Consider the following 1,153,433-nt stretch of genomic DNA (forward strand, 5'->3'; position numbering starts at 1 on the left):
CACACAAGTGGCCTCCACTTTGGCACATCCAGATTTTCCCAGCTGTGAGGAAAGGGATGATGTGCATTTGAGCTGTTGTTTTGCCTCCATGAAGTGTGGCTGTACTCTCCGGACTGAACTCCCCAACTGTAAGATACAGATAATGGCACTTCCCTGCCTACATGGATTATGTGCATTCCTCAGGCTTTCTAGGGATAAAAGCCAGAAAGTAATGTAACAGGTGATGTCTTCCTGCATATTTTATCTACTGGCACAGAACCATTACTCCATTATTCAAAAACATGGAGATAGAGACAAGAAAAACAAATTAAAAGCAAAGAAAAAAGTGCTATTAATAATAATGAAGAAAAATGAAATGGCATGTGGCCTGATTTCTAAAAAAAGATATTCCTTTACAGATACACAAAGCACTACATTAAATATGATTCTCCATATGATTACACAAGCTTCTCTCAACTCGCCTACCTTTCTGCTTCCTTAAAGCCACCGACATTTCTTCTGGCAGCATATACTTACCCAGAATATGAGAAGACACTGTTGAGAGTGTGTATTCCAGTAGTTCCTAGACAATCAAGCAAACTTCTAGAGCATTAAACTATCTGAATATGAGAAAAACACACAGCTGGAAATCAATAGGTGACACACAAGGGGAGCCACATGGGCAAATACATAAAACACATACACAAATAAACACAATAGGAACCAGTAGACAAACAGGTTTGAAAAAAAGGGAAAGGTGTTTTTCTAAACTTGCTAATTAGAGATAGAAATATTTGGTTTAAATCTGTAAATAAATTAGATAAAATCTAAAGTAGTATTTTTGTCTCTTGTTGAATCACTGTTAATGCTGTGCTGTCAGATACATCTAAGTGAAGCTATTGCAAAACCATCAGGAACCACTGGACAAGGGGTTTCCTTCTGCTGGAAACTTTCATCCGGTGTTGGCTTCTTCAGGCTTTTCTGTAGCTTAAGGAGGAACTGAAGAATGAGAATTTTGCAGCCTGGAAACAAAACCTAGCTGTTAAAAGCTACTGCAGTTCTCTATCTCTGTGTAGGGTTTCTCTCTATCAGCCATCACCATCTGTCCTCTTTTCAGCCAGGATAATGGGTACAGTGCTTGTGTTTGGATGTAGCATGAGAATTATGTTGACAACATACTGATGTTTCAGTTGTTGCTAAATAACGCTTAAGTCAAGGGCTTTTCGGTCTTCCATGCTCTGCTAGTGAGGAGGGGCACAAGAAGCTGGGAGGGAGCATGGCCAGGACAGCTGACCTGGTCTGGCTAAAGGGATATCCCATGCCACAGAAGGACATGCTCAGTGTATAAACCAGGGGAGTCAGCTGAGAGGGGCTAATCCCTACCGAGGACAGGGCTGGGCATCAGTCAGTGGGTAGTGACCAATTATGTTGTGCAAAACTCATTCCTCTTGTGTTTCATTCCTTTTTCTCTTTTGGTTATCTCCATTTTCCTTTCTATGATTCCATGATGATAATGATAAGGAGATAACGATATTTTTCTTTATTTCAATTATTAAACTGTTCTTATCTCAACCCACAGGTTTTACCTCTTTCAGGTTCTCCTCCCCATCCCAGAGCGGGGCTGGGGAGGCACAGTGCACTGCATGGCACTCCGTTTGCTGACTGGTTAAAGCATGACAACATACTCATCAAACACTGTTATCAGACAAATCAGGTCAGCATGGGGCTAACCAATCTTCAGAGTTGATTTTGTGTTTTATCTTCCAATCTTGCTGCAAGTGTTGCTTACTGAGCTTCCTGCACACGACGATTTACTTGTGTAATGGTTTGAGCAGCACAGCCAACATGAGGAACGTAACAGTTTTTGTTACTCAAAGTGTGAGAAAGTTTGGCACAAAAGGCTGAATCTTCCCAGTCTTCCAGGCCAGCAGAATCTCTTGGAATCTGGCCTTTCACCTCCAAGTACCTCATGTTTCCCTCCACAAATACCAATTTCACTCCAGCTTACAGGATCTACAACATCTGCAGGCAAAAACTACCACACTGGTTTGCAATAGGGATGGTACCTTACTCTTCAGGTGCAAATAGCAGCGCTGCTTGCTGTTCTTTCAGAGCTTGATTGCTATTTCCCATCAGTTAATAATAACTACATAATAATAACTACATAAACTACATAAATACATAAATATTATTATTACATAATAATAACTACATAATGTACATAACATTATGTACAAACAGTACCATTTGCTGTTTTTTTTCTTTAAAGTGTACCTTTTAAAATTAAATAATTTGACTTGTGTTTTGTGATGAGATAAGACAGACATATAAATGATATTTTAGTCAAAGTCACAGCTCCCAAAGTATTATTTACTTTAAACTTTGAGATATGCTTTTTCCTGAGGAACCCAAACTATTACATATTTTCTTCTTAATGTACTTGGTATTTGGGTTTCATTTCCAGCTGGAATGAAGTATTAGAGATTTTCATTGTAGTTCTAGAGCTGAATTATTATAATGATAATTATTATTGAATATTTAAACATACATCCTGTACTTAATTCATTTAACATGCACTAAAGGATCCCAGATTGCAGTACCAAGAACAAATCTGTAATTGTTTTAATCTGAAAGATGAAGAAGGTTCAAGGTAAAGAGAATTCAATTAACAAAGCTAAATCTTAATATGAAAAGGTACAGACTTCTTTTTTTTGCTTTATAGCTCCACAATAAATCATCTTCTTAGAACATACAGTTAAATTCCATTGTTTCTAGAGTGTATTGCTATGAGAGAACATAAACCCATAAGCTCTTGAAAATTTTTTATCTGCTTAAGCCTTCAGGTTTGTTACCTACTTTTATCCCTGAGGCCTGTCTCTCTTCATTAACATGGTTGCCCAGGACCACTTCCAGAGATGTGCATGCCAACCCTGAGGAAGTGCTTGCTGAGGCTGGCTTCATGAATGCCAGCAAGCAATGCCAGTGTTCAAAGTTTAAAAAAAAAGAAGATTCCCCTCCTCATGCAGCAACCAAGCCTAGAGTGTGCAGGAGCACAAAGAACAGATCCTGTGCATTCTGTCAGGAGCTGTGCCTAGTCTCAACAGGGATGTTGCCATCACACCCTAGCCAAGAGCAATTGTACTAAAAACTCAGCAGGCTCCACCATGTATGTGCACAACAAACTTCAGAAGCTACTGAACCAACCAGAGGGCTAAAGTTGAGTGAGGTGATTTTCACTCTGATATTTCAGAGCTGAAATAAGAGGAGCAGTCTGAATAGACACTGAAAACTTGGATTGTTCTGTTTTGCTTCAAAATTCAAAATAAATTGGATTTTTTCAAGACATTTTAGATATATTTTTTTTAAATGGCACTTTCCATGCAAAAAAAAAGTTACCACTGTAGGACATTTTGGATTCAATTCACACATCTCTATAGGAATTCCAGCATTCTTATAGTGTCAGCAGAGCATTAATCCATAATTTCCATGCCCTTTAAATTGTGGGAAGAATCTTAAAGAGAAATTGGATTAATAGCCTGTACCATCTCAAAGTTTGTGCATGTATTCACGGAGACATATAGTATGAACAGAGAAGATCAGGACATGTTCTGTTAAATTCCTCAGGATACACGTTTGTTTTTGGCAGAGTGCGAAATCTGGACTGTGTGATACAACCTTGAGTCAATGCTGGAACTCCTTTCTTTATTCTCCTTTCCTGCCCTTGCTTACATCTCAGGCAGATGCTTGTAATCCTGTTCTCTGACAAGCTCTTCCAAGAAAGAGGTGTTTCTATTCTAGCCTTATGACTCATGCTGGCATGTCCTTCCCAGGCCAGAAAGAAATACAGAGCTGGTCTGTAGTGCATTGACTTCAATGGACCCTGATGTAGGGGCATAAATCACATGTTTCTACGTAACAATTAAAACATTAATGTGTTAGGTCAGGCTCTAACTCAGTGAAACTGCCTTAAAGTGAATAACTCCTTCCTATATGAAGAAGACAAAAAAAAAGGGGGGGGGGGAGATTCAGACATCTTTAATTAGCTATGTTTTTGAATATGAAATATAGTGATGAACTCCCATGTAACACATGATCAAAGTAAAATTAAGCATTATTACTTTTCCCTTAGCATGTTGGAAACTAGCCATATAAATTATAAAATAGATCCAGATATAGGAAATCAAATAATGAGATAATCAGAGCTACAGTAAAATATCCCTGTTAAGACAAAATACTTACATGAGCTACATTGCAGCATTCAATTGCACTCCTACACTTCATTGTAGCTACTTCTGCATAAATTTTAGCTCAGCAGTGCCAAACAGGAAAATTACCTTTAGGAAATGTCCATTGTCTTTTCATTGCCACTTCTTTTCTTTCTCATTTTCTTAATTCTAGCAATTCACTCTCTCATTTTTTATACCTCATGCCTTCATTCTTTTGTTTCCTCACACTTTTAATGTCACTTCCAGTTTAGACAGATGAATATTCCACTGCTTTTGGACATTTTTTCTAGTGAGCCTGGGATTTTTTTTATGCCTCAAGATTCATGGTTTGCACTGATACGAGGCACACCCATATTTTCAGGACTCTACAGTCATGCCATACAAAATATTAGTTCAAACTTGATAAAAAAAAGTTATTTTGTGCTAACATTATGTCATGATCAAAGGGCTAGCCTCTCAGCTGGGAGTCTGAAACAGTCAAGGCAATGCATGACCCACCCAATATTTTTGTACTCACTCAAATGAAAAAAATTAAAATGAAAAAAAGGGAATGAAGTTTAAAATTTTGACCACTTTATTTATTGTGCGGTTTATTTTTCCAGACCTAAATTGTGCAAATCCTTACATGGTGTGTTGGATGTGGACATTACTCATTTCATTTCAGAGTAAAACATCAATGTAAAGATCACAAACAACAAAATTGTTCAGACTTGGAAATGCTATTAACTTTACTTACTGTGCTAACATTGTAAAATGAAGCTGTCCCTCTTCCCCACACCATAAGAGCAATGAATATATTTTCATAATCATACCCATATTCTAATTCAATTTAGAAGAATCATAATAGAGAAAAGCCCTGAGAAGTCTCCTGCCTTGCTTTTCTGCGTCCAAAGCATTCCATAAGTACAAGAAAAATGAAGCCCTGTGAGTGTGGCTTGCACAACACTTAATTGGATCCAGTCAGCGCTGCACCAACAGCCGCAGATAGGGCTGAAACTGCATCCTTAGCTAATCTTCCATGGTAACAAAGGCTATAATGAGTAGGTAGGCTGCCTTTGTGTTGTACATCACAAAAAGCTGGGTGTTTCCATGAGGATTTCGTTTGAAAGCAAAACCGCTACAGAAAACCTGTTAGAAAGAAACCCAGAGAAAACACTTAAGAGCCACAGCCTTCCCTCTGCCAAAAATGCTGTTAAGAAATACTGCCTTGAAATCAAAAATTGTGCTGAATGAGCGAAGAAGCAGCCAAAGAAAAACAGGAAATGATGCAGGAAACACCCCGCCTTGATGCTTGCACACTCAGACACAAGCATGTATGCAGGCTGCTCCCTCTTGCAAGAGTTATGTATTCCTGACTATAAATGTCAGGTCAGGTTCCTCATGGTAACCCTGCCAGCTCTCCATGTTGACAGACTGCCCCAGTTCAAAAAGTTGTATTTTACCCCTCTTTGTACCACAATGAGCAAGTCTGTCCATTAAAACAATTATTCTTTTCACTTAGTGGATTTAAAAGCCTTGGCATAACTTCACTGTGATTTTGGTATGATTGCATATGCAATAAAGCAAAAAACCAACAAACTAGGTCAGCTTCTGAACTCTGTGTCCCTAAAACCACTGGGATTTTTGTTCAAGCAAGTGGTTCAGAATTTGGCTCTGATAAAAACAAGCTTTAGCAGCAACACGGACTGGCCTCAGCACTGCTAGTCAAACCAGTGATCTCCCATGCAGGTTCTGTTCCACTCCAGGCCACAGTTCCAGCACCACTCAAATCTGCACTGAGGGCGAGGGCATTTCATGTGCATACAGCCACCTGCAAAATAGCAACAGAATGGCTTTGGTACTTGGAAAACACTTAGAGATGTTAGTCAACAGTAAAGAGCATTAAAATCAGCTTTCTTAGACCTTAATTTACCAACTAAGTAAATTATTTAATAAAAGTACAAAACCAAAGAATATTTCCCTGGGCTTTCTAAAACTCGCTGCTCCTCTGTTATTGGGCTTTAATGTGCTTTTCTCACTTGAGGGACTGCAGGGGTAGGAGGAAATTAAAAAAGACTATGCTAGGGATAAGGAAAAAAGATGTTAGTCTGTGGCCTCTCAAAGCAGTCCTTTGAGGAGGTACCTCCTCAAGGTTACTCCATGCAAGTCCAGCTGTGAGCCAGAAGATAAACAAAATTAAATTATTTTTTGAATTTGGATTGAAAGATTTGCAAGATGTGAAAATTTGGTAAATGAGGAGATACAGACTTTGGTGGCTGACTGCTGATGATACAAAAATTACATTTGTAAGTTAAGTTCATTTGACCTTTTTAGTATCTGAAACAGCCTTTTGATCATATCAATGTTTTTTGCATGTTGGGTTCCTTACTTCTCCATACTATGAGAGAAGTTTTAATTTCTATGCTCACCACCTTGATCAAAAGTTTATTTTGTAATTTATAAAACATTAACATTGTCAAAGGTCATTACAGAAATACACTTCAAATTGAAACTATGTTGCTTACCACACAAAGAGATCTGTTGTATAATTCAAACTGAGAGAAAAGCATGCACTATGAAGAAATGCTGAAATGTCATCTTGGTTTGACTCCAAATGGTGATGGGAGGCACAGGGAGTGTGTGTTCCCTACTGTACGAGCTGCTACCCTTACACCATGTTTTTAAAAATGCCACTCCAGAATGTTTCTCCGAAGGCAAAAACAAACAAGAATTCGTTTGTTAAAACAGGCCTGTCTGCTTCACCTGACAGAGAGAGAAAACCACTTGCGATAGCAAGGTCTATTCATCAGTTTATATCTTTGTATAAGAAGTGCAATGTGGCAGAAAGATTTTTATCTTATTTAAATGTAAACATACAATTGGTCAGCCTCCATGTTATGGTTTTTATAAAGTTTAGATCCAGTCCTCTCTTACAGTTTGTATTAAGCTGTCACTGGGTAAAACTCATCTCAGTCCTGGCGCAGGACCCAAACCCAGTAGGTGCTTTCTGTCAAACATGTGCCCTCCCTGCTAAGCTACAAAAATCACATTATTCTCTGCTATAGCACAGCTGAGATCAACAGTCAAGAGTGGAGAGTGCCTCAAGTAACGGGACCTACAGCTCTGTGAGTACAGGAGCCCTCTGAGAGGCAATGGAGGTGTGTTTAAACTCACTCGGCCTGGGGACTTAGCTGTGGGAAAGTGTTCCTCTCTTTCACTTCAGCTATTACAGGACAGTACTGGCATCCAGAAATATTCTACAATGCCTGTCATTTATATGGGCTATTACAGAGAAGTTACTGGCATTGTCACTGTCCCTGGTAAAATACGTTGTCCACAGAATATCTGGGGAAGGAAAGCAGAATTCTCCTGTGTGGAGTTAGTGTACTTCTCCCAAATGAGGACTACTGGCAGACCTTAGGATACAGCTGTCAGTCTCTTGACAGCAGCTGTATTTTGGCAGCTCTGAAGTGCTTCTTTAAGTTTACAAATAGAAGCTGGCATGTGCAGTACCCATGACTAAAGAAGAAGGCAAACACTGCACTTTTTAAGTTTCTTCCTTTTATTTGCAAAATGACAGAATCACTGAGGTGGGAAGGTCCCTTAAGGGATCATCCAATTCAAAACTGAAGTAGGGTGCTCAGAGTCTAAGAGAAAGTAAAGGTCTTACCACTCCTTCAAGCCTAACCAGAAGGGGTTTTTAGTATGGCTGTGCACAAACTCTTGAATACAAATAGTCACCATTATCATTTGTCTATTTCTAATCAGATTAAAACTTCTGGTTTTCAGTCTGTTCTACAAATCTGTAAATATTTTTTTTTACCTAGACCTCTTTTATCTCTCTTATGCTGCCCGCCTTGCTCTCTACGCTATGCCAAATCTTGTCTCACCTTCCCACTCTTCAATTCAATCTTTCTTTCCTTCTGCTTATTATGCTTGAAGGTGTCTCCCACTTTCCATCTGTCAACTGCCTTATTTTTTTTCATCAAACCCCAGATTTTAGGTTTTTGTCCTATTTCTTCCCCAGTAATATTTCTGTAGTGCTGCTGCTCAAAGTTCTCCCCTTGCAGTTCATAGAGCCTTATTTGGCGTTTTCAGTGTCTTATGTGAATGCCACAAAACTGGGAAGCATCCTCTAAATATTTGTATAATATTTAGGCAGTCATGTTAATATATTTTTATTAATTAGCATAAATACAATTAAGTCTTGGAACAGTATTAACCTATAAAGTACAGCCTATTTACCATTCCTGTTCTTCATTTTAAACACCCCAGTGCCAGCAGATTACTTTTCTTCCTGCATGGTAAGCACTGATTAATGCAGACTTTGTCAGGACTCGTGTTGCTTCCTCTAACTTGCTCTTCTGCCATGGTTGTGTGGCTGGGTTGGGATTAATCTCACTGAAATTCAGCCATACACTGTGTAGACATCTACAGCAGGACTAACTCTTCACACCCCACTTTTAGGTGTGATTTTCTGGCCTACATTTGACATACATTCTGCTGCATTGTGAGATGAGTTTTACCCTACAAATGTCTACTTTTCCCAGTGGCAACAGAAATTGTAGATAACTCACTGGACATCCAGTCATATGAATGCTACATCCAGTGCCCCATTTCCCCTATCTAAAAAATAGCTGGACATTTTGTGAGGCTTAATTAGTGGTTTTAGAACTAAGTGATTTAGGGTTAGTGTTTTCAAGCTAATTTAGTTAAGGTGACACAGGGAATTATTCAAGCTTTTTGTGCTCTCCCCTCTTGGAATAATATTATGCCTAGGTACGCCTGCACGTTCATATGTTTATACTGTAAAGTGAATTTTAAGAGACAGGTAAGTACAAGATGTCTAATAAACTTACCATTTTTTTCTACTGGAATATTGCAGTTGGGGCATGGCTTGGTTGTCTTCTTGATTGTTTCTCTAGAGGCTTCTTCCCATCGAGCTTGCATGGCTGCGTGCTCATCAACCACATACCGCTGCAAAGAGAGAGAAAGAGCACTCATGGGGGCACCGAGCCCCGCTGCAAATGCACGAAGACAGGTAAAGCAAAAGGGAAGGCAAAGGAGGAGTCAGGTGAATCTGGCTGACAACATCACATGTTAGACACCACAGGTTTGATTCTGCTTCAGGGATTAGAGCCCTGCTTGCAAGAGCAGCAAAAACACTTAAAAAAAAGTGCAACATTTGGTAATGCTGCTGCTAGGATGCTGCACAAAGGATGGTGGGGTGCCTGGAAGGAAGCTGTTTTTCATAATAAAGTGTACTCTGTTGTATTGGAGATCTGAGTTTCATTCCAGTGTAACTCTACACGAATATAACAGGCACAAAGAATAAACATAAAGATTTTGGAAAAAAGGTAAAACCCACTCATGAGCAACGAAAGCTCCCCAGGTAGAATGACACAGAAGGAAAAAGTCATCATGAAGAATCTAAAAGGGACTCCTGTGTTTGTCCTATTTATGACTGGGACAAAATTACATAATCTACACAAATGGCCTATTTGGCTGTTTCCTACCTAAAATGATAGTACAAGGACAGAAGAGATGGCAGTGCCCTGGGTCATTTCCATCACACAAGGCTGGCAACCATGTGAATAGTACCTATAATAAAAAATGCATGAAGGTTCCAACCTTGAAGCTCTGCTCTCTCCATTCATAATATGGTTTTATTCAAGCATGTGGGAAAATGAACTTAAATAAAAATATTTAATTTATAACAATTCCTGTAACTTCTTAGTGTATACCTTCTAAATAGGATTTTATGTGGATAGACTTTTATATTTATTTTTATGGATAATTTTTCAATATATTTATTTCTAGTAAGACAGGAAAAGGAAATTGGCCCAGCTTTAAACAATGCAACAAAGCCATAACTCCACTTGAATTCTGGTCATCTAGTATTGATAAAACATATAAGTTGTGTCAGTGAGTAGTGCCTAGATTTTAGTTCTTGGCTGAAATGACCTGAATTAAAATGGAATAACAAAGGCCAACATCTGCAAAAATTTATTTCCAGCTCATGTAGTGGCCATTGCAATATGCATTTAAGGAAAACTAAACCAAAACATCAAAAAAAACCCCAAACCTCACTGTCTTCTTTTAATCAGGAAACATCAATAACATGTTTGCCATTATTTATTTTACAACCTACATCAGTCTTCTCAGCCTGTGAATGTCTTTTGTTGCTCCCCACTTAATATTCTCCCATTTGCTTATCTTTTTGACGTAGAGGTGACAAAAGTGAATAAGGTCTTCTTATCTGTATCCTAGAAATGACTTTTACTTTTGTCTCTCTGCTTGTGGAGAGGGAACTCAGCCCTGCACCCTGCTGGATTATTCAGCAATTCGGCAGGAAGATGACCTCTATACAACAGCACATTAGTAAGTCCTGGGAAACAGAAAAAGCTGCTCAGGCTAATAAGAAAGAACATAATCTAGTATTGATTTCTCAACACCTACATCCTTAAGGAAGGATGACTTTTGCAAGCACTCTGAGCTAGCTCAGAGGGGCAGAGTGGGAGAGTGGGGAACACTTGACCTGGGCCTCAGTTTTCCCTGTGACAGAAATAATTATTTTTTTAATGGGAACTCATTGCTTAACATGCATACAGATGAAAATCACTACAGCAGTGACAAAACATTGCTATTCTTTTCAGAAGCACTAAATGAGAAGACCAGATGTATTTAAAATTTTTGTAATCAATCCAGAAGAGCTTCACAGTGTCTCTGTTTTTTCTCCATCTTCATGTCTCTGTTGTGATCTAATAGCAAAGGACACTGAAGCAAAATTTCACATACCAAGTTTCTAACCTTATTTTTATAAACAATTTTGATCTTAGTTCTGAAAACAAAATTGGGAGACCTTAGGAATAACTAAAAGAAAACTTCTAGCCATACACATGCAATTTACCAAGAACAAATTGCTGAAAAAAATGGTGAATTATTATTCTAGTATTTTCCATTGCAAAAATTCTAGCATGAACTAGATGCAGCAGCATATTTCAGCCTATTAGAGTTGAAACATCCCTTCTATTCCCAGTCTTGCTGATTGCTGAGTTAAAAACTTCCTGCTGCATGAACCAAATATAAAGAAATGGTACAGTGATGGAGTCCCTCTGATTCAGGGAAGAAATCATACCATCCAGATATATCAGCCTTCAGTGTTCGTTCAGTGCTCCACACCCAGTGATGGTAAGCACACATATATTTATCTGCATTTTTTCTTCAATAAAGAAAAGGTGTATGGCAATTCTTCATTACCAGTGCCTACTTGAATCATGTTCTTACATCCTAAACTAGCAAACCTAATCTCCTTGACAGTGGCCTGGGTTTGTCAAGCAGGGGGGTCTCTAACTTTGCCTGTTCTGCCTGGTCTTGGACAGGAAATTCAGAGATGCTCCAGGTGTGCGTCACACATCAGTTTGCTGAGGACAGGAGACTTTGATCACTTCTGATGCTCACTCAACACAATATGCTCTAGTTCCCCAGTTAGTATGGAACATTTGTCCCAGCACTATGGAAAAGCTACTAGATTTCATCTATGCCACTTTATGAATAAATTTTTTGATTGTCAACTCTGCTGCATATTATGACCAGGAATGAATACCCATAAATTACAGCAAGCTACAGAAAGAACTGTTGTAAGCACTATTCAATATCCCCCCTGCAGTATTCCCTCAGGGAGACAGGAAGAAAATTTTGTCTTATTATCTCTGGGTCACAGTGAAGGACGTAGATTTACTTCTAATTCTATGCTGAGCCTTTTGGAAAAACTAACAGGGATAAAGAGACCACAGAGTCTGCTGAAGACCATACAACAATACAAAAACATGTACAAGGAATGCTTTCTTTGCAGTTAATCGATATCTTACAGTACTGGAAAGAGATCTACAGGGATAGAAAACATCTTGAAATAAAGTGTCCTTCTTAGAGCAGCGTCTCATTCAGGTAAAAGAGTACACATCAACCCTCCAGTAGAGCTACATTGAAGCAAATGAAGAATGTGTTCACAAACAGCAGCTAAGAAGTACCATCCAGATTAAAAACATTAATGGCAAAGCTTCTTGTTCAAAATACTGGAAGCTGTAGATATATAATGATAAATTTTGACATCCACCGAATTCTACACCGCCTTATGTTAGCATGCTTCTTTTATGATCATGCTTATTTTGCCTGGTATAGACAACATCTGAAAACTGAAGACCCTTAATTCAGAGTACAATATGCAACTGTTAACCTTCTTTGTGCTTTGCTTTAAGATGTAATTTCTGCATTCCTGCTTGTTTACCCTTGGTGCATCATCTCTCCCTGATAAGCAAAAAAGCTGGTGATGCATAATTAAAAAACATGTATCCTAGTGAAGCTTTCTTTAAGTCCGAAATACATTTGCTTTTGATCAGAGATGCTTGGTTTTAAGAGAATTTTACTTGCAAAAATAAGCTTTTTATTTAGGGTAATAGAAATATGTAAAGTTATTTCACTTTATGTGAAATACAGAATTTTTAAAAGGTTTCGATGTCTCAAAACAGGAAGTATTACTTATTTTCTAACAAGAATGTGAGAAAAGCTATGTATATTTGAAAGGAAGACAAAGAATAATTCATTGTGCACAAGCAATGTTCAGCCCACCATAATATTTAGGTTAACACAGCCCACTAGAGCTACAGCTAGAGTTCTAAGCAAAAACAGCCTCAGCTGTTGAAGCCTGATCTACAATGGATGGTGACAGTCCAACAAATTAATTTTGTCTTCTTGGCTTCAACAGGGCTGTTTTATGAACGTGATCACATGAATTAACATACTGTCATGTTTATTGGTGCTTTTACTGCAGGGGGTAAAAATAGCTGATGTCTAGGGCACTGGATAGACCAGAGGATTTTGGGAGAAAATGGATTATTTGAACCATTCAGGAGTCAAAATCTCACAAAGAGAGAAGTACATAGCCACGTGACTATTGCTCTAGTTCAGAGACAGATTTAGGCTAATCAAAATGCTAAAGTGTGGCTATAGATAAGGAACAGAAAAGATATAAATTCAATGAGAATATGTTTCACACACAGGAAAAATAGAGGTGCCAGTACTACAATGATCCAGTTAAATCCACATGAAGCAGCTTTGTGTGAGCCAATTTGTCTACTGTGCCTAGGGAATTCTGACATAAAATGAAAGAACTGCTTTGTGATGACAGCAACTAGTTAAAATCAAATTGATATACACAGGGTATTATATTGGATACAAGATGAAAGAGTGCCTTGGTTTGGTGAGACTGCACATCAAGGTTCTCACTCTGAGGGTTGCAGCTATTCATATAATGAATTAAATTCAGGTAGATGGTGAATATTGAATTTGCACTGCTCTAAAGCAGAAAATCTAATCTAATACAGGTCATTCTTATATAACTGTTTTCCATGAGTAGAATAAAGAACGTGCCTTCTCTCGTAAGTGGCAACACAGCTGAAAACGACTGTCAGCTTAACCTCATAAACAAAAACACTCTGTCACATCTTTTCTACTTTATTGTTGCCCAAAATAGGAAAGCTAAAGTTCTCTCTATATAGTTCTCGTCTATTTCTCATTAGACAGGAAGTTAAGACCTATTCTCAGATTTCCTCTGGTGCATCTTTATTTATAACACAGAGACTAATTTTACAGGACATTTCCCGGTTATAGTTATTTTTCTTGCTCCTTTAATTAGGCACCTGTGAGTTGAAACGTCCTGAGCTTGACATTGTGAGTATCCAAATACTAAAACCCTGACCTCAGTTTCTTTTTCAGTTGTTTAAGATATTTTAGAAATCAAGCTAGGTGTGCTGTTTCTTGTATAGCCATGTTTTATTTAACTTTTAAAATTTACCTGATGGGGGAAAAAAAAAACCAGAAATCAATGGCCTAATAATAGATGTTCCACATTTCATACTGTGACTCAGGACTCACTGAAAGATGCTGTGTATGAACAACCTTTTCAGAAGCTTTTCCTTTCACTAAAATGCAGGGAAATAATTAATGGTTTTTGTGGTTAGCATTTACTATTTATCATTTAGATTATAATTAGCTGCTTAGAGACCAGGCTTCACAACCCTACATGCTTGCTGGAAATCCACGGCATGGGAGGTTAGCAGCTGTCTGTCCACGATGGAAAAGGAAGCCCGGCAGGCGATGCCTGTACATTTCATACCCCCTACTGTCAACTCCGAGACCTGCACACAGGAGGCAGTGGGAGGAAAAGATGGGCTGGAGGCTCACCTGTGGCCCAAGCGGGCTGTGAGCTTTTCCAGGAGCTACATTCCAAGAGCCTTCAGCAGGATGCCAGGTGCTGTGCCAGGCTTTCCTGGGTGTGTGTGTGCACGGATGTGCCTCTATGTTGCACCTGTGCAGCAAAAAACACGTCTGGGAAGTGATCTGATGGGTCTGCTTGAGCCAGTTGTTTGCCTGAGACATCATGCCTGAGTCAGGTTTGAGCCCAGAAACCCTGGTTAGAGTGCAGCCAGGGCTCTGGAAGTGTGTGCTGATGGACAGGGTCAGGTTTGCCCTGACTCAGCTGAGGCACTGACTGCTCTGCTTTTGGTTAGGTCCGATGGGTTCCTGGACTGACAGGGTTGCTGGATAAATTTTATACTGCCAGTTGCAGAACAGCAAAGCTATTACCTGGATCCTACATTAGCTACCTGAGGACTGTGAGGGCCGAGTTCCAAACAAGGAAAAGCTTTGATCAAACAGGTTTGATTTGAAAGTTGTGGGTCTGGGAAGGGCTTTGGGATTTGGATGACAAAGGCCTCCAGCTTATGGCTACAGCCAGGACAGGTAGTGCCCCAAAGGTTAAGAGAGGAATTGAAGTCAAGTTTTACAGCACTAGCTATAAATTTACACTGGAAGAGACTTTAGATGAAGGTTTAGAACATGTACCTTTATGCCTCAGTAAAAATGGTGTTGCTGTTTCTTGTAAGAGACCTTTGTGCCAAGCCAGCACCCTGAGTCTCAGGACCCATCAGATTTTATCTGAACTTGTGTTGACATGCCTAAAGATTTGTTTTAGTCTGTGACAGCAATTATTTAATGACCTGATGACTATTCCCCTGTTCTGCTTTCCCACAATTTTTGTATTATTGGATGGTTTAAGAGTTCCATGTATTTTTGTAACAGGAAGGTGGGAATGACCACTATAGGTACTATTGGTCAGAACAAACTGTCTCTGACCCTACAGTAAAATGCTATGCAGAGGAGTAATGGCATGGGATGATAGAAGAGGCCTTGAAAGCAGAGACACAGGATGATATGGGAGGCCCCAGCATTATAAACCAGACTCAAGGGGACAGTTACCCGAATACAGCCTTGAAGGATGGGTAAAAACAGTCTCGAGGACAGCAAAGAGAACAAAGGCATAACTGACTTGGGTAAAGCACATCAACATTGGCTTGTGTGTCAGAGGAGTCTGTTAACAAATACGTAAGACTGACTCCAGGCAGATTATACAGTAAGAAGAAAAAAAAATATCAATATCATGCTCCTTCTGATAAAGGATTCACTATACCAGCCCATTCCAGACTGCAGCTATTGAGCCTAGAACCCAGAGGAGCAGTGGAATGTTAAAAATAACACCAGGAAAACGGGTGTTACCAGAAAGTTTGCATATCCTTTATTTTAACTATAATTTGAACTGTAAGTCCTAGTGTTATTGTAAATGGGCTTAAAAATACTTCATTGATTAGCTAAGACTTCGATAAAACTAGCAATACACTTTTTACTTTGCATATACAGTGAACAGAGTCTGAAATTAACACCTTTAGCAGATTTTAAATGTAAAAATCTCTTTAGAGATTTTAAATGTAACAAAATGGTAGAAATTTACACCACCTAGTCTGTAACCTAGCAAGAAATGGGTAAGAACTTCTAGCTGCATCAGCAGCTAAAGATGAATATTTAAAGAAGGATTTTACTGGATTGCATGGCCAGATTTGCTAGAACAGACTCATGACTAGCTGGAATTAAAGCTTGGGCTAAGACTACATATGTTCTGACAGGATTTTTAAGTTTGGTAGGACAAGATAATCAGCAGCTTCTTGGAGAAAATTTGTTCACAGAACCAAATTTAAAACACTTTTTTAATAACACATTTCATCCAGGTTGTGTTACATTTTTCCCCCCCAAACACTTATGACTCTGTAACCCATATTCTACTCGTGTATTTACATAGGCACCACTTTTGCATCGGTGTCATTGCTATTACAGTTTACCTTGCTGGTGTCTCGTCAACGTGTCCAGCACCAAAACCACCCTGGAAGCTACTCTGAAAAAGTTCAAATCTAATATGTGGCCACATTTTATTGAGCAGTTGCTAGTGGGCAAGCGTGTGCATTGCTTATCCTTGTAAAAGAAAAACCATCTAGAAAGGTTTTGTGCTAAGAAAGATAAGCTAATTTTAAGGTAGGGAATTACAGAGGAAGCTGGTTTATGGCTACATTCCCCACCAGCACAGACGTGTGAGGTTAAAAGAGGCCAGGAAGCTTGGTTTTGTGGTGTAAATAGCAGGGACTATGCGGTTTTCTAAACCTACATCTGGCTGGAGTCAACTTTACCGTGTCATTGATTCCATCATTCACACTGTGCCTTTTAATTAATCAAATATTATTTTGTCTGTCATCCCAAAGTTCAAACAGCTCCAGGAGTCTGCAATGGTTTTAAAACAAAGCTTCTTAACTGATATTGCCACAGATAAATTTTATTTTCCCTGAAATAATGTAATTTACACTCTAAGATGGGAAAAATATCAGTCCTGCACTAGTAAGTAAATGTTTAAGATAAGCTTCCAATGACCTATCTAGACTAAAAGTACACATTACAGCAGAAAGAGAACATTTTATCCTTCCCAATGGGCCATGCAATATCTGTGCACAGATCTGAAGGGTCAGGATACACCAGTAGTTAAAGCTGGGCTGCTCTCTGCATGCTTGCTGCCGAGTTTGCCTTTTCTACCCCAAGCAGCAAGTAATGCCATTTAGCTTCCCTAAAGCTTCCAACTCCTTCATTTGGAATAGACTTTCAAGACCACATGTGGCACCTGCTTCATCCCTCCTATGTCCTACAGTTGTGCTTGCCCTCTTCCTCCCTCCTGCCAACTTACCCTATTCCCCCTTCCATCCTTCCCTACCCTCCTTCACAGTCCCACCAGCTACACTCCCCTCAGGCTTCCTCCTCCCTCCTTTTGACATCTGCCCAAGCACAAGGCCCATTTCACCACCACTGTTTATGTTTCCTGGACCCTCATAGCTGTGCCATGTCATTTCACATCTCTCTTTCCTTTCCTCCATCTGGAGCTTCCACTCCATCTGACAGGTTACAGCCCCTCCAGTCAGCTCTTGGCTTTCACTAACACTCAAATTCCTCTATAGCAGGCTCTATTTCTCCTTCTCTTTCTCCAAGTCTTCCCAAATTGGTGCCAGGCTCTGAGGGTACCATCAGACCTTGCTCTCCCAGTTCCCTGCTAATCCCCACATGCTGGTCATGGCTCAGGAACCCATGTCACTGCCTAGTGACACTGCAGCTGCCTCCAGCTCCCCACATCCCTGCCCAGCCCAGTCACAGGCCACCTCTGGACCCACCTTCCACCATTTGGGCTCATCCCTGTCCTCAGGCCCTGTCCTGACACACAGAAAGTCCCCAAGAAATAGACGGCCCTTGCAGAGCCTTGACACACTTTAGGAGATCTGCACGGAGTGTCACCACAGCTCTTCCTGCTCTCTACGCTGCCATCAACTCCTGGTCACCCAATTCCCCTACAACAACTCTCCTTTCTGGTTTTTCTTTCACCTCTTTCACACTCCTCATGCTGCACCATGTTCACCTCTGTCATGCTGACTTAGGCCTCAACATGTCCACAGTGTTTCATCTTGTTGAACATCATAGACCTGCAGGCATTTGCAGAGATGTGACGGCAAGAGGTCCTTTCACTGGCCACAGCCACTACAGGCTAAAGCAAACCCTGCATTTTTCTTATTGGAAGTATTTCCCTGAAACTGATTGTGTATCCGGCGCCTGTTCTGGAGAGGAACAGTTTAGCGGCAGTGTCTGACCCTTAAATTCAACTGGCACGAGCTGTGACAATAAGATGCCTTGATAAAAGAAATGATATGGAAGGGATCCAGACAGGAGTCAAATTGGAGACAACCCTGGCATTATTCCTGCCTTGAAAGAGGCCCCGGTCAAAGATAAAACAAACCTTCTCACTGCCTCACCAAGCACTACAGTCACAGCCAGTTAGGTCTGACACACAGACCGATGCACCTGGCAGGTGATGCCAAGTGGAACAGACAGCCTGAAAGCACAGGTGGGTAAATGTTTACACTAATTTCAGGGATAGAGATGGAAAGTGTCCCACAGGCCCTGTTCTCCAGGCATGCCCCCGAATGGTTTGTGTGCCCGGTGCCCGTGTGCAGGGCGGCTCTGCAGGGATGCTGGGCGGCTGAAAGCAGCATCTCACCAGCACCGGCACTCGCCCTCTGCCTGCTGCCACTCGGTTTGCTCGCCCGGCTGAGGAAAATGAGGGAAAACATTCCTTCAGGGGCATAGCACCGCCTCGTGGAGACGTTTAATTAGTACAGCTCTCAGTTTCTTAGGGGAGGCGAAGGCAGACCTAAGTCAATGAACTTCAGCTTAGACTGGAGTCTCAATGAATCCTGCACAGTCTGTGGTCCTGTCTGTGCGGGGGACTTGATTTGTAAAGGTGCAAGAGTTATTCTGATACTATCATTTATCTGTTTTGGAACAGTTCCTTGAGAGTACAGGAATTTTTTCAGGAACAGCAAGAACATTCACATGACATTAGAACTGCAACAGTAATCAACATTGCTAAGTTAACTAAGGTTTGCTAAGGTTTAATTGGGTGCAATTCATGTGCTGTGAGATTGAATCAGATGGGTGAAGTGCTCCCATTGTTATAAGAAAAAGCTAAGGCAAAAATCAAATATTTAAAATAAATGAAGTCTTCCTATGGTATTGTGATTGGCATATCTTTATCTCTGCATTACAAGGTAAAAATTACAAGAACTCTACCTTTCACAGAGCCAATATTGTTGAACTAACTTTTAATGTGCCGTGACAACTTTCAGTACTCTAGGCAAAACTCTAAGCATAATTAACTTAATGAATATAGAGCTCTCTGTTCATGTTGAGATGTATTCAGGTTCTAGCTCAGTTTAATTCAGGTAAGACCTTGAACCCTGGTCTCCTGCTTTACGGGGTGCTTTAAGCATCTCTCAATGTCTCTGTTGAAGCTGCTTTGCGTTTCATAGAAATGTGGATAGGAACTGGGAGACTGCTCTAAGGCTATCACAAATAAAATTAAACTGTTCATCACAGAGGGCAGCTAAGCTGAAAATCTCCTTATTATATATACATATGGCTTCAAAAATGGGTTGCACAAATTCATGGAAAAAAAAATGCCAATAGCTACTAGACATAAAATACCACATGTGCATCACAAATCACTAGAGGCTGGGAAATTAGATGGATTTTGTGTCTGATACAATACACATGTTCCAGGTCAACAGAGGTAAACACCCTGACTGACTACAAAGATACTGGCCATTTCATTCTGTCTCAACTAGTGCTAATTATTTTTATAAATTAGAAGAGGTTCACTAAGAAAGATTAAAGGGAAGAATCTCTACACAGGTCATGACCTAGTGCAAGGTCTGCAAAGTATGGCATATGAACCATCTTCAGGTAGCACACGGCAAAGATTCCCAGTAGAATTTCTCTTCTCTGCCAGTGTCTGTGTTCAGTGAGTCCCCAAAAGCCAGCCTCAGACAGAGCCTGCCTGCAGGCCCTTACAGCAGCTTAGCACACCTCCTTGTGAGCTGGCTGGATGCAAACCCTCATCAGCACCTGCCCATAAACCTTTATCTGCCACACTGGACTCTGTGGAGGCTCAAGGTTTGAGTTTCCTCTTAGCATTAGACTGGACAGATATCTGAATACCAGTTTTTTGCTACCTAGGAGTGCAGCCTGGGCATCAGGCTGTGAGATATTTAGGGGATATGTTTCCTATTCTTTCTCTCCCTTTTTTTTTTTTTTTAATTTTTTTTAAATTTTTTTTTTTTTAAGTTGGAAAGACTATGGTTTACATGATTTATTTATTTCAAGGAAAACTTGAATCTCAAACAAAGAGAAATACCAGGAGAGAAAAACGATTTCCTGTGTAGGTCTATAGCTACAATAGCTACAAAATGATAGAGCAGCCTAGAATAATTATCATCTAACACCTTGCAGCCTAGACAATATATTTTTTATTTCTGTAAGTTGAACATAAATTACCAATAGTATTTTCTGCATAGGCTGTGTAAAAGCCCTGTTATTCGGCCCAAACCCGCATGATTTCCTGACTGGTGCACTGAAAATAAGCGGAAAGGCAGCAAGACTATACAAAGCCTTTCAAAAGTGCTCACACTGAATAGAGACAACCCTAGAAGCCCACTGGGAAGGCCTTTTCTTTATCAGCTGATGGCAGAGGCCTGTGTGTTCCTGACAGAACTCAGCTACTCTATCATTCCAAGAGAGTGAAATCCACCGCAAAGCCAGTTTGGCAACTCCGACGTCTGGAGTAATTCAACATGAATGCAATTGCTTTTACTTAGGATTATAATTAGGACCCATTTGACAAATTTCACTCTGGCTGGGCCAAGGATAATGATCAGGAATTGTGAGATCCATACCTTCTGGGCCATGGCTCCCTGTGGGCTGAGGAGAGAGTTGCATTCCCCTTCATGGAATTCTTCTTTACATTCACGGCAGAACACGAACTGGAAAACAAACAAAAGCATGCCAGTCTTAAAAACACATTAGGGACATAGCAGGTTACAAGCATGAAGAGTCATACAACAGATGATCCCTTGCCCTTCTGTTCCCATTAAATTCCCATAATCCTCCTAATTGTGCATCTTATTATACACTCTGATCATTAACACGACAATTTTGCTGTTATTATTTTACATTTCACCAGTAAAGCAACATAAATGCCATTATTAAAAATGAGATTTTGCAATGTGGTTCATTTAGGGACGTAAAGTCATACTAGATAGTTCTGGGTGTGCTTTTCCTGCTGTGAAATCTATTTAAAGAAGAAGGGTGACAGCTGAAAAAGGCTGTTCTGCTGTACAGTGTTTGCTAGTGGAAATAGTCTATTCATAGTTCTGAATCAAATGCCTTCTCTGTAGAAAATGGTTGATGACTTTGCTAGGGGATGACCACTTTATAAAAGGCCATATGAAATACCATTTTCTAGGTAATTATATCCTTGCTATAGACCTTTATAGGATGGTTAAAAAAATCCATAGAAAGAGCACAATGATAGGATACTTAACACAAGGATCTACCTCTAGACCTTTATTACATTTTTAGCAGTTGTTCTGGTTTTATCCTCCTTAAATAAGATTGTCTTTACATAAGGCTTCATTGAAAAGTAATGTTTTTTGCAGATAAGTGAAACAATTGTCCCTAGCTCAGACTGCCTGCCTCTGCCACCTAAAGTGGTTCATATGTATCAGGTTTGATGCCTTTTTTTAAGCTCTAAAATGAAGATATCTGACTTGACATGTGTCAAAATCTTTGACCCATCAATGCTGCGTTACATTCTGTGTCCTTGCAGGTAAGGGGAAAAGTCAATAATGTAGAATGGGTCTCTCTTATGCTGTTTTAAAGCTATGCTGTCTTGATGCAACTCCAGACTCTGAAAGATCTCTCAGCAGTAAGCCATTCTGACTGGAATTATAAGCAAGACTGATAAAACAGCCTTGATTTTTAGATACAGAGGTACATTCACATGTAATGAATAAAGGATATCAGGAGGACATGACACTAGAACGTTTGTCTGCCAGTAATTCCAGCTTTTGTATTTTCATTTTGAACTCTTTCAAGCTGTATTTTCACTTTTCTAAGGAGCACTGAAAATCATATTTTATTGTCATGCTAAAGAAAGTGCCCTTTATGAAAAGAAGCATTGTGCAAGTCAAAAAGGATTGATCCTGTTATTCAGAAAGTCAGGGAAATTTGGAGCAGTGGAGTGGAGTGAGTACTCTAACTTCCAGAGATATCAAAACCTATTCACTTATTTGCTTTTGTGTCACTTCTCCCTCTATTTTGTCATTGATCTAAAATGTTTTGTTTTACTTCAACCAACACTGATTTGTTAATTCACTCGTGGTTGTTAGCAAACAGCTTCACAATGGAGGCACTTTTTTTGCAGGGTATGTTGTATAGGAGGCTGCATTGTTGTAACAGAGCATCATTTAAATACAACAGTGATTTGCAGTGCATTAGTGGTCAAAAGTTTTGGGTGTGTTAAGCTCTGCTCAAACGCATAGAGAGAGGTACTTACACTTTCCATCTGGTCTTTCCTAAATCACCATTTCCTAAGGTCTTAAAGACTTGTTATCCTTTAACATTTAAGGTTATGACCAGGGTTTAATTGAATTTCCCTCCGTGTATCCTACTCTCTTTTTCCTTTGTGATTTTATTTCCTTATGAGCACATCTGACTGACAACATTTGTCTGATAGTGTTTTGTATACGCTTTATCACTGCCTTAGCACACAATGCCTCAGCTTGCTTTCCTTACTCCAATCTCTCTTTTCCCATGCAAGCACAATTTTAAACCTTTCATAAACATTGTAAAGGGAGAAATTATGAAGAAATAGAAGAAAAACAACCAGGGCATATATTTTGCAGAGACATTCTGGCTGGCTAGTTTATGTGGCATTGGTGTTTATTACAATAATAAAATTCATAAGCTCCTTCAGTACTATTTAAGACATGAAATGCATTTTCTCATTATAGAGGCCATAATTCATACTTGCCTTTGAATGAAATGATCTATCTTTGGTACCAATGTTACCAATGTTTTCCCCACAGGCCTATTGGAAACATTCATGAGTGTATAACGGGGCCTTTCACTAACAATTGTATATCCTACAAGCAAGTCTGTGAGTGGGCCTGCCACATCCTCATAAGGAAACAAAGCCTGATTTTTTTGTGAGACAGGATACTCTTTTCACATCTTATTAGATAATGGATGAGATGTAGAATCAGTTCTGTGGCAAAGAAACACCCTGGAGGCTGATCGGTTTGTCAGAATAATAGGCATCTCCCAACAGAAATGCATTAAGCACTCCCTTTTTATGGCAAGGCATGCATCATAAGGAAAAGGCATGTCACTTACAACAAAGAGCAGTTTGTGATAGTTCTATTCATTTTTTACTTTCAGACATGAAAAATATGATAAATTTTCAGTAACAAAATGCAGTTGCAGTAAGCAACTGCAAAAATGCTGTCAGTTAACTTGTATTTTATGGCTTCATTAATATTAATACAGTTACTTTGCCCTTGGAAAGGAAAGGATTTGATGTTCAGTCAGGATTTAATACTTTTGCATAAATTTAATGTTAGTAAGTGTTTAAAATTACTATAAGTAGTGTAATTACTAATAATAGTCACACCTTCTTTTCCTTCTTGTGCCAAAAAAAGACTGGCAGATTGCTGTGATAATATAAACAGCAGATAAACTTTCTATGTCTTTACGCATTTAACACTTACTGTTGTTACCCTTGAAAGATTCTTTGGTTGGAAAACAACCAACACAAAGAATAAATCCCAAAGGTTCAAACCTAACCCTGCATTAAAAAGAGGATTAGCAGGGAAATCCCCAAAGCACTTAAGGGATTTAGGCACTGGAAATTAATATAACCTGTGTGTGGGCTATTAGAGGCTTTTGAATATCTGTAAAAATGTATGAGATAGGCCCAAGCAGAAATCCTAAATCCAGTGACCTCAGAATAGGGGGTATTAAAAACCTCAACAGGGATTCAGATCCTGTTTTTAAAATCCTCCTATTATGATTATTCAAACAAAAGGTAAAATCAGACCAAACTCCAGTCACTTCTATGGAATTTAAACACCACAGATGATGTCTGCAGTGATGCTGAATAAAAACTAGAGTGGTAAAATGAAGCTTCAGTCTCAATTTTTCCTGACTGGTCAATTTATAGTATTTTTAGTTTGGAAGTGGGAGCAGAATGTAGCTCTTTTTTTCTTAAATGAAAGAAAAATTATTTTGTAATTTGCATGCTATGCTGCTTGGTTTTTTAGAAGTAAGATTTTACCATTTCCTTTTCCACAACATTTCAAAGATTGCTCTCCCTTGGATTAAGCACCACAGCTCTCATTCTCTCCCTTGCCTACTGCAAATGCCTTTTCTTTGGTCTCTGATAATATCTCCTTTATATACAGTGCTTAAACATTACTGTTAAAATTATCTTTCTTCCAGCTTCAGTAAAATACCCCTATTCCCTGCACAAAGCTTCGAGTTTGAGCTCCCTTCTTTTATTTTGAAGTTACTCCCCAACTCCTTTTCTTTTTCACCCTTACCTCCTTCCACGTGTCTACACAGCAGAATGCAGGGAAGTTTGCAGTGAGGCAGTCATAGACAAGGTTTAATCTGCAGCACTGTAGGTGCACTGCTAGGGACTTCTGTGCAGGTAAAAACTCAAGCACATACCCAGATTTCTTACCAGCCTTCTGCAATCCATGTTGAAATTGGAACTACCATTTCTTCCCTCCTATTGTTACCACTATTGGCTTTGTACTGAAGACAGACCATGTTCTGGCCAAGGTGTGTCTTCCAAAGCAAACTTTCACATCCATATTAAAGACATCAGGTGAGGAAAGATGCACTTATACTTCCAGTACAGTGTTTCATTGGGTCTTCAAAATCACTTTTAAAATTCGTATCTAATGTCTACTTTGACTCTTCCTAATTTCAGCTTCCAGCCACTGCTTGCTGGTTTGCATTTCTCTGCTAAAATAAAGAGTCTTTCAGTATCCCATACTTTGTTCCTGTGAAGGTGCTTAGGTACTGTAATTAAGATACCTCTGAAGCTTGTTTAACCTAAACAGAGAAACTCCTAAGCTTCTCACTGGTTAAACCATTCATCAAATCCCTCTCTCCTCCAGCACCAAATGATATTCATTGCACTTTTCTGAGGATTGTCTTGTTTTTGTCATATTATAGTTATCTTTGACTAATCTCTATCATTGCTGTGCTGCATCAGCAAAGTTTTTTTATGTACTTCTGAATCACTGTTGTGTATTGAATCATGACAGGTTTGCTGACAGGCCCTGTCAAATGCAGCTACCAACACCCTACTTTGCATAGATTCTTCACATAAAACACTGCTTTTCTGTGATCTGGCAGTTTTTAAACCCTCATGACCAAAGCATGACGACATGACCCTCATGACCTGACAGTGATGAGACTGCTGCTGCTCAGACCACAACCACATCATTTGGAACTCAGCCCACTAAAACCTTTTATTGATATAATATGGTGATGAATTCCTTATCAGAATATTCTCTAGTTTGAAGTCTTACAATAAGACTTGAAGAAATTGATTTTGTGCAATTACTTTTTCTTCTCAAACCTGTAATTTCACCATAGAATGAAATCAGTTTCTTTTGCTATGGCTTGTTGTCACTGAGAATATATTGACTTGTAAAATCTTATAAAAATCACTTCTTCTACCTTTTCTCTTTTCATCATCCCTCATTCAGTGTTGGCTGTCTGGACCCCCCACTACTGATGAGAACTGCGAAAATTAAAAGCTAATGAATGCAGGATCAACATCTTCATCAGTACTAAAGCAAAACTAGCATGCAAGCAATGCAAAGTTTCTTAAAAACCAAAACTATATGAGCAAAGAAAACCAACACAGACCTCCTCACCTTTCATTTAAAATGCAGTGCTTACAACTTTTACCTTCTCTCTCAGGACAACAATTCAAGAAATTAACCTTCAAGGCATCTATTCACTCTTTCTTTTAAAATCAAGCTCAAAACCAAACCAAACGAGTGCTACATTATAATTCATGCTAAGGCTGAAATAAACCACAGCTGACAAGTGTTAATTCTATTATTTATTGAGCTGCCAGAAAATGTACTTTAAGCGCTCCTGTAATGTGGGAAGGCTATAGTATAGTCTAGAGAGAATCCCAGAGGAGCCATGTATAATCTAAGACACATATGGAACTAAATAGACATTTTTAGGTCTTCAAAACCATTTTGATTATATATTGCACATCAAAGCAAAATAAGCATTCTAAGATACTTGCACAGCTTTCATCACCATAGCATCAGAACATCTTGGAGCTGTAAGAAAACCTCTTTCATTGCATGCCAGTGAAGCAACAGAGGACTGCTCTTTCTTTCAGTGACTGAAGCCTAATTTGTAGAAAACCTGGGCCACAGATCTGTAAAATTTGAGGATCTTAATTCAGTTGATATGCTTACCTAAATGCCACTGAGAATCCAGACTAACGGTACTTGTCCAAGATCACATAGCAGCACATAAAGGAGATTTCCAGGTTTTAGACATTGGACTCCCCCAATAGCCATCTCAGACCATTCTTCTAAAGTACCGCATTCTGGTTTCATAAGGTCAAAACTTTACATAATAGAGGCAATCAGTGAAGTATTTCCATGCTATCTCCCCCTCTCTTTTGTAAATGAAAATATAGTGGAGGAGTGTAACTAAGTAGTCACCAATCACACAGAGTTCCAACCATCAAATAATTATATGGTATAGAGAAAATGTATAGAGAGTGTTTTATTAAGTGGTAGTAGAAATAAAACACTGGGTAGGTAAAAAATTAATTATCTTCACCGGACAACATCAACATCTGGTCAAAAAAACTTCCTTGAAAATGTAAAATATTATAAGGCACCAAGTTTCAATCCTAAATGAGCTTTTGTAGCCAAACCATAGGCTGCTGATTGGAGCAAACATTTATATTAAAAATATGAACATGCCTTAAGAGAAATCAAAGCAATCAGTAAGTGACAAATAGAGTGACACGAGTAGTTTCTCTCTATAGTGTTTCTGTTTAGAAAAACATGGTTTCCAAATGCACTTTCCAAAGTACAAGTTACTTTATAGTGACTGAGAAGTACATACAGATTTATTTTTTTTCTTCTAGAAAAGCCCCCAAAGCCCAGATTTCACAGAAAAAGATTTTACCATGCTGCATGTCTTTTGAGTAAGACAGGACTTGGATCTCGGTGAGAATTCAGACCTCCATAAACACAGAGTATTTTTTACTCTGAAACTATTTATTTCTACCCAAAGTCAGTTAAAACAACCCCTCACCTTCTGCAAAGGTCACAGTTCTTGTCTTGCTGCTGCTGTGAACCAGACATCTCAGGTGTTGGATTGACTTTGCCTCTGGCACTTTATTATATCCAGAACCAAGTGTGAGACCATCATCCACACACCCTGTCTTTTGGTATTTCTTGTCCTCACAACAGGAGACTTTTAAAGCAGAATATTTACCATCTGGAGTAGCTATGTTTACTCAGAATTTGTGGCTTTGCCAATTGGCAGTTACAGAAAAACCTGCAAATACTACAATGAAGATAAATGCCCCAGTAGAAAAAGCATTCATTTCTAATGACACCAGTTTTATCAGATATAAGGCAATTGCACAGCATAGTAGTACTTGTAGAGCAATTTTGGGCTTTTTCCTTATAATAAAGTACACACATTTACTATGCATGTTTCAGCTAAAATCAAACTTTTGTGAGAAGCATGACAATCTGTCAAAACATGGTTTCAAAAATACAGCTGCATTCTCTGTGCAGCTTTTGCAATCTAAGGGCAATTTGCCATCAATACTATAAGAGGCAATTTTCTATAAACATAAAAAGCTTTAAGCATAGGACTACATTAAGTTTTCAATGTTTTCCTTTTGAATCTGAAAGTAAATGTCTCCTTCCTGACTTCTGCAAAACAACCCATGGGCTCATTTCCTAAGATCTAGACGATGGCATTTACGTCTGAAGCCTCTTCAGTGACTGCTGGCGAGTTTGTGCCCACAGCTGTCCTGGAGCTCGCCTTACATCAGGCAGCATTAACCTAAAAGGTGGGCTGGTTAAACTGACAGCGTAAGCTCAAAAAACCTGTTCCAGGCCTCCCCAACCCTAATTTGCTGATTTATGTGGATTGGAAATCTTATTTCTGCTTCCCAGCCCCCTTCTTCGTCAATTTGTATTCTAACCACTGCAAGAAATGGAAGAGAAGAAAAAAGCAGGGTCACACCCAGATACTTCTTTTAGAAGTGACTTTAGGCCTCTGTGGGAGAATCTTTCCAGATTCCTCTACCTATACTACATACAAGGGTATTACACAATCTTGTTCTTAGCATGTTGGCGAGGATGTGAGACTTATTAGCCCATCCCAGAAAATAAGAAGGAAAAGGCTATAAAGCAGAGTTACTATCAGGATTATGTGGCATTCTGAAAGTGTGACAAATTGTTGTTGGCTGTGCTTTTATGTGCACATAAGAGAGTCATGTCTTTTCATCACTGAACGATCTACTTGATAGCTGACTACCCAAGCAAACATGAGTTCAAACACTGCACAATTTTCAAAGCAGACCGTGGCTTTGGTTGTCAAAACAGGCATAGGTGGCCCTGGCAGAGTTGCACAGCTCTAACTGGAAGCAGAACAATATTGTGCCCTGAAGCACCAGGAAGGGATGCCCAGTTAGATGCCAACCAAACTACTGCTGGAAAAGAAGCCAAACAAGCTTAAACGAAGTAAGCAGCTGCCTACAGCAGCAGGCTGCTAAACCCGGCAAGGCATTAATGTCCCTGTTACTTACCTGTGCCAGAGCTGCGGACAGCAAGCAGAGAGAGCAAGGCTTCTAGATTTTCATGCTACAGGGACTCTGACAAGGCCTTAGATGTTAAACGTTACTACTTTGAGGAGCTCTTCCTAGCCCCAGAAAAAGCTGCTGCCACCGGGTCTGACCCCTCCTTCAGGACCAGCTGTCACAGCAACTCATCCTCCTCTGCTCTTAATTCCTTTGTACCCGCTTCTCCTCTCTGCCTTCCCATTTATGTGCAGCAGTAGCCTAGACTCTTTCCTTCTTCGAGTGGAAAAACTGAGTTTTATTTGTAGGTTACCCTGCTGAGCAGCTTTGGGGTAGAGCCCTCCTGGAAGTCTTACGGCCATACCAATAATCTGTAGCTGATGCAGCTGTGGTTTATTTGGGACCTGGACTACGCTCTCTACATGCTGCTGTCTTAAGCTGGGTAGAGGCTTCAGCACTGCTTGGGAATGCAGAACTGCAGAGATCTCTTACTTCCCTCTGCAGTACAGACATGACAAAGGAATTTAATTAAGTATTAGGTTCTTGCTGGCCCCAATGGAAAGAAAAAACAATTGTGTATTGACTTAAATCTGTTCCCATTTAAGTAACTTTAGTACGTAGTACAGACACCTAATCACATCTATCTAGTGTATAATGTTTAGCAATTTCATGCCTGGATGACTAATAAAATGCAAAGTGGATGCAGGTTAATGTAAGATTCCTACAAATGATTTCCATAATAAATTACAAAGTATTTATATGAGGAAATATTGAAAAAATCCCAATATCATCACCACCTTATAATTTAAGAGAATGTCTTAGAAACTAGATGCAAGGGATAAGGAGATTAGTAGTTTATGAATAAGAGGAACAATTTTAAAGCAATTGGAGATGTAAAATGTATTAAACGGGGATCTCTAAAAGACTTTTTGTAATCTAGTGGCTATAATTGCCTGTGTTATATCATAAAAGAATGCAGCATTACACTTAAAACTGATAAAAAGGACAAAAAAAAAAAGTAAAATAGGAACAAAACTCTAACTATATATATATATATATAGGCACATATTAAAACAGAAACTATGTGTCTCTCCTAGTTATGGAGGTAGAAATCCTCTGTCACTCAGTGGAACAATTTAGTATTTACTCCAGATAAACTCAGAGCATGAGTCACATTGTAAAGAAAATAAAGATAGAGTGTATGTTGTCATCACTCAAATGGATATAAAGAAGTAGTGAAATTTTACATGGAAGAAAGCATTAATTTTAGGAACTAGGATGGAAAGAGGGAAACATGATAGTTTTCTTGATATGCCTTTAGAAAGGGTGAGACTGCATTTTATAACAAGTATAACCAAGTGGCTATTTTTTTTCTGCAGAACATGCAACACTACAACTGTGATGTAAAAACTTGATTTTTTTTTCCCAACAAAGTGTTTGAAAGCTGCATTAAGCTATCACTTCTCCCAGGTTTGAAAAAGATGTTATGTTGCTGAATGCATATATCAATTCATAAGGAATGTCATGAGGAATGAATTTTACTGCCTGTGGCTTTAGCTCCTGCTTTAGCAGCTTTAGAGTTCTATTAATATACCCTTAAAAAGTACAACAAACCTATTTCCATATGATAATATTGCTGCTCTGCATGCATGCCCTGGGCATTTGAGCATCTAGCTGCACATTTATATGTGCAAACAGACCTAGAAATCTGACGGGTTCATTAATGTGGTTCTTGAAATGAACTACTGAACATGCAGGCTGGGAAGCTGATGAGAACTCAGCAATTACTCAGTGCTTAATTCACACAGAATTGCAATATAAATCAGGACACTCCCTTCCTTGAATGCTTTTTTAAAATATCCCTAACAAAATGAAGGCATCCCACGTACAAACTTTTATTCTGTGCAATTTGAACTGTGTTCTTGTAACGATGTGCAAGATGTACATATTTTGTTCATCTCCCAGTTGCTGGAATTCATCTACGTAAAAAAAAAGCCCACCCAGCAATATTGAAAACTTCCCGAAGATGGCAGCAGTGACACAGGAATCGACACAAGCTGGCTTGGCTAAGCTTTTGCAGTTGAAAAAGATTCTTAAAAAATCATAGTCAACAGCTATGATCCAGTCCGGGGTTACTAACAGTTGATACACGCAAAACCAGTTCTGACAAGACAGTCTCATAAAGAAGAAATGGTATTCAGATGCACTGAAACACATAAAAAGGAGCAAAGGGTGCTCCTTGTTTCAAGGGCATTGCATCGTCTCTTGAATCTGGTAACAGCTGAAGCCCTGTAAAAAGAACACCCCTCTGAATATGACCATCAAGCAAATAAAAGAGCATAAATAATGTGTCTGGGATAACTGTGGTGCTGCTTTAAGTGTTTTATTGGGTTTGTGCTATCTCCTATTTGTAGCACTTGCGTTTTAAAACTGTAAACACACATCATTTATGTACTAGGGAGAGCATAAAATAAAGAACAGATTTGTGTGTGTCTCTGTGTTCTCACAAAAAGCCTAGGTTCTGCACAAGGATCCAGCGAACGTGCCTTCCCTCTTAGTGACCAGATTAAGGGCATTAGGATCTCTCTGAGAGAAATTTTGTTTGTTTCTTTGGGTTTTTTTTTTGAGGGGGAGGGGAAAGACTGAGCCCAAGTTTTTATTCTACTTCTAATTTATCTTTGTCTTATGAAGAAGTGAATCGTTTAAAATTAGGACATGATCTACAATTATCAAATCCAATCCATGTACTCTCCAAAGACCAGTGCCACTCAGTCCAAAAGCTGCTTCTTCCAAATCCTGAGTTTGAATAGTACTTTACTGGAAATACTAAAAAAACCCACAAATCCAAACCAACCAACCAAAAACAACAACCAAAAAACCAAACAAAAAAACCCTCAACAAACCACGCACACACACACACACACACACACACACACAAAAAAAAAAAACCCCAAAAAACAAATTAAACCCCCCCTCCAAAAAAACCCCAACAAAATACCCTCCAAAAAAACAAAAAACCAACCAACTAACAAAAAAAAAAGTCCCCTGCATGAGAAAATTCTAATTGGAGATGTCTCTAAGTATGAATATTGACACTGAAAAACACTGAGAAACTTTGGACAAATTTCAAAGACAGATGAAGACTTGGTGTTAAGCCTCAGTCAAAAATTAGATGTAGACAGACCTTGGAACTCCACCAACTCCAAGCTCTGAAGGATGGATTTAGAACAAGGATCTACAATTCCAATTAATCTGAAAGGGGAATAAACTAAAAAAAATATTGTTTAGAAATGAGAAAGAAATTGAAAGAATTTTTAAAAACCATCATTTTTGGTTCTTCTGAATGGAAGATCATCTTTGCAGAATGTTCTATAAACACTGCTGGAGAAAGCAATGGAATAATGATGAAAATACCATACTTCATCTTTCAAAGAACAAAAGCAGATGCTTCCTGAAAAAAAAAAAGCCTAATCAAAAACCAATGATAGCTGGACTGGTTTATTCCAGGAATACCCAATGAAGTCACAATGCAGAGCTCCCATTAAGGATTCCTCAATTTCTGTACCTTCTTTTTGGCGTAAAGCCTCACTGTGTGGTTTCAAGTACTTTTCTTTTGAAACAGGAATGTTTTTTCAAACTTACAGAATCTGTGCTAATTGTATTCACAGTGTATATAGCAAGTCAATAATGTGACTTCTTGTCTGACCTTTCAAACTAATCCTTTTCTGGTTTGTTGATCCTGGACATTACTGTAAAGTAATTATACAAACTACCAAAAAATGATCCCTGGAATGTGAGCTCAGAACATTGCCTGGTTTACAGGAAATACACTTTGGCACTCGTCTCAGCACCATCATGAAGAACCACACAATAAACATTTTATTTGAAACTCCATTCCGATTCTGAATACATATACATGTGTATAAAACCCACAAACATTGTCCTGCATCAGCATATACTGACAGGTAGCAAGATCCCTGTCTACAAAAAATATGCTCTGTAAATATTTCATGTTTATCCATTTAATTTTACCACTCAGCAATTTTCTTGCTTTTCTTCAGATTCTTGACATCTACAAATCACCCAAGAAGCACTGCACTTCTCCAGTTGCCTGGGAGGCAACACAGCAAGGCACAAGCAATCTAGGTTTCTGGAGTGTGTTGATAACAATTCCTTGACACAAAGGATGGAGGAGCCAACAACGCACACGTTCTGCTGCACCTCCATCAAGGAAGAACTAGGTGCATGTGTGAAGATGGAAGGCAGCCTAGGCTGCGGCTGCCCGGAATTGACGGAGTTCGGAACCTTGAGAGGAGGAGACAAAGCAAAAAGCAGGACTATAAATCCGGACTTCAGGAGAACCTACTTTGGCCTATTTAGGGCCAAGGAGTGCCATGGTAGACAGCCCTGGAGAAAACAAGGGTTGTAGACAGTGGCTGATGTTCAAAGATCACCTCCTCCAGCTTAACAGTGGTCCATCCTGACCATCAGGAAGTCAACTAAAAATAGCAGGAGACCTCCCTGAAGAATAAGAAGCACCTGACAAAATTCAGACATAAAAATGAAGCATGCTAAAGGCTGGAGCAAGGGTCCATAAGGACTATAAAGACACTATTCAAATGTGGGCTTAGGAAAGCCAAAACCCACCTGGACTTGAATCTGGTAAGGGACACAAAAGGCATCAATGATTTCTGCAAGTACATCAGCAATAAAAGGAAGACCAAGGAAAATGCAGGCCTGCTGATGAATTTGGCACAGAATTTGGTGAGATGGTACATGGAAAAAGCCAGTGCAGTCCTAGGACCCACAAGTAACATAATGCCACTACTACTAAATGTTTGCTATGCAATTATGCTCTGAATGGCACAACAAATAATAGTAAACCAAAGTGCAGGTGTTCACCCTTTCCTCAGCACAGTCAGAAAAGCAGATGCAATCCTTAAATCCTAAGGAAATGTGTATCTGCACATGCATGAATACAGAAGGATGACACCAACCTGGAATTCCTGAATTACGTGGGAGTACACCAGACCTCTGTATAAAAACAGTTTATGATCGGCTAAAAAAATATGCATGAAACAGTCTTGATTCAAAAGATCCACTTCAAGAAGACCAATTTGACATAATGCATACAGTGCTGGCTGAAACAGTTTGCCTGAAATACAGGAAAGCATGAACCAGGCACTCCAAGTACCTCTAGGACATCCCTGCGCCTACCAACAGGTCCTGTTATCAGAACTCTGAACTGGTACTTGTTTTAGTTTCTGGAATTAATGACTACAATGCAAATTATCTAGATCTTTAGAATAAGCATGCATGGCTGAAGAATTCCTCATTCATGTACTGCTTCTAAAAAAACAGTGTGATAGGGCTTAGTGTTTGTTTTTAATAAGAAAGGGAGTTCAAGAATTCATCTTATGTGATAATTAGATTGTGGTCTGATGATCTGATTTTATGTGAAGTTCTTGCTATCATGGCCAGTTCTTGGGCTTATGCAAATGAACATGACTCCATTTTCTCCAGTTGAGCTACATTAATTTACAGCTGCTGAGGATCAGAGCCAGCCTGTCTGTTTCTGATACCTAGGATATGAATTCATATGGCTGTATGGCATCAAGATTCACTAGTCAAACACAGCACATAGCTAAATATTTCTCATTTGAGATATTCTGCTGCAGTAATGCACCTCCTCCTGGGCTCTCCCCTCTCACTACTCTTCCTATTCATTCCATCTAAATTCACTTTTTCCTTCCATTTCTCTAGCTACATTTACATCTTGACTCTCTTGATTGCATTCCTGAAACAAAATTCAAGCTATTCACTACCTTTATTTCTTTCTTTATTTCTTATTTTTTTCCTCATGCCTTTAAAACCCTTTGTCTTAAAGCTATTGAAATTGCTCAATTGCTCTTTTTTTTTTTTTTTTTCTTTCTCCCTCTTTCCCAGTACATTCATTTTCCTTTTGTTAATACCTGGAAGCACATACTCTTCCCACATTGCTCCTGAAGACAGAAAGAACCTCATAATTGCTGTTAGAACTTCATATAAGCAATAGTATATAACAATACCACTATACCACCAACAAAGAACAATCCTACTGTCAAACACAAGGTACATCATCCCATCCTCTCATCTCCTTCCCTGCTCTCAAAAGGCTCGGAAGTAGCCACACCTGGAAGCCTTCCAGCCACAAAGACATGTAACTTTGGTGGATTCATGTGATAGGAACAAAAAGGTATGTGTTTGGAGACACTCACCCTTTCTACCTCCCGAGGTACATCCTTCAGGCATTTTATGCAAATGAGCCAATGGTAATTAGGGTAGCATGAGCCAAATTCTGTATTCAGGACCCGCATAGAAAGCAGATAATTAATCAAGGGGGAAAAAAAGGAAGAAAGTTTGCTTTTTTTAAATATATTATTCAGATATAACTGATCCTGAGGAAATTATTAATGTGTGTCTAATCCCCGCTACTTAAGAATACACGTGTCTCTATTCTGCTGCTAATCATGGTATTTTGGTTTTTTGGAGGGGGGTGTTTTTGCACAAATCAAAGAAAAAAGTAACATACCCGTGGGTCACTCATAATAGAAATGTATTGTTATCCTTGAAATAATTATAATCTGGAGGGAAAATGCTGTATTTTTTAATATTTTCCCCTCAAAATTCAAATTCTGTTGCTATTGGGAGTTTAATGCAAAGACAAGAGAAAATAGCCACAATTAGCGTCTGACTTGACTGTATTTCTATTCTTTGGCTTCAAAGATAACCTACCAGCTCACACAGAAAACACAAAAGGTTACTTTTGCAAACTGTCTTAAAAGCACTCAACAATAATGACCCTAAACCACTACATCTCTCATTCATCTTACTGTTGTATTTGGGGGCTATTACTATAGCTTGTTGATAAATAAGGATCATTAAGAAAATCTTGTTTGGAGTCTTCTCATATCTTACCTTTGTGTAGTATGTTTGCTTCAACTGTGTGCACAATCTCTTTTTGATTTCGATCTCATTTTTGGATACATAGGAGGTTGGAATTTTTCTACAAGCAGCAAAAAAAAGGAGGCAAAACATGCCTGCTTGTACTGAAGTGGCAAAATCATGTTTGTCAAATAGAGATGGACTTTAATTTGCTCCTGTTGAGTTGTGATATCTGTTATTTTCCTGCTGGAGAATCAAGTGTGCATCGTTTTTCTCAGCTGCTTTATGAGAAAATTGTAGTTCATGAAAACCTGGGAGGTATTAACAGGAAAAGGATGCAATTTGACTTACAGTTCAAGTTATCTCTATTTTCCATTAATAGAGAGTGCTATGCTTTAAAATTAAAAATGGTCCAAAGCTACAAAATTCAATGTTTGTAACCACATTTTGTTCAGTCTCATGTTCAAGGAACAAGTTGGAAATTAATCCCACACTTAGGTTCAGCTCATTTTATACAGCCTCTGCTTGTGGACTCTAGCTCTTGAGGAGCCAGTGTCCAGGAGTTTCTTAAATGCTCATCACTTGTTAAGATAAGATTCAAAAGTCAGAATTAACAACTACTTGCTCTAGCTTGTCCACCACCCAGGATGTTTGAACTCTCTACCTGTCTGCTCTGTACACACATACACACCCATCCCCCCAGCAGAATTACTTGACAGCACCTGTTCTTCACGAGACACATACAAGTTTCCAAGGGGAAACAACTTTACAAGATGCAAACCCATGATTTTCTGTATTTATAGTATATATACGCCATCAAAACTATTCATACAACAATAGATTAAAAAAAAGGGAATTTGAAGTCAAGGAATAATGCACATATTTGGTATTTTTTGAAAAGCCTTCCTCTAAAGAAAAAGTATTTCTCTGATTTTTGACAGATGCCACTGCTGCTGTGGGATCCAATTCGATGTTTTGTCTTGCATAATGAGTGCTTAAGGTATATACACATAGCATTACATAAAGGATTAAGATGTATAATTGCATAATGGCTGCTAGGGATGCATACACATGGCATTACACAAGGAATTAAGATGTATAATTCTTAATGACAGCGATGTCTAATGCCTGAGAGTAGCAGGCTAGACATTAGGTCTCCATTAAGAATAGGCTTAATTTAACGCATTTGAATAGTCTCACTCAAATCGATCTCAAGTATAAGCAGATGTTTAAGCAAATTTTTTCATTAGGACTTTCCTCCTAATGCACACACATTTATTTCATTCCGATTTTCTAAGATCCTGTACTAGAAACATACAAAACCAAGCAACTAAAATACATGATTACCTATATGAAGCCTTCCCAAGACACCATTTTTTTACAACAGACAATTGATGAGTCAAACTACAGCAAGTCATTGTAAATCTTGTTTTATTCATGCCTTCTCTACTGAATTTCTTTCTTAAACGAGAAAATCATTCAACATAATGGCAGTGTTCTTGGTCTTCCTGTTGTGCCATCTCAGCCCACTAGCAGCTGAAAATGTGCACACACTCGTACGGGTTTTCAAAGGAAACAGATGCTGCTGTCCCTTTCTTGACTTTGGTGCCTTCCCATTACGCATCTGACGTACGATGGATGCGCACCTCAGCACTGAACTGTAGACAATGGGAGAGCTACAAACGTACAGAAGCAGCACTTCTGTTAAGACCCTGACAGTATCCTTGTCCATCAGCCACACGAGCTGTAAGGCTTAAAGGGATGTGTGCTGCTCTGAGATAACACATGCCTTGTGGGTGCTGAGGAGTGAGAGGCAGAGGCAAATGCTTTTAGTGACCTGCCAGTGTTATCGTGCAGCAACATACACACCTTAGGATATCCTATGAAATTATAAAATAGCTCCAAACTCACAGAAAATTATTATTTTTTTTTATTTAACTGCAAAACGAAACAAACGAGATGCATAAGAATTAAATGGCCAGTAAAGAGCAAATAGCTCATGAAATATTTAATTTCTGGACTGCTGAGGAGAACAACAGACAGGGACACAGGTGAATGAAATAAAATGTCACGTACATTCTACATGCTATTCAAGCATAGCAATTTCCCCAAAAGGTCCTTCATTAAAACAAGAATGAAATAATGTAAGTGATAGTTTGGAAAGAATTATTTTTTCTTTTTTTCATGCACCTTAATATTTTTCAAGACACACTTCTATTTATAATTCTGATCAGCATTTGAAATGCCAGTAGTTACTCTACTGGATCATACCACAGTCCCATATGGACACAAATTTTGCAGCCTGCAATTTAATTAATATATCTATACTTATATCTATCTCTATATCGTTCTATCTATCTATCTATCTATCTATCTATCTATCTATCTATCTGTAACTAGAGTAATTCAGTGTTTCCAATTAAACAAAATTTAGTGGGTTTAAGTTTTCTAGAAAATATGGAATCTTTTTTTAAAGGATTCTTAGAAACCAATAATCATCACCATTTATCAAACAACAGCAAGTAATGTATTAATTTGCTTGGAAATCTTGCAACCCTACATGATGTTTTAGCAAGAATCAGGGTCTATTCTGGATTTACAGTGTTTTGTCTTTTGCATTTAAGGAAAAAAAAAATAAGAATCCAGTTCAGCTACATGGGATTAAATACTGAGATACTAAACCAGCAAATTCCAGTTGCCTTTTGCAGAAACCTTTCAATAATGCCATTAACAAAGTCTCTGAATTTTACTCTTTGAAAATGCTTTCTAATTTTGTTGGACAATCAATTACAGAAAAGATAGATGGGAAACTTGTCCAGATCATTGCAAAGAACAACCAGTCCAACAACTGGTCCTCTTTGTCCTGTGCATACATATTGGTTTTGTCTGGAGTAACAGTCAAAATACTGATTGCAAATCACCTTTTAAAAATATCTCAGCAGAAGACTTGTCTTAGCATCCTCTTAAAGCAGTGGGTTCCACACTAGTGAAGTGCTTCATATTCAAGAGTGAGTTTCTCTTGTGGTTTTTTTTTTTTGTTTGTTTTTTTCCTGTGAGTAATGGTCATATAAAACCCATATGCAGGACTAAATACAGCTTTGATACAAAAGCAGGTGAATGAACGAATACCTCAAAATTCAAGCAGCATAACACCAAGACTGTACATTGTAAGAATTTCTTAAGATGTTACTTTAGCTGTAAAGTTATATTATAAATCCACACCTGATATTTCTACAGTTATTTCACATGCTATTACTTATCTGATAAATATGACATAAATAAATATGACATATGCTGAGATGTAGTATCCCGTTCAATGGCAAGATCTTTGGAGACAGTTAATATCGTTTGCTGGACCAGTTTGGTACAGGTAGAAAATTGAGCAGGGCTGTTGGATATATACTGGCTTATTCAGTTTGATCCAAACCCAAAAACTTCTCAATTTTAAGAGTTCCCTGGAATAAAAGAAATGAAGGAAGCTTTTCTATGAGCATTAGCAATCAAGGAGAAAGTTTTGCAGTCATTTGTATAATGAGTTTGAGAGAGGATATGGATTTTCTGATGTTTAATCAGACTTGAGGTTATAATGCAGCACAGGACACTTGAAAATTCTCTTTTTCTCTTCTATCCCACTACCTATTAATGAAATTTGTGGAAATGTATCTGATAACATACAGTTAAAATTGGCCCCATAGGTTACCGAGTTCCTAAGGGGGTGTGAAAGATCAGCAAAGACACAGAAACAGTGCTGTTCCATGAGACTAATTTCCATACAAAAACAAGATAAAAAAAGTGAGCTCATCTCACACTGACAGGCAAAGTCTGCTGATAAAGAGGGAACGGGAACATGGAACATGTACACAGTGATGAAAACAGGGTAAGCTCTCACGGAGTAGAGAACAGAGTGACATGTCCCATTGTTAAATCTGCTCCTCTTTGTGCTCTACATATCATTTTCTTTCGTGCTCCTGTAAGTCTCTATTCCTTTTTCTGCTGTGTATTCTGAAAGGAAGAGAGATATCTTTTAAAGGCCCTCAATAGGTTTTTGGTAACCTATTTTATGTGATCATTAGCCTTCATTATGTTTCCATCATCTGATTTTCACATTACTGAGCTTCATTTTTTGCTCTCTCTGACTGTGAAAAAAGAAATGCAGGTTAACTTTTTGTATGCTAAACCTAAACACTTTCAATAGATTACTCAAGGTGTTCTTCTCTCTTTTCTTTCCTATTGAAAGAAAACTTCATATTTTCCAACATTTCAGTGCTTATCTGTTTGAAACTTGTCATCATTTTGGTTGTTCTGTTTTGTTCCTTTGTTTCAAGAGCAATTACACCCGGAGGAGCAGGACACAATAGGAGTTACAGCATTTTTGATGCAATGTAAGTGGTGTCTTATGTAACAAGACCATCCCCTCCTAGGCTTTGCTTCACTTTGTTTACCCCAGTAATACAATCCAGCATCTGATTTGCTTTCAGCACTGCAGCTGTGTTTTAGTCCAAAGGCTTTAGGGACTTTTCTATAAACAACTCCCAAATCTCTCTCATATCAAATAATCCCCATTCTGTTCTGGGAAGGATTTTTTTTCTGTGAGTGCTGATTAACAAGGTAGCCGAGTAGAAGTTATTTCCTTTCAACCATCCTGCCAACTCATTCATGATAAGACCCCAACACATTGCTTGCAACACTACCACTATTTCCAAGAGAGAGAATTTTGATGTCAAAAGAAAACGTGAGCTCATGGGCAAATCTTACAAAGAAAAAGCCAGAAAAAAGCTAAATATAGGCTCATTCTCATGTCATTATCAGCTAGTGGTCATTCATGAATCATATATGTCTATTTAATATTATGAGAGCTTATAACTTACCTTGATCCTCCCCCAGAGATGACAAAACAATAAAATTTTAAAGGTATTTTTTTAATGGTTTCTTGATTAATGAGGCTTTGAGCTGATTCACTGCTACACTCACTGCAGCAGAGGGTATTGGCAAGTATACATGATGCAAGGACAAACAGATTGACACATCAAACATAACCCATTTACCACACACATAAAATGCACAGTAAATAAATGTCTTAGGACAGAGCTGTAGAACGATTTCCATGTTATGTGCACAACAGAGGGTACAAACATGTACATTATTTGTAGCTGGCTCTGCAGTCACAGCAATGTCATGCTGTCATTAAGAAAGTTCAGAATGGAGAAGAGCAAAGCTACATTTTGCCTTGTCCTGGGTGCTGCCCTCTGGGTCCTGTGCTGCACTCCCAGGGGAGCAGGAACTTGCTTGCTCCCCTAGTGCACATGGATGTGGGGCAAGCTCTGGGAGTACTGAGTGAAGCAGGGAGTGAGACCTGGCAGCTAGGACATGAATATAGGGTGGGAATCTCCCAGGAGGCACTGGGGACTTATCTGAAGAAGGGAGCAAATTCACAGCTAAGTCCTCACAGATAGCTGATGAGTTCCTAAAGATCTGGAGGGGTCTCTCTGCAAGGTTGTTGCAGCCTAAAAAGGCACAAACACTTAATGGGCTGGAAAGCAAAATGGAAGTAATGGCACACTTGGAATGACATGCTGAAAGATTTATCTTATCCCAGATATATTTGTTTAGTGTCTTGGCCACTGACTTTTGTATGTTTAAAATTATTGCAACATTCTAGTTCAGTATATGAGATATTAATATGCATATATCGTTCTGAGTGTATGTGTGTGTATACACAAATACAAAAAGAGCATATGTAGTATTTGGTTTGGTATGTTTTTAATAAGATCTCTCCAAAAGTGGAAAATTCTTTTTTTGTGTGTATTTTTTTTTTTGGTTGATTTTTTTTTTTTGGAAGGTTTTCCTTTTTAAGAAAAAGTGGGCCAGTTCAGCGTTACTGCTTCTGGATAGTTGGAGGTGCTGTTGTAATATACAGTAAGAATTCATTACTGTCCAGTTAGGGTAAACACCTGTGGGGTACAAAAGATAAGTCAATTAGGACTCTTTCTGCAATTACTATTTTATAATGATTAATCTCCTCTGTGTTTGTCTTTCAGTCTCTTTATGTGAATCATCTTTAGGTAAATAAATTAATTATATTGAAATGGAGTCTAAGCACGGGAGAGAGGTTTTCATATCTTCTGAACAACATGAAGCCATTTATTAAAACTGACTCAACCTCTAGGATGCAATCCCTTTCGATGTGTATTTGGAAAGGGATTTGTGAAGGGAATCCTGTGGCTTAAAGTACAGCAGACACAGCTGAGATCTGCCTGCAAAAAACTGAGAGTGAGATGCCCTGCAGCAGGTCTCACCCAGGGTCCAAAGCATGTTTAGTTCTGTCTCCCACATAAGCTTCCCCATGTCAGTGATACGTGTCTTCACAGATTCAAAGACTTACTGATGAGAGAGAAGTATGAGAGGAAGTCCAGGAAAAAGAAAGGCTTCAGCCTCCTGACTGTGCAGACATCCTCAGCCCAACATTTATCAGTCTTTCAGAAGTGTAGCTGGGTTCCCAGTAAAGGGACTGTAAAAAGATAGTATCTTCAAATGCTTTTCTAGTCAGCCTTTTCTATACAAAGGAAAAATGTTGGTGTGTACTTCAAGCTAGGTGCAATAAAAGATGTGGGGGCACAGAAGTTAAATACTGCAGTACCTAATGTCCTAGAATGAAATACAGACACTTGCACAGGTACAGCAATCTGATTTAGGTGTTTAAGAGCAGTAGAGAGAGGCCTACACAGAAACAAATAGGTGGTATTTTGCAGGCAGACACAACTCAGAGAAAAAAAAACAATAACAGCCAGTCTTTGCAGTTCAAGTGTGGTGTGAGTGGAGCTCCCTGGCGATGCTTGCCAGGAGCTGCTGTTTGTTACAGCCTGCCAGGAGTCTGCAGCAAGGTGAAAAAGTTTGCAAATGATGGTACATAGTTTAGAGGCAGAGATGAAAGCTGATTGTAAAGATTGTAGAAGGACCTTATAAGATTGGATGATAAAGCAGTGAGTCAAATTCATTGTATGTTTTTTGTGGCTATGTACTCTGTTTCAGTACCAGATTTAGGAGGTATCAAACAAAAATAGCAGGAGTGAAATTCCAAGCAGCTGCCTGGAAGGAAGCAGTTCCTCATGCCTTGCACAATGTTTGTGGACCTTTGTGCCAAAGGATGTTTCACAAGCTGAAAATCTACACCTTTCCAAGAGAACCTGGTCAAGTGCACAGCAGACAGCTCCAAAGGAAGTAATTACAGGCACATCCATCTCTGGAAGTATCCGTAGTTAAAGGGAGTCTGAGAAATGTAGAAGTGCCACGCTTCTTCTTATCCTACTCTGCCCTAGGTCCCGGTGACACCAGAGCTGGAACAGCATGGCCATTCTCCCTCTGCCCAGGTGCAGAGTCCAGGTGCCAGTGCCAGTGCCTGCCTGGGACAGGGCTGCTGCAGGGCCAGGTGGGACTCAGTGAGGCTGGATGAACTGCCCAGGGTGGCACAGATGGGAGCACAGTAATGCTGGCTGCAATTCACTGCCACACAGATTTAGAACTGGGCATTTCTGTGGTACTGGTTCCAGGGCAGTGGTGCTGGCACTGGCATCACCCGCCACTGCTGCCAACAAGCTCTGGCAGTAGGAACTTATTGGGCAGTAGAGCCAAAAAGGAGCTCCTTTGACGGCTATACCAGGTGAATACAGGAGCTACAGTGCAGCAAGGCTCCACCCCGCAGCTCATTGTTGAGGGTCAGGTGAATGCCAGAAGTAACTCAAAATGGAAAGCATGCCTCACTCCTTTTACAACTTAATTTGCACTGAACTGCATTTTCTGTGATGCCCCTTCTGTGAGTTTTCAGAAACTCATTCCTTGTATGAGACGTGAGACTACATAGAAATAGATCTGGCACTACATTAAGCAATGAAAAACTATATATGGAATGAGAATTTAAAATCAAATTTAAAATGCAAGGCTTCAAACCCAATTCTTCTCTCCAGTCTGTTATAATTTATACAGCCTTCAGTATAAGCTTAAAGAAACAGCAGTTCTTGACAGCATTTAACCACTTTTTCATTATTGGGACTCTTCCAGTTCCTTCAGATCAATAACATTCCTATGTAACTTTATAAATTTGAGTAGCAGAAGTTGACCCCATCTTGCTTTTCTGCTGAAAAGTAGAAGCAAAAAGTATTTTAATGGATATTTGAAACAAGGAGATTAAATTCTTTCTTAGTTATACCATGAACAAAAGGCAAGAGACAATGCTATATAACTTGGGACATTTTTACCCTTGAATTTCTTCAGATCAGTTATTTTTGTAATTTCTTTTTACATTGTTTTTTTGCAGTCCTGAGAGACTTTTAATGCGAACTGACTAGGTTAAAAGGTGCCTATATTTCATAAACTATTAAAAAATATCCTTCTTTACTTTATAAAACTGACATTGCTTTTACATTTTGCTGTTTACTTTTAGAAACAGCTGGGGTAATTGAATGAGGAATCCACATGTACTCTCCTATCCAGTAAGTTTCTAATTCAAGATCTTTTATACCAACACTGAACTTTCCTTCAGTGCTGAAGGCCTAATGTGGAAGTTAAAGCAAACAGATTGTTCACTTATCAATGGATATTTTAAAAGAAAAAAGCACAAGGGAAAATGTATATTGATTTTAAGATACTTCACAGATTGATTTTACATTTATAATCTGAGCAAATTTAATCTGATAATTTTCTTTTAAAATTAAGTTATACTTTATGTTAGTATTTTCTATGCAGATAATTCTCCGATGGAGCAAACCAGGCTAGTTATGTATGTATTCCCTCATCTTTTTAAGGGTTTTGTAGAAACTTTGTCACAGTGGATAGAATTATAAAAAGCCTATTTCCCAAGCTAGCTAACACTTGTATATATCATTAACTATAAATATAGGTAAAGGTACTCCAGCTGAATTTTTTTCAGTAAAATGCAAGTAAATGCAAATTCAGTAAAAATGCAAGTTGCTAATGAATAATTTACAACTTGATTACGTTTTAGATGATGACAAGAAAACAAATGCAATGCTCTGGTCTCCTTTTACTAGGAACACCAGAAAAATCCAGCATATCTTTCCAAAGACAATAGAGGAATTTTTGACAAGATGCTGAAACAGTCAGACAGCATACACAGATTTGCAACTAAATTTGGTTTACTAGCAGGGATTCTTTTATATGTGGAAGCCATTCTGACTTCTATTTTTGGAACTCTGTTTCCTTCTGCAAGTAATGTATCCATGGAATTGTTATTGCTTATTATTATTATTACTATTATTAATTCTGTTGAAATAATAGTGCTCTAACATCAGTCGTTGAACTAGTATTTTCATAATAATCTCCAGGGTAGCTAACAGTAACCTGAAACACTCATATCATTGCTATCTGAAACTGAAGGAACCCTGACTTCTGATACTGGTTCTGCTTTTAGCTGCTGTCTCTGGGAAGTCACAACTCCTGAATCTTATCCCTTGCTCTTTTGAATGACCTTGGGAAGTACTTCAGAACCTTCTGAAATGTGCAAACTGAAATCCCTCATGTGGTGAGTCAGAGGATAGATCCCTTTAATTTCTACCCATGGCACTGTCTCTCAGTCTCCCTTTTCCAGGAACTCCTACCACTCTGCCTATAAGAACTGGAAAATTCCAGTGAAGGACCCATGTATTGAAGCACTTCCTAATGCTTGAGAGATGGAGTTGAGCACTGCAGGTTTTGGGAAGCCCATGTGAGCATCTGCACTCTGCTGAGAGCGGAGGGCAGAGCCTCCCTCTGCTTGGCACAGCTCTGTCACACTGGGGCTGCCTGAGGCACCTCCTGCTTGAGGTGACACGGAGGGGGCGAGCACTTTCCAGCTTTTATAAGGAATCTGTCACTGGGAACAAAATGGAGCCAAGTGTAACCTAGGAAACTGCTGGGAAATAACCACAGGGCAACTGAACACAACTGCTGCACATCAGCACATACATTAGCATCTGGAAATTGCCCTTTAAGCTACCAAAAAAAACAGGGTTTCTCATTCATGAGCTTGAAAAGGGGCTACCTAAAAGCTAGGAGCTGGCCCATGATTTTTCAGCGAGAGCAGGGGGTGCTCTCTGCATAGCAGAAATCACTGGCTTTGCTGTCTTCCAAAAGTGGGGCTCCAGTGCAAACGTGACAGCAGCCCTAATTCAGGGCCTTGGATGTATTTTCATCTTACCTGTGAGGTTTACAAGCAGTTTTTTCAAAATTTATATTACAAGGTATGCATTCCATAAAACCTTAGAAAAAGCCCTTGACCCAGAAAGAATATGTCAAATAAAAGAGCTGTAAGAGAAAGAATGGGATATGCAGTCTGCATGCACAGGAAATGTCTCTCATACAGTTTTTACACCTTTAAGCAAATTTCCTCCTGTTAAGACAGCTGGAGTGTGGTGATTTTTGTTGTTGTGCTGTTTTGTTTGGGTCTTTGTGTTTTTTTGTTTTTGTTTTTGTTTGTTTGTTTTGTTTTGCAAAATGCAATTAGTTCTGAATTTCAAAGCTCTAGGCTGTTCTCTAGGGGCACACCACCTACGCCCCACAATTTCAGACTTCCCCACCTGCTACATATCTCAGTAGTCCTGTTAAACTTAACAGAAGCTTAACAGAAGCACTTTCCAGCACTGAGAATGACTCAGTCCCTTTGGGATAGAAATATCCCAATGCACAAGATCAGAAAACCTGTAAATTCTTCAATGTCATCAAGTAATTCTGAACCTATATACCTTTGCCACGTGCAACCTCCATTCCACAGTTAATCCTAATTTGACTTCTGTTTCGTAACCAGCAAAAGCCTTTTGTAAGCACACAAAGTTCTGGCAACTTTACTCATGAATGTTATTATTTCTTCTATTCAGTCATCAGGAGCATATCCAATGATTGCCTATCACACAGTGATAGAGCAGAAAACCAGAATCTGTATTTTCCTTTAATTTCATTTGAAAGGCCACTCCTTTCACATTTTCCTCGCTCTCTTTCCCTTTCTTCCCAAAGCGCAAAATACCAGTGTCCTAACTGTGTAAATATTTATTTGAAATATATAAAACACAGAATTTTTGAGTTACAATGACTGCAACTAGAAAATCAGACACTGAAGATTTCTTACAACCCCATGAAGCATAGGTTTCATGAAACACAAGACTCTCAGTAAAACCAAGAGAAACTGAGTAAAGTTTGGATCTGGTTTTAAACTTCTGCCAACTAATTTTAATACTTAGTAATACAATAAACTGTGGAATTTCACTTCAAAGACCCATCTCTATGCTGAATATTGTTAGGAACACAAAGCACATATGAACATGGCACATTAACATTGTCAGGACTACATGGCTCTGGGACACATAGTGCATTATTTACTGTACTTGCTGAACTTTTTGAACTGTGGTAGGAAAACAGATCAAACAACAGGCAAAAGGAGTTAGGTTTTTAAGACTATTTTCTTAAATTACTTTTATACTGTAATACAAGAGAACAGGGAATTGTTTGAATAAAGATTTTATACACATATATAGCATCCTGGGATTTATTATGTTTTTTTTTTTCAGATGAAGCTTAGGGCTGATTATATATGAAAGGCAAATTATTCTCTCAACCAACAGAGGATGGTCTCTGTAGATCAGAATATCAACAGAGAACTGTGGTAAAATTCTTCAGTTGTCAAAGACTACATTATACATGGGCTGTAAATTAATGGATTTCAGTTCTAAATTCAGATACTCTTTCCATTCACAGGAAATTAAACTTATTCTAAAAAGAAGAAATATCGAGTATTCACTCTCTTTCTAAAATTATCTGACAGCTTCACTGGTTAATGACATACAGCCTGTCATTCCTCCAAAAACCTGTGAAAACCACAGGTACTGTGTTATTAATGCACTGTTCTCATAATTAATAAAACCATAGGGATGGACCAGGCTTCATGAGAAACAATATCAACATACTTAAGGCCTTGTATCCTGCTCACTTATACATTGCCAGTGACCATGACTAAGAAGGTAAGTGCACATATTAATGATGCCTGTGCAGCTGAGTCACAGTATTAGCTGTATATGCTAATATGACATTTTCTTAACTTTTGACTTCCAAGCTCTTCATCAACAACATTTTTGTTACAGATTTTGAAAAGGAACTTATTTATCTTTGGAAAAGCTAATGTCTTTTCCAGGTCTTGGTTATGATTACTTACTCTTCTGAGGCTATACAGTGTCAAGAGAGCTTAGCTGTAAGTGTTGAGGACCACAGATAAAATAATATGTAGAAATAGTCTCTAAAATGAATTTTTCTTCTGTGTACAAAGAAAGTGGTTGTCTTACTTAGTTTATCCAGCTGTATTTGTGATTAGAAGTACCTCATGGATTCAACACACGCCTCCATTCAGTGCACTATATTTGACATGAGTGTGTTTCAACCATAGTTTGACCAAAGGCTTTAAAGAAATTCAGTACAAATGTGGTTCCTCTCAAAATGCTCATGTCTTTCTACTGTTATGGCCAGATACAAAACAAAATGCTGTCTATTAGTTCAAATGAAGCAAAGAAGAATGTACACAGAAACTTCCTGCTTTGCGTTGCAAAATTCATACATGTTTTACAATGGATACTTCAGACTGCTCACAAGTCAGATGCCAGCCACAAGCCATGCAGGGAACATCCTCATCTTCCAGTGCTTGAAATGTGGGTCAGCTTTCATAGAAAAATTCTATTCTGAATGTCAGATTATGCAAAATGCAGGTTGAATAATAAATAATGGCAGCTTATCTGAATGAAAAGGATGAGATTCTCCTTCATGACACTCATTTCTGTTTCTGCTTATCAGTTTATGTCTCTGTTCTGAGCAGTGCATTTGCCCACATGCTGGACTGATTCTGAAGCGCTTCCTAAGCCAGTCCTGCCTGGCAGGGACATACCAAGGTGACCCTGTCTAGACAGGGGTGTCGGGCAGCAAGGAGCTGCTGTCTTCCCACAAGATTTGGTCAAACTGCCTTACAAGACATTTAATAAGGGTGAAAGCAGATGACAAGAGCTTTTCCTTTAGCCTCTGGCTTTTCTTGGCCTAGGGCAGCCCTTGAATTTACAAGGGCACCAGCTGCTAGAAAGGCTTAAAGAGAGGCAGAGCTGAATAAAGAATCTCCCCAGAAGGTGAATGCAGCCCTGGGCACCCTGGGGAAGAGACATGTTGCTGAGCATATGTCTAGGTCACAAACTGAAATACCAGGATTTCAGTTTCCCTTGGGGAATCTCTAGACCCAGAGGGAAAATCTCCAACCGAACTACCAGGCCCTTCTCACCCCCTTCCACCCCAAAAATAAATAAAACAATGCTTCGTCTGCCAAGGGCAAGAGGAAAAAAAAGAAAAATCAAGGGGATGAGGTTTGTCCCTTGCCACTTAAGAGAGACAGTGTAGTCCTGCCTCCACACCCAACTAAAGACAAAGTCCAGGTATCTTTGAATGGCAAAACTTATTTTAAGAATGGCCAAATTCAATGGCCTTACTTTTGTGGCACATTTATACCTACACACAGAAGAAAATCCAACTCCAAGTGTGACTAAAATAAAGAATTTAGTTCTGAAAAGGTTGTGTTGGCTCACAGGATGTCTGCTGACTGAGCATGTAATCTGTGTGTCGCTTTTGACACCAGAGGAGAATGGAATGAGGGAAATTATGTCTGAAATAGCAAATGTAGGGGTTTTGAGTCACCACCCAGAAGCGTCTTTTTATAGATGAAAACTGCAATCGTTTTGACAAGCAAAGTGTAGTTGGGTGTTCTTTGTATAATTTGACTTATCTGGGTTTTCTTTTTATAAATCCCTTTCCTGCCCACAATGGCAGTTTCCTGTTTACTGCCAAGTACCACCTTCATTTGTTTTTCATTTGTAATTAAGACATTAAAAATTACAGCAGTGTTCAGTCATAAAAGCTGAACACTGTTACACGCTTTGCTCGTAGAATTGTCTTGTTCTTACAGACAATGGAGGAGAAGAGACAGAGAGAAAGTAAATATATTTATTTGTTGCATCAGAGCAAGTATGTTCTCCAGAATGAAAATAACCATGAATTTTCCAATTTTGACTTTTCTGTTAGAGGTCAATTCTATTTACAAGGGAATGGGAATTGCTGTCTGTGTCTCTTTATTGCTAATGAGTTTAATGTGTTCTGCAAATGTTTCTGTGAAATATGACATGCAATTTATTTTTGTGAACATTGCCACAAATAAAACTTGATGGAATGATATGTTTGCAATGGGAAGTGAGCAAGCCCAACCACACATAAGATTAAACCATATTAGTTTTTAAATTGAGTTACTATTTTGGAGAAAACACATTGTATAACATTACAGTTCCAAGAAGAAAGATCACCACTACAAAGAAAAAAACAAACAAAAACCCAACAGAAAAAAAGTCTTCCAAATTCAGCAATAATTAACTAACTCAAATGTGGGATATTTTTAATGCTCTTATATAACTCATCATTCATTCAGAGAAAATAAGATAGAAGAGAAAGCAACTGTACCTGCACTGCTTTGCTAAGCTCAGTATATTGTGTCTAATACTACTGGTTATGTAAATCCAATATTTGTATCATCGTTTGTGAAAACATTTGATTCATTAATTGTGCAAACTTAGTAACTGTTTTTGAAAAGCTATAGAGTGCACAAGGTCTTCCAGTCTTAGTACAAGTCAGTTTTGTTTGGCTTCAGTTTTCATACACTGGTTCTTGTTAAACTCTTGCATTATTAGTTTTAAAATCCTCTGATGGATTAGACAATCCATTATTACTGTCCCCAGGAAGAGGATCAGTCATCCCTTAGTATCTTCTGCTTACTTAAATGAATTGAACAGTCTCAACTTCAAAGGCATTTTTCCCAGTTCTAAAATAAATTCTATCAGATCCTCCTCAAATTTTCAGCTGTTCCAAATAAACTGTTCCCTTAGGTATTCTCACATCCAAGATTCGCCTGTTTCTGTTGCATCATTCTGGGAGTCCATGGGTGCTTGGATGTCTCGTACAACCCAGAGATCCATGTCAAGGTCACCCCTTTCTTAAATGCAATATATTTGGGAGGTAACTGTACAGCTGTGCAGGTATATTAAAGTACATTTGGTTTGTGATCACAGTGGCTGAGAATGAGTGCATCTTTGTCTACAGTTCCTATCAGTCTTTGTGCCATCCACCAGTTCCCTGATGGGTCATTTCCACTTATCTCCAGATCACTGATTAAAATGTGGCTTTTTACCAGTGTCTATGAAAGTCCAATGAAATCACTCCCATGCAGGATAATTTCTCATTGGCAACAGATTTTTGACATCTGTTCAGTACATTAGAATGTCATAAGTCACAAAGTCAGACCCCTTGCAATAAATCATAATGTAGTGCTTCTATCCAATTACATTCATCAGCCAAATCTGCCATGACGTCGGAGATTTAAATCAAGATTGTTGACAAGAGTTTCTCTTTAGAAAGTCATGCTGTCTGAAATTGATTACTTTCTTGTCCTTTGAGTCTTTATTAATTTAATTTCATTGGCACTTTCTTGTTTTTGTCAGGAATAGGTGTCAGCCTAACCAGCACTTGGGACATCCTTCTTGACATTTTTAATAGGGAGATGACACTATATACTGAAACAACAGCTGGCACTTCATCACGGTTGTTATTTCATTTTACCAGTCCAAGTTTAACTAGAAAGAGCACCAACAGACTTTAGATCACCTTATCTAGGACTTCTGACCATGTATTATAGAAACTGCCTATTTAGAAATATTAATGCCAAGCACAAATTTATGCAGTCCTTCCAAGTTAGTAAAATACTGGAAAGTCTGTGTATGTAATAAAATGCCTTATGATATTTTCGTCCAGATACAGAGCTAAAATATTTATGGTGGACTATTGATAATTTTGCTGACTAAATCTAAAGATGAGACTACCAAACTGAGGTTTATTTAACGTTGGATGTACTCATCTTGGTTATTCTTATCTTTTAAATATTTCATATCTCTAGAAACCATGTCCATTGTTTAGCTCAATCTCTAATTTCTTTTATTGATTTTCTATGCTTGACAAATTCTAATTGATATTAACAATAAGACATTTTTTCTTCATCCTATTTGTCATATACTGCTCTCTAGTTCTGCTTAATGTCTGCTTTAGATAAACTGTAAGCCAAAGCTGCTTTACCCTACCATGGTCAATAAAGAATTATGTTTCTTGGACAATGGCTCATTACGATCTATTAATCATTTTTTAAGAGTTCATTCTTCATCTCAAGAACAGTTTATGTAATATTTATATTTATATTTGAAAACATGTAACACCTGTACTTCAAATTTAGCAATCATATTTTGTGAAAATATTCCTTCTTCATTGTGCTCCAGTGAACATGATACATTTTCTACCATTTAATATTTATGTAACCAGTCATGCTTGCCAAACCTACAGAATAAAGTGCTTTAGAAGGCAGAAACAAGCCTGATGGGTTTGGCCTGTGCATTTCAATATTATGATCACTTTATGCCTGCCTGCTGACATTTTGAAAATATTCAAAAACTGGTTTCCATACTAAATTCTCTAACAATTCAATAAAATGGTTTTCTTTTATATCTTCCTAATTCAGACTTTTTGTAACTTCCATGAAGAATTTAAGCTCTATACTAGTTATTGTCGGGACAACAGGCTGAGAAATCTAGTTAATAGTTTATTCACATTTAATGAAAATACATGGAATTAATTAAGAATGCTGAGAAGTTAAAGTTGCTTATTATAGCTGCTGAGATACAGTTTAATCTAGATCTCTATACATAAAATAATTTTTCAAGGAATTTATCTGTATCTTCACTGGAGATGGTCAGGGTTTGAGATAGACCTGGTTCTGGATTGTGAACTGAGAATACTGCAACACTGAGTTTGGGCTTCCTGAGATTAGACAGAGCACACACATAAATTGGTACCTTCAGAACTGAGTTTAAAGCTAATGCTTAGCATAGGGAAATGTGGCTGCCATTACTCCTCTGTCCTAAACCCCATCTTCTGGTGAAGAGGAAAAGTGCAGCTGAAGATTTCCTGCTCCATACAGTATTTCTTACATGGCTAGCAAGTAGGAATTCTAGTAAAAGGCTTCTATTAATTCTATGGATGACAATAGGGCTGGATATCGAAGCATTTTCCTGTTTCTGCAGATGGCTGATGGTATTCAGGAGAAGTTTTTCCTCATTGATCATCTTTCCAGCTGTCCACACAGATATCAATGAGACAGGATTGCAACTCCTCACCAAATCCTTGTAGGTCCGTGGTGACTAACTAAGTGCCATTTTTCAAAACTCTCCTTGAACAGACTACAAAGAACTACACAAATATGTAACCGTAGCTTCTGGAGCTTTTTGAACTCAGTCTGGATGAAGTACAGAGTGCAGGAAGGAGCAGTCTGCACTGGCAGAAGGGTAAACTGGATGGCATTTCCCAGCTCTGCCATTTCAGAGCCTCAGAAACTTATAAAAACAATCTTAACAAAACTTAAAAAGTGCTTAAAAAAAAAATCAGTCATTGAGTGTTAGATCTCATGAGTCCTTATGCATACTTAACAGGACTCATCTACCAAGAGATGAAAAACTTTTTTTTGATTTTATAAGGCATTTTGATGTGCAGGGTTTATAATCATGCTCATCCATGACCAAACACCATCTATCTCAGAATCAATGCAGCTTCAGAACAATTTTGCTTACATTTTGCTGCTCAAGGTATCATGTTCAGTGAGAGGCAGTTCATGACAGCATATTTCAATTAAGTGTCAAAACTGCTGGTCTGCAATGGGACATCACACTATGAAATTAACAATTATTAAAAGAAAAAACGCTTGCCATGATTCTACCACAGTCCCATGCATGAGGGAAAGTACCAAGAATGGCACTGCGCTGCTGAACCTATCCCACTTCTTAATCCAGACTGAAGCAAGCACAGTGGCTATTGCTTTCTACAAACTAGGCTAATTTGTACAGAGAGCAACTTTTGCAGCTCTCCAGCGCTGCTGCTTTAGAGATAGAATGTGACCCAGCAACTCACATTTCCTACTCCCATTGTTATGCAAGGCCCACACAGCAAGCACAGAGAATCATGCAGGGCAGGCAGGTTATTTCTCTTTTAATCAATTAGAATGGCACACAGGACAGACAATAATCTTCCTGCATGTTGTGTTTAAAGGAAATTAAAGCTTTCTGAAGGATGAAAAACATATACACTTACCACCTGAATTTCTATTATTACAATTATCCACAGTTATATGCAAGTGAGATAAAAAAAAAAAAAAGGAATCTTCCTTTAGTTTTAACAAGATCTAAAGTTGAAAACAAACTGATCTGATTGGAACTGTAAAATAAGTCTGAGATCAATGACAATTTGACTGGTAGCAAAAACATTAAGCAGGTGAAAACAAAACAAGAAACATCAAAAGAAGATTTTTCTTGTGGTTTCAGTTTTGAACCAATTCAAACTACATGGAATGTCCCCCCAAATAAGTTTCACTACTTTCACATATGAAATCTGAGTTTCAAAATTCTCAATTTTGAGCTCTGTTTGGATGAGATCATATCTCAAATTAAACACTTTTGTTGATTTTTGAGAGAAAACAACAAAAGCCCTTGAAGGTTCTGACTGTGCACCTTGGAAATAAACAATCTTACACAGTCACTGTCCCCATACTAATGCAACTAGGCTTTAGTGAACCATCCATTGGTTCTCTAGGAAGAAAACAAAATTTTGAGAGTGTAATTATTATGACAGATTAATGCTTGAACTTCCAGGTACTTGAACTACTGGATTTTGCCTATGACACTATTTAAATTTAGCACCTTATTCAGTCTGAGAGATTAAGTGACAACTAGAAAGTCTGTGATGCATCAGAAGTAGTGGCATACCATGAAAAGAGTTGACAGCACTGATGTCCTTGACAGTAGGAGAATCCTTAATCTACAGACACCTTTCAAAGTTTGGTTCAGTTTGATGCCCTCAGTTAAGAAAAGATGACCCCAAAATGGAAATATCATTTTATTAAATTCACAGTTTTCAGAGTTCACTGCCATGCTAGAATTTTCCTCAAGGCATCTGAGGACTTGTCAGATATATTATCTTAGCCTTGTTGTACTGTCCGATATACCAAGATGACCATCCTAAAGCTGATACTATAAGAAAGCTTCTGCTTACATATGTAATAATAAAGAATGTGCAAATTTCTACTTCAAAATGTCCCTTAAAGTTGAGCAGTATTGCTGAAGTGATGTAAGGTATTGGAAACAGCTTTGGGAGGAGATATTATACTACATGGGAGTATAATAAAAATATTTAATAAATTATATTAAAATTATAATAATAAAAATAATATAATAAATAATAAATATAATAAAAATTGCATCTATTTTTAGGTATCACTAAAGTAATCAAAATGCCCTAAACATGAATTGAAGCCAAGGATGTCTTTCAATTATTCTCAAAACTTCTCTTCAGTCTCATTTTTTTTCCTAATGAAAGATGCAGATATGTTGGTCTTGCAGTTCTCTCAGTTTCCAGAGCCTCTAAAGTATAATTTTTTTTGCAAAGTAACAGAGCACTAGTTTGGCATTCATCCCTCTATTTTGGCCTTAATTAGTTCCAAGGTAAAGTTATCCTTTTCCTCTTGGCCTATTCCAGAATTGCATGTGAGTAGGTAAGAATGAATTAAACATTGGTTTCATATTGTTAATCTTAGCTGTAACAGGGTTTAATAAAAGATCTCTTTGTGGTTTAAAGTGATTTATTTGTATGCCTTACAGAGAGGACCTTTCTTTGAGAGCTGCTCCTACTGAGAACAAAGAGAAAGAGAAAAAGTTGAAATGGGAACAGTGAAGCTGCTTAAAATTATAGGAATTAGAAGTCATCCAACATTCATAAGAACAGTCTTATCCATTCAAATGTTTTTTCATTTTGAGCTCTATTATGTACACGGTCCTACATGGTCAAGCTATTTGATCATTGTTTCTTAATTATAGTAAAAATGGGATGAACACTGAAGAATTCTAGCATAAGCATTAACCTGAGCTATTTATTTAGTTTTTCTAGCAAAATGAATCCACATCTGCAAGCTGTTTGTTTTTTTTTTCTAGCAAAATGGATCCACATCTGCCACATCTTCCACAGGAATGTCAATTTGCAGGCTGACAGATTTGCTGATGACGCCATTCTGCTATACAGGAAAAGATAACAAAAGATGTGTGAAAGGTTATCACCACTATGTGTCATTTTGCAGGTTTGTATAAATTGGACTTCAGTGATTTTCATTTGGCAGACATACCGTAAACTTTGAATTTTATAAGGCTGCAAAAATAGCTGCAGTATTTATATAAAATTTACCTACCTAAACTATTGATTAACTAAAGTCTCAAGTGTTCTTGAAGAATTTTTTGAGATTTTTTCTCTGTACAACATTTCTAAGTGAAGGTGACAAAAAAATTAACACTCAGTTGAGTTTGGGATTTTTGGTAGTAGATTTCCAGTATCATAGAGGCTTTACAGCTCCCAACAAGTAGCAAAACCCATCCATCATTCTAAAGCGTCTCTGCTGGAAGATCCCAATTCCTCCTTTTCAAATTCAATATCTTGACATGGGCTAAAACCGTGAGTAATGCTTTGCAATCATTGCAGTCTTGCATGCTTGAATCAGGCAGCACTTCCTAAGTGTCCTGAACTTTGGTCCCGGCACGATAGAGAATGGACTTCTTCCCCTTTTAAATCAAATATATTGTAACTTTCTCAAAGCAATCTATTGTTTTCTTCCCAAATAGTGCACTAAGTTTTTAGCATCTGACAAGTCCAGAATGTGAAACACATAAAAGCCTGACACTTTTCCCAGCATATCTAAGAAAAGCAGACAGAAAATATAGCTGGAGGGTTTGGGCGGAGCAGACATACCCTGTGTGACTCTGTCTGACTTTAATATCAAACAGATGTGGCCTCTATGTCATTAGATGTTTCTATTGTTCAGCACTGATTCTGAAAGTATATGCTTCTTACTGTAGGCTTGAAGGTTTAATTTGCTGTAGTTTTTTAAGTGTGTTGAACTACAACTCCATTAGATTGTTTACAGGTAGTTCACCATAGGTCTGAAGGGCTGAATTAATTTCCAAGTTATTTTTCTAGCCACAAGCTCAACAGGCAGTATAATAAATAGTATTATTATTAGTAATAATAATAATAATAATAATAATAATAATAATAAATCTCTGAAGATGCACCGGAACACTCATCCCCGTTTCTAAGACTAAAATCCACCATAAAATTACTGCTCCTGCTATATTCAGTCATCAAAGCCTCCTACCACAAACAGAGTCCTTAAAAGGTAAAAAAACAGAAAAGGAACCATTCTGTGGGTCTGGCATTTTTCCCTACATAATTTAAAGAGATCTCTTCCAGAATTTAAGGCTTTTGCTTCCTCAAAACTTGGTTTAAGACACCAGTCTTGCAGAGATAAAGGAGACGTCAGGTTTTCCATGTTCCCAAAGATTAGTGATGGAGTAGCGCTCCTCATGCCTGACACTGCATATTATAACGTGAAAGACTATTCCTGCTAATATTGGTCTGTAATCTGATAATGAACATGTAGAAAGTGATTTAGCTCTGATCCACATGGTCACATATCTGTGTATGCCTGGATTCACAGATCACATTGAAAAATGTCAGAATATTTCCATTCAGAAATATTTGTTGTATCTGCATAGATCTAATTATTGCATCCTGGGAATATAAAAAGAATGTTTCACCCCAAACTGCGTGAAAGCAAAAATAAGGTTGGACTATACAACAAAGTTTTAAAAAAATATTTTTTTTATACCATGATTCTTCCAAGGCACGATGTTGAAAAAATATACTCCTTCATCTTAGTCATATTGCTCTAGACATTCTTTTAAACATACAGATCTCTTTGTAATGTTGAATACCTTGTCCCAGAGATAACTATTTAGCTATTCAGATTGGTTCTCTAATGGACTTAAATAAAGGAACACCCTACTATAAGAAAAATGAATACAAGAGTAATTTTTCTTTGGGTGGTTTATCAGGCTCTTTTTCATGCTAGTGAGACCCTTAAAAAATCCCAGACTAGTCCATTAGTGCTAACATTATTTTCTTCCTTGATCTTCACCAATTGTATGCAGAACAATTTAGAAGTCATTGTTAAGTACCTAGCTGGGTAATGAACTGAGCTCTTCATTTCTTCCTACCAGAATCAACCTTCCCAACTCTACTCTTTTTCTGAGGCACAGTGGGTGACAAAAGGATGTTAGCATTCCCATAGTCTTCTTTCTCAAAGGAATAATATGTGTTTTCATCCACCAAAGAACCTTTTCTCCTAATAGGCTGATGGAAACGGTTTCAGTAGAACTCTTGTATATTAAAAGACCAACTCATCAAGTCACTCTCTGTGTTTTCTTACTAAAAATTGAATAGGTATGTGAACACTGCAAGTGCTACTGGCAAGAGTTGCAGCTTACCCTAAAGATACCACCTTGTTAATTTAAAAACTGTGTGCCTTATATCATAAGGTGCTCAAAAAGGCATTTGAAGCTTAAATTGACCCAATTAAGTGGACTGACTTATTATGTGTATATCTATCTATCTATCTATCTATCTATCTATCCATATATATAGATATGTACATACATAGAGCTATTTTATATAAATATATACATATTCTGCCATATAACTTATTTTAAAGCATTATATTTGAGTAACATAGCTATTTAATTTAGATTATGTTTTTTAATCCAACTTCTTTGGGGCACTGCAAGATCAAATTAAAACACCCTGAGTCTTTTCTGAGTTGTTTAAACACCTAAGTAGAATACTGTTTTTTCGTTGTCTCTTTGTCTCTTTATCACAATAACATCTTAAAATAATTATGACATCTCTATATATCTTAGCAAAAGAAGTACTTGGCAGGGGTAGCAGGGACTCAATTGTTATTTCCAGCTAATGCTTCCTCCTGACACAATTCCACCATTTCGATAGGAACAATATTATTCTATCTAGAATAACCTATTTTGTCCATTCCATTACAGCCAAGAAATTAAACTTTTTCTACTGCTGGAATCTAAACAGATGTGATATGGCTTGTCTAGGTATTACACACAGAAATAAAACACTTAGTATTGTACAACAGCCTATTACAGAGATAAAATGGTGCAATCCTGATAAAGATATAGAAAAGGAAAAAGAAACATTATTTCATTGTGAGAGTGTTTTGCGGATAACAAGCAAGAAAGCAAGATTTATTTTATGTGCTATAATTACAGGACAGTGCAGACTGCAGTTTTATATTTTTTTTGTCTGTGTCATCTCTAACTGTCCTTTGTGGGATTGTTGTTCTTGTTTTTGTTTTTTTTTTTCTCTGCAAGCTCCTTTCTTGAGATTCTCTTTTATAACTAAGTTTGATTTCTGCTGTTTGGCCTCTCCTTTTCTTTGGAAACTTTGACTGTGATCAGCGCAAATAGCATTTTTACAAAGGTAACTCTAAAAGTGGTTACACTGTGCAATCAAACATCAGCCACACTTCAAACTATCCATACTTATTGAAAAATACTGACTTGGAAAAGCACCCCTTGAGAAGCTGTAAAAAATGAGGAGCAAAGAGGGCTGCGTAGAGGAACAAAGTTCTGGGAGATCAGTAAATGTGAAGACATGGAAAAAGACAGAGCTCAAGGCTAACCTTCCACTGTATGAATGGCATTGATTACGAATGACAGGGGTTTCTTTTTTTTCATTGCTTGTTTTTAGAGGACAACACAGGGGGAATGTCTGGTAAAATATAATGCTTGATGGATTTTTGATAACTGCAATGCTTTAGACTCATTTAAGGATACAATTTAAAAATGCCTTTAAAAATTTGTAATTTTGAAGTATTATTTCAAAGATTCAGTAAACAGGTGGGAATATGTACACTTCCCTCTTTCATTTCTGTTGACCAGTTTGTGAGACAGATTGAACGAGACAAATTTATACATTCTGGTCTGAAAATAAATTCACTACTGCTGGAAAAAACCCCAAATGTCTGGGATACCTTAGGAGTTTAGGCTCCAGTTGAACACAAACTAGACAATCAGATGAAAATAAATCACATTCCTAGAGCTATGAATATTTAATCTGGGCAGAATGTGCCCCGGGACTGGAAGAAAATATTTGAGAGTGTGGGGTTCAAATAGGAAACGTGCTCCATTTCATACTGTGCCAACACTGGCCACTGCTGAGGATCTGCATAACCCTGAGCTCTCTGCTGAAGACTCCACAATCGTGGTCAGTGATGACAACCTCTGGCATTCTTATATGAATTAATAACAGCAGCAACAGCTTTTTTTACCTAGATTGCTCATCTAACAGAAGAAAGTGGAGATGACAGCTTAGGTACAAAACCTGTTAAACTCACTGTATTGGACACATAACAAAAAAAATGCTGATACTTCAATATTTTCATCAGAATACCCTGTTAATATGGCACAGCATTAAAACACACATATCTTTCCTAACATAAATCACTGTCTACTTCTTATTCCTTATTCTTATTCCTACTTGCTACTCATTTCAAACATGTGGTGCTAGTTGATTGGAATATGTGTGGCATTGCAATCTGAATGTCATCACACCACATTTCTTCACTCTTAGTCATCCTGCATGTAATCCACTCAGCCAGCTTTCTCTACTCATACCACAACTGCAATTTTAAACCCCATTTTGTACCTATTAATACAACCAGATGTGTTGTTAATAAACCTTTGTCATATATTACAAGCAATAAGAAGACTGCTGATAGGAAGACTGAAATTGTTTTCTTTCCAGAACTATGCTCTAATCTCATCTTACTGATACTTAACCTGGGCAGCACAGTTTATAACCAGACTATACTTTTTGTACTAATGACTCAGCACAGCAATGAATGCTCTCTAAAGAAGCATCATCAGAAGTTATCTAAGATTTATGGTATTAATTCCTTGATATCTCCTCTTCACAGATCCAGAGCTGCTTTCCAGAAAGATTTTAATATGAGATAGTCCTTTCATAATTCATGGCATAAATAGGTAACACTTAAAATAGGTAAGATTAAGGTATTTGAAAATAATTTTGCTGATACCTCATACATGTTTTTAAAGAATGTAATGTATAAGGATAATAAGAAAAAACCCTCTTAACAAACTTCATGGCCCTTACAAGCATTTTAAGCTCTGATTTGACAGATACAATGAGGTATAGGTTACCTAAGGCTAAACATTTCAACATAGGCTCCTGACACTGAACACCTGTTTCCACATTTAAAATTCAGGGCTATGTGAATTAATATTTCCCAAAAGAAGATACTTTTGCAATTAAATAACTCTTGAGGATACTAAATGTCTTATTTTTGTTTCCATATCTCTTGGAGAATTTTTTTTGCTATTCCACAGTTCCCAGAGGTACTGTTTTACCACACAGGTCAGGGAGAAGCCATCTAATACAAAAAATGCATCTATAAGCCAAAGTGACAAATACCACCAAGAAGATATTGAAAAATACCTACTTACTACAATAGTGGATAATTCTCTATCATTTTATTGTGCCATCATTCGGTTTTGGTGACTATTTTAGACAGTCAAGTGTCCCTTAGCTACTTGTCAGTTTTATATGTTAGCTGTTGTTGTAGCAGAAGCCATAAACTCTACATCAGGGCATTTGTCTTGAATAGTAAACCCTATTTACTCTTAACAATTTTCCTCTTGTGGTGAAAAAATTCAATATTTAAATGGATTAAAGAAGAAAAGAACTAATATGAGCCCTTGATTCTAAACTAATTAATGATTCAGTTAACTACAGTTCTAATCTGAATGGTATTCATGCATTCCAAAGGAATACAAAGGGTATGCAATTTTCTTCTTTTGTGGTGCCACTATCAAAATGGACAAAAAATGTATAGCTATATTCATTCTACCCCCAGGCAGCTCTGTGGTATGAAAAAGGAATCATGTATGGTAATAAGTATCAAACAAATGGTACCATAAAAGTCTATCCATTTATATTAAAATCCTTTCTGTGATCTGAAAGAAAGTAATGAAAATCCCAGCAAATACAGTTTACAAGCCTACATGAGGCTTGAGACCATTTGTCACATAAGCTCAGACTCATCTATCATTAGAGGTCAGCAGTGAAGAAGAAAACAGATTCCCAGAAGCCCCAAAGAAAAATGTTCTTGAAACAGCAAGGTCATGCAGTAGTGTGCACTCGAGAAACACTAAGGTCTGTCACATCAAACAATGGCAATGTGTGTGTGCCATTGCAGCCTGAAAGATGGTGGTGGTCAGTCTCTGCCTAGATACGTTCTTGACAGCATTTTCCTTTGGTCACTCATGCTAAGGCCAAATCTAACTCCTTTCCTAGCTCGGCTGGTTCAGTTTTATCCTCAAAGGAGGCTGCATAATTCCAGTGGCAAAACAATTTCCTCAGCAACACAAAAAAACCATGTATTATAAACCACACCACCCCCCCCAACCAAAAAAAATATAAATAAATTACAACTTCTGCTAATTATGGAGAGTCCAGCAAAAGGTTTTTGTACCACTTAAATACTCCTTAAATCTTCATGATTGACCTCCCAGTCAGAAGTGAGCTACATGGAACGTTTTAGCAAAAGCAACAGTGTAATCCACAGAAATTCTGAAATATATCTCTTTACTATTAGCAATAGTTCAGCATGACTAAGGTTAATGGTGAGTTTATCTTTGTGTATTAATCAAAGGCCTGATTCAGGTTCCTTCACTGGGACCTGCTGAGCTGCTGTACAGGCACGGCCATGGCCTTGCTTGCTGCCATACTCAGGTTAGGGCTCCTTTGTTTAGGCCTACATGTTCGCCTCTACAATGTGAAATCACTTCACTGAAGGACTGAGGCTCCTGCTTTACTGTTCAGCTCTGTAGAAATGAGCAGAGACTTTATGGAAAGTACTAACTTAGTTACTTTTTATTAAATATGTGACATGCAAAAAAGCCTACAGATATTTAAAAAGAATAAATTCTTGCAGCAATGGTATTTGCTCTTGCATCCCCTTCCTTCAAAGCTAAAGTGAATGATTCACCTGTGATGAAATTGCAAGGACTTCCTCTGCCTCAATAGGGTCCTAAACACATCATCTCTCTTTCCACTGAGGAAAATGGTCGGAGGCATAGAACTGTCTGTGCTTTTATAACCTTTCACTTTTCTGTGGCATAGACTCCTGATCCACTTTGACAGGTTAATACACATCACTTATAGGCAATGTCACCCCTGCTAAGCTAACTGTCTTGCACAGAAGCCAACCTATTGCCCTGAATCAATTCTTTCCAGGGACAGAAGACTTGAAATTGAAGACTCATTCTTGTCACTTCTGTGCCCAAGCTTCCTGAGGATCTTATCCCACACAATTAAAACAGGGAAAAAAAAACCCTAAGAAAGTAAAAATGCTCTCAGATTCACATGAAAGAAAGAAGGTTCACATAATCCTCAGCATCATTCAGAACTCAGAAACTGGTTGCAAAGAGATTATCCAAGTCATCACCCTTGCTATGAACCATGAATTTCTTTTGAGTTTTCTGTTCTTCCTTTCTGGATGTGTAAATTCCAAAATAAAGGTCTGCTAAACTTTTTTTTATTTTTCAGATTTCAGCCATGATCAGCCTCTTAATGATAATTTGCTATTCCATATTGCAATCAAATATTCCTTTTCACTTTTATTCTGTGTCACATATTTCTACTGGTACTTGATTTACAGCTACTTATTGCTATCACTTTTCTGTGTCAACCTGCCTTATTTTGGTGATTCCTAACTAAGCGGGGTCAGGTGGTTTGAGTCTCTCAGATAACCATCAATAACAGAAAATAAAGTACGTGATTGACATAAGTGAAACTAGATCTAAATATATTGACATATGCATTAAGTGCTTGGCATCAGTATTAGCGTGGCAGTACACAAAGCATGACACAGTTATATTACCATAAGTAGCAAAGAAGATTAATGTGTTTTATCTCTTTATGTCATCATGCAGAAAATCATATCTTAATCCTGCTTTCTACGTGGGGCAAGAATATACTGTCAATTACTAGTGCTTCTATTCTATTTCTTGCACATTTGCTGGATTGCTATCAGTAGTAATACTGCAATGCTTATTTAAGATTTTCTCCCACAGAAAAGCTGTTCATTCAACCTTCACTCATTATAATAAATGCACTGTGCTTTCCCCTCACTTTCACCATCATACAACTCCATTCTCTTCTCCTCTTAAACCTAGGCATTTCTCAGATATTGTCCTCTTCCAAGCCTTCATTAAATCTTTACCCTAGTTTTCTTCCTGACTGCTACCATACTCATTCTCCTCCCTCTTTCCATTTTCATTTCCTTTGGTGTGTTTGGGCTTTAGATTTTGCTCACTCTTCTCTAATCGCTGTCATTTCTTTGTTTTCATAACATTGTCCTCTCCATGCACTCTAGAAAACTGTAAGTTACTCCTTCAGTTCAAGTGACTTCTTGACTCTTTTTTTCCTGTTTTTGGGTATAACAGTTCTAAGGATTCTGCTCTTTATTTCCTTCTCTTTGTATAATATTATTTGGGGTGATTCAATCTGTAGATGTATATTTAACTTGACAATAGGCCTCCTTCTCTACTACATACTTCCCTTTTATATTGACAAAATTAAATTTTTCATGTATCTCAAGTCTTCTCATAGATTCATAGCCATGCTATAAATATATTAAATTGAAACTCTTTATTTTTCTCCCTACTGTATCTTTTGACTTCCACGGGAAAGAGAACTATATTTACATGTGTAACTTGGTACTCACTGTTCATTTTTACCTCTTTCACTTTTTTGTGATGCTTTGAAGTGTTTTTCCTATTCATACATGCATCTGGAAACATTTGATGAGAGCTGTGCTGGCTTGTGTTCTGTTTAATACTATATCCCTTTTTCTTGCTTGCATTCTGATTGCTATTGCAAAGATCAACTACCTAAACAGTAACTTTAGTTATGTCCCTCTCTCTCTGCATCCTCCTTCATCTTTTTTTCTTTACATATTTAATCAAAAGCTATCTGTCATCTTTGAAAGACTTTTCACAGACTATTGTTTCTTTACATACCATCTGTCGTTCACCAACACAAAATATTGATTCCTATCCTTATCAGTCCACTGTGATAATGTCAGCCTCAAAGATCTAACTGTATTATTGCTTTCTACCTCAGTGCACTTCCAGCTCAGAAAATCTCCCTATAAATAGCTGCATAGAATTTCTTCCTCCAGTTCCACATCCTCCACAGTGAAGCATCTGCTTGCTTTAATGTCTACCTACAAAAATACTTGAGAACAATTAGGACACTTGTCTGCTGAGATTCCTATTTGGAATCCTGTCATAATTTCCCAAAGACCTTCACTTCTCTGTCTCTATCTGTTGTCTTATGTCTGTCTTTTTATTGTTGTTATCAATTTTTTTTTTTACTATGTTTCAAAATGGGATTTGTTCCTTGGCTATTCCAAATAAATTGGACAGCATTAAAAACCACTGCATGTCTGAATACAGGTATGAGTTGGTAGCAACACCATATGCAAGATCAGAGGGAGAACAGAATTAGATTAATGAAGTTAAGAGTTTCAAACTCAGTATTACACTTATGTTTTTCTTAATTCTACTTAATGTTTACAGCTCCCTTCAAAACAGTTTAAAACTACAACCACTACAAAAAGATGGATTTATTATAAAATGCACAGAAATAAAATTTTAAATTAAGATATAGACTACATTCAACAAATTCAGTTTTAAGAGAGACATACTTAGGTTATGGGGTAAAAAAACAACCAAAAAATTCTCTGTTCCTTTTCACATCCATTCTTGCAAAATTCTACTAAAGATACAAAGTAGTTATCAGCAATTTCTAAAAAAAAACAACTATTCCAATTCTAGTGCTATGGCAATTGCCTATCACTATCCTTAGTAAGCCTATAGGAGGCACTGTTTAAAATCTATAGCTGTATTCTTAGAAAAATCAAAAACTTTCAAAACCATCTTGACACACACTGGTTCTTTGCCCTGAATGGCCAGACCGGGGTGCCCAAGATATTTTCCAACCAGACAACAGAACAAAAAGCACAGAGATCTATAATGAGGTATAAATCCTTCGGCTGAATGAAAGGCAGTTATTGAGCCTGAAAACGGAGTTTGGAAATCCAGAGTGCTGTATGTGCAATGCGACACATTATAACCAAGAACATTAGGGAGTCTATTATACAGAGGCAACCACACACCCACACAATAAAAGCAGTGTGCTTGTGTTGTCTTCCCTTTGTAAGGCTTTTTGGAAAAAATGATAATAATAAAAAAATATAAAGCAATTTTGAGTCAGGAATTCAAAGGCTGAAAAATCATTATGTGACACAGGGAGAACTATCATATGGAAAATTACTACCTTTAGTATTACCTTGAATGCTTGAAATGCTTTATAGAAAAATGAGAAACATTTTTTTCTTATTACTAAGCTTTCAAAAAAAATTTTGTACGTGCAGTGCCATCCTACTGGAAAAAGGTGCACTTAGCTCTTCAGTGCACCAAGCACTCAGATGCTCGGATGACAAACAGTATTAGCCATTCACAAAAGTCCTGGGAAACTTCTGATGTAGTCTTCAGAATTTAGAAATGGCCTTTCATTTTTATCATCTTTGTGAAAAAGGAAGACTGAAATTTTAATTAGTAGAGTAAAAGGAAATGTAAAACAACCTTTCCACACTAATCCACCAGTCAGCAAGACATTACCTAGCTGTGCTTCCTACGGTCTTTGTGATCCTGTCATGTTACCAGGGTGATATAATTTAAGTACCACAAAACAGCAGCCTGCCTATTCACACCCGCAGCATCTCCTTAAACACGTCAGTTGCCCTAGCACTTCACAAAGTCTAAATCAGAAGAAAATATTTATTTTATTCTCTCTATCTGACTTAAATCACACTGATTTAGTGACAGGATACACAAGGAACAGGACTGCCATGGCCCCACAGTGTAACTGGGGACTTCACCCCTTTTAAATTTAAGTCACAGTTTTTCAGTAGCAACAAAAATGTCTCTACAGAACATTGTGACAAGGCCCCACTCTCACTTCAGTAGTGGGCCACATGTTTTGAAGTTTTTTGAGGTACTTCCTACAAGTCACTTTTGAGCCATGAAGATCGAAAAAGCATCAGGAAAGGAATGGGGGAAAAAACCAGACCTGTCTTAGTTCAAAAATTTGTTTTAGTGGCAGAGAAAGGTCTATATGAGTTTTTACTTTCTTTGTTTCTGGCCCATAACCTTTAGAAAATTATTTCAAGTTCAGCTTTCCCTTTTAGTTCTAAGGCAGCAACTACAGGACAGGTAGAATAAGACTGTCTCCATTAAGAGGTCCAGATTACACTTTAACTGACAATTCACAGATGAAATTATGAAATGAGGATCTTAGACTAGTTGCTTAAGTATTATCTTTCAGCTATGATAACAGGTTAACACCAACAAAAAAAAGCATAAAAGAGTAAGAGATCAATATCCATACTGGAGCTGGATATTTGGATTCACAGACTATTACTGGCTTTAAGTTAATCAAATTCATGCATCAAGTTTTTATGTAGTGGTGTGCCACTTCTGAGTGAGTGAAAGGAAGCTGGTAGGAGCAAAGGAGTGTTTGGGACACTGCAGCAGGAGAAACCATCTTTACTATAACACACATCCATCTCCTTGTGATACCTTGAGGGTTCAGCCTTTTCAGCCTTCAATTGGTACTGAGTTCTTAGAGGCACAAGGCTCTGAGGTTTTACTGCAGAAGCCAAGGCCCTTTCTGTGTTGTTTTTGTTTGTTTGTTCTGTTTGTGCTTTTATTCATTTTTGTTTATTTGTTTGCTTGTTTTTTGTTTTAAATAATAAATACTAGAACACTTTAATACGGGAAGCAGCATGTTGCTCAGCAGGTCTGAAATCTCAATTCTGTCCTGCATTTCTGGGGCCAGATCTTCAGCTGTTATAAACTGATATAGATGTTCTGTTTTCAGTGAAGCAAAGCCAATTTACATCAACTGGGAATTGAAACTACAAACTACATTGAAATTACATCTGGTAAAGCATTCTTGAATCTTGGATACATAATAAAAATTAATGTTCATTCAACAAATAGTTACTATAGATAATTAATAACTGAAACACTTACTAAATTTTCATCTGTCAAGTGGAGAAGAATCTATTTCAGTTCTATAACAAATAAGCAACCAGTTTCAAACAAAAAGTATTTCTTCTTGAATAAATTCTTCATTTATTTTTGCTAAGACTCTTCAAAAAATGTTTGAAAACGCTCTACTAAACAAGATCTGGAAGGGTAAATTAAAGTACTAAGTAGTGGATAATTTTTAATATGGTTTTCCTTCTTTTTGCCCATGTGTATTCCTCTGTGATTATACGGTTGACATTTTTCATGAAACATGCTGAGGCCAGAGTGAGTGCAGCTTTATGAAATTAAATAGAAAGACTGTGTGCTATCACTTTCTCATTCAGTCCACAGAAAACCCCAAGTTGCATAGGAGGCAATGGTAAAAGTCAGCACTAAATCTGATCAGGTTCACAGGCACATTCAGAATGGACAGACTGGTTTGAACTCATGAACAAGATGCAAATATATACATTTTTTAATTCACAGAAAAGTAAAATGAAGGACAATCTCTGAGACTTGGCAATGTGTAAAGTACTGTGAAAAGTGCATTCTTGCTGAATGGATCAAATCATCAGCAAGACTGAACATCTCCCACAGTGAATTATATATATGAACCAAACGGAGAAATACACAGTTTTGCCTTACGGATGCTGCAGCTTCACATTCACAGGGTGCAGTGTTCTTTTAGGACTAGGAGATTATTTATTTCTTTTGCATTTCCAATGGTAGAGTAGAATTTCTTACCTGATTTTGCATACTCTGCATGGATAGTGTGCATATGCTTTCCTATTAGGGAATGGTTAATGGCTTTCTGATTTAGTCTGATGGCCTAAGGCAAGGAGTGGATGGGTAGCACATTTGACCAGTCATTAAAGCATCTTCTTCTGCAAAGAAAACCCTCTAAGACAAAATGTTTCCTGGGTTTCACATTAGCAGGCTATGTGACCCCTATACCAAAGTTTTTATGCAATAATTAGCCTTTGAATAGTTCTGTTAAAATCGAAGAAGGAGGTTGGAAATCTCTTTTCACCTTGTTACAAGCAGATGGCATATCCTAAAATCCAAACTGTATTCTAAGGACTGCTGCAAGGATGTTTCCAGTAAAAAAAAAAGGGGATAGCTGTATTTTCTGTAGATAGAAACAAACTTTATTAAAATATATATTTTAAATGACCATTTAATTCAACAGGGTAAGCTCAAAATCGTATCACTTCTTACTTTTTTTTATGTTCATTCAGAGCAGACTTCTTCAGTGGTGCAATCTAACAGATTTGAAAAATTCAGCAGTTGGTATGGGAGACACAATTTCCACACTATTAATGTTTCAGGAGCTTTATTTCAGACCAGCTTTAGTCTGTCTTGTGGACTGAGAGCTCATTAGCAGCACGAATGCATGATATAAGCTCCTGGACCTCATCCTTCAGTATAATTTCCTCAGGACAAAAGGCCAGTTGATGTGCCCTGAGACCATATGATGATGTGAATCAAAGTGCAGTGAGTGGGAAAAGAAATTTGCTTAAAATTGACTCTTCTGAGATGAGAATGCTAAGGCCAACACACATTATGATATTCTGAGATATAATTACTATTAAACAATATTATTTCTGCTCTGAAGTTTTTAACTTGTTAAAACAAGAATGTTCCCCCTGCTGCTCTTTTCCACCACTATTCACCCTGACACTTCGTGCAGAGTTTTAAACAGATGAAATATTTAACTAAATGAAAGAAATAAAGAAAATATATTTTTGTATTAGCATGATAGTCTAAACAGTACCTTTTAAAAACTTTCTGATTTGAAAAAATTAGATAAGAACACAGAAAATTATGAAAATTGTTTGCTTGAAGCACCCCAAAATCTGCAAGGAAAACAGTCTACTTCTTATCTTTTGATTATGGATTAAATCTGTTTGTTCAAATAGTTTGTCATCTACATGAGCCAGGGGACCTACATTATGGTGGTATGGTTCAACCTGGCTTTGAGCCACTAAGTGCTCCCCAGAACACCAAAGAGCTGTGAAGGATTAGCTAGAATTACATAAAACACCTGCAATTTAAAATCTGAACACCATAATCAATGATAAACCAGGAAATGTCGCATATATTCTAATGAGATCAAACTTCATTTAGTGTCATAACTCAGCTGCCTAACTTCAGTGTTCAGAGCTTCCACTTAGCTAGTTCCAGGTCCATAGATTTCGGCTGGATTTAGATAGAGGTCCCAGTAGATTTAGTTAATGATTAATCTCCACTTAATCCTTATCAGTTATGTTTGAGTTATTGTCTGCTTTGTTTCAGAGTTACATGAGGCAATATTATGTCTACTGTTCTACCAAAATGGGAAAACTGCAAAAAAACATACTGTTGTGCAGGTATTTTCTGATATTGGCTCACCTGGAAACTGTGCAAGGGGATGTCCAGTTATGGCCAATATCAGTTGCTTCATAAGACAGAAGAGACTTCCCATAATACATTTTCCCTTGGCTCTGACTTATCCTGGCAATTTCTCTTTTGGCTTCTGATCCCATCTTTTAATCTCAGAATTTTTTTCAAAGCAATCACAGATCAAACTTCCCTGATGCTAGCACTCTTCTTCAAAGAAAAAGTGAAATCTTTCTGGCAGACACAGTTCTATCTTCTTGTATATCTGTGTATCTGTTCACCACTCATGTTTTTCACAGCTAGTTCAATTTTTGTTTCTCACCCACCGCTTGTTAAAGCATCAGGGTGCTGCCTGGTCTCTGCTGACAGTTTCATTGAAATCCATGCAGCTCTGCTAACTTTCACCTTCTCAGAATCAGGCTCACAATAAGTCCTTGAACTCAGGACAAAGGGCTGGAGCTCTGGGTTGCACGGCAAAGGCAACTAACCCGTGTGTGTTACAAGCTTTTTCTCAAGGATGTGTGAATGTCATGAACATGAATTTTACTACTGAAATGTTGGTCTTGACTGTATACCAGAGATGCCTAAAACAGCTTTCGACTTTGCTCTGCTATTCAAACCCCTAAAATGACCTCACATATTTCATATTCTTACTAATTGCTTTGACAGATAACAATGGGGATGTTTTCAGCAGAATTACTCCGTCACTTGTTCTAGAACAGAAGGACTGAGATGATTTTGCTTCCTCAGCTATCTGAAAATGAAAAGGTGTCAGAAACTGATTCTTTCTCTTGATTCACCACAGCACCAGGTCTGCACTGCAGGGTCAAGGTATCTACATCTACAGAGAGCCTATACTTTGAAAAGTAATTTAAGCAAAAAATCGATTATCAATCACATAGCATTTTAGCTCTCAGTGTATGATACAGGAACAGACAGCTGTTCGGAAATTCCTTTTTGGCTTGAAACCCTATTATCTACAGAACCACTTGATTCTCCTAGATGGATGATCTCTTGGCTGACTCTGACTCTGGGTGGAGCTGTGCCATCTGAACACATGTGCCATCTAAATTACTTGGACAATATCACTAGAGGTTCAGTGCCAAGTGACTGTAGGTTTAGACAGGCAGCATACCTAATATTGGAAGTGCTGGCTCCTTCATAAAAAATCCCATTCTCTCTGACAATGCTGAAAAATTGGCTTTACTTTCCATCCAATATGTGATTGCACCAGTTGGTGCTTACAGAGATCCTTCTCCTCCAGCCAAATCCTTGTAACAATAAATGACCAAATGGTTTTAAGCAAGGAGGTTCCTAATCAACCTAGGAAGTTAAAATTCTCTTTATTTAGAAACTTACTTACTTAGAAAACTAAGTAGGTGTGTTCAAAACTAAAAGGTCTCTAGGGACTCCTCAATAAAATCACAAACTCTCTTTTGGTATGCCTGGCCTCACTGTGGCAAGTCCAATTAAATTAAACATTTTTTTAAAAAAATACTGTGGAGTATGGTATCAGAATGCCATTTAAGGAGCCACACCTGACATGCTGCCTACCTGTGTTTGTATCCATACTTACCCATAAAATATAGACAGCTACCCAAATTATGTTTCATTAGATAAGCTGCCCAGAAGAGATGAAAAATTGCCAACAATTCAGAAAATGTTTGACTGCACAGAGTGCTGATGGGAAGAAATACTGGCCAAATTGCTTATGCAGGCACAGTTCTGGGAATTTTCTGCTCTACAAAATAATTAGCTTATTAAATCACTTACTGGAAGGCAATCAAATACCAAACCCTAGCTTCCAGTGAAGACACAACAAAGCTAACTAGAGTGGTTACTATCACTTTGTTACCAAGGTTGGATATGTTGTGGCTGTTATTAAGGTGCAGATTTCCAGGAAGAAAATCTTACAATATAAAAAAGAACTGCACTGCTAGGAAATCTTTCCCTTTACCTCTCCATCAAAGTTACAGATGTATCCAGCCTTGGATGATTTAGAAATTCAGGCAACTAATGGAGTCTTTGAGTAGTTCTGCTTGGATGTGGAATAAAAGTCCCTAACTAATGATAAATCAGATGACTATATGAGGGACTTATTCAGGAAGAGAATAATCCCGTATTGATGAATATGGTACAAACCCAACCTCTTCAGACAACAGATTTTTTCTTTTTCCTAGGAAAGTTGCTGAAGAATAAGAGAACAGGAAGATCTATGATTTTAAATCCCTGTGAGTATTAGTAGACGTGAAACTGCTAAAGACAAATCCCTTCTACTTTTCACTAGTGAAGGATGTGTTTAAAACAAGTGCAAAAAGAGACAAAATGATTCCTGTGTATGGAGGTGCTTGTACCTTTTGGTATGCCCTTGTAGGACTCGTTGAAGGCCGCCACTGCCATCGCACAGGCATCAGTTGTGAGACGAGAGTGCCAGGGATGAACCACAACCACTTGGTCCTGACTCCCGGCGGGACACGCCACCACGACAGAGGAATGAGCTCCTGTCGCACTATATTGGGAACGGCCAGAAGCACGACACTGACTCTCTCAGCTGCATTACCCAAGAGAGCAAAGTTTATTATCTTTGATTTTCATTTATAGACAGTTTTGAGAAGGTCTGAGAGGTAAAACTCTCATTGGTCATTAAAGCAACACATCACCAGCATTGGTTAAGTGTAACACCACCCCCTGACTGTTTCTTGCAAGTAAACAACAAGGATCCTAAACAACACCTGCAGAGATTGTTGTCCTTTACCAAGGACTGTTTGGATTTTTCCTTATGCTTTCTCAGGCCAGAGTGAGAAGCCTGTGAGACTTAGTTTCACCCAGGCTCTGTGCTCCTGCTCGCTTTTTGCATTTAGCATCCACAAACTCCTACTTCATGGTTGTGTTTCAGCACCTGGCACACGCAGGAGAGACAAGGAGACAAAAAACAGATGCCAGCTTACAAGTTACTAACTGAAAAACTATTGGATGAGCTGAGGTGAACTTCAATTCAATACAAACTGACATACATTAGCCTAATTAAACAGTAGGACTCGCAAGGAAGAAGGAGGTTTTTTTAATTAACTTAGATGATGCTTTTCCTGAGGAAAAGCCAGAAGCACTTAATATTCCAACGTAGTTAATTTTCAGAAAGATGTATTCTTTCTGTTTTCAAAAATATCAAGTATGATTTTTAAACGAGTACAGAAAAATAGCAGTTCTGTTTTTGTTTGGGAGGATTTTAAGTCACACTTGTTGATTTAAACAAGATTGTTTATATCCAAACACTCAAAGGCAGTTAAAGGACTGATCATCAGCTATCTCATTATCCACTAAAAATTCACTAGAAGTTTATTTTCTGCCTGTTGGAATTTAAAAACTACAATTAAATACAATTTTTTTCAGTGCATAACAATACGATTTTGAGCAATTTTGTTCCACTTTGCTATGTTTTTATTCACTGCTCAACAACACTGCCTTTTGTACTTTTCAGGAATTCAAGGCACAATGCAGCTAATGTTCTGTACCTATTTGTTTTCCCAGGGTATCCCCAGGCAATGGGGTACATGGTATCGTTCCAGTAGGAATTTTTGTTTTCCTGTTAGATTAACAGAAATTTATATATGTGCCAGGAGAAACAAGGTCAGAAAGCTGTTCCTCTGGAGGAATGGTAAGCAGTATGGGAACTGCTTATTCCTTCTAAAATGAGCATCAGCAAAGGAAAATTTTTGGAAGTGATGAATAGAAAATATCTTAATCTGTTTACACACACAAACAGACATCTGGACTCACATTTTATGTATGAAAAATTTCCATCTTTGAAACAGCCACAGTAGAATAATTTCCCAAGAAGAGGATAGTTCAAACATCTTCAGCTTATCGCCTAAATACTGTAAATTTCTATTATGTTCTACAGAAAGGAACCTTGATAGGCAAGTAAATAATCTACTTTGCTTCTTCCTTAACTCTCTGTGTTTTGCTCATGATCAAACAATAATCCACAGAAAGACAAACTGACCACATAGAAAGAGACAATGTGTTATGGGATGGCAACTTCTGTAGCACCAAAATAATTTAGGAACACAAGACACATTCAGGTTCAGAAGGATACCTGTTTCTAAATCTCTTTGAGGCTTTTAAAAGTCCCCTGCTGTTTTGATTTTATTGTCTCAGAGTTACCCAGGCAATTCCACTCACTGCAATGGAATTATTTGTGATTCACAGTGGAGTACATAAGAGGAATATGATACCCTTCATCTCTGCATGACAAAAGAACTTCCTCTTTTTCCAAGGGAGAGCTTTTAATTTAAATGGTAGACTCGGAAACGGGAGTATGGAGCCCCTGAGGCTTTGAACAAGTTCCTTAATCTTGCAATTCCAGGCCTTCCATCTATAAAAACTGGAGTAATGCTTTCCCTCACAGTAAAAAATAGCCATTAATGAGAGTGCCTGCTGCCTCCTGCCATGGGACAGGTGTCTTACTGACAAGGGCCAAGAAAAGAAAAGGGATTTCTTACCAAAGCATTTGCTCATAATGCCTACAACAAATGCTGTGATTTAAATATGTAATGTATTCAAAATGTGGGCTGAATAGAAATACTGTTTTGGGGTGTAAAACCACCGCATTACCTGTCATTCTATTTTAATACAATTTTCCAGTTCTTAATGTTTTAGGGCATGTGCACCCTTTCATATTTTTCCATTAAGTGTTATGTTCGTTCTAAAACATTCCTGGCCTGCACCAGTGGGAAATGTATTTAGTAGCTCCTAACCCAAAACAGATTCTTGAGTTACTTCAAGTTTGAGATGCTGAAGTAATGTGATACACATTCACATTCACACACTCACAGTTCATCTCCTACACCATGTTCAGCAAAAACTACCTTGGCACTATGCTCCAGTGGGCACACTGGGTTGGCTTTTGAGCTGCTGGCATTGCAGCTTGTATCCCTCCCTAGCATTGTCTCATTGAGGCATCCCTGAGAGGGATTTCTACTTAAGACATCATAAAAAATGTATAACCTAGAGATGCAAGGCATCACCTACGTGAGAAGAACCCCGTTAGCTCCGTAGTTACTGTCAAGCAGCTGGTGTTTGGATCAGCTCTCTTTACAGTCCTCTCTTTCTTCCAGAGTGCTGTGGTAAACACAGCTCATCGCCTCTGACATGGAAGATACTTTCCTGTGTGTCTAGCAACACCACAGGAGCAGAAGCTTTAAGTAGACTCTGCTGTCTCTCCCTCCCAGAGCCAGAAGAAACTATAGGGTAAATACAGCAGCCTCCTAGCATAAAAGGAGTACAGCACTGTACTACAATATTGAGTTAAATTCCTTAGCAAAACAAAGTGATAACCTTTGAAACTTTGTATCTTGACTATTCAAAAACTCTTTTCAGACTTCCTATCAAGACTCAAGATGACAGAATGGAAGGTATTTTGAAACACAGATGTTTAAAAAAATCTCATACCCCTGAATTCAAAATTTTTAAACCAGGGAAAAAAAGATTCATGTTTGGGTGCAGATGAAGCCATGAAGTAGGAGCAGAAATAACAGCAGGAAATCAGTCTACCAGCAGAAGCTGGATCCTTTCTTTGGGAACCCTTCTAGTTAATTTTACAATTCAATAATTTTCACCTACATCAGTGATTCGTCATTCTGCTATTTATTAAATTCTTCTGTAGTCACAAAATCCTATCAAGCTTCTCCTTTCATTTTAAATCTGTCAGGCTTCATTCCTAGTCCCCACAGACCATTTTTATGATGATAATGCTGAGAAGTCTACATTAAGTGAGATAGAAAGAAAATGGAGAAATCCTTGAAATCAAGCAGAGTTCCTCTTTCTTAAACTACTGCAATAACCTACTGTACACTTCAGCTGAATATTGTTTGTAATATCTTCCCTTGAGTACTGCAGTAGTGTTGGAAACTAGTACTTTAGCAAATTGAGCAGAAAATGTAGTATTTCTTTTGGCTCTATCTTCTACTGATATAATACAGTCTTGTTTGTCTTTTTAATTTAGCTTTTTAAAAAGAAAGACCACACAAGGAATATTTGCTACATCACCAGATCCAGTATATAGCTACAGACTGTGGCACAGAAATTGCACCTAGGTGCTCTGGAACTATCTTGAAAAAACAGCTCCTCCTCTCCTAGAATATAATGATTCTATATAATATAATTCTATATAATATAATGAGTAGTGGTGGTCTCTCCCAGAGATCTAGGGCAAGGAACAAGAACTCTTACAAAAATTTTTTCGTTGGAGGGATGAAGACATGTCAAAACACACTTTATGCCCTGTTAAGAAAAAAATATTTTGCAGTCTCATTAGATAATGGTGTGGAACAGCTGTTAAAAAGTACCCTCCTACTGTCCAACCTAGGTCCTCAAAATTCCTAAGCATTGCATCTTCTTTCTTGACTTTTCTCTTAATTTCCAATGATCCAACCCCAGGGCCAGCACTGTGCTCTGCTGTTCATGGGAAATGGGAGTCCGGCCACTGTCATATTTGTCACCACTTTCCCAGCTGATCTTGCTACCTCTAGCAGGTCTTTCATGTCTAGCCTTGTGCATGTTCCTATGATTAACAATAATCTGAAAATAAAGGCAATATTGACAAAAAAGATGAAAAATAAATATGTACAGGGACAGTGTTTTTTTTGCTTCCTCAGCAATATGGCTTTCAATACTTTTTTGAAAGCAAAATTTCAAACTATACCTTGCTTAACAAAGAAACTATAAAATTAAACTGAACTGACTCTTGACCAAACTAAATCTTCCAGGAAAATATGAAGAAATCCCTGAATGAACTCTTTATGGTTCAACTAAGAAAACTAGATTTTTCCAAGGGTTTTTGTGTACTTCCAGGAGACTGTAGAAGAGACTAATGCCTGTTGTCATCCTTGCACCACAATGTGGTAAATTATGGTCAAAACCATTTTTTCTATAGGCTGAGGTAAAGGCAAGGGAGAAAACGTCATACTTCATTAATTCTCTGAGGAGCTGCAGTAGGTTCTTATGGGAATTTAAATACAAAGAGATGAGCCTTGAAAAAATATGCATGACTGTTAAATAATGTAAACAAAATAGGATGTCTTGAATGCATAATGCTGAAAGAAGTGTGTTTACTTGATAGAGCCAAGAAATTTTTCAAGATAATTTCATCCTTGTGTAATTCTTCACTGCCTATGACTGCTAAAAATTACTGCTTTGACTAGAACAGACAACTTTTCAGGGAGAAAGCTAAATACTATGCATTCCTGGATTGGAAGCTTTCACTCTTTCAAGCTGTCCCATCATTGTAATCACCTGTTATATGGTGTGCAAATTACCAGGCTTGATGAATCCTTGTTGGATGCCCTTCACATATGACAATTTGGTGCAAATATTTCAAATAAGTTATATAAAAAACACTAAGTAATTCAAAATCATTGCCCTATATGTCTGCACTATATTTATAGATCAGTGACTCCATGAGCAAGTGTTTGCACAGAAGAAAGCTCAGCTTTAGTATGTGTTACATTTTGACAATGAATAAACAGACATGCAAATGAATTCCTGACACTGAAGTCTTGAAGCTTTTGTACAAACGAATCCACAGACAAAGCTGAATCTACAAAAGAATATAAACACATCAAATAGAGGAAAAAGAAATTAAAGATCCATCAACATGAGCACTGTAATTTGGAGCGAAAATGCACTTTCAAAGTGTAAACCCTAGCCACCTTCACCTACCACACACTGGTTCATTTATTTTGATTTTCTTACTACACTGAACAGAAAGATGTACTCCAAGAGGTCACTTAATGCCACGTGCTGCTTGTGGACAATTTGTCTATAGGATGGATTAGAACTAACCTGAGGCAGAACTCCTACAATGTTAGTAGTATGGTATTTCATTTTGCAGATCCATTCTTGCAATTCTGTTTGCTAACACAGACAAAGCCTATGCTGTCAGGACTGTGAACTATAGAATACTCAAGTAGGAAATGATCCTCTGCAGGTTTTGAGGAAATTCAGACCTCAGATTGATATGTGTTGCAGTCCACAGATTAAACTTCAATTTTGTGTACATACAACTGCAAATGCAAGTTACTTCAGGTTAAGAGTCATAATGCTGCCACCTGAAGAGCTTTAGGTGTCAGCTGGAAGTCTGGATTCACATTTTTGTCTTGGAGCCTCATCTGTTCTTTCACTTTCCTGTCCTGCATGAAAATAATAGATAAAATCTTGACCCCACTCAACCCAATGACAATTTTGCCACTGACATCGGCAGAACAGGTGTGTCATTACTAAAATGAATTTCAATGCAATCCCTATAGACCATTTTACAAAGCTCCTACTAAACTGGAGTTGAACTAAGTGGAAACACAACACAATCATCTAAGAACACACCAAACAGCATTTTTAGGACATCCTCCCTTAAGACTTTTAAGGTTTAAGTCTCCTCTGCTCCATGAACATCTGAATGCCCAATACACCGAAACATCTAGACACCTCCCCTTACAGACCTCAAATAAGGATATCACATATATTAAAATAGGAATATCAGGCACAGTCATATTAGTTCCAAAAAGGAAAACTTGCTAACTTCTCATCAGCTACTGATGGCAAAATACATTCAGAGTTCATGCTTTCTCCCACCAAAATACAAAGCTCCGAAAGAATTTCTTAGGCTGCAAACTGTCTTTACTTGCATTAATACACATTACTATTTTCACAAGCAACAAAGTTGAAATAATGTTTTAGAAGAACCTTCTCTTATGCACTGAGATAACATGGTATAATACATAATGCCAGGCTGCTAAATCCAATATCATTGATGGATTAACCACCAAACATTAATAACTATAAGTAAAAATGGAATACGAAAACCACTTTCATTTTTAGAAGGGGCTATTAATAATCCAGCAAACAAGCAATGATATTTGCTATATGCTGCATAAATATGGAGAAATGACACCTTACAGGCTGCAAACATAAATTTATAGGAAAAACAAACCCAAACCCACTTCTTTTGTCCTATATTTTGTCATAAAACATATTTTGAATTACAGAATTCTGTGGCCTATAGATGCTGGATCTAGATGGTTCAAGGAACCATCCTATCATCATTAGAACATTAATGCAGCTCTAGCCAAAATCCTAAAATCTGATTTTTGATCAGTAGGTTGCATGGAATGAACTGCTACCCTGATTTAGTTTCCAGAGGACAAGGGTTCATGTTATGAGTACTGAACACACAGCAGAGACACCAAGAAAAAAGAAAAGAGATTTCTGACTCAGCTAATTTTGCTCGTTCTAGAGACAGTCTTTGGGTTGAAGCACTAACATGCTGACATGGGATAGCCTTCTATTTTGTGCATGACTCTTGCTTTCCAGAGCCCTCCACTGACAGTGATTACAATGGCTGCAACTAGCTTATCAGGGAGAAACAAATTTAAAGAGACAATAATTCACTACCTTTAAACCAGGTATTTAGAGAGGGACTGGGATTCACTTGTAATTTATATTGAAAGGAATACAAGTTCCAGTGATGTGACAGCATTTCTCTAATACAAAAAAAAATTAAAAAACCTACTACTAAATAATTTTCATTTGATTGAAATTCTGCTCCTTACTGACCATTATTTATAACAAGATTGCTTCAAGATGAGCACAAAATTGACCAGCTGGCATCAAAGATGCTAGTATCCACTTTTGTTCATCAACAACATCAATATCTAAACCATCATGAAAAGCAAAGCATACCCTTTGCTAATTAAAACTTTGCCACTATTCAATATATCATGATTTGTTAGAAAACATTTATTCAGTTTACTTCATGACTTGTATTCTTCCCTTCTTTTTTTCCTTTCCCTGAAAGCAGAGAATCCATGAAAAAATCACTGTCAGCAGATAATTTCATAATACAGAAGTCTGGATTTTTCTTTCTAGTATGTAGAAGACGAATATAAATACCATACATGTACAACAAAAATTATTTATATTAGGGTCAAAGGACAGTTTCTTTAAAGAAAATTTTATTTCAAATTTATTACAAATGAAAACTTTATTTCAGATAGGTAAGCCCTGAATTTGTCTCTATAACATTTAATTTAGTATTTAACTTTAGCGACAAGGTCATGAAAAATATTAAGTATTCTTCTCTACTTCCACTATTTCTCCCAATGAGAAAACTGCCTTATAAAAAGAGTACTCATTTCACAACTTAACTAGCTTTCTTCTTTATGATAATTACAATTAAGTTTTAGATGTCCTTCCCTTCCCTTCCCTTCCCTTCCCTTCCCTTCCCTTCCCTTCCCTTCCCTTCCCTTCCCTTCCCTTCCCTTCCCTTCCCTTCCCTTCCCTTCCCTTCCCTTCCCTTCCCTTCCCTTCCCTTCCCTTCCCTTCCCTTCCCTTCCCTTCCCTTCCCTTCCCGCACCTTCCCTTCCCTTCCCTTCCCTTCCCTTCCCTTCCCTTCCCTTCCCTTCCCGCACCTTCCCGCACCTTCCCGCACCTTCCCGCACCTTCCCGCACCTTCCCTTCCCGCACCTTCCCTTCCTGCACCTTCCCGCACCTTCCCGCACCTTCCCTCCATTTGTATACAGTTTACTATCTCTCAGTATATTTAGAAGCCAGTTAAAAACCATTCTTATTGCTCTAACATGACTTTTTTGTCTTCAATCCACTATTATCCATAAGAATCACATATTTATTTTTAACTTGAGTTTAACAGAAGAGCAGCTTGATTTCTTATTCTTTAGCAACTAAAAGAAGCAGCCTTTCTTTTAAGGAATCAAAGACCAAAGATCAGATTCTATGTTTTTGAATAAAAAGGTGCATTTGATGACATTCCATTTTCTACTGTTCACCTTACTATCCTTCCATACGCTCCCAGTGATAGCAGCATTAATCTTCACATAAGATTGAAATTCTGCCTAAGCACATCTGAATAATAATTTTCTACAGCATTTCTGGGAAGCAAAGTTTTCCTCAAATTAATATATATATATGCATGCTCCTTCATGTCTTTGTCCCTAGCTGGTTGGGGGTTGACAGAACTTATTTTTAGCCTGTTCTTCTGCTTATCCCACATCTCTGTCCATTTTCTTGGGAAAAAAGTATGGATAAGTATACCTTCACCCACAGACAGACATGAGCTGTAAGCAACTCACAGAATTACAGTAATTATGCTACCAAATAGAGATTCATTTTCTGGGCTACAAATATGTCAGAGAAACTTAGATGTAAAAGAGAAGAAAGTGGTTTGACAAAGCCTATTTTTTTTTTTTTTTTTTTAAGTGGAAGTGCCAGTAAATCAACATTCACTTAACACAGAGGTACTTTTAATGCAACTCTTTATACTAATAGTAGAAACATATAAATAATCATTACTTTTTAAAAATGTGGGATATGGAAGTCCATTAATAGTACATTAAAATGTGAGGAGTATCAAAAAGATGTCTAGTTAAGGCTCCAAAATATAAGTCAAGTTTGGATGCTAATATATGTGAGAACAAGCTCCCTTTTATTCTTTGTTAAGATTTAAGATAACTGACTGAAAGTTTTAATATTTTAGTTCATTCTAAAACATCCAAAATAATTTTTCTCCTGTGAGTTTATTGATGTATCTCCACGGCATTCCATGCTAGTTTTTAGCAGTGTTTTTCATATAAACTTCCTTTATTTTTTTAATATTTTGTCTTGTACTCTGTTTCATGCTTGTATATTGGATGAGTAAATACTTTAATTTTTTGCCTGAGAACAGAACCACTCTCTGAGGATGCTCAGTCATATCAACTGCCTTCAGTGGAAAAAGTAACAACTGTTGCTTCCTGTTGTCAGAGTTTCAGGGGACAACATAGCTACTGGTTGTTATAATGTTATAATATTATATTTTATATATATAATTATCTATTTAATGTTATAATCTTGTTACAACATTATAGATAATTTTATATAATGTTATAATAATACATATATACTAGATAATAGCTGTGGTGATCCTGGTTCTAATTCTCCTGGCGCATAAATGAAATTGATCAGTTGCTTCCTACCGACCTCATAAATAAATGACATTTTAGGGAAAGGTTTGCATGATGGGGCTGCCTTGTCTTTCTAAGAGAAACTTCATCATGAGGAATGCCCTGATAGCATGATGAGGATAGCACATTCATGATGCTATTCTGAGTCCAGGCTGAGCTAGCAACATTCACAGACTGTTCAGTTCAGGATGTTTGCCTCATGGATGAGAATCAGTTGTAGATTCATCAGTGGATGAACAGTAACTCTGAGAGGTCAGGGCTGCATTCTAAGAGGCTCCTTACAGACAGGAAATATAAAGGCAGCTCCTTTCTTCAGTAAGCTTAATGCAGCACCAAGTATGGACTCACACAGTGCCATTTTTGCAAACTGTTTGGAGTTTATCTGTAGTGTAAGGAGCTTTATTGTTAATTCACCTTTTAGAAGTGATGGACATTAGGCACAGTTTTTACATACAGGCCTGAATATTGGTGCAGACAAAAAAAGCAGATAATTCAAATTAATTAAATTTCAGTGCCTAAAGTGACTACAGGACAGGCCAACAGGCTTAAATAAAGCTGATTGCCGAAGAGTTTAGGCTACTTTGCTAATGCAGTTCTTTAATAGATAGCAAAATAAGTAGAATAAGTACTAATGTAAGTGTAACAAGCAGAAAGTGTTCTACCTGGGTATTACTTTTAAATTATCAAAGGGTTTTGAATAATTTCTGTGATTTTATTCAGGGCTGCTAAATGTGTTACTAACTTGGAATCTAATAATAGTAAAATTTACGTAGATGTTTCAGCAGCAGGAGCCACTTGTTTAGTTTTGAGTTAAAACAAATATGTCTTTGAAAAGCTTGGGAACATGATTTACCTGTAGTCTAATGATTCAAAACTCATCTTGTCAATAGAAGTACCTGATCACTCATTACCAAAATACCATCATCAAAGCAGAAAATATTCTTTTAAGCTATTCAGCAGCATAATGGTAGCTTCCTAATTAAAAGTAAATTAACTGCTGAAGACTGTACTAAGTCATATCCAGAATAACAAACCTTTTTTTTAAACAGGAAAGATTTTTTTTTTAATTATCTTCAGAAGCTCCTTAAAGAATTTGTGCATGATGAGTAGACAATTATCACTAAATCTTGAGAAACATACTTGCATAATTTCTCTTGGACTCCTGACACTTCTTGTTGATTGAAGTTAATTGCTTGTGTGACCTCCTGCAACCCAAAAACCACTTTTACTTTTATAAAGGGCACGCTTTATAAACCTGCTCTTTTCCTGACCACATAAAATGGGAATCTGTTTAAGTTCATAAAGCATAAAAAACAAATCCCAGAAAGATTTATAAAAGAGTTTCTCACATATAAATAATTAAAGTCCAAGTTGTCATCACTGAAATTTCTTTTCATTAAGTCTTTTAGAAGCAGAGAATATTTCCACTACAGAAAGTAGAACTGGGTTGTGAAAACTTTCTAAAGCACAGAATGTAAGCCTGTTTATCCCCCTCTGCTCTATAGGAGCTGCACTACTGTGTGCCAGTGCTGACAACTGGAGTGTTTTCCCCCATCTCATAGAGGGTGACAATTGAAAAAAACAAACATTCAGAGAAATCCAAGCAAGTTTACAGTGACTTAGTAATATAATTAACTTGATTTTGCAATTACTCTGTCATGATGCAGTGTGAACCAGGTGAAGGAGAGATGCAGTTCTAAAAGATGAAGTAAAAATTAGTTCAGTGGGTGTCTAACATGGAAATATGTGACTCTCCAAATTATAAGGGGCTGTGTAAATTTTTCCATGACCTGTAATACTGTCCAGAATATCAGTGGCACTGCAGGTGGTGACTGTCTGTTTAACAAGCCCCTGCTTTCTTGTTATGAGACTTACAAAGGGCTTCTTTAAGATGGCCTTACAGACATTCTCTGTATACCTGTACCAGGCTGCCAGCCTGAAAGAGGAATGCTTTATTAGTACACAGAGACAGGACATCTAACAATAGAAAAATAGCCTAAGGATATTCTGCAAGATTCTGATTGACTCAGATTGCACTGAGGCCGAATACCTACTCTTAGCCATTAGCAGCTGGAATTTCATTAATCTTCTTACCTTAGAAACCACAGGCGACTCGACTCCCCTGGAATACAGTAGTATTAGCAATTTACTATTCTTTTATCATGATTTAAAGTATTCTGACTTTGACAGCTATTCCTGTGGCTGACTTTTTCAGAATGATGCTACATTAAAGGCTAAAATTTATTTCTCCTCATTTTTGCCTCTCCAGAGGACTGAACCAGTATAGAGCATTTCTTTTTTTCCCTGGTCCTTGATTATTACATAATTTCTGTATATTCTTTTATATTCAGAGACTCTTGTTATTCTGTAAAATTTAATTTATTTATCCGATAAACTAATAGCTGTGACTTTCCTACTTGCAAAGTTCTATACACAGCATTTCTGCAGCATGTGTGAATAAGCAGCAGAAAATGCAGTAAAGTAATCAAAATAGGAAAATCTCTAAAATTCCAAGGGTCCAAGTGCATTGTTAGCTCAGCCAACTTGTCAAGTCTGTACATTTTACAATGTATACTGCAGATTCAATTATGATCTTTAAATTAAATGTTGAAATAAAGACAGTTATAGATAATACTTTCTATAGATAGCATCAGTTATTATCTTGGGAATGGATAGAATCTATCTTTATGGATAGATAAATTCATCTACTTTCTTCCTCTTGAGTTCTTCCCTGCAACTCCCCTTCAACTATTCATTATGCAGCTTTTGTGAATCATTTATTGGTCTTTGAATCTAATTTCTTATGTTGGAATGAAGAAAACATTTGCAAACCACTCTCCGATTTTCTTAGTATCTTCAGGAGCTGCAGCGTTGTCCTGCCTCAAAATGAACCATAATAATCTACCAGGGACGATTATATAAGCAAGAATCAGCCAAAATGCAAAAGCATGTCAAAGGTCTTCCTCACGGCATTTACCAGTTGTTTTACATTGCCCAAATACTGCAAAAAGCAGTAAAAAGTTGAAGATCTGGTTCGCAACTATTGAAAACCTGGTATCCTAAAATATTTCTGTATCTGGTATGATAGTTAAAACATTTACCAGAGTAAATGCCCTAGGAAACATGTCCTGCACACTGTAAGTCTTGAAAGAAAATAAAAGGAAATAATTAAGCAGAAAGCAAATAAACCTAGATAATTGGAATAACATGTTACTGTAACCCTCTTGCTTTCTTCCCCTTTCTGCTCCTCTTCTGGTCAATACTTCCTTTTTTCATGCCACTTTCAAAGTTTTAGCTCTGAGGCAGGGATTCTAACTTTTCCATGGTGTTAGTGGTGGAGACAGCCTGTAAAATGGACACAATTCCAATGCAAGAAGTATAGAGTTGCACAATGGAATTATGACGATGCTACTCGAACACCTGCACAGTGACAGAGGCTCAGGGATGATCAGTCATCTCCTAGACCACTCTGTCTTAACTCTGTTCAGATCCAATTGTGCAATGAACCTGAAGCTCCACCAATGAGACATGTAATTGTACCTATGTAAATGCTGGCCAGATTAGATAATGAACTATCTAACAAGAAAAAATATCACTCTATCCTTTGCACTTTTTATCTGACTGGTTTAGGGGTTTTTTGACAGATAAGTGCTTTATAACCCTTTTTTTAATGAAAGCAGCCAGTCTGATCCTACTTGTGATAGGAGATCTCTATTTAGATTATGTTCATTCATTGAACAACAAATTAGGCCCATAGATACTAAAGTTTTCTTTATCATACTGTTTTATTTGAATTAGGAAGAGAATTACCACCCTACCATGTGAAAGAGCATGTGTTCAGCTTCTTCTGGCAAGCAAGGCTGAGTAGAAGCTGCTGTGAACAAAAGCAAACCAACTTAAAATATGAGACCCAGCTGCAATGTAACCTTGGGAAAAGTTGATGCAGGTACTATATAATTTAGGGACTATATAATTCTGGTAGCTGTGCTCCCAGCTCATTTCTGTTCCTGGTTTCGATGTAGTTATTGTTTTAAAATGTGACCGGGGTAAGCAGAAAATTGGAGGATGAAGAACATGAACAGTTAGCACTCTATGGCACAAACTGTGCCAATCAGGCAGCACTCTCCAAAGAACAAGTAAAAATTACCAGGTACATTAGACAGACACTACTCAGCAATTTAGAAGACTTAACAATTTTTAGTATTAAAACTTTTCCCCTTGTGGTGTAAGACAGACTTCAGAAAAAAAAAAAAATAAAAACCAAACTATTTAGCTTTCACAATAGGTTTTACTCCCTTGACTGCTAGATTTAGAGTAATATTCTGATATATTAACTCAGGAACAGATTGAGAGATCTTTATTTCAACACTATTAGCACCTCAGGATATTACGAAATGTATTCTCTAATAACAGTGATTCTTGTTCAAATGCACAGGGTTCAATTTGTTGCCCCGCATGAGATTTAGAAAAGAGCAACCTAATGACTTTGTTTCTGTTTCTGTCTCTAGATTGCTGAACAGTGATTATGCAGAGCAGTCACATTAATTGTCACTGCTCATGAAACAGAAGACACGGCAATATTCAATTATGTTCACCATTTGGAAGTATCAATGAAGAAAAATATACAAAAACTTTCAAGTATGCATCCATTTTATAACAAAAATAAATTCCTAACGAAATAAATACTGGAATGAATAATGGAATAACTACTGATTAAAAACTGAGCAGTGATTTTTTTGTTTTATCTTTGAAGAGCTGACATTTTTCAGGTGAGGAAGGTTTCTAATCTTGGTCAGATATGTCAGTACAACAGTATCAAAGATACTTTAAAATTAGAAAAATCTTAGCAATTCTAGTGAAAAGAGAGTTTTTACCACCTTCACCTACTAAATCACATTCTGTAGCAGGTCTGCAAGAGTCAATACAGTTCATGATGTTGTATGTTACTGATAATATAAAATAATTTATGCTATCAAGTCAAGGAACCCCATTCATGAGCACGTTCATGATGCCACTGAACAAACACAAAACTTGCCACACATTTGACACTCCTAAGTAAAAGAATGACTCAAGGTATCATCACTGTAAGTAATGCCACCATAGCCTAACTCTTGAGCATATAATTACCCCCTTGAAAACACCCAGCCCAACCTGTTTATGTACTTTAATCCCATATAAACTCTGAAAACATTAGAAGCAAAAGCATCTGAAAAACATAAGGGTTTCAATCCTTTGAGGTCAGACCGCCAGCAGCCCCCAGAGTATCCTAGGTATCCCCATTTTCCAGGAGTGAGCACTAGAATGGTGCTCCTTGTCAGTCTGCAGAGCAGTGACAGTAACCGGCCACCCTGTGCGGCTGAGTCCCCTCGCTGGCCGCGAGTGAGCCGCTCTGTCCCAGCTGCTCAGCAACACACACCGCTCACGGCTCGAGCTCTGCTCTTCCTCACTGAATCACAGCAGCTTCAAACAGTTCCTGCTCAGTAAAGGAGTGATATGGAAGCCTGCTGCATGACTTTTTGGGATCCTGGAAACAAAATCATTGTCTTCATAAGGCTTCCTCCACAGTCCTCAAGATACATTGAAAAATTGCTATATTTCTTCATTCTTAATGTGCAAGTGACAGTTCGTCTTTCCCAAGGGTGTGTGATTTTAACTGGTCTTTTACTCTATTAATGTCCCCATAATATTATTTGTTTAATTTTTGATAGCTTTTAGTGAATTCAGAAGAAAAAAAAGGCTGATGCTATTATTTCTTTGACCCAACAAACTTAAAAATCTGTTAGACAAACCCATTATACCGTACCATATGCTCCTCAAAAGTGGGTGTTTAACACTGGTGCCAAAGTTCTCCAAAAATATTTAGAATAATCCCCAGTCAGTTGAGTAACATGAACGAAACAGGTTTTATTTCCTGATAGATTTTATCCCACCCTGTGATGGATATCTTTTCCAAATAAAAGGCAGAGGCTGCAGCTCCTGGAATATGGTGGTCCTACAAATAAAACCAAGATAATTCTTGTTTATAACTCTGTGCCAGACTGTCTTTGTTGATATGCTGCTAGTTATCTCAAGATCCTATTATCTCTTCTCATGCTTATCCTTTCAACAGAGACACTTGCTGAGAACATTATAGTTGAGGGAGAGAATATGCTATCTTTTTGTTCAAGCCATCTGTCTGTTTTAACAAATTTAGCATGGCCTCTTTCATTTACTCCTCTTTTAAGTTTCTTAGACACCCTTGGGATATTTATTGGATAGACAGAACTGCCTGAAAGGCTTTTTGTTTGTCTGCTTTTTGATTTTCGTTTGGGTTTTTCATTGGAGGGGTGGGGATGGAACCTTCTGAAACTACAGAATAAATAGTTTTGCCACTATCATCAGTTTCCTGATGATATCAGAGAAGGCAAAATCCTTTTCCACATGCTCAATAAGGAAAGCAAATTCACCAGGTGTGTTATATTCACTTATAGTTGTTCCAATCCCACCAACCTTATTTGTGAATTTGGCATGGACTAGGCAGATAGGTTGCATGAATTCTCCTTTTCTGGCTATATTCACAAAAATCAAACAAGCATGGGAGTAGATGACAAAGAGACAGTGGTTTTCTTTTATGTCCAAGCAGCCTTGAACCCTTATCTCTCAGAGTAAATTCCCGAACACCACCCTATTTTAGGATAACTTGGATGTACTTCAAAGATCATCAGATGAACAGTGTTGGAAAAGTGTTTCCTACCTCCTAGAGAGGGGGGCAGCTGTAGTTCCTTTTCCTCCTTGGTTGATTGGACTTAAATCTAGCCCAGAATTTCTGTTGCTTTATTTTTAACAGAAATACTCTACAGAAGTGAAACAGACTAGTTTGGGACAAATCCCCCTGTTTTTATATGATATGAATGTTTTACTTTGGTGAATTGAAGTCCTTTTTATTAGATGTCTGAACCAAAAGATCAGTTATTGATGTGTTTCCTTTACTGATCAAAGGATGGGAGTAAGAAATTCAGACTCAGAACACATTTTAAAAAGATTATCCATCCCTGTCCTCTGTGATTCTCTCCTGCAAACTGAGCACCTTGACTGAAAGGAGAAAGCAAGGAAGCAAAGACCTACAAAGGATAGAGTTGAGTCTATTGTTTTTTAAATTCAGTAATATTTACACTAAAGCTGTCAATTTGTTCTTTTGTTCTTTATGCAAGCAGAACTACATTTACCAGCGAGGACTGAGAGACTGAAAACAATCCATTGCTTTATACGTCATGCTAAGAAATATTATCATAAAAAAAGAACATCATCTACCTCAAATAGAAAATAATCTCAATAAAATCAAAAGCAATATCAATAACCTCAATCTTTTTAGTTTCAGTGCTTTATCTCTAATGGTAAAATAATGAACATTTTGGGTAACTATTCCTTTAAAGCTGTCACAGAACTGCTGTGAGAATTGCTTTCAGAGAGAACAAAGAATCAGTTGTGTCAACAGGGAACAGTTTTGGGGGGAACACTAATTTCTAGGAGACTCTGAAACCTTTGATGTCTACAAAGATCATCAGTTTCCATATACCATGCTCTGAAAATAAATATATGCAATTATTTTCTGGATTGTGTTTCCTTAAAAACCTCTGACTTCATTCCTTAGTTGCAATATCACTGAAGCACAAATACCTTTGCTCGCAGGTCAAGATGAGAAACAACAGTGCAAGCAGTGAGTTGTAAAGTTACTGTGGTTCAAGGAGCAGATGGCTTGCTTTCTGAAAAAAAATCTGCCAAAAAAAGTCTCCCATTTCTGTAGGAGAAATGTTAGACTGAGGAAACAGTATCTCAGTTTTGTGGAGACAGCTTCGATAGTGGCATTTGTTTTTACCAGGAGATGGACTTTGTCTCACTGTGAGCTTTCAGCTACAGGACAGGCAAAAATTTTTAAAATTCACTCTCTTTTCCACACACATCATGAATGACACTGTAAAAATTCTATAATATTACATCTTCTACTAATATGAGTTTGTTTACAGTCTCTAAATTTAATAAAACTGTACCAAAGCTTTAAGGTACAGGTTCTCAAATAAGTTTTAACAAAGAGGTGCACGTTAGTGTCTGGACACATGCAGTGTCCTCAGTGTGGCCAGTGATGAGATTCACTGTTCAAAAGTCAACACTACTGGGACAGCATTCTGCTGTCATTTAAAAAAGAAAAAAGAAAAAGGAAAAAAGAGAAAATGTACATGCATTATTATATTTTTTGTGGGAAATTTTATTTGCTTTCAATGATAAAGACTTACATAAGGAAATGTCACATCTTAGACACTGAAATATCTTGTTCTGCTCATCTGCTTATCTCTGGTCTGGTTTAAACATAGCCCATACTCCTTATTGCTATAAAGGAGACTGGAAATAAAAGAACAATAAGAAAGGTGTAGGAAAGCTTGAAGATTCATCTGAGAATACTGAGAATATTACTGATACCATACAATATGTTCATAATGAGCCCATTGAAAAAGAGCAGCATTTAAACTCTGAAAAACCAAATAGATAAATTTAAACACCTTAACAAATTAAAAAAAAAATCTGTCACTTTTATAATATGTGTGAATCAGCAGAAATATCACTGTCAGTAGGTCTACTGAAAATGAGATTTCCATAAAAATGGGAATTCTGTCAAAGGGTACACCTTTTGTGTACAAGGTAAGCAAGAGGATTTTTCAAAAACCTGAAAAAATCCAAAATTGTTTAAGTTTGGGTTTTTTTTTTCCCATTCACTTTAGTTTGGAAACTCAGTTGTCGTCAGATAAACTTAGATCTCCTACTTTCATTATTCTCCATTTCAACCCTTCAAAAGCAAAATGTCTTAAAAAAATTGACTTAAAGTTTTTCTGTGTATAATGAATAACAACACTATGATCAGCTCTATGCTGCCTTCACCTTAAGCATTTCCAAAGACAAGAGCAAGAAGCTCTACTGGAGACACAATTTAGCACAGAACTTTGTTAACTCTTACCCAGCTTCTGAGCAGGGTTGATATAGCTGAGGACAAGGAGAAAAGGTGATTTCATGTTCTACCAAATCATGACCCAGTCACTTCTGGGCCAATCTCAGACACACTAAACTTTCAGTGAGGCTATTTTATCTTAAATTGACTTTCCCTAGTGCTAATCTGATTAATCCAGTTTTACTGCTGTGAATGGATGGATTAGTATAAAGAGATCAGCAGGGGAGTTAAGAAGATATCCTGGACTATTTCAGATTCTCTTCTATTCCATTAATTTGTAAATGCAAACATAAAACGCAGTCAGGAGTAATTTTCATCAAAGGCTACGGAGCACTCAAAGTAATCATATGCAGTTTCCGAGTTCTTTGTACTGTGATAAACTTTTAGGTATATGTGGTATGTAAAGTTTGATCTAAAAACAACAGCAAGTAAATAAGAGCATGCATATTGGAAATACATAGACTTAGCCATCTGCTATCTATCTATCTATCTATCTATCTATCTATCTATCTATCTATCTATCTATCTATCTATCTATCTATCTATCCATCTATCTATCTATCCCACCCACTCAAGTTGTTATCTCCAAGGACTTCTCTTCTAGGTTACCGTTGCCTTGACACCTTTAAATAAATCTTGTTGTGTTCCTCCTTAACAGAGTTTCAATGCCAATCCATTAATGAAAAATGCATGAAACAATGTAACTAGCACAGGAGAGAAGCCATAGAAAGTGTATTTCAAATAATGGTACGCATTTTTCATGTTCATATGGATCCAGTGCATTTCCAATATGGAATCGTTTGTCATATATTCCAATCAGATGTAAGATAAAAATAATGGTCTGGATGGTATAAAGTCTGCCGTATCTAGAACTTGAATAATATTTATAAAAAAATACAAAAATGATGAAAAATGTGCAAAATTCAAAGTGGAACTATAAACTGGAAACCTGCTGGAAACAATAGAGTTGTTGTTTTTATTCCTTAACCTGTGACTAAAATATGCACATATGTCTGAAATTCAATATTCACCTCAGTTCATGGAAAAAAAAATAAATCCCTCCTAATATTTACATTAAAATATTTCTGGTGTGTTTTATTTTTCTTATTGGCTTATGAGTAAAATCATCTGTGTACTAGGAGGTAAAGGCCCAAAACTCCCAGGTATTTTTATAACATTTTCTGTTATGTTAAATGTTTTGTTTCTTCACTTTCTGTAAAGTTTGCAGTTTTATTACTGCATCTACTGGAAAATCTTACATGTAGGAGTGAAATATATACTTACATATATTTAGTTACATATTCACATATGCCTATAATTCTTAATTCATTAAGCACAACTCTTTGGTTTAGGAGCCATAGTGTTCTAAGCATAATACAAATTAATGACACAAAGAAGACGCCTAGCCAAAGAACACAGATGAAAATTGGAAATGGTAGGATAAATTATTTAGTCAACAGTACTACATCACAGCATCTATAGGCAGAAAGAAGAAAGAAACCCCATCTGTCAGTATTTGGAAAACAACTCCAAAAGGATACCTGTAAACAATAATTTTGAGATAGCAGTGAGTCAGCTAAATCTGAAATCAAGCTCTGTCAAGATCCAGACCATGGAGATGACAGGATTCCCTCAAGGGACAGCAGGTAAGTGCTGGCAAAACCTCAGTCTTATAATGTCCATATCCAAAATAACGTGCTTAAAAATATAGAAACATATAGATTAAATTATATATTAGGTAATGTTTGGCTTCTTCAATTTTTATAATGACTCTACTATGGAAAATACAGGGCCAATGAAAAAAAAAATACACTGCTGTGGAAAAAATGCCAGTTAAAAGGAAGCAAAAAAATCTTAAAATTATCTGACAAAAAATTTCAAACAAAACCAAAAAAACCACATTAAAATCCATTTTTCTTTTCTTTAAAAATTAACCATCACAGACTTTCATATACAAAAATTGCTTTTTATGGATTAAATCATGATGACTTAGTGCTAGGGGAATTTAGGGAGCTTACATGATGCTTTTTAAAGAGTTTCTCAGCCTGATTAGAATAAATTGCAAAATTAACTTTTCATTCTTCCTTGACAAAATAAAGGTTCTTCCTATCTTGCACCACATTATCCATTTTGCTAAGCTACAGGCTGAGGTCTATTATAGTTTCATATGATGATATCAGCCATTGTCTAAGTAAAATCAAGCAAACCTTTCTCACTGATACCAGGAAAAAGGGTGGCCAGATCAATATGAGCATTTACATTTTCAATGAGCATGCCAACTCTGAAAGTTAAAATGTAATTATTTTTTGAAATTCCAATTTCAAAACTTTCAGAAATATGTTGAGAATAAAAACAGGTATCAGGGAAGTATTTAGAACCCTCACTGGTGTATTTCATAATACATACATTGTAAGTGGCTGTTTTAAGTAAAACAAACAAACAAAAAAAAATAGTTGACGTATCCTGGGCATAACCTAGTGAGTTTAATTCAGACTAAAACCTGACAACCCATTTAATGTTTATAAACTATTTCTCAGCAGCTACCTTATGAAAAATGATGCAGTCCTAAGAGATATCTGGAACCACTGAGGCACAATAAAGTAAGCTAAGGTTAAGACTGTTTTCTTTACTGAATCTCATTGCATTGAGAGTTCAAACTACTTTGTTGCATCTTAGAAAGAAAATGATTTTAGCTCTCACTGAACATTTACATGCTCCTTATTACAAAATTTGTTGACAGAAACTCTGATTTATTCTATGACATAACGATAATGGTTTCTAAGGGAGGTTTGCTACAATTATGTGTAGCCCTTAAGAACTTTTAAAGCAGACCTAATTAATAAGTATGCTTCAACATAGATGCCCCTTATATATCAGCAAATTGTATCATACAGTTCATGTTGTACTTTCCAATATCTTGATGCAACTACAGACAGAAAGATATAGGCTGACACACCCTATTAGTACTCTGCTTCCACTTAAGAGCCCCAGAAAATTATTTCTGCCATAACCATAGTCTAGCACCACAAATGTAGTCACTACCATAATAATTCTCTCAAAAAAAGCTAACATTCATTAACATTAATAAGCCACTGAATGAGACTCCAGAAAACTCACATTTCTCTTTCATTAGTTGACTTAAAATCTAATTTAGAATATAAATGGAAAAAAAAGGCAAAATGATGAAAGTTATTCAAGGGGTTAAAGGTCTTTTATGGTATGTGTGCAAAAAGAGAAGAGGGACAAAAACCCCCTCAGTTTGTGAGAGTCTCTCTCCAAGTGGAGGTTTAAAAACTGGTATTTAGCAAGAATATTCTGAAATTGTGTCTCTGTAGGGCATTAAAAAAAAAAATCCATTAATAACATGTCTTCTGTTGTTGAAATGTCTATTATGAGTCTCAGGCTGTGTGAAAACCTGTCTCTCCACAAGAGAGTTATGACAGGCTTGTGGGGAGGGAAAGGAGATGGCTGAAGATGGATATGTGCTGCCCTGTTGACAAGTGGTGGGGACAGGCAAGGAGATGGATCAGTAAAAAATTTCCATTAAATCGAGAAAAACACAACTTGCCCCTAAGATCACCTCTGATAGTTTCTTAGACCAGCTGCTTTCCTGACACCCTACTGAGGAACAAATTGCTTTCCTAGCAGGACATTTGGACACTCCTGCATTAATAGATATGGATCCCAGCATGCCAAGCCAAGCAAGAAGGCAATTTAATATGAGCAACACTGTCATCTCAATTTAGGACAACAGTTAGGATGCCCTACAGGGCATTGCAACAGCTTCTAGAAGTACACAGTGTAAGACATTCTTTCTGTCTTAAGGCTATAGAAAGCTGGTATTTCTAGTAAATAGCCAAGCCAAGGAGAATGGAAAATGTAAATGCATAGATGACAACAGCATTGTACTGTCTATGAGCATCAGTTTCAACTCAAAGGCCTTTCATTTCTCTAGAGAACTACAGCAAAATTTGCAGGGAAAGAAGAGAGAGAATACATTGAGGAGACAGGAATAACAATAGGCAGGCATTTCATTTTCAGGTGGAGGCAAATTTCAGAACAAAAATTTAGCCAGTTCAGACAGCTGCCTAGCATAACAGGGTAACAGCGTTAATAAACAGGGAGAGCATAGATATTTTTAGTATGCACTTTCTAATAGTGAATACTTTTAAAATCTGTAAATCATGCTTTTATTTGTGCAGAATCCAGTCTTCATTGGAATGTGTAGCAAATTCTTAGGAGGGAATAATGTGAACTTGCCATACTTTGAAAAGAGTGTATGCAAGGTCTCCACAACTATCTGGAAACAAGGCTTGGAAATTCCCTGGGTTAACAGTACCTGCAGGAAGCTGTTTCTGGTCTGCCATGTGTCACGTGTAAATGGCTCTATAACTTAAAATTGATATTGGATAGAATGAGAATACAGGTTTGAGGAAGCAGTGGCTGTTTGGAAGAAACCCCTCCTTCTCCAAGCCCTAGAGCATTATGAAGAATATGAGAGCAATAATAATTAAAAAAAACCCCATCCAAATATTAGAAGCTACACAGTTAACCACCTGTGAAATTATGCCATAAAATCTAACAACTTCCTTCTTGGTAGGGAAACGTCTAGACATTTGCTTTATATTCTCTGAGCTCTGCTCAGTTCTTCTTCAAATTGTCTTTTTGTGTAACAAAACCAATCAGTTGCTTGTTAAAACATTCTGGGATAAGCAGCAACTACCATTTTCCTGAATCTTGACTAATCTTCACATTCAAAATGACACTATATATGACAGACAGCAACACAGAGCTGATACTGCCAAGTTTTTTTCCTCATTGCTTAAAAGCACATGGAATGAAACAGCTCTCTGAGTAAACAAATCAAAGTGGTACTCACTTACTCAAAATATGTGGTGGAGCAAGTCATGACATCAGAAAAAAATCTGCCACTTTCCTTTGCTGACAGGCCCACACTGGAAAATTAAATACTTCAGAAAAATTTAACAAACATTTACACAATATTTCTAATAACATGAATCGGGAATTTTAAATTTAATGAACAGTATTTTAGTGCAATGATCTTGTGCCTTTCTTATCTCTGTAGCTGCTTACAGAGCTCGCTTGTAAGTAAAACCAGAATGTAAACTGAAGTTTATTCCAGTCCTGTCCTTTAATCTTATTGACTGCACACTTAGCTGGTCACTAATTTCAGTTCCTTGATCCACAATCAAATGCTAAGCAATTCAGTACAAGTTCTAAAGACACGACAGCTGCAGTTAAGCTGTGCTGCATGGTGGTGTAACTCAAGTAGATAACCTGCTTGCTTCATCTGACTCTGCCTATCATGGTCAGAAAGGGGAGGATTTGCTACTTTGAAAAAAATTATTAGCTTTAAATCAAAATGCAAGCTAGAAAGCTGAATCCCTGGCTTTTCAATGTCTATTTTCACTTTTCTTTACCATATGATATTCTCGGGTTTAAAAGCGTACAAAAGGAATAAAGATTTCCAAAATTATCTGAGCTATCAGATCTAAAAAAGGCCATATATGAACAGTTAATCATTTCCAACAAGAGATGCTGCTCAGCTGAATGAAAAACTACATGCCAGGAGGTGCTGTCATTATTAAGAGATTGGAACTACCACGAACTGTTTAGAATATCAAACAAAGCAGACGGCCAGAAGAATGAAAGTAGCCAGTGCTAAAAGCGATGTTAGGGGAAAAGATAACTCCCAGCTAAGATTCCCATTAGCTTTTGCCATCTGCCTGATGATTCAAGTTTAAAATACCAATCACAACTACTTAATCAGAAATAATTATAATGTGACATATAAATTCAAGTAATTAAATATTAAAAACATTTATTTTCAGAAGCTTTTATATTACAGGCATATTGCTTGTAAACCACACAACCATCCTTTCAAAGCCAAATGAAAATATTTCCAGATTTTTGGGAAAAATACATGCTTTAATATGCTTTTCTAGGCATACTCAAATGCATGAGTCAATATAAAACCTGAGAATTTTACTCAATTCCTAAATAGACTTCTAGCTCATAATGAGATTAGTTGTTCTGGTATCAGTAAGATAAAGGGGGTTTCCTGCTCTTATTATTTCTGTGCAATTTCTATCAACTGTTTACAGGTCTCATATATTTCACATATGCATATGTGAAAAAACACCTTAAATTATTGAAGAAACTTGAAAAAATTACATTTTCTATTCTGACTGCTGTTACTCAAATATTTCTTCAGCTTCCATTTATGATAACTTCTCTTTGGCTATGGCATGAACTCCTATACTTTTAATAAAAAAAACCCATTAAATAAAGGGTGTGACTGAACTTAATTGTCAAATTTGTTTTATCTGGTTTAAGATACTATCTTGAACAAGCCTCACATGACAAGGAAACTCAGATATGAACACTATTCCACTCCTGAAAAAAAAAAAAAGGCCTAATACTTTTCCTCGTGCATCTTCTCCACAGATTCAAATAGAAAAAAAGGAAAAGGATTATGCAATTCACAAAATAAAAATATCACTGGTAAAATGCCATGGAGAACACACTTATACTACAGGAGTTTCTTTAAATGAATAAGACTTCTCTGGTGCTTGCAAATATTAAAGAACACAACTTTTGCTGAACTGTGTGTACCTAGGTATTGTTCTCTGTGTAAATTCACAGGAAATCTTAACAAAGAAATACAATGGGGAAACTGTGAAAAAAATCTTCTAGAAATTAGTGTAGCAGGAACAGAGTTATTTAAAACAATAATAAGACTTGAGGTGAGTGCTGCATTTGAAAGGATTGTACAAGGTGAGAAAATAAACCATACACAAAGAAAGATGAAAGAACACATACACACAAGAAATAGAAATGCTACATGAATTGCTAAGTGCTGAAGAACCATTATACTACAAATGAAATATGGAGGGAGTTAAGTGACTCTAACTGTACACAAAAGATTTAACATAAATATGAAATTTTTCCCCAAACATTGCGAGTGTCTTTCTGTTTTAAAACAGAATTAGCTGAAAATACCTGTAAAAGACAAACTGAAATACTCCTTTGCTTGCTTGATGACAGCTCTGGAGGCTTCACCTCAAACGTGTTTTTTATAGAATTTGGTAAAGAAGGGGGGAAGGGTGAAACCACAAGACAAATGATAGAATTCAAGGTGTGGAAAACCCACATGCACCTACACACACACCAGAGCACAGCTATGCATCTTTAAATCTGAGAGAGACACCTACAAGTTACAAGTTGGTCCAAAGGACAGAGGAGAAAATAGCACTGAAGAACTGTCATGCATTCAAAAGGTTTCTGGAGCTCAGTGATGATGACTTGCTTCCATACTTTAATATGCAGTCAAGGGGAAATACAATAAAATAATTGCAAGATTTATGTGGCACAAAACTTGAATGACCTTTGCTATGAGAAAAAAGGCAGACGGACAATTTCCTACCTTTCACATGATGCTATGTCTCAAATTCCACAATTTCCATGGACATTTCCAACCAAATCAGTTACTGAATGGGACCAGTTACAATGTGGACTTTGCTGTGTCATTTCCAGACTGTCCAAAGAAATGGGAGATGGATCAAACATTTCAGAGCTCTGTAATTGTGTATGAGCTAGATAGATTTCTTTTTTAAAGGTTAAGTTCAATGTTTCTTTCCTCATAAAATGTCCACAGTGGTTTTATACACGGTGGCTAGTTTATTCTGTGTTATCATGAAGCATCAGCGGTGCCATTTCATAAGCACCCGGCTGTTTGAAGGAAAAAAAAAGATTATCTAATCAACTCCTGGCAGTGGGAACTCACAAGAGAGGTGAAAGAACAAATGTGACTCTGAGCTAGGACTGGCTTTCTATAAAGCACTATTTAGAAAGACTCCATGGGTATGAACTCTCCTTAGGTTTATGTATGTTAGTAGCTGACAGCATATAGGCATTCTGCAATATTCCACTTATTAGATTTTATCTGTTTCAGCTGGCTTTTATTTAGGACACAGTATTTCTAGAGCAAAGCCTGCTACAGATTGGAAGGAGCAGAGAGTCGGGCAGCTATGGAGAAGTTGTTGATGGCATATCTCAGCAATTTATCTTTCAAACCAGGTGGAATGGGAAGAGGCCAGAAAAAAAGGGCACTTTTCTTGGCTAAGAAACATGTTAAAATAGACATCTTCCTTCTTCAACTGAACAATAACAACAGAAAAGAAAACAGGGCTGTTGTTCCCTTGCTGTATTATTTTGGGTTAGGGAAAATAATTACTATGATTTATATATGTCAGTCTAGTATTTTTCTTTTCTACACTACCACACTACTGACTCAAGATCAGGTTGTGCTCCCAGATCATATTTTGCCCTGTTGCTGTCTCTCTATGCATTTTTTTTCTCTTAACATACAGTTGTTTGTACCTGTCTACATAAGAAACTCTACATTTATTCTTACTGAATTGCTATTGACTTCTAAACTGTTTTCTGTCCCCCTGCTACATATCCTATACAAATTTAATAACCTTACTCTATAATCACTCTTCAAGGCATCAGAGAAGATATTAAAATCTATCAACCTCAGGACAGATTTGAAGCAACTCTCTGCTTTAATTGTGAAATGCTGATAAATAGTCTATACACAGCTTTCCAAGTAATTGTACATCTAATGAAATTATCATCTGGTCTTGTATTCCGAGTTCACCTTTGTGAATTTTATACGAAACAATGTGAGAGGCTTCAATGAATTCAATATAGAAAACATCATCTACTTCTCTCCTTCCCACAAATCCTGTTACTCTTGCAAAGTAAGTTAGATTGATGTGATAAACTCTTGCTAAGCCCACACTTCCTGAGACTTTATCTTCTTGTCCTCTTTCTTATTACTAGTAGTTTAATTATTTGCTACATTTTGTCCTCAGGTATTCAAGGTAAAACCACTTGTCTGTAAATCTCAGATTATTTTTTTTTTCTCTTCTCAGACATAGATTTCATGCTTTTGCCTTTTGCAAGATCTTTCCTGCCCTATTCTTAGAGGTCATGATTAATATTCTGTATTTTCTTCAGCCATTCCTACAAGAAAAGAAATCATCAAGTGAAGTGGATTTGAAAATGTGTCTTTATGCTGTTCTTCCTCTACTATAGTGGGTATTTTTAACTCTGCTTCACTGGTCTTAGCTCTGCTAACCATCTAAGCAGGTTTGACCTTTTAAATTTAGATTTAAACATGAAAATAAACACTTTTGCCTTCTTGAAGAATTTTAATGATACAGATTCCTCTCAGTGAGAAGCCAACTAAAAGCTTCCTTATCTTTCATGTTACTGTTTCTCTTACTTCTTTATGGAAAGCCTTCTGAATACTATTTGGTAGACTTTCTATTAAAAATATTTTATTTCATACCTTGGACTTTCTGACTGCCCCTGTGTTTCTTTTGTTTTTCTAGCTGTTCAAAATGATACAACCTGCTTACATTTTGCATTCATTTCTTTCTTACTTCTGAGATCATAAAAAGGTTCATTGTTCAAACAAGTTGGTCTCTGGACCAGAGATCCTCCTTTACATTGAGATAATTTACCATTGTGACTTTATGACTTTGTCACTGACTTTTCAGCTCCCTTTTTTTAGTTTAGAACTGATTTCTTATTGATTAGACATGAATGTTTATTCCTACTTTTCAGAAGGAACTGTTTTCCTCTTGCCTTTCATGCAGAAGTTTTATTTGATTGATATTTTTGGTTTGCTTTTGTCTAGGGGACTTATTCTAAAAAAAGTCTATCTCTAAACCATTAAAACTTTTTTTTGTTTCAAGAGTTGACCACTGGTCATTCATATGAAAGAATTTAAATATATTTTTTTTTCTGAAGTATAATGAAGGTGAACATGTTTGAATTGCACTGATAACATTTCTGCAATCACAAAATTCTTGCAAATGTTATTAGGGCAATTTATTTCTGCCATGTGTCGCCTCTTCAGCAGGAATACTCTGCATGGGTTAAATGTTTTCTAATGCAGTTTTGCATAGTTATATGTCACACTCTGAAAATAAAAACTGAACTGTTCATTCTGTGTGGACTGAAATCATGCAAGAGATCTTTTGCTAATAATTAGTGTCACACCCCACTGGGACAAACACTATTTGCATGGCTTATAATAAAAACTATTCAAAACCACTAATGTGTTTCCCTGAACACTGAAAGCTTGTGATGCATTTTATGAAAACACCACTGGTGAGAACCACAGCAGCATATAAAAGCTATTATTGCATTGTACATTTATTGTACATTTTATTTCCTCTTTGATTTATTTAACTCACCAATTACCAGTTGTTGTCACTCCTCTCATAGTAGGATATGGTGGTTTTCTAGCTCAGAGCAATGCACTGTTTGGCAGCCATATTTTTTTCCATCTTCAAATCCAAAACATTTTCCCAAATTACTTTAGTAGTTTAGGTTGCTACTTCAGGCCCAGAAAAAGATTCTTGTCAGTGTAAAAGGATTTTAAAATATGATACCTGTAGATACTTGCAAACACAAAGTTTGGTATCCAATCAATATACATTCACAAAAAAATTCTGCAATGACCATAAACTCATGTAAAATATCATGGTCATGTGGCTAGGTCATTCTTTATACAGTTGATGCTTATATATCTTTGTAAAGCTTTCACCTACTTAACAGACCACTCTGTACACACCTGCATTTCCCCCCCTGCTCCCTTCACACCAGCACACTGCAACTTCCACACACAGCTCATGATATCATAGACTGGGGAGGGTTGGGAGGGATATTAAAGATCACCTAGCTGCAATCCCCCTGCCATGGGCAGGGATGCCACTCAGTAGTTCAGGTTACTGTAACCATCTCAGTTCCATGTTCACTTACACAAAGCTGTGACAGGTAGTTTCCCATAATTCTGAATACATGCAGCCAAGGCACACATACTCTCATCTATACTTTTACTGATTTATACCTGAGACACCTATCAGAGGATGTAATAAATCCTCGGTTTTCCTTGTAGAATATGCATTTTCAGACTCTGCTTCGGATCTCTGGAGAACTCTTCCCCCTTACTATCTGGTATTCTCCATCTCAACCTGCTTACTAGTGATCAACCAACCAACCAACCAACCAGAGGTGTGGCACCACCTCACATAAAGTCACAGCTCTCAGCAGAGGAGACAAGTGAATGTTCCTACTGTCTCCTTCCTGGCTGTTCCCACAAAATGGAGGAGCAACTTCTCACTCTTGGAGTCAAGTAAAAGGAGCAAATATATTGGTGCATCGGTGAGAGTTTTGAATAATCTGTAAGTTCTCACCACGCCTTCTCAGACCTCATCTTAAGGCTGCCCTCACTTTCCTATTTACTCCTCCTCCATCTCCAGTAAGAACTTGTGGATTTCAGTTTTGATCTCCCAGTGGTTTTTAAGTTTCCACCTTTCTGCTTTAGGTCAAATGTCACTGAAAGTCTATGCCAACAAAAGGTATATCCAACTATTCAACTATTTTGTTTTTTCAGAATGATGTCACTCAATTCAATTTTAAGGTAAATATCCTTAACATAAAAACTAAGGAATTTCAAAAAGCTTGTTTAAGAGACCTACAAGAAGTTCCCTAAATAAAACAAAGGAATAAAATTTACATTAACTGTAATTTGAAGAGCAAAGTAAGTAGAAAACAAAGCTTTCTGTATATATGAAAGCTTTGTATATGTATAGAACATGCCTCATACCTATTTTTTGTTTGCAGACTATATTGACTACATTTAGCAACAAACACTGGCTTTAGACTGGTGGTCTGAAATTCAATATTTTTTAATATAACTGTTTCAGGTGTGCATAAGAGACTTATCAACGTCATTATTTGATTCTACATATGTGAGCATTTTTACTGGCATAAAAATGATAGAGGTACATACAAAACTTATTACTGCTATTTGATATTTCTTAAGGGAAACAAGGCCCAGTTTTGCCAGCCTGTTTACTTCTCATTTACCTTAGCCTCAACAAGTCTGCCACTAATATGTTCAAGCCTTTCTTGTTATCTCTTTACTTATTCCTTGTAAGTGTCAGTGGAATAGATTTGCTATCATGGTAGTGATTGTCAGCCAACATAATGTCAGATTTTTTGGAAAAAAAAAAAGCGTGGCATGAATTATTTAATTTTTGTGAAATATAAGGATAAAATGTAGTTAACTGAGTCTTGATTATCCACCCATGATTTTCTGCCCTTAGTCAAGGCCTCCATTCAAAGACATATTTTATTATCCTTATCAGAATTTTTACTTCTCTATCTCATGAGGATTTTATGGGCACACACTACATTCTGGTTTTCTATTATTTCCCACTGAATTACAGTTGGTCACTGTACTCCAAATCTGTGTCCTTGCTTTTCATTCAGAATGTTATTACTGTGTAAGGGATTTCTTTAATTTCATCATTATATTTTCATTTTCTTTTATTTTCATAGTTTGCCCTTGACTTTGCAACATTTTCTTTAGTCCCAATTTTATAGCTTAGTGACCTTAATATAGTTGTTAAAGTTGAGATGCAACTTCTATTCTAAACTCATTTTTAGAAGCTTATAACTTTACCCAGATATTCTCTTTCAGGCTGAGTGGTTTTTATGCTTTATTAGAATAAAATTTTTGTTTGAAACTTCATAAGCGTTATCTATTTGTTTTGAGTTATGCAACTTAAAAGACAGCAGTTTTGCAGCAATCAAGATAGTTTTCAGATGCTTTTTTTTGACTCTGATAATTGAAAATCAGCTTTGTTTCAGCACTTCAAAATGAGCTTTGATTGTGGAATGGTGCCTTTGCTATCTCTTTGAAGTGGTTTTGAAATAATAAAGTTTTGCATGTGACATCATTATTAAATACCTTACTGAAATGCTAGTGGTGAGGGAATTGATCTTAGAGTAAGTCTATTGGACCTGATTTTATTTTAAAAAGCTATTAATTTTTGTATGAGAACTACATTTAGCTATACTTTCAATATTTTTAAAGCCAATTTCACCCTACTCTTCGTGGAGCATTACCCAAAGGGATGCATTACGGTGTCCAGTCAATCTGGATTCTATACAGTACATACAAGTAATGCAACATGTGCAATGAAAAATAAACATTTCTCTTGTACTGGTGAAATGACAAGGAGTGGCTTTGCTTCATTCCACCAACATTCTATTATAACTGAAATGTGTTTGAAAAAGCTTTTCCTTAAAGGTCCAGTGAGAAACCCTGTGAGTAAACCCTGTGTAAACCCACACGGAGCACTGGGAAGCATTACACAGCGTCTTGTTTGTCATCACAAAAGAAATATTCTTCAGGAAAATGCCAGTGCACAATATCCTCCCTATGGTGTGCTTGTACTCTGCATTTTCTGCCATTCCTTTTTTTATCACAAAATCTTTCGTAGTCTTGATCAGTTACCATTTTATGCCCTCTACGTGAAAAATGGTGTCTTGCAAAAATGAACCAAGAGAGTGGCTGACCAACAGAGATTTTTTTGTATTTGCAGAGTCAAAATAAAGTTGAGAAAGACACTTTTTGGACATTTATTTGATCAGCTAATAAAGAAATACAAAAACTTGTAAACATTTTTAATTGGGGGTACTCCTTTTAGTAAAAAAATGTCTCATTATTTGTAAGTTCCAAACTGACACAAATTACAGTTTTTCATGTTTGTACTTACACTGAATAGACTTAAACATCAAATCTCTATTGCATTTTTTTACTCTGACATCCAACAATATGAAGACTACAAGTGCCACAAAGGTAGCAGAAAGACATGTTTTTTTGTCATCTATGTGAGCTCCTCACTTTATTAATCTTGTGATTTACCTCTGGGTTGGGCTACAGGCTAGAATTATACCAGCCACATAATGAGGACAATTCTTTAGCATTCAAAACTTTGAATTTTTATCCTGGCTAAGCTAAAAAATGCCCATCAATAGATTCATTTTAATCTAAAGTCTTATTGTTCTGGTCCTAGCTCTTTACTCCATAATTTCTCATTGATTAAGCACCTCCTGATTTTTTACAATGATGTAATAATACAATCCAAAGTGCCTCAGGAGGCCTTCATATGAACCCTCATATGAAAGGCAATAAATAGGCTTATTTGATTCCTATTTATTTTCCTTTTCATTTATAAGTGATTTCCTGCATTCAGCCCATGTTTCTCTTTCCTGTTCAAATACAGAAATTTTTTAGAAGATTGCTCAAATAAGCCTCTTGAACAATTAGAATCCTCCCCTTGGCAGCTGCCATTCTCAAGCAGCACATCCTGTCCTGATTGCATTATTGTTCCCTCTCCAGTGATTCAGTGATAGATCTGTTTATTCATACCAAATCTTCCACTAACACCTAGTTCTGATAATTTACAAATTCATTTGTATTTGTCTTACTGATTATGAAACTGCAGCCAGTATATAAGCTATATAAGCAAGAAATCTCAGGCATCTCTCGTGGTCTGGGACAGGCTGCTATAACCAGGACTTTTTATCCTATTAGCAGAAGGTTGATTTAAAATGGCTACACTGTTCCATCATGTGTGAAGTGGTTCTTTCTCTCAAATAAGGGAGAATAATCTTATCCTGCGTGTCAGTGAAATATGAAGACAGAATACAGAGCTCTGTTTTTCATACATGCAGAATTAACTGACAAATCCCATGAACAGTTTATTTTTCCCTCTTTCTGATTTTTGCACTCCATGTCTTTTCTGATGGGTCACATGATAATATGTCGTCCCCTGACTGTCACACATATTTCTAGGCACTTCGCTGAAGAGGAGTAGTAAGGAAAAAGTAGTTGCAAGTTCTGTCCAGTCATAAACTTCCATTATACTTGAGACTAGATAAAATTATGAGTTCATCTAATATAATCTCCTGAGCATCACAAGCCATTAAACATCACCCAGATACTGCTACATGGAGCCCAATTACTTTAATTAGACAAGAGCACTTCAGTTGTCAAGAGACTAAACTGTGCTGTGCCACAGGCATAGTCCGAAATAGACAAAGATGTCATCAAAGCCTGTGGCTCTTCAAGTAACAAGGAATTTCTAGGTGAGAAATGCCCCCTACATTCCTGAAGATGGTATTTATCTTGTCCAAAAACTCTGGCACGGAATATCAAGTCTCTGACAATAGGCCCTGAGAGAAATTTTTTGACCTTCCTTCAAATTCAGTGATCAATTTATCCTGACCTGAGCATGAAAGCATGATACATTCAATGGGTAACTAAACCCAGGAATCTCTCCAGAGGAGGTACTTTTTTTGGAAGTCTTTTTCCACATCTATGTGCTAAAATCAATTCAGAGTAAGCTGTGAATTTTAAATTATGCACATTTTTGCACTGCATCTACCGTAAAATGCTGTTCTCTTTCCACAGGTGAAGAAAAATGAAGCCCAGGTATCTTGGGCTCTGGAATCTAAATCCTGAACAAGTGAAAAAGTCAAGTGTTTTCTATTTCTAATATGAAAATCCCTAGCATCCTTCCAGGGGAATGTTTGATTTAACAGTTTACAAGGACTAAAAGTTAGCTAATAAATCCTAAAATCAACTACTGATGTGATTTTAAACCCAACTGCTATTTTATCTCAGCCCTCAATTTAAAATGGTTCTGAAATGCTTGCAACTTTAGCTCATTCCTATTTCAGACAAATTGGTTAAATTGGGAGCATTTATCTTCTGCAAAACAATTGTTACAAATCCCAGTCTGAGCTGGTTTACATTCACAGACATCAATTTTATCCTCTCTAGTTCCTAGGTCTGTGCGTCCAGTTTTGACCTTTAAAAGCAAGAACTTGATTTTATCCTAGTTTTCTCTAATACAATTTCCCAGACTCAAATACAGTGTTATTCTCTTATCTGTGATATCTCTAGATTACAGAGAACATCATCTTCCATCCTCTTTTGTGCAACTACCTCTTTTCTCTGCTTCCTTGATCCAGTCTTAGAACACATATGACAGATTTAAAATGGTTTTAAATTTTACCGGTAGGCCACAGAATAATAAGTCAAGCAAAAACAGCTGAAGACACCGCACTTTCAATTTGCAATGTGTAAGTACAAAGCCATTTTCCAGATGTCTGCATGATGCAGAAGTCAGGTAAAAGCTATACCCTACGTAAATCAAGGGATACAGAATTGTATCACATGATATGTGATAAAATATATCATTAAAATATATGTCACATATATGATATCCCATAATATTCTGGACATCTAGCAGACAAAAGTAATGAAATTTCAGTTTTAGCTCACATAGAATGGAAGAGACTTGCATATATTCTAACCGTATTTTTCTAGCTAGTATTTCATGATTTGGGATGCAAAGGAAAAAGCAGTTATTCTACTTTTAAACCAAGTGTAAGTACTTGATTTGTTTTCTGTATAAAAGTATTTGTTTTTCTTTTTCTAGTCCTGTGAACTAATGTGATCCATACTGTTAAAAATGGAAACATTCTCCAGATTTCTTTATCCAGTCACTGCTAACAGCTGAGTTTCCCATCAGTCACCAGATCAATGAACTGCCCTGCGCTGCAAGACATGGGCAATGGAAATAATGCACCTTGGCAGCAATACATAGCTGATTAATTTCACAGTGCAGTTCTGGGGTAAACTCTTTATTAGAACATTTACATTCTACTACATCTCAGAAAGCCCCATGCTTTTACAGTTAATTTTAACCTATGTAGAACAGTAACAAAGAAAGATCACAAAAATCTCAAAAGAATTCTGGCCAGCCTGTCATATTTTAGCAATTGAACAACTTGCTCAGCTACTGAAGCATAATGTGTCAACAAGATGGAATTCCACTTTCTAAAGGCTGGAGTGCCCACTCAATAGAGGAAAGCAATACATGATTACTGCTTAGAGCTTGTGGCGCAGTGCTAGCAGCTCAACATTTAGCAATAATAGAAAATGTCTGTCTCATTTTCATTCGCCTTGAAAACACACCCTCTACAATATTATAAAACACTCCTGCTGTGAGTTGGTTTCTTAATCGCAGCAATATCTTCAGCTATTACCTTTTCCATGGTCACACCTTTCCGGTGAATTCTCCTAAAAACAAAAATTTAATGACACACGGAACAAGGACAGATACCTGAAATGTAATAACAAGGAATAACCCTTCAATTTTGCGATGGCTACTAGATAGCAGCAATCTCCTATTTCCATTTTAGTGTTTTGCAAACGACATAAAGGTCTCAAGGTCTTTTGTTTTTTGAATTATTCCTCTGTTTTTCAAAACCTTGGACCCTCTATTTCCTGCTTCTGCTTCAACTTCCATTCCCATCTCAAAACTAAGGGAATAATTCAGATAATTTTACACACAGCCCTTCTTCACCCATGACCTTTTATTCACCTGATTATAAAATTGAAAAGATTCTTTTCAGTGCAAGTATTCAAAGGTTGTCTTGAATTACTACTACTCATCTTGACTATCTTTATATGTCAAATTATTTCAAAAGTTGCCTGTTTTTTCTTTATGTACATTGAACATTCTCTTGGTACTACTAACAAAGAAACAAAGTACATGTCCTGAACCACACATTTATACCTACATCTTTGTTTGAAAATAAAGTCTTTGAGGTTAGTCAGACTTTCAAAAATTTTGATCAGATACTATATATGGAATAACATGATAATACCAGACTCGAGAGGGGGAGGAATTAGAGAAAGTCCATGTAGATCATAACAATGCATTGCATTAAAGCTGAACTTCACAATAAAATACTTATAACTTCCAGATTTGGAAACTGCTTTTTACTTCTGAAACTCTTGTGCACTTTCACATGTATGAAACAGTATTTGCAAGCTGTTTTGAATTCCAGAGGAAGTATGGGTACATCCACACAGCACTTCAACTGACATATAAAAGCCTAAATTAAACAACCCTGCCCCAGAAGCTTAGAAGAACATACACACCTAACAGAATCATCATTTGAATTATCATAATTAAGTGGATAAAAACTCATTGCTTGGAATTTTTATAATTCAGATTTGTCTCCTCAAAACAAAGGATTTTCCCCAATTGTTTGGGGTTTGCCTACATCCTTATCACCGGGTTTAACAAAGACATTACTGAGGATGAAATGCGTCTGCTAGGACATGCATGAACACATGAAGATGAATCACAAAAAACCCCAGCTTTGCAAACAACAGGAATATATATTGCACTTCTCATGTAACTGTTTAAGTGTCTTATATTCTGTTAAGCTTAGTGAAAAGGCAGACAATTATTAATCCTACAAATATGGTGCAATTGCTTTTGACATATGCTTCCTTAGCCATGGAAGAAGAACGCAAGGAGAAATCAATGGGAAAAAATTGCTGGGTAGAGTGAAATTGCCTTAGGGATTTTGTTTTATGTAATACAACAGCCTAGGAATTCTATTTATAAGGAGGACACGGTATTTATATACATTGATTTTTTCAGGGACCTCTTGTAATCTGCAGCCATAAAATTTCACCTGTGATGATGATGAGAACGCATCTCTTGATGTTCTTCAATGCACTATGTTTATGGAACAGTAAATATGGTATAAAAGAGATGAAATAACCCCAAATTTTGTGCTCCTTTTGAAAAACTATGAAATTTACTTTATCACTGCACATTTAATACACTACATTTGAGTACCCACTTGCAGACTGGATTTTCACATTAGGGGATCTCAAAGAAGAACAATAAAATCATCAATTAGGACAGCTAATTCCTAAGATCTTTCAAATTGTACCCCAAACCTTAGTATAGTTTAGAGTGGTCTCAGGACATCAATGGACCTTCAAGAGTCAGGTCTCTTAGTCAGGGATTATCAAACAACAGCCAATCTGTGGAAATATATTATTTTTCATGCTTATATATGCTATGCTAGGAATGAACAAACTCAAGGGGAAAAGACCAGCAGAGGCTCTGTCTCCATTATCCTGTATCTCCCTTCTCACCCAATTTCAAGGGATAGGTCAACTGATATTGAATGCTGCAAAGCATTTACTCTTGTTGATGCACAACATACCATTGTGGAGCAAAATCTGGGATGCAGCTCCACATCAGTCAGTCAGTTATCATCCCACTGAAAGATACTGACAAGGAACGTTTTGCAAGGCAACTGAGCTGTATGTGTAGAAACCAAGGCACATTTCTTAACAAACAAGTTGCATACTCCCTTTTGAAGAGCCATTCTAACCTGTTTTTAACTCCAAGCTTCTTTAATGTGTAGTAAATAATATGCCAGTATAATATAAAACAAGACAAAAATGTTTTATTCATAAAGCTTTTGTATGCCTTGTTTACCACAGCTTTTCCTGTACCTAGGCCAGCTGGTACAATATGTACTATCTACAATGTTTTGTTGCTGTTTTCTAGTATTAAACATGTCAAGATTTTATAGCTGAGCAATAGAAGTTAGTAACATAAGTCTGATGCATAGTAATGAAGGTAGAATAGTGTATAATGGTAATATCTTAGTAAATCAATTAATAAGTTTATGGCTAATAATAAAAAATAAGAAATATTAGACATCAGTAGAGTCAGTCAGTGGTAACACAACCTGGCTTTAGGTAAGGGCTATCCATAATCATTAAAAGGATATCTGCATGCTCCTATTCAGTCAAAATAAGCCTTTTGTCTTGTATTTTTTTTTTTTTTCCCCTGAAAGCCTGAATAGATAGCAGTGCCTGACTGCAGAGGGTACATATGGAGATGCTTACATTTAAAACTCTTTCCTCATCTTTTTGCTACAGTTCTGTATAGGCATTTACCAGACTGTTTCTAGGCCCTGCATGTTGCTGTCTCCAAATTTCCCGAGGCAAAGCAAAATACATCTTTTAATTTTACCAAAGTCCTTTTTAGCAAATTATAAACACTCTCCTGGAGATTCACATTTACCTGTGATATCAATGGCAGCTCCTCTGCAAAAAGAGATTCTTGTTCAAAAGAGTTTCTCATTCCACATAATAGAGTAAGAAACTGAGGAATCCAAAATGTCTGCATCCTAACCTGGCTCTGTCACCTGTTCATTTTTCAGTGTTCCTTCAGTTTTGGTCATAGTCATGTTTGGGACTGCCTCCCACAGTTAGCTCTCTGAATATTGGAATATTTATTTTGCTTCATTCCCTGGTGGCTAGTTTATTCTCTTTTGTGTTCCTTTACTTTTCTAAAATGGCTGCTGAACCCCTTTCTCTCTTGCTGCCTTGACTTTCTCTTGACCGCTTGTCCTTCCTCTGTCCCCTGAGTCATCTCATCAGCAAACCAACATCCTCAGCTACTTGACAGCTGTTAGCTACCCTAACATGCCAATTCAGACCGGAACAGTCAACTTGTTCTGTTCAATAGGCAACTATTTCTCTGCAAGGACTTCTGTGTGAATAACAGACCTCTGATGTTGGACATAACTTCTGCTGTTATCAATATGAACTTTAACCAAAGACAAAGGTTCAAATACTCAAAAAAAAGACTACATAACTTGAAGTACAGCTGAAAGAATGATGCAGGTATTCATAAAGAATCTCTAGATTCACTTTACTTTCCTAATTTCTTTGCCTACCAGCGTCAGCAAGGAATTTGTTTCTAATCTAAGATGTATGGGCTAAATATTGCAAGACACTTTTTGCAGTCTTTTTTTTTAACTGATAATAGAGAATTTCTTTATCTTGGGCCTTTCTCTGAGCTTGTAAATCACGCATACACTCATGAGGGAATGCTGAGCTCTGAAATGGATCTTCCTGGATTCCATAAAAATTTGTGGAAGGCCTTCAAACTGGAAAAGGTCAGGTTGTGACTGGGAAAAACCACATCATAGTTTAAGAATAGAAAACACTGAAAATGGCCTCATAAAAATAGAGTAAAAATAAATAGCTTTTATAACTGTCTAGGTGTCCTTGCAGGTGGATCTTTACCTTCAGACAGCTTTATCACTGGCATCTGACTTCAGTGCTAGGACCCTCACCACAGGAAGTCTCTGGCAAATCCTCCTTGAGATTACAATTTTTTAAGATGCAAAGAAAGATTAAAAGCCATATATTTTCACTCTGTTCCTGTATGGATTCTGAGGAAAGACCTTAATGTTACCAAAATTTGGCTTCCAGACCAGCCTCCTGCTTCTCATTTCAGCCTCAGTGAATTGTACCCTGTAATGTTCAAGACGTCACATAATTCAAAACAAAGGGTGAGCTTACACTCAAGGCTGCAGATCTGATCACTACTGAGCACAGCACGGAGTCCTTAGAAGGAAACAGAGCAGTTTGCTAAGCCAGGCAATATATCAATCCTTTAGGCTACGTGCACTTTATTTACAGGGCATTTGCAGATTCAGAGTGATGATGAATGAAGCTGCAAAATACACTACAATTTTCACCACTTCCAGGCAGAGACCTAAATAAAAACTATAAAGTGATTTTATCTTTTTTAACCAATCCCTAATAGTTAATCCAGAGGCACTCCCTTTTGTTTATGCAGTTGTGTTTCTTATTATTTTCCCAGATTCTGCTTTATTTTATAGCTCCATGTCTGCCCAATGAATTTGGGCAGTACTCTGTTTTACATGCACCACTGCATGGACAGATAGGAAGTCTTACCAAGGTCGACAGATGCTAACCTACTCAAAGAAGACAAGTTACTGCGACTTCTTAGTTCAGCAAACTATTATTCTTCCATGGTATCAGTTTGGGCAGCATCAAAACTGCAATAAAAAGTGCATTTTCCACAAGAAAGAGAGCAGAAAGAGCTTCCTAGTATTTTACAAATATAGATATTTTATCTTCTCTCATCGTGTCCATGGAATTCTGCCATAATGCCAACTGTGGAAAGAGTCACATAGTGCAAACACCTGTTAGTCACTTTGACTGAACCTTTAATAGGTTCTTTTATGTATAGATTTATCTCTATGTACATCTGTTTCCCCCAAAGCTTGACTCTTGTAAAGTACTTGCTTTTTCTACTGCCAAAAATGTCAATGGTCCATATGATGTGATCTCTCAGCAAAAGTATTTTCAAGTTTCATCTGATTTTGATTTCCATAAATCCACCATTAATTGTTCATTCCCCTTGCTTAAAAGGGGATTTATGATTTTTATGAGTAAACAAAAATATTTTTATATTTCTTTTCATCATGTATTTTAACGTGCACAAGCAATGTCACTACAGTGTCACAAACAGGCTGTTCTACCTCTCCGTCTTCTGTAAAAAAAAAATAATTATATGATAATAAATGGTTTGCTCAAGATCCTGTTCATTTTTGGTGAGTTCTAGGAGAAAAAAGTCAGAGTGCATTTGGATTTTCATTTGCACAGTTCAATTTCTTACTGTAACTACTCAGCAACTTCTTAAACCAAATAAAGCAAAGAATTACGGAGTGGACACATGCTACATGATGAAGTCATCATTCCTAAGCCATTGTGCTATATTTAAATTGTTTATTGAGCTGTGTTATCCCACTCTGGTTTGAAGGGCAATTCAGAGTCACTGACGGAAAAGGTGAAAAAGCCAACCACATTTCCCCCCCTTTGCCTTAGAGTTCGTTGTAGAATATCAATTATTTCCCACACCACTAGGAGGAAGATGTAGGTTCTTACCCCACAGCCTATTCCGTTGCCTGGTTGACACACGATTCTCCTCAGCCCTGGCTCAGGAAGCAGGCCTGCCCCACAGCCAGGGGTGGGACACAGCACTCCTCCCATCTGCAGCACACATTCCTCGGCCCCATAGCGCTGGTAGCGGTTGTACTACAACACAACAGAACACACTGGTGTTAAACTCCGAGGAGCACCAAAAGAAAAGCCCCAAATATCTGAGTTTGACTCTATCCCGCATAATCCAGACAACTGCCCTCATGCCCCACATGCTAAATTCAGGTTATTTGTCAGAAGTCTAAAACTTTGCAGTATTATTAAATGGGGTGTCACTCTGCCCCAAGTCACATCACGAGCATCGTTTTCTGCCTCACAGCCATTTTCATCACCAGAAGACTGTGTGGGATATTAAAATCAAGAAAACAGCAGACTGTTTCTGTAAGTAACATCAAGTACATTTATATTACTATAAGAAATTATTGTAAACATCATAAAAATAGTCCAACAGGGAAATGATAAATGTTGTGTACAGATCAAAGAGAACACAAAAACCCCCCTTCAGGGATCTATAGCTACAAGTAGTGTAATGTTTTAGACCTCAAGGGCTGTAAAAAATTGCCCAGGCAACTCTATTTTAAAAGCAAACTTATCATTAAACTGATCAGCAGAATAGGTCTCTTATATGGATTAATTTCAATGCTAGGTGTAGTTTTTTCCTGTGGCTCTCAGGAAATTTTCTTAAGTTTTTTTCACTTTTCATCTAATTCCATCCTGATAGCCTAAAAGGTCATGGAAACACCTTAATTTTAATGATGGAGACACTGACACACAGAGATATTAAGTAACATGCTCAGTGTATGCTCGCTGAAAAAAATGTCTACTCTAAAATGACTGATGTCACTGCAATAACTTTCCCATGTCTAATTTACCCTGCTTTCAGCCAAAGACAAGCTGAGCTAGTACAAATCTTGCTGTGTACGTGTAAATCACACCCACTCTAGGGTTCTGTGTTGGTGCAGTTCCACACCAGTGGCTGTATAACCACTGTAAACCAGGCTTCAGATTCACCTATAAATCTGATCTATTGTGGAGGGAAATAAATGAAAGCATTTGGTCTAACAGCCCCAAAGAAAACAGGCAAATCCAAAAGGCCAAAGAGGAAGGGAGTAGATATGAATTTTCTTTGTGAGCAGACTTTATGGTGTGCTAAAGAAACAAAACAGAGCTTTATGTTACAGCACTCACAACAGTATTTAGTGCTTCATAAGATTTTATCCCATAATGGCTCATGAAAATCCTGTTCCCTTTTTTGGGAGAATAACAAACAAAAAATTCTTTTTCCAACCCAAGCCCCTGTCTAAAGAAATCTTTCAAGGAAAATGTAATCTTTAGGACAACACTCCATACCATCAGCAAACACACAAATAAATAAACAAACAAATAAATAAATAAATAAAATTACAAAGAAGGTTCTACTACATGTCTTCAGTGTACATTTCAGAAGATTTTTCTGCAAATGCTGTCACATGTCTTGTTAAACTAGCTTCTTAAAATACTATAACATATAGACAAAAAAGTTAGCATTACAGAAAAAAAATCTACCGAACTTAAAGTATCCAACTTTATTAATTAATGAAAAATCCAAAAATCCTCTGAAAAGATAAGCAAAATCTAAAAGGAGAAAAATACTTCAAAATATCTTTCAGTGTATGAATGACAGCCAGAAATTCTGACTTAAGAATCTTGTATTTAGAAATTAATAGTGTTTTGAGAAATGTGCAAGACATGTCTGCAAAGTCTCCTTGAATGCAGTGCCTCAGGAAGTCAACTGGTGTTTTCCTGTGTTTTTATGCTTGAACCCAGAATAATGACATAAATATTTAATGTTGGACACTCCTAATTTTCAGCAAAGTTTGTGATCCTTCCACTAAATACGTGTTGAATACTCTGAATCGTTTGGCTGACCTTTATAGAAATATAGCTAACCATAGCTTCAAAACTCTCCAGTAGCCTTAATTTTTCTTCAGGGCACAGACTGCACCTGAAGGTGAGGATGGTGATTGTCTTACGCTGCTAAGAGGGAACTTTGTGCTGCATGTGGGATTGTTAACAGCTTCTCATTATGAAGGCAAACACCAGTGACATTGTAGCTGAGATTCTGTCAGCATTTACACAAAAAATTCTTAGCCGGAAAAAAAGAATATACTTTCCAGCCATTAACTTAGCCTAAAAGGGCATGAAGAGATTCCTCTGATTTAATATTTTTCTTTTTTCTTTTATTTTTTTCTTTTTTTTAAATTTATCTTGTTAGGGAAAGATATAGAATGTAAATGTCCAGTTTACCTACTGGCAAGGTAGACAGGAACATAATTTTCTGTCCAACAAATTTGACAATTTATACTGGCTCTGCACAGGACTCATGCCAAGTCAGTATGGCACCCTCACCAGTGATTTTCACAGTGTAACAGCCAAAAAAATGATCCAGGAAAGATCCTGTTAAATTCATTTGCATATCTTTATATCTTGTTACCAGCCTGTTTTCTACCTTCAAAGTCCAGACACATTTATGCCATTTTCCGATTTCTTTTTCCTTGTGTCCTGCTCAGTTAAAACCCAGCAACCAACTGAAACACAAAAGTAGCAGAAGATATGCATGTTTGCTGCCATAACACAATCTACAAAACATATGTGGACTTACGCTCTTTATTCAGTGGCCTGAAACAAAATGACTCACTTTATATTAAGGTAGCATTTATAAAATCTTAAAGGACCAAAACACTTATCGTGAATTATTAATTAGCCATTTGCATCCAGTGACAGACCATATCTATTTGAGACATTTTTTTCCTATACACCACAGCTATACATATCATAGTGGACTCATGTAACCAACATGCACTAAGCAAGCAAATTTTCAAGAGCACTTAAATGTCTTTGGAGCCCATGATGTGCTTTTGATCACATGTCTGGATGAGATATTTAAGGATATTACAGCACACAACACCCACCGGTTTTCTTCGCCTCTTAACTGGAGACCTAACAGAGAATTCATTTAATTTAGTTTGAATTTTCACAGTGATGATGCCTATAGCTGCACGGGTTGTGTAGACTTCTTTTATAATTAACAGGAGAGATGGGATGCAATCCATCTTTACTCCTTACATTTGTACATCTGAGTAAGAACTGAGCCCTCAAGTGCCCTGTTTATTTAAAAATAATGAGAGATTAGACAACTCACTAGATAATGGTATCTGAAATTAGGTGACTCTTACAATAGCTGCTTTAGTTCAAATAATTCTGATCCTAACTCACCTGTTCTAAGCTGTTTTTAAAACCAAGGTTTAGGTATCTAAATAGCTTAGATTGTGAAGCACTCCCAGAATTTTAGCTCATCTAAAATTAAACAGCTAGCCTAAACAAGGCCCCAAGTGAATGAGAAGAATCCCAACGAGGGCATTTAGCCTGAGTTAGATATGATGTCTAAGATAGGTAAGATCAGTTGTCCTATGGAAGTGCTATGGTTGAAGCTGAGAAAACTAACGCTACATATCTAACACATAAGGACCTGTCATTCAAAGATGTATCTAGCTCTTCTGTCCATTCAAAGTATTTCACAGTATAGATTACTCAATTTTTATCAGTGTGCCTCCTATTTAGAGATGCACTCATCATGTGTAAAACTGTTCTGCATGCTACAAGGAGGAAAGTAACTCCAATTATTTTTAGGAAAAGCCTCTCACAAAGTATAATGTATGGGAAACTTGATGGAACTGGCATTCATGGCACCTGATTTCATTCCTGGCAGCAGCACAGCCTTCCTGTGGTTTTCATGTAAGTCATTTAATCTATGCTTCTCATCAGTTCCCCGTTTGTAAAGAGGAAGAATGATACTTGCTGATTTCAATGTAATGTTAAGAGGAAAAATCCATTAATAGTCATGAGGACGTCAAATACTATGGTAATGAGTGGCACAAAATTACACAGAAATCACCAGCCATCTACTGCTGCTAGAAAGCAGCTTCCAGGCAAAGCAAGTCAGGCATCTGTGTGCTTCTGTAATAAGGTCCTCAGAAATACAGGTTGGTAAATAGTTGCTGGATTCCCACAGAACTATATATTTCAATGCCTATTTGGGAAAAAAACCCCCAAAGATTCATAAATACAATTTGCTTTAAAACATTGGTGCTAAGATAGCTAAAGGTATATGAACAAGGTAGCTGTAAAGCATTCTGTTTGTTCTCTGAAAACTTCATCCCTTTATGAACCTTCCCCTCAAATTGTGAATTGTCCCAGTCAACCCAAATCTATACTTTTCAGGGAATACAATTTGGAGTAGAAAAAGCTGTACTTATAATACTTATTATGGTATTTCAACCACAGAATGAAGTTCTTTTGTGTAACCTTTGTTTAAAGACTTGTCAGGGCCTTTAGATTATAAATTACAGTATGACATAGATACGGAGGCTGGATAATTGTAACCATTTATTCCTTGCTCTCTGCTATCCAGGTTGGGATGATTTCCTTTGACTCTTAGAATGATATTGGGTTTTCAAGCAGTGGAAATTCAATCATTTGATGCTGTAAATCAAGGGTAATATAAATGAAATCTCTGGGCTGACACAGGAATAACACGTTGACTCCAGACTGCAGTCATTTCAGTTACATTGAGATTCAGATACCAAAACAAAACTGAAATGCTCCTGGATGCACAAAACTCCTGCACAACACACTTCATAAACACAGTGATTCCTGGCCATGTCAATTAATTTACAAATTATGATTTAATATCGTAGACTTATAGAATGGTTTGGGTTGGAAGGAGTCTTAAAGGTCATTTATTCCAATCCCCCTGCCACAGCACATATACCTTGAGCCATTTTAATTTTGCTTTTGCACTTTGAGTGTTGTTTTCTTTATTTTCCTTTTTTTTCCTCCCCCACATCTAAAAGCATCTGCTCAGTAGCAGCCTTGCAGACAACTTTGGACAAAAGTATAACAGTAGATGTAAAGCCCAAATCTCTGAAACATAATTAAATTACTTGTTTCTTTAACTGCATGTAAGAGTCTCAGAGGAAAGCAAATCTACTTTCTGGAGTCAGATTGTTTTTACTGCTCCTATAAATCAAATAACCATCTGTGTGTTTCAAAATTAGATTGTGGAGGCTATTGGTCCATAATGTAGACTAAGCACTTTATTTATATATATTATGCACATACAAAAACTCAAGAATCAGTTCCATAATGTAATTAGGCAACTTACAGTATGAAACCAGTACTCCTTGGACTAGTAAAAATACTTAAAAATGTGTCATCTAAAATACAGGTTAAAAAGTGATGGACTGACATGGCTCTCCATGGAGCAGCCCTAATTTATTTTTCTTGAGTTTTTGGGTTTCTCTGCCCCTGGTCAGATTGGAAGAGCAAGTTCAGAGCATCAGTTCCTTGTTACCACAGGAACACCCAAGGAGACAAGAAAGACAACCACCTATAGAGGGCTGGAATTTGCCTGACTGGAGAGTTATGGAAATTGGGTAAGGCATTTTTGAAGAAAATATTTAGGTAAGAAACCTCTAACTGGACCAGTGCACCACAATTCAGACAAAATTAAAGTGGAGTAGAAACAGGGAGAAAAAAGAAAGATTGCAGTTAGCAGAATGATATGAAATCAAGCACAAGGTGATGAATATGTAAATGGAAAACACAGAACCAAGGATACTGGAGCAGGTTGTATTGGAAGTCAAACCGAATATACCGAATATATGAGGGGCAATATGATACGAAGAAAAAAAGGAGACTGAGCACTGTACACTTACAGGTTAGCACTGTATTTACAAACTACTGGAAGTCTGTGATCTTCCAGCAGGTATTTGGGGGATCAGTCTGAATAGACTGAATGCTAGAGATAAATATTCAGTTTCTTCTGACCCTTGTGAAGCTCAAATGCACATTCCTCTTCCCGCTACAAGTAACATCCATCAAGGCTGTAATTGATGCAAAGAAGTCTGTTCAGCTGATGCTGTTGCAAACTGTGGAACTGAGTTTTGGTGCAGCAGATAATGGCTCCCAGTTCTCAGGTCATAAGAGTGAACGCATGTCTATTCCCTGAAAGATCAAAGATATCCAAAGGATGGAAGAAATCCTAACTTCCACGTGCACCTGAGATCCTGAACACTGGGGTTCAAACCTTCCCTCTGAATTAAATAAAAGCTGGGTGGAAGAGAAATTTGAATTCTATATAAAATGACACTTTTTTTTTGGTTTTGACAGAAAAAAAAAATCCTTTAAATTAGTTTTGACTAAGCACCTTCTACTTTCTTTCCGTTCATTCTTTATTTCAGCTGTTGAACCAAAAATAAATGACTTTTACTTGCCTACTCTACAATAAGTTCAAGAAGTGTAAGAATGTAGAGATATCCTGCTTATGACAAGAACATAAAAGGCTAATGTTATGATAATCCAGAAGCGACAAAACTGAGGAATTCATATGAATCCAAATTACCTCTGAGTGAGGGCAGAAGGTGGTTAGGAGACATTCCAGGCAGGTATAGCACAGAGAAAGAGAAAGAGGTATAGCATAGGAAAAGGTATAGCATAGGAAAGAGAGGCATGCCACTAGTCATATGAAGTTGTAAGACTATAAAGTTTGTTTTGAAGTTGCAGCTATTAAAAAAGGTGGTGTAAAGAGGATCAAGAGTTAAATGCAGTAGGTCAGTCTTAGAGGGCAAGTGATGGGACTGTGGTGACAAAGCCAAATGAGGTGGAGAGAAAAGAGCTATTATGGAAAAATGAGACATGTCTGTAGGTATCACAGTGGATAGCAGCTGAAGCCAGGGGACTGGGTGGGAAGCAGCAGAGGTGTAAGTAACTACACTTGTAACGATAAAGGTTTTGGAATAATAACAAAATAGCTTTAGCTTAGTAATTATGAACTGGAGAAATCATCCAATGAAAATTTATTTTGTTCTTTAACTGATTGGAATTACTGAGATATAGCTTATATTTTTTCCAAGCGTAGTTATCAAAGAATCTTAACCCAGAAATACTTCAGAAGCACTTTGTTGATCATATTTGACAGTTTCCTGTACTAAATTCAGCTGATTAATTAGAATTGTCATATGACATTACTTTTGCCTGAATGGGTAAATATGTATCATTTACTGTAAGACTGACTTTACATGAATACTCAGTAGCATGCATTTGAAAAAAAAATTCCTCTAGCAAGTATTGCAATAAAAAAAAAAAACAACCTTGTCACACCCACACACTGTATACAAAATCCTTCCAAACCTCAACTAATGTTAAATGTTGTCTAACCACGATGTGTTCATTTCATACTTGATTTCTGTATCTCCTAAAGTTACAGCTCACTGTGAAAACTAGCACAAGCCCACACCCCCTTTGAAGATCATGGGGATGTGCATCTGCAGATTTTCAAAATATGGTATTCTAGGGTATTCCTTGGCATAGGTTTTCCTTAATTGACAAGGAAATGTCGGAAAAATACCCCAAGCCCCCAAAAAACATACCAAAATTCCACAAACACTCCACCCCCCGCCAAAACAAAACTGTCCCCACTCAGGCTTGTTCAGATTCCAGGGATATAAACGCTCACAACAGCTCTAAAAAAAAGTGAGCAATGATATGAATTTCAGTAGCAGCTGATGGGAGAGATCTGTTAAAATTGATCGTTCCCCTGTCAAAATATCAAGGAACTGGCCAATACATTCTGCAAAGTTGGCAGAGCAGATGATGTAACAGGGAAGCACAGCTATACATTACTTCACAGCTTCCTTTGCTGCCACCAGCAAGTCATCTGCTTCATCTGTGCTGTGACCTGTTGGGGGCACTCAGGTATAGCAGCAGATTGCTTGCTCTCATGTTAGTTGTTTCCCCTTCCAGCCTTCAGATGTAGCAGCTATTTTATTCATGAATCACAATATTCCATTTAAACAATTAAACAAGATTTTTTTATCACTTTGGGGACAAGAGGGAAGTTTCTCACAGAGTCATTAGGGAGACTCCATAACAGTTCACTGCGAGTCATCTTGCTCTGCTGGTATATTGTGGTATTTATGCTTGGCATGTTTTCTCTGCTGTCTCTGGCATTGGCTTGTAGAATTACCTGCCTGCCACTGGATTTGAACACAGCCCATATTTGGTGCATTTTTAGCATATATTTGTAAGCAGCTTGCACTATCACCACTTGTAGAAACACCCAGCCTGACAGGGCATATGGCTACTGCAGGAGACTTTCTTACATTGGGCTATTTTTCAATAGTTCCCCATTTAATAAATCTTTCAATCCAATCTTGACTGTAGCTCAGATACTTAAGAAATGGAGGACCTAGCCAGCAGATTGGGCTGTGCCCATTAAGCTAGGGGAAATGGGTTAAGAAAAGTGAGAGCAAATTGCAAGAGAAAGCTCAGCAGAGCTCTGGGCCATTTAAAAGCTTCAGGCTTTATACTTCCTAGGTGGGACTCCATGTGCAGAACACTCTCTTTGTCTTGTAAAGACCTTTGTGGACTGGGAGAGTCTGTGACAAGGGGGTCCAAAAGAAACCAAAAAAAGCTGCTTCTGGAGACTCTTCCTGGGTCAGACTCTCTGACAGCATCTCAAAGAGTATCATGTAGGGCAGCAATCTGCTGCTGAGTGTACTTTTGTTGCATTTTCAGCCAATTGCCCTGGAAGCTGGTTTTATGTGGTAAGTTAGGTATCCACAATGCATATCATGGATCAGGGAAGCTTGTTCTCTTCTATTTCACCATGCAGACTATGACTGTGCCTTTCCATAAAGTCCAAAACTGATACCCTCTTTAAAAACTATCTTATTGGCAGTGGCTAAACCTTAAAAGATAGACTTTCCAGCTAGAATAAATTTCCCATAATGTATGTTCCCAACAGAATAGAAGAGATGGAAACTTTACATGTCCAGAAGACTACTAAGGAGTTTGATTATTTAAGCAAGAGTCTTATTATTATACCGCCCCTTCAAGAAAATATTAATCATCAAGTCTTCAAACTTCTATTTCTCAGCATTAGGTTTTCATTACTGCTTATATTTATATAAAGATATTTCAGACAGACAGGCAGACATGTGTTTTCAAGAGGTTTGATCCTGAAAGCCACTCAAAACCTTTCTTTCCTAACAACATCAACAAATGTTATTTTATGTTATGTACTTACATATGGTAAGTATTTACATTTATATGACCATTTATATGATCAGTTTATTTGTATTTTTATTTATAGAGTACAAATGCTCAGTGAACAAAAGTGGGACACCAGGGTTTTTTTGCTTGAACTCTGAGGAATGGGAGATAGCCAACACAGGAAACATGATGGTGCAGGTGGAGTGGCGGAAAGGAAAGAGACTAGAAATACTTTGTCTTTCACTATTGAGAGGTATAATAGGATCTAAAGTCTGCAAGTGATTTGTAAACAAAGAATAGACGCTTTTCTGGGCAATATACTGCAGTTTAAACAAGAATTAATCCAAAAAAGTCATGTAATGTGTATTCTAAAGTAGATCAGAACAGATTATCACAATAGTCCATTCTGCTTTTATAATCTGGCCTTAAATACATAAGCACTTTAAAAATAAATCAAGATTGGATATGAAGCAGGAACATGTCCCTATTTTTCTTTGGCTATTGCTTGGACTGGAAGAAAATATATGATGGTTTATAATACTGAAATTGTAAAGAGTCTGAATAAAACAGTGTTATAATTAATTATGAATTTTTTCTATCTAGTAGGCATCATAACAGAAAAAGAAACATTTTAGATATTTTTAGAAAGCAAATATCTAACTCAATAAATGTATGAACTAAATAGATAGTCCCATGAATAAGGATTTTGTCTAACTTTCTTCATTCAGAGGTATTTAATTTTTTTTTTGTCTTGATTTTGCACCAATATATTTCCTGAATACCAAAGTGTGAGCTAACTTCAAACAAAAGCTACTGTGGTCCTCAGTAGACTTATGACAACAATGCTTTTGTAGGGACAGAATATATTTGCAACAATTCTTATACTTGTATGGGCTAATGGAATAACTCAAGCCTCATGACAATGTTCACTATTTGATTAAAGTCCATCAGTTAAATACTGCTCTGTCTGTGATCATTAGTCAGGCTGAGGTCCACAGCTCCATTCTAGGGCTTTTCCAGGGGAGCTGTGAAGTCTGTCTCATTCAGTCCTCTCTCTCATACTTGCAGCCTTTTGGTTTAGCTATTCCTTTTCCTTCAAATTTCTCCTTTTGTCCCACTCTTCCTAGACTGATTAGTTTCACCTCTTTACGCAGCTTAAGTGCAGATTTTCCTTTATTTACCAGTCTCTTCAGCAAGCTTCTGTGTTTGGTCATTCCCTTCCAGCCCTAGGCCCATGCTCCTTGTCAGACCCTTATCATTCTGGTTTCTACTCCCAACCCCTCCCATGAATCAACCCCATCTCACCATTCTAGCCAAGCTTCATCTCACTCTGCCCTCCATTTGTCAGGTAGCTCTAATCAGTCTCTTGACCCCATCAGTCCTGGTCATAACTTCTTCCATTTCCTCTTCTAAATCCTCAGTCTCACCAGATTCCTGCTTCCAGTATCTCTTGCTAAGGAAAAGCTGAGTCCCTCAGAAACATGACTTGTGACTCTCTATAATAACTGAAGTGGGGGGCTGGTGGAGAAAAATTAGAAGTCTAGAAATTGTAACAGCAGCCATAATTGTAATAAAAAAAAGGAGAGTGACAGGGAAAGGAGAAGCAACAGGGTGTTCTTAACGATACAATCTGATCTAAAATGATGAAACGAGACTTTGAATTAAAATCTCAGGATTTGCTCCTACCTCTCTCACAGCCCTCATGCAACCTTGTGCAAGTCCCTTGGTGCCAGATTCATTAAAAGATGTGGATATTGTCATGTACAAGACACTAATGCTGGGCTTTCAGCCCCTTGGTCCCTAGCACCTGCAGCTCTGTGTCGTGCAGGCAGGCTTTGTAACCACTACCTTAGGAGGAATACTTCAGAGAAAAAGACAGCTTGAATTCCAGAAACACTGAGGGTTTGAAAATTCAACTTGTCTCTCAAAATTTAAGGCCATTTCTCAGTACCTCTGCATGTTAATTTCATTATTGACAAAATAATAACTGGTCTTCTTGTGGGTGTTGTAAAGCATACTTCATTTATGCTTTCCTAAGTAAGGTCCTTCTGCAGAAATAGTATTCGGAGTGCAAAGCACAGCTATAATTATGAGAAATGCTCTTTTAAAAGAGAAAAAAGGACACACAAAGGGATGGATAATATCATGAGCAGATGTAAGTACCAATCCCGTAGTCAGAATGTTTGTCTGTCTGCTGCTTTAGGGAGTCTGTTTACTGCTGTAGTCAAAAGCCTAAAAACTGTGGCAGGTAGCAGATGTACCAATTAATAACCTGTCAAGGCTGACGGATAGAATGAAAAAACCCCAGCTCTCACATATAACTCCTGCATGGTTTTTTTCTCACATTTCAGGTCTTTGGGGGTCATGAGATACACTCTGTTTCCCTGGAGAGAGATGAAACTGTCTCATTAGCGTCTATCTTTCATGACATTAAGACGCTGCCTTTGGGATGCTAACTCACCTGTTCTTCTCCCAGAATCCTGAAGTGATGAAGTTCTTTAATCAAGGAATCTGGACAGCCAGCTGTTGGAAAGAAACAAAAATAAGTGTTTTAGAGCTTCCCATCAGTGCAGTTTCAGCATAAGACACATAGATGCAGAGATGATAGAATATACAGATTACCTTAGATAAAGAAGATTAGAAAGATTAGCCAAGGCTCTGCAGGCACCAGAATGCTGAAAACCATCTATCTATAATCCTTCCACATTTCTGAGCATGCTACCAAGAACACTTAGAAAGGTTATATTCCGAATATTTTAGCCCTTTCCCCAAAGGACTACAAACAAAAGCAAGATGAAAAGGGCAGTATTGTCTGCCAGATACTGCCAACCCTTAGTATAAGCCAAAAAGCCTGTTAAAAGAGGATCTCACATCAAAACGTTGGAGCTGCCCAAAGCTGAATCCTGGTTCATACAACAGGTTTGGACTCATTTCTAAGAATAATACATGCTTTTCCTGATTCCCTGAAGGATTTAATAGGCCCCACAGATCGCTTTAATTTTGGCTGTTACAAATATAACCCATTTCACATATATACGGCTGTTACCCACTGGTGGTAACTCACAAACCAAGAATACAGGCAGAGGAGTGATTTACCAGAATTTTGTAATGAGATTAATTTTCAGTCACTACAAACTTTCACATCTGTACCAGCCAGTAAGAAAGAATATGTCTTGCTAGCTGCCGTGCACTTTAGTGACCTATTCAAACTGTGGATACCCTCCTGGTGATGAAATCCAAGACTGCTGTACACTACTTTTGTGAATGACTTCTGTACACTACTTGACTAATTCCTGACAAGGGATGAAAGTGCAGACTGTGAAAGCTATCTGGGCTTTACTCTTTTTACCATAAATTGAAGCATCTCTTTGTGAACAGAGAAAATTTCTTAAAATTAATTAAGAGCAGCAGTTCCTCTCAGAAAATGGGAGGAACCATGGTCTTTCCAACCTGGTTTTCTGTTGATGCTACTACAAATAGTTACCTTTTATTCTTAATGACTGCCATTAAAAGAATACAAATGAATTTGGACATAACTATCAGAAAGTCTCCGCCAGCACCATGGCTTTACTCAAGGCCAATGAGACATGGCCTACACTCACACTTTCTATTGGTGTAGCTGTCTTAGGGATGCAGAAGGAAAAGACTACACTTGAAAGCAACATAACTAAAAAGGCACAAAATAGACACAATTACATTAGTACAAGTCTTGTATTCACAAAATTTTTTCCTCTTAGGGAGCTGATTTAAATTTTACTCAAGTCAGCCTTCTTACTGGTAAATGTTTTATTTTCATTCCGAGGGGGAGTAGGTGAAGAATGCACCATCTACCTAACTTCATCAGCAAACACTTACAAAAGTAAGACAAGGTTTGAAGTTGGCCCAGGTTTAAGCATATAGTAGGAATTGCCTACTAATGAATTGTCTCTTACTAGATTTTAGTATTTCTTCTCATTTAATGAAACCTATGATATTCTTAGAGGCTTCTTTTCACCCACCTCTTCCTCATGCACAAGGGTAAACATACATGCACACGTATTTGAATGTGTGTTTTAGCGCTAAGTGATTATTTCTTAATCAGATTTTATTCTCCTCAACTTCTAGAACCACAACCTGTGTATCACTTTTAATTTTTTCTCATTTCCTCTGCGCTGTTTATTCTTTCTCAATGCACTTAATTGTCCTCATTACTCCTACCCCAGAATCATTGCTACACAGCACTTTCTCGTAGTCTCACTGGGATTTACATCTCCATCCAACTATGTGTCACTAGCCGCTTTGACCTGAGCCCTGAGTTGTAGTCCAGAACTGTTATCTGCTGTGTTTCAAATCAAAACTTATTGTATAAAACATGGTTCCTCTCTCTTAGCCTCAAGTTTTTACATAATTAGCAATATATTTTCCTGCACATGATTTTCCCTGAAAATATCTGCATTGATTGCATAGTGCCATAGGAATTTCTAAGTGTAGAGGATAATTATGATTTCATGTAATGCTGCCTGTTAATCTTTGACAGATGTTAGCTTTAGAACACCAGCTAAACTGCATTCTGCTTTTTGGAGTCCTTACAGCTTCTACTTCAATCAAGTATTTCTTTCTTCCTTCTTATCCTTTCCAATTTATTATTCACTAAACTCCTTAGAATTGGAAGGTTTCCTTTTTCTTCCCTAGAAAGAACTTTTTCTCTCCATCCTCCTTGAAATCATTCACTTCATACACTTCCTGAGTACCATTTTTTCCCCAGAAATCCATCCTATTCTGCCCTCACACAAAAATGACATAATCTCCTCTTTAAGAACTCCTTACATGCATACTCTTTCTTCCATACAAGCTGGGGATGAATGGATTAAGAGCAGGCCTGACAACTTGGGTGCGCTGGGGTTAAGAGGCTGGACGTGAGCTGGCAAGGAGCACTTCCAGCCCAGAAACCAAACGTGTCCTGGGCTGCATCCAGAGCAGTGTGGGCAGCAGGGAGAGGGAGGGGATCCTGACCCTCTGCCCTGCTCTGGTGAGACCCCACCTGCAGTGCTGTATCCAGCTCTGTGGTCCCCAGAACATCAGAAGGATGTGGATCTGTTGGAGTGGGTTCAGAGCAAGGTCAAGATCAGAGGGCTGGAGCACCTGCCCTATTAGGAGAGGTGAGAGAATTGGGATTGTTCAGCCTGGAAAACAGAAGGCTCGGGGGAGACATTCTTGCAGCCTTCCAGAACTCGGTGGGGGCTTATAAGAAAGATGAGGACAAACAAATTAGAAGGACCTATGGGGAAAGGACAAGGGGTAATGGTTTTAAACTGCAGGAGGGTTGATTTAGATTAGATATAAAGAAAGAAATGTTCTTATGGTGAGGGTGGTGAAACACTGGAATGAGTTGCCCCATTCAAGGTCAGGTTGGCCAGGGCTCTGAGAAATTTGACCTAGTTGAAGGTGTTGCTGCTTATTGCATGAAGGCTGGACAAGATGACCTATAAATGTCCCTTCCAACTCAAACTGTTCTATGATTCTATGAAAAACACGCATGTTTAAGTGTTACTAGTCAGCCACTGCTGCATCCCCTTCCAAATGCAATATTTTGTACAGTCTGTTTTTCAGAGATCTGCCCAACCTAGTTTTCAATCTTTTCATAGTTCAGATCTTTTGGATCTTGCTTAGCTGATTATACAACAGATCCTGATGTTACTAGCAAAGAGCGAGAGCTTAAAAACTATGTCACTGTTGGCATGATTCTTTTCAGCAATGAGTTCAGAAATGGCAAATGCATACAATATTGAATTATACTGACACATCTTAACGTTCTGCTGTCTGTAAGTCATCTCAGATTGTCACATTTGAGAAGCAATAATTTCAGGGAAAAAAGAAATCTTCCTTTTCTTTTCTTTTCTTCTTCTTTTTTTTTTTTTTTTTAATATTCTGGATATATTTCAGATGTTTCTTATTTCTACTTTTAATTTTTTTTTTCTGTAAGTCAACCTTTGTAAAACATGCCCTCACACTGTAATTTATTTTTTCAAATACCTGTGAGTTTTGAAAAAGTCTTAAATTATGTTGAACTCCTCCACTGTGACTAGAGACAAAGGGTTTAACAAATAACCATTCCATAAATAAAACATAAAGAGACTTAAAAAAAACAAACCTTCTGCTCAAAACCATTAAGAACTATTTGTTATCTCACCCACAAACTCCTCCATATATCCACCAACATATTAACGTATATGAAAGCACACATGGAAACTTGAAAATTATTAGTAGTTAAGCACAGCACCTGATGGGTTCACTGGCAAACTGTACACACCAAACATTTATAGAAAATTGTATTTTCTAAGTCTCTGACGTGAAACTAGCACATAATAATGACATAAATAAACTGCACTTTACAGATTTCTTCTATTTTATATAGAATAGTTTGAGGATTAATTTTTATGCCCTCTGTCCTATAGAACCCCTTATAATGAATGGCCCCTTATAATGAATTGCCAAAACTTTTCACTTCCTTGCTCCCAATTATTACTTGAAAAGTACAAGCCTTCATGAAATTTCCACAGACATAAACCAAACCACAGGAATATTAAAAAAAAAAATCAATAATAATTACACATAAGACTGTTAAAAAGAAACAATGCAAAAGCATGGACAATTGGCTTTAATCAGAAGCCAAAACTCAGGATTGAGGACACCTGCAGACAGATAAAATGACAGCTAAATTGCTTATTTGTTGCCTCTTTCAGCACATATTCAAATGTATGTGTTTAGTATGTTCTCAGCTACAGTGACTATTACAGGTTCTTCCTAACCATGAAGAAAACCACCAAGACACAAGAAATATAAAACTGATGCAAATACCACTTTTAACTCTGTCATAGTTCCATTAACCTTAGAGCAATCAGATACATAAAACTAATTCGAGGTTTTAGGAATGAGCCTAAGTCTACGACATAAAATAATGAAGGGATGATGCTCAGCTCAAAGGGCCAGAAGCTTTATAAAGCCACAAGAAATAATTGCTTTGCCTCTATTTAAAGTTTTATTACTAAAATTAAATTTAAGCATTTTATATTTGCTTCAACACATTTCATCATACACCAGTTTACTTGTTTGAATAATTTTGTTATTACTTAATATTGCTTTATAATTTAACTCCAAATGCTGCACTTATGAATGAAAGGTCCATTTAAAATTACAGAAATCTGTAACTGTAAACTTGCAATTTAAATTGTGGTATTATCTTCACAAACATATTTTTTAACTTTTCATATATGTACATGTATTTCCAATAGAAGAATAAAGAAGCAAGATTTAGGAAGGATGGTTTGATGTCTCCTAACATCATAAATACCCTGATCTGAATTGGTCTGAACACACATTTTCAACTACACCTGTAATTAAACTATGATTCTAACTACTACAAATTTAATTACCCAAATCTTCATATAGTTTTTCTCAGACAAAATTAGCTTCTGTTTTTTTGGCTTTTTTTTCTTAAAATTATCCCTCTGTATGACTTATGTTCTTCAGAGAGAAAGCAAAGGAAAAATTAAACCAAGCCTTTAATGTTGCATAAAATGGCAAAATGGAAGCAAAATATGCCAGCTGCTACAAATAGAGCCAACTGAGGGGTAACACGAGTATCAGTGCCCTTACAGTGTCCCAGCCAGGACCCCATGCCAGCCCTGCCTCACCCACCTGCACCCAAGTTGATGTCCAGCTCCCCAGAGCCCTGCCCTCCCCAAACCATGGAGGTGCGCAATGCCCGGAGCGGGGCTGTCCCTGTGATCCTGTCTACCAGCACCTGGATGGAGGTGCCCTGGCTCAGTCACTCAGAGAATCAAAGAAAATCCCAAAATGTTTTCCCTGACCACAGTTACAAGCGTACGTATCTCCACTGCAGGGCTGTGTGCTACAGCTTCTACCATATGTTTGCAGCATTATTTCATGCTTTGCATTTTAAATTTCATCTTTCCCCAAATGGTATCGTTGTGTGAGATTCATTTCAATGCATTTAAGCATCAAAATGTTGGCTATATGAGTCTAATATATTCCTTGCATGCTTCCTTTATAGTTGATAGAAGGAATACATGCTTTCACAGCATAATTCCCACCATCCAGGACAGGCACAAAAAAAATATCCCCTTATTTCCATTAAGTGAGGAGTTTAAGGTGACTTGGCAAGATTTACACAAGTACCTTTTAGACTTTTAAAGTTAGAATATTTGAATTTCACTCAACAGCTGCAATTCCAATCATTTCTACACATGCTTAACATTGGAGCATGTAAATTTCCCCTTCACATTTAGCTCCATACAAGCAAAGCATTTACATTATGAGCACAGTGCAACTTCCATTTCTCTCTTAGAATTTATGTCTGCATCAACACTTGTTAATTCTGAAAAGTACATCCCTTTTGTGGGCTCTGAACATAACCATGCACGAATATCTATCAGTGTCCTTCAAAGGATATCTTTTCACAGTGCTAATTGCTAAACCAAGCTTTCCATTGGAAAATGTTTTAAGTACTTGAGAATAACCACTTCATGCTTAGAAAATTAATGGATATGTTGTCTTCTTTTTTTCCTGACTTAGGGAACCCTGCAGCTCAGAGGTGCTTGTTATAGCAGGTGTGCATCCAGAGCACAGCCAACCTCAGCTACAGTGGGATGGAGATTGGGACTCCTGGTGTGAGTACAAGTTACTCAGCACAGCACAGACATCCCTGTTGAGTGAGCAGCAGTGGCAGGAGGAGCACAGCCCTGCACTGAGTATAACAACAATGGGAGTGGAAACAGGGCAGTAAGACAGCTGGAGTCAGACTAGGCTTCCACACAAAACTTAGTGCGTTTAAAGTCCCATAAGTAGCGCACGTTAATTTGTTACTTTCTGAGTCTCCTCAAAATTGTCCAACTAACTGGAATATTGTTGTAAGCTCCCCCACATTTCTGCTGTCTGCATCTCTCCCAGTGAAAAGCAATCCTGTGCTGGTGACGGTGCGGCCATTCTTATGGGAAGTGACAGTGATTTCAAAGTACAAAGTGACTTCACTGTGCTTGTGTTAATTAAATGTTTAGATGTTACAGGTGAACTTCTCTCATTTTCGATGTTATGTGAATGCGAGCAAAGACAAAACTAAGGAGAGTGTCTGGAATGCATAAATATTTTACTGAAAAGCAAAGAAGATATTACGAAGAATATCAAATAGGTAGTTTATAGAATTCAACCATATAAGGCTATATTTGGAATACAGCTTGTGCATTGTGAAAAGATGTTGAAGTATTTTCTCACAGATCCTACAGAGGGTGTTACTATAGCCATTTTCACTATTTTTTTTTACAACACTCATGAGCAATAGTTTGGTAAATAGTAAATTTTTGAGATTTTTTTTTCTAGCTGCCCGCATAATTTCCTAATTTGACAACTTTAGAACTTCATCAATTTGTACACGTACACTTATATTTACATACCTCTTCCTTTGTATAAAAGGATTTATTTTTTTAAAAAAAACAAAGGTCATAAAACAGTCCTGTGAATAACTTGTCATCTGAAGTCCCATGCTTTACATCTGCAAGTCTGAAAATGCAGAGGATTCACAGGGGCAGACAGCTTCATCTGGAACATCAATTATAACTAACCACCATTAATCATAAAATCACATGTCAGACTCGAAACCTTCTCACGAAATCAGTCAGCCGTATGTTTGAAAACTGGGGACAACCCTTTAGTACCCAAATTTCTTGTATTGGCCACCTTACAATTGGTGTAAAAAACTACCTATCCAGCAAAACCAAATAAACTAAACTAAAAAATTACCCATGATTCTTTACTTGCACTCATGCCACATTAATAATCACAAATTTGCAGATGATTTTTTTCTGTACAATAATCTAGATGAGTAGATATACAAATATATTCCCAAAACAAGACACATTAGAGTGCTTCAATATTATAGATTGGTGTGGGGAAAAAAAAAATTAAAAAGCTTATTTCAAAAGCAAGAAGTATTGAATTCTGTCCTCTCAAAGTCAGCAGGCATGTATTTAGACTGCAAATCTCGGCTCTGCCCTTGGGCAGTGCTGAACCAGAGAAGGTGACGAGCAAAGCTTGCATGTGGTTTCTGTACCCAGAGGTCAACATGGTGAAGATCTTTCCTCCAAGTCTTTATAAATCTCTCTAAAACTACAAATGGTTGAGCGGCCCCTCAGCTCAAGCAAACTATCACAGCAACAATTAAGCCAATGGTGCTTACAGGTATCTGTACCAACAAACAAATTGAATATGTACAGAAAATGTAATATTTTGTTAAGAAGACTGTGTGCCAGTAAAGGACATATTTAATTCCTACTTTTTCAAAGGTCAATCCGCAACTAGAAACCTATTTTCTTAAAAGAAATCAGAATTGATATACCATTTTCTCTTCATTCATGATCTCATCAAACAGTATCATGTTAATTTGCTTTTTTTTCCTTTATTGACTTCTGACAGCTGAAGTCAGTAAAAAGGCCTATACATTATTTTGCTATCAAAAAGGTTGCTGAAGCTATTGGTCAATAAAGTTTCATGAAAACTTGATTGTCAGGACACAATACTTGTCCTGTTCTAACCAGTCACTAGAGATGTTAGATGTTAGATGCCCAGCTGAATAGGTTACATCTTTGTCTGCTCTTAAATTCAAAACCCTCCAGAGACACAGAGCACATTTTTTTTTAATCCCATGAAGTGAAAGAATTCTGCAAACAGACTGCATCAGAGCTAGGAAAGGATCACATAAAGTGATTGTAGCAAATTCTGCTGGTCTGGCTTTCTCATGTCGCACACAACTCTGGCTTTCACTATGTGTTACTCACTGCTTTTTTAATGATGCTTTAAAGCCAAATGACTAGAAGTAATGAACCACATTAGCCATTTTCTGATCTTTCTTTTAATCTTTGCCACAAAAAATATCAGCAGGAATATTGACCTGCCATTTCAGTTTAGAACCTACTTCCTTGGTTCCTTTTTGCACATTTAAAACAACACTTAAACCACACTCGAACAAGTAATGTTTAGTCGCATCAGCATTCAAACCCTGAATTGCATTGAGTTCTGCAATGCCAGCAAGCCACTGCTTGTTATTTTTGGCAGTTTTTTGTATATTCTGCACTGCTATGTGACAAACTGTTGAAAGAGTCTTTCAGAGGGGGGAAATTTTCTAAGAAATATTATTCAGTATTGCCCAAGAGACTAAGACTTCAGGGCAACCACACAATAGTGCAAACATATTTGATGAATAGTCTGTACCATCTGCTTGCTCAATATTCCAATTTAAATTATAGGTGTAAATTCACCCACACAATTCTCAGTAAAGTCAGTGAATACAAAAATCATGCAACACAACGAATTCCATGCTGTCTATCTGTAATGAGAAATCGAGCTATGACCTGTACTGCTCACACAGAGAAGCTCCAAAAGCAAACATAAAAAGGAGACTCCCTTCTTCCCATGCAGGTGGGAAGATTTGATCATTGCCAAATTAAATTTCACAGAAAAAACATTTTTTAAAATGCTTCTTAATTAATTGAAGTAATTTCTATAGTTTCTTTACATCAAAGAGGACAAGTCAAGGGTGCCTACCATAACCAGGTGATTTTTTTTTTTTTTTTTGGTTATGATATAAGAGTGCTATTTCAAACTTCTTTTGGAAGACTCACACCTTCTACCATATAAACCGTGGAAGTGAAAATCTCATTGCAGGGATCTGGCCTGAAAGGAGCTCTTCACTCTCAGTTTGCTAGGTTTTTAGTTCTATCAGCTCAATTCATGAAAGGTTTTCTCATCTTTTATTCAAAAAGTAGTTGAAATCTCTAAAGAAAACTCTGTTCTCTCAAATTCCCACCTTCATGCTGGCATTGGCCTTTGATGATGATCAGTGCCTTTGAGAAGGGAAGTGAGAGGTCAGGAGCTTTCAGCATGTGGTGGAGACTTTATGAGAAAGGAGATTGTCTTCTCAGGGAAAATCCAACTACTCCTGAATAAAAGTCAACACAAGGCAAAAGTAACTACAGAAGAATTTAATTGGCTAGTTGCTGAAGGAAAAATCCTTAAAAGATGCCAATTTCTGAATACAGAACTAAGCAAGTATAAGATAGAAATACTAAAATATTTCTAAGCTGAAGTTAAACTAAAGTTCACACAGATGTTTTACAGGTTCAATAACAGAAATATATTTGTCATGGTAAACAATACCATAAATCCCAAATGCTGAGAATGACATTTGGAAAGTAAATATTTATCCTTTTTCATTTTAAAGGTTGAATTAAGGACAATGTTCTCCTATAATTTTGGAAGTTATAGACAAAACACCTGCTTCATATTGAAATAAATTTCCATCTCATTTGTATTTACCAAGTGAGTTTATTACACTGACTACATAATATAGAATAAGCCACTGCTCCATCAAGAAAAATGTGGCCAGGTGCCAGAGAACAAGCACAGCTTTCCACCTTTTTAATTCCAAAACCAGTGTTTAAGGATATTAAAACACAAGTTTTAAAGGTTATTTTCTGTTCACAGTACAGAGAAAATCAATAAGTCAACCTAAAAAAAAATCTGCAGAAAAACCAAGATGCACACACGCAGGTCTTACTCTCTTACTCACACATGCATAAGCATGCACAAAATTACTATTGGAGAAAGGACAATGGCAAACAATATCCAGTGACCCAGAAACAGCAATGCTTTTCTTTCAAATTTTGCATTTCTTTTTTTTTTCCCCGGGATATGACATCATTCTGTATAAACAGCATATAAAAAACGCTATTCCTTTAATCTATGAAGCATTTGTAAAAGTTCAACGTGAGCTTTTCACTGAGAGCTTAGACAAATATTTAAATTGCTACATAAATGACTCAGACTACAAGGCAAGCCCAGGCTACTCTAAAAATAAATGTTCATGGACAATAAGCCCATCCAACCAAAAGAGAATTTTAAAAAGCCGCAGAATATATAATGTCTCTCAGAATAGTACAGACATATCTGTATGAATGGCTATGATTTTCTCTTTTCCTGGAGATCTTAAGACAGAAAATAATTTTCAGAACTCTAAAGAGTGAAACAATTGTCTAAAAGTGACCTGCACTCTGGTGAAGGAGTTCAAATCTTAATTTATGTCTAATTGTAATATTTTTCTTTCTCCTTTGCAGCAGCAATACATGTGTGCATATCTTGCTGTCCACTGTGTGGGAATGTGAAAAAGTTCCATTTATGAAATGAGGACAGTTTTGCATTTCACCATAATCAGATCAAATTAGGGCAGGTGGCAACTCCGCAGGCAACATAATTATGAAAAATGCCCGTGTTCAATACAAACTGTCCTTCCAGTCTTGAGGTCTAACAGGACATCATAGTGCAATCTTTTCACATTTTACTGGCAGCTCAGAATACAGAAGTCCACTGAGGGGGGCCTACATACTGCTCTCATTTTTTGTCTGTGCAGATCTAGTCAGATGATACATATGTTCTTCAACATTTGCTCTAACATAAGAAGCAGAGTGTTCCTGGGAGTGCAAAAGCTGGTGTGGGATGAAAACCAAAGTTAAATACAGAAGAAAAAGTAATTAAGTCACTATGCAGGTCTAATTCTAATAACATTGTGTGAGGCAGGCTAATCCTGCATTACAAACAGGATTGATTGATTAGTGTTTCTACTGTAAAGAACCTGACAGGCAGACATAAATACAAGAGATCATACTGTCTGTTCATCTAACGGAAACGAATTGAAACGACCTGAGAGATTCCCCAAAGAGAAAGTGTTAAGGATTTTTCTGACTTTATATTGATATAGTGGCCCTATACTTGAACAGATCACTCATGATGAATAGCTGGCAAAACACATTTGAAATAAGCTGAAAATTTAATGCAAAATTCTACTCCACATTAAAGGGATGATACAGCCAGGTTCATTTAGAATATTACTCCTCTGAAGACACCCCAAGCACTACAATAACAAATGTTATATCAAAGAGGCACTCGGCAACAAATGCAATATGAGTCTCTGTGAGGCGATTTTTCAGTATGTCAGAATTATAATATCACTCCAAGGAAACAAATTAAGCAGCACAAACTTGGCTGTTGGGATCACTTTATTAGCAATACAGTGTTTTCTCGTAAAGAATGCTTTTCTTTGAATCTGTCAATGAGATGGTCTATCCGTTTTATTGGTGCATAACTTCATATTTGCCTATGAAATAAATGAAACACTCTTTCTTTCACATTTAAAAAAAATATTGAGAAAAACAACAACAAAAAAATTCCTGATGCTTTTTACTCTACATCTGAAGTCCAGCCTAGTGTGGGTTTTCTTAATCAGCAGGGATAAACACTTCAATCACAAGGGATAAAACTAGTACACTATTACAAGTAAAGAAATACCGAATGATTTCTACCTGTTGGAGGAATATCTATTTTTAAAAACCCATAGGTTTCAGAAAAATATTGAAAAAAAATCTGCTCTGGTTAGTCATCATGCTGATAGAAGAACTGATTAAACATTTTCCCTCGTGCATAAAAGAAAAAACAGCCTTTGCCAGGTGGACAGGCCACAAGCACTTTCATTGAGTCAGAGGAGGCTGTGCTTGCATTGTAGTGATAAAATTCCAAGGCAGTCACGATTTACCTAAAGCTCAGTGTCTGCAGAGGACCAGGAACACAGTGGGAAATGGATATGCTGTACTATGTGCAGGGCAGGAGAGAGCCCCACAGCTCAGCATTATGCCATCAGACTCATCGCTACGCTGAAGTGAATTAGTGAAAGCAATTTCATGAGATTACGCCAGCAATTTGGTACAGAACAGCTGCCACACCACGCTACAGAATTCTCCCCCAGTTTTTATTTACATGACCACGAATAACTTGTGAGTTAATCCAGAGCAACAGAATCTATCCTTGATCTTTACCACCTTACACAGAGATATGCTATGCCTTATTATTATTTGGTCTTTAAACTTTTAAATTGAAAATACTTCTGTTATCACAAGTCCAATATATCTTCATTAAATCAGACACTCTATACAATGCTATTTTTTCTGTTATTTGAATTACTTTCCCAATATAGACCATGCATATTATTTTTCTCATCCCACAGGTACACAGTCCAGCTGCAGAGGGTTGCAGAGGTGTGCATGTGTTTGTTTCCCCCTCCCTTTGCTAACAGGTATTTCTGCATCAATCATTTCCAATTGCCAAAACAAATATAATTTTTAAAAAATTTATACTAGTGGGATTCTAAACTGACAGAGTTTGTCACTATGAATGCTGATGCAGACACTAGAATTTGAGACTGCAATGTATCTGAACTTGATACTAACATTTTATCAGGTTGATAAACCAAGTAAGAACTGGTGTCCCCTAAGGAACCCCTTCTGCCTACTGCATGTACAGCTCCTCTTTGCCCAGCAACAGAGAAAGAGAGCTCAGACATGAGTGTCCTCTATTTCTTCTTTTCTTTTACAAAATGGAAAGTAAAATTATTTAAACTAATGATAAGGTTCAGCTTTTTTTTTTTTTTCCTCATGCCATTAAAATGCTCACTTGACTTTGCTTCATTTCAGATCACTGAGCTGCAGTTGTGAAAAATAACAACACTAGGTCTCATCACTTGTACATTTACCTTTTGACACCACATTAACTATTTTTTTCTGTAAAGTACTTCTAAGCAGTCATTTATATGTTAAGTACTGAACTCTATATCCCTTCTGCCTTTCAATGTTACACCGCTTGCTATGTATTTTCCACTCGTGTCTGTTATGTCATGGATCAGAAATTCATTCCTTGTACTTCTGTCTTGCTCCAGAATACCATCATGCATGACATTTCAGAGACACTTTTTCCCTGACTGAGAATTATTGGCTATACAGCTATAAAAGCATACATAAAAGCTAAAAGCCCTTAGAAATACTTGGAGGGGAAACAAAACATCCCTTAAGCATCAAATTGGTTGGAAATTCTTCACACTGCTCTTCTATACCAATTCCTGCAGGATTTGCTTTCTGTTATAGCTTAGCTCCTGTCTGCTTCAGGAAAAAGATTGTCTATTACGATAAATGATTCTGTATGGCAGGATTTAGACTCACACTACAGAAAACTATATCTAATGAGATTATCTGATTCTTTCTTAAGGATCAATAATTTATTTATAGGTAGGGGCCTCAAAGGTTAATTTTTAGTGCTTTACTCACCAAGCTATCCAGCACTCAAATGACTTGTAAGAGACATACAATCAGAACTGGCTAATCCACATCAGCTTGTTTAAAAAAATTGTCAGATTAACAAATCAATGATACTTACACACTACAAAATCGGTTTTCACTTAAAAGCTGGCTGGATTTACACAGTTTACATGCAGCACAGATCCTGATTTCATGCAATTTAGCAAGGATTCCAGGCAAAGTGATTCTCCCCTCTTGTCAATTTCCAAGACACAAACTGGCCAGTAGAAATCCTATTGCAGTTTGACAGATGTCTATTGAGGGAAACGGGAGAGGGGAAAAACGAGAAACGTAGGATTTTTGATGTTTGGCTATAGGTTGCTGTCACTGATAATTTTCCTATCTCTGCTTCCACAGATACCTGTGACTTTCCTTTTAGAGTGTTTTCCATACCAAGAAGTATGCCATGCCTAACTTGTGACACATTGATGCTACACATTCATTCAACAGCCCATTGTGGGGGTTGCACGAATGTTATAGCGATGAGTGCTACATTCATGGTTTTTTTCACCCATTTTGACATTTTAATTTTGCTCACACCTCTTGCAGTCATTATAAGAGAGTCAAACACATGGCTGCCATCAAGCAGTCTCTGGCCTTGAATGCAAAGTAAACTTCGCTGCAACAAATTCTTTGCACATGTTGTTTCTCTCTCTTTTTCCCTTTCTAGCTATGTATTTCCTTTCTAGCTAAGTTCTCCTTTGAAGGTTGTGGAGCATTATCTAGTTTTATTTTTATTTTTTGTTACTTTTGGATTTTGATGGAAAGTAGGTTTTGAGAGCACAACACACTTCAGATCATTAGTTCTATATTCACCTTCACTGGTGTCTTAGTTTAGGGTAAATTAGGAAGGAAAACTCTAAATGGGGATTTCTCCAGGGAAATGCCCCTCCCTACTAACTGGTCCGGGAAAAGAAAAAATTCCTTAGAGAGAAGTGGAAAAAGCTGTTTATTTAACAGAAATTGAGTAATATTAAATAATAAAACCTCTTGCTGTTCGATGAGATGGTAAATCTAGGAGGGAAAAAAAAAAAAGTCCTTTTCATGTGGTGTAGCTCGGTTCGCTCAGTTCCTTATCAGTCCCTCCGGCGCTGGAAAGTGCCGAGGCCCAGGCCCCGGTGGGCCACAGGCGTGAGCTCCCGGGGTTTGGCTGGGTGTTCAGTCCAGAGCAGGCTTGCACAGATCCAAGAAAATTGGGAAAAAAACAAACAAAGGTCCAGGGAACTCCTCTGCCTCAGCTAGCTAAAACTAACTAAAAGCCAGAGAGAAGCTCTGTCCCGCTGTCTGTCCGTGCTGCAGACACCACAGTCCAGGAGCGGGATGTGTGGGAGTGATGTTTTTCCTTAACACAAACTGCGCACTTCTTCTTCCCCCTCTCTTGCTCTCAAAGCCAGGCTTAAAGGTGAAGAACTTAATATATAACATAAACCAGACGATTGGGGATACCAGTATCATAAAGTCACCCCAGGACAACTGGGACTGTAACAAATCAAGGTGGCAAACATCTCAAAGCTACAATGATATTTTCTGTGCAATGGTCACTGAATTAAGGCAGTTGTGATATAAAACTGATTCAGATGACAGCTGCTCAAGCAACTGAAACTCCAGCAACTCTAGTAATAGTTTCCTAATTTATTTCTATACCGGGAAAATATCATCAGAAGACAAATGTAAATATTTGCAATGAAAAAATATACCACAGTGTCAGTCTGCATTTTTTTCAGTCTTGTGTCTACAGATACTCCTGAACTGAAGGTTAATGCTAACATTCAAAGACAGACTGTGTATAATCTAAGAGGACATACGACATTTTTATGTTTCAGGCTAATGCTTTGTGTCTTTGTTCTTCAGGACAGTCTCATGTAGGAAAGTAAGCTAATGTCATTGACTATCTCAGTGTTAAATAAATAAATAAATAGAGACAAAGGAAAACACAATGGAAGTGGCTGAAATAAGTGGCATGTACACAGTATAGTAAGCAATTCTGCTGACCAGCCTACTAATTTGTCCCAATCTACCACAACCAATTACTCCTGCCTCAGAGACTCCTAATCTAAGATTTTCCAAACCAGCTACCCACTATTTCTTGATAAAAGACATAGCAGTATTTCAGAAAATTGCAGATTAGATAAAGAAGAAACCCAGTGTTAGAAATAATTGCCTGCATTTTTTCCCTCAGCTATCCAATCCTCCATCCAAACAGTTGAAAAGCTACCTTCCAAGTTAGGTCTTGGTAATCCATCTGTATTGGCTACAAAATAATAGGCTTGACAACATTGTAGAACCATTCTTAGCATTACTGTCTGCTAGAAAAAGATGGGAAAATAATCTTTGAAAGGTCAGAAAGAGCAAAAAAGGACTGTGCTGAATTGGACCCCCACAATACTGGCTGGACATAGCACACACAGTCATGACAGGGTTGCAACACTAAGCTCCACAATGCACAAAACGCAGAAATCATTCAACCCTGCTTCTTCCTCCTTCCTCTTCCTTCTCATCCTTCTTCTGGGAAAGAAAAAGTACCTTTTTTGGAAGAAGCTGGAGCAGGCTGTAAGTACTACAGATAAACAAATGTACTGAACGTAACACAAAATCCATCTCTCAGAACTCTGGCACAAGTCAGTAATAGATGCCATGAGAAAAGCATAACAAGAAAAGGTTGAATACGTCTGTATTTCATCCCTATCTGCACACTGCCATTTAGGGACATTCTGTGATAGAGGGTGCAATCAGATCCCCTTCCTCCCTCTTGGGAATTCTCCATTAATGTGTGTAGTCACTTTGAGAACCCTAAATAGTTTTGGTCTCTACAATATCCTTAAGCATTGAGTTACATAACTTTAATTTGCAGCATGTGAGCTTCCTTGTTTTGCTTTATATGTGCTACCTTATAGTATGGCTATCTCCAGTTCTCACATAATAAAAATGAGTAAATTCCTACTACTTTTTTTTCATTCCCCTTATGGTTTTAGAAAACTTCATCACATCTTTATCCAGACAACTCTCATCAGAACAGAAAAATAAGCATTTCACCACATACAAGCTATTCCTTACCTCCAGCCATCCTTGCTGCTTTATGTTTAAATGATAGTTAGCACTTTCTTTTTCTTTGACAATAACCAGAACTGCTCTTGGAATGTGCAGAGCAGGCTACACTCTTGATTTTCCATGGAGGAATAACATTTTGTCATTCCTAATGTTCCTAAGATCTGAATTGCCCTTTTGATTTTCACTTAGTGCTCAGATTATATTTTCAGTGAATCACCTAAACAAGAGGCCAAACAAATGAGGCAGCAGATGAGAGACCAGTGCTACTCTGTCTGCTTTTGCCCTTGGACACTCCAAATGATGCCACCTCTGCTTCCTAAGATAGCTTCCCTGCTGCCCCAGAATTGCTGTGCTGCAACATGTCCTGCCAACAAGTGGTCTCTAGGCAAGACTGCTGAATATCTTACCTAGTCTCTAAGGAGTTAAGAATGTGGGAGCTAAGCTGTGGTGTGAGGTATGAGGGTAGGAAACAAAATGGACATAAGTCTGATAATACAAAACTAACATATGAAAATGAACAATTAATGTTTTTATCTGAAAGTTGAAACCAAGGGACAAAAGAGCAGGATATCAAACAGAAAAAACAAAGAAAATTACCATCAGCTTCCTTCTTTTCATCTTTTAAAGGACAAAGATTTCTCTAAGAGCACTATATTTACCCTGTATTAAGTAACCTTGTAATTTTTCTTATAAAGATCAGGCAATAACTAGAAAATTACAAGGTTCATTTAATTTTCTGACAGATGAAACAGCACAGGATTGGAAATTCAACACTAGACATTAGCTGATGCTCACTGGAATTTCCTCACTGTACCCAAAACATGTTATTAAGCTATGTAAGAAAAGAGTAGGGTAAGTAACCCTTAACTCTACAACGTTTGCAAAGGCGCTGTATTCAGTATAGGATATGTCAGCTTCTTGTCTTTCCATCAACACAAAGAGATATGGAGACAGAAAGCACTTTTGCATATGTGCCTTATAGATCTGAATTTCAAAACTATGAAGAATGATCTCTCTATATCCCAGATGTGAAACCCTGGAGCTTCGTAGAGACACAAAGTTCCTTGCAAGCCAACCTGTGCATACACCATGCTGAAGCACTTGTTCTTTAGCACAGCCTGTATTGAACTCATACAAAAAAAATCCTGAGGGTGAGACAAAAAAATTCTGTGGTGCCCTCAGTGCTCTTCTCTGTGCTAGGAGAAACAAGGACGTCAAACCTAGACAGCACTTAACCCATAATAATTGGAAAATGAAATCTCCATTTCTAGCTTAGTCTTTCATCTGTGGATCTCTCTGCAGGTTTGGTTTGTGGGTTTTTTTTCATCTGTTGTCTTCTGAGGACAAGCTCTTTTTCGATTACAAATCCTAATTATGCAAAGTATGCTGCATCTAGCTGTGCAAAGGTGATACATTAATTTTTATTTATGTTACAGCTGATCTGAAAGCCTTCCTTCTGTTAATAACCCCACTGTGCTAAATAGTGGGTGAACATGTCACATTAAACAGATGATACAGTCATTTGTGCATCTACAAGAGGATGCCATGTGCGACAGAATGTGTGATACAGAATGCATGGCAGATTCCCAAAGGGAGGCACCCAAAGCAGAACAAGAAAGCTTCCCATTGTTTTGTGCTGTGGATATAATGACCAATGCAAAACTGGGATTTTAACTTTGTCTCTCAGCATCATAAGCTGTGAGTTTGGCCTCACTTGATGATCTTGCATAAAAAAAATATTATCCTACCAAAGATAATTCTCTAACTACTCTTGACAAACAGAAAACCATAAATCCCATGTCTTGAGCTTATGGACTATATATACCAACAATCTTTAGCTGACTCAAAGCTATTGTCAAACTCAAAGTTTGACAGTAAGTCAGTGCTGCCATGTGATTTCCTCGGGAACCTCAATTGAAGGCAATGACAATTGAAAGTTAAAACATCTGGCTCTGAATCCTCACTTTATGACTGTGCAGAAAGAACAGACACAGCTGCATGACAAAATATCAGTTCCATATTTTATGACTTTTCTCTTGAAGTCTTTGCAGTATTTAAATATGGCTCACTCTACATTAATGTATGTATTATATAAGATTAAAAACTACAAGATCTACCTCCCACAAAGTCTTTTATGGAATATATTAATGTACATGTTACTCAAGAGACTGAAGTCTTATCCTCAGGACAAGTGCCTATAAGAACAAAACAGTTTAAATTAGCAATTTCTGTGCACTATGTACAGCATATTTCCTTTTCCTTTTCTTTAATTAACCTGGCTTATTTACTTGGCTTGCTGGAAAAGGAGTTATTAGAGTCCACCCATTACTGCCCTGAAGGTTACACAGAGAGCCAGAGGATGCCATTTAAGTACCAGCTTTCACATAATTATTCTGCTTTAGCAATACAACTACTTTTAAAGCGAACTTTAGGACCTGGAGCTCTATTTTAGACATAATTTTGTTAATAAATTGTTTCATTGTTGGCATGCAATCTGCAGTTTATTTGGTCTGGAATGTTCTCCTGTGATCATTATGATGAATCTGAGTTCAGTGCTCAGAAATAAACTCAATTTTGAAGAAAGTAGGGCTTTGCTGGACAGGAGGGTAGATCATAACAGCAGCCAAAATAATAATTTGCAGCCAGTGAACAGAGAAGACCAAATGGGGATAGTTTCAGTAGGAAATTTGATGGTAGTTGCACAGGATGAAGAGACGGGGAGAAAAAATAGAGAACACAGAAGACACGCACTAGCAGCAGAGCTATTTTTCATGTCAGGTTTTCTTTAACCTGTGAACTCTCAGAGCCAGACCTATTAGCACACTGATTGTGATGCCTTGACCCAGGCACTGGACTATATTTGTGGGACTGTGGCCTATTTTTTCCTGAGAAACAAGGGCAGAAAGTGGATGGGTTGCACTGAGGCAGCTGCAGTTACCAGCATCCCACTGACACAAGGAATGATGCAGAACAAGGGGGCTGTGCTGAGACACAGATGTAATCAGAGACACCTCACTGAAAGTATTCAGTATGTGGGAAGGCATCCAAAGACAAAAGAGATGAGTGCACATCTCCCAGGCCTAAGTGGCCCTTCTGCAGGGAAAAAACACGGTGACTTTGTTGGTAGAGCGTTATACTCCCTAGCAGGAACAGATAAGTGGAAAGAATTAGTAAAAGACAAAAATTTAACCAATTGGTGACAAGCATGAAAGTGACAAAAGCAGCCTCTTGCCACATATGCTAGACACACAGTTTGTGCGTTGCTTCTCAGAAGCACGAGACCACTGAAAAATTGTGAGAGCACATACAAATGAGCTCTGTCCTTGCCCACGTTGGCCTGCAAAGACATGAGCTGTCCAATATGTATAATGATCTTGGGAATATCAAAAGGGTTGGAGGGTCTGTAAGCACACATGAAGAGATGGCGGTTCTGGGGCTATTCCCATTAATCCTTTTGGAGAAGGTGTCAAAGATCAGATAAAGATAGCTATTATCCAGACATAAGTATAGGTGGTTTTGACAGGAACAGTAGTTCTCTCAACCATGGAGTGGTGTTCCATGAACATGGCTTCCCAAACATCATCTCAGGATAGTTAAAGAAGTGGATGAAGCAAACTCACAACTTGCTGCAGTGTCCTTTGAGAGCTCAGGGAGAGAAGGTTTGCCTAAATGAAACTAGATAAAAAAATCTTCAAGTCCTTTGTTGTGAGGTGCCTCAGGGAGGAAAAGATTTAGTTTCAGGTAAGCATTGTTAAAGTGAGAGGCATGGCTGTAAGCCAAGCTAGTGAATTTTGACCTCCTGCTCTGGGTGTTAGGCTGTGTGAGCCCTGGATGAAGTTACCCCACCCCAGACCCTTGTGAAGGGCAGCCCAGGTGTTCTGATTGGGTTTGAGCCCCTGGGGTTTCTCCCTTGCTCTGTTCCTAGTGGTCCCTGACCCTGAACTCCACCCTGGTTCTCTCCCTCAAAACCCATCACCCTGCCTCTGTTCGGGGCTCTCTGTCTGTGAATGAATTGATTCCCATGCTGAATAAATGATTTCATGAACAGAGGCCCATCTCTTTCCTGTCCCATCCTGGTTCTCAGTAACTGTAGCTTCCCTGGACATGATCCTGCAGTGGCTGACTACAGCAGTTCTTGACTTATGAGAAATAATAACAAACTTAAGTAGCTGGACTGACAGTACACTCGATGTTGACAAGATCTTTGCCCCTAAGAAGAATTTTGGCTGACCTATCACTCAAGATCCTCTGTGAAATCCAACTGACGGTGATAGCTGCAGGGTGTGCGTTCAGTGTTTCTCATTTTTCCATATTTCACATGCAATTTTTCTAACAGTGGCATATATTAACATTTGTGCATCACACAATGAACAATTCCACTCAGGAGGACTGGGAATGAAGAGAGATATTAAGAGGTACAGTCCTCGCCCCTTCCACCCCTAACCTCTACAGCCATATTGAGGCTAATTTATCTTATGGCATTATTCAGAGCAGCCTATGGAGTATTTTCATTTTTGCCAAGTGCAGTGTTTTAAATATGTTTGGGCATTAATAGACTTCTCAGTGTGCCTTAATCAGACACCCCTTTTCTATTCGTCACTCTCTAGAGTCTCTGATGGCAGCTCCACAACTCTGTGCCATCAGCCAAGAAGGGAAATCTTAGCTGACTACATGATGTCACCTCAATTTCTCACTTTGATGAGGGCCTGGATGTGCTACATGACAGCATGTCAACACGTAAAAAGATAAAAACACTGCCGTTGTAGAAAAAGGTAAATGGAGACCACCAAACAAATGTGAGCCGCATAGTATTTCTGAGTCTCTTATCTATACAAAACATACAGATTTACCTATCACTGAGGAAACCACTTCTTCAGCCTCTGCAGAAAACGATGTGCAAACATTTCTTTGTATGTCTAAATTCCCTTTCATATGTATCATATATGACTTTTTAATGAAATCACATTTGTATCACCATAGGGTAACACACTACTAAATATTTAAAAGGAAACATGTTTGGAAGGACATATCACTGACCTAAAGTCAATCAGTAATGACGAACTTATAATGGATTTAAAATAAACATGTGGAATAAAAACACAGCAAAAAGAAAATTGAATATCTGTCCCCCAATGAAGAAATAAAAAAAGCCCATATCAATATACAGCAAAGTGAGTATCCCAAGACTTCAACTAAGTAAATCCTAGCCCTTACATCCAGAAGTCTGATTCCAATCAATAATCCACAGCATTTATGTGTAAAGAAGTCCAGGGGGCTGCGGTTGCCTCACAAGAGCTCTGGACAGAAATAAATCAAGGCTTTGCCTTATGTGAACTGGGATTTGATGTGACCTTCATGCTGCAGACCTGTCAAGCTGTAGCAATGATGAATGCAATCAGACAGCTATTAGACACTGTTCTAATTTAGACATAGCAAAACCTATTGAGTAATGTCAAATGAAACAAAAAGCAAGACTGGAGTGTGAAAGGGCTTTAGTTCCCTTTAGGTAAAATTCAAAGGACTTTGTAACATCAAGGCCTTGCTGAGCTGGGCATGAAGGCCTTGGAAGTGATGAGGCAAACTATTGACTGAATATGGCATAATCCTGCCACAATCCTCAGAGGAAGCTTGAAATTTCTACAGGGATGCTGTGTTTTTGCAAAGTTTTGAGCTAGATGGTTAAAATAATTTTGAAAGTTTGCCTTTCTTTTGTTCCCTCATCAACAATACCTAAAAGATTACTTCTTAAGCAAGCAACATGTGAAGCAAAGCAGAATTTATTTCAATAGTGTTTAATCATCTCAGTCAAGGCCATTCCTGTGAAGAATACTGGAATAATTTTATAAGCATCAATATCTACATAAGCAAAAAGACATGGCACTGAAACCTCCCTGAACCTAAACTAGTTTCAATATTTTAACACATGCCTGAATATGGTTCCCTAGCCCCTTCAAACCCATATGTGGAAAAGTTCAGGATATAGTCAAGTGTGAAAGATCTGAAAGCTTTTAAGAGACTACAAAGATGTTCCTAGAATTGTCTTTTCAGCTACACACTGGCTCAGTGATATTCAGTTTCACCTCTTCAGAATTTTTAAGAAAACAGAGAATGTTTTAAACAAATTTCTGCTGATCAGATGTGATCAGTTTTTCAGCTTGTGCCAGACTGGAGAAAGTTTATAGAGTAGGCCAGGTCTAATGGAGGGATTAAATGGAGGATGGAAATAATTTTAAGGACAAATTCTGGCTGGGACTTAGGAGTGACTTTATGGTTTTAAAAGCAAACGCCTTCTGGACTCATCACAAAACTTAAATTGTCCTTGTGCTAAGTCAGAATGGCACAGCTATTAAAATGGAATAAATTACATGACGCCAAATGCACAAAATAAGATCCAACAAATGATGAGATCCCAAAAGATCAGAAAAGGAGGAATCCTATGAAGATTACCTCCTGCTGGTTATGACAATTCATTGGAGTGCAGAGAGCACAGTGCTGATCCAGTTGGAAGGTGCACACCTGAAATGCAGTAGGACTCATTCAGCCCTTCAAAGATGTCAGATAATCTAGACTAGATGAATCAGTCTCAGTAGAAAAGAGACAGCATTGTGAGCAATTTGGGATTGAAATTGCCAGAATGGTCGTTGCCATGCTTGCTAAACACTGTAGAAATAGTCAGAACCTCAGCTTTACTAAAGGAAAATGCAAACCTGGACACAAACATTTCCTTGCTTTTGTCAGAAATTATGCCTCAGCAAAGAACTAATCTGCCTTAGGACAAGTCTACCCAAGGGAACTTCAGCAGGTCTAACAATCAGTTGATGCAATATTATCAGGACTACTAATACAGACAATTTTGCTGGGCCACCAAAAGTCAGACAAAACCCCTGGAGATTTAGGACAAATTATAGGAGATCAAGAAATAGAAACTGCTTTCAGTCTGTGAAACAGGTTCAAGTTCTCCTATAGAAAGATAAGGTGGCACACTGGATACTTTTCTACCCTTAAAAAAATATGCTGGTTATTTATATAAATTATCAAAATAAGTCCTGGTGTACTTCTGACCCTAGGACTGTACTAAAATAGTGTCTGAGAATAGTTTCAGAACAATAACATGTCAGGAACTGTTTCCCAAAGGCTTTCTGTGTGCAGATGCCCTGGGCTGGAGGTTTGAAGAGCTTCCCAGCATAGTCATGGGCAGCCTTCATGTGCCTGGCTCCCTGCCTTTTCACTTTTAATTCACTGCTTTAGATACCAAGGCCAGATCCGTGGAAAAAACTTCCTACCTCTGCCCAACACCACACATGAAAAGGTCCTGAATGTTCCCTTATTGATCTCTAGCGTTATAACACAAGAACAGACCTGGACTAGAAGATGATCAATTACTCCCTCATTTAGTATTAAGTCCCTATTTAACTCAGTGAAAGCAGAGTTAAAGCTCTCATTGTCCTGAAACAGGAGCGGAATTAGGTCTTTTGAAAAGAAAATACAGATATGGTGCTTATGGCAAAAGGTAAATTCTCTTCAAAGAAAATTTCAGTCCAAGCAAAGAGTGGAAATATAATTTGCTATCTACAAGTCTTATTAGTGAAATTCTGTACAACCTTACTTTCTGGGGTGAAAATTTCTGAAATCTAGGTTTTGATTTATGTTATGTCCTGAGGATTAAAACACTGAAGATTTACAATAATTGTGAGAGCCGGAGGAAAGAGAAGTAAAATAATTAGATACGCTAAAACTTCTTGTGTATGAACTGCTGCATTAGCTTACCATTCAATTGTTTTAATGACTAAACTCAAAGGCTTCTATCAAAGAAATTAACACTCTTATTAACGGTATGAATTACTGGCAGTTTGTGGATTACTCATTTCAGTGGCCCTAAGTTCCCTCTCCTTTGAGACCTTATGAACTTCAGCTGCAGTAGATTTATGGTTCTACTCTGGAAATCATTACTTAAATTTAGTTAGGACTTATTATCTTTCCTTACAAATTTTTAATATTAAGTTTCCTGTAGTGAAAAGTTTTTATTGTAGAGAAAAAGTTTGTAAGTTTAGATTTAATATGGGCTTCATTTCCACTGGACAGCAGATATCAAGTCTCAGAAGCAGTTTAAATGACTGCTAATTTCCTAAAAGAAACAAAAGTTAAACTTGCATTTTTTATTCTTGAGCTTTCTATTTTGTCCCAGAACGTTTAAATGTATAAACCATACATAATTACCAGTATAAAAGCAGGGCAAATTTGTATACTTCACTGGGTATTTCAGTACTTGTGCAGTGGAGGGCTGTGGCAGCTCCAACACAGAGCTCCTTAACTCTGCCCTGAGGGCACAGAAGATCATCATTAGACACTCTCAAGGGGTTCAGCTCTCATTCCCTTTCTAAAAAGAAGAAAATATTCAAAAAGGGTAAATGATAACACAAGGAGTTACAGTGAAGGAAATGCACACGGCACACATATCTGGAAAGCAGTGAGGTACTGATAGCCAAGGGTACTGCAGAAATGTTTAATGTTCAGTAATCATGTGGATGCTTGCGTTGATGTATTTGTAAGCAAAGCAGCAGATCTGGCCACTTTCCAAACAGAATAGGCAACATCGTATTAGAAATACTCATTTTCCCAGCAGGTAAACTCATATACCTTTTCTGAAAAGCAGGAAGTCAAAGGGCAGCACATGAACCTGTTTAAAATTTTGTATTTTAAAAATAATATTAGCTTCTGTTCTACATGCATGCTTTCACAATGACACAACCTTTACATGACCTATACTGCCTATAAAAACTTGCTCTCTTCCTCAAGCCTGTTGCTTTGTTTTTGGATTTTTTTTTTTTTTGTCAGGGGGAGGGGAATTGGGCAATGGAATTTGCTGTGTAAGTATTTATGACACCATCAGAGCTGTATATTTTCAAGGGTTATTTGAAAATTTTAAATGGAATGGCTATTGCACTATGAAACCAAGTTACTGCATAAAGGCTGCTTCTAGATGCCTTAGCTGTGTTCCTCATGCTTTGGTTTAAACATAAAATTACTGCTGAATTTTTCTAATTTGCAATGCTGGATTTTGGACTTTACTTAGTAGTAAAGGACCTAGAAAAAACAGTCCTTTTAAAATAAATATTTTAGATATACAATTAAAAAAATTAAATTGTTAACATAAGCAATTGCATTCAAAGTTCCATTGTAAAATTATTGGCATGCAATTGGATAAAATATGTATCATGTAAACCACCAACTCTCCAAAACTGAAATAAAAAATACTTCCATAATACTGTATAAGCCATACAAAGAATCAAGTTGGTAAAAGCAGTTGTCCAAAAATTCAAAAAACAAAGTGTCTTAGTAGTTTTCAGAAAATTCACAAACATGGAAAGGGAAAATTTAAAAAAATTAAATAAAATTATATTTATCTTCAAAGATTGAGCTTAGCCTGCAGCAGAAAAGCAACAGATTTGACTCTGCCCGAGAAGCAAGTTTCCTAAATTCATACCTTATCTGGTTCTATTATAACTATAGTGTCATGATATCTTAGAATTGTCATTGGATGCACAACTGTGTAATTAGCATTGAAAGTTAAATAAATTACCATTATTATAACATTAAAATTATAAAAATCTGAAAACTGATTATATTCAATATAGAAATATTATCCTTAGAATCTCAGAGAAAGCTTTTCTTACCAATTAGCAAAGAAATCTGCATTACCTTATTTTTTTATTTCAAGTATTAATCAAAATGCCCACGTGCAGAAAACACCTTCTCTTTAGTAAAACCATCCACATATTCAGCTGATGTTTTTATAGAACATTCATTTGTCATTCCAAAGCTCCCTAATCAAATATTGGAATGCTACCAAAATAGTTCCAAATGTCAGTGTATTTTCCAAATTTTGATGATTACTTCAAAATGGTACTTGACTGATTTTTAAGCTATTTTTAGAGGGAAAGTTCTCATGATGTATCGTGACCTTGAATTCTCTTTCAGCTACCCATAGAAAAACAGTAATTCTCTGCTTTAACCCCCACAGGTTAGACCATGAGGTTAAAACCCAGAAATGAGTTCTTGAAGATGTTGCCTCTTTCCCCAGTAGTTCCTCTCCCTTTTCCCCTACTCCAACCTGTAGATAGGTTATGAAGTCATGGTATTACATACATCAAATTTCCTTTTTGTACAATACTGGATAATACTGTAATCTAGCACAGAAAATTCAGAAGGACCTCAGACTGGAAAATTAAAGCGGTTTAGCTAATATTTCCCAAACACAATCATCTGTTCTGAAAGTGAATACAATGTACAGCTGGAGACAGCTTGCTTGCCACAGCACATTACACCTGCATTGTTTTCACTCCCAATGATGCTATCAACACAAAATGTTAAGTATTCTAATGGCTATTTCAAATAATCTATGTTTTCTTTTATCATTTTAAGTGTTAATAGCACTTCAAAACCTGTATTCCTCAAATTGGTCACTGGAAAATTTCAGTTTAATGGAGATAATAATTAATAATGAATTTATAATGCAATTAGGGTTTGGAGGACCTAATTAAAATTGGGTGCCATTAAGTTCATCATTATCTTGTCAAAATATACAATAAAATGAAATTAAATTCCCTTCCTTCTGGCCATTTTTCTAAAAGACAGGTTTTTAAAGATCATCCAAAATTTGAAGGACAATTGAGTTTCATCATATCCTTAATGGTCTAAAAAGATCTGAGAAAAAATTTCCCTCCCTTTTCTCCCCTTTAAGTTATCCTCACTATAAAGTTAATAGATTGTAGAAATATTCACTTTTTTAGGGATGTGCAAGAAAAAAATTGTTCATTTCTGAGCTACTGCCACAGTACTGGTCTCCCACCCAAACAAAGCACAGAGGACTGTGCAAATCAAAGGCAACTACAGCAGCAGGTGTCAGTAGAGGAGCTTTCCTGTTTACTGCTCTGTGAAGGGCTGGGTGTGGAACAGACATCTGGGAAAAGTGAGGAACGCCATCCCACACAACATCCTTTCCATGCTGTGAGCAGACATTATGAATTACATAAGACAACTGTCTGTATTATAAAGAACATTGCAAATCTGTCATCATGACCCTGTTGGAATCAACCCAGCTAATTCCTCTGGTTTACATCTCAATGCAGCCCCAAAAACGCTGCCTTGCTCCACTTCTGCAGATGGCTAGGAGTTGGGATCCAGAGGCAAATACTTCAGGCATGTATTCACCTGAAACTGGTTCTGCTGTCAAAAAATGGTGCATATAAGTGCAATGAGAGAGAGGGGAAGCAAGGTAAGTGTACAGAATACAGCTTTGAGAAGAGGGAAATTCCTAGAATTACAACCTTCAGTAAAGTAATATTCTTAGAAAGGAATATTCTGGGATGAATGCTCCCTAAAAGGCACTGGGCACCATGAAAACAAAACAAGCCAAAACACATCTTCTTCTTTGTCTGAATAATCAGGGCTTTTTTCACAAATTGATGAGCTCTCCCAAGACAGCACCTCAAGCTTTAAGCATTCTTCTACCCAGAAAACTCACAGGAACTGGAGTGCAGGGCAAGTGCTCTCCAACTGGATTTTCAGTGAAGTGCTATCAAATATTTCCAATGATAAAGCTGATTAAATCTCCTTGTACAAATGTATCCCAGAAGAGAAATCCATTAAATATTGGTCCCTATGGGGAACAATACAATTGGTGTGTACGATGTAGTCTAGACTTGTCTAAGGACTGACTGCATAAAGCAGTGGCAGTAGCAAGGCTAAAGGAATGGGCTTCTCCAGCCATGGAGATGGTTATCCCCTCAGCCATGCCAATCCAGCCACTTCTCAACCTGGTTATGGAAACATCCAGATCACATATGCTTTCTTAAGTAAATAGTAAAAAGTAAAACAGTGATTTGCTTTACTTCCTGTACTCAGAAAGAACTCTACCAACACAACTGAAGAGGTAATGAAAAAAAGGTGCAAGGGCAAGAGGGACTGATGTGAAGGGAGAGGGTGCATATGAATGACTTGAGATGTTTTTACCACTGAACACATCACTCCATCTAAGGAAAAGTAAAATTAAGCACTTAGGTGAAGAGTTGCTGTAAGTGATCATGGATAAAGGAAGGCAGCAGGAAAGTAACAGAGGTCATATTTAATTTAAGCAATGCAATAAACCAAATCTAGAATGAAATGCTGACTCTCCCAAGCTGGGAGAATCAACTTCTCATCCCAAACCCATTTCTTCCAATCCTGCATTTCAAAAGGAATTTTCATGTGCATTTAAATTCTAATCTCAGAGTATTCTTCACTCCAGATTTAGTGTATTTGAAAATAATAATAAAAAAATCAAACAAACAAACAAAAAAAAACACCAGTGAAAGAATGTTTGAGGAAAGTGTGATAAGCAAGAATCAGTGAAATACTGTCTCAATAAGGGGAATCAGAGGTAGAGATGTGCAGTATGAAGACCATAAGACCGGAAAAATAACACTAATTTCAATGGCAGTATTTAAAAAGCATAAAAGGTGCAAGATTAGGAATGTTCAGGCAACACTTGTCTGCATGTAGCTTTTTGGCTCATGATTAGAAACCTCCAGTGATGTGGTAGGTCATGTCAGGAAGGCAGCTGGCATAGAGAAGGCTCATTGAAGTTGTGAGGATGACTTTAAAAACTTGAATCATGAGCCTTAAGAGATACATTAGCATTCTGACTCTGCCCCACTCCAGCACAGAATGAAAGATTTATTTGAGAGATTGTGTTATAAATTCTTTGGCTGCTGTAAGGATATCTACCTTCTTAGAAGGTATTTGTTTTACTTAAAACTCCTTAGAATGAAGAAAGAAACTGACTATTTGCCCTTAAATCTGAATAGGGTGTAAAATATTATGTCACACTTGATTGAGTCATTTTATTGTCGTGTCAGTTTGTGAAGGAATATTTCAAAATATTCTGAGACATCACTGCAGCAAAGAGAGCCTTCCATTTTATACACTCAACTCATAAATACCTCAGCTTCATCTCTTTTCTCAAATATTGTAGTGTGTAAAGGCAAATGGTAGGGGAGAAACTCAAATTTAAGAGGTGTCACTAAAGCAGTTACATGATTTGTCAATACTTATGTTAAGCTTCTTGAGCATGAAATACTGTACTGGGGAGGCACTGCAGAAGATTGGAAATTCAGGCTACCAGACAGAAAACAGCAGAATTGTATTAATGCTGTTGGACTCCTAGAAATTTCACTCCTTCCACCAGCTTGTCTTTTTTTTTATGCTTCCTTCCCTTCCACCAAAGGAGAAGCTGCATTAGAGGTTTACACTCAGTTTTTTTTTACTTAACCCAACCTACAAACTATACATCAATACAGAACTAATTGTGCATAAAATTTAAATTCTATTGCACTGCTACATAAAAATACAAAATGCTCCAGTGGTATAATGGCTGGTGCTGAGCTCAATCCAATAAGGGTTGCCCAAGGCAAGTCATACAATGCAATTACCTCTCACATACTCAGACTACTTTCTTTCACAACATTACTTTTATTATGCAAATGTATAAATCTAATTTTAATCTGTAAGACCATCTAGAATATTAAAGCAGCACTCATGTCTTACCTTCATACTAAGTGTAATTAAAGATATTTAAAAAATTAGTTTGGAGAAATGATTCTAGTGCAAGAAAGAGCTAGATATCGCCCTCAACCTAGATTATAAAAGAGATATTAGAGGAAAGGGAGAAAAAAGGCTTTGATTCAATAGGCTCACTTATTCTCTTTTTTTCTTCCCCTTTCCTCCTGGGAGCAAGAGGTGTTTATTTTCCAGATGAAGGTAATGTGGAAATGGGACTATGGACAAGGAGATGTCTGTGTTTCAATACGGGAGGCAGAAGTGCTGAATATTCATTGCTCTGCAACCTGCGCCTTCATTTGGATGGCTGTAGTGTTGCATTCTGCCTAGCAGCATTTATACTCACCCTGCACAGCTGTGACTGATGATGGAAAGTGCTGAAACAATGAGTGAGCCAGACTGGCTGTGTCAGCAAGAAACCAGAGCCGAGTAAAAATCTCTGCAGGAAAGTGCTGGGATAAAAGGACAAAAAGGAAAGTGCCACTCACAATCAAGTGGGATGTGGAACTGAAGAGACGTCTGCTTTGATCTGGCACCCCTCTGTATGATCCCATGATTTTTTATGACCTGCCTGGGGAGAGGGTTTATTCCAGTGCCAAATGGACCTGCTCCTTCAGCAGTAACAAGGGATTTTAGAGCCTCCTCTATCAAGCCTAGACTCTTGACTGGTGAAAAGACATCGTGGATAAGAACTGCTATCCTAATAATCCCTACTGAATATTAACAGTTTTTAATGAACCCATAGAAAATGCACTCTGATCTTCTGGCTGTTATTTTGGGTTCTCTGGTGCGTAACTGTTATATATGTGCAAGGAAATAACTGGTAAAAATCAAGTTACAGGAACAGAGTAAAATGAAATGGCAGAAATTTCATTCTTGCTGTTTGAGCTGAAATACTGAGGAATCAATTTTTCAATAATAAATAAAAAAAAAATCTTTGGGAAAGGCTGTGATAATTCCAGGAAGAACCCAAAATACAAAGTAGTGTGGCCCTCATCCAAGAAATCATCTGGTTTTTTTTCCTGCATAGAATTTTTTCTGAGTATTTTCTGAATTTTAAAGAGGTGTCCAAATGCTTCTGAATTGACATAGCTAGATTTTGTCTCGATTAGGTTGGCAGATTTATAGTCTTCTCCCAATTTTATTTTCTTACCTTGTTTATTAAACTAATGCTAATAGCTGAAATTTTCACTTTGTTAAGCTACCAAGTCATAACTTGATACAAGTAAACAGGGCTCTCCTCTCAAATCTCAGTACATGTAAAAGATAGTTTAAAGTTTAAAAACTTAAACATAAATAGTTACACAAAGTATACAGTGATTTACTAGTTCAGATGTGGATATATTTCAGATTAAATGGTTCTTGAACAAAAAAAACTACACAAAGACCAAATAATGAAATACATAGCTAGCTAATAGATCTTTATGTTTTGTGACAATTTTTCTATTACCATTGTGAAAATAAGGATTACACAGAATTTTTAATTTTCATATTGTTCCTATAGTTTCTACAAAAAATTAATAAAACTTTAATGTATTTTCTGGTCTCTAATATTCTTTTTCTGCTTCCAGGAAATATACCTCTTTAGCCTTGTATCTTTCTACATTACTTCACAGGAAATGTAATAAATTGTCATAAAATATCAGTCAAATTATATTGGCAAGCAGAAAGGTAATAAACCATTCCGCAATATATCCTGTATAACATACGTCTCTTGATCCCTGACTCTAGAGGAAGAGCTAGCAAATGAAAGCTGGTACTACATTCCATTGCTATGCTTTAGATAGTTAAGTTCCTTACTCCTTCTTGTCCCAAACCTCACAACCTCATGCAGGAAAGAATCTTTCCCAACATGCTCACAAAGCATGTAATTCATTAGAACTAGGATTTTTATCCTTTTGTCTACTTCCCTGTAAACTTCTGGTGTCATCTCGCTCCCTTCTTCTTCATATGGTTTGGAAAATCTTCCCCCCAGCAAGGACTGCTGTGCTTTTTAACTTCCCCACCATTTTTTGATGTCACTTTATATCATCTTTATTATTTTATTGTTTTTTGTTGTTAAATTTCCTCAGTCAAAGAGGGACTAGGGTAACTGCAAAATATAGAAAACTCATAAAGTACTGTAAATCCCTGTAAACTGAGACAATGTAATTTACCTTGTGCTCTGTTATGGCATATCTGATCTCTGGCCTAATCCTATAAACATTTAATCGGGTCAACTCTAGATACATCATCCCAGTGGCTTAACTTTAAGATTTCTGTTAAAGAAATGACACTTCTAAGCAGCATTTTATGGAAATACATCTTAGATACAGCTTTAGACATGAAAAGATACCATGAAGTGAAAAAACCAAAGACTTAGGAATTTTAAGGTCTCCTTGAAGCATTAGGGGCAGTATACTTGCTGAAATAACTAGAGTAAGAAAAGGTGATAATTTGTTTCTCTTGCCATTCAATAGAAAAAAATTACGTTTTGAGAAGATGGTCTCAGTGGTTCCTAAATATTAATAGTGACCTGATACTGGTGGGTTTACTGGTCAATACAACACGGAGCGTGATGGCTGGCTTGGATCTAGAACTATAAGTATCCCTTCTTTTCCAATAAAAAATTAAGTAGATCCACCCTGACATTCTCTTGGCACCATCATTAAATCCCTAAAGATCCTTTCCTTTCTAGGGAAGACTTTATCATTATGTTAAGCTGCTGGTCTGAATATGGGTAGGAAAAAAACAGATAATAAAAACTACCGCTGTATGGGTCCTCCATGAGGTGCTTGTTTCAGTGAGGGTCCTTAGTGAATCATAATAAACTGTGTGGGTCACCTAATAAGAAAGATGTCAGAAGGTTGTTGGGTTTTTTTAAGCAATGAAAGAGCATCTGGGTCCAAACCCATGTGTTACAGAACAGGTAAACATGAGCTCTTAGCTGCAAAAAATGCACTATTATGGGTATTTAAATTTGCAGAAATGAACGTAGTGATCCTGGTAAAATGCAGCTATTTCAGCTTTGTATACAACAGCTCCAAAACTAACACTGAAAATCCACATCTGTTTAGTGTCCCTAGTCTTAAAGGCATGCTAAGAAACTGAATAGGGGGGAAGAAAAGATCTACAAGAGAGATTGAGGCCTGAAGAAAGTCTTACAGTGATGAACTGAAGAACTTAATCTGTTACTCTTATTGGAAAAGAAGATTGGGAACTGACTTGATTTCAAAGGATAAGTATTGTCATCAGAAAAAACCCAAACAAACCAAGATAAAAAAACCCTGGATAGTACATGATACTATAATCTAGTGGAGAAACACTTAATGAGAACTGTTGCTGGAAACTGAGGCCAGTGAAATCCAAATAAGGATGAAGCTACGAAGCACCATTTCTTTTGCAAGAAGATGGCTGATTAACCTCCTAGAAGTAACTAGAAAGAAAACTGGCAGTTCCTGTGTGACTTTCCAATACAAATCCAGTGTCTTTCTGAACGTTTTGATTTTTGCCAAATAGTTATGCTTTGCCAGATTCCTCAGTATTCCTGAGCAATACACATGTAAATGTGCAAAATACAATGGTGCATGATACATAGGATATCAGACTAAATTACTTAATTATGCATCCTAAACTTAAAATCTACAACTCTGTTAAATGAGAATACTGATTTGTGTGGCTACAATCAAAACAATGTGATTCAAAAGCTGATGGGCAGATTCAGTGGCAGTGAAACTATTGTGACCCAGCTATACAAAAGGGCTAAAAGATACCAGAAGTCCATGAAAGATGGCTCTGAGGACCATTCACCTGGCATTGACAAAAGTACTGTATGACCTATCATTACAGGGGTAATACTAATTGCTTAAAGGTCCTTTAAGCAAACTGTTTGTTAACTTAGCAAATTTGAGTTGCTAAGTTAACAAACAGTGAACACTTCCCTCTGTCCAGTTTCTCTTCCTAAAATTTAGTTTGCTATTCATATTTTAAACAACTTGAACAGACATTGAACAGACCATAGAAGCAGATGGGGAGCCTAAATAAGAATTATGTTTATAATCTGATGGACTTCTGAAATCAAAACAAAGCAAATAAAATGTAAAATCATTTGTTGAAAGAGTTAACTAGAGAAATAAGTTTATCAGGATAAACCTGACAGTCTATCATTGTTCCTAGAGATGAAAACATACTTCATCACATGGAAGAACATAGTGCTATGAAATTAATATAAAATGTAACATAAATATTCAATCTCCACCTTGTATGTTTCAATGACTTAAAAATCAGTCCTTTCCAAACTTCCTGGATCATAATCTGATCTCTCTTTCAAATTAAAACTCTAACATTAAAGTGTTAGTTGCAAGTAGGTAGTAAAGGTTTTGTGGACCACCTGAGGGCTGGGTCACTGCTTGCCTGTTTACAGAATAAGGAACACCATCTGAGAACAAAGTTACCTCAAGACTTACAGCCTCAGAAAGGCAGACATTTCATAAGCTAAAAACTGGGGTGTTTGAAACTATTGGTGCAATGAAGTAGTTTTCACTTTTCATGACACTGAGGAAAAAATTAGAACAATTAGACATCCTTCTCATTATCAATATTTTAGCTTTCAGATTGGATTTTACACACAGATTTCTCTGATAAAATTATGCAGTTGAATATATTGTTTTTGTATTACAGTAGTATGAGACAAACAGGACTTGCCATACACTGCTGATTGGAAATCTAGTTGGTTGGTATGACAGAAATATGCATGGTTTGTGCTTTGAACAATAGAAATAATTTTTTAGTTGGCTAAAAGATAAAGCATACTGCTTTGTTATGTGCTAATTTGTTAGACTGAAACATCTTAAAACTGCTGTGAAATTGCAGTGATGATATTCTAACAAGACATTTGTAAGCTAGGATGTTGTTACACCAAAGATTTTGATAAGATATAAGTAGAATCAATGCATCCACAGAGGTTTTCAATAGAATATTGAATTAAGTAGGTCACTGTGTACTAAATGAAGCTAAACATGCAGAAGGAAAGACTATGTAAACATGTTCTTTTTAACTGATGAAATAAAGCACACAATGTATTTTGAAACATCTCTCATTTAGACACTACTGTATGTGAAAGGACATGTTTAAAAAATAACACTTAAAAAAAATTTGTAATTTTAACAGTTATTGGTCACCTTTTTGTGCCAGGTCAAGGAAACTGCATGAAAGGGCTAAAAAATTTGTAGCAAGATCTGACTTTCTGGAAATGCTTCTTTGGATTTTAAAATAGAGAAAGTTAACTCCTCATTTCCCCTTGAGTTTGACGGTGGCTCTCTGCATTAATTTTAGCATGCCTAACATGACCTGAATCTCACAAAATGAGAAAGTCTGAACTACATTTCACCAATTTCAGGACAATCTGATGGTAAGCAGTTTATTTTACTAACATCCAAACTGGACAAAAATCATCTTTATGCCAGTGATGGTCCTGACCTCTGACTGCCAGACAATCTGACAATCTATGTGGGATAATTTGCCATTACTGCTAATAGATCAGCTGTAAAATATGACATACAAATAAAATACATGAACATACTCAAGCATCTCTGAAGACTTGCTTACAGAACAAATAATTGAAAAATAATGATATTTTGCATAAATTCAAAATTAGAGTTCAAGTAACAAAATATGGTGCAAAACTATTTACATAAATTATTCCAAAAACCACAGTGCAAAGGCACAGCTTTAGACTATTATGATGTTATTTTCTTTCCTTTAATTAATTCAAGTCAAATTTTAAACTATACTTTTTTCCTCTTTCCTGTTTTCATTTAAGTTTAGGATTTGCTGTCTTTAATATGTTTTCATAAAGAAAGTGAGCCCCGTAAGGAGCCACTTCCTCCAAACTTGCCATGCTTTGGAAGGCCTGAAAGTAGATGAAAGGTAAAGGAAGACAAAATGCAAGAAAGATAAAATACCAAAAAATTGTTTCTATACATAAGTAGTTGGACAAGTTTGCTTGAAATATTCACAGCAGCCTTCATGCATAAGAAATATTATCCTTCACTATTCATGGACTGTGTCTACTTTTTACCATCCTCAAATCTGCAGCAATTTCTGCCCTGTTTTCATGTTATAGAAACCTTCTGGCTTCTCCTGTGCTGCAGTTTATATAGCAGTGATATATAAGAATACATTTCTGAAAGCATTTCTTAAAAATTAATGGGAAGCAATGTTATATACTATAGAGTCTAAACCAATATAACCTCTTTCAGGGATTTAGATTATAAGCTCATTGTAGATGACTTTGAGTTAATTCTTCTCAGTGCTATTGCCCAGGACAATCAGAGCTAGAGAAATACACTCCCTGAGAAAAAAAAAAAAAAATTGGCATGGAACATATTGATTTTGTTGATTTTGTTGGAGAAAATAGAATCTTAATCGAACATTTGTTGTGTTTACTCTAATTTCTGCAATGCTCTTTTGTACATTTTTTTCACTGCTGCATGGGCTGGAAAGCCATTTTCTTTCTTCATCAATTACTGTAACACCTGCATATTCACTCAAAGCTGATGGAACAACCATTCATTATTTCCCTAATACCTCAGGAAGTCTATTTATGTGGAAAGCCAAAGAGCTTCATGAATGAAAATACACGAGACAGCTTGTTAAACATGATGGAATTGCATAATTTCCATAACCACACAGACAGTGCTAAAGTTTTCTGGGCACGAGCTAGACTATTTTAAAAACCTGCTACTAAACCTCTTGACTTGCTGGACAGTAACATATGCTCCAAATGGGGCTCTTTCTTGTTGTGCTGTATCCCAGTTCTGCTGCTTATTATGGGTATTATGACAGTAAGACAATTTCCACAGAGGGAAATTGTGTCAAATCTCTATCTGCTACAGTACATTAAATTTCATAGGTTTAATGCTGAGTCCTGTAGACACCAGCACAATTTTCTTTGGGTTGTTATTTAATAGGACATAAAAGTGTTAATATTTTGACTTGATGAACTTGCTTTTTCCTTTCAGGAACAGACAGTTATGAAAAGTTACAGTGGTACATTAGTTACAGTAATTTGGTTTTGGGACACAAGCAGAAATAAAATCCATTAACAGAGGCAATAGCTATAGCCAAAGCTAATAAAAGGGCTAAAGGCAATTTATAAAAAGCAGTCTTAAATGACTACAAAACAAAGAAAATTTAAAGTGATCTTAGGAGTAACTGAAACAATATTGTTTTTCCAATACTTTGGCTAATGCTTTTAATTTAAAAATACTTAGCAATATATATAAGTAGGGTAATGCAGAAATTCCATTTGTTGTCATTGGTTCCACACATCTATTTACTTAAAACGTTCATAAGACATTTGTTAACAGGCATTGAAACATGACAAATAAACCAGTCTGGAAAAATTGATACTCCCACTATAATTCTGAGTCTATATTCAGTTCTGAATTCTCTTTTCTTGTAGAAAAGAAATGGTAGGATAACCAGTGATGCATTATTTTAAAAAAAACAATTCTATGTTGCTATGCATGATTTTCTGTACCATTTTTTTTTTTTTTTTAATCATCTCCAGACAGAGCTGAACCACGAATCTGGCCTCAATAACATATTTAAATTTTTCTGAAATTAGGTACTTTGAGTGACACTGCTAGCTAACAGATCCCAAGGAACAATGCTGAGGACATCACAGTGAAAAAGAAAAAGAAGGATTCCAGAAGAGGCAGAGACAACTAATAATAATAAATATAACAATAATAATAGCAGTAATCAGTAGCACATTAAAGAAGAATGAGATAACCTCATTTATAAATCAATATGCTACATGCCAGATTTTCTTGAATCAGAAAAGCAAAATACTATACAGTTTTCACTAGACCTCATGCAAAAATAGCATGACAGGTGACCTGGAAATGGACTCAGGCACATCATTGGGTACATATCACCAGTGATAAGACATACAGCTTTGTGTTCCTTGCATTATCTGGAAATGATTCAACACACTATGGGTTACTGAAAGCACTCTAATGACATGATGCGTGTAGTCAGCGGAACCAAGCCCATTAGGAAAACCAGCACCAAACACAAATTTATGTGCCACTTATGTTACTGCTTCTTGGCTGTGGGTGGGATACTTTATTTCCTAAGGGAAATAAAAAGTAACATTTTATTGCTCTAGGGACTGAGACCTGCAGCATAAAAATCAAAAATAGTTATAACTAGAAGGAGGCTCTAGCACAGGGACTCTTCATTAAACAAGAGATAAATTTAGTTCTCTCCTCTTAATTGTCAGAATGTTAAAAAATGTCTGTGCAGGCTTATCTAGACAAAGAGGATAAATCCCAGTGAGCCACAGCATGAAGGTGCAGATCTATAAACACTCTTATTTCATTTTGGCCACTGAGGATGTACTCCTTTTGTAAACTGCAGCAATGTTCTTCATGCAGATGTAATTTTAGGGTACGGGACAACAAGTTTCAACAGGAAAAGCTGACAAGGAAAGTATAGATTGGTAGGTGTCAGGCAGGTAATTGCCTACTCCCTCTGCTCTTACATTAGGGTAAAGGTAGCTTAACCATGCAACCATATTCCATGAATATTCATAACATTTCATCATTACAAGCCCAGAATGTTTCCCCATGCCATTCAGTAAAAGAAGCAGATTTCATAATCTCCAAGAGGGTTCAGGAAACTGACAGCCCGTCACCCATCTAGTGAGCGGGTTACTGAAAGCACACTTGAGGAGGACTCCAGTAACAAGCTTTTCAACTTTTAATGACCCAAGAAAAAAGCTGGAAACACAGAATGTCACCATTCATACCCATTTTCACAGTACAAAACAGACTCTTTGAGTCAGCGTGTTGCTCTGAAAGGAACAGAAATTTCTCTGAGAGCAGGAACTGAACATGACAGCAGCACTTAAGACAATAACAGTATTCCTTTACACATATTTCAATGAGTGAAGGCTGTCATCTTCAGACACTATCTTATCATTTACAACTCTGCCCTTTATCAAGAGATATTTGTCCTTTACCATAGCAAGATGCAGGCAAAAAGCAAGGGGGAAACCACTAACTTTTAAAATAACGTATTTAAATTTGACACTGCACTAAAAAAAATCCTCAGTTCGATGACCCAAGCAACAGTCTCAGAAAAATCTGCCATGGGAAGTATCAAAATGTATACAATTTTCATCTATTACTACACGATGATACCCTATTTTTGATTCAGAGATCTGACACTTAAAGAAGATCCCTATATCTATGCTCACACTCATATTTTCAATTATTAGCTTCTAGACCAGCTAACATTTCTAGAGTTACTTTCTTTAGAAAAGGCCAGAAGGTTACAAAAATACAACTAAAGCAAAGCACAAAACCCCAGCTTCCATACTCAGTGCGATTCTAATTTCTTTTTGCTAGACATAACAATGGCAGAGGGAAAGTGAAGTGAAAGTGGGTTTCCTAGTCAAGATGCAGATGGCTGGAGAACCATCTTCCAGCCACAGATGCAAAGCTGTAGAGGAGGAGGAGGCGCTGCTATAATCTTGCTCTTACATCCTGATATGATTTTGTCATAGTCTTTCTCTGACTGTTCCTTGCAGGAAAAATGTGCCCCGCTGCATAGGAGAACATCATCAGAGACATGAACTTTGGTTTGAGTCGGTATGTCAAAAAAAAAGAATAAAAAAGGAAAATAAAAAGAAAAGAGAGAGAGAAAGACACCAGCAACTCGATAGCTTCCACTGTACCATTTGTGAGAACACAGAAAATTTCCCTTGCGCTTTCTGTCACTAGAAAAAGAGTTATATGAAGTGAACTTGGAAACCATGCCATAGTTTAGGAGATGTGAACCTGAAAGGTACTGCAAAGAATTAGTGACTCTTCTCCAGATAAAGAGATTTGCTAATTGTATGAAAGATGCTCTTCATGTTGTAATTACCCTGAAAATCTTAACTCATACCATAGGCAGACATTTTCTGCCTCTCAGGGTGCAAACGGTCAAGTTTGCTTTAAGATCTGGCTTGTTTGAGTAGAGAGATCTTCAGCTCAAGGATAACACAGATTTTGCTTTGGTACTATTCAGGAGAATAGCAATAAATAGATTGAGGTAAGGTAGAAGATTTCACACTAAATAATAGACATACTTGGCAGCACTCTAGGGTCAAAAGAACTCAAAGAGAAGAGAGCACTGAGATGAATTGAGCAATTCACAGCTGCTGGAATCTTGTTTCAAACCATATTTATCCCCACTAGGAGTTTTCAGCTAGAAACATCAAGGTATGATTAAGAGACCACTTCATGTCTTCTGGCACCTTCTATGCTGCAGATACCAGGTCTAATTTTGAGTCAGAACAGTAGATATCTAATGTTCTAATCCTTGTCCACAGCTGATGCATGCACTTACCACCATTCTGCATGCTTTGTACATTTACTACAGGTGTGGGATAGCAAGAAGCTGGCTGGTCATTTTCTGTCTTAAAACAGCTTGCAAACCCAGAGAGAAGAGGTGTGGAGTGGAGTCCTTCTCTGAGTTCCTGCCAGCATACAGCTGGTACAACCATCCTCCCCTTTACTTCATTAAACTCTATTCTGTTTGAAGATACTCAGAGAGAGGGGCTTTGCCTTACAATTGCCCCTTTAGCACGGAAAAGGTTTTTTGCAAGTAATAATGAATTAACCTATATACCTCCTCTGTGGTTCAATTGAAAAGAACTCCTGAAGGAAATGAGGAAAAACTGGGCTCTGTAAAGGTGAAAAAGCCAGATAATTTAAAATTTGAATGTGAATGTCAGAGGGAAGTGCACCTGGTAAAATCTCCAGCCTTTTATAAGGAAATTAGTCCATGAATCCAGATGTGAAGAGTAATAGATAAATATCTGCCATATATCCTTTCAGATCTGTTTGTTCAGAGCAATGACAAAGGAAAATATTCATTTAGAAGAAATCAAATTCTTGATATGACAGTCAGCAGACTGTCATGAAAACAGAGAGAAAGGATCCCATCCCAATATTATTCCACTGGTATTAAAAAACCCAGAAATACCTGGTCTCACTAGTCTTCCATAAGACCCAAATAGATCTTAGATAATCTTAGATAATCTTAGGAAATCAGACAAATGGTTAACAAATTTGGAAGCAGGCAGTGTCATAAGGGCAGAAGTAAAAGCAAATAGCAGAGCTAAAAATCAAGAAAAAAATTAGAGAAAAGCACAAAGGCTGTTTCTGTTTATCTGTCTCTCTTTTACCACTCCAGGGTTAAAAAAAACCCTTAATTTTTGTCTTCCCATGTATCTTGTACCTCTGTTGCTGTGAAATTGCACTGCTTACTCATATATTATTGAAACTGTTGTGTTGCTACACAAAAGGTGAAGTTAAATTCATTCGTTTATATATTTTTACTGAGAAGTAATTTACAAAACAGCAACAAGCCTAAGGAAAGAACATGATTTACATATAATATTTGATGCAAATTACAGGTAATTTGGACTTCATATCTTTGATTTTTTGTCTTAATCATATTAATACAATATTATTTAATATATTAGGTAGTTTTATATGTTTTACGTACAATTATGTATTGTATATGACATTATCTATCATTACGTCATTCTGCTGAACCTATTATGAGAGCAAAAGCTCATTGTTGCTTAAATGGACTGAATTTCTTGAAAAGGAAGAGAATTGCTGAGTAAACAGGCTGCAATATTCTAATATAAATAGGTGATAAGGGAGCACCTGCAAGAAATCAAAGCAGCAACCTGACATTCTTTTGCTAAACAAGATATTAGTACTAGAAAAAAAAGAAGAACCAAGGAACTCCTGGGATCTACAGAAGCATTTGGGTTATTGCAAATGAAAAAATTATCTACACATTTTTCCATTTGCAATTTAATGTCTTTCCCCCATTGGAAAGGGTTATCATTATTTTCAATAAATAAGTGTTTCAATATGTGGTGAACATTTCCTTTCCCTATGTGGTAGGAAAGAAAATGGGTCTCCTAACAAGGGGAAAGGAGAAAGTAATTTTAACAACTATCACTTGACTTTGCCCTTAGAATTAATTTGGCCACATAATCTTCACTCACCCTCACAAGGGCCCATAAAACGATAGTCATGTTGCCATCAGACTGTTGATAAATCCCATCTGTGCACCAGCCCTGAAACATTATCTAGAATTCAGGACTGAAATTAGATATATTTTGTCCTTCAAGAGGAACACACACTGTTTATTGTATCAGAACAAAAACTTTACAGCAGTCTGCTGCAGCTAAATCTCCTTCCATCACTGAGAAACAAGGAGATACAGAGACAGAACTAGGATGACACAGTGAAGAAGGCACACACCATGTTTCCTGACTTTTCAGTGTAAGTTTGCATCACATAACTCTATTTTTTTTTTTTTGTTTTTTCTCTGTGTGCTATAAGCTCTTCATTTCTGCTCTACAGTGCTTTGAGTACAGATCCCACTTTTGGCAGAACTCAAGCCTGCAATGGTGACCTCAACTTTGAGCAGCTTATCTCCACAAAACCCAGACCTACTCTCAGGTGAGATTCTGGAAATTGTAAGCAACAGCTAATCTGGTAACTAACATATTTTCCTTCAGAAACAGAGAATGTTCTCATCAGGCTGTTGGCATGGACCTTTGATTACTATTAAAAGAAAGCAGTCTGTGTGTACATGGAAGCATGGGAGCTGAATTACCAATTCAGAGTAATACATGCATCTTCACAATACCATAACTTTCAAGCTGACAGTGAGAAGACCATTTAAAAAAAAAAAACAACAAACCACAAACCCCACAGATTCAGTTTAACAATGCATCTCTATCTTTACACAACATTGTCATTAATATAGATGAGTCCTAAAGTCATAAAAGCAGAGGAAGAAGTAAAACGATTTTGCCTGGGCAATATGAGTTGGAAAACACAATACAAAAAGAAATACAACCAGCTCATTAACTTTCAGATGCACACTATGTGGCCAGACAAACTCTGTAAGGTTTTGTCATGTAGAATCTTTATGCTTCTAACTATTGTATCAGTTTGTTAGCTGGTTACTTCAAAAGCTATTCTGGACTTCAGTTTTTTCTGGGGGCCACAGAAGTATATCTGACAAAGGAAAGCCCTCCACAGTTTTCTCCAAGGACATCCTGATTTTCTTCCTCAATCTCTTCTGTAGCCAAATTCTAGAACTTAACCTGGCCAAACAGATTATTATTGTAAAGGAGTAAGGCGATCCTCTTGCATAAGGCTAAAGGCAACAGTTTTAAAGTTAGAGGCCTTTAGACCAGCAACATTATCCATTAACAGACCTGAGATTTTAATCCTTTCTGAAGGGGTCTAATGGCTTGAAAAAGTAGTGAAAATAAAATATTTTAAATGAATTTCATTTTACAAACAAGTATTTTGATGCAAGATAGAATGTATATTTTTTTCTTTTATTAACTGTAATAGCTTTGTGAACAGTCACACAAAAACAGGATATGCTTTTAAAGGGTTCATCTGCTCCTATTATTAAATATTAAATATTTGGAATCACAACAATGTTCTTATGGTGTAAGTCTTGCCACAGCAACCAGTTATTTGTATCAATTGCATTTAGTGAAATAATAAGATGAACACTTAAAATTCAAACTCATAAGTAACATTATAAAAAACAGGAGATAGAAAACTACAGAAAGATTTGTTTGTACAGTCAGAAGACAAACAGACTGTTTTCCTGTGTTGTCATGAAATGACACTACGTTAAGAAGTGAATTGACTTTCCTTATTATAAATGACTACATAGACTTGGAGGAAAACTCCTTCGATTTCAACTCCACTCTTCACTATTCAATTGCTGCACTGTATTTTTTCAGCTTAATGGGAACAAAAACTTAAAACTATGCACTATTTTAATGTTTCTAACAGAAAAGTGAAGGAGGATTAAAAGACTAGAAAATAACTAGACAATGTTCCTTTCACTCTATTAACTCCTTGCACCATAAAAAATAGCTTGTGCACATGCATTTTACCAAAATGTTAGCTAGTTGTTCCTAGTAGGTCTGTATTTGATCACCCTAAGCAGTGTGGTGTAAATTACTTTCTCTTTGATTACCTTTACTATCTTCCAACTCTCTCAAATCCATATCTCTCTTTTAAGGAACAATAATCTAATCCTGTATGGATACAAAGTCTGGGTGGATTTAAATCCTACATCGCAATCAGAAAGAATTGTGATGCTACTGAACATGAAGTGCTGCTGAATTAATCTGCTGGTTTTGATCCCATTCCCACATTTTCCCTCCAGGAGGTATCAACAATTATCCATGGCAGCCCTTGAAATGTTTTCACTTGGAGCATTTTAAAGAGAGGTCCTTAGCTATTATCTGAGTGACATTTGCAGCAAGTGATCTAGGTGTATCACACTTTCCTTTGAAAAGTGCTGAGAGACTTAAATAGCTCACACTACAAAACAAATGAGACCCTCTAGACATTACTTAAAAACAAACTATTATCATTTTAGCTAAATCCACAGTTCGTAGCTCTTTATTAGAGTACCTATAGAATGAAGCTTTAAAATCGTTTAGCCTATTGTAACTAAAATTCAGCTTCCTAAAGACTATTGTAATTCTTTCACTATTCCCCTTACTAGCATTTTCTATTTTAAACATCTGTTAAAAATCAGTAGCATTAGCTTAATGGGATAATCTGGCTGGGCTCTTTCAAAATTAATCAAACAAATTAGCATTATGGACTTTTAACAGAGACTGAAAAGAGCTGATTAGAATGCCACACATTAAAGTAACAAGCACATCTGTACTGGGGCAAAGAATTCTCAGCAAAGAGGTTTCCAAAGCGCATTTAGGAACTTATAGTTGCTGTGTGTTCATGAAGTGATAAAGGAAGGTCCTATGACATCAACTGATATATACTTCAAATAAATAACTGGGAAAATAAAAGTATTTCTGTCCTTCCTGCACCTTCCCCTGTCAATGAGGAAGTCAAATAATTGCATAATGATAAATGACTGAGACACACTGTTCCCAGACATTCATAATGGCTCATATAATACTAAGATGTGCTGCTATAAGATTCACCCAGTGGAAAAAAACAGCAGGGCAATCTTAGTTCAAACCAGCTGTAGAGAATATCTATCTTACCCATTCATCCTTGATTTAAAATAAAACAATATATATTGCAGTTATACTCAAAGACTGCTTAGTTATGCAAATTCTCAAACCACAAAGCTTCAGATGTGGTCTGTAATATTGATAAGACAAACGGCGACAAGAAATTTTAAAATGTCATCAGACTTAATATGCATCAGCAATCAAAATTCCAGTCTGCCTGTAAATATCTCCCAAACGTGAAATGCAGAAGTAAAAGTCTTCTGAAATTTCCAGTTCTTCCAGGTTGGTAATATGTGGAGTTACTGTGAGTAAAGGGCTCTTTCTACATCACATGTGAAATTCCCTTAATTCTTGGACCTTCTTGTAAAGAGAAAAAATAAAGGAAAATAAAGATAAAAACTAGAAGGGAGTAAGAGTTAATTTATTTTAAAATTGTTTTTGATGTAAGTAAAATAAAAATTTAAATATAAGAGCAAAAAATAAAAGCAAAAGAAAAAGAAAATTTATGTATTCACTCTCTCCCCTAGTTTTTGTTTCTATTTGCATTGCTATTTCTCTTCCTCTTTTCAGGATGGCATTACAGAAGGAGATCCAATATGGCTTGTGTTATGTAGGAGATGAGCTGCTTATAATGGTATATTTCTGCTCCTAAAGCCTATTCCCCTATCAGAATACAAAGGTTCGCATTATTTCCCATGTACTGGCAGGTATATGCTACTTCATTCCTCATCCCCTCAAATGCTTTTGTAACTGTTGGTCTTACAGTGTTAGAGTACTCTTTTGCCATCATCCCCTTTTCTTTCAGACTTCTCTTGCTTCTCCCTTGGCTTTGGCTTTCCCTTTTAATCCATCTGGATTCGAGACCATTCTTCCATCCACTGTCTGTGCTGCTTATGTGTATTCTGACTTCCTTTCTTGCCTCAGTTTGGATCTGTTCAGGTCAGGATGTGGAGGCCCTGTTTTCTACTCTCCTCTGCAGGGGCCAGCATGGATTCCAGTTTTCAGTGGCTATTGCACAAGACAGAAAAAAACATGGCTAATGACAATATTGGAACAAAGTGGAGTTTTCTTTGCATTAAAAAATGTTAGAGGCCACAATGTACCATACAACTGAATGCTAATCCCTTCACTGAGTGCACAGGAAAGCCGTGGCTAAGCACTGTATGAGCAGTTGAGCCCAGATAAAGAAGTTGAAAAAGGGAAGAAATTACTTTACTGAAGGACTGTTAAAGGAATTTCATAAAAGTTAGAGCCATGACTGCTTTTGGCAGGTGTTTTATGAACCTCCAGGTTTTGTCCGAATTGTCCCTAGCTACCTAACAAGAACGAATATAAAGCAGAAGAGCTGAAGATATCAGGTCAGAAGGACAAAGTTCAAAACAGAGCAGAACTATGTAACTGTGCAAGTATTTATGCATTTGAATATCAGAAACCAGTCCTGATGCTAGCCTGTCAGGCTGTTAATAGTAGTGCTACAACTCACAGTGGTACCTGACAGCTGGAGCAAATTCTGAAAACATGGGATGCACCTCAGTATTTTTGACTGTGCAGATATGTGTCAGAAAAGTTCCAGTAATGTTCAGTGTTTCAGCAGAACTCTTGTTAGGGGTAGAAATGAGCCAAGACACATTTAACAACGTGAAAAGGGTCCCAGTTTATTATTCTTTACAGCTGAGCCACCCTGACTCTGACTACAGCAAGCTCCTACTGTAGGGTCACCTGCAGCCTCTGACTGCTGGTTATTTCCTGCTGGCCTGTGACTGCAAGTATTGGTTTGCAGGCTCTGACCACAGGCTTTTACCTGGCTTGACCATGACTGCAGGCTCCAACAGCAGGCTCCAATTCCATCAGACCCAGACTGACCCCACAGCAGATCTTTTATAGCAGCAACTCTCTTCCTTGTTTTGTTCTTCTTAGCGTCTCTCTGGATCATTCCTTCTTCCTCAGGGCTCCTCTACTTCCCCAAGGTTCTCTTTCTCCAGCTCCCCTTCCTCAAGATTCCTTTCCTCCAGGTTTTTCCTGAGCAGCCAACCCGCCCCTTCTATCACACTTATCTTTATTAGTCATAGCTGCGACCCATTAAGGGCAAGGCTGTTGCTCTTCTTTGGTAATTAGTACAACTGTGATTTATCAGAGGCCAGGTGGTTGGTAATCCCTTCTTCTGCACCTACAGTTCAACATGCACAAGTAAAATTAAAGAAACAAACAAACAAACTGTAAATATGTTTTAAAAAAATCTGATTTAATCAGATCACTGAACTCTTTAAACATTAGTGTTTTATGATCTTTCTCCATGATTTTAAATTAGATTGAATTCAGAATTAACAGCCTTTACTGAATATGCTGTGCCATCTCACACAAGCATCATATCTGAAAGAAATAGCAACTGGCAGAGTATAAGACCTCTCATAAGAGTTAATAGAGCATAACCAAGAACAGGATTTGAAATAAGATTCTAGAATAAATGAGACTTATTGAATAATAGTATGAATGAGTTTTACAAACTTGCAACTTTGTGGCATGGTTTGCTGCTTGATCATTTCTATTTTGTAGCTATACTTCTGCAAGCTAGATCCATGACATTCTTTTTATATTGCTAATATTACTTCCCCCAGCTGTCCACTTAAATTTACTACATATAAAAGCCAAAAGCACATTACCTCCAAGAGCTTTGGGAAGTTACATAATCTGAATCAATTTAATTACCATAAATAAATGTCAAATGGCTGAAATACATTTTCTCTGATTAAACTGTCAAGGGCAAGAACATGCAGGAAGACTGTGTCGTTGTTTTAGTCCTCTTAATGGTAAAAAAGGAAAAAAAAATGTGAAGAAAAGAAGTAGTACCTTATGAGTGATCTTTGCATAACAAAAAAGTGAGGCAACACCTTCCAAAGACAAAGAAATGACCTAGTGATCCACTTCATTAGTAACTAATGAATTCTGATCATGGAAAAAGAAATCTGAATGCTTGAACCATATTGCTCTACCTTCAAACCTTGTTTTAAGTTTTTCTACCCACAGTTTATGAAGAAAACACACAGAGGTTTCCATTTTCTACTCATTTAAAATAAAACATATAGAAGTCCAACATGCTTGCTCAAATAATTCACTCTCTGAAAGTGTATAAAATATTTTTGAGAACTGTTTCCTAATGCTTTATACCTTGAAGACCTTTAGAAACACCTATTTTTCACCTTTGAGGGTAAGGGAGTTTGAAATGACAGTCTCAGTTGTCAATGACTGCTTTTCTTGACTGAGGCCTCAGCTGAAAGACAATCCTTCCTCTGGCAGCAGATGTACAGATTCAAAGGTTTAGTACAAAACAGCACCTTTTTAAAAAAAAATTGTATTTCAAAACAGTCAGTTTTAAGGTGCTAGCCTTTACATGTAGTAAATAAATAAAGAATTGTAGAATAGTATGATTAAGTTGTAATGTTGATTTTGAAATTTGTTATAGAAATTCAAAACATGATTTCTAGTAGCAATAGAGCACTTGGGACTCAGAAATTTATATCCTGTACATGTACCTCTTCCCAAAACTGTTATTCCTTCCTGGGGCTTTAGCTCCTACAAAATACATATACTATTGAGCACTGTTCATTAGTGTCAAAACACAAGTATACTTTAAATATTCTTCTCATGCATTATGTATGGGAAAGGGAAGACTGAAAGAATGTCAAAAGTAAATTGATTGAAACTAACAGTTTAGTGTTACCTTAAGGAGAAGCAGTTCCTCAAACTGGAAGTATCACTAATTTATATGTTCTCTTAATCAAAACTGCCTGAGGAAAAGTACAGTTACATTAGCCAACAAAGTAGTTAATTTGGGTTATTTCAAATTTACCATCTCGGAGCTAAACCTTAACTAATTTGGTTTGAAAAACCTTTTTGGAACAAACTTAACCTCATTTGTTATGGAGTTAAAATCAGGAAAAATTTGAAAATGTGCATTTTGGAAGACCAGTGATCAGAAATTGACTACTGCCCCATTGTATTACACCTCATTAACAAGGAGACAAACAGAAACCAGTTCTCAGAAGAGGCAGCACAGGATGGTGTAATGCACCACTAGGGCTGTAAGATGTGGATTTTGAATAGCTGGAGTAGCAGCTCTCACTTGTGATCTTGACCCCAAGGCAGCCCTCTAAAGACCCAGAGGGAATTATCAATGAAGAGTACTCCCAAAACCAGCTTCCAGTGTTGTGCTGTGACCAGGCATCTTTTCTGTTCCAGCTACACAAATCCCTGATTTGTCTAACTTTGAAGAGGGTAGAGATAGCTGTGCACCATTCTTGCATAAACTCTGCTTTGGGATCAGTTTAAATAATGTTCAATGTAAATGAACGTGGATTTTGTTAGACTACTTTTGAGCTAGTGTCAATTGATATAGCTGTATTGATTTTACAGATTTGTCTTCTAGGTAATTTCCTTTGGGTTTGCAATCTTTACTTTGCTTCCTGTTTTGTTATTCATTTTGTGTTGGGTCCCTGCTGTTCACTTGTTTTTCTGTTAACAATTGTGTATAATGTAAGGCACAATCAGTTTTCAACTGCAGCATGAAAAACTGACCCCATGGAAACTGAGGAATTACCACACCTACACTACCTGCACTACCTGCCTCCAGCAGTGCTCCATATAGAACACAGCAAACAATACTGAAGAGTAAACTAAAATCCTCTCTGCATTATGCCTGTCCTATGACACTGCATGGGAGAAGCAAAAGAAAGCTTCCCTTTCTACTTAAGATTGCTGCAATCTCTATCATCAATACAAAACACTTGCCACACTTATTAAAGAAAAAAAAGGTAGTAGAAAAAATAGAAAAAGTTGTCCTTGAACTGATAGAGGCATTTGAAAAGGAGTATATGTGAATAGGAAAATAAAAACAAACAAACAAAAAAAACCAACAACAACAACAACAAAACAATTATAAGGGAGAAAGTGTCTCCACTCGGAGAGAACTTCAGCTTGTTCATTTGCTCAGCATCTCTTAGCTGACCTCACTGGGTGAGAATTTGTCTGTTAGTCAAAGATAACTCACCAGAACAACTCACAGCCTGGTCAGGTGTGGCATCAAAGCTGAACTTGTAAGTGCTACTGGATGTTCAGTGAGTCAGGGAAGAGAAATGCAAATACCTCCACTGCAGTCTGCAGCTTATCCTGCCATACATCCAGTGCTTGAACACAGATTGTCTAGTGCCTCAGTCACCAGGAGGCCAACTGTGCAATGAAGGTAAAAAAGCCCCAAATCCCAGAAATCTACATGGAATCCCACAAGCCTATTTTTTACTGTCCTAGTAGCACATCCTGAAAAGAAAATAGTTTCTGAATTTTTACACATTTTGATTCATGTTTTCAAAATTACTACGGAATGAAATGTATTATTATAAAGACTGTTGTGCTCATTTTACAAATGTGAAACAAAGCATTGAATTTTCTATAGCTCTAAGGAATTTAATGAAGAAATAACTAGAAACTAAGCCTTTTCCAAAATCCTGATCAGAGAAATAAAAAAGTGAGCTATCCTTCCCCTCAAGTAACCAACTAGTATTGTAGTTGCTATTGCCATTGGCCATTGCTGACACCATATTTTGCTAAAAAGCTTCCATAAAGGCAAAATTCAGCATAATCCTGGCATAAAAAGAAGAATTGTATCAGTGTTTAAAACTTAAAGTGCATTAGAAAATTGAGTTGAAATATTTAAGACAGAAAAAAAATATAGCACAAATATGTGCTAACTCCAAGGGCTGAGATGAACTTGACATGTCACCAGTAAGTGCTGAGAACACATTTGTCTCACAAAGGTTAGTATAAGTATCCTCAGGGCAAGTTATTACATTCTGTATAGGTGGAATTTATGACAAGTAAAAAATAAGTGGCAAGAATAGATGCTGTATACATCAGACTGCATCACTTCTTTGTTATTGTGAAGAAATGATCATAGAAATTTGCTAATACAACTGAAAATGGTGCAACCTATTTAGTTTCTGAAAGCTAATTTCATACTGCCATAGATATCTGAATAAGCCATACATCAGAGAATGCAGAGAAGAAATAAAAGTAGGCTAAAATACCACAACTGATTACAAAATGCAACATATTCTGAAAACATTGATTAGAAAAATGAAATAAAGCTCTAGAAAATATGACTCTAAGATAGTTCTTTAGGCAAGTTTTCTGTTTACAAAATCAGTGCACTACTAATTCAGCTTCTTAAGTTTTTGGCAATGGAAGGTTAACAAAGAAAGTAAGATAAATCACTGTACTTGGAACAACTCAGATTGTTGTTCAAAAGGGGCAGCATTAGCCCCTTTTCTGCTTCTCAAAAACATTCAACAAAAAACAATTCACAAAATTTGATATAAAAGTCTGAAAGCCTTTATAGGACCTTCTAATTGCTTATGATTATGAACGAATATATTAGAATGGCCATAGAGACATATGCAGAAGATGCAGAAAGTCATTTTATACTCAGCAATGCTGAAAAACCAGATGTGATTATTAGTGCCAGTTTGACAATATCAGTTCAAAAGGAGACAGCAAGTGTTGGCCTGTTTAATGATATCACTTTTTAGTTGTTGAACAAAAAATACAGATTCCAACATCTACATGAATTAATATTGAATGTGCGCCACACTTTTAAGGATATTCATATTAAATCTTTTAATACTCCCTGAGCTTTTAGCAATAGAGCAGCTTTCTTGTGATTAAACAACTGTCACAATTATCCAGATTTCTCATCCCTGAGTTCAAAAGGAGGAGACAAATGTTCAGTATTAGGTGACAATTGTAGTTAATGATTAATAATTCATGTTTTAGTAAAGGCACTCCTATTGGAATATGATATTTGTGTGTGTGGCAAAGTAAGATTGCACAAGAGCTGTTATCTGTGTCTAAGGCAATAATTTCATGTTTAAGTACATAGCTGTATGTCAATGTTTATTTGTATTTTTATGCAGAGAATAATATACCCTCTTATGCAAAATTATTATATTCTATTTAAATATCAAGAATACTTTAGGAGATCAAGGAAAGTTTATTTTAGTAGAACACATCTATAAAAAAAAATTCAGCTACTACGAGAGGCATATAGCCATGAAGTTACATAAACTACACCAGACTCTGTTTTTGACAAAACTCCTCCAACTATGAAGAACTGACACTCAGTTTAGTGTGAAATTTAGGCTAAAACATCTGAATACTGAGCAACTTTCTATGTAGCTCAGGCACAGCATATAGAAGTTGAATACCTGGTACTATTTCATGGAGGATCTTTCTATCTGGAGACATTCCTGTGATGCTGTCGCCCAGTGCAAAAATGCTATGCTCTCATGCAGAACCTGGGAATTAAGCCCAATTAGGATGCAATGCCAGATGACAAAAACCATAGTCCATGTCCAGTGCAATGTGGCACTTACATCATTGCTACTGTAAGAGTTTTTTAATTGTGTGGCAAAACTCAGACTTAGCAGTGTTTTTATACTAATTGAGATGGGAATGGCATGGTTCAGTCCAGCAGCAGAGAGAAAGAGAAAGAAGCTGTGGACAGTCTATGAATGTAAACACAATTATTGGACTTGAGGGAAAAGCCTGTATGCTGAATAGTTACTACAATTAGACAAACCATATGTCTGCAAGAGATCTCACTGCTCACCCAACACTCTGAAAGGGCTCCCCTGACAACGCTCCTTGTTAGTACTCTGGGATACAGATAGACATGAGGAGAGGGATTATGGAAACATGTACTGTGTCAGACCAGAAGTTGAAGAGAAAGACAGAACCTCAGAGATTTTAAGGAAGTCTTCATCTCTATGGATAAAAGGAAGAAATTAATAGCAATTTCTGAAGATAATTTTATCAGACTTCAAGCTGCATTTTGTGTTACCTCTGTAGACAAACATTTATCTGCAAGTCTCTGTGACGAAATAGGTAAGCCAATTGACATGAGAAAATTGACAATCACAATCAATAATATTTGACCACAGATACCTTTGTCAAAAATACTTACATAGAAGATGAGGAACCTTCTAGCAGATAGAAAAAGATAAGACATGTCTAACAACCACAGCAAACAATACTGTCTCAGCAGACATATGGGGGATATATTTGCACTCTTAGGGAGATTTTTCTGGCAATCAGTGTAATTGTGAAATAAGACTTCCACCCTAAAAGGAACATGCCGTTATTAGATTAACTGGATCTTTAATGATAGAAAAAAGTACAAGATCAGGACCTCATTGAATAACACAACTCCTGACAGGTAAAGTAAGTCTATTGAAATACCTCAAAAACTACCAGTAGAAAAATTAATAAAATGGGTAAAAGATTGATTTCAGGATGCAGAAGACAAACAGTACCTCAATGAAACTTGAGGAAAACAGTAAAACATAAAAAGTTCTTTAGCTACAGTGAACAATCAAGAAATTTTAGAAAATAATTTCTAGGGATTTTGTCAATGGAACAAGGGCCACAAATTATCTTGACAATGTTGCTTCATTTGCTTGCAGTTGGGGCCATCTCTAGTTTGGCTATTCAGTTCTGTATTGCCATATGCATTAATTCAGGAAGGAAGGGAAGTAAAGGAAACTTGTACATCATCTCTTCCAACAACAAAATCAAGAATTCATCCTGGACACCCAAAAGGAAGTTTAATTTTGGAACAGGATCTTGTGTCTTTAATGATTCTTGAATCAAAAAGAGAGTAGTTTCATAGTAGACTCATATTGAAAAGCTACTTGTTAAAATTATTTAACCCATCTTTTTGACATTTTACTCATGATCTAGCATCACCAAATAACTGAAATTCACCTTTTCAATTTTCATCCTTGAGTGGTGATGGACAAAGAGTTGAATCTCATGGCCTGTACACCATCAGAGTCCAGGGACAAAATGCATAACAAAAGTATAGGTAAAAGTATCTAACAGTGCCATTATTTGAGGCAGGAGAATGGTAGTAATATTGCCTATCGCCTTACAGATTTTCTGTTCTGAGAAATGTAGTAGAAAGTCTTGACTAGAATATGTTCTGGCACACTGAGCTTGCTCACAGCATATAATCTTTGAGCTCTTGGTCCAGTCAAATGAGTTAGGTATCAAATAAAATCTTTATCATCCTACAGAGAGTAAGAAAGAAAAAATTACATTTTTCTGCAGATGTGATTTAGTATCTTTGAGTAGCATGTGGAACTGTGAATATTAATTACAATAATTACTGTGGTTTGTATCAAGGAAGTTATGGACCACTGGATCCAGCATTTTTCATTAAGAGATGCCTGATGAAAAGATACTGTGCTTTCAAGAACCGTATTCAAAGTCTGGTATACATGAGCTAAAGTTGTACAATCATATGGGCCATCCAAGTAAGGCAAGACTTTAATGCTAGCTAGAGTAAAAAGGTTCAAAAGAGATTAAAAACACAGGAAAAAAAGCTCCTTCTACTGATGAGCTACTAAAGAGAGGCTACAATCAAGTCCAGTTTTGCTACTGTAAACGTCAAGCAGTGACAGTGAACCAACTGGTAGTTCACACTTCAGCTCGACAAACCTGAGACATTTAAAACGAGCTTGGCAGATTTCATCATTTAATGAAACAAACTATTCTGCATCAGTCAGATATGACAATCACAGCTTTCTTTGAACAGTCAAAACCAAAGTCTTTGTGAAGATACTGGTTGCTAAAACTAATTTTTTAACAATCCTATTCTCTTTTCAATGTTAGATATAATCCAATGTAACAACTCAATAGCATCTTGCTGGTAAAAAGGTGCAATCCCACCCCCCTTCTGGAGCAACAGAATAACTCACTGAGGTCATCTTTGGCATGCTAATTTTCTAATAAAATCAGTTAAATTTTCAGTACTTAGGGATGTTCTCCAACCTCTGCTCTTTTCTGCAAATGGAAATATTTGCTGTGGGGCCCTTTCCCCTGAGAAATGAACTCTCACCAATTTTTTTATTTTGGAGATGCCGGCAGGACTGACACTTCTCAGAGTGTCCACTGGAGAAGGGAAGAAGGTTCAGACAGTGGCAGTGCCAAAAAATCACAGAACTTTTCATCTCCTTCATATGATATATAACCTAATTTGGTTAAAAAAATATGTCAGTCTGCTCACCAGAGGTTACTAGCTTGAGATACACAAGGGTTTTATAAAAACAGGGAACAATACTCTGTGCCACTCTGATGTGACTTCAGGTGCGTCTCATTAAGGCCTGCATTACTCCCGAATCCATTCCTAGTGAGCAGCAACAATTGAAGCATTTTGTGAATTTTTGCAGACTGTTAGTGTGTCAATTGCAAGAAAAATGATACACCAGAATATTGGCATCTGACACAAATAGAATATTTTTAGTTAAATCTCCTCTTTCTGTGTGGTTTTAAATAGCTAAGGTCCCTGGTCTTTGCTCTCCTACTAAAAACTGGGATCAAAGATCATACCTTCTGGAATCCCTTGCATTTATTACTAGAAATGTCTTCTAAGAACGACTGCTATTTAAGGCTTTTGGAAAACAGCTGCAATTACAACTGTTACATATTAAAAAAAAGAAAAAAAAAAATCAATCAGAGTACTTTTCTAAATTTCTGCAGTGGAAACCCTTCGAAAGACAGTAAAGGTAAGGACTTTATGGAATGACAGTCAGCTAACAATATTCAGCTCAAAATTGCAGCACAGCCATAGAAGACTGTCCTATGTCCCCCAACCCCCAAGGAACAAATATGTGAAGTCTTAGTTTCCTTGTTCTTCTCAGTGGATGCAGCAGCTGCCAGAGAGGAAGGGTTACAAAAAATTTAGTATCTTATGTTGGAATGCAGGACCCTCCGCCCTCTCACCTAGACATTTTTCTCCTGCCCATCTTTCCCTAAGACAGTATTGTGTTAAATCCCACATGCTGGAACTCAAGTCCTGCAGTAAGAGCTGAGAAAAAAATCAGAAACAGAATAATGGTGGAGGTTCAAGACCATGTGTTATGCAGAGGCTTATTCAAGGGGAGTAGTCAAAGAGGAAGCTAATCTATTTAAAAGCTACAGGAATGACTAATAGTATCATATGCCACTATATGAAAAACTGCAGCTCCTACTGGTAATTAAAGTGGGCTTTCCCGGAAAAAAAGAATCTGAGGGCTTTGAGGCTAGTGACCAGATAGTCGAGAAGTCCCTTTGTAGTGTTGCTCCTCTGAGAGGAAGTGCAATGGAGCACAGGAGCATAGTGTGACAGAAAAGGACTTTTCATCAAGATAAAAACTCAGAGGACAATCTGAATAAAATGGGGTCATAATACTCAGTAAAGAGGCAGAATTAGAACTTCATCTGTAGTACTGCCAAAGATAGAGCATTTCAATGGTTCTACTGGCCTGTGAGGAACAAAAATACACCCTCAAGGAAGCAATAAGCAACAACAATGAAATGCTGAGGGCACTCAGCTTTAGGTAAGCACAGAAGGATTATTTCCACTCAGCAGAACATTGGAAGAAAGAGAGAGGAAACAGTATTCCTCACTCCTTTAAAAACTACAGAGGGACACACAAAGACAAGAGGCTTAGCAGTGTGGGTGCACACAGATAAACACAGAGAAACTCTGTTATATTTTCTTTCTCTGCCTTAAAGAAACTTTGCTTGCTGTGTGTTCACTCTTATGAGTGAACTTAGATATGTCTGAGCAGCTTGCTTAGATGCCTCATATGAAAAGCACAGCATTTATTGATATTTTCCTTACGGTACACAAGTAACGTGCCCCTGCCCCTGCCACACACACACACACACACACACACAAAAAAAAGTAAAAAGAGGTGATGGGTAAATTATAAGAACTGTTAAATTTAGCACCCAAGTCCCAGAATTTTACTGACTTTTGGCAGACAGACCACAAAGCATAGCATAAAAAATCATGAGATATGCAGAACAAAGGCAGAACATCATAGTATTCCTGGTGCAAAAGAAAAATGCTGATTAAAAAAACCCAACCAAAAACCAACAAAACCAAACAAGCATCCCTGTATATTCTGGATGAAATATTCAAATTAAAAACATTTAATAATTTTAAAAATAGTTTAATCGTAAGCTAACTAATTGTGCACTCCTTTCAGATACGATGTAGAATATATAAATTCCTACAAAAGCTGCAACATGATTCAGACTTCATCTTAGGAAGTCGTTCACACCTTTGAAACTAAAAGTTACTCATACATTTCAAAGTGAATTGGAAAGGTCATGCTTAGTAATTATTTTGTTACTTTGTTGGAGTGTTTTTATTAAAAAAAGGAATTTACAGTGGTTTAATACTTTTAACTGGTGCTTGGCCAGTCTACTTGTTAAAACTTGAAAATCTTGTATAAGCATTAAGGCAAAGAAATTAAAGTTTTTTCTGTTTATTTGTGGTTTTGTGGGTTTTTTTTCTGGGTTTTTTTTTTTTTTATATTAGTGTAAATATTGCAGGGTATGTAAGGTGAGGTAACTAATAGCTGCTGCTGTTTTCTATTTGTTATTGCAAGCACTATTTTATGAATTAGTTTTGAACAGTTACACCCATCATCTGTTAGCAGTGAACAAAAATCAATGAACATTTGGAAACAAAGAATGTGGATACAGATGACAATGAGAGCCAAAAAGACAATCTAGGAAATTAAATCTACCCATCCCTTGAGAATTAATCACTTCAGTTTATAATACTGAATATGGGTGTGGGAGTAGTAGGGAGTAGGATGAAAAAATAAGTGCCAGCAGTGAATAGATTTTTCCTTAAATTAGTATAAATATGAAGGTTTTAAAATGTTTGAAATGCTGATGCAGGCATCTCTTATATCATTTCCAGGAATAAATATTAACCTCCTAGATGAGGGACCTACCTGCTTGATGCTTTTTATGTCTCAACCACAGCAAACAAACTGGTTTTGTTTACTTACTTCAGTATTAAGCATATTTTAAAGTAAAAGCATATCTTGCATATTTTGTGTATTTTGAGCCTTTTTTCAGTCTTGTGCTTTTAGCCTTCTGGTACCCTTTCTTTTTAAAGCAGAGTTACCATAAAAAAAGCACAATTCAACTGAGCAATAAAGATCCTAATGTTTTCATGCACCTAAGAAATTTAATATTCTCTGCAGTTCACTGAAATAAAGTAAATTCAATAAGGTTTTGCTATTCCCCAATCCTTGTTTAGTTATGCTTTTATTACCAGTGTGGTTCTCATGATGGGTGAAGAAATGACAGCACAAAAGTCTGAGTCCTCTGCATATGTAGCAGCCAGGAATAGTTCAAGTGGAAGTAACGCAAAGTTATTCCACCAGTGCCGATCCACTTCACATCTGAGTTGAAGTGCCATCACTTCTAGAGCAAAATAACCAGTCAATGGCCACCGAAATGTTCACACAAATTTTACTCTCATGTGAACTTCCGACTGTGCCAAACTGTGTGTGATGGTTCAATAACGTATATTCCAATGTACCAATAACCAAACACATCAGAAGGATTTGAATAAGAGCTTCCAAACATGCCTTTCAGGTACTCTTCTCAGGGAAAACAGTAGAGATGAAGAGATAATAGAGGCCTACACAAATAAACAAACACTAGTCTGATATTTAAATGTCTATCTGGAAATGTGTAATTTAAATTTCAAACTTTGATTCAGATGTCTACATTAGTTACAAGGCATAGTCCTTTATATTTAATTTCAAATCCCTGCAATGGACTCTTTCAGCATAGTTTCTAGTGCAACATGTCTTGAAGCAAAAATCAAAAGCTACCATGCAATATATGGTGCAAATTATCCATGATATTATCATATGATATACATATATCCATGATATCCAAGATATCCAATATCTTGCACAAATTATCCATGACCACCGCTAACAATTATTTATGGTATTATTGCTATTGATATTATTACTACTATATTATTACTACTATATTTTACTACTATATTATAATTATATTATTACTACTACCATCAGCATAACGTCTAGATCAAGTGATTCATGCTGGAAAAACACTGAATAAAAATATAGTCTATGTATTATAGGTCTTGCAATCTAATTCACAGAAGAAAACCCAACCAAACAGATGCCAAAACACAATGAAAGAGCAACAACATGGGAATAAACAGTGTCAGAAAGACAAATTGACTAGCATGATAGCCACTAATATTGCAGAGGAGTTGTATAAACTAGGTAAAGAGTGCTACAAGCTGTATTCACTTCAAGGACCTGTGCCAATGCCATCTTCAATGCCATTTCTTTTGGCATTGAAGCTACAGCTGCTTCCTCCTCCTTTACATTTCTGACTGCTCAGAAAATTAGATTACCCACTTGCCATAACCTATTTCAACTTGTTAAGGATTCACCATGTCTAAAACTATTGAAATGAAAGCAAGAATAATGTAAATCACATTGAATTTTTTTTCCTGCATGTAAAAAGGAATATATATTAATGAGACATTCTCAGCCGTATTGAGAAATCCGATACATTTATTGTTACAGATGAAAGTTCATAAAGGAACTGCACTAGGACTAATTACCACAAAGAGCTGAGCTCCAAAACCTCCAAACCCAGCTCAGTGAAGAACTCTGACCAGAAGCTCTGGCTCTTACTAACAAGGAAATCAGCCCAGGGGCAAAAATTAAGTGACCACACAAAGAAAAAAACTTAAGAGTTCCATAAGGATATAAACATCAACAAGAATAACTCACTCCCCATTCCAAGTCCCCCAAGTGAATTCCCTTCTACTGAGATTTTTCTGGGTCTTGCCTTTCAACTGAGTTTCTGAGGCACGAGACTTTTGCTGGATGTGAGTCAAATGAAAATGGGAGTCTAATTCTGTCTGAAGTCCTCTGCAGGTGTCTGTGGCATAACTCAACAATGAAATGTAAAGGAAATCCATCAAAAAACTGTCATCTATGATGAGCTCCTCCCATGCCAAAAATAGTGTTTTCATTGCACTCTGATTGTTGACTCCTCTTCAGAAACCACTTGTAACTTCTGCGTAGTCACCAATGCATGACATTGGAATTCTGACATTTAGGTGCACAGAAGATGATGCTTGCCATGTAACACAAGTGAACCTATTACCCTACATGATCTTCTCCCATGTCATATTTTGATTTATCCGGTTACAACAAAACCAGAAGGCATTATTTAGATAAACTTTTCATTTTTTACATATTTTCAGGCTCTTTGTTTCTGCACAATTGATTTACAAATATAGTGGGCAATATTTAGACTACCAAAAGAAGAAAATGGCACTGAAGAAAAAAAAAAAAGAATGGGGGAAAAAAGAGGAGAAAGTATTAGAAGAGAAAAAAACCATAATCCTGCTTTCCTAAAATATGCTTAGGAAGAAAACTCTCACAACTCAGAACCAGAGAAATAACCAGTTAAAAATAGATTCTATCTGCTGGCATCCATCATCCTTTCCCCTGTTTGTCAAGACTCTATGGCCTTGAGCTCTGCTTTAATTCATAATGGAAAATTAAGTTCATCCTGATTTAATCTCAATTTAATAAATTACTGCTAAACAGTCCTTCTGGTAATTTATTAACATAAAATAATGGCTTTACAGGAGGTCACTCAAAGCCATTCTGAGCTGGAGAAGAGCTAGTCCACACCATTATAAGGTTTTCAATCAGTTAATGTGTATCTACCTCTCCATGAATTTTGGGTGTTTGGTTAACTTTTCTATAAGATTATATTTTTCTAGGAATACAGTTTCTGATGGTTTCATGAGAAAATTAAAATTCAGTACTAGATATTTAGTTTGGTCTCTTGGTGTCCTTATAATGGTCTAAATAAAAGCAGAATTAAACAGGCCTGTTAAAGAATTCTAGACCTAACTAAAGTACCAACCTGTAGCATAATATAAATAAGTCTCAAAAGGCAGGTTGGAAAACTGTATTTTAATGCTCTGAGAAAAGGCTTTTTGTTAGTCCATTCAGCTGGTGTGACATCAGAGCTATTCAGGTTAATTATGTGCAATACTACCTAAAAATTCTTCTGGTTTAGACTTTGATTTGGATGCAGTTGTGGAATATTTGGAGCAAGCAAGAGTCAAACTGTCTTGATGTGCCTATGCTTCCTCAAAGTCATGGCAAATGAAAAATTAATAATGCTGATGAATAAAAGCCTCTATAGAGATACCAGAGATAGAGTCAAAATGTACATTTTTTCAAGAGCATTTGATTTTTTTAAAATAATCTTAGTTCCCAACACCAGTACATTGGTAATAGCAATGTGTCTAACCATGAAGAAGTAACTCCCCTGTCTCTAATGACATTAGGTGAGCCTACACTAAATTCACTTACAGAAAGTTTAATAAGATGCAAACTAAGAGTTAAATGTAAAGATAGCTGTAATGTCCCAGATTTCAGCTAACCATATTAGATTTTTTTTTGCTTCATCTTGAATGTCTTATTAAAGATAAAAAGTCTTAGCAGCTATTGTAACAAAAGAGTTTAAAGAGCTATACCCTCCAGCATCCTGAGATGAGAAGTTTAAACCATGAGAAATACCTTACAAGTGAAAGATGTCTCAAAATTCCTCCTGCCCAAACATGAAGTTCTGTTTGGTCAACTCTCCAATTTGAAACATTAGGATGAAGAAAAAGTATTTTCTCCTCCCATCACCTTGATTCAGTTGGGCCACCACAAAAGCAATGTATGCAAAAGCTTAGACATATCAGACGGTAAGAATCACCATAAAAATCTTAAAAAATCCTTAAAAATCCACCTTAAAAATCTTCCTCCCTGATTTGATTGGAAATGAAAAAAAGAAACAGACATCAGAATGAATGATAGGCATTAACTGGAAATTAGGCCAGTTACGGCATATTATACCTTCACATCTCAATAAAAAGTACACCATGTGTTTTCTGGTTTTGTTTTTTTAAATTTTTGCTTCAGCTACAACTTTTATTAACCCCAACTATTTGACTTATAGTGGTATAAAAAAATTAGTCCTTCAAAACATTTGAAAAGGCAATTGGGGGACATATCCTTAATAACAATAACAAATCAAAATTTGCTCTTTAGAGGAAATTCTAGGTGTGCAGGCATTAGACTTTAGATAAAGGTCAGATTTTAAATTATAACAGTTATGCATTTTTAAAATCATAGATTCTCTTTGTTGTTAGAATTAACACAGAGAATGAACTAAGGCAGGAGGTTTTGTGTTGTTCTGGACCTCTAACATTATTAAATTTATGAAATTTATTAGTAGAGTAAATTTGGATTGACTGATCTTGTCAGTGATAAATGTATAGCAATGATCACTTCTGAGGCTAATAGTTCTGCCAGATTGGACAAATCTGAGAATGAAACTTGAAGCTTTAACATCTTCTGTCATATGGTCAGAACTGAGAAAGAAGCAGCTTGTGGGCAGTCTGTGCCTTATAGCCCTTTACCTGACAGTCAATGTTACAACATACACCAGACAGACTGCACTGTGGTGATAATAAAAAGATTAAGTAGCTAAAAGGCAGACAGCAGCCAAAAAAAATTAAAAATGAGAGAATGTTATGCTTTTTCAAGTGGGAAAGGAAACAAAATTCTGTGACAATGAACAAACAAAAAACATCAGAGAGGTTTCTTCTAAGTTCTATGAAATGGCATCCTAGCACCTATGAATCAGCTTTTCTGATAGAAGTATTTGACCTGGATATTCACAAAGTTAAATTTCCTTTTTAGGTGTCCTATAATTATGCACCTCTAACTGCCTTAGTTTACATAGGAGAAATACTTTTCTCCTGTAAACGTCTTCTCTGATCTCTATCACCCCACCCTCCTCAACACAACAAAAAATTTGCAATGGAGTAAACTGAAAAGTGGTGGCATGTGGTACTTTCCTCTCAATATAAAGGAAGTTTGTTGTGTTTGAACCACAACAAGCCATGAACCAAAGCAGAGGGTAGCATCCAAGAGAGAACTGCTTTCCATGGCTACCTCTCCTTGAATACATCACAGCAGGACCATTACAACTTCTAACATTTAAAAATATGTCTGAAAAGCATACCCAATAACTACAAGGATATTTATTATTGCTTAAGTTCAGTGAGCTTTCTTCCAGTTCCAGTTCACTCAGCTTCCTTTCAATACCAGCTCACTTCAGGTCATTCATGTAGTACATGTGCTTCCAAGAGCAATCCACTACACAGATACAAAAAACCCTTCTACTTTACATTAAATATTATCAGATTCTTCCTGATATGCACATAAGGTTTTTCAGTTGCAGGTATACACTAAATATAGGAAAACATTATTAAAATACTCTATAAATGTCTGTTATACTTTAACAATGAAAATTTACTTGCAAGTTTTCCTGAAGACAGTTAAGTTCAAATCAATATCCTTGAATGACTTTTATTAACTGGGATAGTCCCTGTATCCACTTCATTCAATAAAATCTATTTACATTGAAAGGAAAAGAATAGTATAGAATTGTGCTTGTGCTTCTGTTTTGGTAGGTATCATATTCTGGTGCAAGGTATTTTCTCTTCTAGTGAAGCCACGGTCTAATGTTCATCCTGTCTGACTTAGATATGAAGACCAGCAACGTCAACAACTGTCTTTGCATGTTGCACAACCACTTTTTGAATGCAAAGAAGTGGTTACTACAGCTGATGGCAGCTGTGTTCTCACAGTACTGTGCATTTGTAGATCACATAACCACATTGTGAATTACTAAAATAACCTATTCTGTAAGGAACATTGACAATCAGAGATCACACCCTTGCAACACTGAAATGTGCATTTTCAGCCCAGCCATTTGCTGAAGGAAAAGAAAGAAAAATCAAGTTACTGGATGAAGGTAAATAATAAAATAGCTTAGTGTTGTGGGTGTGGTGAGAAAATTTCCAGCCAAACCTTGTATACCTGGTAAGTACTGAATAAATAAATTAAAGAAATTTTCTATATAGTTGAAGGAATTCCACTGAAACTGCTTCTGTTACAGCAACAGCATGGGAAAAAAGCCTACTCAGAAGCAGAGGAGAGGTATTATGTTCCATGTGTTTAAATGAATGAGACCTGAACAAAAAAATTCCAGGAAATAGCAGCAGAACAAAAGAGCGTATTTAGCAGAATGGGCAACAAAGCTCACAAAAACTTCTGGGTTCTAGTTGCAGCTGTAAGAAAACCTTCAACAGCCCAAGGCCAGGTCATCAGTGCTCTTCAAGCCACGAAAGCAGATAAGGACTAACAAGCAAGCTCTCTCTTTGCATTATGGCTCTTATTGCTGCTGCTGACCCTGGTCATGGACAAATTTCTTGATTCCTCTTCACATCACAGATAAAATGTGAAGAAAAGCACTAGTTTTCTTTGTCATAACTTTTTTGATTCACAAAGAACTCTACAATAATGCGAAATACCACACAGTTCACTTTCAGTGACTTCAAAGACTGAACTGATCTTCGTGAGAGAAAATAACATCCTTAACATATCTTGTTCCAAAAGCTTCTTTGTCATACACTGAGATAACAAATTAGGTTTCAATTGCCAGACTTCCAAAATGTATAATTTTGTCAAAAGTAACAAGAATGAAATGATGAATGAAAGTATCAAATATTTCAACTGAGGATAATCAGGACACATCATGGATGAAACTGAAGCTGAGATTTTTGTAACTGTGTTTGTTGTCATTCTCAGGATGTCTTATATTAATATGGATCTATCTGGTAAGCAAACCAGTCAAATAAAATTTTTCAGTCATTGATTCTCTTCTAGTTTAGAAAATCAGGTATATTGAATACATTCATCCATACAGAACAAGCAGGATGTCTTAGCATGAGAAAATCTATGCTGTTAGCTATTATAGTTGGCAGGCAGGCAGTTTTTACAACTTAGCTTGCACATACATTGTAGCTGACATCAGCACAATATAGAAGGGATTTTCTATTACCACTCACAATCATTTATATAGATCACTGCACTAGGATTAGTCCTTAGTTTGATTTTTCAGGTTCAAATCCTTTTCTAAATCTTGTTGTTTCTGTAAGATAACATTTGTCTCTCAACTATCTTACTTACACATGTTAAATTGGTAGAATAAAGTAATGAGAATATTTTCAAGAAACATTTTAAAAACTTGCTCTAACCCTCATAGTTACATCTCAATTATTGTTCATCTTCTTGAGATAACACCCTGTAATAAATATGCTAACATTTCTCTGAGGCAAAAAAAAGGGATGGATGTGTAAATTTCCAGGATGAAATTTACAGCAGGGCTAGAGTACATCCTTGGCCAGAGGAAGGAAAGGACACAAAACTGAGCTGCTTCAACAGTTGATACTGTGACATTGCCCAGTTCATACTCACAAGAGCTAAACTTCTTTTTTAACTGAGTAGGTCTGGAATTGAAGGAATTCCACTGAAATTGCATTCTTATATGGGAATAAACAGGGTAGAGAGTCATTGATGTCTAAGCAGAAGTATCACATAGATCAGTGCAGCCTTAAGATGCCTGCCTCTTTTTTAGGCTCTTAAATAACCATTGACTTCAACACACTAGTAGGATCCCCAGTACTTATTTGACTCATGTCCAAGAACTGCAAAATGCTGGCCAAAATTCCAGTCAATGACAACACACCTCTCTTATTCTGAGTCAGCAAACAAATGTGAGAAAGCTGTAATTAGATCTGATTTTTAACTTAAAAAGTTCTTAAAAAGAAATTTACTGCATAAAAACACAGTGAACTTAACTGTATTATGCACAAGCACATTAAAATAGTTCTTAAATCGCTTCAGTATCAAGGCTGTTAATGCTGTGGCTATTGGTGCAATGAAGATGTTGTGATCCAAAAACAAACTGTATATATGCACCACTATTCCAGTATAAAAACTGCCAGACATTTTTGTTCCAGGAGCCTTAAATTATGCATAGAAAAATGAGATTTTTTTTTTTGTGTAACATTTGACATGGGTTTACTTTGCTGTCATAGCTGTCAATTTATAAAATGTTGCTGTCTCTGTTGCTTACATAACATCCCATGTGGTAAAATGGAACCTAGGCCATTTTGTGGAGGGCAGAGAAAGAGAAATGGAAAGGATAATTCCTAGGCACAGTGTCAAGCCTATACACTGACAAAAAAAATGCAGGAGTTTTCAAGGAAAGGAGAGATGACACCAGTTTAAAGTGATTATATTCTCTCTGCTCTCCACCTTCTTCCTTCATGGTCCAGCCTTTAGTTGGAAAAGAATTTCTTGCTATTTTTAACTCTTTAGTCTCACAAAGTACAGTTCATAGTGCTTGTCTCTTTGTTCATAGTTCTGACTGTCCTCATGGCAGGCAACACAGGCTGTTTATATGAAGTTATTCAAATTGAAACTCTCAGGTATTAATTTTTGAACCAGTCTCTTTCTGTCTCTTGATTCAGTTGATATATAAAAATTCCCCAAATGTATTTCTCTTGGACTGATATATTTCTTCAATGCTATTCTTTAAACTTAGGTCATTTGTATTAGCCTGAAATACATTTTAGGGAAAAGAATTCTTTGAATTTAATTCGATTTCTCCTCTTATTAGGGCCAAGTAAAATGTTGATGCTTACTGCTTGCAATCACTGGTTTATCACCATGAGTATAGCAATAATAAACAAATAACAAACAAAAAATACAAACTTACCTCCATATACATATTTAAACATACAAAAATAAAATAGAATAACAGGACCTGCATGCTAATATGATATCTTTGACAACGATTTGTTGGCTGAAGGGGTAAATAATGAGACAAAGTCATCTTTACCTCCACAGAGACTGTCTAAATGCACTCTTTGCTGGGAACAAACCAATCTCATTAAAAGCCATAAGACATGAACCAAGTCTCAGACCATATACAATGAGACCCTACCCAGTCAAACTGCTACCCACAAAGTGCTCCATGCTTCACCCCTCTCTGTCACTGTTGGGGAAGGCCAAGGATTACAAGATTGTGGGACACAGCCAGACCCTTTTTTCAGATCAGAACAGAGGTGTCCTGGACGACATGGAAAATGTTACAATTTGTAACATTTACCCAATCAGTGTGCATAAAATCATCAGCAGAGAACTCCAGCTTGCAGTATTTTCAATGTGTCACATAGGACACAGTCTAAGAGACAAAGCAAAACTGTGGATTTTAATGCCAACATTACTTGATTTCTTCTACTGGAAATTTTGATAGTCTGTATATCTGTTTTTGACAGTCTGATATCTATTGCTTTTGGTCTCATAAAAAGTGAAACTAGCTATTATGGTCTCTACAATAACATGCAGCAAACAGACTACATAAATAATTCTGACTAATTTTACAGAAAAAATACTTTGTTACATTTACATAAGAAAGCAACTGACATATGAGTGTAACATAAATCTGCTGAGACTATACGCCCAACTTTGACAGAACTCACTGAGCCCCATCAGCCCCAAAGCCAGCACTATGGAGTTCCAATGACATTTTCTGCTACAAACAGCAACACTGAGGCATGCTGGTAAACAGCACATTTCATTTTAGCACTGAAAACCTAACTATGTCTGTACAGAGAGGTCCTGGAACAGAACCTTCCTTGTGGGTGGATTAGAGGATATTATTGCCCCTCAGACAGAAATTGCCTCCCAGACAGATATATCTTGTTAAGAATAATATTAGTTTTTATTTCAAATAATTACATAAATATAATTTGGTACATTATCTTAGTTTACCAGTTTGGAAATTACTTCTATTTTCCGAATATGATGAATTCTCCCTCTCTTGGTTAGTTTACACACACATCCTACACTTCTTGTTTTCTGCCTTTTCCCCTCTGACACACAGAATACGTAAAATCTGTATATTTTTCCACTACTAAAAATCTATTGCCTTCTGCTGTAAGAATCACAGAGAATTAAAACCAGTGGAGGTCTTTTGCAAGTAATACATATTTTTTTCTAGTTTCAGTGTAGCTAACTTATCCAGACAACATATTCACTCATCTGTCTGCTGTAAAATTTGTTCTTTCAGTTGAGAATAATACTTAAGTACAGTAACCTGGCATTTTTTAATATCTCTATATTATTGTGAAGGAAAGGTGTTAAATTATGTTCCTGTCTGTGATTTCTAAAAGACTGCTGAGAATATTTCTAAATTTAAAACTGGAGTTAAAAAACCCACATGCATTTGATGATTTAAAAGAATAAAAGAGGAAGAATCTAATCAAGCTAGAAGAACAACTAAATAGCAAGCAGATTTATCTACATTTTTTTCCCTAACACAGCTATATCTACATTTAAAATGCCTATATTTGTTGCCCATTAAGAGTAACATTAAACATAAACACACTGTTCAGCGCTCTAATGCTTGTCAAACTTCTGCCCACAAAGTTCTTCATATTTCACCCCTCTCTGTCAGTGTTGGGGAAGGCCAAGGATTACAAGATAGTGGGAGACAGCCAGACCATTTTTTTCAGATCTGAATAAAAGTGTTCTGGCCAACATGGAAAATTTTACAATCTTCAGCCTACTTCCAGTATGTACAACCTCACATTTGGCATGTTGAATTTCATTTGCTTTCATGCTGCCTAATCCTCTATCTGCACTAGAAGTCTGCAGAATTACTTGAGATTTTCTCTGGCCTGAATTTTTTAACTTCATTTGGAAATTTAAATAACCAATATTCAGAGTATTTGAATATCCACAGTGCCTCATAATTTTAGTCATGGAGTAGATGCTCTGTATTTGTGAAGACCAATTCTACAATATCTGATATCATGCTGTAGCCAGAAAAAAATATTATGGAATAAGTTAGTGCAAAGAGAAATGTCATGCACAGAGAATGCAAAGTAATTCTTCCAGTCTACTTAGCCAGAATAAGATTGACTCAGATGGACTGCATATTATGTTTTGCATAATGCAGTCCAGGACAGCTGACTGGGAAAGCAACAAATGTGTGTTTGTTCATCAGTTTTTTTATTTGTTTTTATTTTAGTCTAAAAAAACAATATTTAAGAAAAGGAAGATAAGAGCTTGCAAATATGGCTAAAGGAACTGCAGGGCGGTGAGAAATTGTGTTCTCCATGAGCACAGCCAGTAGAGGACAATGCAAATGAATCATAGCTGAAGAGATTCAGTTCATCTGGTCCAGGAAGCCTGTAAAAGACAGGCGAACTCTGGAGAAAAGGTGAAGCTTGTGTTGCTTGAATTTTTTTGAGAACAAACCTTTGAGGCGTGGCATAGCATGACTGACTTGCCTTTGGGAAGGTGGGTGGACAGAGACCTCTAGAAGTTCTTCTGGACTATAGTTTCCAACACTGCATGTAAGGCTGTGAATTCTTTAGAGTTTTCATCCTCATCATCTTTTCACAGTTTTACCCCTCAGACGCCTGACAAGGCATGCCAGTCTGTTAGAGGTGCATCAACAGTGCAGCTGCAACAATTGACAAACTGTTAATTCTCTGAGAGAGAAAGAAGGCAGCCAACAGACATGGATGGGTTGCTGCTATTAAAATTCTATTAGAAAGGCAATGCTAACAGACATGAATGGGTTGCTGTTATTAAATTCCCTTAGAAATGCAATGCTAAAAGAGGATTACCAAAATGGAAACACACAAGGGCATGTTTGAACAGTCACTAGGAGGCATTAGGTTCTCACAAACCCCCATATGGGGAGAAAACTCTGCTGTTGTACCAAATTTTTATTCTCACAGTACCAATGTTTATTTTAAGAGGGAATAGGAAGATATGTTCATTACTACAAACATTAATATTCCTATTTATTTATGTATTTAAGAGATAACAGGTATCAATTTAGCTGGGCAGACACGAGACACACCTTCCTATATATTCCTAGTTCCTAGCTGAAGACATACTTCAGCTGTATATCTTGTTAATAATTATATTAGTTTTTGTTTCAAATAAATACATAAATATAATTTGGTACATCATCTTAGTTTACCAGTTTGGAATGTTCAATAGTAGCAATATATATGCTATATAGTAGCTATATATTTCCAACAAAAAATCAGGCTGCACAAAAGGATATCCGAAATCCAGTGCCTAAGAGATAGTCTTCTCCTACCCATGGCCCTACTGGGTATATAGACTCTTAATGAACAGAAGATTTTGTTCCTAACATTTGCATAATTCAGTTTTATCCACCCAACATAAACATTACCATTTGACACAAATGGTAGAGACGCAAATACTGTGGAAAATCTGTACCCCAATTAACAAGATGTCAGCCAGGACATGGCAGTTGCTTCTTTTCAATCATTAAATACTTCACCAAGAAATACTACAGATTAAAAATACATTCAGATATATCATTATTCTTCTTAGCCCAGAAGCATTTGCACTAAAATAAAAGAAATCACTATAAATGTTGTGAAACATCAACTTTGAATACGTTGCAAATAGTAAGTGTCATTACGGGGCAATGAACTGGTAGAAAAGACCATCTGATATGGCTGGAAGTCCCTTTAACTCTTCTACTTTCCCTCATCTCTTACACTTCCCATGCCTCCTTACTTTTCCCACCTGTCTTGACCTATCTTAAGAAAGAATGTGGAAGTAAAATCCAAGTCTGGGATAGCAAGTGGGAAGCCAATTAATATCTTCCTTGCTCGCTACAATGGCAATTGACTTTGCAAATTTCTACAAGTTTAGGAAGTAGTTGTGAATTACTAAACACACTTGGCAGAGTTTAACTCTGTATCCTGATGTTTCCATTGCAGCTCAGGCCCACACAGAGACATTAGTGAGTCATACAATTCACACTTACAAAGAAACTAGAAGAAAAAAAAGAGTAGTGTAGGTGGGTTTTAAAAACTACTAGCTAGTTTTCAAATAAGAAAATGGTTTCGTTCTTTCTGCTAAGAAAAGAACAAAGGAATTAGAATTTTAAATTTAATTCTTAAATAAAGACTTTCTACCCCTTATTTCCCCTGCCAACACTTTGGAAAATAATATCTGCATTGAAAAAGCTAATAGTGACAGGTTTTGGACAAATTTTTCTCTTCCCCTGGAACACCAGTTTTTCCTAAAGTTACTATGCCAAATTACCAGATCAGACATTTTGACTGCTTTTCATTTCTATAATGATGATCATATCTCTGTGTTCATTACATTATGCAAAGCATTATAAATGAGAGACAGCACATTTCTGCTTTTGTCCTGTCCCTTTGTTCTTACAATCAGTCTCTCTTTGATTATAAATGAAGTTACAGTTTGAACTTGTATGAGACCTCAGTTTCAATAAACTTATAAATACATATATTTCTAGCTCTACATGCAGAACACTATTAAAAAAGCCTTTATACTAAATTTTAAAAGTCTGTCAGAATGACAGTAGGCAATGGTTGCACCATTTTCCATTTTCATTATAATTACTATCACAGATAGAGATTCAGCCCACTGCATTATTCTCTTTTGTTGCAACCCATGGCACAAGAGCAAGCTATCAGAATTTTAATGCTTCATATATTCTATAAGTTAAGTACAGTCCTGTATGGCTTTGACCTTTTCAATATTCCATAATTTGACTGACTGGCTACTCTAATTTTTCCCCTGTTTACAGTCTCAGAAACCTGTGGGGAAGAAGCAAAATGTCCAGCCAATCAAAATAGTGAACACTGAAAAGATCAAAGTAGTAAAACATACTACAGTCTCTCACAGAATATATTAGACATTAAAATTTTCATATCACACTATAAAAAGATAACATTTTCCCCTGAAACTCTAGATACTATTAAAGTGGATCACTAGTGCAGTAAAGGTGGTATCACTAAACCAAATAACACAATTTATACTACTCATACCATCTTGGTTTAGGTTGTTACACATTTCCTTAAATAATGAGCTCTTTCCTAGCATTGAATTTAAATCACATTTAGCTGTGATCACATTTATCACATTTAAATGTTGTTTCATAATCTTAATACAAACTCATGACTTAACAGAATGTTTTCCAGTTTTGGAAACTGCAGGGTTAGATTCTGCTTCTAAACATCAATATTTCTGACCTAGCATTACATGGAAGTTTTTTCATTTTCTTTGTGACACTGGGTAGGTCTAGTAACATAAAAGTAATTTTATATTATTTTTGTTTACATGACTCATTTGCACTCCTCCAGTAGTGAGCAAATAGCAGTAGGAGCAGGTGACATTAAAAAAATCCATTGCTTTGCCAATACAACTAGAAACAAACTAGAACAAGGCATCTTACTATGTCAAGGATGTTAATGGCATACAATGAACACAAGAGATTAAAAATCAAATGTAAACAACATTGAGATGATGTAATCTGAATCCTTTATGGATTCATTTCCATGTAATCATTGCAGCTTAATTGAGTTATGGAACAATAATGTATTACCCTGTTATCACAATGCCTATTACTTTATGTAGTGGCTAATAAAACAGATGCAAACAAGATGAAGAGCACTAATAAGATTTGATTTGTAATTCTTTCCTTGAAAACACCCAAAGAACAGACACTCTCATTATTGATATTCTTATCAAACAGGTTGTCCTATTTGATACCTTTTGAATGCAAATTGCTAATGTGTGTCCTTAACAAGTTTCCAAACCAACTCACAGTTAATTAAAAAAGTTTGTCCCTATAATCCAGATTTACCAGAATCTTGGCCTCCTCTTTAGCAGCAGGCCACTGTTGTTAACAATGAAGTTCAAATATTACACGTAAGTTGCTCATCCTGCTTGCAAGTCTGCATTTGGTGGTCAGACAGCAGCTGCAGTCACCAAGGAAACAGAAAAGTTATTTCAACATCAACCTTCACACTGGAACAACAAATATGCCATAAAAGACAAGAAGAAGAATTTATAATATTTGCAAGTAGGATAATATTTAGTGTTATAAAATTTATAATTGAATAATTCTAGTTGGCATAAAACCAGAAAAGGGTGTCATCTAATTTACTGTGCTGTGCTGGTGAGTGACATTTACAGGCAATGGTGCAGAGCAGCAAGCATGAATCTTCCTCACCTTCTCATCACTTGGTTATATGATCTCATGCTGTGTGCTCTGCTCTTCTTTCTCCCTTCCTATTGCATTAAAGTTATCATGTATCCCATTCTGTTATTTTTTTGTATCTCTCATGACTGCTCCTTTCACCGTCTCACTAAAATGGTTTAACAGAACTGCAAGTCTTACATTCCTAAGGAAAACACTATCCTGAAAATTGTCCTGTGAACTGGAAAGGAATATCTATAACAAGATGTACACCAGGACTCCACCAAGTAAGACGGGTAATTTGAGTGGGCTCAAGGAGAAATGACCCAAGTGCTTCTATATCATTCTTTGCAATGATCTGAAAGGAGTTTGTTGTGAGGTGGGGGTTGGCATCTTCTGCCAGGAAACAAGCAATGACAAGAGGAAATGACCTCATGTTGTGCCAGTGGATGTCTAGATTGGATATTAGAAAAAATTTCTTCACCAAAACTGTTGTCAGGCATTGGAACAGGCTGCCCAGGTTAGTGGTTAAGTCACCATGCCTGGAGGTACTTAAAAGTAGTGTAGATGTGGCATTTAGGGACATGGTTTAGTGGTGGCCTTGGCAATGTTGGGTTAACAGCTGGACTCAGTGATCTCAGATATATTTTCCAGCCTAAAATATTCTGTGATTCTGTGATTATCAACACAGAGTCCAGGCAAATAGATAGAAAGTTTGGCAATTTGTGCAGGACGTGATAAGACATGATAGAGGTAAATGCCTGGCAGGAAAAAAAATTAAATCAACAAATATTTTACAAGCTGGCTATGAATAAACTTAGATTGGAAATTGAATTATATTTTTTGACAATCAGAGGAATATGTTCCTGCAGAAAGAGCCAAAAAGTAGCAAATGAAGAAAAATATCTCTAACTTGAAAAACAAAGGGAAAGTAGAATGTCAAGCGTTTTTATTGCAAATAATTTTTCTGCATCACTTTTTACAGCTTTAGTGAATAGAAGGATTACTTTTACTCCTGACATTACAAAAGAAGGATAATTACTCTTATTTTCTAGGTATATTTGGTAAAATTAAAAAAGGTATAGATACAGAGAGATTTCTCACTGAATTACACAATGTAGAATTAAGTTTGTGATATTGCGTGAGACAATCCTTTCCAAAGCAATTGCAGTTGTTAAGAGAAATATAAACTGGAAAAGAGACGAATTCCCGTTTGAAAGCATCTGTAATTGCTCAACAGACGATAGAGAACACATAATTTCTTCTGTCTCAAAGGCTGATCAGAAGAAAGTCTACACTGACCACTGACAGTTCTCTTGGCAACATATGTCTAAAAACCCTGGGAACATCCTCCAAAATACCACCAGAACATTTATGCTACCATTTATAAAAATGTTAACAGGAAATTTAGGGTTACTAAATTATAAGCACTGTACTTTATGGAACAGCTGAAGAATGAAGATGCCAAATCTCAAGCATTACTATCTGGCAGGTAGCCGAACAGAAATCAATCCAGTTCTAAAGGAAAATCTTCTCTACACTAAGTGGAGATATAAAGAGGGATGACAAGTAGAAATGGAGTTCAGTTCCAAGTCGAGTTGTTACTGCAATCAAAAAAATATCTATTTGTCACTATGCCATAAAATTAGTTGCTTGCTGACTTGTTGGTAATGTACAAGACTCTGGTAAGAGGGACCCTTTAATCACTTCTGTAACTGAAAGTGTCCCTTGCAGCTGGGTGGATGGAAACATGGTGAGTTCTCCAGCTGTGTCTATCATCCAATACCCTGAGCTGTCCTCACTATCACAAGCTTCCAATTTACTCATCTCACTTATTTAATTGAATGTGAAGGAGGGTATCATCAAACATGCTTTGGTTTAATATGTCAATAACTTTACATATGGAAGATGAGTCTTTTGAGTTTTTCTCTGTGGTTGATAGTGAAAGATTCATTTCTCAAGAGTCCAGTTCAAAGCACAGGGCTAATTTTGGTGCTCAGGGTCACTCGCTGGAGAACTTGCTGTCCTTAGTTATATTGGAGAATAAAGGCATATGGTTCTAAAGCCAGGACTATCCTTTGTAGGTATCCACTATATTGCTGGGGAAGAATATTTTCACAAATGAAGACTATGAAAAAAAAAAAAAAAAGCCTAAGATGGAGGAAGGAAATTACTTTTAAAAATTATTATTAAATTTTTATTTTCTTTTTATTTATATTTTTAATTATTACATAATGCACTGAAAAACACACGTAGTAATTTCACAAAATAGTCTGTTTTATGAGTTTTGTGTTTTACATGTAAAAAATCTCAAAAAAAACCACCCAAAACATACACCTTTTGCCCTGAATTACTCTTAGGTTTTATAAATGTCAGGTCACTAAGAAAAAAAAATTGATGTAGAAAAACCTGTAACAGGAAGATAGGTGGGGCAGGTGGAACTTATAAGAGCCTTCTCTTGTATCATCTCCTTTTACAAAAGGCTTTTAGTAAATGTTATGATCCCTTTCCATTTTGGAACTGAAGCCTTAGTGAGATCTGAAAATATTCTGAAACGTTTTTCTTGTGAGAAGGGCTATTTTCATGATGCTTTGCTCCTACAAGCTGGAGAATTGATGGCTTTCTCTCCAAAGCCTCTTGTGGAGAGATTTCCAATGTCATTTAGTAAACTCAAGAGGTCTGATTAAACACCTAGATCTTTGTTTCCAAACTAGCTAAGCAGCTTTTAAAGTTTACTGAATTGATGCCACAGGGACCAGATAGAATTAAATAACTTTAGTGGATTAGCTGACCTGGGACTTACTGTGAAATATGAGTAAGAAAAATGTTCACAAGGAAAAGTTTAGGCAAGGGCAGTTTTCTGGTGCTCCTTGTCCAGTCAGTGAATGCAGGCACAGGGTCCTTCTAATCAGGAGCCCTGTTACACAATTCCACATCTCCCTGAATGTTCATGATAAAAAGTGCTCTGGTGTTGGTTGTCTCCTCTGTTCCTGGCATCCCTTCAGCAATATGTAGGTGGAAGACAAATACAAGGCAAGAGGTAAGAAATAAAATAGCTTGTTTCAGAGTACAATTATCAGAATGAGTGATACGTGTATCACTAATAATAAATTCCAAACATTTACCTACAGTGTTATTTTTCCACATTATTCCGGTGAGGGTTCAACGATATCTATGAGCTTTTCAGATGGTTCATGAGATGGCATATCAAAATGAAGCTGTATTTGAAAACAAGACCAAAACTGAGCACAAACGAGAGAATTCAAGGACAGAACGAGTGGGTGGATACACGCAAAGGAATAGCATATGTCAGCACTACCAATTAACAAGTATCAAGTGTGTAGCTGGCAGTTTAATTACTTGCTGAAATAACTCTATTTTTGTTCTTCTTTTTGCCTGATTTCCGTGAATATTTTCTTTTCTATGACACACTAATATTTCTCTCAAAACCTTTCCTCTTACCACCCATACCTTGGGATGATGAGTTGTCCTATTTAAGGGGAAGAGGAAGAGATGAAAAAGTGGAACTTGAAAAAAATCCTGGAAATATACATTTTTAATATCATAATAGCATGAGGGGTATTTCAAATTCTGATATATTGAGACGTTCACTGGTTCTGACACAGATTTGGCATAGATGTCTTTGTATGACAGAAGCCCATTACAGAGACATCTCAGAGCTAAATTGCTTCACTGGCTTCTACATTCTGCCTCTCCAGATTTTGTTTGCCATTTCTAGTGAATTCCCATATATTTCCTGTTCTATTTGCTTCTTAAAAGTCGTGTTTTAAACATGCTTAATTTGTCTCCTGATAATGAGCATACAGTCATATGATACCAAGCTGTTCAAAATCTCTCTGTAGGAAGTAAGCACACAGCATGAATTTGATCTCAGACCTCCTCTACTCTTTCCCTTTTGTCTCATGTAGCAGATGCATAAAAAGAACATAGGTTCAAGAAAACAAATTAAATTTCAACTGCTGGGCATTATCTTTGACAACATTACTCATCAGAACCCTGGAATATAATAAAATAATACATGCTTTTCTTGATAATGATGGTATTGCTAGTTGCTGAAAGAGACCACAGAAGACATTCTTATACATGAGGGAGTGACTGTAGTGAAATCAGCAGAAACAGGGATAACAAAAGCATTATACAACTATTCCTGAAAAGCTATACAGACCAAATATTTTTATTAATTAATTCATCATTATTCAAAAAATATGTTGAGTATTCTATGAGTAAGTTTTAGTATTATTATAGGGATTTACTTATACCTCAATATAACAATCATTATGTTCTCAAATTAAATCTGCATATACTCAATATACTCAATTCCATTTTTAACTGTTACTCTAAAACAAACAGACAAAGAAAAGTCTAGCTGATTTAATATATGATGAATGCAAATTGAAAGGTTTATGTAGTAGCTTTGGTTTGATTTTTATGCTGTTAAAGACAGACTTAAATTGAGACTGGATGCAGAACAAAATTTTATGTAGGTGGGCCTATGCAAGGAAATGTCATAGTCACATTAACTGCATCACCAAGGAATAGTTATAGGCATAAGTAGGATGACATTACTGAATTTAATGGTAAAACATTTGGTAACTTGCAATAGGAACAGAATTAAGCATAGGATGAATTATTTAAATTGGTTTTACGCTTTTCACCCAAGCTGTCTATACTTGTAGGTATCACATTCCTTCCTAAATTTCTTCTCCCACATTTTGTGTCCTTTTCATTCTCTTCCCTTTTGTCTTTTAACACACCAGCTTTGGGGCCTTAAAGATGAAGCAATGAGATCACAGGGGCATACAAATAATCCCATGTTGATGTGCTAGGTACATAATGCAAATCATTTTGCATCTGTTGAGTCCATCTTCCAAGGAAATAACAGCACTGCTGTCCAAGGGAAGTAGAACACAGTCCTCTATTTTCTGTTTAATTCTAATTACTAAAACTTGTGATATCTTAGAGAAGGCCAGGAAACAAGAGAAACAGCAGATTTGTTGTTTCCATTTTCAAGTTACAGAAAATGCCAATTGTGTTACAACAGGGATAGATCTCTATGAACTGACCATGAAACTCAAAGTGCTGGATAAATTGCATGGCTGTAGCACTTAGTCAATAACTAGCTGTTCCAATACCTGCCAAAGAAAGAGATGCCCCTCTCTGATCAAAGATAAGGTAATTATCTGTGATTAAAACTGTGACCATGCTTGAGAATGCACCCATGTTACAAAGGCAAACACAATTTCAAAATCTTGGATGTCATCGGACTTGGTTGCAAAGGAGGGGGTTTTTGTCCCTTTGAGTTAACCGCATCTTGGAGAAACAAAAAGACATCATAGCCTAATAAACATGTTTAGGTTTACAATAAATTGAAATACTGTGACTTGCAGAACTAGAAGGGACAAGTATTATAGGCATATTTAAAAGAAAATACTTTCCTACTGGAAAAAAAACAAAAACAAAATTGAATTTATTTTTAATCACCATATGGTATCCATAGATGGGAAATCTTAGCAGCTTTGGAAAACAAAGAAATATCAAAAGCAGTAGGGGAAAAATCTTGATGCTCTTAGAAACTCAAAAATAAAACTGGAAATAAATAAAGAAGATTTAATAGCAAAAATGTAATATTTGACTTATTAAGTGCTTTTTTTTCCCCCTTTTTCTTTTCCCTTATAAAGTGCAATGAATATTACGATTAATCTTCTATACTCCATGGAAGTTAGTCAGAATATTTCAACTGATTTAAGTGAGAGTTCGGAGCAGTTAAATTCCAGTGCCATGCAGGTTTATGTGCACGGAGTCAGGGTAAATGTACTGCAAAATCACTGCACAATTTACACAAGTAAAAAGACGATGGAAAAAGCGATGACCTCACTGCTGAGAAGACAGTAGGAGTAAAGAGCCGTATCTGACTTGTTATTTGCTGCAAAGACAAAAGGATTGGTACACATACTGTGGTGCTATGCTGTAAACACTAACTGTACGTACAACACATACGAAAAGCTGTGCACCAAACCTGCAGAACAATTTCTTTTTCCTCTATTGATTAGTAAATTGTATATTTATCCATATGTACTACTACTCTCTTTGAGGAAATGATCAAAACCAAAATTAATTTGTGCTTGCTTATTTATCAAAGAATTCCATAAATAGTAACGAAATGTAGGACTACAGAAAATAATGGAAAGCCGTTAGAGAGAAGGAGCTGACTACAGGTCAGTAAGAGATTTCTGGTATTCAGAACAAAAATCTCATTCACTAGGAGTTCAGAGAAACCTCTGTTACAGCTATAACTCATGCTGAATTAAGATGCAGGGGAGGAAAAATGGACCAAAAAACCAAGAGCCCTTAAACAACTCATAGTTCACAGTAATGTAATGAAAATCAATTCAGAATTCAGAAATTAGCATATGGAAATCAATTTAAAAATGAATATTCACTAATTTAGATATTGAAGCAGAGAAACATTTGAGTTCTTTGCCGTGATTTATTAGATGCCTTTGGCTTCCTCAACTACAAATTTAATCAATGCATAATCTGAAAACATAAAAAACTAAAACTAACTTAAATATCTGATTCTTAATACTTAGGCTTTGCAATTTGTCAGACAGACAGTAAATTTTCAGCTGGCTTAAATGTTAGGAATGTTAGGCTCCAAATACAAACAACACTCAGACCTTAGCAATTCACAATTAATGCTTTTCTTTGTAATTCAGATCACTAAACACAGGCAACTTATTTTTGAAATTTGTTGTATTTTCTTGTTGAAAAATACCCCACTTGCTGAATGTTCTAAATAGGCATATCACCATTTTTAACAGTATCTCAACCTACTGTCACCACATGCAGATGCAAGCATTATGCCACATTCTGACCATGTACATTACAAAATTTATATTCCTACTCTGTCACGTAGCACTTTCTGAAAACATCGTAACACTCTGTTAATGATTTAACAAGTAAAATGACAAATATTGGTTCTGAATATGAGCAGCTTGAGTCTTCCCCCACAGACATGGCTTTGTATGTCACACATTTTTTTACTCACCTATGATTCCTCCTCTTTTTCATCCAAAGATTTGGAATATATTTGCATTCTTTTTCTTATTCCTTTGTGTGCTACTAAAAAAAAATTGTATACCTTGTTTTATTAATTTTTATCAGTTGTCTATCATGCATACATATTTGGGTGCTGGCTAACAATGAAACAAAATCAAGATAATACCTATAGACTCAATGGCACAGCTTATAGGTGGAAAAATCGGATGGAAATTTACATTGCAGTAGCGGATGACATCACCTGTAGACATTCTTTCTAGTGGTTTTACTATTTGAAGCTTTTGACTGTTTAATTTAAGGCTTTGCAGGCTGCTTGGATGAACCTTAACATTCCAGCAATACACTGCAAACAGGATCAAGCCCAAAGCTGAAAGACCTGCAGCTCATTTTCAAGAATCAACTCTGCAAAGATATCCTTAGGATCAGTATTAGAAGACAACCACAGGTCAACCAGGTATTAGAAATTCACCTACAGGAAAATGGAAGACAAATCTCAGTTATTCAGCAAATTTCCTATTCTGAAAACACAACAAATATGTTTTATGCTGCTTAAGCCTGCATTGGAAAATAGTTCCTTCTGCTTATAGAAAGTATTTTTTTCATTAATTTTTCTCCAACTCCATTCCCACATAACTTAATGGTAAAGCTCCTACTCACCGTTGTAGAATGTTCAAAAATTTGATACATGAAACTTTGACGTTATTTGTGGAAAATTACATTACTAAATAAATTCCACACAAAAGCTGCTAGAAAAACAGTGAGTTTATGAACCAGTTTCATAAATGTGCAAAACTTAATGCAATACACTCAAGCCAATGTGTGATTGTGCAGAGAAAGAAATAGCTGACCAAGCTGACTTCCAAGTTCCAATGACCCAGGAAGTAGAAAAACAGCAAAAAGAAAGCAGAGAACAACCAACTGTCTCTGTATATACAACAGATTTGGAAGACTACTATAGTATGAATCCAAAGCTACTACTTGTTGCATGCAAATAATTTGATTTAATTTCCTTGCAATGTCTTATTTTAGGGTTTCCCTTTAATATTTTGCAGTATAGCAATAATATTTCATAGTTTCAAATAATTCACAGCCACATTGTTCCAGAAACCACTATCACTGCAAACCTACAAGAAGACCAGATATTAAAATTTTACTATTTTGTTTTCCCCCTCAGCATTTAATTTCTCTAAGCTACTGACTGAATTAAATGAAAGCTTGAAAAACATTACGTAAAGCTGTTTTCTTTTTTGTCACATAACCATTTTTCTTAGCAATCTAAACTGCAGCTGTAGAGAAATAGACTTCAAAGCCCCCCAAAACACCAGTCTTTTACAACTAATAGTGAAAAACATATCCTTTTCCTGAGCAGGTGGTAATACCTGGCATATATAGAATCTTCATTCAGATGGTTCACAAGTGAGTTAGAAGCAAACACAGAACTTGAAGATCTTCACTAGATATCAGACTGCTCTGAAAATGAAAATCATTTACTGTTCCCTAAACTTACAGTAACACAGCCTCTGAGACAACTGACTGGCTTGGTTGTTCTGTCTTCAAAACCACTCATCAAGGTAAACTTTTGTGCAAAGGCAATTTTAAACTTTTTATCTTGCATTTGTTGCCCTTCATTTGAAGGCTGAATTTTCTTAGAATTGCTCCAGATGCAGTACCTAATAAATATTCCTATTTTTGTCATAAAGGGACTCCAAAGCCCCAAAATTCAGAGAAAAATTGCCTTTATACTGCAGGGGAAGGAAAACCTACTACTTTCCAAGTGTAGGCAGAACTAGATTAACTGGAAGAGACTCAATGAAATAAGAATACTTAAGTGGGAATGCATGAAAGGATCTTTATATCTTCAAGTACTGTCCATATTAGATGTCTCAAAAGGGTTACAGGATTTGTAAGAGAAAAAAAAATGGAATTAAGGTGTTTCCACTGCCAATAGTAATGAGGAAACAAAAGCCTAGGCCTCACTGCCAGAAACATAGTTTTAAAGGCATCCCATTATGAATTGCTCTTTCCTCTATAAAGTATTTTTAGCTTTGGAACTGTAGCTTACAATGCTTCTGATGCCTACTTTTCAAGAACAGTGGTTGTCTTCTCTGCTTGTGCCTCAAAAGGGAAGGGGAGAGAGCACATCTGGGGACCTGGGATGGGAAGAAAGACTGTATTTTCACAAAAATTGTGATGGATACAGAAACAGCCTCTCAAAAAGCAGGGCATTTTCTTTTCTTATTCCATTTGCTGCAGCTGTAGAGTAATTTCAGATTATAATCAAGACAGAATGCAATGTAAAGAGTTCATAGAAGACACTACAGCTTCAGTTCAGACTGAGAGAAAAACCAAAATAGTGTAAGTGGCTGTGTATTTTCATACAGAGCAGTGGTCTTAGCTCCCTGTTTAGTTTTCACTAAATCATTGTCTGTAGAGTTATGACTAATGAATCCATAATACTGCAGAGGGGTGATTAAACTTCAGCATGACAAATGTCTATGTGTTTCTGTATGTTCTATAACATCTGCAAGTATTGGCTTCACTCATTAGAAGAAAAACAGACCCTAATTTCTAGAAAATGAAAGTTGCAAAATCAAAATCATCACTCATAGCATGAATAAATTGAGAAAGGTATTTCAAAATAAAAGTAATTATTGCAGGGATTTCTGAGTAACCCTCTGATGGCATTCATCTACCTGAAAAGTAATATAATTTGTGGCACCAGCTCCACAATTGCAAGAGATAAGCTACTTTAAGAAGTGTCTATCCTGATTTAATAGTGGTTGATGAATCCCAGAAAAATAAAACATTCTACTCTTTAAATATTTATCATATAGTTTAAATATTAAATTTTCGTCTTGACTGCCAAATCAGTATTACACAGGTTGGAAATCTGTTTACAGTCTCTTACAGTAGGAGCACTACGTGTCAGTGTCAGATGAGAGTGTTTTCAAGCCTCTTGCTGGTGACAGCTTTCTTGCAGTAACATGACAAGTGTAATTAAAACTGTTTTCAGATACATTTGCATGTTTTTCCTGCTGAAAAGTGTTTTACATATCTTCAGGCTGACCAGCAAAACCACTGACTTTTCCTATAGCTTTGGCTTAGGATTTGCAGACTGAAGTGAACAGTAAGTGTTGTTCAGAATAATAAGGTTACTATTTTTTCAAAGACCAAAACAGAAAAAGCAATGAACTTATGCCAGAGTAAAATAAAGACAAAAAGAACTTCTTTTCCTCTGACTGTGGTCAGTACTTTTCACAATACTGGGAAACTCTGAAGAAATACCTCAAAATAACATTTGTTAAATAATGGTAAACATGAAGATGTGGGGGGGAAAAAAGGTAAAATCAAGTAATTAAGCGTGACTATTAGTCAAGGTAATGAAAAAAGCAAACTCCATCTTACCAGCAGATTGAAATAAATTGCATGCTTCTGAAGGTACCAGAATTAACCTGAACCACACCTCTAGTGCTAAATAAGCCAATTATTGTGAAATTTCATATCTGCATCAAAGCTGTACTGACAAAAGCCAGATCCACACATTTGTAAAAGATCCATACATTTGTAAAAGATGCAGATATTTTATTCTAAATCAGAAATATGCAGCTCAGCTTACTATAATGCATGATGATTTAGGAAATTTGATACTACAGAGTCACTATTAACAGGCAAGTAAGGCAGAAGTTATGCTGCTGAGGAATGGTGATACATAAGCTATCACCTGGAAAAGGTACATTTGAAGCTGTTATGACTACAGGTAGAAAAAGGAAGATATTTTCAGTTGATAGTTCAGTGGAATTACCATGTGAAAGAGCTGAAGTGGACTTCTATCTAAACTTCCCAAGTAATTCTAATCAAAACCTTTCACAGAGCTTTTCATTAGCAAATTACTTCAGCCAAACACAAAACCACAGATTATATTTCTAGAGAAAAATGACAGATCCTCCACTCTTCTCTCAAACACAAATTTGCAGGAACATATTTCCAGTATTTCTTCTGCAACTGTTCAGTCAACATAAATGCTTGGTTATACTTTCATATCTAGCAATGCATTACATTCTTGTGCTCAGGAGTTTTCTGTGTTATAAGATTTTATATGATATTTATAATTTAAACACTGACCAGTTTTGATTCTAAATAGGCATATATATCGTAAACATATAAATCATCCTCTGAAAAAAACATTCTTTTCTACATAAAATTGTTCATTTAATGATTCTACTCACAGATTTTTAATTATTAATTTTATTAATTTCTATTTTATTGAGTTATAAATGTTGTTTAGTCAGTTTTGATTTTAGGACATTGGTTTCCTTGTTTTGTAAATCCTTAATCTACCTGTAATTAAGACAGCCCATAGGTGGAAGTCATTAACTGTAGATGAATCTCTGAGAATCAGGACAACCTGTACCCCTTCTTCTTACAATACATGGAGCTTGGGACTTATTAGAGGAAAATAGGGACAAAGTGGACCATGCCAGGTTAGGAAACTTGTACAAAGGAGTTTGGAGTTAATGAAGGCTTTATCTGTTTTTTATGAAATGCAAATAGCTATATATTTCTTGATCTTTTCCTGATGGTGACTCTTGGAGAGCCTGGCATTCAGGGCAGGCCGACTTTATGTCCACACCACTCTAATGGCCCTGTGTTCTGTGATGTAGGCACGGAGTTTTCAGGCTTTATAGATTATTTCTAAACCTAACAATTACTTCAAGGCAAATAATAAAGTATACTGCAAGTGTATCACAGGATATGATTCCAGATTCACTTATATTCAGTCAGCATCTTCTGTTGCATTTTTAATTTTTAATCCAAGAGATAAAACAGATATCTGCTCATTCATTTCCCTTGTCTTCACAAACTTTATTAGTAAATCAAGAAGAAGCAACAGGTGAGAAGTATCACATGCTGAGCAAGGTTATTTTGCATCCTCCTTATCCAAGGAGATGTAGTTCTTGTTATATTCCATGTTTTACAACAGGGAAATGAGAATGTGAAGGTATTCAAGACAGAAGGTCAGACAAAACTGAGGGAAAGTTTGATAAAATATTTGATAAAATACCTGGAAGGAACAGCTGAATTATTTTAGACAATAATTTGTAGCAATAATGAAAAGTACCGAGGTTAATGTATGTAAATAATCAATTTAGATTTACATTTTAAATTATGGTGTGCTATAAATTACAGAACTTTCCAGACTTCCCGCGGTATTTGCTTCTCATGTGAGCTGCACCAGTGACAGCAAATCACACCTCACACTCTGGGCTTAGCATCCCTGCCCCTAAGACAGTGATGGTGGCACAAGTCAGTGGCACATGCTTTATCAATTTTAGGAGAGGCACAGGTGTAAGACAGCTGACAACAACTCATTTTTCAGCACAAAAGACTCAGTAAAAAAGTAAAAAAAGCCTGATAACATCGAGACCCAAATTTTATACGCATACACTGTATTTTACAGTTACAGGCACGGAATTATAACAGAATTTTCATAATAATTTTGAAAAGATGACCTGCGCTTTAAACAATAACATGAAGAGTGTCTAGTCTCTAAAAAGTCTTAAAATCAATTGTGGGATCACTCTATCATACACTATCCAAAGATGGTAATTGCAAGTTATTGTTCCATCTGCATCTAAGGCTAACAAGATAAAATTGCAAAAAAATTAAGTTATTGTCTGACATCACTGCACATAACAAATTATGTATGTCCTCCATTTCTTAGGGAATTAAAAGGGCACACTTATTGTACATGTACCAAGCTCTGATGCAACTCTATGGAATTAGACAAGGAGTCACCTGGCCAAGTAGTTCATGCAAAGAAAATAGATCAGACTTTAAGGCTAGTGTGTAAGCAGATTCAAAAGTCAATGCGATTAGTCTATGCCTTCATTTTCTGAATAGCATTTATAGTCTTTATATAGAGGTGCCAGTGAAGTCACACTAACTCCATGCTACTGCAAAAACTTAACAATATTTCAGAAAAAAAAAATACTGTATGTTTTTGTTATGTTCATTCATAAAATAATGTTATGGCAGTAGCTAAAGCTAATTTGAAAATTAAAAAGGTCCTTTTAATACTTGACACCAAACTTGAAGGCACTGTCTGCCATCCATGATTAAAGCAAACTCATAAATCCCAAATTTTCATTCCACAGAGAACATCAGAATTTGACCCTCTGTTTTTAAAAAAAATAGAACAAGAACAAATATAGAATGTATCATATATGGATGCCCATTTGAGAAAACTGCTCATCTAAATAAATGCCCATCAGAAAAAAACCTGCTCCCAAAGATCCCAGAGAAGTCTGCATTTCTCCTTTCTTTAGTGGGTTTTTTTTGTTTGTTTGTTCTTTTTTGTTTGTTTGTTCTTTTTTGTTTGTTTGGTATGTTTGATGTTTTTGTTGCTGTTGTTGTTGGTTTTTTGGGGTTTTTTTTTTGTGAGATGAAATTGGACTGGTACAGTTCTCCAACTAGTCCTGTACTAGGTTCTTGGCTTGAAAAGCAAGAGAAAACAATGTGAAGCAACAATGAAGACAAAAGGTAGTGGTGATTGTTTAGAAGGAAGAGGTTAAGGGAATGTACATTAAGAACAGGTCTCGAGAACGCAGAGATCCCTGTGGCTGAAGAACTCCTTCAAGAACAAATAAAAGGGATAAACATTATTGCTAAGAACAGATTCCATACTGATACAGTTTTGAAACAATGTGAAGTTTGCACAGAGAGAAGCCTCTGAGACAAACAAATGCACACAGCTGCAGCAAGAAACTTGAAGGCCACATTCCTGAGGTTCAAAAATGCCATTAAATCCATAAATGTTAGGGCTATTTATTATGTAATGCTCAGAGAGCCATGCACCTTCTGAAATTAATAAGCAGTGTTTCAAACTACTCCAGCTTCCCCAGATTTAATCACCATTAAACTATCTGTGATGGTTCCTCCACAAGGGACTTAATATTCCTTGATATTCTTATGTATAATTACTTCTTATAATCAGTGCATAGCTATTAAGTGATGTACTGCTAAACCTCCAGGTTTCAAATGGATAAATATTAGCCTAATGTGCTCAATCAATGCATAGAAATAACTTTAAGCACTTTTCCTGCAAGAGAAAATATTTACCATATATCATAGTTAGATTAGCTTGAGGCACTAAGTAGCTGATAGAGGAGGATTGAAAGCCTGGAAATCACTTTAAAAGTCCTTGCATTTCTGTGAAGGACATCTTCAACAGAGAGGGAGAAAAGAAACAGCGAGATCCGTTACCTTGAGCTTCCTATCAAACAGAACACTTACGATCAGAACCATGTCAGAATATTTGCTTCATGAGACACAAAATGATCCTTTCCATAGAAAAAAAAAAATCACTAGAGGATACAAAGGGCTTCTCATCTTATCACTTTACTGAATTTTTCAATCTCAATGATTCCAGCAGCTCTGGAGTAAGAGTTTACGCTGCAGCTGAGGTCATGCCTAGCAAGATTCACAATTAACATGTTAGAGTTTATTGTACAATTCTTAAACAATATTATTATTATTAATTCTAATACCACTACTACTAATAATAATTGAAAGAGAACCTTTTGTATTTCTCAGTTGGAAAATGAGGGGCAGTTGGAATAATTTCTATATAACTTAGAGAAACTGCAATACTGTATTCAAACGGTGATGTTAATTTTTTTTCTTTATCACCATGTAATAAAATAAAAAAGGAAAGGCAAATAGTGTTTTTCAGGTTCTTTCTAGCCCAAGAAAAATTCAAGGGTAGTGTCATAATCCAAGTAACTCTAACTTTTGCTAAAGCTGTAGGTACATTAGGATACAAAGCTGGGAAACTGAACACTTCCTTTTCCACTGCATAAATGTGAAGTTTCCTTTGTCAAATACACTATATGTAAATAATAGTCTTAACATTTTTTGTTGCTTTTTTGTTTAATTAACAAATTAAATCTTATTTCCTCAAAGGTACAAAAAGTGAGATGATAGGTAATTTGATATGTGAAGTAGACTAAAGATACAATTTTCCAAATTACAGGTTGTTCACTATCTCATTACTGTTCTTCCTTTTGTCATTTCTTATCAAAGTTGAAGATTTTTCTTGTATATGGGAACAAAATTAATGGAAATCACAAATCTTATCTAAATACTCAGGAGTTCTGTTACAATTTTTTTGCCATTGATGTTCTTACTCCAACACTCCAAGCTGCTTCTGCCACATATGATTTAGCATTCTGAACCCTGCTCATTTTGCTCCTCTGTTTGATTTTTACCTCATGATATAGCACACAAGTGACCATGTACAAGTAAAACACTAAAATATGAACTAATTTAAAATAAAATACCCATTGTTTGCCTTCCTTTTATACTAGTTCATGGCTAAGTTGTGAGCAACTATACTTTACAAATTACCCATATTTCAGATTCTTGAAAAGAATTTACATTTTTGAAAGGAGTATATTGTCCGTTCATGAAAGGAGTATCCTTCATGAAGGAAAAGGAAGCTCCCAAGCTTTCTTGGGAGCTTGATTTAACTCAAATTCAACACTAATCTTCTAAAAAAAATAGTTGGTAGTGAATAAACATTAATAAAACTGAGCAATTAGTTAAAAGCAGAGTGTAAGAGGGTTCAACAGAAAATCCCAACAATGGTTTTGAGAAGAAAGTTTTCTCAACCTTTGAAATGAAGCTACATGATGGGAGGACAGAATTATGTTTCTTTTGCCCCAGACTCTTGCTTCATACATTATTTCTTATTTCACATACAGTGGAACTGTTGTCACCTCTAGTAAATCAGGGTATTTATTCCTTTTCTTTAGCTCTTTTTCAGTGCTTTCTTAATGAATTTGATGAAAAGCTAAAATCAGCAAGCACAGAAATTACATGTTCCTGTCATCTTAGCAAAGATACAGGAAAAAAAAGCTGCAAGAAAGTCTCCTCACATTACTATGGATCAGTTTCAGAAATCAATGGAAGGAGCAGGATAAAATCAGAGTTTTGGTGCCTTAGTTGAAAACGAGATCAACAAATGCCAATCCTGCACAGTTTCTGCCAAATTTGAATGTGACTGAGTATTCTATTCATTTTTCAGAATAAAACAGAAGGGTCATTTTAAGCCAGGGTTTCAAATACAGATAACAAAATTTCACATCACTGGATCATGAAAGCTGGAATCACTATTTCCTGAAGGCATTCTTCATCTTTCATTAGCCAAGAAAATTTTTCCAATCCTGATATCTGCCAGCTCACTGAAGAAACCAGCCAGTGACTGTAAACAGACTAATTTCTTTTATTGCAGAAGACAGTTCTTATTCAGAGCTGAAACACATTAGCTCACTAATGTAGGAAATTACTGGGATTCACGGTCATTACTTTTCTTTTCTGTTAATGGATACAAATCTTTATCCTCCAGGTTTTCTGATGCAAGATTTTTATGATAAATATCTAATTTCACCAACCAGCAGAATTGTTGCAAGGTTTTGAAAAGTATATGTACATGCACTGAACTAAATTATGTACATCTGTGAAAAAACAAATAAAAATTACTGTAGAACTTGTTCAATTAAAACTTCATTTAAGAGCAGATCCAGCATACATATGCAAAAGCAGAACAGGACAGGAAATATCTGTGAACATCTTCTGGTGAAACAATCAGTTTTCTTCCATTTTCTGTGCTAGGTATATGACAGTTCTGTCACCTCCTCCTGCCCCATCTGTTACACTAGTTAGTTACTTCTTCAAATAGAAAAGAATCAGGATCACAGCTGTAACACTTGGAATAATGGATCTCTTGAAAGAAGTGGTTTTGGACAGAAGACAACATAGATTTTTTTTTGGCAAATATAGCTTAAATTCAATTGATATGAACAAGAGGATAGAGTGTCAAAAATGCTTACTACTCATCAGCTCTCACCGTTCTCAGTGGGAACTGCTGGGTGCTGAGTGCTTTTGAAAATTATTTTCTCTGTACTAGATGCCTGACTTGGAGCTGCAGCATTATGGAGTAATTTTTACAGCCTGACCCAATGTTATTTACTGTTCCATTATAAGGCACAATACAAAGGATAAGATCCTTTGTTTAGGACTATGTACTCTACACTTCTACAGTACTATAAAGAATTAGAGGAACAAGTTGCAAAGATAAAATGTGCGTTCATGAATGTGGTTAACATAACCAATTAACATTATGCAAGTAAATGAGCTATTTGTTATTGCATTTCAAAAGAAATAATATTTGCATGCTCAATTTACCACATACAAAGGGATCTAATCTGCTGATTCTCAAATACATTGTGAAAAGAAATGTGCATGTGAAATCAGTGGCTAATTGCACACGTAAACCCTATACCGGCTTAATTGTAATAGTTCCTTCTTCCCATAAAAGTGCACAAATTGAGTTTATGCATTCAAATAATCTAATTTTGCCAGGTGTCTATTAAAATGAATTTGCCATTGCAAGATGCAGTTAAGGACATAAAAAAAAAAATTGTGAAGTGCAACTCTCTAGTACAAAAGTACTCCATATGAATTTTATATTGTTCCACAACCAATTTATTCAGATTTTACTATCTTTATTAGATTTTAGTTCTTCACTCATTATTAAAGCACAGTTCAAGCATGAATGAAATACCTTATGTTCATTATTTGTACTCAGAATCATTTAATAAAACCTTGCTACAGGTCTACTGTAGTGTTAGTCACTGATAAAACAAAGGGTTTTGCAGAGAGCGTCATCACTCAATAGTAAGATTATTTACCTAGAAATAAAATCTTTCCAAGTTCAGACTAATGTACTGGGGAAGTGGGGAATACCATTGAATATAAACATCTCTTTCACAGTCTCGTTATTTCAACAGTGCTGCTGAGGATATTTCCTGATAATTCTTCAAATAACACAGAATAAAAAATAATTCTGCAAGACTATGAATTTAATTTTTCTTGCAATAAGTTCTATAACTCTCACGACTCTGAATCTTTTTAGGAAAAAACATAAGGATCAGAAATGTCTATTAGAAGTATTTCATTGAAGGGGCAAGAAGAAAATGGTTGGATGAAGTTTGTAACAGCAGCAATAATAACAAAAAAGGCATCCAACCAACATTTATTTTCATATTGTGGGCTAACTACGGAATTTTTAGCATTGCTAAAGAAAAGGTTTGGTTTAATTGCAGACACAGTATATTTAGTAGTACTCAAAACCACAATAAAGACTGCAGAGCAGTGCCATTGTTTCTTTCATTATTCAGAGCGCAAATAAAACATATAGGGTGCTACCCAAACTCCACATTTGTGGTAGCTGTTCCAGGATCACAAACTGCTTAGTGACTCCATGTGAATGAATCATACAGCAGCCTTTGGAATGAGGCAACTATCAGTAATTCTGCACCTGGCATGACACACGACCTGTGTATCAAGGGAACTGGCAGCTTCGTGATTTGCAAGCATGACCTCATTATGCAGTGATGAGCTAATAATGGTGTTAGCTGCCACTGCCTTGGTCTGATGAAGAGCCATCAGTATCATAGAATACACACATTAAAATCCTTGTTCCTGCTGAATGCAGAAGTGTAAACTGAAATTTGTTTTTCTGAGGCCTATGTCAAGGATGGAGCACATGAAAAATCCTTTGCAATACCCCATTACATCTCATTCTGCTAAGAACCCAAAAACCTAAGAAATACTAGCCTTGTTTTAGACCTTTCTCCAACATCCCTGAAATCAATGTTCCTCTTTATCACTTGACCAAAATAAAAATGATTCTAAGCCCATTCAGATCGTCACAAACACCTTTCTCATTTTCACTAGCGCTCTGGGTAACAATGAACCTCCAGGATTCAAAAATAATCTTCTTTCTAACCTGCCTAATCAGGACTAAGATTCTTCTCTTCTTCTAGTCTACTCAAGCAAATTTACTTCTGCAATGAAAACCTGAGATTCTAGAGGAAAACTCAGAAATCCTTAATTCTCTGTAAACACAGGAGAATTTATGGTACTGAAGTACTGAGGAAATGTTTCTAAGGAAAACTAAATGGAAAGAGAGCTTCATGTGATTTACTTTTTTATGTTGGATATCGATTAAAATGAGTGGTGTCCTGAGGCTTGCAAACCTTTTCTACTGAACTTTGGCCAATTCATGACCTAAAGGAAACTGCAGGTACAACTGGAAACTAAGTGTCAGACTCTTGTTTGACTGAATGCATGTACATTCTACAATTTCTAGGGCACAAGTAAACCTAACAACCGTACTTGGGAGTTAGGTAATTCTGAATGCATGTAAATTAATATTAAAGTTAAGCCTGGACCTACCCTTTTGTGTGCATGTATTTGAACACATTGTTTAGTGATGCTGCTTTCAGTGGAGCCGAGTTACTTTTGGGAGGATCCAACTTCAAATGAATTGCTAAGTAACAGCCCTGCAAAGGCTTATTACAGGGGTTTTGTAATACATCATATATAACTTTATTAACTGAATTCTTTAATGCTCCCTCTTCCCTGGCCTGGAGCCTTGATGAGCAATAGCATCTGGGAAACCAGCCACTGAGTTTTTACTTGCTCTGATGATTTTAAGCAGCTAGCTACAAGATTCATTTTAATTTTGTTCCCATATCTATCTTCCTTCATTACCAGCTAGATATTTCAAAATTAAATATGCACTGGAATAAGGTCTAGAATTTCTAAGTCCACCCTCCTGGTCAGACTTAAATAGCTTTTCTAGAAAGCACAGCTTTCATCTTCTCAGGAGAAAGGTGCAAGTCCCATCTGAATGAGTTTATGAGCTGTCCTAATGTGCCAGATAACACAATTCCGACAGTAAGGTATGGTGTCCACACAAATTGCACACATAGATAGCTTTGAAAATCCCATCATGACAAGGAAAGAAGAAAGTAAACCAGGATCTCCCAGAAACTAGAGAATTCTTAATAGACTACAGCATTTCATAATTAGTAGCAATTCCATTGATAATGTTTCACATGATACTTAGCCTATTAAAGCATGATCTGGGTTTCCTGTGAGGAACGGAAAAGATTAAGAACTAATAAGAGTGGGGAGGGAGCGCTGTTCTACTCTGTACAAAACTCTATCCATAGAGACCAGGTCTGGTTTCTTTGATAAAGACTAACTTGAGTAGGATTTCTGGTTTCAGTAAAAGAATTGCTTTTGTGAAAAGCAAGCCATAGAGATACTAAGGACTTTATAGGAGGCTATAAGTAACACTGGAAAGCAGGGACTTTATGCTGGAAACCCTAAAGACATTTAACTTGCTTTAATAGTTCACTTGGCATTCACATGGAAGCTGTAGACAGGAAGATGCCTACGTACCAAGGACTTCTGTAACAAAAAATGACCTTTTATGATAAGGGGCACTATTTGGTCTATATTTTTTGGTACACTTACACCTCTCTGAAACTAAGAGAGTCCAAACATTAATATGTATACACACACATACACACACACGCATATATATATATAATATATATATATATATATATTATATATAATATATATATATATATGAATGAATGATTCAGTATGCACCATTCTTTTCTTCTCTAATCATTCACACCAGCAACAATCACTTTAAAACACATTTCAGTAGTCCATTATCTACCAAAAACCTCAGTTTGATGTGACCTTCAAATTGACTAGGCATTTAATTGAAATTGCATATATGCTTTAATTAAATATCAGCTAGGGACAGCGATTAAGGGAATGTCTGTCATTTTCAAATTGAAATACAGTTTTTCACTCTAGGGTCTACGTGCTTGTAAACTTTGCTCTATCACCCTCTTTTTTTACCGTTCAGACAATATCGTTATGGACAATAACAGTAACTACATAAACTGCAACAAAATCCTCTAAAACAGTTAGATTACAAACATGGTTCCATATTTAGCATCATGATTACTATCCCTTGTCTGAAATAGGCATCTAAGCACCTAAATGTCTCAGAACCTGGCCAAAAGGAATGCATAGGTGGCTTCTTTGAGGCTGACAGAGATTAATAGAGGAAAATAAGAAGCATATTTAAAAATATATAATGAAATAATGTTCTGTAAAGTGTAACTATATACAGGCTGGAAAAAGCCTTGTCAGCAATCCATCATATACATATTTTTGTCTCCTTTAGCAGCTAAGTATCTCTCCAACAATTCTTGGGTGGAAAGCAGAACAGTATGCCTTTTCCAACATTCCTCACAAAAAAAAAGGGAGAAATTAGGAGACTGGCTCAGAAGGAAAAAAACCAAACCCACAGGCCTTATTTGAAAGATATCTAGTTGAGAAGAAATACTGTTGTGTGCCAATAATAATTATGAACAAGAGAAATGGTGAGGAAAACCACAAGCAAACAGGAAAACAGGAACTCCTGTGACAACACAAGCATGGCCCAAGCTTTGAGAAGATAGCACAGTTTACTTTGGGAAATTTCTAAGCATCTTCTAAAACATTATTAATCAGAGTTGGGCACAACTAAAGCCCACTTTAAAATAAGTAACAGAGAATTTAGAAATTAATCTCTGGATAGACTAAATTTCTATTTATTTGAAACCAAAAGTGTTCAGAAAAAAACTGATAAACTTGTGCCTGTCAGGTGAGAAATATAAAGCACAAAATGATTAACAGGCAGTGGTTTTGCCTTTGTGCAAGTAGTACTTTGGGGGTCATAAAGACCGAGGAGCTGCTTGAGGAGTGCTGATTTAGTGTGTCTGATTACCACTAGTGCCAAAGGTAGCAAGCACTGAGTGGGATCAATAAAGAGTCCTTGGCAGGTAAATACTGTTTCCGCAAATTGTGCGGTTTACTTTGTGAAAGGATAAAAGCACAGTTAAAGATTGCCAGAGTCTTCTAGCAGAATTCCATGGGATTCCAGGGGATTATGTGAGCAGTACTACATAAAGTCAACTTTTTGGCAATGACATGAAGAAATTAAAAAGGCTAGTAAAGGACAATCAAATGAGAAATAAGTGTGACTATGTCTAACAGTGTTGCTAAAATGAAATAGAATGATCATGCAATTTTCCTTCTACACAGAAGATTTACTCCTGTGAGCTAAATTACTACACCATTCAATAGTATGCAAGGATAAATGCTTGACTAATTTAGAAAGACACCAATTACACCGAATTCTTGAAATGGTCCGTGTGTTTTACCTCTTTATGTTTTTTGTTTGGTTTTTTTTTATTTCAATGGTGAACTAAAGGAAAGGAGAACTAGAGTTTCACTTGTTAATCTTTTCTGTGATTTTCTGCCACTCAATGAATAAAATAGCATGTCTTTATTCAATTTACATCTCAAATAATATTCAATGTCCATACAAATAATTCCTCTTCAATCAAAGGTGTTGGCAAAAAACCATAAATGCCTGATTCCTCTGAGGAATATGACTTCCTATAGAAATAATATGCCTTGTGATACTTTGGAAACAGGGTGCTGTGGGAAACTGCCCTGGGAATAAAGAGGGCTGTATTTTATCAGGCAAGTTATCTCACCTCTCCAAATGAGAGCAAGACTAGAAAACACTGTTTACTTCAAAAAGAGTAAAAAAGAAAAAGCATTTTAGAAAATTGTACACAAAGGTTTAAAATGGGGCTAAAAATATGGTTTTTGTAGAAAGCCCATGAAGTAATCATAAATTGTTATTTTTAACTGACTGACATACTTGAAAATAGAAAGAACCTCTATGTACATGTAGCTTGCCATACCTTCCAAAAAACTCTCCTCAGCTAACTCTGCTTCAAGTCAGACACAATTGTGTCCTCTAAGAAAACATTCAGCTTTTATTTTAAAGATGCTTGTGATGAAGAATCTATCACAAACCTGGATCATATGAAAGAATGCTTAACTTCTTTCACTGTTAAAAATGCTGTATTTTTTTGTCTTCAGTGCCACTGCCTGATACAGCAAAAACCCACTACTATCAAAATTCTGTCTCCCAGGCATGTAGCTATACTCATTAAATCATGCATTGAAATTTTCACAATTAAACTAAAGAAGACTTGGCCACTTCTTTGTACTCCATGAAACTATTTTCCTTTATATCTTGACATCCATTATCCCTTCTGATGAGATTTATGGGACTCTTTACGGAACCCTCCACAGTATTCAATTTCTTGAAGCACTGAATTCAGAACTCCAGAAACTCTGCAGAACTACTGAAACTCTTAGCATACTGCCAAAAATGGGAGTAAAGGTCCTTTTATTCTTTATGTGCTATCCACCTGATTATATAGGATCACTTTAGCTCTGCGTACCATAGAATTGCACCAAGATCAGCGTCAGAATGATCTCTGAATAATCAGACTGATTATTCAATATGAACCACTGAATCTTTTCCAGACTAAGAACTTTTGAGGAATGGATTCCTTGTTTTTAGAAATATAATTAATGTTCCTTTTCCAGATGTATTTCCCTAATGAAATGCCTACTTTTTTTCTTTATTTGTCAGCTTAGCAAGGCTGTTCTGCATCACTAATATTTTCAGTCTTTATTTACAATTAATCTACAATTTTTCTGTAATTGCTTGTTTCACAAAGTTTAAATACAACCAAGAATATTTTCTCTTAAACATAATTTTTCTGTTATAATCTAGCAGTTTAATTCCTCAATTGAACTTTGAGACCTTTCACATAACCAAAAAGCTATGCCATGTACTTTGTGCTCTTCTAGTACATTAAGACCTGTTGTCTTACTAAACTATGCCAAAAGGCTTTTCTTTTTTTCAAAATTATTAATTTTCTAATGAAATATTTAATGCCATGAAAATGATAAATACCATACTTAAAATAGATTTTCCACAAATAATTTTCAGTTGTTTGTAACATTATCCTTCTCTAGGTCTTCATTACTTGACAAAGCAAAATGACAGACCTTCAGTTACCTGAGTTTTCTGGTTTCTCCTTTCTGAAACATTAATTAGCTTTCTTCTCCCTTTAAATTTGTTCCCCAAACTTTCTTTCATATGAACATTAAGAGTCTGCAAAGCTTCTGAGCTAGGTCTTTTTAGTAAGGCTGTGAAATGTGGGGTTAAACCTGTACCACCTGACACCATTCCAAAAGAAATATATCAAAAACCAATAAAAATGCTTAATTTAGCATTTGCAAGTGGAAGATGTTAGAAGACTTGAAAACAAACTTTACATTAAAAAATGAACCAGAACAAGAGCAGAAATGTGTTTTAACACTTGTCTAGCAGAATCTGGTTCATCTTATTGGGAAACTCCAGAAAACCAGATTCAAAATGTTTGTACAGGGAGTCTTGACAAAAGACCTGAATGTGCCAGGAAGCCTGTTTATTTCCATCCTTGTCACACCACTTCTGCCAGGCGTGTCAGCCTGTGGTATGGAGAAACACTACCTCCTTCCCCAGAGTCTGCTTGAGTGTGGAAGTTGTAGTGGTTTAAGGAAAGGAAAGCCTATTTTTGAAGCCAGTAGCCATCCCCTCAAAACGTGCTTCCTGCTCAAAATGGATCTCTCCCCCAGAGCAGGAGGTCCTCAGGGAAGTGCTGCGGCAGCAAAAGCAGCAGGGAGATTTTGGGGGCCACGCTAGCGCAGGCCAGGGGCGGCCGCTCTTCCCAGGCGCTGCTCCTGTGGGACCGCCTGCCCGCTCTGGGGTGTGTGGCAGCAGAAAAACTCTGATACACAGCCCCACAGATTTGAGAAACCACTGTTAAACCATTTCATACCACTGCAGGTACACTGCTGGATGTTATGTGTGATCAAACAGCCTTCGTGCAATTTTTAGAACAGCATATTGTAGGGCTGAATCAGATTTAGCGTGGATAAAGCTCATTTGGGATAAACCATAACACTACATTCACCCTTTCCAAACAAAACTTACAGATCTGGCCCTCTTTTAAAGACCTATCTGTCTACATTTTCTAAGCTTCAATGCAATTACACTCCTTGACCTAGGCCTCACTTTTTGTTTTAATTATCTTTACTTGAGGTTTCCTGCGTAGAAATTACCTCTATGAATCAGTAGCATCTGCTTTTTTTTTTTTTTTTTCAGCAAATATATTATGATTGTGGTAGTTAATAGGTTTCCTTCCCTAAGCTTTGAGATCTCTTACAGGTACATATCTGTTTTGTTGACGTGTTCTGAAGTGCAAGTATTAATTACACCTTAATAAAGATTGCAAACAAAGAACATATTTTGGCACACTGTCCATTTCTTAAAAGTGTGTTTAACTTGGAAACAAAAAAGAAATACTTCTTATTAGATTAACAATCATGGATGTATTATTAATATAGCTTAAGATGGCTAAACAGCTTACAAACAACATTTTTTGGTTCATTTTTCTCTACATATTCAAAAGTACTTAAGTAAAAAAAAAAGTTCTCAGATGAGAATGACAGATAAGTTAAATCAACAGAAAACATAAGCTTAGGTAATAAAAGACTAACAATCCCTTGAAATAACAGATAGAGAAGATTCCTAGATCAATGCAAGATATACTGGCAACAATTATTTTCTAGATGAAAAGCCTGAGACTAATTTCTTAAAGAATTAATATTTAATAACTTTGCATTTGCACTGAGTTAGACTCCTACTTCCAAATGAAATTGGCTTATAAGTTTTTATAAGAATGGCTGGTCTGACAGACACTTAAAGGTACATTTTCAGCACAGTGCCTAGGAATTAACATTAATGGGATTTATGCAACGAAGTCCTTCAGCAACACTTTAAATATTAATCTGCTGAGTTACTCATTCAGTGTGGTTGCATAAGTGTAAATGGAAGGAGAATTTTGATCTAAGAGTTCTATACCATGAGCTGAATGTGTGTAACAGTTTGATTCTCCCCACTATAAAACAACATAGCTGCATTAAAGAAGTGATTTGAAAAAATTCAAGTACCATCTGAAGATTTATGTTGGAAAAGAAAAATTCTTTGTATAGCAAATTAAAATGGTCAAACTCACCAAAACAATATACCTACCAGTGGAAAAAGAGCACAGTAGTTCTTAAGGGTTGCTATGTAAAAATTAACTGGACACACAAATTTCAGGTCTTGGACACATTTTTTCCTGTCTTTTGAGCACCTTGGATATTTTTTATTTTCCCATCTCACTGGCATTTTATTGTTAACTTCATGAAATGCAGGATATAAAAGTGCATGAATATTGCATTCATTTGGTACCAACCTATTCATAATTTAATTACGTATTATATTTTTTTTACTTTTATTTTATACAGTATTGATATCTTGGTTTATTTAAAGGTGGAACCTTATTTATCAACAGAGGAAAAAGTTTTTAAAAAATAACCTCCAGTAACATACAGGAAAACATGCAGGAAAATCTACTGCTGTGCCTCTTCTAAAACAGAATTTGTAAATCTAAGGATTGCTTTCCATAAGTTTTTATGTCTTTACCATATTTGCTTTGACTTCTGAGAAAAAAACTCAGAAACTAGAGAAAAATAAATAATCTAAATAAATAAATAAAAAAACTAAAGTTAAACCACATTACATAAATGTACTTCCTAAGTCACAAAGTATGGATATTTACATCTACAGGCAGCTACTTCTTAAAAATCCTTATCTGAAATTTATCATGCTCTATCATAAAAGTGTTTAGGCTGTTAACACCCACAAAACTTGCTCTAGAAAAGCACTTTGCAGTGGTTAGAAGAGTTATATTTTGAGTCGTAAACTGATCTTTGGACACTTTATACCCATTTGGTTCTATGTCAAACATAGTTCTTTAGCTCTTCTCATGCTCTAGTATTTATCATATCTGCCACATTTGTAGGCAGGAATTACATTCCCTCTCAGATCTTAATTTTTCTAGGTTAAAGGAACCAAATTCTTTTGGCTTCACTCCCACTCTCCTTTCAACCTCACAATATGTTGATTACATCAGATTTCCTGAGCCAGCAATCACAACATGTGGTACGATGTGAGCACCTACAGAGACTATCATGAAATAAAAGTTCGCCCACAAATTTAGACAACCTCTTGGATTTTCTTTTAATTGCCTTAGCATTTGACACTGTAATTGTCTGTTACTGTACAAGGCTTCATTTACATCACAAAGTTAGTATATGTAGGTGTGATACCATCAGCTGATACTCAGCTGATCAGTGAGAGCAGCACTGTGGTAACTGGTGGCCCAGCCAGTCTTTGCAAAACGGTACTGCACACACTTGGAAAGGTTAAGCAAAGTGTCTTCACTGCTCTGGGCTAAGAGCACATACAGGGCACTGATCATAGCTCAGGTGATGCACTGCAATTCACTGAACAAAAAGCAAACCTGAAATTCTTCAATGTTTACCATGTTTTATCCCTTACTGTTAACTTCCACTGAATTATTAAGCCAGACAGTAAAAAAGTCTGATGAAATGGCCAGCCACCAGCAGCAGCTTTATTGCCAACTGCTCAGCCAAAGGCACTAAGAGTTCAGTAAGTCAGCAGAGTCATCACGCACACAGTGACTGGTTTTGAATAGTTTGCTGCTATTACAGTTTCTGGTAGGTAATAGCAGACTGAGACAAAGCCAGCACCTCTAGTCCTGTTTTAAAGGGGCAAATGAGAGTAAGCATTCCCCTAGAAGTTAATGAAATTCTTTTTTCTGCAGTTTGGAACACAGGTGTACACTTACCTAAATTTGTAATTTCACTCAGGCATAGGAACACACAGGTAGCTAACCAGTGCTCTACAGAAGAACTGAGATTTTCAAATATTGCTTGTAGCAAATACATCAAAATGATGTTTCTGAATTTCATGATTTGACCAATAATAATTCCACTGACATAACAAATTCACTGCTCAAAACAATGTTCCTGAAACCTTACTATTAAAGGCAAGAAAGGCCTCTGACACACCTTGGATATTCCTTCCTGAAAGAGTTTTTTATCCTCTTGAAAGTATCCTTTGAGTTTTATATATGCAAGCCCATGGCTTTTCTCCTAACCACTCTTAGCTATGGCATTAATTTGCAATTATGAAATTTTTATATTTGCATTGTAGAGTCATGAATTCACTCTCTTTTTATTCTTACCATGCTCTGAATTGTGCTGATGCGCAAGACCTCACAGAGGTTCTTTACATCACACCACATTCACATAAATAATTATCCATATAGCAGTTTCTCACTTGTACTTGGTTTAGGAGACTGAGAAATAGAGGACAATGAATGTGGTGTTACACATACTAAATAATTTTTCTATCCCTTAAACATTTCCTAAAATCAAATCTAATGAACTGTAAATTAGAAAATGAAGAATGATTAATTGTATCATTTAACTTGAATTTCTGTAAGGAAAAAAATTAACAGATAAAAACCCCTTGGACATATATATTTTTTCATGTTCCTTGTTACTTGACATATCAGAGAAACATTTACTAGTAACTTGAGTAGTAAAATCATTATTTATTCAATATGAGAATTACATTATATGTATTGCTACCAACACACAGCAAAGATTTTCAACTTTAATGTAAGAGATGAAGAACTAATTTCCCTTGGAAAGTTCTTGTTTGGGCTGCTGCTGTTGAAATACAGTAATTTCCCATTCAAGATATCTTTTAATAAGTTTGGTTACGCTTTATCTCTTTTGATGTGATATATGTATCCATTATTTCTTTTCTGTGTATCTACTTCATATGCAATTCAAGGAAAAAATGAAGGGCAATTCATAATACATACATAAATGCAACACATGAGATAGGTTTTAAAGAAAGTCTTACACAGGTCTTACAGAAACTGTAGTATGATATGCTTGTGCTCTACCTGGTAGCAGCCTTGGAAATACATAAGTTCTCTGTGGTAATTATTTCCAATAGGAAATTAATAATTCAGGAGCCATAAAATGGTGATTCCAGAGCTGGAAATTACAAAAATAGTCCTCAGGAGATCTATTCAGCTGTTAGCTTCCTATGTGACTTTGGGCTAGACCAAGACTTGATGCTTCAATTTCCCATCAGTAAAGTAGGAATATTGATATTGCTCTTTTTATATGAGTGCAATTTAAGAGCAGTAATGGAAGCTGTACAAGAACATGAAATAGTAAATACATCTGGAAAAATATACTATTTCCTATTATCAATTAATAGGTAGAAGCAATGTTAAACCTGTGGCTTACTTATCTCTCTCAGTTGGGTCATGTCTACTAAGAAAGAATTTAGAGCTTCCTTGTACTTTCTGTTCAAGTATTTGGCTAAGATAAAGGAACACAGATCTCTATTTCTGTAAAGTTTGAAGTAAAAAACTAGGTATTCCTCCTTCTACAACTTCAAATGTATGAAATATGGCTGTGAAAGAAATCAGCAATTTGTGATCAGCCACAAAGCAGATATGAAATGCATGAAACCCAACATTTTTGGCAGAACTCTTTCTAATGGTTATGAGGAGAGAGACAGAATTAGGAAATAAATTTAAAATTACGTTCTGTAAAATAATTACGGCAATGTAACTGGAGTCTAGTTTTTTACTTTGCTTACCTGCACTACTGAGCTTTTGCAGCATATTAAAATAATAACTATACCATACATGATGTAGCCTAGATATTGACACCCTCCTGAGCATATAAATGAAGAAGTTAAGAAGGACATTGTGCTTCCATCTACTTTTTCAACATGTTCTTGTTTACTAACAGAGAGTGATATGAGGATCAAACAAATAAAAAAGATAGAATTGCTGTACTGGTCTATCTAACCCTTCCATTTTGAAATGACAGATATTTTTATCCTTATTCCTCTTTAGCAAACAGTATCCACTGATTGATTTCAGATAAAGCTATATCAAGATGTAGTATATTTGTACTTCTGTCATATCCTATAGATGGGACTGCTTTCATAAAAACTAATGAATGCACGAGGAATCACTTGAATTTTTCTCCACATAAATAATCTTTCAAAATGTTTTAAAAAATGTTTAAAAAAAAAATTATTTTATATTTTTTCCCCTTTTTTGCCCTTCTCCAACAAATGGAATCACAGGAAACATGTTAAAAAATTCAGTTCTGCATACATTATTGTAGAGAGATAACAGAATATACTAAGAATCCCTGGAGGAAAATTACAAGGATCCAAACTTAATGTGACAAAAAAGAAACCTGGTATCCTTAGAGCAGGCATGGGTCTACCTCATGTCTGATGTGTCTGAATTTCTACAGATGACTGTGAAGTACATGGAAATGCTCACATTTCTTGCAGTGAATCCCTGTCCTACTCACCCTGTCCCAAGAATAATGACTAGATGCCAACATGTGTAAGGACTGACAGCACAGTAGAGTCATACTGCTGCCAAGTCTCTCCTGATGATGTGAGGAATACAAATACAGAAGTACATAGAATATACAAGCATAACATATACACAACCTGCAATAATACCTCATAAAGTGAAGCAGAACTACTACAAGCATGAAAGAATAGGGAAGAGAACCATGGAATCAATAGCTGATGGAAACAACATTGTAGCCAAGTGAGTAATAATGGAGAGCTACAGAAGATCTCAATGCGTAGCATCTCCTCCTGTTCAAGAACTGGGCAGTTTCCACTTTCGTCTAAAAATGATTATTTTAATCATCCAAGCATTTCTTACTGAAACTAAGTAGCATTGACTAGATGGTGCCATAGAAACCCCCTTCAAACACACCTTACAACAGCACAAATTCATCAATTAACACTTTAACTATTTATTCCAGAATACCTTGAACAGAGCAATAATAGATGCAAAACCAGAATGACAGCTGTGTAGTGCTGGCTGAGAATTTTAGCAAGAATGTAAGTATTGTTTCAACTGTGAGCTGGTTTTGGCTGGGATAGAGCTAATTTTCTTCACACTCTAAGCTGGTGAGAGGCTGTGGTTTGGATTTTGTTGGAATCAGTGCTGATAACACAGGGATGTTTTTGTTTTTGTTGAGCAATGCTTACACAGCATTAAGGGCCTTTTCTGCTTGCCACCCCACCAGTGAGTGGGCTGGGGGTGCACAAATACATGTGAGGGGACATGGCCAGGATGGCTGATCCCCACTGATCAAAGGGATACGCCAGACTATGTGGGGTCATGCTCAGCAGATGCAGCTGGGGGAAGCTTGGTGGAGGAAGCTGCTTCTTGGGGGCTGCCTGGGCATCGGTCATTTGGTGGAGACCAATAATTTTCCTTTGCATCACTTGTCTTTCTTGGGTTTTATTTCTCTCTCTTTGTTATTTGCCTTTCATTAAAATTTATTATTATCATTACTATTGTATTTTATTTAAATTGTGAAACTGTTCTTATCTGAACCCATGAGTTCACTCACTTTTACCCTGCTAATTCTCTTCCCAATCCCCCTGCCAGGAGACAGTGAATTAGCAGCTGTGTGGTACTTATTTGCCTTCTGGGGTTAAACCACGACAAATAGCTTTTAATTTCTGGATACAATACAATAGAACGTGTGCTCGTATGATATCAATCTCACCCAAGGACTTCAGAGACATGCCAGCTGAATGCACCTGGCAGCACTCCTTGAGCTTTTCTGTTATTCCAGATATTAAATTTACAGGATTTGGCTTCCCACAGAGCTGAGTCTCTTAATGCCAAGACTGAAGCATTTACTTCTTAAAAATAGCAACCTCTGTCTCCCAGAGCAATTTCTGCTTTTTCATGAAGCCACCTAATAACTGAGTCTAGGCAGAAACTAGTATTGCTCCCATAAGCAGTTCTACATCTGCTCACTTTAATGTTAAAGTGTATCAATCACAAACACAAAGAAAATTTAGACAATTTATGGGCTTTAATTTAAGCTTACATGATTTCTGATGAATGATGTCGGGCTTTGTGCTATATCTAGATTCTATACCTGATCTCAACAGCAGGAACCACAACTGTTTTAGCAATATTTTTAATTAGTTGATTTAATGAAATACTACTCTTCCTTTTCTCAAAATAACAGCCACAAAGCAACAGTCATGTTGTTTTTATTCTGCCGGTCCAGATATTTGATAGATAGCAGAAGTGCAGCCAAGGTATCAAGTACTTAGCAGTACAGAAATCAGGTGCCAGGACATCAGGGGCCAAAGATACTGGCAAGCTCAGTTTTGAAATACTGGCGCGATCTGGGGAAAGTGAAAGCAGAAAGCCAAAAATGCATTGGTAATACATTCTTTCGAACAAATACTTCATCCAATACTGAAATTGCAAGCATTAAGCATCAAGAATTAGTCTGTTCTGCAAATGAGAGAACACTGTTAATTTTGTGAACTTTCTGAAAAATAACTAGAATGTCCTGGACACAGCAAGCAAACCACCAAGAAAGAAAGTGCTCAACAGCAGGGTCAGCTGAACTCAGAGCCACATATGATGGGATCTTGATACGCTCAGCAATAAGTGGAGCCTTTGTTCCATCAAACAAACAAATATAAAAATTACTGAAAGGCATTTGAAAATATGCTACAATTAGACAAAATTAAACCCTGTATCAATGACTGAAATGACAGATACACCCAAAGATAGAATGTTGAAGATGTCCTTAAAAAAAATTCAGAAGTGAATGGTGATTAGCTCTCAAGGTAAGCTGGCTTCTTTTCTCCTGAATTTAAAGCTTCGAGATCCACTCTTGAAGTGAATATATGGTGTATTCTCCTTGAGCATTATCTTTCTTGGTCCCTGATGAAGGTGACAACATGTGTGCCAAATAAGATGCTCAATTAAAAATCAACAGCATTCTTCAGATTATTTTTATCAGAGAACTATGGAAAAATAAATGAGTACCAAGTACAAATTTGTGACATTCATGCTAGCATGCAATTTCATGCTAGTGACATGGTATTTATTACACTGTGGAGAACTTCTGCAACAAGTCTGGACTGCAAAACCCACCACAACCAAGAGGACAGTAAATGTGCTGTGTTCCCTGACAGACTCTAGCACACCCAATTACTAAAAAGTATTTCTCAGCTTTTGAAAAGGCTTCTTGTCCCAAAGGGCTTAAATTTTTGTCCTGGTTTTGGAATGGTATTCCCCAATTTAATACTCCCACTAAAAAGTCCATGAGCCACTCCCCTCCCCCGAACAATAGGAGGCAAAAAAGGCAGATCACGGGCTGAGGTAAGAACAAATTACTGGAAACAGCAATGAAAGAAAGAAATGGACAGTAAAAGCAACAATATTAATAACAAAAGTATCCAAGGGAGACAGCGATCCACATACAAAAATGTCAACATGGACCCTGAGATAACGAACAATGTCTGAAAATGCTCCATGTTTATAGGACCAGAAGCCACACCCTTCTCAGAAGCCAGAGTCCCTTTTTCCTCACCCCGGGCAATGATGTGAGGTGGTAGAGAGTAACCTCTGGGTCCTGGCCAAAACCAGGAAACATTCCCACTGTAATATGTCAACATGGAAATGAAGGTAAAGCTGTAAACATTTACAGTAAAGATATAAATGTTAATAAGACATCAGATTTAGTGTGGAAACATAAAAAGACAGTGTATATACAGGGACAAGAGAGGAGGTAAGAATATACAGGAAGATCTGCTTGGGAGGATGCAGAAGTTCACGTGAAGTAGAGTTCAACAGTGCAGATGTAGGAGGCTGGGACTCGTCAAGTCTGATAGCAAGATCTGATGTCTCAGAACAACAGGATGCTGACACCAGACTGATACTGCTTGACTGCACCTGTACACATGTGGTAAAGTCTAAATGCCTTTTGTGCTTGGCCTTGTGCTACATGATTAAAAAAATATCTATGACACTGCCAGGAAGCACATCTCAGCCATATTCTAATGTACTGGCTGATTCAAATATCCTGCCCTGCAGCGTCACAAACATTGTATGCTGTTAAGAGTTGTCAACAGGTTTGGTTTTACATAAGACAAGAAAATACTTTTACTTTGTTTAAGGAATTTGCTGCTACATTTTTCATTATTACATGGCATCTAGGACAGGCATACTCCTGAGTATAAATAAATCAGTGAGTAAATACACTGTGCCACAGCTGCAAGTTTTGTCCCTACACCTCAGCCCAGTGAAGTCACAGAACAGAGCCTGCTCATGACAGTCATTTCAGACTTCATGGCTGCAAATGCAGGGCACTGTGGTCAGGATTCTTCCATGACCCAGTTTCTTTCAGAAAAAAACTGACAATTTCCACTTGGGTGCACAGAAGGTAGGATTCACAAAAATGCCAGTAATTCACAGAAATGCCTTCAGAAGAGAATGCAGATGTTGTTCAGATTAACAGGCTGATACAGAAAAGTCTGATGATATAAATAGGGTCTTCATGAGGAGATAACTTTCAGAACTCTGATACATGCTAAAAGATGAGAGGTGGTCTTTCACTCACTCTTTGAGAGGATTGGTTTTTATTACAACTTCTCTGATAAGGTGAACTCCCTACCTTTAAGAAAATTGGGATCTGGAAAGACGGTATTCAGGTCAAGATGCACCATGTTTGGTGTACTTTCCTTAATACATTTAAAATTATGTCTTTATTTTCAGGAGAACATAAATTTTCTCTAAATCAAATTAATTATAAATTTCTCCTCCTTTCCATAATTTTGGAAATAGTTGTTCCTTCCCTTTCAAAAGTAAATACATATTTCTTTTCAGGCTTCTCACTCAAACTAGAAAGTCCAAATTTTTGCAATATCTCCCTCACAATGTTTATGGATCCCAAACTCTTCCACAGGTGTTGAAAAGGCACAGGAAAAAGCTTGTGTTCCTTCCTTAGATAAGCATGTGCTCTCTGGCAGTTGAGAAAAATAACCTAATCTTTTGTCATCAGAGAATCTTTCAGAAAAGATTAATGTTGCAATAGCTGGACATTTTCTCTTCTGTTGTTTTGGCTGATACTAAATTTGCAGCAAGAGGAAGGAGCTGTAGGCACATAAGGACATGTGGACAGGGAGAAATGTCCATCTGCTATTGACATAGCCAATTAACAAGCTGAACACACTGAGAACCTTTGTTTATTTATCCTTGATATACTTGTGTTCCTACCATAAATTCATCAGAACATTCAAAAAATAATTTTAATGAAGACAGTAACAATTTTATCTGAAATAGAAAAATATCAAAAACTCAGAAAGCATTTCCCTTAAGGAAAGCAAAAAAATTCTTAACATAGCTACAAGAAATGATCATATTAGCTCTCTACAAAGTTCTAATTCTGGATCCATATACCACCTGTGCAATTTCTCTTTGATATCTCAGAAACAATTATACTACTAAAAATTGCTGTTGTGGTTCCAGTTTAAACCCATTCCAATCCAAAAGGGTTGGAACGGATACCAAATTTAGTAGACTATGTTTTATGCACAGCAAACACAAAAATAGTGTTACTTAATCTGTAGCTGATGCTTGAGGGTCTCTGGAGCCCATTCCTAGTGCCTTGTGTACCTGGGAGATTGCCTTCGTGCATGTGCCAGAGCTGGTGTTTATGATGGTGCTTCAAGTCAGTAGAGATTAATGACATCAAAATTTTGGCAGAAAACAGAAATTAAATTCTGTTCCAAATCAATTTACAGCAGCATTAAAAGTCATTTCAAACCTGATTCAAGAAGGGCTGGCAATGTCTATTCCAAAGAGGTTCATTTTGTTTTGCAGCAAAAATAAACAAAATGCTATAGGAGCTTGTGGAGGCTCTACACCAAACCGGCTGGCAACAACTATTACAGGATCAACAGAATTTTTCTCTATCTAAAGATAAGATGCTCATAGAAATATTTGAATCACCTGCAAAACAAAGACACACCTTACTGTACAAGGGAAAATCAGACTGGACATGCAGCTAAAGCAGATTAATACTTCATTGTTCAGTGAAGCCCACTTTAAGCTTTCATTTCATTTTAAAGCTATATTCATTCAATTCCCTAAGGCACACATTTTGAAGACAACTAAAATCTCTTGTGATAGTTCTCAGAGAAATTTAGGAACTACTTGAGTAAGCAGTGACCATGACAGTAACAATCACAGTCTGTGACACTGTCCATAGCCTGGTTACCTTACATCTGGGGACATGGTTTAGGTACCCCCAGTGACAGCAGTGTGCATCAACTATAAGCAAAAAAAAAAAAAAGTGAGAAGAACACTCAGACCAAAAAGCATGAAAACCTGGAACATATATTTAAAAAATATATTTTCAGTGCAGGTTTGGGATGCATACATGCTGATCACTGGTTTGTACTCTGGATTCAATCTGTGATGGACAGAACTTAGTGCTCCAAGTCAGCGAAGGATGCTCAGCATCAGAGCACTTCATGAAAGGACAGGTCCCTATATATATATGAGTTTCCAAATTTTGCTGTAAAACCAAGAGGGTTACCCCTTGTTCTCCAGGGAAAGGCCTGCCAAACGGAGATGGAGTGGGAGATTAAATGTGTTGGCTTTCACCATAAATATGTCAGAGTTTTAATAACTGAAGATCATATGGCATCATCCACCACAAAGCTAGGGAAAGGCCTGAGTTTGATCCTAAGAATTTGTTCAAATCTCAATTAGAGGGTAGGGTCACTGGCTTTATAATAAGACATCCAAAATCTCCAGGTTCCTCCTCTCTTTCCCCTTTAGCCTTGAACAGACACATAGATGCACATACACTTCCTTGAACAGGTTTATTCCAAGAATTATTAATTATACAGGAGCACTGATATAGTGTAGTATATCTGAACAAAGATAAATACACTACAGACCAAGAAAAGCCCATGTTTTGATGTTCAGTTCACTGAGGTCTATATCAATGTGTTAGTAACACTATATTATAAAAATACAGAGTGAGGGACCACAAAAGCGGAATACTGCATTTGTGTAATTGTCTGTAACATTTAATGCACAATTTTCAATATTCTTATACTTAATATTAACCCATATTTAGTAGCAATAAAGAAAGAGAATAAAGGAGAGCACACTAGCACATGTACTTATAATAGAGGCGCTGAAGCAAACAGTGGAGACCAAACCTGGAGAGAAATAATCACATATATACCATACTATAATGTTACTAAATGGGACTCTCAAACACAGTCATAGATAAACCACATTTCTTTTCAGTTTGAAAAAAATAGACTGGTATTCTTTTCTAAATGGAGCATTTCAATGCCTGTTCTTTGTTCAGCCCTTCATGGAACAGTGTGGTGTGTAAAATCTGTCTTAGAATGCAGTCCCTCTCTCTCTTTTTGTCTTTCTGCTGCCATGGATATGACATCATTTTTGCCAACCGTTGCTAAGTCATGAACAGAAGGAGCATTTCCTTTTCTCACACAGAGGGCAGGGTATGAGCCAGAGCTTCCAAGAGACACAATGTTCTCTTTATGCAGCCAGGGAAAACAGTATGAGAGGGCTGCTGATGGTCTGGGAAATGGCGGGCAGCCATCGAGCACACAAAGCTCACAGCACTGCCTGGCCAGACTCAGTTCCCACTAAATTGGTGGCCTATTTTCACATTTCAAAGAAGCAAAAGGGAGGGAGAGAGGGGAGCAAAGAAAAAAGCCCTATATCTTTGCCACTCAACCCTTGCTGAGGCAACCACTGGTCCATTGCCCTTCCCAATGAGGGCTGCATCCACTGCTGGAGAACAGGAGAGGGAGCGCATATGGTGGATCCAGGAGCTGCTTCTCCTAACCCTGCTCCTAACATGCTGCACCTGTTAAGTGCTTGTGTTATGGCCAGGGGAAAACAGAAGTTTCCAAAATGAAAATATATTTGATCCAAAAAGGATCCAGAACTCAATTATGGTCAAATTAAGAATTGCTTTGACACACATATTTTCTGTATGCTTGCAGACTTAAATATAGGTTCTGAAGTCCTATGTTGTTTTTTTCCTAGCAGGTAAAACTACTGTTATGATCAATGCAAATATCATACAGAAAAGGATTTTCAGAATATGAGCTCTGATTATTTCACACATTTGCACAGTGATTGTGACGTAGATTATAGTGCTACAGTTCAAAAAGTTCAACACATTAAGCATTTTGGTAATTGAAAAAAAGTTCTACATATTTACTTTTCAGAAAATCAATCAATGAAGCCTATTTTCTTCAAGATTTAGGAAAATCTTACAACTGAAAGCATAGTTATCTTTCTTCCAGGTCTGAAAATTTTCATAGGTCACACTGTGTGACTTAGAGTGAGGAAAAGCAAATGTTCACTTTCTCTTTAATAGAAGAGATGATTTTTTTTTTCTTATTGAAGCTATTCATCACTTACTAATTTAACTTACAAAAGACAGACTACAGTTACTTTTGCTTAGCTCTGTCCTAGACAAAAAATAGAATTCCCCACATCTCAGATAATGGCAACAGCCAAGGAAATCAATTTTTACTTTTTGAATTAGCTGAGTGCATAGGAAAAGGGATGACATTTCTGAAAGAAAGTAGGGAAGATGGGGGAGAAGAAGAAAAAAGATGCTGCTTCCATAAGACAGAGGATGTATTTAGGTTCAGTCTAAAGTATTATTTTTCTAGTCCCTTCTATCTAAGGTTTCCATAGGTTGCCATCTTCCCTTGAGATAAAAAAAATTTCCTTGAGCTAATTTACCTCAGAAATAGGTAAAGATTTTAAATACATGTTCCCATTTTCTCATAATTCCTAATCTGTGCAAGAAAACACAAATACACATTGATTCAAACCCTGCTTCCAACTGGATCTTCCTGTAAAGAAACACCAGAAGAGGACACTAAATGGAAGATTTTTATACTTACAGACATGTAAGTTTGCTCTTAACATGGTTAATGGTAGCAAGCTCATACATTAAGAAGCAAAGCCTCTCCTTTGTGAAACTGCCCTCCAATGCTTCCAATATCTTTGGCCTTCCTACAGAAATGATTTAAAATAAATTAATTTCATCAACACTGGCAGCTATGTGACACAGGAACGTTTTGCTGACACATGAAAGTTGATATGTGGTGCCATACTGTGTAAGTTAGAAGACACTCAGTGTGTGTTTGCATTTCTGAACAGAGATGCATGTGTATGTTCTGAGAAGTTTTAAGTGTGAACTTTTCGAAAGACCTGTCAACAATTCATTAAAAATTGAGTCAAATAATTCGACAGTATGGAATTAGCATATAGGACACAGCCTGTGGCATAAGAGACTAAACTTCTAGCTCCTGTTCACACTTAGATACAGCACCATGAAAAAGCAGTCAGCTTCTGTCCTCAGTCATCAAGGCAGGGCTTGATCCTGCCCTCAAATATTAAGGCAGGTGTCTTGTAAAATCAGCTACTCTACTAGGACTGCATCTGATATTACAAGACACTGAGTGATGTGTGCTGGCTTTCAGAGTGCATAAAATAACCCTTCTCCAATAATCCTTTCTGCAAAAACAACAAAAAAAAAAGAGATGAGAGCTGAATAAAGGCATATGGAAAACGACCCTCTGCCCCCATCTTCAGTGAAAGGAGGAGAAAAAATGGCAGCAGAATATACATATAAATTCCCAGAGTTCAACTGAATCACAGCATCAGAAGCAAGGAATTTATATTAAGCCTTTTAGAACACTTTGGAGTCGACTGATGGCATTTGTTTTGAGTTCACTTGCGCCTGAATGCCCAGGAAGGAAGTGAAGTGAATGTGCAATGTTGAGCTTGCAGGATATGTTGCTTGATAGGGTGCTGGCATCAGCAGGGTTCATTTTCTTCTCAGACCCCAGAGCTGCACAAGTGTATAATTGTGTGCTTTTGTGTAACACCAGGGAAGCTGGAACAATTCCACAAACTATATGGATGAAAAGATGGAATGCATCATCCCACAAAAATGCACTCTTTTTTCCTCCTCCCGTCCCAAGAGATTGCTTAAAAAGGGGAAAATGTGATCTCCTTTGTAAATCTTTCACAGTCCTTTATTTTGTGTTTTCACTGAGTTTCCTTTAAGCAAACATAAAGTTGGAACTCAAATATTACAGTAATGTAAGGAAACTGTTCTTGCTGTGAGAATTCCCAGCACTGCAGATTCATGTTCTATTACACATGCGAACTCAATGCCTTAGAGATTTGCAGAAGAGTTTTAACTCTAGCTAGCTTTCTGCTGTACTTTGTTGGCATTCATTTGTTAAAAAACTTAAATTTTGTGCTCCCCTCCTCCTCAAGAGAGTAAGACAAAATCAGATTTACATGAATCAACACAAAAACCTGTGGATTAGCAGGGAAAATAGCTAAACCAAATAATTCATCTTTGAGAGTAACTTCTCATCAAAATTCACAACCCTGGAAGTCTATTTGCATTAATTATTTAGGACAGTTTACTAAGGAGAATATTAATAACGTGTCTGCTTCTTTTTTTACCAGATGAACAACTTTTTGTTAATTAGATACAGAATAACTAGCATCATCAAGACAGAAACATGCCACCAGGGGAAAGAATGCTACTAATGTAATGAAACATTAAAAGAGATAATGAACCTAGTCAATAAATAATCATGGGGGTTTTTGTCAACTAAAAGTATGATTTTTGATATTTGATGAGGCTGAAGCTTATGGACTCTTAGAGAAATTTCCATAAACCATTAAACAAAAGTTCCATAATGGACATAGACCAAACTAGTTTATAAATGGATTTAAAAAAATGCAAACAGGAATTGGGATGCTTCCTCTATGTTTTAACTGACATATAAGGTGGCAGTGTAAAAAATGAACAGAAAGGGTTTGATGTATTTGCAGCGTGATTATATCGTATCCATGGAATAGAAAAAGTTAAAGCTAATGAATCTTTTCAAGTGAATTAAATGGGCTCTATTAAATACTCAATCATTTTCTAGAATCAGTACATTGCAATATCTGGAACACCTCAAAAGTGTGAGCAACTTTAAAAAGTAAAGGGGAAAAACTGAATATCTCTGTGCAGAAAAAGTCTATACTCCCTGCAAGAACTCATAACTTTACTAGCTCTATCAACAAGCAAAAAAAAATATTAATAATTTTATAATACATGTAGAAAATTTGACCTTTAGACTCTTCAGTGTGGCAAAAATGTGTCCTTATATCCATGTTAGAAACTTCCAGTCTGTCATTTTAAAGAACCATTAAACCCTACTGTTAGGTGGTGGATAATTCAAAGATGAAAAATCATAAAACATAAATTGATCTTGAAGGATTGTTTGAGGCTGTACCTTTTAAATACAGCAGTAATTTCAAGAATACGAGAAGCTTTGTATGTAGAAAGTGTTTCAGTATTCATCTAGACATTTAAAAAGCAATTTGAATATGAAAGCAGTGAATTCTAGCTGCCTTACCAGACCTTTCTGGGACAGTAACCAATCTCCCCAAATAAACAAGATGCAACAAGATTTGTTATATATATGGCCTAGAAGATAATTTTATTTTTCACACAGGTTTACTTCTATTTTATTAAGCCATGTCAAAGTTGCTTTGACTGGCTCAATTTCTTATGCCAAATAAACTAAGTTTCAGACATCCATTCATGTTCCTTCCAAACAGCAGGGGCTGCTGTGTAGTCAGCTACTTCGCCTAAAGGGTAAATAAAAGGAAATGGAAATCACCTACACAATAAATAAATTAAATCTTGTAGTATGGTCCATGTATTAGAAAGGGCTGAGCATAATGAGACATCTCATCAGTGTAAGAGTAAAAGGAAAAGTCCTATTAATCTCAAATTCTCTTGGAAATGATCCATTATTGATAGCCTGCTGCAGAATTTTGAGAAGAAGCTCCTCCACTATTACTTCTTGGACATTTTTCATTACTGCCAGGAATACCTGAATGATAGAATTTATGAGTTATGATGGCACAGATTGAGAACTGGGGATGATACCACAGATCTCCATCTCACCCCCTAGTAAAGTCAGACCTATCACAAGATGACAAAACCCCACTGGTCTGTATTTTCTGAACCTAAAACTGCATTTCCATTCAGAAAGCAAAGTTTTGCTCTCAAAGAAACCCTCAAGCATACATAAATAGGAAGGAATTCACCCCATGAAGCAATCAGAATTTTAGGTTTAGAGAATAAAGGCTATTTTCCAGGGAAAAAAAATTGTGCAGCAAGCAAAAAATTATTTAGCTTCTCACTAACCACACTGAACACTGAACCACAAATGTCCATTACTTACTCATTTTTCCATTCAAACATCTTTCTATTTCCTTGGCCTTAAACAGAAGTGGAGAAGTGTTCATTAAGTAAATATGACCATACTTCAACTGAGAGAAAAAATAAAGTTTTGAAATCAAATTTCCAAAATAATCCAGTTTATTTACATATTTTTCCTGAACAGCTCTCCCAACTGAGTGTTCAATTTTCCAAATATTGCTGCTTTTGTTTGCAAAAATGGTTAATGATGATGAACTTTTTCATTTTCTTTCCTCCTTATTCACAGTTCTACTGGACTGCTTATCCTTAGTCTAAACGTTTACATCCATATAAAACCCAACACTCATTCTATTTGATTATGAGCACAAAACCAGTTATCTTAAACTCAGCTAAATAATGAAATACTTATACCTCAGATGTTGGATATCTGCTGCTGGTGATGCTAAGAAGTCATGTGGTACCTTGGCTATCATTAATATAAGAAGGACTGGATTGGATTCCAAAAAACTAGACATTCACAATACTTTTAAGCCACAAATTTCTGATAGAAATATTTGGTGTTAGTTTCCCTTTACAAAATCTCTGTTGACAAGTCTGTGTAATGTGACGTGGAAAATAAAATGCAGCTCCAGGTTACAACCTGGAGCAAAAATTCCATCTGAGAAGAAATATTATTTCTGGTAGAGAATTATTATTATTTGGTTTAACTTAAGGATCAAGTCAATAGATTCTCTCTCTCTACTGTTAAAAGACCATGTCACAAAAGTAATGCAAACTGGATCATGTAAACAAATCAACCTTATTTCCCTGGCTTATACTGGCATGATAAACTGTTGATAAACATGTGATTAAATTATTATTAACCTTTTGAAATGGAAGAAGATACAGTAGCCAATTCATTGTTGATGAAAAAAAGAAATATCACTGGAACTAATTTGGTCTAACTAAAGATAACTTGCACTTGGTTCCTTCAAGTTACAGTAGCAGTAACTTCGCAGAAACTTAATCACCATAAAACTAAATTAAGTGCTTTCATGCCTGAACCATGAGTTAAATTTCTGTAGAATAATTGATTGGATCAAACAACTATTGTACAAACAAGACCAAGTTGCTGCTTGAAATCCATGGATGGTGCAGAGCTTTATTTTGCACAGAAATGAAAGGAAAGCTTTTCTGTAACTTATGGGCCCAGACATACAGGTGAGGGATGTAAAGTCAAAAGGGTGACCTCAATAGAGTGCAACAGTATCAAGAGCTCATCTGGAGAACTCTGCTTATCAGTGAACACATGCCCTATGTAGTGGTGTCCAAAATGGCAGAAAGCAGCACTATTTGTAATTTATTCATATTAACTTCATTCAAATTCATACAGACACAACCTACATGGTAGGAAAAAAGTACGAAAATGTGTGTGCCTATAAATGAGTACAGATACCTGTTTGTATCCTTGAAGGTGCAGTCCTAGAAAAAGAAAGCATAAACATTTTCTGGTGTGCTCGTACTGGCCACCTCTGGATGGCCTCTGGCTTATTTAGAGATTATGTTTGTACAAAACTGGAAATTTCCATCCATTTTTCTCTAAGTTATATATCCACCACTCACCTATAAGCTGACCCCTGGTCACAGCTGAGACCTCCAGGCTGTGAGGAGATACTTTATCTTTAAGGAGTAACCTTAGTCCTCTGACTGCAGTGAACCCAGTGGGTGACCTAAATAGCTGCAACAGATTCTAGTGCTCAAGTGGAAAATTCTGTATAGCAGTGAAAAAAAACCCTGAACCAAAACAAAAAGAACAAAACTCTACACATCAACAAAACCCACTGAAATCCACTAAAAAAATGCTATTTGTAGCTACATTAGAAAAGCAGTTTATTCAATATATCTCATTTTCCTTTGGGATCTCACATCACTGTTTTATGCACTAATTTTACTGAAAACATGGTCTGGTTTGTTTTCATAGATAAGGGACAGATTTATAGCAAGTAAGTGGTGTTTTTAGCTTACTGCAGCGCACATGCTTCAATATCTAAACATGACACAGAGTTTAAAATGAAGTTCCATGCCTTGCTTCACAAAGGTTGTGCTCAATCTTTACTGTAACCTGAATCCTCTTCTTGATTTAATATTTGGTATAACATATGGACCCACGGGCACAATACTTTGCCCTTGTGCCCTGAGAATTGTGAGTCTCAGAAAGCAGGAGGACTCTTATCAGAAGACCTAATAGGGAGTCTAATCCTGCAGATAATAATAATGCGGAGTGGGGATATGGAGAAGGGAAGAGGTGATGCTGAATCATTTTAATCTCTTGAATGATGCTGTAAGCTCTTCAATTTATTAAATTTATCTACTTTCCACATCCGGTTTACATGACTGGATAAACATCTTGTTTTGGCATTTTGATGGAATCATACAAAGGGAGGAACTTTTAAAAAAATAGAAATCCTAAAGACCTCCATAGCATTGCACTGAGATTTCCAATGTCTTTTCCCTTTTAATTAAAACCCATAAATAAAGAACTATAGTGTGGCATGGATTTATATGCAGCACTCCCAATTGATTTCACTGGAGTTTGCTTCAAAAAATCAATGGTGTGACACACCACAAAGATAGAGATAATTTTTTTTCTACTTTAAAAAATCAAAATACATAAATTATGACAAATTGCAAATTGGTTTTTAACATTCACTTTCTTGGATTATGGCATGTACTACTTAGAAGTCAAACAAAAATATGCCCTGAGAAACAGGATTCTATTTCTTCACAAAAGCAAAATGGTATGTAAAAGACAAGTAGTAGAAGAACAAGATAAAAACAAAGGTAGTGAAGGCATCAAAACATTAAGTAGATAAAAGCATCACTAATGCATTAAGCAAGTAAAATAGGAGTTTATCTAGAAGATCATATATATCAAAGAAAAATATTAAAAAAAATATAAACCCAAAACCAGAGTGAACTTTGCAAAGTTAATTCATTTATTGTTAGCTATGACAAAAACTCAAGTAATATATTCATGACAACAAACTGCCAAACTTTCCACTTAGAAAGTTATCAGAAGTTCAAAGATAAACCTATGGTACATTTTCTGCTATAGCACAGGGACACAGTTATTATGAACTTGAATCATGAATTATGAAACAAATCCTGTACCCCAACACAGAAACTATGACAATTGAATTAATCTGTCGGAAACTGAGATAGTATACCAGAACACTTAGCCACAAAAAACAAGAGCAACAACAACAAAAATATAAAACAAAACATAAAAAAAAATAATGATACAAAACTACAACAGCTACTTCACCCTTTCCTTTTTTTGGTCTCTTTTTAAGCACATAAGGAAATGCTAAATTATCCTAGGATGTACAAAAAGAGGATATGCAGCAGATAGTCTTCCTAAATGCACTTAATTTTAATTTTTTTTTCAAATCTAAACCAAAATCATTGCACCAAATTCAGCTACAACCCATATTTCAATGTTTTAAAGCCTGAACTCCTTGAATACTTTAAGGGGTTCTCAAAACCTGTTTCACTTAGAGACTTTCTGCTGAGCCACACAGAATGGTGGCTCATTAGAGCTAGGTGGGTATGTTTGGTGATAATCTAACCTAATCATTTGGCAGTAATAGAGAGGAACAACCTAACTTCTTTATTCACTATTTCTGATCCAACAAACCAATGTTCAGACTTTTCAAAGGCTATGAAGATGATTTTTTTTTTTTTATTCTGGAAAATATGATTGCTTACTTCAATTATGATTTGGGGAATAATTCTTTGGTTTTTTTTTAAACACTTTCATTTCTTCAGCTTATTGAAGGAAACAAAATGCAGGAATCTCTTATCAAGAAAAGAGATTAAGACAAGAGTGTTATCTATATAAAAATATTTTTTTCAGTTTAAAGGAACCAAAATTCTAAATACTTCTAAAAATAGTGTTCTATGTAAGTCACATGAAATTTGCATGAAGTTTTTATGGCAACTCTATTTTTTAACAAAAGAAAATAACAGAAGCATGTGCTTAGAGAGAACTGATGGAACACCATGCTGTTGAGTATCTTAATAAAATATAGAGCCTTTATGCAAAATTTTCTTGTAGTTATTATATGTTAGTGTTACCAGCATACTCTTTTGTGAAAAAATACAATGTCCCCAAAAAAGTACATATTTAGAATCACCATTTAACATGATCCATCTTATTTTTCCAGTTTTTATTAGCCACAAATTGAACCTAACAAAAGCATTGCATGTGGTCACATTATCACACAGTTATCACATTTCAATTTCACAATATCAGGAGCAAAAATGGATCAACTCAACTTATTTCTCATGGTCAGTGCTTCACTGAGGTAAGGATCATGGGTGTAGATTATAATGGTGCCTTGGAAATACCTCCTTAATAGCATCAAATTGGTTTTAAAATGACAGATTTCATTCCAATACCAATGGTACAATACAAACGACAGCATTACAAATTTGGTATTTCTATACAAAAAGATTTCCATAACTTTCATGAAGATCACAGTCACCAGACACCCATGTTCCTTATTCATTCTAGCCAAGATAATGCATACATTCATATGTCAGAGACTGAGGTGGGGGGAATGGTAAATAGAAAGGAAAGACCGTGTTGCATATGGCTAAAGATCTCCATTTTAGCACACATACAAAACCAGCAAAACCCTACCTACATTTTTTCCTTTCCTTTGTTCTCTTACATCCTCATCATGGTTTTCACAGTCCACTTAATCTTCAGAACAAATGTCACCTGTGAGTCACTTTGCTTCACTTCATTAATTATGCTTTGTATATCTTTTTGCATAATACAGCCAAGACGCAGGTTTTTGCTGGTAGCCACATAAAATTGTGATAGAAATGGTATGTTACAAGCAGCGCTAACATATAGCAAGAACAGAATTTAAAAAGTAACAAACAAGCAGGGGGAAAAAAAAAAAGGCAAATGTGGCATTTTCCTCATGAAGTTTAAATGAATAAGATCCGAAGAGAAGTAATGATGGAGCAAAGAAATACTGTGAGCCAACTCTGTTTTAATGTAGACAAAGAAAAAGGAGGAAGAATAAATCAGTCAGAGCCTGCATTCCATTGATATTTCTAAGCTCTACTGAGGACCACTTTGCCCAAGATTGTGCCCAGCAGACAAAGACCCAAGTTAAGGGCACAGCAAAGACAAACTGGCCAAAGGGAAATCCAGGAGGTACTGTGCCTCACTGCTTCTGTTTTACAGACTCAGGGGCAATTCTTTATTCAAGCTATTCAAAAAGCATTAACTCAGAGTCTCACCACTTCGTTTGAAAACTGTGACATCTTCTTAGAAGTGCAAATTCACAAAAAAAATCTTCCTTTTGGTGTAAGCTGAACAGTGATTTCATTGAGTAACTGCCAATTTTTCTACTACACATTGTTAAAAGTAACAAAGAAGTATGAGGAGGAAAGGAGAAAAGAAAAGAGTTCATTGAGCTCAGCAAATTGTACAAAGCTGGGTCTAGAGAGTAGTTCATTTAGCCCTTGCAAAAACATTGGATTGTCTCCAAATTGGAGACTCCACAGACTTTCTTCATAGCAGAGTGTCAATACATCCAGGGAGGTTTGCCTTCCCTGGGAAGAAATGGGCATTTGTCTACCCATTTTGTAGTCCTATGAGGACTACTGTTCAGGCTTGTGACTGAGCTGGCACAGGTTATATGCATGGGCTGCCCAGGACCACCATAACTGGAATGGATTCATGAAAGGGATCAACAGTGTGTGTCTATTCCCCAGCACCCCCCCACCCCACCCCCGGCTTTAAGAAATGGCAGGTACATGGTCACTGTTTGCTGTAAAACAGAACTATGAGAAAATGAGGAAATTTCAAAGTTTGGTCCCAAACAAATAAGAATTCACATGGAAGACAATTCTTTTCTGTGTGCAATAAGCATACACTCTTGCTATGGCAAGAAACACTGCTTTGTTATTTGTTGTGGAAATTTTAATTCTATGTCATAGGAGAACAAGCTGTACACATTTTTAAAAAAAGCATGTATCTTCAGCTAAGATAACTTGGAGGGTCAGAGACTATCTATAAACTTTGCACACCTAGAATCAGATTTATCTTCCAGAACTGTTAGGAGAAAAACAAAGTACTTAGCACTTAATGGGAATCTTAATATCTCCAAAGGCTACAAATTAAAAAATTAAAAATTAACAAAGAAGCAAAGGGAAAAAAATATCCGATCCAGAAAAACTTATTCAGCAATATGGTAACAGTGACTGTGTCCTTGCTTTAGGATGTACAAATACACAAAAGCTTGTCAAAATCGTGTCCTGTAGAAAGATGCAAACTCTGCTGCCTTTGCTGCTGGCATCACTAAATCTGAGTTTTACCCACACTGTGCAGCAGCCAGTAAATTTTCTTTTGTTCAGTAAGAAACAGAATCCAAAGCCCATTCACTAAGAATAACGATTTGTATGAACATTATTCAAACATTCGGCACCATAGAGGGATTCTTTTGGTGATATATTTTCTGTCTGAGAGCATTTTGTACTACCTCGCTGAGAATGTACTGAGAATTTTTACATGGTGATTGTCAATTTTCACGGCAAAACTACATGTGGTTCTCCATGTGCACACACCTACTCACTCATGTACTTGCTTTTACCCTCTTAGACATACCAATGGGAAAATACAGTCCCTTCTCAAAGCTGTACAAACAAGGAGAAATCACATAAATCTATTATTTTTATAGTTTTAAGATTGCTATAATGCATTCTATCTGGAAACTTTGCAACATAAATTAAACTAAATTCATAAAGTGGTAATAGGTAGAAGGCCATTAAGGAAGGACTGTATTGACTAGGGTTCATGGGACACATTCTAAGGAACAGCTCGTTTTATTTTAATCAAGTCTGACTTACAATCTTGGCTGCAAAAAACCAGAATTAACCAGCAGAATAGGGACAATTTATGATATTTTAGGAAAGCATCATGCCCTGATTTGAAAATGCACTGAGGTTCAGTGGACTCAATTTTACATTTAATTAAGGTGACTTCTAGATTGGACTTTTTAATTTAATAATCTTCCAAACAAATGATTTTTTATTTTGTGCTAAAGTTCTTAATTTCAGTAATCTACTCTGAAGCCTAAAGCCACTCACACTGATATAGGAAAAAATTGTTTAATCAAAGGTTACATATGATGATAAATTGGACTGGCATTTGTTCTTCTGCCCTTTTAATGCAAGAAAAATAAGTGACCTTCTAATCAACCTGTCCAATGACTTCTTCCAGACCTCTCCTTATTTTACAGAATATTACAGTTAAACAAAAATTACAATTACACAGAAAGCAAAAACAGCCATGGAAAAAACCCTGAGATTTTAAGACTAAAAGGGTATGGCAAACAACCATAAAATGTAGTCATTATCTTACTGACAGTAAAGTAATAAATTGTAGTCATTACCCTACTGGGAGCTAACTAATGAATCAGGTTGGTACCTATGATGAGACACACAGATTTGGAGAGCATTAGGTCTTTCTGTCCAACACAGAGATATATTTAACAATGTGGAAAGGGCAGCATGGAAAGGAAACCAGTTCTGGGCACAGTGGCAAGAAATTCACCTACCCTCACCATGACCCTCACATGCCCTCTCTCTCATTGGTCTTTCTTGGGTGGCTGCTTTTATCCTGGTGTCAGAATAACACCTGGTGTCTGTGTTTGAGGTCACTCCAAAGGGGTGGAGAATCCCCTAGGAAGCATCAAAGTGAGGGTGCAGAAGGGCTGCCCAGAGTCTGGGAGGAACAGGAAGCAGGGAGAAGTGACATGTACCTTTGGGATCAAAGCTGTTTTCTATGTCCCTTTGTACTTCATGAATGATGAAGTAATTTTCTTGCACAGATGACACTGCCATAAATCTATAGAAATACCACTGGTCTGACACTGACTGAAAAGGAGTGAAGAATCAGAATAATTAGTAAAGACAGTAAATAGTATTTAGAGTCAAGGCTGGAAGCACACAATGCCAGTGTGAGCAGCGTGTGCAGTGCACAAGAGGCCTTCATAGCTGCATATGTGGTATCTTTAACTGAAAGAAAAAACAAAGGGAAGGTGAGACTGTAGTGAAATAAAGACATCCAGAATCAAGGAAACATCTCAGTAGCTTCTCTACTATTCTCTGTCATCAAAGTCATGTCTGTAGAACAGTATCAAAGTGTACTCACAATGCTTTTTAACTCACACAGTATTTTTCATCTACGACGACTTGGTAGAAATTCCAAGGAAAGGAAAGAGAATTTACCCAAACACTGCTGTCTTAAAGGAATGAAGCAAGTTAAGGCATCTCTCCTAGTAGTAACATGAAAATCTGCTGTTGCAATACTTTGATGCACTAGGAATTTATTTTTTTTTCTAAAGCACCTTACATCTTTAAGTGACCACAACTACAACTCATTTGCCTTCAAAGTTTCCTGAGAACTGTCTCACTTTATGAACCTCTATGAATTTCTTCATTGCTGCCAAATATTAATTGAAACAATTAACTGTGAAAAACGTGTGGGTGCAAAAATATTAGTACCACATAATTCTTTTTACTTAAGAGGTCCTTACTGGATTATTGCAGAAATGCTCTGGAGTTCTAATTACCTATGGAAGTCCCACAAGGTTACTGCAGAACATGGTAATTAGACAGTTGTAATATAAGGTGTTAGCGGGGCATTGAGGATTTGTGCTAAGAAGCATGGTGTTTTCATGGCTATTTACTTTGCAGAGTACCAGAATTTAATGGAATTTGGTGGAAATCTCCAATGAAAAATGTATTTAAAAGATAGGAGAAATATCTTAATAGGGATTCAGCAGCTGGTGAGGGAAGACTAGTTCTACACCATGATCTTTATATGAATAAAAATTACTCAAGTGTTAAGATTTTTATAGAATTTCTAAAATTCCTGATCAAGTATTAAATGCAAAATACTTTCAGTTTTGTACACAAAAATGCTTCATACAAACAAGATGCCATTTGACCATGTCTCTATCATTGGTAAAAAAAAAAATAAAAAAATTAGGCCACTTTATAGCACACAATAAAGTGATGTGTCTGATGATGTGTGTAGAAGCCTTTGATTTCCTAGCTCAAAGGACAAGGTCCCCAGTAAGAGTGTAGTCTTAAAACAAAAGCTCAGGACAAGGTTCAAGCTTGGCACCGCAGCAAGACACTTGAACTATTCTGCTGTGACATCCCATTCAGTAAAAGCAATTTAGTACTACTAGCTCTTAACTACATCTGAGTGTATGGATAAAACAGAGGTAGAAGGCTATTCAAAAAAATACAGAGGAGAATGTGATTTTATTATATTAAGATAAAGGGTAAATTTTGAATACATGAAATTGAATTAAGTAGCAGTACTGCAAATTGAGACTGATAAGCAGGAGAGAAAAATGTTTTCCCAAGTGTTTCTGTTATATTGGGCTCAGGCACTGTAAACATGACTTTGCAGGTCTGCAGCCATTCACATACCCAGCTACTGAGGGAGAAGGGGAGTGAGAAAACTTGACAGAAAGCTTCAGCCTTTTTCCATCTTTACAGCTCTGTGATGTGGATATACAACTATGCAGATGGAAATTACTGGGTAAAGTGGGAGGTAGTGGAGAATCCATCTCTAAATATCTTCTTAACATTTTACCTGACAGTTTTAATAACTCATTTTCTCATGATGACCAACATTCAATCAAAAAACCCAGTCTTCACAATGCTATAGGAACAGTCTTCCACTGTCTGTATAACGGTGAAATTCGCCTTTCTTAGCTAAGCATACACCAAGGTTAGATCACCTTCATTATAAGAATGATAATATTGCCATTTAATCTTCTTTATCCTCTCCTGTCAGTAAAATACATCTCTCAGCTTTGTCAGGCTGAATAGTAGAAAGTTAAGATAATTCTGAAGAACATCTAATACTTAATTTTTTAATTTGAACCCTCCCACATTCCTCTACTATCTTAGTACTAGTATTTAAAAAACATATATTCTATAGCTATTATTTCACTTAAGCATATAACCACAGAGATGCACAAAAATCATAAGCTTCTTCTATCACACATACAAATTCACATAAAGGCAAAAACATAAAAGAAAACTCTAAATAAAATTTTCCCTAATATTTTTCTGCTGCTTTTTTTAATCACAGTGATATTTTTTGTTACTGCGATTCTAAGTACATGACCTTTTAACATATCATTTTACCTGCCTCTGTACATCTTTCTATTTGTGACAACAAACTAAAAATTGCTACTTGCATTTGTTCATGATGGTGACTCATATCTGTGTAAGTTAAATCCTGACTTCTATGATCCTGGCCCAATGAAAGCAAGTTTATTCTGCCATTTTTAGGTCAACGTTGATTAAGAGCTTGTTACCTTATGCAGGTTTTTCTAATGGGATTGCTGTGGAAGTGCCAAATACGAAATATTTGCTAGATATGAAAATACATGTATGTTGATTTTTTCATGGCTTGGAAAGAGATTATTCTCCCAGACAGAATTGAAAGGGGAAAAAAAAAAGAGTTTCCTTTCAGAAATAGCAAAGGTCTTTCCAAACATTAAAGTTAGGAGTTAAAAGCAAAGACAGAAGGTTGCTGGGTTGACATTTCTTACCAAAGGACTTACCCTGAAAAGCTGATCTCTTTTCATTTGATATAAAAGAATGGGCATAGGATCAAAGGAAGAAGCCAGAAGGAATGATGAAATTGCAGAAAAGCAGGAGCCAGGCTGAAAGCATGTGTCTCCTCTAATACAACAGAAGGATGGGATGGTTAGAAGTTTAATGCTAACAACCAACCTTCCCTAGCCCAGTTAGCAATCTCAGTAAAGTAGTGTTTTTCTCCTCTCCAGGGACCAAATACCTCATTTTATGAAGGTTAGAAAATACTAATATATTCATTGAAAGTCACTCCTTTCGTCCACTCATTAAGTGCATGTAAAAGTTTCACAGTCCTTTATGGTATCCACCTCTTAATGGGAAAGACAGCACAGTGTACCTCACAGCTTTCCAATGGATGCTGGGAAGTTTTGTTTATTGACTTATTGCAGTATGTGAAGTGTAAACTGATTTTCTCATTATTTAGAAGTATCTATAGCTTTCACATCCTGGGTACTGACAAGATATAACTGGGTATCAGTCTTACTAAGTAACACATTTACACCTTGGGGAAATATCTTTTCATCATATATATTGGAAGCGCTAATTGACTTTTATTTCCTAATAACTGTTGAAACTAATAAGTTTGAAAAAGCTGGTGATTTCAAAGAACTGTAAATTAGACATTAAGACATCTTTCAGATTGTCAAGCCTATATGTGAAAATCTTAAAAAAGAAAATTTTAAGCTCTTGCTCTCTGAAATGAATTAATGAAGTCACCAATAAGTCAATTATAACTGTCCTAATGCAGGATGTGGAGAATCCAGTAACATCACAGGTGTAATTACTACTACTTTAAGTCATCAGGAGAGTAATGCAATTGCCTTTTCCTGCATCAACTGAATGGCAGTATGGAAAAAAATATGAGCAGCAGATAACATTTAGGATATTTGTCATGATGCCTCAGGAGCTGGACTTTTTAAAAATGATCACACAGTTTCTTCCCTCACCTTTCCATACCACACATTCACACAGTTTTTTAACACATTGACTGATTATGCACAGAAGTACAAATTAAAATCATCACAAGTTCTGAAAAAAATAAGCAGATGGACTGAAGAAAGGTATCTGGTAAGTATCAAGGGGAAGATGGATATAACAATTCATAATGTATTAGACAGCAGAGAATCCACCGAGATAATCCACCTTAAAATGATTATTTTTTTCAGTAAGTGCTTCTGTGTTTTCCAGATATCACAATCAAATGACCACAGAAATCCCTGGGAAACCACTCTATGGTTTCCAGCAACTGACAGAAATCACCGCAATGCCAAGCCTGCCTAATACAGAGTTAAAACAGATTCCTTCTTCAAAAGTTCACAGAATCACACAACATGCAGAGTTGGAAGGGACCCACAAGGGGTTATCAAGTCCAGCTCCTGGCCCTGCACAGTACCATCCCCAAGAGTCACACCCTGTGCCCAAGGATATTGTCCAAATACTTCTTGAACTCTGTCAGGCTGGTGCTGTGACCACTGCCCTGGAGAGCTGTTCCAGTGCCCAATCACCCTTTGGGTGAAGAACCTTTTTCTGATATCCAACCTAAACCTCCCCTGACACAACTTCAGGCCAATCTCTCAGTTCCTGTCACTGGGCACCAGAGAGAAGAGATCAATGCCTGCCCCTCCTCTTCCCCTCACAAGGAAGCTGTCACTGCAGTGAGATCTGTCCTCAGTCTCCTCCAGGCTGAACTGACCAAGTGACCGCAGACATTCCTCATATGGCTTCCCCTCAAAGCCCTCCACCATCCTTGTTGCTCTCCTTGAGACACTCTCTAACCACTTTATCTCTTTCTTATATTATGTCACCCAGAACTGTCCCCAGCACTGGAGCTGAGGCTGTCCCAGCTCAGAGCAGAGCAGGACAATCCCCTCCCTTGCCCAGCTGGCCATGCTGTGCCTGATGTCCCCCAGGACAGGGTTTTCCCTCCTGGCTGCCAGGGCACTGCTGGCTCAGGTTCAACTTGCCAGTGACCAGGACCCCCAGGTCCCTTTCTGTGACACTGCTCTCCAGCCTCCCATTCCCCAGCCTGTCCGTACATCCAGGGTTAGCTCTCCCAGGTGCAGAATCTGGTACCTTGTTCAATCTTGTTGAAATTCGTATGGTTGGTGATTGCCCACCCCTCTAATTTGTTGAGGTTTCTCTGCAAGTCCTCTCTGCCCTCAAGGGACTCAGCAGCTCCTCCCAGTTTTGCATCCTCTGTGAACTTGCCCTGTATCCCTTCCAGTCCTGTGTCCAAGTCATTTATGAAGATTTTGAAGAGCACAGGGCTGAGAATGGAGCCCTCTGGAACCCCCCTAGTGACAGGTCCCCAGTCTGATGTCACCTCATTCACTGTAACCCTTTGTGCCTGACCTGTGAGCCAGTTGCTCACCCATCCCATGATGTGTTCATCCAGCTGTGTGCTGGACATTTTGTCCAGAAGGATCCTGTGAGAGAGAGTATCAAAAGCTTTAGTGAGATAAAAAAGATTACAGTAACTGGCTTCCCTTGATCAGCTAGGTGGGATACCTTGTCAGAAAAGGAAATCAAGTTTGATAAGCAGGAGTTCCCTGTTCTTGCCTGAGAGGTGATAAAAGTGTTTTTAAAAAGGCATTAGAAAGACAATAATGAAATTTAGGAACGGGAATTAAAAGAATAGAGAGAAAACAAAGAGAAAATATGACTCCCTTGCTGTATCCTCCTTTTTCTCTTCCAAAGAAAACCCAGTCCAAACCTTGAAATGTACAGATGACAATATCTGTGCCAAGAAACAGTGTAGGGAACTTTACTATCCCACAAGACCACTTAAAATGGTGACATCAGGAAATATGATTGGGACCCATGCATTTACAGAAAGGGACAGCTTGACCTTATTAAACTTGGCTGCATTTCATCCACTCCATAGGTTCTGACTCACTCAAAAGACATTAGCACTGACAAAGCTGACTGCTGACTGTTTCTGTATTCAGAGTTTGTAATCAGAGTGGAGGTGGTAGATGATAAAAGCAGGGAAGAGGCATAACAAGACCAAAGAACAGAGTAAAAAGTAAAGCTGGCCAATGGAGTTAAAAAAAGGGATGGAAAGCAAATTAGACTCTACATGCTGCCAAAGCAATAAAACAGTGAGAGTCTGCAAAAGAAGAGAGAAAAGAAAATTGGTGAAGTTCATTCAGAAGTGGAAGGGAAATGACCCAGTAAGAACAAAATAAGGCACAGAGCACAGAGAAAGTGAGTTACATGGGAGGGAATTAAAGAGTGGAAAGCGTGTCCCTGCACTGAGGACATCAGGAGATCTCAGCTGACTAAAAGTGAACAGTAAAAACACAAAGGGGTGGGAAAGAGAAAATGAGGGGAGCAATTAGATGTTAACACTGAAGAATTAAAAGAACACCTGCCATTTAAATATTCCAGCAAACTTGAGAGGAAATACTGCAACCGAGCAAGCTGAATTGGCAAGATCTGAATGCGCACAGAAAGGATGCCAAGTAGTGAGTCCAAGGGACTCCAGGATATGCGTACAGCAGCACGATGGCATGACTTGGAAGATGATCTACTCAGTGCTAGATATACCAGCACATACTCTTTTGAGTTTTCCACTAAGTAACTAATTATAAAGTATATTTAAAAAGTCAAGTAAGGCACAATTTGTTTAAGTGCACCATAATCCTGTAGAGTGATCAGATGCAAGCAGTAAAGTAACAGAACTAAGTCCATTTTCAGTTTATGCTCTGAAGTTTATAGGTCTGATATCACATCTAATGTGTAAATGCAAGTTTTAAAGTCATTTCAGAAGAATCCTGAAGTACATTTGACTAATATTTCATCAATGGTCTATGCTGATGGCCTGAAATACAGAACCAAAATATGCCAGAATCACTTTTAACAGCATTTTTTGAAATCAGTATGTTTTTCCCAATGGACAACCTTTTCAGGACTACATATCCCATTGATGCTTCCACCTATCAGTAATGCTCTTTCTCCCAGCTAGACCCCCTATTTAGAGGTGTCCTATGTCACAACTAAGCCAGACATCCAAATTCTTAACAGATTTTTTTGCTAATGGAACTATGTTTTAGAGTCATAGCATGTTTTGTAAGCCTTAGTTCCTCTCTGGGCACTGTAGCACATACACAATACAATAGGATCTGTTACATATGTATGCTATTTTTCCCTAGAACTGACATCCAAGGTAAGGAAAGTCCCTTCCCAGCCACCAAGGATTTTACAAGCATTATCAGTAATGTAGTTGACTGCACTATTTGCAGAGAATATTCTCCCATTTACAGTGAAGAAATAGACAGATGCCATGCTGACTGCTTCAGAGAGCAGGAAAGGACAATTAGAAATGGGGGTTCTAATAGAGCTATCGTGTCCCATTTCACTTCTAATAACTGTGATGTCTTCGTGTGCTTCAGCAGTGTTTCCAAGATGCTAACCACTCAGAGCTTAATAGGCATATAGATTCTCACTAGCCAGTAAAATTAGATGACAGAATAATTTTCAGCCAACTTTTTCTTGTGCTTATATTTACCTCAATGTAATTCCCACAATATCTAGTGGTATTGCAGTTTTGCTTCTGTTTTTCACAGATGTTTAGTGACTCATCCAGTCATCTTAAAGTCTTGCAACCCTATGCATTGTTTGATTCATCTCCCTTTGCATATTTCAGTATTGTTCTCACTGAATCACTGTCTTTTAAAATGTTTTCTACATTCATGTCTTATAAATTGCTTCTTTTTTTCCCCCTCCCCTTAGGATTTCTTTTAACTGCCTTTTTAATTTCTTGTGGAGATTCAAGCTTTCAGTAGTAAGGATCAATAAACCTCCCCCTCAGCTAGACTGAAAAACAAATCCTTGCTTTATGTTAACTGCATAGCTTCTAAGTAAAGCAGACACACATGTGAAGAAGCTATGAGCACTAGTGTCAAATATAATTTATTCCTTAAATGTAGTTTTAGGGCATGGAAGAAGTGTCATTAAGAAGAGATAAGATAAAAAGGAGGAGAAAAAGTAAATGGCCAAGTAGTCCAGAAGGAAAGGTGAATTAATAGGGTGTACAAAAAAATTGGCAGCTATGGGGTAAAACTAAGGAGGTGGCTTGAGAATACAGCCAAAGGGAAGAGGAAATCACAGCAAAACAACAGCTGTCTGAAAGTCCCCTTCATTTTCTGAGAGAACACACATTGGCTTGAACATCTCTCTAGTCTTAACCCTGAAGACCAAAATATGGAGAGAAGCAAAGCATCAGCTACACTTCAACTCTCCCCAGACTGAGGTAATCACACGGTTGTGACCCTCTGAAGAGTATGGAAGGAGACATTTCCAATTCCATCCATTCTTCCTGAGCCAACAGGAAGATGTTCTGATGCTGCAGTTGTTCTTTTGGTCAGAGTCCACTTCCTTTATGTTTGCTTATTTATGTTATTTGCTTATTTATGTTATGTTATTTATGTTAATATTTATTCTCACCTTCATTCCTCTTCCCGTACCTCTGTGAGTTTTATATTACATTGCACCACAGTATGGTAAGAATTTTTGTTTGTTTATTTTGTTGGGGAGGGTTGGTTTTCTGGGGGAGGGTTTGTTTGTTTAGATTTTTTTTTTTTAAATATAATGTGCAATGAGCTAACAAAAAACCAAACAAGAAAAAAAGAAAAAGAAAAAAGAAAAAAGCAGAATATTCCACAGGAGGGGAAAGAATGTAAGAATAAGACATAAAAAAGTTCTGAAAAATAGAGGCAGAAACTCTTACCACAAATGACCACTTGCAAAGTATGCATGCTTAACATTATGATGTTAAATGTTTATAATTTCTTAATAGTGATTGGTTTGGCTCTTCTAACATAACATAAAGAATAATATCCAAATGACTTCACTGGAAGTTGTGAAGAAATACTTTAAAGGAAAATATTACTTCATCAAATGAAATAGGAAAAAAAATACAACGATTTCTGAGATTTTTTGACTGCTAACCCAAAAGCTATACTTTTCTATATGTAATTGTGTGCATGTGTATGTACACATATGCATCCTGTTTGAATATACATGCATACAAGACCCTCACATATACAAATATTTATGTTTATATAAAATGCATAACATGAGTTTGTAATGTATAAAATAAACAGTGGCAAAACCATGAGGGAGCTATGCAAGTCATCCTAACTGAGCAATATTAAGCCATAAAATGGCATAATTCATCCTGTATTCTATATATATTTTACAAATATATTCCTATAAAAATGTTAAAAAGAGTTTTACAAATTTTATTAGCATTATTTTTCACATCCATCTGCCTGTAGAAATAGGCTCCTTTAGTACTAAGATTCCAACTGTAGAGGGCCCTGAGGGAGAGGAATAGTACAATATTTTTTTAAAACCTCTCAAATTATGCAAAGTAGATTTCCAACATATAAGAAGTGTCATAAGACTAAAGTCTGCTGTGAGCTAAATGCATGTGCCAATGGAAATCAAGGATTCTTCCCTTAGAGCATAAAGTTTCCATTTTCATTCCTTAGATTTGCAAGATATCTCTAATCGGCACCAGCGCTGAACTGCGCCCAGACCTGCTCTTCAAGAAATCTAACTTTTAACACTGCTTAAGCACATTCTGAGAAGACAAAACCAGAAAAAGAAAATAAAAAAATTCCCTTGCAAGCTGTGTACTAAAAAGTGAGCAACTCGATATTCTTTAGAAGTCTGGGGTATAAATTCACTCCACTTCAGTCCCTTTGGGACAAGAGCAGGGGAGCTGATAAAAGTGGCTACACAACTTGCAAATGATCACATGAATACCTAATACCTTACACATGTGGCACACAAATACAATAAGTGACTTTTCCAGGAGCCAGACTGGCTGAGCAGGCACACAAGGGAGACTGCTCACAGTGGTATTTGGGAGCAGCCCCACAGGAAGCTTATTGCACAACCTGACTTAGATTTGACCTCCTACATATAGGCTATCAATACCTGTTATAAATAGCACAAACAAAAGCCAGAGTTTTATTTTATACATGTGGAAATGGAAACAAGTGTTTTGGCAAAAAGTTTTTCAACACTGGCTTCAAAAAAATGAGTTAAGACTGTTAAAGAAGGGCAGTTTCTGAGTGATGATTGTCTCAAAATGCCTGGAAAATCTCATTTCTCCATGGGCAAGGAAAAAGCCATTCTAAGGCTAATACACAAAGTTACTTTTCTCCAGCCACTTTGAAGAAATAGAGGACTTCTAAAATAAGGGGAAGGCACCATGTGACAGAATTTAAGAACATAGAACATGCACTTAAGAGAATTGTCGTTCAATAATAGTTGTTTAAACATGAATAACTTTGGAAATAATTCACCTTCAAAAGCAATCTGATTGTAATAATATTTTACTTTCAGCTTTGATAATTTTATTATTATATATAGATATTCAATATCTGTATGGTGACTAGATTTGGACTACCATGTAAAGCCATTCAGTAGCAGATTGAAAAATTCAGAAAAGTTCACTGATTTATATTGGAACAGAGGTCAAGGAAAGATTTAGTCAATATAGTCAAATTTACCTGATAAAGCTAAATAATATATGTTCTTTAATGAAAAAAAAAAAAAAAAGCAAAGTTAAATAGATATGTACTTGTGCATTTGAATTGCATTATCCTCCCAATATAAAATTTTTATTGCAATAAAGTTGACATAAAGTGAAAGCAAAATACAGATATCTGCACACATATCAAACTTGATAGACAAGGATCAGAAATGTATATCTAGAGTAATTTTAGTCACTTTTATAAGTAGTCAAAGTAAGTTAAGTAAGGACTACTCTTTGCAGGTACAAATCATTCCATTACATTTTGCTTAGATTTGCCCAAATTTCTGGGTGTAAGTCTATGTCTACATGCTGCCAGATCAGCAGTTTGTAAGTGGGAGGCTGAAACAAGCCAAGATTTCACTGTTATCTCTTCCAAATTTTTCTGGTGCATTAGCAACCAATTTTCTGGCTGCAAACAATACCATACTGTATGTGTCATGTTGTTAGTACTATGCCTTAATTTCAGATGGAAAACTGCCTCTCAAAATAGAGCAGAGAGTGAATTAAAAAAGAACGTCATCATACCAGAAATGTGAGAAACTAGAAAAGACAGAGGACCACATTTTCAGGTTCCTTGGATATATCACAACATATGGTCTAGAGAACATTTTATATTTAAAACCTCTCCAGAATACTGAATTGTCATTCATAAGAAGACTCTTCTGTGCTTTTGAATTCTGAGCACTAGAATTTAATCTCATTTTGTCTTTATTGTTGGCATAAATCCACATTTTCCAGTAGTATGTACTGGAAGAAATTTATCTAAGAAGTATCATTTGTTTTCTGGTCTCTATTGAAATGGCTATGAAGCTTTGTACATACAACCCCCAGTTTTTTGAATTTGGGAGAGTTGTGCTACTGGAAGGGATCGATTGTACAGAATTTCAATGTTTCAGTTAAAACCAAGCAGTTTTCCCCATCCCAGATACTTTTTGATTTCAAGATTCAAATGACTACCTTTTTACTCCTTGGGGAAGAAGGATTTAAAACTATGACTGTTTTAGTTTTTATTTTCAAATGCCAAAATCTACCCCAAACTCACATTAGTTTCACTAGGAGCCATACATCATAACCCTGCCATTTAAAAATATGTAACTCAGGTAATAGTAGGATAATGTTATACTTTAGGACACTGTTCTAAAAGGATTATACAGATTTCTAGTACAAGAAAGCTCTCTCAGTTACAACTTAATGTTGCTTTCAAATATTTAACCTATGAGATAATATGAATTACATGGTACTTTTAATTACCATGGTTAAAGCAGTAATCATTGAGAAAAACCTGGGTCACACACTAGTCCTGATTCCTGGAATACCAAAACTGTAATTATAAGCACCCTTATATTCCATGCAATATCACTTCAATTATCCTACTTTCCTCTCAGTCTGTACAAACTGATTATCAACTGCTTTTGGCTGCTTTGTGAGAGACACAGAAAGTGACCTTAACACACCCACAGCAGCCACATGAGGATCATACTGAAGTTAGGAAATCCTCCCAGTGCATCAAGAGCAGAGGCTATCCTGAATTTCATTGTCATTGTCTGTTGAATGACATCACTTGTACAACTCATATGGCATCTAGAAACACAGCATAGAGGTATCCTACTCTAAAGGAATACTTTTCGCTTACCAAATTTTAGTTAATGTCCAGGCTCCATGAAGGCTAAAAAAAGGCATGGGTTAAACCATTTTACATTTGCTCTAAGGTTGGACCTTGCTATCTGTACTAAATCCCAATGTTGCACTGCTTCAGGCTGTAATTAAAGAGTGACACATCAATCCACTGTGTTATATATTTTTTAGTTCTACAAATGCTGTCAACACCTACTATTTTGTATAAAAAATTAGAATAATACAATGAACTGAAGGTTGTTTTCTTGAAAGGTTTTTATATACCAAATCTATTACAGAGCGCTGCTTAACTGGGACTTAGTATAAAAGCAGTGTAACAAAAGAGGGAAAACAGTTTCATGAGCTTTAACCAGTACATAAAATTTACTATTATGCTTTCTGTGCATTTGGATAGTCATACAATGCATGAGGTGTTGAAATTACTTTTGAATACAATGTGCTTTGAAATAAAGTATTTTTCAGGTTAGGATGTATTTCCATATATGCTGCAAAAATACAAGGAAACTTGGTTTACTTAGAAATAATAAACCAGTTCACTGAATCAGTCCATCTTGATGACACTGATGCTATCTAGCAATGAGGTTGATGTATAAAAATTTCTTTAACCAGAAAAGTATTCAGGTCCATGCATAAACATAAGCATTTGAATACGAACCAACCAGGTTAAGCACGGGCTAATTATGCATGTTCCTGTGCAGAAGAGCAATATTCCCTTCATTGGTGAAGGACCTAATATAATCAGCAGAAACACCAGAATTTTCTGAAAGGAGGGAAACAAAGAAGTGAACTGCAGGTTATCTGCAATAAAATAAGTGTGAGTTTGAAGTTATCTTGGAATGAAGCACAGAAATGGGTCCAGAATGATGTTAAGAACTCTCTTTTAGAATTTCTTGCTCTTATTTATTGCAGAAGACATCAAACTCAGGAGAAGAGCTTTGGTTCTTTAGAGGAAGTTCTATTATAGGCATAATGTTACTGTTTTGCTCTGAGCTTTTGATGCTTCTGTGGTTGGAAAAGGGTTTCATGTAACATCCCCATAAATCCTGAAAAAGTCAGGAAAAGATACAGAGGCTATGACCAGTCTTCCATGTCAATACACTAAGGTTTTATTACTGAACAATATTTCACATTTGTTTTGATAACGAAAATAGTCTAAATGCTGATAGTATTTTGCATATTCATCAGGACACCATATTTATTTTGTAAGAAAATGCAATGTCAAAAAATTAATTCTTCAGCTAATTCTTCTTGACTTTATTTTTGACTATGAAAATTCTACTTATCATTAAATAGGGTAAATATATGATTTGTAAATACTTCTGTCTTGATGCATTTTCTGCCAAAAATTATTTCTAAAATTTTAGAAAAATAAAAAGTAATTTCTCAAGTGGACTTCCATATTACTTAAAAATGCACGGCAAATACAGAGTCACACCAAGCAAATTCAGGACAGAGTTAATGATAGTCCATGGAAACTAGTCTATAAATTCTTGATTAAGGAAAAAAAAAAAACAGAGTAAAAAGGCACAAATTGAGAGTGGGAAGAATGTATTCTAGTAGAATAATAACTCCCTGTGGACTGGCATGCACACTGAACAAAATTACTTATTTTAATTCTGACATATATTAGACATTCAGTTCTCTTGCTAGTAACTAGTTATGGCCAAAGTATGCAATTCATTATTCATACCATCATAAGAGAAAACCATCACGTCCACTGCAAAGATGCTATGGAGTTTCAGACCTGAAATGTGCTCTAGCTTTTAATAACTGCTGACTAGATTTAGCTTGATTCATTAGTGGCCTCAAAACTCCCTTTTCAGACAGTATGCCATATAGAAATATGGCTGTTTGCACTTTAGTGCTCATCTTTCTATTGAGAATACTAAGAAGATGGCTGTTTTAAAACAGAATAAAGTTTGAAGCCTTTGTAGAAATACTAGAGCACTGGATAGAAAAGTAAAAAAAAACCTGCTGCATTAATAAAATTTTTGCATTAATAAAATTTTTGCATTATCTTGGTTTGGTATTTTGAGATGGTGGGGTGTTGATTTTTTTAAAAATACATTCTCAAGCATATAAGATCTGCACAGAAAATCAAAAAATTCACACTCTATACCCCAGAGGTTAGAATTACTTCCTTCTCAAATAAATAATTAGGCAGATTTACAAAATGCACATTATTTTCCCAAGTGAATGGAACGGCTCCAAGCGATTAAATACATAATTAGGTTGTTTTTCTAAAATGCTTATTATTTACCTGAGAGTCTCATTGCAGACTCCTGGTAAATACTCTCTCCCTGCAGTTATTACCAAAAACGCCTCCGTAATTTCCAGCTCTCCTTCAGCAGTGATATCAACAGCGGATATTACTTGGGGCCATGAATCATGAAAAGCAAAATCTGGCTGTGCCAGGTAGCACATTTTACTGACAAGCTGAGCTTCCTTCATACCTGGCATTGCACACTTTCATTTTCCAAACACACCAGAAAACAAACAAAAGAACTTTTCAGAACTTCAGTTCATGTTTCAGTTGGCCAGAAATTCTGCTGAAAGCTCTGCCTGTGCATGTTTATGTGCATAAGCGTAAGCACATAAGAGAAGAAAAGAGAAAAAAAAGTTGTTCCTAGCTGTTTTCTACCTGGTAGGATAATGAAGGGAACATGGTTTTGATAATCAAGTCTTTGAGCCCTGCCAAAGACAGGGCTCTTTCCCAAGCAGCTGTCTTGGGTCAAGTCATCAGAGCATACCAGCCTTCACTTGTAACCACTCCCACTGCCTCTCCAGGGGACACACAGCCACAGTACCAGACATTCAACACGTGAATATTCCTGCTCACCAGGTGGGAACGAAAAAGGTCAGGCAGTAAGACCTAGTGGTTTTCCTATGCAGCCAAGGGACAATACCAAACACCCTTTTTCTAGTGATCACAGACAAAAAACTGACCCTCAGAAGCGACCCCTTTTCATTACTCCACCTACAGAGTCAGCTTTCCTTATGCTTTCATCTGCCCAGAGGCCTCACTGCTTTGTGGTCCTTACAGAAGAGATCAAGAGTGACTGGAATCTCAATCAGAATAAAGGAGGTCAGGAGATGGAAAGGCATGACAAGGTGAGGGAGAGAAGAGAAAGACCAAAGGAGAAATGAAGAGCAAGAGAAAAACGTGGAAAAGAATCAGAGGGTGTGCCAGGAATATTTAGGGATCCGCAAATAAGGTAAAAGAGATGGGCAGACAACAAAACGAACGGCTGTGAAGGACAGAATAGAAAATATATTTTATTTCTCAGAAACCAATAAATAAATAAGTCATGAAAAAAAAATAATATAGAATCAAGAGAGGCATATTCTTGGGGAAAAATAAAGAAAAGCAACAAATAGAGGAAGAAATCAGAACAACTAAGCAGGAGAATTTTAATGGGCACACCTTTGTCACTGTATTCCCAGCTGTGTCATTTTTAACACCTTCAGCTAAGCTAGTTATGTTTTACACATACATGTATGTTTTACATTTTTATGTTTTATACAGATATATATGAATTTACTGTCACATCCAAATATCTTTAATGGGGGTGAGAATTTCTTCAGATTTCCACTTGGTATTAATACAGTAAAACTCCGTCATGAATATTTTGGTTATTCTGTAAAAGCCTAACAGTACAAGCATTCTTGAAGCACTGGTATCTATCTCATGCAGTGTTAGCCACAAAGCTGAAGGTGGAGTAGCTGAGGTGTGCAGTAAGTGGCAAGAACTGCACACTTTGCCAGGTCATTGCTTTTATAGCAGCACCTCATTTTTTATGAGGTTTAAAAAGAGACATCTAGGGCAAAGGGGAACTGAGAAGAGAGGAAAACAGGTACTGACTGACAGGCAGATAGTGTGCTTGCAGTCATCCACTAGGATGCTGATAGAAGGTCTCAGTTTCAAATATGACTGTTTCCTAACATTCTGATCTCTGTTACAAATAAATAGATTATAGGATGCATCTTAGTGCTTCAGCCTGCTCAAGGCACTCAAAGCTTAACATTCCACACATTTATGTAATCTTATGAATGTTGTTTTATTACAACTTATTATTTACTATTGAAATTTATCCATGAGCATTTGCAGTGAGCAAGGTACTCAAAGGTATTAACAGGAAAGGTGTGAATATTCAAACTTAAACTTTTAGTGAAGAACATGACAAACAAGGGTCTCTCAAGTTTCACTTCCACAGGTGTTTTAGAAAGGGGAAAGTCTTGTAAGAACCTCATTCACCCTTATTTAAGCAATGTATAAGTAAAATATACATTTCACTGTCATTCTCAATTAACTGTATCTCATCTGCCTTTATTCCTACCTTTACTATGAATCAGACTGAATGGTGTACTAGGAAAGTCCTTTCTTAGAAGGTGTTCTTGATTCTGTCCAGCTGTGCTCGACATAATCACCATACTCTGCAAACTCCAAGGTTGGTTTCTTTACAGATATTTATGTGTTTATGTTAAAAAAAATGCAGTAAATATAAGGATATTAAATTGTTCTTCCAAATCTTACTGTCCTATTAGTTTCATTGAAATAATGAGGCTACATTGGTTTTAAAATGGGAAAATGAAACGTAAACATTTCTAACTAGCCAAATTTATCAGGCATCAAAGCAAAAAAGCTAACTGCAATCATCCTAATAACTCCTTTATAAGGGTATATTAAAACTCACTGTCTGATTAAGCACATATATTTTGTATCTTGAAGAATCTAGACTTATTTCCAAATAAGACTACTCTGTTATCATATAGTGGCGAATTTCTATAAGCAACATATCATTATAGTTAATAATTTCCATGTTTATAAGAAGGGAAGGAAACAAGGCTACCAAATGACACTAGGTGACATGATGGCTTTTTTAATGTGAAAAAGGATTCCTCATGGGCCAGAAGGAGAATATTGTTATTGCATACAGACATTTCATCCATCAACAGTTTCATTCACCATTATATTGGACTATATTTGACCCAGATACACAATCAAAATCCCTCTCCTAAATTACACCACCTTATATCCTTTCCCCCATTTATTTGTTGTCTTGAAAGACATTTCTGGGGAGATAGAAGTTATTGAGAAGCAGTTTGAACCATGTTACTTTTTATAACCCTCACTTGCACCTACATTGTGCAATCATTTGACATATCTGCTATACAAAGAACAAATCTGATTTAAGGGTTTTAATAAGACCTTGCATCAATAAATTATAACAGATTGGTGATTAGTAGTATTATTTATATGCAATATTTTTGTAGCCCTTATAACACTGATGTCTGCTTCACAGGGATTAATTATTTTCATAATTTTGTCTAAGTAGTAATATAGGAAACGTCAAAAAGAAAATTAGATTTTCATTTCCCAGACACAGAAATTTAATTAAAGCCAACTCCTTGTTGAAGGGGAATGTCCTTAGCTGGTTCTGTGATATGGCAGCAGCTCTACATGCTGCCATGTGGGAGACCAAGGCTTAGAAAGTGACTCAGGGAATATTAATCACTAGGCTTTGGAGACTAAACACATGCTGAATGTGCCACAGTTGGTCCCAGCAGGTTATTTATGGAGTATATAAGTTAGCAGACAGCAATGATTTCTTATAAAGGCTGCTGCTTGCACAGCCCACCTCAGGGATGGTGTTATGCTGAAAGAAACCCTCTGCTTGGATAAAAACTGATCCATTAGGAAATCTCTAATTATCCAAACATGAAAGGTCAGCTTCCCCTCATGCTATATGAGTGTAAAATAAAGACCTCAAACAAAATTCAGCTGTAAAAATCAACATCTTCAGTCTCTTGGACATTTTTAGGACAAACGTGTTTTCAGTCTGTGCAAGAACAGTCCACATATAAACTACTGAACTGCTCTCAAGGAAAGTTAAACTCCCAGCTTTATGAGAGAAACTAGAGGCATTATTTACTCATTTTACCTTCCCTCACTCTTTAGATCTTTCTTGTTTCATGCCTTGAATAGTCACCAACACTTCTCCTTAATTCCCAGCCTCTTTGGTCTCTCAGTTCCTTCCCTTCATGACTCTTCTTTGCACTGTTCCCTATAATATTATTCCTTTCCTTCGGTTCATCTCAATTGTTCCCATCTTTCACCCAGACTTCCTCATGAACATTAACTGCCGATGGACTAGAGTGGGAGCACCAAGCAAGGCCATTCAGGACTTGGAACACCATCCATGGACAACTCAGTGTAGTCCTGGTTTAAAATGCATCTGCAGCCATGAATGAACATAGAAGTTTCCTTTTCAGAAGTTGACCCTTCTTTCTTAAAAATATATATTTTTCTAGAGAAAGTAGGCATTAAGGAGATACAGTCAAAATCATTGTCCTTGCTATAACAGCACCTACATAAGATGAATTAGAAAATAGCTTGAATTAAAATCCCATCCAAGCAGTTCAGTGCAAAGTTGGTGACTAACAAAACCATATGACTGGATTTTAGTGTTCATGTATGTGATGATTTTTCTCAATCAGATAGAAACTTAAAAGTGACCTGTCAGCCAAATACCCACATCAACTTATCATTGTAAGGTAAACAAGTATGGTTGAAGTGCTTTCAGTCAGAACAAAAACCTTTCATTTCCAAAGACAAAGTCACAGCTTTCACTGACTCCAGCTGAGACAAAAACTCACCTCTGTTTCAGCCAGACACAGAAATTATAAAAGACAGAAAGACCCCTCTGCACACACTTCTGCCACTGCTGCAGTATGTTTGTTTTATGGTGACACAGGCCAGCTCATTTCATAGGAAAAGAAGTGTGCTTTGAAAGTTCATTTGTAGTTCCTTTTAAAGTCAATTAATTTCTATGCAAGATTTTTTCATTATCTTTTGTCCTTCATTATTGCTAACCAGATGAAGCCTGTGTGCACTGTCATTTCATATGCAATTTACAACTGAAATATATTGCAATAGAAGGACTAGTGAGAGATAAGGGAGAAAAACACCTATGGGTATGACATCTCATGCAGAATTTAATTATGGCCACTCAGATTTCTGCAAGTACCACATTGTAGGATTTCACTGTAGTTGTTCCCAGAGAAGAATCCAATGCCTGCTTCAAATATACCATGGGATAAAGCTCTGCTTGTTTTGTAGATTTGGAGGCTGTTTAGATAAGAAGTTGGCAATCTGTAGCCACAGAAACAGCACAAATACTTGAGGGAACAAACCTCAGATGTCACTGTTTGAACTTCAGTCAACACTGAAAATGGAAATGAAAGAGCTGTTGTGACTTCTAACTATGTCCTTTGAGCTAGTCTCATGAGCTTGTGCTAGTAAAGGAACACAAAAAAGCACTTGATACACTGTTAGTTCATGTTTATTTTATGACTACAGTGAGAGAAGAATGCAGAAGACCATAAAAAATTCTTCAGGAAACTACTTCAGGAAGCTTCTGCAAATACAACTAATCCTTGAGAGTAAAAATCTGGTTTATCTGTATGTTTTTGGCTCCCTTCTCTGTCAAAGTCTGCCTCTGTATGCCCAGATATTTCATAACAACAAGAAATTACAAAAAGTTTACTGCTGCCAAGAATTTAACAGCTCCTAAATATTAAACGTGAAGAGCATTTTGCACTAATTCCTAAATCCGCAAATGTGTGTGTTTCAATCCCTTTTATTTTATTCCTCTAATAATCACTCCCATTTCCCGAATTCAGTGATTTCCTAAGGTATCTCAAATGTGTTTAAGCAGGGTTGTTGGAGAACAAAGACTGTTGAAATATTGGGGCTTCACACCAAGAAACTCTTATTTCTTATACCGAATGGTTCCGTTTAGGCCCCACCAAACTATCCATGTTTCTACAATACACTCTTGAGAAGGTTCTGCTCCTAGAACAGTGACCTTCACTTTAAAGCCCCTTACAAACACACACCTCCTGAAATTTACTGGAGCTTTTGTCCATAACAGAAAAGATTCAAACACACTATTTGGTGTGCTCAAATCACAGTTTTCCTCCTCCCTTCTACTTGCAAACTTTGCTTAAGCTGCTCATTCTCCCCTTTTCTACAAGGGTACTAGGATTTTGAAAGATGATTCAGAGATTCATGACTGCATTGACATACCATCATTATACAAATAGCATGTAATGTGGATAAAAAATTTAATCTAACCCTAGGAGCTTTCCTTCAGTAAAATGTGGTTCTTGAGGCAATTTATTATACTTTAAAGCTTTAGTCCTTTTTATTAGTAGTCCCATACACAAATTGGGGTAATTCTCTTTATTTATTTATACATCTGCAGTAAAATCAGATTACTTGCAGATACAATAGTGTTTTACAGTCATCATGAGAACTGCATCTTTTATCTGGATGAGTTCTCGGAAGAAATAAAGTGATACAAAGATATTTTTGCAAAGTGCCTACAGCAGTGTAAAACCTTGCCTTTCCTTGGTATCACCAACTTTTCTACTAGCAAAGAACTGTGGAAGTCTATTCTACATTGGGGACCAAGATTCATAATGCTCTAATGCTATTTAAAAAGTGCAACTATGTTCATAGGAGCAGAATGTGTTTAAAAGGGGTAATACATTTCATACTTGTATACAATTCCTTCTTTGAGGCAATGCTATAACATTCTTTGCCTGGCACAGTAGCTAAATAACCATAAATGATCTTTCATGCATATGCAAATCCATCCCTCTAAGCACCTTATTAATTATTTCAAAGATACTTGGAGGTCACCACTCATGGAAATTTCTATGCATGAAGCCTCATTAATACAAGACACCACACAGAGAGATGGGATAGATTTTTGTTGCTATTTAACAAGGGCAGAGAGTATAATCTGTAACATTTACTTTTTTATTTTAATGACCAATGAAATTCGGCCAGCTCCTATCTGCAAGTGCTTCCCCTGTGCTGATGCAGTGGGTTTGAGTCGTGGGGCTGCTGCCACACTCCTGTGAACAGCTAATCCTATCAATGCACCAGTTACTGTGCTCAGAGCTCTGGTCCTCAACGCTGGCGATTCTCAGCTGGACTACTGCTGCCTGGCACTCGATTAGCAGCTGAACACTACGGAATTAATGTTGTTCTTCCAATAATCACAGCAATGACACATTTTGTTTTGGAACAAAGTGAAGCTATCGCACTATTGAGGTGATCTATCACAGCTCATCAGCTGAGATGATAGCTTTCTTTTGAACACTTCTTATCTCCTGCTTAATTAGGCCCCATAACAGAAATCAAAGCAAAGCAAGGATATAACCATACAAAATAACTAAATGCAATGAAAAAATGCATCCTCTGGCACATCTGTGCCAGGAAGCAAGAAATTAAACCTGCTTGAGAAGCCCTGTTTATCTGAAATCCCTAGACCCTTTCCAGCTCAAGTTATACACTTGCGATGATAACACTGATCTCGTCTGTCACAGTGACCCTTTGCTGTAGCAGCTGTTGTTTATTTTTATTCTGCTGTGTGTGGTGCTTTCACCTCTAGGTTGATCCAATAAAAGATATAAAAACTTGCTATGTTGGTACATTCCCTTGATAAAAATCGGGAACAGTGAGTCAAATGTTAATGGAAACTGCAGGCTATGTTCATTATGTTATCTCTATTTTTGAAAAACACTAGAATGAACAGAACTAATTGGAAGTGCCAACAATTTAAATATGCTTAATTACAAAATCAAACCCTCCTGTACAATTTGAGGGCAGTGTGTCCACGTATGCCTTGAAGGAATGTGCTAGTTTTTAAGTACATCTCTTCTTACATGAAAATGATCACTTAACTTTTAAAAAGTCCAAACCTCAAACTTCAAGACATCGCAAACACTATTTCAGGATTAGTCTGTGGTGTTTAAAAATACATGTATTAATGGACTCTTTTGAGCTACCTGTGCAACCTGGTCAGCTACCATAACAAATCTCATCAGAGTGAATGTGACTTTGTTTTGTATTCCTTTTTGAAGAAGGCTTAATAAAGCTCAGACCTAACATTTTTCTAATTTAGTTTTACTTACTTTCATTCTCTGTTAGATATAACATGTATTAAACCCACATTGCCAGAATAAGCAAGGTCTTGGCATGTCCCATGGTGTTCATTCCTGTCAAGGAGAATTCATTTGAGGCTTCATTGAAGTAATTAGAAAAGCTGTGTCAAATAATGCTTTATCATACCCACATTTAATACAAACTAAAAACTGCAGTTGCAAAATGAAGATTGTGAAATGTAGACTGTAAAAATGCCATCTTATGCTATTCTGTAGAAGTACCATGATAATTGGAAAAGATAGTCACGTGATGCTGTTGTGAAAGTTTCTTAACTGAATTCACTGATGATGAGAGCTGCTGCATCCATAGCCACCTATGAAGGAGGCTAAAACCCCTTAGATCTGAACAGCAGGAAGGGGTTGGCAACACAGGCATGTCTCCTTCTCACAGGGATGATGAAACTCAGTCTCATGACTTCGTCAAAGAACAAAAAATAATCATTAGTTCCTAACTCAAGTACAACTTAATATTAGAGATAGCCCAAAGACCTGTATATCAGAAAGTTAGGTTCAGATACCTGCAGAAATGAATCAGTGAAGTCACAACAGCCCTGCTTTTTCATTCTGCAAAGCACCTTGAAAGAGAATACTTCCAAGAGCATTTTTTTCTTTTTGGGCAAAACTGCTAACGTAACTGAGACAACTGGTGGAGGTAGCAATTAACAAGAGAGAGAAAAAGTATTGCAACTGTATTACTATTACTACTGCTATTAGAACTGCTTTACGGTAGAGCATTTTGAAACAACTTTCCAATTTGGAGAGTTCTGAAACTTTGAGATTAGCAATATTTTAGTGTTCCCATATTTAGCTAATTTAACACTCAGAGTGTAACACAGCTGAGCCTAGACTGGTATCAATAGCTTCTTTTCCATTTCCCTCAGCTGAACTCACTTGAACAGAAGTACACCCATCCTTCACGCATTCTCCACATCATCCCTTTCTTAAGCCAAACCCATGCTTTCCTCTCCACTCCAAGACTGAAATTGCAACACTAAGCATCCCAGCACCATCTTCTTGCTTATTCTTCTCATCCCATCCCTACTCTGCTTCCACTGTTCAATTCCCATAATGTTCAACTCCAGCAAATAAACAAGACTGGCTGGCAGCTGGTACTCAGGGGTAAAAACTTCTGAAAACTTTGTAGTCTCCTCTCTGAGAAAAAAGAGCTTCTGAAGTGAACAATTGGAGTTGAAGATATATGGAAAAATCCTAATACAAGTTTAGTGCAGCATGACTAGCAATGGGTTTACAGACAGAAGAGGCAGAAGGGTCATTAATTTGACATATCAACCCAAACTGGAGGAAGCTCTGTGACACCAGCCACAGCAGCAAGGAGGCCCACAAGCGAGGAGAAAGATGAGTTGCCTGTTGCACCACTGGCATAACTGATTAACCTAAGGAGCTAACAGAAGAAAACAGAAGAAAATCAATAAAAGAAGAGAAAAAAGGAAGGATTCTACTCAAGCAGCTTATTCATTTGTGTGGGAGCAGCAAATGGATTAACTTCTGGAGAAGCAAGGAAGGAGGCTGAGAATACAGACTGACCACACAGTACTATGCTAATGTAAAGGTCAAGGAAAGAACACTGGGTATTAAGTTCCTATTCAGTTTCTCATGACAAGTTTTCCTACACAACATTAGAAATTATTCTGTGTAGGATGACATCAGTGTGTAACTGTAGTAGCTGTTTGGGGGGAAGTAAAATAAGACCTGGCAATACAGCACAGAAACAGCAATTCTAGTGAAATGTGAAGAAACATTGCTTGTTTGAAGCAATTAAAAATAAATAATTTTAAATATTTCTTACTACTGTACTTTCAATATCCTCAAGGAATGTTTTCAGATTAAACAGATGACACTTTACTAGGAACTTCTGTCAATTTTTCTCCCATCTAATGGAATTTGAAAGTTATTTATCAGCCATTCAGGCATCCAGGCAAACCCATCTCCTACGCAGCTTCTAATATGCTTTAAAATTATTCTCATACCATGATACAGCACTTGAAAAAAACATATATGCTCCCATTCCAATTTAGCACCAAGAAAAAATAATGCTATGTATAGAATATACTTTTTCACAGCAAAATTTCGACAGTTTTGCAGTTCACAGGCCAATTAAATTGAATCAGTCCTCAGAACAAATCTATATTCCATATAAGTCATTGCTTAGTTAAGTCAAACTTTGTTTCCTACTCAGGTAAAACATTTCATTCAATGAGTTGATAATTAGTAATAACTTCACTAAAAGGAAGATTAAAATTCCTTTTCCTTTTTTATTACTACTTGAAGACAGACCAAGAAAGCTAATAATTTACTTAATTTGAAAGTGGAAATGTGGTCAAGGTGTTTTGGGGTTTTTTTTAGCCAGAGTGTAATGCTATCATCTGCTTGCACTTCATGATTATAAAATACTAATGTGAAGAAAGTAAACATTTGATCTTAAAATAAACGCCCTTTAAAATCCACTCGATTCTCCAGTTCACGTGCTTAGCAAAATCTACTTCAATATTCAAATATTTTCTCCAAGAAATTAAACAACTCCTATGAACGCAGCATAATTTCGCTGACATACACGAAACTAATAGGTGATAAAAAAAATCTTACCTTGAAATCAAAATCACATTAAAAAAAAAAAATATATATATTAAAAAAAAAATCACCTGAAACCTACCTACACAGGGGAGGGAATAGCCAAGCTCCGGGTCGTGGATGAACTGGCGGTCATTCAGCATGGTCACACAGTACAAATGGAAGCAGTCCAGGCAAATGACATGGCGATGTACACATTGAAACACAAGCACAGGACTCCTGTTAAGAACAAAATAGTAAAAGTGATGAACAAGGACTGGACTGACTGCACAAAAAGCTTAATTTCAAACTTCTAATTTAATAATAATTTTTAATTCATAATGCACAGGATTATTACATACTTAAAAAAAGAATTTATCCTGGCATACTGCAGCGCTTTTAAAAAGAGATGGTTTCCAACATGATTCAGGCATGAGGAAATGGAAGTAAAGCTTTTACTGAAAGTTGAAACTTTATTGAAAACTGAAACCTAAAGCAAGAAAAATCCTTTAGTAACAGATATTCTTTGTATGAGGTGAGGAAAGATCACATATGGCAAAACATCCAATAGCAATAGGTAAGATAAAATAGGAATGTGGCCATCTAGGAAAGCTAAAGATTTTGTGAAAACCTCCATGTGCCTTCAGCCTTTCAAGGCAGTCATTTTAACTCTGCAAAGAAGACATTCCCTTAGTAATAATGAGTAAAGTAATTCAGTTTCTGGTCAGAGGTGTGGGATTCAATTTGAGAGTGAGACACCTAAACTTATGTGTTGAGTAAGCGAGAAATTCCATATGGTAAGTGAGAAATTCCTGCTGTGGTCAATACACTTAGTGAAGGCTGGAGCTGACCAGCCTCCAGGGACCTGCAGCAGGGTGAGCTGAATCAATTTGGGTCCATTGCCTGTATGGGCTAAGCCTCCATGGAGCATTACAGGAATCCAGACACCCATCACACGTGCAGAGACTAAATATGGCTATGCCAAGCCTGACAGAATACTGCCTGTGGAGATGCAGGGAGGAAACACTTGGAATAAGTGAGCACAAACAGTTTTACTCCTGAGCTGGCCTGCACTCAGAGACTCTCCAGTGATGGTTACAGCAAGGAGAGCCAGAGAGACAGTGGTTTTCAAAAACCTGCCCAGGACCAGCACATTGAAGGTGAAAGAAAAATTGAGTAACAGATAAAATATTGCAATCATGTGAAATGTGCCTTCACTACAGGAACATGCCGATCAAACCTAATGGTTTTGCTTTAATATAGGTTAACTTCTGACAACTTCTGCTGGACATAACTCAATTGCCTATTCCAAAGTAAAGTGTACTTCTTATATTTCAGAGCTATTAACAACCTCAAGTGTCAAAAAGGCAAAAATAAAGGGAGATGTGTTAAGTCGAACACAGCAGTGAGACTCCCATTCAAATGCTGAAATACTTTACTGTAATTTCCTTGTGAGTGAACACAGGCAGAAATTTAACACAAACTTCATTTTTTTTTAGTAAACTATTTTAAAAAAAATAAAGCTATGAATTCTCACACATTTGTAGTACTTCTGGAGACAAGTATTGAAATACAAAATCAAATACAGCAAGACTTGTGATAAAATCATTAGAATTAGAAATACTGCTACATCTTCTCTAAAACCTGCTAGATGATGCTTTGAAAACCCCCTGAAAAAGTAAAAGACAGACTTCAATGTGGGAATACAGCTTCAAAATGTAATCAATAATTTTACATACTGTATACAAGCATTTAATCTTCCATGAAAATATGGTTTAATATTTTACATACTACAGAATTCATGGCAGTGTGTTAGTATCTCCAGAAATATAATCTCTGTGTTTTAAGGATTTTCTTGAATAAAGCAGCTTTAAACTGAATTAAATAAAACCTCCCCATTACTAATCCTTATTAGTTGCCCACTTGCTGCTCTGAATGTACCAAATAATAATTTTAAAAAGACAGCTGTAAGGCAAAATGAGAAGCTGATCTCTATGCGCTGAGCTCTGGATGGAGAAGTAGAGGAGCAGTTATCTCGTCCCTACAGTGCAGCAGTCCCTATGGTCACCTGTCAAATGTAACCATTAGAAAAACACCCCAATATTTCTTCTTAAAATGCAGATGTAATTGAATTTGCCTATGGTTTTAATGGGATTCTCCCTTTAAGTGTTAATTGCTCTTTTGTATTCAGTGTCTGAGTATCTTTTCTAGTTTCATGGGAAGCTCCCTGGTTCTAAATTCACGCCTCTCTGACCTTCACTTCAAAGACAAAATATATGTGTGTGGTGTGATGCATAAGAGAAAGCCATCAAAAGTGGAGTATCTTAAAAAAGCTAGGCTAAAAATGAAAATAGTTTTATCAAGATTTCCACCTAAACTCATACAAAATCAATACTAACAACATTTCATTATGCAAACGAACTACTATGATCAGTTTCTGCTCTAAATTATTTTGTGATAATTGATTTTGCTTCTTAATGTTTCACAACAATTTAAAATCAAAACTTTAGTGTCCAGAAGGGGCATAGTGTACATTCATGTACATATTTAAACTGCATCTTTATTAATCTGAAAAAAATGGTATCTTTTAACACCATCAGACTCCAAGCAATGTGTACAAGATAGAGATAAATCTGGGTTCTGACTGTGTCAGAAAAAAAAAAGCTTAGCTTTCACAGCTCTTACACTGCCCGCTAATTTTTCAGCCCAGGCTATCTGTGTCATAAGGCTTTGAGAAACTCAATCTGTATGCGAGGCAGATTTATCCAAATTCCTTTGGCATTGGAACAATTGCTGCAGTCCAACATATGCAGATTTTGAATCAAAAGAGTGCAATTCTAGTTAAAAAGGGGCATAAAAATCTTGTTCCTGAGATCAGTAAAGATGAAGATGTAGGGATTATATATTCACAATGCCCAGGTGAAGCTAGTGAATACTCATTTAGGATAACCCCAAGAGTTACTGATAGAAGCTTGCTTGTACCAAACACAATTTATTTTAGAAAGGAGTATTATGAAAGCAAAAAAAATTGCCACAGTGTAACAAAGTCCCTTCCTCTTACAACAGGCTAGTAATGTAAATCTGATATATATTTTAGAAAGTGTTTCATAGTTTCCATTTACAGAATGTGTTTGGCTGAATTAGAGGCTTCATGAGAATAATATATAAGAAAAATGTTTCTCACAGCAAGGGATAAATTGGTCTTTTTTGTTCACCAATTAGGAATGTAACCACTTTTAAAAGCTGAAAATCCAACATTACAATGCATCACTGGAAATTTCCATAAGTAACTCACTCCTGTGCTTGGATTCCTTTTCATTAGAATTTTATCTGTATGCACTGACTTAAATGAAAAAGAAAGGGGATCCTAAATGTTTCTGCTTCATGTTAGTACTGTGGGATAGCTGTGGCACAACAACAGCACCAGTGGAAATGCTTTCTGGTCCACAATCCCTTCCTCCTTCCCTCTAGAGCAGAAAGATGCAGATAATTCTTGGACTGACTACCACAGGATACTGGCTAAAGAAAGATACAAAGGCTTGATCTTGTTTAGCTAAGAATCATTCTGAGAAACTGGTTGTTCTAGTACACTCCAAAAATCTCATGATGGTTGTTTTGTTGTACTGAGATTGAGTCCAATGGCTACGGATGCGAGGGGCTACTTAGCATAAGGAATTATTTGTAGACATAGGAGCGGATCAGTTGATATATCTTGCAAAACCTACTGAAAAATATATGAGATAATTTCTCTCTTGCTTGGTCCTTACTCTTAATGTTTTGAAAAAAGCTAGACTGAATAAAGGTTAAACAGCACAGTACATATATGAGACCACTATTTTTTAGAAAATGTGAGTAGCCACAGTCTGAAGCACTTTGGGGCAAGGAATACATCTAAGTCTCTAGAAATATGTGAGAATCATGTTGGACAAATCTGTGAAACTGCCTTCAGGTCATTTCTAGGTGACAGTTGGATTTTTCTCACCTCAATCTCAAAATCTTAACCAAATAATAATAAAAAACCTTAGCAGATGTCTATAAGGCTGCCTTGATGGGATTACAGGCAGCAAAGCAAAAATAGCCATGTGGAGTTCATTTCTCTGCAGAAAGTATATATGAATGCACACAGCTATATCAGAGTCTTTAACCCCACCTATGAGTACTATATTTATCATGAAACACTTCTGTATTTCTAGCACATTTTTCCACTTTGGCAATTTTCCTGTACTTCAAAAAGCTTACTATATAAGCACTGTGAAATAATTTCATTTCTAAATGGATCTCCATGTCATTTCAAAGCAGATCTGTGTTAGGTTTCAGGTCAGCATCATTCAAGAAAAGGTGACTCACTGAAAAAAATGTGCAAGGGGGAAAAAAAAGGTAAAATAGAAACTTTGGTGATATAGACACAACAGGCACTCTCCTGCTTCATAAACAATCAAAATAATTAAACAGAAATACTGTCCTTGAGCAGCAGTCAATCCATTTTGGCTCTACCCTTGTAGCAGAACGAAATTACAATGCTTAAATAAGCCAAATTATTCATCCATCATGTGGCTTCCCCATAGAACTGTATGTAGGAGAATATAGTCTTCTAATTCCTACAAAGCTGGTGACACTTCTGGCTTTCCTGTCTATCACACACACTCCACAGTATTATTCAAAACTACTGAAAGAATTGCCTGCTTATGATGCTTTAAGTGCATACTTTTCTTACCATGAAAATACTTCCAGGTACTTTCTGATTGAATATGATATTAAAATCCATTAGAGAGATGGTAATATTTCTATAAAATATAATTATAAAAAGTATAGAAAATTTGCTGCAGTCATTTGTGGTTTAGAATTTATGCAGCTTGGAGGAAAGTAGAGCAGCAAATCCTGCTTTTTAATGAGCAATATGGTACTTTGGATTAAGAGAAACAGTGACCTATCAATTACAGGCAACTTGTGAGTAACAATGCAGGCCCCAAATATTTAGACAAGGGTAGGCATTTGAAATGGGTATCAAGACCTTACCTGAGAAAAGAAAAAGCACTAAGAAAAGTACTAAGAAAGTAATATCAGTGATATTACTTTGCAGTCAAGAATTCATCTTTCATAGACCTTTAGGAACAAAGAAAAGTACATCCCTACTTTTCGTTTCCTAAGGGATGAAAATACATCTTTACATAGGCAATGCTAATTAAAAACCCCAGTATATATAAATATAGTATTATGAGAAAACTAACTTATTAAATCCCTTAAAACAGTAACAACAAAAAAAATCCTGGTTTTTGGTCTTTGATCACTTGCCACACAATTCATCAAAGGTCATGAAATGAAGGTTATGAACACCATGAGACATCACTGCAAGCTTCAATTTGCTGGCTGTGCTTCTGTATAAAAATGTATTCTGACCCACAGCTGTTAACTTAAAGAGGCATCAGCAAGTGAAATCTGACCTATTTTCTCCTCTGTTATGTTACATGTTTTCCTCTAAAATGTGCTTTCATGTTTCTTATTTCTACTGGAAAGCAGCGCCAAGGGGCCAGAACCCAGAAACAGCCTGACTGCACTAAACCGGAATATGAGAGGAAAAAACAGGCACACTTAAAATTAGTGCACGTGATGGCATCTACTCCTTTTAGCAGTGTTCCTGTTAACCCCGTTGTTAAGGGTTTTGTCAGGGTATGGAAATGACACACATTATTGCCTGTAAAATCTCTGCTCAGTGTGGCAGGCAACATCATCTGCTGCCTGAGGACACAGGCAAAGGAATTCTATGTTACATGCACTGGTACATTCAAAATAGTACCTGGTACTATGTGTGTGCTCTGCCTGCTTGCTCAGACGTGCCTTGTATGAGCTCTGTCTTCAGACACGATAACCACCCTTGCCACAAGGGTGATAGCAAGAAGGTGGTTGGGCTGGAGGAGAAACATCCTATGATCTATCAGATTCAGTTCACAGTACTCCTCTGCACAGCAAACAACTGACAAATCAGACATGCTTTGAAAGGAGATGGATAGAACCTGCTCCTTTTCCTCCATTTGTGCTTGTAAAACCTCACTAATGCTCCACTGGAGAGAAAAGGAAAATGCCTTGGTAATAGGAGGGAAAGACGACAGAAGTCCATAAATTGCCCTAGCCCAAACCCTTGTTTGCTTGCTGGTTACCCTTTGTAGCTTGCTGAGCTCCAGCTTACTGTGAACTGATTCCTCCATACTGACACTTTGGCATGAAATGACCTCCCAAACCTGTGTCATTTGTACTCTCAGCTTTTGCCACCAAAGGGTGGCAAATGCTTCTTTCACCCCTCCCCAGATTTAAGCCGGTCACAGCAGACTTCCCTCTCCTCTGAGGCAGCACCCAGCCCTTAACAGCACAAGCAAAACTGCTCATCTCTGACAGTCCACAGCAGCCACACATTCCTGTTAGCCCAAGCAGACTTCCTTTCACAGACTTTTAACTTTCTGACTACAGACACACAGTAAGAAAGCAGTATCGTTTGTTTTTCAGGAAAAAAAACTAAACTCATCAAGGTAACCAATGAAGTTGGGAAAATGATGGGATATCACAATAAGAGGAAAAGGGTCTAACTTCATCTGTACCATTTTCAGCACCAAACAATCCTTCAGTAATTAAGGATGAACAAATGAAAAAGTCAAAATGCCTTCGTACCCTAATGGCATTTTATTCCCCTGATTGGTCCCACTGGGCCTACTGAGGTCCTGTTGATTTCTTTCAAGAATTTAAACCTTATTTAGTAATCTTATTTTAGTTTTACTCTCGACATCTATGCTAGTAAAATTAATATTGTCAGAAAATGTTCTTATGCCACTGGAATGCAACTGTCTATGCTGTTAAATTGTTAGAATGGGCCCTGCCATGGTTTTTAGGCTTGCCAAATAGCAAAATCCCTAACAGTTCTTGGGCATAGTCCAGGGGTTACTGTGTGCTGTCTCAGACAGGCAACAGCAGTCTGCATGTGGACACTCAATTTAAAAACAAAGAGTCCCATAATACAGATTTATCACAACAGAGATGTAGTTTGGGACTGTTTTCTTATTACCACATGTTACCAAATTATTTTGTTTTCTTGTTTTCCATTCTCAAAATCAAACCTTTTGAGATAGCCTGTGAAAATCAATGTGTCTGTAAACACGTTATACAGAATGTTCCTAACACAAAAGAGGAGACACAATCATGAGCTCTTTTTGCCTTCTTGGGGATGCTGAAATCCCTGGAAAAGGTACAGGAGGTAAAGAATATTACTTACTATCTTAAGGGATGCTCACATATTATACTTTTCATTCCCCAGGACTCCAGGAGGAACCAGAACTTTTGGATAAAACACGTCTCCACTGTGTAGATTTCAGTTATTCCCTTCTAGTTAGCTTTGAAAACACACCCTGGTGCATGAATTTTAGGAGTGTATTTCTTAACATATAGAAGCAAAAATAAGACTGGAAAACAAAGTAAGGTAGGGAAGCAGAGAAGAGGGGAGAGGAAAGATGGAAGAGGCAACAGAAGGTAGAAGGGATAAATTAAGTGCATTTACTCTTAGAGAACTGTCTTTCACCGCCTTAATATTATGTTTTATGCTTTTTCTCATCTTTCTTTTCAAATAAGGATATTCAATTTATATGTTGATCCAAACAATAACTTGAGGGTGCTTCCCATTAAATGAGTCCTCAGTCTGAACCAAAGATATGATTATTATCTTATATAAAAAAAAAAAAACCCTCGAGCTATTGTTACAACAAGACATTTCTTTATAGAAATCCCTTTTTTTTAGCTCCTCACTGTCTTTAAAATTTACAGATAATATTTTATCCTTTTCTCCTCAAGGCAAATACCTTAGCATAAATGTCAAGATGCAGTTATCTGAGAACACCTTCTACATCAGCAATCCACTCAAAGGAAAGAACAAGCCTTGGGCTAGCAATTCTCACAGAAGGCATTCTGACTTGGCAGACTTTAAGTGTTCAAAGCAGTCAATTATCTTTAGTAATCTAAAGAAAGTAGTTTGCAACATCCACCAAAAAATTGTACTAGCAGTGAAAGTGGCTTCTTTATGTCTTATTCATATTGTGAATTTGTTTCTGATTTTATTACAGCCCTGTGTCACAACTGTAGAATTTAAATGCCCAACATGCACTCAACTCTATGCTTAAATTTAATTTCCCTCCTTCTTCTTCTTACCTACATGCCAACTTCCAGCACTTAAAAGAGTAAATGGAATCAACTTTCCAACTAGGAAAAACCCAAGAAATGCCACTACCACCACACCCTCCTCACCCAAATTAAGTTGAAAACCCAAACGAAATATTATAAAGTTTGGGAAGCGTTATTTCTGAATTTGTAACTGGGACAATAAAAATATGCAAAAAATTCTCAAGACGTATCATTATTGAACCCAATTCAAAAGAAGATTCTGGAAGCTCAAATAATTTTAGGTGCCTGTTTTCTATTTAATCTTGGCATCGATTTTCATTAGTTTTATACTGCTTAATAGGAGGTTGGCTGGCTGGTTTTCTTTCAAGGAAAGAAATCTTGTATCTATGTATGAGGTCCCAGGTAGTGTACTCATCTTCTTAGAGAAGTACTCAGGAAAAATCTTCTGCCCACCTGACCTAATAATCTGTGTAACTCTAAGGAAGACTGACATCAATCTAAATATATCTTTGCATTCCCATGGGAATACCAGATCTTGATACCCAAACAATGCGCAGAGTACAGTGAAAGTCAGTAACAAATAGATGCATGAGATTTACCCCTGTCCTACACTTACTGAATATTGCAGGAATGGAAGAAAGGGTATTCTTAATACTGCTTTATAATATTATCTCTGAAAATCTTGTGGAAACTGTTTGTGATGCTAACAAGAACTGACTTATGACAGAAGAAAAAAAAAATTTGTAGGAAAAAGAAATTGTGGTGGTCATTCCCTCTGTTCCTCAAGCAGAACAGGTTTTCAGGTAATGAAATAATGATATACTATTCATATAAATGCTACAGAAGTCATATGAAGACTCTTACTGGAAATTGAGTGTGCCTGAAAGGGCATGTATCTCAGGGATCTCACTAAAAACTTCACTTTTGTCCAGCTTTCCCTTGTTTTGATAAAGCCGTTTACTTCCCACTCACATGCAGCTAGTTAAGTGGACTGACACAGGGTGAGGGAAAAGGTGTATGGATTTCTGATCTTACCCTCTCCTTGTCCTCCCTGACCATTTGCTTAAAGAAAAGGATGCAGCAAGCAAACTCTGCAACTTTCTCGTAGGGGACACAATAGCCACAATTATCAGCACTAATGAATAGTTTTGACTCCTCATGTCTATGTACAGCTTTCTCAGAACATGTGGATCTTTCCCACAGAGACTATTCATACTGACTCTTCTGTTACACACTCCCTCTGATGGAAGAAGTAACCTGGCCTTGGGAGAGAAGACAGATTATAGGTAGAAATCAGATATATATACCAGTAATTTCTAAGGGGGAAAAAAAAAAAGATAAATTCAAAAATATTAAAAGGTGTTCACTAAGGTAAGTTATCTCTAACTTCCTTTGACAACTCCCTGAACACACCATACTTAACTGCATATGACCTGGGGTCTGGATTACAGGCTAGCTATCAGGAAAAAAAGGAGGAATAAAAAACCCAAGGAAATCAAAAGGAAACAAGGAAACCCGTAAGTTGACATAATAATAATTAAAACATGTTTGACATGCAAAATAATAACCTGGAGATGCCCTGCAACCAATATGGATATCACTACTTGACTTCATCATCTCCCTATATTTATTCACAGGCTGATCAAACCATAAACAATATACAGAAATCTTTCATTACAAATTGTGAATTTCTTCCATTATTGTGGCAAAGGCAGTATATTTCCACATGGGCTCTAAGAGCTGGCTCAGTCCTGAGAATCTGTACACCACTAAAATGTGTCCAAGGAATACATTTGGACTCTGTGACAAAACCCTTCCTGCTCCTTTTCTTGTTCAGTGAGCAGAGATAATTTATTATGCAAAACATACCGACAAAACAAACAAACAGAGCATTTAATTCAAAATTGAACATGTCAAAATTCAATTGAACATTTAATTCAAAAGCTTATGGAACTCTTGCATTTTCTCTATTTCAAATTATAGAACAACACCTGAAAAAAGTGACAACCCCACCTTGGTATTTACCAATGATCACTGGAAATTATAGACCATTCACCAATCACTATCCTCTACCTTTAAGAGAATTATTCAGACTATTGTACTTTTTCTAATCAGTTGAAACATTAGATATGAAAGCTGTACTCCAAGGTACAGTTTTTTACCTTAAAGTTTTACTTGGAGTTTTTATATTCATAAGTTCCTAAAAAATCAGTGTTGTTTCAAAGAGGACATTCACCTACTTTTTTTCAGAAAAAAGCCTTGAACAAACCAGAACACAGAGAAATGACTTGATTAGATTTGGCTTTTACTTTAGATGCCATATAAAAATAACCTCTGAGATTAAGACTGTGTGTGGTAAAAAATAAACAAGGTTTTCAAATGCTAGCAATCGAGCAAAAGTACATTTGGTAAACTGTAGTCTCTAGATTGTGTCAGATAAAATAAGGAAAAACTAAACCACAAAAATGTATATTTCCTGACTCAAAACCCTAAGAGATGCTTCGAAAAAAGCTGTTCTTAAACTAGGGGAGTCTTGCTTCTTAATTATGTTTCAAAATAGTCAAAAATGCCACTTGTTATATGGCTCCATTCACAGAATTCTATACTTCCATGGGATATTAAATTTCATATCCTAAGTTACAACTCATGTACATGACCCATGTAAAACATTGTTCAATTATACTACTATTGAGTTTACATACTGAGAAATGAAATGTCAATAGATGCTTGATATTTAAATTAAAAATAATTCTAATTCGTGTATTTTTTACCACATATCTCATATACTGTCAAACTCTGCTCTCACAAAGACAGAAACTTTTCTGGTAATAATGAAGAGAACCTTGAAATCCACTGATGAGAATTGGAGGGCACATAGAAAATGCAGCTGTTTTTGTTTTTTGTTGCAGCAAATTATGTTAACAAGTAAAGACAGGGAGAGAACAAACTTGTCTGAAATCATATATCCTCCTCTCAGTACCATTTCATGTCCTGGAAAATAGTTCATACATAGGATTTATGCTTTCTTCAAGAGAAAGGGTGCTGTCTTGGGCCCAGCCACACTCATTTCTAAACAGATGGACATAGCACAGTCTTTGCTTAGCACAAAAACAACGACTGAATCTCATAGGAATTTGTTGTTGCTTCTCTGCAGTTAAAACAGAAATGCATTGCATTTCTGCAAAAGAACAGTTACATTACAGCAATGAAAAACTACACAGAGCACTGGCATTTAAATTCCCAAAATGACTAACAGAAAAGTTAAGAATTGACACTTTTTTCCTAGGTCTGACTCTGTTTGAATTAAAACCAATTGCTAAAATGTCATTTACTTTATCTGACCACAATTTGGCCTTACACTTTGAATAACTACAAAGATATAATTCACTGTGCAAAATAACATCTTATATTGACAGGGGCAGACCAGGTGTTTTAATCACATCTAAAAAAATTAATTGCACAGCAGCTGCATACAGAAAACGTGTTTGCATCTGTACATCTGCTTAATTTTAGCTGAAAACATTCTGCTTTAGCATTCATTGGACACCTTTGCATTTTTAAGTGGAGGGTGACAGAAAGTTCATTTCTGAAATAAAACTAACTAAGAAAAGTTTTACTGAAACTTCTTTTGTCTGTCAAAATGGTATCATTTTCCCTCCACCTCAAATACTATAATCAACCTGTTTTTCATATCACTTATTCAGGAGTTTGGAGCACTGGTTAAGGCCACTGAATCTTACTGCTGTACTTTGCCTGACCTGATTTAGAGTTCAGAACGAGTTCAGAAAAAAATGCATCAGCCAAGTTAAATCGGTAAGTGCAATAAGGCATCATTTTTTAGGATGCTCACAATCCTACTACTATTTACACCAGGTTTTCTAGCAGTTACATCTTTGGCTACACAGTTCTGCTGGAGCAGATTCTGCCTCACCCCTCCTTTGTGGAAACTTCACAAGCTGGAGGCAATGCGCAGACTGAGAAGGAAAAAGAAAGAAGAAGCAACCAAGAGAAATATATATTCCCTTGAAATGTCAACTACAAGGAATAATCAGCAATCCAACTGTATGGATTCAATATAAAGCTTTTCCAGAAACTGCCAAACCCTGTGAGCATGACTGATCCCCCAAAGAAGGTTCAGGCCAATTCTTACCAAAACTGACTCACACATTCCCCATTATATAAGGTACAAATTATGTTTCCCACTCTGTGGAACATTAGCTACCCTGACAGTGATCTGTTCAGCCATGCGTGATTCATTAGGTTTTCCTTCTGTTTCTGAACATGAGCTGTAGAAGAGAGCAGCCCTTGAACCCCAGCCTGCTTTGGCAAAGTGTGAGAAGTCAATGACATTTCCTTGTCTTGTGGCGTCAGAAACCCGCAGCCCCTGGCGCTCTGAATCACCACGCTACACGTGCTCTGCTGAGCGCTGGAGTGGCGCAGGTTTTATAAATAGTGCCTACACAGGCTTTCAGTGTACTTGGGCAAAGGACGTTTTTATTTGAGGACTGGCCTCACTACAGACAGCCTTGTTACAAGGGGTGAGGTTTATCGGATTAGAAGCAACACTGTTAGTATTCAGGACACATTTCCAAGTGCATATGACATGTCAGCTGCTTACATATCTTCCAATTCTGCTTCACATATTCCTTTTAAAGTTAAACATGAAGTGACAGAAGTGTAGAAATATCTGTGTCCTGCACTCTGTGAACATAACAGCTAAAAAAACCACCTTGACATGTCAGCTGACAACAGAAAAAATATCCCTGATCTCTGTTGAGGCATTGTGATTCCTAACATCAGCTAGGAGAACTGGAAATACAGAATCATGAAATTCACAATTAAATACATATATAAAAAAGTGTTAAGAAATTTGTGTGCATGCCCCGAGTCAGAGTTTCAGCCTTTGCTTCTCCCTGTGTCTCTACATCTACAAAACATCCCAGAGATCTAAACATATCACTAGTTAGTCATTTATTTCAGGTATTTGTAGCTATTTTCTTTTTAAAGATATTTTCCTGCATCTTTCATTGACAGATACAAAACTTTCAGCAGCTAGTTCTTCAATCATTTGAAAAAATGAAGCACCCCCTGCAGCAACTCACTTTTCTTTCAACATTGATTCCCTAACACTTTGGGGTTTTCCTCCTTTCTCCAGGTTCCTCCTTCAATATCTCTCTAATTCTATCTTACCAATTTCAAATCAAGGCCAGTTTATTGTACAAATTCCAACTTCTAGGAACACAGGGGCAACAGGTGTAAGCTTCATTAATGATAAACACAGCATGTTATACGTTGCCAAAGGATTTCTTCTTAGCATCATTAATATTTAATTTTATATTCAAGTAACTACTAAGAAAATTTTGACCTTTTAGTATTCAATTTTTGAGAAGCCATATGATGAAATAAGACCTTTCTTTTTCTTTACCTAATAGTTGGATGGTGGGGTTGGTTGTGTTATATACACTCTTGGCATAGGGTAGGAGTGGGGGTGGAATGGAACTGCAGCTCTTTAAAAGCCACGTGTGCCCACATGACCTTCAACATCCTGCACATGCTGTAAATTCCATGGGAGATGTTTCTTATGTACCTTGCAAGGTGAAGAGCTTCAGCAACCTTGTCAAGATTCTTATCTGTACTCAGAGGATGGGGCCTAAATTTAATCTTGCTTAGTTCTGCATTAATCAGAACTGACTACACACTGAGGACAGTGAAACCGTAGTCAGCTGTAAAACCAGTGGGAGATCAAAATTTTCTGGTAAATAAAGTACTCACAGCTCTCTCTCATGGTGTTTCTCAGATAATGGGTCACAAATGGAACAACTGGGAAATTGTAGCAAAAAATGTAACATGTTAATGGGACAATCTTAAGGACACCAAAATCTTCAGTCAGTTCATACAGGTAACACCAGTCCACATTTTAAAGATGAGATGAAATGAGGCCTATTACAAATATACTTGTATTCAAAATGAGCAAAGAGACCACCTGAAAAGTTCGAGGAACTCCTAGCCATTTTATTTAATTTACTTGTTTTTTATTTATTATTCACTGTAGTTATTTGTGTAAGCATCTTATATTCCAAAAGGTCACTATTCTTATATGTCATGGATATTGCAAAAAAGTCTAGTTGAGATAAAACTAATTCACCTGTTTCTGGGAAGCAAGTACCTTCAAATGTTTTCTGATGGTAATAACGCTCCACGGTAGAGGTGATACTTAATCACCCTAGAAACCAACCGTGTTAGTGCAGTATGTAGCTGCTAAGTGAAATGTATAAATGCGTAACTTGCTATCCAAGTGATAGAGGAGCAACAAGAAAAGGTGCTCTGCTAACTTTCATGCTTTTAGAAAATGAGGGGCTTATTGGATATGTGAGGGCTGAAGGCAGCCTTGGCTGCTGTGTCCAGAATTCTGGAGCCTGAAAGGAGGAAGCAGAACAAAATGCAAGATTACAACCCTGGGACTTAGGAGAGCAGACTTCAACTTCTTCAAGGACACCAAACTGAATATGAGTCAGCAATAAGCTCTTGCCACAGAAACATCAAGTGGTACCATGGGCTGAGTTAGGAGGGGTGTTAATCCTTCCACTCTGCTCAGCACTGATGAAACACACCTAGCATGCAGGGTCCAGTTCTGTGCTCCCCAGTACAAGAGAGGCAGGGAGCTATGAGAGATATCCCAGCAAAGAGCCATTAAAATGATTCATGGACTGGAGCATCTCCCATTGAAGGAAAGGCTGAGGGAGCTGGGGCTGATTAGACTGGGGAAGAAAAGCCTCAGTGGAACTTCATCAAAATAAAGGGTTATGAAGGGAAGATGTAAAGACAGGCTTTTTTCTGTGGTGCCTGGTGATAGAACCAGAGATAAAGGGCATACTCTGAAACTAAGGAGCTTCCAGCTGAACATAAGGAGAAGCAGTTATACTCTGAATTTGACCAAGAGCTAACACAGGTGGCCCACAGATTGTGGGGTCTCCATCCTTGGAGATATTCCAAAGCTATCTGGAAATGGTGTAAGCAACTTGCTCTAGGTGATCCTGCTTGAGCAGGGACCTGGAACAGAGGATCTCAGATGTTCCTTTTAACCACAACTGATTTTTCAGTCTGTGATTTTGTGAATGAGATATTACCATAGAGTAGTAGAACACACAAAGCTAAAATTACTGTTTCATAAAAGTAATACTGAGTTGCAGTGTTCATTAATAAAAGGCAGCTAACTTCAACTCAATATTGCAACCCCAAACTGTAGAGTGTACAACAAAAGGAGTTATGGGCAATGTAATTTTTAAACAGAAGAGAGTTATGAGAGCAGATTATTTTATTTTGGTCATGGTGGGATCACACATACTGACTTTAGCAAGCACAGTATCCTTTCACTCCCATGAGAAACAAAACTGCTTGCAGGGCTCTTCTGTACCCTTGTTTAATCTGTGACACTGCAATTGGAATTTGTCACTCTAGGAGCTACATCTGATGTTACAGCCTGAAGCGGAGCTCAACCAAAATAAACAATCTGCTCTATTCTGCTTAGACTAATACGACAGTGATGTAAGCCCCAGCACAGTGGAAAATGCATAAATGGGCTGCCACACAGAACATGCACGCATAAAAACAGCAACACAGCTCACAAGTTTTATTACTAATACACATCATGTGTTACAAGCCTTGCTTGGACTTTGGCTTTGCTATACAACTGTATTTTTTGTGTGTGTTAATGTGGAAAATATGCTTAATATTTCAAAGACCCTAGGAACTTTGTAGTGCACAGAGAAAATATCTTTTTCTTAAAAAAATAAAATAAATAGTTGAGTCAAGAATTTGTTTCATCACAACTTGTCCACAATTATTAGGGTGGGAGAGCTGAATAGGATTATTTTATCATAAACATCCCACAGCGAATCAGCTGTGCAATATTTGTCCCGATATCTTGTGTTTGAATGCAGTATTTTCCCTTCCCTCTCTGTATTTCTCTCTCTGGTATTTGATTTAGGGTCTCTGGAGCTTTGCCAGCGTTAGGCTGTTCGTTCCAGTTGCACATACAGGCTCATTTATGCAAATAGTCACGTTGAAACCCTAGTCTGGTTATTCCTACTACTCAGGATCACTCCATCAGAAGGAGGATGGGGAGGAAAATGCTGTACATAATTCTCTTAAATTCATCAGCCAGAATGGCTGACCTTAAATCTAGAGCCTTACATGCAGTCATTTTCCTTTTTCTCTGTCCCCAAGCTAAGAGAGCCCTGCAAAGGCAACTGACTGAGCAGGTCACATTTTTCTACAAAGTTACAAGAGGTTATCCTGTTCAAATAATTTTATTTCAGGAAAAAAAAAAGAGGATGCAGTGAAAAAGAAAGCAACAAGGTCACTTCAATAACATCACAGAATATTTTGTAACTGCCTCGCTATTTATGTATTTTTATCTTCAAAGATGAATTTTCACACAGACCATTTTTATACGAGAAGGCAAGAAAAACCAGCAGCAACAACAAAGATAATTATGTAAATAAAGTAGCTCGTGAAAGTTAAGGGCTAAAGAGCAAAATCATTTTCTCTCGGCGTCAGACACAATTTACACGGCCCCAGTGCCAGGTTTCCCCCGTTGTCCTGCCAGTGACCTCAGCCCTCATCTACAAGATCATTTTCCCAAAGGACAAGAGGTTATCTGTTCTGGGTGAAAGCTCAGCTCCCGTGTTCCGTCTCGGACCTCTACGTGAGCCCAGCTGAAGTGCAGCCACTAAAATTTAAAACGATGCTGCGGAGGGCGCTTCAAAAAAAGCAGCCCCCATTGTCACTCTGCAGGGACAGAGGCGGCCTTTTCCAAGCATCCTGCCCTGCTCCGGCCCCAGCCCGGCTCGGCAGCTGCTCGTCCCTGCGGCGCTGCCGGGCCGGCCTCAGCCCTCACCGCCACGGCCCGGCAACATCAGCCACCCTAGAAACCATCGTGCTTTTTCCAGCTCTTACTCTAAGCAGCTTCTCCCGCTGCATCCCGCTACTAAAGGCATCGTGCTTCGCGCTCGCTTGTTTGTATTCCCGAGCTGTGTCTCGGCTGGATGTGGGTATTTCCCAAAGCCTCCCTTCCCCCAGCAGCAGCTCCCGCCAGCCGAGCTACTCGGATCTGCCCCTAGATGGGGATAGTGCCCGCAGATCGCAGCGCTGGGATTATAAATTCAATTCTCCCAGCGCAAGAAAATAAAATTAAGTACTGACTATTTATTAATCTCTGGCCCATTTATGAACCCCCTCATCCTTCTTACATACTCCTCTGGCCAGGGCTGGCACCCGCCAGGGGTCACATTAAAGCCTTTAACTCTCTCTCACCCTTTTCTACACTGCTCTAAGAGGTATTTTCCAGTCACATAAGACTAGACAGAAAAAGGAAGAGCTAACAGCTGCTCCGAAAAAACTCTGGATGCTTCCTAGATTGCAGCCAGCAAGAGATGTAAGGACAATTCTGTCATGAGAACTGACACATTTCAACAAGATATAATAATGTTGAAAACACCAAGGGGGTGCATGTGTTAATTTTTTTGGTTTAACTCATATGGCACATAGTATCTTTCACATTTATTGCCAAGCGAGTTATCTTCTTCGTATTAATTTCTATTTTCAGCTTGACACTTTTCTCAGCTGGCTGCAACTAACTAGCACGTTATTGAAAAGTCAAAGCAAATGCCTAGAGAATACATTTGTTACCCAAATAAAATAATTACTTTTTTTATTAGGTTTTTTTGCAAGATATCAAGAGTGATTTTACATAGCAGAATGAACAGTGAGGATACAAACAGACCAAACAACTGAGTTGGTGTACTCACAGGTCCCTTTCCACTTCATTGCATCAGGAACCTGTTCTGTGCTGGCCTGACCCTCTTAAAGTCATTTCCACTTACACTTGAAGTGCAACTCACTGTCATATAAATTGGAGATTTTTATATGCACTATGTGCTAGTATAAATGGACAAAGACATGAAGCAAAGAATTTGTTCCTCTGTCATTACTAGTCTCTGCCAAAGTGATTATTATGGTATTTTTTTCTACTCTAACTTGAGAGAGATTCTGCATTTCGTTTCCTAGATTTTTTTCTAGAATGCCTGTATTTTCAACTTAATGTAAAATAAATTTATAGAAGAGCTGAGAGTTGTTGGTACTTCTATATGAAAAAAATTAAATGATTCCATGATAAGTAAAGGAAAAGAAAAAAAAAAGAAAGAAAAAAATGAAAAGAAATTAAGAGCATGCATAGTGAAACAAAGCAGACAATCAAATAGAAGTAGACAGAATAATTATAGATGTCTGAATAACACTCCAGATGGCATTTTGGGCATCACAGTTAATAAGCAGGCTGTTTCAGGGGACCAGCATGTTAGCACATTATTGCAACAACTGGAAACCAGCAGCTGAAGCATGTCTGCCTGATTATCCAGGGAACAGGCTACATGCAATAGCTAAACAAAAAAAAAAATACAGTGTCTGAATGCTTATTGGTATGACAGGTTCAGGAACCCATTTTTCTTAGCAGTAATGTGCTTAAAGGAAGTTACCACAGCCATAAATACCACTCACTTCATGAAGAAGAAGTCTCAAGCCAGTTAATCTGGTCTAAGTTTCAGCATTTAGAAAAAAATATCCTTTTGGCATTAATTTCCCAACTCTATATATTTAAGTTAAAATTTTTATACTTCTGCTCAGATGAAAATCAAGCTGGTCCCTCTTCTCCTCTCCCTGTGCAAATTAATTTTAGTAAAAGCAACAATTGCATCTGAAAGGGAGTTTACGCTACGATTTCATTTTATTCCTTTTTTCGCCACTGGAATCCAAAAATGACTTCTGCAGTTGCAACTGTTGGGGTTGAATGTTAAATTGCATGCCAAAATAAGCTTGATATCTTGTCAGTTATCTTCTCAAACGAAATACATCATCCTCAGTACAGCAAAGAGACCCATTGCTGATATGCAACCCTCAGGAAATGTATTTCAGGGATGGAAGGTCTGATATTTCCATCAAGTAGAAAGACTCTTAGCAACACCCATACCATAGTAAGTCCCAAATCTATTCTAAAATGGCAATTCTGTGAAAATATAATATATGATTTTCTCCCAGTGTCAGAAATAATGTCCCTTTTTATTTTCAATTTCAAATCAAGGTTACACCACAGAACTCTTGCTGATCCAAAATCAGAGACTGACTCCACAGTTTTAGCTCTGGAATCAGAAGCTTCAGCACTGAGTATCTTCATTCTTTTTCTTTGATTCCTGTGTTTAGGTATCCCCACTAATTACTCCTCAGGTCTCCTGAACAGATTTACACATAAAAATCCTAACCAAAAAACCCAAAGCAAACAAACAAACCAAATGCTTAACATTAATCCTGGAGATACTAGTGAAATAAATACAGGTATTTTTAATAATTTCTATAGCTCACGGTACCTTTTTAACTGCTTGCATTAAAAAAATACAGATCTTGACTGCTCCTGGGTTTTCAAAAAATCCCCTTATAAGTGCTGTAGAACACATTTGTCAATTAAAGCATTTGCAGAGCCCTCCTTCCTCCCCAAGGACATTAAGTACTTTTTCTGAAAACATAAAATAAATAGGGTGCTATTTGTTGTTGTTGTTTTTTTTTTGCCTGGGATGATTATTACATCGCTGTTTCAGAATGCACATACTTTTTGTACATCCTGGGTACAAAATCTGGCATTGTCTGTTAAACTTCATACAAAATGGCAATTGACCAGCCCTGTCATTGTCCAGCTCTCTGTGCAGGGCCTCTCTCGTTTCCAGAGAGTCAACAGCTCCTCCCAATTTATTTTAACTGGCAAACTTGGTACACCTTTGAGTAACTTGTCTACATTTCTGCTAAAAGAAAGTAACTACAAAAAAAAATTAGAAATACTGTCATGAAAAAAGCACAGATAGGGGCTTTGCTTGGTAATGTATACTGGATAAAATGTGCATCCTGATTTGACAGGGTTCTGTTGATGGCAAGATCTTCTCTTTTTTCTTCACACTCCATAATTCTTACTGGCAGAGGAAAATAAACAAAAAATCCAAATCAAAGCAAAATGTAACCTGAAAAGCTAAGAAATTCAACACAAGTCAGACAACAGAAAAAGGTATTTGTTCTCAAAATGTTAAGTTTACATTACACACACTTTGAGCATAATTAATTAAGAAGGAAATTCAACAAGGAAAATCAGAGTACTGAGTATTATTTATGCCCAGCTTGATTAAGTAAACTTTGTGCAAGAGGTTTTAGCATTTCTTGGACTAACTCTGAAACACGGCATGCCAGATAAGCCACATGGGAAAGAAAAGGCATAAAAAAGCTCGAAAATTCAAAGGCTGCCAAGTTCTCTATTGTCAGTTCAAGAGTTCCCATCCACCCTGTACATAGAAATCTCCTTGAGCAGCATCTACACTATGGAAGTAAATTATGGAAACGTTAAAGAAACATAAAAGAAGCGTAAGAGAAGTTTAGTTTGCCAGCATCAGAGCAATGTCTCACACACTTGCTCTGGAGATGTAAATAAGAAATGGCCCATCTCTGCCAGACAGGATTTTAATGAAGTTGGATACTAATATGCTTTGGCATTTCTCTGACCTCCTTTACATTATGAACACCTTGTTCTTCTTCTCTCTTTAACTTATGTATCTCCCTTTACATGCTGCTAAAACATTTCCAGAGACTTCTGCTATTCTACTATTAATCTCACTATCAGTAAAGCAATGAGTTAAATTAATATCCCTTAAAAAAATCGCAAGAGATACAAAAAACTTTCCCCAAAGCCCAAGAACCCAAAATGCTGCTCTCAAAATTGTGATTCAAATCTTGTCCGATTATTCTTCTGCTTTTTCTCTCTTATTTGTCCTAAATGTATTTTTTTTTTTATTTTTCAAAGTCCACAGCATAATTTCTTGAACAGTTAACAACATATAACAAAGAGAAGAAAGCAGGGAAAGGTTGTCCTTATAAAGGGAATTTTCACCCAGACTGCATCAGCAGAAAATCAGCACAACTCTGAAGTGAAGCCAAATCATGGACTCTGCTTAGGCACAGCAATGTGCTGTCTGCAGGCCATCTTCAGTGGAAGTCTGAGATTTAATTCTGAAATATTTCTTTGAATGGATTCAGTGATCCCCAGCATTAAGTCCACTTAGGAACCACTAGCAAAGATGGCTTCTGAGTTCCAGAGTTTTTCAAGATTTTTCAGTGTGAATCCCTTGCACTAAAATAAATGGAAGTGTTTGCAACAGAAGGAAGATGCTCCTAGAGCTTCTATGAATTATTAGCTCGTGAAAATGCCACTAGATGTTCTTAGATAAAGGTGACTCCTATTCAGTACTTGAATTATAGCCGTACCCAAAGACACAGGGAAGGATGACACCTCATTGTGCTGAGCACAAAATAAAATAGAGAATGAAAGACAATTCCTAACATAAGATAGATAAGAATCTAAATAAACAAAAAAGGTAAAAATGCACTGGGAAATAAAACTTGGAATATATCTGGAATAACAGGCACTTTTTTTACCAGATGAACAGCAGAGACCGCACATAGGTGGCCAGAATCAGGATGAGAATCTGATACCTGTGGTTCACAGCATCACAGTGGGAACAGAATGAGTGTCTTTCACAAACAATCTAAATCAAGACATTTATCTCAAACAGAGAAAAATAACCAGAGCCTACAAGCACTATGATTACCATGGTCACAGGCTCAGGGAATGCAATGTCCTCACATTCTCAGGAAAATTCAAACTGTGAAAAATGTACTCATTTCTTGGAAAGACAGGCAAAAGAAAAAGCGATTAGGCAGCCACTGTTTTCTGTGGAGTGATCTGCATCATTACCATACAGTGGTAATGGTGGGTAGAGAAAGATGATCCTACAGAAGCTTCCATTGAATGGTTGCTGGGACCAGCAACAGGAGAGCAGAATATCACAACCCAGAGGGAAGCTGAATTCAGGGATAAACTTTGAATAAGAGTGTTTTGCTGAGGAAAGTAGCATTTACTAAACAGACAACAAGATTAATCATGTGTTAGAGTTAAAAAAAAAAAAAAAAAAAAAAGACGTTTCTAATGAAAATAATTTATTACTGTTTAATATTTTCCCTTATGAGGCACAGTAAAACCTCTCAATTTAGTATGATTAGAGGCCTTTTTTGTTTGTGTTCCACACTGAAAAACTTGATTTTGAATAGGGGGAGCTGTTCAGGTTAAAAGAGCCTGTCAGAGCACAGGTGAAAACTTTTCAAGTTCACAATTGATCTTCATCTCTCTTTGGGCTCTCACTCCCTCATTTTCAACATATTCATATCATTGTGTCATCAGGATTTTTGTTAGCATAACTGTAGAAAACTGAGCCTCTAAAATGAAACTGCTAAATCCCAGCTTTATTCTCTAAAGACTGCCCATCAAAAATGTTCAGATTACCTGTCAAAGAGATGTTTTTAAATTTCTGGTTTTTCAAGCCATGTGGGAACCCAAAAATCCCAGCACTGCTGCCTTTGATAATCACACCACTAAGAAAAAATAAGCAATCAGAATGTAGCTGACAATCACAATAATTCTGCCAACAAAGTGAAGTAACTTGCACCTTACCTTTATAGCTATTATGTGTTTCCCAGATAGAAAAAAAAAATCCTACACTTCTCAATAAAATAGGTAAATAGAAATATCCTGCATAGTTGCTAGTTATATGAAGTGGTCTTTTTGTCAAGGCATTACAAGAACTCAAGAACTTGTAGCATGTATTTTCATGAAAGGATTGACGTCCTTGCAAATTGGGCAGAAGCTTCAGGTTTGGAAAAAGAATGTTGAGGTTCTTCTGTCAGAGATATGCTGGACATACACAGAGAGTTTTTTTCTATACAGACAACTAACTAGAACAGACATCGAGGGACAAGTACCTCACAATAAAAATCCTTATATAGTTACCATATTTCAAGACACTGTATTATCCAGATATTCTGTTCCAGAATAGTAAGTTCTTGTTCAGAATACAGCAAGACATGAAGACAGCAACAGTTATTATGAGAATAGTTTTTCCATTTAAATCCCCTCTTACAAATAAGTCTGCAACATCACTTATCCACATTTTATTGATAAAGAGCTGAATAAATAATATTTCTCTACCTCAAAAAGGAGGGTAAATAGAGAAAAATCCCATTTATAAGTATTTTTAAAACTCCCTTAGTAATGAACCCAGTATAAAGGGTTTTGAGTAATAAAGTCAATAGTGAAATAAAGGATATTAGATGTATAACTTATGTTGCTTACTTAGAACCAGTGGAAACGTAAAGAATAAAAACCTCAGCTTTTCACTCCCTAAAAATAAATCACTGTTTTGAACTGCATAGAATACATTATACTTCATTATATCACTGCACTATTTCAGAAGGTAGGGACTGAAAACTTCTAGGAGGGTGGGCAATATAAAAATGTTTCCCAGTGGAATTTGCTGTAGTGCAGGGGTGATCCTTACGAAACCTAAAAGAATGTCAGTGTGACTTGTTTTGTTGAAACTGCATTTGTACCTACTCTTTATGACAAAGATTTATTTTCATTTATATGCATCCTTTCTCAGAGGGCATTTTACTGAATATGACTTTCTGCTCAGATGTAGAAGCTTCCAGGGCTCTGATATCCATAAAGGTAACAAACAGCCTGGCAGCACTGTCAGATGCATCAGAAATCTGACAGGAAGAGGGAAGCAAAAAGGAAGCATTGATTCTAACCAGTTCAGACTTTGAAATTTTCTAATGCAGATTATTTTTCAATATTATATTTTTTACTAAAGCCATACAAAATAGACCAAATACTTTTGCCAGAATTTGTCATCTTTCTACTTTTATGCCTTAACTCTGCTTCACTGGTTCCTCTGAATTTGATTTTTTATACATGGCCTTAAATTACAATATTACAGGTATTTATGGCTGCAGTTCAGGTAACCAAGAATGCTGCTGATTTTCAAAAGCAAATGAACCTGTATTTTTCTATTTTTCTTCTTCTTTTTAGAGGTGATAATTTTTGTTTGTTTGTTTTTGGAGTAAAAGCTTCCAAATTACTTCCCCTGGAATATTAATATTCAGGATGGTAATACAGATAATTTTCCAACACTTGTGCATTTCCAGATGAAATTATAGAAAATTAAAAGGAAAGCTGACGACTGGATTACTCACTCAGGTAGTACAGGATGCCTTTTTTTTTTTTTTTTTTTTTTTTTTTTCCCAGAAGAGGAAGCAGAGTCCTGTGCACTGAGGGGAATTTCCCTGACCTCCACTACGTATCTGCTGTAGAGCTGAAGGAGTAAGAATGTTTTGAAGGACAGCCTTTAAGTGTGTGATAACTTAAAAAACACTGTAGGGTATAAAAAGTCCCTTAAGAACTATAAACTGCCTTAATGCAATAAACTGTCCTCCATCATGACAGACAGGCCTTAGACAAGTATCCTTCTATGCACCCAATAAAAATTCAGAGAGCACTGCATTTGCATACATGATAAAGACATCCAAGTGCTGAAAATACACTTGAGACCAAGCACTACCCTAATGTTCAAGTTAAGTACATTATATGTCTTACTGGACAGGATTTGGGAGCAGAACTGTATAAGCAGCTGAAACTTTGTCTGTATACAAGGTAATACAGAATTTACTCATAGAAGGAACTCAGCAAGCTTCATCCCTCCTTGATGCATGCTGGAAAACTAATGACTTGGGACAAGACCACAGTCACCATGCAAACAATTAAATTGTACTTATTACTGTTACTTTTTTTCAGATTTTCAGCTTTCAAAAAATAATGTACTTTGAACACATCCTAACAGTACCATTGCGATTTTTAACCAAACAAGCCTGCACTTTTTTTTTCTCTTAAATCAATATTTCAAATCCATAGGTGTGAAATATAATTAAATAAGAAATTAAGTCACGCCTACAGAACAGTACCTGTTGAGGAACAGTGCTACCCCTTAAATACTCCTCTTCACTACATTCATGTTCTGTATAAAGATTTTGTCATGGTTGTTTTCTAAAAGATGCTGTACATGTCATATCAAGAACATGGAGATAATACTTGAGTCTGTTTAAATGAAACGAGAACTGGCATAAGGTTAACTTTACTGTTGTTACAGCATAAAGTTGTAAAGACAAGCCAGTGACTTTAAACCATTCACAGTATTTATTATCTGAATGCTGCTGCAAAATGCATTTTTATAGCCTCAGCACTTCCTAGGCATTAAATAGCTGTCAGAAGAGATTTCAAGAGTAACCTTGTTAAGTTTTAACACAGATTTTGCAACACAGCCAGCCTCAGGTAAAAGCAGCTACACACAGTCTTACATAAGTTAGGGCATCCTTCCCTGTCTTTCCAGGACTGAAAAACTGACCACCACCCCATGTCTCCAGAGACATATCACCTGATCCTTTGGGCTTCAGCACACTGAGCTCCCCTCTCCATGCACATGAAGAAGTCACTGGGGAACTACCAGGCCTTGAGTGGTTTAGTTACCACCCTGGATATAAATTGTGCAGGTCTTCACTCCAAGCAAAGGAGAAATTAACCATCTGGCTGTTCAGCCATCCAGGTCATACCAGCTAAAAGCATTTGAAACATGGATACACTATACCTGGGAAAAAGCTTAGTCTAATTCTTCATTTGAGGCATAACTTGACACTAAAAAATATATATAAAAAAATAATATATATACTCTACATATACTTCAGTATTTTCATAACATAAATAGAAAATATGTGCAAACCAGGGGAAAAAAGAAAATAAAAGAGAAACAGAGAGAGTGTAAGCATGTGCACTTCCCCCCCGGCCCCCCATCAATAGTGTTATATGTAACAGGCATGGAGGAAAATAAAAATGAGTCTGAATTATGAAAATTCCATGGCTACAGCTAACTGGTTTGCAGTTTACTGGAACTCACTATGTCTGCTTTTCAGGGGTTGTAAATCACCAGGCTGAAGGACTTGATCACAACGATCAATGACATTTTAAGTGACAAAATGAAAACTCAGAATAATAAGTAGAATCAGAATTATAAGGAAAATAAGCGGGCATTCATACTATTTGGTCTGCATCATGCTTTCTGTTTATAAATATATGGATAAGGCAATCCTGCAGCATCTGCAATTGATTTTCATAATTAGACTGATATATAAAGAACTTAAATGAAAACCATTTCCTCTAATAGCAACACAATATGTTATTGTAAGATACTTGAACGAGCTTATTTGACAACTGTATATAGTTTAGGTTTAATTCTGAGACCCTAAACACATTGTCCAACAGAATGCTAGGAGAGGAGGGCTACTTATGAGCAATACTTTGGAAATATTTCCTATTAAGGAAAGAGTAAGAAAATCGGAGAGAAGGAGATTGCAGTTGCTAGCACTGGAAATATTTTCAATGTGTCACTGATTTAGAAAGTAAAATAGAAAGGTGCTGACAGATGTTTTTTCTAATGAGGAAGAATCAGAAAAAGGACTAGATCTTAATTAGTGTGTAATAGTGCTTTAAATAGAGTAAAATATTTGGAATTTAGAAAACTACCACATTTTCAATTTTTGTGTGTACTAGAATACAGAAAAAAAAATCAGCAAAACTCAAGCTCTGTCTTGTGAGAAAAGCAGGTCTGAATAGGTAGAAATTTGGGTGGGCCAGCTGCAGCTCACAGGACCTCGGACCAAGCACACAGTTCTCAGCAGGATTGTTTATTTTTTAAAATTAATTGAAAAAAATAAACCTAACTATGTGTAATGCTTCCTTTTTCAAAGTACTGAATTTCCTTACTACAGTTTCCTTTGTGGAACTTTCAACATTTTTGATTTTAACTCCAGTTTTGGGAGTCTCCCAGGCTGACCAGTTTAAGCACAGGATGTTGGAGTAGAAGCTCAGTTGGCAAAACTGGTGAGTGGATACCAGGTGGACAATTTGGAAAGCAAAAATCTATGTTACTTTCAATCCATGTTATATATGAGAAAAAGAAAATTTCCAGGTGAGCTAGGGAGAAAACTGTGGGCTTCTCCCATGGGAGACAGAATGAAGAAGCAGGTATAGGAATAATGAGTAAAGAAATAATTAAAGAGGTAAAAGTAGAAGATGAGGCAACAAAAGTAGTCAAGAGCAAAATCTTAAAGCATGCTAAAATAGAGGACTTACACAAGAGAATTTTCAAGAACAGCCACTAAAAAAGAGGAGTGACAGCAAAGCTGAGTGAGGGCTCTCAGGAGAGCTTAGAGGATAAAGGTGCTGAGGAAGAGAAAAACGAAGTAGCCCAGAACAAGAAAGCAAAAGTTTTCATGAAATTAGGGTAGACTTAAAACACTGACACTGAGCCAGAATAAAAGTAGTTATGGCTGCATTGCAAGCAGATTCTCTGGCGTGGAGAGTGTGGCATCTGTTGAAAACACACAGGGCAACATGGTCTAATCTGTTCTGTACAGGTACTTACACCATGCTCACCACCAAAATGCAAATGCCCTCCAGCAGTGCATTAAGCTACATGATTAACATCTGCGTGTAGTTGTGCTAATTGCCATCATTCTAAACCAGTGAGAGTTAAGAAAGCTCTTAAAAACAGGCCTTTTCAAGGCAGGAAGGCACTTAATGGATAGCCAGGTTAATATGCATCCCACTGAGATCTGTCAAGACTGTAAATCACCATCCTAGGATAGATTTCTATTTATCCAGAGACTACAGTGTTCCTTGCAGGTAGCATCATGACATAGTCCTTGAAAGGCTAAGAGTTACAGGAAATTATTTTCCAAGTAGGCTGCCTACAGTTTACAGAAGAATTTTACAGTGAACACATTTAAGGGAAGGATCCCAGTAAAATCCCTAAGCCCTGACTGCTTTCATTTACAACAAGTTGATCCTTATGTGACACCCAGTACTTTCAGTACTTTTCCTTATTTTAACCCTGCATAAGGAAGAAGAAACAGGTTTTCAAAATCACGGCTAACTTCTCTCAAATTTTTCAGACTCACAAATCAATGATAGCAATCCATGTATTTTGAACTATATGAAATAATATTTCCATGAGATCTAAGACCTGAATGATGCCAATTCAGATTTGTCTTATTAATGCCATGCAGATTGGACCACTCTAACGTGAAATAAACCTATATTCTGGGCTGACACTAAAAGGAGGCTCTATGTGCATTGAGAATTCTAAATATGAAAAGAGGCACAGTAATGTCAGGAAGGCTATACCTGTTTTTCTCACTGAATTTCTCAAGGAAGTATACCTGGATCACACTCTTATGACGTTTCTTTACAACTGCCACAGAAAGATTTATAAAGGTAGACGTGGAGATTGGCAACACGCACGATGCATATTCCAGTGTTTCAAAAAATGATTATAACCATTACACTGGGTTAGATTTATACTCCTCATAAACTGTCAAAATTGAAGATATATTCTGCTTTGAAAAGTTTTACTAATCAGCATTACAGTCAAAATAAAAATATTTTCAACAGGAAAGCACTTTGTAAATCCTTCACTGTGTGGCTAGAGATAGAAAGATGCCTAATTCTAAGTTACAGCACTAACTACTAAGCCTTCTGATATCTTCATTATCTGATTCAATAAACATGACTGCATTTCTCCTGTTAAAGCACTGGATAACAAGACCTCCCCCTAATATTTAGTTTCAACTTACTGAAAACAAGTCAAACCCTGGATAAATGTATCCCAGACTGTGATAAATATGCCACTGTTGGTTTGTTTACCTGGCACTTAACTTTGTGGTATCTTTTTGAATAGCACCTGAATCAACTAGAAATCCAGTGGCTACCAACTTAGACATTTTTATGCTTACCATTTACTCCTAAAGTCATCTGAAATCCCCGTGTCATGCCCCGGCTAGAAATCTCTGTATCATCTCCAGCAAGCTAGCACAGTAAACAATTAAGAGAGTAATCATCTGGTCTAAAAGACAGCTACAATATTTACTGAACAGTCAATCACTGTGGCCATTCACTTTCTGTCTATTAAGTAATTGTTTTAAGTATTGCAAAGAATTGAAAGTAAGCATGGCAATTTTCCTACATGGTGCCTGCCTACTACATAACAAATAATTGCTCCGGTCCATCACAATTCAGATGAAGTTTTTATGATTCAAGGACCTTGACATAAGGTTTTTTTGAGCAGCATATTATTTTTCTGATGAGGTGGGTACCACAAAGCCATACTTCTAAAAGGTTTCTCTTTACTCCCTTCAAAAGAAGATAGAACAGCATCATTATTGTCCTCGGGATCAGTAAAATGTGTGGGTGGCTGCATAAAAACAGTATTATACAGTGTGGGTAATTGCTTAGTCGTGCCTTTCAGTTAACTAAGTTTAGGCTTGTTTATTTGTCTTGATTAGCCACGCAAGTCAGCTTGAATGTTTCACTTCTGCAAGACATTTCCCAAGCACCTCAGTCTTCATTTTATTGTCTGAACAAAAAATTGAAATTGATAAAGAACCCTTTTTGACAACATGACTTTTGACAACAAAACCTTTTTCTGCTAGTTTTACGTCTCAAAGAGATGGAAAACCCCATAACATTACTATTGTGTACACCGGTCTTTGTAATAATTTTTTTTATTTTTTTTGCAAACTAACTGGAGGCAAAATTCTTCAAGAAGGAAAAAAATCTGATAAAGCTTATATTCATAAAGAAAAATCAAAAGGTTTAACAGAGTTCTCTTCTATGGGATGACTGTAACATTTTTGGCACAGTATATCCTAATACACTAGGAAAAACAAAAAGAAAAGGACACAATTGGTTTTCCGAAATAAAAACTGCTTCCAGCATTAAAAACTAGCTCTGTTTCCCTCAGCTGTCACCTGTGCTAAGGAAAAGAAAGACTGAAGCTCTTTTTCTTCTCTCCTGACAGCTGCTATGCCTCAACAGGCTAGCCATCCTGCTATGGGCTGACACCTCTTTGTCAAGCAGGTTGTGTCCTAATGCTGCAAAGACTGAAGGACTAGCTGAAACAGCAACATAGCCATGATGATGGCTGAGGATAAGATTTTCAAAATGTTCAAGTCATTTATGATCACCAATCCCATTCACAGGTAATGAAGTCTGGTATATGCTTTTTAGACAAATCAAACAAACAAATGCTTTTAACACAAACAAGCAAACAAGCAAACAAACAAACATACCTTCAAAGATTCACCAAAATGTTTTCTCTATCTTATAGTAAATAAAGGGCAAAGAAGAACACAGATAGACAATGGCAGTAGGATCATGTTTTGTAACTATGAAATGAAACTCCTCATTTCTCTACCTTGCATCCTTTCCTTCTGTAAAGAAAAGCGTTTTAGGTAGCTCCTTGTTGTAGATGGGCTTGTTTCTAAAAATTCTTAGAAAAGACATTTCATTCTGTAGAGCATAAATGAAGATTTAAGAAGTATTTTAAAAATCCTGGAAGTTTGGATTTTGGGTAACGATAGACAGCTTTCTTTAGAACATCCTACATTTGATTTCCAAGTTCAAACCATACCAAGCACAAGAAGTAAAACTGTGGAGAGAGTACTTGCTTTCATGGCATGCAGAATGCTTCAGTCCTGTTCTTACAGCCATAGATTCAAGAAGCTGTAAAACTTTTCAGAAAAATGCCAAAAGGCCGAGCACCACAGACAGCTGGCAACTTCCAGACAGTTCAGCACTTCAGATGTATTCTAGCCATATCTCCTCTGATGGCAGCTTGACAATGTGAGGCTAAAAAGGACCATTAGGTATAGGTTGCCCTTATAAGAAAGACGAAAGTGAACAATCTAGTTAGACTTGGTCACACATTTAATGCTACTGAGACAATAAATGCAAATGGCAGAACATAATGTCAACTGGGATTCAGAATAACTTGTACAACTTTCCTCGCAGAAAACCTTGAAAGTGCTTGCTATGCTGGTTTGTGCCTTCCTCTGGAATGTCAAATACGCTAGAGAGCACAGAAAAAGGTCATAAAGAGTTTGGGGCAAAAGTACTGAAGATTTAATCCTGCTCTGCTAAAAGATACTGTATGGCCAGTGCAGTTCAACATGCCAGTCTATTTTTTTGCCCCTGGTTAGCAAACAGCAGAACTTAACCATATCTCAATTTATGACTGTGTGATAGCCAGCTTCAGTTGCTGTCAGTCATGCATCCCCTAAGGAAATTAATCATAATCATAATTTTGCACTGTGATTCTGCAAAGACTTTGTCATTAAAAAGCTTGATTATCCTTGTTAGTAAGGTTTTTAAACTTTTAACAGCTTGTTCTCAAAGCTTGGTATTGGGAAACACTTGTTAAGGATAACTAAGCAACATACTAACACTCTCATTCCTCTACTAGAATAGCTTCCTTATTCTAATTAGCTAATGTGAGAAGCCATTGCAGCTGCCACAAAATTATATATCATATATTTTTAATAGAGGGGAAACTGAGTCATCTTGCCATGAAAAAAAGAGTTTTTCAATTTAGATGTCAGTGCTGTGCAGCAGGTTTTGAGACCTCCTTTTCTACTGTTTGGCATTTTGGATGAAGTGATGTGGAAAGGTTAAAATGATTTAGACCCTAAGGTGTTGTTACTAGTATATAGCTCGGACCAAGTTACTGTCAGAAAATTAAGGTTAAAAGAAAAAAAAGTTGGAGAGCTGATACACTACCTCAAGTACAATGGAAGAGTCAGCTGGACATCTCAGCTCCCATCTCAAGCAAAGCACTGTGAGGATGCTGCAGCCCCAATGTGCAGACAAACTACAGCCAAGTGGCACAGGGTGAAGCAGCCTCAAAAATCAGAGCAGCACAAAAACGTCCCTTGGTCCTGCAGACCACAAGTAAGGTACAAAAGTAACACTTTTATTTATTCCCTGTTTCCAACAAGTACAAAGCTGATCTTTTCAGACCTCAGAGTCAACAAAGAGCAACTAAAATCAGCCTCAGACTTTTCTGGTGATATAATGCAAACAGGGCTTGAGGAGCTGGAGCACAGATACACTGATCCAAACAAGAAAGACAGCAAGGCAGTCCAGTCAAGCCCCATGCTGGAGAGAAACTAAATTTAAATATCCTTTCCTTGATGGTGCATACAAGTTGCTGTTTCTTAATCTATGGAGGTATAGAGATGCAAAAATGCCAGATTGATGAAACTGAGAGAGTTATTTGGAAAATGTGAAGGAAATATCTGCATGCCTGCTTTAAACCTGTGATCTTGTGCAGAGCCATTTCACACTTAAGTGAAATTGTCCCTGATCAGAATTTCCTGCAATACCTTAGGGGGGAAAATATACATGCAAAACCACTTCAACAAATGTTTCTGAATACAAAGGTCAGAGAAGAAACAAACCGTTTCAAGATTACATTATGAGGAAAGATTCCCTGAGTGAAACTTCAATAAAAATAAAAGAGTCCTGAGAACAAAAGCTGAAAATTGTTTGCTTGCAATTATTCCATTTATTTTGTGATTTGTCTTTTTCTTCACACCTTTATCCCAAAAGGATACTCTATTTTCATGGCAGAAATATCATACAAAGAACATGGAATTCTCTTCTAATAAAAACTACAGAAGCACATGCTAAAAATACCGAAAATAATTTTCTGATGCTCAAAACACTGAATCTTTACTTCCCTGGTTATCTCTGCTATTCAATAATTGAACAGCAGACAGACTAAGATACACTATTTTGAACAAATAGTGCAATTAGTAAGCTAACCAATGGAAGGGGAAAATCTATTAAGAATTCACTAATGTATGATTATTTTAAAGAGCAGGTGCATTATTTTGCAGCCTATACAACTATCTTCATGAAAAAAATCAAAATATACGAATATATATTCATGCCCTTGTCTTGAAAACATTTTTGTACATATTTCTTCTGAACATGGGCAAGCATTTAGGTTACTATTCAAATAATCTAGTCCAAATGTGCACTCATTTAGAATGTCTATCTACATATGCAGATCAGGTAACTCTGTGACCTTTTTCCATATTTAACTACCCAATTTGCTCAGCAAAATATGCATTTTTAAATTTCTGGTAGAAACAGATCACAGATAATACTTTATAATTTAGGTACTTCAGCCTAAACCTAATAGAACAAATGCAAGCACCCACAAATTATTTCAAGAACAAAAGAAGAGCTTTTTAGCAAAAAAAGTTACTGACACTGTGATACTTTGCCAGGCAAGTTGTTATACCAGGAAAGTATAACCTAGAAAGTGTCTAATCTAAAAAGGTGTTGGTCGCATCTTTTCCCTCACAGTCACATCCAGAATTTTAAAGAAATAAACTGCCAAACATTTTATTAATACTGCATATTAAAATGAATATTTTATCACTTCTGCAGATTTTTAAACAAAGAAAAGACATACCAGAAGAAGACAGATGCCTGGACTAATAAACAATACATTGACTGTTTTTCACTGTTGTCAACTATGAAAAGCAATATTTATTTTTTTCAGAAATCAGTTGATGATTTTAAATGTGCTGGTCTTGGTAGGGCTCAAATAGTCTCTTTTCAAGAATTTTCAGGACTGAATTCATGATTCTCCTTGCATAAAATGAGTTTCTAGTATTTTCTGAGGATGATCATGTCAGCCCCTTTACCAGCCCTACATTTTCAAACATAAACTGTATACAGGGAGCAAATAGGGCTCCTCTGTAAGAAACTCTGATCCTTCTGTACTTACTACCACCAAAGAGAACTGTTAGTGGTTTCTAATATTTTTACATGAAACACAAAAAGGTCTCTTCTTTTTCCTCCCTATTCACAAATATCAGTGAATACCTGGATGCTGGAAAACAAAGTGAGGATGCAGAGCTATTTGTACTCTGCACACCTCTGAAAAGCAGATACCTAGTCCCTTCTTCCATCTAACACAGAAAATGCTGCTAAATATGTTACAGAGCATCTGGTCAAGACTGAAGCATATTGCTGAAGGCTTGCTGGTAAAAGTAGATCTCAGGGAAATGGATGTGATACCAGCAGAGCGACAGAAGCTGCAAGACTTAATGTCAAGTTTATACATGGCCCTTTTTCTGGGACTTTGCCGACTTTTTACTCAAATTTTCAATTTGGCAGTACTCTGTCTCTTGTTGCTACAAGAGAATCAAACTGTTAGGGTGTTACAGCAGAATTTATCATGGCTGCACCACCAGAAGAATGAAACCACTCTTGCTTCCATCTATTTACACTGAATTCCCATTCTTTTCCAGTGAGGTACCCTAGCCACGAGTTTCCATATTCCTTTAGCTATAACACAACACCTGTTTTAGGTGCCTTTAGGATGAAATATCAGGCGAATCCTGAATGAAAAATTACTTCCATTAATGAGCACTGTATGGCAAATATGACTTAATATTTGCATTACAGTTGTGTTTAATAATTTGTACTAACACCAAGGTTCAGTTTTCCTAGGTAGTAAAGAAAAACACTCTTCCTCCAAAACCTGTATAATGTAAAAGTATATTATAATGGCTAAAAATAATAGATTAACTCTGGGACATGACATTGTTTACATGATAACATGCAGAAGAGCAATAGCAAGAAGAATTTTGAATCAGTCTTGCTCTCTCTTGTCTTGTAACCAATACTTCATCCAAAGGATTAAGTTGCATTGCTGTGAACAATTCTCCTGATGCACTTTGCAAGGTATGATTAATTTTGCATAAGCCATTTACAAATACCACCCTAAATCTTATAAAGCAGGGACTGCAAGGTAATTAGTGCAATTTGGTTCTTCTTTGAAAGCATACAGAATCTGTATTTAAGAACATATCCTGAATTTCATAAATGATTTGTGGAACATGATGATCATATCTAGAATTTGAAACCACTTAAAGACAGAAAATGAAAGTAGAATATAAATTATCCATCATCAGAGCTGCCTTACAGGAACAAAAAATATTTAGAAAGGAACAGATGATGCATGAGATTCACACTGATTTAGTCTTTAACAGGCTGGCATGCTTTATTTTATGGTGTAATATAATCACAGCGGCACTTTTTTATTGTTCAACTCTTTCGTATCCTGTAAATGGCATTAGATAAGTGTATAAATAATAATGTGAGAGCTAATTGGGCCACTGACTTTTTTTTCTTTTGCTTCCTTAATGTGCTCTGTGCTATAAAAACAGAGCGAGGCTGGTAACACTAAGAAAAATAAGCATGATTAGCCTTCCCCATGTGTAATTGCACATTTGAATAGCTGGTTAAGTGGGTGTGTGTTATATTTTACTGCCACAAGTTCAGGAAATACAGATCAATTAAATAAAGCCAAAATGAACAGTAGAAAATTTTTCATACAATACTACAGCGTTTTGCATCCCATACTAATAAAGAGACTTACAGATGTTTTTGTGGGACAGTTCTCCTTTATCCTTACTGTCCTCTATTTGGACAAGCAGCTTACATGTTCAAATTCAACTACAGAGGAAGGATGAAAAAAATTGTATCAAATACAGTTAAGAAAAATTTGCAATGTATTTTTAAAGCATAATACTATAAAAATATGTATGATAAATCTCTCAGAGTCTTCTAGGACAGAATCCAAGTGCTAATGACAGACTATTAGCTGGCATTCTTCTTTTCTAGCCCCATGCCAAGAAGAAAGGCATCTTTTCAGAAGGCATAAGATCAGGTACTGTGGCAGTAAGACCAAGTGGTGTGTCCTACTTTTAAGAAAAATACTACTGGTTTGAACATACATGGACAGCTGCAGTGGTTTGAGAAGGATTCTCAAACTAATTACGCAGCATATTACTTAACAAAACTTTCCCTCATGCTCTAGCTATGATTTTCTGAGTGAGAAGACAGAAAACCCAACTGATCCATAGGTATAGCCCTATAGGTTTATATGGGCATAGATGGGGAAACTGTATGGTGACCATGATATCAGTCTGGTGATCTCTACCCTTGCTTCAGGTGGTTTGGTATTTCACACCATTTTATTCTAACTACCACTGATAGGTAAGTAATCTTTTGGTGAATGTCATTAATAGGCTGTCATTATAAAAAACCTCACATTTTCTTTATATATTCTTATATATATTTCTTTATGTATGTTTTTCTTGCAGTCAGGCAAAGAAAGAAGCTCACCATCCTCTGTGAGCTTGTTAATCATATGAGGATACAACAGGAAACACAGAATAGTAGGACACAGCCAGAACCAAAGGAAGCCAGAAAGCTACCTAAACCACCCAGCAACTGTGCTTCCTTGGTCTCATTTAGGTTGGAATCTCAACATTCATTCTTTCAACTCTTACTCCTGTGGCTTATTTTCATTCCTTGAAAATAAATTAAATGGTAGGGGTCTGTTTTGTTTCATTTTTTAATTTATTTTATTTATTTTGTTTTATTTTTTTATTTAGCCCTGAAGTCACATTCTACTCAGCCATAGTACCTGTCTAGTATGCCATACACTTTAAAAATTGACTAAAGTACAAACTGACTGCCAGAGAATATTGCCTGTTTGATTCAAATTTAGTCTGGGTACCTTAGAAATTAGGTCTTGACAGCATCCTCAACAACAGTCTCACAAGCAATATGGGAAAACAGAGTTCACATAACATTTCTATAATGCAATGCACATATCATTTAATGCTTCTCAGAGTAATTATCAGTATCAGGCCTTGAATCTTCATCTAGCCAAAGTTTACAACATCCGGTAGGACTGACTAGAGAGCACACCTTTCACCTCTAGCTCTAGTCTTGGAAAGATAACAAAGGCAGGATCAAACTCAAAGAGATAGCCTCCAAATGAACCAGACAAAGGAAAAAGAGCAACTTGAAAGAAATAAGTTTTAAAAAAATGCAGAGTACCTCCTTAAATAGGTACAAACTAACCACAAAATATGCAGAGCAAGCAAGCGAGTTGAGACATATTTCAATACGGCACGTATATGACATACATAATACACCAAGGGCAATTGTGCTCTATCCACTGCTGAAGAATATTCTGCCTAGTTTTGAGCACCCCAATTTAAGGAAAATATGGCTAAATGAGCTTTTTCAAAAGAAATCAACAGAGCATTAAGTCTTTTAGTAAACATGATTTACATAGAGAGACTGAAGGGATTAACTTTGTGCAAATTAGAAAAGAGATAAAGGGGATATCATGGAGGGTTTCCAGTAGGCAAACAGACAGAAGAACACAGTGACAATCTGCTCTTAATGTCCACAGGCAGAAAAACTTAAAAACATCAGCTTGCCTACCAGAGTAGAAGACATAAGACATCCTTTCTTGTAGTAAAGAACAGATATTCCATGGAACAGATTGCTTGGAATAGACAGCATCTCCATCCTCAGAAGTTTTTAGGAACAAGCTAGACAAATATCAGTCTGGATTAATTTCAGCATATTTGATCCTGCCATGGATGACAAGTTTGATTAAGCGGCTTCGTGAAGTCTATCTACTCATACATTTATTTCCATGACAGTATTCATTCTGACTTTTCTTAATCAAATGAAGTCTTAAACTTTTGAGTTCTCATCTCCCTGCAGACTCACACAGGGTTTACTCTATTTTTCCCATTCTAATGATAATGTGCTGGAAGTCCCCTGTGCTTACCACCACTTAAACGACTTCTTTGTCATTCTCAAGTAATTTGAGCATCAAATTAATTCTCTCTATAAAAGTGGAAGTAAATAATCCAGTCACAGGGAGGCATAAATGAACTAATGCATCTATTATTAAGGTCAAACAGGTAATTCAGCAAAACTGAAAGATTATAAACAAAAAATAAATTCTACACCAGTGGGGTAGGGAAATTTTTGCATTACTTGACCTTGAAATCAGGTTCCAAAAACTTGAAATTTTGACTCCTGAAAACTGGCCTTTTTTATAAAAAAATTACAGAAAATTATATGAAGCTGCATATGAAGAGATCCTTCTTATAGCTATGTAAAATAATTTTTAATATTATTTCAACCATTTTATGAAATATGCCTCTTTTTCACATGACGTTGAGAAACTGTATAGCAATGCAATTTGGAGGGAAGTAGTAGATAACTACTTATATAAAAATTGAGCTAGAAGATGTTTTGATGAGCTAGAAGATTCTGTTCTATCATCTTTCTTTTGTTCTTCTGTTATCCAGAGGTCTTCATTATGTGGACAGAATATTTTGTATACCATAAACAGTTTAGAACATTAACTGGAAGTGAATAATTTAACAGCTAAAGAAGCACCGAAATGATTTTTTCAAAACTTATCTCAATAATTTTCTCCAATCTAAGAACACTAAATAAATTTTACTAACACATGGTGCTTTGCAGCTACATTTCAGAAAGGACTGAATATATGATAGGAACCAGAGGTGGTCTGATACAATAAACACACAAACCCTGTAATTCCTACTTAATTTGACCACGAAAATTTTGCAAGGATAAATAGAACCAAACCAAATACATAAGGAATAAAAATAGGAAGAAATGACAATAGCAGAAGTTTACCAAATTTTTTCAACTGTATATTTTATTTGGATTAAGTCTGTAACCAACATATTTTGATTCTGTGTTTGCTCAGGCTTTGGCAACTTTTCAAGAGTTTTTCCAAACAGAGAAATCTGCATCTGTAATAGTTTGATACTAAAATATAAATGAAGAAGAGAAAATATTTTTCATTATATTAAACTACGATGCTTTGAGGGCATTATCAATGAAGATGTGTATAACATTGAATATGTAATAAAGAATAATTTAATTTTCTCTTTACTGGTAAAGTTCAATAAAAATATTTACCTGATTAAGTAGCTGATTCAAAGCTCCACTTTGTAGCAACACAAATACTTCCAAGTTTGCTAAACTGAGCTATTTATTTGAGCTAGTAGAAAGATGCAACCTGTGTTGTGAGTGAACAGAGAAGTGCACGATTGAAGTGTATTCTTGCATGCATGACTTCTCTATATAATTCCTTTAACAACTTTTTCTCCAGGGTAATTATAGTGGGCAGCAAAAATCAGAAGTCAGCACATTTCATGTATTGTATATTTCAGGTCATCCTTGCTATACAATTAGTCTTTATTTCACTAACCTAAAACAACTCCTTTTCACCTTCTCTTCATATTAATTTGCAATCCAGGTGTATGCTAGCACCATACAAAAAATAAACTGAATGTATTCTTCAGGCTTTCTCAAAGAGTGGAAATAGACCAATTCTGTCTCAGCACAGAGACTGTTTCTTAACACGGTCCATCCCCAGTAGGGCACACCAATTCTGTGTGACTGCTCCTCCTGAACCCTAAACTCATGGATTTACCAACACCATCGTGTTGCTCAGAAGACCACAAAGCAAACCATAAAAAGGATCTTTATCAACACAGAGCTAACAAATAAGTCACACAACCTCGCCCTGTTCAGCACCTAGTTTATTCATCTAGGCTTTCTGGACAGTTAAGGTGGCTTTAGAAGGCAGTCAAATGTCACCCTGAGAATCAGGCCTTCGATATTGTTTTTCTACAAGTTCTAGCCACTTTCCCAGGAAAATAACTATAAACATAGGTGTTTATACATTCCATTAAAGACATGCCTTTTGATGGATGTCTCTCACAGCCAGTGTGGTTGGGAAGGTGTTAACATGACTATCCAATCCCTGGTCGTGGTCGGAAACCTATAAATACTGAAAGAATAAATAAAGGATTCTCTTTCTTTCACCACACCTCGAACTGCGTCCATGTGACTCATTTCGTGTCACGGTGACAGTCAAAATCCATCTTTTATTGTATAAAATACATTATATTCTCCCACTAGTAATCAATCTGACATTTACAATTAGTTAAGGGTGGGGCAGGGTTACCCAGTACCATTCTTGCTCAGAAGCTCCCCTCTCATGACTGGAAGCTCTCAGTTCTTATTCATGGCAGCCTATGCGAATTTTCTTATTTCTGCCCATTAATAAGTTTTGATGTTGTTGTTTTGATTTTTTTTCCTTCAGAGTTATCAAAGTAATTTTTTCTCTTATTTCCTAGAATTATTTTCAATACAACATACTCTAAATATGATTCCAGTACAATGCTGATCTTCTAGGAAACCTTGAAGATCAGTTCTAAATTAAATAAAATATAAACAACTCATGTGGAATCAAGGAGAATGTTCACAGCAAACATGTAATAGGTCTTTCATGAATGATCCTAGACTAAGTGAGGAAGTCCCTGCTGAAGTTTGTATCTAACACAGACTTAAGGACTTACTAGCAAATAAAATCTGCTATTTCTGCTTGTATCAAGGGTTAAAGAAAATACTGAGGAGACCTTTCCATATTCCTGGGGCTTCTTCAATTGTTAATTTTTGATTTTCCTTTCCCTATGATTCAGAATCTGCCATAAATGTAGTATAAAAGGGTAGCACAAATGATACAGCTATTCATGCATTAATATGACTGGTGGGAGGGTTAATGTTGAGAACTAAGATGGATATTAATTAGGTATTACTGCATACTATCAGGAAACAAGAAAAATTAGATGTGTATGTCATATGTGATTGAGCAGGGAAAAAAATGGTGGAATAAAAAATAGGACACCTGCTCAAAGTTTTTTATGATGGTCATACCTCCAGCTTATACTATAGAGGGAATTTCAATACAACAAAAGTGGTGATAAAGTAGCAAAGGTAAACAATTCAAAGCTGGTGTTTGAAAGCAGTGCAAGTAAAAGGGATTTCAGACCAGGTGTCCTGTTTCAGATTTACATCTGATTAAAAGATCACTGGGTGCATGGATATCAACAGAAAACATATAACTAGGTCCAAAAGAACAGGAAATGAGCATATTCAAAGTTCTTATCAAGTACACTCAGCTGCTTGACTGAACATGGTTCAGTAGAAGTAATTTCTGAGTAATACTGTGACGAATGGGAGGAGGAGTGCAGAAGTGATAGGACAGCTTCTTTGCTCTTATCAACTTTCACTTATTTATTTACTGACAAGGTTGCCTGAAAGTATTTGGCTAAAAATAAAGCACGGAGAACTTGGAAAGGAAGAAGAATCACTGGAATCAGGAAAGATGAAATAAAATTATTAAATTAAATGATTCCCCAGATTTTATTTTTAGTTCTCTTGTTGACTCCTATTAATTGATAGGGCACAAGAAAATGGGCAGCTATGGTAGTGAAAGTGCTGCAGATACATCCACAGAGGCAGAAACAGCTGTGCACAGCTGGAACAGATGTTTTAGTTTTATTTTTGTTAGCTCTCAGTCAGATTTTAGGAAGAGATTTCTCACAGCTGTTGCACACAGGAAAATAATGTACTAGCACTAATCCTCCTCTACAGTGGGACTCACAGCACTCGTCCTAGAGGTAGGGTTACTTGCTGCTCTAGGCAAAGAGATAAATGCCCATTTCCCCTCCTCTTTCAAACAACAGTCATTAACTGTTGAAGCCCTAGGTAAATGTTTTTACAGTACTGTACTTGTCCCTAGGAGGTACTGCAATGACACTTTAGATGAGTAAGAGCAGTATCTGCAGTTGCATTCAGAAGGATGAAAATTATAGGTCAAAAAGAAATTTCTCCCTGTGGTCCAATATTACAGAACGTTGTGCTTCATGGGTTTTTGCAGCTTTCTTTCAAACATCTTTCACTACTCATTTCTGGAAAATAACATTACATGGAATGCAAGAGTTGTCATATACAATGAAACCTACATTCTTAGGATGTTTTTGTTACCCCTACCATCTTTTAGCTTGAGTTAATATCAGGTAATCAAACTTCTCAAAAACTAGACAAAAAGAATGTGTACTGGATTCAGTTGATTTAGCATATATGATCTCAGATATGTTTTTCCCTTGGTGTTCGGGAGATGCTATAATACTTCCCTGTCCATATTGTTTGCTGAATAAAAAAAAAAATATAATACATGATTACATTCCCACAGTTAAAACTACAGTTTCGTTTTTAAGTTTAAAACGCAGCCAAGCAAAAATGTTCTGCACTAAAAATAACTGACATGACTTCCTGCTCAAGAAATTATCATAAAATATCTGCTATTTTACATGTTTGGGAAGAGTTCTTCATAGGTTCCATAACAGTCCTACTAGAATCAATTAATGTGGTTTAATTTTACAGGAATTGATATGGTTTAATGTTAATTGATGTTGCATATCAGTACAGAACTCAAGTATATGATAATTGCTGAACAGGAGAATTCTGGTGTGTAAACCCACCCCAACTATTCACCTCCTTATGCCCCCTATATAGAAAAACAACACAAAACAAAATAGTCATGCATATGCTCCAACAGGTACTTATAGTCAAGTAACAGTCAATCTGCAGTGATCCAGATTCCATCTATTCCCCAATCCTTCAAAAATTAACAAATAAATGCATAGTATGAGATCACAAATTTCCACATATGTGTACATGTGTTCTCTGAAGTCAGGCATGCAGTTCTCCACCTGCCTCTTCCACCATTCCACCACTTTTGCATTCTTTTCATTGATACCACTTTTTAGGATGGCACCTCTGTCTTCTTAAAAGCCATTCCAGGGTCACAAACCAAAATCAAAAAATATCTTCTCCAAAATGAACTGCTTCAGTCATGAATTAACTGTTCTTCCACCAACAGCACATAAGGGCCACTTATCTTTTGAGCACTTACAGATAGATCTGCCTTCTCTTTCCCTTGGCCTGGTTCTTAAGCACTTTGTGACTGAATCTTTGGGTGAGCAATAAGAACAACTGCATAATGTTAATACCTGCTCCTGTGTTCCACTGTGAGTTTCAAAATACAGAAATGCCCCGGTACAATAGGTGCCACAGCAGCACAACAAACAAATACCTGTTCCTGCTGTGCCCTTTCAGACAATGTTGGCTGAGTGCTCGCTGCTGGCCACCAACCAGCACAACACATTTGTTCTGCTGTGTCCTTTATGCAGCACAGTGCTCATGAGAGAGAAGAGCTTCATAAAATCCAGTGTGAAACATGAGAAAGCATCACCAGTGCCTATGATTCCTACAGAGATCCTATAGGGAAAAACAAAAAAGCAATTCTAGAGGGAAAACAAAGTGAAGCTGAAGGCTGACACAGGCATGTTTGGCCACATACCAGAATTACAGATTTTTCCAGCAGAGCAGTAGCTCCCTTAAAAACTTGTAAGAAAGTAAAGCTCGTAACTGTGTTATTAAAAAAAAAAAAAAAAATACCAACCTATTTCAAAGAAACTTGTTTTCCACAATTTCATTTCCAGAAATTGCTAAGCTTTGCTTGTGAGATTGCTGTGAAAAAGACTGAAAAGAAAAATGGGAACTTTTATATGGATGTCATCAACCTTGACTTCAGAAAGGCTTTTGACACTTTCTCCTGTAACATCCTTGTAGATAGTCACAGGAAATGTGGGTTGGATGAATGAACAGTGAGGTGGATCAAGAACTGGCTGAATGGCAGAGCTCAGAGGGTGGTGATGAGTGGAGCAGGATCCACTTGGAGGCCTGTATCAGTGGTATTCCCCAGGGATCAATACTGAGTCCAGTCTTATTCAACCTGTTTATCAACAACCTGGAGGAAGGGATAGGAAGCACCCTGAGCAGTTTGCTGATGACCCAAATCTGGAGGGACTGGCTGATCCAGCTGAAGGCTGTGCTGCCATTCAGTGGGATCTTGATCAGCTGGAGAGCTGGACAGAGAAAAACCCAATGAGGTTCAACAAGGACAAGTGCAGGGTCCTGCAGCTGGGGAGGAATGACCCCAAGTACCAGCACAGATTGGGGACTGATCTCCTAGAGAGCAGCTCTGCTGAGGAGGACCTGGGAATCTCACTGGATGGCAAACTGACCAGGAACCATCAGTGTTCTTGTGGCCAGGTGGGTCAATGGGATCCTGGGGTGCATCGGGAAGAGTGTGGCCAGCAGGTCGAGGGACGTGATCTTCCCCTTCAAATTTGCCTTGATAAGGACACATTTGTAATATTGTGTCCAGTTCTGAGCTCCTCAGTACAAGCAATACAAGGAGCTAACAGCAAGGGTCCATCACAAAGATGATCAGGAGTCTGGAGTATCTCTGTCCCGAGGACAGACTGCAGGAGCTGGGCCTGCAGCATCAATACATACAAATATGTCAAAGACAGGTGCCCAGAGGATGGTGCCAGATTCCCCCTTGTGTGGTGCCACCTGCTCTAGGTGACCCTGCCTTGGCAAGGGAGTTAGAATGGAAGATCTTCAGAGGTCCCTTCCAACCCAGACTGTCCTGTGATTCTGTGACATGAACAAAACCTGGCAAACCTTACAGTTCTGTGTAACCTGAATGCATTGCTTGTAAAACACGTTGCAGAAAGCAAGAAGAGTGAAGGTTTATGCATAGGACAGCAGGAATCAAGAACTGTTTCTATAGGAGATTCATGACAGGCTTCAAAAAATATATGTAGAATTAATTATTACATTAAAAATATGTCATTTTAGTATTCTACATAAATGAAGACTAACATAAAAAAAATTAAATAATATTAACTTCATACATTTAAAGTTAAAAACCTTTCAATCAAAAATATGTTAGAAGTAATTTTCTGAGTCTTCAAGGCTAAGATCCCACTCTTGCTTAAATATGTATTTACATTCATTTCTTGGGGTTTTTTTCCCAGCAGAATTCCAAAACAGATTAGACTTCAGTATTATGGTTTGCTTCTTTCATTTGAGACATTACTGAAAGTCTTCCTAATGATTATCAGCTTTCTGTGGCTAGGTAAACTTTATGGAAAACTGATGTGTACTTTTTCTTTTACAGAATAGCCTACAAAGTGGCAAGCTTCAGGAAGAAATTAAATAATTGTATTTCCTTCAGCATGTTAGTAGAAAATAAGTTCTACTGGAGTTAATGCCTCTAAAGGAGACAAAATGTGCAGCTACTCAACTCACAGATCCAAAAGCAAAATACAACCCAGTAAGGTTCTGTCTTTTTTATTTTCTCAGTATTCTAAAATTTCACTTGAAAGGAGTTTGACCACAGTCTCTTCTCACCTCAATGGCTAGACTTAATTACTTCATTGTCAGATGCTGTGGCCATCAATATCAGAAGGCATGTATTATGAAAATAAGGCCTAAAGATTGAATTTCTCAAACCTGTCTCAAGGAAACTCTGCTTTTATAAGTGTCCTGGGTTGATTATGATGTTAAATTGTATCCCCATTCGTCTACCTAACCCAGACACAGGTTTTGTATTCTTAAAATTCCATCTAAGAGTAAAAGTGAGTGGAAAAGAAGCACCGAGGCTGTTTCAGAGACTGTACTGGCTCCCCCCGCATCGGGAGTTTTGACTACAGCACAGACAGACAACAAGGCACAGATCGCCTTGGCTTTCCAACTAGCCGGAGCAGAGAGCTCTTCCTGGACTGTTTTCTTTCCCTTTTTCTGAAACGAATCGAACCTGCTCTGAACTGGGGACTCGGGGGAGCACCGGGAGCTTGCACCCGTGGACTACCGGGAGCCCTGCCTGGGCAGCGGCATTTTCCAGCGCCAGAGGGACTGATAACAGAGCGAACAGCCACAGGAAAGAGACCCTCTGAAGTTTGTCATCTCTTCTGAAGGGCCAGAGGTTTTGTAATTTGATATCGTTCATTTTTGTGCTGGGTAGTGCTGTGCCTATGAAATAAAAAGGTTTTTTCCACTTCTCTCAGAGAAATCTCTTCCCGAACCTTTTGGTAGGTGGAAGAAAAGGGCCACGCGGGTTTGCTTCCCGGGGGGGGCGGTGTGGGGGGCATTGGAGGTTTTCTCCCAAATTTGCTCTAAACCAGGACAATAAGATACTCTTTCCAGAGAGGAAATTTGTCATTGTTAAATTCCCTTTCATTTGCCAAAACACGCTATCTCACCACACAATTCAATGAAACATTTTTATTCCCTATTATTTTTATTCTGTCATTTTATTCCCTGCTTTATCATGAGGACTTGATCTTTTCCTTATTAAATCAGTGGAAGAATACCTATTGAATTGAATGGCAAAGAGAGTGAGCAGCCCTGCCACCAATTTAAGTATTAATTCTGATTTACCACTCACAGGGAAACCCCTTACAACCTGCTGTATGATCACAGAGAGAGAAATCGTTGCCTTAGTTAAGGCAGCAAAGGCAAAAGTTTTCTGTGATGTGCCATTCAAAAAGCTGCATATTAAGTGAACACAACAAATTCTAAGAACAGCATGCATATTTTCTGGTGATTCAATTCCCTTTTGAGCTTTTACCTGAGAGGAAATCCTGGTGGCACTGTTTTACAATTTCTGAACGGACTACACCCCGTAATATAGAATTTTTAGAGAGTTTAGAAAGGAAAATGCTACTGTATTTCTTTCCCTGCATCCTCACACTGACCTACAGCCTCTATCTGGACTCATACATGTAACCCTACAGTATGATTATACGCCACTATACCACAGGAGGAATATCCCTATTGCATGTATGAAAGCTGTCCTGTAGATACTTGTTGAGTCATACAGATTAGGACTCAAAAAGAAGTTACAAGGCAGCTGGGAGGTCCTTTCCCTTGCAGTAAGAAATACAGAGGTTTCTCCCAGTGAGTATATTCACAATTTCAGGTTTAGATGTGGTAATATTTATTTCCATCCTATTCCAATCACATTTGCTGACTAGAGAGAAAAAACTCACTACAACACCAGAAGTGCTGTGAGAATGTAATTTTTTTCTTGGTGCTAGTTATCTGCCAACTGTTCCGGAGTACCTCCCTAGAAAAATTACCTCGTCCAATCAATAAAGGGAAGCAAAACATAAGCAGACCAAATGGAACACTCAGAGTCAGTGGATCTGCAAGCATACCGAATGGCTCAGGTCCGTTTGGATTAGACAACTGCATCAGTCCATGTTCAAACTGAATACTTTTAATGGAATTTTAGAAACACATACACATTTCAGACACAGACAGGAACCCTAAAGACACACTAGGATAATGCAACCCACCAGGTATTTCACTTCCTATACTTCTGTGACAAAGCTGGATTAAAAATATATATTTGAAATAATCCTTTTATTGTATATGTTTCATATATGTTGACATGTGAAATACACTTTAACATGTAACATGTCTGTTACTGTCACATGAGAATGAAATTTTCACTTTCGAGAGAGATTGTGATTCTGAGAATTTCAGAGGGAATTATTTTTCAGGGGACGATTTACAAGTCAAAATGTTGATAGGTCTAAAGATTGTGAATCAAATCTCTGACAGCATCGAACTGCTTTTCATTTATGTGTTGAACAGTTTACCACAAAGGGCATCAAAATATAAGTCATCCTTCCTTCATCTGTATCTGACATTTAGTTCATGTGTTTACTAACAATAAAATTGGTGTGGGTAGGTGTCAAGACCAATTTCTGAGATACAAGTCATTCAGGGATGACTAGGATTTTTAACACTGGCCTATTATGACAAGGCAGATTGTGGGTGAATGCAGTTAAAATACTGAAATACTGACTATTGTAGGGAGTAATCAAAATGGTAAAGCCTTATCTGAGATGTCTAATATTGAAGAAGTCAATCAGATAAAAGATTTAGGGATGTGAGACACTGAACAGGTAAAACCTGTATGGGGGTATTAAACCATTAAAATTAATGAATTATGTTCTTGGCTGAGGTATTCTGCAATCTTTGTTGAAAAAAATACTGCCTTAATCTGTACAGAACAGTCATACTAAAAGAGTAGATATGCATAGCTGCTCTAATTGAGGTGGAATAGCCTGCATACTTGTCCCAGATGATTTGCTACAAGTGAACTAGGTGTGAATTTAGATCAGAATAATCTGAATACATTTTAAAGCATTTGAAATTAAATACATACAAACTAGATAAAGCTCTCTATACTTTCTTGCAATGTATTGTGATATTGTGTCCTTATGCAAGTTTAAGGTGAAGTCTTATCGTAAAATTTGTCATTTTTTTAGTCACAATTTAGTCTCAATTTCCTTTTTTGGCAGTTTGAAAATCACTGTGAGTTCACTGAGGCAAGCATAAAGTGCCCAGCTTGCATTAGTAACTCCATGACTCTTAAAATGCATGTAAAAAAAGAAAGCACAAAGCACTATCATTATGTTGTGCAGCTAAACAGCTGTTCAGTTTTCTCTTCTACACTGACTTTTCTATTTCTAGATGAGTGCCAAATGCCATTGCAAGAGTTCATGCAAGATGGAGGTTTATTTATTCTTTCCTGGAGACAGCATATTTGGGTTTTTTTTTTTAGTAATTTTCTGTATTTTTCTAAGATAAATGTCACCAAAACTACTAGCATACCTTTGCTTTCAGTTCTTAAGAAAATAGGAGATTTCAATATTAAGACTGGTACCAGCAGTACCAGGTTTTCTGCTTAACAATGTAACCCAATAAAACTTCTCTAATGCCTTCCATTTAAGAAGTTAAATAACAAAGGTAGCAAAAATGCCCTACTCCAAATAGAACCCAAAGTTCATATGTCAACTAAGCAACAGTGAAGTCTAATACTTTCATCCAGATCAAATATGCCAAACATACTGGCATGATTTTCACTGTAAACAACAGTCAGTTCTGCTACCACAGTACATTCAACTGTTATTTTCCAGAAAAGCTTTCACTGGCTTCACAATCACACAGATTCTTCCGTGATGGACCACAGCCCCTTGTCCTAGTGATATAAAAAGTGCTGTTCTCTCTTGTGCTAAACCAAGAGAGAACAGCAGGGATATTAGACAAACAGAATCTGTGCTGCCACGAGGCTTTGCCATTAGCATTCCATAATAAAATATTTTGGATCCCTCATTTTTAATGAGAATTAAAAATACAGACAACAGTCACTTTAAAATTCTTAAAAACTGAAATTATTTTTGAAAGGATTTTTATGGGAAAACCCGTGGCCAGCCTCCTTTAAGAGTTCTTTTCCACTTTTGGATTGCTTAATTTTTCTACCCTCATAGTCCTTTTGATGAAAACAAAAAGACATAATCTATATAGTACCTCATAAATTGTGAAGCATCTCAGGATATTCTTTTTGAGACAGGGTTCAATTACAGTAATTTGCACACTACCACAAATATGTGATATACCTACTCAATTATCTGAAATTATATGCATATATGCACATGTCTAATATGATAATTAGGTTGAATTCTAAACTTTTACAGGTCATTGACTTCATTGTACAATTGCTGCAGTTCTGTGGCAGTTGCAGAACAGCTGTAGTCAAGCACTGAAAGACAGAAAGAACTACTTTGCCACTCAGTGAAGCTGCTGATCATTATTGAGACACTCAGAATTCTGCAGCTGTTGAAGCAGTATTTGTGTTAAGTCTGCTTCCAACAGGGATGACAGGTGAGAAAGATCTGGAAGGTGACAATAATTGCCAAGGTCAGTTCTCATATATACCAACATGAGGGGATGCAACAAGTCTCAGAACTACATCTGCTTGCAAAAGCAGTCACTGAGAATGGCCTCTGGAGTTTCTATCTGGGAAATGAATGGATCTAGAGCAGCCAGTGCTAATACTGGCATAATCCTGGGAATGCAACAGCCACCCAGAAGAAAGGGCAGACTTGGCAAGCATTAAAATAGTTTTATTCTTAAAGTGTTGCCTGCCATAACAAAAGACCTCTCTCCATCATTGTTTTTAAGCAGCTTTAGCCCATGCATCCCATCTTTCAGATAAACATCTGCATTTGTTTTTAATTCTCCACATGAATCTGACCACTCTTTCTGAAAGTGTGCCCTTCTCTTCCAGATCTCAAGGAGTAAGCTAAACATGTGATGAGAAAAATGTTTTTCTGCAGCAACAGATGAATATTCTTTATCTGAAGAGTAGCAAGCACTATGAAGAATTGTGACAGAGTCTTACCTTTGTTAATTAAATATTCATTTTAATTGGCAAAAAATTAGGTTAATCTTCTCCAAATTGAAGTCCATTTTGCTCGTGACAGTAGTTTGTAAGGGATCTTCCTGTCTTTATCTAGACCCGTGAGCTTTCTTCCTCCTGTTCTCCTTTATAGCAGAGAGGGAGTAAGCAATCAGCTGGGTGGGAGTGTGGCATTTAGCCCACCACAAAGGGTGGGGATGGCACCTTCCCTTCTACAGGGAAGGTTCTGCATTACTCTTAGTACAGCAAAACACCAAGTGATTTCTCCATGCCCAAGCAGAGCTGCAGTTGGAGTAATTGCACAGGTACATTTTACACTAGGCCACACAAAGGGAGTTATTCACTCTTCCCAGGTATGGGAGAACTAGCACCCCTAGGTTTTAATACGTCTTTTTCTTTGGTCTCCCTCTTATTGTAACCATCTTAGTGTTTTTCTCAAGTCCATAACATATAAAAGCTAAGTATCTTTTTTTGTTCCACAACTTCAACCTTTCTCCTCATTCTGGGTTGCCACAACTTTCTGCCTGAAGTCCATTCCTTAGCTTGTGACCACAATTTTGAACAAGAAATCAAACAGCAGGTCAGCTTGACATGTCAGAAAATCAAGCAAGAATAATTTTCTGAAACAGAAATCTTATTACATTCCCAGCCCAGACTCGGACACTATGCTGCTTACAATTTAGTGTTAAAAATAAATAAAGCTCCATTGTTTTTTTCTCAAATTCATGCTGTTTTTAAAAGGGATGATAAGGGATTTTCATGGCTACTCTACACTCAGACACAGAACTCATTTCTGCGAAGAGGCAGCAGCTGCCACTCCAATGCTGCATCAGTCCACATACAGATGAACAACAGCAGTGCATTCACTCTGCTATGCTATTTTTCCTTTGTTGACAACATCACAACTGCTCCTGAAAGCCCCAAGGGAATACCAGGAGCTGCTTCAGCTGCTGAAAAGAATAATTTTTCTTTATTTGTTGAAAGACAGTTTACTTGTGTTAAAAAGAGCCAGGTGCAAAGGGACCAGGATGTATTGCCACTTGCTCTTTACTCCCACCTATCTCCAATCATTCACTGTGCACAATCTGAAAAAAACAGGCATAAAAACAATCTTAGAAGTGGCAAAGACAAGATCAGACATTGTGATGCTGGAAAAGAGACCTTCCCACACAGACTGGAAGAGATGCTAAAGACCTCTAGTAAAGGAAAAACCTGAAAAGTCTCAACTGGCCTTTCTTTTTTCTACCCTAACTTTATCTTCCACTAGCAGTGCATCAGTTCAGTGCAGCGCCCTGCATTTCAGAACAAGATCCAAGATATCACGTTGCCAGTTGTGCCACACTGTCATGGCTCTGACACATATTTAGCCATAAGAACTACAATTATAAAAAGTATGTATACTTTGCAATACAGACCAATATAAAAACAAAATTTTCTAGTGTTTAAATAATACTAATAATATCCTTGAAGAGGATACATATACAATAATACACTAATACCCTGGAAGAAAAAAAAAAAAACAGACCTTTATGTTTTAATTTAGGCTGCAATATCAGCCTTTGATATTAATGCCACTTTATTTACCCTAATAAGTTACTACTTCAGTTAAAATTTCATTGATGACTGCTATAATTTCTCTGCATTTTTAAAAAGTTTACAAAGGCAGTAAGAACATTATATGATAAGTCTGTAGGTTAAATAGATAGCACCAGAAATCTAATTAGTTTTAGATATCTGTTAAAGGATAGTTTAATATTTAATATTTATGTTAATAATATATTATTATATAATGTATATTATTTATTATATATTATATTAATAATATAATATTTAATATTAATATTGTGTTTAATTTTAAAGTGTTCTCAAACTTTAGCTTTCAATATTTTTTTTAGTCTGACAGATACATTGGAAGTCAATTAATACAATAAAATTACATTAACATGCAATCCCATTTTTTTCGAAGAGCAGAAGGCAAACTGTTCTTTCTTCTGCAGTATTAATTATTTTTAAAAAGATTTTTTTAAGCTTTATTTTTATATATACCCTGAGTCTTGCTTGATATGAGAGGTAAATAATGAAACTTAATCTTCTCTTTGCACATTTCTGCTGAAGAAACTGAAGAGATGTTCCATTGAAACACACAAAATATACCAGACACAGAAACTAAAGATGCTTTTTTGGGAAAATGACTTCAAAACTGTTATGGCAGAAAGCATATAAAGATAGCTGTTCCCAGTGAAGTTTGATCTAATCACATGAAGAGCTCAAAGCCAATTTACAACAAAAACACAACAAATAAAAAGAGGAAATAATTTTTTTAAAATAAAATTTTATAAACCATGCTCACTGATATCTTGCACTGTAAGTAATACATTCCCCTAGAGAACATAAGTGCTAAGTGTCCATCTGGGAGTGTCCACCTGGGAATACAGCCTTTTTGCTGTGGAAGAATTTCCTTTCCTCATGCTACTATTAGCTATTCACCATGCTACTTTGGCATGGTGAAGAAAGTAGCTAATTTGACTTCAAATAAACTTTTCTTAGTCCCATTAAAAAAAAAAAAAAAAAGGAAAAATTCCATGTTGAGGATGATCCCTTACTTTTGGTATGTGTGTGACTATACTGGGCAACATTTCACAGTTATGAAGACCTTGACACACCATTTCCAATGGACAGTTGTTTTGGGGTTTTTTTAACTATTCTGTCAACTGATATGCTATTACAGAAATACCACAGAACATATAACACACTTTTGTGTAGCCCTAACTTTAATCAGAAATGTCTTCTTACAATCTGTACGGCACCTACATTCACAACAGACTGCTGTCACTGCTATTCTGCTTATGGGGACCTCCACCTCAAATGAGACGGTGAAAGTTTTTGAAGGTCACAGAAAAAGACTGTACCAGAGGGAGCACATGAATGCAAGCTTATCCAGATCTAGACTGGACACTTGGGCATCATTTTTATTTTAACTCTTGCTGACATTGTTTATAACCCTGTGGTATTAGGCCACAGGTGGGCTTTAGGTTGCACAGACATTTGTGATAAAGAGAGGGGTTAAAGTAACAGATCTGTACTTCCAAGCTGAGATAATCATCTTTCTCAGTAAATGTCAAAGAAAATTCGTGTTGTGTAGGTTTATTCTGATCGCATGCATATAAAATAAATAAAGGAGATACATCATTCCTACTTTGCAATTGATAAGGGATTACAGTTCCTCCAAAGTCTGCTTAGTTTTATCCATTTCCTCTCTCTTGATTTTTGTACTTTGTCCCTATCCTTAACCTATGCCCCAGAGAATGAGTAAACAGCTGCTGAAAGTGCCAATAACATTCAATAGTTCATGTTCCCTTACTCTTTACCCAGGCTGAAGTAACCACATTTGGTATGCATTCCACTCGGCAGCATCCTGGAAACCTGCAGTTTGAACCCGTTTTTCAATTTAGCAATAATGCACTCTGAACAGTAATATGTTACAGAGCCAGCTGGTCTTCCTTAGCCTTTTACCCTCTTTTAATCTTTTAGTGTTCCATGGACACCTCGTCTACTCTGGGCCACTGTAACCTTCGATCATGTATCATATTTGTTGTGTTCTTTTACACAGCCTTAACCTTCCTATTGTGAAAGGCAAAGGTTTTGTTAACAGCATTAAAAATCAAGGTAATCTGTCAATTAGTTCAGATTTGAAATAAATATGCCAGTAAAAGAATGTGAACCATCATTGGTATGTATTTAAAAATTAAAAAAAAAAAAAATCAAAGATAAACAAATCTAACCAGTTTATTTTTTTAGCTCCCTAATACAGAATTTCATTCATAAACACATGTATAAATATGTATATGTACATGCAAATCTATATGCATCTACTTGCATATGCTATACATTCATACACCTGCACAGATGTGCAAATGCACATGCACTTGTTCACAAACACACACATACTGTTTTTATGTGTAGTCAAGGAAGAGGAAAACTTATTTTTTACAGAATGGTTTAGCTATTAGCACAGCAAGAAATTCACAATAACAAAAGAGAGGAAAGCAAATACGATTTAGAAATTTAGACAAATTGGCTTCAACCAACTAACTTTGCAGTTGATCAACTTAAATCAGAGAAAAATGTGGTAAAGTACTTAAGTTGATATGCATTAAAAATCTCAAACTTCTCAGACCTTTGAAAACAAGAAATATTCAGGCTTCATTCCATAAAGTGCCTTTGCCGCTCTTTTGGTCTAGCAATGATGGAGAATCATACAGATTTCTCTGCACACATTAAAAATTTTAGGAACAGTGGACATGATATTGGCAGTGGTCATGTATCTGGTTTTACTTAGCAGCATGTTTTTAAAGCAGCTCTCCTAACTCTTTAGCAATGTATCTGAAGGAAAGGATTTCTAAGGAATGAAGCATTTGTACTTGTATGTATTATTTCTAGTTGTATGTGCTCAGTACTGTTGTACTGAATTAAGATATTAATTACACTGCAAGGCAGTATGGTAGACTGCAGCAAAGAAAACACAAAATTTGATTTTGTGTAAACTTGTTTGTGATTTGTTGGAGAAAAAAAAAGTTATAAATAAACACAGATGTTTTCACTTTTTTGTAATCTCAATTTTCTAGAGATTGATATGAATCAGGAATACTTAACAAATATAATTTATATTTTTGAAATTCAGAGTTTGGTCCTTTTTCTCCTAAGAATAAAAATCATCCAACCTTATTTGCAGTTTTCACGTTATTACTGTGTGAAACAACTTGTGAGGATTCAAGATGCACAATGAGCATGTATGAACTGAAGGGAAAGTATGTTTCTTCAGCATCTACTTAATTGGCAAGAAGTGGCCAGATCATCATCCATTAATGAAGAATCAGGTCTGAAACTGGAACTGTTTAAGTTCCAGTACTGTGAATTTATACTTTTAGACAAAGTTCTCAATCCTTCAGATTTCGAGCACAAACATGATCATAAGTACATGTACAACAGCACAGTTTTAAGCCTGAAAATCTTACATATAAATTTTGATATTCTAATATACACTCTGGAGTCTCAGAGACAAGCCTACATTGTATATTTCTGAATTAAATTTGAGCAGTAAAACCCACACAATTTGTGTCCTAATAATGTCTCTCTCTATTTCTTATTTTAGCCTGACATCTGGTATCACAGCAGACATCTGCCACCTGCAAGGTCAGGCAAATGCAGACATCTCAACGTTTACTGACTATAGCATTATTGTAAAGATTTTTATATGGGTAGAATGACTTATATTTCTTCACAATTCTCTCCCATATACAAAATAGTAACTGTGAAAAAGCCAGTCCTAAAAAGGTACAAAGCTGGAAACAAGCATTAAAATGATGCTCCTGGTTAATGAAAGTAACAATTATGGCACACAACCCTCAACATGTAACTAAGTCAGAAAGCCCTCATCAACCCAGACATAATGACTTCCTAGTTTGTCATTCTGCCATGGTATACACTGGCCTATACCTGCAGAGGATGCTGTGTGCCAAGAGCAGCTGTAGCAGTTCAGCAGCATTTTGCACTCAACTTCTGTGTCAAGCACAGATCCCATCAGCCTAAAGCCTCACATGCAGCTTCAACTCCCCAACTCACAACAAAACACAACATCTCTGTGCTACCAGCTACCTCAAAAAACCCCAACAAATTCACACACTTCTGAGCAAAGAAGCCTCTGGGTTCATTAGCTTAAAACGTCAAGCTTTGCCATCTGCTAATAAATCCTGAAGACTTGTCTCACTCTCATCCACCCTGGTTACTGTAATAGCATCTGTCCACCTGTAATCCTGACAGGCTGGAATAAGAATATTTTTAGATACTAATTAGTAGAAAGTAATGTCCAAGAGAACTTTCCTGACCTTGTGCTGCCATTTAAGACTCTTCAGCTGTGGGCCACCAGAGAAGCCAGCTCCACTGAAACAGCAGATACAGGAACAAGAATGATAATGGGGTAGGCAGCCAAGCCTAACCTAGCACACTCACTGATGAACAGCCGATATGCTACGGTCACTTGAGATTTCTTCTCAGAATATTGTTTTCCTTCCTGGTAGGACAGAAAATTTCCTGACCTCCATTTCAACATGATATGTAGTTCTTTCAAAGAGTATAAACAACAGAAATAATTCCTCTTGTTTTTCTTTTAAGAATGTATTTTTCTTCCCAATGCAATTCAATAAACATATATTTTTAAAGTGTACTGAAATCCTTTTTCCAACACCATAGTAATTTTTCAACTGGTATAGTCACTTTTTTGTTTTCTCATGCAAAATTGAATTTTAGTTCATATAGTCCCCATGGGCCAAACTAATCCTTGCCTTATCACTGGAACTTGGACCAAGCATTTCTGTCTAAGATACAGCAGCTGGAAGATGTCCAAATACCTCAATTTATCGCATATATTACTCTTGAATTGAAATCCTAAAAAACCTGTTTGTATACAACCAGTTTGACTCTAAATATATAACTAAACCTGTAACAATTATGAAAACAGTATGACCTTTTGAAAAAAGCAAGTAATTGTTGATACTACCGGAATAAAAGGAACTGATGAATAAGTCCTGTGATCTCCCTGGCCAAAGCCTGACAAAGGTAGATCAGCTACAGAAAATATATCTGAAGTAAACATAGTTTCATTTAGTGAGTTATTTTGGGTTACATTTTTTCCATTCTTTGGTTCCTGCTGCTTGATATTTAGCTGCAGACAGAAGTTCTATGCATCCAGATGGACTAAACGCCCTTAGATTTTTATTATTTTTTGTTTTTAAATTCACATTACTCCTTGCTTGGCCGAAAGAGGCATACAAGAAAACAACAGCACAACTTCTATGTTAATAACATTTGTTATTTGTTGTTTTGAAATAATCAGATGCCTCAATCAGGGAGTTACACTGCTGTTCCAGACAAAATCCAAGGCAGAGGCACAGATGATATTTCTCTTGAGGAGCTAAGCACCAGACTAAAGCGGGATGACAAAAATGAGCATTCTGAAGTTCGCCCAGAGCTTGGGTTGGATCTCTTTGCCATCTGCTGCCTGCAGGAGCTGCCCTGAAGCTGCCTGCCAGCACACCACTGTGGGAGCCCCACACTGCACCACGGCAGGAGGAGTTCCTGAATCTGGTTGCCAGCAGGAGCAGCGGTGCAGAGAAGACTTTTGTCCCTACTCTGCAATTCCCTGTGTTAGCTGAAGAAATTCTCTAGACTAGTAAAAATGCCTGAAGATTAGCATTTTGTTAACTCAAACTAATTTTGCATTTTGTTAACTCAACAAATAATCTCACTGATAAAGGTTTTGAAGATATCTAAATCCCTTGAGAGTAAACAAGACCCTCAAGGCTCAGCAGTTATCAAACACAATGCTTACTTCATCATCCCCTTGGTAAGCCCATAGCTTTGTATGTGTTGGTTCTGGCTTCTGTTACACAATTTTTTAGCCTAAAAAATGGATGCACTAAATGCTCATCTGGCACTGTAGTTCAGTTTGTGTCACCTACCACAAAGTGTTTGAAAAAACCAAATACAGTGTAACACAATACATAAGAGCAAACTCTTAGCTACTAACTCTTGCCATTGTTTACTTTGAAAAAGTAGAATCAAGCACAAAATCCTTCCACGTCTAGAACACAGACCTGGATGGTTACAATTAATCTTTTAATAGACAATGGGGTAAAATGACTTGTCTCATTAGTCCGTGAAAATCCCTGCCGTGAAATGGAGATGTGTGAGAATGTACATTGAAAAAAGTCAATAATTCAGGAGATACTGTGTCTGGAAAAGCATCTACAGAGTGTATGATTGTGCATCTTCCTATAGCAGAGATAAGCAGTTAGCCAAAGCCACTGGAGACTACTTGCAGTAATGTTGCTAACATATGCTTGCGGAATCGGGATCTAATTTCTCACAATTTCAATGTTCCAGTATCTCAGACTTCTACTCTGTGGGAACATGATTGTTTAGGGCAGGATTTCCCCTTGGGGTGTGTGTCCTTAATTTATTGATGCAGGGTTGAGTAATGTGCTGATCACAGAATCATTCATGTTTTATTAAAATTAATTTCAAGGGATTGTTTGTTTTAGGAAGCATATATAGGACTGTTTAGATGCTTTGGCAAAAACAATACCAGCAACAAGAAGTAATGAAAATGTTTCCTTTTTCATTCCTTTCACTGTAAGATAAATGAATTGTAGCCCCAGAGTATACCAAGAAAAGGAAAAAAGCAACAGAAAACTCCTGCTATTTCATCTCAGTTCCTCTGATTTCTCATGTCTGTCTTGCATTGCTTCTTGTGAAAGGAGTCCCCCTTGGCTAACAAGTATCTTTAGGATCTGTCTGCACATCTGGGTCAGCACAATAAAAAAGTTGTTTGTGAGACCTGGCTCTTGCTACCAAATGTGGATGGGTTTTCTTTATTCTCATCTCTGATTTTCACAGGAATATTTTTTTAAAAGTGCCTGTTTTCAGATCTTTTCTAGGCATATGAAGACAGTAGAAAATAATTGCTTTGTCTGATTGGTAATTTATTTTCTGAGACTATTTTAAGGTAAAGAGACACCACCTGCTATAAAAAGGTCTCGTTTGCCAAGTTATAATTACAAGCTGAAACCAAAATTGGAAGAAATGTTGATAGCTTCTTGGAATATTTCACCCACTTTAAAGTGAGGCTGAACCAGAAATTCCCATTTTACAAGGAAAAGGGAAAAAGAGGTGGGCAAGGAGAAGAGTCCTGTTGCAAGAACTAAAGGAGAGCAGATACTTTCTGTTGCACAGCCAGCGCCGTGCAGATGTGCACAAGACAGAGCTCACACCTCACTATGTACAAGCGCACACCACCACCAGAATGGGCACTACAAATGATGGTCTGTATAGAAGAATCACTTATCAATGCTGCATTTTCTGAACCCAACTTTTAGTGTGATCAACAGCTTTTGCTATAAGGAGAGCAAAACCATTAATTTTGTTGTCGTGTCACAAATCAGAGAAAAAGGAATAAAATTAAAGTCCAAAATGACTAATCAAATTTGCTTGACAAGTACTAATTCACTTTGATCTATCCCTCACCATAATTTAATTGGCAGGTAAACCATACATATTTATAAAAGTGGCAGAAGGCTGCTGTTGTTCTGTTTGTAATTTACAGTAACAAAGAATTCATTTAGATTACCATACTTGAAGTCCCAAGGTGACTCTGCCGTGGTTACAGGCCCCCTGCTATGCAGGATACCTAACATAATAAAGAACAAAGGAAAACAATGCTACACTGAGACCAGGGCTCCGGGGTAATCAATTCAGGTATTTACAGCTGAAACAATAGCTCTGTGCAAATCAGCATCATTACTACAGTTTGCTGATAGAAACCCCAGGGAACTCAGGAAGTGTCTGCCTGCAAAGCAGCTGATTAATCTGAGTTACTTATGTTTTTTTTAAAGCATTATTGCTCCCCATCATAATCAACAGCAAAAGATGGCTTAAGAAAAGGGCATGAGAGGGGCAACCAAATGTGCAAGGTATACCTCTTGTCCAGAATTTTGGCTTGCCATATTGATCACCAAATGCATTTGTCAAGAAATGGAGGCCAGTATCAACCTTGCCCTTGTGAAGCACCATTACCAGACTCATCTGTTTGTTGTTTTTTTTTTAATTTGTTTTCTTTTGTTTTAAATATTTATTTCTAATCTTACAGACTTTAGAAAAAAAAATACAAACATGGACTCAGAGAGAGGAAGTTCAATCAATCTACTGATGCTTATGGTTTTGGCACATAGCTAGGGCTACTCTTCCTATTGGAAAAGCAAGGCAAAGAAAAAGCAGCCTCATTGGCACTGTCTCCCCTCCAGTGCTTTTCCTCATGAAGGCAAGGTGTCCCACAAGACCACATCTTTCACAGTGGAAGAGACCCAAATTATGTATATCCACACATGTCTTTAATATTTTACTAATACAAAGAAAATGGCATTTAGACCCATTTTAGAATGTTTCTTTAAACTAGTAATTTTTTGAGAGGTTGAGGCAGGCTGACTTTCCTTGTCTGTCCATGAAAATCCCTGCCATAAAATGGAGAAGTTTGATTTTTCACATTGAGTGTGAAAAGTGCCTTGCACTGATTTGCAGGCTGTTCAGAAAAAATTTGAAGCAGAAATTTCTTCTTCAGTGAGGGATGTTTTCAACACTTCCCAAAATAAAATGCTACAGCAGTTTATTTTAAAAATGTTCCTACCTATAGAAAAATTAAATGGTCTAGTTGATACACCATTGCCTGTGGCACCATCCAAGTAATGGTTGTTTAAATTTGCTTTTGCCTTAGCAAATGAATACTCTCTATCCAACTGTTCCCCATGCCTTCTGCAGGCTGCTGCTGAAACATGCAAGCATCCAACCATTTCTGAATTTCTTCTCAGATACAAGTACACTGCCTTTTACAGTGACATACATCCTATATCTCAGTCACTAGCTTGTTTACATGAAGAGCTTTGTTTATTTACAACTGAGCTGCTTTGGCTATATTTTTTCACAGACGTGTCCTTCCATGTTAGTTGGCTGACTATTCTAAAATATGAGACCAAAACAACAGGAAACACAGGATTGTCACCATAAACTGAAATTTCTGTAATACAGCATTTGCAGCATGGATACATTTTCTCCTGGGAAACAGGACTCTAAGAAAGTCCAGGAGACAAAGTCTGGAAACATCATTGCAAATTAGGAATTCTTTAGTTTTCAAAAAATGATGCCCAGAACCAGTTCATATGGACTTAGCACCTGAGGAACTGACACCGCTCTGCACAGGAGCTCTGGCTAGCTCTTCGGTGTTCTTTTGCACCCTGGTGCAGGCGAGTGCCAGGAGTGAGGAATCACTGGGGATTTTGCTTTTCCCACAGTGAAACCTCCGGAGACTTGGGCCACGCCCAGCTCTGCAGTGCACTGCATCAGGGACAGAGGTAATAAAGCAGGGGAGTCTCTCCGGAGTAGAGTTCCCAGTAATAGTTTATTAAGAACACGGCAACAAAGAACCCCCACTGGAGGAGGTCAAATCCGAGAGAGCCCTGAGCACCACCGTGCAGGGAGTTAAGTACAGCCCAATCTCCAGGGGAGGGTACAAACCATGGACCAATAGGGAATCCTGAGGGGAAGAGTAAAGGGAGGGGATCACAAATTCAGGGCCAATAGGATACACAGAGGGAGGGAGCAAGATACACTAACCAGTGGGGCCTCGAGGGACCAACGATTAACAGGGAAGGATCTGGAAGACAGGGTGGAGTTTATAATGATGGACAAGGGAGTAGGGGCAGGGCTGGGGTGACAGACCAGGAACTTTCAAGAAGGAAGGGAGGGGTTTGCTTTGATGGATAGGATGTGGGAGGGATAACAACAGGTAAAAACCAATACATTCAACCCAGGGGGGGAAATAGGAACATACCAACAAACAATTCAAACCTATCAACTTTGACAAAACTAAATAAACACACTGCAACAAGGAACCTTTCTATATCCTGGATAGAACTGAAACTAGTGCAAAATGCATGGGGAGTCACTTCACAACTGAGTAGTCAGGTTCCCCAGTGAGAAGCTGAAATATTTTTCCTTATGCTGAGACTCTTACAGTTTGTGCCATGTTTACGGGATGCCCATATGCACATGTCCAACAACTTGGACACTGTAGAGAGTGACACAAAAATGATCTCTCTTCAGACACTGCCAACAGCAGCAAAGTTCCTTAGTCAGTGACATTCTCACCTCACACAACACATCACAGTCTGATTATGGACTGATTATGAACTGAAGTTTGATTGTTAAGTTTCTGGAAGATTATATATCTTTAAAGTATTATGGAAAAGAACAATAAGAATAATACATCCTTAATAATAATTTAAGATAAGAAAGAAAATGAGATTATTTTTTTTTAAGCCTAAAAATAGTTTAGCAAAAAAATCAATTACTGAAGAAAGTAAGGCAATTGACTTCTAAAATACAGAGGACAGTGGTAACGTTTTGGAAGGCTACTACTATTGTTTGAGCCCAAACTTCGAATGGGGTACTGCTGTGGGATGTACATTAAGAAAAAAATGAAAATAGAAAAAAAGATACACATGGTAGTTTTGTCTCTTTGTCTATTCTCTACTGTCTACTAAAAGTGCACATGTTCAGCTTTATCACCTGCAAAGTTACAATGGTTATGAAGTCCTTTGTATTTTAATTTTGTAACACTAAGTGAAAGGCTGAAAAAGAACTAAGCTGTTTAGTTTAGTCATACTTCCAATACAAAATTCTCATAGAATGGAATGGCTATCCAACACCTAGAACCAAAGATTCTTGTAGAAACTTTGAAGCAGTAAAGAACAGAGTTCAGTTCAGACAGGACATAAGGCAATTTAAATATGTTACTAAGTTAATTTTTCAAATGAATGGTCAGTCAATGAATTTCAAATGAAGACAGGGCAGAAGGAATCTGTCAAAGATGGAAAATAATAAAAAAAAAAGACATAATGAAGTATCAAAAGTGAAAAGCCAGACCCTGCACAATCTCAAAGACATTTACTGGAGAAAAGCAAATTATTTTTGTGGCTCTAACAAATGAAATATGAATAATTTTTTTGTTAAAAGTTGTTACCTAGAAGTTGGTCAAGTTTAGCTACAAATCCAAATGCTACATGCAAAAGAAGATTCACATGGAAATAATTTTCATGTGCTCAGGGTAAATATCAGACAGTAAATAAACCACAAATGGGATACAATTCTTGATTCAAAGCATTTTACTTTTAGTTCAAATCAAACAATGTAAGCTCACATAAATGCAGAGAAACAAGAGAACAAAATAAAAGAAAAAAAAGCCTAGTATGACAAGAGATAAAGAGAAGTCAATCCAGTCTAGAGAAGAAGAGTACATGAGAGCTATAAAGAATAAAAAAGAACAACAACCCAAACTATAGTTTAAACAGAAAGCTGACTCAGTTTTGTGACTGAGAATCCCCAACTGCAAAATATATTTTTCTACAGGCAACTGATATTGGGAAACAACTAAATTACATATTTCTTACTAAGAAACAATTAGGTAAAATAGAGTACCAGAAAATTTAGGTAAAAAAATTAAAATAATTATTCAAGGTAAAACCTACAAAAATGTAGAGTACAAGCTTGAAGAGGATGTTCTACAGGTCCTGCTCTAAAAAGTCCTTTAATCTAGGCAAAACTTCTGGGGCTTTCTTACAGAATAATCTTAAACTGGAAAGGGAATCTTGATAAATTTAGCAATTTTGTTGTTTGGGTGTTTTTATGTGGTTTTTGTTTCTTTGGGTTTGATATTTTTTTTTCCCCTGAGCACACGTAGCTAAACCTGGCATATGTGACATTAAGAAGAGAGAAATTTTGGGATATAAAAAAGCACAAAGCAAGTGCCACAATTCTAAAATTAGCACCAAGCTGGCTATGATTCTGGTCTTTAGAATGGCCTGTCCAGATAAAATGTAAAGAAGTGCACAAATGGTTGCAGGAGATCAATCTGCTTACGTTCTACTTTTGTGTACCTTGGCAAGGATTACCTTCACTGCTGCAGCATCCCACAGCTATGAGAACTACAGCTTTATACTTGACTCAATTATCAGGCATTTAATTTAATAAGCCTTCACATTCTAAGGTAAATATATCTCTGGTTTGGTATTTGGTTAAAATATGCTTTGTGAATTATTTATTTTAATCTCTTGAAGGGCAAAAGTATTTCAACAACCTTGATTGTCAAAATATACATGTAGGTCACAAAGCAAGCAAGCGTCAGCCACAAAGCCCTGTTTTCAGAAATTCCCATGAAATTATCTCTTTACCTAGAAGGCATCATTAAAAGAGATTTAGAAAAGCAGAGTAAAATAAGATTTAAAAAAAAAAAGATCATTCTGAAGGCAGGAGTTCAGAAGTTGTTAATAACTCACCCAGCAGAGAAAATTCATGTAATTGCCATTTAAGATTATGACAATAAAGCTCTACTCATAAAATCAGCACATAAAATATTTCACTCTATAAAACTTTCTAATTGCTTCTTTTTTTAAAAAAAATCAAACAAACAAAACCAAAGGTTGCCAATTAAATACAAATACACTAGAGTTCTGGGGTGGTTTACAAAAAGAAAATCTTGCAAATCTAAGAAGAAATTAAGTCAAGACTGTCACAGCAGAATGAGTTGGATGGGTAGGTACTTGGAAGAGACAGGGAGAACATACTCAAACATAAGCATACATAAGCAACAAGGCATCAAGAATCTGATAACAGTGAAGCAGGCTAATGAAAATGTCACTTGAATTAAAACTTATGAAGGTTCAAATTTTTTTTTTTTTAGATTGCTCAGTGTTGAATCCATGAACTGTCAAATTTGTATAAAAACATAGTTGAAAACAACTTTCCACTATCTTTAAAATTCTTTGTCTCTGAATGCATAAGGATGGTGGTGTTGACTTTTGTTTTTGTTTATCTCCTTGTCAGAAATTGTAAGCAAGTTTGTCCAAGCAACCACAGTTTTTCAGACAAATATTTTCTGAATTTTCCTGGTAAAAGGATATCAAAATACAGAAAAGATCTCCTTTTACAGAAAAAAAAAACAACAAAACAAACCATCCAATAAAACCTATAGAACTCTCTGTAATGGGTCTCAAACCTAGAATCAAAATCCCACCCATGGCAGCAGTTAACATTCTCACCAGAATGTGATGCTTAATCCCTAGCCTTACACTGGCAAGAGATCATTTTAATTTTTAAATGAAAGGGATAAAAACATTATTATTTAATTATATTATAATTTAAAAACATTATTTTTTTAACCTTCATGCATACTTTGATTGGTTTAACAACTTTTGACCAGATATTAATTTTTACCATGAAATATTCTAACAGTGACAAATCTTATTTGAAAACCTAAAATTTTTCTGGAATCAAAACATATACCGTATTCTTGCCTGTGCAACAACCCTTGCTGGCTGCTTGCCTCTTCCAACAATTTGGAAGCAGCAAGTCACCTATGTTAGCTGATTCAGTGAAGTCATGCCAGTTTTATGCTAACCCCACTAGCTAAGCAAAACAGCAAAGTTGCATAAATGAAAAAAAAGCACATAATGACTGCAGCCATACAGACAAACTTCTCACATCTGCAGAATGTTGAAAAACAAGAAGCTGTTTCGCATGGGAAAATTATAATTTATGAAGGACCTGCAGTTAAGGAAAAGTAGGCTTCCTCACTTGGCTGTGCTCTAAGTCAAACCTAGAAGAAGGCAAGGAAGCAAGCCTTCCAGTATTTCTTTCAGCACATGAGGGAAGCAGCTGGCATAATCAGACCCAACCTGATAGCACAACATTCTGCAATAAAAAGTTTGGGATGATTAGAGCGTCAGTCAAGCCACAGTATATGATAACTTGGAACACGTGCAAAAAGTGCTCATTCCACCTCACACTATTCAACAAATCATCACTGAATGACTCAATTTTCACAAGCAATATCAAAGTATCTGAAGAAACCTTATACAGGTGCAGGGGTTCCACACATTTGTGCTCTTCAGCACTGTTCAAATTATTTTTTCAGACTTTTGCTGTTGTGGCCCCAATATTGTTTTCTCTGGCAGGCAATGAACACTCCAAAAATATTAGTTTAGGGCTGACTTTGCAAAGACTTCATTCATTTCTTTTCCTTTCCACAGGCAGCTATTGCAGTGGCAGTTACACAAGCAGCCTTGCAGAAATCGTAGGCACAAAGTGGACTGTGTGTCAATATATACAGAATGTTTCACCTACAGCCAACTGAGCCTAGATCAAGTTGTTACTTCTCTGGCTTCTGCTGTTAGTTAAATAACCACTTTTCCCTACAAATCATTGATTTAATGCTTATTGTACTAACTGGCACTATAACCCGACTCTAATTAAACTTAAGAAAAGTATAGTGTTGTTAAAATTGCAAATAAAATTTAAATTTCAAAGAAACATGATAGTGTATGGAGACCAAGAGTTATTTTTCTTAAGGAAAAACGTCCACAAGAGAAGCTCCAGTAACTGAACAAGGAAGGAAGGTTCCAGTTTTTAGTTTTCCACACAGTTTTGCATTTTAAGCTTCTTTTTTTACCACTGAAAAAGTAATTCTTCATCTGCCTCTGGTCTTGAAACTCATCCACCTGGAGACTGACAGTTACACCCACTGAGATGTTGCAAATACCTCCTCTTATGGTATCTGTGTACCTTTGTTCATGGCTCTCAAAATTTAGATATTGTGACATAACCTTGACAAGACAAGCTATTAGAGAAGAAAAAATTTGTAAGGGGCAACTGAAAAAAAAAAAAAAAAGCTAATGAGAATAAGCATTCTTCTGTTGGCATATTTAGCCAGTACTCACATGTCTCACATGTTCGAAGTCAAGCATATGTTTAAATAACATCCTGTTCTAGAACTTGAGTACTCACAGCTTTGCAGAATCAATCTTTTATTGGCACATTATATGCAGAGTAGGAAAAGCCATGCTAAAATAAAATAAATGAAACTGCAATGCAATGTTAAAAATGTAACTGAGTGTTAAAAACAAAACCCCAATTCTGAAAAGAAACCTTTTTTTCCTGTAGGATGCTTTTCACTCTGGCATATGGTAAACAATAAGACAGGTATCAGTAAATGCTAAGTAGAAAAAAAATAAATTAAATATAGCCATTTTAATGGAATGCTCTGCCCAAGTGTAAAAAACTATTACTTAACATTAGTGCTTAAAACCAAGCTCAATGCAATACTGCCCAATCTGCTTCATACTGAATTTAAAAAGAAAAAAAACCTTATAGTAAAATTCAACTACATGATACAATTTTATTTTAAAATTAAAAAATTAAGTAAAGATGCTTGCTGGTTTCAAAAATGACCTCTTGATCATTCTTGGCAAATCTAATGTAAAGCCTTCATTCTCTTTTACCTCCTCCTTTCCTTTTTTCCCCTTCAACTAAAAAAATATATATTCTTTGCAGAATCTATTAAACACAGCAGGGAGAAAGAAAGAGACATGGGAAGAAAAGAATTCAAAGGATATTCTTTTGACTTTCTTAGGAGCTTTTAGGAGCTTAATACAATTTAATGAATCTTTTAGAAAAAGAAGAAATAACATATTCATACATTTGGAAAAGAACAAACAAAAAAGGAAAGGAACACAAACACAGAGCAATAGTATACTATTTCTTGATCAGCAACTAGAATTCAAAGGAATGCTCACTTTTCTGTAACATATTTTGAAAGGCCAAGAATATTGTTCAACATGCTAGGAAAAATAATCACTTTCATCAGACATATTTTTAACTTGTTTTAGTAGTAGTGTTAATGCTTTAACCTTTAGATAAATACCATCCGAACTGCAAATGTGCATAATGCATTTTCTAGAAAACAGGAAGCTCTGAGACAGTATGATCAAAACCATAAATATCTCTCTGAAAACATGGGGTCATTACAAGGTACCAGGATATCCAGCAAAATGGAAGATAGATCATATAAAATAAATTTTTCATATGCATGCAGATTAGCTCAGATAATCAGAAAGGACAACAAAGGGTTGAGAAAAGAGCTCTTACCAGTGAAATTCATTCTCATGACAGAAGACATTTCCAGAACTATCTTATTCCCAAAAAAATAAACACCCCCCCTCCCCCAAATACTCACTATTGGATCTGCTTCCTGTGAAAAGCATTATCAATCCTACCTCACCCTGATAGACTCATTAAGGGCATTCCATGACTACTTACTGGACATGAGGATATCACTCACAAAATGCAGGATAAATAGATTGACTGTGTCTAGGCTCTGACCAAGCAAAGCACATACACCTGCATTTATATCCTGTTGGTTTTGATGGGATTATTCAGAAGCAGCAAGCTAAACACAGGTTTAACTGCTTACTGAGAGGAGGTCACAGTTTGGTTCTAAATGTTCTGCGGAACTCAAACCACCACAGAGATCCTATCAACACAATAAGGACACCTCTACAGAAATATTTTATTCCTTGCTATTATATACAACACATTTTATTAAATGAAAGACATCAGAGAAGAACAAAAAAAAAATCTCAGAAGATTCAGTTTCTTTGTTCTGGATAGGGAACAGCACTACAACCAGAGCAGAAGCTGCCAAGTGGGCAACTAATATCTGTATATTCTCCTCATTCTTTCTAGCTTCAGAAACTACAACTTTGAGAGACCAAAAAAACCAACAAAAATGGCTCCACTTTTGGTACCCGGATTTTTTAACAAGAAACACAAAAAAGCATGGGTGCAGGGAATGCTACAATTTATACTTCTCTGCCTTGGCACATTACCGATGTTTAAGATAGCTACAATTCAATCTTGCCTTCTGTTTTTTATTTTATCACTAGCAAAAATTCTTTTAATGCCTTCTGCTAGTTTAATGACTTATTAAAACAATACCTTACATCCCTGTTCATGTCATACTTTTCATGTTCATGTTTAAATTTGATTTTAAAGACACAAAAATTGGCAGCAAGATTAAGAGGGATGTGTAGAATGCTTTAAATTGTATTTTATTTCTCAATTCTGACTTCCACAAAGTGGTGTTTCATTAACCAAAAACATAATTCAAATACAAATGTGGAGAATTAGAAAGTCCAAAGTACAATAATTTACAAGCATCTATTAATGAATAAATTAATTTTTGAAACCAGGTTTTCACAGCTTGCCAAAGTTACTAAATGATAATAAATGTACTACTTCTTGGAATGCAGCAAATGGTGTATTTTCAAATAGTCCTTCTTACTGCTGAAGGAAATGAGGCTTTAAATGCAGGGCACTCTACATGCTTTTCACAAGCACCACTTTGTTTTCAGGTTTAGGTAATCATAGCCCTACTTAACTTTTCATCTTACTGTGCCAAAGATTTATGCATGTAAAATCAATAAAACAACCCAAAATATCTGAGTAGCTGAAGAAGACACTTAGCACACCAGACATGTAGAGCACTTTGTCTTTAAAACATGAAACAGGGGTTGTAATAAGATAATTCATAAAATCTGTGGCACAAAAATTAAATAAAGAGAAAAGTACTACGGATTGCCTCAAGCCAGAATCACCTAATAGCATTAAAAGAGAAAGGAATTACCATTAGAGTCTATGAGATACTCTAAGCACCCCTCAAGGGCCTGTGCATGCTTCACTTGCTTTATGTGAAGCTTTGCATCCCTTAGAGTACAATTTTGTTAATCAGTTTTCAAGGTCACAGCTGAATGCAAGAGGGACAGGCTGTGCATCTGTAGAAGATACTTATTTCTGGAAAAGTCATAGTTCTATTTATGTGAAAATGATCTGTAGTTATGCAGTATATAAGTCTTAACCTGCAAACACATATCACAAAAAAAACCCATTCAAACCCATAAAATTCTTTGCATAATCAAAGTCTAAAGGGTCAAGGTGAGAGAAGTGTCTTTTTAATTAAAATTAATTTAGCAGATACATGCATAAATGTGTCCCTACAAAACAATAATTAATATTTGCCTGAAATTATGGATATTTTTGAAAGACAAGACAGAAAAAGAGCTATTTCTAAAAATCTCAGTGATGAGGATCTTTAAAATGCTTTTTATCTCTTATTTTGGTATTTTACTTTAAAAACAAAATTTAATTACAAATGCATTGAACTGAATAAATGACTTTCTGAAGCTGTTTTATATTTATATTACTAGACTGAACCATGTTGCAGCATCCCTCTCACCACCTGCTTTCTGATCAGGCTTTTGAGGCACATATAGCAAAAGTGAATAAATACAATTTCTTTTGTCAGGAAATCCAATAAACTCCAGCAAGGTTAGAGAATCCATAGGGAGCAGAGGCATAGTCTTCCTCATGAGTACAGTTGAAGATTGACATCAGCATTGTCAGCCTGTTTCCAAAGAGGCTGGATAGATTCACAGAGTTGACATCTGAGTGCAGTCATCTCTCCTGCACTGTGTCTATCAGGAGGCTGGTCTTGCTTTTCTTGGCAGCTCTTTGGCTGATGCTGCCTTTAGTGGTTACAGAGAACATACCTTATGGGAAGTGTATGACTGTTTCCTTTGTTGCTTCAAACAAAGCAAAAAGAAAGAGTAATTTGTAAAATGCAAATGGAATTTGCATGCCAAAAGAGCACTGTCTGGTTCCTACTTTCACCAGAAATATGGGCAGATTTGTCTCCTGGGTAAAGTGAAATAAGAATAGAATGGAGGGGGAAACATTTATAAATGTAATGCACTTCAAATAACTGGAGATTGATTATGGAGAAGAAAGACAAAGAAAGAAACAAGTACATAAGAATGGATATATGTATATACACACACATGTATTATATATAAATATGTATGAAAAATTAATCAAAATTCCATTTTACTTAGTAAATATGTAGGAGTACATACCCTTAAAGGGAAACAAAACTGAAAGTGACTCAGAGGAGGGTTTTGTGAAAGTTTGCTGTGGTAGAAATACTCTGAAATCCACACAGAAAAGCAACATTTATGCTAACTCATGTATTCAGTAGTGTAGGTATCATTTTTCCCTTATCTTGCTATCCAGCAACACACATTTTTCTCCACTATTTTACTCACTTTTCACTACCACTGGACTCTTTCAGGAGCATGTCCAACCACAGTCACAATTGATCTTTAGAGTTCAGTTCTAAGACTTATTTCCTCAGCAAGAGAAAGTTATGACAGTGTAATTGGAGAAATATTAAGAAAAAAATTCAAACACTTTTGGTGGAAAAATGTACATGTTTTCATCCTGCTTACTGCATTTCAGTGTACAGTAATATGGAATTACTTTAACACAAACTGAAACAAACATGTCAAGTGAAAATAGAAGTCTTAGCACAGGAGTTTGTAACAATATAAAAGTGTGTTTTTATTGGTGTAATTTTTCATGTGTCAATTTACATTGACATGCCAGCGCAGTATCACTGCATTATCACTACCATTTACAAACTTGTACTGGGAAATTTATTATTCCCTTAATTGCATACATTTTCAACCATTTTCAAATGTCTGCACACAGCTCCCTTAACATGTCACAGATATTGACAGAACTTAACAGATTTTGATTGACTTTGATTATGATGTATTTCTTGTCATTTTCAAACCACACTGCAAATCGGCATCTTTTTGCACCAAGTTCATAACAGTTATGTATTAACAATTTAACCTGACTTTTGTCAATTTTCTGCTATGGGACCAAATTTACTTTCTATCCCCCTCCCTGACCCTGCCCTGGGTTTTCCATTTATAAGGAAATTGTGCTGCCAAGTTAGTTGATAAAGAACTTAGTGCATCACAGCACAATTTACAGTAAAATTTTTACTATTATTTATTATTATACAGCAATTATACTCTTATTGCAATAATTTACTATTTTGTAATTGCTATGTTTTAAGGTAAACATATAGTTAAGTTTACTAAATGAAGTTTTATACAAATACACTCATCAGGAGGAAGAAGTAATTTCTCTGAAGATCTAAAAAATATAGAACCCTACTGGCTTCTCTTATAGAACAAAATAAATAACAGACCCTATGATTGCCTTCAGAAACTGTTTGTCTTCAGAAGCAACCTTTACCAACCTTCATAAGCAGTCCTTCATCCAAAGAATTAACGAGAGGGAAGAGAGCTATCAGTGATCATGAGTTATTAAGTTAAAAAGCAAAATAAGTATTTCTAATGATTAAATTCCATTGCAGTTCCATCGAGACTGTAATGTACCAAGAGCTTTGCATACTCAGTGCAGACTGTCAATAGAAAATGTGTGAAATATTTTCCTTATACTGTTGTCAGTCAGTACACTGCTATGACAATTCATTCTGCACCATGGTTTAGAGAGAAATACAGAAGTAGGTGTCCCTATTTATTACATGTACACAAATGAACACATTTCTCCAACATATTCCTCAATCCCTCCCTTGGTTTCCCAGAATTTTGTACCGATATACCCCTGAATGTGATACACATCAAAAATAAAATTATAGAATTTGAGAGCTGTACCTTGGCTCTTTCAGACATCTATTAAAAACTGTGTGTAAACTCTTGCCATCAAATTCCATCAACATGTTTATTTTAATTACGCATTTTGGAAATCTGATAACAATTCCTCTGGAGCTATTTGACTGAAGAACTGTCATTTTTCCTAAGTTCCTGCAAATGAAATTATTCTGTCGTGTACATATTTAGGTTTTTGCTGCTGGGAAGCTTCATTCTTTCTTAGATATTTTCACTCTTGTTTCTCTATGCTGTAAAAGCCAACTACATCTTTCACAAATGCTTTCTCTTCCTTCCCCTTACTGAAGGGCAAGATGAGCCAAACCACTGCCAGCTCAGCAGAGAGCAACAGCTGAAGTTCCTCCCAAAACCATTCCCTTAATGCCTCAGTTGAGGCCTGAAAAGAACATCTCTCCAATTTGTTCACCTTATTGCTTCAGACCTCAGGTCTCTGCTGAAAGGATGAGGCTTGCTGATTAGTATCACCTGTGATGGTGCCTTTGCAATACAAATATCTCTCCAAAGACAACTGGATTGTGACCTCCAATAATAATTCTCATAGGTCACTACACCACTATCAGATGGTGAAAATATTCAGGTATTACTAACCTTGCCAGAAGCAAAACCAACCAGAGATGAAAATATTTTGTCCTTTGTGGTAAAGAATTCATTTTAAAAAGAAAGAAAAGAAAGTCCCAGACACCTGAACATGCAAGCATCTGTGGGAGAAAAGGCATGATATGGGCTTGCAAGTTTCAAAAGAGTGTCTTTGAACTACGTTTTAAAAACATTTGCTACTCTTCTTTTCTTGGACAATGCAAATAAATTTTAACTTTAACATTTAAATTTACAATACTTGAACAAAATTAAATTCATTAGCTATCGTTTTTCATTGATTATATGAAAGTATTCACACTTAGATTTCTTCAGAATATTTTGGAAGTGAGGTTCATGAAATCTTGGATATGTTACACTTGGATACCTGACACACTAAAACTACTGATTCATCCAAAACCATTTAAACTTTTAAATCTTTGTGTCTTGCAACATGAATAAAATATGTAAGTGAAGAAATCTACAAAAGACAGCTCACTGTATTAATCACACTGTAAATAAATGGCAGAAAACATACAGCATATAATATAGAGTCCATTGATAATATTCTGGTATCTACAGGCTTCAGGTGAAATGTCAAACGCAAAATGAAATTCATGACATTTATTTTATCCCATGTGTATCAGGAGATGCACATTATTGGAATAAATTCAAATCAGAAATTTAATTCACTTGTGACAAAAATTCTCACTCACGTCTGTTTCTAACACTCAGATGTACCACACACTATTATATTTATGTTCACAAACACATGGGCAAATGTAAAAAACAAATAAATAAAAAAATCAGCAGGAAGTCAATACATCCCTTTCCATTTGTCCTTTCTGTCAACTGTACACTAACACGTATGCCAAGCAAAGGAATAACAGAAAAAAGCCTCTGCGTCATAAAGAAGGAAAGGTAGGCAGGCTTTATTCTCCCAGATGACGATAAATTCGTGCTTTATGTGCAGCACAGGAGATGAGTGAGGTTGTATAAAATCCTCCTCACTTGTTCCCTGCTAGCAAAGGCTATGTACAATGTGACAGTGCAATAGCTTTGCCAACACACTCTCCTGTCCCCAGATGTGCTGAGGCTGGAAGCTGTCTCACTGAGATGCAGCTGCAGTGCAGAGCTTAACAGATTCAGAGGCAGAGTAGTATGGACTGCCCTGCTGTCCTGCCACTGCCATAGGGGGCTGCTCTATTAGTGATTATAATTCAAGAGAAAGATTAAGGCAACTGAATTTCATGCACAAGGCACACCTTCCAGTAGCCCATGGTACAAGTCTTTGAGTCTGAAATCCAGAGTGTGCACCTCAGAGGAAATGAAGGTCACTTGGCATTTTCAGACTTGGTTCACATTTCAAAAGATCACCAGAATTCTCAACAAAAGGTTTTCTCTGTATGGTTTTGCTTGTAGCAGAACTCAAATATTACAGATGTAACAAGAGTATTCTATAAGTTACCTTATTGAGGAAAAAAAAAGCTCTAAATCAATTAGTAAGAGTATTATATCAAATTTCATGCTTTAAATAAGTGATTCTTAAGAAATCTCATTAACTTAAGGAACATTAGGGAATAAAGCAGTAGACATTGTCCCAGATGGTCATAGTGCTTAGACAAAGCAGATTTAATTTTTAGCACAATCTTTTTCCACTCCTCTTCAAACTACTCAAGGTTTATAAAGGCAACAGAATTTAACAGAGATTTGGAGCAGAGACCACATTATCAAGATGGGTCACATAGAGGGAAAAAGTACTTCAAAAAAGAATAGCTAAATATAGATTTAATAGCTTCCTTGGATGGCCCAAGGGGTAAATTTAGGATTCTATGTCCCAGAAGCAAAGAGAAATAGCAATTATAGGTCTAGAATAAGATGCTATTTATTCTTCTGAATACATCACATGGGTAATGTCTTCCAATGGACATGGTCTGCATTTTCATCTCGGAAAACAACAGAAGAGCCCCGGTAAAACTCTCTTCAAATAACAGCAAAATTGACCTGAATCAAATTTGTACTACATCTTCTTCATCAAGAAAATGAACAGTTCTCTAACAAATCACAGAATATTCTGTGTCAAAAGGGACTTATAAGAGCCATTAAGTCTAACTTTTATGTGAATGACCTGTATAGGGGTCAAACCCACAACAACAGCATTAGCATCATGCTCTAACCAACTGAGCTAATTGGTGGCTCTCTATCAAAAGCGGAATCTTGAAAATTGTCTCTTCATCCGTAGCATTGGATTCAAATAATCAACTAAAGATTTTGGAATTTGTAATGGAAAGGTTTTGAATACCATAGCTGTCCTGCTACCTCATCTATTTTTTGTCACAGTCACTGATGTATCCTCCTCTGATACTCTTTCCACTTCTATTTTTTTGAAACCCAGGTTTCATATATCTTTTACAAGAAGAAAGGCAAATTATTTCAGGTGTCTCTAAACAGTATTTAAACTGTAATTGAAGACATATTTTACTTCAGAGCAATGTACAACATTAATCCATAACACAGTACAACATGTAGGTCAGTAAGGAACATGATACACCTATATCAACAATAACATCATAAAGATCAAAATCCAGAATATAAAATTAGAAAAACCCTAATCCCCATAAAAAACTTAGAGAGATGGTCTTCTTTTGGCACATAAAATCTACAGGTAAAAGCCACAACAAAATATCATTCACATATGCATTTATTGAGAAGCAAATGATTCTATCCCTTACCAATTTAGGAACTTAGCCCATTAAAAAAAAACAAAAACCAAACAACTCATCTGTCTCAGTTCTGACTCTGCAATAGAGGAAATGAGCAATTAGGAGAATGTCAAACTGCCGCTGGATGGAAAGAATTTCCAACTTGTACTTTGTAAAAAAAAAAAAAAAATAAATCTTAGGAGGTCCAAAGTAATCTCACACAAACCAGATTAACATATTGTTATTGCCAATAACATGCAGCTATTCATTCCTTATTGTCTGAAGGAGAAGAGAGCCACTCAACGAATTTCCAGCAGGGCTTCCTATACTACATTCATTATTTTCCCTCTCAGTACCGAACTTCTCCACTACTCTCCTGCCCATGGAATCTAATGTGATCACAGTCTGAATTGATTTGCCTGAAAAGAGCTATGAGAAAGACATTACATCACAGTTACCCTTGAAGAATAACTACCATATGCACTACTATCACCACTAGCAGAAGTTCCCACTTCCAACTCCTTGATTAGAAAGTCCAGACAGTAGAAAAACATATAAGATTCCTGTTTAAACAAAGCAAAACATTTATTTGTTCAAGACTATGAAGCAGGGATTTATTAGATTAGAAAAAAAAAATACTGGTAACACAACACCAAATACTTCTCCTTCTGGAGAATTCTTTCTACCTATTAAGTGACAGTATGTCCTATATATCTTTTACACTTATTTGTATCTGCTGAAAGCTAAAAATAATGGTGCCTTTAGGAATTGTACCCTACCGAGTTTGTGAAAGATGACGTGAGGCATTTCTGTTCTACACATTTTATTTTCACACTACTTAAAACTGCTGTTATTCCTGAGCCTGATTTATGGTACCCTGGGGTACTCCTAACCCCTTTTGATGTTATTTCTACTGGAAACAGTTGACACAAGCAGATCTTCCCTCGAGGATTGAGCAGTTTTAGTATTTGTTTCAACTTCCAGCCATTTGCTCAACCTATTAAAGCTTCTTCAAAGACATAGAATAGAAACCCATCACCTTGAACGCTACAGAAAAAGAATGCATAAAGGCTGCCAATTCACACTACCTCTGCTGTAGATAAGCAGAACACATTGGAAGGCATTACACTACATGGAATACTGCCTATGGATTTAGCATAGCCCTACAAGGGTGTTTGGCTTTCAAATATTTCACTCTATTGGTCAGACCTGCATGAAAATACTTACATAAAATATAAACCTAAGGAAAACTAAGTGTATCTAATGTAAACATAAGAATAAAAACTGGCAGTAGATTAACACTGCTTCCACTTTGTATTTTTTCTATATAGCAGAGTACACTACTGCTTTATGTAAGATTTTTAGGAGCTTTGCTAACCTTGCTAAAACCATACAAGTGCTGTGCCCAGAATCCTGGAACTTATTACTCTGCCTGTGGTGGAACAACTGTCAATGATAAATTGATGGAAATTATATGAGATATGGTGTCTGGATAAGAGATTTGGTGTATGTTGCTGCAAATAAAAATATTTTTAAAAAATGCAAATAGTACCTTGTCAACTTTTCCTGTTTGGTGTCTTCTTGTTGGTTTGGGGTTTTTTTCAGAAAAAAAAGGAAGAAAAATCTACTTTGAAGAACTGACACAAATTTCTTCTTTTACTATAGTGAAGCTAAGACAAAGTAATAGCTAATGCACCAAATGCAATTAATTCTCTTTTTCACATGAATGCTACAGAAAGATGAAGGTAGATTTCACAAAATACTTTTAACAGCAAAGTTCCCTAAATGCTACTCTTCAACTGCATAAGCATATTAGAAAGTAACTGCCAGTACAATCACCTAAATATTTAACTGAAGTAAAAAGTTCATGGCTATCTATGTCATTTCTTGGAATTACATACAAATATTACAAGAATGCTGGAGAAAGGAATTAGAAACACAAAAAAACCCTGAGTGGAGATTTTTTAAGTAGCCCAAGACTTTACAGTGACCTTTTCATAACTGAAAAATGTTTTCATTGTACGATCTTGATCTTTCTGATGGTCAAAACATACATTTGACCATCCTTGCAACCGGTAAAAAAATCAGAAACTAAACCAATTCTTTGCATGGCTTTGATTGGAAAATTATTTTATCCACCCAAAGATACACGTGAAATTCTATTTTAACAACTTGCAGGACTTCCATACAAAAAATAAAATAGTAAAGTAGTGTGTTGGGCTTTGGTATCACATACAAATGTCTAGTATTACACAAATGTGCATGGGAGTCTTTTATGTTTTTTTTTTAAAAATCTAAATTCTGAAATATAATCAGAATTTTATGTATTGATACATTCTCAAAAATTTAGAGTTATCATAGAAATGTGTATCAATATTTTGACATGATGAGACAGAACAAATTTCTTATATTTAATGTTACCCAGAAAGGGGATTTTAGACAAGTCTTTTTCCTTATGTTTTCTTGGATTTTTGGGGTGTTTTTTTGTTTGTTTTTAGTTTTTGGTTTTTTGGGTTTGTTTGGGTTTTTTTTTGTTTTGGTGGTTTATGGTTGGTTTTTGTCTTTTTTTGTGGTTGTTCTGGGTTTTTTTTAATTGTAAAATTAACAAAATCATAGTAAATTCTCAGGAACAGACAACTTCTCCTGCAGTCCAGAAATACTTAGACTTCTTGAGAACCCTATGGACACATGTCCCAAAGGTAGGACTGTTTATCCCAAAATGCTCAGCTATTCAGCAATTTTTACCCCTTTGTTGTACTTCATGTAGATCAGTGAGCTCTTGGGAAACTTCCTGGGCCCCACACAGGAAATACTGGGATATGAATAACCCTTTTCCATTCCATCTTACTGCTAGGATAAAAAGTGTACTTTCACTGCAGATCTACAATGGTTGGGTTTCAGCTCCACAACTAACTGGCTGTGATGAAGCACCAGGTTATACAGCTCCATGCAGGACATCTGTCAGTCATTTCCATCTGGCTTGGGATTGGGGATCAGCCCCTGTACTCCTTGTATTTAGCACTACAGACATGCACTAGAGGTCAGCACTTCAATAAGCCAAATCATTCTTTTGCCCAGGGAATTTTAGAAGGGACAGGAGAACCAGCCACTTTTGAGTCGCTGAGTCTGCACCCTTGCTGCAAAATTCTGACGTACCAGTTTGACAGAGACTGATATTTGGTCTTCACTTAATCTGTACCTAGGAGCCAGCTCTGTAAATACACCACAAAGGATGCTTCCAAAACCAGCTCTTTCCAGAAGACACACCGTATAAATCAGTACAGAGTTCAAGTGTCCTTTCCAATCTCTTCCTTCTGACCAACAACTACCATTTCACAATTCTCTTTACACTTTCGTATAAAATATCTCCTGATCCGTAGATAAATGTGTTTCAGGTAATTCTTCACTACAATGGTAGCTGTCTTTTTCAGGCAATTAGTTTTTAATCCATGCATTTGCAAGTAATGGATATTCTTGCATGTATGTGCCCAAATACCATATGCAAAGATGGATTACAGTATTTCAAACTACAATAAACACAAACATGAGAACAGAAACGCTTTACTTTGATGTATAGAACAAGCGCCAAAAAGTTAATATCTTCAGGAACAGTCTGCCCCTGTCAAAAATCCAGCTCTTTCCCTGGCTCTTGAATACATATTAGCAGAAAATATCTACACACTTATGCCACTATCTTGAGCACTTGAACTTTTAGATAGAACTTAAGCAGTCAGATTTCCACCTGCAACATGACTAAGGTACATAAATATGAACTGCAATTTTAGCAGCAAAACAAATAACACCTGAAATTATAACCCATTTTTCAACATGTTACCTGGGAAAAAACCCCCAGCCTTTAAAAAGGAAAATGAACAAAGAAAAAGAGGCTCTTTGGAAGTGATAAGTACTATGAAGCACTGAGACTGTACATCTCTGACAATTTTTGTTGTACTTACCTGATATCTGTGCATGTTATACATGTGATACAGCGGCTGTTTGTTGTAATGAGGTTCAAAGCCACAGATGTTTCACTGTCAGCAGTTGGGTGTGCTCCACATTTAAAGTAAAACTCCTGAAATGTTGAAGGAGAGATAAAGAGAAGATTACATACCTGCTGCTCATGTCTTTCCTTTATCTTTGGGTAACTGACATTTGAGAGAACAGACAAATCACCACTGCCAAGAGCAAAGGAGGACAATCATTAGGAAAGGTTTACAAGGGATCCCTTGCAAAAATAGCAGTCTAGGTCTATATTTTGTTCAGTGCCTTTCCTAGCACAGAATATATCAGTGTGACACATTCTGTGATCTTCTGGATTTATTAAAAAAATAAAAATAAAAATTCACTTAATCTAGACTTTCTCTAAGTTTAGTCATCAAAGGCAAAATACTCACCAATTTCGATATGCATTAATTTTGCCACTATCTTTTCTTGTTACAGATATTACCATTTTCTGAACTCTACAACATAGAATTTTAGCTCTAAAATAGTGAAGTCTGGCCTTGCTTTTGTGATGTTGGACAACTTTAAGATACAATTTTACCATCATAATAAAGGAAAGCTCTACCTCTCCTGTAGCCCAATATTACATTTGCAAGTATACAGTGCTTGAATCAAGTTCCTTTAGCCTCTTAGACTGCCTTCATTAGTACAATACTTTTCACACAAATGTGTGTTTCATTCTCTTTCCCACTGCACCCCAGGGAAAGCCATATGAAGCACAATATTCTTTGATAAGATTTTGTTACAAGAAATTGTTCTAAGTGTCCAAATCACTCTAAGCATGCTTAAATAAAAGCGGTCTGAAGGCACGTGCTTTGCAACAGGAGCCACAGATTAAAGTTTATAATTTCTTTTGTTGCTATGAGCCCTTCTTTCCAGTAACAAATTGTGGAGATTTGTAATGAAAACAAGGTATAAATAGAATGTGAATTGGAACTTAAGGGTATAAAAACATTGGAAGAAAGGCTAAGAAGGCATGAAAGAATTACAATTGTTGACAACATCAAGATACTAACATCACAGTTTATTCTCAAGAAATCTGACATTAGTTAAAAAAATTCTAAGAAAACAAGGAAAAACCCCAAAGAAACTGCAGCAAGAGAAGAAAAAAAGACTGTGAAAAAATCAGCAGCATTTCCTAATGAGTCTTGAAGGTGGGACAAGATGAAGAAAAAAAAATTACAGCTACTCTCAACTTTTTAGCGTGAAAAAGTCACATCCAGGCCTTAGCATCAGGAACAATCCAAAAGCCATGAAAAAGACATGCTAGGTGTTTGCCAGTTTTCCTACCTAGACGATGTGGACACATGTTGCAGCACTCACACGAGTAAAAGAGAATGTGTGGATGAATGAGAACAAAAAAAACATCAGTTTTGTTTAATACAACTCTACAACTTCGCACCATTTCCTGCAATACTGTACTAAAAGCAGTCCAGACAGACTCCAACTTTCTCAATGCCTACAGACATGAAGTAGGGAGTTCTTTGTCTGCAAAACAGCTGACATTTACTGTTCTTGGGGTTTTTTCCCTCAGTGGTGATGATCATTTGGCTATATAGTATATTTCTATGCAAGACAAATACAGTAGTATGCTGTACTGTGCCACTCTAAGGTGGGATCTGGTAACTGGGATATGAGAATTATTAATGTAACCTTCCTCCTAGGTTAGTCCCTCCTGTTTGTCACAGAACTGCTGATATATGCAATAGATTCACCAATATATTCATACCCTGCAATAAGTGAAGGGCACAATGTCTGAGGCATGTCTTAGCAGCAGTTTAAGGGAACTATGTGGCAAGAGCACATTTTAAAGGCAAGTCTATTTTTTAAAGTAATTGTTCACAAGAGTTTTGAAATACTCACCTGTAAACGTTTCTACACAGGTAAATTACCTTTGTGTCTGTTTCACAACATCAGGAAGTAGTCCCAGGAAAGAAAATATTCTTAAAGTAATCCTTAGACAAGACTTCAGACTTCCCATGTTTTTGCTCTTGTTCCACAGATACACACACAGCTTTTAAATATCAGTGTAACTTGAAGCACTTCAGTTTCAAGTAAGTCAAAGGAACAACACATTCATCCAGAATACGTGATAATCTTACACAATCTGTAACTTCAATTTATTTTCAACCTTTAAAAATGTATCCATTGATCTTTGTATTATTTGCTAATAGGTTTTGGAGCTTAAATTTCTTTGCCCTTTAATTTGAATTTATTTTGTTTGAATTAAATGTTAAGAAGGATTTATTTCAGTGCAGAAGATATATATTTCTTTGCTTCAATACATCTTCTGTATACAACTAAAAGAATATTAACAAATGAAAATTCCAGAATAGGTAAACTATGGGCAAGGAAACATACAAAAACATTTTTGATAAAAGTACTTACCCATTATAATAAAAATTTATTTGGATCACAAACACAAAGAGTAATAAAGGTATTAAGCTCTGAACCGGTTGAAATAGGTTTAGACCTCTTTTTTTCCCTAATGAGGATCTGTTTGGTCATTCCAATTGCTTTTGATAATGCCTCGTGATGGTTCCTGTCACAAAAGGTATTTAATGAAGAAGGTAAATAAAACTATGTAATTCTTGTTCCATGGAAAGACAGATGGAAAAGAAAAAATAGTCAAGAGTCTTGTGCTACAGTCCCAAAATACTTCTGCTATATCATTAGGAAAATTACTTCTCAATATTTCTGTTTATCAGCCCAAACACTGCTTTAAAAAAACGCCTCTAATTAAACTTACGATGTGCTTCAGTGTTGCTGAATTGAGAACATTATGGAATGTGAAAACACTGTTTAATATAACAAAAGAAAATCTTGCTACTTTCCAAACCTATTCATTGAAAGACTCCCTGCTTGACTAAACTGCAATTAAAGACATAGTAAATCTTAATATTTAATAGAAACAGAAAAGAGGGCTCATTAAAAATACAGGAAAAAAATCCCTCAAGATTATGTGTCAAGTATTTTTTCAGAAGAAACCCTGAAGATTAAAGAATAAAAGAGTTATTCACAACAGATATGTTGAGACTTGCAGTATACCCTTGGAAAATCAAACAGTATCAACCCACACAAAGCACAGTTCTACACAATCAATGCAATCGTCTCTGTCTCTGGAGGTCTGAGACCTCAGAGCTGTGCTGGGAGTTCAGAAGTACAGGGAAAGACGGGAACCAAGAATGCAATATGCCGCATGCCTGAAAGTTCTACAGTAGTGTGAATTTCACTTCCACGTTTATAACATTTCTTTTTTTTCTGCAGTAATACGCATTCAATCTGTTTAAAAGCTTTTAAAAGTCATGAAACAAATTAAGTTTCCAGCTGCATATAAAAGCTGCCTGGTTTTGCATGTTGCATAAATACACAATCCACAAGTATTTATTTGTTCAGTCTACCAGATTTTCTGACACTTAACATACTTTTTTATGCCAGGGCATATACCTATGAAGTTATCACTACATATAACCCATCAGCGCCCAGTTACTTCTCAACTGCTTCCAGCAATGAAATTACTGAAAGCAAAATGTAAAAGGGAGGAGTGTAACCACTGCTGCGTCTTCAGCCTTGCATTTCACCAGGCATGGAAATGTACCTATTCTTTTATTTAGTCTTTCATCCAGAGTATGGAAGCCTAGGGATGGAAATTTTTCAGATTTTTAATTCCAAATAATTTATGTTCCAGTTTTAATCTCTGAACAGGGGTAGAGGCCTAGGAGCCAGCCAATTTAAGACTAACATTCTAAATATGCATCAAACTGTAAAATCCATAGAAGCAGTAGTTACGTCTTAAGGTTGATATAAAAATGTGTCTAAACTTATGCTCTGTGAGACAGTACTTTTTAAATGTTGACTTCATAATTAAAAAAAAACCCAAACCTTATATATATAATAATATATAATTATATATTGTATATATTATTATATATATACAATATATATATAAATATATATAGATAAAATAACACAGAAGGAATGAGCAAAAATTCATGCAGTCTATATCAGTATCTGACTACTTCTAAAATACTTTAAAATAGAAGAAATCAAATTATTCTTCCTTTCTGCATGTGTTTTTATGTACAAAACCTTTCTGGTGATTGTGTCATTGCTCAGCAATGAGTAAGGATGTCAAGAAATTACTGAAAAAGCAGAGGCAAAATTTAGTGCTTTTTTTACTTCTAAAAGTGAGTAGTTTTATGGTCACCTTCTACTGCAGTGAATACCTTTAGATCATTTTCTCGCCTAAAGGCATAGGTCCCATGAAATAGTGAACATTCTATTTAACACTATAAACGTCTTCCTTTTGGCAGTGTATCTGATAAATTGTTATTCAGAGAAGGGAGCAGGCATCACTCTTACACACTATGTCATATTCTTCACTCCTGTTATCGCTTTTGTGTCACACAACATCATAAAAAGGGCACGAGGGAAGAAAAGGTTCAACGATACATGGTCAATGTTAGCTACCTTTTATGAAACTCAAGAAGAAAATGCTCAAATTTTTCAAAACCCCCCAAATCTTCTTTGATATTTTACTAAAAATATCTCTCTGTAAACTCTGCCTTTTCAAACAAACCAGGGGTTTACATACCCCTAACTGCTGATGATAACTGAACTGTCTTCTATATGGTCAAGTAACCGACATAAGTAAGATCAAGTCATACACAAACCATCAGGGGAAAGGCAGTCTGAAAAAGGCCTAGAAGAAACTTTACCCTTCTGCCATATGTTCTCAAGCCCAGTTTACTACACTGTCAGAAAAAACCTACTAGTCTTTGCCAGATACCACCAAGATAGCCTGTACTTTGTCTGGTGTACAACATATACACAAAAAATACACATTCCTCTCCTTGCTTCTCATTCTGTGCTGTTTGAGTTGGCTAAACTAAGGAAATTCAGGCAGATTTCTGATTTACAGTTCTTAATAAGCTACAAAAGAATGCAAGAGCCTTATGGTATTTTTCCCCTCAACTGTCCACACATTTATTTAGTATTGATAGGAAAAGCCATTTATAAATATGTTTTATAGCCATTAAAGGTGTGGTTTAAATTTTTTAAAATTATCTGTAAACTTACATCCCATTTCCAATATATCATTATAATTATCCCCATGAAAGAGAGAAAACTTCAATGCTATTGTGGCACACCCCTGTGATAATGATTCATTTGCTTTTGAAACTGAAAAATTCAGTAGATATTCGGTGGATCTGGGGACAGATTGAAGGAGACTCACTTCAGAAAAGCTGTGGAATCAAATATTTCTTCTGGGAAAGACTGAGCTTATCTCTGTGCAAAAATACTTTCAGGTTCCCGGATCCCAGAAGAACTAGAGGCAGTAGTTTTCCAAGCCAGAGAAATATGTCTGTGACAAAAACAAACAAATAAATCTAAAACATCACTGTTCACATATGGAACAGGCACTGATTTTAAAGTTACAGAAGCAAAAAACCTCAGAACTACACTGGCTAACTGCTGTGGGGAAGCTTGTATAGCCAAAGAGAATTCTTAAAGATTGAAGTCCTGAACAACTTTGTGATAGACTCATGCATTACATACATGATACTGCTCCACTTTCCCCTGGAGCAAACAGTGTTTTGATGTTCTCTGGTTACTGGAAGATGCCTTGCTCAAAACAGTGCCAGTTCCCCCATGCACCTCACCAAATGCTACCAAGAACTTCCAATCAGGTACTGAGCATGGTAAGCATCACCTAGTACCATTTATTTGGTGACTGCTACTCTGCATAGCTTGGCTTTGCTAAGCAACAAACAGCAGCAAACAGCTGTTAAGACCTAAAGGAGAAAGTTATTACCCAAATATCAAATGTTTGCAATAGAGTTGTGTTTGTGTTAAAAACAACGTAAATAAAACAAAAGCACTCCTATAGCTACCTACATTTTAAACAAGCAACTTCTTCTGTCTCTTTTATGTTTGGAATTCATCTAGAACTGTTATTATAATACTTATAGATGAGGAGTTAACCTTAGGCTCTGCTCCTGTCATCAGCACTATTTCCTTTTAAGATGTTCTCCATTCAGGAACATTTTTCTCCTACTTGAGATTCCAATCAAAATCAAACCTTTTCTCTGTGGATTTCCTGTGATTCTTAAACGTGATGCTTGATCATTATATCATTGATGTAAAGATTATTCCTGAGGGCAGCTGACTTCCCTAAACTGAAAAATGCAATTTCCCCTGGGCATAGCTAAGTGAATCCCCTCCTAGGCAAAGAAGGGATAAATACAGCTCTTATGCCTCAGTGGTTAAGGACTAATAAACAGTTAACTCATTTTAAAGGGAAAAGACTTATTCATAGTATTAAATCAGCATTTAAACTGAATCAGTTAGGTCCTTAAGTCTGTTTCAATGTTAAAAGAAGTATTATGAATTGATCACCAGAAGCTGTATAATAATGCATGTGATTAATTGCTAATTTTCTAGTAAGATTTAGCAGAGAAATATTCAAGGTTATTAAGTGACAGTGGATTTGAAGTTCCTTAGCACAGATTTTAGGAATATTTCAATGCAATTATTAAATATTTTGCTCACTTAAACAATTTACACACCAAAACTAATACAAACCTCTAAAAAGCATCATCATTGCACTCAGACAACATTTCTTCACCATAAAAACACCCCTAACAAATTTAAATACTTAAACTCAATGCCTGATCTCAGACCTAAACATTCAGAATGGAATCAGAAATATCAGCAAGAATGAAAAGACAAGCATGCCACCAATAACAGCATACTTTATATACATTTCTACAGAAATTTCCCCATCTCTTCCATATCCAAATTCACAGAATCCCTGTTGTTGAACATGCCAGAGATGGCAATTCACAGACACTTTCAAAAGTGTGGACTTCAAAAGAAATGCCTTTATGGGGCACAAGAAGAAAAACTGATATTCCAAGAGAAATGTTATATAATAAGCCTTGCTAATAAACTGACGATAGCTAAGCTGACCTCAAGCATCAGTTGAGATATCTTCTGATGTGAAGTAAGACAATGAAATGCTAATATATTAAATTTAAATGTCTGTAAGTACTATATACTTATTTAATTTGGCATGAGACAACAGCAGCATAAAAATGTAGAAGAAATATGAGCATCTCTTTAGTATCTGCTTTCTAACCAAACCCCTTTGCCCTTCTCAAAATGCCTCTGGCTAAAAAGATCCGTTATTCATAATAAAAGCTCTTTAGTATCTTTTGTCAACTTTTTACTCAGGCTTAGTCTCGATGAAAACATCAACTTTGACCTGTGTGATGAATGGAGGATGGAGGGAGTGAATGTTTAAAATTATTACTACATTTCTGAGACAAGTAGTATTCAGGGGCTATTCCCTATATATGTTTTTTCAGACTTTCCTTTTCAACTATAACATTTGCAATCTAAATATGTCCAAGTGATTAAAAGACAGGTATTTCAGAGAAAGAAATATCTGTATGTCTTACAATATCTCCTTTTTCGGTTGACTTTAATTAAATTTATGTAAGAAAAACATTAAAAATACACAAAGCCATTTCTTTGTCTCAGAATTTAACATATTCACCATGCCTTTTATTCAGTTGAGAATATCAAAAACAATTTGTTGTATAATAATTATTTGAACAGAAATCCTTTGATATGGAAAGTATTTGAGTATAGCAGGATTATGGGACAGGAAATATACATACTACTCATGAATCTTTACAAGACCTAGTATTTTAGTTCTGACCAAGTCACGTAAAGCCAAAGTTTAGGAATATAAAAATGTATCTAAAACTCATCATAAATCATTTTCATGAGACATTTTTAGGGATTGAAAATAGTAACAGACTATTGTCATCATATCCAGATCCCACTTTTATCCACATTCTTAATAAAAATGAACAAAAATAAAGCTAAAAAAAGATCTGTTTATGTATTTATTCCCCTTGCCAAGGAAAAAAGTTTATATCTTTAATTTTCCACAATTCATTGAAAGAACAGAGGTATTGCTCAAAATTATTTAAAAGGACAGCTATAGTACCATTCAGTTTTATTCAGACATTTGATGTGATATAACCAAGATTATTGACGACTGAAAAAAAGCTTGCTGATCTATTGCCCACGCTAAAACCCAATGAAGTTCTTGATTTGTTTTAAAATCTAAACAGAGGAGAAAGATATATTTAAGATTCAAATAACTGGCATGATGGATTATTAACTGTACAAGTTTATAAAGTCACCTGGTTTCTGAATAGAACATGAAACTATAGTTTTCTAGGAATTTTCTGTATAAGGAAAGCAATAAGAAATATAGTACCTATCATGCAATTTTCTTTTCTTGTCTACTAGAAACTACACGGTGGAAAAATAGAACACAAGTGCCTTGGGAATCCCTTAGCTACTGCTGCCCACACAATAGTACTTCAACCACATAGGAAAGCACTCTGTGAGAAAGTGACTTTTCACATTTTTAACAGCAACATTTCTCATTTGCTTTGCTCATCTAAAGGCAACCTCATAACACACTTGCTTCATTTCTCTGCTAGTGGTGACTCCAGCTCAAACAATTCTGTCACTAATTATGCTGTCATTCCTTCAAGTAGCTGTATTTCCATGACACAAATGCAGAACAACCTAGTTCTTCTCTCACCCATTTTCTCAAAGTATAGACAAAGAAATGAAGGCCATAGGGCATTGTGTGTCCTTATAATTGGTCTTCACCTGGAATGTTACCTTGTAGTGGAATCAAAGGCCCTATAGACAGCCATTCCCAAAAAACACTCAATAGGTCATGGGTACATGTGACCTATTTACAGGCCTGTGGCATGTAAAAATAGAGTAAGATAGTTTAAGGAAATAACTTTTCAATCAAAACAGCCATGCTTTCATATTATTATTTTATAAAATAATATGAAAGCTTTACACATTCCTTTCTCTTAAAGATAGCAAACTCTCCCCCTTCCCTTCTGTGCTCCTAACTTTTTCATCCATACATCTATCCAATGCAATCTCTGATCAACACTAACTTTTGGGCTGAACCAAGACTGCAGGTGTCAGGATGATTATATTATCTAGCCCAGACTACAGACCCCAACCCAAATTGTTCTGCTGTATTTGTTCACCAGCATGCATAAAACAGATTATTTTGGAAAATTTCCTTTGAATTACTTGAGCCACAGAAAAAGTCTCAGTTTCAGAGTGGCTTCATACAATGTATTATAATCATATCCTGGACACTAGTGCTGATTCCTAGGACTAAAACTTTCCCATCAGATACTTCTAAAGTAGAATCCAACTGTCTAAATTTGTTATCAAGTGTTTCCTGTAGAATATAAGCTCTTTGAGCTTAATTTCCTCTGGCAAAAAGATTTGAATTTTTATGTGAACAAAAGCCAAGAAAAGGGCTCAAGGAGAGAAGAAACTAGAATACTACATGATTGTGGATCCTCAGGCTGTGCTGCTTATGGCACAGAAAGTTGCTTGCAATTACAGGTTTGAGTGATTTATTTATCTTCCAACCATGTTAGCAAGTACTTAGGGTAAAGACAACGATCAAAGCTTCAAAATAACTACAGAAAAAAAATCTAGTAAGTAGAAGAAACAGAACTCCTATACTTGAGCTATAAATATTTCACAGGTGACATTTGATTGTAAGGTCTCTCAAAGAAGTTACAGAAGCCCACAGAGTTAACGAATCACAACGCCTAAGTAAACGACATAATTTGCTTAACTGACTATTAATTTTTCTTGAGTATTCTATATGACAGGAGTAATTCCATAGTCTTGTCTGTTAATACTGAGGGGTTTTCTGCAACACATGCAGTGGATTCTTATCCATCTGATCCTATCACAAATGAGAAATTTAACTTTTGTCCATGCCTTGATATCAAAGGAACTGGGCAGATTCAAAGCTTCAAAAAAGGGTATTTTTAACCCAACAGGCATTTAAAAAATTACTTATTTTTGGGTTTAGGTTTCCAGCCTTTAACTAATATCACCTATGTCCTAGAGCCTCACATCCATCCATTAACCATATAGATGATCTACAAGTCTCTAACACAGCTGAAAGACAGTACCAAGACACCTTTCATTTAGCACTATGGCTGCCTCAGGGGGAGCATCAGTATTTATGTGATGACACTGGGCAGACAGGATTAGGCTGTAATACTACAGGAGTGGCTCTTTGCTTCATCTGTGTGTCTTCAGCTTTGAAAAATTGGACAGTTTCTTCTGTCATCTTCCCAAAGCCTGCCATAGATCAGCCAAGACTGCCCAGTTATGATGGAAACAGTGAGAGGAGGAGAGGGAGGAAATGGCAGAAATGTTATTCTCTCCCTCTGTACAAGGTATGCTTGCCTTCTTAGAAGATTCAAAAATTTTTGGCACCTCCTGCATATTCTTTGAAAAAACAGTGGGAGGTTTTTTAGTTCTATTTGCCACCCAGAAGTTTGTGGCTTTTCTTTTGATGCATGTTCTTTGTCATGACAATACATTGTTAGCACAACTACAGCTAAGTCTTAAGATAGTGCTACTAAATTATTTGGGTTAATTATTTGGCTCCTAATATTCCCCTTTCTACAAAAATGCTAAGGAGAAGGTCTTGTGTCCTAGCAATAGAAGTAATATCTAACTCACATAGAAGAGGACACATGAAACCATAACATTTGAGAAAATTCTGCAGTTTTTCCAATAGTTATTTTTTTCAGGTTTGTTCAATTGCCAGAGTTCATGAAGTTGGGATAATTTTAGTAAATTTAGAATTATTTCTTTTCCCCTCGTTTCTTGGTTTAAATCTTTTCTTCTGCATGGACTGAGAAGACTGATGGAATACTTATGCAGTAGCACACAAACTGAGACTTTCTTAAAACAAAAAGGAGCAAAAATACTCTTCACAGTAGCCAAAATATATGATACACAGAAAAAGGAGCAATGATGCTAAACATAATCACATGAATACACTAATGCTAACAGTTGATTCATATTGCCATCTTCCAGGAAGGGGAGAGGACTACACATAGGTTTAGTTAGTTTTATTTGTTTCAGTTAAGTAAAACCTCCATATAGCCTTACACAAGGAACAGCTATTTCTTCCACTTCCATGCAATGAGATAAAGAGGTTTTATTGGCAAGATAAGTATTTTAGTCAGTATTTTAAATAGTACAATTTGAACTATAATATCTAGCATGAACACCTCACAAACTTATGAAATACTAATATGTGTCCAGTGTTTTACATGACTCACACATTAAAAATTCCAAATGTACACAGTATTGCTATGGAGTTGAATAAATCCCTATCTAATAAAATGGCACTAGAGCCTAAACTCTTGAAAAGCTTTCCCCAGAGGTTCCTACAGGTTGCTAGATGCTCTTAAAAGTTACAGAGGGATGAAGGAAATGAAGTGGGTAGAAGGGACAAACAAACAAAAAGTCCACAAAAAAATTCCACCAAAACCCATGCTTCTCTTTGGCTAATCTTGTACTGCAAAATCTCTGAATTCCCTGCAGCAAACTGACAGTTGTCTGGCATTTAGTTTTATGCTGTCATCATCCTTTTTTCAAACATATTTTCTATATGCAATATATATGGATGAGCTAGATGCAATATATATGCAAGATGATCTAGAAAACTTAAGTCACAGTGTGAAATTCATTAGCTTCTGTATAATCTTGTTGGGAAAAAAATAAATCTATGTTTGCATAATCTTACCTATAGTTTATAGCACAAGAAATCTGAAAAATGCAGTAAATAAGTTAAACAAGCATTTAACACAAAAGCCATATTTCAAGTACATACCAGTACAGAAGAAGCCAACATTTCTCAGTAGATGACAGCACAGTGTCCTACTTGAAAAGGTATTTTGCACTATTAAAGCCAGAAAGACGTGGACATTCTTCCTTTAAGACAATTTAATGCATAGATATATTATCTAGGGTAGATGGCTGTTAGCATAACTTTAGTAAAATGCTGACGAAGCCTTGATAGACTGTTTTCACTGATGTGACTTAATTTGCTTTTTCTAACAAACCATTGTCTATTTACATTGTCCTCACTGTACAGAACAAGCAGAACCCCTCTCCCTTTTAATTTGAGAACCCCTCAAATTAAAAACTCCAGAAGAGAATAAGGCTGCATCTACACTAACAAACAGGTTGTTGTTAAAGACTTTCCATGGGCATTTTAGAGTAATTGAACTTTAGAGTTGCAGGGTTAGCAAGGTCCCTGACGTGTTTTAGATGGTGCCGACCAGCACGTCGCCCAGGCAGAGTTAAGAAGCAGGCATGGTCTGTGACTTCCATCCCTGTTTTGGGGGTGGAGAAAACTTCCTGCCTATAGATAGGCTATGGCCTTCAGGCATGAGGAGTTTTAAAGCAATATTTGACCTTGTGGATCTCCGAGGGACACTAAATGGGGCACGGTTTTGCATATCTCTCTACTTCTGGAAACACATTAGCTTCCTAACTGCTGCTAATTCCCAGTCCAATTTCCTCTAGTCTTCTGACCAGCCAGGCAACTGACGGCAAGACCCTTTTACCCTTCTCCACTGCAAAACAGTTTCTGCTCCACAAGTCTTTTAAATAGATTTCTACCTGTAGAAATAACATGTAAATACATACTTAGTCAAAAGAATTTATTTTAATAGAAATTCATACCCTCAGTCTGAAAGAACAGTAATTTATTTTGAAAATGTGACTAAAAATGGGTTTACACAATAGCAGAATCTTTAAAAGAGTATAAACAGCTCTCGAATGATTTCCCCAAACTTACATTAGGTTCTGCATTTGACATTTCAAAAATTATTTTTATTGTAAGATCTGTCTTAGAAACTAAAATGGTCATAGTTTAAACTTGAAAATTACCTCAAAAATCTATTTAAGAAAAAAAAGAGAAAAGAACACCCACACCTTTTAAATGTATTTATTGCTAAACAACCTTACTGCAAGTTTATATAAGGAAAAGGGATCATTTGAAAGATACAAATGCATAACCAAAATCATTGCCTCGTAATGGGATACCAGAAAAATAAAAAAAGGACACATTACCAAAGACATTAAACAAAAACAATTGTCTAGATGCATTGTCTTAGTCACAGTATTTTAAACACACCATGTTGAGTCCCCAAGGCTGTGAATACAGGGGTTTCAAGCTGACCCTGATTTACAGGTGTGTGGTGGCAGAGCCAGACACAGAAAAACTGATCTGCTCCACTCCACCTCCCGGGTAGGATGTAGAGCTTGCAGAGGTAATGCACAAAACTGGTCTCACAAATGTTGTGTTCATGCAAACATACAAGTCTATTATAACATTTATTATGACACATCTTTTTTCAGACCCCGAAATTCTCCCATAGTTGGCATAAGCAATTAATCAGCCAGCATTCGCCAAACACTGCCCTGTGCTTACCCCAGCCCTCACACTTCCCTTGCTGCTATTCCTTCTGTACAGACATCATCTCATTTAATAGCCGCAAGCTCACAACCTGGAAACAAACTTTCCGTCATGCAGCCTACATATTCATGAATATGTAGTAGAGAGTTAGGAAGACCTTGGATAAGTACATAGCATAAAATAATCAATTTGGGGCAATTCGTAGCCAAAATGAGAATTATAATTGTCTGTAAAATACACACTTCGTTCTTATGTTCAGGCCTGCAAATTATCAAAAATGTGCCCTTTTAATTTCAGAGAGAAGTTATAGCTGGATATCAGGTGTGGTTTTGCCTTGCCTGCTTCACATGCTCACAGTTTTAACTCCTCATTTAACCATATCATGCTATGATCCAGTCTTGAGGAAATAATCCTCACCACTTAAAAAGGCCGTTCCATAGAAAGATGGTCCAGCCCTTACAACAGTAAGTTGTAACAGTCACTTTTTTCAAATCCGTAATAGGATGTACCTCAGCAACACCTTGGAAAACACACACAGAAAAGCACGTACATACAGTAAGTATTCTACATACAGAAAGTAGAAAACCTGAATTTAGGTTTTTCCTGAGCACACAGAGCTCTTTACTCAGCTCCTAGCAGAGTAGGTATGCAGCTGCATTCTGACAGACACCTAGCTCATGTGCTCAGCATTTTTTCCAGCCTGGCATACCAAATGCTGCATCAGTTTTGAACTCAGAGACTGGAACACAGGACAGTACAGCCTAGGCACAATACGCTCTACACTCAAGATTACCATCTGCAAAAGAAGCTAAGCCCAAAAGAAGATCAAGATCCCCCTGTGTACTGCTCCCATTGGTAATTCTGGTATATTTCAGACAAAAGGCACAGAAACCACAAGTACTCTCGGTCACAAGCCCAATAGTGATGGTGGTGTACTTTTGCAGTAACTTTAAAGTTAAAGCACCTTTTTCTCCATGGACTGTATGAAACAAGCAGCACATGTTTCACTCATATCAAAAGACCACCATCAATAGAAGTTAATTCCAAAGAAGACGACACTCCGTCCAAACTAAATTGGTTCAGATTCCTGCATTGTCTGTTATCAAGAACAAGATGTGGGCTGTGCCTTTACCTTACTGAAAGCTGGGACACCAATAACATTGAGTGCAATTTTTCCAATGGGTGTTTCCCTTGCTCCTGAAGAACATAAACAGAGAGAATAGAAATTCATGGGCAATAAGATACCACAGATATAACACACCAATGCTTTCATTAAATTGAAAGAGAGTTCCAGCTGTGTAGTTCTCATACATCTATGGATTCGAACCAGGTTGTAACAGAGATTCCTGACAGGCACCCTAAAACATCACGATTCAAAACTGGACAGGCAGCAAATCCATCCGAATGCTGCTAAAAACAATGTGACTTTCTCTAGACTCATGAAAAATAAGCAAAAAAAAAGAATACAAAACAATAAATCTTGTTGTTGCAGTGTGCCATCTCCTAGGTAACCCATACTGTTTACTCTGATCTTCTCCCAGTCACAGGAGCTTTCTCAAAACCAAATTGAGAAACAGGCCTTCAAGGCGCCTCTGCTCATGGCAGAAAGTTGGAACTAGACAATCTTTAAGATCCCTTCCAAGCCAAACCATTCTATAATTCATTCAAAGCATGTTCCAAGATGCTAGTTAAAATATTGAAAATTAATTCACTATCTGATGTATGTGACATTTTATAAGCTCTAAAATTTAAAGAAACCAAATTAACAGAGTAAGTAGTGTTACTTTAAGTACAGCTGTAAACATTATGTTAATGTTATGTGTGTTATTTGATTTTAAGAGCTTTCAACCTTGCATTTTTTACCACTTTAATTTGTGGGTGCTTTTTTGGGGTGGTTAGGGGTCTTTTTTTGGCAGGGGGGGAGGGGACAGGATAATATGGATCAAATGTTTTCCATCATGGCTCTTCTTTTGTTCATATACTTTGCATATGTATTCCTATATATTTTCTAGGAGTATTTATGACTTTTACAGTTACTTTAAAAACTAAATAAGTCAGCGTTTAAATAAACTGTACAAATTTATTAGGTCAGGTTTATCTGAGCTAAAAAAACCAATAAAAAACAGTTAAAAGATTCTCATGGAACACAAATGCTCCAGCAAAACCTGTAAATTAGAAGAATTAAGTTATCACAACAAATCCTTATTGACAAGTTAGTGATCCTGCAAGCAATGCACTACTGCCTACCAGTATTTAAGAATAAGCTTCCAGAAATTGATTTGTTTGTGGGTGCCACCTCTAGAACACATAAAAGTCATAGCACCTTTAATAGGCATCTCCACAGCAAATGCCATTTCTTTCCCCCATTTACAAACTCAAATTCATGTAGGGCTAATATTTTTGTATGTAAAGAACGAGATATGCACAATTACAGCTCCTCCTTATGGCACTCTTATAGCGGTGCTTGGTGAAAAGTTACTTCTTAGTAATTAGTCCATAGGCACTAGAAAAATCCATTTCTTCTGTGCAGCAGATTACTATAAAACTTAGTGATGCAACTTGCAGAATCTTGTGCCATTTCTGATGTTGCAATACTGGGGTAGCAGGAGAGTGAAGCAGGTTTATGCATCAAATGGAAGAAACCTACTTTTCACTAGAACATTCTTTCCCTCATTTCCTGGCAGCAGTTTAATCATCTGTAGTTTCTAAGAACAATTCAAAACCACAGTTAGTTTGCCCAAATACATTTAAGTGCCACAGTGAAAAAGTCAGATATTTCTTTTTGGAATGACCCAAACATTTATCAAAGCCCCAAAGACCTACCATGATGCACAGTACAACTGAACAGCAGATGTAAGTACCATGAAACACAGTATTTCACAAATATTTGAAAGGAACTGTTGAAATCCTTACTGTCAAAAATTGTGGATAACACTCATAGAGGGTTCTTGGGTTTTTCTAACCATATGTTTCTAACCATTGATTGTGCTAAAGCAAGAGAAATGCTTCACTTCTGAGCATTCTCCCAGCAAATAGGCTAAAATACTGGCTATTGCTAATGACAATTTCAAGACCTTCACTGAAATTTTTTTAGGTATTTATCCAATCAATTATTTATGCATTCAGATTGATGTCCCAAATGGGGTAGGTGCTTAAAACATAGAGCACTGTTAACCTCAGCAGAGTATTTGTATATTTAAAGCTGAATATATAGTCTAGGTATCTTTCTGAGTTAGGCTATTAAGGCTGAAAATAGAATCCAGAAGATATTTGTTATTACAATTTAAACCTTCTAGACTCAAGATAACATAAATTTTCCTTATACTTGACTTCTCTGAGTTAGAAATACATATTGTAAACTGAATACAACCCCTTAAGCCTTGCTCCAGATATTTATACTAGGAGAATTCAGGCATTTCTGACAGCAGCTATTTGATAATTACCCATCACATTAGCATGAACCTTGAGAGACAGAGCCCATAACATGCTGCAGCAGTTCCAATACGAATTACCTTGCAGCCCCTGGTGAGAGAAGCTCGTAAGTATTGCCATTGACTGTATTATCTCACACCACCACAACCTATAAACAGGGAAGGCTTATTTAAAATTCAGTTCTGATTTGTAAAAAATCAGCTAATTTCATAAGGTGCATGCACAGAAGCAGACAACACAAATTCAAGTTTACAAATTGGTCCTAAATCAGTTACAGGCACGATTTCTAAGAAACAGAGCAAAAATATAGTAGACAATTGTTAATCAAAACCTAATACTTTCACATTTTAGAATCCCAGACCAGAACATTAAGCATGAAAACTATAGGTGGGAAACGGATTTAATGCCAAGGTAAATTTTATGGCAGCTTTTAGATCTAACAGAACATCTCACATAGTGTTTCAGCCTGCAAATTGACACAGTTATTAAACATTCAGTAACAGTACTAGCCACGTGTGAATGAAGAAATTGTGCTCTTGCATTGTAAATGCTGCCTGACATTTGAGGAGAGACTCCTCTGTAACCATACTGTACCCTAACAAAATCACCTTCATCTGATTAGATTTCTGATAGATGATTGCAGGAACATGTTGCATGCTTGAATGGAAATCCAAGGCTTCAATCATCAGCAATGAATTTGCAACACCTGCAGACAGTAACATACTGTTTAAATGTCATGCGCAGCGAGCAACAAAAGATTCAGTGAAAGTGTTACTGAAATCCATTGAACTACAAAAAACTATCCCTGAACATGTTAGACACATTGACAGAATACATGCAAAAATATGTCTCAAACAAGCTTTGTTTGAAAGAAAACAAAAAGATTTGTGAAATAAGCAGCAGAGCAAATACAATGATAAGGTTTGGATCTGTCTCTACTAGGTCTTTTGAGTTTCTTTCTCTGGTTTTCACATAATTCTGTTTTGTCCATAATTTTCAATGAATACTTCCCAATTTGTTCAGGTCCCCAAACACCCACGTTTCCTACAACTCAAATAGATAAAATATGTGAATGGTATAATGGCCTCCAAATAGCATGTATAAAAGGCTTGATCGACATCCAACCAAAATAGAGCAACTGTAACACTGCTTTCACTGCTAGGCTCAAGACCATGTAATGGCAACAACACATGCCAGGAGAGTCCCTCACACCTCCTTCCCATGGCAGCAGAATACAACACACTGAACTTGGATTCCATTTGCCCATTGTGTTCATGGAGGTGTAGCTAAGACTCGGGATGGATGGATGGATGGATATAAACTGAAAAAAAAATACATGTGTTAGGAGAGATATATTGGTCATATTTATCCTCTCTATCTCAATCTGATGATAACCATCTCCCATAAGAGAACAGTTGGTTACACATCTTTCACCAAGTGAAACAACAGAGCTGTCCATTCAACCTAAGATCTTGTGTTCGGTAGGAAGTTAACAGCAGATGCCTAGAATGTGTGCTAAAAACAATAAAAACTTGAAAATAGTATTTGCCAAAAATCTCTTCCTATTTTCCAGTAATTTGTTGTTCAGAGCCTTCATAAACCAGAAGGAGTCTTTTCACATTTAATAGTTCTCAATGGATTTTTCTTCCATTAGTTTTTCACTTTTTAAACACATTGCAACTTCCACAATATATCATGGTAAAGACTGCTGAAGTTCAATTATGGAATGGGCAAAGAGGCATTTCCCTGTGGTTGATTTGAACATCACAATAACAGGAAAGGGACACTGCATCAGGCTGAAATAGGATGTTATAATCATACAATATTAAGTTTTTATGACAGCCAACACAGCATGGGTACAGAACAAGTTCCTTACTACAGTGCATCACCAGCATGTTTTTCAGACATTTCTAGAAGTAAAATACCTTTAAAACACTAAAGGTAAATTACAATCAGTTTTGGTTTGCAAATACAAAATCTACTTTTCAGCACAGTCAAAGTAATAATGACAAGAGTTGTGAATGATCCAGGATTTGGTCAGATGAACACAAGCTGTGCTCTGCTCACTTTCTCTAACATTGGACCCTTGATACTGACAGTCTCAAGGAGGATATAGAAATGATAATTTATAAAAATTAGCTTATTTTGCAGTGAAACCAGTGGCATCAAAAATTTGAAGAAAAGCTTGTTAGTATACAGTTAGCAATCTTTCCAAAGGTCTCACTGATTCCTGCTACAGGAAAAATTTTCAACTCACCTGAAACTCTCATCAAATGATGAAGCCTCTACACTATCTGAAGATTTATTTCAAGAGCTCTATCATTGATGAAAATACAAAGTTCTGTTCAAAACAACGGTGTATTTTTATAAGGCAGTTGTGAAGGGCAATGAGAACCTAGCAGCTGAGTGCAATCACATAAATTGCTCATGTAAGGCAGAATAAAACACTGAAAGCATGCTCATGTTTTCAAGATAAGGTTTTCTGAAACTGAACTACAGATTCAAAACAAAACAAGCAACAAAGATGGTGGTGACAGTGGTTTTTTTTCTCTCTATTTGACAGTATTAACAACTGAAGCACAACATCCAAAAGAGCAGAGGACTTGTTTGAAAAATGCATTATAATCTTCAAGATTTTTTGTTCCACCTTTTACAAAATGATGGCATTTCCACACATGCAAATAAATATGGTGGTATCAATACAGGAAAGATGAGCTGAATTTCCTGAGACCATTCAGTACAGGGCAAAAATAACCTTTGGGTTTGCCAGAATGTGTATGAAAATTTCAGCTCAGAAACACTATTATCAATTTTTAATTACTGGCAAGATGTGAAAACTGATAAACAGTTCCAAAGAGCTGGCTTGTCTCAGTTTTAAGACTTTTATGGTGAAAATAGAAAAAAGAAAAATTATAATTACTAAATCTAATCAACTGATCTAAATCATACCTATTATGTGTGCTAATAATAGGTTTTGATACAGACATAGTCTGTGACCCATAAAAAAGCAGCCAATATATTGTAGAAATATTGTGTTTACACTGATGAGGAGTGAATTAAGTCTTCACTTTTTTTTTTTTTTAAAAGGACAGATCTTAATTATAAAAGCTTTAACTTCTATTTCCAAGATAAATAATTTAGCTTTTTGTCCCTGTAAAATAGAATTAATTCTATTTTATAATTCAGTTTTTCACCTATCATTGATTTTTCTGAACTGAGAAATAGAATAACAGAATTTCTTTATAAAGGAAAAATTGATCTACTCCAGAATGAGGTTACTTTGAGAATACCTGTAAAAAAGATCTAATTATGTTTTCCTAAAGAAGAATCTGAAAAGAAATATAGAGTTGACATAATTTGGAGCAAGAATGGAAAGAACCTCAAAACATATTAGAAATGTTTAAATACCACAGTAAGTCAACTGCTGTGTATCTTTCTTCACAATCAAGCATTTGAAGTAAATATTTTTTAAACTCTAATTGCTATTAAGTATACCAATTTAAAGGTCTAACTGAAATCAGCAAAATACAGTCACAGCATTTTCACAGGTCCCAAAGTCCCAAGGTGGTTTTTTTCAGTAGTGTTCACCTCCTCTTTACTCCTCAGAAAATGCACTGATGGCTAAAAAAAATCTATCCACATTTAGAGAGGGTTTAAAATACAGAGCTTTACAGAAACACAACCTGTCATGCCATTGTTTAGAGCAACTTGATGTGAGGTAATATAGGCAATTATCAGTATAGAAACCTGATACCAGCCCTACATACAATACATAGCTAATATGGTGCTTGATTAATAAAAGAGGGGTCTGTAATTAATGCCAAATAATCAGGATTTATGGTAACCCAACTCTGTCAAACTAACCTGACACTTTTATGAGATTATAAATTTAGTGGAACATCATAATACCAATGTGGGAATTTACCCAGATTTATGTGTAGCATTTGATACAACACTGACATTTTGATTAAGAAACTAGAACACTCTGAGATCAATGTTAGAGACATTTAACTGATAAGTTTCAAAATGTAATTTCCCACAGAAAACCATTTAATTTCTGTTTTTCAAGGTGACTTGCAGTGATCATCTCCTAGCCCTATGCTATTCAAAACATTTCTTAATGATGATGAAGGCATAAAGTAATTACTCATAAATATTAACAATGACCCAAAATCTGAGAAAGTGGGAACAATGAAACCTAGAAGTCACTGACAAAGCCACAGAAACAGTTCATCTGAGATCAAAAACATGATGTGGCATTGTAAAACACCCAGAAATGAAGACACACCCTTAGAAGTAAGGACCATTCTGTCAAGTGAGGCAGAAACTTGAACTGACTGATATTTTTTTGTAAATCATCAGCCAGACTGAAAACCTCAGGACGACTTTATAGTTAAATTGTCTAATTAAACAGCTGGATATCAACACATGTAAGTAGAGTGTATCACTCCTGTGGTTTGCACTGATGGCATCACTACTATAAAACTACTATAAAACATATTATTATTCCATTTGGTGACTGGATACGTTTGTAATGAGAAATGGCTTTAAAAATAAATAAATAAGTAAATAAATAAATATATCTGAAATTATTTGCCCTTCTTGTATCACAAAATAGAAAAGAAAAGAAACTACAGCAATGGGTTTGGTCTGCTTGTTACCTGCATTATGTTTCATTCCTTTTGCTTGCCACAGCACTGGGCATAAAATAACAAAATAGTCCTTAAATAGTAAAAGCAATGGTCAGAGAATCCGGTAAATATGAAAGATTCTCAAATTTGTATTGCAAGCTATTTGAATAAATCTCTTAAGAGAGTATCTCATATATGGAAAAGTATGAAGTACTCAATGACTATTTCTGTCTTCATTGATAATGGTCCAGCCACCCCACCCAAGTCACAGAAGGCGAAGGTAAGGATTGGGAGAATTAAGAACTACCCACTGTGGGATATCAGGTTTGAGGCCATCTAAGTAACCTGAAGTTGCACAAGTCCATGGGACCTGATGAGACGCATCCATGAGTCCTCAGGCGAATGAAGTTTCTAAGACATTATTCATCTTATTTGAGAAGGCGTGGCAGACCAGTGCAGCTGTCACTGACTGGACAAGGGTAAATCCTGCATTTTTAAAAAGAGAAACAGAACTGTAGCCCAGTCAGTCACACCTCTGCCCCAGCAGGGTTTGGGAGTGGATTCTCCTGGAAACTATGCTAAGGCACATGGAAAATAAGGTGATTGATGACAGTCAGCATGGCTTCACTAAGGGAAAATTGTGCCTGACAAATTTGGTGGCCTTCTGTGAGGAGACCATGGTGGTAGTAGGTGAGGGAGAAGTAACTGATGTCAGCCATGCGGACCTGTACAGAACATCTGAAGCTGTCACACACAACATCCTTGTCTAGGACTAGTGAGGCATGGGTTTGACAGATGGACCACTTGGTGGATAAGGAATTGGCTGGATAGTTGCACTCAAAGAGTTGTGGTTGATGTCTCAATGCCCATATGGAGACCAGTGACGAGTGGCTTTCCTCAGGGGTTGGCACTGGGACTGGCACTGTTTAACATCTTTATTGGCGATATGGACACAGCGGGATTGAGCACACCTTTAGCTAGTGACACCAAATTGTGTGATGCTGTTGGCAGGCTGGAGGAAAGGGATACCATCCAAAGGGGACAGGTCAGGCTTGAGAGGTCATGCACACCTCATTACATTCAACAAGGCCAGGTGCAAGATCCTACACTGAAATCCCTAGTACAAGCACAGGCTGGGAGGAGAATGGGTTGAGAACAGCCCTGGTGAGAAGGACTTGGAGGATAAGAAGAGAACCCAGTGGTGTGTGCTCACAGCCCAGAAAGCCACTTCTATCCTGGGCTGCATCCAAAGCAACACGGTCAGCAGGTCAAAGGAAAGGATTCTCCCCCTCTACTCTGCCCTCATCATACCCGCCTTGGAGTGTTGCATCCAGTTCTGAGGACTTCAGAACAGGAAGGACATGGACCTGCTGGAGCAGATCCAGCACAGAGTCAGTAAGATGATCAGTGCCTGGAGCACCTCTCCTATGAAGACAAGCTAAGAAATTGGGGGTTCAGCCTGGAGAAGAGAAAGCTCAGGGGTGACATTAGAACTGCCTTCCAGTTCCTGAAGAGGGCCTACAAGAAGGCTGAAAAGGGACTTTTCACAAGGGAATATAGTGACAGGACACTTAATCTGAGAGAGAGTAGGTTTAGATTAGATATTAGGAACAAATTCTTCACTGTGAGGGTGGTGAGGCACTAGCACGGGTTGCCCAGAGACACTGTGGATGCCCCATCTCTGGAAGTGTTCAAGGCCAGGTTGGATGGGGCTTTCAGCAACCTGGTCCAGTGGAAGGTGTCCCTGCCCACAGTGAGGGGGGTGGAACGAGAGGAACAGTGCCTTCCAACCACGGCCATACTAGAATTCTATGAAGATAAAGAAGCTGTCATAATGGCTGAGGAAACTGAGATTGTTCAGCCTGAAAAAAAGGCTTGGGGCAACCATATTCTCTCTACAATTCCCTGAAAGGATGTTGAAGCCAGGTGGGGTTCAGCCTCTTCTCCAAGGCAACCAGTGACAGGACAAGAGGACATAGCCTCAAGCTGTGCCAGGGGCAGATCAAGTCAGACATCGGGAAGAACTGCTTCATAGAAGGGGTTGTTAAGCATTGAAACAGATTGCTGTGGCACTCAGTGCTGTGACCTAGCTGACAGGGCAGTGATTGGTAAAAGGTTAGACTTAATGATCTTGGAAATATTTTCCAACTTGAATCATTCTCTGATAATAATCCTTGTATCAATTTAATATTTCTGAAGCGAGATTATCTGGTATTTTAATTAGCACTCCTACCCATCATAACTCACTGAGATTTCTTTTTAATACCATGTATTATCTGGACCACTCTCTAATGCATAAGGCAAACTAACATGGATGGCACTGAAATAAATGAAACATGCAAAGTCTTCTTGGTATTAAGAAACAGCCCAGAATTAAAAAAAAAAAATAAATATTCATAGTAATATTATGACATTGAAAATATTATAATGGCTCCAGGGACAGACATAGTACCTTTAACAATAATCATTGTACACAAAGAACAAAGAATAAATAATACAACAATGTATCAGACCTTTCCTCTAATGAGATGACAGTCCTTTACTATATTCATATTTTGATAACAACATAAAATTTACTACTTTGCTCATGATCCTCTAACTGCTACAAGATTTATTTCTATTCTCAACAGAAACTGAAGTCTGAGCTAATCAAAGCAAAATGAGATGAAAAATGAAACATATTTAATCTGAACAATGACGTTTGAAAGGAATAGCTTTGGACACTTGAAAGAAAAGAATCATTTGGTAAGCTGCATACTTAAAGAATACAAGCTGAACACTGTTCCCTTGATTTCTTAGTCCAAACTATCTCAGATCAGCACAGGTTCCCTGTGAAACACATAATATTTCTCTCCTCTGTGCCAAATCTAATAACAATAAACAAGCAGGGAAGGAAAAACATGATAAATGTTCAAAAAATTTCAACATATTGAAAATTAAAATTGCAAGATTCAAAATCACATAGGAAGAATGGGAATAATAATAAAAAAGATACATAATTTTTTAAAAAAACAAACATGCTTCCTGTACTAAGCTCTTTGCTCTCAAACATACCCTACAACAGCAAAACTACTGTATAGTGGAATTGGACTATTTAAAATGACATATAATGGCCAATACTAAACATTAAAAAAAAAAAAAAAAAGTGACCAAACTTGGAGTATAAATCTTTGCTTTGGGCAAGGGAGATTATTATAGAGCTTGATAAGAAGGGTGCACTGATATTTGAAAAAATCCAGTTCTTAGAGATGCTTCCAAAAGTTCAAGGAAGTCCTATTGCTTCTTTTAGAAATGGTTTGTTGAAGCCTAGCATGTTTGAGTAACTGGAACAGAGACAAAAATTTCAGTCTTCGTCAGTGTCCTGGGGTGACTTTATGATACTGGCATCCCCAACCGTCTGGTTTATGTTATATATTAAGTTCTGCACCTTTAAGACTGGCTTTGAGACCAGGAGCGGGGGGAAGAAGAAGCGCGCAGTTTGTGTTAAGGAAAAACATCACTCCCACACATCCCGCTCCTGGACTGTGGTGTCTGCAGCACGGACAGACAGCGGGACAGAGCTTCTCTCTGGCTTTTAGTTAGTTTTAGCTAGCTGAGACAGAGGAGTTCCCTGGACCTTTGTTTGTTTTTTTTCCCAATTTTCTTGGATCTGTGCAAGCCTGCTCTGGACTGAACACCCAGCCAAACCCCGGGAGCTCACGCCTGTGGCCCACCGGGGCCTGGGCCTCGGCACTTTCCAGCGCCGAAAGGACTGATAAGAACCTGAGCGAGCCGAGCTACACCACATGAAAAGGACTTTTTTTTTTTTCTCCCTCCTAGATTTGCCATCCCATCGAACAGCAAGAGGTTTTATTATTTAATATTACTCAATTTCTGTTAAATAAACAGCTTTTTCCACTTCTCTCTAAGGAATTTTTTCTTTTCCCGGACCAGTTAGTGGGGAGGGGCATTTCCCTGGGGAAATCCCCATTTGGAGTTTTCCTTCCTAATTTGCCCTAAACTAAGACAGTCAGAAATAAAGAATTCAAGGTAACAGTAGTGAGATATATCAAACTGGAAGAAAGTATATTTCTATTAAAGTGTTTTTCACTTTTCCCTATTCCCAATAGTTTAAGCCACAACTGACCTACAATCCTCTTAACCCTTTCGTTATTTCTGAGATTTTCAAATCTACAGCAATTCTTTTTGCACATCAAATAAGAATCCCAAGAACACACACAGAACATTAATACTTTTTCCACAGGTTTCTAAAGTTCAAAAACGTTTGACTTATATTTTGCCTTGGGGACATGGAAATGTCTTTCAGAAACTGATGCATGTTCATTGGAATGAGGGAGTAATGTGGAGCTGATTCCTATGAAATCACCACTTCAGTGGTCTGCAGTGGTATTACAGCTCTGTCTCACTATGAAAAGACACATTATTTCTGTGGCTCTTGATGACTTTTAAAAAGCATGAGCTGACATGAGAAAGGAAATACAATAGCATTTTTATATGCAGAAATAGAAAAAGTCCTTAATCAGAAATTCACTTCAATGGATGACAAACAGAAAATGTTCTGTATGCATTTTAGAGAACTGTAAAAAGTCTAACAAGAACACTCCTTCAGTAATATTTCGTTTGAATAAGAAAAACATAGAGTTTAGTACTACATGCATTCTTGTCACTTGTAAAGATGAGCATGAATCCACAAAAACTGTATCAGAAATACCCTTGGGACCTGTTTTAGTGATGGGCTTGGCAGTGCTAGGTTAACAGTTGGACTTGATTATCTTTAAAGGTTTTTCAAACCTATATGGTTCTGTGGTTCTAAGCAGTAACAAAATTATGCTCATATAAGAAGAACATCTGGAAATTCATAGAACCACACCTGTTTCCAAGCACACCTGCACAGCTACGTACCGTGTTTCTGGCTGAGTGTTTTGAGACAGACACCAAAAATACAAAGCTTTCATTTAATGAAGGATCCTAATTTGTGAAACAGTTTGAAAGATTTTTTTAAATTCACATTTAAAACAGCTAAAGTTGAGTCTTCCATTTTTGAATTAATGTAATTAAAATTTGTTGTAAAAGTGACTTTTCTATAATTGGAGCAATGTAAGTGCTCACAGCAGCTTCATCATTTTGAAGCTGTAGAAGTTCAGAGTGATTCTGGTAGACTAATGTGAAAAAACCCCACACTGACCTCTGTGTAGCACCACATTGAAACACATAGCAAATGCACTTAACATTAAGATAATAATTATATCTTCTACAAATAATTTATAATTTTTTTTAACTAAACTGAAATTTTTCATTTGTTTTGATTTCCATTGTTTTCTCATATTGTCAATTATTCTATTTACATTTTTGCAACCAAAAGAATTAAAGTCTCCCATTCTGTCAAGAGACTAAATTCATACCAAAATACATACAGAACTCGTATTTTGGGAAAAACACATTACCTAGTGTTTTTGTATGTTGCAAGTTGGTGCTTACAAAAATTGAATACTGAAGAAAAATCAATTTTTAAATGAAACAAGGCTTGGGGGAGTAATAATGAAGGATTTTTTTTTTTTCCTTAAATAGCAGCAGTTGCAGTTTGTTGATAACTTACAACCAACAGCCTCAAGGCTTTTTCATTCACATCACTGTAAAGAAGCACATATGCTGTGGAACTTTTTAAGGGAAAAACATAACTTCACAAACTTTGTCATAACAATCAAAAAATTAATATTTAATGATAAAATGTGACTTAATCTTCCAAAAATTGTAACAAGCAAGAGAAACCTAGAAGTTTCAACCCACGACTTAGTTAAGGTCATTTTTATTCTGTTCCAAACAGACTATTTTACTGGAACAGAAAAGAATAGCAAATCCTTGGAAACACATCTGTAGGTTCTCTATTATTTCCCACTTTGACCAAGACACAAAACAAAAGACTTAGAGATTTAAGCCTTTGAACTGGAAGACTTCCCAGAAAGTAAAGATGTGTTTTCACAGTGATTGAGGCTAAAGAAAAACAAACCATCCCAAAACACAAGAAAAGTCTTTCAGCAACCAGAGGATCTCAACAAGCCATCAATTCAAAAAGCTAATGCAGGGTTACCTACCTACTTCTTAGTTAGGTAAAAAAAGAAGTTAAATGCACTCAAGTGCTTAAATTTTCTTTACTAGATAGTTATTGCTGGAAATTCTGGTTGAAAAATCATAAATATATTAGGAGTGTTCTTGCACCTCAGTCTGGTTCAGTTCTAACACTACTGTATAGATGTAGATCAGCACAGTTTGCAGCTGATAAAGTGAAAATGTGTCATTTCCCTATGAAATAAGGGAACAGGACATGCCTGTAGTTCAGGTTGTCTCAAGCTGCATTAGCAACATGTCTAATATAGGTTGTCTTCTGAAATTTCTTCAGTGGTGCCTTACTGAAAGATTACACTGATCCTTGGCTCTGCTAAGTATGCAACTTGCCAGAGGAATTGACAGCAACTGGAGTCATGGGGCTTAGTTGGCTGGGTATTGGTTGATTGCCAGAGCATCAGATTTTCGTTTTATGGTCAGTGGTTTTATTTCTTCTCTCTCCACAAAGATGGCATTTTGTTTAATTTTCTGCTTTTAAAAAATAAGAATTGATTCAGTGAGGGAATGGATTGTAGTTCAGGAGGCAAAGTTGCCAAAAGTGTCATTATTTCAGTACCTTTTTCACAAATACACTGGATAACAAAAGCTGTAAGTTGGCAGCTGCAAGTCACTCAGGTATATTCTGCCAATAGGTGACAAAACTGGGAATTGTACTGCCCAGAGAACAGCATTTGAATGTCCACCACCTGCCACTTTCAAGGTCGTGGTGTTTGTGTGTCCCTTCCAGCCCAGGACACTCTGTGATTCCTGGGTGAGTCAGCCACTGCTACAAGCTGCACACCAAGAAGTAGAAGCCCAAAGGCTGCCAGACCTCAGTTTCTGTTGGCTGTGCATGAACTCAGCCGTAAAAACCATGCTACTGAAACAACCATTTGGTATCTAAAGTTAGATAAAAATATTTCCTGACACCATCTGTGGTCAAGCAAGTTATACCTACAGAACCGTATGGACACACCACCTTGCAGCTGTCATGCTAGGGAAGACACAGAGGAGGTTACACCAGAGCAGGTGAATGACTCTGGAAAAAGGAATTTGTGTAGCTTTCAAAAGGAAATTTGAAGCTTTCAAGGAAGAGATACCCATAACAAGTATAAAATAAACACTGACAGAAACATTTAATTATTACATCCCACATTTAACCTATGCATACTTGAATATCTAAGAGTTCTACTTCAGTGCAAAAGATGAAATACAGTTATTTTCTCTTTCATTCCAAATAGCATATGACCAAAGTTCCTCCCTCTTGCAAGACATCAGAGGTTTATTATCTGATGCTGAACAGCTCTTTTGAAGTGTACCATACCTGTCTCCTAACATTCATTACTGAAATTCTAACATGGTTAGAATTGTTACAAAGAATTACTCTTTTAAGTGCCACAGTACTTGAAGAAATGTGACAAAATCTTACCGCTATGTTTCCATTGCAACCTCGGGACTGGCAAACTCCTCCTATTCTGTTGGGAATTAGCACGTCATCCCAGCAAGATGGGCCCTTCAAAATAAAACCAAAGCATACAAAGATTACAAGCTACTTCATAAATAAACATTTAAAACTTGGTTTTGTTGCTGCTTTTCCTACTCTTGTTTATTTTAGATTTTAGCTAGATGGTTTTATCATGATTACACTGAGAGAGACCACTGAGGTTATACAACAATATTCACCAGTAAAGCCCAGCCACGGACAGGACATGTGGTCCCTCCACCCTGACGTCAGTGTTGTGAACAGGCACCAATAGTATGTCACATTTTCTCAGCTAAAGACAGGGACTGAGTTCATCACAATTAAAAATGTACAAAGACTCATTGTCTGGTTTAACATTGTTTACACATGGGCCTGAAGCTGACTTAAGGGGAAAAAGGGAAAAAAGATAACAGTTGGAAGTACAATATACAGTTAGAAAAACTATAAATAGATTTATTGGCTCTAGATAAAACCTTTACTTAACTTTAATACAACATAATGAAAACGTTAAGTGGGAATTGTTATTAGATTTCTGGATATTTACATTAACTTCAATATTTATCAGATATTATTAAAGAAACCTAAAAATTCCCTAACCCTACCATAACAAACCATTTAAAAGCCCAGAAAATAACTGTCAGAAAATCCTTATCAAAATTTACAATGACATTTTGAATATACACATTTCACTTATATTACAAAACAGAAAAAAAAGTAAAGATCGCAAATCATCAATATTTCACAACTGCAAAATAGTGTGATTAACAGGATGATGTATCAAAGAAGAAAATTTATATATATAGCATATCCATGAACATCTACAAAAATATTTTGCATCACAAAAAAATTAATTGATGCTCATATTGACACTTCCTTTTTATATTAATTTCACACCAATTAATATTTAATTTACAGAAAATAATGTTAGTCTGAGCAATAGATATGAAGCATACAAGTACCCACATACATAGCAGAAATAAACTAAGGTATCAAAACATTTGGTACTTGGATTACTCGGTGTTTGGGACAGAATCAGTGCCCAGGAAATAGCAGAAAATCTTTACCCAGAAGAGAAATTATAGCAGTCAAGATGTTAACCACATTAGTGAAATTAGTGCCTACTTAAAACACAGTTGAATTACAAAGTAATCCAGTGTCACATCTAGATCCATCTCCTTTTAATTCTGTATGAGGCACTTCTTCAGCATTGTGTGGGAGCAGCTGAAATGATTTTAGAGTTATCTCAGTAGAGTGAATTTTTAATTGTAAAATGTTGATCCAGCCTTTCTGGAAAGTTGAATAAAACAAGTTGGTCTTCACTGAGCTCCACTCTCTAGTGTCATCCAGCTGAAGTGCTGGCATTTGAGGTAGGTAAAAAAAAGAGCTTTAACATGTGTAAGTTTAATTGCAGGGAGACACAAGGGTGACAAATCATAGTTTTGAGTTCTTGGGTGAACACACCTGCAGTGGAGTTAGTATCAAGTGATAATACTTGATACTGGGGGTGAGATGGGGAACCACCTTTAATTAATGATTTAAAACATTTGAAAAATAAAGTTTGCCATCAACGATTTCAGTGAGTTTTTGACCTGTCATGAAATTTTAGCATTCCAGAAATTTTGCAGGAAGAACAGTAAGGCCACCTTGAAATGCAGCACAAAGAACTACCTCCTTTTAATTGCTTTCAACTCAGTATGTCAAAATTTTTTCTTTAATACCCCCCATTTATTTATTTTTCCCCATGCCACCAAAGATTGTACAGGCCTCTAGTATTCCTTCCACAATAGTTTACTTTTCAGGAAAGAAAGTGATCTACCCTCACATTTATCATATCAATGCTGTTCCTTTTATTTTTCATCTCTTAACTGCTCTTCCAACTCTATCATTTTAGAATATGAGGGACATCACACAGTGCACATGACTTACGTGTTGGACCAGTGAATAGGAAGATGGTGTCTAAGAATTTGTTCAAGTCCTCCTAAATACTTATTAAAATGTAATTTACTTTGCTGATAGTTACTAAGCACCAAGGCAGCATTTTGGGGGAGTCATCTGTCAGAGCCCCTAGATATCATTCCTACATATAACATCTATCTCAAAATCCACCTCACATATATAAAATCTGGAGTGTTTTTTTCCCAGTGCACATCACTTAACAGTGACATACATTGAATTTCATCTGCCATTTCAAAAGCAATTGAAATGTGCAACCTAAGGTCCACAGAGAGGCTTCTAGGGAGTACTTTCTAGGTTCCTCCATACTGAACCCATCTGTTTGTTTCCATAGATCAACCAGCTACACCTCTCACTCTCCAAGTCTATGGCAATCACCTAATGGACCTGTACACTTTCTGCTCCTGCTATAGTTTAAATGGACTCAGCAACAGTTTTTTCTTCTGTTTGCAGTTAAGAAATTTCAGGGTTTTTGCCTGACTAATTGCATTTCTATATTTAAGGTTCTGGAATTACCGGGTTTTTTTGCGTTTGGTTTTGTTGTTTTTTTTTTTTTTTTGTTTTGTTTTTTTTTTTTTTTGCTTTCTAGTAGTTCAGTTATCACTGTTAAAGACCAGGTCTTCATTAATAACATTATAAACCAGGTCCCCCTTAGGTCCTCCTGTCCTCAGTTCTTTGATCAACTTTTCTATAACATAACCTGATAGTATTCAGAAGTTTAGTCCTGGGATCATGATTTGACATGATACTTACATAATTGACATTCAAGCAATTTAATGATCCCATTATGACAGTTTTTCCTACACTTCAAGATTTTGCTTTTCCCCAGCATGTTAGGCTTGCTATCATTACCTGGTCACACAGCTGTTAAAGGGAGTAATATTTTCTCCTCTTTTGAGGCCTGGACTTTTAATCCAGAAGGATAACATCTAACTCACTGACTTGTTGAAGACAACCAAGACTAACAAGTTAATATTTGATTAACATCTATCCCTCTTCCTGCATATTCATATTTATTAACATACATTTATTAAAATATATTTTTCAAATTAGAAGAATTCAACAGTTTTTTGGTTGTTTTTTTTTCTAGCTTTGGATAATCCTTACATGATTTCTATTTGGGAAGATGATACTAAAAAAAAGGATGAGAAATAAGAAGCAAGTGTGCTTTATAAAACTTGGGATCTAAGAAAGGAATGGGGATTATTATTTCATTTGAATAAAAAAAGCCCCAGAAACATATTTACTCAAACCCCAAGAAGAGCCTTTAAATTTTTTTTTTTAATCTGGTACTGGTAACACGGGACAATGATTATTCCTGTTTCTTTATCCTTGATTGATTAATAGGAGAGTCTCAAAGTTAATGATGCTACACCAGCATGTACACAAAAAAATAGACACACCAAGATAATTTAAAAGAGTGTGTAGAAGCAGTTCTACACAATATGTTATCAGCTCTGGTACTAATTATCTTGATCTTATAAGAAGAAAATATTTCAAACTAAACTTCTTAGAGGAATTAATATTTTACTTCACTGAAGTTACTTCAGGTAAAAACTTCCCAAGTATTTATTAGTTTGCAGGTATGGGTATATAATCACAAAAAGGTAAGAAGGGATAATAATTCTCAAGCTAGAACAAAACCCCAAAACCCACAGGATCATTTATAAGGTTGAGCTTCTAGAAAAATGTTTTTTTAAAAAGAAACCAAAAAGAGATGTATTGATACAATGTTGACTACCATTAGAATTTAACCACTACAGGTAGCACTATATCAGGTCCAAATATGCTTAGTATGAGAAATGTATTTTATTTATTAACAGTAACAACAATAATAGAATTTTGCAGTCATCTTTAAATTCTTATTTCCAAAGAAAAGCTAATGTGCTACATGGCTTGGTATGAACTTATAGTGCTCTCCCTCTCTGCAATCATATCCTCATGACATTTCTCAAGCACACAAGAGTACTTTGCACACAAAGCAGTGCGCTATTTAAATAAAAATGTCATCTTCCACTAAAGGCAGGTTAGAGTACGCACACAGGGAACTAGGAGCATTGTCTCATGTTATCAGCAACTACCAACTGCTCACTCACACTGTAGCTAACATTTCCTATTTTTTCCTTCATAAAACCCCCCACAATATTTGTCACTTCTTTACTTTAACTCTTATGATGGATATAAAACCCATAAGAAAGTCAGATGCATTTAACTCCTTTGGTAACATTAACCAGACCCAGCTTTAAGTCAACACTGGTTTCTTTTTTTCTGTTCTAGAAAAAGTTAGATCGAGTTCTTAAGGCACAAGAAGGCATTGATCCAGTAAGGATTATAGACTGGCAGAATATAATGGGTTTCAGCCTGTTTGGCATTGATGAGTGGAGAGAAAAAAAAGTAATAAAACAATAATCAGAGAGCCTCTATTCCACACCTCATTTTCCAAATTAGTAAGAGGAAAAATCTCCTTTTCCACATCTGTTCTTGGCATTCTTCATGGCCATATTTTATTATTAATGGTAACCTAACATATTTTCAAAAGATTTAGTGTGCTTGAAAATTTTAGTTTTCCACCTTCAAAACAAAAATAGAAGAAAAGACATTTGTCCTTGAAAAACACTGTTCATCCAAAATGTTAATGTTTCTTTAGCGACAGTACTACTAAATGTCATTGCTATAATTGAGTCAAAACACAATTAGGAATTCTGGCAAGATAAACACTTTGAAATGCAATTTTTGTATCATTCTTTCTTGAGTCTAAGAAAAGCCTGTCAACCTGCAGGCCAGCCAATCACTTGTGGTATTATAACGCTGCAAGCTCTAGTGTTTGTAATTATTACTTCGCATTAATCAAGAACATACTGTGAGAGGAACAAAGCCTTCTGATTGCAAGATTAGAGCAACTGCCCCTCTTGTACCCAGCCAAATGGCTCACAGAGAAAGCTGTGCATTAAAATAAACATATCAGAGAAGACTTTTCCGGTGTATAAATGGGAAAATGACATAATAAAGAAAGAAATAGAACACCACTGAACAGAAAAAGTCATATCAAATGCACCTGAGTATTTCCCAAATAACTAGGTATGGAAATTGCTCTGGTTTGAGCATATGGCAGTTGTTCCTCCCCTTTTTGAGGGGGAAGATGGGGGAAAAAAAGTTGGTGAATGGTATATTAAGCTTGAAGTGAAACTCCTATGCAGCATATGAAGAACAGGGAGGACTGAGATGTTTTTTCAGTGTATGAGGGAAGTACTGGAAGTCTGTGTACATTCCACTAGTGTATTCTACTGATGCCCACTACAAAGGGCAGTACTGTGTCTTTTTACAGTGCCTTTTTATCCTGTAGCAAAGATCTAATTTTGTATTGCAAAACCCCAAAAAAATTTCATCAAGAACATCTTAAAAAAAAATTAAAAAAAAAAAAATCCTCCAAATCAGAAATACCATCTAGAGATCTTGGATGACAAATTATTTAAAATGTGGTTGCTGACAGAACTGTTGACCTGTGAAGTCAGGGAAAGGTGAGAACCAGAGGTCAGCGATAGAAAACAGTGATTCATCAAAGACTGAATCACTTAAAAGGCTGGAAATTATTCATATGTTCAATGCTTTGTATTTTGCCTGCTTTGGATTTTCCCCTAGTGAACAATATGTAGCAGAGTATCATTAAAACACATCTATGTATCTGCTACTATCTACATGAGAGACATAAATCATTAAAATGTTGAACAAATGACCCAACCAAGAAAAAACTATTACTGCAGAAGGATTTTTAAAGTTATGTAAGAAATAATTTCAAGGTCTTGAGAGGATTTAAAAATCAGCATATGGGACACAGGAAAAGTGTTAAATCTGATGCAAATCATGCAAACATTCAGTCTGCTCTGCAAAGTTATGGCTACTGATTTGTCTGTGTGAGAGTATTTGAAGAGCTAAATATTGTAGAGGGAATGCTCAGCATGATTTCAGCATCTTGAGACAGTAAGACAGAAAAAACCTCCCAAAATGCAAGGCTTATTATTAAAAAATTATTTCCTTTTTGCCACTCTAACAGTAGTATCCACACCAAGCTAGCACAATTCACTGCTTCCAATGCCAGTACAGGTGGACAGCTGTGCCTCCCAGACAGTAAAGACCAAGATGTATCCTAATGGTAAGCATGCATCTCTCCTATGAGAAAAGACTGAAAGAGATTTTTTTTTCAGCCTGGAGAAGTAAATATTAATGTGTGATCTAAATACAGCCTTTCACCACCTTAAGGGAACTTACAGGAAAGATGGATGGGGACCTTTTACAAGAGCATGTAGCGACAGGACAAGGGAGTTTCAAGCTAAAAGAGAGTAGGTTTAGATTCAGTATGAGGAAAGAATTCCTTACTAGGATGGTGGTGAGACACTGGAGCAGGTATCCCAAAGAAGTTGTGGATGCCCTATCCCTGGAAATGTTCAAGGCACATTGGAAGTGGCACTGAGCAACATGGTTTAGTGCAAGGTGTCCTAGCCCATGGCAGAGGGCCAAATGATCTTTAAGGTCCCCTCCAACCTAACTTATTCTATGATTTCTACTAAATGCTTAGATATCATATAGCTATTATTTTTTTTCCTAAGCAAAACTGAACCACGACATCCAATCTATCACAAAATGCATTTCTCCAAATTCCCAAAGCCCAGCCTAATAGCATCCCTCATGAGAGAGGGAAGATAAAAATAACTTATTTAAGAGATTACTCCTGTATTAGCCATTAAGTTCTTGCTAGCCTTTTACAGATGTTCTACTTAAAACACTTGAACATTTATCATGGTAGATAATCTATGGGAGGGAAAAACTGTCAAATTGGCAACTTTTAGGACCAAAATCATCTGCTTAACCACAAAGCTTAACACAAAGGAATAGGTAATTAAAGTTTACCTACAACTTATGCAGATTGCTACAAAGACCATTTCCAGCAGGGAGAGATTAATTTTTGTTTCAAAGCTATGATTTATTTTTTTTTTTATATTTCTGGTGAGACTGATACAAACTGGCTAGCACACGGGAACACATTTTTGCAGGTAAAGCTAAGCAATTTATTGTGGACTGACTTTGACATGGAATCTCCCACACAGGAGGGAGCATGAAAAAGAAAAGGACTACTAAGTGAGTCTTGGGGTTGATTTTAAAGAGGTTTGTAATACAGGCATGGGAGGACTGGAGCTAACTGCTCAGTCTAAACAGCATATTAAAGAATCCATCAGAAGGAATGCTTCTCTTATTACTGACTTTGGTTATTAGACCAAATCAATAAAGCACATGGATATCTTTATTTATATGAGAAGCAGGGCTGAAGAAAAGCCAATCAAAGCTTTAAGTCTTTGTGTGGATTGAACCTACTGGTTTGATTTGTAGTAGGATCTTAGAGACGAAATTTTCCTGTAAGAGTGACCAGCCTAATTATTAAATTGACAGTTCTATGTCAATAGTTATAACTCTTCCAAAATTAAGTAGCAGGCAATTAGCTGAACTGCTCATAGATGTGTAATTATGAACACTTCCTGCATGATTGTTATTTAAAATGAAACATGAGAGGATCACATCTGTAACTAAAAATGTAGGTAAGTATAGTAAAAATAATCATGTTGTTTTATTGATCATTGCCTTTTCTTTCTTTCTTTCTTTCTTTCTTTAAAAAAAAGAAGAAAAGAAAACACATGAATGAGATGCTTTTAATAAGTTCTGGTCTTTCTTTTCTTTTATACTGTTTTTAGTACAAAGATTTACTAGAGTCATCCTACTTGATCTGAACTAAATAATGAAGGCTCATAAAAGTCACCCAAGAAAAAGGTCTGCAGATTCATCTCTTCATTGATAATATTTTAAAGTGCGCATTGTGTTGCTAGCACAAGCACTTTCTTATATAAGCAAAAGAAAATTATTCAAAGTGTGCTTTTAAAAATGTATTTTGGTTGGTCCTTCCCAGTAAAAAGGAAAAAAAGAGAATAAAGGTAATTCAAATACAACTGCAGCTGAAAAATTGAACTAAGTAGTCCTGCTGCTGCTCTAAACTTTGGTCTTGAATGAGAGACATAGAACCATAAGAAGAAGTGGATGTAAAGCCTCCTAAACCAAACAACCAAACTTCATTCAAATCATCTGTCAGACTAATGATTTCTAATCTATAAATGCTCTCTATCTAGATGGCATAAAATACTTTTTCAAGGCTGAAAAAAGATAAGAACTGGAGAAAGCACCTGCAATTCTCTAAACATACCATGAACTTACTGTGTCCATTGAAATTATAACATTAAAAAAATAAACTAAAATCTACAGTTACAAGTGTTAACACCAGCAGATCTCACTGACGTCAGAAGCCCTCTGGCTTCAGTTGCTCTTCCTGCCGTGGTGACTTTTCAGGGCTTCTTCCACAGGGGAGGAGGCAGAGGAAAGGGAGCTGAAGGGCAGGAGAAATCAAAACTTCTATGACCCATCCCTGTTCTCTTTCCAGCTGGGATGTGCTCATAGTTATTTGAGCCACGACTGTCAACATACAAAAAAATAGTATGTTTTGAGGACTTTTGGCTGGAATCAGAAAGTGCAAAAGCCATTTTGTTTCTCTACCTAAAACACTCCTCCTGTTCCCATACTTTCCCTTCTTAAGTCACAGTTACAAACTGTAAAGACTGGCAGAACTTGGATAAAATTTACTGTGTACCTCAGCTTTTTCTGAAGTGGCAGCTGCCCACAGGACATGGATTTTGTCCCGCAGGACTTTCTGTGCAGAGAAGAGCAGCCCAGCACCCGTGGGTGCCCAGCTCCATGCAGGGTGAGAGGGGGCTGCTGGGGCCTGAGCACAGTCCTTAGGGCAATGACAGACCTGTCACAATTGTGAAAAAGTGATTAGCATAGATTATCAGTAACCACACGTCAGAGAGCTGCAGAAGAGTGTCAGCCATTCAGAGGTGATGCACTCTCAGGATCAGGCAGCAAACCCTCACGTCCTTCGGCTCTCCAGAAGTGGGTGGCAGCACTAACATTCAGGAAACATGTTTTAAATCCACTACAAAACCATGCTGCTGATTCTGGAACTCATAATAAATCAGGATTACACTGAAATTCCGATTTCTTAAGGCAAATCTCTCAGAACAGAGTAGGTGAAGGAACATTTTCTTTGTGAAGGTGTTTTTTTACCAGTTACAACAATAAACCTATGTCAAATATGAAACCATTTGATCTGAAAGTTTTGAGCTACAGAAACATTTAAGCAGCTCCATATATTTTAGGCATAGAAGATTATTCCAGTCCAGCAAATTGGATACATCATCTGCATAGGAAATATACGGACTAAATGAAGTAGTACACAAAAATAAAAAATCTAAGATAAGCCAATATACAAGGCAAGGTCTGCAGATAACATAGTCCTAATAATGCCAACTAGACACCTTGCAATTCAAACTAATAATAAACTGAAGTTAAACAAAGGCAATAAACCAAATATGTCAAATAAAAATCCAAGCCTCATGAATATTCCACAATAATAATTTAATCCAGATGTAATAATTGCGTGTCAGATCATTAAACTTTCACCTTTTTTATTTATTTATTTTATTTTTTACGAAGACGAAAAGGCAAAAACCTTTTGACAGAGAGACAAAGCTAAAGAACTTCCACTGTAGGCAATACTTGGAGAAGCCCTCAGCCCAAGATGCACTTGTGGAAGGCACTGCTAGACTCCACATCCAGAGACGACAATCCATTCAACTACCTGGGCTATGGTAAATCCACATGCAATGGATACTGCCCTTAGCTCCATGGTCCTGCCATTCCCCTTCATTCTCTGAGCTGTCATCTACTGCTTCCTTATTTCTGCTCTTTTTACTTTGTCCAAAGGGTCTCTCTCCCATTCCTGTGGAAAGACACACAGCCACCCCAAGGATAAGACATACATCTTAAAAAACCCCAACTAACCAACCACAAAACCAAAATAAGCCCAAAACACCAAACAAACCAAAAATCCCCCTGCCCCCACCCCAGAATCCATTTTGCATTTTTACTAAGAATAAATTTCTCAACTAATCACTAAAGCTAAAGGGCCTTAGCAATCTAGCAAGAGATTCGCTTCATAAGGTGTTCAATTTTTTCCCTTACTGCTCGTATATCAAACTGTAAAATCAAGATTACACACTACAGTATCTGAGGAAAATAGATTGCTATATCATCCATTTTTGATTTTACACATAATCAGAAGCCCTGAAAGACAAAACTATATCAATTTCAGCAAGAATACTTCAATGTTCCAAAAGGAAAGGTTATAGCATATCAAAGACTTTTTTTTTTCTAAAAAGGGAAACTAAACAAAAATATTGTTTAGATTTTTTTTCCTGAATTTTAAAATTACTGTAAACTTTACATATGCACCAATGTATTCACAAACAAAAATATCTTTACTTTAGCTGTTAAGAAATACAAGCAACCCTGTAATAAGTACATTGTTCAGATTCATCTGAGAACCATTTAAGACTACGTTGCACACATGGTGTTTTTAGAGGGGTTTTTTTCCCCTAAAACATGATCCTGCCACCACACATAAGAGAAAAGATGATTCTTTAAGCATTTTACATGAGAACGTAACTAGTGCTAAAGAATTGATTGTAGCAGGCAGTTTAGGATCCTGCCTTTGCCATGAAATACTGCATATGCTGGAAGGAGTTGATCCAAACCACTCACTTAATCACGGCATTCTTTAGGTTGCAAGGGATCTTTTAAGGTCATCTACTCCAACCTCCCTGCAATAAACAGGGACAACTTCAACTAGAACAGGTTGCTCAGAGGCTCATCCAATCTGACCTTGAAGGTTTCCAGGGATGGAACACCCACCACCTCTCTGACAGCCTGTTCCAGTGTCTCACCACCCACACTGTGGGAAACAACTTCCTTATTTCCAGTCTAAATGTACCCTCTCTTCCAGGTAAAACCATTACCCTTGCCCTGCCACAACAGGCCCTACTAGAAAGTCTGTCCACATCCTTCTTATAAGCCCCCTCTAAGCACAGAAAGGCCACACCCCTGGCTCCCTGGAGTCTCGAGCAACCTCAGCTTTCTCAGCCTGTCTTTCAAGAAAAGGTGCTCCAGCCCCCACACCATTTTTGTGGGATAACCACAAAATATATAAAACCACAATGTTTTATTAACACAGAGATATATTCCTATAATCTGGTATCAAATTTCTCAACTTTTTCTTCTCCTAAAGCAGTGCTTTAAAAAACAGCTGTCTTTTTGACCATTTCATCTCTCTCTCTGTGCATGAATCTTGAATTATTTTGAATTATTCCTGACTTATTTTCTATATATTGGCACAACCAGAAAATATGTTAAGCCCATCTTTGTGGTTTTCACAAAAATCATTGAAAAGGTGAACAAACTCAGGCTAAAGGGACATTTGAAATTAACTCTCCCATTTTCTAACAGAAGCTCTTCAGGCTCCTGCATAACAGTAGAGGGTGTCCCAACACCTGAATTTTGTAAGAACTTCATCTAGTTTGCTCATACAAGGTGATCTCTGTGGATATCTTACCGGATAAGCCTTTGAAGGATATTAAACTGGAGAAATGCCTCATTTCTTTATACCTGCTCTGAATAATTTATATCATTCTAGGAGCTGAATTTCTTAAATAAGAGGAATTTTGGGCATAAGAATTGACTTTTCCCGTGCTCCAGTTTTCTGAAGAGACACAAGGCTTAAAGGGCAGCACAGCAGGACATGACTGGGATAACCACCGCACACCTACCCTGTTCCAGGCTCACCTGTGCTTTTCTAGGTTTAGCCTTTGATTTCCTTCCACACAGCAGAGTTGGATACTCTCCGCTATAAAATGATTAACTCTCGAGACACAGATGGTGCATTGGAAGCCACTTCACAAGCACAGAAATAAATTATATTGAAAGGTGACTGCTATCAGGATATTTTGAAATGCGTAATTCAGGACAGATCAGCTGGAAGCTACACAAGACATCATTTAATTTCACAGTGAAGTTCAGATTTCCACTGAATCCTGAACAGCCTGAGTAGAAGATTTTAGTTTTGTAGACAAGATATCTGTATTTCATTTACAAAGGTTATGACTTGCATTCAAATGACTGAATCCATTTCAGGCTAAGACCACTTGTAAAACCAAGTATGCTAATCATTTCAGAAAAGAGTAGGCCCTCAGACATAAAATCAGGGTACTTCTACACTGGCACGACAGTCATTTCAAATTTCCACAGACTTTAACGTGTTTTATTCTGGAGACAGAGTTCCCTTTTATTCAGTATCTCTTTTGTCACTTGGAAAGAAAACAGATATATTATTTAAATGTTTGGCATTTTATAATAACATTTTAACTATCACTGTGATGTTTTCTTTGGCTTATGGCTCGATGTAAACCGTGACAACAAATAAAATTGATTAACTGGATTAATATTATGATTAATTCACAGTTCAGTGCCTATGGCAATGGCCTAATCAGTACTTTTTATTTATTTGTCATCATCAGGCTTAGCTATAACAAATTCAGTTATGATAATGAAAAGGATCTAGAACTGGCACTTTATAATCAGAACATAGATGTAAAGTACAATATATATTACTAAACCAGGCAGAACTTCCTCAAATACACACACACACACACACTAGCACAACTGTTCTTTATAGCTCTGTTCCTCTATTCCAGGTCTCACATATTTCCCTATGACTCAGTCCCTATATCAGGCATAAGCTGTTCATCTTTATTTCAAGTTTTGGTCTGGTCTGAACAGACATCTCCAGAGCAACTAATAGCCCAGAACTGCAACTCTGTAAACAAGATAATTGTAATTTAAGGCAGTGCCTTCTCTTCACAGAGATAGAAGAATTCACAAAGACCCATCACCTTTATAAGCCCACTCTGTACACTAGAAATCTTAGTGGATTATCTCCCTGTTGCAAAAAATTGATACCAGATACTACAGAGTGAATAACTCTGATGAAAACCAGAAGGGTCAAATACATTGAATCTCCTTAGGACAAGAGGGAAATAAAGTAATTCATCATCTTCGTACAACATTTTTACCTTCATCCCTCAAGTTACAAAGTCTTTTACTTCTCTATACCCAGAATTTTAAAAAAAGCTACCAAAAGGATGCCACACAAAGTTTGAGTCTTTTAGGGGGGATGGGCCATATTGGGAGCAAAAAAATTAAAAAACTAATCTAATCTAAGAGATCTAATGTCTCTTTTCATAACTTCACCAATGAGGAATGCCAGAAAGAGTCAAAAATCAGGAAAATAGTACATAATAAATAAAAAACTCTAATATACATGAACAAGAGTGCTATTTTAAACGTGTTATGCTGCCCTCCTTTTAATTCATGCCAATATTCTTCCATCAATTCAACTGATGTTCAATTGAACAATTTCCAAATTAATAGATCACAAGTTTTCCCTTTTATACAATTTCTACAATTTTCCACAGTGATGAAAACAAAAAAAAAAAAAATCTGAAGTTACTGTGCATTTAGACAATACATGTAGATTTGAAAAAGAAAAGCAAATCCAAAATAATTCACACCTTAGAATTTAAGCGAAATAAAGAATACACACTCATGCTCTCTAGTTTCTGAACTCCTTCCTGTTAAATTTTTTCAAGCTCCCAGAGGCAGAAAACTTTTGAAAATCAGCTTTATTCTCTAGAGCATTGTTTCTCCCACCACATGGACTATAGATGGACATTTATGCATGATAACAATTCACAATCATTTAATTACACTGTGCAAATATCCGTGTGCTGCACTGGACAAATTCCCATTGAGTATAACTCCTCTGAGATAAAGGGTACCAAAAGCAAAGAAGAAAATCCTATTACAAACAGGAAAGAGAAGACTGCAATTTTGTAGTAATCAAATAATTGTGTTGGAGAAAGTGTTTGTAGTCCAATATCTAACAGGAATAGTTGGGGTTTGAAAAAAGAGGTTTCTGTTCAGAGTTCTCACTTGCCTACTGAGTGGCTGTAGGAATGAGACTTTCTCTCCTGGCCCACTATTTTCTAAATCCATAATATACTAATTTTCTTCATATTGCCTTGGAGCTATTGAGAAATTTTCACTTTTAAATTTAGCAGAACTTATAACTTAGCATTAAACTAAAAAAATATTAATAAGAGGATTGGTTTAGAAATAAAAGTTATTACAGCAGTCCTCCTGGCTTTTGTCATAAAATTGTATTTTCCAAGGAAATTGGAAGAAGGATTTGTTCTCTATTCAAATATAAAAAAAAAAATCCTTAATCAGTGTTCTCTGGTACTTTAATTTTTAATTTTATTTCTCTTTAACAGACTTAGAGATTGTATTTTCCATTACATTAGGGGAAACTGCCTCCTCAGAAAAACAAACTGTCTTTTACAATCATGGTTTGCAATTAACTTCTTGTCTTTAATGTAAGCATAGAATTAATCTATCAACTCATGCATTGTTACTTTTGTCTAATTATGCTGTATGATCACAGAAAATACACTGCATTACAAAAAATACACATATATTGGTAAGTGTCCGTGTATCCACTATTTTAAAGCATTTCCCTGGAAAGCCTTCTCAAGGTGGGAGGGGAAACAACAGCAGCAACAACAATAAAAGAAAAACACAACAAAATCCCCAGCCCTTAATAGCTCATTTATAGATGTCTTATATTTTCCATTATAGCAATCTCCATTATCACATATTGATATGCATATGTCAGCTACATTCAGCCTTGTCTCATTTGTTATAAAAGCAATGACCTTTCAAACACTTTCCTAGCCTTCCTTTAAAAGAAATAACTACAAACATGCATGTGAGTGTCAGTGAAGTGGAAAATTACCTTTTGAAACAAGTAAACCATCCTCCCCACCCTATTAAGGAAACTGTAGGACTGAACAACAACAACAACAAGCATGCTGAGCCACATAAGGCTGATTTCACTGTGCATGCTCCTAAAAAAAGTCCTTGACATTGCGAATGTTTGCCTTGAGTATAGGTCCCAGAGCCAAACCTCCATCTGGAAGAGATTTGAACTACCATCCAGAGGCATTTCAGGATCTGAACCAAAAGGTTTACAGCATTACAATCCAGTTAATTCTATTGCTTCTAATTCCAGCTGGACTTAAAGTCTTATCTCTGCACTCCAGGCCTTCAGATACAGCCTATCACGGTAGCACCAATTCCCAGAAAATTCAACTCCATGACCCAAGTGAGATTAAATCCCTCCAGATAGCCCAAGTAAATGGCTCATAACTCGTTTCTGTCACTTTCACTAATGCCTTTGTAACGTGAAAGAAACCAGCAAAGGTGTAAATATCTACAAATTATTAACTGCACTTTTTCTCTTGACTCCTATCAGTGATTCCAGTTGTCTGGTTCCTGTTGAGAGCATCACAGATATTTACTGGCAGAACTTTCTGTTTAAATACTGCACTAATCAGCTACTGAATATTTGTACTCTATACCTGAGTGTTGCTATTTTTGATTAAACACACACAGAGACGTGGAAATATAAATAAATAGAGAAACATCAAGAAGAAGAGGAGATACATCTTTGATGTAAGCTGGGTTTAAACTCCCTCAAGTCAGGTAATCCCGCAACACATCTTGCGTTAAGTAGTTTCACCCAGAAGAAAGCACATGTAAGCTGAAAGGGAGCATTTCAAGACATGACATATTTAGTTTCTATTTATCAGGACACATTTATTTTAATGAACTAAAGATACAACTCCCAAATATTCCTTTAGGACAAACAAAAGTAAAAGGTAATTATCTTCTTAAAATACTGTAGACTCATAAAGAGACATTCCTGTGCAAAGCAAAGCCTGAATAAAGACCTGCAGCACAAACCTGGATGGTACACAGAGATAGCTCTTGTCAAACAAAGGTAGCAGGTTTTTATTTTTTAATATTTTTAAAATATTTTTTATTTCACATTTTTCTTTTGCTTGGTTTTTGTTTTCCCAGACAAGGACTTTGAGATGCACAAGAAGGAAATAAGAAAAGGGTAAGTAAAGAAAATTGCTTCCCAAAGCAGCCCCCAGTATTAGAAAGAAATGTGTTCCAATAGGAAATTTCTAAAGATTCCAGTAAAAAAAAAAAGAAAATCAGAAACAGTGAAGTGATTTTGTAATTCCAGGCTAATGCAGTTCTGTCTGTCCAGAACAGTGCAGAAAAATAGGTAAGACAAAACAAACAAATAAACAAACAAAAAACCTACCAGAAGCACTGCTGTTTTCTTTCCAGGATAAGAAAGGGACCCTAAAAAGCCTTTGGGCACAGCAGATGTCCACCATCAAACTTCATCATTGCACAACACTAAGAAAGCTCTCCCTCGGTACTTTCAGCAGTTTCCCTTCAAGACTGAGGCAGAACACAGGCCCAGGAGCACCACATCACAGGTGAGCAGGATTGTCACTACAGTTGTATATCAGATGCAGCCGAGTTCCCAAATCAGAAGGGTGACTGCTGGCAGGGGACACTGGTCAGTGATAGGGCTCTTGGTGGACCCTTGATGAGTGCTAAAGCTACAGGACAAAGGCTTGGCTCTGTGTGCCGAGACAGCAGCTGGATTCACTTGCAGACTAGGCAGAAGAAGTCATCAAGGCAAGGCAGGGAAAAGCTGAGGCAATCAAGAGCTAGGGACAGAAGCTCTGGACTCTGTAAATGCTAATGTCTTCACTTTGGTCACATCCTTGCTGTTGGAGAACAGGGAACATTGGCAATGTACACATTGGCTAGTCTCATCTGTGTTTTTAATCAGGTACTGACTGGGGGGTGCCAGCATTATTACTGGGAAGGTGCACACAAAAACTCTTTTCTGATAATAAGTCCAGACAACACTATATCCTCAATTGTTCTCAGGATGCTCTCACCTGAATTGGTTAAAGCAGGAACATGAAAATTACTCAGAATTAAAAAATGCAAAGGAAGCACTTTTTATTTAACAGTTAAAGCAGCCAAGGAAGCTGAAACTCCATTTATGGCTCATTTAAGTACCTTAAGTAACTTAAGTAGAAAAGGACTTTGTGGCTATGCAAACCCAATGAAGTTAGATCTGCAGGTTTACTCAGCAAAAGGGAAATTACTTGGTGTCAATGAGGCAGGTGACCTATACTTGGTTTTAATATGAAAATGAGGAGAAATCCTAGCCAGCACAGCTCAGTTTACCAATTGTAAGACTGTGACCATGCGCTAAAAGACAGAAAGCCTTGATAATCTCTTTTGTGGCACATAATAAATTACCATAATAAAGGTACAAAAATGGCCCCCATTTTTAATACACTGTATAACTCATGGTACACAGATCCTAAGAAAACCCTGTACATCCATCAGCATTCCACGTATTTTGTTTTACTTGAAGCAAACTTTGTAATTCTGAACAAGGTAAATGACATGATGGATTCACCCAGCTGAGACTGTCTTTATTTGACTTCAATAATATTTGTGCAAACTAGCAACTTTATTTATTGGTATTTATCCAAAATACTGAAGCTACTAAGCATGTTAAGAATATTTCCACTCTCTGTTTACCAATTTTAAGTGACACCAATGAATGAGGCAATATTTTTTCCTACATTAACACTGGTTATATTATATTGACACAAGAGGTTCAGGCTCTAAATATTTTAGACATTGCACCACTTAGTTTGAAGAGTTATGCAACTACAATGGCAAAGACCCATGATGGAAATGGTGATGCAAGAGTAAATCACAGTTCCACTGACATTCAGACTCCTGTTCTCACTTTGAAAGCCTGGTCCAGAGACACCTTCAGTGGTATTTATTTAACTAAATATTGACATTTTATGTGTGAGCAAGATTGCCTATGTTCTCTTTATAACAGAGAAAAATATAGCGTTTCAGAGCTGGATCATCTTATTCTCAAGAAAATGTCTAGGACAAGTCAGATGATTTGTGTCCTGAAATTGTCTATTCCTTTTTACTACAATATAGAGTGAACTCCAACATGAATATCTGTTTGATAAATGTTTAAGTTTAGGTGAGGGGAATCCATTTCTTACTGATACTCAGAAGAGAACTGGTTTTGCTTTGCTGGTTTTGACATAACAATTACTGAAGACTTCATTTTCCTTAAAACAACTGCTGATATTGTTTACACCTCTTCAGGAGATACGATTCATAATAAAAGGGGCTTACAGCAGTGATATGTCTTTAGCACATGTTCATACAGCAAACAAAGAAATAAGTGTTTGAATACACATAGAGGCTTATTAAATAAGGCATAATAATGGGAATGAAAAGTGGCATTACCAACATAGAAGAAAATGTCTGGGAAAACTTATTGTGTCTAGACTTACCCAAATCCCCTTGGCCACAATACTAAGTATAGAGATTAGGTGAAAAATATGTATCTGAAGACAGAAGTAAGCAGGGGCAGGCAAGAAATCTCCAACCAGAAATATTTTCAAAACTGAATAAAAAGTATATTAGTGTAGGCCAGAATTAGATGCTTACATGTCTGCTAATGTTCAGTTTGAAAAATAAACAGTAATTAGCATTTTTTCTGGCTCAAGGATGAATAAGTGAAACTGACCGATAAAAGAGAAGTTTGCTTCCTGGTTTTTTGCTTCTTGAGAATGCTGGAAATATTAATATGAAATCAGATCAAATCATTATAACTATGTTATTGAGCATCTAGTTAATGCAGAAAGAACCTTTATTTTATAACATTTCAATTAGATTTTTATTTTAAGGAGAACCCTGTAATTTTATTATTTGCGTATAGTTTCCGTTCTTACTTTGCTATCCAGCTTCCATTTTCATTTGATGATGCTTTTTTTTTCTTATTAAAGATGACAAATGCCTTCTAATGCATGACAGGGGGTATAATGTTTGGGCTTCCTTGCATGTGATTACATGCCAGAATACTATAAGCCAAGTTGAAGAATACATCAAATGCCATCAAATAGCCATCAAATTGCCATTAGTCAATCTGTAGATTACTAACACACTTAAATTAATTGATAACGTGCATTAAAATGCACATTAACAAGCATTGAAATAAGGAAGAAGCAGATCCTACTACACCTTGGTCAACAGTAGTGGTCTTGAGCAAAGCTCAGTTTTCCTCTTTTACCTAGATTTATATGGTTCCTCACAGCTGAAGGTAGGGGGCCATGATGACTTTTTGTTGTTAACAAGTATGATGTACAAAACAAGTATTACATCCTGTTTTTCTTGAGCCTTAATTACACTTCTGTAATGACATGAGAATATCTCTTTATTTGAGCAGGTGTATGTATTTAATCCCTGGAAGAGGTCACACTAGCTCAGCAACCCGCTGTCACAGCAGTCCAGCTGCTTAACCAAGTCAGAATGTATTGCTGTGGCAAGGCAGAAAAGGATTTAAGATTTCAGAGAAGAGGAAAGCTGAGTCCAGCCTCATTAGACTTTATCTCAAATAGGAAGCAAAGAAATAAAGGGCCTTGGTAAAAGGACAGTTTAGGTATCCTAGGGAAAAAACTTCTCATGAGAAAAATTAAATTTGGAGATTTTTACTTTTTATCTTTTGCTTTTAGCAAAGTTGGCAGTGGTTCTAACAATGACAAAGGCTTAAGATTATGCTCTACACAAAAAAAGGACGCAAGTTTAATTTTACTCTTTTTCAGTCTGTAATAAAAAGTACCAGGATCTTTGGTGTCTTTGACAACAGAGATATGAGTGTCACTTTGCACTTTCAAAACAGCTTGCCATTTTCAACAGAAAAAAATATTTTATCCCAAAGTACATTCTTCTAGAAATGAATCTGGTATATGGTTGAAGTATCATACTGAACAGTTCATCTATGATTGATATACATTTTTTATTTTTAATATTATTAAAATATTTTCCTTAGAGAAACAGTTTGTGTTTTTATCTCTGTAATTTTTGGCTCCCGTCTGCACTCCTTAATCACTAGTACAAGACATTATGATTTGACATGAACAAAATGAAAATCAGAGTTATGCACAAAGCTGAGAATAAATGTTAAAATGTACTTCTAGTCTAGAGACTGGATATGAATTGTGCTTTGCAGACCTTTGTATTCCAGCACCTTGTGAAAAAAGTAATTCTGAGACCTTGCTGAGTGAAGATCACATTTTTAGATACCTAAACTAAAAGAGGACTTACAGGTCATCAAGCCTGATTACATTCTGTTCAATACAATAAAGTGCAGCCATGTGTAAATTTTTATTGAGCAAATTATGAGTGATTCATGGCAGATTTTTCATTAGAATGTAATGTCTCCTTTGCTGTAAAGTCAACACAATGATCTACAGTTACTTCTTAGAGATATTTCTATTAAACTAAAAAGGAGGAAAGATGTTTTTATTTTTACCATTTTTATCTGCATGCAGAATATCTGACAGCAAAGTTACATTCAAAACTGCCTATCCCTCTGCCATTTCAAAGCTCTCAATCACAAATTTAACAGGAAGGGTTGTTTCTCACAATATCTAAAAACTTTGCTATTATCCTTAGCATTTGTCAAGGTAGGATTATCATAAATAAATACAATTTCTTATAACTTACTTAAGCATTACTTTCTGTCAATCTGCATCCATGTTTTTCACTCTGTGATCATCACAGCCCTCTATTTACTTCTTAAAGGTTACAGAAAAATATCCTTGCCTGCTCTTTAGAAGATAGCCACTTCAAAGACTCTCTTGAAAACAAACAGCCTTTAACAATGTTTGATACTAAGCCAGAAAAGGGCACGGACTAAGTAACAGAGAGGGAATGTTTAAGTTAGCACTGTGGGAAATAAATGCCAAAAATTCTGTTTACCACACAAATGAAATTCTGTTTTCCCCAAATAACTCTCTTCTCCAAACATGCATATAGCCAAAACCCTTCAGTGCTGATAGCCACAAAAATTTGTATTTGAAACCCTGTTCTCAATATATGAACTACTTCTTGGTTCAGCACTCAGATATTGTACTGTTCAGGGTCAGATGGGGACTGGAGCTTATGATTAGCTTCTGGATCTGGGTTTTGGCATTGGAAGTGTCTGGGTGTTTGGTTTATAGATCTGCATGAGCAAGCTATGCTTCTCTTCAGAAGAAAGAGAGCAGATGCTGCACCCAGTCATCTTCTGTTGATTTAGCAGCACAGCAGGAAAGAACATAGCACTATGTTTCTATATTTGAGTGTGACTTGGATTAGGAAAAATTGAATGCTTAAAAAAATAAAAAGAAGGAAAAGAAAAAATGCTAGTTCCTTTTTTTTTTTTTATTGTTTTCAAAAGATTGCCATTAACATAAGAGGGAAAATTATTAAATATCATTACTGTACAACTACCAAGAAACCAAGCTTTTAAAGAAAATAAGGCAACATAAGAGAATGAAGTGGTTTTGGGATAGCTTTATGCTGTAACTTCAATAGACTGTAAATATTTACCTCAAAAACAGCATAAATCCAAATTATTTATTTTTAAAAAATTACAATTAAGTAATTTCCACAAAGGATCTCAAACAATTCAGCTAACTAGAGGCTATAATTATAAATTACAAAATAAAGTGTTTCAAGGGTTTCAAGAGATAATTTTGGCTATTTTTCCATGCTGGAGGGAAGCATGACAGTAACAAACTATGTCTAAAAACATTTATGTCACACATTATCATACTAGAGGAGAATGTGAGATGACTAAAGTGAGAATCCCAAGTGGAATATTTCCAGATCTTTCTGATTCTGCTGCAGAGCAATGGACAGGATTGTAGGAACTGTAAAAACTTCTAATTTGTACACCCAGTTTTATAGGTAATGTCCTCTCTGGTACTTTGAAAATATTTAAATCTAAAAGCAATTTTTATAAAGCTGACTTTCAGTTGATTTATACTATAAAAGAAGCTAACTATCAGTAGTTATTCAATATTAATTGTGATCACGCAGCTATAGAAAATTTACTTTGGATACTGAACACTGAGGTTTACATATTATTTACTTTCCTTAAAAAAAAAAATATAGGATCTTATTTTGCAGAAACAGAATGGATAATCTGTAAAAGTCTATCCCATTTTCCATTCATTTTTCTTTTACCTAACTAGAAACTTTGTTGTAATCTGCTCTCCTCTCCCACATTAAAATTCCTAAAGACTATAAGTAATATTGATTACTACCAATAAATTGAAGGAATTTTATCAGCTCATGTTTCCTCTATCTTTTAAGTTACTTGAAAATAGTCCATCTGTGAAAAATTATTATTATTATTAGAACTATCCTGTGAGTAATGTGGAATAAAGCCATTTCACAGTAATGTGTGCCCTGAAAATGGACCTCATTCAGCAAGGTATTCAACTTAATGCTTGAAATTTACATATTAGTGGCCATTGGCCTGGGCAGCTGTATGGTGAAAATTGAATAATATTTAAAATGGGTATATGTAAAGGAAAAGAATGAAACCTCTGTCTGTGGTTGTATTTCCCCAGTCTGATTCTAATTCAACTAAGCTTAATAAAAAGTAATCTAGAATCTTGGTTTCTGGAAATAAGCAAACAGTATTTCATAAACTTCTGTTTCATGAAATTGAAATGTCAATTATTCAATGAGTCTTTTTGTAATGTATTCCAAAATTAATCTTCTAAAAAATCATCTATCTAGTTTTTTCTAATGAAAAACTAATCAGACAAATAAAAAACCAAACAGATCTAAATGATGAAGTTAATATAGCCTTGAGAATAAGGTTTGTAATCATGACACCATACTCAGCTTTCTCTCTCCTGCCCTGCCAGCCTCCTTGTTATTTAATAAAAGCTTTTGTTTTAGTTCTTCAGGGGCATTTATAATATCTAAAATTGATCTCTAACTCCACAGTTTTAAAAATAATATACACAAAATCGTTGGCAATAATTTGCTCTGTCAACTACTAACATATTAATGTTAATGCAAGTCATTCTTTATGTAACCAGTGTATTCTTAAAAGCCCTAACCCAGCAACTCTAGCACAGGGTTAACTTTCAAACATGAAAACACTCCCCATTGAAATAATGAGTTTTGCTGCACCTGTGCTTGAGACAATTACGTTTCGTGAGTCTTATTCAGCTCCCTGAACTTATATAGCTGCTGTACATTTCAAGGTATCACTGAAGTAAGAAACACGCACAGCAAACTTTGTTATGGATCCTAACATCCTCAGCATTGTGCTTTCAGGAATTTCTCTGAACCTGCAAAGTGTGCTAGCTCCCTGAAGGCAATGAGAAGTCCATGTAGCTTAAATGTGAGATGAATTTCTGATATATTTAGCAAAGGGAAGAGAAATTTCAGAAAAGCAATGCGTTATGATGCATTATAAAGCAGTGACAACAGTGAGCAGTATCTGATCTCCAATGAGCTGGAGTATCTTGTCAAAAGATCAAACCCTGACCCAACAAATTTATTCAAATTTGCACAGTCTACTCTTTCTGGTTTTCTCCCGCATTAAACTCTTTTGCTATTGTTTATAGCAATTTGTCTCAGAAAGCTTTCATTATATTTTTAATATTTATGTTTTCTATGGATAACAACTGAGTCATAGCAGTAGCTAGTCAAAAATAGATTCTATTTTTAGGTTTGTTTTATCTGTAATTCCATTATAATAGTTTTCTACTTGGCCATGAGAATAATTAAAATAAAGCTGAGGTATTCTATAACATAGAAACTTACACCTAAACAGTATTTAATTGAAATTTTTGTATAGGTTCTCAGATATTGTAGAAAGGAATGTCATGAATAAAACTAAGAGGTATTTAAACTAAGTAACTGTCTAAAACAAGCATCTTGATAATTAATACTGCTTATATCTTGGGTAAGAAACATAGTTTAATGGAGACAGCTTGAAATTCATGGAAGAAACGTATCACCACAATCAGTGTTATTTGTTTACTACACAGATGAAACGTGTTTCTAAAAACGGCTCTGTGTGTCCATACATTTGTATTTTTCCCTTATAAATCACGAGGATTACTTCCTATTTACTTCCTTCTTTTTGAAATAAAAGCATAGGGTGGCAGAGGGATCAAATTAATTACAGTTTTATGCAAATGCACATCTCCATAAAAAGTTGTCAAATCCAAGGCTGTCTATAAAATATCTACACACTATCTGACCATGACCACAACATTTCTTTGGTGTCTTAAAAACAAACTGAAGATGTGCAGTTAAATAAATAATTAAAAAAGAAAAAGCCACAACCATATTGTTACACTGGGGCTGGAAATTAGTTTAACTCCCAAGCACACTTGTGGGTTTTATCACAGGCAAAACGAGAGGATTTTATTGTAATAGAAAGCAACTGCATACATTTTTTATCTAACTGTGGCTTTTTCCATTCCTTCTGAAGAGGAGGAAAACCTCAAACCCAACAATTCAAGCCAAATTATGTGAATAAGTACTGAAGTATCCTTCCAGGCCCTTGCAAATTATTAGCAGAAATCCTGAAATTATTGCATAATAAAATGCAACATATTGCAAGGAAAACTATAATTCCATCCTCATAACCCCTTGAAAATGCCTACACAATTACAGAAATGATACCGTAGGAAGCAACCTTTAGAGATCATCTAAAACAAGCACCCAGCTCTAAGTAGGATCAGGTGGAGCCTGTTGCCCAGGCCTGTGGGTTTTGATAATCTCCAAGGGTGGAGACTCCACAATCTCTTTGGACAACTTGCTTCAAAGAATGCCCATGCCTCTTCTGCTTTCACTGAACACCATTGGGAAGACAATGTCTTGGTGTCCTTTATGGCCTCCCATCAGGTGTTTACACAATTACTTGTATGCTAAACACTAAAATTAAAGTCAGTTTTATTACAGTGTTTTTGTATTCATCTCTGAGTTCTTAAAACTCTTCTTTTTTACCATTATTTCACTCCCTTCTCATAATAGTTTTCTACAGTGTCCTCTTTTTCCCACTTTGTTATTTGCTTTTCTGCCTCTCTGCCTACCCTTCTCCATTTCCTTGCCCAAGTTCAATAGCCTATTAGTTTCCCATGCCAACCCTTACATCTTTTCATTGCCTTCTGTCTTGGATGGTTCTGTACCAACTTTCCTTGCCTCTGTTCTCGCTTTCTTACTCCCCCCTCCACTCCAAAATTTCACTTACTGCTTTCCTATTTTTCTCCTTCAAACCAGACCTTTACTTTTCACCAGCTCCCATCAATCCCTTTTAGGGACAGAAGAGAGAAACTGCATGTCAGAAACCTCTCTGTGTAATGAGCTCTGTCATGATTAAGACTCACTTGCTGGCTAAAGCAAAGCAAATCTATAAAATAACCACACACTTATCTCCTGCAGAAATACAGGGTTTCTCCTCAAAAGAGGAGATGTGAGGGTTTACTGGCAGGAGAACAGCGTGGGGTACAGGGGCTGCTTGGTGGTGGCAGCAGAGCAGCATGAGTGTGGCTGGCTAATTATGCTGCAAAGAACTTGGCTGGTTTTCATTTCCCTTTCTGCATTTTATCAGAAGATGTGATGGAATCTGTGGAACAGGATGTTGATGATCCTTGGTGATATTTTTTTTTGCTGTTCCTTCAAGTGAAGAGAAAGAGTTTGTTACAAGGGCTCGCTCTTGCTGCTTGCCCTAGAGCTGCATTCATCATTTAAGGTCTAGCCAAGGAGCTCTGAAAGAAAAGGCTTAAGGACAACCAGAAGACACAGGTTAAATCTCACATAACCTTTTAGGAAACTATTATAATAAATAGTTAAAGAATTATAGAGTAAATTACATACAAAAAGAATGACCCTATAAACAATTTCCTAACTTACATAATGATGTGTTTTTTGACATCCAAATAATTGCTTTGCATGTGGTACAACAAATAAAACAAAACCAATTATTACATGGAAAAATTCTGGAAATTTTTGTTACTTGGAAACATTTTACATCAACTTTTCCTCAGCTCATACTCGCTTTTAACATGGGAAATTTCATCAAGAATGTCTCAGCCCATTATACTTCTAAGGTAAAGTGTGTTCCATGCAATTTGCTACAGGAAGCACCTTTCAGATAAAATATTAAATGATCAGGAGCACTGAGGAAATTCTAATAGACCTAAAAAGAATTATACTTGCTCAGCACCCTTAAAATAGATGAGTTGGTCCAGTTTTGCATTAGTGTGCACCCCAAGGCAACACAGCACAATTTGTGTTTACATAATTATTATCTTAAGCCTTTATAATGTCACTCATGTGGGTGACTTTAGAAGTCAAAGTGATGTGGAGTCAAAAGTGTTTGGAGCATCCTTCATGCCTTAAATTTTATGACTAACACTTTAAAAAGCCCCCCCAAAACAATGTGCAGTTGCACCAGTTTCTGTAAAACTGTTCTATGTCCCCACTGTAGAGTTTCATGCACCTTTTCTCTGTCTGCTTTCAGCTCTCTGACCTATTAATCAGGCACTTCTCTATGATGACAAAACTCATACCTGCAAGTCCTCTACACTAAAAGCTCTTTATTTCTCTGCACCTTAGTTTAACTATCCGCAAAACATACAGGATAACAACTTCTGTTTCACAGCATGACCACCATTTGAATTAAGTTCTGAGCAATGATTAAAAAAATATCAACATACCTGGGAAGCTATTTGAGATATTTGAAATTAAGATGCAAAGGTCACTGCAACAACTAAAAAATACAAGAAAATAATGTGTATATCAAAAAATCATGTTTAATTTCTGCATTCCCTCCTCGTCAAGAAAGAAAGAAATAAAAATGTAGAAAAAAAATATGAACAGAAAAAGAAAGCAAATCCAGTATTTAATTTCAAATTTCACTATATACATTCAAAAGATATTTGTGGTGGTGTCTTTGGATGGCAAAAATGGTCTTTAACCTTGTAAATCTTACAAGATTTTCCTAGAAGCTGCTAAGTTCATCTTAAAGAAAGAATCTCTCCATACTGGAATTTCCAAAATACAGTATTTTTGCAAATGTTTGTAAGAACAAGTGAGTTCAGAGGGTTTTTAATTAGCTTAAAATCGCAAAAGAGCTATAATAGTTTAATTTCTTTTTAATTAAAAAAAATATCTGTGCATAAGCATATATAGTTTTTTACAAGCAAGATCATACTCTGTAACTTTACATAACCTATTCCTGGTCCTGCTTTTCATCTGTGGGGTGTGGGAGAAATATCTCAGTTTAGATATGATCCACAGAAATAAAACATGTTTTTAAACTATGATATTTTTGAACAAATAGGAAATAGAAATGTCTCAATAAAATATCCTGGTTCATTTAATGATATAATTCATACTCTGTTTTTTACTAAATTATTTCTGTTTTAAATAAGATCTCTTGTTCTTAAATTTTGCATCTATTTTTTGAGTTAAAGCTCTCTCAAGGGTATCGGAAATGTATGAACTATATGCAGCTTCCCAAGTTCATTAATAAACGATTTAGTGAAGTACGATGATGCCTAATTCCAACACGTTTTCTGTAAAAACCTCTGTGGATTTGAGCATGATTAAAATCATGTTTTACTGACAGGGTGATATAACCTGCAAAGCTCTGAATAGAAGCTTCTCCTCACAGATAATCCCTGAACTGTCCACACAGAAGGACAGCAAGCACACTGAACATCCAAGCAGCGCAGAACGCACGCCTTAAGGTATGTGACATCAGCTGTAAATCAAGCACCCTTCCCATGCTGCTCCCGAGTGATTGACACAGGCATTCCCACTGACTTGAATGAACTTTGGATCACATCCTAAATATTCCTCCATCTTTTTTTTCCAAGTTGCTACAGCAGTGAGAATGTAGATAGGAGTGATTGTCTTCTTTCTCATAGGCTGAAGCCCCAGGACTGCAGGCACAGTTCTCAGCTCTTTGGCATGCACCCACATCCACAGATTCTCCTTCAGTGCTGGTATGGGAGGGGACAGGGGCTGGGGCAGGGAGAAAAGAAAATCTGCATTTGATCCTCAGCCTTTAAGGAACACCTGTCAGGATTTTGTTCCCTTTAAAAATGCAGCACAATGACTTCTCAGGGCTGGAGCTGAAAGTGAATAACTACAGTTTTGACTAGTTGCTCAGGGCATGTTTATGCAAGAATCGCTTTTCCTAAAAATGCCACATGCCCATTGTTATGAGAGAAATATCATGGAGGATATTCTTGTGTGACTTAAAAAAAAAAGGGGGGGGGGGGAAATCAACACAAGTGACAGTACAAAAAGCTATCTGCCTCTCTTGACTGAATTTTTTGGTGTTGAAAAAAGGAAAGTAAATAAGAAAAGTAAGGAATGACAGTGAGATAGAGTTAAAACAGAGGTTTATTATTTCTCCCACTTATCTGTGGCACAGCTAAGTCAGCCCCTTGTTGACTCTGGCAGATTTATACAGAGGGTGCTTTTTAAGCATATGAACTGTCCTTGAGTGGTGCCTCCAGTTCATAAGACATATATTTTACTATAACATCAAGCATTAGTTTCCTGTTTTCCCACCTTTCCCTCTCCCACAGTTGTGGAGCAAAGGGCATGTTTTACTGACCTTCTATATCACTAGCTTTCTCTTTGGGGGATTGAAATTGATGTTTCAGAGGACTGTCCTTGCTTTGTTATTTAAGAGAAGGAAATGCTATGACTATAGAAGATGCTGAGGTTACAATTTGCTACATATGGCAATATGTAGCAATGTCATGACAATGTGAACAAAGTCAATGTGAACAAAGCCTTGCAAGGTGGTTCTTCCATCATTGATTTGCCATTTTATTTTTCAAATCTGTAACCTTATCAATCAGCCACTTGCTTCTATACTGTGTTGTTATTTTGCAGTGAATAACAGAAATGCAGGTAAATTTGTATCTGAGATAAAATATTTGCTAGCAGTTAAGACTAAGAGGAAGTACCAGGAATACTTCATACCTAAGAATAAATACGTTAAAAAGATGTTACAGTTATCCCAAACTATATTTTATGGAACAGGTGAATTTTGGAATTACACAGCTGCATCTAAAATTTCACTTAAGCTTTTTCAATCTGAAATTACACCCACTATTATTGCAGTCTTATATTGTCTCAAAATCACACCATTAATGTCACAGCATGCTCATCTCCATGGACTTAGTTTTATGAAACAGAGTTTCATAAATAAACTAATTCATAAAGAAAATAAGGAGAGCTTAGATCTCAGAGTTAAACTTGGGTGCATTATTTCAAAATAATGTTTCAGGAGGATAAAACAGTTTGAATACAAAAATACAAAGAGGAAGGGATTGCTAGGATCACCCATTGCTGCTACCTTAACTCTCTGAAAAATATGGAAATTAATGACTTTATCTTCCTTAAATTCTGTTTCATGCTAATTAACTAAGACGTTAGCATGTCTTTTTTTCTGTCCCTGTTGGAGTTTAACTTTTACCTGCAAACAATTTAATATTGCTGTGTCAGATATGAAGCATGGTGGTAGAGCAGATGAGATGTCTCACCACAGCTCCCAGGCCTTCTTCAGACTTCTGCTGAAATTTGCTGCATGTAATTATGATCCTGTTAATTTAGACTGGGAAGTCTTGTGTTTGTGTACACGCTATTAAATTAATTCAACTTCTTTTACCAGTTCCAGAAAGTAGTTCACTCTAAGAACATTCTTCAGGATTATCAGGCCTGAGAGATCTTTGCCTTTCTTTTTGCGTTTTCATTCTCATTATCATCACCCATCAGCATAACTAATAACTAAACTTGCAATACTTTAATGAAATTCTGTTCCTTTGTGCTATCTTAACATACTCAGTAAGACAACTCTGAAATATCTGGAACTTGCCTATAATAGTTCAATGTTATAAGATACATTCATTCTTTGATCATTATGATGATGTTTGCTATGCAACTGAAAGGTGATAATTCCAACAGGAGATAATTGCTGGCAGTCAGGAAAGCAGATAAATACTTTTTAAAGCTCCATTCTCTCACCTTCAGTAAATTGTGCATGTGCTATTTGATCAGGCCATGTTGAGATCAATACTGCAATTGTGCAAGACACAGGGAAGCCAGGTAGAAAATTATGGGGGAAAAAACATCAAGAAGCCAGAGACCCTTAGAATGGTGTGGAAAAAAGGTCCCAAAAGGAGAGAGAGATGGAGAAAATCAAAGGCTGTCTGGAAGCTGACTGAAGCCCACTTAACAGAAATGGAGTATTTGGATTAGGACTGACAAGTATGGACACTTGTTTGCATTAAAATAGCCTTGTCTTGATACACATTGTTCCTACTATTGAATTATACAGTAGTTTGTTTCAAATATACTGGTTTGGGTCACAAAATTCATCTTTTTCCAAAAGATACTGCAGGAATAACTCTAACACAACCAGACATTTTGAACAATTATAACTGGCAGCAAGGCTGCAGTAAATTGGTGAGAGGGTCATATAAGCTGGGGCAGGGACTATTAGATTGAAGACTGACATGAAATGTCTTAAAAAAGTACCTGTAATGAGACAAATAAATAAAACTGCCTTTGTGCAGTGGCAAACTGAAGTTTCAGGTTTGACCTGAAAAACATATCCATATTCTGTAAAACCTAAAATGAACCAATATCATATTTCTATATTTAATATTGAGAAAATAGCGGAGAAGGAAATTAAAGAAGGAATTAAAGAGAAGGAAATCCAGTGTGGAGCTGCTTGGCTAACCCCATTTTTGAAAATGTTGTTTTCTGCAAGAATAAACGAAATAGCAAATAAGCAAATGTAACTTCTTCCTAAAAGTCTTTCATCTTTCAGACTTTCAAACTGCAAACAGGAACTTGAAGAAAAGCCATTACCTGATCTGAGACATTTACCAGAAAAAAACCAAAAAAACCAAACAAACCAAACCAAAACAAACAAACAAAAAAAAAACAAACCCCAAAACCAACCAAACAAACCCTCCCCCCCAAAAAAAATATAAAAAACAAACTAAGCAATGGGAAAAAAACCCAAAAATACAAAAAAAAAGAAAATAAATCTGGACATGAAAGTTCTGCTGGCAAATAATTATCTGCAGAATCTCAAACCATAGAAAAACCCAGATATCTAAGAGGCAAAAGCTCTAGTTCCCTAAACTAGTGATACTCACAGGAAGATTGAAAGCTCTTTGCAGCAGGTCTACTAAACACAATGAGCTAAATGGAAATGACTTGTCCATCCTTTCTTCCAGATTCACCACCAAGTGGAGGTAAATGGGTGTCACTCTCATCTGCACCGGCTCTGTCAGAAGCTCTAACAAAGACAGCAACTGAGCAGTTTAGGGTTTCTACAGGCTTAGGATTGCCTTGTGGTAGATATAAGGATCAAACCCAGGCTTAAAAAGGGCTTTTTATTTCCCATAGTATCCAGCCTTTTCTTCTGGAAGCACAGACTCCTTGCTGCAGCACATCATTCTCACAGCTCAAATGTTTGACTTTGCAAAGCTTCGTTACGTGTCTCCTACCTCTCCCTCCACATAGCACTCCATAAAGGAACAATTACTTTTATTATATAATTTATAAAGCTATTAAGTATAGCAAATACAAGAGGAGATTCTCAAAATAATTAATAAGCTATATGATACAGATTTATTTCTAAAAAATCTATTTTTTCACATTGATGGTGGTACAAAGTAGGAATTATGCAGATTATTTTAACTAATAAGCTTGGAATTGAAAGGAAATGGGGTGATAAAAACCCTGTGCAATGAGCTTCACAGCCAGGCAAGGACATTTGAGTTTTCAAGCAGGTATTTTGGCTGCAAAGGTGTCACTTCTGTAACAGCTATACTACTCCTAACTTGTTCAAATCCATCTTTCTGCAGTGTGCTCTAAGCACACAACAAAAATAATGCACATGGGTCTTATCTGCAAGATGTAACACTGAAATTACTTATATATTCTTTTTGTGTGTGTACGTACACTCTGTTCCTTGGCTTGTTTTTCCTTAACCTCAGTTGCTCTTCTACCCATATCTACTCTGTGTAAATACAATTTATGGCACTGTTCTCTGTGCTGAAAAGTACTTTCTTTCAAGTCAGTTATGTTTTGATTAACTTTGATATCTATGTTTTAAGAGACACTGCCTATTCACATTATTCATCTTCCCCCAACAAGAATCACAATATGCTCTAGGAAGCAGCTAGCTATGAACTGACACCAGTTATGCATCCACATAGCACAGACAACACAAGGCCAGCTGGACCCAGCACCATCTGGAATGACTGAATGCATTACTTTTCCTGGAGATAAAACACGTCACCCCAGGGAATCACACAAAGTAAAATCTTCTCCAAAATTATTTTTTCTAATTTTTTTCCTAGCTATTTAAAATACAGTTACTTAATGCCTTGCTTATAGTATTGTAAGTTCCCCCTGGGAAAATTACCAAAAGAGGAAAGACATGGTATTGGTATTTTTGCATTTCTTTTTTTGCAATGTTAAATTGCTCATCAAATTTTTCATTGAAGCCATTTCATAGACAATAGAACAATATTCCTGGTTGTACTGAGTATGAGGCAGCTAGCATTAATAAAATTGATTTTCCAGTTTCTCTCCCCCATAAAAGTTGGCAAAGTCAGATGCAAATTGCATCCACCTGTATCAAGGAGATATTGACTTCCAGGAGAGCAAAGAAAAAGTTACTGACAGGAGAAATGTCTTACTGTCAAGGAGACTCCAGAGGATGCATAGATTTTACAGAAAGCCAGCACCCTCAAGTCTTCCTATTCTCTTAGGAAAATAATCTATTTCTGGGGATGATGCAAGTGTGGAGTCTAGGTTTTACTTCTCACACTGTAACATTTCTCTGAACAGACTTTCCACCAACAAGAGAATATCAGACACTATGAGGTACAAGTTCCTGAGTATTATTTCTCATAGTATTTCAAAAGAAAACACCCAACTGAATTGCAAAACAGATCACTGAAAAATTTCAATCAAATCTTTTTTCTGAAAAATATTTTCAATGAACCTTTAAATGTCTCAAACTAAAATAAAATTCAGACTAATGCCATCTCCCACTTGTTTAGACTTTGAGATGGAAAACAGTTGCTGTGACAAAATTTTTTCCATCTTTTGTTTTCTCTGAAACTTTCAGAAACAGGTCACAGCAAAATTAAAAATAAAAGGGCATTTTTTAATAAGTTACTGTTTGAGCTTGTGCAGTCGAAGGCTCTATAATGACAGTTTCAGATTGCCATCTTGATTTTGTCTATCCAAACCTTCAGAGTCACTTTCATTTACTCTAAGGAATCAAAGAAGAAATTTACTCAAAGTTGTGAAATATTTTTCATTGTGTTTGTTGTCAACATGTTATTTAGAATTAAGTTATGATGTCAGCTATTTCTTCTAGTCTAAGGCAGAGCAACTAAGCTCTTCCTCTTCCTTGGCATCAAATCAAGCACTGAAAGACCCAGCCACCTTGGTTTTTTTTCTAGTCCACAGTTTCAGGAAAAAAATAAAGAATCCGAAAAACATATTATGACAGCTAATCATTTGCAAACATACAACTCTTTCAACATCTGCCATGCTCAGCTTCATTTTATAGGATTTGTCTAGGCAACATAAATTGTGCTTGGCTTCAGAGGTGCTTTGTGCCACACAGTGAAGAAAAACAATCATGACAACTGAAAAATAAAGGACAGGATGGGGGCAGGGAGAAAGCTGTGAATGTAGAAGCTGTTTGCTTATTCTGGTTTTATTTTAAGAGAGTTTTATGTTAGCTTTCCCGTATTCTTTAAGCAGCAGAGTTTTGCCAATGGAAGAAAAGTGACAACTATTGCATTCATGAGAGGTGCCAAACAACCTCAAGCATTTCCAAAAGAATCCCCTGAAACAGCTGCAGAAAAAGAAAGCAATTTATTCCAACACACACAGATGAATTATGTCAGTAGAAATTTATTGCTACAAGAAGTTTTTGGGGTTTTTAGACACAGAAGCTATATTGTAAGCATTCCAAGAAATGCAGCGATTGGGAAATATGAATTTCACATGAAAACTATGAAGGAGAGAAGGGAACTGTGCAGAATACTGTGCAGAATACTGTATCATCATCACAACTCACTGCATAATTGAAAGGGTCACTATAACTTTCCTTTTTAAATACTTGCTATACTTAGAAGCTTACTGTTATGAGCTAAAACACATTAAAAATAAACCTGGAAACATACCACATACCATATAATAAAAACAAATAAAGTTTTAATAAGTCTATTTCATTCAACTGTATCTTCCATACATGCATAGACTACACATAAAAATGTTAACAATTTTAACACATACTGCCCATGTGTTTCAGAGCCTATGTGCTTTTCTGCTATTGAAAATAGGTTAATCAAGGAATAAAATCATATATTTATAATAAATTCTTATAGAGTGCAACACTGTTCAATTCAAAATACTTTAAAAATTGTCTATAAGCATCAGTGGCACTTTTCTTGATCATACTGGTCTACATATTTTCAAAAATTTGCAAATCTTACAACCAAACATCCTTCAGATATCTACATATTGTCATCCAATATTCCATTTAATGACGTTAAGCAAACATTTTTTCTATGTCTGTTATGATAAACAATCCTATGAAAATTACTAAATAATTATAAATTTTCTCTCCACTTAATTTCCTTTCATTGAAGCAGTTTGATATTTAATGTAATTCAAGAAGAATGGAAAATAAGGTGTTCCAGAAGATAGGATGCAATCCTGGAACTGCTAAACCTTGCACCTTTTCAGCTCTGTTATGACTTCCAGGCTGAAAGGGTCTGTAGGGATCTGTAAGGATCCAGATACATCTCCAACAACAATGGTGTTAAAATAAAGTGGCTTCTTCCTTAATTCATTCAGCTGACTTCCTCTAATTTACTAAGGTGCCCCCAAACCTTATTCTAGTCTTCAAACTTCAAACTTCATGCTAGTGAAACACTAGCATTCCACCTGAAGCTCCCTGGAATTGCTGCTTAATCTTAATCTCAATGAGCTGGTTTCTGATTTTGTGGCAGCTCATGTGCGCTGGCTCTAACAGAGGCAGAAAGCAGAGCACTGTGTTTCTTTCCAACTGAGCTCCTGGAGCCACCACCAAGGTAAAGCCTCAAATAGAGCATTACACACACTTGGGATCTGGCCAAAAACTGGCTTTCAGGGGTTGGGGAATGCATAAGCAGTTCACAAAACATAGTGCAAACAGCCTAGTTTTGAGCCTAAGAGCCAAATAAGTACTAGTAAATAAAGTATAGATTACTGAACATAGAAACAGATGGATATTAAGAAAATAAGGAAAGCATGCTAGAAATGAAAATACCCATCCAAGTTATAACTGAAGTGTGTAATCTCTAATATACACATTTATCTTAGAAGGATCCTGTCAAGCTGTTCCTCATAACTTTTTCAGCATTTGTTACCAGGCTGCAAGATTGTGGAAACTTTTGCTTTGATAGAAACTGAGTTATTGATGAGCCAGAAGAAGCACTGCCAGCCTCTGGGGAAGTTTTCCTCACTATCCTGGTTTCTGCTGGGATAGAGCAAACTTCTTAGCAGCTGGTACAGTGCCGTGTTTTGGATTCAATATGAGAATAATGTTGGTAAGACACTGATATGTCTTAGGACTTAGGAACAACTTAGGTTGTTCCTAAGTCATGTTTTTCCTAAATCAAAGACTTTTCTGTGCCTCGTGCTCTACCAATGAGGAGGAACACAAAAAAGCTGTGAGGGAGCATAGTCATGATAGGTGAGCCAAACTGGCCAGAGGGATATCCCACACCATAGAAAATCCTGCCCAGAATATAAACTGGACAAGTTACCCAGGTAGGGTCTAGTGTCAGTCAGCAGGTGGCAGAAAATTGTGTTGTGCATTACTTATTTTTTCCTTTTCATTATAATTATTTACTACCATTGCCACATTTTACATTGTCTCAATTATTAAACTTTTCTCATCTCAAAAAAATTAAATTTAAATAAGTTTTACTTTTGCATCTCCTCCCAGTTCCACCAGGGTTGGGGAGGTGAGTGAGCAGCTGTGTGGTTGCCAGCTGGGGTTAAACCAGAGCACTCACAGGGACAGTGCTGCAGCTCACACCTAAGACACATGGACACCTCTGAAACACAGGGCACACCTCTTACATCTTGCTTTCCCTTTTTGATGACTTCTTCAAAGAGCTGCAATCGTAGAACAAAATGAATCAAAATGATATAAGTCTTCACCATTCAATTTATGCTTTGCCAATTCTTGAAGTAAAAATCTGTTTCCCTAACAGAAAAAAGAAACCCTAAACAAGGGTTGGTTGTTCTCTAGTTGTCAGCATAAGACCATCAGGAAAATATATTTAGAAATTTGGGGGGAAAAAATATACATAACTGTTCACTTCTAAGTTGCAGACAAATAATTAAAAACTTTTGAAAATTTTTGTAAAACCAGTGACTGAAGTACATCCTATATCTTACTATGATGACATCTGACCAAAGCAAGTCCTTGTTACTCTACTGATAAAACCATGTTTTTGTAGCACATCTAACCTAGTTCTAACTAATTGGGTACAACATACTGCTTTCTCCCAAGCATATTAAACCATTGCCATACTTCCAAAATTTCTCATTAATTGTGTTTATGGGACAATTTAGAATACCTTATGACTCAACATGAGACTGAGTCCAGGGAAAGTGCATGGAAAATGGCAGCAGATTAATAAAGTACCAACCTATTCTGGTTGGCTTTTTAATTACCAAGTAAATAGGAAAACAAATAATGTGCACAAGCAAGAAAAAATAGATGCATAAATTCAAGTGACAGATTATGTTTCTAATAACAACGAAACACGGTTGCTTGCCAAGGCTATTAATATGATTTAATTATGTTACAGGTAAGATTTGTATATAAATAATATTTAAGGCATCTCACACCAAAGAGTAAAATAATTTGCTAAAATGCATTTGGACAGATACTTTATCATCTTTCACAGAGCAATTATTTTTGGAAACCCAAAGAAACATGCCTATGTCTCCAAAGGGTCTTGCATTACAAATTTATTCATAATTTTTAAATCTTTTATCCTCATATAAGTACAGAAATTACTTCCTTTCTAGGACCACAAGGAAATCTGAAAAATTAATACTTGGATATTTTCTATTACTAAAAGGTATTCACAGTTGCAATAAGCAAGATGGATGAGCCAGGAGGGGAGAAGGATGGGATGCATAAGCCCGAGCTGAAAAGTGGATTATTGATTTTAACCATCAGGCAGACATCAAACTGTGGCAGTCACACATAATAAGCAACATATGATTCAAATTTCCCTTTAATTTCATGGACGCTCTGCCTAAGAGGGCTCATTGCTTTTGATTGTTTTTTCTTTATTCAGGATGATTTGACAAAATTAGCTTTTGCTGTTCCGTCCTTTATTGTTGATGCTTTATTTTCCACAGCATTTTGAGAAAATGGACTAGTAAATGCTACTGATAAAAAATAAAAAAATAAAAAATAAATTATAAAAAGCTAATTGCTAAGAAAGCAAAAATTACATCCTAAGCTAGGATTTCCACTGTCTGTCCAAGCAGTTTGAATCAAACTAATGAAAGTAAATCAGTGTTTTCTGTTAAATTCCACTTGTACTACATATATGTATGCGATATGTATATTTTCTGTGTTTTAAAAAATAATTGTAATTTTTTCAATTGTCACGTAACTGAAACGAATGCTGACTTAGTCTTTTACAGTGAATTGTATGGGAGGAATTAGAAAATACTTTCTGTTGGGATTCTTTTTACATCCCATCAACCCATTATATCACTACATCACATGGGGGGAAGAAAAGAGACCTTTGGGACTGCCGTGCTGCAGTAAGTACACTTCAAACATATAAGCTATCTAAATGTGAATTTATCTGATTCCTTTGCACAATATTATTGCTGAGAATCTTGCCCTTCACTATATATAATAATACTGAACTGTAGCCTATGAATCTCTTCATACGATTTTAGCGTGTAATCTAGAGAAAAACTGGTTTCAATTTTAAAATCATAATAACATACATTTTGAGCAACTTTCAATTCACCTCTTATAATAGTTTGCATTTTATGATTTCCCTAAAGTATCTCAGACTGTTTGTCCGAAGGAATATTTGGTTAATGCCTAAAATCACTGAATAAAAATGGATACAATAGTATAGCCATAAACTTCCAAGACTCACCAAAGTTTGTACTAAAGAGCATACTGCTAAAAGATAGTAGGTGGCAACCATCTAAAGGATTAAAACAATTCCATATTCAGGGAAGCAGTTTTTACCTAACTCTAAGGAGCAATTATAACAACACAGTAAAAGGTACAAGCAGAACACAAAAGCAAGACAGTATAAGAACTTAACAAACCCTTAAAAAGAAAAAAATAGAAGAGAATATATATGTGAATGCAAGAAAAATAAAACCTAAAACCATTTAAAACATATGATCAAAATTTCTTAGGAAAAGATCTGGAAAGATATACACAAACAAGAAAAATCTGATAAAACTACAAAAGTAGAGATTACTTTTGGTTAGGTCTGACATTACTAGGGAACATTTCAGGAACAAACATGCAACCAAAGATATTTCCATTTATGAAGTATGATTTTTTTTTTCCTCTACTAGTAGTACAGTTACTATTGAAAATACAGTATATGCATTTAAAAATTAAATAGCATTGAATTTTATACTCTGAATACTTCTAGGACAGAAGAATCAGAAGCAGAACAAATTTCTTAACCTTCCCGCCTAATTGGATTTAATTTTTTAATGGACCTACTTATAGACTTCCATGAAATTCATTCTCTGCTCAAGAAAAGATGTAATTTCTTGAGGATAAACTATTTGCAGAACAGAGCTATGAATGAAACAATGAATATGGCTTAATTGCAGAAGTATTGTGAAACCTTGGTAAGAATGAGGAAAAAAAAATTTAAAAAATTCTGGTGGACAGCCCTGTGGTGGGCACAACTGAGGAACTTTCAATTTCTAGCAGACTAGAGAAGATGATTCACTTTATGACAATCATGACTCATTTTAAGACCTGCTCCACACCAGATGACTCAATGGCAGCATCACTGTCTGCTTATAGATTGACAGGTTAGAACATGAAAACAAAACAAAAACACCACCTTGAAGAATGTTGGCTCAGAATGATAAGTAGGTCCAGAAACCATGTCTGGAGTGTAAGAAAGAAGCAATGTGATTTTTAAGTGGGCATGGCAAGGGAGATTGACTAAAATTTGCAGTATCTTCAGTGATTCAATATTGAGGTCTTAATGAAACAGCATCTACCTTCACACATTGTTAAGAAAAAGATTTGAAGGCAGATCCCACCATGGAAGAAACTATATATTTGTGATCTCTCATAATTTGATAAATAGTAGGTAGAATTATTGTCATTATTGCCATTATTAAATGAAGGGGAAAAATAGAAACATAACAATTAACAATTTAAGGCTCTGTCATATGGTAAATAAATAAGATCTTTATTCCCACTAACCTACAAGTATCATAGGACAATGTAGTCATACTGCAATATGTACCTACTTTGGCATAGGTATAAAGTAGCACAAATATTTAATTAATTCCGGTGAAACAAAACCATTCCTCAGGGTGGCCTTTTTTTTTTAAAAAATATTTATTTATTTTAATTTTTATATATAATACAGTACATTTATCTTAACAGCTTTTATAAGGCATGAAGGATCATTAGATGTCACAGTAAACACAGCTTCAGAAGCTGTTATATGTGACTCCCTGAGGTTACCCTCAGCTGAAATTACACCCAGCTGCCCCAATTTTAGCCAACAGATTTTCTTTGCATTTGGCGATTTTTTTGTCTGGAATTTTCACTTGAAAGTTACAACCTATTATTTCAATGCTCCATCAGCCGCCTGCCTTGGAACTTGTTGTAATTGCTTGATTAGTTCTAATAAACTTACTTTCCTATCTGCAACACAGAGAGAGGTGCAACTTAGATGACTAACACAATGCATTATTGAACAGGCCAAATTAAAAGGGAATACAATTAAGGTTGCTATCTGTCTGGATGATGGATGCTCTTTGTTTTCCTCTTTTTAAATCATGAATCTAGTTTTCTGTCTCACCAGTTCAGCTTGCAATCTTCTGCAGAAGATTTTTAACATACAATGTTTCTAGGGAAGTGGCAACTCTCTCCATCCCAATGACCTCTGATATTAGACATCCTGGTCCCCACTCCATTTTCCCATATCTGATTATATATAGGGAAAGGTCAGAATTTTTATTTCAGATACCAGTGTGCTCATGGGACCTGACAATCAAAGAAAAAACCTAGTATACAGGAAAATAAACAAAAGTGATGCCATATCCTCAGCCCCACAGCTCTTTGGGATGTCTGATTTTTTCTCGTATCAAAATACCTCAAAATAAGCAATGTAAATTAATTCCATAACCTACAAATAATTTGGCTCTCCCAAAAGCCTACTGTGATGGCAGGAAAAAACTAGAGGTAGCTCAAGAAGGAATCATATGGAAAAAGATAAAGCAATCAAGTTTCCTCAAATCATTGGAAAATCTGCAGATTTTCTAAAAAACTACCAGTGAAGAAATCCTAAATACTATTCAGAATCAAGTGGTATCAAATATAGCAGTATCTTACTGTACTTTTAATGTTTTCCCTTATTGCATGAATAACACTTTTTTGATATACCAATGCTCAACAAAAGATGGTAATGTTCAGAGGCTTGATAACCCCATCCAGCATTTCTAAATCAAAAGATCCCTTCACATTAAACAATAAAGTTCTGACACAATGTCTCAGAAAATCTCCATGTAAATCCATATATGTTTGGCCTTCTAACTGGCATGCTTGGAAACCAACAGTAAGATTGGTTACACCAGTACAAGTGATGTGAGTACTGAAAGGAATCTAAAGGTGCCAGTATGTTAAGATGTGACTTCAGGCTGGCCTTATTTCACTATAAACTGTTGCCATAGTCAGGTCGAGAATTTCTCTTTAAAGGTCTACTTTAAATGTTCCAAAATTGGCGTTCTTGTGCATACTAAACTGGACAGAATAGCTAATATATAAATAAGAAATTCACAAGGAAGCCTGATCATAAAACAATAAAATGTCATGCAACTTGAAACATATCTAAAGGTAAAATAACAATTCTAGGGAATATATTCTGACATCCCTCTCTTTCAGAGACAAAGATAATTCTGAAAGACATTATGTGGTGTGATGCCACAGCAGCTGGTGATGTCGAGATGAGCTCATAATGGAAAGGAAAAGGGCCAATATACATTTCCTCTATGTGCATCAAAGGTACTCTATTGCTGGAAAGAATGATAAAATGCATTTCCTATCTAGATCTTGCCTTATGGCACCTTTGTTTAATTATCTTTCCAGAATATTCACATGTATGACTACAACAACTAGGGTAAAAAATTCCTACACATTTTAAGGCTGCACCTTGCTAAAGAATAAATGATAAAGCAAATAAAAAGGAAGAATAAACTGTCAGGCAAGAGAAATGCAAAATATGGAAAAAAAAATCCCTGAAAAATTACTTAAAAGTTTTATTATTCTTGTTATAAAATATATGCATTTAACAACTATTAATGTATTAATCCTGAAACAGTCTAGTGAAATAAGGATGCATTATTTATCTTTTTTTTTTCTTTTAGAGAATGGATATTGGTTTCCAGTTCACTGAAGTATTCACTAGAGTATTACATTTAAGGACTTGACTAATTTCAGCTTTCTAACTGAACTACAAGTATCTTATTTATTCAGGACCTTTATTTATAGAGTCTTTAAATATCCATACTTATGAATAAAATTCTAGAAGAACCAAAATTTGAAGTTCTCTGAGGTTCTGTCCCAATGTCTTAGCTGAGAGCTATTTTTTTCTTTTTCTCCTATTCCTTAAGCTCACAAAAAGAGCAGCAGAAGCCAAAGTCTCTCATAAACATAACCAGGAGATTAGCAACTCTGGTAAACACTGAATATTGAGCTATCAAGCATTAGCAGAGAGATAAAGCAGCAGATTATTATATTATTTTCCCACATCTTGCCAATATTTCTTTTATGTAACAGTAAACACTCTTGTGTTAGTCAGTAAATTCACAGTGACATCTATAGTATTAAACATAGATCAGAAAACATAAAGCTTAACCTGTGTGTGGATCTGAATTTATAATGCATGCCGAACTGTCTTCCTTTTGCTCCTGTCTATTATATACTCAATAATTCAAAAAAACAAGCCCAGTAAAGAACAGGACTGAATACCAAGTTTTCCATATTATTATTTGGTATGAAAAAAAATTATTTAGAAGAACTGAACAATTGTATATTTACAATACTGAAATTTAACCACCATCTGTTAGCCTCTAAGGCAGCTTTCATTAAGGCCATCACCTCTTCATGTGTCACTACAGGGAGCTATCATTAACATTAGCCATGATTAATGAGGATGTTGTCAATTAAAATCATTCCATTCTAAAGCTTAGCAACATTCTGACAGTGTCACATAGCCTAACTACAACCTCCATCCTCTCAGTTGCCTCGTTAAAAAAAATCCCTGATGCAGTTTACTTTAGATTATAATGCAAGTTCTGGGAGGTTCTCCTTGGTTACAGGGACAGGTTGGGCCTTTCAGGCTGCCTCCGGAAAAGTACCAAGATGTAATCACTGAAAGAAGAGTCTGCACCCTCTATAACACAGGGGTTTAAAAAAATCAAGTAAATTGTAAAATAACCCTTTTTCTTTTCACTGTAATTCTACAGGAACTTAATTCTAAACAGTATGTTTCAATATGCTGCTGTTGATAATACTACCATTAAATGTCATTATAAAGAAAACAGTCTTCAAAAACCTATTTTGCCCTTTCCTCTGAACACCCCATATCTTTTATTTCTTTTTAACTTGTTTATTGAAGCTAAGTAGCATGGTGATTTATGTTTGGGTCTTTGAATGGATTCAAATGAGCAAACCTGTCTTTTCTGTTTGGTTCTTCCACCTAAAATCTCCCTCTTCTGTTAAGTGGGAACAGTTGAACCAGAAATAAATATGACAATTTACAAACTAATTTTTTTCAGGAAGAAGAACAGTTTCCTGCTTTGGTCTTACCATATTATACTGGACATATTTCCACTCTTACAGCCTGTCCAATGTTTGAGCTCCATCAGGTATGTGCAGCATGGAACTTCAGTAAAACAATTAAATATTTTAATTACACAAAATGCATGTTAGGTAAAGGAAATAAGTTTTAGTTTTATGCATGGTTAAAATAAAACCATAACACATTGGAAGGATGTAGAAGCAGCCCTCATGAAAAAAGTAATGAAAATTATGTGACCTGGTCCTAAAGAATTTCTGTTGTTTAAATTATGTTTTAACCTTATTAAATAATAGTTTAGAAAGTTGATATAAATAAGTAGTGCAGGAAAGCTGAATGACTAGGTGAAGGAGTTTTATTAAATACAGTAGGTTATTTTGTAGTAGCCAAATATCACTGCCAAAATAGCAAAAGGACTCTGAGATAATTTTTTTAAATGTCTATTTGTTTAGGCAGTTCTGCTCTGAGGCTTTCCAAAAATGAAATTAAAACAGTTTTGCTAAAAGCAATATTTTGTTTCCTGCTCCTATAAATACAAAAGGAAGAAAAAAAGTTAAAACATCATTAAAGCTTAGCATCACAAAGGAAACTCATATCATTAAAACCATGGTATCCCTCACTGAAGGACTTCCTAACAGTCCCTGTGCTTGTTCCTTTCTCTCACAGCTGCCCTTTCTGTTGTTGCTAGGAAAGCTCTGTGCCACTAGAACATACTGCTTCTGAAGGGTTCAGGGCTCCTCCTCCACAGAGAGACACTCCCTCACTGCTGAGGAACAAGACACTGAAAATACAGCCTGCAGATGACTGATCCACAGGCTCCTGCTTACTTTGGGCTTTTAGTCAGCTCATGCACTCCCAGGAAAAACCTAATTTTTGTGAATGTATTCCATCATTTCAAAGGGGGACTGTGAAATCCTGGATATCTATAAAGATTATATCCCAAATTTAATTTACCATTTTTGTTCCTTATTTACAGTCTTTACTTTGTTTACCTAAAACAATTAAGCTTGGCTGATTGGTTGCATAAACTAATATTAACCAGACTTTCAATAAATCATTTTTTTTTATTTAAATAGGAAAAAAAATAACATTGCTAATGCCAGTGATGATACATATAAATCTTTCAAAATAAATTTTTAGAAGGTAGAAAATATTACCAAGAAATTAATTCTTCACTTTACCAAGTTTCATTTAGAATCTTCTGTGTGAGTACAAACCCCAAAAGAACCATCTCAACATTTTTATTTACCAACAAACATCAGTGTATTCTCTGGTACTGTTGAAATTACTTCAGGCAGGTGTCTTCCTCCTTGTAGTCTACACTGTGCCTCAGACTGAAATTCTAAAAAACTTCATTTTGCTTTGCCAGTATCTGAATGTACTGTCAAAAATCAATCATAACACCTCTGCTGAAAGTTTTGATTGGAAGACAAATCGACTCACACCTAACTGTTCATCTTTAACAGGGCCCATTTCTGTTGTACTGAACACTGCAAACACTAAGAAATAGACATAGAAATGGCTAGCAATCTTTTGCTTCCTTCTGTGCTTAGGAGAAAACATTTTAATTTGTTTCTGGACTTGTTTATATTAGTATGAGAAGAACAGATAGAAGGGAAATTGCTGGAAGCGTTGCTTTAAGAAATTTGTATTTCATGTAATTCTTAAATGTTTCCACGTGATAGCTTCCTCTTCAACTCTGTTTAATCACCTGCCTCCTCTGCAGCATCTGCCTATTCAAACAACTTAAACCAGTTCCAGTTTTTCACAAAGCATCCTTTGTATCCTTACAAATGGATCATTAGCTCACTTGAAACTTGGATTTCAGAGACAATCTGAACCTTGAGAAGCACGGACCCTCATGAAACACATGGCATGGGCACACAAGGAACATCCAAATGGACAAAAATTGTCAAGAGCAAGAGCTGGAGGAATGTCTGTGGTTTCATAAATCCCAAAATCTTCTATCAAAGTTACTTTGTTCAAACCAATATAAAGATTACCTGTTAATTCTTTTTGATCTGCCTGTTACTAGTTTTATGCTTATCAGTACCTATTATCTACCTTTTTAGCTGATCAAAGTGGAGCCCAAGATGGTAAGTTTCATTTGCTTCCAAAATCTTAAGTAGAAGCACATAGAATCCTTCAGAACAAACAACAAGAATTTTGTAACTCATAGGACATTGTTAAAATTGCTGTGGGGTGAAATAAGGTTAATAAGAAACTTCTCAGCATCTACTGGAAGGATCATGCAATATCTGCATGACATCCATGTTCCCTTAAAATCCAGCACAAACAAATCTAATACAACAAACAAGGGATATAAAATATATAACTTAAAGTTCAAAAAGTCATCAAAATAGTTTGTTTTCAGAGTCTAGGAAACTTCATAAAGTATAACAGACCACTTGCTCCTTGACAGAGAAAAAGGTGGTCAGCTAGGTAGGCTTTGTAGAGGACCTCTGTGTGTTAAGTATGCAGATCTATGTGTTAAGTGTGTTAAGATGCAGATCTGTTGCTAGACTAGAAAATATTTATCTGTGTGCCAGCTGCCTTGTGGCAAGATAGACTATACCTTGAGTTTGCATATTTCAAACATTCTTAACAAGCCAAGGTCTGCAGGATATGTTCACGTACATGAGACCTCAGTGTTATGAAAGGTGGAAGCACAACAGTTTCTTAGGTAAACACTAATTAGTGACTGTCTATTAGAAAATCCAAAGATGGCTGTATGGTTAGAGAAAAGTCAATAAGAAAAAGCAGAGTCCCAACTCTATGTGTTCAAAGGTACTTGCATTTCCAGAGCTGAATGCCTTGCACCTGTCATTTCCCATCTCCAGAGTGCACAAATGTTAAATTGGGGGGTGGGGGTACTTTGTAATGAAAGTGAAAAAAAAATACCTGTTGCATGCTAGTAGTAGGGGAAGGAAAAGGCAAAGATCCAAACACCTACTCAGCATTGTACTGGCACAGGCAATGAGGAACTGCATGGAGTCACATGAAAGCAAAGAAGCCTTTGTTCAGTTATATTTACTGATGAAAGTTATTAGGGTATTTTCCATCTTAAAAAGCCTCCTTTTATCTTTATTTGAAGCAAGAATTTGTTAAAACTTTTCTGTGGTAAATGTTGCTCACTTGTTCTCATTAATAAAATCCAATTAAGTGCCAGAAGTCCCTACAACATTTTCCTAATGACTATCACTTTTTGACTATAAAACCCACTGTTTTTCTGTAGCCTAAGTAACTGCCTTAAAATTCATCCCCTCTAGCAGATACAGAAACAACTTAAATGACAGAGCTCCAGGCTGAGAGAAGCGAGGTGGAAGGAAAACAGCAAAGTTGGTATCTTCTGCGGCTGAAGACCGATAAAATCCTGAAATGATTCAGCTGACTACACAAATAGGGTATGAAAAATTCTAGTGGTTTTAAGCCAGACAGTAACCCAGAAAATGAACACAGCACATTGTAAAATCTAAGCAGCTCTGTAAAACAGTGTGACACTTCCAAAAAACACATTTAGTCCAACAGGCTGTCACCACACAGACCTCTTTGAATGAGAGTGCTACTAAACAACATCACTTCTACTTACTGCTGTCACCCAGAGTGAGCTGCAGATCCTACTAATCTTACTAACCAGCTATTAACATAGACACACACTTAAATATTTCCAAAGCAAATTGTGTAGAAAATGAGCAGACAACAGCACAAGTGAATGGGAATGCACAAAGGAAAGCATCAGTCAAAGGATCTCTGCGAGTGTGCAATCACATGTGGCTCTAGAATAGTCACGTTGACAGCATGTCTAACTTCACCTTTGTAGGACTTCCACAAATATTTTTCTAAGCAAAGTTTTGAGGGTGTATGCATTCATATTCTGATTTTATACTGAACAACCTAGGTGGAGAGTAAGGTTTATTTCACGATCCTCTTTAGATCAAAATAAAAAAGATTTTTGTGTTACTCAGCCACAGTTTCTTCAGTTCATTACTTGCTTATATTAGTAGTGACATCCAGCCCTCTGCTTAGAAACCTGGCAGTCAAGATATGGTAGATATCTTGTGAGGAGTTGGCGGAAAATGGGAGGTTTGCCATCAGAGATGAGTTTATGCAACCTTTCTGAAGTTGCTCAGAGAAGACTCTTCCAGCCACCTCTTCTATTGACAAGTTTTCCACAAGAAAGTTTAAAGTGAGTTATATTCTGCCTAGAACAGCCTTAAGAAAAGATCTTGTATACTGAGGAGATACTTTTAGACAGCAATAATTTACTTAATTCATGTGTATTTAATTCTAAATAATGAAATAAAAATCTGGACTTCTGAGTCCTGGAGTTGTGCTGGAGGAGTGGCTTCTCCTGTTGGAAATGTCTCCACCATGAATCTTTTGACATGGAGCTTTTTTCTGCCTCTGTTTCTGAACTAGAAGAATGCTCTAGGCAATTTATGCTGAGAAGGAATACATTTATTTGCCATGCTGCCTGCAGGAGCAGCTGCCTCCTAGACCTCAGAAAACTGAACATGTCCTTGAATGTCGACGACTGTAGAGAGATTTTTCTTTTTTTTTCATATCTTTGAAAAGCAATGCCAGATGTTAAGCAGTGAATTACCCAGTACATGTGACACCTAATAGGTATCACAGGAAAAAGAATTCTAATGGGTGACTTAGGGTCTTACAGTATACATTACCTGGGAGGAACTGAGAACTCCATTTTTTTGTGGCATTATATTGTAAATGATTCAAAGTATCAGCAGCATAAAAGGGGAATTACATTTAGCATTAACAACTTTTTCCAGTGTCTCTGGTGACCCTGAATATCTGTTCAATAAAATAATTTAAAATTTTTAAACTAAAACTTTTTAACAAAACACTAAAGTGATAATAAGCAGCTAGTCTAATCCGGGTGTATTTCTGCAGTTTTCAGTAAATATTAGCAATATTTTTGGTCATATTTCATATGATCTGCTATATCTGAGATCAGTACCTTAAATGCTTTGTATGTATCTTTGATAATTCACTTTTGTATGTATCTGTGATAATTCTTGGGTAAGTTCTACAGTTTCATGCATCTTCTACCAGGTATTAATGTTTGAAATTCTCGACATCGTTCCACTGCACGCAGAGAGCTGACCAGCTAAAAAGGCCCTTTGCAAAAAAGGTAGTCCTGATGGACAAAGAACAAGCAACATGCCCTTGTGGCAAAGAACAGATTGTGGACAATCCTTGGAGATACAGCCCAACCAGACATGGCCTTAGGCAGCTGTAATTTGTCTGGGGCTAAATTTGCTTTCCTCTGAGCTCCTGCAGAAAGTCTTTACAGAAGGATGAATCTGGATCCCTGAGAGAGACACTTTCGCTACTACTATTTTCACTGGAGTTATTATTTGGGACAGGCTGCTTGTTTATTTTATAGACATCACTGGAAACAGGAACACTCAACAACTTGAATATGAGTCAGAGTGTGGTTTCAGTATCACATGATGGGTTTTATCGCACAACAGAGAATGTCAGGATTGTAAATTAAGAGATGGTAGTCTCTGGTATCTCTCCTGAGCTGGAAATCTGAGAATTTGACACCCGTGGATTCTATGGCTCACCAGGGAATAGGGATCCATCAGGACAGAACCTCAGATGCAGCAAACAGTCAAAGAACAAATTCTGTTTAAAGTGCAATAGTTAGAATTCAAACACCACAGTTTTATGGGAAGCTACTTGTTGTCAGGCACTTTCCAAAGTGTTCAGAAAGAAGCAAAAAAGTAGTACTGGAAAACATAATATCCCCCTTTTCTAATAAATTTTATCTACTCCACAACATTTTCTGGAGATCTTTGCTCCAAGTTAAGCAGATCTATATTAATAAACACAGTTAGTAACCTTTGTGTGCTGTGAGACAAATTCTGTCGTGGTTTAGAAACCCTTAGGACTTGATGACATTCATCAAAATATATTGCTGAAGACTCATATATTTCTCTGAAGCAGCTTTCTTAAAAGATAAAAGTAGCATTTCCAGAACTTACAGAGTCACACAAAAGCAGCAAAAGGATTTAAGTAATTAATAGTTCTGGCAACACAGAACTAATAAGAACACTATCACTTTACCTTTCTCAATACCAGGCCCTAACTATTAATGATGCCATAGTTATTGATCCATGAGAATTTAATTTATAAAATAGCATTTTCAGAGGTTATATAAAAAACAAGCTCTTTTCCTGAGCTTTCCATATCTCAGCTCAAATGCCAAGATTTTATTAAACCCTCTGTCTGCAGAGGTAAAACCTACATATTTCTTTGCAATTAAAGAAGCCTTTTCAGCCATAAACACATTTTTTTTTCTATTCCACTATTAAGAAATATTTTTATTCAGAATAAAAAGAGAGGGAGAAAAAAATAATATTTTTCAAATGTATGGCATAATTCTTTAAAATCTAAGACTATTTCTCTGAAGTACTTGATTAATATACTTTATCCTTTACTTGGAGATTTAAAACCTTCCTTACATTCCTTTACTATCACTCTGTTATAATAATGCAGTTAAAATTTGTACCTTGGAAAAGCCTTAAGATACGTGTTTAAAAAAATATACAGTCTTCACCTGAGGAGATTAAAATAACTCAAAAGGCTGAATACAGTGATGGTTGGTCAAAACCTATACTGCAGAAAACACTTCCATTAAAAAGAGCATATGAATTATATCAGCTTCAGTCCATAGAGATTTTTAATATACAAACAGACCTCTCTCCTAGTACATATTTAGAAAAATGATCAGAGTATGGCTTTGTGGCCAAATAATAATTACAAACACTCTGATAGGATCCTACCATTTCTTACATTCTGCACTGTACATTGAAGACACGAAGCAAACACACTTGTCAGGAAAATCATGGTGGTGATTGTGGTGGTGGTCAAAGTTTTTCCCCTGTGTATACGGGTCCATGTAGTGCCTTTACTTGAAAACCTTCACTACAGAAATGAGATCAGTGCTGTGTCATGACAGTGACAAAGGAGCACAAATTATTTTGGATTCCTGGTATTCAAGAACTGAATTTAATTGCCGTGGTTAGGAATAAGAAAACATTGCTAGAATCTATCATATGTTTCAATACAACAAGTTAGAAACAATAGTTTCAGGAAATGTGACTGCAGTTTAAACTAAAAGACATAAATCAAGACTACACACTTGACATGCTACAGCTTCTTTACAGGCTTAAGATACAAGGCGGGGTTTTTTCACACTGCAAATTGTCTTATTTCAGCAAAGAGAGACTGCAAAATACTTTTGTAAGCAGTAAACTGACTTATTTTGAAAGAAAATCAGTGTTATACTGATGACTTTTGTCCAAACTCACCACCATAAAACATCAAACTATTTTTTAGTAGTAACTTCATTCTCTATTAAAAAACTCTCAATTTTTACTTCTGTACAAAACCTTAAAGCATTTATCAATTTATTTATGTATAGCTTTTATTTGTGTAAGACAAATTATGACAGAATATCCTACTTTCCCAACACTCTAATCCACTTTTCATAGATGAGTTAAGATTATGCTTGGAAATTCAGTTGGGTGAACAGTCAAACTAAGTTAGCAGTAGCCGTGCACAAACAAAGATTTTCCAAAATAGCTCCTGAGCAAACAGCTGTCAACCTGCCACTTCTTCTGCTTTCTTCTACCAAGAAGTTTGAAGTGACTTCAACCAACTGTAAGATACTGACTGCTTTATTTTAGGTCAGTGTTTTTACCAGCAGCTGCTCCACTGTAAAACTTCTCATTTACCAGGAAGTACAAGGGGAAAAATTATAATAGCAAAGGTGAGAATAACACTCTGGTACCTAAGAGCAGTTAAATGCAAAAGCAAAGATCCCAGCAGTGTCCCAGAGAAAGCAAACGATTTAACCGCATGGCTGCCTACCTCATTACACAGAGAAAAGATAGTCTTGCAAGTTTTGCCTTCATCCTGTGCTGTGTGGAATAGCAAATCCCAGCATTTCGTAGAACAGCTGTTACAGTGAATTTATGAAGTACATACTCTTCGTCTTCCTCTGTACCTTCCATCTTTTTTGTCCCTCTTGATCAGGCATCAGCAAAACAGGCATGACTGAATCTGTTTCCTACCTTTTCCATTACTTATTTATGTATGTCTGCTCTGGGGCTATACAAGATGGTGGGAGATGTGGGAAACATTTTGCACATCACTGTTGCAAGATAGTACTAGTATAAATGGCACTGATACAGCAAAGTATCTTCCCATAGGCACTAATTAAAAAGCAGTAAGCTCACTTGAGAAGCATTTGCTTCCATTTTTTTCCTTCAGTGCTCAATGCACTGAAGTTTTTCTCCTTTCCTCCCTGATTACAACTACACATTAAAACCTGAGACAAATGAAGGTGGGAGATAGAATTTTATTTAAAAAAAAACAAACCCCAAATCTCCCTTGATACTACTCTCCTGAACATGCTTTTGTATAATGTGTTAAAATGTGTTAATTGTATAATGTGTTAAAATCTTCTGACTAGAGACCCTTATTTTTAGAAATCTGGCTTTGAAAGAGCTGCTTATTAACAAAAGCTTGGGTTCTGAAAATGGGCTTCTAGCTTGTCTACCAGTTTGTTACGAAATATCAATATTTGAATATTTTCTGCAAAATGTTAACTTCTTTAATAGTTACCACATATCTGTCACTGTTAAGGACAAGTATTAGGACATGTGCATAAATTGTATATTCCTGTGTGAATATATAAGGTTAGCCAGGCTATATTCTGACACCAGAGCAGAAGCAAAATCAGTGCAAGTAAATGAAGATGGTTCACTTTGCCCGTAAATAAAATGTAGACAGCTGAGAGACCAAAAATTTGGAACAAACAAATGATACCTCAGAAATCACCAACAGGGAAAGAAGGGAATGGGAGAAGGAAAGAAGTGAAGGCATTTGACTTTTATTTAGGCCTATTAACAGCTATCCCTTTACTTCCAGCAATTCCAAATTCTCTGTTGTCTCTTTGCTTATACACCTGGTCACTATATAAAGACATCAAATAAAGAAACTTTAGTAAAATTTTTCAGTGCCTAAATAGGGAGCAAAATAGAGTATAATACTGAGGAACCAAGGACTCAATCCTTGCTTTTCTGCTGAAGGAGATAGGTGAAGAGTCTAAGCTGAAGGATCAGTCATAACCTGTAACTCTACTTCCTATAAGTCTGTTAGTCTCCTTGGTTTCCATTTCCCTGAGATAACGCAACTGAATTCAATAAAATGCATTTAATTAATTGATTAATTTCTGATTGAGACTTAAAACAGGAAAGAACTGCCTGCTTATCCTGTGTAATGCTATGCTGAAGTTCCTACTTTGTTTTTCATAAAAAAATAGGCTTTATTTCTACAAAAGATCTGTAAAGGTAAGAACCAAAGGGTTATGTTAGGTACTGGCAGAAGTCTTGACAGGGCAAATTTGAGTTCATCAGGGCCTACAAACATACCAGAGAAGTGTAGTCAGCTGGGTGATCTTCTGTCTATGGGGTCCAATTTAGAAAATTTAAACCTCATCAGTTTATTTGCAGGTTTAGGTCTATCTACTACAGTCTGCAATGAAGAAGTGTATGAAGCATGGTTAAGATTTCTCTCCCTCATCCCACAATGCATTTCAATATTTGAATTTATGTTTTTCTCTCCCCATGAATACTTCTTATATTCACACCCAGAGTATAAAACATTTTCCTTTAGAAAGAAAAATACTGTGCAAACAAAAGACTATGTAAAATGCCTATAAAGAATTACTCTTTTATCACACTAAAAAAGAAAAAGAAACTTCTTGGATAAATACATATATTTTCTCCTTAAGTCCCTAAATCACGAACAGGGGAAACAAAAGTTCCTGGTGGGTTGAAGAGCAGAGGTGGTAATACAGAAAGACCAGGAGTAACTTTGGCATTATGGTATCTTATCTGTTGATGGAAACCACATGTTCTGAATGTGAAATGCTTGGGCCTGGGACGGGGGAGGAGAATGAAAACAATTACAATACCATTGACAGATGTACTTTACATTGGGATTTACAGCATCTTAAGTGTTTAACAGCTGACCCTTCAGCACCAAGGTTGGTGTGTCACAGGGGTTAGGAAACTCCACAGGTAACCACCAACATGGGATGAAGTTCTGCTCTGTTCTATAATTCATGAGAACCATCTCACTGGCAAACAGGCTAAAAAATTAAAATGAATCCCCAAATTCAAGTGCAGACAGGTGGTGACAGGAATCTAAATCTAGGAAAAGGAATGATCATTTTTTGTAAATCACTTGGCATAGTTAATGACAGATTTACTTTTTTCACAAGAGGAGTTTTCAATTCCAGCCTTGCCACTGGCACCTGAACTGAAAACACTTGTGTATCAAACAGGTTAATTTAACAAACGGGATCTTCTCTTTAACCAGTCCACATAAGATTTTATCTTACTGAAGTCCCAGAAGTAGTACTCTGTAGTTTGTGTCTTTGATATGGTGCTGAGTAACTGCTTCAGCAAATACTATTATTTTCTAAACACTATTACAAAGATAGAAAATCATGATGGAAAGTTTCTACCACAACACAAAGGCAGGAGAGGTTTACTTCAGCCATAAAAAATTCTGAAGGTGATGAAAAGGAGTGTAAAACTTTTGAAGATTAATTTTTCACAGAGACTTAATTTTCCTTTCACTTTTATGGGTGAGGGTTAAATACAGCTTCACTGAAGTCAGGTATTGTAGGTCTGAAAGTTTTGCTTCAATGTAAAACAGTTAAAAGTGAGAGAATAAACCACCTGCTTTTAATGAACTTTCAAAGTCTATAGATAACTGTGCTTGGTTACAAAACACTAGAGCAAATGTATTACTCTAATATTTTACAGGCTAAGTTAATTAAGCGTGAAGAAATACAGTATATTGATGAATACATAAGAAGACCCTGTCTACAATAACACTGTGATTTTCAAACCATGTGTAGGCATAACATAATGTAAAAATAGAGAACTGTATTCTTGTTTCTTAAACAACACCCCTGTTAAAAATTGAGTCTCTGAGCATCAGCCAGGTGTGTCAGCCAGGCATCACACACGGAGATTGGATCCTGAGGAAAGTCTCAGCCAGTGGGACTTCCTGCAAAGTTACACTGCATTGATCTTGTTGTTTACTTGGTTTTACAGTATACTGAAACTAGACAGGAACTGTAAAATAACATAGTTGAACCAAGTGCTGTTTAAAATTCAATTTACTTATCAGTTGCTATATGTCCAAAAGAGATCAATGATCCTCTCCACTAATTCCCAAACTGAAATTTTATTCTGATGTAGACATGCTGCTGGTGGTGACAAATGGAGAAGTCTCTTCCCTCATGATTCCCATTTGAAAGGTATTTTATACACACATAAAACTATATTCCTCCTGTCCTCTCCAAAACCCCTCATCTGTGTCTACATTATCCCTCCTCTCTTGAGTCTTGTTTGCAAAATGAGAGCAGGAGGACAGCCAGGGAGTTACTACAGATAGTCATGTCCTTCTTCATTTCATATGGAGACCTATTGCCAGTAAATTCATCAAAAATTTAGCTGTATAGTTGAGGTCGACATAAGGTTATTATGGACCACAAAATAACTTCTTTTTTAACCTATGGTCTCCTAGTTTTTGTATAAATATGAGATACCTTGTTAATAGCTATGTTGCATTCAGCTGAGTTTCAGCTCTGCATGAAGTAGGTGAAAAAAGCCTTGTAATTTCATCTTAAATGTAAAGGCACACTTAGAGATTTCACCTCATATATTTTCAAGAACAAAGATATTAACTGAGTCACATATCAAGAAACAGATATAGATTCCACAACATATCAGAGCTATTGACAATAAAACATATTAAATATTGCATAACAGCAACAGTTAATAAAATAAATCCTTTCCTTCTCAAACTTAATTCTACTATATTTTGTTTTCAGGAGGCTAACTAGGGTTTTTACATCATCCCACTAGATTTTGCAACCATATGGTCAAATAGAGAACAGAGTGACTAAGTGGTAGACTCCCAGCCTCAACAATCTGCATTTGAAAAGGAGCAGATCCATATGTTTTTCTCCTCCAGCATTTTTTTTTTTTTTTTTTTTTTTTTTTTTTTTGGTGTGTCCTGTACCAATTGCTACAAAACTCGTCCTTTTTTTGCCTAAGACACAGGATTTGCAGAAGTACTTTGTACTCTGGGACAGTTTAAATTCCTGACAATACAGGGAGCTCAGAGATTGCTCATTAAAAAGAGCCTTTCCCAGAAGTTAATCTACTGCCTTAGGTTTTACTAGCAGCTTTTGGATTTATGTATAATTGGAGAACATTTATGTATAATTAAAGCACATATAGACAGGTATGTCTAATGCAAATCGTTTTCTAAGTGGGATACATCTATTTACTGTAAACTAGTGCTGAGACTATTGCAGCCTAGCTCCTTACAGATCTACATTCTGAAATTGCTAGCAACACATTGTCAAGACTCATTAAAAGTCAGTATTAGTGGCATGAAAGTTTTTGATCTTTTCTTTATCATTAACCCCAATGTCATTTAAAATACTGGCATAGACCAGATTCTGGACCAGCTGTTTTCAGGTGAAATCTTCTTTCTTCAGCTGAAAGAATAATAAATATAGGATCTACCATTTTATGCATTTAATTAGTTTATAAATACTCCATACATATGTGCTTTGCACAGAAAATCCTCACTGCAAGACAAAAACTCCAGATGAGAGGTGAGGCTGCTCACGTAATATCCTCTAAGAAATGAAGTGCATCACTCCTAATATGCTTGATCATATTCAGTTTTAATCAGTACTTGACAATTTAGAGATGAATCTTTAAAGAGGAGGGGGAATAGAGTATTCAGTTACATTTATTCTCACTTGTGTATTGCTTATGGGTCTCACATTACCCTATTACTGTAAAGGGAGTAAAATCAGGCACTGATTTGGCTCACTAGCCACAGCAGCCCTTATTTTTTGAGAGAAGCCCCCAGTTCAATTTCTCGCTGGAATGGATTTTTCACAAATAAGGATAATCCTTCATTTAGTGTTTACACACTTGGTTGCCTTTTAGCATTCCTGCCTGTCATATCAAGTTTTTAAATTTTATTGAAAATTGCCAGAATTCATTTATGCATTAGTTGGTTTTATTATAGTTATGGACGAGCTGGCATTCAACAAATTTTGCATGAGGAAGTAATAGTCATGATTTTATCAGACTATAACAGGACCCATACCAAACTTTGCTTAATTTTCTTGTGACATGTTACTGTCCATGCATGTCCAACATATGCAGCCAGCACAAAATGAGTATCTGTACTGGCAAAAAGTAAACTATTTTCACTCTCCAACCTTCTTTCTCCCCGTGTCACCTAAGACAGACTAAAACCACTCAGGCCCCCTAATTTATTTTATCAGAGAATACAGGGCAAAATGGATTGCATCTAACCATGTCAACTCCCTGAAACATACAAGACCTTGCTCACCACACAAAGTTCAAATAAGAAAGCTACAAAGTTCCTATTTTCTTCAACAGAATATATAAATTGAATTATGCTAGAAAGAAGTAAAAGTAGAAGAAAAATGTAACAGCCAAACTGAAGAAAACTTTTTCCAGCAGAGTACTAACATTTTATATATAACAACAAAATCTGTAGAGTTACAAAAACCTTAATCTAGCAATTTCATTCTTGTTGAAGTAAATGAAGCCTATGAATTCCATCTGCCATTTTAAATTACTCTTCTGCCAAAATGCCAAAGTCAGCAATCTTAGCCATCATCACTGGGCCTGAATTTCAGGAAACAGCTTCTTAAACCAGCAAAAAAAGGCAGCATTGAGATGGAAGGGGACAGAGAACCAAAAAGGGAACATGCTGGCTCTTGTTTCTGATCACAGCTCAGCCTAGAATCTGAGCTGACCCATCCTGCATTCCTCTTAATCGGGTTGGCCACATGGATAGGAAAAAATCAGGTCTAACGTATGATGACATCAAATGAATAATTATAAATACACATTAAAGAATTATTGTCATGATATCAAAACCTGTAGAGAAATTAAGAAAAAAATGAAAAAAACCCCAAAAAAGTCATGGACACTGTTCCAAGTCAGAGACTGAGGCAATATTAGTTTATTTTTAAAATCCATCCTCAATAAATAAATCTGTACATCACCATCAAGAACTGATGGTATTTTATGACACGGTCTTACACCAAAAAAACCCACCATTAATAACATTACATAATAAACACATTACCTAAACTGTATGCAAAAAAAAATTGAAAGAAAACATAAATAAAATCATTGCATCGTGAAAGCACCCTTGCTTCCATAAATTGGACAGATTTGAAACAACCACAAAGTGCTCTACCATCAGATCATAAACAGCTGATGTGAACATACAGATCAAATCTAAGTAAATATACCACTGCTACTCTCTTCACTCATCTTTTATGACAGTGTGCAAACAAAGCCTAGAAAATTTTCATGGTTCAATGTTACATATATATTTGTATAGTTTCTCAATAAAAAAGGAAATGGACTCCTAAGATAATCATGTTCTTAACACAGAAGCATTTATGATAGTCCAAAACTATCCCAAAACAAAGATAACCTCTTCTACATTCAAGACATACCACTAAACTTCACGATGTAGCAAGCTTTAAACATATGCAATTTCTACAGGGGACCAAGGATGTTTGTTTTATCCAGTTGCTTGCAGCAGAGAAACTTAAATAAGTACAAAGAGTTTATTTGTGGATTGTGAACTGGTCTTCATCCCCAAGAAGAAGGGGAAAACATTCATTAGAACACCGCATACCTCTGCCAAGAAAGTTAAATCAATATAACTACCTTGGTTGTGGCTCTATCATGTTAATAGATGTTTTACAGTAATGAAGCTCTGAGGAAAGGTTTAATGAATTTGACCTTAATACCTTTATATCACAAACCTATCCAAACAAGTCTAATCCATGTAACTTAAAATTAGCCAATTTTTTTAGTTAGAGATGTCTGAGTTTTACTTACATAATGTCTAAGTACCCCAAACCTTTTGTATTGAGTAATTCAGTCAAAAACTAGGAAAAACAGCACAAACTGAGACATTCCAAATGTAAAGATTTGGAATGATTTCTTCCACAGTGACTTAGAAAAAAATACATTTTTATAGTTTTTCTAGAGGTAAACAGTCCCTGTACTATGTTTTAAATTAGCCATTAAAAATTATCAATAACTTTAATAATACTAATCATCATCACTATGATGATGATTATTATTATTGTTATTATTATTAAGAAAATACACAAGCTTCTTAACGGAGATGAAGGTACACTTGCAAGAAAATAGTTTGACATTTGCTACTTCTGCTACTACTATAACTTAAGTAAATATATTTATTTTTCCTTCCTGAGCCAGCTGGTGCCTTAGGTATTTCAGCATTTTAAAAACTAGGATGAAATTACTGACCCTTTAGATTTGTTTAATATTCATCATTATCAAAAATGTTGAAATGATGCAGTGTGAGCATGATCTCTTCAATACACAGCTATCTAAGGAATAATACTGGGTAGACAGAAGTTTGGCTGTACTTTAATAAAGAAAGCAAATTAGGAGAGTTATGCACAGGGACATCTGAATCTCAGTGGCAGCTGCCATATTAAAAAAAAAAAAAAAAAAGGCCCCACTATCACATCCCATTATTTGTTTGTATCATAATAGATCCCAGCAACACATCTACTGATCTTACTGAGTAGAAAGGGGGCTCCAGGAGGGATCAAAGATTTACCAACATATGTAACTATTGCTCTAATATCTAGAATGCTGATGAATATTCATTGTATCTCCTTTCAACATAAAAGGCTAAGAAACGTTAGAAAGAGGGCCCTTCTTCGTCAGAGGACGAGTTACTGTATGGGAAGAAGGCCATCTTTGCCTGCAATTAAGACAATGACAGCAGTGCTACCAAAAATTAATATGTAATTTTGCACTTCTCTGGAGAGCAATACATGTTTGTGGGTGCAATAATGCAAGCAGAGGGAAAGAGCATTCCCCCTCTCATTACATTTCTGCCCCCAAGAAGAGGGGCCCCCAAACTTCCCCCCAGACTATAGCTGGGTAAGGCTTACTTATCACATCTGTTGGTACTCACTTTCTTTTTTCCCCAAAAGGTATTCATCCAAGCAAAAAGACAGAACAACATTAATAGAAATAGCACAAGACCTGTAAGAGTGAAAGAGTTTAAAGTTTGCATCTGATCTACATTTATACATTTGGAGAATGTGCAATATTACATGAAAAAAATTCAAAAGCAACTAATATTTTTGACAAAACAAGTATTACTCTGAGCATGGTATTTTTTTCCTAGTGCCAGGCCTTCCATGATATACTGAAGCAAATATTAGTTGTGATCTCACCTCCTTGTATAAATATCTGAAGGGAGAATAAAAAAAAGCAGAGCCAATCTCTTTTCAGAGGTGTCTGGTGACAGGACCAGAGGCAATAGGCACAAACTGGAACAAAGGAGGTGCTGCCTGAGCATAAGGAGCGACTGTTGTACTGTGAGGGTCATGGAGTGCTGGCAAAGGTTGAACAGAGAGCCAGTGGAGTCTCTGTCCTTGGAGATATTCAAAAGGACATGCTCCTGGGCAACTGGCTCCAAGTGGCCCTGCTTGAGCAGGGAGGGTTGGACCAGATAACCTTCAGAGCTCCCTTCCAACCCCAACCGTTCTGTGAGTCTACACTTCCTGGTATCACAGCAACTGCAAGGACAAGATACAGTGAGCACCATCTGTATTACTAGGCATAAATATATCTTCTCTGGCAAAAGGGTTTATTAGACATTTGATTCAGAAACTCATGTAAAAGCCTTATCTGAAAGTAAATTTGGTAACTGTTTTCCTTTTCATTTATGACTGTTGTCACCCAGGCTGGAGAAATTTACTCTAGGCTTCACATTAAAAGGCAGTTTTATTTCACAGCATGACTTGAAGCAGTACATAATACTGAAGTCATTTTCCCTCTTTCCAATGGTATTTTTTCCTAGCTTTTAAGACACTTTATAACGTGTAACCTCACTAAAAACACATACTGCAATAAATATTATAAATCATGCATAGATATCTCAGAACTTCTAATAGAATTGAGTTAAAGTATACTTTCTTATTCTATTAAAATAAAAGAACTTACATTATTTTTTTCAACATAGAGGCAAAACTGTTTCCTAGCCAAGTTTATTTCACTTGAAAAAATTGCTGTTCCTGTCTTTTGAAATGGATGAGATTTATTTTTTTTTTCATAAATCAAGTATGTGTTTTCATTTACTGTATATTGCAATTTATGTCCAATGTAACGAAATTTTTCTTAAGGGATATTTAAAAATAAATGAAAGAGGTAGGTAAAAGCCTGAATAAAACCATGTCAAATCTTCTGAATCCACCCAAGTGTTCTCTTCAGATGGAGCTGAGCATTTTGGAAGCCATCCCTAATGACATTGTAACTGCGAGACAGGTGTAAGAGTGAGGCTGTCTTTTAAAAGGTTCAGAATGAAGTGAGATTTAGAGTCAAAAAGAGAAGTGGAGAAGAAATAATAAAAAATGTTGTAAAATAATAATTTGCAGGCACCCAGTGTTGAGCTTTCTCATTTCTGTAAGTGCCACAATATCTTAAATAGGCCCCAGGAATGTGTTGGAGCAGCCTCCCCAGGGTGCATCTGTATTTGGAAAAATCTAACATATCATCAAAGAAAACAGAATTTTAAAGATAGAATGCAAGCATTAGCCTGTTTTGGCTGTTTTGGAGTTTTTTTCTGCTATCCATGTTATTAAAAGCAATGAAGACACTTGAGCAATGGCAGAATCAGACCTGCAGATGCCCTGTGACCATCCTTAGGGATGTTCCACCAGTAATTCCAAACTCAGAGTCAGCTCAGCACTAAATTTATTTAATGCTGGTGCTGTGCACTGCAAGCAATGTGAGAACAATAAGGAAGAGTGGATGACACTAACTCCTTGTGTGAATGGCAGTCTCAGCAGCTCACTTTCAGCATCCCTGTTACCATCAGATCACTTCATAAGAGAAGTGAGTGCACAAAAGAGTACATTTCCCTGTGCAGCCGGTAGGGAGAAGGTCAAAATATGCCTGATTTCTCTCTGGAATCCTGGCACAGCTGGGCTTGGCCTACACAACAGAATAAAGCATCTGTATTTAAGATGCTCCCTTTCTCTCAAAAAGCACTAGTTCATTAGGAAAAAAATTAGGCTTACAATTAAGAGTGCTGACTTCATGTAACTAATGAAGAAGGATTTCCTGATTCTGTGGAAACCCTGGGAAAAATTGTTCAGAGAGCTTATTTTCTCTGGCCTAGTCTTCTCAAGGCAGCATTAACATCAGTGCCCAGTGGCGGCAATTTAGATGTCAGAATTGAGGCATTTTCCATTATTTATGTAGAAATAAGCACATATACTGAATATGCGTAATTTCCTGTAAATGCTACTTCTGTCAGCCAACTGCAGGGAAATTAAGCTATTTTTGTACTAACACATTCATTAGCAGGAACCCAACCATAAATGGTTGTTTCACATTTGTTAGTTTGACCAAAGAGTCACACATTACAGTGGAAACTTTTTTATGCACAGTATTCAATAGAAGCATTTTAACACATAGTGTTTGTCATGTGTAAGCTATAATATATATCAAAAACATTTGTATCCTCCCAGAACACATGTAATTTTGGAGAGACAAATACCTACCTCAAGAATTCAATCACATTTTTAATATCTTCCCAGCCTGTAAATGAGATCACACTTTTTCACATACACTTCAGTGGCTGTTTATTTTGCAGTTTAGCTTCAAAGGACAAATTGATTTTTTGTAATCTGTTTGCCATATTACCCCAGCAGTGTAACCATCAGAGGGGAGAAGCTGACTCAGCAGCAGTAAGGACTACATAATTTCTGAGGTGCTACTTGTCCCTTTTTCTTTCAGTCAGCCTTGCTCTGATGCAGTGAGCAGTACTCTTTCCTTTCTCTGTCACTGAGGGAGGACAAAAGTAATTAATTTCAGGAAAAAAAAAGATGATCTCAAATGAGCAGTGGTGAGAGGTTATACACTGTGAAATGGAGTTTTACAGTGATATATTAGAAAAAATAAACAGAGATCAAAAGTAAACTGCCTTTTTATTTTATATTATTGTAAAATCTCTGCTAAATTTATATTAACCAAAAAGAAAACACCCTATTAAAACAGCTTAAATAGAGCTAGGAAGTAAGAACTCAAAGCAAATTACTGTGTCACAGATCTTTCTCTTCCTAGGAAATATGAAAGTCTCAAGTTCCAAACATTGTACTATCATCCATTAGGAAGACCACTTACACCATTTATGACCTGTTATTTATCAGCCACTGAAAGGCACTCAGACTCTTGTGCATAACTGTGATGTACCACACAGCCTATGCTGACAAACCACCCAAATCACAAGCCTTTCATGGCTCCAGAGAAACAAAATTCAGCAAATGTCCATTTCTTTGTAAGGTTTAAGATGAAAAGAAATAGATGTAAGCAACATCCTTAACTTGATAAACAATGGAAGAGCAGTTCTGTGGCAGAGACAGTTTAACAAAACCTGTGAAGTCAGGAGGCTCCTCTGGAGCACAGAGGGCAGAGACAGCAATGAGATAGTGCACGCCAGATGTGTCATAAGTGTCAGAAACTAAATCGCATCTCAGCTGCAGGGAGCTAGGTCTGAATGTAACTATCCATGTCTGAAAAGATCTGACATAATGATGTGAACACTTGCAAAGTATAGAGGAGCTATGACAAACTCCTTTGCTGCTTGTGCTGGATGTTATACTGAAAACTCAGCGCTAACTAGCAAGGATACAAGAAGAAGAATGACCAAGTAGTGATGAGAAATGGCCTCACCATAGCACCTGTGACTGAATAGGAAGGCACAAAGTCTATTTGTCACACTTCAACCCAGACTCTTACTCTGGCTGAATTCTGAATTCTGAGATACCAAATCAAATGTTCCTGTTTTTTGTTGTTGTTTTTTTTTACCAGGAGTACACACAGAGTCAGATACATTGGAAAAGTGTGAGTTTTACACAGCCTGGTGCACATCAGTTTTCAGAATCTGGCCTTCCATTCGCAGATACACATTTTCCTTTTCACTAGAGAACTAACACAGTGAATGTTAACACTGTTACAGCTCTGAAAGGAGGACTGAAAATGTGACTGCTATAATCAGACCTTTTTTTGTGAGTTGTTTGTTTGTTTATTTTGAGTTTTCTGTTCCTTTGTTGTTTGGTTTGTTGTTGGGACTTTTTGTGGGGTTTTTTGTTTGTTTTTGTTTCCTTTTGGGTTTTTTTGTTTTGTTTTGTTTTTCTGGAAAGAGAAATATACGAATTATTTGAAACATGGCTTCTAAAATTTTCAAGCTATATGAAAAACTTACAGGTAGGCCTGTAGGTGGCCTACACAAGACTCCCACACACCAATCATTACAGATATCTTTTGTGCTTGATTAATTAGAGAAACTAGGGAGATAAGATATTTTTACAGTAATGTTTTCTTATAAATAAATTAACCTGCATACATCTCCCATAAAGCAATAGGTCATGAAATTTTTGTAAAATGCCAGGTAAGTGCCAACTGGAAAATGACAAATTTAATATTTAGATGGATGTCCCCTGTAAAAATAAAAAGTGGGCTCTTTAATTTCATAGAAATATTGTATCATAAATCTAATCTGAGCATCATATATTAAAATAATGGTATGCAAATAGGCATGAATGCAAAATACAGTTTTAGAATAAGACTACTTGAATAAGTAATATTTTAAATGCCAGTCAGCACACCATGAAAAAAGAAAGCTCAATTTAATTAGGCTGGTCATTTGTAGCTTAGGTAGTCAAAGGATTAGCATGTAGAGTAAGTGAAGGCTGCACAAAGCTTTGTGCAGGTTTTACACAGGTATTCACTTTCATCTCAATAAAAGATTTAGTGTAATAAATGTTGGCTTACAGAGTTCTTTGGTGCTCATGGCACAAAAGATCTTCTCAAGAAACTTGCTGTGTTGCCATGTAAAGGTCAGGCACAGTTTACCAAGACTGGGGGGAAAAAAGAGATCTAAAAAAAAAAAAAAGTGGCTTTGCTGACAGATCTGTAGTATAGTGGTACAGACAAGTCTTTTTAATAATTTATCTCAACTTTATTTTGAGTAATTTCTCTATAAAAGGAGAATAACTGTACTACCAGTAGACAGGATATCTATCAGCAATCAGTGAGTGGTACAGCCCAATGGGATCAGAGGGGAAAGACAGAGGGTTTAGGGTAATACAATTTTTTTAACCTTTTCAGCAGACTTTACCTACTGCATTGAAGAAGGCAGGGCAAATACAGCTCACTTGCTGAGAGCCACACTTTTGCCTGGCCTAAACACAGTGGTCTCTATACAGTAAGAAATAAGTCTTAGTACATATTAGAAGCCACTCCAACTTGAACTATTTTCTGTCTCCTTGGAAAGTGGACCAGAAAAGAAGGTGGGGCAGGCACATGCAAAATATGCACCTACTCTTTAGAGCCACAGGGCTGAGACAGATGCTGTGTGTTTATAAAACAGACCGTTGCATACCACATTCATGACATTAAGAGAGCCCATTTTGCAACCACTGCACTTTGGCAGCCCTTAGGACTGCCAGCCCAAACTGCAGGAACAGCATGTTCACTGTTTCTAACTCCTGTGCTCTGCTTCAATTCGAGAGGAAAAGAATGATAACAGATTTTCTTTGTTTTGGAGAGAAGGTAACAAGAATCTCAAGTGCAAATTATTTTCACAGCCAAGCATTATTTGAAAACTAAAATGGAATAAAATTATCATTTTAAACTCTCCAGAAGATATCTCCCTTTCCTCTTTTGTACTTTTATGCTGAAGTACCTTATCAAATCTTCTGAAAGCTGGGACTTTTTGAATCAACCTTGAAAATTGGAACAGCTTCCACTACAAGTTTCCAGCTACTTCATTTTCATATGTACTGTAAAATATGCTAATAGAAAGAAAAAACAGCTGTAATCTGCTCATTCAACTGAATTTATCAGACTGCATATATTTATTGTGTCATTGAACCCGTATTTGCCAAAAGAATGTAGGCCCACATACATACCAGGCAATCAGAAGTTATTTATAGGTATACTGTACTGAAACTTCTTATAATAGCATTTCCACCATGAAGTTATGAAGAATTCCTGGGAGACAATACAGGGTTGATGTTTTTTGGGGTTTTAAGTCTCCAAAAGAAAGAACAGTGTAGATACTGTAAAAGCTAAAATATTTGGAAATGTATGTAGGTTTAGTTAATACAAGGAATGCAATGATCCCAAATCAAACAGCACAGATGTGAAAGTCATAATTTCCAAAAGTGGACATGCTGAAGGAAGCCATTGAGTCTAGCAAAGAACTCATATTGTGTGATGTCAATGGAATCCATCAGATTCAGACTCATCTAATGATAAAAGCAATGCCTTTTAGCAGCACTGACTTCATGTATACAAGCTGAATACAACATTGTCTCTGTTTTTATCCATTGGAAATGTACATTAATCATGTCTTCTCTTCTGTCTTGATTTTTATGTGATTCAAGCCTATTCTAATCACCAATATTTAAACACAAATTTTGAGAGAAGAGGAATCCCCTTAGATGTGTTCATCTGGAACACCACGAAATTAAACACTTTGAAGCCTCTGAAATAAATCAAGAGATAGTTGGTTAATTCAGGAATAGCATACAAAGCTTGAGGGCATTGTGATTGTGGCTTTTTGAATTACATGTGTATAAGCATGGTATGGTTTATTCTTTTCAAGGAGAATGTAGAACCTGAGTTTTTAATTGCTATTTTTTTTACAGTGCTTTTACATGTAAAGACATTGAAGCACTGTGCTACATTGAGAACACAAAGCTGAAACTTTAAACCACAGCAAAAGACAAATTTAAACATTTCAACATGGGCTGAATATGAAAGTTCCTTGTAACCAACCTATAGTGTGGTATGCCTCAGTCTTCTTCAAAATCTAAGCCTCTCCCATAACAAACCTGGTTGACAAACACTGATTTAGAGAGAGAGGAAGGACTATCATTCAACAGTAACATAAGCAGTGAAATTTAGCAGTACTCAGACAGAAGAAAAACCATTCAAAACTTTACACTACTGCACATTCAACTCACTCCCCAACATTCTTATTTTAGGGTGCAAATCAAGCTTGAGAGATCTCTTACAAGTTTCTGTCCAAGAACAATAACTTTTCCTTGACTTTACATGCTGCAACAGGGCTGGAGGGATTAATAAGAATATTAATCCCGATTACACATCTGTTCAAAAACTTCTAGCCTTTGCCCATAATGGTCACAACCTAGATCTGAATTCAGGTCTTAACAACAGCTCCAAGCTTTGAATAAACATCTATCATCCCATCTTTTTAGCACATATGCAGTTGTATAGATTGTGCATACAAACAGGTTAATCATTAGTCATTAAAATAAAGAGCTAAATATGTCTTTCAAGCACTGGAGCTCTAGTTTGCTCGGTGTTACTTGTGTATGCTTCCAATAATGGAAACAAGTGAGTGAAATTTTCAACATCCTTTGAATTACTCTTCTCAGCACTAAACAGCATGGCAAAAAAAAAGTAGGACTACATATATACATATATGCATATATAGCCATATGTATGCAAATAGAAAAGACTAGATATGTCATCTCCATATACCCCAAAACCTTGAAACAAATCCAAAAATGCTTACCCTTGCCAATGTCAGTGTTCCTTGTTTACACACACTGCAGCGGACCCTCAGTTTTCCAGGCTTCACAGCTTGGCAGAAATTTTTGCAAAAAACATAAAAACTGTTGTAACTTGCTGCACCTGTCAAGAGGAAAAACAAACAAACAGAAAACCACTTTTGATGTATACTGAAAATCAGCAGCAAACTGTCATGAAAGATTTCTGTTTGACTCAATAAGTTAAAATCATTTTAAGTTCTGAAGAAAGCTTTGCAATCATCTTTTCTTGCCTGGTCTAGCTCCTAACACCTTTCAGTTACTCCTGCTTCTTGATCAATAAGTACAGGTGAACTACACTATAACTCCTTGAAAATGCATCCAGAGCTTACCACTGATGAGCACCAACTGAAATCCTTGGCAAGTGATGTATGAGATTAATTTCCCCAGCCCTCCATAATTTACACCTCACTTCTAGTCTAAAATTGTCTAGCTGCAATTTTTATAAGGTCAAATTGCATGCAAATTTCTTTAGATGGAGTTTAAAAGATGAGTTTGACTGATATCACAAAAAGAAAACAAATATTTAATTTAGTAAATTTACTTCTATTTACAGTCTATGGAAGACTGGAAGCCAGTTCTTTATTCTTGCTGGCAGCCTTATAACCTAGCAAAGTGTGCAAACTGCTGCCAAGATATTAGGCCAAGTAAATTTTCAAGGAAAATGAAATGAAACGCATTCTGTTCTGTGAAGCTATGGAACAGAATGTGATATGCAGAGAATTGTGAAAGCCCAGGGCCATGCTAATGAATTTGATTTCACAGGCAATGCTGATCACTGTTTTGAGTAAAGCACTTTTTAGAATAGCTATGGCTATTTTGTATAAAATGTTGGAACATTCCTGGTATGGTTTTAGTCTATACTGGGCAACTCCAAGTTCAGAGATTCAAGTTTATCATCAGAAGTTGAAATGAGATCAGAATAAAGTTTCAAACAAAAGTTTCTCAATATGAAGAGGAGATTTGACCCATTAACAGTGGTGAACTTCAGAATCAGTAGCAATCCCTTAGAGATGAAAAGGTTTTCACTGTCTTTCACCCTGTTCTCTTATTTCTCCCTGCATACATCAGCAATATATTGAACCCTAGCACATTGCCACAGCAAATATGACCTGGAATAATACTTTTAAATATGGCTGGCCTCCTTTATTTTTACTTGTCCCTCATACAGTAAAGGGTCAGACCCCTGTTCTGCCAATGCAAAATGCCAATCAATTACATTTTATACCTATTCATGCTGTCCTGATTTAAGCATGCTCGAATATATTATATATGTAACTCAAATATCATTTCAGTTTCCAAAACTCAACCTCAGAGAACTGCGTCATCCAAAAAATCTTTTTTTTCCTAAGAAAAAGTACACAGATGTCTATAAAGAAGATGTACATTGTTGAAAGAAATTTTGTAACACTTTTTCAATTCTTCAGAAACATTAGCTACATAAGAATACATCAGTGATGTATCTAAAACTTATTTTAGTCAACTGATCTATCAAGTGTTTTCACTGTGCTTCCTTGGAAAGTACTAACCACCATGGCAGAACATGAAGTATTACAGAATTTAATTGGAAATCAGTTTTTTGTGGAAAATGACACACACCCATACATTCACACAAGCAGTTTTCATATGAATAATTGCAACTCAAAAGGCTGAGAGCACACTTCTCAAATCAGTCTGAAACACAGTTCTGGGATTAAAATAGTTAAATTAAAGGAAAAAAGGCTTATGCTGAACTATTTAATATATGATACAATGTTTTGAAACTTAATATGAAGTTTTGGACATCTGGATATCTATTCACTCATATTTTGCTGGGGGCTCTGATTACTGGAACTGAGAGCACGACTGGATTAGACTTGGTTTAATCTAAAATCCACATCAAAAATCTAAACTGTGGTATTGCATATAAGAAGGAGGACACTTGCAAGTGACTTAATTTTACTTTTGGCAGTTTGTCTATGCAGGATCAGCAGATCAATCAATAAGAGTAAAGGTCAGTGCCTTTAGCACAATTCAAAGGTTATGCTCCATGACTTAAGAAAGCAAGAGTGCTACTGCTAGTAGAGGTCCACAATAAACAAGTTGATTTCAGACACTTATTCCTGACTTGGTCTCAACAGCAGGAAGTGAGACCAGAGTCCATTATCTATTCTCTTATCACCAGTCCTCTCCCATTGCTCCAATTTCGTATGTGGGCTGTCTAATGGGACTACTGAAACTGCTGGTTCAATTCACATTCATCCTGAGTAATTCTGTGGTGCCAGTGCTCACTGTCCTAGTTCAGTCCTATATTACAAACTGATTCCTGGCATGACTCTAATGAAACCCATCCAGTTAAACAGAACCATCTTATTGAGTACATGAGCTCTTACAACATAAAATAATTTCTTAATTGGCTCATGCCTTTCCTGATCCAGTCCTCTACTCCCTGCTGTCTTGTGTCCCTGTCTCACATTTTATGCCAAGGATTAAAATTTATTTCAAGGATTAAAACACTTGAGGCAGGAATCATGCTTTCTGTCTGCTTTGTGTTCTAAGCTCATTCCATCTGGACCCAAAGATAAAATTATTTTATTGATAATAGTCTGCAAAATATTCACAGGATAGTATGGCATAAATCAGTGTGACTGAATACTGCAGTAAAAAATAGTAGTCATGGGAGAGGCCTAAAATGAGACATATTGCTGATTTACTGTAGAGGATAAATCTTATGCATTAGCTTGATATTTGCTCTGTGCAAAAATAGACTACATTAACTCAATATTCATTTTTCTTAGCACTTTCAATTTTGTTTTCAGTTTTCATGAATATAAAAAGTCCCCCCAAACACATTCCCTGTGCACAAATTTAAAACAGAAGAAACAAATTTATAATATAATGGGTTGGAGCAGTTAAGCAGCACAGATCTATTCAGAGACACAGAATAACTTCAGAAATATCTGCTATAGCAAGGAAGCTGGAAAAGCACAACATGACAAGAAGAATGCACTGATTTTAGAAGGAATGTGTTAAATGGAGATTTTCAGCAACCCATTCACCATTTTATGCAGATGTGCAGATCACATTCTCCCAAAGTGCAGTTGCATCATTAGGTGCATGTCCTGAGCAGCATTACCAGGCAAAACAAAGACTTAATTAAAAATGCAAATGCTGCAAGTCGGCTTGTAGTACAACAGTGATGGCCAGAATTAAGCTCTTTACTGCCTTGTTCGTGTCACTGGCTATACTAGCATGGCCCTTGGCTGTGATTGCACCCACTTAGACCCTTCTTCAAAGAGAAACCGAAAGACACAGGAACAAGGAAATCTGTCTTATGCACTAGCTCTGACACATCAATATTAAAAGAAAATGTAATTATGGTACAGTGCCAGTAACCACTAAAATTACTGCAGAACCAACCATATAAGTAAATGTATGAGGCACACACCTTTTGGGTGTATAACATTAAAAGCTAATGAGAATTCAGAAAACAATCTCTAGTTTGCAATTTTCACTTCCAAATATTATCATATAAAGCCACTTATTACATGCTAGTCTTAGGAAAATGTTTGATGGTTTTCTCTATGGAGTTTATAAATTAAGTTGTCTTTACTGGCCAAAAAAAAAATAAAGTAGGATGATATGAATACAAGAAGCCTCTCATTGATCATCTGTGTCAGGATGTGTCCTGTCACCCCAATGAGACACACTCTCTTTTCTACCTCTTCAAAGCTAATTTCATCACAAATATCACATCACAAAAAGAAGTCTTAAATCTGTTTTCTCCCTTCAGTATTTTGTATAAAAAGGGGAAGTAGCTTTCTCAGATGTGTATCCCAGTGTTTTTATACTGTCTCCCCATTTAGTTTTTTAAGCTCCTTAGGACCTGAATTACTTCCTTATTTCTGTGTTGTTAATGATGACCATGCTGTGGGAGCTTTGAACATGTTAGTGATAGCTCAGACCAATTATTTTCATATGCATGACTAGTTAACAAGAAAACATTAGTCGTAATGACTATAGACTTGATCCTGAAATCTCTAATCAGTCAAAACACCCATTATAATCTCTATGACTGTTTAAGTGAATAAAATCTAAATAGGGATATTAGTAGCAAACCTACTGATTTCATTTGAACTGCATTTTCATATAGATTATACTGATTACTGAGTCTTTCCCATAATCACCTATATAAAACAGAACACAGCTACAGGAAATCATTCAACAGATTGAAAACTACATAAAGTTAGCATTGTTTCAGATTCCATTTTATTTACATTTAGAGTAGTTGTAATTTGTAAAATGTAGACTGACTGTCAGAGACCTCGGACTATTTTAGCAATTTGCACCCACATAATGAAAAATACTCAGTTAGAAGAGAAAGTTAGAAAAGTATTCTTCCAACTATGTTCACTTTAAGGACTTTCTTTGATTCAACACAGTAAGAGGAAAAACATCTGAAATACAAACCCAGAAGGCTCAAACTAGTGAAAATTTTGACAAAATGCTAAGTTAAAAAAAAAAAAAAAGTGTGTAGGTTTCACTTCTGGACCCAAAAAAATTAGAAATTACTTATAAGATGTCATTCACTTTACAAAAATACAACTGGTATGTTCTGTCTTTAAACTTTTGTCCTTTAACCAATTTTCTTCGTCTGCAAAGATTTCACAGAGGACATAGCCTTCCCCCCCAGACCCACGTATGTGGATGCACACATTTATAAACTGTTCTACCTGTGCTAGATTATTCTTTATGATGCCTATCTAATTTAGTACATGAAAATGGTATTTATTTAACAGGTAAATTAATTTAAACTGTTGTGATATGTTCTAGTGAGAAAAATTGACACTTTCATGGTTTGATTCAATTCATCCTAAAGGAGATATAAAAAAATATAAACGTGTCAGATAAATTGTGTCTAAAAGGGTCTGTTTCTCTCTGCTTAGGAATTTAGAGCCACAACATGTGGTAGAAATACCTACTTTGCAAACCTCTAAAATTAGGGAAAGTAGGGAATCACCCACTTGGAGATGCCTTGCAAAATAACTCATGACTAAGAGCTTAAGAATTCTGCAGTATGGATAACAATATGAAACCTGAAAAATCTCAACAAACCAACCACAATTCTTTTACCTGAGACTCAAATAGGATTTGCAGAATGTCTATGGATCACAGATAATTAAAGAATATGGAATACACAGCTGTTTAGAAAAAAAGCAAATGGACTTCATTGTTATAAGGACTAAAAAATTAAGAAGAGTTGAAATTTGGCTGAAGAGGATGTAATGCCTAAGAGATGGAGTATCAGAAGTTACTTGACAAAGACAATGGGACAGACATCTTTTTAATTATTTTTCAGTGAAAAATTTTGTGTGAGAAAAAACAACCAGGGGACATCTATGAATTAAAACAATGCAAAAAGCACAGGATTTGACCTATCTTAAATTACTGGAATTCAGGATATTAGTATATTTGGCTTTCTTTTCCAATCACTACAATGAAAAAATCATCTGCTTCACTTTTCTGAGCCCCAGTATAATTTACTTTCACTTTCTTTTATATTTCACCCAAATCCTTCATGATCTTGTTACCCATCTAACTTCTGTAATTACTTTTTCCCTGTCCCATTCCCTTTCCTGACCTCTGTATAAGCTTCACCCTTCTCTTACCTCTCACAATATATCTTTCTCTCCTTCACCTTGCTCTCTGATTTTCAGACAAAGGAGCAAAATTCAACATTAATGCTCATATTAACAATAAGGAGTGAAGAATTCAAAAAAGAGAAAAAAAAAAAAAAATCCCCAACAATTGTGATTATTCTGCCAGACAGCAAGACATGGGAAAAAAACAAACAAAATAAAACAAAACAAAAACAAACAAACAACAAACAAACAAACAAAAAACCCAGAAATTTCATTAAACTGCTGAAAGCTTGGCAAATAATGCATGGGAGAAAAACATGTACAACAAAGTGCTCAAGACTGAAGAGTATCAAATGGTCTCTCATAAAAATGTACATGTGGAAACCACTATGCAGCAATCATAATATCCCTACAAAGCTCCACTCTGAGCTGCTTTTTACATCATTGAAGTGACCTGTGGTAATGACAACTGCCTAGGCCTGGTTTATTTGCAGCTGAAAGCAGCAACTTCTGAGCTTAAGCCTAAGCATGTGAAGGGAAGATGCTCCAGAAGTCTGTGTGGGTTGCTCAGATCATGCAGTGTAGGCTTCAGTATGAGCAGCAGATCCAGTTGATCACAGTTTCAGCAAATAAACTAAGAAATGTTTAAAATTAAACCAGTGTTCATCAAGAACACTGGTTTAAGACAAGGCTGGTCCTACGTCAGGCCTGAAAAACAAGAATATACAAGACATACATCCAGACACAGCACACTTAAAAACATTGCTCAGGGATGCCACAAAGCAAAGGACCTGAGCTTAAATGCAGCTCCAGTGGGCCAGTGAGTCCACTGAGGGTGTGTAAGGTGCAAACCTCTGACAAGACTTACAGCAGCTCTTTCTCACACAGCTCTTTTAATAAAAGTCTAACCCAAGGTTACACAACTGCACATTTCATAACTGGCCTTTGACACAGCTAGCTAAACATCCAAGGAAGGAGGGAGGTTGAAGAAGTCAAAATAATGGCTGTTCCTACTGAGTTGTTTCTCTCTATTAGTTCCCTAATTACTTCCCATGTCCCAAAAAACCCCAGCTCTACTCAACTATGATTACAACTCAAGTAATTACAACTATGAAAGGCTGGAAACCAGCAGCAACATTCTTGCTGTTAGCTTTGTTACAGTCTGTCACCATAATATATGATATTCTGGAAAAGTTTGTTTTACAGAGTCCTCAGGGAATACATAATGAGGTAGCAAGGCTTATGGAAGATAATTGATTTATTCAGGGTACTAAAACTTTATCATTGGAAGTGGTCAAGGCCTTCTAGGATGGGGCTTTGACCAAACTGGTCTGGTGGAAGGTGTCACTGCCCATGGAAGGGGAATGGAACTAGATGTTTTCTAAGGACTTTTCCAACCCAAATAATTATATGGTTCTATGATCAAAAAAACCTTTCTCAGCAGTTTTTTTAATAGAAATTATATTGTTATTGAATAAAATGCAAAATTCTCTTGTGTTCAAATACATAGTTAAAATACAGAAACTAAAGTTCAGAAATAAATTCTTCGTTTTCTCAGCACATTCCCAAAAGAAAATTGTTCCAGGACTTGAGTATTCACCATCAGAAAAACAGAAATGAGGAGTGAAGTGACAAAGTTTGGTAGTGAAATGATTTTTTTCAGGATAGTAAAAATTAAGGCCAACCAGAAAAAACACACTGAAGACTGCAGGATGCTGAGTTACTAACTGTAAAATGAAAAAATTCATTGCAGATAAATGTGAGATGATATACATAGGAAAAATAATTTTACCTAAACAGTGATGGTCTTGACTAGTTTTCATCACACAAAAACAGGATCTTGGGGCTATAATAGCTAGGTCTATGAAAATGTCAGCTCAATGCTCAGTAGCAATCAAAAAAGTAAATTGAATGCTAGGAATTATTAAGACAGGAATCAAGAAGGGAAAAACACCCAAACAAACAAAAACAAACCAAACAAAAAAAAACCTGCCCCAGAAAACAATGTTGGACAAAAGCTGTAAAAATGTGCTCCATTTTCAGTAGCAGATGCAATTCTATCTTTGCTTTGCATTCATAAATTCAACAGACACATCTTTCACAGGACTGTCCATTAATGTACTAAATACCTTGTTAGTGCTTTTATTCTGACATTTCAGTGTGTCACAAAATGTTGCACAATAACAGTGTACCACAGAAGTTGTCTTCTCAAATTACCTGTGATACTTTTGTTTCATTTTCAATGCCCTGCATGTCAGGCTCCTCACTCTGATGCTCCCACAGAACTAGAATTTTAATAAAAATTTACTTCTCTTAGAAATCAAAGAGATGGAAAATGGCTCAGGAAAGATGTATGTAAATGTATGTAGGGAGTTGATACAATGTTTTTCAATACAGACAGAAAATACCACTACCAGCACTATTAAAATTGAACTATTTAGTTTCTGAAATGCACTATTTAATGACACAAGTAACTTATTATTTCAGTAAAAGTAATATTTTGAGGGAGCCCCTTAGCTGGTTTCACAAGTGAAAATATATTGACAATATTTCTCTTGAAGGCTTGTCCAAAAAAATGGCAGAGACTGAGTGAAAATGGCACTTCACTGTGCTCTGTTATCTCAACACAATGGCATGGTCATTGCATCACATTTATATAATGCAATACCAGGACTATATTGTAAAGGGTAAGAATGATTTTAAGAAAAAGGTCAGTTTAGAATTTCACATACCCTGTTCACATATGCTCTAAACTGGAATGTTGTATACGCAGCAACACCTTTTTGCATTTAGAAGACAGTTTTGAAAATACAAACCTAATTCAAGAGGTTTCTTTATCTCTTTAAACCATTGACCAAAAGGTTTTGGGAAATAGGGATACAGTTTTCCCAGACTATTAAAACCAGCCCAGGTATTTAAACAACGGGCAATAAACAGCAGATCTTTAAAGTAATTCAGTTGTGGCATGCTAAGAGCTAACTTCCCTCTGTAGAGGAAGGAAAACACAGAAGGAAAAGAAGACAAAGAGAAAGACAAAGTGCACTCTAAGCTCAGAGCTTAAACCTCAAAACGCCTTTAGCTTTGCATTGCCTAACAGAATTCCCTATCCACAGATTAGCTGAAAGGCAGCAAGATTCATCTCATTAAAGTTAAATGTGCAGAAAATGGAATCATAGTAATCCTCACTGACATGTTTACATGTACAGTCTGCTGAGCATCTACGTCTGTTATTTGATAAGAAGCATGGAAATAATAGTCTCAGACTTTGAAACAGTGATACCAACTAAACCTATCCTTGCAACTCTTACAGATGCCTCAACACATCTAAAAATTCCTCACAGCACGGTGATGTTACCTATGATCTAGTGATGCCCCTTGCTACGCCAAGATGCACAATTCTACACAGGAAAGCTTTGAGCTTCAGCTCATCCTTCAGGTCTTCCCCCAAAGGGGGAGACCCTTTGGGATGGCTCTACCCAAATAAACCTGTCAGCTTGATCATCTTCACAAACAAGAGGAAAACACAGTTTATTATCTACAAGGAATCAAATAGCTTCTCTATCAGAATGAATTGAGCTGATATTGAAGTTTCTAAGTAGATATATGAGATATATGTCACTTTAACTCTTAATTACCCCTTTTCCTGTTAATGCAAACCTATGATGAAGTGAGAATGCAGTAATTTGTAGGCCCTGCAAGCTTCCTCAGTAAGAGATATTATCATTATACATATGGTTCATTTACCAATATGTTCTTTGATTCATCAATCATTATATATTTTTGTACTATATGTACAGTGTCTTCAAATGTGACATCATTATTAAATGTTCATTTAATTTTAGAGACTAGATTGCATGGCAATTCTCTGCTCAAGAGTAATTTAAACCAAGTCCTGCTGTCATTCTTCAACCTGCCAGTTTTGGAAAGCGCCCTCTGCCCCATGTTAGCATTCCTACCACATGACCTGTAGAGCCTCCACTCCTCACCACCCTAGGTACAGCACAGAGCTTTAGCAGCTGCTTGCTACCCTACTCCCAATTAGTGTGACACCAAACCAGAGGCTGCCAGCTGAACTCTCAGTTGCTCCCTGAGGTGCCAATCAAGTAAACAAATTGATTTTGTAGAAGTTAGACAGAAATGCTTAAAGACTATTTTGTACATTCAACTTGAGATGTACTTGATACCTCTTAATCTCTACAAAAGCCTGTTCCCCACCTGCCATTTCATATAAACCTAAGGAAGCTGGTTTGTTGTTTTTCTTTCCATACAATGCTTTTCACAGTTTGACAAAGTTATGTCCTGGAAGGGTTCTCCTTTCCAGTGCTGAATTCCCAACACACACTATAAAGTAGGTGACATTCCTGCAGACTCTAAAAAGAAAGGATTTCATCCCAATGCTTCCCAACCTCCTTCATAAGTAAGCATTTGATCTCCCGTTGATTCTCTTGAAGAATTATGATAATCTAGAAAACAATCAAGGTATTATATCTACATCTCCAGTACCTAATGCAGATTCCTGTTCTACTATGCATCTTTGCAGGAGGCAATCAACCTTGCACTTCTGCTCTATTTATAGTATATTTATACGCCAGGGAAAGAGACTCCAGAGGGGGCTACAGGAGAATAGGGGTAGCAAAATGAAATATGAAAGAGATTGTGCAGAAAAGCAGAATGTTAGATGTTTTTAGATTTGGCAATGTTTCATGAAGATGTTTTATTTATCTACATATTGCTGGTCAAACACAGATCTTTGTGCCTGGATAGCAGATATAAAATGAGCTTGTTCACATTTACACCCCTAGATTTAGTGGACCTGAAAAATTTCTATTACAAATTAGGAGACAAAATGTTGAGGACTGATAACATTTCTGTTTGAAACAGGTTTTCTTCATTTCTATCCTAAATACTTCATAATGGTTAGAGTTATAAAGAAGACATTGCTCAGTATAAGTCAAATATTAGCTCAGCTATGGCCCTTGTAATGTTCCAAACAAGTTAACATACATAACAGTTAAAAAGTACTGTGAACAGTGCTACAGGGTTTAGAAACCAGGATAAGATGATCTATAGCTATTCATCACATTTTGGGTATCAAGTGGGATTAAAATGCAATATCCATAATCACTAATCTGCATCAAATCAGGAATTTAGATTTTAAACTTTCACAGCTGAAGATAGTGGAGATTTTGCCATTTATTTCATTATTATTAGAATAAACACAACATTCTTTTGAAGAGATCTAAGATTTGCTTAGGAAAAATCCCTGATAATGTTAATCATGACCTTCACCTGGCCATATCACCAGCACAGACTTAATTTAAAACAGTACTTATGTTCAATTCAGCTACTCCAAAAATAATTAGTGGAGGCTAACTAGTACAGCAGAGTTGCAGTGGAAAAAGGTTTGGTTTCCAAGTGATATACCTTTAAATCAGAAACCAACTGTTGCCAATTAGAGTTTTCTTCCAGTTATACATGTTGAGTATTTATTGTGTGACAAAGCTAAAGAGCAAAAAGAGGAACTGTGGCTCCTAGTACTTTAGTTGCTCAAGTGAACTTTTGATCATTTTACGATTTTGATTAAACCACCTTCATAGCAAAAAGGCAATCATCCAACACTGAAAACCAGGATACCCAGGTTTACAATAAAATTCTTGACAAATTGTGCAGTGTTGCAGGAAGCTGAACATCAATGAATACAGTATATGATGAACTGCCTCATCTTGGAGCATGATGTTCTGTTCACTCACCCTGCACCTGAAGACCCCATGTCCATATCCATATCCATATCCATATCCATATCCATATCCATATCCATATCCATATCCATATCCATATGTTTCTTTTTCTCTATTCCTGTCTTTTGACGGGTAAATGTCAAGACCCACAGAACTGACTGTTGCACCAGCAGGGCACATCATGGAAGCTTGGAAGGAGACTGACGGTGCTCAGCAGCCATAGTGGCTTTCAAGGACCTCTGGGGCACTTTGCTCCAGGATACAGCTGCCACCTTTGATATTTCAACCTATGTTTTGTTGAGTGGGAGGACAGTTAAAATACTAACATAACTACATATATATATCTCAATCTCTACCACATGGCCTTGCATTTTGCATGGACTTGCAAAGTAGTTGCAGATACGCTATTCCAGAAATGCAGAAAACATTACAGGCAGGCAGACTGTCAAAACTTAATCTGAAGAATCCATCTGCAAATACCAGTTATAGCAGTAGTTGACTGTAACTCCTAATATATTAATAATACATAACTGAAAATATATTACAGACTCAGAGAATATGTCATGTTCTCAAGATAAGACCTAAGGCTGAATACTCACAGAGATGTCAACAGTGCAGATGGGGTTGTAAGATACAGTTTCAGGTGTATCAGTACATATAAAGTTTCATATTTTTTTGAACTAGCATTTGAAAATGGTATTTTGATTGATGATTAAATAGAACTTCCAGATCCTGGATACCTCACTAAGAAAACTGTGATTCTGAGACAGTAGCTGCACAAAAAATTGGTGCCACAGCACATGTAATCCAGCTATGAAATATTCTTGTTTCGCTTGCAGGCCACTGTAGCATTCTGTCTCCTACGCAAAAAGCAGATGAAATGAAAACATTTTCTTAGTTTATTTTCCTTTCAGTTTGATAATGTGATGGCTTTGACCTATCTAGGTCAAACTTTATGTCCAGTGCCAATAGATCCCATAGAATAATACCAAGATTTCAGAAATTTGTAGAAAATATTTATCAACTGCAAACAATGATAAATGTTGCTAAATATGCATCTTCTTAATAAAATCTTAATTGCTGGGCATAATGTAGGCAGTGTTGTTTCATGACCAATGTGTAAGAAGGAAAAAGGTTTAAGCAAAAGGTTCAATGTATCTCAGAGTAGGAGGAAAGAAACCCTCCACTGAAGGGTATTTGGAAATCCACATAAAGCTGAGAGAGAATCTCAGTTTCTATTAGATATTCTCTAAAATAAAGAAAGAAAGAAGCAAACAAACACAAAGACAAAAAAACACAGGCACAAAGAATTAATAAAAACAACTGAAATCCCAGTTGGCAGTCTGTGAAGAGAATTGTGAATGGACATGAAGGTCACTACCTTGGCACTGCTAACAATGGTCACTCATGCAGTGCTGAAAATGTGAAATTTTCACTAAAACAAAGCTGATGTAAAATCCTAAAGACTTTTGGCACAGCACATGTAGGAGCATGAACTGACTTTAATTCTGCTTTTCTGTGAATAGGAATTAGAACTTCTGATTTAATTGTCCATTTTCCTACGATGATAATTTTCCTTTAAAAAAAAAAAACAAAACAACAAACAAACAAAACTGCCCCCCTGCCAAAAAAAAAGCCCAAAACAAAACCAAAAATACTCACCGCACCAAAACCAGAGAATGTCTTCCCCTTCCAGATTCCCCTTCTGTGTTTCTTTCACAGAAGTTCAAATTTAGTCCCACCAAAATTATTTGTATTTATAAGGAGAAAGAAGGGTGTGTTTTGCAAAGCTGTTTTTTTATCTTCTACTATCAACAGAATTTCTTCATCTCCTCCATGTAATTACTTTCTGTAGATCAAGCCTTTTTAATAGGTCTGTTCTCCCAATGTCCTTGCTGTGTGAGAAGAGCTCCCAATGACTTTAATGAATGCTGAGCACATGACTTGTGCACAGACTATGATTCCTGTCATTTTGAGTGCTAAGAGCTCATAACAGCGACCATATAGTGCAAGCATTATGCTGCACAGTGGCAGCAGCTACTGAGTTTTTTTGAATGAATTTTAGACATTCTTAGAATGCCATGAGATAAAGCCCTGGAGGAAGGAGGGGAACAAGAAGACTGGATAATATTCAAGGATCACTTCTGCCAAGATTAGGAGTGATGAATCCCATCACAGAGGAAGTCAGCAGGCCTTCATGGATGAATACAGAGTTCTTGCACAAACTGAAACACAAAATGGAAGCAAGGACAGGTGGCCTTGGAAGAGTACACAGAGATTGTCCAAGCAGCCAGGGATCAGATCAGGACAGCTTAAGCCCTGAAATGTGTTCAGGAATGTCAATGACAGCAAGAAAACCTTACATAGGTAGGCCAGTGATAAAAAGAACACTGGGGGAAATGTGACTGCTCAAAAAAGAAACAGCAGAGCTGATTACCCAGGACATGGAGAAGACTGAGATACTCAGTAGCTTTTTTATCTCAGTTGTTGCCAGTAAGTTCCAGACACACCACCCAAGTGGCAGAAGGCAAAGGCATGGACAGGTAGAATGAAACACTCAGGTGGAGACCAGTGACAAGTGGTGTTCCTCATGGGTCACCTTTGTTGGTAACATGAACAATGGTGCAGTGCTGTGGTGCAGTCTAGACACTGGAGGGAAAGGATCCCATCCAGAGGGACCCTGACATTTCAGAGATCCATCTACACAAACCTCATGAAATTCAACAAGGCCAAGTGCAAGGTCCTGCATGTGAGTCAGGGCAAAACCAGGCACAATCACAGGCTGGGCATGGGTTGAGAATGGGTTGAGAACATCCCTGAGGAGAAGAACTTGGCGGCGTTGGTGGATGAGAAGATGACCTGCAGCGTGTGTTCAAAGCCCAGAAAGCCACCTCCGTCCTGGGCAGCATCAAGAGAACCATGGCCAGCAGGGCAAGGGAGGTGATCCTCCCCTTGTACTCTCACAAGAATTCCCCTGAAACCCCACCTGGAGTCATGTATCCACTTCTGGGCCCTCTAGCAAAAGGATGCAGATGTGCTGGAATGTATCCAGAAGGCCAAGGAGATGATCAGAGATCTGGAGCACCTCTTTTGTAAAGACAAGCTGAGAGAGTTGGGAAGGCTCCAGGAGCCCTTATAGCAACATTCCCATACCTAAAGGGGACTACAAACAAGTAGGGGAGGGAGTTTTTGCAAGGGCATGCAGTGATAGAACAGAGGAGCATGGCTTTAAAATAACAGAGGGTAGGTTTACGTTGGATATAAGAAAGAAGTTCCTTACTGTGAGAGTGGTGAGACACTGGAACAAGTTGCCTAGAGAAGTTGTGGATGCCCCATCCCTGACATGTTGGATGGGGCTTTGAGTAACCTGGTCTAGTGAAAGGTGTCCGTGGCAGAGGGGTTGGAACTAGATGATCTCTAAGGCTCCTCCCAACTCAAACCATTCTATGATTTTATGATTTTTACTTGTGCTTCATAATTGGGCTCTTCCTGTCAAAAAAGAATCACCCTAAAACTCTATTATCAATGTTTTTATGCATAAGAGATGTTTCCTTAGTGTTACTTTCCTATTTTTCCTAGCAGCATCAGCAATAAATTCATGCCAACAATTATTCTGGAAAACATAAAATACATAGTTTTATTTAATCAGTAGATAACTTTTTCCACCTACAAATGTCATCTCCATGTTATATAGTATATAAAGAATATATATAGTATATATATAGTATATATAAAGTATATATAAAGTATATATAAAGTATATATAAAGTATATAAAATGACGCACTTGCAAAAGTGCCAAATAAAGTCCATTCATGTTGTCCCCCATAAACAATCAAAATGCATTGTAAGAATACACACCTCACCCCTTGACATAGGGGAGTCAGCAATGCTACTACTGTTCAACTAACATGGAAGGGCCTTTAAAAACAATAATTAGACACGTTCATGAGAGATAATTATGTCATGTAGAGATAAGCATTCCCGGAAGAGCTTTAGCCTCTATTAGAAAAGAGCATTTTTTACATTTTTCCTCTCAAATTAATTTCACAGACATGCAAGGTGTGATGGGAAAATGGCACCATTCTCATCAGTGTTAAAAGCATATGATATGAATGAGGTCTCTAGCATGGCACTGGCTGCAATAAATTATCAAGTGTGCGTTCTGTTTTCTGAAATGGGCTCAATTTATCATTTTATTGAAAAGGTTCCATTATGCTAATGTCTTATAAAATCACATTCTGCTGTTGCTAGAAGGTGAAGAGGGGATATCAATTTTTATAAATAGAATTTGAAAGTATTGCAGCAGTGAATTGTCAAGGGTTAATAACCCTAACAGAAGATAAAATATACATAAGAGCAAACTTCCAAGGACTTTGTAATGACAAATTTTTATAACCCTACTGGAAGCTGAATAGTTTTCTTAAGCTTAACTCTCTTAAAATAAATGTTGACAGAATTAGTAATAGTTAATTTCTGGGCTGAAAATTCTCCCTCTCTTCTCCAATTAACCCTTGAATTGACACTGGGAACTATTTTTTTCCAATGAAGATCAAAGGAGAAAATACCATTACCATTCTTGTCAACTTGCCCAGAAAACAAATCTGAAGAAGAATCAGACAGAGGTACATGGGTGATTATTTGAAAAGGGGAATACTCCTTCTCTAAATAAAAATTCCTGTAATAAGGACATTTTTTCTTCTTTTGAATTATTGTATACAAAACAGTAATGTATTAAAAAAAGAGAACTAGATTTAGATAGGAAATATGTTTGATCTCACATAATAGCAATTCTGTGATTTTGTGGTTTGTATCCAAACAATCTCCTTTTTGCTGCACATCAAAAAACAGAGTACTGTTTCAGAAACATTATCCTATTTTTAACAGGAAGCGTTTTCCTAGGGGCATGCCTTCCCTACCTTTGAACGTACTCATAGAGAATAATCCAAGGAAGTACAGCATCAAGAGGGATAATTTAATATATACTGATGTTAACAAGCTGCCAAAAGAAGGAGTTGAGTCACCATTCCTGGAGGTATTTAAAGTTCAGATGTGGCACTTAGGGACATAGTTTAGTGGTGGAATTGGTAGTGATGTCTTAACCTTTGGACTTAATGACCTTAAGGTCTCTTCCAGCCTAAACAATTCCATGATTCTATGACAGCAATATATTTCAGAAATCAAAAACAAGTGGAGCTAGAGCACTTTAACCGCTGTCTCATTGGACCATGAATAAAAACCCATCTGGATCCCACAGATTCAAACATGGATCACAGTTCAACAATTTCTGTCATACAACACTTATCAGAGAGGTTGGGAACTTAAATTTTTTGAAAAATTCTCATTCAATACATAGGAAATATTTAGTACAATTGAGTTAAATCCAATGTGTCTTTGCACTATGAAAATGTTATTGCTATACTCTTCTATTAATACATGTGGATTTTTAGACCTGAGATGCAGATACTTAAAAGATGGTTACTTTTGAAAAACATGTTCTAACGCCGTGAATATCTAGTCAGGCACAAGGTGTGAGCATTTTACATCAAGTATGTGAGCAATGTGACTACCAAGGAACAAAGAGGTGTGTAGCTGCACACATTGTTGTGTCAGGAGGCATCCATGCGACAAAATCTTGTGAAAAAGAACCAAAACATGCAGGAGGGACTAAAAGTGGGTAGAACGTCTCCCAGGTATGGAACACCCATGAAAGGTAGCTGGCAAAACAAAAAACAATGGAAGCAGTGAAGAGTACAAAGGAGATTCAGGACAGGGACAGTAGCATAAAACAATCAAATAAGAAAGGAAAAATGGAGAGGAAGAAGACAAGTGCTTTCATTCCTATTTCTCTTTTAAATGAGGTCCCAGGCCAATGAACTCAAATTTGTGACTACAACACATCAGTGCAATTAACATGGCATCAGGTTATGGCATTGTACATTGACAGAAAATTTAAGATAAAAGGTCTAACAGTGAAAGTCTAACAATTTAATGTATGTAATGAATGCACAGTGACAGCAATTAGCAATGTGCTGGACCTAATCACTGGCAGAGACAGCTGTCAATGCAGGAATTTTGTAAAAATTTGTTTTGAACTTGAAAACAGAATTGTACATACAGTAAATTTACAGTGTGTAATGAAGGCAAATGCAGCCTTGCTTCCCAGAAATTATTGGTTAAAATCAGGACTAGTACATTATTTCTCAGTTGGTATTTTATTCTGCATTTCTTAAAAAGATAAATTAATACCTTCCCTTTTCTGGGTGTAGATTGATCCTCAAATTAATATTGTATTTAATATTTAAAAATTTGCAAAATAATATATTATAAAAAATCTGAATCAAATATAGGCTAAATCACAATGTGCTGCTTGATGAATTTTCATTTAAATTAAAAGTAGTTTAATTCTAAAACAAAAGTAAACTGTCAGGGCATGAAATCCAAAAATAAATAGTAACCTAACTAGTTACTAGAATATGTCGACTGAAACAATCCATTGGTTGCATATTAAGTAATTTACTACTTTTTCTTGTACAGAAATATGAATCTTATTCAAATGGATGTCTGTGAAAGAAGACTCTGATAAGAATAATGTAAGCACCAGGAAATACTGTATTAATATTTCAAGAAATTTAAGAAAGGTCAGTATAAACACTGGGAATTTATTTTTAGAACAAAATTTTGATAACTCTAGAAAAAAAGGCCTAATTTCTAAATGTAAATCGCACAGAATACTGATTATCCTTCTCCAAACTACTGATTTACAATACCATGTATCTAAGGTATATGTCATTAATTAATAAATGTTATCATTAAGCCATAAATTATTTGTCTACATGACAAAGGGGGGAAAAAAAATCTTTATACTAATTAGTTTCCTTTGAAAAAAAATGCAGTGAATTGACATGAGAAATTTTAGAAATCCTTTTTTATCTCTTTTAAGGGAATAGTAAATTCTTAGATATTTGGATTTGTAACACAGAAAAGCAATATTAGGTCCGGGCTTCACATTTTTGCAGACAATAAAAACGTTCTTTCCATGCTGGAAGCCATTTTGAATGGATGAGTGCTCATGTTTTGATGAAATTATCAAAAAGGGATAGGAAATAGCTGCAGTTGTTCTCAGCTCAGTACTGGGTAGTGACACTCAGCCTAACACCACGTGCAAATAGGGAAGTAGATGTACACCATAACCCTGTCCAGCCTGGATCTAATTTGAGATTATAAGGTCTATAAAACTGTGAAGTGATTTTACAGTACTTCAGGAGTTTAGACTACTAATTTACTTCAAACAAATTTAACATAAAAATTTTTATCCTTTTAGACTTTTTGAGTAGAAGAGTGATAATAAAGTATAATATCAATTGCAGGTCACAGGAATTTTTAACACACAGTCATCAGAATACTATTCAAAAACTATTTAACAATGTTGGCAATTTCCATGATTACATTGATATTGGTTTTATTGTTCATCAGGGCTTGTCTCAGATGTATGCACAGATCTGACTAGCCACACCCTAAATTGTGGCTTTCCCTTACAAGTGTTTTTTCCAGTCTCTTTCATGGAGTCAGATTCTTACATCGAATAGGCACCAGTTCATCACTTCGTGCATCGCTAACAATACTGAGGTGTTGGTAATGACAGTTTCATCTGCCTTAACTGATACTTGCATTATTTGGAAAGACAAGAAGTTTTAACATATATTAAGTTTTGGCAGAGCATTTCCTAACAAGATAGAAAACAATCAATCCCTCTTTTTGCTAGAATTTACAGCTTGGCACACCTAAGTCAGTATATACCAGTACTTTATTAACTCTTCTGTGAACAGAAGAACATGGAAAAATAAAGAAACAGAGGTGCCTTGCATGCAAGCATTTGTAACAGTCTACCTAAAGAACACCACGATTTTTTTTTTTTTGGAACTGACCAGATGAACACTTATTTAAAAGTTGAAAATAAAATAACCTAAATGATGACCACATCTACTCAATTCAGACAAAATAATAAACCAGCTGATAATGGATTAACCTGGGAATTACATAAGTAACAACATTCAGGTCAGCTTACAGAAAACAGATGCTGTTGAACTAGCTCTATTTTTTTCATATTACAAATTTGCTTGACATCAGTCTTAATTTTAAAAGGGAAGGGAATGTGATTTTGCATTCTGACTTCCTGCCTAGCACTATCCATACTACTTCTAGGTTTAAGTTCTATCTTCATTTTTCAGAAAAATGTTCTATATTTTTTTTTAATGGACAAATATGGAGAATTCTTGTAAGATAAAATAACTTGCATTGGTAGTTGATTTCCTGGCATGTTAAAATCCATGTGGGGTATTTGTATTTGCTGGGTTGCACTTTCTAGACAATGAGAGCTAAAATCCTAAGATAGCTGGTAAGATCTAATATTCCCACATTACCAAATTTCCAATCCACAGATGCCAAAACAAATATAAACCAATCATGATGTGCACTTTTATAGGATTCTCATTACTCTTCTCCTGAACCCTCTAACAGTTTAGACTTCAAAACTGTGCTATACTAGTTCCAGTCATGCAAGTGTCAAAAGCAGAGAAAAAAACATATTGCCCCTCCATTCTGTTTTCTGTTTATACTTCCAAATATTCTCTTGGCTTTCTGGAATCTGAAATCATGATGCATTCTCTTGTTCAGCAGATGAGTCATACAAGCCCATATGTCTTACCGATTCATTGGTTTTCAGGTAGAAATCAGAGAATCATGGAATTGTTAAGGTTAGAAAAGACCTCTAAGGTCATCAAGTCCAACCATTATGTCTTCATCTTATACATGTATCTGCTGACATGCAATCATTATGGATCACAGTTTCATTTACTTACATTGTGTTTAATAAAGCACTTTGTTCCAGATATTGCACAGGTGCAAATTAGGAGGGGATGAGATGGGATCAAAGTCCTGTGCTGAGATTTTTTTATTTATATACCAGAAGTCACACAATGTTTTCAGAACAAAGAAACAACAAGAAAAACAAACAAACAAAAACCCCAAGAAAAACAACAACAAAACAAAAACGAAAAAACTGAGAAAAGGCATTTCTGCTACTTTTGTCTGCAAAGACAGAAACTGGGAATTCTTTGATGAGAAGATTATTTGGATCCATTTTTGTATTTTTTTCAGCTTGTTAATGACTTTCAAACTTCTGAATTTCTCACAGAGAAACACACTGTTGGCTAAAAAAAACAGTGCAAGTTAGATGCATCTCCAGACCAGTCAGAAATGGGTTTCATTACTCACACAGGAGTGGGGGTGAGCTGGGAGAAGGATGTCCTGTTACATGCTTCTGCAAAGAGCAAATGATACCCTTGGTGGAGACACACTGCCAGGCCATAAGGGTTTTTGTCTCATCAAGTGCAGCAGTTCATACTACCTAAGTATATTGCTTTTATAGTACAGTACAGCATAACAAGAGTTAGCCTCTCCCCAGGTTTGTCTGGTAAAATTTTACATTTTGGTCTCTAAGCATTCACTTCAAAAATATTATTTTTGCAGTCAAATCCTGCAAAAGTTTCTGGAAGGAGCTCTTGTGATGTGAAAATTACCAAAAACCCTTTTCCTCAGAATTCAAAGGAGGGCAAATAAAACAAAATCAGGGCAGGAACATGTGGTCAGCATAACAAATAAAAATAACAGGCTTCAGAAAGACTTGAAGTCATAGTGTTTACTGCTTCAATTAGGGAATAGCTGTGTAGCATGTCAGACTAAATAATATTAATTTAATCAATTAATTAAACCTTTGCCTCTAAATTGTATATTTAAATTTGCCATCTACACACAGAAAAATAAAGGTTATTCTTCACTCACCTGTCTAGGTTGCTACTGTAGACTGATCATTACAATCATTCATCTCCAAAGACCACAGCTTGGTAAGTGTAAATTCAGCTACCAGCCATGGTACCTGCTTTCTTCAGCCACTCATTCCCACTATTTGTCATTTCAGTTATGCCAAAGGAATTCCTAGCTGCACAGTAAAGTTTACTACAAAATTGATCTCTGGAATTTTTTTTTTTTAAATGACTGCAAATTCGTAACAAAAAATATTGCTCCCCATATTGAACAAAGGGGTGGAGCTGAACAGAAAAAAAGGACAAGTTTTAATAGTTAGAATCAAAACAAGGAAAGAAGTTAACATGCCTTTAAAAAGTACTTATTATTTACATCTTTCCACAAAGAACAATCAGTCATTAGAGTGGCTCTTCTTTTTTTCTTTTTCTTCTTATGATAAAAAGCCTTTTTAACTTAATCACAGAAAGAACTAGCCCAGGTATTTGATCAATACATTTTGTCCTCATGTATTCTGCCATGAATATATTTGATACAACAGATGACACCTATCAGTTTGTTCTTGGCTTCACAGAGTTTGTAGTCTATGGAAAAACATGTCAAATGACCTATTTTAAAAGTCCTTATACATGTATAAACTATCCTGTAATGTCAAGCACAGCTATTAAATCCCTTTACATATCATGTACAGTAATGAAAAAATAAATATGTGGTAATGTTTAAAAGCTCACACTTTTGCCTTGCTTCGGAGAGTAAGCCCAGGTTGAATCCCTGTCCCCAGTTTACCAGGTTTAAATCAGCATCCTCTCCTCTTATCTCATTACTCATTCAGATTGGGAGATGTGGATCATTAAGCTGGGTACTAATTTGCTCCTAAACTGCACTCATTCATCATTAGTTGGCAGTGAGAGGCTGACCAAGTCAGTTGTGGAATATTTCTGTGACCCTCCCATGGATTGTATATTTTCTGCATGAGCTACTTAATAAATTCTTTAGAAGTTATTTTAACAGTTTTAGTAGCCATGTTGTCAAGCAAGATGATTTCTGTTGCCAGGGCAGTCACAGAGTATCTCTTGTCATATTCATAATTTATCTTCTGTACTCTGGATATGTATGTTTGCTATTACCTTCTGTGCTGTGAAAAAAGAGTATTTGTGTACTGCTCTCTATAAAAAGACATCTCTGATGGACTATTATGATAAATCACAACTGAATCTGGTATTGCACAGAATGATGTATCCTCACTGGGGCAACACAGTGTCAGTAAGATCATTCTGCAGTAACTTGTGCCTCACATTATTTTTCACAATGAAGATACTCTCAATAATCATTTGCTGGATGAAGAAGTACAAATGTCCATAGTATGAATCATTGCCACCATGTGTTATGCCAGCAAACCTTCAAAAAGCGCTAATCAGTTGTAAATATTTTTTTATAAAATTCATGGGTGTAAAAGCATCACAACAGATTAAACACATTTGCAAGGCATGAGCTGCCCAACATTCTAATTAAGAAAACTTCTATAATGGAAATTTTGTAGAGACTATATTTTGCCTTCTCATAGACCTCTGGGGATTTTGCCATCTTATAATAATTTACAAAAATATGAGCATAATACAAGTTAGAGATAGGAGTAACACAAGAAATCACTAATTTTAACCACAAAATTATTTTGCTAGAAGACACATCAGATGCTTATCATATTAATATTGTTGTATTTTTTGTTTAATAAATCAAATAAACCATACATTTTGGGGGCTTTTTCCCTGTGGTATGGAACTAGAACCGTTTACCCTAAGAAAGAAAAAGACACATGTTTAGAAAAGTATATTGAAATGTACTAAGCCACTGAATTACCTGATTTTTCAGAGGGAAGTGAAACACTGTTTTTTCCAGGATCCAGAATAACTGCCAACCCTGCAGAGACTGAAGGGAGGATGCTTTTACTGAGATCTATGCGAGTTAAACTCTCAGGTTCCCTTTTCAAGGCTTTTAGAACACCTCCAACACAGCTATCTTCTGTTTCCTCCTTGTTATGACTGTTCTTCTGTGGACTCTGAACGATATGAACAATGCTCTGCTGGGCCAGGTCACAGTTCTGCAACACAAAATCAAAATAGCTATAAATAATTAATTGTAACATAACGGACAAAATCCCTCTATCTCAAATTTGTTATTTGTTAAATGGTCTCCAAACAATTTTGTGGAGAATTTCAGTGTGCAGTAATGGAGTTTAAAGCAAAGTGACAAGTGTAAATTGCTGGAATTAGGATTACTTGCATTGCCAAAAGGTTCACAACACTTACAAGAGCTAAATGTTTAACAAAGAAAGAGTGGACTGGAGCCAACAGCTCTAAATAAGTCAGGTTTATTGGCACAAAGTAAAAGATCTCCAGAGGGAGCACTACTAAATCAACCACTAAGAATATTCAACACTTAAGAGGCACTTGCACAGATAATGCTGAAACACACTCTTCATGCAGCAATTTTGGGTCAAACTTGATGATCACCGAGAGTTCATGAACAAGTTACTCCAAAATATTTTTATAATCAGAAATAGGAAAGATGATGCTACTGATGAAGTGTGATACTTATTTCTTCTCCATAATTTTCAGTCTAAATCTGGTTTTAGATGTAGACTCAGCATGAGTTTCCCATTCTTTCCAAAAATTACATTTAACTGCTGACTTTAGATTTAGATGTGATTTAGATTTAGAGAAAGCCTGTGGAAGATCTCATGAGTGTTGTAGTCTTTCATGATAAAACAAAAGAACTGCTAGTCATTTTAGCTCCAAATGAGACCATTTTATTGTCTCACATATACAGAAGCTTCTCCTCCTTTTCAGTTGTCATCAGAGGTGATCCTTAGATCCAAATTTCCAGATTTTGTGTCTTAGAAAATATCTGAGTAAATAAGGATCTCATGAAAGGTTAATATATGGTAAATCATCATGTCTTTCACAACTTTTTCATCATTTTCACAATACAGAACAGAAAAGAAAAATATTATGTCAGAACTAGAAATTAAAGAGATTTTAAAAGACCTATCATTAATGAAGGTCCTTCAAGAAAGATTTGTATGGATCTTTCCACAACACTCCTTGCAGGAAAAATTGTTCTTTATTCAGTGATACCTTCTGGAGACTCACACCTAATTCTCCAGTGTCATGAATGAACATAAACATCAGCCTACACAGAAAGTAAGTAGTCTGGCAAAAAATTAATTTTCTAACTCTCTGCAGCATCATTAGGTTGGCCATCTCTGTTGTGAAAAGACAGACTATTGAATCCATTTGGGAGATTCTGAAGAAGAGTTTTGAACCATTTGTCTCTGTATCTACATGATATTTAAAAACTGAAATTTGTATATGCAACTACCACACACACTTTTAATTGTGAAAGATTGCTTTATAGATATTTTAGTGCTCTTTACACCCTCATTCTCCCACACTCTCTTTTACCACTTCTATTCTGGTCTCCTTTCTGACGAGTAGTTTTCCCTCATTCTCTTATATTATTTTTCAGTACCTCTCCCTCCACACTTTCTTTCTTATGCAATGCAATTTAAGGTACAAAAATCTGGCTTTTGTTTTGTTTTAACTGAATTTTTAATAACGCACTCTCTCCTTAGTGAAGCAGTAATCAGCCAGCAGAGATTTGTCAGAGCAAGGACACTGCAGTTTTAATATTCAATCCAAGCCATTATTAGATTTCAACCTTAGAACATTATGTTGACATTAAAGGTCTCTTTTTTTTTTTTTTTGGTACAACTTGTTGCCCATAGCATTTTAACAAGATTCCCTTAAATAGTTCAATAATTCCATTCATTAACACAATATGCAAAACGTCTGTCACTCTAAAACTTCTCCCACTAAGAATACTGCACAACATTAAAGAATTTAATAATCTAAAATAAATTAATAATGGAATTAATAACTAGGCAAATGAGTAGCTCAAAAGTGATTTGCTCCATTACAGTGAGAGTTTAAAAAGAGAAATAGGTATGTATGCAAAAACTCACAACCTTGGAAACCCCTAATAAACTGCCAATCAGTCATACTCTGTTTTAATGACCACCTCTTCTGGCAGGTTTTCTTGGTTAAGTAGATCCTGTTCTGCCTTTCATTTTTTTTCTCAATATTTGCTGTTCTTCTCAGCTGGTTGTTTTGCTTTTTTTATTTTTTAAAGCTTGCATCAGTTCCCGATTCAGCTCACTGCCTGATGCTGTGCTACAATCACACTGAGGGGACAGTGCATACGAGAGAATAAAAGGGATGGAAAGAGCTACTTAAAAAAGCCAACATTCCCCACAATTCCACCACAAACTTTTTCAACCATTTTTGCTTGATCTTCACTGCTGTGCATGTATATGTATATCCCTGGGTATATCAGTTAAGTATAAAAGTACTGGTCCTTCTCAGGTTCCTTTTGCAAGCTGGAGGCTTTGTGGTCAGCTTAGAAACAATGGAAGGGCTGACAAAAAAGAACTCCATCTTACCTACTATTCTCTCTTCAGCAATATCAAGAACTACATCAGAAAAAGATGTAAAATTTGTACTTTAGGCAATTCTATAGATTGCCTGTGCTGGTGCTAATAACACCAAGGTTGTGGGTTTGATCCCTGCATGGGCCATTCACTTCAGAATTGGACTCAATTATCCTTGTGGGTCTCTTCCAACTCAGGATATTCTGTGATTTTGTATATAACCATAGAAAGAGTGCTTTTTGGTATTTCCCTTAATAATTTTCTTTAAAGGACAGGACATGCCCTATCTTAGCTTTCTTCCATCTCTTTATCTAAAACAAAAACAAGCTTTGACAGATTGAACATCACTACTGATGATGACAGTGTAGATAATAAATAGACTCAGGAAAACTTAACTAGCAGATCTCAGGATAACTTTCAAAGAAAGCAGGTAGGAGAAAGAAACAACATCCTTTGATTTTTACCCTGTGTAGATTTCATAAGGAAGTCACTGAGCAATAACAAACATGGAGTCCCAAAGCATCAGTTTTATAATGTTTTTCTGAGTACATTTGAATAGAATTTGGCATGTGTTTAAAGGAGGAAATCAATCCTCAACTTTTGTAAGAAAAGTGGTAAAACAGTACAAGAAGAAAATAAAAAAGAATTGTGATCATATGTTAATTGTGGCAAGATCTGTATGGGAATATAACCCAGCATTTCCCAGAATATGGGTGATTAATGGTTTATAGCAGATTACACTTCATGGACAATAGATGGGCTAAGTCTCCAGCTTTTTCTTTGCGAAAAGAGGTAGCATTCTAACTATTTCTGTGAGAGTTTAGGTTGTGCCTTAGGTTACTATTGTAAGATACAATTGTTTATGTCAATGTCACTTCTGTTTCCTTCATGTATTTGTTTTACGCCTCAGGAAACATTCTTTTGAGCATATCTATTATTAATGATTCTAGAGATATTGTCTTGTCTTATCTGTTGATTCAAATTAATGCCTGTGTGCCATATTCCAATGGGAAATACTACAAGCATATAAAAAGCAGATTGTGAAGTATCTTCTTTCACTAGAGCAAAGGGAACTGAGAAGATCCAAAAATTATGAAACTCACTAATAAGGACTGTTTCTTTAGAGAAAATGAGTTTTGGCCAACTTGGGAAAATGAATTCATAGCAGAGAAAAATTTAAATGAAAACTTCTTTTCATTTAAGCCTTTTACCTATTTTAATTCTTTTTTTCTGAATTCTCAAGTTGAATTTCATAAGGCTGAATCAGCACATCCTGAATGAACAACACAATATCCTTTGGTGTTTAAGTTACTCTGAAATCCTCTTGTTAGGCTCTGGGGAGACCTCACTGCAGCCTTTCAGTACTTGAAGGAGACTTAGGAGAAAAAAAACCAAAAAAACCAAAAAACCAGGGATTTTTTACATAGATAGTGACAGGCCAATGGGGAACACTTATAAACAAAAAGATTAGATGTCAGGAAGAAATTCTTCACTGAAAGGGTGGTGAGGCATTGGAACATCTTGCCCAGAGAAGCTGTGGATTCCACATCCCTGGAAGTGTTCAAGGCCAGGCTGGCTGGGGCCACATGAACTAGTGAGTGACATTCCTGTCCACAGTGAAGGGGTGGGAACTAGATAATCTTTAGTGTCCCTTCCAACCCAAACCATTCAGTGGTTCTGATAGATTTCTGTTTGATGTCCTCCACACAATATATTTCGATAGTAATACCAATACTGAAAGAAGTTTTCCTAATCTAACAAATATAAAGCCCACTAGAGAAGTCATATTTTCTTAAGTGCAATACACTTTATTTTGACAAGTTTTATTTAAAAGAAACATTAGAGCAGAAAATAGTCTGAATCTGAAGAGTTGTATGTGAATATAAAGAAACTTGTGGTGTTTTGTCTTGAAAAGGAATTTGCTAAATTTCCATTTCCTGCTAACCACGAGTTGGGATTTTTAAGGTGTTATTTTCTTATTGCACGTCTATTACAAAGCAAAAATCCTCATGCTCCATTACCTATGATTCAGTTTGAAATTCCAACTTTTATGTTACCTGGAGAGTCACACCTTTACCCATGAATCCCTGGGGCCTATTGTGGATACAGTAACAGTGGAATTGTCGAACTGTCTAATAGCTGCCTATTTAAATCAAGCAGATAATAGACTGCCTGATGCCATTCCCAAAGAGATTCACATAAGGCCAATGCTCAAGAAAAAGTATTTTCTAGGAATGATCAGCAAATCCCAAAAAGTTGGCTTTCCAGATTGGTTTTGGTTTTTGTTGGTTTTTTTTTGTTTTGTTTTGTTTTGTTTTGTTTTTTTCTATAAAAATAGCACAACACATCTCTTCAAACCAATAGAACCTCATGTAAAAGTGTAGATGACACTGATTTTATTGCGAAAATATTTTTTCATGGATAATGTAGAGAGACATTAAAAATTACTTTCTAAACAGACAAATAAGTGTCTGATGACATATGACATATGAAGTTCCCAGAAGAGAGAATAAAAAAAAAGCTCAGGAAGCCTTACTCAACTGTTGCTGTAACCCTTTCACAAGGAAAGAGTCTAGGTTTCAAAAGCAGCAGAAAGAGAAAGGAAATCAATTGGAAGAGGAACACTGTTTCATCCCCTGATCACAGTGAATGCCAAAAAGCAAGAAGAAAAAAGCAACACCATAATAATACACTTTATTACATAGGAAGCTAAAGCTGGTATATTCATGAATTTGAAAGTAGAGACTACCTAAAATAAAAGACAGAGATATAGAAATAAAGATATAGCAATAACATTCTGTTGAGCCATGTTAGTTTAAGAAACGGGAAGCAAGATTTGCAAGACTTAACATCTTTTATTTGATTAGCTAATACAGAAAGAAAAATCAGCTTCTGGGTTCAGAGAATCTTATGCAGGTCATGGCAAGGGGAAACATGAAAAATTAAACACTGTTAAAATAATGAAGCAAATCAGCACTCTGATCTGATATCACCATCCATTTGTGTGAATACTGACTGCTCAGTGGCAGCAAACTAAAGATTGCTCCACATGGGGCAAGGGAAAAAAGCCAGTGCACCAGCAGGCCTAAATTACATGGACCACTTAGCAGTTAAATTCCAGCAATCAGAAACTACTTTCTCTTTTATGGTGCTATGGAATACATCTATATTTGATTTCAGTTCACCTTTCCAACATTTTCAGAGTTATACATTACTGTTCTAGTTCAGAATTCAGAATATTGTGGGTACTAAACAACACCTAGAAGTAGAAGGAAAAATAGATGTATTATTGAAAGCATCACACATTCAAATAAATGTGATGAAAAGGCAGAAAACTCTTCACATAGCAGAAGAGTTAACTCAGACACATTCAAATTTAGATTCTATTATTTTTTAGCAAAGTGAGCAGTTGATATTGAACAAGATGAAGTAAGTGCATACTGTGTGATTTACTACAGTCACTTCAGCCAATGGTCCCTCTGTGTAGCAAGAAGCCCTGACTAGCATTTACGAAAACAAAATCCCCTGATTTATAGTCAAAGACAATAGTTCATATATTACAAAGGTTCTGCTCTGAATGATACTCTTAAAAGAGAAGTAAAAGACTTAGGATTTTATACTGACTAGTCCCTTAATGAGTTAATAATTTGCTGGAAATGGGAATGTATTCAACTAAGTCAGAAATCCCCCTCTTCCTTCACTTACAAATCATTTTATGCTTCATTTCCATCTTTTTCACATTATAACACAAAAATTTAATGCTAATTTCTAGCTCAGTGGAGGGAATGCAGAGTTAATGCTCAGTTAGGAACATTTCAGGGTTATTACTTTTTGTAAACAATCTAAGACCTCAGCAATGCTATATACATATTTCTAAATGACATTACTAACACAATGACACCATTAATATGATAACTTTTCTTGAATGTAGCTCTTTTAGCACAAATTCCCAAAAAATACATTAATCCTTATAACAAATAAAAATATTTTATTGGCAGCACATGAGACAGTTTGCAACATTAAAATACCTGCTTTGATTATAGTTATTCCCTTCAAAACTCTGCATAATGATCTGCAAAAGACACAGAAGGCAGCCAAACTTTTTGGTATTATGTTTGCAAAGCTATTAGTATCTCCACAGTGACATTAAGAACATATAGTGCGATACAAAATGGAAGAGAAATAGTCAAATGAACACTACATTCATATAAAACTTTTCTCAGTAAATTAACAACTTTTGCCTCCTTATAATTTCATATATTTTGCATAAAGAACAACCTACAAACACTCCATTTATTATAATGCCTGTATAGAAAGCAGTAGGACAATGAGAAGCTTATAATGCTACATTAAAAATGAATACAGTTAAGTTCTCATGACCATTTGCTTTCCTCCTAAACACAGTTGAGTGCACCTCATTATTATTCCATCTTCCACACTGAACTACCTGATAGAATTTATACTCTCTAAACATGCTATCTCCAGCTGTAAACATAAAAAAAACAAGCTTATTATTTATCAGGTATGGATTGCATTTTCCAAAGCTATAATTTCTTCTCAAGCCACATTGAAACAGAACAAGTAACAAGTGTATTCTGTAAAATGCTTGAATGAATTACATTTGGGCACATTTTGGTCTGGGTTAAACAGTAATAAAAGGTACTTGGCTCAGAAAAGGTCTCATAATCAAGCACTGTTCACAGTCTGCAGAGTGCAGCATGGCCTCAGGACTCTGGACTATATGTTATTTGACTAACATAAGATCTCATTTTTATTTCCTCTTCCCCTTAAATTCTTCTTTGAGAAGATTTATCTCAACAAGGCAGACACTGCCAATCTGCTTACACTTCTGTGTCTTCACTTAAGGCATATAGTAAATGTTAGTGACTATGTGAGGAACAGGCATAAAAGCGGCCTCACACTGACACCTAGTAAGTGTCAGGACATTATTGAGACATAAATTCCATTCAAAAAACTGGTGAGTCATGTACTACGCAGAACTCTGAAAATATTTTAAAGACTTCAGTAGTCTCTCATGCTGATGGGGCACTGTGGTGGCAGCTAGTGAGCTGCAGAAAGGAATTAGGAGAATTCCCTTTTCAAAGATCTCTAAAAGAATTCCTATGTGTTGTAAATACTCCACTGCAGAAAGCAAATTTTTCCTGTGAATTTATTGTCTACTGCATCAAAAGTTTAATAGCTATAAATATTTATTTCAATTACTTCAACTAGTCATTTCACAGATGCCTTTTTCATGCTTTATGGCCAGCACCTGGTATACATCCCAACCAAGGAACACTTAGGTCTTCTACTTGTCCCAGTTCATGCATCTATATATCAGTTTGAGCAGCTGCAGTGAGAACAGCTGTAAATAAAGCCTAGTGAGCACCCTATGTGGCCCTACTTGATAACTTCTTAGTATAAACACATACAAGAGATCGAAAATTTTCCAGATTTTATCTGATTTTACCTGAAGACTTGCTTTTAAACTAGCAGTTTCTATGAAAGGTGAAAATGGTCTTAGATTTGATTTTTGGGCTATGCCTACCAAAATATCCCAGCAGGATAATGCTGGAAAATCTATGCAGTGCTCTATTGTGCAGCACGCCTACATATCCAGCTGGGCTTTACTTTAGGGCTAGTTTGCCGCACATACAGTTAGGTATGTTACAAAAGACACAGTTTATAGATTCTTCCCAATCCCTAATGGGGGATCCGTGCCATATCAGAAAATACTCTTACAATAAATTAATCCCTGTGACCAGTATATACGGGCATCATTTGTCACCTCATTTATTCTCACCCCTTAAGAAATCATGACAAATTTTGAAAGGGAGAACATGTTGTATTTTGACCTGGCAGGCAGCTAAACATCCCATAGCCACTCCCTCAATTCTCTACACAGAACCTACCCCTCAGTGGGATAGCGGGGAGGGGAATTGTGAAAAAAAGTAAAACCTGTGAGCTGAGATAGTTTACTAGGACAGAAAAGGGAGAAACCCCAATAATAAGGAATCAAGTACATACGACACAATCACTTGCCACCCACTAATGGATGCAGCTCAATTCCTGAGCAGCAGCCCCTGGCCAGTTTTCCCCCTTGTTTATATTCTGATGGATATAAGAGGCCATACAGTGTGGAACATCCCTCCGGTAAGCTGAGGTCAGCTTTTGTGGCTGTGTCTACTCACAACTACTTCTGCCCCTGCAGCCTGCTCCCTGCTGCGGTGGGGTGAGGGGCTGAAAAGCCCTTGACTCTGTATAAACACTGCTTAGCAAGAACTAAAATGTCAGCGTGTTAACAACATTATTCTCATCTTAAAACCAAAACACAGCACTGTACCAGCTACTGGGAAGAAAATTAACTCTATCCCAGCCAAAATCATAATTACACACTAATACAAACAAGGCAAATGTTATGAAGATATAATAGAAATAATTAAAATTTGATATTCAAATTAAAATATGCTTTTTATATCTCTAAGTAATCTGTGATTTTTTTTAAAAAAATCTAGCATAAATGGAAAACATGACAATAAATGAATCCAGACTGACTCTGCTGAATAACCAACATACATATTACACATAGCATTATAAAAGGGAGGTGAGAAGACCTTGTTGAGCAATGGATGAAAGATGTTTTTGAACATCACAACAAAAGAATTATGACCCATTAAAAAGATATAAAAAAAACTTAAATTAAATTAAACTTAATTTAAGAGTGCATTTTTACCCATCCCTGGGAAAAAAAATGTTCAATTTTCCCATGAGGGAATTCAATTCTAATATAGACATCTTCAATGATACAGCATCAAGCTATGATAGATAGCTTCAGTATTCCGATTTAGTTAGAAATACATAGGTTATTAATACAAACAGGTTTCTGAAAATTATTTTGAAGATTTTTGTATCACAACATTCTCCAGCATATTCAGTTTACAACATACCATATTCTTTCCATAGGCATATCACATGTAAGTCCAAACTCTGCTAAAAAAAATCTGGAATATTAAGATCTTTCCATGTGGATGAGAAATTGTGTAATTTCAATTCAGATCCAGATACGGATTCTGAAAACATATGCAGGAAGAATATCTATGAGCAGTCATGGAGAAGGAAAAACTGCTGTAAAATTGAGAAGTTCCAAGGTTTCAAAAATTTTAAGTTTTACTGAGATGGAGATTTCTCCAAGTCTGTCAGGCTTGTCTGAGTAAACAAGCAAGTAAGCAACCTAATTTTCACTACCAAGTACTGCAGACCAAAAGAAGCAGCTCTCCACAGCAAAATCGTTTGTGTCAAGGACCTGACATACACACTATAAAGTTTGGGGATGCTTGGGGATGTTTTGAGTTTAATCTACCTGTAGTCTTGGCTCTCTTTCACAGCTTTAATAGGTAAAGTTTTTAAATTTATCTCCCTGTTTAGTTTCAATTAAAATGCATCTACTTTATTTGCTCTGAGGATGCTCCATGAGGCAAGCCAAAACATGGTAAATGGGGATGATCAGGAGATCTATTTCAAAAGCTGACTCCTATTCCAAACTAAGACACTAGTCCAGACACACATTTATTTTCTGATTCAGAGCTCTCATCAAAGGCATCAGCAGACACATTTCAGATTATCTGATGGGGCGTACTACTGCTGATTAAAGGTAATAGCTTTTTTAAAACAGCCACAACTGCTGCCTAGTTGCATACGCTTGTGCAGTGATTTGCTTGAAGTTACATTTATCTACGTTTATAGAGAGTAAAGGAAATGCATAAAGTACCATAAAATGACTAAATGAAGATCAGCAATAATATGCTGTCCTCTCTTCAAAACTAAACCACTTCTGTTTAAAAGATTAGTTGACCAATTTTTCCTACAGCATGGAGATTCAACAGGTTTTACAACTATTAACTTTCTACTGGTGTATCAGGTAAAACCACCACAGTGATTTCCCCAGAGAATCAGACCTGGTTTTTGCTTGGCTAGCTCCACTAAAAATCAATTTAAAAAATCTATTATTTTAAAAACAAATGTCTTGTTAACAGTTGTGGCATGAAAGCATATAAGCTGTGAACTTTCCTTAGCAATAGGAATTAAGCTTTGTAAGCCTGGACTTGTAAATCATCTCTGTCTTAAAGATGAACAAGCTGAACGTTTTAAAGCCACAAAACAGGTTAGTCAGCTTTACAATAATGGGAAGAAAAAAATCTAAGACACAGACTTTTACACTTCAGTAAGAGAAAGCAGAGAGACTACCAGCACAGCTGCTAGCTCTTTGTGATAGGGTTTGTCATGTCACACAGCAAGCATCATCCCTTGGAGCACACTTTTTATCAGACTGGATACATACTCTAATGGCCAAGATGCACCCCTTACCCTCTGAGCGTTAATTATGGTTTCATGGTGCAAGAACATTTTCTGACTTCAGCCAGGGACCAGCATTAATAGCCCTTGAATTCTTACTTTACTGAGAAGTAAAAGGTGACACTCCTCTTAATCCTGCAAGGATCAACATTCAATTTGTAGTACGGATGCTACAAATTCATCTTCCTCATAGAACTCTTTGATCTTGTCTCACATCAACTTAGGTCCCTCTCAAAAAGGGACTAAGAACATTCATGCCAATGACAAAACACAGTCACATTTCTTTTTTTATTTTCTTTTGTTTTTATCATCACTGCCTTGAGTGAGAAAAGCTCTGAAATTAATTCAGTGACAGCATCTGTGTCTTTAGAAGTACACAGTTAAGAGTGATCTGGAGCTTATATTTGCATGCTTTTATCTGTGTCCACTTGAATGATGCTAAACTTGGCTGGCTGCAATTAACAGGATAGAAAGCTGAAACCCTTACAAGCATAGCATAAATTATTCTTTCTTCAAATAAGCTGCCACTGGAATTGAAAGCATAAAAGATGAGGGGAAAGAGTGGTGAGCTGGTTTGAGTGGATATGGAGGGCTACAGATCTGGGAGCTTCCCTGTTTTTCTACCAAGTGAAGAATTCCTTATTCAAGGCTGATATATTTCTGTAGGTTAAACACAAAGGAGAGCAGCTAGAAATGTACAAATTTAATATACATTATTCCTTTTTCTGTCTCTAAAATATTTAGAAATATATATTTTTTTAATTTAAGTGGGGGACTCAAATTGATTTTAGTGGTCACAACTCTTCAGAGCATCCAGGGCTTTCATGACTTTAGGTAAATTTCAACCAGCAAGAAAGAATTCCTTTACTTTTACTTTTTCTTTTACTTCTTTCTCTTGTCCTGTGATAGAGAAAGGGAGGGAGAAACAAATTGGGCCAAAGTTTGCAATGTTATTTGCAAATAATTAGGATCCATGCTCAGGCACTGACAGCTCAGTATTGTTTTCTATACATAGAGGGATGAGGCCTTCACAAAAAACAAGCAGGGTGAGAGATTCCTCTGCTGGGCTCAAGCTTCATGATTTTAGCACTATTTTAGTTGCTTCTGGAGATGCAGCACCCAAGCTGTGTATTCAAGTTCCAGCAAGCTGCACACTCTCACCCATGAATACAAGCTGCCTCAGGGCACTTGTCTTTGCTATTTATTCTGCTATTCTGTTATTTATTTTGCTATTTTGTCCTTTTCAATGACAAGCCACAAGGCACTATTAAAAATTGTTGAATTTTGCATCAAAAAGCTTTATGTATGAAACACAAAAGTCCTGAAAAATCATACAGGTTCTACTGCAAGAGTTTAGTGTTCTTAAAGATGAGAGTGCTACACTTGTGTGCTGTCATTTTCTGACAGCAATGATAAATGACAACCTCCCACTTAACCAGGGGACAAAAAGAAACAAACTAAGAAGTTAACAAAAGATATATTTTCCAAATCATGTACTTAATTCTTAGAAACTGACATTTGGTGTTTGTATTAATCACAATACATCAGTAGTTCAGGGGCTGTGGTGCCACAGAGACCTTGTGGGATGAGCAATCCTCTGCCTGCCTCTGGCCTCCAGGATGTGTTCAGAACAAAAATGCACAGAAAGCAGACTCAGCTTGGCTTAGGACAAACACCAATGCACCACTTATGCAGGCAGTATTGACACACCCACACAGACAAAATTATGCAATTCACTACTAAAATCTGTCTTGTCATTATTAAAAGAAAAAGAAAAAGCTAATTTTAGTCCGTGCTCCACAAGCTGCACAAATCAGTGAGTGATAAAGATGAAAACATAGTTATACATATTTAAGTTACAGTTGAAGGTTTCTCTAAATGAACATATGCAAATGCTTGAAGCCCAGGGGCAGCTCTTTCTTTCACTCAGGACATTTACTTAGTTTTCTGAGCTAATATTTAATCTAGTATTCAGTAAAACATCATTAATTGCTTTCATAAATTCCTAATATCCTGTGAGATGTCTTTTCCCTCTGAGCTGCAAAACAGAATCTTCAAATGCCTTCCTCAATGAAGTGCAACAATTTTACCTCTACAGTCCTTTTAATTGTAAGAAAAGATAATTTTTAGCTTTCCTCTTATTGCTTAATGGCGATTTTTGTAGTTTTAAAGGACACTAAAATATTATATTTTGGGGCAGCAAGGAATAGGAGGAATACAATACAAAGCTCAGTGAAAGTGTGTGCTGGTCTAGAAGAGTAATTCGATAACAAGGAAGAGTAATAGGTACAGTGAATGACTCAAAAGGGTCCCCATCTCATCCACCATGACTTTAAGGGAATTTATAAGAAACTACAGAAGGCAGTTACAGCAAAATCTTATACCTAAATTCAGTGTTAGCATCCATTAATTTCCCAGACTTTCTAGATATTTTTATTTTTTGTACACAGATACACAGTTTTAGAACACAAAGGGAAAAATTCTAGGAAATCCACTGCCTTAATCCTAATGGGGCTGTCAACACAGCAGCTGTAGCATTTGTGCTCAAACTACAGCACTCATACTGTAACTCCTACTGCATCATACACATAAAACAGACAAATGGAAATTTCTAATATCTAGTCACTTTATAGCCATTATTTTAGGTATGCTTATGACGTCATTCACTGATTTTCTCTCTCACATCAACAGTTCAAGTATTTTCAAGTATTTCAAGCATTTTCTTCTCTTCTAGAAAAGTTTTCTCTGGTACTAGCAATTGTATATGACTCACAATCCTTTCCACAGCTGCTCTTCTGATCTGACCTCAAGCATTTGATTATTGTAGCAGCCCTGCAACATGCCAGGAAAAATAAGAAAAAAAAAAAACCTGCTAAGAAGCGTGGCAGCATCTGCACAGCTATAGTGTCTAGACTGACTGTAATAAAGTGCCATGCAGTTTTAATGGATGATACTCCTCCTCTTCATGGACCCTTTTTCTTCCTCTACTCTTGCATTTTGTTTTCCAGTTTGTTTAAATTAGAAATAAAATCAGCTTCTACAACAAACAAGAATTCTACAAGAATATTGCAGAATACCTGCATAAGTAATTTCTTTTATTGATTTAAACCCTTAAGGTCTATTTAATGGATTAAAACAAAAACAAAAGCAAACAAAAAACAAACAAAAAAAACCCTAAATAGGGCAGACTTCCTTGGCAGCAGTCAATGTAATTTAATACAAATCCATAGAAAAGGATTGATCTTACTGAGCTTATCTCTAATATGGTTTTCAAATACTGACTCTTAGTGTGTTAACTTAGGCCCTCTTTGCTCTGAAAAATATTTTTATACCTACTTTTGTATCAGATGGGCACCCAAGTATTTTATAAAAGATGACAGAAAAAACATTCTAAAAAGCTGAGAAGAGGCAAACTAATATCAAAAACAGAAAAAGAAGTAATGAATTTGTCTGAACCAATCTCTTATTTCATGACCTCATCATGCTGAAGCTGCCTATCTATTTCAGAACAAGTGATAAATATTAAAATGAAATTTTTTTTGCATGTCTTATCAAAAGCCTCCAATATCAATTGTTTTCAGAAATGTTTTCTCCTGCAAGCAGTGAATGCCTCTTCATCAATCTTTTATCAAAAGCAATCTTGTTCTGATTTCAGTCTTATCAGAGAAGGTTTTCTCTCTCTCCTTTGTTGTTTTTTGGGTTTTTTTCCCTTTCTTGGCAGAAGGTACATGAATATCATTTTACACATGACCATGGCTGCATTTCCATCAATCAGGAAATAAAAAGTGTGAAGGATATATCATGGCCCAGCAGAGCTCCAAACAGTAGAAATATTTGTGCCTGATAGTGACAAAGTAGGAAAGCAAGTATGCACATCTACATGAATGTGAAAATATTCCTTCTTACAGGGAATTCTTGCATTTCCAAATATTTCTAAAGACAGAAATGGTCTGCAGTGGGGAGCTGTGCAGGGAGAGGCCACGGCCTGCCACATGCCAATCACAGCTGAGTCCCAGACACCTTTGGACTGGATGACAAAACACATAGAGTGCCAAAACTGCAGTCAGGCAGGTGAGCTGGCAGCACCCCAGCTCCAGCCTACTTATGAAATACCTGCAGGCATCAGGGTGATGAAGATGCACACGGAGACCGATGGCTGGAGGCACATGACTGAGGAGACAGATGGAGATGTGCTGCTCAAAGCACTTCATTCTTTGCAGGAATGTCCCCATGCCAAAAGTGGTTACTCCTAGGGAACTTCAGCCCACAGGGGCAAGCAGTGCCAGGCTGGGGAAGCACCTGAGGGACTGCAGCCCATGGGCACCCTTCACTGTGGAGAAACACCTCTGAAGGACTGAAACTCACAGGGGAACCTTCTCAGGCAGGGGCATGAAGAACAAAGGACAAACAAAGGAAAACCAGAAAAGAGTGTCAGACAGAAACCATGATGTACTTTATTCCAATAATGTACATCACTGTGCTGCCCATAACTTCACCAGTGAGACTGTGAGGGACAGACCACAACTAGCAGTGAAAACAAGGGTACTTCAGATTATGAAGGGGAAGTATGGATGCTAAATATGAGCAAAAGCAGGGAGCACAGTGCCTGTGGAAAAGCAGGTCATATAACTTTCTCAGTCTCGCCTGAGAAAGTGGCCTGGGAAATCATGAGGAGGAATTAAAACAATCCTCAGAGATAGAAGACAGCCTTGCAGGTGCTGTTTGTCTGTTCCTTGTTTTCTTGCAAGAGAAGGTCGAGGGGTGGTGTACCCCACTGACCAATGATGGTGATGTGTTAGTTCACTAGCCAATAAGAGTTTTACTTTTCTGTACTTTTGCATATCGGTTTATAAAAGAAGATCTGAGGTAATAAACCAAAGAGAAACTCTCCTGTTCAACTCACAAAAGAGTCCGTGTCATGCCTCTCGCCATTTCCAATAGTGCGACAGGGAAGACAAGGTTTTTATTTATGTTTTCTTTTTTGACTCAATACCCAACTCAGTGTTCCAAAGTTTTTGTTAATTGGCAATAAATGAGACCTAGCAAACATTCCAAGTCTGTAATATTTGGCCTGCAAAACTTTCTTGATTTTTTTTTTGAGCCCAAAATGCATTGAGAACTACTCAGTCTGAAGGCTCATTTTAAATGCCACCTAGGACTGTGGGGGAAAAAAACATTCTGAACAAATAGCACATGTTTTCTGCTGCTAAAGCTGGACTGCAACCAAGGTTTCAATATATCTGAACAAGATCCACAGTTTGTACAAATAAATGTCATTCTGAAAGTCTCACAGCACACAGAGGCCAATGCACAGTGACAGAGCTCCAGAACAGAGCTGCTGCAGCAACAAAAGGTTGAATATATAATGATTTCCATAGGAGAGCCAAAGAGGCTGCAAAATTCCCTTTTTTGACTCCTCAGGGGGAAAAAGCCACAATAAACATAAATAAAACCACCTTAAAGGAAAAAAAGCTAAAAATGAAATTAAATTCATGGGCAAATGACTGGAGCCTTGTGCTCCCCACCCAAAGTGCTTGCTTTGTGAGTATGCATCAGGTTGTTTCTGCCACTCTGAGGAAGCGTCTTGTCCTGAATATCCCAGACAGGATAACTAAGGAGACAAAGAGCTTCATTTAGATAAATCCATAAATGACATTTATAGCTGTAGGGACAGACTACACTTAAGCTGCTCCAACCATGTTCTCAGCTCCTGAGCTGCTAAGGAGAAAAATTTCATGGCAGGAAACTATTAAGTTGAATCAGAGAAGAATCAAGCCCAATACCAGGATCATTCCAGACCCCCACCTTGTCATGATGCCTTCTCAAATGGGCAATATGAAGACAGGAAGGACTCGACCATTAGGCACACAAACCACTGGGGTTTAGGAACATGTTTTGACTTGATCCTACTCGTCACAAAAGTGGCAGAGTTGTGGTGTGTCAGGAGAAACTGAAGACAAGCTGCTGCTTTGTCAGTGCTGGCTTTGGGGCTAAAAGATCTGGGGAGGGGGGAGCTATATAGTCATGAATGGAACACAGAAGGTGATGGAAGAATGATTATTCACCTTTAAATACTAAGGAAGCATCTGATAAAGATGTCAGGTATAACATAAGATAAAGATTTTAATTTTTCACACAAAATTTCCTATTTAATTTTTATGTAGCTGCCTTTGTCTCAAGGTGCAGGGAGGTTGAGGGGGATGCGTTTGAGGATTAGAAAATCACCATGAGACAGGGAAGCAGAATTTATTTCTTAAAGCCAGCACTGTGTAAGGACTCTTTCCCATTATGCTCTTTATATTTATCCCCAGTGTTTGGTGGATTTTGTTCTTGCTTTTTGGCTATTTTTATATCTGACATGATGCTTACAGGATAGATTGGCAGATTTGGTAAAGACTTTCCTGCCTATATAAAGTGTTAGTAACAAAAAGGATGGAAAAATTCTCTTTGTAGAGAATACTCAAATATGACAAATGCAAACATTTAACATTTTCATCATGTTCTTGATGAAAAGAGGCAAAATTTTGCTAACTGGAGGCTGGACAACAAGTACATATGATACTTTCTTATCTGGAAGTTACCAGTAGCTATCAGGTTAAGGCTAAAGCTAAAGTTTTCCACCATTTACACCGAAGGCACATCTCTCAAAATATCTTGCTTTTTGATTTTCTCCTCTAACATGGCCTCAGTAGCAGATTTTGCAACTAATAATAAAGGTCTTGAAGATGTGAGCCATGAAAGTAAATATGCCAATCTTTTAAGAAACCAATAAAGTTGTGTCATTATGAAGAGAAGAAGATTAGTCACTAAAACACTATTCCATTTTTCTGCTGACAGTAAGTAAAAGAAAACTTATTTCATATTATATTTCCCTTCAAATCACATTAAGAATTTAGAAGATGCATATTTATAATGATCCTTAAATTACTGCAAGATCCCAAATTGCAATGCCTTCTTCTTAAGAAGATTTTAGTGTTATAAACTGGAAGTAGAAAGATAGTGCCTAATTTTATACAAAACAGACAGAATGGTAGTGCCTACTGATATTATCTTGAGGTTTGTATACAAGAATTGTCATGGTAAATATGGTTTGCAGTGCTGAAAGGCATGATGACATCTTTTTCTAAGGAAGAAAATTTACTAAATTCCTGTCATTTTTGAATGTTAATGTATGGATATGTAGAGGACAGTAATTGTACTCTGGTGAAGGACACTTCAGCAATTCTTTTTCATGCTTTGTTTCAGCTCCATTTTTTCAAACAATCTTGAGGTACCAGCTTACAAATACATATAAAGTCCTTAGAATATGCACACAAATGTGCTTCATAAATATGTGGCATTAATATAATTTGCAATAATAATTACTGAACCTGGAGAGAAACTAAAAATTAAGATTCCCATTACCTGCTGTGAAAACTTAATAAACAAATTCCTATTAGACATTAATTTACATTTGTTTTGAGGGGCTTTGCTTTTATTTGTCACAGGGATGAGGTACAAAACATGGAGAGGCATTTAATGAAAATGTCCTGTAGGCTGAGGGTTTTACTGTAGCACTTCCTCAACATCAGTCACTACTTTGCTCTGGCTTGCATTTTTCATAATATAATGCTGCATTTTAAATATCTGCAATCCTTTTTTTTTTCCCAGCAGAATTCTTTGTAAGGGTCAATGGTCAGGGAAAAATCTCAGCTTAAAGAAATCAAATCCTTGTAAGAGTGAAACTAAAGAAAAATGTAATGTTTTTACCTCCTTAGAAATACTTCTGACAATAATGAACTTGGTGATGATGGTACAAAAGTTCAGTAACTAGAACATGATATTGGACTACAAATGTGAGAAAAGGGCTCAGAGCTTAATGATACATAAAGTTCAATAAACAAGTTGTCAGACAAGGACAACGGGATTTGAAGAAAAAGACTGGGCAAATGGCCACAGGGAGATATTCCACAAGCAGACAGGGACTAGACACCAAATAAGAGAAAAGGCAGAATGATGCCAAAGTCAGACTGAAAAAGAAATGTGAGAAGTAGTCATGATCAAAGAAAATAAAAAGTCAAAGGCCACAGGAGCACATATCTTTCTTTAAACCACAATGGAACCTGGAAGCTACAATCTCTGTTAGAAAATATAAATGAAACTAGTTGGCAAAGTGCTTCCCAAGTACTTCACTTCCTCCCTGAGTTTGACAAGGGATGATTGTAACATACTGCAACGTTGGTTACCCTGTTATTTGATGTGGTAAAGATCTGTGGGATGTATTGGGATGTAAGTAATTTCAAATCTGTTACTGGTTTCCAATTCTATTTTTCAATCTTCAGGCCCAGTAAGGGCTTCAGTTATTGACTTAATAAATTACATAATTAATTGTTTTCTTCTACAGGATTGCTGCTTCATTCAGTAACAGAACCATCTGCAAGATTGTGATGGAAGATGATTTTCAAAAGATGAAAGAAATATCTCTTGTTTACATAAATAGAAGGGGATTGAGCAACCAAGTGCATGAACTCCCCAAGTGCTCATTAAAAAAAAAAGACTAAAGGATGCATCCTTAAAAAGTTGTGTTTTGGTAAGCAAGTTAACTTATTTTTCAGATGTGTTATTTAATTGGTTGTTTCATTTTCTGTATATTTATCTTAAAACATAAACGCTGTACAATAAAAAATCTTGGACGTTAAATTATTGTGAAACAAGTTGCAAAAAGAATTGATAGCCTATCTTTATAAATCCTGATTATTCTGTTAAAAACAGGAATCTGGCTGTCTCATTAAAGATAATATCATAAACCATGTGGAACAACTAAAAGAAGATGTAAAAATCTATTTTTCCTCTAATCCATAGCAGGTTATAGTATATTCTGTTCTTTCTTTATTCCAAGAAAATGCATCTTGGCAGAAATTATGTCTTCTTTTCTTTTTGCATTACTTGGCTGTCCCTTAATGAGAACAGACATGCTAGGGTGTTTTTAAAGCTTGTATGAAGGACAGCAAAAGTCAGCTCATATAGAGGAATGGCTATGATGAACACATTCCTGTTTGTGTTTAACAGTGATTCCTGTTTGTGTTTAAAAGTGATTAAGACAGTGGCAATTTCAAATTCATCTGTTTTGCTCAGAGGTCTGAAAAAACCAGATAATTTGAAATACTTTTAACAGACATAAGAAAAAGTTGGAATTTGCTGCATCATAATTTTCTGAGATATATTATTCATGCTGTTCTATTTGCTAGATGGTCATATTTAGAAGAATGTTCCTTTTACAGGACCTCAGCTGTTACCAGGCTTGCATGAATTGGACACAGATGAACGTACAAATTGTCATTACCACACACTTCATTAGCAGCTAAGATGGTCATATGTCCATATATCCCGAGTAAACAAAAGAGACAAGATGCAGTTGGCTCAATCCATCATGGGAAAATGCAGAATGTTGCAACATTAAACTCTGATTCTGAACTATCTGAAGTCATCTCAGAACAAAGTCTAAATCATCAAATGACAGAACTTTGTATTATAGTGGCTGGGTGTTTTCATATTGTATGTCAAGTGTCAGTTTTCTTATTGGGACACTATATGCTCCAGAATGTGAAACTCATATATTTTTTGTGACTTTCCCCAAACTTAGGACATCTTATAGAGTAATCTATAATCAGTTAATAAATCGTAAATAAACAAAACTAACTTTGAAGATTAAAGGGTGCAAGACCTACAGATTTGGGTTTGTTTTTTTAATAACAATCTAGCTGTTGTGCTGAAGCCTAATATATGATAATATAGTCCAGAGAATACAAAATCAAGCCTGTTAAATCCCAGAGCTACTGCATACTGCGTAGAACATTCATATGAGAGCTTGGGGAATATATCAGAGCTTGGGGAATTTATGCAAACACTCTCTGGGATGGAGAATTGAAAGGAGAATACAGGGGAGAACATGGCAGAATTTCAGAATATTGTGTGAGAGAATGTCAGCTTTATTGTGTCTGCCCTTGGAAGCTATAAGGGACATTCTGAATGTCATTACTGGGCACAAGTCACCCTCTAGCCCAAACACTATCATGTCCAGAGCATGTGAATCTTGCATGGAAGATACAGGACTGGCCCAGGGATGAGTTGAGTGCTCAGGATTCCTGTCTGCGCACACATCGTATGGCAACCCAAGGGCAGCTGTGGTCACCGCACAGACGTGCAGCACCATAAGTGACATTTGCTTGCACAGCAATATCAGATGACCTGGCCATTGTCCCTTAGGTGCACTCCTCTACAGAGTCTGTAGTCATCTCAGAACAAAGTCTAAATACCTCTTGGAGCTGAACACAGTGTATTCTGTAAAGCAGCAGACCGGATTTAGCCACCATATGTCCTCCCCTCTACCAACACACATTGCTTAATATCTCCTGGCTTTTTCTAGGTATTGTGATCCAATCTGGGGACATAACAGTTAGGTCTGCTGCTGGATGTTTGCAGGCACTAATTCCTGCTGTTCCAGCCCTCCTCTACAGAGTTATTCTCTGTGAATTGTCTAAGGCAAGTATTAGTTCAGACTGGAAACAAGACTCTTCAACATAAGGGATCATATCTGTTTTCTCATATCTTGGTTTATAAAATTGCACTTAGTAACATTTTTTACCTTTTTTGTTCTTCCTGACACAAGTTATTGTTTCTCATTTTCAAGGACATACTCAGCAAAACTATGTTATTTTCATATTTTAAAATGTAATACTCTTCATAGAGAGATCTAATAAAAAGAGAGTTCTTAGCTCAAGATCTGACCACTTTCTTCAATTAAAGTAAAAAAAAATAATTTTATACTAAAGTTGCAGTAGCAATTTTCAGCAATAACAAAGTAGTACATGACTGACTTGATATGCAGAGGGAAGGAGAAGGACAACACATGACTGAAAAACACTTAACACTTTTCATTATAAACTAAGCTGGAAAAAAATGCAGGAAGGTTGCTAGAGGCTTTTCCATGGGCTGACTTATCTTTTAGATATTATCATGAAGACCTGGTGAAGTCTTTAATTATTTGAGTGAGCAGTTATCTAAACTTTACACACAAGCACAGCAGATTTTTGTCCCAGCAAAGAAAGGTGCAACTGGAAAAACATGTATTCCTGTATGCTTCAGATTTTCTTAAAATAGCTTTGCTGTCTTCCTGTTCACACAATTCTGTTTACCGACTTAAATGTATTACACAAAGAATACAAAACCTAAGCAGGGAAAAGTAATTCTGGATCACTTTTTTACTAGGAAAGAAAGTGATGGCATTGAAGAAATTATTCAGTTCAAGAGTCAGTTTTGATGCTCATTTTTGGCAGTACTTGAATCCAAGGAACATATTTGTTGAGAGAACACTGCATTTTTTTAAATGAGTAAGATTTAAAGAGTTATGAATGCTAGTGCATAAGGAAAAGAAGATGGAATATTAAGAAATAGCAATGAGCATTCCAGGAATCATAAACAGATGTTACAAATAATTGATACATATGTTACAAAACACAAAATCTCACAAAGATCAATGAGAAGTTTATTAAGAAAATGCAGTAAGAGATAAGTAACAAATTATTTATAAGCATGTAGTGTAAATATGAAATGAGGGGACAAAGTAGAAAGAAATGTGACTAAATGGAAACCCAGAAAGTCCAGAGGTGTTGTGCTAAAAACCACTACTTTGTAAGGTCAATAAAAAGGCCTTTTATTATTTGAGGGCCTCTGATGTAACAAGCTGCCAAAAGCTTGTCACAGAGACAGAGGCAGAAGCTGAGTGCCAGCAGATGTTCAGGCTGAGCTCTGTGCAGGGTGGCTGCACCCAGGTTTTTGCCATGACACATCAGCATTGTGGGTCTGTGTGAATTCACACCGACTGACCCTGGGCCCAAAATCAACTCCTGTAAACAGCACAGTTCTACTCAGTCCCACAGTTATGTAAACATAATTCTTCTCCTCTTTGGAAATAGTATTCCCATTCTTCTTTAATTCACAGAAGAATGGCTCACATGCTTCCCATATCTTCTTTTCACCGATGAAGATCTGAATTTTGCCTTGTTTCTCCATTCCTGTAGTTATAATATATAGCATCACATAAAATTTACACAGCTTGAAGACCTTTATAGAGATTCTCTTCGCAGATCTGTATTTTAGGCACCCTGAATTTTGTTGATATGCATACGCATAAGTTTGTAGAAGTTTAGCACTAGGAGTTGTCCTCTCCATCTGAATTTGTCTCTCTCTTTTTTTGAGGAAGCAAAACACCTCCTTCATAGTGTTCTTTCATTTTCCTTATGCTTCAAGCCTGTTTGCCTTCTGCTCTGCGTGTTCCAGTACAGGATCCATAAAAAGAAATGTAATTTAATTGGAATATTTGTTGATGAGGATAAACAGGATACTCATACCTCTACCTCCCAAATGTTCCTGCAACAGACAATGTAAGTTAGTACTGGTACTAGCGGAAATAATTTCTTTGTGCATTTACATGTAGAAATAGATGCAGCTAAGAGCTCTCTGAATTTTCCAGTTTTCAATGTAAATTAAACACCTAAATGTTTAATCAACTGCTCAAGAAAAATCAAGCAAATTTACAGCAGCAACAGAGGAGTTTTTGATGCCTGGATCAATTAATAGATTTCACTAAGCTATATCCAGGGCTGTATTAGTGGCATATATTATTTTCTATTTTAATATATTATTTCTCATTTATAATCAGACTAAATATAACTGAATACAACATGAAGACACTAGATCAAAATGTACTTCCACTTCATAAATTCTTATACCAAATTGTACTGGCAAAAATATCAGACAAGGAATTCCTGAAATAGAGTATTGAAAATGATTGGCCAAAGTATCCAGTTTCTCAGTCAAATCTGCTATGAGAATAATATAATCATGATGAGGATATACGGAAATAATATCTATTTCCACATCTGTGTTCTAGTCCAGAATCAGATAATTTATAGAATTTGGTGGAATAATTTATGTTTGATTTTTTCTAAAAAAAAAATAATTAAATTTAGAGTCCATTGCATATATTATTGTCATGGTTTCACATTGGCTGAATGCCAGGCTCCCACAATAGCCATTCATTCATCCTCCCCTGCTACATTCCCCTCTCCCTGCTACAGCTGGAGAGAGGAAAGAAAAAATTAAACCTTGGAGAAAACACTCCGAGGGCAAAACAGGTTTAACTTACAGGTATAAAGTGAGTTTACTACTAAAAAAATCAGAGCAGGATAATGAGAAATAAAAAAAGCCCTTAAAACACCTTTTCTTAACTTAAGAAACTCAATGGGTTGAACATCTCAAAATAAAAATTATATCCGACTTAGTTGCATAAGGTAGAAATATCATATGCAGATTACATTGAGAAGTCATTCAAGGCAGAGAGCTTAACAACAGAAAGACAGAGTAAACCAATGGTTCTTATAATAACTGGTTTCATGTCTTAAGAGACACTTTGTAAAAGAATTAGCATCCAGACTGTAAAAGTGAAAGAGCCTTTAAATGTTATTCACATTAGATTTACACTAGTATTTCCTTCAGTGTCTTTTATGGATTTGTCAACACTGGTGAATGTCTGATAATCCAAACATTCAAAAACAGTTTTATAGAAATTCCTGCTAAGACGTTAAGCAGAAAAGATACAAATGCCATTACAATGTGATGAAGTGTTTTTCCTTTAAAGGAAAGATTGCTTCTAAACATGGAACGTAATTGCACCTGTTATATACATGAGCAACAAAAGCTCGTGTAATCATTTTCAGTATTACAGATCTTCCTTAATAAATCCAGAATCACTTTAATATTTTCTAATTTCCCAGATGCTGGTAATTACCTTTAAAAATTAAATAGGTAGAGGCCTCCATGAGTGTCAGAGTTTGATGTTTTCAGCTAGTGCTGCACAGCTCTGACTTTCTTACTTCCTGATTGGCAGCAATTACCATTCTGTTGATCTCTCAATATGACTAAACTCTTGTAATTTGACAGTGAAAATCTCATGAATCATAGCCTTAATTTTCTGAAAGATCAGCCCAACACAGAACTAGGGGAAATCCTTATCAACAGCTGCCTATTGGGTCCCCTCAACCCACCCTCCCTGAGACGGCAGTGGTCCTGTCTGGACTCCATGCTGAGGACAGGTAAAGAAGAAACCAGCAGAAAAATGAACCTGACAATAAGAGCAGTAATTTTTGCTGGATTTGGGAGTTACACAACACCAGAAAGGAGCTCCACTTGCCTGAGAGGCGAGCAGTGGGAGCTCGTGGCTTCAAACAGGGAAAATGGGGAAACCAGGGTGAAGGGAATTGGCTGGGTCCCAGGTAGTCACAACGAGCTAGACTGGCTCAGCCAAGCATTGAATTGTTGTTTCTTACACAATGTTACTCAGCTTTCTCTTTCTCACACTCATGCAACCTGCCAAGGTACCTCTCTCTCGAGTCTGTAAACAGGCAACTTCTTGATCTGCCTGGCTTGGCTTCTGCTCAGGTCAGCCATGCATACCTGGTCACTGCACTGGAGAGGAATATTTCACCAATCTCACCAAAGAAAACAGCCTTTTGTAGCTTCTTCCATTAAGCTACATACTGGTGCTTAATATATACATACATCCTTTAACTAAATTAACAATTTTTTAAAGGTCAGAGGACAATCTGATGAGAGCACTTAAATAATTAATTGTCTGAACTCTTTAAATCAGCATCTATCAACCACTGCTGTTTAAACCAGCATCTGTTGACCACTACTGACAGAAGAAGCAGGATAGAAATAGAAAGTCTCCTATTTGAGATACATCTGACATGTTTTTGTTAGCTGTATTTCAATCAGAGAATTACAGAAGGCTAATTAAATAAAGAGAATTACAGAAATAAAATCAAAGGATTTTTCAGTATCACAGGATAGGCAACTATTTTAAATTGGGCTGTAAACTAGGGACTGGTTACAAATTATAGGAGTAACTTGAAGTATTATAAGTAACTTACAGATGACCTCCAAACAAATAAACAAGAAAAATATAATTTTGGAATTTAATTTTCTTATAACTTAAGACTCCACCTGTATGAGAAACCATAGTAATATTTTTTGCCTATCAACACTGGACTGATTAGACAGGACCCACAGCTTTATTTTTACTTCCTAACTAATTTAGTGTCCCCTAACCCTCTACTCCAACATTTTTAACTCTTTTGTTTAAATTAAATTAATTGCATATTTTGCATAAGAGCAACATATAAATAGATTTTTGTACATTAAAAACACTTCCACACTTCTGGAATAATCCCATGACATTTGCACTCAGCATGATTTAGCAACAGGAGACAAGACCTACCCTCAATTTGCTCCCCATATATATAATTATACTAACACATGGTGATTTAACACTGTGAGACAAAATGATCCCAGGGGTTTTCTCTAGCTGGAAGTCTCCAAGTCCCTGTAAGAGAGCAGAAGGCCCGGACTGTACAGCATGTGCTTTTATTTACAGTGTGTGCTCTTACTGTTGGCCTTATAAGCAAGTTAGTCCCCATACTAATCTCTGTCTGCACAGTCACAGCTGTACTAGCTGTCCCACCCAGAACAGTTTAAAGCAGGTACCTTCCTGACTAAACTGCAACTGTTCAACATCTGTGGACACAATTTAATTAGGATATCACAGGCTGTTCTAGCTCTTTAACATGGTAGGATCCTCTTCTTTATCAGGACTGTTAGTTTAAAGCAGAGATAACTCAGCTGCTCCTGAACTAATCATGGAAAATAGATGAGAGGGTAAAATGTCAAAGAAAAAAAAACAAAGAAAAAGAAAAGAAACCACAAAAAACAAAACAAAACCAAAACAAAACAAAAACAAAACAAACAAACAAAACAAACAAACAAAAAAAACCCAGACCAAAACAATAGAAAGAAAGCAAGGAGTTTACCTCCTGATTTTAAATTTCTGTTTCACAATTTCTTCTTCCTTTCAACAATATTATGGTAGGAAATATCTTACATATTTTTCTCTTAGGCTCTAGTGCCTTTACCACAATGGGATCCTGAATAGTGCCTACTAAAAATACACATACATCTACAGAGATCTATATACATAACTCTTCAGCTACTATAAACATTATTGAACTATTCATCCTTATGAATTCAGGAGACATCTGACAGAAAAAGCCAAAGAGCAGTCTGAGAGGAGCTTAGAGTCAGTCCTGTCCTTGGGTCTCAAAGACAACAATTTTTAGTCATGCCATGATAAGAGACATCCAACTCTGTGTGGTTTCACCGGGACACTTCTTGGGGCATCTAAAGTCAGAATATACAAACACTTAATGTACAAATCACTTCTTTTCACCATCGAAACACTGTGAAACCAGAGCCGTAATCTGGCAACTGCTGTGACAGACTCAGCATGTCAGAAAACACAGGATAAAACCTAATCCAGCTAGAAATACAGAAAACTAAACTCAACAGAGCACAATTACTCTGTCTGGAACTCGGGCAGGATGCGCAAAAAGGTTCTCAAAGATGTCAAAAAACCCTTAATCATCATACCTTCCAGGCTGACTCTTAGTTCTGTCTGCTTGAATTAAAAAGTAACTGTTGAAGGCTGAACAACAACATAAACAAGGATTATAGTATACATTGCAAAAAGGCAAAACTCTCCCTCCAGTATGCCAGAAGTTCAGTTCAACCTTTTATCAAGACCTGCAAGAACAGTGAAGATGTTAGGTTTTTTATTCTCAAGACATACTAAAGTGAACTTTGAATTATTTTTTTCGGTGTCCATAACAGTGTGTTTACTTAACATAAGCATGAAACATTGTTTATGACTCAAAGATCCCAAATCTCATAGCCTATTCAATTTTAGCCTATTTCACCTGTTTCATTTGTCTCCCCACTTCACACTTAACCCCCACAGAAAAAAACCAAATTTTTCCACATCTCCACTTGCCTGGGCAAATGAGTAGGCAAATTTACAAGTTTCTGAAATGCTGTGGCCATGAACCCATTCATTTAAGAAAAGAACTCTGAAATTTCTTTATGTTCAATTTTAAAACAAAATTTTAATAAAAACTTGTGAATTTGGTCAGTGAGACAAACCACCATCTGGAGCTCACTGAGATAAAAAGAGAAAAAGCTTCCTTTGATCAAAGGTCATAGTGAGGGTCACAGTGAAGTGTAAGCAATAATCTGCTGCTTCAGAGACTGCCTTAAAATCTTACACCCTCTGCAAAAGAAAAATAGAGACATATATTATCTGCCTGGTGATACCAAAGATTAGAAGAAATATTTATGATAAGTCTGTTATGGAAGCATTAGCAGAATTTAGATGGTTTCTTAATTCCTTTGAAGAAACAACACCACCAAACCGGGAAATAGAAGTCAAATAAAATTAAACAAATAATATTTTGATATGCTGTTATGTTAAGGGATACTACCCAAAGGCAAATTCTAAAGTTGTCCTTTTATTAATTGCCTAAGGACTAAAAAAATTAATGATACAATGACGTACACCTTTTACATTATGCAAATCTTAGACCTCAGCTTTAATCTCCTACTTAACAGTGAGAATTGTTCTTGCCTGAGGTCCCTACTACTCAAACTTCAGGAGATTAAAATAGCTCTCAAAACTATATAACTTTTCTTTGATATAAAACAGCCTAAGCCTTTATGAAATGGAAAAATGGCAGTAAAGAACTTAAAAAATAACCATGTTCTTCTGCTAAAAAGTGCCCTCATTTGAGATAGCAACCATTTTCTGTATGGCATTAGATTCACAAACTGTGACTGGAGCTCTGCTGAAGCCCAGCAGTCTGTCAGGTGAGCAGAGACTCCTGTGTACATAAGCACATTTGTAAGTGTAGCAGAATAAGTACCCTAATTCACAGAAAATGGAGAGGTTTTGTTTAAGCAACAGATAGCCCATCTATTTCTGCTTTGTCCAAGACCCTCATTAAACCAATGGTGTATGGGATATCACATGGCAGACCAGCACCTTCTTCGTACTTTGGAAGGCTACCCTAAAATTGGAAGATGCTAACTTCAGTTATTAAGTCTGAAAGTCTTGTTCAGAACTGAAGGTTGAACTAGGTTATTTATTTCCCTTGAAGCTGAAGAAGGCAAACCAAAAGATATTCCAACAGTTAAGTCCAAGAAAACAGTATGATTTTTTCAGTACCTTTGCCAAAAGTGAACTTTTATCCACAAATTCTATTTTACAATGTATGTTGTAAATCAGCACAATGTACACTGAAAAATAAATAAATGTTGGTCATAACTGGTTTGAAATGGATCAAGAATGCTCAGGAACTGATTAAAAATAGAGAGGAATAATTTATAGTTTTATTAATTTTGCAATGTACCTGTACTGTTTTTTTTTGCAAACTATGTGTGTTGTGGAGTCAGAAGATGCAAAGAGTCAAGATGTGATGGGAAAATTAGGTAATACAGGCAGAGTAGTTATGGAAATTATGACATGTGGGATTTCGCACCACGGAAATAACACTTCAAGAGATTAAATCACCCAATAAACCATTCTGACCTTGTTGAGAGAGAGAGCAAGTTCAGCAGACAGAATTTCACTGAATTAAGCACAGCACTGCAAGAAGAGTTGCTTGAATTTCCCTTTATGTAAGAACTGTAGGCACCTATTGTAAAGTGGTCTGTAGTCAAGGACAAGCAACTGCCATCCATGGTTCTGACTGGTGCTTCACTGGTCTCAAAATCACAGCTATGGGTACCTCTCTGTTTAGGCTCTCCTTGGAGACTTAACTCTTAAGGGTCTAAAATCCCTTTTTCATCAGATGAAAATCTTCCCGGTTCTATCCTCTAAACAGTCCAGACACCTTGTATTTCAGTTGTAAGACTGTAATGGTCCAAACTAAATCATTCACTCTTGTAAACAACTCTCCTCATCTTACCAATTCACTTTACAGAATGACTTCAGAAACAATTGCACAGCTACAATTGAGAAGGAGGTTAATGAGACTTAGATGCATCATACAGACTGTGTTTGTGCCACAACTCAAGATGACAGTCTCTAAACCACTCAGGTATCTCTTTCCTTAGACCATGCTGGGACAAATAAGCTCCATGAGATAGATGAGTAAGAAGAATGCTCCAGCTTGGAGGGGAACTTGGTATGCTCCAGCTTGAAAGATCCAAGCACTTAAACTATAAAGTGTCAGGTACAGGAAAGATTGAGAGGAAAACAAACCACAGCAGTGGAAGAGACACTTAAAGAAGCTGAAAAGGTAAGCTTTAGAGGTGATGGAGGAAAGCCCAGTGTTTTATCACTCAGATTTGGCTGATACTAAATTGAACCCATCCAGAAGGACACAAAGAAAGAGCAAAGATGATAAATAAATTGGTTTTATTTCTATTACTTTCTATGTAATCACTTTTGAATTTTCCTAATTTAAAAAGTTATAAGCTCATGAAAACCTGTAATGAGGAGAAGTTGTTGATCAAGGGCTACTGAGTGAGTTTAAAAGACGTTTCCCTTCAGATACTTCACTGTAGAAACAGATCTAGGTAAATCCTAGAACCACCATTTCAACCAAGCTAGGTTTCATCACATATTTCAGGTATAAACACAGCAATATTTGCAAAACAATACTTATGATTTCTTGATGGATTCAGAGTATTAGGAGTAATTCTCATTTTTACAGATTCCAGCAAGAGAGTAGACCTTAAACCCCCAGTGAAGTAGTGCTAGGATTCTCTAGAGCACATTCACTGTGATTCAGTGCAGTAAATATAACTACAATTAAACTAACTTGTCATTAGAAAAATAAAAAAAAAATCATATAAGATCTTTGATTTGTTTAGTATTTAAAAACTGCATACTCCACAGTGAGTTTCCATTTCACAATTAACTAGCCATTTTTATTGAGTTTACTTTTACAAATATTTTGTTTTAAACAAAACCCCAAGAGGGGATAGGTTTAATTTGCATTTTGTTCAATTCTTTCCATTACCATAAAAGGCAATTCACTAATTGATTCTGATAACTGTTCAAAGAATGTCACTGAAGTTTCGAATTATATTTGAAGCCTATTTATGATAATTGGGAAACCATTTAGCCGCACATATTGTATCAATAAACATGGAAAAAAATGCCATGCAGGTAGGCTTCATTAAAGAACGAGTGAAAGTCTTCTCAAAATGAAGTATTCAGCAAAATCTGACTATTCTGCAAAATCTTTTTTTAAAAATCATTGCCATGGCTGTCCCATTTTTCCACATTTATTTCCTATTTGTCATGAAGGTTATTATTTCATTTTGACATATTTATTTTTCCTGTGACAGATCTGTATTCAACAGACAGATTATATGAGTATGCATGTGTTTGACTTATAAATATTTTAAACATTTCACTGAACAGGGATATATATATATATACTCTGCAAAGAAGGAAAAGAACAAGTCAGGTCACAGTAAAACCCCTGTTGCTTGATCTTCAAATAAAAAGGGAACAAAAAAGTTTGCACTGCCACAGTTTATGCTTCTACAGTTTATGAGAGGAGACAAATATTCACATCACCAAAACACACTTACATTCAATTTTTCTGAAAATCTTTTTTAAAAAATGATAGATATAAAAACTAAAGATGACAAAAAGAATCACAAGAGTTTCCCTGATATATTTAGACTTAGTATTTTCATAATCCTAAGGGAATTTAAACTGCAGATTTGCTGCTAAGTTATCAGTAGACAGAAAAAGATGGTGAGAATATTTCCAGTGGAGAACCAACACATTTTATGAGAATCAAAGATGACAAGCTCACAAGTTGCAAAGAAGCATAACTTGTACTGTGAATATTATTCATCAGGTTGAAACCTTTTTCAAAATATGCCAGGGGATAGTACAAGGTTGGCAGCTACTCTCTGGGAAGTTTTATTTTGTCAAGAATTTCACAGATGTGATTACACTGTGTAATTTCAATATATTTTACTAGAGTCCTTCAGGCATGGTTAACACTTTCCTGAAAAATATATCAACAAAATTGGTGAAGTACTTCAACATACTCAGTGTCACTTACATTAGGCTGACTGAATAATTGCAGGAAAATTAAAACTTCCAACTGAGTTATTTGGTACTATTTGCTTATTTGTTATTTGGTGCTACCTGGTTATTAAATGTAAGTCCTCACTATAACAGATGACCTTATAATATGTATTTATCCAGAAGGGTAAGCAAGAAAAAGCATTCTTTGCCCTTCACAGTTGTCAAGTGAGAAGTCTACTTCAAAGCATTATTCCACAAACAAATTCAAAACATAAGTACCAAAATTTAAAAAAAAATTGAGTGCCAGAAAATAATGGAAAATATATTTGTTCTCTGTTTGCACTGGAAGGGAATTGATCAGGAACAGCAAGGTCAATAATTCAAAGAAAAGAACTAAACCATGCTACAAACAAACAGAAATATCTCTCTATCTTTCTAAAAACATCTCAGTCATCTTTTTAAGGGCTGCACTGGGTTGGTGTGGCAAGGTTTGGTAGCAAGGGAAGTTACACAAGTGGTTTCTGTGTGAAGCTACCAGAAGCTTCTGGCAGCTTCCCCTGTATCTGACACATCCAATGCCAGCCAGCTCCAGGATGGACCTGATGACAGCCAAGGCCAAAACTATCAGTGCAAGTCTTTGGGATAATGATTTAAGAAAGGGGTGAGAATATGTGAAACATCCAAGCTGGTGCTCAGATCAGTAAAGAAGGAAAGGGAGAAGGTGCTCTAGGTGCCAGAGCAGATTCCCCTGCAGCCCATGGTGCACATCATGGTGAGGGAGCTGTGTCCCTGATATCCATGAAGGTCCATGGTGGTGCACAGGTCCTCCTGCAGCCCATGGAGGAGCCCCATAATCAGAGCAGGTGGATGCCCAAAGGAGACTGTGACACTGTGGAAAGCCAATGCTGGAACAGGCTCTTGGCAGGACTTGTGGATCTGTGGAGACAGAAGCCCATACCAGGTCTGCTGGCAGGATTTGTGATTCCATGGCAGAACCATGATGGAGGAGCCTTGTTTCTAAAGCATTACACTGCATGGAAGAGACCTTCTTTGGAGCACTTCCTGAAGAACTGCAGCACATGGGAAGGATTCATGATGTGTGGAGGACTGTCTCCCATGCGACATAAATCATTCAGGCTGGAGCCTGGAAAGACTGTGAGGAACACAGTGGTGATGGTAAGACCAGTCAATAGCTTGTCCAGAGAAGCTATCACCAGTGGATACAAGGTCAGGCTGGCTGGGGCTCTATCAACCTGATCTAATGAAAGACATCCCTGCCCATGGCAGGGGGTTAGGTTAAATGATCTTTGAAGGTCCCTTCCAAACCAAACCACACCATTCAGTGATTCTGTGCTTCTGAACCCTTCTCCTGAGGAGCAAGGAGCAACAGAGACAAGGTGTGATGAACTGATTGCAACTTCCCTGTTCCCTTACACTACTGTAGGGTGAAGGTATTAGGAATCAAGAGAAAAGTTAAACACGGGAAGAAGGGAGGGCTAGAGTGAAGGTGGTTTTAAGGTGGTGGTTATTGGTGAGTAATCTCTTCCTGAGAGATATCAACCCATGAGACTTTTGTTCTATTTTCTATTCCCTGCCCAGCTGAGGATCAAAGTGATAGAGTAGCTTTGGTGGGTCAGCCTATCACAAATACCTAACACGACACAACAAACAAGCACTTTTCCTGAGAGATTTTAAAGAGCAACTGAAGCTTTCTTGACCAGTATTCCATCTCTGTCTGTGGCCAAAAGAAAATGAAAAACATTCAGAATCTGTAGCACATATAAAAATAAAATGCTTTTTTTCCTATTGTCTGCAGCAGACCAGCAAAAACGTTCAACCATGAGATTATTTAAATTAAATATATGTTCCATTTAAATAACAAAAATATGTTACACAGGCACAATGATTGATATTTTCTTTAGTTATGTATAAAGAATATTTATAAATTCATCAGTTGCAGCTGCACATCTAATGTTTATATGTCTAATTTCAGGACTGTACCTATCCTGTCATATAGACATTTTGATTCATTCTCTTTGTTCCATCATGAGATAATTTTTCCTTTTTTCCTCCACAACTCATCGAAAAACAATTTCCACAACCTCATTATGCTTTTAAAAATGCTTCTATAATTACACAAGAAATAATATTGCATGTCTCTTTTCTTGATTTTCATTACTTGAGTGATCATGGAAAAAAAAAATTCACACACAAATTCTTGCAACTGTATGGAAGGAGGAATTTATAATTCTAATTCTATTAGGTTTTACATTTGCAATAATTATACATTTCTAAAAGTGTGAAAATAAGCTCAGAGCAACCTGAATTACAATAATACATAAAAACAAAGGAGCTCTACATAAATTTCTTCAAGACAAATTGCTGTTCTCTCAAATCAGGTCTTTTTAAATATTACATCCTAGGCCCTGTCTCTTGGAGTATTCACTATATTACAAAAGTTCAATTTAAGTAAAACCACTATCAAAGTCAAAAGATATTTTGACATTTGCTTCAATATGGCCTCAACCCTCAATGTAAGATCATAAGATACAAACATGCAAAGAAAAAAAAAAGCAGAAACATACATAAACCCAGTGTTCTTTCTGAATTTTCTTTAAAAAGCAATTCATGGTATCTGCTTATATAAACAACTTTACAATGTGACCAAATTTTCATTGCAGTAAGAATACTTGGATGAAAGATAATGCATCACCAAATCCCAAATATTCAATTGAGGTTTACAGATTTGTGGGTGTGTTTCAATGCATTCTTTTTCTTCATTCTGACCCATGTATGTATTTCAGTTCTTGAACAGCTCAAGTCCTCTGATGTTTCAGTGGTGTGTTTATATAACGCAGGACAGTTTATCCAAATAGCCATTCCTGTTCTAAAAGTTAAAACCACCCATCTGCCACATAACTTGATGCCAACTGTTAAGCACTGAACTGACAGAGGATCATGAAAAAATGCTAATTCTCTTCATGTTTTGCATGAGAACAGTACAATGAATATGGAGGCTATTATATGAAAATGATTGGGGTATGCCTCATTAACAGCATCTCCTACTCTTACCTTCAGTCAATGATTCAAATAATGTCAAGCCAACATTTTCAGAAAATGTGTAAGGAATTTGGCAGGTAGTTCAGCTTTCCGGCTCATTTTACAAGTAGTTCCACAAAACTTAAGTCAAATAATCATTTCCTTCAAAGACTGTTTTCTAAAATTGTATCGGACTGGTGTTAAAGACGAGGTACTGAAACTTGCTTCTGCTTTAGTTGTGGTAAACTAGACTAAGTGCAAAGGGAGCAATAGGGATCTGAATCTCTAGAGCTGCGCTTTATGATATTAATAAAAAGACATTTCAGAAGTCTTCCTAATAGTTTAGTAGATTAAATCTATAAATATGTCTATGGGAGGCAGTGCCCTGGTGTCACCACCAGCCCTTACTGCCCTTTCCCCACCCCACAGTGTTCCCCATGGCCCAGGACCCCACATCAGCTCCTGCTCCAATGATTCTGCAGCAGGGCTGGTCTCCAGCTCCCTGCAGACCTGCCTGGACTTTTCCCAGGGAGATGCTCAGTGCCCGGCACTGGGGTTGCCCATGCCTGGATAGGGTGGGGACAGGGCCTGGTCCCTGACACCCCCAGCCCCCAGGAAACCCTGACACTTTAATAGCATATTCTTTAATCAGTTATTTATTCTACCTAATGGATAATTATGTATCATATTCAAACCATTAACTTGTTATTATAAACTGCTCTTATTAACCATACATTCAATGGAGTACTTTCTCTGGACAACCCTACAAAAGGATGGTTTAGTCGTGATAAAGTGCTTGAGATGGCCAGGTTAAAACTACCCTTCAAGAAGGTACAATAAGACTAAATATTTAACAACCTTTAATAACACAGCAGATCCTGCAGGCATATAGTCCCTGCTAGAAAAAGAACAGAGATCTAAGATCAAAAGACACGAAGCATCCTGGTAGGCCCTGAGGAGGTTGATCACAGGATATTCATTGTTGCTCTTTCTTCCTCCTCTTGTCAATTAAAAAAACACAAATATTCATTATTTGGTGTAAGTTATGATCCAATTTTTTTTTTTTTCATTTCAGCCTTAATGCAAAAAAAACCATTGATAGATAATTTTCAAAAACACAGTAATTCATGTCAAAGGCAATGAGAATTTTTCTAGATGCAAATCAGCAAATAGGCTACCTGCTGCTTTTTTATCTTACAAGTAGCTGGGGTATTCCTTAATGCAAACATTAAGACAGTCTAAAACTTTTGTATTCTGGTACTGTTCTAGTCTCTTTCAGAAAAAAGAAAATAAACTCAGCTGGCCAAAGAGCCATCTATCCTAGTGGCTACAAACAGCAGATGGGAGAAATACAGTGAGGCAAGCCTATATGGTACTTCCCTTTCACTATTCAAATCTCTACTTATTTTTAGCTCAGGGATTTCCAAAACTGGACAAGGATTGTGTGAATATCTACTGCTAAGACAACATTCTGTCTGGATCATGGCACTACTTTTCATCTTTGGTGCTGCAAATGATAGTCATTATAGCTGATAATAAAAACTGAAATGAAACTGAAGACAAAGCTCAAAGAAAGGGGTTAGCTGTTTTCAAAGGATACTCCAGCTCATTAAAATTTGAAAATAATTTTAAAAAACCTTCTCAGAATAAAACCTAACAATTTCAAGGGGTACTGAGGAATTCCATTGCAGAGAATGAGATTTAAAATGTCAACCCCTGATGTATGAAGAACTGGGTGAGATGCAGCAGTCTTTGTATAGGAACCCAAGAAAAATTATACTGCTAAAAACCTAATTTCTCAGGTCTTAGTGCAGTCAAAGCTCAGCTCTATGGATATGTATTCACATGTACTTTTTTCAAAGGTTCACATCTCTTTCTAACCCCCCAATTTCTGCTTCAGTTTCAATAACTACAGTTTGTGGCTCTGCTATCATACAACTACAGGCCAAAAAACAGCATCATTTTCAAAAATAATAATTTTCTTCCAGATCAAAATCTATGTTTCTCTCTCTACCCAATTTTAGGATGGCACAAGGTCAATATTGCAAAGCAAAAGATTCCATTAAGTTTCAATACTTTTTCTTAATGTAATTCAAGAGATGACATACTATTAAATATGTATTTTCAAAATTCCCAAGTGGAGACCAGAATTATTACTAAAAGTATCTGGAGCAGGGCTCTGTGTCTGCACATGTCAATCGCTGAAAATCCCAATTTGTACTTGGAGTTTATGAAAGCCATTGAAATTCCACAATACCACTGACTCCTGCCAGCACAAATTGAGTCTCAACATCGTTCCACAATTTATGTGACTAAATTAATAACTTTTAGTTTCCTTAATCAAATAGAGATGACAGCATAAAAACCAGAGTTTTTAAGTTGTCAAATGTCTACTGAGAATACTAAAGTTTTTTTTAAAAATAACAAAAAATTATACAAATTTTTCTAAGTGTTTATTTTTCATTGTATACTATATGCAAACTTCTCTTCATTATGGACTTTCTAGAGAAATAATTTATATCATGTATTTCAAGGTATGGAATTTTATTACACATAAATTAAATATGAGTAAGATGATTTTTTTTTTCATAACCTAAGTTGGGAAAAGCTGCTACAATAATATTCACATTCCAGTGCAGTCTTAAACAAATAAATTGCTACTCTGCCTCCATAATATCTCTTTCATTGTCAGTGGCAGCTGGAAGATCAGCAGGTTTTCATCTATTATCATTACTTACTGGGCTTGATGATGATTACTGTGGTAGTTGAGCCTGGGATCAAGTAATTAGTACTTGTAACTGACAATATGAGCCTTATCACAGCTTCTGCCACTCTCATGGTAAATGTAAAGATAAGAACATGTTCTGTATGACTGTATTTAGTATGAAGTTTAGATTCTAACAGAGAACCACGGCATGGCCCCTGAAATACTAGTGAGATATTCCTAAAAGTGACCAGTTTTTAAAATTACTCTTCTGAGTAGAATTAATACTTTCATAACCTGTGAAAAACACCTTATGCTGAATGGTCCAAAAGCTGCATAGAAGAAAGGTTTGTTTGGGACTGTGTCCTTCCTATGAGATGGAAAACCATTAGTCCTTTACACTGACATAGCATACTCCGGTTTCCACAACATCAGCATCATCCTCACCTTACAGTCACCTGCAGAAGGACACATGGAGTCTTTACCATGAGCCCACCCGTGGTGCTTTGGTCCCGCTCCACTGAGTGGGTGCCCTCCATGGCCTGCTGAATGTCTGCCTTGGAAATGCCCATGGAGAGAAGACCCAGAGAGAGAGCTACACTAATTGTATCACACAGAGTTTGCCACCTGCTTTGCTCCTTATGTTGTTTCTAGGAATGCTCATGAATGTCTATGAACGATGTCAGAAGGAACACAAATTTCAGCTGCTATTCTAATAAAGTTATTTTATTATTTACACAGTAAGACCACAGTGCTATAAAACATGAGAAAAAATACTATGAACAACTTTGAACCAAATTCAAGCTATAGCTAAAAAATTCTGCATTCAAGAGATGTGTAAGATTATACTTCCCTGAAAATCTCCAGATACTGAGGGAGGAGAAGTACATTTCTTCTGGGAAAATAACATAATATGTAATGAAGAAATAGAGAAACAAATATGCATAGTGTAAATGCCTTAAAACAAAAGCTATTAAAAAAAAAAAAACCACTGTTATCATCCCTTAGAAGAAGAAAACACGGATTTAAAACTGAAGAAATAAACCCCAACATGTTTCTGTAAAATTTACAATGAATAAACTTTTCCAGTATAGATGAAACTTGAGAATTTTATTCCGTGTTATTAATATTAAAACAAGTTTTTATTATAATATATTACTATTTTTAGAATACTTTTACCATACTTGTAGCACTCTATCAGTAATCAAAGATTTCTTTAAATTAATTACAGTAAATTTCAGCTAACTTTAAAATATTAATAATTTCAACTTTGATTCTGGGCACACACTTAAGGAACATTTTAATAACTAGCATAAAACAATTATTGTTTGGTGTATACAGCATAATCTATTACTAAGCAATATTTATCACATCTATATTGAACAACTCTATTTCCTACATAGAAAACTTACTGAACTGTGGCCACTCCAATTTTATAAATTGGAACACAGCCAGTGTGCCACAGTTCTGAGAATTACATTGTGGAAAGTGATAATCACTGAATAGGAAAGCTTCTGGTAAAAAAAATTCTATTAAACATACTTAATCCACTGGACTGTGAAATTTTGATATGGTTGTCACATTTATGACTCCAGATTTTCAGAAAGAGGAGGAAAGGAAAAAAAAAAGTTTTATAAAAAAAATATTAAATCTTTTTATTTGGCAGTGACAACTTTTTCTTTGAGTCAGATGTAAGAACTTTTTCATGTGACAGAACTATATTATTAAAATATCTGTAAATAAAATAAGTAAAATTTTTCCTTGGATTAGAAAATTGCTAAAAGACAAAACCTTCCTTTTTTTTCCATATGATGAAACTGAGGATATGGATAATAACAGGAAGCTGGAGCCTGAAGCTTAAGTGCATTCCTGCAGTTGATAAAGGGCCAAAAAATACTGAATCTAGGAATGGACAATGGTTTAGCCAAGAAGCAGTACATCAGGGAAATAATAATTTTTGTGGTCATCAGAGCACGACTACTAATCTACCTTTTTTTTTTTTTTTTTTTTTTTAAGATGGTAGTTAAGTTTCTACAGCATTAGAGAGCATAAAACTGGTGGGCAAACAAAATTCCTTAAAAAAATCTCAAAAAGAGATGGAGGAGGAATGAGCCTAACTCTCTCCAAATGAGCCATTTCACTGCTATTAGGGCTCTCCTGAAAAATATGGAAGACTGATTCTAGCACCACATCAACTGTTACAGACATGTAATTCTGTCTGTCAAATACTGTGCTGTTTTTTCATGAAGACACTTGAATGTCATCAGATCTGAAATAGAATCAGATTTCCAAACCCCCAAATGTTTTGCAGAATGGCATTTCTCTATTTTTGGCTATTACTACTGATTGTGTGACTTCCACTGACATTTTTGACAGAATTGACAGTTTTGAGAAACACTTCTATTGTGTAAAATGAACATTTCCAAGGGAAAATTACTTCAGCAAATATAATTAATTTGTTTTAACATATTCTCATACATTTTGCTTTTTACATGAAAGCACAAGATACTCGATTCTGTAGTTAGAAGCAGCAGCAATTTCATGTAGAGACAATTATCTTTAGATAATTTAGAAACATCTAAATTTATTAAATTAATTTCATTTAGAAACGTTATCTTTAAATTTCTACACAATTCCTTCTAAACTAAGAATATTTGCCTTGACAAAACTGTCTTGTAAAGAAAGGCACATTGCAATTTAACTGCCTTGGATCAAATGAAGCTAGTGACAGTGCCATCCTTATTATGTTGTTCCCATTCTATCCTAATCTGTTTCTAAATAGTGAAGAATTTATTAACCTCATACAAATAGTTCTCACTTCCAAGACATGACCATGTTTTAGTGTCAAATATGCTGAAGCCAAATTTCCATTCTTAAACCAAAGCTGTTAAAGTATCAGACAATAGAGTATCTGCAGGTGCAGATTTAATACAGAATCTCATTTGCCACAGTTTTCTCAGAAATAATCCTTAGTATTCAAGAGCTGCAAAACTTGGATCATTCTCTAGTACATTTTTGAAAATTCCTTGGCACAGCAGTATTACCAAATATTTTTTATTTAAACACATTTTTATAGATAAGCTCAGGTCATGTCAGGTTTAATCACCACAGTTTCTAGTTACTATTAAAATCTCTACTATATCTGTGTTTTGCTATTATTAGTCTTTCAAGATAAAAGCAATTTATTTTCCATTATTCTTAGACTCCTTAGGACATACTTGGCAAATGTAGCATTCTGTATACATGTTTTATATGCATCATATAAAAATTGAAGGAAAATATCTGATTTCATTACATGTTGTTGAATACAGGATACAAGCATTTGATAGCAGGGTGTTTACTTCCAGGTTATGAATTCAAATTCAACATAAAGTTGAAATGACAAAGGTATCACCAGGTACTAAATCATCTATGACTTTTATTAAATGAAAGTCACAGATTTTAGAGTCAGTCACGACTATTATGATTTTCAGGTCTGGGTCCAGATTCAGTTTTTGTCACAAATCTTTACAGAGTAATTTCTTTATAAAACCTATGAATTGTATGAGGTAAAACATTTCATTCTGAAATGCATCCTTTTGGTTTACACTTCATCTAATGAAAAATCTGCTCTACTGTAATACCCACTTCACTGTCAAGAATGTTAGTGCCCACTTAGGTAACAGAATGTTACAAAACACATTAAAAAAAAAAAAAAAAAGACCAAAGTCTTTCAGGGTAGATCACAACATAAAGGAATGTCCTTTTCGAACACAGATGGAGTAGTGCTCAAAGAAGAAAAAAAAAAACCAAAACAAACAGCACTATTTTTGAGTAAAACATAAAGTGAAAAATACATAAGAAAAAGGGTCTGCAACCAAGTAAATTGCACCAGAATTGAACCAGATTCATGGGCTTTATACACTTGTTTTAGACCTAACTCTTCCCATCAGATCTTATTAAAAAGAATATATTTATTTTGCTTTGGTTTTGACTGTTTCTCTTGTTACATAAACAGCATTGCATTTTTTATTTAAAAAATACATTTCAAGTTGTATAGCTGAATCCCAGCCTATCAATCAACAATGTAGATAGCTTTCTTTTAACTGCAAAATAGAGCACAAATTGCTTGAAGTGTTTTACTTTTATGCTTTATAAATAGTGGCTAATACTTCAGCTATATAAAATGAGTTACTGATATTTCAGCGCATTCCTATTTAGAGTGCAGAAAGCTTCAATTTTTTTCATTTGTATATAATTAGGTTCTAAATTTCAATTATTTTCTCTACAAAGAAGGTAGTAAGTAGAGATACAAACATAAACTTGCTCCCATATCCATGTCATTTAATCACCACCATTTCACAGTCTAAAGTACAAAGCATTTCTCAGTCACCTAATAAATTAGGTTCCTCTTTTATTGAATATAGGAACATGATTGAAGAGCACTAACTTTTGCATCATTTAAAAATATTAGTGGAAAACAAAGTATGCAAGCTTTAAAGAGTAGGTAAGACTAGTGAGTGGAATATTTAAAATGTCTTTCAGGATGAAAAAAAATAAAAAAAAAAGTTTTTACTCAGTAAATTTGTTGTATGCCTATCCACGAGACTTGTTTGTCCTCCTGAATAAAGTCGTAAAAGTCCTTCCCAAAGCTTTCAAAGTTCTGGAAGTGCTTAATTCCAGCCCAGGCAGAAGAGAATAAAAAAGATTCCACACTCCTTTGTACCTTATGGTTTTGGTTGATCACTTGCTAATAAATTACCACTATATAAACCAGTGGTAGCAAAGGGGTTGCATATGTGATGTTGAATGTAGACTGAAAGTGGTGACTTTTGTCTCCCCAGTATTCTGAATACTAATATATAGAAAACAAAATCTTGGTTTAAAGCTCCAGCCTCAGGCTGTGCCTTCAGAAACAGCAATTAGAATCTCCCTGTTAACTGAAAAATTTCAAATACAGTGAATTTAGAAGGAAAACAGAGAAAATGCAGAAGCACAGTTCAAAACTTTTAAAAAAGTCTTGTTCAGATAACATACTTTAAAACATATTTATTACTTTGGAGAGGAATTAATCTATTTGTTTTAAAATTTGTAAGCATGATTTCCTACTGATTTCCTTTATTTCTATTGTCCCAGGGAATCAAAAGAAATCTATGTTGTATTTATTTTTTCCAATGCATTTTAGACCTAACTGTATTGCAAAAAAAAAATGTTACCAGTTATCGTCTATGTTTTCCTGTTCTATATTCCTATTTTTGAGTCTCACAGACAATATACCAATGTCCTTATTCACCCTGCCCTTACTCTTACTCTACAGTGCTAGTGCACATGAATGAAAATATTTCAAAAAAGCATATTTTCGACATGCCAAGTAATTCTCAAAAATATATATAAGTTCTCAGAATAGTAGTTTATCCCAAAATTTGTATTTTAAAAGTATTAAAATGTCCCATCTAATAAGGTACTAGAACTCATATATCAAAATCAGTTTTCATTCATTTGGAAATAAAAAAAAACACCTCTTTGCTGAAAATAGGCATGCTAGTCTTCAGCAGAAAGAATTTTTCAGGAAGTCATGTGTGTCTGTAAAGTGGTGCTTATAATAGAAGTGCCTCTCAGCTACAGTGGTATTGTGTACTTAAGCACATCTTCTACTTCGTTTGATTTGCAGCCAATACTCTGATATAAAACCAATCATCCTTCTATGTTTTTCTGCTACTGAACTGTTTGTTTGTTTTGCTGACTGTAGAGTAGTGCACATGACAGGGCTGATAAGGAATCCAAATTTATGCCAGCCTGTGCCTGTGCCTACATCCTGTTTAGTTCTGTGGAAGCTGACACAGCTGCAAGAAAGATACTACATAGTTCATTATGTCTTAAAACAGCTTGTCTGACTAGATCAACTCATCCTGGCAGTGCTTCTGAAAAACACCTTTATAGATAAGGACTTCACAGTCAAGTCCTCATGAATGTTCTCATTTCAGGAACCTTAACGAAGCATCACAATTACAGCAGTTTGGATGTTTCTGTTCTATCATTTCATTTTTCCGTACTTGATGACTGGCTACTCGAACAACCACGGTGCATTTAAAATTCATAAATGGATGTTAACATAATACTAGCAATGAAGGGTTTTTTGCATGACAGTGAAGAATGAAGATAGGAGATGAAAAAGGCTTTGAAGGTGCAAGATGTGTCATTAGATCCTGAAGTACATTTTTTGGTGACTTTTCCTTGCCATCACATCAGAAATACTCTCTAAGTTTTAACATGGTTTTACATTCCAGCCTTCCTTTACCCACTGGTATCAGAAACCAAAGCCTGACACTTTAACACTAATAGATGGAATATATAATTGTATTCTGTCTAATTAGAATTTGCTTCTCTTGAACTTCAGTTACCAGTTGGCCTTGTTTTGGTATTGTTTCTGTTTGTCTTCATTACCAATCATTTTAACTTGGAATTCCCCCAGAGACTTGATTAGCAACATGCACTTTAATGGGGAAAATGACTACCTTTTTGCCTTGCAAGATTCAGAAATGGCAGTTATAGAAAGTTCCTGTTACAGCTTTTGCTCTGAAGCCAAGTCTTTGAAACAAAGCTAATACTGCCTAACTTCAGCAATATTGTTTTGTGAGCTCTCTAGCAAGCCATTTCTTATAAAATTCACAGTAAGGCTGACATTTTTTTGCTTTGTATCCATAGAGGGACACAAATTTGTTTTCAAAAACTCCACATCTTTAGAGATCTTAGAGTAATTTCAGGCTGCCTGACTGCGACAGTCTGTGTGCTGCCTGATCTGTTGCATCTGCTGCCAAATCCATTGTTCAACTATACTTACACTTCTCAGCAGTGTTCTTCGTTAGGACACATTGCAGAGAAAGAGAAACCTTAGTCTTTGCTTTACCACATCAGACATATCCATCCTTAGATTCTTTACGATCACACAGATACCAATAATCCACCAAAGCTATATTTTTTTTTCTTTTTATAGCATCATTTTATCAGATGGAGAACATTTTCTTCCAATTATGTCATTTTTTAGCATTTCTTAATGTGTATGTTGCTTTCTGTTCTCTTCTGAACATCTCTATGCTTTTTATTTGAATGTCCTGATATTTTACATTTTCTTGAGCTTGTTTTCAGTCATCGTTTGAAAGTCAAGTTTTAAAAAACATCATATCTTCCTTGAACAGGAACTTGATCTCAGGGAGGAGAAATGGATGGACCCTCCAAGGAGATGCAGAAGGTGCATTTCCTGCAATAGGTTTAGTCCAATTGAACCCAAAGGGATACTGTAAGGATAGGGATTCTAACATTGCATGCTCACTCTTGAGACCTCCATATGACCCAAAGGGGTCTAAATTTCAAATGAACTTCTATTCACAGAAATGTTAATATGAGAATACTCTCAGTGAGGGATCTATGGTCATGAACACAGTTAAGGTGAAGAACACCATTTGGCCTTGAGAACAATCTGTGAGGGATACCAAGCCACCAGAGACAGAGAGCCTCAAAAATACTACATGGACAAAGGTAATGTCCTGCATATGCCACACAGACTCAAAAAGCCCTGCAGACTATGTCACTTCCAAATAATCCCCGATACTTTTGAGGTTGACACTGCTCTAGAGAAGGAAAACAGTAAATAAAATGTGCTAAAGACTAATCTCTGCTTTTCAGGCTGGCAACACAGCAGTTTTTATTCACTTGCCAGAATTACTGAAAATGGAACAGTAGGATCTAAAGTGCCTGTTGGGAACTGATTCCAGCATATGCTGTTGACTCAAGCCACTCCTGAGAACTGTCTGGGAAATTACTAGGTTGGAGCCCATCGAAGCTACAACAGAGAGTATGCTGGTAATAAAAATGCATGGATGGCTGCTAGCAGTGCTTGAGCCCTTGCCTCTGCCCAGTTCCATTCTCCCATAAACACGCAAGCCAGGTGATCAGTGCTTATGCACTGAAGTTGTACTGCAAACAGCAGTACCAGAACTGTCACTGCTTTTCTAACATACTGCATGGTCCTTGTACACCTGCTGTGATGCATGGACTTATGCAAGACTTTGAAGGACTCAGCTGCAGTAGCAAAGTCAGACTGAGGAGTCTTTAGAAAAGCATTTATTGGCAGAAATTTCACCCTTTTTATAGAAGCAGTAGCTCGGGACCCAGTTTTCACATATCAAGACAAGTGTGACTTTTTATGTGAGGATTTAAGTTGTACAGATCTGGCATAGAAAGTATAACTATAAAGACATGAGAACTGATGAAACTGAGGTTGCCATGGAACATCCTAGATGGAGCATTATCCACAGGATAGCTGAAGTTGGATTTGAAGCTGATCTCAGTCTATAATTAAGGAAAAAAAACCAAAAAAAATACACCCAGAGAGCAGTCAGGGAACAAGCCTTTATAGTGCTATAATTTACCTTCAAGAGTTTACTATTAAAACATTAACCAAGGATGAGGAGTTTCCTTAGACAAAAAGACTTGTAGCACACCATGTAAAAACATCAGCTAATTCTACCTTAAACATCTCACTGAACTTCATTTAAGAGTAAAGTTCTAGCACAGTTCTCCCATAGTAGAACCTTACAAGGATACATGGATCCAAGGATCATGGCATTTACCTTGAAGGAGTGAGCACAGGAGGTATCAGAGGCCTGGAAGATTATAGCACAAATTGCAAATGAAATCATATATCCAACACAGAAGAAATATACAATCTGAACACAAAGGACCTAACAAGGAAAATCATCAGGACAGTTTCCTAAGCTGGAGAAGTCTTCTTTTGGAAGCTTTTTTTATCCCCATTGGATAGAAACATTACTTAGGCAATTAGATCAGGCTAGATACCCAGTTTTTAAATGGCTAAAATGTGGAAAAATGTACATGCTCTTTATATGGCCTTAATTTACTGATACAGCAGTTTCCCAAGGCAGAAATTACTTCCACTCAAAAGGACGTACAAAGCTACATAAAGGAGAAGAAATTTGATAAATGAGTTCGAACTCAGAGAAAAATTCCCAAATAAATACAGTAAAAACTATGCTGATGAACAAAATCCAATGATATTGAGGAGATACCTACTATTTAACATACATACTATAAAAATATCAAGAACATCTCCTGTGCATTGAAAAGAATGTGGCTACTCGGGATTTTTAGTCCTTCACTTTTTCAGGAGGGAAGAATAAAGGCATTTAGGATGACTGTGACCTAATATTCCCAGAGAATTATTAGGTCACAGACAGATTGCTTCAGATGTGTAGCTGAGTGCCCCATGACTCCAGGAACTGACAAAAAAACCCACATACTTTCTAGTTTCTTCCCAAAGTGCTGTCTGAAAGCTAGCTTGGCCTGGGTTTCTCTTTCCCCAGAATTATGTCACTCATTATCTTAGAACCTTACCTTACTATTTTAGGTCATTTCTAACATGGCAAGAGTAGTCAAGCAAGTAGTGGTTGTTTTGGACTCTAAAACAATAGAAGAAAATATCTGTGGCAGCTGAGACTATCATTTGAGTGAATTCAATGTTTCACTACCGATGGGTGGAACTGCTGTTCTACATATTTTCCAGGCTTCCTAATTCATACTGTGCATATTATTACCAGTGGCAAAATTGTAGCAGCAAAGCTTTCCCCATACAGAACAGTGTCACGGTATCTAAAACACAGCCACATCTTTTCATTTTTAAACGTATTTTGACTCTGCTCATCTCAGTTGCATCATTTATATAACAGACCTGTTAAAATTTATGACCCTTCTAGCAATAAATAATGGAGGTACTATGAAATTATTTCAGTCAGAAACTGAAGGGAAATTCAATACTGTAAACTCAGTCAACTGGAAACCTGAATTTCAAATCATATGGCAAAATTTATTACAATGAGATCTGCAGCAGTTCTACTATTCATTTTTACCACTTCTATGCAAGTACCCTTTCAATCAATGCAAGAATTTGACTTCACCATTTTCAGAAATAAAATGGTTTTTACTCTTAGGAAACTTCCTTGCCACACTCAGTATCTTTATTTTAACTTCTACCACATCTGCCCTTTGGAAATTTCTGGAGTGTCTCTAATTTTATTTGCTTCTCTATAAATAAGGTATTACTTGTATTTCTCCAGTTTTATAACAAGTCAGTGAGAATTAAGGACTGTTACTGGGAAAGCTAGTACTATTTTAACATGTGTTTGTCATGGAAAGAAAATAATACACATCTGGGAAAACTTGGAACATTTTTAGACAAACTGAGTGTAGTTTGCATCATCTAGGGACGTGTTTCCCACACATAGATCCTCATTTCTTGCTTGCTTCTTTTCCTTATTCTTTCCCATATAGTCACTCAGCTATAATAATATTCAGTGTTTAATATAGTACTCAGTAACCGTTCAGCAATTATTGGAAACATTTTAGGCAAAAGCTCACAGCTGTTAACCTAAAGAGAAGTCACTCTTATCTTGTTAGGACTTACAAAACAAATTAAAAATTACTAAAACAAAATATTAATTAAATAATCTCTCTTGATGGTTTCAGTCTTGAATTCTGTGTGCAGCTATAAGCTGGTGCAAACTCAACAGGAAACTCATAAGGATTTTGTGACATTCCTTCTGCCCATACTTCACATCTGATCTATTTCTAAAGCACTGACTTTTGAGCTTACATTTTTAGTAATGTCTTTGGGCTATTTGTTCCCACAGTGTTAGAAAACACATTTAAGAAAATGTATTTTTCTTTTGTTATCTAGCCACAGGTACTATTCTATAGTCTAGACATGCATGCTGAATGAAACCAGCTCTGAAAGTGTGGCAGGTATTTTTTATGTGGCAGATATTTTTTCAGTGCTTGTACTCATTCTTAAATGTGTTTTTCCAGGAACTATGTCATTTAGGAGCCTAATTTCTCAGCGTAATATCAAACTAAACTGTTAGGTGCACTACCAATGCAGATTTTTCTTCATATAAAAGATAAGACATTTCTTCTCCAAGCATGCATGGATTCAATAAAAAAAATAAACTATTTTCAGTTTGCCTTTGATGAGAAGTTATGCTAATTTGGATGAGGATACTTTAACCATAGGCTGTCATTACATGGTCCTGAGTTTATTCTTTCTTAATTAAATACAATAGCTAAAAAATAACTCTAAGTTGTTAGGTACTTAAACTCTGCAATTTAGCATCTCCTTTTCCTCTTACTAAATAAATATATTTCGCTTACACATAGAATTCTTAGAAAGTCAGCATTTAGTTGACTGTTGTTCTCACCAGCTTTTACTTTGAAAGTCAATGAAAGCAGACAACAGTAAAGGTTGAATACTTTTGAAAATTTTCCCTCAATTGTGTACATGCATCCCAGCATTTTGTGGTGGATGAAAGAATAGAAATAAAAGCCTATTTTCATATTACTTGTTTTTTAAACCCTTACAGTATTACTTGGAGATAACTTGATCTTCCTGCATGTATGGAAAAATGTCAGGTTGGAAAAGCAGCAGGGAGCAAAAGAACTATCCAACAAAATTCTTGACCTATTGCACCAGGTCTCACAGGTGTGTTAGCAATCTTAACCAATACACAACATGAGAGATTTAGGATGCATAAGGGTACTTTTTTGTACAAAAGGAGTAAGAAATAGGTCAGTGAAAGTTGCATAAGAAATCTGACTTCATTAGAGTATTGTAAATATCACAGACAGCATGAAAAGGAGTAAAGTTAAGTCCAAATCCTACCATGTGGGTACAGAGGAGCCCGCCGAGCCCGAGATCCTGGCTCTCCCCTGGAGAGGAGATACTTCGCTGTGAGAGAGACACAATGTGTCGCTCCCAGGGGTCTTTGAGTTAGATATGTTAAACTGTTGTGTTTCATTGGTGTTCTCCCCTGCTGTCCCACCCCGATACAGGTATCTCGGGCTTCCCCCGCCCCTCTCCTTCCCCATAAATATCCCGGGTTTTCCCCTGTTGGGCAGATTCGCTGTTACTGGCACCCTTTGCCGAAGCTCTGCATGAATAAAGGCTTGTGCCTCGGTGGAACGCTGGACCAGCTTTCTCGTCCCTGCTTCCTGTGTTGCCTGCCTGCCGCCGCCGCTGAGCCGAGCCGAGCTGAGCTGAAATCACTCTACTATTACTGAGCTGAGCTGGAATCACTTGACTATTACTGAGCTGAGCTGGAATCACTCGACTGCTCGAAGCTGCTCACATGCGCTTCGGGCCAGCCTTTCTCAAGGCTGCCTCTGGAGAAGTCACGGTGCTCCGGGCTTTCTGCCGCCGCGGCACTACCATAGAAAGGGTTTCTAAATCATGAGAAAGCCTGTCTCTCCAGCTGAGCCATTTAATAATCCTTACAATCTCAATGCATGACAGTTTCCTCTTACTTTTATGATTCCTACTGTAAAGCATAAAATGGCTCAAAAACTGTTTTGCAGCCAAAATGTAACTGCTTAATAAGTTACTGAATGCAAAACAAAACTAAGAAAACTGAATCAAATGACAAAATCCATATGCTGTGGCATCAACCATGAGACACATATTTCAACACTCTGTGAGGACAACCACTATGTAAATAAGTAGATTGTTAAGAATACAGCATGGAAAACAATGATTAATTTGTACCAATTATATTGGTTTTATTTTTCGGGATGTCTCTCCTCCTATTTTTCAACATTATCTGAGAAAAAATGGAAAGCCAAGTAGAAGTAAAAATGAAACCATTCATTGTAATTATCAGAGTTGTTAGGAATAACTGTGATAATGAAAGCCATCAAGAATAATTTTATGTTTCACTCCTTTTCCCTTGGTTTAGAATGAATATTTTGAAATCCTACTGCAGCAAATCAGATTTTTGTGCTGGGCCTTCATCCTTGATTTCATGGAAACAGGGTACCCTTGTCTTTGATGTCATTACCCTAAAAGATTGCTGCTTGTATTAGATTCTATTCCTTTATTTTCTCATTTAAAAAGTTACAATTTATCAAATGACAGTAAATCTAATTTAGAAGACACTGAGCTGATATCAAAATGCTCTGATTATAAACTGCCTATTACAGAACTAAGAAAACATTAAGGATTAACAGTTATTTGGTTACATACTCTAAAAGTAGTCTTAATCCTCTATTCAACACTGAAAATTTACTCTTTACAAATGAAGATGAGAAACTTGGTATTCAAGGAAGTTTTAAAACTCAATAGGATTTTCATACTCAATTATAGAAAGAATTTTGCTTTTGTATTTTGTCTGTCTAAAAGATGGATCTTCAATCACTCTAGTATATTTGGGAGTCATCTTCTCAAGGTTATCATCTATACTAACAGTAAGTTCATAAGCACTATCGGATGAACAATGAATAGAACTGGATTTACAGAGTTACGTAAGATGAAGGAAAGATAAACACAAGCAACAAATCTCAGAAATACAGAAGAATGTGTTCATTTAACTAGAACAAATATAATCTTTTATTAGTATGAAAACATTTTTGGTTAGTTTTCTGGTTGGATTGTGCTTTCTTCATAAAGCCAAATACCAGCATTTATAGATAACATTTTCTGTATGAAGACTGAAATACTATAAAATAAGCTTTGCTATGATCATTCTGAATAATTTTACAGTTTCTCTTCTATTTAATATTTAGTTTGTTTTATAGTTCATATTTTCTACTCCCTCACATTTTCATTATTTAGATTTTCTATGAAATGGTAAAACTTTGAAATATATTCTGTTCATATCATGCATGAGTGAGCTCCACTAATTTTTTTTCAGAGTGATGAAGAATACAATGGATTAGTAAGTAAAAGGCAGAACAGAAAAGAAGACAAATACAGAAAAAAGCCAACAATCATCTGTACATATATTAAAGAGCTAATCTCTTTTAAATACGAAAGGAAACACAATCACAGCGACTGTCAAAAATATTTATCAACTGGAACATTAAATCAAGGTCTTAAGTATTACTTATAAACAACTGTATGTAAGATTAGCCCCTATCAGCCCTTAATTCAATGACAAAACAAAAAACTCCCTGGTTGTCTGTGTTCACTGAAAACCTAAAAGTGTATTTAAAAGTTCTTCTTACAGTTTATGCTTCATTTTCTTTTATGTTCCTTTATTTTTGTGCGGACTTACAGAAAGTGCAGTTTGGCTATCGATTTTAAAACACCTACTGTTTCTTAAGATGTTTTGAAATGATAAGTAAATAAATAAATTTATTAAAGGTGTTGTTTTCACAGTCTATTCTTATATACAAATGGAAAAGAAGCTTCAAGTCAACATTTTTATGACTGAGGTATTTTCTCAAGTTATGAAGAAGGAGTTCCTAAAATAAAATTACTAAAAGAACAAAATCATACTGTGACCAATAGCAAAACTTTCCGGAAATGCTCAGTCCCTAATTCTGTCACCTGACCATCTGGTAATGCTACCTCATGTTCTGCAAAAATGTTCAGTAGTGAAATACCTGGACATTGTCTCATCTAATTTCCCAGAATGAGATGAATGACAACATTCTGGTTTTGCTTGATCCTGCAGTACAGCATATAAATCTACTTGGTGGAACACTACATTGTTATGCCACCATATGCTTCCCAGCAGGAGAGGCTGGAGAAATGAATTCGCATATGAAAAGATTCAAGTCTTCTGTTTAACTTAATGATTCACTCTCTGAAAAAGGGTAGGGTTGTTTTTTTTTTGAAAATGATGCTCTGAAGGCAGCCAAAGAAAGAAATAATCAAAAATGACATCTTTTCTGATGCTCAATGAATGAAATAGAAAACAAAACAACACCAACAACACCACCAACAACAAAAAAGCAAACTTCTACTCTTTGAAAGTATCTTTAACTAACTTTGCTGTTTACTGTCAGCATGTAACAGCTGACATCATGATACCTGCCGCTCATTAACATCTCAGGACTGATATGGGTGATATAGAGTCCTTTTGTGTGTGTAAAATGATACAACACTAACCCTGAAGCACACAGAATGAAAGATGCTTCCAGCCATCCCAACTTCAAATACACTAAGAAAAAAAGTATTACAAAATTTATGTGAAAATGAAAAATTCGAGAACTTGAGAATCCCTTCTGTTATTCATTTAGATACGTAAGTAATTGAATTTCATGCTGTCACAAATTTTCAAAAGGTCACAGATTGAAAAAACCAAACCTATGAATAACTGTAGAAGTTGTCAGGTTTGAAGCTGGAGATTTTGGCAGCCAGGATGGGTGCAGCTGTAGCTCTGGCTACCTAACAAGTTGTGATAAATAGCTTAGACACTTTGGAGACCAAGGCTTTAAAATGGGTCTTTTTCTTTCCAATATGAAGCCTGGAAAGAGAATTCTGAATGAGAGCCAACTCTTCTACTGTATTCTTCTGAAAAGCCTAACCATAATTTAGCCTAACCATCTCAGTTTAATTTAAATTATTATTGATCATAATCCAGCATGGTTGAACCTCTCAGCTGAAATTTGGGCTACTTCTTACTAGGTTTCTCAAAGGAAAAAAAAATGAACAAAGAGCCTGGAATAGATAAGACTCTTGTGAAAACACAAGGCCCAGAGAAAAGTTGCCAAAAGGCAAATGGAACAACAAGTTTCCAGGTCTCCTAGATAACATTACCATTCTTATGCATATGCTACTTCTCCCATTTCAAAAAGAATAATGTTGACATTTCAAAGCTAACAGTTTGGATTCAGACTTCCTATGACTACATAGAGATGAGGAATTTCCCATCCCACCATCTCAGAAATAATATTTCAAGCTGCCTGAATGATCAGAAGTTCAGCAATATACAACCACGGATCCTGCTTACATTCTTCCCCACATTTGGAAATTTATCTTTGGAACAGTAGGAAATTTTGAAATGAATCCTTAAAACCTACTGCACCCTGCCATGATGGGTGATCACTATGGCAGATGCACAGCTTTGCTGTTACAGACTGTGTGGACAGAGAGATGCACATATCTTTTTAAAATAAAGAATGAAATCAGTGCCGTTAGTGAATGAGGCTGAAACAATCCTACAGAATGTCAAATACACAGAGTGGTCTGCCAAGCAAAACACAATGGAAAATAAAAGGAACAAGAATTATTGAATTAGTTATTGAATTCACAGACTCACATTTAGCAAAGGGGTCAAGTGGCCAGGACAAAGTTATTAATAAAAGAAAATTGGAAGGGACGCCACTCATAATACTAACATGTTTAGCATGTTGTGAATGAAAAGAAGAAGATAAAAGCATTATTTCACTTTTGTATTTTGCACTAATTTCTCCCCATTTTTTGACATTTTCTGTTAGAATGACTACCATAGCCTTTTACAAAATGAGACACTTTGCAGTGTCAAGAGAAAGTTTCCCCCCCAAAAAAATTATCAGCAGCTGTACTTATTTATCAAAAGCAAAAAGAAAAGCACTATATAAAACTGTAGGTTCCCCTATAAGACCACAGGAAGACTCAGAAGATCATTATAAAATAGTGTTTTATGGCATGGTAGTTGTAACTATCTTTTTCACAATCCCAGGTTAGTACATGATACTAACTTTCATTTGGAGAAAGGAGGATATAATTCATTTTCTCCCTGTAATTATCTGACATTTTGTAAATCAACAAACTTCAAATGTCAACATCCATTTAGATCACTGAGAAAGGAGTGATGCCATGAAAATTAAAAGGAATCTCGGGAGGCCCTACAGTAAAACACACTGCAAGAAAAAAATCAAACCATGAAATTTTTTTTTTTTTCTTTTCCAACTTTATTTTTTTCAACCTTTGCTTATGAATATCATCAAAGCTAACTCACAAAGCATAAAGCCTGGTAGGACAGATATTTTGATTCTAATCATTAACAGTACTTTCATCCTTCCGCTTTCCACTCATAAGCGATTCCACTGATACTTTAAAACATTTTTTGCCATGAATGGAAGTTATGGAAGTCTTCACAGGAAAGTAGATAAATGCTGACTTTTAAAATTAAATATTGCGAAAGCTTTAAGCTCTAGTGAAAATTAGAAGGGGGAAAGAAAGTCCAACCTATTAAAAGAGCCTTTCATCACAATGGAAATATTTTCATAAGAAACTTCGGCATCCCGCTCAGTACCTTTGAAGCAGGCTGCAAAACAAGACCATCCAGCATATTAGCTGTGTAGAAATGCTTTCAAAGAGTGGCAAAACCTTGGCTTGTAAACATCAGTCAGCTTGGAAATGGCTGCATTTTCACTATGTACATTAGCTTTGTATTTACTATGTCTAGAGTTTTAGATGTATACTTAAGTAGTTTAAAGACATTAAAGAACATTCTTTCTTTAATTCCATCTTATGGATGCTAAATCTGAACCAGAGTGCCTGTAACTTTTACAGGCTACACAGAGCTCGATCCTGCCTGAGAGCTAGCCTGAGAAATTCATAGGAGGATTTCAAAACAATCCTCAGAGACAGAAAACAACTGCCAGGTGCTGTTTGTCTGTCCTCTTGTTTTCCTTGCAGGAGAAAGTCAGGAGGTGGTGTACACCACTGACCAATGATGGTGATGTAGCAGTTAACTAACCAATAAGAGTTTCCTTTCTGTACTTACCACGAACCAGTCTATAAAAAAGCCTGAAGCAATAAACTAAGGAATTCTCCTGTTCAGACTCCCTTGAGAGTCCGTGTCGTCTCTACCCAGCCATTCCTAATTAGAGCGACACCATCTTTTTAGCCAGCTGTGATAAATTGATGACATACGTTGACTTGAGTGTAGAGGAATCAGTCAAGAGTATTCTGCTAAATTTTCGACCAAATGTATAGAGATTAAGACTATTGTATGAAAAAGTACTATTTTCTTCTGCTGTTCATGACTATGTGAGTCACTATGGTTAACTATCAAAGTTAAACACTTTCAAGGCAAATAGAACATATGCACATAAAAAGAAATTAAAATGAAAACTAATATAAAAATAGGGTTCAAGTATCATTTCTATACAGAAAAGGTATTACTGAAGGAATTTAAGAACACCCCCAAAGCTTATATTTCAGTATTCTGTGAAAACACTAAAGACTGCAAAAAAGAATCAAAAAACGCCAAGAAATGTTTCAGAAAAGACTATTAAAAATTACATTTTTCTTAAAATTTAGTTTTATAGATCATTTATTGTTTCTTAAAGTACATAGCTGACATTTTATGTCTTAAAAAGCAATATGTAATTCTATGGGATTGTGTTCAATAATATCAGTACTAGTCAATGCCATTCAATTTTTACATGCAATCTTTTAAATCTATTCAGATAAAGTTTATAGTATTTGAATTATTGTACCTGCACTGTTAAACTAAATTAAAATTTTGTTCCGTCTTGCAGTATTTGAATACATTTCTTACAGGCAGATTGTGATGTCACCTCTGAATAAATTTTGATTCGGTACCTGTGAAAACTCTTTATACAGTTTATTGATGGGAGACTCAAATACTATTGAAGGTACCATGACTCAAGACAAATGGGGCCTTTCTGTAATTGGGATTCAGTTGGAAAGACAATTAATGGGAGCTCAAAGCACTTCCACTTCTTTTCTATTTTTTTTTTCTGAAGCACTGACTGAGAAAGAAAAAACAAAAAAGGCAGAGAAAAAAATGTTTACTCTGATCAAGTGAACACGCTGGATGGAAATTTCCATTTACAACCAAATTAACTTCTTACAGTATTTCAGCAGAGTCAGTAGCAGAGGCAAGAGTCTTATCTTGCACATCCTTATTCACCTGAAAGTCCAATTAGCATAAATATTTACAGTACCAGGTGCTTTGAAAGAAAAGAAATTATTTTTGCATACATCCTCTGAAAACAGCATTGAATTTAATGCGTGTTTTGTGATCATAGGATGCAACAGCAGTTTGTAAACAAAGACCACCTTGTTCACCTTCAAAATTCATGCAGAGTTGTGGAGTTGTCTACAGCGGTTTTTCCTGTTAATATGAAAGGTGATTTACTGTCCACAGCTCTTTAAAGAGATTCCAGACTGTTTTTTGACCAGGGAATTGATGTCAAAATCAATTTGATAAGCAAAGCTTTTCTTATTTCTACTGCTAAGTAATAGCTAATGAATAGATAGTTGGGGACCACATGCAGAATACATACGCCAATATGCCAGAAAGTTAAGAGAAAAGAAGTCTCAAAGATCAATAGATACAGTGTCAATTGCCTGTAAATTAAAATAGGAAGTGAGACACAGAGAAATACACTTAAAGTCAAAGAATCCTTTCCTTCTAAATCTCCAGGGTAGAGAAATTAAACACAAAGCAAGAAAAATGCCAGCTGCACAAATAAATTACAGATCAACACAAAGGAATCAACTAAGCCCTGCCAGAGCACACTGCAGCTGTCTGCAGGCACCAAGTAAGGAGAACAAACTGCTTTCCAGCAGCCAACAGTCTCTGGAGCAATTTCTGTAAAAGGTACCAACAGAAAACTGAAATATGAACTTGCTTTTCACTTAAGAAATTAGAAACCAACATAATTCATATTCTTTATCCCTATTTATTTCAGAAAAGCATGTAACAAAGCCAAATCCACACCTTTATTGGCTTACAATCTTAAGTGCTGTAGGAGAACATAAATCCCAGCAAAGCCTGGTAACTCCACCGGCCTCTTAGAAAACAAAGAGCAGCCACTCACTTCTCAGATAAACAGCCAGATCTGACATATTCAAAGCAATCAACTTTCCTCTCAGATTTTAGACTACTGTCTGACCAAGAGACAACTAGCTTAGGAAGTTCATTCCAGCACTTCTGTAATTAACACAAGCTTCCAAGTTAGCAGCTATGTGATGTTGTGTCAGCTCTGGCAAGCTGGGGACCAGCTGGCAAAGGAATTGCAAACTTCAAAGAAAGCTCTCAAATATCCAATTGCAGAATAAAAAAATACCCATTCTTAGTACCTTATCTTGGAAGCTCACACTGGTTAGACGGTCACCTTTACAGGATTACCCTAACACAGAAAGAAATCAGCCCCTCTCTGAAGCGTTCTCGAATTTGTAATAGAAGTTGGTTGTGTGACTGACGTTTGTGGGAAAAAAGGGAAGAAAAAGGCTTAAATGTCTCCCAACATAAGCTGAAGCTCTGATTTACTTTCAAAGGAATAATGATAGCCGACTGCCAATTTACAGTATGCAAAACCACACTCTGTCCATCAACTAGGACAGGGCAGAATGCATCTCCCAGCTTCCTAATAATTTTTTTTTCCCTTATGAATTTGCTCATTTTAACAATATGAACAGGCTGATGCTTTCAAATATTTCCTTTGTTTCCCTCATCCTCCAACCATCCTGTTCAGTCTGGCAACAAAAATTTAGAGAAAATGACAGAGATTCAAAAGACACATTTAAAAGCAATAGCTGTTGTTATCCTCTATTTATCAAGCACAGGTGGAGAGCGGAGAGTAGATCTGCCAGACAGTTTTTCTGTCTTTTCATAGAACTAAAACACTTTTTACACTGAAAACATCTAGCTATCAGCCATTTATGTATTATTATACTTCCTGAGTCCTCAAAGATGTGGAAAATTTTGAGCTGTTCTACAGAATTAAGAAAAAAACCCTTTCTATTTAAGGATATTAAACATATACTATCTGCTTCCTGATGTCAGCTTCTGTTCCTGTGATTCAAAAGCCCAGTTTCTCCTCCTACTGCTGATAGATAGTTTTTTGCTGTTTCATCATCACAGCCTGGAATATGAAATTCACTTTAGATAGAAAATGAATCTAGCCACAAAGCCCATATACAGACCAGCTATCTATGATGCTCTAAAATTAAAATAACTTATTGGGGGGGAGGGGCGGGAAGCATGAATTATGTGTCACTAGTTAATTATTTTTTTTCTAAAGTCTTTTAATTAAACCAAGTAGTCCAGCCAATTGTTTTCAATTCCCCCTGGATACTGAGTATAGAACAACAATGAAAAAAATGCCACAGCATTAAAACATGAATCAGTTACATCCTGAAAAATAAAATTAGTCTTGGGTTTGGATATTATGTTATTTGCAAGCAGCCTCACAGTTTCGACCACAATTGTTGTAGTGCAACCATTAAACACAGGTTTTATTATGTAATAGATGATCCTTTTCAGTTTTCAAACATTTAGATATACAGACTACATAAACTATTTTATTTACATTAGCATTCTGGGTCAGAGTACTGAAGTTAGTTTTGAAAAGAATACCTTAACTACATATACTAAAGATGTTGATGTTTTAATACAAAATTCTTGATCTACTGATCCCTTCCAATCCCACTCAATTATTTGTTAATGTAGAAAACATCTACAGAAGACTACAGAAAAACACGCCAGCATGTTGCAGAATGTGGACTGAAATCAAATCTCACACAGTTCTGAACTAAGAATGTTCTGAACGTGGTTAGTCAAGCCATGATGGCACCCTTAACAATATCGTAACATTCCCATTTGCCTTCTAGGAATTGTTTCACTCACAGATTTAGCATAAAAATCCCTATGTGGTACTTTGCATTTTCAGCAATCTTAAATTTAGGTAGCATTTTAGAATATACAGCAGATGCCTGTAAAATATTCACATATTACTCCTACTAGCATCAAGGGTGACATTTATTTACGGCATTTCATCACTGTTCAAAATAACTAGATGTATCAGGCCTATTTATTTTTGACCGATGTGATATAAACAAAGCTCCTGGGATGTTGTGGCACTTCAGGGCCAATTTGCAGCAAGGATCAGAGAATTTTGCAGCTCACCTATGACAGAGAGAGCTTGAAGACGTGGAGACAGCACAGGCAGCACACATGGGGAAGCTGTGCAAAAACATCATGCCCTCTTCAATCATTATTGCTGGTACAATGAAAATTTTATATCCCCTCCTGCTAAGAAAGCTTTTCCTTTGAGACTGCAATCACAGCTCCTTGCAGATGAAAAATCACCAGACAGTAAGAAGGACTCTGGAAGGCCAGAATGAGCCTGCTCTGCGCACAGGGCTGGCCCCGCTGCGGGGCAGAACGGCAGGACCAGGCTGCTGGGATGGGGCTGTGAGCAGTGGGACCAGCCTTTCACCCATGCCTGAGGGGCTGCAGCCATCCCTGGCCCTGGCCACGAATCTCCTGACCCCGACTCAAGGTCCCAGGCGCTCCAAGCTGCCGCACTGCTGTGACTTGCCCCAGCGTGTCGGGCTGAGGCTCCCTGCACCTGGAGCGTGGCACAGCATGGCACAGACAGCAGCCTCAGGGACTCACGGGCACAGCAGCTGCCATGGGCTAACTGCCTGGGAAAAACACACAGGCTCAGAGGGATGGACATACTTCTAGAGTGAATTAAACAAAGCTCACGTAATAAAGGCCAAGCTGTTGCTACCAGAGGTACAAATCTCATCCAGTGAAATCTCAGGCTAAAGGCTCCTGAGATTAACAATCATGAAATTTGAGAACTGATGAAGATATACGGTGTTTTCAAATAACCAATAAGACCATTCGAGCACAGTGTAGGTGTCAGATATAGCTGTGGGTGGCAGGATCACAGTGGCTGTGGCTAGGATCTGGAGTCCCAGCACGGGTGAAGCTCAGCAGGATTTGCCTTCAGAGAGGTACCAGGGACTATGGCCTCCATCCCTCTGGTCTCACAGCTGGGTGCAAGATGCACTGAGATGGAAAACACTATGTATTGGTTTGACCTTCATCTTGTAGGCAGGGCAAGTTGAGAAGTACTATGTTATTTCTGAATTATCTATAACAAGATAACTAAATAGAAATAAGAAATTATTCCTTTTGCTAAATTAAGGACACAGAGGGGATAAAAATACAAAGAGGCTGTTTCTGGTGAAAAAGGCAGCAAGACCTAATCGTTTGCCAAAGAAACATTAAAACAGTCTCTCTCCCCATTGCCTGGAAGATGTGGCTCTCAGGTAGAAACCAGAGAGTTCCATTCCTAACCTCGTTTACTACTAGACTTCTTTTCTCCTTGTATTACATTTTCTCTTTGAAAAAGTGTTTTCAATTCACCTGGAGCAATTGTCATGAGAATTATTTCATTCCTTCTCTTTTACTCTTCCTATCTTTATCCTGTAAACTGTTGATACTTGAATGTACTGTGATTTGTTCCTTGTTTCCCATTTTCATTACCATTTTCCTTCTAGCACTTAATGTGTTTCAACTACCATTTCTTTGAGTAATAGAAAGGGCAAAAGCCATCTTTTATTTTGCTTTGCTACTGTCACTATACAAACCAGCTCATTATGTTCTGTTCAATTACAGGCACTGTTTTAATGCCCAGTACACTTCCTAATGTATTCCTAAAGCCTTGCTTTCCACACTTACACCCTTCTTAAAGACTTCAACCAAATAGGCCATCGGTACACTGACTTCCTTTTTTAAAAAAGCTTATTTTTTGGTTCTATCTCTCCAGACATTTTATAGTATTCAGTCCTTACCCATGTCAGTGCCTCTGAGATTTTCAAATTTACATCCAGAAAAGAGTAGAAGATGTAGGCATGCCTCAAACAATTTAATTGCACCTACCTAAGGAAACAGTCATAATGGAAATGTAGGATGCATATGATTTTGTACAGCCTGTTTGCTCACAGAACCTTCTTCAGTCCACACTCTGCCCATGTAGAGCTGACACTGCAATCATCACCAGGGCTAGCCAGAAACAGGGGCTGGCTCCAGATGCTGCTTGCACAGAAACCCAAATAATGTGCAGACACATGACTAATTCCTTTACAGTGGAGATTTAGAAAAACTACAAAAATAAAGCTGTTAGCTAATGACCGCATTTCCAAATAGTCTGCCAGGAGAAGAAGCTGACTTCTCTAATTCAAAATGCCAGGTCAATTAAACATTTCAAAAAGGAATCAATAAAACCATAGTTTGGAGATATTTTTGGGGTATATTTTCAGTTCAGTAGCTGTAGTCTAATTTTGACTGAATTATGAGCTAGGTGGTTAAAAACTGGAGAGCTAAAAATGAAATGAATGAAAGATGAGCAAAGTAAATGCGCACCACTAAAATCCAACTATGCTAGTTGAAATTATTTTTTCAGATATTAAATCAGCCGATACACAAAACGCATTTGCTTATTATGATTTAATGCCTTATCAACTGAAATCTGTCTCTGCAACTATATGTGATTGGCAAACATTATGAAGGCAAAACATTATGCAAAAACATAGAAACAAACAACCACAATTCTGAAATGTACTGAAAAGATAGTGCAGAGAAAGCCTGGTGCCAACAGTTATTCATCTACTAATCTATACAAAATAAGGTAAAAAATAACATATAGTACTAGAAAACACTAAGAAAACTGAAAAACAAGATGTTAACACATTGAGTAAAGATAGAAAGACTAGCCAAAATCTATAAACCTAGCCCAATACACTGATTAAACTCTAATTTTCTTAGTGTTTGCTTCCTATAAGGATCTAAAATAAGGAAGTAACTCTCAGAACATGCACAGAATGATTTAATCATGAAATGAGTTTCAGAGAAAAAGTTTTTACCTTTTCTATTTACATTTTAAAGAGTTTAAGTTTATATATTTCATTCAATAGATGACAAACTCAAAAATCCATTACAATCTAATGTGAAATTTCATGAAAGCATCTCAGTTCAGTCTAACAACACTTCAAAGAGCGATATAGTTAAATCCGATAAGTAGGATTACATGCAAATGTCAATCAATAGGTGCTCCATATCTATCTGTATGTATAAAAAAAATTGAAATGTCATGCTTAATAATTACTTTCTAAATTTTCTTCTTATCTAACATAGCTTGAAAAAAATTATGCAGAAACATGTTACAGTATGCCTGTGTTCTGCAGATCCACGCTGACATTAAGATATCACCTTCAGTTGCACAGAGCACTTGTGTTTGGTAATGAAACCCATTTTTTGCCTTGAAATTTTGGATATCTTGTATAAGAAAAAAAATGCAAATATATTAAAAAAAAATTGCCCAGGCAGATCTAGGGGTAAAAAAAAAAAAAAAGGAAAAACTACAGAACTAACATAAATTTATCTTACAAAAATTTCCTTGAATTGGAAAATCAAGACAACCTTCCCTTTCAGAGATCTCTACTTGAATAGACTTTTCTTCAAGTCAAATAAGAAAAGATCCAAATGAAAGGCTAAAAACACTTCAAAGTTTACAGTTTAAAGTATTTTTGGGAATTGCGGTATGATATGATTATCTGGTATTTAAAGTCAATGTAGTACAATTGAGTTTTTTTCTTGTAGAAATATTGGCACACTCACAAAGAAAATAAATCCTATGCAATCCAACAGGCTTAGGTTTTTCAGGACCGTACAGTGAATTACAGCACTAGAGTGGTAAATAAGCAAGCAAGCAAACAGAAACTGCTCACTTCTGCCTCCTTTGTGCAAACCAATTAAACTGATTGATCAGTAAATCCTTTCAATGCAAGTATTTCTCTTAAACAGTCAAAGGGTCACACTAGTAGGCTTCTGGCCAATGTTTTGTGCTGCTGACACAGCCAACTTTCCATGGCTATATGTTTGTCATTGACAAATGCCAGAGGCACCTTGCTCCTCAGATTTGACTGTAAAGGTACCAATGTGCATCAGGAACTCATCCTCAAGGTGTAATGGGAAAGCTAGCAAAGTGGCTAATTTTCCAGCTTTGCCCTTCTGTTTTTCTCCAGGATATAATTCAGTTAAATGCATTCTCTGACAAAATTCAGCAAGGACATGTGGGCTGTGTATGCACCTTCGTGGCTATCAATGTGCAGGATGAATGGAAAGTTAAAAAATAAAATCCTAAACCACAATATCAATGGAAAACCAGAATCATATGTGTTATTTATAAAATCAGGATGCTATGGGATATTTAGCTGTCCCAATGAAAAGAAGGGAATGAGTACAAAAGGCTTTAATTTTCCTTTGTAGTGGCCAGGTATAGTCATGTCTCATGTATCTCCCTGCTCGGTATCTGAGGGAAGCAGCACTAGAGAAACCAAATGGGAAAGGAGCTGACAGTGCACAGATCCATTGGTGCCTCAGAGATGATCACAATACACAGGCTCCATTGAGTACCACAGTCACAGGCAAATTCCTTTATGCCCGTGGAATATCTCCCTCCAACAGATCCGCTGAACAAACAGATGTTTTTGTAACAGTACAAACAGCAAGGTAAAAAAAAGACTGTGGATTCAGCCAAACAAGCAGTATTTCTTGGAGCCCCCTTGTACCTTACTTATCTGCCCTTCCCAGGAAGCTCATTGGTCGATGAGCCTCTGCTCTATCTATCCCATATTGAGAGACAGCTAAACAAGCATTCCCTTAAAATTTGTTCAAACTAGGGAAATGCAGAAAGCTAATTAAAGTCCATCAAACACTGACAGAAAGACTGTCCATTGCCCAGATAACAGCAGACAGCAAAACATACCAGCCCTGCATCATCCATACATGTACCTTTTAGGAAATAGGTCTCTAACAGTGATTTACTCTAGGAGAATTATCAAAAGTTTCCACCAATGCTGGTATAGCTTCAGCAGAGCCTCATAACTGACTTTGGAGCCCAAAGTGTCTTTTTATATGCCTCTCAACTCAGGTTACTGAAGTGAGGCTCAGGAGCCTTTAGGTTTCTGTTGCTTTGAAGAAGTGTAACTGCTGTGTACTACTATGACAATTTGAATTTCTTAGTCTTTACCTGAGTTGTAATTACTGTATTTTTAATAGAATTGATTTTTTTTTTTTCTATTCAAAGTTTTACATTCTTTTGTCCCAAAATTTCAGGGGTATAAAATTTTGCAAGGCACATTTTTTCATTTATTCATGTCACATTTTCTTACTTCCAGTGAACTGTGACCTCCTCTGTTAGCCAGGACCACTGGTACATGACTGACAGTGGCTCAATAAACGCTCTGTCAGGATGTTTGGATGGATCCCATCTGGCTCCATAAACTTGTGGGTGTTAAGGGGTGCAGCCAGCCACTGACCATTTCCCCTCATATTACAGGGGGCTGCATTTTGGGCTCCATTTGGGCTCAGGGGCTGAGTACCCTGAGAACAAGTGATCTTACTGTGGAAGACTGAGGCAAAGGCTTCGAGTACCTCAGTCTTTTCCTCATCCTTTGTCAAGGAGATTCTCCTTCAGCCTCTTTTTGTTGCTGATGTATTTATAGAAACAGTTTTATTGTCTTTCATGCAGAAGCCCGATTAAGTGCTACTTGGGTTTTGGCCCTTCCAATTTTCTTCCTGCATAACCTAAGACAGCACCAGAGGTATTTAATTAACATCTATTTTATTCTATCTACTTGAAGCTGAAAACCATGCATGAAGAATTTTTTTTTTGAATCCTCTTAGTTTAAGCTAATCAAGTGTTTAATGCTTGATAGCTGAAAAAAATTAAATTGCAAATGTGTTCTTAAACAAAAAAACCTAATTAATTTATAATGAAAATCACTGGAAGAAAATAAAAATGAAAAACCACAGTTATAGTACACAATTTTAAACTCAGTTTTACATGTCAGGATCCAAATTCACAGTGGCTTCTGATGCTGCTGTAAATTAATTACTGTTTTTTGAAAGATGGAATGAAAGGCAAGATCTACTGTCATATATATATATAAAAAGACAGTAGATCTTGCCTTTCATTCCATCTTTCAAATATATATATATATATATTATATATATATATATAAGATTAAAGTAAATAATATCATCCAGCTTCATTAAATGCTTAGGCTGGTTAAAGAATACACGTAGGACTATGTAAGTTGCAAAACCAGAACATAATAAACAAGAAAACAGGGTCTACACAGGGTCACCTAGGCATTTTTCACCTATGCATTTCATCAGAAGATGTTAATTTGTTGAATTAACTAGAATCATACTCTTTTTGATGATTTGTTTGCAGGGAAAGGTTTCCTCAGCCATGAGTGACATTTCTGGTGTGAGATCCATCCATGGCCCATCCTGGAAGCTCAGGTTCTCACATAACCCCTGAATCAGAGCCTGTGCTTGGATGCAGGTCCCAGCCAGCTGCCTCTGTGCTGTGCTGGGGCACTCCACAATCAATACCTGAAGTTTTAATGTACCAGCTCATGATCCTTTCCACAGCTCAGTCAAGTATAAAGGAAGATTCAGATTCAGATTCAGATTCTGATTCTGATTCTGATTCAGATTAGGCCTTGCTTTGAATCCTCTTCCAGTTAATATTACCAGCAAAATCTATCCCACTCTGAATTACCAAGAGAAAAAAGAAACAAGAAAATATTGTGGCACGTTTTAAACAAAACTGACTTTGGAGAAGCCCACATTGGAAACAGTGCATCCCAATTGGAGGAAAGAGTGTTTAATGATAGGTTTGCATGCAGACAGAAACTGCTTTGTGGAATTTGTACTGTAAAAAGAGGAGAGGTTTCTCACATTCACTTTTGAACGTTTGGAGTTCAGACCTCAAGGCAGAATGGAAGGGAAAATGTTGTCTTTGTCAACATTGCTAAATAATTCTTTACAGCATTATAGTAAATACCCAGGAGTGTCTTATGCTGGTGAAAATACTCCTAATGATGCAGCATTGAAACAATTCTTTGAATAAAATACCACGAAAAGTAAGATTTTCTCTTCTACCCCAAGACCTGTGTCTGCAACAAGATTTTACCAGCACTACTGAATCACTTGTACTTCTATCTACTTCTTTAACTACACAGCTATCCCTGCAGCTTCCTAAAAGCAGAACAAACCACAGTGCATGTCTATTGACCCATTATTCTAAAATGTAAAATATGGTAAAATGTGGGTAAAGAAAACCACAAAATGAGAACAGAATTAAATAGACAATTCAGAAGAAAATATGGGGCCAAGTGAAGGCAGAATGAGGATTCATAAGGAAAAATTACAACAGATACTTACTCCAAAATATTTTTTAACCATTGCCAATCAGCCTCCTTAGATCTCTGGATCATGCAACAATTCCAATATGTTTCCCTGGTGTTCATGAAACAAACATCTTTCTGTTTTCTTCTGAGAAAGAAATAAATGTCTCAATTTTTTATGCAAATGTAAATGTCCGGACTGTTAATACTGATACAGAACTCATATTTTCCTTCAGTGACACAATTTCTGGTGCCTCCAACTTAGTGCATGATTTTGGACTTCAGAAAAAAGTAAGCATGATAATACTAAATTATCAAGAACCAGAAACACTACTGACTTTTTATTATGCAGACAGAAATTTTGTCCTTTATTGCTTTCCCTTACTTATAAACCAGTAATTGACTCTTCTTGACATGATGAAGCTTATATAAAAAAAAATAAAAAATTAAAAAAATATATCATTAAATTCATAGTGTGCAAGTAGTAAATGAGTTTTGCAGATTTAGTTCCAAGTTTCAGAAGGAACATGAAACTCAAATGAATTTTGCAAGAACTGACTTATACATCCAAATCCCAGTGTCACCATGCATTTTTTACATATCTTTTTCCTTTCAGCTGGGAAGTGTGCTTCTTCATTTTGTGCCTAAAACTATCTTTAAGCTCCCTTTATATTTAAGGACCAAATTCGATTTCTCTGTGTTTTGCATTTATTGCTTTCTGCATTACAAATATTCCTGTCACGTATTATGTAAGTGGAGATACAACCTAATTAAGCCTGCCAGTTAGATTATCCCATTTTCAGCTGATGATAACTCAGCACTTACTCCAGCCCTCCAACACACAGAAATCCATACCTCTGAAAACCAGACTAGAGTCTGATTAGTCAATACAAAATCTGTATCAATAGACTCTCTCCCCCTTTGGCATTAGCAGCAAACTAATACATGGAGAGTCAGTAGCTCAGGGGGGAGAAACTGTTTAGCTTAAGAATTCAAGTCTCAAACATCCTGAGTGACACTGTCAGGCAACAGGTTTTCAGTTGTCCAGTCTATCACAGCTTTCTTAAAGGAAATCAGGAATTGTCTGCAATAGCATACTTCACAAGCACACTGAGGTTGCAAAGTCAAGCACTTGAGAGCTGGGAAATGTCAGACTTACTGAGTTGACAGTGTAAATTTAATTCTCTCCTTGCTGCACACATGTCTACACATTGTGGTATAATTTCAATTATACCCATTGGATGTTACTGCTGAAGATCAATAGATCACGCGGACACAGGTTGAGGTGTGGTAAAGAAAGAAGAGCAGAGTTTATTTTTCCTCCCAGGATTTATAGGCTTCTTACCATGGCCAGGGATTGGATGGTCAGGATAACACTTTCTCACTGCACTGGCTATGAGAGGTGCCCATTACAAGATGTGTTACAGAAAGAATGTACACATATCTATGTTTATAGTTACTGTCCTGGGAAAGTCCTTAGAAAACTATGTTAGCAAGCTCAGAAGCTGAGTTTTCAGGGTGACATCTCACCCTTTTTAGTTTAACAAAAAGAAAAGAAAGAGAAAAATGAACAAAGAAACTAGCAACATTATAAACAATCAAAAAAATAAATAATAGAAAAATACAATACTCCATACAATCAGAAGGCTGTAATTTCAGGGTGATATCTCACCCTTTCGTTATTACAAAAAAAAATCAAAAAAATCCCAGAAAAACAACAAAACTCAAAAATAAATGACACAGTTGTCCAACATCAACACCTGCTTGTGGATGGCTCTCAATTTGGTCACAGAGGAAGAATCCATGGCCAAATTGAAAGGTGCCTGGGAAAACTTATGAAATGCTATGACAGCAGTCTGTAATTCTATCAATTGGGCTGATCCAGCCTCATGACTCTCCAAAACCTAAAAAAAACAAAACAGCGACATCAATGGAAAGATTAATGTAATAAACTTGAGGAGCAGAAACTGCTCACAGAACCTCCTCCAGCATCTACTGTGCCTGTGGGGTCAGTGTCAGAGGTGACTTTAAAATCAGAGTCCCCCTTTAATAGACCAAACAAGGGAGACAGTTCTGTTGTGGTCAGTCCCATATAAGGACACAACCATGTGAAAGTCCATTAATATTTGGACATCATTCATGCAGTGTCTGCACTGAATGCAAAAAAATAATTGCACCTCCAAATGTGGGACTGTTTGTCCCAAAATTATTTTGACCCTCAAATAATTTCAAGGAGGTTGTTTCAGGAGTCACTTGCAGCTCCAGAGAGGGCTAAAGTCCCATATCATTGGCAAATGCCGGCAAATATTGCATGCCTTATGGCAAAATCTCCATTGATATCTCTGTGTGGGCTCAGCATTAATGACAGCTGGCACCAGAAAAGCAAATTTCGGTCTGTCATCGGGATGCAAAGGAATTGCAAAAACAATCCTTCAGATCCACAATGAGGACTAGCCAATCGGCAGGAAGCATGGCAGGTGAAGGCATGCTAGCCTGCAATATCCCCATGCTTTCCATCATAGCATTAACTTTCTGGAGGTATTACAGCAACCCCCATTTTCCAGACTTCTTCTTGATACAGAAAATTATAGCAACCCCCATTTCCCAGACTTCTTGATACAGAAAACAGGAATACCCCAGGGATTGGTTGAAACTCCAGATCACTGTGATCCGATTGTCCTTGCATCAAGTCACAGATGGTGACTAGTCTATCATGAGAAAGACAACAGAAAATGCTGAACAAAGAGTCAGTCTCAATTTCTTCTTTGTGTTGAATGTGTCAGCATTGGGTCCATCAGCAAACTTGACAATTGTGATGTCCATGCCAGTGTCAAAACCCACGGAAGCCAATCTCTGACAGCATCTCACCAAAGACGGACCGGGTGCAGACCCGTTCAGGATCACCCCTGGCTGTCAGAACAGCAGTCCGTGAACCCAGGGAGGTCCAGGGAACCCGAAGCCACCATCTCCCCGCAGCTGGTTCTCAGCTCTGCGAACATAAAACTCAAAAGGCACAAAGTGAGCAAATCCAGGTCCCGCAGGGATAGAAACAGGAGGCAGGAGTGTGGAACCCATGGCAGAAATGCACCCCAGGAAATCCGAATCAACGTCCCCTAGGTGAGCAATGGTGCCTTGGGCAGTGATATTCAACCACGCCACAAGAAGAGCACTCATGGCCTCACCCACCGGACCAAAGCATTTGGAAGCACATGGAATGCCTGATACGCTCAGCTGCACAGTCATTTTACAGGAGGACAAAGTCCACAGGCCAGCCGAAGAGGCTCCAGCAGCCTGGGACCCCTGGCCCGTCAAGGCCACTGGCTTTTCCCCCGCGGCATCACCACCCGAGCCAGTGGTAAACAGCTCAGGACCTTGGTCTGCCACAGCCGCCGGAGGCGGCGGGGGAGGGCTGGCTCCAGCCGCAGGCTCGGGCGATGCCCGGGAATCCGAGGCAGGGGGGGCCGGAGGCAGTTCAGCACAGCCCGCCTCCAGCGCCGGGAAGGACCGAGGCACCAGTACAGGCACAGCCTGCGAAGCCGCGGCATTGTCCTCCTCTGCTGCCAGGGGACAACCCGGGCTCGCAGGAGGGAAAACCAGCAGCGTGGGGTCGGCAGAACCCGGCCCGGCGTCCGCAGCACTCGCAGCACCCGCCCCCACGCCCCACGAATCCGGCGCGGGGGGGGCAGCGCTGAGAACCGCCCCTAACAGCGTCTTTTTAGGGGCAAAAGGTCCAAGAAGCGGTGCCGGCTGCTCCTGCAGGGGAACAGCATGCGTGGCTGCTGGCGTGGGGCCCGGGTCCAGCCCGTCCCCCACCGCGGGGCAGGGCACGGCCCAGCCACAGCAGGGACATGGGATAGACCCTGAGGCATCCCCCAGGGCCGGTGCGGCCCCCTGTTCAGGCACCCCCCATCGGTCTGTGCCGGGAGGGCACACGGAAGAGGTGACCCCGCCCCGGGCTTCCACCACCGGGGCACGGGCTGGGGCGGCGTTACACCCCCCGGGTCCGCGGCGCCCCCGACGGCCCGCTGGCAAGGCTCCAAGGCCGCCTCAGGCTTACGCCGCCGCATCGCTGGCCGAGGCGGGGTCACACCCACCGATCCCGTGGCACCCCTGTTTGACCTGCTGGGGGCCCCGGCGATCCCAGGGGAGCCGACCTCGGGACCCGACCTCAGAAAGCCGCACCTTCGCCAGATCCCGAGCAGCCAGAGCAACCGGGGCTCATAACCGACCAGCAGAGACTCGATCAGGGAATCGCCTAAAGCCTCCCAAGCTTGACTGCGAAAAAATCGCTTCAACCACAGGGAAAAACCCCTCAGATCTCCCATACTCACACAATCGCTCAAAGTCAGCATACGAAACATCAGTCCCTCTTTGATCAGACACCGCATGCCATATCTCCATAACCAGGCCCTCCATAAGAGAAAGCCCAAAACCACGCATAGCCACAGGCTACACAGTACCCTACAACCCACGTCGGGGTTCACCAGATGTTACCGCTGAAGATGAATAGATCCCGCGGACACAGGTTGAGGTGTGGTAAAGAAAGAAGAGCAGAGTTTATTTTTCCTCCCAGGATTTATAGGCTTCTTACCATGGCCAGGGATTGGATGGTCAGGATAACACTTTCTCACTGCACTGGCTATGAGAGGTGCCCATTATAAGACGTGTAACAGAAAGAATGTACACATATCTATGTTTATAGTTACTGTCCTGGGAAAGTCCTTAGAAAACCATGTTAGCAAGCTCAGAAGCTGAGTTTTCAGGGCGACAATTGGATACTGTTTTTTCCACAGGACATCACTCAGCCCACCAGCTTAATGCAGGAAGGAACTGAATTAACATTGTACCAACAACCATAAAAATGCCATTTTCAACATGCAGGTCCTTGACTTTGCAACAAAAGTTACAATCTTTTGACACAATTCTGAATAAAATTTGTATTATATAAACATACACAGATTTGAAGGAATAATGCAGCAAGAAGGGGATGATTTATTTTTATATGGCCAGCATCAATATGATTAATAAAAATAGCAGGAGGTTTTAATATCTACATGGTTGAACATACTTTACAAATACAAAGTCATCATCATAATTTAGATATCTGAAAACATTTCACATACCTATAGCATTATCACTTGTGACCTTAACTGTCCCAAGATAATCTGCAAAAACTGTTATAAGAAAGATAATGAAGGCCAAAAAGAAAGGTGGTACACACTAAAATGTGCTAAAATATTCTTCAAGTTTTGCACAGTCTGAAAAGAGAAAATATCTGTCTTTTTGTAAAAAGAGATTGGATGTCTTTCTAAGACGCGGTGGGGTTTTACTGGCATTAGTTTTACAAAAATGTATGTACATAAAAGATGTAACTGAAAAAGAACCAGAAACTGAACCAAGAGATGCATTAATGCCAAAAGTTCCAGCCCTATGGCATAGTCAGTCATCCAGAAAATTGAGACTATATTTAGTTCAAATTTTCATGCTTTTATTAGCAAAAATCAGTTATGATTAAAACAATCCAGGCTAAATTTATTATTTCAGACTAAATGAGTTTTTACCACAATATTTGCTTGTTTATGCACAGGAGTCCAATGTTTTCCCCAGTTTACAAATCTCCTCCAAGCTCAAAGCCATATAACTGCTGTCAAACCAAAGGGGTAGCTCCTTTTGTCTCATCACTTCTTGCTATGATGCATCATGTTGCTATTAACTGCACTACCATATAAAAAAAATCATGAAAATGCAAATAAAAAGGCTCTCATTTGGAAACAAATCCTCACTGTTCTGTTGTAATACAGAGTGCTGAATTCAAACATTTCCATTCAGATACAGAACTCAGTAACCAAGATTTCTTTTTTCTCTTGAAGTGGATACATTTAATCTCACAAGTTCTGCTACAAACAAATAACTTGATTAAGAATAAACATTCATTGATTAGGTACATAAAGATATAATTGTGTGATCATATCAGTTCTTTGTTTCTCATAGCACTGAACTGTTTGTTTCTTTTCTTTCTGGCTAGCTACTCTGAAGGAAGTTTTCTAACAGTCTCTACAAAGACAGAAGGAATTTCTAAACAAATAGCTGGTGTTTTAAATAGAACCAAATTATATGGAAAGTCTTATGTCACAGTCATTCTACTTATTTTTTAAAATTAATTGTCCCATCTTCTAAGCCTCATTGAAAAAAAAAAAATCAATCTCAAGCACTGGAGACTGGATTCAGTCTTCATTAATTGCTTCCACACACTGCTGCTCCCTGGATTCACAAATTTGTCCTGTCAGCACCAAATCTGGATTATTTCTTTTCAGCCATCCCTGTTGCTTCTCTTTCCATTTTCCAGTATCCAGCCTCATCATCAGCTATCAGCCACACAGTTAGAAGGCTGGTTCTTTCACTATTTCTGAAAACACAAGTAGAAAATTCACATTCCTCTTTGAAAAATGATAACTCTATGGGAAGCAAATTTAATGCAGGACATTAAGCAAACTGATGCTGTCATTAGTGCAAATGTCAAGTTCATTATAGCAGATGTTTCAGCTGAAGATTGCCACACATTAAAAGCTCAAAACAAATGCGCAGAGCATTCACCATTTGATTTAGCGCATCTCGTCCCAAGCTTACACAGTTGAGCCAGAAGCGGAAATGGGCATCACTGCCTTGTCTGTAGCAGAAGGGTTCTGGCTGGACATTCTGAAACAGGTCTTGCACACAGCCTGACAAGGATCATTTTTATCAGCACTTGGACATGTAATATCTTAGTGAAGTACAGCAGGTAAAAGCCACAGCTAATGGAGATGGAGGCTGAAAAGAGCTCTAGTATGCAAGAGCAAGGAACCTCCTGCAACTGTACTGAACAGGTTGTTACAGAAACATCTTCATTTGGAGGGATCAGGTGGTGTGATTTTTGTAAATGGGATTGCTTTCTACAAGCTGTACAGTTCTGGAATGGACCTGCCTTTGTTGTCTTCACACAGAGAACAGCAAGTGAAGCCAATTATCAGGAACAGTCATTTCTGAGGTTCTTTTAATTCTCTACCCTTAGATATGAGTACAAAATACTTTCCTGCCTTTCAGGCCCAAAGGAATTCAGTGGAATAATAAATGCCAACGGTAGTTTAAAAAATTCAAAGGACAAACTGTGTTCCAAAAAAATAAAATTTAAAAAATTCACAAATGTTTTGAAAAACTTCTTTTAAACCTCTTTCCTAACATTATAATTCAGTTTTTGATAGCAGTCTTAGTTTGATTTATAGGAACTTACAAACTGCAGCTGACTCTTCTAGAAGCACTAAGTCAGAAACAGATGACTTAAATAAAATAATAAAAAAAAAAACCCTCTAGCTTAACGTAAGTAACCCACACTTCACGATGTCCCTCAATCTTGCATAGGCCATGGTATAAGGCAGTCCAACAAATACTGCTCCAGAGAGAAAAAGATTTCACCATTGCCTTATTCCCATGCTTTAGATGCAAGGCTCTTTAAAAAGTCCTTCCTCTGCCCTTCCTGGAATAGGCCAGCCAGAAACCACTTCAGACGGTGAACAAACAGAGAAAATGTTTGCTTTCAAAGTTCCATGTATGAACAAGTAGTCTAGGACCCTACACATGACAATGTAACAAACATTTATACAGAAAATGTAACTCATATCAAATATGTGTTCACAGAAAAAGGCTAAAGAAGCACCAGAAGTCCAAGGAAAGGTAAAGAAACTGTAATACATAAACTTGGAGAACAGAGTTAAAGCAACAGTTCAAAAGCAGTCTGCACCTAAAAAAACCCTAAACAAAACAAAAAAACCCAAACCAACCAACCAAACAAACCCCAACAACTTAGCAATTTCATTTAACATATAATTTCAGCTGACTAAAAAGATTTGTAAAGTCTTGCAGTTATTCTTGCAAAGGTCTGAACATGTACTTGGCTCTTGTGAGACCAGCTTCACATGGACCTTTAAAATACAGCTCCATGTTATTTCCAATCCACTTGCAGCAACCTAGCGGTTCACAAGTGACAGGTGAATACACTTGCTACAGGAATTTATTGCTATCTAAAACTTACCACTGTTGTCAAATGTAAATTTAATTGTTTCTGTTCTGCTAAGTCCCTTACACTGTCCACAACACAGTATCACTTGAAATTTACACCAATTGATATTTTTTTTCATGCAACAGTCCAATAAAAATAAATATTTTACATTTACCAATATAAGAATGTCTCAAAATTAATCCTTCCAGAGTGGAGTCAAGGATATGATGTGCAAAAATTCAGTTCTGGGAGAATAAGAAAGCATGGTAGGATTTTCTTTTTATGAAGTATATGCATTTATAGCACTGTAATAAAAGAAACAATGTAATTTTATTTTCCTAACTGAAAACAAGTTCTCAATTGAGCAGCTCTCATCGAGCCAACACATATATCAAAATATCTTATTGATGAAAATAAGAATACTGCATAAAGCAAAACTTTTCTTTTTCTCCTGAACTACTCTGAGATTTTGTACTTTATAGCTATATGAACAGATACTTCTCACATAAAAAAAAAACCACTTTCTTTTCTTCTGCTACAAAGATGACCTGCAAAAAATAAACCCGTAGGATTGTATTGAGATTTTTTTTTTATTTCTGATAGAAATAAATATTCCCTTGGAAGCTGCACAAGATCCATTGATACTTTTTTTTCCAGCAGTAGAGAGTCCTTTTGAGTTTCATTTTTTCCCCAGAAATCACAACTGATTTACTTTGGATACTGAAATTACTTAAGTAATATTAATAATAAAATATAATTTAGAATATGAAATACTTTGATGCTGCTTACTTGAATGCAAAAAACACTCCATGAGAATAACAAACTCTGTAATTTCAAGCTCTACTCTCTCAGAGAAATCTACCACAGACAACACAACCCTACTTAGTTAAATATGAAATTCAAACATGAAAAGAACTGTGTTACCTTTAAGGTGAAGTGGTTTAGGGTCACACTTTTTCTGAACTGAAAAAAGAATAAAGCTTGGTTTATCACTTATGGTGCGTGTGTGTGTGTATGGTTTTTTTTTAATTGCATTTTTATTTACTCCGTACATACTTTCTTTTAATCTGAAAGGTTAAATCTTTCTTTTAACCTTGCTGGGTGTGCCCTCTGTGATCAGTTTTCACTGAAATAAAAGGACAGGGTATGCTGCAACCTTTCTCTGCTTTAGACTTTCCTGAGTGTACAGATCCCAGTACCAGCTCTGCAGCTGGAAAATGCTTCTTTGAAAAAAAATAATCCCCCTTCTGCTAAAATGCCACACAAAGAGGTATGGTAGCAACAAACAGAACTATCTTTGTAGCTTTACAACTATTTTTTAGAACACTTAGACAGGAAACTATCACCCATGGGTAAAGTACTTCTTGAATTACAGATGTGAATAGAAGTCTTCCAGAAGGGATTCTTCTGTCCATGAATGAAAAGAGAGCTTTTCTGGTACTTTAAATAACATCATAGGAAAATAAATAAACTGGCAGTTAATTTCCAAACTTAAGTGAAATTCAGATGACACTCTGGGGCTCTAAAGGAGACTGTAATAGAGTTTTTCAGCACAAAACAGGGAAGGCAGCAGGGCGGGAAGTATTTGAAAGATCACCTAGGAACAAAAGCTTTCTCTTCCTATTCTGCTAGAGGCCATAACCATAGATCCAAACAGCTGGTACATTAACGATGTAAGGACTAGATTAATGTGCCACAGCAGGACTGCATCTTTTATTACCAGGGCAGGGAAGAAATGCACAGAAGAGGAGCATCCAAACAAATCCTTAATGGATCTTAGTCTAAAAAAATAATAAATTCTCCATATATACAAGGTATCTAGATACAGCTGGAAAATTGCCAGCCTACTTTCTACACTATTCTAATTTGAGTTGTCCTGTGTTTTGGATTTGTGAAAAACACAGGGTTAATACTACAGAGATGTTTTTGTTATTGGGCTTACATGGAGCCTATCAGCTATGCCATTCCCTGCCTCTTTCCAAGGATATTTCTTATGAGAGCCTGCTTCATTAGCAGGTCCTTGTATGAGTATCCCCTATAAACAGGTGTTCCAGGAGAACAGGGCCTCGTCACATGTAATGGCTATTTGGAAGTAGCCATCACTCCAAGTGTCCCTCATTTCCTCCTTCTTCTGCCTTGTTTTGCTGAGCATGATGCCATATGGTCTGGAATATCCCTTGGTCAATATGGGTCACCCATCCTGGCTGTGTCTCCTCCCATCCTCCCATGCACCCCCAAATTCCTCACCAGTGCAGCAGAACAGAAAGCAGAACAGACCTTGGCTCTGTGCAAGCAATAACAATAATCAGCAATAACAAAAACATTTCAACATTATTAACTCTGTGTTTAGCACAAATCCAAAACACAGGACAATTCAAATTGTAATAGTCTGGAAAGTAGGCTGGCAATTTTCCAGTGGCTGTTTCTTCATCTGCTGTTTCTGAAGCTGAAGTTTATCCATTGGCAGCATTCCTGGAGCTCGTAACTGTAGTACCTCAGATACAGGACACAGTTGCCTTTATCCTCTCACCTAAGATGGATACTCAGCTGATAGCTGTAGACATCATTAAACTGTTGGCTCATTGAGAGAGTTCTAAATGCTCTGGAAAAAGCAGGATGCTGCTCCATGCTCTCAACGTGTGAAGATGCCAAGTGACATGCACTGCATATTGGAGTCACGCTGTAAACAACGAGTGCTACTCCTTGAAATCAGCAAGACACCAAAATGTGTGCCAGCCTGAGTGATAACACATGTCTTCGGAACTGGAGAGTTCCATGTGTAATGCCAGAATCTTGCATGGTACGGAAACTCATTGTGAAAATAACCAGATATATCATCAAAAAATGTTTAGCTTAAAATATATTTGGAAATTGTAAATGCTTTGTAGAATAGTATTTTTGCATGCATTAGAGTGTGTTTTACTGAGAAACACTAATGAATACATTTCTATTCCCTGACATTTGCTAATAATGAAGAAATAATTCATACTAATCAGTGCTAATACTGCTATTAGAAATCACAGACTAAATAATCACATTATGCCATAAAAACAATAGCCAACACTATTACAGAAAGATATTTAGCACTTAAACTAAAAAAATTATGTGTACTTTCTAATCATTGTCTAATGAGGGATAGTTTATGCTGAATAAAAAAAAGTAAGCAATTCCATAATTACATAATATAAACACATTCATTGTGACATGGTAAAACTGGGAAAATATTTGGCAGACATCTAAAACTGCAGGGATCAGAACAGTGAGGGCATAAGAACAGCAAGTGTTGATTGACTAGATTGAAGGGGGAAGAAAGATGGCAGAGGATGAAATCATCTGCCAAGGCAAGCCTGGGGAATGAGGGCCCACAAAAAAGAGTCAACATGAGCTCCAGAGACCAGAGCTCAGTGCTGGAATTTTTAAGACCAAACTCTGTTGAAGTGGGTCTGAGAGTCTCCAGTATAGTTACAATAAATCATCTTAATCTATATTTAACTCTTGCATTTTCTTACCTACTTAAAAGAACAAGAGCACTTGACTAAAATTTTAACTCTTGTTTTATCTTGCTGGGTATGGGGATTGAAGTCTGAAGAATATTTTTTTTAATTGCTGTCTTTCTTCTGATGATTGAAAAGAGAACGAGCTCTGAAGAGAAGTTACTTCAGAAGTTAGACTTTAATATTGGATAAAGAAAATGCTTTCCATTAATGAATATCAAAATAAAATACTTCTTCATTTATTTTTAATCAACAGAGGGCAAATTTTAAGAACGATCACTTTATGCCCCAGAAGTGTCTGAAATAAGCAGACAGTAAGATGACCCTCACAAGAAATATTGCAGCACTGGATTTTTTTTTTCCTTCTTGGATTTAACAAAGAAAAAGGGACTGAATGGGATCACAGGAAGGAGCATGAATTTCAATAATCTTCCATCCTCTGCATCACTTTAAATTCAAGGCTTAGTTTGGTCTTTTGCCGAGATCCTGAACTTTGTTAGCTTGCTCTAAAACTCATATTTTGATAATACTGCTTGAGAGTCTCTCTACTCAGAAAAAAAAATCTACCAAATATGCTAATAGCAGGTCAAGTTCCCACATGATTTTTTTTTTTTTAATTACAATGTTATTGTTACGCTTCAACCATCTCAAAAGTGAGACAAGCAAACAAAACAACACTTCTTTAAAACGGAAGAGGACTATCCATGTAGGATGTGGCAGCAGTAGGTGTGCTACCTATTAAATTCCATTGACTTTCAATCATATCCAAATATAAATTAATATATAAGTATATATAATAATATATAAGTATATATTTCTTTTTCCTGAAATACTTAACAGCTCAAGTACACCAGCAGAATTTAAAAAAATATGACACTTTTTCTTTCTGCAGAGAAATACCCAATGGAGAAAATGCCAGATGTGTTCAGTGACTGTGAGATGTTTACAGAAAAAACTGAATATTTTCAGAAAGAATATGAAAGACTTTTCAGCTGTTTCCAAAAAGACACTTCAATATTTTGAAACAACGGTCCCTGTTATCTAACCTGAAGAGAAATTGTGAAGTCTTCACAAGGAATGACACACCTTTATCTGAAAAGATAACATCCAGACAAAATCTATTGTATGCATTTTGCAATAGAATATTACTATAGCTGTTGCAGTTATCCTGATGATTTAATAGGCCCAAAAAGGCTTCCTAAAGTCTGTATGTTCTTCATATTTCCTCTTGTCTATGAATGGAGAAAATTGTCACCCAACACTTCCAACAGAAGCAGAAGTAAAATAAATAGTGTAAATTATGTAGGCATTCTGCCAAGATGAAGGTGAGACAATATTTGTTTGAAAATAGTAAGTTCAATGAACTAGTTACTAAGTAATATATAGTAATTATATAAGTAATAATAGTAGTATATCATATATTCTAGTAATTATATAAGTAATAATAGTAATATATCACGTTATATAAGTAATAATAGTAATATATCACATGCTGAAAATGAAGACAGAAAGCAGGATGAGCTACTGAAGAGTCTTTGTGTGGGGTGTGGTTGGATTATGAATCAAGTGACTGAGGCCAGCAATTTAGCTGATGTTCATTAGTTTAGGAAAGAGTTACCAACAAACACGCAGCATCAAATTATATATTTGTTTGTTTGTAACAGTGGCATACCAATCTCATTTATATTTCATAAATTTCACTATTTTCTGAACTAGTCTTTTCCCAGAATTTACAATGTCCTGGCTCTAATGAATTAGAAATTTGTAGCAAAACATGCTAAAATAGTATTAGCCTGTAATACCCTGAAACTGGCTAAAATGATACTTTTTACATCCAGAAACTGCCAATTAATTGGAGCCTTATCTGGGAATAAAAGGAGGTTACAAGCTAAATAGGCACACATTTTTGCCAGCTCAATTCTATTTAAAGGTATTTTAAGTTCATTAATTTAAAATTTATTTTGAATTTTATGGTTGTAGTTAGGAGGGAAAATATTCTACCATCAGTTATTACCTCACACTGCACGACAACCACTCTATCAAAAATAAATGGGGTAAATTTGGGTATGCTTTGAGGTTTCTTCCCTCTGCACATCTAGCAACAATTATCTCCATAAGATGCAGCTCTTGGAGGTTCTGAGGCTTTCAAGAGCATGGAAAAGATGCCACTGTGACGTGATGATTTTCTGCTGCTGTTGCGGCATGACAGAAGCATGAGCTGCTTTATTGCAGGTTTTAAGCACTTTCAATTCCAGATATTCCTAAATAATTCTCTGTCTGAATACACTTATTTTGAATGATTGCTCTTTTCTGTTAAAACCATACTTCAAAGAAATATTTGACCAAATATAGCTGTTCCCAGATTAATTCCAGGTTACTTATGCCTGGAAAATACAGAGATTGTGTTCATTTGGTGCTCAGTTACATGGTAAAACCTACAAAAAAGCCAGAGTATTATATTATACTTGATTCCATGTCTTTGAAAACCAGCATAATATGAAAGGATGGGGAAATGATTGCTTCCAATCTAAAGTAATGCAACTCCTACCTAATGGCTTCAGGTTTTTTCTATTCATCCAGAATTTGAACACCATTAGCTTCTGAAGCATGAAAAGAAATTGAAACAACTAGGCTTTCTATTATCAGAACCTATAATATATGAAAAGCCTTAAGAACCAGAATATTTAATGAATAATAATAATAGGAAATGTCCTACTTGAACCACATGTTTAACCATTTTGGAAAGCACTTTATCAACCCTGATGCAGATCCCCAAATTATTCTGAAAAATATGTATGGGATGCAGTTAAGATATATACTTAACTGTGAATAAAACTACCACTAAATATTAATAACTAGCAATGAAAATTCCCTTCTACATTTTCTAAATACATACAACAGGGCAAATGAAACTGGCTTGGAGGATAACTTTCTCTTGGGAGCTAGAAAGACTAGAAAGTCATATATGTACATATATATATATATATATATATACACACACACACACACACACCACACACTGAACATTCAACATATGGAGGCTACACAGGAGATAAAATCTGCCTATGATTATGAAATTTGATACATTTTCCTAAAACCCAAACCACAAACAAATTACGCATTAAAAAGCTCAAAAAGTTATATATACTGTCTGGACACACCTATACATAATTCTGAAAGCATGGCATCCCCCAAATGAAACTAAAAAGGGCTACCACCTTTAATAGTTGTATGAAACTGTAACCAATCTGCAGTTGCAATGAAATCATTATCATACAAGACTATTTCACTGTATTTTTCTGCATCAATTTGTAATAAGATCTTTTCAGAGAGTTTTCTTATTGTACGAGTAACAAACCCATGGTTATTCATCTGTGGAAATCTTCCATGTTCTTGGGTGAGGGCAGACAGGAAATACAGAACGGAGTTAAGTAGAATCAGTTACAAACTGTGACAGTTCAAATATAACTTTGAATTCTAAAACTAACAAATATGGGGAGTAGTTTTGTTTGGGTTTTTTTTTTTTTTGAAATAGCAAGAAAAAGTCTTTGCTTAGTTGTTTTTTTAAAAACCAGTTTCAAGCAATCACAGAATTGTTAGGGCTGAAAGGATCCTTTGGGGATCTAGTCCAACTCCACTGCCAAGGCAGGGTCACCTTATGGGAATCCTAATGCATGTGTTCACCATTAACATACGCCTTTGCTTTCCAGTTCTGTTGTTTCCAAACCAACAGCTGAAAATTAACTGGGAGCAAGGTTTATGCATTAACAAGCCACATATTGCATAACAAAATGCACATCTTCCCAGTGAACTAGAAGTGCTCTAGGCAGGAGGGAAGAATGTAGCAGCACACTTCTGCTCTCAGTTCAAAATGTGAACATTCTTTTATGTGTAGCATTTGACCTTTCTTACATAAAAGCGAATAAATTGAAGAAGATGTAAAGCATAAAACTAACAAAAACATCAAAGCCCAGAAGTTTAAATAGAAGTTTGATAAAAAAGATTGCAAGTTTGACTCATATATTTTCAGCCCCCAGGATAGGAAGTCTGTAAAAATCTGGTCTGTGAGACCTCAGCTCATCAACCTGAACTCAGCATTGGAGAAAATCTTGACTAGAGAAAACTCAGTTGAAAACAACAGAAACAACAAACAAAAATTTTGAATAAGTGAATAAAGAAGGATGTGCAGAAAGAGTACTTCTTACACAATCAGTGTACCTTAACTACACAAGAACTGGAAAGAACCTCTCACTTAGTCTACATAAGAGTAGACTTAAATTCAAAAGCAGTCGTACTGGCAGGTCACACTGTAAGTCACATGGATTTATAGCAGCAGGTTGTAGCACCTCTTTCAGCTCAAAATCAGCAGTCCCTGTTCCAAAATGAGTGGCTGCAAGTTAATTAATGCATTCCAATCAAATCAAATCACATGGATATACATTACTAATACAATGAAAAATGGTCAAAAAATAATTAGTATAAAAACATTTCTATCAGAAATATAATGGAATTTCAGAAGTTTTTTCTGAATCTTGCAAGAAGCTTCCATCCTAACATAGACAAATAAGTCATTTTGTCTTTAAATAACATTTTCTTCAATAAAATGGAAGCTGTTTCTTCAAAACAACTTTAAGTTACAGAATTCTGAGTTATAAGGGCATTAAAAGGCATATTTAAGCCTCCTTCCTCTAGTGTAATGAAGTCAGGACATGACACACAATTCCTCAGCAACGGGACCTCTCATGCTGTCCCCAGTATGCATCTTGTAAAAAGGCACTGGCATGCTGACAATTTCAAAAAGGACCAAACAAATCTGCCACAAAGATTTCAAAGTGGGCAATAGCAAAACAAGTCTCCAAAGCAAACCTCATGCTTCTCTCACTTTAGGAAAGGTTATTTCCCTCTCAAATACTCTTGTTGTTTTGGACTCTAATGCAACTTCTCTTTTGTAAGCAGCACTAAAAACCCTGGTGTTGACTAATAGCCTCCAGTACAGTGCAACTTTAAAACGGCAGGTAGTGGCCTAACTAGTGAGCTGGTGTATATCCTGCAGGGCTGTTACTGTTCTCTGCTGCTAGAAAAATTCAATTTTTACTTTTAAGTATAAATACACAATACATCACACTAAATTACATTACAATGGAAGTAGCATGTCTCTAATGCAGTGAAACAACAGTACATATGGAAGTTTCCATAACTGTGAACAAAATGAACTCTCTCTCTGCTTCTATATTTAATTTATTTATCGATAGCAATTTTTTCAGTATTTTCTATAGCCCACTGGGGTCCTGCAAAGCCAATCCTTCTTTTTAATAGAAAAATAACACTTCTGAGAGATTTGAATTATGTCAGAAGATAAGTAATTCAAAGATTGCTTTATGACTGACACATACACACCCAGAGATGCAAGGAGATTAAATCCTGTGGCTACTGGAGGCATGAACCCATTCTGTGTCAATCTTCCTCCATTTGTTTCTGGAGACTGACACTGAGCATTGCTCACAAGTCAGAAATGCATCAACCCTTCAGAGAAACAGGAGAGAGAGCTTTCATTTGCATTCACTTAAATAGATGAGATCAGCAATGAATTCCATCGGAAATGAACACTGCTGGGGATGCTGTTTTTATTACCTCTGCAGTGATAAAGGATGGCATTTACAGAATGGTCCTCTGAAAACCGAGTGCACAAATCATTGGAAGCATATAGTGTAGGTACTGGATATGTTACTACATCCAGTTTCTCCACTCTTCTGAAATCAGAACTCATAGCTCTAATTCATAAGGCTAAATGCTTACTTGGCTAAACAGTGCTTATATGACCGACATTTCTAGTTGAAAATGTATCCCACCAAATCAACGGCTACTGGGTCAACCTCCCCAAATCTGGTTTCCTATAACATATTTAGAATTGCATGTACTTCAGCACTACATAATTCCTCAGTTATCTTGATAGATTATAGGATAACAATTCCCAGTATCTGCCTTCAATAAAAAATGGTAATAAATATTAAGTATGCTGAGAAAGTTTAATATTTTGTTTCAACTTATTCTTGTAGGTAATGTATTCACTGCATAGCTCAATTCAGGTAAATGAGCTGGAGTATTTCCTAAATTGGTTTCCCAGAGAATAGACCTGCATGGATTACTGCTCTTCAATTTGGATTTCTTTTTAAATTTTTTTTTAAAATGTATTGAATAAATTTCTAATCTTTTTAATTTTTAAAAATATTATGATCTTGCAAGGGAAAAGTGTTTAATCTTATCTGATGGTAGGCTTAAAGAATCACTTGATTCTGATAGCGCACTAAGTGGGTCTACCATGTAAGGTTGATTTCTGTAATGTAATCACACCTTCTTTAAAAGTGATAATATGTTCATTTCTACTATTTTAGGTGTCAGACCTTAAATGCACTTCTTTATATCCTCCACAAAGAGCCTTACAGTGCAAATGATATTAACACATTGAAAATTTACTGCTTGGTTTGGTTTTGTTTTGCTTTAAATATGGGCTTACCCGTGGTTGCTGTCAATTCATATATTTTTGCAATTCAGTTTCCATGCTTTTGCAGTCATCTGTAGTATATCTCACCCTTCATCTTACTTCTTGCTTTCCTACTGGGTAGGACAAACTCTGATACTTCATGAGCCCTGCCATATAATGTTGGTTTTTCTTAGCTGTTCATCTAATCATCACCACATTTAGTAAATACAATATAAATAAGCATAATCTTCTTTGTCAAGAATAATCTTCTTTTTGTCAAACTGTCCAGGTCTACCTGAAACCTTTTTATCTGAAATTCCCACAATTCTTCTAGACTTCTGATACTCAGCATGGCATATATTTGTTCAACTATCCTTTTTTCTCCTTGTTACTATGCTGTGTTGTTGCACCACTTCTCCACTTCCTTTATTTTTCGTAGCACAAACAGATGATAAAATTATTTTTAGAAAACTAACAGAAGTTTCCACTACTACTTAGTGACCAGAAACAAAAATTACGCTAATATTATAAAGCTAAACATCTTAGTACATCCAGAAGAAAGGCACTTCAGTTTTCACTATTTATAAAGAAGAAGGGACACTTTCATAAAGAATAACGCTTCAAATGCTATGTATTCAACTGGTCACTTTAACTTATTGCCATTTATGGTCTTTGAGACATTTCTGCTATAAGATTCTGACAGTAGAAACATTAAGATGCTTTAAAATTGGATTGTTTCTTCCTTTCCTGAAGCTCTGACACTTTAAATTAGATGTGCTTAAACTGTAGTAATAAACACACTGCTGCAAGATAAATAGTAAGCAAAGACCCAAAACTACTGTCTAGGGAAATGAAAATAAGGCAGGAATAAAGGTTATATGATATTGGTTAAAGAGGTGAGCAGCTACTATTTTCTTCCCTTAAACATACTTGCATACATTTATTTGTTTTGTACACACAATTTGCTGCATACAATGAAAGATACAAATGAATAGATTGCTATGTTAAAGATGGCAAGGTAATACAGTAAAAATATTTTATAGGATAATTTGAGATGAGCTGCATAAGAAACAAATCATGAAGTCAAAGCTCTGGTATATCATGCATACCAAATATATGACAATAAAACTTTTATATGCTTCCATCGTACTGTTTTATGTCAAATAGTTAATAGGGAAAAACTATATTAGAAATGTTTTTGCAGTTTAAAGAAGTTTCATTATTGGTATCTTTTTCTTTTTTTTTTATTAATTCTACCATAAAATGAGAACCTGGGGGCTTTTTTTATGTCTCTTCATGAGAAGTGTAACCTCATCAACCAAAATCTGTCAACATTTACACATCTTTTCAAATGACCTTTTATACATTAACACGTAGATATCTTGGTTGCATGCAAAGAGATCAGGAAACAATCAGGAGGTCACAAGGAGGTCACAAGGAAACAAGGATGATATAGAAGCATATCACCCAATAAAAGACAGAAACCATGGGTAGAAGGAAATTTTCACTCACTGGCAGATAGAGCAGATCTGCAAGGCAACTTTGTTTTGTCATTCTATCCCCGTTATTTCTTAGGCTGGGTAAGAAAGGACAAAGTTTCCTAAGCAACAGATGTTAGATGTGAAAAGTCCTGGAATTGATTGGGAAATGCAGAAATGGAAGCAGGGAAAGTGGCTTCAAGTGTAGGAAACTAATAATATGAAAATCAATATAAGTGAAGAAAACACTGATCAATTCATTCAGGAAAAGCACTGAAAACTGGAATCTACAGGAATGGGAATCAGACCCATAACCTCGATGGATGGAAGGTATATCATTTCACATTAGCTGAGAAGCTTCCCCAGGACAGTAAGGGTTTTGTGTGGTCGTAAGAGAAAAAGGGAGAGAGAAGAGGGAGAGAATAAGTGAGAGGGAAAATGAGAGGGAGAGAAAATGTGAGGGAGAATGCTGGCTCATGGAAAGTCAGTGGCCTAATTTTCACTAAATCAAAGGAGCCAATGTTTTACCCAAAAATTGAAATAATAACCAGGTCTGTATGTGAGGAAAATGATTCATTTGAGGAACATGTACTTTTGCTTCTTTATTTAGTCTAAATGAGGAGACAAGATTGCATTGCTCTACTGTATTCCTTATTGCTGATTTTTTTTTAAAACACTTTACTTTCATTTCTTCAACAGGCTTTCAGAGTGCATAAGAAAGCTTGTAGGAAGTTTAAATGCATTGAGTGTTGCTCCAAGGATACATAAGGAATTACATACATACTTTTGCTTCAATAACTCTTAATATAATTGTTTTCTTTCTCTTTGAGCCTGTACTGGCATTATTTTCTTTAGTATGACCAATTTTATTTACTTTCATGGGGTTTTTGCTGTCATAATGCAATTCTCCTTTTTTTCATTTTTTTTTTCTCAACACCCATAAAAGCCACACCTCACAGGAATAATTCTGCATCCCCTATAGTATGGAGGTTCATCTGTGATGAAAACTGTAAGCAGATATGAAGCATTCAAGTTTCACTCCAACATTTTCAACTACAATTAGTGAAAAAGCTTGAAAAAGAAAAAGGAAATAGGGAAACCCAGACTGGTTTATTAAATAGCTGCATGACCATGATAATTGCAAATATAAATGTATTACAGATGATATTTCAGAGAACCAGAGATATAAAGATTTAGTTAAGTAGAATTAAAACAAAAGCAAAGAAATAGTGGCAAGGAACTACATCCCACCTTTCTGTTGAGGACGTATATTTGGTATGCTACCTACTATTAAAAAAAATTTCCAACACCTTCCATTCTTCCTTTACAATTTTATTTTCCTGAGACAACATTTTCAATATTGAAAAAGAATTCACAGATACTCTGTCCCAATTGCCCATTTCTTAATCCAGTAATTTCACTATGTAAATTGTTAATCAAATCCTAATTTTTGCTTCTTCTTTTTGAGACCATACAAATATTTGCAAATTAGTGTTCTATTTCAGTTATGAATTATAAAGTACATAGTCTCTATTGATACTTCCTTATAAATGTAGTCTAGTAGAACAATGAATACCATGTTTTTCCTTTGAGGGAAAGGAAGGAAGAAGGTAGAAAATATCCCTACTACCCTGACCTTCTGCTTATTCAGCTACAATTTTTGGTAATGATGTTCTGTATGCTAAACATTTTTTCACCAAAGCAATTTAGAAAGGTGATGAATGAAAGATGTGGGCTGACCTTTCTTTTACTGTCATGATTTAGAGACTCATAAAAGTTATTACTTACTGCCACCACCTTAACAACTACAGCATTTTAAAGTTTTTGCTTACCCATTTTCCTTCCTGCAACCTAAAGATAGATCCGAATGATAAAATGGACAGCATTGTAAACATATAAGTTGAGTTATACTCATGACAAAGGGAAAAGATTCAACAAGTGTCTGCCTAATGCAAGTATGTAGGTGGAAAACAAAAGGCACATCTAATATTGGGGCACTTTTCAAGATAATTTTGCTCTGAAATGCTATGTATGTCCTGAAAAGAACTAGTGTGTTTTGCCAGAGGAGTTTCCACATTTTGTATTTCATGCAAACAGTATTCCAGTTTCTCTATCAGACCCACACAAAGCAACTGCTCTTTCAAAAATTGATTTCTCAAAATTCACTTAATGGCCTCAATACAGTGAATTTTAACTGCCTAAGAGAAATTAATTTTAAGTAAAATTCATCTGTTGCCTGAACATGTTTGCACATAAAGAAAGTAGTAACAGCCATTAATGAAATAAAAATGAATGCAATAGCTTCACAACTTACTGAAACTGTCAGCAAAGGGGAAAACTAAATAAACTCGTATTTAGAAATTTGAAATTTAATCTAAAACAGCAGAACAGGTCATACAGAAACATTACGAGTCCGTAAGATTACTATAAGAACACTGGCACCAGCACTCCAATTCCAGGAGCCCTTGAACCAGCCTCAGCAGACACAGAATTCATCCAGGTACCAAAACCCAGATACATCTAGAAATTAAAACTACATTTGTACTGAGTGCACACTGAGGAAAGTTTGCAAAGAAAACCCTGTCACAGTTTATTCATCAGCATCCAACATCATCAATATCATCAGCAGGCCAACAAAAGCAGATTAAGAAAGGTCAGAAAAATCAAGAAGGACCCAGAAAATTTCAAGGCCATATTAGAATCTGTAGCCCCCACCAAAAATGACCCATTCACTTTTTTGAATTTTCAGACTACCTGAAGATAATTTACCCTTCATTTAGATATAGTTAAATATTTTTCACATTCTTATAATTTCAGGAAAAACTTAGCATAAAAAGAATAGAACACAAGTGCATTTAAGAGCAGAATGGAAATGTGTTTCTGGGCTTGAATCTATATCTGGTCTCATCTATAAATGCATTTAGCTCTTGATCTGCCCGAACAATTAGTGAGCAATTTATTCTCTTTTCTCAATTTTACAGGAAGATCTTTCCATTATTCTTCCGTACTCACAACAACCTTCTGAAAGAATTCCTATTTTTGGGTATATATTAATTAATTATTTCTACCCATTCCAAAGTGAACTGCAATCAGCAGGGAGCCCTTACACATTCTTTGGAATGCTGAAATACAGAAAATACTTTGGAATGTAACAATATGGAAAACTGGGAAACCGGAGGCAGCCTTGACTTACAGTAAATATGGCTCTGTAGTACTTTCCACATGTGTTGTAAGAGTGCAAAACCATGAGGCCCAACACAAGTCTTGGAAACATTTATTCCACATATCTCTGTTGTCATAGTGAGTCTGCAGCTGTCAAAAGAACCAAGAATGAGCAGCACTGCCATCCACCCATTTAGCCAAGTCCACATCTCCTGGCAACACAGATGTAGCATCTCCAGGTTTTTTTGTTACTACAATATAGCTGAGTATAACTCAGCTAGCTTTTCCTGTTTTGAAGAAGTACAATACACATCTCTTCCAGCTTTAAAAAAAAATAAGCACAGATCAATCAAACATTGACCAAAAATACTGATTTAAACACGCACATACATAAAATGATTTTTTTCTCTTTGAATTTCGATTGATTCAGTCACCATATCTATGGGCAATTCTCTACAAACAGCATTTAAGTATGCAAATGTTGGCTCAACAGTATCCTGTAACCCACAAAACTGCTGAGTATCAAGGTTGTTTCTGTGAGTGATTCGGTATCCTATATATAAAACTGTAGCACAAGGCAGTAACTATGTCAAAAGATCCCATCTAATCTTGGCATTCAGTACTTTATAATTAAACATGGTGGATTTTTTATAATTAAACATGGGTTTTTTTTCATGGTTTTGGACATTTTGGACACACATTTTGGACTGCGTCACCTGGTTTCTTCTTTGGACCCCCAGTAAAATTAAACAAGGCAATGTAAGAACTGCTGAAAGCTGTGTTGTACTTGGCTGTGCTTAGAGAGCAAGAAAGCCATACATTTATGTACACAGGGTCCTTCTTTGAGGAAATGCAGTATTCCATTCTTCAAGTACCTGTTGCTGCTAAAAGCACCATTTCTCTCCTACCACTTCTCTTTTCCCTCTGCTTAGATCATCAACATTGCTACTGCAGTTGTGCCATTCCTTTTTACTCATTGTTTCAGTTATGTTTACGAGCTCACACTATCTAACAGTAAACTTCTAGTTGTGCTTCTTTGTTTCTTGAATGTATGTATAAACTATTTTAGGCATATAAGCACCTATATGGATGGATACAGTCAAAGCCAAATTTACGTGAAACCTATGCTCCAAGCCTCAAACCTGTGTTGCAGTCAAATGCAAGCTAAAACTGACTCAGAAGTCGTCTCAGGGGAGCACAGCTGTTAGCACAAAGCTAACAAGTCCTGATACTTACCAAATGCTTAGTCTTTTTCTCTTTCAAAGAACAGTATTTTCTAGCTTTACCTTATAGTGGAAACACTGTCAAAAAGAAATGGTACAGAATTGGGAAACAAGACTTAATTCTATCCCTGTTTTGCTACTGACTGAGGACAAGCTAAGCTACTGATTCCCATCACATCATTTGTCTTCTTTATTCATTTACACTATAAGCTCTGCAAGGCAGGGAATCTCTCTTGTAAACTGCTTGCAAAGAGCTTCTTCACACAAGGGAACTGAGTTCTCCAAGAAAGAGCAAGTCTGTACTAATATAATACTACTGCTGTTATCAGTTTCAAATTGCTTGCACTGAGAAAAAATGTTTATCAATATATACAATAGACTTTGTTACCAGCAGCTTTGTTAACTAATTTTGTCATTCTCTGAGGCAATGACAATACGATAAGCAGTCACCTCCTGTTAAAACACTTCAAGGTCCCTGATGTGCAGCTACCTCCTATTTATTCTGTTGGTGACTGTTATGGTTCTGTTTTTATTTCCCTCTTAGGATTGCTACAGGAAGAGCTTTCCACTATTCTTCCATGCTCATGACAACCTTTTGAAAGAATTCCTATTTTTGGGTCTATATTAATTAATTACTTCTACTCATTCCAAAGTGAACTGTAGTCAGCAGGGACCTCTTCATCATTCTTTGGAATGTTTAGCACCCTTAAGTGACACTGTTTGCTAGGCTTTTAGGAATCAGCTTTCTGCTCTAATTCCTTCTTATGAGATTCAAATTTGCAGGTCTCATTCTTCATCCAGTCATTACCAATCTTTCCTTACTGTGGCTCTAATTTCACTACTTGTCCCTTAGTCACTAGCTTAGATACTGATCTCCCCTGTGCACAGTGGAATCAGTGTCTAATCTCCCTTTCTTTTTTCAAGGAAAAAACACTTATCTGCGGTACCAAATTAAATGTCTCCACGTGTATTTCACTTCTATTCCTCCTACAATTTTTTAACTGTTGTTGTTGATATCAAGTTACTTATTTAAGATCTCGACTTGGCACATTCTTTCTTATAATAATTTCTCTCTAACATCTATCCATTCCAAAGCTTCATTTATTTTTTACAAGTCTCAGCTACCAGGAAAGATTTTTTCCTTCTCTCCAAACAGGAAAACAAACACAACTTTCACATTCTCAGTTATGTTTTGTATCGGCTGCCTGAGATTCTAAGGTAGCTGTCAAGCCAAATGTAGTTGTCCTGTGAGCTGTGAAACCAATAAAGTTTGCTGTCCTGGAGTATTTCCTATATCCCTGTCCCATACTCTGGCAATTACTGCAGCTTTTCTCATGTCCTCTATAATACCATTATCTGTAATACCATCAGTTCTCTTTCCTGACCTCTAGATTCTTCCACAATACCTTGGGCAAATAAGTTCAAAAGTAATCTATGAAAAACAGAAGGACAAAATGGTTTTACCAGAAATTCTATGCTACTGTAAAATGAAATAACTTTAAAGCATCAGCTGAATAGAATTTTTCTTATTTTGCATTCAAATCCACAGATCTAGAAAACAAGAGGTAGTTAATTTGAAATTCTGAAACTACAGATGCAACATAAATGCCAGCAGTTAGTATTTCACTAGAACCCAAGTTTTTATTAGCTTCTTCTGCAAAAAACCCAGACAGCTTACCACAGGATTTCAAACACATCAAATACTCAGCTTTTCTTCTTGTGTTGACAGATTTCCAAGATAAATAAATATACATAATTAAAAGAAAAAGAAAGAAACGCAGCAGCAAGTTGAATACATTCAAATAGCAAGAATAAAAGTGTAGTTGTTAGATGCTGATGACAGTAACCACTGCAATATTTAAGACACCTAAACACAGAAGTATGAATTGCACCTTTTGAAACAGCTTTTTAATTTCCTATCTAATTTAGAAACCAAGAGTCAAAGCAATGAATCTAGATCCAGTTTACTAAATAATATGAAGTCTTGACTACACATGATAATTATGACAAAACAAGGAAATTACATCATCAGGAGGTCTGTATATCCGGAACACAATTTTTAATTTATCCTGGCAACAGACTGAATGTTGTAGCCAATAACAAACTTGGTTGCAAGTGTCAAACTGGGCTGAAAATCTGTGTTTCATGCTGACACAAAATGGCAGTAATACCAACACCTGCAGCTTGCCAGGAAAAGCTAAGTGGCTCAGAAGCTTCTGACAGAACAACACAGACACTCCAATCTAGCAACTGGCAACTTCTACAATTCACATGATAGTTTTTCATTCTTACGCTTCGATATAAATGTTTTCACACGTATGTGGAACACACTACAGGTATGCATCAACACTATTCACAGCTGATGCACTGGAGACTGACAGCAATTCACATTTCTACATCTTCCTTTGTGTGCTGGAACTCCCTAAAGCCCTTTGCAAAGCAACAAATACCATATCCAAGGAGAAACAGTGATAGGTCATCAATACAGTAGTGACTTTCTGTTCTCAGGCTTAGAAGCCATTCTGAGTACAACAATATGTCTGAAATACGAGTACAAATTAATCTGAATAGTTCCACAAGTGAGGGATCTTTGATGCAATCACCTGCGCTACTACAGGTTGTATCTGCAGCTCTTTGATACCATTGTAGAAGGATGGCAGTTTAATTAAATCAGTATTTGCACTCTGCTGAAAGGCCAGTAGGTTTGCTCAAGTTTCCCAATGGTCTTAAATGTGTGATCTTAAGGTAAATCCTGTCTATTGGAGTGAGCTGCCAAACACAGGCACAGAATAAACAAAACTATTTAGCAGCAGATGCACTGGTAACAGTAGCAAAGAGCAACTTGAACCTATCTTTCGGTGCTTCTTACTGCTCACTACAGATGAACAGTCCTCTGCATTTATTGAAGAGAACGATTCGCTAACCTCCAGGAGCTGAAATTCAGATACCTACTTATAGCTGCTCTTCTGTGCTCCCTGCTCCTCTTTTAGCTTCACACATTTATGAGTTCAGTGGTTTGGAGAACACTTTTGTGGGCTTTCTGATCTGGAACCACCCCTCCAGCATCACATACCTGTGCAGGCACAGAAGCACATAGTGAAGCAGCAGCCGTGTAGCTATCCTCCAGGGGTCACAATTGGGTTACAAATTCTATAAAATGTGATGACTGTGCAGCCTGATTTAGAGCAATTTATTCACATCCTTCTTCATTAAGATTCAAATGGAATAAGTAAGATAGAAATTGAACAGATACAGAAATTGTGCATGGCTTGCTTCTGTAGTCAGTAAACATTTATTCACTAGGCACAGCTCTCTCTCGTGCTCTCTCTCTCGTATTCTCTCTCTTTCCCTACCCTTCCTGCTTGCTGTTTTAATGCATAATTAAGAAGGTCAGAATTAATGAAGCAGTGTGGAGTAAAGTTCAAGGAATCCCCAGGCACTATTTATTTTATTAGATCTCAGGCATGAACATCAGATTGGCAGCATTAGAGGCAGAGGCAGTGTAGCTGGCAGCAGTCCAGGCGAGGAGCTATCAAGGGATTCTTACCTGCAGTGTCAAGTCATTGCTGAGCTCCCTCCCTGCAAAAATCACCCGCAGCTGGTCAGCTGGAACTCCCTGTCGCTGGGCAACTGCCTCCTTCAGCTGGAGGATGCTGGAATCCGAACCAACCTCCACGGGGAAGCCATGGCTGGAGTTGAACCTGACAAACACTGAGCAAGAGCAAAAGATGTTTTTAAGCCAGGATTTATCATGACATGTTTATCCTAGAATGACAGCATTTACTATTTTCAGAGAAAAGCTATTAATACTCCAGTGTGGTATTTTTAACCCCCCTCATGGAATAGTTAGTGACCACTAAATAAAACCCATGTGTTTCCCCTTGGCAGTTTCAGAAATGACATAGAGCATTTAGAATCAAAAGAAACCCAGCTAGGCAGCTGTACAAGTAGTCACTGCCTGGCACAATAGATTTTAATTTCAGTCATAACCTTCACAGGCATAGGGCACTTGCACTTTCTGTGCCCCTTGCACACTTCCCCAACACATATAACAAATAAAAGCGGAAAACTGAGGTGTGCTCTGGAGCCAAAATATATTAAATTAAACATGGGAAAACAATTCCTCATTACAAGGTAAAGCACAGTCAAAGACTGGCTTCCCATAAATATAATTCTATAGGAGATAATGATGAAATCACACACTAGAAGAAATCACAACCACAGAATTCTGTATCTGGGAGTGTTGTTTTACAGCACAGTCTTTTCAGAGTTCACTAAAATATCTGCAGTACATAACTCCTGTCAGCATCCACCTTCAGTGCAGAAAATCACTACTGCACCAGTCATATCATTTTTAGAGCTGCAGCAACTGGTTTATACACCCAGAGAAGCCTGGCAAACAAACTCATAAGCTTCCTGCCATTCAGCTGGCAGACCTGTTTTTCATAAGGAGCCTGAATGTGTTCATAGAGCCCTGGTCAGGGGAATTACTGCAAGACCTATGAAATAAGAAAAAAACCTCATTACATCCATATCAGTCACAGAGGTTGTATGTACAGCAGACATGTTCCCAGTGGACTGCTTCGACCAATACCTTCACAGGCAGGAAGCAAAGGAATTAGCAAAACTCAATATAAAACAAAAAATCATTTATATCAATTATACCTGTCACCTAAACTACCTGGGTATTGATTGCAACAACCAGTCTTTTTAAAGATTTATTTCCTATTCCCACTACAATGCTTTAGCTGAGGATGTTACTCCTTTGCATTTTTGTTGACTGACAGAAGCATAAACTCAAAAGTACTTAAAGGGTTTAAAGAAGTAACTGTTTTTAAATCTAAAAATAGAAGTTTTATCATTTTTCTAATGGACAGTCTACCAGACAACTCCAAAGGTGTCAGATCCTTTATGAATATTTGAATATGGCTGAGGTTGCTACCATGGTTTTTCACAGCCACCAATGTTTTAAATATTTGCAGTTTCACATCATCAATCCAGATCTGGCTTTAAGGGATAAGGCCATATTCCAATAAAATTAAATGCAACATTTTAAGTTTTGTACTTGAAAGTATCCTCTTAATGCACTTAAAACGCAGGGTAAGATTACACAATGCAGTGTTAGGCAGGTGCCCTGCAGTGTGTTATGCTGCTTCTCATTATGGGGTTTGATTTCTGTTAAAGGGTGTTCTGGAGATAACAGTGCAAGGTGTATATTTAGACTGTTCAGAAAAATCAGTGGAATTTTAGTTTTATTTTGATTATGGTTTGGAGACCAAATAAGGATGTGTATGACAAAAAATAGTTACAGCCAATGGCAATTGAACATTTCCCATCTTTCCAGAAACACACAATGCTCAACTGGAAATAAAATTATCCATGCCAATAGCAAAGTTTATAGTTAAAACAACAGGGATTACACTTTTTTAATATGCTACACTGTGACTACATGTATGTCTACACATGTTTTAAGATACTGATATAGATATGCTTACATACACACATAAAATGCATACATGTGTGTCTCCAAAGAGCTATTTGTAACTAATACACAACCTTCTTTCTCCTCAGTCTTGCAGAAGTGAATGCTACTGGTTTTGGAAATGAAAAAAAAATAAAAAGGCAGCAGATGCAGTGACTGCAAATCAAATGTGGTGGTAAAAGGAAAGTACTTGATAAAAGAAGTATTAAAAAGCACCATTTAAATTAATTTCACAGTGGCATATATGTATTTATTTTTAAAGGCAGTATAAACCCAACACACTTAATGGAAATGTAAGTCAATTCTGACATCAAGAATCCCAAATCCTTCTCTGAAATAAATTTTTTTTTTAGTTACAACAGGTATATTCTCCTCCTGCCAATGTCCATGAGGTATCAGAAATTTAGTCTTACAATTCTTACCACAAACAAACATGGGAAATGAGTGTGAGTGCATCATTTTGCACTTCACAGCACAGAAGCTGAAGAACAAACTCAGAAAAAAATGCTAAAATTCCAAATTTGCTTGCTGGAAAAATCTAACTCACAAATATTTTGCCCTTAAACATTTTTCTTCTATTATATAGTCTGCTATCTAACGACTCTTTTTAACGTAAAAGAACAGAAGAGACCTTTGCTCACTTGCACAGAGCATAAAAAGATTGAATACAAAACTTCAGTCTCTGGAATAAAACCAGAATTTCATTAATATAATATTTCAAGCTGTCTTTTTAGGAAAAATAAATTTATTTTCTTTCTGACATTTCACCTCAATAAATAAATAATCAATACCAAGTTGATATTCTTAACACAAATTGTGCAAGAGATCACAGGTGAAGTTGTGCAGACAATTCCAGACCTTTTCTAAACAAAACATATGTTGAAAAGTTTTAGAATTTAAAGTTTGTTCACTGGAATTTAAATAAATATTGACTTAACAGGAGATAATTTACCTGAGGCCTAAACTGCTGACAGAAACCCAAAAGAAATAAACAGGGTTACTCAGACACAAGTAGATGGGGGTGGGGGGGGTGTAGGGGAGTTGCAGAATTTCAGTGAAGGTTGGAAGAAACCTTGGGGGCAGGAACCCCTGCCGGAATCTCAACAGGTCACATTCCAGACTCCTGGGATTCAGCAGCCTGCTTTCTTTGGCATGTCATATCAAAAATTCCAAAGCTTTAATCCCCATTGTTATTAATCCAACCGGTTTTCCAGTTCTTAATGGAGAAGATAAATGTAAAATATTGGAGAAGCTTAGGTCTTGCCTGTTAACCAACTATGAAGGGCACATTCTTGACACAAAGAACCAAAGCAATGGAACTGTGGCAAGAATGAAAGGAAGCTGTAGACGGCTTTACATTGCTGCATACACAGCACAAATTTCCTTTTTACTTTTGACATAAAATAGCCAATTATTTTTCTGTCTAAAGTTATGAATTGCACAATCCTGCTTTGCAGCACATCAAAGAAAAGCTATCACATAAACATACCATTTGTGGCTCATATTTAAAATATAAGATCTTAATCAATAAGATCTAATTCCCCATTCTTCCTATGGATAATTAAAAAAAAAAAAAAGTAACAAAAGTTTAACCTAAAGACAGTATAAAGTATGGGAATTTTTTTTTATTTTTAAAAGCCCTTTCTCTACTGACGTTAGGCAAGACGACCTTCGAAATGCAATTTTTCTAAGACTGGAGAAAAAACCAAAATCTTGTGACAATATCTGTCTCTGGTGATCAGATCCTCTGCCTCAGCACATGACTTGAGAACACAACTCCTCTTAGCTAAAAACTTACATCTAGACTACCTCACATTTGAAAGTATTATCCCTTCCTTTTCAGTATTAATTTTTTCTCATAAACTGTGATTAATAATTTATCCAGTATAGCTAACCTGCTTAATACAGATTAAAACCAGGAAAATTCACAGAAAGGACATGTAAAGCAAGAGAAGGTAGGAATCAAGACAACATAAAATTCTTGCCTCCTGATAAAGTAAAACAGAAATGTTCTGGAAGTCCCTCTATTACCACAAAACTGTGTATCACCTCTCAAGGCACAGGATGAAGGCAGCTGTTCCAAGTACCTTTTTTATTTCAGTGAATAAAATAAAAACATATAAAACATATTTTTCAAATCTCTGGGGTTTCTGCATACTCAATCATAAAATATATTGTTCTAGTCTTTTAATCTTTAGACTCAATTACTATTGGAAACATTTGTGGACACTTTACAAACCCCGTCAATATCAGTTGCTGCCCGGAATTTCTACAACCTAAATTGTAGAAATACAACTGTAGGATATATGCAGTGTGAGAAATTAGCAGCAGAGCACAAGATAATGAGATGGCACTAAATTTTATTCCACAACTTTTTATTGTTTTTCGTGGTGATAGGGGAACTGAAAGAAGGGAAAAGAAGTAAAGCAAAAGACTAAAGAGAAACAAAAAATGGAAAAATATGGCTTGAAGATACTCTGCAAGCTGATGTCAGGACTGGAAAGGAATAACTCAGAATTGTGTCAGGCTTGTATTAAACAACCAGTCAGTACATGTTAATGAAAGTCCAATCAAATGGTTAAACAACTTTTAAAGTTCTTTGACTTTCCACAGCGACTTAAGCAGCCTGGAAATGATACAGCCCCTTTCTTCACATATCTGTGCATTTAGGTTCTGTGCCAGAACAGGAAACCTTCCCAACACCTTTAGTCCCCAAGAACACTGGAGAGCAGGGTAGCACTTCAGCTTCTACCCTACTTCCACTACATCAGTCCCATTTTGAAGGCTGTCACTGTCACAAAACTCTGGCCAACTGGTTTGCCTGATATTTTCCTTGACATAAATATGTGAAAAAATCTCATAGTCATTGGGATAACCAGTTCTATAGCAATTCATATATCTCCTTCATCAATTAGCAAAAATATCCTGAGCACTCTCCAAGAAAACTCTTGAACAGATGTCTTTTCATCAAAAATTTGCCAAATTCCGACAAGTTGGAGCCAAGTTGAGATAGTAGGATCCCAAGTTTTGATGCCCTTGCACTGAACACTCTGCCAAAAATCCCCTTCTTTAGAGAAGGAAATCCAACTACAGAACCTCTGCAGTCTACACAACGAGGGAGATAGTGTCTCCAAAAGAAATTATTTCACACATTTCAGTCTGTATGGCTGAAAATCAACGGTTTGAACACTGCCTCAAGATGAGTAGGTTGCCGTTGAAGCTATCAATGCATTAGTATGACATTTTCCTGGAAAAATGCCCCGGTGTGTGTTTTGCAGCAGGTCCAGAGTGACAGGTATATGCAATGAAGTTAACCCTGACTTAATGTGTTACCACTCATGGCTGAGCCATGATAACTGGAAGGATTAGGTCTCCTCCATCACTGCATTTGTGAAATAAAATTAATGCACATTAATGCAAGCCAACTTCACAGCCACAGCAGAAAAAGAGCCTACAGAGGCAATAAGTGGCAACTCATTAAGCTGGAGTAATTTGGTTGCTTCTGATCATTTGTAAATTACCTTCACCTAACGAATGATTTTATGATGTAGTCACACAGAGCAATGTAGTAATCTAAAATAAACAATGTCTATAAAACCTCATCCTTGATGAAAGGAATAGACTCTCAGGAAAACATCTTTAGTGCTGGCTAACACCAAATGAATATCATAAAAAATGTTCCTTGATCTTTAACTCAAATTTTAAGATTGAGATTTCTGATGGCTTTATTTACTTTTAAAATAAAAATAACAAGTGGCTTTTATTCAAACTACAATCTAGGGAAAGCAAGACATTATTATTCATAAATTCTAAGTATGTACCAGATGACAGTTTTCTACAAAGTCATGAGCAGCACAGAAAGGGTGAGTAGGAACAGGAGATTCACCTCCATCACAAGATTTAGGGGGCATCATATTAAATTTATATGAGTCACGTTCAAAGGAGGTAAAAGTGCTGTTTGACCACACTACTAGCAGCACGTCTTCTGGAAAACTCTGACAGAGAAGTGGTAGATACACAGTGTATGAATTTGGCTCAAGGGGAGAAAAGAAATGGGCAGTTTCAGGCAGCTCAGTAAGCTCGATACTGGAAACAAAAGAATAATATACACAAGTTTGTAATAAATAGTTTATATGCAGGTTTTGAGCTCAGAAAAGCAACACCTTTCAGTCATATGCTGAGCCAAAGAGGAATTTATGACTACAAAGAAAGCAAAAAAAACCAGATACCATCACACATTTCCCCCCGCCCCCCCCCATCATTTTTAGGAAAATACACTTTAAAGCTCCTGTCATTCGGGTTATAAACAGTTTTAACACATCAGCGAGAGATATCATCTATGCCTGCCCTACGGTCTTTCTTCAGAAGGGGCTCTGCTTATGTTTGCTGATGGAGACAATAATATATTTACAGCTGGGGTTTTTTTACAGGGGTTTAACAGTCTCTTCTGAAGAAGAATGCTCTTCTGTAGATGTCCTGGGTTTGTATACACATACTCCAGTAGAATGTAATACTGAGCAACAAGCAGGCAGGTTAACAGTTTCCTCCTGACTCTTCATGCTATCAAGTAATCCAAACCAAGAACAGAGGCAAATAAAAAAGACAAGAGCTCAGCACTAGTCTCTTTTTTCCCTCCAGAGCTATGTATGCACATGCAGTTGCTTTCTTCTATTGCAGTGAGGCAATTTTTAAACTCAGCAATTCTCACAGTAACCTAATTTTGTCCTAGGAAGTATGCCTTTTAATCCAAGACACATGCTAAATTTGTCTAGTAAATTATTTCCTGTGATTAATTCACTCAGTTTTACTATTCTCTTTAAGTTGGAGGAATGCATAGCTAGCGAACTCAATGCTACAATTATGTTGGCATTTCCTTTATAAGTCTCTTTAAAAATGCTATTTTCCTAGCTATTTTTGCCCTGATTTACTGGCTGCTTATGTCAGCACCAAGCTGCCATGAACTTCCTTGATACAGAATCCACCTAAATTCATGTTTCATTTTAAATAGATGCATACTGTTCTTTAATGTGCTTGGATATGGATAAGAGTCTTTCAATTCCACATATTTCAAGCCATATGCTGCAGCTTTCTGTATTAATAGGAAGTATTACACTTAAAAATAAAATGTATACTCCTGCAGCTTTTAAATTACCCCTGTCCTGTGAAAGAATGGGTCAATATTTTTGCAAAGACAGCATTCGTAAGAGGGTCAGAAAATCTAAAATAGGACATACTGCAATAGCTTTAAGGCTGTAAAGGGAACTGTCAAGGTGCAGACTTCAGTAGGGAGATTCCACCATTTTAACAGTTATACTTATTTGCAGTTCCATGTGAAATTTAATATAATTTTCTTGTTGCATCTACATGCATCTAAATACCAGAAGCATTGCTGGACAGTTGAAGTTCCAGTCAAACAAATGTCTGATAAATATGGCAGCTGTCACACTTGACTAAGGAAGGAGATTTCTCACCTTGTGAAGTACATTAGATACTCAGTATAGAACAAAACAAATATTAAAATTAATAAAATTCACATTATAATGTGGATTAAAATGGAATATACATCATCGGAATGGCTATATAGAAACAGATTTGTTCCATGCATAACAAAAAACCAAAAGTCCCGGAAAAAACGTATCTACATTCCCTCCTACTGACATGGCAACCTTTGGTTTTGCTGTATTTCATTTTTACAAGAACTATGACAAATAACACCAAGCCAAAACTCCAGGGAATGAGCATTGTTACGGCCCTGTTAAGCCCAGGACAGTGGGCTGTACAATTACTACATGCAGCCAAATGCATTGCTTGAAGGGAGAGGATGAGTCTGGCTGCTCTGGGGAACAGAAGACTAACAGGGCTTCTTTCCTCGGTGTTTGCAGGTCTAATATCAGCTTTTAAAAGTCCACTTTTCTTTGCTTTCACTCATTCCTTTAGAGGGGATCCCAGTATCATGACAATCAAGTCCTGATTTGTTTTAAAAAGCACAATAGGTAAATTAAATTCACTTTCTTTATTGAAAACTTAATTTAAGGCTCTGTTCTGCCACCTCCTTTTTTCTTAAGTATCTTTCCATTTTACCAATTTACTGATAAATAGTTCTTGACTAGCAGAAAAATAAGCTTTGATGTTCTGGGACAGTCCAATTCCTGCCTTTTACCTTTAAATGCTAACTTCACCCAATCCTTTCAAACCGTGGGCACCGTTTTTCCTCCCCCCAAGACCTCACACCTTTCTCACATGTAAAACTATGGCAGTGGCACTGAAGAGACACCAGCAGGGAGGGCACTGGGGACACCACCAGCCCTGACTGTCCCTGCCTAGATTCCACAGGGGTTCCACAATCTGCCCAGGAGCCCAGGGGTCACAGTCCCTGCCTCAGCCACACCATTTCTGCAGCTACTTGGAGTCTACCCTGATGGGTTCAAGTTAAATTCTTAAGGCAAAATTACATCTGTTAAAGATGTAAATATGAGTTAAAGAACATAAGTAATTACACTAGCTTTAGTAAAACTATCTTAGCTGTCAGTACAATTTAACCCCTTAAATCAAAAGAGAACTGCAAAATGATGGGTAGCCAAAGAAATTTGCAATTGTGTTGTAGAAATGCATACCCAGCTTTTCTTCTGAACTTGTAAAAACAGCAGTTCTTGTAGCTAAGCTTGAAGATTTACCATATATAGAAGATAATTTTCTCCCTCTTGAGCTTTTCAGAGCTCTTCCCACCCTTATTTGGGTTTGGTTTTTTTTTTGCCATCTACTTTTCCTATCTATCTCACAGTCAAATAGCAAGCACCTTTAAGTCCCTGACACCACAAAATACCCAGCAGCCACTTTTGAGAGGAAAAAACATATGGCCCAAACTGACTGCCAAAAATAGTCTGACATTCTTATTATAAAACTGCTAGTTAGCAGGAAAGGAGAAACACCATTTCAAATATCTCACTGTCACACAAGAATCCTAAAAACTCATTATACTGTCTGAACACACACACACACAAAGAAATTTATTGGGCCTGTTTAAAATTTACACAAATATACACAATATAGTCATTTACAATGTCCCCTTAAATATATAAAATGCATTATTTTATATACACACACACACACACACATATAGATATATATATTCACTGAGCTTACCGGGCACATGACTCAAACACTATTACAAAAATGAAAAGTTAAAAACCCCAAATAATGAAATGCCAAAATACAGTAGGAGGTTTCTCAAGAGACTGAAAAATGGTGATGTACACAGTATATCAATTGAATACAATGGCTTGAAAATTGTGAGACATTTCACATACAAGCAACTTTGCTTCTGTTTTGTTGTTTGGGTTTTTTTAAACCAACGCTAAGCAGACTGAAAGTGTGTATAAATTATACATAAGCACAACAAATACTGAAGATCATGTGGAGCTATGCTGTGCCATAAATGTACTGAATAAGTTTCTCACCATTTTACCAATTTTCTGCCAATCTGTTTTGCTGGATTTGCCTTTGCTGTCCAACACACCAATAACTTTGAGGAAGATAGCATAATGATTTCTCTCTTGGTTACATCTAGGTCCATAGATGATGTGAACTTAGATATTTCAAGGTTTGCTGGTTTATAATTTTGAGGTCTATTTCACAAAAAAACTAAGAAACTATGCTTTTTTAAAAAAAAAGACTTAAGATATCTTTATAAAATAATTCCATAAATTTAAAAATGGAGGCTTCATAATCTGAAGTTTTAGCTTATTGTCATGATAGATCAAAATGTCTTAAATATCAGAATATGAAAACTGTTCATCTAGTTAGGTCATAATTCCCCTGGATGAGCGGTTTTTCCTGACACGTGTACTTAAAGCCAAAGATTTTTTTGGGCATCTGTAATTTTAAGAATGCCAAAAAATTTGAGAAAATTATTCAAAAGATTTGCTGTGTCAAAAGCAAGATACACATAAATTAAAATGTGAAAGAACAGCTGAATTGATGATGACAGGATGAATCTGTTCCTTCTTGCTTGTTTTAAAACACTTGCTTGTTTTAAAGTTGTTTAACTTAAAATATTCATTTCATTAGATCAAAATTATCACATTTCCCCCCCAAAAAATTCCCAGAAGCTCAGAATACAAATTCAAAAATTCTAAGCAAGGCATGAAGTTAAAAATTGTGAAAAAGGAGAAAAATAAATCTATATTTGATTACACGTAATTCTCTATACATGGGCTATTTTTCACTGGAAAAGCTGAAGCTTTGTGAGAGGCAGCTAGTACAGATTATACCTAACATCCAACCTTTGTGAATGGGTCATTGCTGCCAAAACATATCTCCATAGCACAGTTCCACAAATTCTCTTGCAAAAATGCTGGTTGGCTCACCTTATAACAGTGGAAGACAAAAATGCACCATCATTTCTCTGAGGCATGTGAAGTGCAACAGAGTTTGAAAGAGAAGAGTTGCTCTTAACTTTGTTTGGTTATAAAGGCTGACTGTGCTGACCAAGTATTTCAGCTTGCTGAAGAAAATGTGGTAGACCAGTATTAGGCTATTATTGTGTGCTGTGTTTCCATTATTCCTTGGCAGGAGGAACGATGCTAGAAAAGCAACTTAGTTTTCCATGTGATTTTCTCTTTTTCAAAACTTATTTTAAAGCCTGATAGAATGGACAGCCTTTTTTGCTAGGAAAAAAAAAAAAATACAAATTCTTCATTCTAACTATAAATATTCCCAGAAGAAGATCCATCTCAATGTCACGAACACCTCAGTGCTTCTCAAGATTTCCTTTCCTTCTGTCTTTCTCACAAACTGCAGACAGCTGCAGCCCATCACTCCCTGTGCCAGTGTATTTGTCAATTAGTTTGAAGGAAATCGCCCAGCACAAAAAGCAGAGCTTATGATCAGACAGGAAATTATAGTCTATTATGCAATTTTATTCTTGTCTGTGATTGCACATCAAAGGGCAACTCAGTGGCAGCCACTGATACTTGTTAAGGTAAAAATAGTTCTGCAAAAGCAGATGGTGGAAGCAGACACCAGTAGATCAGAAATGCTGAGTCTGAGTACAGTATACTTTAGATGAGCCTTTTAGAAATGAACCAAAAGGATTTTAACACATAATGTTCCTTTACAGTATATTGGCATTACAAACTGTATGGTGTTTTCAGATATAGTGGAAGTCTGCCAAATTCCAATCACAGTTTTCCCTCACACTCTGCTTAGAGTGGTATGGGCATCAGCACCTGTAAATAGGTAAATTTTCACAGCATATGCTGCATACACAGACTTCATCAGTATATGAATTTAAGAGTATTAATAATTCTGTATGCAAATAACCTCACTGAGCTCAGTAAGACTTTTAACATTCTTCTTACAATGATTAGGGATAAAATAATTGTGATGTTTGATACCAATATGTCAAACCAGTAATACACTTTTAACACTTTATGAACCCAATTGTGTCAGCTTAGGCAAGTGATAAATATAACACAAGAATTGTCACTCTATTAGGAACGGCTGGGATTGAGCAACACAGACTCTCATGGAGTCGATTAGGAGAATGTCTCGTAGTTTATTACTTCAGCTCTGTTTTATAGACTGATACGTGGAAAGTACAGAAAGGAAACTCTTATTGGTTAGCAAACCACTACATTACCACCATTGGTCAGTGGGGCACACACCCCCCGACCTTCTCCTGCAAAGAAAACAAGAGACAGAGAAACAACACCTGTAAGGCTGTTTTCTGTCTTTGAGGATTGTTTTGAATCCTCCCATGAATTCCCAGGCTACTTTCTCAAGCTGGACTGAGAGAGCTATGTGGCCTGTAATTTTTATAGGCTCTCTGTTTCAGAGTTAGCATCCACAAAGAATAAAATCAGAACAAGATTTATTTAAATAAAGCCATTAAATATTATAAGCCAATCATCCAACTGAAACCACACCTTTTTAATGGCATATGGGAGCTTTAAATAGTGACTGAAATTAAAAATGGAATACTACGGAAAGCCAAAGGGCCAAAAAATTACAGAGATAGCTAATTTGGTCAGATATTTAGAAAGGTATTTGGAGGAACTTAGAAGCAACATTAAATTAATACAAGAAGAATAGGAATTATGAACATAAATTGTTGGTTTTAATTGTGTACATCAGGCATTACATATAAATGTGTGACAATGCTTTTTAATCCTCATGGTACACAAGAGGAGTAAAATTTGGTCATATTTATTCTTATAAATGATTGTCCTCTACAAAAAAAACCCAGTACTTTTCTTTAGGTTCTCTTCCCTCCAGTGAATTCAACATAAATTATACAGCTGGATCACAACTGAACAGCTAATAATTCTTAGATAAGAAAAGATTAAACTCATTATGGAAGAAGAAAGATACATCAATAACAAAAATATATTCAAAAGACTTAGAACTATTATGTATTTATGATATACATATGCTGGTAATTGCAAAATGGCAAATATTTATCATCACATAGATGAAATCGTTATTTTCTTTCTTGAAAAGCCCCAGAAGACCTAGCACAGGTCTCATGATTTCAGGAGAATTAACATAGGTCATTTTTACAGGGAAGTTTCTTTAAATTTGCTAAAGGTGCTGTTATTAACAACACACCCCAAGAAAGATTTTTTTGTGTGATTAATGTGGCTGAAACAGCAACAGCAATTAACTGTTACACTGTGTTAGTGAAACTGTTTCCTTGCCATGATAAACAACTTCTATAAGGATATTATTTACAACAAGCAGAGAAACCAAGAATTGTATTAAATCAGATTTAAAAGGGAGTGTTAATCTTCCCCAGCATCCAGCTTTTCTGAAGCCACTTTTTAAAATCTGCTTTTCATTCCCAAACCTTACTGGCCAAGTAAGAGGCAAAAAGAACTAGAATTCTAGAAGTTTCTGGCTTTCACAAGCAAAACAGAACAATGCAAAAGAAACAGAATAATAAAGTAGAGAGGAAAAATTTGAAGTAGAAAAGAAATAGATCAGATGATGAAGATTCTGGCTTTTCCAGAATTAGAATCATAGAATCAAAATTAATTGAGTTGGAAAAGACCTTAAACATCATTTAGTTCTAACCCTCCTGCCATGGGCAGGGACACCTTCCACTAGATGAAGTTACTCAGAGCCCCATCCAACCTAGCCCTGAACACTTTCAGGAATGGGGTATCCACAGCTTCTCTGGACAACTATTCCAGGTTCTCACCATCCTTGCAGTAAAAAATTTATTTTTTAACATCTAATCCAAACCTACTCTTGTTGTAAGGCCTCCTTGTTCTGTCACTACGTATCCTTGTAAAAAGCCCCTCTCCATGTGTATTGTAGGCTCCTTTCAGGTACCAGAAGATTGCAATTAGGGCACCACAAAGCCTTATCCTCTCTAGGCTGGACAAATCAAATTCTATCAGACTTTCCTCAGAGGAGAGGTGCTCCATCCCTCTAATTACCTTGGTGTCCTTCCTTCTGGACTCACTCCAATAGGCCCATGTCCCGGGGACCCCTGAGCTGGATGCAGCATGCAGGTGGGATCTCACCAGGGTAGAATCCCCTTCCTCACCCTGCTGGCCACTCTGCTCTGGATGCAGACCAGGATACAAGTGACTTTCTGGGCTCAAGTGCCCATTGCTGGGTCCAGTCTCTCATGCAGCAGGACCCCCAGGTCCTTCTCCTCAGGGTTGCTCCCCATCTGCTCATCCCCAGCCTGTGTCAATACCAGGGGTTGACCCAACCTAGGTGCACCACCTTGCACTGGGTCTTGTTAAACAGCAAGAAGTTCCCAAGAGCCCACTTCTCCAGCTTGTTCAGGTCCCTCTGTACAGCATCCCCATCCTTCAGGTGGGTCAATAGCACCACTCAGCTTGGTGTCATCTGAAAGCTTGCTGAGGGTGCATTATTTGGGGAATAAAACTGAGTGGTCCATTTTCTTGTGTAATATAGGTAACTCCTGAAGCAGCATGAAGCTTATCTTCACTCCAGGCTGCATCAAAACAGAAGCTTGAAAAGAACCCCGAAATCACACTACAACTAAGGATACAGGATAAATATCTGTAGAAAAGTATACATTCCAACATTTTTTCTTTTAATGCTTTTCTTAGCTACTCAATGAATATGTATATTATTATTTTTTAAGAACAAAGAATAGAAGGAAAATAAAAAATAGCACAGGTAAGAGACTGCAATCACTTCACTGGAAGACAACATGCAAAACTGAGTCCATTTTTCACTGTGTACCTGCTAAAATCTTTCCATTCCCTGCCACAGGTCATATATTTTACAAGGTTAAATATTGATATTAATTTGTCATACTAAAGTTCCACGGGGAATAGTCAGTACTAAATTTACAAGATGCAGATATCTATTTCATAAAAAAATCTCACAAAGTCATTCAATAAAAGTCGTGCAAAGCAATAAAAAGTTTAAAAATGTAGTTCAACAAAATAAACTTGTATCATTGGCCAAAGCATTAAACAAAAAATTAGTCTCTCAGAACTTGCAGGAATCCTAAATTAAGACATGAACAAAATTAAATTGATACAAATATTAGTTTGAGACACATTAGAAATGGTTAAATACTAAGCAAAGATTATTTGGGAATTCCTTTAGGAATCATTTACCAATATGCAAACACTGCCTTTATATACATGCACCGTAAATAGATATATAAATATAACATGCAGACTATGCATGCATATATATGTTCCTAAGAAATGGGAAAGTTTCAAGGGTCTAATTATTACAAAAAAGGCTGAAAGCAAAAACAATCATTACAAAGAGAGCTGAAGAAACCTTGTTTTCTGGATTTAGAAAACTTCCCATCCATAATTCAGCTTATTGTTATAAATGCAAAGGCAGATTTGGGTTAAATAAAAACAATTTATTATAAAACAATTTTTATAAAAAATAAACAATGAGGGAAAACCACAATAAAACAAACAGCGCAGCGCTGGGTGGACAGGGGTCTATACCCAAAGGTATAGGTGTTCCCAAATCCACGAAGGAGGGTAAACTGTCCGGGGTTTTTATAGGGATTTTTAGCCTTGAGGCCAAATTCCAGGCAGGCACTATTCATCAACAGTCTTTGATTGTCGTATGAATTGATTTCCTGGCATTGGAGAATAGAGTCGAATGGACGTCCGGACCGAGTCTCCTCATATGTAAAGAAATTCTGAGTGGCTCTTGTGGTTCAGGCCATCCGGATGGGATGGCTGGATCCGGGTTGGAGCCGATGGATATTTCGGCTGGATTTTTCCTTTTGTTTACCTGATGGCTTCCCCCAACGGTAGCCCGCAAGGCGAGGTGTTCGGGTCCGGTGATGAATATCTCGTCGGTGCCTCTCCGTTTTGGCTTGATGTTTCGTGTCCTGTCTATTCTTCCCCGTTGATGGTCACCGAGCCTGTCCTTGTCAGTTTGAGGAGATTTTTTTTTTTTCTGTCAGCTTGATGGGCCGTGTCCTGTCTATTCTTTTGTTGGTGGGCGCCCGGCTAGGATCGTTATCCTTTGAGTGGGAATTCGTAGCTAGATCTGGGAAGGGCTTGTGTGTCATACTGTACTTTATATTTTATATCATTATTGTTATATACATTTATTTAGATTTTTTACGAATTTTTACAAGTTCATTTCTCACAGTCCCCCGCCTAATAATTCATTACATTAAAAATTCGTGTTATTTCATCTAATTCTGCAGGGGAGGACTATAATTTTTTTACTCACATTCATCTTCTTCCCAGTCTGTTAACGAATTCTCACTATATGCTTGTGCCAGGTTATATTTATTTTCAAAATTCTTTAAGGCTTTAATCACATTTTCATTTTCTTTTTCTTCCTCTAATTTCATTAGTTTAGAGAGAGGAGTAGGTCTCCCTTGCGCTTTCTCAGGATCAATTGGAAGTGTGGCAATCTGCATTCCTTGCACAACAGAGTGAATTAGTCTGATGAAGCAAGGAATTAAGCAGGGAAGGAAAATGATTCCGGCAACTGAACAAGTGATGAAAAATACTAGTTTCTTCCACCAAGCCCCTTGCCTGAATATCTGGTCCCACCAGGAGGCTTGTAGGATTGAATTCCATTTTTGGACTGGCACATGAGCTACTTTTTTAATTTCAGCAGCCAATTCTTTTATTGTTTCTCCGTAATCGTCTATTTCCATACAACACTCGGATTCGTTGTATCTGTCACACACTCCTCCCTTCTCGGCTAGCAAATAATCGAGAGCTAGTCTGTTTTGGTACACAAAAGCTCTCATTTGTGAATGTTGTTTGGCTAGGAGTTCTAGGGCTTCTGAAGTGTGGTTAGAAACTATCTCTACCACCGCTTGTAATCTGATAAGTCTGTTGAGGAGATAAATGGGGGTTCTGTACCCCCAGCTGCTATCGTTTGCCTAAGTAGCGGGCCCGTAATATTGAATGATCCTTTTGGCAGGTCATTCTTCCTCGTTCTACTTCTGGTTGCCTCCCGCTATTGGTAGTTTCCGTTTTAATTCCCTCCTTTGTCTGTTTAATGTCTCAAAGAGAGGGGCTCAATGATTTACTCTCTGTTTTAGGTAGAGTAAAGAAAAAGGGCCGAATTATTCCAAGTGTGCAGGATCCTTTCCATTTTCTGGGTAGCTCGCTGTATGCCTTTTTCCACATATCTAATATATACTATTAGGAGCTTCCCAACCCTTGTTCAACTTTGCCGGATCATCTCAATATTCCTTCAATCCTATTAGCTCATGGAAGGGATTGGCCCCAGAGTTTTTGTACCAGTAAAGTTCAATTATTTCTATCTATTCACAGTCATTCCCCCGGGAGCGACTCCAATAGCTCGCGGGTGGTTCAGGTTGCCAGGTTTTTGTTTTTGCTTTCTGAATTCACCGTGAGTGTGCTTACACACGGGGTATAGCCTACTAATTCAGTGAATTCTTTTCCCTCTGGTCTTTGTTTTGTTTTTGATATTTTAGAGCCTTCTCATTTTTAGAAGTTACTCTGGGGTTAGTCCCTCTCCCTTCCAAGGCTATCTTTCAGCTGATTTTAAACCGCCACAGATCTAACAGTTAGATAGACTTAATTCTGTGGCTATTTCTTGCATTAGATCTATGAAAAGATTCTGGTTGGGGTTTGGCAACCCCCAATTGCTGTATTGTTTCTCTAATTGCTCATAATGTTCACTAAGAGAGTTAAGCCTCTCCTGTTCTAGCTTCTTTTTCCGAGCTTCCGCTTCTTGCCTCTTTAACTCTAGGGTTTTATTTTGTTTTTAGGGTCCACCCCTTCCTCATCCCTGGAGAAGCAGAATACTTGGTTGAATTGCAAACATACCCGGTCATCACTACTTTTTAACAAATCAAGGATTATCGGTTCATTATTAAAAAAAGCCTTTTTTTTTTTTTTTTTTCATGTTTTAAATTTCTACTTTCCCAATATACCTTCCCTCCCATGGTACACATTTTCAAATTCGCTTTATTGTAACATAAAGGGTTAACCGCATAATATGTCAAAAAGGTGGATTGTCTTTTCCCCCTTATCTAGACCGTTTTGTTACATTGACTGCAGATTGGAATTGGGGGAATCATTCCCACTTCTCTCCTATACCTGAAATGGGAAGTTTCAGTCTTTCTTTTCATAGGAGTTTTAGACTGCCCGTTCTTAAGCCTTGCCCCTGAGTGGTAACACTAGACCTTCCCCTTTAATTCACAAAGATTATACTGAGTGCTGTTAGACAAACAACGTTCCGGAGGACAGTAGTTAACTATTCGTCTGGTATCTGTGGCAGTCTGACACTGCTCACACTTCCCCAGGAGACGCTCTCCCGGAGGTACTTTGGGAATCATTCTCTCGGCTAAGCACACGGCTAGACTCAGGACAGTCAGGATTCCCCACCGGTGTATCCTTCTGCCTTGCCCTTCGCCCGTATAGAAATATACGGCGGGGATTACCATCTTCTCGGCAGCAAGGATATTCTTCAGGGGCCCTTGTAGTCCTAATGGCGTACCTTCTCTTGAAAGCAGCTCACCGAGACGACTTAATTGTGTCTGTCCTGCTCGGTACCTTGACTGTCTTTTGGCACTCAATTTTTTTGCTTTGGAGTCTAGTTTACCTCTAATCCCCTTTTGAAAAAGCAGGTACCACTCAGGAGAGTCAAGTTCCAAAAACCCCGCCCGGGTGACAAGTATTAAGAAACGGCTAGTCAGCTCCTGTTCTTTAGTCAGACAATTGGTACACAGTCTCTTAGGTTTGTACTCTCCCCAACAGTGGGTTACTCAAATTTGTTTACAACAAGCACATTTAAAATGTATAAATGGAAAAAAATCACAGTTTTGCGTTGATGTAACTTATCTGGTCTGCAGCTCTACGATTTTAGAACAATCATGTACTAATTTTTTCTGAATAGAAACTGAGCAGGATTTTTTTGTGCAGTGGTTTTCAATTCTAAACCGGGTGAGCTGATTAAGATGGCTTCATATTTTAGAAGCCTGGAATCAGTCAGCCACTTCTCTGCTTTTTGCTGCTTGCAATATGTTTCTCACATCGTGGGGAGTGTAAACTACCAGGGGAGGAAAAGTTATTTTCTTTGCTTCTCTTATTAACAGAGCCACTGTTACAATTGCTGGTAAACACGTAGGCCAACCCCGACTGACTGGATCTAAGATCTTTGAAGCCTATAGGCTTTCTTTTGTCTGCCCATTCCTGAGTCAGGTTTCCCTGTGTTGTTTGTTTACTCACATTCACAAACAACTGGAATTCTTTATTCGTATCTGGTAGAGTTAGTACCGGGGCAGTCATAAGAACAGTTTTTAATTTCTGGAAATTAGACTCATCTTGTTCAGTTTACTTCAGCTTGTCAGTGTTTAATCTTTCATACAAAAACTTCACTTTTTCACTGAAACCCTCAATCCACTGCCTGCAATATCCCAAGAGCCCTAGAATTTGTCTAATTTGCCTTTTTGTTTTTGGTGCAGGCAATGCAAGGATGTCTGCTACCCTCTCCGGGTTTAATTTTTTCCTTGAGATATCCAATGTCTGAGGTATTTTATTTTTTTATTTCAGGCTCTGTGAATTGCAGCTTGGATTTTGATACTTTCAAACTTTTCTTTCTTAGAAAGTTTAACAAGGCAATCGTGCTTTTCTTCACACTCTCTTCAGTCGGTCCAGCTATTAACAAGTCATCTACATACTGTGAAAGCTTTGTCCTGTCTTCAAGAGCAAATTGGGTTAACATTTGTTTTAAAGCTTGTCCGAAAAGGTTCGGAGACTCTACAAACTCCTGGGGGAGGACCGTCCACCTTAGCTGTTGCTTACGGTTTGTATCTGGGTCCTCCCACTGAAATGCAAAATAATCTCTACTCCTTTCATCCAGAGGGCAAGTCTAAAAAGCATCTTTCAAATTAATCACACTATACCACACATCTTCTGGTGTGAGTCTATTTAGTAAAGTATAGGGGTTGGCCACCACCGGGAATCTAGTCCGGGTCTTAGCGTTTACCGCTCGTAGGTCCTGGATTAATCGGACGCTATCATCCGTCTTTTTTTTTTTTTTTTTTTTTTTTTTTTTTTTTTCAGCCAGGATGGGGGTGTTGTGTTGAGACATGCAAGGCTCTAAAGTACCCTCGTTTAGGAGGTCATCAATTATTTGTTTCAATTCCCTTCTCTCTTTGAATGCTATATTTCAGGGTTTATTTTTCTCTTCATTTTTAGGAGTCAACTTAAATATTTTCACCACTAATTCAGAATTTTTAATCAAGATATTAATTCTTAAAGCAACAATCATGTCCCTTCCCAGTAAATTGTAATCTGCTTCTTCTACTAATAGCAAATTCCCTAAGCAAATTTTATTTTTAGATTCTATTTTCACATTCTTTATTATAGGTACTTCAAAGGGGTCTCCCTTTGCACCGATTACAAAAACTTTTTCTCTGCTAGCCACACATCCGTATGGCAATTTCTGCAGGGTACTTTTTTCTGCCCCAGTATCTACAAGAAAACTTACTTCTTGTCGTTAGGGGCCCACTTTTAATTTTATCAAGGGCTTCTTGGATGTTCTGGTCTCTAAATTAAAGAGCCCCTGACACTCTTAATCTTCTTGAAAAATTTTTTCATCTTTTATTCTTTGTTTACAATTCCGCTGAACGTGTCCTACCTGTTTACAGTAGTAGCATTCCGGGCTCTCTCTCCGTGGGGCCGGGGCTGCCCAGTGAGAACCCCGACTTTTTCCGGGTAGTGTTTTAAACTTACCCTGCATCTGTTCTTGTTTCTGGATCTCTTTTACTGCAGTTACTAAAACCTTAGCCTGCAATTTCTGCTTCTCATCTTCTCTCCTCATGTATACTTTTTTGAGCTTCCCTTAGGAGCTCCTGGAGGCTTTTATTTTGCCACTCCTCGATCTTTTCTAATTTTCTCCTAACGTCCTCCCAAGATTTAGCAACGAATTGTGTTTTTTAACAGAACCTCCCCCACAGGAGAGTTCGGGTCAGTCTCAGAGTAAATTTGTAAACTTTGCCGTAATCTCTCGATCTATTCAGTGGGTGGTTCTTTTTTTCCTTGACACTCTCTAAAAACTTTGCTAATGTTCTGGCCCCTAGGGACCGCTTCTCTTATACCTTGTACAATCATGCTCCTTAAATCTCTCATGTTCCGTCTGCCTTCCTCTGTCTGTGCATTCCAGCTCGGGCTTACGCTAGGCCATTTTTGGTTACCTGGCATCCCCTGTGGATTGCGTCTGTCCCAGTCTCTGATCCCGGCTTGTTTAATCATTTCCCTTTCTTCCGGATTAAACAGTGATCTCAGGATTGCCATAAGATCGTCAAAGGTATAAATGCTACTCCCTAAAAATTCATCTAACCTCTCAGCCACTCCGAGAGGGTCATCTAACAACCGCCCCATCTCTTTTTTTAAATGCTCTTACATCTCCAGAGTTAAGGGGGACATTCACAAAACCGATCACTCCCGGGGCCGTCGGTACTTCCCTAAGAGGGAACAACCGGTGCCCCTCTTCACTCTCTCTCCCCATTCATTATCTATCATTCTTGCTTTTAAAACGGGTTCTACTTGCGGGAGGGGGAATTGGTGTGATTGTGTGTTGCCCCCCTGTTATTAATGGGGGAATTTCCCCCGCCCCCGGGTGGAGGGGAGGGGTCCCCTCCGTTGTATGGGGGGGTCCCGGTTGTGGCGGCTGGACCGGGCAGGGACGGATTGGGTGTTCCCCAGCCTTGCGCAGAAAAAACCTCCGAGGAGGTTGCTGCGGTTTACGGTGTTTACAGGCGGGGAAAGGGGAAGGGCTGCCGGCATCGCTGCTGGCCCCGACTCTCCCGCTTGAGCCACACGTATCTCAGTGGGTTTGGTCTCGGGGCCCAAGGGTGCTGTGGGCATTACTTGATCTGCAGAGGAAGGTCCCGCTGGTCCTCGATACGGGGGGGTGGTAAGTGATCGAGGGGTTCCCAGGACTCAGCTCTCGACTCACGTTTTTTCTTTTTGCTTTATTGGAAATAGCCCTACTCTGACATTTACCCAGAGCTTAGCATATTCCTTCTCCCTCAGGATCTGAGGGGACTTTGTTCTCCACATAGGAGAACAACTTGTTACACGTCCATTTTTTCAAATGTGCCTAACACTGGCCAAGTGAGGTGAACTTCTCAACTCCTGTCCTCCCCAAACCTCCATACAATAATGTATTAATTTCTCCCTTGATTTCCCCTTCCTCTGGGGACAATCTTCCCAGTGTTTTAGCATCCACCCCAAGGGACTTTCCAGTGGGATGTCTGGTGATTCCTCCCCCCTGATCGGAGGAATCTTTTCCTGTGCTTCTTCCTTGAAGCTTACTCTTTTTCTGCCCCATACTTCGCAAATATATTCTTACCTTTCTTCGACTTCTCCGGGAGTCGATATCAGTTTCTGCGTTGTGTACTTAGGAATCAAAATTTGCCGATACTCAACCTTTCAGCGAGCTGAGCTGAGGTCTCTTGTAATCGGACCTTTTGATTCTCCCGTGGACCTCCTCCTGGGTCCGTTACTAAGAGGGTTTACCAGCCTCGAGCTCGACAAGACGTCCCTTCCCCTCTTAGTACCTTGCGATCAGTTCCCGAGACACCCTTTGGCCTCAGGTTTTACGAGTGTGTGTCGAGGGAAAAAAAACTTTCACTCTGTATCGCTTCCTTCGCGGCCGGCCAATTCCCTCGCGGGAGGATGGAAACGCGACCTTGAAGTCCGCACTCGCTTCGTGATCAGATCACGTCTCACACACTCGCCCGATCGCCCGCTCAACCAGCAGTACTTACAGCTATTTTCCTGCGTGGGTGTCCCTTGTGCGCACTAGACGTTTTACGAGCAAAGTAAGCCGCGGCTTCCGAAGGCTCTGTGCCTTCCGAGCTCTCCGATCTGGATTTATCCTTTTTATTGTGGTTTTTACCTCCGCCTAAATTTGGTTCGGATATCGGAATGAACTACGGGGGTTCTCAACTCACCAGGCCGCCAAAATCAGCGGGGGTACCCGTCCTGGGCAGCGAGATTCCCCGCAGTTTCTCCGATCCGAGTCACGGCACCAATCTGTTATAAATGCAAAGGCAGATTTGGGTTAAAATAAAAAACAATTTATTATAAAACAATTTTTTATAAAAAATAAACAATGAGGGAAAACCACAATAAAACAAACAGCGCAGCGCTGGGTTGGACAGGGGTCTATACCCAAAGGTATAGGTGTTCCCAAATCCACGAAGGAGGGTAAACTGTCCGGGGTTTTTATAGGGATTTTTTAGCCTTGAGGCCAAATTTCCAGGCAGGCACTATTCATCAACAGTCTTTGATTGTCGTATGAATTGATTTCCTGGCATTGGAGAATAGAGAGTCGAATGGACGTTCCGGACCGAGTCTCCTCCATATGTAAAGAAATTCTGAGTGGCTCTTGTGGTTCAGGCCATCCGGATGGGATGGCTGGATCCGGGTTGGAGCCGATGGATATTTTCGGCTGGATTTTTCCTTTTGTTTACCTGATGGCTTTCCCCCAACGGTAGCCCGCAAGGCGAGGTGTTCGGGTCCGGTGATGAATATCTCGTCGGTGCCTCTCCGTTTTGGCTTGATGTTTCGTGTCCTGTCTATTCTTCCCCGTTGATGGTCACCGAGCCTGTCCTTGTCAGTTTGAGGAGTTTTTTTTTTCCTGTCAGCTTGATGGGCCGCGTCCTGTCTATTCTTTTGTTGATGGGCGCCGGCTAGGATCGTTATCCTTTGAGTGGGAATTCGTGGCTAGATCTGGGAAGGGCTTGTGTGTCATACTGTACTTTATATTTTATATCATTATTGTTATATACATTTATTTAGATTTTTTACGAATTTTTACAAGTTCATTTCTCACATTATCACACCTTATATGTGGACTGGCTTCCTTACTACACACTGACAGTAACTGAATGAGACCTGGGCACTGCTTGGCAACACTCAGTCTGACTGCATCAAATTTAAACACTGTTAAGAGATTGTTGAACCACTCGTGGGAGGATCACCAGCAGTTGTGTAGGGCAAGATGGAATACCAAGGCCAAAATGCAAATGCTAAATTTTCCCAAAGACTGTTGCCTGATATGGAGAGGGACCAGATTAGTCTAGCTCCATATGCAGTTCACTAAATCACCAGTACTAAATGTTTATATGTCACTAAGAAAGACAAAGAGAAAAAATTTGGACCATTTTGACATTTCCATTAAATCTCTATTTTACCACACAGTTTACGAAGCAGTATATGATGGAAAAATTATGTGAAAAGTAATTTTATTTTAAAACTGAAGCCAAAAGCAATACAGCTGATACAGTATCAACAATCCTGACCCCATGAAGCAGCCTCCAAGAATACCAGGGGATCAAGAGCCACAAGATTCATTTCACATGCTACAGAATGGAGGCTGCACTGGGTGTGCTGTAGTCCAACAGCAGGACATTAGAGTAGCTTTCCAGAGGTTCAATTTTTATTCAGTTATCATGAGGTTATTAATATTTTTATTTCCTTGAATACAATATCTATCTAAAAAAATCACCATCTCTTTTTCTATCTGATCTGTCTTAGACTTTCAGCATCCACAGTGACTGCTGTAATCTTAAGAATTCAGACCAGCTTGCCTGAAGAGGTTTTAAACTATTGAACTATCGCTGTAATTCACTACATGAGATACCTGTGCTGTGTTTATGTGTGCTGAGAACTCCAGCTGCACTAGGGATACAGCTTGACTTACTTGTAGAGAGAAGGATTTCTTGCAAAGATCCCAGTAAGACTTGCCTAAGGTTGTGGACAGAAATGAAATTACAATTGTGCACTGTTTTGAGGAACTGTGATCAACCACTGAAGCCTTACAAATGAAGAGGACTGAGAGGAGATGGCCAAGGGCCAAGGGCAGTGTGCTCCTAAGGCTCATGGCAGGGTGTAGGGAGTCACTGGTGACAGCTGCTACAAAAACAGCTGAACTTGGCTCCATACAAACAGGCCCAGGGGAATTTTGATCTGGATAAATATATCAGATTAGTGGATCAGCAACTGTTCCTTGTTATTAAATGAACCAACCAACGTTCATCCTCAAGATAATCCAAAGAGACCAAATGTCTTCTTGCACGTGCCAGACTAGCACCAGGGGTGTATTCACACCTCCACCAAACACAGAGTATTAACATAACTATGAACAAAAAGAGCTTTGGGTACCAGTGGGCTGACTTCATACTCCTTATATTCCATCCTAGGGACACCCAGTGTCACAACAATGAGAATATTATACAGACTGGCAATAAGAATCACATTCAGATTGTGATTCAACTATATACAGAAACTGCTGTATTCTGCAAAGTATAATTTGTCCTGGCATTGTGATTCACGTGTATGGTTGTACTGCTCTACTAATTCAGAATCCCATGCAACATCATACAACTGGGCTCCAAAAGGAATATTCTCCTATGCTTGACAAAAAATACCAATTTCTGTACTCATACTGAATCAACTTTGAAGATCTAGAAGACTATGATCCAGCAGGGAGAAAGAGACAATAACAAACTGAGTCTAAAGGATAATTCTTAATAGAGCAAATAAGACACAAGAGGTGTCTTACTGTGTTTTCCCAGCGTTGCAAACTAACAAAACCTTTACGAATCAATATACCAAACTTACTAAATAACAAAGTCAGAAGTTCATACACTAGAGATAACACAAGTGAAAACAAGCTCAATATTGAAATGTGACCTGTGACCTTAATTTGGTTCTGCAGCTGTGTTATGAGGGGAATTTACTCTCCCCTGCCTCCTCACTGAATAGGTGATACTTCAACAGGTCATTTTCAGTAAATTATTTTCAGTATTAGAATTCATCAAGTTAACAGTGATGATAACTGCAACAGGGATTGTTCCCAGTGTTACTTTGTTCAACATGTCATATCAGAGTAAGTTAAAGCCCTTTAAGCAGGCTTTAATGCTGAGGCAACGCATACATTAAAGTGATGAATTGGTGGGAATCCTGATCAGAGAGAGGTAAATTTGTATTTCTTGCTTGAATAAATTTTACTGTCTTACATTTGGTTTGTAGATTACAGGAGCATGCATTTGGTGACAACACAGGCCTACTCAAGGAGGTGGATACTCAACCAGCTCTCAATCATATTGTCATGACTCAGGGAGTAAGTAGTTTTTTTCTATTGTTTTCAGAAATAAATCATAGCAATACAAAAGTAACATAGATGGAATGACATGCTATATTTCTGTTAATTTTATCTGCATATATAATGTATTTGACATCTTAAAAATTAATTTTTCTAATAGCCCCTTCTAGTTGAGGAATAAATCATCTCATTATCCGCTAGCCTCTGGCACTAATATCCAGCTTCTTTTACAAAACCTTAAAACCCATACTATGGGGAGGCTAAATACAATAAATAATAGGCACAGTTCTTCAATAATAGATTTGTTTTGTGCTAGGAAATTCTGAATATGATTACGTTCAGAAATATTGAATTAACTTTAAAAATACTAAATAACTTATGTCATCAGGAGGGATTACAGATGTTTTCTTCAGCTGTCATACCAAATAATTCCCAGCATTCTGATTATTTTAGGACTAATGTATATCCTTGGGAAGGGGAATTGAAGCTCTATCATAAAAAAACCTACCAACCACATACTAAAAAAATCCCAGTCTACAATTTTCCCTAATTAAAAATACATATTGTCCTTCTGATAATACATACAGTGACGGTAACAACATTTCTAAACCAGATCCCTCTTGAAGGTCATCTCTAATATTTATTTTATGAAGCCTTTCTCTGAAAATATATCCACACTCTTGCCTCCGTATAGGGTCAGTCTGAATACAGTACCCAGCAACATCCTTTTTCTACACTTAAAAGTCTAGTGTTTTGAAATATGTTTACTAATGCTGAGCTTGAAAGAAAAGAAGCAAGTATGTACAAGGGAAGCAAAAAAGCTTCAGGAGCTTCAGTGAGACCTCAAAATAATGCCTAAAGGTAGAATCAGTCTTCATGTTAACAGAAATGTTGGGGCAGCAATTGTCTCTGTCAGAACGATCATTCTCTCAGATAACAACAGGGTGACAGCAATCACTCTGAGATTTTCCTCAGGCAATCTGCATAAACACAAAGACAACTTGTTCGGGCCTCACTCCTCACTATCTACTGACTCCTGCTAGGGAGCACATACAGCTGCCTTGGGGAAAGCAAGGCAAAACCAGAGCCTTTGAAGCAAGTTACCCCTCCTCAAAGCAGATCCAAATACTGGGCACAAACTAATGACACCTGATTTTTTTTTTTTTTTTTTTTTTTCTTTTTCAAACACTAAAATCTATCCAGTCCTAAGAAGATAAATTGGATATTCAGTACATTAAATAAATACAGAGGCCGGATTTTCCAGTTTTCAGCGTTGACTTTCATCAATATGGTGCAAGGCAAAACAAAGACTTCATGACAAAGAAGAATACCCCCAAAATCTTACATAGGTACTGCTCCATCAAAATTATCATCTCAAAGAATCTGACTTTAGTCACAGATATCATGGCTTCATTAATCAGCAGCTGAAATACATAAATCTGCATTTTGTCAGATATAACTCTTTCCAGAAGCTTGAGATTTAACATCCATATTTTCACAGAAAAAAAATTGAAGAAAAATAAGGAAAATAGGAAGTGTTACTTTCACAACACATGCAAATCAATATTTCTTTGCTATTGAAGCTAATGTAATACAGATCTTTATAGTATAGGAAACATGATTTATCATCCTAAGAATCAACATGCAAGGACTTTAAATGCTCAAAATGGACTCAAAATGGTGCATGGACTACACCTAGACTGAAAAAAGAGATACTCCCAAAAATCTCTTGAGCTGCAAGGTGTAAACAAAGAAAGTGCAACTGAGGCGACCATAATCACTTTTAGGGTCCATTAGAAGATAAATTGCCTTTCTAATTAACACTATTCACAAACAGATCTTGGAAATACTGTGCATAGTTCTGTGAAAAGGATTATGTAAATAACATGTATTTGCAAAACTGTTGACTTTGCCAAGGCTTCTATTTATTCAGTGGAGCAGTCTAGCAGGTCTACGCGGTAAATAATGTAGGTTTTAAAAATCATCCTCCATGTGACAATATAAATTTACCCAAAAGCCAAGCTTTAAAGTTTTTTTCATATGAATAATGTATACAATAAAAAAAGGAAAATGCATAATTAACATCTGACCAGCGATATAATACGTATTTTCAGGTAAGTATTGTGTACATACAGGATGCAGCTAATGTAAATTTTTATATGCAATTACTGTTGCAGGTAAACACTGCATATTTTATGAGTTTGAATTAGTGAAGTGACACCACAGTTAAACTGAGATGAGCTTCAAACTTAACAGATATTTTTTGAGCACTCTAAAAATCAACACACATGCTCATATTGTCTGGAAAATGACTGTCCTCAAACGGTGTGGAAACTAAGTTTACTACTTTATAGTATTTTGTTACTGGATTTTTATCACATTACCTATTTAAAAGTGAAACATACAACTAAAATTAGTTTTCTTGAGATTCTCTTTCAGATCAACAAAGCATCTATCCCCCTAACTGTAGAAGAAACCCAGATGAACTGGCTGGCCCCATGACAGCAGTGCTGTTGTACTTAGTCCAAATATGTGATTGTGACATATTTTTAAGGAGATGGGATGCCTAAAGGCTGCTATAAAGAGATAAAGAGGAGACTTGAAGGTTCCTCCTCAGATCTGAAATAAAAACTACAGACTTTAAAGTTACATGGAAGTTGGCAATGATGAATCTGTTTTGATGAGCTTGGACCACCTAAAAGAGATAGGTACACATTACAGTAAATTGTATTAGCAGTAGAAACATTATTGGCAAAAGTGACAGCTGATGAGGTCCTAAGTAGTAGATTAATTTTAGCCATGTAAAACCCTAATTATTTATCCAGGAGAGTATTGGAGACATATACACTATCATAGACACAGCAGTCACCCAGGCTACATCTGTAGTCAATGGAGATAAACTGGTAGGATAAATGGCTCTGTCAAAAATGACTCAATTTTTTCAATTTGAAAAACTGATTTTAGATCAATCCTACACTTAGTAAGCATTTTTCCTGAAACACTGCATGCTATTCCCTCACATGATTCATGCCTATTTATCCATTAAGTCTGGCCACAGGTATATGTTGTACATCCTCCATACTGAGAAACAATGCTTGAAGAAAACATTAGAGATTATTTATATAAAGCATCTTCAGATTATGTGAAACATTACAGCAATTACCTGCAAACTTTGCAACAAGGTCTCATTCATCTTAATGCCCTAATGTATTGTTGGGGGTTAGGTGTCCTTCTTTTAGTTCTGGCTCACCTGTGGAATTTTTACCTATTAATTGCGGGGAAAACCTAACTGCGACTACTTGGTGAGTGCTTGAAAAATACAAAGAGCTCGGCCGGGCCCAGGAGGAAGGCAGGGCAGGGGAAGGGGAGGGCGGGGACAGTTCTGCTGGCTTCGTCAGCTTCAGAGAGGGACATTTTGCTGGGAGCTGTTGCTGTGAAGAGAAAGGAATTCGCCATCACCCAGACGGAGCTGCTGCATCTTCTCCTTCTCCCCTCTTTGTTGGTGGCCTCGCACCCCCTGTCCTGCCGGGACGTGTGGCAGTGCCAGGCACCGCCGCGGAGCTGCTGATACACCTCAGCCACCGGCCCAGGATCTCAGCTCGTCCCTGCTGTTCCAGCCGACTGTTCCTCGGAGCCCTGCAGGAGCACCGGGACTGCCTGCCCGAGGGGTTTGTGAGAACAAAGCCTCTCCTCCATCCCTTCCCGTCTCGGCCGAGAAAGCTGTCACAGGGTCCCCGGTGTTGTTTTCTTGTTAATGCTGTAGTTATTGTTGTTTGTTTGCCTGGTTATACAAACTAGTAAAGAACTGTTATTCCTATCCCCAGATCTCTGCCTGAGAGCCCCTTGATTTCAAAATTATAATAATTCGGAGGGAAGAGGTCTACAGTTTAATTCCAAGGGAGGCTCCTGCTCTCCCGAGCAGACACCTGCCTTCCAAAACCGAGACATGTATAAACCACAATGTTTGGGTTAATGGCACCTCACTAAATATATCCATATACGTATGATAACCCTTGTGGCCACAGATCTGCTGCATATGTTATCAGCCTCTATCCCCAAGCTACTTAGCGAGATATTGTCCACAGTCTAAAAAACAACTAAATGAATCTGATGCTACTTTCTTAACATTCAATAAAAGGTATAAGACATTTACAAAGCATGTAACTCAGTAGAAAGATAATCCTCTAGTAAGCTTCAATAAAAGAAGTTGATGACACTTGCTGATCTTTCTACAGCCATTTCCAGGAAAATACCTCAAATGTTAATGTAAGCATTTTACTATTAGATGGATGTTCTAGACAGTATTCTAACAACAAATTAAATGTGTAGGGTTATGTTTTTTCTAGTAATATCCTTCCTTCTTTCATTCCAGCATAGTCTGCTATTTATGTATAGCCCTTAGCTATCAGCAGTCTTTACTCCCACAAAACAATGATTTCTTTACAGTATAAATGCCAACTTCATGTAGCAGAGAAAGAATAGAAACACTGGAAAAATGATATGATTATAAATGGTCCTTCAGGAAGTCTATCTGAACTCAGTGTGAAAATAGAACTTCTGTGTCCCAGTTCACAGCTTCACTCAAAGTGGACCATAATTTCTATTTAAAAACAAAACAAAACAAGACAAAAAAATCCAAACAAACAACAACAATAACAAAACCCCTACCTGTGAGTACGTTACAAAATGAGATGACTTACTCAACTGAAATTTGTGACATGTTCACCTCATGAATAACTAAAATTCAGTGCTGGCTGATACACTTTCTTCTAAAACTAGCTACAATTAGTTCTATCTCTAGGTAATTTATTAAGTCTTTTGGGAATTATTTAGATGAAGTGTGTTAAATAAATATAAATCAATCATTACCAAACCAGTGGTAAAGAGAGATTTGTTTATGGAAAACAAATTAGAAAGACTCTAACTGGAAAGAAGCAATCTGCCTCTATGCACAATTAAAATAAATTCCTTCTTTGTCCTCTGCCCTACCTTCCAAAATATTTCTTCTTCCTCTGAAGTGCCTTAAGAAATGCTTATAAGAAGACCTTTACTTAAAGACAGAAATAATTTCATGTTTATAAAGGCCTGACTTCGACATAAAAGTTTCCAATTAATAGATACATAAACATCTATTGATAACATAAACAAATCTATTGACCTATCCTCCAGGATTGAACCAAGCCAAAGAGATGTTAAATGGCCAAATCTAAAGCAAGAGTCCAAATATTCTTTTTGTTTCTAGTGGTTACGAGCCTGCACTTTCTTACATGGGCACAGTTACCTGTGTGTTTTAGTACCTTTGTTGTTGCTCATCTCTTCTCTGCTAGAAATCTATGTTTCTGGTTAATGCAGTGTCTTTTTTCCCATAATTTTCTTGCTAAAAAATATTATTATATGGCCTTGTAATCATATAACAAGTTCTCCCATAAAATGAAAACCTATTAAAGAAAGTGAGTGTCTTGGAGAAGGAATGAGCTCTACTTCAGTCTGTTTAAAAGCTCCCCAAATCACACTGCAGCTCCCTCACAGACTCCATGTTGATGACACAAGACAACACCTTAAAGAAGAAGTACAATTAGTTCAAAATATAGAAAATTGTGATAAGAATATTCAGAGGTTTATTATCTATCGAGGGAGAAATTAAACTGACTGTAACTTGTCCTAGGGTGACTTTATGATGCTGGCATCCCCAGTCGCCTGTTCTGCTTATGATGGATGTTAAGTTCTGCACCTTTCAGACTGGCTCTGAGAGCGAAAGTGGGGGAAAGAAGCCGCAGTTTGTTTTCAGAAACGGCACTCACTGCCCTGCAGGCTGCTCCAGACTGTGCTGTCTGCAGCACGGACAGACAGTGGGACAGAGCTCTCCTTTGCTTTCGGTTAGTTTTTAGTTAGCTGAAGCAGAGAAGTTCCCTGGACAGTGATTTTTTTGGTTTCTTTCTTTCCTTTTTCCTTGGATCTGTTCAAACGTGCTCTGGACCAAAACCCCAGAAAACCCCGGGAGCTTACACCTGTGGCCCACCAGGGCCTGGGCCTCAGCACTTCCCAGCGCCGGAGGGACTGATACAAGACTAAGAGAGCCAAGCTCCATGACAAGGACTTTCTGAATTTGCCATCTCTCCAAACAGTGAGAGGTTTTCATTTCATTCATTCAATTCATTGTTTGAATTAATATTTGAATGTTTGAATGAATTAATTATTGTTTATGAATAATGTTTTATTCATTATTTTTTTTTATGTTTGGCAATACTTTGCTTGTTAAGTAAACAGTTTTTTCCAGTTTTCTCCAAGGAAATCTTTTCCCAAACCAGCTGGGAGAGGGGCCACTAGAATTTGTTTTCTGGAGGGACCCCATTCAGAGGTTTCTTCCCAAATTTGCCCTAAATCAAGACAAACTTTTCACACCGTAAGAGAAAAGTTCAAAGATCCAGGGCTACCTTGTATCTTATGAAAGTAAGAAAGAAAGAGGATCATCTGGCACTTTTCTTGCCATTATACTTTCATTATTATCTCTTACAAGCTACCATTGGAGATGGGGTTCTGGTATAGATTGACCTTGGTGTAATTCAGAATAATCAAGTCTTATTTTTATATTATTGCATTTGTAGCTCATTACTTGAAGCAGCTTAAATTTTAGTCACATTGAAAGTGAGAAAGAAAAAAAAATGTTCAGGAGTTGCCTAAATCCAATGCAATTTGAGAACATACAAAAGCAGAGCAGGGCAAAATGGGAAGTTATTGACAAGTAGAAAGTGAGAATTTGAAATTAGATGTGGACATGGTCATCAAAAGCACAAATGGAAGAAAGAGGCCCTGAGGAACTCTTGTATAACCAAAAATGGAAGTGAGAGATGGCAAGAGAAATAGAATGATGAGAGTGCCTTAAAGCTAATATGGATTAATATGATGAACAAAATCAAAACCAAATAGAAGGCAAGAAAAATTATTTGGAGGATCTGAGAAATTGTGAAGACCATTTTGAGATTCTAGCCTTCTATTTGGATCAGGAAGATGGAAAGAGTAAATGCTGGACTGAACTAGATGTAGCTGCAGTAGGAAAGCAGTAAATCAAGCACATGCTCAAGGAGATAACTAACCAAATAGTAAAGAGATGGAGAACTAATTCATAGATACTGAACAAAAGGATGTATAGAGTAAATGAAAACCAGAGAAAGACAAGGACAGTTTTGTGAAGGAGAAAAGAAGAAATACAAAGTGGACTGTAAAGAATGACAGGTGAGTTATGGTTGGTCACACTGACAAGTAATCAGTTATCTAGAACACAACTGCCTTAGAATTGCTCAATAGTGCAATGATTCAATTAAGCTGTGAAGTAATTTTATGATGAATCATCTACTGTATTAAGTAAATATGAAGAGAAATAAAGTATTATGAATCAGAAATGGAGAGAACCAGTTAGTCAATAAGTGCATATGCAATTAATCAATTATGGGATTAAATAATTATTTGTAAAATAAAAATAGCAATAATTAATTAATAATTCTAATATGCAAAGAATATAGCCACTAAGAAAAAAAGCATGCTGAAAATATTAGTCTGGCTTTCCCTTTCACACATTCCTTATCCAGGCAGAAGGAAGTACATTTAACTGTGAACTTGCCTTCACTGTGCTCTTCAGACAACTTACTATCTATCTATGGTAGAATTTTTCAATCCCCAACAATCCCCCAATTAAGGGCAGTTTAAGAAGGAACCTAATGGTTGCCATCAGAGTTCCCAGTTACTGTCAAACATATACATTACTTTTGGAGACCTTTAAAGAACAGAGATGCATAAATCATAGTCTGTGCATTAACTGTGCAGAGTAGAGGCTGACATCTAATATCACGGCATACGGCCCAAAGTACAGAAATGTTACTGAAATTTCCTTCCTTTCCTTCAGAGTATGTGCCCTGTGTCATCTGAAATGCACCATGGTGGGGCTTGCACATTGGGCTGGCAAACAGGGCACAGAACACAAGGGAGCACATTCACTTCAGCAGGTAGTGACACCTGGAGGCCACGTAAGAAGCAGGAGAGGATTTTGAATGGCACAGCATGATAGTGTCCAGGAAATAGTATTAGGTCACAGGTTTGTGCTTTTAGGGTAAAAGTCTTACCTAAAAAATCACTATCTCTGCTGCTCTCTCAGCTCACAACACTGCAGTGTCTGTAAAGATAGCATGTCTAGTGATCCAAATGTGAATACGAACAGCCAAGTACTTCAACCAATCCCTAAATTAATCCAACTTAATTTATTCCTTAAGTTACCTTAAAACACTCAATCATGACAACTATTTGAATCTTCCCAAAATTGCCAGACAGTTGAATTGGATCTGCCTCAGTCTTACTTAGCAGCCCAGAAATGCCCCAAAAATCTTTTCTTTCTTGTTTCATTTTCCATTAGTCTTTCTTGAATGTGGATGACCAGAATGATACCTATAAAGTTGAGGAGTATTTGCCAACATTCTTTATAATGAAGAGGCCTCTCCTGTGATCTGTCAGTTATATTACCTGATATGTTGATAAAAATAATAACCAAAACCATACAAGGAAGCACAAAAGCCTAATGGGAATAAGAGTACAGAATACAACGTATCAGCATGAAGCAGCATCCAAAGAGTTTTATATCCCAGTATGACTGGATCACCTCCAGTCTCTAGGAAACAAGAACATGACAACATAAATCCAAGAACAAGTATTGCTAATAAATCTAAACACCCAGGAAAAGAGTATATAACTGGAGCATAGCAAGTGCCATGTGTATATTTAGAAAACTGATAAAATAGATCTTGGTAATTACAGGCTCATTAATCTTACCTTAATAGCTGAAAGGCTGTAGAAGAAATTTTGAAGGAAAGTATAATTAAACCCATAATGGCAAAGGAAAAATGAAATAAAAGGTAATTTAAGCTTACAAAGTTGTAATGCTGTGTCCCAAGCTAAATATGTTGTTTCTTTTAAGACTAGAAAATTAAGATTTAATTGGACTAGAGTTCAGCAGAGCTAAGACATGGCAGTGAAAGTGTAGAACTTGTAATACCCTCTCTCTATGATAATATCTTATAAGCTAAAAAGGAAAAACCCAATGTGTTATGCTAGAATAATTTTGTTATTACAGTTCCATAAGTATTGGCTTCAGGATTAGTAATTATTTTAATTCTTTGACTTCATGGATACTTAATTAAGTTGCACTTTGCAATGTTGGAAGGTATCATCAGTTCAGCATAGAATTAAAGAGATGGATGATATAGAAATTTGAAACAAGAGAAGGGGAAAATTTACAGTATTTAAGGGATAGTAGAACATTTTGCTATAAACTGGTAGCTTATTATGCAGGCACAACCAGAATTCATGCAGTAATCAATCACAGAAAGGCAATGGGACTTTCCAAAGGACAAGTTCCCCAAATTTCTTAAAGTTGTTTACTAATTTTCAATATTCTTCTGAACATATGGACATCAGAAAAGGCCATCATGTTCAGTGATGCTTCCATAAATATCATATATATATAGGTGCAATTCTAATTGATAGTCCTCAGCTTGTGTACAGGAGTTACATTTATTCTGTCAGGCACCACACCATGCTGAAACTCATGTTCAATTAAACAGCATCTTTTATGACCCTTACATTATTTGTCATTCCAAATGACCTCCTGTAAAGGTGGCACAAACTTTGCATTAATTCTTATTTAAACTGATTCTGGTCAGATTAACCAATATGAATATACCACCCATATCACCTTGTAGAACTGATCTACTATAGCTGTGTTACAAGTATACCTTCTCCCCCCACCAATGTCAATGCTTGAAGGTTTTACACAGCATGATATTACCTCTTACCACCACTAAACAATATTCTAGTGTGTTCCTGAGTATAGCTTTATGGTAGAACTGAAAGCACCTTTAACTCTTGCTAAAATTCAAAACCAATCTTTAATTTATTCAATGAAATGTGTATCAATAATTAACTCATTAACATGTGAATCACTGGCCTAGAAAGTCACACAACTGAACAATTCCCACCGTGGTAGCTGTACTCTAGCCCCAGGAGTAGGCAACACTACTTAATGTGTGGATTGTGGTTTTGGATATGAGTTAACATGCTGCAGACCTCTAAAGACTATTTCTCCTGGAATGATCTTTCCTTGAAATGAGGATTCTTAGCTTGAGGCTGAATTCCTTGCACATACCTGTGCATGTAGACTAGTCAGCTCAAGGCTATACATTTTCTTCAGAATCATATCCCTAGACCTTGCAAACTGTGTACGTCTGTACTATCTTTAGAACCATTAGCTTAGAATCCAGTAATTTCTTTTATCTGCAGTGTTTGCTGACATAACTTTTAAAAAGGAGCTATTTCTAGAAAAATACTTCCTTCTACCTTTTACCACTCAGATTTTTAAATAAAAAAAACCCTAATGCTCTTAAAGAGAGATTAAGGATGTCAAAATCACCCTGATCCAATGGTTTGAAGTGAAAAAATCTTTTCATCCTGCTAAAATACCACAGGCATTGCACAAATGAGCATGAAAATGTTTAAAGTTGCTCTTAAATTCTGACTACTTAGCAAACTATTTTCAGCTTATAATGTAAACATTTAGTGGTACACTGGTAAAAAATATAGGTCAGATCTTTCTTTTATTTTTAACTGGCTTTACAAAGTTTATTTCAATTTTAAAAAAATGAAATAAATGATGCTGTAAGACTATGAGAAACACTGGTAATACCATGTTCCTAACCACCTGCCCAGTCATATTTTCATTACTCTTCACTTTGATTGTTTCTATTTCATTAGACATATTTATATTTAAAGAAAACAATTAACATTTATAACAGAATCTTTCTTAAACAACAGTGGCTTGTGCTTATAATTGAAGATTTATCCTTGTCATCACTGCTACCCGCAGCAAAATGACCATTGGCTTTAATAGACACAGGGTTTAAGAGGATTTTAGTTGAACTCCATCAGTTTTGTTGCAGGACTTGTTGTGTTTGACATTAAAAACCACAAATGTAAAGAACTCTTGTTATCCAGAAGAACCTGCAGTCTAATTATTCATTCACAGTCTACTACAAGTCCTTACCTGCAAGGTAACAGAAGTTTTTCCTTCCTAGATCTAAATTGCTACTTCCACTGAATTGCTGGATGGGGAACTAAACTATTGATATCCTCACACTAATGAATTCCATATATCTGAATTCCATATATTGAGATGAGCCATGTATCTGCAACATCGAATGCACTGGAACACAATGGCTGCAGCTACATGACTTCAAGCCAGAAAAGTCAGATTAAAAAGTAGAGGCAACTGCTTAAGGACAACTTCACATAAAAAACCAATCAAATCACAGAATAAAAAATACCCTGGATTAGAAGTTGAAGAAAATTTCCTAAATTGCAGAACTTTTGATAGAATTTGGAATTGAATCATACGATTATGATTTTTTTTCTTTTAAGTGGCTTGCAAGATTTTCCCATAGTATCCTGTTTATTTGTTCACAGACAATGTCAGTTAAACAAGCAAACGGGGCAAAAAAAGTCCTGATATTAGTTCTGTGCCTAGGTTTACTGAAAATATATATATGGTTTTCTATTTTCATATATAAAGTTTATACAGTTTCACAGAAGAGGGAAATTCTTACTTCTTACTTCTTACTTCTTACCTATTTGCTGTGGGTTGTTTTACAATATAATTTCTGAAGCAAGGTTCAAGCATTACTTTTTTTAATTAAATGTGCCATGTGCCATGTGTTTAGAGTACAAAGCTGGAAAAGTGATGTTGGGAAAACCAATTCTACGTATGTAGATTATTGTATAAACTCACCTATCAAATCAATTCTATATGACACTAAGAAATAAATTAATATATAGTTTATTCAGTCCTGCTACTTGCAGTAGAATACCTGGTAATGAAATCAGCTGCTGCTATTTTGCATTTTTATATATATAAGACACTCAAAATGATAGCCCTCTTCATAAATAAGCATCTATTTGCTTACCTCAAGACCAACAAAAATACCTAGCATTAGTGAAAATTTGGCATATGGAGAACCCAAAGAGTCTATAGGTGTGGAGATGAGTTTCCCTGTTCAGGAACATGATTAATTTAGAATAGGGATTAAGCGAATTTGAGAGACAACATTGAGGAAGCTTCTTTATTGCCCAAAAGATAGAGGGTTCAACCATACTGAGCTAATTTTGGAAAATATGTTTTTAGCAAAATAAAAGGACACGTACTTATTTATATCTTACTGTCTACACATCAAAAGACAACGCAGAAACATCTTTTAGCATGTTTGAATGATTAGGCTATATATTTTTCTTATTAGCTTACATTAATGAGATATACATTTAGGCTAAAATATAATCAACCAGCTAAACTCCACAAAAAAGATTGAATGTCGAAACATATTGTCTTTAACACAAACTGAATCTTTCCAATTAAAAGTGCTGCTATCCTTCTTTGATTTTAATTTCATTACATACTTTTTGAGTAATGACTTCCATTTCACTAAGAGACACTTTCAACTCAAGCCCAACTATAAATTTAGGTACTTAAAGATTCAGATTTCATGAAAGCACAGATTAATTGAAATGTTTCAGTAATAATTTGGAAGTTTTAAATATTCTTTTTATGATTTATGATTTTATTATGATTTATAATTGGTAGAGTTTTTTATATTTTGTGAAAAGCAATTTCTGCTTTCTCTTTCAGTGAGCAGGTAGTAAAAACATAATCATATTTTTTCTAACAGGGCCAAAAAACTGACCATCTCTACTCTTGCTATGTTATACAGGAGTTACTGGACTGTTATTAAGTAGGACTTCAAGGACCAGGAAAGACAGACCACCTTTCTTCAACAAATACACTCTTACTATGCATATTATTCCCTTTGTCTATCTGTAATACAGGATATAAATAAAAGCAGTGAACCAGCTCCAATTTTATCCAGAAAAATGAAATATGAATATATATGATGATGACACCAAATATTTACTTTTAAATACATGTGTGTGCGTGTGTGTGTGTGTGTGTATGTGTGTGTGTTAGTATCCTAAACTGTAAATTACAATGCTGATTGCAGACACAGTAAAGACCATTGTATTTTAAAGTGCAGAATTTCAGATGTAAATCTGCAATGAGCCTTTTTTTTTTTTTTGGCTTCTTTTCAGCTGCATTTGGACATAAGTGCCATTAAAAAAAAAAAAGTAAAGCAAGCAAATCACAGTAGTTGTTCCTGAGCTAAAACTGCATGATTAAAGTTTTAAGAAAGCAGAAATAAGGATATCAGTATTTTATATACATTTTAATCTGGCTTTTTCAAGCACTTTCCCAATCCAATGAAAATCTGAAATAATTGATTGTTAAAGTATAAGTCAATAAGGGAGGACTTTTGTGAGATTACTTATAAAGATTTCTAGCCCACATTCTTGTAATCCAAGGTTATTGCTTGTATCATTATACTGACAGGTTTATCTTAATAAGAAATGTTTTGTACTAGCAGAATTTATGTTTTTATACTCAATTACAGTTTTATGTTGGAGGTATTAAGCAGGCAATAAAAACAGCCTACCTTACATCTAGTATTCATTTTTCACATCCACGGTCATGAACATACGATACCCTTGGAAATGTATTTCTCTTGTCCTTATTAAGCAAACAATTTGTATTAATTTTGCTTATCTCAAACCTTACCATTTTCAGATGGGAAAATAGTAGGTCATAAATTACATAACCCTACAAGAATGGTACTTTCCCTTGATGACTTCAGTTAGAATTGGATTCCCATGACATGAAACACTGCATAAATTGAAAAGAAAATAGTCTCTGCCACAAAGAGTTCTAAAGTCAACATAACATAAAACGGGAAAACTGATAATCCAAGACTCGGCATGTGAGAGGGTCTCATTTGGAATAAAGCAACATTTCTTTCTGAGCAAAACAAAGAATATAGCTTCCAAGCATAATATCCTAATTGCAAATTTAAGAAATCATATAAAAACAATAATAAACATTTGAAAGGTCCCAGGATCTGAATTTTTTTTTCCTCACCCCTACCAGTGTAGTACATGCTGCTAATACAGATTGAATAATCTGAAACAAAGCTCAATAATCACAGTTTCCTGCAGGTTAAAAAAACAGCCTCAATAATTATGTTCACTACCATGACGGGTTAACTAGAGACCAGTAAAAGCTCTAAAATGTCCTTTGTGATCTCAATTAAGCTGTTACTAAGAAGAATACCTAAGGAGAAACTTCAATGTTAACATTTACTTCCACACAACACAATGAAATTCTCTAATGCAAAATCTCCATAGGTCCCTATCCCTCATTTCAAGTGACCGTCTGAATTAACTATGTCCTAACATTTTAACTTGTTGGGCTAACATACAGGAATCACTGGAGAGAACCTACTACTGATCATTAGGTGGGCTTAGATTTTCCCATCTTTTAGGTTTTTTGTCCGAATTATTCCTTAATAGGAAACACAGAATCTTTCAGCAGCGCAGTGATACATGTGGTCACTAAGCCCTGACGAGACAGCACAGTGAAACCTGAAGCCTGAAATAGGAACATTTAGAGAAATAGACTGATTCATCCATTCATAACTCATAAGCAAATTATACTGCTTGGATTCCTTAAAGATGTAGCCAGTAACTAGGCTGGATTAAGGTAAGAGCAAAGAAAAATATACTTAGAAAAACCTGTTTCTTTGAATACTCACAATGCTGCTACAGCCTCATGATTTTTCTAGGTTCTCATTAATCACAGGATATTCTCTCACAATGAACTAACTATTGGGTATATTCTCACGGCTACAATGACATCCTGGGAGGGAGAAATTCCACCTTCAGCATTTAAAAACACCAAAATACAAAAGCTCATTAAATAAAGCATCTGTCAGGCTGAAGATGTATTTAGTTATAAATGTACTTAAAAGCCACAAGTAGGTATTAATTTAGAAACCCATTGCAGGAAGCATTATATTCTGTAGCCAGGAGGCCCATCTTAAAACCTGTGAATGATATTGTATCTCTAAATGCATATTTCCAATCCTATATTTATATAGTAATTATTTGGCTACTGTATTATTTCTTTTTCCCAGATTTTACTTTGGTGAAATAGTGCACAGTTTTGCACCAATATTTTTAGGAAATGGCATGGGGGAAGCTGACCAGTCTGCTCATGGGAACATGACCTGCTAACAGCATGTGATACAGAAGAATTTGTGTGTACACAGGGTGTGTGAACAGATTTTCCAAAACTGCCTCTGCTGAGAGGTTATTTGCCCCAAACATGATAATGAAGAAATTAAGAGTCATGGTCTGCCTAATGTGACCACCAACTGGATTAAGCAATAGCAAGGTTTACAAGAGAGTAAAAATGAGTTTGGAAGGAAGTATTTAAAAAGGGGCAAAAATCTCTGCCTGGGTGGAGACCAGCAGCTGCCAGACACAGTTTGGGACTGCCAGAATTTGCCCCACTGGCGCTGCAACCCCACCTGCCAAAGGCTGCCCCTCCCTGCCATACAGCACAGGAGGTGACAGCACAGGGTCCAACACCTTGGTCCCTCACCAGCACGTTGATCAGTGGATCATGTGGAGCAGTGCAGGCAGGTGGGGAGGTGTGTGGGGAAGGTGTAAATATGGGAACTGTCCTCACAGGAAAGGGGGTGCTTGTAACCCACCCTGTGTGTCCCCGCAGGCAGAATGTATCCAGCTGTGTGAGGCATTTGTGTGTGGTGAGATGAGAACTTCCTGGGAAAGAGTACAAAATGGTGTGCAGCAAATTCTAATATGTTTACAGTCCCTAGGTGTCTCATGTTGTGGTTTATCTGTTGTGCTGCTGACTTTGATTCTGTAAGTGTAGTTCATGGATTGCCAGTTAATTACATCTTGTTAATAAATCAATAAACCTCTTCGATCCCTACCTGATTTGGAAAAAAATATGCAGTTGTTCCTTGCTATTCCATTTTGCTATAATTCCTATGAAAGCAAACATAATCTGTTCTAAGAAAGCCGAGTGCCTGCCTTTCTTACTAAATCATAACTCACTTCTGAAATGGACATGAACATCAGGGCCAGACGGTGTAATGCATCACTATCTACACGGTGGTAGATCACAGAGAAATGGGGAGAGGTATTGTGGGAAGTTTTCTGAAGGTGAAAAAACAATCCTCTCTAGCCTGTGTGCCTGAAGTTAGAAATAAATCATTGTCTGTGCCCAGCAACAGTGCTTTCTGCAGAAAATACTGCTTAGGGAACAGCCAGGGTCACTGCTGGCTTTGCCTAGCTACACAGGTGGTGTTCAGGAAAATTTCATCTGGGCCATGCTGTTCACTTAACTTAAATCAGCCTTCAAAATTGTTATTCACAGAGGAAGCATTGCAAAGAACTTTATATAAAGTTTGAATGCACTTTCCTGATCTCAAACACTATTTTTCTCTGTATTACTGTTCTTCTGAATACATATTGTTTAGGACAGGTATTGATTGTAGACAGAGTGTGTAAAGTGTAAATTCATTGTGTGTGAACTGTATAGAACTGGAAATAAATAACTGGAATATTCAATTTGCAATTATCTATGGTTTTTTTAATATATTTGTGTGCCACTAATATATTTAGAGTTCCTACAAACTGTACTGAGAATAATGTACTTAATGGGACAACTTGTATGCCTGGGATTTGATCTCTTATATTTGGAAAGGTGAAGAAAAAATTTGAGTTTTAAATACCATGTTATAATAACTGGGGTTTAAAAAATACAGGAAAAAAAAGCACATATGATATAAAAAAATCCACAATGCCTTGGTCCAGCCCCTGCACAAAGCTAAAGGGGCTGTAAAAAAAATCCTTTGTCCCAGAAAAAAATTACAAGGGCTACATAATGTTTCCTGTGCAGTTTCACTTCTTTAATCTTTCAACGTTTTGTAAGAAATTGGGGGAAAAGTATTTAAATCAAACTTCCCACCCATTTCAAAAGGCTAAAAATGAGTAAATGACTGTAATGCACCACCATATTGCTAAGTGCTCCCTCATGAGGCTCACATAACCATCCTCAGGACAGATTCATTTCCTAAAGTACTACTCTGAGAGTTCACACATCAACTCATAAAAGCCCCCATGTTTCAGGCTTTGAGAAACATATTAATACTATCAGCATTAAACTGTTTTGCATCATGCAGGACCACTACCAAAGCTCATAGGCTCTGGTGTAGCTGCATGAATATTTATGCTCTCAGATACAACATCTGCCAGAACTCAGTAACGTTTGGATAGTCAAAGAACAGAGTTCCCCAAAATCTCTTCTGACCCTGTCCAACACTTTCTATAAAAGCAATTTCTACAGATGTAAATATGGCAAAATTTTGGTCTCAGATTTGTACAGATGTTCTTTGTCCAGGAGTCGTACATGTTAAGTAATTCCGTTTTGGAAGCAGGAAGTAATTAGGATTCTAGAAGCCAATAATAAATCCCTAAAGACTCAGAGAGGGAAATGGCACTCTGTGAAAGACAATCCTTGAAGTTCCACAATGCAAGTTAGACGTGATGACTTCCATCATACACTATGCATAGAAAGTAGATGTTCATACCGTATCCATCGCTGCAAAATCTTATCCCTCCTTCCTCCCTTATGGAGTTTAGGCAGAAACTGGGAGATTTTAAAACTGTAGGGATTTAGATTCAGATGGAAGAAATTCTAGATATATCATTCAGTCTAGAAGTGAACTTTCTCTGAAAGAAGACGCAACTATAAAAATACAAATACTATAAACCATAGCCATTACAATCTCTTTAGGCTTCCTCACCTATTTGAATGCAAAGTGCTGCATTATGCACCGAACACCAAACTGGGACAGTATGACAGATGTGTCAGGGCCAGGGTGCGCTCCTCACATCCTGCAGTGGGGCCCTCCATGCTCAAGGCCAGACCTCTGGTAAGACAGAAGGGTTTCAGAAGCCTCTGCTGCCTTGGAGAACCTCAAAAATTGTAGAAGAAGCTTCAGGAGCAGAGATTCCTCTGAGCAGCTAGGCTAAGGAGCCTCAGCAGAGGCTGCACACTTCTGAAGACGCTTTTAAGCCGAGGCTCACAGACCCAGCCCCTGCCTAAGCTGTGCTTCTGCACTGTAGCTCTGATCCACTGACTGATTTTCCTGGCTTTACCCTGAACTGTCCTCATTTCTGTGGACTTCTCTGGTGATGTGGTCTGCTGGTTCAGCCCTGGTAGCTGTCAACCTTCCTGTCTGGGTACTGTGTCACTGTCCCCTTGTCAGTGAGGCCATGGTTTCTGCTTGTCCTACTATGGTGATTCAGCTCCCATCTCCCCTTGCCTTGGAGAGCATCCTGTTCCTGCTGCTCCCTTACAATACACAGAACATGTTAATTAGACTGGGATTTTTAGGGGGGAGAGGCAGGGAACATGTATCAGTTTATGCGTTCCAAATATGTTTGGGAAGAAAAAGTTACAAAGGCACTTTGTGCTCCCAAGGAGTAGCTCATCTGAAAGATGAGAAGAAAAGGACTGAACTGAATCTGGACCACCTAGTGACTCAGTCAGCATCTTAATTTTTAAACCAACAATTTTAGCTATATATTTGGGGGGGGGGGGGGGGGGGGGGAAGCGGTGAGAGCAAGTGTAGGTAAACTGAGGCAGTAAGCTCTTGACCAGGAAAACTGGAAAAGCTAAATGATGGTAGACTGTTCCTTTTGTCAGCAGGAAAAGGATTAGGTCTCTGTACCAGCAAACAAGACTATGAAACCCTGCCTCTGAGAAATCCTTTTCCTTTCCCCTCAGAGAAGACATGCTTCACAGCTGAAAGTTCACACAGAGAGCACAGCCCTTGAGCCTCACTCCTGGGAAGCCCAGCACAGAGTTTGGCAGTTTGCAAAAGGCTGTTGCAAAGAGATAGGACTAATCAGCTGTCCATATCCATGGGGTATAAAACAAGGAGTAAAGGAGCTTATTTGCAATAAGACAATAAGAAAGACTCAGTTTAGACATTAGGGAAAACTAACGGAAATCAGGGCAGATGAGCTCTACTGGAACAGATAATCTCAGGTGATTGTAGAATCTCAACTGAGACATCAAAGAAACATCAATGAAGAAACACATTTGTAGAGTCAACTGAAGAGAGACAGAGCAGGGGAAAGGAAATCAGATGACATGTTGAAGTCTCTTTCAGCCTGTTTTTTATGATTCATGATCTCTTGATTCTTACTTTGGAGCTGATAATACTTATGTGATGAGCAATCATGCTGTCTGAATTTCCTTTGGGAAAAAAAAAAAGAGTCCTGGCAATCGAAACCTGCTGATAGTGCATCCAGCTGATGAGTTTTTTATTCAAATATTCATAAAAAGATTCATATTCATATGGAACAGAAATACATACAATGCTCTCTTCCAATAAATACATTCAAATGAGAACCAAAGGAAAATAACATACTTCCTTCCTAGAACTCAAAGAAACTGGTCAGTATTCAAATAAAAAGAGGTGACAGAAGAGGAGAAAACTCCCCTCCAAGAGATACACCTAGAGAAAATTATGACATAGCAATTAAGAAAATGTAAGAACATCCATTACTGAGAAACTGTAAAATCTCTGGTCCAGCCTTCCAAGCACAATGAAGGATTGGCTATTGGCTACCAAGAAGTGTGACATAGTGAAATTTATTTTGAAATAATTGAGTTTAACAACTATTTTTAAGACTAGAATTACTAAAAACAGTTTAAACTGTCCAAAGTACATTATTAATACATTATTTTCCTAGTTTAGAATTAGGGTATACATAAGGTACATAAATGCAGATGTTACAAATGGAAAAATTGAGTTCTACATCAGGATTATGTAAAAAAAGGGTTTTTTCTCATCAGGATGAGAAATGCTATCATAACGTGACAGAAAAGGGACGAGATCAAAGAGAGCACATCTGAAGTTTTCTTTCATACTGTATCTAGTCTGCTATCAAAACTGCCAGCTGTGGCACTCTATCAGACACTGAGCACCGTCGCAAGGCATGAGCTGCACCATCAGCCACACTACTGCCTTCTTACTTGGATGAGATGAAGACCTAGTGAATGATTGTATACAGTTATCTATATTTGACTGCTATTTTAAATATTGCAGGAGAACTGAATGGAGTTCATCTGTTCTTTGAGACACAAAGAAATGGGCCTTACAGTCAAAAAAGGTGTCAGAATTATTGATGCTGTACAATGCTGAAGCTGGCAAATATTCTCCTGGTTTAAATATACCTTTCAGTAGTGAGCTACTGGGCATGCAAAGATACATAAAACTAGCCCTAGCTGGCACTTCTTGCCTTTCACGGCCAGCTACAACCTGGCTCTCTGATATTTGCTATTTTCAGCCTTCTGGTTTTGGCAGTTTTGGCTTTAAACATTGAAAAGCAGCTTCATAGGCTGCAGTAGCTTGTGTAAAAACTTCCTCACTTCACATGTCCTGCTGAATTTGGGACATATAGTTATTTTATTTTATAACTCTGATAAGTCACCAAAACATTATGTCCTCTAATAGAGTAAAACACATAGTCAAGAAATTAAAATAAATACCGTTTTTTTAAAAAATTAAAGCTAAACATAAATATGCACAACTTGATCTATCTAAAAAGAAAGGAAGGCATATCCTACTCAGAACTCTGAGTGTGCAATTGCTCTGTCTCTGGAATTTTTTTTGCCTCAAACCAACTGTAAATTCCTGACCTGTAGACATATTCTGAATATTTCCATATAAAGTTACTGTATTCTTACAGAATAAGTAATTTACCATCTCCAACAGATGCAACAGTCCAAGAAAAATCTGTTTAGTGAAATAGCTGATGGATCAAGTCAGTATTTCACAGTAAACAGACCCAGAAATATTCTTCATATTTTGTACAGTGACATATTGTCCATGCCTTAAATCCTGGAGATACATTTCCTATCAGTATTACCAGTGAATTAACACTACAGCACTGCAGCAGCACAGTGAAGATGTACTATTCTAAAATAAGTACAGGTAGCTCCAAATCTGTCAGAAAAGAAGGAAATATGTGTCCTAGGAATACCATATATCTTCCTGTCTTAAAAAGTCTTTGCTCCTGTTCCAGTGCCCTTGGCCATGTAAGAGGGTTTCCAGAAGTATGTAACACAAAAGGACCAGACTGAGCTGTGTGTGAGAGCTGCAGCAGCTCCACCATTGTCCACATGCCCTCAGAGGTGCACTGGCCTTGCCTGAATTCTGCTGTAGCTGTGGCTGCGTGGGGCACCCCACTTACTCCCTCCTCACTTGGCCTTTCAACTCTGCCTCAACCCTTTTTTCCTCTCTATTTTTATTTCACTAGCAATGGTGGGGGGCATGTGTGTGATAAGCTCTTTAGCCCTTTGAAAACCGAAGGGTTTAGTTAATGGCACAGGGTACAGATTCAGCACAACTGGTCACTCCCACATCCCCTTACTCTGTCCAGAGGGCACAAAGCACCAGGATTATGGACCCAACTTCTATTGCAGAAGTCACCCCATCTGCTTCTGTGGTTGCTTCAAAGGCTTCAAAAAACACATTAAACTAAGAAACTTCCAGCTCAGCTACTTGAATGTAGAGGCAAGCCTGAGTGAAAACAACGAAAACACCTAATCTTTATTGTGGAATGCATATGGCACCCTCTGCTAAGTAGTTTTCATTGTGTGAGAAGTCATGTCATTCTGGCATTTGTAGACACCATGAGATCCCCCCCCCCCCCCCCCCCCCATTTAATCCATCTGTGGGGCAGTTCAGACAATCAGGACAAGTGATACAGTCACTTGTTTATATAGAGTTATGACAACTACAACTTCAAAACCTACTGGATCATAGGAAAAATCAAGGGGGAGGTTATTTCAAATAAAAAGTTGCTGTATGCATATTTCTGTATATTTTCAGGAGTGTAAAGTTTCTATAAAAGCACAAATTTTGCATCTAGTAAGGACAGAAGAATTGTGATTTTTTTTTTTTTAATATACTTAACAGATTTTAGGAAAAAAAATAAAGTAAAAATAAATACATATTCTTTTCATATGCCATATTAGGTATTTTAAGAATTAGAATGTAAATAATATACTTGTTTTTCAGTATTACATTAGATTCCTGATAAAGGACGTTTTCTTTTGGTTTGAGGGAGATGGAAATGTTGTACTCTAGACAGACTCTTCTTAGCCTCACTTTAAACAAGTAGACTATATGGTCAACAGCAATTCCCAAACTTTCAAGGTAAGAAACATTTTCTTGTCAAAAGAATGCATCAAATGTATTGACATGCTTCTACCCTACATTATGAAGGCTATTTTGGAAGACTCTCTGGTACTGATATTCTGGCAATAAGAATATGCTGCTTATTCAGTGATACTATATATAAAACCAGCATTTTAATGGTTAAGTCAATGTGCTTTAAGTTTCATATACTAGATAACTCTTTATACCAAAGGACATTTTTGTCTCCACTGTCAATTACTTTTAATTGTAATTTTCAATTACACTGTCAATTGTTCTTCAGTATAAGAAACTAAAATACTTGAGTTAGACTGCTAAATAAAGTATATTTCCTTAATTCATGTTTTACATTGAAACCTGATTCAGATTGATTAAAGGATTTTGATTGTGCAAAGCACCTTGAAATAGGTACACTTTTTTTCCTGTATAATTCTAGGTTTTGGTTAATTTCTATCTTTCTTTCTTTGATTTTTTTTTGTTGTTGTTTTTTTTTTTCTTCTTTTTAGTTTGTTTTGTTTGTTTGTGGTTCTTTCTTGGTGGGGTGTTTGTTGTTTGCTGGTTTTTTTGTTTGTAATTTTGGGTTTTTTTAATAGATGCATAGATGCCTTTTGTAGTTTGCTTTCCTTTACAGTATGACATCAGACACAAATCCAAAGAAGAAAATATCACCTGCTATAATAATTCACAAAGGAAAACATATTTGATGTGATACAAGAGGAATAGCTCTTGTTAAAAAGCTTCTGAGATATTTTTGTAATTTTTACTATAAACTATGTTTCTTCCAGGCAAAGAAGGATATAAAATAGTCTGTAACAAAATAATTTTTTCTATAGTACAGTAAATACAATCATTTACACAGAAGACACTCAAGAAAAATCTCACATCAGGATGTTCTCAGCTCTCATCTGAGCTGAATGCTTGAAAAGCAACCTTGCAACTTTTGAAATGCTATTTTCCTAGAGTAATACAGGTTTTCAGATTAAATATTAAGGATTTGAAAAATGATGATAAACTTTATCATGATGAACTGATTAACAAGTCAATTTCTCTTACTCACTATTTTTCCTTAAAAGAAAAAAGTTAAAAACCTGAGAAGTAAACACTAATACTTTCATTCAAAACTGTACAGAAATTTCTGAGTTAATCTGAAAATATCAGCTTTATGATTGCAGATTGAGAAAGTAATTAGCTAATAGCTTTTCTTTTTGAGAAAGGTCAAGTTTTTATCCATGGCTGCCAACTACGGACAACACAACAAAACACACTGTAGAGATGCTTACCACCAATACTCAAAGTAGAGTACCTTGTCATCTTCACATAAGAAATAAACACATTAAGAGTTATTTTTTATTGGTAGTTCTCTCACTTATTTCTTTTTTGTGATTCAAAACAACTATACAAAATAATTGTGGAAGAGTTGGAAACAAAGGTTTCACAGAGGACTTGGGAACTTCCAGCTGTACTCACTGCTGCTATGGAAGCAATGCCTTTCTTTATTATAATATGGCTGTCCAGCTCTGACATTTGCCTAACCACACAGATCATCATATCTATCCTGTGCCATGACCCAAAACCTGAAAAAGATAAGGTAAGGTAATATTTTTCAAAATCAGTACTATTTTCAAGGTTATACAGTTTCAGTATACAAAGAACTGTATTTCCTAGAAAAATCCATCAAGTAGCAAATGCACCATCCCAATTTCTTATCAATACTATCACTGTGAATTTTCCTCACTTCGCTCCCTCTACTCTTTCACATAGTCCAGGTTTTCTTTATTCAATGGAGGAACATCATATTATCTGCTCAGATATTCAAAATTCCCATGGCAATCTGCCTGGATGTCTAGGACACCTCTGAGATGGGTCATGCCCCACAACAGACACATCCAACAGAACCCCTGTAACACCAGGCCAGTGAGTACTGAAGGGACAAGTGTTAGAACGCAGTCTGCAAGTCTGCAACATAAAGCAACTTCTCTTAAAAAACTGGTGGGTCCAGTCTTCACTGATAAACATGATGTAAATTTAAAGCTAAAATTTAAGTGTGGCATACAGCTCTGATGGAAAACTAGCTCTAAGGCACATTGACAAAAATCCAGTAAATTCAGTAGATCTCTCTGACTACAATAGGTTCAGAAGGCTTTTTTAGAAATTCCTTGAATTATGTGATTTGTTTCCTATCTTACTCTGAGCAAGCCCAATTCTTTCACATCCAGAAAAAAATGTATGCATTTTAGTGATGCACTGTTTTCTGGAACTTATTTCTGATACTGAAATTACTTATTTATATTTGCTTTAAACAAAATGGACACTGATAAGATGGTTTCACATGCAATCCTGTAACAACAGTTTTGCCTTGGTTTTGTTTTTGTTTTTTGCAGTACTAATTCCCAAACTATGCTGACAAGGTCCAGTGTGAGCTTCTAGAAAATCTTTGTGCATTGACTCAACATAACGTTGTTGGCAGTGGAGACTTCGTTGTTTATTGACAGCAGATTGTTCATTACCAAAATAATTATTTCTTTGAACATAACTGAAAACAGTAGACATGCCATCCAAAGAGTTTGTCCTCTCCCAGGCAAACTACAAATGGGCAGGTGCAACTTAAACAGAGCACAGTATTTACTTTACCACTACTAATAATACATGGACTGTAAAGCCCATTTTCCTCAGTTTTTTAGATGGTATAATACACACACAACTTCCCCTAAATGCCAACTTAACAGATGTTTTCCAGCTTCAGGGTTTTTTTCCTAAGAATCACTTTCAAGGTTTGCACTCTTACAGCAGAACTGATGAAAATATGATTGCTATTCATGACTCCTCCTCTGCTGCTGGGTAGGCACATTAAAAAGACATAGCTGTCTATCTCAATGTACCCATGCCATAGTAAAATGTGTGTTATTTACTGATAAAAACCACATGACAGCAGTTTAAAAACAGGATTTATTCTGTCAGTCAAATTAGGGAGGCAGAATATCCTCTATGCCAAGTGATTACTGTCTGGGTCTAAGTGTGGCAAACTGCCAGATCAATTATAATGGTAGAGAAGAGGAAATATGAAGACAGATTGGCTCAATTCTAAGCAGAAGCATCACTAAAAAAGAAACCCAGGGACACTTTAATGCAACATCCAATTACTTAAAAGTGCATCTTCGGCCTACAGTGCAGTTTTTGTTTATATGGTTTCTTTCTACATAGAGTATTAAAAGGGAGATCAGCTGGATGGAGTTGGACAAATCAGGTGTAAATAAAAACAACACTGATACAAGCCATGCCTTGATGCTTCTGAGATGTAAATTTCAGAAAGCCAGTTTTTACAACAAAAGCCTAGAAATACCATGGGAAAACAGAAGAACATAACCAATAACATTTCAGATGTAATCCTGTTAAAATAGTGCTATTTACCCCTTTGATCTGTAATTGATTTCAAGGGGAAAGAAAATGGCTAAATTACTTTTCATACTGAAGTTTCTCCTCTACTATTCATTATTTTATGGATAATTTACCTTTCCTAATACTGCAGGAAAAAGGATGGTAGTAGATTAAAGTCACCTAAAACTGATCTATGTTAGCTCCCTTATCATAAGAGGAAATTACAAAAGGCAGATAAACGTGTTTTGCCTTTTCTTACTATTATTTTTATTAATAGTGGGATTCATCTTCTCAGCTGCACATCTTTATTTCAGGTTCCTACAGCCGATGTGGGGAACATGCATGGGGAATGTGAGTTCCAAGAATTTAGTGTTCTGGAGGACAAATTTATCAGCTTTCTATGGTGTGGTCGTATCAGTCTTTAGATGAAACCTTAAAGAAACTGATTCTGATAAAAGTTGCTAAGGCTAATGTTCCACAAGTGGTGCAAATTAGTATCTGATCATTATTTCATAGCAAAATGACATTATTTTGAATGACACACATCTAAAATCCTCCAGCCCTCACCATCATAAATATTATGGGACCAAATTAAAAATGAGTATCTAGAAATAAATAAAATACAGTAGTAAGAAATAATGAAGAAACTTTCAGGATTTCATCAGGGGATAATTACATGACGTATATACATGAAACTACTAGATCTCTACTTTACAAAACTTTGGAATGCATTAAAAATCAGAGACATGCCGAAATGTGAAATCATGAAGTTCAAGATATTTGCACCAAAGCAGAAGGAAAATTAGACCTATTATTTGAAGCCTGCTGCATGAGGACTATTAAAAAGATGCACAATATATTAGGTAAAAAATATATTCGGTAAAAAAGATATTTTTGCTAGAATTTGAAGATTTATGTAAAAAAAAAGAATGAAATAAGTGTTTTACTGAGATTCAGAAACTGTAAAAAGACAAAAATAAAAAAGATAATAGTATGAGAGCCTTGAAGTTTTTTGAATCATTAGGAGGAATTCTTCATCTTTAACGGAAGAGAGATTTAAAATGAGTAATATTGCTAGAAGAATTTGAAAATAAGCACTGGAGAATCTAATGCTAAGCACTGTCAGTTTGTACTCCATTTGCCATTTTTTAACACAGTATTATGAAAATGTATTTATAGTCCATAAATCTATCTTATGAATACAAAGTATTGAAAAGAAAACTTCCATTTTATACAATATATAAAACTGTTTAACTGATGGCTTTAGCTCAGGAATCATCATACCCCAAAGTACTCTTTGTTAGGGGTCCATTTAGTATAACATAAGAAACTGGAGGAAAAATATCATTCAGTTAACTGCAGATCTGAGTAGCTGTTCAGTTTCTATCCAGCCTGTCAACGTGCGGAAATTATATTGCCATCTTGAATGTGTAAGCAGGTGAATACAACTCCCTCTATTTGCACCTTACAAATGTAGTACATGAAACAAGAAAGATCAGTGCTGGAATGCTGTCATTTTTTCTACTATCATTCCTTTCAAAAATATACTGAAAAAAGATGGACACAGTGAGCTGTGTGAATGACTAAAAATTAGAAATAAACTCCATTTTAATTAGACAACAAAACTGCAATCTGTGGTGGTTTGGGTTTCTTTAACCACAAAGAGGTTAAAATTTATGAAACTGCCAATAAATGGAGACTAGAATATAACTATATATAAGTATTTTTCTGCTGGGGACAATTAGCTACTGAAATAATTTTCCCAGGTACAGAAGGGATACTTCTTGAAGCTCTTTAAGGGTGACCAGACATATTCCTTTAAGAGATTCTATAGTTCAGACAGAAGTTTCGGTCATAAACCAGAAACTAGTAAGCAACAGTCTTTGACCTGTGCTCAACAGATCAAACCCGATGATCGCTAATTGTCCTATTCTGGTATAACAGTGTATGCATTTTAAATAGCCCCCTTTGTTGCCATTTAGTCTTTCTAATGTATCTCAGGACCCAGAGTGATGACTCTTCCCTCATGTCTTATCATTATCACTAAATCATTTCATTTCATTTCCCTTTGTCAAGAAAAAATCAAGATATATTTGTCAGAAATAAAACTTAAGCTGATCCAGTAATTAAGTTGAGTCAGACAGAGCAATTTCTAAAACACTCATGCTTAAGAAAGATGTCTCACACTTTAGGCCAATAGCAGAATATGCAAGTGCAGAAGTTGAGGATGGCCATCTGCTTTCTGAGACAATTGGGAATGGACAACAGTCTGAAGCATCTGACAATGTCCACAGCTCCTGCTCCTGTGAGCCAGGAGTACCCGTCCATTGATGTTTTTTATTCTTATCACAGGGGAAACCCTAACTGGCTCTAAACACAACCATGGAATCTGTCTGTACTTTGTTCACAGACTGAAAAAAAATCTATATTTTCTATGTTACTTGTCTGACTACCTTGGTTCTGCCTCTACCTAAATCACTTGGAAACTATGGTCAGGCATACTGCTGACATATATATTCCAGTGGATAAGTAGACTAGCGGAGTCCTTCCTGAACCTATAGATGAGGCATGCCTGAAACATTAAGGATACATAGGTAAGCATTCACACAGGAAATGCTGCAATTAAGGTTGCATGCATTTTTTTGCTGTATCTACTTAGGCATCAAATTTACAGGCTAGATAAGCTACTATATTAGCTTATTAATTAATTATATTAATTATAAGACTACATCATAGTGCAAATATCAGTCAAATTAATAATTATTAATGTTGCATTCCTACTTTCCTGAAATTTACTTTATGTGGAACTACGATTTATATGACAGTTTTATGAAACCTTATGGTGAACAGTTCAGTCTTCCATGTTAACAAACACAAAAAGAAATTGTTTGAGGAACAGCTTTGGCTTTTAATGCAAGAACTCAAATTGTACTTAATACAGTAATTCAAGTATCTAGACATCTGTTATCATACCACTTTGGACTTCTTTTACAGCACTAAGTTGCTCACTAACTCATTTCAGTCCATAAGTTACTCTTCAAGTGCTGTAATGCAAACCATATCAATAGCTGAAATTAAGTGTATTGCTATGGACAGTAGGCAGATTTCTCTAACTGAAACAATTAATGTCATTGTCAAGTAGTAATAACTAAATTACTGAGGGGGGGATGTTTGAAGTGTTGTTGTTTGTCTTCCCAAGTCACTGTTATGTGTGGTAGCTGGGGCCCTGCTATCCAGGAGGTGGCTAAACACCTGCCTGCCCATGGGAAGCATGGAATTAAGTCCTTGTTTTGCTTTGCTTGCATACATGTCTTTAGCTCAACACACAACTTCTCTTACTTGTACTGTTCTGATTCTTTCCCCCATCGCACCATGGAAGGACAGTGAATGAGCAACTGTGTGGGGATAGCTACCAGCTGGGATTAAAGCACCACAGTAATATAATTCTTTACTAGTGGATGTTTAACTGTGTCACCTGGAAGATCTACAGAAACATGTAACCAGGCTAATTCCTTAGCAGATGAACAAATAAATCAACATCCTTTATAATTACATCCCTTCACTCTAAGCTATGATTTATTCCAGCTCCAGGAACAGCTGCCCTTCCGTGTATACTACGTTGTAATTTGGATGTTTACATTCTAGAGACCCTTCTTGAGGCAAAAATGTACCTTCTATTTTACCAGCTGTTTACCAAAAGGATAGTCTACTTTTCAAGCTGTGCAGTGATCCAAAAAGGATTTCACTAAAGGTCCAGTTGTTAGAGAAACATGAACTTACTAGGACTGAAAAATGAATACTTGCATGACTGCCAGAATTTGAATGAAGTGACATCTGGTCAAGCTGTCCTCAATATACATAGATTCACAGACCTGTCAGTCATAGTACTAAGCAAGTTGTTTGGAGGACTCCCAGAAAATCTTAAGGACACAAACTACGCTATAGAAGGCATGTCATTCCAAAGATTACATACTAGGGCACAAAACAAATTAGGACACTTTTTAAAAATATGAGCAACTGACAGGTAATACAAGTTGAATGGATTCAAGTTATTCTGAAGTAGTATTACTACAAAGCCAAATCTCTGGGGATTCATTGGAAAAACGACTCAGGTATAATGAGTGCATGCTATGTGCATTATTCTAGCTAATGATATCCAACTCTCTTCCTTTAGTGCCAAAATTAGTCGTCTTCCTATCATTCAGAATAAAATATGATACTTACTTTCTCTGAAAAAATAATTTCTAAGAAATGAAAATAGCTTATTGAACACATTAAAGTAATCTGTCAATGGTAACAGCTCCTCTTCTTCACAGTCTTCTACATAAAGGTGTGTTTGGGTATTATCATAGCAAGAACCATTGAGGGCAGTACAAATATAGTAGGTAGTTAAGCACAAGAAGAGAACTACTAAAATCAATGGATTTCCATGACTTCATATCAAGTAAGATCATGTTTCAGCAGCATGGAATCCTTGTACTAGGAAAGCAGAATTTGGCTTTCTGCATTCTCTGAAAGTCTGAAAGGAGAAGTATGAAGGATATATACCTTACTGGTGTCTTTTTCACATGACAATCAGTATTTGATACTACTTTTGGTTCAATTATTTCACTCTCCCATTTACCAACCTAGATGCAGTAAAACGGCATGCTTTTTTTGAATTCCGTCTGAGTAACTGAATTAATTCATCAGTCTTAATAAAGCCAGTAGCTTTTTCATCCAATCTTCCACTCAAACCCATCAACCATGCCATAAATAAACACAGCTCAGTGATCATGGAACTCTGAATATACTTCTTTTTTTCACTGTATAATTGAAGTTGGACATGTTCTGTTTTCTACTTCTTTGTGTGCGTCTGTGTTTTCTTTTACTTTATATCCTCTGTATCATTTGCAGTCACAAATGTCTAAGATGAAACTTCACAAAATGGAAACTTCACAGATGGACTTCACAAAACACAAACTTCCTTGCCAGCTTCAACAATTATTTCAAAGATTGGTATGGTGGTTCAGTAATGCCTTGTCACTCAAAATAACGCTATTTATTGTCTCCCTCTCTAAAGGGAAGCCATTCTTCAGCATTGTCCTTCACTGCATGTGTCTAGATCTACGAACACTGTGAAAAAAATTCCATTTTTTAGGCCAAAACATATATACATTATGTAAATAATCTTCTTAAATTAGGAAAGGAAACCAAAAGAACCTCAAAGCATTATAGTTTTCTACTACGCTGCCTGATTGAGTAGGGAGCAGCTCTGTTCACAGATCTTAAGGTGAATGGTTTTCACCTTCCTCTATTCTTCACATTGACCATCTCTTCATTCTGAAGCTTTACACGACCAGATTGTTCTCATTTGTGTGGGCAATGTTCTTCTAGATTTGCCTTTTTCTTTAACTTTCTAAAAGAAAGTGTTTGTTTCCTGCACATGGAATTCTGTTTTCCAGTTACATCCACAAGTGGTTGAAAAGTAAATATGAAAGAAAGAAAAGCCTACCTCAGTTGTATGAGAGAAGCCTCCATAAGTCCAATAGGACAGAGTTGCTGATTATTGTATACAGAGAAATCTATCTAACTTCTTGAACTTTTTCTGAACTTCAGCAATTCACACGGAGTTTTTACACTAATTGCAAACCTTTTATCAGAGGAGATGGCACAAAGATGTTTTACTACTGCTCTATGATTAACTGATTTAGATATTTTGTACAATGTTCAAGAACAGAGCATGTCTGGAGATATAGATTTCATATATCAACTATCACTTATAATAAAAAATAATAATAAATAAATAAATAAATAAATATTTTTTTTCTTGCAGATTGCATACATGTTAAAAAATAACAAAACCAGTATTGCTCAATACTACCATGGATACTTTTCCTTTGCAATATTAACTAGAAAACCCAAATTGTGAAGACAAATAAGGCCCTCAGAATATCAAAGAATAATTCAAGTATATGTAAAAATGTGGGTTCTGTTTGTTTTCTGAGGTAAACTGACTAAAACAATTTTTGCCCTTTCTTCCCTTTAGTAACTTTTGAGTTCATTGATTTTCAAACTAATTACAAAAGAGGAGTAGAAATACCAAAACATATAATTCCTAAAATTTAGGGAAACCTCAGAGAAATATAGATCAGAAGACCTTAAATCATTACTTTCTGAGGACGAAAATCAAACAAAAGTTAGATATTTATGCATTCACCGGGTAGAGGCCTACTTGTACAAGCAGTCTATGAAAACTACCAGGACAGTATATGACAAGAGACACCATAAGCATGGTAGAATTAAGCAATACCTTCCTTCTGAATCTCAAGACAGTTGCCATAGATTTGTTATATCACAGAGAAAAAAAACCAAACCAACCAAACTCCCCACAATCCAAACTACATAAAAGAACTAGGAAAGAGGAGACCTTAACTAAGTAATCTGAGAGCAAGTTCTATGATGTGGGCTGCGGTTGCATCTGAACTTCAACTATCAACTAACATTGCCACAGCTCCTTTCCCTTTCCCTGTGCTTATTCCCATTCATTCCCAGAAAACCTCTTCAAGAAAGTATACACAACTATCAACCACACAAGACTAGATGAAAAGCTTCTTAAATTATCACATAGTTATGACTTGAGAATGCAAATGTATTTCACTGTAAATTGGGCAGGTTAACTGCAGTGTCTTTGGAAGTGGGTTATGGTCTACATTGCAACTTCAGTTGACATATGGTAAATAATATCCCTTGGCTCAGGCCCCAGACAATTTTTATGTAGCTCCACCCATCAAAGCACTGCCTGCTGTGTAACATTTTAGTGGGAGGCGGGGGGAATTATTAGTCTAGGGACTTTTCCATTGGTGATTCTGATCCAAAAACTTTTTATAGGAATGGCACATTTGAGTGCCATTCATTAAAATATGAATTCATTTGGCCCAAGTTATTCCTTGTATGGTGTGTACAGGAAACACCCATGGCAGATGAGGAACTTGCAGAACTGAAGTCATAATAACAACATGAGGCTGTGAGTGAATGATGCTCAACAGATGACTCACCTAATTTCTAAGCTGACTTTTCTGTTTGATCCTAAGCCATCACATCTCCAAATGACAACACCTGTTGCTCTGCAGGGGGTTGGGAGGCCACTGATTTCATTATATGAGGCAGAGAGCAAAATTAAATGAGTTGATAACGGTACATCAGCAATTAATGTAGTAGGGTGATTTTGGTGTGATTCAAACTTCACCACGACTTTACATATCCATCTACAAACGTCTTATCATACAAGTTATAGTTTCTGACTATCATTAAAAGGAATACCTTTTAAAATTAAAAAAAGGAATCCCTGTTAAATACAAATACCTGAAGATGTGCTGGATGCCAAATGTTTCTAAACATCTAACATATTACAGAATGAGCTGATAGCAGATAGAGAGATGAAATTTTAGAGTGGAAAAAATTGACATCCAATTTAGACAAGCATTTATGGTATTTAATTGGGATGCATTTGACTTGCATGGGACTTAGGCCTATGTTGAACTGTTTCACAATGTTTGCCTGGATTTCTATTTTACATCTGAATTACAGAAAATTAAATAAACAAAATCTTAAGAATCCCATATCTGTATTATTTAATCATAGTGAAAAGAAGTACTTCAAGTGCTTTGATGCACTGCACATTTAATCCAGCTTCTGAGAAGATGATGGCTGCAATAAGCACTGGATCAGGTCATGGATCAGCAATACATGTCAAACACTATCTCCTCCTAACTTGTTCTTAAGTACCTACAGTTATGGAGTAGAACCATGCCTTTCAGTAAGCCATTTTACTCCTCAGCTATTAAGCATCTACTCTTAATAACTCACCTAAACTTTTATTTCTTAGCTTCAGGCTACTGCTTGACTCTTGAAAAAGCATAATTAACTTCTGAGATTTTTATGTGCTCACCTCTCTACTAGACTATTTTAATTTAGCTACTTTGGTCCCACATGCATATTTTTTGAAAAAGCTTGCATAAATTTTTATTTATTATTTTTTATATATTTATTTTATTTTTATTTGGTGTTTTCTTCAGTTTTACTTTATTCTCAAAACTGTGGAAACCATGGAATCAAAATAACACAATTAATATGCAGTATGTTATCTGCTTTATATCTTCATCCGACTCCTTCAGCTCTTTATTGTCTTTTACCCCTAGTTTTGTAATTGTGGGATTTTTTTCTGAGGTGTAAGAATTGCACTCTTTTAATCAGAATGGAAACCCCTTGATAATTCATTCTGAAATATAACAACTTTCTCTTTAAAGAATAAAGGCAGCTTTTAAATAGCATAAAGGAACAGTACTACAAAGCAGATCACATCAAGTAGACATTACCCTATCCAACTTCAAGAAAGTCTGTTCAAATTACTTTGCATTGAGAAAGTCCATATGGCAAAAGCCAGTATATACTCATTAAGATGTCTGTCATAATGATGCAAAGTATCACTTTTAAGGGAGTTCACTGTTACTCAAACTGCTAAAAATATAAATATATATAAATATATAAAAATATAAAAAATATATATAAATATATAAAAAGGACATGTTTAAAATACTGGCAACAACAAATGCTGCTTCCATTTAAAAAGGTGCTACAAGATTCCTGAATATCAAAAATAGCAAGAAACGTGGCATATTACATCAAATGCTACTTCAATTTAGTTATTTTAAACCTTCTGTAAGACAATCAACAGAAAAAAGGAAGTTATTCTTTTCAATTTTTCAAAGGTTAGTGACATCTCATGCAACAAGTTCTCTTATGAGGAGAGACTGCTGGATATGAGACTGCTTGGTCTACGAAATAGAAGACTGAGAAGGGATTTCATCAATACATACACAGATCTCAAATGTGGATATCAAGAGAATGGTGTCAGACTGTTCTTGGTGGTGCCCAGTGACAGGATGAGGAGCAATGTCCATTCTGTTTACTGGGAAAATGCTGTACAGAAAATTTAAAGACTATGTTTATAAAATGAATTTTCAAAGCATTTTCTGGTCTTGCTAACAGTCTTTACACTCTTAATTTTTATCTACACTTATTTTGACCAAATCAATATAAAAATAAAGTCATTTTCTTTGCTTTAGGTGCTTTAAAAAGAAATCTGTTCCAAAGAAGCTCTCAGGTTTGATCCTGAAAGTCTTCTATTTAAAAACCAAATAGGGACTCTAAGAAAAATTGCAGGATTACACTGAAAACATATACTGAAATGGAAATGCAGACCACTGGAAGTGCTCTATGACATCTCAAAACTAAAAGAAACACTTACTAAGTTCAAAAGGTATAATTTTTTAATGCAAAATCAAATCAGGTTAATGCCAATGAATTAAAATCCCTCAGGCTCAAGAACTGTAAGAAGAAATACTAAAGCAAATCTCCAAGATAAACACATTATCAACCAATAAGGATCAGGGAAATCAAATACAATAAAATACAACAAATAAATTGCCAAAGGTGTTGCAAAGTGGGTGTAACAGTGAAGAAATTATCATATCAACACAACAGGACATCTACTTCCTTAGGTCTATATCATCATCTACTACTGTGGGAAGTATATTTTTTAACAGTTTTTCATTCCATGTACACTCTGCACTGAGATTTTTTACATGAAGGAATAGTGGTTTGGTACTTAATATATTTGGCCTTAAAACATAACTATTCAGTGCAAAGAGAAGTTTTATTCACAAAAAAAATTCACATATTCCCTACTGCTTGTAAGGAACAGGTTTTATATGAAAGAATTTTTTACTGTGGGATGAAAGAGTTTAACATGCATTCATTAAGATATAGTTACATACTTCAAATGCTGCTCCTCAAAATGTGCAGTTTTTACTGCCAAGACTTATTTATATATCTAGCATCTCATGTTACTTTGGTGTATGAAACACATATTAAATAGAAATTTAAGTAGAGATTTTAAAATATTTTTGAATTCAAAAGTCAAGTCTGATGTTCAAAGACATATATCACCTAAGTATATAATTGAAAAGGCCAGATTTCCAAAAATATTGAATATATCTTCAGTAGACTTTCCAACACAGTTCTCTTTTGAGATCACAAATTATGCCAAACTATTTTGCACTCACTAATTAAATGTAGGTTTGCCTGTTTTACTGATGCAGAAGCACAGAGGAATTAGATAAGCTACAAAACAGAAGTCAGTATCCCAGCCAAGAAAAGGTCCCAAAACACCTAACTTTCAATCATTAAGAAATGTTTTTCTCCACACCATGCTCAAACACAAAAGAGAACAGTCTGTTCAATATTGCTGCAAATGTAAGCATCTAAAAATTACTTTGTCTACTTTATTTTTGCATTTCCTAAATTATATAAAAACCATTATCGGGTTCCATATAATGCAATCTTGGTTTCTTTCTAGTGATAAAATGAAACACTTTGAACTTTTAAATATTTTAAATATAAACTGTGCTTTTAGCTTTCAGGCACTAGCACCTGCTATAAGCACAAATTAAACTTTAATTAAATTACTTTAACAGGAATTTTGAGTGTTCTGCATGCATAGTTTAGGATTGTACAATTTTATAACAAGGCTGACGTGATCAGATGGCTTGACTTTAATAGTTACCATCACATTAAGTAGATTTCTAATTACAGTATGAGTTCCAGAGAGAAAACCACAATTAATGAACATACGACCCGAAGTCTTTCAAATTAAGTGAACTGTGTGAAGTCTGACACATAACATGTCAAATGCAAGTGGGACAGGGAATGAGGAGGGTGAAGTGGAGCGTGTTGTGAATTCATGTAAAATTTTATTTAAGCTGTTAATTCAGCGCCAGTATGGGTCAATCATGAGGAAAACATCTGCAACTGAAGTCAAGAGAGGCTGTTCTTTGAATACCTGTGGCACGATACCATGATGCTTGACCACTCCAGTGCCTCACCTCATTATCTTAGGTCCAGAGGATGGTGAAGTATATGTAAAAACCAAGAAACTCCTGACAAAATTGAATGTCCACAGGGCAGAAAAACACAATATAATAGAAAAATTATACAATTGCTTTAAATTCAGTAACATGAGCTCGGATATTGCGAAAGATGGGTTTCCAACACTCCCCAGCTAATGAGAAATTTCATAGCGACTGACACTTTTCCTTCTTGAAATAATTCTAATCAGCTTTCTAATTTCTTTTTTATATGCTTGGATCTTAATCTTGCAATTACACAAGTGCTTGTATTCATATGAATACTTTCAGCCAAGAATGTGTCAGAAGACAAAGTTCTTAATTTTTTACAAAAATAATATTCTCCTTTTACTTGCTTTAATTGCTTCTTTTCATCTAGGTCATTTCAGTTTGCAAATGCTCCTGTGCTGGCTTTCCCAAGTAACCTTCACTTGTGTGTGCAGAGCAGTAGTACATACTAGGAAAAAGAAATTGCTGAGGTTGTTTTGGTGTAGGGTTTGCTTTTGTTGTTGTTTGGTTTTTCTGTTTTAGTATATTGTTGTTGTTGTTTTGTTTTTGTTTTGTTTGTGCCTTGTTTGTTTGGGGTTTTTTTTTAAGGAATCAGGTATTGTACTACAAATATAACCAGGAAAGTGGATATAAAAGAAGTTAATGATACTGTTTTCACCATAATATTAAGAGCAACCAAAAAATAAAAGAAAGAAGTTTGTAAGATGTACATCACTAGAGCCAACCCCAAAGTATTAGACTTTTTCAAAGTGAAAGTGATGCAATACTTCCTTTACTAACATGTATAGCTACTTTTCCTCAAGTTTATATTTTCCATTTGAGAAGATCCAGGGCAATGATTTCTTTCCTCTTGGGGAGATCAGAACCTTTTATCTTCAATGTCATGAAATTACAAAACACATGCAACATCAAAAGTAAAACCTTGTGTCTTTGATCTCAAAATAAGAACAGACATACTGACTGTAATACTAATACACACTGCCTTTTCACTTTCTTTTATGTTCAGAGTAGACTTACGTGGCCAGAGAAAGGCATTTATGGTCTTGTGAGCTCCCAGTTTTAACTGAGAGGTCCATTGAAGATATTCAGTTTTAAAGGAACCCTGCAGTGTATAAGAAACTGGAACGCTACAGAGTTCTCTCTTACTGTGCAGTCTATTCAGAAGGAGGTAGGAAGAGACAAGTATTGGGTGGAAAAAGAAGCTCACAAAATTCTGCAACATGATATCTTACAAGATCTTCTAGGGAAATAAATGGACTTCTCTCATTGCAAATAGCTATAGCAGTGGTACTTACATAGATCAATCATATGATTTTTTTTTTTCTGGAACATTAATGGTAGGACTGTTATGGATTTATTAAACTTCATTTAAAAATCACATACATGTTGGAGGAAAATTATTCTTTTCACCTACTGTGTCCTACTTTGAATAAACTGCCTTTCTAAAATTATTTTCAGTTAATAGAAAGAGAGCATTATATATAACAGCAAGAATCAGAACAGCATCAGGCGCACTCCTTTGCACCAGATTTGGTATTATGGAACAGGAGGAAGCAATGCTGCAAGCCGAACAATATGTTATTAGGTCTTTTTAAGTTTATCAGGTCTAAATGAAAAACCTACTAGCACCTGTTGAGAGCTGCAGTCCTAAAATATGAACAGTTTTATCAGTTACATGGAACTTTTTTTTTTTACGAAAATATCCAAGGTTACTTGCTCTCTTGTAATAAAATAGTGAATCTTATGAACTGCAAGATCAATTTTGGTATATTCATAAGCTGTGAATCCTGTCCAGGAGGCCAGCTGCCAATACAGGAAAAATCAATATTTCCAGGTAGCATCATCAAGTGCATGTTGTTTGTTAATAAACCTGTAAAGAAAGAATTTTCACTTAAGATATATAAATCCATAACAGTCTAGAAGCTTATAAATATCTACTCCATATAGTGAACACGCATTAAAAATATTTTGTGCTTATCACATTAATTTCTTTCAGTATTGCCAAATGTTATACTGGTGTCCTGGTAACCTGTAAATTGGTTTAATTTCACAGTCAAGTGGGATGAGTCCTAGTGTTGCAATTCCTCAGCAGGTCCCTGTAGTGGCAGCAGCAGTACTTGTTTTCTACAGTACAGCAGCAGCTGCAAACTTTGATCTAATAAGAAGCAAAAGGAACTGGACAGCTATTCCTGAACTTCTCCAATAAGTTTTTTGTATCTCCTCCAGACTAAAGGTAGAAGACCATAGATAAGGACTTTGTGAGCTTATTCAACAAGCAATCAGCTGGCTGCTGACTTGAGAAAGTTATAAACATACACAATAAAACAGTTAAGACTTTGTTGTAGGCTATATCTCCCTTTCTTCTCTGTCTAAACATCTTATAATTGGGAATCACCTTTTTTAAACACGTGAGCTATAAGTTACAGAAGTAAGACTGTAATAGCCACTGTACTGCCATATAAGATCACAGAATACTGATCTCAGTTGGAAGGGACCTACAAGGATCCTAAGTCTGACTCTTAAGTAGATGGCCCATATGAGGATCAAATGCACAACCTTGGCATTGTTAGCACCATGCAGAGACCAACACAGGTAATAGTTTGAGCTGCTACACATCTGCAAAAAGAGCGAAATCAAATGCCATGAAAGCTCAATTTATTTAACCATATATTAGACAGGAAGAGACCCCTGGAAGTCATCCAGTCTGACCTTATGTACATCCATATAGTCATTTCAAGAGATATCTCTGCCACTTGGGTAGCTTTTTAGACATGGACAGAGGGAATACAAATCTTCCTCCCAGAAAAGCAGAAGGACCCACTGGGCTTAAAGGTATATTCAGAAAACAGCCAACAACACAGTGTTACATTGCAGGGGACAGGTCACAAAGATACTGTTGTCTTGACTATTAGTGTTAACTATTAATGTTAATGTTATTTACTGTTAACTCCCCTTAAAATCTTTCAGAGGTACTGTGAATCAGGCACAAAGGTGTCCAGTAATTTTCATTCAGGTGAGCAACTTCTCACCACTCATACATTGCTGTGCTTTAAATCACTATTCCAGTCCTATGTTATTCTGTCTTCATTAAATATTCAAGTCTAAATTTGACTTTAATTTCATCTCCATTGTTCACTGTTACTTACCAAGGTCTTCATCAAGCAATTGGCAAAGATTCAAATGGATCAACAATGCAACATTAATGTCCATGCAAATACACTAAGTATTTTTCACTGTACTTCCAAGCTAATGACCTTGCAAGGTCCTTTTTAAATCTCACTTTCAATGGTTCTTATTATTCTTATTTCCTTAGTTATGTTTTCATTCCACCATGACATCTCTCTTTTAACCTCTCTTCTAAACATGATTAAAATGCACACACAAACTTAATTAGATGACACTTCCCCTCCAAATAATTTGGGGTTTTTTTGATGAAAAAACAGCAGGGTGAGGGTATTACACTCAGAAAAAGTTCCCTTTGTAGAAAGGACTTATGGAATAATAAAATAATTTTCTTCACAGAAGCAAATGAAAGTTTCTAAAAATCTGAAAGAGCACAAGTATTACCTACATATAAATCCTAAAGTTCAAATGTTAGCAAAAAGCCTACCAGAACTGATATTCATGCATTGAAGCACTAATACAATTTGTATTGATTCAGTCAATAAAATCCATTAATGAAACGGAAGGTTCACATGACTAATTAAATCAAGAGAAGCAGTAATATTAATTCAGACTTGCATCAGTATCTAGAAGCCAGTGTCATCATCCAAGCCCAGACAGTTGCCAATAAAATGGGGTTTTTGCCAGCACTACACCTTGATGATTTAAACCACAATTGCCTTTGCTTCCCCTTTTTGTGTCTTTTCACCATTATACTTAACTGAAAATCAAAAGCACAATAGCTTGCCATCAATTAATATTTTTAACAATAAACTTGTTTCAGTATACCTCACCTTGAAAGTAACTACTGAAGTGAGATAATTTTATTTGTGGCAATGTGCATTTTGGTTTTGTGTTGTTTGCACAGAGACTGGTGTGGGACTAGTAAAAATTGGCACTTATGTACCACTTCAATCACCAATGAAAGTCAGGACTTTCCAACAGGAATCAAAAGTATTCATTAATAAACAATAAATGTACTCACATATGCTCACAGGAAACAACTGCCTGTGAGCAGGCAGTGGTTCAGAGACCACTATTAAACAGCATCTTATTATCAAATTTCACATGTAAGGTATGTAAATGAAAAAGTTCTTGTTTACAAACAAATGTCATGATCCTACATTTGCAGATATACATTCTATATCAAATAATCCTCCATTGGGTTTTAAGATAAAGTAGGAGGAAAATTATTTGGATATTTCAAAAATCTAATATTCTGTCATGGAGTTACTTTACCTTTAAGAAGTTTAAGTTGCTGGGAACTGCCTGGAGTCTTTTCTCCTGACCAATTATCAGTCATTGCTGAGAATTGACAGCAGTTTAGGCCATTGAAAGTGGGATCAACTTGTGAACCCTACCTTAAAGTGTAAAACCAGAGCTCTCTTGGTTCTCTTTGTTTCCTGGCTGGGAAGGGTGGCGGAGCTCCAGGCCTCCCGTTCCCTGCCCAGGCCATGCGGCCGGGCGGGGACTGGGCTGGGCCCAGCGTCTCCCGGCCGGGGGATGCGGGCCCTGTGGAGGGGGTTTTCTCCGGGCTCCGGCCGGGCCGGGCCGAGCCGATCTCTGGCTCGGCTGCAGGTTTTTTGCTGTGGATGGATTCACTGGAGACTGCTGAGTGAAGAAGGAGAAGGGCTCTGGGCCTGCAGCGGGCTGGGCGCGGCGCCTACACTCTCCAGAGCAGCCATGAGGAACTTTCCATCGCAGACGGCTCCAGCTCCTGCACCGGCCGAGGCCACAGAACTACCTACAACAGCCTGGGCAAGATTTTAACTCTTTCATTTCCCAGATGAGACTTGCGGATTAATCTTTTTATCCAGACAGAGAAAAGAGAGTGATCAACGTGAAAAGAGACTTTATAAACTACTAGTGACAGGAAAGAAAAGAAAAGGTAGAGAATTAAGAAGATGCTTTAATTAAGCTGAAATATCTTTCTGTTAAAACTATGGAAATGGACAATAAGGTCTTGAAAACACTCCTTTAATTCATGGCAGTATATAGGGAGGAATAGAGTGTTCAAAGTGTAAATTTTGAGTAAAAAGTAGAGTAATTATGGCACAGTGAAGTGCTGGAAGATTTGAAGCCTTGAGAGGCAATGAGAAAACTGTTTTCTGGTGAAGCTCACGGAAACAGATGAAGAAGACTTTTTGCCTTTGAATAACTTATCCTTAAAAATCCCATCCCTAGACTCATGGCCCATAGACACTTAAGAGTGATGTGAAAAATGGGAGGAGTGGGCTCTAATAACAGCAGCTCTGGGCAGCTAACATTAGGGCAATGGAAAACTATAACAAAAATAGTTTTTCTTGTGAGTAACTCCATAAATTAACAGGAAGAAACTTCTGTTTCTCTATAAAGACTGGTGAAAAGACTGTAGCAAGAATTGGGACTGTTTTAACCATCAAAGTTCCAAAGGTTTTGTCTCTTTTGTCATGTGAACAAGGGAATAGTGGGTAGACAGGGGATGAAAAGGTTTTTCTGGAAGTTTATTCTGGTGTTCTTATTGTAGTTTGTCAATAAACTTTCTTTTTCCCTTTTAAGTTTTATGCCTGTTTTGCTCTTGTTCTAATCCATATCTCACAGCAAGAAATAAGTAATTTTCTTAGTTATTGGTTTAAAACCACGACATATTCCCAAAGTGGAAAGAGTAAGCAGGCTGCCACTGGAGGTTATGAAACTTAGGTCCTGGCAGTTATAAAAAAATGCACAGCAACTTCTGAAAATAAAATTTCCAAGATTACTGTTCTGGCAAAATTCCAAAGATATAATTGTTTATCTTGAATTATTTATTCTCTAAATTCTGCACAATTCAAATGTTAATATATTCCAGTATCACTTCCAAAAAGAGAGTTCACTCTTAGTAATGTTCTTAAAAACTTTTTGTTCTAATTCTGCAAAGTGTCCTGCAATTAATATAAATATTGAGTAGAAATACTTTTTATGCTACAAACAATGTATGTAATTACCTAGTCTGTATCCACCGTACTTAGCTTTATTGAAACATATCTCAGGAACTACGTCAGTTTCCAACTTCTTCAACTACTAGAAATCTTTGTGGTTTCTCTGAAATTGAAATAAATCACTGAAACCTCCTCCTTCTTCTGAAAGATCAGAAAATCTTGCCTACTTTTGTTCTGTCTCTCTGCCTTAGTGAACCCACATTAAGGTGGGAAAGGTAGTGAAATCATAGCCATTACTCTGTCTATGGCAAAACTCCCACTCATTTCATGGAGACTGGGTTTTTGCTTACAGCTAAGATGTTTTCCAGGACTGATAAAACACTGGATCATGTGGAAAAAATTATCCAGCAAGTGGAATACCTGAAAAGTTCCTGAAAACCTGATATCATAAAATATCATAGCAACACCTTCAACCCAGAATGGAAGCTATTTGTAGGAAAGCAGGAGATCCTGAAGTCAGTACAACCAGTACAATACTGGCTACTCATGCTGGCAGGATGCTGATGTGGTATCAGATACAAGATCCAATTCATTTGGGTGATGGACAAACTCAGGTGTCTGCACGGCATTTTAAACATCACCACTTTTCATTTTTAAAATGCTTTAAATGATGTTAACAAGAAGATGTCATAAGATATAGTAAAGATATACAGATTGTAATGAACTGTCAGATATATTTCCATTGTATTTGCTGAGTCTGAAAGAAATTAATTTTTTTGTATGCACAGACATAGTATTTCAAGAACTTGGAAAACTTTGGATAAAGGAGTGAAACTACAAGTATGAGTCCCTTATGTCAGCTAACCTATTCATGATGTGAGATGAAGTTCAGGCAGCATCTGAAGGCTGCAGTATGGACACACTTTGTACCACTGGGAAACATTTGCTCAGCTTATAAGTGCAATTCACTTTAGTCTTGCTCAAAAATGCCCTTGTGTTTCAATCAAGTATGATGATGTGATAAAATAATGAAGATGGTGATGGTTTAGGTAGAACAGAGTGTCTTCAGTCCATTTAGCTGTGGCCTATGGGACAGGATGAGCTTTTTATGTTTTGACAGGAGAGCAAAATACTTTTTTCTTTCTTCTAGCATATTTTAACTGGAAAGCAAAAATTCTTCATTTCTGATTCGCAGAAATTCTTAAACACTGTTAAATACATTCCAACTCAAAACACTAACATTTATTCTCTAGGGTACCTCTTGTAATCCATATTTGTTGAATAAAAGCCTTCCAAGTTGAACAGCTGAGTCTACATTCATAGCTTTTTCTTCCCCTCCTGATGCCCTACATGACCAAGCTAGCATGAAGTACAGAATATCGATTAGAAGTGTACTATGGATTCCTTGCACTGCAAGTTAAATTACCGTATACTGTATATTTTTAATTTCCCACATATAACAATAAACATGATTGATTCTTCAATTTCAGAGCATCGTTTTGGCAATTAAGAAAATAAATACTCTTTCCATGTACAGCTCGCTTTTTTTTCTAAATAAATGTCTGCAGTGTATTAGCTCATGTGTGACAGAAAAATAACTACCTACCCCTCTCCCTGTAGGCCTTGTTCCATTTTCTATTTCTTTTATTTATTTATTTATTTAGGATCTGCCATTCATTTTCACACCTAACAGTAAAAACCTCTGGACGAGGTTGTTGTGAAGAGGATTATCTTTCAGATCAATGCTGAAATTGATTCCAAACCATGCTGTTTATCAGCCTGAAGCTAAAGCACTAGGAATCAGGAAATATTTCCTCTCCTTCAAATCCGTTCTTATTCTGCTTTTGGAAAACCACAATACTATGGTCTTCATTAATACACGCTTCTATTCCTTGTGCATGCAGAATATTAATGTCAAATAGACTACGAGGTTAGTTGCATTTACAAATTTGGTTCAGGAAGAAACAGATTAGGGAAACAACAGAGTGATTTAAGTTTTGCACCACTGCTGAACAGTTGCTGATGCTAACTAGGAATATAGGCTTTCTATGACACCTGACATTAATGACTCTCCTATTTCACATAAAATACACTGTAGACTTTTATTAGCATCATATAATGATACAAGAAATACACATTAAATGTCTCTTTACAAAGCCACAGTTACATACTAGTTTTTTGTTGCTGAAAAAGAAAAAAGACAAAAGCTTGCTACATTTCATGCTACACAAACTACAGAAAATTAAAACTAAGAGATCCACCAAATTATCTAGGCATAATACAGCAGTCATGCAGATACACAAGGTCAAATCTGTTAAACCTTATCCTGCTTCTCTGATTAACAATCTTCACGATGAACAATTAGGGACGATCTGACGAATGGTGAAAGTTAATGAGAGTCTTTCAGTTTATTTCAGGAACTATATTAAGCCTTTATTTATTTGAGACTGTAGTAACACTGTTAGCTCATTATGACATTACTTATATTGTCATTCAATACTGTCTGAATGGACGGGACAAAGCCTGTGGTGAAGCTTAAACTAATGTAGTACATAAGCTTCAAACAAATAAAAATTATAGTGCAATTTACAATATGCAAAGGCACACAAAATTAATAAATGGTAAATATAATGATGATAAGTAGTTAGATCAAGTAGTTTCTTCTCACTTTATTCCTCTTATAAGAGAAAGCCTGCAGTTTGTGACTAAGAATTTAAAGTTTCAATGACTCTGCCAAATGCCTTAATAGGGGTGTGTCAAATTCCACTAGAGATGCAAGCTGAAAACATTTAATTAATGAAAGCTTAATCTTAAATAAATTTAGCTAAGTTTAAAGTGGGTAATAAATTAATATTTTTCAAATTCAGTAAATTTAATATCCATCACCAAAGACCTTGGACGTATATAAAGGAATCCTTCTGAGAGCAAAGACTTTAGTCAGAGTTTGTTGAAATACTGAAAGGAAACAATCACTAATTTTGATCATTCAAGATACAATATTTCACATTTTTGTGGCAGATTTAAACCCTGAGTTTATCTCCTAATTATTCTTTTAGATATATGTAAGTTATTTTCACCAACTATAGGGTGATTATAGATGTGATTTGATAACAAAATATATCCATACACCATTCTTAGAAAGGGTAACTGGTAGAATGAATCCCTCCCCTCCTTGCTTGAATTTCAATACTAGATGATGTAACTTTAAAGATGTGCCCCTAATGAAGCAAGATGACCTCTATCGCTCTCCTCTGATGCTAGAGGTAAAACTTGTGGCTTATATCACTGCTCTGCTCTCTTCCTAATTGTATAAAAAACAATGTGCCTCTTTTACAGAAAAAAAAAAACAACAAAATTTACCCAAACTGTTAGTGACACATCTAGAAAATAAAATAATGACCAGTAAGGACACAATATAGCAAGTTCATGTACTTTTTACAATCTATTATCAAGATTCGTATTGAGCTTGGAAAAGCAGCAAACACTACATAATAAAGAAATTTGACCTATTTAGTAGTCATATCACTTCATGGGTACACCAAAGGAATATGAGACCTCTTAATATTAGCCAAGCCAGTAAAATTTTTCAGCATGATCACATTTTTCTTTATAATAATTTTTCTTTATCTTTTTAATTTAAATTGCTCTAAGCTTCCAAACAAAATGCACAGAAAAGTAAATCTGTAAAAACAAGCCCTTCAGCTTAGGGCTTTCCACCTTCAATAGCAGCTTTTTGTACATACTATTGAAACTCAAACAGAAAGAAAAAAGAAGCCATACTGTTCAAAAATTGTATTCTTCCAGAACTATATGCAGCAAATTCAGCCTGGTGCATTTGCTCATATTTAGAACAGCAAAGCACTCAGAAAGATGGAAGTTTGTAATTTTTTATGATCGGTGTTGAATGCAGAAGGCACTTATTTTAAGTATGATCAGTACAAACCAACATTCCTAACAACACTTCGTGTTATTCATAAATTATTTCAACTTTTTTCATAAAGAAATGAAAAAAAACGTTTCCAGAGTTCACAGGAATTCATTTATATCAATGAAAAGAAAATCATATTTAAAGGGCTTTTGTTTCTATTAGAAGTAAAAAATTATACACCGTGTCTCCTAATAGGAAGTAAACCGAACTAAAATAAGTCTTAACACACATATACAGAGAATGATTGGAAATTCATATTGAGAATTGTAGCATTTCATTTCTAAGACAATGCTCTTAAAAGCAGCTCACAACATTTCATCAAACCACTAAAAATACACTTATTTATGTTAAAAATACAAAATGAGTGTTTTGTACAGATGGGTTTGCTTTGGCAACGGCATTTTAAGTATCTTGACTATGTCTTGAGCATATTAGTAAAGATCTATCACTAAACCACAGTTACTAGTGGGAAAATGTTGGATAAAATGGCATTATTATTATTATTATTATTATTATTATTATTATTATTATTATTATTATTATTATTATATAGTAGATCCTTAGCAACAAAATCTCTCAGGAAATAATTCTACTGATTTACACACCTGTGACTAGAGTGTGAGATTTTTACTTTTGGAATAATATGCTACTACTGGTTACTTTTTATCTCATTAAGCAATTACTTCCCACTGTAATTCTTGACTCATTGGTCTAGCTACCCAGATAAATGTGATCTTAGAGCTACATATCACATTTCATAAAATGCCATTAGTCAAGGAAAATGCGTCAGTTAAGAAATTATCAGAGACCCACAATGTCTCAGTAACTTTATAGCTTAATTTGAGTTAGGGTCGAATCCCTTATTCCAGCTTTCAGAGAATAGCTGAAGGCTAAAACTGACTCCTTTTAATTAAATGTTGAGCAAAAAATTGTCCTTGGTATTCACAAATATTTGCTATATGTGTATATAATTAATAATATAATAATTAATAATATATAGTAATATAATAATTCCAAATTTTGATGCAATACACTGCTCAAGACCCTGAACTTAGGGAATTTGGGTTTTACACTTTGTCACATCCTGCTTTGTGATCTCTGAGCAATGTTTCACGATATATATTGAAAGCCCTGATGCCACTAGATGTGGCAACATAGAATAACACCATATCTAAGGCACCTGATCCCAACTGATTACCTGGAATTTATAATCCAGGTAAAAATGCAAATGACATATATAAGGGATGGTTACGGGGTCTGAAAACAAGATTCACAACCAGGCTGCAAAGCAGAAATTCATCTGGCCTAGACACTGCAAGATACGGTCCTTGTGTAATCCCTTGCAAATGCAAGAGCTACCAGTGAATAAAAGGTTTCCAGCCTTGAAACCGAACATAAAATACACAAATGGCACTTAGAACAGGAAACAGAAGTCAGGATTATCATTTTATGAGGAATACTAAAGCTAGGTGTCTCACAAAGGCAAAGCTGATCACACTGCTTCCAGCTCCACAAATCTGCTATTTTGGGTTATGTTGTGTCCCTTCTTCTTCAAGAGAAGGGAGGCAAGATAAGTCTCTGCCATTTCAACCTCATCTCTACTCCAATGCCCAAGAAGCAGCCAATCTGCTAAAAAGTTAGAGTTTCCACTACAACAGGCTGAATCATGTTTACAGCCATGGTTATTGATTAAATGCTGAAACCTCCATGTTAAAATATAAGTGGTGGACAGAACAATCACCGAGACTGACATGCTGCAATCTGGTATGTTACTACATGCAGTAGGCATGGTCTAAGGATTTCTGCTGCTCTGGAATGGAATAACTGGTTTATGAACTACAAAACAGGTTTCGGTATGACATAGAGGCATGTAGAAGATGACCCTACAGCATCCCTAGATGGTGAGTACTTTGAGTGGGTTCAATTGCAGATGTGTAAGCATGTAAGCAATTTAACTGTCAGAAAACAAGACACAAGTCCACATTTGATGGATTGCATACTTAGATTTGATGTACGAATTTGTTCTTTGTCCCAGAACAGGATCTAATACCATGGCTACTCATGGGTGGTATTGTTTGAATTTTTTATGACAGTGATTAGATAGATACATAGAGAGATTAAGATGTCGACAGCACAGACAGCTATGAAGAGCAGGTGATGCTCAGCCCTGCTCCTCTCACTTCCCTGTGGGAAACTTCACAGCAAAAACTCCTCTTCTGCCTGCGTTTAAGGCTGCTGATTCTACTCCAGCTCTCTGGAAACAAAATCCCTTCATTAAACGCTGTTCTCTCTCTTTATCCTGCTGTATTCCTAAAACGCCTTACATATTTTTAAGAACACAAAAAGACAGCGTCTTTTATAAATCAGAAAAAAGTAACCTGTAAATATGTTCTTGTTTAACCAATGAAAATACAAATCTGTCCTCGCCATGATGAAAAACGTCTTGCCTTTTGACACTAAGAATTTTGTACTATCTGTTTTCATTTTCTTCCTCAATCTCCTCATTAGTTCTTTGGGTTTGAGGGGTTTTTTTTTTGTTTATTTTTTGTTTTTTAATTCACTGGTCCTTTTTCATGCCATTACTTTTCTTTAGAACACTTTCTTAGGTCTTACATGAGTGCCATATTTTCATATACTTCTGGATATCTTACAGATTTGTTTTTTGGTATCTGTCAGATTACCTTTTTAAAATGGTTATCCATACATACACCTACAAAGACTGAGCCTTCATTCAGCCTGTGATAGGCAATCCAGTGGTAAAAGTCAAACTTACACCTAATGCTGAAAGAAGTTATATTAAACTTGTTTCTTTCTGAAATCAACTGTCTTAGCATAGTGCTGATCACACCAAAAATCATCCAAGTACAATTCACTGCACTAAACCACTTTCCTTAGTGCAGATGCTGCTTCTCTTCTCAATGACCAAAACAAAGTAAAAAGATTAATTTCCCCAGTGCATTACTATACCTATTTAGTTTTATCTTTCAGTTGTTTTCAGAGGGGTTAGACTACAGTAAAATTGAAGTAATGCAGTGCTTAATCAACCCTAATATATGCCCCTGATAGCTTTATGTTTTATTCCAGCCCATTAACAGGCTATCTGCTATGACACTGCAAGAAGATCATTATGTCTTAATGAGGTGATTAAAACCAAAAAACATGCAGTTGTTGCAAAATATTAGAATGGACTCCAAGAAACGCCACCAATATCTAATGTACTAATTTAATACTTTATCTGTTGCTACCTATAAAGTCTTCAAACTTTAATTATGTATTAGTAAATTATCTATGATATAAATATTCTTCATGTAAAAGCACTCACTGATACTTCCAAATATAGGAACTAATTTTAAAATTAATAACAGGTGTTGTTTTGATATTATTTTTATGGTGCAATGCTACGTATTTATGTTATTAATCTGTATTTCCCAATGTACAGCATTACAGGAAGCACTAAAAATAAAATTATACTCAATTTTGAACTTTGTACAATTTTATACCTGGGAACAGATATACTAGAGGTCTCAAAAACACTTCAAAACCTATGCTTAAAATGACACAGATTTTGAAAGTATTAACCTAAAAGACCATATATCCAAAGTCACCCCGGTAACTACCTGAGTTGAGCTGATGACTAATACTTCCATGACAACTTCCCTGCCCCCTAAAATTTGATAGAATTACATTAATTCTGTTACATTCAATTTTGCCAGCCCAAGGACATCTGTGGTGTTAATTTCAGTGTCCTTAAAATCTTCCTGAAGAAAACACAAGACAAACAGCAAGACCTAAATTATTCAATTCTTTCATATGAGGTGCCATTTAACTGAAAGGTTTATTTATTCTGTAAGCATATGAAAAACTTCAAACTAAAATGTAATACCTTTTTTAATTTAGACACAACACTCAGCAATATATAATAAAGAAAACATAAAAATAAGTTTGTGGCAGAAAGAAACCAGTTGAAGGTACTTTCTGACTATTTGTAAAGTAACTAGTATCATTTTGTATATTGAAAACTGTGTGTGTACATATAGGTGTATATACATAACTCTATATGCACATATGCCTCATCCATCATTTTGCTTACTTTCAGATGTAGACTGACCTTTAATAATACTGTAAACTATTTTCTCAATATCTTTGGATAGAGGTCTCTGCAAAGACTGGAGGAACCACTTTTTTGCCTGAAGAATGCTGTCCTTACAGACCTGACGTTTTCCTGACTTCATTTACCCTTCAGAGCTGCTTCCCATGGGATCCAAACTACAGTTTCCTGAGTAAAGATATTCACTCTTCTCTTTCCTCACTCCTTCCAGGACTTCCATTTAATGGTCACAGCATCCAAGGCTGTCACCCATTACCAAATTTTCCCACAGCTGGTTTTTTTACTGTTTAGTAAATAATAGGTGGATCCAGCTGTGCATCACTCCTGCTTGACCCATCCAGTGCCATGACTAGAAGTTATCCCCAAAACTTATCAGAAGCCTTCATGTCCAGAGTGTTCAAAACCTATAAGAAGAGGTGAGGAGGACAGTGAAGACACAACAAATGAACTGAAAGGCACCTTAAACAAGTCTCACTACCCCAGAAAATGGGTTCAATTATCCATACAGAAAAGTTATACCTATTGCTACCGGTGGAAGAGTAAAGCGTAGGGACTTTTAGCCCTACCAAGTACCCTAGATTCGAATGCTAAGCAGACAATATATTGTATGCTTTACACAATTGCAACATTAAATGGCAACTTAGAAGCACTAAACCACAAATGAAAGGGACATAAATATAAAGTCAGTCTTTCAAAATGAAGTTCAACAGGCAAGCTATTAAACTGTCACTTTGGTTTATGGCCACATACAGGCCATAACCCGGTGCTTTAGAGTACAAGTTCACAATTCATTACACTCTTTCAGAAGTGACCTCAGAAACTATTCTACAGATGTACTGGGTATCCATATGACCCAAAATAAAAGGGAAGGAAAATGAGTGACTAATTAACCAGGATCTAGTGGGCCAGACAAAACTTTCCCATCCTGCTCCCAGTGTTAGATATTAAGAACTTACTGCTCTCTCTTGTTTACCCTGGTACCATTTGCATTTGAACAGTCATATTTTCACAAACTGAAAACTGTCTCTATGATGATAATTAAAAGATCGTATGCAAACACAAAATATATTTTAAATAATACAGAAAATATGAAATTTTATTTTTCTTAGGTTAAATAAATGTTCCCCTAGAGTTAGGAATCTAAACAAAAACAAGTCATTCTCGAGAGAAATTCTACTGCAGATATATATATCCCAAGTTTAATTACAAAAGTGGTGACATATCTTTGGCATCATGAATACAAGGCTGTTTATATATTTCCAAAATCTTGATGGATATTTTTATTTCTCTTTACCTTCCTCTCCCCTCAAAGAAAAAATATTTGTCTAGAACTAAGATATGTATCTTCTTTTTTATGTTTTGTGACAACTATATTCTAGTATGTTAAGAACTACATAATGCTAAATATCCAGTGTTCACCTGAATAAACAGTATAATAGTTTTTCAAAAACTCACCAAATTGATAAGAATTTCCTTGGTAGAAGTCTCAGAAATACCAAAAGAAGTAGTTCTTCAGGAAAAACTGCTTGCAGCTGAGACTCTCAGCAGGGAGGATCCCCATTGATCTCAGAGAATTCTGGCAGATGACGGAATGTCATCAGTCTGAAAAGTCCCAGATCACTCCATTTTATAATAAAACCATGAACTCCAGTCAGAAAGCTAAATCACCAAATACTAAGAACATACATTAGCTATAGTGACTTTGTCAAATTGTTACATTCAGTATTGAATATAACTCAGGGCAAGCACAAAGTACAATTTCAAAGAAATGTGTGGTCTGTATTAAAATGCAATGACAGCAGTATCATGATTTAATACCTCTTCCTTACTGGTACTACCTGCTACAGTTTGAGCCAGCTGTTAAACCAGTTGTGTGACAATTCAAGTTGGAAAGAAAAAGAGCAGTTGGAAGTTAGTAGGTGCAAGACAGTATATGTGCTTTTGAAAAGTTCACTCAGTGTTAAACACATGTTCTTATAGAATCAATTTGCACACTGCTTGTTTGCCTAATTGAAATTTGAGAATAAGTCACCTGAAGAATTATGTCTTCATCAGTGATACCCTGACACTGAAAAAGGTATATATCTGAATCTTCAGCCAATTAATCAGAAAAAAATACTATTATTTCTTTTTTATTTTTCCCACAACTTCAGAAAATACACAGACTTGGGAACTAGTTAAAATCTCTAACACCTATTTGCTGTTGCCAGATGGCACAGTTCTCCTGAAGCAAACAAACTGCCTGATTTACAAAAGCTGAGAACAATCTGTTTCTGGTGAAAGGTACCTCTTTCATTGATAAAGAGTTATCAATTTTCCCAGCCCTCTATACCCAAAAAATCATAACCAAGCACACTTTACAACTAATGCTTAAGAAGAAGTAAAAACAAAACAAACAACTCCAATCTCTTTGCTTCCTTGCTTATGTAGTGGTTTGTTGATTTTTTTCCAGAAAACACTGCTGATATCTGAATGGCTCTAATGATGTATGGTGGTATTAAAATGCCGGTATTAGTAACACAGCCATCACAGCAATAAACCTTAGAAAACTTAAACTCTAAAACTTTCTGACCACAAATAAAATTTCAATGTGAGCTTATACACTTAATGATTGTTAAGGCAGGCTTAACAGAAATATAACAAATGAAAATGAAATAAGGGCTGGTTTATTATTCTTTTAAAAGGCTACAGTAATTTATTAACCGAAGTGCATTTATCAGAGTTAGGATTTGACAGACCTATAGACATTTTCACCCCTAATAGTTCAAATTGATCATAAAACACATTCTACTGTCTGCCCAGCTCCCTTCTGTTAATCTACTTGTTAGTCAAATCCTGAACACCAATGCTAATTCTAGGCATGTAGGAGCCATAAACATTATTAACATGATCTGGCATCTTTGCTTACCTACTTTTTTATTTAGCTAAACACAAAGATTATATTTATGAAAAAAGTTCCAAGGCAGTGACAATTTTAGATAAACTGCTGGAAACGATGAGTGTAGAAATAAATTATGTAAGTCTCAAGAGCAAAGAGTTGCTGAATTTCTTTTAACTGATTCAGGACACAAACACTGGTAAACTAGGCAGTCTGACTGCCATTGTCTTTAAATAAGAGAACACATTTGCAGTGCAAGTGCGGATAAAAGAAATAATGCAGTGTGGTAGCATTGATAAATTCACATTTCAGACCATTTACTTTAAAGGCAAAGTGACCAAAATCTAGACTCCAGTTTTCCCTACAGGTTTTGTGGGCAGCATTTTTTCATATTTTTCCAAGACTAGGTTTTAGTGACATCAATGACCATATCTGATTCATATTAAAGTAACATGGATACTATCACAGACAGGTGACAAGGAAAGGAAGAGGTGTTACAAAGTACCCAGCCATCGTTTTCACTGACACCATGACCTTAGATCAAGTTAGATCAACTATGGCCTTTTGTATCAGAGTTTTGGCTTCAGAGGAAAGAGGAAAGCTGAAGGGATCCAAGATGTGCCTGCATTTGGATTGTGTTAGCATATGCAGTTCACTTGAATCAATTTATTTCATTTTCTGTCTGTTTACTGTTCCTGTTCATTTGTTAGCACTCAGTAAGTATGTTTAGTTAAATCATCATTGCAGTGCATTGCATGACAAAATCTGGATGTGTGATCATTTACCAATCTATTCTCAGAGCAAAATGAGACCACTTAAATTTGCTTTCACTAAAGCACAGCTCTTGATATCTTTTACTTGATCTACAGCAAAATCACAGCTTGGTCTCACACACAGAATGAGACCACTTGATTCAAAGTAACAATTAGGCATACTAGTCTCTATATGAAATAAATAGGTAGTTACTCTGTTCTGTCACCTGGATGGAAAGAAAAGGTTTCAGAAATATGAGCAAAAGTACCTTTAAAACAGAAATACACAATATGGATGCTATTTCTAGGAAAACGGATGGAGATTTTCTATAGAATTTACAGCAATAATAATAGTAGCAATTTTTTCTTTTAAGAAATGAGTAAGCAGCACCAAGTTGAGATTCAGATCAAACCTGCTAGCATTCTCATAAAATTAAGAATTCTTAGATTTCATCTTGGGTGGGACAAAAATTCACATTTTTGGTTTTAAAGAAAAAACCCACCACCAAAGTACCTTTCCTTTGAAGGCATATACTGTATTTATTCACAAACAAATTCATTGAAGAATTTATGTTCCCATAAACTCACAGAAACACCGGCATAAGCAAAGTACTCAGAATGTAAAAGAATGTGACTTCAAATAACTAGTAAGAAATGAATGCTAGTATTCATCATGAAAAAGAGATTAGTTATTCTTTTACTGGAAGTAGCTTTCTGTCAAAAGGAGAAGATCTGGAATTTTCACAATAAAAAATCAACTGACCACAATAATTTATGATGAACATTATTTATCATTTAGACATCTACAATTTACATAACAATCTGTTTTCAACACACAGTTACTACAAATATTAAAAAGCATATTTCCAAAAGAACAAACTTTCTTGAGTGAAATATTTCCTATTTGGTTTTATGATTCTTTAATGTCAAGCAACCTTTGAAACTGCAAACAGTATTTTAGTGGTAATTATATCTGCCTAGCATTAAGCCTTTGAAAAAAACATGTTGGGAAAAATTGTAAATTTTGAATTCCAAATAGCAACCTGAAAAAACAATCTATGAAAATAAGATGCTAGTCTATTTATAAATTGAGTAGATTTATGCTGTTTTAATTTTGTTGTTGCTTTTCTTGCTGTCTTTGTGCATCAAGCCATTCAGACATATTTTACCTTCTTATGGGGCAAAACACGGTGCCCATAGTAATGTATTTCTCCCTGAATTGCATGCTGTTCAAAATATCTTTGTGTCTGTGGTCTACAAATGAAAAGTAAATATTATCAACTGTTAAAATAACTTTCTATTAGGTTTCATTATTTGTATTGTTGGCTATGAAAAATATATTTTTTTTTAAAATGGAGACTTGTCTATAGGATAGGCAGCAAAGGATTTTTAACTTTATTTTTTTTTAATAAAGGAAGCTATTAAATGTCTGCATCAGTTAAACTATGGATGCCTTACTTTTAGTGTCACTGAGCAGAATGAAACCTTTACATCATAGATTCAAATAGTGGATTGCAACTTTGGCTGCTCCTAATCCAAGCCAAACTATAAGTAATGGACTGAAAGCAAAAACTTCAGTAAACAATTGTCTGTCTAGATTTTACCAAGTTTTAGTATTAAGAAGAATATTGTAATAAGGTAGAAACACCAGTGAAGCAACGGCATTTCCACTTTAACACTTACTTCATTTACCTGCTTCTCTGATTAAAAAACCTGTCTCTGGCAATAACTCAGTGAATAATTTGATTTGATAACCTCTACATGTGTTTTTGCTTAATAGTGATGCAAGTTTTCAAATACAGCTTTTCAAAATCCAGACAAAGGCAAGCCAGAATGCATTTTTCCATTTTCGATGTTTTCTGTATTCTGAGAATACTCATCTACCTTTACTGTTTTTTAAAACAATTCAAACAATTGATTAGATTTGAAGGAGAAATGGGCATTATAAGAACCATGCTTTCAAAATAATAAAGTACACCACTTCTGAGATATTTCAATACTTATAAAACATAAAGAGCATCAATGCACTGTTTTGGCAGTTCCAATACATTGGCTGTCATATTCAGATCAACGTTCTTTGTATTTGACAACGCTATATGGAAGATTTGTTTTAGCTTTTCTTATTAAGAACTGCAAACATCAAAAGCAGGAAGAGATTGTGAAGAAAAGAGAAAGTAGCATTTACATACAACTTACGGAACTTTTATTTTACAGATTTTTTTTTTTTCAGTAAGTTATTAAATTACTAGACTACTTGTATCTGGAGTTCCATAAGTCTTATGATGTAGACTGTAAGTAAAAAGGTAAGAATTTCAGACATGACATACTGGTCAACATCGTGCTGTGAGGCTGTTATGTTTGACTGATTCCTCTGTGTTGCCTATTTGTGGGAAATACTCCTGTCGTAGTATCATCCATAATGATTACTGTCCAAAAGACATACAATAAATTCTGTAATCAAATCTGTTTGATCTGGATTGTTAAACTGTTACAGTTGCCTTCTGTACCCAAAGATTTTAAAAACAAAGCCTCATCTACCCTAAAGAGTGAAACAAAACTTTAAGTTTTTTCAGACAAGGACCTCATGCTGCTTCTCACATAAAGGATTCCACAAGATATTTTAGAAGAAAGATATCTAATTATAAAGAACATAATTTCATAAGATAAAATTCTATGCAAACTCACTTTTCATATCACAGTAACATTACAGTCAGATAATTGTACTATTATCTTAAATACATTAGTCAGAGATGTAACCATAAATCTGTATTTTATGTACTTTTGAGAAACTGAAGACCTGCACTTTATAGAAAGACATGCCTCAATTTCAACATCATTCACCATATTCACCTGCTGTTTCTTTCCTGATCAGTGCAGCAGCACAAACACATCTTCTGTGTGTACTGTAACTATTCATGTTCCCTTATTTGTAGGTGTAAACACTCCAAAGACATTGTTCATAGTTTTCTCATGATACATCTGTTGCACTATGATATCAAAATACTTGAAATTATGGAAGAAAGAAAAGCAAACACTATAATTATTACCCTTTCTTGTGATCTCTGATTAATTAGGGGGAACAGACAGTGCCTCTGGAGACCCAGAAGTAGTTTCTGCAATTGTGTCATAACTTGTTCTAGATAAAGTTTAGCTACAGTTTTTCTACATCTGTCTTCTCCTATTTCCTTTCAGATTATATTCTTCATGAGGAATCTTCAGTATCCCCTTAAAATAAATTTTTTACTTCTAATAAAAGTATTATGCTTATCTCCCATCCTGGTTTCAGCCAGGAGAGCATCAATTTTTTCTCAGTAGCCATGAGAGGGTTGAGTCTGGAGCCATGTGTATATGTGGCTAGCTTGTTATTCTGTACCACCTCACATCACTGTGGGAGGCACAAGGAAGGAACCCTTCCTTCCAGGAAGAAGGGCATGGCTTCAGATGGAAAAAAAGTGCGGCTGGGTAGAGAAATCATTGTCTCTTGTTCATTCTCTTGAGGCTCCACTGCATTGGTCAGTGAATATTTTTTGTACATAAGTCAACGTCTCTGTACACTTTTGTTATTAATATTGATGCTGTTACTGTTCATTTTGTCATCTCATTGCTATTTCCAGTAAATTGTTCTTATCTCAGCTCTGGATCTCTGCTTTTTGTCTCCCACTGGACGTGGGGAAGGGAGTGGCTCATGGCTTCTTTTAATTTTTTTTATTTTTTTTTTAATTTTAATTTGGGGAGAGCCCTTCCTAAGATCTCCTTTTGTTATACTAGTATATAGTGTATGCTTCCTAAATACTGTAGTATTTTCACCTTTTTTTTTTTCAAGTTTTTGAGTATTTTTCTTCTCTAAGGTTCTCAGATACATGTTACTGATCACAAATGTGTCCTAAACCTATAAAGTACTTGCTAATATGCTGTCTGGTTCTGAACTAAATTTAACTCACAATTTTTTGGGAAAAGGTAATTAGCACAAAATAGATTGGCAGTATAATGTATCATGTTATTCAAGTATTTAGACTGTTTTATGACTACCATTTTCAGTCAGAATTACTTGTGGTCTTCATACACATACACATTATGTGAAGCTAGTCACAGTAGGCAAAACAATAATAAGATAAGAGGTGCTATAAATGTACAGAGATATTTGTATGCAAATATCTAAACATACCTAGGATACTACCTGCATCTACTAGCTAGACCACAGGGCCCAGGGAGTGGTGGTGAATGGTGCTGCATCCACTTGGTGATCAGTCACCAGTGGTGGCCCCCAGAGACCTGTGTTGGGCCCAGCCCTGTTTAATATTTGTACTGATGATCTGGATGAGGGGATCAAGTCTGCCTTTAGCAAAGTTGCAGATGACACCAGCCTGGGAGGGAGTGTCGATCTGCTGAAAGGTAGGAGGACTCTGAAGAAAAAACCAGGACAGGCTGGATTGGTGGGCCAAATCCAACTATATGAGACTTAACAAGACCAAGTGCTGGGATCTGCACTTTGGTCACAAGCCCCTGCAGTGCTACAGACTGGGGACAGAGTGGCTGGACAGAGGCCAGACAGAAAGGGACCTGGGGACTGGCAGCAGGTTGAACACGAGACGAGTGTACCCATGTAGCCAATGCAGCCAGTGGTATCCTGGCCTGAATCAGCAATAGTGCGGCCAGCAGAACCCGGGCAGGAATTGTCTCCCTCAGCAGTGGTGAGGCTGCACTTCAAATTCTGCGTCCAGTTCTGGGCCCCTCACTACAAGAAAGACACTGAGGTGCTGGAGCGTGTCCAGAAAAGGGCAACAAAGCTGGTGAAAGGTCTGGAGCACAAGTCTGGTGAGGAGTACCTGAGGGAGCTGGGGGTGTTTGGCTTGGAGAAAAGGAGGCTCAGGGCAGATCTTACCACTCTCCAAAACTACCTGACAGGAGGTTGTATCCAGGTAACTGTTGGCCTTTTCTTCCAAGTAATAAGAATGAGAATAAATGGCCTCAAGTCACATCAGGGGAGGTTGAGATTAGATATTAGGAAAACTTTCTTCACTGAAAGGGCAGTCAGGCAGTGCAGAACATGCTACCCAGGCAAGTGGTAGAATCACCATACCTGGACATGTTCAAAAAATGTGTAGCTATAGCACTTGGTGGTGGTGGATGGTAGTGATGGACTAGGCAGTGCTAAGTTAACACTCGATGACCTTAGGGGGTCTTTTCCAACCTAAACAATTTTATTATTCTATCTAAATAGCATGCAGCTGCTAGTGAAGGAAGTAAATATTTTGAATCAAAACTCTCCCTGTCAGTATGGTTGCTATTCTACTGCTAGTACAAAACCCATACCAATTGAATCATTTCACACACACAAAATAAAATTCTTGTTTTTTACTTTCCAGAGGTTTAACTGAAAATGTTCAATGAAATGTAGGATTCAAGACTGTATCAAGTGTCCCTGTATTATTTTAGTAGAAATTTTATTGAATTATAGGTACTGTTATGACAGTATAATTTAATTTCAGTGTGCCACTCCACAGGTTTTGGGGACATTTGCTTGCATAGGAAATAGATGGTTCATTGTACATGTTTGTAACTAAGCAGTAATTAATTCTCATGAAATAAAGTTCAAACCTCCCGTGATGTCTAAGGAATGCTACCTTATGCAGTTTTGGGGTTTTCCTATACAATAATCTTATTATCCATTAAAAAAAATCCATTATTTCACAGATGTTATTGCCTGAGACCTGATAAATTAGTTATCTCCTCCCAAGAAATATAGAAAAAGTAAGATATATTTCGATACAATGGCAGCGTTCACAGAGGCCATAAAAAGAAATAATTTCTTAAAATAAATGATTATGTGTTCTCTAAATTAGAGCATGCTGCTTTTAAACAGAACTGCTTTAAACAGAACTGTTTAGTAAATTAAATTTAAAACATGAAACACTTCATTTCACATCTAGAGGTTTCTATTTTATTACATTTTTCATTCACAGCAAGTTGCAAATCCTCCAGACTTTCACCAGAATCTAATGACCATCTGGAAATGCTGCACAACTGAAATTTCAAAAAACTGCTCAGGGCCTGTCCTTCCTTGGCAAAGTAAAAAGGCTTTTTTCAACAAGTATTTCTATCATGACAAATGTTTTAAATTCCTTTTCAGTCAGTTACATCAGTGTTTCTCCAGGTATAAGATTAACAAAGCAGAAGCGGAGCTGCCATGAAGCATTAAAGCAGGTTTTTAAAGATACTGGTAGGTGAGCTCCATCAGCACAAAATGATCTCATACATTTGAAATACTTATATTTACACATGGAAATTGTAACTCTTGGAAGTTTAATCACACAGAGATCCCAACTGGGCATCTGCTGGCAGTGAAGATCTAGAGGCCTTGCTGTTTGAGACTAGCTAAATGAAAAAGGAAACAGAGTGTAAGCTCATGTGTTGAAAATAAATTGGAGCTGATCCCTTAAAATAGGGATTAAGAAACAGAATAACATTTCAAAAAGTATATTCTGAAAACTGGTAATGCAAAAATTCTCTATTACATGACTTGTATAAAATAAGGAAGTTGTTTTATCTGAAAAATCCTTTTTTTTCAGTGGAGGTTGAATTTAAATTCCTATTTTCTCTTTGATTTCTTCTGTTTGTTATTTAGCTGTCCCTTATTCTCCAATCCATACTTCATATTTTATTACATCTTTTGCTGACAGTCTCACTTTTTAACCTCTCTTTGATTAGCTTCCATGCTTTTTGTTCCTCCTGCTATTCATTACGTTAATTCATCTTTCCTCTTATCTCTGCAAAGAGCTTCAGGACAATGTTCACACAGCATCTGAATCCAGCTAAATCTAATAATAGATAACAAATGTTATTGCAACAGTAACTAGACCTAGTGATGCCCACTTATACAAAGATGAACACTGCCTCATGTCTTCAGCTCCTCTAGCGAATTATCCCTCCATGTGATTACTATAAATCCTGCCCAACAAGTGCTGCTACCCCAGGAGAGCAGGATAAGCAAAAGCTGTGCTACACATTTACGTGCTGCTGCAGAGAATTGTTACCAGCTAGCAGGTCAAATGTTCCTGGACTCTCTACAACACGGTGCAACACAACACATGGGAAGTGCAAACCAGCTCCAAAACAAGGAAGAGTACAGTCTTGTCAACATGATGTTGCCACCCAAAGTATTTAGTCCTAGCAAGAACACTGTGGGTCTTTGGGCCTCACAATCATTCCATGATGGAGATAAACACAGAAGTGTTCCCAGAACTGCCTATGTGATAGGATGTCTTGAAATCTCGTGTAAAGCAGGGAGGTGGGTTGTTTTTTTTTTATGTCAACATCTAACGATGTGAGAGAGACCTGGTTCTGCAGTTATACATGCATAGTTCATCTTCTGCTCCAATTCCAGCTCAGCTAAGCTATGGCTTCTCATATAACAAGCCTGCAGATTTTGCAACAGCAAAGCTGAGAAACACTCACATGCCCTCAGAGACCACGTAAATAGAAAGCTGTATGAAATGCACATAACAAATGCATGTTTGAGACACAATTCCTTTTTACCACCATTATGGCAATACCATTATCTGGCAGGCATCTATTCCTGTACTTCCATTATCTCAATTCAAACCATATATATTTTTCTGAAATTAAACTCCTGCATTCCCCTTTAGCCATGAATTGTAATATTGCAATTGCCTAAAACTCTAAAATACAATTGTAAAATTGTGAATAATTAAATTGTGTATAATTAAAATCTTGAAATTATCATTGCATATGTAGATCTGTGTCTCTGGTCAGTGACAATATACAAGAAACAAATGTAAAATTCTACTTCAACAGGTCTTCTGCTACCTCTAATCAGAAGCAAGACTTAAATAACACCAGCTTTTCCCCCTGCAGATAAAAAAACCTAGAAATAACCAAAACATATTTATGTACTTATATTAATTTATAAATTATATGTTAGTTTTGTATCAAATAAACTGCATAAATAAAATAGTAATAATAGAAATAATAAAAAATAAAAGGCCTAGTCTGTAACAATTTTTTTTTTTTGCAGAAAAGTAAGTAATACATAATTCCTGGCCATATGTCTTTTTTGTCCTGTTGGCTAATTACCTACAAATTGCTGTACCAATTTTACTGCTGCTGGTTATTATTAACTGGAGTATGTTTCTTCCTGAGTATTGTTTGTCTTTTTCACACCTTTTCAACCTCACCAGAGAAAATGCATTTAGGATTTATGACACTCAGATGGATTGAATTGCAAAGGATGCCTTCTACAACTGAACTCTGTAGAGAAGAGACACCTCCCAAACAAAAAGCTGACTGAACAAAAGCTACAGCCATACCCATTGTGCTGCTTTAAAACTGGAAGCTGAAAGGACTGAAAACAGTTATATTTGCATCAGAATCTTCTTTGGCTATGTAACAACAATGTAGCCCTGGGCATTTACTCTGACATGCATTAAAATGATGCAATAATGATTTCTTTACACAGAAAGTAATTAGCATTTTTTAATGATTCATTCTGTAGAAGCCATGTCTAACTTGGGGCATCTGCTTCCAACAATAATTCCCCACCCATGTACTAGAATTTAAGTCTTAATTATTGCTTTTGCAATATAAGAACTTTAACATAACTATCGATTATGGAAACTACGATCATTCATAGGACATGGTTAAGGCATTCTCGCCAACTAGATAAAACTAAAAGAACATGTAAAATTCTTTATAAAGCACCCTGCAGCCCAGAAAAGCTTTGAAGTTCCACCCTTTAATTAACAGCCAATTAGAAAAATTCAGATCTAAAATTTCAACAGCTAAGAATAAATAACTTTGCCTGGCTTATTTATATTCTGCTTACACTTTATTTTTCTCCTTAATATGTTTATACCATATAAGAAAAAATAATCTCATTTCCAAGATCAATAATTAGTATATTCTTTTAGAAGTAGTCTTATCTTACTAGTCTTTAGTAGTGAAAATCAACACAGTTTAAGGAAAAAAACTCAAACAAACCAGCTTTGATGCACTGCTCAGCAAATGTTTATCAGTTGAACTTCCAGGTTTAGCTTGCCAAAACTGCTAACCAGAAGATTATGATTTTGGAAGTTTGCTTTAAATGATTCCCAAACAGAAGCATCTCCATACTTTATAACAAACTTTGCATTTCCATGGAGATAAATGCATTAGTCTTCTCCTGCAGATATGTGAATGCATCAAAGTGATTCTCTACTGTAACATACTTCACACTTAACAGTATAACTAATGAATATTTACTACACAAATTCTTGGTGTTGTACAGAAAAACATAAGTAGTGACTTAAACTGACTTTCCTCATTTCCATAAATTGTGCTAATCAAAAAGTTTCAAATAAATTAAAAAGCCAGCAATACCTAACTTTTACACCATTTCTTTGGTTTAGTTGTTTCAAGCTATTGGTCATCTGATATGAAATTCTGTATCTGCAAATATTTGTTCATTTGTATTTCTAGTAAGAAACCTACAAATATCAGGGTTAAAAAAGGAATGCAAACTATCATGAGTGAACTACTAATTATAATTCTACCCACTCATCACAGTGAGTAATGGACTTCATGGATTCTTCTCTGTCATATCTTTGATGTGAAGATAATTGAGTCAAGTAAATTTTCCAAGAATTTCTACACTGCCTCTCATAAGTTCCTCACAGACAAGGTAGTAAGGTATGGGCTGGATGAGCAGATAGAGAGGTAGACTGAAAACCAGCTTAGAGGCCAGGACCAGAGGGTGGTAAAGGTAACCGAGCACCCGCACATGGTGCCCAGAGAGGTTCTGGAATCTCCATCCTTGGAGGTATTCAAAAGTTCTCTGAATATGGTCCTAGGAAACCTCCTTCTAGGTGGCACTGCTTGAGGCAGGACAACATGACCTCCAGAGGGACTTTCCAACTTTGGTCATACTGTGATTCCAATTTGTTGCAATTAAAATTGTATGTGTTGCAGTTCTCAAGATAGCACCTTCACAAACCTTGATTTTCACTCTAGCATCACTTCATCTTTCACATCAAGTGCTTTACAAACATCAAAGCAGAGGTCTTCTTTCATCTTTACTATGCTTTTTATTTCCTATATATCTACAATATCTACTACTTGACAGAGACGACCAGAAGATATATTTCGCATCTTTCAGATTTTGAAAATACTCTGCTTGAAATTTTCAGACAACACAAAGAAGGAAAGAGGAAAGACAAATACTAATGTGTTAATTAACACATGCATTTGATGTGGGAAATTCTAACAGTACTTAAATTTGCAGTCTGCAGGAGGCAACAAAGGGAACATTATGCTCATGGTTCTTTCTCTGGTGCAGGGTTATCTTTTACCTATATATTTTGACAACAAATTCCAACAAAGCCAAGGAAAAGCCTATGATGAACCTGTTATTCATATTCAACTGGCAAATTATTTCTGACAAAAAGACATCTGCCCAGAAGATTCCCAGCCAGCTGTTCTCTAATACTTTCTTCTCCAATATTACAGCTTTTAAGTCAGTGTTCTGTTCCCTGTTTCTAAATGGATTTCTTTTTCCCTACTAATCCTTAATGCTGGTGATTGGAAGATTTTGTTCCTACTGTTTTTTCGCAGCAACTGATAAAATGTGTTTGTAAACTTGGAACCCCTTCCTGATGCCTATCTCATTTCTTATTTACATGTCTCCCACTGCCAAAATATGGAGTGCCAAAGTATTAGATAGCTTTTCCCCACCACTTTGGTATCCATTGCTAAGGTGGCAGGAAACTGGTTTGAAAAATAGGTTTTGAAACCTATTTCTGGTGAGGGAAAAAAACTCTAAGAAATCCAAAAACCTCAAATCTGTGTCTGAGTAGTACAAAGAACCCAGATAAGACATTTCTATTGGTAGCACCCTAGCTCCAAGGGTGGCTACTGCCTTCTTTCTTTGACTCACTTTTTTGCCTGATTGTTCCTTCAGTGTCTTTGAAGGGGTCAGCAGTGCCAGTCTCAAACACTCAGATCTGACTTCATTGCAACAAGCCCTTCTATGGCATGAGACAATTAATGAGGAAGCACTACCTTCTTCCTATCTCCTTTGCTTCTTTCCCACAACATGACCAAAATTAGGTTAATTAGCAATGTGCTGGGGGAAATAAAATCATTTTATTTAGATTAAGAGTTTTGAGCTGGCCTCATTATGAAGTATGGGACAATTAATGATAACTAAAAATGGAATCACAGGTTTTCAAATAAATTTCCTCTCAAAGAAGTAGCAAACAACTTAGAAGGATTTTTTTTTTCTATTTAAAAATGCAAATTAAAAGATGGTTATATATATAAATTTTTTTTCAGAGACATATTCATACAGAATATAGCTATATTTTCTTGAGATTAACATGAACAATAAAAGATGCTTAAAAAGTGGAAGACAATTAAGACCTTCTAGCCACCTGGAAGCTAAAAAAACAATGTATGAGTAGAATAAAAAATACATACTATGTATATAGTTTCACTACAACTACGTGAAATAATTTCCATAAGAGTTATCCTTTCCTGAGCTAACCTAGCTCAGAAGAGAGCAGGTGCAGTGAAAACACACAGTACAGATTGATTGCATTAGCAGCTCTAAGTAACTATTGTATTCCTAATTCAATCCACACTACTCAAACCCAAATTTAAAGCATCAGTAATCCTGAGCTTTTGGAATAAAACCAGATTAATGTAATTGGTGAATTACACCTTAAATTAAAAATGTGCTGAATACCAGCCTGAGAAATTAAAGCATAATTTTATTAAGTGCTTTAAAACAGCAGAAGTCACTTCCCACCAGCACTGCTATGTCATTTTACAGTATTTGAAGATCTGCCTCCAGGTATACAGAGAACAAACACACTTATTGACCTTATGAGAAGGGATTTAAACTAGGTAAACTGGAGGAAGTTTATTATCACCTAAAGCAATAGTGAAGAGGCTGTGAGAAATAGACCAGAGTCTAACAGCATGAGGGAGGCTCTCACACTTCTTTTCTCTTCTGAAAGCCAAGTGACTGCAGGTTCATCTCAAGTACCTCTACAATGGATATACATAGCATGGGATAAAACCAGGAAGAATGAGAAATCTGTGCACAGTTGTAGAGTTACGATCTTATCGAAATTAGAGGGATATGGAGGCATAGCTTGCATGTCTGGAGTACTGAAGTGGATCGAAAAAAGCTCTCTGGGAAAGAGAGGCCGGAAAGGTGAGGACGTGGCATTGTGATCTGTGCACAGGAGTTGGTCACAAGCACAGAGATTTGTCTCTGAAAAACTGCAGAGAGCAGCCAATGTGCTGCAGGGTCAGCCTGAAGAAGCAGGTGAAGAACTGGTCTGACAAGAACCTCACAAAGTCCAACAAAGGTAAATTAGCCCTGTATCTGGGACGGAATAACCCAATTACAGCATAGTCTGTGAGCAAGCTGGCTAGGAAGGACCTGTGGTTCCTGATACACAGTAAATTGAATATGAGTCAACAATGTGCTCTTACAGCCCAGAAACCCAGTGACCTAGTGAACTGCATTAAAAACACTCAAACCAGAATGTGGAAAGGTGATTATTCCCCTCTCCTGAGCAAGTGTGAGAGTGTATCTGAGGTCCTGAGTCCAGTTTTAGGGTTTACAGCCTTGGAAAAGACTTGATGTGCAGGACCGAGCCCTGTAGAAGACACTTTGTAAAGATGAAGGTGAGACCACTAATTCTCTTCAGCTTCAGAGGCTCAGGAAAGAACTTCCTGCTGTTTTCAGCTTCTTGATGGGAGGGCACAGAGAACATGCAGCCAAACTCTTCACAGGAGGAGGGAACAAAAGGCAACAAATTGAAAGACATTAGATAGAAAGAGGGAAAATTACACCACAAGGGCGGTAAAACACTGGAATAAGATTGGCAAGAACGGTTGTGCAGTTTCTACCCCCAGAGCATTTCAAAACTCTTGACGGACTCTAGTTTAAGCAGATTATTGGACTAAATTATCTCGAAAGGCCTTAACTTAGAACATGAGCTAATACTTGTTTAATTGAGTAACCTACAAATTTACGGTGTGATAAAGCTTTGTTAACTAGCTGTTTGGTTTTTTTTTTTCCCTTCCTCCTGTCCTTTCTTCTCATTTTCCTATTCCATGAAGAGGAAAATTAGATTTCATAAGACTCAAATCAAGTGTGGCTATATTGGCCCTCTAGGGATAAACCCATCAATATAATTACCAATGCATCTCTTGAAAGAGTGCATGTGGCTACCAAAGTAAAATTGTGAGTTTACAGACCACTGTTGTCCAGCAGCAATGTCATTTTCATTATATCTCAAATGCATTCTGACAGTACCATGTTCTATCATATTTTTTTATTATTATTATTGTTATTTTACTTAAAATACAGTGGAAATGTTTAGATCCTATTTGGCTGGCACTCAGTGCATTCTGCTGTCTTTGTGATTTATGAGTTGCTGATTCTCTCTTGCACAAAAATAAAAAAATCCTCCAAAAAAAGAAATAATTTGGAATTGCTTAATATGCCCTGATGAATGTGCTAATTATTTCAGAGAAGCAGATTTGCTGTCACCTTTCATTGTTGAAAGCAACACACTGATGGCAGGCTCTAGTGCTAGAGAAATAAATACTGTAACTGCTTAATGTATGAAAATGTTATTGGCCATGCACAATGAGTGATTTAATTTGTTCACCATCCAATGAATTTGAACAAGACTTTTCCATGATTTATAGCACAGACTGTTATGGTTTGTAATGTGTCATACTCCAAAGGGTCTTAGGACACAATTTTATGCAAAGTAATACATTTAAGTTAGTCTATATTGTAAAATGCTAGAAAACACATCCCTGTTGTGTCATATCATGGCCCTGGAGCCCTATAATCAGATTTCATGGAATGAAATGAATAATAGAAAGCATAAAAAGAAAAATTTTAAGGAAACTCAGAGTCTAAGAAAAAAAATAGTAAAAACTGTATTTATTTTAATATAGTGCACAAACTAGCTTGAGAACTGGCATAAAAAATATTCAATTTGTATTTATTCAAATCTTGGGACATGTTACCTTTGCATTATTTTTCTAAGTAAGTTATTTCAGAGGGCTGGGGATAGAGCACAGTATTTTAGCTGCTGATAACACTTGAGTCCGTATCTTCCAGAAAGAGTAAGATATTTCAGACAGTAGCTTTGTCTGTCAGCTAGACCTCTCATGCCAGTAAGTCTGTTTTCTGAACATTTTCAAAGTTTAATTGACCAATAATCAGACAGTATTGTAGGCAAACAACTGAAATATGGTTTCCATCACTTATTTCCTTGATTTCTTTTAGACAATTTTTTAAAAACCCACTTTTTAATTGCTAAAATACAATGACTTTTTGGAAGTGGCATCTCAGCTATATTAATTTATACCTGCAAACTTACGTATAATGTTTGTAGCTCTAACACATGCTTCTTCACACATGCCCACATAAAACCAAAGATGTTTCTAGTGAAAAAAAAGATACATATTCTTCTACACTAGGTGATTGTTATGAAATCTGTTAAGTACATCATTATGGGGATGCTATCTTTTAAGTTTTAGACTGTATTTGCTTTCCATATTCATTGTCAGAATTTTTAGGAGCATTAATGTTATTTTTCATGTTTAGACAGAAGTTAAAAATGTGGTGTACCTCTGTACTGAAAACTAAATTAATTACTAATTAATTCAGAAACTCTGGTGACCTAAGTGCAAGAAGTTAATTTGAGCTCAATTTCTAATATATTGGATACTAAGTATGCTCTGAAATACAGCACTTCTGGCTCTGGTCAAGTACTTCACAAAATCTAGCCTGGATGGCATTGCTTATACATATTATTTAGTAAGACATGTCTACTTAGGACATGCTAAAACATACACATAAAAACTTTCCTGTTATTACGTAATTCTTGTGAATTAAGAAGTCACCCCAGTGACTCAGAGAAAGAGAAGAAAGGCATGGAAGTCTGAAACACTTACTCATATACAAACATCCATGATTTGAAAAGTAAGTGTCCTGCAGAAATATCGGACAAAGTTTTAGGCTGTGGCATTGTTTGTCTGAAGCTTCCAAAATGAGTTTTTAAGAGTTCCTTGCAGCTGTACTGCCAAGGAATTGAAACTCTTACTCACTTTAAATGTTGTAAGGCCTCTGGTATTTGAGGGCACCTTCAAATACAGCTCCTGTTCACCTCACTAAGAAAGCACAAGTTTGGTCAGTGTTCCAAATTTCCTAATCTACTGAAGTGTCTCTGAGAACAAGCTCTGACACCTACCCCTTTCCCTGTTTTTCTCTTTGCAGTACAATAATCTGTGGCTCTGTCTTGAACAGTAACTGAGAAATGTGACGAGGAAATATGCAACAAATGAAATAATTATGGGGTGTTCTTACTGTCTTTAGTCTTTATTGCCTCAAATGCAATCATCTGAAACTAACAAACAAAAATGCAAAAGTTTAAAAAATTAAGAACTTCAGATCTGGAAAAAAAAAACCAAAACCAAAACATTAATCAAAATCTGTGCCACAGCAGTAAATGTAATTTAGCAACAATCTGCAATCCAGCTCACTGTACTGGAAAATAGCACTGTGACAGCAGATTTCAATACAGGCTCCTAGCTCTTGCTAGGTGTAATATGAATTACTTCATATTTCAGTGTGGCCATTAGCAAAGGGCTTGCTAACACTAAGATTCTTCCTCTGTAAATGTTAAGTACAGCTCTTTACTCGGTTTCACTATTTTATGTTTTACATGTGGCACAAGAATAATTTAAGAAAATTTCAGTAATTTCCATTACAAATTATTTAAAATTTTGAATTCTTTGAATACTAGTAATACAGTACTTCACCCTCCTTAAACAGCTTCCAGGCCAGAATGACAACTGGGATACTGCAACAAAAAACCGCTATTCAATTTTTTGCAAAAAAACCCCAAAACTGTAAGTAAGCCTGCTTTAGAATTACAAGTTGCAGTTTAGTATTTTCTTATTCTCTAGTTTAAATGGGAAAAAAAGGGAAAAAAACCCAAACCTATGAAAATTATATGGAAGAAAATTTTACAAAGCATTTTTAGAAAACAAAAAAGTCAGAAATGAAATCAGGTCCTTCACTACCTCTTCAGATGCCAGATTTGGATACAGATTGAAAACATTATATTGTTATATGCAAATCTTGTACAAATACTTACATGCATTAGCTCTAGAAAACAAAGAAGAAAGTGAAATTGGGGAAAGAACTGTGTTTTCTTCAGAAGCATTTAATTGCTTTAAAGTTTGTAACTGTAGGCTACTATTCACAAAATACTTTATGACAGAGATCAAGCAGACACCTGAATTATTTTCCCAAGTAAGCAGCTAAAAAATCTTAGCAGTAGATACAAAAAACAGAAATATTTTCTTAGAATATAGTATGGAAACAACATAGATGTAAAATCCTTTTTGCAGCAGTTTTCTAATCATCTTAATAGCAATAGCCATTTAACAACATAATGTCAAGAGGCATTTCTGCCTTGTATACACTCCTTTGCTTCTTAAAACTGTTTAATTATCTGTCACCAGACTACTTTCTAGCCATTGCTTCCACAAAAGATGATAAAAATTTTATGTTTGTCCTCATTTCATGCCATAAATGTTTCACAGTTTCATGAATATTCATTTTGTTTGTTTCAAAGGTTATTTAAAGACAAAGGTGTTTTCAGGGTGGTTTTTCTGAACCTCGTTACTCTGCAGTTTGCTTTGTTTCATTTGAATAATTTTGTATTATTGTAGTTGATTGGTTCTCATGTACACATCTCTCACATTGAAATGGCAGAGTTTTTTTTTCTTTTGTTGGTGGCAACATTTCATCAAGTACATGCAAAATATCTCACAGCACAGTAACTGACCCTGTAGCCTCTAAGCCAGCTTTCTCAGCAAGATTTGCAGTAGTCAACTTTGCTAACAAGAAAGTCTCGCCACAGAATTTATTTAATTTTGTAAAGGACCAATGGAAAGTCTGGATGGAGTAACAAAACAAGACAAGAATGGTACATCATCTTATTACTTACCAGCAATCATTATTTTTAGCACATAAGATGATCTACTGACTTAAGTGTTTATACTTGTGAGACAAATTCTCTGCAGAGATGGGAGAGACAATATTTGAACAGCTGCTGCCAGGAGGTTATAATCAGATTTTCTGACTTTGTTCCTCACACTGCACACACACCCCATGGCTACTGTTCAAAGTCGTCACCCTTCTGGGACAATACTTTCATACTTCAGTTAGAAAATCTGCATTTATGAAGACTTTATTTATAAACCCCAATCTTGCAATTTGCTAAAGAGTATGGTGCTCAAGAGCATCAATAGCCTTCTGACTTCAAAGAAATTCATGTGACAAAGCACTCCAAGCCAAATGTTCACCGTTATGGATAAGTATTTGAAAACTACTTTATAAGCACTAAGTCCCAATGGATTTTAAGAATGTGAATGATTAGCACTTCTACAATGCAAGACTTTTTTTTGTCTTAGACTCCCATATTCCAACCTTTCCATTCACAGAGGACATACTTTTTCAGGTTATTCAATTTAGAAACCAGCAGATGGTAGTTTCTCTGAAGGAAAAATTTACTAAAATTTTGCTATTATTTACTATTTACTTATATTAATGCCACTATTATTTATTATTATATTATTATATTATTTACTATTTATTTAAAAAATATTTACTGTTTACTTTTATTGCCACTTTCACCTGTAGACATTACCAACAGCTTTTGTCAGACTGCCGGATGATTTTAGTTTCACAAAGGCAAAAATCAAAACAGAAGGGTCCCAGAGTGTGTTATGTTTGCCTTCAGAGTGTATTGGCTTTGGCACAGGGCTCCGCTCTCCCAGCTCAGCTTGTGCAGCATCTTACAGAGCCAACACATGCTGTACACGCTGGCCAGCCACACGCCTGGCTCAGCCGGTGGGCCCAGCACAAGCATCATGTGTGGGGGTGGATGCACATGACAGACCAGCTTTCCAACACCATTCAGCTTCTTCAGCTGAGCATGCTGAACCAGACAATCTGCATCCATGTTGCCTATGAGCTTCCATCCTAAAGAACGCTGCCTGAGCACACCTTGACAAAGACAGCTGTCCTTTAGGTACACAAGGTGGGGCCACATATAAGACGCACCCTTCATTTTACTTTTTTTCCATAGCAGCCTTGCTGCACCTGCTTCTTCACAAAACAGTTATTGCAGCCAAGCATCTGGCTGCTAAAGCCATGGCCCAGAATAAATTATTCTTTCCAAGATGTGGACACAGGTGTTATCAACAGGTAAAATAGCACACTTGATGCCTGGTCCTCTGAAACAGATTTGTCCATCAAAAAGATTGAACTACCACACAGTCTTCCATTAAATTTTCAGTTCCTTTCCATTTGAATTTTAGGTATGAGCTAATGGATTAGCCCTGCCACTTCCTGCACTAGTCTCTAAGCTGTCTTTCTGAAATGCAGGGGAGGCTGATACCAGAGACAGATGAGGAGAAAAAGGAGTCTGACAGCATGACAGACACTTAGTACCAGCATGACTGATGGGAAGACTGGGTTGAGCCACAGAGCTATTAAGGCTGCATGAGACCTTCCTATGTGGGTCATCTAGTGCACACTGCTGCCTTAAGCAGACACAATTATATCAGGGTGCTTAGGGCTGTGTCCAGTCAAGATATGAATATAAAGGAAGGAGATTCTACAGCCTCCCCATGCAGCGTGTTCCAATGTCTTAGTACTCTTGTGATTATTTTTTTCTCTAATATGTTACTTTATTTTTTAGAACTTGTGCCTGTTGCTTCCTGTCCTATCACAGTGCACCTGTGAAAAGAGCTTCATTTCACTGTGCATCATCCAATCAGACAGTGCTAGACAGCAACAATACCTCGGTGTTTTCTTCCTTAGACCAAATACAGCCTGTTCAGTCTTTTTCATAGACTGTGGGCTCTACAGGACCACGCCTCTCACTGATACCCAAGTGTCTAGAAGGCGGCTGAGGTACCACTCTTGCACATTACAGTATCCCATCCCTGGACTGGAGACCCCTGTGCATGGTGCAGTTATGAAGCACATCCATGGACTACCAGCCAGCTATGTCCTTCCTATGCACTGGCTTCTACAGAAGAGTGGCAGTGGTGACAATAAGCCAAGGCAAAAGCCATCAGGTTGATGACAGAAGGGGTGAAAAAGCACAAAGTTGATTTTTGTAGTATTAAAGTTCACAAAAACCCTTAATCTTTTCCTTTCAAGGGAAGATACTCCAAAGCAACAGAAAAGCAGCTTTGCAACTATCAGGCTCTTAGTCTTCATGGGACAATCTGGAACAAATCTGAATGATCAGACTCCAACTTTGAAAATGCTCCTATAAGCTGAACATGAAAGATGCCCAATAATCATTATTCTTTCTGACTACTCCTTCCAGATGTATACACATTTTTCTGTGCATATTCTTGCACCTGCCACATTTTTTTACAAAACTAAGTTTTAAAGGAACCAATTAACTTGAAGTGTTGAGTATCATTTTTCCAAGTAAGTTAATGCCCAATTCAATACGTGGCACGGCTTGCTTTGTCCAATGGATTATTAAAATCTTACCTCTGAACTGAAAGGTCAGAAGGGCAGTATACATATAGATATAAAAAGGATGTGACAATTACACAGTAGTCAATAGTCTGAATCAATCCTAGTATCCCAGTTACAGTATCCCAAAACCAGCATTCAATGTTTATTTTTAAATTAAAAATCATTATGTGAAACAAGAAGCCAATGTGGCTTCTACATTAACTTGGGGAGAGTCAGGAGTTCATCATATACTTGAGGCATAAGGTTGATGTAGTATGTTTTTGAAATACAATTTCAGAGGCCCAAGAAAAAAATTATCTAAAATTCAAAATATATTAAGGAAAACTTGTGAAGTTGAACTTAAAGTGCATTAATGAGTATACCTCAGCTGTTCAAAGTATAACATTATTATCATAGTTGTTCTAGAACTGAAAATGCATACTACAAAAATTAATAAACTCATGTATAATCTCATCATTGAGACTTTTTTCAGGATTATTTATATAATCCATCTGAAGAAAGGTATTAAAGGTCTTGTGTCATTTTTCTGTCATAATTCAATAAACTGATTTCTACCAAATAAGGACTTCTTTGTATAAATCAGCTATCAAGGTTTTAGTAGCCTATTTAATTGTCCAATGCCCATCAAGAACTCATTTGAGTTTAAGACAGCAAAGTGAAAGCTGTTTCTCCTTTCTTTCAAGTACTCTTCCCTTGTTTTCTAACACCAATATACAAGATATGCACTGAATAACTCTTATCTCCAACTTGTTTCTGCCCAGTGAACCCACACCATGACTTGTGCTGAGCAGGTGTTATTGCAGTGCTGCAGTTAAACAAGGTATTTGAGCTGGGAGTACTCACCAAGAAAGTTATGAAATGTGGTTTCCCACTTCTGAAAGGACTGGTTTTAAAATTTAAAGAATAATGATTCAGAAAACACATTTCTGTTCAGAACTGAGTTGCCTTTGAGGTTAAAAAAATATTAAACTTACTAGTCTTGAAGAGCTGATCAGTTGGATAGCTCTATAAAACTTTTAGGACCTTTAAAGGAGATGTCACTTTAAGAATCACAAGTATACAGAGTACTCTTGATGATGCTCCCAGTAGTTTGAACTGTAATGCTTTTATTTTGTTGTGGATTTGTTTGCAAGCCCACAAATGTATTTCCTGGCTTAGAATTTTGTAAAAGCTGTTTTTTATCAGAATTGATTAGTAAAGAGAATGTAAATCTCCTTTCTTCCCAGTAAGAAGACTTTCATATTTAATTTTTCTCTAAAGAAATTTTACTAACACAGAAGCCCTGGGATAAAAAATTTAATTTTATGGTTATAAAAGACAACAGGGGAATTGAAAAACCCCTTTGGAGTTCAGTCACAAAAAGGAAAGATTCAATTACTTTGAAAATCTTTAGATCCACAAGACAGAAATATTACAAGTGATGAGCCAGACTGGGGGTCATCATCATCTGTAATCCCCAATGGCATTTATTCCACAGCTTGTGTTATTATTCATTTAGAAACATAATGAACAGCAAGCCACTAAAAACATGAGGAGATAACTGCACTTAAGGAAAGTAAGCTCTCTCTTAATTATTCATTAATTGAATAAAAGTAAATGTTAACTACAGTAATATTTTCATTGTCTGTCTAGTGTTCACTGACAAAACTGAACTTACTGGAAAATTACAGTTTCTGAATAAGTCTATTTATATAAGATCCCTAATGGCAGTATATTATTATAAGGCAAATATGCAAATAACAGTGCTTAAAATACATTTTAATTCCATAAAGGTTAATAAATATATAGGAAAATACTCTGATGTTATTTAAAGCTAACTATACTTTGACAGAGAGAATCTAACTCCCACTATTTTATTCACTATTGTTCTACTAATTTTAGTCATATACTCTTAAGATACACTATACAAATATGAGCCACATGCAATTGTTTATGTTCACACTCCTTCAAAATGCATATCTGGTATCAGCATTAAAACAAAAACAAATCATTCACAGGCAGTCACTTCTTTCAAATATTTATTTCAATTGCTATCGCATACACTAATGAAAGTGTGACAAAATGAATTAGAAACATTTTTGAATCAATCTTCTACAATTGACTGATTCCTCTGAAGTGATTTGTAGTTGGACACACAACCTACATTGAAGTCTAAATCAATTTATCTTTTGAGGAGATTTCATCTCCCCAAAAGATAAAGATGATAATATAAAATTGCCTTGAATAAGACTCATACAGAAATTATTAATAGCAAAGGACTGATCATTCCTTGTTCAAGTACTACCTTCTGTAACTGAATTCTCTGTTTATTGTTGAAATACATTCACCATATATAAAAAAAAATTCTTTCTTAATGTTTCAAGTTGGATTACTTTTTTCACTTAGTCTTCACCATATTAAATGACCTATTATTTCTTTCCATGACCCTACTTGTTATATCCAAACTAACAGTAATTCTTCATTATTTTTCCAGATGCTTAAGTATGTCTGCATGTGCAAACTGTGAAACTCAGCCGCAGACACCTGAGGCTATAATTATGTCTGACTGCCATAATACTGCAAAAAGGCCACAGATTGGTAGTTAACATTCAGTATATATAAATACACTAGGATAAAAGACTTTTAACTATGAGTGCAATGATGACTGATTCAATGTTATATCATGACTCAAAATTGAAAACTTATCAATTAAGAACAATGTTGGTATTTCATTTCTGTATGTATTGTTCAATGCTTGTAATCATCATATCTTGTACTTCACTGACCAATAAACCATCAATAAAATTGAACTCTCCTTATGTATGGAGCAATATTCTATTTCAAATACATAGAGAAAAGGGAACAATAACTCAAAGAACATCACAGTGCTGTCAATTAATGTATTCTAGGAATCATTTAAAGGATTACCCTAGGCTATTTAATTAGTCCATTAATAAGTAGTGATTTATCTGTTATAAATTGATTTCTCCTCTCCACACTTAACCAATCTTGCCATTGATCTGTCATTCTGCCCTCAAATGATTTCAAATTAAGTTTTCACTGCTTAGGAGTCCTAAAACAGAATTTCAAGACCCTTAACCTAACAAAAGTGTCCTAGGATTCACTAAACCTAAGTCTCTGAATGAAGGAATACTATTAACTAGAAAAATACAATACAAAGCAAATATAAAATCTGTATCTCTCTTCCTTTGGTGACCATTTTGAATTGTGTAATAAAACAGCAGGCTTTGTTAACTATGGATAGTCTTTAGATTCTCTGTGCTGCTTTATGAGTTGCTGTAATTCTTTGTTCTACTTACAAGAACTCAGTAGTAAGAACATGTTGGTGGCAAATACTGCCTTATGTTCTGCATTAGTCAATGAGCAGGCAAAAGAATCCACCTCCACTGAAAACCATGACTTTTTTTTTTAAGTTTAATATGAAGCATTAGGACAAATAAGCAGGATTTCAGTTTTCAGTTCGGACTCTCAAAAGCCATGTATTCAAAGGGAACTGATGATATTGCTCATTTGATATGGCTTAGTCTGACTGTGGTTTAAGAGCAGATTAATTTTCAGATTAAATATATTTTTTATATATATAAATATATAATAATGAAATATAATTATTATATTAAATGTATAGCGAAAGGGGTAAGAAATCTTCTTAAGTTTTGCAAGTTGAGTTTCATTTAAACTGGAAAAGCAACCAAAAATTATTGAAGTGACACACTGCTGTTTTCACAAACTAATTAAATAAATGTTCCCAATGCAAATTGCTATCAGACACTCAAAAGACATTACTTCTCCCTTTATTCAATAAGCTAAGTAGGATGATTTTAACAGATTTTAATATTTTACTAAGCTTCATCTGTCTCTATTTCCTCTATTTAATTTACAAAATAGGTGTTACCTTTCTCTCCACAATTACATAAGTACTCTAAAACTACCTATATTATCTTCATTGTTAGGTAGTAAACCATTCACACTCTTCAATATTACACGATCCTGCTTTGCAGAAAAGCAGTTAAAGGTACCTATGCCAAAATTGCAGAAAAGGAATTTTAACTTCCTGGATTTGCTGCTGATCACAAATAAAGCTAATGGAAACCTGAATGTTATACTAATTATACAGTAACCTTCATTGATAGATATAATATTGCTTAATTTCCCAAGGTTTCAGTATAGAGTTCAGAAGCACAACCTATAGGATGCTACATCCCTCTTCTTAAACATTTATACCAAACATTCAGTTTCATGGCAGTAAACTCAGACATTGCTAAATGTAGCAGTGTGGAAAATAGACAGTGCTGATGCTACCACTCCAAAGTGTCTTGGGTGGGCACAGACAGTCACTGTATCCAAACTTACACACACCACAGATAGGTCAGCAAAAAAAGACAGGAAAGGTCCTCTGTATAGATTTCCAGTGGGGCTTAGTCCAAAGTCCCACCAAAGACTTCCAGTGACAAAAGACCAGGATTTTCTGCAGTGTCTCAGGTTAAGTATGGGGTCAGGAACCAATAGTCTAGGGGCACAGAGGTGGCACAGGGGCAAGGCAAGGGGCACCTACCTATAGGAAACAAGGTAAATTTACCTAGTGTCGCATAGCACCATGGAAAAGCTTTTTTGTCTCCTCCTAAGCAGTCAGGCTTTCTTGAAGCCTGTGGCATATTCCTCCAGGGCATCTGCACAGAAATTCCCCTAATAAGCTCAAGGGCTTCCTCAGGTAAACAATTTGTGACATTTGAAGTTTCTATACTTCTACAAATTTCTCCCAAATTTGATTGCCTTCCATTTCTTCTGTGTTTCTCCACAGAGAAAGACTGAGGCATAATTTATCCCTGAACATCTGTCTTGTTCATAAGTCCTTCCAAAATGATGTGCAGCCGCAGCCTGTCCTAAGATAAGCAAATCCAGGAAGTTAAATAAGAAAACTTTCTTGGAAAGGGGCAAGGAAACAGGACTGATAACACAACTATAGTGGATTAAGACCCAAAAATGGGGGCTAGAATAGGACATTGGGAAGAATGCCCTCAAAGTCTTCACTGACTTCTGAAGACTCTCTCAAACTTAACTAGATACAGGATACTGGAAAATGTGGGTGGTGTTACACTCGGCAAGAATTTTCTCCTCTCATACCAAAACTCCAGACTATGGATACAAAACCCTTTATGAAATTCTGAAAATTAGAGGACATGTCTCTAAATCACTCTGAAAGGATTTAAAGTAGTTGTTAGTAATTTAGTAAAGAAGCTTGATTGACTTATCAAAGCAAATGACTACAGTAACATAGAAGAATAGCACAGCTTTCCATTGATGCTATCATTTTTTGCATTTTTATCATATGAGTTTTTCCACTTGTAAATATAAAAGCAAAATGAACAACAGACAGTATGTTTTCAGTGTATTGCAACATGCCAGAATCATTAAAAAAAAAAAACCCAAACAGATTAAAAATGGCTTTAAAAGTATCAATATCACATCTAAAAGGGCAACTACAACAATGTTCAAATATCAGTTTGCCAAAAACTGTTGTGGCAGAATGAAACTTATTCAGTCCTATCTTCTTCGTGCACATTTTAGCCATGCTTAACAATCTGCCTTGAACTGCAAGGAATTAAACAAGCTACAAAGATCAGCTGCAAAATGTTCTGTCTCCTAAGTCACTGCATCAAGAAATAAGGCTTCAGTGGAAAGATTTCCCAAAGCTCTTCCAAAAGCTTTATCAATTCCCACAAGTAGCCTGTAAAAGTTGTCTTCTACTGCCCATACTGAAACCCATGACCTGAATTTCCAGGTCACCTTTATCAGAGAGCAACAGTGAAACCAATTTCACTGACAGTGTTGTCAAAGACCTATAGACCAAGACAATTACTCAGAATAAAACTTCTATTGAAAGTCCTCATATAAAAACATTTTCAGCATTTTCTTTCAGTTTTAACAAGTTATGATTCATTTTCAGTTACTTTTTTTTGTTATGCAATTAAACTACTTCTAAGTAGAATAATGTGATCATGAAGGAATTTATGTTAAAATTGGGAGTTAAAATCATCTATCAATGCACAGTGACTACAGTCCAGAAAGATTCATTGGTACTTACAATAACGTAATAAATTAGTATTTTGCAAATATAGTTCTAACTGTTCGGGATAGTTCTTAAAATCTCTTTTTTTCCTCCACTATATTTATACTCTTAAATCTGTGCGGCATTACTTTCTGCACATTATACTGAGACTCTGACTGATATGTCAGAAATCATATCCCAGTATTAAATTATGTGGTATACATTCTCATTCTTATTAAGTTAGAAAAAATAAGTAACCGCTATAAATTGAAGTACTTGACATCTGAAGCAATCTGCATGTCTCAATTCAATGCCTGTTAGTGAGGCATCCACACTTTATGAGCAACTACACACATGGACCACATTACAGCACTAATGCATACTTAGTACTGTAGGTTTCTGAAGAGAGGTCCAGGTGTACAAAGGAGGTGAAATGAGAAATGGCTGAGACAGCAACTGCTAAAGCAAAGAAGCAAATCTCCACTGAAGTAGCAAGAGAACCTGAGAATCACAAGACAAAAGATTAGAGAAAGGGGATCCACAGACAATATTACAATATTAGGGTCATCAAATATGGTAGAAATTAGTAAGGAGAGAAAGAAAACATATGTAAGAGGAAGACCTGGCAATGGAAAATATTGAAATGAGGAAGGGGGAAAGAGATACCAGAGAATATTCAAAAATTAGAGGGCTTGGGAAGAAAGTAAACAAGCAAGCATCCATGCAAACCAAAAGAAAGCAAAAATAAAGAAGAAAATTACAAAGAACCTAAGAAAGATCAGAAGGCATGCACTGGCAGAAAAAGTAAAGAAAGAAACATTCTACCTGCTAACATCTAAGGTCATTAAGAGCTTCAGTAACATAGCTTTAAATATATCTCTGCTTACTGTGAATTCAGGTGGATGGCAATCCCAGGAGTTCTTGTCTGCTGCAACAGAAATGTTTCTGTCCTAAGCACAATCAATAAAAATCAATTGCCTGATAATTGCTTTGCATCAAATTAAATTATGGAGGGCTACATAGCTCAGAGGGTTGGAAATGAGATGTGGAGCCTCTCACCTCTGGGTCACTGCTACAAACACAATGCAAGTCAATAATGACTAAGAGTTGTTACTTTTGTGTTAGTAAAACACCTGATTTTAAGCTCTACTAAATCACACCTTTGCTGCTTTATAACCTCAGAATTTTGTTTTGCCAGTCCCTGAACAAATCTGGATGAAGCTCCCAACACCTCTCATGTGACCTTTGTTCTGCCTGTGATTATAATCAATGCGATTCCTTATCCTTTCAATAGATTGCAACCCAAACCCAAAAAGTCTGGTTACTTTTGAAACCAGTTTGAAAAATGGAAGAAGATTACAAGTTAGATTTAAAATATTTATCAAGACCCCAAAATCATGTATAGTATTTCTTCTTTTAGCCTGGATCATAAATACTCAAAAAATACTTTTTGAGCATTTTGATGGTCACAAAATAAACTCCCAACCCAAAACAGAAACCAAACCCACCCCCCCAACAAAATCTCCCTCCTCACACCCAAAAAAAAAAACCAAACAAGACAATCCAAAACATTATTACGTTTTTCATCCCTCTTAAGGCATTAAAGCAAAAGGAAGATAATACAACTTTCTGAAAATGCTAGCTGATGTTACATAGAAGATAGCTGGTCTTATTGTGAAAGTAAAGTCTGAACAGTACCTCTGACACTGCTGACAGCTAAACCTATAAACACAGGCATCTTTGAAGCCGCTTATCTGATAATGGCATTCTGACTTTTACTAAAATGCATCCTGTTTTCCAAAATCTGTGGGTTTTTTCCCAATTATATACAGGAATTTTTTAATATTATTATTATTTACTTATGCATCTTAGACTCCCAATTCAACTTCATTTCTAATTTAAGCTTCAGCAGTCAAATACATTTAGTCTGTCCTTATCAGCTCTGTGATATTCATGACTATCTCTAGCACAATTAGCAGACTGATGTGGACAGCCACATGCAGATGAATTTGCTCCAGGAATTAAAAGACTAGGACCGAATTTGCATGTTCAGGAGTTCCACAGAAAACATGAATTCTTTTTCCCTGCAATCTTATTTTTACAGTTTATTGTTCTAAGAATTGGACAGCAATTAAATACCTTTACAAGGGTCATGGTAATTGGAGCAGGGGTGGGGGAGGAGGTTCCATTTGCCAAAAGAAAAAAAAAATTGAAAAAAACTTTATTTGTTTCTATTTCCCTTTTTCTTTTTATATCCTAGCAGTAAAGAATGCATACCACCTCCTCTGGACAGTCAAGCACTTCATTAAACAATAAACCAAAGAAAAAGACCACTCTTTGTAATATCCTTCAGTTAGTATGTAATCAAGTATACTAAATATCTGTTTTCTGGAAAGCAAAACAGCATGCTTAGTATTTTCAGTGAGGCAAACAAGTTATAAATACAGGGCCTCATTATAAAAAACTTTCTGTAGCTCCATGCTACAAACACTCTGGTTCATATACCATATATATTTATGGAATTGCTGCTCTCCCCACACTGCAGCAGAAGATTGTCTTTTGGTTAGGACATGAGGAACTGAGCTAATAAAAAAAAACCAAAAAGGCACTATCAGAGTCTCAGTGCAGTTTATGTAGCACACCTGTAAACCCTTTAAGACAGAGTACAGATCTGTAGTATAGATCACCATGGGGGTAAGAAGCAGCAATAATGCAAGAAGGTACCTTCCGTCACAAATTGCACAAGAAGCATCACCCTTTCTTCAAGAAGGTACAACAGCTCAGTTTAAAAAGGACTGTGCAAAACTGTGCTAGCAGCACACTGATACTTATTTTATTCCAGTTAGAAGAAACTTAAGAGTGCTCCTTTTATACAATGGTCTAGTCACCAGAGCATTCACCTGCCTGCTGATTTCCAGGCCATGGTCACCCTGAAACTACAACTTCTTTCTAGGAAAATGCTCTAAGCTGGAAAGGGGACCAGAGAGAGGGTTCTTCCACTCTCAACACAGTGACCAAGTCTCTGTGTGTATAGAGGGATCAGAGCCTACAATTTGCACCAGCCTTAGCACTTAAAAGAAGCCATATCTAACACCTCATGAGTCCAGCACAAAACATCCCAGTTTCAGCTGTAGGATGGCCAGCTTCCTTATCCTAGTTTGGGATACATTTATGCAAGCACAGAATGTACTTGCAAACACTATCTGTGGCTGTTTGTGCTCTCTAACCACCCACACAGTCTGTGTGAAAGGTTTCTGTCATACATGTGTTTTGAATTGAAACTGATGCTAACTCAGTGAATCAGATGTGTTCAGGCCCTGACTAAGAAGCTTAATTATTCCTGGAACTTAGGAAGAGATAAGATACCTTCAAAAATTTATCTAATTTATGACTTCCCTACTCCTGTAGACTTTCCTATGGACAGTAAGGAGCTGTACATCTTGGAAAATACAATTATTGGTGAGTATTTTCCATTCTTAAGATTTTATTATTGCCACAAAAAACAATGTTATTATTCTATAATGCAGATTTATCATAGATAATCTTCAAATTAATGTAGCTTTATGAATGCTTTAAATACTGTTTTATGAATCTTGATCTGAAAACTTAAATGAAAGATGTTGCCACTTATACTACTATAAAAAATATTGGTCTAATTTCTCACTGTACTTGAAAGCTTAATCGTTTATACTTGTTTATGACACAGTTTTTTCGCTAGCAGAGTAACTACTGAAATAATTTTTCAGCAATATTTGAAAGAATTTGTCATGATTTTTTAAACATACTTTTTATTGGTGTAAACCAGTTTGATTTCAGCTTGATTTATAATGAACATTTCATTGTGTGTTATTTTTCTAGTGCAGCCCTTAAAAAGCTGTTTCCATTCACAGGTACATTGAAAAGGACAAAAAACTTATACATAAAAAGTAATGTGCCACCATACTTTGAAAATACTCACCTCATTCACATTCACCTGCCTCCATTAAAAGATTTATAACACATCTAAACCAGAAATTGATGAATTCATCAGCATCTGGGACATTTTGATCACAATCAATAATATATTTTTACCCCTTAAATGGGTTTTCAATTAAAGTACTTTTTTTCAAAGTAATTTTATTTTTCTCATAGAAACAGTTTCTCTGCAGACTACCAGCATTAACTCATTTCATACCAGCTGCTGTGTTGTAAAGGACAATAACCTTCACAGCCAAACAACGATAATGGTATACTTAATGAAAGACATTTAAAATTCATTGTGCTGTTTCACAGGTTAAATATTACAAAGTAAAACATTTCTTAGATAAATAAGTACAAGTGTAAAGATCAAGCACCATTACACAAGATTAGAAGTTCATTATCCAACAATGAAGAATCTAAGAACAGCAAGAGAACATCAGTGTTAGGAATTCAGGATGGCCTGGCTCCCACAAATTCACTTTTGAACTTTCTCTTAGCTCTCAAGAAAACCCAGGACAAGACAGCCCAGTAGCTTTCACAGAAAGTTAACTGTAAAAAGATTTTTTGGATGAAAGAGTCTGGCAGGAGCAGCAGAAATGGAGCAGACCATCACCAGTCTCTCATCAGATGTTATTAAATGACACTATCAGGACTTCCTTTAAGTTTAATTTCTCTGGAAGCTGGCACTTACTAGGCTAGGGACTTGCTATAGGGAGCTGAAGTAGGGAATGTTTTAAAGAAAAGCTTATTTTTAATGCTATATAGCAAGACCTTTTAGATTTAAGAAGTAAAAACAAAATTTAATAGTGTGGAATAAGACAAATGAGCAAATATATATGAAATCATGCTAAACCAGAGGGGTTTGTGGTCCATTGAACAAATAGTTCTGCTGTAGAAAGTGAATTAAATCGAGTGGTGTGATCTGATTATCTTCAAGGATTATTTGTCATGGGCAAACTACTGGTTCAGGTAGGAACAGACTGTTACCCTTCAACTAAGTGGCAGTTATTGATCTTTGCTGGCACAGCCTCATTGTTACATGGCTTCACTGTTATGGAGAGGCTGCTGGCTTAATGTCTGTCAGTCTGGGAAATACAAGTAGCCCTTCCTTAGGAAAGATAAAGGGAGGTAATTTCAGGGTCTTTCATCTTTTACAGAGATCTACTGCTCAGAAGCCAGAAGGTGTATTTTCTTTGTCTACGGCAATTAACTAAATCTTGAACTTCACACATTTTTATGGATGGATAATATGTGTACCTATAAATAGGAAGAAAATTTCCAGCACTGCTGTTAGCAGTGGAAATACAACTTGACACAGACCTATCATCCTGTACCAGGACAGAGCCCTCAGAGCAAGGAAAAGAGACGATGCTTAGGGGAGATTATGGGGGAACTCTTTGAAAACCTTTGAGTTTTGGTGTCACTTCTGAGAACTTTCTTAATTGAATGGAAAAACAATTGCAGAGAATTTGAAAAGAAACAAAAAAGGGTTCTATAGCTTTAAGAACGACAAAGTCCTTGCACTCTTGTTCAGGGAACTGCTTTACATAAATCTTCAAGAAGTCTCTGAGAGGCAGTATCCTGGACAGAAATCAGATAGCTATTTTTCAGGCTCAAGTATCCAGCTTGTTTTGAGGCAAATCTCAAGACAAATACACCAAGAGCTATAAATCAGAGAACTATACTAGATGCAAGTAAAAATGAAGCTATAGTAGCAGAGGAACAAGTACATGATCCCACTGCTCTTTCCACTGCTTTTGTCAAAAAATGTTTGCTAGTTTCACAGTTCTCCACATAATTTGAAAACTGAAAGTTACAATTAGTTAAAGTCTTGGAAATTTCACTCTGTTCAGCTTTTGGGTGGGAGGAAGCTGTAGCTTAGAATCAATCAGCTTCTGTTTGTTTATACTTGGAAGCTGGTCCTGAAAAGTTTCTTCACACAGGAAATTCCTCTTCCCACAGTAAACAGCCAAATAGGTATGAATGCAGTCATAAATTATCATTGCAGAACAGCAAACACACAAATGTTGATCAACTAAAGTAGAGTGAAATCTTGTTTTGTGTCCCGCTTAGTGTAGGCAGGTTAATTCCTGGGATTCACCATTCTGAATACCCTCCATCATTACACATCCACCTAGGCTCATTGGTGCTGTGCATTTAAGTGCCAGCTGGGAGATCCAAACGCACAATGACATCCGCGTGAGTTTGTGAGGCTCAGTGAATGTGGCAGGGGAGTCAGGCTCCTCGGAGAGGAGTGACAGCAGATGCCCTCCAGGGGAGCTACAAACCGCTCGTCATCCCGGACTGCCACCCCGGGAACACGCTCTGGACTCCAGGAAAAGAGCTGACAGGCAGCAGCCATAGTTTCAGCTGTTTCCTTCCGATCTCTCCCAGCAGGTGTCACTACGATGTAGCATTCCTATGAAATCTTAAAGTAACAAACATTAAAGTAGCGGGTTCCTTTCCCCCCCAGCTGGCAAAGTACCTCTGAAGACTAATTATGTCAAACCTGAATAGTCCGCAAAAATGAGCTTTGTGATGAGAGGGTGGGGAAAACTGTTAGCTGTATATCATTTCCACTTCCATACAGCTGATTTTCTTCTTATAAATTGTTATACCTCTGAAAGAGATGTCTTTAATGAAGTGGTTAATTTAATGCAATGCTCAGCATTCTCTTCTTAACACTAATGTACACAGATGGCTGTATTCCAAACTCCATTCATCTATTTCAAATTGTTATAAAATGGCTGTTGAATTCTATTCTTTGGAGAGATAAAATATATTTGTAATAAACAACAAAATTTTCTAGCAGCTGGTTCTGAAAATTAAGAAAAAAAACCAAACGAAAACAACAGGCAAAAAAAGGCCTTCCAAAGCAGTCTCCATGCAGACTCTGACTGTCCTACCACCCAGCGATTCTGCAGGCATTCAGACACCTCACTGTAATGTCTCAAAAATCAATAGCAATTTATTCTCTCTTTGGACCCCAAGCAACAAAAGTAAATAATACTGTCACCTGCGGTCTGCCTTCAGAACATGGTCACAAAACAGTCTTGCTACTATACCACAACCCTCCAGGGCTCTTTATCTATGCTGGCTTTGCAGATTGTACTGGCTTTCACAAGGGAGAAATACACAAGACAGCAAAAAAAAGGCGTCAAGTTCCTGTACTCCAACCACCCAGGCTGCTGAGATGGAATTAAGAAAAAGGTTTGGCACCTGTCTTACTTCAGTTTCAACTATATTAATTTCATTAAAAGGGAAAAAGAAAAGAAACCCAAAACCAAAAAAGGAATATTAGAATTATGTTTTCTCATGCAATAAAAGGGAAATCCCGGAGGAAAAAGTTGAAAGACAGGTTGGAACTTCAAATGTTTGCATCATTTAAAGGTACTTCCTAAATTCATTTCTTAAAAATTGGAGGCTTTGAAATTCACATTCCTTACAATGCTACTGAACATATGTCAGAATACTCAAAGTGAGCAGAATATTGACAGATTGTTTTCAAAATCATCATAATTTGTAACCAATATTAAGGAATCAATTCTCATCTTATTATAAGAGAACCAGTTTCTTTTAACTGCTCACAGCATGAGGCATATCATCATCACAGGGACCTTACAAAATTTCAACACATGATATGAAGATATGCTCACTTAACTTCTAGTGACTCTGTGTATGTATATACAATGGACTCTTGTCTTTCAAAGGAACATTATCTAAATATGCTTGTATCTTTGCATATTAAATTGTCTTCATTGCTGCATGGTTTATAAAGCCTATACGGCACAGAAATTCTCAGCACCACCACCTATTCTGTTTCTTCTTAGAAATACTGATTGTTGTGGGTTCATATACAGTAAGTTCAGGATGCATCACATCTTGATTTAATGCAGTCCTCCCTGTCTTTTGTGGCTGTTTATATAAATGAGCACAAAGGGCATAGGCTGAATACAAAGCAGGAAGTGGAGGTTAAAAAATAGACCTTCTATTCTAGTTTTCAATATGGACAGTAATTCCATGAAGTAATTTCACACTCGAAAATGATAAAATGCCAAAACTTGAAAGCACAATTCAAATACATGTATTTAACGGGTCTCATAATAACTCCCATTACAAGCCAGTCCAGAAACTTCTTCATTTCTTTAAATAAGGAAATATTAGTAAAGAAAATGGAAATTTCCAAAAGATTTTAGGTTAATATCTTAGGAGAAAGAAAAATCTGCATGGCCTTTACATGACCACATGCGAAGAAATGAGGACATACTAAGACTGTTTATCTATACAAGATATAAACACTTGTCTAATCACAGGCATTCTGAGCCAATGTTACAAGAAACTCTGGTAAAACACTAGAAGATTAACGTACTAATTGTTTTAGAAATCACGTGAAAAATGCAGAAAACGTAATAGCCACTAATGTCAAGGAAAAACAACAAAATAAACTGGATTTTATATTGAGTCATAAACTGAATGTAAAGGGAAAAAAAGCTACAAAGATTTAATTAATTACTTCTACTACAAGCCACAGCCACAATGAATGGAAATTCTACCATTGTAAGAACCAAAGTTAGGGTAGAGCAAAGACTGCCTCAACAGGAGATTATTATTCAATTATTTCATTAAAAACTGTAGAACTTTTTAATGAATATTTAATAAGCAAATCAGTATCAGAAGTCAGACTGCTAGCATGGCTAGATACTCATTCAATCCTATGCAGGCTCTTGCTAGCCCCTTATTATAAAAAAACCTTACAGGTTATAAAGATATTTTTATCTTTAATTTTGCAAGAGTTAAACAACATATGACTCAACAAAGCAACAGTAAAAATCAGGAGTGCTTCTCTACTGTTCCATTTGTATCTCCCAAAAAGAGCATTTAATTTCATTTACTATTTACTCATTTTACATTTGCAATTCTCTGCAGGTGTCTGTAAATCCTGTGCTAACAACACCTAGTACCGGGAACACAAAATACAAATTTCTGAGACTGGCTCAAATAATTCCAGAAATTCTTCTGTGGCTTTGAAGCATCTTCCAGAAAAGCTCTGTCAAGTGATATAGGATTTTATTGTGATTAAAAGAACAACTCCTAGTATGCCTCAGAAACAGAGTGGCCAGCCAGTCGACGGAGGTGATGATTCTCCCCATCTACTCCACTCTGATGAGATCCCTCCTGGAGTACTGCATCCAGCTTCTTCCAACATTAGAAGAATATGACCTGCCATGAAGATAATGAAGGGGCTGGAACACCTCTCCCAGGACACACAGAATGTTGGGAATGTTCAGACTGGAAAAGAGAAGGCTCCAGAGAGACTTTACAGCTCCTTCCACTACCTAAGGGGGCCTACAAGAGAAATGCAGTCACTTTTTACTAGGATTTGTAGTGACAGGACAAGGGGGAATAGCTTTAAACTGAAAGGGGGCAGAGTTAGATTAGGCCTTAGGGAGAAATCCTTCACTATGTGAGCAGTGAGGCACTGGAACACATTGCCCAGTTCAAGGAGGTAAAACTCACCACAACTAAAACAGAAGGGAAAATATGAAGACCAGAATCAGCTCAGCACTGAGGGAGACAAATTAGAATATTGGCATGTGAAAGGTGCTGCAATCACCTTTAGCTGTTTCTTTGTTTTGCCTACCCACTTGAACAAGTTAGCTATATTGTGAAACTGCAAACTGAATTGCAGACCAACTAACGGCCATGAATGCTCCGTCACCCTAAATACATCAACTACTGACACTGCTAAATGAAATTAGAAATTTTGTTGCCTTTATGAAAAAAAGTTAATTTAACATGCACAAACTAACTTTGAGTTAAAAACTGGAGAGATATTTTAAAGTTTTGCTAATATCAGAGTGAAAGCTATGCATTAGCCATTGTATGTTACAAACTGCTAATAATAGGTCTGTCAGTCTCACTTCAGTGCCTGGTAAGTTATGGATACTGAAGGTATTGAAAAACATCTGGAGGACAATGCAGTCATTGGTCACAGCCAGCACAGCTTCATGAGAGGAAAGTCCTGCTTATCAAACCTGATTTCCTTCTATGATCACACCTAGCTGATCAGGGGAATCCTGTCAATGTAATCTTTTTTATCTCATTAAAGCTTTTGATACTCTCTCTCACAGGATCCTTCTGGACAAAATGTCCAGCACACAGCTGGATGAACACATCATGGGATGGGTGAGCAACTGGCTCACAGGTCAGGCACAAAGGGTTACAGTGAATGAGGTGACATCAGACTGGGGACCTGTCACTAGGGGGGTTCCACAGGGCTCCATTCTCAGCCCTGTGCTCTTCAACATCTTCAGAAATTACTTGGACACAGAACTGGAAGGGATACAGGGCAAGTTCACAGAGGATGCAAAACTGGGAGAAACTATTGAGGAGTCTCTTGAAGACAGGGAGGCCCTAAAAAGAAACCTCAACAAATTAGAAGGCTGGGAAATCACCAACCATATGAAGTTCAACAAGGGAAAGTGCCAGATTCTGCACCTGGGACAGCTAACCCTGGATGTACGGACAGGCTGGGGAATGAGATGCTGGAGAGAAGAGCCCCAGAAAGGCCCCTGTGTATCCTGCTTAATGGAAAGCTGAACACGAGCCAGCAGTGCCCTGGCAGCCAGGAGGGAAAACCCTGTCCTGGGGGGCATCAGGCACAGCATGGCCAGCTGGGCAAGGGAGGGGATTGTCCTGCTCTGCTCTGAGCTGGGGCAGCCTCAGCTCCAGTCCTGGGGGCAGTTTTGGGTGACACAACGTTAAAAAGACATTAAGCTCTAAGAAAGTGTCCAGAGCACAGCAACAAGGATGGTAAAGGGCCTTGAGGAGCAGCCATATGAGGAGCAGCTGTCACTTGGTCTGTTCAGCCCAGAGGAGACTGAGGGGAGACCTCACTGCAGTCACAACTTCCTCATGAGGGGAAGAGGAGGGGCAGGCATTGATCTCTTCTCTGTGGTGATCAGTGACAGGACCTGAGGGAATGGCCTGAAGTTGTGTCAGTGGAGGTTGAGTTTGGATATTGGGCAAAGGTTCTTCATCCAGAGGGTGGGCGGGTGCTGGAAGAGGCTCCCCAGGTCACAGCACCAAAGACAGAGCTCAAGAAGCATTTGGAAAATGCTCTTGGGAAAATGGTGTGACTCTCTAGGGATGGTGCTGTGCAGGGCCAGGAGTTTGACCTGATGATCCCATCCAACTCAGCATGTTTTGTGATATATACATAGATAACACTCACACACACATATCTGTGTGTGTGTGTGTGTATTCCTAATAATTCACTACCATCCTCTCTCCAAAATGCTTGGAAAAAGGTTAACTCAGAACCATTGATGACATAAGTGTTCTCATTTCAATTTTATTCAGACAGGAATTTCTGTCATCATAAGGCAGATAAGCCCTAGCCTAAAATTTAGAACCTTCTGTTTATAAGGAACTAGAGTTAACAAGAATATTTACTAAGTTTGCAATGGATTAAGTCCTTCCCTTCTAAAGAAATCTCTACAACTTGCTTCAAATACTAAGAGCTATTCAAGCACACTAAGAGTTAAGAAAGTGAATCATTTTAATCACTACTTTGACAATACTGCCAATAAGGTTACTGCTAATGTGGCCATTTTTTTAGGATGTAAATAGAAAGTGTTAAGTAGACTACATCTCTTAGATAACTAGTTTTGACTCATTATCAGTTTACACCAAATAAATATCTGCAATCTAAACACAAAAATTTTTAGAAGACATTACTTTGCACTTTCATTAAGAAGTAAAATTGACTGGATAGGACAGCATGCTTGCTTCCAGACTTTCCCATCTCTTTTCTTAAAATCCTGCTATACATGGATTTGCCTCCAAATGTGAGCTTACCAGAACACAGGTGCACAAGAGCAAATCACAAAATTTGGAAGCCTGAAAATACAGGATAAAATTATCAAGAGAAGGTAGCATTTTATCACAAATTTGAGCACTCAGTGAGATTTTAAAAAATGCAATACATTCTAAAAGCTCTAGCTCTTTATAATCCTGGAGTATCTCAACTAGCATAATTTAAAAGTTTGGGGAAACATTAGTTTGAAGGCTAATACTCCAAACCTAGGACTCACCAACTGAGGTCCCCTCAGCAAGGTGCAATGCATACAGATAAACCAAAATTCTCTGCTTGTACTTTTGAAACTGTTGATGTATATCCTTCTGAACAAAACTTCAGACTTCATTATACACTTCCGACAGTTTAAAACTACTTTTCTCCTGAAGTTTGACACACAGCTCCATAACTATTCCAGTAACAAAACAAGAGTTCACAACCAGAATTCTTACAGCAGGAGGATCTTTTTTTTTTCAAATAAAAAAAAGAAAATGTACTATCAAATCCAGCTACTTATGCCTCTCTTTGCATGACACTAAAGTGATGCTTACAGGACAAATATAGTCTTGTTGCTTACAGCTGAGTATAAGCAGGCTGCATATTGTAAGCAAGCTGTGTAGGACAGTTCATTATTTAGATTACCTGTTGTTTCCTGTTGAATGACGTTGATTCAATTCCTTTTCTCTTCTTTGGGTTTTAAATATACAGAAAGAAATACTCCAATAACAAAATATTAAAAGAAAATAAAGCCAATTTCAAGGAGTGATGGAATAATTAGAGAAACATTCCAAGTACCATGTATTTATCATCAAAGGCAAGATCATATACCCCAATTTCAAATCAGGTTTCAATAGGACACAACAAGGTAGGCAGAGTCTGGAGACATTACAGTGGCACATTGAATGTAAACTGAATGAGACACAAGCTCTGCAGAAACAAACTAAAATTTATTCTATCTTGGAATTGTAGTAGAATAAACAAATGTTAATATACCCATGTTTTTAAAAATGGCTTTTTCTTCCCTTACCTGCCATCATACATACTTATTCAAAAGCAGGTAACTGTTTGAGTGACCCCGACTTCCATCCAAAGGGTTACTAACAAACTCATTTACACTTAGATACTTTCTTGCTATTCTTACAACTTAACATAAATAAGGAAATCTAACTAAATATGTTTACCTACATATGCTACGCTACCTTAAGAAAAAATGTCATTGGTTGTACCATGTTCTGCAGCTTATACTCACTTATATATTTCACACTGCACATTCAATTTAATTTTCTAGATTTACACTCATCAGGGTGTGAAGATGCTCAAATAAATTCCAAATTAATAGATTCTGTTTCAAATAAGGAGGCTATATTTTACCAATATATTATGAAGGCAAACCCAGACTAATTTTATTTGCTGAAGTACACGAATTTCTTTGACCTCACTGTCTTGATTTCTCTAGGACCTTACTCTGAGGCTGTAACAGATTTGTTTCAACAATGAAACAAAGGTACAATCGAATTCACTTTCTAGATTGTGAACATGACTGTTCACAAAGCACACATACAATTATATTCTTTCGTTGCAATAACACACATTTTAAAACTTTTTTTAGTAGAAATCTATTATTTGATATGAACAGTGCTTTTTTCTTAAAAAGAAAGTGAAATTAAAATTTGCCTTTAAACACTGCTATTTTATAAACTTATTCAATTAAAACAACATTAACCTATAAAAACAATGCCTAATTTTAACAAGTTCTTTGCTTTTAATATACTCTTACACCAAAAGTTACAGCAACTAAGAAGTTTCAGCATTTTTCACCTCTTCTTTCTTCTTCATCTGAAAGCAGTTTATATTTGTATAGTTCCTGCATTTCCCCTCACTGAAATCAATACAACTACTCAAGAAAAGCACGCAGGTACATCAACCTGTTAGCTGGATTTGAAATAATACAATTTTATAGTCCTAAATTATCCTTCAGTGTGTTGGCATAAAGAAACAAACACACCTAATTTTGGTTCTTCTCAAATCTATTGACTATGAAAGACATGACACAAAAGAAATCTGCCATCTTGAACCCAAAGGAAACCATATAATGAAAAGAACCATGAGAATATAAATACCTTTTCTTAAAATAATAGTTATTGAAGAAAAACAAAATTCACAATCCAAAGGATTCTCCAGCTGGACAATTCCATCTCTCCTGCCATTATCACAGACAAATACTTTTAAGATTAGTCCCTGCACAAAGGTGGGGGAGTTGAGCTATTCCAGCCCATCTCCGCACTCATCTTTGGCCAGAAGCTCCCTGCCTACTTAGAATGTGGGCAACAGATATGACTATGTGCCAGCTTTAGAACTACTGTAGTTCAGTTTAATATTACCTACAAATTAACGTTTAATGATCTAATTGAAATCTTAGACTCCGAACTTAAGAAGAATCTAATCAGCTGAAGCTGTAACTGGGAAATACACACAACCTAAAAAACAACTCAAATTAAGCCAAACAGTAACTTGTGAAAAAAGCAAATGTACATGTTAAGAATACAAAAGTGGAGTTGTAGAGAAATAGTTCATGTATGTGAAAGTTCATGTATCTTTACTGAAAGAAAATTTTAGTACAATGAAAAGAAAATCCTAAAGAATGCCCAAAAGGGAAACACTAAGGTACCCCACAAACACAGGGCGACTTTTTTCTTAAATGAGTGTTCTTCCTGTTTGAAGTATTGTCGATTTATGTGTTAGAAGTTTCAGCACATTTGTAAATGAAGGAGTAGTGTGAAAAAATTGAACATAGCTTTTGAGACCTAGAAACTGTAATATACTGTAAAAACAGATAGAATAGAAATCCCAGCAAGGCCAAATAAATTATAAAACAACTGCTCACTCTGTAAGAAATGTACCTGTTTCTAATATATGTATAAACTACAACATATTATCAAAATTTAAGTAGTTTAAGAAGCGTAAGCTTTTGCTGCAGTAAAATCACAATTTGATTCACAACATTAATGTGAGAACAATAGCTTACAGTCAAGAGTCAGTTATAACTGACATTAACTAATGCACATAACATGAAACATTCAGCATCTTAGGCAAAAACTAAACAGATTTTTACAAATTTGAACTGCTAAGATGGTTACTGAACAGTACAAACTCTACTGCAGGTGAGGCAGCATGCACTAAGAGGTAGATAGTGCTGAACACACAAACTCTTTAATTATACGTTTTGGTAACTAGCCAAATTAAAGTCAGATATTAAAGATCATTATGCTTTTAAGCTAAGTAGTCAAATGACAAATCATTATAAAAAAATTGAAAAATACGGAAATATTGCCAAACATTAATAAAGGTATCAAAAATCTCACTTTAAACAGCATTTCAAAAGTAATATTCTAGAGATAAAAATTCATTATTAGGTTTTTAAAACTGCAAATTTTGTGCGGTTCACCAATTCTATAATTCTTCATGCACTTAGTTTTCAGTTGGTTGATCTAGTGTTAAGACATTAGTGGTTTTTAAAATAATTAAGGGCTAAACAGTGATGCACAGAATGATGCATTCCCAAATCACCTTTTTCCCCCCTTAGTGTTAACGAGGAGAAATATGTTTTTGATGCTTCCAGTGTCAAGATCAGGAGAACTGAATGGTTTTACAGAGTACATTACTCCAACTCCTTAAGGGGCTATAAAATCACATAAAACTTGGCTTGTTATTAATAATTCATTCAGGGACTCCAAAAACCCTAAAGAATTTAAATCCTTACCATTTTCAGGCTAAATCCAGAATTCTACATTCCTTTCTAAAAGTTGATATTCATTTAATAGACAAGTAAACCCAACAAAATTTCATCTATTGAACAAAATTTGGTTTATCTGCAGATTTGAGGTGTCACATTTCCACACATTTAGCTATATGGCATAAGAGTTATTTATGCTGTTATCACTCTGAAATGGATCCTTTTAACAGGAATATTTTACTTCAATTAAGGATTAAACTAAGTATATCCCATTAAACATATGTATGATGCAAAAATACTATGATTTGGAATTGGAACACTTAACTATAGTTAAAAAACCTACTAATAAAGCAGTTACTGTTGACACCAATTATATATAAAAACTGCAAGACTTCATTGTTCATGGTCACCTAATAGATAGTTCTTACAGAATTATGTCATAGATTAGTAACATTTGGATTTCAATACATATGACTAACTAGATAGATAGATTCAGGAAAAAATGGCATTCAATAAAAACACATTAAGATAGGGACTAGACACTCATTTTGTAATTTACTCAATGGAACAAAATTAGCTTTGATGCATCAGTAAACCACCATGGAAAAACCAGCTTTATCCTTACAAACTTAATTAATTCTGGCATAGAAAGAAAGCAAGTCCACTTCAAAAGCTTAGTCTGCTCTCTGAGTAAAACAATGCCCTATGCAGAAAAAATTCTAGTTGTATGAAAATTCAAAATCCATCTCTTTAGTTCTTAAAGCAACAAGACAACACAGTTCGTGTTTTAACTGTTTTGTCCCCCCACCCCCCAAGCACATTTTGGTATTAAGAAATAAGGTATTAATGAATGGCTTGTAATTTGCAGTCAGTGTCCAACACAGATAAGAGCTTCAAAGAGCAAAGCCTCAGAGGTGCATGGGCCTAAGTAGTTCACTGCTGTACTTTCAAAGTACAAGGAAGGAAGCTGTCCTTATGGCTGTATCATTATTCCATAGATACATTATCTACATACTTTTATAGACAAACTTTAGATGAATTGGTCCTGATAATGTTGGGGAAGACAAAGAAGGTCAGGCTTTTGGGTACTGGTTCTGTATCATCTACACAGTCACTGTTCTCTGGTCTCTCATTCACTCTCTGTTCAATGTAGTAACGTAGTAGCCCAGGAAGGTTGTGTTTCCTGACATAAATAGGGACAAACAGAATTTCATTACTGTCTTATGCAGGAAACAGTTGAGAAGCCTTGTCAAAAAGTCACTTGTTTCTTGGAAGATAGTTGATTTTTAAATCCAGCTGGAAACCAATAGAAGTGATCCAAGCTTTCCTTCTGAACAAATCAGCATTGTCCCATTTGACTGTAACATCATTATTAACAGTCTGATTCTTTAGTAACAACATACAGCAGGCAGATTTGCACAACAGTTTCATGCAGATGAAATGAACAAAAAACCCAAATATTTTGACTTTCTTATCCTAATGCCCGCTTTGCACAAATGGCAAAGTAAGTGAAACGTCTCCCTGTGCAGTCCTTTGTCCTCAAAGGGCTGCCTATTTTAATTCATATCTAGAACTGAACTAAATTTCAAAAGCTGTATTCACATGAAATCAACTATTTCATTTTTTACGTGTTGTAATTGTATCCAAAATTGGTTTATAGCTTACTGTCTGCTTTCCTAGTTCAGGAAGTGTATGAACAGTTCTAAAATAATATATTTGAAATGAAACAGGAATTGATGCTGAATTCTCGTTGCACACAGTGATACACAAGGACATCTTAGGTTCTTACCAGAATTACAGCAGTAGTTCTACTATTACCCATTGAGAGTGCTTAATTTTTTAAATGTAATTTACATTAAAAAGAACTACTAACTTCTTAATATTGAAAAATCAGGAATGGACAACAAATGTTGCAACTGTTGTCACTGACAGATGAAAGTAGGGAAATGCCAGGCTTTCAGAAGTGGAGTATGTCACGAGAAACATTTTAAGTCTGTCACCAAATACAATTGATACAATAAACAAGGATTATTAGTTGTATTTGAGTGTTACTTAGCATTTTTAATGTAGAACTCTACACAACTGAGAAGGAATAAACCCATCCCAGATGTGTTCATGACACAGTTTTAACAAGCCAGTTTCTGAAAACAGTCTGCTCACTTTAATGCAAGTTATATGACTTTCCATCACAATATTATCCAAGAACCCAAAATCTCTGAAAAAGGGAAAGTATGTTAGTACAGCAAATGTTCGCTTATTTGATATAATATTAAAATAAATGTATCATTTTAAATACAATTTTAAAGTATCTGATGCTTATTTTTAAATGTGGAATTATTTTGTCTCCATATCTATAACAAAAAAAAGCAAATGTAATCCAGAGCCTAATTCAGAGGTGCAGTTTCATAGCTCCTAAGCAGAGCTGCATACACACAGAGTAAAATCAGCTGGTGCTAAGTATATGTGACTCAATAATTCTCAGGTACAAATGGGGACATAAAGTTATGGGCTGAGAAAGCTGAATTTGGACAGCACAGAAACTTTAGGAGCAGTGCTAGGATCAACTGTGTAACTGTGACTGATTTTAGTATAACTTAAGTCTTGTATTTATTTGAGGAACAAGACAACAGAAAAAGCTCCAGAAGTACTTCTCTTGAGTTTCAGGTGTTTTATGAGATTGATGTGGCCAAAGCACCATGCCATACTTAAAAATTTTGAGTTTTAATGTTGTTTCAGAGCAGCACTCAGTACTTTTATAAGGCTGTAATGTGCTTTCATCTTACCTGTACTAAAAAAAAAAAAAAAGGGGATGGGTAACAGCAGGAAAGCAGGTATTCTAAGAAAGGGAGGCATAAAATGTAAACATAATGCAACAAAGAAGCAAATTAAGAAACTCTCCTTTTTCTTTATTAGAAATAAGGGAAACAGATTGTGCTCATCTTGCTTAGGGCCAAGAGTCTCATTGTGTGGAATTCAGCCAGGCTCCAGCACACAGCTCACTGTGGAGTTTTTCTGTGTTAAAAAGTAAACCAGATGGGATATTTGCTTCCAACAAGATAATTCTAATGGAAATTGTTAGAAGTACTGTAAAAGAAACTTTTCAGCTTCATCTGCTATTTCATTGTGTATAATAAGGGCAGGCAGAATGAAAAGTAGACTATGAAAACAAACCACAAAAATTTAAAAATTCAAAACATTAATCATTAGCCAAGTTTTGAATTTATGTGCCTCAGAACACCAACTGCTTACATAAAGCACATAGCAGGCTAAAGCCAAATCTCAAACAGTAGCAGAGTTAGTGTGAATAAAATATCCTAAAATTATGTAAAGTGAGTAAAAAACAATCAACTTAAAGGTTAGCCTGTAGCTTCATACAGCTTGAAGAAAAAATATAAAGCATGTCAACAGACCAATACACCAGGGCCTTGTGAGACCTCACAGACAGTTTTTGTTCAGGACCATTAAGATAACATCTCCTGTTCTTAAAGACCCCATATTTTCCAGATGAGCTACAAAAGACAAAGAAGGTAGATGAACTGTAGTTCTACAGTTACAGTTTTTGATGATTTCTTATACATCTGACCAAGATTTTTTTAAATTATTGTGTCCTAACTGTGCTAGAGTAACATGAAAGAACTGTTTACTGTAGCCCTGAACTGTTCCTGCCAGTAATCAGCTTTTTTCAACACAAGCTACACCCATTTCATCACAACAAATTCACTCTTAAAGAGAGATAACAGGCAATAAGGGCAATATTTCCTAAACAACGTAGCTTAGACACAGAGACCATTACTTCTGAGAGATAGAGTCAGTTATCATAACAAGCTCATGGTTCAATTATCCCAATCCAGTTTGCCAAGTAAAGGTACCTACCACCAAAAATTTACTGTTAAAATGGCAATATATTTTTTGGTTTTTTTAATCTTGCTCTCAGACTAAACACTACTCTAAGCTATCTTTTCTTCTTCAGGAATTGGTCTACACCAGACTTAAGAAATTCTATTCAGACTTTGACTTTGTCCTACCATGTTTCTTCAATCAGCCAGAAAGCAGACTGAAATGAAATTGATATGATTGGATAAAGGAAAATCAAATTTTTTCAACATTTAGCTTCAGTAATCTAATTATGAAGCTTTTAGTAATAGCATAATTACTTTGAAGTTCTGAACATATGTTTCCACTGAGAGTATTCCACAGAGGACACAGTATCAGGAAAGGGAAAAATGTAAACATAAATGTACCAAAAATATTTCAGCTTATCAGAAGAAAAAAGAAAAAATTGAAAAAAGAACCATATGCTAGAGATATAATATGATGTCCAATGTGAACCACTTTTATTTCCATCATGCACAGTCCTTTAATTTAATACCAATGAAGAAAATGGAAAATAATTTTTACATTACATCAAAGCACATTACCAAAACATTACTGGATTGGCACATTAAAAAAAAAAAAAGGGAAAATACACATGTAAAATTATTACGACAAAAAGGAGCTGAGCACTATTCTTTAAACTCTGAAGGCCCCAAATGTTTCCACTGATGAAAAGGATGTCTTCACAAAATAGCTCACACAATGGGTCTAAAAAAGCCCAGGCATCTCAGTTTCTTGTGATTCTTACTCTTGTGAATTTAGCTAAATATCCTTAGCTATACACACTGAAAATTATTAAATCTGAAGTATTAGATCTGACTGAAGACAGTTCTATTGGCTAAAATTACTAAAAAAAAGAAAAAAAAAAAGGAATCAATGAACTAGGAGTGGAAATTTACCACTGGAGCAAGACATTTAGAAATGCTAAACAAAAGATATAGAAAGCAGCACCACAGACAGGAAGACACAGGAAAAAAAAAAAGAAAAAAACAAAAAACAAACAAATAAAAGGAAGCAGAAGAACTATATCATAATATAGAAAAGCTTTATACTTTTAATAAAACAATACTCACCCTGATCATCACAACAGTGGTGAACAAAGCAAGCACATTTTTGTAACTGGAAAGTCAACTTGATTTTTTTGTTTGTTTTCAAATATCACAAACAATTTACAGATGCAAAGGAATTCGCTTCAGTGTCCTTTGTCATCAATAGCAAACTTAGTGTACAAGCCTACTTTTCCATAGTACACAAAACCCCACTCCCAATAGATAAACTAAAGCAAAGAATGATGTCTAACTTTCCGGGCAACAAATGCATTGTTCATACCCCTTCCCAAAACACAAAGCACAACCAACAGCTTTTGATTGCAACTGCTCTCTAAAAAGCTGTGCTTTCATTTCCTACACATTAATTCATTATAACCTTGCTGTCCTTTAAACTGCCATGTAATGACAAGCTCTTTACTCAATTAGGATCTTCATTCATCTTTATCAGCTTCTGAAATTTTTAAACAATAAATCAACTTAATGTTTTTTTTTTTCCTCAGCTGAGGTGTCCAGGCTTAGAGCTTAGAGGCAAAAACAAACAGTGTCACCAAATCATAAGGAAATGTCAAAAGAAGAATAAAAGCCATGGAATGAAACAAAGCACAAGCAATATTTTTCTTATTTTCTTACCAACTGATCTATGATATAGGGGACAAATAATGCATAATGAAAGAACTTTTGACATATTCAGAAAATAAACACACAATCCCATAGGTCAGATTTCCAAAATCAGGGTTGAAAAGGGAAGACATTAATGGCAAGGCACTTGTTGAAAATATTCATTTGGTAACCACCTTCCTTTCATCATTTCAACTTAGCTCAAACCAGCCAAGGATAGAAAATCAAGTCCTCCTCAACAATCAGATCAGGAAGACAGCCAAGAGCTATGATATAAACCACAGGATCCAGACAATTTATTTTGGATATGTTTAACGGGCAATGACCCATCATTATTTTTAGATATGTGTATGTCATTGTCATTGTTTTCCCTCTTTCAAAGGTAAATGGAGAAGAAAATAGTGACATATAATATTATAAATTCAGAGGTCAACAGAGTGCATGAAAGCTTTTGAACAGTTTTAGAGTCAGAGTTTTAAAATTTCCTTGCATAAACAGAGGTGGTGAATTCTGTAGACAGCCTCAAATAGTTTTGAAGTCCAAGAGTGAGTTTTTTGCATTAAAAAAATAACTACTTAGAAACAAGAAAAAAAAAAAAAGGAAAACAGCAGAGATAATTTCTCTGAAGCACATAATTTAAGATACCACTGATTAAGAAGGAATTGTGATACATGGAGAAGAAATTGCTGAAGATTTTGTGGCTTATCCATTATAGGCATGTAGCCACTGTAAAAAAGACACCACATTAAGCTACCATGTACTTAATGCATCGCAATTGTGACAAGTTATTTATGCAACCTTTTGGCTGAATTCATGAGAAATCATTAATAAGACTGCTTTGTTTAAGAAAAGATGTATGTTTACCAGCACAAATACCAGCTACCACTGTACAGATTGCTCAAGAGTACAAAATAAAAGGCAGTTTTATGATTAATTCTTCATTAATTTCTACCCTTAAAATAGCTGTCATCAAAATTATTATTTGGGTGATGGCTGGAGACCTTAAATGATTCTTTGTCTCTTGTCATTTGTAATATTGTATTTGCAATGAATTTGTAATAACATGGCAAATATTTCAGTTACTTCCACATGTCTCAAAAAACATCTTTGATGCTACAATTTTTCCTGGGTCAAGTTTTAACAATACTAATGTAGACATAAGAAAAGTGACACAACACAAGAGCTACTGCTAAAAAGCCGGTTTAGTACAGTCAGGCAGGTTTCAGTCTGCCTTAAAAGGTGCACAATAATGAACTAATTCTTTCTCCATCTTGTCCAGCCTGAAGAATAAAACAGGCAAAAGGGTACTGATGCATTTTTTTACATCAAATAAACCTGATGGATTTTTATCCTTATTTTGTAAGGTCATCCATCTTTCCACTCCTTTAGCACTGATCAAAATACAGAAGGGCTGGGAGAGGCCTGAAGTACATTTGGAAACTGAAAATTGTAAAAATATTGTAGATTTTTAAAGGACATAATTTATCGTATTAAAATTTAGTTACTTAATGATTAGAGGTCCTCATAAAGCAGAAACATTTGCAAGATGCCCCACCCACACTGTAGTTCAAAAGGAAGAAACTGGGTTGTGAAATAACTGACAATTATAAAACTAAAGCTTGCCAATGAATTATTGCCAAACCAATCTTTGTGGTGGCATTCAGTGAATTATGGCTATAGAGATGCCCATTTCTTATATTTCTTACATTACCTTTTTTTCTTCTTTTAATGGAAAACTTCATACATCACTGGCTGCATTCTGTATTAGAAGTTGATTTTCAGTCCAACAGTACTTACATACAATACATAGCAACAACAACTATTCAATTGATTGAAAACAATTTATCTATTTTACATAAACCCGTCTGGCAAAGTAACAAACTTCCCACTAATGGTTTTATTCTCCCTTGGGCTTCTCCTAAATATAGGAACTTGGAAAACTTGCACCTTTCTCTGTATCATTTGCTTCTGTGGCCTGACCATTTACACAACTGAGAGTTCCACGATACAGGGTGTGGTAGCCCAACTACCTTATTTCAGTAAATGGGGATATATGTGTTTCCAATTAAGAAAACCACCTCTTGAGGCTATGTTATCACAACAGAATAAAATAATGTCTTCAGCTTTAAACCTATCTACAAAAGAAATTCATTACTTTGGCAAGGACTCTTAAGCAGTAGCATTTGCTGTTACGCTTTCCAAATTATTTTTTTTCCCCCCGATTTCCGTATTTTGTTAGTAAATGTCTTTTCCTAGTTGTTTCAGGAAGTAAGTGGAATTTGAAACTCTTAACTCCATTCTCATCTCACAGATAGCCTGGACCAAAGCATTTGGCAATGGATACTCTTTTTATACATTACACGCAAATAAGCATGGGCAATAATTTAAAGAAACTGCCAGATCAATTTTCTGTAGGGCCCTATCTGAAATACTCAAAACACTGTATCAGATTATCCCTAGCCCCTGCTTAAATACTCTCCAGTGTCTTGATGTTATAATACCTTTATTTTGCATTTATTTAAAAAATCAAAAATACAAAAAAAAACCAAAAAGACACACTCTACTTTTCCTCCCCCTTACTACTAGTCTTTCAAAAAGAAATGCAAGCAAAAAGTCTTTTAATCTCCCCTAATGTAAACAACAAAATCCAGAATGCTTATGTATTTCTAGCAAAATTCAGCTGTCTTTTGAAGATATACTACTTCAAATGATACTAACTTTATAACATGTTGCTGACAGAGTAATAACAAAGCGTTTTGTAAGAACATAATCATTAAAATACAATTCCAGTGAACCATGAAGTGTTTCATGATACAATTCCTTACATGAAGTCCAATACAGTGACCCTAGGAGAAGGGAAAAGGGCTCAAAACAAACTGAGCAAAACAGGTCATGCATTTGAAATGCATGATAAGCCTTCGATATTCCAAAGTTTATGTTTTGTTTAACTAAACTGACTATCAGCCAGATTATTCCACATGCTCATGAACTACCACTTGAGCTATTACTCCAGTATTGCAGTGGAACAATCAATAGCATCAGAACACCAAAATGCCAACAGAAGAAAAAAACCCCAAAATTTCAGCATGAGTTAAAAATATCTAAGTAGAAAATTCCTAAATTACTTTTCCTTTGGTTGCTACACTAGTACCATTATTATAATAGTACCACGTATATAGAAATATTCAGGGAAATTCTGAAAGTGTTTAATCTTACTTTGCTTCCTCAAGGTTATTTTCATACCAATGAGAAATATTTACGCAGAAAGTAGATTACCAACATACTGAAAAAGGGTGCAACACAGAGGAGTGATCGGTCATCCAGATAGCTAAAACTTTCACCCAGGCTCCCATTCTCCCTTAACTTGATTACTGCTGGATGAATCATATTTCACTGTCAAAGCCCTTTGCAACCTGTCGCTACGACCACCTTCATCTCTCATTCACCGCAGAAATGCTGAACTGCTACTGTTAACTATACAGAGCCCATCTTCTACATTTTTAAAACAGCTTAGGGCCTTCTGCTGAGTTTTTTGCTCTTTGAGAGATATTTTCTGAAACATTCCACAAAGCTGTTCCAGTATCTTCCTTCAAAATCAGTTTTGATTTTTTTTTACTTTTTCCCCCAGAACATCTGTTCAAAAATGTGACATTATTGCCAGGGCTGTTGACTAATAAATAGTCCAACTGCAGGTTGTCACTCCCATTCCACTAACACCAGTTTTCAGCTGACCCAATGGTAAGCAAATAAATAAAATAAACTTGGAAACCCACCACAAACAACTCCCCAAACCTCCTATGCCCCTACTTAGAGCTATGACAAGCAATGTCACTTAACTAGCTCAGTCTAGACTCAAATTACCATTTAAGGGACCTGAATATGTGCAAGTCTATACAGCCTGGTCTGTGAGAAATGAAGAGAAAAAACAAAGAAGATAGAAAATCAAAAATCAATTAAAGGAATTATCATGTGTACAAGTATACTATGGCATTAACTTATGAGGACATAAGACATTTCTAGAGTTATGAAACTGAAACCTTTTGGAAAATATACCATGTGTTTCATAGGAAAATTTTTTTTTTTTTTACTCAGGTTAAAAAATGGGCAGATGATTATTTCACCCTTCCCCTCCTGCCCCTAATTTTTGCTATGGCATTCCTAGCTCGCAAATGTTTAGAGGAGAATTTTCAGAGTCTGAAAGCAGGATGTTGGACTGGGTCTCCACATCACATACTTTGAAGGTCGTTCTTTTATTTTTGGGGGGTGGGGGAGGGTGTCATACTGATTTTGGCTGGGATGGAGTTAATTCAACTGAGAAACCAATACAGTGTTGCCTCTTGAATTTAGTATGAGAATAATGTTGGCAACAAACTGATGTTTCAGTTGTTGCTAAATAGTGCTTAGCCCAAATCAAAGACTTTTCAGTTTCCCATGGTGTCAGTGAGGAGGTGCGTAAGAAACTACAACAGAGTGTGGCCAGGAGACAGGTGAGTCAAACAGGCCATAGGGATATTCCACACCACAGATCATGGCCAGTAGATAAACTGCTGGGAACTGGTCTGGAGGATGGGCTGGGCATTGGTCAGTGGCCAGTGAGCAATTTTTTTGTGCATCCCTTGTTTCTCTTGAGTTTTATTACTCTCTCTCCTTTTCATTACTATCATCATCATCATTAGCATTATTCAGTTATTAAACTGTTCTTATTTTGACCCCAATTCTCCTACTCATCCCACTGCTAGGCAGGGGAGGATGGAGTGAGCCAGCAGCTGTGCAATACTTAGTTGAGCTGGGGTTAAACCAAGGCAAGTTGCAACTCACGTAAAGCTGTGTTTTTAAATTTGCAACTAATTGGTCCGCACATTTCATAATCAATATTCACAAAGGTTTCCTTCTGCCACAGTGAAAATAAAATTATCATTCCTCGGTCATGTATCATTTATATTCATGAGCAGTAAGTAAATATTTAGATTTCAGAGTGAGGGCTAGAAGCATCAGCTTTGTAACCACATGGGCAGTCCCTTAGGTACACTCAACTTACTTTTCTGAAGCATTCAAAGTCAAGCACACACTGCAGTTCTACAAACACATGTATTTTATATACTACAGCAATACATCAGAGCAGCAGATGATATTGCAAAATAAAAACAGTGGAATACCTGATCCTCTGTGCTTTCCTTAAACCAAGCCTTCAATTTAAAATGTTCTCTACTACATCAGAGAAAGTAGCCCAAATGACAAGAAAGTCCTGTAAGAAAATCCACACCTTCCACAGCTAGGAAGAGATAATTTGCATTAATATGTATACAGAGTGAAAATACTGGTCCAATTGCTTATAACCTTTTTAGCTTTAGCAAAGGTGAAGAACATTAGCTGTACACCTGTAATCATAAACTGAAAAGGAAAAAATGAATAGCTGAAAGACCCATAGCATTCTCAGAAACTTCTGAGATGTTCAATTTAAAAACAATAAAGATTTTCACAACAAAATGCACGGTTTTCAACTTGATCAGATCTTAACTAGACAGCAACTATGACACCAACTGATGATGAAACAGCAAGCCTGAGGACAGTAAAGAGTTGCTAAAATGCATGTGCATCCCCTACATTTTATAGGTTTTACTTTAAATAATTCTCAAAACTGAGAAACTCAAAGCAAGATGAAATGTGAAACAGGAAGGCTACAAAACGGATCCTGTAATTCTGAATTCCCCAGGTACCGATTAATCCTTCAAGGAAGAGAAGAAAACCCACTGCTGAAACAACCGGGTCACGCTTCACATCAGCACTGGACGAGTACAGAAAGCAGCTCAAGGACCAAAGGGTCACACTCCCAACACCATGAGATGTTCTAAGTTGCTTCTTTTCCAGGTCGCCACCAGGCACCACGCCAGACCATTAACACGTATACATGCTGGCAAGGCCAAAAAAAGTTCGCAGATCACACAAACCTTGCAGAGAAGCATTTACAATCGATAACACTGAGAAGGAATAAAAAGCAATTTAAAAATGACCTCAGCCACAAAGGTTGGCCAGACATTTTACCCCTTTCCCACGGGGGCAAAACAGGAGGGTAGCGACCCCTCTCAGCACTTTACCCACCCCTGCACGGACCCGAGGGCAGCCCCAGCTCCCCCCGCCCTGCAACGGCACGGGGGAGACGGGCGGGGACTGAAGGGAGCCGGAGCAGCCCCCGCCGCCCCCCAGGGCCGCAGATGGGACAATAGGAGAGGTGACGACAGCGGCCGCGGCGTTAGCAGCAGGGACGGGGGCGGGGAAGAAAGGGGGATGGAGGAAAGGGCGGATCCGCATCCGGGCTCGCCCCGCTCCCTGACGCGCTCACTCACCGATCATGGCGGCGGCGGCGGGCGCGGGGGAGGAGAGGGGCGACGCGTGCGTGCAGGCGCGCGCACGTGCCGGCGGCGCCCGCCGCCCGAGCACTTCCCCTGTAGCCGCCCTGGGGGGTCGCGCGCGACGGCGGGCAGGGTGGGCCGGCCCTGAACGCGCATGCGCCTTAGCGAGGGAGGTGGAGGCGCACGCTGGGCTCTCTTGGTAGCGTAGTTTTTGGCCGGTGTCACAGCCGCCCACGCTCTTCTCACGTCATCGCCGCACATTTCCCCCCCACACCGCTAATGACTTTCTCGTTAATTGCTGTCCGCCGCCCGTATGTACGGTGCATCGGGCGTAGGTACAGCTGTACGGGGCCGGGCGATGCCGACGGGGCTCTCTGTGATTTCCCTCCCGCTTCCCCGGCGGGTTGTTGACGCGTTGCCTGGCGACGGTCGCGTGGCCGAGGGACCGCGCGTGGCGGCAGGTGCCCAACGGAGCCCCAAAGGGACCCGCAGGGCCGGACCCGGCGGGGGGACAGCAGCGGGCGGACGGACAGGGGCGAGGACCCCCCGAGGGACAAGGACATCAGGTGGTGATGAAAGGGCTGGGACACGGCGGAGGAGGGGGACGAGCTGGGATGATGCAGAAGGGAACTTGGGACGAGTGGCAGACAAAGGGGGGCCTGTGAGGGGCAGGGAAGACGCGGGACGGGTGTGTGGGGCTGTCGCTGGTTGTGCGGGGAGCGGAGTCGGACGTGCTGCCTGCTCTAACTCGCTGGGCGCGGGACGCTGATGTTCGCTTGTTTTTTCCAGTCCGTAATTTGCCTCTGGTCCGTCGCGGGTGCCGGTGGGGAAATGGTAATTGAGGAGGGGGGCCCCGGCCCCTCAAAGCCCGCAGGTGACAGGCGCCCCCGGCAGCGGGAGAAGAAGGACAAGCAGCAGGACAAGCAGCAGGCCTGCGAGGGATTCAGTATTAGAGCCATGATGAAAAACAGCGTGGTAGGTTTGCTGCTGGCATAGAGGTGATACTAATTAACTCAACTTACCCAAGAAGCATAGCGAGATAGATAAAACATGTCAGCAAGGTGTGCAAGTTGCTAATACCTTATCTGGACTTTGCCTTGATGCTGAAATTACCCTCAGACTTTGCAAAAGTATTACCACAAGGTAACTGTGCCTGTGGAAGTCGTGATGCTTTCACCAAGTGCTTTGCCTTGGTACCATAATTTTTCTTTTTTGTATGGTTTTGTGTTGGAAGTGCACATTCTGCTAAGCTGCCAGCCTGTAGAATTGTGTGTGAGGCTTACTGCCTCTCACTTAGCAAAATGCTGTCAAGTGGTAGTGCAGTATTTCTCAAAAGTTTTCATACACTGGCATAGTGTATAAAATTGATGTGTCACATAGGATGGCAGAGGTCTGGCAAACAGATTAACAGATTTTTAAAACAAGCCTGGAAAATAACAAAAAGCTTCCACATCATCTAGGAGAATACTAAATAAACGTTAGTTCTCCATCTTGTAGTTCAAAGACAGAGAAATTGATCCAACAAGTAACAGTCACAATTTCTAATGAACTTAGAGGCTTGGGAGTTAAAATAGTAGTATAAAGTCCCTTCAAATCTCTTTTTACTGTTTTATTTGTCTACCTTTATCAGAATTTAGGCATTAAAAAGCTTCAACTAGTACAGAGTAAAATGTTCAACATGTAAGTGGATGAGGTAATATTACCATACATCTCTGCCTAAACTCCTAAATTGTGTTCTTCATTTGGACACAATTCAAGGTGTTAGCAAAGGCTTGAGCCCTCAAGGGGTTTTTTTTAAATCTATACAGTATTCTGAGAGCTGTTATGAAATACGTTGTTTCCCTCTGTTTTGCTGAAGTGATCTTCCTGGAGCAGTCGCTCTGATCTTGTTATCTGCAAGAACATTCTCTTAAAAGCCCAAACAATCATATCTTTAAAGAAATTTTAAGTAGAGTAAAAGTTGTGTACCAGCAAAACTTTCTTCTTATTTGTAAAACTAAAATATATTTCACCTTACCTGGAAAAACACAAGGTGAACACAACCAAAAAATCCCTTTGTTTTAAAGATTGGTTGTTGGTTTGTTTTTATTCTGGAGATGTATGGAATAGACTATAATACTACAGCAACCTTTAGGATTAATTTTTGAAATATGTTTCCTGTTCTGTGGAAAAAAATCAAGTAATGGATATTTGCCCATGGTTGTTTACACCTAGATATATAAAAGATGATTTTGTTTAGAAGAATCAGCAGTTTCAGTGGAGTTTGAGAAATACATACTTAATTTTAAAAAAGGAGCTGTGACTTGTGAACATAACTATGAGTTTAATCAGAATTTAGGTTTTCTTTTAAATATTTATAGAATATTAACTTTTATGGCTGCATTTCTAATTTCCTAAACATGAACAGAACATTAAATCATATGATACTGTCATGAAGCAACTGCACACAGGTAAATCTGCTGCCTTTGCAGCTACTCAATAACAGAAATTACTTTCTTTGTCATGGACATCTGGAAATTATTTAACCCAGCTTCCCACTTGAAGTGGGCCTGTCATCAGCACTCATATCAGGTCAGTGATGGGTTTTCCTGGCTAAACTGTGAAACCCCCCAACATCAGGGTTTGCCTGACCTCTCCAGGAAACCTGTTTCATTCCTGCCCTTCTTGTATGCTCCCTTGTCTGCCCTCAGCCCTGTCAGAGCTCGGGTTTACAGTGTTCTGACCTGCTGCACACGTTCTACTCATATCTGGGTTGGAAGCTCTGAAACTCTTAGTGGTCTTGGGAGATTCACAGTGCCAGGGCTATGTTTTGCAAAAGCTCCAACTGCAGTCAGGCAGCCACCAGAATAATTTCCAGTCAGTGTGCAAAAAAACCAGGATAGAGTAAGGAATATCTCACTGCCACACTGTCTGTGCAGAAGTGGGAGTTCCTTTACTCTTTTTGAACTACTTTGTAAATGGAGCTTTAGATTTATTAAGTACTCACTTGTCAGAGGTTGACATCATTGAAGAAGTTCTCATAGAAGGCTTAGGAGTTGACTGGAAGGTTAGAAACACAGTAGGAATATCTAGTTAAGACATGGTAATTCTTTTTGTTAACAGCATGATAAGGCATAGGGTTAAACGTGTTTGGCATCTCCAGGTCAAACAATGAGGTATTGATTAATAGCCTTTGGTGCAAGCATGTAGTTAGTCTTAAATTCTTAGTGTAGAGTATTAAGAGATTACCATTATGCATATATGACGGTAAATATTGTAGTAAATGTTCCAGAATTCTTTTACATTGCTTGGGCAAAGAGTGCTTTACTAAGCTGTTTTTCATTCGTCTTCCTGAATAGTCTGCTTTCATAGTCAGTAGTAAATGCTTAGTGAAATACAATGCTTAAATATTCACCTAAAAATGGTCCTGAACTGAATAAAGTGCATAAGTTGTTCCAAAACTATTAATTTATATAGAAATTTAGATTAAAAGCAAGGTTCAATAAAGGTCTTCTATAATAACAATCTACATTTGCATTTTAATTGTTTTGTCCTCCAGTGGAATCAACAATGTTATGTGCTCTTACTTCAGAGGTACTACATGTAGAATTATGAATACAGTTAAAAATGAATATATAGACTAGCAAGTATAGAAGTGTCTGAACATGAATGTGAACAGCAGGAAGTTATCTCTGTTCACTTCTGATCCTCTCTAAATGATATTTGCCTATTTTCTGCAACTGTAGGTAAGAGAATACAGCGTTAGTGTCCCACTTTTCTGTAATGTGCCAGTGGTAAAAGCAGTTTTTTTAAGGACAGGATTTATTTTAGTACTTAAAGGAAACAGTAGAAAGGTAATTCCTATCTCCCAAGTTTTGAAGTTTATTACATTCATCAGAAATTCTGACATCACTCAGAAACTGCCTCCAGGAGCAGGCCACAGGGAGAGAATGAGAGCATTTACTAGATGGCCTTAGAAAGGAAGGGGTGCTAAAAATTGTTTCTAGATTTCTAATACCAAAGCACCTGTTCAACCTTAGAGAGTCTTAGCAATGTGTAGGGCACAGCTTTCATCTCCTAAAAAAAGTGCAATTGCTGCTAGGCAGAAAAATGGTTATTTGTATTGCAGATCTGGATTCTCATTCTTCCGTTCCGCATTTAGGATTCTGCAGCCTGTATGTATTGGGATGAGTTTTCAGTCTTTGAACTTGAAACGCTTCTTTCAAGCCGTTTTCAGTAATGTGTGTTGTGAAGGGCTTTCTTACCCTTTACCATTTGATAATATCTCATAGCAAAAGTTTCATTTTAACCATAATGTGATTTGTTTATGTTCTGAACTTTTTGATTTGTCATTACATTTATATTCATCCACACTGTGTAACCAAGGCTACTTTTGTTATTTACCTTGTAGCAGTCAAAGTTTCTGATTTGATTTTGAGGCTATAGGAAAGAATACGCGAAAGAAGTTGTATCTTTTGATTATAACAGCTAATTTATTAGAAATAGCAATGTGTTTTGGGGAAAATAGATGTCAAGTTAAAAGAGTGTTTTGATAAATGTATATTGAGAAGTAGCACATCTGGTTTGGAGGAACTTCTACAGTTTAACAGTAGCAATTGTGTACAATCTACAAGTGCACTTCAGTGAACACTGTGAGACAATTTAAACTGTCAGTGCTCTGGAAAGCAATCCTATCTTCTTCCTCTCTCAGGCTGTTTAGTACTGCTGCCCGTTGTTATGTCCTCATTTGTACAATGTTGGCTGCTCAGAGAACTGATCCTGCTGAAAATACTCCAGCCTGTTAAACCTCACAGTGTTGAACTGCTGTCTGTGGGATTGAGGCAAACAAAGCTTCTGCTTTGACGAGGTTCATCTGTTTTGCCCTTCTCCCTGTCCTGACTGTGTGCTTCCATCTCTCCTTTTGCACTGACATTGTTTTTTCCTGCAAATATTGAGTAAGATGGATCAGCTGTAACGGCTCTTAAGTTAATGTATGCAACTAGAAGGGAAGCAGAATAATGTCAGCACAAGCTGTGTGTGTGGGAATGTACCCTTTTGGCAACATTGCAGTCTTAATTAATTTAAAACCGGTTAGGATATTGAGTTCTAGCAGGGTAACTCCACAAGCATTTACAGCAGCATAAACTTGTATTGAGACAATTGAGAGGTGTTGTTTTTATCCCTGGACATTTATTCTTTGCGCAATATGAACTTTTGTATGGCTTTGCAGTGAACTGGACAGAGGCCCTGGTTAAATCTAGATTAAAAGCAGGTCAACTTTTTTTTATTTAATAGAATTTTAATAGACTTGACATACACTTTGATAGCAGTGTAAGCTCACAAAAGTTGTCACTGCTACAGCTGTGCCTGTGTCTGCTGCCTGTTTGTACCGCCTCCTTTGTGCCAGTACACAGTCATCCCACTGGATTGATGAGGCACTTCGGTTGCATTAAGCTCAAACATGAAAAGCTTCAACAAAAGAAGGTTTTTATTTCCCCTCATAAAGCTAGTTTCCATTCCAATTCCATGCTGGTATTTACTGTAATGACCTCTTTGATAGTATAATGTAAAAGCAGAATATACAGAAAAAATACTAATGCTTAAGACCGTAATTTCCTCAAAAAGCTCCTATTTCATATTATGTTTTTCAGCTATAACCTAGATGGCTTAATCATGCTGCTCTTATTTTAAAATACTTCAAGGTCAGCACTTTATTTTTGTGAATGTGGTGAAAGGTTGGTTTTGTTCATAGCTGCAGTGTGAGGATGAAAAGATCAATTTCTTACCATGAGCATGAAGAAATCATGCTACTTCATTTATGAAAATCATTTTACATTTGAATCTCCAGTAAATCTTCTAATTCAGTCATATGATTTAAAATAGTTAGTAAGTAAATTATCAGTTAGATTGTTTTGTGGTTTGACAATTCTTGTATTAAATCACTTCATTTGATTCATGATATTTTACACAGAAAAAGACATGAGGTTTTAAGTTTCACTTTTGGAGAAGGTAAAAGTAAATTGATTTTAAAACATTATGGCAGTGCTTTTTTGAAACTCCTCTACTAATTACTTTTTTATGAACTAGTGAATGAAATATTCTAACTGGAAATTATTGCAGCAATAGTTGTCAAATTCTGTCAATTCCTGCATAGGAATTAAACCATTTTAAACTTTGCAAACTGTTTACAGATTTCATACAAGTTAAAATCCTTCAGTGCTCTGAGTATATGGGTATCTTCATCTGTTGTTTCTCTGAAAAAAGATGGAATTTTTCCATTTTGAGATTTCTTTTTACTACAAATGTAGGAATTTGGAACAAATTATTAAACTATACTTAATAAGAATAGTCTCTGAACATGATTTTAAGCTGTCAGCTTGCTCTGTAGTAGGGAATTATCTAACGTCAGCATTTCCTACATGCACCTGAGTATGTCTCTGGAGCCAACCAGTTGAAAATGTGAAAGATATGATTTAGAATGCATCTACCATACACCCTTCCCAGTACTAAGTCTCCAGAACAGTTTCCTAAGAAATGGACACATATTCTTTTAACTTGTTATCTTCAATTTCATTCAAGAAAAATCCTGTACTCTGTAGAGGCTTCAGCCTTTGTCTTAGTGTTCTCCCTGTTAGATGACTGGGAATGCTTTAGGATGCTACTTGAAGTGAGTTCAGTGAAGAGCCATCAAGGAAGGGTTCTGGAGCTTGTGTTGCAGGAGGAGAGATTGAGGGGAAATCTATTTCAGCCTGGAAAAGAGAAAGCTGCCAGGATACCAGCCACTATGGTAATAGGTCATAACTGACCTAGTGACCCAATAGCTGTGAGAAAGCTGTCAGGAAGAAAAGGCCAGTCTATTCTCCCTAGTGTCTCTAGAGGACAAGATATGTGTTGAAATAAGGTGTTAGTGATGGTGAAAAGGTTTTTCACAGTGAGGATAGTCAAGCACTGCATCAGGTTTCCCAGAGCTGTGCAGTCCTCTTGGAGATTCTCAAGACCCAAATGGAAAAAAAGCCCTGAACATCATGTTCTGAGATAACCATGCTTGGAGAAAGGGATTGAATTGGAGACTTCTTGGGGTAAATTTTCAACCTGAATTTTCCCGTGATTCTACATCTTCCATATTATGGTTATGTGCAGTCACTCCATGGCCTTGGTGCTGCTAAGGTCAGACAAATTAGTGATGACTAATTTACTTTCTATTTGGACAATGAAAAAGGCAGTTGGAGGTTTTTGTTTTAATAAATATGCTGCTTTTCTGAAGATGTGGAGGGGTAATAAGCACACCTCCCTTCTGACCCTCGGAGAAACTATAGAATGCTGTATTGTTCCAGTTATAATAGTGAACTACATCACAAAGCTCGGGTTGGCTTTCTGAATACAGTTGTGTGAGCCTGCATCAGTGCTTGGGTATCAGCAACATGTGCTTATTAGACTGAGTTTAGCTGCAGCCTAATTCTTCTTATGTGGTCTGCTGCAAGTATGCAGGGAGTGCTGATGCCAAGTATGCAATGAATGCTCCAAGGAATTGGAGCAGTTGGCCATGTCTGTAGCTGTCAGCTTCTGGATGCTGTCCCTTGTCTCACAGTCTCCTCTTGTCAGTGCTAAAATTTAATGCTGGAAGCTTTAAGTGGGTGTAGGAGACAGGAGATGTAGCTCAGTGGCATGTGCACTAGGAAAAGGAGTGGGGAAATAGAAAAGGAACTGAATGTGATTCCCTAAAGTGGGGACTGAATGATCACTAACACAGTATGATTTTTCCTATGGCTGTGTTCCCAAACTTTGCAGGCAGAGTGTGCTGGAGTCTGTAGCATGGAAATTAAATTATTCCTTCTTTCCATAATACTTTGGGTAATATATATGTTTCATCTATGTTAAATTGAAACTACCTGATAAGACTTTAAGGGGTCAGAGAGGTTTCATTTTTTTCACGAGGCTTTCCTAACCATTTTGACATGACAATTATTGTGAAGTCAAAAAAAGTTGTAGCAAACCATACTATCGGTACATTGGTAAAATTTCTAGACAGTGTTATAAAAAAACCTACTGTGAAAGACTGACTGTTCCCCTTAAAAGTAGTTGATTCTTTTATACACTTGACATCCTGATAAGCAGTTTGGCATAGCTTTTCATTTTCATAGCATAGTTAAATAATTTTTGCTGGAAAATTTACTGTGCTTTGATGTATTCCTTTCTTAGATAAAATACATGTCAGGTAAGATAAAATGGTAAGTTCCTGTATGGGGTCACAGTGTGCTGAAGGTGGAATTATGGAATCTTGTGTTTAGTAGTTGCACTCTGATTCTGTAGATACATTACAAATACAATGTTTCTTATAGTTGCAAATTTTGGACTTTGACAAGTGTGAGAGGATGCCTGCAAATAAAGGCTTTGCTCCTGAGAGCAATTTAATTCTAGTCAGACTTTTTGTGAAATTTCTGTTGTGCCTCTTGACTGAAGAAAACAGGATTCTGATGTCATAATAAAACCTACCTTAATTATAATAGAATGATATACATATAATTTCATACACTTGTGATGATCTCTTTTAATGTAAGATTTTTCTTTGTAAAAAAATTACTTTTCACGCGTCTTTCTGTAAGGGGTAATGTCTAGATCTTGATAGCAAGATAACAAAAAGACTGATTTAAGTTTCACAATAGAAGTATGGGATCCAGACTAGCTTTGTTTGGTGGGGTTTGATTGTTGGTTGATTCAATTTTTTGTGTAATGAAAGACTTTTTAAACAAGTGTATACTGCAGTTAGTACAAAAGTTCTGGACAACATGTCAAAGTTAAAATGTAAAATACATCATAGAAATATCTCTGCAATGAAAACTCTTGAAGCAAGCATGGCATGCTGTAACTTCCTGTGTAACAACCAGTTGGAGGAAGAGTATATCTTGAAAGTTATGTTTGAGGCCTGTTTTATTGGTCAGAAGCATATTAATGAGACTGTTCTGTGTGGTTGGTAGGCAATACATAGTATTCTGTGCAAAAACTGACCTAGATGCAAATCAGAGGATACAGTGTTTTCTTTCCCATTTTATGCGCTTAGGACATGCATTGGTTTTGTCATCACCACATGAGCATTTTTAATAATTTTTGTCTTGCTCTGTGTCTCATTATAATATGAAAGAACTACTTCTGCATAAGTTGTTTGGACTTACTAGGTGTTCTTGAAAATATCTGTTGGTCTTCTAAGTTTAGCAGATTTTCCATTCTTTCAGTAATTGTTAGATAGGATTTCTTTTCTGTTATTTCCATATAAGATTTGTCTTAATGACAGCTGTATTATTAAGCCCATGAATAAAATGTTATTTCCTGAATTTAATTTTTTTTCACTAAAGGAAGCTAGTGAGGGAAGCCCCAGGGAAGGAGAATTTCTGCAAGGGAATGAGTGTGCAAGCTTGTGGGCAAGGAATATCCTGGCTAAAGAGAACTGGGATTGTGCAAGATCATGCATTTGAGGCTGGTGTGTGCCCCTATGCATGCTTCCACTCCTGGATGCTCCGCTGAGTGTGACCATCACAAGCCCCTTTTAGAAACAGCATTTAACAGGTGTTCTAAAAAATCTGAAAGCTCTGGATTTAGGTTTCTTTCTTTCTAAGTCTTGGTGCATAGAATTAGGAGGCATACCTAATGATCCAAGTTTTCTGTTTCAAGGCTAATAATTGTATACTTACTAGAAAAGACTGGTGGTCTACATTTAAATCTCTAGAAAAAAATTAATTATTCCCTGGCTTATTTTACTGTCATAATGTTGATGTTTTAATGTCACATTATTGTTTTGTATTGGATATCTTCTCAGCTAAAACTGCTTAGGCAAATCTGCATGCATACTTTTACTGACATTGTAGTCAGAATTTGATAAACCATTTTTATTTTTTCACAGAAGTTGAAAACTTACATTCTTACTTCCCAAAGCAGGTCTATTGGTCTCTCTCTGCCTGCACTCTTACCTGCTGTTTGTGCTCACCTTTTCTCTGGCTTTATTTACTTCTCCTCCAGATGGTGTCTTTTGTTTATATCAGTGGATTTCCCTTGCAGTGGTGTTAATCAGCTGGGTGTTTGGGGGGAAAGCAGTTCCACATGGCAAGAAAACTTCTACAGAATGTAAAGCTTGTACCTAGACATTATTAGAATACCCTATATAATAATTTTTACTAGGAAAAAAGTCTCAAAGGAATGAGCTTATTATAATTTTAAATTGCAGTTTTGTAAGGCATGGCAAGGAAATATTTTTCATGGGAAGTATACATGTATTAGCTGATTATTTTTGTATTTTCATACAGTGTTTTACTGTCTCATGCCATTCTAATTTGTGTGTCCTTCATTTAATTCATCAGGTTTTATATTAATAGTTAAAGGTCAGACGAACAATTACTCAAAGTTGATTTGATCTCCTGTGTAATGCAGTCTGTCAAATTCAGAAAGTGATTTCTGTATATAATGTGTAACATCTGGTTGAGCTAGGAGATACGTTGGGTTTTTTTAGAAAGTAATGCAACCCAAACGTAATGGTGGTGTCAGAGTCTTTTTTATCTCTAAATTATGCCAGTGCTTAACTTCACCAATGCAATGCTAGTAGAAATTCGCAGTTCATACCTATATGAATTTATCACAAATTAGTCAAATTTCACTGTGCAAATATTTTAGAGTGAGAAAACTATTTACAGAGAAATACTATCCTTAAAAATCCACAAAAGTAACATTTTAGTATGCTTCTGCCTTCTACTTAAAATCTGTTTAACTGATGATTATTTTACGAGTTTCTAGTATGCCTTTGGACATATACAAGATGAATTATAATATTATGATTCAGAACAACAATCAAGTTTTAATATTTTATTTGATGTCTCCTTAAGGCTTTTGGTCATCCAGTTGTTCATCTAGTTTGAAGAATTCATAGATAGTGCACTGAAATTGTGTAAAATCCATCACTTTAATTTTAAAAAGTAAATTAAATTCCGGTGTATCAAGAAGAAATCTGTGAGTTATGTATTTAAGATTGCAGGTGATTTCACAAACTCATCTTTCTGCTGTTATATGACAAAGCAGTCTTTATAATAGAAATAGTAACTGAGTGCCAACCATTGACAATGATGTGCCTGTCAATAGTATACAATGTTCAGACCTTTGAGTTTAAATTTTATTGAAGAAATTACTGGGTTTTAACACATTTGGTTTTGTTTGGATTGTCATTTTTCCTTTTCCCTGACATCAGATAGAATTGAAATATTTTCCAGCTTAAGTAAGAAAACAAATGAACCTTTACTATCAAAGAACAATTCTGCCTCTATTATACAATGTTCCATTAGACAGTAATAACAAAGTGTATATTGGGTAGAAATATTAAAATATATTTGCAGAGGTAATTACAGATTACCATTAACAAGTTGGTTAACTCTAGATTTCTTCCCCCTATTTGATATTTGTTTAATTGTTCTTTATGGTGTCACTGTTTGGTAAGATTTAGGCCATTATTCTCATTATTTTGTCCTGTTTATTCTTTTGCTTCTGGCAAGTGGAACACTTTGAGCCCTTATTCTTTTATAACATTAAATATTCTTCAGTTTTATTAGTTTTAAGTTAATCTCTTCTAAGATCTATTAAAAAAAAAACAACTTGCCTAAGGGTGTTGCTGCTGGAGATGAATAGGATCACATGGATACAGCTCGAGGTGTGGTGAAAGGAAGAGAGAACTTTATTTCTTCTCTCAGAATTTATAGGTTTCTGACCACGGCCAGGGATTGGATGGTCAGGATAACACCTTCCCAACCACACTGGCCGTGTGAGATGTCCATCACAAGACATGTATCAGAAAGAATGTACACATATCTATGTTTACAGTTACTGTCCTGGGAAAGTCTTTAGAAAACTATGTCAGCAAGCTCAGAAGCTGAGGTTTCAGGGCGACATAAGGGTATTTGGTACAATTGTTTAGCCAATGACAAGGCTTAGCATTTCTGAGCAAAATGTTTGTTCTGATTGCCGAAACAGTTCCTCTGAGAGCTCCTTTAGCTGAGATATGCATATGACCTTTTTCTGCTTGAAGTCACAGTTTAGAGTTCATACTTAGACTGAATGAGAATCAGCTCACTCCTAAATGAATGCTCTTCCTGGTGGGCTGGAGGTAGACTCCCTTTTAAAGCCTTCATGGTGTTCTTAACACAGAAATTAACAAAATCATCACCTCTTGAGCTTGTATTCTAACTCCTAAATAAATATGCAAAAGTAGGCAATATTATTTCAGGGGACCTCCCTGAAAACAGGTTTCAGTCTTCAAAAAATAATGTCACGGTCTGCTTTTTCAGTAGTCTGATATATCACTTTTATAATCTTGGTTCAAGTGTCTGAACTCTGAAGAGGAATGGAAATTTGCATACATCCCAATATTCAGGGTTGTGTAGGTATTCAGCATGTCTTCTAGCACCTAAACTTCCAGCTGAAGTGTCTCATTCTCTTCGCCATCATTGAAGGAGCCTGGGTTTAAAGCCTAATTTAGGCTCTTTGAATTTACCCTGACGTCGGGGGTTGGTGTTAAAACCAATCTTAGGTTTGTACCATGGCTAACTCAATGGGCCAAAAGCTTTTCATTCAGCATCTAGAAAATGCTAGAATGTAAATATTTGTTATTACCTAGTGGGTATTTAAAAAACATTCCACTTAATGTAATATGCTTGTTATATGAAGGCATTCTGTAATCCTCTTTAGGATACTCTTTCCTTTAGCCTATATTTTTAGGTTTCTTTATACTTTATTTTTCCAGTCTATTTCCCTGTTTTTTGATCCCCATCTAACTGACAGCTTTAGGTGTATATTAAATTTACTTCAGGGTCCCATAGACCCACTCTAAGAGACAGAGTTGTTCACAAAGTATCCATTAAGAAGCTATTATTGTGTCTTGTTTTCTTGCAACTTACAAACTGTCTGATCAAAATTATCATTTTTGATCATGTTTTTCCAAAGAAAGGAAATAAGGTATGTTTTTAAGGGAGATCTTCATAAGTATTGTCATGGTTCTTGTATTTTCGAAAGGACTCTCTAGAGCCACATAAAATTTGCAGCCTAACCACAGAAGATTATGCTACTATATGAAAAAAAAACAACTGTGAAAATAAGCTACTGCACTAGGTGCCAATTATTCAAACTAACAAAGCCTGATATCCTGCAGGGTTTTGTTTTGTTTTCTGGTTGATTAGTATAAAAATTAAGTTTCTTTTGCTTTTTAATGCAATATAGTATTAAAAGTAACATGACAAACCAGCCTCTTGTTTGGATTGTGCTTCTCTGTTTTCCATTATTTCCAAAAACACAGGGGCAGCTGTTTATGCTTGAAACTGCCATTTCCTCAAATGCAGTTGAAAATGACCAACAAATGCATATCTTTAGGAGTGGAGGCAGGCAAATGTACACACAGCATAGATGTATAAGCCTTATTTCTTCGTGACAGTGTTTTAGAAAGGGTATGCATATGCATTCACCATGAAAAGGGATGGGATTACAAAGGAACTAAATCAAATGGCAATCAAGAAAAAGATTGAGTTCCTTTCAATGAGAAGCCATTTCTTGAAGATGAAAACTTAATAACTGAGTTACATAATTTCATTGTGGAAATGAATAGTCCCTCTCAGAGCCTGGACTTCAGTATTTGAGCTACAAGGACATTAGCGGCCTCGGTGGTTTTCCAGTGAAGTGACTGGTACCAACAAAGTTGATGACACAGGGCTCAGCAGCACAGTAGAGAACTTCTTGTAGAATCAGAATATCTGGAGCAGATCCTTTTTGAACTTCACTAGTAAGTAGAAGTTATTTTCATGTAGTAACAGAGGAGAAACCTCTCACTTCCTCACTGGTTCCCATGTTTAACCTATAGGTGTAATTTCATATGACTAAAGGTTCAACAATCTGTCACTAAGTTTTGCAGTTAACCAGACAGTATATTCTTGTTTACTAGGTCCTATTGCTGAGCCTCCTAATTTTAATGTTCTAGTGATATGAGTTTAGTAAAAAGGTATAGCATTTAAGAAACATTTCTCAAATTTTACTAAATATTTTCTGATGCACAGTTAAAACACACGAATGTAGTAATGATGGTAGCCCTTCTAGTTTGCAAAGATTTCAGCTGCAAAGTTACCAGTAAGTCTAAGCATTGTAATATACATGGAAGATTTTATTGTATAAAAAATTTGTGTAGTATTGATGAAAAATGGCCTTGAGGCAGTAAGTTCTTATAAGTAAGAATAGAATTCTTATAAATAAAATAGAATTAAGTGGTAGATAAAAGGCAGATAGAGGGAACAATTGCTTTGTGTAAGCCGAATACCTGTGTTCCCATGTGAGAAAAAAACCAAATGAATTTTATCAGTGCTCATTAATATTAAGTATGGTATTGTAATTTATGTTTATTATGAGTAAACATCTGAGGTTAATGTGGTTTTGCTACTTATGTAAGTGAAGGACAATTAATAACATGGAAATACCATTTAATTTCCCAGATCTTATTCACCATTTTTATTTTGGGAAGGGTAATAAAAGGAATTCTTCCAAGAATAGGTATTTTATGGAAAATTATCATTCACTAATTTTGTTTTAGGAATAAAATGGCCTGAATTACAGAGCTAAAACACTATCATGGGTCAATAAATTCTTAATATATTGATAAAGATCCATTTTACATTTTTATAAAAAAAATCTATTTTGTTATCTGTGTGTTCAGTTAATAGACTGGTACTTAAGTATTGGATACTTAATTTAATTGCTGTTTTTTTTTCTCAAAACGGTGTGATTTACTGTACACATGGCTGCAACAGAATTCAACTAGAAAAATTTAACATTTTAACCTGAAAAAAAATCATGCTTTTGCTTAAGATTAGGAGATGTTTTGATATTTTCAGAATTTGTATACATAAACCTTAATGGAATGTAAAAAAGACAAAAATTTCCCATTTTCACTTCACAAGTGGGTTTGGTTTTTTTATATTTAATTAATTCTGCTAAGCAGAACTACTATTTAGTTGTCCTCCTATAATATATATGCATATCCTTTAAACTCCAATTTTTTGAAGTATAATATAAAAATCTTGAGAAGGAATTTTTGAATCTGTCATGTCATCATTAGCTGCAGTTGTTTGCATTACAGATTGAAAATAAACATGTAGATCATAACATCAGTGTATCACTGGAAAACAGGACAACAAAGATGTGTCAGTGCGTGTGTATGGAGGGCTGATGGCACTGTTTATGCAGAGATGCTCACTGAAGAAGCAGGAGGACCTAAGTGTAGTTTTGGCCATCTCGGTCTTGCACTGAGAGTGTACTCGTGTTCCTGATAAAGTGTTCCTTTCTAGCACAGTCACAAGTAAGATACACATATATCTCATTAAAGCTTACAGCAGTTTTTGATCCTCAGTGTCTTTTGTCTTTTTCATACTTTTCTTTACCACACCTTTCCTTCATTTATTCCAGGCACTTTTTTAACAGTGCATCCCCTTTTTTTTCCACAAGTCCAGCTGTGTTTGCAGGAATGAAAAAAAATAAGGAATCTGATAGCTTCTGTTGCCACTGAAGTCAGTTGTCTCAAGAGTTCTCATAAAGTTTTGTGTTAAACAAAACAAGCAGTAGAATCAATCCTTGTAGCATCACACAAATAAAAGCTTTCAGGGCTGGAAAGAAACCACCCATCAGAACTGTCTTGAAATCTGACTGATAGGAGTTGACCTATCCAGTTCAGCATGACTGACTCATTTCTGCCAGTCTCCCAGGCAAGTCAGCAGCACATGGTGATCTTTAGTGTCAAACACTGCTGATAGGTTTAATGAAGTAAGCATGGATATCTTCCTCTGAGCTGTGCCAGAGAGGAAATTGTTTGCAAGCAAGACTAATGCACTCTGAAAGCTGTTACCAAGTTTGAAAGCCTGACTGCCCTGATTTAGGTTCTTGGCAGAGAAGTCAAATTCTGTAGGAGAGTATGTTGTTTAGTTGGCACTTTCTAATTATTTATTTGATCATTTTTCCCAAAAATAAAATGCTGGGCAGAACATTTGGACTAAGAGGATTTTTGCAGCGTGGGCACTTCATTTTTCATGTGGTTTAAAAGCTGATATACATTGAGATTACATTGGGATGCTCGGGACTTTGTTTGGCTGGGTTTTGGTTGTCTTTAAGGATGCAGATTCTGTATCATCTTTGGATAACCTTCCAATGACTACCTTCATTGTGAAAAAAGGTTTTTATAAAGTCAGAATTTATTTCAGTTTGTGACCATTACCTCTTCTTTTTTGTGTTGTGCAGCACTGTGAAGAGCTTGATTCATATCTACTGTGCTCTCATGCTTGTAACTGAAGGCAGCAATGAGATTACTGTTCAGATTCCTCTTCTTAAAGCTGAAAAGTTGCTCTCACTTTCTTCTCATGTGTCATGTACTGCAGTCCTCTCTTCATACTGGTGGCATTCACCAGCCTTGTTTCAGCTAATAAAGGAGAATGTTGAATTCCCTCAACACTCTTATGTACTCCAGAATGTAGCAGCCTTGTTTGTCACAAGGGTAAATAAATATTCCATTTGTTGTTCACAGAAATCCCCCAAGATCTTTCCTACAAAGTTCCATTCTAACCAGTCAGTGCCTGGTCTGAACTGTTCCAGTACAGAACTTTGCTTTTATTATTGTTGAACTTTATGAAATTCCTGTCAACTCATTTTGCCAGCCTGTCAAGATGTTTCTGAATGCCTTCCTCAAAATTTGATGTAGAGTGTTGAGTGGCATTAGATGCTGCACATCAGATTCATGAATATCTCCATCTCATTAAGATCATGGGTCAATGGGTGAACTCATTTCTACCTCAATTCACTGCACCTGGAGAGTGACAATGAAGTGACATAATTCTTTTAGATTCCATGATTTTAAAATTTTGTTTTTCACCATTTCTTGAAGGGACAAATTGCTTATCCCTTATATGATGAATATAAAAAATATAAATCTGATTTTTTTAATCACTATTATAGCTCTGTAAACAGTGTCTTTTATACCTATCATTCCCTCTGATAGCCTGCAGATCTTTCTATATATTTACTATATAAAGTTTGAGTTAAAAATATATATATAATTAGATTTTCATCATGCAAGAAGGAGCAGTAATGTAATTCGTGTTAACAGGGCCACATGGTATTCCTATTCTTTTCTAGATTATGTAGATTTCTGGTTATGTAATGCAAGTAAAATTTTAGCATCTTAATGGCACTCATAAATATTCCAATGCAGTATTTTAAGTGCTTTCTGAGTTTTGTACCATTTGAATACTAGTTATTTTTCACTTACAACTCTAGGACTAAGTTGGAAGAAGTTTGTTAATGACTAGGACTTCTATGTGGAGAAATACATATGGCTAGCTTCTACATAACTACATCGTTGTATTTCTATTTGATGAAGATTAGAATAAATGTGGGCTGAGTACACAGTTGTACTGGTAGGTTAGAGCAAAGCTAAATATATAAATTAAACAACATAATTGGGAGATGCAGTTTTTAAATATTAAGTGAACCAGACCTACTTTATTAAACTGCATGGAAGGAAAATGGCACTAGAAATTTAATTCTCCTTAATGATGCAGTCTTACAGGTTTATAATGTAACTTTTGAAGCTTCATGTAGTATTGTATATCTTGGCTTTTGTTTATTTACTTTTGAAAGTCAGCCTTTTGGGTTTTTGTCAACTTTTTGAACACGATTTCATTAGTGTTTTATAAAATTTGTCAGGACTGTAAGTAGAGAAAACACACTGAGTAGGTTGGTAATTGGTATTTATTCTGTAACTAGCCTTAGTGAAGATTTATCTACTCTTTCTTTACTTCTCCTGTAACAGTCTGACTTTTTGGTATAGTCTTGTTCCAGTCATCTCTTTTGATGAGGTCTAAAGGGTAATCTAAAGTATCCAGTCTTCTGCAGAGCACTTAGCCACAGTGTAATCATATTAGCACTCTTTCATTGCATTTCAGTGGTTATAGGGGGGTGGTGATGGTGCACAGTTGTGAAAAGGAACCTCTCTATATTCTGTAGTTTAGTTGGTAGACAGTCTGCAGTGCCAGTAGGAAATTGGCTTGCTTTTGACCAAAAGGATTGCAGATACAAGTGTTCAGAGGTATAATTGAGCAACAAATTACAGTGAATGTGAATTAAACAAAGCATCCTTAGGGGCTACATGGCAGAAGTTGTGTTACTAATTCTTTGAGTTATTACCTCATAATGACTGGCATCCTGAAGATGGTTTGTTCTGTTCTGCAAAATTCTTGCAGAGTGAATTCTATGAAATACTGAACAACATTTTTCACAATGTCCTGTTCATACTGAGAACTTTATCTCTGGTAATCAGATCACATTGCACAACGTAAATGCGTATGCAGTCAAATCAGGCAGAATTTAGAGGAAAATGTTTTCATATTAATATTTAATTTTAATTAATATTTAGAAAAAAAAGAAATCATCAAGCAACTTCCCTGCAAGTGTTCAGTGTATGACATATTACAGACTTACAGTAAAGGCCAATGGTGGGTAATTTTCAGTTTTATTGTTTCTCCAAAACACTAGTGTATATTAAAAAATGTATTGTTATGTTCAAATTTCTGAAATTATCTCTCAGGCAGTAAAACATTAATGATTAAAAACTGTAGTAGTTTGCAGTTTCTATGATGAAACGCCATTGCATTTAACCAGATATATAGCTAGGGATTCATTGCACTGTTCTATAGGTGAATTTATCAGAATTATCTGTAAGAACCTGAAAATATTTAAGGAAAATAAAAGGTTTTCAAGCATTGTTGATTGACTGAAATTAAGTATTCTACTAGTTCTTGAAATTCATTGTACTTTACAAACATTTATCGAGGCAACTGGAAAGAATCCAATTTGACATTACATTGAAAAGTAGTTTTGCTGGCTTGTTCAGTTTTTAGTTTGTCTGTTAATAATAATTCCATACTGTCAGTTGTAATGGTGGCATGTGTGGTACCTCAAAACTAAATAGAGCCACCAACCTAACTCAGCAAACAGTAATCATGTATAAACAACTTCTTCTCACTATTGTGATTAAGGTAAAATGTAAATAAGGTTAATATTCTATGACAAAATATTAGGATGTCAGCTTCTTTCTCTGTTTTCCCCAAATGTTGTCAAGGAATGAGGTCTTTTCTGCAAATCATAAAAATGATTTTTTTGTTGTTGTTGTTGTTGTTTTTTTTAAATCAGCATGTCAAATAAAAATGTCTCCTTTTCATCAGAATGTATAATTTAATTATACTCAGTGTAGCCTATGAATAAATAATGAATGTATTTACTCTAATGCTCTTATAGTAACATTTGCTTGATTACTGACCGTGCTTTTCCATAATTAAAGCAGTGTCTGTAGAGCACCATCAAAGTTAGGCTTTTTTAGGCTTTTCCTAACAAGTATTTTATGGGAAAAAAAGTAAGAAAGTACATAGAACCTGATATTTTCCTGTACTTTGTTAATTCATTAATGAATTAATGAAGTTCATTATTTAATTAAATATAATTAATTTAGTTATTATTATTTTATGCAAAGCTATTTCTATTTCTCAGAATGCGTGTATCATTAATTTCTAAGACCACTGTATTTGTATTGAGCTACAGATATCATAGAATCATAAAGATTGGAAAAGACCTCCAAGATTATTGAGTCCAACCTTTGACCAATCACCACCATGTCACCTCAACCATACCACTAAGTGCCTTATCCATTATTGCTTCTTGAACACTTCCAGGGATGGTGACTTCATGACCTCCCTGTGCAGCCATTCCAATGTCTGATCATTCTTTCAGTGAAGAAATTCTTCTTGATGTCCAAACTGACTCTCCCCTAGCAAAGCTTGAGGATATGTCCTCTCATCCTGTCACTGGCTGCCTGGGAGAAGAGACCAACTCCCACCTGGTTAAACACTCCTTTCAGGGAGTTATAGAGTGGTTAGGTCATCCCTGAGCCTCCTTTTCTCCAGGCTAAAAATCCTCAGCTCCCTCAGCCACTCTTCATAGGACTTTACTTACACTCTACACCTTTCACCAGCTTCCTTGCCCTTCTCTGGACTTGCTCCAGCATCTCAATGTCTTTCTTGAAGTAGGAGCCCAGAACTGGCCAAAAGACTTTAGGTGCAGCCTCACAAGTGTCGAGTATAGTGTACAGTGCCAAGTACGATCACTTCCCCCATCCTGCTGGCCACTCTATTGCTGATACAGGTACAGATGTCATTGGCCTTTTTGGCCCCCTTGGCACACACTGGCTCATGTCCAGCCAGCTGTCGATGAGCACTTCCAGGTCCTTTTCTTCCAGGCAGTTTTCCAACCACTTTGCCCCTAGCCTGTAGCACTGCATGGGGTTGTTATGACACAAGGGCAGGACTGAGCACTTCTTATTGAATCACATACAATTGGTCTCTGCCCGTTGATCCAGCCTGTCCAGATCCCTCTGCAGAGTCTTCCTACATTCCAGCAGACCACCTTGTGTAATCTGCTGACCTGCTGAGGGTGAACTCAACCCCCTTATCCATATCATCAGTAAAGATGTTAAACAGAACTGGCCCCGTTACTGGGCCCTGGGGAACATCACTTAGTGACCAGCTGCCAGCTGGACTTTACTCCATTGACCACAACTCTCAGGACCTGGCCATCCAGCCAGTTTTTAACACAGTGAACAGTACAGCTGTCCAAGCCATGGGCTGCCAGTTTTCCCAGGAGAATGCCATGGGATTCTGCTCACAGCATGGGTGCATCAGTTTTTTAACATGTCTAGTTATGTTTAATATTGTGTATGTACGTATATTACTGAAATGTATATACGTGTAGTTACTTAGTTACTTGATACAGACATCTGTACAGACATAAATAACTGTGTTCTTGTATTTTCACAGAGAGATAGGTGATTCACAGTTAAGTTACTTCGATACATTTCTCAAATTCTGTTTTTGTTCCATTTGGATATGTCATAATTTAAAAAAAACAATCTAAGGCAATTAGATAAGGCATAAATATGCATGAAAAATGTATATGCAATATTAAAGCATATTTATCATTATTTTTTACCATGCTGACATAACTAATTATTTTATATGGATCTGTGGAGATAATTTTTAAGTACTTTTAAAGAACTTAACCTTTTAGCATAGAATTAGTATAAAAAAAAAATTCACCAAAAGATTGATTTTCTCAGCAATGTTCGAGAATTCATAGTGGCGGTATTTTTTGCATTCCCTCTCCTTAGAGCCTTCATAACACAGCTTCGTAGCTCATAGGGGTGTTGCTAGCAGCCCTAGTACTTAGATGGCATAGCTTTTACCATTTTAATAGATTCTTACATTCTTTTTTTGGTAAGTTGTTACATTTACAGTGTTTGCAGCAGTACTTCTTGTAATTAAACCCTATAAGCTATAGAGTGTGTTTTGTAACATGAAATTCTCTTCAGCTTTTGTAACATGCAATTCTCTTCAGCTTTGGCGGATATATAAACTTGAATTTTGGGATTTCCTTTCTTACTTGTAGAATAACTGTTGCCAGCTACTAGAATAATACTGCATCGAAATTTGGAGTCAAGACAGACCCTTCAGCCAAAGTGAATGCTTGAGAGCTCTCTGAACTTCTGTATATTGGGAGGGGTGGGGCTGGATCAAAAAAAACCCAAGCTGTCATATTTTTAGAACTCAGCTTTATCCTACCCCTGACAAAACAGCAGAATGTCTGCAGAAGACATAAAGCTTGGTTCTTGCTCCTGGTAAATGTTGCCCCATGTCCAGGCATTTATTTCTGGCATTCAGTTTCCCTTCTTTTCGTCCTTCTTCTCTGCCTCTGACACAAGCACCACATGGACCAGAAGGTATCTTAATATTCCAACAAAAATAATGAGGGGTAGGGGAGAAAAAGAAACTGGAAGGAGTTGTTCCATTTGCCAAAGGTGGAACTATTTGTTTGCTTATTCCTTTAAAAGAGCACATAGGAACAATTACTGTGTTAGTTGTAAAGCGTATCAAAATTAGAAAATTCCAGATTCCACATTGCCTATGGTATCTTAATTACTACTTCTTTGTGTGTTCACAGTGTGCTATAATTTTTTATAATGTTCCAGTGAATTTTATTATTTGGTCCTCAGGATAAACTTAGAAGAGTTAGAAATGAGATTACATGCACACTATTTATTCTGCTGGTTTAGTTTACTGCTTCATTTAGCAATATTAAAATATTTTCCTCAGTCCCTGTATGTAGACAAATGTGATGAAATCTAATCAGCAAATATCTGGAAAAATAGGATTTTAGAAATATATATTATGTTAGGTGCATTTTATTTTGATTATTTGGGGAAATTTTTGTTCAGGAATGCTAAAATTCGTTTGATCAGAAAATACTGTTGATAACCAATAATTTTTAATATAGTGTATATTAAAAAGTGTATATCTTTCTTTCTTTCAGTACCCCTGGCACTGGTAAAGTGTATGTCTTTCTTCACCATTGTTGTGTCCATGCATGCAGTGAAGACAAGAATATCTAGTTGTAAAATTCTAATATGCTAAGTGCTATGAATGAAAGAAAACTTAAACAATATAATAAAATTATTTTTATGTGAAACCAATGTAACTCAAACTTATTATGGTGATGGGAACCCTTATATTTGCATCCTTTACTGTATGCAAATTAGACTTAAAATTATCACATGATAATAGTTATCAAATTTGCATGTTCATTCCATCAAAGTTCTCAGACTTCTTTATAGCATAAAGAGTTTTTTCATTTTGTCTAATTCTCTTTGTGATTCATGCTATTTTCGCCATAAATTCTGCTGGCTAATCCTGTTCACAAATCATGTTCTGTTTCTGTTTAGTAGGTCTAAAGAGGCAAACTGAGAAGAGAAAAGCTTCTGTGAGTTACCTATCCTTTCTTGTGACTGAAGCCCTTCTGACAGTTTTTTATATTGTAACATTTTCTTCTGCCTCTTCAATTTGCTGGATGTTTGACTTCCATCTTACTCTGTCTGCAGAAGGAACTCTTTTAGTGCATATTTAAAGAGTATTACATGCTTCCTTGCTCATGCTCTCTTAAATTCTCCCAAATCACTTTTTTGTTGTTCCATCCTTCTTTCTACAAAAATACATTGTGTTTTTAAATCTAGTTTCTAAAGGTGGAGAAACAAAGCCAAAGAAAATGTGAGCAAGGCAAAGTCATAAGAAATGTTAAAGGAGCTAAGATTATTGTGGTGTTGGGTACTATGGAGGAGAATGCAAAACAGTAGAAAATTCCAGTTAGGAATTCTCCATTATTAGAACAATTTGTTTTGCTATATTGCTACTGTAGAAGTGTTTAAACTTGCCTTTAGAGGACTCTTTAACATACCAAAGGGCTGACTAATCAGGAAAACAAGGGTGCTGAAGTTTTTTTTGTGGTTAAAATATAGAGTTGTAAGATTTCTCACTAAATTTGTTAAGGCTAGAGTATATTTAATTGTTTCAAATGCGTTTGTTTTTTGAAGCTGTACCAATAAATAATGCACATAGGATGTATTTATGCTTTACTCTTTACTGTTCTCTCTTTATAGCTATCAAGAAGCAATAAGTAATTACCGTTACAATCAACAGGTTTTTTTCTTCTGTTACTTCTCTGTAAATGGAAAATTATTTGATGTATATTTATATTACAGCTTGAATGAGAAAAAGCACTTGTTGCAATATTCATTTACAAAATTAAATTATGTGGGTTTTGCAAATGTTGATTTTTGAAAATCTCATTTGCAGTCTATATGCTGAGAATTCATGGAGTCTTAAAAATAGTTATGATGAAATTTTATGTAAACTTTTGATTGACTGAATTGCTAACTAAATGGTTAAATAAATTTTCTTTAAAAATACTACTTCTAAAAAGAGGCAACTGAAATGGAACATAAGCAAAAACATTTCTTTTTAGAAAAGCTATGCTACTTTTTGAAAAAGCTGAACCTTGACTAAACTTTCATTAGTTATATCTTTATCCTCCAAATGCAGATAATTTCAGTCTTTGGTCAACTTATTTTGAGAATTTTAACTTTTATTTTTCACCTCATCAGACACATTGGAATGTTTTAATTTTAAAAGAAAAAAAAAATAAATTACGTCTTGAGCTAGTGTTCTAAGATTAGTTAATAGCCCTGACTAGCTTTTAATATATATATGTGTGTGGGTGTGTGGATGTGAATTTAGGTTAGATTATTCTTATGATAACAAGAATACACTCACAAGAGCCCCGGTGTTGGATTGTTTTCACACTATTTAGAGCTGAAGAGACTTCAGAACCAGCTATCATATGAAAGCAATAAAGTTGTTCATATGTATCTGTAGATAAGCTGGATTTTTTTATTTGAGCAATGTCCTTTCAATTTTTTTCCCTCATTTCTTTAAATTAAGATGTTAACCACATAAATTACTGTCATAAAGAAACATAACTCAGCTGAATATGTATTTATATTTGTGTAGTTTTTAATTCTATTTGGTATTTTCATTGTAAGACTGGAAATTAAGTATGTATACCTGATTTTCCAAGAAGAAGGCAAACATGCACATCTCTGTGTTTGAATACGTGGTACTGCCTTAATTTATAAAGGTTACAAAAATTAACAACATGAACAATAACAACTACACAACTCAAGTCTAGAGACATATGACTGTCTCTGGTTTTGAATCACTAGTTTGGTTATATTATTGCTTTGTTAAGAATAATTATTATTTTAAAAAATTAAATGTTTTTTTGATATTTCACTGTCTCTAAAAGATTCAAAATAAGTCTTGCAAGCATCTTTAAATTAGTATTTTTCACTTTTATCAATACTTGGTATCTTGAAGGTGCTAAACAATTGACTGTCAGACGGCTTTTTCTTTTGATGTAACATTCTTAGGTGTTGAGTCAGAAAAAATAAGGATTATTTCATTAAGTCAGATTTTTGCTATTTCTGATATCTCAGTGTAGCTATTCACTTAGCTCTCCATGAGAAAGAATGAACTTCAGTTACTCTATAGATGTAATTTCAACTTGCTGTTTTATATCAATTCTTCAAATAGTCATCCAGACAAATCTGTTCTTGAAAGCTTCTTGAAGTCTAATTATATATACTATATTGAGATGCATGTTATGTCATTGAAAAAATTGTAAATTAGGACATAATTATGAAGTCTAGTAGATCTAGAAAAGCACAAAGAAAAAAACTGAGGATTTTTTCCCTAAACTAATCCCTAATTTAATCCCTAATTCTTAATGTTCTGAGATTAGTTTAACTAATTAGTTTAACTCTACAGGGGTAACCTTGGTAGAGATTCATGCAAACCTAAGAAAGATTCATGCTGATTTCTGTAGCTATTTGTATTTGGTAAGATGCTATAAAAGACACAATTCACTAAAATATTTCCTGTTAATTTGGTGTGGCATGACATGACTTATTCTCATATATAAAACTTTATTGTAATCATATGTTACTAGGATTTATTCTTCCCAATCCAGTCACAAGAGAAATATAACTGATTGGCACTTTTCCACAATGAAGCCCTGGTCTTGAGTCAGGTTTACCGTGTGGTGATGACTGAATAACATTCCTCTTTCAAAACCCCTGTGGTTTTGTACTGCGTCTTGAGCCCGGTACCAGCTGTTTGATTAGGCATTTAATCATCAAGAGGCTTTGCAAGTCCCACTAATGGGTGTGGAATGCAGTCGTGAATTTTAGGCTCTTGTTCCCCAAGGAGGAACATGGTATCCAGAGCTTAGTCACTAAGCTCCCTGTATAGCATCTTGAGGATAACTTCCATAAAAAGATGAAATTTCTGTTCTGACTAGGTGCCTCTTGCAATATGAAATGTGAAACATATGGTGTCATATGGTATCACATCAACTTATATTTGTCATCTTTGGCTTACAAGTGCTGGAAGGTACCCTCATTCACTTGGAGTTGAAAGATTGGATGGTCTTATTCAGAGAATAATCTGAATTATCAGTATAATCTGAGTTATCAGTATTCTCTGAACAAATGAAGTTGGGACTTGCTCCTGTGCCAGCTACAGCTGCCATCCGCTGTCTAATAAGCTAGTGTTTAGAGACTTTTGGCTAAGAGGTGTAAAGTCAAGGCTGGATTCTCCAGAAGGAATTTAGGTTCACTTCTCACAAGAGCTTCTATATGTACATATATATCCTTAACCTTTTCTACTGCTTTCATGTCAAATGGGAAAGTGACAACAATGAAAAGATTTCAACTTATATATTTGGATCTGTTTTTTAGCATGATAAATTGGCAGAAATGTAATCCCTTTTTTCCGTGAATATGAATGTAATTTTTTGATTATGTAATGCATAGCTAGATTGAAGGCAAGAGAGGAAAAGGAAACATTGCAGCAAGAATAAGGTTGTTGGGGCCATGCAGCTTTGAACATGCTAAAATACATTTTAGTTAGAAGAGTAGTGACATCCTGAAATGGGTACAAACAAATTTAGTCTATTATTTGAGTGTATTTCAAAGTAAGTTTCTTTTATCTCATCTCAAAGCAGTGTTAACATTCCTTTCCCCCTCAGTAAAATGCAAACTTTTAATTGCTAGTTGAAAAAGAAGGCCAAATTGTTACAGCAGGTTTACTATGGTATTTTCAGCTCCCAAGGACAGTATTTTATCATTCTCGCTTTGTTAGATACTTAACACTGCAGAACAAAATGTCAAAATATGATTTAAGTACAGTGTACATTTTTATTGGTTTTTAATTTGAAAATACACTGATACATAATTTTCACAGCACAATTACTTGTGAACACTTTCCAGTTATTAAAATAAATAATGATAGTGTTTTCTGTTGATTGCAAACAGATATGTTTTTGAGAATATATACCATTTTAGAGCTTGTTTGGAAGAGTCATGTCAGAAGAGTCAGCAGTGACTACTGCATTTCCCATGTCATTTATTTTTATGAATTTCAAGAACATATTTGAAAGTAGTTTAATGAACTTTTTGCAGTAGAAGGATGCTATGTGATGCTAAAAGAATCATATTTATTCTTTTTTAAAAAGTTACCCAAACAGCACACTCTGTATAAGGTAGATTTTAAATATTTTTGCAGCTATCTAAACCAAGCAAGGAAGTTCACAAAACAGAGTAGAGAGCAGATTCTGAAATCATTAGCTTTCAGTTTTCTGAGCACTTTTTTTCCTTTCATCCATGTTTTATTATAGTGCAATATCATCAGCAGAGTGATACCATAACCTTCAAGAGATTAGGATCAATCAAGTTTAATAATACCTACAAAATAGTCTTACACAGCGTGAGTAGATTTATGCAACATTATCATTTTGTTTAAAAAAACATTATCATTAGGCTTGGAGTAATCAGCATAGCAAAGAAATTAATGAGTATGTAAGGTTAGGTGTTTGTTTTTGTTTTGCAGTTATCAGTAACACTGAGAAATTAAGCATTTCTCCTGAATTTTGATGTTTGCCCTAGAGGCTGTAGATCAATCAAATGTTATTTTAATTTATATTATTTTCCCAAAACTTAAATGCCCTTGATTAATAACAATGTATGTGACAGCAAGGGATACCTCTGCTTTCAATCTGTTACAAAGATCATAGAAGCAGTACATGTTAGGACTGTAAGATATTTCCTGAGGGATCAAGAAATCTGTACATTTCTAAAGACTGACCTATCACCTTGAAAAGCAGCCATGAAGGAGAGCTGCAAATGCAAGACCACTGTTAGGTCATACCTGTCGTGGTGGTGACAGGTCTCTGATATAAAACCCAATTTACAGTTTAAGAAGCACATCCATTATCCTTCTGATTTTAAAATATAACATACATCAGCAAAATTAAAAAAGAAAGTGCTAAAGAATTATGAAAGTCAAGGACTATTTCATATCAGAAAGTCACAGCCTTTTTTGCATATTACTGATTAAAATTACAGAGAATTTAAATATTCATCTGTGTCTTTATTTCTTCCAGAAAGCTAAGCGTTAGCATCAGTTGAGCTTCAATTATTGTAATTCTACTTGTATTACGTTGTTTGGATTAGTCAGATGTTCTATTACATTACTCTTTATAGGAGCTGAAGAGGTTTTTGGAAGCGTGGATAATTTTAGACAAAGTGATGTGTCAGTTCTTGGGAAAAAGTACTGTCTTTTTAATCCTAATGAAAAGAAAAATAACAACAAGTCATATTTTTCCTAGCTGTTAGGTTTAAGCTTCATCTCCATTTGTAATTTAGAATAGAACAAAAATTTCAAGTTTTCTGTGTAAAGAGGATCTGTAGTGTCTCCTACGTTTCAGTTCCTGAAAATGGAAAGTTTAAGGCATTACTGAATGGTCCATAAAAAGGAAAAGTATATTATTTATTTTTTTTACTTGATTACAGTAATGGACTTCAGTGTTAATTTGGATAATGTAAACAAAACACCGATTATTTTGCTGTAATATCCACCAAGGCTAATGGAGAAATAAGATTATGAATTTCTAGTAACAAAGCAGCTTTTACTGTTTAGGACAGTTTCCAATGTTGTCTTACTTCTGAAATTTCAAAATAGCTGTTTTAACTTTGCTCATATTTGATCAAATATTTTTCTTTTATTGCTAGGTAGGGTTGCTTAGTACACAACTCTTAATTCTGCAGAAATATTTGGCAAAAGGTTGCCTAAGTTCCTTTTTAAAATTTATAAGTTCCTTAGGAATAAATAATACTACTGATTTCACATATTTTTCATGTGCTTTGGATAATTCAAGCATTTGTCCAGTCTATTTGTAAATATTTGCATTTCTTTAAACCATTATGCCTGTAAATTCCAGAAGGGCTCTAAATCTTGTCTGCATTTTGGTTTAGTTTACCTTCTACTGGTAAGCATTTTAAAATCATTAATCTGTGCTCTGATCAGTGAACCTATGTTGTTTTTGTCTCAAGGCTCTGGATAATATAAGAGGCAGCAATCCAGTTTTTAAAGTTGAAATATATTCCATTGATATTGCTAAAGTCTCAGAAGATCGTCATATGAAGCAATTTATGAAGAGACAAAATAATTGTAATTTCAGCCAACTGGCTCAAAATCTGTTATGTTCACTTAATATGTGTTTGCTGTTACAGTTTGCATTTTCACTTAGTATTTTCTTGTTCCTTGAAGACAGTGAGATATTATCTGATTTATTTTATATATCAACAAAATTAAGGATGTTTATAATTTAAAAGAACTGAGAAAAACACTTTTTAGCTATGTAATCTAATCACATTTTAGGCATGTAGTCTCTGGTAAGATTCTTCTTTAACTCATGATACATATAACTGCATCAGTTTTAAAAAGAACAGTATAAAAATTGTCATAAATTTTTATATATGTATATACATATGTATATATATATACATATATATGTATATACATATGTATATACAGATGTATATTATATATACATTATACATATATGTATAATGTCCATATCTTCAGATTAATTACTTTCTAGGAACAGCTGCTCTAAAAAAGTAAAATGAGCCTTGTACCTCCACCTGAATTTAGTGAACAGGAGGCAGCCCCATGTAGTTAGCCATTTTTGGAAGTAATTATTGTGATGGTGAAAGAACGTCATCTACCAAAGATAGTCTTTAACTTGAATTTTACTAAGAATTACAATGAAACTGACATTCTTTTGAGGTAGGTTTTTTTTGTTGGTAGTTTTTTGCTTGTTTAGTGCTTTTTGTATTTTTTTTGTTTATATTTTTTGTGAAGGCTAAATATAATAGGGCTTTTTCAGAATCAATGTAAAAAGATTTCTATTCAAAAAAGTTGAATTTGAAATGTTTTTAATTTAATGGAAATTTTAAAAAATCTGTTTTATTGTAATAATTGTTTGAGAGGAAAACCACATTTCTTATAGGTTCTAGATTCAAAGAATTTCGATACTAAAAATTAACATTCACTTTGAAATTTCTAAAACTCCTCCTATAAAGCAAATTTTGTAATTTTCAATAAGGTATAGGCTATTTCCTGGTGATAAAGTTGCTTGGTTTTGTGATTTCCCAAGGCTTCCTTACATGGCTTTTTTGAACTATTGCAAATGTTCCAGGAAATGTATTTTTTTACAGCTTAATACAGTCTGCAAGCAGGAAATGCAGGCCAAATTTGCAAGTGTGTTGTAAAGCAGGGATTGAAAGAAAAATTGTCTATCGTGAAAGTGGTAATAGCAGTGGTAAGCAGCAATGAGCTCTGGTCTTGTATACAATGGACTAAACAAGGCCTGTAGAGAGTGGATGTAAAGTATTTTGTTGATATATAATAGCAGCAGTTGGGAAAAGGTAATGAAGATAACTTCTTGCATTACATGTAAATCTGTTATACTGCAAGACATATTTAAAGGGAATATTTACGTGATTTTGTTTGCGTTTTAGATTTTTCCAAAGTATAATTATTCTAGATTAATTATCTTTATGTGAATGCTCCCCTCCTAGGTGTGTTTCCATATGGACTCAAAGGTGAAAGAACTTAAAAGAAAAAATTGTTCTAGACTAATTAGTGCATAATGAAATATTTTGGAAAATTTCCAACTCTAGATGTGTGTTAATGATGTACCCTGAAGACTTGGTTCAGAGCCCATTGGATTTAATTCCCCTTGCTTCAGTGAAATTTCTTTCAAAACTACTGAGCCAGCTTTTAATATTTACTGGAGTAGGTAGAGTTCAGGCAATTAGCAATTTTGAATAGGATTTAATGGGGCATTCAGATGATTTATCGAGTTCTCCAAAGTGTTACATAGATTGAGTTCCTTTGTAGTTGTCTTGTTCCAGAGTGGGGGAAGACATCCCTGTCATTAATGTGTGTGTGCCCTGCAGGAAACATTTCCAACAGCTTCCAAAAGCAGCAGTAAATCCTCCTTTCTGCAGGTATGGTTCCATGAGCAGGTGAACTGTGCCGCTGCCTGGAAATCTTTACTGTTTATCATTTTCTTTCTCCCCTGGTCTTCATTTTGCAGCCTCTTTTGTGCTATCTCTCCTTTTCATCAGAGACTAGAGTAAGGTGATTTGACTTTCTAAGCCAGCAGAAAACAATTAACTTTTTTCTCCTAGATTAGTTTCCTGCAAAATAATTCAGATTAATCAGTTTGGGAAACACTCACAGGCAGGCACATCACCCAGTAAAAGTCAGATGTTGGGAATGTATGTCAAGCAGTGGGGAGTGGAGGAGAAGGAAACTCTAAGCAGCAGTGAGATGTTAGAAGAGCTGTTGCATAGTAATGTTGAGATAGTAAAGCCACTATTGAAGCTTGCACTTGACAGTGATCCCTCAAAAATTCACTGGCATGCATGATTTCCTACTTTAGGCAATGGAGCTATGGCTCCAAAGTGTAGGCTTTTCTATAATCACATTGAAGAATTTTTTTTTAAAAAAAAACCATTAGGATTAGTTCTTTATTAAACCCATTATATTTAGAATTAATTCTTTATCCTCTAGAGGATTCTTGATTATTTTTTCCTTCTTTGTGATACATTCAGTTTTTACTTGGTGTTCTATTCAGGTGTATTGGGCAAAAATGTTCAGGCTGAGTGTGTATGCACTCTCTCCCTTTTTCTTTCTTACATAGTTCTACATTCATCATAGTTCCTTTGTGATATAGTTTACAATATAATTTATACTGCACAGAATATCTCTATATTATTTATTCTCTGTTGTTTTAATTATCTAGTTAAACATTTTTTTTTTCCCATTCCTAATGCATTAGGGTACATAGACCAGTGTGTTGGACATCATGCAGTATTTTCAATGTCATTAACTAAAAGCAGGAAAACTATTACACTGATAAGCATTTAATTTATTTTGTATCTCTTCCCTGTATTTACTGGTTTGTGCATTTTTTTCTGTTCCACTTTTTTCTGTTAGGAAATAATCTACTTCTTGGAAGGTTAACATTCTTGCATTTTCTCTTATATTGCTATCAGATTATTTAAGGCTCTCATATTTTCTTTAGAAATAGCTTTTACAGAAGAATGTTAATCTATTAATTTTGTTAGTTTTTACTTTTATCTCCCAGTCATGATTAGACTTTTGGGAGTAACTCCAGGTTAGATATTCTTCCCTTCTAGCATAATAATACTGTTCTTTTTCTGAGCCGTTTTCAAAAAAATCACTGTGAATAATTCCAGTTCTTGTATTTTTCCTGTAAAAACTTAGTTTATTGTTCATTAATTAAAATGTCTTTAAGCTGTTTTACTTAACAGGTTTATATTGCAATACTACTTCAATATTCCATGTTCTCTTCCTGCTTTGGCTACAGCAAGCCCCATGGAATGAATGAATCAATGAAGATGTAGGAGGTGAAGACAAGGCACGGATCAATCATACCACAATTCTTCAGTCTTGAGTGTTTATCAGAACACCACATTTCAGGCACTTTCAGTAATATGCCATCAATTATAATTACTGCAACATTGCTGATTCCAAAACAATCATTGCTTCTGCAACTTTAGGAGAAGTTTTTCTTCAAATTTGAGCACTGATATTTTCCTTGTTTAGGAACTGGTGACAGCAACAAGCCTGACAGGGTTCAAGAAATGTTTGGACAATGCTCTCAGGCATATGGTGTGACTCTTGGGAATTGCTGCTGGCTGAGCATTGGACTCAAAGATCTCTGTGGGTCCCATCCAACTCAGCATATTCTGTCATTCTCTAAAATTAGTTGCAAATTTATACTGTGTTTGCATTGGAGCAAAAATTTGTGGTAATGTATTTGATTTTCACATTCATTTGTTTCTCAGCATCAAATATTCTGTACAGTCATAGCCCCGAGTTTATTCCTTAGCATGCAGAAATGCTAAGGTATTAAACAGCATAAAATTTTACTAATACTTCCCTTCTGGATCATTTTCTTCCTCTGAGTGAGAATAAAGCGTGCCAGAGAAAAAGTAACTTCTTTGTTTTCTGAGATGGACTCATCTATATGGCTTTTGAATCCTTGAAAAATGTGTGTTACTGTACTATTCTTAATGATGTAGAAGCAAATTCATAGCAATTTATCACTAGAAGCCATAGTAAAAGTACAGGATCTGCTGATGGTATTGTACAACACCATTTCAAAATGAAAAGCTCAAGGTTATTGTATCTGTACTTTTAAAAAATTAAACACATCTTATGCACGTGATAGAAATATTTGAAGGTAATTATTTCACTGAAACAGAAGACTACAGAGCTTGGAGGAATATTCAGGCAGAATATTCTGAGAAAGCTACAGAAATGGTATGGAAATATCTTTCACATAGTGATAATTGCTAATGTTTTAATTTCATTTAGTCTTTGTCCCTATGTGAGAACATTTTACTCTGATTCCATTTTTTCTGCAGTTTCATTATGTCTAATCCAGTTCATAGGTTGGCATGATAAATAATGACCCTTTTCTTCTGGGGTTTAAAGAGAAAATACATGAGAAAAAAAGAATGCAAATCTATCGTTAGAGTTATTGAGGGGAAATTTCTCTTTGCATAACTTTTAAGCAAACTGAAATAACTTTTGGTCTTTATTTGACCAAAAGTTATTATGTCACTGACCTGTATGTGCAGTTAAGATTTTAGATGTCAACACTTTGAGTAGTTTTGAAAATAAGTTTTACCTGTCATTGCTCTAATTTTGTTTTTCACGAATTCACTATGCAGTTACTCAGCATGGTTTTGATCTTCACAGAACCTATAGCTTTACGAGTGCATTCTGTCTTTTTCTTATTATCTGTTGAAACTGGCAAATTCACTAAAAAATTGAGCATGGAACCATATTTTTTGGCATTGGCTTTTTACAATTCCATTGGCTAATTGCGCCTTTTTTTTCTTTTTTCATTTTTTAAAAATATTTGTAAACTTCTTTGAAATTGATTCTGTATTCTTTCAGGAGTAGATTCTGTTCATTGAGGATCTAAGGAAAACCAAAAGTTTGAAAGTTTGGAGTTTTTTGTGTAGGAGTTCTTGATTTTGATAATCCGGTTGCCTGCTAATGATCCTTGGGATGACACTTGTCCTGCAACCCATCTGGGGGACGCAGGGAGAGGGTTTATGGTTTTGTTTTTTTCGATCTCAGTAAGAAAGGCCTGACAAGAACATACTAAAATAGCTATATTAATAGGACAGAATAAAAAGATGAATACAAATAGAAGATAAATTTTATGTCCTTTCAGATGCTTGAAACCCTACTTTTATTCAGCATTGAACTGGCCTCAAAGTGAATTTTCCACTGGCACCTCACTAGGTTTTCAAAATTTTTATTTTTTTTATTATGTACATGCATTTTTCTGTTTACTTTTTTGAGATATTAGGATTCCATGTTTCTAAAGAAGACATATCTAAAGATTTTAATATATGGCGTCTGATATCTGATTTGTGCCAATATCAGCTGTGATTAATCTGATAATCTCTTACAGACTCTTTAAGCCTTTTTAAGACCCTTTATTATTGCAAACTCCAGTGTCTGACATCAATGTTTTTATTATGCCAGTTATAATCTGGCTTAATTTTGGAAATTAGTTTTTTCTGATTGCATGCTCTGCCTGGGCATCTTTGCAGTTTCTTTTTGTGGTAATACCATATAATCCTAAGCATTTTTCGTTGAGCTTTTTTGAAGCTGTGATTTTACCAGTAACCATAAGAATGATTTCTTCCTTCTTTTATTACTAGCTGAAAATATTTTGATTGATAAATATTAAGCAAAAGGTGACATAAACCTGAAATTTTAAAGCCTCATTTTTTCAGGAATAAAGGAAGTAATTCATTTTAATTCAGCAAGGAATTTGCTCAATGAGTTTAAATGATCTTACCTTCTGTTCTTTCAAAATTGTTTATGAGGCTATCTGAATTCCCTCACTCTTATCTATTGTACTGGTATGCTGTGTAAATATTTTCAGCAATCTGGCAATGTATTTTTAATGTGGGCATTTGTTTTATAGTAAAACACAGTTTCAATTAGGTAAACCTTCTAAGCAGTCTCTTCAATCCATCTAAGTTAACCATCTATTAGAAGACCATCTTTTATTTTGGAAAAGAAAGTATAATTGAGAGCAGAATGACTACATTCAAGACTTTGAAGAGTAACTTACAACTATGGCTATTTTGTACAGGAAAATAAAACATAAGATTGCAAATACATGGCACATAAAATGCAAAATGTAATATATGATCAGCTGGAGATTTTCATTGTTTCCAGTAATCTCATAAATTCACCAAGAGAGCTCTTGTTAGATGGATGGGTACCAAATAATTTTTCATTGCATCACAGTTCTTTTTCACTGAAATGAAGTGTCCCAGAAATGTAAATGTTGTCCATACACCTTCTTATTAGAAACCATTTCCATGTACGTTTGTAGAGAATTCAATATGGAAAAAAAAAAGATAGAAAAACTGTGTGAAAAGTTTGTAATTAGTAAAATTAAAAACTATCAGCAGGTTAAAGGAGAAAAGGAGACTTAGGGGACACCTTATCATTCTCTACAACTATCTGAAAGGAGGGTGTAGTCAGGTCAGTCTCTTCTCCCAAGTAAAAAGTTACACAACAAAACCTCAAATTGCACCAGGGGAGGTTTGTATTGGATATTAGGAAAACTTTCTCACCAAAAAAGGTTGTCAAGTCTTGGAACAGGCTGCCAGGGAAGTGGTTGAATCAGCATATGTTGGAAAGTAGTATCGAAAAAACATGAAAATGTGGCACTTAGGGACATTGCTTAGTGGTGGACTTGGAAGTGCTGGGTTAAGGATTGGACTCAATGATCTTAGGGAACTTTTCCTACCTCAATGATTTTGTGATTCTATTCTATGATTAGGTGCAGTACTTTATTCTGACTTCCATCAGTGTTATTATTAGTTGCTCTCAGTTGACAGCTGAACTATCAAGTGCTGTATTGTTCAAAATTAATTTCTTCTTAAAAGGTTAATAAATCTGATAAGTAAATGATGGTTACAGCTCACCTTTCTTTCACATTTTTACTTCACAATTATCAGCCATCTTTTCTTTCTGAGATGGTGTAATTGATATGTATCAAATAAAATTGTCTGTTTTCCTCAATTTCTGTTTAACTTTGAAGTTGTGGTTTCTGTTACAGAGCTGAAGAAGAGCTTCTGTTTTGATTTTGTTGGTTATATAAATTAGTATTCATCCTATCTTCAAATTTTATTGCTAGATTATGTATATGTTGATTGCATTTGACAAGGAAAATAGAACTAATAAAAAAAAATAATTGTAATAGGTTAGAAACAAATTTTTTCACTACAAATACTAAGTGTCTTTACAATGATTATTAACGCATAATATTCCATTACAACAGTCTCTTTGTTGGATCCTCTTTCTCATGCTTTTGTTTATCTTGTGAGCAAGTTCAAGAAGAAAAGATGGATGAAGCTTAATGTCTTACTGCTTTCCATCTGTCACTCTATTGGGGTTTCAATTGTGATTTTTACTCTTTACTGGTAAGAGCATTTCTTCTACCCAAAAAGGTGGAGAAAACTATGAAAATTGAAATAAATTTTGCCATGTAGAGAATCAGGTTCAAATTTCCAGTTATCTTTCAGTGTCTATGTTAGCTTACTTGAAAACTGGTTCCTCTGACAGAAAAAAATTACATAGGACATAATGACAGAAAAAAATAGGCTTATGACAGCAAACCATACAATGTTGTTCAGAATAGACCGATGCCTTGCAGTCTTCATCCTAGTGTCTATATTTATATCTAGCAGCAAGATGGACATTGAAAGATAATTTGTTTAAATGACCACCAGCAAAATTGCTGTGTATGCTGAAAAAAGTCATAAAAATTCTAAACTGAGAGGGAATGTCACATCTATTGGAACTCTGTTTTCAATGCTTCTTCAAACAGCCCTCCATTTCTCTATATTGGAAAAGGTTTTTTCATAATCATGAAGGCTTTTTTCTTTTTTTTTCTTTTTTTTTTTTTTTAGTTAGATATAGAAAAATGGTCTGTTGAGATCAAAGGAAAAAAAAATTTAAAAACTTCCAAGTCTCAGAGCCATAATTCTTGTTCATTTCTGTTCATGGAAGAGCTGCTTTCTGACAAGCTCTTATGGTTATTTTGATTGATTCTCTTGCAACTTATGTGGAGTGAAATTATTCATATTTCTGTTCTGGCACTTAAAAAGCTACCTTCTTTTCCCTTAACTCCTTCTTACAATTAGATTATGTTAACTGTGTTTCTTCTATCATTTCTATCTTACCTCAAGAGCCTACTAGGTCCCAATAAAATTATGCTTTGTGATACTGAAAACTGAAACTTTTTCTGGAATTTTGTTTTTTATAACTATTAGGTGATTTATTTAAAAATATTTTTCTTTATGATTAAAACAATAGAAATGGTTTTACTTTGATTGGCATGGTCTTTAAAGTATGATTCCTGTGTCTGGAAGTTCAAACTGGGTGTTTGAAAGTTAATTTTCTTCTCTAAGAGGTGCTGGTCTGAGAGAGGCTGCAAGGATATACAGAATTAGAGTAGACATAAGTACCTGTGTTAGGAAATGAAGCCCCAGACAAATAATTGAAGCAACTGATAGTCCAGATGTGTCTCGGGAAAAGACAGTCTGAACTTTCTGGCAAAATGTACATTTGAATAATAAAGTACTTAAAGCTCTTAAAAAAAAATAAAAGCTTAATAAACAAGAATTGCATCTAGGAGCATGGTAAATGCTGGTGCGTCTGAATTACACTGAATTAAAGCCTAGGTCACCTGCATTCTCCATCACTTGCTTCACTGAGATTTAATAGCAAAGCCTCCAGGACAAAGTTACCAGAAGCAGCCTATGCAATTTATTTGAGCTACAGAAAAATACTGCTTATGAAACCAAGAATTTGTGATTCCTTTAATTAAAGTCCTAGCATTTTCATAAAAAATAATTGGTCTAGATAAGCAGATACTTACACATAGAGTCAAATTACTTACACATAGAGTCAAATAGCAGTTATTGCTGCTTATGCCCAGTACTGAAACTATTGAAATTTATTTACACAAGCTTTCTAGTATCTGTGCCTTAAGCTGATGTTGTGCTCACCTTCTAATGCATGTCTGGGTTGTGAAGTCAGTGGTGCTACTCCTCCTTGGAAGAAGCAGTTATACATTGTTCATCATCCCAGCTTTTTTGAGAGGAGGAATGTGATGTTCTGTTGATGGACTTTACCTCATAACCAGGGCGTTCCCCTTGTGTATGTTTGGTGTCACATTTATGTATTAGCTAACATAGCTGACTTTTTCTTCATTGCCACATTATATCCAAAATTGCTATAAATTTTATGGTTTGCATATGTTGTATACATGTTCTTGTGTGTTTGGGGAGAGTTTAAATCTATAAATATAAAATCTATTTTGTTCTTTATTGTCCTTAGAAAGTGGTAATTGTGATTCTGTAATTATAATATAATTATAATGGAAACTATATTAAGCATACAAAGAATATGATTCCAGAGTAGACTCTGCCTACTTTCAAAAAAATTTACTAGAACTCAAAAAAATTTTTTTTTTTTTTTTGGTATTGCATTGTTCTGTGTAATTGTAGCTGTTTGTTGCTCATGGCACTAGATTTTCTGATACACTCTGGTCCTCCTTAAGGAGCTGGGAGTAAATAAATAAAAAATTACCAGTGAAAGTGTCATACTGCTAATTACCAATATTAGTAAGCAACCTATTTATCACTCTAGTCTATAATGTGCACTTTTCAACTTTTAATGTGCATAGTTGTGAGTTTTGGGGGTTTTAGAACAATTACCTTTGACTAAAGTAAGGAGACTAACATTTCACTTTGATGTACCTGCAAAACATTTATACAATTTTGCACTTTGGAGTTTTATTAATAATTTTATTATTAATGCCTTTTCTAGATGCTACATGGAGCAGTTTCTTCATAGTTCCCCATTAATTTATTTTGGGTTTTTTATTTCTTTGAAAAATTTCAGAAATACATTTCTCAATAACGAGTGTCGTGTTTTGGTACCCTAGAAGTCAAGACACTCATCTGTGCTATGAAAATCTTAGATTTTTTTTCCATTATAGCACTGAAATTTATGCTTTTGGGATATGGTTTCAACTAAAACAATGTTTTAAAGGCTTCTAGAAATAACAAGAAATAAGATAAAAATAAATTTATTAGAGCAGTCCCCTTGAAACTAGATACTTTCATTCCAGTCCCTGCTCAGAATACCATATATACCATATAAAACTGCATCAAAGTATGCTAGGAAAAAAGCACCCCAATACATTGAAGTCCCATAAGTAAGGCATTCTCTTTTATTCTGCAACACCACTTGTTGTGTGAGGAGCCTGTACACAGTAAATTAGTGGTCTCAGTTTAAACTGAATTGATTATAAATGTGTAGGTTACAACACAAGAAAATGGAATTAATTAGACATAATTTTAGTGAGAAATGTCATAACCTCTAAAAGAATTACTTTTATTCTGCACATTATGAACACTTTTCAGTTTCTTCTAAGTAAAACTGATCCTTGTTAATTTTTTAGAATCTTCAAACCACCAAGAAATGAAAATTTTCATTAGGTTTTATGTGTTCGCTGTCTTGGTAATTAAGACAAAGTCTATTTTGCTAATATTATATGCTGAAGATGCCCTGTTTCTCTCCTTTGACTTTGACCCAAGAGAATCTTCATGCTTCCTACTAAGCTTAAAAATGGGGAAGGTTGGGATTCTGGTCCCACTAGCACCCTAGCAATCAGATCTGGAGATGATGAGGAGTACAAGAAGAAGAAATAATCATGATGAGGAAAAGAAAATACATAGTTGGTCCTATTTTCTGGCAGATGAAGAAAAACATTCTTCATCTGCTGTGGGGATGCTTTAAGTGCAAAGAAGAAATGAGCTCTCATGCTTTTTAAAAACCGTGTTTTGACTAGCTAGATAGAATATGACTTCCTATGCAAAAAAATATCCCTGAGAATATTCCTGTGAACCATAGAAAAACTTAGGTCAGTCTTCTGTGTTATTTCAAGTCTAAGTGGAATAAAAGATGTATGCAATAATGAAAGAAATGACGCCTAGCTGAATCTCTAATCACATAAATATATAGGACAGGAAGGCTAGCAGGAAAGCTGCTGAAGTGACATTTTAAGGTCCAATTATCTTATGTGGAAAGAAACTGAGGAAATTACAACTGAAGCAGTTGGATAGCCTATGGCAGTGAATGATCACAATGCTAAAAGGAATCTGTGTCTTAGACTCCTTTCCAAAATGACAAAAAAGCGCCCCCAAACCCCTGTCAGTACTCTCCAGTCTAATCAGCCTACTGAAAAGAGAGAGATTTGTAATATTTTAAGGAATTTTTGGAGTACAAAAAAAATAAAGTAAGATTTAAAAAAAAAAAAACAACGGAGCAGGCTTTGACATTTAACAATAAGAGTTAATCTAATTGTACTTCACTGCACACCTGAGACATCATGATGTCCAAACAGTTATTATCAACTCCTTCCAAAAAGTCTATCAAAGAATCATGGTAAAATTCACAGTACATTACTTTCAGATACTTCTGAAGAAAGCAGTTTCAGGAAAAAAAGAGGGGGCAGGGCTTCAGAAAAGGTGTTAAGATAAAAAACAAGTAGGGTTTAAGACATTTCTTAAGTCATAGCATACATAAATGGAACCATTCTAAAAGCAAAGAATAGGACATGACACTGGATAGATTTACAACTTGTCACTGATGATTAACAAATATCAACATATGATTGCCAAACTAAAAAGTGCTAAAAAGTATGAAGATGATAATTTTATGTAAGGAATTTTTTTTTTTACATTAACTAAAAGGTCATCCATATTTTCCAGACCTCAAACAAGCTACAGAATTCTCACTGCCCCGAATATGGGGCAGCTAGATTGATTTAGCCTACAGTAACAATACTGTATGGATTAAAGATGTTGCATGAGAGCTTCAGTATGAGGAACACCTATATGCAATAAATATATATATGCAATAAATAGAAATGGTAATAGGATCCTACAGAGTAAAAAGTTAAAAGTTGGAGTTTTTTTAATATTACATATGTTCTGGTTAAGATTAATATATTTCCATGCAGATTTAGTAGACTTCAATAACAGTATAACTTCCAGCTGTTCTGAAAGTATTAACATCAATGTAATAAGACTTCTACCATTACTTTTAGGCATGAAAAATTATATTTCAAGTATGCAAAAAACAGTCTAGGTAGCTATGGAGATAATTAATATATAATAAAATATTTGGGGAATATCAGTTACTACAGAAAGTGATTAATCCTGCATTTGCCAATATAAAAAGCATTTAAAGTAACAAAATTATAAATGTAAGAGCATTGTGACTTGTAAAAGATACATTTGTCCCTTCACGGTCACAACCCAGTTACTGTCAGCATCTGTGAAGAAATATTCTGTGAGACCTCCTTTTCACTTGCATCCTACAAATTTCACTTCTGATATGAGACAAAATTAACTCACCAAGGAAAGTTTTACCTCTTCTTGGGAGATTTTTTTTGTCTATATGCTGAGCAGACAAGCAGAGATTGTTAAAACATTTTCAACTACATAAAATATGAATTTAAAACTATTTGTTTCCTACTTGTGTTGCTCTTGTGAGGGAATGATTTGAACTTAACATCAAAGAAATCAATTGATCAATTGTCCCTGCAAAAAGGACAGATATCTTTGCAGGTTGATAAATACCTTTATGAGCAACAGCTGAAAGTAAAAATACCTGCCGTACGGTAAAATAGCTATTAGGAAAAATTTAGAAGGCTTCCAGATTTAGTGCAATTGATGCACTGTAAAGCTTTGTGAAACTAACAGAGCAAGACTATATTCATCTCGATTGGAAGGAAAGAAATATATTAGTAGAGAAATACATTAGCAGTTGTCAGTCTTCTCCCTTTGCATCAAAGGAAATTGCTTGTCAAGCATCAGGAGAGAAATCTAAATTATATGAAATAGTTACATTATATTCCAGTAGAGAATAAGAGATGAAGGACCTTCCAAATCCAAACTGCTGTAGAGCAGTTTGTAACATAGGCACATCTGTCTTATTGAAACAGCTTATCTCTTCCCCAATCAAAAATAACTTTTCTTGAGGTGGTGAAATAGACTAATTCTGCATGCAGCTTATGACTTACTTTCCATAGTGTCTCCAGGCAATAAGGAGATACAGTATCTTTGTACAAAATCACATGTCTAATTTTTCTTTCAAGTTGTAGTGCTTTGGAAGCATTTGTAATGTTTGCTGACCTATCAGTAGTTTCATTTGGGGGTCGTAAAATTGATTTTTCTCAAATTGACTTTTGAAGCTATAAGATGGGCTTTGATCTGTTGTCCAGATTTGTGGAATAGCCCCAGAAGCAGCTTTTAAGCATTAGATGCGGCACCATTTAAAGCATATCAAGAGTGGCCCATTTGAAGAAATATCTCCCTGTTTCTTTTTGGAAATAAAAAGCTTTTATCTGATAGATGTTGAGGGATTGTGTTCTTTTGATATTGAATGTTTGCGATATTGAAATTAAATAAAAATAATTAATGTGGAACTCAGCAGTACCTACTGGGACATCTTATTGTGCTTCTCCTGTCATTTGAAGTTTCTCATTCAGTTTTTGGTATGACTGCATAACAAAATCAAAACATGATTGCAGAATGTATTAACCACCTAAGTCAGTTTAATCAAATTAGGATCAGTAAATTAAGAAGAGCAGGACAGGCTTTGTTGCTTATTGCCAGTCATAGTAGACACTCTTGGGGTTGCCTAGATGAGGTTCTGATTGTTAACACTTGCTAAGATTTGTGTTTCCAAATCTTTAGTAATGATACTGTATTTATTCAAAACTCTGTGGTTGCCACCAAAAACTATTATCATCCTATTGTTTTGTTATGTTGGTAGGTAACTGCCAAAATCTTGATGTTTTCTCTTGGATTATTGATGAGATTGTTTTGATGATGGGCTTGTCTGTGTTACAAGTGTAGAAACATGTAAGGTACTTTTGTGTAGGCAGACACCAAAAGCACAAACTGTGGTTCATAGCTTTTGCACCTTAATCTGTTCAATGGGCATGAGTTGTACCAAGGCAGTGTTGTGTTAATACCTGTCCAGCTTATCACACTGTGAGGATGAGGACCCTGCAGCTGAGAGTTCTAATAAAGTTTTGTGTGTCAACATGGCCCTGAATAGTGCTAGGTATATTATTTGGTCTTTATTTTTGAATACTCCTGCTAGCTTGAATATTTCTGCATTGCATATTTTGACTTATTTCGTATATATTGCATTTTGCCTGAGGTTGACATTAGGATTTGGCCACAGCTTCTGGCACCAGTACGCAAGGAAAAGAATGCTGATCTTTCCTATGGTGAAATGAGTGGATTGCTAGTTGAACTATGCTGTATTAGCACAGTTTAACACCCGCACAAGAGGAGGATGAGACAAAGAGTCTGTCAGTGGCTACACAAACATTTTCTTATAGACAGCACCTTTATATCTCTCTGGGACAGAAGGCATTAGTAAATTATATTTTGTGGATACAGTGCAATTTTGTATGCATACATTTTTTATTTTGAATACAAAGAATGGGAATTTATGGTTTTATTTCTGAAAATTTCATTCTTCAAGGGGATAATATGACATTATATTTTCAAGGAAGGCTGACTTTCTTGGGCAGGACAGTTGAGTGGTCATATAACTTCTGATCCTTGTAGCTTCAAAAATAAATTTAATGAAATATTTTTGTGAGGAAAAAATATAAAAGGCTAAGGTTAAATTCCAATTTTCCTGTAAGAATCTTGGCAGACAAAAATGGAAATAATTTCTTTCTTCTAAAAGCATTAATCTGGATTAATAATAAAAAAAAATCTTTAACCATTAAATTTGATTATGTCTCTGTCTTTTTTATATAATACATGGATTGTTATATAAGAACAGTAGGATCTCAATCCAGTTTTTGTTTGGCTTAAACTGCTTATGAAACTAGTGTTAATTTTCACAAAAATGGCCAGTTGTCCTACACAGACCTGTTTAGGTCCCTGAGTGTGCATAGAGTTTGACACTGAGAAAATGAACAAAATTCAGTCTTCAGATATTAATCACTGTTTAAACCTGTCTTCAAAATTTTTTTCTTAGTCATTTTCCTAATGTGCCATCACTGAAAAGTTTAAGAATGCAACCTTGTAAAATGGCTTTCAATGCCCATGAATCAATGAAAGAAATATGGTCTTTCGCTCTCTTTTGCTTAATAGCTTGCATCTTTTATCTTGTCACATAGTTCAATGGCATAGAATTACAATAAATTAGTTTTACAATTATCAAACTCTTCAACTTCTCTTTGGCATTTAACGAACCTCAGAATCTGTTTATTGCTTCATATACTTTGCCATCATGAATATTAGCTTTTAATTAACTGGAACTCTAATCTTAATCTTCCTCACTATATTGCAGTGAAACATTTTTATTAGCTTGAAGAAGATAGTATTTGTTACTATTTTTCCAATAAATGGAATACTTTCAGAATGACCTTATTATCAGCAATTATAACAATATAAAATGTAAGAAGGCAAAACTCATTATACCAAAGACAAGCATTGTCTGATTACTTTTTGTGTATTTCACTTAGTAACATAAAATCACTGAGAAGCCTCAGCTGAGAGAGACCTATAGAGATCATGTGGTCCAGGCTTAGATCAGGAATTGCAAAAGAGTGAAAGAGGAAATCATACACAAACTTTTCCTCAGGCAGACTGTGCACAGCTAGAATGACCCAAAGCCATGTCTGTATTAGAGAGCAGTGCTCCATGGTAGTCTTCCTAGTAATGAAGACTGGAAGGAAAAAAAACTGTTGTCAAAAGGTAAGCAATACTGGCTTAGTGCAGCCACTCCAGCAAAGGCCTCATAAGCTAAGTTTGTCAGATACAAATGAAACAAGTTTTCTTCATAAATACAGTAGAGCAAAAGTGCTCTTCAATCATGCAACTTCAATATCTTCAATATCTTCAATGCAGGGACAGTTCCACTGCCTTCTTGATTGCTGATACTTCTTTATTCTAGATAGATGTTAGGCTCATTTGATCATTTAGTTGCTTTGAAGTCGGTTGCTCTTCCAGGTATTTAAACATCTCTGTAGCTATTGCAGACCAATCTGACAAGAAAAGCATCTTTAAGACAATGGGAAAAACAACAGCTCTCTCTGTTGACACTATTTTCAAGTATTTGGTACACTGCTACTTCTCCAGCTGTACGCAGTACTTTGGTAGTTATACAGTGCAAGAGGTGTTTGGAGGGTAAAAAGGTCCATATCGAAGTGGAGACAATAATGGCATGCAATATTGAAATGAGAGATATGATATTAGATGAAATTTATTAACGAAACTTCTTCATATTTGGTTTTAGGAATAACCTTATTTAAATATTTTCATTTAAAAAAATCAGGATTGCATAATGAAATTTATAGTTGACATAGTGTTTGGAGTTGTTATTAAAATAGATGAAGATCGTGGTGTGACAGGCAGAAGTGGAAGCCTTTGAGAGCTGATGTAATAGAAATGGAATTAAATATTATAGTACAAAGTACGACATAATGTAATTAAAACTAATGATAAGAAATTATGTTATTAACATTGAGCTCATCATCTGAAAAAAATACTTCTGTGGCAATTAATCTATGGATAACTATAAGATGCCAATGTGATGTCACCATGAGACTAAATGTAAGGCTGAGAGATCTACCAGACTGTATCACATGGAAAATAATACTCGTATTTATGATTACTGGTAATAAGGATTTAGTCAACTTGAATAGATTCTTTTTTCATCAACTTTTCCAGTCACAACTTGAATGTACAGAAAATTTTCAGTATTTCCAATACTGACTTTTGGCCAGGAGTTCCACTATTTGCTGTATGAATACATAACTACCTTTGTTTGTTCCAAACTTCTTACTGACTAGAATTTTTTTATGTCCCTTGCCTTTTCTGAAGGAGATAGTGGAAAATCTGTCCTTATTACCTGCTTCATAATGTCATGATTTTATAGTTCTTTATTTTATTCTTCCATAGTAATCATTTTCTCACTTTATTATGTTCTTTTGAAAGCCATTCCATACCTTCAGTCATTATCCTCTTATGAACCTTTTCTAATTCTACCATACCATCTTTTGAGATGGCAGATCAGAGTAGGTATACTACTTAAGATGGAACTTCTAAGCCTTCGTGTAGGGACAATGCACAATGAAGGGGTTTGATACCAACATACTTTTAGTCCTTCTAGTATCTTTTTTCTTGGACAAAGAATAGGAAGAAATTTAATTAACATAAGTGTATTTTCTAGAAAATTTGTAAAGTGCAGTATAAAAAGGCTCATAGCAAATTTACTAACATGAGTTGGCAAGAAGAGAATATCTAATATCAGAAGATGTAATTTGAGATCACTTTAGCTATCTCTAATTATGATAGTCTACTAGAAATAGTTCAGATTGTATCTCATCTAATCAAGACAATATATTTTTATCAATAATTTAAGTTAAAATCTAACAGTGACTCCTGATATTGTACAAAAAATAATGTTTTAAAGGATGTATGAAAGATCTGTTTGTGAAAAATATACAAAAGAACAGAGGTGATTTTCCAGTACCCTCAAAGTGCAGTGACTCTAAGACTTGCCTCAAATGAGAAAAAAAAACAACCCACAAGAAAACAAGTGAAAGTACTTATACTGGTGGCATAGAACAAATTGTTCCTCTGTAGAACAGCAAGTGGAGGTTTATTTACATTTTTTAGGAATGCTTTTCTTGGAGTATTACTCTCAACTGCTGCAGGTGTGTTTACTAAGCATTTTTAAGTTACAGCTGTGGATATCAAATCTATTTTCACTGGACACGGTCTATCTGGGACAGCAATATGCAACAATAGGTCACAATTTAGTAGCCCTAGTTGAAGCAATTTGTAGAAAAGTACAGAGTAGGCATAATCACTAGTGGACTTTTCTACCCTGGCCAGTGGAAAATTATGTGAAACACTTTGGGGAAAAAAAAAGTGACAAATCAAATTTAGATCTGTAGCTAGCAGAGTTAAATTACAGAATAGCCCAAATGAAAAAGAGGATGTTACAAGTTTACATTCTGTTCACTGGAAAGCTGAATGTCTATACTGCTAGAAACTAATGTAAGGGTCACTGGAGACAAATAGAACAATACAGAATACTGAGTATAGTTTACGATCATTGAAGCTCTCACCTGTTTATTTGAAAATGACACATTCTAGCATTTTCAACAAAACATGCAGAGAATTGTAGGAAGTTCTTATCCCAGATGCACAGCTATGGAGCTTTGCAGTGAAGAAATCAGTTGTCAAGGACATTTTAGATTAGTTTAGCTCTCTTAGACTCTCTTAGCATTTGAGATTAGCTTTGTTAATTAGCTTAAACAATAGATTTCTTTTAAGTACTTGAAATTCTATTATAGTGCCAATTGTCAGCTGCTGTTACTACCATGTTTGTCTGAGAAAAAGGTTCCAGCATGAACATTTTGGAATTGGACTGTCATTCAGACTATGCCATATGCTAAACCAGCAATATCTTTGATAAGGAACTAAGTGTAGCTAAGTCAAATTTCCTCACAGGCAGATGAGAGATATCTGAGCAAAAGACCTTCGTTCTTTCCAGCACTTCAGCCATCAATACTGAAGGACTGGAAGCCATATGAAAGCCAAATCCATAGCATTTAGGGAAGGGATATGCTAAAAGAGATTATTTAATCTCATTACCCAGTGACTAGCAGAAGACAGTGGAGGGTAAAAACAGCAATTTTAGTTGGAAATCAAGTCAAATTACTTTTGGAAAGAAACAGAAAAAGGAGATATACTTAATTTTCCAACAAATTCTACTATGCAGTGTCACTGCCTTCTTGGTGTTTTCTTTTTGCTTAAAAATGCTGTGATAATAGAAAGTTAGCCAGTTTTTATGGGACAATCTGAAAGTGGCAAAAAAAAAAAATAAAGATGTTAACAGAAGCTGTAGATCATTACCAAAGTGTACTTTCAAAGAAGTGAAGTGTATCATGTAAAGAAGAAAGCAAACTACAATTCAGGAGATCAATATTATTCTTGTTTTATATCTATTTTAAACCAGGCTTTAGGCTTTTCCTAAAAATATATTACCGCTAAACTGTGGGGTTTTTGTTTTGTTTCATTTTTTCTTTTTAAGGTAAGAGGGCCCCCACCTGCAGGATCAGTCAAACAAAGACCAGCAAAACGCACAGCTTTTCGCAAGTTTTATGACCGAGGAGACTTTCCAATTGCTGTTCAGCATGAGAGTGTAGGAAACAAAATTGCCTGGAAGGTAAGTCCTGGCACAGCTGTGACAACCAGCTGAGCTTATTGAAGTGACATCTCTCATTGTCAAACAAAGTTAGCTTGCTAGTAAATACACTGAAATAATTTCTTAGCAAATGGGAGATGGTGGGAAAGTCATTAGATAAAGGCCCCTGAGTCAGCTGTCTGCCTTGGCTAACAATTAAATTATATGCTGCAAAAAGGAAGATGACAGAGTTGCTTTGCCTTAGAGAATTGTCTCCTGCCCAATTCATCTCTATTTTTATGAGGACTTGGCAATGTAGCCTGTTTCAGGCAGTCCATCAAATGATGGAAGTGGCTGGATACAGTGAGCAGCAGCCATTTATCTCCCCCAGATTTCACCTTCCTGCAGGACACTTCCAAATAGAAGCTTTAATTACCTAAATGGATAGGTCAAGATTGTCTGCTCCCTGAAAATGCAGAGCAGAATACAAACGAAGGCAGATTCTCATTCCACGGCTGTACTCTCAGTCTCCAGCATATGTCAGACAGCGTAATCGCTGTCATACGTGCCTCTGTTACAGGCTGACCTCCACTGCTGAAACCATTACAGCTCCGACATTTCTCTGACAAAAGGTTAATTGGCTTCAAAATAAATGTATTGCCTAATGACTCCATTCTAATGCGGCTGTGTTTCTCTCTAAAATGCTTGGTGACGTTATTTGTAAAACTTGCCAATCTTCTAAGTAACTACTGCAGACTTTTAAATTTAATTTAAAAAATGAATGCTGACCTTTAACCTGCTCCTACTATTTAATTATTTTGGTTATCATGAATTACTTTTATTTTTTGTCTCATTTATTGGACTAGAATAAGATTTTACTGGAAGCAATGTTAGTTACAGAAAATGAACACGATATGCATGAACAAAACATGTCAGATTTATAGAATGTTTTAAATTGTTCATGTCAAAAACATGATACCAAATTTAAATGTAAAGCTATGTTAAGTCAACACTAAAAGGAGGGATTTTGCAATCTTATAACTGATTCTGCTTGGAATGAAGCAAACGAGATTGGCTCTGTAGTGTGGTAAGTACTACAGTATTTGATAGTAACTAAATTTTAAGGTAGCTTTTTCTTACTGAAATACAGAAGGATTTGTGCTGCTGTTTTGTTGCCTATAGCAGTTTTGAATCAGCACAACAAACAATTAATAGCTCTTGCAGCAAAGGGAATCTCTATCCCAAAAGACTTTGCCCATAATCGAGATCAGATTCCAGTGGCTCTAGGCAACACTAGAAATTCCCTTGCTGGACCAAAACTCAAATGCTTACAACTTAAGCATGAATGCTGATCTTCTGCCACTAGGTAAGACCCAAAGGTGATTTTCAAGCAACTGCAAAAAAATCTCCACAATTTAGTTTTCATTTTGAGGCTTTGTAATTTCTAATTTCTCAAAATCAATCTGAGAGGTAAAGAAATACTACTGGACTGGCATTCCACTAGATGATGCTAGTGACTGCTTAGTTGACTTAGGACATCAGGAAATAAAATGAAGCTGCATAAAAAGTTCAGATGGGACATTAGCAAGAGGTTTTTTATTGAGTGGGTGGCTGGTCACTGGAACAGATTCCCCAGGGTATTGGTCAGAGCACCAAGCTTGTTAGTTTCTGGACAAAGCTCTTAGTCATATGATTTAGATTTAGGTAGTCCTGTGAGAAGAAAGGAGTTGTATTTGATGATCCTTATGGGTCACTTTCAGCTTTCTAACTTATCTGCAAGCCTTCTAACCACAGATGCATGCTAAAATAAGTGTTTGATTCCTGTATCTGACAGTTTTAATTGTTTGAAAATATACTGCCTTGAACAGTCACAACAGCAGAGTCTCTAGTTAAAGATACAGCATTTATTTTTTCTCAACACACTTTGCAGTCTTCTAGACCTAATGTCTACCTACTGCAGTAAAACACTGGCTTTTAGTTAGTGCAATGTAGGACTGAGATGTCATGCAAGAGTTATTTTTGCTCTTCTACTAATCCTTTCTTTTGAAAAAAGAACTATAGCATGAATGCAAATAAGCAGCACAATAGTGGGCTATTCCATTCCTATATTAGTGCAAGTTCAGATTCAGCCTTATTTCCCTTATTCCATGCCACTCAATTTAGTCACAAATCAATCCTGACTGAGTTCTGTGGCAGGCAGGCACTCAAGAGAACAACACTGAGGTATTAGAGTTACTTGAGGCTATTGTTTAGTTTGACATGCAACTGTCATTGATTATTGTGCCGTTTATGTACATGAAACAGGCAAACTGGCATTTTCCAGTTCAAACTTTGCATTAGATACCTTTTGAAGTCTTAGAGGCTGCCCAGAGCTGCAAAAGGGTGAGAATGTTGTTCTAAAGGTACAGATAAACTAAGGTCTGTATTTTTTCACTTGTTTTAAGGACATAGTAGCACTACTCAAAAGACATCTAATGGCTAATTTTCGTCAGTTCGTCATACTTAATTGTATGTAGTTCAATCTAATTAAAGGAGTTAATTTTTTAGGAATATATTTTACTCAATACTGCTTAAATTCATGACAATTGAAAAGAAATTTTATTAATGAAATGTGTCTAGGCAAATGTCCTATAAAACTGTGGCTGAAGTATACTTATTTGCACTAATCATGATCAAGTGGAAGGATAGGAAGAAGAAATAAATGGTAACAGTGATATTTTAATACTGCTGTAATTACACAATACCAATGTTTTATGTTGAGAGCGTGTTTTTTTCTCTGTTTGGTTATAATGTATATCATGGTTCATTTCACTCTTGTTAGTTCGTCAATAAAGTGGTGCGTGAGAGAAAATACAGGAGGGTCTCAGAAACCTGATTTTTTTACTGGCAGAGGGAAATACTACAGGATTTTGTTCTTTCCTGAACAGCTGTATTTTATTTGCTTCTTCGTTTGTTTTTTATAATTACTGAACATTAAAAAACTGTAATTGTCATTAATTTATTTTTTTTAGACACTTTGAACACTTGTTCATTATATTGTAATTCTGTGGACAGAATACAGTCATTTTCAGCCAGAACAGGAGCATCTGAAATGCTTTAATATACATGAATTTTATTTGGTTAATAGGTAACAAAAAAATTCACACAAATGACCTTTGATATTGTGACAGTTCTGCATTGAGGACTGGCTACATCTAACTGTGGTTGTAGACTGAGATGAAATTAAAATTTAAACTTCAGGAAATGTATAGAACTGTCTCTGAGTAACTGCGTGTGTTGAATACTTAATTATGAAATAATAGTGCTTTTCTGTTGTTACATAGCTTAAAGGTTTTCCAAATGTGCTAAATTTATAAAGAAACAGTCTTGATTTAAATTAATCCTAAGCATAAACAAGATTAAACTGTGCAGATAAACCATGGTGTTTACCTTGCTGTCTTTTATTAAAAAAAGGGATCAAAGCAAATTAGCTCTCAGTGGATGATTATAGGAAGATGTGTGTTCTTGGTGACTTTACAGACTAAGTCTTTACATGTAGACAGGCATCTTTTAGAATATTTCTGAAATGCTGTCATTCTGGTTGGTAAGTTTTAGTATTGTTGCAAGTTCAAATAAGCCCATTTCAACCTGATGGGAAAAAAAAAGTGAAAAGATAATATCCATTTACAACATATTATATACAAGAACAGGAAATTGAACCTGGTTTTAAACAATACCATCCAGAGGGAAAAAATAAAGGACCAAAAAACCTCTGATAATGCCAAAGCAAAATTATGTGGTTCTAGAAGATATAGTCACATTTATTTCTGAAAGAAGAAGACATTACTTGTCTTAGGGTTACTAATGTTGTTTTCAAAGCTGGAGAGAAGTTGTCCTTTTGTCATTTTGAAAAAGTGAATATAGAGAATGACTTGTTAATTATGTCTGTGAAAACAAGACATAACTTGCTTCACAAATTTCTGGCTTTGATTGCAGTTAAACTAACAAAATAATTTCAAACTTAATTCCTGGCTTTTCATCCCCATTCAGTCGATGTACTAGCAGTCAGTGAATTCTTTGCTAAATGGCATACACTCAATGTAACATTTTAGCATCTAATTTGAAGCCTTTGTTTTTATCCTTCCTCAGTAATCAAAAAGAGAACTGTATATGTAGCAGTTCCTTAAAATTTCTGCAAATATTTAATGTTTATGTTTCTTTTGTAAAGTATTTTTAAGATCTGGAAATAAACAGCTTCTTTGGTTTAGTTATTCAACAGATGTTCAAGGGTCTTCCCAAATATGAAGCATTTGATTATTTCCACTAAGAGAGAATGAATAATAATGGTATGGTTTGAAAAAATATTTCTAATATATATTAAACATAAAACTTGGGAACATAAATTGTTTTTAATTTAGAATTAGATAATATTAGAAAGTGATCTTTATATCAAAAGAATGTACTAAGATATTTTTAAGTCTTTTGACTACTTTTGTGGGATCCCACAGTTCTTTTTCAGCTTATGTATATTGCAATTTTATTTCAAAATGTATTAATACATTATTTTGCACAATCTAATACCGAACTATGAATAATAAAAGCTCACAGTTCAGGTCTGAAAAGGACTTCCATTTTTAAATATACGATACTGAATTAAAAAAGGTCAGAATGCAATTAAACCTTTGACTAAGAAAGTTGATAAAACCAAGAAAGTATTTCTGAATTCTAAAGTATGTGTTTGAAATGCAGGCTCTCTGTATTAAATGGAAAGTCATCAGAATGTTTGAAAAATTATTTTTTAGGGAGTGGAGTTAACTATGCAAGAAATTATGCAGGGTTAAAAAAAGCTTCTATTCTTCAAAAGAATGGTAGCAATTTGAGAGAAATGAAAGCCAAATTCAGAAACTTTTTAAGCAATATGTCAACGTGATCATGATTTCCATCTTCTGTGTTTTTTTCCCAGAGTATCTGTATTCACTAAGGATATGACTTCTACCATTTTAGTTTCTCTTCATCTCCTCTTTCCTACACAGTTAATTTTTTTTTCAAGACCTAGTATAAGCTATGGTAACAAATGTGCTAGACACTAAATGCAGGTCTGAAAGAAAGTGATCTGCCTTCAACATCATGAATTTGGAATGTGCATACACTTTCTCCTTACACCTACTGAATTTGGAATGCGCATACACTTTCTCCTTACACCTACTACTGAAAGTCGTTTTTAGTAATAGTAACTACACATAATTTGAACTTTCCATAGAACTACAATTTTTATTAGTATGTTGTATACTAGTTTACATAGAATTCTGAACCTCTATGATTTAGCTGGTACCTATATAGAGACCAAGAAAAAAGCTTTTATTTGTTTTGGTGGTGATATTGTTTTTGTTTTGGTTGGCTGATTTGGGTGTTGGGGTTATAAAATAACATGGTTTTAAATGTTGTTTTACCTTCCTGGAAGGGCAGTCTTTTTTGCTTGTTTGAGGGATAAGTTTTAAGAGAGAAAATACTCTTTTTGTATCAACCAATACAGTTGATATATTGGAGGGGCGACAAGTTTTCATTTGCAGAGCTTTCAATTAATGTCTTCATATTTTTCATTTTTGTAGCATTGTTTTGTCATTAAACCAGATGAATAAACACTGTATGTTATTCACTATGTAGTATCAAGTAAACTTAGGTAACATTTTCCAAAGTTCAAATATCCAAATAAATTTAAAGTAATTGCATGGAGCTCATTTACCCTAAAGAATGACCCCATTATTATACTGTCATCTTACAATTTGTTTAATTCAAGATGTAATTCAAGAAGTTGAGGGGTTTTAAGCTTATTGCCATCTAAGGGGGAGGTTCAACTTTGCTTCACCTCTTCTACTTTCTATTTCTGAAGCATACTTGACACCAGCACTGACATTTATCAGAGCCCTCTTTGAGTAATTTTATCTCACTTACTCAGGAAAAGAAGGTGGGTGTGTTTTTTCTTGATAAGCAACATGTTCACAGTCCTGGAAACTTTGATTACATGACAATCCACGAGTGCTAATGCTGAGTGTTGGTGAAGAAGAGAGAAACAGTAACGAAGTGTAGTGAAAAATGTGAGAGACTTGAGGGATTTCAAAACTGTTGTTTTCAGCAGAGATGATCTGCTAGATTACTTTAGCTGTTCATGGAATTGCAGCCTCAGATACCCTAAAGCAAAGAGAATGAATTGCTGCAAAAATTAATACTTTTTTAAAATTTATTTTCAGATAGAGACATATTTTTTTCTGCTTCCGCTTTTTGTTAAACTGTATTTAATATCTTCTTAGTAAAAGATACTTAGAGGAAACTGTATAAAAACTGGTAAATCCCCCAAAAGTGTTGTCATGCAGAATGAAAGCTTTTTGCAAGGTTATGTGGAAAGAGGAAAGGTCATGTATCATGCACAGACACAGTCAGTACAGCACAGAGTGGTGTTAGTTTATATTTTATTTAATGTCTTTGTTAGTGTTTTAAGCAATAGTTCAGTTTTCTGCTGCAATTGACCTCTGTTTATCTTTCCCAGAGGGCTCCTTTTTTAAAATCATTCCAGTGATCCATTATAAGCCTGTCTCCAATGCAAGTGTGTTGGTATAACAGAAAATTGCAGTGTGGACTCAAGAAAAAGCCACTGAAAGCAAGAATTTATTAAGCCAGAAATAATATGTCGTTATTTAGAGAAACTAGAATTTTGAATTTAGGTAAATAAGTAAGGTCTTGAAGAAGCAAATTATAAATGCTGCCTGCGGGCAAAAAACCCCACAATTGTATTAACAGATCTAATGTAAACTAATAGTTTGGATACTATTTTTTTTTTAAAGGAAAGTAAAACCCTCAGTTTTCTATGAAGACAGTAATACAGCAAACTGTGTGGCATGGTAGCAAGAAAGAACTATTCATCTTTAAACTAAAAATAGCAATACTCAGTAGCATCATCTTAAGTTAGAAGTTACTAGTAATCTGTATACTATGGTTTACTGAAGCAAGCACAAGCCAATGTTTTGCATAAAGTTGTGTTTAAACAAATGTCATTCATCATTCTTTATGACTGTGATATTAACTACTAAACACTGTCAAATGTGTTGTCTTGGCTGATGTGCATGTGACTTTTTCTTAGAGATTGTTAAAAATTGCCATCACAAGACTATTCTTGTTTTGTTTTTTAAATGCAGGATACTAAGAAGCAGGCACATTGTAATGACTATGACCTTGTTTTCATTTAATGAAAACTCCTTTAAATTTATTGAGAAATGTTATGTAGTGTTATATGTATACCCACTCTATGACCCTAGGTCATACAAAGAGAGAATAAATGGAAAATATTTTCTAGCAAATAAAACAACAGAATTTTCATTAAGTGTAGTAGAATGGGACCATTAGTGCCAGATGTAAATAATATTCATCATCCTGTCCCTTTTTCACCCTATGATATTACAAATTTTCTTATGATCTATTAAGTTTTTAGTTGATAATGCTCATAGGAATCAATTTTTAATCAACAGTCATAGAATCATAGAATCACAGAATCATACGATTCTACATTTGAAGATGGGCCTCAGTGATCATCTGATCCAACCTTTCTTGGGAAAAGCGTAGTCTAATCAAGATGGACCAGCAGCCTTTCCATCTATAGATTATAAAGGCTATGACAGTTGGGATTTTTCAGCCTGGAAAAAGGGAGGTTTCAGGATAACTTAATTGTATGCTTTTAGTACCTGAAGGGAGCCTACAAGAGAGATGAGAGATGGAGAGAGATTTTACAAGGGCATGTAGTGACAGAACAAGGGGGAATGGCTTTAAACTGACAGAGAGTAAGTGTAAAGTACATATTGTGAAGAAATTCTTTACTGTGAGGCTGATGAGGCACAGCAACAGGTTGTCCAGAGAATTTGTGGTTGCCCTATCCCTGGAAGTGTTCTTGGCTAGGCTGAGCAAACTGTAGTGTGATCTGGTGGAAGGTGTCCCTGCCTACAGTGAAGGGATTAGAACCAGGTGATCTTTAAGGTCTCTTCTGACACAGACCACTCTGTGATTCTATGATAGTGTCCCAACTTATGAAAGTTCCAGAACTTATAATCATCCTTTTTAAAAACTGCCAATACAAATCTCTGTCTTAAATCTAAGGCAGTGTTAGTTTTGATCTAATTGCATTTATATTTAACATTTAACATTAACATTATATTTAATATTTAACATTTATATGTGTTAATTTTATATTTATATGCAATACGTTTGTGGTTGGATTTTTTCAAAACTCACTATTTATATTGACTCTAGCGTTTTATGTGACATGGCTAAGTTTAATCATATTTCAGTTTAATTTACAGACTAAAATAAGGTACCAAGCTGACGTCCTTCAATTAAGGCAGCATTTTTTAAACAGTTGAGTAATTCTGGGTACTTCCAGTTTCCTTTCCATGGTACATATGTTCTCAGAAAGTATTGCCACAATAGGTTTCTCAAGTTTGAAATTTCTGTGTTCACTTGATCCCACCATTAATAGCACTAATTCCAAATAAATTTATCATATTCAAATCTTACTTTTCAAATGCACTAAGCTAAATTTAATTTTCTGTTGAAAAAATGTCTTAATAATAGTTCAGATCTTAGAAGAAACGTGAGATGTTAGAGATTAGAGAAGAATCTTATCAAAATGTGACTGCAAAACCCTGTGGCAAAATGCTATGCTTTTATGAAATCACATAAAAATCATTGTGACTGTATCAGTACATGCCAACGTTCTCATTGTTGATTTTATTTTGTACATTTAAGCTAGTGTTTGTAGTGAAACACCAAGTTAATGTCACATTAGGTATTATTGATTACTCAATGCAATCCCTCCTTTTTACCACTTGTGGCTCACAAGTAATCTGATTGTAAAATGTAATTCTTTCTGGAGTTAGATTTTTTACGGTCCTCTAATCCTTTCCATTTCTTTCATAATTATAATTTATTAATTTAATGAAATGTCTCTTTTCTCTGTGCTCAGAAAATGTACTGTATTTTTTAAAAATATGGTCCATTTATTTAACAGCTGAATAATGTTTTTCTTAAGAAGTAAAAGTTTTCCTATAAATGTGTGAGATCTTCTTTAACAACATAAATGCTGAATCTGGGGACTAGTGTTGAGATGGAGTCTAAAAAAGCCTTGCAAAGAATAGTGACAGTTTACCTGATTCCTATGGTACACAGAAGACATATTTCATTGACTCCTCTGTGGCTAATTAATAGCTGAAACTTATCCCAGGATTCTAGAAAATAGTAATGTTGTGGCAGTTAATTTAATGTTCCTTTTCCCCTGAATACACAATTAAAGCCATTCCTTTATTTGATATAATTTGCCATCTCTTGAAATTGTATGGAATGAAAACTCAGCCATGTATCAGAAATAAGTTTAATTTAAATTTGCTAAATGACCTCTGAAAGCTAGATGAAAGATTTTCTGCTGAATGGGCTGGTGCTCCCTGCCTGTATAATGTATGTGAGAAATTAGTGTGAATGGTTCACTTTTATGGAGCAGTGCTGCTTGTAGTAAGCCTGCAGAAACAATTTTCCCCCAAGCCTCCATCTGTTCTTCAAACCAGGGCATATGCCATCTCATCGAGCTTGAAAGTCAACTGATTTATAACTCCTGCAAAGTGCATAGATTGAAAAGAAAGGTCGACTGCTGCTATGTGACAATGATTTGCTAGGTACTTGGATAAAGACAATTCACGTTACTATGGACTCCAGAGGACACAAGTGGTGGTGTATGCTTTGGAAATTGGTAAATTGACATGTAGGACAAAAACAAATTGCTCCTCCTCCTTCAGGTAAGCAGATAATTTTCTTCTTAAAGATGGAAGTGTTTAGAAAGTCAGTAGGCAATACAGCCAAGAGTTCTTGTTATACTTGTTATGTTCAGGTGGAGTAAGCTTTTCCTAGCTACAAAAGTTGCCATCTAGAAGTGCCAGGACTTGTTCCACTTTAATCTTTAAGGTACAAGCAGAAACATCTGTCTTTAAAAGTGCACCTTCTTATTTTGTCAGAAAGTTTTGTTCAGTGCCACAAACATAGCACTGATGAATTTTCTCTATCTAACCTGAAAGTGATCTCTGAGCCCTATCCAATTAATGGATGACTTGTTCTCTGACCATTAGTTATCAGCCTTCCTACTTTTACCTAAATATTGCAGAGTTCTTTGGCAAGTGACAAAACAAATGGAATTGACAACATAAAAATCAATGTGTGTTTGATGTTTTCATCTCTAGTAGTCATATACTGTGACTATTCTGCTGTGAGTCTCAGATACTGAATAATTTCTTCAATAATTTTTTCTTATCAATTCTGATTTTTTTAATAACATTTCAGGTAAAAAATGGAATGGAGTTAGTGTATTTTTTATTTAAGAAAAAAATGTAGAAATTATACAGTCTTTCAATATGCAAATATGGGGCATATTTTGCCTTGAAAAATACACAGGTGAGGTATAAAAAGTACATGTGAACAGCAGGAAGAGTCATCCTCTAAAATTATGAACTTTTTGCTTCCTAAGTATCTGTAGCATCTGTGAGAAAAAAAAAAAAAGGCTTTGTAGCTTTCCACAATCCTTTGAATATCTGTAGTCATGGATATCCTGACATAGCTCACACAGGCAAGTATACTTTATAACAACATAAAATTCAGTGAAAAAAATGCTGAGCACTGCAGATGAACTAGATCATCATTATCATTCATACCTTTTGTATAAATATAAGTCACTACCTGATATAGGTACTGTTTTTTCATATATTGTGTATGCTATTGACTGACTAATGATGAAAATGTTGAGCAAAGAAACTATGACAATTCAATAGAAATTGTAAGTACCTTTTTTTGCTATAACAGTGTTGAAGAGATATGTTAAACAAATAACATATACATATGATAATGCAAAGTTATAATCAATAATATATAAAGTGATGAAATTGTACGGTGTAAAGGAGAATGTGAGATGCCGCTCTATTGGGAACGGCGAGAAGAAAGACACAGAATCTCTTGAGAGTCGATCAGGAGAGTTTCTCTTTGGTTTATTACCTCAGATCTTTTTTATAGACCGATATGTGAAAGTACAGAAAAGTAAAACTCTTATTGGCTAGTGAACTAACACATCACCATCATTGGTCAGTGGGGTACACCACCCCTCAACCTTCTCTTGCAAGAAAACAAGGAACAGATAAACAGCACCTGCAAGGCTGTCTTCTATCTCTGAGGATTGTTTTAATTCCTCCTTATGATTTCCCAGGCCACTTTCTCAGGCGAGACTGAGAAAGTTATGTGGCCTGCTTTTCCACAGGCACTATGCTGCCTGCTTCATAGTTAACATCCATAGTGAGGCATTTAAGAAAACTTCATACTGTATGTTTATAAATGTGCAGAGAAAAGTTCACTATCACTGGAAATATATATTCTAAAACCATATTCAATGAATGTGTCTACTTTGGAAATGTATTTTTTGTGGATATCTGTTCTCAGTTTTGTGACAAACACTATATATTTTGTTAAATTTTCACTGTTTCATTTTTGTTGTCCACTATATATCAGGCATGTGCATGAAGCACATTTATCTCCCTTATTTCCATTTCATTTCCTATACTATTTTCAAAGCATTAATTAATTCATCATTGTTTTCATTTTCTCATCACTAGCCTTTTTGAATTTTTCACATCAAATTCATGTTTGCATCCACTATATTACTGAGTTCTGATCTGGCCTAAGCAGTGCTCTCATTTCTCATATTGTTATTCTGCAAAATAATAGTACCTCTTTGCTAATAATACCTATTTTATTGTCCTTTTTCTTTCTTCCATCTTGTTTTTTTTCATCTGTATTTCCTCTTGCTTTACTGTGAAGGGTTTGTTTTCAAGAGAAGTTATTTACAAGGATAACTCAGCAGGATCTGGTTTAACTAAAGAATGCCTTTTACATATTTTTTTACGAAGTGAGTCCTTGGACAGAAATAATTTAGATTAAGATTGATGCAAGCTTCCCAAAACAGCAAGATCTAAATTTTAGACTTCTTTTTCTTTCCCTAAATTCCCTCATCCTTTGAAAGTTGTTGACAACTTGGTTTGATAAAATATAAATTTGGCCTGAAGGAGATCTGTTCCTGCAAATATTTAAGTATGCACTTAATACCTTGTGATTAAACCCACCAAAGTCAAACTTTTGCTTGTACTATGTAGCACTGGTGTGAGATGTACTTACCTCTACAATGAGAAAAAGATATTTCCATTCGTTTGTTTTCGATCACAATGATGTAACTTCCTTAAGAAATGCTAGTTTCAAATTAATATTATTGCATCTTTAAGAGATTAAAGATCTCCAAAATTCAGTTCATTTAAAAGTATCTGATAAAATGTGCATTAAGATGATTGAATTACACATTTTATGGAAAAAGAAAAAAAAGACTGAGTCTATATTTACATATCAAATATCACTGCAATTTTTTGACTAGTAGTAACATGTGGTAGTTTATCAGAGCAAAAATAAGATACCTTAGATATTTAAATGAGAGAGTTCCTCTTGGGTTTCAGCTTTGCACATTAACGCTCGGGAAACAGACAGTTGTAGGGAATTACAAATACTGCAGTTTTACTGAGTGACAGAAGCTGTGGATTGCTAGTATGCTCTGCTGTGGCTTCCTTCAATACCATGCAAAAAATACGTCTTACTTAAGTTTTAAAGCTACATAGTTTCACTACAATGAAAAAATCTAAATAGCTATATAACCTGGTAGAATTCTGTATTTAGAATATCAGAATTAAACGCCTCAATAACCTAACTGGCACATTAGACTTAAAAATAATTAATTTAAATCACATGCATTGTTTTCAAATTAATATTAAATTCATAAATGCAGATAAATCCATGCCTTATTTAAAGAACTATTACAAAAAGATAGACAAATGAAAATTACAAATGACAGTCTTTTAAAAGATACAAATATTCATATTAATGTCTTCTCAGCCTATAATGAGGCTAAAAAAGGGTGTTGCTTCCAGTGTAATCAAAACTTCATTATGAATGCAGATCTCCTTAGAAATATGAGTTCTATTGTAATGTATTTGATCTTGTCTCATAATGAAGACTGTATGCAGTGAAGTTCTGCTGTCAGTAAGTAACACACTCAATATTGCTCTGTTCTCTTCATATCCAAACAAGTTCTGCTAGGGTCAGAAGCCTGTGGTGGTACACTTCAGAATCATAAATACCTATAGAAACCTGTACTGTAAACAATGTTCCCACTCTGTGTTTCTTATCTTGTCCTTTCAGGCTCTTAAAAAGGCCAGTTTGGACGGGAAACCCCCACTTTGCCACACCATTTAATAACAGCATTGGAACATTGCTACTCTTATTATTCCTAGAGTGGTAGACAGGGGCCCTGAATAAAGCCCTTATCTGAGGCAGAAACATTCCTTTTAACAAAGCTTGGGCTAGAGTGTCATTTTTGCACTTGAACTCGGGCAATTTTAAGTTTCCTTTGAGTTATTGCTTAGCTTCCACAGAGTTATTGTGCTTCCACAGAGTGAAAGACAAAATTCATTGACTTACCTTAATATATTTTTTTTGCTTAATATGTCCACAGATCAGTTCAAATGCTTGCTAAAAAAAAAAAAAAACAACAACAAAAAACAACAAAAGCCAAGCCACATACTGATCAGGTGAAAACTGCAGTCCTTTTTATGTCTGTTCCAAAATCTACCCTTCTGTTTCTGTGCAGCACTTCGGGTGAAACCACAAGCAGCTATAAATTGATACAAAAGGGCATAGTATGTATTTGTTTGGAAATTCACATTCCATCATTATTAAGACTACTTTACTCCTTTCAGAGTTAAAATAAACTTTTATGCTTAAAATTGTTGCTGTTATACATCTCTCAGGGGTTGATTCATTTTGAGCTCAAATAAGAGTTGCCAATTTTCTGACTTAGCTGGAAATTTCTAGCTTAAGCTAGAGATGAGGAAAGCTGCATTTTTGTTTTCTAGAATTAGATCTGTATTTTATGTCTGCTTTCTGCTTTACTGTTTTTCATTCCTTATATGCTTCAATGCTTTTCTGAAGTGGTTGGGAAAATAAGCTCTCTAAAACTCTTCAGTAATATCACTGAATTTGTCCTTTTTTGATGAACTATAAGAAGCATATAGCCACAAAAAAATTCCTTCACAAATTAGATCGGAAATGCATAGCATATTATTTGCAATGTATTTATTATCAATTGTGATTAATTTGATCTATTATTTCTGTGAGATAATAAAATTCAGTCCACCTTCAATAGAAGTCCTTAAGCTACATGTAACAAGTGTGGAAAGATGAATTGAATAGAACTTCCTGTTCAGATCGCTCCTGACATCAGTCCATCAGTGATCTCTTGTCTCCAGACATTCATGATAGCAGAAAACAAGGTTATGTTAACGTCTTCTTGTGCAGAGTTACAGCTAATTAGGATAATAGTTTGTTTTCAAGGATATGGAAAGTCAAAGTTGTATGGATTGAGCACCTCAGAAGATTATTTAGACCACCTGACTGACATTGCATGAAATTGATTTCAAATGCAGAATAGAATAGAATAGAATAGAATAGAACAGAATAGAATAGAATAGAATAGAATATTTCAGTTGAAAGGGATATACCATGATAATCTAGTCCACTGCCTGACCAAATTCTGACGCATTAGTTAGATAAAACTAGAAACCATCAGTAATCATGGAGAGCAGGAGCTTCAGCCCCATGCCTTTTCCCCAGGTAGTTTTTTATTTATGCATTAAGAATCTTAGATTATTAATCTGTGTTTTTTAAACATAACCTAATGTGGTGATATCGTCTAATATGTTGACTGTCAGGTTTGAATAAGCTTTCCAAAATATCTTTCAAGAAATTACTTAATTTCTAGATTTGCTCGAGCTGTAATTCAAAATTCCAGTTACTGGTTAGCATTGGGTTATTTGATGAAAATTTAAAGGTAGCAAATACACATTGGGACTGCTAGAATTGTGCTGTTTCTCTTAATCTTTTATTTTATCAAAGAGGTTTGCTGATAAGCCTTAGAATGTAAAAGTGAGTTCTCTCTAAGAGTGAAGCGTGTTTTCTCTGCTTTAATAATTAATTCTGTACCCATGTATATTTCATTATAAAGTGGCAACCTTTTATACTGCTGTTATTTCTGAAGGAAGCCAAAACTATTCCATCCTTGAGCAGAGTAACAGATACTGTGCACAAGCACATTATAATGGTTATTCTATGTTTTTATGCTTAAAACAATATTTTCATATCAGCTAAGAAATGTCTTTGTTTATACCCACATTGTCACCTGGAGGTTATGAAATTGGTGGTATAACAGGATAAGCCTCTAAGATATTACCTAGATAAAAACTACTGCCTTTTATTTTTTAAAGTAGTTGTGCCTGATCTGATCTGATGTTATATGAAAATTATTTGATTCAGATCTTCCCTATCATACCATACATATAAAATTTCACTAAACCAGTAAAAACTTCCATAGCCTACCTAGGACTTACCAAGAAATACTGTGTACTTGCATGGAATTATTTACAGTTGCTCAGCAATAAATAGTACCTGAGTCACATTTGGTGAATATTTGTTTTAGAACACTTGAAAATACTTGGTGGAGTTGTTAAATAGTTAAGTTCTTTGTTTGCAAACTCCCATTTAAGTCAATCTATCTAAGTCACAGATTTAGTGGGCCAAATATTTTGTTCTAACTGTACTTACTTTTTACTCCCATTTATTTCTAACTTTAAATGTGTGTGAGGTTTTTCACATAGAAATATTTAACCTATTCTCCAATAAATGCTACATTTTTATGAAGAACCATGATAAACCCATTTTCAAGACCTCCTAAGGAAACATCTTCTAGTTAAGGTGCAGCTTATAATATCACATATTTCCATAGCTGCCTTTACTGATATCTTGAGAATTTAAATAAGTTCAAACCATTCATTCCTCCTCAGCAAAAAGTGCTGTCTATATCCTGTCCAATGCTCATCTTAGCTTTTTATTTTTGGTATGAGTTTTATTTAAGTTTCAATGTTGTTACCAACAGGGAATGTAATAACTATTGTTCTATAATTTCTGGAAGGTTATTACTTTTCCTGGTCATCAGGTCTTTGGGCCAGTTGTTGCTATTAATCACTACATGAATGATTTCTGAATCATTAACCACTCTGCAGTCCTCTCAAACTCCCACCACCTCATTTAGTTTGTGAATTTATTCCAGAATCTCCTGTTTATTTTCTTGGTTGGGTTAGTCTAGTCAAGAGAAAGCTAATTGAGAGCTAATTGCAGTCTTCCAGTGCCTAAAGGGGTGTTGTGAAGGAGACAGAGCCAGACACTTTTCAGTGGTGCACAACAGAAAGCAAAAAGGCAGCAGTCACAATTTGCAATAAAGAAAATTTCAGCTGGATAATAGAAAAATAGTTTTCCATCTTTGTGGCAGGGAATTGAATGAGATGATCTCCAGAGGTCTCTTTCAAAGTAAATTATTTTGTGATTCTATGAAATTAGATGGATGAGCCTATTATTTTGTATTTCTGCATTACATCGAAAATGTCATAACATACTGCTGCTCAATGAATAAGACTTCCCTGGGCTTTGAAAGATAGGTGTTTTACTGGTAAAGAAAGTGAGGCACAAAAATAATGGTACAACTTTGAATGTGTTAACAGGCTTAATTTGTTCTATTACAGTCTCAACATTTCTTTAACTTAAAACCACATCTTTACGCAGTATTTATACTTACATGTGTCTTTTTCAGTACATACTTCTTGTTGCTCTCTAGCCATAGCATGTAAATTTACAGGTGCATTCATAAAATGTCTGAGATTTATGTTCATCTTCAGTTTACCTTAACTAATGACAAATGTAAAAACACCTCCAGCTTTAGATCCTACAGTCAGCACATTAAAACCTCTCTAAACTTTTGTCACTTTAATTCTTCTTGAAGGCTTTGATATTGATGTAGCTTACTGAGGTATATCCCTTTTTCATGTAGGAAAGACAGAAATGTTTATAATTAGTATGATTAGTCTATTGACTATGTACAGTGAACTTTGGGCTTCTAGATTTCATGTGATTCAAATTACTAGAAGACTTTTAAGTACTTCTCATGTAGAATCAGGTTCTGAAAGTGACTGAAGTGAACAGGCTTATCTGTTTTCTCTTTAACTTAAAAAACTAATGAGGAAAAAAGTATCTAATACCTCAAAAATCTCCTCCCAAGCTACTGAATAGCAGAACCTAGAGGCAGTATATGGAATAGTAATTATTTTATCTGACAGCTATTTTGGTAATAATCAACTGGAGCATCTTTCCAGCTTCTCAGTGTATTTCTGAAGGTGTGATGAGGAAACAGGACATTGTATTCTACATGTAGCCTCACCATTTCTTGTTAAAGAACAGTGTTTTTCCTTTACTTGCTGGACACATTATTTTTAACACAGCCCAAGATGCAATTTTTCTTTCCTTGTGACAGGAGCACTACTGGCTGTTCTACAATGTGGCGATCACCATAACCCTCAAGGAAGCAGGGCTGTTACTCAGCCCATCACTTCCCAGCTTCTACTGGTATAGGCGGTTGTTCTGTTCCAGCTGCAGGGCTTTGTGCCTCTTGTTGAATGCCACAATGTTTCTTCATTTTTCTAAAGGTTACTTGAAATTTAAGCTCTGGTATACATTTACTCATCATTCTTAGTGTTGGGCTTTGACTTTCATGTTTTGGGGGCATGTAAAATTGAAATATAAAATCCACATGTTCTAGGAAAGTCAATTGTGACTTAAGTGTTGCAACAAAAATACCTTCTCCAATGTCTGGTGTGGGTATGCACACATGTTCATGCACCAATTATATAAGAAAGGCAATATGTAATTTTGTAGTTACAGAAACAAAAGATTGATTCTTTGAACTCCCCATTTCATTTGTTTGTGTTTGCTGTTTTACTGTCTCTGAGTGCTTAAATATATCTGTGTTCTTTCCTTCTATTAATATTGGGTTTATTTTGGTAATTTAAAGTGGTCAATGTGAAGGTGAGTTTCAAGCATAAACTGTAGAAATTACACAACTATAGAAATGTCTGGAAAGCCTTAAAGATACAGTACTGGACAAGCAAATAGCATCTGACGTTAGAGATTCAAAAATCCTTCCAGGCCCTTGGATCTGCCTGCACTCTTTTGACTGCAGTTTCTTTCTCTTCTAAGGCAAGATCTGGGTAAGGAATATAAATCCAAGTGCCCTTTAAGAAGGATTCCTGAGCATAATTATTAAAGCTGGTAACATTTGGGCTCCTTCTACTTGTGTGTAGTGTTATTTGCAAGAATAACTAGTGTTTTTAAAAACAGACTGCTCAGATGGAGTTACTGGGCTAGAAAAACTAGGATAAAATAATGGTGGTATTCAGGATTTTTGAGTTTGTATGTTCTGATGAAACCACTGGATTTGTAGGAAAAATTTGTGGAAAAAAACTGTTTGGATACTGTTCTGTTCTTCCATTCACAAGAATGGATGTCCAACAGCATTTCCTTATTAATGTTGAAACAAATTTGTTTAATTATTAAAATAGTTTTGGATTATATATTCTGTCTCTGACAATAAATGTCCTCCATGCTAGTATGATGACATATAAATCTTAAATTTTCATGTGCTTTTTTAACAAACTAGGAAATGCCATACATCCCAATCAACAAAAACTACATTTTGATTTATTACTATGCTCTTATCCTACAGAATAATATATTTTTCCTTAGGATCTGATTTGATCTATTATGCAGGATGGATAGTTCACTTGAAATAGAACTATATGAACACTTGCTGGTGCATCAGAACCAGATTAAAGAAGTTTCATCTGTTTGTTCATGTCCTGTGCCGCAGTTCAATGTTCCCTCAGTTGTGCTTATGTTTCATTGTATTAATCAGATCACTATAATGGTAGAACTTAAAACCAGTAAAAAAACACATTTGTGGTGGGTTTGGTTTTGGTTTGCTTTGGTGGGGTTTTTTCCTCTTAGTTTTATGTCTCTTTAGAACATCACAATAACCTGACAGCAGCTACGGAGATGTTTGTGCTGGTACAACTGAAAGGAGTGTGAGCCCTGGCAGTAGATGAGGAAGCAGAGGGAAGGAGGAAGGGAAGATATCTTAAATCTATTTTATACATCTGTACAATTTTAAAAAATAAAATATCTAATCAGTGGTCTCTAGGAACATTGAATGAAGAGTATTTTGCTTTATATCTTTATAATCTGTGCTGTTTTGTAGTGGCCTCAGATCACCTCATAAATGTTCATCAGTTTATTTTACACAGTTTATGCTATTAAACCCGTCTTGCAGATAAAGAGAAAGGTCACAGAGGGAGACTTTGTATTAGATTTCTAACTGTAATCCTGATAATTATTTTAATAATTTAGTGATTAATTAGAAGCTGGTAATTTTATTCTAAGACCTGACTGTTCAGATTAGTTAATTTTTTTTCTGTTCAGCTCCTACTGACTTATACAATTTTTATGAGGGCTCTAATTGAAAGACTTTAGAAACTGTTCTTCAAATCTTTAAATTAAATGCTTTAAAATTGCCTAGAATCAAAGTATACTATTTCAGTAAAATGAAACAAATATGTCAGTTAAAAATACAGAAAACGTAGTTTCCAGACAGAAATCAAACCAAAGCCTCTTTATTCTTCTACTTGACAATTCTACAAATCAAATCCAGGTCTCTGAAGTATGGTTCCTGAAAAACAAGGAGTAGACATACAAAAATTTTAAAGTAAAATACTCTATGGCCTTAGATGTTCTGTTCTTGTCAAGAGGCAGAAAGGGGGCATCCAAAGCCTTCCAATGCATCTTTCAATTATTCTTTTTTTTCCTGAAGTTCTTCTTTCTTAGCAAGAACACGTCTTTCAGTCTCTTTAGCCAAAGAATCAAAAGTTTTGTAGACACCAAACTGCTAATAAATTTACACCATATATCTTCTCTGATGAGACCTTTCTATAAAACATGTAAATCATCCCTGTTAAGAGGAGGAAGGTTGATTTTATAACTAAAAACTTTATGACATCTTTGTAAAAAACTAAATGATCACATTTTAGATTGTGTAGCAAATGTAACAACTACTCAGTGATGCAACTTCAGAACTGTCCTGTAACTTTTGAATACAGTATTTATCTGCCTGCCTGTATTTTTGTGATCCTAAAGATAAATACATAATATTTTCTGTCTCACTCTATGCAGTACAGAAACAAACTGAAAGTCCTCTAGAATCAAAGTGAAACAACTTTCTTTTGTAATGCCATATTTAAGTATTTCTAATTTCATTCTAGCATCCTGGATTTTACAGATAAGTTTTGAAGAGAAAATACAAGGTTTTGAAGAGATGAATACAGGGCTTTCTTATTTAAGGAAAAAAATATAAAACTTCCTACCTCTTAATAAGGAAAAAATCAAAACCCAAAATTGAATGTTTCCATCTCTATTAAAAGACTATTTGTTATATCTTAAACTTTTCATAGAGCTGTGAAACCTTATGCATCAGTAGGTATTGAATAAAATACCTTTCAGTATGCAGCTATTATTCATGTCTTTTACTGTTTTGATGCCTAATCTTATTCTGATGATAACAGCAGGAATGTTTTGTTTTTTTTATTTCAATAAAGTCAAGAGCCAGTACATCTGTTTATGACTCGTTCTCAATTGCTTGCATTTTAGTAAGAAATGAAAATATGTTATGTACGTGATTTCTGTCTTGAATCATGCTGGAGGTGGCCAACTTAAAATCAAGTATTCTGCTCTAACTAGAACTCTAGGTGACACCGTTCTAAGATTAATCACTATTCCTTCTATACACAGGTCAGTGAAGTGCATTGCTATATGGAGACCCCATGGAAAATAAGCTAGTAAAATTCTGATGTTAGTGTATGACAAAAAATAACATTGATGCAAAATCTCATTTTTATTGAATGCAGAGTACAAAGTAAACACTACAGTATTGTGTTTATGCAGTCAGGGGGCTTCTCAAAAGTATGGGTCATAAATATAATCCCATGAAATCCATGGTTTGAGGGAACAGTTTGTCTGGAATAGCTGCAGCTGAAAATAGAATCAAATAATTAAGCATGCATATAAATATTTAAGTAAATATATATATATATGTATTAAAATACAGAGAATTACATAAAAATAGGTATTTTATAGCTAGCTCAAAATACTATTTTTCATCTTACCTTAGTATTTGTTAATAAACTTTATAGAAAACCTTTCAATAGCAAGTGAAACATTAAATTGCAAAAAAGTTCAGTTACCACACAGTGGTGGAAAAAAAAAGCAGTAAAAGTGAATCTATCATACACATAAAGAAAAAACATACTGAGACTAGAAACTTTCTTAACAAACTGACATCCATTACAGCAGAATTTCAAAGTTTGGTTTGAAGGGAGTTAGTCATATAACAAGTATCTCATCTTTCTGAGCAAAGTTAAGCATAGGGCATATACAGGAAGAATCTTTTAACTTCACAGAAAGAGCCATAAGTTTAAGATGCTCTTTTGCAAAATGTTCACAAACAGTGCCAAGATTTTTTGTTTAATGGTTACTGTTTGATTGGAATATGCAAATCCTACCCTACACACTTTCTATGTAGATTGCATGGGAGGTGCAATTATTCATTCTTCATATTTTGATGGCTTTTGATGCAGAAAACGGTTAAAATATTTTCATGGAATATTGTAGTGAAATATCTGTATGGAACATGTTATAATAAAATGATCATTCATCAATACTTTATATCTTATTCCACATTGCTATAATTTAACAACTTATGTATTATGCAATGAGGTAATAGATTTTCTCCCACTTACCACCTTTTTAGTTTTAGTGGAATATGTTCTTACATGCACTGATATAAAGAATTTAAAGGGTTTTTTCTCTAGTGATTTGACAAAACATCAGTCAAATATGGAGTATAAAGTCCTAAAATCTAAATTAAATGGTAATGAGTGGCATAAGTCTCATTAAACTGAGAGGAATCTCTCACCTATTTCCTTTACAAAGAAGTTACTGAAGAGACATGCTGTAGAAGTATCAGAAACTTGTTTCCTTCTCCTGATCAGCAAAAATGAACCCAAAGAAAGTAGCATCGTTTCTCTGAAACACCTGTCTCAATTGTTAGATGTTTTGCATATCAAGATAAGGGGTTTATTCAGCATGGTTCTTTGCTAAAGGCAAGAGATGTCCTGCAATCTCCTTAGGTTTCCAGTTATGACATCAGAATACAAATACCCATACAGAGGGTTTGCAGCATCACACCAGGACGTGCCCAAAGGGATGAAAAAGGGATGAAACAGGAGTGTGCCAGCTACTATCACAAAACTTTACATTAGTCCTATTTGCTTCCCTGATTTTCGTTTGTTATAAAGTAATGGGGAAGCCTGAAAGAACAAAAACTTCCATGTTACTGGATGCCTTTATGTTGCACCTTGCTGAAATATTGTTACTTTTAAAGTATTTGCTATTCTAATTGCAACAACACTGTTTTTCAGAGGCTGTAAAAGCTTCTTCAGCATAGTCTGTAAGGGCTGACAGGGAAATGGTTGCTATGGAACTATTTTCTGAGCTGGCATGGCAGAGCAACATTTGGAAGGATTTAATTTGCATCACTTCCATGCTGCAATTTCTTCAGGAGGGTGTGAGTGTAGACTTTACCAGTCACGCAAAAAGCAAAGCTCCACACTGAAAGTATTTGTTTCCCCAGAAATAGTACAAGTGTCAACCCTCCCACCCCCACATTTAGCAAGGTTTCTAAATCAGTTAAGATCAATCTACAAAATTATTTGTGATTTAGTAATCATCCCATTCATTAGTTACAGTAAATCCTGAGCTTGCTTTTTTTTTTTTTTTTTTCCATGAAGGTGTTAGACTGATTAAGGAGAAAAGCTGTTATGTTAATTACAAGAATTAACAATTGCTGACTCAAGACCATAAGCGTGAAACACTTGGACATGCCATTTCTCCTACATGTGTAGAGACCTATATATAATAAATAGTTTGTCTTTATCTTCCATTGAAATTAAGTTTAGTATTGTGAAATTCGTTTTATGATCATTTGAAGGGACTTTCCTCTTACATCTTTAGTTAATCTATAGCTTATTATTATGATTAATACTTTTTACTAATAGTGCTAGTTGAATAAAATATTTGCATTAATAAAATACCATTGCATAGCTGCTCTATTAATAAATTGAAGGCTCTGGAAACAAGAAATTGTAGCAAGAAAAACTAGTGTAACATATTGCATTAGCGGATTATAATTTCAAAATTCAATATTAACAAAATTGCAGTCTTGTATGTTATCCTATGCTCTATTTACATGTTATCAGTTCGTCTATAAACAAAACAAAGAAAAAGACAATCAGTTCATAATCATTATACAAGGACTGGTTTGGGGATAGTACAAGTCAGAATTTCATTCCAGGCCAGAGGTATGTGGCAACTTAAGTAATAATTCTTGGTTGTTCGACGCTTAGTGGGCCTCTGAGACTTCTTCTTACCGAAATATTTATTGCTAAATATGTTAACAAGTTAACTAGATCATTGTGCCAGAGCTGCGGTCGTCAAAATCGCTGTCTTCCCACCTAATTGCGTCCGTGCTTTGGCAGCCGTGGCTGCCCCCCGCTCCCGCTCGGGCCGGGCGGGAGGAGCGGCCGCTCTGCGGCCGGGCCGCCCCCGCCCCGGGGCCGGGCGCTGGGCGAGCCATTTACGGGAACGCCGAGAAAAAGACCCCGTCTTTGAGCTCCAGAATAGGCGAGACCTGGGTCCTGCTCTGGGGAAAGTGCTCCCGAAGTGCAGTGTGAGGAGAGGTCTATTTGCCTGACGTTACTGCCTGCCCCTTTGTTCCCTGTGTCCTTGGCAAGGGCTGAAAGAGCTGAGCCTGTAATACTTGGACCCTGCTGTGCCACTTAAAGAAATAATAAGCCATTGTCTTCATTAAGCAAGCCTTGTTTTAGCAAACAGAATTCAAATACTAAAAAGGGAACATTTTTAAGGGGGGAGAATCAGAGACAGGGATGCTTTACAAAATTCCCTAGAGAAGCTGCTTTGTTTCCACTATTTTATTGCTACTCACTGGGAAGATTCATATTCAAATAGGTTGGGGTTGTGAATCGGTCGTTTGCACATTCTCATGCACCCAGGAAGGCTATGATTATGGCTAATTACAATGACGAATGGAATCCTAACAAGAGTGCTCAATCAGATTGCTGTTCATGCATGAAGCAGGGCAGACCAGCCAATGGAGGTGTGATTTTGGTAATTACAAACAATGGGGGCTAAGTTGAAAAAACCTCCGTAAATCTGCTCGAGACAAAATAAGGTCTAATTAATCACTTTAAGTTTTGAATTCTCCAGATGATCTGCATGCTCGGTTCTCTTTAGCATTCTTTTAATAGACTTAGTGTAAAGAGTAAGAATGCATTCCTATTCCCTCATATTTTCACTGCATAAAATGCAACTGTTTCAAAATACCCACTTTCAAAATAATGACTTTCCTTTTGTGATGACCGTGTTGCAACCTGTTTGTCAGGCAAGTAGATGGAATGTTAGAAAAATAAACATACTGTTGTTTGCCTTCCTAGCAGTGCCATTATCTATGTTGAGAAAAGCAGTGAAGTTTCTTAGTCTTATTATTATTGACCTCATTCTCAAACTTAATTTTATGGAAGTAAATGGTAATTTTGACATTGCCTCCAAAGACTGCAGATTTTAAATCTGCCTTTATAAAGTTGTACTTGGGCTAATGTAAATAAATGAGTAAAAATTCATACATTTATTATTTTTATTTTTTTTTTTTAATGAAGAAATATTAGAAGCACATACATGCAGTCAAATGAAAGCTAATCTTCTGGCAATGAAACTTTAAGGACAGGTCAGTTTTTCTTTGTCTATTAATTCCAGATTTTATTTTGGACATTTTATTACATGAGCCAATATTTTCACAGTATAAAATCCTTCGATTAATTTGTCCATAAATAAGTACTCTACTGAATATAATAGCCTGGTTTCAGTACTCTAGGGAACATTTGGTGAACTATTTTTTCTTGTTGATTCAGTTGGTGTGAAGGGATCTCCTGTCTGTCTGACTTCAGTGAAATCTTGAGTTGACATATATATGTTTAAAGTCTGAAGGTATTACATATTCAGAAAAATTATAGAATAAATCCCTTTTATTGAACTTCCATGTGAAAAAACACAAACCATAAAGTAAATAGCAATTGGTTTGGACCACTAATGCTTGTATGTATGTCTTCACTGGTTTTATTTGGTCTCCTTCTGTCATTTAAACAAGTCAGCACTTTGTCAAAAGTCCCTTTTCTTATTAGAAAGATATTTCAGTATACAAAACACATCACTGTTGCCAAAACTTTTGTTGAAGTTGATGTACAGGATCAGATTTTTACTGGATATATCAGATTTTGGCAAGACAGTTTTAAGCACTGGTATTTTGTGATATCTCACTGTTAGGCTAAGGGTTGTATTGGTGCTTATTTTGCATGATCCTATAATTTGTCACTAATAGTAAAATTTTGATTCTTCTGTCACCTTTATACCACAAAATGATGCATTGCTCAAGTTGCTGTACATTTCATTATCAGCTGACGTAAAACACATGTTTATAATTGTGTGATTTGGCTGTGTGGAGGCCTTGGTGGCAATTTATACAAACTTTTTCATGTCCTCTTTAACTAGTCTGGTAGGGATTCTGTCATATTATGTAGGATCCAGCTGTGCACAAGCCTCTCATTAAGGTTCATGGAACAACTACTTTCAACCATGCCCACCCAGATTTGTAGACTTCTCTGGAGAAAGAATGATCTATAGTACTTCTGAAATGATTGAGCCTAGAAAATAGCTTGCTGCTGCCAAAATGATAATTTGTCCCTGCTGGCTTCTGCAGTTTCCCTTGGGTAAGTCCAGCTGCTCAGACCTGAGGTGCATGTTGCACCCCTTAGTATGTCGGTGGGTAGTGTTCTGTTGGTTTGGCGAGCTGAATTGCTCAGCAAGGGATAAGAGAAGACCAGAGCAAGCAGGATAGAAAGATAGTGCAAATTCAAACAAAGATGGAGAGAGAGAGGAAGTGAGACCTTGTTGAGTGTGTCATGCAGCCAGATTGTTTTAGCCATCGTTTGAAATTATGTTCTTGCAAGCATTGATTGTATTTAGTCCTTTTGCTGCAGTTTCCTCCATTAACAAAATCATTCAGGGAGTGTCTCAAAAGCTTTTTACTGTCTTTGATTGCATCTGATGTGTCTTAAATGCTTGTGCTTTTGTATGGAAAGCCTTTGTTAAACCTTTGATTTTCCAGTAGTCCATCAAATTAAAACCATCTTGGTCATATGCCAAACACCTGGATAATCTTACACTTAATTAGGTAACCCAATTGATAGCTCAGTCTCATGCGCTGTATTTATCTAACAGAAAGTGAAAGTAATCACTTTGCCTAGTTGCAGTTTCTCATTTGATGTAATATAAATGAGGAACTCACTTGACTCTGGCCATGATTTTAACTTGAAAATCTTATGAAAAAGTCTGCATGTAACAGACCTCAATGTGTACAGTAACCTCAGCTGTGAATTTACCTGCTGGTGAGACCCATTACTTTTGTCCCTGCTTATGTGCATCTTCGAATTATTACTTCTTATTTTGAGAAAAAATACAGGAGTGGGAGTAAAAGGAGTATTTAAAACTTTGCACTTAATGAAAGGAATCTGTGTCCTTCACTGACAGGATATTTTCACCAAAATAGGAAGAAAGAATTTCTACATCAAAAAATCTAACAATTGAGGCAGGTAGGAATAAGGGTTTTCTGCTGTTAGATAGACATAGCTATATTCCAAAAGATTAAAATATTTTCTAGGTATAATAGATTATGAAATTTATAATAAAAACATACACAAAAAATATTTTAAATGCATTTTACTTAGTTTATAGAAGATCATTATGTTTTTTTGAAGATATCAGTAGTCATAAAGGATATTACAACTGGAGAGATAATAAAGTTAAGACTACTCTATTTCATTACTAGTCTATTAGAATTTATTTAAAGTAAGAAACATTTATGAAGTACATAGTGGTATGGTGCGATATAGAGCTTTAATTTGCGTTCATTTCTGGTGTCTTACACATCACCTATAAGACCTTTATTTTCTTAGTGTAATGCTTTTTCACTGAACTGTAGTAGGGCGAGCTCAATAGTTCTTTATTTTATCAATAAATAAACTTATCAAAAAAGCTTGCATAAGATATTACTTTAAGTATGCATAAAGAAAATCTGATTTTATTTGTTTCAACAGTGTATTACTGTAACACAAAAGTGGGCCATATTCTGACATATGAAGTTACTTCATCTATGAGCTAGACTCCAAAATATAAGAAATCTATAAATTGCTTTAGCTAGGCACTCTCAGTTAATTTATTCTGCTTGTCAGAAACTTTTTGGATATATGAAACTCAGCCAGTCTCATGGCATCTCTGACAACTTATTCCCACAAGAATAAGCTGATACATTTCATTTTTGGAACAGGAGGCACTTAATAGTCAAAGTATCATGAAAAACATACTGAGATTAGAACCGTATCCTATGGTCTTCAGTGACAGAATTACTTTTGAATCAGGGAGCACTATCAATTTGCTGTCTGCCTGTCTTTATGACATTTAGGGTATGAGGAATAAGGGACCCTAATATCTCTGTAAGTTAGTGAGTATTATTCATATATTATGTAAAGCAGCATATGAAAGATATTCTACAGGTAACAAATGATTATTTATTTAATCAAACATATATATCATATAAGCAAATATATAATGCATATATTATATAATAAATCCATTGTGTAGTAAAGGAATTACATGCTTGATGTTGCCAACCATTTACTTCATAATTTTCTCACTGTTACAGTAACAATATTTTTAATCTTCATTTCAATCTAATACCAATGCCACCTTTTTTGATTTTGCTAGGATCTATTATGCTTTTGTTTCCTTTTTCTTGAGGTACTTGCAAGTCGTAGTGAGAGTAAAAGTATTATAAAGTTGGAAGGTATTGCTAATGCTAAAAAAAAATTTAGAAAAGTTAGACAAGTTTCTCAGCTGGAATGTAAGAAATGGATTAAATTTAACACCAAAAAGTTATAGAGAGTAATAGTAAAAGTTATTCAAGGTGATATTAACTTGATACTTGAGGATTTATTTTCCTTTGATGTTGGTGGGATTTTTTGCTTATCTTACATAAAACTTTTTTTAAAAAGTCTGACAATGTCAGTTGAGTGGAAGATGGTTATAGAACACTGGTATGATGGAAATACAATGCAATTTTGCTATGCATTAGTGAATTTAGTCGAGACAGGAAATGTAACTTTGTTTAAGGCATTGAAAAGATGTAATTTTGTTATTCCATAATTCTAGTCACTTGTGTTCAAGGAAGATTAAGATTAAAGTGTAGAGAACCCCAAGGATGACTAGAAGGATAAAATATCAGTTATAGAGGAGGAGACTTGAGGAAAGCAGTGTATTTAGCTGAGGCAAATAAAACTTGAGAAGGAAATATGGCTACTCAGACTAAATGCACGGTTAGAAATTGTGACTAGAAATTATGTCAGTAGTGAAAATCTGGAATAATTTTCAAAACTGTGTGGCAGCAGTCACTAGAAAAGCTTGTGGAAGAATTATATGTCAAATTTGTAATTCCTGGAGATAACAAATTCTGGTAGATAATAATTTTTTTTTTTTTTTTGTATATGTCTCCATAAATATGATTTTCTTAAGGGGGTACTAAAATAAAACCTTTACTTCTTATTTGCACTGTATTTATTCTGTTCTTCAGAGTTTCTTTTTTTTGACAGTAGGAGTGCAAAACAAAAAGCTTTTGGACTAGAAATATTTTTTCTCTTGTTTTATTTCTTTAATTTTTTTTTTGTTTATTCATTTGAAGGACTCAGCCTTTCTATACTTAACAGTAAGATATCAGGATGATTATCTAGAAGTTTGACCTTTCTTTGTAATATGGAAAGATACCTGTAGCCATGAGTCAGTTTTGCCTTCATGAAGTAAGCTAAAGTAATACAGATACTTGGAATTATTGTCAGAAATTTTATTCTATAGATTTATTGAGAAGGGGGATTCTTTTAATAATTTCCAGCTTTACCCAGTGGTCTGTATGGTATGGCAAAAATCATTCTACTCCAACTACATTGCAGAATTACAGGTTCTTTAGCAATACTCTTGAAACAAATTTAATTATAAAATATTGATATGATGGTTACACAGTAAGGTCATATCATGATTCTTCATTTTTCTGATGTAAATTTTTCAAAATTGCACAACAATAGGGACGTATTCAGTATTGGATCAAAATTTACATTGTTTTCTGTTGACTATCTCTACATTAAAAATCACCATTTCCAGAAGGTTGCAGGTCTGAATATTTCAGTAACTATTTGTTGGTATAAAAATGTTGCACCTGATTGCAAGTTCAGACTCATTCACTACAGCCTAAATTTAAAAAAAAAAAAAAATTTAAAAATCCCTGATTTTCCCCACAATTTTTTTTTTTAGAAAATAGCTAGACAAAGTGAAAATGGGAAAGGTTATGTTTTACTACAGAAGTGAGAACTACAAAATGGAATTTCACTGACTAATATTCATTTTTATTAGGAAATTATGAATTTTCATTTAATTTAGCAGCCTATCACATATAAATATATATGTCTACAAAAATTTGAGTTAGGACAGAAACCAAGTAGCAAAGCTAAGTTCTCCAAATAGAAAAGCTAATTCTCCAAGTGCTTTGACATGTGATTATTTGGTAATCTTTTTAGTATTAAAACTTGATCTATGTTCTGTAATGTAATTTATAGTAATTTACAACAAAATGTGTATTGGAATGCCATAAACTATTAATTTAGTGTATGAAATAATCCATATCCTATTGGTAAAAAAGACTTTGTTTATCCTTTACATAGTAACGTTGTAAGAACCTATTTGAAAGTTTTTAGTGACATATTCTGGGGGGGTTTTATTCAGCAAACACGGTTGCAATCTTCAGGCAGAAACAACTGAAATATTTGTTTGTAATTAGGTATAGCTTTTGTCATCTTCTCTGATTAGGACTCCATGTATGGTGTTTGCATTATGACTATGGAACAACAGTGTTCCTTTCTGAGGAGTTTGAAGGAAGGGAAATAAGAGAGAAAAGCAAATAACTGATTTCAGGCGCCTGAAAGAGGACCCAGCTGGAACTGATACAGACAGATCGCTGGGAAACCTACAGCTGCTCCAGTAAGAATATCTTATTGCAAGCATTCATCTGGGTACTGATATTCAGTACCATCTCAGGAATTAGTAGAAATGCAATTTAAACATGAATACTGAAAAAAATATGGACGTTTTACAGGACTTACTTATGATTCTTTGGATTTTATTATCATTTTATATTTATGCATCTTAATTGAGATATACCTCACCAACATGAGCCAAATTGGTTGTCAGAAGAAATACTGCCATGTAAAAGCACACAAGTATGGCTTAATTAACCTCTTTAAGATAGTTCTAAAATATTTTTAGTACCTACTTAGAATTGTCACGTGACAGTTAATACTACCTTAGTAATTAGGTAATATACTACTATATAGTCTAGAAGCTAAACTAATATATTAAAATCAAACCCAGAATTGTGTATTGTTTTGCTAAGAACATTTTAATGAAACACTTCTAAATCATCAATCTGCTTCTATAATTAATACCATATTGTGTTTGGGGTTCTTTTCTCCATGCTATTTAGTATCTCTTACTGAAACTTCTGATTTGCTGTGAGAATTAACTTTTTTACTGGAGATGGATCTTATTGACTGGTGAGTGAGAAGAAGAAAGCAGACATCTGCTAGGAACATGCCTTTGCATTGTCTGGAAAATAGGAAATGTCCAGAAGTAGCTACAAAATACTTTCCATTCAACTTGGAAAAAGTTTGTATTACAAGTCTGATAGTGTATTCAGACATTAAACCAATAGATGAAGATAATTTGCATTATAATAATGATCGTAACATAGAGAATGATACTATTCTAAAAGAAGGCTCAAATAGAGACACTTTGAAATGATGTGTGCACAATTCACTTCATAATGTAATATAATTCTTTCTAAAAGAAATGTGTGTTCTTTAGTGGAAACTGAGGAGGCCAGAATGCTTTTAGTGACATAGAAAATAGTGAAGGAGTAAATATCTGACAGGAGAATGGATTTTGAAAAGTCGTGGTGTGCAGAAGCAGAAGAATCCTTCGCTGCCTACTCTTCATGATATTGCTTTTAGAAAGTTAGCAATGAAAAAAAAAACCCTCTTAAAATGAGATTGAGCATTGTAGGGATGCTTCTAATGCCTTCCTGTGATAAATATAGCTGTGTAAAACAAGACTTGCTTCATATTGCAGTATGTGAACATGCAATAGTTCAATATCATGTGTGAGATTTTTTGTTGCATACCTAAATTTTTCTTTAAAGAGTATTGCATTGTTTTTTGAAAAGTCTTACCATTCTTAAAATAGGCTTTATTTAAAAGTAGGGGTATTCTTAATGGCTAAAATAGTTTCCAATCATACTTCTACCTTTGAGGTAACATTATTTATAATAATAAAAGCTTTCTTCTGGAAATTAAAAAAGCCATCTATTAAGTATTACAGTTAATGAAATTTGCAGTAAATTCAGTATTCCAACATCATTAATTTCTCCATTATTTTTTCCATAATTTCTTCTCTAGTATTTTTCTTTCATTTTGTGATTCGTTTCAAAGTGTATAGTAATGAAGAGATGCTAATGTTTTCTTAGGGAGAGAGGTAAATAAGTTTCCTTGGCTGTCTGATTATACAATCACTATTTGGTATACTGTATCCTAAAGTTACTTTGACATGTAAATAGATGTAATTTGCCTAGTTGCAGGAGTAATATCTGTTTCATTTCTACTACTAAATTATATAGAAAAGAATTGACCTTCTCTTTTTCATTTTTCACATTCAGTTCATATATTTGATTGACAATTATAGATGTCACTTCAAACTGAATTTCAGACATTTTACTGAAGAAGTTGATAAAAAGCCTTCTATTCATTTTTAATAAGTACAACCCCAGTCTTGAATGAGAACAAAAAAAATTACATTAGAATTCGGTGAATATTAAAAATATAGATTCAGGGTTGTTACCCAAAGTAGTTTTAAAATTCCAGTGATCATATTCTTTCAATTCAGAGCCCAAGAAAACTTTCAATACCTTATTATTCATAAGAACAAGAACCTATTATACTTAGTCAAAGGTCTGTTTGTCTCATTTCTGAAGGGGATTGGCATGCAACAGTTGGGGAAAGTATAATCAACAAGGTAAATATTTCATCTGTATTCTCCAGTATACCCTCCCAATTGCCATCTCTCAGTAGCTTAACAGCTTCCAAATAGGGATGTTGAATAAAAATTTCTGTATTTAGGAAGACTGGATGGACCTTTCCTAATTCTCTTAAATGTATTTATTAATTGATCTCCACAATATGCTTTGTCAATAAACTCTGCTGTTTCCTTATGCATTTTATGAAAAAAAAAATCTTCCTTTGATATTAAATTTATTACTGATTGTTTATTTTTCCCTTGTATTACAAAAAACACAAAGTTTAAGTAAAAAAAGAAAGTTAAAAAAAAGTTTCTTTTTTCTTAAAAAAAGAAAGTTTAAGTATTCTTATTGATTCACACCTCTACTCTTCACGGCTCTGATGTACGCTGTTCAGTCATCACTTAATCTGAACAGAGCAGTTCTAGCCTACTTAATTTTTTCCACTATGAAAAAATGTTCAGTACCTTGGGTAATCCATGCTGTCCTTTTCTTTATCTTTCTCAACTTCTTCTGCACCCTCTTTAGAGTCACATGAGTACAAAATCTTGCAGCAATCAAGCATGGTGAATTTGTCATCTGACGTAATGAAGCTTTATGACCATTACTTAATATTCACTAGTAATTGCAGCCATTTTATTTGCCTTTCTTGCTGTTGCTAAATGTTGTTCCTATATTTTCAGATAACTATCTGCAGGGACTTTGATGTCTCACTCCTGAATAGTTACTCTCAGGATTGTATAATTAGGATGGTTTATTGTTTTGACTCATGTATATTACTCTGCCTTTATCGATAATGAATTTATCATGCTATCACCCTTTTCTAGCTATTTTAAAAATATTATTAACAGCATTGGCCAGCATATAACTCTTTGGAATGCTTCTCCTAATTAGAATAACTTATCCACATTACAGAAACTGAATACTCAGTTCCATCCCTCATTACTGTACTTCAACATGTTACTACTGTATTAAAAGACTTTCCTTGTTACCCTGTTGCTCTTTAGTCTCCATTAGAATCTTTTGATGGATTTGGTGTTCTATGTCTGCAATTTCAGACACCTAACTGTGTTAAATATCCTTTGGAAACATTTTCTGTAGACAAAGGAGTAAGAGCAATCTTCCCCTGTGACAAACTCAAGCTATCATTATCTTAGCAAACTGTAAGGTGCAATAGAAGCAGGTCTGTAAAACAGTCAGTCATGATAACTTTGTGTCCATACCATATGGGTCGTGGGAGATTTATGTCTGGGTATCTGTGCTTTGATTTTGTGCTTTGAATACCCATTGCCATTTGGGATAGGCTAGGTAAGACCTTGGAGCACATCTTTTAATTTAGCTTTATCTGAATGGAATCCAATTCAAGCTCTCCAAGATCACTTTTTGTTATTAGTGAGGATGATAAGGAGATTTGTTTTAAAAGAAGTATACTTCCCCTGACTAATGCACTAACATAGACCTTTCTCACATGGAATAAGCTAGACTCCCATTCAGAATCACTCCCACAGAATCACACCCCTGTCTCCTCTGTAACTCTACACTCCAGAGGTATTAAAGTAGGATTTCACAAGTAGGAATGCACCATTTTATCAAAGGTTCTAGAAATACCAAAGATCCTTGTTCTTGCAGCAGACGGCTATATGGCTTTTAAGATGTTTTGAATCCTTCCAAGTAAATGATTTTTATGTATGTATCCATTAATTTTATGATCCATTTTAATCATTTGAGTGCTGTCCTATCTGCTGTGTTTTGTTCTGTTGCTCTCAGTATTTGCTTATGTGATAGGATGCACCCTACAGTAGGAGATGCAGAAATTTCATAGCTATATTTACTTTTAGATAAATTGTTGTCAGTAGCTTTGGTACAAATAAATTATTATTAAATGTAGCATTTAAACCTTTAGAACTTTTGGTGTCACTTCATACAGTTACCATCTACTTCACAACATTTTTTCCTTTGATATCTAACAGAAGTTCAGCTATAGTTTGTACTTTGTTAATACCTCTCGCTGGTTTTCTTCCTTCTACCACATTTCCATGGAATCTATTTTTCAGTCTCCCACTCATCCCAATACTTTGTAAGGATGTAATTTTCAAGCAGAGACAAAAATTTTCTAGTTCAGTACTTAAAATCTCTAGTGCTTCTGAAGAGCTTCCCCTAGCCAAATCAACAAATAAGTCAAAGGAAACAAAACACTCTTTCTATGCTGCTTTATTTCTTTGAATAAGCATAGTTACCTAACATACAGGAGCTTCATGAGCCTCTGAATAACTTTCATCACTCCTACTGCATCCTCCACATTGTCCAAAGTTCTGCAGTAATTTTATCTCTCTCTATTTGTATTATTTTGAACATGTCTTTTATCTAAGAGGGAATATATGATCTTCAGCTTAAATATTAGAACTTTTACCATAATGATGAAACACGTATTTAAGTAGCATGTCTTCAATGCTTATGAAAATAATTAAGTAAACAGAATATCTTTGTCTGGCATTTTAGTGCAGAACATAATTTTTGTTCCAAAATACCCATACAATTAGTGACTGCTAGTCACTACTGCAAGGAGATTTAGCAATTAAAAAGTAAAGAAACAAGATGTTTTCTTAAAAATGCATGGTAGTTAAGTTTTGGAAAAAAAAATAAAAATTAAATGTCCTAAATTCTTGGTAATCTTTTGGAAGAAACTGTTGAAAGTTTGAGTTAGAATTTGCTATATTACCCATAATGATATGACTAAGGAAAAACTGATATTGAGTATGCTGGCAGATTGGCAGCAAATTAGGAGGCAACTCTGTGTTCCATGGGGAGATAAGCACAAAGGGGGTTTTTCTACTCTGAGAGTGCGGAAGTACAGGCTGAGATAAGATGCTCATACTGGGCTATTATAAAAGTATTTTATGATTGGAGGTGACCTCTAAAGTTTATTTGGTCCAAGCCCCCATGCAGGAACAACTTGGATCAGGTAGCTCACAGCTGTGCCCAAGTGAATTCTTTTTAAAATTTGCCTGTATCAAGATTCTGTAACCTCCATGGAAAACGTGCATTTTTGCTGTCCTTCTGCCATGCTTGCTTGACTTTGAAGAAGCTGACAAGCTTTGAAGTGTCTGTTGAGCTGTTTTGGCCCTCTTTGTCCTGCATGGGAATTTTCTCATTCTACTGTGCTCAAATTAAAACTTTGACACACAATTCTGATGACAACAACCTAAAATTGTTATGACTCTTGAGAAGGTTAGATTTTTTTTTTTCCCCCTAAATATCTTGATGAATACATGAAAAGCAAAACCCTGGTATTAGCTGCCCTGAAGCATTATTTCTTTATCCAGTTCCTCATCAGTACAGTAGCACTGCTTCTGCACTGTAACTACTGAATACTGAAACTGTTATACTACAAGAAAGTAATCAGCCTGGACCTGTTGTATTTTGAGTTCTGGTTCACCCAGAAGCAGTGGGAAGAAAGGGAAACCCCTCTGTTGAAATGCAGAATTGTCTGAAAATTTATTCTTGTAGTTGCAAATGGACTGAAACAGTGAAGCACAGGGTATCCCACATTCTAACTCGCCAACATACTTTGTAAGGGATTGACTTTTGTCTTTTTTTGTTGTATTATTAAATTAATGATTGAATACATTTTCAATAAGAGATGAAAGAATGATTATTCAGTTATTTCAATCTCTTTACTTTTTTTGAACATTATTTGACGAGTTCCATGCATTGATTATGCATTTATGACTAAATATTTAATATTCTCAATTTTTTTTTCTTATTTTCACTGCCTTCCTTGTTGTTTTTTGCAACAGGAAGAACAGAAGCTCCCAATCAATTTTTGCATATACCGTTCATTATTTCATGTACTTCCAATATAACAATCTTTATTCATCATCATTTTGAAATGATCAATCAGTTTTTTAGTTCCTCAGGGTTTTATTCTAAATCCTTAACTTATCTCACTGCTTCACTATCTTTGAACATTTTAACCCTGATATTTTGTTTGAGCGGAAGCAATCATTACATCCTACAATATTCTGGATGATTTGCACTGTATTTTTTTTCTCTCCTTTTCATGTTTTCCAAATTCTAACTTTTTGTTTACTGCTTAGATACAGCTCCCTAGTGAGCATTGTATTTTTTATTTATGTTTGAATGATTGATGAGTTGGCCTTTTTCTTGAGGTCATCTTCCCAATTTGCTGGAGGTTTTTTTTTCACCTGTACGGTGAAACACCTTGTTTTGAATTTAGTAACACTCATTGCATTTCAGGTCATGTATTCATTCAGTTATTTCGGTAATGAGCAGGACACATGTTACTGTTAACAGTATTGCCATTTTAGTCCTGTCCGTTTTGTAGAATTTTTAAGAATTCAGTATTAGCATGATGTCCCTTTTTCTGAAAATTACATGAATGTCCACTGTGACTTGAGTAGATTAGACTGCTGCAGGAGCTCCTGTAACTAAAAGTGTGTTTATATGCAAAATTGAGTAGTGCTTTGCAGTATAGACAAAACCAGTTTGTGTTGGAAACTGTGTCATTACACAATTCATACCATAATTTTCAGTTAGATATAACTTTTTTTTAGTCTTTCCAAAGTAGTGGTTTTCTTTAACACCTATTATTATGTTGTCTTTGTTATTATCCATAGAATCGTGAATAAAAACATGCCGGAATCATTGTTCTTTTAGGAAAAAAAATGCATATGTGTTAGGATATTTTGAGTTTGTATTTCTGAGAAAGACATGAAACATACCAACAGTAAATCTGCAGGTCTGTAACCTCATAGTACTCTCAGCTGCTGCATTAAGCAATAAAAAAAAAGTGATTTATTGGATTTTTAACTTCGATCTCATAGATATCTTTCCTGCAATAATGAATGCAGACCATTGTTTACTAAGTCAACTTTGTCAGTGAAAAACTCTCCAATAATATTTTTAATCAAAATAAACAGATGGATTCTTTTGTGGTCTGCAATGAAACAATCATGGATGGCTGTTTTCTTTCTTATATTTGTATGTTGAATTTGAATAAGACACAAAGAGATCTGGACTGAAGTACCTTTTTTATTAAAAAAAATATATTTGACTTGCAGTCACTGTTTTAATCAGTAGCTACCTAATAAACTGATAGGACTTTTATATTCTCATTTTTTTTTTTTAATCTTTCTTTTAAGATATTTGGAGTTCATGTTTATGTTTATTATTAAACTTTACCTTATCTGTAAAGTAGTGGAAAGCACCAACAATATCAATATATTTTAAGATATTTTCTTTGTGCAATCAAACTACAGCAATAAACAACAGTGACATGGAACTTTTTGCCCCCCCTAAAAATGAAACAAAACAAATTTGCTTTCAGGTGACCTAAATATTGGTAGACATTTAGCAAAGAAATTACTAGGCACTGTTGCTCAGATACCCAACTAAATGAGAAGACTTAAATGTATTTACTGTGGGAGAAAAAATGTCATAAACTCTCAATATGATAATTCAGTATAAAACAGCTGATTTTCCTTTCTTAAACCTCGATGCCTAGTCCTTAATTATGTATCCACATCTTATATACTGAATTTAACAGTTGTCTTTCTCTTCAGTAACACATGTACTCTCTAATTTGGGGTTCCTTTTTGCCACAAAATACTTGGATTACCACTAAGTGGAATAGAATTTACTTTCAGTAAATCCCTTCCCTTCCCTTCCCTTCCCTTCCCTTCCCTTCCCTTCCCTTCCCTTCCCTTCCCTTCCCTTCCCTTCCCTTCCCTTCCCTTCCCTTCCCTTCCCTTCCCTTCCCTTCCCTTCCCTTCCCTTCCCGCACCTTCCCTTCCCTTCCCTTCCCTTCCCTTCCCTTCCCTTCCCTTCCCTTCCCTTCCCTTCCCTTCCCTTCCCGCACCTTCCCTTCCCGCACCTTCCCTTCCCTTCCCGCACCTTCCCTTCCCTTCCCGCACCTTCCCTTCCCGCACCTTCCCTTCCCTTCCCTTCCCTTCCCGCACCTTCCCTTCCCGCACCTTCCCTTCCCTTCCCTTCCCTTCCCTTCCCTTCCCTTCCCTTCCCTTCCCTTCCCTTCCCTTCCCTTCCCTTCCCTTCCCTTCCCTTCCCTTCCCTTCCCTTCCCTTCCCTTCCCTTCCCTTCCCTTCCCTTCCCTTCCCTTCCCTTCCCGCGCCTTCCCGCGCCTTCCCGCGCCTTCCCTTCCCTTCCCGCACCTTCCCTTCCCTTCCCGCACCTTCCCTTCCCTTCCCGCACCTTCCCTTCCCTTCCCGCACCTTCCCTTCCCGCACCTTCCCTTCCCGCACCTTCCCTTCCCGCACCTTCCCTTCCCGCACCTTCCCGCACCTTCCCTTCCCGCACCTTCCCTTCCCGCACCTTCCCTTCCCTTCCCGCACCTTCCCTTCCCTTCCCGCACCTTCCCTTCCCGCACCTTCCCTTCCCGCACCTTCCCTTCCCGCACCTTCCCTTCCCGCACCTTCCCGCACCTTCCCTTCCCTTCCCTTCCCGCACCTTCCCTTCCCTTCCCTTCCCGCACCTTCCCTTCCCTTCCCTTCCCGCACCTTCCCTTCCCTTCCCGCACCTTCCCTTCCCGCACCTTCCCTTCCCGCACCTTCCCTTCCCTTCCCTTCCCTTCCCTTCCCTTCCCTTCCCTTCCCTTCCCTTCCCTTCCCTTCCCTTCCCTTCCCTTCCCTTCCCTTCCCGCACCTTCCCTTCCCTTCCCTTCCCTTCCCTTCCCTTCCCTTCCCTTCCCTTCCCTTCCCTTCCCTTCCCTTCCCTTCCCTTCCCTTCCCTTCCCTTCCCTTCCCTTCCCTTCCCTTCCCTTCCCTTCCCTTCCCTTCCCTTCCCTTCCCGCGCCATCCCTTCCCGCGCCTTCCCGCACCTTCCCTTCCCTTCCCGCACCTTCCCTTCCCGCACCTTCCCGCACCTTCCCGCGCCTTCCCTTCCCGCGCCCTTCCCTTCCCGCGCCTTCCCTTCCCGCGCCTTCCCTTCCCTTCCCTTTCCCGCGCCTTCTATTCCCGCGCCTTCCCTTCCCTTCCCGCGCCTTGCCTTCCCTTCCCTTCCCTTCCCTTCCCTTCCCTTCCCTTCCCTTCCCTTCCCTTCCCTTCCCTTCCCTTCCCTTCCCTTCCCTTCCCTTCCCTTCCCTTCCCTTCCCGCACCTTCCCGCACCTTCCCTTCCCTTCCCGCACCTTCCCGCACCTTCCCTTCCCTTCCCGCACCTTCCCTTCCCTTCCCGCACCTTCCCTTCCCGCACCTTCCCTTCCCGCACCTTCCCTTCCCTTCCCCCACCTTCCCTTCCCTTCCCGCGCCTTCCCTCACCTTCCCTTCCCGCACCTTCCCTTCCCGCACCTTCCCTTCCCTTCCCTTCCCTTCCCTTCCCTTCCCTTCCCTTCCCTTCCCTTCCCTTCCCTTCCCTTCCCTTCCCTTCCCTTCCCTTCCCTTCCCTTCCCGCACCTTCCCTTCCCGCACCTTCCCTTCCCGCACCTTCCCGCACCTTCCCGCACCTTCCCGCACCTTCCCGCACCTTCCCGCACCTTCCCTTCCCGCACCTTCCCTTCCCGCACTTTCCCTTCCCTTCACTTCCCGCACCTTCCCTTCCCCTCCCGCACCTTCCCTTCCCCTCCCGCACCTTCCCCTCCCGCACCTTCCCTTCCCTTCCCTTCCCTTCCCTTCCCTTCCCTTCCCTTCCCTTCCCTTCCCTTCCCTTCCCTTCCCTTCCCTTCCCTTCCCTTCCCTTCCCTTCCCTTCCCTTCCCGCGCCTTCCCGCGCCTTCCCGCGCCTTCCCGCACCTTCCCGCGCCTTCCCTTCCCGCGCCTTCCCTTCCCTTCCCTTCCCTCCCTTCCCTTCCCTTCCCTTCCCTTCCCTTCCCTTCCCTTCCCTTCCCTTCCCTTCCCTTCCCGCGCCTTCCCTTCCCTTCCCTTCCCTTCCCGCGCCTTCCCTTCCCTTCCCTTCCCTTCCCTTCCCGCGCCTTCCCTTCCCTTCCCTTCCCTTCCCTTCCCTTCCCTTCCCTTCCCTTCCCTTCCCTTCCCTTCCCTTCCCTTCCCTTCCCTTCCCTTCCCTTCCCTTCCCTTCCCTTCCCTTCCCTTCCCGCACCTTCCCTTCCCCTCCCCTCCCGCACCTTCCCCCCCCTTCCCCCACCTTCCCTTCCCCCTCCTTCCCCCACCCTCCCTTCCCTTCCCCCACCTTCCCCTCCCTTCCCTTCCCTTCCCTTCCCTTCCCTTCCCTTCCCTTCCCTTCCCTTCCCTTCCCTTCCCTTCCCTTCCCTTCCCTTCCCGCGCCTTCCCTTCCCGCGCCTTCCCTTCCCGCGCCTTCCCTTCCCGCGCCTTCCCTTCCCGCGCCTTCCCTTCCCGCGCCTTCCCGCACCTTCCCTTCCCTTCCCGCACCTTCCCTTCCCTTCCCTTCCCTTCCCTTCCCTTCCCTTCCCGCGCCTTCCCGCGCCTTCCCCCGCCTTCCCGCCCCTTCCCTTCCCTTCCCGCGCCTTCCCGCGCCTTCCCTTCCCTTCCCGCGCCTTCCCTTCCCCCGCCTTCCCGCGCCTTCCCTTCCCTTCCCTTCCCTTCCCTTCCCTTCCCTTCCCTTCCCTTCCCTTCCCTTCCCTTCCCTTCCCTTCCCTTCCCTTCCCTTCCCGCGCCTTCCCTTCCCTTCCCTTCCCTTCCCTTCCCTTCCCTTCCCTTCCCATCCCGCACCTTCCCTTCCCTTCCCTTCCCTTCCCTTCCCTTCCCTTCCCTTCCCTTCCCTTCCCTTCCCTTCCCTTCCCTTCCCTTCCCTTCCCACACCTTCCCTTCCCTTCCCTTCCCTTTCCTTCCCCTCCCTTCCCGCACCTTCCCTTCCCTTCCTCCCTTCCCCTTCCCTTCCCTTCCCGCACCTTCCCTTCCCTTCCCTTCCCTCCTTCCCTTCCCTTCCCTTCCCTTCCCTTCCCTTCCCTTCCCTTCCCTTCCCTTCCCTTCCCTTCCCTTCCCGCGCCTTCCCTTCCCGCGCCTTCCCTTCCCTTCCCTTCCCTTCCCTTCCCGCGCCTTCCCTTCCCGCACCTTCCCGCACCTTCCCGCACCTTCCCGCGCCTTCCCTTCCCTTCCCGCGCCTTCCCTTCCCGCGCCTTCCCTTCCCGCGCCTTCCCTTCCCTTCCCTTTCCCGCGCCTTCTATTCCCGCGCCTTCCCTTCCCTTTCCCGCGCCTTCCCTTCCCTTCCCTTCCCTTCCCTTCCCTTCCCTTCCCTTCCCTTCCCTTCCCTTCCCGCACCTTCCCGCACCTTCCCGCACCTTCCCGCACCTTCCCGCACCTTCCCGCACCTTCCCGCACCTTCCCGCACCTTCCCGCACCTTCCCTTCCCTTCCCGCACCTTCCCTTCCCGCACCTTCCCTTCCCGCACCTTCCCTTCCCGCACCTTCCCTTCCCTTCCCGCACCTTCCCTTCCCTTCCCTTCCCGCACCTTCCCTTCCCCTCCCGCACCTTCCCCTCCCGCACCTTCCCCTCCCTTCCCTTCCCTTCCCTTCCCTTCCCTTCCCTTCCCTTCCCTTCCCTTCCCTTCCCTTCCCTTCCCTTCCCTTCCCTTCCCTTCCCGCACCTTCCCGCACCTTCCCGCACCTTCCCGCACCTTCCCGCACCTTCCCGCACCTTCCCTTCCCGCACCTTCCCTTCCCGCACCTTCCCTTCCCTTCACTTCCCGCACCTTCCCTTCCCCCACCTTCCCTTCCCCTCCCGCACCTTCCCCTCCCGCACCTTCCCTTCCCTTCCCGCACCTTCCCTCCCGCACCTTCCCTTCCCTTCCCTTCCCTTCCCTTCCCTTCCCCTTCCCTTCCCTTCCCTTCCCTTCCCTTCCCTTCCCTTCCCTTCCCTTCCCTTCCCTTCCCTTCCCTTCCCTTCCCTTCCCTTCCCTTCCCTTCCCGCGCCTTCCCCCACCTTCCCCTCCCGCCCCCTCCCTTCCCGCGCCTTCCCTTCCCCCCCCTTCCCTTCCCGCGCCGTCCCTTCCCTTCCCTTCCCTTCCCTTCCCTTCCCTTCCCTTCCCTTCCCTTCCCTTCCCTTCCCTTCCCCTCCCTTCCCTTCCCTTCCCTTCCCTTCCCTTCCCTTCCCTTCCCTTCCCTTCCCGCGCCTTCCCGCGCCTTCCCGCGCCTTCCCTTCCCTTCCCTTCCCTTCCCTTCCCTTCCCTTCCCTTCCCTTCCCTTCCCTTCCCTTCCCTTCCCTTCCCTTCCCTTCCCTTCCCTTCCCTTCCCTTCCCTTCCCTTCCCTTCCCTTCCCTTCCCTTCCCTTCCCTTCCCTTCCCTTCCCTTCCCTTCCCTTCCCTTCCCTTGCCTTGCCTTGCCTTGCCTTGCCTTGCCTTGCCTTGCCTTGCCTTGCCTTGCCTTGCCTTGCCTTGCCTTGCCTTCCCGCGCCTTCCCGCGCCTTCCCGCGCCTTCCCTTCCCGCGCCTTCCCTTCCCGCGCCTTCCCTTCCCGCGCCTTCCCGCGCCTTCCCGCGCCTTCCCTTCCCGCACCTTCCCGCACCTTCCCTTCCCGCAGCTTCCCGCACCTTCCCTTCCCGCACCTTCCCTTCCCGCACCTTCCCTTCCCGCACTTTCCCTTCCCGCACCTTCCCTTCCCGCACCTTCCCGCACCTTCCCGCACCTTCCCTTCCCTCTAGAAAAGGACAAAAATCTACCTCACAGTCTTCAGTACTATCACAAGTAACCAAGTTCCATGGTTAAGGTTCTCTACCAGGTCTTGTAGATAAGTTTCCTGGCAATTTTTAGCTCGAGACAAAAACATATTATACACTTCGTGTACATTTGAAAGTGTTAATGTAAAGAAATAATTGGCTATTCCATGATTCAAAATCATCACTATATTTTATGACATGGCAGTGGTATTTCATGACCTTTGTTCAGAATCATATTTTATTCTTTTTAGTGAAATGTCCACTTTTCATATGTAGATAATCAAAAAGCTTTAAGTCGCTACAATATGGAATAATGGAGAATAAAAAATCTGGTAATAAAATATAATCTCATGGGACTACATCTGACAGCCAGGCTAGAAGAGCATTATTTAAGATGTAGCTTTTTAAACTTGAAAGTCTGGAATTACCAGACTTACGGCTGCCTGAACAACTAAAATTCTGATCATTTGCACTTTCTTTCTTTGCATTGACTGTAATTTTAAAAGCTTGGAAAAGTGTTGAATTCAGTGGTGCATATATACAAAGAGGGACTTTAACATTGTGCAGACAATTAATCCAGGGTTTTTTTAGATGCTGACTTTTCATTCTGATGATACAGATATGAGCTTATTTTCTTTTTTTAAGAAAAGAGGTAATTTTTTTTTCTAAGAAAGTATAACTTTATATGACCTTAACATTTATTACACCTGTAAGTCTTCAGCAATAGGTTACATACAGTGCAGGAGGAGGGTCTAATTCAGACTTATTTTGTCTGCTCCACAACACCTTCTTTGATATCTCCTAAGTCTGTCTTTTGTGACAGCTTTTTCCCAGATTTAGAAAGTACATATTAAGCTAGATTGGCAATCAACTAAAATTTGCTTGTACATTGCAAATAAGAAAAGGAGTTTATCATATTTTTGTGATTTTTACACCTTGGCTAAAGCTTGAGTTTTTCATCACAAAGGAAAAGCACTTTTCCAACCTGAGTGAATTCCATTGCTGAATAGTACAATCATAGAAAAGTTTGGATTGAAAGGGACCTTTTAAGGTCATAGTCCAACCCAGGGACAACTTCAACTAGATCAGGTTGCTCAGAGCCCCATTGAGCCTGACCTTAAATGTTTCCAGGCATTGGGCATTGCTGTCTCTCTGGGCAACCTGTCTCATTGTCTCACCACCCTCATCATTCTTCCTTACATCTAATCTGACTCTAGTTTAAAACCATTACCCTTTCTCCTGTGTCTGCAAGCCCTTCAAAAAAACTTCATCCCATCTTTCTTATAAATCCTTCTTAAGTACTGAAAGGCCACAATGAGGTCTTCCCAGAGCCTTCTCTTCTCCATGATGGACAGCCCCAGCTCTCTCAGTCTGTCTTCATGTGAGAGGTGTTCCATCCATCTGATCATTTTTGTGGCCTTTCTCAGAACCTGGTTCGAGATGTTCCTGTGCTGGGGACCCCAGAACTGCATGCAGTACTCCAGGTGGGATTTCACCTGTGTGGAGAACAGGGGCAGAATCCCCTCCCACATTCTGCTGGCCATAAAAATCCATATTTGACACAATCAATGTTCCTGCTTGTATTGGCTTTTGTACAACATTCTGTGTTAAGTTTTATGAAACAGGAAAAAGTTAGTCTATTATTATTCATCAGTTATTATGTTCATTTGAGGTCAGATAGTATTTCCCAAACAAATTAGCCTTGAAAAATTATATTTATGGAAATTTTTCATAGATTTTCTGGAACTATACTTGCAGAAGTGTGCAAACAAGTCAGTTGATATTGTCTTCATATATCAACTTCAAGAAGAAGGCCACTGTTTATGTAGAGTGATTTTAGAACCTGTTATCAGTCGAGATTATACCCTCTCACTATATAGTTATATGTATATATCTAAAATTGCCACTAATATTTGTTTACTGATTAAATAATTATAAGCTACTGATTAAATAATTATAGGTCTAGTTGCAGGAAAAATTTTGAAATGTTAAAGCTGTGTACATTTTAAGACACCAATATCCATTATGTTATTAATTTTACAAACAGGAGATTTGCAGTTTAGTCTATGGAAAGTATAAGGAAATCTGGAATAGTAGAGGCAAAGGGAAGTCTTCTATAGGGGTGAAAATTACAACAAACTCTCTATTTTCTAATATTGGTCAATATGCACTCTATTCTGTTATTTATTTTGGTTCTTTGATCTAACCCTTTCAGAGTTGTTGCAGGCCTAAACTAAGAACACGAGTAGCCACATTATAAGGTCAAAATCACACTAGGAAGCCCAAATAACATCTTAAAAAGTGACAGATTTAGTACTGTAGGGGATTTTTATAGAAATTAGACACTAACCCTAAAGTAAATTAATTTGACAATATCATGGAAGAAAACAAGTGAAGGAAAAAAAGCATAATTTTCAATAAAATAGATCATGTGATCCTGCATGTTTTTCTGATTGAAAAACATCTGGTTTTAGTGTAATTCAATGAAATTAATCCATCTTGATTTAAGTAAAGTTTTTTATATATAGTCTTGTATAAAACAAAAAACATTTTTCCAGTTGGTTATTTTGTGTATATCTATTAAATAATAACAATTAATATATGAGTCTCAACTTCTTAAATGACATCAGTAGAGTGTCTGATTGTGAGCCCTTACTGCTTCTTATTCTGTATCTTCTGTTGTCCTACCAATGAATGCCAATTATTAGTTCAATCAGGAAGAGATGACACCTTCTGTACAAAAAGATCATTGCATAGGCAGCTTGGACTCTGTAATGTATAATTTGTACTTTCAGAAGCAACCCAAACAAGCTCCATTAAAATATTTTATTTCTTTAGAAAAATATAGTCACTATATCATAAGGCAATGGGAAATTAAAGTGAATTAAATTTTTAGTTTTTATAGGGAATTCTTGGAGAAATCCATATAGTGTTAAAGCAAAAATCAAAGATTTTTTATTTACTCAAAAGCCAAATAAATTTGTATTTTTAAACATATTATTTCATTAAATACCAATCTATTTTTGACCTAAAGTGTTAGTAAAGGACAGAAAATAAACCTGGATTTAATACATTGTTTTCTGCATGAGTGAAATAAAGAAGTGATGAAATACCTTTACCTTTACTTCCGTAGCAGACATTTCTCCATATGAGAACAGTTCTGGAAGTCATGTTTCAATGTGTCTGGTGGAAAAATATATTTTTAGTAGTATCTTTTCTTGTCTATGAAATAAATCATCGTATATATTCAGTAGTTAGATTTCCACAGTAAATTAATTTTGTTTGGAAAACAAAATAAATAAATATATTAACTTTTCTAAATGTTCAAAGAAACCATTATGGTGTCTCATTTTCCATCAAACTTGTTAGAGTGTACTTTATATAAAGAGCAATAAACATTTGTGTCTTCTTTTAGTAGCTGCTTGCTTTTTCACAAGGAATTGTTTCTATTCTGTACCATGTTCTACAGCCCTCATGACCTACATGCTCAAGTTAGTTCTCCATCAATTAACCAGTTTAGTGCCTGTATATGCTGACAATTTTTGATGATACCTGATTATGCCCAGGGTTCAGACTTCCATTGATACTGTTCCAGTCAAGATCTTTTCTTTCTTTGCCTGTCTAGATTTCAAGTGTATCCTGGCTCATTCCAGTTGCAATCTGCATTTCTGTAGAATGACTGAAGTTGACCTCTCAAACTGTCTGGATGAAATTTCCTATTTCTGTCCATCTCTTCCAGTAATTTATTCTGTGATATCACAGTGTTCCAAATCAACATGTGTTGTTGTTTTCAGGGTTAATAAATAGGGTTTCGCAGAATACAAGTCTGGGAAATGTGAATTTAAAAAAAAAAAAAGTGGAAGGTTTCACTGGGTTGATTAGACAGGAAAAAAATTTTCTCTATAGAGAAAAGCTGACTTGAAATGGAGATGGTGTGTAATATATAGGAACATTCGTATCCTCTTATTTAAAGATTTATTATATCTATTCAGCTTGAATTTATATTAATCTTTTGATAAGTACATTGCATGACAGTACAATGTTATATGACTGTAAAAATAACCTTGGGCTATTTCATTTGCGTGTCCTTACTGTGTTCCTCTTCAAGTATATTTACATGCCATGAAAAAATAATTCTGTTCCAGATAGATACATTACTTGTTTGTTATGGGTTTGACCAAAGCAATTAACTGGACTTAAAGGACTTTGGACATCTTTCTAGCTTGGAGGAGAAAGTGTTAATTAACTTCATGTTATAATGCAAATTTCTTTATTTACAAGAAAGTGTGGAGTCCTGCTTTCCTAAATACTAGGAGAATTCAAGGATGAGAAAGAGCTTCAACTCATAACACCTGCTTTTTTAGTCTTCACTGACTAAAAGCCTAATTTCAATCTTTCTCTACGGAAGAAGCTTTCTGCATAGAACATATACCCCATAGTTTTATCTGTGGAAGGAGGAGGATAGAGATGGTGTTGAAGGCAGTCTAGCCCCTGATAATTGCAGCTGTGTTAATTACCAAAGAGAGGGAACAGACTTGCCCTCACAGCTGTGTCCAGTAGGGATGGGGGTTAAAAAAGAGTGGGCTAGTTAGTTAAGTTGGAGTCTGCTGGCTATGCTGTGAGGAGGACTAAGTGTGCTGTAGCAGGGCTGAGATGGGTTCTGAGAGTTGGCTTGCCAACCCAATACTGCTTTAGGATTTATCTATATCATGGATTTTTGGGGGTGCTGTCTCAAAACAGCTTCCACTGATGGACTTAAAAGGTAGTGTGATGATGGACAATAAGATGAAGTGCACTGTGGAGTCAGAAGAGTTTAAAGAAGCCAGGTATGGGTGCAATAAAAAACTGGGATGAAGTTTCTTAAGGATCTGCTTTGTATTGTGTCTGCTCTGACAATGACATTTATCCTATTTCTAGAAGCTGATTAGCTCCTTCAAAAACTGGCCTGCCTCAATCACACACAAATGTAAAGCACACTCTGCCCAACATGAAGCTCACAAAAATTGTTAGCTCCACAGAGATCGTACAGGTTGTCAGTAAGAAATATTGTACAATTAAGAGTTTTTCTAGAGCTTCATCCAGCCTATTACCTCATCATTAATTTCACTGTAATTTAAAAAATTATTAAAACTATTGAAAATAATAGCAAGTGAAAAAAGCAGTATGTAGATATGTATATATATATGCAGACTTTTTTAAAATTTTTTTTTAAAGCCTTTTAGGATTTGTCTTTGTCTTGATTTGAAAAGACAGGTGTCTGCTGAGGAAGGCAGGAGCCTCCCTTGAAATAGAAAAATGTAAATCTCCTCGCCCCCCCAAACTATTATAATTTTTAAATTAAGTGGCTCTCAGGTAAAGATATGGGAATAGGAATAACAGTTCCTTACTAGGAAAATAAAATACAAATGCAGTAAAACAAGAAAAAACACTGACAGAGTCAGAATACAGCCTGACACCCTGTTGGTCAGGCTGTTGGTAGCACTCTGATTAAATGGTGGCTGCAGTCCTCCTGCAGTGACAGATGTGGTTCTGTTGAAGCAGTGATCCTGTAGAAGGGTGTAGTTTTCCTCTGAAGGTCTGATAGAATGGTCTGGTTTTCTTTATGAATCCAATGGAAAAAAGCTGGCTGTGGTGTTCCAAGTCTCAGATCATTTCCAGGTAGGAATGCTTGGCTCCTCCCCCTGGGTGGAGCATCTGACAATGGGATGATGGAATTTTATCAGTCCTGCAGTGAGACTCAATGGCCCATTAACAGAAGATATCCTCCTGGAATTTTGAGGGATGGGGTGTGGAAGAAATAAAGAACACTGCCCCAGCTGGTTTTAACAGATGGTAATAGAAGACATACTTCTCGTTACAGCTTGCATTGCAACCCAAGACAGTAATTGTAACTGTGGGTATAGAATATTTTGATACAAAAAGTTGTTAATTTGATATGGAAAACACACTGTACAGATGTTCAGGTTTTCATAATAATTTCAGACATTCAAATTTCAGATGTTTGAATGTCTTAATGTCAATCTGATTTTTGGCTTGTGACATTCACTGTTTGCATGCTAATATTTTCAGAAGAATTTTATTAAGAGGCATTAAACACACAATTTTCCAGAGGTTGTAGGTCTGAGAATGTGAAGCTTTCTTCTTCAAATCAGGGATTTTTTTCACTTTGCTCATGTCAGTGGTTTTCTACTGTCAGCCATCTGGAGAGTATTTTATACTATGGTAGGAAATCTTGAAACTCTTCCTTGCCTTCTGCTTTTGCTCACTGTTGATAAACAAAGGAAGATATAAACGTACTTACACACATGGGCTTTTAGGGGCCTAACAGTGTAACAGCCTTCTTTTGTAAAATCTGGAAAGTACCATAATTATTACTCAAAAGTCACATTAGTCTTAGACTTACAGAGGGATTTTGTCCAATGTCCTATGACTTATCCTCTTTCTTCAGATAAGCAGAAGAAAAAAAAAACAAAACAGCAGAACAAAAAACCTATTTTCCATGCTCAGGAAATTTAAAAGCTACAAAAAGAGATAAAATTAAACTTTCACACACTACCACCTACTTTTATACAAGTCAAAATATTTAAAAACAAATATATAACTTTTTATTTTACATTCTGAAGTGTTCAGAAACATTTATAGCCACAGCTTGTATTGAGACAGTGTGTTCAGGAAGCTGTCAATATTAATATGTTTACAAAGCAGTCATGAATGCAGATAATAGGTTACTATATGTCACGTGAAAAAAGTGGAAAAATTCAAGTTTAGTAGAAGAGAGAGTGTCTCGATTCTGCTTCCAAAATAAGAACATGTTTAAATGTGAAAACAAGAAATCACAATTCAGTTAGAACTGTTTGACATTTTGACTTGTATATTTAAATCTTCATTAATATGTTTCTGCAGTATTATAGTGAAAACCCCAATCAACCAAATCAAGCATAGAGAAACCCCACAGGTGCAGGTGACAGAAGGAGATTTCTGTCCCTTTTTCATTATATAAACTTAAGCTTTTTTTTAATATGATCTGAAAAGGGGTTGTTAACTGATGAGATGCATGTGATTCCTTTGATTTACACTGTTAGAAAGAAGATTTCCTGACATGCTGGTTTGATTCAGCTTTCACAACACCTTGTAAGAGATAAGGAGGTTGTCAGAAAGCTATTACTGGATGCTCAGGGACTGCTTTTGAAGTTACTCTGATCTGACAACTAATGAGAAGCTTTTTTAGATAACTTACCCTTCAGTGTAGTTAGATGTTATAGTTATTCTTAGCTTTGTTTGAAAACGTCGGGATTAAGTATGGCTTTGTTTGCTGTCTTTAATATAAAATCTACGCTACCACCAAAGACAGTTTGTTAATTTCCCATTTCTGTTTGGTGGGGTTCTTTTGTTTTGGTGTTTTATATATTTTTTTTTCCTTTGTATAATGAAATTGGTACTCCAGGATATTTCATCAGTTTGGTGATAGATGACAATAATCCATTCCTTCGAAATTAGTGTAACTAGCAAGACTTTGGAATAAACTGAGGATTTGGCTTCTGACCAGTCAGCTGGGATTTCCACAGACTTCACTGTCCACTGAACCAAACTGTCATGAGTATGATGATACAATCTTAGTTTGTTTCTGAACTGTGAAATATATGCTTGCCACAATATATCCTGGGACACTGGGGGCTTGGCTTTACAGGGACTCTTTCTGGCCTCCCTCTTTAGGTGCCTTTTCTTCAGAAAAAAGACAGAGGTTGAGAGAGGAAATGGTTATGTGCTCTCATGCTTTCTTCCTTGTATGGAACCTGGATGTAGCTAGGAATTATCCTAGTACTGAGGAGATGGAAGCTGTTCTTGTTCACATGCAGTATAAACCACGTCTTGGTCACTGGATGGGGCCTTATAACTTATATTTGGCTGGTGATAAGAAATTGAAGGATTGAGTATTACTGTTACAGGCCTGAAGTTTCACTCTTGGAGTTTTATTTGAGAGCATATTCCACTGCCAGATAAAATATGAAATATAGTGATGAGGAAAACTACAATGCTTAAAAGTATGAAACTAAGGAAAGATCTAATGGTAATGATACAAAGCATAAGAAATCCTCATGCAGTGAAAAGTATCCTTACTGGAAACCACTGAGTGCCGTGGCGGTGTCGATGACAGGGGTGCCACGACTACCCTGAAGAAGCCGTCCTGAAAAGGACTGCCCAGGGGCACAGGCACGTCCTCTGCCCAGTGAGTGATCTCAGCTCAGCGGCAGCGTGCAGGCGACGCAGAGAGAGAGACTAGAGAGCTGTATGGCATTCCACTGAGAAATAGCCTTTATTATAACAGGGCCCTCACTGAAAGGAGCCAGTGACAGCAGCTCCCCAAAGTGGGGAAAAACCCGGGTATTTATAGGGAAGGAGAGGGGTGGGGGAAACTTGGATACATGTATCGGGGTGGATTGATAGGGAGGGAAACCAATGGGGTGTAACAAATTAACATGTTCAACTCTAGGGCCTCTGGGAGTGACACTTCTTCTCTGCATGACATAAAAGTATCTCGCCTAGGGAGAAGCTCTCCATGGGAGAGCCAAAATTTCTGAACTGGCCAGTTCTTTGGCGTCCGCAGTGAGAGTAAGAAACTATTCATTTCAAGAATCAGAACTTTGGTTTCTGGTTAAATAAAATTTTCACGATTTGAATGATACACTCATAAGCTTGTATGCTTCATTTATCTGTGTGAAAGAGAAACAGGTTTATTAACAGGCATTTTTTTGCCTTTTACTGAAGTTCAGTATCAGCAATTATGAGATTTGAGGTAGTTTGGTGCTCTTATAACGACAGATTTATATTTCTATATTTTTTAAAGCTGGTAGCCATTATCACTTTGTCTTTTTCCATTTTTCCCACTGTCTCTTTCCTCCCTGCAGAACTTGTACACAAAGACCAGTCTTTGGGAGTTATGATGTGTGCCAGACTCCACAGCCATTCTACCCCAATCTGAAATGGGGACATGGCTTTTGGTTTTATATTATAAATTCATTCTCTGTAGTGAGAGGTTGATAGTTACCGTCCTTTGACTGCAAAGACAAGCTCGCTTTACTTGAGATGATGGAATAGGAACATCAACTGAATTTGCAAATGACATGAGGCTTAAACTAGTTGCTCACTTATATAAAAAGAACACAAATCACAACTTTGCTCTTTGGTTCCTGTACAGAATTGGCCCAACATCGTATCCTTAATTCTCCATTGAAATTTCAAACCTTACATATGAGTTAATTTTAGTTAATGGAACGGTGTAGAATGTTTTTACACTGGAAACAGTTGGTATCTAAATATTAAAGATCTTATTTTGTTCTCTTTGGGTGTTGTCAAGAAGGTATCTTTTGTTATAATGATAGCATCACAGCAGATAAAAACAAAACCATCAATCTTAGCAGAATATTAGGTCTGAAAGTTGATTATGATCACTTAAATCTCAATGTGTTAAATTATTTTTAGTGTTCTTTAGTCTATGAGAATATTCATCTTGAATGCTTGTCTGGTGTGATTAGAGGAAGTTGTTATAAAGTTTAATTGATCTTACTGAATTTCATAGTGTAGGAACAAAGCTTTAAGTACAGTAGCAGCCACTGAATGGTCTATCAAATATAATTTGGATTATTCAAATTATGAAAATATTTGTTGCTCTTTTAAAAAATTGATTAACCCCACTTAAAACCTTCTTGGATTCCTGCAGAAGTTTGATTAATTGTCTGCCTCTTAAGGTATTATTAGGCATAACTCATACTTAATGATGGTATAGGAAATAATAAAAAATAATATTGTAATAGATTTTCCATAGTGTTCCAGCAATGTGTGTTCACTCTGTTTTCAAATTTACATTCCACAGCCCATTTGATAGCTATTAATATGAATCTGTATCAGATTCATATTATTATTTCACTTTTCAGGTTTATCTTTCATTACATAAAATGTAATATATGTTTATATTAGTCTTTGTAGCACATTTCAATCCTAACTGAGCTTAAAAGCTGCCTGGAAGCTTATTGGAGTAGGGTGACAAGGAAGTCTTTGCTGACAAATAAAACATACTTCGAAAAAGGAAAATCTGTGGGAAAACCGTAGTGACAAGCATTTGGTTTTAGCTCGTTACACAGCAAGGTTAATTTCCTGCCCCAATGCTGAGACAATATAAACAGTGCTAATGTACTGATTTGGGAAAATGCCTCAGCTTAGTCCAGACAGAGTTTAGTGTAGAAAAATCACTGACACACCCATTTATTTCACTTTTTTGCATCTTCCAGATAGCAAATGAAATTACTGAAGTATCACGACAATAATGTAAGAATTGGACAGCTATGCAATAATTCAATTACTTTTTAATAAAATACTTACTGTAAATATTTGGATAATGAGTAAAAAATAGATCAAATTTTGCAATTTTCACTTTACATAGCACTGTTGTGGTAGCTAAGAAGACAGTGAGTCTTGAGTGATTAAAGCCCAAATTCTACTCATTTTGAGCTCAGTCCATGGCAGCCTCTCTACTTTTTTATCTTTCTTTTTTTTTTCTCTGAAGTGCAGAATTCCTAGTAAGATTGCTAAGATTACACCATACTGCATAGTAAACACATCACATTATTGTAATTGCTAAGGAAATAGGTCTGTGGAAGAAAAAGCACAAGGAATTTCTTCATTGGATGACTATTGTATACTGAGGTTCCTAAAAATTGAGATCCCTATTGCATTAGTCAAGTCTTTTTATAGTTGTAACATAATTATACTATATAATGCCTTTGAATTATTTCTCTAAGTAAGATTTTTAACACATTTCTTCCCAGTCTGACTATATTACATTTCATTCAGAATGTATTTTGAGATTTATAAAACTAGTATGTTAATCTTCTACATTTGATGATGCTAGCATGCCCACATTTAGAACAACTCCGTGTTGGGGGGTTGTGTGTCCTTCCTTTGGATATCCCAATATTCAATATTCAAAATAAATTTTAATTTCTTTCCTAACTTTGGCTGTTCACTTCTGAGACCTTATCTGTTCATTAGAATCTGTAATGTAGCAGTGAGATTTTCTGCTGGTTTCAATGATCCTGCCTTGGTAATCAGAGGTTTTTACCACCATCACTAATGTTATTCTGAAGATTCCTTTAGGAAAAAAAAAAAAAGACCACCCTCCATTTTCTTTTCATGGATATGCAGAATTTACATTGTTAGGATTTAATAACTTCTGGATATTTCTATTTGAGAAAAATTAATTGGATTTCCGGTAATGGGTAATAAACTTTGTTGGTCTCTGTTTTTCCAAATTACGTTTACCTTTAGAGAATGTGCAGGGCTGGTTGCGCTAATAGGGTTACCCCAAACTCTACAGCCCTATTAACCAACAAAAAATACATAGGAATTCAGACCTGAGAACCTGACTATTAATTGAGCATAAAACCATATCAACTATAAATCAGCTATGAGTACTGACAATGCAAAGTAGTCCAATATAGGACTTAGAAAACAATGTATAGAAAACCAAATACAGTGGCTTATTTTACCTGCAGTAAGTCCCCTTCTGCCCCTATTATGCAGTTATGTTTCATATGACCTGGAAAACAAGCATTTTTTAAAACTTTTAATAGTTTCTTTATATTTGTCAATGGTTTTTGTCCATTTAACTTTTATATTCAACTTACTGACATTACTTTTTTATATATTATTACTTTTTTATATATGCTATTTAATTGTGAATGAATATAGCTATGGTCAACAGAGCATTGTGAAAAAAAAAACATTTAAAGGCACAATTTCTCAAGTTTTTTGTGTGTAACTTGTTGCCATTTATTCTTTTGGCTAATGTCAAAACAGAACAGCATTCCTTCTGAATTTAAAAACTCTCTTAAACTTAAAACTCTTAGAAGTATCAATCAAAAATTATCTTATGGAGTAAACTTACAAAGATATATACTTAGGACACGTATCAATACCATAGCTTAGAGACACATACAACATGATATGTTGACCTCCTTATTGCATTTTTTTAAGGACAGTTTGCAAATCCAATGACCTGATCTTCTTTCATCTTGTGAAAACCTGTTATTATAAAAATCTGCTCATTTGAAATGCAGACTGCAGCACACAGAAAGGCACAGTTTATCTTTCACTGATAAATTGAATAGAAAAGACAAAAAACTGGGCAATGATCCTGTGAAATATACACTGACTTACTGTGCTGTGTGATAGTGTATTTTGTATAATGTAATTCATGAAGCTTGCAGAGATATTAAAGCATTGTGGTAGCAACCATTTTGCTGTTATTTATTTTACTTTATTTAACTGATAGTTATTTTATAAAAGTTCAGTTTACTTTCCACAAATTTGTCTGTGGTTTACACTTTTTATTACCTTTGAAGAAAATAAAAAATCAGCCAGAACTGTCATTGCCATATTCTACAGTTGTTATTTATCTGAGCTTCTGTGGTAGTTTGTCCTTGCCCATAATTTTCAGAAGAGTTTTGTCTAGCCTGAATAAAAGTTCTTGAGTCAGTATGCTGGATGGTTAAAATTTAAAACATTGCTGTGGCAGGTAACCACTATACTAAATTATCTTAGTAAACATCGTATTCGGTTTTTTTTAATGGGGAGAAGTCTAATTTTGAGCTAAAACCACAAAATCTAGCTGATTTCATAATGGCTTCTGTTTTTGAAAGGAGTTGATTAGGAACATTTTTTAAGTTTGTGTTGCAGATTCTTGATATTTTTATTATATATATATATTCAGAATATTATTTTTTTATCTTCAAGTCGTGTCTATTAGTGATAGGATTTTATACTGGCAACCACTGTCACAATATCTGCAGTATGGTTGGATATTAAGTACATGTATTTTGCAAGTTTCTGTAAAGACTGTGCATATGTCTGCAATGTATATCCACAAAATATAAGGAGGATTCTGGGATATTGGGAAAATAATTTGAAATTGTTTCTTTGTTGTTTCCAGAATTAAAGACCACTTTTAAAATAGAAAAATGTACTAATACAATGCTTTCATTTTCCTTTCTTAAATTTATCTAGACTCTCAGTAATATACACTCTCTAAACTAGAAATTAAAATCTTCTCAAACTACATATTTCTGGCATTACAGGACATATATATTTTCAGGATAATTTAGTATTGAAACAAAATAAATATATAAAATATGTTATACCAAAGAGAGACAGACCCATTCTCTGATGCTTAAAGCAGGGTCACTATTCATGGTTCTAATTAGAAAATAGTCCTTTACCAACTTGTTCAGTTGCCATGTCAGAAAGAACATTTTACCATAAGAAATTTCACTTGAACTTAGGCAAATGATCATTGTGTTTACCCACTCTACAGAAACATTTTTATTTTTTTAATTTAAAGAACAATTTTTTCTGTTACTTTTCTAACCCAACAAAATAAAGCCTTTTGAGTATTGTAGGCCATTTTAATGTTTTCCATTTTACCAAAACCACTCCTTTTTTTGGGGACTTGTTCTGTCTTGAGGAAATGAAAACAGTTTGGAAAAAACATTCCTTGAGAGACCAGATAAATGCTTAATAAAGAAATCAGACCTACATCAGGAAGGAGTTCTAAATTCAATTTCTTAAGTCATTTGGGCCACTTGAAATGCTATATTTGTATACCTAAGTACATTTTTTTATGAGTATTGAGAAATTGAAAAAGATCTTTTGAATTACCAGATCACTATGAGTGTACTCAATTATCATTGACTCTAACATTTTATCCAATATATGGGGAAAACTTCTGTATGGGCTGGCATGGCAGTGTGCGCAGAAATCCAAACTACTATAGCTTGATAAATTATTGCAGGTAAATGAATAATTACAATATTTAAGTTTCTGTTGAATTTGTTCACAACATATTATTAAAAAAGAAAAACAAAACAGCAGAGGTCATATGGATGTATTGACTGAAAGTAATCTGAAGACATTTCCAACTGTTAAATGCCATTTTCAATGACACTATCAATGTAACAGTTATGTTCAGGTGTCTGATTTCATAGACACCCATGTCAGATGCCACAAGCCACTCTAATCTCCTCCCAAAGCTGGGGGTTTTTTTAGCTTTATCTAAAAGTAATACTACCTAATCAACTCAACTTCCTTAATAGCCTTGATTGATGCATCTGCACCTAAAATTTACCTCATATATGCTTTGGTATATTTGATACAATATTAAAAAATTATGCAGGGCAATTTCTATTGAATTATTTTTTCAAATGTGTTTCTGTTCTTCATTCCATCTCAGTTTGTGTAGGCAATGCCAATATCCACATGTATCCTAGAAAACTAACAGGGTCGTTCATGTCACAGTATGGCCCTGAGCGTTGATGCAGCACTGTTTAAGTATGCAGATAGCACAGCCACTGCTATGATTCTGTCTTATTTGCCTAGATAATGCTCATCCATGATTCAGGATAACCATCTACCAAGACTATTTACAGCATATAATTTAAAGTCAACTACCATGTCTTGTACCAAGAATCACAGAATTTAGCCATACAGAAATTATCTCTTCCATGGTACTGAGCATTGGGGTCAGAGAATGACTCACACCCTGTTTTGGTTTTAAGTGTAGATACAGTTCATGCAAACATCTGTTTGTCGTGCTCTTGCTCATGAGTTCTGAAAATTTTGTGGTAGGCTTGAATTTTGACTTCCTTGAAATAAGAGGGATTTTCATAAGGGCAGGATTTTAACTTTTCTATGGTAACACAGATGGTTTGTTCCAAAATCTGACCTTGACATTTTCAGTAATATCCTGCCTGTATTGTTTCATTGTTTGCTCTTGAAATAGAGAACACCTTCACAGTGTTTGATGTCAGCCAGCAGATGGTGCAGTATTCCCTTCCATTTCCGGGCACTGTCAATATCTGGAATTCATGCACTTAGTATTTGATTCACCTGTATACAATATACCTTTGGGGACCTTTTGGTGTTGCTAGCACATTGTCTCAGGTATTTCATTCCACCAGGTTGTGACTGAAAAATATGAAGTAACTTCAGAGCCATCTCCCAGGACTCTTGGAAGCCATGGGACAAAGGATTTCTAGTGGTTGACCTTATCTCCTCAAGTCAGTCATCTGCTCCAAAACTGCTCTTGGTCCATTCTCTTTCTCAAGCACACTTGGAGGCAGTGAGAGCATTTTGGTTTTCGTCTGTACTAGTCCTGAAGTTAGTGAAGAATGACATATTATGGTCCTACTTTCTCCAACTTATTTCAGGAAGATTTGACTGCATAACTTCTTTGATGGTAAGATGTGAGAGTTCCTGGCCTAGATATACAGCATTCATGGCAGTTGTCCCACTGTGTTATAGTATCTTTCTGGATGGTTATGTGGAAATGTTCAGACAGTGCTCTTTCTTGGGGTGGGATGTCATTTTCATATATGAGATAAATATCAAGAGTCAGAAGCTAATAGGAACTGTATCATAAAATGCTCTTAGTATAGAAAAATCACTATTCTAATTTGGTTTTGTCATTTCTGTTATTTTTTTTGTGTGTAAAAATATAAATGATAATGTTTAATGATACATTTTATAAGTTTCCACAATTTCCAACACTATAAAACTGCCAGGTTTTCATTACATTTATCTGTCAAACATGACAAAAAATTGGATGGATGAACAATTCTAGTTGTGCATTACATTGTAGAAGGTTTTGTGGTATTTTATGCTATAGTTTAATTATTAAAACAGATCTTCAGAGAGTTGTATTTAACTCTTCCCACTTTTTTATATGTGCCTCTGTCCCAGTGCTCTTCTTTATTTCTAACTTTTTTACTTTGTGGCTTTTTTATTGAAAACAAATAATTTCAAGTTAACTTGACAAACAGCTATGCTTGAAAAATTGGCAAAGAGAAAGGAAAAGAACGTCAAAAAATAAACCAAATAATTTGGCCACTAGTTTCACTAATAAGATACAATCATTTGACAGTATCCTGATTAATCTTCACAATTCTTTAAAAATAACATGAGGTGTTAGGCTTCATCCTATTAAAATAGTAGCATACCTTCTTTGAGCAAAATAATATTTATATCCAAAAAGACAATTTTAAATTAGTTCTTCAGTGAAGTACTGCATTGCATGTTTTGTGGGGATGAACAAACTGGTTCATTCTTCTGATGATGTTTAAAATGAGCTCCATACTGCATGAAGTAAATAAATGAAGATCAGTATATCTTCCTCAGAAGTGGTAGAGTCTTGCAACCAGCTCCATGTAGTCCTTCTACCTTCAAGCTCAGCTTTGGAGAGTGGGCTCTACTTAGCCTCCTCCCCTTACCTGGGACAGTCTTAGTGTCTTTGCTTTCACTTTCAGAGAAGAGTTGTCCAGTGGTGTCTGCAAAATTGAACATTTCTTCTTTGCAATGATAATCCTCTGTGTGTTCTCTAGTAAAGAATCAGTGCTTGTCTTCTGCTTCTTGCTGGTGCCTAAGTGAATCTGGTGGGGTTCTTAGATGATGCAGCTGAGGGTGGAACTTAACCTACTGCCAGTTTATAGACCCCAATGGAGGCACTAATTCCATTTTACCTCTCAGACTAAGTGTATATAATACATATGATATCATGTTGCGTTAAAATATTCAATTTATCTTTATGTATCATGTAATGCTCATATTAGACAATTGCAAACATGAGAGATTAACAAAATGCAGAGAAATAATGCTTTCTCTTAATCTAAAGTTTTAAACTACTGTATTTATGAAACTCAGGAAACATATTAATAAATCACATAAAGAAAAGGAAAACAACTGAGTGTCTGGAAATGTGTTAGCAAGCCTTTGAAGAGCAAGAAGGATGTAACTAGGTAAGCATACATTCTGAAGTAGCAGAAATACTTTTGTCTGCCACTGAGGTTGTCATGTGGTCCATTTTTTGCTTCAAGTGAACAATTCTCAGGTATGTTCCACATTTGTCAGAGTCATGTTTACAGAGCCCTTTTCTGAGAGTGCTTCATCTTCTGTTTATAATGCTTCCCATCAATTAAAAGAAAGGAGTCCTTGAAGTGTAATTTACAACTATTTGCTGTATTGAAAGAATAGTATGTTTTACATGCATTTTTAGAAATCAGTTCACTCAGATAATCTAATGTGACCAAAATCCAAATAAATAAGAACAAGTTAGTACTTAATTTCCTTTTCAGTTTGTCCCTTTCATTTCCAATAAGGAATCAATGAGAATAAACTCTATATATTTTATAATAGGGCAAATTGATGATATTGACAGGTGAGGTCTCTTGACTACCTTGTTAGAAACCTTAATGCTTTCCTATCTATTCTATAAGTAGCTCATACATTTTAAATAATATTTAGCCTTTTCATAGCTGCAACACATTGGTAGCTCATAATGATTAATTATTTGGCTCAACTCTATTTCCTGTCACACTATTTCTATGTCACACTGAAGAAGTCCTATACTGTAACAGTAGTCCTTGCTGTTAATCTGTCACTTCATTATTGCATATCATACTTTAAGGTCTATATTCCATAACCCAAGGGTTTATTGTCATCCTTTTTTTTCCTGGATGATACACTTACTCTCCTCTATATTTGGCAAGACTTGCCTGCTCTGTATTGTCAGTGAAGTGTATATTTTAAATATTTAAATCCTGGCAGTACGATTAAAAATATTTATGAAAAAGCAGAATTAAAATCTCCTCCTCACAGAAATGTGCTAGATTATCTTCTGGGTGGCATGGCTCACAGAGATTCGCATTTCTTTAATAAAAATCAATTTGTAAGTTATGATTTTATAGGAAGAGATTTTAGGCTGGTTTTTTTACCTTCTATCTGGAGAAGCTTTTATTCAAATTTGTATCTTTCTTCTCCTTGCCTCCATTTCTCAGCCAGTCATTGATCTAGTTATTTAGGGAATAATATAACCTTCATGCTGACTATTAATTTTTCTCACCTCAATAACCCCATTAAGATTAGATTGTCACCTTCAGCTGTGGCAACTGAAAAAAAAATATTTTGGTTATCATATCATGCTGGTTTCAGCTGGCATAGAGTTAATTGAGTTCACAGTGGCTGTTATGGAACCATATTTTGGATTTCTGCTGAATGCAGGGTTGACAATATCGAGATGTTTTTATTATTGCTGAGCAGGGCTTGCACAGAGCCAAGGCCTTCTCTGTTTTTCTGCCACACTGGTGAGGAATTTGGAGGTTCAGGGGAGATTGGGAGGAGACACAGCCAGGACAGGTGACCCAAACTGACCAAAGGGATATTCCAGACCATATGGTATCATGCTCAGTGTATAAAGTGGGGAGAAGGAGGAAGGGGAGGACATTTTGAGTGATGGTGTTTGTCTTCCCAAGTAACTGTTACTCTTGTAACTAACATGAAGGTAGTAGAAAATACAGTAAGTTCAAAATTATTATGTATTAAAATTTCTGTATTTTTAGGGTTTTAGGTTTTGAGTTTTATTTTTACATGAGGAGTTATTTCAAAGCTAAATTCAGATAGCCAGTATAGTAATACTCCAATGAAATTTCTTATTGCTTCTCTTAATTTATCCATAGGAGGCAAATATTTTCTTCTTTTATTTAACTTCTTGTGGGAAGTTAAGTATATACAGAATGTGTTAAAGAGGTTCTAAATACAGTTTGACTGAGTTAAATGATTTTTGTTAGGTCCCTTTCCATGATCTGTTTCTCTTCAACTCCGATAATCTTCCATTTGTTCTAAGATAAGTATATTTTAGCATTTCATTGCAAAATGCAAAATATAGGCACAACTGTCTTTTGTTTTGTTTTTATAAGATACAGGTGATAACTTAGACTAAACCTCTTTCAATAGAAAATTTTCATAGTATGACCCTATTGGAAGGTGAAATACAGCAGACTAAAAAGATAATATTTTCTTGCTAGAAAACTTGCAGGAAATAAATGCAGCAGCGGAATTGTGTTTTGAACCATTAGCAAAATTACCGTGTTGAAAAATCTATCTAGGCAAGTCTAGGAATACTAGTGAGCATTACTTGCTCCATAGTGAAGATTAAAACTGACATGCCATTATACCTCAAATATATTAAAAGCAATAAATCAAAAATTGTGAAATGCACAGACTTCATCTTGACTATTTGTACAGGATATTGGAAGGAAAAAAAGAAAGGTTGAAAGAAATATTGGAAGAAAAAGTGGAAATGAAGTTAAAAACTGGGACTGCTCAGAAATGTTTCTGTTTTTCTCTTTTCATTAACCTAAAAAACAGGCATGAAAGTAAATATTAAGAGAAACTATTATTTTACTGAAGAATCCTTGTAAAATCTTTACGAGCCTTACAAAAACTCCTGTTTGTCCTTATCAACCCAACAATTCTAGAGTTTCTTTACTTAATTCTAATGCCTTAGTCAAGGACATTAAATGAGTATATACACGGTTAGATATCATATTTCTAGGAGATCAAATCCAGTTTTTGGATAATCAGATCAAAGACACAGTATTATGTAATCAGTTGTGTGAAATGAGATGGAAAATTAAATAATGTGGCTTAAATACTACTTTCTAAAACTCGGGTTTGTCTTATAGTTTAGTAGATTATTTGAAATAAAATTCTTTAAGGAAGACAAATTATACCATTATTGTCAAAGTTCTATACCTTAAGTTCTCTCAAATAGTTCATTTTCTTCATCTATTAGGCAGATTAGCCACAAATCTCATTTTTTTATTGTCAATCTAGAATCTTTATCTAATTTTTCTTTGTCTCAGTAGACTTGCCTCTCACTATGGGCTGCTTCATAAGAATAGATTCTCTCCTGGACAAATTGACTGTGATACTGCGATTAGTTTCCTCCCATCTTGTACATTAGTTTTATGTAATGATAAAGCAATACTAATTAACTGTTTTTCACCTAGAGAGCTTTTAGAACATATAGGGAGCCTGGAAGTTTCATGAAACAGAAGATTTTACTCATTCTATGGTTGCTTTTGTTATTTAATCATGTATTATATATTAATTTTTATTAGTGCCTATTTAGTGAAAATTCAGAGGCTATGTCTGCAAAATTTACAAACTGCTAGTACAGAAGTTCATAATTATTGTGAGATTTATTCTTAAAATTCATAGTAATAGCATTATTGTCAGATGTGGACAAGTTTTGCCAAGAATTTGAGCATTAATCAGCATTTTTTATGTGTGGATATAAAAAACAAAAGGATTTTGTAGGCGTAAACAGAAAAAATCACATTTTTGTCTGAACAGCTGTATAATAGCCACTTTTAAAAGCGAAATAGTAAACACAGAAGGAAAGGGTTTCACACTGTAGAATGTAAGACAAAATATTTCTGGCTTCCATACTGTGGGAGTTATTACAGAGCAAAAAAAGCTAAGTAAAAATTGTCTGTGTGCTTGGACAGCTGACACTTCAAGAAATAAGTTAGAAATCAAAATCGTTTTCAGAGCCATGGGAATTGCCAGGCATTTAGGGATTTCAAACTAATAGAGGAGTACAAGCAAACACTTTATAATCTACAGTTTGTCATATGTCTATTTTGTAAAAGATTTCTCTTAATAAATATTTTGTGCTGTGTGTAAAAATTTGAGGTTTTTTAAATCCTGAGGTCATATTTACCTTAAAGTTGATATATTATTTCTATGTCTATGTAATGTGCAACCATAATACAGAGTTGATAATTAAGTATAATATATTTTATTGACCAGGTATTATTGCTGAAAAACATCGACAAGCTTCTGAATACAGAAGCTTTCTTCATATCTGAAACAGAAAAAGCATATTTCAAGCACAAAAAAAAAAAGCTGGTAAAAAATTGCAGAGTATCAGAAATACCAAATCTTTGAGAAGATAACGAGCAGTTTCAGCTAGGGAGGTATTCATGAAGAGTGGGAGAAAAGAAATGAGATGTGTGTTTGGAGCAAAATAGATGCAAATTTTGATCCAGTAAGCTAACGTGGATGTGTATCGAAGATATTTTTCGCTGTGGAAATGCTTTGTGAGTTTGAAAGAGTTGTCAAATATCCATATAAGGAATGCATTCTAAACCCCATCTTAATAAGACAGGGTGGCAAGGTGTTTTGCCTTGTGAAACACCTCCCATTTACAAAAAAAAAAAACCAAAAAAACTGACGGTTTACTAATTGTGTCTCTCTCTAACATCTGAAGCTTTTGCCAGAAACAAGTTCTCTTACAGGTTTTGGTCTTGATTTTTTAAAACAAAAGAATATAGATTACAAATTAAACATTAAAAAAGATATTAGAGTTTTATTGTCCTATTGACAGAGAACATGAAAAAATTGCTTCTTCTTGATCTTGTTTTTTTGTAAATGATTTTTTTCAAGCAGACTTCTTTTATTGTCTTAATGAGTATTGTCAGTAGCATGCTGAATGTCCTCAAGAAATATAAACCCTATCAATTTAGGAATTTAAATATATTTTAATTCTTGTTATTTTACTTACTAATAATCATAATATTAATTTAATTTTGTTACTTAATTATTTTGTTATTTTTGAAATTTCTCACAAATTGACCCTGGCATATTCATAGAATTATATAATCATAGAATCATTAAGGTTGGAAAAAAACATAGTGTCCAAAGGTCAACACAGCACCACCACCATGTTCACCACTAAACGATACCCTCAAATGCCATAGTGACACATGTTTTGAACACTTCCATGGTTGGCAACTCCATCACTTTCTTGGAAAGTCTGCTCCAGTGCTTTACAACCCTTTCTGTGAAGAAATTTTTCCTAATATCTAATCTAAACCTTACCTGGAACAACTTGAGGCCATTTCCCTGAGTTCAATATGACTATGAAGGCATCTGAATTTTTCTTGTGAAGCAAAAAGCCAATTCAAAAAAAATTAGAGAAGTAAACAATATATGATGTTGAGGAAACAGGGAATGTGAGTTTGTTTTGTTCCTTCTCCTGGATGATCCAGTACTGGGACTTGATCTCATTCACATCGGTGAATAGGTATTACGCAATTGCCCTTTCTATCTCTTATAAGAGATTAACAATCAGTGCATGTGAGGCTATGTTAGTATGTCATTGGCATTATGTCTGCCAATAGTGAGATGCTCACAGCAAATGCACAATATTTACTTTCAAGTATTCATTCCAGTTAATATTGATTTACATGGATTGATCTGTTTCAACATGAAAGATTGAAGTCAGTAGCTAAGGTGTGCAAGATCAGGATTCAGATCTACTCAGAGTCAAACAAGGTGAAAAATGAAACATGGCCTCAGAGAATGTCTATGTGCTACTTCCTGACTGTGGGATTTACCCAGGAATTGTAAAGGTCAGTTCTTGCCTGCTTTATTTCAGAATTCCACAGTTGAAATGAGACTGTGATTTCTGTTCTGAAATCAGTGTGTGAGGTTTTTTTTTCTTAACCTGACACATTTTATCTAGGATATTTGGAGCTTCAGTTTGGCTTTTGTGACAAAGCTTGTTAGGTGTGAAGAATCTTACCTGAATACTGCCAAGCCTCACTAGAAAAATCATGTAGCAGCTAACCTATGTTTTAAAGATGGAAGTATATTCTTAAAGAGATGGATTGGTCTCCAAGTGATTTGGATGATCATATCCTTTTCAGAGAAAATGCATTGCAGTTGAGTCACTTCTCACCTGTATTCGGAGCTTTGTCAGGCCATAAACAAACTTCTGATTCTCCCAGGCTAGCCTGAGTGTCTGTGGTAGAGTCCTAATGGGTAAAACAAGAAAAAGGAAAGAAAACTGGTGTGCAAAATCCCTCCATAGCTTGTTAAGATTAGCATACTTTGCATTTTAGGATTGGAAGGAAATTCCTATTAAAAATAGGTACATCATTTCTCTGCCTTTTCTTCTTAGTAGAGAACCATGGAATTTATAAATCTGCTCTTGAAATTAATAGGAAATAAACTAGGTCAGTATTCAACAAATTAGGGAATTATGTAGAAATATTGATATTTGTACTGTGCTAGATATTTGTTGCTTACAGGCTTCTTTCTCTTATTTGTTGTTTTGAGTGTCCAAGTGAAGATATGATATCTATTTTTTTGAAAGAGGCAGAATACTGTTCTTAAAATGACTGGTTTGATTCCTATGAGTAACTTTCAAAGTAAAATGTGTAAGCAAGAATAAAAGAATCTGGTACTGACTTATGAAAAAGAGAAAATATATGGGAGTGTATATGGGAGAGTTTTTCTTCTCTTCTTTAGGTCCAATATTTCTGTATTTTAATATCTTGTCATAAACAATATTTTCAATATTGTTTCAATATATATGCATTCAATATATTCCGCAGTGATAAAAAATGAATTATTATTTACTAAACATGCCTGTGTAGGTGGCATGAATTATCTGTTGGCCTGATCACATTGTATTAGTACTGAAAAATTGCATTTATATGTTTATTTATTTTGTATTTTCAGGTAGAGATTGAAAATCTGGACTATCATTACTTTCTGCCTTTATTCTTTGATGGGCTTTGTGAAACGGAATTTCCATATGAGTTTTTTGCTCGTCAAGGAATCCATGACATGCTGGAACATGGTGGAAACAAGATTCTTCCTGTTGTTCCTCAGCTCATTATCCCAATAAAAAGTAGGTGAACATGTAGGAGAAAAATCCATACATTGTATTTATATAGTGTAAATTTTTTGAAAGTTGCTTATTTAGCTGTAAGACATGACAGCCTGAATATCACATGAAGATTATTGCAAATGTGAGTAAATTTTAAGATATAATGCTAATTTTTGGGGAAAATTATTACTTTTAATATTACATTTCCTATAATGAATGGATCAGAAAAGCTGTAAGTCCTTTTCCTTGCTTTCATTAGGTTTCTGCAATTCTCAGATTCCTGACTTCAGGGTTCCCTGATATTCTCTGCGTGAGACACATGTGCAGACATAAACACTGAGGGACAGAGAAGTTTCTGCACCATTGTCTATTATTTCTATGAGTAACATCAGGGACATGCAGCACAGTTTGTGGAAGCACCTCTCCTTTCAGAGGCAGTGAGCATGCTACCATTCACATTTGCTTTGTTGGCAATGTAGATGCTCTAAAATAAATCCAAAATATTTTTAGAGTGCCATTACTTTTAAAGTCAGATCATTTCAATGGTCTAGTTTACAAATGCACTGCCACAAATGTCCATTGCACAGACATTTGAGAGAATGAGTAGAAATGATAAATAGGAAGATCTTCATATAGCTTTGCTAATGAAGACAATAATGTGAAATTAAACACTTAAGTATCTTGGATCAGCCACTTGCCAGAATCTTTTGTTTTGTGCTGTGAATCCTAAAACGCATACGTAGACAGTCTGAATTTAGGCCTAATAACCAGAAAAGCTCACATCTTTGCACTTGTAACTTAGAAGGAAGTATTGTTCCAGTCAGCAGACCAGTTCTTCTGATTGAGTCCAAAAAGAATAATCTCCATCCTAAGGAACACTGAAGTTTTCCTTTTTGAGGCTTTTACCATGCCACTAAACATAACTTCTGTGATACAATAAATCAAGGATACTTTAAACTTTGTTAAAAATGTTTCATCATGGAAACAGATTTTTGTGTCAGATCTAGAGAAATGAATGGAGCAGTCCTCCCTCAGTGTCACCTACAGAGTCCTTTTTAATGTTTAATAAATTTCCAAGTTAAACTGATTTCTGTTTTCTTATTGTTCACCTTCTGTTTGCACCTGATTTCTGTTTTCTTATTGTTCATTCTATTTGCATGTAAAATGTTGCCTTAGACTACAGTGTAATTTATTCCCATTTAATGTGAAATCAGTGTCACTTTTGCACTTAGATATGTAAAGTTGAATGTGTTGGTAGCAGTTCTTCTAAGCACAGTTAAATTTCTCACATATCTTCACTGTGTTTCGGAATATATAATACTGTTAAATTCTTCCTTTCACAAAGTGCTGCAATATTTTCATGGAATAAATATGTTTTTCTGGTCTGTTGTCATTTTCTTTCTTCAAATCATGTAAGTTGATTTCTATCACCTACAGAAAGTAAGTTAAAACTCTAATGTAATTGTAATTTTCCTCCTGGCTGACTGTTGCTTTTGAGAACCTGTTCTGGTTATTAAGATCACAGACTGAAAGATAAAAGGAAACAAGTGTGCTTTTATAGACTTTAAATGGTTTTAAAGAAAGCAAAGGTCTCAGATTTTTTTATTTTTTTAATTGCCTTGAAATTCAAATACTAAAACATTTTGACTGCAGGTTTCATCAACCAGTACAAGTAATTGCAATTAAGTTTGAGTTAGATTCTTCTGCTCAAAACTGGTCATTTCAGGTATTTTCCAATTTTATAGGAAGTAGATCCTTTATTACTCCTGTTTACTCTTGTCTGTGAGTGGAAAGTGTGTTTCTTATTCAATAAAGATAAATCTCATCTATGTTTAGAAAGCGAAATCTGCAATTTACACCTCTGACTTTTAAAGCTGGAGTTAGAGATATTCTTTCCAGAATTTATAAATGTATTACTATTTGACATTTATTAGTAATGAATTTCATCTGCAATTTTATCACCCAGTTGTTCTGTACTGTAAAGTCCTTTTACAGTTCTTCAGAATCAGTCCTTGTCTTTGGAATTATTATTATATCAAGTTATTCCTATCTGGAATAACTTGAGATCATCAGAAATCTTTGTTATCATCAGTAAAATCTCTTCCAGATCACTGTGAATCAAGTGAAAAACATGAACCTTAGCACAGATTCCTGCATATTGATACTCCTCCTCTGTGATCATTTATTGTTGCCCTCAATTTCTATCTCTAAGTCATCACTTATTTTATGGAAGCCATGGTGGTTCAGTGAGAGACCTTATAAAATACCTTTTTAAAGTCTAAGAAAACTGTATTTTCGTTTTTTTCTTGTCCACATTCTTCAAGTATCTAGAGCACATTTAGAATGCTATATTAAGTTTTAAAGTGCAGATGCCAGGAGTGCTTTGATTCCACACACCTTTTTTGTAAATGGCATCATATTTCATTGATTACAGACTTGTTTTCATCAGGAGGGTGGGTACTCAGTACAGTTTTAGTATCTTAGCACAGAGGAAGGAATGTACATCTAGGAATGGATAGAAACTGTAGACTGACATAGTCAATGAGCAGGTTTTTGGGATTCTCTTCTAAGTGTTCTTTATACTGTATTAAACTGGGTCCACAAATGTTAATAGAATTCAAGCTTTATAGGAGCTGATGTAGTAAAATGCTACAATTAGAAGCACAGCTAGAGCTGAATAAAGCCACTTTCTCTTCCATATTCTTCTAGATCATGTTACTTGCAAGCTTCAATGTTTCACTTATGGATCTTAGCCTTTTCTGTTCTTTAGACTTTGGCTTTACAAAAAAAGTCTTTCATGATAAAATTGGCATAAGGTTTTCATGCCTTACATCCTATTTCTCCTTCCCATCATTTCACTGTAACACATCACTCTTTCAGTTGTACAGAAAGAAATTTTTGTACATCTGTATTGTTATTTGGATCAGGCTCTTACTGGACTTCTAAAATGTACAGAACACAAGATTCTTATTCTGGTTTTTAATCACTCTTGATTGAAATGCTGTGTTTTATAACAGACTTCATTATTGTTCTGTAAGTTTAGCATAATGCTATTATACAAGTACAGGTAGTTAAGTATTATGCACTTTGAAGATTTTTGACAAAATTTTGTAAGGGAAGTATATATCACTTTAATCAATTGCATTTTGAGAACACCTCATGTTAGGACTTCTTTAAACCTGACTCTGTGAATTTAAAAGAAGCCCTTGATCAATAAGATTAAGTAGATCACAACAATCAAGCATTTTTATCCTGAGTGCTTGTTACCTCACAGGATACCTACTCTGTGTATCTTGTTCTGCTTCAGGCAAAGAATTTTCTCAAACTGTTGCCTCATTTACTAATTGGGTGAGGGATATGAATGCCAAATAAATTGGTTTTAAAGTCTGGTCCTGAGACCTAAATAGAAAATGGAAAATGTTGGTGCGCTTCTAAGCATAGATTCACAGGTGTATTTGAAAAAGAAATTGAAGAAAATTAAATTATCGACATAACTTTTAATACAACAACCAAAATCTTAAGTTAGTATTTAGAGAAGAGACAGAAATTTATGGAAACTGATTTGATTCCGTAAAGCTCAGGGTGTCAATGTGCTGTCTGGGAGAGAATGTTCTGATTGGATCTCTTCAGTGGAACTACACTGTCATGAAAAAATCCACTGTGTACTGGGAGAAATGCTGTCATGTTTCCTGGCTTATAGAATATATCAATCTCATATATCAGATGAGAACTGTGACTTTTATTATAGACAATATCTGGGACTGATATAGGATTTTCCAAACAACCACATAAAAATAAAAAATATCAACTTATATAACTTTTAGGTTTTTTTTTCTTTGAGATGTTAGAGGTGTTACTCAAGAAAAAGATTTGAATGTTTTAAAAAAAATCTTTCTATTACTTTATATATACATTTATATATATACATCTAGCTAAATGGATAAGCAAACAAGTGGCAGATATCTTAAGGAAAGTTTCTGTTCTTAATGGAAATTAATAAAAGAAACACTAAATTTACATCAATTTACATGAATTGCCAATAAAATTTATCTGAAATTAAAAATAAGGTGAATTAACATTCACTGAAGTCAATGAATTGATACCTTATATTGTCTCATTGCTAACAAGCTTCAATAAACAGCACTGTGGTGTTTTAAATATGCTTTCAAGTTTCATAATTATCTCTTACTTTGGCTTGGAATGGTAAAAACAGAACAAACTCATACTGAGTTATAAAATTAGATATTAAGCTTCTATCATAGTTAAACTTTTATTTAAGCAAGTTATGATAAATATTTGTTTGGAAAAGAAATAAAATCTTTCCGTTTGTGCCATTAAAGTGGAAAACATCAAAACTACCAAGTAAGAGAGTCAATTCATTGGGTTGGAGTTTTTTGCTGCTTAAGAGAATGTTATACTAGTCTAAATGACCAAAGAGAAATATGTACCTATGACAGAGGAAAATCCTCTCAAAACCGTTTAGGGAGCAGAAAGGTGCCTTTAACTGAGAAGCAAACCAGTTGTGCACTTTGCACGTGTTGTCAAGATCCATGTCTTACAGCAGACTTCTATGCCAAGAGGCAACAGCCTAGAATGTTTTCTAAATTGGAATACTTTGGATATTATGCATCTTTCCTTCATTTGGTCTATGTAGCTGTAGTGTACCAAGATTCCTAAATGGTCTGCTGTATTCCTTTGTAAGCATACTAGTACTTTCTTCATTTTCTGTTAACCTCTGGATACCACTGATATTTTCCAATGTATTGGAATGTACTTTTTTCATATACTGCATTAATATTTTCTTCCTTTTATTCATGTGGGAGAATGGTCTGTAGTGATGGTAGTACACAGAAAATAATTACCAGATTTTTAAAAAGATCAACAGATATTTAAAAGTAGTGTATCTTTGGGGCAGTGACTGCCTCTAATTGAACGTTTTATAAAGTGCCTAATATAATCAAGCCAGGAGCTGGTTGACTGCTATGCATTGCACATCCAAATATTTAAAAATAATAACGACAGTTCTGTAGTCATAATTATCTTCCTTTTGATATTTACAAGTGCTTTCCTAATACACACTGTCGATTTCTGCAATTTGAAGGGATTGAGGCTCAAATTCTCAGTCTGTTTGATTCTAGCATATCCATCTGCAGCCATACCTCTGCAGTGTGTGCCCTACTCTTATACCAGTACCAGGCAGCAGTGAGCACAGCTATGGGAGGTGCACCCAGCCAGAGGAATTATTTAGCTTAGTGACAGAGCTCCAGGAGGAGGTGGGTAGGTTGAGGTATATTGAGGAGAGTGAGAGAGAAAGACTACTGAAATTGTACCCTGTCTTCTCTGGGAAGACACAGGCAGACACACAGGTCCCCTGTCCTTTCTCCACCTAGGAAAACAGAATGACTCAAGCGATGGGGGGAAATTGTGGCAAGTTCCTTTGCTGGCACGACAAGTGCATCTCCTCTAGGACTGCCCCAGCTTCCCAGGTGCCCTAATACAGTAGGTACAAGACTCTGCAAGTGGTAGCAAACAGCAACAAGCATAATGGTTCATCTTGCATGAAGATGTCAGAAAGGTTAAGTGGGCCTGTGCCCTGAATCAAAACTGCTTTCATAAAAAAATCAACTCGTTCTTTTAATGGGAGGGTCCTATCAGCAGCTAACAGAAGGTTCAATATGCAGACTGGACCCACTTCTTGGGAAAGTCTGATGCCTCCCTGGTGCCCACAGTATTTAAAGATGTGAAGAGAAAGCTTCCTACCCTCAGATGGCCCTCAGATTATAATACATTATTTATTTTTTAAGCATTCAGTGATAAAGTCCAAACAAGACGTCTGAGGACAACCAAGACTTCAAGGCTATGGGACAACTAGCTAAGGGACGAAGAGTGGAAGTAGTTCTCTCCTCTACTCCTCCAGTTGCAGAGAATGATAAGGAAAGAAATAGGAAGAGCCAGCAGATCAGTACCTGGCTCTGAGGCTGGTGTCACTGGTAGGATTTGGAGGTTTTTGATCATGGATCGGTTTAAATGGCATGAGGCCTACTGGTACCTGTGTCAGAAGGGAAACAGGATCTTTGCACAGGAGTTAGCAGGGCTCATTGAAAGAGCTTTATATTAGATTTGTGGGAGGAAAGGGATCAAATGGCTCACTAGAGATGAGCCTGGGTGCAGCATGCCACTCTTTGAGGGACAGTGCCAGTGAAGTCCCTCAGTCTTATGTTTTGGTAGAGGTAGGGGATTAAGATCCATGTGGATGATTTGGTGGCTGAAGGCCATTTTGGGCACAGTGTTCATGTAATGTTAGACTTTTCAATTATCAGAGAAGTAAGGAGACAGGTCAGCAGAACTGCTGCCTTGGACTTAGAGAGGGCAGACTTTGGCCTCTTCAGGAGCATGTTTGACAGAGACCCTTGGGAGGCAATCCTGAAGGGCCATGGGGTCCAGGAAGGCTGGCTGTTCTTCAAGGAGAAAATCTTAAAGGTTCAGGAGCAAACGGTCCCCATGGGCTGAAAGATGTGTCAGCAGATGGGCCTGACTGAACTGAGACACTTGTCTGGAATTCAGGGGATAAAAAGAGTTTACAGCCATTGGAAGAAAGGGCAGGCAGCTCAGGAAGACTAGAAGGTTGTCATAAAGTTATGCAGGGAGAAAATTAGAAGTCCCAAACCCAAGTAAAACTTAATCTGTATAGTGCCATAAAATATAATAAAAATTGTTTCTATAACTATATCAGAAGCAAAAGGAGGGCTAAGGAGAATATCCAATCTTTTACTGGTTGTAGGGGGAGGGGGGGGAATATAATAACAAAGGATGAGGAAAAGGCTGAGGTACTTACTGCATTCTTTGCCTCCATCTTTAGTTGTAAGACCAGTTATTCTCAGAATATCCTGAATACCCCTGAGCTGGAGATAGGGATGGGGAGCAGAATGAGCCCACCATAATACAAGGAGAAATGGTCCGGTACCTGCTGCTCCACTTGGACAAAGACAAGTCTATAGCATCAGATGGGATCCATACAAAAGTTCTTCCTAGGAATATTTGGACAGCCATTTCCACTTATATGATGTACTCTGCATGCCTAGAAATAAGGTTTCTCATAGTCTGGGGTGGTTTCAACAGTACAGAAGTACTATTCCTGGGAGAGGGTACAATTTGTTAAAAATTAAGAAGCAGTAGTTTCTGTCAATGATTAATTTTAATATCCCTTAATTCTTGTTTGTGTTTGAGTAATTAATTTTACTAATTTGTAATAATTCAAAAAATTGAATATAAATATTCATTTATGTTTGTATTCATGACATAACTATTGTACTGAAAAATACCACTGTTAGTGATAATTTCCCTATTAGTTCAGGTAGCTATTATTTATATGTATGACAACTTAGTAGTGAATAAATCTATACATTGGAACCCCAAAATTTGCTCTTCCAACCACTCTTTCATGAAAATGAAATAATGAATTAAGATAATGAAATAATGAAAAATGAATAATGCCTGTTTCTCTCTAACTGAGTATTTTCCTACCTGAGACTTGGACCCAATCTTTAAAATTGTATCTGGGTGTCTCTCTGCTAAAGCAGCCTTAGAACATCTATCCACAAAAGCATAATTTGGAATAGCCAGCCTCTTTTCTGGAACTTAATGTGAGCATCCTACATTGTTTGGCTTCCTGTCCACACGTTATTATGCTCAGAGACAGTATGAAATTAAGTGCAGCCCGCTGAGTACAGTAGGGACTATTGTAGAAAATAAGAAATATGGCATTCAGTCTATATTTTTATTTAGGAGTACTCCTTTAACTGGGGTGAGATGTAATAGTATCTTGGGCTTTCTGTTTTCTAACAGTAGGTTCAATATGTTGTTCTCAAGCATGCCAAGAGGCATGAAATATTTAATAGTTGATTTTTGAGAATTGTTTCTGTCCATTCACACAACCAATCTGCCCTGCCCTTGGTTTGGAGATATAGCTCTGATTTTTAACACTCAGCGGGCATGTGATAAGCAGCAGAAACAGGTGGGGTACACTACATTTGCTTAAAGAGATAGAAAAACTGACATTGCTCCTTTGTGAAAATACTACTTCATTCCCTATGAAATGGCATCCCTGTTGTGCACTGATAAAACTCAGCACATGAAATACTGAACCATAGAATTGTAGCATCATAGAATGGTTTGCAAGGGGCCTTTCAAGATCATCTAGTTCCAGCACCTCTGCAATGATTACAGATATGTTTGATCCTAATATTTCCATTAGAAGAGGCAGTTCTTGAAGAAGTTGCTAATAACTTCTCTTCAAATTTTGTTGTGTTCTTTTCTACAATTTTTTTCTAAATGCTTATACTTTGTTATGGTATCTCAAACCACATATTTATATATTTCTCTGTTCCTAAAACATAGTAATGAATATGAGCTTATCTTTCTCAGTTCTGTTCTGGTGAAATGATGTAGAAGTCTATGTAAGTGGGCAGAACACTGGAGTATTAGACCAATATATAAGACCATACCAGATTTGACAGCTGCTGACAAATTTATCCAGCTGCATAATTTCAGAAATGCTGTTATAAATAGATGGATTTTGCAAGGGAAAAAAATATACATATTTCAAGCATGACTCATTTTTAATTACAAGAGAAAATGCAAAGTACTTGCTTTTAATAAAATTAAAAGAGAAGAAATAAGGAGTTTTTATGAAATGTCTTAGTGTCATAAGATTAGAAGCATGACACTGAAAGCTTAGAGAAACATCTAAGTAGGCTAGACAAAACCTTTTTTTTTCCCCTAGAATGTTTTTCTTTTGAAAAAAGCCTACAAGGTTTGTTTGTGGGTTTTTTTTTCTATAAACATTTGCTTCATTGTGCTGATTCTCAGAATAGTAGGAATTGTCAGTTGAATGAATAAAATGATCATGAAATAAATGAGTACAAACATACAAACACCAATTGTTGCACTAGAATGCATCTGTTGTCAACCTTTGCAGGTTGTCTTGCAGTGTATAGTTCCATTGGCTCCAAGTGGTACTTACTGAACATTTATTTTTCATTTGTTTGGACCATGCCAGTATTATACAGGCAGCGTGAGGGAATAATGAGCTTCATTCTTTGGGTTACTGAAGAGTCAGCACAAATTGTGGGAACAAATAACAATCAGACAAGGCAGTGTTTTATAACATCAGGACTGCAATCCATCTTTGGGATCTTTCTAAGCTGAGCTAATAAAGGCCCACTTACAATTCCCAACAGAGTATAGTTTAATTAAATTTGTCCATTAGAGGACTCCTCCCCCTCCCTCTACATTTTAGAAATTAATTCTGCTTTCTGCCTGTTGTTATTTTTGCATCACAGATGCACTGAACCTTCGTAACCGACAGATCCTCTGCACCACACTGAAAATCATCCAGCACCTGGTGGTGTCAGCTGAAATGGTGGGGGAGGCCTTGGTGCCCTATTATCGGCAAATTCTCCCAGTCCTAAACATCTTTAAGCACATGAATGGTGAGTTATCCTAACAGACACTGTGTCTTTCAACTCCTAAGGCAAAAAGGGGCTTGAGGCAGGGTTAATTAACAATGTAGTTAAGATTTATTACTGTATATAAACTCAAATCCATTTGGAGCTCTAAATAATGTAAACTCCCCCTCTTACTATTCCCTAAGGATGCACTGAAATTAACAATTTCATTTATTACTCCTTGCACGTACAGTTTATTTAACACAGTACAGAGGCAGTGAAGCAGTTCTATAATCTTCCAATAATTAAATTGTAAAGTTTGTAACAGTCTTTTGAATACATTAATAAATTGCAAATGTTTTTTCCTCCCTCCAACACATTAGTTTAGTCCAGCTGTTTTATTCAATTCTGTGCTCTCCACAAGCAATTTTCTGCTACCAGAAGGTTTAGGAAAGATTAAAAATAAAAGTAGAGATCAAACTAATTAATTTGAGGGCCGAGAGAACTCCATGTTGTAGAAGAATTTCAAGTTAGATAATATTGAGCAAAACAGTGAAGTTTGAAGTTAATGATGCACACTTAGCAGGTTTTATTATAGAGAAATTTAGAACTAATTTGTATCTACAGTTAAGTATGTGTTTTCTTTGTAGTGCAGCTCTGACAAGTATCAGTCTTTAATAACTGGTACTACGAGTTCTATATACTGTGAATACATTTACATCACAGTCATCAGCTGAAATCAAAATTATCTATATTACTTTTGCCAAATTAATTTTTAAAATATTATTTGGTAGTAAATCTATCTGTAGTTATTTTCAATTATCTACAAAGTTACCGACTTTGAAATTTCTATTATTGACTTGTGGCCATATAGATGAAAAGAAATTAATTCCTCACAAGCTTTCAAAAGAGGGTTTTCATGAAATTCATGGCATTTTAATAGTTCTCTGCAGGACTCCTTCCTATTATACTTTCTGTTTGCTTTACTACAGAATATAATACCTTATACTCACTCTTTAGGAAGTGTAAGATTCAAATCAGATTGAAAAATGCCTGTTCAGAGACTGACTTGAAGGCACAAATGAAATTTGCATTTTAGTTCTGTTTAAATACATGTACACCTCTGACTTTGTAACATGGAATTTCACAAATTCAAGTTATTTCTGATGACAGTTGTGGCTTTCCAGAAGTTGTGGGATGAAAGGGTATGAGTGAAATCTGTTGGCTGAACTTAAGCAATTTCAGTAGGGCTCCTTATGAATTGGAAGATTTCCCCCTAACAGATCTAATTTCAGTATCTGGCACAAAACAAGACTGTAAAAATGACTCTCATTGATTAATGAATATACCACACATGCTTTTCTCCAAATTTCAGCCTGAATTAGCCCATAAATTCTCTTGACTGGGCTTTTCTATGGTGGTTTCAGATGAATAATAGGGAAGGCTCATGTGTAGCCAGGTACATAGCTTGGCAAGACACTAAACACAATCTAGATGTATCTTCAGTTTTGATTGTATTGTGAGCAAAATAAAACATATTTTTAACATATTTGCATGAGATCTGTGCTCTGTGAATTTGCACCTATAAAACTACACTAAATCATGATATTTTAGATTTAAGAACTAAGGTCCCAAAAATAAATGAAAATCAATAGTCCAAAATTAACTGATTTTATTAAGTCATTACTTTTTTAGAAATAAAAATTTTGAAACTTTAGTATTACCAGGAATTAAATAGATTATATTTGCAAGGCCTACCATGTGAGACTGTTCAACCTATTCAGTACTTAACACGTGGGTGATAGGGAATGCATCTATCTCCTCCTTCCACAAAATGATTATGTTTCATTCCTCCTTCACTGGTGGTTGGCAGAAAATACAGGGTCCTTTCCTCCTCTTTCTATCTCAGATAAGCTAATATGCAGCTGAGTGCAGGTGTTTGCTCCCAATTACAAGGAAATTGCAGAAACTGATCTGGGCTATTTTCTTCACTGTTTATTGATATGTGTGAAAGATGGGATAAATGAAGTGTACTTCTTTCTTCTCTTCTGTATAGCTTATGAAAGTAGGAACTGTGGTACATCTTCCTGGACTTGTATGATTTGCAATCTATTAAGTAAGGCACTGTGGAAGTTTGTCCAGAATTAAGTTAACTGGAAGCAGCCATGTTTTGGCCATTGCCACCTCATTAGATCAGTATCTATCTGACGAAAGGAACTCTTTCCCAAATTCAGCATTTGTGAATTCCACTCTCAGTAAGCAAGCTTATAGTCAAAAGAATAATAAGTAAATACAATTTAAAAAAATAAATTTAAAATTACGGTCAACTTACCTTAAGTTCAGGTTACCTGGTGACCAATTTAGAACAAACCAAAATGATTCTTCAGGCAGTGCATGTGATGTGAAGCTCTGAGACTCCCACCCCAAAATTCTTTAGATACAAAAGGTTTTCATAAGTTGGATGGAGGCTCAGAAATGCCATAAAAAAGAGTATAATGCTTGTTTCATAAAAAAAACATTATTGCTGTTTATCATTGCTATTAATAGTTTTTGTACATTATAAAAAAGGAGAGCATTGATAAAAAATAAATTAGGAGTTTTAATCAGTGAAAGCATATAAAACATGCTCATCCATCTGAGTCACAAGATCCAGGTTTAAAATCAATCAGTGCAATCTATGTCAGGGGAAGATCCAAACCTCCTGAGACAGTCTGTGTGAAAGCCAGAGGAGGGGGTTCCATTAACTTCTGACGAGTCTTGTTAGTTAGAGCAAGGGGATTTTTGCTGCACAAATATACTTGGTGTGTCTGAATTTGTGCCCTCTCTGCAACTCAGGCCTTGAGTTTCTGTAGATGTTTCTTTTCCCTTGGGTTCCTGAGTGCCTTGTTGCAGAGCATTAAGACATAAAAGACCAAAGTTCTGGTGATGATGTCTTTATTGGTGGAGACAGGGAGAGCACCCTCACCATCTGGCCAGAGTGTGCTCTGGGGTTGAAGCTTTCTGCTGAAACTGTTAGCCAGAGCCATAAGGCTGGCAGGAGAGCAAGAGAAGGGAACATGACTAAATTCCAGTGATTGAGGAAGAGGAATACAGGTGCAATACAGGAGCTGTTTGTCTATTTTCTGGAGACTGGGAGGAGACTAACAGTCTCCAAGCAAGCTTCCCAACATCGGGACTATTAGTTTGCTACTATATAAGATAAGAAACTAAAAATGTCATGCTTGTGCTTACTAAGTCTTATTATACACTCTGTAATGTCAGTGTAGTTTAAATGTATAGGGTAAATGTACACTTATGAAACTCATTTAAGTCTTCTGAAGAGGGAAAGAAACTTTCTGTATAGACTCAAGGAAGTATTCTTTTGCATCACAAAACCCTATCTTTTTGTGTATCTTATTTTCTAAGCTGTCTTTTATAAATCTATGAATTACCTGGACTAAATACAATTTAAAAACAAATACAATATGTTCATTATTTTATGAAGGCAGACAGAAGATAAAAATAAAAGAGAAAAAAAGAGGAAAAAAAAGGAGACTTCAGAGCCTGGAATATGCTATTAGGATGCATATATGCCAGAATGATGTCTGAAACAGAAACCTATTCATTAAAAGGATTAGACTTTTAGGAACAGCAAAATTATCCTGTTTGGTTTACCTGACTGGTAAATGAAAATTTCATAAATTTAGTTTAACAGCTATTTTCATGTTATCAATTTATATTATAAAAAACAAGAGCAGTTTTGCAAATAAAATAAATGAAACAAAAATATTATTAGGATTTTCAGACCTCAAAAGAGAGAAGTGTGGGGTGCCATTGCACTGTGGAAGGTACCTCTCCAGCATGGTAATTCCTTCTGTGACTTGTTACAGTCACTGTGAGGTAAGCAGTGGAAGCAGGGCAGACTGAATTTTCTTTTGGCTGCAATAAAATTGCCTTGATACTACCAATAACTTAAAGCTAACATAAACCTTGGACAGTCTCTGCCTATGTAGCCAGTCCTTGAAAATAAAATTTTAGAGCTATGACTGAGAATACCTAATATAGTTGTATTGTAGCATTCAACCAAGTGTGAATCCACAAAGCAGAATTATACTGCATGCTTTACAGCACCTGAACTTCACTTGGGAAAAAACATTCTCCTGTATGAAAGGTACTTCACATACTTTGGAGAACTCTATTTTACAAAATTCAATAATATTGCATAGACTCTAAAGGAAGAAGCAGGACCTAAGTATTAGAAGGCAAAAGCAAAAGACTGTGCTTAGAGGTAAAAGTCCTCCCTGTGTTGGAGTTTGAGTATTTTCAGAACTTAGTGTGTATTCCAGAGGCAGTGATGCTCCTCCAAGTGGTTCATAGTTACTAGTAAGAAGCAGCAATTATCCTTTAATGTGATTGAATATGCTCTAAAAAAAAAATCTCTTGCCCAGAACATTTCAACTTTTTGCTTCTTCCTCTGTGAAATAGAAAAGCCCTTTCAAAAATCAGTCTTGTTCTAAAATACTTTGCATTTTGCCAACTCTGTGCTCAGAAATCATGTTTCAGATTAAGAAAAACCCACAAACAAAAAAAACCGTGCGTCTTGAACATCAATGTTTAAAAAGTCATGGATTTGAAGTTCTCTTAATTTCTCCTAAGAACTCTGAGATTTCGGACTATTCTCAGACAACTTTTCTCAGAGTTCCAGTGCTACTAGCTTTAGCTTTGCTTTTTTTTTTTTCTTTCCTTTTAAACTGAAAATGGAGATTCCCAGAGAATTAGTTGATTCATGGTTGAAATTTGCATAAAAAAACATTTAATGCCATTAGATCATTGATAAAATAAGCCATGCTAGTATACTAGTAACATAAACTGTATTCTATATCCAGCTTTCACATTGTTCTTATGCTTCATTTTGACACTTATTCTTCCTATTGCATATTTTGCAAGATTTTCATTATTTATAAGCTTTCTATGAATTCCATTAGCTATAATTTCTGAAATTTGAGACCAAAGATTCTGATGTGGCTTTAAGGATACGCACTTCCAAGGAATAAGACCACCATGACAACATGGATCTAAGTGAAAAAAATAATTTTGTTACATTTCTGTTTTTTTAAAAAAAAATCTTCAGTACAAGAGGATTCAGAATGTTCTGATTCATCAACGTTTAATGAAAAATATTGTGGTTTTCCCAAAATGGCATCTGCCAGTAAATCACCTTTTTAAGCAGATGAAGACAGATTGATTGCACTCCAAAGAATGTTATTACCATACTGGTGAGAAGCAGAATATATTTTTGTCATTCCCAGCTGTGATTAATGATATTATTTCAACAGGCTTTCTGTGAATTACGGTTCCAAGGATATTTATTTAAAAAATATTCTTCAATGTTTTTAAGAACATCAAAACATTTCTTGTCTATGACATCCCCTGATGGTCTTTTAATGATATTTTTAAAAAATGTCTCAAGTTTTTTTATCAATAATCTCATCTTGAAAGTAAAAGTCTCACAAAATAGTGCCTTATATTGTAATTGAATAAGCAAGCAAGCGATCCTCAACCATTATCATCTGTTGTCTCACCTTTTTTTGCACCAATCAATCTCATTTTATGTCAATGACCACTCTTGCATATGAAGCTACAAAAAATTCACTGGAACTCTGAAGCACAGAAATTGGGAGTTATCAAGATCCAGTCTACCTGTATTGGAGCATTTTTTACTTTAGCATCTTCAAAACAAACCATGTGATTTTAAGCTGGTTATATAGTAATGTATTCTAATGTGTAATCAATGCTCTGTCAGGTACTTTCACATTAGGAGAATCATCACACTTAGATCATAATTGCTGGGTAATTTCTAATTACTATCTAATTTCTTAGCTGAAAATATAGCACAAGTCTGTGCAAAATAGAACTGATTCAGCTGTGATTAAATTGAAGCTATTCACACTTAGCACTTACTTTTAATGTGTTAATAGTCTAATTAATTCAGCATCTTGAATTTTTGATAAAAGAAAAATGAAAAACTTCCCATGTCAGACGATGATACATTACATCCAATATTTTCTTTTTCCTTTTCCATTTTTTAATTTTTTGGGTATTATGACTCAAGAAAATTAGTTTTCTATTGAAAGACAAACAGGATATGTGTGAGTTAGGACTTCTGAATTCACAGAAAATTAATACGGAAGTAAAATACGGAAACATTAAATTCTTCCTATGCTTCAGTTGAACATCTGTAAGATGGATATAACCTGAAAGGGCTTATGTTGGAGTCTGAGATACAGAGTGTGTGCCCTTGTTTCTAATACTTAGTTCTAGGATTCAAAGAAACACTGAATTTCATATAATATGAAATTCATGAGCATGTTTTCATGGTGATACATGAAAACAAATGTTAAAGTTAGATAGGAAAAGTGTAAGTGTGTAGATTAGAAAGTTTTTTAAATCACTGGGTGAAAAAGTAGTTTAGAGAACAAGAGACAAGATGGAGGATTTAGGGTGTTTTCTCTTGTCCTTCTTTCTTCTTCATGTTCTTCTCCTAGGGGTTTTTGGTTAGTAGTAGGTGATTGGGTAGAAAATGCCGCAGTGCAGCACACAGGTGTTGGGTCATTGGGTCACTAAGAAAAATAACTTAGTTGGCATCTGTTAATTGGGTAAATGGACATATAAAAGACCTTGAAGAAGATCTTTGTTAGCCATTTTACCCCTTTTCTATCATAGTGCACATAGCTCCTTGTACCTTGTAATGCTGATAAGAAAAAAATAAACAACTGAGACCGAACAAGAGAAAACTGCCTCCCTCTCATCAATCTTCAGTTCAAAGGGAAAAAGAATCTGATCCAAAAGTCCTTAACGAGACAGGCTTATAGGCCTCAATCAGCATTTTGTTTGGCAATAATCAGAGCTCTCATAAGGTACCAGGAGTGTGGCTATATATGTCAGTGCAACATAATTTTCATAGAGTTAAGAATTCATATCATGCTTTGCTTTAAACATTTGTTCAATTTGTGTTCCTTTGGGAAATAATTACCTTTGGAAATACCATGTTTCAGGAAGATTTGGACTTTCAGGACTAGACTTGTGCAGAATTACAGTAACATCTGCCTGTCTGTTTATACTGGATACTAATATGTCATAATATCAGCAGGTGTGTATCTAGCATCCAAATGAGATAAGGAAGTGTCTGAGTTATGTGAGAAGCCCATAGTGGAAGCACGCTTTGAGCAAATCTAATGCATAGTTTTAGTACTAACATCAAAACACAACATGCATAGTTATTTTAATGTATTTTGCTTGCAGCTTTATTTCTGTCTTTTTTGGCATTGGGTTGGCTAAGAAGGCAAATCAGCAATACCACTGCCCTGGTCCTGCTGGCTACTCTATCAGCAATAGTGTGGGCAGCAGGACCAGGGCGGTGATCATCCCTCTGTACTCGGTACTGGTGAGGCCACACTTCCAATCCTGTGGTCCAGTTTTGAGCCTCTCATTGTAAGAAGGACATTGAGGTGCTGGAGTATGTCCAGAGAAGGGCAGTAGAAATGGGGAAGGGTCTGGAGCACAAGTCTTTTTGTGGCTGAGGAAGCTGGGTGTGTTTAGCCTGGAGAAAAAAAGACTTGAAGGAATCTCATCTGCTCTCTACAACTCCTGAAAGGAGGCTGTAGCAAGGTGGGGGCTGGTACATCTCCCAGGTAACAAGAAATAAGACAAGAGGAAATGGCCTCAGGTTGTGTCAGGGAAAGTTTAGATTGTGTATCAGGAAAAGTTTCTTCACAGACAGGGCTGTCAAACATTGGAACACACTATCAGTGGTGGGGTCACCAACCCTGAAGCTGTTTAAAAGGCTTGTAGATGTGGCATATCTTTGGGATATAATTTAGTGGTGAATTTGGCGGGGTTAGGTTCATGGTTTGATTTCATGATCCTAGAGGTCTTTTCCAACCTAAAAAGTTCTATAGTTCTATGCTATTTTTTAAAAAATAAAATGCATGTACAAATTTGCAAGTTGGAGCTAGAACCTACAGATCTCAACTGCTGTTTGAATTGTACATCTGTTTCATCTATAATTTGTTCTTTGGGTAGGAGTTCTGAACTCTTTACTGAACCTAAGCAAACCACACCAGAAGGGATGGGGCAGACTGGCACAGATTCATCTAGAAAATACTACCCACAGAATCAGCTAGTTTAGCACATGTCCCAGTTTGGTGGAATTACATATCCATAGGTTCACAGTTCCCTAGCTGTCTGGGTAGATCAGAACCTCACTTGCCATTCTGCAATTCTGGATAAATGCCTTTAGGGTTTGGATGAGTAGAGTTCATACATGTGACTGAATTTCTCATTTTCAATTGATTTGCTCTGAGAAGCTCCCTATGGACTTCTTTGTCTCTCTTCTCAGGATCCTGATTCAGTTTGTGAAGACTTGAGACACATTTTTTTTCAAGATATTAGGCCTTTCTTTGAACCTGCCCCTTACAATGTAAATTGTTTAAATTTTGACTACTGCCCCTCCAGCTAGGAGTTATTAGTTTCTTCTTGGTGATTAATTTCTATGTTTTTCACACAGTTGGTTTGCAGTTGCTTGTTGGCATTGGGAAGTGATTTCTTCAATTGGACTTGAACTGCTAACTTCACATAGAACTACTTTCAGAGTCCATACTAAATAATTCCGAGAAAATATTTGTTTTCTGCATAATTCTCTTTTTATACATGTTTGCAAACAAATTTGCCTTAAGTTTGAGGAGACATGATTTCAGCTGGTCACATTTATTAAGGTGGCATATTTTTTTATTTTAAATATATATCTGAAATCTGGGTTCACGTAATGATTTTGATTGTTTGTTTATTGCAGATGTTTTTATTTGTGTGCTCAATTAGTATTTCTGTTCTGAGAAAAATATGTCTGTGAAAGTCAGTGTGAGGTTGCCAAAATCAAAGAAATCTGCTCTGCACCTAGGTTTCTATTCTTATATTAATAAAAAAAACCTCAAACCCTAAAACCAACAGGTAGTGGGGAGAGAGAAGCTTGGGAAAGAGGGAACTCCTTGTATGGATAACAATTTTCTTGTGGCGTTTCACTCTCACCCTCAAGGAAAACAGATTAAAGTCCCATATAATGGAATGATGCCGGTGGGAACATAAATATTGCAGTGTGATTAAACCACCAAAATACTCAGGTGATTAAAGTGCTTCAGGTCTTTCAGTTATTATTCTGTTATATCATTTCATCTCATTTCAAGATGTTGCTTTTTTCATAGTTTTTGAGGAACACTCTAGGCAACAAAATTGATTTTGTGAGGCCCATAGCTTTGGACTATTGATTTATTTTTTTATATTGCACATCCATCATCTTTGTTTTTAGACACTCCAGCAAAAATATGTACTCCTGTTATAACATCATCTGGCTGACCCAATACTGATGCAATTAGTGCATGGAAATCTTTGTGTCTTTGACAGGACTATACTAGCTGAGAGGTACCCTTTTGACTTTTCTTATTTGAAAATTAGGTGAAGTAAATAAGAAATTTATGATCAGACCACTTCCTTGCTAATGTAATCTAATTCAAAGCTTAAAAGTTTCAGCTAGGAATGACATTTTTGGGGAAAAAATAAAAGCAAATCAACCAACCAAACCAAACCAATCCAAACAAAATCCAAAAACAAAATAATCCCCAGAACACCTGATTTTATGTTAAGACTTTCCACTTGTAAACCATGTTATTTTTTGCTTTGAAAACATAATCCAACATTCAGCAAATGTAAGAAATGCCAAAGGTATCATTCAACTCTCTCTCTTCTCACTTTTTCTGGGTATTATGATGTAGTTTATAAGAAAAAGAATGTGTACTGTACATGAGAAGAAATCAAATCAATATATAATTGAAGATGTTAATAATTTTTCAGATTTAGCAGTTGTCAAGCTACCCTTGAGCTCAGTTGACACATGACAGTGATGGGGTTACTAGTGCCTACTTTCTGCCTTTGATTCTCCAGTCCAATGATGAGAAACCCATTTAGGGATGAATGAAATAGGAAACGACTTTGGCCAAAATAGGAAGCAGAGGTTGTCAAATGGTACTGTATGTCTTGTCTCACTGCAAAATGCCTTTTCTACTTCCATAATGCTGGGTATTGGTTAAGGCACTGATATTCTGAAGTGATTTTCTATAATGCCAACAGTAATTGTATACATTCTTTTTCACTCCCAACTATCCCTGTGTATTGATATGTTGTTTCTTGTTTATTACTTAATGTTCAATTTTCAAAGACAGAAGCAGTTGCATTTATGATGTATTTGTGTGGTTTTTTTAATGATGAGTTAATAATCCATGGTACTTGACTAGGATTCTGAAGCTCTACAATAGTTCAACTGCATAGCAACGATGTGGCATTGAACTGAGCTGGGGATTGTGATTTGAAATTAAATTTAAGTATAGTTTTGTACTATACATTATTCCTTATATTTCTCCTATGAGTATGTTAAAGTATAAGGTAGTAAAAACAATTTTGATCAATTTATTCTTTGACATGCTTAAAGAGAGCAGAAATTCTAATTAGACATAAAAATTCTGAATATTTCTGTAACTAGCAGAGTGTAAGGAAAAGAATACAAATTTTAGCAAAATATCTAAGGAATGAAACTGGATGCATAAAATGGAAACTTGTGTTCAAAGAATATTCTCCTGCAACTCTCCCCTTTGTGTCTGTCAGCGCTCTTTTTTTCCCCCCTAGCATTTTCCCACATTTTTCATTCATTTCCTAATCTTCTTGTATTTTATGTTAGCCTTACTTTTGAAGACTTTACTTTTTTAATCCAATTTTGAGAATAAAAAATTATTTCAGTTGTGCTGGTTTACTATTATTGTCAGTGTCTTTGTGTAAGAAAGAAGACTACTGTAGCAAATGACAGCAAAAGAAGCTAAATAAATTTTAAGAATTAGCTTAAGTTACCTTTAAGAATTAGCTCCTCCTCAACCAAAGCAAATAAGAGGGAGCATTATAGAGAAAAGAAAGGTTTTTATCATGACTATCCAGTAAATTACATGCTTAATTAATGTAACCTCACTGAGGGAAATATTATGCAAGAAAATGGTATAAATCTGTTTTGAAACTGAGGAAGAAAATTATCTAACCTTTTCATTATAGAGGAAGTTCTTGAAATTACTGTAGCTAATATTTCTAATACTTCTAATATTTCTAATATTTCTAATATTTCATATTTCTGTGGTGTATGTGAAGGTGCTTTCTTCTGAGGATTATTTTTTTCTTGAGATGGTTTTCTTTCCTGTTACCAGTTCAATACAAAGAAATTTCCACCTCTTCCTTGTCTTTGTCGCAGAAGTCATCCATCTGTGTGTTGTGACTTGATAAACAAAGTGAGTGTACTTTTCAGCCATGCTGGCTCAACTGAGTGTGCATGAGAGAAATGAAAGGAACCGAGGAGTATGCCAAGATACTTTCATCTCTTTAGGTGGCTGTATTTTTGTTTGAAGAGAACTGTACACTAAGAAAAAGCTTTACTGATAGACATAAGGGTGTGGTGTTAAATGCTGGTCTGTACTTTAAATAATAGATTATATACTGTATTCCTGACTAGCAATGGAAGGAGACAAAATATATTCAGAAAGGCTGGATATGTGAAAGCTTCATCTTTGGAGCAACCTGTCTCCACTGATTGCAGGGAGAGCCTGGAGAGGTTAGCCTTTTTAGGAGCAAAATTAACTTTGGTGAGTACACTGTCCCTGGGTTAGATCTCAGAGATAAGCAGACTATCTCAGTAGATTAATCTATCACGAAACTGCCAATTGCAAATCAAAGCTAAACAGTGGAGTGGTCATAACAGGAAAATCCTCAGAGATGTTCACAATTACAAGTTAGAAAAATAAATGTAAGGCATATGGATAATTTGAGTTGCAATTGCAGTCTCTGTAATAAAAACATTATGTGGTATGCTATTTGAGCAGCAGCACAAATAGTTATCACAGGCATTATGAAAAGGCAGTTTCCCTGTGGCACTGGAGATATGCAGGCCCCAGAATCTCTTCTTGAAAGATCCAAAAATGTTTGTATTTTCTTTCTCTTAAATGAACTCACGCATACCTTATTTAACTACCTACTAGTAAGGCAAACAGTTTGATGAACTCAGACATGAAAGTGAATGATTTTGTTGCGTTGGAATACTTTTTCTATTATTTCTTTGATGTAAACAAATGCTCAAAAAAGTCATAGGGAAACTACTGTGTCATAGGCCTCCACCAGGAGGAGATTCAGCAAACTTAAATGAGTGGTTGGCACACACATATTTCTGTGTGAAAGGGAAAATCATGAACTTTCCATCTGAAATAATGCATGTGTAAGGACGGAACTAGAAAACATGAGAAGTGTGTGTGTGTGTGTGTGTGTACAAATTTCATTTTTTTAATGAAGGCAGATCTATAGTGAAGATTCTGTTAAATTATTCATACGAGTATAGCAATTCAATGTTCTGTTGAGGAGATGCAAATATTATTTTCTATATTCTTGAAAACTAAACAGAGGACCTCTTCTACATATTTTTATCAAACTTATAAAAAGTATTCTTGCTTCTCTGGCTGAAACTGGTAGGTAGGGAAGTATCATTATTTCTTGCAAGTAATCCCAGAAAAATCCCATGTAACTCAAAGTAGGAGCAAAGACTTGTTTGTGGAGGCCAAATGGAAAAAAATAATTTTATATGTGGCCATGAAAAAAACCAATTCCTTGTTAATTAGATTTCAAAATATTATATAACTTGAAAGGGATATATAGTATAGGCATATTGTAGATTCAGATATAAATAGTTGAGTATATGATCATGCAAGGAGAGTATTCCAAGCCTTATGCTGTTTTTTTTTCCCAAAAGCTTTTCTTTTTGGAAAATAATAAAATGAAAAAAAATATTTCTATTTACATTAGAATAGTCTTAATCTAAGACACATACAAAGTACAGGTTGCTATTTGCTTTGTATTCTGTCCTGATTCGATAAATAAAAGTGAACTTAAATAATAATTCAGAGAGTCTGGAACTATATTTTGTGGGATTCTCAAATTTGAAATCCTGGCAATTGAGAGAAACTTGCTAGACCCCCTTTTCCGTACTGTTGTTAGACATGAGTGTTTTCTACATTGCCTTTATAAAGCCATGTTCGTCAGTCTCTTCTTCATAGAAAAGGAAATTTAATTTTTGATCATCAAAAGTGTAAAGCATGTCTTTTTACTATAGCATACAGAAATTAGTATATATTATTTTTACACTGTGTGATATTATGCAGTACTCCCAGCTTGTTCTTTTCATCCTTAGTTTCTTTACTGAAAACAAGTAGTGACCGTTTTATTTTTTCCCTGCAGCATTTAGATTCAGGCTGCAGCAGAGACAATGGGGCTATATTCTTACTGCTAATTTGAAAACAAATAAAAAATACTGAGTTCAAGCATGGGTTCCCTGATCATCCATGTTGCTTTACTGTTCGCACTGTGCCTGGCATGGATTTGGCCTGTGCTGAGCGGCACAGCTGAGACACCATTTTTTCTCTGTGAAGCGTACACAGGATGATTCCTCCAGTAGATAATGTGAACAAAACTTTGGTGGCCTGGGTACTTTCTTCCCCTGGAGTCTCTGAATACCATTACAGAGTGCTTGGTACCATCAACCCCATCGTTGTTCCACTCCTACTTTTGATGCTGTGCTCTGTAAATGCCATTCTGCTGAGCTGCACCAGACCCAACCCTTTATGTCAGACGCTTTGAACTGAAGAGAGAATTGAAACCAAAATAATAATTTTCTGAGGGTCAGATAAATGTCATGTCCGGCCCAAAAGATTCTGCCAAGTGCTATGCAGCATGCTTTTGCCAGTTGGCCACAGGAAGATAAACATATTCCAAAAGTTTACTTCTTAAGTAACTAAAAAGTTACTTCAGTTACTTCAGGACAGTTTTAATTTGGTTTAATGATTAGGAAGTGAATCTGTGATGGCTTCGTGCCTTCCAAGGATTTCTGTATTACTCTGTGAATATTTCAGTACTTTTTCTTGAATTTAGTATCTAACATAATGCAACCTTTCTTTGTTTCTTCCCTAAAAATGAAACAATTCTGCAGCCACCATCTACCAAGACCAGAAATGCTAGGTGTGGCTGGGTAGAGTGGAAATATAGGCAAAAAACTGCACAGAAAGTTACTCTGTTATTTCTGCCACTTTTATATTGGTGGAGTTTCCTGGCATCAGGGGTCCTTCAGGGACCATGTGTCCATGTTGTTTTGCTGTTGATTTGCAAGTCCCACAGTGCAACACATTGGTGAAAGAAATCAGGGTACCTTAGCAATCTGAGTTGTTAAACAAACAGTGGTCCTTAAATATCATCCTACCTTTAAACTGTTTGCATACTCTATGGCAATTAAAATATATTTGTTGAATGGCTGGAATATATGCAGATTCTTCATTGATTTGTTCTATTTATGGGTTTGCATTCATTAGATACAGAAATTCAGACAGCAAATATGTTATAAAGCTTACATGTTAAAACATTTGAGGTGGTATTTTTATGACCAAAGACAGCTATATTTCAGTTAAAAATCTGGATAACACCATAAAAAAATATATCAAGCCTTTTTTGTAATATTTAATTTTTAAAAAACATTTGCACTGTGCTTTTCCTTTTTTACATTTTTTGTTCTTTTACTTTTGATCTAACAGAAGTATTTCACATAACTGCAGAAGGAATATATTTGTTCTGCTTTGATGAATGTCATCAGACATACAAATTATGTTATTTGGGGGCAGGATTCTGCATACATTTCCTCTTCTAAAATTAATATTTACCATGTTTTGTCCAGTGCAATTGTATGTCAGCATTAGAAAAGAAAGGTCCGTCTTGTTGTATTTTTTAGAATGACGAGCAATATGCTGTTTATGCAAAGGAGCCATATGGAGGCGATGGGTCCATTTTGCATATCCTCATTCACACTGAGGCAACACTTTTTATAGTTATTGATCCCTGTGAAACAAATTTCCAGGGGGAGCCAGGGGATTTCATAAAGTGAAGGCCTGTTCAAAGTCTTAATGAGAGCAGAATCTGGTGCTAACCAAAAGCAGAAGTGTTTAAATGCAGAAGCTCATACTATCAGATGCAGTGACAGTCACCATACCTCAAATCATTTATCTGAACACAAATTATATTAGCTATGCATATATTAATTATGCATTATGTTTCCTTCTAGATAAAATTATCTTCACATTGGAAGTAGTTGTGAGCATACATGTTGTTTTAATTACTGTTACTTTGATTTTATATAACATCTTTGTCTGGCCAGGACAGGAACAAACTACACCTTTTTACTATGTGTTTCTAGCCAGAAATCCCATTTAGCTGCTGCTATATCATCACTGTATCATTAAACTATGATGGTTTGTCTTCCACAGTAGGACTGCATGTGTTTCCAATATGAAGAAAAGTGAAATTTTGTGAATTCATGAAAAATGGCAGGCAAGCCCTTCAGCAATTTCAGCTCTGTACCTAGGTCACTTTCTGGTTTCAGAAACTTGTACAGAATTTACCACTGGATAACTTCACTGCTTTTTCTTTCAAGAAGAGGCTTCCTTTGAAATTTACCTCTACCACAAATTTGTGATTTCCCATTGTGGTTTGGGGTAGTCTTAAATACAAACAGAAAGTGAGTATGCTCTTGAAAATCCATCAACAACTAGGGACTGAGTTGCAAAGCTTAGCACCTGCGTGAGTATATATGTGATGAAATGACATTGTGAAAACCAAGAGATGTTAAGTCTGGGGTTTATTTTTTTTTAATTTCTTTTTTTTTTTTTTTTTCATTTTAATTCATGAATGTTTGAGTCATCATTTAAAATCTAGTGCTGCTCGCAATGTCATCCAGGAAAGAATGTGACAAACAATTCCCTACTGTTGTGCAATAAACTTAGTTTTTTATTTCTATATCCTTAGTGCTTGCTGATTTTGTTTTATATATTTGCCATTTTATTTGCAAGTGCTTTTGTAGAAAATCAAAATAAATAAATTGTTATTGATGTTGAGCAAAAATGTATATTTAATAATCTTTATGATTTATGTCCTGGTACATATGTATGTATATATGTATGTATGTATGTATGTATGTATTTACAGAAAAATCTAAATACATGTAAGCAAACCCTAAAAAGATTATTTCTATTTCTTTTTTCTTATGCTACTGTTAATTTTTCTTTTTCCAACACTTTTAATTGTGGTGTGAAATCTCCTAATCTGTTGCAGCAACATTGGAAGATGAATTATAATGGTACTTTAGCCTTCCATAAAGAATTTCAGTTTGTGCACATATTTTTTTTAACTTTTATTTTAGATTTTAAGTGTTTACTGAAGTGGAAAACTGTTTCCACCACAATACATATCTGCATCTTTATTCTGTAGAAGATGAACAGCAGGGATTAAAATTAAACTGGTGATAAGATTTTACATGATTAATTGCAGAAGAAGATTAGAACCCTGATAAACTAATTACCAGAGAAGCTCCTGAGTGTGCTATTTTGCTATGCAGGCTCTTATAAATAAGAAATGATTGGAGAGGAATGGTGATGTCAGATTTCACAGTAACTGCGCTTACATTTTTGTCTGATTTTTTAGTGCATTCTTTATTAGCTTTTATTGCTCCTTGCCTTACATTCTCATCAATTACCCCTGTGCCCAGTGATTAAGCACTGTCTAATAATTTGGATTGGTTGACACTAGGAAAATATCCAAAACTGATTTTGTGGACATTAATTGCACGTATACATATGACTGTGTACATATACTTACCCGTATGTAGATATACACACACTCTCACTTATGTTAATGGGTATGCAAAAATGATACCCTACTACTCTTCTGAAAGAAATTTTTTTACTTTTAGCTTGTAAAAGTATTGAAGAACTTGCTTATTCAGAATCTATGCCATATCTGCTTTGAAGAGGGCATGTTGATGTCAGTTGTGAAGTAGAAAAGATAGCACTGCAATGCTGTTTCTGGCGTGTCGACTGTTTTCCACATATTTTGGGAGCTGGTGGTGTCAAAAACAGTGACAAAAACACTGCAACACGACCAAATATCTTGGTAATTCCTTGTGTTAATATAGACATCTCCTGCAAGACACAGATCACAAAAATTAGAACTAATTTCCATATGATAACGTAGATATGAATGAGAATCTGTCATATGGATCTTTGACAACAGTGTAGCAAATGCTGTGAATCTAAACCACCAAATTCTTAAGTCTTCAAGGTGCCCATTTTTCAAAGGGTTGGTTTGTTGTGATATGCTCTATATTGGAAGGAAAGAATGATACCTCCCAAGTACTGAGTCCTCCAAAGCTACCTAGACTGAAATCTACCTGACAGTTACACCATATTTATATCTGTGTTTCAGCCCTTAAGTGTCTGCAATGTTTTCTTACTTTTATAAGTTGTATCTGTAAGATTCAACTATGTAAACTCATATCTACTTTTAGGTTCAGATTTTAGTAGAAAATTCCAGGATTACCTGCTGCAGAGAATATTAAAACTTTTATCCTAAAAGAGAAATTGCTCTAGAATCCAGTTGCTCAGTCATACATGTCTTTCAGGCATTTGAAGCCATTATTAATTGACCTCGGTAGCTTCATTAAAAAGAGATAGAACAACTTTCATTTGTGTGTCAGTACAGATGGTGATAGCCCCAGAACTGTTGCTTCGAGCCAGAGATCACAATCTGTTTAAAACAGAGCGTATCCCTGGATATACTTCCTAGTGATCATGGGCCATTAACAGTACTAAGTTCCGGTGGGAAAGTGGGCTAGTCAAGAACTCTGCTTGGCTGCTTTAGGGCAGAGCCTGTGTTATGCAGTTTACTGCACTAATTATATACTCTTGATGAGCTCATTAGAGGACAATAAAGGAAAATGAAAACAGTTTACAATATGTGTGGTCAAATTAGCCACACAGAGAAATTACAGTTAGTACTTAAATGCTGTATAGCAAGTGTCCATTAAAAAAAATGTAGACACTTGTGTATGTACACTGTAATGATGCCTAAACTAATTTTCTTTAATGTGTTTATTTTTCAGATTGGGAATTGGATCCTGATTCTATCTGATTAGAATGCAAAGGAAAGATTTAAATGAGGCAGGCAACAGGATATTTATAGCCATGTTCTTCTTGGAAGTTTTTAATTATGCAGATCTGAGTTGGTGGTCCACTTGCAATGTTTTAGGGTTGAAATCCTATCTTCATTCATGAAAGAGTCTATTTTTAAATTAATAGACCACTTAAGACTATCAATTTAACACTATCCAGTTAAGACAATCCATTTAAGTCTCCATTTAAGACTGTCCTATATGCAGTTGAGTGAAAATAAATTGCATTTAAGTGCAGTTCATGGTAACTTGAAGAAAAAACATTTTAAAGGGTTCTTTCATAGACATTTTCTGTGTACACATAGGTACACTAATTCATATGCAAAATATCAACGTGGATAGAAGCTGACGGTGGTACTTAACTGCAAAGGATTTTTCTTCTCTGTGGGTGTACAAAAGTTTGTATGTGCAATTTATAAATGGAGAAAGTTCAGTAGAGGTAAACTTGTTTTATGGCTGCGGCCAGATCAGATCAAGATGGTTCAACAGAAGACAAATGAGGGACTTTTGCCAAACTGCTTAAAAGTTGACATACTTGCACGTGTCTTTATTCCTTGCCCCAAATCTGCCAAATAATTCAGAATTTTAATCTTTCTGTTAACCTGCTTCATTCTAATTCATATCAGAAGTTAGTTTGCAGAGGATTTCAGGTGCAACCATACTGGTGGACTTGATGGGGGGAGCTACTTTCAATGAGGATTGGGTACTTAGTGGAAATAATGGACATCTGTGGCCCAGCAGTTTATATGTCAGGCTCAGCTTACCCAAAATGGAACATGCCCTGAATGCATTAATTGCTCAGAATTACGTTGGCAGGGGCAAAACAGATTCTTGGTGCTTTGACCAATCAAAATTCTTTTGTACAAAGATTTCAACAAAATCCATATGAAATTTCAGCCCCTTTGCAAGTCTAAATTTCTAAAAGAGTCTTCATGTGCTTTGACCAAAGATTTTATAAACTGTTGCTATCCTGAAACTTCTTTTCTATTTGGTTTATTGTAGCTTTCTCACTACAGTTGTTTTCTCTGTATTTTTTTTTTTTTTGATCTGCTATAATGAAATTCTCTCAGCATAAGCTAGAAATATCACATACCTATGGAGCCCAGATGAAGCTGAAAATTTGATGTTTTTATTGATAAAGGGCTGTTTCATTAAGAAAATAACACAATAGGCCCCCCCAAATGCTTTTTTAATGCTATTCTTTCTGAACTATTCCAGTGATATGAAAATTTGTCATGAAACTGTATAAAGAATTCTCATACAATTGTAGATTTTATCATTGTCTGACCACTCACTGTGTAGCCATAACATTAACACTAAAGTAATGCTTACACACTTTCTGTTTTTCAAATAAGCTCTCTTACTTCATTTCTTCTTAGAAATGAAATTTGACTGACTTTCATGTTAGAAGAGCTAATTATTTCAAATAAATGTAAAGAAGTACTATTTGTCATTTTTATGATGCCTAACTGTAAAATAAAAATCTCAGTAGATGCTTTGAGGATAATTTACTTTCAGAACTGAAATATATCTTGAGATATAACTGTTGAACAAAGCAAGCAGTTATATTTTTTTTATTGCCATGAGCACAGAATTATGTCAGTGAGAGAACACTGAATTGCATGCTGGGTGGAAACTTACTGGATGCTTTAACCCTTGTTATAACCAGAGACTTGATCTAGTTTTGGAGTTTTTGTCCTTGTTGTTGTTGGGGCATTTTTTGTCCCATAAATTAAGATTAATTAAAAATAATTGTATATTATTACTTCTAATACCTAAAATTTCTTCAAAGCATAAATTATCTGATAAAAAAGCATAGAAAAATAGTTAGAAGTGAAACAACGGGACATGTAGTCACAGCTGGATGAGTGCAATGAGTACTAAAATTCCTCATTTGCATGAACAGGTGCAAAAGTCCATTAGTCTTAAGGTTCAGAAAAGTACCTGAATGAACTTTTTCCATTCTATAATGTGCAAAGCATCTCTTTGTGCTAGAAGCTATGTAACAGTAACTGCTTATGCAAACAAAAATACCATAGAAATCAACATAAGCAGATTGTGTGTTGTCAGAACCATCACTTTTTTGTAACTAATACATACATTTTTATATGCAGTGGACTAAATCTAATCTAAATCAGAATTTCTCTGTTTCCCCTAATTTTTTATATAACTAATCTAAGAATTTCCAAAACAAAAATAGTATAAAACTATTTTTAAAATGTCTTGTGAACAAAAATAATATAATACATTTTTGTTAAGTTGCACATTTTTAAGGTAATGAAACATAGAATATTATATGCTCTTCAATAAAATATATTTTTCTATATTATTATAATATTTCTTGTGTAATTATCATAAATTTATCAACTATTAATTTTAAAACAATAGAGTTCCCAGTGTATGTACTATTTTACTTTTTCAGGGTGCAATGTGACAACTTGTGGAATAGGTTATCAGAAAGTATATTCTAAAAAAAAGTAAGTCAAACTATTTTGTATCACTCAAATCCAAATAAATTAATTCCATTCTAAGCTGGAAACAATAACTAGGCAAAGCTTCGAATTGTGAAATCACCACTTTTTTTTTTTTTTTGCAAAAGGGTATTTTTCTAAAACATTTGTGGCTATGGATTATCAAAGAAAATTGGCTCAGTTTTTCTTTGGGATGACTGGACCATTTCTTCTTTTTCACTAATTAACCAAAGTTCTTTTAACCTTACATGAGCCCTACTGGTTTCCATAAACCAGAAAATTAACTGTATAAAAATCTTAAGGGCCTACATCTGTGTGAAGAATGCCATGTATTTTTTAAAACACCCCATTTTGTTACCAGTAAACTAATTTATTGCCCCTTTTTTTTTCCCCTGCACTTGGTGCCTGCTCTGGGTGGCACTGCAGTCCAGAGAATTCTTTTCTGTGGTGGCTGGTTGTAACTGCAAAGTTAGTGGATTTTGTGGGTTTCCTTTACAAGTGCAAGTAGGGGGGTCACCAGATTGAGAAGGAGTAGGGCTACTTCAGACAGGACCTACCAGAGAAAATGTCTAATTTAGACTGCATAACTCTTTAGCACCCAATGTTACTAAATTTCTTATGTCATTTTTCCCATAGCTTTGTTGCCCATCTCTTAGTGTTAATGTTTTTTGAAACTTGGGTCATAATATCCCCCCAAATTTAGCAACTGCAGAACAGTTAGACCCAGGAAGGATTCCCATTGATTTTAACTTTAATGAGAACTGGGTCAGCTCATAAATGAGCAATTTGTATAGCCTTTTAATTAACTGAAGTGGCCAAGTTAGTCATCACAACAGAATCACAGGACTATGTGTACAACTGGTGATTCAGTTTGACTAACTGAAGGTCCACATGTGCTATTAGAGGATATAATTCATGTTATCAAAGTGTAATCTGGACTATTCTCTGAATCAATAATAATTTGAAAAGAATGAAAACCCTTTTTGCCAGACTGCAGAGAACCACAGGTTCAATAATGAAATGATTGACTATGCACTTCCAAGAAAAAGTAGTTAAATTGCACAGTTTGCTCCGTACTTGGACAAAACATTAGAGACTGGAGTTGTGTTTACTCAAATTGAAAATTGAAAATAAACTTGAATAAGGAATTTATCTTGGTTTGGTACTGTATCATATCCTTTCCCCATGTGCTGGAAAATATGTGGGTGAAGCCATTGTCTATGTGGCTGCTACATTTTACTGCTACATTTTACAGTCCAGCTTTTTAAGTACTTACTTAGTAAGTACTTAAAACTTACTTAGTAAGTTTTCCAGTATTTTAAGAACTACACTGTATATGCAAGGCATAGAAATTATTTGGCACTTTGAGACTGAGTCCACCTGTTCGAAGTATGCTAGAGTTACAAATTGCATTAGTTAGGAAAAGATAGTGGTTGTCTTAGCTATTGAATCCAAGTGCTTTATAATGATTTTTGGAACTAGAATAGCATTAGTAATAATAATTCAATTTTTACTAAATTATTTAAAATACGTGATAAAAAAATAAATATTGTCATTATTTTTAGTTTCCATGAAGTTTCTTCCATGAAGAAACTAAAAATTAGAACAGTGAGAAAATAACAACTCTAAGAGGCAGCCTTCTGAGCTGCAGTCAGAGTTTTAAATTCAACATATCTCAGCAAATACCTAAAGTAAAATCATCAGCTTTTCCTCATCAGGAGTTCATACTCAAAATATTCAAAAATATTTTGAGTTTTTTATAGGTTTCATGCTGATTAACCAAACACCTGAGGTGCTTTGCAATGAACAAAAAGTAAGGTGTATGAATAACACTAGCCAACCCATGTGTTTTATTCAAATTCTAAATTCTGCTTGAAATGCCATAATGTAAGCAGATGATTATGTATTTATTGCTATAATTTTTAATACATGCAGAAATCAGTATTTTAGATCTACTAATATCAGTGAGTTTAATTGACTCCATGACATATGGAATTAGGCCTAGAGCATAGAATGTGGTATGAACAAATATTTATATTGTATTAGATGTTAATCTCGTAGAACAAAGTAGTTCAAGTACTGAGAACTTGATGAAAGTCAGTGCTTTTTTTTTTTTTTTGCAGGTAAACTATTTGAAAGTTTATTTTGCTAACTAGTTTTTGGAGAAAAATAGAAAATAATTCATAAATAAGGGACTAAATTATAAAATTAGAAGGGAGCTGATTCCCCATAACTATTTGTTAAAGTACCCACCAAACCCACCAAACTAGCAAGTATGGATTTGAAGCTCTCTTTGAAATCAGTAAGCAGATCTGAACTTCAATACCTTTTGACCATGTTTTTTCAGGTGTTATTCCACTAAGTACAACAATACTATTATATTATGCAACATAAAAATATTTCTTAGAGCAAGAACTTGAGTTTCAATGTTTTATGTTTTTTGTTTAGAGTTGAACATTCTACATCTTATCTGTGTCAGCAGGCATTTAAATAACTGATGCAAACCAGAGCAGAGTTGGAAAATACAAACTAATGCGTAAAGCCCAGGCTAATGCATAATACAATGATAAGAGCAATTTCATTGTGAAGTAGGAAATGCAGATATAAATCCTGTCAATCTGAGAAAAAACACTGTTTCAGTGTGCTGGGTGATTCTGTGCCCTTTTTTATAGGAACAGGAGAAGCTGCCACCATCTCTTTCAAATTTCTGAAGTTGAATGTCTAGTCCTTAGTTAAATTTGTTTCATATCGTTTAAAATGTATAAAATGGAGATAATAATCTTCCCAATTTTTTATTGCAATGACATCTTTTTAAGAAGATCCAGATCTGGTTTTTAAGAGATAAAAAGTGAAAGGGAAAGTGATCTTTGATTTTTTTTTTTTTTGCCCAGAAGGAGAATGCAGCTTTAAGATGATTTCAAGACTTAATATCATATAATTTTTTTTAATTGCAAGGCAACCTTATGTGACTATGAGCATAAAAAAATTTACTTTCTTTTTGCTGTTAAATTAAAAAATGATAGGCTAAAAGCTATTTTAGCTTTATTTCATACTAGTCATGGTTGAGATTCAGAGATTGGTTGAGATTCAGAGTTGTGTATCACTAGTCTTGAAGCCAATTTTACACTCAAACTGTTTCAGGAGGCACATAAACTTCCTTGTACATGGTCACAATAGCTTGTCTGAGATACTGTATGAAATTCAGTATTATATACTAAAATGCTCTTTCTCCCATATATAGCTGGTTTGCCTCCAAGCCCTGTGTTGACTGAAGATGAGCTCAGAAAATAAGCCATGGGCCTCTTTCTAGAGGAGTTGCTTCCATTCTTTGACAATCAAGTTCTATTTTCTGTTACTGAAACATAGGATTAGACACCTGATTTTACATCCCCAAAGTCTACAACCTTTGTCCAGAGAATAGAATTCTTTTTATAAAGTTCTATAATCCAAATTTAACTTCATGAGAGCTACAAATTGTCTTTTGCTCAAAAACTAAAAAGGGAATAAATATTTTAAGAGAGAAAATATTTTTCCCTTTTTTCATGTTTTAAGGCTATCTGTCACTTAAATCAGCTGAACTAGGAATTAATGGATTCAAAAATACTCATAATTTTAGAAGTCAGATTTGTGAGGAAGCTCTCTCAAAGGTGTCTCTACATTGCAGTTTTATAATATATGGTAAAGGATGTATTGTAACAGGAAATAAAAATCCATTTGATTTTATGACTTATGTTCCAGAAAGACTCCATCCTATGGCCTTTTAATATCTTCAGCCATTTTGTCAAATGCATTCTAAAATAAAGATAATAATGTTGAAGAACATAAACTAGTACCTATAGTGTGGTTGGATGCCTTCTCATGAAGAAGCACATGTGCTGTAGGTAACCAAAATAGTTTAAATATTTGCCTGTATATGAATCTTTGTTTTACTTTGTCATATGTGGTATAGATTTTAAAAGCACACTCTTTATTGGTTTCATTTCTTGTTCAATGGAATGGTCAACATCCAAATAATGAGCTGATTTTCTTTTGCATCAAATTGACCATGGTGTGTATTTGCAATTAGTTTTTTATTAGTCTTCTAATATTAGATGGTGTTAGTCATCATACTGATACATGTTGTTGTTATGATAGCATGCATTCCAAACACAATGATCTAAAGGGAATCATAAAACTCAGATGAAGTGTACTAGATCTCCTAGCTCATCCCCTGCTAGTGAAGCGCCTTGTACAGTATGCTAGAGGCATAATCGAGAGTAGCAATAAAATATTAATAGCTTTGTTTTTTACTTCTGAAATATAGCATCCATTTATAAATTGGCTATGCATTGATATTACATATTAAATTTCCCCTTGTGTTTTGTCTCTTTAAGTAAATAATGAATTTAACGGTAGGTAGGGCTTGTAAGGAAGAAACATAACTGGAGAGGTCTAGCTTAAAATGTGAATACATTACTATAAAGTAATTATAATTGTAAGGAATAAAAATGCTACTGCTATTTTTTTTATTGGACCAAAATAAAATTGAGAAAATTCTGTAGCTATTACTTGAGGTCAGACAAGCAGATTTTTTTTTATTTTTTTATTTTTTACTACTTCCCCAGATTATTAGCTAATATAAAGTTAGAAAGCTTTGAAAAAGGAAGTTAAAAGTATGACCACTTTTAAAAGTGGTCATACTTAATATTTAATTGAAAATATTTAAGCAGAAAAGGCATTACAGAATCTAAGTCCTATGGTATGCAGAAAATGCATGCTTGAGCAATTCAAGAGACTGAAAATGCTTAAATAATTTCTACATTAATTAGAAGTCCTAAATTACATTGGCATATATATTATTTATAACAAGACTGCTACTGTATCGTCTTTAGGTACTAAAATACAGCTGAGCATTTTGTTATTTGTGTAAACACGAACAATGAAAAGATTGTTTATTCCCAGAATGGGAGAGAAAAGTATTCTAATTACAGTTTGCATTGTTCTGCCTGTGGGTTCCCCAAGAGCCAGTCCCTGATGGGAAGCTGCTGCCTCACATTCAGTGACGCATGAACTCAGGCTCTTTGTTCTGCAATAGGAAAAATCGTATCTGTGCAGTGCTATTTCTTGACTACTGCATGTAAAAGGTTATTGTACTTGATTCCTCTGCACCTGCACAGAGCTGACACAGAATCTGTCCTTTTTTCTTTCTGCTTCTGCATGTAACTATTGTTAGTTTCTTTCTTCTGTTGTCAAAAGACGTAGTAAAAATAGGGTAGAATCAATCTTTACTTTCTCTGGCAATGAAAGAAAAAGTTTCTGAATTTATACTTTGATATCTGAATAATTGCTTCTTATGTAGACTGTTCAGAATATGTAGATGAAGGGGAGAGTAAGCTCACAATCACCTGCTCTTTGGGCAAAATACATAAGCTAAACCAAGTGCCACCTAATGTTATCTTGTTTACAGGTCATACAAATATATTTTCATTTTTGACAAAGTATTGAAGTCACTTGTGAGTATATAATAAACCCCCTGTATACTGAAGTTCTCTTGTAAACTATTCTCCAAATAATTAAATCATATGGAAAAATGTCAGAAGACAAAATAAAATGTATTTATTCCAGCCATATCTTCCCACAGCGTGACATGTCGTGTGAAAACAACATTAAGCATTTTATGCCATCTGTGCTGGTTGAGGATACATTTACAAGCATGTCAATGTGAAATATTCCTTCTCAAGTTAGACACAGTCAGTTTATAGCAATAAGCACCTAAATAGAGTGATCTACAAAAGCAGACAGCCATTGATATTTGTTTCACTTTCATCCACTTCTTGAGCTTTGTTTTATTTTTGGGAGATGGAGCTTGTTCATCATGCTGTCATTCACAGCTTTATACAAATAAAATGATACTAAAGTGTTGTTTCTATAGTGAATAGACTTTAGTGAAATAAATTCTGAATACTAAATATTAACAATATTTAAGTAAAATAATTGTGCCCCTTAAAATAGATGCTTAATACTTTTTATAGTATTTTTCTATATCATGGTATAATATATGCCATGATTTATTTTATGTATTATTACAGATGCTATATAACATATATATTATTTATTTTTGTAACATTTTTAAATATTAATAAAGTCCAGGAAAATGTTTAGGAAAATGCCACCATTTCCCAAGGAATGTACATAAAACAGTACATATAAGAAGTCTTAGCTTCTAGCTGAACATTGCTTTCATTGTATACCCAATCTCCATAAGTGCTCTGTAGAATCAAAGACTGTATTGTTTCAATGCATGTTGTGTACATTGCATCTTTCAAGCCACTTTCTCAAACAAGCTAGTGTGTATTTGAGACTTGTTACATGCAGTTATTACCAATGAAATCATAATAATTTGATGTCTGCATTTTTTTCCTGTATTTGTTAACAGTTAAGAAATAGTTTAAAAAAAAAGATTGCAGATCAAAATGTCTTGGTTTTCTACTTTGTCCAAGCAGAGCTTTCATGCCTCTGGCAAAGGAACTGCTAAAAAATTATTTGAAGCTCCCTCACTTAGGAGGTCCATCTTCAGCAAAAGGTCTATCCACAGAAAACAGAGGATGAGTCTGTTTGAGAGAATTATATTTCTGTCATCCTACACACAGAGTCCCAGGATGAGCTGGTAGCTCTGTCCCTTTTCATGGTGGAGATTCTTTTCTTACCCCGTCCATTGTGCAAGAAATCACCTTTATTAATTAGTTCTGTATACTCAGATATTATTTTTCACTTAATCTTCATTAAGCATTTGGCTTTTAATCTCAGCATTTCGCTTGTGTAAAGTACACTGCATAATTTCACAGTAAAGATGTAAGTTTCCACAGAAAAATAGAAAATAGTCAAGAAGCTGCTGTGTATCACAGGAAGAATGTATGTGTGTTGATTGTTATGAAATACTCTTTGCTTTTCGTGGCATTAATCAATAATTTCCTGTTCCAAAATGCCTATTACCAATTCTTAGTATTTGTGCATCACCTTCTTAAAGAACATTCAATTTTGAAACATCTAGGAAGCAAAATCTTGGACACTAAGGAGTAGTCAGTCTTGTGAGGACAAAAAACTAAACAGTTAACCAAATAGGACTCATTGATTATTCTACCATAAATTAATTTATCACTAGAATCTGGTCTTCCTTTTTTTTTTTTTTTTAATTAAACCTGTCTAGAAAAATTTAGGGTGCTTAGTAGCTCTGTTATTTTGTCTTGGTGATAGACTCTCAGCGTATATATACTGTGCATGCTGTGTATAATATATGTGCTAATGTCTGAATAAGAACACTTACAAATGAATTATGAACAGTTCCATCTGGTGGAATGAGCTGTCAAAGTGACTTTTTTTTAATTAGACTTGAGAGAAATTGCAAGAAATTATGATAGGCACTGTTTGCAAAGACCTCTTTTATTGAAGTAGCTGATAAAATTGAAGGAAATTATATTTTCAGATATTCAAACTCCAGGTGCACTTCAGAAATTTTTGAAAATGTATTTGTTTTTCTATACTGATTGAAAGTTCAGATGTTTCCCATTTGCTGTATTTCATAAAGATTGGTAACTAGAATGACCATGAAATATTTATTCTTCCCAAGAAACACTCCAGTATGTGTAGTTTTGCACACACTTTGTATAAAGTCTTTGCATGTGGCCAATCTGCCCCTCAGCAATTATCTTAAAATCTACCTTTCAGATCTTTATATTAACTTATTTCAAGAAAATGTCATATTTCTTCTGCATCCCTGTGAGCCTTCTATGAGGAAAATTATCAGCCTACTACATTCCAAGTGCTGACAGTATCATGCTACTATTCTCTGTTGTTTGCAGATTGTTCAACAGAATAGAGCATATTCCAGACAGATTTAATCTCAAAATATGCAGTACTAATTGTGAAAAAGGCAGGAGGAAGATAAAATCAGTGGCAACAAAATAAACTCCTGGTAGATCTCAGTCAGCAGTTTTCTTTGAACACAGACACAAATAGACAGTAAGCTTTGTAAATGTAGTAAAAATTGGAAATGTGCATCATATATCAAAGGAAGAGACATTCTTACTGGCCAAATTGTATTTTGATCTGAAAAAGTATTACAAAATTACCTTGTGCTCCTTTATTTAGCAGTTGTAATAATGGCCCCTGGAGATCAAACATGCTTTGTTCATGTTGGAGAAAATAAGTCTAAGTGATTAAAAACTGAAGATAAGTATCAGATTAAACAATTTAAAGCAATGTAGGCAAGGTACAAAAAGATACATGTTTAGTTAAACTACCTTCTAGTTGTAAAGGAGCTTCTTTGCTTCAGTCTCTAGGTAAATAAAGTCCATATCCAAACAGATAATGGAAAATGGGTTGGTTCAGCTTTTAGCTCTGTAACAGCATGGAGAGGATAGTTTACAGCAATACAAATCAGATACAATAGGAGGAGTAACAAACACAGAAATTTACTTAATCAGAAGCATTTATGCTTTTTCTTTTTTTTCCCTGTACTACTGATTACATGCAGGAAGAGAAAATAATTTTCATCCTTGCAGAGTAAGTCCTGTTATCCTTACTAACATCTGTCTTTCTCCCACATTAATGTTTTTTAGATTGAAGGAAGCATTTGCACTTCTGAGTCACCAGTCAGTGGTGACAGTATGCTCATGCCTCAGGATATTGAGTCCGATGGTTTCATGTATATTAGTCATCTCATTTGCAAGATTCTGAACATGTCCTCTTCAGGCTTACCTTAACACACAGATTTTTTGCAGATACCGGTTTCACAGGTTTTCAGAAACCATATCACGAAAGAATAAATGCAGTACTGTGAGAACCTGTACTTGACAATATATGGAAGGTAATTTTAAAAACTTGTTTTCTTTTTCAGTTTTCAAGAGCAGTTCCTTAAGGCTTCCTTGAAAAAATCAACTTGTCTAGTGTCAGCTTTAATTATAGATGCCTATTTACTTTTAAACTCTTAATTCGAACTCTCGAATATTGAAATTAGCATAGGTTTTGCTATTGACTTCAGTGACACTCAGTTTTCTCTTTTCATTTCTCTGTGCCAAACCTCGTTTGTGATGCAAACAGATGACTTTTGCTATTGTTAGGAACTGGCCTTCTGCAATTATTGTATTTATTTATTTATTTATATTCTTTGTTGTTGAAACAACAGGAACATCTGGAAAGGCAGAAACATCTCACATTTTCCTGTGAAGGAAATGTGAGTAGAGAATGTAATTTACTGTCTTCTCCTATAAGGAGTTTTCTAACACATGTTAACATGACATGCAATGTAAGAGTACATATATGTTAAAATGATGCCATGTTATAAGGTCTGGTAAATATATTTTGAAGCTTCTTTAAATAGCTTTCTTTCTGCAGACTTTTTCAATGGCAAAAGAAATTACAGACACAAGAACTAGGCCACAAAATTCTACTGAGAAGAAAAATAGTAGAGAAACTGAGTTTTGGTTCCATTCTGACAGCTGATAAACCAGTTCTGCATGTGGAGTTACAGGTTTAGAAACTTTGTTTTAGCTGATATACCTTCAGGGCTGTGTGGTCACTCAAGAAATCTCACCAAAACCTTGCACTGAAAAGAATGCTGTAATATCAAATAAAAACTTCATTCCATTAAAAAAACATGGTACGTGACAACACATTCTCTTAATTTTCTTTCTACACAGCTTACAAATTAATCACTAAGAATAGAAGTGCAGAGAATCACATGTTCTTCATTACAGATTTAGGTATCAAATGTTTTGAGTGTGTATACTTAAATAAGCATCAAATAAATGATGTTATCTTGATTGAAATTTTAACTAATCCAATGTATTCTCATAATTCTTCGACATCATGGGAGCTTAGTTCTCTAACAATGCTTTGCTATGTTAGAACATTAATTAAAGAAGTGAGATTTTACTAGAAATTTCATTTTGAAAAGTTTTCTTTGACAATGTTTTATTATATTCTTATTGAACTTTGGCCTCTGTAAAATAAAGCCTTCTCTCCATCCTTTGAATTTAATCACAGATATTAGGCAAAAGACATAACCAATTACCAAATTAACATTCTAGTTTTGCTGTGATTGCTTCAACTACAGAAGACATGCTGATATGTGTTAAGCTTGCTGATACCAAGCTCTAAATACAAACATTAAAATCCCAGGGGCATCATGACTATGACTCGTTCACCAGTTTAAGAATCATGAACTTGTAACATATTTGCACGAATAAGTTTAAGTAAGCAATCCAAATTTATAAAAGTCTTTCTTGTGATGGCAAGTACATACAGGCATGGGGTGTTTTAGGACGACTGTGTGTACATGTATCTCTCTGTATATACACATCTCCTATCATACAGCACTTTACAGCATCAGGGAAAGGACTGAGGGCAAGTGAAACACCTGACAAGTAGCAAAGGGCTGGATGATGTGACACTGGTGGGAGTAAGGGTAGAGCATGTATTTGGCCATAAATGCAAGATAATTCTGTAATTTTTTGGTTTTTTTCACAAGTTTTAAGATAAGTAGGGAGAAATAGGGATAAAGGATATAGAAATACTTCATATTGCTAATTAATCACACAGCTTTTCTGGAATATTTTAATAGATATTCACATATATTTTGAATACCATATTTATGAAGTTTTAAGTAGTTGAAGCTAGAGATACCCAAGGTAGCATATTATGCCACAGTTTTGTTCTGTGATGTTTTAATCTGTCCTATAAAAAGACCTCCAAACTTTGAATCTTTCCCTTGAATCACAGAAAACATTCACAAATATTCAATCTAATAATAATTAATTTGAGTTAGGGAAGAATATGTATATATTTTTTTTACCTATTAAAAATCAACAGAATTAATCTTAACCACAATTTTAATGCACCTGTTACTACGGATTTACAAGTAGCATATCCAAAATAATACAAAATATTCTAGTTCCATGGAAAGCTGGTTTTGACAAATGAAAAATAAAAAATAAAAGAGGTAAACTCTACCAATTAATATAAGATTGTTATAACAGGCCATTTAATGATGCATGTTGACATGGTTTATGTGGATCTTTCCACTGATTTGTTTTGACAATGTATGACACTGAAATGTAATACATGGAATTAATCAATATACTAAGTGTATTAGGGACAGACTCAAAAGCAGGTATCAAAATGCACTCATTTCTGGCAAGATACCAATGGACCCAAGTGAAGGGATCTCTCAGAAGGAGTTATTCTCTGGCTTTGTGTTCATCTATGTTGTGACTGATCATACAAGTAATGTTACAAAACCTTTGTGGGTAAGAATGTTGGGTATGAAAAAATTAAAGCAAATCAGAAGTTCCCTTAACAACCATATGGTAGAGAAATCTATTTTTTTTAATATAGGTAGATACAGTATAGTGAACTTGGAAACAAAGGTCATTGAAGATCACTGCCTCAACAGGAATTTTCAGTGCTGTGTATGGTCAAATGGGATAATCCAATGTTTGTAAGAGAAGGACTATCAAGAGGAAATAGAACGTCATCAAAATCATTGTGATAGTGCTAAAGATGTGTTTAAAGCTGATATTCACAGTTCGAGGAGAACATGAAATATTGGACAGGTTTCAAAGAATTAGGAAAAAAATGTCATGAAACATGAAATTTACAGTTTTCAGTTTGGTCCTTTATATACTAGAGAAGCTACTGAGGAAGAACTTAGTCATTTGACATAGACAGCTACTCATGACAAAAATTATGTAAGCTCTTGGTAGCTCCTAATTTTTCCAACAGAGGGTAATACAGTTCCCAAAGACTGAAAGTTGCTAGCTTCCAACTCAACCTAAAGTTCCAATTGCAAGTGTAGTTATTATGCCCTGGAACAATTTATGTATCATATTCAGGATTCTACAATGGCCTTTAAGATAGGACTGGTTAGATTTATTAAAGAGATGCTTTAATCCAGTTCTTAGGGGAGGAAATTGTCATGTATTTATAGCCTTAGATTCTATGGCTATGTCTCTATTAGCAAATAAAATATCCTGAGCCTGTTCTCTAGTGGCTCAGCACTTGTGCTTGGAAACCTGCTAATAATTAAACAGTACGGGAAGTACTGGAGCAGTGCTTGGCCATGCTCTAGCTCTGTTTGTTTCATTAATGCAGTCACAATCTGCATTTTTTTTGCTGTGGGAGGGATGCACCAAATGTCCTGAAATATCCTAGAGTCGTATTTCTCTGTTTTCTTGAATTGCATTGCAAAATTTGTAGTTATTATATTCAGTGAGATGAAGGGAGCCTATTTTTGCTAATGATCCAGTCCCCAAAAACTTAGCAAGTTACAAACTATCTAAAGTATCAAAGCTTAGTAAGTTCTAAAGAAACTAAGCAATAAGAGGTAAGTAGTCTTTCTGCTTTGCTGCAAATTTGAGTGAAGGTTTTGAGGCTGCAGAAGAGTTAATTATATTTTAACTCAGTACTTCAAAAGAATCTTCTATAATAAACAGCCAGCCATTGCACAATAACTTTGGAATCAGGAGAACACAGAGAGAACAAGATTGGTAGAAATGAGTCCGTGGAGTGGCTGAATATCAGGAGATACATAGATTTCAAAACCTAAAAGATAAGCAGACCATCAGCACTGATGTTGGTGCCCGCTAAGGTGTGTTTGAATAAAATGTGCCTCTTATTGAAAAAAGGAGAGCTCAAATGTTGACTGAATTTTAACTTCCACAAAAGCAACCACACCTTATTTGAAGCCTTGTTTGGTTTGCTTTTCTTCTAGTAGCCAGATGTTCTTACTGTTGAAATTGCATGCCTAATCTCAATTGAGTTTTGAGTTTGCATTTGAATTTGACTTTGGTGCTCAGCATTTTGTTTTAATGATATACCCTTTCATAGGATCAAAGAAATTTTTAGTAGATGGTATTTTCTTCCCATGAAGATATTTTTGTACTGTTACTTTTGTAGAAGTTACTTTCCAGCCTTCTTTCTAAATAGCCGAAACACTTTGGAAGTGTTGCACTTTGGAGTACTCACAACTGTGTGGTGTTTTCTCAGACCTTGTGATTCTTTGCTATACCTCTGCCAGTTTTTCACCCTTTTTTCTTTTTTTTAGGAAGACAGAGGATCAATACATATATTCAAGAACTTGCCTCACCAAGACTATAAAAATTCCTTCTGCTTCTGTCACTGCACTTCTTTAGCGCCCTATAAATAAGTATGTGCTCCTTTGCAGTGGAGATCTACATTGCCCATAAAGCCAAAGGTGCAAGGCCTTACGAAGAACTTAAATATTTTTAGGGAATATTTCATTAAAAAAATGAAAAATCCATATAGAAGAATGAGGGAAAGAAGAAAATAGAGCAGGAAATAGGAAAAAAGCTATGTCTGTAACTGAGATATAGTATGCTATAAAACAGAAAAAGGCTGGAATGAACAGAATCGGAACAAAGGTGGTTTGATTAATAGTAACAAATAATCTGATGCCATCAGTGGCTAGAAATCCTTCTTCATGCTGATTGACTCCTTTCTGCAGAATGTTTCAAGCATAGGGAGAGAAGAAAGTGCCATATCCAGGCCTTATGTCCCATGAAGTCAAGTGGTCTCCTCTGCAGAGTTTTGTAGATCCCTGGACTCCTTGGTCCCCACAGTGCAAACATGCAAAGGGATAGTCCTTACTGAAAACACTTCACAATCTAGAGGGCAATTCTGCCATTAACAGGGGAAGAAAACACATGGACAGGGGAAGCACAGGAGAACATCAAACCAGTATGAAACCAGTATATTTTCATCAGTATGAAAACAGCAGGCTGGGAAAACAGACACTTAGAAGATGGCTATGAGGTATATGAGGTTTTCATGGGTTTTTATCATCATGGCAAATGATTTTAAATAGGCATCTGAGGGTGGACAGTGAATGTGGCTCTGTGGACATTTAGAGTGCTCCTAGTTTGGGTAAAGGCAAAGTGTAGCACATATTTGTACATGTTCTGACAATTTATTTTTGGAGACAAAAATGATTATTTAAAATCTGGACCTATGTATTCTTTCTTAAGTTAACTGGAATCATTGAAACAAGACATGAATTGTGGTGTTGCATTTGAATCTTTGTATGAAAATCTATAATTTATTAAGAAATCAGTTTTAAATAATGTATAGTTCTTGGAAATACTTTCAATTTTATATTCAGCAGAATATACAAAATCTTAGAAAACTAACATTGGAAAGCTTAGTTTCTTTGTTTGTGGCTGGTGTCCCACAGTAGCCCAAGCTAATCTACATCCTGTTTCCTCTTTCTCTCCCACCAGCAGTTGTACATTCCTTCCCATTCCCAAGTCCAGTACTTGCTTCATCCTGTGGTTTTTCCTACTCTTGAATATGATCTGACAAAATGATTATGATTTGCTATGAAGCTAGCATGGTGAAATGGCCTGATACAGTATGAGATGATCAGAGTGGATAGAATGAAGATGGTGGAATAAAGAGTGAGTTGGGAAGAGCAGATAAAACCAGAGATAACAAGATGTCAAGAGACATTATTAAAATGGCAAAGTCTCTGTCATGAGCTACAAACTACTGTCTGAATGACCAACAAGAAGGCAAAGAAACTGGAGAATTTCATTGGCTAAGGGATTAAATTCCTTCACTGAATCAGAAGCAAACACTACCCCCTACGGTACTGCACCCACCCTGTGCTTCCAAATATATTTAGTTTCCTATGAGGCTGAAGAGCAGCTGTGCTCACCTCTAGGAGTTCATAGCAGAAATTGTCCAGCTTAAAAGCTTAGCCAAATTTTCATTCTGGAGTTGCTAGTGATAATAATTGCTATTCACAGCCTTTATTGTATTTTCCAGTGATAGATATCAGAGCTGTTTTATCACACTTTACGCTGATGCTATGGTGATTGTAGTTAATCCTCTGACAATATTGTGGTATTTGACTGTGTGATCTGTAACTGTTTTGAAAAGATAATATTGACCTACTTAAATATGAGAAATTGAGTCTCTGATATAAATATACCTGCCTATTGACTGTGTCAAGAATCCATCTCTTGTTGTGTACTCCAACCACTAAAGTAGTTTGTTGCTATTATACCTGCCACCCTTAATTTCTTCTAAAGTACAGCAGGTACAATGTAGAGTAATTTTGTTTCATAATATTAGTACATCCTTTGCTTGAGGGTGGTTTCTACATGCAGGGTTTTTTTTCTACAGAAATATTTTTTCTATCGTGCCAAGAGTCTGAAAATCCTGTAATTATTTAGAATGTCATTGTTTACTAAGTTAAATAGGATCATAATGTTTATGATAGGTCAGCAACTTTTCTCTTTTCATTCATCATTTAAAACTGAATTTAGCTAAATATTTTTATGTAAAAGCTGAATTACACTTGATTTTGGTTTTCCTTATTTACAGGATCTATATTTCAGTATCTCATAAATGGAAGCCACATAGTTTAGAAAGGTGGATTTTTTTTTTTTTAATAAAAATCTGTAGATTTAATTACAACATGTTTAGTTGACTAAACTCTGTTTAGTCAAAATACATATTAGCCAATATCCCATTTTTCTGCTATGTTGTATATCCAAACCCAACCAAATGTACTGTCATACCGATTTTGATGGGGCATGTACCACAGCTGATAATTACTTCACTTTACTTAATGTATTAGAAATCCATAAGCAGACATTTTTTTAATGTGAAAAACTGGCAGCCTATTAGAGGTCAGGAACAAATAAAAAAGAGGAATACTCGGTGGCAAATACAGACTAAAGAACAAAAGCTAATTAATTCAGAAATTTTATGAGCTGATTATTCATTACAACATAGTTGCATGTACTTTACCAGAATTTCTTTTCATATGGGCTTAGTGGTAAATCAGAGTTTCATAATATTTTTTTCTTCTACTTTTATTTTTCACATGCATTTTATGTTAATATTTTTTTTTGCAAGAAAATGTTATTTGTCCTGTATGTTATTTTTGTAGCATAAATCCACCAACAAAACTAAGTTTAGGGTCTAATTCACATTTTAGTGTGTATAACATCAGCATCTGGCACTATAGAAGAGATGTTCCTGGGCTAAACTGTAGAAACCATCCAAAACACATATTCCTTCCAGTTCTACATATAAATAGTAACATTTACAAAAGGTAGTGCACATTGTCATTCTAAGATGTTAAGCACAGTTAGATTGGCAGATCAGTGATTGTATATTGCAATGTCAAGAACTTTATTTCTAGAGCCAAAATTTGCCAGCAATAGAACAGCTGCAAATCCGAAGCAATACTATTTTTGCCCTGGTAAACTTTTACCTGTACATCAGGAAATTACGTGAATCTCCTGAAGACAGATAGCATGAAACCTGATTTTATAAGGCTGTCCAACTCCCAGAGGCCCACGTGACATCACTGTGTATCTGACTTCTTAAAATTGCTGGGGTAATGACAAAAGAAGGAAGAAGCATAGCACAGACAGTGGTTCAACACTCTACATATCTGAAAAAATGGCCACTATATTTTTTTTCTGAGAAATCCATCTCCCAAGTGGCTTGGCGACAGAAAAATATAGTAGTCACCTTGCAAAAAATGCACCTCTCTGCAGAATTATCAGGTAGATGTGGAGTATTAATATAAGTTAGAGAGCTACCTAAAAATCTTCATCAAGATATTTAGCAATTTCACTCGAGCGTCTTCCAGTGCTGGTAGCCTGAGGGAACCCTCTAGTAGAGTCTTTCCTCTGTTCTTTCTAACTTTTGTATATTACATCAACATGCTTTCAGTGCTACATCATGCTTCAGCAATAGAAGGGCATTCATAAGCCATTATCAACCAGGTCCGTTTGCCATCAAACATTCTTCTCATCTTTCATCTCTCTGTTACTTTCCCTCTGTGCATCGGTCCACTTTTACAGCTGGAAACCATACGATATCTATAGTAACCATAACTTGATACCTTGCTTAAACTATATATTTCATAATGAATAAATAGTTTAATTGAGCATAATAACATTTTTGAGCATAATGAATAAAGTCTCTTCAGGCAGAGAAGGGACAAATGTACCTCTAAAGACTTGATCCTGTCAGAATGCCAGTGTGTTCTCAAGACCTGAATTTCTGAAACTTTGCTTTTGAAACAGAGGCTCTAAAGCTCCCATATTTCTTTTAAGGATAATTTGATTCAAAATTTGAACTTCTCCTCTCCAAATAAAAAAAAAAAAAAGGGAAGTTTAGAAAGTAAGAAAGTAAGACTTTCTAAGTCACAGCTAAAAGCTTAGGCACCATGAGCTGTTTTTGTTACGTATTAGAATTATCCTTTTGTGCAAAGGTGTATTTGACTACTACATCAAGCACAATATTTAGTCCCAGAAAGCTGCAGCAACTTTTAATCTAAAAAATTTACTCTTAAATTTAAGATCCTACATCACTCTTTTCAGATGACAGATTTCCTCTCTCTACATAATCAATCAGCTGTGGGTGAACCTGGATGTTTGATGAAGCTCCTCTTATATTCCATTCATTGATTACTGTTTCCAGTAAGTTACCTTGTCTGTGATATGTTCCCTTTATGCTGATCCAAATTAGCTTTATTCTCAACATGTTACAAAATGCTGCAAATATGCCTTTTGGGATAAATCTGGGATCAATTTATAGTGCAAATACATTGTGACAGTAAAGCCTTAATAACACTTCTCAAAAGTAACTGCGGTAATTGTGGGATTTTGAGGTCCAAAAAGCCTGCTGGTTTCATTATGTAGTTAAATTTCTGAAGGATACTAAGGAACTGACAATTTAAACATATATCAGATCCAACTTGCTATTTTGGGTAGATGTGCCCTTTGTTTAGAAGTTTTGTCATCTGCAACAAATACACTTTAAAAATAAAAGAACATTAATAAAAGAAAAGAATCTTCTTTTTAAAAATGCATCCAGGAAAACCCATAAATTATTTGCAACCTTCTTAAGATCTCTAGCACTTAAGGGCTATAATTACTACATGAAAAAGCAAGAAATGTTGCTCTCACTTTCTGTCAGCAGATGATCACCTTTCCTGTATTTGCTGAAGGGAAGGAAATAACATAATGTATGTTTTGTGACTTACTGCACATTCTATTCAGATTCTATTAATTTCCTATGAACATACATTTCAAAATAATTTACATTTAATTTATGAACAGATTTTTGTTTCCTTCACACTGAATTTAAATTTTCTTATACTTCCAGTTGCATCATAACAATTGAAGTGTAAAACACACTATCAAAGGAACATTTCTTTACCTTATGATATGCTCGCTTTCAACAAAACCTCCTATATTTTCATCTGAGTTTCTGAAGTTTCCAGGTTCCATTGCAGATTGCTTATTAAAAGTTTACATTGCTTTTCAATACTTAGCAAATCTGAATCATCAATACTAACAGAGTAGCTGTGAACAAAAAGCTTTGAAAAGAATTCCACAAAGAAGTAAAATCACTAAAATGAGAATTTTTGTGTGGTATGTTAACAATCTCAGGAAACGTTAAATGCAAAAAAAAAGTGTATTCAGTTAAAATCAAGCTTGGGACAACATGCACTTTGGATCCTATATTAATTTAGAGATTTTACTTTTTTCTACCTTTTCTATTCTGAGCAATTGTTTTCCTTGGTGAACCTGTCTGTGAGATTAATAGAAGTTGTCACAGTACACAGAGACATCCAGGCCCAAAATACAAAAATGTTTATCCCATGTTTTTCTTCTTTGACAGTGTACATGCTGTGTAGAACAGGAAAACTATTTGTTACAATGAAACTTAGAATAAGGATATCTTTCCTGTTGTTACCAAACTAACATTTGCTCATCTTCAAAAGCCATCCATCATTTAACACACTTTGGTAGAACTTCATCTATTTCTTACACTAACAGTTTCAGGTTTTCTGAAAGAAAGAAAACATAATACATTTTCACAAATTAATTCAGTAGCTACCCTATACTTATTATGAAGTCATGAGTTGATAGGGGAATTTCAGGACAAGATTGCTGGACTAGGATTGCTGTACAGTTTTTCATTATGGACATTAGAGGAAATTGTTACTTGGAGTGTCATAGGCTGTCTGATTGCCCATGTTCATTAGTGGGAGGTCAGAGACTTGCCTTCTTGGTCAGAGAGCACAGCACTTGCAGCTGTCTGAAGGAAAGTGCTGAGCATTCGAACATGTTAAAATAGTGAGGGTACTGTTTGTCAGACCAGGTGCAAGAACAGAACTAAAAATCCATGCTATGCCAGAAAGAGAAGGAGGATAGACAGAAGAGAAAAAGCACAAGGAAAGAACAAAAACATTCCTTCTGCTAAATACTAAACTATAGTCGTTGGAAAGAATACAATAGGTTATTCCAGCTCGCTTGTTGACTAAATTGTATGTTCTTCCTACAGATAGTTCCTAAAAAAGAACCATTCTTTGTTTTCCTATGTACAGACACAGTATCTGTTGTTTATTACTATAATCATAGCATGCATAGTTTAAAATGTGGGACTGTGAGATAGGCTGTGTTTCTCTTTCTGGTTTGTCAGACACTAAAAACCATATTTCTTATTTATTACAGCTTGTTTGTGATTTATTAACAAAATTTCTGTCTTTAAACTAATTTCTTCTACTAATTGCTTCTACTAGCCTGATCTGTTTCATAAACATTGGACTATATCCTTTCAGGCCTTATATTTAGGCCGTATGGTTTTTGTCCACCATCATTTATTTTTTTACAGATTAAAAAGTTCTCCCAAAATTCATGGAAATGGGATATCTTTAAGTTCTCTGTGTCTGCTTTGTTGTAACACTTTGTCAAGCTTTGGACGGGTGCAGAAATCTGTGGCTTTATAAAGCTCATGGCTGTCACAGGATTAGCTGTTGTGGAGAGCATCTCAAACTCTCATAGCTCCTGGAGTCCCAATTTGCAGATTCTGCTGGACTCCCCACTACCCTCTAGCACAAGCGTGTGTACAGAAATCCAAGACATGAATGTATCATTAGGAACTGAAGGCAGTTTAAGGCATCATTCTGACTCCTTTGGCAAAGATCAGATAGGTGATATACAGCGCAGCATTCAGGTTTCCCTTTCCTGGTATTTTGCTTAACAGCCACTATGCATCTGTGGCTCTGTGCATCAGTGTATGCCAGCATTTAAATGCAGAAATTGTACATTGAAATAATACACACAGTGTTTGATTATCAGTGAAAACTCTACTTACACTTAAGAATACACATGATCTTGAAAGCATTTTATTGCAGGGTTGAAGACTGCATTCTGACTTTATTCATGCCTTGAAAAAAAAAAACAAAAAAACTTTCTATTGTTCTCTGTCAGCAATCCTCATGTTCGCTGACTCCATTAGTAGGATTATGGTCAGGTTACTATTCAGTCCAGCACTGGAATGTGTTGCTTTCTTTTGTACTGAAATACAAAAGCTCTTGTCAATTTTATTTTAAATTGTGGGCTAAGCAATTTTGCCTTGCAGTTGTCAGAAATGTGAACGTGTGGCAGAGCTCTTCTTGACAACTGATTATCTAGATATTTGCCAGTAGCCTCAGCAGTAGGTCTTTATGGTTTTGTGTTCATTTGAATGAAGGAGAAAAGAACCATAGATGTGATTATTTTTAGTTTGTTTTGGATTGTTTTGTTTTTTTTTTTAAATTCACCTATCTTTCAACATTGCCCTTTAGAACATCAGATCACTTTTGCAACTTAAGAACTTTGACAAAATTACATCAAAAGAGCAGGAAACTAATGCTGTGCCTCTGCAGCCAGAAATAAAGTGTTATACTTGCTTTATGTAAACCAAGAGAGATTTCAGTCAAAATAGTTCAAAACAGGTGAGAGTTCAGTTCATCCTTTCAAGTAGTTCCTCTTAGATACACTGGAGAAGAAAATCTTTAAAGAGTATATCTGATCTCTCAGCTTAAATCAATTGGCCCAGCCAACAGACAGAGTTTTGTAGCCTACTCTCTATTAAGAAAGTGTGTTCTGTAGATAAAATGGTCTCTTTTCAGGAATTTCTCATATTTAGAAACTATAATTTTTCAGCTCTGTAAAACTTGTTTTGTTATTTTAATAGATCTATTAACTCTTTTATAACTAGAAAGGCTAAAACCATTATCATCCAGAAAATGTCCTGAGCTTCAAGTACAGTTTTATTATTCATTTACAAGGGAGCAAAACCAAGGTCAAATCAGCTGTGTGGCAAAGATGCATAGATACAGGAGAGTACCATGGATGAAGGGGAAAAAATAAAGAGCAGAGCTCAAAAGGAGGCAGGAAGAGAACGCAAGAAGGCTTGTTATAACTTTCTGTGAGGTCTGCTTTCTGACCTTCAGACTGGAGAGATTTGAACAGTCTGCACCTGAGGAAAGCAACAGAGCTTTCAATCATTTCTAGTATGACACTCATACCTGTGCTATCACAGCAACAAAACGATGCTCAGTCCATCATGCATTATGAGCTTCAAAATAAAAAGCTATTAGCTTTGAACTATAGATGGCAAGATCACAAGCTAGACTGTGTTCGTATGCCAAACACTAGTGTGCTTGTGCATGTTTGCAGAAACAGGACTCCATGACTGGTACCAAACAAATGCATTCCATGTATGCAGTTCAAGATCTACTTATAAGAGCAGGGCTCAGCAGCAAATTTCAATCACTAGGGTAGAATTCTCAAAAAAAAAAAGGGATCAAGATCTAATTTTGGTATGATTTTTTAAGCATAACGGACTATGTCTTTCCACTATAAATTAATTAAATATAAATGTATGTCCATCTTTTTCTTTAAAACCCATCCTTTAATTTTTCCCCCTTTTCTTTGTTTCCTTGAAGTTTGTCTTGGGCTTAGATTTTTTTTTTGGGCCCTCAGTGATTATCTCCATATCTTAAATTATAACTTACTGCAACTCCAAAGTTCATACTGAACAGGAAGTCTTCACTGTAAGCCAAATAATTTTACAATATACAGAATAAACAGATGAAAAAGTCTTGAAAAATTAAGTAGCATTAAGCGTGCAGTCATGGGGAGAGCTTTTAAAGGCATAAGTACCTTATTACACTAAAACAAGCTTTGACTACATGAAACTAACTGGTTTATGCAACATACACACGCAAATACAGAAATGGTCAATAGAGTTTAGAGAAAAGAAACAGACCATGGCTCGCTGAAAATTTTAAGGTTTCTCTGAGTATGATGTCATCTTTGAATTTCCAGCCATCTTAGTATTTAGTTAGGGACAATTATTATACCTTTTTTAAGCTTATATTTGAGAAATATACTGTCAGCTTTACCTCAGCCTGAGTGAAAGATTATTTTCAGCTGTTATGAGAGAATATTTATTTATTCTTTTATTTCCATAGATCTCTCCTTAGGCAAGTTCTGTTATGCTACAGTAGCAATAGCATTTTCCAGATTTCTTTTCACTGACGAGTGATGTTTCAGCATTGAAACTGACACTTCACTGGACAAGTGAAGATGCAAATTTCTGTAGTTAAAGAACTACAGTTGTAACCAGACACCTATCTCAATCTGATTCTCAGAAGTGATGCATTCAGGGAAATAAATCAGGATTTAAGTGCCATTTAAAAAACTCAGCAGTCAGTTTTACAGGTGCTTTTATATCATGATTTAACACTCAATGTGTATTGTTTTCTTTACTGAATGAAACACAGTGAAAGGTTTCTAAAATATAGTCATCAGGGAACCCATTCAGCACCCTGAATTTAATCTATTCAGTGGTGTAATTTGCACCATACTGAAAAAGAGGAAATAAAATGGTGTAAAATTAAAAACCTCCAGTTGTGTTTATCATGTGTAAAAAGAAATTAATAATAAATTTTCATTTATAAATAATTTGACTTTTAAGTGTATATTAAAGCACTTGGCAAGCTTCTTGCTTTCCAGTAGCTGACAGAGAGGTAAGAATATTTGTTACACAAAGCAGTGTGAAAGCTTTTTCTGAGCAAGTAAGTTCAGGGCTGGGACCACTAAATCCACGTAAACTGGCTCCAGGAAGCAAACTCTGCAGGAAGGGGAGACAGTGCCTTAGGCAAAATGCCATGATAACTTGCAGAGTTCAGATGCCTTCATGGCATTTGTGTGCCATGCAGTTTCTGACAGATATGCTAAGGACTAAAAAGAGGCAGGTGTTACTGACAAAGCAGCAAGATGGAGTACCAATGCAGAAAATTTCTATTGACATGCCTATACTTTAACAATAGCAGTTTTGCCATTTGATCAGTAGATACTCTGAAATGAAAGACGAAATTAATTTTGTGTGCTATTCCTTGATTCTCCAATCAAAAAGCAATTCTTGCTTTAATTTGCAAACCTTCTCAGTAACATTTAAATGATCAACCTTATCCTGAAGCAGTCTCAAAAGCCTGCCTACTCCCTGAATTCTTGCCATATTTATAGTCCTTTAAACATTCTCTGATCTCACGGGGTGCTGCTCCAGCAATGCCAGCGATGAAGGGAATGTTGCACAGGCTGGCTCTCCATGGCGTCTCCCCAAAGCCAGCCGAGATGTGTGACAAAACATCTTGTGACCTCTCTCCACTGAACTTCCCACTGCTATGTGACACTGAAAGAGCAACAGTGGCAGATCTTATGAAAGAGCTATGTAGTCAAGGTTTGAATGCTCTTTTATCAGGGAATTCAAACCCTGTTACGTGTTTAAATCAAGCTTGGTGGAGCTGAGGAATGACAAACACTCCATCATCCAGGTGTTTTGTAAATGGATACCTTCTAGCTTTTTGCAGTGGGATCTTTTAGGTTTTTGTACCACCAAATACTGCTTTTACTGACCAAAAGCCTCAGCATTTCAAGTTCTATTCAACAGAAACATGAGTTCTTAGAAGATGCTCAGAAGAACTTTTTATTTGAGCAGTCTGAAACCAAATTATTTGTTTTTACAAATCATAGTATTAGAGTTGCTTAGGATGAGAGGTAAAAAACTCACTCTGGGTATTCAGCTAGCAGGGGGACTTCTCCACCCTGGCCTCCTGTGACCTGGAAGGACACCAGTCCTCCTGCTAGTACATACTCATTTTGGACCTGCACTTTAGGCAGGGAGAAGTGAGAGCAGCACAGCTCCATGGACAGGGACAAGCCAGGAGCCAAAGGTCACCCCAGCACAGGCTGGTGATCCCTACCAGTTGTCACAGGTATCCCATATAGGAGATCTGGTAATGGGGTTTAACAGCAGCCACAGCCAGCAGCGTCCTGAGATCTGTGCAGCAGTCCCTGCCAGCACTGAGACTCCTCACAGGTAACCCTTCCTGGTAGTGCATCCAGAGCCCTGACAAGCTCTGTTGTTAAGGTGAATTATGTGTATCATAAAATAGAAAGTGTGAAGTATGATCTACATTTTAAAACCCTGTTGCTACTGCTGTTTGTACAATTGTGTCACAGAATCACAGAATAAACTAGGTTGGAAAAGACCTTTGAGATCATGGAGTCCAACCTATGAATGTCACCTTGTCAACTAATCCATGACAACTGAGTGTCACATCCAGTCTTCTTTTAAACACCTCCAGGGCGGGTGGCTCCACCACCTCCCCAGGCAGCCCATTCCAATGTCTAATCAATCTTTCTGTTAGGATTTTTTTTCCTAATGTATAATAATGTCCACTACAAGCATGTGGGTCTACTGGCACACTCTTGCAGTTGTAGTCTCGGGTGGAACTGGTAAGAAAATATGATTGACCACCAAATAGGTACAGCCTGTTGCAGTTCATTTGCTATTGTTTATTACCTATTTGTTCCCCATACCATTTCATAATATCAAGTAAGATCTTCGCCTTAAATATAAAGGGTGTTTATTCACCTTGTTTCCATACAATGGCAGCAAGAAGTAGCTAACAAAGATAGGCACAAGACATTTTTGGTGAAATATTGTAGGTGCAATTACTTGTTCTTCATTTAATTCTCTTTTGATACATATTATGTCCCATATTTAAACCCTGTATTACACGGATCTGTAGCTTTTCCTTAGTCTTCTCTGATTTTCTCAGTTCTTTGTTATTTTTCTCTTGAATTTTCTTAGTATTTGTAAATTCAGTAGGCACTCAAAGGGAAGAAACAGCATCTCTGGCTTTTCAACTTATTGTTTGTACTGGGTATATCATATAATGATCTATTTCTTGATTAAGTCAGAAACAATTATTATGGATGTCTAGTAAGACTTGAATGTAATTTTCTTTATACAACTTGATTATAAGAATTGACTATATCATAATGTCTATCTTATTTTCATGGCCAGCCAACAACTGGCTCACATTGTGGGAAAAGGACATGCTGTTCCTGTCTGTCAGTGACAATGGCTGGGATACTGAGTTCTGAAAACGTGTGTGGTTTAGATTCAGTGAAATTCCCTGTGCTGTGGGTACCTTTGTAATATAATTTCAAATTTCTCATCTTGTGATGCAAAAGAGCCACTTCCTGACTTAGAGAAACACTAAGTCAAGTTCTTTAAAGGATTAAGAAATCGTGAGATCCAGGAAAATTATGAAGGATGCAGAACAATTTTCTCAATGTACATCTAAAGCTGTCATGACTTTGCATTTAAAAATCAAAGCCCCAAGAAGAGTACAACAGCAGTAAAGGAACATTCCTTTTAGATAATTAGCAGAAAATTGAAGTCAGTTTATGAAAACATCAGACTGTTAATTTCTGAAGTAACCTTCTGTATGAAGCCATCCTTGGGGCAGGCAAGCACTGGAGCAGATTGTCCACAGGTGCTCTGGAGTCTCCATTCTTGGAGGTTTTTAAGATCTAACTGAACAAAGATCTGAGCAGCCTGATCTGATCTCATAGCTGATCCTGCTTTGAGCAGGAGGGAGGATGAGAAACCTGCTCTTGTCCTTTCCAACTTGAATGTCTTGTGATTTTCGTGACTCAGACAATTTTCTTTACATCAGGAACAAGCCCACCACAACATATTTCACACCAAATGTAACTCTGAATTTCTTGTGGATATATGCTCCACAGCATTTTTATTTTGGAATAAAATATCAAATAGAATTGACAACTGCCTAATGCAAAAAAAAAATCAGACCACAGCTTTTACTGAAGGGTAATGTCAAAGCTCTGCATTCCATATGGATGTCACCAAAAGGAATTGTGATTTCATCAACACAGCTGCTAGCTTTATAATGACATATGGGAGTAACTTTTTTTTGATGACTGTTCTTACAGCAATGTTTCCTCCACCTTCTGCATTTTTCCTGACATCATGACTTTAAATATAAGCTCAATTTAAAAGGCAGTAGTAATTTCTTACAAACCTTTTGTATTTGTGTTAGCAACCTGATTTATCTCTAGAATTAGCGTTGTGTCAAATCTATTATTTCCTGAAGAACCAGATATAACTTTAATTTACTCTGTAGTTGTGAGACAGATATTCTATTCTAGGATCCATTTTGTCTTTTACAATTCAATGTGGACTTAGACTTTTATACACACTTAGATTAGTGAAAGCTTTGTGGACTTTACTTCTACAGGATAGATTAGGGAAGAAAAGTAATTATAAAATAATAATATCAAGGACCTAGCAAGGATAAAAAGGATCTTTTTTATTGATCTTATTTCAAATATCATATCATTATATCAAATCAATAAATATGATGACAAATGCATAATAACAGCATAATAACTTTCCATATGCTATGCTATATATAATGTCATCTTGGGCTATGTAGGAGTTCCTGAACTAAGAAAAATCTGTACAGAGACAATTTGTTGCAAACAAAAAAGGCCTCTCTACAAAAGTGGATCTGTGGGTCTTTGTTTTATGAGGAACAAAATCAAGTATTCCAAGTTTGGGGGATTTTTAAATGAGAAAATATAGCTTGATATTTTATTTTGTTGACAGACTTAATGTCAAACCACTTGAATTATCATTTTTCAATACATATTCTGTACTGCAAGAAGATGAAAAAGAGAGGTGTTACTTTTCCAATTTAAAGCAGTGTATTTTTTCATTAAGGGTTTTCTACTGTGTATTAACAACCCTGATAAGTGGACATAAGACTTTTTATTGAGAAGAAGCAGATGTGAAAAGCAGGCTTGGTTTACAGCTAATAAGATCAAGAATCTGTCTTAATTCACACACAATCATTTCACAGGTTCAGTTACTAGGTAAGGCTCTGGGATAAATATTGCTTGCTTCTCCTGATATCCTTCCCTTATGACAATAGTCTAGGTGAATTTAATGGAAGTAGTAAATAATGAAACATGAAGTATTCAATGGAGTAATTGATAAATACATAATTATTAACAATGATTGAGGTAAGAGTTTCCTATTGTATTCTAGTAAGTAAAGTTCAGTGACTGTAAATAGTACTATTACATTTAAATTAGCACCAGAAAAACAGCTTTCAATTGAAAAGAAACTTTATGTAAGACTGATGAACATTTTTAGAATAAAAAATTTTGTTTAACAATTGCACTTACAGTTTTATGGTATGCGTTTTATCTGTATGGAGTTTTTGCTTTGATAAAAGAATGGTGTGCATGGACATATTTGTATTACGCTGAGATCTACCATAAATCTTGATAAGTTATGAAAGCTGCATCCACAAAGTTATCTTCCATAACTGAAGGAACAAGGAAATATCTAATCACTGCCCTAATAGGACATCATATAATTTTTTTAAAAATTTTTTCTGTATTCTGTATAGGAATCACTAAATAAACCCATCTCAAATGCCTTGTTGGTTATTTCATGGCCAGAGGGCAAAACCACCTAATGTTATCAGTCAGAGTGAAAATAGTGGGGAAATGCTTTTCAAAAGCCACAGATGAGAAGGTCTCGTGAACATAGGAACGGTAAAATATGCAATCAACCGCAGAAATATGAAGATATAAACTGACATAATAAGTGAACAAAATGTATGCTGTATCAATGAACATAACTTTAAGCATTTCAAATTTAGCTATGAAAGTTCTAACTTCTGAGAGGTTATGGGGATGGGGGTAAGTAGTGTTGTATTAAATATAAACCTTTTACTTGAAAAATAGCTCTACATGTTGTAAACTCATGTGAAACCTTTAGGTTATTATGCAATATCACAATGGATGTCAAACAAATTTCAATTTAACCAAAATACATACTAAAAGTCTGGAAATCTTTCCCCAGTAAAGGAATCAAATATCAGTAAATATTCAGCCTCTATCAGGGAAGAGGTTAATTTAATTCCTTCCCTGGGACATTCCTTCTTAAATCCCAGTAACCCTAACACTTTCAGCTCTTACATCAGTCACTAAGACAGTAACAAGTCTGATTTTTTTCCTTGGTCCCCAGACTCCTTAATGGTAGAGAGAGGAAGAGCAGTTTATCCATGTAAAATGGCTCTTTTCTAATATTTTTTTTCTAACTGGGTCATAAGAAGTCTTCCAAAGTGTCCAGTAACACTAACAAATGTGTTTCAGTCCAGCAAATGTTGCATAACACGCAAAATTAATTGATTTTTAGCACAATTTGAGCTGGGCAGTAGCCTTCACTGACTGGTTTAACAGCTCTGTAGCTTTCCCTTGCTATCTGCAGTCACTGTTAAAACTCCTACAGCACATTTATTTAAATTGGCTGGTGTAAGTGACACTGCCCTAAGTTCCCTTCACCAATGTCAAGAGAGACTTGTAAGCTCACCTTTCTCTGCAGTAGTTTCTCCATCAGTTTCGTCGCGGAAGAATCTTTATCCCCGGCTGACACCTGTGAGAGCATGATGTGATAAGGAGTCAAAGACGGCCTCTGGGGAGATGGAATTGAGGTTGAAAGTCTCACATTAAAAAAGTCATTTACTTCTGGTTTAGTTTTGCTCTTAGGCATTATTCACAGCTTTGCTCTGTCTTCAAACAACAGGAGCAGTGGCCCCACTAAAAGAAAAGAAATCTGAAGCTACTGAATGTGCTTAGAGTTAGTAAATATTAACTTGGGCTTTCAGGAGTCAACCCACAGTAGGTCTTTAAAGCAAGAGACCCCCTGTTTTTCATTGCTATTGCCTTATTTTTGCTGTAGTTTTTTTTTTTTTTCTTACCAGACAGGGTATTTCTAATAATTCTTTGACAGAGCATATGGTTTTGTATGCTGCAGGAGTAAAATTATTCTTTCTTAGTTGATTATTGTTGTGCTACGTTGTTTTCCTATTGGAATTAACTAAAATGCAACTAATATTTACAAGAAAATACAGAAGAATATTTGTTGGAATATGTTGTAGTTCTGGGACAGACAAGTGAAGCTTCAGTATGTCTTTTAACATACTTGCTGCTGAGTGAAAAAGGTTCCAAAACAGGTTTGCAAAAATCACATACTCAAGTTTTTACTGAGCTCACAGGAAAGTCTTATATTTTTGGGTTTTTTTATTATGGAAATATCAATGTATTAGCTTTATCATCATCACATTAGAGTACTTTTTTCACCATAAATTTCCTTGTATTGTTTTCAGCTTTTTTTCTTCTCTAGTAACATAAAACTGAATTTATGTAAATAAGGTTTATGTGGCAAATAATTAGGACATGGTATAGTCATCTCTGACAAAAATGTTTTCATAAGATGGGTAAATGCATGTCTAAAGAAGAAGCTCAAAATAGTTACTGATTTCAAGGGGATTTTTATCTCTCATTGTAAATTAAATTTAACCCAAATAATTTAAGCTGCCAAGATACAGAAGAGTTAAAGTGAACATAACATACACACTGTGATATTTTTGTTATTGTTTTTAAATTTCAGTTAAACAAAGGGCTGTTAAATAATTTTAAAGGGCAAATTTAGCACTTCAGTAACACGGACTCAGAATAAAACAGTCTTCTCAAATTAATTCCAGTAGGAGTTTCTATTCTATTCTAATATAATCTCAAGATATTGCTATCGGTTTCTTTCTTTATAAGGTGTGCATAAATGTGTGCAGATATGAATGACAGAATAGCTCAGCCACCTATAGATTATTGTGTACTAGTCATGGTCTCCACAGTCATTTCCACTTGTACAGCTACTGGCCTGAAAGCCCCACCTTGTCTGCTGGCTAATATTTGGGAAATGTCTGCACTGTAACAGCACATGGAGTTGTCCTCCTTGAGGCCAAACCTGCTGGAAGTACAAAACAGTCCAGGGACAAAGAGATGAGTATATCTGAATCATTGGGTGCGGACCCTGGGCATCTCAGTAGGGTTTCACTGTCCTGTGTGGACAAAACCAAGTGATTTATTTGACACTGTAGATGTAGATAATAGATTTCCCTAAAAGCCTCCCTTCCGTAGCTGTGCATGTGACTTTATAGGCAACCGTATTTCGCTAAGGACAGATGCAGTATTCGCTGTGCAAACTTAGGTGTTTGTGGGCTTCCAAAGCCAGTGTTGAAATGTCTGTGAAAGTTAAGAAAAAAGAAAAGATCTTACCAAATTAGTTCTGCCGTATTGAAAGCTTCATATTTACAGTATCTTTGTGCCTCTGCATTTGAGTTTCTCTGGCGAAATTTTTCTGAAAAAAGAATAGAGCGTCTTGTTTCTGAGATAAATAAAGGGAGAAAGGGGAGTGGGAATGGCAGAGGGAAGGGAAGGTGCGGGAAGGGAAGGGAAGGCGCGGGAAGGGAAGGCGCGGGAAGGGAAGGCGCGGGAAGGGAAGGCGCGGGAAGGCGCGGGAAGGCGCGGGAAGGGAAGGGAAGGGAAGGGAAGGGAGGGGAAGGGAAGGGAAGGCGCGGGAAGGGAAGGGAAGGGAAGGGAAGGGAAGGGAAGGGAAAGGGAAGGGAAGGGAAGGGAAGGGAAGGGAAGGAAGGGAAGGGAAGGGAAGGGAAGGAAGGAAGGGAAGGGAAGGGAAGGGAAGGGAAGGGAAGGGAAGGGAAGGGAAGGGAAGGGAAGGGAAGGGAAGGGAAGGGAAGGGAAGGGAAGGGAAGGGAAGGGAAGGGAAGGGAAGGGAAGGGAAGGGAGGGGAAGGGAGGGGGAGGGAGGGGGGGGGGAGGGGAGGGAAGGGAAGGGAGGGAAGGGGAAGGGAAGGGAAGGGAAGGGAAGGGAAGGGAAGGGAAGGGAAGGGAAGGGAAGGGAAGGGAAGGGAAGGGAAGGGAAGGGAAGGGAAGGGAAGGGAAGGGAAGGGAAGGGAAGGGAAGGGAAGGGAAGGGAAGGGAAGGGAGGAAGGGAAGGGAAGGGAAGGGAAGGGAAGGGAAGGGAAGGGAAGGGAAGGGAAGGTGCGGGAAGGTGCGGGAAGGGAAGGGAAGGGAAGGGAAGGTGCGGGAAGGGAAGGTGCGGGAAGGGAAGGTGCGGGAAGGGAAGGTGCGGGAAGGGAAGGTGCGGGAAGGGAAGGTGCGGGAAGGTGCGGGAAGGTGCGGGAAGGTGCGGGAAGGTGGGGGAAGGTGCGGGAAGGTGCGGGAAGGGAAGGGAAGGGAAGGGAAGGGAAGGGAAGGGAAGGGAAGGGAAGGGAAGGGAAGGGAAGGGAAGGGAAGGGAAGGGAAGGGAAGGGAAGGGAAGGGAAGGGAAGGGAAGGGAAGGGAAGGGAAGGGAAGGGAAGGGAAGGGAAGGGAAGGGAAGGGAAGGGAAGGGAAGGGAAGGGAAGGTGCGGGAAGGGAAGGGAAGGCGCGGGAAGGGAAGGTGCGGGAAGGGAAGGTGCGGGAAGGTGCGGGAAGGTGCGGGAAGGTGCGGGAAGGTGCGGGAAGGTGCGGGAAGGTGCGGGAAGGTGCGGGAAGGTGCGGGAAGGTGCGGGAAGGGAAGGGAAGGGAAGGGAAGGGAAGGGAAGGGAAGGGAAGGGAAGGGAAGGGAAGGGAAGGGAAGGGAAGGGAAGGGAAGGGAAGGGAAGGGAAGGGAAGGGAAGGGAAGGGAAGGGAAGGGAAGGGAAGGGAAGGGAAGGGAATTTTCTAATATTATTTTCAGAAGTTTCAATATTTCATGATAACCTGTTATTACAGTGTTTTTTGTCAGAACACCAGAAAAAGCTTTAAAAAACTTTAGCTACAGTTGAATTTCTTGTCATTGTCACTTGCTGTTTTGATATCACTATATAAAGTACTACAATTGTTTTTGCTCTAAATGGCTCACAGCATCAAACTTTTCTTCTGACTCTTCCTCCAGTTGTCCTGTAGGGTCATGTGTTTTTAGTGAACACAGGTAAAGAATCTATGCTGTACATAGATGTTGCCGCTGAAGATGAATAGATCATGCGGACACAGGTCGAGGTGTGGTGAAAGAAAGAGCAGAGTTTATTTTTCCTCCCAGGATTTATAGGCTTCTGACCACGACCAGGGATTGGATGGTCAGGATAACACTTTCTCACTGCACTGGCCATGAGAGATGCCCATCACAAGACATGTATCAGAAAGAATGTACACATATCTATGTTTATAGTTACTGTCCTGGGAAAGTCTTTAGAAAACCATGTCAGCAAGCTCAGAAGCTGAGTTTTCAGGGCGACACATAGGAGTGAGCAGGTCAGCTCCAAAAGGATTTTATGGGCTAGTTGTGTCCATTTTATAAATAGACTTGTTGTTTCCCAGTAGTTAATGCTTAGCATTATATTGTATTAATTATAATTAATTAATTATATTATATTAATTTATATTATTATAAGTATGGACTATTTCCAAGAAGAGAAGTCCTTTACTACCACCTGCCCTCTGTCCCAGACACCAGCTATCCATTCCAGCCACATTCTCAGTGCTGGCTCATGGGGTCCCACAGGGAGTCAGATCAATGCAATGGAAGGGATTATTACTAACAGTTCTCTTGGATTAGGTTTCATGTACTGATGGGAATATGAGGATTTGTTCCCTGTGTGTATGTTCTTTTCCTCCTGTTACATTTCTGTACAGATTCTTCAACATAAAGTCTCTGAGTTCTTTAGCTCAATACAGGAAGAAACTGGTAGCAGTGAACACAAGCAAAGAATCTGCTGGACACAGGAGTGAAGCTGTTTTACTTAGCTGTACTCCGAAGAGGTACATTTTCAGGCACTTTCTATACTAGATTAGGGACCTCCTATGAAGAGGGAAATCGTTCTCTGCTTCCACAGGGAAAAAATCAAATTCTATGATTTAGAATGAAATTGTTTGAAAAGATAAGCAATCTTAGTAAGATATTACTATATACATCATAAATTCAATGGCCTTTCCTTTCCTTTCCTTTCCTTTCCTTTCCTTTCCTTTCCTTTCCTTTCCTTTCCTTTCCTTTCCTTTCCTTTCCTTTCCTTTCCTTTCCTTTCCTTTCCTTTCCTTTCCTTTCCTTTCCTTTCCTTTCCTTTCCTTTCCTTTCCTTTCCTTTCCTTTCCTTTCCTTTCCTTTCCTTTCCTTTCCTTTCCTTTCCTTTCCTTTCCTTTCCTTTCCTTTCCTTTCCTTTCCTTTCCTTTCCTTTCCTTTCCTTTCCTTTCCTTTCCTTTCCTTTCCTTTCCTTTCCTTTTCCTTTCCTTTCCTTTCCTTTCCTTTCCTTTCCTTTCCTTTCCTTTCCTTTCCTTTCCTTTCCATTTTCCTTTCCTTTCCTTTCCTTTCCTTTCCTTTCCTTTCCTTTCCTTTCCTTTCCTTTCCTTTCCTTTCCTTTCCTTTCCTTTCCTTTCCTTTCCTTTCCTTTTCCTTTCCTTTCCTTTTCCTTTCCTTTCCTTTCCTTTCCTTTCCTTTCCTTTTCCTTTCCTTTCCTTTCCTTTCCTTTCCTTTCCTTTCCTTTCCTTTCCTTTCCTTTCCTTTCCTTTCCTTTCCTTTCCTTTCCTTTCCTTTCCTTTCCTTTCCTTTCCTTTCCTTTCCTTTCCTTTCCTTTCCTTTCCTTTCCTTTCCTTTCCTTTCCTTTCCTTTCCTTTCCTTTCCTTTCCTTCCTTTCCTTTCCTTTCCTTTCCTTTCCTTTCCTTTCCTTTCCTTTCCTTTCCTTTCCTTTCCTTTCCTTTCCTTTCCTTTCCTTTCCTTTCCTTTCCTTTCCTTTCCTTTCCTTTCCTTTCCTTTCCTCTCCTCGAGTCTCCTCTCCTTCCCTTCCCGCGCCTTCCCACACCTTCCCTTCCCGCACCTTCCCGCGCCTTTCCCTTTCCTTTCCTTTCCCTTTCCTCTCCTCGAGTCTCCTCTCCTCCTCCTCCTCCTCCTCCTCCTCCTCCTTCTCCTTCTCCTTCTCCTTCTCGCTTAAGTAGGATCTCTGGCTTCTGACTTTTAAAGAGGAAATATTGTTTTGGAGAACAATTCAGTACATTTAAAGTGCTGCTTTCAAAGATATGCGAAAATCTTGATGAGATCAGTTACTTTTATTACAAATTGGTGTACTAATTGCCAAATAAATTATGTTAGGCTGGATCTGAGTCAGCTGCTGTAGTCATTACTAAAGGACAAAAAAAAAATTTGACTCACTAGTTATATGGCAAAAATTAAAGAAAATGTATTTGAGAATGAATTAGATACTGGTTTATTCAGGTCAACATTTTCAATGTCCAATAGTATGAACAAATCCAAAGTAATGAAAGGTATAGACTTTTCCGCTGCATACTTGCCAGACAGGAGGTGCAAGGAACTGATATTATTACCTGTTTTCTAACAGCTCCTCTTCATTATAGCACAGAAACTTGGGCTCAGTTCTCCTCATTATTCTGAGCCAGCACATTACAAGGAAAAGTAAGATGATCTGAGCTTAAATGTTACTCTAAGAGTATGTTTCTCTCATACTGTTCTGCAATCTCTTCACTGTTGTGTTACTATCAAAGCCAGACAAATTAAATACTAGATTCAGAGCTTCTTCTCAAAAGTAACTCTCATGAACAAGTGATCAGAGTTCAGAAACTGCTTAGTGAGAGTTCATCAAGAACTGAAAGTGGTGTTCAGTGTCCCAGGGAAGTGTAGCCTTGCTACTGAGCATGTTTGAAGGAAGGGGATGTCCCTTTCACTGTCCAGTTGTGCTGTACCAAAATGTTTCACCAGAATCTGTTCAGCAAATTCATTATAAATACATAACTGGTTTCTGGCTGACCAAAACTGAGGTTTTACATCCAATATATTGTCAAAGCCAGAAACTAGTATGCCTTTGTCCCTGCTCCATTAATGAAATTATTACAATGTTGGTAAATGAAAGTTGTGGTTAACCAATTCTATTTGTTTATTCTATTATTCAGTAACTGCAGTTTTCCTAAGTTCAATGTCTGTGAGATATTCTGAAAATAGTTTTATCGTTTCCTTTATCTGCTATGATTTCCCTTCCTGTGTTTGATCTGTGCTTCTTACAGTTTCTTGGCATTGTCTCGTGTTGATGAAGCTACACCCTTTCAGAGTGTTCCGCTAATTACTTTATATTGCTCTTTTTAAAGCTGCCTCAACCTAAAATTAACACTTTTTTACTGGAAGCAAGGCCATGCATCAGTGTTTTTCATTAGAGCAAGAAACACAAGTAAACTGTCCAATTTGATTTCTGTTTGTAGCTAAATACCATATTCTATGTCACCTTGTCAAACACATAGATGCTTAAATACAGAGCAGTTCTCTGGATACATGACCCTGTATCTCTATTTCTGCCTGCATATTTTTTGATGACTAATTCTGACACAAGCACAATAGATCCAAGCCAATAATATTTTGTGGTTTTCTTTTACATTGGTGATCTTTAGTCATAAATACAGTCTTATGCAAGCATCCGTATAGGATTGAAGAGAAACATTACTTATTCAATGCTGGGTGGCAGCTAAAGTGAAATTCAGGATGAGAGATATTTATTTTCAATTACAGTTCGCAGTGAATATCAGGCCGAGTCACCCCAACCCGCACAGAGTGCAAATTTTGTTTTGCTGTGATGACAAAAAAAAAGTGATGGCTACAGCCATCACTGTACCATGGCAGTAGTAAAAAGGTGACATTTCAGAGAAAGACCAGTTGGTGTATCTGCTGTTATGTGCTTGCACACGTCTTGGGAGAGGCAGCAATAATTGTAGTTAGGGCTTATTCAGACTCAGGCCAATGGAAACAGCTATGGAAATGCACTCAAGTAATGCATCTCCTGGTACTCCACTCCACACAGTCCCAGAGTTGTATTATTCATTTTTTCAGCTCTGGTATCACCCTTCAGACTCAATAACAGAAGGAACGTTGTAGCAGTTTTACACGTTTTCATTTCTATCCAGCTGCCTTTCTGTAATTAGTGGCTGTGGGGGATACTCTAAAACCCAGCAATGACAGAGCAAGCAGGGGTGATTGTGGACAATAAATTTTCAATGTTCTGTGGAGGACAAAAATAACTGATTCAACTTGTGTAGATGAAGTTTTTAAAGAGCTAAGAAAGACATACTCATGCATGCATCTGGTGTCATTATTTTTTGAATATTTCTTGACTTCAGATTTCCAGAATAAAACACAAACTTTTTTGAATGCAATCTACATAAAGCAAGCAATAAAAGATCTTGGAAGCTGTAGAAACTGATACATGAAGAAGGATTATAGGTATACTTTTGAAAAGGCAGGACTTCAGCTTGCAAATATTTGAATTTTATTCACATCAAGGAGAGATTGATACCATGGGGCTATAATGATGAGTGAAAGAATTAAATTTAAAAAAATATACATGCAACTGAAATTAGGGAAATACTCCCTGCTGTTCTGGTATTTCAGTTTTCAGAAAATTCTCTTGAAGGAATAATCACCTAGAACTTCCAAACTAGAGGGGACAAACTTTGGAAAACTTAGCTGGGAACAAGTTACTGAGATCTGAACAAGTAAATAGCCCCTTCTTTTTCCTTACTTCCGCTAAAATATTTCTAAATCAAGTTTTTTATTTACACGCTAAAAGGGGAAGTTTTCACCTTTAGCAAGCCAATATGATCTCTATAAAACCTATTATTATAAAATAAACTGTTTAACAGTGGATGTAGCACTAAGTATGCTTTGAAGGAAAGTTTAAATCTTTGTCTGAGGACTGTTTACATTACCAGAAAATGAACATGAATGGAGCTTATTTGAAGCCTTGCCTATGAAAGAAGCAGAACATATTTTTAGCAGGGTTTACAATATGATATCTAGTCAAAACTCAAGCATCATTATACAGCATCCCAGAACATGATACCCTGTTCCAAATATTTGGTCACAGCCATCCCCATCAAAAATTGGCTCCAAAGAGTAATACCTTCAATGTCAGGGCTGAGGTGGTGATTTTATTAATCATTATAACTTTATTTCTTTCACTAAGAACAAAAAATAATAAAAAAAAATAATATATGATAAAATTACAACTTTGTGCAAGAGCAAAATCAAGACATTTCAGTGTCATACCAAAAAAGAGAGAATACTTTATGTTACTGGCAGTTATTCCCTTTATTCCTCAAAATGACACTGTTATTTTAATGAATTAATGAAACACGAGATTATGTTTGGCTTTTGTGTTTAATTAAATTTAATTATGTCTCCAAGATATCTGCAAGATTAAAAAAATGTTCTAAATGTTTTAGCAAACATCTGTAGAGGGTAATGTTTACACATATTTTATGTTAGATTTTGAGAAAAAATTCTCTGATGATTGATGATATAAAGATAATTTTTGTTAACAATTTAGGTTGGTAGCAGCAGCTTGTTTTCATGTTACCAAGGAATTTATTTGACTTCCATGCAGCTTATAACAAAACCATAATTTTAATTTTGATCTTTTTCAGAGAAGGGAGCTCTGTTAGGTACTAAAGACTGTCATTGCTGTAATATTTGAGACTGCAGAGATTTACAAAGGTTTCCTCCTCCCACAGGCTTTGGCTATATTTGTCAACCCAATGAAGACTGTCGGGTGAAACCTGAGGAGTGCAGATCCCATGTATCTCCTTCTGACATCAGTAGGAGCTTAGCACCTAGCAGCATCGAAGGGGTCTGCTACTCCAGCTGTCTCTCAATAATGCAAAACAATTGAAAATAACAGCAAATGGAACAAAAGCCAAATTACACGATATATACTGGGAAAAGTTTTAAGGATACCCTAAAAATTTAGAATTGTCTTAGTTTTATAATTTAGTAACTTAGCTGTGACCAGACTATCAGCAAAATGTGATACAGAATTAAATTCAGAATCAAAATGCAAGTAAATTGTATAATGGTGAGAGTTTGAAAAGACTGGCTGTGATCTAAGTAAAAATCAACACAAGGTTGGTCTAAAGTAACACTGTGATAGAAGTCAGCATTGTTTCTTGTGTCTTTTCCATTTAAATGACATGTGCATCCATGATGAACATTTAGGCTTTTGCTTTCTGTCCACCACCCAATCTATTTGGTCTCTGACAAAGGAAAGAATTTTTTACCTGTGTCTGTAGGGGTTTACACATTAGAGATTCTGAACCATAAGGCAAGCTCCAATAAAACACATGAAGAATAATAAACAGTATTATTAACATTACTGTGACCACAGTACCCACATACATTTTTCTAAGGATTCTGAGCTTATGTGTCTATGTGCCAAATCCTGATTCTTTCTGCCATACTGCCTCTCAGCCTTAGCAAGATGTTTGTTGCTGTAGTCCAGTGTGTTTATTAGCTTAATCTGAGTGGTCTGGATTTACTTTGAGGGAATTGATTGAATGACACCCACCCATTTTAAAATTGGCAGCAAGACTTGGCATATTTGCACTTGCTGGTACCTGGAGTCAGTGTAGATAGGAATTTGTGTTACTCCTATACTCTGTTTTGATATCTTTTCATAAGGACCTATGCAGAAATTCTAAATTTATTTGTCCTCAGGAAAGTCAGGAGTCCAGAAGCCCTGAAGATAAGAAATCACAACAGAAACATTTTCATCATCATAAAGACATAGATTATAACTGGATTATAATCTGAATATAACTGGAAGCTTGATTATAACTGGAATCACAGTTGCAATACCACATTAAATCTAAAGTATGAAAATGAATCACAGGAAGTCCAAGAACAAAGATCATACCACTAAATATGATGGAATAAATCAGATTTTGCCATAGAGCATAAGCATCAACCTGCAGTTTTCTTTGAAAGCTAGTGCAGATGCCAGGGCTAACAATAACTCAGTAGAAGAGGCTTTTCAACTTTACAGCATCCAATGTATAAAATCAGCTGAGATCTCTCTGAAGTGGACTGTGTCTCATCTTTACTGCCATCTAGCCTTTCAGCCATTCAAATGTTCAGAATGCACCACTATGGGGAAAACCACTGAATCATGAGCTGCCTGCCATGTGAGCTTTTAAAGTTCTGTTCATTACTTCCCAGTCCTGGCTGCTGTTTTGCCTTTTCAGAAAGGCAACCTATCTTCTCTGTTGTTGTCTTGTAGTAGTCTGCCTCCCATGCCCTCTTCCTTATTTCCCTCTTTCCTCCCACTTTGTTTTCTGTCTGCTGAGGCATCTTCAAACACAGGACTGTGTTCATGAAACAACAGTGCCAAAAGCATTGGAGAAGTCCCCTGGTTTACACACGTGCAGCTTCACAGTGAAATATCAAGTGCTACTGCAATGTCCACCTAACTGGACATCCATGATTGCCAGCTTCATAGGATAGACAACTTTATTGTTAAAGTACCCTACAAACATAAAAAGTTGATTTGGGATATAATTAACCAGGCAGTTTGGGATTTGGGGGGTTTTGGTGTTTTGTTTGTTTGTTTGTTGGCTTTTTTATGTAATCATATTGTGGAATTGCAATGACATCCAGCTAATTTTCATAACACTTCCATCTTACACTGCAAATTCCCTCCCAGAGGGACTGGTGATACAACAGGACTTGAGCTATAGCCCAATTTACAATAAACATACAGTCCTGAGAAACCTTCTCTATGCCTGCAAGAAATTACTCATCATGAAATAAAATGAACTATTCATTTGCAAGCAGCTACTCTGTACCATCAGCTGTCTAGCACTGCATGTCTGAGTAAAGCCTGCCCATGTATAAGTCATTGATAGCCTCAATTCTTTTCCTGGGAAGAGTTAGGCTTCTTCATGTAGGTACCTGTGATGTTATTAGCCTGTGTGAAAATTATTCCTTTAACCCATTAAGTGATGCCAAGGATTTAGGTAATTTGAATTAATTTTTAAATTTTTTTAGGCCTTTTTGTTAATTTTTAGTGTATAAGTCCTTTCTTCATAGTTTTAGCATAGTGGTGTAACACACTGAAACTCTTATAGTTCCACTTGTGTGTGTTTTCGTGTTTCCAGACAAGAGATATACCAAAGATGTATTGCTCCTTACTGGATATATTACTGCAAACATCGATTTAGCTCTGCTTAATTTGTAAGAATGACTAATCATTCATTTTCTAGTCCATTAATAAAATACATTTTCTTTCTTGAAAGCCGCTTCTTACAATCACTACCTGTTTTAAAAATATCTATAGTGACAATCCTGAAATTTCCCCAATCTAAGAGAATTTGCACATTTTAGGAAAGCTTTTCAGGTCAGTGGGATTCCAACAAGGGTCAGAGACTTTCCATGAGGGTAAGTAGAACTCATCCCAAAGTAATACTGGTAAAAATATTTAAATGTCTATGACACTCCCACTGTCAAGATGGACGGTGAGATCATTTGCCGAAGGATTGACTCAGCAAATCTGCAGGGTGAAGAGGTGATTTGAAATTAATATATGCAATATACAGTGCAATTTGTTGCATTGTCTGTTACACTCCTTGTGCAAAAACATTTTTCATCATGTCTTCAATCTTTATATTCTGTCTAAATTTTGTTACCTCTGAGATGGACACAAAAGAAAGAATAATGCTGAACCAGAAGAACTGGACCATTTAGACTTAAATCCATAGTTATCAGTAAAAAATAAGCACAACCATCAGCTGGATTGTGCAAATGTGTTGTCCTAATAACAATTTTTATCAGCTCTGAGTTGGACCAAAAGTGGAAGGCAACTTGGAGGAATTGCAGGAATGCAGTTCAGTTAGTCAGATCAGAAAAATCCTAAGTGCATCATGAGTTTGCTCGAATGGTATTTACCATGGTTTCACAGCAGTTGCACAGATTAGACCTGGATAATTTTTGAATGTTTCATTCACACAAAAGAGCAATTTCAAAGTCTTTAACCAAAATTTGTGAGCTCATTGTTCATATAAAGTAGCTGGGCATACACAAGAGAGTTTAATATTCCAGACTGTTCTGTTCTACAGATGACATGAGCCAAGGTCTCCTTTGCCTGTTCTTGATGGGCTGCTCAGGTAAATGATAAAGATCTAATGAATTAAAGACTAATAGCTAACAGATGTACAGGCACTATCCACTCTATTAATTAATGCTGCTGTACATTATGTGGAACTAATGCAAATTACTGTGTGCAGAATGTTTACAGATTGGAATTGTGCTTAGCAACTTGGTGAGAACCTCAGTGGAAGTTTTTCAAATATATTAGAAAAAGGCTGTGAAAGAACTAGGAGGGTACAATCACCATTACCTTTCTTCATGACCTTTAGGTTCTAATTAGTTCTCCTTGTTTAAGAAATTTTTCTTCAGTTTGAATCAGTTAAGGCTGCATTTTATTACTTTTAAACAGGTGGGACAATACTGATTTTTTCTACAGTTAAAAATTATAGCCCCAGACAATTAGTATTGCTGATGAAATGGTCTTCAATCTCAAAAGACTTATTAAATTAAGTATATCTAAAATTAGAGATCTAAACTGTGACACTTTAAAAAATCATACTCTTGTGCCAATATGTCCTTCAGAGTATGTAAAGTTTTTCAGACATTTCTTTTTTCATTCACTTCTCAAGAAAAGAGGATTTGTCCAAATATTACAGTGACTTGTTTATTTTGATATTCAAATGGGTTTATACTCAAAGTAACATTTAAAGGAAACTCAGTGATGACTTGCAAATTGCAACTGAAATGAATCTTGCATAGTTGATAGTTTAGTCATCAACCAGTTGATGACTCTCTCACATAATTACTATGCATGCTGGAATAGAAACCTTCTCAATTTATTTTTTTTTTTCATCAAACAAAAATACATTAAAACAAATCAATTGTTGAGTTTGGCCAGTGTTTAATAATTTGCTGTATTCAGCTCCAACACTTGAGCTAATTCTTAAGAAAAAGAAAATAGAAATATTAGTAGTTAAAAGAGGAACACTGAGAAAGGAAGTGTTCTTCATTTGAAACTCAGAAATTAGGTGTGGTACGTACAAGACACTGAGAAGTGACAGAATCACTCACAAATTTGGTGTAAACTTGTGTTTGTACCACACACATGGTATCATGTATGATACCATCATATTTGGATGCTGTGTTTAAGCAGTGCCATTTTTAATGCCTTTGCTAAAAAATACTTTCACATCCAATAACCAAAGCCAAGCTTACTTGCTGTTTAAGGGAGTCAAAGTCTTCTTTAACATGCTCTCAAGTGTGAAAACTTATTTTTCCTTCTCAGCATAAAAATAGATACATCTGCTCAGTAGTATTCATGAGCAAGTTGTAAGCAGTAAAAAAAAAGCATTTTTATTTTGCAATAAGGACTTTACTCCATACTGTGTATCAGTTATGGAATTAAGTTCTTTCATTAAAACTACCTTCCAGACGTTGGTATTAATATTTAATATTATAAAATATTAAATATTACATTATTTTAATATTTATTATTTTGGTTCTTAAAGCAGATAGTTTATTGGAGACTTCCACTCTGAATTAAGGGTTTCACAGTATTATTGGGCTACTATGAACTGAAATAAAAGCAAACAAAATCTACAGTAATCATCTGCTACAGTATCAAACCTGCAGGAGTGCTTATAACTTCACTTGATCTCTGGTAAGCAGTGTGTTAAATTTTTATTTAACATAGCCAGGAACTCCCAAAGCCTTTGCCAGGAGTGTAGAAGGGAGCAACCACTTGAGGTTTGGGCTGCCTGCAATCATGTAATTAGCTTAACTGAACAGAAGTTCTGAGATGAGGTTATTTATGAACTAATTGACAGCCTGCACTGGTTTACCATAGGAAAGAGAAAAAGATAACCTAACAGGAGGAAAAGCTACCCTTAAAATGGAGCTATTAGAGCAGTGAGATTACTTGGTTTTCATGTTTCCAGTCTTCTTGAATTTATGGTTCCCTTGCTGGGAGAAATTTAACCACTGTCTGCTGAGGAAATGTTTGAGATTTCTTTTTTTTAATTCTTTTGTGTCAGCATTCAAGCTTCTCTCATAGTACATTGCTTACCATCTCTACATTCTGGTTTTAAATGTGATGAACAGCTTTTCACACCTAATTGAACAATTGTCCTGATCAATTTCTTTTCCCTCTTCAAATGTCTGTCAGTATGTTTAATATAAAAGATTTCAAAATGTTTGTAATCAGAGTCAGTTCAGGATCCTAAACAGATTTTAACTTTGCTCTTCCAAAGCTTCTTGAATTCTGATTTGTTGTCCATATAATAAGGATAGTGACACATTATTTCCTGTGAGGGCAGTTCTGAAAATAAGCAAAACAAGATCTATGAGCATTCCAAAGAAAAGGATCTTTGTATTAAATGGATAAGCCTATGGTATTTATTAGCATTTATAATAATTTATAATAATAATTCTTTAAATGCTTTTAGAGTCTTGGGTGAAAACTTTATTTTTAATAGGTCAATTTAATAATTTGCAGTTTTCAAACAAAGAAACAACAAAGCTCTTGTTTTCATATAGCTACATTCAGTAACTTGGATATGGTATACATCCTTGCACACCTAACACCTGTTGTCTTCCATTTTCTTTGGTTATAAATCATCAGCATAAGTTGAACCATAACTAATAAGATTTAAAGCTGACTAAGTAGAATCAGTTGACATTTAAAGAGCCTAAAATAGCCTACTATAGCTTCTAGTAGTTGTGTTATAAGCAAAAGGATTGTTATAAGCAACAGGATTTCCTCTATGCTGCTCCTCAGCTGAACCCAAGCTGAACCACTTTTTTGACGCAATCATTTGATCAAAAATGAGCAGCTAAAATGAAAGTAATTTTTCAAAAGAGGATGTGATTGCTGCATGAGAAGCTTTGGCTAACTAATCTGAAATATTTCAATCAGACACATTCTCAACACCCCTAGACTTATCAAATGATAAAAATAACTTTTTTGGATATTTTTCTTAGTGTCCATTTACTAAGGAGATTAAGGTTTACCTGTATTAAGAAAGAAATTGCTTTCCTGTCAGTTCCCCATTCCCCTTCATAGTCTTTCCCTCTGTCCCAAAGAAAGTAGAGAGTTGCAGAGTTGTTGTTCTTTTTAATTCAAACACATGATTTTCACATATTTAAACAATTGTTTGTGCATTGTAGGGCTCTCCCAGAACCTAGATGTAGTTATACACAGCTTTTTGAGTGGTGGCTGCACATAGGAGAGTACGAATATTCCTCTTTTATGGAGAAGACTTGTATTCCCGTCTGTGAGGGTTTGAGGTCTTCTGTGCTGCTCCCTACTCATTTTCTCCAGCATTTCTCCAGTCTGTTCATTAATGGTAGTGAGATAGACATGTCTGTAGAAGGATATAGATGTTGGCAGGACAGAAGGGAATTACATAAATTAGAGCTACTTAATTTTCAGTGATCACAGAACCGTCTGAAGAAACCAGTGATCTCCTCTGTGACTGCAGCTGTAGGTTCTTATAAGCTCTACCCCAGCTTTAATGGAAGTGAGGGAATTCCCTTTCCTGTCTCTCAGATGGATATCATGGCAACATCTCTTAGAAGCCTTCTGACTCATTTGAACAAGGAGCGATGGATTTATATGCATTGTCTCTTTCATTTTGAAAAATTTTAGCTTCTGTTCCTTGCTGAAACACATTACTGCACTGAAATTGAATTATCTATATAGTCAAAAATATTTGGCCAAGATATTGTCAGATTTTTGAAGAGAGCTGACACACATCAGTGCTTGCTACTGTTAGTAAGTTTAGCAGCTGCTGTAGGGAAACTGAACAGCTACAACTGGCACTGGAGATCATATAGGATTTTTTCAGCACACACTGCAGAGGATTTTGAGCACTCCTTCTGTGTCACTTCTCAGTTTGCTCTCCCTAATAAAAAAGCTTTGATAAGATTCCTTTGGTACAAAGCTGTTTGTAAGAAGCAATCAATAAAACATGTTCAAAGCTGGTCGATAGGGTGAGTAGCATGGAAATTGGAGTAGGCTGATACACTGTGAGGGGGGTGAGTGGAAGAAGGAATGATAGTTACGGAACCAGAGCTCTCTGTCTGATAGAGCAGAAAATGGCAAGGCAGAAAGGTGTGCAAAAATGGTGTGATTATTTACATCAGAGCTCCAGGCTAGGAAGACGACAGCAGCTGTGTTTTGAGTTGACTCGAAAACAGAGCCATTTCTGTCAAGGAAACTAGAACTGAAAGGATTGGTGCCAAGATGGAAGACTCTAATGGGATTTATATGTTGCAACCACGTTGGCCAAAAAGATGAAAACAGCACCATGTTTAGAAGCTTAGGGACAGTGAGATTGATTTTGTTTTCTCCCTTTTAAAATTGTATTTTCTACAATGTACCCACTCTTTTCTTTCCTGACTGTGTGACCTTTAGAGGTTTTTACTCTTAATTATTTCCTTTCTTGTGGTTGCTTTTAATATGTAGTAGAATATTCAGTCAATGTAGTGAATCTATTTCCTTATGTGTTTAGAAACAATGCACATTATTTACTTTCCAAAGTACATAACAGTTTATGAGAATGAAGGCCTACTACAGTGATTGCTGCTTTTCCTGCTCCATTAACCCACAAAAAGCACAATTTCTAATGAAATCTAAATCCATTCCAAAGCCAATGAATATCTAATATCAATTCATTTTGTAACACTCTTAAATAAGATATGATATATAATCTTTGGTTCAGTATATGCATGATTTCTATGGAAGAGGACTGCAAAATCTTTCTGGGACATTATTGGGAGAGATTGTTTGTGGAATTTTTTTATTAACTAGCCCTAATCAGTTCCATTAATCTTCATCTGTAGGTGAACACTTCCATAAAATAATATGACTGGCTTATTTTTTACTGTTCAAATCATTTATGTTTTATTTCACTCTAGTCTTTTGTCAAATATTGTTTGGGTTTTTTAAATATATTATGTTTCAAAATTCAGACATTTAACTTATGAATAAATATTTTTGAAGAAGATGCACTCTCCTCTTGACAGTACTGCAGAGAAATAGGAACTCCTGGGCTAATGCTAACATGTGTCCTGAAACTGTTATTTGTTTAATGAGTATAGAGACTCACTAAACTCACTAAACAGACTTATCCTTTTATATTTTTGAATAAATCCTGGCTCAACCAATTTTCTGTTCTTCCATGCATAGCATTCCAATGTGAAGTTCATGAGACATTGTAGATATTGTGTGTGGAAAATTGCAAATAAGAACTTCTACACTAATACTTTTATTATCATTATTGTCTGTGGGCAGTACAACATACGCATATTATTAATAGCTATCCTTTGCTCTCTTGGAAATATGATAAAGGTTTGAGTGGCATCAGCTTCAAAGGGTGCATGTTAAGTGACATACATAATAAAGTCCAAGCACAATTTGTTTTTTTTTCAAGTGAAAATTAAAATGGAAAGGGAAGTAATCTTAGAAGGACTTCTTTCTGACCTTATACCCACACTCTTTCTTAAGGTAAATTCATTCCTGAATTTACCATAAAAGATACAGGATCCAGACTGCTTCCTTCTTAAAAATAATAAGATTCACTTTGGCCGAATCAGCGCTGATTTTTTTCTCTCTCTCCAAAGGGATGCAAAGCCAGTTGGTTAGTATAAGACAAGTTAGGCTTACAAATGCCAGTCATATGATGCTTTTTTTGCTTCCCCATCTGAAATTTCTACCACAGGGAATAAATGACTGACACATCACCCCCTGCCATCATAACAACTGTCATGCAACACCATTATTTTTCAAACATTAGTGGCATCCCTCCAACTGGCCATAAGGTTGCAGACACATATTTTAATCATTACTTTGCCCATTGCAGGAAGCTAAAGTCACACCATTTAATGTGTGCTTATGATAAATTTCACTTTCTTTTATAATAAAATGGAAGTTAATGAAGCACAGCACAATTGTGGTGAATTAGACAGCAGTAGAACAAGTCAGGAGAATACCCACTTATTGACATTATCAAAGCCATCTTAAATGCATTGACTTTTAAACCATCTCATATTCAATTATTAAAAAGGGACCATGGGAGCATACTGTTGGCTTAGTAAGAAAGAAGATTATAACAGTTCATTAGTTATTAATTGACAATCTCACTGCTTAATGTCTTTACATTTAATAAATACTTCTGTGCCCAGTGTCTTACTTCTATCCAATCTGGTTTTCATCAACATGTAGAATATGACATTTTATTTCTTCTGTCTACACATTAAAGGAAGGGTGAGCTGGTCATGACTTATCAACTTGAATTGGGATATTTTGCAACATAAATTATTTATGGACTTAATAAATATTTTTTTTATATGAAGTCAGCCATAACAGTAACATACATCTCTGGTTTTTCACTATAGATTAAATTTAGGTGTTAATCCTGTTTTAAGCAAGCCACAGGTTTCCTGAATAGCAACTTGCGGGGAATGTCTGGAGAAAATGGACCCCACAAGAAAAACAAGCAGCTGTGATGAAAGTGCCCATAACAGAATTTGTTTGACAAGAATGATTCAGAGGCAAACCTGCTTATTCTTCCATAAATCATTGCTTTACTGTAATTTTTATTCACTGCAATTAGAAGTACATATTTTTGCTGCTGTTCCTATTCACAATCAGTATATTATTGCTCATATATTATCTTTAGAAAAGGAAGCATGAATAGCATGCATATTCAGGAATGTAATGCCTTGCTTTCATGCATCCATTTCATTACCAGAACACCTACTGTTTTTTTTAAGGCAGATTTTTTGGGAGGATGGGGAGGGTGCAAGAAAGACTACAGTCACTCCTATATGTGTGACCATCTAAACATCCTCAGGACAATGTGACACAGCACCAACTATGACTGTAGACATACTTCTGGGTTTTTTACTAATAGATTTTTGTAAGATTTGCTAATACCATAGGCAGCTGTGAACAGAAGTAGGATTGTGCTGCACCAGGGTCTATATTTCTTAGTTTTCCTAGGTGGAGGTCCATCCTGGTGCCAGTATCTAGATGATTGAGAAGGAGGGAGAGAGGGAACAGCTGGAACCCAGAGCTACCAGTGATTCAGTACATACTATAAAATGGTACTTTGCTTTCAAAACCAAACAAATAGAAAACTCATTATATTGATGACTGTAGGTGCCTCTCACAAAATTATTGTAATGTGCTTTCTAAATCATTGCTACCTTTCAGCACATAATTTGCCCTATGTATAAAAAATTAAACATTTCATATCAAAAGCTTATTCCAAAAAAGGTTTTCCTCATTATATTTTACTCCAGGTTATCTTACCAAAATTATACATGGGTGGTTAAAGAAAATACGGAGAACCTGGGACGGTGTGGTGGAGCAACAATAAGTCTTCAGGGTTGGTAACTTTATGTGGTAACTTCTTAAACAAAATTACAGGGTCTGTTCCAGCAGCTGGAATAGATTGTCTGACCACAGTCACGGAGTGACTATTGTATTTCCCACTGCTGGAAAGGGCAGTCACTTTCTCACCTTCCCTCCTGGCCAAAGTGCCCTGCTGCATCCTTTAGCTCACCCCTAATAGACCTGATTCAATTAAGTATTTTGTCTGAAAATTAATCTAGCAACAAAAAAAAAGGATGGTTGGTATTTCTGCTGAGTTTCTGAGCAGAATTTCCCTACAAACATGTGAGATGCATAAAAAAAATGACAGGAAGAAACATTTCCAGGACAGAAGGTAAAAAACTATCACATGTTCCTCTAGGGCCCCAAAATACGAAATAAAAAAATACTAAAAATACTGGATTTTTTAACATTGCACACATACACACACACACACACAAAAATAAATATAAAAATAATAATAATAAAAAAAAATAGAAGTTCTGCCTAATACAAAATTAAAATGCATCCAGAATAAGAGATAATTTAACAGGGAAAGGAGGAGAAAGGAGAATCAAAGAGTGTCAGAAGGTTAGCAGTTATGCTAAGGAGGGTTATTTCCATAGAATTACTCTCTACTCATTTGTGAGTAGAAAGTTTCTCTAGGAGTCAATTCCAAGAATCTAATTTTAGGCACTTTGATTCACCTCAGGAGGAATCTGACCTCTTCCTGTACTATAAATGTTGAAGAGGCTGAGACTAACCTTAGGCTAATGTTAGCCTTTATGTTTGCCTTCCAGTGGTTTCAACAATGTGCAAATGAAATTCTAATGAGAAATACTAAGAAATAAACTCATTTGGCTAAAAATTCAGCTTTGGTAATTTTAGGTCAATTCCAGATTTCAGAAAGTTATTCAGAAACCTAGTAATGTGGAAAATACTCGTATGTGGTAGAAGAAACTTATATCCATTGCCATTGATTTTCTTCCCCCCAGTATACAATAATACAAATAATTGTTTCCCTTGAGAACAATTTGGGAGTGGTTATAAGGAGGCAAAAAGTTATCAGCAACTGGAGAACCAAAAGGGTAATTTCAGCCAGTAAACACAAATATGTCTAAAATTAGATCTTTTCTAGGGCTGTGACTTAAAACATCCTAAATTCTAGGAGGACTTTTTTTCCATTTTATATTCCAATTTCCTGAAATTTTACTGTTATTCTCACATGACATTATGTGGAACACTAATATAACTCCTGTACATTGATATAACCCATGTGTCTCTTTTTCCTTTACTGGCATTTTGCCTACATTTTGATACCTCAGGCCTTTGTGCTGTGATATGTCTCCTGATAATCCACTGAATATGTTTGTATAACAGTATAGCATAATACAGTTTTATCAAAAATTGAACAGCTTGTGTACAAACTGTATAAAAAATGAATTCAGAATTGAGATATCAGCTCTCTCTGCACATTTTGAAAATTTGAAATATTTCATGATAGAATTCTTGTCTGTGTGAGTTTCGAACATTCTTCCTCAAAAAGTGAGTATGCTGATACTTCTAGCTCAAAATAAATGTCATGCTTTATGATTTGTAACCTGTACACATCTCAAAGTTCCGAGCATCAGTATTAGTTTGATTACTAACTCTGATTTTAGGGTTTTTTATTTAGGAATCTTTACACAATTTGTAATTTACAATTGTATTTGGTAACCATGACTAGCTTTTTTGCCTAAATAGTATTCTTCTTGTACATAGGGCAAGAAGAATGGCTGTAAACTGCAAGAGAGTGGGTTTAGATTGGATATTAGAAAGAAATTTTTTATTGTGGGGGTGGTGAAGCACTGGAACAGGTTGCCCAGAAAAGCTGGAATTGTTCAAGGCCAGGCTGGATGGGGTTTTGAGCAACTTGGCCTAGTGGAAATTGTTGCCTATGGCACGGAGGTTGGAACCAGAGTGTCTTTAAGTACCCTTCCAGCCCAAATAATTCTATGATTCTGACAAAAGCTATTTTGTAGTCAAAATTTTTAAACTTTATCTAGTTTGGCATATTTGGTTGGAAGAAAGTAATCAAGTCTTGATTCTTTAACAGAAAACTCCTATATTTATGTTTATATTAAAAATTATGTCCTGAATTATCGATATTTTTGAATTTGTCATTCCATTTTTACTTAAAACCTCAAAATATATAATTTTTTTCTAAAAATCTGTCTAGTTCTTTTTTTAATGTGAACTTTTTCAGACATAAGTAACTTTTCAGCCAAAATATTTTTTTTCGTGTCTGAATATTTTATTCTTTCTTAATGAGAGCCAAAGCTTCTAATAATTGTTCTATTAGTTGGCATTATTCCGCTGTATCAGGTAAAGATCAAAAAATTTTATATGGTCCCGGCAAAAATGTCATTCCCACCATGGTATGATTTAAAAGAAAAAAAAAATTACTTCAATATCCTTTTAATTTTTTAGAAATCTTAGATTTTTAAGAAATCATAAAGTAAGAGAATAAGATAGTGGAGATCTTTTTCTGGACTGTTGTAGAACAAGCCTCTCCTTACAATAATTCTTATGGAGAACTTCATACTGTAGCTTGTAGACCATAATTCTAAGCACTTTTTATTTAGTATATTTAGTTTTCCTTGCATTTCCTTTCTTTACAAAGTATCTACTATAAATAGAAACCAACCTGTTTCCTTGGCTCAGTATCAGGAAAGTGATGAATCATTTCATATAGTGATGTTCTGAAGATGGTATGAATATTTAAAATCTAGATATACAGTCTAACTCTATTTAGAGTATCTACGTCTGGAATTCCAAAAGTGGCTAGAGATTTGTGAGCTTTTACAAAAGTATAAGTGAAAATACATAAGTTGTGAAAGAGCTAAATTCTTCCTGCCCCTTCCTGTACACTGATCCTTCTTGTTTTAACACAAGCTTTTGTCAAAACTTTGTTGTCAATTTTAAATCATAATTTATTTTTACTTGTCAGAAAAATATTCAAGTGTAATAGTCTGTGAAAATGAATTCACACATCACTGTGTGTGAGTAAACTTCATTAACAAAAATTGTGCCACTTTCCAAATTGATGTTCACTTTTGTTTAAATTAATTTATATGATTTCATTTTGTTTGCCTTAGGTTAGAGCATTGCCTTGCACAAAATTAACATGTCTAATTGCATAAATATTTATTCCTGGATGATGTTCCATCTAATAATTCCATTCAACAGAATGGAATCACTTATTTTGTGTTGTGGAGTCAATCTTGGGTCTCCTCATAATAGAAAAATATAAATCTGATTAAAATATCTATGAAGAAGCAAAATACTTTCTAGACAGACAGAAGCATTAAAGTGTCCATTTTCTTATTTTGTTTTATGTCTTTAATATTGTTTCTCAATCCAAAAAAACATTTTGAATGAAACTGCCAATGCAGAAATGTATTTCTAATTTCCCTGCATACCTCTGAGCATGAGCAGTAGATGGGATCTGATTTTATCCCATTTCTATTTACAGCCAAGAATTGGAGACTGTTCAGATTTCCATTTTCTTTGTTTAAATCAAGGATAAATCCAGAATTTGGAGTTACAACATACTCAAAGGTTTTGATCAAGTTAACATGGATCTTCTAGATAATACAAACAGGTTTGTTTTACCATGAAAAGGGGAAAAACATGGGCCGTGCAGCATTTAGCTCTTCCTTTTTTGTTTAGCAGAGTCATAGTTCATCCCAAAAAGTTCGTGACTAGTCAATTAGCCTTGGCAGTATCTCCTAGAAGATGCTTTGGTAGGAAGGATCACGTAACCTTGCTGTTGCACGCTCTGTCAAGGCTGTGGGCCCGTGAGATTACATCCAGCTCAGTGAGGAATGTGGCAGTGCAGCATGAGAAGAATGTGGCACGTTACCCATGTGTGATAACCCAGCCCAGCACAGTCCCTGCCTGATGAACACATGGCTGGCCTGTTTACAAGATGAACCTAAATAAGCTACAGTGTCTTTGTTTACTTGGCAATTATTCACACCATTTCGCTGCACTTCATATCATTCCCCACTTCAGACCACTGAGAATGAATATATTTAATTGTATATAACAGAATTGTGCCAAAGTTAGCAAATTATCCTGAATGAAAAGGAATATTTAAATCCTGTACACCTAGTTTTTGATCGGGTAATGTATTTCTGAGGTTTGGATAGAGGATCTTTCCAGCAGTGACTTGAAGAACTGTTTCTTGTGGTAATGAATTTAGGTAAACCTCACATAATAAGCATAATTATTGTGTCATAGTTAAGAATATAGTTAACATATTTCTTAACCTAGGTTGGATTTAAGTATTTTAACTGGTTTCTTGAGGTTGGAGACTAAGGTCTAAAATTAGGTTTGCTTTCTATTTTGACCCCTGGCCCTTAATTTGAGTACAAATTTTAAGAAAGCATGACAATGCTATCTCCCATTTAGCACAAAATTACTCTCTTATCATTCCAATTGACTTCACACTGGAAAATTACAATGATGCCTCTTAGTGACGAATTGTTTAAGATTTAATTGATGAAAGTGTTCCCTTAGCTTGTTATCAAACCTAGTGCTTAGCTGCATTTTGTAGACTGAATTTTATTAACAGGAATGACCAGCACTTGCCTGGGTAGTCTGTGAACATTCAGAAGTTTTGTGTTACATTGGATATTTACCCAAAACAGAAGGTCAGTAAGTCTTTCTAGAATCAGAAATTGAACAGTAATTTTACAAAGTAGAAAGGAGTTCAAATCAATCTTCAGATAGTTTAGCAGCTTGGGAATGGATGGAAAAGTCCAGAGAGGAACCTTTCTGATGCTTGGCTGATTGTTTTGCAATAACTAAAGCCTATCAACTCCTACCTTTTCTTCTGGATGAAGTGGCAGAGATGAATACATGAGAAATGGAAAGATAAACTACTTCCGAGTATATTCCAGCAAGAAGATACGGGATTTTTGTTGTCCCTGGTAATTATTGGCTTAACTTGCTTACCTGCTTCTACATTTCTTCTTGTGGGAGGGTTCAGAGAGTAACTTTTTATAACTGTATATGTACCTTGTACAATTCGTCCAGTGGACAGGATTCACTCTGGAAAGTGAGTCAGTGTTGTCAGAAACTAATGCATTAGAAATCTGCAATATCAGCCATCAGAAAAGCAGTTCATGTCTGCCCATATCAAGTTTATTTACATAAATGAGGCCCTTTGTTTCCTGAATGAAATAAACTGAGAATGAAGTTAGTAGTGGCAGAAGGCCGCTGCAAGAAACTTAAGAGATTTATCTACTGACATCATAATAATCATCTTAATTAACTGAAATGTATATCAGTTATGTTTAAATGAAATCTGATTTTTTATCCTCCTAAATGCACATAATCTTCATGCTTCCTGAAAACTTCCAGAAGACCTGTCACACAGCATTTCCTTCCAATCCTCTTTCTATTCCTTCATTTTACTGTTATTTGTGCGAAAGGAAAGACTATTTGTCCTTGTTACTTGCATTTCTTGTTTCATGTCTGATTTCTGTTCTTGGAAAGGGTAAATGCTGTTTACCATGGAAAGGAGATAAATGTAGAAGTATCATGCACCTTTACCTTTCTACATGGGTGTTGGAACTTTCTCATTTTACAGCTTCCAGTATAGTTCTAGGCTTTTTGAATACAGCTATAAATCACAATTAATTGGAGAAAAGTCCATGGTGATGTACTGTGGACAAATGGAACAGAAAACAATTGTACACTTTGACTTCCAATTCTTATGTGTTGGGGTGAAAATCCAGTTAATGTGTGTCAACTCACCATGCTATCTATGTTTCTTCCCTTATCTTTGTATTCATACCAATTTAAGTCTAAAACTTACCTGGTAATACTGTTGAAATATACTCTTTCTTCATCCAGAAGCCAATTTAACTTTTAGTGCAGGCCAATGATTTCATCATGTGGGTGACTGTAGTTGTGAAATAAGCTTAGATGATCTTTGTCTTATATCTTTTGGAAAACTTCAGGGTTAGTTAAGCAGTCGTACTACTGACTCAATTTTATGTGTTTTATTAACCTCCAGAGCTTATGTGGAAAGAGAAAAATACTTAAAGATTATTTTTTCTCTGACTGAGTTTAGAGAAGATCCTGTGCCTTATTTGGCTTCTTGTTCAAAGGCTTTTTTCTACATCTTCTTTATTTTTATTCTATTGCCAACAATCCTAGAGGCTTTATATATGTATGTAAAAGCCTGGTATTAATATCATCAAGACCTCTAAAAGTTAATATGTGTATCAGGATCTATAGCTCAACACATCAGTTTCTAAATAGCAAAGCCAAAAATTTTTATAAATTACTGACTTACATCATGTATTGTAGCCATTCTCACTTACCTTATATATTAATTAGTATTTTGTCATTTGAAATAATATTTCAAACTCTATTTCTGTGTAAGTGTAGCTCACTGAAAAACTTACGTACATGCTAGTTAAGACATAAATAGGGACTTGCTACTAAATAGAGCTAGCAAGCCATAAAGTAAATGCCCACTGACATAAACATCCAAGTATATCAGCTACACACCTGAAAGACAGGAGAAATGAGAGGTTATTGTGGGCTCTTCTTTATAAATGAAGCCTGTGATAGTCAGGATATTCATCAGAAAAAGTCCCTGGTGGATTAGGATTCTACTGAAGCCCATGAGAGCCCATGTTAGAAATCACGTAAGCAGCCAACATTCACTGAAACCCAGGTTATGTTTTGATTTTCATCTCTTTGTATTTGATCAGTAGTTTGAAGCCAACAAAATATGCTTATTTGTTCAAATCCCTATTCTAATCAATCATGGGATTCAGAAATATAGAAGTTATGAAATAATATGTTAAAAATAAGACATAAAACATAAAGAAAAAAAATATCAAACAAACAAAACGCCAAAACTTTCAACATCTTAGAGGATATGCTATAATGATGAAATTAGAAGAATTTACTGAGATGTAATGGTACAAAATCCAAACATTGCGTGGAAGTTATGCTCCACTTAATGCAATCTGTGATCTACACATTTAGAAGAAAATATGAGATTTCATTTCTAGCATACGTGCTAAATTCAGTGACATTTAACAAACATGCTGACAGTATGTTTTTCATTCCTCATTCACAAAGAAACATGTATTGACCAGTTTAATTGTTCAACATGAAGCAGTGGTGTGTACCAAACTAAAAAAAAACCAACCCAAACATCCAGTTCTTCAGGACTATTTAAAATACATGCTGAAACTTATAATATTTTGTATGAAGTAGAATAATTTTAAGCGCTTTCTTCTGGTTCGTTATTTATAAGAAAATATCTCTCTGAAAAATAAAACATAGATTATTTGTTTCTTTTAATAAATAAATAAAGTGTAATGAACAAATGGTGTTAAAATTATGCAAAAGGATGGTAATAATGTATAGCTGAAGTACATATGGTGATTCAAATAACTGCATTTTATATTTAGATCCAAATTTGTAAACTCCACTTAGGTCAATTTGCTAAGTATTTAATATTATGTACATTCTACTACTGTTATTTCTGCTTAAAATTGCAGATGCCTTACCTTAGGTTCTGTTTGCAGATCTACTTGTACTTCAATTAAAACAGTATCTGTTCATGAAGGGAGTTTGACCTAACACAGTAGGAGTAGGAAATACCTCTTCCTTACTCATTTACTTCACCTTCACGGACAAAAGTGGATTAATTTTTTTGTTATTTATAGACATCTCTAACGACCATGGTCTTACCATTTCCCCATTTACATGGGCTGTGATGAAGTAGGTCTAATGTCAATAATGTAAGTAAAACAACTCCAAGGAATGATCTCCAGCACGGAAAGCTCATAATATCAAATGGTGGGCTCTGTCACATGCTCCTCCTTGACATCATGATCTAGAGGTCCAAAAACCTCATCTTCCACTCACTCTATTACTCCTGTTCTCCTTTCTAAAACCAAACTCAATTCTCTGCACTAGCAATTTTAAGATTTAAATAGCACTTATTTCCTGCTAGGTCAATAAACCTGGAGTGAATACTGGACTTTAATGTGGATTTAAAAATTATTTTTTAGCATCATCCATGTTACATTTCCAAACATACCAAGTATGTTTTTCTAGGTGTTTTTAAGATGGTAAAATGATTTCTTGTGGTTGTTTCAGAAACTTATCAACTCATTTGTCTTTGGGAAAAACACTTTGTCTTTTGTAAATAAATGCAATTGGCCAGATCTTCAGCTCATATTAGTGCTTGTTACTCCAAAAAAGTAATCTAAGGGTAGTTGTATTTAAATTTTATGGGAAAGTAATCTAAAATTTTGTCCTAATGTTTTCTGTTCAGTTCAGAAGATGAAAACATCATGTGCATATCTTGAGATAACGCCTGTTAGGGACAGATCAGTTGTGTTCATTACAGACACTGCCCTTCAACACACAGCTCCACACCCTTGGTGATACAGTTCAAGAGCAATTTCTTGATTTGCCACCAGAAGTGCACTAAAAGCAACAGTTCAATATACACCTTTACTTAATTTAAAGTTTTTTAATTGAATGTCAGTCAATTACACAGTTATAATCCATACCTTATTACAAAGTACCATACACACGCATTTTAAATAGCACATTTTCTTAACTTAAACCATTTTCCTTTCTAGAAACCATTACAACTAAGGAATTAATTGTGATTATGGTAAAAGCCATAAAGTATTACTTAATGTGATTATTTCACTGCTAATTAAAAAAAAAAAAAATCATCCTCCTATCTGATTTTCTATTTAACCAACATTTCCCAACATCAAATGCTTTTCCAGGGTAAAGTATTTCTCACCTATCTTAATGTTACCTATCATATGATTTGAGTACTTTCCAAAAATTAATTAGGCTCACAACAGCTCAGCAATCTCATTTACTCTTAACCTCACTCCTTTCACCATGAGCCACGTTCTATTTTTTCTTCATAGCTGCTTTTTATAGTGACTATGAGGATATTAATTTGAAGTGAGTTTTCAGCTTTGTTCTGAAAGCTGAGAAAATTGTGGTCATTATAATGTCCTCTGACAGGGAATCTGAAATCTTTTATTTTGTTTATTGAATTAGCCTATCTTCTGCTCCCATGAGCTTCGTTTTTCAGATTGATAGATTCATGATTAATACAAAAGAGAACAACTGAGGATGGCAGTCTCCTCAAGTATAAATATATTCTGCAGCATGTGGGAAAAAACATTTCTTACAGGACTTTCACAGATAGATAGATCCCACATCTTCAGCCTGACAGTTTTCAAGGATAACAACAGCCAGTGTTTGTTGTACCTTCTGCTGAAGTAATATAAATACAGTAATTCATTCAGGCAGTTTTCAATGAAAAAGCCAGGACCTAACCATAAGACAACAGGCTCAGGTACAGCTTCGTAGTTAACTTCAGGTGGAAAAAGAGAGCTTTCAAAATTTTTGACTATTCAGTCTTTCTATGATTGAATGCCAAGCTATTCAAGTGAATTGCTTTGGTGCTCTAGCTAGCATGAGACTCCATCAGTATAAGGTGATAGGCTGGAAGATGATATCTTTAGCAGGATTTAACTAAGTAGTCTCTTCTTGTCATTTTCTATCTTGATAGAATGTGAATTTTTTACAGCTTCTGTGATTTAAGACCTGATTCACATATGTCCAGATCTGAAGAGACAGGTGTCTGCTAAGGAAGGCAGGAGCTTCCCTTGAAATGGAAATGTAAGCCCCTTCCCCCAAATTAGTATAATTTGAAATTAAGGGGCTTTCAGGGAAAGATATGGGAATAGGAATAACAGTTCCTTACTAGGAAAATGAAAATGAAAATAAAATGCAGTAGTACAAAAAAAACACTGACAGAGTCAGAATACAGCCTGACACCCTGTTGGTCAGGCTGTTGGTAGCGCTCTGATTAAATGGTGTCTGCAGTCCTCCTGCAGTGACAGATGTGGTTCTGTTGAAGCAGTGATCCTGTAGAAGGGTGTAGTTTTCCTCTGAAGGTCTGATAGAATGGTCTGGTTTTCTTTGTGAATCCAGTGGAAAAAAGCTGGCTGTGGTGTTCCAAGTCTCAGATCACTTCCAGGTAGGAATGCTTGGCTCCTCCCCCTGGGTGGAGCATCTGACAATGGGATGATGGAATTTTATCAGTCCTGCAGTGAGACTCAATGGCCCATTAACAGAAGATATACCCCTGGAGTTTTGAGGGATGGGGTGTGGAAGAGATAAGGAACACTGCCCCAGCTGGTTTTAACAGATGGTAATAGAAGACATACTTCTCGTTACAGCTTGCATTGCAACCTAAGACAACATGAGACACTGGGACAGGTGAAAGCTGAGAACATTTTTGAGATAAATAAACAACATGATGGAGCTTTTGACACGTCAGAGATTTTGGACTATTAAAGTTATTTCCCAATTAAAATAAGCCTGCTTATAGAGGTATTTAAGTTAAAGATGTTTCTCAAAATAATTTTCGAGAAAATCCTCAGAACAGAACATTTTAAAAAGAAAGGAAAATATATCTAAATATAGTATGTATTCCTTAGATTTTCCTTGTATCCATGTAAGAAGCAGGGCATTACAGTTCTCTTAGAAAATCAAATGAAAAATTCTATTGATTTAGTTTACTATTGGATAGGCATTATGAAGCATTAGGGAATTGATGTCCACATCACATTTTTAATCTGTTGTATAGAATATTTGAGATGTGTGCACGACATCCCTGTATTTGTTTATAATAGCCAATTTAAACTATTTCAGGGAACATATGCATTATATATGAAATACTTAAAGCTCCAGCTGAATAAACAATCACATTTGCCATCAATTTCAAAGGTCTACAAGTAGACTTTGTGTACAATTTAAAATGAAAAATGTGTAGTACATGCATCTGACCTTTTTCATTTAAAATGCTATTCTGCCTTATCTAAATTACATATGGTTTGGATCTGTCTGTATTAAATAATTGTAGGTAGAAGGATGAAGCTTCACATGTAATATTTCTCCACAATATACATTTATTGGCATTCAAGCAGGTTTTATTGTCAATACTTATTGTACCAAGTGTGACATCATGTGTCAGGAACCCTGAAGTATTTCAGCACATATGGCTGGTAAAGCTGTGGTTAATACCCATTAACACTTTTCAAGGAGAAGTGAAATAATATGATACATCAATGTTCTAGGAAAGAAATACAGAGTTTAATATCAGGGTATTGGTTGGGGGTGGGGGTTTGGCTTGCAGTTTTCTGGGGTTTGTGGGGCCTTTTGGAGGGGGATTACTTTTTTTGAGATAAAATCCAATTATATTCATTTAAAAAGAATTTTATTATCATGTTTTTATCAACTATGGCTCAAATGAGATCTTTAGTTGTTTAAATGGAAAACTTAAGCTGCTAAATGAAAGCACATTCACTTGCTACAAGTACTCATTTAGAAACAAAGCAGCATGAATTAAAACCATATAAGTAAGAAATTATTGTCTGACATAGGAAGCTTTTAACTGTATTTCTGGAAGATATTGCTGATGATGCTGAAGTCAATAGAACGATCTTTTCTTTTGTTAAAGCAATGTGATTTCCTTCAAAATAAGCTGCATGGCAGTAATCCTTCTGAAAGTGGCAGATTTTAGAACTATACTCGCAAAGGGAAGAATTATTGCATTCTGATTTGCATTAATGTAAAAAAAAATCACTACACGAGGAAGAAGTTAATCCCACTCCTATTAACACATCACCCATGAAAATGAAATCATGACATTTGATCTTGCTCTCAGTGAATTCAGTGTATTGAGTTTAATAGAAAATCAACCTCATCACAGCTAAGTCCAGCACTGGCCCTGCTACTCTAATTAGACTTCAACAATATTAGTTTCTGTTTTCCCCTCATCTTTTTACTTCATTTCCCTTGACTGGAGTGCAATTTCACCAAAATGTAGTAGACTAATCATTAACTGGCAGCAGCACAGAGACTGAAACTTTAAATTGACAGTCACAGCAGTAGAATACCAGAAATTTATAGAAGCATAACCATTTCTTCTGCTGGGTGTGTGATAATTGTTTTTCTACTCATTTACATCCAAAAGTAATTAAGCTCTACAACAATGTAGTATAGTGCTGGTGCAAAGTCTGCTGTTTGGAGGTTAGGCAGAGATTCCATGAAAATATCACAGTGGGAACTGTTGTTCATTTACATTGTCACTTCCTAAAAATTTGCAGAAACATACCCTTGAAAGAATTAGGTCACACGAAATGTGGCCTAAGGGCTTCTCCTTTCTGTTTTCTCCAGTGGAGTTCTGCAGCTGATGCGATAAAAACCATTCTACATCAATAATTTTTTTGAGTTTATGTTTCCTGAAAAATTTATTTGTCTTATGGAAATAAAACAACTTTATCATTCAGTGGGAAAATTTCCTTGTCTTTCCTTCCAGACCTGATTTCTTGATACAAATGCAGTCGTGTTACAGTGCATGTGAAGTTGTACAATGAAAGTTGGCAACTCTAATATCTTCTGAACCTTCTTCAAACAATTGTAGTTAAAACCATGCATTAAAAATGCATGTCATAGTAATATAAGAAAATTATTACAGGAAGCTTTGCTTTCCCTGCATATTAAAACTTACATATAAACAAATACAACTTCAAAGTTGAGAGATTTTCTTTCTCATTATATTTTTTACCAAAGTCTCACAGTGTTTCATGGTCACATGTGCCTTTTGCTTTTAGAGGGGTAATGGATAGCTGTTGTTTTCTGGTGCTATTGATAATGTGAAAAAAGCCACAAGATAACAACATAGCTAGTACTTTTCTTATTGAAAGGAAGCAAATTAATCACTGTAGTGGGCAGAGAAAAGCTAACTCCCTCTCTCATTTACTTTTCTGAAACTCATTGATTTACATGGTGAGGCATGACTGTAGCTGGCAGCAGTATTATACCCTTCATTTCTTAATACTTTATATATGCTTGTTTCTCTAGTTAGGAAATGCTTTGATATAAATAAACACACTTTAGTCCTGATTTTGCAATCACACATTTTCATGACAATTTCCTGAGTCAGGCCTATATCTGCTTATGAACCAAAACCAGCATTTTATGTACCATGAGCTTTATCTTATTGAGAAAATTTGCATGAATTTTGTTGCATTCCACTTTCCAAAGCTTCTCATACACGTATGTAAATACTTTCCTTTCTCTTCCTATATTTCCTCCTCTTTTTTTGATTTCATATATTTTGGGCATAGTTTATTTATGGCAACATCTCACAATAGTATTGATGATTCTAACATCTCATTTATGCTTGTTCATTTTGCTTTATGGTCATAGAAGTTTTTCCTTGAATATTCAGAGGGATCACATGTAAGTACAACACCAAAAGTCCATCTTTATATAATTTGTATAAATTATGCACTACAATAATATCTTTAACTGTTATTAAAATACAAATAAATAGACAAGGAATAAGCTTTGGATCATTTATTATGTCTGTAAAAACATAAACAGCCATAAATAAATGAAGATAGATTCAGAATAACCATCTGTTAGGAAGTTAGCTCAAGTCAAAACACTTAAAAATTGGCACTGTAGACTGTATTCATGTAAATATGTATTTAGACATTTAAATATCTGGCTTTGTGTACAGATGTTCTGATTCACTGCAGCCTTCATTTGGGAACTGCTAAGGGCTCAGGATCGACCCACTCAGGTAGCTGCTGAAAATTGGATTCAGGTGCTAAACTTTGTGTTTCTCTGAAATATTGGCACAAGTTCATAGTCTAACAATAGGTCTGTTTCCACAGCTGCTTCCTTGCCAAATCATAAGCATAGAGTGTTGCAGCAGACCTCTTGTTAGGGGTAGAAATGAGCCAAGACACAGACTCTCATTTAACAACGTGAAAAGGGTCCCAGTTTATTATTCTTTACAGCTGAGCCACCCTGACTCTGACTACAGCAAGCTCCTACTGTAGGGTCACCTGCAGCCTCTGACTGCTGGTTATTTCCTGCTGGCCTGTGACTGCAAGTATTGGTTTGCAGGCTCTGACCACAGGCTTTTACCTGGCTTGACCACAACTGCAGGCTCCAACAGCAGGCTCCAACTCCATCAGACCCAGACTGACCCCACAGCAGATCTTTTATAGCAGCAACTCTCTTCCTTGTTTTGTTCTTCTTAGCGTCTCTCTGGATCATTCCTTCTTCCTCAGGGCTCCTCTACTTCCCCAAGGTTCTCTTTCTCCAGCTCCCCTTCCTCAAGATTCCTTTCCTCCAGGTTTTTCCTGAGCAGCCAACCCGCCCCTTCTATCACACTTATCTTTATTAGTCATAGCTGCGACCCATTAAGGGCAAGGCTGTTGCTCTTCTTTGGTAATTAGTACAACTGTGATTTATCAGAGGCCAGGTGGTTGGTAATCCCTTCTTCTGCACCTACAATAGAGGTAACAAGAGCCTTTCTCGTTGAGTAAGTGATTTGATAATTAGGTGAAATCTTCCTGGTCATGAAAGATGCAGATTTGAAACCACATAGGCTGGGCTTGTTTCCTGCTTCCTGGGAAGGTGCTTCATCACTAGGTTTTCAAACGATAAAAACTAAGGCAGTCATTCCTGTCCCTGCCCATATCCTTTTTGCCTGCCTTCTTAAGAGCACCAGGCTTAATGGGCCATAAGGTTATTCTTTTCTGTAAATCTTTCCCACCCGCCCCTTCAACTCACATAACTTTTAAACTCATTGTCCAAATTCAGTCAAACTGAAAACAGGGCTGAGCTTCTGGAAAAATAAGCATCTGGCTAGGAGGGAGGGATCCAAATTCATGTCCTGCTGAAAGAACTGTCATTAGGGTATGCAAGAGATAAAAAGTTCAAAACATGCCTTAGCTCATACCCTCTATTAGTTGGTAGAACTTGTGGGAAACAAATTGTCATTATAAAGCGGTGTAGTGCAAAATCAGCACACATCCATGGGAAACAGGGATCACTACAGTTTCGTGACAGAACTTGCTTTTAAATTTAATCTCATCCAGAAGGAATGGCAATAGCTATCTACCATCAGAAAAGCTCCTGGGCTGTTGCTCCAGGCCGAATACAAATATTTAAGTCTCAGAGAAAAACTCTTCTGCTCCCTGTTCCCCCACTGGCTACCTCTGTGAGACTCACTGATCAGCCCTTCACTCACTTCAACACTGCTCTTGGGAATACAGCTCCTGCTATATGCTGAGGTAAATTTAATGCAGCCCTACTGAGTCTCCTGCAGAGCCCACAGATATTAAGTGTTGCAACTCCTAATGTTGTCTAAATTTCTGTTCTGACTGTAAAAGATTTATACCACAGTGTTGTCTCCTGCCCTGTGTCTCTAATTCTGCCTGTTTTCACAGTTGTCTTCTGTGGATGTGTGAAGTTAAGTCAGTCTGTTAGCTGAAAATTGTGAGTGCTATTATTGTTCATCTCCTATAAAATCAAGTAATCTTCTTGTGCCATTTCCTCTATACAACTAGAACCATAACCCCAATTTAAGCCATTCTGAGCTGCTAGATATAGATAAATTACAAGGGCAAGGATATGTAAATAAATATTAGCCTGACTTCTTCAATTTCTTCTCAGGATTCAATGACAGTGGTTATAATCTCTGCCAGACAACTATCAGCAGTTTCAGGAACTGTTGAGGCAGATGGCTGAAGCACTAGATCTGATAACAAGCATGCCTGAACTTACTGACTTTTCTGCATTTTTTAGGTAGAGAGGAAAGCTTATGCCTCTGTAAAATGAGGATATTGCAAAACCAGCAAGAGATTTCTGGATTAGTTGTTGTTTTTTTTTTTTTCTTAATCCATACGTTAAAGGAAAAGAAGACAATAGAAGAGGAGAGGTCTCAAGCACTGGGAGACTGTTGGTACCTCTCTTCTCACAGACTAGCAACAGCTTCAGTTCACCTCCTCCATCTTACAAAGTCAATTCTTTAGCTGATACACACATTCCTGTAAGAGCCCTATGCTTGCATTAATACAGTTCACATTCCATTCTAATCATTTCCCAAGCAGACTTGGGAGTAATTAAGTAGGTGAGATTCTTACTCGTAACTGTAAAGCAAAGATACTGGGTTCTAGCAACAGATGTGCTGATAAGCCTGTCTACCTTTTCACCGTGATTTGCTACAGAATTACAGCAGAAAGTCAACAGGCCCAGATATAGCATGTTAATTGGCATCCAGTGGGATATTTTAAGTTACACTGTGGAATAATTATGCTAAACCATAATGCATATATTCTTATAAGTTAGAACCTTTATGAAGCATACTTCAGAAAATTAACTAGCCAAAGGAATGTCCTTGGCTTCCCTTCCTCCACTTCCAGCCTTTGTTTTTCTTCTACTTCTCCCATGTCCACATTCTTCTCCCTGGGACAAGAAATGTCTATTTGACTTATCAGTCAAGCACCCAATAAGCTTTGGCTGTGTTAGGACAAGTAATTCAGGAGGACCTTTCCAGATACCACACTATCCAGTGACGACATTTCTTGGTGACTCATGAATTTTCTTCACGTGATTTTATTGAGATTAATGTATGTTATTATTTTCCCTTAAAATAACATCATCATTTCCTTCAAAAGCATAATTCTGCTCTAGCTGCTGTTGTCCAAAAATGTGCAGTGATATTTTTCTGATGCAGAATTTTCTCTTAATCTTGAGGTAGTGCTTCCATGGGTACCAGTTCAGCACTGAAGCTGCAGAGTTGGGTCAGACACCTGTAAACTCACTGCAGCCATTAGCATTAAACAACATAGGAGATGAAACAGCCGTCTGTGGTCTGTTGGAGAGAAGCGATAAAGGAATTCTGTGAGATGCTATTTCTTCCTTTCCTCTGGAGGCTGACCCTCTCCACTGAGCAATAAGCATTCCAGGAAATCTTCAAGAGAATATTACTCTTGAAATATTTCCCACTTAGATATTAGTCACACTGACTTCCAAGTTATCTTTGCAAGGTGTCCCAAATTTATCTAAAAACCCCCTCGTGACTTTCCTTTATAGGAATGGACATTTCATTGTTATTAATGTAAAGCTGATTACAGTGTGTGCATGTACTCTCAGATCACCCAAGTGTGAGAAAGCATATTTAAGTTGCCAGGGAAGAAATTTCTTGCCAGCTTTTTACTTCTGCTCTTCATTATAATACATGAAAATGCAGACTTCAAGCATTCAAACACACTGCTGTGCTGTAGAATTGTTTTCTTGGTTGTTATGAAGCTCTAGGCCGGCCCAAGCTGACCAAGAGCATTCAGCCATACCACCTGCCTCTTCTCTTGTCTCCTCCTCGCTGGCCTGACGTGCATGTGTGTGTGTGTGTGTGTAAGAGCAGCTTTCCTGTGGAGGCTGAGCAGCTGTACGTTCGTCAGGCACCAGGGATGGAAGGACTGTAAGATGAGTGAATGACGAATGGGGAATTAAGATTGTGGCTGCAAAACGTAGCATGCTTTAGCGATGTTGGAGGACAAAAATGGTCATATTTGCCAGGATTTGCTGGAGAATGATAAATGACAAAAATTCTACTCTCATGCTTTAAAGTGCTGGCATGGCAGCAAATCGGGATAGCAAACAGTGAAATGACCACTGCAGAGAAGATGAAATTACTGTGACTGCTTCACTGCCATCAGCCCATGGAAACATGATATTTGCAGCAGTTTCAGACAAGCAACTACAAATTCACCTGAGGAGCAAAGATATTTTCCTTTCTTAAGCATGATTGTTCAGGTTCACTGCTTTTGTAATGAAGCAGAAGAATATTAAGAGAAGTACTACAAAGTGAACCAGGAGTGCTGCATTGTTAGCAGTTGGAGGTTGTCTCTGTTATGACACCCGTATGATCAGTGCTAACCAGGTTCAGTGCTCAGCATGTCATGTATCCCCTTTGCACACAGAAAAGCCATTTTTACTCCCATGTGTAGCTCCAGAATAGATTTTTAATGGTCCTTTTTCCAACAGCCTTATGGCATTATATGCTTCTGGATAGTTGCAATTCTTCAGGTGTAAGCAATGCAAGTAAGAGCACCAGTTTATTCCTATATTCATACATGCCAGCAGTAAAATTGTGTCATGAACACTGAAAATCAGAAAAATATATTCTTCATTCATACTCCTATAGCTAGGACCTTTGATTGCATTTTATTTTTATCAGAAAAAAATGCTATCTGAAATGGGAAAAATAACCTTTCATTAATAATTTTTACTGGAATATTTCCATTTTCTTAAAACAATGAAGAAAAAAGTGTAACAAATATATGGGATATATTAAAAATATTTTTCTTTTAAAATATTGTAATATATGTCAATATATTATTGTATATAATTGTATATATACTAATTTTACCTTAAAAATCTGCTAATCTTTTCCCGTCCTGTTGTTTTTATACATACTCTTTGTATGCAATTACTTCCCTGTTACAAACAGCTGTCTTTAGGCCTCACTAAAATGCTTGTGTTTTAGTAACACTGTGATCCCTTTGTGAAAACATTAGGAGTACATTTTAATAAACACAGCCCAGAGTCTGTGATACCTTTAGTGACACAGTAAATAATGATTTTATATGAGATGGTAAAGAAAGTAGTCTTATAAACTTTGCATAAGTGGCAAAACAAAATGTTTTGCTATGTATTTGCAAGTGTGTGTCAGTCCACTAAATCTTAATAAGTGGTCTAAGGTTACTGACATGTAAATATCTTGTGTCACCTGGTACTGGTGTAATTTAGACAAGAAGAAGATTACGTGTTTTCCAGTCAAGAATCACTAATGAAATAGTTCTTATACCCTTATCTTTTTTCACACTTAATTCAGATTCTTAAAGCTCAAAAAAAAAAAAAAATCAGTCTGAATATGGCGTATGTGTAGTTTCTACATTGCTTTGAAACGCCTTCAACTTACCCAATTCAAAAGCTGTGAATCTGCAGAAATACCACACCTAAGGGACACAATTTCCTTTCTTTTTATCTGTTTTGCATTCCTGTAAGACTACACATTATAATACATTTTAGTTGTATAAAAATTGTCTTTTTTTTGTGTTTGCTTGAAAAGTTGTTATGAATTCAAATCTATGCTTTTCCTAATGTAAAATGAATAGCTGTTAACTAGCTTTTGATAAGTATTTATTTTTATGTCTTTCATAAAAAGAAAGCAAATCCACATAACGGGAAGGCTTTTTTTTAATCTATAACATTCATTAATTCAACTGTAAAAACAAAGGAAGAGTAATCAGATTACCCAATTCATTTGCATATATATAAATATATTTATATATAAAGACACACCAAAAGGAGATATCCTGATCCTTATAGTACTGATACCTGTGGAGCAGGATGTTCCTTTACATCTGGCTTGAGGATAGCACATTCCAGTTTCAGTGCTAGCTGTCCCTTAAACTGCATAAATTCTGTCCTTGTCCAACCGCGATGAAAGAAATCTTGGCAAATCCACACAGTCATTCATAGCTTTCATCTCCTTGTCCTTTCTCAAATCACTGCTAAAACACCCTCTGTTGACTTCAGGCTCTTGCTTATTTAGCTTAATTAGGGAACAGTGAAACTAGAAAACTGGCAGCTTTAGGCATATTCAGCAACCTATAGGCATATCTAACCTCTTGCTCCCATAATTTTGATGAGAATTTTTAATGCATTGACCTATTTTTGTATGGTTGTATTCCACAGAATCACAGAGTAGGTAGGGTTGGAAAGGAGATCACATAATCCAACCCCACCTGCCAAGGCAGGGTCACCCAGAGCAGGTGACCCAGGAACGTGTCCAGGTGGGTTTAGGATGTCTCCAGACAGGGAGACTCCGTGGCTGCCTGTGGCAGCCTGTTCCAGTTCTCTGCAACCCTCAAGGGAAAGGAGTTCTAATTTCTTCCTCATGTTGAGGTGAAACTTCCCCTGGCAAAAAAAGGTTCACCCTTCTGTCACAAAGTTAGGAAAGCAGTCATGGAAGCCATTTAGTTCTCCATGCAATTTTTGATGGGCAAGGGAGACCAAATAGACCCTTTAGATGGTAATGGCTTTGAACAGCAAAATTAGACACAACCAATTCCCTTAGTACATGGCAGATGTACAAGCATAGCAGCAGTTATGAACACAAAGTATTGGATTACTGAGCTTTTTACTTGTGAAGAAAAACATAAAATGCTTAAAAGCATTTTGGTTGCATTAATAAAAAAACTTCCATTGGTGGAAGGAGGATGGATTGCTAAGTATCTTAGGTTTAAATATGTATGTAACTCAATGTCAAAAATTGGCTGGTTTAGGATTGTGTTTCATATTGAAATCAGTGATCTTTGAAGCACTTGAGGATTTTCAGGTTTGTCACTTTGAATTACATTAAAAAATAGATAATGTTTATTCCACACACATGCAAAGATTTGTTTTTTTCATGGTTTTAATTCCTTTTGCATTAATGATGCTATATTTGGATGAGAAATTAATGGGATGAACACATTTCACATCAGTCCAGCAAAGCTATGCAAATTTTGCACACACAAACATGATTTCCAACTAAAAAAATATTATTTACATTGTACTAGCTTATATACATCTAAAACAACTGGCAGAACATCAGATTCACATAAGTGGTGCAAGTCTTGTTGCATGTTAAGCACGATTTGTGACTAATATATTGTTTTGCAATAGTAAACGTTGTCCCAAGGCCAATGAGATGTCAGCCTCCAAATTCCATTCCCCTTGAATGTTGAGCATACTATTTATCTAAGATAATTTAGCTCTACTTTGTTTGATATTGATCTGTAGCACTAACATAGGCAAACTTCAAAGTCTAAATTAATTGGATAAGTTTAAGTACTTAAAAAAAGGAAAAATTATTCTCTTAATTTTTTACCACATTCATATGTTTGCTAATAAATTTTGTTACAAAACCTTTGATTTCTTTTTCATTCTTCTATTACAAAAAAAACAAACAGCAAAATACCCCAAAATCTGGGCTTAGAAAGGATTACATCTGATATTGATAACATTTCCTGGAAATGGAAAAACTGCGATAACAGCTGCTGTCTTGGCTCATTTTCAGTTGGTTTTTTTGGTTTGTTTGGTTTAGGTTTTTGTTGGTTTCGGGTTTTTTTTGGTTTTTTTTTTTTAATTCAGCAGTTTGCAAGTAGTTGCAGCTATCTCTAGTAAGCTTACATCATTAGTAAAACCTCATTTCCGTATTTCCTGTCCAATCAGAGCACTTCCTCTACTTGCTGACTTGTTGACTTTCTGAAAAGCATTTATAGTAACAGTACATAAATGCTTATTTGTGAAATAACTAAAGGTGGCTGCATATGGAAGATAACTATAGAAAGAATCTATATTTTATGCTAAAGCAAAATGCCTTCAATGAGAATTAAGAAAATCTTTTCTAAGACATGATGAGCTAAAATGTCTCTATATTAGTATTCTTTTTAAATTCCAAGCATACATGCCTCGTTGGATTGAAATATTCTTCTGCAATCTCTGCAGTACTGTAGCATTGTAAAGTGATAAACACTCAGCACTAGTGATGAAAAATAGAAGAAAGAGCCAGGTAAAGCAAGAGACAAGGAACTCAAGTGTTGATAGTGTCAGGAAAAAGCAGGTCTGTGCTTATTCAAGGATTTGGCCTTCTTAGATTATATTAATACTTTCAACCTTAATGCTTTAAAGTGCTTTGAAATATATGTGTTAATTTGAGTTTTTAAAATTATGTCTTATGATTTCAAATCAGAGTATTAATGAAATTTTATTAATTTTTCAGCCAAATTTGTGCCTCTTTCCTTGGAATAAGATTAAGCTTCCAAAAACAGTGTTATATACATGGTAATCTGTTACTGCATCAAAAGTTTACATTTATTTTGTATCAAAACAGATAATAATTCTCCCTATGACATTTGTAACTCCAGCAAGTCTTCCTTCATGAAACACATGTTCATAATTAAGGAGTAGCACTCTCCTCCATCACATTTGAAATGGATGATAAAAATCTCTGCCAGCCCAAGGGGATCTCTGCACCCTTTCCCATTATGGGATTACTCTGTGCTGAGCAACTGCAGATATTCCACCCTGAGCAACCTGATCTAATTTAGGAAATGGAGCTGACTTAGGGCAAAGCATTTGGACCAGATGACTCCAGAGGTTCCTTCCGACATAAATTACTCCATGAGCTCTTCTTTCCAACACTCTAGCTTTGGGACCAGCCTACTTGAGGCCAGTTTGCACTTTGTGTTACATAATCTAGAAGATCCTGAAGAACATTTAATACTGATGCTCACATTGCTCTGAGTTTTTACAAAGGGAACATGGGGTTCTCTGTGTGTGTTAGTAACAATCAGAAGTCTTAAGCTCCTGGTGTCTCTTCCTTGCCCTGAGTGAAATGAACTGGAAATGTCCCACTGTTCCTTAGCAGACAGGAGGGGTTTAGACTCTCACCCTGTGACTTTTCACAGACTTTCAATTAAATGAACAGGGAGACTGCACTACCTCATCCTTCCTGGAGCTGACAAATTCAAAGCACAGTTCTGAGTCACAGCGATAGGAGTGGTGCAAAGGAGCCTTTCTCTCTCTCCCTGTACTGACTCATTGGAGCTTTCATTTTCCACTCCAGTCAGGAAGCCAACACATTCTATGACAATTAAATTTTTCCTAACAAGAAGATTTTGAAAGCTTAATTAGGCTTTGAACTGTACCTGAGCAGTGAACTTCATGATGTGAACCCTGACATGGATGCTTGTCAGCCTGTAGCTGAAATCAGCTTCCATTTATTTCTTGGTATTGGTGATGACTCCTAGAAGGAAGGAATGCCCTGAAATTTTCTTCAAAATGTTTCAATGTTACTTTGTACTACCTAGCTTCGTTTTGTTATGTGCAGGCTCAATTGCATTGCAGATGGGATTTTTGTTTTGAAGTAACATTCAGGTTAGCCTGTTGCATTCCTGCAGTCATTCTAATTGCTGAAAATACATGCTGGTTTGACTAGGGTGAACTGAGACACCTAAAATGGATTTTTACCATAGTTATATTTTACCATAACTAGTACTTTCATTATCAACAATAAAAGTTGAGAATCAGGGTTTGTGTCTGATACCATCCATGACTTGGAAGTTACTTTACTTTTCAGCAGTATCTTTGTTTTTCAAGACTCAAAAGGGAGGAATGATGCTTATCTTTCCAAGTAGTTTTATCGATTTGTGAAAAAAAAAAAAAAAAAAAAAAGCCCACTCCAAACCATTATACCAGACCTCTTTAACTAGTAGCACTTAAAAAAATTCAGCTAAGAATCATCAGTTCCAAGGCAAGCTGAAATACACAACTGTGACTATATGCACTTAAAATCAGTAAAGAAACACTTTCATCAGTAAAGTGAGTTACACTTTGATCTTTGAGTTACAATTTGATTAAAAATGTCTTCTAAACTGGGGACATAGGGCAGTCTTCACAGACACTTCAGAAATTTATTTGTTATTCCAATACTAAGCACTCCTCAGATATTTATCATTTCTGGAAAATCTAATATCCCAAGATCTATGACATCCCCGCAAGAACAGATGTATGAAAACCCTGACTTTAATTTGTGTAAAGCAGAACTTTTGGAACAATCACCATCAGGAGCAAGCTCTGGTATCTGTGAAATACTTGCAAGCAACATATTTAGGGGATTAAAAACTCCTCTTCTTGACATTTGGCCTGCCTTGAAGTGAAATCTAATAAACTAAAAGAATGTCTGGGACAGTTTCAGGTGCTAACAAATGTCTAGAGCTAAGAATAGATCTGAGTGAGTTTTAAGGGTTAGTTTACCTTTCTTGTCTTTGCCAGGATGTCAAAACTGCCATATTAGGCTAGTGCATAGAGAGAAACTTGCTTGTCCTTCTTGAAAGCAATAATATTTTATATCTGTAGCACTACCCTAGTGAAATTTTAAAATTAAATGACATGGAATACAACTAACACCAGAATTTCTTTAATATCCTAAAGCATGAATAGAAGCATGTCTAGACTCAAATACAAACCACCTTTTATAGCAAAATTCAAATCCTCCTCTGTTCCCTGCCAAATGCTGAGTTCAGTCCCTGAGGGCCTGAGCTGAGTTTCCTTGGCTACAGCAGCTGGCATTGGCAGGGCAGGGAGTGCCGCTCCTGGCCTTGGTGTGCTGGGTGATTTCGTCAGCTAACACAGGTCTTGACAGATGCAAAGACTTTCACTTCACTTCAAGCACCGTAAAACCTTTGGTGCATGATTTGGGAGATTGGGAAGCTTTTTGATCCAGGAAGGGCTGGGATCAGGGATCCTGATTGTAATCCTCCAGGTCTGTCAGTAGTCTTTCAATGCATTTCTTCTAAACATAGAAATAACATTTTCTCTGAAATGAGTTCTTGGTGCATGCTGAATTTGCCAGACATCTCACTTTGAGGCAAAGATATGACAAATGTGCTTCCTAGCATTTTCATGTTGATTTATTCTTCCCCACAAAGGACAACTTCATAAAGAGTTTGAATCAGATCCATGTTCACACGTTACATATGCAACATTTTTGTGGCTGACAAAGCTGGCTTCCCAAGCAAACTAACTTGGAAATAAAGTCAAACCAGTGAAGGGTATGCTGAGACTGCTATACTTCAGTGGCTATTTTATTCCAACTAATCATCATTATTATTATGAGTAGATATTTACCCTTAGGTGCATTGGGCAGATCATTCTGACTCATCTATTTAATGGATGCTGTCCTCTTGGGTTAATGATTATCTTTTTTGTATGAAAGCTTTGTTAATCCCTATAACTACATAGGATGGCTATTTTAGTACTTACCATGTGACATGGATGCTGACATAACCTTTCTAGTATTGTTGGTTGTAGCTTGTATCATGACACTAGTGTGAATTATGGCTGTCTTGAGGATACAAACCTTCTTATAGCACAGATGGTCTGTAGGAAAAAAAAATCCTGTAATGACGGTCTGCACATCACACATTCAATCTTCCCTTGCAGACTCTTTCCTTTACCATTGCCTCATACTCTTAGGTACCTTTTAATCAAGCATCTAAGACATAACTTTTTGTTCTATAATAAAGATTGTAACATGCAATTCCGGAAAATACCTCTGCTACCAGCATTATCACGGCTTCTCATTGGCCTCCCCCAGATTTCCTTAGAAATGTATCACCATTACTTCCAGACAGCTGATTTTTTTTACTACTTCTTTGAAAGAACGATGAAAGCTGTGTAAGCTCATTAGCAGAGCATGTGTGTAGGCTTAAAATTACAGATAATAGACATATGGTTGGAAAATCAGTAATTCCTTTACGTATTTGCCAAGACTTAGGTCAAGGTTCAGGGTTTCCTTTGCTCAAACTGCTGAAATCAGAAATACCTCCAGGTGTTCTGGGGAAAGCTTGCAGTGCACATGCAAGACAGGTGATGGGGCACAGTTACCTCAGTTGCCTTGTGCAAGGGCAAGCCATGTTTACTCTAAATTACACACAATTTTGATGTGCTTTTCGTTTTGCCCTGTTTTTTTTGTTTAAGCCAATTCTTTTTTAATAGTTCTTGGTGTTTTCTATGCACTCCAATAATCCATTTTTTCTAACATTGCATTAAATTAATTGTAATAAATTTTGATGTCACAACCCTGGCTTTTCATGTCAGTGAGATTAACAGTTAATGTATTGGAAAATATTTGTTTGCTTAAAAGTAATCATAATTTTTAAAAAAAATTACCTCCTTCCCACTCAAGGAGCACAGTCCTTGTCTGTCACATCTGTATTTGTATAATGATTTCATATAAAGTAAAGTGACATAAATATGTGTAATATATTTTAGAGATATATGTGTAAGATATTTTAGAGAAAAATTAATCAAAAGGATGATTTTTACCCAGGTTCACCAGCTGTTTCTTCATCATAATGGTTGTCTTGTTTTTGCTGGTAACAAAGCCACGAGCTTTAAATCCAGATCTTTTGGCTTAGATCTAAGAGAGGATGTGAGGATTGGTGCAGTTGTACATCTACATGGCATCGGCCTGGGGATCTGGACGCAACGGTGGGGGCAAAATCCACCCTTGCCTCTGTGTTTGCCCTGTTTCAAATGTGAAAGGCCAGCTCTGCTGGAGAAGTTGCATTGTCTTGACAAATGGGTCTTTCTCTGTCTGAGTGAGAGTAGCACTGATTGTTTGAGATGTTAACATGGGCACATTGTCACCACTGCCCAGAGTGAGGCCACTGGCTGCTTGCATGTGGACTACCCTAGAGCAGTGTGACAGCTCCCCACTACACCAAACACGGTCTGAGTACATTTTGCTCCTTCCAAATTATTTTCTATACATGTCTTGGAATATATATTCAGATACTTTTAAAGATAATTTTCAGAATATTGGTTTAAAACCAAATGAAAAATATTTTCCCCCTTTAAATCTCTCAGCAACCTTGTAGGTGAAGTTATTTCTTATTGTTCTTATTTTGCTGCTGCAGTTACACTGATTTTTAAAGAATTATGGTCTGTGTGTGTGAACGTGTGTCACCCTCACTAGTCCATGTTAGAGAAACCAAAAGTGAATGTTACTGTATCTGGGGACTGCAATAATTTGTCCTTTTGACATTGACTTAATTTTACACATTTTTCAGGAAGCCAAAATTGAATGAGCACCATGCTGTACTCCAAAAATCTCTTTTAGCCAGGTTCTCTCTATCAGGAACAACAAAAGTGTGTGAATATCATGACTAACATGGAATAATCCCAAACTAATACCTGTATTAGATTTCAAACTATAACAAGTCTAGATTAAGTAATTTTTTTTAAAAAGTGCTTATGCATCTGGCAGTAGAATTTTGTCTTAAATAAGCAGTGTTAAAGATAAAAAAGTAATGGTTTTAGTGGTGAACTGTGAAAGAGAGAATCTATATTCATCTTATAAAAGAATGTGTTTATTTTCATTAGGATTTTTGCTTACATACAGAAGTAATGCATACATAAATTTTGAAAGCATATGAAACTGGACTCTGATCAAAGCCTTAAAGAGATATCAAGCCTATCCTGTTTTCAGATTCAGCTCTGTTTCATGTCAGAGAACAAAGTTTCTAACAGAGCCTCAGTAACTGACCAGCAATTGCAATTTCTTATGTTATTGTTTCAAAGTGTAAGATGAAATTCAATATAATTATTTTCTTCTTTTTTTTTTTTTTTTTTCTTTTATTAACCAGTTAATTTAGGTGATGGGATAGAATACAGCCAGCAGAAGCGCGAAAATATTGGAGTTCTCATTCAAGAGACACTGGAACTCTTTGAACGCTACGGTGGAGAAAATGCTTATATAAACATTAAATACATGATCCCCACTTATTTGTCATGCATGTAAACTGAATTATATTAAATGGAATGATTCCATCTATGCTCTAAAAAAACTGTATCTGACTCTGTATGGCATCTTGTTAGTCATGCTTTATCTTCTCTACAGCTGCTAAAATAGTGGCTTCTGGGGCATTGGAGTGTTAGCACTATTGTGAACAAGGCTTTCCAATACATAAATAGTGTCTGTTCCTTTGATTACAATGGTGTACTGTGCTTGTTTGTTCCCTGAAAGAATCCCTCCTTTATAACAGAGCTGACTCGAACAAGAATCTGAGTTAAACCTTCACTTGTGTAGACAATAAAACTATAATTTTCATACGCGATTCAGCAATCGCTGTTCTGTGTCCGCTTGCCCTGAGGGTGATGTCAGAGGCTGTAACAAGAAGAGTTTATGCTGACTGCTTAATAGGTGTTTGTCATGGAAGAGAAACACCAGTTCAGCAATGCCTCTCTAGCAGCTGTGCCGAATAATGTGCACAGACATACAATAAAACTGTTGAATGTATATACCAATTGCAGCGGGAAAATTTATATTTTCCATTCTAAAGCACTGTCATTAAATTAATCCAGGTTTCTTACACACTCCTGTTCTCAGCTTGCAGGTGTTTACTCATGGAACTTGTGTTCCTCTTGGTGAACATAAGGCACAAGCACAGTTTTGAAGAAAAGAGGCCCAGAAAAAAACTTGAATAAACCAGATGGAAGATACGGCATACAGAAAGTATCAGTCCCTAGCAACACTGTTAATCTGGATAAACACAGAATATATGCGTACATTTTTAAAGGGCACTTGGTATTTTTGTAACTGCAAGGTTGCTGTTGCTTTTCTGTTGTTATTTTTATGGTGTGTATGTGTGCAAAGAATGTAACTACTGTTGTAGGAATCCCTTACAATTTCCTACTCAGTTAGTTTCTCCCTGTGTACCCATAACACAGAACTGATAATATAATCATGGATTTAAGCAAAGCTTTTGAGATTGACTTTATTGCTTTTTAAGCATTTCTATGGAATAAACCTACAAAAAAAAATTAAAATAAAACCAGTCTTACAATTCTCAAGGATAACCATTTAAAATTATTGAGTCAGCTCAAAACAAATCAGAGATATGAACTTTTCCTGAAAACATGTGATTTTCCAAAGTACTTTAAAAGACTTTGGGCTCATCTGTCTTTTATTATGTTTTCTGGAGCTCTTTAAATGTATGCAAGTTGCACTTTCAAGAGTTTCACTGTAACTGTTAAGAGCCTGAAATGCACTCTTTGGTGTTAGACACATGAGACTTTTCCCAAGTGCTTATCCATATCCATATTCACACCTTACAAGGCTTGCCCAAGTGAAAGACACAGCCCCTACACTGCCCTGCTCTCTTGGATGCCTGCTTGAAGTGTGGGGAGCACCTTCCCACCTGCTGAAACTTTGTGCCATATCTATCATTAGATTGACATTAGAACTTGCCTTTTTCTGTTCTGTGGCACCTTCAGCCTGAGAATTTTCTTTTACTTTCTTCTCTTTCCTGTAAATGGGAAAAAAAAAAAAAAAAAAAAAAAAAGTTTTTTAATCTTCTCACCTCTTTGAGGAGCTGTACCATCAAGCGATGCCATCAGCCACAAGCACTCATCAGCCCCTGGTTTAGGCATGGCTGCTGGAGGTGTGCCTTTCCCCCAGGCCCCAAAGACCTTCCTTTTGTGGGTGTTTTCTTTTGCTCTTCCTGAGTTTTGTTTTACCCAATTTTTCCAGGGCTACCCTCAAGTCCTTAGAGTTGAGACAAGGTCTGTCCTGTGTCCAGCATACAGCTGCGATGGATAAGTACATCAAAAACTCTGCCTCCTGTCGAGGGTATCGACAAATCTTTTACCTTTTGGGCAGAAATGGAGGTGAAACCTGGCTGTAGGCCCATATCTCTGGAAACTCAAGAGCTTTGTCTTCAAACCTTGCAGCACAGAGGCCAGCTGGATCATGCAGGGGGGCACAGGCCCTGTCCTCCCTTCCAAAAATGCTTTTCTACACAGCCACCCTGGCAGTATCCACACAGCCTTCGCTTACAGCTTCTCCCCATTTGCCTTGCATTGTCCCTGGCACCAATGAGCCATACTTTTTCATTTACTCACATCTATGGATTTGGTGACTGTGACACTGCAGGCTTCCCATGAGTACAGGCTGTGCTGTAAAACTGCAGCTCAGAGGGAGCTGAGTTATTCAGCTCAGAAACAAACCAAGCCCTTCAGAAAAGGAAAATTCCCAGGCCACCTTTCACTCCTCAGCTATTTGTATTCTTTTCCTTAAGAGAAAGTCCAGTATTGCTCTTTGCCTGAGATCAAAAAGCTTCTCAATAGCTGGCTTCAGTTCCCCTGACGCTGGGCTCCAGCCACACAGCCACTTGCAGAAGGGACTGTGCAGGAAAGGGCTCTCAGCCCTGGGTTTTCCCCATCCCATCACCCTCTGCATTCCCAACAGCTCTGTCGAGGATGAGAAGTTTCAGGCTCCTCACCAGCCTTTGTAATTCTGTTCCCCAGCCCCTTCTTTTTGCATCCCCTCCCCTTCAGCTCAGCTAGGACAAGACTGCTGGCTGACAAAGAGACACCGTGGAAAATGGGTACTTTGTGAAGCTGCAGACTTGCCTGGGCCCAATGCCCTCAGACTTGTGCTCTTTCTTGAAGATTTCTTTCACAAGACATAGGTTCAACAAGGGGTGACCTTATGACAAACCGTAAGGGCAATAGAGGTCATGCACATTCACATCAGGAAAAATAAGTTTTATAGAAAAGTGCTTTTATTTGCATGTTCAGGATGAGAACATTAGCCTCCATCAACACTATTCCTATGTCTGGTCCATTGATTTGAAAGTGAACATCCTCCCGTTACTTTTTCATTTCTAGGAGCTGGACTGATAAAAAGAAGCATGATAAAACCCATGGGCTGGTAATTTAGAAACACTGAGAATAAAACTATTTTAAGATGTCATTTTACTAAGTCAAACTGTAGGCCTTCCAACCTTGACAATGTTCCTTTGAGCATGATCAGCAGCATATTTATAGGCAATTACAGCACAGCTCAGAGCACTTTATAAAGCACAAGATCAAGGACTCAGGTGCTTAAGCATACAAGTGTCATTCAATACACTGCTTAGCTATCTTACTATGCTGAAAAAATAAACCAGAATTATGGTTGAAAAATAGTAACTGGCTCTCTTTTGACCAGATAACATAATTGTGGTCACAGATACTAGGGGCAAGCCAATCAAACAATTTTTAGTTGTAATAAATTAAAAGGTATTCTGGGCAGGTGTTTCAAGGGATATAAACCAAATGTAGAGACATTAAGGCTAAATTGGCTTTACAGAAGTGGTGTGGTTTGTGCCTTACTCTGGGGTCTTCTGCTGCTTTCTAGCTCTCTGGTGATGGTAAGGTAAGGAGCATCAGTGAATGAATGTGTGGAAAGTTAAGTTTTAAGAACTGGTTTTCTGAAACTACCTGTTTAAAACCTCTCCAGTTTATCTTAATAATTATGTTAGGTTGGCTGGCTATTGTTTAGCTTGAAGAAGAAAAAATAAGTGATAACATTAGGGGGGAAAAAATGTATCTTTGGCTGCCTTTGTCATGCATGATCATGAGAACAAGCATAGAATATAGTATTTTTGATGATTCCTCCCCAAAGCTGTGCAAGGGAGCTCTGTAACAGGTGTCAGAGTTTAGGGAACTCTGGTACTTTGTGAAGGCTGGCAGGTGCTGCAGGGCAGTTGCTGTGCAAGCTATTGATCCACTGAGCATTTGGAGCTGCCCACGTGCAGGTGAGCAGGGCAGGGGTGGCTGGGGCTCCTGCAGAGGGGCAGAGCCTGGCAGAGAGGACGGAGCAAGATGCTGCCAGCGCTGGTGGCAGGGAGCCGGAGCCAGGCTTCTCGCTGGTAGCTTTCCAGTGTTTCAAAGAGATGGAGCTGCCAAAAAAGTTTGAAAAGAGCCTCCCAGGAGTCAAATACAAAAGGGCTGTGGGAAGTTGTAAGTGGGAGGGAAGGTATGGGACCTTAGCTGGGAGGGTGTTTGTGCGTGGGGTGCAGGGAGGTGCAGCTGCAGCCAAGCAGGGCAAAAATAAAACATTAGAGCAGACACTATGTGCTTTCTTAATCCTGTCTGGAGACCCTCTGACTTCCAGAAGAGCATTCTCCAGTCTGAGGGGCTCTGCTGGCAGTGGGGCACATCACATTTTTCCACTCATCTGTAACATCCTGTGTTTTCTGCCTTAAATAAAAGCAGTGATGTTTGTGGGAACTCCATATAAAGCCTGTCTGCTTGCAACCTCTCAGAGCTGCTTTGTGCCTCCTGGAGACTGGGAGAGGAAGGTTTATGCCCTGGCAGGACAAGAAGTTCCCTGCACTGGCCCCATAATCCTTCCGGCATGTGAGGGGAGGGAAGGGGAGCGTGTGTGGTGGGGCATATCTTAGCTGTTCTTGTTCTTGCCTTGCAAATCCAGCCTGGGTATGTCTGTGGGGCTCCTTGCTGAGAGCTCTCCCCTCCTTGGACAGTGCCTGGTGGCTTCTGGTGAGGTGGGTAGAAGCCTGCTTGAGCAGAGACAGCAAACCACAGCCTCAGGGAGGAAAATGTATGTTTCTTGCAGAGTAGGGAGTCAGCTTTGTCCTTTACGTCCCATTTGTGATGCCACAAGTCAACAAATACTTTATTTTTTTTACTAATGTTACTCAGGAGTGATTTGAGCAGCCCTCATGAACTCGGTCTCACAACCCCCTGTGCTCTTGGTGTGGGCTGTGTATGCAGCAGGACAGGGTCTGTGTGCTCAGAAGTGGGTGACTGCTCCCCTCTCTGGGCTTCCCTATTAGCAGCAGAAACACCTAATCTTGGCCACCCTGCTGAGGCACTTTCCAACCAGGAATGTGCCCTGAGTCCCCTTCCTCAAGGGGAAAGGAGAGGCTGCTCAGAATTTTTTTTTATTTTTTTTTTTGCCAACAGAGCCCCTCACATAGAGCAGAAGCCTTAAGCTACAGAAGAATGGGCACCTTCATGGAAGAGAAAGCTGAGGGCACAAGCTGTTGCCAGGGGCAGTTTTGGGACCATGCCCTCTCTACTGCTGCTGTGGGTACCCATGCAAAGGAGCCCTCTGCATTTGCTATGATCTGGTGACCCTGGTTGCATGGGGTGAGAGGGGATGAAATGGGAACTAATCCTAGGGCTTTCCAAATACTGAAAGTTAAATCCTAGCCTCCTTACTCTGCCTTGGTCAAGGTGGATTAATGCATTGAGGTAATAGGAAGAAAGGGAGCACCTAAACAGAGCACCATAGTGTCGGATCTTGTATGACATACCCTTAGTTTATCAAATGGTCTCAGCAATCCAAACTTCCTCTGTTCATCTGCATAAGCATAATGCTTTAGGAAAAAAAAAATAAAATCAGAGGTTAAGGTTGTTGGAGGGCAGAATGGGATCAGCTATATACCAGCCTGCTCTTGTAGCTTGCTCTGCAGCAGTGGGAACATGCTGCTTGTGTTATGCTCTGCCTCTGTAGAGCTGTGATGCACAGCTCAGCAGAAATTAATTTAGCCTGCCATACTTCATGTGACTGCAAATAAGTGCATGGATGCTTTTGATAGCATACCCTCTCTGCAATGAGTGCTGCAGCCACTGCAGCTCTGTAGCTGCCACAGAGTCATTCTGATCTTGCATGAAATCACATTGCTCTCTGATATGGGAATAGTGATCAAAGAAACCCTGTGTACAAACTCCTCAAAACACAAAAGATTAAAAGAAATCTCAAGGAGGTCTCCACATCACAAGTACAGCCTGTCAACAACATGTGTAGCAGTGTTGGATGATGAAGCCCACTGGGTACAGGCAGGAAAAATTAATGTCTGACATAAAGCACCTACCTCGTGTTGCACATTATTGCGTTAATCAGGGGCCTGACTTTAAATGTGTGGTCCATCCAGTTTTGTATCAAATTTCAATTTCTGTTTTCTGGGTGTAATTCCTAAGCCCTTCCCTAAGGAGCAATTACCGAAAAGCAGCTTGGCTTACCCAACTCTCGCCCTAGAAGCAAGGAATGATATCCCTGCATCTGGCCATCTCCATCTTGTGCATTAGTCTCATTACTTCATTTTCATGTGTTTTTGCTTCCCGCTTCTCCTGGGTCCCTGTGGTGCTGTGCCGAGCTGGAAGAGATGCTGAGGGATCTGTGTGGGTAGGGGGGAAGCTGATGAGAAGAGACCAGGAGTGAGAAGCTATTCCGGCAAAGGCTTTTCCTTGACAGTTTATGTTTTGGAAAATGTGAGTTTTGGGGAACTTGCGTCTCTTTCTCCCAGCACATTGCAGCATTATGGAGGAAGGGAATGGAGGAGGCCTTATTGCAGAGATGTTTTGCCTCAGCTACTGCCCAGAGAGCAGCTCTGGGGTGGGAAACATTAGCTCTGCTGCAGGTGGGTGACAGGAATGAGAGCAAATTGTGGGAAGCTCTTGGCTTCCCACAATTTGCTGCCATTGTGAGCACTTAGAGGCTGCATTTGTTGACCATTTGGGGCCCCTGACGCTGCATATCACCATCCCCTGCCTCTCTGGGACACCATTTGCTCCCCTGCTACAACCTGCGTTCCTCCTCTGACTGAGAGGTCTCTGGGTTTTCTTTGGCAGAGCCTTCCTAGGCTCTGCTCCTGAGGAATGCCACACTGCTCTGACAAGAGGCAGCCTGGGACTTCTCCCCTCACTTTCCATGAGACTTCCAAGGCCTACTTGGATCTGCTGATGTTGCTGGGAGGGAAGCACACATTCAACAGCCGTCTTCTCCCGGCACTGCCGTCTCTGCCCCAGTGTGCTCATGGCAACATCCTGCCTTGATTGATGGGATGTTGTCACCATCAAAGCTAGGGGGTATCACCAGGCATCATGGAGCTGAGCTTTGCTCCTCCTAGCCAGTGGCACAACCTGCTGAGCCTCTTTTCCCTTGTCCTGCGTGGGCTGTTGGTGATGTTTTCCCAGGCTGGAGCAAACCTCTTCCCCAGCACTTGCTGAGCAAGAGACTCTGAGGTGGGTGGTCTGCAATTCCCCACCTCTTTGGGCTAAATTCTTCCAGGGGTAAGGAGTGGAGGGTGGGGGAAGAATAGAATCTATCCGAAATAGTACTTTAAACCACTACTGTAAACCCAAAGATAAACCCCAGGTGTCTCTCAAAATGCTCTTAGTACAGGGAGAGGAAATACCTGGAAGCCCTTGTTCAGCCCCACATTTTACAGTGTGAATTATTCCTCAGCTATTAACTGGAAGAACTTCATGCCTGACACTCTTTTTTTACTAACACTGAATCATCTGTCTCTTACAAAGGAAGAAATTGCTACTGCACTGCCTCAAGAATCAAAGTAAAGGGAACATCTGCTCTAAACTTCTTGCATCTGATTATTGCTTGCAATGCATTATTACTTACAGTAGTAATGTGACTAAATTAAAGCTTTCTTCTCTTGTGTGTGCTTTTATGCATTGCTTTGGTATAAAATGTGTGGCTTGCTTCAAATCGACCTACAGCTAAAACTATGTCCACACAGAGCTGAGCCCACGTGTACTTAGATGCAATTAAGGGCACAATTGGAGCATTCTGAAAGATTGCCTTTAAAAGGCCTTTTGTTCACTCCCCCAGAGGGGCTGGGTGTTATAAGCACGTTAAAATGCAACTTTAAGGGGGGGGAAAAACCCCTCTGTGAAGAGCTCTGTAGAGGCACAGCTATGTTTTCTGTAGCTTGGCAGCTGTCTGTATTCAAAGGTTGGGGAATGACTCGCGTTTTGAGGGTGATGATAGTTTTGATAGGAATCCCCCGCATCACAAGAATGTTCCTAATGAAGGAGGAAAAGCCCACCAGAAACATTCCAGGGCTGTGAACCTGCAGGCAGCCAAAGCCAGCATCCGAGCTACTCTGCACAGACAACAGCAGCAAGTCCAGCTACTTCTGCAGAGGAATGAGTTCGTGGTTGTTTTTCTTTTCCTGCCTTTCTGAAGTGCATCCAGTCTTACCAATGAGCTTAATTGATTGAAAGAAAAAATCTGGAAAATAAAGCTCTTGAACTTGCATGCCTAGAAACCTACCAGCATCACGTGCACAGCAAAGGCCACGTATCTCACAAAATACCACAACATTTCACAAAGGAGGTTTAAGAGCTCCAGCTGAATAAAGCTTTCTCTGTGAAATATTGTTATGCATCTACAAAGCAGTTAAACCCTCCTCGGGAAAAAAAAAGTGTACATCTCTCACAGCGTAGTGGCAGCAGTGTAACTACCACTGAGGCCTCATTAATAAGGTTTTTCTTCTTTATCAGTAGAAGGGAAAAAAATAAATTCTCATCACAGAAAAGAAATTTAAGATAGCAAATTCTGACAGTTTGCTTTTAAATTCTGCATACATGTGTTCATATATACATGTATATATATATAAAAATCTACATAACAGTGCTCTGGCCTTGAGGGATGAATCCTCTTACTTAATTCCAGTAATGAAAATAAGAGGGCCTAAATTAACTTGATAAGACTGTTTTCTATTAAATAATTTTGCTACTGACAGTGCAGAATTGATTTTTGTGGTCTGTGCTATAGCAGCTTTTAATTATAAGACAGCCTTGGTACCACATGAAGTAGGAAAAATGGGAAGTTGCAAACTCTACAGTGTTTTTTCATACATATTATAATGGTGTGTTTTTCTTTTCAAAGAAAAAAAATAATATTCCTCTGTTTTCAGTGGGGTTTTTTTAAACCTTTTACTCCTTGAGCATTTTTTGTCTCCTTGAGAAGATGGTTGCATTGCCTTTGTTCAACAGCTTCCCTTCAAACCCATGAATGTTTTCAGCTTTTTATTACTGTCATGTAGGATTGCATTGTATTTTCATGTCTCCCATATTGCTATAATTATGTTTGGGGAATGGAGATGGATGGTCTGCTGAGTGTGTGGTTTCTCCACGGCCCTCACTCAGGGCTGTTTTCTATAATTTCTAATCAATAGAAGGCAGTTGTACAAAGAGAGTTTTTAATTTCCAATTTCTGTTTCAAGTTTCTCATGAAAACTTAATTTTTTTTTTTTATTTTTTTTTAATATATAAGGCAATTTCATTTGCTTTGCCTGAGACATTTTGTTGCAATTATTTCCCACTCCCTCCTGTGAAACCATGGCACTGACCCTCCTGGGTAGTGTGGTCCATGCAGACACATGTACTTGACATCCTGAAGGCTTGGGGAAGCTACTCTTCCCTCATAAACATCCCAAAATAAACCTTGAAGGGCAGGTGCTGCCCCTGAGGTACAGAAATGTCTGAAAACTTGGTTTTGTAGTAGGGTGAAACAAGCTGTGTGCTGGTCCCAACTTGGAGCTGGGCTTATGAACCAAGGATGGGAGATGACGTCAAAGCTGTGGCCTCCAAGGAGGTCAGTGAAAGGACCTTTCCCAGAGCCGTAGGGTGTGTTTAGGGCCATCTTACCCAGCTGTGTGTGGCCCTGGTGCTGGTCAGGCACCTGTCAAGCCCAGCCCTGCAGCACCCACCAGCCTGCTCCTGGCAAAAGCAGATGCTTGCTATGCCCAGTGTGCACCGAGCTGCCAAAGTCTGCACATCTGCTTCCTTCCTGCCCCAGCAGATGGTTCCTACAGCCAGGAAAAGCAGCTGGTAACTGGCATCAGCCAGGCCTGGTGGTTAGGAGGAGGAGGATGAGGCAGCAGCAGGGCAAGGGGTTGAACACAGTGATATTTTTTTACAAGGGAGATGCCTGTGCTGCTTCTTTGCACTAGCTTTGCTCCAGGCAAGAACAGGAATGATGTATGTGCTGCAAATATAGGGAGACCAGGAAAGAGCTGTGGCTGCTCACTTCTAATGCTCAGCAAAGGGCCACTCTCTCTGTTATTCCTCAGTGGATGTGGTGGAGCGTTATGGTGGGCAGGGCAGGCCACCACAAGCCCCCTTCCTGGGGGTTGGTGACTCCCCAGGGTCAGCCAGCCGAAACCCAAAGTGCTGCCGTGCAGTAGAAAGTGCTGCTATTTCTGCTTTTAGCTGAGCAAACTGCAGTCACACAGAAAATGTGTGCTGGAGCAGAGGGTGAAACCCAGTCACTTGCTCTAACAACTGCTGATGCCCTTCTGGTGCCAGACCTCCTCCTTGCCTCAGTCTCAATGAGAGTGAAATGGGGAAGCAGGGCCGTGTGACTGCTCTGGTTTCAGTTCAGCACGGACAGAACTGGCTGTAGCTGCAGAGAGCCACAATTGCTGCTAAATATTGCCCATTTTAGCTTTCAGATCTGCCTTAATAAAATCAAAGGGACTATTCACAGGAAAAAAGAAGAGCAAGGAGCTGGCAGGAGCTTACTTTAAACTCATGTTGTTGCTGTATAGTGGGTTGCATGGGGGTTTTCTCCGGCACATATTTTTCTTCTCCCCCAAGCAGTGCTTTAGAAGGACCATATTTGCATGTAACCGTATTTCCTATAGCTGTGGGGTCTTTTCAGTTGTATTCTCTGTGTTGCTTTGGTTCATGCAATTTTAATCTGTTGTACTCATTAGTTCTTAACCTGCAATTTTCTGTTTAAATTACATTCTACAGAAAATGTCAGGAATCTGGGGAGTTCTGTCTCTTACATGTTGTTGTGATTTGATAAAAAAGTAGTGTGCACCTTTCTTTAAACACTGGCTAAGGTTAAAATCTGTGATTCTTATCTATTTGTTTAAGAACTAGCACAAAACTGCTGCTATCAGACAATAATAAGAACCATGAAATTTCTATGAAAGGAATTTCTTTTTTATTGTGAACTTTACACCTCTTCACTTATTTCAGTAAATGCCCAATAAAAGTGCAATAAATCCAATACTGTAAATGCCCATATAGAGGGTTTGTACTTCAGGCTTTACAGCTGCCTGGCTTTCCTGCTGCATGCAGTACCCAGCCTCCTGTCATGCCATGGGCTGCCTTTTGGGACCTTCCCAACACAGGCTTGGAAAAACCCACCTTGCCTGCAGCACGTGCTGCCCACCTGATGCCATGCTTGAGAGAGGGAGGAAAATACCCAAACCACAAAAACCAGCGGTGGCTGATGCCCAAAGCCATATGGGGTCTGCACCCCTGGGAGGGAGAGGGGAGGAAGGGGGTGAGGGCTGTGCTGCCTTTCCTACAGGAAGTGGCCAAGAGCTTTGGTGGGTGGTACTCTGGTACCACAGGTAAACTCACAGGTAAATGTAGAATCTGTGAAAGAAATTAAATTGGAAGGGAAACAAGACCAAGCTCTGTGTCAACAGCTGCTTGTACTGAAATAGGTATTAGCCTTTAAGCTTGAATTTAACAGGGAAAAATTGAACCGTTTTTTTTTATGCCTTGTTCATTTTCCCCTATAAAACCCAATACAAATAGTAAAAATGGGAAGGAAAAAAAACTCCAAACAAGACAACAGGTAAATAAAGGTTGAACCAAGCTGAAAATAACTCTCCTGTAAGACTGACTGTAACCCTGAATCTGTGATAACCCCTTTAGTGAGGGGAAAGATGTAATTGTGCAGGCAGGGAAATGGTAGGAGCCACCTCATCAGCCTCTGTTTCTGCAAGAGCAAATTTGTGTCAGTACCTTCCAACTGGCCCAATTGCTTGTGCCAAAATTTCCTGGGTACAGAGACAGTTTTGCCTCCAGTCCCAGCTGGAAGAGTAGATTCTCCTGAACAAGATTAATAGGTCAACCCCCAAATTTTAAATTTCATACTGGCACCCAAATGTGACTGCTTGCAGGCTTTGCTCGCTGAGCTGAGAGCATGATGCAGAGTGGGATGTAATGGAGCGATATTCTGTTTGGACGTGGACATCCTGTGGCAAGCTAATGAGAGCTCAGCATACAGTGCCATAATATTTGCCTTTATAGCCAGAGACTGAGTCCCAGGCTGTTTTCTGAGATTTGTGTCTCTGGCTTCTCTTCCAGAAAAATGAAACCTACCCCTTAAGGTCAAAAGGGAGAGTCCTCTTCTCTTTCCCATCTTCTCTTGTGTTCTCCACTGCCTCACTCACCCTGATTTATAGCTGTGTACTGGAGATCAAAATCAGCCTTCCTAGCTGGTAACATTATTTTTTAATTTTTTTTTTTTTAGCTCAGTCCTATATTTGTTTGAATTTTGTTCATATTCTCCTTGAGCCCAACGATGACCTACTGCTGCTGGCTGAGTCAATAATTACAGCAGCATTTTGGATACCAGAGAATCAGCAGTATGTGCTGCTGAAAAGGTGGCTGGTACATAGACCCTATATATTGGGCTTTGTCCCTCCACCTAATGGCCTGTTTGGGCTCCAGGTGGAAAGTTCTCCTGTGGACAATTTCATGGTCCCAAAAGAGAAATATACAGCTGTTGTTTCAAGGGATGGATCCAAGCTGACCTGCAGCTGGGCAAAAATGTCTCAACAAATTATGCCTCAATGAATGGTCTCCCTGCCAGGCCACTGAGAGGCAGCAGCAATAAACTGCTCTCCCAGCAAGTGTTTCCTTAGATCTGGCCACCTGACCCAGCCTGTCTCTTCCTCTTCTCTCTGTGATTTTTAGCTCAGCACAGCAGCACATGCCCAGTAATCCCTCTGGGCAGGGACAGAGCCCTCTACAAGCAGGAGCAACGGAGCTGAGGTTCTCAGAAATTAAGGTTTGCAGGCAACATGAGCATAGGAAGAAGTGCTCAACATCAAAGGGCTGATGGAGTGAGAGGAGGAAGGTGAAAAAAACTAATGAGAAAAGGAGAAAATGTTTTAGAGGACCTGTAGTGTATGGGAGGCAAAAGGCAGCAGAGGAAGAAGGTCAAGGCAGGGAAGACTGGTGGTGGGGAAAAAGAAGTAAAAGAAGGAGTAAGATGCAAATTAACTAAAGAGAAGAAAAAAAATACATATCCCTGTAGTAAGTGGACATGGGTGACTGAGGAGGAGGAAAAATTTGTGTGCTTTCATTGCTCTAACGGGAGGGTGCAGATGCTAGATCTGCTCAAACAATACTTGGGAGCTGCCCACGTGCTTCTCCAGGAGGCACTGATCCTGAGTATGTGCTGTGGGACACCACAATGCTGAAAAGACACTAAGTGCTTCCAACTGTGATACAAGACAAATAGATACTTATTCCTGTGTAGTAAAGAGAATACTGCTTAAATATTTAATTGTGTTTCAGTTTACAGTAGTTTACTGGTGTTGAAGCATCCAAAACATGCTCACAAAATATCAGCATTTTAAAGCTATAAATTATTCTGGTTGATTTTCTTTTTCCCCCTCTAGACAAAAGCAATCATTTGACAACAGGCTCCTTCAAACAATGCAGCCTGTGATAGTCTCATTACAAACTAACATCTCCTCTCACAACATATTCTCTCACATGTTGAACCAAACTACTGAGAACGTAGTAATTGATCATTCATAGATGCAGACTGGTAGCTAATAGCATCCTCACTTAACTTCTAAACACTGAGCACATTTAAAATAAATTCAGGACGTATGCATGTGGAAAACTCAATTGCAGCTGCATCAGAGATGAACCAAAAATGGAAGCATTCAGAAGCACTAGTGAAAAATCAAAATAATGACCCATAGTAGATGCCAGCATGAGAGGATAACACGTGCCCAGTAGTTACCTTAAAGGGACTCTGTCTGTAAATACATGTAATTCTGTCCAAGTAGATGTACCATGCAGCTGGGTGCTGAAGCCAGTGTGGCCTCATGATCTGTGTGATGTTTCCTTTTCTAGACACATCTGGACTTCAGTCTCCACTGCGTTACTGGTAAAGCCAATGCAGCTACTGGATAGGATGAGTATGGAAAGACAGATGAAGGTGGATGTGCCACTGTTTATCCCCTGAGGCTGTCAAGGCTTCCAGGGCCCACTTCAACAGAGGAATATTTTAAAAGTCCATGTTTTAAAAGTATTTAAATAATGAAGAGGTAAAAAAGTCTATTTACACTTTGTGGATACCTTAGGGCAAGCTGGATGCTTCAAGTCACTGACATTTTGGAAACTAGCCCTTTGAATTTATAATGCTTGACCTGTGATTGCTGCTTTCTGTGGGACAGCAGCATGTACACGGTGCTGGTATGTTACATGTTCACAGCCCCAGGTGGCCAGGCAAAACAGGAGAGCTATTACAAGCACTACAGTGCATGGAAATGGCAATTTTATGGATAATACTATGTGGTGATTTATTAAAAGCTGTGATTCTCCAGCAGCTTTTATTGTATCATCGTAAACCAACAGTCTTACACAGTGCATTAAGCTGGGTAATTCTGTTGGTTCTTCACCAGGGCTGACAAAACTATATGTAAGATTGCATGGGGTGGGCTGGCGAGCTGAAAGTGCCATCACTCTAAATGGATCACCAGGAGAGGAGAGAAAGCCACATGGTCAGCACAGTGTGGGTGTTTTTCAGGACAAGGGCACCCACGGAACAGAAGGGTAAATCTCACTGTTTGTTCCATCAGTCAGTGCCGGTGACTTGCAGGCCTGGAGTGACTCTCCTTCAGCACCAGTGAAAATGGTGGCAGAACTTACCTCTTGGGCTTTGGGGCAGGTAATTGGGGCTCATTGGTTCCTGCCCCTGCTGCCTTGCTGCAGGACATTTGGATTGTAGCTTGACCTCTTTATGCTCTAATTTTCCCTTCAATAGCAAGTGAATATTAGATGTTTTGTTGAGGTGCTGTGATGCTCTGTTAAATGAAGGAACATACATTAGACCCAGTGGGAATGGGGTGTGCAGCATTATTAGGATGTATACAACTCTGTGTTTTCAGAAACGTTTATATTCCACCTCTTAAATATCTTTTTCAAATGGAACTTGCAAAAAAGCAGGGCAAGCACTGCTAACACAGCTTTGCCACACACTGTCAAGTGCTTATAAACTCTATTTATAGCTACAGTTAAAGATTCAGACATGCAAGCACTCCATTAAAAGACCACATTAATGAGCCCTTAGAGAAAATATCTCACAAAGCCTTTTGAGCTTGTAACTGCTCAGTTGTTCAGGGCTTCTTGCTTGTTAACATTCATAAAATATAAATACCGTATACTAAACACCAGCACTTTGTGGATCACAATGACTTATCTCCCCAGCAGCACGGCAAGGTGCGAAGGGAGAGGCAGCGGTGGCAGAGCTCGGCCGCGGGCTGCCGGGCTGCACAAGTCGCTTGCCCTTCTGCCGCCTTATCTGGGGTCTGTCCTTGCTCTGCAAAGCTGCCTGGCAGATTGACTCACAGGTCAGCATCTGTGAGTATAATTTCAGAGGGAACAATCAAACCTATTAGCTGAGAGTGGCAGAGCTCCAGAGCGTAGCAAGTATTTGGAGCAAAATCTAATAGATAAAAATCACCGGAGATTTTTTCCTTTTTCCTTCGACATAAGCTAGCTGATGAGAAGTGTCGTTTGAAAGAGAAAAAAGTAGCTGTATTTGATTTGTCATTATTTCCCCATTGTCCCTTCCTGCCTGTGATTACACAGTTCCCATTTTCTCTTCTTCACATCTCACAGAATTCCGTATCTTAGGTTTTGACAGATGCTCTTGCTTAAATGTTTTTGATATATGCTTTATCAGAAATTGTTTTATCAAGTCTGCATTGTGTAAACAAAAATCGCTGGAGCCCATTTAAGAATAATTGTCTGTAACCTTTAATATTGCATTTCCATCCATCCACAAGTGACAAAGTACTTGAGCAATAGAGAAGGCCATTTCTGTGTTTATATCTGGCTCTCAGCAAGCTGCAGAAGCTGAGGTAAGGCAAGATCGAGTAACTTCTTGGATGCTATTTTCTGGCACATGTTAGCAACCAATCTATGTCCTTGTCTTTGTGCTTTTGGTCCTGTAGCCGTTCAAACAGAAGGTGCTCTCCTGGAAGGAATAATTCTGTTCACAAAATGAAAAATAAGGACAGCAGGCTTTAAAAAGCTTCAGGGCAGTTCTTACTGCTCAAATGTGCCATTGATTTCAATAGTGCACTAGCAGGCTTGTTAACCAGGATCTTAAGTGCTTAGCTTTATTTTATAGTAGCGAGTACCTGATTGTTCAAAATATTTGCATCTTATTGTAACAGCAAACTGGCTCATGCCATAAACTGCCCAATGTGAAGACTGCTGTGCCATTACCGAGTGCCTGATAAAACAGGGTCATTTGTAATCAATTGGTGATGTAGGAAGGCAGGGCTGTGACACTTCCTGCTGCTCTCCTCATTAATTTCCCTTTATCTGCCTCAGTCTGTCTGTTGACAGAGCGTTGCTGTCTGTCCCACGTCCTGTGCACAGGCTCCTGCTGAGTTCCTCCCCCTGAGCAGTTGTATTATTACTGCTACTACTTCTACTACTTGTTGGTGTTGTTGCATTGCTTGATTACTTGTTGCTGTGGTGTTTCAGTTTCTTCAGGGCTGTGTTCCTCTGGGATGCCTCTTCAAAAGGGAGTTTCTCTTATCTCAGTTCTGTTTCAGGAAGGATACTCTAAAAGGTTCATTAGCTTCTTGTTTCTCGTGTTTATTAATATATAATCAAAAAACTTGGTAGGTCTTCCCCAGACCTTTTTGCACAAGTTCAACCTACTATAGCACGGCTCAAGTTGGCTTTAATAGCACAAAATGGCCCTAAACTATGCAGTCTCTTTATACTTATTTTCACCCAATTAACAATAGACACAATATTATTTTTCTTAGTGACCTAATGACTCATCACTTGTGTGTTGCACTGACGTATTTTCTATCCAATCACTTACTATTACCCAAAACTTCTAGAAGAAGATAAAGAAGAAAGAAGGAAAAGAGACAACACCTTAAATCTTCCATCTTGTCTTTTGCTTTCCAAACTAGTTTAAACTCTAAACTTTAACTTTTTCACCCAGTGACTTAAGAAAACTCTCTAATCTACACACTCACACTTTCAGTTTTTCTATTTAACAATTGTTTTCATGACATTATATGAAATTCAGTGTTTTCTTGGATGTCAGAGCCTGGTATCAGAGACAAGGGCACACACTCTGTGTCTCAGATTCTGACATGAGCCCCACTGCATTCCTGTCCATCTGTGCATGAGACTCACACTGGCTGTGCCAATAACCTGGGAGACGGCAAGAAAGATTCTGTGGCCCAAGGGGTGAATTGCTATACTGGGAGATCTGGGCAGACCGACCAAGTCAGTATGACATCAGCCACTCAGATGGACATTTCCATGTCAGGCAAACCTTTTCTTTGACTCCACTGACCATGCTGACTGACCTGCATTAACTAAAAGGGGAGCATGATCAGATCCCCGGTTCCCATGGTCCTGTTCAAACATGTGATAAATCCTTGTGGTACAGAACAACTTTATTGGCAAGGTTAAAAATTCAGTCCAGAGCACCTGTCTCACGTGCTGTCCCATGTGTTGTTAGATATATCCTTCGTGGAGCTGTGGATAAGAAAGACACTGGGAACAGGCTGTGCCCTGACTTCAGGGTTTTGGTCAGCGAGCATAGCCTGCAGCCCTGACCCTTATCACCTGCAGGCATAGCCAGGGTAGGCTTCTCCTTCCGGCTGTTTTGGCAGAGATAACATGCAGGGAGAAAGCAGGAGATCAAAGGCTGGGGAAAGGGTAGAGGGTTGTGGGGGACACTGGTTTTGTAACCCACCATCATTTTGTATCTGGCTCTGCAGAAGTGGTCCTGTGGGGTTTCAGCAGGGGAAATATGAGGGTCTGCAGTTCTTATGGACTTCCAGGAGCAGCTGGCAATGGAGCTGGGGCCTGAGAACTTGGGCTTACAACAGTGACTGCCTCTCGCATCCTCTGAGGACTGAGTGTTCAAGAGGTTCATCTCTACATTTTTTTCACTGTGCAGGAAGCAAATTCCCACCACCGAGAAATTAAATACTTGAAACCACTACAAAGCAGATGGGTCATATCCGTGTTACCCATGCTCTCAGTGGGAAAACAAAGCAAGCTGAATAACCCTTGCTATCAGAGTCCAGAGGCTGCCTTGCGGGAAGTGATGTTGGCTGCAGGCTGGACTGGGCTTTAGATGTGTTAAGTACATATATGTTAAGCTTCTGTGTGAAAGCAAAAGGGAAAATGAGAAGGAATTATGTGGGCAGGTGGAATGAACAAATTGGTGTTGGTGGAGGCAGGACTTGTGTGTGGGACAAAGGGGCTGGAAAATGTTAAAAAATTTTCCTCTCAGAGGAAAGCAGCTGGGCTTCTGAGAACAGAAAAAAGTAATAACTTAAAGAACTAAGAAAATGTTTTTATTTTTAACTGAATTAGAGTAAAGCACTTAAGTTCATTCACAAATACAAATCTTAATTTCTGTACCCTCGTTTCCTTCTCCATAAAATATAAATAATAGCACTTTTGTTACTCACAGGGTGGTGTGAAATCAAGTTCATTCATTTCTGAGGAGCATTTGTGCTATACGGGAAGTGTAGCAAAGACTATGAATATACAGCTAAAGCTGTGGGCTGGCATTGAGGCACTTGGCATCTCCCCAGACATGCCATGTATCATGCAAAAGAGCCAAGAGAAGAGGGTACGAAAAAAAACACAGGACAAACTTAATGAGTTCTTAAATCAGGAACATGTGACTCCCCAAAATTAGAAGTGCAAAAGCTTTGAACTCTTGGAAAACACTGAGAGTTCTCCACACTTCTCAGAACACTGAGAGGGGCATATGTTTCCTAAAAAAAACAGCAAAGGCAATGAAGAGGTAGGATGAAGTGGGGAAATACTCAAAGATATAGTCCATGGAAATCAAGAAATCTGTATGGCATTGAGAAATAGTTCTACTTGGAGTAGGGATGACCACTGTAATTGACTGGGGGAAACGGAATGAGCAATAAAGAGAAAAGAATATGAGACTTATAAATCAGCAGGGTCAGTGTTGCAGGAACAGGTAAAAAAGCTGATTGTGAAAGAATGCAAGAAAATGATCCAAAAAGCTGAGACAGGAAAATAAGAAGGGAAAAGATGTGAACATGATAAAAGTTTTTATAAATCTGGTGTGTAAGAAGCTGCAGGTCAGCTGAGTATACAGCCATCATCTTCCTGAGCAACAGGGTGGCTACCTTGACTAAAAGGGGGATATTGCCTGGAAAGTGAATTACTACTTGTACCTAGGTCTTCAGCAGGGAGAGATGTGAAGTCTGTCACAGTTTCTAGACATTTTCCAATGAGAGGAAAAAAAAAATCATTAACTCTAAAGGCTACCAGGGAATCAAACCATTGACTAAACCCACCTAGATAAAGAACTATTGAAAAAGTGGGCTGCTTCCACCCCAGATTTATCCTAAAAAAATAGATGTTAAAGGAATTAAATCATCCAGGAAACTTAAGCTGGCTGTGGGAGGGGTATCAGAGGAGTTAAAAGGAGATATTGCTGCACCCCAGACTTTTAAAGGGAAATAATAGAGGAAGAAGTGACTGTCAGCTCCAGAAAGTACTTAAGTCAGCTGATTATCATTACTAGACAGATAAAACTGGACACCAATTCTTTACTTCATTAAATAAAAGAAGAAAAACAGGGTAAAGAGGAATAAAAGATTTATTTTAGCATCCACAGATTTCAAGAGTACAAGGATTCAGTGCTCTATGGGACACCATTGAGTAAAATGGGAGATATGGGATGGAGTTTCTTGATGAAGGGCTTGATTGCCTAATCCAGGTGATAAATATGAAGCAATTATTTAGGGTAGGGGTGGATAACTGAGTGACATGCTTATATATTGTACTCTGTTAGCACTGTACATCTGTCACTAGGAAGAAAGAGCACAAGGAAACAAAGACATCAAAGAGGCATCAGTGAGAGCAAAGATGAAGGCTTTTGGAAGCAGAGAATGTTTGCACTGGTATATGGAATTTAACCTGAAAAAATGTCAGGCTGGGAAAAGGAAACTCAAGGTAAAGGTGCCTTAAGGAGATAGCTGGGGCAAGTCAGCATAGGAAAAATGTCTAAGGATAGCAGCCAAGTTTCTGTTTGTGTTCCTTTTTAAGGTTCAGGGAATGAAAGAACTAGGTGTGAATGTTGCAACATCTAATTTTTATTGCTTTGATGGAGTTCATAACCTTAATGCTTGCATTTGCAGCGCATGAGGAGATGGAGCTACCCAGCAATGGGACCCAAAGCTTGTTTCATACTAAGCTGGTGATTGCCCTACAAGAAGTGCTGCAGATCCTCAGTGACACAAGGTGGTTCAGTAGCTCTTTCCATACAGTGTTTGCTGTGGAACAGGAGCACAGCTGGAGCTGGGCTGCAGGCACACCTTTCAGCTGACTTGTTGCAACCTCCTGTCAAGAAGGTGATCAGAGCATGCGGCCGGGACGTGAGGACACTGAGTTCAAAGCTTGCCCTCCCTTCCTGGAGGTGTCTCAGCCCATAGGTCTCCTCTGTGACACCTTCTTGAATTAGGTCTTTTGGATTCCTCCTAAGGAAAGCTTTTCTAATTTTTGTGTTGCAATTGGTCCACAGAGAGAACAAGAGCTGGGCCCAGCAAGTCTGTCCTACATGGCCCAGGTTCCCTCCTGCTGATGTTCATATTTCAGCACGACGTGGAAAGTGTGTAAGATTGAACATGTTAATATTGAAGTTTTGGGTTCCAGCATTCATCTGCAGAAGGAGAGGGGCAGAAGGGCAGTAAGTAATGGAAAATGGGCAGCCTTCAGGGCATGTAGATCTCTAGAAGAAGTTTTGAAGGGAAGAATATTCAGATACATGGAGGTAGGAGAAATTGGAAGAAAATGCTAGATTTCAGTTTACCACAGTAGATTAAGCCAGATTGACTGATATCTTTCTTTGATTAAATTGAATTTTATGTCCTAGATAAAGGAAATGCTTAGTTCTCCTGCTTAGGAAATGTAGATGTCTGGTGAAACTGGATGACCTGAGAATGAAAAAGGGAACTCTGAGACAGAAAATTATTTGGCTGATGGGGAAACGACAGTGGGTAAGTTTCAGAGGGGAGTAATGGAGTGCAGTTAACAGAGGAGTTTCTGAAGAATCATCTTCAGGACCTTGGTACAAAAAGGAGGCAATGACATTTTCTGCATCCCCTTTATGAACAGAGAGGAAAGGCTGATACCCCTGAGCTGATCACAGAATGCTTCTGTGTTGATGGAGGCAGACAGGCAATCCCAGTTAGACACTGCAGAGAGATGCTTATAGTGAGCTGCTGGGAATAGCTTGTTACTGTAAATGATATGTAGACCAGGGTACAAGGGAGACCATCAGCTGCCAGCTGCATTCTCATGCCTGTTTTCATAAATCTAGCCCCCAAAACATTGGCAAAATCCATACTAACTCCCAACTGTGACAAAGCAAATAAGGGATCCTAACTTCTAACCTAACTGCTGTTGGCTTTTACCTATCTTCAAAGCAATTTTTTTTGTATTTCAGTGTGTAGGTAGTAAGAAATGAAGGAATGCCAGATCTGCTTTGCTGCAAAGCCTCTTTGAGCATTAAACTCTTCCACGCTGTCTAGACCTTCGCAGTAACGACCTTATACTTTCATCAGAAGATGTGGAGTGCTCTTGTAGGAGATCTTTACCCCTAGTGAACTCAGGCAATAACACGCCGTGTGTCAACATGAGGCCAGTCCTACAATTAAGTATTGCACAAATCTCATTTTGAAATAAGGTTTACTCCTGATGGACTGACATGGACAAAAACAGACCAAATTTCTTAGTACTGAGGCAATTTTTACCTCTGAGGGGCTGGGCTTTGTTAAGACAGTCATGCATCTCCAAGTTATAGATCAAAATACATCATAAAGCACTGCTCCACACCATCTTCCTTTCTTCCCCTTCTTTTTTTCCTCTTTTCTCATTAATTTCAATCATGTAATAAGAAAAGCCCAGTTATGCTAATTGATATGACTTCTCCTCAAGGGTATTGTGAAGCATGAAGTAATTCCATTCATTACTGACAATGCAGGGACATGAGTTTTCCCTGGAGGATCTGTTTCATCTTGTGATTTGGTGACCATACAGAACAGTGATTGGATTAGGGACACATTGTTTTAAAATTAATTGTTTGTCAGGGAGAAGCTGGAAGATGGTGGGGAAAGAGGAAGCTTAAAATTCCAGAGGTTGTTTGACTTAGAGGTTTTTGGAGACTTGATGCATCTAATGGGTATTTATCAGGCAAACCCAGCTGCTGAGCCATCATTCGCCCCAGCTCTAATTTTCTTTTTAAAAGGCAGCTGAGCTGGTGTTTGAAACATGCCACAGACCGGCAGAGAGCTAAATCAAGATTCATTTCTCCTTTTTTATTTTTGGGAGTCAGAATTTCATTTCCTTAAAACATAGTAAGTGTTTGGGCATGAGCTCCCAAGCTCTCCAAAGATCATTTTGGAAACAGAACCACCTTGTTGGGGTTTGTCCTCCCCTCTAAAAGGTAGCCCATAGCCTGTCAAGCAGACACTGCAGTCCTAGAACACAAACACTGGTGATTCTAGCTGAGAAAAAAAAAAAAAAACAAACAACAAAACAACTATCTTTTCTTTTCTTCCTGTCTTTTTTTTTTTCTTTTTGCTGAGCTGACAAAAAAAGCATCTATTTGTACTTTTGCTGCATTTGCAGCATTTTCACTAGCAAAGGGCTGGGGTGTTTTTGGAAATCAGGCTGCTTTTGTGTGAGGAAGTGAACCTCCTGACACTATGTCATTTCCCTTGTTTCCAAACAGCTTCTTGTATGAGCACACAGCCTCCACTTAACATCTGGCTGTAAAAGAGCAGGGAAATTTCTGCCAGCCATTCCTCTGCTCTTTCCCTTGCTGTTCTCAGATGCTGTTATCAAATCTTTACTGTAGCTTTAATTTTGTTGGACTAACATGCATACTTTTGGTTATTGTTCCTTCCATGCCCTGGATAGATTTACTGGTTTGGCGACAGCTTTCCTTAGCACTGAAGAGTAGGTCCAAGGCAGCAGGCCTCACGTTGCATGGGTGTGTTCATTAGCTAAGTGCAAAATACCGAAGAGCGTCAGACACGTATATTGTTCCATCTCTTAGGCAGCCTCTGCTGGGGATTACTCATGAAAAATAATCAGTAAAATACGTTGCAGACGAAGGCTATGACAGGAGAGATAACCCTGCCATTAAAGGACCCATAATGCAAGCATGTCTCCCTCACAGAAATGGAAACATGGATAAGGTCTTTTAACTGAGTCAATAGAGATCAATGCAAAGGCAATAACTCAAGAAATGGATGCATTAACCAGAGAGCAAGAACCGGGGTACTCCAAAGTTGAACCATGGCTCTGGAATTAGATGTACTGAGGGGATATACACACCAGGTTACAAAAAGCAATTGAAATCAGAAACAAAACACTGAAACAAAAATAACTACAAGTTTTTATTTCAATCATGTTGTATGATAGAAACTGAGATTTGTGAGAGGCATGGGATAAATTAGCTTTATGATCAGGAGTGAATGACCTATTTGCTCTTTAGGTTATCTACAAACCAGCCATCTGTAACAGAGGATGTGATTGACTTGATGGAAAAGGAGCAGCAACAGCCAGGGATCATGTAGTCACCTTCTCCAGGCTACCCTGTGCTGAGAAGAGCACAGGCTTTCCTGTTGCACATGAGTAAAGGCTGGGAATACATGTTTTGTACTTCTACCCACATGTTTTCAGAAAGAACAACCCCAAACCAAACCAAAAAATGACAAAACACTGTAACACTTGCAGGTTTGACCAGCATTTTGGAAAGGTTTGTGCAACTGGAAGAACATAATACCAAGCTAATATGCATGTGAGAGAGCCAAAATCCCCACTGGAAAAACTGTGGAAAAAAGCACAAAGGGAAGGGGAAATACCCAATAAATATGGCATCTGACAAGTGTAGCTCCTGCCACTGTAGGTATCCTGTGCCTACAACAGAACTGCTAAAAATAGTGTTTGATACGAGTCTAGCCCAGGATTTGGAGTCAGATGCTGGCTCTATGCAGCTCCCACTTGCTGGTGTTTTTGTTTGAAACACAGGTGTCTGTTAAGGAAGGTAGGAGCTTCCCTTGAAATGGAAAATGTAAACCCCCTCCATCTGAATTATTATAATTTTGAAATTAAGGGGCTCTCAGGCAAAGATATGGGAGTAGGAATAACCGTTCTTTACTAGGAAAATAAAAATGCAGTACTACAAAAAAAACCACTGACAGAGTCAGAATACAGCCTGACACCCTGTTGGTCAGGCTGTTGGTAGCACTCTGATTAAATGGTGTCTGCAGTCCTCCTGCAGTGACAGATGTGGTTCTGTTGAAGCAGTGATCCTGTAGAAGGGTGTAGTTTTCCTCTGACGGTCCAGTGGTGATGTAGAACTGTCTGGCTTTCTTTTGGGAATCCAGTGGAAAAAAGCTGGATGTGGTGTTCCAAGTCTCAGATAATTTCCAGGTAGGAATGCTTGGCTCCTCCCCCTGGGTGGAGCATCTGATAATGGGATGATGGAATTTATCAGTCCTTCAATGAGACTCAATGGCCCATTGACAGAAGATATACCCCTGGAGTTTTGAGGGATGGGGTGTGGAAGAAATAAAGAACACTGCTGACTGAACCTGTTTTTAGCAGCTGGTAATGGAATACATACTTCTGATTACATCTTGCATTGTAACCTAAGACAGCTGGGAATGTCAGTGTTTAGCTATGCTGGAAAAACCCCCAGCAGGCTATAATCATGTTGAAATACACTCAGTGCGTGATCTTTTTTGGATTTTTACCTTGTCAAAGAACAGACTGAAATCCAAACTTACCTGGAGTGTATGTTTGCATTCCTCAGCCTCATTATCACAGCCACGGTTGCTCTTTCCATTGCACTGCACTTCCCCATTGTTTGGCAAGGTGGTGGCGAGCAGGGCAGTGGTGCCACTACGCACACTGCCCACCTGCTCCAGGGAGCGTGGGGTGCAGCAGGCTGGCAGATGCATGCTGCAAAAAGGAGGAGGGTCCAAGACATTTCCCTAACTCTGGAGCTGGCTTCTGCTGTGCCTGAAAGCAAAGGCTGTGGAGTGTGTTTGTTTCACCTGTCTGCTGGCAGGAATTGCTGTTCCTAAGTATTGATAGAGATCCCAGCTAGGCCCCTGGAGCAGGTAAACCCTAAGATGTACTTCCATCCCTGTAATTTTCCAGCCCACTGTTGGGGGTATCTGGGAGTGTATGTTTGATCACTGGGAGACCCTGCAAGAAAACAGAAGGGGTAGAAATAAAAAACACTGAAATCAGATTCTAGAGATGCAACTACACCTTTGAATACTCACTTCACTGCCATAGAACAAGGAGGAAAGTCTTAGTAAGAGACACTTGAACTTCTTCATCTCTTGGCAATAATGACCTCTCATGCATATTTATGTACAGCACTTAGCTTTATAATGGACACTTGAAAGACATTTAATCCATTTTTTTGCCTAGGAACGAAGCTATGTGGAGTGTAGCAAAAGTATTCCAAGGTCCAAGTATTAAAATACAGAAATGGTCCTGGTATTTCCTGCATGCGAGCCCAAAACTACGTCCTGGGAATATACTGCCTAAGAATTCATGTACTTGATGAAATGTGTATGTGTTTGCAAGCATATATACATATCCCTAAGAGTTAGTAAGAGCAGGTAGTTGCTACAGGACTTCAATCACACTTTCCTGGAAGAATTTCAGACAGGTCCTAGGGCTTGGTTAGGTCTGTAAAACCTTTTTGTTGCACAGAACTTAATGTTATTCATTATGCACTGAAAGCAAAATCATATGACTACCATTTCCTAAGTAACATAATTATCTTATTGATTCTTATGGGCAAAACACTACTTTTATTGTTAATTAATACTGCCAAATCTGGTTATGCAATTCTGGATATAGGAAGTTCAGTTTAATGTGTGTTTATGAGGAAAAGTCTAAAAATAAATGCTTTAACTTTTTTTTTTTCCTTTCAGAATGTGAGTATAGATATTGCTTTGTGTGATCCCTGTTCTTAACACTACAGGAAATACAACCTATTATCATTTTTCATCAGGGAAAAACAAGCATAGGTAATGAAACAAAAAATGCCCTGTGAAAACATATTTAATAAGTTTTAAGTAGCTGAACTATAACGCACAAGGCAAAGAGATGTGATGCTGCTGTTACAGAACTAAAGCTATTTTATGGGAAATGAATACTTGTAGAATTTCAAGGGCTTATACTTTGATTCTTGTTTAAGTGAAAATGTATCAGGAAATTCTTATGCAGGGGGCACACAAGTAGTATTTTGTCTGTCCCATGGAAAAGATGGAAAGATTCACTACACTCTAGGACATATAATGACTTCGTGATTCTTTCAGTTCTCAGCCAGTGCTCTAATGAAATTCTAGCCTGCTACATCTGCCATACTATACTGTTAATTAGTTTTCTATTTATTTAGCAGATCTAGAAGTGGAAAGCAATCTATTGCCAGTGAATTGTTTGACTTCTATGCTAAGTAGGCTGCATTCCAATCCTCTGATGTTGAAACTAGCATGAATCCAACTTTCATCTCATTGCCATGTCAAATTAGCACCCAGCAGATTCTACATACAAAGACTTTTTTTTTTCCCTCATTCATTTGTAAAAGACCTTGGAAGATCTTGGAAGTCAAGAAACAGAAGCTGAGCAAATTTTCTCCAATCTCTCTCCATCCTCCTTACATGTTACAATGCATTAAACATATAAGCTATAGAGGCTGTGCTTTGTTTATATTGAAATAGGAACATTATATTAAGCAGACCACGTTCATTATCGGAAACCAAAAAATACTGATGCATATTCTGCAACAGTTTAAGTAAAATACTGTCCAGCTTAGGAGAAACCCAGAGTGCCTTGGCAAAGTTATGAGATGACTTTTGCACATGCTTTGCCATTTTCTATTTCTGTCTGAATTCTGTAATATATTGCAGCATCCAAACACAACATTGTGTATGTGACTTACTCCTGTCTTGCAGTGTCAACAAAGTCACTGGATTGTGAAAGTATAAAACGAAGCCAGATGGAATTAGAAAATAAATTGGCTAGAAATGAAGCCATTAATCCTGTTGTATTGAATTGTAGGAGCTACAGTGTGCTGGGGGGAGTGTGAAAATACAGATGTACACCCTGACTTTGGAGGCTGCCTTGAACTTCAGGGTTTTCTAAAATCTAGATACAAACTCTAAATGTGCTTTTTTGGATCAGGCTGGTCCTAAATAAGCCATTATTTCACAATTGATAAGCAAAATGCTGTACCAAATTTTAGCAAAACATTGACAAAACTGATGTCCTGCAGCACTGTTATTTGAGGAGCATTCTTGAAAAAATTCTTGTAATAGTCAAGGTGTTGGTTTTGAGTAATATACAATGTATATTAGAGAAATACAATATATAGCACAGGACAGCAACAGAAAATCTGGGTCCAAGAGCACACTGGTGGTAGTGTTCACCAGAAGAAGAGAATAACTCATAAGAGTATAGCTCTTATACTCTTATAAAAGAATAGCTCCTTTCAAGAGAGAGGTAATAAATCTCTTTTACTGGACCAAATGATATTTTTGGAAAAATGTTTTTGAATTTCAGGTCTGAAACAGAAATAGTGAACTTTAAGTGCTGGTTGAAAACCAGTCCATGTGAGTTTAACGTCATTGTGTTGATTAGATGGCTTGAAATTCATATAAGAAAAACTTTCTAAAAAGAAAGATGGGATACTTAGAAAGTTTGAAGCCAGGACTAGGCTCAGACAAGAGTAGAAATGAGAAGATATCTGAAGTAGGCAGCATAGATGAGAAAGGGAAAAATGTGCCAAGTTTTGAACTGCAGGAATGTGCTCTCAACTCAGGACAGAAATTCAGAAAATGTGAAGACAAGTGAATGCAGCTCTTTTACAGATTTAAATTAATGTCTGTCTGTCTGTCTTTCTGCTGTTTGGATTAGTGGGATTTAATTTTTTTTTCAGTGATAGATATTTTCTTGACTTTGCTATTATTTCTTTAGCATGCTCCTCCCTTCCACCTTTAGGGAGAGCAACCTAAAAGACTAGTGATTCTAACCCTGGGGGAAAAAATAGCCCAACGTAGTTATATATTTAATGGTGGCAAGAATACCCTAGTGCTTCCTGGAAGCCTCCATTCCTACAGCCCAGTGTTTCATCACAGTAGGAAAAAAGGAAACAAACTGAATGAGTCAGAGTAATTTTCCTAAATTTTTTAAAGTTGTTTTCCTGTGTTTTTGGCATATTCAAAAGGACTGAACAGTTCTCCTTAACAAAGCATGCCATTAAGTAAATGTTGCATGTTTAATGGTTGGATTTGAACTTTTGATAGTCAGGAAAAGGAAAGAATATAAGCCAGGATTTATTCATCTTTTCCAGTGCTCACAGAGCTGAATGGACTGAAGCAAGTAGCTGAGGCTGAAGGCAGAAATCTGATAGCTAAAACTCTGCTAATGAAAATCTGTGATGTATAAGCATGTCTTCCAATGATTAGGAATAAATCCATGAGTTTCAGGAGCTTTAAATATACCTGGTCTGCACTTTTTCCAAATGAGTAGATTATCTGCATAAACATACAAAACAGTTGCCAGAAAAACTTCTGCTTATTATGAACTGCTCATAATCTTCCTGTAAGTTGCCAGAGCTGAATCTCAGCCATAACTCCCCTTGTTTCTGCCCAGATGGGAAAATTTGACTTTATCATATCTGTCCCTGATTTCTTGGTGTGCGTGATATGGTACTTACTAGTTGCTTCTGCCCCAGTTCAGAGGAGGGCAGAGAGCTCATCCTGCAAACAGCTGCTGCAGCACTTCTTTTTTGATCAAGTTGTGTTTCATTTTCCGGAGTAGTATAAGAAAAGGAGTTTGTCTAAACTCCCATATGCAACCAACAGATGCTTGTGAGCATGGATGTTGTATAATCAATGAATGATAACTAATAAAATCTTTAAACTTGCAGAAAGAATTCAGAATTTCAGCAAATTTCTGTCTTGTCTGGCTGCTCATTTCGATTCGTTATGGGAAAAAAAAGCCAGTTGTGCATAAACTCCATCTGTTCTTATGGAGTAATACGTATGTGGTTGGGAGGGATACTGGAGCAATGCTGTTGGAAAACCAGAGAAACTGAATATGGGATTGGGATTCCATTTTATGCACATTTGATGCTGTAATAATAAGAAATTCAACTTTTTGCAAAAATATTGGCAGAAAAAATTGTTTAAGTGTAATGTATGCCTTGAAAGAAATGTTCTAAGTTATTTAAATTATGCCTTCATTTTGCACTGCTGTGTAATACGTTTATACAAACTACAGCTCTAATCCTTGCTTATGTAGATACTGCACTGAATTCCTTCTCTCAGTATTCAGTAGAGCAAGATGCAGACTTTCCTGAATAGTGGAATGGAAGACTGAGAGTGAAAGTGCCATTTCATAACATGACTGACAACCCAGTTTAATTGTTCTTCTGATCTGTGATACAAAGACACAGAATTTTGTAACAAGATTTAGTTGAGAAACACCCAACATATGAGTCAAGACAGTAAAATGTAATTTTAATTGTAGGACAGATCAAAAAGCATTTGTGGAAGGATAACATGAGGTATATATTCCCCCTAAATTGTACTCCTTACTTTTCCACTAACTGTACTCTGTAGTAGAGGTAGCTGGGGTAAGATATGGACTTAAATTTTGGTGCGCTACAGCACAGCAGCCAGCAGGATGTGTTACTGCAACAGGCAGAAACAGTCACCCCAGAAACCTCTACATTTCTTTGGGTCTGATGCAATTTTAGAGAGCTGCAAAACAACTCTGGTGAAACTGTGTTTATGCCTGGAGATCCAAATGGATCGGAGGGACAGCAGAGAGAAGATGGGGGAGGAGAGGAAGCACTGAGCTCTACTTTCCACAAAATAAGACCTCTGGAAGTAAGATGGTGCCAAAATCTCTGCATTTGTGTTTAAGAGGTCTGTTCTAGGTTAGGCAAGAAAGATCCTTGTCCTGACAAGCTTACAGGCTAATTGAAACCTTTGTGTGTCTGCACAACACAACAAAATAGGCAATACTATAACATTGTTTGCATCAAAATATACACTTTGGTTGTACCAGGCAGATAAAAAGGTGGATATTAACGCAGGATAAGGGGACATGTGGTGCATGGAAGCTGACTGAACCAATGGCTCAAGGAGAGCAGCTCCATAGGACAAGCCTGGGTAATTAGGCAGGAAAGAAATGATGCAGAAAGCTTAGAAAGTCAGGGCTTGTGAGACATATGGAAAGAACAGCAAACTGAGTAGATTTGCCTGTGTTACATGTTTGGAGTAGCAGGTGAAAGGAACAAGGAAGATGTTTAAGCCACCCAAGAGGCTTTAAAGACATCACCTGGAACTTAAAGGCAGAAGGAAGAAGTAGTAAATTCAAATTAAGAAAAGTTAAGGATATCCATTTTTGAAGTAAGCGTGGCAGTGGAAGATTAAGGTAAGGGGAAAAATGGAACTTGAGGATGAAAAGTGTATTGCAGGGACAGAAGAAGGAACAGAAGCAATGGAAAAGGGAGGAAATATTATCCCACTTTACAGGTGGGAGAATGCTACGTCTAGTAATCAATGGAATATAATAAGCAAACCAGTAGCAGAGGATAGAGGGTTACCATTTCTCTTAGTGACCTATTTGAATCTATATGCAGTATCCAGTCTCAAGAACTTTATTTACAGATTTGCTAGTAATAGAAGCACAAGTGAAAAATATCATATGGAAAGTTATAGAATTTTTCTAGTCAGCACAACAGAAGAAAAACAGAGCGAAAGTTTCAGTGATCTGTATCTGAGCCCAACACAAAAACACAAAGTAACTTTTAAAGAAAAAGTGGGTTAACTTTTCAGGGAGGAACAGTTCTCTGGCCCTCCAGACATTGTGTGCTTGTGTGCCTTGCACTCTATTCAGTGAATGAATGCATTCTTAAAATGTCTGCAGTTACAAACTTTATTTTCCACAGCACATGCCGTCATGCCTTTGGCACTCTGTTTATCACCTCCTTACTGTGGCTGCTCTGTCCCATCCAGGACAAGTGCCCTTTGCCACCACCCTCTGAATTCCTCTTGGGTTCATTTTGTTCTTTGCTTCAGTTCTTTGTGTTTTTCTACTCTCATGTTACATTTTTGCTGCTGCCGATGTTGAGAGGCACCAAAGCTATCTGCTAAGTCATTTCCTTCTCTCTATAGCTCCTGAATCCCACAGGCACTACTGAATGTTTCCCTCCTTGTTTTGGGAAAGGCTTTCTTCTGCAGGTGACCTGGCATACACAGCATTAGTTTGCTCTTTTCTTTCTGTTGCAGTTCACTCTCAATTTCCTTAAATGAATCACAGATACCAATGAATACCTAGGTTTTTCTGGCAGTAAATGAAAAAAAACTATATATATAACTCCTGAGACTACGGTTTTCTCTGAGAAATGGTAAAGTCATTTCAGTGTTTTTTAAATTTTGGAAGACTCGACCTGTTTGGGGTGGTGGCAAGGGAAGATGCAGAAGAAAGCTTTGTACATTCTGGTCCTGGGGGATGTCTTCTCTGCATGTTCCTTTTTTCCATTTACCTTTGAGAAAACAAGTGTTCCATCAACAGAGCCTTCTCCCTCCAATATTTATGAGGAATAGAGATCAGGAGTGAGAAGTACCTGAGTCAGAGCATCTTTCTCCCACTATCCTTCTTCATCATCAAAGACCCTATTATGAATTGGCCACTTCAGCATTCTAGTGGATTGGAGGGAATTATGCACATAGTCCAGCACCATGTACAAATTATTTAAAAGAGTCTATCTGCTAGGACATCATGTAGTATCCAGCTTCTTTCACTGAGCACACTGTGACAGCCTGGTGGGCACTTCCAGTGACTTAATGAAGCAAAAACCAGTGCTAAATTGCAGAGGGTTTTGATGTGCTATAATCAGTAATATAGCAGTATATATAAAAAAATTAATTATCTTCTTTGAGAATACATTTGAATGCCCTAGTTAATATTTACATGTTTGTTAACTTTTTAAAAAGTGTTTTATTTTTTTATGTCTGTTTATAAAAGATAGTCATATCATGAAAAAATACAAAATGCTGACTTTGAGACTCAGTTTACTTGCAATTAATGATATTGTGAAGTTTTCTGGTGTTTTTAGATCTGTGGTTTCTGCTTTTGCTTATTCTGGGGTCTTTTATTTCATCATGTTTAAATAGCTGATGTAACAGAAACAGTAATACAGATGAAATCTTTCTTTTTGATGGTACATGTCAGACACTGTTTATAAGACAATTTTAAAACCTTCCAAATACAATCTTTGGAATGCAAAATATGTTCTACCTTTTTTTTTTCTTTTTTTTTTTTCTTGTTCTTAAGGAAAGCTCCTTTCAAGGGGATATTGTAACTTTAATCATTGTTTTGGAAAATCAGGGATGAAATCCTGGCATCACTGAATCAAGTTATTCATTGATGTCAGGTGGATCTTCTCTCTAGTTTAAAGAACAAAATTGTTACCTGGTTTCATGAACTCACTGCATTAAAAATCCACTACTGCATTGATGCTCAAATATTCTTACTTCTGAATTACAAGAACCTGAACAAAGGTAATTATTTGCTTCACATCCCATGGCAGCAGAATAACTGAGGCCATTTGTTTTCACAGAGGAAAGCTGAGCCCACTGATACTCAGGAAGTCATTCTGAGAAATTCAAGTAATATCAGTACAGTACAGATGCAGGTGAACATTCTCACAGGTTTCACCCATGTAGGAATACACATTCCTCTCTTCCTTGCTGGCAAGAAAATAATTTTAGAGTAAGGAGATTTCCTCGTTCTGCAGCCCTGGGCTTCTTCACAGAACAGCTGTGGTATGACGTGAGATTCAAGGTCTCTACTTTATTTCACACCCGTTACTGGCTCCGGACACAAAACTTCCCCCCAGCCCTGTCATGTGCTCGGAGACACGGTGGGTCCTCATTTCTTCCTGCAAGTCTATCTTTGTGAGAGATTTTCTTTCTGTCATCACCTCTGAAATACAACCAGCAAGCAGCACACAACACAGATCGAACATTCTGTGTCTGAATTAGAGAAGAAACCTTTGTGAGAAAGGATATTGGAGTATTGTTCTTGGAGTTTTAAGCAATCTGCACCACTTTTCTGTGGTGTAGATGGCCAAAAGGGAGTGCAAGTGCTTCTGTGAATTTGCTGTGCTTGAAAATGCTATAAACATATGTGCTGTGCATTTCTTGCTTCAAGGTTCCCTAAGGCACCAAACCCAAATGAAAACTCACATGGTCAAGCTGAACATGGTGCTGTCACCAGGCAGCTGCAAAAGACAAGATCACATTTCTGACCTCTCAGTTTCTGTTTCATGCCAAAGGTAAGGAGAAACACACACAAAACCTCTCAAGATGGGGAGATTGTCTTTACATTTATTTTCTAATTCACTGCTAAAACTTAAAGCACCCAATACATTTTGCTGCTAATGTAGCCTTCTGTGAATGAAGATACCGACACCCAGAAGCTGTTTCTCAAGTCTCAAAACAAATTATTTTAAAAACAAAGCCTATATTGTGTTTGACTAAAGCTGAATAAACTTGAAATTCAGATTTATTTTGAAAAGAATGGTCTGCTAATTGGTGTTGAGTTTTAAATGTTTGAGCTTGTTTATTTCTCTCACTTCCTTGAATGATGTTTCAGAAACATTCCTGCTATTACAGTCTATTAAATCAGACTTATCAAAAAGGAAACATTTATTGATATCTTGAGAGATGTGAGTGTCTAATTAAGGTTGTGTTGCTGTGCATATTTTATATTAAATGTTTCCTGCAATTTCACTTTAATGAGGTCTGAAGGGCCTTAGTATGTGTTTGGCTCAATCACTTATATTTTGCTCCTTTCCCTGGACCAAGGGAGGAGGTTCTGTATCAATTTGCAAAGTCACATAATTTACCATCAGCTGAGGAAATTCTGCCACACTGTAATATCTATTTAATACATTTGTTCCTGGAAATGTTGGCAGCTGGTACTAAATGCACACTCTTGATGGAGTTAGCAAATCCAAAAGAAGCCTGGAGTATTTGTAGATTGCCATTTTGATGTGTGATTAGACAGCTACTTTGCATATTTCACCCAGTTTTACTTGGAACCGTGATTATTAAAAGAAATGAAAAAAATATTTTTAGGTTTCTGAATTCCTGGTTTCCAATTTACAAGACTGGTTTTCTTTGTCTTGCAGTGTTGTGCGAGGTTCCTCTTTGTGCATGTACTCTTACCCTCTGCTGTTTCTTTAACTACCTTCTTGCTTCATGTGTAGCTACCAGTGTTAGAGGGAAATTCACTGCCAAGATGTAGCCAGTAAAACACCTGTCTCAGGCATGGGTTCTATTTTTCTTGTGCTATACCTCATCTCTATTCCTAAACTTCATCCTTCATTAAGCAGGGTTTTTTGGTGCTATCACTTAAATGATATGGCATGTAATGATCTTCAAATATAATTAAAAATATTATCAGACAATAGCTATCTTTGTTTTCTCTGTGAAATACTGTCAATTTTGAGTGAAATATCACATGATATGCCTATGCCCAGGTTTTTGGAGGAGCCATTCATAATGCAAGAATAAGCTTATCTAACTAGCTATAACATATCTGTCAAAAACTGTGTAATAGATTGTTATCTTAATTCTTCTGGCAGAGAGACACAGTAATGCAGAACTCTTTTACATAGTATATTTAAAAATATATATACATGCATCTACTGTATGTTAGTATACTGACAGATTTACACTTACAGAAATAGATATATATTTGTGTGGGGAGAAAGATTTTCTTTTATCAGACTTTCCTAAATTTCGGCAATCTCTTTGTTGCTACTCTAATTAATATACTATGTAATAACTTCAAATTAAAGTTGTGAGCTGCCTGTAATAGCTGGTTTACACATAATAGGGAGAGATTACTTTTTCCAGTGATATCATGGCCCAAGCAGATGTAGCAGATAAGGAGAGGAAGAAAGAAAAAAATAGTTATTCCCCACTAAAGGGGCACTTATTGATAGAACTGTCCCATGCTCTGATCAAATTCCTGGGAATTACAGGTGCACTGAGAAATTCAGCAGTGCCGGGGAGTGCATCCCAGTGGCACTGCTGTTCAGAAGAGCCCTGGGGCAGTTCTCCCCCAAGGCTAACTAACACTTTCCCAAAGACTTGCCAGGCATGGTTTGATAAGCTGCCATGCTGTGTTGGATGAGATATCAACAGTATAAACATGGCCAGCCCAGAGTGAGCAGCACTATGATCACAGCTTGATCCTGATTCTGTTAAACTTTTTAGATGAGAGGCAGAAAAAAATCCATATCAAAAGCTGACATTAAATTCAAATTGCTTTTGTCTCATTTCAGTGTCTTTCTAGATCATTGCCCTTATTCAGATGACATTATTCTTAAAAATCACTCTAGTAAAGTGACTAAGGCAGTGTTTAAAGAACAAAACAAGCCCCTTTATCTTCCTCAGACAAATATCACAAAATGTTAATTGATTAGTTTGCAGCTATAACATGGTTTTTTTTCACAAATGAAAAAAGCTAAAGATAGCTGATTCAATAATAAACTTTTAGAATGCTCCCAAATTATATCATGCTATTAATACTCAATTTATGAGCATTTATATTTGCAAACTTGATAACAAATTAATTCCATACCGTTTAGGAACAGTAAATGATCTTTAGGAAGAAATTATGCTTGAGGTTTCTGTAAACTTCATTTATTTAATTCCTGATATTCAATAGTTTTTAAAAGAACAATTCGCACACTTTGACAAAGAAATCCTTGACAAACAAATTAGCAATGGTTCTTGCTTAAAAAATGTCATAAATGGAATGGAGGCAAATTATTATGATCTGAAATGGAATATTAATTCTTGAAATAACAGTATAGGCTCTTCAGTTTACTCTGTTCTTCAAATAAGTCTGCAACTTTTGCCTATATCATCTTTTGTCTTTAAAATAATCCCTCTGTATCTATAAAGTGTGAAGATTTGGCTGGCAAAAGTAACAGGTTAGAAAGCAGCCTCTTCTTCTGCCCTTCCCCCTTTGTATGGAGAAATTCAAACAGGAGAAAGCAGGATAAGAACAATACTGTGCTTGGAGAATAAAACTCTCCCAAACCCACTTTCCTCTTCCCTAGATCAGAACTGTTGATATTGGAAGCTGTTTGCCTGAAGAGCAACCACCAACCTCTTGATGATTTGTGAAGCAAGCTGGAGTTGATTTGTGTAAGAGGAAGGAATGATGTTCTGTTTTATTCTACCAGCATCTCAAAGCCTTTCTGCTATGACACTTAAGCCCTACAGGAGTTCCGTGCCCAAGGTGGCAAATCTTTTGTGTCTAGAGGTAGGTTCAGGCTCCCTCATCAATTAATTAATGAAGGTTAAGTGTCTGAAGGATATTTCTGGAAAATAAATTGCCTGGGGAGTCCTAATAGAACTGTGCTTATGAATCTGAACTATGAATTTGAACACTGCTTCTGTATATGAGAAGAAAAAAGCATGCATCACCCATAGCTTGAGAAAATTTGCAGACCTGTTTTGTTGGGGGTTTGTGGTAGACCCGCCATTGAGAAACTTGTCTAAGGACATATGCTAGATCTCGAAGCACTTTGGTAATTGTGGCTTCAGCATTTGTACCCTTCTGTCTGCTATGAGCTTTAGGTCTAGCTCTCAGCAGAATTTCAGGCATCTGTGAGTACAGAGAGAGAATTTTTGTTTTTCACACTTAATTCAGTTGTTTAGGCAAGCTGTAATGAGAAGTATGTCTTCTATTACCATCTGTTAAAACCAGCTGGGGCAGTGTTTCTTATCTCTTCCATACCCCATCCCTCAAAACTCCAGGGGTATATCTTCTGTCAATGGGCCATTGAGTCTCACTGCAGGACTGATAAAATTCCATCATCCCATTGTCAGATGCTCCACCCAGGGGGAGGAGCCAAGCATTCCTACCTGGATATGATCTGAGACTTGGAACACCACGGCCAGCTTTTTTTCACTGGATTCCCAAAAGAAAACCAGACAGTTCTACATCACCACTGGACCTTCAGAGGAAAACTACACCCTTCTACAGGATCACTGCTTCAACAGAACCACATCTGTCACTGCAGGAGGACTGCAGACACCATTTAAGCAGAGTGCTACCAACACCCTGACCAACAGGGTGTCAGGCTGTATTCTGACTCTGTCAGTGGATTTTTTTTTTGTACTACTGTATTTTATTTTGATTTTCCTATTAAGTTTTTTTTTATTTATACATACTAATAAAGAACTGTTATTCCTACTCCCACATCTTTGCCTGAAAGCCCCTTAATTTCAAAATCATAATAATTCAGAAAATTTACATTTTCCATTTCAAGAAAGGCTCCTGCCTTCCTTAACAAACACCTGTCTTTTCAAATCAAGACATATACTGTAATCCTATACATCAAACTCACAAAAAGAAACAAAAAAAAATTGTTTTTCAGATTTCCTTTTCTTACAGTGCCACCCGTGGGGACACACCTCCCATCTGTGAGATGACTCTGTCACACCAGTATGGAGACAGCTAGACTTCTCTTAGCTTAGGCAGGTGGCAGACTCCATTTAGAATGCTATGATTTAGCTGTAGGAAATTTATTTTTGGGAAGGAAAAAAAAAGGGAAATTTATGCAAGATGCCATTTGGAAAGATCTCAGCCTCAAGATTAGGTGGACCCATGAAAGAACTTTCTTGAAAACACATGGCTACACCCCACTGCCTTCAGATATGTGACAATGCTTCAGAATCAGCCTCAGGAAAAAGGAATATTGCTCATTTTTGGAGTTCACCACAAAAGTTGAGTATTAAAAGAACTTACCTGCAATTTCCAGCGGTGTGTTGTGGATTTCTTAATTTTTTTTCTTTTTTTTAATCCTTACCAATCTTGTGATTGTTGAATTTAAAGAAATTCAGAAGAAAAATAGTAAAGAATGTAGAGAGTGCACAAAGAAATAAAAGGGAGCTTCTATTGTTGGAAATCTTAACCTATTTGATAATCCTGATGATGCTGTAATTTGGGTCCTTATAACCAGTTCCATAACTTTTTTTTTTTTTTTTCCTTCCATGAGTTGGGATTTTGCATTGGGACCAAAAGTCTGCATCTGTTGTGGGACTCTGATCAAGAAATTGAGAAACGGCTGAAGCAAAACCATCGAAGGCAGAATATCACTAGGTAGGCCTTTAAGAATGCACTGAAAGCATCAGTGTTGTATTTTCACAGTTGAATTTGTGTGTTTTCACTTTCTGGAAGCAGAGATTGCTCTAATAGGCTACAAATCTGTGGATGCAGATTGGTTTGAGACGAAGAAGCAAAGGTAATTTATAATTACATATTACAAATATCACAGCATAGGTAACTAGTTTATATCCAATATTCTATTTAAGGAACGAGCTAGCTAGTGCATAGGCCACAAGTCCCCTTGGTCTAGACTTTCTGGCTCCTCACATGAGCCCCTTTCACATGAGCCTCTGAGACTGGAGAGGGTGGCTTGTCTTCACCATCAGCGTGCTGGCTGGAGGTGCAGCTGACAGGCACATGTGGATGATGCCTAGCTCAAGCTTATGATCTTTATCCATTCTTAAGTTTTCCTGTTACATTTCCTTTTGGGAAAAGCAGAGATAGTTGCTTTCCTCAATATTAACATGGCACTCCTGGGCACTACAACCTCTTTGGCTTTAGGGATTTTTCTCTTTTTTTTTTTTTTTTGTGTATGTGTGCGTACTTACTTGGTTTTGTAAATAAAGCCTTTTACAGGACTCTGATGTGCCTGCTGCCTGGATTAGGCCTATAGTTCATCCCAAAAAGGACCTTAGCTGTGCTAAGTAGCTAAAATAGTGCGCTATTTTTTTATTTTCTCTCTTTGGGAATGTTAATAGCTTAAAGGGAACCCCCAAAATCCTTGCTCAAGCCAAGGACTCTCTAAACTTTTGGTTTTTTTTGTTACAGTCCTCCATATAAAAACTTTTTGCTATGCCTGCCTCTACCCCTTCTCCTTCTTCAAAGTTTAGTCAAGTATGTCATCTCCCTGATGCTCTTTTCTTCCAACATTTTCCAGCTTGATGCATTTTTTTCCACTTGCCATTGTGTGCTGTACATAAAAGGAAGTCCTGCTTCCCCTTCCTGCAAATCCACCCCCAGAGAAAAAAAGGCACATCGTTATACAGGTGTGCAAGTACGTTTACCTAAGGTAACGTGTAAGTGCTTCAATTTGCCCAGGATTGAGAAATTCAGGTATATCTGAAATCTCACCAGCTGACAGACAAAACTGAGATTTATTTATTTTAAATTCACATTCAAGGAGTTTAAGTACTTCAGCAATATTTAATATTTTATCTGTGGTCACAACTAGCTATATAGACTTAAGAGAAAAAAAAAAAGTAAGAGGGAAAAGATTTAGGCTAAAGGATAACCAATTAAACAGAAGTGATGTAATTTCAATTGTTAAATACTATTTTTTTATTAGGTCATATACAGCTTTACTGTTTTGGGATCTGCTAAACAAAGTTGTTTCACTTAACCCTTGAGTAACACAGGCAAAATCATTGAAAATAGCAAAATCAGTGTTTTAAGATAAAAACCAGTAAGTTTAGAACTTTATTTGATTTAATTACATATGAAACTGAATACCTAGAACACAAAGTACCATAAAAATAAACAAACATATTTATTAGGCCAATGTTTTATGAACTTCAAATATACATATTGTTAATATGGAAAACTGAGTCTAGACAGAGAAATACTATTGCACTTGAAGAGCTACTATTTTGCAATTGCTTCAGCACATTTTTAAATGATAGCACAAAAGCACATTTTAAAATCTCATTTTGCTTCCTGAATGCAGAAGAATTTACTGTCCCACTTGTGTGTGCTGTCTGGCACAGCCATGTGTGTACTGGAGAATAAAAAGGGGTGGAAGGAAGGCAGAGCTAATTATAAGTTGAAGAGGCAACTCTTTTTGACAATGCAGTATTAAAATAATTAATATGCCCATATTTCAGTACTAGAATTTTAATGACATTTACTCTGCCATTTATGGAAAAAATGTTCTGTGTTAGTTTTGAACTAACCATTTGGAAAATAGATTAATATTCTAGTATATCTTGCTATAATCTCATTATATTCTGTTTATTAAAAAAAAAGTTCAGTTTTCATAAAAATCCTGTCTCATAAAAACTAAGTCTTCTGAATAAGTGTACTGAACTCAGCAAAATCATGGCAAAACCAGTGTCATTTAATTATCTGACTTGGAAGTCTAATTAAAGTATACTTAACTGCACCTTGTATCATACTAAAAAATACCATGTTTATTACTACTGGTGTTAAAGGAAATTTGTACAGGACTGAAGCTTGGTCTTTTAGTACTGAAAACACAAATCTAGTTAAGACTTCAGACAAGCTCTCATTAACATGTTTTATTTCAATTTTATTCAGAGCTGAAACAAGAGTTTCATTTACAGCTGAGGAAAGCAAAGATGAAACTTTGTTCTTTCTTTTGTGCTCAGCCATACAATTTATTTTTCTCCTGGCAATGGATTTTAAATCTCTTTCCCTTTTTTTTTTTAATGGGAACTGTTTTAGTAAGCACTGACATTAGAGCTGACAATGCTTTGTGTGTTTTTTTTCCTTTTGCCTGGTTTCTGTGTCTGTGTGTGCAGGCATGCATTCATTAACGTAATTCCTCAACGTTCAACAAGAGTGCATCATAAACCAGAGAAAAAAAGCCTCATAAATATTTAGATCCTCCACCTACCTTCCAAAACCAAAGTGAAAAAGAGTATTTAGCGTGGACTTGGTTTGAGTTAATCTGCATATGAACTGAAAGGGGGTACAAAAGGATGAAAAGGTGGTGGAAACGAGCAGACAAACCCCATAGTCTCCAGGGGGCCATTCATCTTGTTCTTGTCAATACAATCCCAGCCTCACTGCTTGGCTTGGCCTTGCTCTGCGCATGACCCAGCCTGGCTTTGCAAAGGATGTGCAAGCTTTAGCCTGGTTTGCTCCTATCGGGTAATTTTGCCAGAGAAGAAGAAAATACTTCACCTTTAGGAAGCTGGAGAAATTTCTTTACCTGTTTGTGGTACACACACTGACATACAGACTTAAATCATTTACGTAAAAGGATAAATAGGTTAAATGAAAAGCAATTTTAGGCAATTTGACAATTAATGGGAGGTAATGACATCACAATCTAGCTTAAATCATGCAAGAAACCCATACAACTTGGACCAAGGGTTGTATATATTTACATATGAAACTCCATTATTTCTAACAAATAACATTGTCAAAAATCGCAGATGAAAAACTAGACCACTGATAAAATTCAGGACTTAGTGTACTCTCACAATTGAGCAGTCACAGAATAGTTTAGGATTCTGTAAATTGGTTTTTTTATAATTTTAATTTAATTTTAGTAATTAAAGTTTGATTTTTAAAAACGAGGGAATGTGTAATACATTATTTTTTATGACTTGCGATAAATTAATTTTGAGTGATTACATCATGCTATCTACATACAAGGACTTCTGCTCTACAACTGCTGTTTTCAGGTATTCTTCTGGTTTTTGTTACCAGACCTCCTCAAAACCCTGTCAGTGGCCACACCAATGTGATACCAGGTACAAGCAGGAGCATGCAAGCTGCTGTGACTCCCCCATTCATCACCTGGTGGTGCCACTCTGACACGCAGGACTCCACCTACACAGACAAACTCCTAATGAAGCACCAGGATGTATCTGTAGCCAGAGGGATAATTGATTTTGCTATGAACCTGTAAGACAGGTGCATACAAGCTTCAAAATGGGAAAAAAGATCAATTATGCCTCTAGTAATGAATAGATGGATAGGTATAAATAGACTCCATGGAAGGAAAACCAAGGTAGGGATGTGTATTTTAATTGACTTGCTAAAGGGAAGACCACCTTCTGGCCTGAAAATTGCCCATCTGACTGGCTAAGTCATGCCATCTTGAAACCAAGTGAAAAAATTCTAGAGATGTGGAAATGCTTTAGTTCAAGCAGTGCCTTCCTTCCACCTCTAGCAGAGAAATGGTTTGCCAGCCTCCCAAAACACAGGAACTTTACAGACCTTTCTACAGTGGGAAGAAGGAAGGCTCTCTAATTTGGGTTACTTTATACCTGTTTTCATGCTGAGCTTCTTCAATCAAAACATCACAACAAAAATTAACAGTACCTTTTTTTCCTGTATAGCTCCTGCCACAACCTGTTGCTCTTTGAGCATGTGGTCAGACCAAGTATTTATATGTTAATACACATACAAACAGTATTGTTATGAAAACTGAACAGCAGGGTATACTCTCTGGGAAACTGATTTTTGCATTTCTCTGCTCTGCTGACAGGGTAACAGTTTTTTAGCCCTATCAGGATTTGAGATGTGTAGGGTATGCACATGCTGAAACCAGACAGTTGTACCTGTTCTGTCAAGACAAAAACCTCCCATCAAAGAAGTGTAATCACCTTTCTTTAACAATTTGACAAGTTACTTAAATACCTAAAAGGTGAAGAGCTGTCTATGAAACTTTCATATACTCATTTTTAATCAAATACAATACCATAAGAGATAATGTTAATATTTCAGTGACCACCCTAATTTATGAACTGTACAATAACTTTCATAATAAAAAGTTACCTGTTAGAGAAGGGTCCTTAAATGCGTCTACAAATTATAGGAAAAGTTCTAAAATATTCGAAACTTCTCATGTTCTAAACAAAAAGGAATATCTAGACTCACATGAATGGATCTGTACAGAAGTAATCCGAATCTACAAGAAATGCATTGTATTTCCTTTCCCTTTATTTCAGTCCATCTGAGACCAAGCACAAAAAATTTCACACTAAGAATAGTAACAAAAAATTTTAAGAATTTGAGAATGGCCAGTGGTGTAAAGTGTAATTTCCCCGATACTGCAAATTTAGCTGCAGTAATTTTTGCATGTATTTTGTCTCTACACCATGGAGAACTTTTCAGCTTATTCCCCTGCGCCTCTACTCTGTGGTCTGGCCAAAACAATGGTTAGATGAATGTAAAATATTAATACACTTCTGAAAGTTAAAGCTAGGGAATGACTCCATTACCTTCAATAGATTCATTTTGTTCTTGTCAAAATCCTGAACCCAAGTTGTTCAAACTATGCCAAGAGTGTAAGTGGTTAACAGAAAAAGTTTCTGTATGTTTACAGTGAGATGCAGCTGATGGCTCAACAGCTTGCAATGGCCACTCCAGACATCCGAAAGGTGTAGAACAGATCTGCACAGAACAGGCAAATGCCATGCAAGGCCTATGAGACTAAAGTGAACTTCTGGAGATTCAAGTGGAACACCACAAGGCAAGTGAATCCTATCCTTTATTGTGCTTATAAACTCGTAACAGTGACTTACTAGGATCAAGCAATGAATTTGTTTTAAACAATAATCAGATCCAGGATTAGCTATATAGGATGATACCATCTTCTATAAAACGACTGCAGCTGAAAATGAGCCAGATCTCCTAGATAAGCAAACAACCCAGTAATGTCCACTTTTTGGCTCTGAGCCTAAGAGTCATGTTTTACTGATTGTTATGATTTGGCCTTTGAGCTCTGGTGACAGTCAGGTAGGAACTTATGATGCACCAGCCTACAAATTCCAACAAAGATGGCATGAGATTTGGGATGCTTCCTGTTTCTGTGAGGAAATTCTGAATTTATCTGAGTGCTTAAGCAACAAGCACTCTCTGCACTTTGATGTCTTTCATCCAAGCAAATTGAAGTATTTGACTACAAAGTGTTTCATAGCTTCTGAAGAGTAAAATAAAGCGAAACAGGTTCCGGGGCATATGATAATTCAAATACATGTGGCTACTATATTCTAGGGAAAAATCTCCCACACTCAACAGAAAAACTGTGGGTAGGAGGAACAAATGGGAGACAATGAGTCATCCACAATCAAAACAAGTTTAAGCTTCCTAAAGTGAAAAAGGACCATTAGAAAATATTAAGAAACTGAACACTGTTGTTTCCTTTTAGAGAAAAGGCACAAATAGCAATGAACAGACAAAAAAAAGAGCCTCTGAGAATACTATACCATGGAAGCACAATAGTCTTTGTGTGGGTAATCAACAACCACTGTAGCACTGCTCTGTCCTTTGCTTTGGATGAACACTGTTGAGCAACTCTGTCTCATCTCCAGAAGCTTTCAACATTTGTACCACTTAGTCCCTTTCTTTTCTCACAGCTTTGTAGCTCCACATATTTCTCTTCACCATTAAAACAAGGATTCACATATATGAAAGACTTGGAAAATATAAAGTATTTTGAGCAGGTAGAAAAAGAAGACTTCTAGTAAAAAATAAAACTCTGGCCTTTTCAGACTGATTAATTACATTTTCTTAGAAGGCCGAGCAATACAAATGTTTCTTGCTCATTACTGCAGTTTTAAAAAAGGCTGAGGTTTTCTTTTAATTTGTTTAGATGTTTTCTGTCCAGTTAAATATATACTCCTTTTGTAAGAAGTGCTACTCTTTAAGTACTGAACATTAAGAACCATATGCAACACATCACTAGTAATCCCACAGTGTAAGTCAATATACATATGCATTCACATTTCACACATTAAAAGGAAAAGTTAAATTAATGCTTCAGCTGAATTTTAAATTCTATTTTGTTTTAGTCATAATTGAGAAGAATGGCTAATTTAAATGTATTTACAAAGATAGAAAACATTCATATTTCACAGTAACCAATACACTCTGGTATTTTACCAAAACATGGTGGATCTGAACAACAAAACTTACCTGTTTCTTTAGCTGTCAGCTCTTTGCCACTGTGATGGCCAAAATAAATGCAAATTTTCCAGACACGAACTATTATTTTTATTTTTTTAATCCTAAAGTTTAGGTGAAAACACTTCTCACTATTGTGAAAAGTAAAAATACTGGTTATGTATCTTACACGTCTTTCAACATTGTATTTTTAGCTACATGTAGCAAACTTTAAAAAGCTGCTGAGGGTACTGCTGTAGTTGAGATAACTGCATCAATTATGATGCAGAATGTTATTCTGGATAGTTTTAAACTCAGACATCTAGTTCAAAACAAAAAGAAGGTACAAAACCCCATATACATCTGAAATAATGGCCAAGATCTCTCAATATTCTTAATTTCCAGATATGATAATACTGTAGTGTTTTAAACTTGAATGTGCATTAGCTGTACTTCCACTGACAGGTATTATATTTAGCAATGGTCAGCTCAGTGCCACACACATCTGGGCAGCATTTACAGTAATACACACTCACTGCTATTTACACTTTGCAACATGGGGCACAGGCTGGCTACCAAAAGGGACAGACCAGAAGCCATTTGAAATTCCTTCTTGCATGAGCACAGAGCTACACAGCTAAGGTAGTAATTTTGTGACTAAACAAATGGAAAAGTGTCATATCCTAGCACACTAACTGAAGCCATGGGGCTAGAAACACTGTGAAAACTCTGCATGGTGTGTTTTCAAGAAATTAGTTTGCTTCTTTTATTGACCCAGGAAGAGAATCAATTACTGATAATCCACCTGTAAAATGCACTAAAACAACGAAAGCGTTTATAAATTATAAGGTGTAAGAATGTTATGAACTTAGAGGCAAAACATACCTTCAAAATACAGGATTCAAATATGTTCTGTAAATAATGTTCCCCCCCCTTTAAATTTAAATGCTATTATGAAGATGATAAAGTGGATAAAGTTTGTGTTTACAATGCAGTACGTCAATTTAGTTTTCTCTCTGTAACTGCTAGCATTTTTTCTTTTCTATGCCCTGTCAGATTGCTTTTCTATTCCTCCTTCTAACCATTTTCTGCCTTTCTCAACAAGGCTGAAACAAAACTGACATATCTGAGACTTCATCTCCTACTGGACAGCGAGAAATAAAACTGATCTAAACTTCCTTTTTAATGCACAGAGATTTCTCAAGAGCACAGCAGAAGCACCACCCTCTCTAGACAGACACACCTTTTCTTGTCGCTAGAAGGCTATCTTTTATAGAAAAAAGTCTGCCTAGCACTTAAAGAAACTGCATGTACAGCCATTGTAAACCCATGGAAATTATCTACTCAAACGTGCACTCTCAAAGGCAATTGATAATGATATGATAATCTTTAACACAGCTGTAATACATTCTACTATACGTTGATTTACATCTTTTGTGTGCATAACTCTCTGCCAGGTAGGTAAGGTGAAGCCCAATACAGAGATACCCCTGCCCTCCCTAACCACTTAAGAGTTACACAAAATCCTTAGTATTTTATCAAGCAGAATTCAGTCCCCTCCATCCTATCCATTTAACAGTCTTCCGTAACAGTGAATTAAGGTATATGAAATACACACCTTATCAAGAAAGCTGACAGGTACAATATTTAGGTCAAAAGTGGAAAAATACTTTTTTGTTTTACTTAGTGTTGTCTTTTCTCCCCAGCTTAATGGTTGCATAATTAATATACAACCACAGGAACAATGAGAATGTAACTCTCCCTACTCTTGTGTAAGTGGATGAATCACAAAGGTATCTCTTCTTCTAGCTCCTTTGTTCTAGACTGAGGAAGAGCCAGTTCCACCAGGAGAGATACTGTGGGTTTCTACACCCTTCTTCACAGTTGTACAGCTCAAAGTAACTTAAGTATAAGAGATACAAATCTGAATCCTTCTGGACTAAGCTAAGTGCTTAAAACCTTCATCTTTCAGTTATTCAGGAATCACATAACATCCCTACTGGACAAATATAGGCATTATCTCTTCCAGGATTACACAGAATACTTGGGCATGTCCCTGTTGAACACTACCTCATCTGCTTATTACTTTGAATGACACCCTACTATAGCTTTTGCTTGAAAAGTTACCTGTCAGTTTGCCTTAATGTCAAGGGAAATATGTTTTTGTTGTCAAACACAACACAGAATTTTCATGTAATTGGTCCTTGAGATTTTGGCTCTAGAGCTTATTCTGTTAAGGCATTCATCACTTTGCAGAGATAAATGTGTTTCAGATGTTCATCTGTTTTTGGGCTTGTTTGATTATGGTAGCAATACTCTTGTACACCAAGAATGATTCGATACTGTATCACACACACACAATATATTTTTTTCAAGCAACTGTAATGGGTGAGTGAAGAATGGCTTCTTTACCTAAAGAAGTGTAGTACAGCACATTGGTACCTTCCTGCTGCAGACAGCATCACAGAAGGCTGGTGACATCCAACAGCCTATGCCTATGATTTGGTGCTCAACAGAGACACTGGAAGTGATAGCCAACACTTTTGAAAGAGCATGCTTCCCAGTAGTCATTAGCCTTTGCCTCTATTTCCAGAGGTGTTATCAGCTATGAACATTATAGCAGTAATTGAATTTGCTTTTTATGATCATCGCGGGCCTTTACTGTAATACATAGAGGCTGCTGCTGGCATTATCATAATTCTTCTAACTTTGAGATTAGATTAATGCAATAAAACTTCACCTTAAAAGAGAAACTGTTGGAGAATACTACTGCTTCCATGATACCGGAAGGGCTACCTAGATAAAAACACAGCTAAAGATAAGGAATTCTGCTTGTGTCTAGATAGAACTTAAGACATTGGGTAATTACCTAAAGACCCTTACAAGACCACAGGACCTGGGTATCTTAAAACAGACTAAGCAACCTCTATCTCTCTACCCCCTTCCCTGATATCAACACCATACCACCTCTCCCCCATATCCACAGAAACTGTTTACCCAGCCCTGTGCCATGCTCTCCCTCCAGCCTTCTTCCCCCATAGGAAAGCTGTAAAATTAAGACAGTGCAAAATTATTTCTACTGTCTTAATAGATCAGGCTGTAGCCATGTCAGTCTTGATGGGAGCTATGCCTTCTCACAGGTCTTTAATCTGAATCAATTCAACTTTATTCTCCTAGGAACTCTTAAAACACCCTGTTTTTATAATGTGGGAGTGTAGGAAGCTAAAGGGAAAGAGCAGAACATGAGGTATGCTGAGAGGGGCTTTCAGGTAGCTTTTTTGGTTTTTACTGCACACTTGCTAAAGAGAGTTACCATGCTGATTTGCCTGTTTGAAACCAATGATGAGCTTTTTGCATTTTCCAAGGGCTTTTTTTCTAAAGACTTAAATTCAGAGTTTTGAAGTATTTATGGAAAAAATCAAGGATGAGAACTTTCTGTCATTTATGCCTAGTTAAATGGGCAGCTTCATCCTGTAGCTTTGCCTCAATTTCTGTACTGTTCTGACTGAGAAAATAATTCAGATTAACAACTGAGCAAACTAGAGCTTGAATTTGGCATTGCACTAGCATGAGTGATTCCACAAGTGTTGGTATGCACCATCTCATTCTCCACTAAATAAGCACAAAATACCTTAGGACAAACTATATTGTTCCTATTAGTAGGTTACTGGTGTTACTGCACAACAACCTGTGCTGGTATTCCTTACCTTGTATCGTCTGCTTATATTTGAGCACTGGAAACTCTGTATGTGCAGGAAACAATAATGTAGTGGTATGGGAACAGCTGCACCAAATCTGCTGAAAAAAAAGTCTCCACATGCCATTTTTACTGTGAGAATCATCAGTCCATAACAATTATTCTAACATCATCTACATTCATCTAATTTTAACAGGAAAGCTTGCTGTTCAGCAGATGCTCTTAATCAAATGGAAGGATTCGACAGCACAGTTTCTCAGGGTTAAAAAGAGCCTTCACTCACCAGTTAAAAATTAGCAAGCAAAGGGCTACAGAAATGCATCATTGTCCAGAACTGCTCTACAAGAAGCAAAAGGATGGGAATTTTTTAAGCACGTAAAGTTGTACTTTAGCTTGTCACAATCTTAAAACAAGGCTGGAATAGAGCAAACACCATCATGTTACTAAATAAAAACTGCACTGTTTTGTCATCCATAACCATACTGCGGTGTGCTGTGGGCATGCTATTGATGAACCAGGAATCTATATTTAAAATAATGGTTTGTAACACTGCTATTCTTCGGTAACAAAGGTAATCTCTTCCTGCTGAATATACAGTTTTTTAAGGATAGAAGCAGTAAGACTGACTTACCTTACATAATCCATTAATTTCTACTAATGTAAACAAAACCCTGAAATGAAATAAAAACTCCAGCATCCAAATAATGAGTTCCATCTACCTGTTTAAAGGGGGATTATACAATAAATTATACAATGACACATAATAATCCAAGGCATTTCTACTGTTATGAGAAGCACACGTTCTCTACATTTTTGTGAATGCACATCTTTCAGGAAAAGCAGAGTTAAGGCTGCCTGACAATACGCAATGACACCGTACACCTGTCAAGATGACGTGTCCCTGTTTCTTTTCAGTTTAGGAAGCATTGTTCTTTGCCATTAACCTAACATTGAAAGTATCTTCAAATACTGTGCAGTATGTATTGAAATGAATTTGAAATTTTTACAGAACTTCACTCACTAGCTAGACTTTATACCTAGTCCTATGAAATACGACTGTTTTCACCGAGCTACGTGGAGGATGCAGGGATTTTTATCCAGCTTTGTAACAAAAGCTCTCCCAAGCCACCGCGAACTGCCTCAAAGCTTCCTGACAGCCTCTTAAGTGCGAAACACCAAGTAAGTAGCACCGAGTAGCTGCGTGGGGAAAGAGCAATACGTACAAGCAACCGCGTCGCGCTGCTTTGCCTCTGCGGCTACAGTGGATGGAGCACATTAATTTTGGTTCTGGCTGCCGGACACCGCTGCTCCCGTCACGTCTCCCATCCAAACCCGTCAAGCAAGCCACGGCTGATGCCAAAACGCAGCGCTGCCCTACAAGCAACAAGGGCGACGCGCGGCCTTGCCCGGCAGGCTCGGGCGGAAAGGAGCTCAGCGGGCCGGGATCCGGTCCGGGATGCCGGCCGGGACAGGCGCTGCGCAGCCGGAGGGAAGGGCCGGTCGTGCCCGCCCGGGGCAGCAGCACCAGCGCGGACGGACCCCGACCCTCTCCGCGCCCCGCGGGGCCCGCCCGCAGCCACCCGCCGCTCCTGGGGCCCCGCAGCCGGGGAGAGCGGCTCCCGGCAGCCCCGCTTCTCCCTCCTCGCCCCTCCCCCGCGGAGCCGGTCAGCGGCTGGCTGCCGGGACACACCAGCTGCTTTCCCCGCTGTTCCGCGCTCCCCGCCCGGCTCCGGGACCGACCGGGAACCGCTCCTCGCGCCGCCCACCGCCCGCGCGCGCAAGCGCGGCCGCAGCCCCCGCGCACACCTGCCCCCTCCCCCTCGCCGCCACCGCCACGCGACACCGGGGCCGCGCGGAGCGGCGGGAGCGCGCGCGCCCCGGCGGGGCTCTCCCCGCCCCCGGGGCCAGAGCGCACGTGACGCGTCCCCGCCCCGGAGGTGCCGCGACGCGACTTTGTTTGGGAGAGTTCCGTGCGCGCGCGCGTGTTTCCGCACGGCGGGGCCGGGCGGGAGCCGCACGGGAAGCCGGCTGTCCCCCCGCCGCCGCCGCCCCGGGCCCCCGGAGCGGAAGGGAGGGAAGGAGGGAGGGGGGGGCGCACAGCTGTGGCTCCGCCAAGCGGCGCTGCCGCCGCCGCCGCCGGGCAGCGGCCGCCCCGCCCCTGGTCCCGCCCCCGGCGTGTCCCACCCCCGCGGGCCCTGCCCCCTCCACTCCTGCCGCCGCCGCCGCTGCTGCCAGCGCAGCCTGAACTGAAGCGAACTCCGGAGCGAACTGAGGAGAAGTGAGGAGGCGGCGGCGGGGCTGAGACTCGGCAGCCACAGGCGGCGGCGGCGGCAGCAGCAGCAGCAGCGGCGGCGGGAGGGCGGGCGGGCGGGAGGCGGAGAGGAGGAGGAGGAGGACACACGCCAGGCGCAGCGCGGCGGCACCAACAGCAGCAGCGGCGGCAACAGGGGGGAGACACCGGCGGCGGCCCCACGGAAGCGGCAGCCGCGCCAACAGCGCCCGCCCGCCCCGCGCGTCCCCTCCCTCCCTCCCCCGCCGCGGAGACAGGGGGCAGCGCCGAGAGGAGAACCGGGCTCAGCGTGTGTGTGCGCGGGAGGAGGAGGAGGAGGAGGGGGGACACACCGAGGACTGCGCCGGCCGAGGGCGCACGGAGCAGGGAAGCGGCGGCGGCACCGAGAGGCGGCGGCGGGTCCTTGTGGCCGGAGAGGAGGGCGCAGCCCGCACGGGGGTTTCTACCGAGTTTCCTCTTTTTTTTTTTTTTTTTTTTTTTTTTTTTCGGTCTCTGGGACTCAGCGGCGGGTCTGCGTTTGTCTCCGGATTTGAATCCTCCTCCTTCTCCTCCTTCCTCGGGGAAGCTCCCCTCCCCGCCCCCTCCCCTCCCCCACTGCCTCCCTGCCCGCCCGGATCCAGCCGGGCGCCCCGTGCCGCGGTCGCGTTGCTCGGCAGAGCTGCTGCGGGCGCTCGCCGTCTCTGCGCGGGCTTGGAATATGGTTGGGGAAATGGAAACCAAGGAGAAGCCGAAGCCGAGCCCCGATTACCTGATGCAGCTGATGAACGACAAGAAGCTGATGAGCAGCCTCCCCAACTTCTGCGGGATCTTCAACCACCTCGAGAGGCTGCTGGACGAAGGTAAAAGCGCTCGCCCGGCCGCCCCCTCCCCCGCTCCGCTGCCCTGCCCTGCCTCACCCGGCCCGGGGATCCCGCTCGGCCCCCCGCCCCGGCCCGGCCGGGCGGCGGGGGCGGCCCGGGGCCTGTTCCGCTCTCCCCGCTGCTCCCCGCACGCTCCCGGCCCCGGCTGGGGAGCCGAAAACAAAGGGGAAGTGCGGGCTCTCCCCGCCCTGGCGCGCGGTGCCGGGGGACTCGGGGAGCTAGTGGGAGGGGAGAGGCAGCCCTGGCCGCGCGGGTCCCCGTGCCCCCCGGAGGGTTTCCCCCCTTATTTTTTCCTTTTTTTCTTTTTACTCTTTTCCGCACTATCTCCTTAATCCGGGGGAAGGGTAACTACAGCACGGAGGGGAGGGAGCGAGGAGAGGAGCTCAGGAATGCGCTCTGGGGGAAGGCAGGGAGGAGGGGAAAGGCTGGCTGGCGGCTGGCGCTCCCCTCCCTCCATCCCTCCCTCCCGCGGCGGGGGGGGACGCAGGGGTCCTGCCGGCGCCCCCGGAGCGCTCCGCCGCCCGGCCCCGGGGCCCCCGCCGGGGGGGCGGGGGGTGTTTGGTTTCGAGATTTGCCTGTTCTGGAAGCTGCTTGAGCTTGAATGACTAAGGCAGAGGGGGGCTGAGCTCTTTCTTCAGCTCCAGATCCTACCCCACCCCGAACTAGCCACAAACTAATTACGATTTTCCTATATCGCAAGGGGAAGCGAGCAAATTCTTCTCTCAGCTCTCCTTACCTTTTAAAGAAACTGAACTTGAAGGACTCCTACGTGTGACTTTAGTGAAGGGGGAGAAGCAAAAAGGATTACGAAATTGCCTGGTCTGCTCCTGCCGAACGTCCACCCTAGCCCCGCACCCGCTCCTGGCACGGGGCGAGCTTCCCCCCGATACCCCCAATTGTTCTCCTAGTAACTTTTTTTAAGGTTAAGCTTTCAAAAATAAGTAATCACGCTTTAGAAATTAAAAAGAAAAAAGTGCGAGGTGGGAACTTCCTGTGTCCCAAACGTTTTCCCACTACAGTAACAGACCCACTGGGTATCAAAAATTAGGTGAAACACTTGTTCTTGGTATTTTAAATTCGCCTTGTACCTGGGTTCACAGATTTGTTTTTCTTGTCAAAGGCATTTCCTTTCCTATGACTTTAAAGCTAGGCTTTCAGGAGAGTTAGACCAGTTTGTTTAATCGTATTTGATAGCTTTGTAGAAATATGATATGACCATAAATTATTTATACAGTTGCAACTTGTTGGGATTCTTGGTATGCAGTACTGATTTTCGAGATTTTGAGTTAGGGTTTTTGTTTGCGGATGTATTCCTCCTCGCTGGAAGAAGTTTGGGAAGTTGTTGACCTCGGAAGATGAAAGAACTGGTTATATTTGGTAGAGCAACTCCCCGCCCTCTGCCAAGACTGTAAAAATGAGATAGCGACTGTAGTACGGCACAAAAATAGCGTGTCGAGAAAATGCTACCTTCTGAAATAAGTGATAGAGGAGTTTAAAAAAACCCAAACGTACTGAAGTATGGATTGTGGGAAGCATTATAATGGGAGAGTCTATTTTTATTTTCAAGAAACTTGGAGGAGTTTGAATTTATATTGGAGCAAATGTGGACGTGAAAAGCAAAACTATTTAGAACTTGTGCTCTTGGTCACCACAGTGAACACCCTCTTCAGAATAGTTAGATTTACATTAAACATCAAGGAGAAACTTCACCGAGAAGATTCCTTCATAGCACAAATGAGCCTTCCAGAAGCTTGATAACGGATTTTTAAATTCCTGAATCTCCTCAACTTTATGTATTTGGCCAGAGGAGGCCTGAAGCTGTTTTTTTATTTTCAGAGAACAAAAGGAAGAAAAACATTTTCCGATGCGAAAAGGACACTGAAAAAGGAATTCCTGAAATACTTATATCTTGTCATATATTTTGAAATATTCAAAACTCTGGAAGTCTGTTTTCGAAGTATTGGAGTTCCAAAACGATGGCTCTCGAGACTTGCTGAGAAAGTTTATGGACTGTGTTGGAACTGTTCTTCAGTCTCTTCTTCAAAAGAAAAGCAAATAAAATGCAGTCTGTGTTCCTGAAGGGTCTCTAGAAGAAGCCTGCTATCCCTTTAAGCTTTTCTGCTTTTCCTGTTTACGTTGGCAATTGGGTGGAAGTATTGTGGAGGCAGAAAACTTTTTGGAATGTTGAAAAAAAAAGTTTCATGCAAATCTAGTAAATTGCTTCAAGACTTCAGAATTTGAACACTAAGGGGCGCCAGTTATTTTTTTTTCTGAGGCCTGAGTTCTCGAGCACCACTATTGACTCGGGTAGTAAAATTATCAAATCTGTTAGAAGACGCCAAAGAATGACAAAATGCTTGTGGATTTGTGCAGGTATCTGTATTTGCATGGGCCTCCACGTATTGTCTGCTTACAGGCAGTATTCCATTGGTGGAATAGGCAGTAGCAGTGAACAGCTGAGGAATTGTTCCAACTCTTTCCCTGTAAAACACCTATCCTGGTTACTGGTGGGGGGCTGTGTTAAATATCTTGAACTGTATGCTCCGCTGACGTCCTCCAGCAGAAGGGTTTAGTAATAGCGAACTACAGGTTTGCTGGAAAGGTCTGCAGGATTTAATGTGCTTATTGAAAAGTGTATTATTTTGTGGTTTCATCAGTTGTTTCCTGGCACCCTTGAGAATACTGAGTATTTGGGGCAAGTGCATGTATATATAGGTGTATATAGTCTAAAAATAAAGTTGCAGGGTTCACATTCCCTCTTTGTCCCCTCCACCCTGTAATTTGATTTGCTTCTTCTAGTTTGCTGTTGTGTGCTTTAGATAGGTGGGTTTTTGTTTTTTTTTAAAGTTATAATACAACCATTTTCCTGAAGGCTTTGTTTATGCTTGAGAAGAATAATATTATGATCAGCCATTGTCTTTTATTTTGTGTGCCGATCAAAATGAAGAAATAAAGTCACAACCCTAAGAATTCAAACAAATAAAAGGTGGGATTGCTTTCCCTACTGGAATGCTAGGGTAGTTTTTTTCTTAATTATTATTTATTTATTGTTGCATTCCAGTATTTAAAAACAGAACTCAAATGGGCTTGTGCTGTGGATACTTCTTGTAATTGTATGCAGTAAGAGATAGAAAGAGACCTGTGGGTTAAGGTGAACAGTACATCTAATCTGCTTAGGCTACTGAATGTACATCTGCTTTTTTTTGGGGTGGGCAGGGAGCATTTCTATGCTTTGTGTATTATTCAAAGCTTGTTTTCCTTTCTGCACTCTATCCTACTTTTTGATCTTTGAAAATTTTAGTGCATAACTTACTAGATGGTCTCTGTCTTGCAGCATTTTGGTTTTAAAGATTAGCATAAATGTAAGAAGTGTATTGAGGAAACCTTTTTTTTTTTTAAGAACTACTTTCATAAAATGTGAAAGTTAAATTTTTGTTTAGCTTACAGTTACTTTTCCATATGTGTGCTTTAAACTTACGTGTAAATAAGGCTTCTGTGGATTAACAAGGATGTTTAAAGAGCACATCATAATAACTAGGAAGCTGAATTGTTTTTATCAGACTGGTGCAAACCTGTGGGAAGAGAGGGCTTTTCCTGAATGTGGAATAGGCTGTATTTCCTTTAATTGTTTGCACCATCAAATGTGACCTGATTTTTTTTTTTTTTCTTAAGCTTTTGAGATACTAACTTTTATGATGTTAACCTAGATTTTTTTTTTTTTTCCTGACAGCTTGTATATTTTAATGCTCCCCTTTGCAGACAGTGCATAGGTTGTACCTGTTTTCTTGCACTGTTTTTAAAAAATGAATTGGACATTTCAAACTCCTCAGTAGTGTGCTGACAGATTGAAATTAATGAGGTACTTCAGTTGTATTCTTTTGGCAGACTGTAAACAAAGGTGCCTGAACTATTAACTGAGATCTGAGTAGTCTGATTTTAAAATTTACATTTTGTTTTCTTGAACCTGTAAGTGCTTAGACTTTTGCACCTGATCGGAGTATACACAGATCAGACCTGTGTTCTGAACTGTTTTCAAAACGATATTGAAGTGGGCTTTATCGAGAATTCATTTTTCCTCTGTAACTTATACCTCAAAAACTTATGTCTTCCCTTCAAAACTGTGTTGAAGGTGACTTAAAAGCATGTCTACCTTTAAATGTAAATTAAACCATGCATCTAGCTATTGGAGATAAATTTAATTTTGTGTAGCAGGAAGAGGCTGCTTCTTCCTGTCTACCAGGTATAGCAAAGCTAGTTTAAAAACATCCAGGTAGACAGTGTGAGGATAATTTTTTTGTGGATGTTGCTTTCATTGTTTAGTTGTCTCACTGAGAAAAGTGCATGTGAATTTGGTGAGCTTAGTGCCCAAGAGTGCAGTTTTTGCGTCAGTCTGGTTGTATTAACCAAAACATCTGCGTGAAGCAGGGCTGAAGGACTGTGTCCTGGTGTTGTAAATGAGTTCTCCCTGGGAAGTTATCTAGTTACTTTTGTACATGACCTTATTGTTAGTGGTTATGTAAATGTCGCCTGTGCTTAGCTAGGCTTTTGCTGACTTGTCAGATTTGATGGAGGGGCACTGGGCACATTAGCGTGTCAGTTTTTTCAGTTGTGTAACATCTTGCAATAGACCCCCATTAACTCATTAAAAATGTGCATGCAATGTTCAGGGATGAGTATTCTTTGGGATAAAGGCCTTACGAAAGGTGTTTGCCTGGAGAGGCTCAGACTAATTTTTCAACTTGGTGTATTAATGTTAAAATTGTCAAAGCAGCATGCCACAAGAGAATTTTGAGTATTGTTTGTGTGCTGTTTATCATTAGTACTCTTTTGAATTTGATTCTTTAATTGTCTCTTAAAACTTAATGGTCTGAGGTGTTTTTCTGATTTATGAATGTGTTGTAATGCTTCTAGAACTTGTATTCAGAAACCTTGTAAGAGCCGTTTTGAGGTGTGGGTGTTTGGTTATTTTTTGGCGGGGGGGAGGGAGAGACTTTAATACCTTGGCACAGCCTCTCATAACACCAAACCAAAAGCTCCACTGCACTTAAGAAACTGTGTGGCAGTTTTTTTGGCTTGTGGAAAACTATTTGAAACAGCAACAGTTCAGTTCTTTTTAAAATACGTTATTTTTGGAGCTGTATCTGCAGCATTTATAGGATTGCAGTCACCTGGCATATAACTGCAAAAAAAATAAATTGTATGAGTTAAAAAATACCGTAAGTTAATAAAACAGTTATTTTAAGCTCATGCTTTGAAAGTGATTTGTTCCCTGTTGCTTACCATTAATTGATTATTAAAATATCTGTCTTTGGATTTTATTTATTTTAAATAAGAGTAACCACAATAGACTTAGTTCTGTACAGGAGAGGCTAACTTGCTAAACTTGGAGAGGCTTGTTGGGATTTATCATTTCTGTTTAGTGCAACTTGTTCACTTAGAATTGAGTTGCATTTTCCTCTTCTGAAATTAAATGCAGACATTTCTAAAATAACTGTTGTCGCATAAAAATCCCTTGCTCTGGTTAGAAACAACTGACCAAGTGCAGATTAGATTGGGGAGTGGCATGCAGCGCTTTTGTGACGTACAAGGGGAAGAGCTGGAGGTGTGTTGTTTAATACTGTAGTAAAATAGGAAAAAAAAACCCATAAACCAACTACCACCAACTGAGAAAAACTCCGCAGATTGTAAGAGAGCACTTAGAATGTCCTGATTATGAAAATGAAGTTTACACACATCAACAGATAGAAGGAAGTTACTGATGTTTGATGAGTGCTGTGGGTGTGAAGAGGAGGCTAGACATGAAATGGATAATCACTTTTGTGGGTTAGTAATGTATTTGTCCAGGTTATCTGTTTCAGTCATTCTTAGATTAAAACTCTTTTACTTCTTGAGTACCCCATACAATGCCAAGTCAGGAATGGGATGCTTATGATGATTTGAATTATGTGGACTTTGTTAGGAGAGCAAGTATGTTTGAATTGCCATTAATTACTGAATGTAACCATAAAGTGTTCTCCATTTTTGAGACTGCACACTGATACAGCAATCTTACTAATTAGATGTATTATTAGATGCTGATCTGGTGTATTTCTGTGGCTGACAGGATAGACCTGTGTTAATGTTAATTACCAGACCGTCCTGACGGTTCAGGCTGATTGAAATACAGCAGGAGTCTGCAATGGAAACTGATGGTTTATATTTGACTGCCTATATGGAATCTTGAGGGGTTGTCAGAGGGGCAGGTGGGCAAAATGCCTTGCCAGGAAACTAACGAAATGATTGAACTAATGAAATTCCCTCATTCACTGACCCATGTCTTTATTGAAACATAACTCACAACTTCTCATTCCAGCTGTGTGAAATTTTCTGTATTGATTTTAGAATGTGGACTATGAAAATCTTCTGTTGATTTTGACATTTCATTGAAACTTAATAACCCCGTGCTAAGAAAACTAGGAGGAACAGTAAACCTGTTAAGTGTTTTTTCTCTCACTATGCAGTTGGTTAGGTCAGTGAAAGTACCATACAAGCTACATCTGGTGCTTGCTAGCAGGAGGATCTGTGTCTGTGAGGGACATTGAAATTACTATTTGAATCCTGAAACAGATAATAAGTGTAATGTTTACGGTCCGAATTATGTACCTTTGCTTTGCTAAGACAAAGAAGTGGGGTTGCTGGAAGGCAATGTTACATTTTTACCTTTGACTTCAGAAAATAACCTGTATAACCCTGTACAATGCAGTTAAAGTAATGTCTAGGTTTGTGTTTCTTTTGGTTGTTTTTCTTGGAAATGTTTAATAGAAGTGGAGTTATTTTTTTGATAGCAGAGCTTAAATTTTCTGAGACAATTTATGCATGAATGAACAAAGCTGTGACAACACTAAAGAGAAATCATACCTGGTTTCATTAGCAGGACTGCCCCTCCACTGTGTTATTCTTGCTTTGATTAGAAAGTGTCTTTTGCAGCTTCATGTCTGAGAACAGCAAGACAGTGCAAGTTGAAGTGGAGTTGTTACTTAAACCTCTGTTGTCTGAGTTTGGCACTGGAAGTTGCAGCTGTTTTCATCTCTGTAGTTACTTCAGCAGTGTTAGTGGTTGGAATGAGTGTGGTAATGCTAGCAGGGTTTTTTATTTATTTTATTCTTGTGGTTTGAAATAGTGAGGAGAAATTGAAAGTACATTTTCAGTTACTTTTCATTTGAGAATTGATTTTTTTTTTTAATACTTGGTGTCAAATAGTAAATTTTGTTTTTCAGTTCAGTGCAAAAAATCGTTCTCTCGAAGGGAAATGGCAGTAGGTAGCTATTGATGTTTTAATGTTTTTGGTGGTGCATAGTTGAGTAGCACCCTGAAGTCAGTTTCTTTAATTGCTTTTAAAAATACTTTTGACTGTTTTGCAGCTGCACTTGAATAGTTTTACTTTCCTCCCTTCTGTAGTTGGAGGGATTTTCTGTGTTTCCAACACAGGCAGTACCAGGGAAAGGTTTTGATACTTTGTACTATAATTGCAGTGCTCCCGGAAGTGCCCATGCGGGAAGGTCCTCAGGATACCCTTTTTTAGAAGGGATAAAGCATGAAGCAATTTGGGTGGTAACTCACTGAAATCTGAGGGTATTAATAGTTGGAGCAGTTAACAGTTCGGTGGTGTATTACCTTACAAGTGTTGATGTTTCTTTAAGACTTGATTTCAAAAGTAAAAACATCGCAGCATGACAAACAATTAAAATCTTGTTACTTTGCTTTATTTCTAGGCAATTTAGGGAGTAATGCATCAGAGTGGCTGCTGATGTCAGAGCAGAGGCAGGGAAAGCTAATACAGTATTTTATACTCTTATCTGGTAGATCAGTTTCTGGCTTAAAAGGTCAGCTGATATTCTGTACCGGTCAGGGGTTTTTTGAGTTTGTTTTTGTGTGGTGCTGGCTTTCTTTTCAGATGGATCAGAGCTGTGATCTCACTCGCCGTGTGTGATCTCAGAGCAGCTGTGTTGGCATGGTGGCTGAGGTGGCTCGATACTGAAGATGTAGAGCAGCGCCTTGGGGAGGGAAGTGCATTTGCTTAAACATTTACTTAAAAGTCTGAAGCTCCTAATTGATGTCAACCGATTGTGCATCTGGTCCATTCAGAATTTTAAGAATGTGCTTATTTGCAGACTAGCTGACACTAGATGGAAGTCAGACTTTGCTGAATTCTTTAAACCCTTTAGCTGTTGAAATAATGAACCTTTATGGGTTTTTATCTAATTCTGATTAAAGAACTGAGCTAGAAATCTCTGTAGCCATTAGTTGGTCAAAATGTCCTTTCCTAGCTATCATATATGTTTCATGCATGCGTAGGAGATGGCAGGTGCCTGAAATTTTAAAAAATAAGCAACAGATCTGCTAGCACAAGTATTAATACAACCTTAATGTTCTGGTTCATAGGTTTAAATGGCAGCTAAACTAAAACATTCAGCTCATGTTGCATAATGCTTCCATTTATTTATCAGACTTCGAAGCAGTAGCAAATCAATTAATATTCTTCTCAATGCAGCGTAATCTGATAACCTGCAAATAATTATATTAAAAGTTGATGCGCAGTTCTCAATTTTTAGCTGCAGAGCAGGCCAAATCCACTTCTCTTTGCTGTGAATATCTTAGGTTTCTTTGCTGGAACAGGGAGAAACAAGAAAAAACACAAGAAAAAAAATTCTCTGACCTGATGCTGTTTGCTTTTGAGCAGTGTTGCTGATCATACTGCTTTTAGTTACTTTGTTTGTCTCAATTTGAAGGAGCACGAGCTGCACCCCTCCAGCATAAAGCAACATGGACAATTTCTCAGAAAGTTGTCGCAGTCGTCAACCCCCGCCCAAACTTACAAAATAGCTTTGCTTAAATACTACACGTACAATCTGTTGTCAGGCGTGTTCCCGTAACAGTTGGTTTGTGTGTTAAAGTTGAAGGTTAAAATGCTGTAATAGGCCCAGCTGTCGTGTTTAAAGTGTGATGTTTTTGCTGTGAAGATCGGCTGTGCAGTGAGAACGTGGTGTGTGTTAGACACTGGTAGAGACAAGTTGTTGATAGTTCTCTAATTGCTTAAGTATCTTATCATCTATAAAGATAAGTATAGTCAGAGAGGTTCATATACAGTCAGTTTACGAGGGAATTACTGCTGCTTTAAATCACTTGAGGCTTTTACGGAAATCTGATACTGCCTCTGAATCAACCTGAAGCAAGACTTGTTATGCACATTCTTTTGTTCCCACTTTCCATGTAGTTATGTCAACTTTGTGTGCAAATAGACTTGAACAGAATCTGAGCACAGATGATGTGGTAGGGATCAGAAATGAGTTCTAACGAAGATTCTGTCAGGAAGATTGATTATATGTGTATTAAAACATCTTCAGAGGAAGAGTGATACTTCAGTATCTCAGATATAAAATCAGTGACTGTAATTGTGTTTAGAAGGGGAATTATATTTGGCTGTTCTAATAACGTGTTTACAGAGATTTGAGTCATATTTTGAAGTTTCTTGTAGTGGTTCATCCTCTGGAAAAAAATTATTTTTCTGACAAGACTAGTATAATCCTTTATGTAAAAACCCAAACCACCAGAAAAAAACATTAGCTAAAGATCAAATGCATCTTAGAAGGGAGAAAAGGTATAACTTGCTTTCTTGAGAAAAGCTTATAAAAGTTATGAACTTCAAAAAAAAATTTTTTAAAGACCTGTGGCATTTAAGACGTATACTGACATTTTAAGGGGGAGGAGGGGGAAAGCTTCTCTGTATCATCTTAATTATAGGGTTAATTGAGGTTAAATTCTATATGGATCAAAGTATTTCCAACTTCTCCTAATTCGGGTGTAGCTTTCAGGGCAGCAAGGGACTGTGTGGAAGCTTCGTCTATAGGTGATGGGGTGCATAAACGTAGTGCCTATTGATTTAGTAGCTGTATGTTAGTCATAACTATTCATGAGGAATCACGTTGGTTCCAAATGGGAGGTTTAATGCACACTGGGGGCACTTGGTAGTGCTGAGTTTTAATACTGTTAAGTGTCTTCAGCAAGGTATTCTTGCCTCAGCCTCGGATTAACATAGGATGAATAACAGAGCAATTCATCAGCTAGGCAGCTCTGAAGAGTGTCAGCAAGAAAGCTGACGATGATGAATTGGGGGGAGATGGATGCTGCAGTAGATGGCTGCTCCAGCCAGCGCTGGGGTGTTGAGGGATGGCAGCTGGTATTTAGGTGTACGCTGAGTAATTAAGTGAGGAGGGACCGCACGCTTGTGCTCAGCTGAATAGAAAAGAAATGCCCCCCTTCTACAATCCAAAAAGATTACCAAATTCAGCTGCTTAAAATGGCAGATGGACAACTGGATTTTCATGCACTGAAAAAGATGTGCATCAGTCTTTAGTACTCATAAATGTGAGTTATGTTTTGAAGACAGACTTGTGGACTTACATTGATCTTTGCAGTCTCAGCAACCTTATTTAGCTTCAAAAATTCAGATAAATTAACTTTGAGGCAGATTTAATTTATTCTGAACTTAATTTTCTTTCAAGTTCTGTGTTAGCCTTTCCTAGATCTCACACCTTTCAGTTACTTTGTTACTTCAATTACTGATTACTTTCAGTTTTAATTTATAATTTTTTCCCCTCCAGGATAAAGAAAATAGTTGGGAATTTGAGGGGGATTTTCTTCTATCAGCTTAATAGCATAACTGAGTGGTTTTTGTCATGTGCACAGGTCTTTCTAATCCCATTTAGTATGGTTTGTACTAGAATTGTTTTTGACTGCTTTTTTGTTATATCAAATTGTTGAACACTTGATGGAGAACAGTTTAAAGTAATAATATTCAATTTTTTTACTTTGAGGCTCTTATTATGGGTTTTTTTCTGCCTGCTGACTGACTGTAGATTACTAAATCTGTATGTACAGGCTTTCTGAGCCCTGAGCAGAATTCAGTACTGAAATCTGTATCAAACATTTTAGTATGTTGTATAGCAGTCAGCCATAACTAGTATGGTGTAATGGGATATTATAGCATAAATTGCTGCACAGATTAAACTACATTTCTAGTACATTTTTCTGGATTGAGCATCTGGGCTGCTGAAAGTTTTCAGCAGTCATTAATAACTAAAATGTGTTCATAAATAATTGGAGGAGTAATGTCCCCTTCAAACTTTGTACGGTCTTAGTCTTTAATTTCAGATAAAAGATGGGATACTAATAAAGCACTAATATTTAAGGAGCTTTTTTTCTTAGTCTAGTCATGAGGTGAGTAGTTTCTCATAGGATATGATAGAGTTGAAACACAACTTATGCTGCTATAGACTTTCATCTTTTCCCACACCTTCCCCTGCCATGGAAAGTTGGGGCTTTTTTTCCTCTCCTTGGAAAGGAATAAATGTTGCTAGGAATGAAATCTGGGTAATTTCCAGGCTGTTGAGCTAATTAATGAAACTTTATGCCCCAGATATGGGTGCAATAGTATGCACCTATAAATATTGGTATAATGGAAAAATGTATAGAAAGAACACAGTACGCTTTAAAAACACATTACTGTGTAAGTAACTGCAAGAATTCTATTACATGTTGGTTTTGAAACTGCTAAATTGAACAGCTCATTATATGAAAGAAACAGAAAACTCGTAATATATTTCCTTGAGCTCTGAGGTATCTTTTTGCTCAGAAAATGTTACTAATTTAAAAAAACCCCACAATTTACTTAGCCTTCAAATATTACAAGATTATACATTACCCCTAAGAGAGATGGAGGTATTTATATTGAAGTTAATCTTAGAACAATCTAATGAAGATTTCTTCTGCATGTAGTGTTTTTCCAATGCAATCTATGCTATTTTTTTTCATGCTTGTCACACTGAACCACTGTAGCCATTCCTTGCCCATAGCTTTTCTGACATAGCAAGGAACTACAAAGCAGGCATATTTCATTTTGCAGCACCATCAGCGAAACTGTGCAGTCACTGGCACAAAAAGTAACATCAAAGAGATTTTTTTTTTCCTAAACTGAAGGGGTTGTATTTGGAAATTGCATGAAAACAAAATAGTCTTTGACATGAGACCTTTGAGACCACTTTCTCTCTGAAGTAGACAGCATCTTTTTTGTTAGCAAAGTTAATGGAGCTAAGTGAAAAGCAATATGAGTTACCAGAATTGTGTTTTTCAATCTACTGTTTGCAGACGCACTGAATATGTGGAGTTGCTATTCATAACAAAGAAAAAGGAAATCTGTTATTGGGCGATTTAAATAGGCTACACTGAGCCTTCACCTTTTTTGGGAACCTTTTGTTATGTAAGTGAAGGAGGTTGAAGACCACTGATTTAAGGGCATTTGCATTATAGTAATTGTCCTTGGCAATAGGCTGAAGTAAAAATTCGAAACAAGAAACTTCAGTGAGATCACAAAATAAAATTGTGTTCATTATGTGAACTGAAACTTGTTTCACTTCTCTGCATTTATTCTTTTTTTAGGACTTCCTGATGTTATATATTTACTGACCTAGTGAGTATGATTGTTTTCTCCAGTAGAGATAGAGAATCTAATTCTAGTAATGCATAGAGTCCAGTTTGCAACACTGGAGCTCCAGAATGTTAAGATATTAATTACCAAAAGTAGGTATGTTTTTAAGAGATGTAACCTACTGAATTCAAATTGGTATGCTATTATTATAGAATAATTTCAGTAGTAAACTCTCTTTAAGGCATCTGAACCTTTTAATTTAAATTCCTGTTAAATTACACTGTTGTCATTAGTGAGAAATGTTACAGGTTGTCCACTCCCACCCTCCCACTTTTTCCCCACCATAGACAGCTTTATTAACTGATAGAAACCTGCTGTTCAGTGTTAGTGATAAATGAGTTTGAGAAAAAAAGAACTTACAAAAGAACTTTTAACATGTTTAATACATAGTAATCAAGGTACAGACCCTGCTAATGTAGTAAGTCTGTTCTTTAAATCAATCCTGAATATAAACTCTTAATTACTAAGAACTTTTCTGGTGGATTTAAGAGATAGATGGAACTAGTGTAAAGGAAATCTGTGCTGTGTTAGAAGCCTGTCAAATTCTGCTAGAAAGTTACTTGAGTTGAACTTAGCATTCAGTTCAAATATTGGATGTTTAGTTTCTATGGCGGGTTGCACTTCTTTTGCCTTTTTTTTGACTTTGTTCCTGAAAGAGGCTGTTCTTCAGTGAGTTTGTTCATCAGCTGAAGAGAGGATTGATGATTCTGTAGCTACTCCATAAAAAACTTACATTATCTTCAACGTTTTCTAATTATGCAAGTAGCAGAGATCTTGGCTACCAGACTGTTAAAATAAATATTAGTTTTGTTTTAATATTCTCTGTCTGTTTCTACCATGTGTGTATATAGACATGAGTACACTCGATCTCCTGTGCTCTCTCCCTTCCCCCCCCCTCCCTTTTGTGGGGTATTGTACTTGTCAATACCTCTCCCTTATAGTAGTAAGGAAGAGCTTAGTGAGTTATAAATGTTGTCTCTGTGGGCAAGATTTAATATTACGATAATTACTTATTTTTTCTAATGGTATTAAAGGTTGTACACCAGGTTTCTGAAGTGTAAAGCCAGAGGGGTGGAGGAGAGAATCTACTGTACTTCAGTGAATTAAAATGTTCTCGTTGTGAATGAAGAACATGTACATTAGAAACTACAGCATTATATATAAACCTTTACTTCTAAGTGCTTTTTTTAAAAAACAAAACCATTTAGTTGTAATTAGTAATGTAAATAGATTTTTATTTTCAACAGGAAGCAAAATTCATATTTGCATTTCTTAAAATGCAACATTGAAATTTGCTTATGGAACATGGTGCATGTAATAATGCAAGCTTGCATGTGGATTTTTTTTTAATTTTATTTTTTTTTTCTGCTGGTTGTTGCCTGTTGTCTGATTGGTGTCTTGCAGAGGCACCTTCCTTTACAATAAAACATGTTTTAGTTAATTGTACAGATTATGATAAAACAGTAATAATTTCATCATTGTTCCAGTTAAAAAAGCTCCAATCTCAACTTTTGCTGTAATGGCAAGAGGTAAACACTGATGGTGCATTATCTTATCTAGTTGATAATTTCATCTAATAGTCCCGGAACTTGCTGTGCCAACTGTTGAATGCACTGGGCTGTGAAATAATCAGAACTTTAGCTTGCAAATACAAAGCTATTGTTTTGAATAAGTTTGAGTTGAAATCTGCTTTCTATGGTGCATTGCAGTAGAAACTAGTTAGTTACAGTGTGACAAGATATCATTTTTTTATTATCAGAAGAAAGCTTCTGAAGTACTATTTTGAAATGTGAAGAAATGTTTGCCAGTTTTTGTTGCAATTTAAGTTAATTTTGTAGACAAATAAGACTAAAGGGCCTTTGGTTGTTTAATTTTGAATTTTAGAGACTGTGTTCAACAAATGGCTTCTCAGGTGATTTCTCTAATTTACAGTGATGCTAATGCCATGCAATATGTAATTTTTATTAGTCCCTGAAGTCTAGATGGCACTTTCTTTTAATTCCATGGGACCCATCTGGTACAGTGCAAAACATCTCAGTCGTGCCAGGTTTAATAATTTTTTGTATATTCCCATAATTTACTTAAGTTTTAAATTTCTGACAGCTAGGTCTGACAGCTAGAGATTTATGGTTTAACATATTTTTCTTGCATTTTCCAAGGGCATCTAAGAGTTGACCAGGAAAACGTTCTTTCCTCATTAACATGGCCACATAAAGTGCAGTGACTTTAGAAGATAGATTTACTATTGAGATGCGTCAGCTTTGTATGAAATACTGTTTGCTTCTGATACAAAATAGTTTTGAAAACTGGGGCACATGGTAAAAATTGCACCATTTGAAGTACACCATCACTTAAGATAACAGAGTTAAACGTAAATAAACGTGTGAAATTGTCATGCTGTGCATATAGATTGGTTACCTCTAACACAATTTGATTACCTTTCAGTGTGACCAATACAGCTGTTTCACATGCTAAAATTACATTATTTTGCCTCTTTTTTGTTGAATACTAAAGTGTGATAGTTTTAATTGCGTATTACATACTATCTTTCATTGTTTAACTGTAAATTAAAGTCTTTTATTCAATGAAGCCCAAACCAATATGAATTTAACTCCCATGCTTCGTAAAGATTTGGCATGTTGCTTTTACTTAGGTCTTACTCCTATTGGTAGCTATCACTTTGCTGTTCTGTCTTTCTAAGTAGTATATATTTTTTTTTAAGGTACAAATTTTGTATTGCATCCCGCTTAGCTCAGGTAGCATTTATAGAAAGGAAGCAAAGTGAAGACAGGGCTTTTCCTTTTAATTATCAGAATTAAAATGTGTAGCATAGCAAGTGTTAAGTATTTTTTTATTTTTTTCTGAGTATTTTTCTGCTTTGTCCAAAAACTTTTAAGAAAAAATATATCATATGGAGTTGGGAAAAAGCAGTGGAGATTTCTAAAGAAAGTTTGTGGGAGAGAAAGGGACACTTACTATGAAAATAAAATGTGTGTAACAAAAATTCATATAGAGTGCTTGCTCAAAAATGTATTTTAGTAAGGAGTGCAAGGTGTATGTAAAGGTGTAGTCAGTATGAGGACAGATTTTATTCTTAGAAATGTTTTGATTAATGCAAGTAGGCAAGTTTATTGTCGACACTTGTTTTTAAACTGCTGACTTCTAGAAGCATTTAGCACAGGAGGTGTAATGCTGGCTTTTACTGACAAAGTTGAACTAAAGGTACCACCTGTGAGGGAGTTCGTCTGAGATATACCTGCTGCTAGGGCTTTTCCAGGTGAGCGATAGGTCCTTGCATTACATTGGAGATGCTAATGTCTGAATGGATGTGATGGCTGCCTTGGAATGATGCTGCTGTTAGCAGTGAAAAATGTCTTCCTTATGATTCTTGTGCAGCAGGCCGTGGAGTGCAGCACATTTTTATAATAAAGGTGATGAATTTAATCGCAAACTGGCAGCCAAATGGAAATTGCAGACCTTGATACTGGGAGAAAATTGCCTATAAAGCAACTCCTGAGAGAGCAGCCTTTAAATTTATCCACCCATTTCGACATTGAGGAGAACACGGGAATTGTAGGGTATTTTGCTTGGGCTGTTTAGTTCAGATGGATGACACTTTAGTCTTCCTTTATTTAAGAACTACTAACAGTGTTGCATTGTTTTTTTTAAAAATAATTAAAAAAAATTGACCTGCCTGCTTAAAGTTTACACAGCAAGTATTTTGGAATATTCTGTTCCTTTATTTGCTTGATACTTGCTCCTATTAGAAAGTAGGACCTAATATGTGTAATTAATTGAAACTTAGCAGCTTCCTCACAGATTTCTCCTTATGCCAGATTTAACCCTAATGTGATAGATTTAAAAACCACATAGCCTTGTATTTGAAGACTGACTGCACTGAAGCAGTTCCATAAATAATTGAACTGGTCTTGAAGTCCCACTGGAAGTCTCCAGCAGTATGTTAACATAATTTCTGATAGCAGCACAGCATTTTTCAAACTTGTTGGTACTGATACATTTCAGTAAATCTTAACCCCTTATGTTTAGTAGTGCTAAATGATGATGCTCTTCCTGTATGATAACTAGGAGCTGAATGTACAAATACCATTCCCATGTATGGTGAGCACTATATTAAAAAGAGAAGACAAAAAATGTTGTTTAAGAAGCATAGTAAAAAGCTGGCATGCTTATCATCTGTTCATAGAAAGAATTGCAGATAATTAATTCAGAGATGGATGAATTGGACTGAATGTCCTCACTACAACACTTTTGGACTGCCCTTTTGAGTGCTCTGAGAGATGATCATTCAGGTGGGAGTAAGAATGAGCAGCATTGGATTTTGACACAGACTTCAAAATGAAGAGAATAGGAACACTTCAGACCTCAAGTGTGGCAGCTGTTAAGGTTATTCCTTCACATGTGTCACTGGTCCAGTTTCTCCTCTTAAGTGACATCAGAAGGTCAGTGTTAGAATGACTCTCTGGGATATATGATCCGTAAGGTAAAATATGACCAAACTTCTTGTCTAACATGAAGAATTTTTATAGCAAGTATATGAAATAGGAGCTGCTAATTTCTTGTTTGTGATTTAATTTAGTTATGCCCTTTAGAAAATCACACCTGTTACCAATTTCTGACAGATTTTATTACTTTACTTTTTTAATTATTTTTTTCTTTTGTAAAGTAAAGCTTCCTGAGAGGTAATACTCTTATTAACAGAAGACATAAGGCTATTAAATCACTGTGATGAAAACAGTGAGCCTTCCAGTTACTGCAAGTCTGTCCCACACTGTATCTGTAGTTAATGAGTAATTCATCCACATTTCTTTGCTGAAAGTGTAGATTTGTAACAAAATAAAATTAATCATTGCCAAGTTCTTGACTGTCTGTTACCATATTGGATTATTTTTATATAGAAAATACAGAATAAAGTTCCTATAGAGTATATTTTCTGTATACATTTCTATATTTTTTGATCATGGAAAATTGTGGCCTAACTTGAGAAATGTGCAATAGCATTTATAACCTTTATATATTAATGTTCTAAGACTGCAGTAGATTCAAATGAACATATAAACAAGTTCAGGTACAGGCATCCAGAGTTAGCTGGTACAGCTTTTACCCTGTTCCTTTGCTTTTTATTGCCTTGTCTGTAAGCATTTAGAGGCACCTGTTGAACTAGGAAGGACTAAGTACAGGTGTAGAATAGAGATGAAGTGGAATGTGTTTACTGAATTAATAGAAAAAGATAATGTCCAACTTGTTTACTGCAAAATAGCGTTAGTACCTGTTTTTGTTTTAATTACTGGAATCACCTTGGAGAAAAGTTATGGAAGATAGTTTTGAAGTAGTTTAGCAGCTTGGTGATGCAAAAACTAGATTATTGTTGGAGGTGGTGTCCTTGTTTCTTTTTGCTAATTCTGTGAGTAATTAGTGAGTTCTTCAATGATCTGTTTCACCTTAGTAACCTGGAGGAAAGCTAATCAAGCAAACTAGAAAATGACTAAGAATAGTCTTTTGCTCAGTTATTGAGTTGAATTGGCCTACAAAGACAGAGCTGGTGTGAGCGGTGTTAAGAAACTTCATTTTTCAGCAGCAGTGTGTTGTTGGTATTAGTAACACTTCTTACCCTTCAAAGGAAGGAGAACTGGTATAACAAACCTGACTTTTGGTTTAATGCTAAATAGTTTGGGATATGTAGTCTCCTTCTAGAGTAGTGAACTTTCTTATAGTGTAATTTTTTAATCTATTTTTTACAACTTTCTCAAGATATGAGTTCTTTTCTGGGATAGGTGATGTGTTGCCTTCTTAACTATGCAATTTTTTTTCCTTTTATAAAAAGAACAGTAATAATTTCATGCAGCTCACTATTACTGTTCTTTGCATCTTCCATTTGGTTGTCATTAACCCTTTTTTCCCACTGTTCTTTCTTCCTGTTCATTAAATGTCTGTGTAGATGTAGGCATTCTGTAATGCCATTCACCTTTTTGAAGTTTCAGATTAAAATCAAACAAACATAAAACCTAAAAACCAAGATAATTCAGTATCCTCTTCAAAATGAGTTGTAATGTTGTTACAACTAAGGTAAGGTGTAACAAAACTACATTTAGCATTTTACTTTCAGTGCACTGTATGATTAATGCTCTATTATCTTCAAACACTGGTGTAGATTGATTTTCAAGTTAATTTTTTCCTACTGTTTTTGTTTTGTTTTCTGCATGTATCAACATGGAGAAAATGTGTGTTCTATCTTTTTTTCACTATTTCTGTCTGTGTGTGGCGCACTTATGCACCTCTTGGCCTGTTTCCAATAACCGTGATTACATTGGTGTTTAGCCTCTGTCATTGCATAAAGTTGTGTTCGCAGTTTGGCTGTGTTGTCTGTAGTATATCAAAATGGGTTTCCTTTTGCAGCCTTCGTTTGATCCACTGTGATTTTCACCTTGAGTTTTAACAAGGGAAATTGTCTTGGGTTGCTTTCTTTATGCCATTTATCTGCTCGTCTTCTTTATCTTTTCACTAAACTGTTTTTTTTTAGGTCTGTGCTTGTAACCAGATATACTATGCTGTCTACTTCCACCTAATTTTTCTACTTCCAGTTACTGATACCTACATTTCAAGCTTTCACAAAGCTTTCCCTTGAGGTGGAGCAGGATATTCTCTACAGTGCACAGTACAAAAAGTCTTGATACTATCAAAAACTGTGATGAAGACAGTCTGTCTTTTGACTTTCTTATTTATTTAAACATGTGTGTTCCCTGCTGCTCACCTACTTAGTAATGATAACCACTGTTTTATTTTAAGCATACTCCATTTCTTATTTTCAGTTCTGTTTCTTTAGGGGTCCTAATACTAATTGTTTCTTAAGTGTCTTTGTTATTTTACTCAGAATGATGTGAACTTCATTTTGAATTGTTACTGTTGAACTGTAGCACTTTGTATAAGAGCACATTTTTTTTTCCCACTCAAATTTACTTTTATGTAGCATTGGATTTAATCTGCTTTTAAATTTTAATATTTTATTCCAGTCATCCTGTTGAGTCTCAATCTATACTAACATTTCATAGTTTTTATAAGTATTGTTTACTGTAGCCTTACTGTTCATAGTTAATTTCTCTTTTGCTTTGTTGACTGAATTTTTAAAGCTGTTTTTAGTTTGTTTCTAGTAAATAACATACCTTAACATTTGTCATTAACAAAGACTGTTAGGTAGTGCATCTAATCATTCCCAAGTGAGGGAATTGATCTGTGCATTTGATTGTGGGCTAAAATCAGTTAAAATGAGAGGTGAGGTCTTTTGAGAAAACTTAGTGAACATCTTGAGGTCTAGTTTTGTTCTTGTTCTTGGTATTTCATTGAGATGCTTTTAAAAACAAAAACCAAAAATATCTTCTCCCCTGAACTTTTTACCTTTTATGTTCTTAACCAGACGTAGAATAGTGTTAGAAGCAGATTATTTAATAAAGATTGTCTACTTAGCACTGTTTGTTAAGGTCAGGGTGTGAATGTGTAAAATTAGAGTTGTCTTTTGATTACTTTTTTTTGCAAGAATGGAAAAGGAATGGAAGGATGTAAGAAACTGAATTTACTTCCTAGTTTTACCAATTACTGCCACTTCTCTGAGAGAACAAAAGTCAATTCACTGACTTTTGGCATAAACAAAGTAAATTTTAGTAGGTTTCTCCAATGCAAACTGTCTAGTTTAAATTTTGAAATAATTCAGTGAAGTCATAGTAAATAAGAGAAGTAGGTTGCTTAAATACATTGGTCTCTTAATTTAATTGCAGAATGTTTTTCTATCATCTGAAATATTTAATTCAGGATTTCCTCCCGCTATAGGAAGTTGTGAGGAGGTGACGAGATGCTTCATCATGCAGTCAGCAGTATCTTCATATTTCACTTTAATTTCAGTACTGACCTACAGGAGAGATGTTGCAGGTGACCAAGATCATTCCCAAAAATGTTGTAGTGGTTTTATTTATTTATTTTTTTTTTAAATTTGCTCCTTGAGGAGGAGTTGGGGGATCATGGGAGACACCTAATTGGAGTGCAAAGCTCCCGGTGTTCAGTCTCCTTTTGAAGTGCACAGCTGTCATTTGCAGTTCAGTGTTAAACTATTTTTTTTCAAAGTTTTTGGAGGAATCATGAGAGTTGATACCAAGGCTACTGCTTCTCAAAGCTGAGAAAATGTAACAGCTAAGATGTTTCATTTGATATTGGCCACAGTAATCAGGGAAACAAATAGAATATTACTCACATGAACTTTGCCTGTCAAGCTGAAATGTATCCAGCATGCATCCAGGCTGTTTTGAATAGTAATTATAACTAGTGTTACTGGTTGTATTTCTAGTTCTTCACTACATTGTATGGAGCTTTATAGACTTCCCCTAGGGTGGTTTTTGGTGCTTCCAAGAACACTTCATGGTGTGAGAATGTGGTTCCGTGCTCTGGAGGAAAATCACGTTGAAATGAGTTCTGAAAGTGTCAGAGGACCCCAAAAAGTTCTTCTATGGGCTTTTTTTTCTGTGTTTGGTTTTCATTTTGTTTAGTTTTCTTTTTCTTTTCCACAGTGCAGTGTAATTGAAAGCAGTCAAGCTCTTTACCAGATGTTCTGCAGGTCTAGTGGCAGAAGGGGATTGCCTATTTACCTTTTGCTTTTTTCATTATCCTTCAAAGATGATATATAAAAAAAAAAAATTTCCCCCTGCAGCCAGTATGTGGGGACAGGTGAAAGAGAAGAGTTAAAGAGACAGAAAGTAGAAGAAAATAGAAGCCTTAAAGGCTGTTTCAGGTTTTGGCTGCTTTTGTACTCAAAGCTTATAAAAACAAGTCTGGAATGTTAAATGCAGGGAAAAAATGGAACTTTTCTACTCCTGCTCAACACAGTATTTGTTAAAATTTTATTTCCCTTCTGGTAAAGTAGCCTCAGCTATATGCCGTTACTAGTCGTGCATGGCTGGGATTTAATGAATGATGGCTCATCTGCTTGGGTGGAATATAGGTCTGGCAATTAATGTTGGAAGCAGTAGTATAAGCTGGTGTGTAGTTGAGGCCTCATCTCAGTTCCATTTTGATACCCTGTATTTAAAGCTGAAATACATCTTAGGATAGTGGGGGCATAGTTAGCAGGGGTGCAGAGAGAGGGGGAAGGGCAGGGAGGGATGTTTCTGTGGGATGTTTGGTGTTAGGAGGTGGTTGTCCTTAAGATATGTAAGATAAACCATGAAACAAAATTAAAATAGTTTCCTTATAGGCAGACTGGCAGAGGTGATGTAATCTTTCACTGTAGTATCTGGTACCAAATGTTATGACACTGAAAAGGATACTATCATCGTGGTACCAGTAATCCTTGTATTTCTAGTACATAAATTGAAATGCTTTTTCAGTCATTCAGAGTATGGGTGTGTTTCTGAAGAAACAGTTGAATTATGTAAAGTAAAGCTGCAGATATGATCTCTGGAATCTGCTGTATTATCATTTGTATTTTAAATAGCTCTGATACAACTTGTGATCAAGTTTGCATTATACATTCTGCTAAATGGCCTCTTCTGCTGTTTTAACTTTGCAGAACTACCTGAAGCTTCTCATGCCAAGTGTGTGGTTTAGGCTTCAGTTAAAGCAGTGAAAAACTTTACAAGAATGAACATGAGCAAAAAAGTACTAGTATTTTAAAACAAAACTTAAGAATTTTTCTGTGAGAAGTTGCTGAAGTAAGTACTTTTGTCATTTTGTCTGGAAGTCTGCCTGGATTTAAATGAGATAGATCATGTTTGGATTTGAGCACTTAAGTTTGAGCACAGAAAGGTTATCCTGCCGAGTACGTGCTCGCAGTAAAAGACTCCATGCAGTCTCCCTTACTGAGCTGTCTTATAGGACCGGAATGCTTTACTCCAACCTGAGAAAGCCATGTAATTGTTGTTGCGAGTTTCTGTGGTCTGGGGAACGGGCTTGGGAGAACAGACTGAGTTTCCTGTGTTGTAAGCAAATGCATGGCTTTCTTCTGAAATCTCAACTTGTATGAAATAATTGTTTTTCAGACAGGAAGATATGGTGTTGGAGCACAATAGTCTGGTAGTGTAGCCATCCTTCATGGCATGTGGGCTCTGAAAGAAAAAAGTGAGAGTGAGGTTGCGTGAAAACTGGGACTAACTGAAGAAATGAAGAATTATATCTTCCCTAGGTGGAAAATGGGACTTGACTGTAGAAAACAGACAGTTTGGGAGTAGGAGAAGGTTTGGAATGAGGAAAACAAAATGTATGTGTCTGCTAGAGGAAACTGCTTTCCAGAGCGTGGAGTAAACCCAAAGTTTTGGAGTCTTGCCATGTCTTTGCTGTCAGGAAATATTTGTGAAACCCAGAGGCAAATTGTCTCGTTCCTCCTATGCTGCAGGACAGCATCTTCTGCTGTCAGTTAATACCTTATTTCATGTGGCAGAGGTCTTTGGATGGAAAAATGCCAGCCTAGCTGACTGGCTGAATTTAACAAGTTACCAGATAGGAGCACAGTTGTTTTGTGGCAGTAAAAGTGATCCATAAGATGCACACAGATGAGAACTTTCAGGCATGCTTGTTTTGGAAGAGTGATGTTTCTGATACTGGGGGAGTCTCAGGCAGCAGTTCTCTGAAGCATTGCTAGGTTCTTTTTGTTTGGTCAGATCTTGAATATCATAGGGAAAAGATGACATCTTTCATTTCCTTATAGTATTCCATGAAATTGTTCATAAAGTCTTCCCAGCAGAGTGCGATTCAGACTTTTTAGAAAATACCTCTTGGTGTTGAGCAAGTGAATGTTAACTTGGACAATAAGATATAAACCAAGACAGTGTATATTTGTTTACATGGAAAGAGTCATGGGGCTCGTTGTTGAGGGTGATACTTCTATTGATGTGGTGTCACAAGGCAGGGCCTAAATACACAGTAATAGTAATAATTGTTACTGATTAGTAATAGTAATTGAGGATTAGAAGTCTGAAGAATTATTTCAGTTAATAATGGCATTCTTCAGTATTTTGGAACCAAGAGTATATGATAATACTGTCATAGTTCCCAGGATAATTACATTGTGCAACTCTAAAAATATTTGTAGTAGTTTATCAGGTAGTCACCTCTTCACATTCCTGAAGTGTGCAATTGTTGTGTTTTTGAGGAAAGGCTGTGGTTTTGTTTTATTAGATTTTAGTGGATTGCTATTGTGACAGTGTACATAACCATGCCACTTGGAATCTCCTGTCAAACAGCCTAAGTCACCCATATACCTTTACAAGGATATCTCTAAGGTAGTTTGGATTTGCACTGACTCAGATAATCTGAGGGCCATTTTGACTCTGGCTGCCTCACCTGTCAAGGTAGATCTGCCTAATGGGGGACTGATGTTACATGCAAACCAAATTCTGTGTGTTACATGAAAAAGAAGGATATTTAGAAGTCTGTTTTTATTCTGATTATTCTAGAAGTAGTACTTCTGGAGTAGTACCACTGACTTAATACTTTTGTTTACGTAGTAGGCAGGCCAACTATATTCTCATTATTGTGAGTGAAAGCTTTGTTATGGTTGAGGGGCTGAACTAGTTCTGTGTTGGTTGAAATGAGAATCCACCGAATAGAGCAGGTAGCACTGTAGTTTTTGAAAAGCAGGTATCTTTGTCATGTAAAAGAACAAAAAGAATGTGACTCTGCTTAGACCTTTGACAGACAGTGGGATTTTGTTATCGTATAAAAATACTCTTAAAGGTTTGGTTTTTTTTTTTAAGAGTTTTGTTTTTTCTTGACAGAAACAAAACTTGGTAAGATCTAAGTTGGTTTTAACATACTCATAATAATTTTTAACATACTTTTAAGTTCAACATTCCATTCACTAAGTGGAATAAAAAGAAAAAAGAAAACAGGACAAATAGCAGTTAATACCTTTCACTGCAGTAAAAGAAATGTAAGTAGGAATGCTCTTATTTCTCACTTTGTCAGAGGGTGATGGTGGTAGCTGTAGTTGATTCTCTAAGGTTTTGCTGGCTCTGCATGTTTTGAAAGCGTTAGTTGCCTTGCTGATTTCCTGCTGGCTGGTAATGTGTTGAGTCAGATGGCTGAACTAATGTGTAGCACAAAAGGATGGATAACAGTTAGATTAGTATACTAATATGTCACTTCATTTTAACTTATGTTCAAGTCTGAAAAAATACTCCGCTTTAGTGAAAATTACAATTGCCAGCAGCCTATTTTTTTAACCTTGAATTTAGGTCTCAGTCATGTGAGGTTTAGTTTGATTGTTGCCAGGTTTCACTTCCCTGTAGGACCATTATTACATAGGTATATTTATATTTTAGAAGATTATTGAGGTGTAGGTATTTGCAGTGAATTCAAGCACACTGTTTTGTTTTGGTTTCTTTTCCTCTACATTGATGAAAAATGGTCAACTTTTTAAAGCTGACTGGTTATCTTAATCACTCCAATGTGTGATGTTGAAGTTGTTTAACAGTTGTAATAGTGGAACTCAATGACAATATTTAAGTAGTTTTTTTCTGTATGTACTACCTAGCATAAATACAAGTATTTTTAAACTACTTTCAACACCTTTTTAAAGTATTTATTGACATAACTAAAGTTTTTTACTAGTTATATTTCTCATATATAAATTTTTGTCACTGGTTGTGTTTATATAATAAATTACAATTTGCAGTAAGGTAAAAACCTTTCCTATTACCATATGTATTGTTCTTGATAGATTTTTTAAAGCATGTTTTGACAACCTCCTTTTAATCAGTTCTACTTTTGTCACTTTTTGTCACTTTTTTAAAACTTATACCTTGAAAAGCTTTTCTAGCATTACCCATTTCATAGAGTTGTAGAGTGCTTTTTGGTTGGAGGGACCTTAAAGATCATCTAATTCAAACTTCTCTGCCATGTTTTAAACAAATTTCTTTAGTTAAATTTTATGCAGAGTATTCCATGGGAACAGTTGTTCTGTTTCTTGAGCACTCTTATAATTATTGCGTTAGTCTAGTGCTGTCTGTGGTAAACTTGTCATATGTCTTACAGACTTTCATTTGGTTTTTTTAAAAGTTCTTCAATGTGTTTGAAACATGGCATAGTAATAAAAACGGGACTTATGTGTCTGGATGGAATGTTTACTGTAGAACTAAATTTTGGGAGTGTTTTCCTGCATGAGTACATGTTTGGTCATTCTACATCCAACTCAAGAGTTTTCAGATGTATTGAATGTGCATAAGTTTCTAACACAGATGGGTAATGCTTAATTTAGGGTTGTAGTTTGGTTAGCTGTGTTGTCAAATTTCTTAAGCTATGGCAATGGTTATGTATTTGGTTAAGTAGAGATTGGGATTAAGTAGAGATCTTGTTTATGTACTGACTCTGGGAAGTCTTCCAATACTTAAAACTTAATTTGAAGTTGCACAATTCATCTTCATAATGTAATTTATATCAGAGGAGTGCAATAGTTAATGTATTTAATGTTGTGTATGACTAACTTGTCAGTGCTGGTACTCGTCAACCAAAAATGGTTACTTTCTTAGTCTTGTGAATAAAATGCTGAAAGAGCTAGGTAGGGCAGCATTTACAACAATGCTGTGTGGTGGGGAGCAGTGTGTATAAAAGTGGGATTGTGTTACTGTTGTATGTGATCAGATAAGAAAAAGTAAATTTGGAATGAGAAGCACTAGTCAGTCCTATTCAGATGGATTAGGTTCCAGTTGAAGTGATGAAAGCCGTCAGGTTGGCCTCTTATGAAATTGTACTTCAGAAATACATAAAGATATTTCTTACAAGTACTGGAATAGCTTTGATATGCTAGCAGGTTAGAATTGGAAATGTTCACTTTATTAACTAGGTCAGTTATCTCTAGGTATGCTTGTTTCCTCACATTTTGGTGTTTCTTAGAGTATTAGGTAAATTCTTCAGCTGATAACCAGCGATCAGTTTGTTTAGATGTCACAAATACAAAACCTATAGTGCCTAAATACAAGTTTTTATGATTATAAAGTATTTTCATCAGTGTCTCAGTAGCAATATGGTTTTTATATGTTCTTTTAATAAGGAATGCATAATGTTAATGCTTCACAACTGATCAGGTAATAATAATTAATTTTTTTTCTTCCCTTGATCTCATGAAGCAGGCTGGGTATGGTCCAGAAATCTAGTGGCTTTCAATGTATCAAGTGATCACTATGTGCATAAATTGTAGAATATTCAGTTTTGTGATGCGGAAATACAAGACTGTGAAAAATAGACAGAACACAGTAGGATATGCATCTTCACTTCCCAACATTTTCTGAAATACTTTATATAAGTGAACAAGTTTTGTATTTCTTCAGGTTGCCTTGGTATGTTAAAATGTATGAAATTTACTTTGGCATTAAAACAATTAGTAAAAGAGAGAGAAGGCTCACATAACATGACTATGTTAGTGAATAGATAATTACTTTTGAGTGGTCATGGAAGTAAAAAAAAAATCCCTCAGTCTTCTCATACAAAAGAAGAGTACATTAACCAATGGAATGCTTTCTTGTAATTACTGACTGTGGAGGATAATTTTGGATGGTTCCCAAAGACTGAGAAAATAACTCTGCACGTGCTCTAGGTTGCTCTTTGAAATTGGTGAGTCTTAAGGTGCACCCTTAAATACAGGAAAGAAAACAGTGCTGTTTAGTTTTCAAGTGGGGTTTTTAAAGTAGTTTTTACTTCTCAGTCTTAAGAATAAGCAACTCTAAAGTTTTAATTTTACAGTAAGCGTCAAAACTCACTATTTAAAAGGGTCTATGCCACAAATTTGTTGAAATTAGTTTGTTTTGTTTTAAAGGTTGTGAAATAGTGTCTAGCCCTTTTATGCACTTCTTGCTCTTATTGGCAGAATAGCATAGTGTGGGATTTTGATGCTGATATCCAGGTGATTCTGATATTAGGCTGTTCTGTTCCAAAGTGCTCAGGATACATTTTGAGAGAATGCCCTTCTGGCTTTACTGGAGAGCTTCCCATTACATAACTTCATAGTTGTTGAACGTAAATACACTTTATTTCATGTGCAGAAGATACCTGTGCAGAGTGGACAGCAGTTGATTATGGTGTGAAGGGAGAATGGAATTGTGTGTGGGTAGAGAAAGGTCCATTGCAGACCAGTCAATCTACATTGCTCACAAGGATCAATTTTTAAAAAAAGACAGTAAACTGAGGTAGTGTATTTTTTGTAAGAAAATACCCACCTGAGGAACTAAAACCATGGAAGTTCTGTCTGAGCTGACAGAATTTCCATATCAATCTGATGTTTTTAAAGCGTGCCAAACAACATTGTTGATTAAATCTCACAGAATGGATGGCTCCTTGATTTAATCGTTCTGGTGAATAGGAGTTCACACAGGTATTACTGCAGATTCTCCCACATCTAAGATATTCAAGTTGTTTATACTTTTGGTTACCTGACAAACACTTGGATTATGCTGCTGAGTGTGGAAGGTAAAACAAACAGTCGAGAACTTTGAATAGCTCTAGAAGCTTAATGTACATTTGGCTGTGATACTTGTAACTAAGGAAGAACTTAAGGAGCTGGAGCGAATCCAGAGGGCAGCAGAGCTGGTGAAGGGTCTGGGGCAGAAGTCCTCCAGGGGAGGATCAGCTGAAGGAGCTAGGGGTGTTTAGCCTGGAGAAAAAGGAGGCTCAGGCAGATCTTTTCACTCTACAGCTCCCTGAAAGCAGAGTGTAGCCAGGTGGTGCTTGGCTTCTTCTTCCAGGCAACCAGGGACATGACAAAAGGACATAGTTTAAGGAAAGACTGGACAAGGCATTTAGTACTGTGGTCTAGTTGATATGTTGGTGTGTTTGGTCACAGATTAGATTGGATCTCAGAGGGCTTTTCCAACCTAATTGGTTCTATTATTCTGTAAGTATTTAGGGGCAACTTGCTGCTGAAGGGAACTAGAGTGGATTTTTGAGAGGGTGGTAGTTAAGCCTGATGCAGATATGAGACACCAAATCTGCTTCAGCAGTCATGCTGTGCTGACAGACTTTCATTTACTGTTTTCTCTTTATTCTCTTTATACATGTTACTGTTTTCTCTGTATCAGCTAATTACTCACCTCAAGAAGCTTTCCATTTTCCAGTCCTGCTCATTTGGATGTGGATGGATAGTGTATGACAGTTGCAGTATTATGTTAGTTGAATACGCCAGGTAGACTGCTGAGCAGTTCTTTAAAGTATCCTCTTGGGAACATATAAACTTATTTTTATGTTCAAGATATTTAGGTTTTTGGAGCACAGTGCTGGGGTATGATGAGACAAATACAAGAACTTCATCTCAAATATGCAGCTTTTGGAGCTTACGAAGAAAATGTGGAGACTATTTAATCTTCTTTGTATTATTTTTTTTAAACAAATGCAGATTGCCACTGGCAGCTGTAATGCAGGATTGATGGACTTTTTCAGACCTGACCTGATCTTTCTGACATATCATAATGTCAAATAACATATATGCAAGTTTTAATAAGTGGAAACAAATGCATGACTTAAATTTACCAGTTTATTATGTTCAGTGTCTTGCTTTAGACCAAAATTGCTGATACATGAAAATTTGTCACAGTTCTTGTCTGTTTATCAGCTGTGCTTGATCCTAAGGTTGTTTTTTGGTTTTTTTTGGGTTTTTTTTTTTTTGTTGTTTTTTTTTTTACTCTGTGTTGGTTTCTGAAGGACAGATACTATGAATCTTGTTTGCCTGATGCGTAGGCATTTCGTGGCTTTAATATCGGGGTGGGAAGTGTAAATGCTTGCCAGCATTTTAAGTCGTGTACTGATGATGCGTGTGGGGTACAAGTCCATGTGGCACAATATTAAAAATTACTTGGTTTTTTTGCTAGCATTGCTATTTCTGCTGCATCAGCAGTAGTAGCAAACAGCACTGGTGTTAACAGTGAAGACTGATAAAATTGTGATGAATAAAACCAGCTATTTCTTTGCCAAGTAAGCATACTAAAGCTGCTAGATTAGAAAACACATGAGTTGCAATGTTCCACCAATAATAAAGCACGTTAAAGCTTTCTGTTGACATTTATACAAAGGGAACAGATGAGTATGCTCTATTTGGTTTTGAAGTCAGTTTGATACAAACCTTACAACTGCCCGCAGAAGAAGGAGTTTGCAGGCTCTTCTTGCAAAAAGAAATGACTGAATTTTGATACCAAGAGTGCTGACAAATTGCTGAAAGCGCTGCCCACTTATCATTGGACTGACAGTTTAATCATCAAAAGTGTAACTGCTAGATTGGGCTCTGAGGAGCAAAAGAGAAGAACCAGATGAACTGAAATTTGAAATGCAAACACTTCTTGTTTGTTTTTTTTTTTTGTGATACTCCTGAATGACTTGTGTGCCATATTCTCAGTGGTGGTGTTGAGTACTTCCAGTACTTCCACATACTTCTTCATTTCTTCTGAGAGGCTGTCTGTTGATCTAGTGCATTAATGGTGTGATGCCACTTTGGATTTTCTTTTAATTCTTTTATAAGAAAAGTTGTATTTAAATTTGGTACATGCTGTGTCAAAAAGATTATTTTTGTGAAGGTGATGAGCTTGGCATGCTACTCATGTTGTAGTTTAAGTACATGCTCTGTGTTAGTCTTCGGAACCCGTTCAAGAGAGATTATAATTCACTGGTCTTCAGAGATGATAAGTAAGAGCAGAATATAACAGTTTCCTACTTTTTGAGCTTTTTTCTCTCCATTATCGTATTTTCCATATTTTTTGCAATATTATTGGATGCTGTTTGGCACACTGTTGTATTATATAAAACGAACTGGTGTCTAGTTGCAGTTGTCTAATTAATGGGTAATGCTTTAATGGCACATGGAATTGGTTGCCTGCCTGTGCAAGTCATGGACCTCTATTCTGTGTATTTGGATCCTACAGGGTGGTAATTTTATGTCTGTTATGTTAGTGCCTGTAAGTGTTAGTGACTCTATTAGTGTGTTTTTTTTCTAGTTTAGGGACATACCTGATTACAAAAGAATTAGAAAAAATATTCTGTTGCTTAAAAGTAACTCTAAAATGCCTCAAGTGATGATCTAGCAGCAGTTGTGTGCAACAAAAACACTTCATAAAAGTATTAACTTATTGCACACATTTTGTTGCATTTAAAAAAATTGCTCTGCATAGTAGTGAAGAATGAGAAGGTACTTGATTCAGTTAGTTCCTCACTTGCCCCCTCAGTGCAATGCATGCTAATCGCATGCCTTCGAGTGGACTCGCTAAAGTGGTCTCTGATAGATAGTTGTTAGAATTTTTCACTTTTTGCAAAAAGCTATTGTAGAAATGCTGAAGGTGTTATTCATGCTTCAGTTTAGTGTCATAGTCTGTAAGAAAAAAATTATAAGAATTACTTTTGCCTGTCAAAATACATAAAATTATGCTGCCTGTAAAAAATCTGGTGTCATTCATATTTGGCCATAACTTGATTTCTCTGAGAAAGTAGAAAACTGAAACTGATGTTGTATGCATCAGTGAGATCCAAGTACCATGTAGATTTTTAGCTATATGAACATAACAGGTTTTCTTACCATAACTCTTAAACATTTAACTTTAAACATTTGCTCCTAACTTAACTATTTTTTCATCCAGAAACTAGATTGTTCTTGAGAATCTTGGAAAGCCTGGTGCTCCACTTGTTTAAGGAAGCATGCCTGCTGGTATTAGAAGATGATTAGTGTTTTGATGAATTCTGTATCTCTTGATGATTTTGACTACTGGCTTGTTCCACCCGCACTTGCTGTGTATTGAAAAACAATGGATGAAGTTAAGGTGCTCTTCTGTTAGTTTCAAAAAAGGAATTCTGTGTGCATTGATGACTTAACATGGTTTAGGAAAGCAACATAAGCTGAAAGTTGCATCAGTTTAACTCTGTTTAAAAGGATGTAGCTAAATTGGAGTATCAGAAGATTTGTTCCAGTTCTTCAAATTCTTAGTTCTAGTTTAAACAACAGTGAGGAATGTATCAGTTTAAAAACAGTAGGTCTAATGCCCTTCCAAAAGATAAAACTTCATAATTTAGAGGAAGCTTTTGTTGTGAGAAATAGTAAAGATGTGGCCACTTTTGATGAAAGTGGTTTGCAAAGTGGTGTGACAGGAAGGATTTGAATCTTTTTTCAGTGATTTCCTACTTTGAATATTCTTGCAGAATAGTTTATCTAAACCCATTTTACACTGCAACCCAGAAGTCTTAAACACATATGCAGAATCTTACTTCTTCTGAAGGAATAACTGACAACTGAAAATTAGTAACTTCTTGATGGTCTTTAATGCGATGACAAACACTCACATGAACGTTGTTCTTTGTGTGTTCAAGGGGGAAGAATACTTTAATGAAGAAATCAAACCAGTACATGTCTGTAGACAGATGTAAGCAGTATAAAGAGTATATCCTGCTTCAAAACGTACCTTAGATTAGATTGATTAGAATTAGATTGAAAAATATGCTCTGTAGATAAGGGAAACAAAAGATTGTTACTTGTGTAGTTTTAGGGACAGAGGAAGAAAAATGTCCCCTGGACCAGAATGCATGTCATTGCTACCATGGCTAACTATGTCATGCCGTATTAAGGTGGAACAAGATAAAGATATTGAAACCAGTTTGTCTTTTCTTTTGGATTTATTTTTCCACTACCCTGCTGTAAGCAAGACAAATTTGTCATTTACTTCTAAACTTACTACTTAGAATGGTATAGACCAGGGTATTGTTAAAGGTCAATATTGTAGATTTTGAAATTATTTATGAGCTTCTACTTTTACCTACAGTAGAGATAGGTACTTATATTCTTTCAGAAACCTATTAATGCACTAGCAGAACTCACAGGTTTTAGAGATACGGGAAAGCTGCTGTATGCTTTTCTTTTTTTTTTTTCCAGTCATATCTACTATTATAATTAAGTATCTCTACTTACTAACACTCTTTTAAATCCCTAGAGTGTTATATAACATAATTACCACTGCAGCATTAAGGTAGAGGTAAAGTACCTAGAATTATACTTAGATGTTCACTTTGAAAATAAAGCTTTCCTTATTTTTGAATCAGTTGACTTTCTGTGAGAGGGAAGAATCTGTAACGAATTGTAAATGTGAAGGAGCTAAAGCTTTACAAATGAACTTGAGAAGTGTGATTTCATGAGAGACTTACCAAATAAGCTTTTAGGCAAGGGAAGACCTACTTGGTAGTGAGTAAGAAATGTGAAATAAATCTAAATAGAAGACTGTTTACTTGACTTTTTTTTTTTTTTTTTTTTTTAAAGATATGTGAATTCAATCCTAAGAAATAAAAAGGTGTGCTTGGAGGATTTGACTATCCTATTTGAGCACCGCTCCTGAGATTTTTAGGTATTTTAATGTATTTCAGAACAGAATAAAATGGTACTTGCTAGGGCTTGAGAGAGCAGAACTTTTATCTCCTCTAACATGCTGCAGGTGATGCTTTCTGAAACCTTATTAACTCCTGGTAAACTTGAGGGAGGTGCTGAAAATACAGTACCACATAATTCTGTTGATACATGTAACTGCCTTAAGTGAGTGGCAAAGCTGCAAGATGCTCAATAGACTAGAATCTTGAATTGGGTGTGACGGAAAAGACCATAAAAGAAAAGGTGTTGCCATCAAAATTCAGTACTTTGTATGGAGTCTTGTTGAGGCACCAGAGGTGAGATTAAGCAAGAGGCAGGTATGTCAGAAAAGTGCTATTAGTCATAAAATAAAAAAGTAATCTTGCAGATGTGTAGAAGAATTCAGCAGAATCTGAAAAAATCCAGGAGGCATATCAAGCAGATAACTTCATGATTGTGCATTTGAGAGAATGCTTGTGGTTGGCTGCACTAATACCTTAGGATGGTTGTACTCCATCTAACTTCTGCAGACTGTCTAGCTTGTCTCAGTGTAGTGTAAATTAATGGAAAATCTGAAGAGAATGAAAAGGAAACGAAGTGTGCCAAAAGATAGTAGTATTTGTTCAAAGAGATGTGCTAAAGAATTTCTTCATATAGTGGAGCCAGTATAAATACTGCTTGTAGTTCCAAGGAATTTGTGCTCGTTGCCAATTGTGTGTAGAAGGAGATAAGTATTTTTTCCTTCAGCTGTGATTATATGGTGACAAAATTTGTGTTCCCCATTATAAACAGGTGTTTTTTACTAAATCATGATACAGTACACATGACTGTGTCAGTTTCCAGCAGCGAAACAACTTGTTCCTGAATATGTGTTTCAGAGAGGTCTCCTTCTGATGCTTTCCCCCACCCCACAGCTTTTCAGGTGGTGGAATCTCAGCTATTAATCATTTGCCAGAGAAGAAACTGATTATGAAACAGAGGTTACATTAATCTCTTGTCTGCTGCTAGAGTTTCAAGTGATGACTTCTTTCTGTGGCTTCCTGTATTTAGATGAAAGCATAAGATTTCTGTTTTCAGTGTCATGTTTAATTCTGAAGGTTTTGAAAGCAGTTGTTGCAATTCTAAGTAAAAGACTGGAATTACTGATAACTGGCTTTGTTACAGCCCATGCTATTGTAAGTCTTTAATGCTTTGGGAACAGTCCTGTTGCAATGTTAGTTTTTGGTTTGAAACTTGGTTAATACATTCATTTTAAGTAATTCTTCAGTGATACTGAAATAATCTCATTGATAACATTTTTACACTATTTTGGACTCCATAAATTTTGAAATATGGAATTTCTGATTCTTATGGTAGCCATTTAAATACCATGTTTAACAGATTTAGATGTAAAATGTAACTTCTTGTTAAATGTCTTTTTTGGTTAAACAAAAGAAAGCTTTGTGTTCATTCTCAGACTCTTACAGCTTAGTGATGCTAATATAGATTTGAATAAAATTATCCATTTTTAACTACCTTGTTTATTACTTCTAAACTACATCTTCCAAGTAAATACTGCAAGGTGTGAGTAACACAGGTGTAAATGGTAGAAACAGTACTTTGAAGTTCACCCTTGACATTCCCTGGTGTTGTTGAGGAGCTTTTCATTACTTTGATTTGAAGTAGTAGGGCTTCTGAATGCACCGAGAGAGCTTGCCCAGGTCTCTGATACCACACTGCACTTCGTTTTTTTCATTATCTCTTTGGGGGTAGTCAGTAGAACAATATCTACCAGTTTGTTGTCATACCATGTGCTCATGAACTGTGCTATTAAGTTGTCCTATTTCCCATTGCTGAAAGAGGCTCTATTTAATTTCCCAGTGCTGTAGTTAATCCCATAACTAGCAAAAGTACTGTATTGATGAATTTTTCTATTTTTTATGTTAGGTACAGATTTCTAATTTTTTTTTTCTTTCTAGCTGCTTTATTATTTAGAAAAACATGAAAGAACTGTTTTATACACCTTTAAAATGAAGTGAGCAATCTTGTAAGTGTTGTGAGGAGGTGCACATAATTTTTGCTTCAATAGCTGAATTCCATAAACAGGATGAGTAGGTAGCAAATTTACAGACATGAGAGACATTTAAGAATGGGTGCTGCAATTTAAAAAAAAAAAAACAACAAAACACACTGAAAACCCCCAAACAAAACAGAAGAAAAATAAACAAAACCAGAGTAGATATTTCAGCTGCTATGATGTTCATGAGAAGAGGAAGAAAATGGCATTAAGATTTGGGAAATAATAGAAAAAATTGACATGTTAGATTGTAATCTGTTACTGTATTTAATGCCTAATATACGTTTTTTTCCCCCCACAGAAATTAGCAGAGTACGGAAAGACATGTATAACGACACATTAAATGGTAGTACGGAGAAGAGAAGTGCAGAATTACCAGATGCTGTGGGACCTATTGTACAGTTACAAGAGAAACTATATGTGCCTGTAAAAGAATATCCAGATGTAAGTATATCTTTTTAGTCCCTAAATTATTTTTTGATCTTTGTGATCGTCTTTAAATATAAATTTCATGTGATGCTACCCTTGGATCACGATGAGTCGCTTTGGATACTAGGCAATCGGTGTATGTTCCACTTAGCTTGATTTGCAGTGAGTGTGAGTGGAAGGTCGTGTTAAATGCCAAACTAGTATGGATTGCTAAACCATAGATGTAAGATCCTAATTATCTCGTTCATTCGGTATTGTCCGTCCTGAGACACTTGTGAAGTGAATTTGAGGAGAAAAGTAGTTCTTGGGATAGTGGTTTTTTTCCTCTTGGTGTATCTCTAAAAGTCAGCTGCAGAATGCTTAGGAGCCCTTCAGAGACATTTTGGAGACTGAACTTAGTCTCAGTTACTGTTTGTCCCATACCTGTGTAACCAGTTCTGTTGCTTATAGAAGTGTCTTTATCTCAGGGTTGGTTGTCCTGTCCTCTCCTCTTTCCCCACCCTGCTTAAGCAAAACTCTTTGCTTGCCTGTCAATATTGTGGTCTCCATGGGGTGTTCACTGTACACTTACCTTCTGAAGGAGAATGGTTTCATTTAACTAGAACTGGTTTGAATTCATCTGGTCTGAAGTGTTTCTAAAAACTACCTAGGAAAAACAGTCCTTTCAAAATCTACCCTGACTACCCCAACCACTTTCATTGATCAGTGACAAAATAAGAAACTGTGTTACTTTTCCCTAACAGAATTTGCAGGTTCTGTTTCAGGAGTGCAGGGTGCAATTAAGGGATTTGTACATTAAAGTGATATGAAGTGGAAGAAAGTATAGAACAGCAAAAATGGAAGTAACACTTGTGTATTTCTGTGGCTTTTCTTTGTATGCTTAATTTAATTAAGCTCTCCAAATGAGGTTTTATTATTTCGATGCTGCTTGGAACATACAGGCCTCTAAGTAAACCTCTCTGTGCCGTGCTCCGTTAAGAAAATTAAGTGCAAGTCCTTATTTTCAGAACAGAATACTTAGACAAATGCCTTCTCTCCCATTTCAACTTTTCAGGTTTTTTACTTTGGGGTTAAAATATGTCTACTGGGAAAAGTGTTCAAGGAATTTGCACTGGCACTAAGGACATATCTTTTCCCTTGTATTGCATTTTTCTTCCACGTTAAACATATATGTGTCTGTATACATTTGTGTACATTCATACGTGTCCCCACACCAAAACCAGTAATTCTTTTGAAACTCCTCAGAATTACAGATTTTTTAGAGGAATTTTCCAATGCAGTTGTTACACAAAGCCATGGAAGTAGCTCTGGACTTAATACCTCCATGTATCTTAGAATTATATTGCTTAGTGGCTTTTAAAAACATTTCTTAGTTACTGAAATCTCAGTTTCGTAACTTGACAATGTATTCTTTGTGAAGAGTTGCCTTAGTTATTTTGTTGTAGTTTTTACAGAACTCGATGCTTGCTGTATAAGGATTGAGTAAGAAAAAAGGTGTTGGATTTCCCTTAACTATTAAGCTGCCATTCTAGAAATCAGTGTTTTAGTAGCTTAGCTCTTCACTGCCAGTTAATTATCAAATATAATGTAAATAAGCAGGAGTTTGTCTCTAGTTACTGACAAAGTAATGATTTCACTAGCTACTGCTAGCTCTTTGCTTTGAGAAGAGCCTCCTTGAAGTGGTCACTAATTTATTTTAATAAACTCTTAGGCATTCAGAAGTTGGAGAAGCTTGTGATTTGTATACACGTGACCCAGAATAAAAAGGCTGTTGGTTCTTGTGAGATGATGTGAAGTGTGTGCTAGAAAATGGCGATGCTTTTGCTGCTGTGGTGGGACCTGGCAGTTCAAGCTTCACTGGGGAGCCAAGCCTGGTGTTCTCAGTGTTCATTGCTGCTTGGAATGGGAGCAGCACAACCTCAATAACTGGTTAATCAACTAGAATATACCACTACATACAAATAAAAAGCTGTGATTTGGTATGTGGGCCATTTCTAAAATCTTTCTGCAAGTTAGAAATTAAGTAACGTGCTTTGAATTCAGGCTAACACAGTATTCAAAAGGTCTGGAGCACAATGATTCCAACCTGTTAAAAAAAAAAAGTAATACTTGTATACAAGTAATACTTAGAAGTAATACTTGTAAGTATTAATTTCACCTGTAAAGGTAAATTTGTGTGTAAGGATAGAAATTGTTACCTGTGAGAATTTTCACAATGGTATATGAAATTTCTTACTCATATTCAGCAATTAATTTAGTTGTTACTCGATTTAGGAGAGACATGCTGTATAGACTATGAGAGTGAGTTTCCCAGATAAATCTAGTTGATTCTTTCTGTTGCCATAATTTTCTTCCAACTGACAGTCTTGTATACATTACAAAGATATAAAGCTGGATAAACCTGAAGTTGCTCAGAGAAGAGTGACCAGAAACTGGCTTTCTGAATTATACTTAATAATATTTTTTAGAAATTAAAAAATAATCAGCAAAATGTTAGGGTGTTTTAATAAACTTTCGTTATGGTAAATATTTTTGACTTAGAATTTTGAGCATGTTGGTTAGTTGACTGTAGTAATACTGGATAGTATTACAGTGCTATTTTGTGCACAGAATTCTCAGTTACTTGTGAGGCATAAAAATAGTGGTTTACCATAACTTTAAACAGACATGCTTTATATAGGTGTATATATAAACATACACAAAAGATGAAACAGTAAATTTTCATAGGCTGCATCACTTTGATATTGCTGTTTTACTATCCTTTGGTTAGCCACAGAAAGTACAGTATATAAAGTTAAAGGCTAAAATAAATATATAAAATCCCCTGAAGGCTTCTAATTTGTTTTTCTAATACTCGTACATATTGAGTATTTTTAATCTAATATTTATTTGAAGGCCCTAGGTGATGTAAGGTTTAGCTTGCCAAAAAATTAATTGACCGAAACAGCCTGTAGTTTTTAAATGCTGACTGCAGAGTCTGAATTTCTACTTCTGTACTAGTAAGTGGAAGATATGCAAAAATCTTGCTAAGGAAGAACTAATTTTCTTTGGTGTGTTGTATTAACCAGGAGAATTTTTCCATTATGTAGTCACAGGCTGATAAATTGTGTTAACTTTGGGACAGTCTCCTTTGTGGCACTTTTTTTTCATAGTAAGTTACTGTTTCACAATTGGGTCTATTTGTATTTTTTTTTTCTTCTAGCACCCTTGAAAAGGGGTTTAATCTTCATAGAAATTTTAGTATTAAAACTGAGATTTGAGGTACTTAACTTTTCTGAGCCATGTGTATATGCGCCTGAAACTTGAGAGAGAACTTGTGCAAAAGGCAGCCAAGAAATGAAATTCCGTTAATTGTCCGTATTTGGCCCTTAAGTCAAAAGTGAGTTCTCTACAGTGTAATATTTATAGTCTCATATAAGTCTTTACATTTGTCTATACCTTTTGAAGGCATTTCCAATTCATGGTGAAATAACTTGCATCTGAATTTTTAAAAGTAAGAAGGAAAGATGTCAGAAAAAATTGTTGATCTCCTCTTAAGAAGCAGAAGAATGGAGGATAAGCTGTTGTTTGTGAGTGAATAGTTAATAGTCTTTAGTATTTCTTATGCTTCAGATAAATGATTAATTTTCTCGAATTTCCCTAAAGAGCTGAGACTAAACTTTCTGCCTGATATCAATTTAAACAGTTTTTGGAATTAGTACCTATAAATGTTGAACTGAATAAATGTTTTTCCTATTATAATAATGGCTTTATTATTAATAAGTAGCCTGTTATCTCTGATTAATGTGAAATTCTCTGTTGGAACTCTTCTGTGCCTCTTCAGTAAAAATGTAAGAACTCAGTAATTATCGCATCTAAAGTAGCATATCCTTTGAGTATACTGAAGCTCAAAGGCCAGCAGTGATAAACAGCTTGTGCATACTTTCTGGCCATTTTAGTTAAAACTGTTTAATTAGTACAACACAATGATGAACACAGGGACTCGTTTTACTATGGGGAACTTACTTACAAAGTGTTTAAATCCTTTTTCAATTTGTAATATCAGAGTTTAATAGCATCCCTAATATGGATTAGGAAAATGATAGCATCTTCTTTTTATTGTTCTGATTCTTTTACTTAAGCTTTTCATTCCCTAGTGGTAAACAGGGTAGGACGCTAAAAGACTTAGCCTTGTTTACCTTTGCAGTTTGAAGGAAAGAGAGAATATAACTGGTCTCTGTACATAAACTTGGGATAGAGAATGATGGCAGGGCTGCAGGAAGATTTGGAAAATGGTCAGCTACTGATGGAAGTACAAATGTATATGAAATAACTAAAGTAGTTTGATTACTAATTTTCAGTCTTAGTGGGGTCATTGGAAAAACATTCTGGTAGAAGTAATGGGAACAAAAAATTTGATTTTGAACTCTATATATATTCATGAGAGGCTTTATATGCTTTGGTTGCACATGGTAAGGGAACGGATTGAGAAGGGGCCCCTTTGTTTAGATGCTGTTACAATGGAGACTTGCCCTAATATCTGTATGAAGATTTTTTTTACCCTTTGTATCTAATGTTTTATTAGATATTCTTCTATTACTGACTGTCTGAATCACCTTTTGATTTTCTTTTTTTTTAGGGTTTTTTTAGGTTTTTGGTTTTTTTTAGTTTTTGAACTGTGCTAAACACTCAATAGCTGGTTTGGGAGATTTGGGAGTTGTGTTAGGTTTGTTGGGGTTTTTTGGGGTTTTTTGGGTGAGTATTTTGGTTTGGGGTTTTTTTTGGTGCAGTATGGCAGACTTTGTCATAATTTTATAAATAAGTTGGTTAAACCTCCAGACCATGTTTGTACTTGGAGGCAAAAGGATGAAAGACAGTCTAGAATACACTGGAATTAAAAATCCTGTCCTTTAGTCCCTTACAGTAATCTTGCAGGCTGAGCATCATCTCAGCATTACCAATTAACTTGGTCCATATCTCAATTATTTTTTTCTCTTTTAAACTCTTCAAGAATTTAATGCAATTAAGTTAGGTGATTACCGTGTCATTTATCTGTTAATGATGTTCTTCCTATTTTATTCTTATTAATTTTGCTCTTTGCAGATCCTGTGGTCTTTCTGTGTGTGTAAATAAAAAGAAAAGGAAGGTAGGGTGGAAATAAGACAAGTAAAGTAAGAGCTTAGTTAGTTTCATTTGCTTTGGCAATGTTCCCCTTCATATTTTTCAAAGTAAATTCGGAAATCTGGGAGAAGAAATGAGTTGCATCTAGGAAAGTTAAGCATATTTGTTAGGACATCATGTTTTTATGTTGATGCTTGGTACTTGATTAGTAACTTCTTCAAATTAGCATCATAATATTAAGCCCCTAGTTTTATATGCATGTTTTGTATGCATGTTTACATGCCATGTCCAGCATGTATATGACACTCCATGCCGCAAGCAGTGGAATTTTTTTATTCTTTAATCAGTATACAAGTCCAGCTTGTAAGGGTAGGAATCCCTTAATCTGACATCAACAGCCGGTGCTAGACATTTGGGTGCCTCTCTTCACCATGCATTAAGAGGACTGCGCTCTATAATATATTTATAAGTGCTAAAGAAGAATTGTAGTCTAGAAAATTAGTCTAAATAGTTAGTTTGAAGATACCTGTTACTTTTCTCTAGATGAAACAACTAAAATTATTCTAATACATTAATTTTATGAAAAATGTTTAACTGTGGGAACTAAAAAATTTGAGGTTGGAAAGGAAGGGAAAGTTTTTTGAAATAGGTCTAGCAGTCAGCATCCATCATTGTTGCGTTCAGCAGCTCCAGGATCATGTCCAGAGAAGCTACAGTTACCAGGAACAAGCATGGAACACCAACGAGGTGGGCTTCTGTTCATGAAACCATTTATTCAGCACCGGAACAAAGTCAGATCCAGAGACAGAGAGCCCCAACAGAGGCAGGGTGATGGGTTTAGAGGGACAGAACCAGGGTGGAGTTCAGGGTCAGGGGCCACTAGGAACAGAGCAAGGGAGAAACCCCAGGGGCTCAAACCTGACCAGAAGACCCTGGGCTGCTGCCCCACCAGGGGTCTGGGATGGGGCAACTCTTCCCAGGCTCACAGGGCCCATCACCTGAGGCAGAGGGTGGAATTCCCTCTTGTCCACGCCTCTCACTTTTACAATGCTTATCTGAAACTAAATCTTCGCCTCTCCAGGCGGGGGCACCTCACACATCGTGATTGGTTTTGCTCCTGTAGTGCCTTTCATTATGGCTCATCTCATTTTCTATGCAGAGTCAGGCTTTCAGAGGGCCATCTGATCAGAGCTGCTTCTTAGAACACTTTTCCATTTTGAATTCCGCATTTTATGTGCATATGTTTCTTTCTTTCGTTACAGAAATATTTGGGTGCATGGTTTCAGTTGATTATGTACTACTACTCTCTGGTGTCAGCTTGTGCTTGCTCTTGCTGAACTGTTTTTCCTCAGAACTTTGTGTAGCAGCTCTTGCAAGACTTAAGTCTAGGAGAGCTGGGTGCAAATACAAGTAATGAAAGGTCAGCTGTGCGGCAGAGATTTGTGGCATACTGATTTTGTTTTACACTGGGTTTTTTTTCAGTCTCTTCTTTGTAATGTTTATTTTAGGAAAGAAGGGTTTTATACAGAGATGAGGAACTGCTTCAGCATGATATTTTTACTTGCTTTTGTGAGGTCAGGTATGCTTGGGTACACCTGCTGAGCTTGTTGGTAGTTTTTTGTGAATTAATGTTTTGTACTTTAACTAGGATTGGGGTCTGCGGTAAACATGGAAACACATTGTGTAAATGCTGAGACAATACTTAACAGTAAGATAGAACTTACGTTTATAACACAGGTGAATTTACAAATCACTGTTTAGACATCAGAATCCTTAATAGTTATACTTTATTACTCAAAATCAGGAACAGATCTTTTTGCTTTAGAGAGTGGAAACAGACTCCTGAAGGATATGGGATTTGAAAAGCACAGTGTTTTAAGCAAGGAGGAAATACAGGGAGAAAAACCCATTATTGAGGATTATGGTTTTTTCCCCCTCTGATTAGTTGACAAAAGGAGAGCTGTAGCACTAAACTGTAGTACTTTTCACAGAAACTTAACCTGGTAGTTATAATACCAGGTCTTCACCCTCTCCCTCTGCAGTGGTCAGTCAGCTTTTGTCACATATATTAGATTTTTCTTCCTTTTTAGTAGCTCTGCAGTTTAGGTACTACTGTTTGTATAGTCATATTTTTTATGGAGTTGCTCTTGCAAAAGTAATTCGATGCTTTCCAGTCAGAGAACAGCAGGAGTTTGGTAACTTCATAGGGGTAGATCAGTGAAATGCGAGTCTTAGGTAATTGCGCTTGCTCTGTGTTTTGCCAGGATAAAATGGCTCCAAGACCCATCTAGAATTGCTATTTAATGTAGTTTTGAGTTCCAGTCAGAATATCAGCTTTTTTTGTATCTCTCCTGAATCATATGCTTAGGTAAAAATCAATTTACATGCCCTCAGTGGTAGAAGGTCTATTGTTTGTTACTAGAGTAAGTCTGCCCACAAACCTTAGAGGTACATATTAATTAAAAAAAAAAAAAAAAAGAAGAAAAAAAGAAAAGGTTGCCTTTTAGCAACATAATTGAGTTTTTTAAAACAGGTGTGCTGTTTTGAGATTATGCTATTTTTGAAGTTACTAACACATTTTAAAATGTACATCACTTGTCAAGGAAAAGTTTTCAGTGTAATGCATAGCATTCATTTGGGATCTGAATTTTTTTCATATTTCAAAAGAACAGATTATTTTGCTCCTTGTACGTGTCTCACTGGTGTTGGTCACTTGGTTCTCTTATGTCTAAGTTTCCTTGAGATGAAGATTGTACACAAATCCACCTTTGGGAATAAACTTTTAGGCATTTCCTTCCATTTTCCATTTTTTGTTTCATTACTTGAGAACTGTCATTTATGTGTCTTGGTTTGGAATGTTGGATTTAAATAGCACAAAAGCTGTGTCAATAGGTATCTCTGCATAGGAGATTTTAGGTTTCTGTAGCTAATAGATAATTTCATCAATTGTAGTATGGATCTACTTGGTTTATGAAATTAGTTTCTGCTATATTTTAATGCTAGTAGGTAAACTAGTTGGACCCTGTTGTTTAATTTCATTCACTTTGGCATAATATTAATTCTTAGTTCTAAGCTTTTATGTTTCTTTTCTCTTTAAGAGCAGTGTGTAGTAGTGAAGATGCTGATTCCTTTTGAAATTTGCTGCACTACTTTGAGTGAATTCTTCTTTCTAAATTAAATTTAAGAAAAATAATTTTGCTTGATGAGCAGCCAGTTACTTTTTACACTTTATTTGCACTCCGTTGTGTCTTATTTTATAGTATAGCATTTCCCCTCTTCAGGAAGGCTCATGCACCTGTCTTAATCGTGTACATTCATCCACCCAACACTTCAGTTGCTGAGGTTGATTAATGCTTTTTCAGAGGGTTTCTGTCACTTTAGAGTACTGATGTAAGCCTGATCAGTCTCTCTCAGCTGTGTGGTTTATAAACACTCAGAGCATACTGACCAAAAAATTCGAGTTTGTTCTAGTTGCAGACGTTGTGATCTGTGGTGTCAGAGGATGCTGAGGTCTCTGCCCTGTGTTCAGTGGTACAGGGACTGCTTGTTTTGGGAAGATTATTAATTAAATTGTGATTTAAAGTTGTCTTAAATATGCAGCAGTTTGCAGATTATTTTTTTTCTCTGTGAAGTACAGATGGTCTAAAGATGTGAATGGTGCATTAAATACATATCTTGGTACTGCTGTTCCATCTGGAAATGACCCATTGTTATATTGCTGATGTATTTAAGTACCGATGATAATGAATATATTATTCAAATCAACATCTTAATTGTCTGGGTCTTACTATTTAACCTAATTGTTTGAATTTTATAATTTGAACTTGTTAATTTGATCACCATTTTTTAAAAAGTGAGTGTCACTTGCATTAAAAGTAGAGGAAAGTTGATGTCTTTCAACACAAATACTCAAATAGTGCATCTTGGGCTTCAATCTCATTAGATTCTTTCAAATTATTCTAGCCACAATAATATTTTGCATATCTTTTTTTCTTCTGCACGTGCAAATGTTGCCCTTAAGACTTGAGAAGTTGTAAACAGTGGCCTTTGAGTCTTTGTGAAGGACTCCACTTTTTTCTGTGAGTCAGCTGGTGGACAAGCTAAAACAAGAGAGACCTGAAACTCTGGTTTTGTAACATAGATAGGGCTGGAACATATATATCTCTAAATCTCAAGTCACTACAGACAGGTAGGCTGACACGTAAACCTGAAGTACATTTCAAAGCCTCATGTTATAACTTTCTTCTGCTGTTTCTCCTGTGATAAGTAAGAGGTAGTTCTTCTTCTGTTGCAGTGTCTGCAGTGATGTTGGTCATCACAGAGCTGTAAGAAGTGGTAGTACCCATCTCCTTACTTTCAAATCCCAGAGTAAAAGGCAAAAGTTAGTAGAAATGAAGCCTGACTGTAGCAATTGTTGATAAGCTGCTCTTTCAGTAGTGTTGTAATTGTTGATGTTCAGGATAATAGATTCAGTATGATTTGATACCCAAAGGTGCTACTATTACTGTATTACTGGGCTGTAATACTGCTGCTCTTAGTGCTTGATGCTGGCTGAAGCACGTAACTCTGTAGTGCTTATGTTGTGGAGCTTGTACCCTTAAATGCTCCCAAGGTGGGCTTTTTAAGGTGTTTCAGGTGCTTTTCAGTTTTCACTCATTTGTCTTTTTATGTGTTGCCTTCTTACAGTTATAACATAGACTTAAGGTTTGCTAAGAGGTTTTAGCAGAAGTCATTTAGAGCAAACAAGGCAGATTAGACTGTAAAACACTAAAGGAAATATTGAGTGCTATCTTTAGACTGTCTTCTGTGTTTCTGACCTGTTCTGTGGATTTAGATTTGAAATTTGCAAGTTTGCCTATTATGGAAGCTGTAAATATATAGAGAAATCTTTTTGTAACAATGTTTCCAGAAGGTGAATGGAATTACTACTTGTTTTTCACTTCATTATGGTCAACACTGAGAAATCTCTTTCTTTGGAAAAGAAATGTCTTTTTTTAGAAGAAATATTTGTACAACAGCAAATAGGCATTAAGAGTTTCTAATCTTATTTTCTTTTACATTTGAAGTATACCACGTAAATCTGTAGTAGAATGAGAAATTATACCAGTTAGACAATTCTACTGGGTTTTGTTGTAAATTTTGGAAGGGGAATTGCTTTTGTTTTGATGAAACAATTTAAAATTACTTTCTCTGATATGTCTCAGTATTTTAATGAAATTCTAGACCTGGTTTGGTAAATAAACCCCTAATGAATGTGAAGTAGGATAAACTGTGTACAAAGCTATGACTAGGCATGATGTTTATTTAGAAAGTGAGGTTTTTTAGTTCGTGTGAAATACTGCAAGTATTTTCAATATATTTAAGGATAGAAATAAGTACTTCAGAATTTGATGTGTCTTAAATGAGGTAAGAATTCTGATTCACCTTCCCCTAAGAATTCATAAAATTCAGTTCATTTTACTATAGAGCTCCTAGTCTATGAATGAGACTGCAGTTGTGTTACCAATTCTCAAGTGTGTGTAAAAGGAGCAAAGCAAAAATTATCTATATATTGGTTCTGATTATAAATTACAATTTAGTCAGCTAAATTAAGCAATTAAAATCAGCCACATGAATGAAAAGCATGTTTATGTTTAGGAATGGTAAACACCTTACTTTCTTACTCACTTCAGAAGCTGGATAAAATGCATTTTTTTCCAAAAATACCTTGCTTGAATATGGAAACCTTCATCACAGCTATAATTAGTAAGGCCTATCTTTATCCACAAAACAATACTATGCATCTTTATCGTGGGGTTTAGTTACTTGGTGAGATGTTTTACTTCTCTATTTTTAACTTTGCTTATGAAAGAGTGCTATTATGGAGGAAAAAAATAGTAATTGCTATTTATATAGTACTGCGTTGAGGTCTTCTGATTTGGAAGTGTGCAATTTCTGTGTTTCCTCCCTTCCCATCTTTCAAGGTGGCAAATAAAAATATTTTTGCAGCTTAGAATTATAAAAGGCTGAATAATTCAGCATAAAATCTGTTGCCTTAAAGGGATGAAGAACTTTGTCTAAAGTTCCATTAACTAATAAAATAAAATTAAGTGGTTACTAAGAACCTCTTCTTTGCATAAACTTGAGTATAACCTCAAAGCCTGTTTCTGCAAAGTCTGTTTTTCCTTTTGAGGACAGGAAAAGTGACTGCATTTATCTTGTAAATTAAAAAAAGAGAATAATGTCCCTTAAGTACAAGAATTCTATTTCTGCTTAGTATTTTTTACTATAGTATCGCTATTTGCAATGGTGTGCTCCAACTTAAATGTATCTTTCTCACTTCTAATTACTGAGAAATGGAAGCAGTCTACAGCTAAATTGCCAACTTTAAGTGCCTTGGGTAATGTCATATGTAGTCACATCTAATTAAAAGGTATTATTATGGAAATTAGTTGTTGGACTGTATATCCTGAGGATCCTTTGTTGCTGGAATATGAGTTTAATGATGTAAACTGTGAGGCTTAGAGGGCACTGCTGGATCCTACAGTTAGGTTTTGGAGACCAATTTACACACAGCACAACTTGTTAATTCTCTAGATAAATGCGTCATGATTCCCAAGTAGAGCATGGAATTGAACAATTTTTACTCATCTCCTGGTGTTATTGAAACTGATGTCTTGTCAGTGTTCTGAAAACCGAATCTTAGTGAATAGGATGAAACAGATTATTCACTATCTCGCTTAAGCATGCTTACTATTAGATTGTTCACAGGATCTGATTTCCTGAGAGAGTTTCTGTTAACAATCTTTCAATTACTGTTTAAAGGTTTTTATGACCACTTAAAGGAGGGAACTACCAAACGGTTCTGTGGGCCTTTAAATAATTGCAAATGGGAATCTAATGGTAACAGAGATTCCCATTTTAAAACCATGAAATTGTTAATTTGTCTATCTTTACAGCTTTCTCACTTATGTTGATAATTCTAAGCAATTTAAAATCCAATTATTTCCAAAATATGACAGTAATTAGATTAGTGTTTTTACATGAACAGAACATGTAGCTTAAAAAAAAAATAATTTTGAGGGATGTTATTTTAGTTATTTGAAGTGGAATTGAAACTACCCAATTAAGATTCTCTTTAAACTTGTGCAATGAGGAAAAGGGTTAATGTTAAAAACAATATTAGATGGAAAGAAAATGTGACTTTAGTTTATATTATAATGTGCAAAAAGTGTTGAGGAAGCAGAGGTGAAGCAGATAGTGTACAAACAGGAGGGGATTTTTTTTTTCCTGTTAGAATAAACAATGTTGCTAATTAAACATGCTAAAAGAACAAATTGGTATTTCACTAAAGATCTAAACGTAATATTTATGCACACAACTACACAATTTATAAACAGTAAAAATGAGTCCAGAACTGGTGGGAGGGAAGCAAAACCCAAAATGCTTTTTGCTTGAGTGTGTATGACAAGGCATGGCTTCTGTCTCTGGTAACTGATAAGGTCTCTACTTTGTTCTTGTGTGTTCTTGTATCTTCTGTCTGCTGATCCAGCCCGCAGTGTTGTCAGCTCTGTGAGGAATGTCAGGAGGCTGGAGCAAAAGGGACATTAGATGGTTGACACTGAGGGATGGCAGTAAATGAGATGGGAGCTAAATATATAGGTTTGTGACATTCTAGCAGCTGGCTAAAGTCCTGCTGTTTGTTGCTTGGGTATACTAGCCTTAAAAAGGAAGAGAATGCATTGTAGCGCGGAGAAGAAAAAAAACAGCTGGTGGCTTATCAGTCAGCCCTAGTGACAGAGAAGGTTAAAGAGTTGGGAAGGACAAATCTTGAAAGAGTGCTTTTATTAGTAACATTACATTTTTAATTTCATATGAGTAGTTTTATAAAAGTACTCCAGAACTTGGCTTGTTCAGCGTAAAAAAAAGACGTGAATCCTTTGTTTGTTGTCCAGATAAAATTACTTGAAAAATTTGCTTATTTACTTTTGATTCAAGCAGTTTGTTAGGTGATTTTTACAGTAACTTACTTTTGATGTTTTCTTGTTCCATAATGGGACTCTTGGAAACAGTTTGATTCTTAATAAAGTATCTTGGAGTCAATGCCTAGTTTAGGAGAAAAAAAAGGCTTATTTTTCTAATAAATGAAAGCATTAATGCCCTCAAATGGTATAAACTTGATGTATCTTAATCCCCATCTTTATTAGAGAGATAGAAAAGTGCCATGTGATTTAAATATGATTTTATGTTTGATGCCCTTTCAAAGTGAAACTGAATGTTTAGAAGAATCTGTGTCTAATTGCTTAAAACCTTCATATTTGATGTGTAACTTAGAACTCCATCTAGTTCTTGCAGTGAGGGCTGTTTGAATGTAGGCTTGAAATAAGTACAGCACCTTAGTTGAAAGGTTAGTCAGGCTTGATACTTTTTGCTCCTTCTTCATGTCTGAGATTTTCACAGTTTCTTCTCAAGGATCTGTTTAGGTTCTTCAACCCAGACTTGATTGTTACCACAGTCTCATAGCTGACTCAAAGAGAAATGAAGAGCAAAACATCGTCTATGGCTCCTCAGCAAGTAAGGCAGTAGTGAAGAAGCCTTTCTGTCGTCTTTTGTACTCACAGGAAGTGTCTGTGTTGGTGGCACTCCGATGCAGGCTTGAAAAAGGTCCCTGAAAGAGGCTGTGGGCTAAAGACGTGAAACTGTACAATTCAGCTTAAAGCCTTCAGTGGAGAGGACTTTCCCTTTTTGTTTTTAGTGCTCCTTGTGCTGTGGCATACTCTTGACAGGATGGGAAGAGATCAGGAAATTCCAGATCTCCTGCTCTTAGCAGGAATTGGTCTTCCAGTTGGTCCCCTTCCTTAGAGTTTGTTGGAGTGTGTGTGGAAACGAGGTGTAACCCAGCAGCTTAGTGCCATCTTTCACAAGACTGCGACAGTGATAGCTGGATCTCATTTGTTTTTCTGGTTTTCTTCCTATTACAGGAGCAGCTTCTGCTTGTGAGAGTGGTACTATAGTAGGTTTTTTATAATTTTGAGATAGTCTTGCATTAATTTATATTTGTGTATCTTTTTCTTTGCTATGGCATGCAAAAGTTCAGGTGGTTTGTACGTAGCGGGATGTACCAGATAAGGTTTTCAGGCCTTTTTTTCAAGTTTCAGTTGAATAAAAGAGATTAAAGAGATTTGAGCTGCTTTGCTCAGGGAGTTTCATGTATTGTGTTCAGGCAGATTGACTTTTTTTTAATGTACCTTTGTATAGAGATTTATGGCTGTGGAGCTGTATTTGGCTTCTCTTGTGTTTAGTACATGATGCCATTTCTGAAAAACTGGTTCCTTTTTTAATTAGCACAGCAACTCTTTGTGAACCTTCATTTTGAATTCTGTAACTTGTTTAGGCCAATGCCAATATTACCTATGTTTTACATTATACAAAAATACCAGAATAAATATCAACAGAACTCAGCTAATCTAATAAACTTGCCTTTATTACTTCTGTGTACCTAATGCAGTTTATTTATAGTATTAGCTTTTTCCCAAGTGATTGTTTCATTCTGCACAGTAGAAAACAGAAGCACACAGCTTTTACAGCTTAATGCTAGAGGTCAGTGATTTGAGAGTTATTCTTAAATTCTCTCTGCCTTTGTAGTCTGTTATCTGACTTCCGCTGCTTCTCTTGAAAGGAACTTAGGGAGTGCAACATCTTCAATGTTTTGAAATTCCTTGATTCTTTGACAATATAATTTAAGGTCTTATGGTGGCATTTGTTTTTACAAAAAACATCTCCCTTTAGATTTGGATTGCTTTTTATCTTCCGTCTGAAGGTAAAAATTCTATTATCATAATAGCAAAACTATATGGTGGAGGTGTAATTTTTCTGCAGGAAAATAGATTTATTACTCAATCTGAGGACAGTAAAGCTTTTTAGTATTCACTTAATTTTGAACTAAATGGTAAATCTCTTGGCATAAATGTTTATATCTTGGATTAGTTTTTAGAAAATGAAATTGGAAAGAATATTGATTAGAGGTGGTAATTTGCCATATCAAGAAGATTAGGATATCTATTTTTTTGGTATGCTGTTAGATAGACTGATCTTCAGACTGGTCAAAGAATTGAAGAAATTACATTAGCTATTTAGTAATTAATCTGGGAAAACAACGCCTTTGATATTAAAGGTGCTACTGTTGTGTTAACGTGGAAATTGATTTTTTATTTTTCCACCTATGATACCCCATGTATATACAGTGTTTAAAAAATAAAGTGGAATCTTCTGCCCAGAGGAGCTGAAAATTCATTTTCTGGGAAGACTGTGTTAGTGGTTCAGTGTTGTTTCAATGGATGAAAAGTAAGTTGGCATCCTAGATAACATTTTGAAGATACTGTGTTTTGTATATACAGGAAGTACTACATCCTGAATTCTTTTGACTGTATTTTGATGATGAGTTCTGACAGATACGTATTTGAAACAGATGACAAAGGAAAACTGCAGGTTGGCTTCTCTGATGAGTTGTAATGCATTCAGCCAACTAGGTGTAGCTACTCAGATGTCACATTAATTAGAATTAATTAGAATTAGAATTTCAGTGCTAGAAATTAAGTTTATTTAGATAAATATCTAGCTACATTTCATTAAAAATTTTCAATACCTAACAGAAACAACACCAGGTATTTAATTTTAATTTACTCAGGTCCTCCTTTAAACTACAAGTTTAGAATTTGGAGAAAAAAGTTGTGTCCTTCAATGTTTTATTTTTGATTTGTTTTTATCTTTTAATCTGTGCTTTGAGATTTCTTTGTTCTTTAATCAAGAAAGCTGTATTGCCAATTACTAAAATGACCTGGAAAGCTAGCCTGATTTTTATTTTATTTCATTTTTTTACAGATCTGGTCTAACATATTTACATGAGGTTTGTAAAGCTGTCTGTCAGTTAAACATGCTCTCAAAGCCTTCAGCAGAGGTTATTAGAGGTGAATGATGTGGATTTAAAGGATTTTGTAATTCATTCTAAATCCCAGATATACTTTTAAATGCATTTTTTTCCTTTTTTTTTTTTTTTTAAGGAGCATTTTAAGCATTAGGATGTGGTCTGCTGGGTAAAAATGATAGTTTACTGACATCACATGGATAATCTGGTTTGTCTGTCTTACAGCTGCAGTGCTCAGAAAGATTCTGAGCTTTTTGAATAATCACTGTATCAGTGGCTGATACTCTGCTCAGTCAGGAGCAAATGCGAATAATCTGTAATAATCTGTAGTGGGCAAGTCACCTCTACCAACAAAGCTAACATTGCAGAATTACGGCATGTAAATTGTAGCACCTTTACAGGACCTGAAGGGAACCTACAAGAGAGCTGGAGAGGGTCTTTTAGGATAGGTCAAGGGGGAGTGGATTTAAACTGAAAGAGGGTAAGAGGGTAGAATTAAATTATATGTTAGGAAGAAATTCCTCACCCTTAGAGTGTTGAGACAGTGGAAGAGGTTTCCCAGAGAAGCTGTGGATGCTCCATCCCTGGAAGTGTTCAAGGCGAGGTTGGATGGATCTCTGAGCAACCTGGTCTGGTGGCAGGTGTCTCTGCCTCTGGCAGGAGTTTGGAATTATACTTCAAGTTCCCTTCCAACCCTAACTATTCTATAATATTATGAAATGCAATAAGTTGATATATTTATTTTAAGATGGTTGTGTTGCTGTGGCATTGGGGCTTTAATTGTATGGTGGTGCTTCATAAAAACAATTTAATTTTTATTGTTGCAAGCAATATTTCTATTAAATTAATCACCCAGTTAATGTAACCTCTGTTTTCTATCTGAAATTATATGGTGTGCTGTTTATTTTGGCACATTCCAGAACACAACTGAATGTAGTATTTCATTTGTTAAGTAATGTTACAGTGCTAGAATACAGGTGCTAGCAAAGAGAACTTAACAGTGGAATAGGACTCAGGGTTGTCCTTTGAAAATTTAGTACTTGTGATTCTAGTAAAGACAGACGTAGTTGAAGTTGGCAGAATGTTAAATTGCAACAAATCATGATTTGTCATATTAAAAAATCCTAAAAGTTCTAATTTATTGTGCCACCTGTTTTAATGTTACTTCGAGAATATCACCAGCAAGACATAGTGGATGAGTAATTTTTATGGTAGACCAAACTGCTTGTTACGGTAATCCATCCTTTAAACCACTAAATGCATATTGCTGACATCTGAGAAGGGAAGGCAGCAGTTTTAATCCTATAGCAAGAACAAGCTGCTGCTGTTCATTACTGATTGTTTACTGTCTTCTTAATAAAGTTTTACTGGAAAACATAGATAAATTTGTATCAGCATTTCTTATTAAAGATCATTAAGATTATTAAAGAGTAGTATGTAGGCAAGGTCTGTTTAGTGACTGTCCAACGAATGCTAAATACTATGCTCGGTTTTTGTGAGCCAACTGACTTGCAGCATGTGTGTGTTCATTCAGGAGATTTTATTTGGTTCTGAACATAATGTGAACAATTCAGTGTTTGAGTTGTGCTGATGGCGCCAGTGTTCTAGATGAGGTGAATTAGAGGTTAAACAACGTTGAGGTGGTCTGACTCATGCATGCCATGAAACATAAATACCCCAGTACTTAGAAGACAGACTTAAGTTGTTCTCTCCTGCTCCACGTAGTGCTAACTAATAGGTTTGATAAAGTTACTGGAGATCTTTCTCCTTTCTGGACATCCCATAGAATCTGTACTGTTCTAACTGACTTCAGAAGCTGTGCTTAAAAACCCAGTTGAATAGAATGTAATTTAAAGGAATTTAACATGTTACCAAAATTACTCCTACACTAACTGCATTATATAATTCTTAAATGTAGTTCTGGGAAAGAGTAATAGATACAGATATTTGTAGGCAGAGAATTAATTTCCTCTGTTACTAGCTGAATTTTTCATTGGAACCTCTGCAATGAGTAATAGGCAAAACCTTTGCCCTAACGTGTTGCTTTCCTCCAGATGCTGATATTTCTTGTCTAGTATATCAGACTTCAAAACACTGAATGTTAACTTTGTTCTCCTGCTGCACAAATACTATGTTTTAGTAATGTATGACAGTTGCATTCATATCCTTTGTTTTTGCATTAATACATGTTTTACTCCCGCAATAATTATCAGCTTTTTCCCATAACAAGACAAGTTGTTATCTGGCTTTGATGTTGAAAAGTGATTATGGTAACTCAACTAAACTAAAAAAACTAAAGAACTAAAAAAAAACACCCCAAAATGCCCCCAACCCTATAATCTTTGTTAAAAATGTATGCAGTGTACTAAATAAAGATGGAACCAGTCTGAGTGCATTACATATGTACTGAAAATTATGCTTCAGCCATGTAATACACTAAGGAAAAGAAAAAAATCTTTTCATTATCTTCTTTTGAAGATGTTATCCTCTTCGTGACCACTCAAATTTTGGAGAATTACAACTACTTTAAATATTTTAGCTGTAGTGACCCTTTTATTAAATGTTGGGATTAAATTGCTTACACTTGAAGTAATCTAAGAGGTAGTTCAGCAGATGTGCTAGAAGTTTAGATTTTGTTTATCTAGCACAAAAGTACCTAATTGAAAATATGACAGATCCTAATTTTCTGATGGTTGATGCTCTGTATTTTATTCTCCAGTACCTTAATCATTTTATTTTTGTGTTTAAGTGATGAAGAGATTATTTAATGATAATTTGTATGTATAAGTTGCTTACAGCACAGCATTTCTAATTTACTACTTCATCACTTAAATGCTTCAAAAATTCTAATTTAGGTTTGATTATAGTATTAGAATGGTATATATCAGATACACACAGTAATGTAAGTAAATGTATTTTACACACAGTAAATGTAAGTGGATGTATTTGACATAAACAGATTATATGTGTCATGATGATATTTACTACATGTGTACTTTGGCCTTTACTTGGTTATTTTGCTTAGAAAACATGCCATATTTAGGGATAGAGAGAATGTTTCTCGTGCATTGTTGTCTGCAGGAACTCTTCTGTTAGGTGGGTTTGGTAGAGACTTGGGAAAACAACTTCACATGTTGTCACTAGCAGTCTTAACAACTACCTGAAGTTAGTTTGTATGCAAAAATTAACTTCTAAATGTGGTTACTATTGTCTGTGTACACTGTATTGACAATGATAATACCATCTGCTTTGTCAGCTTCTCCTCCCCTTAAAATCTCATCAGATAATTTGTTTTTCTTAACTATATTACAAACTTGCCAAATCCACCAGAGCACATTTAATCCTCAGACTACATGTTAATGCAGTTAATGAAAGATTTCACAATTTCATCATTACTACTGAAACATTATACTTTTCCCTCTTGATTTCTGAAATATATACAAGTGACTGTTTATGTAAATTTGGCCTTTGTTTTTAGTTAATCTATAATGTGGTCACTGAGTAAATTGTGTATGGGAGGCACTTGTTTTTATTTGGTAGTAATTCGTACTGCTTCAACAAAATCCATGTAGCCATTTTCTCTTGAGATAAGTGTGGTGTTGAATCTCTGAAAATACTTTAAAAGACATTAAATATATCTGAGGTTTTGGCTTCATGGAAAAAGAAACTTTCTGTTCTGTTAATCCCAACCTACCAAAAAATGTAGTGGTATCATCTTCTGTATAGGAGGAGATAGTGGCAATAGTTTCAAGTATTTAAAGAAAATATTTTGACTGAAAGAAGGAGGTGGGGGCTGTAAATGTTAACTGAAAGGTTATGTATTTAATCCATAACTGCTACTTTACTGACAAATTACATGTGTACAGGTGTAAATGCTAGTTCCCTTAACAATATGTGCTTGTGTTTGTACATTTACATGTACAGAAATGCACATCACTACAGCTGTAGTGTTTTTGTGCTTGTAAAAAACCCAACTAACCAAACATCTCCCTCCCCACAAAAAAAAAACCCAAAACAAGAAAAAAACCCAAAGCAACAACCAAAAGTCAATTTTTTTTACAAAGTTGTCATTGTGGAAATGGTTATATGGTCATGATATACTAATGGAATAAATATTGGAAAGTGTTACTGCTAGATAGGATAAGCAGTATCCTGTAGTAGGGTAAATTACCTATTTGCCCTTTCTTTTTTCCTACAAAATGTTTCAGATGACTTTCTCAGAAATTCATTCTTAAAGGTACCTATCTATAATTTTATGCTACAAGCTTTGTTTTCTTTATTAAACACTAAACTGCCTAACTGAAAGCATAAAATCTTAGGGTTTAATATGCTGTATTTTGTTTTCTAGTACTTCAAGTGGTTTTATACTTGTTTCAAGTTAGAGGCTTTCAGAAAATCAAATCAACCATGTGTATCTGATTTTTTTAATGATTATCTAAGACGTGGCTGAGAGCAGTGCAAGATTTTTTAAGAAATGCAGAAAAGTAATTGTATTACCAGTGTCATAAAACAATATTTCTTTAAAAATAAGATAATGGGAAAAAAAAATAAAACCTAAATTTGCTAATTTTGATGGGCGAGTGAAATCTTCATTGGGTTCAGAGTCCATTCTTGTATTTTTGTGAGCATAGAGCTATTTTTTATCTTCTGCTTTAGTATTTCCAGTTTTCATATAAATATTACAATTGAATGCATTAGATGATTTTCTTTGTATAAAGCATGCTTGGAAATATATACTTGAATTTAATTGTATTTTTAAGAAATTTATTAATCCTTGGAGTAAATGTTGATCTTGCTCCCAGAGAGTACTCACATTAAACAAACACCATTGTGCGTGTCATAAAAATTCATCATGCTTTGTTTTGAATGCCTTTGTTGTCTTGCAGTTCCCTTGTGTCTCTTCATTACTCCATTTCTGCGGCTGGCAATTTAGCCTGTGACTCTGTCAGATGAAGTTATCTCCTAAATGGTCTTGGAGTATGACTACTGCAATCTGACGACATAGAACGTTTCTTCTGAAGTGGCTAAACTGACTTGCCAGCCTTGCTGCTTAAGATAAAATGACCAGATGTTCTCCATTGTAATATCCAGTTTTCAGTTGCTTCCTAACCATGACATATTTTAACCACCGAACTATGCAGAGTCCTGGTCTTCAGATGCTTTTTATTTGGTGTGGAAAATCATATGAAAGGGAAATGAGCAGGAAAAGCTGCTCTCCATGTCTTCAAAAAGCAAACTAACCACCAGGACATTTTAAACCACATTTTTTGGATTCTTTAGTTTGTTTAATGTATCAGCATGCAGACTGAAAACTGATTTGACCATGGAGAAGGCTGAATATAAGATACAGTTTTCTCGTCTTATGAAAATCCACTTTCAGCTGGCAGTTATGTCTAACATAACTAGGCTGTAAGATAAAACTGGGGAAAATAAAGACAAGGGAAGGAAAGGCTGCTCATGAATTGAGAAGTGAAGTTTTTGTCCCATTATGATTTTAAAAAAAAAAGAAAAAAAAGGAATTATATGTAAAAGTCGTCTCAAAATGGAGAACTTGTTTTCATGTAAGACATAACTATACTGAAGCTGCTTTGTACATGAGGTTAAGAATTGAATAAAATCATCAGGAGTGGACATTTATGGTTAGAAGTACTCAGTTGTAGTAATTACAGTGGGAGTTTTTGTAAAGGAAATAATAGAATTTGTTATTTTTCTAAGCTGGGGATCAGAAGGTGAAAACAAATTCTGGATTACCAGAAACACAGATACATTGCAAAGCATTTGTTATGAATCATTAGGAAAGAAAGAACAATCCTTTATTGTGTGCTCATAAAATTTTTATGAATTTGGCTGCTTATTTTATCTAAAAATTATGCTTAAGGTCAGCACGAAGGGTAGAGCATCTTTTGGTTTTTTATAACTACTGTGCTTTTCTTGACACTTTCCTTAAAATAATATTTAGGCTGTGTATGAAAAATACTCAAATACACATTGTACCTAAGGAAAAGCTTTTAAAAAAACTTCTAAAAACTTTTCTTGGTTTTTTAAAGTTGAAATAGACTTGAGGAATAGCTTGTTTTGGCTTTTTGCAGTGATAAGTAACTGACTCTGCAAAATCAATGTTTAGTAAGTCACTGGAACATTTGCTAATAAGATGGTAGAATAAATGAGTTTTTAATTGAGTTAAATAATTGTTTGATCAAATGCATGTGTTTATGTTCTTTCTTCCTAGATTTAGATATTTTAATCAAATTGGATTTTTTCAAATTCATTTCCCTTAATGAAGTAAAGAATATTTTTTGTAGGTTAAATTAGTTCTTGCCACATCTTATTTTCATATTTCAAAGGAAAACACGAAATACTAAAGTCACAATAGTAGTATGAAATTTAGTAGTACTTTGCTGCCTGAAGTTCTTCAGATTTTAACATGTATGAAAAGATCCTTAAACACTGCATTTTCCCATACTGTAAAAGCCAGACACACTTCTTTGTAGTCTCTTATTAATCAGAAGCTCTGAGTCATGGCCTGGTTCATTCTTACTTTTCTTTACTACTTTTGTTCTGGGTGTGGGGACTGGTGAGAACTGGGACAGCACCTGGTCTGCTTAGGAAATAGTTGTTCTGGGAATACAAGATGTTTTTATCAGGGGGTTTCTTATGCAGCAGACTTGTTAGGAAGGTCACCACATGGAAATTTTGCTGACTCTTGGGAGTGTCAGTTGCTACAGAATAATCATTAATATCCCAGAGTAAGTGGAAACATTTAAGATTTGGAGCAGCTTCTTTTTCCCAATACTTTTGTTTCCGCTTAAACACTTTGAGTCTTGGGTTGAAAAGACAGGTGTCTGCTAAGGAAGGCATAAGCCTCTCTTGAAATAAAAAACATAAACCCTCTCCCTCTGAATTATTAATTTTGAAATTAAAGGGCTCACAGGTAAAGACATGTGGGTAGGAACAACAATTCTTTACTAGTATGTATAAATAATAAAAAAAAAACAACTTACAACTTAATAGAAATGTTAAAATACAGTAGTGCAAAAAACATTGACAAAGTCAGAATACAACCTGACCCTGTTGGTCAGGCTGTTGCTAGCAGTGCTAGCAGTCTGATTAAATGGTGGCTGCAGTCCTCCTGCAGTGACAGATGTGGTTCTGTTGAAGCAGTGATCCTGTAGAAGGGTGTAGTTTTCCTCTGGAGGTCTGATTGTTGTGTAGATGAGTTCGGTCTTTTCTCTGGGAATCCCGTGGAGAAAGGCTGACTGTGGTGTTCCAAGTCTCAGATCATATCCAGGTAGGAATGCTTGGCTCCTCCCCCTGGGTGGAGCATCTGACAATGGGATGATGGCATTTATCAATCCTGCAGTGAGACTCAATGGCCCATTGACAGAAGATATACCCCTGGAGGGAGGATGGGTCCTGGAAGAGATGAAGAACACAGCCCAAGCTGGTTTTAACAGCTGGTTATAGAATACATACTTCTGGTTACAGCTTGCATTGCAACCCAAGACAGTAACAAAGATCCTCATGTGAAGTCTCCCGAGACAGGTGATTTGTCTCTTTTCTTTAAGGGTGTGTGCTTTTGACATCTTCTCAAAAAAAGGCAACAACTGTCTTACACACAGGCAAGATCCAGTAGTGTTTTGTACATGCTGAAAACTTCAAACATAAAAAGTTAGCAAACTAAGGGGATGTGAGGGTGATTGATGCAGAGAAAGAGGCAGAGGGAGAGCAACGAGGGTGTAACTTGTTGGAATGTCAGCACCTGGCTTCCACTAAACAGTTGTAATTCTTGACTTTTAGGATGCTCTTGGGTTTCTGTGTCACCTTCTTCTGGAGGTTGTTTCTTTAGTTCTGATTTTGAGTTGTGGAAAATTTGATCACATGAAAATAAAACTCAGGAAAACAGTTGTGAAATACCACCAGTGAAATTTTTACATGCAAAAAATACATTGAGTGTAGAGAGATATTAATTGTTGCGGAAGGAGAGACTGACTTCATTGGATAGCTTTTTCTGTGTTGTTAATGCAAAAGCAGTTAATCGTAGCCTGAGACACTTCTGCTTAATTTTTAAAATAATCTCACTTTTCAACGTGTGTGAGGTTAGATATATTCAAAGTAGTGCAGCCTTAAATTGATCTAATTGATTTCTGAGCCTCTGCTGTTTCTATACTAGCAATTCTCCGGGGGTGAGGTGAATCCTACAAATGCCAAGCGAGAAACACTTCCAGAAATTAAAGGCAAATATTCTTAGCTTTGTCTCTGTCCAAATGTTAGAATAAACAGTATTCCTGAATACAGGTGTATTATTTATAGAGAAACACAATGCAGAGATGATTGGGCAACACTATGAGACAAAGAGCACGAGAAATAAGAGTTAAATGGTAAGAATGGTCTTCTGAATTTTTCGGATGTCTTGTTCTGATAATTCTGTTTGATAGTCTTGCTGGCCTGACAGGTATGACAAGCACTAGGTGCAGATACGTGTTAATACAGACAGTTTGGAAAGAAAAGGCAGGGTCGAGCTGCCTTGGAATAGTTTATGAAGGCTCATTATAAGGAGCATATCCTGAGAGTAACTGGTAGTGGAACTGGTTTAACATTTAACAGATTGTGTTGCAGTTTTAAATCTGATTTCTCAACTAGAAACTGAATAATATTCAGACAACATGAATAAAGTTGCAAACGTGAGGGTAATACAGATTCCTCCCTTTGTTTTCTTCTTATCCTGTATAGTTCTATTTAATTTATTTTTTATCCAAAGTACGTTATTTGCTTATTCTTCTACTCATGATCCAAATTAAAGAAACTTTAGAGACTGCTGTTTTCCTTGGAAGATAAAGAATATAACAATAGTCATCTTGTGTGTTGGTTAAAATCCTAATTTCAAGTCAGCTTTACAATATTATTTTAGCATTATTGGTGGAATGGCATAGATATCGAAAGTTTCAGTGTGCACAAGTGTGTTTGTGGAGAAAAGCAAGTAAGATACTGTTCCTGTAAGACAGTGGTACAGTTTTGGTATTTAAACATGAAATGTGTGACATGTAAGATGTTATTCACAGCTGAACTTTATTACTTGTAACTATTCATTGCTTTTTCAAGGCTTAGTGAATGTTTCTTTAATTTCTTTTGATTCACAGTTTTCTGTGTGTGTTCACAAGTTCCTTTTGTCTTTACTCCACACCCCCTCACCTCCCTGTAGTTAATTCAGACTTCATAATATGTTTTTGTTTTCTAAGCTTGCAGTACTAAATAACTTTGGGAGTATATATTCCCAGAATAGTTTAGCTGCTATGAAACACTGTTAATTTTCTTAAAGAACTTTAATTTGCTGGCATTCATAATTTTTGCTTACTCTTAAATCATTTCTGGTCTTTGCAGTTTCATAAGGATTTCAAATACGTTGAGTTTTAGTACTCAAGCCCAATTTTAATTAGCTGAGGAAATGAAAGCCAACAACTGCTTCACAATTCCATTGAATAACTTTGTTTACTGGGATCTAAAATATCCAGAGCAGTGTTACAGCAAGTTTCTATTCTTTTAATTTCTTCTTAGAATTTAATGTTCAGTCTGAAATTTCTTAGTTTATCTGTCATTTAAGCTGGTGCTTCATCTTTGTGCTGCAGTTGTCACAGAGTACTGTTCTGTGTTCTCAGTGCTACCATCACTTAGTGCTTTTTTAATTTATGTCTTGCTTTTCAGAATGCGTGGTTGAAATTAATGAAAGGGAAAAAGCTCTTGAAAATAACTATGAAGTAATGTTATGTATGGCTAAATGGTGGTATTGCCGTGTTGAGTGTATGTGGGGGGCTGTCTGCTGAAGTCAGCCAGTTAAACATGGAATGCTTGCTTTATTTGTTTGTACAACTGAGTAAATGATACAGCTTACAAAAAAAAGTGATGCGCTTTTGTTGTGTCTGCATATACACAAAGTTTTATATATGCAAATATTTTATATATATGTGTATGCTTGACAATTTTTTAAGAAATGTTGCCCAAGAAGCCTAAGTAAACGTGTAAGAGCCCTCATTTGTTTTTTCTGAAGGGAATGACATGGCATGAGTAGATAAAGAGGAGTTATTTTCCCTGTCCTTCCCAGATTGAGCCCAGCAGAACTACATGGGCTGAGGAAGGAGAATGCTGTCTACAGGCTCCTTAGCAGGGAGCAGCTGAGCAGTAAGCGTGGTGGCCTTTCCCGAAGGTCCCGTGCTGTTGTGAGACCGGAGCATTCCCACCGCATGGAATCTGTGCGCATGTCTGGTCATGCACCCAGCCCCTGTGGGTTTCCTTGCCGTGGCAGGTGCACCGTGTTGGCCTGCATGGCTGGACACGTTTGTGGTGAGGGAAAGCAGCTCAGAGTTCCTCTAAGAGCTTGTACAATTTAATGAGGAGGAATAAGGACTGCAGCTGATGTGGACTACCTGACGTTGCATCTGAAAGACATAGTTTCACCTGAAATTTGTATCCCCAAAGTTGGGGTCACGTGGGTCCTTAATGTATGAAAACAGCACCTAACTTCTTCAGCCTCAGGCATTTAGTGTGGTGTCCTAAGCCATTAAACACTGGATATTTTTAGACATAGAAATACATCTTGTTAAATTTTAAATTAATTTTCATTACTCGATTTTATAGAAATTATTATTTTTTTTCTTTCAGTTTAACTTTGTTGGAAGAATCCTTGGGCCCAGAGGACTAACAGCTAAACAGCTTGAGGCAGAAACAGGATGCAAGATAATGGTCCGAGGGAAGGGCTCAATGAGGGACAAAAAGAAGGTAAGGTCTTGAAGGGCAGTGTAGTTTCAGATGCATAATTTTGTTTTCTAATAGGAGATAAACTCATGTCTCTCATTCTTACTTGTCGTGTTCTTACTATTACGCTTTATTGTTGTAAGTCTTACACAGGCTTAGTAAATAACGCAGGCTGTCCTGAAGAAGTAAAATGTACCATAATTCTGCAACTGGGAGTCTAACTAGCAATTAATTATAAAGTATTCTTAATACTTTATAAGTAATTAAGTAACTTAAAATTGTGTCACATTTTACAAGGTAAAGGTAAAAATGGAAGTTAAGCGTATTTTTCTAGGAAAGACTTGTTAACCTCAAAGGTCTTACTAATAGCTTTCTTGTATTGAATTACCAAAGTAGTGATTTGTGCATGGAGTGTGGACTGGGGCAGGGGGAGGAGGGAAATAAAATTCCGGCAGTCACTTCTGAGTGAACCAAAAAGCACAGTGTTTCTGGTTTTGTTTTGTGTTTAGGTGGAATTGCAAAGTAATTAGGGCTGTTCTTGCCTTGTCTTGTAATATGCATGCTCTGCCCATATGAGTAGGGAAACTGCATGATAGAGCCTTCCTGAATGTCAGGTTGCTCTCATGGTAACTCTGTTTTCCTAGGTTTATTTTCTAGCTATTTCCCTCTACCTCTGCCTACTGCTGCTGAAGTTACACCAATATCTCCATGGTAGTTTTGAATGTTTCCTCTTCGTTCCCGGAAATACAGTTCCTTCTCTTTTGGGATAACTCTTTACATGATCAGCCACATAATACATTCTATGATGCATATGTAGTACATAACAATTATAATAGAAAGTTAATGTCTACCCAGTTAAACATCTTTTCCCTCCCAGAACTTATAAATGTGTTACTTTCAAATTTCATTTAATGTCTCTTGTTTTCATAATCTGCAGTAGTACTGTCACTGTCCTTTGCCTTATTGTTGTAGGTTTTGGAGTTTGTAAAAGGTCTGTTTGAGAATCACAGAGTGGTGGAGGTTCACTCCTCAGGCAGAGTTACCGTGTCCATCTTTCCTAGGACCATGTCTAGGTGGCTTCAAAACCTGTCCTGTCCTGTGGGGAGTCATTTCTCTAGACAGCTTGGCAGGTTTATTCTGGGGATATATTTTTGGACTGATTTGCCCTATTCTCCATGCCTTCTTTTTTTTTTTTATTTTTTTTTTTTTTCTAATAGTATTTTTTGACTATTCACATAAGAATAGGCAGTGGGAGTTACTGGAGTTTTGTATTTAAGAAAAAGATTAGAAGAACTGAGATCACCTGAGTGAGTCACCTGTTTTTTTGAGTTTAGTAAGAAAACTACCTTCAACAAGGACAAGTATGGCAGATCAGATAGTCTCGTACACATTAAAAAGTAGAAATTGATCCAGTCAGCACTTAAATGCCCATCACAACTTCAAAGTTGGCTCTCTCATAATTTTTAAACATAAAGTACTTGACCATTGAGAATTTAATGGGATAATACTGCAGTTAGTGTGAAATGTATTTGAATGTTATCGTATTATAATGTATTTGTGTACCAAACAATATGATATAGGTTGTAAACCAGTGTTGAGTGCCAAATAATTTTCTTCAGAAAAATGATTTTCATGCCATCCATTCTTAATATTTTCACCTCATTTGCTTTCCTGTGGTGATTATTATTGGTCATTAGTTTAAATTTTTCAGAGCAGACTTTTTGGTGCTAACCACTGTTGATGAAGTAGGAATAATTTCATAATCCTTGATTATGATGCACACCAATAAGATGCTTCTTGTAAAAATAATGATTTGGAAGCTGGTTGAAGACATGGCGATTGCAGACAAAAGAAGGAATGAATGACATCCGTTAGTCTGGGGCACAAGTACGCTTCTTGCTGTTGACTGTTGCCTCTTTTCCTGATGAATTATACTTAGAGATGAACTCCTTAGTCTTGCAGTGCATTTAATAACCACCTTTTTTCATTTTCTCAAATGGCTTCTCTCTTTGCAGGTTGTACTTCAAAATGCTAATGAACATGAAAGTATAAAATACAGAAGTAATACTGTTTTTTTCATGGCAGGTTAGGATACGCTAATTCTTTTTTTAAAACCCTTTCCTTTCTCTAGAGTCAGTGTTGTTTAGAAAAGTCAATATTTGAGATTTTTTTTCACAAAATTTGGAGGAGATAAGAGAGATGCAGGTTAATTTTTTATGTGTATTTTGTGAGTATAATTTGTACCTGCAAACTTGATTTACCCATGCTAATTATCAAAGAAAGCTTATTGGTTGTGGGAAGGAATAATTACTAAAGCAGTGTCAATCTTGCATGAAAGCTGCATGGTACTAAATACTTGAATAAACTGTCCATGTACTTTTCCTGCCTTGCTAGTGGTTGCAGAATCCAAGAGAAAATAGAAACACTGACATGCTGGAAAATAAACCATCCAGATATACTCTGCAGAGAATTTTGCTTTGCTGTGTGATCCTGTGAAAGAAGTAATGAATTTGGAATCCTTGTCATGTGGCCAAAACACTTGAACTGGCATCACATCTTACAACTTGCTGACAGATTCCCCTCAGAAACCAGGGGAAATCCTCAAATCATTTGTATTTTAGGCTCAGCTGGTAATCAGAACATCTCTCTAGGCAGCTTTCAACAAATTTAAAATCAAAACCTTAATTACTGAGAATACTGTGATTAGGGCCTAGGGGTAGTTGAAGGAGATTATTGGGGAGGGGAAAGGGGTTGCAGGCATTCATCAAAAGCTAATGAATGTGTAACTTTATTAAGACCAAGGCATTTTTTTGCGTAGTCTAAATACACCTTTCATTAGGTAGAGAAAAAACTACTAACTTGCACACCAGTTAAAAGAAAGCTTATAGTGATGGTTGTCCAATGATGGATAAGCAAAACATTTTTTTACATTTCCCTTGTCTGAAATTAATTCCATAAAATAGGCATTGATGTGCCCATAGGGAGTCAGCCCTGTGCTCTTTAACACACTCCCATTATCTCGTTTTGGAGAGGGGTATGAAGCCCAAGAGCATCAGACTGCTGACTTGTGGCAGCCTTGGTCAGCTCTGTTGTTTTTTTTTCCATTTCCTTCTACTTTTAGACAAGAATTTCCCCTAGAACAGTGTGATGAGAGAGCATCATTTGTTTTTACTTCATGGGGAAGCCATCTCATTATGATGCACAGAATTTTTTTCTTACAATTGGTAGTTTCAAATAGAGCAAGCAGCTATGCAGTTCTAAATTTGAAGAACTCTGTGCCTTCATCCTTTGTACCAGCTTTAAGTCTGTTGCACTTCACTCTGTATTAGATGATTTGAACTGATTTATGGTTTCTGACCTACTTGTTCCAGCTTACTTGTTCCTAGAATCCTGTTCACCTTGCAAGCAGAAACATAAGGTTTCATGAAAGACATGCTTTCAGTTAGTACCAGTCTTGACCTTTGACTTGTGCAGAGTTGTTACAATAAATATATAATTCAATTTCTTCAACTCTCAATTTTTCGGTTTTTATAGTATAGCTATAAGGGAATTAGAAAAACTCTGTTCTTTGTCCCTGCACAAAGTTTGAGGAAAATATCAGATAGGAAAAAATTTGTCTTGGGATCAGGATATTTTTTTAAATTTACATGCTGTATAATATTACATATTTGTAATATTTTTTTTACCTTTTAGGCTTAGAAATATTGTCTGATAAGCTTTGTTTTCCAATAGAAAAGCTTAAATGTTCTGTTTCACTAATAAAGTGATGTTAATGACATTGGATAATACATTGTACTGTCTTGTTGAGTAAGCCCTGTTATTGCCACCTTAATTATAAGATGCTTAACTTTTATATTCTATAAAAAGCACTGTGTTGAACAAATGAAAAATTCTGGTGCTGACATGCATGTTGAAATGGAATATATTTAGCATATGTGAGGAAATGAAGCTGCTCTGCGTTTCAAAATAGAAGGCTGACCAACCATCATTGTTTTTGTATTCTGGGAGTAAATTCCTTGGCTGAGTCCTGTTGCCTCTAAAACGTGCCTCTACACAAAAACATGCCAGTGGTGTTTGATGATCACATCTGTCTGTGCTGGCAAACAGTGGTTTGGAATCACAGCTGTAAAAAAATTTTGTTACAGTACCTGTAGGAATATTAGGGGAAAAAATACTTTAAATGGCTGGGGACAGAGACATGTGAAAGTGAAAACAGTTTCATATTCATAATACATGACTAGAATGACTGTTCTTTTATTTTTTTTAAAAAACAATGCTTTTTGACAATGCTGGTGAAGTTTCTGGAGGTAAGTCAGATGCTTACTTTTACACTTAGAACTATAACTAGCAAAATCCCTTGTCAATGTCCATCCTTAAGGATACTGTTTATTAAAACTGACCTCTAGTTACTGGAAACTGAGACAGTCGGAGCAGCAGGTCAGCATGTTTGAGATGCTGAGTTCTGCTTTGTTAGTTTCTGTTGCAAATCAAAGTTGTGTTTGACTGTTACATTCATTTGAATTGCCACCAACTTCTGTTACTATCCATTAAAAGCCATTGTATGGGCAGACTCCTTAGTGTGTCCTGAATCTACTGCATTCAGGTTATAAACTCAGAATAAAAAATTTAAGCATTCAGAGTTAAGTGCTTAGGATACTACCCTGGGAACAATAAACTTCAGTGTCTTCTATAGTGACATTTCCTCTGGACATACTTTTTCATAAGCATGTATGTCTTAATTAGGTTTGATTTATCAAACTGATCAGGCTTGGGAGACTCTTTTCATTCAGATTTAATTTTTGGCTACTACAGTAACTGGCCTTTTATTTTTAAACTAACTCTAAAAAAAAAGAAGTATTCATGTAAACTTACATATTCGCTGTATCACAGCTGCTGTTTTAATACAGATGTTTAAGAATATACTTGGTGGTTGATACTGCTTTGTCTCCCTAGAGGTTCATTGCAAAACATAAGGTATGCTGAAAATATTTTTGGTTGCTTGTAAGCTAATATTTTAATTTTTTTTTCAGTAGTGAGTACTTCAGAAAACTGACTTTTCTGTTCTAATTTCAAAACGTTCATATAATTTGTAACTAACTATTTTGAATACAGGGGAAATTGTAAAGCTGGGTTTTATTATTTTTATTAAAGAATTGTTAAAGCATGGCCTTTTTCCCTTTTCACAGACAAAACAGAGGTCTCTCAAGTTATATCTCTGGTAATATTTGAGCCAGTGACCCTTTCAGGAGTTTACACTTTCAGCTGATAGCAGAGACAAAAAAAAAAGTCCTCTTACCAAGCTACTGATTGAATTATATAATTCAGTGCTAAAGATTAGTGAATTTTTAATTCTTTTAAATAGAGATTTTACTAGACAGTGATGAAAGTAATAGATGTTATTTCTCACTGACAGGAGACTCCTTTTAAGCCTGTTCATGGGAGTTCTGTACTCCAGAGTTTCTAGAGTATTATCTTTGGAATCTTACCCTCATACATCTTTTCTTTAAGTAATAAATGTTCAGTTTGTGATGACAGTAGTGAAGAACTGGCACAACTAGCATAGTTATGTATGGGAATGCAAATTTTACAAGAAGAGAACATTTTCCTGAAGTTTTATATAAGGTTTGACAAACGCTTCTTATTTGAAGTAATTTATTTCAAGAGTATTTTCATAGCAGCCAGGGGAACACTCTTACTTTCAAGAGCAGAATGGTTTTATTTTGAAGGGAAAAAAATTAGGTGCCTGAGGACCTTAAAAATTATTAGAAGGCAATATTTAGTCTTTCAGAAAAAATTACTGGCACATATCTGATGTAATGCATCTGTTAGATGGTTTATTTCATACATATTTTTGCCCTTTATTGGCTACATACTGAATATATCCAGTGTATACTGGATATATTTCTACATGTGCTCAATACAAAGTTGCAGCTCCGAGCAGATTTTAACACTAAGACATGGGTTTTCCTATGTAATGTGGAAAGTAGCTGAAGCCTTTGGCTATGATTAACTTTGCTACCAAAAATTCATTATATGTAGTTTTGTTCTGAGAGCAGTTAAATTGGTTATTGAGCTAATTAATACTTCTTTTTAATACCTCTGAGTACACTGGAAAGTGTAGACTGTGTAATCAAAGCCCCGCTAGTTGAAATCAGCTTATATTATGCTTTTTTTACATTTGTTTTTCTGTCAGTTCCCTGTGAAGAAAAACCGTTATGAGCAAGCAGTGAGAGAATCTAGATTATTTTGAAATTGGAGAAAAGTAACATAAAGTGTAGTGGAAGAAAGTATATCAAGGGAACCCTGAATCATTGCCTGAACATCTGTGTGTAAACAAGTCTGGTTTATAAATTAAAATGCTCTGTCTATTGAACGGGAATTGACTCATCCTGTAGCATAGCAGAAGTTCTCTTTCTGCAGAATTAGTCCTAAGCTTTTATGAGGTGGGAAGCACAGGGAGTGTTAATTGTGTTCTAAAAGGTTGACCAGGTTTCAGCTCCCAGCAGTTTGTATCTGGCATTTGAACAGAAGTTTTGAAAGGCTTGGGAGACTCTGCATACAGAATTGCTTTGAGATTCTGACGAAATTGTCTGCAAACATCTATCTGCATTTTACTTTGCCTAGCAAAGTAGTGAAGCAAGGTTTAAATAATGAAAATCTACTGTAACCTGAAACTTTTTTCATGCTAACATTTCTAACTTTCTTAAGAATTAATGCTGTGATAATATTGCTTACCAGAAGCAATTTGTATTCAGGTTTGCTTTTTCAGTGTGTTTGTTCAGTACTATGCAACTGTGCTTGCAATTCTGTGTGGGAAAGACCGTACTGAGTTGGAGGCTTGTGGGAATTCTCTTGTGCCTGCATGAAGATTGAGCCTGCTTAAATGTGGGAATGGAGTTAGAGCTTGTTGTTTCAGGGGGGAAGGCAAGCATGCCTGTGTGATTCCTGAGGAGCTGGCAGTACCTGGCAGTTATTGGTTTGCCTGATTTTTTAGGTGGCTTCTGCCAGGCAGAATACAGGCAGGTTGTTACTTACCATAGTGGATATGGCTCCTCTGGGTCTTATTTAGCAATTTTATTGAGACTGATGGGAAGGCTCTTTAGCATGGGGTAAAAGAGTAAGCCCAAAATAAGATTACACTATTGCTGAAACCAAATACTTAAATTACAAATTGAATATTTAGAAGATGGAGATATTTGACTTCGTGGTATTTTATTGTTTTCCAAATAGAGACAAGTAATCTGTTTCATTGCAGCAAGACGCTGGATTCCTTGCCAACTGTATGACAACAATCACAAAGTGTAATTCCTAAAATGAGTGATCAGTTTGCTATTTAAACTTGTTTATAGATGGTGACTTTCCTTAGGTTTTCTGGCTTAGTGTTAGTCTTTGTCATGCCTAGACTTGGATTGAAATGGATATTTTTAATCACAGGCTACACTTCCACTGTGAGCATCCTACAGTACCGTACATTAAGCATATGAATGAAATTCAGGTAGCTGTGTGGATAATAAGGATGTGACAATATCATCATTTTAGAGTTTATCCAGCTATTGTTGCAATATTATATCTAGAATGAAATATTATTAATATAATAATATCTACTTTTAAGGTAGAGGGAGGCATTTATTGACAGATGGTTTTGACATTTTTTGTTAACCTTTCATGACAGAACTTAGCAGCTTCTGTCTTCTAATTTTTATATTTTTTCTCATCTTTTTGGGCAGTAAATGAGGAATGTTTTCATAAATACAGGACTCACTGAAGAGCATGCACACTGAATATATCTTAAAAAATTTGCTTTCAATTCAAAACAGTTCTGTTTAAAGTGTATGTTAAGTATATGCATGAAAGGATGAAAGCTTATTTAAATGTTTAGTAAAGCCAAGTACACAAATCTGTTTTTCTGTTAGAGAGAACTTGTTACTCTCACTGTAGAACACTCCAAGCAATGCTTGGAGACTGTTTAACTTAGTAGAATCTGATATTCTGTTTAAATTATGATTTAAGTACCACAGTCTTACCATGGAACAAACACAAAACACAGAATTCATGCTTTCTTGATGCATTTGTTGATGTTAGTGATTCTTGAATGTAATTTGATTCATAAGTCAATCCAGCACTATATTCCTACATGACAAAAAAAATCTTGCCCTAACCTTAATAGCTTGAAATGAAGAAAACATTAGGCTGGTTTTGGGTGTTGAAAGATCTGCTAAACAGTAACTGCCTTCAGACAGCAGCTTTCATGGGCTTGACAGAATGGTTTAACTGGCAGCTGAATTAACAGGAAAAATCTGGGTGTAGGAAAAAATGGAAATTCCAGATTATTGATTGGTTTCATAAGATGTTACAGAATTATGTACAAAATTTGATAAGAATGGATGGAATCAGTACAGGGAGGAGATGTCTAGTCAGTGTAAAAATGTCAAGAGTTTGACACAGTTGCCGGGAAACATCAGGATGTTTTGATGTGTGAAAAACTGAAGTTTGTGGGAAGTGAATGTATGTATAGTACTGTGGAAAGTAACCCAAAATAATTCACAGACCAGTTACATTTTCACAGCGAAAGCTACGGGAATTTTTTTTTCTTACTGAGTCTTACATAGAATCATGGAATCTACAAAATTGTAAGGGACCTTTCAGGATCATTGAGTCCAACTCCTGGCCCTGCACAGGACACCCCAAGAGTCACACCATGTGCTCAGGAGTATTGTCCAAACACTTGCTGAACTCTGTCAGGCTTGATGCTGTGGCCACTTCCCTGGGGAGCCTGAGTATCCCTATTTTCCTTTCTTCCTCCCTTCCTTCCTTTTCTTAGTGTTTCTGATACTTTGAACCTAGATCAACTTTGCTGGTTTTTTTTTCCTTCCCTTTCATTAATTTTTCCCTTGTTTCATAAATTATATTAATTTTCCTTGATTTGACATAAGGCTCCTCTCAGTTCTCTCTAGAAATCTTCTCTGGCTGTCTTTTTCCATCTTGGTCCTTGACTACCTCCTTCTCATTGGTCACGTGCTTTATAAATTATTGTAATAAAAGGAAGGTTAATTTCTATGATGCTTCATTTATTTTCTGAAAATACAGTTAGATGACACAAAAGTGCATGAAACTGACTTTCGGTTTCTAGCAACCCTTTATATAGTTTCATGATGGTAGCAAATGATGTAAACACTGGTGTTTAAAGACAAGAGTTGTAACTGGGGAATCTGAGTAATGCAGGCAGGAAAGATTACACAAGGCAAAAGAAAATAATGACACACGCTACTAATTAGCAGTTTAAATTATTTAGCATGCATAAGACTATCTGAATGAGAAGAAAAAAATCCAACAGCAAAAATACTGAAGAAAATTATTTCCTGAGAGTCAGGGTGATAATGCTAATTCATCAGTTTGCTTGCCTTGAAGTTACTGGAATGTGAACTCTGAATGCAGTAGCTTTTGAAGACATGTGGAGAGTAGATAGTGAAGTTGGTCTCACACCTTTGGCTAGAGGTGTCTGCAGATAAGTTGTAGGTGTCCCATGAGGAATGAGCAGAAATAAAAGGTTAAGATTAATTAGTATCTTAACAGGAATTCCTGAAACCTTTTTGATTCTTGACACAACTAAAAATAGATGGGGTAATTACGAGCCAAACTGTCCTTTCATTTATGCATCATTTTACAAGCATGCTAGTGATATTTTTGCATGCGCAAATGGAAGGGATTTTTCTTCAAGAGCAAAGAACAGCCTGTTAATTGAGAGCCTTTATCTGGCATGTGGGCAGTGAGTGCATATAACTTAAATGTTTGGATGTAAATACTTACATAAATTATTATACCTTTTTTTTTCTTTTTTTTTCTGTCTGGTAAATCTGATGTAGGTGTTACTTTCTTCTAATATTTCTGTTGTGTTCTGTGATCATATGCTGTGGCACAGGATTGATATGATTGTTTCTAGTGAGGTCAGTGTGGAATTGGATGTTCTGATATGTGGTTGTTTAACTATCTGGAGGGGTTTTTAAAAATTAGTTTCGTTGATATTGATTTGATATTGGTATTATGGTGATTTCTTTGTTGGATTTTTTTTAACACTATGATAGGTAAGCAGTGACAGCACTGGATCCATTCTGTGGTAAAGTTGCTGTGAACTTCAGCAACTGCGTGTTTCTCTTGAATAAGAAAAAAATAGTTTTCTGAAAGATGGAACCCATAATATAATTAATAACAGCTCTGCCACTGCTTTGGGCTCTTTGGAGTATTTTTATAAATGTTTATCTGGACTGCTCAGGCCTGCAGCCACACAGAAACAATTAATGCTTTTGTGGCAATCAGGGTATAAATATGATAAAGAATGAAAACCATGTTTAGCTGACTGAATTCACCTGCAGTACCTGACTCTTTTAATTGATCCACTTCACTGAATTATTTTGGAGCCACTTAAGATTATGAGCTATTGTTTTCAAATGTTCCCGTATTTACAACCATATGTATTCAAGGGAATTTAATTTTTGGCTATTGGGGGTCTGAGGAGATATTTTAATTGGCTTGCTTAACTTATGAAATATACTATTACTAATACATAGTTTGAAGAACTAAAAGCTAGTAGTTGACAAATTTTGGATTTAAAATTAAATTTTATAGAGGGAAATAGAGGTTTTTTTGTGTAGGTAAAGTGTGTTGTAGTCATTTTTCATCTAGTAAGTGGTCAATAAATGACCAAGCAGTCTTTGAGGTGGCTGAGATACTCCTGTGTTTCAAGTTGACAATGCTGAAATTGAATGTTCACTTAAATTTTGACTGACAAGAAGACCTAGAACTTAAATGTATTAGCTCACATTGATTCACAACAGCATGAATCAGAAAAGATCTTAAGATAGTCTGTATTACAAACCAAAATAAGTAATAAAATTTAAAGTTACCAGATAGAATAAGGTGCAATGATTTTAAGTAAGTCATACGTGACATATTACATGTGTTCCTGTTAAACTCACTTGTAACTGGTTGTTTCTGGAAGTCAGAGTATTAAGTATTGCAAATTTGACTGGAAAGTGCTGTATTGCCAATCTTGCCAGATGCAGAAATTGGCAGGAATGTGGCATTTTGAGTATGCTTTTTAGATCCTGGTGTTCCACAGTACTAGATACAGGATTTTCCCAGTGTCTTCTTGGAGAACTATGTAATAGATGAGGGAGTGTTTGCAGGGGCACCGCTGGGAAGGAATTATTCAGGTTCCCCTGTCAGCTGTATAATTTTTTGTTAGGCTGTAGTGGGTAGGAGTTCAAATTACACAGGTTATGTTTGCTGCTCTAACAGTTGTTTATAGTGACCCTTAGAGAAGAAGCAACAGAAGGAATATAAACATTGCATGGGCAACAACAGCAAGCTGACAGGCAATGAGTTTTACCTCACTGACTGGTTAAATGAAGCTTCTATATTGCAAGGGGAGGGAAGGAAAATCCCATTGAGTATTTAAAGGGAGGAAAGAAAAAAATTTGAAGACCCTCAAAATGTCAAATAATTTGCCACATACATATTAATATGTTCACTCATAAATGTCAGTTCTTGTAGAAAGTTTTTCCACCTTTCTCTTGGATCTGACTTTGCAGAACGTTTTGGGGCCTACAGCTGGGCTGCAGAGCTAAACTGATTTTTTTCAGGTTTTTAAACAGACCTCTGAATCAGGCATCTCTTGTAATTTTTGCTGCTCTCCTGACTTTGAAGAAGGATCTGTGCTCCTGTGAGAGACATCTTGAAGCGTGGTTGGTGATCATGGAATCAGCTAGGAAAACATATTTTTTTTAACTTCAGTTACATAGCTTGAAAGCTCAGCCTGAGGAAAGAACTGTTTCAGCTTCTGCTGTTAGTGTAGATTTCTGCACAGCTGAGTCACTTGAATACATCTTTTTTTCCGTCTCCTGTTAGCTTGGAGGTGATTTTGTGATATTTTAGAGAAATAACCGACCAACCCCTGCCCCCATCCCATTGTATTCTTCTGTTTTAGAGTTTTGCCAAGAGCAAGTTTTCAAACTGTCAGTGGTTGTCCATAGCTGTGGGTAAGAATATCTTATAGACCAGTCCATATACTTTAGCAGTAGTTGCTCTTTCCTGATCTCTTCAGAGCTGCTGCCAAACATCCTTTCCCACCTTTTAAACAAGCATCAGTGGATATCAAGCTGTGGTCTGCTTCCAAGTGGAATGTGTCACAAAGAACTAAGACCCTGTATGTGGTCTACATGCATGGGAAGTTCTAAGTCTGTGCTTGTAAAAGAAAAAGTATCTGTGAGCCTTTAGGGGAGAAAAAAGACAGGTGTCAGAATGGCTGTTCCTGCCAAGACTATACTAACCACATCATTTCATAGTGACTTCCTTTATATGAGTGTATTTGTAAAATAGAATGAAAAAATAATTGATGATAATTCAGATTCGATTTTCTATGTAGGATGAAAAAATATTGATATTAAAAATTCAGTGATTTTAGCTGTAACATTCATTACTAACACATTTGTCATTAAATATATAAACAAATGAGTTTTGGTTAATTTGATGATACAGTGAGTTTCGCTATTGATAACAACATATCATCTATATATACATATGATAAATGGTGGGAAAAATGCCCAAAGAAGACGGTAGTTAGTTTCAACTTAGTTAACCACTATCATGAATATATTAAAGTAATTGTAAGATCCATTTCACTCCCTGATGAGCGGTGTTCTGCGTAATGTGTACTCCCCTTGCTTCTAAAACACTGATAAATGAAATCTCTTGGAATGTTTTTAAGACAATAGTTATTTAATGAATAGCTTGTGTGTACAGGAGAAAAGAATAAGCTTGATTGCTTACAATCTGACATTTGAAAAAGCATTTTTTTAGATCTCTTGTATTTGCATATCTAATTGCTATGTAATCAAAACTAAGTGAACTGTAGCTGCTTGAAACTAAAAAATGAAAGGCAATCATCTTTAAAGGAGGAGATATCCCACTCATATGCAAGCCTGTCTGAATATTAGAATTATATTCTTCTTGTATTTAATTATAGGTGTCTGACTGAGCAGTAAATTTATGCCTGTATATTAAAGGAGTGAATGTGACCCTGAAACATCAACTTTCCTTTGTTGAAGCAAAGCATTCGCATTGAGAGAACTTAACAGTGTTGTGTATTTTGGTGATAAGGGATTGTGCCAGAGTAGCTGTTAATTACCTGCTTTGTTTGATATGGAAAGTAGTGGTTCCACACTTTTCTTCCCACCAGTGACAGTACTCAATTAAAACTTGTATTAAACAGTGATAATGCCCTCGTTTATCTGGTGGAGAAGATGTGAGGTGAAGAAAATTAACAGGGTATTTTCATCTGTTTGGAGACAGCTTTGTTTTTTTCATAAACCTAGTGACGAGTTTGTCTTTTTTGGTGTGGTAGTGTATGGTGAGCTTTGGTTATTTTATTTATTTTTTAAATCTTTGTGACTCTTGAATCCTGCTGTTTAATAACAGTGGCTACAGTAGAAACAGAAAAAAAAGAAACCTCAACTGCAGTGTTAGAATTGTAAATTTGGAAGATGCTTGCTTTATCTTATTCCTTCTCGTTCCTCTGTGTGAAGCATCTGGTACCATTGGTCAGTATTTTAGTTGTTTTTGAAAATCTGTTGTATCATAACATGGTATCTTACATTGCAGATTTTTTTTGTAGTTAAAGTTTTTGACTGAGTTTTTCTATTCCAAGTATCTGAAGCACATTTCCTAATGCAGTCTGAGATGGACTTCTCTAAGTAGCAGCTCTTTTTTGTATATCTAAACAGAAGTAACAAGGAGGAGTAAAGCAAAGAAGTTAACAGAAGATTTGGTGTTTGTGTTTATTTCAGATACCAATGCTGAAGAATATTCTAATAGTGAAATGTACAAACAATATCAGTAGGCAGTAGGAAAGGGTATAAAATGGTTATAGTAACACTTAAATGTTTTGCATTTCATTCTTCCAAAGAAATTAAGGAATTGGGTTGGTTGCTTTCCTTGTGAAATTTGGAAGGTCTGTGTTCAGCAAGCTTGAACAGCTTTATTCTGGAGTGAAAACTGAATGTTTGATGCTAGACTAATTTGGCCAAAAATGTGAAACAGTAAGTGAAAAGGAGTAATTACTGTAGCAGCTTTAATGCGTGTACACAAAATTCTTTTGAGGAGCTCAGTGGATATGGCAGTGCATGGTAACTCAAGTAGAACTTCAGAGCTTCAGCTGTTAGGTGAATAGAGGTCACATGCAGAGTAAGGGTGGTTGCCTGCAGTAATTAGGCACAATTAGTAAAGTTTGCTCAGAAGGCATATTGCACATACTGAATGGTTAGCAGTAATGACTGGTCTTAGAGATAACCATACACAAACAAAAAAATCATTACAGATAAAACAGTTTGTTAAAAAAAAAAGGTGTGGAAACTTGAAAGATTTTCTCATTTTGTTGAAAACCTAAACAGTCATTGTTAAAAAGAAGAAAGCTAGCTTTTATTTTGTAGTGGAACATTCTAATCTCACAGGATGCAAGCAAAGTGTGTAAAAAATCAGGCTTAGGGAAAAAAAATTGTAATAGTGTGAATTGATCATGGTATACAGAAAGAATACTAGATCATAACTAGGATTTTTTTAAGTAGTCTGCTTTTCTTTTAAAGTAAATGTTCTTTTGGGCATATTAACTGACAAATTTCATTAAATTATTCTATTTAGTGATGAGTTGCTACATGATTATTGGTTGTGTTTTATGTAGGTAATTCATAAAGTCAATAAATGTAGATTTGTTCCTACTTGCTACACAATTGCCCTTTCATGCCAAGTAAACAGTGATAAGCATTAAATAAGAACTTGATAAGGTGTTTTATGATCTGGCATTTTGAAGTGCAATTATCTCTGTTTCTTTAACAGTTTTTTTCCCCAGTTCTCTTTTTTTCTGCACTGTAAAAATAACCCATGGAAGGCGAGTTTGACATGCATTCAGATGAACAGACCTACCTCATGGCACAGTAGTGCTGCAGCATAGTGTTAGTGTAACTGTGTTAGCTCATCCATTTAGGATTAGGTTCTGCAGTGATTAGATGGCTGCCTCTGCTCAAACATTGAATAGTCATTTCACTTCGTAGGTGAGTACTGCAGCCCACACTGTCTAGCCACAGATGGTTTTTGTAATACCAAAGACACTCTGTTAAGGTTTCCTCAGACTATCATGCATTCAGTATAAATTCCCAGCCTCAAATAAAGTCGAGGACTGTTCTTCCAGAATGAATAGTCTTAAATGGACACGCCACATTTTTTATTCCCTGTAAAGAAAATGCAACAAGGCTGTCATATTTTTCTGCTTATGTTGTTCTGATTATGATTCATTAACTTTGCTCATGTGAAAAATATTTGTCAGCATTTATTGAGTATTTTCTTTATGTAGTTCAGTTACTAGTTTGAGGAACTCTTTCTTGTATTCACTTTCAGAGAATTTTCTGTCCATATACAAAATTTTGAAATAACGTTGTAATATCCAGTTTTGAATAGATATTAATTTGCTATGTTTTCACATAATCTCTATATGCAGATCTTCTTGAAGAGAGGAGAATTTCTGTATTGAAATTATATGCTGTGTCACGACATGTTAAAGAACAGAACTTTGCAATTCCCTTTCCTGTATCTTTTTTGCCACAAGCATGCTTTCGCTTAATGTCCTTTACTATTTTTATAGGACCTGCAGTCCCTTTTGGGAGGAATTGCTGTGTGTCTGATTGTGGTCCAGAGTGAGTTTCCTAAGTCTAAGACTGAATGGGAATTCTCTTTTCCAGTCTACGGTTTTCAGGAGTTTTTCCCCTTAGGGAAATGCCATCTACATTGCACAAATGTGGTAATTTTCTGCACTCACCCCATGGACAGTTTTTCACAAATTTCATTAAAAAGTTGGACAAAAATGCTTATGTTAAGTTATTCGCTTGGTCAAATAGGAAAAGCTCACTGTCTTGGTAACTCTGAAAAAAAAGTTAAACTTTTTTCTATCACTAAGCTTTAGGACATGATAAAGCTAGAAGTTGAGAGCTTGCAGCTCTCCAAATAGTCATCCAGAAGAACACTGTTAAGCATCCTTTTGACAAGGTTTATGTACCACTGTGGAGAATTCAGACCCTCTGTCTCCCTCTATAATCTGAGTTGATGGTACTTGTCATTTGAAATATATATACACCTGCTAAACATGCTTTTTTCTTTCTGATGAAAACAGTCCTGCTGAAAGCATGTCATAAAACTTAGTTTTATTGCAGAGGTACACAATGAATCATAATTTCCTGCAGGCTCAGATCCTGCCTATGTAGGATCAACAACTAAAAAACTGAAAATGTGAATGATATTTTATTTATGGTTAGGACTTATAGAGTATGTCTCGCATTTGTACTTTCAGTTTTTGGCTGCTTAACAATGTACTTGGTGCATCTGGTGTTTGAAATATTCTCTCTAGCGAGGTCACTCTGAGCACAACTACCTAAGATTTTTTTTTTAAGTAGATAGCAATGATATTGATGTTCTTTATCCCTTCTGTCCATTTTTTTTAGCCATTTGGGCAGCTGAGAATGAGGTTAAGGTGTAAAATTTGGAAATTTACTGTGAAAGAAAGTAAGGAGAATTTACCAGTTAGCCCTTGGTATATCTGTGCCTCAAAGCTAAGAATTTTTGTTAAATCAGATTTTGAGTGATAGAGATTTCTCTTAGAGAAAATGTGAAGAATCCATCTAGAAACAAACTTTAATTCCATGTGTTAGCGGAGTCAAGTTATGATGACCTTGGATACACTCTAAAGCAATTTTTAATGATTACTGTCAGAGCAGTTCTTTTTCTGTTGAAAAGTAATGGCCTATGATATATTGAAGACCAGATTAAATCACCCTGACTATTCCTTCTGGTCAAAATCTCTAAAACTGTGAAAACATTACTTGGAGTTAAGCTGAAGTATAAAACGAGGCATAATGGATAAGATGTATAGAATAAAATTTCAGTGTAGCATAATGTACCATCTAATTTATCAAAATCTTACACAGATCACAAAAACTTTTTTATACCTATACACATGTATATACAGTGTGTTTGTGTGTGTGTCTGTGATGCTGAATAGATCATAATTCTGTAATTAAGTTGCATTTCATGTGTTTGGGGTCTTTTTCACTGTATGTGGTTTTGTGCATCACAGACTTTGTACATTCCTATATGCTAAAATGAAAATGGGTTATTGGTAAAGATAAAGATAAAATTCTGGTACTCCAATATGGTTTGTTTACATCTAATCTCAGAGAACTAAAATCTTAATCATGTAGAATTTTTGAGCAGCATTCAGCAACAGATTTTAATGATTAGAGTTTTTTGACACTTTTGTTGTGTGTCTTGTTACTGGCCTTAAATCAGAAAAACTAATAAGCTAAACTCACTTCAGACAGGCAGGGGTTTTGGAGATTTTTTTTGCTTGATTCAAAAAATGAAGTAAAGGATGCTCACCTGTGTGACCAATTTGAGACTACTCAAGAGGGGGTATTGAAAAGGAAGTGGGGCAACATAGCCAACAGGAAATGCAGCAAGTTTGAAGAGGGATCAGGAGGAAACTGAGAAAAAGGTGTTAAGTCTCCACAAAACTGTGACAATAGTCACAAAAGGTTTTTTTTTCCTAATGCTTTTTTTTTCCCTAATGTGATTTTTGCAAGTACATTTTCTAAGATGATAAACAGTTTCATACTTTCTGCAGCTGAGATTTTTCATATGTATCAAACTGTTCAAAATGTTTGAATTCTAGTCTGTTAATTCAGTTCTTCATGCTAGCATTAAAAGTGATAAATAGTGTTAAGAGCCACGTAATTGCTTGGAGGATGGGGTGAACATTGGAACAGACAGAGCTTTCAGAATGCATGTAATTCAATGTCCTGGGACTGTGTGTGATTGGTGACATACCACAAAAAAACCCCCAAGCTTATTCCCATATGTAAGGGAAACATTGGAAATGTACAAAGTGAAAAGCTCAGTGTAGAGCTTTGTGCTAATAATTTCTGTACCTGGAGTTTCCAGTGTTACATGCTTATTCAGAGGTAATTTAGCTGTTCTTCAGACTCTGGGTGAACATATGCAGCGCAAACTTTCTCTTTTGGTGTAATTCTTAATTTTCTTAGTGCCTTTTCTTATGTAGGTATGTTAAAAAAACTGTTGCATGACTGTGTTTTTGAATATTTGTGTACTGTTTCATCATCAGATTTAAGAGGTTATTTGTTGGTATCTTCAGAGTAATGAAGAATGAGACTGTAATCTCTTGCCTAATATGGGGCAGTGTTTTAAAGCTCCAATAGCTATGTTTTCCTGCATGTTGTATCATGTTAGAGCAAGCTATTAAAACAATTTATATGTATTTAAGTGCCCAAATAAAACCACCCCATCTTGCTTTGAGACACCTCATGTTTTTTTGAAGTTCTTTCTTTTCATCCATTGATTTGTCTGTGTATTTCATGCTGTTAGTCTCCTTTAACATTTTTATTGATGATGAGCTGTGCCTACTTTTTACTTTGCATACACTGCAGCTGCAAAGTACGCCTGCCTTGCCTTGTGAAGCTTGAGAGAGTGTTGGTGTGCTAAATAGTTGTGTGTCAGGTACTAAGTCAGGCAATAAAGTTTTAGTGCAGGTGGTTTCCAGCTTTTTGTCCCCATCACAAGAATGTGACATCCTACAAAAGTGGAAAAAATCATAATAACCCTGCATGCAGGGTAAGGGTTGGGGACAGAACAGGGAAGATATGGAGGTTATACTGTGTATGCTTAGCTGAGCATGACTTGTATTGGAAACTTCAGTTTCGTTGAATATTAGAGTAGTTTGTTGAATAATTAAAAAGTGCTTCACTATCAGAGGGAAAAAAATCCTATCAACAAGTTCCACTGATGATTTTTCTGACTTAGGCAAGCACTTTTTTGTGAAGGTGTCTTTCCCTGTGAGACTGTGTGGTTTTGCAGCAAGAAGTTTGAGTATATGGTCTAAGCATTGTTTGTAAATTACAGCAGAACATTAATTTCTTTCAAATTCCTGTGGAAAATAACATTGAAACTGATAGTTGAGGTACTTACTTGATTACTTAGATATTCCCCTCGCCCCCCCATTCCCCTAAGTCAGTCAGGCACTTGAGTTTCATAACATTTAAATGGGATTTAATACTTCATATGAAGTAATTGCATAGGCAGGAGGGGCATTAAGGTAAATAGTTGCATATGTACTATGTGTTGCATAGCAGAAAGGGTATTAAAAGCATAATTTTTTTTAAAAAGTAATATGTATCATTCATATGCTTGGTAATCTTAAAGTGATTTTTTTGCTATATAAATACACTTTTTCTTAAGAAGGTGATATAACGGATATTGAAGTAACCACAGATATCCTTAAATTAGAATTTAATTCAAAGCGTCTTTACTTAAATTTGCATCAAATTACGTAGGATTGAAGAGGCTCACACGCTCTTAAGCGGAGTAATGCCTGAGCTCTAATCATATTAGTAGTCCTCAGAGGACGAAAATCTTCTCTCTATTGCAAATTATTGAAGGTTTTCTGTGAGTGGTATGGCACTATGGATTAATCTGATGGTCGGCTCCCGTTAAAGGCCTTAGGACGTCTGTTCCCACTGCTTCACGTGCATCCTCAGGAGTCAGTTGAGTTTGTGAGTTTCCTAAATTGGCCCCTGCGCAATTGTCTAAGCAGCAGGGGCAGCTCAATGGAAGTAGCAGAGCCAGGGCTGCTATTTTCAGTGACAGCTGGTTGTTAAATAGACTCAACCTGCAAAGTTAAACTTCACATTCCATGATATGAGATACATGAGTGTCTTCATTAAAATATTTTCGCTTTAACTTTTAGCTTGCTATGTCACCATATAGTTCACCCCGAAAAGTAGGGGTGAAAGTAATTCTTGTTCAACAGAAGGGAGAAAAAAACCCTATAATTTCGTTATTTTATTTTTTTTCATAGCTTTCAAAGAGTTTTTTGTGTGATCTTGAAATCTGATTCTTTATAAGCCTCTAAGTCACTTCTAAATGAAACATCGTTTTCTTAATTGTGGTCCATTTTTAAAGGCCTTTTCTCAATATTTTAAAGAAACATATTTGTTGCCTTTTTTTCTGGTTTTATTTAGTTCCATTCTCTGTTTCTAATAATATGTGTGGGGAAAAGAAACCCCTACCAAACATGCCCCCTCCACCAATCAAAAAAAACCACAAAAGCAAAATACACCAAAAAAAACCCCAACGCAAACCAACAGAACCCACCAACCAAAATAACCCCTTTTTGAATTATGCCACTGGAGCATTTAATTAAGTGCCAGTATTGTTTGAGTTGGTGCCTTTTGCATGTTGCAGCTGGAGAAGTAATGTGAATTATAATTGTTGATAATAGAGAGCTGAGTTGAGTAACAGACCTGTGGTAAAGGTGCTCAGGTCTTTGGCCTAATGGTGGTTTAGCATTTCAGGAAGATCACATTCCATGCGTAATGATGAGAACCTTCAGCCACTTCACTGATTTGGCTTAAATAGTGACTGCAACCCTGTACTGGTTGAGTGTAGTTTTTCAGTGATATATAATTTAGGAGAATTTGTTGTCTTAACAGTTTTCTAAGGATGTACTTTTCCTTATTTTTAGGCATTGTGCTTTCATTTTTCTTGATGATTGCATGTTTTTCACAAGCAGCATTTCAAATTTACCTTTTTTAAAAAAATAATTAAATTAGCCTTTCCTTTTTCATGTATGGTAATTACATAGTTGAAGTGTGGGTGGAAGGAATAGGAAGGGGCTTTGAACAATTTTTTTGAATGGAAACATATGGTGCCATCCCATCTCACTTAATACTAATGAGCTATTCTAGTTGCCCCAGCAGTAATGGACATTAATTAAAATAAACTATACTCTTTGCTCATTTGCATCTAGTATAAATTTTATTCCTAATTTATTTTACTAGTGTTGTAAGATGAAATACTCTAAGTTTTAGAAAATGCATTGCATTGCTGTTCTGATAACTGGATCACTGTGGCATACACAGGAAATGTCTCACAGGCTATATTAGTAGTGGAAGAGAAAGTCATGTTTGTCTCCCTTTTATAGCCAGCTAGTTTCTGGATTTTTCACTCTTTTCCATTTGCAGAGAACTCTAACAATTATTTTTCTACTTATTTTCTTATTTTGAGCCATAAAGAGTCCCTGAAAAGTGGGCTTTTAAGTGTGCTTTCCCCAACTGTTTTTCATCTTAAAATTTTAAAATGCAACCTCAGTCAAATTTCTGGGGTTTTTCTCCATTTTTCTTTTCTTTAGCATGCACAATGTTAAAACATAAATTTGTGTGCAAATCACAAATAGTGGTAGTGCAAGAATGCTTAACTCTGGAAAAGGTTTTTGTGTTACTCATCACTCAGATGGAGGAGAACTTGAAGAAGTAGGGGTGAGGGGGAAAGAAAAGAAGTTTGTTCTTTCTTCTGTGACTAAGCTTCTGTTGATTCTTGGGCCGTTTTTCCTTCACTAGGTTGTCTTGCATTATGGCTTCTTGAAATTTCAGTCTCAAGTGTAAACAAGAAGTAATAATTTATGTCAATCACAGGGTAAAAAATGAAGCCATAATTCCAACTCTCCAATGCCTCTCAAACATCTTAAAGAAGCAAAATAGGGCACAAGCCCAATGTTTTTTTTGCTATTCAGTTCTCCTTTAAGAGCACTGACAGCCATGATGCAGCAATTTTGGAGGTAGAGGCAAGTAAATGTTTTACTTGTTGTAAACATTCCAGTGATTTTTTTCAAATCACCTATTATTTGAGGAGATTCTGGTTGAAAAAGAACCTCAGCCTCTCTCCCTTTTCTAAATCTGCCTTGTATGATTCTGTGTGAGGAAGAATATATTTAAGCTTTTATTGATTATTGACAGGTTTCTTATCAGGTACACACTTTTGCAGTACCCAGTTGGTGTAAAAATATGTAGCTCTAATATTAGGAAAGTTTTTGTGATAACAGTTGTTGAAGTTTTTTCTTCTGAACTGATCTACAAAATGAGAATTTGTTGGGTGGGTCATAAGTGATTTTCTTCTTAGAAAAATTAAAAAAGTGTTGATTGTTTCTTACCTTCAGCTGTTGATGTTCAAATCAGCTCCTTGGCATTCTCACTGTGGACAGTTGATCAACCTTTAATGCATTGGTATGAAACCTGTAACTATTTCTGTGCTAGGGACATTCCTGAAAGCTCACGTTCAGTTTCTCCTGATGGCATCACATCATCTTGAAGGCTGTATTAGAGGAACAGGAAAGAACTATCCATCTGTTCTGCTGAAGTTTTTTGGACCTGACTAATCCTTATTGTGAATAAAACCAACAGTTTTGGTTTATTGCATAAGAATACAGGATTACAAGTTTAGGAAAGTTTTGCTTAACTTCTGTTTTGGGAGGTGGGAACAAATGTTCTAGTCCAAGTAAGGGGGTTACAATGGGAACAGCAAAGAAGCTAGATTTTGGTCAGCTAATGTGAGAGAATAGTTCAGTGGACATAAAAAAAAGTTTGCTAGTTAATAAGCTGTATTGATCCAAATTAATACCTGTGCCAGTTTGAGAAGGGAGAGGACGGAAAAAAGGAGGTGGGAGGTCAGGACCTGTCAGTGGGCCGTAAATCCTTGTCGTCTCTTGGAAATGCATTTTGGAAAAAACTGTCATGCTTGTGCTTTTCTGAAGAAGAGAAAATGTTTAGGATGAAGAAATTGACCTTCCTTCTACCTATCTCTCCAAGATGTGAGCAAAGTGTACAATTATTTTTGTCCTCAATTCATGTACAATGCTGTCTTATTTTCTAAAGTGGATGAAACCACTGTAAAATGTAAGAAAAGCTTCCACATAATGACCTTTTCTACCCGGTCTTACCTCCTTCAACTTTTGTAATTCAGAAGTATATTAAGTTAAACTGTAAAACTTTCATTTGATTTTTTGTGGGGACAGATAAGTGTGCAATCTGAAAATGTGTGTAATGGATATTTTAATGAAAGAAGCTTGGAGCTTGTCTTTTGAAGAGCAGAAGCAGGTTTTTTTAATAACTTTTTGCATGTTTCTGATATCATACTGGAATTTGTTTAAAAATTGCTTATTTTAAAGTAGTGAGTTGGATAGCACATCAAGGATTTACTTTGCTCTTCTGTAGCTTCGTACTGTAATGACATTGTTTGCCTCTTTTAATCTGTCCTGTATTTATTAATGATATTTCTCTCTGCATTAATATCTTTGGTAGCTGAGGGAATGTGTTGAAGAAAACAGAACTTGAAATTTTTCATAATATACCTTAATTTTGCGTATTACAGTGACTTGCAGTGGAGCTTTGATAATTTGGTTAGTTACAGATCTTAGTTTGCGCACTCTGATTTACTCAAAATGATGCAAGTGAAGATGTCAGCAAATTCATTATTTATAGAGTTTTTTTAAAAGTTACGTTCTTTTGCTGAATGTTTTGTACATTTTACCAGAATTTGTGGGATTCAGAAAGTTCTCATGAAACCAGGTGTCTTTTTGTAAGGATGATGAGGTCTCCTAAACAGCAGCTGTTGGATTGCTAACTGAATGGGATCTTGAAGGATGCACATCTAGGCATTCTCTCCTGAAACCAGTATACATGTAAATATTGTGATATTTGACTTCAAATCAAAATTATGTCCAGCTTCCACTTTCTTTCGTGCTTATGTAATGAGCAAGTTTATTAAACACTGTTTTCCAATTTAAAAAGTGGGCATAATTTTCATAATTACTCCTTTACAGAAATGATGAATTTCATTAATTTCACAAGGATTTTATTTTAGATGTGTTGAACAGATGCTATGTAGAGTTAATGCTAGTGTACAGTATTGTAAATGAACTAAAAGCTTTGTGGTTTTCAGCTTATTAAGTGTAGGGAGTGTGAATAAGGACTTCCAAACGCAGACCTTTAGGACAGATTCATTGAAGGACTAGGGAACTCTGTGAAATCCATCAGAGAGTATGAGGAGTTGCAATGTTAAACTCATATTTGTATGTGCTGCCTTTTTTTTTTTTTTTTTTTTTTCTTCTTCTTCTTTTGGTGGTCTTTGTTGGAGGGGTCCATTTAATTTTTGAGGTTTTTGTTTGTTTTGTTTTGGTGGTTGTGTTGGGCTCTTTAGTTTGGTTTTTTTTTTTTTTTTTGTTTTTTTTAAATCACTGTATTGATGCTGTGTGAGCAGTGAAGGGGGATCCTGATCATCCATCTTTTCTGAGCTGTAGCAAAGGTTTCCCTAATATATTATCAGTGGTATCCTCAAAAGCCATTTAATATTAGTGCCAAGCTGGCGCTCAGCTATACAGTCTTTAACTGGCATCATGACTGTTGTTTTAATATGTTTATTTTGTGTTTTAATCCAGCCCTGAGAACATGTGGCACGTGAAGGAATGCTCCTCATTCTGTAGTCATTATAATCAATAGAGTAGTTGCATGAAATTGGTTGTAAAGAAGGTTTGGAACAGTGGTCATACTTTGAGTTATCTAGCTGGTAGCTTGGTTGTGTCAAATCCCATGTAATTGTAGCAAGGATTTGAGGGAACTGCAGCAATAAATCTGTAATTACAGACTGTATGCAAGGTTTCATGCTTAAATACGGGGAAAACTTGTGTGCTGAAATTATTTGAGGCAGGAGTTCTGAATGCTTTCAAGGACTCAACTTCAGTTTGTTAGCCAGTGTTTACTGTGAGTTCTGTACTCAGTGGAAAACTTCGATTTTTCTGTATTTTTTGTAGCAGAATTTCATTTATTTTTAAAAAAACAATTTGGTTTATTTAATTTGCATTAATATATCCTGTGAAATTACACATTTCCAAACCTTTATATCTAAGTGAACTTTATTTTAGAAGTAATCCCTGTGCTGTGAATGACAAGGTTTTTTTCTTTGACACACCCTTGCTTAAATACATGGGACAGTGTGCTAGTTTCTCAGGTAAGCAGCTGGGATGCAGAATTTGAAGTGGAAGGAAGCTGATTGCTCTGCAGGCCTAACTTGGAGTGGAAACGAAGTTTTCAGAATACTTTTAATAGTAATTTATGCATTGCAGTAAGATTACATTTGACGCACATGGCACTTAGGAATGCCAGCATGTCCCCTGGGCATCGAGAGCGAGGGGCTCCCCACCCTCAGCTCCTTCTGGGGAGCGGCTGGGCTGCTGTGTGTCCTGCCAGAGGTGTGACTGACAGCTGGCAGCTTCCTGCAGAGGGAGATCTGCCTGTGCCCTCCTCTGTGCTCAGCCTGCTGCTTGTGGGATGTGTCACTGAGCCAGTTCAGCTTGCTAAACAGGCAAAACCCAGTCTGACAGCGGCACTTTGCTGCTGTGTTAACTGGCTCTGGAAGGCCAGCAAGAGCTGCTGCTGGTACCAAGAAGCGGGAAGGAGAAAGGGATGGATCCACTTCTCTTGTGGGAGTGAGCAGTTAGCCCTGCAGCTGTGTTAAACTGAAGCCTTCTATACAAGAAAACTCAGAATGGTTCTGTCTTGGGATTTGGTTTCTTTCTCTGAAGTGACTGTGCAAGATTAGTGTTCTAATTGTAAGCACAGACGTTGTGTCTTAAAGTTGTCAATATTCGTTTAAGCAACTACTTATGGAAAAGTTTGGTTTATTTTTAGGATTCTGCTTTCTTGTTGGCATAAGAGGTGCTTTAATCCAAATGCACTGGGTAGCATTTAGCTGCCTAGACACTTGAGTCTTCTTGCTATCTTAGCACACCTAGAGGAAGCAGGAGTACATCTTTGAGGAAATCTGCAATGAAGATTCATCCCCAGAATTGAAACAAGAAAGGGGAAATAAGAGGAAAAAAATACTAGGTGTTATCATGTAAGCACTTGATACACTATTTTTTGCTAAGGCCAGGATTCCACAAAGCACTTCAGTTTATGTAAGCGAGCTGTTGTAATATTGATTACACCCCTCCCCCTTGCCCTGTTTTTGCCAGTCTGATTCTGCCTGCTCTTGTCAAAACTTGGTTATTGTTTATTTACACATCCAAATCACAAAGAACCATTCTCAAGAATTGCAAGATACAGATTTTGAGCTAAAACTCTAGTATTTGCAACCATGTCAGCCTGGTCCTAGCAATAAAAACAGCTTTGCTTTCCTGCATGTGGCCTCTTTCTAGCATTTGGCTGCATTCTTGTAGCCCACAAGTAAAGTTCTATAGGCAAAGTGTCACAGGTTAAAGTTATATACTGTAGCCTTTCCCTTCCCCAACCTGTCCCTGAACCATTTGAAAAAAAATCCGTGCTGTTGAATGTTTATTTCAGCTCTTTTAATTTTTTCTTGTTTCACTGAGCAAAATAGTTTCTTTATGGCTTGGGAAGCTATTTGAGTTTTTTTGAAGTTACTTAAGTACTACCTAGGTATGTTCGGTTTGAGTCATGAGTCTTTTTTTTAATTGCTTTGACAAACAGTAAAAACCTAAAGATCACAATGTCCTAAAATAAAGCTAACAACATACTACTATAACAGTAATTTCATTTTACATTACAAGTTTCATTTGAGTTTATAGAAACAGTAGTAACTTCAGGTTTTTAAACTGAGGTCACATTTTTGTACATACAAAAAGTAAAACATTTAAACTTGTTACTTTCTTATTTCATTTTTTGGGAGAAGGGGAGGAAATAGGGAAGAATTTTCAGTTTTACTTTCTCAAATTGGCTTCTGTGCATAGTTTTATAAGGTATCTGAAACTTGTCTATTATATTGTGGCTAAGAGGGTGGTGCTTTTTAATTTTCTTGGCACACTGAGGTTATGTTAATGTGTTCAGTCGAAGTTTCTGTTAAAAATATTCTGTAGTAATATCTTTGTATACTTTCATGCGGAGCTTTGGATTTAGTGAAATTTCGCTTTACTTTTCTAAGTGCTAAGCAGTCTCAGGCAAGATATCAATGTTAGTAATGGTGTATTATAAATGTTAGCATGGGAAAATGGGGAAGAAAAATTATCTCCTAAAAAAGTTTACGGTTATTTTGTAACAAAAAAAGCCAAGGCTTGGCGGGAATATATTGCAATTTTGCAAAGTTATCTTCAATATACTCACTTAAAACCTTCAGTAAGATTTATGCAGAGGAACCCCTTTTGATATATCTTGTATTTTTTATCTATATGAGAGGCATGTGCAGCTTCTCCTTGAGGAAATTCTAACAGCAGAATGTTTGGATTTTCAAGCAAAGGCTGAGCCACGGGACTCTGGAAGCAATAGGCAAATTGAGAGGAAGGAAGTAGAAGTGTGGATGTGTTGGCATTAAAATGCAAAGTATTAGCAGCTGTTTATTCTGATATTTCCAAAAGGTCACTTAGATGTTACATTTTTTTCTCCTCTTGGTATTTCTTTCTGCTCCTTTTCTTTAAGAGGTTTGTAAATTCAGTTCAGAAAAATACCCGTCACTTATTCCTAATCACAAAAAAAAAAAAAAAATCAATTCTAGAATTGTTTTGTATTACATAACTAAATATATATAAATTTAACATACTCTTAATTAATTTCAAAATAAAAATCATAAAATGTTTGAAGTAAATTGAATAATTTACTATGTGTGCATGGTACATAGGTGCTGTTTGATAATAAGGGATGTAAAAGAGCACTTACTTTTGTCATCATTTCTCTAGCTAAAGCTGAATAGTGGAATCAGCTTTATACTGCTTAATAATGCTCATAAACTCAGTGGAAAATAGGTGTATGCAGAAGTGATTTTAGAACAGTTGGAGGTTATCTGGAAGTTAATTTCATTAGTGACTGATGGTGAATGGACTTGAGTCATGAGTTAAAATACACTTACTGCCTGTATTTCCTGATTAGAGAATGCTCTGAGGAATGTGTCCACTCTCACAGATAAGGTTTTGTTGGTCGAAGCCTGCACTTAAAAATGCCTTTTGTACCTTGCAATTCAAAATATGGAGGTACTTCCCTTCAAAAAGCTGTCTAAAGCTAACTCTGATCCCAGACTTGCATTCAGGATTTATTGGTATTTCATTTTCTTTCAAAGGAATTTGATGTTTGTTCAGTGAGGGGGTTAGTGTGTAAAAAGAATCACAATATTGTGAAATGTTTCATACTGCTTTTTCCCTTTTCTTGAGGGGAATAAAACCATTCTTGGATATCTATCAGTGTAACTGTATCCATATAAAATTTACTCTGCCAGGGATTCTGATAAAGCGTTAAAACTCTTACCTGTAAGTCCCAGGTCTGAGAAATGAATAATCTCCTCTGCCTCTGGGTAAAGTTTGTTACTTCATAGTAATTTTAAGTATCAATGTTAAAAAGAGCATTCATCTCTAATGACTATATCCAGATACTGAGTTTATGCTGTGCATTTCATGTGCTAAATTCTCATTTATTTCCCTGTGGATACCGATGCATGCAAAACTTTTTTACTTTTATCCCACAACAGTGAAATACTCAAGTCTTTACAGATTCCTGGGCTTTGACAGCACTGGACAACACAGCTTGTTCCACAGCCCTTCTATTTCCCACGGGCACAACTTGAGGGAAACATGCGAGGAGAAAGACACGTGGGTGGAGCTGCGGTCCCGTTGCCATTTCCCGGGCAGTTCCCGTTTCGGGCCGGGCCCTGCGCGGGGAGCGGCCCGAGCGCTCCGGCCGGGCTGGGACAGCGGCTCCGGCTCTGTCCGCAGCCCCCCAGGGCTCCCCGCACCCCTGCTGGAAACAGCGGCTCCAGAAACTCCAGGCTGGTGCTCGGAGCCTTCGGGAACCATTTTGACTGCAGGGCGGATCCCAGCTTGGGGCGGTGCCTGGTTTGAAGTCTCCGGAGCAGTGTCTGTGTTGAGGCTTTGAGACAGAGAACAGAGTCCTCTTGTGTCATTTAGGTTGTTTCATGCCGCCAGATTTCTTTTTTTATTTTTTAGAACGGTTCTTAAGAGATTGTCCTTTGACAATGTTTGACAGTCCAGTGTGTGCTGAAAGACACCCACTTTCTCAATCCAAAATCGTCTCGGTGTGGGGGCTTGGTATACAATAATAATTTATAATTAAACACTCGATAAGTAGCACTAACTTGTTGGACAGTCAAAACAACAAGTATGTGACTGTTAATTTAAGCAATTGGTCAGTTGTTACTGTAGGTGAAAACTTTGATTCTGAAGAAATTCTGAATGTGGAGTGAGCTGCCGTGTTCTCCCTGACCAGGTGCTGTTCCCTCAGCATAGCTTTGTAACCTTAGTTTTTTTTACCAGCTTTCTGCTTGTGAGCTGCTGCCATTAGAAACTCAGTAGGAGCAAAAGTCTGTGTTAATTTGCCTGACTGTAACTGCACAATTGAAGCAGTTTATCAGCAGGGGTTAGGACAATCAGCGTGTTCTGATGCTTCATGTTATAAAATTGCTTCTGTTGTTCAAACAGATACTGTAATTAGTGCATCATTTTAAACTGGTTTTCTGCAGGGCTGGCTTGGAGTTTCATCTGATCAAAAAAACCTCTATTTTTGGTACTTGCCTAAGCATTTATTTTGTTTTCAGGCCTCATTTGGTATTGAAATGTTAATATCAGGACTGTATCGTTCAAATACAGGTTTGGGGATGGATTGGCTGTTCTTCAGGATTTTTTTCTTTGCCTTTTACCAGTCAGTCCTGTCGAGACCTAAGATTCAGTCACAAAAATGGAAGGAGGAAGCCCCAGTTTACAGTTGTTACTGTCATACTAGCATTTAATACACAAATGAGCAGGGTGTTTCATACCAGGTAACAAAGATGACTGTGTTCTGCCTCTGGCACGTGTATAATTAGATTTCACTTAGGATAGTTTCATGAGGCATGGCGAGACAGTCTTTTAAGGGGCTGTTACGTGTTAAAATATGATCCCTCACCTTCTGCTTTCCCCAGCTACAGAACTGACCTTGTTTTGGCTCTCTGTAGCCCTTCATGGTTGTAAACTCCCTTGTCCAGCAGAAAATGAGGTGGGGAGGCATCTGCTGCATCAGCATGTGGTCTGAAAGGCTGGTGTGGTGCTTGGGGCCAGTGCCAGTGGGAGCAGTAAGGGCTGCCTGAACCTTAGGGAGTTGTTACACTGCTCAGGAAAGGATGCAGTAATACAACAGTAAGAGATTATCCAAGTGGTTTTTTGCTTCACAATGTCTGGACTTCTCATGAATACGGGTTAGCTGATGTGGAATTATTTGTAGACGGAATGGTTTATTCCTTGCACAACGTTACAGAAATCTTCTGTCTTCTGGATGTTTGTTTTGAACTATCTGCAGCAAAGAAGCCAAAAGCTTTAAAATACAATTTAAAATACAATTCTGTAGCCCAGGTTGGCAGAAGAGTTGCAAGAATGGAAGTTTCATTAAATGACACAAGACAGACAGCTCTTGCAAGGTTGGCAGTATATGACTTTAGGGCAAAGTGCATTCTTCTAAAATTCCTCTGACTTGGTTTTACCAGTTCAGCTGTGTCAACAAAAGGTTGTAAAGTAAGATGTAAGCTGTATTGAATAGTTGAATGATGTTTTTCCTGGCCTTAGTAATTTAGATATTGTTGCATGGCTGCAATACATACCATGTCTTACTTAAAAATAGTAAAATTAGATCAGGACTGCAATTTATTTACAATGACCTTATTTGTGACCTTTTATTTAAATTTAACTACTGTTTCAAAAGTCTTTAAAATCGACATGTTAGTTTTATTTTTTTAAATTCACATAGCTTCTTTTAAACTGCTCTTTGAATTATTTTTGAAACTTTAATATATGTGTGTGAATGATTTCATTATGGAAAAGAAATATTCACCTAGAGCTACTGTTAATTTCAGTGTAGCTGTAGCACAATTTATTAGACAAAATATATTGTGAGATTTTTACTAAACAGCTGAATTTTTTCTCTCCACATCTTACCTCCTCCATTTGACTGTGAGAAGTGGTGGTGAGTGATTATACTGGTTTTTATCTCTTAGGATAATTTTAATTAAAGTTCTTAGAGTGTACTTGAATTAAACCTTTGTATGGTTTGAAGGACTAAAGCTATTCTAATGCCTTTTAATTTTAGTGTTCAATTTGACATTATATGAAAACATTCTTCCCTTTTGCTCTATCTTTTCTGAGGTTTTTGTCATTCAGCAGGGAGACCAGCTTGTTTAATAGGTTGGTGAAAACAGAATTTAATAGCCTATCACTTCAAGATGAGTGAGAATGCTAAGGTTAATTTTCAACACTTGCTTGAGCTGGTGACTTTAATTCTTTAAAAGATCCCTGCTGTTGGTACTGAGCTGGTTTTGTATCTTTTTAGTGGCCTACATTACAGGAAATTGTATGAGATGGAGTGGAAAAAAGTGCATAGAATGGAAGCTGCACTTTTTTTATTACTACAGAATAGTCCCCAGCTTTCTGAAAAAAGTGCTGTGTCAGAAAGTTGCTTCCACTCTAACCACATTGCATTCATTCTTTCACTCTTTCTTATTGTCTAACGAATATTTCTCTGGCTGCATATAAACAGCGTAGCATTTTCTCATTTGTTTCATTTTCATTTTTCGTTAATGGTATTCTGACATTTGGAAGTGATGGGATCCTACTTCACCAGTTTTTAATTTGTCAAGTTATTTTTCGTGAGTTGGCCATACTGGGGACGTCTTTGGGGTGAGAAATAAGGTTTGAGGGGTTTTTTTTAGGTTGATGATGAAATATTTTTGACAGCTTTCTTTGTGTTGATATTTTCCTTTTCTAACATTTGAATAATTTTAACAATTTCAGTCAACCTTGACACTTACTGGGTTTGAAGTTCTTTGAAACATACTGGCTAGATAGAGAAGAGACCTAACTTCATACTCTATTCTAAAGGAGTTTTCAGTCATCTGCTTTGTGTATCTTGCAAAAAGCTAGGTAAGCTGCTGTCTCATTCTTGTTCAGTCAGAGATTGAGGAATTAAGAAAGCTTTGGCATGGGATATGAAGATAATAGGAATGGCCATTTAGGCCCAAGATGCAGGAGGTGCAGGACCACAACTTGAAGTTACTGTGGTGTATGGTAGGATGTGTGGAAAATATGAGATACAATTTTACAGTAAGCTGGACTACTGTAGTTCCCCTCATGGAACAACCTTTCTAATATTTAAGTTTCATTTTGTGGATTCAAGTCAGTTGCATCTTTTACCTGCTTTTCTGCTTCCCCCTAAATCCCTCCTCAAGAAAATTCCTGTAGCTGAACCACTTTTTTTTGTGCAGCTAAAGTTTGAGGACTTGTAGCAATATTTTTTTTTAACTACCTAATACATTGACCCTAATAGCAAGATAAATATTGAGTAGTCCATTATTGTGCACAGGTACTTTGAGGATTAATGAGTGTATATGCACAGGCAAGAGAATGAAAGCAAATCTGTCTGCAGAATTAGGCTATATTTAAGGATACTGAAATTTCTGCCAAACAAGGAACACAGTGAAATTTCATCTGCCATTTATGTTGTCCTTAATGTTCTTTAATTTAGCAGACAAGATAGTTTGCTTATAATTAAGCTTTTCTAATACTGTTGTTCCCCAAGGTTGTGGCATAAATCACTTTACTTTGTGGTTTTCTACATCTTCAGTCTCCATTTTTCATGTATAATTCTTCCATAAACAATCTCTGGGATGCAGCAAGACTTCATGCTGCCAATTGCTTCTTGTGTATGTAATGTGATTTTGAATATATGCAGTTGAATTTCCTTTTCCCCAATCTTAGGTTTTCTGATTTTCCTGGTGCTGTTTCTTCCTTCACTGTGCATGCCCTTCCTGCTGTGTTAGCAAATGTTTCTTTCCCAAAATAATTCTCATGGCAATTTCTATTACTCCTGACTGCTTTTTCAATAGGTAGACCTAGCAACTAGGCTGAATGGTTCAACAGTTGCTACTGAAGGACAAGGGGCAGTGGACACACTGAAAGAAAAGGAATAATTTTTAAACCTAAGAAAAAGGGGGGTTTTTTTGTTGTTGTGACTGAACAGTGGTTGAACACTGAGCAGGTCTCTTGGGGGAGGGGATGAAGTCTCTGTCCTTGGAGGTGTTTAAAACCTGCCCGTAGCAACATACTTGAGTTGACCCTGCCCTGAGCAGGGGGTTTGGATTGGATGATGTTCAGGGTTCCTTCCCAGCCCAGACATTTTTTGAATCTATGAAGTGAACTGGTTTGTCTTATCTGCAGTTCACTTCAAGACAGCCACATCTTGTAGGTTTTTTTGTACCAACTTATGCAGTGAGGCAAGTTGTAGTAATTCTCTCCTGCCCATCTTTTCACTATTTATTCCCCTGGAAAATTCAAAAGAAAACTCTAATCAACCTTTAAAATCTTGGACCATATTTCATGAGTCTTCAGGAGGATACTTTCCTACTTGTGTTTAAGATATATTCAACTTTGCTGTTCAGGCTTTGCTATAGCAGACCATGTTTGAGAAAAGATGTATTCAAGACTTGTTGCACAGAGGATTAGTTTAATACAAATAAAGATTTTACTTGGGGGAAAATATGTTTCTCCAAACCATCCTTTTAGGGTTTAAAAGGAAAATAAGGTAGCAAAAAAAAGGTATCTCTTAAGCACAAGAGGTTTGCAGATTATCTCTGTTTCGTGAGTGTAAATTCTGTGTTTTGCAGCTGACTTTCTGTTGGAATGAATGAGCTAGTAAAGACCTGAATTTCCCATTTTGGGTAAAACCAAACATGTAAATAATCAAATATACATACTGATATAACATTCAACTAGCATTTCAATCAATTAGGAAACTGTTAACCCACTAAGAAAACCATCTTGTGAGACAGAATGGGAGCACTGGATGAAATCATAACTCCAGTGTATTGAGACAGAACATAAATTGGAAACCAATTCCAAACTCTATTTTTTCTCTTTTATTTTTTCAACAGTGTGAAATTTTATTCTTCTTAGCTTTTCTTTCAGTCTTACCATTTGACTTAATAAATAGCACTCTCAACACCAACGCGTTTATTACAGTAATTTATGGCCGTAGAAGAGCTTATCATAGTCATACACTACTTCATTTATCTTACTGATAAGTAGTTTGTATGATTTCTTGTGAGGTAAGGTCTCACCCTAATAATGCCTGTGATTATAAACCTTACACACATGTTCCACCTCAAAGTAAGTAATAAGGGGATAAAAAAATCTTCAGTATCATTTGTTTGTCCTATATGCAGCTTTTTGTTGTCTTTTAAACTGAACAAAAAATTCTTATGCTGCAACAGAGTATTTTGGAGTACAGTGCCAGTACTTGATGTAGCATTAATCTGAAGCAAGTTTTGGAGACTTTGCACCATATTATTTTCATTATGAGAGAAAAGGATATAACACCTTAAAGCCCCTTTATGTTTGCCCACACTATGTATAAACATGATGCATGGTGTTTAATGGCGTGGTGGCTAATACTTCATTTACTCATTCCTTGTCTTTCAGGAACAGAACTTGCTGCTTTACTTGGGGACACCTTTCCTTGTCACTTGTTCCTCTTTGCCTTATTAAATATGTTATATTTGTTTTGCCTCCTGTGCTACTATAGTTGCGCAGGTTTCTTGCATCTGGTGTAGCAAGGGACATTTCCCATTCCAACACAGTGTTAATGCAAGAACAGGTAGTTGCACATTTCTTCCTCTGCCCTCTGCTGGTTTAGGAACCTTCTCTCATTCTTCATACCTGTAATGTATTATTTTGTACGTTACCTCATATTAGTGTAACTTGTAACCGTCTTAAAAGAAAACAGCTCACTTGTGCTTTGGATTAAAAAAAAAAAAGGAATAGTTTAAAAAGTCATAGTGGAGTTTTGATCACGATTGAATAAATAGGTTGCAAATACCTTCCCATAGGCAGTTCTTTCAAGGATTATATTTCAAGAGAGAGCATGTTATAACTTGGCTGTACTTTGCGTCACATTCTGTATTATATCATAAGTGAGAGTTATTTTTCACTTTTGTTTCCAGCTTCTAAAATTGCTAGACCTATTTTCACAGCCCCCTTTGTTAAAAAGGTTGGGGAAGATAACATTAAAAACAGCAAAACACACCAGTATCTGATAGTATGGATTAATGGATATGTGGATATTACATACATAGTGAAAAGTAGTTTCAAAGCACTGATTCTTTTACATACATATTTCATACATCTCTTATGGTTCAGTTTTTTCCCCCCTTGTTTTTGTCTTTGTATATTCCACAAAGCATTTCAGACTTAGCTGAATTAAAAATAAAACACTACTGCAAGCATTGGTTGGTATTAAATCTTAGAACATTTCCTCAATTTATCTTATTTCCTGGATGAGTTTTTCATGAAGTCTGGGGGAAAAGATACATTTGGAATTAAAAAAATAAAAATGAAGTTAGTGTGAATTGTGTTTGAGCCACAAGGGTTTATCTTACAAATAGGAGGCTCTTCTATTATACCCAGATTTTTAAGTTTTAAATAAGTAGGGTTTGTTTATGTAGGCCTTTTTATAGATTCAAAGTTGTAACAAACTTTTTTTGAGGCCCTGTTTGGTTTTTTTTAACTTGTTATATTTAAAATATTGTCAAATTTAAATGAGGTTTCATAAAAAATTTAGCTAGCTTTATTCACTGTTTAATAAAAAAGGCATTGGGAAGTTTCTTTTGTGGTGTGTTTCATTATCTTTTTTTTTTGGAAGACTGGATAATTGAATGTGTTACTTTGTTGTTTTCTGTCGTTTAAAATTGAAATGTTTTGTTTAGCATGCTTTCCCTTTCTGAAAAGTTTATTTTATCTTTGGGATTACTAATACCATGGATGTGATGAGTAGCTATGTAATGGTGACCATCTTGTCACCTGTCCTTCTGTAACTTCAGTATTAAAGCCTTGTCATCTCCTCCTCTCTTTTCTTCATCCACTACATGCAGCTCTCCTTTGAAAACGGCAACTTCTGTTCCTTTTGTAGTGTTTGATTCTTTGAATCTTGTCTTCATGAGTATTTGAAAGTGATTCTTAACACTGGAGAATTGCTTTCCTGTTCTCTGTAGTGATTCAGATGGAGTTTCTATGTCTGGTGTCTGTTTCACTTTTCTTCAAAAGATTGGTTGCTTAACCAGTAGTATGTCTTATCTGTTTAACTCTTGAAAGGCTCTAAATAGTACTGAAAGTAATACTGTGTTTGTATTCTTATTTTTGTTCCTTTATTCAGCTGGGGAAGGTACTCTTCAGAAACAGATATGTACTGTAAACAAATATGTACTGTAATCTTTAAAAAAGTATAATATAGAGTAGGAGCTTCCAAAACACAAACAAAACCCCAAAAATTATATTTCGAAGGCTGAGTTCATATGATAAGAAAGTCTCCAAAGTATGAAGAAACGTTGCTGAAAATAAAATTCATGCTATTTACAGAATTGATTTTGTCTCCTGATATGATTGTTTTATACAGAATGTGCTTCATAGCTTCCATGTTTTAATTTTTTTTAGGAAGAACAGAATCGAGGCAAGGCCAACTGGGAACACCTGAATGAAGATTTACATGTACTTATCACTGTGGAGGATGCCCAAAACAGAGCAGAAATAAAGCTGAAGAGGGCTGTTGAAGAAGTAAGAAAGTTACTGATACCTGCAGTAAGTATTTATATGCAACCCTTTGATTTCCATTTTCAGAAGGTACTTTTGAAATACAGCTAACTTACTACAGGTGTAAGAGTAAGCCTGCAGAGTGGCATCGTAAAATGAAGTTAAGATACAACTTTGTAATAATCTAGTGATCTTTAAACTGCTTCATCTGAGGCTGAATTATTCCTTAGAAGAGAACAGTATTTTAAAGAGACTATTTTTTGTCCAAGATACAGATACAGGAAATAGTTATCACCTTCAAAAGGTAATGCTGAACTGTTACAAACACTAGTTTTCTCTCTTTTCTTCAGTATTAGTATTCTTCCCTTTAAGGCTGGGGAAGTATTAACAGGCTTTTTTGTTTCACTGTGAAATGATTCTGATACTTTAAGAAATGAAGACATGTTTTTTTTAGATGATCACCTTAAACATTTTGCAAAAAGAACAAAACCCTTTAGTATCAAAAAACTTTGCTGTCAGTATACTGGGAAGAAACAAAAGTAGTGAAACTGGAAAATGATAATTTCTCATTTCCTGATAGTATAAACTGGCTTCTGCACAGCTAGATGACTTAAATCCTTTTTCAGAGACCAGAATTACCCTCTGAGAGCCCTTCTCTTAGATCTTCTCTGTATTCTCACTCAAATCAGTGTGACTCAGTGTGACTGTATAGTGCATCCCATGCCATTAACTCGTATCTTGTGCTCATCTTTGCCACCACTTTTGTGTCCCTGTAAAATGATAAGAATAAATTAGATCTTTCTCAGTGGTGGAAAAATTTTCCGTCTTACAAGGAAAATTGAGACTATCTTGTGCAAGTAAGTAGTAGGGGGTATTAAAATGACCTTCTAATTTTGGGTACTTAGTGAATGCTAATAGATGCTGGCTGTGAGGAAACTTGTGGTTACACATGCTGTCTCTATAAGCAGATTTATTCAGAACACATTTTTAGAAATTACTAAAGATAGGGAGAAAGTCTTAAATTCTGAATTTCCAAAAAATGATAGAATATTAAGCAAGAGGTAGGAAAACTGATTTAGACCTCTTGACATTGTGCATTGGCAATTTCTGAAAGCTAGAGAAAGTAGATCTTCAGAATTTACTCAGTTATTAAAGAGACCTTGAGCACATTAGGCTTGAGTTCATAGCCAGGATTTTTATACAGGCAAAATTTTGAAATGCTTATGTTCATTCTTAACCTACTACAGAGCAAACAGTTTAAAAACCAAACTTCCTTGTGAATTAATTTTGTCAGATGTCTGTTCATTCTTCTGCCTCCCCCTGAATGCTGAATAATATGACTGAAGGGTCAACTTCAGGATGAAAGGTTACAAAACCCGCAGTATGTCTGAAGTGCTGATGCGTAGACTCCGTGTTATGCTTGTGTTGTGGAGCTGTTGGATGGGTGTGTTCTGGGCCTCAAAAAGAGTGTAATGCATTCGTAAGTAGTTCTTTCATTGTGAAGGTGACAACCAGCTCTTTGTCTTGAAAGCACTCTGCCTCTTGTAGTAGCTTAATCAATTGGGGAAGCACTGTAATCCTGATTGTAGGAATAATTGTTTTTCCCCTTTAATGAAAAGGAACAACACAGGGCTAACTATTGTTTGAATAGAAAATAACTTGAAATACGCTTTGTCAGTTCACTTCATTATCATCTTTATGTATTATGCATAGGCATAAGAAATTTGGGTGGTACATATTACTTGCACAAGAGTTAAAGGTCTGTTGGCTGTAATTTCTCAAAATTATGCCTTGCTGAAACAAGTATGTGTAGTACATACTAATGGATTAGTGTATGGGTGAACTTGGGTTTTTACTACCTATTGTATCTGTTCAATTAGTATAAAAAAATGAAATTGTGGCTTCAGGCAGTTTGAGAGCTGAAAAAATTCAGTTTAGCATTAAAAGATAGGAATTGAAAACCTCTATGAGGGAAGTCATAAACCTTCAAATAATCAGGATAAGCATAAGGAAAGAAGGGAAATCCTAGTGAATTATAACAATATGAGTGAAACTGTGGATGTTGGAAGATGCCAAAGATACTCTAACATGTAAGAATGGAAAAAATAAAATTCCCTTTCACGTGGTAGAATACCTGCAGCTATTAATGTTTTTCAGATAAATGTCAAAGGATTAAAATGGAAAAAAAGATTATGTATGTCTGTTCTGTCACTGTCCAACTTGATTAAAATTTGAGACTATGTAGGAGAGAAGACTCATTTTCATTCTTGCCATACAGTGTGACAATGGTTTGGGTTTATGAAATAAATTTTAGAAATGTGTTAAGTGTTATGGTGTTCAGAGATGGAAATTAGTTCCTAATGTTTTGGAATGATCAGTTATTTTTGTACTCAAGATGTTAAAAATCCTAATTACATTTTCTAGCATCAGTGCATATAGGCCTATTTCTTAAAGTGGATTTCTATTTGAATGTACTTGGGTGAACAGAGACTATTTCAGTACTAAAGTGTGTTTCTTACATTTCTGAATCTGGATCATTAGTGTTTGGTTTTTTTTCTCCATTCTGGATGTGAATTATTATTTTCCCTTTTCACTTGCTCTTGCATTTTACCAAGATAGTGATACAGTCAAGTAGTTTATCTTTAGAAATGAAAAGCACAACTTGAGGAAGACTGGCTGAATAAGCCATTTTTTTTCTCCTTGAGGAGAAAGGCCAACTTTTTTTTTTTTTTCATTATTATTCATTTGTATTTAATTTACATTTCTTTAGTATGAAGCATTTTTTAAAAATCTTTGGCTGTACTTCAAGTTCCATAGGATTAATTCTTTTCCTCTTCCCATAGCTCTGTGAGATACTGGTCTTTTATCTACACCTGCAAGATCGCACAGTATTACTTCCTTCATGTTTTTCTTCAAAAAAAGCAGTATTAATAAAGCAGTCTGCAGATTTTTGGGATCACATCAAGTTGTACTCTCCTTATGCCTCTTTCTGGAGTGAATCCTCCAGACCACTGATCTCTGTTGCGAGAGCTTTGAGAGTTGTTTGTTATTTGCATGAGTTAAGTGAGGATGGCTGGTTCTCTTGCAAAGGAGAGGCAAAAGGTGCTCTGGTTTGATAACTGCAGAATAGAAGAAAAAAATCAGAACCTGTTTGGGGGCATACATAGTAATGAAATATAGCACCAAACCAGAGCATCATTCAAGGTTTGAAGTTGTTCTTTGAGCTCCTGGGCTGTAGGGCTGAACTCCTCTGCCAGAAATGTTTGGCCTTCTGCATATTCTAAGAAGCGTTGAATAAATGTTTCTACCTGAATGAGTTTATCTAGATATTCCTTGTATTTTAGAGATGACCAAGTCTCATTTAATTACTAATTCACCTTTACTAGCTGCCTTTATAAAGGATGAGACACACATGATACAATTCAAATTAGGGACAGATGATTTTTACTGCTTTCTTCTTTAGATTCCATGTTGCCTTTCCAAGGAAAAGATTGTATTTCTGGTTTCCACTTAGCTATTCTAAATTGGTCTGGAATCAGTGATTTTTTTTTTATTTTTTTTTTTTTTATTGCTTTTCTAATGTTGGGGCAGCTGTAATTTTATTTGGTTGCTGCTGTTCCATCTTCTTGGAAGACAGCTACAACACAGAATTATTCAGGGATGCTCCTTGACAAACTGTGTATAATTTGCCACTACTATGCAGAATTTTACAGTTGTCATGATAGGAGATAACGTTTCAGTAGAAGCTTGTTTCATTTTGCTCCTACATTTGGATCTTGCCTGTACTAGTGATTTTAGACTTAACAGTTTTGAATATCTTCAAATTTAGCTGTATGAGAAAGTACATGTGCTGTATACAGCATAATTTTTACAAATTGGAGCATTTTTTATAGTGGTGCTTGGTATGTAGTCATTCACTAATTGTCCTCCTTCTGTTAAGGCCCAGTTACTAGAGATGTTGTTTTGATGGTATTTCTGTTTTTACTCACATTTACATACAACACTTTTTCTTTTATATAACAGGAGAGAATATTATGAAGGAGCGATAGTATTGGTAGAGTGGTTTATTTTTCACTTGAATAAGCTAAAAGCATTTCTTTCTAAAAGACTGCTTTCAGTATGTGTGATGAGGTGGGGCTTGTTTATTAATTAAAGTGAATTTCTAATACTCTCTTTATAAGCATGGTTGTAAATTTTCCTTATGGTTTATTTTCAGCTACTTAGAGTAAACTGAAGGATGTCTTAATTTTTACCCTGGGAACTTGGTGTGCTGTGAATTCCATCTCAGAATACAGAGAGAAAAAATTAATTTAAGACTGTTTAAACGTCCTTTAGTTAAGAAAAAGAATGTAGTTGTTATAGTAATGCTATAATAACTGTACATAATTTGTTGCTCTGTAATTAAGACTAGCAAAAGCTTGACATTTAGAAGATATTAACAGAAGATTTCTTTTTTTTTATTAGCTATCTAAAAAGTCACAATAAATTCTGCATGCAAGTTAGACTTCCTTGAATAGCTCTTTCTAATTCATTCCTGCATGGTGTGTTGGTTTTACATTTTTGCTTTCACAAGTGAGAATATAGTGCTGTCTTGTATAGTTTCCCTGTTGAACTGTTGGTCATACTGTGCAATCCATTGTTTGCTGCTTACTCAGTTCAAGTCATGAAATTAATAAGTGATACAGTAGCAGGAAAAGGATACTGCTGTCCTTAAGAGCATTTTAGGAAATTCCTACGTTTTGACTGATTTGTCAAGTTCCGATACAAGTCACTCAGGGCGGGTGATCAGACAGGAAGCTCTGTACGAAGGGCAGCGAGACAGCCAAACGCCTTGGCAGTGACTGCTGGATAACGTGGTAAACTTTTTGATGTGGGGGAGAGGTGACAGTGCATTATTTTTAGTAGTGTGAAGCGGGCTTAATGTTTCCATGGCTATATGGACTGAGGGCTGCTGCAGTCCTGCCATTCCTTCATGATTTGCTGTTCCTGCTTCCTGTTTTGCATCGGAAAGCCCTGGCCTTCATCGGGCGAGTCCATTTGGTGGAGAGCTGAACCTCATGGAATGACTTGTTGAGGAGTCAGGCCTGGTCAGGTTTAGGACTGACAGAATTGATGGCATGAGAACAGGCAGACAGGGAAAAACGGTACTGAAGCAGACCACCCTTAAATAAACATACATTTCTGTAGAACTGCAAGTGAATATGTTCACGTGCAAATAGCATGAGAGTAAAATACCCTGCTACAGTGAATTTCTGATTAGGGCAGTGAAAAACAAAGGAGGACTGTAAGTGTTCCTCTTTGTGTGTTCCACTGTCCAGTATGTCTACTACTGGTAATTTCAGTTTTATTCACAAATTGAGTAAAGAATTGTGAGGGTTTTGTTGAGCAGTCCTTAAGTAAATTCTGTTATTAATTTTAACAGTCTGACTTCCCTGAAAATACTTACTGTCATGCAAGTCTGAGTTTTAAAAATGAGAACAAGAATTTCTTACACCAGTTCACAAAGGAAACATTTACATATTGCACTTGATACGTGACTGCAGTGTTAAAATTTTGTGTTTACATTAGTATTAACAAAATTATTTTGGGCCAGCTGCAAGTGAGAAGTAACTCTCTCCATCATTGTGTCCTGTGGTGGAAACTCTCTAGACCATTTGGTTCATTACCACCAAAATAATATCTGTTGAATGCAGATGTTTATTAGAGACCATACTTACTACAGTATGTCTTGATGATTTTCAGCTGGATTGAGGTAAATCTAGTTTAAATTTTGTTACATTTGTCAACTCTCCTGAAGCGATCATCTTAGTACAAAGGAGAAAATTAGAATTGTTCATCAGAATATTGTTCAGTGATAGAGCACTGGAACAGGCTGGCCAGAGAGGTTGTAGAGCCTCCTTCTCTGGAGGTATCTAAAACCCACCTGGAACCTACTCTGGGTGAGGATTAGATGGTCTCCTGAGGTCCTTTCCAATCCAAATCATTCTGTGATTCCGTGACGAGAATGTTGAAGAGATATAAAATGTGCTATTTATATTACGGTTATAAATATGTTTTCAGCTTCCATTTTCAGAAAGTTGACAAATAATTAAATGGCAGGTACAAATTTATGATGAGCTGTGCCTTCACATATTTCAGTTGATTGTTCTACAAATTCGGATGAATAGTCAAGATCAAATATAACTATATAAATATGTCTAGTTTTATTAGCTTACAACTTAGTTAGCAGTTAGTAGGGATTCTTATTTCATCTAGGTTTTTCTTATTGTTATTCAATTTCATATATAGATGGGAAAAAGAAGCTTCTCTAGCAGTTATTTCTAAGCACCTTAATCCAGGTGTTTACTCTGAATCTTCTGGACATCTTTGCTGGCTTCTAGAACCCAAGGAAATTAGTTGTGCCTACATACAGTTGCCATTGAATACCCTCTCTTTTCCCCTTTTTCTTCTTCTCCACCATCCTCTATATTTGTTTATTTAAGGTGTTAAAAATTTATAACTTGAGAAAGGGTAGATCTAGTTTTTGGAAAAGAACTTGGGAAACTTAGAAAATAGTCTCTTCTCAAAGAGAAGCAAAGACACTCTGTTGCCTGAAACTCAGTAGGGACGTGCCCTTCCAAAACTGATTAGGAGCTCTAATTAGGTTCTGCATGGGTTTTGTCTGTCTTCCAGAAATGTTGCCTAATCTGTTTGTTTTTTTGGTAGACATAGTTGTGGGAGAAAAAATGTACAGATCTATACCATTTCTTGTTTTTTTGTTTTGCGGTACGTGTAACTTTTTAATTTTTCATCTCATTTTTATAATTTGCTTCTTTAGTCTTGGCTGTTTTCCCAGTGCTTCCTCTAGTCATTTCTTCTTTCTATTTCATCTTCCATACTTTTGTTCTTTTTTCTGTTGATGGTCCTGGAAGAGAACACGTAAGTTGGGATCTTTATGTAAAATCTTGTTAAAGCATTTCTCCACTTATTCAAAAAGCAGATGATTAAGCTACAGTTCTCCTTGTCTGACCATGTTAATGAAGATGATGACAAAACTGCAATGAATTACCCATGTGTTATTTATCTTATCCTTCATTTCTAGTTACATTTGGGTTTTGGTTGGTTGATTTTCTTTTTTGAAATCTCAACTTTATACCTGAGTGACAGAAAAATGGTAATTGTAGAATTGTGATTCCTAGGGCGATGTAGTATAAAGAGTAGGAATTTGTTACCCTGCACTTTTAACACATTTTAATGCTTAACACTAACCACATTATATTAAGGAGGTGAGCTCAGATCACTTGATGTATGAGTCGACTTGGAATGATTTCTAGAAGGATCTTAGCAATTTCAAAGATTTTTTGTGTGAAACAATAGTTAAGTAACTAGTAAACATTTCCTTTTTCCAGCCAGTTGAAGCATTATTTATTGCCAGTGTTAGTTTTGAAATCTAGATTTCTAATTATACAAAAGTAAAGTTTGTCGTACAGACATCTGTGGTTTAACACTGACTGATGATTTACAGCCATCTAGTTGTTCTACATTGTGCTATTTTGACATCAGACAGAAAATTCTAACCTGTGGAAAAGTGCCAAGGGTTTTTCACCTACTATTCAATAGAAAACTTAAGTGTTTCTATTTTAACACAGTACAGAAATACCTGGGCTTTCAGTGGAGGAATAATTTGGTTTCTTTTTCTTTCATTAATTGTTTATAGGCTAAGACTTTAATACAGGAGTGTTATGGATACTGTTAGCAGGATAAACATAGGTGGGCATGATCTAAGAGACTGGAGCTGATCATGTTAAATAGCTTATATGATTTTGGACTAGGCCATTTGTAACATACTTTATATTAAATTGGAGAGTGGTAAAACATCCTGGAAAGTGATTAGATGAGATCTTACTGGAAAGTTGTGTTGCTTGGAAAACAGTTAATAAGGAAAAACATTTAAGATTCCATCAAATAGTATGTTATATTTCTTGTGTGTTGTTGGAAATGGTATAGGTTTTTATAATTCTTCCATATTTCAATAAGTATTTTAAAAGCTTTGCCTTATTTTCAGACTTACTTTATTCATAGGGATAGCTTAATAAAAACAGCACCGCCTTCTACATTTTCAGTATTACCACTGTTAGCTAATTTTTAATGTTTTCACAACATCTATGTATGTAGTAAATTATGTTCATCAGTTTCAACTTCCATTGTAAAGTGAAACGTGTTTTATGTTCCAAATCACTTGGAAATACAGGATAGAAGGAAATTTCAACACCAGCAAATCTAATGAAGTCAGAAGTCTCTAGCATTATATCCAGTTCTTTGATATTGCAGCTTTTTATAAATGGATTGGAAGATGTGAATTTTTTTTATTTGGCCAAACACAGCTGTAGATACTTAGAATTTCAGCTGCTTTATTTATAAATAATTCCAGCCTTTGATATATACTTTGCTACAGCCTCCAAAATCCTACATTACACTACAAATCCTTTTTCATGAGACTAAAAAAACCAAAGCCCCAAAACAACTTGGAGTTAGCTGTCTTAGAATCATTTGAAGCAGTTTTCATGAAGACAAAATTTTCAGTCATGTAATTGCATGCATTGCTATGCCCTCATCTTAGAATCTTTATGATTCCTTCATTCTCTAGCTTGTGTCCTAGTTTGAAAACAGAACTTTAACTTAGGCTACCTGACTTTCTTGGTGGCTGTGCTAACTGTATTGATACAGTTCTGCTAAAGCAAGCAAATGATACAGCAGGTGAAATTGGAACTAGAATAGGTGGAGTTTGGGATTTGTCAGGTGTACACACGGGTACTTGAGTGCCATAGTGAAGGAAGGGGATAATTCCATTTCCTTGCTCAGCCTTTTGGCTGTGTTTGGCAGTGGGTGGCCTTATTTTTCTGTCTGCTAGTCTGAGGTTTGAGTTTTTAATGAGCAGGCCTGAAGTTCCAAGGGTCTTAAAGAAAAGTTTCAAAGTTTTAAAATAGTTGGCTTACTTAGTTTGTTAGAATTAACAGCCAAAATCATTACTGTCAACAGATATCAGGTGTTTTGAATAATAAAATCTTCACGTATTGTGCAGAAAAGCTGTTTGCAGGAGTATAATCACTTGTTTTATCTTGGAAGATAAGTTCTGAAAGACCAGGGGAGCTAAGAGGTGTGTTTGAATTTCTCCTGGCTTAAACCTGCTGTGGTATATATGGTAATACTTGTGCTAATCTGATTTGCCAGTTAATGGTATCCTGGCATTTGGAACAGATAGACTATTGATACAGTGTTGGGAAGAACGCTGTTTGTTCTTAATGCCTGCAAGAGCAAAGCCTGTATTTGCCTTTCTGTAATCATTTATGAAATTATTGGTTCATTTCCAAAGAGGGTGGTTGGGCTGTGGAGGGGGACTCCCTTAGTGATCCTTGCAATACCAATTCCTCACCTTGTGTTTGGTAGAGAACTCTTCAGAGATACTTTATTACACAGTGAGCTGCGAGGACAGCTTCAGGGAAATCTTACTTTTAATGATCCAAAGGTCAATCAGGTTCAAGAAAGATAAACAGAAAAATATCAGGCTTTTAAACTACATCAGATCATAGAAACACTTGTTTTCTCCTTTGATAGCAAGAATACTTTAAATAAACCTTAACTTTTTCAGCTGTAAAATGTGATTGAGAGCACCTTGCTTTTTTTTTGAATACCCTGAGAGGTAAGTGTTTACTTAATAAATATGTGAGAGGTCATTGTTGGAATACACTTTATTTTATAGCAATCTGTAGTTTTACAGGTGATTCTTGGAGACAGAAGGATGAGCAAAGTTTTTATTATCCTATTATGTAGGACTGGAGATTGCAGGGGAGAGTCTGAAGGTTCTTAGTGTTCATAAAAAATTGTGCTAGTAAGTGGTTTCATTGATTTCAGTTTAGAATTAATAAAAAATAATTTTTTGTGTGTGTTGCATAAGCCTAAATACTGTGTATTGCCAAAATATTTTTATGGTGGCAGTTTTTAACATTTATGTGTGTGTATATATATATATATATGTTATCTTCAGGTATGTTTCCTTTGTGCTACAGGTAAATTGGGCATTAAATTATATGTCTTGTCTTCCTTACGAAGTAAATGGGAAGATTAGCAGTTGTGCAGAATCAAATAGGAGTCCTGCTCAACTGGACAGCCTTACAGGAACTCTACCAGTGTCATATGAGAAGATGTCATCCCTGTTTCCATGTAAATCATTCTGCAGTGCTTGGAAAATATAGTGAAGCATGTAAGACACTAAAGCTGACAAATACCACAATTTATTCTTACTATGTCATGCTTTATATTTGATACATTTTACAGTGTTTAAAAGTAATCTGTTTGTAGCAGTTTCAACATACAAATGTTAATAGTTTATAAATAATACTTTCACTACTGGCTATAGGATTTTTTTGAAAGATCCTATGTGGCTTCAGTAACAAGATCCCATTAAAATTAATCGGACTTCACACATCTGAATTGTACAGACTCTTCTAAAAATCTTGCTCTAGGTTACTTCTAAGTTCTAAGAACTTGAAAGATGCACAATTCTGTGAATCAGTGGTTTATGTTTGAATTGATTTTTACTAAAAGCCTCAAATTGGCTTGGAAACCTTAGAAATCTTTGCTAAGACAACTTTACATGATGATGTAGTTGGGACATAATCCCCAATTTACTTGAGGGGCTGGTTTTATTTATTTCAGTTTAGTCAATGCTCTTCAAATGTGAATCACACTTAGGCTTTCAGATGAATACTTAGGTTCAGGAGAACTTAGGAAACTAGATTTATGATTCCATGTTAGTTAATGTAAAGTGCCTGTAATTTAAGGCATGGCTTCTCTTTCTAGATTCAGCAAACTCTTTCTGATGGAAGTGTGTGTAGTAGAATCATGAGGAAGAAAAGGAAAACAATTACTTCTTTTGGTGTTTTCATATCAATCACTTCGGTTGTTTTGGGTTTTTTTTAACAAGCTTTGCTTTTTACTTTAATTTCTCTCACAGAAATGTCCAAGTTGAATCCTGTTTAATTAAAACAATTCATTAGCAGGGAACCTTAACTGGCATAAGAACAGTAAACTTGTGATGTTTTGGCTTCTCCAAACAGCTTGTATTTCTAGGCAAGCTTATGTAAAGAGTAGAAAAATTTAGTTTTTTCTGTAGAGTATCAGCCTGTTATTTATGATTTAAAAAAAAGTAATTTCAGGAAAAATTAATTTGATACTTGTATTTATAGAAATTAAACATGTCCATAATGTTCTAAAAGATTAGTATTAATAGCATATGTTACCAATCTAGAAAAGTAAATATTACAGTTACCAATCCAAACAAGTAAATATTGCAGTTAAAAGCATAGAAATAAGGGTTTAGTGTGGATATTTGGGGAAAAAAAGTTTTGTGGGTTTTTTTTTTTTTTTAATTTATCTTTTCAGTGCTTCTCTGTACAGTTACCTTCTCGGTTTACTGTTGTGGCATCCTTTAGATGTCTGATGAATCAGACCAGTTCTTTTTCTGGATTTGACCTCAGCCTTGTGGCTATACTCCCTTAACTTTATCAGGATTATTTTTGTGTTTCTGGTGATTAAAGTTTCTTTTTCTCAAAAGCATGTGGATGTGTTGCATTTATGGCAGAGAACAGTATCTGTCCTATCCGCCACATAACCCAGATTTAAGAGAGACAAAAAGAGGCAACATCTAAAAAGCGGGGTTTAAAAGTTTTTTCACGTAGTTTCTTGGAAAAGGGAGGTTTTTACATGTGTCTGTGCCTTCACTTGTGTCAGTGTTTGTTGATTCAGAAGTATAAATAGATCTGATGATGATTTAAGTCTCAGTTCTGCTCACTATGAGAAGTACTTGGAGCAGTGCAAAGCTCTTCTCTCGATACCCGAAGTGCAGCATCTTAGGGGTGCTAGTCAGAGCAGGGTTCTCCTGTCCTTTTTTTTGAGTTCTGAAAAAGGGAGAAAAACATATTAAACCCAGAGTGCCATCCTGCTTGGAGAGACTCTTGAAATTCTGAAGGATCTGCTGCAAGTGAAATTGCTTCTTATCTCAGTAGTGATGACCTTAATCTGGAACAGTACTCTGCTTCATTAATCTATCCACACCTGCTTTCAGAAGTATAGGAAGCTACCTCCAAAACTGCTTCTGTAAACTCTCCACCACCTTCCAGAATATTTGTTCTGTGTTGCCTGGTTTAAAATACATTGCTTTCAGCAAAACGTAGTAACTGGTATTTCTGAATCCTTGCTGAGTCCTGCAGCCTCATCCAAAAGATGTTTTGGCAAAAGAATTCATAAAATCCCACACAAACCAGTCTGTCACTTAGGCCTCTGTAGTTAACATACAGACCTCACTCAACTGTTTTATGTGCTGACTTGGCACAAAAGCTTCTGCTGTGCTATTTTCAGGTTATCTTGAGGTAAACTAGTTGGGTTTTCTTACTTTTTGAGACACCCCTTCCTCTTCCCAGTAAGACTGAAAGTATGTTGTGTCTGAGATGGTTGTAATAAGAGATTCCAGCAGGCTTAAAACTGGGGGTACAGTTGATAATAAGGGTGACTTGAACCTTTTTACTGAGTAATTTCATAATCAAAACCAAAGAAAAACAATTTTTTTGTTGTTTTCTAGTGGCTCATGGGGTAGCATAAAAGCAAAATAACAAACTTTCTGCAGTCCAAAATGTGAAGCCATATAGAGATTTCAGATGCTCTCCAGCTGGGCTGATGAACTGCTTTTCAAATGGCAAAGCAAGAAAAAAAGTGTGGGTGGTAGTCTATGTTTTTACCATCATAGTAAGGCAAAGGAGCTTATTTCTATTTGTAAACTGCCAAAAGTACAAGTGTATAGTATGGTCTTAAACCTGAAAAAATTACCAGAAACCCCAAAACAAAACTTGTATTTTATCCTTATTTAAATATTGATAATAACACCAGGCACTAATTCTTATTTAAGTGAAGATGAGTGATATTTCCGTAGTTGAAATTTGATGATGAAATTCCGGGTAGGATAGGAGTGGCACTGATTTTTCTGTAGAATTTGTATGGAGTATTTGGGACCGTACTTCATTTAATGTGTGTAGGTGGTGATGAGCATGTAATACACTAATATATTTGCACTGTATGTGCAGTGTAAGATGCTGCAGTGTAGGTATGCCTTGAATGTTCTACAGGCATATGAAGACCTTATCTAGAACACCAATAGGCACTTAATTAAAAAAAATAATAGAGTTGGCAAGTATAATATATGGGTAGGCATAATTAATGCATCAGTATGGTTTTAGCTCAAATGCTCCTGACATCTCAGATTAAAGTACATGGTTAGATTGTTTGTACCTGTTGTTTGGTCCTGACTTCACCAGCATCCTTATAAACCTTATAAAGGGGATTTTTGGATTGTTTTGTTTGAGGGTTTTTTTTGGGGGGTTGTTTGGGGTATGGTGGGTTTTTTTTTTTGTTTGGTTTGTTTTTTGGTTTTTTTGGGGTTTTTTTTTTTGTTGTTTTTTTTTTTTTTTGGTGGTGGTGGTGGTGGTTGTTTGGATGTTGTTTTGAGGTGGGACTTTTTGTTTGGGTTTTTTAGGTTGGTTTTTTTTTGACTTTTGTATTGGTAGAAGTTGTAGACTGCTTCACTAATTGGGCCAGATGGATCTAACTGCTTTGTTAGATGAGTCAGCCTACACATTAATGATGTTATTAACAGTATGACTGCATTTCATTAGAAATGTTTCATGATAAAATTGTCTTTGGATTTCTTGTTTGCCATTGCATATTGGATTTTAGAACTAAATCTGTTCTTAAATATGCAGCTGGTTTAGAATATCTCATCTAATTTTTTAAGTGAAAGCTTAACTTTCTCAAATGTTAAGAATCTATCTAATGCACAATTTGAAGTCATACTTTGAAAAAACAAGTATGAGATGTTACCTTGAATTCACTTTAGATTAAAAAGAGATCAGATGATATGTTTTGAAATTAAATGCATTACTTGATCTCTAACATTTTAAGAGTTGACTTCCTTCCCTTTAAAGTAACTTTCTAAGAATGTGTCTTTTGCACATTTAGTGTTTTACTAGTTTTGGTAAGTTTTCATGTGGAGAAAGGGAGAAAAGATGTTGTAATGTTTACAATGGGTGTTCTTGCTTCAAAAAAAGTGGTGGTATGACCAAAACAGACTAAAATTAATTTTTGGGGAGGACAGACCACCATCTTCATTTGCTGTAGAAGAATGGGTCAAGACAGGGTTTAGGCTTTCCCAGTTCACTAGGAGTTAGTCCAGAGACAGCAAAATTTTTATTCTCTTCAGCACTGAGCTGAAGTTTACATTTCAATGACAGAGGGAACATCTAGGGCGAAAGAGCAAGGGTGCAGTCATTAATTTCCTTCACGTTTTCTCAGTTAAAAATGACGGGGGGTGGGGGGAAGCTTTGCTGCAAAATCCAGATGTCCCCTTCTCAAACTAAATAATGCTATAAAAAAAAGGGCCTGGGTGGCTTTTTAAAAATTGAGGCATTCTCATGATGGGTAGGCTCTTGCACAATATAATATAATGACACAATACTCAGTAGCATTTTATGTAGTTCCTTGATCTGTAATTTGTCTATTACATGCGGTATATAAGCGCAATAACAAGATTAATTAATTTCATTTGAGAGGTGACTAAGTATCTTCAGTAGTCAACACACTGAAGTTAGTGGTTCGGTCGTCTCCTTCGCTGTCATTCCGCTGGCATTTTGCCTCCCTCAGTGTTTGTTCTGCATGACTTAGTGGATAGGAGATGCTTTGTCTTTGCAGTCTTGGAGCCTCTGGTAATGTGAGAGTACATCCCTTCCTGTGCACGAAGGTGTTGCCGCTGTTCTCTGCCGTGCACTGCCATTTTAACCTGAATGGGGAATCTGTCTGGGGACCCGAGTGCGGTAATTAGCAGTCTCTTCAGGGTGTCAGAGCAGAATTGCCATTGTAATGCTTTAGCAGGAGGATAAAAGGATTGAATTTGGGTCTGCCTTCCTGCCAAACTAAATGAGTTGCCATGGGAATTTTCAAATATAAGAGGCGTTTACTTAAAGCAATTTGGCGAGTTTGAATAAACTCATAAATTACGGGGTTTAGAGGAGAGATCCCTGCTTTCTCTGGCATGGGCTGAACAGCAAAGAAGGCTGTTAGAAAGCTGCTTACATTCTTAATGAGAATAAGTTGATCCATGCTCCCTTGCAGACTATCAGCTTATTAAGGCTAAACTGTTTCTGCTAAATACAGTACAGTAAGCACATTTTGAGAGACATAGTTTGCAACAAATCCCCGGAGTAAAAAGCAACATCTGATTGCTCTAAACATAAATTGAATTTCCTTTGCTAGATTAGATCTATTTTCAAGTAATGCTATTAAAAATGGTTCGCTGTATTGTTTCAATAAACATTAACCTGCTATTGATTTCAACTCTCCTCTGTACATATAATATTTATTACAACACTTGTCAGATCTGCTTCTGAAAGGTGAGGGAGAGCATTGAGGTTTTTTCTCGAAAACAAATAAGGTCCTGTGGCCCTTCAAACTGTTTTTTTTCCCTCGGGTCACATGTAAATGTTTTCCCAGCTCAGGCCTGCCTGCCTTTTCTCTAAAGGGTGTTGGGCTTTGACCTGCTGACTTCTTTGTCAGCACCGATGCTATTGAAATGTGAGAAGATGGACTTGGTGCTTTCACAAGTGCCTCAAGTGATGAACATCACTTATGCTTGTTTAACCTTCAGTTGTGCTCAAGAAGTCAGCTGTAGTAGGCTGTGGAAGAACTGATGGCCGGCGTTCTGCGCCGCTTGTTTGGAAGCATGTGTTAGTGTTCTCCCAGCCACTTCGATCGGGTAACTTAAAGAAATAGGAAAGATTACGCTTGCTTGAATACTTTGATGCTAGCTTTAAAAGTGTATATTCAACGACGTGTCATACTTGAAACAGTATGCAGTATTTCCCCCCAAAATAGTTTATGTCTGTTATATAGCTTAAGGCTTAAATGTTGCCTTGTGAGCCTTTCTAGTACGTATCTCAAATCTTTCCTCATCATAAGTATTAGGATATGGAGGTGGAACTAATTAAAAAGAGAGCAGTACTGCCATAATGGCAGTAATTTTAACTTTAGCTTAAAGCCATAAAAATATAGTTAGAACTCCTTGATATAATCTTACATCACTAGCAGGAATCCTGTAAATTAGCAAAGGAAAATAGTAAATTTGTGCTGGTGATTCAGTGGTTGAACAGCTGCTCATTTCTAACAGATTCCTGTACAGTTACTAATGATGCGGCTGAAGCTGTTTGGTGGCCTCCGGGTAGTGTATCTGTGAAACTTTAGAAATACCTCCAAAGAAATTAGAAGACAACAAGAGAAGCATTTATTCTTACTAATACTCATAATTTTAACTGTTCATTTAAAGTTACTTTGAGAAGTGTTGTCAGGGAATCGATTCCATCTAACTTGATCCTCACCCCTATGCTTTCTTATTCATTGAGTTATGAGTTTATTGAGTTAGGAGTTAATGAGTTACTAGAAGGCAAAATTTTATAATAAAATATTTATAAATAAATATTTAAAATAAAAATATTATCTAAGTGTGTTAATATTATCTAGGTGTTGAGAAACTGAAACTAGGAAAACTTCTACACTTACTATAAGAGGGCTGCTAAATGATTAGAGGACATTATCAGCATTAAAAAATATGTAGAAAAGGCAATGCTACTGAGGACTTACTGGGATGCTGGTTTGAACTGAGTTCATCACTTAGGTCCTTAGTTCCAATACCTTACAGCACCTGTGCAAATTGATGCTATTTACAGAAATCAGGCAGTAAAAAAATCTGAAAAAATAAAAAGCTATTTATTGGTATTACAGGTTTCAGATTTCACACTCTGGGATTTTTTCTGCATTTCAGAATTTTAGCTCCACAGGTTGTGGGGCTTGATTTGGACCTATATTATATCACATCTTGTGTGTTCTTCCTCTTCTGTCTTCTTGACTTGCAAAACTGAGGTGAAAATAAGTGGCAGTAGGAGTGCAGGAAAAGCTTAAACTGGTGGGATTTTTTGGCAAGGTCAGATGTTGAGATAGGGATATTTAAAAATTACTGATAACTGAATGTGAGTTACACATTATGAATTTAGTTTTGCAGTTCCTGTGAAAGAGGAAGGTGGGAATTTGTTGCCTAGTATTTCATTTAATTTTTTTTAATGCAGGATTTTCATAACCTAAAACTTATTGCTTGGTCACATCAGAAATATCCTTCTCCAGAGTACATGAAAACATGCAGCAGGCAAGTTACCTGATAAAAGATAGTTATTTCATCTGAGGGATATTCTGTCCATTACCTCATGAGCAGTGTCGGAGAAACCATATCGTTTTACCATCTTAAAAGTATGGCATACAGAAAAAAGTCTGGTTTCAGGTAAAATTGAGATGGGCCTGCTTAGATCTGAATCTGATTCCAGTTTAAGTATGTTCTCATGAGTTGTGATGAGCCTGTTGTTCCATATTGAAAGCAAAAGTCCCCTTTCTGCTTCACTCCCGAATGAAGCCACAGGCTGATTAATTTGTGGTGGATATAATAAAATACCACCTACCACATTTTTCTGTGAGCAGATTTTATTTTCTAAGAGCTAGAAAAGTAACTCACAAATTTTCTGGGGTTTTTGGGAGAGGTAAATCACCTTCTTGAATGTCTCACCCAGCACCAGAGAGCACAGAGGAAGTTTTGGGGATATGCACAGAGAAAAGGTGGGAATACCATAATGAGGAAGAAGTGGGAAGCTATGCAAAGTACTTGTTCTCTTGTTTAAGTTGTTATATTTTGAGGGTTCTTGGCTCCTGCTGGTCCAGGAATCCAGAGAATCAAAGAAATGTGCATGCTGCTAGACCAGTAGGGATAGCAGCTGTTTCTTCTCTGGGCACTCCCTCTTTTCTAATAACCTCTCTTGCAAGTTTTTTTATCCAGGCTCCATTTAATTCTGCTTCTGCTGGAGCATTGATACTTTTGCCTTTGATCTTTAGATTCCAACGGTCTGTTTTCTTCTGCAATTTTTTCAGTTACTAAATTGTAAAACTTCTGAGAGCAGGTTGTTTGCATGTGTATTGCAGGTATCTGAACTCCAGGTCAGAAGTGTTTATATACTGTTATGCTAAATTTAACATTGTATGTAGATACATGAAAACAAAATACATAATTTAAGTCATACAATTCTTGGCTAAAGAAAATCTGCATCTCTCACTTGGGGTAGTTCTGTAGAAGACTGTAATGCACAAAAAGGAAAAAAAAAATCAATAAGGAATTCTTCTAGAGTAGTCACACTATCAAACCAAGCATTATTTTCAGTTTCTTAACGTGGAGCTTTATAAGTTCTGGATGCACTATTTAACTGCTACTGATTTCAGGTTGCTGGTATAAGGTATAAGAATTGCAAATTTAGGATGATGATGTTTTTAGAGGTTTGAAATTGGGTTTTTTCAGTGCTTTTAGAACATGTAGTGCAAGTACCAAAGGGGTTCAAAGATCTCTGCAAAATATTAATGTGTGTACTTAGAATAGTGGTAAATGGTTAAGACTGTAGCTATTGCTCCTGATGAGCAGATCTATAAATGGAAGAATTCACTTCTTACAGTTGAAGGTAACCTAGAGGCGCGTGATGAGTACAGTTGGTTAAGAGAAGCTGTAATAATATTTCTCCACTGGAGGTTGGTACCAAGAGAGAAAAAGACAGAAAGGAGAATGACTGTAAGTAAAGAAACAGGAAAAAAACATTAAAAAATAATTTTAAGAGAATTCAGAATAAGAAAAACTAAATGGAATATTTTAATATGAACAAAACCCAAAATTTAGTTGTCAGGTGGTGGTTTCCAGTTAGAAAAGAAGATTAAACTGCTGGGCTTCACAATTAGCAAGACTAAGACTCCTGATTCCACAGGGAACTGAGACAGTTGGCACACTGAAGTGTCAGATCCTGTCAGTCTCTCCTCCCTTACTGGTGAATCTGCAGCGAGCTCTTTGAGTTTTGTAATCTGGCAGAAAAATACACAGGTTTAAAACAAACAAAAAAAAAAGTGTTGCCAGATGAGCAGGTTGGCATGATTCAGTCCTGGATGCAGTGGTAGATACAGGAGAGCAGCAGTGAGGAAAGAGTAGGACTGTGACCACCACTAGCTAAATTGGCTTAAAGTACCACAGGAGTGCCAGTTGAGAGGCTTTTTACATCTTGAAAAATAATTTTTGACTCCTTTGACAGCAATGTAAAACCTCAGCCTAATCATCCTGAACTAATTTGTAGCCTGGGAAAAAGTCTTAAGGATGGCATTTTAATTTTTTAACATTCTGGAGCCGACTGTTGTATTTGCTAGGTAAACTTGTCTGAACTTGTTTCCTCTGAAATTATTCTCCCTAAGTTTTCTGTCTGATGGATTCCCATTCCATCCTCTGTTTTTCAAACTTTTAGTTTTCTGAACTCAATCATGCACAGATGCACAGCAACTTATTTTTACACATTCTGGAAACAAATTTCCATTGATTTATCCATTCATTTGAATCGCTTCAGAGTTACATGCCTTGCTTTTCACACCTTTTGTACCTTTGTTATCCTTATTTCCCTTGGTTTAAGGAAAAGAACTTTATTTGCCTCTTCCCATTAATGCAGAGTATTCTTCAGTTACTCTGAGTGTCCAAAAATTTGTATCAGTTTTTAGGTTTACTTCTTAATTTTTCAGCCTGTAACTGAATGCTTAAAATACACTTTTTCTGGTTTTGGATAATTTTTTTTTTTTCCTATGTATTAGTTTCTACACACATTAAGGGTGGTTTTTACTGCAAAGTGCTATGTATAAGAATATTGTCCATAAAATTAGAGACTCTGAATTTAGGTATTATTTTGAAATATTCATGAGATTCTGAGGCTCAGGAGATTAAGAGGCACTAAGGTGATTTGTCTTGTAGTAGAAAATGTATTTTAAGCTGCTTTTGCTTATGGTTGTGCACCTTGTCTACTACAATACAAAAGTATAATTCTACAGTCTCTGAAAGACAATTCTACATATTTCTAACATCTGAGTTTAAATTTGTTTTTCCTAAAAATTGGATTAGAAGAATAAATGTTTAGAGAACCCAGAGTGTCTTAACAATATTCAAACAGAAAGATGTGAAGAATTGAGTCAGAAATCCAGAAAGGGAACAGTGTTACTTGTTTAACAGGACTCCAGGATAATTCAGAAAACAGGTGGAAGTATCATATCAATACAATACAGAGTGAGAGCGAAGGGCCAGGCACTGCTAGGGAACATGTAGGAAGAAATTAAGTTAGCACTGGAACAGTTTGGTGTTCTTAGGTTGGATTAATATTTTTAATGCCAACATTGCTTGTTCTCTGCAAAGGTCCTTACAGCATGCATCTGGCATTTAAGGTTAATTAGAAGCTACAGGGGAGATGCTACATACTAGAAATATAGCAGGACTATTCTCTCAAGAATGGTTTCCTGAGCATGACATGGCAGCATTGATCTAGGATGGCTGAGTGGCTGCAGTTTGTTTCAGCCACAGTTCAGGTACCCAGCTACTTAGAAAATGAAAAAGGAAAACCATTAAATGAAGTTTTGGTGCAATATCTGATCTGGAGTCTGTAGCAAGCTGTTCAGATGGAATACTATAAAACATGCAGTGATCAGCAACAAAGAGAAGCACAGGGTCTTGAATATTTCTGTCCCAATATACCCTTTAACTTACAGTGAAATTTGATCAAATTTATATACTGTGAGTCCTGCTAAGTGGTTACTTTAGTGTCTGTGTCTGCTGAGAAGGCAGATTTTTAAATTAGTGTGTAGAACAGCTGGGAAGAATGGTCAAATTAATTATTTAAGATTGGCCTGATACATACTTCCCTCATTCTAGGACAGAAGATTACACTTAAAGAACTTAATAGATAAGATTACACTTAAAGAACTTATCATATAGGCTCAATTCTTATATAGAAAACAAATCATAATTACTTAATTCTGGTACTGTAGGATTTTAGGAAAAAAAAGAGATGAAAAAATTCTGGTCAGTAATTTCTATGCGGATTTTTCAGATAGGCTAACCAGTCCTTTATTTTGGCAAGTCTCTAGTCAGGTACCTCATGATCCCAGTACCTTCTGGACAGAAGATATTTGCTATACCATGGTCTCATTTGTATATGTGAGTTGTCATGGTTGTGAGAGAGTTCTCAAACATGGCCCACATACAAAACTGGTAGAGTTTGTTATTTATGCATAGGATCTGAATAGTCTTGGGGGCAGGGGGGAAAAAATGTGTAGGTTTTAGTGCAGATTCCAGAAAACACTTCTTATAAAAACAGTGTTTTATTTGGTGGGGAAGGGAAGAGAAGCAGGAGGAGGGTGTTGTTTTGGTGTGGTTGTTATTCTTTGGGGTTTTTCGTTTGGTTGTTTCGTTTTTGTTTGTTTTTTTTTTTTTAAGTAAGAAGTTTTAGGAAAGTTCTCTAACTATGTTACAAAAATAGACAGTTGAAATACAAATTTCTTCTGCAAACCGGTGGATAACAGAAAGGTATTTTAATTGCAGTTTGGTATCTTTTTTTCAGAATGTAAGGGGCATTTTTTTAAAGCACTAGGAACACTTTCAAAGCTAAATTTTTATTACTGCTGGTGTCCTCTATTTTCAGTAATAAGTATTTGTAATCTGGTCTTAAAACCTAGCAGAACAAAATCTCATATACAAAGTAGAATATAATAAGAAACTGACTTTATATTAATACATTATGAAAAATAGGTGGTTCTTATTTGTCAAAATCTGGATGGGAAATACTGATCTTAAGGTACGTGATGAATTCCCAAAGCCCAAAAGGTGAATATCATCAAACTTGGAGTTGGTTTAATTTTCTTTGACACCTACTTCAGTTTCAGGTTCCATTTTTTTTTTTCTCCCCAAGAACTATGATGAATAATTAAAATAGGACTTGTTTATGTTTGAATTATTCTGGGTGATTACACTGGAAAATTACGTGACTACATTTAAAAAAAAAGTCAAATTATCATCACTTCTGTTATTCTGGAGTTGGGTACAAGAAACTGAAGTACGTTGCACGATTTTTATGATTTACTGAGAATCTGCTGATCTTTTGTAACTGAAGTTGCTAAGATTAAAGGAATTGATGAAAAAATTTAAATCTGTTGCATGTGTATTTTTACATAATATTTGCAGATGTCAGAGGTATTTTGGTGAATTGAGACTATCTTAAGCTTTCAGAAATGTTTTCAATGCTAAATTTGTTATGTAGAAACAAAATAATGATACAAACAGATAGGCGGAACTTCCATGCATTCCCTAAGTGGCAGCACGAATAAATTTTGAGGGCTGTCAGGAGTCAAAAAGCTGCCTTTTGTCAGTTTGTGATCAAGCCTGTGCTTTGGTGCCTGTGCTCTAAAGTGAGGGACACCTCCCAGCACATCACAGCACGCACACCTGTGGCTGCCGTGCGCGGCTCAGGCTCCTTGGGCAGCCTGCAGCAGCCGGAATGGCTCTGCCTTCTCTCCTGGAAGCAGGGAAGGTCGCTCGCCATCCAGCCACCGCGGTAGCCACGGGTCAGGGCAGTGCCTGAAGGAGGAGGGAACGCGGTGAGTGGGTCCGGTGTGGCTCCCTGGGGAAGAGGTGCTCCTCAAAGGGCCTTTGTGCCCGTCCCTGCCAGGCAGCGCCGGTTCCTGCTCCTGTCTGTGGAAAACAAGGGTTGGCTGGTCTCTGAAAGCTGAAAAGAAGGCTCAGTAAATAGCAGAGAAAGCCCTTTCCCTAGCAACACGCTGCCTCGAGCAGCCCGAGCCTTCGAACGGAAGGTCGCATGATTGACATATTTGTCCCCTAAAGAGAATGCACACAATTAGTTTTTTCACTTCTCTCTATTTTTAAGCTGTGTGAAAGTGGGTTTTAGCAGCCATGCAAGAGGAGACTGGCCAGTTGGAATACTGTCACCCCCTTCTTCTGGACTTCATCAGCTCTGAGAGTTCAAGAGCTGGAGAGGCATCTGTGGTGTTTATGGAAGAGCTCATTTTGATTTTTAAACAGCATTTAAACATTGGTATTAGAGTACCAGTAAAGTGCACATGAGACACACATGTGGTGTTAGATTCAACACAGCTATGGGCTGCTTGTAGACAAGTAAGCAGTTGGAACTAATCGTGACCTTTTAGTACTCATTTACTTTTTATCAGTTGTTGAAAATTACTGCAAGTCTGTGCTGAGTGCGTATCTCCTTTTAAACTTCCAATTTTCTGTTTCGTTAGTTGGATTAGAAATTTAAAACTTAAATTGGGTGAATTTTTTGGCATCTTAGGTTTAATACAATACTGTTTCTCTAGATGGTAGCTTTATATAAAGTTCTGAACGAAACAGTCTTTACTTGCCTCAACCTTAGAGATTGTGTGTGTGCAGAAAACAGTAATTTTGAAACTAAAACCATTTATGCAAGTATTTTACGAAAGGACGTGTAGGTGAAATGCAGAAACAAATTTTAATACCACATTTAACTGTCATGATTTCTCTTGAAAATACAGGTAGAGCAGTAAGTGTGACAGTTGAAGAAGCTATTGGAAGGCCACTGTTCTCTGAATACTATCATTTTAAAACTGGAAAAGCCTAAACATTCGTGGGTTTAGTCCACATTGTAATAAAGTAGTTCATGTTAATTAGCCAGTATTACATTTTCAGGACATCTCATGCTGAATATAAAAATGTCTTAGAAGTTGCTGCTGCAGCTTGAATTCCCATGTGGGAGTGTGCAGCCCTGAACCCTGTGTTTAATGAAACACATGAGAGAAGATACACTTGAAAGACATGCACTAATTCACAGCAGCAGTCTTTGTGCTCTCTGTCACCAGCAGTTAGTTTTCTTCTGTTTCTCTAAGAGAGACTTCTCACGTTCTTTCTTGGTTACTAAATTTGATATGAAATGTTGTTTTTCATGCTTTTTTTTTTTTTTTTTTTTAATTATTTCTGGGAGGGAACAGATTCAAGACACACTGGACATGTTTTGCATATGAAAACATGCAGTCATATCTCAGTGCCATTTTGAAAATGAAAGACTTTGTTTATGTATTAAACCATTATCATAGCTGGAAAGAAAACTATGTAGCATTGGGATCTCTTGAGTTTTCAACAAAAGACTAGTTTTGAAACCCTTAAATGAGGTTCTCCAAGTCTCCAGTCCCATCTTGTCCCCCATGTCCCCACCCACTCCCAATATTTTGAGTTAGGTGGATTTGCAGTTTGGGGGAATTTACAGCTATTTGGAGTGTATAAACTCAAACTTTGAATAGAGGCCACCTAGGATGACAGAGGGAAAATAAACGTTGCAGGTCAGGCCTCACTTAACTGTAAATATTTTAATTAATCATTCTGTAGTTATATTTCTAACAACTGTGTCTAATTTGTACCTGTTAGGACAGCCACCTTGATCACAGGTCATTTTGTAGCATATATTAGTTAAATTGTTTTTACTATTTACTTAAAACTCAGGGATGGGTTAATGAATGTGTCCTGATAAAAGTGGAATGTGTCAACACTGTCTGAGTGTTCTGGCACTGTTCAGTCTGTTCCAAAGGCTACAGCTGGAATAAAGACCTGCATAATATAGGTTGTGTTTGCATTCTGCTCTCTTCAGATTCCTAGGATGCTCCTGGAGCTCAGGATGTTGCTGGTAGAGCCATATGTGGGAAATTTGTACGAGGGGCTTGCCTGGTACACTATCTCATTCAGTGTGCTTGTAGTTTAACTGCTGTTCTCAGAATTGAACTAGCCAGTGAGGAGGAATTTTGGATGTCCAGCATTCCAAAACTAGAAATACCAAAGTAAAGTGTTCAGCTCTGAAAGTTTTTAAGCTGGGTTTGCACATTGCTAAAAATAAGTCTAATGCTGTAGATTGCATAGATGGCTTTAGATTCATAGGTATTTCATTTTGAATCTTAACACAAATATCAGCAGATGTCTATTCTAGCAAATAAATCTGAATGCATCTCAGTATTATTTTGCCTTTTAAAAAAGTTCTAGAATGTACTGTAATTTTTATTTTCCTTTAGAATTTTTTGGGGTTTAGTGTGTATATGTGTGTCATGAAAGATGCATTCCTGCTATGGAGCTTTATGTATTGCTGAAGTTGTCCAGTGTGGTGTATAGAGATTCTTGTCACAGATTTTATTAAAAACATTAAAACAGACATACAAGGAAAATAGGAATGATAATCTTTAAAAAAAAGGCAAAGCACAAAGCAAGTTATGAAATTAAGTATTGTTGAGAGTCTGATTTAACCTATCCAGGGAATTTTTTTTTTTTCCCTTCAAACCCCAAAACCCTGTGATTTAAATATGAGCCTATCACATCTGTCCTAAAGAAATGTTGACCTGTTCAGGTCAAGCAAAATTCTCCCACCCCAGTGTGCTACCAGCTCGCATCTAGCGAGTATATAGGGTGAAGCAAACTTGTAAGTTCCACTGGCGCTGTATTTCATTCTGGCTTGTAAAATACGCTGTGTGCCGATTTCCTGTACCTTATCTGTGTTTTTTTTGTGCACAAATGGAAAGTGGGGGAGGGAGGGCATCAGGACTCTCAGAAGTATTGCTGGTAAGCCAAGTATCATGATTAAACAGGGATGTGTCAGATAAGGTGATGGGAAGTGTAAAAAGATAGGCTGCCTTTTCCCCCTAGTGTATCTTTAACATTATGACCAATGAATTTGTCAAGTGAAACAGCACAAGTCTTCTTTGCATATCATTTGAGCTGAGAGCTTGCTTTGAAGAAGATAAGCAGACTGTGTTGCCCAGAAAAAATAATGATGCTAATTTATCTTTGCCTGTCCTCATAGCCATAGCAGTGTGTGTCAGTGTTGTAAAGGAAATAGAGAAATAACTGAGCTATAGTTTTACCACCTGTTCAGTGCCACAGGATTGTTGATGACGTACAGGACTCTGAGAAATATAGCTGGTCTGGAAGTGTTTGTCGTAAAAGTATTTGGGAAAGTTTCTTTCCTCTAATATAAGAATAGCTGCAAAACTGTGACAGAAAAGACCTCTTTGACCAATTCTTCTCAGAACAAACAAAGCTATGGTGTAGGATTTCTGCTCCATCACCCTCAGAAGTGTATAATCAAGGATGAGAAAGTCTGTTACATTTGTTTACTAGCAACTTCTAACTATCAATATTTACATTCTGGGCATGGGAAACTTGAAGGTCTCTGCCAGATTTTTTTGAGGGAAAGGGAGGATGAGATGTTTTCTTTAATACTGAATAATGGAGTAATTTACCAGAACTAAAAGCCTTTACAAAAGCAAAATCTAATCTCTTGCAGGAGGTAATTGTTTAGTAGTTGAGGTACTCCCATTCAGAGTCTCATAAAAAAGCTCTTTTCTTTGTCTTTTACATCTAGTTACCTGTCATCTTGTCTAGGATTTTGTTGCTATAGATACATCACTTTCAACAACTTAGATACGAAAAAAAAAAAAGACCTTCCAAACATGGATTTTAAGTGTATATACTTCAGCATCAAAATTCCAATGTGTTTTAGCCTTTGTAGTATATTTTACAACAGATTAATGCCTGAGATATGGGGGTTTTTTTGTGGGTTTGTTTGTTTTTTTGGGTTTTTTTTTGTTTAATACATGAAGGTCTAGGAATTTGTAGTATAATGTTTGTAAAGTTTTTTTTGTTTATAAATTATGAATGGGAGGTTTTTGTTCCTGAATGGAGACATTCATGTGTAAAGGCTGTTTGACTGGTGCATGGTATGTTAGGAATACTTACTGATCTACAAGTGAATTGCAGTGGAAGATTTTTCTTTGTCAGGGAGATAAAAGCATTCTAGAGCTCTAGAGTCCAGCCAGTGTCACAGGGCAAGCCTCCAAGCTGCAGCTGTTGGGCTGTGGAGCAGCTGGGGATGGCAAGAAGGCAGGGTGACAGACCCCTGAGGCACTGCCTCCTGGATGAGTAGGATAAGATCAATGACAGTAAAATATTTCAGTGGTGATACTACGTTTTACCAAAACTCCTATTAAATTAGTAAATAGTAGATGGCTTATACTGTGCAGATAGGCAGTCTAAAGAATAATTAAAGTCTTCATATTTAATGTGTTAATTTCCAGGTGGTAGAAAAGTTACGCTTATTTTATATGGCAATTTTAAATTACTTTCCTATTTGAGGAAGAGTTTTAAGTATTTATTCTTGTTCGTTTGTAGAGTGTTATTCCATAACTGCCAATTCCTCTGATCTTCTCCTTGGAGTAATGTAAAATTTATTGCTTTACCTGCATTCTGAAAAATATGGTGTGTTCTTAGAAGAATTCTCTACTTGAAGTAAATGTGTAGAAGGGTGCATGGAGTTGGACAAAATGTTAGGTAGCTGTAAGAGTTCTCTCCAAGGGTGGCAGGAGAGCTGCTGCTGAGAGCTGCTGTTGAACCGGCAGTGCTGTGGAGCAGGCAGGGAGGCAGCTCAGCAGGAGAGGTTGCTGAGGTGCTTGGGAGGCAAGAGCTCTTTGGTGCTGTCACGCTGCTGAGGCCCCTGGTCATTTTTTCCATGAGCCTGGTGGGACAGGCCTGCTGCAGTTGGCAGGGGAAGCTGGTTTTTGGCCTTTGTGTTCTTGGCTGACATGTCTGTCGTTTTGCTTCACCATTTTCTGAGGCTCTGAGCCTTGAAAGGACAGCCCTGGAACAGCTTATAAAGAACTGGTCCCCAACGCCAGACTTCGTTGCATTTTGTGCAAAATAATAAAAACTGTCTGCTGCCTTTCCTAGGTCTGGGCTCACTTCAGTTCATGAGAATTCAGCTGAAGCACAGGGATGTGACAGGATTGCAAAAATGTCATCCAAAATGCATGACATCTGGAAGCTGGACTGTCAGTGAAACTGACTAACATCACCTAAATATGAGGATCTATTTGTTATGAATGTAGGGGGGGTGGGGAAAGTGTATCTGTTATATTTTCTAAAGCAGTTACTTTAAAAGAAAATGGAGCATTGTATGGGGAAAGCACCTATGTTTGTAGAGATATGTTGAAAGCCTTCCCTTCCAGCCCTAGTAATAATGAAAATCAGAGAACATTTTGAGACTCATGCATGTAAGACTGTAAGGCTCAAGAAGCTCTGTCAGGATAAGATATCCCAGCTATGACACAAGTGAGTGGATTGTTTGGTTTCTGTATTACCTGAGCTGCAGTGATGTTCCTTTTGGGCCTGGCAGCAGTATGGCAGGGGAGCATGGCCACTGGCTGTCTCCACAGGTCTAGCTTACGGATCTCTGCTCTACCCTAAACACTGCTACATGATCCTGCTTTTAAATAGTTCTTTCTTTCCTTCTCTGCCTGTAATTTGTTACAGGCTTCTCAGAGCTGATAGAATCTAACAGTCCACCTTTCACCTCTGAAAACTGTTGTCATCTGCTGAAGTCCTTCATTGACATTGCACAATGAAGGCATTTACCTTTGAAGTCTGCATGCCTGTCTGCCTTCCACTTGGATAACAAATGTATCTAGTGTATGTATGTTTTGTGTATAAATAAGGAGATAAACTGTATGATACTCCTCAGGGTACACTGTATGCACATGAGAATCAGAGGCATTTCAGTGCAATAAAGGATTTTCTGATGGTTTTGGAATATCTGAGATTGAAGTATAGCTTGGACATTGATAATGAAAAGAATTCATTGAAGTGTTTTATCTAATCTCCCCATTTCATGACATGAAACAAGCTCTTACTAATAGTACTTATCTAATAAACTGCACTCTTTTTCTGTGAAACTCTGTATTGTCCAAAGTAGGGGAGACAGTTGTGGTTTTAACTGGGCATCTGTATGGTCAGCACTGTCTGCGTAGTTTGAAATTGTGGGGTTTTTTTAGGAAGTGTTTCCCAGAGACTTCATGTGGGTGGCACTTGTTGTCTTTTGAGCCTTGCATCTATTAATCATACACTGATAAAAACTAGAAAGCAAGTTATTTAAAATGATAGTCCTCACTGGCATTTGGTCTCCTTTAGGTCTATTTATTGCTAGCTCGGGTAGAGTTGAGCTACTGTGAGGAGTTGCAGGCTGTGTGTTCACAGAAGAGCATGCAGTGGTGTCTGTGCAGAGTTGGCTTTGTTAGGATTTACTGCTTCTATCTCTTCTGTATTTGTATTCATTGAGCATTTGCAAGTAGTTGCTTACATTTAAAGAATTACATTTCAAGATACCATTTAAGGCTTTTTTTTTTTTTTTTTTTTTAATCTGCATGCTATATTGTACATGATAAATACAAGGAAAGCACTGGAGATTTAAGAGGATGATAGGTTTGAGTCAATCACTTGAGCTTCAACTTAGTAATGCAAATCTGGTTTTAAGTGACCTTATTGATGTTTGCTCAAAGTAGCTTCCTTTTGGTACAAATGACTGAGCTTTGTTGCAGCGATTGTACAGGTAATGTACTGTCCCTTTAGGGATTGCCTTTGTATCCCTGATGCAACCTCTCTTTGCTTTAACAGAGAGCGCCTGCAGGAATGCCTAGAGCTAAGATAGATCTCCTGTGCCTCATTTGATCATCTGTCAGCAAAGAAGCCAGAGGATAGGGCAGGGAAAAACATGTGCCCCCTTACTCTGACGCAGCCCATGGAAACTTGAGGGGTTGACTATTGGTGAAGGGTGTTCAAGTGGAGAGCTTGGTACCAGAGAGTGAGGGACACCACAGTGTGTCCCAAAGGTGACTTCACCATGAGGAGAGGTGGCAGGTGACTGTGCCAAGTGTAGGGTGCGAGGGGCTGGCATTGTGCAACAAATAGTGCCATCTCCTGGGAGGAGCCGGAACGATGACCTTGTGGTCAGCGCTACAACACCTGGTTTTTAAAGTGGTGGGGTTGGTTTTCGCTTGGGGTTGGGTGGGGTTTTTTGTATCTAATCAGTGCTTTAAAAATTAAAGCACCAGAAGTCGAAATGTTAATTTCGAACAGAATTTCATTAACAGATTTTTATTATTATTATTTTATTATTATTAACAGAAGTGTTAATGTCTAGAAATGCAAGTTCACATCTCGCGTCTCTGATTTTTTTTTGCTAATACAGTTTTTAATGGAAAAATTTAAGCTGTATTTTAGGTTTTGTTTAAAAGAAGAAAAGTTTATCAACTACTAGAGAGTAGTCTAGAGAAGTAAATCTTAAAAACAAGAGTTAAGGTCTTGGTCTTTGATTAAGTCCACTGTTATTTCCATAAACATACTTCATAAAGCCAAGTAATTGCAGCATCTTTTCTAATAGAAAGCAGTAGTGACCTATAGGAAAATGTTAAAGTAAGAATGATTACTTGGACTCGTATCTCCTTTTCTTGACCATGTCATAAGAGTAAAAATATTTTCCATCTTAAAATTATTATCCTATAAATAGTTATATTGGGAAATATTCACTGTGGTGCAAAATCTGGGATTAGGGTTACTGAAATTATCCTAGCAAGTGGAGTGTAATATTCAGCTTTTACTGAAAGTCATTAATGGCGTCGCTCAATCACCTGACAGTTTTATTTGGAGGAACTGAGCAATTTTAGTAACATCAATGGAACTATATGGGAGATGCAACTGACATTGTGAGGTTTTCTTGTTACACACTTCCAAATAAATACATGAATGCAAACAAAAAGCAAATAACAAAGTACAACTTACAAGGTGGGGGAAGTGACTAATCAATGTGTTAAAAAAAAACTTTATTGCTAAAATAATTTTGATGAGGTATATTCAGAATGGTGAGAATTTGTGAGCTCTGGATAGAGAAATAGATTTGGAATTGGTTTTATTGTGTCATGATTGCTTAGGTAATTTACTGGCAAAGATGCAATTTAAAAATAGTTTATTAAAAAAAGAAGATAAAATTATTTTGCATGTAAATTATAAATCTGTTCTGTGTCATGTTAAGATTGCTAGAATTGGCACATTTTGTGTTCCAAAGGGTCTATGGGACTGTTGTGTCTGACATTTCTGGATGGTACAGTACTTAACTGTACAATTAATTTCTAGTTATGATGGTAATTGAATGTGTATTTCCTTTTTCAGTATTAGTGCCAGCTTTCCCTGTCATACAGTATTTAACATACAAAGAAAAGGTCTAACTTTCAGTATATTCTGAATGTTTACTGTGTGATAATCTTGGTGTTTATGCAAGTCCTCACTATTACAGTTGTGACTTTCAATTTCTGACATTTGAAAGGAATTCAGTGTTGACTTATCTGACTATGTTGATTTTGAGTTGCTGATAAAAATCAGCTGCTAAAGGTTCCCTTTGCAAGGGGCCATGACCCTTGAGCATACCACACAATAAGTACTGTATTTGCTTAGATGAAATTTGAAAACTATTTTTGTCTTGGACTTTAGTAAATTACTGAAGTTTTAATTGCATAGTTTGGGAGTAAAGTATGTATAACAAGCTCATTAACTTGGAAAATACTGTTCTAAATACCTGGAAAATACTGTGTGATTAGATAAGTAAAAATGTAAGAAATCCAGTTTAGCAGAGGAAGAATGCATTGCGCTCACAGAAAAGCTGCCCCTCTATGCATCTGACTTAGGAATTTCAGCAGTGGCATTCCATACAGGAGGCAAGGAGATATCCTAACATTAAAGCAGACCATCCCTCTTGGATTTCCTATATAATAATCACGTTTTCTGCTTGATAGAGTATACACTAAACAAATGGTAGTGTTTTTGGAAAGGCAGACGAGAAAATCTGTGGTCTTAAAAATGAAATTATATTGTTAGAAATGTTTTCATTATTAACTGAAAAAGGGAGCATTTTTCTACTGAACACTATTTAATATTTATGCAACCTGAACGGTACCAATGGAGTAGGTAACTTCAGGGGGAAGTAGTTTTCATTGAAGCAAAACCAAGAGTAATATATGCTGTGTAAATAGTAGTTATATCCTCATCAGAATACATCTACGTATGCCAGAATTAGGAATTCAGCCTCAGGGCAGTTGTCAATATCCTGTCTGGAAAGCAAAGATTGTTGTTTATTTTTTTGTTTGCCTCACCCCCCAGTCATCAGTATCGACTACAGTGGAGCAAATTACAATAAATTGCAGTATTTATAAATAAATAATATTTGTGATGTCTAATCTTCCTCTGGCCCAATAATTTCTACCAAACACAACTTACATTTCAGCCTTAACTTTTATAATTTACGTAATGAACCTTTTCCAAAACTCTTCTAATATATTTGTCAACGAGACTTAATGATAGTCAACAGGCAATTTCCACTTAATTTTATGGAAAAGTTGACAAAGCTTGCTGCTTTTGTGACAAATGGTAAGCAGGTATTTTGCTTGGTTAGAACTTGAAAATTTTATTCTAGGTCACTTAGATCTTGTGCACTAGTGAGTTCATAATCCTGACTTCCTTCCCATTTTTTCATACGCAGGCAGAAGGAGAAGACAGCCTTAAAAAGATGCAGCTGATGGAGCTTGCAATTCTGAATGGCACCTACAGAGATGCCAACATCAAATCACGTAAGCATGTCATGAGCTCAAGGGTCAATGCCATAGAAGTGTGTGCAGGTTTTGAATCTTAAAGCTACCTTTGGAAAATGTACAGTGGCAATTTATTTGGAGAATGGAAGGCAGTAAGGGCCCAACAAAACTGTAGGTAGCTGTCGCAAAAGATTTTGGGGGATAAGTTATGTCAGTTTGCGGGGTTTCTTAATCTTGTTTCTTGTCCCCGTTACTTTTTTAACAGTATGTATGGGTTGGAATATTTACAAATATCTAGTATAAAAAACCTCAACCCTCAAGCCAGATTTTTCTATTTTATGTTCCTTTTTTCCTTAAAGCATATAAAGGACAGTAGACTCCTTTTCATTTTTTAGAGATTTAATTTTAAAATGTTGCAGATGCTCAGGATACTGTGAATACATTTTTCTGTATTATATTCCTTCCTTTCATCTTGCTTGCATGTGTACCCCCAATGTTGTGTTTTACCAACAATTCATCAACTGATTTCACAGCTGAGTTCACATGGATCAGTGATGTAATGAGCCGTTTTTACGATTACTTCCATTACATTTGTGTGAAAATGCTTTTGCAAACGCATGTATGCACAAGTTTACACTTGAAAATTAATTATACGCACCTACTAATGAAAGCATATACCTATTATGTGTGATACAAATTTTCTTCAGTTGAAAATCTAATTTCTCCTCCTAAAAATACAGTTGCTGACACTGTTCAAAAGTACATTTTTTGCTGTAGCTGTGATACAGATGTCAAATGTAAGCACAGTTAAATCAGTCTTTTCACCAAGGACCTATTGATATTTGCAAATTTGTTTCTCCACACAGTCCCCATTTCAATGTTGAATATGTTTAAAGGTTGGAATGCAGTTAGGTCAAACTGAGAGTGCTTACACAAGTGTAATTATTCTGATTTGAAAAGAGACATAAGCAAGGGCTTTTACCACTGCAATGGAAATAGTAAATCTTTCAGCCCTAATGAACACTATGATATTTAAAGCTAGACGAGTTTTAAATATATGGTAGTCTCTAAATTATTACAAATTTATGAGTAAAATAGCTTTCAGAATAGCTTAAATTGATGCAAACTTTTGCACAGGAATTTTTTTATTAATTTGAGGAATTTCTTTGTCTGGGCTGTTCCCATTGGTCTGTTTATCAGTGTAAGTGGGAAGATGGAAATCTTTATTCATTTTTTGACTAGAGATTGCCACACTGATATGCATTATTTGATAACGCAATTTCAGTCTTTGTTTTTTGATTTTCCTGGAAATTTGAAGATGTAGAAGCTGTACTGGTATATTTCTCTTTAGGAAAGGAAGTAAAAATATTTGTTTAAAAAACTAAAAATAATTTTTAAAATGTTCCAATTCTGAAATTGAATCAAATCTGAAAAACTTCAATCCATTTATCTTTCCAGGTGACCTGAAAGTAAATTATATCAATGTAGATCAACAGCAGTGCATAGAAATACATAAATTATAACCTTTTAAGATTGACTGTTACCAGCAGATGTGCTAGTGTTTAAGTTGTTCTTCTGGTGTGCCAACTGGCTTCAAATAACACTTAATGAAATATGCTAGCACCACTTCAGAAAACAAACAAAACCACCACAAACAAACAAAACACCAAACCAAAACAGAAAAACCACCTATTTTCTTTAACTTAACCGAGGCCATGGTGAACTTCTAATATGAAGGAAGTATATTACTTGGTGAAATTTTATATGGAAATAAAATTTGAGCCTGTTTTATTCATGTTAGGGTAGGACAGGACCAATTCATGTTTCTACGTCATCTTCAACTTCACTGATCCTGGAAATGAGAGTTGTGTATATGTTTAAATACAATTTTAAGATACATAAAAACTCTAGACTCATACAGCAGCTCTGCATAACTGAGTGTCTGTGGACTCTATAGATGCACTAAATTTTGTACTCTGTATTTGATTGTGACAGTATTTTCCTCGTATTTCCTGCATGCATCTCAGTCTCATGCAGTCTTGATAGCGTAAATGAAGAAATATGGTCTAAATTGAGCTTTTGTGCTGTGTAACCTGTTTGAGAAATCTACCTCACTGTTTTACAATGGCTTTTTTTATTTTGCATGTTCATACTTAATCACACTGGAAAATGGAAAGCTGTTTGCATTTGAATGGTGTGCTTGGGCACTGTGTGATCAGCGCATGTACTAATGATTTCCTTTTATTTTTCTTCTTTCCTACTTTTTCCCTTTTTTCCCATTCTTTCCACGTTTTGTACTGCTATCTCCATACTTTCCTCTGAATTTCTTTGCTTACTGTAGCAGCCCTTGCCTTTTCTCTTGCAGCAACAGCCCAGGCTCCAAGGATTATTACTGGGCCTGCGCCTGTTCTCCCACCAGCTGCCCTGCGTACTCCTACGCCAGCTGGCCCTACCATAATGCCTTTGATCAGACAAATACAAACCGCTGTCATGCCAAACGGAACTCCTCATCCCACCGCTGCAATAGTTCCACCCGGACCCGAGGCCGGTTTAATTTACACACCATATGAATACCCCTACACGCTGGCACCAGCTACATCAATCCTTGAGTACCCTATTGAACCTAGTGGTGTATTAGGTAAGACCTTTGTACGTGGATGACCGGGGAATGTATTGCTTGTGCTTCTGTTGTGTTTGCAAGGTAGAGGTTCTTGGAGCTCAAAGAAAAAGGTCTGAAGCAACAAACTTATTTCAGGAATATCAAAACTGCCTAGGAGAGCTGCTCAAATGGTGCAGCTCTTAGACATTTCAAGTGTATTTGGTATTCCTGAATGTGTGTGCTTAGGTTATAGTAATAAATTTACCGAAAAAATAAAGTCTTCATGTTTGTATGATACTAGATGGTACATACATAGGCAAGGGGAAAAAAAATAAATACAAGTTGACATCCTATTACATGTCATCTGGGCTCCTGTGAATAACAGATTAGTTTGTATCCTCTTTAACATAAATTAACATCCAGCAATTTTTGGAAGAGAGGGAGTGGAAAAGCCTTTGTACAGTTGGAGTTTTATTTAGTATGCAACTGATAGATCTCTACTCAGTGTCAGAAAGCTCTGAGTTATATTGTGAGCAGTAAATTATTTCAGTGAATGAATATAAAGCAAGCCGAGTTCCAACCAAAGGATGATAAAATTAGCAACTTTACTGATGGCTTCTTTAATATACGGTACACTGAAATGTCCATCATTCCTAATATTTCAGACAACTGACTTAGTGTGTGAAGGCAAGAATGATAAAGCAGCCGTGACAATTCAGTTAACTGGCCAATATGGAACAAGCAGTTCCAATAGTTTCTTCCTTCCCTATCCTCTACAGAATCTAAATAATCTTTTTTCTTCAGTTTGTTCTGAATTGCATATGACCTTGGTGCTGCATAATGTTGATTTTATAGGACTTTGGTCTCAGTTTGTTCAGTGGCAGTTATTGATTTACACAAATTCTAAACATCGCTAATGAACACTGGACAATAAGGTTCAAAGTCAATATTTTGTCGAAAGTATTGCAAAAAATCAGTGTTTCACGTGACAAATACTTGGTGAGTTATCTGTATTTGTGCCTGTTTCCATATTATGTACAGTAAAAAAGAAAATGTATTTCAGACTTCTGTCTTGCAGGATTAGTCAATCAGTAACAAAAATTCTAGTAGGACAAAAGTATGCAGTATGTCTGTCAGCTTATGGCTGTTATCAGTTAACCCATAGCCAAAATTCTGCAAGCATATGATAATGTTATCATTTAATAATTTCCCACAAATATGTAAATATTCTCCCTAGCTCCTCTCTACCTCCAGTCTGTGAGTCCAGTTGCGGTACATCCTGGGCTAAAGTCACAGTTAGAGAGTTCATCAAAGTAACTGTTAGTGGTTAGTGGCAAGCCCCTCTCCTGAATTCAGTTAATAGCAAGTAAAGAAGTACAGCATTCCAGAGTAAAGTTTATTAAAAGGCAGGGAACTTGGATTTCTCACAGGATTTTCTATAAAGAGATAGGAGGGAAAAATTAAAATTACTTCTAAAATGGCATCTGAAACCGTTGTACGCTCTTGGGCTTAACTGTGTGAGGTGTATTGCCCAAAGCAGACCTCATCAAAAAAATGTTATTTAAAGTAGGAAAAGGGAGCGGGGAAAAAAACCCACACTCCTGCTTTAGCTGCCTAGAATCAATGACTCTTAATACTTTTGCTCTAATATATGAGCAATTGTATGGAGTTAATTGCATTAAGTCTGTGTTTCATTGAGTTTTATTTTGTTCTATGCTCATTCGCATTAATAGTATTTTGTCCATTTTTGTGGTGGACCTTTAAGATACTTCAAAATAATTCTGTTAAAAATGGCAGAGAAATGCATCCCTATCAGTATTTTTGGGGATGTTGGTGTTGAGATCCAATTTTAGTTGGTGACTAACTTTCAATTCCCTTCCTTTTATCTTCAGGTATGGCTTTCCCAACGAAAGGCTAAGAATTCAAGAACGGTCTTAACTGATCCTTCATCAGATCTGAATTTTAACAAATGCTTAGTTTTCAGCAGCCTTGAAAAAAGCTTGGCCTAGCAGTCAGTGACTTACTTGCACTTTTTTTGCACATAGATTTAAAATAAAATAGTGCTATTAATTTGGATTAGGTCCTGTTATTACAGAGTAGCTGTAATTTATGAGTGTATAGTAGTATACTGACTGCTAAGTGTTCTATATAGTGTTTGCTTTACTAATCACCTAATTCATTGCAGTTCATACTTATTGACTTAAAGTTTAAAATCACAATCTGTAGGCTTGAAGAATTGCTTTAAAACTTTTTTTTTTGTGTTAGAACTGGAAGTGATCTTACGGTTAGCAAATAATTGTCAGTATTAAAGATGGCATTATTTAAAATAGTCCTGCTGCAAGAAAGGCACTTCAGTGAATATGTGACTAGTAAAGCTTAAATGTGCTTGGGTCTAATAGATTTCATGAAATACTGTAATTTTGGGATTGTAAATGAATGGATTAAACAGGTTAAGGCCAGGATGTTTAAAATAAATGCAATATTAATCTGCACAGATAAACTTCTTTTTAAGATTAAGATTTGAAACTACTGTGCCTTAACTTGTTGCTTTTCTTAAAATGAACTTTTGTAGTTAATGATCATTTAAATCCATTTTGATAAACCTGCTGTTAATGTTTTCTGTGAATGTTTTCTAACTTTGTCTTGGTAATTGCAATTTGACTAGGTGCGGTGGCTACTAAAGTTCGAAGGCACGATATGCGTGTCCATCCTTACCAAAGGATTGTGACCGCAGACCGAGGTTAGTTTAGTTCTGCAGTTCTTGTTTGTAAGAAGTGCTTTGAGTGTACATGGGATTTGCAACACCACAGCTGGTTAACCAAATACCCTGTCTTGACCCATTCATGATTTTTCTCAAAAATCTGGACAGCTTTGGGAATGCTTGCAGTTTTAAAAAAAAAATTCTAAACTTGGCTTTCCCAGCTCAATTAAATATATATACTTTGATATATTTAACAGAAATTCTATAACTGATTCAGTTTTAAAAATGAAACATCTCTCTGTATCGGGAAATGCTATGAAATCAGTGCTGCAATAATTAATTTGGTCCTGTTCCCCTCTTTCCCCCCGGTTCGTTCTTTTAATTGGTGTGGAAATATCAGATTGGTGTTGCAAAATAAAATGAATGGATGGTTGCTTAATGAGAAAGAAGTAAAGGAATAAATGCCTCCTGTCTGTGTTTGGAGAAATCTGAAGATTTAGATTCCTTTTTTTCCAATAAACTTTAGAGCCACTGTACTATATATTATGAGGAGGATGCACGTTCTCAGATACCTAACTGAATTCAGAAAGGTAAGGGCTGTGAAGATAACTTCAGAAGTTGTTTGAGTTTGGATTAGTATGGGTAGGGGAAGGGAGGGTGTTTTTGTTTTTTGTTTGGTTTTGGTTTTTTTTCCAAAATCCATTTCTTGGTATTTGCCTTTTGCTGCTAAAATGTATAACCTGAAGGAGAAACAACTTTTTTAAGACCTGTTGGTGAGATGACATCCAATATTTGGGCATCTCTTTTTAACCCTTGAATGGAAAGTAAATCTTCATTTTTCTCCTGTTCCTCAAGTGTCATGCCTTTGGACCCCTGAATGAAGTGTTTAAGCTTATTGAGAAAACTGATATTTTCGGTTTATTGACATCAGCTAGGAAGCAGTGTGGGGGATGAATTCTTTTCCCTTCTCTGCTGCTGACTCACTGTGGTTTTCAGCAAGTCATTTAATCTCTCTGTGTATGGTTTCCCATTGGTCAAATAAGGATAATAATACTTCCCTACCTCACAGGGGTGTTGTGGGGGTTCTTGTTTTGTACAGGGCTTTGAGGATGCAAAGCATTATGTGCCAAGTATTATTATTCTGCTCTCATCCAAATCAATGTTGTGCAGGTTTCCATGATATTGTAATATTCAAAAGCCAAATTCCAGTGGCAGATCTGACATCTCCTAACATTGACTACACTTCTCACAACCTTCCATAAATTAACTACAAGAGAGAATACAGATTCTGTCCCATACAGTAAAATGGGCCCTCCTGGATATTTGGTATATTTATGTAACATTTTGATCTTTGATATGATCTTAGGCTTTACAGAAAGTGTAAAGCTGATACAGGACACTACTTGAGTTTTCTGTAAGATTGTTTTATATCACTGCACACTATTTGCAAGCCCTATTAGCTTGTTCTCATTTCGTGAGAACTCTTCAGTGGGGCAACAGGATATAATCAGTTGAAGGTCATAGCCCATGTCTACAAAGAAAAAAAAAAGAGAGCAAAAAGGAAATTGGTTTTAATTTTTTTTTTTTAAACTTAAGTCAAGAGAAATTGGTGATAAGGATTTGGTTGTCCTTGAAAATTTGACCTGATGTTGCAAAAATCAGTTTTTTGCTAATGGTCCTTCATGATCTGCAGTGATAGTTTCAGGTGACAGATGTGGCTACCTTTTTGTGTAATTAGATATTTACCTGAGACAACTAGTAAACACACTGATAATGTGGGGATGGGGGTGTTTTCATGGAGAAAATACCATTTTGTGGCTTATCATTGTAAAGCTTGCTCAACACAGATTTTAAATATTTTTTGAAGGGCCTAGATGTTTAAACTGGGTCACTTAAAAGTAAATTAAATTAATTATTGGCATAATTTCACCTTCTTTTAAAATACAGCCATTTTCTGATAAAACAGCATTCATCTCTAGCAGTATTGGAAACCCATTTCTTAAGTAGATAAATAAATAAATACACTTATTCCTGTGGAATAAGTTAGGCATACCTCTCTCAGGAAAACCATGCTGATATTTCAGGAGAACATTAAAGTCTTATTCAAATAATCCCCGTTTGTATTAAGAAACTTACACAAAGTTAGTTTGACAACTGAACTTCATTGTATTTCGAATTTTAAATTGTAGGTTATCACTGCACATATCTAAAAGTTTCACACAAAAGGTTTTGGAAACAACTTTATTCAGCAATAAAATTTCTTTTAATGTACTGAAATTATATTGTAGAGTTAAAACACCATCAGTATTTGCCATATTCACCTATTTGGTTATTCTGTCACCAGGAAACTTCCATAGCTATGGTCACAAAAAGCAGTGTCAGCAAACGGATACTTCTTTTTTCAAAGCAGAAATTTTTTTTTTTACATAGTTAAGGGTCACTAAATCTGTCTTTGCATTCATTGGGTCTAAATTAGGTTGGTGGGGCTTTCTTGTTTTTTTTTTTTTGTTTGTTTGTTTTGTTTAGTTTTTTTGGTTTTTTTAGACTCTAAATTGACTCACAGATGACTTTGTAGTACTACTGCATTCGCTTTCTAAGTAGTTTTTATTCTTTGCATAGTTTTGTTTTTTTGTCGCGGTTTGGGTTTTTTCCCTGAGATAAGCACTGCATTTAAAGCAAGAATCCCCAAATGTGTAAATGTTTTACAACTAAGCATGTAGAATTGGTGAAGGGTTGGAAAATATAGCTCATTTTAACTCAGAATAAACCCCCAGTTTATAAATAATACAAAATCAAATTTGATTTATATAACAGAGAGAGACTGACTGATTTAATTGTAATGAACTGTAAATGGTGTTGCACAGTTGACAAACCTGTGTGTACTGTAGAAGGCCAGAGACTTGGCAGAGGATGTATCACAGGTGTACTGGTATCTTTTAAAGGTAGCTTGCTTTGATTTTAAACTCCACAAGAAATATTAATGCTGAGAATTTTCTCAAATGTTTTATCCAAGCCAATTTTCACATAATTTATATATATAAATTTTAATACCTTTTAATCAAAATTGTAATGCGTATCAAAATGCTTTAAAAGTCTGTTTCTAGTATACCTGTAAAGTGGTAAGATTGTGCCACATAAAATATTTATTTTTTTTTTTTCTTCTTTTTGAAGCAGCTGTTGTAATTTAAACAAATCCCACTTAACATTATTCTGAAAAAAAAAATTCAGGGAGCGTTTGGTCTCATTTATGTTACAGTAGTAATTTCTTGTAGTGTTATGAACTGTATCCTAAAATATAGGCCACTTTTATTATGTGAAAGTAAATGAACCCACAAGAAAGATTGTTAAATCGATGGTATCTGTGAATATTACACCTACTGGACTTCATTTTATGTAATGGCACAAATCTGACTTTGCACTGAATACCTTTCTCATTTTCATCTCCTCTGCCTTAGTCAAAATGGCAACAGTACAGAAACTTTTATCAACCTCAGAATATAATAGCTCTAATTAAGCTGTTGAATGAGTCTTAAAAAAAAAATAAAAAAATCATACTACTGTTAAGTGGACCAAGTTTGGTGAAGGAGAATGCGAGAGAATGATTAAAGAAGGAATAGCTCAAGAACTTTGGGAATGATAACTTTCCACTTGAGAACTTTTTTATGTTTTACTGTAATTTGTTTGTGGTTTTGGGTTTTATTTCTTTTTTTTTGTTTGTTTGGTTTGTTTTGTTTAATTGTTTTTTCTTTTTTCCTTTTATTGCAAAAGAAAATAGTATTTACAGGTGGCTTCTTTTAAAATATAAAAATATAAAGCAGGAATGTATATGAAATGTCAGATTTTATTGTATTTGCAGAGTATTAGCTTTGAAAATGAATAAAGAGAGCTGTTTGTAGTTTTAAAATGCCTTATTAGTATCAATTAGATATTTTCTCTATTTTTTCATGTACTTAGAGCTTTTTAAGTATAGACTTTAAAATGGCAGGACTTTTACAGTGTTTACATGCAAGTGCATTTTATAAGTGTCCTACATGTGTAAAATAGTATTTCGAATGGGAAAATGCTGGCTATAGTAGCAGGCTGAGCGTTTTCCTGGTTTCCACGATGATGCCTACGTTGCTAGACTACAGTTTAGTACTGCTTTGTATCATGAGGCCAAGAAATTCCATGTTGTTTGTAAATAGAATAAATGAAAGGCAATAAAAAATTTATTGAACAAAAACCCTTTGTTTGGCCCATAGTTTGTTGAACCAAATTGTTTCTCTGGGTCCAGAATTCCTTAGATGACTCCATTCTTTTAACAACCAGTTATTAATAATCACATCCATCATTAATAGTTGCTTTAATGCTTGCACCTGGGGAGGTACTAATGCTTAATAGCAGTCAGATACTGATGCTGTGCACTGACTGTTGTTCCAGATATCTTCTACCCAGTTCAGAAAACTGTTCATCGTTTTTTGTTTTCCAATTTCCTTCATCGACTGCTACTAACCATTAGTCGTTAGTCATATTTTATCTCTATTTCTCCTGTTAACCGGTTTTGTGGGAGTGGGCTTCTCCTTCACGTGTCCAAATCATGATGGAGGGCTGTCATGATTTTATTGCATTCTGTAGATGGTGTCGATCAGTATGTCAGAAATAAACATGCTTGTTTTTTTTATTAGTTGTGATTAGTTTTCATGTTGTCATTAAGCCGTCACTAGCTGGAACTAATCTCTTCTCTATCTTTTCTTTCTTTTTTTTTTTTTTATTTTTTTGTTTTGTTTTTTTTTTTTTGTTTTGTTTTTTTGTTTTTTTTTTTTTTGTTTCTAACCACCCAGCCGCCACCGGCAACTAACCTATGACCTTCTGACCTCTGAACTCTTCACCCAATGATGACCTGACCATGCCTGCCTGCTGATCAGTTAACTGGTAAACGCCTTTGCTTGCCTGTCTTCAGTGCAGCGAGCTGGGGCACTTGTCCGTTCGTCTTACCATCTAACAAAACAGACAAAGAAATTGTTGTCCTCCAACTCCGCTTTTTGTTGTTCTCCTGTTTGGGTGAAAGTGGTTCTAGAACCTGCACTGAATAGTAGTAAAGCAATAAGGTCCAACTCATCCCTCCGCACTGATCATCCTCTAGTGTCCTGCCCCAAGCGAACGGTAAGGAGGCCTCGCACGAGATGGAGACAGATGTCCCTTAACTACCCGATGACAGAGGCAGTTACTGTGAGAGACTTCTAGGAATATTTTTCTTCTCAGAAAAAAAAAAAAGAAAAAAAAAAGAAAAAAAAAAAAGTCAAAGCTCTCTCTGAATGTACTGTGTGATGATGCATCATGCATGAACCTTTGGTCAGGGATGTCACTGGGGAAGGGATTCCAAAAAGTATTCAAAATTTGATACGCTGTTTAGTCACTACCAGTGCCCTCAAAGGGCAGATGTTGCAGTCTTTTTTCTATTGCCTGCCAAATTGGACATTTTAAAGGAAGTGTGCCGTGAAATGCAGATTACGATGACTTTTCAGAACTACATTAATGCAGAGAACAAAATAGAAACACTATTAAAAAGTGAAATACAAGTTTAAATTGTTTTAATCATATTTTAATCTCCTTGGAAGATTACATGAGAACAAGGTACATGCATTATGTGTCACATTACTGGGCAAACTGTTCAAATATTTTTTTTAAACCTCCCTGTATAGAAAAATTTCATTAAGGATGTAAAAGCCATGCTTGCCTATTTGCTGTATACATGTAATGAAAATGTAGATAAAGTGTAGTGCATTGAAACAAAATGAACAAAAAAGTAGATACTTTTACTATACAAGGGTGCTGGTGCAGAAAAAAAAAATATATTTTTGGAAATGTAGCATTTTATACTTTCAAGTGTTATAAAAAAAGAAAAAAAGAACAAAGAAACCCTTTATTTCATTAAATGATTTTTTCTGGTGGTTGTCAAGAAACAAAAGACCAAAAGAGCCTTTTAGTCTTTCTTTTTTATTTTCTAAGTATTGGAATAAGTCTAAAGAAAAGGAAGTGCCTTATTTTCTTCATGGTCATTTAGTCAAATGTCTCGTATAATCAGCTTCTCCCTCAGACAAGTTACTGCATGCCACTCAGTCGCCCAGTATGTGAAAGAAGCTGTGAGGGAAGACAAATGATGAGTTGACCATATTAATTACCTGATTTTTGCCATACTAGTGTGATGTGACTTTGCCAAAATCTCATTAAGTGAAGTATTTGCTAAGTTTTCATCAAACCAGCCCATTATTATTTCAACCACTCTACTTTTTAAATCATAGCAAATGCCGTACTTGTGCAACGTAAACCAAAGGGTTCTGTGATACAGACTGTCTCATGCTAAAGGAGATTATTAGCTGACAAATGTTTGTAGAGCTGGAAGGTATGTCATTTTTGTTCAGGGATGGAGAGGAGTTTTCTTGATCTCGCTTGAAATAAATATTACATCAGCTGTAGTAGGCTTCGGCATCACCCAGAAAATGGATGCTCTGCGGATAATGAAACTGAAAGTGCGTAGCAAGTTTTCAGTCAGTGACTGAGCACGTCCCCAGTTTCCAGGAACAGCTCCTGCAGTGGCAAAAAGCATGGAAGTTACTTACTTTTCAGCTCGTCTTTGACTATTGTTAGATCTGGCCCATTGGCTTTTCTTCAAAAGATAAGCAGGAGAGGGACTTCAGCCATTTGAAGTCCAGCTATACCTTATTTTTAACCCTTGTTTCCACATGAGGTTCGGATAGCTGGGCAATTGCAAGAGCTGAAGCTGTTGAACGCACAGTATTTAATTCTGAAAACATTAAGTATTACTTTGTGGGGCTCAGTACTAAACTTGGCAAATATCAGGTGATAATTTTATTCCCCTCTTGTCAACTTATTCTCCTCCTGCAAATCTTCACAGCTTCCAAATGAAAGGTCAATAGTAAGCTAAGAGGGCTTACATTTTTAAGCACCTGCATGGTGACCTCATCTAACATCTTGTCTCACCTGGAAATAATTATCAGTTTATTTACTATGCAATAGACATTCATCCTTTCGTATTCAGCTAGAATTTTGTTTATTGTGCCACCGGCTTTGTCTTCCTGTTACACATACAGTTGTGTTGATTTTATTTACAGTATATGCTGTGCCATTTTGATTTTATTTTGGTTGGTTGGTTGAATAAACTTGCGACACTCGAACATTTGAAGAGAGATTTGCTAAAACAATACCAGTATTTGATCCAGTTTCATCTCAACTATGATAAAACCTGGACATTTTAGACATTTATCAAAGGTCTTTTACTGGGGGGGGAGGGGAAGTGTATGGAATAGATGTGTGACATGTGAAAGTAATGTTTGCTCTGAACAAACTTCTGAAAACTTAGTTGACAAAATTTTGGATCAACTTAAAAAAAAAGCATGACTTCTGAAATCTCTGAATGCCTTGGTTCTCAGTATTATCATTCTTTAATGACTTTTTCTTTATTAAAATAAGTAGTTTTAAGACTTCTTTCTGACAGTATTATGTAATTTTTTTAGAGTGGGTAGGTGGGAGTGTCGCTTGTATGTAACCGTACAGATGACATGTATTTGTCTATTCTTTATTATCTTAGTAGTTTCATGCTATGTATGTACCATAACCAACCTATTGCCTATGAGAAACATGTAAGATAATGTATTTACAGCCATTGTTACAAGTTTATAATGTATTTTTCTATCTTGTTTTATATGTATGTTATATAACATTCAAAAGAATTTTTTTCCTGATTGAGAAAAAAGGATACAAAATGCAAAACCCACAATTTTGATAACTGAAAAATTGCCAATTGTTTTGCAGTACTTTATTATATTGGGAGTGTTGTCTTTCTTGGGCTTTTAGTTAGCTACTGGATGAATACATTAGACATATTTGGGTTTTAGTTGGGTTTTTACATAGCTTGCATTTTAATTCTTTGGTTCTTTGCTGTTTCTATTAACCCATAGCATTATTTTAATAAATGTTATAATACCAACCTACTAACTCTGGACTATGTCTGTTTATTAACCATTACATGTTTAATTAAAATAAACAAATAAAGACAGAAGAATGTAAAGTCTTGAGTTACTGGACTAACCCTGAAGAACGTGACCACAGATAACACAACGTGACTTGTTTTTATGTTGTTTGTCAGCTGACATTCTGCACACTACTGTTAAGTTGGCTTTGGTCATTCTGGCCTTTTACCTTAGCAAATGGGTGCCAGTAGAAATGGGAACAAAGTAGCATTTTTTGAGGCATTCTTCTTGTAGAGTCTTGCCACTTGCCTTTCAGCATCTGCATTACTAATTCCACACTTTCTTTTTCTTTCTCTAAAATAATTACTGTTGGCTCACAGCAAAAGAGCAAAAGATGCCAGTGTATTGGTAAATTGTGATGGTGTACAGAAACCAGTTTGATTCTTTGTTGAACCATTCAGACGTTGCAGTTAATGGCACGGTAATTTGTGATTTGTTGGTTTTGGCACCTGATTCACTGTTGCATCATGTGACATTTCTAAGCACAGAATATTTCTGGATAGAATTGCTGTACATTGAAACACAAAACCTGGGTGTTTCCTTTGGCTAAAGTGCCTTATTTATGCCACGCTATTTCAAGTAACTTTTTTTTTTTGGTACTTCTGCTGTAGTCTGTCAGTATTGCCTAGCTCAGGGGAGTACAACTTCTGTAAGCCAAAGGTCAAACTGGATCTTTTCCTAATGACTGCAGAAAGTACAAAAATACACTTTTCACTAAATTACCAAGCAACATCCATTTCAAATTCCAGAGCTGCCTTTTTGTCATCTTTATCCCTGTAGATGACTGGAGCAACATGAATGCAGGGAATTGAGATGGTGAAAATGCTGTTTTGAGTGTACGTCTATGCAAATATTTTTACAGATACGTTTCCCCTTTCTTAGAACTACACTGTCTGAGGCTGCTTTACGTTTCCCAGGTAGTTCTAGATTTGTAACCTTGAGTCGGCAGTAATTACCGCTAACGTCGAGGGAGATCCACAGTGTAGATAACTTTTCAGGTGTCAACCGTTTTCTTCCTGAAAGTCCTTTTTTTTTCCTGTAGATAGTAAAAATCCAGATGAGGAATCGGAATCTGTTCAAATTCCTCCTTTAATTTATGACTTTCAAACTATTTATCTTGAAATACATGCAATATAAATAGAGTTCTCACAGTATTGCTAGTAATTAAAATATTATGCATCTTTATTTTATGGAGAAAAATAGTCTAGCTTTGATGATGTTTGCTAGTTTTCTAATGGCATGTAGTTCTTTGTTTTACAAAAATTTTAGGTAGAGCTGAAATGCCAGTTTATTTTGAATAGTTTCACTTGTGCAGAATTTTCTTTTTTATTTAACAGATCGTGTTGCTATCCTAAAACTCAGCCACAGGCAGATGATAAGAATATTAGATATTTACAACAAATAATATCAGGACCTTTTGACTGGGTAATGGAACAAGTGTCTTTATAGAGCAAATAATTTATATTCTTAAAGAATATTATCAGAGGCGCACATGTAGTTTGGTGAAGTACTCTGTACAGTATAGGTGAAACTATTCATATGGAACAAAACTTTAATGTTTTACATTAAAGAACACTTCTGTTACCAGAACTACTGCTTTTCTGTAATATTTTTATTATTTTGTATTTTTATCAATAGATATTAAACTACTGTTATACTTTGTCCACAGTGCATTTTCATCTCATTCTTCAGTATATGCAGTAGTTGAAGTTGCTGTAAATTTTGTAGTACTTTAAAACTGAAGGACAGAAAAAAATAGGAAAACTCTAAAATCAAAATAATATATTCATTATTGTTGTCCACCAAAGGCATTTCTCAATTTATCTGTGTGCCTGTCTGAAAATTTAACTATTTTATGCTTTGCCCACTTAGAGGAAAGGATATGAACTGTTCTTAGAACCGAATTTGAGGATGACTTCAGTATACCTAAATCACTGAAGTTAGTTTCTTTTTCTTTCTTATTCTGAGGTTAAATTGTCTTAACATTTGAAAGATCATGCATTCAAGACAATTAGATAATTGCTCTTTGATCCAGTAAAGTGGGATTTATCTTATGATAAATTTTTTTTTTGGTAGATCAGAATATAAGCAAAAATATAATCTAGCCTTTCACAGCAAATGCTGAGCAATGCTATTCACATCTTAAGTGTTGTACCAAAGTACAATAAATTTGGTTTCTCCAAGAGTATTTTTGTGCACATTATAAAGTGCCTTCAGGAACATCCTTCAGATATTTTTAATGTGCATATGTTCAGTGTACTGACAATACTGATCTTTCATTTGAACATACCTCTTAAAAGTGTGTCAAAAATCTGCATGTAGCGAAAGGTTTATTGCCAGATTATACTCCATGAGGGGGACCACTAAAAGGTTTTCTGCCCTGAAAATGTAGGGAAACATTGAAGTGTGTTTTAAGAAATTAACTTGGAGCTTATACTCATAACATGAGTATATGAAACAGTTGTGTCTGGATAAAAATACCAGTTATCAGAAATAGCACATTGAACAGAACGGAGTAACACATTCCTAGGGCTGGAAGTACATAATTGTTCCTGGAATTTCTGTTTTATTTTAATACGTTTGATACAGTTTTCTTAAACACTGTTAATGGAATACTGTCCCAATAACACATGACCCATAACATTAACACGTGGTAATCAATGTTGAATCAAACTGGTTAACGAAAGTACAGTGCTCTTCCTTCTCTGTGCCTGCGCACTAATTGCAGGTGGTGCATAGGGGCTGGGGCTTAGGCACAGCAGGCTGCAGTCCTAATTTCTTGGTGCCTGCAGTTCAGGTGTCCGTCTTTGACAACAGACTAACTGGGAGGAGTCTGCCTCCCAAGGCAAAGTTTAACTGAGATCTGAAACTTAGAATTAATTGAAAATACAGCAACAATAAAGCGACATATATACATATATGCTTTGACTTGTATTATGGCAGTTTGTGTGAAACATTTAAGGTTTTGTTTGTGCAAAATAATGTATTCTGAGGGGAAAAGCAAACATGGACGTTGCCAAAACACATGTAAATAAACACCATTTATGACTGTACATTATGTGCAATAAAGTAACTGGAAAAAGTGCATGTACTTTATCCTCAAAAGAAAACTGACAGCTCTCAAAGCTGTAGCTATAGTTTCATTTTCTGAAAAGTTAAATTTTATTCTGTATCTAAGCAGCAGAATAAAGAATGTACATTTTTCACACTTAAATTTTCATTAATGCTTCTAGCAAGGTTATGAAAGATGTTAATTGTTGGAGAGACTTAAACTTTCATGGTCGTCCGATTATCAGGGTGTATTTTGCTTAAGGTTTTCTTACTGCATATACTGTTGTTTGTAAATGAAGGAAGTATGCATTATATATCGTAAACATATAGTACATTTTTTGCATATGGGTTTGTGGATGCGCAAACTATAAATTCCACAGAGATAACCACATGATTTTGGTGATAATGTACTTTTGTAGGCATAACTGTTACAATTGTTCAAAGCAAATAAGAGAGGTACTCCTTTACTGTAACTTTAACACACTGGTTGGGGGTTTCTGGTTATAGTTTCTGGTTACTGTAGAAAATGAAGATATCTGCCACCCCACCTAGTGTGAACCTAGCAAGAAACACACTTTTAGAGAAGCACTAGATAATGGTGTTCTACATTTTCCTTAATATTTATGTCATGATGCCTAGTTTTAGTTAAAAGGACAATTTCTTTGCCAAGGTGTTCTTTGCTAAAAATTCCTTCTACTTCACATTGCTTAAATAAAAAACTGTTTGCTTCAGAAGTAAGTGAAGTAGAGAAGGTTAAGTGTGACATCTTTAGAAGTCTGGTAGAGTAGGGGAGAGGAGGCTAAACACCAGTGTTCACGTACACTTCTGCACACCCGGCAAGGATGAAAAGTTTGGCATAGTCAGTCTTTGAAGACACCTTTCCTGATGAGTCTCACCAAAGTAGTGGCATACAGTTGTATGTGAGCTAGCTGTAGTTTTAGAAGTTTACAGAACGTAGGAATGCTGTTTGGCATGTGCCACATGAGCAGGTAAAGCAGCCCTTGTCATATTTGCTGTTGAGTGCCAGCTGCCTGTACCCTGCAGTCCTGGCCTGGAGTGTGGGCACAGCCTTGCTTCTGTGCTGTCTCTGGCTGCACTGTGCAATCCCCCTCCTTCATCCATCCGGATCCCCAGAGAGCAGAACTGTATTTGTTCCTTACCCCTTGAACCAAGTCAGTAATACCTGTTTGTGGTCACGTTCATGTTAGGAATTGTGTTTATAGGTCTACAAGTTAAAGCTAGATGTGGAGTTTAAAGATTACAAATATTTTATCAGTGGACTTTTACCACCATTCTACCAACACTGTCTGTGTGTTTTGGTATGTTAACAGGGGATGGCCTGGCATCTCTAGATGGCTCTTCGTTGTGTTACTGCAGTTACTGTAGTTCCCTTGAGGCAACACAAACTTGACCATTATCAGTGTCAAAATAATGAGAGACATTCATAGCAAAGAGTACAAAGTGCAGTGTCAGAAATTACTTTCATGCTGGCATTCAGGTCTACCAGCAAAAATAAAAAGGGACTTTATCCTACTGTTTTCTTGGTGACCCTGTGAAGTTCTCAAACAGTTAAAAGTAGACAACTGACAGGCAGTTCCTGTTGAGTTGAACTCGAAAAATTAGCAATCACAAATAATCAGTAACTCCCTAAAAAGTTTGGCGTTTTTTGTTGTTTTTTTTTTCACGAAGTAGCATAGCATGTATTTGTCCTTTTTAATTTCTGTCACAGTATTTTCAAAGTGTTTTCATCTTCAGCAATAAATAAGATTACTACTTTGAAGAACAAACTGGATAAACTGAGAGTTGAGGTTCAAGGAAAAGAAACATCAAATAGTGTCACACCTCAAAACTGCATCATTTCAGCAACTTATCAGAAAATGAAGGTGTTTTCTCTAAAGTTCATGTGTTTGTAAGCACCTTATATGGACAAGATGCTATGCAGAGTAATTCTTTTTGTTTGTGGGACTTTTTTAGAATGAACTCTATAGATTTTCAGTTCACTGAGAGTGACCTTGCCATAGGTCAGTCATTGAGCAAACAAGTGTTCAGTGTTGATTCTGGCTTGCTTTCATACTCTTGTGAAAATGAAGCCCCATCTTTTATATCCAAGTCTTTTTACTACCATGACAGTCTCTGCCTCCCAAAGCAGTGTTTTAAAGGGATTTGTTTTTTTTTTTTTAACATTGAAGTTATTTCAGTAAAAAGGCAGGTTAGAGTGAGCAAGACTGTTACCAGAAATGTGTTAATATACAATAAAGATACTGGGATCACTGTTCTGGTGTCTGTATTGTGTGTATTAGAAACCCACAGTGAAATGTTAGTGTAATATTTATCTTATTAGTTGTCTACACCTTTCCAGTTACAATTTCCAGAGAAGGTGAAATGACAAGGTAACTGCAGATCACTCCTGTGTATGTGCTTTTTCATAGAGCACAGCCTTTTTAAGGTGTTGACCTCAGATATTGGGTAAAACATTGTAAATTTGTGATGGAGTTTATTTGTGTGCACAGTTTATTTGTTAGCCTATCTGCTAACCACTGAAAGTTCAAACATCACTACCAGTTCAGAAATGTTACTGCATGTTAATTGCTGTGGCAAATTCCATGTGTTGTTTTTAACATGGGTGCAATCTGGAGGCCTTCACATGCATACTACTCTAGTTAATCTGGATCATTTTCATGATCTTTCATGAAGAGTGGATCCAGTACTGCTGAGGGGGCCACAAGGCCATTACTTGCATGCCCTTGTGTGACTTTCCCATATAACCTTAGTGATGAGATCGTTTTGATTCTTTCCCTGAAAGGCAGTGAATGAAGCAGATCTTCAGCTTTGTTTCTGAGAGAAAATAGGACATGTATACCAATGTGGACTGAAAGAAGATAAAGAATAACAGTAATATCAGAGCTTTTGAACCCTGTCTTGGACAGATGACTGAAAATTACTCTGGACTTTATAGGAGCCAAGAAGGGGGACAACCCTAAACAAGAGCAGCAGTGTCAAGCCTGTATCATGTTGACAAGAAGTTCATCAGAGACTGCAGGCTGGAATTTTAAGTGAAGAAAATTGAAATTATCTCGGTCCTTGAAGAACTGGTTTACCATATCTCCTGTTATCTTAAGCAAGCTTGTTAATGCCTCTGTTGGAAATTTTTCCCTTCTTCAGCCTAATTTGAATTTCTTGTTCTTTTATTCTAAGGTTCTGCCCTGCCCCCTTCTGTGCTGTCTTGCATTTCATAGACAAATTCTCCCTTCATTAGGATGGTGAGGTGGCACAGGTTTTTCTTGGTACAGAAAGACAACAAGCAAGACTTCAGGTCTAGATCAGGATGTTCAGGTGTGACATTATGTAGAAAGCCTGTTTTACATTCATGTGACTCCAAGCAGATGGAAGAGAACTATTTTGATACAGAGGGCACAAATCTAATGTTTGGAACATCTGGGCTTCAGATGCTTCTTTCATTGATGATTTGTGCAGTTTTGGGCAAGACCCCTGCAGCCAAATCCACAAAATACCACCATCACCTTAAGTGATACGTCAAGATACGGAGTGTGGTCAGCAAGGTTTTCATCAAAATAATCTTTTTCATGGTCTTCCAGAAAAGAAAACACCATTGCCTTATCTTCTTCTGTCAGTTTCTAGCAACAACATCATCCAAAAAGATAACTCCTTGTACCCAAAAGCAATATACCTGCCTGAGTGCAGAAGGGAAAGCACTGTTTGATAAATCCCCATCTTTCCACCGCACCCACAGGAACCAGCTGGGCAGCTTGGCTCCATCTCTCTCAGGCACGTTTCTCCCCATTTTGACATGCATAGCACATATGGCTGTAACTTTGCCTTTTGCATTCCCCAGCTATCCATGAAGAAAGCTACTCTTTTACTCAAGTAGCTTTGGCGCTCTTGTTCTGAATCTTTGTCCCTCAGTTTCCTGTCAGTGAAATGAGGTCAACAGGAGAACCCCAGTAGAGTTTAAGTGGTGGATGGCCACATCTGAGATCATAGAGTGCTCAAGCTGTATAATGCTGAGTGCACTCCAGTATCATCACAATATCCAAGTGTCTCACGATCTTGAATGTGCTTAAGAATAAAGCATGAAAGCAAAACAAAATACCTTTGGCTTCTTACTTAGTCAAGCCCATGATACAGTTTCCAGAATCTCGTAGGCCAGCTGAGTCCTAGTCTCAAACCAGATCACTGAGTGATCTACCAATAGAGCTGTCTCAAGGGATAGCCATCCCAAGAAATGATGGGTACAGGTTACTCCTGGGAAGATTCTGGTTGGGCACAAGAGGAAATTTTTTTACAAGGAGATCAGCAGCCATTGGAATAATCTCTCCAGAGTAATGGTGTATTCTCTCTCCAGTTTAGGACACCTTTAAGGTTCAGCTGGACAGTATACTACCCTATGTCTAGACCTTGCTCTTACCAAAAAAGGTTAGACTAGATGGTCCTTGCAATTCTCTCATTGTGTTCATAGCAGTCTGAGTCCTGCAGGCTCACTGGGGATAGACGGAGCTGCATTCCTGTTTTTCATGGTTGGCAAGTCCAAGGAGAAGCAAAGGGACAGAGATGCAGGAAGCAGCACTGCTCTGTCTCTTCTCCAGTGAAACATAAGAAGTGAGGAGCACTGAGAGCACTTGAGACCTGGGAGGACCAAGAAAAAAAGGGGATTATATTGAAAACCTGGTTGGCAGAAGTGAGATTTGCTCTGCAATTATGTGAGGTTTTCAGTGTTCATAACTCTCAGCATAACATACAGCTTTTGGAACTGACATGCCTTAGAATAATTAACCTTGAAGGAAGAACAACAGTTTTTACAACTTCAGGCCTGTAGCTGTGAATGGTTACATTTGGGATGCAAGTTTTTCAGTGAGCTTTCAATTTGCTGGGGAAGGAGAGAGATAAATGCCACTTGTGAGAGATAACTTTGGGTTTCTCAAGTAAGAACCAGGGTTATCAGGTAGATCTAAAATAAAATCACCTCATCAGCCACATCACTAACCTCAGCAAAATCCAACAATAACCATTTTATACCTTGTCACACTCAACCACAAGACAGTTGGCAACCAAACACTTTTGGCCAATAGCAGTATAGTGGAAGGTGGAAAAGTGGGAATTTACCTCCTCAGTCAAGACTCTTCCAAAGCTTTATCTTGGTGAAGTAAACAGCTGCATTTTACTAGTTGTCATGTACCTCACAATGAGGTACACAATTTATAATAATAAATTATATTTATGAAGTAGGATCATATTAAATTATATTTAGGAAGTAGGACCTGCTCTGGATTTGTCTTCAGACTTCCCTGTGTGAAGGAACCTTGAAATAAACAATTTCCACTCTGGCAAGCACCTGGTTTAAAACAAAGGTGAAGCCAATGAATGAAATAGTCAAAACACCTGATTCCTTTTAGGAGGGAGGGAAGCAGTAAATAATGTTGCCTTAGAGCAATTTTTCCTTGTCATGCCTTTCCCCTTGCAGTTTGCTGTCACTAATCACTGTGAGCCAGACTGTGCATGTGGAAGAATCCTTCAGACAGAGTCAGTGAGGTTACTCATGTGAGTAATTTGGAAAGCACTCAATCAGGGCAATCAAGCCCTGTGGTATTAGACTCATTTTGGCTATAAATTCCCCAAGCAAGGGCTTTTATTCTTGTCGGTAAAACAGTGGCTGCAATTCTGGTGCAGTGCTTTTTTTATTTAGTTCTTTTTTCCTCCCCACAACTTCTCATTTCCTCTCACCTTTTTCTTCACATACACACACACACAGAGACTCAGAGAAGCAGCAGCTTTGACAAGCAGTGCTAACATGCCTCCCTGCTCTGAGCAATTCCTTTGGGCGATTTAGCAGTGTCATTCTGGCTCTCAGCATTTCTTTCAAGTCAGGAGCCTCACTGCTTATAGCAGCTTGGGAAAGGGAGAGCCCAGGTGCAAAGGCAGGAAAAAAGTTCCATCGGTGGCTGGCAGCAACAGGAGAGTCTGGTTGTGCTGGTGAGTCAGCTCCACTCTCTCCACTTGCTTATTCCAGCCACATACAGGCAAGTGCAGGCAGGGAAAATTCCTAGCTTTGATTGTGAGGAAAGGGCTTGCTTATGCCACCACAATAAACTCTGTTTTCCCAGAATGAAATCTCACAAGGCGTAATTGCCAAAATCCTAGGACAAAATACTTGTGCTTAACCCCTGACACATCTTGTTCTTTTCACTGGGAGAAAAGTAGTCATTTATGGTTTGGTGTTTTGGTTTTTTTGAGTTTTGTTTTGTTTTTTAAATTCAGTTACCAGCCTTGATGTGCCTAAAATGGGAATAATGACAGAGAATACAATATCTCCTGTCTGCACTGCTAGCTGTACACTTGCATATAAATAGCACTTTTGTTTCATGGGTTGGAGTAGAGGCTGAAGAGACATACTGACAGTGCAGCAGCTCTTTTCCTTTGTAGCGAATCTAATAGGCCTGCAGTATGAAAAATGCTATTTATGCTTTGCTTTTAGGCTGAAACTCACTCTGTGCAGAGGTCTAGTGGAGGGCAGAGGCCCCACTTTATATCCTGCTGAGCCTTCAGAGAGGCTTTCCATGTTCCCCTACAGGAACAGACAGTTTTGCATTCTGTTCGTGGGTAAAGGCATGTAAATAATACCTTTATGACTCAGGTATGTCTTGAAATATGCAACCTGATGGCAGACAGTTCTGCTTTATTGTGCAGATATTTGTTCTGAACCACATGGCTTGTAAGTCATGAAATATTAATGGCCATGCAAATCTTCTCTTCTGTATCACAAGCTTTTCTGTGTTCCTGACCCTTGACTTCCTTTAATCTTCTCCTGGGTGTGTGGTCTGTTACTATTCTGAGATATCTTGTGAACAGGGGCAAAGTAATTACTTGATCCTTGCCTGCTGCAAGAATCTTTTTGAAAAGAAAATTGATAACTTCAGACACGCTTCCTCCTTGCATTAAGATCAGCCCCACCTGCTTGCTTCACAAGATTTCTCTTTTGGTGGCCTGAATGCAGACCTGCAGTGTTCAGTGCTATTGTCATGAGTGTGAAAAGAGCATTCTCGGATCTCCTAAGTTGTCATCTGCTCCTCCACAGATTAATTATAATTTTTGGTCAGATGTTTTCTCCCCTTCACTCTCACTCTCTTCCCCCTTACTGGTTTGTCCGAAGGCATCCTTATAAATATGCTGTTTTATTGTGACTTGTTACAGGAAAGCCAGATGATCTTTCAATGATCAGCTGTAGTGCCTTTTAGGTACAGGGTTATCTTAGCCATCTCCCTAATAATTGGAGGCTGAATTACTGCCTGAAGCACGATATTTTTTATTTTTTATTTTTTTTTAAGAACAAAGGCATGTATTCTTGGTAGAAATCTCTTTCTCCTCCTGTTTTCTAACATCCCAAACACTAAGAATAAGGATGTTACCAATGTGGAGAAATACGGAAATGCTCCTTAGCTCCCTAGCAAACGTAGGAGAGGTCGGTGGGTTGGTGCCATGCAGGTCTGACAACCAAAGGAGAAGGAGATGTGCAAGCAATACAGCTGGGGAAAGAGAAAACTAACCACGAAAATGTATTTCCCATATGGGAGCTATTTCAGTAAACCAGTGTGATGAAAGTACAGACATGAGTAGGTATTTGTACAAATGAGCTTGTAGTGACTGCCAAGAGCATGGTGAAACACAAGGGCAGTAATGACTGCACAGTTTAATACAAAGTTAATAAATGTTGACCTACAAGTTTTTGATTTCTGGAGCAATTTTGCCCAAGTTGCAGGAGTCAGCAATGCATCACCAAAAACGCTGCCTCTGAAATGGTGGGTTTATACAGATTAGGAGGTGGGGAAGACTAGCTAAGGTCAAAAAATTCATTATCAGAGCAGAGATAAAGGAACTGGGATACCCAGGTGTTTGTAACATGCCACTTTACAAGACCTGGGATGACACATAAGAGCCTTCCTGGGGCTCTGCTTTTCAGTCCTCAGTGTGTGCTATTTCTGAGGGTCAGGTGCCAGCCTGGTACGAATCCACAAAGCAAAGCAACCCACCTCACCTTTGATTTCATTCAGCAGCAGGTGTCTATGTGTCTTTGAGGACATAGATGTCTTTCTTTCACACTTAGAACTTTCTTTCCCTTGAAATGACTGTGGTGACTTCTGGGGCAGACCCACGGCTTGGCTCACACAAATGGCTGTTGTGAAGCAAAGTTATGCAGTGGCTTAAAGCCTGGCAGACTCCAGCTTGGGGACCACCCACACAGTGATTGTTCCCTGTGCAGGGAGCTGCAGTTCTCCCACAGGGTGGTGGAAAGCTGATGTGCCACCAGCTGGTGGGTGCTGTGGGAGTCATAGAGAAAGCAGATGGAGCAGAGAAGCCAGAGCATCCCTCCTGGCCCATCTGCAGCACCGTGGTGTCCCACCACAAGATGATTTATGAGCCTAAATGATGGTAATGAGCCCTGCTGCAGGTCTGGTTACCCTGTAGTCTGCAATGGTGACAATTGCTAATTCAGGTTTTGGAAGGAGGTGAGCTCTGATCAGCTGAAAGGAGCAATGAGTAATCCTTGTCTACCTGGCTTTGTATCCAAGCTGTGAGTCATTCTAATGAGCAATACTGAAAGTGCTGACCTGCCCATCTCATGCTTCCTCACTGAGACTCCAAGCTAACCTGCAGCCTTGGCGTGCCTCAGGGCTGCCTTTTGGGCAGAGGAGAACCTGGGACGCTGGTTTTACTGCGGACATTACCAGTGGAATAAATGCTGTTGTGGATGTGTGTGTGCCCAAACAATTGGCGCAAGCAATTAGGAAGCTTTCAGTGGGTTTTCCGTATTTGGCATTCCCTGCCAAAACTGCAGAATTGTTTTTGATTTAAAAAACATTTTCTTACCCCTCGCCATGAAGATTTCTGTCGCACATCACTCTCTCTTGTGCACACCAGCCTGGCCAGCTACAGCTGGGCCGGTGTGCAGCAACTGGGCAGAGCAGCACATGGCATTATTGCTGGCTTAGTCCAGCCCATGTCTCTGTGTTCCTGGGGACAGGACAAGCAGCCTCTCCTCTCCTCCCTGCTCTACACTGTGCCCACACTGCAGGGTGGGATGGTGCCTGTCCTCTCTCTTCAAAAGGCTGCTCCTTTTAGTGCTAAGTCCTCAATGTCCTCGCTTGGCTTTGAGCTCCATGTGTGGTTGGGGATGACAAGACCTGTTTGCCTCTAGTTTGAATGCAGGGCATGGTCTAGCTTGGCTGCATGTAGAAAACTGCACTGCTGGATGTTTCCAGCAGCTTCCCCTGAGTGCATGGCACTATTTAAAGTGAAAGCACTTTGATTTGGAAGAGGCAAGGATGAAGGTGAAGGCTAATAATGGAAGTTTATAAATGCAGCTGACATCCTAGCACCTTGTGTCTTTCATGCTGTCCTTCATTTACTTTCCTCTTTTGGTGCTCTGTTTTTCCCCCTGTGAGCAAAGTGTTGCTGAGAATAACTGGGATAGCTGAGTTTGATCCCTTTATGTGCCTATGGATATAGAGATTCAGTGTTATTTAACACTGAAATGTGTGAAATGATCCATGAGACCTCCAGGGTGAACTATGCTAAGGGGCAGACTTTCATAATCTGTGGATTATGCTCCATAATACATATATATTTTATAGAGTGTATATATGTATATATAGTTCATGACTAATGTGGAAACCCCTCTTAGTTAATAGCTTCTAGGAGAGACACAGCCACATAACATTCCTGTGTGGGTGGGTGGCTGTTGGCACCAGCAGTGGGATGCCTGACTAGTTCTGATCTGGGCTTCTCAGCTAGGCTCCTGCTCCTCGTCAGCTGCAGGACGTGGGCAGCAATAAGGGCAGTTCAGCCTAGATTGTAAGAGAAGTCTGATACAAACAAGAACTTTTCTCCTCCTCTGTTATCTGCCTGGGCTCTCCATGTAGGTGGCTTGGTTGGATGTGAGCTCTTCAGACAGCAAAACTTGTGTGAGGTGAATGTGACTCACGCTGAATGTCTCTTAAAGCCCACGACGGGTAAAGGTAGATGGTGAGATCCTGAGTCCTTTTCCACAGCCTTGAAATGGGACTGTCCCTCCTTTTTGTCTCTGAAGCTCCTCTATCCCTCGTCCCTCTGCTTTGCCAAGTTCACCTGGGAGGTGTACAACAATGTGCACACACAGCCAGCTGGTTTATGCTGAAACCTCATGTATTTCACAGATAGGCTGAGCTTCCCCCATGCAGCTCACTCATCGCCCTGCAGATCCCTAGGGCCTTCCTATTTCACAAGAACAGGAGGAGCTCCTCTGCCCCAAAATCCTCATCAAAAGGCACTTGCTCAGTGGTAGCGGAAGGCAAAACAGAATGAGTTCTGCAGCTGAACTCATATTCAAGGAATTATTTCAAGCAGTCTGTACATTCCTTCTACTTATAATTTATTATTAGCAGTCTGAGAGGAAGAAAAATAATTCATTAAACAATCAGCAAGGCATTCATAAGACATTATTGAGATCAGGTCTCAGGGAAACACATGAGCCTTCACAAATATTAAGTTTTATCTACTCTGTTAAGTCATTTTACATAGGAAAGTGAAACTTAATCCAGCTGCCCTGTCTCTGTAGCTGCTGCTCAAGGGGAAACAAATTCAGATCCACCATAATCTGACTAATAGGTTCAATATCGGCTCACTCTTATCAGAGGGAAAGGAGCAGCTTCATCTCAGTTTCTGCAGTCTGCTCCATGCTTATGTATTCCCTGGTGGTCAGATATCAGAGCAGACCTGTGGAGGAGTGCCCTTCTGGGGGCTGGAAATTAAAATGCCTTTCTGTGAGACCCTTCTCCCTTACTGCAGGCAGTTAGCAGGTGCTTTCCTTTCCAGATGGGAGTGTCTCGTACTTAAGAGAAAAGCTTTGAAAAAGTGCAATTTCTCCCATAGCTCAAATCTGTATTCTTGTTTTAGCCAGCATGGAAGCAGTAAGGCACTGCTCAGTCAAACAGCTGCTCAGGAAATCCCTGCTCTCCCTCCACTCTGGGACATCTGGTACCCTTGCCTCTAACCAATGCTACTACACTGTGGTAGGATGATTTGGTTTTGTTGAGAAGCTGAAGCTCGCCCACACCCTCGGTTGTCAGCCCCATACGTTTCTTTCTGAGCCTCTACCATTTGCTTGCGCTGTGCAGTGATGATCCTGTATGGGAAATGACTTAAAAAACATCATAAAGACATTCCTGGGAGCAGTGCAGCCTTCAAAGGAAAATTCTTGGGAAGCTGGAAATATGGTGGGAGGGAAAATATAATCTTTCTCTCATTTCAGATGAACTTCTGCCTTCCTTGAAATTCCTGTGAATTTCAAAGCCTTTGATAGTCATGAAACATCACAGGAGCCTTTATGCTAAGCAAAACGTGTGTGAAAGCAGTGCTGCTTCTGATCCCGCCAGGAGCTGCTGCATGCCCCGTTCCTCTTCCTTATGTTTGTCTTCCCCCAGCTGATGCAGTTGATTTGCATTTGTTTGGGTGGTCGTGGCTTTACTCTGCTCTGTTGGATGATGCCAGAGCAAAACCCACTACAGGACTTGCCTGCCTGGCCAGTGGCCGTCCCTGCTGCTGCCCTGTGGGAGAGCCTGGCTGATCCACAGGGATGGCTGCAGAGCCCTGGGGTGCCCTGCCTGCAGCAGAGTGCACGACTCAGTTTGGTTTGTCCCAGCCTCCCTTTACAGGGTCAGCGTCAGGCAGTGAGGCCATGGCACGGGGCTTTCCTGGAAGAGCTCTGATGGCACCAGGCACAGGTGGCAGATTTACAGGCAGACACAAATCACTGTGAATGCGGGTCACTGAAAAGGACAGCACAACCACCCGAGCTGGGACAGCCTATCCTTGGAGCAGGTACAGCCGGTGGGGTGGGGAATTTCTTCCATGTAGCACATCCAGCCACAGGAGACTATGCAGGGGATGCCACAGAAGTTGTAAGGGCTGCAGAGCTGGAATATGATCCCCACAAGCTTCTGAAGAAGAGCACAGATCTCTGCGAGTAGGTACAGGCCTCCCACTTCCCACACCTCTCTTCCCAGCAGCTTCCAGCAGCACCAGTGGTTGTTCTATTATGGGCTGCTTCTGGAAATGAGGCTGGCAGAGAACAGCATCTGGTCGAGCAAAGGGGAAGAGAGACGACCAGAGAGCAGAAGTCCTGAGGGTAATGGGATTTACCTGTTTTTCTACCTGGGTAATGGTTATCCTGTGAAGACTGATGCATTCATGTATTTATTCAGTGAGAGGGAAGAGACTGCCAGTGGCAGTGGCATGTCCAGGCTGCTCCTGTGGGGCAGCCCTGCTCCAGCCAGCTGTGATGTGCCCCTGCCTCGTGCTTCCCTTCCCTAGGTTACAGCTAGGTGCAGAAGCTGTGGCCTAAAGGGGCAGGACATGGCATGGACACCCGCAGGGAAAAAGTCTAGGGAAGCTGATTTGGGAGAAGACAGTGAGAGCACTGAGGAGCCTTCCTGCCACCACGAACAGGCTACAGGTGAACGATGGTGTGCAATGTAAGAGCTGCAGGTCTGCAGCAGTTGTTTAATCATTGTGGAGACATTGCCAGGTGAGATTTACTTCATTCCTTGCAACCAAGGGCTTATTTTTGTTTGACCTGCCCCAGCTAACTTCACCTCCAGATGTATCTGATCCATGTGGGTTTGAGAGCCCACACAAAAGGGCTGTCTGTGCTTCTCTCCTGTCTGTCACTGCATCTGTTTCCCAGCATTCCCAAGACTTCCCATCCTAATTTACTTCCCTTGCCCCTTTTTGCTGCTGCTTTGCACCATGTTGGTTTTCAGGATCCTGTTTGTCCTCTCCCTTGCTCCAGCATGTTCCCTGCCTGTAGCTGCTGGTTTTCTCTCCAACATGTAACTTGGTTACTCTCAAGCTGAAGAAGTAGTGGACTATTTTTGGAGTAATATCACATGTTCCACAGCACTGGGTGAAGCTTATACTTTCTGCTGGAGCAATGTTGAGAAGAAAATTCCTCTTGATGTGAACCAAATGTAGTTTTTGAACATGTGTTTGGCACAAAGTACAGGCAGTAACTTCCTACAAGAATAAGCTGAACTAAGGAGAAGAACAAGTTGAACCTTATTATTTTTTTTAAGCTCCCTTGGCTGAGTTGCTGCCTTTGAACAAGGGTGGTCAGGTCCCAAGGTGTGGGACACAGCTATGTATGCATGCAGACACAGGTATGTAGGCAGAGCTGTGAAGCATGTCATGAATAGTCAAAGGACAGTGTTATGGCTGGAGTTATGTGGACCAAGGTCAGCATATAACTGAGGCAGAAGGCTGCAAATAAAGCAACAGGGTTGTTCAGTTCTTCACGTGGCTAATGAAGCATCACTTGATAATGCTGATTGTCACTGCCAAACACAAATTTAAGCACAGCTCCTGTTCCCACCCTGCAGCATTTATCATGCTGGTCACCTTCAAAATGGACTCACTTCTGCAAAGCCTGCAGACGTGATTTAAAGATTAGCCAAGGGCCATGCTGAGGACAAAAGAAGCTATCACCTCAGATCACTCCCCACCCCTTCTGTGGACGACATGCAACAATTTTTGACTGAACTCTGTTTGAAAGCCAGAGAAGAGAAAGAATACAGCTACCTAACACATGTGCAGCTACACCAGTAGAGCTGCCTTGACATCATGCTGCTTGTTACTGAAAGTTTTACCAAATATGATATTTTAGTCTAATTGCCTCTATAAAGCAAGCACACAGGTGTGGCAAGAGGAAGAAAAATTATATTGAGACCTGGCAGTATGGCAGGGTGGTCTGGAAGACAAATCCTCTAGAGGGGGAACAATTCAGGAAAGCTTAACTATAAATGAAGAAATGAGAAACTGTGGGCTAGCCAGAAAGTCTCCAGGAAAAATTAGAGGGCTATGTCATCACCAACTGTATGAAGTTTAGCAAAGATAAGTGATGGATTCTGCATCTGGGATGGGGCAAACTTGGATGCATGCACAGAATGGGAAAAGCGAGTCTGGAGAGAGCGGTGCTGCGGAAAGAGACCTGGGAGTCCTGGTCACTGGCAAGTTGAACCTGAGCCAGCAGTGCCCTGCCAGCCAGGAGGGAAAACCCTGTCCTGGGGGGCATCAGGCACAGCATGGCCAGCTGGGCAAGGGAGGGGATTGTCCTGCTCTGCTCTGAGCTGGGGCAGCCTCACCTCCAGTGCTGGGGACAGTTCTGGGTGACACAACGTAAAGAGGACATAAAGCTCTTACAGAGTGTCCAAACAAGGACAAGGAGGATGGTGAAGGGCCTTGAGGAGAAGACATGCGAGGAGCAGCTGAGATCACTTGGTCTGTTCAACCTGGAGGAGACTGAGGGGAGACCTCACTGCAGTCACAACTTCCTCATGAGGGGAAGAGGAGCAGCAGGCACTGATCTCTTCTCTCTGGTGCCCAGTGACAGGACCTGAGGGAATGGCCTGAAGTTGTGTCAGGGGAAGTTTAGGCTGTATATTAGGAAAAGGTTCTTCACCCAAAGGGTGGGTGGGCACTGGAGCAGCTCCCCAGGGAAGAGGTCACAGCACCTGCCAGAGCCTGCCAGAGCTCAAGAAGTGTTTCAACAACACCACTAGGTATGTGGTGGCATTTTTGGGGTTGTCCTGTGCAGGGCCAGAAGTTGCACTTTGATAATCCTTGTGAGTAACTTCCAACTCAGGGTATTCTATGATTCAAGGAAAAGTCTTCCAAAGAATCTGAATGATTTTGGGACATTGGTCTAACTGCAGACTAAGACACAGGTAGAGCTGCAACCCCAAGCTACTATTCTTAAGCAGTAAAAACCAAGGAATTATCGGCTTTGCGGTACCCAGGCAACCACCCAGCACCTGACTGCTGTCAGCTTCCCTACATGCAAGATCGTTGCCTTTTCACAAAAACCTCTTCTGGGGCTTCTCATTTTTTCCTGACTCTCAAGCGGAACTTGGTTGTCTGATCTGTGTGGTAGCTTTCAAATGTTTTGGAACAGAGGTGTAAGTGAAATGCCAAATATTTAGCAGATCTCTCTATGGAGATGGCTGGACTTGACACCTCTTGCAGAGCTCTGGGAAAGGGGAGGAACAGCCCCAGTACAGATGGGCAGGCAGCTCCTCCAGGACTGGAAATAGGGAAAATCACAGAATGGCATTTCAGTTGCAAGAAAAAATGAAGTATGTTTTATTTTTTTAAATCTAATGTGGTTAGTTTCCTTCTTCTGCCGCACAAGAATGATATTTCAAAAGCACATGGAGCTAACGTGTGGACACCCATTAAACTGGTAGAAATAATTTCTACACTTTCGTAGGGCAAAGTAAAGCACGACTGCTGCTTTGAAAGAAGAGCTGGTTGAAGATTGCACCCATCACCCATCCTGCACTAAGTTTTAGGGGGATTTTTTTCCTTGCTAGACCAAATACTGGTTTTGAAGTCTTTTTTAGGAGAGAGATGCACATTGTCCAAGTCAAGCTTATTTTGATTTGCACTTTTTTCTCTACAGTTGCAACAGAGGAAACATCATCTGATTATTAGGCCCCATGCATATCTTTCAGCTCTGACAAGGGAGTGGATACAGGTGATCTGCTCCCTTCCATCCCCCTCCCCCCATACAAAATTTAATCAGAAATAATCTGTGATTTCTAGTGCAGCCAGAAAAGATCAGATGAGGGAAAAGCATTCCCTTCACTGAAAATTTCGGTAACTTCTATTCAGCCAGTAAAAAAAAAGTGATTCCAGCTCTAGATTTCCAGGAAATGACCAAATCTGGTAGGTGGTATTTCAAGTATATTTTAGGGTTTGCCTATTTTTAAAACCCCTGTATAATATTTATTATGTACATGCTTCATAATCCCATAGTAAATAACCATAAATTCCCCATTTCACAAAATTAACAGCCCACGTGCTCACTTTCACACAGGAAAATTGATCAAGGTGCAGCCTGAGGAGTTTAGAAAGGTCATTTTCAAGACTAGAGAGAGGCTGAAAATGTTGCTGCTAATCGAAGAAGGGATATTTAATATCTTTTTGACAAGAAATGCAAATAACATTAGTTCCACTACCGTCCCTCTGGCCTGAGGAGTGTTGTTAAGACAGTTCTTGTACTTAATATAACTATTATCCACTGCAGTGTCCTCTGTTGTCCTGGCTGGGTTGTGCAGTGTTTAGTGGGGCACAGTTCCCACTAGTGCTGGGGAATCACATCACCACTGCAGGTGTTGCCTTTTTTGCACTCGTGCTTCTTTCCTGGGAAGCCAGATGTAGTGACAGCAGGCACGAGTTCCACCTTCTCCTTGCTCCACCCTGTATTTTTGAGCAAGCCCACGTTGCCTGCAGTCTCTGGATATATCTCCCTTCCTGCTGTTCTGTAAAATGAAGAGACATCCCAGTCTCCTTCCTCTGAATGCTTAAAGACCTGGGAGCTCAGCGCTGCTGGTAGGATTTCAAAACCCAACCCAGGCTCAAGTGCCAGATTTGGGCTAAACAGCTGCTATGTACTATCAGATCTACACATGACAATGATTTGTGCAGCCCATTGCTGAGCCAGTTAGAGCCATTTGTTTAAAAAATAAAGAGACAGATAAATTCAACTCTTCCCCTTCTCCTAGCAAGCTGATATCTTGTGCCTATCTTAAAAATGGCTTGCTCCAGAATGCATTAGAGCTAAATTATCATTTATGTTTGTCACAGGGATTGCTAATGTGTAATGAGATTTTAGAGTTAATGTTTTGTACAAAGCACTTAGCGGGGCTGGGATGAAATTGGTTCAGGATTCTGATGTGGTGTTTTAATTAAAGATATTTTCCAATCAGGACCAAGCAAACGACTTGTCAGAAGATTTTGTACCCATCAGCCAATATACCAGTGCAATGTTGGTCTCGCTTTCTGCTTTTGGATTTTCTTCAGGGAATTAGAGGAGAGAGCCTCTCCAAATCTCATGCAGAAGAGCCTTTCTTAGCTGCAACCTTTATAGGTGAAGAAATATGTATTTGAATCTCTGAAATCTTTCACCTGGGTGTCAGTGGTCTGGTTCATTGCAGTGTGACACCAGCCTTAGGCTGCCTTGATTTTGTTGAACTGTAGCTGTAGGCTGGTGCAATGCACTCACACAGACTGATAGCAATGGGAAGCCAGTGCTGTGGGGTGAATCCTGAGGTTTTGTCTGCTGTAGAAGCATCTGGAGTGCTGACTGCAGTTCCTCATCTCTCTCCTTCTCTGCTGTTGGGCACGGTAGCCAGGGAAGAGGCAGGAAAATGGGTAATGCAGATCCAAAAAAAGAAGAGGAAGGATTTCCAAAAACTGTGCCTGGTAAAACCAGCATAATAATGACTGTGATGTCTCTGGCTTAAGCAGGCTTCAGAAGTATGATTCAATACAATGATCAAATGTGTGTTAGTGGGCATAACTTTTATTAATTTCTGGATAATAAAGGTCATTATTACCAAATTAACAGATGATTTTTTTTCTTAGCTACCTTTGGTCCATGCAGGGGGCTTCAACCACCATCAGGTTTTAGGCTGGGATATCTGCTTGAAACAAAGTCACAAAATAATAACCAGACACAAAGTGCAGCTCTCAGGGCTGGTGTCGGACACAGGCAATGCAAACCTCTGGCAGAAAACCAGCTGCCATCAGCAGCATTTGCTTTACCCATCCTCCAGCCATGAGAAACTCATCTGGGTAGAGCTGTGGAGGGAGGCTGAGGGGATGCAGGGAAGAGGCTCCTGCTGGGAAGGGGTAAGAGGGAGGAATTTCCCTATTCAGTGCTCCTCACTGTTAAACTTTCTTCCTTTCTCTTCCATCTCAACAGCTGTGACGAAGATTCCCCTTTTCCCGCACTCCCTGTTTTTTGCCCCACTCCCCCCTCCACAGGGGTGAGGAAGGACCCTGGCCCCACAGCCTGGGGCTGCTCCTCTGGAGGCTGTGTCAGCTCCATGGATACAGGAGAGCCCTGCTGGAGACCCACCCTGTGGGGGTGTGCAGCTGTGACACCACAGCATCATTAACTTGGATAATAGGACTGAGCCACAGCAAACCACCCTGGATTTGCATAGCTCCATGCCGTGTTTGTTTTTGCAGCGTTTCCGACATAAACCCCTTTAGAGCTGTATAGCTGAGAAACTTTTGGTAGTATGCATTGCATCCTGCTTGCTATGATAATAGGAAAAAACCCTTCTTTATACGCTCATGATTTCAAGTACATTTGGTTGGTCGGTTTGTTTGCTTGTTTTTCTAAGAAGAGCAAGGAGAAAGCTTTCATTTTATAGACAGCTCTGATGTTTTAGCATATAAATGGATGAGGTTTTTTGTATTTTTTCTTTTTCAGGTTTGCCCATCTACAGGTTCCATGACTATTTGGAAACAGATGAGCAGTAAGTAGGGATTTCAGTCCCAAAAGCAAATAGTAACATAATCTGTTCATTAGGTGAATTCTTTAGCTGACTATGGAAATTCGCCTGAGTGGTGTAAAAGGGTGCTATTGACTAGATAGAGTGATGACAGTGAATTTTGCGGAAAAAAATCTCATATCTTTACCTCTACTGCACGTACATGAATATGTTGGATATTCTAACACTTTATTGTTACATTTTTTATTATAACATTTTCTTTGCGTAAGCCTTACATCACAGGATGGCAGAAGATTACAAAGACAGGAGACCAAGCTGCATACTTGGGTCAGCCCCTCCTCAGTGAATTAGCATCCTGCTCCATAAGACATAATACACACTGCAGCTTCACTCTGCACCTCTTGGCCAGCTGTGTGGGTGCTTTATCCCCGAGAACACTGACACCCACTTAATGAGTGCTGTTGACCTTTTCAGACACAGCAAGGTACAAGCATGTATGGGGCATCTTTTCCTGCCAGCCCCAAAGGCATGAGTCAGATCTCCCTGTCTCGTAAATTATAAGACTAGATGAAAAAAATGGTAGTGAAAACACCAAATAAATGTGTTGGTGTCCTTCTCTGCCATGAATTTTATTGTGTCTATGGATCTGAGCCCTCAGAGGTCACTCAGGTTAAATTTTAAGTCTTTTGTTCTCTATAAGTGATAGAAAATTCTGCTGATTCATTCAATTACAGGACTGAGTTACAGACACTGGGGAATTACGGTGAACTCTCTAGGAGAGGCACCTTTGTGGTGAACCGTCTGTTGCAAATCTCTGCCAACATGTGCTCAACTTTATGAATTAAATTCTGTAAAATGTGTTAGGAGATACAGAGAGCTGGACTCATGTCCACAGGATCCACAAGCTTCTGAGTTTCCTGCTCACTGCTGCCAAGACACTGAACCACTTCATAGGTGTAAGTCCCTGTTGTCAGAGATCCCCTATCCAGATTTGTGGGGTAGAGAGGGAGAGGAGTTCTGTGTTGGTGGAGAGCAAGGATAATGAGCCATGAAGGGTCTCCCCATTCTTCTTAGCATCTGGGAAGAAAGAGAATCTCTGTAGGAACCTACAGAGGTTTGGACTACTCCAAAGGAAAGGCTGAGGTAGTATTTACAGGATTGTTTTGGTAATGCATGAGAAAGACCCATGCCTCCTTTACTTCAGAAAAAGAGTGAGTTTTCTGGCAAAAAGCCCAGATTTTAGCACCAGGCAATGGCACCATCAGGTGCACTGTAGTGTTGAGCAACAGAGCAGGGGCTTAGGCACATCTCTGTGTTGCAAGCACTTCCTTCACCATGGCTTTAGGCTCCAGCACTACCATAACAGATTGAAGTCTTCTGCAGCAGTCCCAGCACTCGGCTGATCAGGCTGGGTGTTTTTGGGAGGAACAATTTCACAGCAACGTGTGGCTGGTGTGTGTCTTATTTTACAGTCATGCTTTCATCCAGCCTCTGTTACTGGAAGGTCAGTTCTCCTCTCCTCCTGCTGTCTGCTCCTGAGAGACCTGTCCCTGCCAACACCCTGCCAACACGCCTTTGACACAGCTGGTAGCCCTGGTGTGAGTGAGGCACCAGCAGAAGCAGGGAGGTGAGGTAAAGCAGCGTGTGTAGAGATGCTCAGGAGCACCTCTGAGTGCTCTGAGCATGGCCTCCCACTATCTTCAGTGGTGTGTCCCCATACTTCCTGTGGTGTTGAAGCAGGAGAGGTTGAGAGGATGTATCAGGGACAGCTGAATGCAGGGATTGTCCTTCCCTGGCAGAGGAGAGGCTGAACATGAGGATGCACTCCAGTCACATGTGTGCACATGAACCTTGAGCTGACTCCTGAGGAGGTGATTTCAGAGTACAGCTTAAGGTGGGATATTAGGCACTTACTAAGTCTGAAATATGGATTAAATTTTCATTGAGAACCTGCTGCATACTCAGGACTACTTGAAATCAGGCCATTTTTTAAGCTGTGGGGTAGCCAGTATAATCCACATTGCTGAGTCGTGGCTCCGCTGGAACCGTTCAGGCTGGGAAGTTTGATCATGTGCCCTCTTTTGAGCTCCCATACCTCATGATCCCTCTGTTCCCAAGGGCTTGTGTCTATTTTGACTTAATATTCAGAGTATTCATTTGCTGCTCACTCCTATAAAGTGATGTTTTTCTCTCCTCTGCACTGTTTTTTTTGATCCAAAAGGCTTTGGTAGCCTGACTTTGAGATGTCTCTCTTTCCTCTGCAGAGACAGGGCCTTTGGACCCTCCAGGTGTCTGGCCTTGAATCCTGCCACATGTTGGGGTGTCAGTGCTGTTCTGGAGGCTGCTGCCATCAATTCCTCCATGTCTCAGTGCACTTTTGGCTGTGCCCTCTGGCAGCCTTCACTTGGTGCCTTGACACCACAGTTTTGATACTGAAAGTGGTGTTATCTGAAAGCACCACTTTCATTCTTCTCTCACTCATACAAAACTTATTTTATAAAGTGGTGCATTTTCCAAGCCTCTGTAGAAGGACTTATCTTGCTCCAGCCATGGATTCTCGGGAAGAAGATGCCAGTGGGATGCCCTGGTTCAGCAGCTGCTTGTGCCAGTGTGCCTGTTTAGCAAGTTCAGATGGAAAATGCTGTTGTTTTCCTCTCATTGATCACTGTCCAAAGCATCTGAGACTCCAACAGGACAGCCAGAAGAGAGAAAAGCTTCTGTTCCCACAGCAATGTTACTTTCTACCACATCTCAATTTGTTTAAAATTGACCATGCTGTACTTAGGCTTGGCACAGTAGCTGTGTTGGCCCCTCATGACAGGTCTGTTTTGGCACAGGGAGGGCTGCAGGGACCTGCAGCAAGCAGTTGAGCTCAGGTGTGGAGGGACACAGATTTCTCCAAGCCGAGAGGTTTGTTCATCTTTAAATTATGCCCTTTTTTCCTTTTCTGTCTTTTGTTGTTGCTGGTGCAGGTGACTGGAGTATGCTGTGCAGTTCTTCTGTTTCAAGCAAAGACATCTGTAACTGTCCGTATCTAGCAGCCCTGTCCCTCTGCCATTTTTATTTTGTTGTTTTAACACTTTTACAAGTGGTTTCCCTCTTAAATTTCCAGTGAAATTAATAATATCAACTGAGCTTGTAAATCTTTCCCTCTGAAGAGGGAGGAAGATACTATAGACAGGAGAATGCTGTAGGAGGGGCTGAGGAAGACACAGTTGCAATTATGATGAACAAGTACAGCAACTTCCCTCTGTTCCTCTTTTCCTCCCCCAGCAAGGTGCTCCTCTGCTGCCCACGTAGGATTTCTGCTCCCTAATGTGGTTTCCTTCCACACTCTGCTCCTTCCAAAAGCAGTTGAACCCATAATGGGGTGTGATCCACAGCTTGAGGGCCCCCATCAGTCCCCTGGCACCTCATCAATCCAGGGTCTCATTGCTGCTTTACTTTATTTCACTGTCTACCCAGGTAAGGTTCCTTGGCTGGTTTTGCCACACTCAAGCATTCCTGGCAGGAGTCATGCCATGGTGTCACTTGCTCCACCATCACTTCAGCTGCCATCAGTTGAAGGGGGCATTGCTGCCATCCAGGTCCCTCCCCTGTCAGTCACAGCCCTGCATGCTGGAGACAGGTGGTGCTCCTCTGGAGACCTTCTGGACCCCAACCCTGTGCTGGGATCACCACCACATCTCTGAGATGCTAGGGGCAGAGAGGTGGCAGGGTCGGCCCCCCTGCTGCTGCTGGCTTCTGTGTAGGAAACAATCACCTCCTGTGGGACACCTGCCCATGGGTGCTGCCTCTGAAACCTGTGCCGGCATCTGCCACTGCCCTGACAGGCCCCTTCCTTCCTTCCTTCCTTCTCTTCTTCCCTCCCTCATGATGTCTGCGGACAGAAGCACTGAACAGAAGGATGTGCTGGCACAGCTAGAGCACACTTCCAGGAGGCTCCTTAAATTGCTGTTTTGGTCACGATCATTCCCCAGAAACCTTCTCTTTGTTTAAAGGCCGCTAAACTTTGCTAAGTAATTGCAGCAGGGGCCTTGCCTTTCCTTGCTGCCCATCAATAAGTGGCTTTTCTTCTCTCTGCTCGCCCTGGGCTCACTGCTGAGCACTCACCGTGTGGGATGCCATAGAGGGCTGTACCATAGCCCCCTGTCCCTGCTGACCTCCTCCTTCAGCCCTCTGTGCTTGCCCTGGCACTGGCTTTTCTTACAGGAGATGTAGGGATTTTTTTCTGGATTGCAAAGCTTCTTCTTTTGAAAACCCGTGAGTTCCTGACTGCTCACGTGGCAGGGCCCAACCTGGCTGTGCAGCCAGGAGTGGTTTATTATGAGAAATGGTCTGTCTGCTGCTGCAGGCTCGCAGCAGCATAAATGTGTTGTCTGCAGAAACAACAGAGGAGTGGGGAGAGGCAGGGAGAGATTAGCTGTGAGTGGGAGGGTGAAGATATGGGGAGTGGAGGTCACAGGAAGTGTGGGTTTGGAAACAAGACCAGAATGTAATGCCAATTGCCTTGTGGTTTTTTTTAAGTAAAAAGGCAGATATCACCGGCAGGTTTTAACATTGGCAGGTGTCCAGGAACTCTTTCCAGTATTATTAACTTATCTGTATCAGTTCTGCTGCCCACCTCCTGTCAGCACTGCTCATGGGGCCATTGGGAGAGTACTGCAGTGGTGTTGGGTCACTTGCTTCTCAGCCATCACATCACAAAAAGAGGTTGCTATTTTTTGAGACTGAGAGTAAATTGGAGAAAAATCAGTGGGTCCATGTCTGACTGCTGACCAAATCAAAGTCTCACTTCAGAGTGGGAAGCATCAAAGAGGGTTTCAAGTACTGAATATTTGTCACTGACTTTGCAAGCTCCATTGCTTTTACCCCTAATCTTCCTCACTTGCTCATGCTGTGCATGCAGAGGCAGGGAAGGATGATAATGGACTTGCAGTTGTACTTGCTGTTCCCATAACAAATGGCAGGATCTTCACATAAATTGTTTGAACATGTAACACTGCTCTTATTTCTTAACGATAAGGGCTTAGGAGCTGCCCTTTTCCAAAATGAAAGAAATGAACCAAACGTTATCTCTTTGTTTTAAAAAATGATCCCTGCAACTACAACAACAGAAAGCCATTATGATGAACCGTAAAGGTCTTGCAAGCTTTTACAGGAGAGATTTTCTGCTCTCCCGGTCTGGCTTCACTCCCATTCCCTCTTCCTATTCCCAACCCACATGGTTCAAGCTTTCTAGGGCAGTTTAAGCTCCTAGATACTGCTGAGCTGAACGAGGACATGTCAGAGGTCAGACCTGGGGGGAGAAGTATTTCCTCTGGATACTGTTCCTAAAACCAAGTTCTCTAGATCTTGCTCTGGTCCCAGGTGCATCCATAATCAATTATATATCTATACACATTGTTTACTCAGGTTTCTTGTTTATCATGAAATATTTGCTTCAAGGCTCTGCATCTGTTGTTAAGTCAAATAGCAGTGTCTATTGCTTATGCCAAGTTAAAAAATGTCTCCATAACTTTCCAGTACTATGGCACAGATCTACCAGGTAGCTGGTGTTAGACCTCTGGCAAGCCATGGTGAGCTGCTTGCTGACTCTGTCCTGGACCAGTGGACAGATTAGGGGTGAGTTTAAACTTGAAAATTTCTGAGTTTAAAGAAATAACCCCCTCCTTTATCTTGCATGTAATAGAGCTATGTTTCTGGGGGTAGTGGGGAGAAATGAAAAAATTTACTTTGAGCAGCATATACAGAGACACCCATGTATGCACATGCACATTAGAGTTTGCACTGATGAGTGAGGTAAAAAACCATGATGATGTGAAGTCTCTTTGTGATAGTTTCATGATCTCTGGAACAGGAAGCTTAGAAATTTAACCCTTTTGATTTCTGCAGAGCCCTCCTAGTTTAAACATGCTTATGTAGGCTAATGCACACACCCATTAACTCTCCCACTGTCAGCTGCTGTTAGTGTAGCTGCTTAGCGCCCTGCTGGGAGAGAGATGGATGGAGTCCTCCAGACGCCTTCTCGCTGCTGTTTCTTTTAGATCAGTCCCAGGGGATGCAGATCCTCTATGGCTCTCCTTGAGCTGTGTGTGGCCAAGCAAAGCAGTCCATACACATGCTCTCTCACATTAGGTTTCCTATTTAACAACACCCCAGGCTATTCTTAGGTATGTTAAGTGGAAATAGCATTTTGTCCGAAGTGGATAAGCATAACTGCTTCCCAGGTGGAGAAAAAAGAGCCACTGAGGACTTCAGAGATATGGGCTGAGCCAGCTGCAAAAGCGTGAATTAGCTCCCCAGCTGTAAGAGCTGCCAGTCAGCCTTGTGCCTAATCCACAGGCTGAAACCTGTAGTCAGCATGGGTAGGTGCTGGGAGCGGAGGGGGAGGCAAAGGAAAAAGAGAGAGGGTGATACATGAATGATAAAAATGAGACATATAAAGGCAAAATCCTCATCTGTCTGCAGAGGCCTTATGAACTGAAAAGCTGGTGATAAGAGTGATTTCCTTTCATGCATTCTGTGTCATGTATTTAGCATGACTGTTCCTCAGTAATGTGCTCCCCTGCACAAGGCTGTAAGGAGATGGTCAGCATCAGTTTGCTGCATGTAGTAGAAGGCAGGTGGATTTGCTTAGCTCTATGGGTGGCAAAGAATTAGGAGCATTTTTTCTTGTCCAGGCAGGAGTTAACTGTCTTAATGTCTTTTTCACTGTCTTCCCTTGGATGCATCACAAAATCAGTCTGTGCAAGGAGAAGCCAGGGGAGGAGAGGGGAGGGAGAGACATCTAGAGCCAGTGCAGATGGGAGGCATGGCTGAGTGATGAAGAGTGAAAGATGCTAACCAGGCTCAGGCCACACACAGAGGGCTGGCTGCCCTTCCTGACCCTCCCTAACCGTGGAGAAAGACCTTGAAGGGCTGTGGCTGGAAGGGAGCACGCTCTTTTCTGCTCACATCCGCATGTGAGTACCGTGACACTGTGGGGTCAGTGTCATCTTCCAGAAGAAATCCCATATTGGCAAGGAAGAGAAATGGGTCTTCTTCGTCCCCATACAGAGCGGTATGTCCCATACATGATGGGAGTGCTGTTCTCACAACTGGGCTGGACCGTTGGGTGGAAAGTCTTCCAGCTGCTGGACACCTGCTGCTGGAACAGCTCCACCTCCACTGCTTCAGAAACCAGCCTGTCTTGGAGGCAGAACCCGTGGGTGGAGACAGGAGGAAGTATATCCAAATCCTAAGTAACTTCTGCTTTCCTGAGGTGTTGCTGCTTTATACAATTAATTTCTGATCTCTTGTTGACAATTACCCTAAATCACAATGAATAGTGAGCTGGCTGCACTGCAGGGGCGTGGGGTACAGCCAAGGGTGTTTTGGCAGTGGATGGAGGGGAGGAAGGGAGAGAGCTGCTGCATTCTGATCCAGACCTCATTGCTGCTGCCTAACCTGGGTCTGTAGCAGGGAGAGAGGAGAGCAGAGCTGCTCACCAGTTCCAGTTTCCAGGGTCTCAGTGCAGTCCTTCCCTCTACCCAGCTTCTACACAGCCCAGGAGAATGCCAAAGCGTGGGGCATCCACCTGTGCTGGCCAGAGTAGGCAAAGTGGCTTCTCAGGTGCTCAGAGTGGATTTGAACTCCCCCAAGGACCTGCGTCAGGGTGGAAGGTTTGACTGTACTTCTCTGGCCCTGGGGTGATGCTGGGCTGCTGTGTCTGATTTTCACACACACAGCCTTGGCTGTGTCTTGGGGCTGGCTGGCTTTGGCAGCCGGGTACCACAGGGATGAGAGAAGAGCAGGGGGTCTGCCCCTGGCTCTCTCTCACCTGTGCTGGCTCACAGGGCTCTGTGCTGATGTCTGTCAGAAGCCTGCTGTTGTTTAGGAGAGAAGTCATCATCCTCACACACCCACAGCTCCCCTGTATTTGTCCAACCACCTCTTCCCCAGGCTGGGGAAAGCAACGACTGGACAAATGTGCCTGCTGGACAAATGCCATTGACCTGTGGCATCTCAAATCTTGGGCTGTGCTCCGTGGGGAGAGAAGTTCCATGCTGTCCTATTTAGGCACGTTATATTGCTTAATTGGAGTTGCTAGGGATTGCATACATCGATCAGTGGAGCACAAAGTGACATGACAACAGCTGTCATGTACCTCTGATTTTCCCTCTCCTCCCTGAAAGAAGTCTGGACAGAAGACCACATGTGCTTGTTGGCCCACAGAAAAGCACACGTAGATGTGTGTTTGTGTGCCCTTGTGGCACATCCTTAGAGGAGACACAGCTGGAGCCGTGCCCTTTGTGGGCAGCAGGAAAAGGGGCAAACCTGCAGCAGCCTCTCTCTACAGGCTGAGCTCTGGCTCTGAGGCAGCTCTGACCCCATCTCGTGCCCCTGTGCTCTGAAGCCAGTGAGCACAAACACGGGGGTGGGAGGACAGTCCAGCTTTTATTTGTTTTGAACGGTGGATTTTGCTGTTTTCTGAGCTCAGGAATGCCTCCTGCTCCTCCGCCTCCTCTAGTGCAGCTGCACCTCTCTGTCCCAGCCCCAGCTGCCACAGCTTAGTTTTGCCTCCAAACACATTCTTTTGGGTGCAGTGCCTCTGTGCTCTCAGATGGAGATTGGCTTCTAGCTGTCTCTGCCTGCATGGCATCTGCTTCCCTCTGCCTTTTTAATCCTCTGCATTTTCCATAACCTAACATAAATGAGTAACAAATCTGGGATGCACTGCTCCAGCCAAGGGGACAGATTTGGGGCTGTGGCATTTTACACCTACTGTGATTTCTGCAGCAGTCCCTCTTTCTTTTCCTTTTCTCTTTTTTTTTCAATACACATCAGACTTGTGAGAAATATATTCTTATGTCAGTAATGTTCAAAGGCGAAAAGAAAAGCTGCCAGAAGAGAGCTTTAAAACTCTGACATATTATCATTCAGAGAAGAATTTTCAGTACAATTATTCTGGAATTTTTCCAATAAATAAATTGTACAGACTTTTAAGGGAGAGCTTTTAGGTTAATGGAAATATTACTTAAATTAAAATACATCCCATTCAGCCATCAATTCCGCTGTCATTGCAGCATGTGTTTAATGTTAATGACGTGCACAAGTAAAAAGGAAGAAACTGATTTGTTTTATTGTATCCAAAGCTGAGTATGATCTGTTGTGGAAAGTTAAACACAAGCCAGAGGGGGCGCAAGGCAGCATCAACAGAGGCATGGTTAAAATGTACTTGCAAAAGGTATATTGCACAGTGCTGTGCATGGGAATGCTCAGAAACACGTTTGGTCTTGTATTTTCAAGGAATTAATTTTTACTTTCTATTTTTTTCTCTTGGCAGCTTTATGAGGAGGCCTTCTACAGCTTACAGGCTCTGTCCCTTTTTTGGAGCCTCACACAGGGGAGAGTGGATCCCAGATTCCAGCTGGGGCAGGTCCCAAGTTCACTCCCGCTCCAAGGAAACGGTGGGCAGCTTGGAGGGGAGCTGCCAAATTCAAATGATGTCTTGAACTCTGTAGTTCCCAGATGAGGTCTCACCAGACTAGGTTTCATGCCACCTGCATTAGGCCCTTCTGCTTCCAGCTGAGCTGGTCAAAACGAGAGACAACTTCCTGTGCATTTGGAACCTGTGCTTTCCATTCTGGCAAGGGAACAAGGGACAGGTGAGTGAGCAAAGAAGAAAAGCTAACTGGCTTCTACCTCTTCTGATTTATGATTTATACTGGATTTGGAGGGGAAAGGGCAGCAGAGAAGGTTTCTACATTTTCTAGTGTGTCACTTGACAGCAGGTGACAGGACTCTTGCTTGGATGGATGTGAGCATGGCTACCCAGCCATTGCAGGGGGTTTTGTCTTGACCACCCACTGTGGTGGAGGTGTGTGTCCTCAACTTGGTCACCCAGGTGTCAGGGCTGCTGCCCAGGAGAGAGCAGGTGCAGAAGAAGCCTAGGAAGGAGATCAGCCTCCAGCATCCCTCTTGGAAAGGGTGACTCTTGGTTGCAGGGCCACAGGGAGCAAGAATGGATTAGGCTGGCCCAGGAGAGAGCTGTTACATCACAGCCACTGGTGCTGTGTTGCATCCCCACCCTGAGAGTCCTCAAGCCTGTCTGCCCTTCTGGAATCCAGGTGCAGATATACCAGGGATTTTCTCTGAATCCTGTCTGGAAAGCAGGTGGGCTGCCCAGCCAGGGCACAGAGTTATAAACATAGTGCCCACAAAGTTCTGGCCTGAGGTCTTTAAACAGACTTGAGAAGGGTTTCAAGACAGCATCTACATGAGTCCAACTATAGTGAAGATACTTGATGACTCAGTTCAGGCTTGAGTCTACAGACAGAAGCATTTTCTTCAACAGAATAAGCCAGCAGAGGGATTGAAAGGTGAGAGGGATCATTGCTCATTGATGTCTTTCATACTCATGAGAACATCTGATATCCATGTCGGGATAACTCCAGTAACAGCAGCCTAGGTGATGGCTACTTTCCACCTTTCAGATGACAAACTGGCCACTGTTATCAAGGACACAGTATTGCATCTTCAGAAATACTTCATCCTGTGGAAAAGAGTGAGCAGGTTTATTTAGCTCCAAGGGCAAGTTCTCCTTGCTGCGTTTGTCCTTCACTGAAGGTGTTAGGGCAGGAGAGCCATTTCTAAGTGGAAGGCACCACAAGACCAGGCCTTAGACTTTCCTGAATCTGTGAAGATTTTACATGGAACTTTTTCTCCAAACATTCCAGAATTCTCTGTCCGTTCAGCAATGTGCTGGGAGAAGTACTGGATCTGATCTCATGCCTCTGTGAGGCTTGTGAAATGCTTGTAGCAAAGGCAGAAATTACTCAATTTGAATCTTGAAGTGGCTTTAAGAGAACAGAACTCCCAAGCAATAGCTTGGATCACCAGCATGCAGCATATCCCTGGGTTTCTCGTGCTCACTTCTCAGGCTTTGCAATGCAACATGAACAGTGTTTTTCTTGTGGAGACTGAGAATAACTTCCAGGCCAAGTTCCAAGGTCAATCCATCCATCTGACTTTTTCCATCTATATGAATTTACTGTCTTCAGCACAAACTTGAACAGTACAAATGCATCACTGCTGGAGCATGTTTAAAGAACAGCTTCAGGATCACCGAGCACATGGTTACTTGCACAGAGGCAGGATTCCCAGACATTACAATGCAATTGCTATTTGGGCTTGATTCCCACTGTGGCTTCCCACTCTTTTTTCCTTTTGAGGTTGCTCCTTTGCCACAGAAAAAAAAAAATATTTTTCACCAGTGGCACAAGGTGTGTTTTCCTGGGATTCCCTTGAACATTCCTTGCTCATGACCAATTGAAGAGATGTTAGTGAATCCGACTGTTGCTTGTTGTCACAGCTACTTTTCTGTCCTCCTGGAGTAGGGGTAGGCTTTCACCTCGGGGTACTGTATCTCATGTCAAGTGGGTTTTGTTCCTTTTTTGTCCTTCTCCACATTCACATGAAATTGTTCTTGCTTTCATCTTTCTAGCCTGCTCCTTCCTCTCAGATCCTCTGTCTTGGTTCAAAGGGTCCTTGTGCCAGCAGACTAATGCACACCTGGTGCAACCTAGGGACAATTCACTCCCAGGGAAACAATGGGCAGTTTGTGTATTCTCATCATCACCAGGGGCTTCCTGCAATGGAAAATAGCTTAAGGTTTCTAAAGCTCTCTTCTCCCACAACAAAATAAGCCTGTGGGCAGATGTAAAATCAATGCATCTCTATTTGTTTTGGCCTTGAGCCCACCACTGCCAATATTGTCTTCTTTGGGAAGTAAATTCCTTTGTATTACCCTCTGCTTCCCTGTGCTTGGCCTGTCTGCTTTGCAGAACCCTGTCTACTTAGTGCAGTCCCAGGGTGAAATTAGTGCTTTCCTTCTTAGCAAAGTGTTTTCTTCATATGACACTGCTTCTTTGGTTGTGGTTGCCATTCATCATGCTTGCAGTAAAAGACCTCCTTGGTATTGGTCCATACTGACTGCTTCCCATTTGGGAAAGGGGCGTGGCAATTCTTCTGTCTTTCCTAGGGGCATTCTGAAGAAGCTGTGTTAAATTATCCTAGCCTCTGGTCTGTATTATTAAGTATATGTGATTATTGCCTGTCATCCAGGTAGATTTAGCTAGACAACATAGGCTGTAAGATGGACCGTCTAAAAATGCGACAGCTCATTGTTAACAAATGCTTGGTGGTCACTTTGACCTGAGAGTGGGGGCAGACCTTGTGCTTTCCTGGTTTACCAGGAACACCCATACTGCCTGGGAGCAGGAAAATATCTCCTGGGGGATTCTGCAGTGGTGGGAGGCATACATGCCATGGGGAAAGAGTTTGGACTTCATCCAGTGTATCTATGGAGCAGTCACTTATAATTGTTGCTAATCCAATGAGAGTAGTAAGTAGTTACGGAGTCCTGCATAGATTTATTGATATGAGGTGATACCAACTGGCAGAGATAAAGCAAGAGACAATATTTACCAGAAATAAATGTCAGCATTTATGGAAAAACTAAAGTGTGTGTTCACATCTATTTTGAATGTTTTTGTGACAGATACCTGAGAAGTCTCCATTACGGGCGTATATCTTCCAAGGGATAATAAGTTTTTCTCTTAAGCTAATATTTTAAAGGGATAGATTAAATTAAATGTTCATTTAAAACTATTTTTTTCTTTTAGAAGGTAAATAATATTTTTCACTTACAGTGGTGCAGTCCATCATAATGTTTTTATTTGCATGTGTAATTTGTTTATCTAGTGCTACTTCAAGCTCAGTATTATTAATTTCTGATGAGTAAAGAACAATTTGAGCTCTGGCCCTTTACTTTAAATTATAAATTAAACCCATCAAATAAAATCTTTCCCCCATTAATTCTGACATTAAAAATGCCATGAATAGCCTTGGGGAGAGAGTTCTACCCAATACTCTTAAAATCTCACCTAAATGTTTGCAGTCCACATATTACTGGCCATTTATGTGCCAGAGGCTCTCCTTGTGTTTAACAATTATGAGTTACTCCAGTGAAGACTGTAGTCTTCAAAGTTCTGTTGCAAAAATGCTGACTTGCTTTACATATTCCAAGAGCAGCACTGGTTAAAGGAGAGAAATCTGGGCTGTCCACACTGTTTGTGTGTGGTTGTTACTCAGGGTCAGTGTTTCCCTGTGCAGTCAGGCAGGGATAGATTTTTATTTGCCCAGGTCTATCTCACAGCAACAGAGAAAGACCTTATAAACATGGAAAATCTGACATGATATGGCTAGCAGGGGGAACTATCCAGACTTTTTGAACTTATATATATGCATGCATTTAAAGAATGGAATGAAGCATATCAGAATTGTGAAGCGAAACATTGGGTTATGGATGGATGCTGTTTCCTGACTAAATAAACATTTTTTGTGGTTGGCTTTGTTTTATTTAATCTCTTTATTTTTCACTCTCACTATTCAGTAGGGGGCTTTGGGTTCCTTGGACACTGCAGAGAATCAGTCATTTTCTCCCTGTTGCATTCTCAGCAGAGCACCTTCATCCTTTGTCTGTTCACAGCTGACTGGGTGCACTGAAGTGTTCTTATTCTTTTTGTTTCCTAAAATCTTAGTTGTAGAGAGAAAAATCAAAAAAAGAGTGTCAACTAACTGGGCAGGTCCCTGTAGGGAACTCAAGGACCTTGCTTTTGTTGAAATTGCTTGGAGCTCCATGATGTTAATATTTTCCATCTGATAAGTTAGCCAGACACAAGAGGTCATGGTTAGTTTTTACTGAAATGATAGAAAGTGTTTCTCTGGGGCTTGTTTGGTTTTGTGTTTTGTTTGTTTTAATTCAAATCCTGACCAGAGCCAGAACCAAATGACAGTGTCTGTACCCCGCTTTCTGCCAGCACTAACACAAAATGATAAAATGGCTGTTTTGTTTGTTTCTTTGGGTTTTGGTGCCTTTTTTTTTTTTCTTTCCTGGGCATAAATTCCCAGTTCTTGGGTTTGGTTGTTTTTTGGTTTTTTTTGGTTTTTTTTTTATATTCTCTGCTTCCCTGGAGTATTGCCACTCTGCTGCAGACACAAGGCCATAACCAGATAAGCTCTCCCCTTTTTTACTTGCCTGCACTTAGGGTGGAAGCAGTGAAGAATCCTTCACAAGGGCTGTAAGTGTAGGACAGCAACTGCATCCAAACAGCAAGAGTCTCTGCTCATGAAACAGAGATCATCTTCCCTGTTTCCAATAGCACCTGCCTACCCTGCAAATTAATCTCTGGGAGCCTGAAGATGGGCACCCAGAAAATGAGGTACAGACAGTGGCAGTGTGTGACAAATTTAGATTAGGAGTGATCTTTCACAGCCAGAGTTGGTACTCATTTCTGAACTCATGGGCAGCAAACACTCATTGACATCAGTGGGAGCACAATGGGGGCTCGCCTTGCCCACAGTTACTATATTAAATGACCTGTAACTCAAAAGGTCTTGGATGAAATTTATTATTCTACACCAAACACATCAGTTTACAGTGATGCTTTGCTCAAGACAAGCCCTGAAGAAGTGATAAGATAGTGGAAATCAGGAGGGGGAGAAAGAACAAATTAAATCTAGGTTATTTTATTATTGATTTTTTTAGTCTAAATACCTGTGGATAATTTTGTTCCAGTTGCACAGAAATAATCACTCTTTGCAAAACAAACTTCAGATCCCACTATTTCCAGAATAAACCATGCACCTGGAAGATTTTATCACAGAAACTATGCTCACTGTTGAGTAAAGAGAAATTCCCTCTTATTTCCTATCATTAATACAGGTCCTTAGCTGACCTCTGGAGTTTCCTGGTAGTCTGTTGATGGTGCTAGTCAAGAATATTGCGACTTCTGCTGTCTCCAGGTACATGCCTCAACTGACATGTTTCTGAAATGGCTTCTTCAAACACTGTTCCATTGCTTTTTCAGTTTGAGGATTAAAATGGAAAGTACATTCACTTCTTAATATAGAAAGAAAAATGGAAATTATATATTAAAATATTTAAAGTGGTTAAATTAGCAATCAGCACAAAGTGAGTTTGGTCCATTTTTTAAAAGCAGCCCCCCAATAGCAGCCAAATTACAGGTCATCAGACTCAGATCCACTCTCCCTTCTCATTTTGATGAGATTTTGTGGCTCTTTCATTCATTTATGGTAATGCATCAAATTATGCTTTAAGAAAGTTAGAAATGAAGACAAGAGATGCTGCTTGTTTGAAAGTATTTTGCATAATGCAATGACTTTTAAGTTTGAGTAATGCCAAAGATTGATAATGCAGTCTAGAAGCAAATAAAATGCTGACATATCCTCTGCAAGCTTTTCATCTGTAGATAAATATCTTTGCTGCCACTGATATATGCATCTTTGTCCAGCTTTGTCCAGCTGTGTGCTGTAGTACAAAGCCATCATTTTATTCTTTAGACAGCTGAAATTCTGAAATGTATAGGCCAGCAATTTGTTATACTTAGTGGCCTGACAGAGATTTCTGAATGTTATGTGGACATATCAGAGCAAAGAGATAATGTGATGATCAAAATCAACATGTATAGGAGTACTTACCATGCAGTATTTTGGTGGTTTGTTTTTTTTTTTTTTCTATCCTGAAACTAGCTAACCCTTCAGGCTTGTATAATGGCAATAACAGATATGCTTTCATAACTGCAAATGGCAACCCTGCAAGGATTGTACTGCACCTTGGCAAATGATATTTTCTCCAAAACCAGTTGTTTAGAAAAATCATTAATTAATTAACTTGTGCTTCCATGAACAAAGGCACTTCAATTATTATTTTCCCTTGTCTTTTTGATGTTTGATTTAGAGGCCTGCTTTTTGTGATTTTCATTCTTTTAACTCTACTTGGTAAGTATATTACCACACCCTTTACTTGACAAGTCATCTGTAATACCATTCAGAGAAATGGTGGCTAAAGGAGTCTGGGAAAGAGTGTGTTTCTCTTACTTGCTGGGCCTGCTAGTCATGAGGTGTCAGTACAAAAAGGAAGATTTCACTTCCCTGGTTCCTGTCTGCTTGTATTTTGAAAGCACAGGCAGAAGTGTCACTGAGCCAGTGCAAAATCCTGCGAGGGCACTAGGACTGAACCCATCCATCCCCATGTAAAGATACGGCCCCAAATGCCTCGGGTCAGCTTTTCATGGTAGCAGGGAGCTAAGAGCTCAGCAGGATCAATGGTCCATAGCAGTCTCACACTCTCCAGGTGTGGTCTGTGAGGCACAAATTCTGTGGCACCCCACCCCCACCCCCCAAAACAAGAGACCCAGCTAAGTGGGTTTGGAAGGCTGGTGATCATCATCTGTGGAGGTTGGGTGACCAACATTCAAGTGCTGCTGGTGGAGAAATGCTGCAGTATCCTGAGGTCATGCACTGACCTAGAATAAGCTGGAGGTCTTGATGTGCTATGGTAGGAGGCCAAAGTGCATGCCAGTGTTTAAAAGCAAGCTTTGCTTGCTGTAGCTCATAATATTATACTTGTCATCTTTCCCCCTCCTGGTAGATCTAGATACTAGGCAGGTTTAACTCCATTTTAAATCTGCTATGTCTATGACTGAAATCATAATATTTATGCAGGGTAGTTTTTCAAGAAGCTTAGTGAATGTGAAAACAAGTTCCTGGTTTTTCCCCTTTCATGGAAGCAAGCTGAAGGTCAGATTTACAACATCTCAAGCTACATTCTGTGCTCATTTACACAGCTGTAATCTTGAGTTATGCCACCGAGGACAAGCAATTGCTCCAGACTTCCAGGATATAACTGACAGCAGAATTTAGCTTGGGATTGCCAAAGCTTGACAGAAAAGGAGCTGCGAGGGTGGATTTTGGTGCTTGTGGAAGTAGCTTGTATATATTCAAGGAATGTATGAGCCCAAAGATTTATTAGTAGTGTTTCAGAGCATTATTGAAATTAGACTTAATTATCTGGGTAATTTGCTGGAACCAGCATTTTAGCATTTTTGATCAAGTATATGCCATTAATTTTAAAAAGAGATGTACCAAGCTGCCCTCAAAAAGAGAAATAGGAAAAAATTTAAAAAGAAAGCCCATAATTTCTAAATAGTGGGTTTCAAAAATTTCAAAGGTTGTTGTTGGTTGAGTTGTTCTCCCCCCACTT

At 36.7% G+C, this 1,153,433-nt stretch overlaps 3 protein-coding genes and 1 long non-coding RNA gene across 12 annotated transcripts; 3 read left to right on the top strand and 1 right to left on the bottom strand.

The window, feature by feature from the left end:
• Positions 1 to 4,794: 4,794 nt before the first annotated feature.
• On the bottom strand, positions 4,795 to 698,495 carry PRKN (parkin RBR E3 ubiquitin protein ligase). 2 transcript variants are annotated; one of them, XM_088052826.1, is made up of 12 exons: positions 698,372 to 698,495; positions 565,471 to 565,634; positions 471,561 to 471,801; positions 448,490 to 448,608; positions 381,672 to 381,755; positions 352,663 to 352,778; positions 273,558 to 273,694; positions 125,552 to 125,613; positions 113,944 to 114,093; positions 20,891 to 20,977; positions 9,044 to 9,161; positions 4,795 to 6,015 (listed from the first exon to the last, which is right to left on the bottom strand). In XM_088052826.1, the coding sequence occupies exons 1-12, from the start codon at positions 698,376 to 698,378 to the stop codon at positions 5,906 to 5,908; spliced, it is 1,395 nt and encodes a 464-aa protein (XP_087908952.1). In that variant the 5' UTR covers positions 698,379 to 698,495; the 3' UTR covers positions 4,795 to 5,905. The 2 variants fall into 2 exon arrangements, with proteins under 2 accessions (XP_087908952.1, XP_087908953.1); XM_088052827.1 differs by lacking the exons at positions 4,795 to 6,015; positions 9,044 to 9,161; positions 20,891 to 20,977 and adding an exon at positions 108,315 to 108,432.
• A 177-nt stretch (positions 698,496 to 698,672) lies between these two features.
• Positions 698,673 to 919,177, top strand: PACRG (parkin coregulated). Its single transcript, XM_005526929.3, has 6 exons — positions 698,673 to 698,943; positions 699,167 to 699,352; positions 746,542 to 746,676; positions 813,075 to 813,246; positions 822,567 to 822,716; positions 918,835 to 919,177. The coding sequence occupies exons 2-6, from the start codon at positions 699,209 to 699,211 to the stop codon at positions 918,987 to 918,989; spliced, it is 756 nt and encodes a 251-aa protein (XP_005526986.1). The 5' UTR covers positions 698,673 to 698,943; positions 699,167 to 699,208; the 3' UTR covers positions 918,990 to 919,177.
• Positions 919,178 to 969,815: 50,638 nt separating this feature from the next.
• On the top strand, positions 969,816 to 1,122,084 carry QKI (QKI, KH domain containing RNA binding). Of its 8 annotated transcripts, none has more exons than XM_088053367.1 (9): positions 969,816 to 970,523; positions 1,005,775 to 1,005,917; positions 1,032,559 to 1,032,675; positions 1,069,055 to 1,069,198; positions 1,101,547 to 1,101,634; positions 1,103,940 to 1,104,233; positions 1,106,860 to 1,106,934; positions 1,107,422 to 1,107,485; positions 1,111,716 to 1,118,133. In XM_088053367.1, exons 1-8 carry the CDS (start codon positions 970,382 to 970,384, stop codon positions 1,107,442 to 1,107,444), a joined length of 1,026 nt encoding a protein of 341 aa, XP_087909493.1. In that variant the 5' UTR covers positions 969,816 to 970,381; the 3' UTR covers positions 1,107,445 to 1,107,485; positions 1,111,716 to 1,118,133. The 8 variants fall into 8 exon arrangements, 7 of the variants coding, with proteins under 7 accessions (XP_087909493.1, XP_014111435.1, XP_014111433.1 ...); XM_014255960.2 differs by having other exon boundaries at positions 969,818 to 970,523; positions 1,103,937 to 1,104,233; XM_014255958.2 differs by having other exon boundaries at positions 969,818 to 970,523; positions 1,103,961 to 1,104,233.
• Positions 1,122,085 to 1,129,903: 7,819 nt separating this feature from the next.
• Positions 1,129,904 to 1,145,961, top strand: LOC106628372 (uncharacterized). The gene is made up of 3 exons (XR_001331750.2): positions 1,129,904 to 1,130,151; positions 1,136,302 to 1,136,347; positions 1,145,652 to 1,145,961. It is a non-coding gene; the product is annotated as an uncharacterized LOC106628372 (long non-coding RNA).
• Positions 1,145,962 to 1,153,433: the final 7,472 nt, after the last annotated feature.

This window comes from Pseudopodoces humilis, chromosome 3 (genome assembly GCF_049639895.1).
Source record: "Pseudopodoces humilis isolate 2021_Gansu_Grassland_sample_001 chromosome 3, ASM4963989v1, whole genome shotgun sequence".
In the NCBI taxonomy this organism is placed as follows: domain Eukaryota; kingdom Metazoa; phylum Chordata; class Aves; order Passeriformes; family Paridae; genus Pseudopodoces; species Pseudopodoces humilis.

What these genes read in the sequence shown, in the direction of transcription:
- QKI (XM_014255960.2), top strand. Translation starts at nt 970,382, where the DNA reads ATGGTTGGGGAAATGGAAACCAAGGAGAAGCCGAAGCCGAGCCCCGAT. An exon ending in GAAAGTTACTGATACCTGCA is followed by an intron (nt 1,069,199 to 1,101,546) that starts GTAAGTATTTAT and finishes TTTCATACGCAG; the next exon opens with GCAGAAGGAGAAGACAGCCT. An exon ending in TGAACCTAGTGGTGTATTAG is followed by an intron (nt 1,104,234 to 1,106,859) that starts GTAAGACCTTTG and finishes CAATTTGACTAG; the next exon opens with GTGCGGTGGCTACTAAAGTT.
- PACRG (XM_005526929.3), top strand. Translation starts at nt 699,209, where the DNA reads ATGGTAATTGAGGAGGGGGGCCCCGGCCCCTCAAAGCCCGCAGGTGAC. An exon ending in CCATGATGAAAAACAGCGTG is followed by an intron (nt 699,353 to 746,541) that starts GTAGGTTTGCTG and finishes TTTCTTTTTAAG; the next exon opens with GTAAGAGGGCCCCCACCTGC. An exon ending in GAAACAAAATTGCCTGGAAG is followed by an intron (nt 746,677 to 813,074) that starts GTAAGTCCTGGC and finishes TTGTATTTTCAG; the next exon opens with GTAGAGATTGAAAATCTGGA.
- PRKN (XM_088052826.1), bottom strand. An exon ending in AGGGAGCCATGGCCCAGAAG is followed by an intron (nt 9,162 to 20,890) that starts GTATGGATCTCA and finishes CTCTCTTTGCAG; the next exon opens with CGGTATGTGGTTGATGAGCA. An exon ending in TATTCCAGTAGAAAAAAATG is followed by an intron (nt 6,016 to 9,043) that starts GTAAGTTTATTA and finishes GCTATTTTGCAG; the next exon opens with GTGGCTGTATGCACATGAAA.